Source organism: Lissotriton vulgaris, chromosome 2_1 (assembly GCF_964263255.1).
Source record: "Lissotriton vulgaris chromosome 2_1, aLisVul1.2, whole genome shotgun sequence".
NCBI classification, from domain to species: domain Eukaryota; kingdom Metazoa; phylum Chordata; class Amphibia; order Caudata; family Salamandridae; genus Lissotriton; species Lissotriton vulgaris.
In genome coordinates, this window is record NC_141687.1 from 422,068,815 (window position 1) to 423,222,247 (window position 1,153,433).

General features: G+C 44.3%; 1 protein-coding gene across 2 annotated transcripts; it reads right to left on the reverse strand.

The window, feature by feature from the left end:
• Window positions 1-101,499: 101,499 nt before the first annotated feature.
• On the reverse strand, window positions 101,500-812,620 carry ADAM23 (ADAM metallopeptidase domain 23). 2 transcript variants are annotated; one of them, XM_086955318.1, is made up of 26 exons: window positions 812,343-812,620; window positions 742,675-742,898; window positions 648,452-648,528; window positions 520,140-520,203; window positions 470,209-470,291; window positions 460,930-460,993; window positions 453,790-453,868; window positions 423,806-423,888; window positions 418,919-418,984; window positions 347,964-348,035; window positions 307,869-308,035; window positions 294,770-294,854; window positions 285,777-285,867; window positions 285,322-285,370; window positions 269,299-269,398; window positions 257,453-257,524; window positions 243,231-243,317; window positions 242,420-242,500; window positions 235,605-235,655; window positions 234,611-234,674; window positions 198,157-198,262; window positions 193,161-193,280; window positions 169,683-169,851; window positions 157,957-158,068; window positions 123,370-123,460; window positions 101,500-101,686 (listed from the first exon to the last, which is right to left on the reverse strand). In XM_086955318.1, exons 1-26 carry the CDS (start codon window positions 812,473-812,475, stop codon window positions 101,641-101,643), a joined length of 2,436 nt encoding a protein of 811 aa, XP_086811444.1. In that variant the 5' UTR covers window positions 812,476-812,620; the 3' UTR covers window positions 101,500-101,640. The 2 variants fall into 2 exon arrangements, with proteins under 2 accessions (XP_086811444.1, XP_086811445.1); XM_086955319.1 differs by lacking the exon at window positions 101,500-101,686 and having other exon boundaries at window positions 123,366-123,460.
• Window positions 812,621-1,153,433: the final 340,813 nt, after the last annotated feature.

Genomic DNA, 1,153,433 nt, shown 5'->3' on the forward strand with positions numbered 1-1,153,433 from the left:
TGGCCCACCCATGCCACCCTCTGTTTCATCACAGCACCCTCTGGTTGTCCAGTCAGTGTACATTATTGTGGCAAAGCAAAGCACACCTTCCCTGCCTCAAGTGACCTGAATTAATTTGGGGCTGATTAATGTGTCACAGAATATTTTTTTGGGCTGGCACCTGCTTCCTTAGTGCTTCCTGATTAGTGATCTTTTGCACTTGCTAAGTGCTTTCATTGTTGCAAAATTAGTTACAACACCTGCCCTGCCCCAACTGACAATAATGAATTAGGGGCTGATTAATGGATTTGAACTTCCAGCCTGGCTCCTGCTTGTCTCCCTTAGCTGTAATTCAGGACCTTTGTGGCATATGTATAACTATTCTGAGGTTCAGAGCAGGGTCACATAATAGTTACAAGTAGGCAACTGAACTCTGGAGGGGCCCCTCAGGAAGCACTACAGGAAATGGCTACTAATGATGAGCCTGAACTTTTGAACCTGGTAAGTAGTTTCAGTTTTGCTAAGATCGTATTTCTGCAATTTAGCGCTTATTCGCGGGCGCAAAGTTGTACTGGGAAGCCACGAACTCACGCGAACAGTGCGAGCAAAATCCGCTGCTCGCGGATTTGCGGATTTTGCGGGAGATTCGCGAATCTCGCGGATTGCGAATTTACCGAAAATCCACAAAATCCGCGAGCGAAACGGATTTTCCGCCCATGCTTACTCCACTGGTCAGCTTGGCGGAAACATTCCTGAGGGGTGACTGGTCAGTTGGGACTGCGCATGTACAGGCTTGACCGCTACTAAAAATAGCCTGTTGCTGGGCAAACTCGAGTGGTCAGCGGCACGGACAAAGGACTAAAGGGCATGCTGACCACGAGGCCGCTCATTCCCTAAAATGGCCGCCATAGCATACAAAATGGCGTTTTCGAGTAAGGCCAAGTTAAGGGAAATAACGTGTAGCAAAGCTAAGCGCTAACCCGGCCATTGTCAAATTACGACACTGCCAGCTGTACTAGTGGGTGCAGGTGCCTTAGGGGCTACAGTGTTGGGGGCTCCACCCTTTTTACACTCACTTGTCCAGTGAGAGGTGTTTTTACAAGTACTACACCAGGGTTTTCTTTGACCTTCTTTCTTCTTTTTCTTGGAAGTTTGGGACCCACCCTCTGCATTAGTTTGGGGCCCTGTTGAAGACTTCTGGTCTTTAGCTTTCTGCTCCCCACCCTTCTGGTCTGTTTTCTTCTGGTCACCACCCTGGTTCTGTTTCTTTTGCTTAACTCTGGTTCTAACCCATTTATCTGCCCTCTTTCCCAATTCTTGGGGAGAGGTCAAATCTGAGTCAACCAAATGTTGATGCAACTGCTGGTTCTGACAGTTATTTAAAATGTGTTCTTTCATAAGCAAATTGTACAATCCTTCATAGTCTGTAACTTTGCTTCCCAGCAACCATCCCTCCAGAGCCTTAGTGGCTCTGGAGGGATGGTTCAGAGACACCCAGAGTCTGTGTCTTCTGGGTGTCTGTAAGGTATTGTACATTTTCCCTTTCTACCATTGTCACCGCTCGTGGTAACATCCTCATCCTGTGTTCCATGATATGCATCCTCGAGAGAGAGTGTTCTTTCAAACATGTTTATGTTTGAGGTGTGCATCTCTCGAGGATGCAATGTCCGTTATTATACTGTTTCACCTAAACTGTATGTCTACTGGTCAGAATGATATTGTACTTGCTACTGGCCAGTGACACTCCCGTGTGATGCTGGATTTGTTGGAATAAACCTCCTACTTGGATTACAACTTGAGCCTGAGATTTCTCATTTCATCATCAAAGTCCCTACTTCACATTTGGCGACAGGATTTGGGATTTTCCGACATTTTCAGCATTTTTACTATCTTCTCGGTCCGTCAGTTAACCCAACTAACCATAATTCCGAGAATACTTTTGTCCTGCTGTGCCTAATTTTAAAGAAACAAGCGTTTCTCACCTCGTTTTGGAATTTTTCTCCAAGGAGTTTTCTTCGTTGTGTTATACCTTTTTCTTCATATTCTTTGATTCCCACGAACCCCTTCAAATACCGCGATAATAGCCTCCGGTGAGCTCATCGCGTACATCGCGCAACGGAAGGATTTCCTGTCAGGAAGTGAATGTCACTTTCTTCGTCTCAACGTAAGCGTTGGATTTCTGAGCCTTATTTCTGAAATAAACACCGCTGTGCTTCCCTTTTCCTTTCACGCAACTGCCGATCTCTTAAAGGGAAACTACAAGTAAATGGTATGTGCATTTTATTTTGACTATTCGAAGTAACTTTTCAATATAACTATAATTCAGTGGCTCATTAGGCATTTCACCACCCTTTTTAAACTGACATTTTATATTTTTAAATCTTCAAGAGTTCAAGTACTTTTTACATATTTGGTGATTTATTTTAAAACAGTTAACATTTTAAAGACTTTGGAGTTTAAGAAGACTGCTTTTACTGAAATTCAAGAAACAGCATTTTAAAGACAAACATGTCTTCTGGGGCATTTTAAAGGCAGTCAGCAGTTTAAAAAAAAAAACGTTTAACATTTTAAAGACTCAGCATTTTAAAGACATTCAGCAGTTTAAAGACATTTAACATTTTAAAGACTACATCTTCAGCATTTTTCAGCAGTTTAAAGACATTTAACATTTTAAAGACTACATCTTCAGCATTTTTAAAGACATTTTACATTTGATTTAAAGTCTACAAAGCTTAGTTAAAAGCTATAAGAAAGGAAGAGTACAAGAGTTGCATATTTACAAATTATATTATTTACAGTACAATTTATTTATTTAAAAAAAAGAAATGGCTAATAACCAACAGGTAATTATTCTGAACAAATTCTTGCCTGTTAATGGAAAACCTGTGGAACCGTGGAAAACTTGGTTTAGAAGCTTCGAGAATTATTTAGTGGCAATTGATGCAGAGGAATATGCTCCAAAAAGGAAGCTTGCCATTCTTTATAGTCACTTGGGGAGAGCTGGTAGAGAAGTTTTCGATAACTTACCTCTTTCAATTCCACCTTCAGGAAGAGGTGAAGGCTGGAATGTTTACAGAGATGCAATTCTAAGACTTAATAGGAAATTTTTGGAACTTCCGAATGTCATTCTGGAGCGTTATAATTTTAGAAAAAGAAAGCAAAACCTGGAGGAAAGCGTAGAAGATTTCATTTCAATTTTGAGGAACATGTCTGCTGATTGCAACTTCGGAGCTGATTTAGACATTTACATCAGGGATCAATTTGTTTATGGTTGTTGCCATAAAAAAATTCAAGAAAGGATTTTAAGTTGCAGAGATCCAACATTGGCTGAAGTGATTGATATGGCCAAAAGTATCGAAAGGAGCATTGTTTCATCAAAAAGTATTATGGTTGAAAATGTTTCTCCTGTTAACTTTGTACAGAATGATGTTTCTGTTAATGCAGTGTCATTCAAGAATAGTTTTAGTAAACCTCAGCAGAGAGGTAATAATACATTTTGTTTTAGGTGTGGATCAAGAACACATCTCAGTAACAGTCCCATGTGTAATGCTCTAGGGAAGAAGTGTACGAACTGTCAGAAGTTTGGTCATTTTGATAATGTGTGCAGGGCCAGGCCTACCGTACATGTTAGATCTGTGTCAACACTTGAGAATTTTGATCAACATGATATTCTTTCAGGGTTTGATGTCGTTCCCTTAGAATCTGATATGCAACATGTTAATATTCACACCGTAGATTTACCTTCAGTTTCAAATGAGTCTCTACAGGGAGGTATTGTTCAACTATAGAAACTTCAACTCCTTTGGTGGTTTTTGAGAAACCTAGGGTTTTGGTTGGAGCACACACTTTGTCTTATTGGGTTTCCACAAAATTTATACAAAGGTTTGGCAAGAACTTTTATTATAAATAATATGTTGATGTTGTTACTTTTTTTTTCTGTACCCAACCTACCTTTATCCTGGTATGGCCTAGTGGTTTTTGTTGTTTCAGTTCCATTTCTGTCATATCCCCACTCCTTATTTGCAGCGCAGATTCCACTTCTTTACTTACCTTCTATTGAGAAGAAGGGGTGGTGGTGTCAAAGGGTTTTTCTGAAGACATTCACGTTCTGCATGTTCTTTTCAATGTTTCCTGTTGAACTTAAGGGCTCATGGTAATGTTCTTTGCAATGTTTCCTGTTGAACTTAAGGGCTCATTGTAATGGTCTTTTTCCCTTAAGGTTTTGAGATAGGTTAACCTCACTCATTTCAATTTTGTTATTATAGGAAGGGAGATGATGTAAGGTATAGTTTTTCTTCTGTTACTTCTTTCATCACGTTCTTACTACACCAATTCCCTCACATGTTAAGTGAAAGGTATGAATTAGTAAGATCAAATCGCAATTGTTCTTTTCCTTCTAGGTTCAAGGATTTTTATATGTCTTAGTTCACTTTGTTCTTTTATTTTATTCTCCTTTATAAAAAGGGCGATGATGTAAGGTATTGTACATTTTCCCTTTCTACCATTGTCACCGCTCGTGGTAACTCACGAGCTATGTAACATCCTCATCCTGTGTTCCATGATATGCATCCTCGAGAGAGAGTGTTCTTTCAAACATGTTTATGTTTGAGGTGTGCATCTCTCGAGGATGCAATGTCCGTTATTATACTGTTTCACCTAAACTGTATGTCTACTGGTCAGAATGATATTGTACTTGCTACTGGCCAGTGGCACTCCCGTGTGATGCTGGATTTGTTGGAATAAACCTCCTACTTGGATTACAACTTGAGCCTGAGATTTCTCATTTCATCATCAAAGTCCCTACTTCACAGTGTCTCTGAACATTAACCTGTACTGTTCAGTGGTTAAGCCTAACCCATCAATCAGAGCACTCTTCAGGACCAGGTAGTTTCTAGAATCCCCATCACTAACTGTGAGGAGTCTGTCTCGGCCTCTACCTTCAAAGGAGAGCCACAAGGTTGCTGCCCACTGCTCCTGAGGGATCTGCTGTATTTTGCAGGCTCTCTCAAGTGCAGTCATCCATTTTTGGATATTATCCCCAGCTTTGTAGGGGGGCACAAACTTACTCAGGTTTCTGTTATCAAAAGGCCTGTCTTTATCCTTGTGGATAATGCTGCCACCAGTGGGTTCTATTACCCCACTCTCTCTAGGCTGTCTTGCTCTAGCAAGTTTCTCTTGGGCCAGGGCAACTTCTAATTCTTGTCTCTGGATCCTAAGTTCAGCCTCTCTCATTTTGGCCTCATGCTCCCTTCTCTGAGGGCTAGTCATCTCCCTTCTGGAGTGACCATGAGAACCTCTAGAAGCCTGGGGGGTATTGGAGTCACCTGAGTGATTCCTCCTCCTCCTACGCTCCTGGTTAAGTCCACTTGGGTGTCTGGGCAAGTTCAGCCTTGCTTCAGTCACAAATACACTTAAGTTAGCCTGGTTAAGCCTGCTGACTAGCACCTGGCTATTTCTGCCATCATCAGAATCACTGCTACCCCCGTCTGTCTCCTCTTCTTCTTCCTCCTCCACATCTACCTGAGGAGCTCCAGTGACTTGGTCATCCTCATCTACCTGGACTATAGGGACAGGGGCATCAATATTGTCATCTTCAGAAGGAGAGCCTCCTTCAGCATTCCCTGTGGGGTCTGCTTTAGAGGTCTTTAGAGTCTCAGACTGATCTAAGATCTCTCTAAAGTGGTCTGTAGTAGGGGATGGCCCTGTCTTCAGACCCCTTAAGGCACAAAGCTGCCTTAGCTCCTTAAAGGAGAATATAGCAAATCTGGATGGTGCCTTTGGAGGGTCACTCTCAACAGAGACATTCCCAGTGGAACCCTCTGCTCCAGACATTGCTCTAGTGTGGGTGGATATGTTGCAATCTACCTACACTGGTGTTTACCTACTAAACCTATCTAGTAGTTGTAGTCAGGGTGTGCTACTCCCTATCCTCAACAACAGCTAAGTTCAGTAGAACTTAAGCATACTAGTCTTGTTTTATATGTACCTAGCAGGTACCTGTATGATCTTTCAAATGATAATCTCAAAGATGTAATGGTAAAACAAACAGCAAGCTCAGATCCCAATCCGCTGCTCACCAATGTGAGAAGTTGGCCTGGTATGTGTTGCTCACTAATTCTAGTGATCACCTTGTACCATGCCAAGCAACCCTTATGATGATTGATTGTAAGTCAACCTTATAGACCAGTTATCCTAGTGGTAACGTGGACAAAGCAGTCTTAGGCTAAACTCTGAAAGGCATGTGAAGCCAGCTGTATTACCATACACAACCCCCTTGAATACCAGATGAAAGGACACCACACAGATATATATTGAAAATATATATATATTTATTAAGTACAAATATCCCCTGAACTCTTTATGAGCACAGAAGCACAAGCGTTAAACAAAACACAGTTTAAAATACACCAAAGTTGCACAATAAGGATGAGCCCTAGGGGCCACCTAAACCATATACTAAGAAAGTGGTATAAGAGATACCAATCGAAAAGGAAACAGGCCTAGGGCCTTGGGAATCGCTGGAGCTGATCGGGACTAGCAGTGACTAAGTTGGGAAAGGCCAGCGGGACTCGGGTGCAGTGTTTAAAGTGCATGCACTCACCAATGCAATGTTTATGGTGCGTAAAAGTTATAAAGTTAGTTAGTTAGGAACCTTCTGAGTGACCTAGAAAGCTGAAACTTAAGACACAGGCCCTAGAGGTGTGTACCAGTGTGGGAACACCAGCTTTGCTGAGTTACCTTACCCACAGGACGCGGGTGCATAGGGTCGAAGTAGTGTCGGGTTTCGTCACGCTGTTCGATGGTGCTTGGAGCTGAAGATGCTGCTGGCGGCTCGATGCGAAGAGTTCCGGTGGATCCAAGGGTGGATCTGAATTTGGGAATACCTGAAAGCAGAGGGGATAATGTTCAAAGTCACTAGCCAGTGACTACCGTGAAACCAGATTGGAACCAGGCGATGTTGGGTGCAAACAGGCGATGAGGTGTAGCTTCTTTCTGCAGCCACGTGGACATGAGGGGTCGAGGACGTCCAGGAGTCAATCACGAGCTGTCGCACGCAGGCTTCTCGCTGTTGGCGGTGTCGGCAACTTGATTGGAGCAAACAGGCCTTGGCTAAAGCAAGCCACGCAGGAATCAAAAAAGGCTTATCACTCGGACCAGCAAGGTCAGAGGGGGTACTCCCTTTTACAGAAGCGAGGGCAAGTCTGGAGCAACCAGACCCGCAGTGTAGCTTGTAGGTTTCATTGCAAAGATGGCCGCTGACCACGTGGCAAGTGGCCGGGATGGCGCGCCAAGTGGCACAATGCAAAAGGGCCCCACGCAGATTGTGGAGATGCTGGGGGGCTGATCTTCAATGCAAGGGCTGCTCGGTGGTGGGACTTCTCAGTCCCAAAAAACACAATGTCAAGGGTGCCTCGGATGCTGCGCAGTCAGCTTCTCGGGGGTCTTTCAAGAGGTCCAGTCCCACGTCTCTCTGTGCCTCCACGGGTCCCTTCTTTGGAGGGACTGTGGATCGGACTGTGAGAAGTCTGGGAGTCTGAGTCTTGTCAGGCTCAGGGCTCGGGCTCCGGCGTGAGGCAGCAGCAAAGCAGATGTTGAGTTGCTGGTTGGTACCTGTGTTCACAGGGTGGCCACTCCTAGGCCACAAGGGAGATACTCTTCAGTCTTCTGTGCAGCAGAAGGTCGAAGTCCAGTCATCTTCTTAGTTTCAAGTTGATTCAGGATGATCTGAGGTGCTATGGCACTGCTCCCACTCTTATTCCCAATCTGAGGGGTGGATCACCTGCTAGGTCCCTCCTCTGGGTGGGACCAGGAAGGGGGCGGTTACACCCCCTTTCCTTTGTCCAGCTCCTCGCCAGGCCTGGGTCTGGAAAGTCCCAGGACCGGTTTGGACTGGCTTATGCACAGGGACACCTTGTGTGCCTCGGGCATGTCTCAATCTATTCAGCCCTGTCCTACCCAATACACAAAATCCTGTCTGGGGTGGTGCTCGCACCTCCCAAGACAGGAAACCCTTTGTCCAAGCCTCCCTCACTGGAAGGACTCCCAGCAGCAGGAGGTCAGACTTGTGTCTGTGGTGGCAGCGTCCATTTTGTGACGCTGAGGCTCTGGTTAACTTTAACCGGGGTTAAGGCTACACACATGTCGTGTCCCTCTAGAAGGGTGGAATGCTATCCCCGTCGACAGAACTGTCGCGGGGATAGTATTCCAAATCGTATGACACCTTACTCGACATTTTTTGATAAAGCCAAACCAAAGTTAGCATATAACCGCGAGGATTATATTGCACTTAAGAGTATATGGTATGGCAATATCCCGGAACAGCAAAGGGACTGGTTCCCGACAGCTGCAGACAGGCTCAGCTCATGCTAGAGCACCATCTCACATATTTCCAAGCACTCTACCTCCAGGATTGATGAGGCCTTCCATAGGAGTGGCTGATAGGGACATATGTGTCCAGTTAAGGTTAGATATAGGGATACTATATCTAAGTAAGATGTGATTACACCAACTTACCCCAGCTGAGTGATCAGCCAGTTGTGTCAAATATGGAGGCCATGCCAGGGGTGGCACAATACATGCTGCAGCCCCTGGTAGGCCTTGGAAACACCTATGCCCTGGGTACCTAGGGTATACTGTTACAGGGGCCAATAAGGTGAACCAGTTCCAATTCGTAATGCACCTAGGGTGCATTAGCAGTAATTTAGAGAGAGAACAGCAGGCTGTGGGTCTGATTAGCAGGCCCACAGCCACATTAAGTCATAAACAAGTGAAGCAAAAAGCAAACATTTGGGGTGACCATAGGATAGCAGACCCTACTCTCCTACGAAGGGGAATAAAAACAAGTCTGGGCAAGAAAGCAAGTACAGGAACAGGGGAATAAAAACAAGTCTGGGCAAGAAAGAAAGTTAGGCACAGGGGAAAAATAGAAGATTAGGCAAAAACAATGCAGGCAGAGCCATGCAGCAGCGTGGAGAGTGACCTGCCTGCGAGCAGGGTCATGGGTCACTCCTTTCACCGCTGTGCGGCTTCCATATGAGGGGATGTGGGAGGGAGGAGCAACTGGGAGGCAGGAGCGGGGCGGCGAATGGGATTGCAGGTGGGCGGGGCCATAGGGATGCAGCAGCGGAACAATGGGCGGGGCTGCGGGAGAACTGGGCACAGGAAGGAAAATCAAGTTTAGGCAAGAAAACAAGTACAGGCACAGATAACCTACATACAAACAACTTACTCTGCCTGAGCATTTTCTGTTACACGTTGTTCGTCCTATTTTGCTGAGTTGGATACAGGCTTGTGTCCCACTTCAAATGTCTTTTGTATCATTTATTAGAAACTAATTGAATATTAAAGTATCTGTCCGGCTGGACAGCTTCAAATATAGATGTTATTGAGTCTATATTAATTATTTGTTTAATCTTCTGTTTACGGACCATTGTGTTTTAAACTAGTAAACTACCCAAGGTCCCTGACAAATAGTAATTGGGCCCCCATGATTTCAAATCACTTTTGAAAAGTTGGCATTTTCTTACTTTAACCATTCTGTGCCTCTGCCTGCTCTGAATACATGTCGGGGATGAGTGACAGCTGGGCTGTGTGCATCCTCTCTAGACTGTCACACACAAAGGGAGCTGAGGGTTGACATTCACCTCCTGATGGCCCATCACCAGGTTGATGGTTCTTCCTGGTCTAAGAGGGAGATAGGAGCTGGCACTTGCACCTGAAAAGGGTTGTGCCTGTCCCCACACAGCTGCATACTGCCCTGCAGTGAGTCTTCAGCCTGGGAAAGAAGGGCAGAGTCCTTGTGCACTTCAAAGGCCTCTTTGAAGTCTCCCTCACTTCAAAGGTACACTGGGTATAAGCACTGGACACCTTACACTGGCAACTCAGTACACTCTGGATCTAAGGATACTGTGCCAAGAAGAAGGACTGCTGTACCTCTGAAAGGTCTGCTACTCTGTTGTATTCTACTGGATTTGCTGGACTCCTGCTCTGCAGTTCCTGTTCTGCTGCCTGCTGCCACATGCCTGGCGGTGAGAAAGAATGGACCAGAATCTGTACATCCCCAGAACAAAGGGACTCCAAAGGCTTGCTGGTTAGCCTCCTGTTCTGAAGAATCAGGGCCATCAAAGACGTCTTTCAACTCTGCTTCAGGTGCTGGATTCTGCCAACTGTGAGTCCTGCCCTGCCAATAAGTGGCAATCTAGTCCTGGGCCTTGAAAGAGGTTTATGCAGCTGTTTTTGTTCAAAAACACACGCATCACCATCTTTGAGCAGGTTGGATCCAACGCATTCTACTTTTATGTTGACAAAGTACAGCTTCGAGAACATCCGTGCGCGGCTCGACAATGACATGGGACCCAACTGCAAGGCCCAATAATGACACATTGCCTTCAATGTAAGGGGTTCGATGATGATGCAGGATCCAACTGTGAGGCTCAACGACGATGCAGTACCTTCGTCATACATAGTTTCTTCGATGACGCGAGACCTGATTGTGTGACCCCGAGCCGACACATAGTGTTCTCTCCATCTATGCATCCTCCAGTAAGGTACTGTATTCAGTGGGGTCTGCATGGCTTCTGTATCCAACCCGTGCTCAATCACGCTCAGTTTGACTTTCCAGACTTGACCCAGTCCAGCGCGACCTCAAGTAATCTCTAAGCGCTATTGACTTTTAAGCACTATGTTTCAATGTAATCTTTAAAAATTCATAACTTTGGTTCTACTTATTGGATTTTTGTCATTTGGTCTTGTGTTGTTCATTAAATTAAGCTCTATTTTCTAACTTGGTTTGAAGTATTTTTGTGTGGTGTTTGTCACTGCTTTACTGTAGCACAAATACTTTACACATTGTATTCAGACAGCCTGCATTGTGCCAAGCTAACAGATGGTGAGCACAGGTTGATTTAGGGTGTGTATCTAGATTGGTGGACCCTACTTGGACAGAGTGCATACCTCTGCCAACTAGAGACCTCATTTCTGACAATACACATCCTCATACACATCATCATCTAGTGCGTGCCCTTCCCTATAATCACATTTTATAAAAGTTCATATTAGACTGGACAGGATAAATGTGACTACTGTAAAAAAAACTGCATCAGGTGAAAGTTGTTGTAATAAGGTAAAAGCTAATTTATGACAATGACTATTAAAAGAGCGAGATAAGGGTTGTTAAAACTGTTCCCAAGGTAACATTGACAAAACAGAAAAAGTGCATCGCTGAGCAACCACAACTAGGACAACATGGCAAATTGTTCCATAGGCTTTTCTCATACTTAAACATAAAAAACATTAAACCCAAAGCAAGTTAATTAAAACCTATGATAAGTATGATAACGGTCTATAGTGTTAGATGTTGATATTGCCGGGAACCAGGACAACACGGTATTCTGAGCCCGTATTTCGGCGGTCTCCTGGCGTACACACTTCCTGGCTCCCCGTGTGCATGTGTAGCCGTGGCACGTTTCCAAGTATCGATTTCACAGAGTATGGTAGGATGTATCACATATACCATTTCTTGATTTATTATTTTTGATTTGGCACAGTTTTGTCACGTTTGCAGGAGTGTATATTCTGGTCCTGAAGAAAGCCAATAGGTTTAAAATCAAACAAAGCGGCTGAAACATGTAGACCCGTTAAACCAACTATTGATAGTTATTCTGTCAAACTATCAACACACTGTTTTTAGATTTGACACTGTGATAGCGCATATTAAAGTACCCGTAGTTATCATAATAGTCAATTTTAAATTGCACCCTTATCCTATTATGTTTTGAAGCACTTTAACCCTTTCGACGCTGATGACGAGCTCAGCTCGTCATCACCCATGGGAGTCGTGTGCTGATGACGAGCTGAGCTCGTCATGACACCAGCAAAATGGTAATTCCCAGCACACAGCGGGAAAACGCCTAGCAGCCAAGAGGTTAAATGTATTCAGCACCACTGACCCAAAAAAATAAGGTGTGGCTTTATCCATCACTGGTGTTATGGCCCAGTGCAGCTTTCCATTTCACAGGGTGAGCTGCACCGGTTATACCGGTTACAACTAATCCCAGATGATGAAGTTCTGCCACTTGGTGGGCTGATGGGATTCCTTCCTAATTAAGAACAGGTTGTGGTGATGACACAGATTCTGTTTTTTCCTTAAACTGCCTTTCTTTTTTGATAGACCAGTAGTTTCCTTGTATGGTTATGTATTGTAGGTTGGGGAAAGAATACTACTTGGTCTTTGAAAATAAGTTCCCTTGGACCCCCTTATTAAAAGTTTGCGTATTTTGCACCGAACAAAGTACCCTAAATCCCTGGTTTGCAGAGCATTGTGAGGATCTGTGTCAAAAATGCATTGCACAGCCAAAGTGATGCATCAGTTCTGAGGTAAGGTGAGGATGAGGTGTAAGATCCTGTGTGAACGTCGAGGATCCCATCAACGAGGGCTAGAGATGCAAAGTTCCGCTTCGAGGAGGCGTTGTGCAGTTGGGCGATGCATCGGTTCCGAAGTGCTGAGAGGCTGCGATGCAGAATCTGTCATCGTCTTCCAGCTGCAGTCAAGAGGGGATGCGAGGGACTGCACCGAGGATATGTTGCACGGTCGCAGTTCCAAAGCTGTGAGGTACTGTCATGTGATGCAGGTCTTTGTAATGGTTATGATCCACGTAGCAGCATGGAAAGTATGTTGGTTCTGCTCAGGGTTGCGCAGCACAGGAAAGGGGATGCATCAGTACCGCTGGATCAACACAGGCTGGCTGAGCACCTTAGGCCTACTTCCACGAGGCCAGAACTGGGGTGGTACCACTAAGCACAGAAAGGCAGCAGTCCTTCAGAGCAGCAGTTCAGCAGAGTGGCAGTCCTTTCAGCAGCACAGCAGCCCTCTTTCCTGGCAGAGCATCCTCAGGTACAGAGGTGTACTGAAGAGTTGGTGTCTAAGGTCGGGTATTTATACCCAATTGTGCCTTTAAAGTAGGTGAGAAGCTTAGAGGTTTCCATTTGAAGACCACAGGTATCCCCAGGTATCCTGCCTTCGCTGTCCTGTCCTGGCTCCAGATCAAATACAGGGGGTATGCAGCCTCTTATGTGAAGGCAGGACACAGCCTGTTCAAGCACAAATAGGACTGTGCCCAGGTCCAGCCTCCTCCCGGTCTAGCCATGGCCCATCCAGTGTCACGCAAGCTCTCGAATGTGTTGTGCTGTCTAGGAGAAATACACACAGCCATCCAGTCATATGACAGAGACAGGCTACAGGTATTAAATGGCTTAAAACAGGAAAAGGCCAACATTATAAAAGTTGGATTTTCAGAACTGTTACTTAATATCCAACTTCATAATAAGTAAGGATGTTTCATTATAATTCCAAAGACACCAAACATGAACTGGTTACCTGGAATCATTTGGAAATTACAACTTATTAAATGTAATTAGGTAACTCCAAAATTATCCAATGGGTGAGGTAGGCCCTGCATTACTGAAAAATGGATTTAAGAGTTTTTCACCAAGAGACTTAAAAGTTCATGCCCTATTTTTTTAAATACATTGCATACTGCCCTTAGGGGTTGTTTTGCCAGGTTGAAATGGGAATTTAAAAACTGCACAGCCCACACAGGTGGCACAGGCAGGCCATAGACATGTTTAATGGGCTACTGAAGCAGGTGGCGCAAGAAGAGCTGCAGGCTCACTTGTAGTATTTATTTTAGAGGCCCTGGGTACATGTAGTACCACTTTACTAGGGACGTATACGAAAATTAAATGTGCCAATGGGGATAAGCCAAAGTCACCATATTATAAGCAATGAGCACAAGCATAGGTTTGGGGGGACCACCCTAAGGCTGACAGGTCTAACAAGATTCTACGGTCATGACATTTGTCTAAAAAAATTGCTTTCAAAACCTTTTTCATGCTCTACTTAGCAGAAGATAGTGAAGTAAATTGATCAGACAATACTAACCAGTCAAACCCTTCCTTCGCATACTTGACCCGGGGAATACAGCACCAATTTGTGAGTGAGAGACAACATTCTATAATTAACCTGTTAAAATAGATCCCAGCTTTGGCCAAAGCAGTAAGCCAGAGCATCAATAGTCGCAGTATAATTAGATCATCTTTGGAACTGCCAGTAATCCACATCAAAAAGCATTTTCAGCTGATTGAATCCCATTCAGTGAACCATATACCGAGATATCGACCACATGAATTACAATGGGGATGCATTTTGAATAAAAAATTGCAAACATCTTGCGAGAGGTTTAGATCCCCGTTATGGTTAGACCTGGGTCTTCTTTGATTTAGGTTTCTTGTGGTGGTCTGGTTACATTTCTAGTGGATGAGCTATCCTAGATAATTGTTTTCACCCTATATAAACGACTTATCTGTATTGGGTAATAAGGTATCTGTTGTCAACCCTTTCAAAGACATGACATCTCAGATTTTTCTCTGCACTGTCATGTGATGCAGGTCTTTGTAATGGTTCTGATCCACGTAGCAGCATGGAAAGTATGTTGGTTCTGCTCAGGGTTACGCAGCACAGGAAAGGGGATGCATCAGTACCGCTGGATCAACACAGGCTGGCTGAGCACCTTAGGCCTACTTCCACGAGGCCAGAACTGGGGTGGTACCACTAAGCACAGAAAGGCAGCAGTCCTTCAGAGCAGCAGTTCAGCAGAGTGGCAGTCCTTTCAGCAGCACAGCAGCCCTCTTTCCTGGCAGAGCATCCTCAGGTACAGAGGTGTACTGAAGAGTTGGTGTCTAAGGTCGGGTATTTATACCCAATTGTGCCTTTAAAGTAGGTGAGAAGCTTAGAGGTTTCCATTTGAAGACCACAGGTATCCCCAGGTATCCTGCCTTCGCTGTCCTGTCCTGGCTCCAGATCAAATACAGGGGGTATGCAGCCTCTTATGTGAAGGCAGGACACAGCCTGTTCAAGCACAAATAGGACTGTGCCCAGGTCCAGCCTCCTCCCGGTCTAGCCATGGCCCATCCAGTGTCACGCAAGCTCTCGAATGTGTTGTGCTGTCTAGGAGAAATACACACAGCCATCCAGTCATATGACAGAGACAGGCTACAGGTATTAAATGGCTTAAAACAGGAAAAGGCCAACATTATAAAAGTTGGATTTTCAGAACTGTTACTTAATATCCAACTTCATAATAAGTAAGGATGTTTCATTATAATTCCAAAGACACCAAACATGAACTGGTTACCTGGAATCATTTGGAAATTACAACTTATTAAATGTAATTAGGTAACTCCAAAATTATCCAATGGGTGAGGTAGGCCCTGCATTACTGAAAAATGGATTTAAGAGTTTTTCACCAAGAGACTTAAAAGTTCATGCCCTATTTTTTTAAATACATTGCATACTGCCCTTAGGGGTTGTTTTGCCAGGTTGAAATGGGAATTTAAAAACTGCACAGCCCACACAGGTGGCACAGGCAGGCCATAGACATGTTTAATGGGCTACTGAAGCAGGTGGCGCAAGAAGAGCTGCAGGCTCACTTGTAGTATTTATTTTAGAGGCCCTGGGTACATGTAGTACCACTTTACTAGGGACGTATACGAAAATTAAATGTGCCAATGGGGATAAGCCAAAGTCACCATATTATAAGCAATGAGCACAAGCATAGGTTTGGGGGGACCACCCTAAGGCTGACAGGTCTAACAAGATTCTACGGTCATGACATTTGTCTAAAAAAATTGCTTTCAAAACCTTTTTCATGCTCTACTTAGCAGAAGATAGTGAAGTAAATTGATCAGACAATACTAACCAGTCAAACCCTTCCTTCGCATACTTGACCCGGGGAATACAGCACCAATTTGTGAGTGAGAGACAACATTCTATAATTAACCTGTTAAAATAGATCCCAGCTTTGGCCAAAGCAGTAAGCCAGAGCATCAATAGTCGCAGTATAATTAGATCATCTTTGGAACTGCCAGTAATCCACATCAAAAAGCATTTTCAGCTGATTGAATCCCATTCAGTGAACCATATACCGAGATATCGACCACATGAATTACAATGGGGATGCATTTTGAATAAAAAATTGCAAACATCTTGCGAGAGGTTTAGATCCCCGTTATGGTTAGACCTGGGTCTTCTTTGATTTAGGTTTCTTGTGGTGGTCTGGTTACATTTCTAGTGGATGAGCTATCCTAGATAATTGTTTTCACCCTATATAAACAACTTATCTGTATTGGGTAATAAGGTATCTGTTGTCAACCCTTTCAAAGACATGACATCTCAGATTTTTCTCTGCACTGTCATGTGATGCAGGTCTTTGTAATGGTTCTGATCCACGTAGCAGCATGGAAAGTATGTTGGTTCTGCTCAGGGTTACGCAGCACAGGAAAGGGGATGCATCAGTACCGCTGGATCAACACAGGCTGGCTGAGCACCTTAGGCCTACTTCCACGAGGCCAGAACTGGGGTGGTACCACTAAGCACAGAAAGGCAGCAGTCCTTCAGAGCAGCAGTTCAGCAGAGTGGCAGTCCTTTCAGCAGCACAGCAGCCCTCTTTCCTGGCAGAGCATCCTCAGGTACAGAGGTGTACTGAAGAGTTGGTGTCTAAGGTCGGGTATTTATACCCAATTGTGCCTTTAAAGTAGGTGAGAAGCCTAGAGGTTTCCATTTGAAGACCACAGGTATCCCCAGGTATCCTGCCTTCGCTGTCCTGTCCTTGCTCCAGATCAAATACAGGGGGTATGCAGCCTCTTATGTGAAGGCAGGACACAGCCTGTTCAAGCACAAATAGGACTGTGCCCAGGTCCAGCCTCCTCCCGGTCTAGCCATGGCCCATCCAGTGTCACGCAAGCTCTCGAATGTGTTGTGCTGTCTAGGAGAAATACACACAGCCATCCAGTCATATGACAGAGACAGGCTACAGGTATTAAATGGCTTAAAACAGGAAAAGGCCAACATTATAAAAGTTGGATTTTCAGAACTGTTACTTAATATCCAACTTCATAATAAGTAAGGATGTTTCATTATAATTCCAAAGACACCAAACATGAACTGGTTACCTGGAATCATTTGGAAATTACAACTTATTAAATGTAATTAGGTAACTCCAAAATTATCCAATGGGTGAGGTAGGCCCTGCATTACTGAAAAATGGATTTAAGAGTTTTTCACCAAGAGACTTAAAAGTTCATGCCCTATTTTTTAAATACATTGAATACTGCCCTTAGGGGTTGTTTTGCCAGGTTGAAATGGGAATTTAAAAACTGCACAGCCCACACAGGTGGCACAGGCAGACCATAGACATGTTTAATGGGCTACTGAAGCAGGTGGCGCAAGAAGAGCTGCAGGCTCACTTGTAGTATTTATTTTAGAGGCCCTGGGTACATGTAGTACCACTTTACTAGGGACGTATACGAAAATTAAATGTGCCAATGGGGATAAGCCAAAGTCACCATATTACAAGCAATGAGCACAAGCATAGGTTTGGGGGGACCACCCTAAGGCTGACAGGTCTAACAAGATTCTACGGTCATGACATTTGTCTAAAAAAATTGCTTTCAAAACCTTTTTCATGCTCTACTTAGCAGAAGATAGTGAAGTAAATTGATCAGACAATACTAACCAGTCAAACCCTTCCTTCGCATACTTGACCCGGGGAATAAAGCACCAATTTGTGAGTGAGAGACAACATTCTATAATTAACCTGTTAAAATAGATCCCAGCTTTGGCCAAAGCAGTAAGCCAGAGCATCAATAGTCGCAGTATAATTAGATCATCTTTGGAACTGCCAGTAATCCACATCAAAAAGCATTTTCAGCTGATTGAATCCCATTCAGTGAACCATATACCGAGATATCGACCACATGAATTACAATGGGGATGCATTTTGAATAAAAAATTGCAAACATCTTGCGAGAGGTTTAGATCCCCGTTATGGTTAGACCTGGGTCTTCTTTGATTTAGGTTTCTTGTGGTGGTCTGGTTACAGTTCTAGCGGATGAGCTATCCTAGATAATTGTTTTCACCCTATATAAACAACTTATCTGTATTGGGTAATAAGGTATCTGTTGTCAACCCTTTCAAAGACATGACATCTCAGATTTTTCTCTGCACTGTCATGTACAGCACAACCCTTACTTGTGGGTGACTTTTATTTTCAAAAAGCACTCATTCTGATAGAACACACTTGCACTGTGTTTTGGCTTTGGCAATTTGAACTCTGGCGCTGCTCGTTGGTACTGTTATTTTTACTTTCATTTGCCTATGAGGCCTTCACGAGGTTCCTGAGGCGTGTGGGACAAGGGGGTAGGCTGTTCTACTTCTGTCATATTATTACAGTGATCTACCCATTTGGCCTGTTTTCCAGCCAGTCTCTTTCATCTGTATCAGATTTTGTATAAGTAGTCCTTGAGCTGGGATGAATTATGAATAGTGGATGAATCTCAGTGTGCGGAGATGGGTACACGGGCTCTCAATGATACAATTCCCTACATGGAATGTCAGGGGACTAAACTATTGTAGAAAAGTTTGTAAGGTAGTAGCCTACCTGCAGAGGCACAGGGTAGATGTAGCAATACTCCAAGAAACACATTTGGGGCCAGAGAGCAGAGTCCTAACGCAACGTAGGATGCATGGTCAGTGTGTGGTGGCAGGTTTCACCACACATGCCAGAGGTGTCTTGATTTGGGCAGTGAGAGGATTAGGCGACAAATTGCAGGAGATTTGTGTAGATCTGGCAGGCAGATATGTGGTGGCACATTGTCATAAGGACGACTTAGTGATCCTCTTGGTTGGGATCTAGGGACAAAACTATGATGATCCAGAATGATCATCTGGCATTGTGGGGGAACCTGTCTTGTATGTGTTAGGAGATTTTAATTTTATCCTGAATCCAGAACTGGATTGGTCAAAGGGGACGCCTCGGCGGCCTTCTGCGGCGGCTCGTGCCCTTGGGGAAATAGCAACATGGGAGGGTCTTTTGGATATCTGGCATTATAAAACACCCACTGTGGAGGGGTATACACATTATTCTTCAGTGCATGATGTGCATACCCACTTCAACTATTGGTCATTGTCGCGAAAATTGGCTACTTGAGTACAAAGATACAAACCGCTCCCTTGCAAATCCTTGCAGGACTACTGAGTTTTTCCCCCTTAATATTGACTCAGTAGATACATTTGCAATGGTGTGGGAAGCATTCAAGGCTTGGGTTGCTGAGTTAGAGAGGCGACACAGGGAGACAGCTGCGTGAAGCCTCCTGGGCGAGATCAGAACTAAGATGGAGGAATACCACGAAGTTGCACAAAGTGAGGTGAATCACTTGGGAAAATACACGGTAGCTCATTCATTAGGTAAGGGGGAGTATCCTAGTGCAACACTAGCAGCGTTGATGGGCCCCCGCCAGGATGACAACGTGGTTCTCGAACTTTGTGTTCTGTGACATGCTTCAGAGGTTAACAAGCAATTCCTCCCACTCTCTACAGGTGAGTTCCCTCCCCATATCATATCTCTCTCCCAACTCCTACAGACAGCAACCAGGGAGTCATGTGTGGTATACGCTAAGGTACAAACTAGCCATGTGATGAGTCTGCAAACACTGCCTATTATGTACACCATGTGTATTAAAGGGTGCTGGTCGAGTTCGGTATCTTTAATGCTTCAGAGCCTTCACAGCGTAGCCAGCAAACTGCCATAGTCCGGAAAATGACCAGCCAGGAGCTCCTGTTACTCTTGCAGTTGTTCATATGGTAAAATTATGTTCCCAGTGTACCCACTCCCCACACCTCCTGTAATGTTGTGCTACAGTCTAGTAGTTGGGAGTGGGTGGAGCTAGGGGGCCAGAGGAAGAGGAGGAGCGGACACAGGAAGGGGATAGTTAGAATAGGGACAGGGTGAGAGCTGGACATAGATAATAAAGCTCCAGTTAAAGTATAACCAGCGTCTGTGGTTATTTGTAGCACGATGCTACAACTGGCGACGAGGATGGGATAGGCATGTCCTGTGTCCACAGAACCCTGTTGAAAGCACCCTGTCCCGTGCAGTGTCCCAAGAAGTAAAACGCTGCTGTGTGGAGCCGTGCTGCCGCCTTTAGAAGAGAGGCCAGCAGTGAGTGACTATCTCCCCAAAGCCAGGGGATTGCGGGGGCCAGAAAGAACCGAAGAAACGAGCGCCCGAGGGTCGGAAGAAAGGAAACGCATGATCGCGCCAAAACGCGACTCACGCTTGATGCGTGTAAATAAGCGTGCCCTCAGCGGAACAGAAGTCGGGTGCCCACCCCGACTCTGCCTTGCACCTCAAAGCAGTGAAGAGTGCCCAGAGAGAAGGAAAGTGCCCCAGAGGACCTGCGGCCAGGCGCCAACAAGCGTGACGAAAGCGGAGCTTGAAACAGAGCTCGAATGGCTCTGACGTCGGAAACCTCACCCCCGATGCGTGAGTGTTAGCACGCAGTCGCAGAGTGAATGCGGAGCCTGGTGAGGCGCTGCGGGAGCCCACCCCGATCCTACCTGCTGGTCTGGCGTGCTGTTTGCCTGGTGACCGGGGAAGGTGTCATCGCTGGAGAAACCGGCTGTTGGTAAGTGCCGGTTGTGGCAGAGGGAGCCGGATGAGTGGAGAAATTGAAAATCTCGTGGGAAACGGGATTCCCATAGCGGCGGCCATTTTGGAGTCAGGCGACTCCTCCAATCCCCTGTCAGGGATCGGAGTCGGCCATATTGAAGTCAGGTAAATCAAGTTGGAGGAACAAGCCTGGATAAATGTTAGTCAACAAAAGAAACAAGCACTGACAAAGATAAATGAACAAGCATTGACAAATGCAAGAAAACAAACATTGTTAAATGCAAAAGGAGAAAAGAAAACAAGCACTGGTAAAGACAACAAGAGAAAGAACACAACAAACATTGGCAAATATAGAGAGCAAGCACTAGCGAAGGTAAAGGAACAAACACGGACAGAAACAGAGGTAGATAGAAGCAACAAGTGGACACAAACAAGCACGGGCAAATGCGAGAGGTGCCCAAAGATAAACAAGCACGAGTACAAGCAACCGGAAGCAAAAGGAACCCAAGCGTCAATTAACACAATAAGCACTGGCAAGTGCAAGAGATACACTGAAAGCAAACACACATGTCAAGTATAAGCAGGCCCGAGCGAATGCAAATCCATGACCGCACAAGCACAAACCAACACAAACCTGAACATACCAAGCATGGACGAATACAAATCCTGAATGTAGCGAGCACGAGCGAAAGGCCAGCACCAAAGAAAATGTTCAGCACCAAGTGAAGATAAACAATTAAAAGTAACAGAAGATAAGAAAATAAACGATCCAGAAGCATGAGTAAATGAACATCAAAGGAAATATTCTCTCATCAGTGAAACTCACTGAGACAACCATACTAAGGGTGGACAGAATACACTAGTCACCCAGGTGTGGCGAACCTTACCAGAATCAAAAGAAACGATCAAGCACAGAATCTCGGCAGAAGAAGGTCAGCAAATAAGACGGGAAGCAAAGTGAACAATCCTACGACTGTAGCAGTCGGAAACTTTCCTCCCTCATGGCGGTGGGTACAGCAACCCTTCGGTCCGATCCTTGCATTGAAGTACTGCCCCCGGTGACCCAGACTGACCGTCAGAGTTTGGGCCCCAAATGGAACCGGTGGCTGGAATCATTGGACGATTTTCTCGACGCGATCGATGAACGAAGAGATAGAAAATGTCTGACACTACTTCTCCAGCTGATAGGTCACGAGGGCCGACGTCTAGTCAGAACATTCCCTGAAAAGGATACCGAGACCTATGAGAGACTCCAAAAAGAAACTACGTACCTATTTCCATGCACCGGTAGACGTGGATCATGCTCGCATCGCCTTCACCACAGCACGACAGGAACCAGGAGAACCACTGTCAAAATTCATTGCCCGGCTACAAAGACTGGTACCTGGCTGCTACTTCAATACCTTTACAAATGAAGAAGCCGTTCGGCTTCAGATAATCGAAGGCTGTTCGAATGCAGACACAAAACGCAAGATTCTTCAGGGGCAGTGGTCGCTAAGGAAAATCATCAGAGGGTCCGAGGTTGGAGTGAAGGTCGAAGTAAGAGACATATCAAACAAAACCAGAAAGGGGGAGGGTGAAGGCAGCTCAGATCCAAGACACAAGAAGAGACAAAGCGCCATGAAATACCCCGAGTCAACAACACGAAAGACCAGGATGAGCCGGGATTGCGATAGCGGCACTGATACAACCTTAAGGAGTTAGTAAACAGATGATGCAAACGGGCCTGAAGCAGATGAAGTGTTAAGTGGGTCAGATCGCACCAATGGATCAGATGACAGTCTGCCCAACAAACGCGCTAGAAAGACAAAACATAGAAGACTGAACCAATCTAGTCAACACTTGAAGTCGGTACACGACCACACACAAGCATCTCACTGTTCGAGAGACGAGTCCGAGGAGACGTCAAACAGGAGAACACACCACAAGCGGAAACGCTGATGTCAGTACACCACACCAGTGTGAAGTGGAAGTGAACCGCATGAGATGGACTGATTCATCCAGGCAACGAAAGGGGGAAGACAAACGCGTGCATGACACTCGAAATAATGAAGAAACGGAAAGGAGGTCATTACCATCATGTGAGAGAGACAGAAATAAAATACCTTGGGATCAAACTCAAGACGTGAGTATGTGGTTATTGAACAATGTTTCCAGTGATTTGACAATGAAGATACCTCGAGAAAGACACCCGGAGAAGCAACTCAAAGACAATTCTGGTGTGCAATGCAACTTGTCACGGACTACCCAATTCCGAAGTCCACTCGTTAAGACATTCTCAAAGAAACGCTCTCAAAGAGAATTGACAGAGAGCTCCTCTGATTCAGAAAACATGTCAGTCCGATCCTTCGAGTCGACAGAATTGTGGTCTCAACAACGGCCACGACGTCAATCACCCGAACACACCAGAGAACCAAGGGACATCCTTCCTGTCAAGAGCGACACGTCTCACACCAATGTCAATGCACACTCAATCACTCCACCAGACAACCTGTCATGTCAGCCACAGGTGCATCAAGACACAAATGCTACACCGTCACCCCGGATGGGGGCAGCGAGGTTGACTCGAAGGTCCTATAAAAGGAAAACTGATATAGTGGCCATTAGCACCCAGATAGAGACGGACCAACCAGTCGATCTGCACGGGAAGCCAGACGTGTCACTAGAAACAGGTCATCATCGGATGAGAACGAAACACACAGATAAACAAGCCGGTCCCAGGGTTCACTTGTTCCAGGCACGAGCGGGAGTGGGGGAGACAACCAGAGGCAGCAAATCAGTCTCCAAGCCACACCAAGATGACCTCTTCAGGTATTACACTACCGTCTGGTATCCAGGATTTTGAACAGGAGGACACTGTTACCGCCAATCGGACAAGACAAAAAGAAGTAAAAGTGCATGTGGGTGTTCGGAAAAGAACCAGAACAGCATCCCCTCAGAAAAGAGATCGAGTGACACTTGAACAAGAGTCACAAAAGAGGACAGGCTGCTGCTATCACGGTGAGTCCTTCACAGACACCTCAGACAATGAAGGTGAGTGAAAACCACCAGGAATCTGAACATACGCACATCACCCGAGACTTCGTGCAAGTGCAAAGATGCACTCTTGTAATAAAGAATGCTCTTGTCAAGGCGACAGAAAGTCACACACCGCCGGCTGAGATGCGTCTCCATAGCTCGAACAAACAGCCCGCGGACCCGTGTGGCTGATCGAGGAACTCTAAATATGTTGGACGCTAAGTTCTTTTCGTTAACAAGGGGGGAGATGTAATGTTGTGCTACAGTCTAGTAGTTGGGAGTGGGTGGAGCTAGGGGGCCAGAGGAAGAGGAGGAGCGGACACAGGAAGGGGACAGTTAGAGTGGGGACAGGGTGAGAGCTGGACATAGATAATAAAGCTCCAGTTAAAGTATAACCAGCGTCTGTGGTTATTTGTAGCACAATGCTACACCTCCCAGGCCTCCATCCCTGCTCTACCCAACATATCAATAAAGGTAATAACAGAGAATAAAGGAATCTCAGCTGAGTATCTAGGAATGTTTGGTATAAGTCACAGACTGCGGTTGTAGCACTTGAATGCCACCCGCATCAGCACAGTAGCATCTGGTAGGAGTTTTGCATGTGGCAAGGAATTCTGCTGAGCCAAATGCTGCACACCCCCAGCCACGAGGAATCCCAATTCCTCTGTATGCTGTCTCGCCAGCCAACACGCAGGCCACTGCAGTTGGACTGCTAAATAGTAATGCTCAAAATACAGACCTCCTAACCCTCTCTTATCCACAGGTAACTGCAATTTCCCGAGTGCAACTCAGCATCTCCCCTTATTCTGAATTTAACTCATGAAATGTGGGTCTAGGAATGTAAACTGGGAGATTATGGAATTAATAAAGTAAGCATAAAGTAACCATGTTAGTCAGCAACACACTACCCTGAACCGTGAGAGATAAGGAGCTCCAAAATGCCATTTAGGGACGCAGCAATGCTATGGCACTCATAACGCTCCCCTCTATTAAGTCATTTGTCTTGTGTAAGAAGTTTATCCCCAAGTATCGAGAGGTACGAGACTCCCATCGGAGGGGTGGGATGTTGCTATGGACAGCGTGGGTTCAGTGGAAGCAAACAGGAATTGGCCCAGTTAACCCCTAGGCCTGAAGCAGCATGGATATCCTGCAGTGTAGTTGTGAAGCAGTTACACCCTTTCTAATGTATTTGATATAGACAAGCATGTCACCTGCATACAACAAGACAACTTGGGTCTCCACATTCAACGCGATGCCCCAAGCCTGTCCATGCAGTCGGAGTATCTGTGCAAGGGCTCCATTGCCCAAGCAAATAGCAATTGGGACAGTGGGCAGCCCTGGCTCATCCCTCTGCAAACTGAGAGGAAAGGAGAAATGCAAGGACCAATCTTCACTCGCGTCATGGGCTCTACGTACAGGAGAAGGACTTGGCTGTGCAAGTGACCTTTGATACCAAATGCCATCAAGGTCGAGTACAAGTACCTCCAAACCTCTCTATTGAAAACCTTCTCCAAGTCCAGTACCATACATACTACATACGGCCAGCAGACCGAAGAAATCTCCATCACTCTATGCAAACGGCGGATGTTTAAGGCGATAGATCGACCAGGCACAAATCTGTTCTGGTCTGGATGCATCAGACGCAGCATGTACTCAAATAGTCAGCTTGCTAGATGCATGGCCATGTCTGAACTGGGGTGGCTGAGTGAGCTAAAGAATGCTGATGGATTAAATCCAGATCAGTTGACTGGGGATGAGTGTTTGATTTGCTCAAACGCTCCGTCCATCATCCTCTTTTGTTTCGCTTTGTTCACCCTAAGTTGGCAGGGTATGCTCAGACGTGAGTCCCTTGCTCACTTGGCCACTGGATTCAAGATAGCCTGGCTGGTGAGGATTATGAATCCGAAACCGGTCCCAGGATGCTTGTTTCCGGTCCAGGGAAGACATGGCTTGGCAGTTTGGGCTGGACTGTTCCCATGAGGCACAGGGTCAGACTGATTTGCATATGGCCATATCTGAACTTGGGTGGCTGAGCGAGCTAAAGAATCTTGATGGATTAAATCCAGATCAGTTGACTGGGGGTGAGTGTTTGATTTGCTCAAACTCTCCGTCCATCATCCCCTTTTGTTTCGCTTTGTTCGCCCTAAATTGGCAGGGTATGCTCAGACGTGAGTCCCTTGCTTACTTGGCCACTGGATTCAAGATAGCCTGGCTGATGAGGATTATGAATCCGAAACCGGTTCCAGCATGCTTGTTTCCGGTCCAGAGAAGACATGGCTTGGCAGTTCGGTCTGGACTGTTCCCATGAGGCACAGGGTCAGACTGATTTGCATATGGCCATGTCGGAACTGGGGTGGCTGAGTGAGCTAAAGAATGGTGATGGATTAAACCCAGATCAGTTGACTGGGGGTGAGTGTTTGATTTGCTCAAACGCTCCCTCCATCATCCCCTTTTGTTTCGCTAAATACTCCAAATGGGCATCTTATTCCCAAAAATCACAGTATCACAGCAATCGTTCCACTCATGGGCAAGGACGTGTCACTGCCTGAGTGACAGTGCTCTCTGTTTTTTATCTTGCTGGTACTGCCCATGGACCGGCCCGTAAAACTAAAACGTGCAATTTGTTTATAGGACTCAATGAGTTTGTCTCTTTCTAATTTGACTCATTCAGTTACTCTCCATACTGAACTTCCCTTGCAGATACTGTTCACTCAGTGTCATAACAAATGGACCAGATATGTTTTTCATTTACAGAAGTAGCATATACACGATTAGACAATCTGTAACAAAACGCACTAATTTACTAACTAAACCTATCCACAGATGTTTTTGTAAGCTGGCAAAGTTTTGACTGTCATGATTTCCAACTAAAGAATGGGACTGTTTTTTTGTGAGATATGCTAGGATCCTAGGTTGAGGTAGTGAATTCAACTGCCATTTTCTTAGGCTTAGTTTCCAATCAACTTGAGGCCCAACAAACTGTGCTATTGTAGAACTGAATGGTTCTAGACATTCTACTGCTAACCAAGGATGGGATTTGTGCAACGGGCAGAATGCAATACTTTGATCCAAAAATATTGGCCTCTTACATCTATACTACTATTATAAAGAGAGAACACACACCTTTGACCCAGGTAAACTCGGGGACCACAGCGCCAATCCACACACCCGATACATTGTAGAAATTGTCAGGGTGTGCAGATGGACATAGGCGATAAAAATGTTTTAAAAAACTTAAATTTAAAAATATAACTTTTTAAAAAAAGTAGTGCCCTGAAAGTAGCACCAGCCGCGACGCTGTGCTGGCCGCGACATGCGTGATGACGAGTGGCGGAGAAGTGAGGAGCGCGGGGAGAAGCGGCGGCTCAGGTGCGTCATGACGAGCGGCGGACATGGAGCTGTGGTGAAGTGAGGAGCGCGGGAAGGAAGCGGCAGCTCAGGTAAGGTAAATGCACATTGGAGTCAGGGCGGGAGGGAGTCAGGGCGGGAGGTAGTCGGGTGGGAGGGGGCAGGAGGGAGTCGGGGCAGGAGGGGGTCGGAGCAGGTGTGCACAGAGGGACGGGCGGGAGGAGTCGGGGCGGGAGGGAGTCGAGGAGGGAGGGGGTCGGGAGCAGGTGTGCACAGAGGGACGGGCATGCAAGCATCAAATGCTGCCCCCAGCCCCTTTCTGCCCCAGGCAACGCTGGGGCGGGCTGCTAGTTAAAGCATAAAGGGATCTCCTTCTTTTGATGAAGCAAGTGTTTTAGGGTTTTTGTTCTTGGTAGAAAAGTGTTGTTTGGTGCTGGGGATTAACTAAGGAGCATATTATGAGTGTGGCAGTCCACACACAGTCAGACACGGGTGGCGTGATGGTAGAGGTCTTCTGACTGCCCTATTAGGACAATGTAGTGGGGCCGCCCTGGGACCACTGCAACCGCCAGGGATCAGAGATCTCTGACAGTGGCACAGCAGTCTTGAGGCCGCAATATGCTTGGCAGGTCAGCTGTGGCCCGCACCAGGCATATTACCAGTTTCCTCACTGCCACACTTTTCATGGCAGTGTGACCACCATGAAAAGAGTGGAAGTGAGGAAAGGTCCCCAGGGTGTTTCACGCCATGTGAATTCACACAGGTGCATGCACAGCAGTACCTGCATGGCACAGATTGTAGCAGTCCATACTATGCAGGTACTGCCTTTGATGTTTCCAGTGTGGTGCCTATCTCATAGGCACCACAACGCTTCCCATCTCTGCGCCTGCTTGACCTTGTGAATTTTGACGCACGCAGTACTTTGTAAGAAATAACTCATCCATAGTTTTCTATGGACCCAGTTGTTTGAAAACTTTTTAAAGTCATATTCTTATTACATGTATGTTGGATTTTTCTCGTTTTGGTCTTGTCGAGTTTAGATAAAATTACTTTATTTTGGTGTGGTGTCCATTTGTGGTGTTATCACTGTATTGCTGTGTGTTTTGAGTACAAATACCCTACAGATTGCCTTCGAGGTAAGTCTGTCTGCTAGTGTCAAGCTACCCAGGGGTTATCTAAAGTGTGTATCCCCTTTCCATGACTCAAAGCTATGGTCCCTATTTGGACAAGGGTACCTACCTCTGCCAACTAGAGACCCCAGGCCTTATGTATGAGGCCATGCATCGCATTTATGCTGCCGGTGCGTCACTTTTTGTGATGCGCCAGTGGCATAAAAAAGGTGCCTTGTTGCATCATATTTAAAAAGTAACGTATCTAGGTAGATGCGTCACTTTGTAAACCCCTGCTCTACATTATACCTGCGCCAGGTATAATGTATGCAAGGGAGGAGTTATGACGTAAAAAAAGATCATAGAAGTGATGCAATGAAATCTATAAGATTTCACAGTGCCAGTTCTAGGACGCAAATGCGTCAATACCTTAAGCCTGCCTCACAGCAGGCGCAAGACTGACGCAGTTCCTTTCACATGGGGCTTGCCCCATGTGAAAGGACACATTGCTGGAGTTGCGTCACTTTTGTGACACACTCCAGCAATGCATCACTTTTGCGCCATACAGATACGTCAGAAATACTGACGTATCTGTAACTCCTTCGTACATGATGTGTCATACTGTCAATATGGCGCATCAATCACGTCGGAAGGAGAGCGCACTGAAAAGTGACGCATTGCTGCTTTTACGCAGCGATGCGTCACTTCTCATAAATGAGGCCCCCCATTTCTAAAATACACACAGTCACACAGCTACTCACATAACATATATTAGAAATAGTATCACTCAGTAGTACACAAAGTATAGTGATTTCACTTTTGTAGTACCTTAGTATATATGTTTAACACTCATAAATAAATCATGAATGATGTCATCAGTGATGTCATTTGAGATGACGTCAGAGATGTCATTCGCCTTGTCATGAGTGATGTACTATGTGAGGTCATTAGTAATGCAGTCTGGGGTGTAAGTTATAGCTAAATAAGGTAACTATAACTGCTAAATATTTATATATATATAAATGTTCGCTCTAAAGTTACACCAAGATGATCACTCCTGGACAGGTGCTGTGCGTGGCGGTGCACCATGAAATATTATCACTCACTTTCTTTTCATAAAGAGTTAAAGCACTCGCGTGGAGAGTTTTCAGATGTTGTTTTTATTCTTCACAACAAGTAGACAAACTCGTTTCGGTATTCACTCTTCAGTGTCTACTCTCGACACTGTTTACAGCCATTTTAAAGCGTATGACATCACTTTTCATAAACATAGAGAAGAGACTTTTTCAGGTCACAGTGACTTTTTGCCATCTTTGAATGGTCAAATACTTTAAAAATACATTATTTCATTATCAATTTCTGTTAATTCCCTCCTATCAGATATATTCTGAGTATGCTTGGGATGTTTCGCAACAATTCAAACAATTTCCACATTTGTATTGCTTTTTACAAACATTCATTGTTAATTCCATTTTGGGCGAGCAGTGTCATAATAGTGCATTTGGATTTTAATATAACACAAGACCTCGTAAGAGCATACCTTCCCTGTAAACATATCTGAATACAAAATTAGTGGTAATTATGAAGTCTCGCTGAACATACCCAAGCAGATTACATTATTAAGCTGTGGATCGGCATTTGTCACTGTATCTGCTTGGGTATGTTCAGCGAGACTTCAGAATTACCACTAATGTTGTCATTTGAGATTTCATCAGTGATGTCACAGACCATGTCATGAATGATGTCATATGTGACATCATCAGCAGTGGATTGCGGGCGCACGAGTTATAGTTAGCAGAACTAACTATAACCGAGGAATTTCAAGGGTTTTGTATGAGTGAAATGTCCAGCTAACTATAACAGCCCTGAAACCTATGTTTTTTTCAATGAATTTCCAAGGTTTTTTAAATGCTAATTCCTAACAAAAACATGTCTGAAACCTATGTTTTTTTCTGTGAATTTCGAAGGTTTTTTAAATGATAATTTTTAAATGTATTTATAGTTATTTTTTTTATACATGTTTAATTTGTAGTTCGGATGATTTTAAAGGAAAATTTGCACAATGGTGTAGAAAGGGGGCAGGGCCTGAGGTGACATGTCTGCAAACACCCCCTGTGGCACGTTTTAAGTTGGAGAATTAATTCCTCCTCAATCCCGAGGGTCCCTAGGGGCCAACTAGCCCACCAGGTACCTCTAGTATGCTCCAGAGAGCAGCATTTTTTAAGAGAGGTGTTCAGGGGCCATGCTTTTCCACATGGGTAGCTGCTAAGATGCAGCTCCCCGTGTGGAAAAGCGATTTGGTTTGCATTTTGAAAGAGAGAGCAAGTTTCCCTGCTCTCTCTTTCAAAATGCAAACCAAGTTTGCTATGGCAGAGCGGGAGCCGTCCCGGGATTGGGCACCCCGGGACACTGTAGGAGCCTGCCCTGGGCGGTGGTGGTCCACAGGGCCACGACAAGGCTCCAGGAGGGGGACTGTGCGGCCACCCTCCCACAACCTACAAAGCCCCGGGGGTGGTGGTCCCCAGGGCTGGGGGGTCCCCAGGGTTGGGGGGCTTTAGAGCCCCCTCCATCAAATTTCAAGAAGCCCCAGGGGGTGGCGGTCCCCGGATTGGGGGGCCTGAGAGCCCCCCACACAATTGAAAGAAGCCCCTGGGGGTGGTGGTCCCCGGGGCTGGGTGGCCTGAGAGCAACCCGCACATAATTTAAAAAAGCCCCTGGGAGTAGTGGTCCCCGGGGCTGGGGGCCCTTCTGGGTCCCCCTTTACATAATAAGTATAGCCCCCGGGATTTGGCCCCCGGGGGCCAATTACCAAAGAAGCGCAGGAACCTGTGCTTCATTTTTTTTTTATCGGCAGGATCCACACACCCTGCGCGGATTTTGCAGATAAAAAAAAAATAAATGAAATTCCCCCATCATTGTTAGTTGTACTAACTATAACTCGCGCGCCTGCAATCCACTGCTGATGATGTCACATATTACATCATTCATGACATGATTAGTGATATCACTGATGACATCACTGATGACATCTCAATTGACATCACTAATGACATCATCCAGTGAATGTGGTTTGGTTTGATATTTAAGTAAGCATTATATATATATATATATTTATATATATATATATATATATATATATATATTGCCTACTGGCGATAGCCAGTAGGTATATATAGTTAGGATTTTTCTCTATGGAACTTTTGAAAATTCTATGTCTAATAACTTTGGCGTTTGTGGACGGAATCGGCTGAAATTTTCAGGAAAATGGCACATTTTGTTTCTGAGCAGCCCCTGAAAATTTGGGGGGGTTCCGTCAAGGGGGGCCGAGAAAAAAGGGGGGTCCCAAAACATGTTTTTCCCATTCATTTTTCCATAGGGCGTTTGGCCTCACTTTTAGCTCGAACGGCTGAATGGATTTACACGAAACTTGGCAAAATTGTAGGGACTGTTAGCCCGATGTGCCTTTAATGGGTCTCAATATATGTGCTCCAGTGGATTTTGAGAAATTAACGTTTTAAAAAACAGATATATCTGTGACAGCGTCCTAGATAGCGCTCCAGATCGCGTACTTTTCTCGTAACGGAGCTTTGCAAAGCGAAGCTGATTGGCTCTCCGGTGTCTGTCAACATTCTAAACAGTCCGGTGTGGCCGCCATCTTATCTCTCGGTAGGATCGAGAGACAAGAGGAGGAGAAAAACGAAGGGGGAATTTAATGAAAGGGGGCAAGGTAGACCCCTCTTGACCCGCTAGGAATGATGTTGGGGTTATTAAAGGGTCCCGTGGGGCAAATAAATTTTTTTTTATTTTTCGCGGTAGAAGCGCTTCTCGGTTCGCGAACCGGGTTGCAAACTGGTAGCGAAACGTGAATTCGCCATTTTGTGTTTCGATTTAATTAAATTACTAGATGGAGGAAAAGCAATGTGAGTATTGGGTATAAGGGTGTATGGGAGACGTATCCTGACCCCTATGTTTTCTGAGGGTGGTTGAGGAGGCTCATATATGTTGATACTTGTCTTCCAGCGGTTGCGCGTGAGCGTTTTTTTTTTTTTTTTTTTGCCGCTTGACTTCTGTTAATGATCGATTCGAAGGAAATTAGGAAGTGTTGATCGCCATTTTGACACTGTGAGTAAATATATTGTTAAAAATAATTGTTATAAATTAATTCGTATTGATAAACATTGTCTGCGCCATCTTGCCTTTTTTCCAATGCCACACTTTTGTTGTGTACGGCAGCCATTTTAGATGTCTTGACCAGACCCACTCTCTCTACGCCGCAGATCCTCAGCATGGCTCCCCACCCTCGCAAGCATCTCCCCCACGCACTGGTCACCCGTGCTCTCTCTCTCATGCATGGGCCATAAACTTCCCCCCATCTGCGCTGCTCTTCCCTGAGTATCACACCCTGTGCCCGCCCGACACCTCCCTTTCACCCTGTTCACTACCGCACCCTCTGACACTCCTCTTCCTCTGTGTCCGATTGTCCAGGCTGGTCCCAGGCTATCACCTAGCCCTGCAGATGTAGTTTATGGCCCCAGCTGTAAAGAATCACCCCTCTTCAAAGGAGTTACAGTAGATCAAGGCCCCCACCCGATGAGATCCCTCACACCACACGCGTTCCTACTATCTGATAACCATCCTGTATTGTGCTTGGGGAGGGGATTCTCACTGTGAGGGTGGGTGGGTCCGAGCCTGAAGCGGAAGATTCCAGGGATGCCTCTTTGTACATCAAAGTTTTCACAATTATGTGTCACATTAAAAATATATAGCACTCCAACAAAGTAGTAGGATTATAAAACTTTAATAACTTATAAATATATACAACGCAACAAAAACAGTAAATACATTTAAACATTTTTTTGAAAAAAGAAGCAACAATGGTCAGTAGCTGTGTTTTGTGCGAATAGTCCCAAGGCAGCACAAAGTGCTGAGTTCTGGACGGCACCCAGGTGATGTTACCTGGGTGCCGCACTGGTTTTTGGTATCCTACAATGCAGCTCCAAAAAACGGCGTGGGGCGTCCCGGGGGGTGCGGGGGGAGGCCTCGTCAGTAGCGGTCTGTTGTGCGAATAGTCCCAAGGCAGCAGAACGCGCTGAGATGTGGATGGCACCCAGGTGATGTCCAGTAAGTTGCCGCACTGGTTTTGGTATCCTACAATGCTGCTCCGAAAAACGGCGTGGGGCGCCCCGGGGGGGGGGAGGCGGCGTGAACAGGCCTCCCCAGGTGGAGGCTCGTCTGCTGTAGTGGGGCGCCCCTTTACCGTTTCAGTTGCCATTCCGCCCGCTTTTGGTTCACTGTGCCAAAATCCGCCATTCAGCTGAGTTGCGCCCACTCTTGTGGTTCAGCGATAGGCGGCGGCTACAGGACTCTCAAAATGGCGGCAGGCTCATTCCTTTTTGGGCCTGGTCCACTAAAATGGCCCTGGGACACCTTGGAACTCGGACGCTTGTCTGCTAGGTCTTGGACCCCATTCTCGAAAGCGTCCCCTGAGCCTTGAAGATTCTACAAAAGTCTTGGGGGCCCCCGACTCCTGCAGGCTTCCGGTGGGGAGCGGCTGCCATGATTGCTCGCGGAATGACCACGACGGAGCCACAAGATGGTGGTGCTTTCATGCTGATGCCAGCTTCAGTCTGAAATATCCAGAAACAAGGTGGGGCTTTCATCGTTTGGGAAAAAAAATGTTTTAATCCAATGAAAAGTGTTATTTTTAGGTCATATGATCAAGCCTTCCATCATTAGGAAACCAAAAGTAAAATGAACCAATGAAAAGTTTTATAAACTAGTCACATGACCTGTTATGCGGCATAGGGCTATAAAAAGCGTAGAAAATCCGTTGGCACGTGAGGCGGCGTCAGTAGTGGACTGATGTGCGAATAGGCCGAAGGCAGCACAACGCGCCAAGATCCGGATGGCACCGAGGTGGTGTCCAGCAAGTTGCCGCACTGGTGTGGCCATCCTACAATGCTGCACCGAAAGTCGGCGTGGGGCGCCCCGTTGGCCTGTGAGGTCGCGTCAGTCAGTGGGGGCTGTTTGAGGATCTGACTGCATTGGAAAGCAATGTGATGCTGTGCGTCGACCCCCAAGATGGAGGCTCCTCGGCTGCAGTGGGGCGCCCCTTGGTGTTTCACTCGCTATCCAGCTGAGTTGCGTCCGCACTTGCGGCTACAGTAGGCCAAAGGCAGCACAACGCGCCGAGATCTGGATGGCACCGAGGTGGTGTCCAGCAAGTAAGCATGGGCGAATTTTGCGGATCTCGCGTTCGCGAATTTTGCGGATTTGCGGATTCGCAATCCGCAAAATCCGCGAATTCCCGCGAATTTGCGGATTTTTTTTTTTTTTTGTGTTCGCCCGTGTTTCTGCCAGTTCGCGAGGGTTTTTACAATTTCGCAATTTGCGAACTTACCTGTCGGGTCGCAAGTTTTGCGAACTTGTTGTTTCTACATGTCCAGCCTGTTTGGGACACTCTTCTTCATCACTGCCACTCTCTGTCACCACTGCCACTCTCTGACTACTCATGCCACCCTCTGGCCCACCCATGCCACCCTCTGTTTCATCACCACACCCTCTGGTTGTCCAGTGTACATTATTTTCGGCAAAGCACACCTTCCCTGCCTCAAGTGACCTGAATTAATTTGGGGCTGATTAATGTGTCACAGAATATTTTTTTAGCTGGCACCTGCTTCCTTAGTGCGCCCTGATTAGTGATCTTTTGCACTTGCTAAGTGCTTTCATTGTTGCAAAATTAGTTACAACACCTGCCCTGCCCCAACTGACAATAATGAATTAGGGGCTAATTAATGTGTCACTGAAAGAATTTAAAGTTCCAGCCTGGCACCTGCTTGTCTGCTCCTTTAGCTGTAAATCAGGACCTTTGTGGCATACAGTTAAGGTCAGAGCAGGGTCACACAATAGTTGCAAGCAGGCAACCGAATTCTGGAGGGCCCCCTCAGGAAGCAATACAAAGAATCGTTACAAATCATGAGGTTGACCTTTTGCACCTGCTCATTGCTTTTGCTTTTGCTGAAATCGTTTTGCGGTTTTTTTCGCGCTATTCGCGGGGCGCGGCGTCGTGCGAAACCGACCGCGGAAGCCGCCAATTCGTGCGAATGAGCATTTTATTTTTTTGCGGCTTGTTGTTTCGCGAGTTTTTTTGCAGTATTCGCGAGCCGCTTGCAGCGCAACACGCGAATTTACCCCAAGGTCGAGTACGGGCGCGGCCATTTTGTTTGCGTGACGTATTTCCGTTTCCGCCCGCTATGTATAATCTCGCGCAGTAAGCGCATTGCGAGTAGAGGTTCGCACGAGATCGCGCGGGAAATCTAGAGGTTCGCACGAGATCGCGAGGAAAATCTCGCGCGAACTGACTTTCGCGCTCGGAAACGGGCGCCGGCCATCTTGTTTTTCATTCATTTCCTGTGTCTGGGCATGGTGTTTAATCCTCTTGATATCTTTCCCATCCTTTGCTTGTTTTCAGTTTTTTTTTTACGATTTTGCTTCTTATCTATCCCTCTCTTTTCCTAGCTGTATATTTTTGTCTTTTCTGCTATTTTTCTTTACTTTTAAACTACTTTTGTAAACTCTTTTCTTTTCTTCTTCCCTATCCTATTCTTTCTTAATTTTCTACTTCTTCCTACCTTACCTGCCCAGACCATGGTCAAGCCAGGCGCCGTGAAGCTGCCCAGGCACTTGAGGGCCGCAGCGGCGGCGGGGAGTAGTGCTGGACCCAGTGGCAGGACAGCAGGCGTGAGATCGAGGGGGGAGCAGGTGACGCGCCGGGAGATATTCAGCCCGGAGGAAGTGGGCGCGCTGGTCTACTTCGTCCAGCGCCGCCTGCCCAGGACCATCGCGGGAGGCGGCAGGATCGCGGCCGGCGGCTATAACATGCGGGAGCGCCGGAAGCGGTGGGAGAAGGTGTGCTGGGCCATATCCCACCTCTACGGGGTCCAGCGCACCTACAGCCAGGTCACCCATCGCTGGACGGACCTCCTGGACCGCGAGCGCGACCTGCTGGACCAGCTCGGCTTGGAGATCCCCGGGCTTGGTGAGTAGTAGTAGCCATTGGCATTTAATCACTCACTACTATGATGTTTTCTCCTGCTCTGTGTTGTTGTATTGCAAATATTTGTTTTTTACATGGAGCAAGCCAATAATGCCGCTGATGACGATTACATTGTAGTTAAATTATATTTCAAAATCTTCTGTGCATTTCAGGTGCACTGCTCTCCTTCTCAGTGGGGTTGCTACTATGCTTATTTGTTTTCTATTTCGTGGTCTCATTGGCCTGAGTAACTATTATGTATGAGTGTACTTAACAGAACTGCGTAATGCTAGACACTAGGGGGCAGATTACATTTACAAGCCCCTTGCGCCACGTTTACGTTGCCTTGCGTGACGCAACAGCGGCGTAAACGTGCCGCATCCCTGCAAGTCATTTACAGCATGACGCATCTAGGGAGATGCGTCACGTTATAAAGCCATGGGCCTGCACCACAATGGGTGCGTTCCTAGTACGCAGGGTGGGCGGTCCAGCGGCTGTGCGCCTCGCAAAATTGCCTGCGTGAAATCTACAAGATTTAACGCAGGCACTTCTGCGACGCTGCTACGTCAATTCAATTCCTTATGTCTGCTCGAAGCAGGCGAAAGGACTGACACAGCATGTAAAGTATTGGGTGGCCCTGAGCATTACTGGAGTTGCATTGCGTTGGCGACGTGACTCCAGCGATGCGCCGCTCTTACGTGACGAGATGCGTCACGCAAGTGCCTACCCTTGCGCCAGGGCGCGCCGCATTGTAAATGAGGCACATCTGCCGTGTCGCAAGGGTAGTTTTGCGTGACGCATTTGATCTGGCGCATCTCTGGAGATGCGCCAGAACGCGTAAGTAAGTATGCCCCTAAGGGGCAGAATTGCAATTACCGTCGCATCCCTGCAAAGTAGCAGGGATGCGCCATTAATTGTGCGGCCCGCTACCACCACCAAACATGGTGCGCCGTATTTGCAATGCGGCTCCCCATGGGCCCAAAACGTCACCGAAGCTTTACTGCTGGAGTTGCGTCGCAACGATGGCGCAGCTCCATCAATGCTCTGGGGTACCCTATCTCCCCAATGCTGGGTCAAGCCGTACGTCTGCTTCAAGCAGGTGCAGGGTTTGTGTGACGCATCATTGTCCTAAAGGTGACTGATTGATATTTTGTAGATTTCCCTCAGCCACTATTAGGATGTGTTCCAGCGCAGGAATGCCCTCCCTTGCGCCGGAACGCCCCCTGATGGCGCAGGGCTTTATAACGGGATGCATCTCCCAAATGCGTCACGTTGTTATAATATTATACGCCGCACCATGGCGCCCTTTTTTGTTTAGCTGCTGCGTCACAAAAGTCACGCAAGAACGGCGCAAAAGAGCCGCAAGGGCTTAAATCTGCCCCTTCCTTTGTAACCCTGACAATAAGAAAAATAGTGGCGGTGGATTGATAGTTTGACTATTTAAATGACTGGTAATGTAGCAGGCAACTGTTAGTGTTGTCACTGATCTGACTGAAATCACAATGGAGTTTGTCTGTCACTTTGCGTCTTGCCTGCGGACTGCTGCCTGCCAGTCCTAGGTGAACGTTTCAGTACTTTGTTTAGTGAGTTACGTGACTTTCGAAGTCACAGGTCCGCAAATAAATAAAAAGTAACCATAATCAATATAATTTCGCGGAAATATTTTGTTATTGTTCTTTTGAAATGTTTGATTTGGTTGACATTGACAAGCAACAATCATCCATGTTTTCTGTTCTTTCTTTCATGTTGTACGTCAGCTCCCCCCAGGGGCGAGAGGAGGACACAGGAGCAGCAGGCGGCGGATGCTGTTCATCAACAGGGCCAGGATCGGGCAGGCGAGGGCTCCTCTGCTGGCCCCAGTAAGTTTTCATTTTAGACTAGTACCTATTTTTCCTAGCGTTCCTCATTTGAATTTTTTCAAAATTGTCTTTGCTCTTCTTGTAGACTGTATCTAAATTCTTATCCTGCCTCTACTATGACTCCCTGTGGTATTACTAGATTATTCTTATTAGTCTGTCTGTGTAGCTAACTAAGATTGCACGGTTGGCGAAACTCCCATGATTCTAGTCAGCAATAGCTCTATCAACTTAGTGCAGTCCTCTGGGATTGTCCATAATGTCTTTTGAAGTGTTCTATCTGGACTCATGCTTGCAAAAATTGCAAAACCTTTCGTTCAGTCACTCTAGTCTGGAGGACCAAAAAACACAGATTGTATTTAAATTTAAAAGCTTTATTAAAAGTAAACACATTTATTAAAATGAAGTCATAATAAAACTAAACGTTTAACTGATAATGGAAAAGTGGTTAGTGCTGACGATTAATTGAAGACATTTCTTGTGGTCGAGCCGAGCTCTCACCTGGTTTCAACTTGATCTTGTTGTTAGAAGTCCATCTTCTGTCTGTGTGGAGAAAAATGGTGCGTGTTAAAAAATCAGCCTTCATCAGTTGTGCCAAAAAGTGCAGCAAGACAACCTTCCCTGGAAAAAGGGACATTTTTTTTAACTTTAACGTAGACAGTCACAAATTACATTGTTTTCACATGTCTTCATTCCTAGACCAAATACTAGTGACTAGTGAGTGCTTTATTCTAAGATTCTTAAATGTACTTTGTAGGTGGAACATCTGGTGGCGGGGCCAGTGTGGTGGTGGTGCTCGACACGGAGGCGGAGGGCAATTCATCATCAGGGGAGGAGGCGGCGGCGCCGGCTGTGAGAGTTGAGACGGTGGTGGCGGCCAGAGGTAAGCTCTTATATATTCCTTACTTATTGAGATTGAAGACTAGCTGGGAAGGCAAGAATATGAGATGCATGGCTGGGTGAATGATGAAGCAATGATGGGTGGAAGGACAACAGCCTGGGTGGGTGACACAGAAACTGTATGTGTCCATATACCTGGATCATGCTACTATCTGACTCTTAGATAGCATATGTGTATCTAGAGCAGGGGTACTCATAGTACGGCCCGCGGGCCGGTGGTGGCCCGGCAAGCCTTCCTTGGCGGTGCGCAGACCTTGCAGACAATCACTGCTCCCCCGGCCCCCACAGAGCAGAGGCTTTTTTGTATTTCACCTGTTAGCGCCCCTGCATCTCCACTCTGACAATCACTGCTCCCCCGGCCCCCACAGAGCAGAGTGGAGATGCAAGGCCACAAAGAGGTGAAATAGAACAAAGCCTCTGCTCTGTGGGGCCGGGCAAGCAGTGATTGTCAGGGTGGAGAAGCAGGGGCGCTAAAACAAACAAAGCCTCAATAATATGTTAATGGTCTTTTAAAGACCTGTTAAGTACTTTGGTGTTGTTGTCTGTGTGTGCGCGTTGAGGAAGCGGTCTCAACCCGGGCTGAAGGCTGACACAGATAGACACACACACAGTGAGATGACAGAGGGAGAGGGAGGGCAGGAGGGAGAGAGAGATGGAGGGAGGGCAGGAGGGACAGCAGGAGGGAGAGAGATGTATGTAAATGCTGGGTCTGGTGGCTCAGTGGATGAGGGCATCTGCTGCAGGGACCTGTGTGCAACCTCATGGTCACAAGTTATCGTTTTGCTTTAGCCCCGCCCCCTCTGACTCCGCCCCCACCAGTGCGGCCCTCGGCCACAAACTACACTGTAAATGTAGCCCCTGAGAGAAAGTTTGTGAGTACCCATGATCTAGAGAGAGTAGATGGTCAGTGGATGAACTAAGTGTAACTTTGAAGAGCATGTAACACTGCACCCGCACGTCCGTTCCAGTGTAGGAAAGGCAAGGAAAAGAACTTTTAATTTTGTCCAAATACTACCATAAGTAGTAGCAGTAGTTTGTATTGCAAGCACTGCATAGATCCGGTTATTATGGTGGCCACTCCCTACCTCTCTTAATAAGTTTAGTAGTACTCAGTCATTCATGTGTGGATGTATCACTGCCTGTCACTCAATAAAAAGCAAAGCACCTAAAGTCATCCCATATATAAGCAAAAACATCCCATGTGAAGTGATAGATAATCAGATTATTTATCTTCTTCAATTTTCCATTTCTAGTACTCATTTCCACTGTAGGGTGAAAGTTAAATTAATTAAGCAGTAGCCCTTGAGTTGTAACAGAGTATTCTCAGTGCCACCCGTAATAGAAAAGTAAGAGATTCACCACCTGCATGTACTGGACGGGTACAGTAACGCAACGGCAACGCAAGTCTAGGTCACTCCTCATGGCGTGCGTCTCTTTTTCTCGGGTGCAAGTTTACCGCGCTGGCATTATGCCGGCTTGCAGAAAATAACGTACCAATTTTCCAAAACAAGAGACAAGAAGAAGAATAAGACTGGTGTACTTTCATAGTCGACTCCAATGGAAGTCCACAGTGCTCATAGAATTTGTTCCTTAAACTCCCACTAATGTTAGAGCAAGGATGAAGAAGTGTGAGGTTAGATAGATACTGGCCTCAATAGTTATGTAATGCGCTTGCAAGTTGCTAGTTGTACTGCAGCACACATTTCTGCTGAATGATTGAGTTAATCTTAAAGAGCATTGGTTACAGACTATGTCTTTCTTTCTTCATATAGGTTCTCCTTCCAAACGAACAAGGAGGAAGGAGCTGGCTAGAGCGGCCCGGCAACGGAGAATCGAGGCCACTGTTGCGGAATATCGGCGGCTGGTGGCCCTGGAGGACGTGGAAAGTGTGCGGTCGACAACAACGACAACGTCGTCCTCCGTGGCCTCACCGGCTGCCACCGTGACCCAGCACAGTGGTCCACCGAGACTGAGCCGGGCTGCCAAAGGCAAACGCCACCGCCGAGCAGCAAGGCCAACAGCTGCTTCTCACAGGCCTTGCACCTGCAAGGCAGTGAAGGCACGCCTGCGCCGCACTACCCTGATGGTGTCCCGCCTTCAGCAGGAGCTCGCCTTGCTCTGCGAGGAGCATGATGCCCTGGCCCAAAAAGTTAACAGCATCCACCCATAGTGTCCCTTGCCCCTTTTTTAGAGACTTTTGGGGGGTGGGAATTGGGAGTTGGGTTTTTGGGGACTTTTGAAGGACAATCGTTGGGGTTAGGGAGGGTCTTGCGGGAGATTATTTTGTTAGGGATATAAATATACTTTTTCAAACTTTATCTGAGCATACCTGTTTTTTACTGCTTGCCTGGTGGGTGGGGGTTTAACGTTGACTGTTTTCCTGAAAGTTTAGTTCCATTTTCTTCCTTTAAGTGTAAATGCCCAAATGTTTTCAACACTAAGTGCCTCTCACAGACTAAGTGAAGTGAATCCAAGAGTCCTAGGACTTTAGTAGTACTACCTTCAGGCTCTCGTCTCTCGTACTAATACTCCATTATACCCCCAAACCACCAAACGCTTATCTTACCTGTAATTTGTGTTTGAAAGTAGGGCTAGGCCCAGGGCTGGCTCCACGGGAAACACCGAATAACGTTGGCAATCTTGGTCGGATAAAATTTCCTCATAGCGGTGGTAGTAGTGGTGTGACACAGTGGCAGTTGCATGCCTATGAAAAAAAAGAAAATGAAATCTGGTTTGTCCTCCTGAGCAATTCAACGGTACAACTGAGAATATAGCAGGTGACAGAAGTACAGTAGAGCAGTGCCACATTGTAGCCTAACAAATGGTAAAGTATAACTACTAATTCGGTTGAAGTTCTTTCACATTAGCAATGGTTCTTTGTCAAGCAGAGTAAGAATATATCATCGACAACTGTGGAAAGAAAGAATGCGACAGTACAGGGCCTGTGTGGAATTATTGATAACTATATTCAACATAAGGTCTCTGTAGCCAGATACCCGAGAGCCTTGCTGGTCACTATAAATCCATTCACAACAACACTCAATGGGGTTGGTCTGGAAGGTGTCACGTTTACTCCCCGTGATCCAGTCGATGCAAATATGGTTCCACCTCCAAATGTCACCAACACCCAGAAGTGTAAACACAGGGTGTTCGAGGCATTAGGCGAGGGAGAAAAATAACAAACTAAAATAAAAAATGTGGGATGGGTAAAGGTAGGGTCAGCAGGGAAAGGATACCTGTAAGAGAAGACAAGACAGGCATCAGTGAAGTGATGTCCTAACATACAAGGGTACTCTCATATAGTCTCACTAAATAGTCTGCAAGTCTCCCGCCTACTCATGGGAAATGTAGTTTCATAGTACGGTAGGCGCTTAGGGGCTGCGTAACCTGACAGAAGGTATAGTAGATAGAAAAGGAGAAATTGCTTTTTTTCTAGGTGTCCCCTCACTCACCAGGGTTGCCCCTTGGTGACATGCTTCATCATTGGGGCCATCCCAGTCCTCTACGGCCTGGGGCGTGCTGCGACTTGCGAATTACGTAGGAGCACTTACAAATGACTATGTGTGGTGCAGATAGTGGAGTGGACTAAGTGATGTGTTAAGGGATCAATGTAGAAGCCGAGAGAGAGCAAAGAAATGCAGTCACAGTCAGAGAAAAAGGCAAGGGATACTGTATCTATGTGGTTGTAGTGGTCCTGTTGGAAGTGGTAAGTAAGTTGCCCGCAGAAAAAAAATCCTCCTATTAGCGGCACTCCTCCATTGCAGCCGACGCTTCGTCCACCGATGTTGGTCACCAGAAGACACCCTGTCCACTGCCTGCCTGATGCTGAATTGTGGCTCGCTACTGTGAAGCCTGACTCCATCCTTTTTTCCCCATTGCAGAGACTGAAACCCGGCCTGTAATTATTCAACGAAAAACAGGAAGTGATATAATATTACAACACCACTGATAAATAAATATAAGGTATGTAGGCTGTGGAGTGCAAAAAGTCACAATTTGTTTTTCCTAGTAGACAGACAGTACAATGTTTTTGAAAGTGCGTACTCTGAGTCACCTTTTGAAGGATAAGTAAGTATGGGCAAATTAATGTAGCGGATCTTGCCCCTCAAGCTAGGTGTACTGTAAACTGTGTTTTAGAACAAAAATAGATCTTCCTAGCAGTGCTCCCACCCAAAAAACGAGGCCTAGCAGAAAACTGGAGACAAAACTTACTTTGAAAGTAAAAGTAGGCCGAAGTACCCTAATTACCCATTACCCCCCGTGGATTGTATTCAAACCACTTGCAAGCAACCAAGCAAAAGTAGCCATAGCCAGCATCGCTCCAAGACTCGAAATCCCCCCCACTCAAACACATGCAATAGAAATACTGCTAACCCTAACGAACCCTAAGTTAAGAATAGTGGCAAAGGCTTTCTTTAACTATGCCAAATCCCCCCTTTCCCACCATGGATTTTCTTCAAATGACTTGCAACCAAAATTACACATTCTCACGAGTGCTCTAAGACCCCAGAACTCAGTTTGAAAAATCTAGAACACCCCGATACACATGCAATCCTGCTGCTAGGGCTAACCCTAACGAACCCTAAGTTACAAAAAGTGCCAAAACTAAAGGCTTTTCCGCGCGGATTTTGTCCCAACCACTTCTACCCGGTATTAGACCTTCCCAGGAATGCCCCAAGACCCGGCAACCCACCCGCCAAGAAGCATAACACCCCCAAACAGGCCAAAAGCAAAATCTCATACTTGCAATATTTCTGGGCCTTCGGTCCAAACGCGCTGCGTAGCTAGGCCATAAGTCGGGGTTGGCACGACGGATTTCCTGAAAAGCAAATGCAATCAAGATTAGAGTGTCCCAGCAGTGCTCCCAGACCACGAAACTCACCCGCAAACACCAGGAAGCCCCCCAAACAGGCCCCCGAAAACGCTACATAGAGCAAAATGTCAGAAATAGCCCAAAAAAAAAATCGGCCTGGATTTTGTCCCAACCACTTCTACCCGGTATTAGACCTTCCCAGGAATGCCCCAAGACCCGGCAACCCACCCGCCAAGAAGCATAACACCCCCAAACAGGCCAAAAGCAAAATCTCATACTTGCAATATTTCTGGGCCTTCGGTCCAAACGCGCTGCGTAGCTAGGCCATAAGTCGGGGTTGGCACGACGGATTTCCTGAAAAGCAAATGCAATCAAGATTAGAGTGTCCCAGCAGTGCTCCCAGACCACGAAACTCACCCGCAAACAGACGGAACCCCCCCTAAGAGCACCTCAAAGGCAAGCAAGTCATCAAAAACACAAAAAAAATTCCGCCTGGGATTTGGTCCAAAACACTTTTATCCGGTATTAGAGCTTCCCAGCAATGGCCCCAGAGCCGTCAACCCAGGAGAAAACGAGTAGAAGACCCCCAAACAGCCAAAGAGCAAAAGTACAAAAATGGGGACTTAGTCACTTTTTCACAAATTTCCCAAATCACTCCGCGCGCGCTCTGCAGCTAGGCCCTAAGTCCCCTCAGCCACCATGGATTTGCTTCAAACCTCTTGCAAAGTAAAGTATATATAGCCAGCAGTGCTCCCACACCACGAAACTCACCCGCAAACACCAGGAAGCCCCCCAAACAGGCCCCCGAAAACGCTACATAGAGCAAAATGTCAGAAATAGCCCCAAAAAAAATCGGCCTGGATTTTGTCCCAACCACTTCTACCCGGTATTAGACCTTCCCAGGAATGCCCCAAGACCCGGCAACCCACCCGCCAAGAAGCATAACACCCCCAAACAGGCCAAAAGCAAAATCTCATACTTGCAATATTTCTGGGCCTTCGGTCCAAACGCGCTGCGTAGCTAGGCCATAAGTCGGGGTTGGCACGACGGATTTCCTGAAAAGCAAATGCAATCAAGATTAGAGTGTCCCAGCAGTGCTCCCAGACCACGAAACTCACCCGCAAACACCAGCAAGCCCCCCAAACAGGCCCCCGAAAACGCTACATAGAGCAAAATGTCTGAAATAGCCCAAAAAAAATCGGCCTGGATTTTGTCCCAACCACTTCTACCCGGTATTAGACCTTCCCAGGAATGCCCCAAGACCCGGCAACCCACCCGCCAAGAAGCATAACACCCCCAAACAGGCCAAAAGCAAAATCTCATACTTGCAATATTTCTGGGCCTTCAGTCCAAACGCGCTGCGTAGCTAGGCCATAAGTCGGGGTTGGCACGACGGATTTCCTGAAAAGCAAATGCAATCAAGATTAGAGTGTCCCAGCAGTGCTCCCAGACCACGAAACTCACCCGCAAACACCAGGAAGCCCCCCAAACAGGCCCCCGAAAACGCTACATAGAGCAAAATGTCTGAAATAGCCCAAAAAAAATCGGCCTGGATTTTGTCCCAACCACTTCTACCCGGTGTTAGACCTTCCCAGGAATGCCCCAAGACCCGGCAACCCACCCGCCAAGAAGCATAACACCCCCAAACAGGCCAAAAGCAAAATCTCATACTTGCAATATTTCTGGGCCTTCGGTCCAAACGCGCTGCGTAGCTAGGCCATAAGTCGGGGTTGGCACGACGGATTTCCTGAAAAGCAAATGCAATCAAGATTAGAGTGTCCCAGCAATGCTCTCAGACCATGAAACTCACCCACAAACAGACGGAACCCCCCCTAAGACCACCTCAAAGGCAAGCAAGTCATCAAAAACACAAAAAAATTTCCGCCTCGGATTTGGCACAAACCACTTTTAGTGCTTCCCAGCAATGGCCCCAGACCCGTCAACTCACCTGCAAAGAGGTAGAACAACACCCCCACAAGTGCTGAGTCTTTCTTCATTGGGCGTAAACCAGCCCTCTGCTTTGATGGAAATAGGAGTCTGGAGGAGGAGGATAGAGGAGCATGTTCTTCTGAACTTGTGAACCTGAGGAATGCAGACTGCGGCACCTTCAAATAAATTAGCAAACAAGTGAAGACAGTTCTGCTGATGGGCTTGTCTTTGTGATAATCTGATTAAAGTTTGAATTATATTAACTGTGCACAACAAAGAAAGACAGACACACAGGAATAAAAGTGAATAAGGATGAAAAAGAAAGTTATTGATTCGTTGTCTCATTTTCAGGGCTCGAAGTCGGAATCACGGTCCAGGAATAAGAATAAGGCTTCGTCATCATACTCTGCGAATTCAGCCCGGGTGAGGTCAGTGCCACCTGACAGAGTAGAAATTCCCTCATCTATGGTGCTGGCCACCTCCTCTTCATCCGGCACGCTCTCTCGTACTCTTATATCTGGTGGTATGAGGTGCTGATTCATCTTGATCATTGTTAACCTCTCCACATTTTTGGGCGAGAGGCGGCTCCGTTTGGGAGTTACAATCCCACCAGCCGCACTGAAAACCCGTTCAGAAGACACACTTGCGAGTGGGCAAGACAAGTAGTTTAAAGCCAGGTTGGTGAGCTGTGGCCACAATTCTTTTTTCCCATGCCAATACGCCAATGGGTCAGAATTAACATAGACCTCTGTGGAGTCATTCAGATAGTCCTTCACCATCGACTCAAGGTCCTCCTCCAAGGTTCCTCCACTTTGCGTAGCTCTTGCTGTGCCTCTGGCCTTTTGAGAACCAAACCCACGCAGAGCTAGCCAATCCTCTTCAGCCTCCAATGTTTCTGCTGTCTTTCGTGCAGATGATGCGGTTGCCGGTGTCTTTAACGGCTGAGAGGTCACTTGTGCCACAGCCACAGGTGCAGAAGTGGATTGTTTTGACTGGGGATGGCCTGCTGATGTACTGCCATTTCCTTCAATTTCCAGCCGTTCTGTTTCAAACTTCTTGGCTGACAAGGCTAGCCAACGTTTGTACTTTGTAACATCTTCATCAGCAAAAGAAAAGAATGCTCTGCCTGCCAGCGCCTTTTTGTAGCGTGGATCCAGAATAGTAGCACAAATGTAATGCTGTTCTGAGTGGATCTTTTGAAGACGTTCATCACCTTGTAGGAGCTCTAATAATTGCTCAGCCAGAAGCAAAGAAGAGTCTTTCTTTTTGTCATCTTTTCGAAACACAGAACACACCTCCTTCAGTTGGTCCTCCAGCATGTACAACAATGGGATAGCTTTTCCCAAATTAGAGTCCTCCTTGCTGACTGCACGCGTGAAGACCTCAAAAGGACGAAGCATGCGTGTTAGGCTTTCAACTATGTTCCATTGCGGCCCACCCATCCTCAGCTCCTCTATACCCTCTTTCAAGAAATATTGATCGAGTTGCGTATACTGCTCATACAGACGCTCAAGCATGTAGAAGGTTGAGTTCCAACGTGTTACCACCTCCTGGATGAGTGCTTTCACTGGCATTTGACATTGATATAGCATGCTCCTCAGCTGCTTGCGGGCCTTAAAAGAATGCCTGAAATGCTTGCAAATTTTTCGGCAGTTCTCCAATACACTGGACGCTGCACTGAGTTTATTACCCAAGAATTTTTGGACAACCAGGTTTATACAGTGCGCCAAACACGGCACTCTGAAATAGTAACCGTCCCTCATGGCCTTAACTATATTGGAGCCATTGTCCGTGGAAACATAACCAACCTTGCGTTTTAGTGGGGACAGACAGTTAAGGACCTTTGTGTTAAAGACATCCAAAATGTTTTCTGCTGTGTGACGTTTCTCCAAACCAAACATGGCTAGTGTTGCATGTTTCCGAGCACCTTTAAAAACAATGTTAGTGTCAACACCTGAGTTTAGCTTTGCTTTAGCCCCTGAAAAAGAGACCCAGTGTGCAGTGATGCACATGTAATCAGCGCCTGCGCCACTGGTCCACATGTCTGTTGTCAGATGTATAGTGTGAACAGCACTCTTCTGCAAAGCTGCCCCAATCGCCTTCAGAACATCTTCATGTAGTGCTGGAACCGCAACTCGGGCAAAATAGAACCGGCTAGGAACCTTCCATTTAGGGCAGAGCGCTGTCACTAATTCTAGAAAACCAACCCCTTCGACAAAAGAAAAAGGGAGAAGGTCCAGAGCTAGCATTTTAGCCAGCTTAGTGTTATACAGACGGGTCATTGGGTGGTTGCGTTCATATTGCGCTTCTGTAAACAACATCTTTTTAATGTTGCCCTGGACCAATGATTTACGGGATGATGATCTCTTCGACCCAGTTACGCTCGCTGATGAACTTTTCCGCATTGATGTCTCACTCTCTCCCACACTCTTAGTGTGGCTCCCATGGGGTGTGCTGCTGACATGGGAACTGGGTGTAAGTGAAGTGTTTGGATCGTCTTCTTCTACCTCCTCGTCATCAGCAGATGACAAATCAACGTTTTCATTACGTGCAATTCCGGCTTTCTTGACCGCCTCTAGGTGCGGAAACCATTGGACAGGGTGCCTTCTCTCAAGATGACCTCTCTGGCCTCCGGTACCATAGTTAGAACCAAGCTTACCACGACTATATCGAAGCTTACAAAGGCTACAAATGGCTACGTTTTCCTTTTTTGGGCAAACACTAAAGAAGTCCCAAACTGGAGACTTGAAATGTCTTCGGGGGCCGCCGCCGGAGGAGGCGTCGATACTGGTGGTGGTGGTCCTGCTGCTAATGACAGATGAAGTGGAGGATGTGGATTGCCGAACTTCAGTACGTTTTGCACTTTCACCACCACGAATTGAGGTCGAGGACGAGGTGGGTACCTTCTTGCGAGGAAGAAATATGGAAGCGGTAGGTTTTGGTGTACTACTTAACTCCAAATCTAATGATTCCATTTCCATTGCCTCCTCGCCGACATCATCATCACGCTCAGCAGCTTCTCGGGATAGGGTCAAAATGTCTCTTTGCTGCATGCCCGGTGGGGCTGCAGTGACCTTTGTGATGACTGGCTCGTCGTCATCGTGAGAGGCTTCATCACCAGCAGTATCTGTCACTTCTTGTTGAGCCTCATCACACTCCATAGGTTTGAGTTTTTGGACGACCTTCCTTTTACGCTTAGGTACCGGTGGCAGATCATGGTGTGCCTCTGCCTCACTGTCAGACCGCAGTTGTCGTGGTTCCCAAGACAGATCACTTGCACCAGAACGAGGTGGGCTTGAAGAAGATGTAGACACCCCCCTTGATCTTTTCCTTGCTAGGGATGTGGAAGACAATGAATGATCATCAGGAGGAGTGGCTTCCAATGATACCTCAGCTTCATTGTCGATTTCCAAATGTGCCCCTACTTCGGGAGGAACAACTATTGTGGGCACTTGTGAACGTCCATGCACCTTTGCTTGCGCATCTCCTTTTGCTGCCTCTCCTTCCACATGTACTTGGGCGTGTACTTGCACATGGTGTTGTTGTTGCGGCTGTGGTTGTTCAACACTTGTCAGATGAGTTACAACAACCTGTGTTGATTCAGGGACATTGCTGCTACTTTCTTGCGATGAGCCAACATCACTGGTCGATGGTGATTGGAGAAGTACACTGACTGCCTCTGAAGCACTCAAGGGCTTTGACTTAAGTTGGCGTGGTGGTGGAGGCACTGAACCCAATGGAGCAGGGGTGCTGCTCTCAGGTTGGTCCCCAGCAGATCCTGCTGCTGCAGGCGTACTTTTTTTTTTGCTCCCAAAAAAAGTGGCGGGTGACACACCAGCCTCCTTGGTAACTTGCTTCTTCTGCTCCTTACTAGCAACTTTCTTGCTAGAGGAGCTACGGAGAACTTTCTTTGGGGCCATCTTCTTCAGAGCAGGTCAGACAGCAGGCCGCAGTTGCACGAATTGTAGAGTTGTCTGAGGCCAGACGTGACGTCGCGTGACGTTATGCTGCACACACACACCGCTGCAGGACTTCTTCCTGGCACTGGTGGTTCTCTTGAGTCTTGTGCACCTAAAAAAAATGGAAGACAGAGGAACATCAGTTCAGTTATAGAGCACAAAAAAATCGAAAAACACTGCAAAATCAGCACAATCCCAATCCATCCATGCCCTCCATAATGTTTAAATTCAAGACAACCCACAGAAAGACTAGGCCCATGCAAGACTCACTACCCCTGGGCATAAATAAAGGTTGAAAAGTAGGCAAAATGGTTGGAGGCCTAACAACAAAGCCTGCATTCAAAATGGCCACTTGCCTGCCAAGCACATGGCCAGTGCCTGTAGCTGCACTCAAAATGGCCACCAGCCACATGGCATGTCCCTCCCCATGAACACCCCCAAAAATCGAAAAACACTGCAAAATCAGCACAATCCTATTCCATCCATGGCCTCCATGATGTTTAAATTCAAGACAGCCCACAGAAAGACTAGGCCCATGCTAGACTCAAATACCCCTGGTGAAAAGGCCCCAACAACAGGTCAAAAATCGAAAAACACAAAATTGTACAAAAAAAAAAAATCGAAAAACACAGAAAAATCAGCACAATCCCAATTCATCTATGGCCTCCATGATGTTTAAATTCAAGACAACCCACAGAAATACTAGGCCCATGCAAGACTCACTACCCCTGGCATAAATAAAGGTTGAAAAGTAGGCAAAATGGTTGGAGGCCTAACAACAAAGCCTGCATTCAAAATGGCCACTTGCCTGCCAGCACATGGCCAGTGCCTGTAGCTGCACTCAAAATGGCCACCAGCCACATGGCATGTCCCTCCCCATGAACACCCCCAAAAATCGAAAAACACTGCAAAATCAGCACAATCCCATTCCATCCATGATGTTTAAATTCAAGACAGCCCACAGAAAGACTAGGCCCCATGCACCACTCACTACCCCTGGTCAAGGCCCCAACAACAGGTCAAAAATCGAAAAACCCAAAATTGTACAAAAAAAAAAAATCGAAAAACACAGAAAAATCAGCACAATCCCAATTCATCTATGGCCTCCATGATGTTTAAATTCAAGACAACCCACAGAAATACTAGGCCCATGCAAGACTCACTACCCCTGGCATAAATAAAGGTTGAAAAGTAGGCAAAATGGTTGGAGGCCTAACAACAAAGCCTGCATTCAAAATGGCCACTTGCCTGCCAGCACATGGCCAGTGCCTGTAGCTGCACTCAAAATGGCCACCAGCCACATGGCATGTCCCTCCCCATGAACACCCCCAAAAATCGAAAAACACTGCAAAATCAGCACAATCCCATTCCATCCATGATGTTTAAATTCAAGACAGCCCACAGAAAGACTAGGCCCCATGCACCACTCACTACCCCTGGTCAAGGACCCAACAACAGGTCAAAAATCGAAAAACACAAAATTTTACAAAAAAAAAAATCGAAAAACACAGAAAAATCAGCACAATCCCAATTCATCTATGGCCTCCATGATGTTTAAATTCAAGACAACCCACAGAAATACTAGGCCCATGCAAGACTCACTACCCCTGGCATAAATAAAGGTTGAAAAGTAGGCAAAATGGTTGGAGGCCTAACAACAAAGCCTGCATTCAAAATGGCCACTTGCCTGCCAGCACATGGCCAGTGCCTGTAGCTGCACTCAAAATGGCCACCAGCCACATGGCATGTCCCTCCCCATGAACACCCCCAAAAATCGAAAAACACTGCAAAATCAGCACAATCCCATTCCATCCATGATGTTTAAATTCAAGACAGCCCACAGAAAGACTAGGCCCCATGCACCACTCACTACCCCTGGTCAAGGCCCCAACAACAGGTCAAAAATCGAAAAACACAAAATTTTACAAAAAAAAAAAATCGAAAAACACAGAAAAATCAGCACAATCCCAATTCATCTATGGCCTCCATGATGTTTAAATTCAAGACAACCCACAGAAATACTAGGCCCATGCAAGACTCACTACCCCTGGCATAAATAAAGGTTGAAAAGTAGGCAAAATGGTTGGAGGCCTAACAACAAAGCCTGCATTCAAAATGGCCACTTGCCTGCCAGCACATGGCCAGTGCCTGTAGCTGCACTCAAAATGGCCACCAGCCACATGGCATGTCCCTCCCCATGAACACCCCCAAAAATCGAAAAACACTGCAAAATCAGCACAATCCCATTCCATCCATGATGTTTAAATTCAAGACAGCCCACAGAAAGACTAGGCCCCATGCACCACTCACTACCCCTGGTCAAGGCCCCAACAACAGGTCAAAAATCGAAAAACACAAAATTTTACAAAAAAAAAAAATCGAAAAACACAGAAAAATCAGCACAATCCCAATTCATCTATGGCCTCCATGATGTTTAAATTCAAGACAACCCACAGAAATACTAGGCCCATGCAAGACTCACTACCCCTGGCATAAATAAAGGTTGAAAAGTAGGCAAAATGGTTGGAGGCCTAACAACAAAGCCTGCATTCAAAATGGCCACTTGCCTGCCAGCACATGGCCAGTGCCTGTAGCTGCACTCAAAATGGCCACCAGCCACATGGCATGTCCCTCCCCATGAACACCCCCAAAAATCGAAAAACACTGCAAAATCAGCACAATCCCATTCCATCCATGATGTTTAAATTCAAGACAGCCCACAGAAAGACTAGGCCCCATGCACCACTCACTACCCCTGGTCAAGGCCCCAACAACAGGTCAAAAATCGAAAAACCCAAAATTGTACAAAAAAAAAAAATCGAAAAACACAGAAAAATCAGCACAATCCCAATTCATCTATGGCCTCCATGATGTTTAAATTCAAGACAACCCACAGAAATACTAGGCCCATGCAAGACTCACTACCCCTGGCATAAATAAAGGTTGAAAAGTAGGCAAAATGGTTGGAGGCCTAACAACAAAGCCTGCATTCAAAATGGCCACTTGCCTGCCAGCACATGGCCAGTGCCTGTAGCTGCACTCAAAATGGCCACCAGCCACATGGCATGTCCCTCCCCATGAACACCCCCAAAAATCGAAAAACACTGCAAAATCAGCACAATCCCATTCCATCCATGATGTTTAAATTCAAGACAGCCCACAGAAAGACTAGGCCCCATGCACCACTCACTACCCCTGGTCAAGGACCCAACAACAGGTCAAAAATCGAAAAACACAAAATTTTACAAAAAAAAAAATCGAAAAACACAGAAAAATCAGCACAATCCCAATTCATCTATGGCCTCCATGATGTTTAAATTCAAGACAACCCACAGAAATACTAGGCCCATGCAAGACTCACTACCCCTGGCATAAATAAAGGTTGAAAAGTAGGCAAAATGGTTGGAGGCCTAACAACAAAGCCTGCATTCAAAATGGCCACTTGCCTGCCAGCACATGGCCAGTGCCTGTAGCTGCACTCAAAATGGCCACCAGCCACATGGCATGTCCCTCCCCATGAACACCCCCAAAAATCGAAAAACACTGCAAAATCAGCACAATCCCATTCCATCCATGATGTTTAAATTCAAGACAGCCCACAGAAAGACTAGGCCCCATGCACCACTCACTACCCCTGGTCAAGGCCCCAACAACAGGTCAAAAATCGAAAAACACAAAATTTTACAAAAAAAAAAAATCGAAAAACACAGAAAAATCAGCACAATCCCAATTCATCTATGGCCTCCATGATGTTTAAATTCAAGACAACCCACAGAAATACTAGGCCCATGCAAGACTCACTACCCCTGGCATAAATAAAGGTTGAAAAGTAGGCAAAATGGTTGGAGGCCTAACAACAAAGCCTGCATTCAAAATGGCCACTTGCCTGCCAGCACATGGCCAGTGCCTGTAGCTGCACTCAAAATGGCCACCAGCCACATGGCATGTCCCTCCCCATGAACACCCCCAAAAATCGAAAAACACTGCAAAATCAGCACAATCCCATTCCATCCATGATGTTTAAATTCAAGACAGCCCACAGAAAGACTAGGCCCCATGCACCACTCACTACCCCTGGTCAAGGCCCCAACAACAGGTCAAAAATCGAAAAACACAAAATTTTACAAAAAAAAAAAATCGAAAAACACAGAAAAATCAGCACAATCCCAATTCATCTATGGCCTCCATGATGTTTAAATTCAAGACAACCCACAGAAATACTAGGCCCATGCAAGACTCACTACCCCTGGCATAAATAAAGGTTGAAAAGTAGGCAAAATGGTTGGAGGCCTAACAACAAAGCCTGCATTCAAAATGGCCACTTGCCTGCCAGCACATGGCCAGTGCCTGTAGCTGCACTCAAAATGGCCACCAGCCACATGGCATGTCCCTCCCCATGAACACCCCCAAAAATCGAAAAACACTGCAAAATCAGCACAATCCCATTCCATCCATGATGTTTAAATTCAAGACAGCCCACAGAAAGACTAGGCCCCATGCACCACTCACTACCCCTGGTCAAGGCCCCAACAACAGGTCAAAAATCGAAAAACCCAAAATTGTACAAAAAAAAAAAATCGAAAAACACAGAAAAATCAGCACAATCCCAATTCATCTATGGCCTCCATGATGTTTAAATTCAAGACAACCCACAGAAATACTAGGCCCATGCAAGACTCACTACCCCTGGCATAAATAAAGGTTGAAAAGTAGGCAAAATGGTTGGAGGCCTAACAACAAAGCCTGCATTCAAAATGGCCACTTGCCTGCCAGCACATGGCAAGTGCCTGTAGCTGCACTCAAAATGGCCACCAGCCACATGGCATGTCCCTCCCCATGAACACCCCCAAAAATCGAAAAACACTGCAAAATCAGCACAATCCCATTCCATCCATGGCCTCCATGATGTTTAAATTCAAGACAGCCCACAGAAAGACTAGGCCCATGCTAGACTCAAATACCCCTGGTCAAGGCCCCAACAACAGGTCAAAAATCGAAAAACACAAAATTTTACAAAAAAAAAAAATCGAAAAACACAGAAAAATCAGCACAATCCCAATTCATCTATGGCCTCCATGATGTTTAAGTTCAAGACAACCCACAGAAAGAATCAGTCCACCCACCACTGAGTACCCCTGGGAAAAGGCCCCAAAACAGCCCAAAAATCGAAAATCCCAAAATTTTAGTTGCAGCAACTGTAATGCCCCAAACAAACTTACTTGTAAAATTTCTAATCCAACAGTGATCCAAAGAAAGTCAAAAAGGCCTCAAATCCAAAGATCCAGCAGCATCCACAAAAGGTAATCCTTCCAGGTCCACATCCGAATGAAAAGTGACCAGGAGATGGACAAAGCACTGGGAGGAGCCTGCTGAACAGGAACAGGAAGTTGAAGACTATGGGGCACTTCCTTCCTCCCACCCCCCTGCCCCCCTCCCCAAAATGGACTCCTCGCTAAAAAAGTGCAGGCAAATGTCAAACTAAGGAGTTATTCACATAAAAATCATCATTTCTAGAAGGTTTATGCTGCTTGCTGGTGGATTTCTTGTGCAGAATTGCAAATTTATATTTTCGCGCGCCGCATCTCAAATCTCGCAATTGCGAAGTACCGCGAGACGTGATCTCGCCGTACTCGCGTTGACAAACTCTCGCTGGCAAGCCGCGATGACGTAATCGCGCTCGCCAATTCCCGCGGGATCACACAGCAAGATCCAAAATGGCGCAGCACTCGCAAACTATCGAAAAAAACAACTCGGCAAACGATGATAAACGCCGCGCGCCGCAAAAATTGTATCACCAACGCCGCGCGCCGCCAAAAAAATCCGCTGCGTGCGAATTTGCGGATTTTGCGGGAAATCCGCAAATCTCGCGGATTGCGGATTTCCCGAAAATCCGCAAAATCCGCGAGCGGAACGGATTTTCCGCCCATGCTTACCAGCAAGTTGCCGCACTGGTGTGGCCATCCTACAATGCTGCGCCGAAAGTCGGCATGGGGTGCCCCGTTGGCCTGTGAGGTGGTGTCAGTAGCGGACCAATGTGTGAATAGGCCGGAACCAGCACAAGGCGCCAAGATCCGGATGGCACCGAGGTGGTGTCATAGTTGAGAGTTCTGAGCAGCGCTTGTAACACTGTCTGAAGCTTATTTGCACCTGCTGCAGCTTCACTATTGCCCTGGTGTGGCCAAAGATCGCCCATGACATAGGCGGCCGGCTCCCGGGGTCTGGCGGAACTTTTTTCCTTTTCCTTCCTGCATCTTGTCCCACAATCCGTTTGACCTGAAGACACGACCAGGTCCCTGAATGTGTGCAGGGGGACGCTATTGATTGAATCAAAATGGCGGCTTCACACAAAGCTTACTCAAGCGTTGCTGCTGATGCTATACAGACAAAAACTGGTTTTCCGTTTGTACATTGTTCAGGATTTTTCCATCCAAGGCTGGTTGAGAGTTTGTAGAACAATGGCTTCAGATTTTCAACATACTACTCTTCAACATTCTTCCTAAATGTAACAATGTGAGACTCACTAGGAGAACTGCTGTTTATCTTTCCTTTCAAAATGCTGCCAACAATATTTTCTGAATGGAAGACACCACAAGGCGCTGAGATCCGGTTGGCACCGAGGTGGTGTCCAGCAAGTTGCCGCACTGGTGTGGCCATCCTACAATCCTGCGCCGAAAGTCGGCGTGGGGTGCCCGAAGGGGGGGGGGGAGGCGGCGCAAACGAGCCGAAATATAGTTATGGTAATTATACCATGCATCGTCATATGGAAAGGTGGCACCGATTAATTATAGTGCTGCACAAATGAGAGATTTGGTGGACAACCCCCGACCTGCCAGTACATCCACCAATGAAGTGGCACTGACAGCATCAGAGGCAAGGGAAACGGTCCCAAATATTCAGAAGAACTTTGGAAAGATTAAAATGACATGTTTAGATTGTGGCAAATTAATTTCATGTGGACAGATGAGTGTTAATCTAATAAATAGAGCTTATGAACATCATCATAGTCGATGGTTGGTGGAGACATTTTGACTGTATCCTGGACCTGCCCGGCCTCGCCCAAAATAGCGCCGGTATAAATGGGACTCGTAACTCCTTGTTGTGTACTGGTTGCACAACCTTGATATCACGAGATACGTATGCAGTTTTGAAGCACATGGCGGGCGGGGACGAGAATTGATTGAATATTTCGACATCCCTATTGATATTAAGTTCTGATGTGTTATTGATTACTGTACTATTGAAAGTTCGAATTAACGTCACCCATGGTACTTGCCCGCAAATGTATATCTAGATAATTTTATTGTAAGTGGCCCTGTCGTATTTTAATTACAAAATGTACGTCCACCGATTCCGCAACTGTTAGACACCTTAGTTCTTGCAACCTAATGGCCCACTCGTTACGTTCCTCTACAGTGTAAATGTCTCCTCATCATATACGATTCCAGTTTGCTCCGTGGCCGGCCCACGTGGTTATAGGCCCGTATTTGTATACTGACATTTTCACAATAAAGGTTTTTAAAACAAAACATGGTAGTAGTATTTACATTGGTAAAGTTTTTAATTTTAGTCACTTTTTTCGAATCAGTAAAAGGCAAGTGAAATAAAGCAGTCCAATTACATGACGGATAAAAGGTATAATACGCAGGAACGCAGTAAAGATAAATGGTCAAGGGCTGTTGTGTTTTCTACTCCTGCAACATAAAGTGATCGATAAGAATCTGATATTCAGGCGTATCAGCGACTAAGACAGCAGGCCGAGCATCTTTTGCTCAACGGCTCCGTCATGGGACGAAGAAACGCCCTTTTTCTCGAAAAAGGAATATATTTTACTTGCAGGACAGTTGTAAATTTTCCGGGAAAGTACATTCGCCTGGAACATTATAACATATATGTTTAAGAAAAAATAATGTTCGAAAGCAATAAAAAGCGTAATTTTTAGGTCATATGACCAAGCCTTTCATCATTAGAATAACAAAAGTAAAATGAACCAATGAAAAGTTTTATTAACAAGTCACATGACCTGTTATGCTTACGTTACGTGCAGCGCGCCGCGCCCCGGATCGCTTCCGGGAAGCTGCGCTTCGCGCACAGGAGCACTTCCGGGTGCGCTAACGCGGCGTGTCATATAACGCATTACGCGACAACGTAGGTCCAGAATATAGTCAAAATGTCTCCACCAACCAGCGGTCGGAACACAACCCCTTTCAGCAGTCTAAAAAGTTCTGTTAAATGACAACAGAAGGGACAGGCAACAAGAACCATCAGTCAAAGAGGGGAGGGCAAGTTCTTCTCTACCGGGTCACGTTGGGGCGCTACCGGAACTGATCGAATTGGTAGTCTACAGTGTTTCTGGATGTTTCAGACTGAAGCTGGCGTCAGCATGAGAGCACCACCATCTCGTAGCTCCGTCATGGTCATTCCACGAGCAATCATGGCAGCCGCTCCCCACCAGAAGCCTGCGGGAGTCGGGGGCCCCCAAGACTTTTGTAGAATCTTCAAGGCTGAGGGGACGCTTTCGAGAATGGGGCCCAAGCCCTAGCAGACAAGCGTCCGAGTTCCAAGGTGTCCCAGGGCCATTTTAGTGGACCACGCCCAAATCTGAAGAGCCGGCCGCCATTTTGAGAGTCCTGTGGCAGCCGCCTATCGCTGCATCGCAAGAGCGGGAGCAACTCAACTACATGGTGAGCGAGACGCTGTAGTCGCAAGAGCGGGCGGTAAACAGCTGAATGGCGGAAGAGGCACAGTGCTATCAGAGTGCATGAGTTTCATGCTCGATCGATTGAGCTAGCCGGATCAGGCAACAAAAAGTATAAAATAGTTATGTAAATAGTTATTTAATAAAATGTTTTACCCTGTTACTTTGCTGGTGTGTTGTATATATTTATAATATTTGCATAGAGTTTATCGTTATTTTGGGCGGGGTGGGTGGCGGAGCCGAGCTGTCTTGCAGCCATCATGGTGTGGAGCTCAGTTCATCTCACTAGTTTCGTATTTCTCATGAAGGGTTGTTCCTAATGTTTCTATTTTAGCGAGGTCAAAAAGAGATCCCATTAGTGGCCTACTGATGTTGCTCGATTACTTTTGTTTTTTTACACGATTTTTCACTATCTGCAAAGACTAAACAGAGTATTGCGACTCTGTGCTTGTTTGTAAATAGAGAATGAACCAAAGAGAATCAATTCTAAAACAGTAAATGCTTGGATAACAATCAATCAACTGGAGAGACAAGCAGGCACGACGGATTACAACGGGGGCAAAGGCCTGCGTTAACTACCCTTCACTATCTGCAAAGAGAGAGTACTACTAAGAGAAAACAGGGGGGGGGGCAGCGTTCAAAGCACATCAGCGTGCATAAACACGAAAATGTTTTTACCTATCACGTACTTGACATTTGACAGCTTTTGATATTTGCTATTAAAAAACCATTGAAATTCACTGAAAAAACAATAGGTTTTAGGCCATATATAGTTAGGGATTAGCATTTACAAAACCATTGAAATTCACTGAAAAAACCATAGGTTTTAGGCCATATATAGTTAGGGATTAGCATTTACAAAACCTTCATTTACTCGCACAAAACCATAGAAATTTGCATATATAGTTAGTTGCAATAACTATATATCGCGCACCCGCAATCCACTGCTGATGATGTCACATATTACATAATTCATGACATGGTCAGTGACATCACTGATGACATCACTGATGCCATCTCAAATGACATCACTGATGACATCTCAAATGACATCACTGATGATATCACTGATGACATCACTGATGACATCTCAAATGACATCACTGATGACATCACTGATGAAATCTCATTTGCCATTACTGATCACATCACTGATGACATCATTCATGTGATAATACGATGAACCTCTTCAGACTCTAATATAACCTTAGATACACTCAGTGTAAACAGACACTCACAGACTGTCACTCATCCATGGAGTTACTCACACACCTAGTTAGTCATGCAAAGAATCAATCACACCTCCATTTCCTTAACTATACAGTTATACACACCTTACTTATTAAAACATATACTAACACATATTTACTCTCTTATACAATCACTGATACAAGTTCACAATGATCCATAGAGCCACTCACACATTCACTGGCTCTTATGCACAGTTATTTATATATGTCAACTCTTACATGTACTGTGTTTTACATATGTACTTACTTTGACATGTAGCACTGAGAAATCCAATCACTCACCAATACACTCTTGCAGACAGTCAACCGCCCATACAGCTGTTTCCACATGCACTTTTGAACCCATACATCTAGTGAATCAACTGCTCACACATTTATGCACAGAGTCACACACCTCCCAGCCACCCCCACACACACACTCACTCTCCCATACAAATATTTGGGCAACCAATCAATAACCCATATAGTTACTCATATAGCTACTGATCAACACATGCAGCAGTTTACAGAACTACAGAAATAATGATGCACAAATTAAGACAGTTTAGTCACTAACCCATGCACTCAGTGAGACACATTTAATCACTCTCTCATACAATCAGTCATGCACCTACTAAATCCTTCATCCAGACACTTATACATCCACTCATTCTTCAATATGTAAGACATATTTTAACTTTACAGAAACATACAGTCACTGGATGATGTCATCAGTGATGTCATCAGTGATGTCACTGACCATGTCATGAATGATATAATATGTGACATCATCAGCAGTGGATTGCGGGTGCGCGATATATAGTTATTGCAACTAACTATATATGCAAATTTCTATGGTTTTGTGCGAGTAAATTAAGGTTTTGTAAATGCTAATCCCTAACTATATATGGCCTAAAACCTATGGTTTTTTCAGTGAATTTCAATGGTTTTGTAAATGCTAATCCCTAACTATATATGGCCTAAAACCTATTGTTTTTTCAGTGAATTTCAATGGTTTTTTAATAGCAAATATCAAAAGCTGTCAAATGTCAAGTACGTGATAGGTAAAAACATTTTCGTGTTTATGCATGCTGATGTGCTTTGAACGCTGCCCCCCCCCCCTCTTTTCTCTTAGTAGTACTCTCTCTTTGCAGATAGTGAAGGGTAGTTAACGCAGGCCTTTGCCCCCGTTGTAATCCATCGTGCCTGCTTGTCTCTCCATTTGATTGATTGTTATCCAAGCATTTACTGTTTTAGAATTGATTCTCTTTGGTTCATTCTCTATTTACAAACAAGCACAGAGTCGCAATACTCTGTTTAAACCTAAAACCTATGGTTTTTTCAGTGAATATATATATATATATATATATATATATATATATATATATATATATATATATATATATCAATCTGCCTTGAAGACTGAATGGATGTATAAGTGTCTGAATGGAGGATGTAGTAGCAATATAGTTGACTGTCTAAGTGACGATTTTATTGTGTTTCACAAAATATATGGGATAGTGATTAAACTGTGTCACTCTATATATTGTGCAAACAACTACATAAGTTGGTTACTAGCTATGTGAATGTCTATATTACTTATTAATTAGTTAAGTGAGTATTTGTATGGGATAGTGAATGAATGTGTGTGGTTGGGTGGGACGTGTATGACTGTCCAAAGATGTGTAATAGTTCATTTAGTAGGTATATGAAATTAAGAGTGTATGTGGAAACAGTTGTTTGAGTGCGTAAATCTCTTTATGGGTGTAGTGATGAGTAAATACATTTATGAATGATATATGTCCACCAAACTAGAAATATAAAAGGCAGTGTATGTGACAGTTGTATATAAATTAGTATACCTAAGACTCAGTGATTGTATGAGTGACTGTATTGATAACTGTATACTTGTAATAGTGATTTTATAACAAGTATGGCTTTCTAACTATATGAATAAATTAAGTGGTGTGTATAAGTGTGTAACTTAGTAAATATAAGTATGATCAATTGTTTGCATAAGTGAGTAGGATGTCTGCATATGTGAAAAGGATGTGTGCTGGTGTGTAATGTTGATGTAGGTGTATAAGTATATTTAATAGTATTCTATTGATCTTTGTTAGCGTGTATGACGGAATGTACACGTAAGTATTTAGATATGTGTGTAGATGTAGGAATCACTAAGTGGGTTTTTAGAAACTTGCAAAGGTGTGTCAATGGTTTCAAACATGATACTCCATATTTTATAATGAGTGTTGAAAGGTTATGCTACTGTATGATGAGGTGTATCAGTTTGTCACATGGATGATGTCATTAGTGATGTCATCAGTGCTGTTATTTGAGATGTCATCATTGATGTCATCGATGATGTCACTGACCATGTTAGGAAAGTTGTGAGTGTGGTCTCCACATAGAAATAGTTCAATTAGCCAGGATTAATATCCGTTTTTTTCGCTCATAGTATGGAGGACAGAGACATTTCTGTTTGCAGAAAGAGTTTCTTTATTTTAATTCACACAGCAAAGACAGCCGACACGTGTTTCGCCCCCTCTTGGCGATTTGCGCCGGGGCTTTCTCAAGGCTAGATATGATAAGTCTCATAGAAAATCCAATTCAAGGTGAGTACAGTGTCCAATATATAAAATATAAGTCTTCAATAGTAAAATGTTTCTTGTTTGGGCTGATGCCCCCGTTCCTATAGTCCTCCCGGCATGGTCGTTCCTAGGTCATTACCTCCCGGGGAGGTAATGACCTAGGAACGACCATGCCGGACCATGCCTCCCGGGGAGGTAATGACCTAGGAACGACCATGCCGGGAGGACTATAGGAACGGGGGCATCAGCCCAAACAAGAAACATTTTACTATTGAAGACTTATATTTTATATATTGGACACTGTACTCACCTTGAATTGGATTTTCTATGAGACTTATCATATCTAGCCTTGAGAAAGCCCCGGCGCAAATCGCCAAGAGGGGGCGAAACACGTGTCGGCTGTCTTTGCTGTGTGAATTAAAATAAAGAAACTCTTTCTGCAAACAGAAATGTCTCTGTCCTCCATACTATGAGCGAAAAAAACGGATATTAATCCTGGCTAATTGAACTATTTCTATGTGGAGACCACACTCACAACTTTCCTAACCTGTCTTTCTAACCTGAAGCCCAAGAGGTCCAGAGCTTCGAGTGTGCCTCCGCCAACCAACAAATCATACTTAATCAAGTGTTGTCTAAAGCCTTGAAACCCTTGGACCTTTGCTATCCTTCCGATGTCACTGACCATGTCATGAATGTTGTAATATGTGACATCATCAGCAGTGGATTGCGGGACTAGCGAGTTATAGTTAGTACAAATAATTGTAACGGGGGAATTTCAATGGATTTGTACAAATGAAATGTCCATCTAACTATAACACCCCTGAAACCTATGTTTTTTCAATGAATATATATATATATATATATATATATATATATATATATATATATATATATATATATATATATATATATATATATATATATATATATATATATATATATATATATTCCTCTCAACTGTTCCCGTCGCAGAGGGAACACTTTCTGTTGGTGCCCGCGTCTGAGACCGGGGGCGTGTCTCCTGTGAATTTCAGAAACAAGAAACCACGCGGCACACTTCTTGGCAGTAGTTATTTTTATTTATTTCAGGTCTAGCGCAAAACTCCTACGCGTTTCGAACAAATGTTCTTGATCACAGCAGTGTTCTACATTAGTCCCTTTTCAACTTCAACATTTTATACTCTTACTCTTTCCGTTTACAGAGTGGTGCATTTTGGGCCATGTAGTTTTATCAACATTGTATTGTTACATTGCATTGTCATTTTATTTCGTTTTTAAAGGGAGTCGCAGTGGGGAAGCTTATCATGAAGTATTGTCCTTTAGTAGGATTTTTATTACGTGTTTCACGGAAGAACATAAAGAAATCCCGTGAATTATACTATTAAGTACGAGTGCCTTTCACTGAATGATATCGCATTTGTTCCTCGGGCTGAGTGCCCTTTACCCCACTTTTTACCCATATGCTGTTCATTATTCTTGGCCATTGTTTCATTTTATACATTTCGCTACAATCTGTACAAGAGTTTCTGCCCAGACCAAACAGTACATACTATATTGGCCTCTAAATTTCATTTTACCATTTCCACAGATGGACATGCATCTCTTCATCTGCATTCAGTACCAAAGGATGCTTTGTTTTAAACTTAATTATCAATTTGGACTCCAGTCTTCTCAATTTGAGTAGTCTATCTCCCCCTCGTTCTTGTTTCGGGATCGTTGCCAGGCCTAAATACCTTATATCTTGCCACGTTTTACCAGCATGAGTTCTGATGTGCTTTGCCATGGCATATGCGTTGTCAATGTTTTGAATTGCCCGGATGTGTTCTAATATCCTCTTTTTTAAAGGACACTTTGTGCTGCCTATATACTCTTTCCCGCAGTAGCATTTCAACATGTAGACTACGAATGCTGATTCACAAGTTATTTTGGTCTTGATAACAAAGTCTTTACCTGAAGGGTCTTTTAAAGTTGTGGTGTTCTGTCCTATTTTGAATGCTTTGCAGGTCATGCATTTTGTGAACCCATTGCTTCTTTTTTTAAGGCAATCTGCAGATTTTTTCGATGAGAAATGGCTACGCACCAAATGGTCCGAAAGATTCGGCGCTCTTCGATATGAGATCAATGGACCTGTTCCAATTTTAGTTCCTATATCCGGGTCTTTCATTAGCACATGCCAGTATTTTGATAGTATTTAATGAACTTTGTAACTTTTTTTTGTATAAGTTGCAATCATTCGTGGTTTTGTGATTCAGTTGTTCCGTCATCTTTAATTTCCTTATTCAATGTTTCTATTCTTGATTTCAATCTTGCTTTTTGTTCTCCCAGAATGATATCCGTGTGTTTATATCCACGTTCTAGGAAGCGATCTTTCGTGTCCTTAAATTTCTTTTCCATTTCTTCATTTGTCAAGCAGCTCCTACTCATATGGAGAAATTCTCCGTACGGTATGCTCCTTTTCAGTTTCTGGGGGTGAAAACTTGATCCATGGAGGATGCTGTTTGTTGCAGTCTGTTTTCTATGTGTGGTTGTTTCTATTTTGTTGTTTTGTATAAAGACCTTAATGTCCAAAAGCTCAATTTCTTTAGGACTGATGTTGTATGTAAATTTTAATCCTTCTCCATTATTATTCAGGATGTTGAAAAAGGTCTCAAATTCTGTTGATGTTCCTTTCCATAGGAGAAACAAATCATCTATGAAGCGCACCCATAACGCTACTTTGGCCATATATTGGTCGTTTTCTTCTCTCCAAGCTATACTCCTCTCCCACCACCCCATCATGAGATTCGCATAGCTTGGAGAGAAGGAACCTCCCATGGCAGTTCCACACTTTTGCTGGTACATTTTTTGATTAAAGAGAAATACATTGTTGTACAAAGACATCCTGATCATGTCAAGTATCATTTTTTAATGTTCTCTTTCTGTGATCGGTCTCTGTTTTAAGAAAAAGTTGATGGCACTGATTCCCTTATCATGGCTTATGGAGGTGTAAAGAGACACCACATCTATCGTTACTAAATGATATGATGGATGCCAATCTGTGTTCATCAATATTTTCAAAAAGTCCCCTGTGTCCTTTATGTAGGATGTTAAAGTTGGAACTATGGGAGCAATAAAATGGTCCACATAATTTGCAATATTTTCATATAATCCGCCACAGCTTGAGATTATAGGCCTTCCAGGAGGTCTATTTAATGTTTTGTGTACTTTTGGTAAAAAGTACATGGTCGGTGTGACCGGATTTTCCACCATGAGATATTTCTTTTCATTTTCTGTAATCAAACCTTTTTGTTGCCAACAATTTAATTGTATTTCCAGCTCCGTTGTAAGTTCTGGAATAGGATTCTTTGTTAACAATTCATAATTCTTTTTTTCATTCAGTTGGCGTAGGGCTTCATCTATGTAATGTTGTTTGTCCATTATAATGATGTTTCCACCCTTATCCGCAGGTTTAATTTCAATCATGGTGTTATTTTTTAGAGATTGAATAGCCGCTCGTTCTTTTTTTGATAAATTCTCTTTTGCATTTAAGTGAGTATTGTTTTTCATTTTTTCTATATCACTCATTACCAAATCATAAAACAGATCGATTTTGTTCCCTGGATGGAGGATTGGATAGAATTTTGATTTTGCTTTAAAAGCGGTTTTCCTGCTTTTGTCAGTTGTGATTTCCATTTCATCTAAGATTTGGGTTTCTGTTATTTGAGAACCTGTCACTTCATTTGCGAGTTTGTAAGCAATGCGTATGTGTGGAAGATCTTCAATATTGTATATATCACCTCCTGGTGTGATGGTTTGGCTTTGAATGGGTTGTGATATTGATTTTTCCACTTCTTCTGCACTTGAGTCCATTTGATTTCCTGAAGTTATTTTTCGTCTTTCAATTATTTCTGGGTTTGGTATTTTCTTGGCAAATAACTTTTTGAGTTTAAGTTTCCTTATATATTTATAGAGGTATATTTTTGTATCAACTTCTTCGTGGTGGATTTCCGGACAGAAGGACAGACCCTTATTTAATAATTTGATTTCTTCCTTAGAAAGATTATATCTTGATAAGTTTATCACCAGATTTGGTGTTCCTTTTTTCTTTGTGATTAACTTTTCCCGGTCTGGATCTCAGGTTGTATCGCCCTCCTTTGTCGGTTGCCTCGTCTTGTTTTGCGTTTTGTTTTCCTGAGTATTGTGAGCCCCTTCCTCTTGCTCTTTGTTTCCGATATCCACTTCCTCCTGGATTGCAGCGTGGTGTCTGCTGCTCGTGATAGAGCCGCTCCATTTCCTCTAAAAAAGAAAACCTACGTATGCCAGCAGCTCTTGGTTCACCTTCGCTGAAATCGGACTCTGATCCACTGGTTTGTTGATTTGTGCCTCTTTTTGCAGTGGTATCCCATTGTTTTTTTACTGAATCAAATTTACGTACAAAAGTTAATATTGTACCAAATTTATCGTCATCCTCATCTCTATGAAACTTGCGTTCCTTTCTTTTTTGGACCTCGTCATCATGTTTATCCAAATTTTTATCCATCTCCATTCTGTGTTTCTTTAATGTTGCATTATCTTCTTTCAATGCTGTTATTTCCAATTCTGTTTCAGTTATTGTTTGAAGTAGTTCTTCCACCTCTTTCCTTGCATATTTTATGATTATTTTCATCATGCGTTTTGAGCAGTCCATATTATTATTGCCCCACTCCTCCAACATTTCGGGCTTAGTATCTGGGTGTTTGGGGAGAGTAAATATCCGGAGACCTCTAGGTACCATGTTGCATTCCAGATATTTTTCCAATGCGATTATCTCCCATCCTCTCGATATTTCCTTCCTCATTAACTTTTCCAATTTTGAAAATAGTTGTTTAATTGTGGTAATATTTTGTGGTGTTGTCTTTTCACCTTCTTCTGCGCCTGTTGTTTGTTTATTATTACTTCTTTGAAACATTGTTTCCGCTTTCGCTAATCTCCGCGTCGCTCTTTCTTCCATTTTTGTGTTTTTATTTAGCGTGTACCGTTCGGCCGAAGCAGCACTCACAGCGTGATTGTAGGACTTTTCTTCTGTTTTATCAAGTAATGGAATGTATATTTAGAACACTGTTCCTTTAATGTATTATGGATACGGGTATTGAATCACCCATTTGCGCGACCTGATTATTTATTGCCAAAAAGGGTTGTATGAAGCAGTTCGTTTACTCTTCACTCATGTCAGGCTCTCTTAGCCGTTTGTTCATGCATTCAACCCCACACGGCTTTACTTTTATATCGATGTTTCACACAGTCACTTACCTGGGAGATTCCCGAACGTGTTCGCGTCCTCCGACTGAACACGTCGACACTCGACCAGGGTGTCCGTGAGTTGTTCTTTTCAATCCAGGATCGCTCCTTCACGCGGAATCCTGTTTTCAATTTAGATGTTTTAGGCTTTGTGCTCGACTCCAAAGTTTCTTGTGGAATCTTGAGGGTAAAAGCCGGGTTCTCCTCTGTATACGTTAAATTCCTCTCAACTGTTCCCGTCGCAGAGGGAACACTTTCTGTTGGTGCCCGCGTCTGAGACCGGGAGCGTGTCTCCTGTGAATTTCGGAAACAAGAAACCACGCAGCACACTTCTTGGCAGTAGTTATTTTCATTTATTTCAGGTCTAGCGCAAAACTCCTACGCGTTTCGAACAAACGTTCTTGATCACTGCAGTGTTCTACATTAGTCCCTTTTCAATTTCCACATTTTATACTCTTACTCTTTCCGTTTACGAAGTGGTGCATTTTGGGCCATGTAGTTTTATCAACCTTGTATTGTTACATCGCATTGTCATTTTATTTCGTTTTTTCGTTTTTAAAGGTAGTCGCAGTGGTGAAGCTTATCATGAAGTGATGCACTTTCATGTGGTTTCTTGTTTCCGAAATATATATATATATATATATATATATATATATATATATATATATATATATATATATATATATATATATATATATATATATATATATTCACTGAAAAAACCAGAGGTTATAGACCATATATAGTTAGGAATTAGCATTTACAAAACCTTATTTTACTCACACAAAACCATTGAAATTCGCATATATAGTTAGTTGCACTAACTATATATCGCGCACCCACAATCCACTGCTGATCATGTCACATATTACATCATTCATGACATGGTCAGTGACATCACTGATGACATCAATGATGACATCTCAAATGACATCACTGATGACATCACTGATGACATCTCAAATGACATCACTGATGACATCACTGATGACATCTCAAATGACAAAACTGATGACATCACTGATGACATCTCAAATGACATCACTGATGACATCACTGATGACATCTCATTTGACATTACTGATCACATCACTGATGACATCATTCATGTGATAATACGATGAACCTCTTCAGACTCTAATATAACCTTAGATACACTCAGTGTAAACAGACACTCACAGACTGTCACTCATCCATGGAGTTACTCACACACCTAGTCAGTCAAGCAAAGAATCAATCACACCTCAATTTCCTCATCTATACAGTTATACACACCTTACTTATTCAAACATATACTAACACATATTTACTCTGTTATACAATCCCTGATACAAGTTCACAATGATCCATACAGCCACTCACACATTCACTGGCTCTTATGCACAGTTATTTATATATGTCAACTCTCACATGTACTGTGTTTTACATATGTACTTACTTTGACATGTAGCACTGAGATATCCATTCACTCACCAATACACTCATGCACACAGTCAACCGCCCATACAGCTGTTTCCACATGCAATTTTGAACCCATACATCTAGTGAATCAACTGCTCACACATCTATGCACAGAGTCATACACCTCCCAGCCACCCACACACACACTCAGTCTCCCATACAAATACTTGGGCAACCAATCAATAACCCATATAGTTACTCATATAGCTACTGATCAACACATGCAGCAGTTTACAGAACAACAGACATAATGATGCACAAATTAAGACAGTTTAGTCACTAACCCATGCACTCAGTGAGACACATTTAATCACTAACTCATACAGTCAGTCATGCACCTACTAAATCCTTCATCCAGACACTTATACATCCTCTCATTCTTCAATATGTAAGACATATTTTAACTTTACAGAAACATACAGTCACTGGATGTTGTCATCAGTGATGTCCTCAGTGATGTCATTTGAGATGTCATCAGTGATGTCATCAGTATTGTCACTGACCATGTCATGAATGATGTAATATGTGACATGATCAGCAGTGGATTGCGGGTGCGCGATATATAGTTAGTGCAACTAACTATATATGCGAATTTAAGTGGTTTTGTGTGAGTAAAATAAGGTTTTGTAACTGCTAATTCCTAACTATATATGGTCTATAACCTATGGTTTTTTCAGCGAATTTCAATGGTTTTTTAATAGCAAATATCAAAAGCTGTAAAATGTATTCTTCTTTTAAAGGAAAAATATATTTTATATGTATTTAATATAATTTTTTTATGTATATACATTTTTTGAGGGAACGAGTTTATCAACTATCATGCTGAAGAAGAGTGTGGGGAAAAAAAACAAAGAGGAGGATTAAGAGGAAAGAACAATCAGTTCAAAAATACATTTGCTTTAAAGCATGAAGTGCTTTTCCACACATTTACATTTAAATAACCCATATTAGAACATACAAAATATCTACAGAGGAGACGGTGTACATTGAATTTTAGACTCTTCATTGGTACCTACATGTTGGTACTTACATCACCCACTCAAAACAACAGCTCTATTCAGAGCTACCCTACCTCAAAGCACTCTAAAATATTATTTCCCTTGGATTTCCCCTTGTTACGCTTTCTGGAACGCTACCCGGTGCGCGGACTGGGCGCTAACCGTGCGAAAATTAAAAAAAAAAAGTTTTTTTTTTTACATATATGGGCCTCCTCAGCCACCCTCAGAAAACCTAGGGGGTCGGGATATGTCTCCCGTGGCCCCTTATACCCATTCCCAACATTGTTTATCCTCCATCTTGTGACTAAATTCGTCCGAAACACAAGATGGCGGACTCCCGTTACGCTACCGGTGAGCTACCCGGTTCGCGTACCCAATTCCGTCCATCAACGCAAAAGTTATTCAACATAGAATTTTCAGAAATCCCTATTCAAAAAAATCCTAACTATATATACCTACTGGCGACCGCCAGTAGGTAATATATATATATATATATATATATATATATATATATATATATATATATATATATATATATATATATTACCTACTGGCGGTCGCCAGTAGGTAGTTATAGTTAGGATTTTTTTCAATGTTAAATCTCAAAATTCTATTTGGAATAACTTTGGCACCGGTTGACGAATCTGCCTGAAAATTTCCTGAAAATGGCCTCGTCGAGCTCCGGTTCTCCCTTGAAAGTTTGGGGGGGATACGTCAAGCAGGGGCCGAGATAAAAGGGGGGTCCCAAAACGCGTTTTCCCCATGTTAATTTCCATAGGGCGGTCGATTTCACTTTTAGCCCGAACGGCTAAATGGATTTCCACCAAACTTGGCAAAATTGTAGGGACTGGTAGCCCGATGTGCCTTTGCTATGTCTCAAGATATGTGCTCCAGTGGATTTTGAGTAATTTAGGTTAAAAAAAATATATATATCTATAGGCGCTCTCCGGTGCGCGCACCGGAGTGCGCTCCAGGCGCGACACGCGACTTGCGCGCAGAAAGCTGATTGGCTCTCAGTTGTCTGTAAACATTCTAAACAGTCCGGAGCGGCCGCCATCTTGTGTCTCGGTAGGATCGAGACACGAGAGGTGGGCAAAACAAAGAGGGAAATGACCATAAGGGGGCAGGGTAGACCCCCCTTGACCCCCTAGGTTTGATGTGGGGGCTATAAAAGGGCCCCGCGGGGCATTTAAAATATTTTTTTTTTTCGTTTTGCGCGGGGTAAGCGCCCGGTACGCGCACCGGGGAGCGGCCCGGGGAGCGTCATATGAGGAAAAGAGAGGACAGAAATTTTAAAAAATGAAGTTTTTATTTAGAAATTGGAGGTAGTTCTAAAAAGAACTTTTTTTTCTTCTTTTTGTTGTTTTATATATTTTTTTTTTTTTTGAACTTTTTGAACTTTTTTTGGCTTTTCAAAACAGTTTTATTTTTTTTTGTATTTTTTTAGGGGGAGAAACAAAAAAAGGGAATTGAAACTGGCTCAACTGGAGCAAAAAAATAAAAAACCCAAAAAATTACTTCTTTTTGGGGCACTTGTGATTATCACCTGCAAGGACGATGAGCTTAACGCTTTTTTCACCATAGGCGATAAGCTTGCCACATGCAGAACAAGTGATTTTAAAATCAGCAAATCTTGGCTGAATGCAAGGCATCATCTCGGATGTTTCTGGTCCCGATGAAGTCGGTTGGTTTGTTTGGGAGGTGGTCCTTGACGACTTGGGGAGGTTACTGGCCAGTTCCCTGAACTCAGCACGAGAGTAGTTGTTTGGGTGCTTTCTGGTCATATGACGAATCATGGTATAGTTACCAAATGAATATTTTTTGTTTGGGTTGCCCCGTGAAAGTTCATCATTGCAGATTAGGCAAGTTACCTTGGGTGCATTAACTTTTTTCTTGCCCTCTGGGATTGAAAAAAACTCCCATATAATGTGTGGCTTGGGTTTGTATGGAGTATTTTCTTCAGGCAGCCATCTTCTCCTCCCCTCCTCCTCTTCCTCTTCCTCCTCCTCCTGTTCTTGACCACCAATATAATCTTGAGGTGGTCCTCTTGGTGGTTGTGGTGGTGGTGGTGGGGCAGATGCACCAGCTGCTGCTGCTACTGAAGCCATTATTAATATCAAAAAGGTACAGAGATGTACAAACAGGTCTTCCTCAGTCAAAGGACAAAGTCAGAATAAGGAAAAAAGGTGGGGTCTTTCATCATTTGGAAAAAAAACTGTCCTGAACCAATGAGAAGTGTTATTTTCAGGTCACAAGACCAGGGGCTTCATCATTATGAAACTAAAACTGTTATGAACCAATGAAAAGTGTTATTTTCAGGTCACATGACAAGACGCGCTTACGCTACGCGCCCCGGGGCGCGCCCGGGGGTGCTTCGGGTCGCGTAGCGTAAGCGCGTCGGATGTTTACGTTGCGCGATCGTATTCGCTCGAGTACTTCCGGGTGCGCTTACGCCGTGCGTATCACGCGGACGCGGCTACGCGATACGTCATGATCATGTTTTCGTTCGCGATATTGGCGCTTACGGGACGCTCCTCGGAGCGCGCCCGGGGGCGCTTTATAAAAGTACGCTTTTCGGGGCGCTCCCCGGGAAGCGCACCGGGAGCGCTCCAAAGCAAAAAATAAAAAAATAAAAAATGGGAAAAATTGTAGGGACTGGTAGCCCTATTCTTAAGTGGTTTTTACGAAAATTAACTTTGATAAAATATATATTGTGCTACATTGGGCTATATATATATGCCAAAATGCCAACATGTAACCCAAATGTAGTCCAATGTAGCCCAATGTAGCCCAAAGATGGCCACCAGAGACCAAAAAATGTAAATGTAGCCCAAATTTCAACTAGATGTAGCCCAACTGTAGCCCAATGACAGAATGTACCAGAGTGTTCTAAAGAACAACTAGAGTGCTAACAGTCTTATTTGTAAAGTGAGACTTATAGTTAGGAATTAGCATTAAAAAAAACCTATGAAATTCACTGAAAAAACCATAGGTTTCACACCAGTTATAGTTAGGAATTAGCATTTAAAAAACCTATGAAATTCACTGAAAAAACCATAGGTTTCACACCGGTTATAGTTAGGAATTAGCATTTAAAAAACCTATTAAATTCACTGAAAAAAACATAGGTTTCACACCAGTTATAGTTAGCTGGAAATTTTACTGATATAAAACCATTGAAATTCCCACGTTATAGTTAGTCGGACTCACTATAACTTGCGCGTGCAATGCACTGCTGATGACATCACATATTACATCACTCATGACATGGTCAGTGACATCACTCATGACATCACTGATGACACCATCCAGTGAATGTGTGTCTTTCTGAAAAATAAATATGTTTTATATATGTATATGTAAAGGTCGATGGGAGAATAAATGTTTAAATAAGTGTCTAAATGGATGGTTTTAAAAAAAAAATATTGAATAACTGGCTTATTAAGTGTATCTTAGTGAATACATATATTAGTGAGTAATGTTTAAATATTTAAATATATGTATCAGTGTTTCACTTTGTGTATAAGTGGCTGCATGGGTTGGTGAGTAGCTACATATGTGTGTATATGGGTTATTAGATGTTTTTTTTAGTATCAGTATAAGTGTCTGTATGATTTGGTGGGAGTGTTACTTAGCACATAGATGCATAAATGACTGACTCACTGTTTGTAGGTGTTTTGAAGACAGCATATGTGCCGGACTGTATGGGTGAATGAGTGTGTATATGTATGTGTTAGTAAGTGAATGACTGTCTTACTAGTGTCTTTATCAGTAACTACATATGTTTTAATCCAGTATATGTGAGTATTGATGTATATAAGTGAGTATATATGAGAGTGAGAGATTGAAAGAATTCTTGTTTTAATAAGTATGTGTTTCTATAAGTGATTTTTTAAGAGAGTAAGTATGTGTAAGTTTCTTTAGAAGTAAGGTGGTAGTGTGTGTATAGTTGTATATGCAAAAAAATGGATGTTCAATAGTTTATTTGCATGTGTGAGTCTGTGTGTGAGCAACTTTTGGAAGACTGTCGGTGTGTTAACGGATGTATAGGTGTCTCACTACATATGATGAGTGAGTATATGTATGACTGACTATATAGAACTGTTGATGAATGAGTGGATGTGTATATAAATGGTGGAATTACTGAATTGGTTGTTGTAACTGGTATAGGTATCTCCACTTTTTTGAAAATGTTAGTTTCTATTTTTGAATATGTGTTTCAAGGGTTACTTTACAGTGAAAGGAGGTCTGTCACTGTGTCACAAGGACGGTGTCATCAGTGATGTCATGAGTGATGTCACTGACCATGTCATGAGTGATGTAATATGTGATGTCATCAGCAGTGCATTGCACGCGCAAGTTATAGTGAGTCCGACTAACTATAACGTGGGAATTTCAATGGTTTTATATCAGTAAAATTTCCAGCTAACTATAACTGGTGTGAAACCTATGGTTTTTTCAGTGAATTTAATAGGTTTTTTAAATGCTAATTCCTAACTATAACTGGTGTGAAACCTATGGTTTTTTTCAGTGAATTTCATAGGTTTTTTAAATGCTAATTCCTAACTATAACTGGTGTGAAACCTATGGTTTTTTCAGTGAATATATATATATATATATATATATATATATATATATATATATATATATATATATATATATATATATATATATGTATGTATGTATGTATATATATATATATATATATATATATATATATATATATCATTTCTATGGCAAAAAGAAACCCCTCATTTTGTTCTTTTTCAAATTAAATGTATTAAGTGTTACCACTTTATTCCAATCAAGATGACTTCAGGTGTGCCATACTTTTGTCATAAGTAAGACTATTAGCGTTCTAGTTGTTCTTTAGAACACTCTGGGACATTGGGTCATTGGGCTATAGTTGGGCTACATCTGGCTGATATTTGGGTGAAGAATCCTGGGAGTTGTAGTGTTTGCCATTCTACACTACAACCAACGGGACGTTGCGCAAAAGGCAGTCTGTGATTTCACGGATGGTGTTTGGTGCCTTGTTACCGACCCACGACCTGGCGGACCTGTACCCTGCAGGTTGAAGCGGTACAGCGGGGACTCGAGGGGTTCCTATGCGCTCAAAAACTGAAAGAAGCTCGCAGAGTGCTGCAGACGCCTGAAAACACAAGATTTCCACTTTGGTTTCCCCACATATTTTCAGCCCAGGTGTGAAGAATCCTGGGAGTTGTAGTGTTTGCCATTCTACACTACAACCAACGATCACATGGTTGGGGAGGCGTGCTCCTATCAATTAGGAAGAGCTGCAGAGACTTTAACTGCTGGGTGTATGAACTTTCAGTTAAGCAGGGGCGTCTGAGGAAGGCTCACGCCAAAATGCATAAAGCCTCACCTGCTAGCAAATAAAGAACCTCTCCTTCTAGTCCTCGCTTGTGGCTCCTTCTTTCAGTTATCACTGGAGGTGGATTGTGATATATATATATATATATATATCTGGATCTGGATCCTGCGTCTGCAGTTGAACAATTGAGCAAGGTATTGCTACAGTCCCGAGCCCGCCCCTGAACACCGACGTCTCCCTGGGCGGCAGCAGCTGCTGAACCGTGACTTCACGGGGGACTCGCAAGCACTGTCTTTTTCGGTCCCTGCTCGCTTCACATCGGGACTAGGAGGCTGGAACGCAAGGGGACCGGAGGGAGCATGCTGAACACTTCACTGGACATAGACTTTCTGCTCCTCGCTACCCTGCCACATTAACGCTTTTCCACTGGGACACACCACCAGCAGCACTCACCTGGCTGTTGCATTATGGATCCTGCAGTTCCTACGAGCAGCGGGAATCGTGACTTCACTCCATTGGTGGGCGTGGCGCCTATTAACAAACGGGATTGTGGCAAGGAGTACTTTCACGAGCAGCGGAGTCGCCAGAACACTGTCGATGGCATCTGAGGAAGGCCTACGCTAGGCCGAAATGCATTATGCCCAACAACAGCTTTAATTAAATGGTGTCTCCGGTTTCCCCGCTGTGGCCTCTGCTTCTTCTTACTTCGGGAGGAGGTGTTTGTTAATATATATATATATATATATATTTGCATGTGGGTGTGTGTGTGTGTGGGTGTGTGTTTACAAGGCTATGTAAAAACCGGGATACGCTTGTTATAGAAGTAAGATTAAAAGCTTTTGTCCTCATGTTATTTCTGGCCTTTAATTCTGGCCTATGCCAGTTTTGGTATTCAAAATTTGCTCACCCAATATCCCAATCCATATGTGAAGCTGCGGTGGTGGCCATCCACAAACATGGAGATTTAATAAGTGCAAGACAAAAATCCAACTGCCAGTAGATGCCCTGCAAGCACTTTTTTCTTTCATTCAATTTCTCTTACAGTATTGTTTGTTAAATTGTATATAGCAGACAGTGAGATTATCCCACGTGGATGATGGCATTGATATGTCTTAGGTAATGCTATTTTGCCCACTTTAATCTGGAGAATCTGTGTAGCTCATGAATGCCCCATGCTTGTCATTACAATTCGCCAGATGAATACAGGCAGTTACAGGTTTTTCGTTAAAAAAGCCTTGGCACTATGTTTTGAGTTTTGGCATTGCAATACGGACTACTGCGATGGTAATTGGGCCAATTTAAACCACTATACCATCAAATGAACTCATTTTTCTTTTATATAAAATGCATATACCCATAATTTGCCTGTGCAAATATGGCCAACAGTTTTCTTTTTATTTGTATTGTTCACTATTTAGCCCAATAGACTCATGAAGCAGCAGTGGTGGTCATATACAAACCCGTTACATACCTGACGCAGTACTCATCATATCACCCCATTGTCTTATGAACTTTGATAACATGAAAGAACTGTTACACATAATTGAGAATTCCCAGTGCAATCAATAAATCAATCAGTCAATCAATCAATACATTTGTAGAGCGCGCTACTCACCCGTGAGGGTCTCAAGCCTCTGGGGCTGGGGGGGTGCTACTGCTCGAAGAGCCAGGTCTTGAGTAAGTAGGTCTTCAGTCTGCCGCAGGAGGATGGGGAGGATGGTCCAGGATTTGGCGGTGAGATAGGAGAAAGATCTGCTGCCGGTGGTCGCTCTTCGGATGTGGGGGACAGAGGCCAGGGTGCGGTCAGCGGAGCGGAGCTGGTGGTTTGGGGTGTAGAAGGTGAGTCGTCTGTTGAGGTATGATGGTCCAGTGTTGTGGAGTACCTTGTGAGCGTGGGTGAGGAGCTTGAAGGTGATCCTCTTGTTGATGAGAAGCCAGTGCAGGTCTCTCAGGTGGGGTGTGATGTGGCTTTGGTGAGGGATGTTGAGGATCAGGCGTGCAGATGCGTTCTGTATGCGTTGCAGTCGTTTCAGCAGTTTGGCCAGGGCTCCCGCGTAGAGGGCATTTCCGTAGTCCAGCCTACTGCTGACGAGGGCCTGGGTGACCGTTTTTCTTGTGTCAATGGGGATCCACCTATAGATCTTTCGGAGCATGTGGAGGGTGTTGAAACAGGAGGACGAGTTGGCGTTGACTTGTTTGGGCATGGTGAGTGTTGAGTCGAGGATGAATCCCAGGTTGCGTGCATGGTCGGTTAGCGTTGGTGCGGTTCCCAGGGCAGTTGGCCACCAGGAGTCGTCCCAGGCTGAGGTGGTGGAGCAGACGATGAAGACCTCCGTCTTGTCTGAATTCAGCTTCAGACGGCATTTTGTCATCCATTAGGCGTCTGCTTTCATTCCTTAGTGGAGGTTGGTTTTGGCGATAAGGGGGTCCTTGGTGAGGGTGAGGATCAGCTGTGTGTCGTTGGCGTAGGAGATGATGTTTAGGTCGTGTAGTCTGGCAACCTGGGAGAGCGGGGCCAAGTAGATGTTGAACAATGTTGGGCTGAGTGATGATTCTTGGGCTACGCCGCAGATGATCTTGGGGGCTTCAGATCAGAAGGGGCGGAACCCGACGCTCTGTGTTCTGCCAGAAAGGAAGGAGGTGGTCCAGTCCAGTGCTTTGCCTCAGACTCCTGCGTCGTTTAGGAGAGTGCGTAGGGTGCGGTGGCAGACAGTATCGAAGGCAGCTGACAGGTCCAGAAGGTTGAGGGCCACGGTCTCGCCGTTGTCCAGTAGGGTCCTGATGTCATCGGTTGGGGAGATGAGGACCGTTACGGTGCTGTAGTTGCTGCAGAACCTGGACTGGGACGGATCCAGGATGTTGTTCTCCTCAAGGTAGCGGGTCAGCGGTTTGTTTACGTTTTTTCTGATGACCTTCACCGGGAACGGAAGCAGGGAGATGGGCCGGAAGTTCTTGAGGTCCCTCGGGTCTGCCTTGAGTTTCTTGATCAAGGCGTAGATCTCAGCGTGCTTCCGGCTCTCCAGGAAGGTCGCGGTCTCAATGGAGATGTTGATGGCCTTGCGGAGATGGGGCGCTGGCCTTGTTGAAGATGTGGTCGGAGCACGGGTCTGACGGGGAGCCGGAGTGGATGGTGCTCATAATTTTGATGGTGTCGTCATTGTTGATGTTAGTCCAGGCAAGCAGGGGGTCGTTGTCGGTGGTGGCCTTGGGTTCTTAGGAGTTGCTGGGTGCCTGGTGGTCTGGTTATTGAAGCTGTCATGGATGTCTGTGATCTTGTGGTGGAAGAAGAAGGCAAGGGAGTTGCACAGGTCTTTCAATGGTGGGATGTCGTTGGTGTTGGAGCTGGGGTTGGAGAGTTCCTTCACAATGTTGAAGAGCTCTTTGCTGTTGTGTGCATTATTGTCTAGGCGGTCTTTGAAGGAGGTCTTTTTGGCCGATCTGATGAGGTGGTGGTGTTGGTGCATGGCGTTCCTGTGGGCTGTTTGGTTCTCCAGTGTCTGGTCGTAGCACCATTTCCTCTCCGGTTTTCGGCAGTTTTATTTGGAGGTTTGGAGGTCCGCGGTGAACCATCTGGTGTTCATGTTGGTGCGTCTGTTGGAGGGATTATTGATCGGGTGAGGGTGTTGGCGCAGTCGTTGTCATCGTCTGAGGTTGTTGGTGGTGGCGTTGGGGTCGGTGGGGTCAGAGGGTGGGCTTCTGGCGAGGGCGGTCTTTAGCTGGTCTTCAGTGATTTTGCTCCAGTTGCAGGGGGATCCTCTGGGTGTGGTGGTGCATGGTGGGTTTCTGGAAGGTGAAGTGGATGCAGCGATGGTCAGTCCAGTGCAGTTAGGTGGTCTGGCTGAAGGAGATGTGGGAGCTTGCGGAGAAGATGGGATCCATCATGTGGCCGGTGATGTGGATGGGCAAACACACAAATGTTCTACACCAAGCTCCTAACACAGAACATGCCTTTAAGAGTCAAATGGACAATCATGAAAGGAGTCCTACAACACCAGGTGCCCCACTTTCAGAACTGAATTATTTCTCCACTGCTCATATACGAGTCATTTGTACTATGTCTGACCCATCAACTCAGAACTCATAACCAGGCAGGGATACCCGCTCTCCCTCCTGATATTTGCCCTCACACTGTAGCCACTTACCAATGCCATTAGCTGGAACACTGCAGATATCATGCTATCCCCAACGAAGACCACAGCCTCTGTACCACATGTGGTGGAAAAACTTTGCAGTTTCCAGTCGGTTTCCAGTTTTAATATTAACCTTGGTAAATCAGAGGAGCTCTTACTACATAGCAAGCCGAACCAGATGCAGGCCTTAACCAAGTTTATTTCTATCCTATGTTCTGGTGTTTCTTTAACTTACCTTGGGATCACCTTAGCATGAATACGTTTGCAAATAGTAGCCTTGAATTACACTAGACTGATTAATGCTTTCAGAAGGGACTTCCAGAAATATCACAGTAAACATTTCTCCTCACTAGGACTCCAAGATTAGGGTTCTCCCTCAGATCATCTGCGTGTTCCAGACCATCGCTCTCCCTCTCCTGTCTGCACATATCAAACAGTTGCAGACCCATATAAATACCTATGAGTGACAGAACAAACCACCAGGTATTGCTAGCAAGACTTTATACCATAAGCAAGGGGGACTGGCACACCCACATTTTTTGTCTGATTTTTCAGGCTGCTCAGCTCCGCTATTAAATTTTGTGGTATAAGAAGGAAACAGCAAAGCAATAGTACTTTGATGACCACATCATAGCCTCAACTCTCTGGCAGGTTTTGTGGCTTTGCAAGATACAGAGAAGCAGCAGAATATTCTCTTCCCTGGATATGTGGGTCACTCTGGCTATTTGGGACAAAGTCACCTCCAGGTTAGGGCATATGTATTTTCCTTCCCCATTTACATCTACCTTTCAGTATTCTAACTTTGCACCGCCAGAACATCCACATCATGTAAACCATGACCAGAGAGCAGGTGCTTCATGATGGCCTCCCTCTCAAAACACCAGTAGATTCTCTTTTGAAAGTCCTGCAGACATCTTTAGGGCTGCTAGAATTAGAGTCATTTGTAAACGCACAGACTTGGCATTGGGTCCTTCACCCCACAATGAAGACTGGGTCCTCTAGAACTCTTGGGTCTGATCAATATTAGGAACCCAAGGCAGTGCAATTGGTAGAGGAATTGGACATGTTTGGCCTACTAAAGACTGAGAACGCTCATACAACAGTGCCTGAACATTCTCAACTGATGCCCATCTATGAGAAACGCAATGCTAAATCCTGCCTTATTGGTATAAGGCACCACAGAAAATTAGAAAATGGAACACGACTAAGAGTGACCACTGCTAGAGAGGTTGCAGAGCTTCCAGTACCTTGTTGCACCTTTTGAGGCACTACACCAAACTGGGGTAGTTCTGGGATGAGGTCCTCAATGATTTAACTAGAGCCTTTGCTACTCAGATCCCGAAAGATTGATTCCTCAGCGAGGACCCTGGGGAAGCGGTTTCTGTGTCAGAGTACACTGGGGCCGACAAGATCCAGACAACTTGCCATGACCTTAGTTTCCATGGCCCAGGTACCCTTGGCACAGAGGGAGGGAGCCAAATTTCCAGAAATTACCAAGTAGCATAAAAACTTTGGGATATACATGCCATGGAAAGATTATCTGGCACTCACTAAGACAAGTATATCTTATGAAATCAGCTGGCAACCTTTTATGCAACCGCTGACCCACAAGTGAAGACAATTATCATACCTCAGATACCTCCAGGTCATGTGCCGACTCAATGATCGTGACCACTACTTGAGTTATCATCAAGACTATACAAAACTCATGGGAAAGGGATCTGACTTGGGCTTACCACCACACCAAGCTGTTCGATGAGCAGAATGGGGAAAGGGGAACCAGATTTGGTAAACCTTGAAATGCGTATGTTGAAGTCGTGGTCGGCTGGATGGGTGTGGGGGATGCGATATGTTGTCACTAAAAAATCCTAGAATTTCAACCATAATTTAACACAGTCATTCAAGGGTGAAACATATGCAAATTATCCACTCTGAGTATCTCTCTGGGTGAAGCTTTTGCATTATTTTAGTGATGTGTAGACACACCTAATAAAACGTTGAATCCTCATAAAAGGCCAACAAGGGGGAGAGTATGAGCAAGCATTTTGTCACTTGAGATTTTCATTGTGGAACCGTTTGAGGCCTCATTCACTGGTTTGAACACAAATTGCACACCAGACCATTTCAGATACAAAAGAAATACAGATATGGGTCATGACAAGTACTTGAGGCAAGAGGTAGAGTCTCCTTGCTACATCAGGTACAAAGAGCTTGGATGTTTCGGATTATGTGCCCTCACTAGGACACTCATTAGAGGCCACGCTGGACAGCCTTGATTTCCAGCACTGAGGAAAGTGGTCAGAGAGTGGCCACATCTCTTTATGTCTTTCCTACACATTCACTGTTTCACCATGCCTTCATTGAGGGCTAACGTGAGTGGCACACAGTAGTCAGCATTCATGAACTTTAAATATGACTACAGGGGAACAAGAGGTCCATGTTTTATGAGTTAAGAGAGGAAATGCTGGTATTGTTATTTTGAACTTGTATCAAAGAAACAGTAGTATATGTGTGAGGCATCTTTTTTTCTGTTGAATATATTACTTTGGTTTTGAAGCATATATGTAAATAAACAATGAGCATATAGTTCGGAGATACACATTCTTTAACATTCCAAGAGCATGAGCTAAATCTGCCATTTAATTAAATCCATTGCGAATTGTTTCTCTTAAATCCAGAGATGACCTTAGAGAATTCCTTTAACTTTTCACTAAGGTGTCAGGTGGATTGCTAAGCCTTGAAGATGATGTGCCTCTCATGAAATATCAATAAGTGAATGTTCTAATGAGAATGCTGGTGAAATTTGGCCGTGTGAAGAAAGGTTTCGCACACACATTTTCGTGATCAATGATCCTTCTTAGGAGTTAGTAGATGGTCTGCCAAAGATATTATTCAAGCTATTGGGGCAATTACTCAGCCATTGTTTCTAGTAGAATCTCTGCTTCTTAGTTGTCTTCTCTGCCTTGGTACCTTATCCAAATCAGTAATGAAATCCACTTGTCTCATCATTGGAAGCAAGCTCAGTTGCATTTGGGGTCTTTAAGGATATTTCTTCCTCTTCATCATTTTTCCCCTTCAGAGTGAGGGATAGTGGGGCACAACGGGGAGTAGATCATTTGGATTTCGACATGTGCCGAGAACTCGGAAGTTTCTTGTATGGCTGGGTTGATTCTTGCAGCAGATTTGCCACCTAGGGATTCCTTCGGCATTGGCTCTGTTAATAATTGAAAGGCTCTTATCAATACCTCCTTTCAAATGTATTCAGGAAAGAGATTTTGCTAGTAACTAAGATGCTGGTTGACCTTTGCTATGTTAAAAGGTTGTTAGTTAAGACATGTTATCTAATTATCTATGTCTAGGTTATAAAAAGAAGAAAATAGATCAAAAAAAATTCAGGTGATGTGGGGGCCTGGCAGATTTGGTTGGCAGGTCTTTAATAATACAGCCTGAGTGATATAAGCATGAACTAATGTGTCCACGAACAACTTCCTAATGCCTGTGTTAGACTTGGTTCATTTTGCCGGGTCATCCCTGAACTTTTTGCTTTCCTCCTCTATTTTCTCCGACCTGTTGTTGGCTGTTTTATGACTCTGGGCACTTTACCACTGCTGATCAGTGCTAAAGTGCATATGCTCTCCCTATTGTAAATTGATGTATGGATTAGTGACTCCATGATTGGCTGGTATGGTTTACTTGTCAGACCCTAGTACAGTGCACTGTGTGTGCCCAGGTCTTGTAAACCAAATGCTGCAGGTGGGCTTGCAGCAGTGGTTGTGCCATCCTCAGAAGCAGCCTGTAAAAGTGTGTCACAGGCCTGCCATTGCAGAGCCTGTGTGCAGTTTGGTACTTTCATGTGACTGGGCAAGTACACCTACTTGCCAGTCCCCAAACCTTTCCATTTCTTCATATCAGGCACCCCTATGGTAGGCCTAAGGGCAGGGTGCATTGTAAGTACAAGGTAGGACAAACCCTGATGTGAGTGGCATGTCCTAATAGTGAATTACAACCAGATTCGTTTTTCACATGTTGTGCCTAACCAGCACCTAGAGCCCACCTCCCGCCTCCCAGCTGCCCCTCCCCCGCACGGACTCAGAAGGCTTGCCCTGCCTGTTGGTCCTCTGTGACCTCTCCTACCTCGTAGGAAGCGGCCGCTCCCCGTGCATCCTGCCTGACTGCCACAGCGCTTCACAGAGACTGGTATTGTAGCGCTATACGCCTGCCTGCCATAGTTTTGCCTGCCACTGCTGCCGCCTTGTATACCTGCACTTTATATTTAAAAATTGCATTGTGCGCTCAATTCCGATTTTGCTAACGTGCACCTCGGCATTTTAACATCGATTGTCACCCATCGCTCAGACTCACTTTTCTAACTCTACGTAGCGCCGGTGCCACTGCTCTCAGCGTCTCTCCTATCATCCACCCCAACCTCGCCCAGGCTGTATTTCGATCCCCCCACCATTTTGATTGTTGTGCCTAACCAGCACCTAGAGCCCACCTCCCGCCTCCCAGCTGCCCCTCCCCCGCTCCGCCCCCTCCACTATCCATTAATGTCAGATGTCCCACGTGCAGCATCCACGCGCTACGGCCGCGCCGAAGGTGCGCCAAAGGTAAGCCCGTCTACGCCCGTCCGCGCCTGGACCACGCCCAGCGCCATACCCCCTGGCCCTCGCAATGCCCAGCCCTCCCGCATTACTTACGACGCCTCCACCCTCCTAGCCCTTAACCCCGGCCGTTCCCCCAACTGCGTCCAAGCCGCTCCTGGACACACCCATGGACCCTTCTCTTGCAACTCCTGTAAGTTTGACGACACCAAGAGCAACTCCTCATCTACGAAACCAATATAGTTATCCGACCCCAACCACCTACAATGCATCCTGCTCAACACCCGCTCGGTCCACAGACACGCCATCGACCTCTGGAATCTACTAGACACCATCTCTCCGGACGTCGCCTTCCTAACAGAAACATGGATGAACGCCACATCAGCCCCAGACATCACCATTGCCATCCCGGAAGGCTATAAGATTATTCGCAAGGACCGTACCGACCAAACAGGAGGAGGCATCGCTATCGTCCATAAGAAATCCATCCGCATCTCAACCAGCTCAGACGTCAATCTCGCCAACACGGAACACCTTCACTTCCAGATCCACATCGTCCCCAAGACCACACTCAGAGGCACCCTCCTTTACAGGCCACCCGGACCCCGCGCACAATTTAGTGAAGACATCACGGACTTCATCACTCCACACGCGCTCCCCTCCGAGGATTACATCCTTTTGGGAGACCTCAACTTTCACCTTGAAAAAAACAACGACTGCAACACCACCACCCTTTTGGACAACCTCGCCAACCTCGGACTTAAACAACTTGTCACTACCCCCACCCACATCGCAGGTCACACACTCGACCCTGTCTTCACCTCCAGCAAACATATCTCCTTCAGCCACACCACAGCTCTCCTTTGGACTGACCACAGCTGCGTTCACTTTACCTACAACAAGTCCACATCCAACAACCACCCCCAACCCACTCTGCGAAGAAACTGGAACAAAATCACCATCGACCAGATCTCCTCATCGCTTCTTCAAAACCCCCCTGCCCCCTCTTCAAACCCCGACCAAGCAGCCACTAACCTCACCCAATGGTTATCCAACAGCGCCGACATCCTAGCACCACTGAAAAAACGACAAATCAAACGAGGCAGCAAGAAGGCCTCCTGGTTCAACGATGATCTTAAGAAATCCAAGAAACTCTGTCGCTCCCTTGAGAAGGCCTGGAAAAAAGACCCAAACACCAGCACCAAGGACGCCTTCAAAAACGCCACCCGCATACACCACCAACTGATCCGGAATGCCAAGAAAGCCGCTTTTAAGGACCGACTAGATAGCAACGCCCACAACAGCAAGGAATTATTCAACATCGTCAAGGAATTTACCAACCCATCAGCCAACTCCATCGACATCACCCCCTTTCAAGCCCTCTGCGACTCCCTAGCCTCATTCTTCCACAACAAAATTGCAGACATCCACAACAGCTTCGACAACCGACCCGATGACCAACCCACCCAACCCTCTGCAGGACCCCCACCCCCTTTGAACATCCTCAATGACTGGAACCCAATCTCCACTGAGGACACCATCCGTCTGATGAACTCTATCCACTCAGGATCCCCCACAGACCCATGCCCTCACCACATCTTTAACAAAGCAGACTCCATTATAGCACCGCACCTCCGAGACGTCATCAACTGCTCCCTCAACTCCGCAACCTTCCCGGAAAGTTGGAAGCATGCCGAACTCAGCGCCCTTCTGAAGAAACCCACAGCTGACCCCACCGAACTCAAAAACTACCGCCCTATCTCGCTCCTCCCATTCACGGCCAAAGTCATCGAGAAAGCGGTCAACAACCAGCTCGTCGCCTTCCTCGAAACCAACAAATCCCTCGACTCCTCACAGTCCGGCTTCCGAACCAAAGACAGCACGGAGACCGCCCTTATCGCAGCAACAGATGACATTCGAACTCTACTGGACAATGGAGACACAGTCGCCCTCATCCTCCTCGACCTCTCCGCAGCCTTCGACACAGTCTGTCATAGCACCCTTTTACAGCGCCTCAGAAACGCCGGAATCCAAGGAAAAGCACTGGAATGGATCACCTCGTTCCTCGCCGGAAGAACCCAGAGAGTCCGCCTTCCACCATTCAAGTCAGAGGCCACTGAAGTCATCTGCGGCGTGCCACAAGGATCTTCACTCAGCCCCACGCTCTTCAACGTATACATGAGCCCCCTCGCGGTCATCGCACGCCAACACAACCTCAACATCATCTCTTATGCCGATGACACTCAACTGATCCTATCACTCACCAGAGACCCCAACACTGCCAAAACCAACCTGCATGAAGGAATGAAAGAAGTAGCCGAATGGATGAAACACAGCCGTCTGAAACTGAACTCAGACAAAACAGAAGTCCTCATCCTAGGCACCTCCCCCTCCGCCTGGGATGACTCTTGGTGGCCAGAGGCCCTTGGAAAAGCACCCATCCCGACGGACCACGCACGGAACCTGGGCGTCATCCTGGACTCCTCACTCTCGATGACCAGACAAGTCAACGCCGTTTCTTCATCTTGCTTCAACATTCTTCGCATGCTCAAAAAAACATTTTGCTGGATCCCCACCGAAACTAGAAAAACGGTCACCCACGCACTGGTCACGAGCCGCCTGGACTACGGAAACACCCTATACGCCGGTACCACCGCAAAACTCCAGAAAAAACTCCAACGCATCCAGAACGCTTCAGCCAGGCTCATATTAGACATCCCGCGTAAAGAACACATCTCTGGTCACCTGAAAAACCTCCACTGGCTCCCCGTCAATAAGAGGATTACTTTCCGCCTCCTAACCCACGCACACAAAGCATTTTACGAAATTGGACCCGAATGCCTCAACACACGACTGTCCTTCTACACCCCCTCCCGCCAGCTACGATCCTCCAACCAAGCCCTTGCCACTGTACCTCGCATCAACAAAACCACCATGGGAGGGAGATCCTTCTCCTACCTGGCAGCTAAAACCTGGAACTCACTTCCCACTCACCTTCGCCTTACTCAGAACCACCTAGCATTCAGAAAGCAACTTAAAACGTGGATTTTCGACAAGTAACTCCCCACCCTTCTTCAAGCGCCTTGAGACCCTCTGGGTATGTAGCGCGCTATATAAATCTCTTGACTTGACTTGACTTAACTGACTCAGGGAACTAGGTAGAAATTCTAGTTTAGTATGCCTAAACTCAGAATGAAAAAATGCATCTTTTAGTGAAGATGGTTTTAACATTCCGTGTTTGAAAATACCACTTTCAGAAAGTAGGTATTTTCTTGTCTAACTATCCAAGCCTATCTGCTAGGTTGTGTATTCCTTGTCTGGAGTTTGAGTGACAGGGCTGGGGGATTCCATGAGACAAGTTGAGTCAGCCCAGTGGTGAATAGAGAGATCTGCATCTAGCGGGGAGGGAGGATCTGCACCTGGGACCTGAATAGGGCTGTGCCTTCCCTTCACAATGCTGGCGCCACCTCCTGTGGTGCATCTGATATCTCTGCACTGCACTGTGAAAGGAGAGTAGGAGTCATGTCAACAGAGTTCTCCAGGACTGTGCCTTTCCTCCACAATGCTGGCTCCCCCTCCTGTGGGGTGTCGGATGTTTCTGCCCTGCGCTGTGAAAGGAAAGAAGGAGTCATGTAAACAGAGTGCTCCAGAACTGGTGTGGACTAGGCAAAGGCCCCTCTGCCCTCAGAGGACAAAGGATTTTGGGATATAAGTAGTGGGACCCTGAGCCCAAGATTTAACCTTTGCAGAGGAGAGTAACCTGAAGAAACTGAGGGGAGACTATTCCTATACTGGAGTGCTGCTTGGGGGATTGGCTTGCAGTGGCTGTCTGACTGCCATCTGCCATAGAAAGCAGAAAGGACTTTGTGTGCTTTATTCAACCTGTAAGGATCTCCAAGGGCTTGAGAGAAGAGCTTGCCTCTTGCTGAAGTCTCAGAGACAACAGACTTCAACCACCAGCTCCCCAAGAGTTCTTTAGAAGTGCCTGCTGCTGTTTTCGGCCTTGTGAGGGACTGTGTGTTGCAAGGAGCTGGAAGCATGACTCACGATGGCGAAGTGTGTCGCTGTCGCAGCCGCCACATCATGGAGGTAGCCGCTGTAGCTGTCGCATTGCACCGCATCTCAAGAAATGTCCCACAACCCCGAAGAAGCGTGTCGCGGTCACAGCCGCTGTCATCGCATCGTGGATGTCGCCGCTGAGCTGTCGTATTGCACTGCATCAAGAGAAGCATCTCGCAACGAGGAAGAAGCGTGTCGCCGTCGCAGCCACTGCCTTCGCATCGTGGATGTCGCCGCTGTAGCTGTCGCATTGCAGCGCATCACATCCACAGAGAAGCGTGCCGCCGTCGGAGCTGCTGTCGTCGCATCACGGAACAAGGGTGTCGCCGCTGCAGTTATCGCATCGAGCGGAAGCGGCTTGCATCATCGGAGTAGAGTGTCGTCGACAAAGCCGCTGTCGTCGCTTCACGGAACAAGGGTGTCGCCTCTGCAGCTGACTCATCGAGTCGATACTTCTCCCAACATTGGAGAAGCGTGCTGCATCAGGAAGAACTGGACGTCTTTATTTCTTTGCACCGGATCTTTACCGCATTTTCATCTTTGCAACACTTTCATTGCCCCACCTTTCTCATCTTAAGGTACATTGACTCAAAGTGTCACATTTTAAGAACTAAAGAGAACTAAGCTAAACCTACCATTTTAGGTAGAGTGTAGTGGATTTTGTTTGTTATGGTCTTGTGTTAAATCTATATAAAGAATACTTATTATTTTTATTTTTTATTTTTTTTTATTTTTTTTATTTATGATTTGCAAGGTGAAAAACAGAAAAAGGGGGGGGAATACAGCAAGAGGAGCAGGAAAAGTGAAAAGGAGAGAAAGAAACAGGCGACATTCCGCCACATAACCCCACACAGGGGGTGCTAATAACATCATCGCAAAGAGAAGGGTAATAGGGAGGCCAGGTTATGTATCAAAGGTGACGGCAACCAGTTAAGGCAACAGACGTTCGAACGGTATGGGCCTGTTCATCACATTGTCCAAAGTGTGCCTTGAAGTCCCAACCGTTGATGCGATGTTCCCAGCCGGGAAAAAACAACCCAGGCCCTGCCATAATCATAGCGTCCTTTCTCGGGGGCACAGCAAGTCGCAACAAGAGAAAAACAACACCCCCAACTACCACCCCCCCCCCCCCCCCTTCCCTCCCTACCACCCACCCCCCACCCAGTGGTGGCGACCAGCATTCACGCAATCAGCAACAGTCATACCGGTGATCAAATTTGAAAGAGATGAAGCGCCCGTAGTGCTGAAGGGCAAACTGCCGAAGGCAGACCACGATACAGGAATCTCACCAAGGGGCCCCAATTGAACATAAAGTTTTTAAAATTCCCCAGGAAGATATCTGAGAGCCGCTCCATACTTAGAAGGCGCCATAGCCGTGCATGCCACAGAGAGATAGCAGGGGCAGACGGGCTTTTCCAAGCGGCTGCCAAAGTCAGCTTGGCCGCCCCCAAACATAGCCACATAATGCGCTTATCAGCCCTAGTCTGGTGCTCAAGCAGTGGGTCTCTGAGGCCCAGCAGAACAAAGTCCATGGAGTTTGGGAGCGGGTAACCCAGCACTTCTTTAATGTGGGAGAGAATCTCGGCCCAAAACAGCCGGATGGTGGAGCAGTCCTATCATATATGGCTGAAGTCTCCCAACATCCCGCAGCCCCGCCAGCACCTGTCTGAGGTAGTTGGGAATATTCGGTGGAGTTTGGACGGATACAAGTACAACCACACAGAGATAGCCAAGGAAAGTCCCTAGTAACTGCCGCACATGAGGGACCACACCCACTCCCCCCCCAGCACCCCGGAAAGGCCTCCCCTTCAGAAAGCACAAGGAATGAAGAAGTACCATCATAGCGCCAAAAGAAAAGTGTAGGGAACAATAGCATCAAGGTCAAGAACAGCACAGACACCACTCATGATCACCACCACACCCCCCGCCCCCCCCCAGCCCCACCCCCAACGACCCTACCACAGCATTAATGTCCAAAGTACCCACTGTCCCACCCCCCTCCAACAACCCAAGAAACAAGAAAACAGAGCACAAGGCCCGTAACCTGAACCTAGCACACAGCAGTTCCAATGGGCCACAGGTCACAAGGTCCACATCAGACTGGAATCGGGGTGGGGGGACCAGTTCGGGGCCCCCCAGGGCCATGGCCCGCGGTGTCTTCTCCAAAAGTACCATAGTACCCCAGGGCCGTAGGGGCAGAGACTCCCGACCATCGAGGAAGTCAGGGATCATGTCGCTCCAGAACTCTGCTGAGAATCTGCGAGTGTGGCCGAGGCCACCGATGCCACCGCCGAACCTCTCTCCTGCAGGCTAGCAGTGTGGTCTGAGCGTATCCGGTCAGGGGAAGAGCCAACCCGGTGCCATGAAGGGGATCGGCGCCGTCGTCTCGATGGTGATGAGTGCGCCGCCTGGGAGGAAGGTACGTCCTCTAGCCCCAGCAGTTCCTTTGCGGCCTGTAGGGAGCGGATCTGCTCCAGCCTGTTCTGCCACCGAAATATGATTCGGAAGGGGTGCCCCCAGGAGTACGAGATGTTACGCTCCTTCAAAAAAGCAGTCACCGGGCGGAAGTCTCTCCTCTTCTGAAGCGTGGACGCCGCCAAGTCCTGAAACAGCTGCGGCCGATGACCTCGAAATTGCAAGGAGGTGATGGCCCTAGCCTTCCGGAGGATGCGCTCCTTCGTCTGAAAAGTCATGTACACACACGAGGATGTCCGGGGGGGGCCACCACCTCGCCTAGGCAGGCCAACTCTGTGCACCCTATCCATCTTGATCTCCTGGACGTCCTCCTCGTCTAACACTTGCAGGAGTAGGGCCTGTACATATTCTCTTAAGTCTCCAGCCTCACCTTCCCAAGGTACCGCTCTGATGCGGATGTTGTTTCTCCTGGAGCGGTTCTCCAGGTCCTCCGCATATGCCTGTAGGTTCAAATTCTGGTCAGTAAGGCGAAGAACATCTTGTTGCAATTGGTGCACATCATTCGCCATACTTAAGTCATGATCTTCCAAGGTGGCCACCCGCTCACCAATGCCGTCCACATCCCTCCGGACCTCCCGTAGATCCGACGCCAGCTGGGCGCGAAGCTCGGAGATATCCTCCTTGATCGACCAAACAGCTCCGTCATAAATGCCTTGGTGGCGGGCGCCTCCTCGTCCGACTGTCTAGTCGAGCCGCTAGCCCCCGGGGGAGATGGCGGCTGCGATGATTTAGGTGCTCCGTCCTTCACCGTCCTCCCCTTGCGTGGCAAATTCGACATTGCGGTGGTGCTGCCGCGCCGCGGAGTCAAGGCTATGGCACCCCCACTGGAAACGAAGGCCGTGTAGAAGAACCTGCGACACGGGCGGCCGCCGCTGGATCAAGATGGCGGCTCAGGAGCTTCCCGCCAGAGTTCAATAGCAATGTAGGGACAGTGTCAACCGGCCAGCAAGCCCGGAGTCTCCGTCGCTCACAGCCGGAGCACTAAAGCAGCTACTCGACACCGTCAGATCACAACGTAGTGCACAACCACCTGGTAATGCAGGCCAGTCAGTTAGTCCGTGGGGCAAAGCAGGCCTCCGAGTCCACGCAAAGGCCAGACCCGGGTACACCGCGCCGGGTTAATGTATCCGTCTCGCAAGCGGTGCAGGCCACTGGTCCACTCCGGGCGGCAAGTCGCATGTAGGGACGAGGAGGACACCCCGTCTCAGCAGTGACGCGGAGGGTCGTCGCCACGCTATCCAGAATCAGCCGCGGCCAGGCCGCACGACCCCGCCAAGGGTCCGGGGCCCTCCCTCCACGTGGCTGGTCGTCCGCCGAGCCCCTCGGTCCGTCACAGCAAAGTGCTCGCAATCACGCCAATGTCCCAATGGTGTGGAGGAACCCTGGTGGTGAAAGGAGGCAGAGGGTAACCGCCACTCCGCGATGCCACGCCCAGTCAGCACCGACTCGCCGCACTCAAAGGCGGCCTCTCCCTCAAGCAAGTCCAGTGCGTAACAGGACAGATGACGAAGTGCCCTCAGTGGCGTTGCACCGACACCTAGGGGCTCTCCGGCGACACCGGACCACTCCGCTCGTTGTCGTTGGCCGCTGCGACCGTCTCAGAGCCGAATGGCACCCTGAAGGCGATGCTGTACAATGCTTAGCAGGTCGGGCGCCGGAGCGACTCGAAAGCACGTCTTACTCCGACGCCATCTTGGCCACGCCCCCCGAATACTTATTTTTTATATAAAACTTGTGTGGTGTCTATCTGTAGTGTTGTCACTTGATTACTGTATGTGTTCACAAAAGCTTTACACACTGCGTCTGAGATAAGCCTGTCTACTCGTGCCAAGAAACCGACAGGGTGAGCAGGGGTTATTTTAGGAGTGTACCCCTTTACCCTGACTAGAGGCACAGGTCCCTATTTGTCACAAGTACCTACCTGTGCCAACTAGAGACCCCCAAATCAAACAGCCTGGATGGCAGTGGGACCAATACCCTGTGGCTCAGGCCCTACAGTTGTGCACTGATGACACTCCAGGTAAGTTGCTCTGAAATCCAAAAGCAGCATTTCTCTCTAGTGTGGAGGACACTAGTGGCGAGTACCTCTAAGAGGTGCATTCTTTTAAAGGTCCTTTGAATGCAAGCCTGATATGAGGCCCACATTTCAAATGAAACGCCTGTTGCTCTGTCAGCTTTCACGACTTTGTAAGGAGTTTCAAGGCAGGCCATTCTCATAGAGGCGTTTTTGCAAAGTCGAGTCTTGAAAGCCCCTCTAGAAGCAGCAACCTGGAAAGAGGTACACCCATGGAGGCTTAGAATTCTCATAGTGCAAGGAGAAAGAGTTTTATATATTATTTAAAACCCTGTCAACAACATGAATTTTGAATTAAAAGAGGAATAACACTGCGAGTTTAGGTTTCTAGATATGAACACATATGAACTCTACAAAATTAAGTCCAGCCTTTGAGTAATTTGACTAAGGGAAACAAAAAGACAATATAAATAAAGGACAGACTCAGTGACATAATATAATGGCTTTTATGATACTTACAAATGGTTTTCAGTTTCACCCTTTGAGGCTAAATACAGTGTGACTCTCACATTCTAGTTCTGAACATTAATTTGTTTATCTGCACCCAAACCCTTCTCTATATTATTATGGCTTGACCTTTGCACTGCCTGTCAGCACCCTTTCATGTGCAAACATAAAATAATCAGGTTAGTACATTGCTACTTATGCAATGGTGGCAGTCACGCTAAGGATGGCTGAAGGTTTCTTTAGAATACTGAAGCCTTAATTGTTCCATTGGTCTTTGGAAGCACCATCCGTGGTTTTGCATCCATCTAAGCACTGTTCAACCCCCTTCGTTCTCTGTAAACGAGTCTGTAGACGAGAGGCTGACATAGTCCTTCGAGTCCCACTGGAAGCATTTCTTATTTTAACAGTTGACTTTAGGTAGGCAGTCGCTAAAGAAGAACCTGTCAACATCAAGCATACATGATGAAGCCTACTTGAAGAATTCCTTGGTTGCTCTTTTACTCAGAAATATAAAGACTGTGATTTGTATTCTTTCTGCATTATTAGTCTCTCTTTGGCCTCATGTACAAAGTGTTTTTGTTGCTGTAACTCCTCAGATGTGCTAAATCTGAGGGGTTATGATCGCTAAAACACCTTCTGAAATGTTAAACACAACTCAAGAATCAAGATTAAATAAAGGTTTTCTGAATTTTTCAATGGGTTTAGGAAGCAATAAGGAATTGGTATTTGGAAAGGAGGCTTTTAGTGTATGCCTTCTAAACAGTGATTACATATGGCATGTAGTAATGTTTTGTGACCGGAAACCACACCCAAACCATTAATATTTTATGATCAACTCAAAGGAAGTGGTTACCCGTGTGCAAATGAGAAGAGGTCCCAAAGGACTCCCTTTCCCTTTATGAATGTTGACAAAACCCTTTTTAGGAAGTGGCCAGAGGTCCATGGGACCGCCGGCTACTCCTACAGACAATTAGTGTAACTTTTTATTTTTTCAAATGCATTACTTTTTCTTCTAAGAAAAATAGGCTGCATTTAAAAAAAAGATGGCAATTAAAAACAATCACAGAAATTGTGGTCTGCTGACCCCAGCAGATCACCATACCTGTGATTGAGAGTAATCGTAGTTGGTCACAATTTGCAACCTACCTCATGAATATTGAAAAAGTAGATTGAATTGTGACCAACAACCATTCTGTATTTTGTGAAGCTCACTTTGATGATGTCACACAAGAAATGGAACAATGACAGGTGGATTAGATTCTGTGCAGCCTGCATTACCAATAGCGATAGAGATACACCACCAATGGACAAGAAAGGAGCAAGAAATGCCAGCCTCCAGTTTAAAGACTCCACCTGCAGCATCAGTGACGATGTAGGCACAGGCATTTCTAACATGAAATTATAATACATGATGCAAGAACATGAGACTGAAAACATCATTCACGTAGCCATGAATATTCTTATATTCCCCTCCCCAACCCATTCATCTACATAGATGCAGAGCGAACATTGTAGACATTCCCATTCATTAGCAGGCACTGGGATTCCCATTCAAGTGTCAACCTCAAACTGAACAAAAAAACAACAGATCAGAAGCATTCAATAATGCACTTAAAAAAATAATTACAAAGTATTTTAAAAAGGAAGATTAACAGTGGAAGCAACAATAATTATAAAACATGGTAGCCTTTAATTAAAAATAAATTCAAGTATCATTATTTAAAGTTCTTCAGACATTTGTCTTTGAATTTTAACGTTGTGCAATACCCATCTTTGCATAGTAAAGAAAACTTTTCAAACTCCAGGTCTATGACTTTTTTTTGTTTCTTAACATGCACCTACATGTTTGTAGTTATGGCGTATACATACATGTGTATGTATAAGCATATACATAGATATGTTTTGTGTGGTGTAAATATATATGCACATATCTATATACACACCGCACACAAACATATTTATTTATGTGTATAAGTGTTCATAATTTTCTAATAGAGTGCTCATACAGAAGAAAAACTACATTTTGTGGGACTCATGCAGCATACCAGTATGGCCCATATACTGACTTTACAATTTCCTGTCAAGGTGTATCATACAATGCAGCAAAATATAGCGGCTGGAATGGGGCACTGCAGTTGCCTGCTGCTGAGAAATGATGAGGGTAATACTTGTTTATATCCAGAAGGGATTGTAATGAGTATGCACATGTCACAGTCTCGGGAAAGCATGAGATGTTCGATCTGTTACCGAGATCTAGTTCTAGTAAAGCTGTGAATTCCAACTGGTGTCTGGTTGTCAAAAAGGTTTACACCAACAACTCCAATTCTATGTACATAACAAAAAGGGACCACTGTGGTCTGATTGCTAACATTGTATCGTGCGTGTACAATGGCGTCATGTGAAATGCAGCAAGGTGTATTTTACACAGGTAGTAACAACAAAGGCTCAATTAATTGTGGAATAACATTTTATCATACCACAGTACTAACGTTCTAGTGCAAACATATGCTTTTTTTTTTTACCCAAAACACAATTCACTAGCACACTTTTATGGGGTCATTTAGTTACTTGGCAATTCCACCAGGTACTATCTAGTGACCCCATAAACAGACTGGTAAACACCCAGTTAAACTGCATAATATACATTAATTTCAGGGGGCAGCTACCATAAAAGTAAGGTATCCAAAAGATCGCAGCTAGTGAAGTTCAGTTTCATTTGACGGCAATTATTTTAGTTAATGTTATTGAGGCTTATCACTTCTATTTTGAGGAGGTATTACTGCTGGAAAGTAGGAATTAAGTATGGGTGGTGAACTCCGCTCCGCTTGCGGATTTTGCAGAGTTTTCCACACTCCACGTTATGCAGAGTTTTTTTCCTCGCTCACGCTCATCAAGGTCAAGTTGGCGAGCACAAGCGAAGAAATAGTTCACTTCCTGGAGAGCTTTTTCCTCATTTGTAATTGTCAACATCAAGTTGGTGAGAGTGGAAAATCAACCTCTTGGCGCGGTGGTCGGATTTCTCATTGCGAGTGGCCACGTATGCCTGTGACCACTTGCATTGAAAAACCATAGGTTCGTATGAGAAAGCTGCCACTCAAGTAAAAAAATCTACTCGAGTGGCAGAAAGGAAGCAGCACCCGCTTGCGCCCGTTTGCTGGCGCTGAAAACCACTGCGAACAGCATTTATCTAATGCACTCTGCCGTGTGGCAGGGGTTTTTTCACATTGCTAAACTCCGCAAACTCTGCCCGGGCTTAGTAGGACTGCGTCTAATGTGTTATGAGGACTCATCAGTGAACAAAATAAAAATGCCATCAAAACTACAAAAATAAGGTTTTCATTAGGCTTGAATGATGCTGATAAAGCAAACATGAAATAGTTGAGGAATATACTGCAAGACATTTTTCAATCCCACAACATGCTAACTGGTGTCACCATTTCTGTGTGTAGTTATAAGGAAATGGCCTTGTTTTCTGATCTTGCAATTAATGGTTCTTGTTCACACTTTCTGTGACCAAAATGGCGTATGTATACTTGTACCATTCTCTAATATTTAATGTCAAGAAAGCTTTGTAATTATTGCACAAACGTTATTGACAGCGAACGATAATGTTTGCTAAGTAGTCTACGTGGCCAATTCACAAAGGATGTTCAAAGTGACAGAGATTTCTCTGAGCCTGTTTTGTGACTGTTCATTGAAAAGACGTGTTTCTCAACACAAGTTAATGAATGTGCATATCTTCATGTTGTAACCTAATTTAATCCCTGAATAGGTTATGGTATGTGCATATGATGTATCTCACACAAAAATAAGGGGGAGAGGGTAAAAAACGTGCATATGCATATGATGCCCTAAACGTATGTGCAGGTGACCTGTAATACCTACGAAATCAGCACTAAATTATTTAATGGTAATTAACTTTAAAAGGTCTCGTCTTCATCAATGTCATGGATTCTCTCCTATTGAAAGTGTTAAATACATATTTAGATAAGCAGGCAACATGAAAGAACACTTTGAAAGGCTATCAGATGAAATAATGTTTTAAAAATGTTTACTGGGCATTTCCATTTTTTGAAAGTCACTTATTTCTTGTACGAATTGTGATTATGCCAGTCGAGATGGCCCCGGATGAATTTGTGCATTATAAAAGCGTGCTTAACATAACATAACATAACATAACAACGAGAATTATACCATTGTTATGATATTGAAAGAGTGAACGATAGCGCAAAGCCGGGCCTTTCTGCATCTTTGTATTCCAAATAGGGTTTCCTCATTGGATAATATAGCCAGTTGTGGCATCTTGTTGTGATGAATTACAAATTATCTGACCTTCAGTTAGCTTTTTAGTGCTTAATTTGAGCGGATGGTTCATTTTTGGGCATCATCACTTATTTTTTCTCATCAGATATTGACCGCTAACAAGAGAAGGGAAAAAACACAAAAGGGAAAGAAGGTGTGGTATCTGTTACCTGTGTGTAGGTAACAAGGTAGTTACATAGGTTCTGGAAAGTGAAGTTGAAAGAGGCAGTTGGAGTTTGTACTGGGGGTGATAGGATGCCACAATCTTGCTCTCTAATAAACCATTTACTCACCACGCTCCAGTGTGTTCCATCTCTATAAATTTGGAGAGGATGGGATGGTCATAACCTGAGCTGCTGTAGTGGTTCCAGCCATCAACATGAGTAGTAATTAGCAGAGTAGGTGGAGGTGAGTGGGTGCTACTGTAGTCAGAGAAGAAAGGTAGGAAATACCTGGAGGCATCTGGCAGCATCCCTGAGTTCTTCACTGGATTGATTGTGGCGGACATCAAGACATTTTGGGGAGACCTAAGCATGTGCAAGCCTTTTTACCAACAGGGTGCACAGTCAGCTCACAGTCAGGCTCACAATTTCCCTGCGCTGATGCTCACAGTCAGCGATTGTAAAGCAGCATCGCAGAGGTCCAGTGGCAAGTCTCAAGTTTCAGGCTGGGAGATAGGCATCCTCATGTGTCTGCGCATTCAACCATGAGCACCGTAACATCATCACACGACATCCGGCACAATCTTGGTTAAGGAACTTCGTAAACTGTTCCTTCTTGTGCTTGTCGGTAATGCACACCTCATTTAATGTCATTTCACGCCAGAAAGTAGAGGCGCTCTAACAGCTTTTCTGCATGCCTCGTATGAGGCACTTAAGTAAGTGTCAGGTGCGTGTTTTGCACATCTGCGGTGACACGCCACCTTTACATTATTCCTGGTGTTTGGAGCCCAACTTTATTTTCACCCAATCACCTGGCGCTAAGTACACATCCTTCAGTCTTTTTATCACTTAACAATGCTGATCTTATGGAGTAAAAGTGGGATAAGAACAAGGTAACTGATTATTTGAGTTGTTCCCCATTACCCTTGCTTGAGCATGTTGGAAGTGACTGGGATGAATACATTGTTGCAATGATCAATAATAGTAATCTGCCAATTTTCAATGAGGATTGGGCTGCTGGATTTGAGGGAAATTACGTTTTGAGAATGCAGAAACAATTCATCACAAAAGGTTGTGCAGACAAGACATGACATGTGATTGTTCTCATTGATCATTGCTCTAAATGGCCAGAGTTTGTAGTGTGGTTTACGGTTGATGCATATTCTGTAGATTCTTTACTAGAAAATATATTTTTGAGGGAAAGAATCCCTTATTTTGTATTAAGTGACAATGGACTGCAATTTACAGTTGAGATGTCTGTAAAATTGTTATCTAAGAATGGTATCAAAGGGGAGGGAACCCAAGTTTATCATCCAGCAGAACGGTTTAATAGAGAGATAATGGATAGTGTGCAAGCTGCCATTAATGCATGCCAAGATTGGGAGAAAGAGTGGAAGCACAGTTTGGGCTTACAGAATCACACCAATGTTAACAGGTTACAGTCCCTTCAGGATTAGGAGAAGTATGGAACACTTTACTAAAGGACTATAAAGCCTGGGTGAACCTGAAATTGTGTAGTAAATGATCTCCCTCTGTGGCATTTTCCTAAGAGTGCCAATGGTTTATAAAGAATATTACAAAACAAAATATGGAATGATGGATGTGTATTTAGTGACAGGTGATTGAGTGTGAGTAAAGTTTGGCTCGAAAACTAAGAAAGGTTGTATCAAATTTTCAGAGCCTCTTCAGGTGAAGGAGGTTTACTGAAGATCAGCATTGTTAAGTGATGAAGAGATTTGACATTTTAGTAGGATGCTGACATGTAATATGTTACAACATTTTGAATTGGAAACCTTACAAAGAAATTCATAGAAGTGAGTCACAATCTAATGGATGGCTGTGAGATGATGATGATCGTGCCATTAATAGTCTTAAAGTGCCTGGAAGTGTAAAGCATAGAGAGCCTGATGTAGGTACTGTTGAGAGTGAGCCTGGATCAGGTACCGCTGAAACTTGTAGTACTAGCGTGTCTACTCATGCAGTAAGACAAAGCGAGTTGCACGGGCACTCATTCTTTTACAAAGTAAGAACTTTTTGGCAGGTCAACAAATCATTTGATGCCTAAAGCCTTTCATTGTGGCATCAACTTGCATCAATGGCGTCAGATCTCTTAGATTGATTGGAGAATTTCAGTCAATCAATCCATGATTATCAGGGTGTCAATATCAGTTAGACTCAAATAACATCAGCTTACTCCCTACCGGCTGAGGGCTTATTAAGTGATCCTTGCCGAGATACTGGAGCCCCTCACTGGGTACATTTCCAGCAAGTGGATGCATTCTGGACTTCCAACTGAAGGCATAGACCATGCTTATCGTGTTAGAGGGCATATCTATCAATAGCGCAGCAGGCTTACGGGCACCACACTCCAAGGGGATGAGCGACCATTGCACCCCAATTATAGCTGTTGTTTGACACTAATCAAGAGACAGGTGGGCCCATTTTCCTTGTTTGCCAATGGGCCATGAAACCCTATTTCTCTCAACATTGCTGAGACCAAATGGAGTCTAAAAAGACAGTACGACTGGTTGCAAAGCTGAAAGTTCGGCCCAGGCAGAAAACAGTAACACAATAATATGTCACGTGTAAAGCACGGTACTAAGACAACATTCTGCAGTAACAGTCTCAATTCAGCAAAAGGAGAGGAGACTCATAGCGACATGTTTGCACCAGAACGTTAGTGGGGATAGTATGCTAGAAAATATACCAAGTAACCTGTTTGGAACAAACTTGAAGATATGTTTGGACTTTAAATGGCGTCACAGGGAAACAGTTGGGATAACACGTTGTTGCCCATTTCAAGCTTTTTGCATTTCTTTGTAGAAAGTTTAAGGCTTACTTAAGCTTGTTTTCCATACATGTGAGAAACTGAGAGAGGCAGGGAAAGGGAACAGTTTTAAGAGAAAATATATTACAAATGCAAGAAAGAAAAAAATCAAGGAATGAGATTCAAAGGTGAGACGTAGAATGAGTAGAAGAGTTTAGAATGAAAAACAAGAAAATTAACAAAGTAACAAAAGAATGGAGGGAAATAAAAGATATCAATAAAAGCATGACAGTGAGTGCAAGAAGATACCAAACATGTAAGTAAAACATTTTTGGAAAATGAACAAGCAACATACTAGAGCTTGGCACTTCAGTGATTAATTTGCAAGTGTATCACATTTCGTACATTATATACAGATTCAGCATGAGCAGAGAAATAATTCAAAACATATCTATAATTATTACATACATATGCATTTACATTATATATATTTTTATATATAATATTTATAAAATGGGTGTGTTTTATTTTTTGGTTTCAAGCATACACTTTGCAGCTCTCACTTGCGTTGTGCCAGAACTCCCTGTAGATGCATGCTATACAGTCTCGGTGTGCAAGCCCAGAGCACCAGCTATACAACATGCTGGAAAAATCAGGGGCGCTCAGGCCCCAGCGACCCAATCGGAGGGCCTCGTGCGTAACATACAGTGCACATGGAGCATTTCATCATGAGATCTTTCTGTCAGTGACATGTCAGTGTCTGCTGCGTCCGTCCACTTGTAACCTGCATGTTGACAACAGGAGCCTCCTCTGAGTCCAACAACAGATGCAATGCAGCGAGAAGCTTCTGGTCCATGAGACCACGCAGGTCAGTGTGAGCGCTGCCTTTGTGGAGGACTAACAGAACTTCTGGCCATGCACAAAGAAGGTGGACACAGGGACCTTTGGAGCACCACTGGTTGGAAGTGGATTGACAGTGATAGCTGGGGCACCAGTTGGTATATCCCTCATGATAAAAAATGGGTCCCACACCAACGTTGAGGACCCTAATTCGTTTCCATCCACGCTTCGACGCGTGAGGTTGCTGTCTGTTCTTGGCGTCTGGCTTGCAAGCATCTTCATTCGAATTTCTGCCATGCTGTTTTAACCCATAGTTTTCTATGCAGTAGTCGTGTCATGCCAATATGTTCTCGATGAAAAAAAAAAGCTTTTCATGCGAACTTAAGTAGGAAGATGTTGAGCCCCAATAGGTATGGAAAAACAGCTTCTTTTGAAATAATGTTTTCTTGTTAGTTAATTGTTTTATTGCGAGTGATAGCTTTCCTCCCCAGTTTTATTATTTTTAGAAACGGGTTTTAGGCTGAACACTTGAATTATTTCTATTTTGTGTTGCTATTTTCATGACGGCCGAGGGCGAGTACTTATGAACCTATCTCCAAAAAGGACAGTGTCCTCTCACCCTCTGCTCAAAGGAAGTAAAGATATGGGATCACCAGGACATGCGTTGTAATTTTATAGCAGAGCCAATGCACCCTGTGCAGAATTCAGTGGCCACGGCCTCCAACCGGAAGTCCATAGAGGAAGGCCACATTCTTCCTCACCAGCAGCATCAAATTCCGGATTGACTTGGGTCATACCTTCTCTTTTTGACATTTCTTCCAGTGCGCACCAGAGAAAGATGATAAAGAAACAAACACAATTGATTAGTTACGGAATTGTGGCACAGCCGACATTCAAAGAGACCATAGTTAAGTAATCAGCTCACCCTGAGGCAAACACTTACCAACCCAATTTGGCTAGTCAAAAAAGCTAACAATTTGAGGCTGTGATGATTTCTGCAAGATGTGGATTATCATGCCAACCTGGACACCATTTACAGACATATGTAATACATTTGAAGTAAGATTTGAAAAGTAAATGTGAAATATATTACAGTGTGTGGAGAGACCTACTAATACAACTTCATTGGGGAGCAAGGTCTGACTGCAATGCCAAGTGAGCATGAAGGCTCCTCACTGCAGTGATAACAATGAAAATATACTTGCCAATATCTTTGAAGACATTTAAGTGGCCATCGGAACTACTTTATGTTTATTGGAAGTTCATGCAAAATGGATCTTCTGGGTAAAACCATGACTGCAGAATCAGTGTAGACATACCAGTCACAGGTTCTAATCCTGGCAACACATGGACCAAAGTGCAATGGGTAAAAAAAGGCCAATTTAGATGATCTTTGCAGGTCATTACGATATAGGTAATACTGATGCGCCAGAATATTAATATATTTGAGCACAAGGTCCATAAGATGCATTTATCTTTGCAGCCATGATGACAATTGTTACTTAAAAAGGCCCCGCAGAAGAGTGAAAAAAACAGTTCTCTCCAAGTAGTCTAGCACATCTAACAGTTAGCAAGAATAGGGGTTCTAGATTGATCATTTGTTAGATGGTGTCAGCTGGGAGTTTGGGCTCGAATGTGTCGTAATAGCCCCTTTAAATGACCCACTAGAACCAACCTGTTTGCCTCATTTGTGAACCCTTACCTTACTATGGAACATTTGCGTGTTTCATTCCCTTACAAGCAGTGACATATAAATATATATATCTGACACTTACACGGTCCCTCCAAGAGGACTGGACAAAGATTTGCCTGCTGCAATCAACAATATTTAGCTTAGTTGAGACTTTTTAATAACAATATAAAGGTATCACATCTCAACAAATCTCTTATTTTGTCCGAAGAAATGTCATTGCTTAAACACTAAAACACAGCACTTTAGGCAACAAAGCCTAGTCCTCTTGAATGCGTGACTCTAATATCAATATCCAGTAAGACAAAACAAGGCAAAGTTAGGTGCAACCTCCCCGAAATCTGGCCTCATGTGGGGCATCAAGCAAGAGACTCATGCAGTTAATTTTAACACTGGTCATGTGCACCACTACTGCCACCAAGTTGGCATGCAAAAAAAACACATAACAAGAATTTGAAAGTTCCCTGAAATATGCATTCACAGCATTGTTTATTGAAAAAAGCGTATAAGTGCTCCCCTCCCCACTTCTGACCAATAAGGTCTTAACAAGGCCTAAGCAATTGTTCATTGGAACTTGGAAGTTGGTTGGAGGGACACAAGTTGACAGTGAAGTCAAGTGCAAAACAACTGTACATTCACCTGGGAACATATCTGTTCCTGAGACAGTGTTTGTGCTGCTGCAGCTCAGTAATGCGTTACAGCACTTATAAAATGGCATATCATTGGTTTTTAATAGGTAGTGTGGTTTGAGATCCAAGCATGTTATGCAAATCAGTCCTTAGAACCAATACCACATCTATAAAAAAAGTTCAACTCAGTGATAAAGTAAGCTCTAAGACAAATACTTCTGTATTACAAATTGTACCGACGTGCTTCCACCACCACTGATGAACTGTATGATATGATATGATGATATGATATTGACATTTACTAGAGCGCACTAAGAACCAAGACTCTTTACATGAGCTTATTTGGTTCCTCTGCTCTTGGTTAGCACAGTCATTATTAGTTGCAAATGACCACACTTTGTATAGCAAGAAGGCTGTGTGCTATGCCAGCTTTCTGTATCTACCTGATTATCAACCCCACAGAAGTATCAACCAATGAGAGATGGAATTAGTCAAGTCATTCACTCTTGCAATACATATGTAGCATGTGTGGACCTCATTCAGATTCATAGCAAAAATTGCCTAGGGAAAACAATGGTACCGTAAATTGTGAATTTATGCGATTGTATTATTACCTCCACCCTATGGTTTCCACAGCTCGCAATGAGCGACAATGCAATAGTACCACAATGTCCCCATTATGAGCTGCAAAATATGGAATTTCACTTTTTTTCCCTATTCACATTTTGCCATTTAATACCTGGTGAAATTAGTCCTAGCAAAAAAGTAGGATTTTTTTAATTTGTGCCCCACTATTAAGGCTGATTAGGGTTGAATCCCTGTTTGCCTCTTAACTGGTACTAAGCCACAACTCAGAATGAGGGCTGGTGGTGTTGACGACTTTGAGAGCAGGCACAACAAAAGTTGCTTCAAAGTGCTTAGAATTGATGTAATGAAACCCTTTCCACAAAGGCGCACACCAAGGCCTCCTCACAAGTACATTTCTAAAGCATTCAAATATGATGAATATGCAACTAAATATCACTTATTGTGTAGGATGTTAATGGACTACAGTAATCCTAACTGGAGCATTAGGATACGATTTTATTACATTGACAGGTGTCATTCCATAAAACATTTGTATGCCCTGTAGAAAGTACTTAAAATAACTCTTTATAAGATAATGTGTACATATCAGCTCATTACCACACTTCTGCCATTTCTAGATCCTGTAAGGCTTAATCAACTTAATAGCACTCAATGTAACGAAATTTAAAGGCTAAGCTGGTCTAGACGAGACTCAAAGTAGTGGCATGTAGATCAGAGCAAATATTGGTAGTGAGTGCTCAACACACTGAGCCATATTGTGTAAATCATCCAACAGGGAATCAGGAAATATGTCTAAGCTGATTTGCAACTGTGTGGCATTTCTGTTAATGAAACAAAAGTCAACAGACCTATACTGACTTCTCTCTCTGCGAGATTTCAGCAGAGATGATAAAAACCTTCAATTATTTTTTTAAACTAACGTGATGCAGGCATCAATTCACAGACAAAACCACCACAGGCTGCATTCGAATAGTGGGTATTGAATGTTAATGCCATAATCAGAGGACACAGAAAATGGAAAGTTTTCTTTGAAGACATCAATGAAAACCATCAATACATAAAACATTTTCTAAGATCGTCGGTTAAAATGAAACAACATACATGGTCTTGCACCACTAGTCATCTGCATCTTTTGGTGTTTTTCAGGTTCGTGTTTTTACTTTATTTAAATTTAAGAATCCGGTGTTTCTAAACTGCCTAAATGTTTAGTTTTATAACTTGAGTGCCTATTTATTCCAGGAGCCGTACTACGTATCATAAGGTGTGCCCACGCTAATCAACGAAAGGCGCTGCATTATGGTAAATGCGCTGCCTCATGGGCAGGCACAAACTTGCGCAAAACCCAGGGCAGCGCAATCAGGTGAAAAACAGAGCGACTGCTTTGAAGCCGCTCCATGTTTCACAGTCCAGAAAGCAACACACTTACACTTTTAAGGCGGATTAGAGATCTTCTCCTTGCAGGAGTTGTATTGAGAGACTGCACCTGCCTGCAAAGGAATGTCTGGGGGTGTCCCTCTAATGGGCTGCTATCAGGGGGCACACTGACAGTGCACCTCATGACAGCTTCCTTGCCTCTGCGCCTGCATCTGTAACACAGTGCGGGCACAGAAGCAAAGGGGTGCCTCCATTTGCACATCCCCATACAAATGAGGGAATGCCGTCTGCTGATAGCTCTGGCACGTTATATGCACCAGCGCTATCAGTATTACTGAGGTGGATGCACAAGCATCTGCGGCCCCTTCTGTAATACCAAAGTACCCAAAAGACGTGCAAACAATGGTAATACAGAGCAGGAGTAAAAGACCACCCAACATAGGGCTTTTCATTCAAAATATTAAGAGATCAGTGAAGGCCATCTCCTGCTCAACAACTGTCCCACTGCTTCCTCACCACTACAAAGGCTCTTCTCTTGCTGTAAGGCTGCCACATTAATTTAACTTAAAGATTGTTGTACTTAGAGAGGGAGCAAGCAATAATACATCCAACGACTGACCAGTGATTGCAATGCATCGTCCACTTTTGAGTGGCTGTGCAGAGGAGCTTCCTCAAATGATGAAATGTGCCACAGTATAAGGAATCCATTGAACAACCTGTTGGACATTGGGTTACTGGTTGAGAGGGGATGAAACCATACTCAAGCAGCAACTGCAATCTCTGTCAAGCAAACCCCAAATTAACCTGTGCTTAACCCTCTAGCAGATTACTAGGCAAGCAGCCAGGCTTAACTTAGAGGCAATGTGTAAAGTATTTATGCAGCATCTCAAACAGTAATAAAGTAAAAACACACAACATGAAAAAACCCACAGCAATTTAGAAAAATAGATTAATATTGAATACATTATTTAACTCCAAAATGACAAAAATTCAGGATATATGTAATTTGAAAGATTTAAGTAAAAAAAGCGCCTTGAAGCACTAAATGTTAACAGTGGTTAGCTGGTCGTGCCGGTTTGAGACAAAGTCACAAGTTCAGGCTGATCGCGAGAGAGCATGGGCAGGATACAGGGACTAATTTAGACCTGCTGAAAAAGAGTACCTTAAATCCTGGTTGTGGAGAGTTGAAAGATCCTGCATTGAGGATGCGTCATGAGGTGATACTTCCTAGGAGCTGAGAGACTGTGATGCGAGGTCCTGTGCCATCATCAAGGATGCCATTGAAGAGGAGATTGTGATATGCAAAGTCGTGCATCATAGCTGCTTCGTGGACCAGCTGGTTCCAAAGAAGTTGTGGGGCTTGCTATGCAGAGTCCGGCATCATGAGGATGCGTCATTCAGTGGCTGTTGCGAGGAAATGATGGGCTGCGTGTGAAGTCCTGCATCGGGGATGCATCATTTAATGGCAGTTTTAAATCGGAGCTGCAAGAAGATGTATCTCATCTTGTCAGCTCTGCCCACAGGACCACAGCTGGGCTGGCAGAGCACCTTCAGGTCCACTACCAAGAGTAGAGGATTGGGGTTGCACCACTTGGGGGATACGAGTCACAAGAGACTGAGTCACTGGGTTCAAGGTAGTTGCAGTCTGTTCTGTCCCTAAGGCTTCTGATCAGAAGGCCAGCAGCCTGGTCCTTGCAGTCACTGTGGTGGTCCTGGGATCAAGATGCAGGTCCAGTCAGGTTGCAGCGCAGCAGTCGTCCATAGGTCCAGAAGTGTACTGAAGAATTGGGTCTGATGATTCAATATTTATACCTGGTCCCCCTTTGAAGTAGAAAAAGGTTCAAGGGGATTCCATCCCCAGACCTGATTGGAATTTCCTGCCTCCCTGCCCTGGCCCATATTGTCTGGGGTCACAATAAACTAGTATCAAACCCTATGTGAGTCTCCCCAGGCAGAGTCTTTGTGATGTGAATGTGTGGTAGGTGACAGCTGCCCCCCCCACATCAAGTCAGAGATGGCCCATCCTGCCTACACTTATGGGCCTTTGTCTCACTGTCTGGGCGAAAATACACAAAGACCAACTGCCAAATACACTTTGTCATGTGACCCAGGATACAGGCAGCAGACAACAAATGGTTGGGACAAGAAAATGCCTAATTCTAAACATTGCATTTTCAGAACTGTGACTCAAAGTTCATTACTGGGCATCATGTACTGTATATTGTGGCTTTTGTTTGCTATTGTCAGGTCTGATATACCTGCCCTATTTCTTCCCCGAGGTGTAAGATGTTTGCTCAGTGTCTGATGAGAAAACATAGACATGGAGCTAATGATCTGATTGCATGTGGTAATCCAATTAGTTTTAAATCCTATTCTTATCATCCAAGCCCTTACAATACTCACTCCCTCCCCGATGGCCATCAGGAAGACTTTGGGTTATACTAATGGTTTGTTCCATCACAGTATTAGACTGGGGAGGTGAGTCCTGATACATATTTGGAGAGTCCCAATGATTACAAAGATCTATTCAACTAGCTGAGTGCCTTTCATGTGGTAAGGAAAGTGTAACTAGTGGGAGTAGTAAGAGTAAAGCCCGAAAGATGGAGATCACCATATGGCATTGAAATGGTATCAAGCCGATCGGACAGAGAGAAAATGTTAAAACTGGTCTTTGACACTCAACAACATTATTCAGACGCTAAGCATTGACACATATCTATTTGGGGCTGCCTAAAAAGTTATTGAACAAAGTGCAGGCAGTGCAGGACTACGCAGTACTCTACCTATGTGTACTAAATCATCCACACCATATTATATGAATGCTGAAATACCTACATATCTTTTTATTGATGCAGAGTGAAGCGCCTCCTTTACTGTGTGTTTGTATAGGAGCAGAAATAAGAACCTTCGAAACTTTTATCAAACCTTTTATAAAAACATGTTAGAGAACTAATGTCAGCCTCCTGACATATTCTAATTTCCCCTCTAGATTAAAATACAAGACTTTGCGGGAAGGATTGATTTCGGCTTTGAAATGCCTTACCAGAATGTTTACACTATGAGATCTAATATCCAGAGTAAGGATGTAGAGTGACATTTTATCTTTATGAATCATGGTTTTCTGTCGGCAAATTGATTACTTAAGATTATGTTTATTTAAAAATGGTTACAGGATCCATGTAAGAACTCCTATGTTAAGTGCATATTTCTACAGAGCAACATCATGTATTGCTACTTGAGGCATGTGCTGGCATGTAAAATAAATTAAACTGAGGACATTTGAGCAGCAAGTATATTGTTTTGGGCAATCTGGCAAATCATGTCAGAGGTAACACTAAGGAACAGCTGCATCCATTTATAGCCACATAGCAATAAAAGAGGATCCAAGTGCCTGTAATTGTTTTTTTTCCTGAAATGTTATGCACTATGGTGATTGTGGAAGGGAATATCAAATCACGAATATTGACATGACAAAATATCGTTACAATATTGAGGAACAAAATATTGATAGATAAGTGCATACAAGGAGGTAAGGATTTACGTTTTTTTATCTTCACATCTACATACTTTAAAGAAATATATATCACAATTGTGTGCATATGTGGAGTTGGCTTTAGAAATTGTATAGAAACATGACATACAATAGTTGCACTTCAATATTGTTGTAACAATATTGTGTCCCATAGATATTGAGACATAAACTTATTATTGCCCATTCAGCTATACAATTAATTATTCAATAACTGTAGCAACATGATTATTCCCAGAGTGGTATCTAAGTAAAGCCAATGCTTTGTGCCCAACCAGCCTACTGTTGCAATGCGATGGCGAAGAGACATTCTCAGGGAACAAATAATATGTGTTGCTCAAATTAAAATGCACATCAATGTAATGTTAATATGATACTCCAGAGAATCAGACTGCATATGTTCTTACACCTAACTCTGAGACATTTAGTCAATAGCCTCTAGGAAATCTTCCCACTCAAATCAATTCACATTAATGGCTAACCTTTACATAGATGATGTAGTGATGTACTGTTCTAAAATAAGTCATTATGTTGTTGTCGTTACTGCACTAGTCGTCGTATCCCAGTGACTTACAGCCTTTAGAGTTAATGTCACCATATCGGAAATGTAGGTGCATCCCAATGAAAAGGGACATAAAAAGCATTAAGTGCTTAGATATCAATTTCAAACCAAATTCTAATACTGACACACAAAAGACTTCTAAGGAGAACTTTATTTCAAATAAGAAAGGACCCCTCTGGTTACTCTATCTAGGCCAAATCAATCTCACAAATTTACTAACATTCTTAGGTTTTAAGGCTATTTCCATGTTAATCTGTGGATTCTTTTGTTAAAGAACTATAATTTCACATTTAAATATTTATCTGAAAAGAAAGGATAGCTGTAATGTTCTGGTGGAAGCATTGTGCTTTAGCATGGAACCGGGGGAGCCTAACCATAGGTCTATATGAATAATTCCCTTGCTTCCTTCCCCATAAATGGCTGCAATTCCCTTTCAAGGATTGTGCTTGGCAACCCAAAACAGTCCCAGAAGAAGACAGAGTGACTTTGCAATCTGGATATTTGCAGGGGTAGCCTACAGAACGATGTGGGTGTTGGCGCAGTAGGTATGGTGGTTATCGCAGCATTGTAAGTAATGACGGAATAACTCTGATGGGATGGCTAGAGTAGGAATTTAAGGATTGTGGAATTTCCCCATGGCTACAGAGGAATGTGGGAGATGAGGGAATGCTCTTGTGACCGAATGAGGACTGTGGTAATAGAGAATGCATCGGGTGGCCTGAGGGGCAAGTCGAAAAAGTTGAATGCTGTAAATGCCCACAAGGGGACCTGCCAAACATGACTGAATGCATATGGCAGTTAGAGTGAGTGGGAAAGTGGGTGATGAAAGAATACACAAAGTGTCCTGAGAAAGGCCACTAATCATGGTGAATTACCTAAGGCTTTCAGAATAGGCATGTGGATGATGGGGAAATCCATTCAATGGTCAGAGGTCAATTGCTTGCAGCAATGCCCATAGAGAACAAAGCGCTTGTAGAGAATTTGGCAGTATGAACGATGGCTTGAGGTGAACTGTGGGTGATGGTGGAAATATTTACAGACCCCATAGGAAGTTCGCTTGATGAGGGAGTATTCCTTACTGTGTGACAACAAATGGCCAGTGACATTTTTAAGTGATGGGGGAGATGGTTGATGGACCGAGACAAACTGTAGTTGAAGGGGAAATGTCTTTGAGGTCCAAGAGAGGACTATGGTCTGTGACAAGAGGGAGAAACATTTGTTACCAGCTTTGCTGGTAGAAAAATGAGGATCAATTTAAGTAGAGTGATAATATTTTGAATCCAATACTATACATGTTTATCATTTGGGAGAAAAGCTTTATGAAAGCGACACATTTGCGTTGTTTTACACATTTGCAACTCACAAAGAGGCACACTTCACAAAGAGTAGGTTTTCCTACAATTCTCTTAATCAGAAACATTCTTTTCAAAGAACTTATCACTTACTTTCTTTAAAACTTCATCAACTTTGCAAACTTTTTTATTTTAAATTTCAGTTTTGAATAGGGAGATAACAGCAACTTTGGTCAATTTCAGCTATTGAAGGATCCTTCATGTTTCTGTGCACAGCTAGGGTTATAATATTAGCTTCAATTTTGCAGCACTAGAAACTAAAACCTCATAAATAAATTACAAATACTCAGCCCAACGTACCTCATATTACAGCACTGAATTTACTTTCAATTCATTGACGTGTTTTCATGAGCAGCTCCAGATCCTAAAAGATTCCTATCACTTTTGAAATCCAATAAGCAGGGTTTTCATACTATTCTCTACCATCTTCAACCTCTGCATGGAGCCATTTAGTGATCTATCCACAGATAACAGCATCAAGAGTCAGCAATAAGGCAATGATACAACAACTCTACTTGAAAGTCTCCTCTGCTTCAAATAGCCAATGTCTCAAGCACTCAGGGATTGATTCACAAAGGTAAACTTACATTTTCTGTGTAAATTTGGTATACACAAACGAATTTACGAGCAGTATATTAATGAGTGCAGAGTCCCCATGTATAACAAGTTAGGACAGTCCTATCCTTTTCTGTGTGGATACACAGCACTCGTAAAGATATTGCTCGTAAATCCCTTTGTGAATTCCAAACAATTGTAAACTTACATAAAAGTATACATTACCTTTGTGATCAGCCCTTGGTATAGGATTTACCTATATAGCATTCTTTCAGTGCCAGAAGGGCTGGTGTGACAGGTCAGTGAGTGGGCTGTTATTTTGGCTGTTTGTGGGCCTGTTTTATGGAATGGTGGGGTGGTTTTTACTGTTGATATCCCTGATATTAACACAAACATTGCTTGCATCAAGCACACACACTAGCAGTCTCTCATACCTTGCAAAATAACTATATGCTATGGGCCTCATTGGTGAGGTTTTGCCGTAGGGCAGCGCTGCAGGCCCTCCTGCTGTGCTGTCCTTTGGCAAAAGAAAAGGGCAGGAATGCACTGTATTTATTAGATACAGTGCATTCCTGTCCTTTTCCCCTGTGCCGGTGCACGATGGGTAGGTGTGCGCCAATGCATGCACCTTTGCACCATGGTGCACTGGTGCCTGCGTTGTGGGGTGAATTATTTTTGTGCAGGAAGGGAAGGAACCCTCCTAGACAAAAACAGTCACAAGAGGCTGTTTCCTCGTTCTATGTGTGCTGCACAATACAGCACACTTAGAGATAGAAAAAACAAGGAGAAAAAAAGGTCTTTTTACTCGTTGTTCCACCCTTACGCCTCCCCTGGGGAGGTGAACATTTTTTGGCGCTGCCTCAGAATTGTGATTTCTGATCAATCTGGGGTAGTGTAAAAGAACTATGGACGTTGCTGGGAATGCCCCCACCAACACCCATTGCACACCTCTTAAATGCAGAAAACTACGTTAAAGGGAACAATATTTACGAGCCAGCATTAAGCCCAAAAAAGTGGCTTAGTGCTGCCTCGTTAATATGGAGCAGGCTCTTGAGACACGGAATGTCACAAAAAGAGATGTTACGGTGGCACATGGGGCCTCATAAATGTGGCTTTGTGTATTTACGAGTCCAAAACTGCAACAATTTTACAATTTGGGCCTCTTTTTCAGCTATCTGAAACAACTAATGGGAGACACTTTTATTTTGGAGACGGGACCTAGTTTAAGGTCCATTCTGGCACAGTAAACACCACTTATATGCCCGCTCAACCCAACAAAGACCGAATTCCTTTGATTTGCCAAAAACAGCACAAGAAACAGTCCACACCTGGCTCAATTACACAATCCTTGACAGCTTCAAACCCCAATTTTCACTCAATGCCGAGCCACTTTCATTCACCCTGGCCACCAAGTCTCACCCTCAAGGAACATAACACCAAAAAAAACTACCCGATACCAGCTAGCTCATATAAAGAAACTCACATTGTTTCTTCCAGACAGTGACTTCAGAACTTCTGTTAACGCCCTTGTACTCTTGTATCTGTTTGGTAGCAACACCTTGCTCCATGGCCTCCCCGATTCTAAACTCACACCACATAAAGGTATCCTAAATGCAACAGCATGCCTCATCCAGGGTCTGAAGAAATATTATGAAAGCATTCCCATCCTCTTGGAACTCCATTGGCTCCCCTTACCTGGTTCGCACCATCTTCAAAACCCAGTCCATCATTTACAAAGCCATTAAAACAAAGGCCCTCCCCATCCCTCACTCCTTATTTGCAGACAAGCTCATTATCTCTGGTGGTTCTCTGTACACCAGCAGCTAGGACACCATCAGACTGCAAACTATGAAGTATAATAAAAGAAAAAACTAGGTTGCTTGCCTTTTCTGTCTTAACCAAGATCCCTGTATCCATTCAGAGCACCTCAAGTCTCTCCAATTTAGGAAAGAGTTGAAGAGGCACCTGTTTGAAGAACACTACATCTCAATGCAATAACTCTCCATAAGCTAGCTACCTCTCTAGTTATTCTGTGGAATTTATGCTTGTCCTTTGACCCTGTATAGCATTCCCTGCCTTTATGGTATGTTTGCATTACAGAAATAGCACATAGATACATACACATTTAGTTGTGAAATACTAACATACATCATATATATTGTTAGAATGTCGTTTATTAGTAGGCGCAGGTAGGGACCTACCACCAGTAATAAGGCCAAAGTCACAATATAAGGCCCAGTCGAGGTCTCAGAAAATGATTCCCTTGCTCAACCCTTGATAGCTAGCTAAAAGCAGGCGGCTATTACTTAGAAAACAGGTGACTTGACTAAGGGATAGCCCTGCAGTCTCTGAAAGACAATTAATACATGCTTGCCCTTTTCACAAACATACAATAATGAAAAAAAACATCAATGACTATTCAGTCAATGATTCTATCTAAAATTACATACACTTCGAACATTGCATTAAAAGCATGCTATGTTAACAAGTTAAAACGCTTTGAGTCTGAATTAGATCTTGGCAAGCAGGTTACTCCATCACAATAGCGATGCATATCCCATCCAACGAAATATAAATCCCATTATATACTATGGGATTTACATTTCAACGGATAGGATATTAGTCTCCAAGATTTAAATCAGGCCCTCTATGTCTGATTGGTCAGATGGGTTCACTGGAGGTATTGGCTGTAAAGCTCTATTCACAAAAACAGCATAGAAAATCACTTGTGATTAAGTAACAAACAAGTCATAATTGATATATTGACGCTTAGGGCTTATTTAGCCCCCGGCGGGTTAAGGTCCATTTTGTCAGGCAGTAGAAGGAGGAACTCTGCTGCCCTCACAGTGTATAGTGTGAAATATTTATAGATCTCTGCCTGCCTGATGGAGAACTCTGTGCCTTCAGTAAAGCCTCAGTCCCAACAGCAGCCCTACAAGCACTATACGTTTGAGGTGCGGGCAACAGGGGCTGTATAGCATGCAGAGCCCTGGGAGCACAAGGGGCATGTGCACCCAATTTTTGGTGCCTTCAGTGCACGGTAATATTACAGAAGGGCTCCGTCTGTAGTACTAATAGAGCTGGCGTTCTTTTAGCACCAGTGCTATCTTGAGAAGGTGAACTCTTACTTGCTGTGGGGCATGGCCCATACAAATGAGGAAATCACTTTGCCTCTACACCTGCGTCCTATCGTGGATGTGGACGCAGAGGCAAACAGACTCTTAGGAGGCAAACTGGCGGTATGTCACTAAAAGGTGTCAAGTCTGCCACCTGAACCCTGTCCTCTGGATGGTCAAAAGGGGTTTCGTGAACCCCCTTCGCACATGCCGTTGTAGGCAGGCGCAGTCCCTGACTACACCGCCCTGGATGGGGATCTCTGTTGCCTCTCTGAAGTGCAGGCAGGTAGACTGCCCCCTGCTCAGAGAAATGCGCTACTCCCTGAAAGTTCATGGCCACCATGAGGGAGGGCAGCACATTATTTATAATTGTTTAAAGGTAAGCCATGTCCCAAACAGGGACGGTGGGCCGTCATACAATAAGGGCTGAGGTTCAATGCACCTGCACAGGAAAACAACACTTTTTAGCAGTAGCTGTCGGGTCCAAACGAACCAACAATCAGATGAAGACCCCCAGCTATTTTAGAGAACCACTTCCTAAACGAACTGACTTCAGGAAAATTCTCAAAAATATTTGTATAGCTGTACCTGCATATTTACAACTTTGCATGGGTGGAGAGTTATAAATGTGAGAACGCCACATACCTTTCCAAGAGTACACCTGGTAAAATGCTAATTATTCTTATTCTAGATAGGCGTAACTCACCTAATGGTTTCAGGGTGGAAGTGGGTAGTAGATATGGTGATGAATTTCTAAAAATTCTTAGGTCTGTTCGTTCCCTTGCTTCAGGGAATCCCCTATCATTAAACACCCACACCAAGCAATGGTGAAAGTTTGTTTTATGCATTATATTACACTACACTGGGGTAATAATTCAGATTTGCAAATGCAACTTTACAGTTTATAATTGATTGGGCTCATAAATTGCATCAATTGCTTGTGTGAGTTGGTTTTACATGTGAAGATGGCAGCGTTATTACCCTGTCCTGTTGAGTTAACTGGATTTCCACCCAGTGCTTAAATTGAGCCAGTGATTTCTGTGGTTAATTATCAACGCCGCCATTTATTACATCTACCACATCGTTGTGCAGCGTGTGCAATTCAAAGATGAGCAGAACAACAGTTTTTAATTAATTCAATATACAAACAACTAATGCCAGTCGCTAATACCAGACGCCCAAGCTATTCTTACAGCTTTGGGGGCCTCGAACAGTCAAAGACGTCACACTTTTAGCAGTGTGGTGGTAAGCAGTTGAGTAGGTACTGTCAGTGGCAGCGCTGGCAGTAGCAATGGGTGGTGGAGGCTGTGGTGGCCTCCTGAGGAGGGTCTTGGCACATATGTATTTTCAACTTAAACACTGTTCCCCAGGTAATAATTGTCAACATTTGACAGCCTATCGCTTCGACTCCCTTTCTCACAGATGTACTCAGTATCTCACCACCCTCATTTCAGCTCATAGCTGTCCTAGCGCCATAATATCCTCTCGGATGAATGTTGCGCTTAACAAATACAAATACAAATAACAATTACACACTGAATGACATCGACCAATTTTAAGCACATTTATATTTTAGTAAAAGGACTGCAACACGCAGATGGAGAAGTCAGAGATGTGTCACATTATGGTCCCCATGACACAGGTCTCTTCCATTGCCTTTCTCTGTTTTTTACCTTCTGTCCCAAAACATCTATACATTTACAGCCAGATTCATCAAAGACCCATTTTGCGAGTCTTTAATAGCGAATCATAAGGAATCGCTATCACAGACTCGCAAAACGGGATTCATGTAGGAATCGCAAAATAAGATGCGATTTCTACACAATCCTTATTTGCGATTAGCAAATTGCTAATCGCAAATAAAGAATACTCCCCATTCATTCCTATGGGCCAAAAGGCCCATAGGAATGAATGGGGAGTGTTCCTTATTTGCGATTAGCAATTTGGTAATCGCAAATAAGATAGCGATTTCAAGGGTGCCAGGGGTGTCCAAAGGACACCCTGGGGCACCCCTTAAATGCAAATTTAAACAGGTGTTGTGCACACACATGTCCAAAGGACATGTGTGTGTGCAACATGCAAAAAAAAATGCACTAAAGTGTTTTTTTCTCTTTTTTTGCTATTTACCACAAAGTCAGACTTCGTGGTAAATTGTGACCAAATATTGCGATTTCGCAATTTCAAATTGGTTGATGAATTGCATTTAAGGAATCTCTATTAGAGATTCCTTAAATCCAATTCCTCGCAAATATGCAATTTTGTTAATAGCGATTTTTGCATTTGGGATGATGAATCCCAAATGCTAAAATTGCACTTGCAAAGGACCAGATTCTCAGAATCTGGCCCTTTGCGAGCGCAATTTCGCATGATGAATCGGGCTGTAGGTCCTGACTGGATCTGGTGAGAGGCATCTTTAGGCGTGTCCTAGGGTTTTAGTAAATAATGGATATATAAAAAAAGTTAAGAGAGGCTTTGGACCATGCTACTTCACCCATTGCTTTCTCGTTTGCATGTGTTTTTGCGAAACCTGTTTGTTAGTCTTGCAGGACTAACATGCATGCCCTGACAAGAAGTATTAGCACCTGCCAGTGATCGGGCCTTTTCAACATACAAGTGAATGTACCACTCCGATTTCCTCACCACAAGAACATGCACGTTAAAGCAGTGACCTAGGCCAGATCGCTGTGTTTGAGGTTCTGCTACAATAAGTGCATTCACTTATTCTACTAAGTCTTTCACAATTAGTTTGCTACAAATGCCCACTTCCAATTTACTTAAATCTACATGGCTATGGAACAAGACTGCATTGGACAGAATGACACACAGGGTGCAAAGTGACATTCTTCTTCGAGTCACCAACCTATTAACAGATGGAGATCAGTAAGAGTAGCATCTGCTGTCTCTTTAAATTCTACATTAAGTTCCTGCTTTTTTAAACTTCACTTAGCAGAGAATTTCAAAATATCACCCTGACATAAATTATGTTTACATAGTAGTGTGCATTTTAAGGTAGTGTGGATACATCCAACTCAGCATGAATATAATTAATCCGTTATATAAATAGTGAACACATTTTATAGCTTAGCATGAGCAGGTGTAAATGATGCCACAAACATGATTTTTTGCATTAAATGAAGTAAACACCAGCAAGTAAGACTTTAAATAAGATTCTTCTTCAACTATGTCAAATACATGCATTGGCAGTGGCAAATTATACATATACATGATATATTTTATAAAGTGCATAAATAATAGAATTTAAAATTCTGAATCCAGATTATAATAATTTCAACGTCACCCTGGCAGTGTAAAATATGTAAAAATGGTCGGAATGTTCTATCCAGGCCTCAAAGCTCTAGTCTGGGTATCATATGTTGCTCACTACATACCATCTATCTATCAGCTCATATCGAGGTTCTGCTTATAATGTTACAGAACCATTGTGTTCTAATTTATGTGGTCTTCCCAAATCCTGCTCATGATTAATACTCTGCCTTTCTACATGCAGAAAAATCTTTGTTTTCTTGGTTTTGCATATAAAAAGACAATGTTGGCATTTCCGGTCTTACACAATTATTGGTATTCAGTCGCCTTGTCTCATTGCTTTATTTTGAACCTGCGAAATCAGGCACAGGAAGCCTTTGGATTTGATTTTCCACTACCGGAAATGAGGAGAGAGTTCAATCAAGATGCGTATTCACGTTTCCCACCCACTTTTAGATGGCGATAAAAGTAAGGACAATATGGCAAAAACGTGGAAGCAAAGCAGGCAATCATTATGTTTATATCTGTGCATGTTAGTGACGATTTCTGCTCCATTGTGTAAACACACAGGCACACATGCAACACCCGGTTCGAATTTCATTTGCAGAATGGCGCTTTTGCAGACAGTTTTTAGACAAGGCTCTAAGTTAGACCATTAGAATGTGCCTCTTCCCACAAAATAACCAAACATACTGCATGATTGCCTGTCGCAAGGATTTTGATTTGTTTTCTCTTTTGTTCATATATTTAAATATCTGTATGGTGATACTACTGCTCAATTTTGAACAATCACTGATGTGTTGTTGATATATTTTGCAACAAACCATATTCTGTTTATCCCACTTGCTTTTATTCCACCTGTCAAGATAAGACTACTCACTTCCACTCATATTATCATTCTTTTTGATGCCACAAAATTGGGAAAAAAAAGTATAAAGGGAGTAAAAGGAAAGAAAGAAACTTTGAAAAAAAATGATAATGGTAGGGTAGGCGAAAGGAAGGAAAGGGCTAGGCATAGATTTATAACTAAACATAGGGCTAGGTAACGTTTTTAAATCTGGATTAAGGTTTGCATTTGATCGTAGGAATTAAGGATAACCTTACTGATAGGTAAGAGGATGGGAAAGGGCTAAAAATTGGGTAGGCTGGGGTTAAAGTTATGTATGGGGTTCGGTGTAGAGTTAGGGCAAAGTATAAGCATAGGGATATAGCGTAGGGAAATGTTAAATTCTAAATTATGGATACTCTTATAGTTTGGGATAAAATAGGGAGAAACCCTAAAACCTGAATTGTTTAAATAGATAGTACAAAGGCTCTGCTCAGGCGAAAGGTATATAGTTAAGTTTAGGATGATTCACTTACAGATTGTAGTTAGAAATAAATAGAAAGTAATGTAGCGACAGTTAAAAGTATATGTTTTATGATTTAATGAAGACAAATAGTGGGGACGTTAATTGCCTCAATTAATTGTTTCTCACCTTTAAAGAGTAGGACTTTCTCACTACGAGATTCTCACTTTAAGTTTTCCCACATCTTCTCGTGCTTTTAGCCTGAAGTCATGGAAAACACTGAAGATGTTTGCTAGTCATGCTTGATAAATCCTTGTCTTTTTTATTCCCCATTTATGAATTACACCGATTCCTGAAGGCAACCTATTTCTACCCTCTGCTTTCTAACCCCTGCAGCTCCTTTTCACCCTTTGTGTTACATTCATGCATACAGCACTATCACAACAGATACCTATTCCCAATAATTCAAATAACACATAAAAAATGCACGTTTATTTTACCCTTACTTAAACATATTGCAAATAAGATATAACTCTGTCTTTGTTGTACAACCAAACTACCATACCATAGCAGGCTGTGGATCACAAACGCAAGCTAAGTTATTTTTGTACCTGATTCGCTTGCAGGAACATGGATCAAGATAGCGACCAACTCAGTTCTCCCAAAAAAGTACATTTAAATATAATCCTTTGGGAGCACCTCGTTAGCCATCATCATATGTGAATAACCATGGAGGACACATGGAAAACAACTCAAATGCTAATATATCCCTCATGCTTTTGTTTTGTACCACAGAAGATAGGATGTTTCTGTCAGGCTAGAGAAGCAGCACCCCCAAAACACCTGAAAGGTGACAACTACTTGACATTCAGGAACACCTGGACATCTAGGAAGCAGAGATCTCTGCGGCAGAAAGAGACAAACTCAAACAATCAACATTCCACTTTCTGCTTCAGTGCAGAAGACCCCGAGGATCACTAGCAGACCAGAAACAAATAGCTACAGAATTTGGTATTAAATTTAGAACATTTGTCAGTAAGAATGAATACTTCCCAAATACAAGATCAAAAGTATAAATTAATTAATCAACAAAAGAAAGTAATTACAATAAAACTTCACATTAATTAATATACACTAGAAAGTAATTGCAGATCGCCTGTGCAACCGTCATTTCAGGTACAGGCCAATTTGGCAGAATAGAGGCCATTGGCTATACATTCTGGAAAAATTATTTCTTAACTCTTGTGGAATAGGTGAAGGGGAGGCTTGGTATGAACAATTTGGGAAAGCTTTTCTTGTTGCAAAGGGTTCTTAATTGTGAAGTTAAACAGCATAAGTATATTTTTTATATATCCAAATAATCCAGAGCCTAATTTGAACCAGTGTTTTCCAGTGTTCATCACCAGCACAAGTTTTTAATCACCAATACTGTTTTTTTAGAGGACACAGCTGAGCGTTTAGCAATGTAATGTATTAAAAGTAATGAAACCCACACTTCCAGGCCAACCCTGGATCTTGATACAATAGTCCAATTTAAGTGTGATGGTTATTGTTTGGGTAATGGTAGCACTGCCATTCTGCAGCAATGGTAGTTGGTGGTGCCGGCTACAGTGGACTAGTCTGGGCCCTGGCACTGTTATTCATTTTACAAATTAAGCTCTGGTGTACTTTGATTTATTCTGTTACATTTTTGCAATCATTTTATTTCCGTGCTCTCTTGTATTACTTGGGTTATTTAAAGTAGAGTGAGTGGTAAGAATGCAAATCCAGGTATGATTATACAACTGCTAAGCCAAACACTGAAACATTGGCTAGCTCTGTACTACACTAAGTTGTTAAAATATGTACCAAGGCATTGACTAAATATTGTTCAAACTATTGGTTCATGTGGAACTGTGCTGTCCATATCTTACATGAAAAACCCACCAGCAATGGCATATGTATGACCAATTCTTTATGTTATGGGGGTTCTGCTATAAAGGCATTCTCTTTGGGGAGTTTCATATATTAGGTCACCATGCTTTTAAGCCACTGCTGATCTTTCCTGAGGTTTATATAAAATGTGGCCCTCATTGCATTTTAGGGAGACAGTATTATGGTTCATAAATGCTGACTATTACTTTACTAGAATGTGTTACACTCCTGTGAGAGTACTTGTACTTATAATGCCATCTCATGGCAGTGTTACAAGGGCCTGCTCAAACCTCTGTGGAAAGTATGCTTCTCATCAGCCTAGGACAGATAATGTATGGACACACTGAAAGCACCCACATTTGATCCTAAGCTGATATGCTCTCTAAATACTGCAAGGGTAAGAAGATTACAAGGTTCAAAGCTTCTAGTCCCATCAAATGTAAACCTTTTAAAAATAACAATCATACTTTCATAAAAACAAACATTAGGATGAATTGAAGCTGAGATGGAAAGATGGCATAACAGAGAAAATAAATTGAACAATTGATGGTTTCCTGCCTTGCATTGTTGCTTGTTAATTGTGCTATACTGAGAGGCTTTTCCAACAATTAACAATAAAAACTAGAATTTTGTCTCATTATTCTATTGCTCGTTGTGTTAAAATAATATCTCATACAACACTCAAAAGTATCTCTAATTCATTTAATGCTAACACTAAAATAAATAGTGGTGTTGTCTCTCATTCGTATTGGGCTCACTGGGCTATCAAAAAATCTCCTGAGCAAAAAGAATACTGCAATATATTATTATTCGTTCTGTAACAATAGATCACAAGGAAAAATGATTATATTAATGTAATGATAGAAATTTGTTTTTGCTAAAAAACAATGTCAAGGCTTTACAATCAGTACAGGTATAGCAATTCCATTTATGTAGTTGTTTTAGAGTTTGGTATTTTTTGTGTCAGAGCACGGTGTGAAGCCAGTGCTTATACAGTGGTTGTAGAATGATTTCCCTGGGAAATAACACCCTGAATTCATCAACAGGGTGGAGCAAAAGAGATGAAAAGTGGTAAATGAGAAATAGGAAGCTGCCACCAGAGTGCTTTCCCAATGGGCACCAACTAGGTAAAACATGGACCAGCATGGACAAGAGGAATATTTGTCTATAGTGCCATTGAGATCCCAGTCCAAGTTACTGAATTTTTCATCTAGATCATGACTTTTATCTAGGATAGTGGTTTCATAGAAGATGGAGTCAATCTGCTCAAAAACATTCTGGCATCACCAATACATTTCACATCAGCATGTACACATTTTGCTATGGCAGTCTATGGGCATGTCGGAAGTGAGTGCTTTGAAATGAACGATGCTGAAGCGTGTTGTCCAATATCACTGTCTGTCATCCAATCAAACACTTAATTTTCCTAGGTAACTGGGGAACTAATTCACAAAGAAATTTGTGCACCTAACTTCAAATTCGGTACACAATTAAATCTATTTGAGAGTTCAGAATCCCAATACTTTTTTTTCACATGATCAGGACTGGGGGAATTTCCCTTTCATAAAGGGGACTGTGAATAAGTAAATTCTGCCAAAATAGTGGGATTTCTTTGTTCACAGAAATTGGGGTAGTGGCAGGTTCAAAGGAGGTTTAACATGAAAAATTAGGTGAAAATGCACACACACATAAATGTGTGAATACTCTAATGCTCTCTGCCATGAAAAAGCTTGATAGTTTACTATGATTAAGGGCAGGACTAACAGTAAGAGTGTTTGCACAATGGGACATAGGAAGCAACTCCCAAAAAATGAGTGGGAGGGCAGGGAAAAAGCGGTTTGTCCACTGTAAAAATGTTGTCCCCTGTGGATAAAAAATGTGTTACTTCATTTTCTCATTACATTTGGTATAATTGCTAGTTATGAGAGCTCTAACAGAATACTATGATTGTCATAGTTTTGCAGTAAAACATTTGGTCTTCTTTGAGAATTCAAAGTCATACTGTGCTCTAAACATACCTGTAATGTTTGAATTGTTCATCCTGCGCCTTGCAAATCTGGTCCCCAGTTAATAAAAAAGGTACACACAGCTCATATTCTGCTGCATGAATCTTTAACAATAAGAATGTATATGAAATCATTAAACCTCACCCACCCTTTGTTAAATGACACCACTATATAATTTACTGGCAATAATACAAATGCTGTTGAATTCATCTACATAGAATATAAACAGCTTAATAGTTGGTGCAAGGATTTCTACCTTTAGAATTAATTTTATTAGGGCCTTTTCATCTCTCAAAATGTTGTTGTCAAGTTACTCTACTGAGCACTGTCAAAATGTATAGAGATGGGATCTAGACACTGAATTCAATAGTCGTATTAGTGCATTTTCAATTAGTAGACCCCATACATCTGCCTTCAGAACAAGCAACTTTGCACCCAGGTGACATCTGTTGTTTTCTCCACCCACATGTCCAGTTCCTCGATTATTCAATGCATGCATAAACATTTAGCAGCTGCATATTTCTTTTAAATTTGACATAGGGTCTTGTAGCAGGAACTCAAAACTTTGTGATGTAAGCAGTAAAGAGAAATGCCATAGCCACTGAAGATAAGACATGCGTCATTTCTTACTTAAAGCCCCATCCTGTACCCCCAAGCACAATAGCAGCTACGAGGATGGCTCCAGCGATGGAGCCTATTATAAGGTTGGTGGCACTAGGACCTGCGACAAAGGATTATGGGAAGAAAGACATCAGAACCAACCACTACGTTAACAAGGGAAAGGTATAAAAGCCATTGCAGAACAACTGAAAATCCCTCCACCCACCATCCCTCCCTCCGATGATATATCAAACATTTCTAGTGGATTATTTCTATATATGACAGCTTCCCACTGCATTATATACTACTTCCTTTAGGAACATTTTCTCTACCCATGATAGAAAATAAATGGCAGCAGAAGCATTAACTTGAATGCCTAAATTCACTAAATAATGTAGAACACACTCTTCAGAAAACATTGGACCAGGTATCAAAATAATTTCCAACATTCAAGTGCTTTAGAATGAATGACACAATTTAAACATTTATCAAGGTACATCTCACATAAAGTTGCTGAAACTATTTGTTGTCACTTTCCCTTACTGTGTTTCTTGTCCCAAACCAGTTCTAATCTTTGTTTAGGTTCATTATGTCACTTAATGCCCATGTATGCTGAGGACAATACCAGGGTTAGTCAGAGAGGCAGGCACTACAGAAAAACCATTTCAGCTCTGGAGCAGTAAAGAAACAGTGGATTTGCCATTGATGAATTAATTAAATGTGTCATAGCATATCCATGTTTTCTTCGTTCAGCAATTTAATCCAAACAGTGAGATGAGACCAAAGAAAATATTGTTCATTACAGACTTTCTCTTCTTTGTGCAAATTTCTTTGGTGTGCACGGTGTGAATCAGAATAGAGAATCAAGAACTGTCTACCCACTACTAGACATTTTAAAAGGATAACCAACAGGAATGCACATGGAGTGATATTTTGGTAACCTTGTGCCATTTTGGAAATCTAAAACTGCATTTTATTTTAGAAATACTTATATTTCTGGCCTATATCTTTGACTTTCCAAGACCAGTCACACCAAATGTTCTTCACCATATGTTTTGGAAACCCCATATTCCTAGCTACTTTGATGCAAATAGGCAAGGGGGTGTTAGTGTATGTACTTGTTGAAACATAGATCATTTATCAGGCCTTACACCTTAATCTACAGAAGGAACCCATGTATAAAGGTACAGTATGGACAAGCTGCGTTGCTTATTTTAACTAGATAGCATAAACTGAAAAAGACAGCTGGGTCTTAGAGGCGTGGGTAGGATATACAGTATTTCTGCTGAAGAACCCATCCTGAAAACTAACCAGCAATGGAATTACTAGCACTGAGTTCAAATTCAGACACACAATCTTAACACAATGTACTCTCATTCCCAGGAAAGCACATCTGTTGCAAACCAAGAGTATATGCATTTTGACTTACAGTAGAATATTTCCTTTTAACTAACTGCTGCTGTCTCAACTGAACTGCCCCCACTGTGTGTCTCAGGTTAGATCTGTATGTATTCCTTGCATTCTGAGATAAGGCAGATTTTTTAGAACATTCAGTGTGCAGGCTGGGCAGACTATCCTCAAACGACATTTAGATGTATAATCATTATTAAATGTTGAAGATTGCAATTAAATATGCAGATGATTCCCTTCTAGCTAAGATCTCTGATTTGGCACCACCTTGATCGCAAAACTACTAACTTATGAGTTTGTAGAGACGCGAAATATGTGCATCCCATTAAAAATGGAGGGGAGAACTGGCCACATTCAGTGTAGAACTTATGTTTGTTGCTAGTTTGTATATTGTGTCTCTCTCATGGATTGTAAGTCCTTGCACTTTTTGCTTAATAAATCCATTCTTTTGTATCCCCAACAGACCTTTGTAGAGAGTTTTGTGTGACTTTTCCATAAAAGTACCAAATGTTGGCCACAGGGCTGATACAGTGGCGCCTCTCTGTCCACAGTGCCAAGGTTGTGGCATGCATCACAGAAGGGATGCCACAGTACACTCTTCTGATACATCTATCCATTCATGGACATCATTTTTAATTAAAGATAAAAAGTAAAGAAAACTAGCCAATAAACTTCAAGACGTAAGTGATGACTAGTCAAAAGGATACATTCTAAGTAAAAAAAAACAGTTTGATGCAATAAGGGAATGTTAGTACAATTGTGTTAGATCTATAAATGAAAGCACAATGTTAGACATGCTAGTGTTCCTGGACCAATTATTATAATGCAATTCAGTGACTTGGATGGTGCTCTCCATGTGAAATACTGTTTGACAGTCATTTATAAAAAATGCATTTTACAACTCAGTGGGCACATTTTATTTGGTTGTCACTTTAGATATGAACGGTTTAAGGGCACTGAAAACATTGAAAAGTTTATTTCATTAAGTGTGAACAAAGAGCTAAAGTAAATATTTCAATAGGGTATTTTGATGTATGCCCCACATTGTCCCAGACTGGAGAGGGTTCAACACGGCATGACCAAAAACCACATGACATGGACACGTTCAAACCACATAACAAAATACAGTCACCACATGACACAAAGCCAATGGGACAGTACAGAAAGAGAGAGAAAGAGGAGGAGGCTCAGGTGCATACAGATACCTCACACACTATATCACCAGATAATGAAGCTCTGGAACTTAGAAAAAGTGCTTACTCTATTCCCCACCCTGTGCCTCCAAAAATCACCCCCAGAGCCAGAATGGTCCCTGCCACTGCACCTATGAGCCGGTTGGTGGCCATGCTCACTGTGTGGAGGGAAAGGGGAAATCATTTTTTAAAGATAATGATCACATAAAGAAGAATACAGTAACTCTTCCAAGGGAAATTTGCATACCATAAATCTTTTTGGGAAACAGTTTTATATACGTAAGAACAAATTGCATGTGAAAAACTAATTTGATTCACTTTAAAAGTTTGAAAGCCCCCAAGTTTTATAGTGTTCTGTATCCAGGAAAAAATGTAACATTTACTATGTTATGTGGCTGTTCAACATTATCACCATTTCATAAAAGTACAAAGGAAGTGTTTTTTAAGTTTACATATAAGGACAATATTCACAGTCTACAACATTCTGTGCAGTACTCCAATGTTACTTTGTTTTCCACAAACTCAATTCTCATATCGCTAATGATGGATGAAAACCTTTCAACTAAATTTAATGGATGGCACAGTTTTTTAAAATATAGGCCATTTTCTGTTGTGTTGTCCACTGTTAATCTATAAAGGCATGTTAGAATTTATAAAATAACACTTAAAGATAATTCAGTGGTAAAGAGTACAAAGAAAAAAACAATTGTTTCTACTCTTATTGGGAAATGAGAATAAAGTTGAACAAACCACTAGATGGGCACTGACTCTTTATAACCATGTAATGCACCTGATTCATATCCTGAAAAAAACAGGATGATGTGTGCTCCGATTTTAGACCTTTTTTTTTCAATAGGAAAAACAATATGCTTTGCAAACCAACACATACAGATGTTAGCACAGATGGAATGTCTTTGATCCATGTGGTATTTCCATACATTGTCAACAGATGCTTCTATAACAGTAACCCACTGAAAAAGGCCAGTTGTTAGCAGGAACATGAAAAATATTAACAGTTAACAAACGTGTAAGTAAAACACAAGTACAAAAGTAGACATGTTATAGATGTTTATATAGAAACAACACTCCTGACATTTATTGTTCTAAATATGGGTGATTAAAACAGTGCTTTCTTAAAAAGAAGTGTGAAACATGAAACAAATGGAATGTGTATTAAATACCTTAGAGACACCTGAATATAACCAACGTAAAGGTGTATTGGAACCGTTTGAGCTCAGGGTGATATTGAAAATGATTCTGGTTTAAAATTTCGACTATATGGTAAAACCCATTGTGATTCATAGGTTTGGATAAACCCATCTTTAGGGAGCTTCAGCCAATTGACGGGATATTGGCTCTGCTAGAGAGGAAAAGATCTCTCATAATATTGGCTATTTGTTTTATCATTTTGCCTCATATGGAATATATATATATATATATATATATATATATATAGGTCAGTCAGTCAAAAAAGTCTTTATTTCGATTTACATCATAAAAGACAGCATATAAAACATATCATCATTAAAATATCACCTAAGAACCTGTTAAAAAAGTATTAAATATAAGTACAAAGACACATGACTGTTACAATTCATATATATACTAAAAAGAAGAATACATGGGGGTAGTAAAAATACACAACCTTCAGACTAACATAGTGACACAGTGTAAACACAGTAAGTTAAGACCTCAGATACCGAAGCTGAAGAGACCAAGCCCAACTGATAAATGTAGATACCCCTATAACAATACACTCCGTGGTATCAGATCTCAAGATTCTACAAGCAGTTAGGGCTGATCTGGTCCCCATAGAACGGCACACCGATGCCAGCCAAACTCTTCTAGGCAATAAATACAAGGGACAGCAGAAGAGAAGGTGATGTACTGTTTCCACCATATCTGTACAAACGGGACATTTGTCAGTAGTAGGTGGGATCCAAGAGCTCGTTAGCCCTTGGAGCGTGAGCGTGCCCACCCTTAACTGATGGTATAATTTGCAATCTAATGGCTTTGTAATGATGTCCCAATAATCCTCATAGACCGGAACGTCCTTATTGTCCAGAAACAATGCTGTCTTAGTCCTACCCAGAGCAGATAAATATCTCTTTTCTTGGACCCTGCTCCAATACAGTTCCTTGAAGAGTTTCTCGGACGGGAAAACAGCGGAGGCAGGGTCAACCCAAAGGGACCACAACCCCATATCAATCAAGGAAACCTTGATTTCACTCAACCAAGATATCCTAGATGAACCGGGTGGATTTTTTACTCCTGCAAGAGCCCTAGCATACATGGACAGTTCCGGTGTTGACCACATATGTCGCCAAAACGCCAGTGGTCTAAACCGTACCATATCCTCAACAGGGTTGCAGCCTAGATCATATAAGAAGGGGATACGAGGTGAGGATTGCGGTAACCCAATTGCAGACCTTAGGAAATTATTCTGTGCTACTCTAAGTTGAATAAAATCACTAAAACCCCATAGTTCGGCTCCATACATAATGGCCGGTAAAATCTTGGAACCATACATTTTCATCAATGGTGCCAGAGGTTTAGTTAGGGAATTTCTGTGTTCCGCCTAGTTAGGCATGCTTAAGGGATAAAAGATCTATCTGTGGTTTCCAACTCATGTTTTCACAGAAGGTAACCCCTAAGTATGTGATCACAGCAGTCTGATCAAGAGTAACCCCACCCATTGCAACCTTAGCTTCAACAGGTTTAGTAGAACGTAGGACCATAAACTTCGTTTTCCCTATGTTGACTTCCAACTCATGATCACGGCAGAATAGCTCAAAGCGAGACAGTGCAAGCTGAAGCCCCTGTCACATCTTTGATATTAAAAGCGTATCGTCTGCGAACATGAGAAGAGGGACTTTCTGGCCCGCAAGAGTGGGTGCATCGGTCGGGCAATTGGAAAAGTAATTGATAACCCCATTGATAAATAGGGAGAACAAGGTAGGGGCCAACACACACCCCTGCCTTACTCCTTTAGAGACCTCAAATCTATCAGTAACCTCCCCCGGTTTCCCCCAACGGACTTTGGCATATGTACACTTGTGCAAACTGATAAGAAGTGCCACCATTGCTTTCGGCATACCTAACCCCAATAGAACTTCCCACAACTTAGTTCTTGGGAAAGTCGAATGTGGACTGCAGGTCTACAAATGCCGCATAAAGCTTGCCACCCCCAAGCAAGACCTCTTTCCAATACAGGAGCATAACCCTGAATGCTTGGTCTAGTGGGCTGATATGGGGCCGAAAGCCTGTCTGTAGTGGAGTTAATATCTCAGAGTCAGCCATCCAGCCCTGGATACGTCCCAGAAGTAAACGTGCCACAATCTTTTGTATCGCATAGATAAGGCTGATTGGCCGATAATATGCCGGGGCAGAGCGATCGCCCTTCTTATAAATAGGCAAAACCTCTGCCCCTAGCCAAGAATCGGGAACCGATGCTCCACTTGCAAGGGCATTTGCCAGCATGGTCATGGTCAAATAAGGAACCCAGACATCTTTTTCATGTTTAATAAGGTCTGCTGGTATACAGCCAGGCCCTGGAGCTTTGCTATTTGGGATGTTAATTAAAACAGCTTTCACTTCACTAAAGGTAAAAATCAGTGGTTCGGCCTGCAAAGACAGCAGATTTACAACAATTGGCCTAAACTTAAGTTTAAATTGATTTTTCGAAATAAGAAACCCACTGCTGCGGTTCCACGAAGGATGAAGGAACATTATCCATGGAATGGTTACCTCATTTCAGAAGATGACAAAACTGTGTCATATTGCGCCCGTTGCAAGCCAGGAGAAGCCCCCTCCAACGGCCCTCATCCCAGCTTCTCTTGGCATACAGTTGGGCAGTTTTGCATAAAGCCCTACAGTTGAGGATGGCAGCTGGTATTCTGGATTTAATAGATATGAGCAAAGCTCGTTGTGCCTGCCTACAGCCTTTGTCATACCATGTACTAGATTTCAGTTCTTTGCTTTTGGAGTTATGTGGAATACTATTGACAGAGAAGGTTTTAAGCTCAGAAAAAAAGACATTATGTATACCTGTGATGTTATCATTTAACTCCTCCTGGGACTTAAAGTTTTTAAGATTATCCACAGTACAAATTAGCAAGTGCTTAATAGAAGACAATAAGCCCTCATTCAGGAGGATTTTTGGCCATCGCACTCTGCGTTCATCGTTGGCTAATAAGACTTTGCCCTGAACTACAGGGACTTCAGCCATGGGAGAGTCAATAAAACTAGTTTCAGTCAAGGACAGGACTAGGGGGTTATGGTCGCTCTCTAATCTAAATGTTACCATCATATCCTCTATAGTTGACCACAACCCCAAGTTTACCAATATATAGTCTATACGTGACTTCGATCTGCCATTATCAAAGGTCATTGCCCCTAGCCTGTCAGACTTGGTTCTACCATTGGCCGCCCGCAAACCCTTGTCTAAACACAACCCCTTCATGTACATGGCCACCTGCGTACATTTTTTAACTGGCGGAAGCTCCAACTGTGGGATCCCCCACGTGGAATCTTCAACCTCAGAGAGCTTCCCATCGTCCAGACCAAGGGGCTCGAAACAGGTATTAAAGTCCCCCATCACGATCCTATTATCAGTGTTCGATAAGGAGCTGAGAAATTCCTCTAATAGGTAAATAGTATGCGGACATCTCCCCCCTGCAATCCCCCTTGAATATACATTGATGATAATTATATTAAGGCCCTTTGTGGAACTAATCTTAATTGCCAAGATATCCAATTAATCGGAAACTCCACCACAGTTACACCCTCACATTGGCGTACCCAGATTGACAGTCCACCCACCGGTCTACCCCTAGTACCCTTAGTTGCTGGTTTAGAGTAATTTAAATAGCCTAGGCGGTATAAGGGGCCAGAGCCCATGTTTCCTGGAAGGACCATATATCAGATTCTTCAATCAAATTGGACCAATCGGGTAGGCCCAATTTAGCTTCCAGGCCTGCTATGTTCCAGGAAGAAACCTTTGTTGTGAATTTAGCATTTATCAGGGGGGAACGGGGCTACCAGACCCCTCCAGACAACTTCCACTAGAGTTTAAAACAACACTCCCATAACAGTATTATTATTATTAGGGTGAGGAGATGGGGAAAGGAAAACCTCATTAGACGTTGATCTTAGGCTACATCCTACGTCCCCTATGGTTTGCGATGGGTTCCCAGTAGAGGCGTACATAGTCACAGCCTTACCATCTTTAAGTCAGTCATTTTCCTCCAGAGTAGACAGGGGAGCGAAACAATTAAAGGTAGCAGTTGGGTACTTAAAGTGAGGATCAAGATAGTGGACCCATGGAGGATGACAATGCTCCCTATATACAGACCTTGGATGTCTTGGGAGCATATCGGACCAGTTGCATGAAATCAGGGGGATTCCAGAGGTTGAACGAGGATACAAATAACTTAGATGGTGCGTATTAATCAAACCCTCCCTACTGAGATCCCCCTCATTACAAATAAACTTTACTGCCCTAGGGTCCCTAAAGTTTACAATTATGCAATCCCCTTCCCGATCCTTTAGTCTACCACCCAACCAGCTTACCCTCCTAACAAACAGAATTTCACCATTAATATGGGCAGGGAGGAGTCTGAAGTTACTAAGCCAAAAAATAACTTTATTTTTCAGCTCCCTATGACTCTCCATTTTGTCCTGTGGGATCTCAGGTACCCCTGACAAGATTACAGTGTAAGGCGCTGAATCAGGTAGAAGGTCAATACAGGGATGTTTTCTCATTCTTCCTTTGGACCCCAGGTCCGTCTTATCTTGAGAGGGAACCTCGCCCTCCACTATAGTTTTTTCCAACCCCTTCCCGCCCAAACGCACCTGTACAGGTGGGGGGCTTATCGTAATTGGCCGCTCCTTACATCTTCCAACCTCTCCGTTTTGGATGGGGGTGGCAATGTGAGGAATAGTGATAGGGCATGGTATGATAGCACCTCCTGAAGCTAACTCAGATCCTCCCTTATCCAAGCAGTTAGGAACCAATAAACAACTTTGAGGAGCTTTGGAAAACGCCGAAACAGTGTTTTCCAAATTTCCCAATTTTTCAAGTACTAACTTGATTCTTTCAAACAAGGGGAGCATCAGCGATTTCATCAAGTGCTCTATCTTATCAAAAATATTGTCCGGAAGCTGTGCAAGCAATGACAGACGTGAAGACAAGTCAGGGGGGTGCTTCCCAAGGCCATCGTGAGTGGATGTTGTTTTATCTGAAATAGGCTTGAAGAGAGGGGCGAAAGGCCCTCTACTATTAGAAGTTTTTGTAACTTTAGGAAATTTGCCCATTTGTGGACCCCCCCACGCTTCCTTTCCCCCCTTTTACTAAGTGAAATTTGTGTATTAATTAATTTTTTTTGGGGCTAACCTCCGATAGGGAACTCATGATAGAAAGTGCCACCGAGGTGCAAGCACCTGATAAATCAGATTCCCCCTCACCCTGACCAGTTACCCCCGGATTACCTGGCGAGGTTAGAGAGACAAGAGTCTGCACAGGGCTAGCTGTGTCCCTAATGGTGCCTAACGAGGAGCGTTTAAGATGGAAGGGATCGGTAGACAACCGTTTCACAGTGAGGGCTATCTCTCGATCCCACGCAACAGCGCCCTAGTAATAAACTCATCCATGCTCCTAGTAATGAACCCACCAGTGTTTGTAAAATCACTTTTTTGCCCCTTTCCGATATTAGATATTTTAAGGATTCTGTCTCAAAACACAAATAGACTAACTGGAATAACTGGGAATATATGCAAGAGAAGAGTTACACGCTAAACAAGTGGTTGCGTAAGGGAGACAATAAACTGTTGCTCTCCACACACAAAAGTCACATGAAGAATACAAATTAATTGTAGCACAAGTAAGCTAGACCTCAACCCTTATTAACAGAGTTTTAGGGGGATAGTCCGGCCTGGCTTCCTCTGGCCCCGGATGGCCACAGATGGCCCGCCCTTTGCCCGGGCTTAGCCCGGCTGGTCCCGCGCGCGTCCCAGGACAAATGAGGCGTTTTATAGTGTTCCAACCGGGGGCGTGACCCCCGAGGGAAGAGGCTGCAGGTGTGGCTGGAATAGCCTGCTGGTCCTCGCAGTACCTCGGTGTGTGTAGATTCCGAGCCCAAGCCCCGTGAACGGCTCCCGCAGAGCGGGGGCCGTGAACAGTTCCAGCAAAGCCCTCTGGTTTCCACCAAGTCAAACACGACAGTAGAATCTCTCCGTTGTCCTCAGAAGTCCGCCACGGCAGGTAAAAGCAAGCTTGGTCGATGAGCGGCGCCCGCGGAGCGGGGGCCGCGAAGAGTATTAAGGAGGCAGGCAGGGGCGTGACCACTTAGGGAAGAGGCTGCAGGTGTGGCTGGAATAGCCTGCTGGTTCTCGCAGTCCCCCGGTGTGTGTAGATTCCGAGCCCAAGCCCCGTGAACGGCACCCGTGGAGCGGGGACCTTGAACAGTTCCAGCAAAGCCCTCGGGTTTCCACCAAGTCAAACACAGCAGTAGAATCCCTCCGGTGTCCTCAGAAGTCTGATATGGCAGGTAAAAGCAAGCTTTGGTCGATGAGCGGCTCCCGCGGAGTGGGGGCCGCGAAGAGTAATAAGGAGGCAGGCAGGGGGGTGACCACCAAGGGAAGAGGCTGCAGGTGTGGCTGGAATAGCCTGCTGGTCCTCGCAGTACCTCGGTGTGTGTAGATTCCGAGCCCAAGCCCCGTGAACGGCTCCCGCAGAGCGGGGGCCGTGAACAGTTCCAGCAAAGCCCTCTGGTTTCCACCAAGTCAAACACGACAGTAGAATCTCTCCGTTGTCCTCAGAAGTCCGCCACGGCAGGTAAAAGCAAGCTTGGTCGATGAGCGGCGCCCGCGGAGCGGGGGCCGCGAAGAGTATTAAGGAGGCAGGCAGGGGCGTGACCACTTAGGGAAGAGGCTGCAGGTGTGGCTGGAATAGCCTGCTGGTTCTCGCAGTCCCCCGGTGTGTGTAGATTCCGAGCCCAAGCCCCGTGAACGGCACCCGTGGAGCGGGGACCTTGAACAGTTCCAGCAAAGCCCTCGGGTTTCCACCAAGTCAAACACAGCAGTAGAATCCCTCCGTGGTCCTCAGAAGTCTGATATGGCAGGTAAAAGCAAGCTTTGGTCGATGAGCGGCTCCCGCGGAGTGGGGGCCGCGAAGAGTAATAAGGAGGCAGGCAGGGGGGTGACCACCAAGGGAAGAGGCTGCAGGTGTGGCTGGAATAGCCTGCTGGTCCTCGCAGTCCCTCGGTTTGTGTAGATTCCGAGCCCAAGCCCCATGAACGGCTCCCGCGGAGCGGGGGCCGTGAACAGTTCCAGCAAAGTTCCAGCAAAGCCCTCTGGTTTTCACCAAGTCAAACACGGCAGTAGAATCCCTCCGGTGTCCTCAGAAGTCCGACACGGCAGGTAAAAGCAAGCTTTGGTCGATGAGCGGCATATATATATATGTGTGTGTGTGGGTGGGTGTTTGTGTGTGTGTGTGCCTGTGCACTTGTGTTTATATGTGTGTGTGTGTGCATATATATATATGTGTGTGTGCATATCTATATGAAAACACAATTTTGATAGATATCATTACTTGTCACTTCTGCAACCTTTTCGAAACTAACAATTTCCAGTGCTTAAGGTATTCTCTGAGCATGCACTCATGATTACTATTTTACTCTAATCATATGTATTTTTTCTTTATCTACCTTTAGGCATTTTAATGGTGAATAACCTGAATGAGTCAGACTATGACTTGTTTTCTCTGTCAATGCCAGGAATGAATGAGAATTAACAGGGAACACACACTGACCACAAAAAGTATTCTTGAAATATCAGCCCTAAAAGGCAGATCACAATTATCTAGAAATGTTCTGGGGCTGCTCATGTCCTGTTCTTAAGGTTTTGCCTGAGCATGCATTGGTGAACACTGTTTCTCCTCTGAGCATTTGCTTCAGGTACAACAGTCTCCAGGCATTTTATTGGTTTTGAATATGTATGAATCCTCTTATGGAGCACTTTTATTGTCTCTCATTCATGCAAGGAGTGAATGAGCATGAACATGAGAGAGACACTGCGAACATGCAGGGCCTGATTCATAAAGGTAAACTTTGACCTTAAGTCTAAGTTTAGAAATGACGCCTTAGGCCCATTTTCTCAAAGGTAACATTATACTTCAGGTCTAAGTTTACCTTTTTAAATTGGACCCTTGTACTTCAGGTCTACAGTTAGACTTCTGGTCTAAATCTAGACTTCTGGGCTAACCTTAGACTTCAGGTCTACGTTTACCTTTGTGAATCTGGCCTGTAGTAATTACTGTTTCAGTTTCCAAGAATTTGATTCATTCCAGGAGTAAATCAGCATGAAGTGCAGACAAATAATCACAAAAAGATGGTTTATGAAAGATCATATCCCATAGACAGAGGAAACATATACAGAATTCCTAAGTGACTGCGTTTGTCCAGTGTATAAGGACTTCTCTTAGCATGCACTGGTGAGTCATGTTTCTCCTCTCAGCGTGTAGTAACAACTTACTTCAGACAGGAATGTTCTATCTTTTGGTCTGTTGCTATTTTTGTCTGAGTTGTTTAGGTTGCATATTTAGAGCATACACTTAGGATTAATGTCTTTCATTTGTATATGTAGTAATGAGCTATTCCTGTTGCATATGCTTTATTGATGTATTTAATCCTGTCTATAGCATGACAGAGTAAAGTGAAACACCAGTACAAATTCAGTATCAGTGAACATGCAGTCATTAGTCTTGAATGTTACAAGAATCTGTCCAAAGAGTGCTTTTGTTGCTGCTGATTACTGCCAAGGCTGAATGTGCATGAATAGTACGCAGAGAGCGATTACAAAAGAATGCATCAGCAAAGATAATGCCCACAAAACTCATTGGAATCACTGAAAACCCTCAAGGTCTGCTCAGATACTGTGCTTAAGGTCTCCTTTGAGCAGTCTCTAGTGATTCATATTTTTCCCAGAGATTATAATAAGTAGTTTTTATTTGCAATCCAAGGTGCATGCCCTGATCGTAAACTTGAGTTTCATATTGATGTGCATAGGCTGTTTAGTGTCTCTTTTTTGAGCATGTAGAAATGAGTGTCATGACTCAAAGACCAGGTGAATTTAGGCTACTTGAGGAGTAACTCGGGAGAATGACAGAAATAGAATGCTAAGATCACGAAAACTGTGGAGACAGGTTCATGAGAAGCTGGGGCTGTGAAACAGGAGCAGAATATGCCAGGTCTTCCAGGATAGAACAACCAATCAGATTTTTCATCGGAGACAACACCCCAGGTAATTTAAGCAGCTGATTGGCAGTAGCAAGTTGCCTCACAACTTAGTCATGTGAATCTGGTCATTTAGTTCAAGGACAGTTTTGATGTTTCCTTTCACCTTTGTTTTTTTCTACATTTGTTGCTACTACGTATGCCTCGGAAGACCCGAATTCAATTGACTTATGAATGAATTTGGCTCAGCCTCTACTCCGAAAACTGTGGTAAAAAAAATCTGCATTGATCAGAAATGTACGCTTGAAGCACATGCCACCACCACTGCGGGGACTTGTTTTCATACCCTCAGCCTCTTAAGAAGAGTATATTCTTTTTTACCCTCTTCCACACAAAAATGTTGATGCAGGCTCGAGTGCTGAGCCGCCTCGACTACTGCAATGCACTGTTGACTTCGGCCAACCAGGCCTCCTTGGGCAAATTGCAGGTGGTTCAGAATATTGCGGCCCGCCTTGTAGCGAATACCCCTCCCAGAACAGCTTCCATACCCCTTCTAAATAAACTTCACTGGCTCCCTGTGTGAAAGTGGGTGAAACTTACATTTAAAAAAACAAAAACCATTTACCTTGCACTTGCTGCAATTTTGCTTCTTTAAACTAAGTTTACTCTCATCGTCGTCTGTCGACTCCCCCCCTGCCCTGCCCCACCACTCTTACCTTCACAGGCTACGCCTGAATTTGACTTACCTCGTTTCTATGCATGAGGTAGGTTGCAAATTACGACCCACATGATAATCTAGAGTCACAGGCATGGCAGCCAGTACACCACCATGTCTGTGATTGCTTTCAAATAAAACAATCTCTCTTTTTTTTTAAATAGACTCTGTTTCTCTAAAAAAAGAAGAAAATGTTTGCAGTAGGAAGTGGTCACAGGAACAAATGCCTACTCCTAAAAATGTTTTTGCCTTTATTAACATTCACATCTTTGACTTGCTGTTCAAATGTTGATGTTTTACGACCAGATTTCAGTCACAAAACATTAAAACATAACAGTCTACATAACTTAATACATAACTCAAGGAATCAGTATTTTTAAGGGTTAGGTTTAGCTAAAACAGGCATACCATTTCTAAAATTATATTGGATCGGGGTGGTTGACTTTTATTTTCAATAGTCAACAGAGGAAAAAAGTACTTTAGAAACATAGCTACACAATGATAGGTATGTACAGTTACCTTTTTATTAGCTAGTTAGAAATATGTGGCTGAAAAATATGTAATTTTAAAGAGCCACAAGTTTGGGCTAGGTTGTAAATATATTTACAAATTATTAACACGTCAGTATAAAGGGCAACTGAATACTTAATTGCTAGCACTTTTTAGTATATATAAATGTCACTTCAGTGAGCTACTTCAGGATCACAACATAGTGTAATCAGCTGATAAAAATGTTTGAGGGAAGATCACATTGAATCAGGTAGGGTTAGTGCCCATGTCTAATGTTCTGTGATGCAGACCCCTGATGGTTCTGAAGATGTGTTGGAAGACATCTCTGAGTAGTTCAATTGTTTAGTATGTTCATGAAATGTATATAGCTAAGATCATATGTTGATGGCAGTACACAGTTTTGAGTCTTATACTCCCAAGATACAGAGCACATTGAATCTTAGCTATCAATGCAAGCTTGATGTGGACTTATTTTTGGAGGTTGAAACACATTCTGAAGGCCTAGTTTTGTAGTTGTGGCCCTGGTGAGGTGAGTATTCATTATCTTATAGCAGTCCAGGCAGCACATGATGACAGATTTAATTAAATATCCGATGGTCAGTATGCAGTAATGGGAGTATTTTCTGAGTTAAGAGAGCTTCAGACTGCTGTTTTGAACACAACATTGAGTTAATCGTGAGCTCTAGTAATCAACACTAAAATTCATGAATGCCTATGGGCTACTCAGGGAAGGTTGTAATGTTGGATTACCTCCCACCTTCTTTGGGACATTTTGAATTATCTGCTGTAAAAATGTTTTTAGATGTTCGGTTGTAAGCAACTACATTTGTAAATTTAATCTATATTTTATCTAATTATCACATAGTAGAAATATGTATACATAGATTGATTTAGCATACATTTTGATTTATATTTGTTACAGTACAAGGCAACTCATTCAATGAGGCAGTATCCGACTGCCCTGACATACAAGTATGTTGCTGTATTCCTATTTTCATTGTTTCCCTCACATATTTCAGAGAAGGTTCACTTATCATTCATAGTTTCTGTTCTTTAAGTGACTCCAATTATCTAACTCCTTTGGGGGATATTGAAAGCTGCATCCTAACACATTAGCATGCATTCTACACTACCTATTTGGAAGTTAGCCATGCCAGTTCCTTAAGGTAATATAGTAAGCAAAGACATGCTTCATATTGCTCTATCATACCAAGCTTGAATTCCACACATCTACACGCAGAGCTTCTTAAATTAGAGCTCTCTTAAATTAGAATGTTAAATGAAGGTATTCAAATTTCTCTATGTGGTCACAGAGTCCCTCGGTGAGCAGTAGCAACATTAAAATGGAAGGTAGAGAGTCATTTTCATTCTTCATCTTAGTGTTGTTATTATTATTTTTATTATTATTCGCTTGTCTAGAGGAGGGACCAGACATAACTTAGACCAGGATAATGGTGCCTTCTGCTATTATTTTGGGTAACCAATCAGATTGGCTTGGGGTAATTTACTTCTTTGTGGATCATATGTGCTCCAGAAGGGGACACAGATTTGGTGTGTCAAAATATTACCCAATCTCTCACAGATGTTTATTGTTATTGCAGGATTCCATCGGCTGTCTTCCTGCTATTTTTCTGTGATGGATGTGGATGCGGATTCCAAAAAGGGTATTTGTCCTCATGATCCACTTATGTGATTTGGAACTTGCAAGCAACTTGGGATAGAAAACAGTTTACCATCTGATAGATTTTAGTGTTGCTCTATAACTAACAATTTTATCACAGAGTTATTAAAAAACAACAGTGTCTAGTCCACTTCAGGCAATGCCATCAGGGTATACCTTCTTAAACATTTTTATGGCTAGGGTTTAAAAAATAACTGATGCAATAACACAGCCTATTACGAGGCACCGCTCTTGAGTTCCACAGGGACCTCTAGTCATGGACAGTGCTAATTATTCACTTTCTATTCACTCTGCAAAGAGATCTAGGACCAGAGAGCATTCTACAGGGATGGCTGGACATTCAAAGTAATTGTACTATCAAGTAAATAAACTTGAACGCAGTGTGGAATGTACACTATGATGTGTTACAATATAAATAGGAATTACTTGAATATGATCATATTCATTGCCATTATGTATTCTTATATTTTCCATGATTCATGAATATACATAATATTAGTATTTCCACATTACAAACACAAAGTTCTTTGTGTGCAGAATGTATATACATAACCACTGTGAAACAATCCTAACTTTCATGCCCAATGCATTTTGGGACTTGGTACTTTCTTCAGGGGCTATTTTGAAAATGAAAATATAACAGAAAAAGGATGTGCAAGGGTTGATCTTCAATTCAAGATATTGATGTTAACTAGTCATTTCGAAATGTTCATCTCTGGTGTTGTTTTTTACCATTATTTTTGCATGCTCATTTGGTTTACTTGTTACTGACACAACATGCATTTCTTCCAGTGTGAAAAGGAAAGAAGAAAGGTCCAGAACCCTTTACTTTAACATGTTTTATATTAGCTCTAGTGCTCGTGCCACTATTTGTCATGCTGTTGTGCTTTTGGAAATCAGTGCATCAAACACTGATGAATGCAGTGTTCGATCTCCATGCTCTTATATTTTCACAAAATCTTAAAACACCTGTTTGAGACGCCACCAACCCATGTGCTAGAATAGACATTTCTTTTCCAACATAGTACCAGTCAGAACGGAACCAGAAGATCAGGAGAAGATGGAATATAAACCTAAGAGTAAATTTCAAGTTCCTGTCTCTCATAAAACGTTGGATACATTTGAGATTATGATGAAAAATGGCACCAGGAACTTGAAATTCAAGAAACCTACAGGACAGAACTTGACCGTACAGGAAAGAAATGTGTTAAAATCTTTAGTGAACAATCCAACCATTACATTACAAGCTGCTGACGAAGTGGGACCATTAGTAGTAATGGATACACAGTATTGCCAAACCAAAGTTAATCTACATGTGTCTGAAGAATCAACATACATGACACTAGAAAAGGACCCAATATCACAATTGATCATTAAGTTGAACAATATTTTGGAAAAAGCCAATCAAATGGATTGGATAAATGCAACAACTAGATCATTTTCGACAGCTACCAATCCACACAGGCCACAGCTCTTTATGATTCCTAAATTACACAAAGACCTACAGGATCCACCATTTCACCCCATAGTCTCAGGCTGTGGTTCACTTTTGAACCATCGGGGATATATTTTGACAATTCCCTACAAATGTTTGTACAAACAAGGCGCTCCTATAAAAAAAAAAGACGCAATAGATTTTGTTCAGAAACTCTAAACAATAGAAGTATCAATACAAGATCAGTGGTTACTCTGCACCATAGATGTTACAGCTCTTTATACCTCAATCCCCCATACAAAGGGAATGGAGACAGTGGAATGGTGTTGTTACAAGTATCCACCAACAGAGCGGACAGGGTATTCTTACAGGAGCTGTTACACTTTTGTCTCCATCATAGTAATTTTGAATGCGAGGACAAGTTTTATTTACGACCAACCGGAACATCGATGGGCTTTTTTGCTGCACCAACGTATGCTAATATATTCATGGCAAAGTTCGAAGGAGACCACATTTTCCGGGATCAGCAGTGGAACAAAAAAATAGCACTGTACTGCAGATTCGTATAGGACATATTTTTATATAGACAGATACAAGAAACAGGTTGGAAGACAGGATTTGCTCAATGAACACATAACCCAAGGATCAAGTTTACTCACACTATTGAAGAAACAAGGATAGCTTTTCTGGATGTTTAGTAACCAAAACAAACACAGGATTACAAACACAGATTTTTTCCAAACCAACTGACAGAAACAATGCATTCTTGTACACAAGTTTCCACCCTAGACGTTAAATCGGAACTGGCCATTTTCCCAACTTTTAGGAAGTAAGAGGATTTTCACAGAACAGAGAATCCGTGAAAAAAGCATAATTTTACAGAAACAAAAATATAAGTGCAGAGGATATCCAGAGGAAATATTGCATACAACAAACCAGCTAGTTAGATAGCTCAGACCTACTATTAAAACGGAATAAACCCAAGGAAAATCAACATATTTTCGTTTCCAGATATTTAGCTAGCTCTCCAGCGGTCAAAAAGATCATCTTCATCAGGTGGGAACTGTTACAAAATGAACCAGATTCTAACAACATTTTTAGCATGCCTACACCAGATCAAAAAACCTCAGAGAATCACTTTGTAAACCACAGAAAAAAGTCGATATACGGTGGAAAGGAACTAAGAAATTCTTAAATTGCATACATTGCAGCAACGTGATTACAGGAATTAACTCCGAATACAGGAGAAGTTATAAATTGTTGCACACATCGGACTGCAACACTAAGAATGTGATTTACAGCATCAACTATCCTTGCATTATTATGGCATATGTAGGAAAAACAGAAAGGAAATTTACGATACGATACGAATCATGGAGCATAAAAGCACAATACGAACACAAAATAAAACTTCAAGTTTGGCTTTTCACTGGCAGGAAGGACGACATTCAATCTTACAAAAACGGTTTCAAATGATTGAGATGATTAAACACAAACCAAGCAGAGACATTTCTAGAATCTTATTTGACGAGAAATATATTGGATTGAACATCTGGATATATTATCAGCGAAAGGTCTTAATGAAAAAATTGACATGATCTGCTTTCTATGACACAAACCAAAGATCCTGAGCCTCACTGAAATCGTTTGTACATGCACCAACAGCATGTATCATCTTTGATATAGAATCAAATCACTGATATACAGGGTTACTATTTTTTTCAAGAAACAGCTGTGAAAGTTCTGTATAATAGTATGAGAAATATTTGAACACTTGAAATATAATAGGAACACTATGAAATACAAAATCATGTGTTGGATACTTCTTTGTTTCTATTCCCTCTACTAATAACACGTTGCACCTTAACTTTGTCACTTCAGACAGTATGGTGGTGGGTTTACAACAGATATACTATCTGGGTAGAGTCTTACTGATGATTAAATAATCATGTACTGTCACAAATGTGGATTTAGCACAATGTTGTTTAAAGATCAAGCAACATCAGAGAATATGGTGGTGAGGAACATAGATCATTTATTGTGGTCATTGACACACCAATGTTCATGGAATGGATTTCTAGTTGTTACATTCAATTCTAATTTGATTTGGTTGTACCGTACGACTGCAACATGAGGATTAGGACATTGCAATATGTAATTGGTTAGGGAGAGGTTCAGCGTCGATGTTGCTGTTCTGATATAGAACTAATACTAATTTAGCTGCTTTGTAAATCTCACAACATTGGCTGTGAGGGTTTTTAATCTTGGGTTGTTTTCGCTACTGTTATTGTTTTTGTATTGCATTGGGATTTGTGGTATCAAGAAGTCCTATCGCAGAATAATACATTTCAATATGGCGATTATTGTGGGTGAGTTTAGAACGTCTGATAGTAGTCTGACATTGATAGTATTTACTCACCAAGCAGGTGTTCGCATTTATGGGCCGATTAGGATGGCGGACGGATCGCCATGGCCATACAGGCGGTGGCAATCCGTGCCGATCCTTCACCTATTTCCCCCTGCCATATTACAATGCCGGGGGGACCGCAGCGGACGGAAAGACCGCCCGCCGCTATTCCGCTGCGGTCGCCTTGCGACCGTGGCGGAAAAGGTCTAAGGTCTAATATGGTGGCGGTGTCTATCAGACACCGCCAGCCATATTAGGATGGGCTTTGGGGAATGCCTTGGCATACGGTCTTTGCTTTGGGGGCCCGTTGCGGGCCCCCAGGGTGGAGAGGGGGTGGAGGGTGCACATGGGGGGTATCTACGGTACCCCCCTGCGTTTCAAAGTACAGCATGGCAGGCACCGCGCATTGCCTGTCATGTTGTGCTTTGAAACGCACAACATGCATTTTTAGCATTGCAGCGGACGGTGCTTTCAGCACCGCCCGCCGCAATGTTAAAGATGCGGGATGCACCCACCTCTGTGGCGGGTGCATCCTAATTCGGCGCACAGAACCTCCGCCATTATTGAGGACGGTCCCTTGCCACGACAGGATGGTGGACGGACAATGTCCGTCCGCCATGCTAATAGCCCCTATAATTGGGATCGATCGAGGGAAGACAAGCACGTTGTTGGCTGCATTTCAAGCAGCGAGACAAGAGAAGGTATGCGTTATGAAAAAAGGTGAATTATGAAGGTTTATTTGTTAACGATGATTAGGTTCTGCATATATTTGGTGTCATGTCCACAGGTGATGCCGACACTGAGGAAGAAAGTTCACAGAAATGACTTACTTTGATTCTAACAGCAGGAAGATTGAAGTAAGAGTAGTAGATTACTAAGAATATTTGCATAGCAGGAATAACATGTAGTATTTAGTATTTTTAAATGTGCTTCGGTTGTCTTGTTGCAGTTGTCCTTAAGAGAGTCACACATGTTAATCGTGGTCTCACGCAGCAACCAGAGAGAATGTAATGGGCAGGGAACAACACAGAGTAGTGCCACTATGAGACGTTATCCAGCATATGAGGTGTTTTTAGATTTCACAAAATATAATAGCATCGAGAACGAACACTACATTCATCAGTGTTTGATGTATTGATTTCCATGAGCACAACAGCATGACAAATAGTAGCACAAGAACAAAAGTAAAGGGTTCTGGACCTTTTATCTTTCTTTTTCACACTGGAAGAAATGCATGGTGTGTGAGTAACTAATAAACCAAATGAGCATGCAAGAATAATGGTAAAACACACCACCAGGACTGAACACTTAGAAATCACTAGTTTATGTCACTGTCTTGAATTGAAGATCAAACCTTGTACATCATTTTTCGGTTATATTTTCTTTGTCAGAATTAACCCTGAAGAAGGAACCAAGTCCCAAAATGCATTGGGCATGAAAATTAAGATGGTTTCACTGTGATCATGTATACATTTTCTGCACCCAAAGAATATTGTAATGTGGCAATAATATTATGTATATTCATGAATGCTAATGAATTACAAAAAGTAGAATCATGGAAAATATAAGAATAAATAATGGCAATGAATAGGATGATATTCAAGTAATTGGTTTAATGTTGTAAAACATCCTAGTGTACAGTCTTCACTGCATTCCGGTTTAATTACTTGATTGTACAATTGATTTTTACTTATGTATGTTTGACATACGTTTCAGTGAAGCACCATTAATCAAAACATTTAAAATTGCTGAAAATTGCTGAAAATACAATAATCAGGAGTGCACCTCACACCCCCACGAATTTCCACAGGACTTTCAAAGTTCTCATTGTTCTACCATTTTCACTAGTTTACTGGCCTTTGAGGAGAGACGTCAAATGACATTGTAATATCATTTCTCTTTGCTCAGTGACCTTTCAGAGAACCTTTTCTCTTTCCTTCTACTTTTTTTAAGCTGAAGAGGAACGCACCTACAAAGTCTCATGAAGATAATGACAACTATTAACTGCCTACTCTGTCTTCCCTTATCATCGCTGTAAGTAACTAACACACTGGTGTCATTGAGAGCCTCCCCTGCTTTTTTATTGGGAGTCCAGAAGCTCAACAATGACTCAGGAAAGGTTGTAACATTCTGGTAACATTCAAAGGCTTTGATGCTCTCATTCAAGTCTCCCAGTTTTACTAGGAAGCTCTACTGTAAGCTACATGCAAAACATGACATGCACCATTACTCTTGATGAGATGTCCTCTACTTATGAGGTATTGCCAATTGACCATGGTTGTAAGGCTGCGAGTACGTTACAGGGCCCCAAGCTACAGAAATGGCAGTTGAGGTAGAAACTGGGAGATGGTCAGTAGAAACATTGTCCGGATCTCTTCAGGGGACCTAGAAGTGACATGTCATTAGGGGGTTTCACCCTTCAGTATTTACGCTCCCCAGTTGCTGGACCCCACAGGTAGGCTGTCAAGTGCTATTAGCACTGTCCACATACCTTGGCATATAAGGGATAATAAGTGGGTAATACAAGTGGATATGCCCTCCTTAATTTTAAAAACCTCCACAGTCACTATTTTGGGATCATTGGGGATGTGGAAGTACAGCAATCAAGCCCTTTCAGATGTTTTTAAAAAACATTTTACATATATATATCCAAACACAGGAACCTGATTGTTGCCTCTATCATTTTACAATGTAATGGGACAACAAATATTCATACCTCTAATATACAGTGCATCAGAAAGGAAAATTTAAGGAGATATTCAGGAACATCCCTTATCCCAGGTGCTCTGTGGGGGAAATAACTGAAGCATAACTTACTCTCAAAATAAAAACAAATTTAGATATATTTAGCAACTTGTGACAGATACTTCCAAAAGGTAGACTGGATGCAGAACATGACCCCAGGGCATCGTGGACAATGCCTGGCCATGAAAAACAGTCTGAGGGCCAGGCATCCGGGCACAGATTATTGCCTCACCCTGCAACACAGGCCCTAATGACCTATGCAATCATTTCTTAGGGCATGGGCTGACCATACAAGTCCAGTACAAGAGCCACTGTATAAGGTCTGTGGCCATGCTGCAAGTTTAGTGTGCAGATATAATGAAGAGCCTGGCCTAATGCCACGACCAAAGGCCATAACCATAGCCTAGGACCTCATGTGCAAGGCCAAAGGTTATGTGAAGAGAGTTCTGTGACAGAAAGACTGAGTGCAGGCCATGCTCAGATTTGTTCCATGATAAGCTGAGGTCAATTTTTCAGCTTTATGGAACACCTAAATATATCATTAAAAATATTTATAGGAAGAAGAAATTAGAGTGCTTTACTCAAAATTACTTATGTTCTGTAACACTCTTTTCTGGTGCATACTCATACCACTGCTCCAACGCTCTGCATGGTGGTGTAGTACAACCCTGTTTTGGATCCTCACAATCTTGAAAGTGATGGAGCTGGAAAAATTAATGATTACAGTGTGCTGAATACTAATTTGAGAATTCTAATATGAGAATAAGGGTAGGCAGCATTTTTAATTCTGCTGGAAGAATTGACAAAATGTAGTAATTCTGTGTTACTCTTGTAACGCGGAATTAATTACAAATTCTGCCACTCCGCTGATGGAATTAATTACTCAGTGGTAAATCTTCACAGCATCTAATTCTGTTTTGTAATCATTCACATTGTTGGGCTTAAACATTGAATTTGATCATGTTATTCAATGTTGTGCCACAGTATTCTAGATAGTAATTGGATGGTACACACATGGCTAGGGTATTCTAGAAGGACATCTTGGCTTTTGGTAAAGGCAAGATGGAACATGATAATAATGTGAAATGTATATTGTCTAAGATCTGACAATCGAAGGAAGCAAGTGTAAATTTGGTGAATCTCAAGTGGAATATTTAGGTGTTCAGTCACAAATAAGTCAAGTTGTTGCCATTGTACATGCACCAGTGCCAACATGCACAGAACAACTAAAGTATAGTCATTTTTAGGATTGACAGAATTATACACAAGGTTTGTTGATCATTATGTGACCAAGGTGGAACCACTAAGAGGACCGCTGAAGAAAAATGTAAAGTTTGTATGGTCTCACAAACAGTCTACATATTTCACTTTAGTTAAAGATGAAATGATGAGCGCTACTTGCTTCAAACTATTTGTAATAGACGCTGACTCTCTGGTTGCTGTAGATGCTAGTGGGTATGGTGTTGGTGCCTTCTTATAACAAAAGAAGTGTGAGGAAAAATGGATTGTAGCTTATTTTCCCACATGATCAAACTGGTGGAAACAAATTACTCAGTTATTGTCAGGTGGAAAGTAAACATTTCAGAATGTATGTTTGAAGAAAGAAATTGGAACTGATCGCAAACCATTAGTTAATATATTAAACCCTGAAGGTAGAAGTGAATTATTATCCAGGCTAGCATGCTTAGCCTCCAAATTACACATGCATTATTATGAAATTGAATACGTTCCTGGGAGAAACAATATGAAAGCTGATGGCTTGTCCCGACTCCCCTTAAAGGATAATGTAGGACAGGATTATGAGAATTTGGACTGGTGGCTTTCGCATACTGCGATGTAGTGCAAAGTGTAGACAAGTTAAAGGGAGTTGAATTAAATAAGGAAGTATGCATGCAAGAAACTGAAAAGGACATTGAGTTAAAAACCATTAGGGAAATATAACCACTCGCTGGCCCAATGAAAAAATTATGAAAAGGGTTCTTAATGTGTATTGGAAAGTAAAGGATGGGTTGTATTACAAAATTACATTATTTTAAGGGGGGATAAAATTGTTTCTTCCATGTTCCGAATGATCATTGGAGTTTGTCATGCAGGACATGGTAGTATTTTTAACATGAAGAAAAAAGCGAAATAATTTTTTTTGTGACCAGGCATTGATGGTATGATCAATCACTGGGCAACATTGCATAGCAATTGTTGCCATAGTGATAAAACAGCGAAACCTTGCAGAGGACCACTGAAGTCAATTGAATTACCCGATAGACTTTGGCATAAGATTGCTATTGATTTTATGTGGTCATTTTATATGCTACCTTCTAGAGAATTTTCTAAATTTCATTGATTGGTTATTATTGTAAGTGTCCTGAGGTGCGTATGGCAACATTACTATCAATGTTGACATTGAATCTTTTTTGTGGTGAAGGAATTCCTGAATGGCTGGTTTCCATCTGGCAAAATGCAAAAGCTTCTGAAAAGTTGTGAAATGAGACACATGAATGTGGCATAATACCATCCTTTTGCTAGTGATCAAGTTAAGAGTTTTAGCAGGGTAATGAAAACAATCTGTTGGCACATAAGTCAGATTTACCTAAGAAAAATCGTTACAAGCAGTGGTACAATCACAGAGAATAACTTCTAATTCAGTGACTAGAAAAATAGCTTTTAAGTTATTAAGAGGAAGGAAGCACACCACTAAGTTGGTTCCGTAGGGGTTGGTGAAAAGACACCAAAAGAAATTTAGTGTCAGAATGGACGCTGAAAATGAGGAAAGAGCTGCATCCTACCAGGCAGTAACAGGGAAAGCAAACACAACAAAATGACAAACTGAGTCCTAAAATCTATCAAACACCCCAGTCATCTTTTTGTGTTGCAATAGTGAGAACGGTATGCCCAGACGTGGGTCCAGTGCTCACTATGCCACTGGATTTAAGCTAGTCTGGCTGATGAGGGGTGATACTCAAAAACCGGTCCCAGGATGCTTGTTTTTCAGTACAGGGAGGACCTGGCCTGGCAGTTCAGGCTGTACTGTTCCCATGGGAATCAGGGTGAAGATCGATTTGCATAGGCTGGGTGGCATGGTACAAAGGAACAATGGATTTAACCCACATCTGAGACTGGGGGTGAATGTTTAGCAATGTTTAGCATTCGAGCCATCATCTTTTTGTGTGCAGTAAGAAGGGAAAGACACAATTTCAAGTCACCCTGTTGTGAAGGTGGGAGAATATGTGAGGGTCAGGAAGCCGAGAGTTGTAGAAAAAGGCATTACCTTATTGTTCAGAACAACAGAAGGTGATTGCAGTTTTAAGATGTGCAGTCAGATTGGAATATGGCAGGATTTGGAATTTATGTAGCGTTTCATTATGTCATGGTACTTACGTTGGTACACACCTAAGTAAGGAAGGTTGTGAGGGTTTAAGTGGATATATCTCAGCTGATGAAATATGTGGTGGCATGAGTGGCATGAGTGGCCTGAATGTTGAGTCCAGGGGCATTCTCTTGTTGAACCAAGCATGTTGACAGCAACAGAATGTGTGTGTGTTGTAGTGTTCGTGTGAAAAACTGCCTTCATGTTTGGACAGCTACGATGTTGGTTGCTGGTTCCTATGTTTATTTTTACCATGCTTATTCATCCATCATTACTGTAATTTCGGCAATTTTAACTCCATTAGATTAGTAGAAAAAAATATTATTTATAAAAAGAGGAAAGTGCAGTGTGGTAAATGCATTTGTGTGTTTATAATGTCAGATAGATGGAATGAAATGAAATGAAAACAGGATTTATAAAGCGCATGGCTGCCCGTGAGCGTCCCAGCGCTAGTGAGAGAGGTAGTAGAGGGGAGGTAGGGAGTTATGCGAAAAGCCAAGTTTTCAGGAGCTTTCGAAAAGTGAGAAGGTTAGGTTCGGCGCGCATAGTGAGGGGCAGCGAATTCCACAGCTTGGGGGCGTTGTAGGAGAAAAGGCGACCCCTTGTACGGGCCTTTTTAATCCTAGGTATGTTGGCCAGATGTAAGTGTGCTGAACGTAGATTTCTGGGGACTTCATGGCGTCTAATCAGATTTTTTAGGATGTGGGGCCCCTTGCCATGAAGGATTTTGTGGGCAGTGCAGAGGGATTTGAAGTGCACTCGCTCCTGAATGGGCAGCCAGTGGAGCAGTCTAAGGGCCGATTTTGCAGAGCTCCTACTGTTAGTACCTGTTAGAAGCCTGGCTGCAGAGTTTTGTACAACCTGTAGTTTGGCAATGACTAACTTGGGGGCACCAAGATACAGAGCATTGCCATAATCCAGTCTGGATAGTAGAAGGCTCTGGATGAGGAGCTTCCTGGAGTCTTGGGGGAGCAGGGGAAGAATTTTACGAGTGGTCCTAAGGATACCGTAGCAGGCCCATGCTGACTTCCTGGCTTGGGTAATGAACGTCAGATCCTGGTCGAGCCACATACCCAGGATCTTGATGGATTGTTTTGGGGCCGGGAAGGCCCCATGCAAGGAGGCCACAGAGTCTTTGGAATGAAGTGGGATTGGTTGCCCAATACCAGTACCTCAGTTTTGTCACTGCTGAGTTTAACCCCTTCCGTGCGGCCGCGATTTTCCCCGTGTGCTGCAACCGGCAGAACACGGGCGGGCCATGACGAACCCCAGCCGTCATCAGCACACGAGCACTGTAGTGCATGACGGCTGGGGTTCGTCACCAGCATGGAAGGGGTTAAGATGGGAACAATCCATCCAATTTGAGATATCTTGGAGGCAGGAGTAAATGTTATCAGGGGGACGATTGAGCTGGCTGAGAGAAACCACAAGCTGGTGGGTATCGTCAGCGTACGTCACAAGTTTGACCCCATGGGGGGTGACTATTTTCTCCTGGGGGGACATATAAACATTAAAAAGGGTGGGGCTCAGGGAAGAGCCCTGGGGAACCCCACAATTTACAGGGGTGGCACGGGATTTAGAGGTTCCCTCAAGGACTTGAAAGGAGCGATTGTGGAGAAAAGATTTCAGCCAAGACAGTGCATACCCCGAGATTTCCAGTTCCCTGAGCCGGTGAATCAGAGTGGTGTGATTCACTGTGTCGAAGGCTGCGCTCAGATCCAGGAGGATCACTGCCACTGATCCTCCTGAATCAAGGATCTTTTTAGCCTCCTCCACAACCGCAATCATAGCGGTTTCCGTGCCATGGCCCGGGCGAAAAGCCGTCTGGGACGGGTATAGGAGTCCACTAGTTTCCAGGTAGGCTGAAAGGTCTGGTTGACGAGTTTTTCAGCAGTTTTGCTGACTATGGCCAGTAAAGAGATGGGGCGGTAATTAGACAGTTCAGCAGGGTCAAGGTGCCTTTTTTTAGAAGGGGTTTTACTATGGCCTTTTCCAACCAGGGGGCAAGATACCTTGTAGTAAGGAGGAGTGAATGAGTTTGACCAGCGGAGGCAGGATGGTAGGGGCAACTAATTTTAAAATATTGGGTGGGGCTGGGTCAAGTGGAGAGCCACTTTTGATGGAGAGAAAGATGGGGAGAAGAGTCTCCTCTGTGGTAGGAGAAAAGGAGTTTAGCAGGGACTATTTTGTTGCTGTGTGCTAAAGGGGAGTTCTGGCGGGATTTCTCCTATGGGGGGCGGGGAGGGATTTTAGAATGTTTTGGATTTTCGTGTTCAGCGAACTCATTGCAGTGATCGCCGAGGGGATCTACAGGATGGGGGAGGATCTGGAATTTTTAAAAGCTTGTTTACTATGCAGAAAATTTCCTTGGACGAACTAGAGGAGGTTCTGATTTATCCTCACAGAAAGCGGCTTGAGTAGTTTTAAGGGCCTTTTTATAGGTTAGAATTGATTGGCTGTATTCTCTCTTTTTTTTGGGGGGGGGGGCGAATTCTTTCCTCCAGGCTCTTTCATTTTTTTTGCAGAGTTCTTTTAGCAGACGGAGATCGTTATTGAACCTGGGGGACTTGGGCTTCCCACGAGGGGTATGAACCGAGTGTTTAAGCAGTGCATTCTAAGCTGTGGCAGTTAACTGTAGGAGATGCTCCTGGGAGTCTGTTGCCTATATTTACTGACCTGTTCCTACTATAAAAGAAGAAGTTGGATTAATCATGAATCAGCTTGAGCCTCTACTTAACAACAATAAGTGTGCCCCCTTCAGCAGGATGGAAAGATGCACCTCCAAAATTTGTCCTGGTGTGGAAGGGATAGTGGCAGGGAGGAGAGAAATGACAGGACATTGCCTTTTTGAACAAATCTGTAAGACCCATTTGTTATATGTAATGGGTCGCCAACCTTGCAAAAATGTTGAATCCTTCCCAGTTGCTTGAGTATGAGCCACTAAGGGCAAACTATAGCAGTTTATTGGCTGTTGTAGCAGGGGAGGGGGAGTTGGAACACTGATGCCCCTTATGTCAAGCATCCTATCCACAACTTTGAAAGAACTGGAATGTTTAATGCATCACTGCCTAGGATGCTGTCACTGTCTATATTCCAGCCCCCTCGAATAGACTCTAAACTTCCAAAGCTGATGAAGAAAGTGTTTAGAAGGTGTCAGTATCCCTAAGAAATGTGGTGCAGTTATGCTGTCTGTAAAACATTCCAACAAAGAGTCTGTATTCTCTACAAGGATGCAGCACCTATATAAGGCATATCCATTGCTGGAGAATGCTGCAGATTTCATCCATGCGTATCTTAAAAGGACCACATTGGTCCCAACACCCTGCTTAGGCAATTTGTGACGTCCAGACCTGTGTGTAAATTTGTCTGCATCTTAACCATCATATATTGTCTGGGCCAAGGAGCCCCTGTTGTCTTCCAGGACCACCAGCAAGATCTCACTATCTATGTGCCAAATGGCATGTGCGAGCAGACAAACTGCATTCACAGACAACAGTTCAAGAAGAAATTGTGCACTTAGTAAAGCATCAATTCTCTTGGATTTCGTATCCAGAGGTATGATTGCAATTTAGTTTAGATTATTTCTACTGGTTGAGGCCTGCACAATAAGGCTCTCTGGAGTGTGGTTTTCACAAAGGTGGAAGAAGTATTCCTTGGAGTGCACAGGTCAAAATTCCCCTTTATCTATAGATCATGTGCCAACTCCTGGAGTCCTTACTGCTCCTAGAACTCAATCTTAATCAGACACTTTTTTCATATGTAGGAGGGCACCGAGTACAATCTATATTGCTTTTTATTTGCCAGTTGATTTTGTAGCTGCAATCACTATTTTTCAATCATATGTACCAAGTTTATCTTTCTTTACTTAAAAGTAAGCCATCAAGCATTGAGTATTCTTTAAAGATCTTTTATTCAATTAAAAAAAACACCCTTTTTCTGGCTTACCCAGCCAATACGTTTCAACACTTATAGGGGCTTCATTAGGGCCTAAAAGGATTTTATACATATATATGGGTCAATATATTGCTTAAAACCATTTTTAAACTGTTATATTATTCAATTTTTTGTTATTTTTCAAAACATTTGTTTACATAAAAACAATTAATAATCAAGAAATGTATATAATAAGTAGAATTGGTGTTTTGCTAAACAAAAGAAATATTGTCAATATAGAATAAAATAGAATAGCAGGGTAGCTATAATCACTTGAATCAAGATACGGAATGGGGCAATATTGCCAGGATCAAGGCTCATAAAGATACAGAACAGTAACAGCTTATACATGCGTGATCTCATAAAATTGAGAAGGACATGTTGTTTTTATATACATTCCCTGATCATAAATTGTTTTTATGTAAAAAATGTTTTGAAAAATAAGAAAATAATGTGTGAACTTTGGCATTCTGTAAATTAAGGTATAAGACATCATAAATATGAGGGGAGTTAACCCAGCCCCATCATCATCATATCTTCAAAATCCTTGGGTGCATCATGCTCTGGCTTAGGATCAAAGAAAGAATCATAAAGATAATGGAGCTTCTACCGGTAGTTGCAACATGATGCAACATTGGTTGGGTTGGGGCCAATGTCAAGTCTGAAATTGGTATAGGCACCAGATTTCCTCTGCCAGCATTGGCATTGGTACTGGCATTTGGGAGGCAGGAACTGGCTTGGATATCGAGGATGGAGTAGAAGTTTCTAACGCCATCAGTTTGGGCCTAGCAACAGGCCCCCATAGGATAGATGGGACAAGGGAGAAATTCCCTGGTGGAAACCTGACTGTAAGTCTTTGTGGTTTTGTGGGGACTGAAGACACACCAGATGTAGCCAAAAATGAGCAATAAGGCCACTTTGGAGGCATTGACCTACTGGGGTCAACATTTGTTTGTGAAATTTAGGGCACATTATGACCAACATGGCTGGAGACCTCGAATGAGTTAAGCTGACACTATGATGCCCTTGCCCCTTTTCCTTGGTGGAGTGGTGGAAAGGGTCAAGCCCCACTTTGCTTAATTATTTTTGCATTCGGACTTGGGCTTCAACTTACCAGAGGACTTCAAAGTTGTTGATAGTAAGAACTTGCCCAGGAGAGGGACGGAGTCCATGTCCTCAAATTGGATTGGTACTTACATGAAGGCTGCTATTTTTTCTTGTGCTCTGCAATATGCAACTTCTCCTCCCATTCTCAGATCACCTTTGAGTGCACTAGGGCACATTTATGACACAAACTAAAGGTGGGTCTTGAGCCCAGATACTAAAAAGACACCTCATGTAGGTCAGTGACCCACATGTGCTTCCTGCAGTCTTGGAACGACTTGAAAACGTATAATTTTCAGTGGAGACATCGTTTTCTAACACAATTTTGGAAATCATTGGATAACTAAAAAAAGGGGGAATGGGACTCTGGATCTGACTTGGAAGGCATAGGAAGAAAGGACTGATGATAAGCACGCAGAAGTGGGGCTTATATGCAACTTTGCTCTGTCACTTCTGGAGCAGTATGGAACCAACGCGGAGCCACAAAACACCATGTTGCAGTACGCAGCAGCCTTACTATAAATAAATCTTCAGAGCCAGTCTAGCGCAACAGGGGATATTCTAAGGTGATGAATTTGCGGTAAGACGTAACCATTAAACAATTAAGAATGTACAGTCATGAGCAGCTCACGGAAAAATTAAGTTTATGTTGTAAACCTTAGCAGGCAAATAAAATTGTTTTTATAATGTCCCTTCATCCGAAGACATTTTAGGAGATTGCCTAGGCTTTATAGATCAAATGCTATTTTAATTATACCTGCTTTTAATAATGTTTTTGCAGTATGTATATAGCACATGAGGGTGGGTGACTGTCATTTCTGGGTTGATTACATATGATATATTGTAAACTCAACAGAGTCTGCAGGAGGGTCAGACCCCTGTCTCTCCTGGGATGACTCCTTATAATATCCCTGTTGTCTTACCAGTGACCTCAGGGACTTCCCATAGCACTACTCTGCTGATTTAAGATTGAACAGGTCCAATAAATCTGAAGCCCTAGGTTTTTCACCTTGTGTAACGGGGTTTGGCTTGATCAAGACTAGAGAACAGTGTGGCACTAGGCAGTTCTATGCCCTGTACTATTAGAGATAAGATAGCACCAAGTAGTCCCATTTGATCTTGATATTGGGAAATAAAAAAATTCTTTACTTCTTTTTGGAATCTCTGAATTTGCCACAACCCAATCCAATGTCATCGATCAAAATCAGAATACACTTCTCCCTTTCAATAACATTATTGTCTGTTTCAGAGGCAGCTAGTAGTTTACAGAAACAGACTACAATGTCAGGCAACACATATAGGATAAATATATTTCTGGTTGGGGACATACTACAGTTTCTTTATTTATTAAGGAAACATCTCTTTATCACTGGCGTGGTTTTGTACTCCTATGGTGATTTAACAAACAGTAAAAGGGCAAAAGGGTCAAATGAGAAAGCATACCCTGACGTTATAGTATTTTAGAAGAGGCGCACACCTTTAAATGCCTGGTAGGATCATGGGTAAAGGTAGACATATCCTTCACTCCACTCTGGACAAGCACCACCAGATCTTAACATGCACTGGGCGGTTGAGAATTCTCATGAGTTCCTTACTAGCAGGACGTGAAAAAATTATAAAGCCCTAAAATACCCAAAATCTTGGTATCTGTACCTCTTGTAGGAAAGTATATTGCCCAAAATCCATGGGTGCGCTGTTGCAGTCTGACCGTAGGAGATATTTCCCTTGCTTGGTGGAAATTCAATATTTGTTGGCCCCATCAATGTGTTCACGAGGCAGTTGACTATCAATATTCAAGGGCCTGATCTACCAAAGAGGTTTACTCATTCATGGCCTGATTCACAAAGGTAAACATACACGTTTGTGTAAGCTTAGTCTTTTTCAGCATTCACAAAACTGCATTTTAATACTTAGGCCTGATTACAATGAGACTCGGAAAGAGCTTTCCGAGTCTCATTGCAGGTTTCACTTTCGACCGCTGCTTTATGATGCAGGCGGTCGAAAGTGAAACTGGCCGGTCATTCCAGCTGGATTCTGATGGGCTAAAAGCCTGCCCACATTCGCTATGGACGGCGTTTTCACTGAAGGGATAATGATGTTGGTTTCCAACAGGCTGTCTGTTATATTCATTGTTGCTTCTGTCTCGTGTGGGGATGGATTGGAACCTGGAAGCACATAGTAGAATCAATGTGGTTCAGGATTCTGGTCATTCCAGCAAGGACGGTTGCTGAGGCAGGAACATTACTACTTGCCTTGTACTACAATGAATCCTCTACAATTCATCTTACCTGGTCTCCTGGACTATTTACCGTACTTTACTGTCCTTGTCCGGCTTTCTGACATGTACAGCCTGTTGGAAAGCGACATTAGGAGCCCCGAGCAGGGCCCCCTCACCCGGCGGCCTCAGGTGGGGGCTGAGGGGGCATGTTAATCCCTGCAGCGTATGGCAGGACCTTGAGGTGTCTACCACGCGGGGCAGGGATGAACTTATTCTCCCATTTCTCTGTGGGAGCTTGTGCTACGGCCGGTGTACGGCTGCAGCACATGCTCCCATAGAGACAATGGAGTACAGTCACATTGTAATGCTGTGGTCGGGACCGCTGACCGAAGGTCGGTCTGTCTCGATCCTGCAATGGTTGCGGGAGGACGTGAGTAAGCCCAACATCATAATCAGGCCCTAAGTGTATGAATGTGGAGAGTCTGCATTCAGGGCAGAGAACTCTGGACATAAAACAACAGTGCTGTCCCTACCTTTGTGAATCAGGCCCATAGTAGCTATGAGGAAATGCTTTGATACAAAAGATTCCACTACATTATGCTAACTTCTCTCTGCCACTGTTGCATTGATTAGTTAGTGCAGAAGGATTATTTGATATGGTTGTGAATGCACAGGGAGAGAGCTTTGTTGTTTTCTAGCCTCATTAGAGTCAGAAGGGTGAATTGTGTAGTAACTAATTTTAATTTTTGTATGAAATGAAATATATTATCTGTTCTGTAAGGGTGACCAGTTAAATTAACAATTATGTGGCTGGCTTGACCACCTAACTTTCTTTCCAAATATTAAATCAGTCCTGTAGCAGAGGCTGGGTTATAACTCTCTACCAATAAAATTCTCTGCTTCTTTGGTATATGAGACAAAAAAAAATAGCAAATCACATTGAAAATTCATATGGCATTTGTGGAAAACATTTGGTCTGGTCTATTGGAATTAAATACAAACAAGCTATTGGCGTATCTTTGGCCATATGGACATTGTCAACTTGCTGCCCCTTACTCAAGAAACAGACCCCACTAATATGAATGAATAACAAATGAAACAACTCACTAAAAGATTCCCCAAACCAGTGAATCTAATGAAAAGTACTACGCTACGAGGCTCTGAGTATGACACTAATCTAGCAAGATGAAAACCTAGTAACCATGGCTACTGGATGAGGTTTAGGCGTCTGCTTGTTTGGACAATGAAATATATGTATTCAGCAACACAATAGGAAGTACAACTGAAATCAACAAACACGATTAGAAATCCAAGAACAACTGGGAAAGCAACTTGGAATGTCTTCACAGCAGTTTATTATGTGCCCAAAACCCAATATGCTGCCACATTGATCGAGTGGAGACCACTAGAAACTGGTCAATCACATTATTCACCAGGGAGCAGCAGGGCTCTTGAAACTTGCAGCTAATGTGAAAGACTGGAACCATTGTTCAAACAAGGATTTGGCCATAAATTACACATTTAGAACCAATGCACTATGCGCTGCTTTGCAAGGCCTTAAACAGGAGTGTTCCCTTCCATTATTTGGTCTCTCTACCCAGCATAGCTCTTCTGGCACTAGCTTAAGACAACCTAACCATGCAGTGGATCATAAATAAAATCACACAAACCCTTGGGTCCCTCATCTTTCTTGTTTTTAATTTCCTTCTTAGGGTCATAGATACTGCAGTCAGTTCCTGCCCAGGTCGAGCTGCAAATGCATGTGGCTTCATTGCTACAAACCTGCAGATAGAAGAAGGACACGTGTTTTAGATTTTGTTTTAAAAAAAGAAACATATTTCCAAACTAAGTCCGAGCATTCTGGCATTAACTTCTGCTGATCATCAGCAACATTATGTGAAGTATATTTAAAGTGAGATCACATGTGCTGAAGCCTACATACTGCAGCAGCTTACACAGCCCTGGTAAAGAGATGAGAGAAACCAGCATAGTATTGACACACCTGTTCTCTCTGAAGGTCAGATGAAGACTGCCCATTCAGTCTTTCGCACATTTCTGCTGGGCTGCAAGCTAAGCTGTTACCGATAAGGATATATAGACCATCATGATCCACACTAGAAAGGTCCTGCAGCCCTCTTGTACTCACAACTCTCAGTGTCTGCAACCAACTATGTAGCATGCATACACCCAATACAGTTCCATAACAAAGATCTTGTTTTCTTGGCCAGAACTATAGTCAACCTGTAGAATGGCACAACACATATCTGCATGAATAATGTGGTTGATCTATGCAGGAGGCCAGAGTCTGTCAGAAATGGCAAATGATGCAAAGGTTGATGTCTATGTCTGCAGCAGCAAACTAAGCCGCTGACACTTGGAATGATTGTCGGTCAACAAGCCTTACAGATCCAAAATGCATTCAACAGCAGTCTCAAAACCTATTGTACCCAAGGCGCTTGTGAGTAGAAGGAATAGGAGGGGGGAGGGACAAAAGCAAATATCAATACATCAATCATTTAGGATTTATTAAGTGTGGCTAATCACCCCTTAGGGTATCCAGGCTCTTGCAGGTCCCGGAGGCTTATATGAACAGCTAGGTCTTTAGGGCCATTTGGAATTCAGGAATTATAGTGATGCTCTGGAGTTGCTTGGGGAGGTTGTTTCTAGTATTTGCTGTGATGTGAGTGAATGAGTGTCCTCCACTCTGCTTCTGTGGGTGCAGGGAGTACGGGCAAGGGAGAGGGAGGTGGAGCATAGTCTTCTCAATGGTTGTTGTATGTTCTGGTGCTGGTTAATGTAGACAGGTCCCTGATTGTGTAGAGCCTTGTGTGCAGGGGCAGCAGCTTGAATTGGCATCTCGTCTCTACAGGGAGCCAGTAGAGTTGCCTGAGGTGAGGTGTGATGGGGGTTTACCAGGGAAGGGCGATGATGATTCTGGCTGCGGTATTTTATATGGTCAGAAATCACTGCACTAGGTGCTCATTGATTCCTATGTAGATGGCGTTGCCATAGTCCAATTGGCTGGTGATGAGGGCCTGTGTCACGGTCTATCTAGTGTGTAGGAGTAGTTACTTGAGGATCTTATGTTGCATGAACAGAGTGAGGAAGCAGGCAGATGAGATGCTGTTGGTCTGTGATTTCATGGTGAGATTGCTGCCAATGAAGATTCCGAGGTTTCTGGTATGGTGGGAGGGAGTGGGTGTGCTGCTCTTGCCAAATATTGAATTTGAGCTTGGAAACTTGATGACAATTATTATTTTTAAACACATTTTAATGGGTTATTCTTCATAGAAAATCAGTGATGACCTTATAGAGCCATGAAAGCCTGCCACTATATTCTAGAACAACATTTGTAGTTTTTCATCATCAAATAGTTAATTTCAAAAAAACATTTTCCTAAAAATTACATTACACATAAAGTCAATTATACAACACAATTCCAGTTAACAATATACATTATAAATTAATAAGGCTTCCTGTTATCACATAAAGAAGATACAACTCTGAGTAGTCAATAATACAGGATAGACAATGAAAGCAAATAGAAATATTCCAGTACCTTTATATAATGTGCAGATTTCGACTCCCTGAACACTAGCAAGTACTTTCCTCACTGCAACTTCTCATCAGCGAAATTGACATCAGGACTCTTGAGACACAGTGCACAATCACTGCACTTGTATCACTGCCAAGAATTCTAAAAACCTTCAAATATCTTGTGGGGCCAATTGGGGAAAAATCCTGCAACTCTAATGCTTCAGTCAGGTTTCGCCTGGTGGAGGGATTAGGGGATGTTCAGAATTAATTGGCATCTGCAGGGGTGTCAGGGAAGGTTGTATCCTTGCACACTTCCTTTTCACTCTCTATATCAACCAACTCCCTCTCCAACAAGAGGAAGTTGGTTTCAACGTGCAGGGACATGCCTCAAATTGGACAGTGCCCCATACCAGCTGTTTTGTGTGCAGATGATGCTATCCTTATGGACAGCCCCCCAGTGAACCACATCACATCTTAGACCAGTTCTCAGCCTTTATGGAAGGGTTGGTCCTGAAACTAAATATAAGTAAAACCTTTGTAATGTGCTGTAGCTCAAAACATATTGTCAAACCTACATTTTACTTGAACTCCAAGCCTATTGAAGACACAAGTGATTTTAGCTACCTCCGTGTGTCCTTCAATGTTAAAGGGTGCTGGTACCCACAGCAGGAGATCAGAAATAGCCAGTTGGCCACGAGTATAAATTCTCTTTTTTGCTTTGCTGTGAAACCTAGCAAAAGATCTAATCACCACATGCAGTCAATCTATCAGGCAAAAAGTGCAAGCATGCCGGGGTATGTAACAAGGGTCTGGGAAATTCATAATGCAATTGCTTTGCAGGCTACTGAAAATAGGTTTGCCTGTTGTTTACTTTCACTACCCCAAGGTACTGCCACCTTCATCTGCCATAAGCAGCTAATGCTGTTTACCTTGGAGGATAAAATACGGACCTGTCCATGTTAGTTGTGGCACAGAGTCTGGACCAATGAGGCACCAAAATTAAACAGATCAATAATTGATGACTGCTTATTATGAACTGCAGTCTTGAGATCCAATGGCTGAGTGAAGTCAGGGCACAGCGATGGCCCTGACCATACCACATTTGTTTGAAGACCTCACAAACGTATCTACCTTGGGCAATTGGGCAATGAAAGATATGTGTTACACACTGCATGGGGCTACTAGGTGGAAATAAACTAGAACATTGCTATATGTAATTTCTGACCTATCGCTGGCCCCATCGATGGTCCCAGGCCTTTCTGCTATTTAATGCACAGCACTAACAGCACTTTATTCTCCTGAGGTTCAGATTAAACCTATTCCATAATTTAGTTTCCTTTCCCCACTGTAACAATTGAGCATAATTGTGCCCTTGCGAGCAGGTTTCCCCAGAAAGTACTTAACTTATAATGTTCTTTTGTTGTTTTTATTCTAAACCCAGACACTGCACTATCAAAGCCCTCTTGAATTAACACTCCATAAAACAGTGCTCACAGGCACTTTATTCCCTTCAACGTCTTGACCCTATGAAACAAAAGCAACAGTTTATGCTCATCTCAGGCTTGTAATCAAGATCCAGAAGATTTAAGAAAATGACTCTAAATGATATGTCTGGGTTTATTTTGATTTGCAGTGCTACGCTGAGGTATTTTTTTTTTTACTATTTGCACCAGTAGGAGAACATAGTGGTCCCATTTATTTGAGGCTTTTGTTCTCCTCTCCTTGCAGTTGTTTTAACAGTGTAGGAGGGCTTAAAATGTGCACTTTCGAATAATACCAAACTTTTTTTAATTATGATAATTGTTGACATCTTAAGCTGCCTAAGCATTATGAAGTTCTTAAATCTAATATTTTTTACCATTTGTATTGTTTTAACATGTCTTGATATCATTGTATTGTAATGTATTATATTGTACTTTTTAGGGCCTAGTTTCAACAACTAGATTCAATAAAGTTATTTGACTTGATTTTAATTCTTGTGGTGCCAATTCTTCAACAGAATGGGCTATCCACTTCTTCATCTGTATTCTATATGCCCTGCAAAAGAACATAGTAAGCTCTACAATCTCTTCTTCTATTCTACATGCAGGGCAGAGTATGGTGGCATCTCCCTTTTTTGCAAAATATTTTAATGTTCCAATACCATATCTAAACTGTTAAAAGAGCTTTTTTGCTAGGGGTACTAAATCCCCAAAATACCTCACATGATTGAAAATGTTTATTCCCAGGACGTTTTCAACTAAACCCCCCTGCTGGCTTGATCGGCAAATCTCCTCCATCTCATGTTTCTCAAATGCATTTAATAGCATTTGTGGAGATTGAAATCAGACCCTCAAGTCTTTCAAGGCCTGATTGTAGCAGATATGACTTCACAAAGTGCAGCCAAGGGATTTCTAACTGCCTAGGAGCTTCAAAACATCTTTAATCATTGCTGTAAAGAGGTAAAGATCTTCACTTGTTCATAAATGATGACAATATAATAGAGGTCAGATACCAAAGTCTTATCTGCCTATGAACTAAATCTAGGCAAAGAAAGTCCAGGTACTCTGTGGCAATGAAATGAGGGGTCTGAAAAATCTACTCTCAGCACCTGCTAACAGATTTCAATTGGCATAATGCCATATTTCAGCACCTTATAGACGAATGATTGATTAAACCTACTCGACTTTTTTGCATCTGAGGAAGTCGAAATAGATTATGGGAAAGTTTTATACCCAGATACTCAGAGTGGAAAAACAGGTCAAACTTTCTTAGCAACTGCTGCAGGTCTAGGGGAGATTTTGATAACATGAGGAAGTCATCGACGAACTGGAGGGCAGAAACTCTCTGCCCTCTTATCCTGGATGCATTACTATGATCTTTATCATGATATTTTACTACTCCATTGATATACAACGAGAAATAGTGTCTGGACTAAGAATCACCCTTACCTAACACCCCTCAGGTTCTTAATGCACTCAGTTAGTTGGCCATCCTTGCCCTACCTGAATTGGACACAGTTCTGTGAGTGTAGCTGAATTACTGTAGATAACAAATTGCCTGCTAGACCTATTTCATCTAGGATAGTCCATAGCTTTAACCTGGAGATCAGATCAAAGGCCGATCATGCTGCTGTTGATCATAAAATCATAATGGTCTTCCAGTAGGTGGAACAAAACTGGAGGATCTGATTGATTGTATTCATGCCCAACCTGAAGCCCGCCTGATAGTCTGACAAGATGGTATTACCATAAATCCAGTCCTGCAGCAGCTTCAGTATCTGTCTACCAAAAACCTTCTGCAGGCTGTCCAAGAGACTAAACATTTGATAGTTATTGGGACATGCCCTAGGACCCTTTTAATATAACAGGATAATCTCTTCAGTATCCCATGAGCTAGGCATGCCTGCTCCCACAAGAATCGAATGTGAAATACAATTGATATAATGCGTCCAGATTTCTGGATGTGCTAGGCATAAATGACCCAGGATTTTATCTGATCCCATTGCTTTGCCTGTGTTCATAATGTGAATTGCACATATGGTTTTCCTAAAGGATATGACCAATGGTGGACACACCTTAATCCTCATCTACAGAATAAGCGGCATTCTCATTTGCGTAACTGTAAAGTGAGATAAAGTGGTCTACCCAAGCCTGTGGTTGGATGAAATACTCTAAATCACAGGTATCTTTAGACAACCTCAGTGCCAAATGTAAGGTTAAGATCGTAAACAATCATTACAAGACCTTTTGCAGATCTTATGGAAAGGGGCGACCATTCGGTCCCCCCGAACGTATGGTGGAGTACCTTGATCCCCCCGGGAAGCCATCTTGGGCGGGAGGCGAGTCTCGGCTGGTATGCCCGAAGCGGCGTAGCCGGGGCACGCCTTTTTCCCGCCCTAGAGTGGGCTGGCCTAGACACCGACGCGGCCGGCCACGCCCTCGGAAGCAGGCGGGGGCGGGTTCACGCCCACCCTGAAGACGGATAAAAGGAGCGGAAGCCAAGAAAGCATCCTCTTGTTCCTGTGCTCTGAAGCTGCACCTCCCCGCTGCACGTGAGCTCGAGACGGAACGAAGAGCCAATTTTGAGCGTTGTAATCTTTCTTTTGTCTTACAGATATCCCGTCTGAGAATGCCCAAGAAAGTCGGAAAGCGGGTCGGTACCGAGGAGATGCTCCGCATGCTCATGAAGGAGATAGCCGATCTGAAGAAAAAGGTTGAGGCTAAGGACGGGGAGGGAGGACCGAAACGGCCTTTGCAGGGAACAATCCCCGGTGGAAAAAGCAAGAGGCCCAGAAGGGGAGCACTTGGGGGAGAGACCCCGGTTCCCGAAACCCTACGAGAGGAGCCAACCCCGGTGCCGAAAGAGGGGAATCCAATCCCTGTGGTGGTCACCCCCGTGAACAGGGAGGATATGCCCCCCGAGTTAGCGGCACAATTGGCAGCGTGGTTGGGAAACGATAGCGAGGGCGCCACGGCTGACGACGCCCGGGCAGTAATGAGGCAACTGCGGGAATCTAGGGAGGCTGCGAAGGCGCCATCTTCTGTTCCCCCACAGGTTCCGGCGGCTGGAAGTACAGCAGGCCCAAGTTCGGCGACAAGCGCGGGGTCTACTTCAGGTAAGAGGCCATTGCCGATTGCGGGGGAGGGGTCTGTACCTTCTCGAAAGGAGAAGATTGCCCAGCACGTCCCACAAGAAATCAAGGAATTGATTTGGGCGGATAAATATGTAAACATGTTTTCATTGCTTACCGACCATTACGAGATCGAGCATGGGAAGAGTCAAAAGGAGCTCATGCATCCGAGTGTTTGGCGCGCAAAAATGGCCGCCTTTAAGGTCGACGAGACCATTGGTACTTGGGGCAGAGCGTGGGGTATTTTTACTTCCATCATGGGTGAGCGCAGGCCCGAGTTGTTGACCGAGTTACCCATTTATCAGTCGCGTATTATGGAGTATTCTGTGGCATATGGGGGCAATCAGTGGTTCTGCTATGACAATCTGTTTAGAAAAGCTAAAGAGCACAACCCATTGTTGTCTTGGGATTGTTACGACTCCGTGTCTTGGCAAAAAATGGAGAGTACAGGGATGTTGAAGGTGCCATTGGTAGGGAGTAACGGGGGGGAATCCTCCCGCCAAAACTCTGGGACACCCTTTCGGACGGGTGCAGGTAACGAGTACCACTCGAAGCCGAGTGGCAACACAGGTAAAAGGGGGATCTGTTGGAATTTTAACAGAGGCAAATGTACTAGGCCCCAGGGGTCATGCAAATTCAGACATGAGTGTGGGGGGTGCGGGCAGCCATCCCATCCTGAGTCCATGTGCAGAGCCAAAACGGGTTATAACGGTGGTAAGGGAGGCGCCAAACAGGTCTAATATAGTCCGAGGGGCGCCTTTACCGACCCCGATTGATACCATGGCAATGATTCCTTGGCTCAGCGAATACCCGGATCATGCTTCCGCTGGGGTGTTACGGAACGGGTTTTCATATGGTTTCCGCATCCCAGTGGGGGATTTTCAGGGGGTACCAAACTGTAAGAATCAAATGTCGGTCTTACAGCACACGGCGGTGGTGCAGGTAAAGATTGGGAAAGAGGTGACTCGAGGTCGTGTCGCCGGTCCATTCGATTTGCCACCGGTTGCTAACTTTGTGTGTTCTCCTCTAGGGGTGGTCCCCAAGAAGGACCCGGGTGAGTTTCGGCTGATACATAATTTGTCAGCCCCACGTGGTCTTTCCGTGAATGACGCGATAGACCCGGAAGTATGTTCGGTGCGGTACGCATCTTTCGACGAGGCCGTTGCCATGTTGAATCGCCTGGGGCCCGGGACGCTGATGGCCAAATCGGACATCGAGTCAGCGTTCCGGTTGCTCCCGGTACACCCAGACGATCAGCGTCTCCTTGGTTTTCAGTTTCAGGGTCGCTATTACATGGATAGATGTATGCCAATGGGATGCTCGATTTCATGTGCCTATTTCGAGAAGTTCAGTTGTTTTCTGCAGTGGGTATTCACGAGGAAGACAGGTTTTCAACATGTTATGCACTATCTCGATGACTTTCTGTTTTTGGGGGCAGCCGGGGATTCTGAGTGTGGACAGGCTTTACATGAATTTTGTGTCCTAATGAATCAATTCGGTGTGCCATTGGCGCCAGGTAAGACTGTGGGTCCCTCAACCTTGATCGAGTTTCTGGGGATCGAGCTCGACTCGGTGGAAGGTTGTTTTCGATTACCCAAGGAAAAAGTGTTAAAATTCAGGTTTTCCCTTGAGACATGTATTCGTGCAACGAAAGTAAACCTGCATCAATTGCAACAGGTGGTGGGTCAGTTGAATTTTGCCCTAAGAGTAATGCCGATGGCGCGCCCTTTTTCCCGCTCGATTGCACAATCCATGGTCGGCTTGAAGGAAGGACATCATCGCACGAGACTCTCGGCAGAGGTTCGCCAGGACATGCGCATTTGGATTGCATTCCTGGCGGATTTCAATGGTCGAATTGTCTGGAACAAACCAGCGGTGTCTTCCGAGGAGTTGGGGCTTTGGACAGACTCGGCGGGGAGTATGGGTTTTGGCGCCATATTGGGTACACAATGGTCGGCTCAAAAATGGCCGTCATGGTGGCATGAGTGCGGGTTGACGAGTAACATTGCTTTTCTCGAACTGTTCCCTATTCTGGTGGCTTTGAAAACATGGCCAGAAGGGTTTAGGGATCACTCTGTGGTGTTCTGGTCTGATAACATGACCGTGGTTGAGTGTATCAATAGTCAGGCAGCACGATGCAAATTGATTCTGAGATTGCTCAAGGAAATTGTGTTGTTATGCATGCAACTGAATGTACTGTTTAGGGCGCGACACGTGCCGGGGGTGATGAACCAAGCGGCTGATGCGCTTTCTCGTTTCCGTATGCAGGCCTTCTGGGGTTTTCTGCCCACAGCGGACCCGGTGGCGGCACCCTTTCCCGAAGCTCTATGGTCTCTCGGTGCCCCGAACTACAAAACCTTGTGGGAGAGAGTTTAGCACCCAGGACGAGGAAGGCATATGAAGGGGCGTTCCGTTCCTATTGGGCCTTTTTGGGTACTGCCGGGGGGGGAGCTTTGGGGTCAGGAAGAGTTTGTAGTGAGATTCCTGCTCTCTTTACATCAGGCAGGCAAGTCAGTAGCTACGGCCCAGAGGCATCGGGCCGCCATTTCCTTTATGGCAAGGGCTCATGGGATCCAGGACCCGACAGCGTCTTTCGTTGTGCAGAAAGCGCTACGTGGGTGGCAACGCCTTGAGGGTCGCAGAGTAGACGATAGGCACCCGATAGGTCTGGATAGGTTGACCCTGTTATTGTCCGTGCTACCGGTAACATGTTCATCCCAGTACGAAGCAGTGTTGTTCCGAGCCGCATTTGCATTAGCATTCCATGGGGCTATGCGGGTAAGCGAATTAGTGGCAAAGAACAAGCAGGATACGATGGGGGGACTGTGCCGGGAACACATTCAGGTCAGGGAGGAGACGATGACGGTCTCGTTTGTCAGGTCCAAATCCGATCAGGGTGCAATCGGGGACTGCGTAATCATTCAGAGGATCCCCGGGTCTTCCATGTGCCCTGTTGTGTGCGTAGAGGAATATTTAGCGCAGAGGGTGGCAGCATGGGGGGGGACCTTGTTAAGACACGCTGACGTCACCCCACTGACGAGGTTTCAGTTTCAGCGGGTGCTTGCGATGTCGATTTCGGCCGCGGGCTTGAACCCCGGCGACTTTGGGACCCATTCCTTTCGGATAGGGGCTGCTACAGAGGCTACAGCCAGGGGTCTGAATGTTGAACAAGTAAAACGTGTGGGGCGTTGGTCCTCGAACTGTTATAAGAGGTATGTGCGGTTGCTCATGTTGTGAAGCTGTAATGATGTACTCACGCTTCTTGTTTTTGTTTGGTTTTCAGTTGCGCAAGCCTACGAGGCGGGGCGGACTGTGCAGTCGACCCGACACCGGGGGGCCAGCGGTCAGACATCACCGGCTGTGAAAAAAGAGGTGTGGGTCGTGGGCCACTCATACGTGAGGCGTGCCGCGGACGTATTCAAAGCAGGTGACATGATTCACGTGGCTGGGGAATACGGGTACAGTGTGTCCTTCTACGGAAAGGGCGGGCTCTGTATTGACCAGTTTCAATCATTTTTTGAGGGTTTGTTAGGGCGGACGAGGTCACCGCCGTCTGTAGTCATAGTACATCTTGGGGGCAATGATTTGGTGACCACTGGTAGACGACTTCTTCTTGAGGCGATGCTTTCCACGGTAAGTTGGTTGGCGAGAAGAGTTCCAGGGTGCACAATTGCATGGTCCCATATGATCCCACGGAAAGTGTGGCGGGGGGCTATTTCTGTTTCTGCTCTGAATCATTCAGTAAGGAAAATTAATAATAAAGTGAATAGATTGTTCCGTTCAAGTACACTGCATTCTATTTCGCATGGTTGTATTAAAGGGGACAGTATGTATTTGGGGGATGGTGTTCATTTGTCCCGGATGGGGAACGAGTTACTCATAGGAGACCTGATAGCCTGGCTAAAGACTTTATGACATGACCTTTAGGCAGGAGTGTTGTGGGGGGTCCGGATAGCCGGTCAACTATCCGGCCTGTGGCGGTAAGGTCATGATCGGTGAGCAGTAATTCGAAGATCCCTATGAGGGGGCGTCACCCATTACGGATGGGAGCGCGCGGGGGAGGTGGCCAATTGGCCCCTCAATGGGGAGGCGGTCCTGTCTAAGGAGAGGCCGCCGGAAGGAAAGGAAAGGTGGTCAAGGCCCCTTCCTGGATAGGAGGGGCTACGGCCCCTCCTGGGGAATTTCCCGGGGCCAGGACATCTGCGACGGCAGATGGGTAAGTTGTGTGGGGTGCGGGAGGGGGTTTACGCTACCTTTTAGACACCTCACACGAGTCCTCGAACGACCGTTAAATGGCGTCGAGTTTATTGGGGCCCCCGTCAAGTACAAAGGGAAATTGGTAGATGCACTTGAGGTACGCCTCTGTGCGGTCACTCCTCTCACAAGTGAGGGGGGTATTTCTGGTTTAGGGATCTGACACCGGTTACGACCTTGCCGTTGGCCCTTAACGTTAGGATGTACAATTTCAAGTCAAATGTTTTGTAGGATGTTAGTTCGGCTAGGAGAACCTTTGTATTAGAGATCTGTTAAGGTTAGCCAAACATCGTAATGTGGAAATGAAATTGTACATAATATGAAACTGTTATTTTAATGTTTTAATTTTGTTTCATATTTTAATAAATACGGCCGGGAAGGGTGACTCCCTTCCCGCCTTCCAAAAGTTCAAGAACGGTTTCCGGTTTCCCAATTCTTGGGGATTGTGTTGAAAGGGGGTGGCGGGTATCTCAGCCATATGCTAAAAAACATTCAAGTTTTTGAAATGTAACTGCCTCTCTATTGCAGTCTAGTACTCTATTATAACATTAAAGACCTGAAACCTGTAACTCTTAGATAGCTCTAAAATAACACCCATACCATCACTGGAATTGATTCTCATTTCTATAATCTAAGAACACAGAATGGTTTTAGCCCCTAATGCCAAGCCCCCAGATGGTTTCTCCTTTCCAGAGTGTGCTGCTGGTTTAGAGCAAGAGGAGTGTCCTGACTGAAATACAGGGACAATTACCAAGCTTCTTGAGAAAGACAGTTATCATTTCTGTCAATAAGTGCTCAAGTCAGAATTTTCCAATTTGGAACTCAATCCAGGTAACCTTTGTAGATCTTGATCCATCTGTGCCTGCAGTCTACAATGCCTAGTGCCAATAAGTGAGTTGAGATGGGTTTATACGATTGCCAACAAAGAGGTCTGAATTTCATTTTTGTGATATTTACACCATTCAAAACGAAAAGGCTTAATGAGAAACTTACCCCGTGTCCTGAGCAAACTTTGCCATTCGAGCCCATAGCACAGTTGCTGATGTTTAAGGACTGAATAGGTAGGCACTTCCTGTCCAGGCACATCATAGATGGGCCACAGGGTGTCCCATCCTCAACATATCCTAAATCTGTCTCATCATCTAAAAGGATATGAGCGCCGCTATGAGAAAACATAAACATTAAAATGAAAAATATAAGAATATTTGAAGCAAAACATGTTGAAATCCTTTAACAAATATTATGTATGTTACAGTTGCTCAATGTATTAATTGCTCAGCATATTTATTGCAACTATGTTCTCCCAAATGTCCTTCTAATGAAAGAACAAAATATACCACAAACTGACTGCATATCACAAAACAAACATAAACTCGGAAATGTACTTATATTAAATTGTTATATTCAAAACACACCTTTTCAGCTTTCCATGTATTTTTGCTCTTTACATAATATGCATATGCGCATATTTTACAGAGGAGGCATATGCATCTCTGTAATCAAGTTAACACAATTTTTTTTTGTATTTTTATTAAATCTGTCCCATCCATTATATATATATATATATATATATATATATATATATTCTCAGTAACGCTGGTAGTCCCAAATGAGTCGCACACGAGACAGCAGAGAAAGGTTACCAGCCTTTTTAATTTCAGGTACGGAAGTACAACAGTGGCAGGTTATAATGTACAGCTTCCCCTTCAAGCCTGACACGTTTCGAGTTTCCTCTTCCTCAGAGGCTGCCGGGAAAGTTCGTGCAGTGGCGGGCAGGCATACCCCCAATTAAATGCTTTGTCACGCCTTCATGGCGAAATACAAGAATTCTGGGATATGTAGTGCCAAAAAATTCTCCCTCAGATTGTGGCGCACTTATAACTGCTGTATTGGAGCCCTCAAGTGAGCCCCCGCCACGGTGTTCTTCCTCAATCCTGCTCTGTTGCTCCACAAGGAGGTGAGTCCATCCTCGTGGCCCCTTCAAGATTGCAGGTTGGTGCGGTACTCGGCGGATGGGTGTCCGCCATTTATTTTCAGTAACGCTGGTAGTCCCAAATGAGTCGCACACGAGACAGCAGAGAAAGGTTACCAGCCTTTTTAATTTCAGGTACGGAAGTACAACAGTGGCAGGTTATAATGTACAGCTTCCCCTTCAAGCCTGACGCGTTTCGAGTTTCCTCTTCCTCAGAGGCTGCCGGGAAAGTTCGTGCAGTGGCGGGCAGGCATACCCCCAATTAAATGCTTTGTCACGCCTTCATGGCGAAATACAAGAATTCTGGGATATGTAGTGCCAAAAAATTCTCCCTCAGATTGTGGCGCACTTATAACTGCTGTATTGGAGCCCTCAAGTGAGCCCCCGCCACGGTGTTCTTCCTCAATCCTGCTCTGTTGCTCCACAAGGAGGTGAGTCCATCCTCGTGGCCCCTTCAAGATTGCAGGTTGGTGCGGTACTCGGCGGATGGGTGTCCGCCATTTATTTTCAGTAACGCTGGTAGTCCCAAATGAGTCGCACACGAGACAGCAGAGAAAGGTTACCAGCCTTTTTAATTTCAGGTACGGAAGTACAACAGTGGCAGGTTATAATGTACAGCTTCCCCTTCAAGCCTGACGCGTTTCGAGTTTCCTCTTCCTCAGAGGCTGCCGGGAAAGTTCGTGCAGTGGCGGGCAGGCATACCCCCAATTAAATGCTTTGTCACGCCTTCATGGCGAAATACAAGAATTCTGGGATATGTAGTGCCAAAAAATTCTCCCTCAGATTGTGGCGCACTTATAACTGCTGTATTGGAGCCCTCAAGTGAGCCCCCGCCACAGTGTTCTTCCTCAATCCTGCTCTGTTGCTCCACAAGGAGGTGAGTCCATCCTCGTGGCCCCTTCAAGATTGCAGGTTGGTGCGGTACTCGGCGGATGGGTGTCCGCCATTTATTTTCAGTAACGCTGGTAGTCCCAAATGAGTCGCACACGAGACAGCAGAGAAAGGTTACCAGCCTTTTTAATTTCAGGTACGGAAGTACAACAGTGGCAGGTTATAATGTACAGCTTCCCCTTCAAGCCTGACGCGTTTCGAGTTTCCTCTTCCTCAGAGGCTGCCGGGAAAGTTCGTGCAGTGGCGGGCAGGCATACCCCCACTTAAATGCTTTGTCACGCCTTCATGGCGAAATACAAGAATTCTGGGATATGTAGTGCCAAAAAATTCTCCCTCAGATTGTGGCGCACTTATAACTGCTGTATTGGAGCCCTCAAGTGAGCCCCCGCCACGGTGTTCTTCCTCAATCCTGCTCTGTTGCTCCACAAGGAGGTGAGTCCATCCTCGTGGCCCCTTCAAGATTGCAGGTTGGTGCGGTACTCGGCGGATGGGTGTCCGCCATTTATTTTCAGTAACGCTGGTAGTCCTAAATGAGTCGCACACGAGACAGCAGAGAAAGGTTACCAGCCTTTTTAATTTCAGGTACGGAAGTACAACAGTGGCAGGTTATAATGTACAGCTTCCCCTTCAAGCCTGACGCGTTTCGAGTTTCCTCTTCCTCAGAGGCTGCCGGGAAAGTTCGTGCAGTGGCGGGCAGGCATACCCCCAATTAAATGCTTTGTCACGCCTTCATGGCGAAATACAAGAATTCTGGGATATGTAGTGCCAAAAAATTCTCCCTCAGATTGTGGCGCACTTATAACTGCTGTATTGGAGCCCTCAAGTGAGCCCCCGCCACGGTGTTCTTCCTCAATCCTGCTCTGTTGCTCCACAAGGAGGTGAGTCCATCCTCGTGGCCCCTTCAAGATTGCAGGTTGGTGCGGTACTCGGCGGATGGGTGTCCGCCATTTATTTTCAGTAACGCTGGTAGTCCCAAATGAGTCGCACACGAGACAGCAGAGAAAGGTTACCAGCCTTTTTAATTTCAGGTACGGAAGTACAACAGTGGCAGGTTATAATGTACAGCTTCCCCTTCAAGCCTGACGCGTTTCGAGTTTCCTCTTCCTCAGAGGCTGCCGGGACCTGAAATTACCGCCGAGTACCGCACCAACCTGCAATCTTGAAGGGGCCACGAGGATGGACTCACCTCCTTGTGGAGCAACAGAGCAGGATTGAGGAAGAACACCGTGGCGGGGGCTCACTTGAGGGCTCCAATACAGCAGTTATAAGTGCGCCACAATCTGAGGGAGAATTTTTTGGCACTACATATCCCAGAATTCTTGTATTTCGCCATGAAGGCGTGACAAAGCATTTAATTGGGGGTATGCCTGCCCGCCACTGCACGAACTTTCCCGGCAGCCTCTGAGGAAGAGGAAACTCGAAACGCGTCAGGCTTGAAGGGGAAGCTGTACATTATAACCTGCCACTGTTGTACTTCCGTACCTGAAATTAAAAAGGCTGGTAACCTTTCTCTGCTGTCTCGTGTGCGACTCATTTGGGACTACCAGCGTTACTGAAAATAAATGGCGGACACCCATCCGCCGAGTACCGCACCAACCTGCAATCTTGAAGGGGCCACGAGGATGGACTCACCTCCTTGTGGAGCAACAGAGCAGGATTAAGGAAGAACACCGTGGCGGGGGCTCACTTGAGGGCTCCAATACAGCAGTTATAAGTGCGCCACAATCTGAGGGAGAATTTTTTGGCACTACATATCCCAGAATTCTTGTATTTCGCCATGAAGGCGTGACAAAGCATTTAATTGGGGGTATGCCTGCCCGCCACTGCACGAACTTTCCCGGCAGCCTCTGAGGAAGAGGAAACTCGAAACGCGTCAGGCTTGAAGGGGAAGCTGTACATTATAACCTGCCACTGTTGTACTTCCGTACCTGAAATTAAAAAGGCTGGTAACCTTTCTCTGCTGTCTCGTGTGCGACTCATTTGGGACTACCAGCGTTACGGAAAATAAATGGCGGACACCCATCCGCCGAGTACCGCACCAACCTGCAATCTTGAAGGGGCCACGAGGATGGACTCACCTCCTTGTGGAGCAACAGAGCAGGATTGAGGAAGAACACCGTGGCGGGGGCTCACTTGAGGGCTCCAATACAGCAGTTATAAGTGCGCCACAATCTGAGGGAGAATTTTTTGCCACTACATATCCCAGAATTCTTGTATTTCGCCATGAAGGCGTGACAAAGCATTTAATTGGGGGTATGCCTGCCCGCCACTGCACGAACTTTCCCGGCAGCCTCTGAGGAAGAGGAAACTCGAAACGCGTCAGGCTTGAAGGGGAAGCTGTACATTATAACCTGCCACTGTTGTACTTCCGTACCTGAAATTAAAAAGGCTGGTAACCTTTCTCTGCTGTCTCGTGTGCGACTCATTTGGGACTACCAGCGTTACTGAGAATATATATATATATATATATATATATATATATATATATATATATATATATATATATATATATATATATATATATATATATTCTTGCTCAGCTCCCTTTTCTGCGGCAAAAGAATGGACTGCACTCCGTGGTTCAGGTAAATACGACTTTAATCTCGTATTTTAAACAGAAAAGAGGACGCGTTTCGGCATCGCGCCTTCTTCCAACTGTTACTGCACAATATGTTACTTGGTTTTTTAAATAAAGTTTCACATGAATTCTTCAAAATACGTACTTTCCTTCTGCACAATCAACATAAAAGATGTACTTCAGTTCATTAACTTTTGGAGCGGCCATCTTGGAGTATACCTTGTCTCTTTACATTTACACACACTGTAATTGATGACCGTCTTCCATCAACAAGAATTAAGCCCTGGATGGGCATTGAGATGCATACTTTCAACCAAATTAATTACTGTAGAATACATGTTTCTTACTTGCAACAATCAACAATTCTCAAATTCATTGTTGCTATATATGTTCAAATTTCGTAAAAATGAGTATCAATTTATATACAAGAATGGCAATCATCCAATTACAATTTTTTTTTAAATCTACGAAATATGGGTCAAACATGCAAAAGTGATCAGTGGGTGACAGGGTAGAAAGTGGTAATCAAATATCATTTGTCAGGGGAGGGGTAAACAGAGGAGAAAAAACCCAATATGTTTACTTATTTTCCTAAATGGATCTCTAATTCTTCTTCGGTGTTAAGGTCTTGCAGAGTTTTGGTTTGGAGATCAATGATAAAACTCGATTACAGTCTCCGCAATTAGGTCTTCCTGTCTACTCCCCGAACTTTCATAGGAACCTGATCTAAACAAAAGAACCGTAAGAGATTATGATCACTTTTGTGTTCTTGAGCGAAGTGCCTCGCAGCAGGGTATTTTGGGTCTTGTGCTGAATAGCTCTAGCATGTTTGAGTATTCTTCTTTTCCCCGGGTGTATCGTACTGCCAATATAATGAGGCAATATATGCAATATGGGGAGGTACAAGTCAAGAATTTATTGATTTGCCTAATAGTAGTTGTACCTGGTATTTGATAAGTGGTAATCTTAGTGCTTGATTTACAAGTTTTACAGAGTTGACATGGAAAAAATCCAGTCAAATTGCTTAATCAAGGTGTCCTAGGAACTGAATCAAAGTGGCTGTGTACCAGAAGGTCCCTTAATGATCAATTTCTCTTATATGTAATTTTAGGGTAACTCAATATCTCACTTCCAATTATTCTGTTTGCTTTCAAGATGTGCCAATTACGAGATATAGTTTGTTGGATTTGTTTAGAGTCACTTGAGAAAGTTGTAATGAAACGAGGGGTATTGTCATCCTTACTGCTTAGTCTGCTTTTCTCTTTTAGCGAGTTTTGTCTTGGAATTTTTTTAGCTTTATCATAGGCTTGTTTTAGAATTTGATCCAAGTACCCCCTTGCTCTGAATCTTAGTATTGATTCGTGAGCTGCTCTCTCAAAATCTTTTTCTAATGTACAGTTCCTCTTAAGGCGTAGTAATTCCCCGTGAAGGATACTATTCTTGGGAGGTTTTGGATGGCAGCTGTTGGCTTCCAAGGTGGAATTCCCTGCAGTGATTTTACGGAATAATGAAGAGCAGATTTTTTCATCCTTAACAAAGACTTTGAGATCTAGAAAGTCTACCTCTGTATTACTGATGTTACCTCTGAAATGCAAATTGACAGTGTTGTTATTAAGGTGTCTTATATAAGATTCAGATTCAGTTTTAGGACCTTTCCAAGAGATGAAAAGGTCATCAAAGGATCTGTGCCACCCGATTATTGAAGAGACCCAGTGTTGGTTCTCATTGGCCCAGGCGACCTGCTTCTCCCACCAGCCGACTAACAAGTTTGCGTAGCTGGGGGCAAAGCAGGTTCCCACAACCGTCCCCCTGCTTTGTCTGTAGTATTGCTTTTGGAACAAGAAAATATTGTTGTTTAGGCGGAAAGTCCAAAACTCGATCAGCATCACATTATGCCTTAAGAACTTTAAAGAGCGGGTTTTGAGGAAATATTGTACTGCTTGTATGCCATGTTCATGAGCTATGCAATGTACAACCCTGTGACATCCAAAACAATCATCAACATATCAGATTCCCAAACCATATCTGAGATTATTCTGATGAAATTAGTTGTATTAGTTGTATCCCTTATGTAGGAGGGTAAAGTTTTGACATGTTCAATCAAAAAGCTGTCCAAGTATTGAGACATTGCTTCAGTCAGACTGCCCTTTGATGAAATGATGGGTCTGCCCGGAGGTGATACTGCGTTTTTATGAATTTTTGGCAGATGATAGAATATATATATATATATATATATATCCAAAGGAATCCCGCTCCGTGAAGAACAGGGAGAGGCCAAACAGGGGGTAGCTTTGGAAGATCTTTATTCAAATGCAGCTTACGCATGATGCATTTCAGCTCATTGGCCTTCTTCAGATGCTGCTGCCTTAGCAAAGAGTGACTCCACCCTCACCTTTGAGTGTCCAGAGGCACTGCCATAGGCGGAAGTCCGCTGACCACAGGTCACATGGATGTAACTAGACTGCAGCTCTCTCACAACTACAGCTCCCAGCGTGCTGTATGACTGGGTAATTGTTAGTAGGCAGTTGCTGAATAAATCAATCCTCATAATAAAAGGCTTTGAGTTCTGGAAAGGTGCAAAGTGTCAAATTAGGAGTTTTTGCACCAAATGAAAGTTCATCTTCCTCCGGTCCCCTTTAAACGTTACAACCTCGCGGTGTGTGTGCGCCTGCTGATCCACAAGACAGCAATCCAGTGAACCCGTCTCCTTGTCAGTGACAAGCTGCACCACGCAGTAGTTCAGGATGCGGGCGTGCACCTCAGGGTGTGCTGGAAACAATTCAATCCCTTGAAAACGTCTTGTCGCTGCGTGCAGCGGATGTCAGAAAGATTCCAGCCTCTTTTTGTAACGGGACCTCTCACGCGCCTCTGACTGGCGCAAACAATATCCAAAGGAATCCCGCTCCGTGAAGAACAGGGAGAGGCCACACAGGGGGTAGCTTTGGAAGATATTTATTCAAATGCAGCTTACGCATGATGCATTTCAGCTCATTGGCCTTCTTCAGATGATGCCGCCTTTGCAAAGAGTGACTCCATCCTCACCTTTGAGTGTCCAGAAGCACGCCATTGGCGGAAGTCCACTGACCACAGGTCACATGGATGTAACTCCACTGTAGCTCTCTCACAACTACAGCTCCCAGAGTGCTGTATATATATATCAAAAGATCCACAGTGTCAGTGAAGGCAATCGTGTCCCCACCGCAGTAACGTAGACACGGACCAGAGATTCATGCAGAGTATTTTATTTGTTGCAAACTGCCGCCATGACGTTTCACCTCCTCAGAGGTTTGTTCACATGACAATGAGTTACAGGTACGTTGCAGTTTTTAAAGTGTCAGTGCCAAAATTGAGAGTGCATCATGTGACAGTACTGATCATGGACATAAACAAAATACTTTTTGTTAAACATTCTCCATTTTGTATTGGTGGCCTCCATTGATTGGTATATAATATTTCGTTTTTCAATAGCCCGAATATATATTGGTTAGCATTATAAAAGCCTAATGCATCGTAATAGACAAATAAATATTTGAATATAAAAATATAATAGTAACAGTAAAATACTTGATCATAAAAACATGTAAATAAAACAAATTTTAAACAAATCTGAATGATCATACGTGCAAAAAATGCAATTGTGCAAATTGAACAAATTCCCTGAACAGTGGGTGATTATATTTGTTTGTCTACCCCTCTGAGCTTCCCCCTGTCCTCTTTGTGGGGTCTTAATGGATGTAATACCTATTGTTGCATTTTTCTAGGGCTATATATTTAACTTATTCAGGCTCTATATCCCGCATAGAAGTGAAGGAGACCAAAATAATTGAGTTGATGTCCGCCCCCCGTAATTTTTGGTAAAATATTGTGCTTCACAAGTGGCGTTTCCAGCAGGATTCGTCTACTTTTCTGTGCCTATAGCCTCAAATTCATACTGAGTGCTATCGACCTCACATAGGTGTCAAATACTAACGCCTATGCCATTTCTAATTGCCGAACATGTTATAAGTGCATGAATCAATTACGGGATAAATCCCTGAATTGAATTTGTGCATCGTCATAGTGCTACAAAAACTATAGTCACCTACGAAGGACTAATACTGTTCAAATAGGCTGAAGCATGAATTATTGTAAACAACTGGGGTCTAGTATCTGTACTGTGCAAAAAGTGCTGATAAAATGCTAAGTGTGGGTCATATGTATATATATATATATATATACATATGTTCGTAGCTAGATAAATAGATAGATAGATAGATAGATAGATAGATAGATAGATAGATAGATAGATAGATAGATAGATAGATAGATAGATAGATAGATAGATAGATAGATAGATAGATAGATAGATAGATAGATAGATAGATAGATAGATAGATAGATAGATAGATAGATAGACAGCTGAATGGAATTCCACCCAATTTGGCATAAAGCTAGATCTTGGTCCAGAAAGTGTGCTTTTTGTAATTCAGTGTATGAATCCGTTCAGTAAATTTTAGAAGACAAAGTTTAATACTTTATGTATATATCACACCGCAGAGGATCTGAAAGAGCCAAAAGATCTACTGATAAAATTTGGTTGGCTTGCAAGATGTGATGGCAGCCATTTCAGGACTCTGAAACTTAGGTCCATATGTATACTGCCGCATTGGCCCGATGGGCTGTTTGCCACCAAAAAAATGCATTTTGGTATGTAAGAATCCTAATTTGCGAATTGGTAACATGCTACCGTAATTGCAATTTGGAATTGTGAATAAATATAGATTCGGCATTAGGAAGGAGCGTGTTCAGGGAGTCCCTTCCTAATACCGAATCACTGTGGTATGTAGGAATGTTTTGTGACCGAAATGCAGTCACAAAACATTTGCATTTTACCACCTACTTCAAGTAGGTGGTAGCACATTTGCAAATCGGAAGGGATCCCCAAGGGACCCATTCCCTTTTGTGAATGGTAGCAAAAACTTTTTTCAGAGCAGGCAGTGATCCCACAGACCACTGCCTACTGGCATGAATACTTTTCATTTGATTTTTTTTTAAACACGTCCCGTTTTCGTTCAAAGCAAACGTGCTGCGTTAAAAAAAAAGAGTGCTTTATTTAAAAGCAATCGTAGACATGGTGGTTTGATGACCCCAGCTGACCACCATTCCTGTGATTTTTGCGTTTCCTAATGGGTCGCAAATTGCAACCTACTGTATGAATATTAATGAGGTTGATCGATTTGCGACCCATTAGGAAACGTTATATGAATCTCATGGAGTTACATACATTCATATAGTAATAACCTAATTGTGATTTGCACAGAATCATTATTAGGTAATCGATATGTCTAATCTTGATATATATGACCCTAAGACCACGATCCTTCAAATATGCATAAAAAAATATAAGGGGCAGGGTAGGGATACCATCCCTCTGTAAGCCTGTAGGTGAAGGTCCCACAAGGACAACTAGGGCCAAAAACATTATTTTTGTTTGCAGGATCAGGGATTTGCAGATAATCTGTGGATCCACAGTCCCATAAAAAAAATAATGGACGGGGTCATGTCTCCCTATTGACCTCATCGCCTGGGGCTGTACTCATATTTTTTGGGAAGAAGCCTTCTGCCCCCCTCTCTGAGCTGATTTTGTCCCTATAGACCCCCTATCCAGGGGCACTTTCATATTTTTTAGCTCCCATCTCTGGCAGGAGCAGTGATGCTTCCACTGTGTGGGAGCAACATTTGGTTTTGTTCGTTTCCCACAATCATGGGCAGAGAAGAATATTTAGTCCCTCTGGGGAGCAGAGAGAAAATATTCTCCCACACAGTGGGAGCATGCTTGTTTCCTGCAGCCACCAGCACCCAAAATGAGTGCTGGTGGGGGGGGGGGGGGGGTCCAACAGGGGAGGAAGAGCCCTGGGCACCCTCTGTGGCACAAAGTGGAGTTGACAGGTATGGTTGCTCCTATATCCATTTAGAAACAAAGTGGCCAGCTCACACCAAAAGAACAAGCAGGGGCCGCAGGGCTCCCCTGTGGCCCCAACTTTTTAGGCAAAAGTGTGAGCCCAAGGTCCAAGGTAGACACAAGTGTACCGATCAAAAATCAAAGTGGCTGGCTCCTGGGGCTGCAGGGAGCCGAGACTCCTCCAGCGCTCCCCGACAAAATGGAAAAGTTGTGGATGTCCCGTGTTGGACCGGGACACCCACAAAACTATGATTTTAAAAATATCCATAGGACAAAGAATAATGAGTGGCCAGAGCCACTCATTTATTCAGAGTCCCACAATACCCTTTGTGGACTAATTTAATTATAGTTTCATGCATGACAGTGCTATATGTTGGGTACAGGCAGCCCCACCCTGTTTAAAGTGACATGGGGACTACCGAGAGTCCCCCCAAAATTGCTTAAAAAAAAGAACCCTATTTTTCTAGGGGCCTATATAATATGACCCCAGAAAATGTTTTTTTAACTATTTCGAGAGTTTGATCTTTTTCTTTTCAGCTTGGAAATGTAGGAATGCCATGTGGTTGGTCTGCATTATGTTGCTTGGGGAATTTAAAAAGGTACTTGTTTAATATTGTTTTGACTACAAATGCTCATTTAAATGTTCATTGAAAAACATTGCAAGCACTTCTTGATAAAACCAAGATGCCTGCCATTTATAGACTAACAGTAACTTACACTAAAAAAACTTCAGTGTTGCATAGTCACCCAGAATGACCTACAAATTCCACAAGATTACGCTTGAATTATGTGAGAAGAGTAACTCTGCATTCCGTGCGATTTTCTAGCACAAAAATGTCCCATTGCTTCCAAAATGGATGCGAGGTTGTATTTTATGATAAGAAATAGCACTAAATGCAAGAGAACACAAATAGTGAAAGCGAGTGGCCACTCATGCTCACTAAATGTGCTTTTTTGTTAATTTAAATGAATTATGCAAAGAGTAATCACATAATTCTCAGTGATTCTGCGTCAAAGCGTAACACAGAATTACCAAAATTATTCCAATTACTCCATTGTAATTGAAATTCTGCCCAGGCCTACTACTCCATTGGTAATGCAATAGTTACTCACAGTTCCTCTTTAGTAAATACTTCTGAGTAAAAGAATAACATTCAAAACTTATCATAACAATCAAACCCCTGAAGGGTATGAAATGCTGTTATCCCAAATGCAATATCAAGAAATGATTCTTTGCTAATGGTGGGAGGAAAGGCATAGTACAATGAGATGAAATGATTGTTAATTGTAATGTAAAATGTACTTATTCTGTAGCATTTTTCTTTTTTTTTTTTTTTTATTCTTTGAACCTACCATTGTTTATGTGTGTAGTTACACTAATATTTTGAGAAAAACCCGTGTTATGCTTGAAAAGACGTAGGGGTCTCAACCTCGATGCTAATAAACATTGTTTTACAGCATGGAGTGGGTGTCATCTCGTTCTTCTATGGAGGTGTCTTTCTGAATTATTGGCAAATTATGTAGCAAGTTTGGAAAATCCAAAATAAGGTTATTAAAGCTGCAGGCACAGAGCTACATATGTATGATATGGCCATCACCATTGTCCATTGTCCTTTGTGTATTATTAACAATTTATTCATGAAAGGTAAACCCTACATATTCTAATTGTAATCGTTAATCATTGCTAGTTGCAATTTGAAGAAAACACATTTTCAGAATCCCCGCCCCAAAGTAAACATGCAATTTAAAAAATGCATAATGGCCAATACATCTAATATGGTCCAATACTGCAATCTCGGGGTTCTGGTCACATTAAAACCATCTTACATGTACATGAAAATCCGAAATTTTGTGGAACATTTGCATTCTGATTGGTGGATTTTTCATATTTTAGCATATACAATTGATATTGATGGAATCCTTCAGAAAAAAGCTGTGAGGACAGTCATCTTGTTTCCCTTGCATTTGTTCAGACAGTCCGTAGACAGATCAAAAACTAAACAGCCTCATAAATCATAGCAGGTCTTGAAAGGTTGCTCACCAAATGATACAATTCCAAATATTGCAAATTATCTCACAAAAGAGATTACCTATCTCATTACCCTAACAACTTTAACAGAGATGACTAAGAATGTCACTTTGGACCGATTATGTTTGCTTGTTTTGCATACTGTTTGTTAACTGCTTTTTTCACTTTGTCTATTTATTGCGAGGTCATAAGCAATGCATTAGGTGTGTGAGTTATTGTTTGCATTTTAATGGATCCATAACTTCTCAGCAATACCAAAAAAAAAAGAATTTAACCACATGGTTTCCCTGTCACTCCCCTTGTTGATTTCATCATTTGAGAAGTCATCACTAGTTTACCGAGCCATAACTGGCAAATGTTTGTGTTTTTTTAAGATTTTGTTTTGTATCCATAACTGTTAGAAATGGGATCTCTGGTTGGCTAAGGCTTGCGCCAAAGCCAGGCAGAGTCCACTGCTCTAGTCAGGGCAGGGGAGTTACACGCCAAAGATAACCCCTGCTCACCCCCTGGGTAGTTTGGCACGAGCAGTCATGGCCTCTCCCGGAGCCAATGTGTAAAGCGTTTGCGCCACACGCACACAGCAACAACATACCAGGCACACCACAAAAGGAGTTCCACACAAGGTTATATCAAAAATAGCCTTTGTATTCTCATAACACTTTAGAATAGTAATCACATAATATATACGTGGTGCCACCTGGTACTGAGTAATATCTACAAGGGATTATGTACACCTGACAGGGTCACTTGGCCCACTGTCAGAACCATCACTCAGGGAACATAGTAACTGTAGGGCATATCATAAACATAGAACACAACCAGTCAGCACTGGCAAACACTGTACTCAGCATTATCCTGCACCATAAATCATATTATGCACAGTATCACATTTAGGCATGAAATGGTGAAGCCCCTACTCACTGGGGCTGTGGGCAGTACTCTTCCAGGCTCCTCCCTCGCTGGCTCAGCAATATGCGGGGCTCTCTCTTTGCTACGAGAGCTCTACTGACCAACGCCAATATTTCTCCTGCACGCAGGGCTTTCCTTCACTCACAGAAGCACTGCGCTGCCATTGGCAACCTCGGCCACCTCTCCTCATTTCAGCCAGGGCCCCTCCTGAGACCCGGGGTTTGGATGTGGCGCCTGTGAGTCGCCGGACTCCCAGCTTCCGCCATTCGGAGGCCCTGCCCACAACCAGGCAAAGGCAATGCCTGACTTCGGGTCGTGCTGAGCAACGGCCTGGAGAAGATTTCTTTAGTGACTCGGGCCGCAGCGGTGATTTTCCAAAGTAGAATGTGGGTTAGGCTCCCGCTAAGGCAAGCAACAAAAGCGGCTATGTGGGGTGGGCACTCACTATTTAACCCCTTCCATGCTGATGACGAACCCCAGCCGTCATGCACTACAGTGCTCGTGTGCTGATGACGGCTGGGGTTCATCACGGCCCGCCCCTGTTCGTGTTGTTTACAGCACACCAGGGGAATCGCGGCTGCATGGAAAGGGTTAAATATCAAATAAACGTGGTGGGCACCTGCCGCTTAGGCATCATGGGGTAATCCCTCACGCCGGGATTCCCTCTCCAAGAGCTGCAGCTCAGCGCTGCGAAGCCCATGCTCCCCTCCTTCTTGGGGAAACAAAAATCCAGTGCTCACGAGGTGCTAGATGCGGCCAGAAGTCCTCGAAGGTCCTGGAGGATCAACAACAACCAAAGGTCCAAGCAAAAAGTTCCTTTAAGGATCAATGGGGCCACGCTGGACCTAGGGAGGCCCAGCAAGCCCTCATGGCGGTTCCTTCTGGGCCCCAGCAGCAGCTCGCTCCCGCAGGTTCAGGAACAAGTACAGAACATTTTCATGGGGTCACAGCCCCTATATTTATACCACACAATCTTTTGTCTGTAGTGCAGGGCATTGGGGAACCAGATGCAACTGGTTCAGGGGGGATTTGGAGCACTTTGTTTTCCAAGCTCCTCTTCCTCTTTGTCAGGTGGGGGCTAGGTGATCAGACTCACCACAGAGGGTGGAGCCACATTGTCCTGGCTGGGCACAATCCTATTCAGGGTCAGGGGATTACTCATACCACTACTCCCAGCACAGATGTCCCATTCAGCCTAGTGCTGACTCACCCTGCCCCTCCTGGAGCCACACACACCTTCCAGCCCCAGTCACCCACAAGCCAGACATGCAATTCACATCAGGCAGGCAGACACATAGCACATAGAAATGCCAACTTCTAAAAGTAGCATTTCTAAAATAACGCCAATAAATCTGTGCACACCATTGCACAGCATTTATTCTCACAATTTCATACATACTACATTCGACCATGCTGCCCCTCCCATTCCAGGAATTACCACTGACACACTTAATCAGGGAATCCCCAATGCATTCCAATGAGAGGGCTGGTCAACCTTATCAAATGTACACATAGAGCGCACACACTTTACACTGGACCACAGTGCTAAAGTGCCCAGATGCCTAAAACCACCAACACCAATCAAAGAAAAATGCTAGGAGAATGCAAAAAGTTTTTTTTTTTAACTTAGGTTATAGTTTTGTGAGCAATACTTACCATCACTTTCCTTTAACCCATTAGAGGCTATAAATGTTTAAATGGTGGGACAAAAAGTTCTATCATGCATTGCACTGAGCGAGGAATCAATTTGAGCCAGTATATTTGTCCAATGATACATTCGGGAGGTCCAATAATTTATCAATACAGAAGCAGTAACAGTTACTCCTGTGGCAAAATGTGCTCTATGGCCAACTTGCAATATTTTTCAACTGTACCTACTTTCTATAAAGTTCGCAGAAGAGTGACTCCCAGGGGTGCGTCTTGTACAAGATAGCAGAACTACCCTTTCCAGGTACAGGCAAACTCTTAGCCACATCCCATTGTACTCTGGAGACGAGAGAGGAGGCAAAATATGGAATATCCACACCATAGGAAAGGGTTTCATGAAAGAGAATGGCTGAAAATAAACTTCAGGAGACAATAACAGCACACATGGGACTTTACAGTTTTAACAGCGATGTCTAACAATGTTGTATCACGAGGCAAAAAGCATGGCCAGGTAGCTGCATTCTCCGCAAGCTCCGCCAGCCCCGACTGAATCCTGGCAGATATCCTGACCCTCGAGGCCTGAAAACTGCCCCAGTGCTGATCAGAGGGTGTGCGGAGGTTGATGCGGGCTGGAGGAACAATGAACAGGGGGTTTTCCCGGTGATATGAGCCCTTCCTGCATCGCCGGCTGTGTGCAGCCCTTTAAGATGGCAGCCTGCCGGGGCGGCCAGTGGTGATCTGTGGAGACAGTGACGGCTCTGGACTGCGAGGTGGAGGGGGATCACGCCACCTGGGCACCGACGCACAGCAAGCGGAATTAGCAGCAAGTAATATCCCCAACCTCCATGAGCACAGCAGAGAGGTGCAGTCACAGTCCACCCGGTACAGGCGCTACATCGGACCTGCAATACCGGGAAGCGCGGACCGATGGAGCCTTGCTGGCGGAGGGGTGACCCCTGACAATTGCTGCACTGAATGAGACTGCACAAGTCGGCCTGCCTGAGGCCACGCGGCCCTGAAGGACCTTTCTGGCTCAGCGGAGGAGGGAGAGAGGGACTACGGGCCCAAGACTAAGGGGGACATTAGGATGCCGCCATCCTATCGGACAACGGAACGGCCCGCCATAAGGGCGGGGGTCCCGTGGGGGGAATTAGGATGCGCCCGCCACAGTGGCAGGCGCATCCTGCATTTTTAACATTGTGGCAGGCGGTGCTCTCAGCACCACCCGCCGCAATGCTAAAAATGCACTTTGTGCTTTTCAATGCAGAACATGACAGGCACCGCGCGGTGCCTGTCATGTTGTACATTGAAATGCAAGGGGGTACCATAGGTACCCCCTATGTGCACCCCCACCCCCTCCAGAGTCCCTGGGGGCCTGCATATGGCTGGCGGTGTCTGATAAACACTGCCACCATATACAATCGTTTTCCGCCCCGGTCGCAAGGAGACCGGGGCGGAAAAGCGGCAGACGGTCTTTCCATCTGCCGCAGATCCCCCAGCCATCTTAACATGGCGGGGGGTCTTTGCAGCAAGGATGGGGGGCGGATCGACCCTGCCAGGCCGGCGGTGGCTTCCGCCAGCCTGGCGGGGCGATCTGCCCGCCATCCTAATGGGCCCCACTGTTGTTGCTTGGACTTGGCCGTATAATCGGGAGCGCTTAAGGGGGCCGACTGCTGGACTCTTCCTTCTACCCCTACAGCCTTTGACTATTGTCCACGTGAGCTGCCTGGTTGAGTGCTGCGGAGACTGACAGAGTCGCGGACGCCGAGGAAAGTTCCTTCACCCGGGGCTAGATAAATGGCCCGCCAGCTCCGGAACTGCCCTGGACACCCTCTTTGTCACCGGCAACGCAGCGTCTGGGAGGCGGCGGGTCTGGGCCCACAAACCTTGCAGTACGTCGCGGAGCTGAGGCTGGACACGTGCCCTCCTTCTTCTCCCCCCGGCTGATTCCAACAACGCAGCTGCGGGCAGTCGGGTACGTGTGCAGGGGACCGTTGCACCTACAGGCCCGGTGTGTATCTCAAGCTCTATGCTTTCTGGGGAAATAATATTCCAGTGGTGACAGTGCATGGAGTGGGCCTAGCATTTCATGGTTACAAAGGCTTGCAACCTGCAGAGCGATCAGCTCACCGCTTTGGACGTGATCCCACGGAGGTGCCAGCAGGAGCCACACAGACACAAGGGACAAGACAGTCCACCACATAGGTGGAAGGAGCCAAGAAGGCATCCTGTATGTGGTTTGGTAGGCCTGGACCTGGACTCTGCCTTCTCCCCCCTTTCCTGGGTACTTGCTAGTACCAAGAGTATACTGAGAGAAGTGAAGAGGTGGTGGCTGGAGACGGGGGATGTGTCCCCTCTGTGGAACTCACCCATAACAGGGGGAAGCATTGGGGCTTATGCACTGGCCCACGCAGACCGAAGGACATCACTATAGCTGGCCTGGGAGCTACGAGACACCACAACGGGTGAGTCATTGGGAAGCCACCAGTGGTGCTATGAGGGTCGTGACTGTGGGAGAGAGTGTCTAGCTACATCTTCACACCAGACGGCCTGCAATGGCGAGAGATAAGGAGGATAAGATGTCGGGCAGAGTAAATTAGATCGATTTGCGAAAGTGCTCCCTGCGCTGGCGGGGGAAGAGAGAGGTTCAGCTCCCCTTCCGGACAATGCGGGCATACTACAAGCAATCCATGAGTCTAGAGAAAGCTTGGAAGAGAAGATGGCGGAGGTACACTCAGAGGTTACATTGCTATGCCACGACCTGCAAAAAGTCGCTGAACGAGTTACTGAAGCTGAACACTGCATCTTGGAGCTCGAAGATACCTCTCACTCTTTGCGGAAGGATGTGATGGGGCTTTTAGCCTCAATGAAAGAAGTGGCCTGGAGGGTCGACGATACTGAAAATAGGGCCCGCAGAAATACCCTTCAATTTCTTGGTTTTCTGGAAAACGCTGAATGAACAGACCCGGGCCAGTTTCTCCTGAAGTTTCTAAAAGACACCCTTCCAAATACCCATTTTTTATCCTGCTTTGTCATAGAACAAGTACGCAGGATGCCTAATGCTTGCTTGCCTCCGGTGGCCTCCCTCGACCCTTGATAGCCCCCTTTTTGAACTTCCAAGACAGAGACCTAATCCTACGCGAGCTGAAGAAGATGGGGGGATCAAATATGAAAATACTTGAGTGATGGTATTCCCGGACTACTCATTGGACGTGCAAAAGCAACTACAAACCTTTGATATGGTCAAGGCCAAGCTTCGAGCACTCGAAATTCAGTGCGTGTTACTGTTCCAGCCAAGCTTAAAGTTATCTTCTAAGGCAACACGTTGTTTTTTCAGACTCCGGAAGAGGCATGGTCAAGGATTGAGGAACAGCCACAGTTCAGGCGTAGCTCCCCCAAGCTCCAGATCGGGTCATAGAAAAGAGATTGGGCTCTGGTCAGGAGCGACCCAAAGAAAAGTGCGGGAGACAAGTGTTGATAATCCGAGATGCAGCAGAGGAACACCGGGGAGGTCCTTGAGTCCTAGAGAAAATAGTTCACAAATGTTGGATTCTGATGACGATGACCTGCAGGACCACACAACACACACCTTGCTGAGATCGAGTGACAACATCCACACTGAATTGTCAGAGAGAGGAGATTCAGCGGATGCAGATAGTGAACACCTATTACTGGAGAACATTCAACGGTTGGAAGCCCCAGACTCAATTCTGCTCGACACAAGCACGTCACAACAGTATCCGCCCAGTAATGGCGAAGAAGACCAGTAGAGAGTAAGATAACCCTAAGGCCTGGCAGACATTGCAGAACTTTGGCCTGATACAGGGAAGTACACTGAGTGCTGTTATCGTATGATTGTGGAGTTAATTGAACAGGGAGGGAGGTAGGGCTACAGACCTCTTAGTGGATTACCCGTGCCAGAGTTGTCATGTTGACAAATGGGGGAGGGTAAGGGTACCTGCAGAGTATAGGGTGGTGGGTAAGTTAGACACTGTCAAATGTTGTGTATTGAGATTGTCAAAGGGCTGTTCTTTTCAGTTAAATCAAATGAATGCCGAGATTGAGCTGGGATTTTGGGATGTGGGCAATCCTCTAGGAGGGGGCTGGACATGTAATGAGTCACGAATTTTATTGCAATGACTGAGGACAGATTCACTGTATTAATATGGAATGTCAATGTGTTAGGAAACAAAATCAAGCGGGTCTCGTATCTCATTATCTCAAACGACTTAAACCCAGCATAATCCTTTTGCAGGAGACGCACCAGATGGGTTTGAGTCGTTCTTTCCTGGGAAGAGGGCAGTATACTACCCTGGCACATGCAGGTTTTACTGAGGGTTCGAGAGGAGCGGCAATTCTCATTCAAAATTCACCTCCCTTTCGTGTTACTGGGTGGGTGGGTGGACTCTGATGGCACTTATGTTGCAGTGCTGAGAATTTGGAACCGTAAGACGTTCTTACTTATTAGTGCCTATGCACCCAGCGACTGCAACAACGTACGCTAGTCAGGCTGACAGAGATCCTACTGCACTCCGGACCCACTATACAAATCATAGGAGGGGACTTCAATGATGTGAACCAGCCCTCCCTAGATCAAACCCAACTAAGACCTGGGCCCCAAAGACCAACAATGTTGGAAAAATTCCAGGACACCCTTGGACTGACTGACTTGTGGAGACGACACCACCCAACTATGCGTGCCTACTCATACTTTTAGGGGGCTCATAGAGTATTTTCAAGACTAGACTATCTCTTTGCTCTAGCGGGTGAGGTCGGACCGGTGGATATGGTGGAATACTTAGCTAGGGGCATCTTAGACCATTCACTGCTTTTATAAACGGTGGGCAGGACGGGTGATCGTCAAGTAATGAACTGGAGACTGAGCCCATGGGCCTTGAAAGATCATAGGGTTGCTAAAGAGCTCAGGGTGCATTCAGAGCTCTGTTTTAAGGAGAATGTAGGTTCAGTATGGTCTGCAGTCACTTTATGGGAAGCATTCAAGAAGTTGCTGAGAGACAGATTGCAAAATATAATTGCCCCTAAAAAGAGACGAGAAACCCAGGAGATGGAGGCATTAGAATGCAAGCTTTTGAGCTTGGAGAGCAGTGGCACCTCAACACTGACTGTTCATACCCTTCGCCAAATTGAAATAACCAAAAGGGAATATCAGGCGCTGGCGACCAGGGAGTTGAGGGCTCGGCAACCGGCAGTCCAACATCGACTGTACGAGACATGTGACAGGGCAGGGAATCTGCTAGAGTGGCAGTGCAGGAAGGAAATGGAGTCAAGATGGGTAACGTCCATTACAGACCAACGCTCCACACATAACACACCTACAGATATTACAGGGGCCTTTGCACGGTACTACACAAACTTGTATGCAGCTACATCTCAGGCGGACGTGGCGCAAATAAACCACTACTTAGATGCAATCGAGCTTCCCCAGCACTCTCTGGAGGAGTTGGACAGACTAGAGGAGGACCTCACTATCGAGGAAGTGACAGAGGACATTGGCTGCCAAAAGTGGGGAAAAACCCTAAGCCCAAACGGACTCCCCAGAGACTTCTTTTACTTTAACAGTAGTTTGCTGGCACCACACTTACTGAACATGTTCCTGAAGGCAAAAGAAGAAGGGATTCTCCCACAAGATCTTTGAATGGCCACTGTAGCGGTGATTCATAAGACAGGGAAATATCTGGAGGACTGTGGGTCATATCGGCCCATATCTCTGCTCAATATTGAGACCACAATTCTGGCCACTATTCTTGCAATGCGGCTCCTGACTGTCATTACCCTCTTGATACATACAGACCAATCCGGTTTTATGTCTAAGCAAGCCACGCATTTCAACCTACGACGCTTGGCCAATTAGATTGCCAGGTTTCAGAGTCTGCACAGCCCCTATCTGCTACTTTCGTTAGACGCTGAGAAGGCGTCAATACCTAGCTGAGACACTCCCCAAACAGCTACAACTCTTTGAAGAACATGGTCGACATGCCGGATACAGGATTAATTGGGGTAAATCTACCCTGTACCCCATAGCTGAAATGGTGGATCCCCAAACGTATCCAGGCTGCCTACAGCTATCCATAGAGGGGTTTCACTTACCTGGGACACTATATTACCACTGAGGTAGCAACTAACTTAGATCGCAATATCAGACACATTTTCTTGAACTTTTAAGAAGAGGTGAAGGACACTCCCCATGATGATCATAGAGAGGGCTGCTATGTACAAGATGATTACACTCCCTCAGTTGCTGTACATCTTGCAATATACCTATTGTAAAATCCCTGAGACAGTACTCACAACCCTCAATAGCAAGCTCTGCTTACTTCTATGGGGCGGGCCCATCCGCAAATAGCATTGCAAACGCTACAGCTAAACCTATACAATGGGGGTCTTGTCCTGCCAGATATTAGAGCCTTCTACAGAGCGGCCCATCTCATTGTAATCAATGAATAGAACCACGCTTCAGGAGACCACCCCACCTACAGGTTGGAAAGGTTACAATTTAGAGAGCGTACATAATTACACTTTATCTACGGAGGCAAAGGTTGTACTTAACTACTAACAGCTACCCAACGCATGCTGGAGGCACGGAAAAAAGCTGAGAAGCGAATGAAATGTGACGTGAAACAACAAGGGAGATCCCGTTATGGGAGGGAACTAGACTGACTGAAATTAGAAATTTAAGAGGCTTTAAACAGTGGGATATAATAGGGATCTCTAAAGTAGGGGATGTACTGCAGGCAGCCCCTCTGGCCTCATTCACCTCGCTTCAAGCCATATATCAGCGACATGACACTCAAGCCTATGCCTATCTCAGACTAAAACAAGCCTGGCAGGCAGAGGGACTGGACACAGAGCCACTGCTGGAATGTTCCCCATTAGAAGGCAGACCTACATAACACTGTTTAACTCCATCGGTGCGGCGCATTTTCCCGCTGTGCGCTGAAGATTTGAAAATCCCACGGTTCATGACGAGCTCAGATCGTCATGAGCGTACGAGAGGTGTACTTCATGACGAGCTGAGCTTGTCATCAGCGTCGAAGGGGTTATCATATGCATGACAAACTAGGCCCTCTTCGAACTAAATGGGAACTTACCACTGGTCCACTAGAGGATATCGACTGGGAAGTCACCCTTATGCACCCACAAGAAGTAGTGATTAAACTACGACTACAGCTCATTCAGTATAAAATCCTGACAGAGCACGACTTCATTCCATGGGAGAGCAGATAACCCAGATTGCCTCAGATGCCACACACAACGCAGTACATGTATACACACCCTCTGTGAGTGCAGTAGGGTTCAAACTTATTGGAGCAAGATATTATAGGAACTAAACAACATACTAGAGACCCAATTTGAGTTGGACGCAAATGGCCTGATTCATCAAGCTGAAATCGGCTCGCAAAGGACCAGATTCTGAGAATCTGGCCCATTTGCGAGCGCTATTTTTGCATTTGGGATTCATCATCCCAAATGCAAAAATCGGTAATAGCGATTTCGCTATTTTGCGATGAATAACATTTAAGGAATCTCTATTTGAGATTCCTTAAATGCAATTCATCATCCATTTAAAATTTGCGAAATTCGCAATTTCGGCCCGCTATTTACCGCGAGCTCAAACCCCGTGGTAAATAGCGAAAACTCAGAAAAATGCTTTTAAAAGCATTTTTCTGAGTTGCATGTTGCACACACACATGTCCTTTGGACATGTGTGTGCGCAACACCTGTTTAAATTAGCATTTAAGGGATGCTACAGGGTATCCTCTGGACACCCCTGGCACCCTTTAAATCGCTATCTTATTTGCGATTAGCAAATTGTTAATCGCAAATAAGGAATACTCCCCATTCATTTCTATGGGCCAAAAGGCCCATAGGAATGAATGGGGAGTTATTCCTTATTTGCGATTAGCAATTTGCTAATCGCAAATAAGGAATCAGTAGGAATCGCAAAAAAATGTGCTATTCCTACATGAATCCCGTTTTGCGAGTCTGGAATAGCGATTCCTTATGATTCGCTATTTCAGACTCGCAAAACCTCCCAATGATGAATCAGGCTGAAAATTCCTTATACTGGAAATCCTCTCAGATTCGGACCTGACAAGGCATAAACTCATGTTGGCTAATTTGGGGCTGGTGGTAGCCAAGAAGGACGGTTGCGGCCCGTGGAGGGAGTTCCGTGGGGTGGAAAGGTGGGGCTGGGGAGGGATAGGATGGGGGGTAGTAAACACCGGAATATGGATGATTACAGGTAAGTAAATTAAATGAACAAAACAAATTTCGTTGCATGCCCTGCATTGCAAAATGTGTTGCAGCGGGAGCTACGAAATTAGTTGTATTCATTTCATTGTTCACCCAGGCATCTGCCATACTTCCACCCCTAAAGGCCCCAACAGTCTGCTGTCACCTGAGCAGCAGAGTGAGGTGGTGTAATATACAATTTACATCAATGACACAAAGATTGCATTTTGTATTTTAAAATATTTCCGTACCTGCAGTCTACCACCCGTCCTTGATGCTTAAAGGATGTGGGTATTATGTCCCCCTGAATCTGTCCAATCCGTGGAATTCTGGTAACATTTGTACAGAGCAAAAATCCACAGAATACATCACTGTGGGATAGAAAAATTAAATTAAAGTATAGGCCCTTAAACATACATAGCAGTTCTACAAATAAAACAGTCAGTACATATTAAAATTGAATTTTGAAATGAGATTGTGCTTACAGCGTCAACTATGTTTTTAGATTTTATTCTCTTTTCTTTCTTTCTTTTTTAATATTAACTATCCTGGCTGATGAAGGCTGATAGCCAGAAACCGGTCCTAGGATGCTTGATTCTGGTCCAGGAACGATATGGCTTGGCAGTTCGGGCTGGACTGTTCCCATGAGGCACAGGGTCAGACTGATTTGCATATGGCCATGTCTGAACTGGGGTGGTGTGGTGAGCAAAATAACGATGGATTTAACCCAGATCTGTGACTGGGGGTGAATGTTTTGTCATTGTGCAACATTCCGTCCATTAATTGTTGTTTTTGCATTTGTCACCCTGAATGGGACGGGTATGCTCAGAAATCAGTCCCGTGCTCTCCATGCCACTGGAATCAAGATATCCTGGCTGATGATGGCTGATAGCCAGAAACCGGTCCTAGGATGCTTGATTCCGGTCCAGGAAAGACATGGCTTGGCAGTTCGGGCTGGACTGTTCCCATGAGGCACATGGTCAGAATAATTTGCATTGGGCCATGTCTGAACTGGGGTGGTGTGGTGAGCAAAATAACAGTAGATTAAACCCAGATCTGTGACTGTGGGTAACTGTTTTGTCATTGTGCAACATTCCGTCTATCAATTGTTGTTTTTGCTAGAGTAACTTTCATGACATTAAATGTGCTGAGCAGGACACCTGGATGAAGATAAGAAACTTGAAAACTAAAGTTCATATCAAAGAACAACAGATTCAAGGTACAAAGTCAAAGGATACCATTGGAAACTTCTCTGGTTGTGTTCATAATTTTTTTCTATTTTGCCACTTTCAATTGGCCTCGGGAGGCTGCCACAGAGGTGCATGTATGATGAGCTCCATTTCTTAGAATGGGACTAGGCATTTCAGCCAGTTTGGGGGGTTTCCAGATAGGTACCACAAGTTCCTACCAGCCTTCCCTTGGATCTCTGCAAAAGTAATGCTTTTCTGCAGTGGTAAAGCTACTGCTCAGTAGAACTTAGATGGTAGAGTTGTACTACATATATATTATTCAGGAATGGGTGCAATATATCAGTGACCTTGACTGTGCAGGTGCTCTAAATGTTACTTCCAACCTCCACAACAGTAGACATTCAGGGGCTTTTATGTGTAGATTGCATATTCTTGTTTCCTGGACTTGAAGGTTATAAGGCAGTCAGTTCAATACTTGGGGTGCATGGTATTGGTCACTGATGTCACCCACACCTTCATCAGTGTTGTGTTATCTCATAAAAAGCCTCTGACATTTGAATTTAATATGCTCTCACACTGTATTTGCTCCCCACCCATGATGTCAAGGTTTTCATTCTGGCAGCCTCTTTTCTCCATTTGTCCCTTTTATTCCTTGGCTACCATAAAGACTTTTAGCCAGCTCACAGGGAAACTGTCAGGAACCAGTAATATTTTTTGACACCAGAGAGTTCCAAGAATTCAAGGAAGTTGCTCAGTTGTAGTTCATATTTCTTGCAATCGAAGCCCAATGATCTAAGAACCTCTAACTTTAATCACCCGCTCTGTTGAGGAGCAGGAAGTCAGAAGACCTTCACAGGGGTGTAGCTGTATTTATAATTAGGCTTCTACTAAAGTCACTGGCCTCAGATTTTGTATATTTAGCTTGTGACTGGAGAAAATATGAAACTTTTAATGGAATATTCATACCAAACAACTAAATAAAAGCACGAAAAACAGCAGTGGGTTCCTATTGTTTTTGCCTCTGATGTACAGATCAAGGCTTAAAAGCATGTGCAAACACTAATGCTCCGATTTGCTTCCATTATTATCACTAATGCTATGGTTTGCATAGTCAAATTACCACCAGGTTATATTTGGTATTAGCTGACCATGCACATACAGATGTGACAGCAAAGTGTGCATCCCGCTCAAAAGACAATATTGTAAAAGAATACAGATCCAAATAATATTTATGGATGATTGTCACTAGCACATGGGTCATTTTAGATACTTTGATATTTCCAGTTGATATATGCTAAATGTAATTGGGAGTTTTGTTACAAACTCCATAATGCTTCCAAAAATGTCAATTTCTAGCTTTCAGTTTTGAGAGTTTATACCGTATTGTGCGCATTATTTTCTAAAAGGCTAGCTCTGAGCCAGTAAATGTAACACACTCTCAAAGTCTGATGCAGGAATTGGTGGCAGTGGGGACGTTTCCCTGGCCTTCATAACACCAGTAGAGATGTGTCCACACAGTGATCACCTTGGCAGTCAATTTGTAGTTTAGTACTTATCAAATAGTAACACCTCACACTGATTGCTAAATGGTAGGCCACAGAGAAAGATATAATATTTTTATCTTGTTTATTGAAAGTGATGGTTACCTACCAAGATAGAATATAGCTTTGTCAAACAACAAAGGTCAATCCGCAAGTGACTCTTAGTTTCTGATTATACAGTATAGCAAAATATTAGAGTAAACAAGATTGATGACAAATGCTCTATAATATGGGAAGAAGTTGAATGAAGAATCGTTTCGGAGCAAGAATCACTAAAATTGAGACAGAAATTAAAGAACTTAAACTTCATGCAGAACATCTTGAAAATAGAACCTGTGTAATAATTTAGGGTTTTATCAAGTTGTTAAACATTGGGAAGGGTGTGATATGATTTCACCTCTCAAATATTTTTGAACACTTTTTTAGAAAACCCAGAGTTAGTGAACCTTAATATTCAAAGAGCTTGTAGACTTGGCAAGATATCTCTTAATGCAGATGCTGTTTTATGTTACGTTGTCTTGTTTTTAAAATTTACAAATCTCAAAAAGATAACTGGAGTAATTGAAGGAAAAAAGAAACAATTCACTGGGAATAAAATGTGCATTTCTCAGGTTATAGCTAAGGTTACTGCAGCATGAAGGAAATAATATTTTGATACGTGACCTGCTTAAAAGGGTTTCAATAAAATATAGTGTCATATTCATCCATGTTCATGTTTCTAGTTTAAAAGTAAGATGGAGCCCCTTGTTTTTGTCATGGTGAGGCAGGTTAGACACTTAAACAATGCATGTTTAATAATCTTATAGTCCTTCTCTGTGTTACCTATGAATATTCAAAAATGTGTTTTACCGATATGGATTTATTATTATGTACATTTGTGTGGAATTGAAAGAAGTCTAAGATTTCTATCTATAGTTTGAAATTGCTAAAGCAAAATGGGTGAATTACATTTCATAATGTTTTGTTATACCAGAAATTTGTTTTTTTAAATAAGTTGCTTTTTGATGATTATATTCAGAGTTTGATACTTTGCCTACATTTGAAAAGAGCGTTGATTCGTCCATTCTCTGTTATGAGTTTTAATCTATGTTTTGAAATTGATTACAAATTCCTAACAAATTCTTTAAAACATGTGCATAATTTTAAATACCATAATCTCTAGTGGATGTTCAAAAAGAGACGCATTTTTGACTTGCTGATTTAGTATAATGAGGATGCTAAAAATAATAAAAAATATTTCTTTTGCAAAAAGTGGACAAGTTGCAACCTAAATGAATAATTTTCTTCGAAATAGCTTAACTTTTAACTTGGTTTACAAGACATTTCCATATCTATTTGTGTCCTTATTGATTACTATTATGATAGTAACAAATAGATCTAAAAAAATTACAGTGACATGTGACTCTACAATGTATACTAGTCTTGATCGTATACTCATACTTAGAAACAAAATCAAAAATGGAATTGAACTAGGAATTAGAGTTAACTATATCTTGGTCAATAGACATGTGGAATAATATTCTAAGAAGGGCCTCACTTTGTACAGATCTACTGGCATCACAATCACTCTTTATTTTTCCTGATAAGAAGTTACTTTTTTTATACATATATTTAGTACTATCTCATCTGATACTTATTGGCAAGATACATTTTATACAAGTACTTTTATTTATTCTTTAATTGTAACATTGTGAATTTGTTTTGGATCTCAATTTATAATAATGATGAAAATATTCGATTTTTATACATTTTATTGAGAAGCCTTATAAGAGATTCCTTCCCTTCCCTTCCATATAATGGGAAATGTCTTTCTTAATATTGCAATTCAACAATTACCTTGAATTGGAAAGATAATTCAAAATTATATTTTTCTATGTGGTGGAATGGAATTTTTGAAAACATTGAAAACCTACTTAATTTTGAAAATGTGTTGCTACTTTCTTTTACTATTTAATAACAGTATTTTAAAATGGTTAATTGCTGCAACATCATTCTTAGGTATCTATTGTATTATTGAAATAAAATATAAACATCCTTGCAATAATTTATTTGTAATTTGCAATTCATTTTACATTCTAATTGTATTTCCTTGTTATACTTCAATTATTTCATGCCAATTTGTATTGTTGCTGCGAATAAAGCTTAGAAATACGGGGCAGTAATTGCCTCTTTTTATTTCCAAGATCTGCTGTTAGAAATTCAGGGATATGTTGAGTTAATATATGCACTTAAGTGCCAAAACCATGCACAGATGTCTTCTGTGCTGGTGCAGAAATTAGCATCATGTTATGTCCCATTATCTTAATTAAGACCTATTTGTTAACTCACATATCCAAAGGACTGTGAGTTTCTACCCTCTCTTGAGGAATAAGTAACTTGAGGCGTTGCTGAGGGTTACTGGTATGTGTATTAATTCACTCTGTAAGTCTGAGGTTTTCAATGATATATAATTCATGGATTAATGCAAATTTTTGACAATTTGTTTTGTGATGGGAAGCATTTAAACATCAACTTACTGTTTGTTGCATTGGACCCATCGATCCCCTTCCTTTCCACAGTTTCCCTTTTCTGTTCCTTCTGTATTAAGCTTCTCATAACAGAATTTCTCAGAACCAGCAGCTTCTAATAGAAAAAGAAAAATACAACTTATTTTTCTTCTTGAAATATATTAAAATACAGTTTAATAGGTATGTAAATTCCATTACATTGTTTCCGAACCAATATGTGACATTGGCACATTTTCTGAATATTGTCTGACCTAAATAATGTGTCCTAACTATTGTATAGAAAAATTACACCCACTGTAGTTATTTATAAAAAGTCTACACTCAATGCAACAGTGTTTTTGTAAACTATATTAAAGACACATTGTTTATATCAGACAATATTTCAGTATAAGATATACAGAACTGTGACATTTTATACTGTATTTCCTATAATTATTGACAACAAACATGAATAGAAGTGATACTCTTGTTACCATATGTTCTTGTCAGTAGATGCTATCTTACAAAATGGCTGCTACGTTTGGAGCTGTGAAGTCTTTCTTCTCTTTCAGCTATAACATCTTAAAATACAGCAGAACGTGTGAGGCCACAACAGTAAGAGCTCACAGCTTGACCTAAGCTGAGACTGTGGTGACGACAGTCTGTGTTTGACTTCCTTCTTTTGCTGATCTATGCAGAAAATGTGTAACAAAAGAGTGACGCATATAATGGCACCCCAATAAGCATGCATTGCCTCAGCAACAATAGACCAATGTCATATTGCAAAAATGTGCATATATTTATGTATCCCCAGTGCCACACTGGTAATCATCTTTTCATGCTGAAAGTTTCATAATGGATTCTAATGGGAAAGAGCTTTGGATCATTGTTTAGAAGGCATTTTATCTATAACATACGAAAATGTTTAGGTCTGGCATTATTCAAGACTTATTTATTAAAACTATATGTATAATTGCTTCTGGGGCCAGAGACGTTGAATTGTGGCCCAGCTCACGAGAATGCTCAGACAATTTGTAGACCCGGAATTTGTTGTTTTTGTTGATTCTGTTCTGTTTGCTTGTACTCTTCTTGATGCATAAACTGTAACGCACTCTGATACCCTCGGTGGTCATGTCCGTGCTATATAACACTTGCAAATAAATGAATAAATAATGTACTTAATTATATAGGGTTTCAGATAATCATCTTTGTCCATTGGTCTGTTTTTGTGTCATTCACATTTTAATTCAACCCACTACAACATAAAGCATGCGGCAATGGGCTATCCTACTTCAACAACTATCTAACTTCACTGTGAGGGGTGGTGTTCTGCTCTCTCACAAGAAGCACATAAACACTCAATGTAGTTCCCATTCAAAGCTAGGACTACTAATGCAACATGACTCTTTGGGACTAATTCACATTGTCTCACCCACTCAGTGTTGTATTTTTCAGTTACTGAACTACATTATTGAAGGAAGCAGGTTGCGTATCAGTCAATTCATGGTATTTTAATAAGCTTTCCTCTATACATCTTATCATTCCCAGAGTCATTCACCCAGTTACCCACTCAACTACTCAATTAAGAACATTCATATATGTACCTATCAACAGGCAACAGTTCATTCACTTTCACCCACCTCACATCATTCATCTACCCAAACAGGTTTACCCATCCGCATCAAGCTTTGAAAAGTCATTCACTCAATTCATATAACCAGTCGGCACATTTACCTATCCACTTAATCAACCCACACATTCAATGACTAACCCATTCACGCAAACACACCAAACAACCCTCATTGCGTAACCAGCAATTTCATTAATAAAAAGTCACACTTTGTGACTTTGGGCCTGATGACAATGGCACTAGGAAGGACATCTGCGGTCCTGTCGGAGTCGGAAAAGACCGAAACGGTCTTCCTGACCGCCATATTACAATGTGCAGAGATAGGAAGTTTTACAACCAACATGGTCCTTCTGAGTTCGACAGGAAATTCTGACCGCGCCGCTGTTGGAAGGGGCCAATGAAGACAGAAAACCGGGTGGCAAGCTGCTCCGATGGCGCACCCTATTACAGTGTACCTATCAGGGCATCCGACCAAGGCGGTTAACCCAGCACGTCAGAGTTGGTGGAGACAGAGGGACAGATGGCTCAAACCCAACTCCATGCACCTCTCCATGTCCTAGGACACCATGGATCCATCCTTAAAAGTCCTGCTGCTGCTCTACCGGCTTCATTACTACGAAATCTGATGCCGTCTTGGACCCCACCACTCCTGCTGTATAAGAAATCACTGGCTTTCCGACCGCATCAGTCGGAGCTCAAACCTTTCTGACCACATCGCTCGAAATTGATGTTTTTCCGACTGCCGCGGTTGGAGTTTTCCAGTGCATGTATAGTCGGTTAGTTCCCGGCCCTGGAGGTCAGATTTTTTCCGCTACCATGACGGTCTGACAGCTTTTCTGAACGGCATCGCAATGAGTCCCTTTGTTAGTGCCTTTTTTAGACTCATTGCAGTTCACATCTAGATGTTACACTGTCACAGCAATAAGCACATATATTTTGCAAGGGGGGTAAAGCAACCCTACGTTGTTGTGGACAGTAAGGAATTCTGCACTGCCCCCATTGGTGCTGCAGAGGAGATATGCAGCAGTTAGAAAAGGAAAGAAAAAGAGAGGATAGGTAACAGATTTAACTTTTTTCTCCCAACTTGCTAATGCAGTTTTTTTGATGCAGCTGCTGACTTGCCCATCTTGTTTGAAAAGATTATGTTATGTCACACTCCTCATCATTTGTTTGGGTGGTTTTATATAGAGCTTATGTGACCTGAAGGTATTGAAGCGTTTTACATGAGTACCAGTTAAATTACTCAAGGACACATTCATTTTCTGGGCACAGGGAGCTTAAGTGATTTGCCCAGAATCACAGGATTTTGAGCCAACACCAAGTCCCCAGTCAGCAGCTCTAGCTGTTTCACTACGTCTTCATTTATGTTTGCAAACTTTATAGCTGTTGGTGTGGCATGGCGAGGAAATTAATACATATTGTTTCAAGACTGTCTGGTCTTCATTAAACTAAGACCTCCAGAAAGTAAGTCTTACATGTTTGTATATCTCTCCCCTCAGATATACGTGTTCGCCTCAGTCACATTTATACTGTATGACAAATGTTCCAGAGCCTTTCCTGCTTCACAAGTGAAACTCTCCTTGACGTGTTGTGATACTTGTTCTTCCTTTCTGTGTTTTTGGTACATTGTGTGAAAACAGCTCCCTCATTACAACAGTCGTGAACTGGGCCGCTCGCAGTAGAGGAATGGATCTATGCTTCACATACTGTGCAGTGTATGAATTGGCTTCTCCTGGCTGTAAATGCACTAAATAAAATGTGACCTGACACGACAGACTGGTGAAATGGATTTGTCTTTGGTGTCTTTTTCATGCTTTCTAAGCCCACCCTTTCCTATCTCGTAACTGGGTAGGGTGTGGTCAGTGAAGGTTGCTTGACCCAAATCTCCCTGTGGCAAGATGATGAAGAGTGGGTGATTTCTGCTGAGTGGCTTATAGTCTTTTAAAGCCTGGGCTTCATAGCAAAGCCCGAGGCTGTTTTTAATCAGCACTCTAGATGAAGGTGGAGAATTGAAAGCAGCCTTGCAGCGCTGTGCGGAAAGACAAGGGCTGCAGCCGCTGCCGGCAGTGGGAGTACCTGCAGGGCGGTGATGTGGGGAGGGGCAGGGTGGGGGGTAGTAATGTATGGATTACAGCGCATCGCAGGTAAGTAAACATTTAAATAAGTAAAACGAATTTCGTTGAGTGCACTGCATCCCTAAATGCGATGCAGTGCGCGCAACAACATTCATTTTATTTATTTAAATGTTTACTTACCTGTAAAACTCCGCAATTCATACAATACTACCGCCCACCCTGCCCCTCCCCCTCTCCACGTCACCGCCCTGCAGGCACTCCCACTGCCGGCTATGGCTGAAGGGTTGCGAGTGGGTAAGCCCTGCTAGTGTTGAATCAGACACATCCTCATGAAGGCGCAGGCCTTCTAAAAATGCCTAGCTATATGACTTTTGTTTTGATTTTGTTTATTTACCCACGTTTTTGTACTAGGAAGCCAAAAAGCAATGGGGGAGCACTTCCTGACCCCATATACCAGAGCAGCAGCTGAATGCATGTTCTTACTTGGTTAGATAGTTGTTAAAATGTGTATATTTGTTTCTTAATGTTCTGATCAGAGAATCCGGCAGTTTCCTTACCTTATAAAACGTATTATTTTTGAAGTTTTTAGTTGTTTTAATTAGTGTGCCTTTATATTGCTGATTTAATTGTTTGTCTGATTGGATTGTTAACGTTTTTTTATCACGTATGTCCATCTATGGTGAATGCTAATTTAGGTTTTATTTCTAATGAATGATATATAGTTTTGAATATAAATATATAAATATTGAGGTTATTGTCTAAAGGTTTTAAGTTAATGGCAATATTCTTTGGGGTTTGTATTTTTATGAATTTTGTTATATAATTTATTGGGGTTAATGTTAAATATTTGGGTGACGTAATATTTTTATATTGAATTTAAACACGTATATTAACATTTTTAAGTTTATTTTAAATAATGGTTAATGTTAAAAGGGATTCTTTCATATTTTTTAATGATAATTACATTATTTTGGTGATATTATTGTGTTCAATATTGTGTACATCGATATTTTTCAACCTACTGTATGTTTATTTAAAGGTGACAATGTTTTTGTTTCTGATATTTTTATTTTCGTTATAAGTCAAAATTGATATTTTTAACAACAATATTTGTGGTTTTACTAGTCAAGTATAGGAAATTGAGGGAGGGCATGGCTGGTAAAATGGCCGACCGGCAGCACTAGTGGGGAGATCCCGGCTGGTAAATAAGATCCTAAACCCTCCTGCCAATCCACTGCAGTAAATTCCTTGAAAGCGAGCCACTGGGATGCCCTGTATACTGCAAGGGGCCATTGCGGCAGTGAAGACACCCAAGAACGTGGAAGTTCACGTGCTGCGACCTAACATGGCAAGGCGCTGGTAATTTTGAATGGGGCTTGTTGTTCGCAGGAACTGGTGCCTCAGTGAGCTCTTGTAGGGCCACTTGCCCCAGAGTCACTTCCTCAGAGCCTGTGAGGGGCAGCCAGTGACGGTCGCAAGCTGCATGCATGTGAGACGAGCTACCTTAAGTTGGCCTGAGCCCCTTCCTGCCAGGCGTTAGGAAGCAAGAAGAGGAACGGAGTTGGAATGATGCTGGCGGTGGGCGACCAGAGGTGGTGCCGCTTTGGAGGGCACATGGTGATAGCCAAGTACTTTGTTCTTGTACCCCTCCATCTCCATGGCCTACTAGGCATCTCTGATAGTGGGAGAGAGTGGAGCTAGCTGTGACAACCTGTATGGAGACAGCTGAAGAGGAGGCATGAGCCCTGGTTTCGTCTGTCAGACCTGTCTTTGCATTTACATTAATAAATTAGTAAGAACATACATTGTGTGCCTTTCCTACTGAATTGTAATGCAATTTAACATAAAACAGTGTTCAGACGCTGGTGAATATTAGTGTCACTCACAAATAAATTTAATTATGTTAATTGGGGAAACCGTGACTTTTCTTCAAAAATCCATAAACCGATTTATATTTGGTCGACCATAAGACGCCCTGCTGATGCAAACCTCCCTTCCATTGACACGGTGTGATACCAATGAAGGATTGCAAATTAGTTAAGCACGTACCCATGCTAAGCACAACTTTAAAAGGCCCATCGCTTCATCGTCTACAATGGTTAATGGGTTATGCTAGTATATTTAGCCAGGTATGTAATTTGCTTCAGTTCCTTACATTTTTACTCACCATGCTCCCTCAAACTTTATAGAAAACATTTGCTCTTGCTTTCTACTTCTTTGAAATATCCATTGACAACTCCATTGTTTTTGGTTAGATGTCTTCATGAAAGATGCAAACCAGGGCTCCATGCAGCATGTCTTCCTCAGTGGATAGGAGTGTGGGGAAGGGAGGTGTGCTCAGCTCTGCAGTCTTGCTCCTTGGCTCAGCTGCACACAAGTTTGTTGAGGTAGGCAGACCACACCCTGTCATTGCACAAGACTGTGTGATTGATGTGTCATCAATGCAATGAAGGGCAGGTAAGAGCACTGCACATTGCAGCAACCACCTTCACCACATAACAATACACCTTCGCCACCCTCTGCTTACAGAGTTACCATAGCCCATGGTGGACATCAGCTACAAATAAACAAGAACACCGGATTTTGCTTATATAAGTCATATAAGTCACCCATTCAGAATAATGGGGCTCATAAAATAGGCAGTAATCATATCACCTGTCCTAGGAATGTGACCTGGACTTTTCGGACGGCCCATACCCACTGGTGGCACACTGCACAGCACAGGTTACAGTATTCCTTCATAAAGGGCCTTTGCAGGAGCTAGTTTGTGTGAATAGCCATGCTTGCTGCATCACCAGCGCTTCAATGGCAGAACACCTATGACATTGTGTCGCGTTCTAATCTAGGACCCCGATCAATACTGTGACCTTATGCCCCTATACGGCTATAATCCATTTATTCCCCTATAATGGCATAAACAATCAAGAGTGATATTTCAGAAACTCGTCTCTGGCCTAACACGATCAGAGCAACATTTCAGAATCTCTTCCTCTGCAGCTTCCTCTGCAGCTCATTAGAGCAAATGACACAGCAGAAGCCACTATCTAAGATTCCTAGATTACACTCCGAGTTCTTCAACAAGATAAAACTCAGCAACCTGGGAAATCCCCGCTTGCTATGTTTTGATTAGTAATAGAACTCTAATGAGCACTGAGAGACGATCACTTCCTAGTGACATCTTTATTGGCGTCTTATGTCCAAAAACTTACGTCAAACCAGGCACCTTTCAGGTATAAATATTACCAACGTTGCCTTAAGCAAACGCTGATGTTACTACTGCCGCTACTGCTGTCTCAACGACATCGCTGATAGCGATGGTGTGGTGAACATGGGAGCAGAACAGCTGTCCCCTGCAGAGCCCAGCAGATACAAGCTGCCCACGGACGCTGCCCCTCCTCCTCCTCGACGCGCTGAGAGAGACGCTGTCTTTTCTCCTGCCGTGAAAATCCAGCTCCGGTGTTTCCAGCCTACTCTTGCGAGTGACTGGGATATCAATTCCTGGAAGGAGATACAAGACCTCCAACATTCTATTCCAGAGGTATGGTGTTGACTAAACCTTTGGAGAGAATTCTTGAAGCAAACCTTGGCAAAACCAACTTAACTAAAACTGCTACTTACTTACTCCCTCCCAAGTATTAGGCTTAGGTCAGGTACACTGGGGTAGGCGTAGTTAGAAGGACCAGTTGAGTATGTTAGCTGAATGTATATATGAATGTATATATTTTATTCATTTTAAACCAATGTATGGCTAAGAAACCATATCAATGCTTTTACAGTATTATTTCGCAATCCTCATTTTACTGTACGCACTTTTAATAATAACTAGTCTTGCAATTGTGGCAATTCATTTTCTCTTGCATGAAGAAGAAAGACTGTTCAATAAATAATACCTTTTTATTGAAAACGCCAGTCTCTCTATTCTCTGCACTTTAGTGAAAGTAATCTGCACAAAACTGACTGAGTGAAATAACTGTCTATTGTTTCACACGACTCTAGAGATTGACTCTTATTCTAAGGAGCAAAGTTGTCATGTTTATGCGGTTGTTGGAAAACTGAATCCCTTCTTGTCTGTACCAGGGAAGCTGATCACTTCCTATTCAGTCAAGAAAGTTTCTAGTTGGTAACAAACCCAATTAAGTTTAGCATAGTCAGTGGAGACCTGGAAGATCCGCACTTCTACGTCCATACTACTGTTTATGTTATTCCAATGCGCAGGGCCTATTGGGAAAATAGGAACTACACTACATGGCGCCCAACGTTTGGTAAGGCGATAAAACTAACGCAAGACGTTAGAGTAACTCAGTCGTGCATTTTTCACACAGACCCCTTTCTCCCGTAAATACTCCAATAGACGTCTGGAGTGGGTGAAAGGTTGAAATCCGCCCGAACTTAGTAGGAAGAGATTCCTATGTAAAGCTCTGGTTTATTCAACGTTGAAGGATACAGTGTTCCAAAATATTGTGCACCTAATCTTTGTCTCCTTGGAGACCTGCTCTGCAAAACCTTCCTGACAATAAAATGTCAGACGATGATACCGCAGTAAATGCGACTCAGCAGGGTCCCGACGGGACTACTGAACCGGGTGGAATAATCATCCCGGCACATTTAAGAAAATCTATAACGTCAAAACTTATAGAAAATGGACTGACCACACAAGGTGGCACAGTCGTCTTCGTGATAGAGGCACACGAATATCGGCAGACAGAGGTATTCTATTCATGGATAAAATTTCCAGCGGCAACACACGAGTACCACTACTACATAGTAGGGGATCCACCGGAAGAGTACGCTCCTTTCGAGGAGATTGAAATCCCATTAAAATTCCAAGAGCACCTGCTCTGGTTTAAAGGCGCCCTAAAACATTATGATCATATTACCGGGCTCGGTCCACTAGGTAGACCAGGAGCAACGTGGCCGGTTCTAGCCAGCTACACACACCACATCCGGACATTGCAAAAATGTCTAGAGAAGAACTTTTAGCTCAGCTAAAAACATTAATTAAAATACATAGGCAATCAGTCCAATATGTAATGCGGATTGCCACAGTCCAAACAGCTGTTAATATACCACAGCTGACCCCTCATCAGGGGAACACCAACAGAACATACAATCATGTCATGGTAAAACACCCATAAAACGGGAACAAATTCCTTTCTGGTTAGCGCAGAAAATTACTCAAATAGAGGCAGTATTTCCGAATACTACCCCTATTGAGAAACACAGGATCCTGACCATCTGCCTTCCAATGGGGGTCGCACCACACGTGGAGGACTGTGACAGTTTGGGGTACAGTCTTTGCTTCCATTTACACAAAAACACATGGTGTTCCGTCAATGGCAGTGATACCAGAAGTGCTAAAACAGATTCAGAATGAATACGGTCCAGAACCTGCTTTAACTCTTGGTATGAAATTACTAAAAGACTTCAAGCAGATCTCGGCTATATTACTAGCCAATATAAAAGGAGAAGCAGCATCTGTGGCGATCCGCCAGAAGTTGAAGGAAACAGATATAACAGATCAACCAATTGAGCTTGCCAGAATTATAGAAAAATTATATGAAGAACTAGGTAGAGACAGCTTGGGTGGAAAACCAATAAAGTCCCAACTGCTCGAAAATCCTGAAAAATTATTTATTAAAAATAATTCAAACACTCCTAAAAAGAGCTGGGATGGAAATAAACAATCCGCACCCAAAGAAAAAGTTTTCCAGTCCAGAGGAAGGTCTCCTCGGCGGAGGGAAAGAACTCCGACTCGAGAACACCAGTCTCCCCAGAGGGAGCCCTCTGAGAAAAGTTATAACCGTAGAAATAGGGATAATTTGAAAAAGCCTGATAGATATCAAAGTATTGATACACGTCCCTCTCGATCTTTTTCGCAGAAATCGGAAAGAAGAGGATGGTCAGACCCAGGAGAGCACACCAAGTCCAAAGACAATGAACCTGCTCAAAGTAAAAAATCTCAATTTCCAAGAAAGAAGGTAGCCAGTATTAGAGTACTCAAACATGCCGAGAATACTGAGGACACAGTTGAAAAACGGGGATTGGGCACAGACAATGCTAGACAGTGCAGCAGAAATCACCATAGCTCGCAAGATCCTGATGAGTCATCTGGAGACAGTGGACACGAATGAATACATTCAAGTAGAAACTGCCGACACCAGAGTTAGCGAGCCCCATAAGATATACGAAATAACATTGCGTAGAGAGAGTGATAAGACTAGGAAAATAAGGGGTCTATTTTGGGATAAACTCTCAAAAGGCTATGATATTCTGTTAGCTGAAAAAGAATGGCCCCCAGAGTTTGTCAGGGCGTGGCCTCGTGGCGAAGAAATGATTATGCCTGCCTTCTTGAATCACATTCTGATTCACAAAAAATATACTTATGCAAGGAAATGGGCAGTAGCCCAGGCACCAGCATTATATAAAAATCATGTAGGATGGGATGAGGACTCTCCTCCTCACAAAATCCAGTTAAAAAGTCAACCAACTGCACAAAGGCAGTATCCCATTAAGCAAGAAGCTAAAAAACAAGTCAGGGAGATTTTAGATCAACTTGAATATCAGGGGTGATTGAAACATGCACCTCTCAAATGAACAATCCTTTGTTTCCTGTCTCCAAACCAGACAATTCATATAGTCTAGTTTTGGACTACAGACACCTTAACGCATGTTGCAAAACATTTGCAGTGCAAAATTCGCATAGTGCTGCACTAATGAATAACATAGTTAGGAAAAAATATAAAATGACATTAGACATATCAAATGGTTTCTTTTGTCAAAATATTGCACCAGAAAGCAGATACTTGACCGCTTTCTCAGTAATGGGGTCTCAGAAAAATTTCTGTAGGCTCCCACAGGGATTCAAGAACAGCCCAGGACTATTCTCAGCCAGAGTAACAGAGTTACTACAAATATATGATGATGAGGCATTATCTTATGTAGATGATATCTATCTCACAGACGATGACTTGGAGACTCACTAGAAAAGAGTGAACACCATTATACTTGGGTTTGCAGCAGAGGGTTACAAATTCAACTTTAAAAAGTCACGAATTGCCCATCTGACAGTATTATTTTTAGGATACGAATTATCAAGTGAAGGGAAAAGCCTAGCGGAAAACTTCTTAGAGAAGTGCACTGTACTCCAAGCACCAAAAACGCTGAAGAACTTACAATCGATTCTAGGTTTCCTGAATTTTGGTAGAACTTAATTACGCGGAGAGGGTTAAACCTCTCTACGAACTAATTAAACCTGATTTTAAACCAATCACTTGGACTCAAAAACACACAGAAATTTTGAGATCACTGCAAACACACATGTTAGCAAAAACAAAATTAGATACATGTGACAACACAAGCCATCTTGTAATCAAAGTCATCCCAGGAGGATGCGGATTCACGTACCTGACCTCTAATGAGGGAGAAAAGGTACCAATTTCAATTAAATCTCACTTGTATACACAAGCGGAAAAAACATTCAGTCCAACAGAAAATACTGTGAAAGCAGTAGAAACTGCATTAGCGAATGAACGAGAACTAGCACATGGTAGAAGGATCAATATCCTCACAGCAGAATCTGCCCTTGAGGCGCTATTCAGCCCAGTAAACCTGCCTACAGTGTCACTGGATCCGAAATCGATACAGTGTATAGATTCTCTTGGAGCGGAAGATGTGAAATACTATTTCGCCCCGCAATTCGAAAAACTGAATGATTTGACATATGAAGAAGAATATCCTCTGCCAATCGAACTTCTGCCTCTCCCACAGTACGCCTGTATAATCTATACAGATAGATTTGTACAGCATTTCAACGTAGAGAGCAAATCCTACGATGGAGCCTGCGCGATTGTTAAAGGTTGCTCGCTGTGCGGTAAATTCAGACCGAAAATAACAAAAACTGAATCAGTTAAAAACTGTTCGGCTCAGAGAGCTAAAATCAGATGTTTAAAGATGGTGCTTGAAAATGCAGAACGTGAATTCCCGACACTAATCGTGTGCGATTCGCATTTTTGCGTCAACTCTTACAATAACAAGTTACAGAGCTGGATTGAAAATGATTACAAAGATGACACAGGTGCCACAATAAAGCATAAACAGCCATATTCATCATCAAGAATTGCGCTCACAAATGGCCAGATTCTGAGAATCTGGCCGTTTGCGAGTGAGATTTTTGCATTTGGGATTCATCATCCCAAATGCAAAAATCGCTATTACCGAAATCGCATATTTGCGAGGAATTGGATTTAAGGAATCTCTAATAGAGATTCCTTAAATCCAATTCATCACCCTATTTGAAATTGCGAATTCGCAATATTTGGTCGCAATTTACCACGAAATCTGACTTCGTGGTAAATTGCGAAAAACGAGTAAAAAGCACTTTAGTGCATTTTTTACTTTTGCATGTTACACACACACACATGTCCTCTGGACATATGTGTGCGCAACACCTGTTCAAATGTGCATTTGAGGGGTGCTACAGGGTGTCCTTTGGACACCCCTGGCACCCTTCAAATCGCAATCCTATTTGCGATTAGCAAATTGCTAATCGCAAATAAGGAATACTCCCCATTCATTCCTATGGGCCTTTTGGCCCATAGGAATGAATGGGGAGTTTTTCCTTATTTGCGATTAGCAATTTGCTAATTGCAAATAAGGAATCAGTAGGAATCGCAATAAATTTTGCTAATCCTACATGAATCCCGTTTTGCGAGTCCTTAATAGCGAATCGCTATAATTCGCTATTAGGGCCTCGCAAAACGGGAGATTGATGAATCTGGCTGTAAATGCTTTGGAAACAGGTAGCTCTTTTACAGAAAGAACTACAAAAGACTCACGTGATACACACTCTGAGTCATCAACGTGATGGCGTTCACGTTGCAGGGAATCCATTGGCTGATACAGCCACAGCGGACGCAACTAAACCGGCTTCCGTAGCCACAAAAAAGCGTTCAGAAAAATACATAGACGGGGAAACCATGCTGGCAGTAAAAACGTCCGTAAAAGGCGACTGTGCAGCACTACCCGTGAACTATCCACTCAATTATGCATACGTAATTGATGCAAACTCCGTTACTTTTGCTAGAATCCCTGGAGTGGGGGATAGAGTAATTCCAAACATGAACAGGAGAGGTTTCCTATTACAGGAAGCACATATGGGGTTGGGTCTGAGACACCAAACAATCAGGGACTCTATGAGAGAATTGCAATCAGAGTACTGGTGGCCGGAAATGAGTGAAGCAATTCATGATTTTGCAAAAAACTATGAAGACTGCAACAGAGATCGCAGTGGAGAACCGGCCAGTGTAGTGTCAGAAACCCTAATAGAAAGCACAAGGCAATCTATCGGCGCAATCAAACGAGAGAAACGCATCCCATTGTATATCATTAAGGCTAAATCCACTTAAAAAATGTGGCCCCAGCTCTTGGCTGATGCCAGAACGGTTATAAAAGATCTGCAAGTCTTTATCGGCACATACGCAATTGCCATGTTCCATTCTGACCAGGGTACTGCTTTTAGCTCTCGAGCTTATAAGGAGTCCATGGCCAGCATGGGCGTTGGCTTGCGGTATTCTTGTCCGTCACACCCCGAAGGGAACAGTGTGGTAGAAAGAAAAAACCGGGACATAAAGCAATCTATAACGGCAAAGGTATTAGGTTCAGGTGATAGGTGGGTCAAACATTTAATAAGTGCCCAGTTAAGTCTTAACAACTTGCCAAGAAATTCTCTAAAGGTTTCAGCCCATACGAACTATTGTTCGGAACTAGAATGCGAATTCAGGACTTAGATAGTCAGGTATCAGTGGTAGAAGATAAGAAAACAGACTTTGACATCAAAGATCGTTTGGCTGTTTTACAGGACTTGAATGAAACAAGAAAATCCTTAAGCAACATAAAGTTAAAGCAACAGCCAGCTACCACTGACGAGGCACCACCAGCCCCAGCAGGGCCTGTCTGGATTCCAAAGATTGGGGACCTAGTCAGAGAAAAAATAGCGGTGAAGAAGGAATTTGGGCCTTCTTACAGAAAAGCAGTACCTGTCTTAGCAATCAACGGAACAAGATCAGTAGTACTACCGCCCCTTGCTGGTAAAAAGGAGAACAGAGTTGTATCAATCGACCTGGTAAAACCACAAGCATGTGGCCTATAATCAACAGTAGGCCCAGTGGACTCCCGAGAAACAACAGAATACCCAAACTTGCAACAATCCAAGAGGTTCAAACTGAAAGACTAATCACATTCGATAAGCCTGCAGTGCACAGAGAGGGACTATGCAATAATGCCATGGAACTCGTGCCTCTTGAAACACAGATTGAAACAGTTCGTCAAGAAACACCAGTCTACAATGATGTGGCATCAGAATGTGCTACCGAAAGACAAATTGAAAGAACAATCCCAACAATTGACAGAACTGCCTCTGGCTACTTCATCAACTTCGATAACTTTTCTGAGGATCAAAGCAACCCCGAAGTGATGCCAGAAACAAAAAAGACTTTTAAAGAAAAAGCAACGGAACTCTTTCATCAACTCAAGGAAATTTACCTTGTTTCTCCATGGTTAGAGTTCTGGTTTGGTCTAGGTATATTTTTCCTCCTGCTTTGGCTCATCATGGTACTTTGTTTGGGAAAATTCATTGAGGGAAAATACAGTTCAATGGACACAGTAAGTCAGAACATCAACTTAGTCCTCAAACCACACAGATCATCCCACGTGAAGAAAAGAGAACTGTCAACAGTAAATGTCACAGCCATTCCAATATCCGGCGGGGTAGTATGGGTCAAAACTGACTAGGAAATATATGGTCCGGCCGAAATCCTGAAGTATCCTCATCAATTCAAGGTTTCATTAAGTGACTTTGTAAAACCTAGTACATTCTCTGATGATTGGGATTTTGAAAGTATTAATAATATGATGTCTGATTTAGTAATGTCAGCAAGATTCACAGAACATGATTATTTACAAGGTTCGTCTAGTTATGAACAGATGTTCTGCTACACACACTATGGTGATCATTACTTGCATAAATCTGCACAGCCTAGAAATGTTTATAAGTATAACCAATGGGAACATTGTGCTACTCCACCTAAAAGCAGTTCTAAAACATTCTATGAGAAATCTCAGTACTTCTCAGGGTTTAACACCAGTGATGCAGAAACGTTTTATTATAAACTGTTAGATAAAACAGGATTGAAAACAATGCTGACAAATACTAAATTGATATATTCAGAAGCATTTTATGAAAAAATGATATTTGGTTTTGATTATTGGAAAAATAACATTGAAACAAAAACCATCTGGGGTACAAAAGAGTGGCAGGTACAAGGCCTAGGAGCATTATTTCGAGCCTGCATGATCCCAGAACAAATGATGTTTTTAAATGAAACAATTCAACAAACAACCTGTCTTGGCCTAGCTAAGATCAAAGACCTTAACAAACCGTCTATTCCAAAGCCAATACCTGATAATGCAACAACAGTTATTGAGATAGACATATCTAAAATTTTACATTTAAATAGAACACATCCTGATTGGAAAAAGTGGTTAATCTGGCCTACTGACACAAACAACTGTCAAGATAGATTCCTGAACAAAACACAGGGGTTAACAATGACCAGACCAGACCCTAGATACTCCCAGAGACAACATCCAGGGATAGTAACAACATACAGTGTAGGGAAGCTGTGCCTTGAATGGCTAGAATCATCCACACTGGCTGAAATTAAGCAACACTTATCTTTACCTAAAGATGGTGCTGATTTGCGCGATTTCATTCTGGGACCACGCAAACAGCGTCAAATGCGTTTCATAGCGGCCAGCATCTATGCGGCATACAACGAGGCTTGGAAAGTCACACAAATTGAAAGAGCTGAAAAAATACGAGAAATTGATCGTATTAATTTGGAAAAATCACTTTCTGTTGTGGACAATGGGATAATAACTCTGTCTTCCAGAATATATTCACTGGACAGTATTGTATCATCTGCCATAGATATAATAGACAAAGACTTGCTAATGTTACAGCATGGCCAGTCACAATTGCGTTCTATTGTACAGTTAGGCTGGACGCTGCAAAATCTTCGTTCAAGCTATGTGCCTTGGCGTGTAATCAACACAACGTCATTGTCTTCCATTTTTAACCTTACTGATAAACAAATCAGCTTGGCACAGAAAGGAGCAGACTATACAATCCTGAGCATCGAAAAACTTGAGAGATTACCATTGACAATGTCAGAAAGTCCTGTCATTGAATGGATAATACACGGGATTATCACAATTCCGATAACAACTTTCCAATTTAAAAATTGCCTTGAATACATACCTACTGGCCAGTATGAACGATTGGGTAAAGGATACATTAAGTCAGCATGGAAATTACCATACACACACACATGCTATAGTGACAGCAACAAAAATGTATTTCTTAGTGGTGAAAACTGTAAACATTCACTAAGCGGTATACTTTTGTGCCAGGGTATTAATTTACACGGAGCCTGTGAAGGTAACTCAAACAACCTTTCATGCCACTAGCATGTCACACCTGCAACGCAGATAGAGCCTTTCTTTATGCAGCTCTCGAAGGGGAGTTACATTCTAAGAACGGATCGCAGCTGTTGTGGCCTTTTGCCAGGGAAAGCATATCTCGTAAGCGTAACTTCCATGGTCAAATGCTGTATGCAAGCATTGTTTCCAAACGGCCCTGGAGACACTGAGACTCCCATATGGCCTCGTTTGAATTTCTCTTCTATACGAATTGATACTTTAAGCGAAATGAAGTCTGTGCTTTTGCAGACAACAGTGCCCATCACGTCATCAAAAGAGACGTATGAACTCCAAGTTGCAAGGACAACATCAGAGATTCATGACCTTTTATCAACAAATTGCCCCGTGCATTTCACAGAAATGCTTAGCCAACTCCTTAACATGTCTAGTGCCACAGGCATCCCAGGCATATTTAAGACGATTTTTACGGGACTGTTAACACCATTCAAAGCAATTCTAGGAATCATTCCTAATTTTGTCCATTCAGTCTTTGGCGGCATACCCCTGATTTTGGGACTTGTAGCAGGCATTTTATTTTTGACCCTCCTGCTCCGATATGGCAAGCCAAAACTCAGACATGACTCTGACAAGGATGGAAGAAACGATCCTAGCAATACGCTACCGGGACCGAATAACTAGAGACCTTGGATTAGCCAGGCTGAGAGATCTGAACATGACCTGGTTTCTTTCATTCAGACCGATATGGCAGACCTGCATCTTACCTGTGCTTCGATGTATGCTATGCGGAGATGAGTGCGTGTTGGACATCTGTCTTGCACTTCCATCAGCAGTACCAATGGATATCGATACTTTGCTAAGTCCTATAACGGCTCACGCATTGTGTTGTCCCCAGCGGCTACCAATCCTGATGACGGCATTCGTTGAGACTCCTGTGCTACGACTAGGTGGTGACAATGGAGCAAAAAATAAAAGCAACATCACCCAGGTACGACCTTCTGTGAGCATTGCTGATCCAGACTTTGATGATAGAAATCATTCTCATACCTGCCAAGTTACAGCATTATCGAACTTGGTCGAACTGTCACCTGATTTTGTAGACCAATTCTTTGAGAGCCTGTCTGATATGATGTTCTCCCCCGAACAGAAACAATAATTTTAGAAAAGCATTCTGACACACAGCGTTCCCATGAACTCTGAATTCGGCCTTCAGTTTTGATCAACAAAAACTGTTGAAAAGCGCTGGAACTCTATTCCCCCGTTCACTGAAATTTTTTTTTTTGAATTGAACACTTTTTCAAAATATTTACCTTTTTCTGGCACGAAATTCTTTGCTTAAAGTAGACCTATTCATAAAGAACAGAAGCTTCTATTTTTAGGTAAATCTAGAGACATAATAACTTTGCATCTGCCTCTAGCACATTTTACAACAAATGCATTTATATGTAATGAAATTATCTCGCACTTCTTTTCTGTATTAACAGATATTTCATGTGTAATTTTTTCGCAAAATCGTTCACAGATTACATATGCTATAATTTTGAATGATTTCTATGCTTAAAGACGAACAGTACATTCCATGTATTTCAAATACACCATTTCAAATGCATATATGTATTTTGGGGTGGGTAATGTTACACATGCATCTTTTGCTATAGTTTTTAGTAAATTGATGGACATAAATTCGTGGAGTGGGTGTCGCGTTCTAATCTAGGACCCCGATCAATACTGTGACCTTATGCCCCTATACGGCTATAATCCATTTATTCCCCTATAATGGCATAAACGATCAAGAGTGATATTTCAGAAACTCGTCTCTGGCCTAACACGATCAGAGCCACATTTCAGAATCTCTTCCTCTGCAGCTTCCTCTGTAGCTCATTAGAGCAAATGACACAGCAGAAGCCACTATCGAAGATTCCTAGATTACACTCCGAGTTCTTCATCAAGATAAAGCTCAGCAACCAGGGAAATCCCCGCTTGCTATGTTTTGATTAGTAATAGAACTCTAATGAGCACTGAGAGACTATCACTTCCTAGTGACATCTTTATTGACGTCTTATGTCCAAAAACGTACGTTAAACCAGGCACCTTTCAGGTATAAATATTACCAGCGTTGCCTTAAGCAAATGCTGATGTTACTACTGCCGCTACTGCTGTCTCAACGACATCGGTGATAGCGATGGTGTGGTGAACATAGGAGCAGAACAGCTGTCCCCTGCAGAGCCCAGCAGATACAAGCTGCCCACGGACGCTGCCCCTCCTCCTCCTCGACGCGCTGAGAGAGACGCTGTCTTTTCTCCTGCCGAGAAAATCCAGCTCCGGCGTTTCCAGCCTACTCTTGCGAGTGACTGGGTTATCGAGTCCTGGAAGGAGATACAAGATCTCCAACATTCTATTCCAGAGGTATGGTGTTGACTAAACCCTTAGAGAGAATTCTTGAAGCAAACCTTGGCAAAACCAACTTAACTAAAACTGCTACTTACTTACTCCCTCCCAAGTATTAGGCTTAGGTCAGGTACACTGGGGTAGGCGTAGGTAGAAGCACCAGTTGAGTACGTTAGTTGAATGTATATATGAATGTATATATTTTATTCATTTTAAACCATTGTATGGCTAAGAAACCATATCAATGCTTTTACAGTATTATTTCGCAATCCTCATTTTACTGTATGCACTTTTTATAATAACTAGTCTTGCAATTGTGGCAATTCATTTTCTCTTGCACGAGAAGAAATACTGTTCAATAAATAATACCTTTTTATTGAAAACACCCGTCTCTCTATTCTCTGCACTTTGGTGAAAGTAATCTGCACAAAACTGACTGAGTGAAATAACTGTCTATTGTTTCACACGACTCTAGAGATTGACTCTTATTCTAAGGAGCAAAGTTGTCATGTTTATGCGGTTGTTGGAAAACTGAATCCCTTCTTGTCTGTACCAGGGAAGCTGATCACTTCCTATTCAGTCAAGAAAGTTTCCAGTGACCTCTGAGCTAGTTGGTAACAAACCCAATTAAGTTTAGCATAGTCAGTGGGGACCTGGAAGATCCGTACTTCTACGTCCATACTACTGTTTATGTTATTCCAATGCGCAGGGCCTATTGGGAAAATAGGAACTACACTACAATTGAAGCGACTTGTATCAAGTTTGACAATGCAATTACTTAAAGGAAACACCTCTAAAGAACAAATTGTTTTGATTGAGACACTGTGAAAATGTGGTTCTGGAACTCACAGCCGCCTAACTTGGCAATGTTCTTAGAAGGTCACATACAGGTATGTACTATGCATTTGTTTTGGATATACCATTTGCATGAAAATACACATAACACAGGGTGCAATATTACTGATGTGGTATCTTAAACCCATTGTGAGTTCCAAGTCAGAGTTTGCCCATTCAGGTACTGCATGGTTGCCTCTTTATGATCATCCATTTAGCATCTGGACATTTTGACAGGCTTTATTGGCAACATTTGTCTGGGGAAAACTGCAGATGTGTGGTATACTGAAAATTTCAGAACCCTGATTCACGTCAAATTACCATTTGATTCCAAAATTAGTTTCTACTGGGACTTGGAGTGATGCCCTTTGATATTTAAACTACTGCAGAGGACTGATATTCAGATCACTCCATGAATCATTGTGTACTGGAAGACTGTTTCTTTTTATTTGGAATGCAAATGGCAACAGTTCAAAACTATTTCTTAACTATTTTTCAGAGTGACGATTGGGTGTAGGAGTGTAAGGGAAGTCATCCCAATGGACAGACTACTAATTCATTGAACACACTTTTAGAAGAAAGGTATAGCCTTATTTATAGTTTGGCGAATGGGAAACTCAGTCACAAACGTGGCAAATATTCTGTCCTCTTCATTACATCCTATGGCACTTGTAAAAAGACAGATGGGATATTTCATTTGATTTATCAGAGCATCCACTCCCTCAATCTCTAAATAAGGTGCTTACAGCCCGATTCATAAAACTAAATTGCGCTGGCAAAAGGCCAGATTCTGAGAATCTGGCCCTTTGCGAGTGCGATTTTTGCATGTGGGATTCATCATTCCAAATGCTAAAATCGCTATTTGCGAAATCGCATATTTGGGAGGAATTGGATTTAAGGAATCTCTATTAGAGATTCCTTAAATGCAATTCATGAACCAATTTCAAAATGCGAATTCGCAATATTTGCTCGCTATTTACCATGAAGTCTGACTTCGTGGTAAATAGCGAAAAAGTAGAAAAAAGCACTTTAGTGCATTTTTCTCTGTTGCATGTTACACACACACATGTCCTTTGGACATGTGTGTGTGCAACACCTGTGTAAATTTGCATTTCAGGGGTGCTACAGGGTGTCCTTTGGACACCCCTGGCACCCTTGAAATCGCTATCTTATTTGCGATTAGCAATTAGCTAATCGCAAATAAGGAATGTGTAGGAATCGCAATTTGTTTTGTGATTCCTACATGAATCCCGTTTTGCGAGTCTGTAATAGCGATTCCTTATGAATCACTATTAAAGACTCGCAAAACGGGTCTTTGATGAATCTACCTGTTAATCTTTGTTGAACGTGTGCTTTCTTGATGAACGTTTTGGAGAATTACATTTCTGTGTAATTACATCTATCATTTTATCACAAAGCAATGTATACAGTCCAGCAGTGCTAAACAACAAACACACGAATTGTAAGGCTGAGCTAAGTTGAATGCTCGCTTTAGTTCACAGTTCCTCCTGTGCAATCTTCTATTTTGCTGCATTCTCGAGAAAATAGAGAAAATTCACATTTGAATGGCTGTAATTCATAATATTATAATCAATTTGATCTTACTGACATGCCAACATAAACAGGTTACATATATATGGATAATATGGCCTTAAACGGGTGACATTACCCATAGCTTGTAGACTGTTCCCTTCAGAAGGTGTGCATGTAAAGTTTTTTTTTTCATAGGCAGTGCTCCACATATGACAAGATTAAGTCCTAGTTTCATTTTCATATATGAACCATTCTCAATCCCAATATGTGCACATTGCGTCAATAAAAAAACATTTCAATTACCTTTTCGGACAACATTCTAGTTTTATGATGAGCTCTTAAGAGCAAAAAACATACTCCTCCGCAAAGCAGAAACATCACACCAAAGAAGAAAGAAAGAGTATCTGAATAGCACTAGAGCAAACAACCGCTGACTGCAATAATTACATTAAATTATTGAACCCTTATTAAAAATCTCTTATAAAGCATGCTGTCCTTAGTCAGAAATCCTACGCACTAAGTGGATGCCAGGAGGGGTTTTAACATCATGCTTTTCTTGTTTAAAGTACACAGGAAACATATAGCCGAGATACCCGCCACCCCCTCTCAACACAATCCCCAAAAGGAGTGAAACCGGAAACAGTTCTTGAAGTTTTTGGAAGTGGGATGGAGTGACCATCCCGGCCGTATTTATTAAAAACAAAATTAAAACATTAAACGTTTCATGTTATGTACAATTTCATTACCATATTGCGATGTTTGGCTAACCTTAACAGATTCTCTAATACAGAGGTTCTCCTAGCCGAACTAGCAACCTACAAAACATTTCTTGACATATTGAAATTGTACAACCTAACGTTTAAGGGCCAACGGCAAGGTCATAACCGGTGTCAAGATCCCTAACCGGACTTACCCCTCCCACTTGGGATGGGCGACAGCACGGAGGCGTACCTCAAGTGCAACTACTACCAATTTCCCTTGACTTGACGGGGGCACCTAAAATTCGACGCCAGTTAAAGGTCGTTCGAATACTCGTGTGAGGTATCTAGAAGGTATCGTGTCCCTTATCCCAACCCCACACAACTTACCGCATCTGCCGTCGCAGATGTCACTGGCCCCGGGAAATTCCCCAGGAGGGGGCTGTAACCCCTCCTACAAAGGAAGGGGCCTTGACCGCCTTTCCTTTACTTCCGGCGACCCATCCTTAGAAGGGACCGCCTCCCCATTGAGGGGCCAATGGCCACCTCTCCCGAGCGCTCCCATCCGTGTTGGGTGACGCCCACTCATAGGGATCTACTAATTAGTGCTCACCGATCATGACCTTACCGCCTACCAAAATAAATACGACAGTGCTAATCAACCTAAGAATACATTGGTCACTATGACCGAAAGAGCATACATCAAAATTCGACACTAACTGAATATCTTTAATGGTAAACATACTCAAAACGAACATTCTTTATTAACTCAAAATCATCATGGCACTACAACCTGGAAACGAAAACAAAACAAGATTAATCAACTTTATTATACACAACTGGCTGTCTTCAGGGGCTGGTGGGTGGGTCAAAATTGGCTCTTCGTTCTGTCCCGAGCTCACGTGCAGCGAGGAGGTGCAGCTTCAGAGCACAAGAACAAGAGGATGTCTTCTGGTCTTGCGTCCCTTTTTATCCGTCTTCAGGGCGGGCGTATACCCGCCCCTGCCTGCCCCTGAGGGCGTGGCTGGCTGCGTCGGTGTCTAGGCCAGCCCACTCTAGGGCGGGAACGAGCGCGCCCCAGCTACGCCGCTTCGGGCATACCAGCTGAGACGCGCCTCCCGCCCAAAATGGCTTCCCGGGGGGATCGAGGCACTCGTCCATAAGTTCGGGGGGACCGATTCGGTCGCCCCTTTCCATATAGCCGAGATACCCGCCACCCCCTCTCAACACAATCCCCAAAAGGAGTGAAACCGGAAACAGTTCTTGAAGTTTTTGGAAGTGGGATGGAGTGACCATCCCGGCCGTATTTATTAAAAACAAAATTAAAACATTAAACGTTTCATGTTATGTACAATTTCATTACCATATTGCGATGTTTGGCTAACCTTAACAGATTCTCTAATACAGAGGTTCTCCTAGCCGAACTAGCAACCTACAAAACATTTCTTGACATATTGAAATTGTACAACCTAACGTTTAAGGGCCAACGGCAAGGTCATAACCGGTGTCAAGATCCCTAACCGGACTTACCCCTCCCACTTGGGATGGGCGACAGCACGGAGGCGTACCTCAAGTGCAACTACTACCAATTTCCCTTGACTTGACGGGGGCACCTAAAATTCGACGCCAGTTAAAGGTCGTTCGAATACTCGTGTGAGGTATCTAGAAGGTATCGTGTCCCTTATCCCAACCCCACACAACTTACCGCATCTGCCGTCGCAGATGTCACTGGCCCCGGGAAATTCCCCAGGAGGGGGCTGTAACCCCTCCTACAAAGGAAGGGGCCTTGACCGCCTTTCCTTTACTTCCGGCGACCCATCCTTAGAAGGGACCGCCTCCCCATTGAGGGGCCAATGGCCACCTCTCCCGAGCGCTCCCATCCGTGTTGGGTGACGCCCACTCATAGGGATCTACTAATTAGTGCTCACCGATCATGACCTTACCGCCACAGGCCCGGATAGTTGACCGGCTATCCGGGCCCCCCACCAAAAACTCCTAGCTAAAGGTCATGTTCCAACGTTTTCAACCATGCTAAGAAGTCTCCTATGAGTAACTCATTTCCCACCCGAGACAAATGCACACCATCCCCCATATACATACTGTCATCATTAATACAACCGTGCGGGATAGAATGCAATGTCCTGGAACGGAACAACCTACTCGTTTTATTATTAAATTTCCTAACAGAATGGTTCAAAGCAGGGATCGAAATAGCCCCCCGCCACACTTTTCGTGGGATCATATGAGACCACGCAATTATGCACCCCGGAACTTTCCTCGCCAACCAACTTTACGGTGGAAAGCATTGCCTCCAGGAGAAGTCGTCTACCGGTGGTGACCAAATCATTGCCCCCTAAATGTACTATGACTATAGACGGCGGTGACCTCATCCGCCCTAACAAACCCTCAAAATAAGCTTGAAACTGGTCAATACAGAGACCGCCCCTTCCGTAGAAGGACATCCTGTACCCGTATTCCCCAGCTACGTGAATCATGTCACCTGCTTTGAATACGTCTGCGGCACGCCTCACGTATGAGTGGCCCACGACCCACACCTCCTTTCTCACAGCCGGTGATGTCTGACCGCTGGCCCGGTGTTGGGTCGACTGCATAGTCCGCCCCGCCTCGAAGGCTTGCGTAACTGAAAACCAAACAAAAGACAAGAAGCGTGAGTACATTGTTACAGCTTCACAACATGTGCAACCGCACATACCTCTTATAACAATTGGAGGACCAACGCCCCACTCGTTTTACTTGTTCCACATTCAGACCCCTGGCTGCAGCTTCAGTGGCAGCCCCTATCCGAAAGGAGTGGGTCCCAAACTCACACGGGTCCAAGCCTGCTGCGGAAATTGACATCGCGAGCACCCGCTGAAACTGAAACTTTGTCAGTGGGGTGGCGTCCGCGTGTCTCAACATTGTCCCCCCCCATGCTGCCACCCTTCGTGCTAGGTAATCCTCTAAACACCTCACCGGACACATGGAGGACCCTGGAATCCTGCGAATGACTATGCAGTCTCCCACCCCACTTTGATCGGTTTTCGACTTGACAAAGGATACCGTCATAGTCTCACCCCTGATCTGAACGTGTTCCCGGCACAAACCCCCCGCCACGTCCCGCTTGTTCCTTGCCACCAGCTCACTTATCCTCATAGCCCCGTGAAATGCAAGCGTAAAAGCGGCTCGGAACAAACAGGCCTCGAACTGAGACGAGCATATGTCGGGGAGTGTGGCCAGCAACTGGGACAACCTATCCAGACCTATCGGGTGCCTCTCATCTACTCTGCGACCCTCAAGGCGTTGCCACCCACGCAGCGCTTTCTGTACAGCAAAAGACACTGTCGGGTCCTGGATATTATGAGCCCTGGCAACAAAGGAGATGGCAGCACGATGCCTCTGGGCTGTAGCCACCGACTTCCCAGCCCTACGCAAGGACATCAGAAAATGTACCACCCAATCCTCGTGGCCCCAAAGTCCCCCTCTCTCCGTCCCCAAAAAGGCCAAATAAGCCCGAAACGCCCCTTCGTATGCCTTCCTCGTCCTTGGTGCTAGACTCTCTCCCACGAGGTAACGAAGTTCGGGGCACCGAGAGACCAGAGAGCTTCGGGAAAGGGTGCTGGCTCGGGATCCGCTGAGGGAAGGAAACCCGAGAAAGCCTGCATTTGAAAACGAGACAGTGCATCAGCAGCCTGATTCAACACCCCCGGGACATGTTTTGCTCTGAATACCACGTTCAGTTGCATACACAATAAGACAATTTCTTTAAGCAGCCTCAAAATCATTTTACAGCGTGCTGCCTGACTATTAATGCATTCTACAACGGTCATATTGTCAGACCAGAATATGACAGAATGATTTTTAAATCCATCGGGCCAGGATCTGAGGGCCACCAAAATAGGAAACAGCTCAAGGAAAGCAATATTACTCGTCAGCCCCCCATCGTGCCACCATGTTGGCCACTTTTGTGCTGACCATTTCGTGCCGAAGATGGCGCCGAAACCCATGCTTCCCGCCGAATCCGTCCATAGACCAAGCTCTTCAGAGGTCAAGGCCGGTTTGTTCCAGACGACTCGACCATTGAAATCCGCCAAAAATGCCAACCAAATACGCATGTCTTGGCGGACCTCGGCCGATAACCTTGTGCGATGGTGACCCTCCTTTAGGCCGACCATCGCCTGTGCAATCGACCGGGAGAAGGGGCGGGCCATCGGGATCACCCTTAAGGCAAAATTCAACTTCCCCACCAATTGCTGTAATTGATGCAGCGTAACTTTAGATGCAGTGCTACACATTTGCAAGGCTGTCTTGAATTTCGATACTTTGGAAGCTGGTAAACGAAAACAACCCTCACTAGAGTCCAACTCGATCCCAAGGAACTCGAGGCAAGTCGTGGGACCCACTGTTTTACCTGGTGCCAACGGCACGCCAAATTGATTCATTAAAACACAAAATTCAGTCAAGGCCCGGGCACATTCATCATCCCCAGCGGCCCCAAGGAACAGAAAGTCATCGAGGTAATGCATCACATTCCGAGAACCTGTTTTCTTCGTGTAAACCCATTGCAGAAAACTACTGAATTTCTCGAAATAAGCACAAGATATCGAGCACCCCATTGGCATACACCTGTCCATGTAATACAAACCTTGAAACATGAATCCCAATAAACGTTGGTCATCCGGGTATACCGGGAGCAAACGGAACGCTGACTCGATATCTGATTTCGCCATCAGCGTCCCGGGCCCCAGGCGATTCAAAATGGCTACGGCCTCATCGAATGATGCGTACCGCACCGAACATATTTCTGGATTAATTGCATCGTTTACAGAAAGGCCATGAGGGGCCGATAAATTGTGAATCAATCGAAACTCACCCGGGTCCTTCTTGGGGACCACCCCTAAAGGAGAACAAACAAAGTTCGGTACCGGGGGGGCAGGAAACGGGCCGGCTACCCGACCTCGGCTAACCTCTTTCCGGATCTTATCCTGTACTACAGTGGTATGCTGCAAGACGGAAAGTTGATTTTTGCACGTCCCGACACCCTGAAAGTTACCCACCGGGATGCGGAAACCATATAAAAAACCGTTTCGTAGCACCCCAGCAGAAGTACGATCAGGGTATTCGCTGAGCCAGGGAGTCATCGCCAGGGTATCAATCGGGGTTGGTAGAGGCGCCCCTCGGACTATATTAGACCTGTTTAGCGCCTCCTCTCCCCCCATTTTCACCCGATTTGGCTCTGCACGAGGACTCAGGATGGGGTGCCCCACAACCACTACATTCGTGTTTGAACTTACAAGATCCCGGGGGCCTAGTACATTTGCTTCTGTTGAAATTGAAACAGAACCCCCTCTTTCCTGTATTGCCGGCGGGTCTCGGGTAATCGTCCGTACCCGTACCCGACCGAAAGGGCGTCCCCCCATTTTGGCGGGAGGACTCACTAACAACACTCCCCACCAATGGCACTTTCAACATTCCCGACTCTTTCATCTTATTCCATGTTAAAGAATCGTAACAGTCCCATGTTAAACTTTTGTTATGCTCCATCGCTTTCCTGAAAAGATTGTCATAACAAAACCATTGGTTCCCTTGGTGTGATGTCGAGTACCCCATAATTCGTGACTGATATACTGGAAATTCCGGGAGCAAATCAGGCCTACGTTCCCCCAAAATTGCCGTGAAAATTCCCCAAGCGTTACCCCAGTTACCAATATTTTCATTCACTTTAAAGGCGGCCATTTTTGCGCGCCAAACACTCGGATGCATCAGATCCTTTTGACCCTTAACAGTTTCCACCTCATAGTGATCAACGAGCAGGGAGAAAATGTTTACGTATTCCCCAGCCCAAATCTTTTCCTTTATTGGCAAAGGAACATGTTGCCCCAATCTTTCCCTACGAGAGGGTGTTGACTCATCCCTTGCAATCGGCAATGGCCGCTTACCTGCACCGGACGCTGCTTCCGTCCCTTGGGGCTTGTCTGTCGCCGCATCCGGCGCGGGCACCTTGGCTGTATCATGTTTCTCGCGCAACTGCTTCATGAGAGCTTGCGCTTCGGTAGCCATGGCGCCCCCCTTACTGTCCCCCAACCATGCTGCCAATTGTGCCGCCAACTCGGGAGGCATATCTCCGGCAGGCGTCGGGGTGACTATCACGGGAATCGGAATCCCCTCATCCGGTACCGGGGCCGGTACCGGGGCTGGCGCCTCGAGCGGAGAACAGGGAACCGGGACGTCTCCCCCGACCGGCCCCCTTCTCGGCTTCTTTGGCCTTCCTCCGGCCGGTGGACGCCCCGATCCCTCCTCGCCGTCTCGCTCCGCCAACCGCTTCTTAATTTCGGACATGTCCTTCATGAGTGCCCGAACCAACTGGTCAGTCGACATTCTCTTTGCTCCTTTCTTGGGCATCCTTTCGACGAAGTATCTAAAAGACAAAGAGAGAGATTAAAACGCTCAAAATTGGCTCTTCGTTCTGTCCCGAGCTCACGTGCAGCGAGGAGGTGCAGCTTCAGAGCACAAGAACAAGAGGATGTCTTCTGGTCTTGCGTCCCTTTTTATCCGTCTTCAGGGCGGGCGTATACCCGCCCCTGCCTGCCCCTGAGGGCGTGGCTGGCTGCGTCGGTGTCTAGGCCAGCCCACTCTAGGGCGGGAACGAGCGCGCCCCAGCTACGCCGCTTCGGGCATACCAGCTGAGACGCGCCTCCCGCCCAAAATGGCTTCCCGGGGGGATCGAGGCACTCGTCCATAAGTTCGGGGGGACCGATTCGGTCGCCCCTTTCCATAATGATTGTTAGTAGTTTATCAAGCCCACCCATAGTACATCATAACCAAAATCAAAGTAAATATTGTCAGCTTCAGGGTGGTGTGGAAGAAGACAGGAAAGGTCAAGTTTGACAACATTTGTCTAAGCCTCTTTTATGAATTTGCACAAATTCAGGCAGGAGTGTTTTCTGTATAAAAAGTTACAATTTGTTGTTTTGTTTGCTAGATCTTGAACACAAGTGCCATCTGGAGAAATGTGCTCTAGGTGCAATGAGACAGACATTTATGCCTTAAGTAACAAGGCATGTTTGAGGGTTGACACAGAATATTGTTGCCTTGATTAGTTCATTCTTTCATGGTCCTTTTAGTTTGAATGATCAATTTATGATTCAAGGTGGGAAAAGAATAATAAATTGCTTTTAGTTATTATTGACAACCTATGTAACAAAGAGGTAATGTTGTCAATATAGGACCAGTTATTTCTCACTGCTTGCACATTTACGAGACTAACTCGCTTAGTGGAACATTTCACTACAAAGCGAACCTGGAATGTTTCATGGAAAATGTTGTGATACAGTGTTTTCTTAATACTCTATCTACTGGTAACATGCTAAACCAATATGAATGATCCTGCTGTTGTGCTACAAGGATTTCCAAAGTCTCCCTCAACAATTGATATTTGCAATAGGTAATGTCTGTTTTCGAAAGTACAAATCTCTACTTCATTACCTTGTTGTCAAATTAGGTTAGCCAACATTGTTTGTCATATTCCTGTGACCACACCTTGAGTGAAGTGTGCTGACATCATTGGTAGAAGTATCTCATAAACTAAGGAAAAGAATCGAAGCCATCCTAATTAGAATCTTAAGAGTACATCTTAACAGCCCTAATTAACAATAATGTAGTCTTGGAAAGCGACAGTAGGGCAACTTCTAACCAAAATCTTTAACATGGCACTAGGGATATCCCAGACATTGAAAGTCTGACAGAATGCACAGGTTAAGTAAGTCTGCTAGACTCAGTTGCTTGTTGGAAATGGAAGAGGAATTAAGGTACTTTCAATGTTTGTTTTGGTCAGGATTTAAAGTCTACACTTTCTGTCATTAAATTGAATGAAGTAATTAAAACAATTGTGGGTAATCAAGCAAACGTAGGTGCATTTATCTATTTTAGGATGATTGAGGAGACTCCTGAACATGCCAGAAGAGGAGATTATGTAGCAGCTGGGGACTGTGACAGGTGCAAAGATGGAACGTCTTTGATATTGCACATCCATTAAGAAATCTAATATTGAAAAAAATAGCTTGAGGATTTGGGGCTGTGGCAAGACTCCAACGGAGTTCAAAATATTATGAGAAGTCTGAGGGTATTTGGTTTATCTTTATGGAGACATATATTTTCAACTAGACTTATAGGATTGGAGTAATAGTATTGCATGACCGACTTTCTAGGGTCTTCTCTTTCTTCTTTTTCTATATTATCCTATGTAGTTTCTAGTTCTAGTCTTGCTCTTTCTCTCTTAGGCCCTGAGTATGGGCGCCTGTAATAGGCATTTCACATTTATTGCTCCTGACAAAATCGGATACTCTGGGATGTGGAATGTATCCTTTGTAAAAAAAACACATTACAAGAATAACACATTGAAAATCCACAAGTCACAGAAATAACTAGGCTTTTCCCCTGTTAAATTCTGCCAACTTGAGCTGACAACCTGCAAAAATGTAATAGGTTGCAGATTTTATCACACCCAGTACTTAGTGGGAGGAATAAAGACCACATAACAAATCTGTAAAGAACAAAACTGAGTATCAAATGACAATGTGCAGTCTGTTTCATAACACCCAACAGTAGCAATTTGTGTATAAGGAAGATGAATAGTACACTCTGTACATTGTCATTTGATACTCATTTTTGTTGTTTACAGAGTTGGTCCCTGATGAACGGACACCTGTTCTGAAATGCATTGGGTATGGAAGGACAGAATGTAGGTATATAAACAACGGAAAAGCATAATTCTGTGATGTGAATAGAATGAATATATGTTAATGCATATTGTTGAACTTCTTTTAAAACAATACGTGCATGTGTATATGTTTCATGAGGATTTGAAATCGAAATATTTTCAATTACACAATAATACATTTAAATGCAAAGAACTAAGGGGGATATTCACAAGAACGTGTGTTAAACCTCACCAGAGTTTGTTAACACAACTTTTCACATTGCAGCCTATCGCGGGAATATCACGCTGTTTCAACGTGGAATTCACAACACGGTGGTACCATGCAATAGTCAGCCGATAACGCGGCCAATTTCCGCGAAACAACAATCTCGACGGAGATAAAAAAAGAACAACAACACTGAAAATTGTGCGATGAGCTCATTAGCGTAATTAAATGGTCTTCTGAAGACCTGTGAAGTACTCGGTGTGGCTGTGTGTGTGCCAGGGAAGCTGTATCAGCCCGGGCTGACACACATGATGTGGGGGGGATGGGGTGTTTGCGGTGAGCATTCGTTGCAGCAATGGTAAATGAAGGCAGGTAAAGGTGAGTGGAGGATAAGAACCCTCCGTATGGTGTGACTTCAGAGTGATAATGGCCAGTCGTCCATTGTCCATCAGAAATCCACACAGCACCCACTTTGGGGCTCGAAGTGCTGGGTAAAAAGATTATTGGCAAAGTCACTGCACTGCAGTCAATTGCACCCCCAGGTTCATCTACAGGACGTGCCCTTCAGCCATGCGCGGGGGATGTTAAGTAGGCTTGCACCCATCCTCCATGCAGTTGTTACCCCGGCAAGGCACCCTCTGGGGTCCTGCTCAGATGCTCACACCCGGTGGGGGGAGTGAAGGAAGAGGAGGGGGCCACTGAGGCCAAACAAAGCACGACTTTCCAAGTCATGGGAGGTTGTTTGGGCAGTAATATGAGCGCAGCCCCCCTACTTCCACTGCCCTAATGCCAGGAGTGCTACCAGCATCCCCAGCTCTCGTGTCCCCTAGGGCCAGGCCCCTCACCACCACTCCTGGGATCTGCTGCTTAGGGCAAGGCTTGCTCCGCCTGGCTGCTGGTGTCAACCACAACTCCAATGCTGCAGCTCATGCATCTCCCAGGATCGGGCCTCCAGGTGTCTCTGTGCCCCTGTTTACTTGCCCTGCTCTGCAGCCGATGTTAGCCAGCACTGCCGGATACATCTCCCCTGGGACCCAGCCTCAGGCGGCCTATTCAGGGACTGCCATACCATGCAGGGGAAACTCCGCTCCCCTACTGCAGCCAAGCCCTCAACCCCCACTGCTCTTGGCACCCCACCCAGACATTGGTCTTGTGTCTCCACCAGAAGACGGGGAAGAACAGGGGCACAAACCAGGCACCTGTGGGTCTTCCGGTGTGTCTCTTGGCTGTGTTCCCTTTCATGCAGCAGGTAGTCATCCTGCTTAACACCAGGAAAACCGTAACAAAAAAGAGAGTATGAGGGTCAAAAGGCATTTTAAAGACCAGCCCAAATTCACATCCCCAATAAACTTGATTATGAACAACACAACAAACCGGGGGTCTAGATGCCTCAATTAAGGCTCATCAACACACACTCTCCTTCTGGTAAAGTGTTTGTCTATGTCGCACCAAAATAAAGGGGAACTCAGACAGAAGAAACCTGAGTCTCTACGTGATATTTGGTAAGGATCAGCCTGTAACAGAATCTGGGTAACCATCAACTCTTCATGTGATCAATATTATCATTTGGTCAGCCAGTTCAAGGGATGGTGAGTCTCTTGATCATAGAGCACACCACGCTGGTATATATAAGGCTAGATCTCACCCAAATTCACTCTAAAGTGAGTAATGCTATAATTAACCACTAGAAAAAACAGGAAGGGAAACCAGTGCAAGAAATAGTGAGTGGTGAATTAAAATAAGGTGGTGTGCCCCAATATAGAACTTTTATTCAGAATGCGAACAACAACCCCCTAATTAAAAACAGAACAGTGCAAACTGCAGTTTAAACAAATAACTGCCAAAAAAGGGCCAACATGTTTCAGCCATGTGGGGCAATAGTCCCCAGGCTTTCTTCAGGGCCTCTGCTCTTTTACAATTGCTACTGCATTAGCAAAAATTAGCACATCTATGCTATGAATACTTGCTGTGATTAAGTGAAAACCAAAAAAATCAGATCCTCCACATCAAAGGATGCAAATGGCATCTGTTTGCTCTTAATTCGCCACACGATGTGTATTAAGAGCTGGTCGTGTTAATCTTTGATTACCCGGCCCTTAAGGTACCAGGGGCTATTTAAACTACAAGCGCCTCCATTATGACGCCATCCTGTAGTTCTTAAGGCAGTTCCCAGGAATCATGGGACAGGGAGCGCGTTGAACCACACACACGCCATTTTTAATGATGTCATTTTGTAGTTGCGCGTCTCGGAAACTCACTACTGGCGGTTTGCTCTTAGAACTATGCTTTATTATGCTACTTTCTAGGATGGACGGGAGGTACGAAGTATTCAATTTCGGGCCACACGAGAGGTGAGCGATTTTTGAATAACGAGAGAGAGGTGGAACACACTCGGGATTCGAAAATATTTAAAGGAGCCTCCTCTCCTAGTCAGGTGCCTCCCCCTAGACTCAGAGCAGTCTCGAGGTACCGACGGAGAGGTAGGTTCGAGAATATATCTGATGTTGACACACAATAAGACCAGCACACTAATATGACTTTCCTCTTCTTTAAACAAACTATCCAAGAGTATTGGTTTTTCCATCGTATCTTGTAAATGTTTATCAGATACCATACTAAGCACCAGAATCAAGTCTATTTGGCTGAGGAAACTGGCTAGAGGTGGAGCCACTTTTTATAGCAAACCTTTGTTGTTGGTGAGGTGGTGTTTGCAGTGGGTGTTATTTGAGTGACTATTAGTTGTCGAGGATAGATTGCCTTCTGGACAGTTTTTTAAGAAACAGAGATTTGTGCTGTAGGTCTCATGTGGAAATGTATTATCTCTTAAGTTCCATGGTTCCTCTCCTTGCATCTCATTGTTTTATCTTACTGTTTACAGAGCGGGGCCTCAACACTCTGAGCATGGTCCAGGTGAAGTGAGGTCCAGTTTCCCGGTCAAGCTGGGTGAGCGAATTTCAATTCATTATATGTGGCATGTTTATTTACCAAAGGGACTCCAATAAGGAACTGGAGACTTATAATTGTTTATTTTGATTTATTACAGATGCCATTTGCATCCTTTGAAGTGGAGGATCTGATTTTTTTGGTTTTCACTTAATCACAGCAAGTATACTATAGCATAGATGTGCTAATTTTCACTAATGCAGTAGCAATTGTAAAAGAGCAGAGGCCCTGAAGAAAGCCTGGGGACTATTTGCCCACTTGGCCGAAACATGTTGGCCCTTTTTTGGCAGTTATTTGTTTAAACTGCAGTTTGCACTGTTCTGGGCCCTTTTTGGCAGTTATTTGTTTAAACTGCAGTTTGCACTGCTCTGTTTTTAATTAGGGGGTTGTTGTCCGCATTCTGAATAAAAGTTCTATATTGGGACACACCACCTTATTTTAATTCACCACTCACTATTTCTTGCACTACTTTCCCTTCCTGTTTTTTCTAGTGGTTAATTATAGCATTACTCACTTTACTTTTCTAGAGTGAATTTGGGCGAGATCTAGCCTTATATACACCGGCGTGGTGTGCTCTATGATCAAGAGACTCACCATCCCTTGAACTGGCTGACCAAATGATAATATTGATCACCGTGAAGAGTTGATGGTTACCCAGATTCTGTTACAGGCTGATCCTTACCAAATATCACATAGAGACTCCGGTTTCTTCTGTCTGATTTCCCTTTTTTTTGGTGCGACAGAGGCAAACACTTTACCAGAAGGAGAGTGTGTGTTGATGAGCCTTAATTGAGGCATCTAGACCCCCGGTTCGTTGTGTTGTTTATAACCCCAGCAAAAGGCAGGTGTAAAATCCCTTGTGCTAGCGCAGTTTATCACCTGTTTTTGTTTCGCTTTGCAGATCTGGCAGTTCGTTGTGAAAGTTGAGATGTGTTTTTTTCGTATGGTTTGACGGGAACGCCTACTCTGCATCTCATTAGCAGTTATCACGTGAATACTGGTGTTGTCTGCAGTTTGCACCAGCTTGTGATTGGGGTGTTAATTCTATACCCACTTTTGATGCGTTAAATTTGGAGTTAAATCCTTGTGAATATGTCCCTAAGAGTGTTAACATTTGGGTTTGCAATAGTGCACAATGGAACAAGTACACTATTGTTTTACTAGTGAGATATGATTTTGATGATGGGCTTAAATCTTCACACCATGCAGAACATTAAGCAGATCTGTAAAATCGCCCATATTTTGAAGCTATTACGATCTGTTGTTAGTGGTATTCAGGTGTGTAAGAAATGCAATAGCTCTGAAAAGCTGAATGTGATCAACACCATATTAAACCTTGAATACCATTCAAAGAAGTGTTTGGCAATTATGTATCCTAATGAAGTGTACCAGTTAAATACCTCATCTGACATAGAATTTTAAATCAGTGTCTTCACAACTATACAGCAACCTTTGATAAGGCATGGACAATCAGGCCATATCGATAACACTGAGTAGTTTACCTTTACACATATTACTGAAATGTGCTGAATGTGGTACACCATTAGAACAAATCTTACAATCATAGTGCAACTTAAGCTAGTTATAAGTGAGTGACCCACACATTATATTCTACAACATTAACTCATTCAAAAAAATATTTACACTTTAGAAAACCCCAGATTATATAGAAATTGTTGATTGCACTACGTGAGAACTCTTTAATGTCAGTATGTGCACGGAAATATGCAGGTGAATATTGTGTTGTAATAAGAAGCTTACGTTTTTGCATATATTTTGTAAACAGGTCTTGGATTAAAGCCACAACCTATTTGAAACATTTGTGTTCAGCTCACATTAGTTGTCCTCAGTCTTTACCTTGTTTAAATGAAACATTGCTTGCACTTAAAACTTCTCTAGTAGCTAATGTGTACCCCACATAACTTTAACCATACTAAATCAGACTTGTCTCCAGTACTGTTTTATACAAATGTGCACACATGAACATATAGTCAATCTATGCTGTATATGTTTGTGGGCCCATTACCAATGACTTTATTTCTTAAAATTATCTAACCATTTTTAGAATAATTTTAGGAACGGTCGGTTGGATGGTGTTATCAGTGATGTCGCCAGTGATGTCATGTGAGGTATCATGAGTGATGTAATGTAAACTGTCCCTGAGTGATTTAATATGTGAGGTCATTAATAGGACATGGAGAGGGTGCAAGTATTAGCTAGCTCAGTAAACTATAACTGGAGAATTTCCGTGTCTTTTTTGTTTTTAAATGTTCGTTATTTAACTATAATGTCACATTGACCTTTATTTTTTCAGTACATTTGTGAGGTTTTTGTTACCATAAGGTAAGATCTTATTACTATGCCTATCAATAATTTCACTTCAACCGTTGTTTCTTTTTGGTACATTTCTGTGGGTTTGATCATATTCAGCCAACTCTCTTCTGAGCACAGCTTTTGATTGTGCGTAGTGGGAGGTGCGGGCCTCGCCCTGAGCTCCGTCCCGCCACAAGCAGCCAATCCACCACTGCTCATATTGTTCTGACATGTGCAGCAGAAGATTGTTTCTCCCCTACCCCCATAATGTGGCAAACCACTGTTAAACCAGGCCCAGTGGAAGGTAGCCAGCAGGGTCTGGCCAGGCACCATTCCCTGGGCATAATGCCCCGCAGGCTGCCATCCCCCTGCTGCACATTTCCTTAAGCCTTGCATAGTGCAGAGATGCTCACAGGGGCTTTATGTCCAAACACCCTGTAGTTGGCCAACTGACTGGCACTTCCTCAGCCCTACTAGCTTATCAGAGTTACTGTTCTGTGAGGAAATGTAGAGATTTTAATATAATTTCGCTTTTTCTTCAATCGATGAGCAATAGTGGGTTTCTTTAGAAAACTATATACATCACTTGCTCAGTTAAAAGTGAGCACCTCAATCAGCATAAATAACAAAACTAAATGCAATGAGATAACTTACTTGATCCCCAGATATACCGGCATTGGTTGTCTCTTGTCTTGCATTCTCCATTGTAGCATCGTCCCTGGGAAGAACAGTACATGATCACAATGTAAGCATTTAATAGTTGACAAAAACTGCTAATGTGATCTAATTTTTTGTAATTTTAAGCTTCATGAAGTCTATGAGTCCATCCAATCTGTTGATTTCAGGGAATATCGCTTGCCAGAAAAATATCAGCACAAGGCACAAAATTAAAGGCATGGCACCACAAATCTGAAATAGGTATGTAGATCTAAAGGACTGTAGCACACCCTTAGAAGGAGCTCCAGGTTATTAAATGTGCTAAATCCTAATCTAAGGGCAAACTCCATACATCTCAGGAAAACCCCTAAAATGATACTGCTCTGGCTCGGTTAGAAGCGAATTTCAAATTAACATGGGTAGTGAATAAAGAATATTAACTGGGAGCCACCTCCAGTCCTTTTCTCAGTGCCCTTAAACGTACACTTTGCAAGATGCCCTCAAGGTCCCAGTGTTAATGACTGGTAACCCTGCCTCCCCCGATTTATCTAAGCCCCTGGTATCACTAACTCAGCGGAGGAAGGGAATGGAATAACCATAGAGGGTAAAGGGGACTTCGTAATGAGGTCAGTGTGACAATGACATAGCCAATTGGCGCAGTAGTTATGGGATAATGGCAGGAAAAAAATGCCACAGAGGCGGTATGGGCAAATAGAACAAAACAGACAGAATAAGGGCTCATGACAGAATGGGTAGTGTGACAAGAGGGCAATAGCTCTATTGAAGAATAGTACATTGGTCTAACAGGGCACCAAACAATAGCAGACTGGGATAACGTCAAAATGAGGCAATGGAACAGTGGTACGATAGTACAGTGTTACAAAAGGACAAAGAAGTCTAGGCACAGTGTGATAGGTTGACCCTGACACAAGTTGATCAAACCAATGCAGATTGTATTGGACTGGAAAACCCTCCAAGGTATGCACAGTACCTGATTGGAGTCGCAGGCATAACCATCTTGTTTACGAAGATTTGGAGGACACTGCAAAAGGAAAAGAAGAAACATTTGAGAGTAATGAGATTTAAAGTGCACCTTGGAGAGGCGCCAAAACTAAAATCTCCATAACTCCATCTCTCTCTCTTTGTGAACTCCCTAAAACCGTGCTGAAACCAGTACTCGGCTCTTTTACCCATTTTGTGACCTGATTGTTGCAAAGATGAACGAAAATATGAATTAGTGGTCATTGGAACCCACCCACAGATGCATATAAACCGATGCCAATGGAAACAACCAAGCAGGGTAATTCACCTATTTGTGACCTAAACTAAAGGTCGCTCGTGCTTGTCAAGGATTAAGATTGTGCTCTGTATTCACCGTTAGAATTAGAAATGCATGTGGAACTGGATATTTAATTTTACATTGTTTCAGATTTGTCAGGAACTGTAGATGCGTGAGCGATATTTGAGCAGTCAGCCTTAATTCAATGGGAACGGAAAAGACACACAGAAACAAAGTCAGCACCATAAATGTTTTGATAAAGAAATAATTCACAATATTCTTGGCAAATGTTCATAATTCGCAATATTCTTGGCAAAGGTTCAGGCATTACCCCGCCCACTATGTTACATAACACAGAAGATAAAATATCCTAACATTTCGTATATCAAAATTGACTAACTTTCATGTTTAACACGTATCGAGGAATTGCTCTTGACAAAATGGAATAATGATTGGGGCATAAAAAGCAGACACGGTTTGATTTCAAGGATATATATTATTTATTTTCCAACACGTGTTAATGTTTTTTTAGAACAATAGAACACCTGAAACAAAATAAGAGTCTGTTTTCAAATATTGACCCAATAACCTTTGTGCTACCAATGGTTTTACCTGTAGGTTGATTGACATCTTGATTTCCTATCATGACTTAGAGGGGCACATTAGGCAGCTGACAGATATCTCCTAGACATCTCCTGAGACTGGCCACAGAGTTACTACAGGACAATACATACATCTATGACTGTTTACTGTGTGCATACACCTCACATACGGATGTGTCCTAGTCACAAATTGAGGCAACCTGTTGACCTTTCCTTTCGCCTAGTTTTGAAATATTGCTACACTGCTTTGTGCTTCTTGATGCAATATCACGTTTTTAACAGATGTGCAGCTCTGGGAGGAAACGGGGGGGGGGGGTATCTGTGGTGTTACACTCTCCTAAATGTGTGTTCTGAATTGAATAGTTGGGTACAGGTGCTTTTGCGACGGGTATGGTAAAGCCTCTGTCGGATTTCACCCTGGATTTGTACCCACACACTCTCTGTCCCTCTTTCCTCCCTGCCTTAAAACTTTGTTAGTTTGAAAACTATTGTGTTTTAAGTACCCGCTAGAAATTTGCACTCCTCTCTCTCCTCTCTCTCTCTTCTTTCTTATAATGTATTTTAACAAGCTATGCCAGCTCGTTTGTTGGGAAAAACTGAAGCTTACACCCCCAATCTTACTGACCAGGCTGCATCCCTGGTTTTAAATCTCTCAGTATTGCAGCACGTCATTGTACCACATGAAGTATTCGGAGCCCTAGCTGATTTTCAGGGTATTGCAATCTGTCTTTTACGAACTCGCACCAATTTACTGCTTGGTTTCTTTTTTCTTGGGTCACCACAATAAGCAAAATATACAAGTTCCTGGTATAAGAGCTCCCTCCTTAGTTACTTTCCTAGTTAGTTTTCCAGTATGTCTTTGTGACTGGAAGGTTCAAACCATATGGAGGAACACTCAATCTACAACCCTGTATATATGGGAGTTAAATTGGCAGTTGGGTAATCTTCACTCATCCTTCTAGCTGTATGGTAGTTTTGTGTGGAAAAGTAAACTGTAGGAATGCACAATTGTGCGTTCCTTGATACCTTATGGGTGTAAATTAATACAGCTTCCATTCCTTCTCTCCAGTGTTCATATCGGTGTTGCAAGATCATATTTCCCTGAGATCTTCCAAAGCGAACAACATGTCTGCAAGAGATTTGTTTTTTTCTTGAAGGGCTGAGAACCCATTTCAAGAAATAATCACAATCTTTGTCAGGGTGAACCAAAATGCTAATAAATAAACCTGTGCTTAACCCTCTGGTAGCCTGGCAAAAAGCAGTCAGTCTTAACTCAGAGTCAATGTGTAAAGTCTTTTTGCAACACTCAAACAGTAATAATGTGAAAAAAACACAACACAAGAAAAGCCCCAAACCAATTTGGAAAAAAGAGCACATTTTAATAAATAAAATGAATAAACGCGACAAAAATCCAATAAGTAGAACCAATGATCTGAATTTTTTAAATCTGAATTAAAAAGGGTGCCAAAAACCACAGAGCACCAACCGTTGTAATCTGATTGCAATGAGATGAGTTAAAGTCAAACATTTGGGGCGATCATGATCGATTGTGGGTCAGATACGGAGGCCAGGTTTGTCATGAGGGAAGGTTTACCTTCATACTTAAGAAACTTTTGGGAGAAAGGTCCTTGTTGCTGGAGTCACCAGCTGGTTGGGTGCAGGCTTGATCCAAAGAGAAGCTCATCGACGGAGGTCGGTTGAAAAGCAGGACCTTTGTGGATGCCTTCGCTCCGGCAGGAAGGTTGAGACGCTCAGTGTCAATGGTGGGAAAGTTCAGAGCTGGCAAAGCCTGAAGTCTGGGCCTATGAAGGCATTGTCAACAGTGGGTTGCTGCTCAACGTTGGTCTAGGTGAAACCCTCTAAGTTCGGACATTGAAACTTTACTGGAAGTCAAGATCCCTTCAGTGGGGCAAACTGGAAAGTCGAATACAATGAGCGATTTGATGTCAGCAGCTGAGGCTCACTGGTGTTGGCCTGAGGTTCTTTTGTGGAGAAGTTCTGAAAAAGGTTTTAAGTGTCCTGTTTGCAACTTATGGACAGGAGGAGTACACTTTAACACCAAAGAAGGGACCTGGGCTGAGGAGGGGGGATCTTGGGGATTAGAACTCAGTCTGCCTGAGGCCAGTACAAGAGTCCAGGGCTGTTTCCACTGGAAAAAGAACAAGCAGGACAGTTGCAGTAGATGACCTATGGATGCTTACTGTATCTCTGTAGTTCACAAAGGGGGTCAGTCAGCTGACCCTTGCTGTCATCCCTGGAATCCCAGTTCAAGGAAAGCAGGTTTAGTCTTCGCACAGAAGGCCAGTCCTTCTTTTAAGTTTTCATAGATTCCAGGAGAGTTGGGGAATACTTTGTCTATCTCCAAAATAAATTCAAATAAGTTCTTCCCTCAGTATAGCCACTCACAGAAAGGGCCCAGAAATGTTAGGCAGGGAAATGCCACATTTCAAAAAGTGGTTTATCAAAATAAACAGTTAAAAATCTTTCTTTACCATTAAAGAGGGCTTTACATTGTAATTAAAATGAGTGGAAGAAGTATTTTTCTAGGTGAAACTGAATTTAGTGCTTATTAAGTTAAGCGCATGCAAGCAAATCAGCGTTAGTCTATGGAAGGCCAGCTTTCCACAGTGAAAAACAACTTTGGAAGTTTTTTCACTGCCAGGACATGTAAAACATTTAACATACTCTAGCTACCAACTGGAGCTGCGATGGTAAGGAGCGAAGTTTACTGACTGGGACTCTTAGTCCTCCTTAGGAAATGGGAAGTTGGATCCTATTGAGGGTCACTATGTGCCTGCACGAGCTGCAAATGAAGGAGAACTAGAAAACCAATTACTTGAAGAGTTTGCCTGGTCACTTCACTGGCAGGTTAGCAAGTAGAGCACTAATATCTTTACTAGAACTAACCTTCCCATTACCGATAGTGGGATTGTCCTACAGAATGAAACACCACCACACAGGGCCAATAATGCCACCCTACCATTGCCATCTTTAACATCCAATTCTACATGGTACACTTGAACCACCAAGTAGTGGAATGTATGTGGTACCAAACAGAGGCAGGACGGGAGACGGCTGTTAGTCTTTAGCACCTTACAACAAATACTGGGAAGACTGGGTAGCATCTGCAAAGAAAAACATGAGCTGCTGCTCTTTCGGGCAGCCTTTTGACTTGCTTTGTTTGGGGCTTACAGAGTTAGCGAAATAATGTTAATGGCCAGGTTCGTGGCAGGGGAAAGATAATGTTTAGTGAAGGGGGGACATAGTGATGGAGGACTATGCCATGAATATACTCCTGCACAAGTCTAAAACAGACCAGGCAGGCGCAGTCAAGCTCATGCGCCTGCTTTGCATGAAAAACAGTGATTGCTGCCTAGTCTGCTGCATGCAAGAGTACCTGAGGCACTCAGTACTAAAGGATGGGCTGTTACTTTGTCATGAGGATGGTTCATACTTCAGCCGGTTCAAATTCAATGCTGTCCTCAAATTGGTAGTCAGGGCAGCAGGGCTCCCAACAAAGAATTTCACACCACACTCCTTTCGCATGGTAGCAGCCACCCCTGTGGCGGCTTGTGGCCTGGAGTCGGGCCACATAAAGCAAATCAGATGGTGGGCATAAAATGCCTTTCGGGGACAACCTAATATAAAGTTTCTCTAACGTTCCCAGCGGCCGACGCACAGGTTATGGATCCTGGGACACTCTTATGTTACCGGGGCGCAAGGGTGGGTAACAACGCGGAGAAACAATGAAGCAATGTGGTTGTGTGATACAAAAGTACACTGGATGGGCAAGCCAGGCATGAGGTGGGAGCAATTAATGCCCACCATACAGGAGGACATGAGGCACAAGGAGAAACCAGACTCTGTAGTGATACACCCAGAGGTTACTGAATTGGCCAACCTGAGACACAGGGATTTAATGAGTAGCACGATAGCTGGACTGACAGCAGTGGCCAGCCTTAAAAGTCTGGCCACTGACCAGCATATCTAATTTGATCAGAAATTATACCGCATGTCCATTGGAAGGGGGCGCTGGACAACGCAAACGTAGAGAAATCTAGGAAGAAATTCAAGTGCACCATGTTCAAAATATGTAAAGCAAATGGTTGGGGCTCTGTGAGGCATGGCCTCATTAACCTTAAAGGGCTAGGTTACCACGACAAAGTACATTTGTCAGAGGTGGGCATGGGACTGTTCATTCTCAACATAGGCGGGGCACTGGAGTCACTAGGTTTCAAATGAAAGAGCCGGTTATGAGCAAGGGGGGAGCTGCCTGAGGTCGAGAAACCTCAAGCAGCTTAGCGGAGACAGCACAGAGGGACAGCAGTCAGAGCTGTATAGGCTTATGGCAGAGGCACAATGAGCAGGCAAAAGGTCAGCAAGGGGTTATACCTTTCAGTCTCTACAGTCTTTGTTGAACTGCTAGTTACCCCTGCACTTTTAGCATCCACTGGCCATGTTGTGTTGTTTGTCAATTGGCATTATCTGATGCAGAATCACACAATCTATGAAGAGCAATATATTTGGATTAAAACAATCAGCTCCAATACTGGGAGGATTTCCTGGTAGAGTTTATGATAACTAGCTTTAAGTCTAAACGCTCCCATTTTAATGGTCGGTGGATGTTTCCAAGAACCACAGTGATAAATGTCAGTGTATGATTATTCTTTTCAATGCCACAGGGTGCACGATTCAAAGTGATCCATTGAAGGCCATAAACCCCTTCAGCCTGTAGTATTACAATAAACTCAAGCACTAAATTCTGTCTGCTAAACTCGACATAAATAATGTGTGGGGTTCTTTCAGGTGTAGTGTACGTGCACTGACTTTGTGCAGACAATATGACTATTCTTATTTTTCTGGTTATAGAACCAACTGCACACAAAAAATCCTCATCACAATTGTTTTCAAATCTGTGTTACAGCATCTCTGAGCACAATTTCTCTATGTGGGCAAGGTATTACCACAATGCACTAATTTCTAAATTAGTAACCAAAGATTGTACTGGTCTCCATAGCTTCAAAACATCCAGTAATGCTTCTAGGGCTGTCTGGGCAAAGATGAGACATCTTCATCTAGTCTTCGTAGTGCTTCCATAATGGTTAATAAGCACTTTCCCTATAGAGCGTTAAACACGCTGACTGTGTTTTTCCAGGTTTGCGAAGAGAGCATTGAAAAAAGCATTCTGTGCCACAATTACATTAGGAGAGCTTATTTGGATTCACACCTCCACTTCATCGAATGAGTTTGTCCGATGATTCTCCAAAACGGAGTTTATCACTGATCTACCACATTTCCTGGTAAAGCATACTTCATTGTTACTACCTGTTGCAATAGACCTTTGGTGGGTCATTTGGATAGCGGGCGGATCGCCACCGCCCGTATGGCGGTGGCGATCCGCTCACTAAAAAAAAAAACGGAAAGACCGTCCACCGGTTTTCCGCCCGGTCGCAGAGTCGACCGTGCAGAAAAGCTGCTAACATGGTGGCGTTGTCTGGGAGACACCGCCATTCATATTAGCATATATGCAGGGTTGTGCCTTTCCATGGCGGCAATGCCCCTATGGAAAGGCAGGCGTTTTTCGCCATTGCGTGCCTGTAGCGGGCCCCCAGGGATTCTGGGGAGTGGGGGGTGCACATGGGGGGCACCTATGGTACTCCCCTGCAGTTTCATGCACAACATGGCAGGCATGACATGCCTTCTTGGCATTGTGGTGGGCGGTGCTGAGAGCACCACCCGCCGCAATGTCAAGAATGCAGGATGCGTCCCCCATTGTGGCGGATGTACCCCCGCACCAATGGCGAGCGGTCACATTCTCCAAAAGGATGTCTGCCTGCCATCCTAATCACCCCTTTGGTCTTTTCTGTTTCTCGCCCAAATATCACATGTTACTAAAACAGAAGGGTGCAGTAATAGAAACTATACCTGAGCAGAATCTCCAGTGCAATGCTCTGGGATATCACACTCGTTCACAGCATCACGACAGTCGTACTCCCGGGGTAGAAACTGGAAATTAAAAGATAAATAAAAAATGCACCACATATATATTAATGTCAGGCAAGCTAATGGAGGAACATTAAAAATGTTCTCTGTCGATTCAGTAAGACTGCTTCAAGATAACTTTTGGAAATGCACAAAATATCGAAGGCATAGGCAAAATCTTCATTTATTTATTTTGAAAGTTTTATAGAGCGCGAACAACACCCTTGCAGATATCAGAGGGCATTACAGTAAAAAAATAAGAAAATTTAAAAAAATAATAATCCATATTTGGTTCCATGAACCAAATATGGAATAGCCTGTGGCACATTTGACATGAACACAATTTACACTATATACTGGTAAGTTGACCTTTGCATCTCTAAGATGACTAATGCATTATCCCAGCACCTCTGTAAAATATTTTATTGAAAGCAAATAGAGTGATCCAGACCACCTCTGACATGATTGTAGGATCGTCATATTGGATTGAAGAAAATCTTAGAATACAATCTCTATTCTTAACTTTTCATTACCAGAAAACAACTCCAAATTTCTTTAAGTTCAAATGAGAGAAGGCTGTGGAGTCGGGTACAAATATTTTAGTTGCATTCAATTCATTCAACATTCAGGGAAAGAAGTACTCAATAAGTTGCATACTCTGTATATGTAACTATTACCCAGAAACGGTCTTATTTTACTCTTTATTTATAAGAGCAGACACTGGTACATTCAATATAAAGGCTCTTTGCCTCACCAGACAGGATGTGTTGCAGCATGGCCCGTCACTGCAGTGGGCTCCGTTGGAGAGGGAACACTTTTTGCAGCAATCTCCGGAACATTCCTGGTAGGAGAAGACACAATATGGATCAAGCAAATTGAAAATGTCTACTGTCTTCTAACCTGCACCCTTGAGATAGTCTCATCAATTTGTAAGCAACAGCCAAAGACATGACTTCATTGCTTTGTGAAGTCATGACACAGTAATTTGAGAAAATGGTCAAACTACGGTACCTCCACACGTGCATGCCTTTCTCCATGTGCTAGCTGGAGACTGATCCTAATATGTTTCTCTTGCTGTGGTTTTCCATCAATGTCCTGACTGCATTGTTCTTCTTTTATGGCACAGAGTGAAAGTAATTGTTTCGAGAACCTCTGATCTTTAGTCATTACTCTAGGCATTACTTACTCGTAGAAGTCCGAATTTCCAGATACATGTAGAAATTAGTATAGGCATTTAATTTTCCCCAAAACAAAACAGCTACAATCAATGCTCAGCCTGGCCCCCACAATACACCAACTAAAATACTAATTGAAAAGCTTCCTGTGATTACTGTAATGTACAATCAGAGAAAGCTATTGGTGGCATAGTCAAAGTCCAATTTATTCTTTCCACTTAAACCGAACTAAGGTGTGCAAATACCTACACTGATGAGTGCAGGCTCACTCTTGTTACTTGAAGCCCAATTACACTTTTATGGTATATTTTCACGTGTGAACCAACATTCTCACATGTGAAGGATGCTTTTGGTCAAGGATCACTGCCTAAGTAGTTGAATACCCACAATCATTCAAGTTTCTGGCTGACCCTAAACCTTTTGACACATCCTGGATTAAGGGATTTACTCATGGCAAGTGTAAGATTTAAGTAATATTCAGGGTGGGAATAAATAAGGAACACCCATACAATGTTACCATGAAGAAAGGCCATATACCTAAACACACATATGCACATACATACACATATATAAAAAAAATTAATTGCATCGCTGTTCAAGTTTCCCCCTCTAAAGTGACAATGCATTTTAGTTCATTTTTATTATAAATTTAAATAACGCATGACCCATTTTGTTCTTAGGAATAGCTTTCAGATATTGCCCCATTTTGCCTCATATTCTTTTATATTTATCCATTGTTCCTATGTGTATTGCAGAGCTAAATTCTATCACCCTTGGTGTTAACATTATTTGTGCCCACTGGGAGAAACTGTGGGTCCTTTTCGTTCCATTTCTGAGTGAATAGTGATCGTAGGACAAACATCTCTAAGAGGATTATTTTCCTAACTTGTTTCGGGAAATTACTCTCTGCAAGTGTTATTTCTCTTTGCTCAATCTTATGCCCTATTACCTCCAAAATGTAGTCACAAATTGATATCCAGAAGTCTTCTAGGTGTGGTAAAGACCAGATCATATGCAACCATCTCCATAACTTTTCATTAAAGCATATTGGTCATTTTTTAGAAATTGATATTTTAAATGTGTGCAATTCTTCCAGTGTCATATACAGAAGCCCATTCAAAAATAATTTCATGCATCTTGAATTGACCTTTTTAACAGATGGAAAAGTAGACTCACAAATTTCTGACTGTGCTGCGTAGAGAGCATTATCCTCACATTTGAGGTCCGTGCATGGGATACATTTTCCTGCATATGATTTATTGATAATTGTGTATTCATACACTTCACCTACCCCATTTAACATAACACTATTTTGTTAATACTAGCACAAAAAAATGTCACCCAATATTAGCAGATTCTTTGATCAGACCCATTGTAATCTCTTGTCATCTTTCAAATGTGACTTTCTCTAACTCGAGGCTATATTCTGTGCATTTTGTGTGTATTATCAGTATGTATTGAGACTTGAGTAGAGCTTTGCATCTCTGTATTTCACTCATCTTATACCTTAAAGGAGCATCAATAGTATTTCTCCAGTGGTAAACAGAGGGACAGTGGGATATACAAAGGTAGGCTTAGGTGCCAGAAGCATTTCAGTAATATATACAGAAAACGTTGCGGTCAATACTTTACTTGACTGGGAGTCATTATTAAATAAGAGTAGCACTGCTGATAGGGTCCAAAAATACATTGTTTTTAAATGTTGATTGTATGTGAGTTCCATAATGCTCTTTCTAATTTCTAATGCATAAATCACTGTTAACCATTGATATTAAGTATATATTATTAATGCAACCTCCGGGCATTTTGGGACTCCCTATCCTTTTCCAGGAAGATACATATTCAGTATTCTATAAAATAAAAAGAAATACCATTCCAATACTACAATCTCTCAAAATATGCAATGAACTTCAGATTTCTTTGAAAATGTAATCAACATTCAAGGGTAAAACGCATAAGGTACAAATAACCCCAGATTTACATTTTGTTTCTGTTTCACTTGTTCATTTTACACTCCATCCCAACTTTCACTATATAAGCAATCCATCAAATGCAAAATTCTCATTAGCATAAATCATGTAGAAATGAAACTATATTACTTATGCCTATCGCCCTTTTATATTTAAATTGCTCCCCCATATTCTCCAACTAGCCTGACTACCATAATATTTGACACAATCTGATTAAACGGGCATTTCAAACTAGTTTAGCCCCCTCCCAAGTACATCTTTTAGGATGTGTAATTAAATTACCACTAATTGAACTATAGTTGAAAAAAGGAAAGTGTCTATAGGTTGTTCGTTCAATGTTCAGTGTTTGTATGTTTCGGATGTTGTCCAAAAATCTTTGCAATTATGTGTGCGAGTAAAGACTACCATCAGGTTATCTTGATAAATTACTTTCAATTATAAATCATTCTTCATTATATTTAATTTTTATTCAAGCTTTGTTTTTAATCATCCTACTCTGTCAATTGTATTCTAAAATTGTTTTCACCAACTTCTTTTCGATCTTATTGCATTGACCTTTTCAGGGAATCTTTCATAGTAAAAGGTTGGATAAGTTGCCAAAAGCAGGAGCACTGAGAAAATAGGAACTCTTTTTGAAACTTCATTGTAGAATGTTTTATGATTTGGCTTATGTTTTCAGCTCTTAGAACAACATTCAAAAGGAGTTTGAGTACATGCAGTTCAAATGTAGCTAACACTTTTCGTCACAAGACTTCTTCAGAGCTACAGCAACATACATAAAATGCTATTTTTGAAAATATTTTTTCTCTGAAATCCTGTGCAAAAATCACAGTCTAATGGTGTACAGTAATTAGACATGAAGAACATAGAGACAAGTAAAGTAATAAAAAAACTTTTTAAAACACTATTTGCATCACATATGAATATACAGTACATCATATACCCTCATATTAATATTTATGACCACTTCTTGTTTCATTGAGTCACAGGTTAAAAAATCCCTTTTTCTCATAAAAAAGTTTACACTGCGTAATGACTTCATCATAAGTCATTTAATATTTTGGACACATTCATGTCTTATTTATTTTGGAATTTTGGAATTTTATAATGCGCGTAGTTACACTCTCCGTGTCCCTGCGCTGAGATTGTGTATGTGGGGGGGGAGGGGGGTGGAAATTTAAGGCAGTGCTAGGAGAAACAGGTTTGATTTAAGGGCTCTGCGAAATTTGGCCTCAGAGGGTTCAAGGCGTAATGCAGTCGGTAAGAGGTTCCAATTCTTGGCTGCAAGAAGTCTGAACGATCTGCCCCCCATACGGGCTCTACGGATTTTAGGGACTGCGACCAGGCCAGTGCCAGAAGATCTGAGCATCCGCTCTGATCTGTAGGGGGTGATAAGAGAGTTAAGGGGGGCAGGTGCTCTACCTCCCAGGATGCGATGGCATATGCAAAGGGCTTTGAAATTGATCCTTTCACGGATCGGCAGCCAATGGAGGGACTTTAGAGCAGCTTTAGATGAAGTTCGCCTAGGAAGCCTTAGCACCAGCCGGGCTGTCGCATTCTGCAATACCTGGAGGCGGTTGAGACTGCTGGCCGTACTGCCCAAGTAAAGGAGATTGGCATAATCGAGTCTCAATGTTACCAGGGCGTGCACAAGGGCCTGTCTGTCACCAACAGGGAGCAGGTCAAAGACCTTCCGTAAGGTCTTGAGTATCCCAAACACAGTCCCACTACCCGATTAATCTGGGGCGCAAATGACAGTTCTGAGTCAAATAGTACTCCGAGATTTTTTGCCTGTTGACATGGCCCAGGGGTAGGGCCCAGACAGTCCGGTGACCATGCTGAGGACCACACAGATGGACCCCCCCCCCCACCACGAGCACTTCGGTCTTGGAGCCGTTCAACTTCAGGCAGTTGTTAGACATCCAGGAGGCTAGCTCCTGCATGCAAGCACTGAAGTCGGCGGCCGCAATTCCGGGTGCCCGTGATAGGGAGATGGCCAGCTGCGTGTCGTCCGCGTAAGATACAAGTTGGATATCATATCTTTCCACAATAGTGGCTACAGGGGAGGCGTAAAGGTTAAACAGGGTGGGGCTTAGGGCAGAGTCCTGAGGAAGCCCTTGATCGAGATTACACCTTCTGGAGTAGTGTTCACCCTGTCTAACCTGAAAGCCTCTCTCTGTCAGAAAGGACTGTATCCACCTGAGTGCCCTCCCATTGATTCCGCCCTTATTAAGACACTGTAGCAAGATGGAATGTGCTACAGTGTCAAAGGCGGCACTTAGGTCGAGCAGAATAAGTTCCATAGTTTGTCCCTCATCTACCCCTTGCCTGATGGTCTCAGTGGCCACGCAGACTCCATAGAGTGGGGTGGGCGGAATCCAAACTGAGTGGGGTGGAGAAGATTGGATTCCTCCACAAAGGTCATAAGTTGAAGATTGACCACCTTTTCTGCTACCTTGGCCATGTAAGGGAGAAGGGAAATAGGTCTCAGGTTGTCCATCCTATCCCAGCTGAGTTTTTTTTTTTTTTTTGAAGCGGGAGCACAATAGCTTGCTTCCAATTTTTAGGTACATTGCAGGTCTTAAAAGAGATATCGAGAACATCTCTAATGTATGGTTCTAAGGTTTCAATACTTCCTCCAAGAAGTTTCGGTGATGCCGGGTCACAGGGAGACCCAGATTTAATAGAGCGGCAAATCCGCTGCAACTCATTCGAGAATGGAGTAATACAATTGCCAAACCTATTTGTACCTTCATCTAATTTAAGATTTTCCCTGAACTCTATTGCCTTTACCTTACCCCCTGTAAAAGCGGAGTAGATATTAGCCACCTTATCAGAGAAATAGGTTGCAATGCGGTTGCAGGACTCAACTGAGCTCGAGGAGGGGTTGACAGAGGAGCTGCAAATGGAGATTTCTCTATAGATTTTAAATAGCTCTTTGGTGGAGTTATGAGCTTCTCCAATCCTGCCTGAAAAGTAGTTGGTTTTGGCGCGCCTAATTAGGTTGTGATATTCCCTACGTCTGCCTATATATTTCAGTTTGGCTTGATCTAAGTACGCCACCCTCCATTGTCTTTCTAGTTTCTTACATTCTGCCTTGGCTAGGCGAAGTTCATCACTAAACCAAGTGGCCGATTTATGGGGCCTGCTATAGGGTTTTTTTTGGCAGAGGGGAGCTGTAGCATCTAGAGCCGCAGTAATGCGCTCATCAAGTCTGTCGGAGGCAGTGACAGCATCTTCCCCACCTGGTCTGCCACCCTTGGTGAGGGCAGGGTCGAATTTGGCTTTAGAGAATGTAGTCCATTTCCGACTCAGGTATTTAGCGTTATAGGGCTTTTGGGCATTAATTGCGGGGGCAGTTAATGTAAAAAGAACTACAAAGTGATCGGACCACAGGACAGGGATAGGAGACTGGACATTTACACCATCCCAGTTGGCAAATATAGGGTCCAGCAAATGGCCCTTGAGGTGGGTGGGGGCTTTGGATTCAGTGGATAGTTGAAGTTGAAGGGACAGAAGTTGCTGGTAGAAATCAGAAACTGCTTTATCTGCTAGATTATCTAAGTGGATGTTCAGATCACCTAGAAGCAGAAACTTATCCCTGCGGAGGGCAGTCTCCGTCATACCATCCATCAAGCAGGTAATAAACTGGGTGGGGGGGCCTGGAGGACGATAAATCAGTAGGCCATTCACTGTATTCCCCGTATTGACCTTGATGGAAAAGGCTCCTATCTCGCCTTCGGCGATGGGAGAGGGTTCAAGTTGGCAAGTCAATGGCTGTTTGAAAATTATTGCTATCCCCCCACCTCTGCCTCCGACCCTATCCAAATGAACCATAGAGTATTCCGCAGGAAGAGAGGCAACTATATCCAGCCCAGAATTGGAGTCCAGCCAGGTTTCTGTGAGAAACAATAGATCGAGTTTCATGTCTGATAGACGATCATAAATATCGAGACTGTGTTTCCTCATGAATCTGGTGTTAAGTAACCCACACGTAATCCTGGTGTGCTCCACCCTGGGAAGGGGTCTGGTTAGCCATGTGCATTGACAGACTTTGCAGCTATTGGTATCCTCTGCATTAAGACTGTGAAGACAGTCTTTAGCGAGGTCGGGACATAAGTCGCGGAGTTGTTGAGCATTCCAACATATCCTAGTCCCATTTTGTCCAGGGGTCCTGGCCCCTGTCCCCGAACGTCTTCACATTATGATGTAAATACACAAATTTGAACAAAACTTATGTGCATAATGACTTCATCATCTAATAAAAAAATATTTTGTTCAAATCCACATATTTACATCAATGTTGGTTTTGCATCTAAATGTGCTTTTCCTCCTAAATGTGATGTCTGAAGTTAAAAGTGATTTCACTTTAATGCTTGTACAGATAGTGATTATGCACCTTCATTTAATGTTGCACTTGAATGTGGTTTTGCTGCTCAATGTGGCATTCTCAATGCTGATTATATTGCTGCAATGCAGCCGGGGTTGATGTTGCATCAAGGTTGATTCTGCACATTAATGTGCTATGAATAAAATGTGATATCACACTGATGTACAGCCTTATTACAAAATGTGACAACATACTAGCACATTTTCCCTATCATCTAGCACCTAAATTGACACCTCAGTCCTAGTAACTTGACACCTTCATTTAATGTTGCACTTGAATGTGGTTTTGCTGCACAATGTGACATTCTCAATGCTGATTATATTGCAATGCGGCCGGGGTTGATGTTGCATCAAGGTTCACTCTGCACATTAATGTGCTATGAATAAAATGTGATATCACACTGATGTAAAGCCTTACTACAAAATGTGACACCATACTAGCACATTTTCTCTATGATCTAGCACCTACATTGATACCTCGGTCCTAGTAACTTGACACCAAATGTGTTCTACCACTAAACTAATATTTTGCACTTAAATGTCAGTTTTTTACTCTCATATGCATTTCTGCACCTAAAATCATGAGAATTGAGCAACTTCTAGATAAGAACTAAGGAAGATTTAGGGAGGCAATCAGAGAAGCAGAATAGATTACTGAGAAGGGCAGAGGAAAAGGGAGTCTTCACTGAAACCATAAACATAAAAAGCGTCTGGGAGGAGACGCTTTTTATGTATAAGGTTTCAGTGAAGACTCACGATCACATGGCCGGTTTAAAATCCATCAAGGGGGGTTGAAACAGATGTGTCACTTGCGGCGGTTTCAACGGATGAATTATGAGTAGGTAAGTTGAAGCACAGATGTGCCATGAACCTTAAGAGAGATGAAGGTTTTGCTGAGTATTTTTCTTGTAAGTAGCAGGTACAGTGACATTCGGGGAACATCGTTAATGTGAAGGAGGGCAGTTCGGTATGATTTTGGTCATTTATTTTGGCAGTGTTGTGAAAGTTTTCTTACGGTTGAGGCAAATGGGGACCATGGTTTGAATGATGTAGTGCAGTGTTCATACGTTTTGTCACAGCGTTGGGCGTGGCAATAGCTGGACAGCAGAATATGAGGGACAGATGAGTGGGGATTGGATTGAGCATGGTGGGAAAGAAGAGTATTGATTGCATAGCTGTTGCATAATATAAGTCACACTAATATTTATTTTTAACTTTTCAGCTACCCCTGAGGAAGGGCTGTTTGTGAGCCTGAAATTCATTGGGTATTGCTGGTGATTAAGGCCTGGATTGGCATGTCACCAGGATTAGAAAAATATGTTTTTCACGTTGTCTTAATTTGAAGAGTGAAAATGTTGTGACAAACTTGTGTAATATATCATTTGGACAAACAAAGGAATAAAATATAATATTTGAGGAATGAAGGATTTGTCTGCACTTTCTTTGCTGTGCGAAATGTGGTTGGAATGCATTCATGCTCCACTTTGAAGTCATTATCTGTGTGCTTTGGGGGCAGAGCACAAACATGCCAGCACACAATAACTCTGCCAAATAAGCATCATCTAAATGAATCAATTAAGGATATGTTGGTGTGCATTCCATCATTTTCATGCAAAGGTTTATTTTGCCAGGTCTAAACGGCAGTGTAAACTGCACACAGAGGCTCTGCAATGGTAAGCTTGAGGCACGTTTAAAGGCGTCTCAAGTGGGCGGAACAATCAGTGCTTCAGCCCCCATAGCACCATTTAATTTACAGGTCCTGGGCACATATGGAGCACTTTCCGAGGGACTTATAAGTAAATTAAATATGCCAATTTGGTTTAAGACAATGCTACCATGTTTGAGGCAGAGACCACAAGCACTTTAGCACTGCATAGTAGTGGTAAAGTGCAGGGAGTCCTAAAGCCAACAAAAACTAATTTAGCAAAAAGGGGAGGAGGTAGGCAAAAGGTTTAGGCCAATTTTAATAAAACTGATGTTGCACCAAAGGTGATTTTGCACCTCAATGTGCTGTCAACCAAACCAGAGGTCATACTAAAGCATAACTTTTTCTACTAATGTATTTTCTCTCTGTACAGAGTGATACATCACCACTGCATTTTGTTGCTCTCTCATACCAAAGGTGCTTCTTATTATCGATTCCCAATTCTTTTCATGTGATCTTATTATGGTCTGCAGTCCTAAAAACAAATTCTAAATTTTATCATATCAGGCTCCAGTATGCATGTTAAAGCACCTCAGTGATCCTCCTCCGCTAACCTATCCAGACGTATCCACAAATATCACAAATACCAGGCCCACTGGCCATTCCTGAAACCAAATCAGTGACAAATACAATAGTCTCAAACTGGGCTTCATTAGTACTGACCTGCTCCTTACATTAAGAACAACATACCCTCTTTATGCTCAGAAGTGAGTAAGGGAGACACCAGGGTTGGAGTTTTTGAATCTAACCTGTACCGCCAGGCATAAATTCAGGCATTTTAGTGTTTGACTGCGAAATGATGAAAAATCTGCATAACCTGGAATGATTGGGTTAAAAAACGATGCGTGTTTTCTGAATCTGGAGACTTTTCTGCTAACATCTCCACCTGCTGCACGCAGGTGGCAAAAATGAGTGATGGGCCATTGAGGGTTGCTGAGCGGAGAGGTCAGGCGAGGTTCGAGGACAGGTAGGCACAGGGCCTTGTAATCCCCAAACCCTTTGCCTTCATCCCTCATGTTTTGCCGATGTTGTGCTATGGTGGTTTTGCACACATTTACCATTTACCACTGCTAACCTGTGCTTAAGTGCTTGTTCTCTCTCTCCTTCAACATGATAAAAATCGCTAAGTAACAATTGCCACATTTAATTTACTTATACGTCACTAGTAAACTACTAGAGTAGGTAATCAGATACTGAAAATTAAATGCCACCAGTAGGCCTGCAGCGCTTATTGTGCCAACCACTTAAGTAGCCCTCTAAAACATGTCTATTTGCAGCATAAGTGGGCAGTTTTAAACTGCTATTTGACCTGGCAATATAAATCCCTTGCAAGTCAGGAAACTCACTTTTTAATGGTCCTGGGCATCTTTTAATTATGTCAGAGTAACATACTATCGCAGGAGTACAGGATCAACAAACTAAGAGACTGTTGGTTACTACCATTCATGTTCTGTAGCAACTCATTCTACTTTCTTAGTACATAATACATCCTCAAGCACATTTTAGACCCAAGAGTGCCTTTTGCACTACCAAAATTGTATTAAATGTTGGATGACGTTGCTCACATAATTGCGCACAATTATAATTTTGCTGTGATTACGAGTAACTATGCTAGAGAGAATTACATCAGTTACGCCCACACCTACTTTTCAATACATATAAGTCACTCCTAGAATATGCCCTAAACAACCCACTGGGCAGGGTGCATTGTATTTAAAAAGTTGGAAATGTACTTTTAAGCTGTACATGTCCTGGTAGTGAAAATCTCACAAATTCATATTTCACTACTGTGAGGCCTGCCTCTCTCATAGGGTAATATTGGGTTACCTTATTACAATTAATAAATGATAACTAGGGCATGCAATGCTCAGAAGATTACAGGTATTTGTCATAAACTTTGAAAAAACTGAGCAATCATTGAGGAAGGGAGTTATTGTGCAATGACTAAGTCGCCCTGATCTGAGATGGTACACAGTAGGAAACGGAGATGCATTTGAAAAAGAAATACTTTTTTCAAAAAGCTTGGTTAAGAGTTGGCAGTGCTCACCACTCAAAAAGCTTTTTTTATATTCACAAAGTGGAAGGAATCCCAAGAGGACCTCTTCCCTATTGCAAATGGATTACCACCTTCTTTGAGACATCAGTAACCTATCAATAGTTTGGCACCCTGGGCCATCAGACAAAATACTGCAAAGCATCCTTCAAGTCAAGTCAAGTCATAAAATTTGTAAAGCGCACTACATACCCAGAGGGTTTCAAGGCGCTTAGGAAGGGGAGGAGGATTATTTGTCAAATATCCACGTTTTAAGTTGCTTTCTGAACGCTAGGTGGTTCTGGGTGAGGCGAAGGTAGGCGGGGAGTGAGTTCCATGTTTTAGCAGGCAGGTATGAAAAGGATCTGCCTCCCATGGTGGTCTTGTTGATGCGAGGTACAGTGGCGAGGGCTTGGTTGGAAGACCGTAGTTGGCGGGAGGGGGTGTAGAAGGACAGTCGAGAGTTGAGGCAATCTGGTCCGATGTCGTAGAGTGATTTGTGTGCGTGGGTAAGCAGTCGGAAAGTGATCCTCTTATTGACGGGTAGCCAGTGGAGGTCTTTAAGGTGACCAGAGATGTGTTCGTTGCGTGGGATGTCTAATATGAGCCTGGCTGATGCGTTTTGGATTCGTTGGAGTTTCTTCTGGAGTTTTGCGGTAGTACCCGCGTAGAGGGTGTTTCCGTAGTCCAGTCGGCTCGTGACCAGAGCGTGGGTGACTGTTTTCCTTGTTTCGGAGGGGATCCAGCGAAATGTTTTTCTGAGCATGCGAAGAATGTTGAAGCAGGAAGAGGATACGGCGCTGACTTGTCTGTTCATTGAGAGTGAAGAATCCAGGATGACGCCAAGGTTCCGTGCGTGGTCTGTCGGGATGGGTGCTTTTCCGAGGGCTTCCGGCCACCAGGAGTCGTCCCATGCAGAGGGGGAAGTACCTAAGATGAGGACTTCTGTTTTGTCTGAGTTCAGTTTCAGACGGCTTTGTTTCATCCATTCGGCAACTTCTTTCATTCCATCGTGTAGGTTAGTTTTGGCGGTGCTGGGGTCATTGGTGAGAGAGAGGATTAGTTGAGTGTCGTCCGCGTAGGAGATGATGTTGAGGTTGTGTTGGCGTGCGATGGCCGCGAGGGGGCTCATGTATACGTTGAAGAGGGTGGGACTGAGTGAGGATCCTTGAGGTACGCCGCAGATGACTTCAGAGGCCTCGGACTTGAATGGAGAAAGGCGGACTCTCTGGGTTCTTCCGGTGAGGAACGAGGTGATCCATTCAAGTGCTTTTCCTTGGATTCCGATGTTATTGAGGCGTTGTAGAAGGGTGCTGTGGCAGACTGTATCGAATGCTGCAGAGAGGTCGAGGAGGATGAGGGCGACTGTGTCTCCATTGTCCAGTAGAGTTCGAATGTCGTCTGTTGCTGCGATGAGGGCGGTCTCAGTGCTGTGTTTTGCTCGGAGGCCAGATTGTGAGGGGTCGAGGGATTTGTTGGCTTCGAGGAAAGCAGCGAGCTGGTTGTTGACGGCTTTCTCGATGACTTTGGCCGGGAATGGAAGAAGCGAGATGGGGCGGTAATTTTTGAGTTCGGTGGGGTCCGCTGTTGGTTTTTTCAGAAGGGCGGTGAGTTCAGCGTGTTTCCAGTCTTCTGGGAAGGTAGCGGAGTTGAAGGAGCAGTTGATGACGTTTCGGAGGTGCGGTGCTATGACGGAGTCTGCTTTGTTGAAGATGTGGTGAGGGCATGGGTCTGTGGGGGATCCTGAGTGGATGGAATTCATCAGGTGGATGGTGTCCTCAGTGGAGATTGGGTTCCAAGCGTTGAGGGTGTTCACGGGGGGAAGATGGTAAGCAGATGGTAGGGTGGGTTGGTTTCCGGGTTGGTTGTCAAAGCTGTTGTGGATGTCTGCAATCTTGTTGTGGAAAAAAGAGGCTAGGGAGTCGCAGAGGGTTTGAGAGGGGGTGATGTCGTTGGAGTTGGCCGAGGGATTGGAAAATTCCTTGACGATGTTGAAAAGTTCCTTGCTGTTGTGGGCGTTGTTGTCAAGTCGATCCTTGAATGCTGTTTTCTTGGCTTTTCGGATCAGTTGGTGGTGAGTGCGGGTGGCGCTTTTGAAGGCGTCCTTGGTGCTGGTGGTTGGGTCTTTTTTCCAGGCCTTTTCAAGGGAGCGGCAGAGTTTCTTGGACTTCTTGAGATCATCGTTGAACCATGAGGCTTTCTTGCTGCCATGTTTGCTTTGACGTTTTTTCAGTGGAGCTAAGGTGTCGGCGGTGTTGGATAACCATAGGGTGAGGTTGGCGGCGGCTTCGTTGGCGTTAGAAGAGAGGGCTGGGGAGTTTCGAAGGAGCGATGCGGAGATTTGGTCTGTGGTGATTTTGTTCCAGTTTCTTTGCAGGGTAGGTTGGGAGTGGTTGAAGGGTTTCGGCTTGTTGTAGATGAAGTGAACGCAGCTGTGGTCGGTCCAGAGGAGATCCGTGGTGTGGCTGAAGGAGACATGATTGCTGGATGTGAAGATGGGGTCGAGTGTGTGACCTGCGATGTGGGTGGGGGAAGTGACTAGTTGTTTAAGTCCGAGGTTGGCGAGGTTGTCCAAGAGGGTGGTGGTGTTGCGGTCGTTGGTCTTTTCAAGGTGAAAGTTGAGGTCTCCCAGAAGGATGTAATCTTTGGAGGGGAGCGCGTGTGGGGTGATGAAGTCCGTGATGTCTTCACTGAATTTTGCGCGAGGTCCTGGAGGTCTGTAGAGGAGAGTGCCTCTGAGTGTTGTTTTGGGGTCGATGTGGATCTGGAAGTGAAGATGTTCGGAGTTGGCGAGATTTTCCTATCTAGGATACACGGTTTTCCTTTTTGGAACTGCCCAGAAAGACCTGGCAGTTCTGAATAGGAAAACATATAAATTACCCCCACCGCAACAGCGAACTGTCCAGCATGTGAGGGGCATTTTTTGAGGTTTTTCAAAAACATTTTTGATGTGTGCTGAACACTGTGCCTGCTCAGCAAAGCTTCAGTGCCTTCAGAGGAGTGGCCATGGCATGGTCCCAGCGGCGGGTCTCCCTACAGCACATGGGGGCATATTAGCAAGAACTTCGTTAAAATTATCGGCGTTTCAGTGGCAGGAAACTGCCACTAAAACGGCGATAATGGGCTTGCTAATATGCGTTATAGAATTCCAAGAGAAGCCAGGGTTAGATGTCCTGCACATCTAACCTGGGCTTCTATTGGAATTCTACAATGCATATTAGCAAGCCCATTATCGCCGTTTTAGTGGCAGTTTCCTGATGCTAAAATGCCGATAATTTTAATAAGGTTTTTGCTAATATACCTATAGTTCTCCAGTAGGCAGAGAGAGCTCTAGAAATATGGCAGGCTTTAATCCACCAGAGTAGCAGACTACAACGCTTTGTTGCATTGGCAAACTGAATACAGCCCACCAAACTTTAACGCCTTAACCGCAGTTGTTTTTCCGCCGCAGTGCGGGCGTTCTAAAGGGTGGGCGGGGCTCCGTCGGCCGATGGCAGCACTAGGGAGGTAGTGCTGGAGCACGCAAGGTACTAATATGCTCCTTAGTCATCTAAAGAACAGAATTCATAAAATTGGTTTTATTGCTGAAAGACCACATGCAGTGCAGCTAGTTGTGTTCTGACAAACCTGAAAACCAGGTGTATAAGCTTTCTGTCTTCTAGAATAGCATCGAACAAATGAAAAGGTAACATTTCTAGGGCTTACCGTACGAACACCACAGTCACATTCCTCTCCAGCCTCTACGTAGCCATTTCCACATTCTGTCATCTCAAATAACTAAAAGGTACAACAATACAGAAAAAGAGATTCTGTGTTTAAATAATTTGTAAATTGGAAGATATAGCCAATAAAACTTTCAAATTATAAATGCTCAACAATTACAATTGGGTGGAGCAATAGGGTAAAAATCTTCGTGGGACACTTGATGAAGTTGTAAAATTATGATTTCTTTTGCCCATTTACTCTTTTATGGAAATGTCTCTGAAACAAATTTTGTAAAACTTATCTTGCAATTCTCTTCTAAACCGTTATTTTTCATAGTTATTTTGGTTGAGTCAAATTTTCTATTAAGGAGAAAAATCAACTAAATTTTTATTAATATTCATAACAAAACGTTCCATCAGCACTTCATTTTAAAATACCCTACAAACAAAAATACTTTGGCAGTTCTAGCTACGAGAGAGCCAACTTTGTGAAAATAGCACTTATGACTTGTATAGCACTTGCTTGTTAATAGTAACATTTAGCAGATTTCTATTACCCAAAAGACGTACTTTTCCAGTAATAAATTCTAAAATATCTAAGAATATTTTGAAATGTTAGACACATTTCATTACATTTGGAGAAGCAAAATTGGACAGCTTTGAACACCTTTATTTCAAAAGGAAATGCGCACATTGTTATACTATCCAGTATCACAGCACAGCTTCATTTTATGCAAAGTCTCTGTTTTATGAACAGTAATGAGGCCGTGTGTTTTTTAAGAAACGCCTGCCTACCTGTAAATGAAAAAACGTATCACGAGGCTGGCCATGATGTAGGATTCCTGAGTGCTGAGTCAGTGGTACTACATACAGTGTAAAATGTACTTATAGATTGCGTAGCATGGTAAATCTGGGGCATTTGAATCGGATGGAGTAGCTAAATATCAAAACCAGCAAACCGGCATTGTTTTTGTCGAAGAATGCATTTGTAGCAGACATAAAAGAAAAGAGAGCTGTGCACACAATTTGGAATTTTGTGGGAATGCATCCGAAACAATAGATAACAGTATAGAAAGCCTGGCAGTCTATCAGCTCACCTTCTCCAAGTGTAATTTTCCTTTTCACACAGATATAATTCCAGCTGGTCAGCAGGACATTATATCATCTTAAATGGACTATAACCCAATTTAAATGGACTGTTCTGCAGATAAGTGCAATTGCATAGATTTTATTTAAACCTCCAAGTTTTTGCCCATTAGGTAGAGGCATCTTAAAGGAACATAAATGTTCCACTTGACCCTAATCTAGACAGACAATCTGTGAGAACATACAAATACATATCTGGCCAATAGATACATATGGGCTATGTCAAGGCTTCTCCAAAGAGTAGCTCGCAAGCTATTAATAGCCACCCATCTACCTAAAAGTAGCTCTCCTGTGTGCAGCCCGGACTGCAATATTAGACAACTATGCTTGGTTGAATTAATATGTGTATATCAATACATAAAAGCATGTATTAGATATGGAAATGTGTGTCTTTTCCTAACTCGTAATCCGATATTTGGAGAAAAATGGTTTAATTTCCAAAATATATATAAAGCTGATAATTAAGTGATAAGTTAGGGAGGAAAGGAAATTTTTATTAATAATAATATGACCTTGGCACCGGGACCACAACAGTTATAGCTGGTTTGTATCACCATGGAGTTCCTCGCCTTTTCTACTTTAATGCTAACAATAGTGCCTGATGACCTGAGGAGATCACTGATGGTAATCTTGTATGCGGTGGCCACTTATATGATCTTGTTAGTTACCGTCACTATTACAACACTAATGATATTAGTCCCTGGTTATGATTTCCATTGAACAACAGTAGCTCCTATTACGAAACGGTTGGAGACCCCTGCACTATATGTGCAATGGAGAGATCAGTAGCAGGCTGAAATACATTGTGTGTGCTACTCTGGTTAACATCTAAGTCCCAATGTGTGGATAGTAATTATAATTACTAATGAACTTGCAACGTATGCGTATTCCTATCAAAGTCTGGTACCACTTACATCAAACTAGTATTTAATGAGCTGAACTACATTAATGTATAACACGTATTAGACTGTAATCTATAGGGCTTTGTTGATGTAAAATAAATGTATTGCTGAAAAACCTTAAAATGGAGAAGTAATTGCTAAATTGGATTACAACAGTCTACAATATCTTTAGGATTTATTTTGAAAATCCAGGGAATCACTATAGCTAAAACAAACCACAAGCAGAACCCTGAAATGATAAAATTCGAACAGGAGATCAGAGATATGGAGATCCGTGCTGCCAAGGAGCAAAACTAGAGAATGGGTTACGTAATGTTATTCAAATGCCAACGAGCTTAAATATTTTAGGAATATATTACAGGTTAAGAGCGTTGAAATAGTTAGATATTTTATTGGGCATGTTCTCTTTTCTCATCCTATCCAGTCATATATTCTCTGGGCCTTGGATGAATCTTGGGGGCACACTGTGCATCAAAGGAGTCAAATTAAATGGCTTGATATCACATAGCAGACATATGTAAACATTGATGATATATTCTATAGTTGCCAGACTGCCCAACAATTTCTTCAGTGCTCTAGTGTTGTACAGGGATGGAAGGGTGAGCTGCATGGACAACAGAGTAAATTACACGCAAGAACAGTATTAGGATCCATATGCAGAGTGAAACAGATGAGTCTTTAGATTTCAGTTGAATTTCAGGAAGCCAGATCTGAAACAGAGATGCAGTGGAAAAGAGTTCCGAATGCAGCAGCCTTGGTAATGTCTGTTACATAAAGTAACGTAGCATAACATAATATACTATATCATAGCTCAACATAATTCTCTCTTTTGCCAAAAATAAAGATATTAAAGATAAAGAAAATGCATATTCCTTTCTTAAACAGTGTCTGATTACTATACTAAATGTTGTGTGTTAATGAATGTGCATGTGAAACTCCTTGCTTAGAGGTCAATGAAGACTTCACTCCCTGGCCTAGATGTCAAAGGACGGTTGTCAGTAATCAGTGTTCTGACTAGACAGAAACAGTTCAACCGAATGCCTCTTTTGCCCCTAGTAAATGTGAGATACCTTAATTGCTGTACTGTATTTACTGTTTGGCTTTTTTGAAGAGTAGAGTTTTTGTTATACAAAAATCCTGAAAATAAATAAGAATCATTCTTAGAGACGATCCTGCTTTTGGACTCTGGACAATGACATGATGGAGTCAAGCTACAGGCAGATAATCCAGATAAATTTTCAGCAGATGTTTAGAGTTTATTTTTTTCAAACAGGCTGCATAGGCTGCAGTTGGGATCGCTACTTCAGTAGGTTCATGAATCCCCACGAGGTGTAAATGTAATCACCGTGATCCATTCTTCAGATGCTTATCTTTCAGTGCATTATTTTCATTTCATATGTCCAAGCGAGCTTTGGTAGTTAATTGATTTTATCATCCACTCTTGAACTGTGTTTAAAAATTGTAACTTCAACAGAGCGGACCAAGATGCTTTAGGTTTTGAAACAACCTTCAGAATAATTATCTATGTCTTGAAGATGAGCCAGTCTCAGAAACTTTGCTTTGCATTGGGAAGCCTTCACATCTACCAAATTGAGAGATATAGATTTTTTTTTTAAATAAATCTTTCTATTTAACATACATCAGTTCAGAAAAAGCATTACATCAAAGCATCTGAGCACTGCAATGACAGAGAAGAAATTGTAATACATCATTACATAGAAAGGGAATGTTATGGGGAAAGTGAATCATCATGTTCAATACAATGAGGCGGCAAACATATTTCTGCCCGGTAGGTATTCCAAGGGCCCCAAACACTGGACCATTTTTTGGGGCAGCCGCTGGCTAAGTACACCATCTTCTCCCTATACATACAACAATCAAGATCGGTTTCCCAGGGGGGACCTGTAAAAAAACCCCTATGTAGTATTTTGAGCTACACTAATCAGAGTCGCGCTGGGATGGCAACTACTCTAGGGGAGGACACTGCCTCTCGCCAGCCTTGTCATCCAGCTCAATCCCGTCCTTTATCCTTTTCTCCTGCAATGATTGGAGGGGGTTCTCTATGTTGTTTAGTCAGTTGTTTCTTAGATATTAGGGACGTAGTCTTTTCGGGCAGGTGTCCGTCCAATATTTTGTCCTGTAGTGGTGAGGAGTCAGGAGGAGTAGAACCCTGTGGCAGTTGAGAGCGAAGTGCGTGCAGAACCTGTGCGTATCGGTAATATTCAGTGTCCGCCAGTTTGTATTCCCTCTGCAACTCGACAAAAGGCCTGATCTCAACCTTCCCCCAAAATGTCTTTAATACGCAATTTTCCAATTAGGTCCCATCTATCAAATCCCTTTGACCTCGATAACCGGCCGAGCCTTTCAGGATCCCAAAGTGGACTTGCTAACGTCAACTTGTTACTCCACCCGAGTGCTTGGTGGGGCCTGTTAGTGTGTATCGATTAGGTCATAACTATAGTGCTCTGCCATAGCTCCCTCCAGGGAGGAGCCATCTATCCATGGCATAGCCCGTGTCGTCGGGCAGCCATAGGTGCCATGATTAACGGCTGCCAGGTGAGCTGCCCAGTAGTATTTCTTAATGTTGGTAAGGCTGATGCCCCCATCGTACCAGTTGAGGGTCAGCTTATTGAGGGCTATACGGGGCCGCCCCTTCCACTTCAGGTCTCTCTGGAGGCCCTCTATTTCTTTATAGTGGTGTGCAGGGACGGGATCTAGGGTTTTCTGTAGGGCGCAAAGGAATCTTGGCAATTACATCATTTTAAACAGGGCCGCCCTTCCCAATAGAGAGAGAGGGAGTTATTTCCAATGGGCGATGTCTATGCAGGGGTGGGATAAGATTTCGGGCATATTGGAGCCAGGCATCAAGGGAGATAAAGATTCACCAAATACTTGAAACCATCAGTGGTAATCTGTATTGGACAATTCCTCTGCAGGATGGGCGGGTCTCAGTGAATAACATATAGAAGGGATTTGTTCCATTTGACAGTAAACCCGGAAAATCTGTCAAATATAGCGAGGATGTCTAGCACCAGTGTCAGGAATTTCCTGGGGGAGGCCAATTAGAGAAAAATATCATCCACATAGAGTGAGATGCGTTCTTCCCAATCAGCGGGCCATCTCAACCCTCGTATCATTGGGTCTCTGCGGATCCAGGCCAATAGTGGTTTCAGAGCGAGGGCAAAGAGGAGCGGCAAAAGCGGGCATCCCTGTTGGGTTCCCCGACTGAGTTGGAAGGTGGCTGACAGTTTATTGTTGACCTCCACTTGGGCCGAGGGTTCACTGTACAAAAGGCGAATCCATTCAATATACTTCGAGCCGAAGCCCATCTTAGTCAATTCCGCCCAAAGATAAGGCCATTCAATGGTGTCAAACGCCATGGTTGCATCTAAATGTACGATCACCGCTGGCTCTTTCCTGGTATGCACTCTACTCACCACTCCATGCACCCTGTGTAAGTTCAGGGCCGTGTTTCTGTGGGGCATAAAGCCGGATTGACCTTGGTGGACCAGAATGTTGACTACTTTAACCAGTCGGGTCGCTAAATGTTTGGCCAAAATTTTGGGCTCAGCATTTAGAAGGGAAATGGGCCTGTACGAGGCACAGTCAGTCCTTGGTTTGCCTTCCTTATGTATTGTAACTATGGTGGCGATCCTCTGTTCCCTGGGCAGGGTGCCGTTCTCCCTAAAATCCTCAAACATAGAATTCAAATATAGTGCCAATTTGTCTGGTCGAAGTTTGTATAACTCAATTGGAAGCCCATTGGGGCCAAGTGCTTTTCTGGAGATTAGGGATCGAATCGGTAGTGCTATCCCATTCGTTGTCAAGTCACTATCCATATATGTCTACTGCTGTAAGTTGAGGGAGGCTAATGTCCCGTAGTAAGTTCTGGGAGTCCTCTTCAGTGTGTGGGGAGACAGTTGTATAGACAGTACAAAAATAGTTGGCAAATCTATCCACTATTTCCTGCGGCTCTGTGAGTGAGGAGCCCCCATCATCTTTAAGTTCCAGAACCAGCCTGCTAGCCCATTCCTGTTAAGCCAGCCACACTATAAGTTTCCCTGCCTTGTCTCCCAGGTCATAGAGCCTACGCATTTGCTCCCTACTCATAGCCTTGGCCCTATCCATCACTAAGGCCTTGTAATCATGTTGATTCAGGTTGAGCAAATGGAGCTTCTCTGGCGTCACTCCCGACTCCAGGTCGCCCTCAAAACTGTGTATTTCAGCCTTGATATCTAAGACTTCTTTGTGTTTCTCTTTCTTTGATCCAGCGACCAAAGACAGGGCCTGACCACAAATCACAGTCTTAAACGCCTCCCATAGGAACTGCGATGAGGACACAGACCCCTCATTGTCCAAAAAGTAGTTATCTATGGTTTTGATAAGGTATTTGCAGATTTTCGGATCTCGGAGATAACAGGGGTTGATGGGAGCTAGCCTCACCACTGTATTCTGGTTAAGAACTATAGGTATCCATACCGGCGAGTGGTCAGAGATACCCCTCACTAAGTGCCTAATTTCATGTATGTAGGAGACTTGTGCTGCAGGGATTAGGCAGTAGTCTAGGCAGGAAAGACTTTGGTGAGCCCCAGAGTAAAAGGTGTATTGTGCTTGATCTGGATGATACGTTCTACACCCATCCACTAACCCCATGGCGTCAAGAAAGTCAGGTAGCCAGCGTGAGGAAGGCCCCACCTTCCGAGGAGGGTATCAGTCCAGTGAACCCGAAACCACAGCATTAAAGTCACCCCCAAGGATTATTAAGCCATCTGGAATGGTGAGTAGGACAGATCCCAGGTCTTTTAAGGTGGTATTCTGCAGTCCCGTTGGTACGTGTATAGACATAAGTGTAATGAGACGTCCCTTCCACATGCACGACACCCTAATGTACCTGCTCCAATCATCCGTCCAATTGGCGTTCACAGCAAGTGGAAATGAATTCTTAATCATGATACCCACGCCCTGCGAGCCAAGTGTGAATCCCACATGTGCCACCATCTTATAACCCCATCTGTGCATAGCCTTACATGAATTTCCGATTAGGTGTGTCTTTTGTAGTATAACAACATCTGGGACCTGCCAGTTAATGTATTGAAGCACCAAACTGCGCTTGATTTTGTCCACAAGACCATTAACATTCCATTTCAGTAACTTTAGAGTATTCTATCCCTGTGTAGCCATTGGTTAGAACAAAGATATCAACATCCTCTGACATATGAACATTAGAAATACCAATGTAAGAAACTTGACAAGGTATGAACATCAACCCCCAGCCCAAAAAAAACTCACCCTGCTGCCCTGCACTCTGGGCATGGAACTGCCCATAAACAACTCTGCAGAGTGCCTGTCACCCTGTGTCTGAAATAAACATAGAAAGGGTAGGGACGTCACATACCGCATCCCTGTCCCCCCAAGATATAGATATTTATGCTAGATCCTTCCAATGTCATGCCAACACTTCATTTTAAATTCATTGGTTCATCATTTTTACAGAACATTTCAATTATTCTAATAAGCAAAAAGTATGCAGGGCCACATCCATACTTCCATGAGCCATGTTTATATTCTTTTTTCTTTGGGCTCCATGACTTTATACCTGGCATTAATATCTTTATGAAGAGCATGTTTAGCCATGGTAAATTAACTTTTGGTTGTCTTTCTACAAGCATTATTTTGACTTTAGTGCTGCCTGTTGGGGATGCTATCATGCAAATATTACTCTGAGTGGAGGAGGATGCCATTAAACTTGGATTACTGGGTCCAGAAACCCTCATTCCTCGGTACTGCAGTTAAGGTTGCTTAACACTGAAATTGAAATTAAGGGAATGGCCAAAGAAAACTAAATAAACAATCAGGTGCCTTATGCATAGAGATATTGCCATAAACAGTTGGACAACACTTATCTTGGATAGATTTGTCTGTCATATGTGACTGCTTACAATAGCTACACGGGGACTGAGCTGTCTGTCAGTCCCCATGTCTTGAAGAGCTGCTTCTACAGACTACTCCAAGTGCTTAATAAAAGAACTTTACACCGCCTTCCGAAGTCAAAGTCAAATTAGTTTAATTGATTTAAACTGATTTCCTTTTTAAATCTCTTTCCATTGCTGTTCAGATGGAGCTGCATTTGTACAGAGTGGTCAGTGGTCTCTTCCAATTCAAGGAACTTTCACAGAGAATCCTCCTGCCTCATGATAAATTGTTTTTCTAGTCATGGCTAAAATGTTAGGCTGGGTTTTCCCATACTGACATTATGCCCAATAGCCTTCACAGAGTTCTGAGTTTTGACAGGCTAGTCTCCTATGGCCTATGGGTTTCAGTGAGCTCTTAATACCTCAAAATATCTATGGCAAGGGTATGATCTTTAGTCCAGAGAAAGATGGTACACTGCACAGAGGCCTTGTATACCCCAGGGGCATGTGTAGACTCTTGTCTTGACCAGTCCCATGTAGGCACTGCCGTTGCATCGTCTGCCCCAGAAGAGATATAGGGTTCCTTGCTTGGGAGTGAAGTGGTTTTACTTATGTGTACCCATCTGCCAACTTATTAAACAAGAGCATTCATACTTTCCCACTATCAAATATTTGCCTGCTCTTGGGTTAAAGAGAAAGAGCTTTCCGGAAGGTCTAGAACATTTATATTTATGTTCCAACGTCATAAAATGCATGCAGTGAGAACCGAGCATTCAAGATTTGGGTCAGTATTACCTATATTGTCTCTCTTGGCTAGATGAACTAATTTAATATTGTAATGCAATGTATTCTAAGAAAACAATAAGGTACCCAAGGGAAACCGCAGCCGTGGGCCAGAGAGTCTGGAAGGCCTGTGTGTGGTAGGTTTGTAGCAGAATCACCCATGTCTACAGCTGCAATGATCTCTGGCATTAAATATTATTTTTGCAGGAATATTCTTAGCTGTGGGGGTACTGGCAGTATCAGGTACAGATGTCTTGGGTCCTTGCACCTTCTCAGTGGGCTTTCAATCGCAACTCTATGTTTAATTTAGGGTTTGTGGCTTTTTGTGTTTGGTTCAGTGCTCCAAACTCCACCAGATTTTCTGTGGTCCTGTAGCAGTCCCATGCTTACCCTCACTAGCTCTGGCAACTACACGTTTATGTCTTTAGAGCAAAAAGCCACTGCAAACCTGCAAACCCCCAGCTAATTATTGCTGTCACAAGCATTGTGCAAGCAACACCATGCACCATGCCCGGTAACAGTGATCTCTTTGTGTGACTTCTGTGTTCAGAAGTAGCAGTTGACTGACACTTTCTATTTCTTATTTATTTCAAGTTTACTATTAACCAACAATATTGTTCTAGGCTCAGAAATGGGTGGATTAGTATGATTCAAGGAAAGGCTCTTTAATGTAATTTATTACAACATCCGGGAGAGCTGAAGCAGAGGCCTAATTCCCAATGGTTACTATCTTGCCTTCTGGTCAGTCTTTTATGAAGTAATCCATGCTGCTGTCACCGTCTCATTGTAATCAACGCTCAAAACTATCAACCTGCCAGGGCCTTTAGGATCCTTCTTCCAAGGAACCAGGAGTCGGTGTTGGAGAGGTTTAAAAGAAGGGAGGCTGATTATGACAAAATGACCAGAACAGGACAGTGTGCCCCACATAACTCCTAATTTCTGCTACCTTTCTGACCTCACCATCCGCCATCTTTGGTAAAAACCTTAAGTCTTTTAAGAGCATTAGGAAACTGGAGATCCTCAGTGTCCTAGACTCAAATAATACTTGTCCTCCTACCTTCTTAATGTATGTGCACATTGTGCATTTCATCTGTAAGCTTACACTCAAACTTGACTATGTCTTTACCTTCTTTTCTGGTCTCACTGAATACCCGATTCCAGAAGGGCAAAAATGCTGAAAGTCAGATGACAACAGGGTAACCAGACACTCTTTATTTACAAAATTTCCACGGGCTCTCAATCAATTTCAAAATATTTAGGATTTTGTAATGATTTGCACTACAAATGTCTGCCCGGCAATTCCACACACTATGACCAGAAATATCTTCTTTTATACAAGGCACAGTAAAAGTTCAGAACCTCCACCCACCCTCTTCTATCCTTAATAGCATCCTGCTTTGTGAGGCTGATGATCCCATCCTTCCCTACTAAAAAACTAAAATGTTGGATCTTGCTCCCCTTCCTAGTCCCCTAATCCGACTCTTTTTTTCACTTTTAGAACTTTTTTTATTGAGACGAATATGCTTAATACAATTTGAGAGTGCATAGCATCCACGAGTAGTATAACAAATAACAAATCCAGAAGCAGAAAACAGCAGATAATCATGACGTGTCACCAGGGGCCAAGGGGGACCCGAGACATGGATGAAGTCCAAGAATGAAGACAGTCATGCCTGTTGGTGCAGTTCACGTGAGTCAAACAGTGGAAGCTATAAGGGTCCCGATTTGCCCATGGGTATCAAAATTAAAGTGGTGGGTTGAAGGGGGGTCACATCCCCTGAAGCATAATCCGTTTTAGACTCTATGAGAGTTGGTTCTGTGGATTATCATTGGGGCGAAAGGTCACTGATCCCATCAGCTGTATTTACCTAGCAGCAATGTGGGATACCCAGGACACCTAGAAACTTGCCTGCCCGTGGAGTCGCTGTCCCCATGTGGGTGCCTCTTGGCATGCACCTCAGAGATTAAGTTGTAGAGGGGCAGTGGGAACTGGAGAGGTTGGAGGATCCAGGCAGAGTACTTTGGGTAATCCAGTGATTACAGGGGGGGGAGGCAGGGGAAGGGGGGCAGATAATGAGGATAGCAGGGGTCATGAGTCTTGGAGAAAGTCTCTCAATGTGTCCATAGATTTGTATAGTGATCTGTGAGCATGGAAATAATCCGTTCACATGCGGTCACTTATACAGTTCTTGTAGCCACTTTTTGAGTGTTGGACATATGGACAACCGCCAATGTCTCAGAATGCAAATCTTGGCAGAGGGCAATGCCGTGGCTAGCCATCTGATACATGATATCTGGGCATTGGGAAGAGTCATGAAGGAAAGCTGTTTGTGCTTTCAACCCCCGGTGAGGGGTATTATTCGTCTGATTAAAGTCGTTACAGAGGACCAATAAGTTGATAGGGTGGGACAATTCCAAAGCAGTTGAACAATGTTGTCCTTCAACAATCTGCATCTCCAGAACGTTGCAGTCAGGAGTAAGGAAGGTCTACGGAGTCACAGAGGCGACCAATGCCCTACATTAAATGTCTTGAATTCTACACTAAAATCCTTTAGTGACATTGTGTTTGCAGAGTGTTCACTACAAATACCTTTAATAAATAAATATTTGACTTAAGTAAAAGAAAAAACTAGTCTCTGCCAGGACATCATTTTCAGCTAAGCTCTCTCTGCTAGTGTGTGAAACTGAAATACTTCACAGAAAGAGGTGCATTGTGTGATGAATGGAGACAAATGATGCAACGGGGGCTGATGTGGTAATGCATTAAACAGGTTAGATTAATGGTTAGTTTGTGTGTACTCATGTGAGTGTGTGTGTGGACGCATATGTGCATGTGTGTGTTTGTGGGTGATGGAAAAGCCCTGTTTTCTAAGTGAATGGAAACAGAAACAATTAAGCACGTTATCTGTGCCTGGGCGTCCATTCATGGCAGCAATTCATGCATTAGACACAAAGGGAGCATAGAATCCCCCACGCGTTATTTCCTGTCAGATTCTGTTCCACGGCTGCCCCATTCTTCCAATGCCCGACTCCTAAATAATGCCCCAGCTTCATTCACACCATGGCCACCGCCTGACTCCACAATAGCCTCCGTGCTATCTCACCTTGGTCGGCCTGTTGAAAAGACAGGAGCCACCTCCTCGGCTCAGAAACTCTTTGTACTCGGCAATGCTGCACTTGGAGAATTTACGTGGATGGTAAATCCTGCAATTGGAAAGAACAAATAAAAGACGCATAAAATAGAAGGAACGCTTCAGAGGAAAATGTATTAAAAGGAATCACGGCTCCGACAACGCAATTGTCAATTTAGCAATAGACACTCTGGAAATGTGTTTGCAATATCTGTTCTTGATGCCAAAACCTTAGCTGATAACGTTTCCAAGCTGCAGGCTAGCTGTTTATGTTTACATTCCTACTCGTAAGTATGAAAGTAGTTTTTTCCTTTAAAATCATTTCAGTGCTACCTACCATTTACGCGTTAGACAATATGCTTCAGCGGGCAGAATGCACAGTATGCATTCATTCACGTACCTTCCTTTCTCTGTCAAACGTACTTCGGAACATCCTTCCTTTCGTTTAAACAAGAAGTGGGAGCAATGACAGCTATGGGCTGGCACTATGTGTCTACAGCAATCAACCCTATTGCAACCTACTAAAATGCACCATGGATCCGTTAAAATGGGTGCAAAGCCATGTGTCCTGAGGGAGGCTCAATCTAAAGAAGTTTGACAATATATCATCTGCCCAAAAGCCCTTTTTTGGTTTTCAATAGAGTCTTAAGTTAAATTCCTAATTCCCCGCCTCGTGCACAAATTCTGTTGGAACAAGTGGTTGAGAGTAGAGGCAGAAGTTAGCCTCATCACCAAGTACTCCTTCTTGTTTGCATCAGTAAAACAAGCTCCGCCTTTATGAGACGGCCGAAAGAAGTGCAAATACAGCATGGATGGGTTGGTTGCCATTGGCTCTATATTTTAGGTGTTCATTTCTGATTTCTTTCTGGGCTGGGTTCAACTGAAATGAATGTATCAAACGCCCTCTGTCCGGGGGCGCAACTAGATCCGAACTCAGGATGGAGGTGGGGGCTGACACTCCTGGCAACGGGGTAGGACAAGCATTCCCAGAAGTGGAAGTCGGCGCTAACCTCATAGCCTTTATATGAGAAAAAAAGGAGTGACAAATTGGGCAATTTAAACATACTGGAGAAGCCTGATTTACAATCCATATTAATTGTAGATTTGACACTGCTCCTGAGCTTTAATTCATTGCAAGTTCAGGAAAATTCTCCTGGTCCATTGTTAACTCTAGGTACAGTTTTTGTTCACTCGAGAGCCCGGTCTGAACCAGTTCTGGGTGTTCCTTGAGCACTTTGTTATCCGGGCCTCTCCTTTTTCTTTCAGAGAGAGGGGCAGGGTTGTCAGCCGCCCAGCAGGAGGTGGAGCCAGCATTGTGGAAGTCAGGCACAGCCCTATTCAGGCCCAGGTGCCATCCAGCCCCTGCCACTCACAAACCAGATAGTCAATTCACAAACAGGCCAAGGCACACATAAAGGTCAGACAAGAGAACAGCAACTTTCTAAAAGTGCTGTTCTCAAACACAGTATTTAAAAACCACCTTTCCTAAAAGATGTGTTATTAAATTCTGAGTTCAGGGATCCCTGACTTTTATGTCCTAAATTGCTCCTATGGGAAAATATGCTGGTAGCCACTGCAGCCAGCATTCCCCATGATAGCCTATGGGCAAGGTAACCTTACAATAGTGAAAAACGAAAATGGCTGTCTTTCACTACCAGAGCATGTCACCTGCACTAGTACATGCTCTACCTTTCACATACACCGCACCCTGCCCAAGGGGGTACCTTGGGCCTTCCATAGGGGTGGCTAATGTGCACAGAAAGGGAAGGGTTAGGCTTGGCCAGTAGGGACACTGACCAGGAGGACATGGCAGTTCACAGACTTCACACAGGCACTGTGGCGGCAGGCCTGAGACACCATTTTAGGGCTACTCATGTGGGTGGCACAATCAGTCCTGCAGGCCCACTAGTAGCATTTGTATCACCAGCCCTGGCACTTTGGTGCACTTTCTTAGGGACTTCTAGGTGATACAAATATGCGAATCATGGATAACCAATTACATTCACAATTTACACAAGGAGCACTTGCACTTTGACACTGATCAGCAGTGGCAAAGTGGCCAAAGCATCTAAACCAGCAAAAACGAAATCCAGCACAGCGTCAGAAATACAGGAGGCAGAGGCAAAAAGACAAGGGAAACAAAGCCAAAGATGCCAGGTCTAACCGGTGTCCCCTCCAGCTGAAAGTGGGGAGAACTGCCCACCCTCTTGCGAGTTCTCTTCACTAAGGCGGAGGAATCTGGATAGACCATCCGCGTTGGCGTGTTCTGTACCAGGGCGGTGTTCCACCTTGAAGTCCATTCCCTGTAGGGAGATGGACCACCTCAACAGTTTTGGGTTCTCACCCATCATCTGCATCAACCATCTGAGGGTCCTGTGGTCTGTCTTAACCCGGAAGTGAGTTCCAAACAAGTATGGCCTCAGCTTCTTCAGAGCCCAGACCACAGCAAAAGCTTCCTTTTCAATTGCACTCCACCTCTGTTCCCAGGGTAGTGGCCTCCAACTAATGAAAGCCACAGGTTGGTCCCAGCCCTCGTCGTTGATCTGTGAGAGTGCTGCTCCCATACCATGCTCTGAAGCGTCTGTCTGCACTATAAACATACTGGAGAAGTCAGGTGCCTTGAGCACCGGTGCTGTACACATGGCAATTTTCAGGGCATCAAACGCAGTTTGACAGGCTTCGGTCCAATTCACTCTCTTGGGCTGCTTCTTCAAAGTCAGCTTTGTCAAGGGGGCAACGATGGTGCCATACCCCTTGACAAATCGTCTGTAATACCTTGTCAGACCTAAGAAGGCTCTCACTGCTGTCTGGGTCTTGGGGGGCTCCCAAGCCAGAATGGTATGAATTTTCGCCTGTAGGGGCGCCACCTGGCTGCTCCCCAAGCCAGGCTGCTCCCAAATACACCACAGATCCCTGCCCTATCTGGCACTTGCTGGCATTGATAGTTAGGCCTGCCTTTTGCAGGGCCTTCAACACTTCACAGAGGTGTTGCAAGTGGTCCTCCCACTTGGGGCTGAACACAGCAATGTCTTCCAGGTATGCGGTGCTGAATTCCTCCAGCCCGGTCAGTACCTGGTTAACCAGTCTCTGGAATGTGGCAGGGGCATTCTTCAACCCAAAGGGCATGACTCGGAACTGGAAGTGCCCCTACGGCGTTGAGAATGCAGACGTCGCTTTGGCCCCCTCAGTTAAGGCAATCTGCCAGTAACCAGAAGTTAAGATGAACGTAATGAGGTTCTGGGCAACCCCAATCCCAACCGATCCACGAGCTCATCAGCTCTGGGGATGGGGTGTGCAACTGTCTTCTTGACTGCATTGAGCCCACGGTAGTCCACACAAAATCGGAGTTCTGGAGTGGCACCGGGTGCAGCAGCTTTTTGCGCTAAGACCACTGGGCGAGCCCAGGGGCTGCTGGAGGGCTCAATCACCCCTAGCACCAACATCTTTCAAATCTCTCCCTTGATGCCCGCCCTGACCTTGTCAGCTACCCTGTAAAATTTCTGTTTCACAGGCAGACTGTCTCCAGTGTGCACATCATGGACACACCAATTGGTGACACCTGGGGTCAGGGAGAACATTGAGGCAAACTGACCCAACACTTGGCGAAAGTCCCTCTGCTGTTCTGGGGTCAGGGTGGGCAAGAGGACCACACCATCCACTGACCCGTCGTGTTCCTTGGCTGCCAGGAGGTCAGGAAGAGGGTCACTTTCCTCCTCCATTGCAGCATCTGTAGCCAGGAGCATCGTCACTTCAGACCTCTCAAAGTGGGGTTTGAGGCCGTTCAACTTGCAAAACTCCCAGGGGCTGCCTGGGAGTCTTCAAGTTAACCAGGTAGGTTACTTCGCTCTTGCGTTCCACCACCTCATATGGTCCAGTCCACTTGTCTTAGAGCGCACAAGGCTCCACTGGCGCCATCACCCACACCTTCTGCCCAGGTTGAAATTCGACCAGAGTGGTAGTCTGGTCGTACCATCTTTTCATTGCTTCCTGGTTAGCTTCTAGGTTCTCCTGTGCGAGCTTCCCGAGCGTTGTGTCTGGTTGCGGAAGGCCAGCACATAGCTGAACACATCCTGGGGGGTTTTCCCACAGGATTTCTCCCACCCCTTCTTCACCAGTGTGAGAGGTCCTCTAACAGGGTGGCCATACAGGAGTTCAATGGGACTGAACCCTAAGTACTTCTGAGGCACCTCCCTGTAGGCAAACAACAGGCATGGTAGAAAGATGTCCCACTTCCGTCTCATGGGCTCCGCTAGGCCCATAATCATACCTTTCAGGGTGCAGTTGTACCTTTCAACCAGCCCATTTCCTTGAGGGTAGTAAGGAGTGGTGAACTTATAAGTTACCCCACACTCCTCCCGCAGAGACTTTATGTACCTAGAGATGAAGTTGGTACCCCGGTCTGAGACAGTCTCTCTGGGTGCTGTGATGGTCCAGAGAGGGACTGCTTCCGGGTACCGGGTGGCATGGTCCACCAAGACCAGAATGAACCTGTTGCCTAAGGCTGTCTTGGGGTCCAGTGGCCCCACGATGTCGATGCCCACCAGCTTGAAAGGGCTGCTCACCACAGGAAAGGGTTGGAGGGGGCCTTGCACTTCCCTCCGCTCTTGCCACTGGCCTGAAATGTTTGGCAAGATCTACAAAAGGTGCCAAAGTGCTTCTTCATCTGGGGACAGTAGAAGTGGGTGAAAAGCCTTTGGAACGGCTTGTCTTGCCCCAGATGTCCTGCGAGAGGCACGTCATGAGCCCCATTAGGAAGTTCCTGAAGCGCCCGGGTACCACCAGCACACGGGCTGCACCGGGCTCAGCAAACTTAGGCTCACTATACCACAACTTATCTTCCCAGTAAATGAGATGATCCTTGGACGCTCCACCTGCTGCCTGGTCTGCAGCCTGCTGCCGCACACCAATGAGGGAAGAGCACTCTTTCTGCGCCTTGCAGATTTCCTCCCTGGAAGGCCCACCTTCTTGCTGCCAATGGGTTAGCTCAGCTAGCTTCCCCAGTTCGGCCACCTGTTTCCCGGTAGGCACCTGGGCATCCCCCTCAGGTTCTTCTCCTTCCAGGGCCGTGGTAACAGCCGGGGCGGGTTTCCCGCACCCCCTGCCTCTTCCTCTCCTGGCAGGTCTCTGGGCCACTGTTGCAGTCTCCAGTTCTGCTGAATCACCCTTACTGGCTGCCATAGCCCACGTGGTCACGCAGATCCATGCAGGCAAACCCAACATCTCCAGATGAGCTTGGTGCTCCACATCCTTCCATGGAGAACTCTCCAGGTCATTACCTAGCAGACTGTCTACAGGCAAGGTTTCACTGACAACTACTTCCAAGAGACCAGAGACCCCTCCTCCACTCAAAGGGAACATCCGCCACTTTGCAGAGGCACAACGAGCTGTCACATGCAACTACTGGGAGGAGTACATTGGGAATGACCTGCTCTTCAGACACCCATTGCCACCTCACGGATGTCATGCTGGCTCCTGTGTCTCTCAGAGCCTCTATCTCTCTCCCATTGATGATCACCTTCTGCCCGTATTTCTTAGTGTTAGGGGGCAGGAAGGTTTCCTGGACCATCTCTTGGTATCCTAAGGAGACAAGGGTCATACCTGCTAGTCCCTCCTCCCCACTAGAAATCCAATCCCCTCCCAAAGCTACACTTTCTAACCATGGGGCTGGAGCCCCAGTGGGTGCTGGGGGTTTCTTGGGGCATTTAGGAGTACAGTGGCCCACCTCATTGCAGTGATAGCAGGTAGGGGGACCTCTGTTGTCCCTGTTCTCCCACCTGCCATAGGGGGTCATGGCTGTCTAGGTCTGGGGGGTTGGGATTCCTTTCCATGGGACCTATTTTGGGGCCCTTGAGAGAACTCCTTTTGGTTGCCCTTATCCCTCCCACTCTTTTGCTGGGGACCCTGCCCACCTTTGGCTGTGGTACCCACAATTCCTCTGGACCCTGATTCTGGTCCAGCAGTCCGCCTCCTTAGCAGGCTCAATGGGGTCTGTCAGCTTGCTGTCTAAAAGATACTGGCGCAGCTCTGGAACACAAAGACTACTCAAGTGCTCCCAACTAATTAAATGCAACAACCCCTTATAATCAGTTACTTTGCTGCCCTTCATCCAACCTTCCAGTGCACGCGAGTACAAATTCACACACTCCATCCAAGTCTCAGACTCTTTCGTCTTAGAGTTTCTACACTGCAGTCTGTACTGCTCTGGAGTAAGTCCATACCTGAGACATAGGGCCTCCTTCATATTAGGGTAGGTCATGGTACCTGCTAATTCTAAGGGTTTTAGAGCACTCCTCTGAGAAGCCTAAAAATGTTTCCACAGGCCCGCCCCCCAATGCTGTTCCGGCACACCATTCATTCTCAATGCAATTTCATAAGTAAACTAGGCATAACTATCCTCACTCCTATGGTAATTCTGTACAAGAACCTTGAGAATATATACTTTACCCCCCCTGCAATGGCTGTGCGCTGCCACCATTTGAACTGGAATCCACCTGCTTGGCCTTGATATCCAGTTCCCTCATGCTGAACTAAAGAGCCAAAAGCAACTTCATCTCGTCCAGGGCACGGGCATTTTTGCTCACCTCCGCCGCCCTTTCTTTTTCTACCTTCAATTGCTTCATTTTCATCGTCATGATTTCAATTTCATGGTCTCTCACTTTTTGATTTTATTCTAACTCTTCTGGGGTCAGACCCAGGCTGGAGTGGTGACTGTCAGCCCGCGAGTTTGGTCTGCCCACTGGCAAATCATGGGGTTGAAACCCCTCCCTTCCCCTTGCATCATTTCCTTCTTGGGCCTCCCACCAGGCCTTCAAGATTCTCTGCAACTCATCCTTCCTGTAGTTGCTCTTTATGGGGCACTCAAACTTGTGACAGAATTGCTGAAGCTCTGCAACTTTGTAGGAATACAAATCCTCAATGACAAACTCCAATTCTTCTGCTTCCACACTGGGTGCCTTTCCATTCACAGACATGATGCTTTGAAGGGTCACTCAAAAATAAAACCAACCAAAAAAAAACTCAACCTTAGTATGCGGTGGGGTAGTGGTCTGCACTCACTAGTGATGTACACCAGTCACTGAGGGTCTAGTACAAATACAAGTTCAAATTCCACCGCTGACCAACAATGTTAGAACTTGGGGTCTCTAGTTGGCAGAGGTAGGTACCACTGTCCAAATAGGGACACTTGCTTCTAGTCAGGGTAAGGAGGATACACTCTTATATCACCCTCTGGGTAGCTTGGCACGAGCAGTCAAGGCTCATCGAGGGCAATGTGTAAAGTATTTGTACCAACACTCACAGTAAAACAGTGAAAACACCACAAAGTGACTCCACAACAGTTTAGAAAAATAAAGGTATTTTAATCTAAACTACACAAGACCAAAACGGCAAAAATCCAACATACACAGTTCAAGAATATGGTTTCAAAAGAGTTCTTAAGGTTGCGTTAAAATAATCCACAGTTGCGTCACGTTTTAGCCAACAGTACCTTTAAATGCGACAAAAGTTCCAAATGAAAGCTGTAGTGTTGAAAGCAAACAATGTGTCACTCCTGAGACCCTGGGGAGGTGATGCGACAACCCCGCTCAATGTAGCGGGCATGTTGCGGTGACTCCAGTCTGTATGGGGAGGTATGCAATAACTTGCGTGGATTCCGGTGCACAGGTTCCGGTGGAAGCAGCTCGCAAAAGGTGCGATGATCTTTGGGGCGGCGACGATCTCAGGTGGGACGGCGATGCTCGGCTCAGCGGCGATCATCGCCTCTCGGGGCCCCTCGATGCGATGGCTCTGCGACGACTCTCGCAGCGACGTGATGCGGTCTGCAAGCAAGCGGTGCAATGATCTCACCCAGTGATGACAGGGTCTGCGACGATACTCACAGTGATGATAATCTTCCCGCACCGGTCTGGGGCGTCCTGCAAATGAAGGATGCAATGGCTTTGGCAGCGGCAATAGGCGCTGTGGCGATCTCGCCCCCTACGTAGCGGTGGGAATTTCCTCGCACTGACAGGGATGTGCTCCGCAAGCGAGCGATGCGTTAAAACTTGCAGAAAGTCTTTAAAGTCTTGGTTTCCAGCTTACCAACACAGGTACAACTTCCAGAGGCACCACACATTGGCCAAGCACTCCAGGAAGGAGAGAACTCTCTCAGCAGAGTTCAGGGAAGCTGGGGGGTGAAGTCCTTTTGTTCCTGGGACTTCTTAACAGGGGGCCAGCTCTTCTCAGCCCCTTGGAGATTCCCTCAAGCAAGGTGACACAGCACACAGCAAAGTCCTTCCCCTGTCCTTGGCAGCAAAGCAACAGCCGGTCAGTCCAGCAGAGCAACAGCAGGACAGTCTTCCTTCTTCAGTTTCAGCTTTCTCCTTGGCAGAGGTTCCTTCTTGATTCCAGGATGATCTAATTTTCTGTAGTCTGGGGTCCTGTACTTATATCCCTAAAAGTCTTTGTTCCCTTTGTGCAGGAGGGCTCTGAGCCCGGTATGAACCAGTTCTGGGTGTTCCTTGAGCACTTTGTTTTCCGGGCCACTCCTTTCCTTTCAGAGAGAGGGGCAGGGTCGTCAGCGCCCAGCAGGAGGTGGAGCCAGCATTGTGGAAGTCAGGCACAGCCCTATTCAGGCCCAGGTTCTACCCCCTCCCAACACTCTAGATGCAGATGGAGCTATTCAGCCCAGGGATGGCCCACTCAGCCTCTGGGAGCCACCCAGCCCCTGCCACTCACAACCCCAACAGTCAATTCACAAACAGGCCAAGGGACACAGAAAGGTCAGACAAGAGAACAGCAACTTTCTAAAAGTACTGTTCTCAAACACAGGATTTAAAAAACACCTTTCCTAAAAGATGTGTTATTAAATTCTGAGTTCAGGGATACCAGACTTTTATGTTCTACCTTGCTCCTATGGAAAGATATGCTGGTAGCCACTGCAGCCAGCATTCCCCATGAGAGTCTATGGGCAAGGTAGCCTTACAATAGTGAAAAACGAAAATGGCTGTCTTTCACTACCAGAGCATGTCACCTGAACTAGTACATGTTCTACCTTTCAGATACACTGCACCCTGCCCACAAGGCTAGCTTGGCTAGGAGGACATGGCAATTCACAGACTGCACACAGGCACTGCAGTGGCAGGCCTGAGACACCATTTCAGGGCTACTCATGTGGGTGGCACAATCAGTACTGCAGGCCCACTAGTAGCATTTGTATCACCAGCCCTGGCACACTTGGTGCACTTTACGAGGGACTACTAGGTGATACAAATATGCCAATCATGGATAACCAATTACATTCACAATTTATACAAGGAGCACTTGCACTTTGACCCTGATCAGCAGTGGCAAAGTGGCCAAAGCATCTAAACCAGCAAAAACGAAATCCAGCACAGCTTCAAAAATACAGAAGGCAGAGGCAAAAAGACAGGGGAAACCACACCAAAGATGCCAGGTCTAACAGTAGATGTTTGCCTTGAAGCTGATCTTTCCATCTTTTTGCTAGAAACCATTGGTCATTGAGCAGAAGTTAGAAGGAGCCTTTGGTTGAAGGCCTCCCTGTTTAATCGAGTTCTGATGAGTTGTTGATATTTCTGGCTGGAGTGGCTGCAGAACTATTAATGAGGATATAAAAACAGGACATGGGTATGCCAGTGATCGTGCTGGCCTACCAGCTTATGCACCCTTGAAGTCCTGTGTGGGCATAAGGCTATGTTTAAGTAACTGTGGTTGTTTTCATGATTTACTTTCTAGCAAACTGCACAGCACTACTGGAACTGTGATTGAGAAATTATTGAGCAATGGAGAGGGAAGCAGGGGTCTACAATTATTTGGAGGGTTGGATTGAATGCAGGTGTGCCAGAAACACAGCAGGGGTAAGTGGTGAGGCCTTTACTGTGCTGCCAACTCATCTGGATGTCCTAAAGTACTGACCCTTCAGGTACTGTGGTTGGAGGACCCTTTTGCATGGGACTATCATCCACATAAATGCTGCAAGGGTGTCTGTGCAGGTTTTTTCCTTCCCAATGTATGCTTGTACAGTGAAGAATAAGCAATTGGTTCTGCCCTTCCATCCCAGTACTCCGATGGACATGTCTGTTGCTGCAGCCCCAACGTGCCTCATGCTGATTCTTCCTGATGCATCAATGCACTGTCTCGATTTGCTTCCCCCAACTGCAGCCGCAAGCACAAGTACAGCTCCTCAAAGCCACGTGACCCAGATTCACAGTTATGGGATATTCTGGACCACATTGCTCAGTTTTTACTACAAATTGTGAACAATTACAGACAGATTAATTAAGCGACGTTCCCACTTTTTAAATGTACGCCATTATATCCATTTTTCTATTAGACAATGCTGTTATTTCATTGCAAAAACTCTCCTCATTTCCTCTGCAGAGACAGGTGGCACTCGACTCTTACACTGTCTCCTGAACACGTTAGAAATTCTACTCACTAGTGCAGGTTAAAGATCCATGTAAGTGGTGAGGTGTGATACTTGCCCCAAATTCCAGCGAGCAAAATAAATAAACAGACTTCTCGTAGGTGGTTTGAGGGGCAGATGCTTCACCCCTGGGAATTATTTGAAACTTTTGTGGTCAAATTTGCTAAAACACCACAGACCCTTACGGGGCATTCATGAAATATTCCAGTACTTTCTTGGTGCACCAGGGAAGGCTGGCCTTTCCTAGAAGTCGATCCAGTTTTTTCAAATTTCATGCCAGAAATTACTTCCACTATGCCAAGGTTAGCATTTTTCATGTGTGAGCCCTTTACACCAAGGAGTATATACAATATGACAGTGGCAGAAATTTGCCATGGGTAATTCAGCCATAGTCATCGGTACCTACCTATAAAACTTCCCTTTGATATACAAGGGTCAGGATTTTATCATCGACACCCCTCTATAAAGTGCAGGGTGAGCAGTGTGTACAGGTGAGCGCAGAGTAAGAGCTGGATGAATGGTGTGAGAGCAGGGTAACAGCGGGAGTATATGGCATACAGTGTGAGTACAGTGTGATCGCTGTGAGTGCAGGGTGAGCATGAAGTAAAGGTTGAATGGTGAGAATGAGGAGTCAGTTCCCTGAGTGCAGGATGTATTCCCAGACACTTTGAGCAACTCAGCATGTTATTAACGGTGGGTGAGTAGTATTTCAGATATAAGTTAAACTAATATGGCATCATTCAGGGATGGTGGGTGGAGGACATAAATATTTGCTGATCCTGCAACAAACTTACAGTCTTGTGATCAGAGCCGGGGTACTTGAACAAATGGAAGAAAATCACAAAACCTCATTAACCAGTTTACAAAAGCATGTAAATGGCCCTTTGAAGACTAAGAAATACTCTGGTGAGGCTGAGATAAGATGCCAAACACTGCCCAGAAGAACCCACAACACCTCAAGAACTGTGTGTGTGTCCTGGAAGTTGCAGCAGCCCAGGTTGGGACATACAATTGGGGGCGGGGGGTAGATTTAGGCTAAAGCCCTTTGGGCACCGCAATGATAAACAAAATAAAAGCAACTTATATATATGTAGGTAGGCACTTAGTCAATAATTTTCTTGTGTGCTTAAACCTACTTGAAAGTTCTTTCCTTTGAAGCATGTATACAGGGCCGGCTTCAGGCCAATGCCACTGGTGCGGCCACACTGGGAGCGGGCCTATAGAGGGGGTGCTGACCTCAGAAAGGGATGCTGTGTTTATCAATACTTTATGGTGTGATTGGAGAGTTGAGGAGCTCCTTTGCCAGGGGGTAGTGAGAGTATCTGAGGAGGTGGTCATGGGGCATGGGGGCACCAAAAATGATTATCGCACCGGGCGCCACCATGCACTTATATGTCCATGAACTAATATCAACATACTTATATATGACATAATGCGTAAGTCCACCTCACATACTGGAACAATTCACTCTCATCATTCTTCTCTAATGACCCTGTCAGCTTTGTGTGGCAATTCTAAGCATTAAATTGGCAAATGATCGTCCATGATCTTCACACTTGGGGCCACCAAAGTGATCGCACCTGCAAAGAATTCAGAGTGACTCAATGAAATGGGAAGGGATCCTCAACATGATAGCCAGTTTAAATGTATTCGAATTGTTATAGAAATTGTTATGCCACTGCACTTTCTCGTTCACATGATGCATCACTTCACCTTCAGTTTTAAAATTTAATAGAAAATGCTGTATATTGATGCATAATTAACAACAAGAGTAATTAGTAAAACGTTAAAGGAAGACACAGCATTAGTCATACTAAATAATAGAGTAAATTGTTTTCTTACCCGCTTAGACATTATCTGATAATGCGGATAATCTTCAAAATAGGGGTAGATGAATAAAAAAGTGCAAATGAATAAGTGGAGCTGTGGTTTCCATTTCAAAATGATTAATAGATGTATGATATATTTTTTAAATACATCCATATATAACTGAGCCACAAATGTACTCTAGCTCAATATAAAGTATGTGGAATATCTTTCTTTTTTTGCAGATGTAATTCATGTGGTAGCTCCTTTCAAATAAAGGGTCGAAAGATGGATGAGTCATAGTCGCCCTTGGTGTAGCAGGGATAACCATTTAAACCACAAATCTAGGAACCTTCAAACAAGGTACATCAAAGCTGAGGGAAGAATCGTGTGAAATTGCCAGGAAGACAGTGTACTGTTTAATGACCGTACCCATCCGTGTCACCTCAAAATAAATGCACATTTAATTGTTAAATATTTAAATAGCCCAGGATTTCTGGTAATCAGGCATACAAAGTTAAGAGGTATGGATGATTAACTGTTTACAGGAGAAAGTAATCAGAAACATTGATGTTTACCTGTTATAATATTCCTTATTTAATGAAAAAGAAGCCCACTGATAATCCAACAAATAGTGAACATCCTGTAATAAAGTTGGAGAAGACACAGCATCCCTGGGAAAAGCCCTGGCACGAAGGAAGATTTCCTGAGCACAAGAACCTTAAAATGGGCTGTAAAGGTCAGGAATGATTACTCCGCAGAAACAGGTTCCCAAAGGATCAATGAATTGTGATATGGGACTAATGATCCTGGGAAAGGGGAGATTAGATGTAGATTTGACGTCAGAGGCATGTCTTTGGTAAATGAACCCCTCGGGGATGATCATTTGTCCAGCATGCTTCCCCATAGTTATGGCAATTAAGTAAATGAGGACCTTCCTGACCCCTGGGTTTGCAGGAAGTCTTCTCATTGTTCAAAGGCAGAAAGGGTGTGGCGTATACACCTTCACTCATGAAGGGGCATATTAGCAAGAACCTCGTTAAAATGATCGCCGTTTTAGCGGCAGGAAACTGCCGATAAAACGGCGAAAATGGGCTTGCTAAGAAGCGTTATAGAATACCAATAGAAGCCAGGTTAGATGTGCAGAACATATAACCTGGGCTTCTATTGGAATTCTATAACGCATATTAGCAGGCCCATTGTCGCCAGTTTAGCTGCAGTTTCCTGCCGCTAAAACGGCGATCATTTTAACGAGGTTCTTGCTAATATGCCCCGAAGTCCTTTGGCAAAGACCTTCGACTATGGCCAGCAATCATACAGTCAAAAACGCAGAAGCAATAACCGCATCACAAAAATAAACACATGCAAAGAATCAGAAAAAAATACAGAGGCATATGTAAATACTGAATACCCACTCATGGATATCTGAGATGGAACCAAAGAAATGCCACTGTAAACATACATCATTGTGGGGTAGTAAAACAAATGAAAATTGCTGTCTCAACATTTCAGTTCCAAAACAGATAATAGGTGGCATCAGAATCTAATACAGTGAGAAAGAGAGGGCAGGTTAGAAGGAGGGTAGCAAGCAGACCTTAAAGAGGAACTAAATGGAGCTGTGTTACAGCAATTACCCGAATAGTTGAATGCCTGAATTTTCAAAGGTGATTCATTTCGTACGGAAAACAACAAAGTACATCTTTCATGTTATTCTGAGACATAGAAGTAGAAATGATTCACGGAAAGACTTTTTAATTATGCCACGTATTTATTTGCACTTAAACTTCTTCATAAATTATAAATGTCTGCATAATTTACAAACATTTTCAAACATACACATGCATTTTTTCTACACTTGTTATATTATTTGAGAAATTTGGTGGAATTTACAAAATATCTTGGCTTGCACCTGCTTTCCTAACCCTTCAAGTTCACACACTAACAATTACGAAGAGTACAGATGCGTAGGAAAATAGTTCACTTAGCTTCAAAGCCACTAGAATTATGCAATTCGATGGAGGCAGTATTTTCCGCATAATTATGTTTTTTGACATGTTTGCTACATAATCCATCATCTGCTGCATAATTTGCAGATTCTACCCAAAAACTTGTTTGTAGCTCTGATGGATCAAACTTTATTTAAAAAAATGCAACGTGTGCTACCATGCAATGAGAAAGCCTTTGCACAGATTGACCCATTACCTTTCAATTCCTTATTAATGCATTTGAGTATTAAACTGGTAGTAATGAGGTGAAACCTTTGCCTAGACAGTCCTACCATGTAAAACATGACAAAATGATGAAGTAATACTATCAAAACCTATGCTGCATTATGTTGCAAAATTGTAAAATGTTTGTGAATCCACACATTTAAGACAATGGGGGAAGCTTTCAAAAAGCAGTTATACTGTTTGGAATAGGCTATACAGAATTTAAATGTCTATGCTCACCGTACGTACTATTTATTGGCAGATTCCCAGTGTGTACAGTCTTTTTTGGTTTCTCAGGCTGTAAAGTAGTGATTGCAACACTGTAACTTTTGTACTGTTTTTAAACGAATACACACTGCTTGGAGTATTTAATTTGACTCTCCTCGTGAGTTCTGTGTCCATAGCCCCTTTGTAATGAATTTGACTGAGTGAAGTTTTTATAAAAGAAGATTTTACAGTAACATCTGGACATACTCATCATTAATATATATGGATTCTACTATATTTATTTGAAAAAGTCGGTCTCTTGGTGTGCAACATTCATTTGATTATCCGTTCAATTGTACTCGTATGGATGAACCAGGCTTGAATAATATTTGTTTGGTCGGCTCATGAGGATACAGTATTTCGTTGGAGAGAGTAAGCTGTTTAAGAGCCAAGAGACACAGAGGCATATTTACAAGCCCCTATAGCCACAGGAACGTCACTTCTAGTGGGGTTGAGGTGGCAATAGGGACTTTGCCTTATTTACAAGACAGCGTTAAGCCACTTAATGTGGCTTAACACTGACTTGTAAATAAGGTCCCCTCTCACAATGTGTTTAGCGTGAAAGGAGCAGGCATTGGGTGTTGCGATGGGCGTTTCACCTCAACACCTAGTGATGTTAACGCTACCCCCTATTTAAAAAGGTGATTTAAATAGGAGGCAGCACCAACATGAAGACCAGGGAAAACCTGGTCTTAAACAGGCGAAATGGGGAGAAATATTTATTTTCTCCTCGTTTTTGCTTGTTCCATGTGTGCTGCTTTGTGCAGCACATGTGGAAACAGCAAAACATCATTGATTGTTTATGTGCAGGAAGGTCTCCCTTCCTACACATAAACAATCATTAAAAATATGATTTTTTTTTACTTCTATGTGTGCTGCATTAAGCAGCAGACATAAACGTTACAAAACACCAGGGAGACCTTCCTGCACATAAACAATCTTCCCCTCAACGCAGACACCCTTATATTAGGTGGAAGGGTGCCCGCGTTGAAGCTAGGCTGCTAAGTTTAGCAGCAGGGGGGGAAACGCACGGCTGCACAACATTTTTGTAAATGTGGTGCAACCCTGCGTTTCTAAAGTGACAGAGCGAGCCGTTAGCCTTCTAGGCTTAACAACACGCTTCGCCTTGGGAGTACAGAATCTTTTAACACACTGAGCTGTACTGCTTTGTGGGAGGTGCCCAGTTTGGGTAGTACTCATATGGATACAGCCAAGTGGTATTTGGACTTCCTCCTTTCTACACGGTTAGTTTGGTTGTCCTCGACTAGTAAAGCATTTATAAGGACATACCCGGTCTCCTCCATGATGCAGCCAGCCAGCGATTCTGTGCAGTCACATTCTTCAAGCACAACCCCAAAATATCGAAAGACGAAAGTGTAGCATGAAAAATAGAGAGAGTAGGAGAAAGGCAAAACGGTTCATTAGCAATACATTTGTTTCCACACTTTTATGCGCATTTTATTTTATATACTGCAATCATATTTAACAGCTAGAATTCACCTGCATGGGTTGTATGGTCGCATACTAAACCTATGAAAACCATTAAACAATTTTCAGATGGTCAGACGTGGCATGGGGTTTGGCTTCTAAATTGTATTAATGCAGTGACATCATGACCTAATATATTACAGTAAATACTTTTATACAAACACAGAGAAGCAGATTATCAGCGTGCATGCATCAAAAACAGCCCATACTGTTTTACAGCGAAATATATGAGAACAGTAAAAAGTTGGGGTACGTACTTGGCTTCCTAGAGGCGGGCTCCCACTGAATTCCAAGGTTCTGTGCCAAACTCTGAGATAATTCCTGCGCTTTGGCCCACTGAAGCCCGTACTGTTATCCGAGTAACCGAAGACACCCACAAACAAACACAAAGACACAGATGACTTATTAGAAAGAGGTGTGCAATACCCAGTGCTCATTCTGTTTCTAGGTCCAGCATTCAAGACCTCTTGTATATACTTATATGTGTATGCACTTTGTGGGGTCTGGAGATCAGCCCTAGGACTTGTCTGCTTCCGCTTAGGGACTTTGTGTTCAACTGCCTCTATTTAACTGTCTAGATAGAAAACGACCAGTAGAGGTCAGTAAAATACCAGAACTGCTTTCTGCTGAGGAACCTTTTTTTATTTTTCTGGCACCTGCATCTATTTAACTTTCTTGAGAGAAAACGACCATCAGAGGTCAGTAAAATACCAGAATCATGTTAGCATTCGCTGGATTCCAGTCAATAGAAATTCTCTGCCACTAGCACCGAAGACAATAATATATTTTTTTAAATCTTGCCTTTTTATTGATATGACCACCGAAAGGCCTGATTTTATTTTAAAAGCAGAGGTTTGGACTATACTATTTCCCGTTGAAAGGCAATATTTGTCTCCATGTGTTTCCATAACTGGCGTGTCACGCAGTTTGGTGCTTACTTTCCCTCCATGTTAAAGAGCAATAGATGTTTCAGCACCCAGGCTAATGTGCTGCATAGCTAAATACATATAAGATCCCAAAGGCAAGACCGATTGCATTGCACATGCTTGTTTATTGAGCGTTCAACTTTAACAGTGAGACAAGAGGTAAGTAAGAAATCAAAGGAAATGATCTGCCCGCTCTGTTCTTTCATGTGCTTGCGATGGACTTCATGACATTTTTTGAATAGTTTATAATCGGATTGCAATACACAACACACACCAGAATACAAAACATCATCACCAATATAAATCACTGACCCAACCTACAATACAATACCATTATTTGAAGATTTCATTATTTATTTTCACAAAAACTGTGTTATTAATGAAGATCTTTTTATCTCCAGGCTTCTATTATTGGAGGGAGATTGTGTAGTACCAATGGCACAATAAATAATAATGTTAAAGGAAAAAGAGAGAGGTGGGGGGGAGTGGGCAGAGAGGGGCTAAAGTGCATTGTCAAGTTCATGTTTCCAGCAAACAAGAAAGAGGGCCATGGTATGTCTTAGGGGGAGTCTTCATGATAAGCATAGTCTGAAGGTCACTGGGGACATACACGTTTTCAGGGTACGAATTTTATGCTTTATCATCACAGACCTATATAGGAAATTATCTCTGTCACGGTCAGATTGTATTATTTTCCTTGTACAACAGGATCAGTGGTGCATGGACATGGCTTCCGGTTTTATTTAAATCACGTTTTATTTATATTCTGCTTTGCTACTTTTGTCTCTAAGTGAGGAGGTGTCCGGCTCTTGAGTTTGAATATCTCCTTTGTTGTGTTAGTTTGTGTTGTCTGTTTAGCTTCTTTTTACCTCATTTATCCATATGTCTCTCTGTGGAGCAGCATCTGCTATTTCCTGTGATTGGGGTTACCATGCCACACTCCTTAACAATGGCACTAGCTGCAGACATGTCTAGAGTGTGTGCTACTGTCCTGCAAAAAGGAACGTCCATTTATACTCATCTGCTGATGTCTATGGAAGGGTACATGTTCTAGCTTTTAACTGGGGCTGTTTGAGTGACCATATAGTCATTATTTTACCTTGAATACCTTCTTACAGATGTAGTAATCACAACATTGACAAATCAGATGTGTATACTCCTATTCTGTTACATAGAGCTTTGTCTGCTTCTTCCTCTAAGACTAACAACTGTTTTCCTGGGGTATCAAGTTTGCCTGCTGGGCTACCTAATGCCCGCTCAGCTGTAGCGTAAAAACATATATCGAAAAAACGTTTTGGGATGAAAATTTAGACATCCTATAGATCCCACAAACTTGGTGTGCCACGGATTGCCACGGATTGCTCCCTGCTAACCAAGTATTTTGGTTTTCCAACTTGTAAATTCTTGAGGCAGGACTCTATTGAGAAGAACATGTGGCATGGATCTGACTCTCATGTGGTGAGGTATGCAGACATAGGTATGCACACATTCAGTGGCATTAATAGTACAGGTGGTAAAGGAAATGGTGATGTTCGTAATAGTGGTGGTGGTAGCTGGGGGGTGAAGTAGTGGTGGTATTTATGGTGACAGTGGTGGTAAGATGGTGGCTGTGGGCGCGTGGTGGTGTTGGAGCTGGCAGTGGCAATGGAGGTGGCAGTGCTGGTGGTGGTGTTAATTGTAGTATTAGTATTGTAGTGGTAATTGTGATAATGGTGAGGGTAATAATGATGGTTGTGGTAATAACGATTGGTAATAAAAGTGGTGATGATTATGGATTATGATCCAATCCTCACTTTAACATTGAAAAAAAAACAGTGGCAGTAAAAAATATAATAAATTGGATTCTGTATACAAATCAGATGCTAAAAAAGAATTGAATATGTGAAGCTTGGACATTCTCCATGTAGGTGAGCGGGTAATTCCGGCTCTCCAATATGCGGACAATGCTGCTCTATTAGCTAGAATGGCGATTGGCCTACAGCATCTTTTAACAACCTTTGCCGAGTTTATGAAGTCTTTGGACTTGGATGTTATTTTTTCTAAGTCCCACACCATGATTATGGGGGTAAAGCCCAAGAAATGTCAAACTCAGTATTGTGAACGGAATAAAATAACACGGGTGGTGTTGTTTCTATACCTAGGAGTAATATTTGATGAAAATGGTACATGGGTCTCACAAATGAAAGCCTAAAGAAATGCAATGGCTAGATCTACCATTGTTGTCCTAGATTTTGCTCATAGAGTGGGATCGAAGCCAATGCACGCTATGTTAAACATCTATAGGGCTAAATGCCTTGCTATAGCAAACTATGGTTCTGATCTCTGGAGATACAGAGAAGCTGGTGTTATCCAAAAAGTGGAAAAGAAATTCCTTAGAAATCTTTTATCCATGCCACAATCAGCATCTACTTACATTATCCACCAAGAATCAGGTTCTGGGTTCATATCAGATATTATAGTAATGGCACCTTTACTTAAATGGATAGGTATTTGGAAAAATCCGGAGCTTGGTATGAACCACGAAATTATTCGCGACTGTTTAGTTCTTGACCAGGCAAGTAGTAACCCCTGGCTAAGCTACGTGAAAAGGACTGCATCTTATTAGGGTACACCAGAGCTTTTTAGCTCCCCAGTGAAACTCCTAAAGGTGGACATGCTCTGGGCTAAAAGCACGTACCTGCAGTTATCACAAATGGATAGAGAGGCTAGGGAATTAAGTAAGCCTCTTGTGCGGGCACACCAGTTGTTATCCACTTCACAAACGATTGAACCATATATAAATATAGTTACTAACCAGCATCATCGTTTTCTGCTGGTGAGATTTAGATTGAATCAATTACATGTACTCCTTGCTGGACCAATGGGATGGAAAAACCTGGAGGACATGAATATTTGTAATTCTTCTACTCAGGACTCTATGCATTTTGTCTTATTTTGTAAGCATTGTTTTGCACATCTTAAATCGGTTCATTTTACCCATTTTAAAAGGCAAAGGTTTTATACAGGCCAGACCTGCTTTTATATATTTACAAATGTTGACCAATGTTTGGGAAATTATTCACATACCTAGTTTTTTGACCGCAGCGGTCAGAAGAAGGAAAAAGAGAAGGACCGCTATTAATTAGTACATTTTAAATTCAATAAATTTTTCCTGTGATCTAGATCTCGCTTTATCTGTACTTTGTGATGATTGTGTTTTTGTAATATTTTTAAGAAAATGTTATTGTGTTTTAATGTAGTATGCTTTTATGGTTTTAATTAACCGAATAAAGTGAATTTGACTGACTGACTGAATATGTGATCATAGAGATTTCTCAGGTGTAAAATAGTCCTTTATACATTGAAATGTAAGAATTCTATAGGAGGCAGAATAATACACTAAATAACCAATAGTATGAGGTGAAGGAGTGTAGCCGTAATTCTTAATATTAACTTCCAACTTCATTTGAGCCCTTCTGAACAAAACAAAGGAGCTAAAGTTAGTTCCCAATGTCAAATTGAATGCCTTCTCTAATTTGGGTTTTGTTCTTTTGAATTCTCCCATCTTTATACCAAGAGTTCTTGGTGTGGATGACAATGTGTTCGTTCCCCTCACTATTGAATATTGACGAATACTGGAAGGATGAAATCAGATTTTTTCGCCTCAGTTGTAGATGTGACTGAATATACAGAATATTTTATGGGTCCTGTTGTAAAATGGCCCTCTCTAAAGGGTCACTCCAATTTTTTTTCTTTCTCCTACTCTTTTTCTTTACCTGTGTTTGCTGACTTTAGGTCTCACCGCACTTTACCACTGCTAACCAGTGCTAAAGTGCATATGCTCTCTCCCTAAAAGATGGTAATACTGGCTCATATCCAATTGACATAATTTATTTACTTGTAAGACCCTTGTGATGTGCAATACATGTGCAAAGGGCCTGTAAATTAAATACTACTAGTGGGCCTGCAGCACAGCTTCTGCCACCCACGTAAGTATCCCTCTAACCATGTCTCAGGCCCACCACTGCACTGCAGGAATTTACTGGCACTTCGAATTGTCATTTAAAACCTTTTTCCAAGCCTTCAACTCACCTTTCATTACACATGTTACTTCTAAAGTACGCCCTAGGTAACCCATATGGCAGGGTGCCCTGTTGATAAAAGTTAGAACATGTACTCTTATGTTTTGCATGTCCTGGTAGTGAAAACACCCTAATTCTTTTTTCATTACTGTGAGGCCTATTCCTCTCATAGGCTGACATTTGGAATTCCATGAAATACCCTTAAGCTGTAATTTCAGATTAGAAAGAAGTAGCTGCATCATGTTTCATATCTCTGGAGTTATAATCATAAATCCGCTCTACTGGTAAGGCTGGATTTCACATTATTTTTTTAGAAATACCACTTTTAGATAGTTGGGCATTTCTCTGCACTTACTGCTATGTGTGCCTTACAGTCTGTCTCTAATACATGGCTGGGTGAATGCTACACTTTGTGCAATAATTTCAAACAGCCACAAACACAGTCAGTCTTGGAATGGCTGAGTACCCATCTACATAATCTGTGCTCTGATTGCCCTTCCTGGGCAGGAAAGGGCTAACACTCTGTCAGACCCACACAAAGGACTGATTACCCCCACCAGATATCCTGGCAGACAAGACTGGGTTGAACGGGATACTTATGCACTTTGAAACCACTCTTTGAAGTCTCCCTCACTTCAAAGGCACATTTGGGTATAAGTGCTGGGTTTCTGACCCTACCAAGAAAGTACACTTCTGGACCCGTGACCACTCTATGAGGAAGAGGAGCCATGGTGATGCTAATAGTACTTCCACTCTGCTGGACTGCTGCTTTACTAACTCTTCCTTTCTGTGCTCTTGCTGTTTTGATCTTCCCTGCAGCCTGCTGTTCGACCAACTGGGTGAGATGGACTGGAATCACTTGCATCCAGAGGGACACATAGGAATTGCTGGCTTGCCGGCTTTTCCAAGTCCCAGGGATATCAAAGACTTGAACCACTTGCATCTGCATCTGGACTCTACAAGCTGTGAGTCTGCCCTGCCAAGTGTTGACATCCCAGTCCTGGACACTTGGAAGTGACGCCTTAAGGTGCTTAACAACCTGAACTCACACAGCCACATCAGATTTGGTGCCTCTCTGCCGCAGTGTTGGTCGGACCCAGCCCAGTGCACTCTCACTGTTACGCGTAATCGACTTGGCACATTTCCACCATTAGATGGAAGATCTTCATCTATACATCTCGTCCACAGCGTGATCTACACAGCCTCGTAACGACAACATCACCCGGATCATTTTAATTCCATGCAGCTTCATATTTCAATGTCTATTGAAAGAATTCTTATCATTTTGGTCTTGTTTTATTTTGAAAATCACACTTTATTTTTCTAAACTGTTGTGGAGTCTTTTTGTGGTGTTTTCCCTGTTTACTGTATGAGTTATTGCAAAAATACTTTGCACATTGCCTTTTAAGTTAAGCCTGTCTCCTCTGTGCCAAGCTAACAGAGGATGAGCACAGGATAAATTAGGTTGTGTTGTGACTTACCCTAACTAGGATTGTGGTCCCTATTTGTACAGGGTGCACACACCTGCAAACTAGATACCCCATTCCTAACAGGTCCGTCCCATAAAGTATGTCATACACTAAACCTTATGCTCAATACATCATATAGGACCAATACAGCTCCTATTAGTAGGATAAGGTGGTCACTATTTGAGCCCCTGTAAAATCATGAATTTTCAGAGATCGAACCAGTATAATGGAACACGGGCTAGGTCAGATGAGACCAAACCAGAGGGAAAAAAGGTCAGGTCCTTAACTTGTTAAAATATTTGTAAAGAAAGTGGGAATATTAAGTCATTTGTCAAATATGAATGATCCTATTGAATGATTTAATTATATCACACCGGCCATTACTTCTCCACTGAGTGAGCTGTGCAAAGCTTGTGAAATGATGCAAGCCAATTGACTTTCCTATGGATCCCCGAAAAATTATTTTCAGTTCGAGAGTGTATTAGCCCTCATAAATAGTTGTTAAATCCCATAGCTATTCTTAAAGAGTTGAAAACAGCCATGAAAGCAACATTAGATACTATAGACCCTGTTAATTTCTGTCCTAATTCTCTTCTGCCATTCCCCTTTAACATCCTCAACAGACCAGACACCCAGGAGCGTCGGAGATATGCAGAATGCCAATTACATAAGGACCCCAGGCCAGGTTTCGTCCAGGCCCTAGAAAGGAGTTATTAGTCACTTATGTCAACATTACGAATCATGAATTGCTGTAGATGGTCACGGTGGCACAGGCCTTTCAACAGGTTTCTACACCAGCGTCTATTGACATCTAGCCCTATTTTTAGCAGTCCTGCCTATAAAGGGCTTTGCTTTTCAGTGGATCATATATTCTTACAAATAGATTCCAGCATGTTCAATTAAGGACTTTGACACCCTCTATTAAATTTGTTAATTGGTCTGTTCCACAAGACTCAACATCCTTATCCCTTTTTTCATCTTCTATGAGCTGTCTTTATTTACTGTATAAAGTAGTATTCTCCTTTATGTATGCAAAGGATGCCTAATTCTTGCTGTATGTATGAATCATACATGAAACTACCAAAAAGACAGTTTCTCAAGTGATTGATACTAGCCCAAGTTGGATGAACACGAATAGTTTAAAGCTTAATCTAATAGGAAAATGTAGTTATTACTGATTCAAAGGTTTTTGGAACTGTCAGGGACAGGAGCCTCCTATCTAGCTCTATGGGTAACTTTCCTATGCTTGCAAAAGTGATAAGGAGCATGGGAGTAAAAATTGTTCCAATACTGTCATTACCTACTAAAATGTCTGCAGTCTCTTGGAATTAAAAAGCTTCTGTTCTTCAGATTTCCCCATAAAATTCAGTTACCTAATGTTTTGTGAATGTGAGACTGAATTTAATCAGGGTCCCAAATAAATCTGTAAACATACTGCAAAACAAACGAAATGCAACAGGACAGGTCGTTTTTGGGTGTAAAAGCTGATTCCATTTATGTTCTTATCCACCAGATTCACTGGCTGCAAAATAAGGTGTGCATTCAAAACTTTGTGTGCTATGCTCCATATTCTTTCTGTTTGGCCTAGCTTTCCTACAAAGAAATTTCAGATATATTTTCCTTCACATAATATTCACTCTGTTTCAAGTTAATTTCAAGTCCGACCTGTGGGGCTGATTAGGATGGCATCACCCTAGCGGAAATCAGTAGCGCCCGACAGGCTGTCAGTGGTCCCGACATAGGCATTATGATGCACCACGGCAGTCGCAATGCCTACACTTTGCATTGCGACGGGTGCTGCTGGCTGCACCCGCCGCCATGCAAAATAGGGCCACCTGACATATCCCTGCACTAAATGGAAGGCTGCCACATGGTGCAGGGATATGTAGGGGGAGCACCATATGATGCCCCCCAGAGCCCATATCGGAGGGCCAGGGAGGAAGGGGGGCCTGGCACGGGCCCCCTAAGTCCCTTTGCGCCTGCCTTTTCATGGAGAGTTAACCGCCAGGAAAAGGCTGGCGGAATGGGACGTTGTAACGTCCTACTGCTGTGCCTGGCTGGCACCGCCACCACGGTAGGGAATACAACCCCCTCTGCCACACCTGTGGGCTCAATGAGCCCATCGGATGCGTGGTGGTCAGTCTTGTCAATAGCCAACCATCCGCCCGCCATTGAAATACGGTGGGCAGATAAGATGGTTCCGATGGTGGTGGGCAGCCCGTCAGTGGTGGTCTCACCATCATCATAGTCGGCCACTTAGGTACCAAAAGTAGGTCATTGGATCATTCACAGACCAGGGTTGCAAAGTGTGGCATGCCCTGTCCTCGAGTCTATACTCTGAAGGAAACCTGATTCTTTCACAAATCAATCGACGTGTTCGTTTCAGAGGGGTTCAGTCTCTCAAAGTCTATTGATTTTTTCCATCTCTCACACTATCAATCTTTGCTTTTCTCTCAAAAGACTCAAGAGAGACATTGAGTTTTTGACAGCACTTTATACATTTATGCAATTATAGCTAAAATCAAAAACATCTCAGACAACGTATGATTCTCTGCAAGGCGCTCAAATAGCATTCATAAATAGGTCTCTGAGCATGTGTCATTATTAACATGTGGTCCAAGTTACAACATGACCAATACTTGAACAGCAAAGGATGTCATTTACTACACAGATTATTGTATTCATGGCATTTCCCAGAAACACAGAGGTTGCATTGAAACTGGACATTTCATGTGAAAACAGTAACGGGGAAGAAAAAGAGTCAAGCCCAACTTTATACAAACAGAGCAATTACCTCATTCACTCCAACACCTCTGGCCAGGGAGCAGATGCCTCCAAAGTATCCCATGCTACTTCTTTTATGGTGGAAGGTCACATTCCTTCAAAGCAAAAGAGAAAGAATTAATGGGTCTGAGTGAGGACCTGAAGCCATGTGGTCGGAAATTATACCTTTGGAGATTCAAATCAACATATACTGTTTTATGAATACATAATGAATTATAAGTCAGAGCCACTAAAATTCTAGTCTAAGGTGGTATGCTGGTGTCCACACAGAAACCGCAACCTTTCCCAAATACCTCCTTCCCTGATGATTTAACCCCCACCTGGACGTTACAAGCCGTGAGTCTGCCCTGCCAAGTACATCCCAGTCCTGGACCCGTGGAAGTGAGGCCTTAAGGTGCTCAACAGCCCGCCCTCGCACATCCGCATCGGATCCGGCGCAGTATTAGTCGGAGCCAGTGAACTCCCATATTGACCTTGCTGGCAATCTGCTGCGAACAGGGTTACTGCGCTGCTCTACACATATAACAGCTTTCTTCAAATGATGAACTTTTGCTTCCAAAGGAAATGCTCACTCATGTGGAATTTGTGAACCACAAAGGCATATGCTGTATTTTTGTTCCACTGGCTTACTTTTGATTCTCCTATTGGCACATTTTTTAAATGTTGTTGTTTTCCATTTTTTTTATTTCTGCTTATATTTCATGAATCTTTATGTTTTCTTTAAAATTGTGTGCAAAAGATGACATTTGAACTAAACCTGTTCGTAGTGCATAGTGCCTGAATTGGTAAGAATGAGAGGCAGCAGAAAGGCCCAGTTCTTCAGAAATGCAACTGAATTTTGCAACAGTGGAATGCCGGCAGTGTTTGTTTGTTTTGTGTAATTAATGACATTGTCCATTCCAATTTTATGCTGTTTGCACAATTAACCCTGTTTTGCTGAAAATATCTAGAAAGTGTAGCTTATTTGGACCAGTGGGGCCATCAATGACCTTTATTTTCAAATTGCGGCTTATCGTGGGCAGGCTGTGCGGACAAGATATTCCGGGAATTTAATTTAACCCAGGCAGTACCATAGAAGCCCGATGGCAAAATCGTAGTTCAATAAAAGTAACTGGTAGGAAATGGCTGAGGATCAAAGCAAATCATTGCACTCAAGCAACATGAGGAAGACACCAGGTAACGTGGCCCCAAAAGCTGCTCTGATAAAGTCGATTTTGAAGCCTCTGCCAGCTAGAGAAGAAGAACATATTTTTTTATATGCAAAATGAGAAGCGAAGACAGTATACTAGAGGAAGGGCTGAAGAAACCTGGAAAGGCCACTCAAGGCAAATGTCAAGCTTAATGATAACGAGGCAGACGAATCAAGAGCATCCTTCAATCTGCTGTACTTACCACCATTCCATTCGCAAGCAAGCAGGAAGGCAATGCTGACACTGAGTTATCAACCTAAAAAAAGAGTTGCCTAAAAGTAATCTGAATATTTTTTTTTATTTTGCTTTTAGAAATGATGCAAATATATAAATTATTGGAACACAGAACACGCACTGCTGGAGACGTTTATGAGGGCAATAAGACATGCCTCATAGACATAAAGAAAAGTGAGACAACTTTTGCAGCATGTAACCAAGGTCACACATTTGTTCAATTTAGGGAATTCATGAAAGGACATTGCCTCTGTTGCTAGCAGGCCACACTGATGTACAAGGTGAGAAAATAAAATGCGTGTCTACTCGTCTCCTGAACCTGCAGACGAGAAGGAGGATAGTGGCCACGTGACTCTCCCCACCTTACTACATCAGTCATTCATTGCGAGAGAAGGAGGACTGATTTTTAGTGAGGAGTGAAAGATGTACATTTGGAGGCAGGATTCTTTGTTTAAAGATACAGGGCTGGTGTTCTCCTCATGGCGGTGATTGCAAGTATTTTCAAAATGCTGACAGGGTTAGTTGGAACTGCTAACTTTAATTAATATAAAATGGGAAAGTCTATGTTTGGGATGATAAAGGGGACATATTTGATATCTATATGTAATCATAGTGGTGATTATACTAACACATTGTTGATTGTTGTTACCATGTACATGTACTGAGTGGAATTGGGGTGATCTGATCTACTGAGTGACTGATCTGAAGAGAACATTGCTTTAATTGCCTTGTTTTATTGTGTTAAGGAAACCGTCTATATTGCTTTTGATTGTGTTGTGTGATTATAAGTCAAAGCATTCATATAAATTTCACTTAGGGCATTTGATAACAATAATTGTCACATAAAAAGGGAACATTAGAGCGTGGTCTGGCTCTGTGGGAATGGTGCCAACACCCACACAGGTTTCCACCTATGTTACAGATTAATGTACTAGTTACAGACAAAAGGAAGGAGCACCTCTCTGGTATTAATATCAATTTGATTCAAAAGGCATCTTCTAAATGTTGTTCTGATTAGAAATCTTGTAAACAGAGCGATCTAGAATAGCACTCAAATCAAATGTATCCAGATGGTTCATTCAAGTTCTATTAGTCAGTTTCCATCAAAATATAGAGACTATTGGTTTGTAGAACGGTCGATGGCATCCTTTGTCCACCTCCTACAATTTGTTGAAAATCATGTCAGTAATCTTGTACTTTCAACAAGCCTTTATACTCTAGAGCCTCAAAGACAAGAACTGTATTATGGGTTGGTTTGCACAATCTCCACCCCAAAAGTAGGAAGAGTTAATTTCAGTTGAAGAGAACCTGAAATAGGTTTAAATCATTTCAAGCGTGGTAAGGACCTTATGGAGTGTATCTGAAAAAGTCAAAATTATATACCAATTGATGAACTGTGCAAAGAGAATATTAACCCTTGAGGAAGTGATTTACGGCCTGATTTAGATCTTGGATTATGGGTTACTCCATCACAAAATAAATCCGGTTATATCCAATGGGATTAACATATAGGGTAGATGGGATATCCGCCACTGATGTGATGGGGTAACCCATCCGCCGAGATCTAAATCAGGACCTTAGTCATGAAGACAGCTGATAGTTGATGCAAAATGGATGCCTTAAATTGTAACTTTCTGAAGATAAGGAAATGGCCTCAGATAGAGAACCTTTGCATGGGTCAATGTTGGTGCTTGTTGTCTTGTTGCACAGATTAGGAATGCCTGTTACATTCCTATGTCAGTGCATAAAGCTCTGCAACTGTGGTGGTGCCTGATCCGAGAAGACACCCCAGGGTCTCAGAGAACACTGAACTCCAAAGTTAGACAGTAATCCTAAAAAACATGACAGCCATGTCTAAAAAGATGCCAGAAGCTTGGTGCATAGCAGTTGGTAATTCACCTTCTGCTATCTATATTGTTATGAAGCCCAATGTACCCCAATATTGACCCAGGTAGTTACACAAACCTTTACCTACATCTGTCCTACCATTGTTTTACATAATGGGTCTGGCGCTGACCTTTTACCTAGTTAGGTGCTACATAAAGGTTGTGTGGTTTTCTCCAAAAAGTAGCCTCATGCATTATGCATGAGGATTCTCAGTATCACAGCAGGATTACCATCTTCTGTATAATAACTCTATATAAGGGTCACGTCTATTGTCATCCTTGCTCGACATGCTCAGAGTGCTCTTCTAGGTAGAACCCCTGAGCGTACCTTTCAGGTATGTAAGTACTGCATCTATGCTGGGCAAACCAACGCAAAGAAAGCCTTCCATGCTGACACGCTGACGCAAGATGCTGAGGTCCCTGCATGCAGACACTCCAGCATGCTGTGGTCTGACATCCCTTGTGGATTGTCCATCTCAAGACCAGGATAGAATCCTTCACTCTCCCACATCAGGTAATGAGGTTACCTCTATCCTAAGGGGATTCTTGACTATACACCTACATACATGCTAGGTATATTTAGGTACATGTAGTTAGGGTTGCATCGTAGGAGTACATATTATTACTGTCAAGTATGTATCTATATGCCTGCATTACTCCATTGTTTTAGCACTATGGCAGAATGCTACCTTTTCATTACTCTGCCGGTGCTCATAATCGTGTATATCTATTTCTGTCTAATGGTTGTTGCAGCACATGTATTTTATAATAGAATGACACTGGTTCAACAAATGCTTATTGAAAATGTCCCCACCGTTTATTCCGTATATCTCTCTGAGACCGAGTGATCACGAGTGACTGAGCGAAAAGTACTGTACTGTTTCCACGATCCCTGAGGGGGCAGGATTGTCATGTTCGATAGTTGCCAGAAACTATTCGCTCCTTGGTAAGAGGGGCTCATGGTGGCACTGCAAGCTAGCTGGTCTACAGACTAACATATTCTCTGTGGGTGTTTGGAATCAGTCTGGACACCAATCCATTAGTTTATGTTGTCTAAACTTGCAGATCCTATTTAGATTTGTAGGAACTACACAACATGGCACCGCCAACGTTGGTTTGCTTCTTATTTAATGGCCAAATCTGAGTAGTTCAGTCATCTTTTCTCAGAGACCGCTACTCACATCTACCCAGAGACGTCTGGAGTGGGGAGGGAAAATCCGTCGCAGTTTAGTAGGTACACCCTATGTATTGGCTGTAGGTTTATTCAAGCTTGGAGGATAATAGTTCCCTGCATTGTGCATAAAACTGTATCCTATTTTCCTTGAAACTATTTTTAACAGTGTCTGTCGAAGATGACACAGGAGCAGTATTATATGCAAATGCAGCAGGAGAGGCAGAGCAGGAAGGTGCAATAAACATTTCAGAAAATGCCTGAAATGTACTTGCCGCAAAATTAGACAATTTTGGTTTCTCAGCACTAAAAGAGACTGTAATATTTGTGATTGAGGCACACAAGTCATTCAGGACAGAGGTATTCTATTCATGGGTTAAATTCCCAACTGCATGGTGCTTACAGAAATACATTTCCTTCTTATACTCCGGGTGAAATACCCAGACTCCTGGAGCCAACACAGCCCCTGTCACTCCAAAGCCAGACAGTATATCCACAACCAGGCAGAGGCAAACAGAAAGATTGAACAAGAAAATAGCCACCTTCTAAAAGTGCTATTTTCAAACACAGAATTTAAAAACCATCCTTACTAAAATATGTGTTATTAAATTATGAGTTCAGGTATACCAGACTCCAATTTTCTATCTCACTCCCATGGGAAGATATGCCTGTACAATCTTACACAGCATTCCCTAATTTGTCCTATGGGCAAGATAGTCTTTCAATAGTGAAAAACGAAATTGGCAGTCATTATCAGGACATGGTACACACACCAGTACATGTCCTACCGGTTATATACACTAAACCCTGCCCAGGGTGATACCTTGGGCCTACCAAAGGTGTGTCCTATGTGTAAGAAAAGGGAAGGGTAAGGCCTGGCAAGTGGGTACACTGGCCAGGTCAAAATGGCAGTTGAGAAACTGCGCGCAGGCACTGAGTGGCAGGCCTGAGACATGTTTTCAGGGCTACTCATGTTGGTGGCACAATCAGTGCAGGATGCGAACTAGTATCATTTGAATTACCAGCCGTGGCACACTTAGTGCACTTTACTAGGGTCCTACCAGTAAATCAAATACACCAATCATGGATAACCAAGCATAATAACAATTTACCCAGAGAGTATATGCACTTTAGCACTGATCAGCAGTGGTAAAGTGCCCAGAGTCCTAAAGCCAACCACCACAGGTCAGGAAAAAAATATGAGGATGAAGCAAAATGTTTGGGGCTAACCCTGCAAAAAGGACCATTTCCAACAGATGTAATCACGGGTCAATCTGGGTACATTTACCTCACCTTCAATGAAGGCGAAACTGTATCCATTGCATACAAATCTCATTTGTACACAAACACTGAGATGCTCTTTGAATCCACTGAAAAAATGCTTGCAGTAGTACATACTGCTGTAGTGAGAGAAAGAGCACTGGCTCAGGGAAAACGCATAATTGTTGTGACTCCAGTGCCAACCTTAGAAGCTGTTACTAAAGCAAGCGTTCTAAATGCAAAAGCATTGCATCCATGATAGATAGAATGGGCTAATTGTCTCACTGCAATAAATGTAGACTACAAATTTGACTCTACATTAAAAACACAAGCTTTCCTGTAGTACAAACAAGAACATCCTTCCCCAAATGAAATAATGACTCTAAATCAGTATGAATACATAATTTACACCGACGGGTCAGCTCCTCCAGCCATAGAAAGTAAACAGCAATACAGCGCAGCCTGTGCAATTGTAAAAGGACGTATGTTGGATGGTAAGTTCCTTCCTAGCAACACACAGATGCAGTCTCTAGGACAGCACAACAGACAGAAAAGCAGGCCTTCCAGATCAGCAGTCCAGTAGAGTCCTTTAAGCAGCAAAGAAGTTCTTCTGGCAGATCTTCAGTTACAAGTTCAGTAGTGTCTGACCCAAAAGTGCCTTCAAAGCAGCTCTCTGAAGTGCACAAGTATCCTTTCAACCCGGTTCTGTTTGCCAGGCTACCTGGGAGAGTAATCAGTATTTTTTTGTGGGGACAGGACACTGCCTATTCAAGTGGTGCTAGCCCCTCCCTACCACCCTGCCCAGGGTAGGCTATCAGAATGCAGATGCTTATAGATGGGTACTCAGATACACCTATCCTTCCTGTGTTGTGGCTGTCTATAGGGAATGAACAAAGAGTAGCTGTTACCCAACCCAGACGTGTATTGGAGACAGGCTGTCAGGCACACACATCAGTAAATGCAGAAAAAATGTCCATGTTCTAAAAGCATCATTTCTGAAACAGTAATGTTAAATCCAACTTCACCAGTGGGGAGGATTCATCATTACTATTCGAAAGATATGAAAAGCCACTCCTTTTTGATCAGGAATTACAGCTTCAAGTGTATTAAGGAATTCCCAATGCTAGCCTATGGGAGAGTAGGTCTCACAGTAGTGAAAAATGAATTTGGGAGTTTGTCACTTCCAGGACATGTAAACATTAAACACATATCGTCTACCTTTCAACCGGCCCTTAGTGTTATTTAAGGCCTACCTTAGTGGTGACGTATATGCATTAAAAGGGGGCTTTAAGACTTGGCAAGTAGTTTTAAATGGCAAAGCGAAGTAGCAGTAAACTGCACACACAAGCTCTGCACTGGCAGGCCTGAGACAGGTCTGAAAGACTGCATATGTGAGTGACACAATCAGTGCAGCAGGTCCACTAATAGCATTTGGCTTACATGCCCATGGTATATGTTATACCACTTCACAAGGGAATTATTAGTAAATCAAATATGGCAATCAGGTATTCACCAATGTCACCATGTGAGGGGAGAAGCACTTGCACTTTTGCGCTGGTCAGCAGTGGTAAGGGCTCAGAGTCCTAAGGCCAACAAAAAGAATCAGCAAAACAGGAGGAAAAAGGCAAAATATTGTCTGGGGAAAGACCGCCCTAAGGATGACTGGTCTAACATGTCAGTTTAATTGATTTTTTTGTTTTTCAGAAAAGTATAAAAATAACATTTCTGACTTCTTGTTTATAAATAATTGTTTGAGTGACCATAATGCAATTATTTTTTTCTGTCTGTGGGCAAGGTTCAATCCTCCCTTGCATTTTCTATTTTACCAATTGAGGCCAACTGAACTAAAGGCATTCATCAGAAATAGATGGTGGAGTCAATGCTCTTCCTAGCCGATCTTGAAGCAAAGAAAATGGGAAACAGTTGATGATGTGCTTGGCAGATGAAAAAGATCCTTTTGTACTCTGCAGATGTACAATGAGATGTGCAGCACTGTGACTGAACTGCTTACGTCTGCAAATCTTGTAGGGAGCATCAGAAATGGTTTGATGGAGCCTGCTCATTGACGCATTGAAATCTTATCCTTGCTCCTAAGCAGGTGACCAGGGATATATGGGAAGTGAAATTATGTAGATGGAACTAAGAACAGGCTATAAGTAAATAGAGAGCTGGCTGTAAGGCAGAATGAATGGCTATATCAGCTCTATGTAGCCAGCATTAAGAATGGCATTTGCCTTTTTTAGGAAATGGCAAATGCCCCTTTTTTGGAAGATAGACACAATACAATTTTGGTTGTCATTGATATAAATAGGTGGAGCATTAGTCCAAGGTTTACTGGAGTAGCTCTGTTCCAGACAATTATTCTGATCTGACTGTGAACAGCCCTCAAAGGGGAGCCTCACAACTGGCTCTGGTTACCTGAACGGAGGTTCAATAGGCAATAAAACGTAGTGCATGAAATAAGGCACCTGGTCCGGCTTGGGTACCTATTGAAATTTTCAATGACAATGTGGTTTTATGGGCCCCCCTTATTGTTAATGTAATAAAGAGTGCAGTAGTCGGAGGTGCACCTAAGACACGGTCAATCTCCATTATACTAACAGGCATCAAGAATGGTGACAGAGCAAATCCCCAGTGCTATTGACCCATCTCTTTAATCAATTCAACAGCCAAAGTACTTGGTAAGACCCTGATGGACCAGTTGAAGGTTTGGGTCACTGTAAAAGGTATCTACTCCGTAGTTCAGTATTGTTTCAGGAAAGGTCTCAGGACTTTTGATCAGTGCCTAAATATACATCTAATTATTAGCAAATATATGTTGACAAAGATAGGTTGTTTGCACTTAGTGTTTATGGACTTTGGTTTAGCTTTTGCCAGTATTTATAGAAGGCAGCTCAAGGGGAAAATGCTAGACATGGAAATGGAGGCTCCATTGGTTCAGTTCCTAGCCAAACTACATGAAGGTGTGACGATTGCATTAGGTATGGGACTAATGGCCAATCTACCTCCCCCACTTGGATAAAACGCTGGATGTAATGGTTAATATCTATAAGGCATGCTGTTGTTCTGTCTGTACTTATGGTAGAGGAATATGAGGATATACCTACACCTCACTCCTGCAGACCAGTAAAATGCATTTTTGTGGATATTATTATTTGTTCCCACCAATATATATATATACCCATGCCTGCCATGCTGAACTTGGCCTACTGTATTAAGTTAGCACCCCTCATGCTGTGGCGCTCCATCTAGTCCAAGCAAGAAACCTTCCTGAATCAGGATATAATCACTGACTGCCTACAGCTTGATTATGCCCATCACATACTGTGGGTAAGGTATGTTAAGGAAAGGTTTTTCCCTGCTTGCGAGACCCGAGTGCTTTTAGGGACCATCCCCTAGATGCATCAACGTTGTCATTTGCGATTCCTTAATTGCGAAAAATAAGGAATCGCAATTAAGGATTCGCAAATGGCAATGCATCATTAATTTCGCTATTTTATTGAAATTCGGTAAAAATCGCAATTTTTACCGAATTCCAATAAAATTGTGGGTTCCAAATAGCGAATCCGATATTCCCATTCATTCCTATGGGCTGAAATGCCCATAGGAATGAATGGGAATTGCGAATTCGCAATTTCAAATCGGAATGCATCAAAGCCTTTCAAGGGTGGAGAGGGGGGTCCGAAGGACCCCCCCCTGCACCCATGAAATGCACTTTTACATGTGAGTTACATACACACATGTCCTAAGGACATGTGTGCCTGTAACGTACACGTTTAAAAAATGCATTTGTATGCGTTTTTAAACATTTTTGCAAATTACCACGAAGTTCAACATCGTGGTAATTTGCATTTGCAATTTTTAAAATCGCAAATGTTTTGAGGATGATGCATTGCTGTTAAGGAATCGCAAATTTGCGATTCCTTAACAGCAATCGCATTTTTTGGAACTCGCAAAAAAAAGCGATTTCAAAAAAATGCTTGATGCATCCCAGTAACCAATTTAGGAAGTGCAAAAGGCCGATTTATGCGAATCGCACCGTTTGCACTTCCTAAAAAGGTTGATGCATCTGGGCAATATCTCATCTCATTGCTCAGGTCTTTGAATATTAGAAAATGTAGACCAGCTCTGTATTACCTGCAACTATTGCATTCTGAATATATTTGCACCATGGTGCATACCTTTTTCCTGGCTGAAGTTAGATTGAGGAATTGGTAGGGAAATAATACTCCAATGGCAGTCATGTCCGGTATGAATCGTGGGTTGGGTGGTTGTGGAGGGAGAGGGTCGTGCTGGGGGTGGGGAGGGGAATTAAAACAGAAAAAAGTTAACTTACCTTCGCCTGCCCGATCCGGTCCGATGTCATCTCTGCTCTTCACAGGAAGCAGGCAGCCTTCCTCCCCTCCCCTAAGCCAATCACAGCACCGCAATGGCATTTATTTATAATACCATTTTATGTTTCTGCTTCTCGCACTGCAAGAAAGCAGTGGGGCGATGCTCCTTCACCCACATGGAGGAGCCGCCCTTGTCCAATGCACGTGTCAGTTTACACCAAAGCCTCAGCCTGGAATATCAAATGTTGTTATTTTACATATTTTATGGTTTTGATTGTGTTATAATTATTATTCACTGTCTTTTATAGTTTTTACAAACCAAATAAAGATTTCACTACTACTACTACCCTCTGGCATTGCAATCGTCACCATTAGACAATTTACTTTCTCTAGCTATGAAATTTGCATGGATGTCGATTCACCAAAATGCCAGGAAGGGTGTAATTTACATCACTTCTCCCTTGAGCCTAGGATGACAGCACAGTAAATAGCACATGACTTATTACCCTGCTGGAATTACAGGAAGAGAAGTAATTGGGTATTTGTGCAACTAGCATGTCCTGGAGAAATGCTGGGATTCAGTCTGTGATTACATCCTGCACGGTCTGGGAAGCAGGTGGTAAGTCCAATGAGGTAACTGGAGAGAAATATACACATAATCTACAAGGTTTATTTATGGAGCCAGACTTGACAAAGACTGATCGGTAGTGCAAAAACAAGAAAATGGTTAATTCAACCTCCTCACAGTGACATCTTGTCTTTACTGTATAAAATGTCACAGTATAACTATTGATATAATTATTGATACTCCGATGACAGTGTGGCGTTGTTATTATATATCCATCCAAATAGATCACATTTTCTCCCCCCCCTTCGACTCCCATCCAGCGAGCTCAAGTTTATTAGGCATGATTAACCCTCTCGTATCTACTCTCACTTCTTTATATTCATATCCTATTGTAAAAAAGGCAGAATGCGAGCAAGAATCTTAAAAAGTAGTGTCAGATTTCTGCTCCTGAGGATACACCTGTGACCAATGTGCCTGGGATCGCAAGACGAGTGTCAGAGGTAGCAAAGAGCATGCTATGCATAGTAGATGCTAGTCCCGGCGACCTTTAAATCACAGCACTGGATATTTACATTAAGTGCTTGCGGGTGTACTTTAAGGTATTGTATATTAAAAAAATAATACAAATGAGTTTTTAAAAAAGCGGTTCTGCCATTGAAAAGCATCAGAGCTGAGCTCATGCACTTTTCCTATGTGAACCAAATGGACAATCTTTGATTGGATATGTCGCCCCCATAGAAAGGTAATCCACCTGCACTACCATCGGGACTAAAAGTTTTGATGCCCCCCCCCCCCCCCATACACAAGATATTCAGTGAAACTGTAGAAAAGGGCTAGACTGTTAGAGAACCAGTTGATTTCCACACAGTTTGATGCTTCTCTAATTACAGTAGGTCTTTCCTATATCAGGACCAACCTGTGGATGGTGAGTTGGGCCAGGGTAGAATTAGTTAAATACCAATGACCTCTTTTACAGCACATGACGAAAACAAATCTTGAATTAATCTCAGCCACTGGTAATTACTAGTCAAGTCATTTACAAACCAGCCTAGGTCTTGTTCCAATATGAACAATTCAGCCCAAACACCTGATCAGATCGCCTCTAAACATGACGGCAACCAACCTCAACCCTGTTTTGGTCCAGTTAGGCCTTGTCGGTTATGTATAGCTTGGGTCCGGGGTACAGCAGGACTCACGGAATTTTGCTCCGTTATTCCGCAGACTTACAGAAAAACTCAGCAAGATCCCATGGAGTTTCTCCAACAGGCGGGGAAGGATGCACGTTCTACTGATCGCAGTTCATTTTAGCACTGTCAGTGTGTCCCTGCTGAAAAATCAGCACAAACGACGCCACGCAGTGCTCAAGAGCGTGCGGCCTTTGGAGTTGATTTCTCTGCTGCTCAAGTAGAAATTCTACTTGAGAATCAGCCCTCTGACCACACTCGAGATGGTTCGCGACTGCCCACATTAGACAATCTTACTGGAAGTCCTTCTAGTGACTAGATATCACACTGGCTAGAGGACACCACATCTCGCTCGTGCTCACCAGACCACATTTCTGGAGCCTCACAAGTAAAATAATTTCACAACGCTGAGACTGACGGAATTTGGCGGGAACTCTGCTTTACAAGAGTAACGCAGAGTCGCCAAAATCTGCCGAGGCCGCGAGCGGATTTACATTTTCTGCCCACGTCTATTCCTGGGCCACCCACATTGAGTATGTGATCTTCATCTGGGTATACCTGTCCCACTTAGAGTGTAACACCGAGGGGAATAAAAGGGCATGGATGGAAAGCTTCTATTAATCTTAGCGACAGGTAATTGCTCAGAGCATCACTTCAGTCAGTTTTTACCAATCCCTCAACATTTTGTATTCCTCACTTAGAACGCTGTAGTACAACTTTCGGAAGCAGTAATAACCTTACCATAGTCTGCAAGTGTGGGATTAAACCTAGATTGGGGGTCTTTGTCCAGAAAAGAAGACGAAGTGTCGTTACTAATGTTGCTGTAAATTTGTACACAATTTTCCGAGTGACGCCTAGCTTTATGTGTCCTAGTTTTTTTGCTCTATGGTGCCGGATTATGGCATTTTGCAATGATGTATTACTAAATAACTCTGTGTATGCGAGAATTTTAAAATGTGCAGTAATTCAGAAGCCACACATTTATACCATGACAGGGGCGATGGAGCATGCCTCAGCAGTAAGTGCCTTTCAGAAGTGTCAGGCAATCTCACTACTTTCTTATAAACCAAGAATGATCTGCCTCCCAGCCGGTCACAGGGTAATCAAAGTCTGGAAAAATCTTGCCCGGAAAGTGGGATTTTGAAAGCTTGCAAAAAAGATAAGGCAGTAAATCATAGATTGGTCAACATACGAAAGCAGCAGCCGACACGAACACCAACATGACAGGCAGCAGACCTCGAGTACCAGTGATGAGCAGAAGCAGTGACTAGCAGGCACTTACGAGAGCAGGTGAACGGCGTCCGCGTGCTGCTTGATGCTGGTCTGGCGGTATTTGGAGAAGTCATGTAGCATCTGCATGGGGTCAGAGCTGATGGGAATGCGGTCCCTGTCTGTCCATGTCTCCACGGCAATCAGAACCACCCGAGTGTTCAGCTGCTCCTTGTAAATCTGGGGCAGAAGAGACAGGACAGCAAAAACAAAGAACACTGGGTCAGATGAGAGGAAGGAAGAGAACATTCGAATAGGAGAGAAACACAAAGGAAAGGAATAGATGGAATACTGGGGATAAATTAAGAAATAAGAATGATACTTAACATCAGCGACGGCCCGTGGAGGGAGTTACGGTGGGGCAGGAGGGCGGGGAGGGGGAGGGGCAGGGTGGAGGTTGCTAAAAACCGGCATATGGATAATTGCAGGTAAGTAAACAATTTAATTAATAAAACGAATTTCGTAGCTCGCACTGCATTGCATTTTGCGATGCAAGGCGCACTACGAAATTCGTTTTATTAATTAAATTGTTTACTTACCTGCAATTATCCATATGCCGGTTTTTAGCTACCTCCGCCCTGCCCCTCCCCCTCCCCGCCCTCCTGCCCCACCGTAACTCCCTCCACGGGCCGTCGCTGCTTAACATTATAGTCCACTGGAATTACAAGATTTTGCAGGCACTCGTATCCCGCATAATTATTAATTTACTGCATTTCACATAATTCACCATCTGCTGCCTGCGTGCAGATTGACACAAGAAATGATTTGTTTCTAGGTAGAACGGATCAAAAGTTAATAAAAGGTGTCATATGTAATGTCACGCCTTTTCTAAAAGTGAAATGGTCACCATTCAGCTGTTGAGTGCAGAGTTCATGTGTTTTACTGGTCTTAACGATGTCAGAAGTTTGCTGAGACTATACTCATTTGAACTAATATTACAAAACAGATAAATAATTCTGCAGCAGAATGTGCTGCAATATGCTACATCATTTCCTTTTCCTTACCGCATAATAAGCTCCTCAGTGTTAACAATATTATGCAGTACATTTTTTTGTCTTGCGTTGTAATTCCAAAAAAAGGCATTTTTTTAAGATTACGGGGTCCATTTAGCAAATTCTCATGAAGGGCAACACAGCAACCAAGAATGCAGCACTGTATGAGAAGGAAAGAGTCGGAGACCACCATATATACAGAGATACGCCCTCTCCTCCCTCTCCCTAGTGCTGGCACACTAGCAGGCTGCCGAGCGCCACACACACCTTGGCACTATAGTGCAAGGGTGTCGGCATGCATCTTGTATAGGTTTTGTACTGGAAGGGGAGGCTTCCAGTACAAAATACTATGCATAGTCTAACTATAAAACATTTCCCACTTTGTATATGAGCTCAGTGGCGGCTGGTGACATTTGAAAGTGGCGAGGCGTAACTGTATTGTCCTAATGCACCGCAGCGAGCCAGCGAAGCGAGCAAGCCGGAACAACTTACGGGGGGTTCGGGGGAGAAAATTTTGAAAAAGGAGTGGACATATGGTGCATTTTCAAGCAAATTTGAGTAAGCAGGAAGGTTAATAAAGCAATTGTGAAAGTGCAGTTATCACATTAATAAAGAGATGTCATATAACGTAGGTAGCTGCTTATTCAGAATGTGCGTCTTTGCTCTCCCTGTGCCCTTACATATCACTCCTCTGTGTCTTTTCTCTCCCAGTGCCCTTACATATCACTCCTCTGTGTCTTTGCTCTCCCTGTGCCCTTACATATCACTCCTCTGTGTCTTTTCTCTCCCAGTGCCCTTACATATCACTCATCCAGCGACGGCCCGTGGAGGGAGTTACGGTGGGGCAGGAGGGCGGGGAGGGGGAGGGGCAGGGCGGAGGTAGCTAAAAACCGGCATATGGATAATTGCAGGTAAGTAAACAATTTAATTAATAAAACGAATTTCGTAGTGCGCCTTGCATCGCAAAATGCAATGCAGTGCGAGCTACGAAATTCGTTTTATTAATTAAATTGTTTACTTACCTGCAATTATCCATATGCCGGTTTTTAGCAACCTCCACCCTGCCCCTCCCCCTCCCCGCCCTCCTGCCCCACCGTAACTCCCTCCACGGGCCGTCGCTGCACTCATCTGTATCTTTGCTCCCCCTGTGCCCTTACATATCACTCCTGTGGTCTTTCTTTTGTCCGTGTCCTAACATATCTCTCATCTCTGCCTTTGCCTCCATGTACCCTTACATATCACTACTGTTTGTTTTTGCTCTCCCCGTGTCATTACATATCACTACTGTTTGTTTTTGCTCTCCCCCTGTCATTACATATCACTCCTGTTTGTTTTCCTCTTCTTGTGCCCTTGCATATCACTCCTGTCTGTCTCTGCTCTCACAGACCCCACTAGCTGGACATAGCAAGAACAATTGTCACAGGGGGAAAACATGGCGGCGGCCGCTTGAGCCGCTGCTGTACTCTGCGTGTGAGCTCCCGATCCGACAATGAGATTGTGTGATGAGGTCGGACTGTGATGCAGTTCCCCAGCGAAGACTACTAACTGAGGAGATTCCATACCTGGAGGGAGTTAATAACCTCGCCTGGATCGGTGTTTATGTCTTCACTTGTTTTTTTTGTCCCCTCGCTCGGCTGCAGCTTAATGGGTCCAGAGAGGGCGTGCCTGAGCGCCGTAGCAGTAGAGCGATTTCCCGCGACGGTGTACACTGGTTGCCGAGAGACTGAGGTGATACAACGGATACAACGGAGTGCTCTGGTATCAGCAGGTGGGCTGCTGTGGTGCTTGGCCGCCATGGAGCTTCGACAAGGTCGCCGGATCCGAGGATTGCTCCCTGGGCGTCGCGGGATTGTTGCCATCTCGGAGGCGCAGGCGGAGGCAGAGGTGATCGGCACTGATGGGAAGGCGTCCAATGGAGTAAACCCGGTATCGATCTGCGAGCTGAGTGAAGGCGGAGGTGGTAACTGCAATAATGGGATTGGGGTAGCTTACAACTTGAGAGGTAATAAGTACAAGTCCCATAAGGGGGGTTTCAGCAAAGTTAAATATAACAAATCCCTCCCCCAAAATACCAATTTAATTTCAGCTACCAGTCTAAGCCCAGATACGGCAGCTTCTGTAAGTAACACTAGTAATGCGCTTGATGTTGTAACAAAACCTGGGGTGCCTGAAGGAACGGATAATACTACTCTAGATAGTCTCAGTAATAGTAAGAAGAAGTTTTCTTCTTACCTGACAGGCCAGGTCAAAGCAAAACGCGCCTATACCTGTAAATCGGTCAAGGGGTCAAAAACCAAAAATAAAAACGCAGCCTCAGTATCCAAAATAACGCCATCACTGAGGTCTTTTTCCAAGGTGATCCCTCAGGTGGTATTATTACCAGATAGACCTGAATCAATATCAACGGTGGACACAAGCGTAGTAGGAGTGCAGTGTGCCGAGGATCTACTTGACAAAGTGGATATTCCACTTGAGATGGCCACGGGAGGTGCAGAAGGTTCTGCGACTCCGGCAGTAAACGTGGGGCTATGTAATGATCAAGCTGGTGGTGTAGAAAGTGGTAGTCCAATTGTTAGTGCACCAGGGCACCTTTCACCCCTTGCTTTGGTTCTGGCACCTCCATTGGCTCCGCCTCTTGTGTTAGCCCCATTCTCTGTAACGGCTGGATTGGATCTACAGGGTCCCATACAAGGTGCTACAGCTACAGTGGGTACCTCAGACACTTTGCCTCTTTCGTCTAGTGCTATTCCTCACATTAGTGCAAATGTTGATTTGATTACCACTCTGCAGGCATCTTTCCAAGGAATGTTTTCCTCGCTATCTGCAGACATTAAAAAGGGATTTGAAACCTCCGCTGCTAATCAAGCGGATATTAGGTGCTATTGTGAAAACCTGGATAAAAAACTAAGTGACCTTACAATGAGAACGGAGGTACTCGAGGATAGGGTCACAGGTATGTCCTTATATCTAGACGAGGCCAAATCAAATATCAACGCACTTAGGAAAGAAGATCAAATCCTGTCGGAACGGATGAGATACTTGAGAACAATGCTCGAAGGAATAATCTTCGCATAATGAATATTCCTGAGGATAAAGAAGGCTCAGATATCAAGCAATATGTCATCTTGCTGTTGAAAGAGGCGTTGAGATTAGATCAGTCCGAGGAGGAATTAGCCCTAAATATACAGCGTATCCATAGAGAGCCTTTTAGGAAGAATCCACAAAGGACCAAGCCAAGATAGGTCTTGGTTAACTTCCTTACGTATTCTCTTAAGGAAACCATCCTAAACCTAGCTCTAAAACAAAAGACCGTCAGTGCAAAGGGCTTTAATTTTCAAGTTAGATCGGATTTGTCCAGGATTACACTGGACAAACAATGGGAACTTGGGAAAAGTCTTGAGGCCTTTAAAAGCTATGGGGCAGTGGCCCAAATGATCTTCCCGGCAGCATTGAGAATCATGTACAATAACACCATGCACAATGTAAGATCAGTGCAGGCAGCGGACGAACTACTGCTTACAATAGGTAGAGAGAAGGGAGCAGGTAATTAGATGATACCTCTTGTTTTTTTGTTTTTTTTTGGATAGTTAAAACTAATCTGTTAGATACTTAAAAAAAAAGAGGTGGAAAAAATACAAAAAGGAAGGAATTTTTTTGGGGGGGGAAGCATGGGGACATTCAGTAAGTGTACAGTTGAGGGAGGAGGATGAGAGAGAGGGGAGAGGAGAGAAAAAAAAAGGGTGTAGAGGCCAGGTTGGGCTAGGTAATATGTATAAGATAACTAATGCACTCGCATAACCCCTTAAGATTAGATAAGGGGTGTGAGGTATATAGGTTGACTTTTCTTTATGCCAACTAGAGCTTAAGAAGCTTGCCTTTTTTTTCCCTTCTTCTCTTTATGTTTTGTTCGTATTTTCCGTGTTTTCCGGTTATAAAATGAACGAGAAGGGAGTTCACAACAGAGTGCTATCATCTGGTTTCCAGATGGATATAACAAGGGTTTTCCAGGGGGGGAGGAGGGTCAGACAGGGGCCCTCATGGGGGGTTGCAGGTTGCAGGGGGAAAAACTAAAAAAGAGTCCTCTCTTTCACGTTAGGTTGGTTTTTAGTGTGAAGGGATTATTGTTAAAATATGTCTCAGTTAAAATTTACTTTTACATGTGTAATTTGAAAATAGTATTTCTATGAGTAAAATCTCTATCCTCTACTGGTATATTAATGGTCTGCGAACAAATCCTAGGAAAAATATTATTATGCAATATCTTCGAGACTCTAGTGCGCAGATCATGGTACTCCAGGAGACACATTTGACCGAGCCAGAGATGCAAATATTGGTTAAGAGGAATAGATGGATTGATGCCTGTATAATGACGTCACAAACAACACATACTAGAGGTGTGGCAATCCTATTCAGAAAATCCATCAAAGCGAGATTAGTTTCTAAATTAGTAGACCCAGGAGGGCGATGGGCAATAGCGTCAGCTATAATATATAGGGCCCCAATAACCATAGTGGGTTACTATGGTCCTAATCAGGATGATCCCTCTGCATTGAAGGCCCTGTTCTCACATTTATATTCATTTCCGGATCCAGTTATCATGGCGGGCGATTTTAATATAGTCCTAGATCCCTCAGTTGATAAATCGCCATCTAATAGAGCTAAAGTCTTGTCGAAAACTAGGGCATACCTGCAGGATAATATGAAGCAGCTTGGATATAATGATATCTAGAGAACAATGCACGGTCTACAAAGAGGAATTACATTTCGAAACTATAGATTCCACCACCAGTCTTGAATTGATTTTTTTCTGATTAGCCAATCCTTAGTCTATCTGGTTAAGTCAGTATCCCATTTACCATTTCATCTTTCGGACCATACTGCAATTCTACTAGATTTGGATGGGTTCCCAAAAATTCGATCAAGTAACTGGTCGTTCGACCGATCACTATTGTCATCTACTAACATCATAGATGCCCTTAAGGTAGAGACCCAGTTTTTCTTGGATGAAAATATAGGATCGGCCTCTTTAGGTGTTATATGGGATACACTTAAGGCATTTTTAAGGGGTCAGAATAATTATAAAGCCATATATAAGAACAGAGTCTATAGGGAAACAGTGACCTCTTTAGAATCGGAGCTGGCCAATTTACAAATAGAAATTGCTAGTCATCCTGATCCTTGTGCACCTATAGTCCATGAGAGGCAGGCAAACGTGACTATTTGAAAGGAGAGTTAAACTAGGTATTAAATGCCAGGGTTCAAGAGAGGAGGGAGGCCAGCAAACTGGCACATTTTGAATATGGCGAAGGAGCGAGTAAACTGCTGGCTTGGAAAACAAAGACTGAGTTAGTGCGTAATAATATCAACTCAATTACGACTGGAGGAAATACATTATCAACTGATGTTGAAATTAGGAGAACGCTCCGCAACTTCTTTAGTGAAATTTATTGTGAGGATAATAACGTTGAGTCAAAGCAGGTCGAAGATTGGCTTGCAGGCGTTTCTCTTCCTGCCTTGACTCTAGAACAAAGCAATAAGCTGGACGATCCGATCTCACAAGAAGAAGTCAGGGCAGCTATAGCCAGCAGCAAAAAAGGTAGGGCATCAGGCCCGATGGACTGCCATCTGAAATCTATAAGGTTTTTATTTCAACTATTATTCCTTTTCTGACTGAGTTGTTTAACAAGATTCTCCTGGAAGGAATGCCCCCTCCTAAATCATGGGATAATGCATCAATTACACTGATTTTAAAACCAGGAAAATCACCATCAAATTGTGGGTCTTACAGACCAATTTCCATATTGAACACAGATTATAAAATCTTTACATCTGTATTGGCAAATAGGTTGGGGGCAGTCACAACAAACATCTTGCACACAGATCAAAAAGGGTTTGTAAGAGGGCGCCAGTTGTATGAGCTGACCTATGACCTCATAGGCGCGATCGATATGGCAACGACGACATCACTTCCTTTAGCAGTAATGACCTTGGATGCCACCAAGGCTTTCGATAGGGTGAACTGGGTTTACCTATCGGAGGTCTTAGCGAAATTTAATCTTGGTAAAAAATTCAGACATGCAGTCAAACTTCTGTATATGAACCCGTCAGCATCCGTACTTGTTAATGGAGAACTACCAGACCCATTTAACATCACTCGGGGTACCCGCCAAGGCTGCCCCTTTTCCCCCCTCTTATTTGATCTGTATATAGAGCCTTTTGCTCAGAAGATAAGAGATAATAACAACATTAAGTCTTTTGTCTTTGAGGGATGGGGAAGGAAGGCAGCCTTATATGCGGATGATGTTCTCATTTTTACATCAGAATTACGGTCGGCGTTTCCGGCAGTAATCATGTTGGCTAAAGAGTTTGGAGCCATATCAGGGTACGAGGTAAATGCATCTAAGACAGACATAATGGTTTGGAACGACCCTGTGCCCGTGGCAGGGGCCCAGATGAGTTCGGTCCTCCGTTACCTGGGTCTAAATATATATAAAGATATAGACAAGATAGTTCCAGCAAATTTTGCGCTTAGAGCCAAAGAATGTCCTAGACTAATGATATCATGATCTACACTCCCATTATCTCTGTTGAGTAGATCTAACCTAGTCAAAATGACGATCTTACCCAAAGTAACATTTTCATTTAATACTATTCCTCTTTTTTTTAATCCCATTTTTTAAAGAAAATAAAACTGAAGGTGCTTTGTGACGTATGTAGAACATGGTCTAAACTGAGGGGCACCATTAGAATAGACTAATACTCAGATAAGGCTCCACTATGGAACTCTCCTGGTTCCCCGACCTGGATGCTTGATAGTCTCGCTACACCGCTGCGCGAGTCGGGTTTGGCAGTTTGGGGAGACATTTTTGTGGAGGGATCACTACTGCCATGGGAGGTATTGAGTCTAAAAGTAGGGTCTCGGCTCTCTAGGTTTAAATACCTTCAGATGCAAAGTTGGGCACATTCGCATTCACAGTCTTCTCTCAAAGGCAGATTCCAGCTGGGAGGGGATAGTACATTGGTGTCTCTCCTAACAGATCAGCCTCCATTTAATAAAGAGGTCTCCTTTTGGTATAATCTTATTCTAGATGAGGCAGAGGGCGAGTTCCAGCTACCAGAGCAGTTGTGGTCTACACACATGATAGACACTAGTGTGGAAAATTTGTGGTACGATTCATTTAAGATCATGTGGAGTATTGTAAAACCATCTTGGTTACGTCGTAACTACCTGTTTACATTACACAGGGCCTACTATTCGCCCAAACGTTTATCGAAGTTCTCGGATAGTCCGTCAGTTCTATGCCCAAAATGTGGACTGGCAGAGGCTTCGGACTTGCACATGTTTTTTGATTGCCCGCTTCTATCTCCGTTTTGGACCTCAGTTATTACTTTACTATCTACTTCTTTGGGATCCCGATTAACTCTATGCTCTGCCTTGGTTATTTTTGTTATTTCTCCAGAGTTTCATGGTCCAGCAAAAGATCTAATTTTTTACTGTATGTTGTTGGCAAGGAGAGAAATATGTAAGAGATGGAAGGGCCCCGTATCTCCTACCTTGCTGGACTGGCAATCATCAGTGCTACAAGTATCAAAGATGGACCTCTTAAGATCAGGAAATAAAAATAAGAGAAACTTCTGGAGGCTACTAAATTGGTGATACAGTTTGGATTGATCTTGGGGTTCTTTTTTTTTTTCCCCAAGGTCCAATGATTACGCTGCTTGGTATCTTACCCTTTATTTTGACTATACCCTACAAAGTTGGAATTCGTGCAAGATTGGGTATATGAACGCAGCATGTGTCCCACACGGTTGTTCTAAAGTGGCTTAAGTGGACTATGACACTATTACTGTGGGGCAATCAGGGTGAAATCTCTCGTGCTCCTTCCAGATTATCTGAGACAGTAAGGTTATTTTCCACACGCTACTAGTTGATCACAAAGGGCGAAAGATGAGGACAAAAAAAAAAAAAAAAGAACAACAATTGTCACAGTTAAAATACAATTTACACTAGGGAGTCTATAATCAGAGCAGTAAATTTCATACGTAAATGGTATTATTGCGGCTGGTATTAATCTTTTACATCACACATAACAACAAATAGCATTGTATCTCGATGCTTCATCGTCTCACCTGATATACACCGCCACTAAACAGCAGAAGTGCGAGAATCTTTAACCGTGTCCCCAACAATGATCGTACATGTAGCAGCAGCATATTGCTTCGATTTGAAAAACGAGCTGCCCCATTGAAGGAAGGAGATAACAGCCACAGAAGCCATCAGTGCATTGTTTATTTTAGAAAGCACTATATCGTGATAAACCAGTTAAAATGTCACTTGTGTTACAGCTCCTTATTTATTACATATGTGTGTCTGTTTGTTATTAATTAGAGAGTGGCAGAATTCTCTACAAAAGAACAATCCGTGGCTTAGGCCCTAATTACAGAGATGCAGTTTTACTCGGAGTGCTAACTCAGAGTTATATTACTCCACCCACAATCACAGTGTCTCCAAGTGTGCCCTCCGCTCATTTTACTGTGGCAGGACTGTTGACTCTGGGCAGCAGCACAGTCTTTCATCCACAAACAGTCTCCCCCCCCACCAGCAGACTAGTACCGACAGAAACGCAGTACTCCCACCCAAGCCACCCGCCTGACTGCAGCTCTCCAACTAAAACTTTCTGCCTGCTCGGAATTAGTAGCAGAAAAAGTCCATAGTTTTCTCCCTGGAATAGGGGGAAATTCATGGCAACAAATCGTGTCTTTCACCCGTTATATTAGGTTTTGAGCCTACCGCAAATTTGCTCCCGCTACCCCGCCTCCCTGCCCCCGATATCCCCTAAATCAAGTTCCAGCCAACAACTAATGAGTATTTTAGTGGTTTAATATTCACTCTGTCATCTTCTCGGCTGGAGGTTACATTGAAATCATACCGGCGTCAGGCTTCGCGGACTCAAGCCAGTTTGACTAAAGCAGCGACAACAGTAACAACAATAACGAGGGGAACGCAGTACGAACCAGGCTTGGATTTTCAGTTCAGAAAAGTAAATAATAAACTTTTACTTAACTTACCTATACCTTCCCAAGTTCCCGCCTTCAAGTTCCGACTCGGACTCCAGCAGACTCCCGACTCCCGCCGTCCTGTTTAACTCCCATGATGCTCGATGTCGTCACGCAGGAAGGCTGCAGACAGCCTCCCTCCATCACAGCACAGCGCTGTGATTGGTTCGGCCGGCTGCCCCAACACCACATGATTTCTCTGTATGCTGCAGCATACAGAGAGCAGGGAGAGTGGGAGGGGTTACTTGAGGGCAGGGGGGAGCGGCTTTCTTAATACAGTTAATACTGTCTGTTTGGACAGCCTCTGTGAGGCTGCCCAAACAGACAGTATTAACAACAGTGGGAAAGCCACTCCCTCCTGCCCTCGAGTAACCCCCCCACTCTCGCAACCAGGAACTTCATCTTTCTCGCCGTGCGAGAAGGCTGAAACAAATGGTAGTTCTCTACTATTTGTTTCTGCCTTCTCGCATGGCGAGAAAGCAGTGCGGCGGCACCCAAATGTCCCCTTGGAGGATCCGCCACTGTATGAGCTGTAGAGTGCAGCAAATGTGCAAACTCAGAAAATAACAAAAACAGCATTTCATGTCTTTTCTAAATGGGTATTATTTTTTATGCAAAACGCTGTCTAGTTTTTTAATAAATACGGTTTAGTGCCAGTAACAATGGGTAGTTGCATAAGACCACCCGTGCACTACCCATAGAACTCCCCCTTGGTGCTAAGTAATGCAAAGCAGCTCTGCTTTGCATTACTCTCAAATGAATTTCCAGCTCAAAGCTTTAAGTTAATTGTAAAAAAATTATATTTTATATAGATTTGCGTCATTTTTTTGATGCAAACACAGTGCAAAATCAAGGTAAATGCACCCCTATGTTTTAAAACTATGTTGTAAAGGACATACAACAATATTGCAAGAACTAAAAATTAAAATGGTTCGTGAAAACAAGCAAACATTGATGGGCTTAGGGGTATCCTGGGGAACAGAGAGAGATGGAAAAGCACAATTGTGCGCAATCAATGTTCAAGTACATTAAGGGAACTGCAGCAGAAGTACGAGGAAGCATATGGAAAAAGAAAGGACCCAAGGTGGGTAGTGGAGGCCAAACACAGGACATAAATGTTATTTGAAAAAATTGGAAAGGAAAGTAAAGATTGAGGTTAAGGGTAAGCCACCGATAGGCCAGGAGCTTCCAGACCCTTGGAGTAAATTTGAGTTTTGCACACTTTGGGACCCTCGAAGGAACATTTACATCGTCTGGAAGAAGTTTCAGATGTTTAGAGAACGTTGGATCAACTTTTAAAAAAGCTCCATAAGTGGACCGCCTTGACCTGGCCAGCCAAGCAGGCGACACTCAACCTCGAGCAGGCCTGCTCTCCAGGTTTGGCCAGCTGAAAAAATCTCCGGAGGTCCAACTTCCAGAGTTTGACCGGGTGCTGGTCGAAACCCAAACTGGCAAACCCTACCGAATCCTGCTTGGTGGAGGGCATCAAGGGACCCCGGGTGAAAAAGCTCCGTAAAAATTTCTAAGTCCAAATGTAGAAGAGGTGACTGGGACCAACCGCAAGATTCAAACCACCCACCTTCAACTGCGAGCCGGCCTGGATCTCTGGTCCAGCCCGCTGGAAAGCTACGGAGGTCTGACTTCCATAGGTTAGACTGAGAACTTATTGTAAGGCAAGCTGGTAAATCCTCTTCGAATCCGAACTGACTTAGAGTTTCAAAGAACCCCAGGAAGAAAAGCTCCAGAAATCTTTCTAAGTCAGAAGGTAAAAACTATGACTGAGATTTTACTGCAAGGGGTAGCCACGCAGGGCTCGATCGTGGTTGGCCTGAAAGTTTTAATTTGTCCCAGTCTAGCACTACCAGATGCCCCAATAGGTGCTATCTGTTTCTATGTGCTATATAGTGCTAAATCTCTCCTGTTTCCTACATTGGATTTTTTCCTTTTGGTGTCATTTTAAAGAAAAAAATATTTCCTATTTGTATAAATTGGTGCTGGATTTGTATTATGTGTTGTGTCTTTATTATTTAAAGAATTGGTGTTTAAAATACTTTACATACCTATCTCTGAACTTAAGCCTGCCTGCTCTCAGCCACGCTATCAAAGGTTGAGCATGGAAATAGTTTTCTGAGACCTATTCTGATCTTTAGACTATGTTAGTGGCCTTACTGCCACTAGCAGATGCATATTTATCACTACTTTTAATCCACTTTCAAACAACAATACATTAGGGTCACACATCCAATGCCTTGGGGTATAAATACTATGGGTCTAATGTAGTAAAATATTAATGTGCTAACTGCTATATGTGAAAAATAACGAATTTCAAATTCAGAATTGCAAAGCACTATGTACGAAGATCTGTGGGGAAAACAGCAATTCAGGACCATCCTATTTGCAAAATATGAAATCACAAATTGACAGCCTCAATCACAAACATATGTCTGACACAGACGATGTTAATATCACAAAAATAGTGAGTACAAAAAGTGAAGCAGCCTATTAAGCTGGAGAGATGAAGAGAAAAGAATGGGATAGGAGGCCAGAACAGTGCACACTCAGAATGGCAAATAAGGAGCAACATGAAAGATAAATGCAGTTGGTGTCACTATTACAAGCATTAATGAAAAACAGAGGCAACCGTACCAGCAACATTCAAGCATCAAGGAGTGAGTGGACACCAGAACGCTGGAGGCATCAGCACAAAGAGATAGACCAACTAGAGACTCTCCGCCCACCACCAGAGAGGAGCAGATCACATCAACCTTCCAATCTACAGCAACAGTGGAGGTAAGCACCATAGGCACTTCTGCAGCTGTTACCCACTGGTCCAGGTGAGAGGTCTAATTAGAAGTGGAGCAGGCAGAAAAGTGATAGTCAGCTTGCACATGCATGCACCACATTGGTTATCACATACATCAATTTCACACATTCTCCAAGAATGATTTATCCCATACCTGCCTTCTTTCCCAACACACACACGCACACACATGCATGCATGTGAGTGTAAATGTTCACCCACACGCATAATGGGATTTGTAGATCACAAATGTACACAAGTCATCTGGTTATGTAGATCCGCATGAATACTTCAGATGATAGAAATTTGCAGCTGTTCTCCAATAACACACACTTTTGAGTAGGTCAAATTAGATACAGCATTCCTCTCTATTTATCCTCGTGTAAAGGGTCCTGACAACCCACTACTCAATCTATGCCTACTACAGAGTGAAATAACATACATGTGTTTTGAAAACTTTGCTCGGCTAGACACAGGTGATTTACTCGCAATTGACTTCAAATGTCTGACTGTGTATTGATCATGAGAGAGCGCAAACTGAACAAAATGTATGAGTACACCAAACTTACAAGTAGTACGCACAAATCATAAGAGAAATGCTATGAGTGCTGAAAATATATTCACCTATACTTCGAAATGTGTAGTTAATCTAGAGATTTTATATAGAAGTGGAACTAATGCAGAAATGTGGGAAAATGTATAACCTTATTAGACGTGATTAATCCTGATCCATGTTATGTAGCTGCTAATGGAAGAATGTCATGCTGCAAGGCACAGAACGGAATAGGCCTCATGGTCAGAGCTGAAAGAGTTTTGGGAAAGGGGTTCATTTGCATTAATATGGATTGCACTAATGATATAATGATTTTGTTTATTAGTTAGAGTTATATTGCATAGATTTGTTTTCTCATTAAAAAAGAATAAGATGCTAACATAGTATTTTAGTTTAAGCCCTGCGAGAAATGTTGTAGGCCTGAAATGTTCAAAGTCTTTTGATTTACACGTATTGGTATGAGCCAAGCTGTGTCGAGAAATAAGTTGCAAACTTCTGTTAGAAGTTTATGAGAATTGGGATCCTAGCTGCAGATGTCTGTCTGCGGGTGCAAGGGGGGATCCAATTAAGCATCGAATGAATAGAGTTCTGTTCAAGAGACTGGTACAGACATGGAGGAGGGTTCAGGAATGTTTGAGGGGTATCGGCGGGCCGGAGAAGAGTCTGAGAAGCAAGGTCATCTCTAACGCACGAGGCCCAAAGGAAGATCATCATGGAAAAAGCCAGAAGCAACACCATGTGAGGGGCGTCTCACGAGGGGCGTCTCAAATGTTATTGTGTTTTTGTATTAGGGTCAGCACCCCTGGGTGGAGTTAGAGCAGATGCCTGAGGACCCTTTAGAGAGCGGATGGGTAGGCAGAGAGGGGTCATGACTGGAGATCATAGGTTTTCACCAAGAGACTAAGAGTGGGTGATCTTCCTAAGAAGTCATTCACAGCTGACACCTTTTGATAGGTTGGGATTCTGTTAGGTAGGGATACCATCCAGAGCAGGGTAGGGACAGCCTAACCTGAACCTTTCCCTCCTGCTGTAAATGACGGAGAGATCACAATACGTGTCTATGCTTGCAGCTCTTTTGATTTTAGAGTTAGTTCTTGTAGTATTCTTTGCTCGCCTGAGGGCCTTTAGGGAGCACATGTATGTAGTGGTGCCCGTATATCTTTTGAATCTCATCTTGAGATGCCTGTACTTGCAGTTAACCTTAACCTTGTAATAAATCTTTAAACTTAGAAGTAGTCTGTGGTTTTTCCTAGCCGAGTCCATTATTGATTGCACTAACCTGGTAAGAGATGCACTTTCTTCCCTCAATGACAGGCAATAAAGGTTCAGTCGACCAGAACGGGGTTTAGATCAAGAGTGATAAGATAGCGATCAAAATCTCGCCCCCGCAATCACAAACACTGAAAACAAGCTGTAACAAGGAGAAACACAGTATCAGTGGCATACTGTACACCACTAATTTCCAAGTGTAATGGGAAGTGCCTGCGAGACCAGCAAGTAACATGGTCCAGAAATATAGTCATCGTTAGGTCATGTTGGTGCCTTAAACGATGAACATCTTATCACGTGTGGTGTGTAAAGGCTCTAGGGCGGTGGCTCCTCAATGACGGGGGGATCAACCGTGATATTGAAGGAGACAGATCACAGTTTGGTTCATAAAGACAATGACGTCCTAGTCTACAATCAGAAAGTGAACACGTTGCACCATTACGGGCATCAAAGCAGATTTTTAATGGTATCAAAACAATGGAATTCAGTGCATGGATTGGGAGAGCTCACCAGGCAGTCACCACTGGAAGTCTCCTGCACTCGCGGAAGTAGATGCTTGAGGTAGACTTCTTTGATGAGGGGAAAACCAGGCGAGCTATGTTTACCTCTCTGGTCTTTACGTGCTGAGTTGAGGCTCCACAAAATTAGGGTCAGGAGCAAAAGCAGCAAGGAAGGCTGGAACAGTTTGGACAAAGTTGTATGTTCCCACCAAGCAAAGAAATGAGAAGGAATGAGTTCCATATTCTGGCAATACCACAGCAAGAGGGTCATCAGAGGTCGTGCTTGAAGAAAGTCTTAGGTCTTGGCCATTGATCATCAGCCCACTGCCAACCAGTCGGAGCATCTTTACAGTTTTATAAAACAGAGGAATGAACATATGTTGCATCTTCAGATGGGTTTCTGGAAAGGTCGCATCTAACAGTCCTCACAGAATGCATTGTGGTGGCCACTGCCTACCTGCAGCTGACCATGTGCAATGTACGGTGGGCTTACCTTGGCCGAATGCTATATGTATTTATCCAGACAAAGCTGGAGACAGGGTACGGGAGTGAAAATGAATAAGAATTGGAGGTTTCCTCTGTGGGCAGCATTGATACCCCCTTTTACAAATCCCATTCTCTAAAATCTGAACAAGCTCGTGATCGGCGAATGGTAACCCTAGTGACGGGTGCATTGCTAGTGATCACAAACCAACTCTCGTGCATGTTTCAATGTTCGTATTAATTGTTGCAAAACCAGGGCACATAAGGTTCAGAAACATTTCCAATCATGAATATACGGTTAGGAAGGGGACCCCATTCAACCAAGGCCACTTGATTTCATTGGCACTGGCTGGCCTGCGGGAATGACCACTGGGTGCAGCAACCCCTCGGAAAAACTTTAATTGCTATTTATTTATTTATTTCTGGTATTTATAGAGCGCGACACTCATCCCATAGGATATCACGGCGCTGAAAGAAAAAGGGGACTACTGAGATTATGCGAGGGGAGTTAGTTTTTTGGGAAAAGGTGGGTTTTGAGTTTTTGCCGGAATTGAAGGAGGTTTGTAGTGTGTCTAAGATCCATAGGTAACTCGTTCCGTCGTTTGGCCGCCAGGTGTGAAAAGGCTCGTCCACCTGTCCTCGTTTTGTAGATGCGCTTGGGTTTTGCTAGGGCTGAGTTGTTGGATCTTAGGTTCCTGTTTGGAATATAAAATTCGATTTTTCCTTGCAGGATTGTAGGGCCTGTTTTGTGGAGGGCTTTGTGCGCGTGACAAAGTAGTTTGAAGGTGGCTCGCTGATGCATTGGTAGCCAGTGGAGTTTTTTCAGGCATGCTGATGCCGAATCTCGTTTGCCTTTGTTGCATACCAGTTTGGCTGCCTGGTTTTGAAGGACCTGTAAGCGGGAGAACAGCTGCTCGTTCATCCCTTCGAATAAGGCATTGCCATAGTCCAAGCGGCTGACCAGGAGGGCCTGGGTAATTGTACGCCGACAGTCCAATGGGATCCAAGAGAAGATTTTAGCTAGGAGTTTCAAAATTGCAAATCCTTTGCCCCAGAGTATGCGTACGTGGTCTTTCATGGACAGTGCGTCGTCCATCATGATGCCAAGGTTTCTGGCGTACTGTTTCGGGGTGGGGGCTGTTCCCAGTATCAACGGCCAGAGTCTGTCCAGTCCAGTCCAGGAGATAGTAGGTGGGGAAACCTCCTTGCGGCTACAGGGTGGGGAGAGCAATGAAGAACCTCACATCTCAGTGCACACAAGAAGGTGCTCGTATCGACCTTCAGGATGATGATTTAGAGGTCTCTCTGGCTCAGACGCCCTACAGACCAATGGCAGAACCCGGAACACAGGGGGATTTCTAGAACACAGCAAAATATGACGGAAACAACACTGCCGCAAAGTAGTCAGGGACTTTCGCCCTTTCAGTAACCTGCTGAATCAATCAGTTACATTGGTTTAAATCAATGTTTATTATCACTTAAATATTCTGTGGATGAAAAATAAGCACTAGTTGCTAAGCTATCAGGCCCTCAATAATGCTACTTTGTTGTACATTGTGAATGTTTTAAATAGCCATAAACAATGAAGTATTATTATCCAGTGTTTGTAAAGTACTTTATACTTTCAGTATTTATATAGGGCACGATGCAGCTCACCGTTACTCAAAGGAAACGTTGAAAAGATGGTTAATATACAACATGCAGCGGTTGACCTATCGAGACCACAATGCCGCCTCTTTCATACAGCTTTGGCTACGGCCAAACTCTGCATACTGCGTCAATGGAGGGCCGTGACCCCCCAACACAAGAGTCTTGGTTGACGGATATGATTCAAACTGCTTTTTATGAAAAGATCATTTATATCCTACAAAACCAATCAGAGATCTTCCTAAAGGTCTGGACTCCCTTTGTGCACATAGAAGCACTGGACGTGAATGCAGAAGAGCCTGTAACAGGCCCTGAGGACTGAGCACTTCTGCTAGTTCCCCCTCTCCTCTAGCCCCGCCTCGGCTCTCTCAGCTTTTTCCCCCAACACTACTATCATCTCCACTGTTATCATTATTCTCATTACTATCATTCTACTGATCATCATGTTTGTTACCCTTACCATTACTATCTTTGTTATTGGACGATGACACCCCCTTTCCCTTCTCCCTCATGTTTGTCCTCCCCCCGCACTAGGCATGCTCATACTCATACTTACACTCATACTTACACTCACACTCATAGTCCCGGGGACCTTGCATTTTGCAGAACTATTTCACCAGGGCCCGCTGCCGCCCCTCCTCTCTCCCCCTCCCCCCCCCATAACACCCCCCCTCGAACTGGCTCCTTGACACGTTCCTTCCAAAAGAAACCAAGGCATAACTGAGTTACCACATAGTTAGAGTGACCACATTTTCTGGAGCAAAAACCAGGACAGGTCAGACATAAAAGAAGGACTAAAACCTTTAGTTTCACTTTTATATCTGGCTTGTCCCGTTTTTTTGTCCAGTGGGCTATGTTCCCCGGCAGAAACAGATACATTAGTTTAATTGTTTCAGACTTTGTAGACACCTGTACAAGGAGAGCATACCTATCACCTATTCTTCAGTAGATGATCTGACCTTTGTCCCAAAAACTGGGACATATATTTAAAGTTTTAACCCCTTTGCTGCAGTGGCTATTCCCCAGCAGCGTTAAGGGGGAGGCGGGGCCACGCGGCGCTCCCGTGCTATTGACGGAACCGCTCCGTCACGGCCCGCGGGTGAGCTGTGCTTGTGACGGAACGGTTCTGTCACGGCCCGCCCGCCTAATAGAACGCTCAGCGCAGGCGCGGAATTCGCGCCGCGCAGGTGCGGCGAGCAGGCCGTGACGGAACCGTTCCGTCACCAGCACAGCCCACCCGAGGCTCGTGACGGAACGGTTCCATCACGAGCATGGGAGGGGTTAAAAAGCGTTGGGACACCAGCACAGTCCTCTGAAAACCGGGACAGTCTGGGGAAATCCGGGACGTCTGGCCACCCTACAAATAGTCAACTACGAATAGACTGTGGGGATAGGGGCGAGGGGACGCGAGTCACGGAGGGATGGTAGGTCTCATACAGCCCGGTGACAGAGAGGGCAGGAAAGTGGACTAGTATGGGCGCATACATGCTAACCCTCCCCTGGAATCCTCCTCCCTCCTCCCACTCTACCTCCCCCGTGCCCTCCCCCTTTACCCCCTGTATTATTCTCGTTACTAGTTTACAGTAGTGGCAGATTGTACGTAGGTCCAATGGGTCAACTTCCTGGTGGCACAGTCCATATTTGTACCGATAATGTGTACGTAACCCTGAATAGCACATGTACGGCCCTACTTCGTTCTCTTTGTTATAATGTTAGAATATACAAGAAAGAGCTGCAACACAAAGATAATATGGCTAAATTCTCATATCTAAAAAACTTTCTATCAAGAGAAATGAATGTGGTAAGTACGTGTGCATGACATCGCGCCCGCGCGTCACCTTCATTAGCAAGAACATGTAACATGAGTCCAAAAGAACATCGGCATGCCTGGCGAGGGAGGTCTGCTTTGATCCTCACAGCCTCGAGAAGCCTTTAATAACGCGAATTAGTGTTAATAAGCCCTCGTAGCTGGCTTTTTTCATCTGCTGTAACAAACAGAGAGCTGCTCTGCGCACACAGGGGGCACCGCAGGGTAATGATGTACGCAGAGAGGAATCGTAAGACACATTTAACACATCAAAAGATTGTTTTTACACCTGGCCATCAAGTGGTTATGCCTCATGTTGTATGCAAAGCTGAGCTGCATGAAGAACGTATTGGCTGAAGTTTGAATATGATACTAGATTCAGGAGGTTTTGCCTACAAATAGGGAGATTTAGGACCAACGTGATGATATGAAAAGGCCGGGAGAGCTGGGCCAGAGTCCATCCTTTGCTAGGCTTCCACTTTCCAGGTAGGCGAGTTCACTCTGACACCATGTTAGGTTTACCTGAACCAGCTACTTAACCCTGCCAGTATCCCACAGAGGAAACTTGAAAGCACTTCCTGATCTCTTGCGCCTCCTGATTGGAAGATCTCTCATACACCATAGACCCGAAGGATCAAGATAGAAGGGATTGTACAGAGTGCTCATTTGAAGTCAATCCCAGTAACATGCGCTTTCTGAGGCCCATTTACTATCTCCATCTCCCTCCAAACAAGTACTGGCAAAGCAGATAGGCCTGGCTTTAGCAGACAGTCATTTGGCTTTGTCAAAGCTTGTTTTGTCCTTGCTTTTTCCTCCCAAAATGCAAATATTACTGCCATACTATGCACTGAAGTGAAATACTTTGTGTGTGGATGTGTTCCTTATGAAAAAGTAGAATGCTCAGTTACCGCCGGTACAGGTAAGAGGGGTGGGGCGGAGCGGAGCAGGTTGGGGTGGAGACGACAGACGACGAGGATGGAAAATAAAAGAGAAAAAAAAACACTTACCTTGTGCTCGCTGCATCGCCGAGTCTGCGATGCAGCACGTGTAGGTTAAGTGTTTAACTTTTTTTAAAATTGTATTTTCCCTCGTTATCATCTGCCGATTCACCCCCCACTCCACACCACCCCGCCACACCGCTCTTACCTGCACTGGCGTCACTGAGAATGCTGTAACTCACATTTACGTTCGAGAATGGCTGAAGTGGACAGACCCACTGCCCCATGCCGTATCATGTGCTGAGCTTAAGAAAAATGTGAATAAAACATTAACAGGCAAATGGATGAAAAGGGCTGGCTCAAAGCCCCTATAAGTAAGTATATTATATATATAATTTTAGTAAAATCAAAATGTCTGGCTAATGCCAGACCTAAAAAGCATCCTCCCAAAATCTCCGATGAGAAATAAACTTTTACAGCTTTAGATGCTCTGTGCAAGTACACCGTGATTTAAAAGAAATCAAATAGTACAGTGGATTAAGTGTTCGCTACACAGATATGTATAGTTAAAAACCTAGCAGGGTTGACTAAGCATTTCGTCAAACTGAGGCCAATAAACACTTAGCATTCTGTTCAGTTTGTATTCAATTTAATGTAATATAGGTAGTCACAGATGGAAAAACGTGATCTCTGGTTTTAATTCGCAGCAGAGAGCTTGGGTTGAAGGCAAATGTGGAAAGAAGTAGCTTTCATCATTTGTATGTGGTTCAAGTGAAGCTAGGATAAACCCACAAGAATGCCAGTTTGGCGATCCCATATTTGTGTCTTCTGTAGCCCCAGAATCTTTCTAGAAAAGAATTCCTGTTCCAATTCTCTTTGCCTTAAGAAATGTGTAGGGAGTAAATATCGTGAGTGTTAGTTAGACCTAGCATACAATGGTGTGATTACCCCTGACTTTTTGCCTCTGCCCCCTTGGCTTTTAGATGCTTTGGGTACTTTGCCACTGCTGATCAGTGTCAAAGTACAAGTGTTCCCTGTGTAAAATGTAATGGTGATTGGTTGGCCATGATTGGTATGTTTACCTTACTAGGAAAGTCCCTAGTGATGTGCACTGTGTGTGCCAGGGATAGTAATGCAAAGGCACATGGAGAAGGGAAATCAGGCCAGCAATGTAGGGCCTGCGCGCAGAATGCTAAGTTAGCGTGTTGTCCCAACAAGTGCAACCACTTGTTAGGCCTGAATTTCCCTTTTACATACACATTGGGCACCCCTATGGTAGGTCCAAGGTAATCCCTGGGCAGGGTGCAGTGTAGGTAAAAGGCAGGACATATTCTAAGGTGTGATATGTTCTGACAGAGAAAAACACTCTCTTTCGTTTTTCACTGCTGAAAGGCCATCCTGCCCTTAGGACAGAATTTAGGGAAGCTGGGTATTGCGTTTGTTAGCCTAGTTTCCTGTAAGTTTATAGTAGAGAGGTGACGTTTAGAATGTATGAACTCACAGTGTCATAACACATCTTTCTCTGAAGTCTGTTTTGTCACTGTGTGCTCAGAAACCACTCTTTCAGAAAGTGGCTGAATTTTGTGCTCTAAGCATCTCTGTGTGTCTCTGCTGAAATGTGGATTGTCTGTCTGGATCTGAAAGGTGAGAGGAGCTGGGAGAGGTCTTGACCTAGGGAAGGGTTGAGATGGCACCAGGCTCCCCTGCATTTGGAGAGTTGGGGGATTTGATTTGATTTCATTTGTTTTGTAGATTTGTAAAGTGCACGTATGCCCGAGGTCGTCTTGGCACTGGAATTGGCAGGATGTTGGGGTTTGACAGGGCCTAGTTATCAATTTCTAGCTATCATACACCATTTAAAATGCGTCTTCAAATACAGTGGTCCTTTGCCCTCTAGGGCTTTATAAGCTAGGCATTGTGATTTGTAATTCTTTTATCCACTGGAAGCCAGAGGAGGTCTCGCAGTCTATGGGAGCCTGATTCATATTTTGGGATGTCCAGTATTAATCTAGCTGCCGCATTCTGCATTCACTGCAGTTTTAATAAATACTTGGATTGTATCCCCACATATAGGGCAATGCCATAGTCCAGTCTGGAAAAGGCCAAGGTTGTGACCAGTGTTTTTAATGCATCCGAGTGAATAAAAGGACAGATCTTCCTGATCATCTTTAAAATACCCCAGAAGGTGGAGGTAAGCGTGTTAATCTGACACTAAAAGGTCAATCTGTCATCAAAGACAACACCTATGTTCTTAACCTTAGAGACTGGAACTGGGCATTCACCCAAGTTGGCCGGCCACCATCTCGGCGGCCAAAAGGAAGTTTTGGATCCTAGCAGCAGGACTTCTGTTTTTTCGCCGTTCAATTTCAGGCAGTTGGTCTGCATACAGGTATTATTTACCTGCGACATGCAGTCGTTAAAATTATCAGCTGTCTCTTCCACATTATTTGAGCATGATACCACTACCTGGGTGTCATCGGCTGAGGAGACCACCGAAAAACCACACTGCCTGATAACCGATGCCAGAGGAGCCACATAGATATTAAAAAGTGTGGTGCTCATAGAAGGAGCCTTTGAGGCACCCCACATGGCAGTTTGGATGCATATCCACCCAAGTCTACTGCAAAAGTTCTGTTTGTGAGATAGGATGACAGTAGAGTAAGGGCGGTGTCTTGAATCCCCAGCTCTGCTAGTCTGCCAGTTAAAATTTCATAATTAAGTGTATCGAAGGCCGCCAATAGATCTAACAAAATCAAGACGGCCTTCCCTCCTGCATCCAGTGTTCTTCTAAGTTCCTCTGCCGCCATGACCAGAGCAGTCTCTGTACCATGGCCCTCTCTAAAGCCATATTGTGAATGATCCAGGAGGTCTCCAGCGGAGATGAAAGTTGTAATCTGTATGTTAAGCAATTTCTCCAGCACCTTAGACGGGAAAGGAATCCTAGAGATCTGACGGTAGCTACTAGGTTCCTTATGGTCAAGGTTGGGTTTCTTTAACAGAGGCAGGAATGAGACTGCCTTGTACGCCTCAGGGAACAGGCCTGACTCTATATCTCAGAGAATACTAATCAGAGTTGTTCACTGAATAGTTCAGGGAGGAGAAGCCCCGGAGGTGAAAAGGCCTGGACTGGTGCTATAAACCAACTGACCCATCTCCTGCTGAGTGATTAACGATCCAGACCCCCAGTATCAAAGGGAGAGAAGTGACACTGGGAGGGAGAAACCCCTTAACTTATTTAGGGAGGGGTTAGGGACCCCTGAGCACAAATGAACTTCAAAGACATTAAGGGGTATAACTATGAAAGCTGAAATCCCTGAACATTGGAATGAAACAGATATGGATTGAGACTGAAAAGGCTTGGACCCATTCTGTGGTCAAGAGGAACCTCTGCTAAAGAAGGAGCAACCAAAGAAACTGCTGTGGACAGACCAATCCTTGCTTCGTGATCTGGTGCTGGTCGGCAGTTTGCTGTTCTAACTAAGGGAGAGGCTGTTGGGACTGTGCTTGGAGGCGCTGGGTCCTCCTGGTTAAAGAAGATTGTGCTTTGTGCTGTGTTTTGTAACCCCTAGGGCCCGAGGTGAGCTGGCTCCTTGTTTGGAAATACAGGATCACAAAAGTTTCCGGAGAGGTCCCAAGCAATGCGGTGTGCGCATGTTTTTTGCAGCTTGAGACCCTCAGAAGTTGTGCCTTGTGATCATGGGCACGCAGGAGTAAGCTGAGTCTCAGACGTGCAGCGTGCATGTCGTGGTGCAGGCCTAGGCGTTGGTAAGGAGTGCCTGGTTGTGGTGTGCACGGGGAGTCAAAGCGAGACTCGTACGCACTGGGTGTGTGTCGTGGTGCAGTCCAGGGCGTCGGTGAGGAGCACCTGGTCATCGTGTGCACCAGGAAAAGAGGTGAAACTCGGACACGAAGAGTGCGTGTTGTGGTGCAGCCTGGGTGTTGGTCAAGAGCGCCTGGACATCGTGTGCTCCGGGAGAAGAGGAGAGGCTCGGACGCGCAGGGTGTGTGTCAAGGTGCAAGCAGAGGTGCTGGTGAAGTGCGCTGGGTCATCGTGAGCACCGGAGAAAAGGCGAGTCTCGGACACACAGTATGCATGTCGAGGTGCAACCTGAGGAGCTGGTGAGGAGTGCCTGGGTAGGGTGTGCCCCAAATTGAAGTAAAGTCTCCACAGTGCTGAGGGTGGGTCTCTGTGTTCCCTGAGACCACTGAAAGGAGGGTCAAGTCATTGGGCCCTCAGAGTTGATCAGCAGCCCCGGAGGAGCTGAGCAGCCCGCCCAAGCTCACCGCAATCCATGACGGAGTACTGGGTCAAGGCCCAAATCGTTGACGTCAGAGAGGAGAGTGGGATCGCGCCCTCCCAGGTAACGTGGATCACCACCTGGGGTGAGGTGCGGGCCCGGAGGGACACACTCTCGGCCTCTTGCTTCTGTCAGCTGCGCGAGCCTGTTGCTTTGGCTCTGATCCTGGCCCATGCTGACCCAAGGAGGGTCAGTACTTGGGCCGGAGGGGGAAGCAGTACTTTTGTGACATCATTGATCCATAGCGGGGGCACTGTTAACAGAGCACCTAAACTGTTGTATTACACTTTGCATTATTGCTGCTAACGAACTCTCCGAACTGTCGTATGACGCCTGACCTCATTGGTGCCTCACGAACTGCATGCTTGGTGCGCTACGCACTGCAATATTTTTCCTTTGAAGACTACCTGATTGTAACATGGTGCATTGCATTAATTCTTCATTGCACAGTATCTGATTATAAGGTGGCGCAGTGCATTATTTCTTCATTTGCTCAGTACAGGATTGTAGCGTGACGCATTGCTTTGTTTCTTCCTGGTACAGGGCATGCTGGTAGTGATACGCATTGCATTATTATTTCTTCTATTGGAAAATACATGACTGTGGCGCTACCTATGGCATTGTTTCTCTGTTGCCCAGTGCAAGAGAATATCGTTATGCATTGCAGTATTTGCTTTCTTTTGCAATGTGTGTGATTCTAGCAATATGACTGGCCTAACCTTTTCGAAACGGTTAGAAGTTAACTTAACTGTTGGTTAGAAGCGGTGGTTGGGATTAGAACCTGCCAACCCATCGGAAAGAATACTACCAATTCTTGTATGTTGATTTTGTATTGTGTGGTCATATTGTATAACTTCTTATATAAAGTTTATGCTCATTTTATAAAAAATTGTGTGGAGTCTATTTGTGGTGACATCATTGGGTTACTGTGAGTGTGAGTGTGGTTGCACATACTGTACAATCGTGCCTTGGAGATAATCCTGCTGGTCGTGCCAAGCTACTAAGGGGGTGAGAAGGGCTATCTCAGGACAATGTCTATACTTAGCCTAATAATGAATCGAGGGGTCGGGACTCCTGCCTCCAACATTTGGTGGCGGCAGTAAGCGATAAGGACCTCCACTTCCAACAATGAGGCAGTACTACACACCACCCACCAGGTTCTTTACCAAACCCTGCATCAGACACGGTAGAAAGACCATGGAGACCTAAAACTATAGATTGTGGGTGGTAGGATTCCAGCTTACCTCGTTGTTTCATGCGTTTTGTATTATGATGCTGGGGTCAAAAAATAAATATTAGACAGTGAAGTGCTACTGCTAAAGGGTTTTGTCTGCAGCCGGGCCATCCGAACACTACTGTGTTCAGGCAGCCCCCACGTATGGGCATTGGCCAATAACAGCATTATTGCCCTCAAAACCTTTTTTAATGTTTTTACTGGACTGGATTCGAAAATCCATCTGTATTTAAGGATCCAATGGCCCAGGTAAACCTCTGGAAACAGGAAAGGCTGGTATTCACGAATTCCATGATAACATTTTTTTTTTTGTTCAGAACAAAATCTTTATTGTTTTCTTAAGAGAGATTGCAAGTAGACCACAGCACTCCGAACACCGGAGGGGCTGTGAGCATATAATCAATATGCACAGAAAAGCAATCAATACAGTAGTCAAAAGGAGGCATAATTACTATAGTTCTCCCAATCCCTCTACCTGGTATTAATCGCCCCCCTCCCCCCCCCTGGTTCCCACCCTAACCCCTAGCACGATGTCCTCACAGGTCCAAAAATTGGAATCATTATGAGACTAGTAATGCATACTTTCCCTCACCCCGGTTCTCAAAGCATCTGTTCAGTATCTACATCCCGCTGTGCTGGCGGCTCCAGCCACAATCCCCTTTATTCCGCCCATCTCTTCCAAATTTTGTAGTGCTTCCTGGGTCAGCCGCGGGCCTCAAACACTGGGCGCTCTAGGCCCATACAGTAATCGAATCCCTTTTTTCACACTCCCTCCGGGGGGGCCCTAGAGTCCTTCCAGGCGTGGGCCACATCCCTTTTGGCCACAGTAAGGCTGAGGAGCAGTAAGTGGCGTTTGTAGATATTGCCACCCACCTGTTCCATGACATGGAGAAGGCATAGCTGCGATGTACGGGGGAGCCTCCAGCCCAATACCTCATCCAAGCAGTCCCAAACGCTTGTCCAGAATCTCTCCAGTGCTCCACAAGACCATACGGTATGTAGGAAGGTGCCCACCTCTCGACCACATCTCAGACATTCGGGGTACACAATCAAACCCACTCGCCACAGTCTCTCTCTAGTGTAGTAAGCGCTATGTAGATATTTGAATTTAATGAATCGTAGTCGTACGGCAACTGCCACACCCCTAGGAGCAACGAGCGCCTTCCTCCAATCTTGCTCCTCTAGTTCTCCCACATCTCTCTCCCAGGTGGTCCGCAGTTTGTCAAGAGAGGAGGAACAATGTGTAACCAACGATTGATAGATGCAAGATATTTTCTTTTCCCCCAATTCTCCCACGAATAGCTTAGCTTCCAAAGGGCTGAACTCAGGTAAGGAATCAAGTCCCTCCAGGGCAGGGGAGATGGCATGTCGGAACTGCAGGTATTTAAAGAACTGGGTTTGGGCCATATCATACTCGTCCCTCAGCTCTTGGAATGATTTTAGGGTCGTGCCTTTCATTACATGGCCTAGCGCCGAGATCCCTATTGTGTCCCAGGCCGCGGAACCCCTGCAAGGACGCCAGGGCCGGTAAGCGGCCATTCTGCCACAAGGGGGTCTCCTCAGTCAGCCTGTTCCACCATCCCATGCGGTAAAGCACTTGCCGCCAGATCTGAAAAACCACCTGTGTAACTACCGGGAGCCTCCTCCTCTTCCTAGCTGAGTACAATAATGTATGTAGGGTGTCCGGCTCCATCAAATATCTCTCCAAGGCGTAAGCCGTGTCGCCCCGATCACCATACCACCATTCATTCAATACCAGCAAGTGGGACGCCTGATAATAAGACAGGACATCCGAAGATGCTGAGCCGCCGCAATATGTAGAGAGGAAACAGGTACGGAGCGCCACTCTCACTGCACCCCCGGCCCAGAGAAACTGGCCCAGCGCCGAATTAACCTGGCGAAACCACTGCAGCGATATAGGGTAGGGGTGGTTCTGGATAAAAACATTTTTTTGATTTTTATTTTAACACCGGATCCGTTTGGGTCACCTACATGGCTTTGGGTTTCAGAACAAGGTGATCAATGCATTCTGATGCATAATGGCAGCCACAACAGAAATGTTTCAGTGATGGCTAGCCAATCAGAATGTGGCAAATTCACAAATTAACAAAGGAGGAAGGGAGAAAAAGCTCCAAAGTCTAATGGGTGCCTTTACTTTTTTTTATATGGTGTCAAAAATTCTCCTTGTGTTCAAGAATCCATGGACGATGTGAAAATTAAGCACCTCTTTCTATGTACATTTCTCAAAAAACGGCTGGATGGATCTATACCACACCAACAAAAACAGAGTCCTTTATTGAAATTGCCATTGTTGCATGTTATGGCAGTTTTTGCTGGTTGTAGAACTCTCTGCACATTATCTTTGCTAGCCAGTGGTAAAATGGCTGTGCTCCTCCATCCAACATCATGAAATTGTCATATCCCTGAATGGCATATCCAACTTTCCTGTAAGTTCCTAGTATATGGTACTAGGTGTACCCAGTAGCCGAGCAGTGCTGGTTTTAACTTGACCTGTCAAAAGGACTCCTTTTGACGGGAAACATCCTTTACAACGAAACTTTTTCCACTAGGTACCTTTACAATGCAGGAATTACAACGCAACTCGTTACAACGACTTGCGCTGGAGGGCGCTGTAGGATAGGGAATAGTTTAATTTACTATCCAAAACCTTCCCTACTATCCACGGGGACTGGAGTTGGAATACTAAATTAAACTATTCACTATCCAGCGCCCCCCAACACAAGTCGTTGTAAAACCTGCGTTGTAAAGTCATGCGTTGTAACAACATACATCCCCTTTTGACAAGCCTAAGCCTTCCTTTGAAATAATAATAAGTGATTCATAAGAAGGCCTTACTGCCCATAAGTTAGGGTGCATGGTATTTAAAGGTCAGACATGTAAAAGTTTAATGTTAAACATGTCCGTACAGTGAAAAGACCCTAAAAGCAATTCTCACTGTAGCTTACTTTCTGGTTGCTCCAAAAGAAAGCACTGGGATACACTATCACATTTAATATTCCTATATTCAGCTAGGAATTAGCTGCAAAGTGAATGTTTATTACAAGCTAATTAATTCATTGCTGAAATCAGATTTGTAAAAAAATTATTTGTAAGGAATACTTTGAAAAAGTGACCTTGTCCCTGCTTAAAACCTGTAGAGTCCCATTTGCATCAGCTACAACTGTCACCCAAAAGCTGAAGAGCTCCTCTGATGGGTGTGAACTTGGTTCTAGAGCTGAAAGAAATACCTTGGGTCTGGGGAGGTGTTCTTTTCCCTTAGTAGGAGGATCATCTGGGTAGTGGCCAGCAACTTTGGGGCAGATTTACAAGCCCCTTGCGACACTTTTACGCCGCCGTTTGGTCACTTTTGTGATGCAGCGGCGGCGTAAACAATGCGCCACGTTGCGACTTATTTCCAACGTGGCACATCTAGGCAGTTGCGTCACGTTGTAAAGCCCTGCGCCACATGAAACCTGCGTCAGGTTTCATGTGGGCGTTCTGTCACAGGGTGGGCGTTCCCTCACAGGAAAGCCCCGTAAAACTGACTCAGTGAAATCTACAAGATTTCACTGAGTCAGTTTTACAACGCTGCTGCTTCAAATCCTTACGCCTGCTTGAAGCAGGCGTAAGGAGTGACGCACCACGTTGAGTATGGGTGGCCCCTGTGCCTTCCAGGAGTTGCGTCGCACTTGCGACGCGACTCCAGCAATGCGCCGCCCTTACGTCACAAGATGCGTTATGCATCTGCCCTTCCTTGCACCATCGTGCGCCACATTGTAAATGCAGCGCATCTTTGGTGGCGCAAGGAGGGGATTGCGTGACGCATCTGTTGTGGCACATCCCTGCTGAGTGATTTGCAGAGATGCGCCAGAACTTGTAAATATGCCCCTTAGTTTACTTCAGAGAGGCCTACCCTGTCACAGGCAGATATTGCTAACACCTGGATCTGTCCCCTCCTTTGTCTCTCTAGTTAGCCAGGCACTAATCCTAGTGGCAGAGGAGCTGCCCCAGAAGTGGTTTTGAGAGCCCACAGAGGAGATGTTGATCATTTCCCTGGCCGAATCTTTAGGGAGGGCACACACACTCTACACAAGGGAAGAAAAACTATGCCATCTAGGGTTAGGTATTGAGGGGCACTGATGGAGTATTTGCAGTAGGGCACACAGGAAATGCTGCAAATGTTGGTAAGGTAACCCCTGGGAACTTTAACCCCCATTGATTAGGGTGTGGCCAGAGGTTTTTCCCACCCACAGATTGGTACCAGGCATAAATGTGGTACCCACAGTACCTTCCTCAGAACATTTTCTGGGTCTGTGTAAAGAAAAGACAAGGACTGGGCTTGGTGTCTTTGACCAGAGAAGAGTCTCGAGGACTGGACCTGCTCTCGTTCTTGTATCCAGGAAAAAGAAGTGAACCCCAGGAGTCATAAGGCTGAACTGTTCAAGCCATAGGGTCACAATGAGCTAGACAACGTCTTTTCCGCAACTGCCCATCTGACTAGTACTGTTGTTATCTATGGGGTTACTCTGTGTTCCTCAGAATGTGGGCTTCATACAATACATTCCAATAAAATGGTCCTGTGAGGTTCAGTTGCAAACACATTGTATATTTTACACCAAGGGTAAAACATTTTTTTTTATTTAAATGGTAGATGAATCAAAATTTCCTGAGGCTAGCGTAAATGAACACAGAAGAATGAAAATAAAAACTATATATCAAATATATGTTATAGTACTTAGGTGCATATTTACAAGGGCTTATCTCCACTTTTTTGGCTTTCAAAGCCAAAAAGGCGGAGATAAAACCAGCGCCCTATTTACAAGAGGGTGCTAACATGCATAATGGCATGTTAGCACCCTTATCCCAACGCCTCTCTTTGCATCTCCAATGAGATGCAAAGTGGGCGTTACTGGGTGTACCTCGGATGGACTACCTTGAAAATATCGCTGATGTTTACATCACAATATTTACAAGGCAGCCCACATGATTCTAGCACACGTTAGATTTTGGCAAAAACTACTGTTTTTGCCAAAATCTAACGTCTGCTAAAATCCTGAATTAGCCATCCCTAACATAGGGGGTGGATTATGCTGATACGACCCTAACGGTCGTATCAGCAAGGTTATCGCCGTTTTGCAGAGAACACCGCTGGAAAATGAGTGATGGTCACTGCAAAAGGCTGATAACCTTGCTATCTCTGCAATTTTTATCGCTCTGGAGTAATATGTTGTTAATAACGTGTTACCTGGGCGATAAATTCCAGAGTTAGCCTGCGATAATATAATTATCGCTAAGCACGGTAAGTGATAATTATCACTGGCCGATGTTAATATGCCCCTTAGTAATTGTAAACAGTGCTCCTTGTATTGTGCAAAAGGTGCTTGTGCAGAGTGCGAGAAGTGAGTAAACAGCAATAAAAAAAATTGACACTTTCAATTTTTTTATAATAGGCCTGGTAACATTATAGTTCAAAAGTATCTTATGTTGGCACTGTATACTGATCAACTTAGTTTCTGTGCCTAACTTGGTGATTAGATATAGGCACATTCTAGAAATCTGTCAATGCTCTGACCCGCCACGTAGGAATGTGAATTAGGGGGTCATCATCAGGACAATCATATGGAACACCCGACTCTTCGTAGTCCCAAAACCAGCAGCGGCAGCTCTTCTGAAGATTCAGAGATGTATTGGATTCACAGTCATTGCCACGGGATGCAATTTCTAGATGGAAGAAAATCACTTTGAAGCTCATTCCCCATTTATGCTCAATGGATTTTTTCTCTGATGTCCACACAGAGATATGAAGGAAATTTGAGTTGTTTTGAGTCTTAACCCCTGTAAGAAATGGGGCTCTTCGTTGAGGGGGGTGTAAACCCTTCTCAAACAACAACTATAATCCTTATCAGGGTGGAACACAAAAGTCACTAAATTAACCTGTGTTTAACCCTGTAGTACCGAGGCACAAAAGCAGTCAGGCTTTACTTAGAGGCACAGTTTAACCACTTGGCTGCTAGGCGTTTTCCCGTCCTGCGCTGGGAATCGCTTTATTCCTTTGTTTCATGACGAGCTGGCCTTGTCATCCGCGCAGGGCAGGTAAGCGCCATGACGAGGCCAGCTCGTCATTAGCCTCGAAGGGGTTAAAGTATTTATGCAGCAGACACACAGTAATAAATTGAAAATACAAGTAAAATCTCAACCCAATTTAGAAAAATAGGGAAGATGTTACTGAATAAAATGACATTAAAATGAACAAAATTCAATCAGTAGAATCGGAGTTATCAATTTTTAACATTTTAAGTATATAATAGCATCTATAAAATTAAACAGCCAACCATGGGTATCTGGTTAGGCAAGAGTGGGATGAAGTTAAAAGCTAAAGCTGACTGCGATGGAGCAGAGTTGAGCGACACAAGGTGGATTGGGCCTGTCTTGGCTTGCCTTAGGATTCAGAAGAATTTTTGAAGAAAGGTTCTTGAGAAGGCAAAGTTCAGCATGGCAAGGTAGCCGGCAGTGTCCAAGGAGGAGACATCATCATCGGGGAGCTGCTGGACAGAGTCACAGCGAAGATTTCAGACTTTGTCAAAAACCTCCAGCAGAACAAATCTGCAGGCTGAAGCCGAAGAGGGTTCCACAAGGCTGAATACCCTGGGTGGGAGATCCAAGTGAAAAGCATTTGCTGGTCTGCTGAAAAACATAGCAGGAGGTACAGCAAAGTCAGGTTGACCAGCATTGTACTTTGGTCAGACCAGCCATCGGTCTTTTGGCACTTTGCGCTGGATTTCAGTTTCAAGTTTTAGTTTTAGACCACTTCCAAGGATCCAGGACCTGGGGGCACAACTTGGGGGGTTATTACTCACTACATGTAGAGGCCAGGTGCAGGGTTCAAGGACTTTGGAGCGTGTTATGCCACTGTAGTTCACACAAGAGGCCAACCAACTATCCATTGGAGTCACGTTCGTGGTCCTGGGTTCAAGGAACAGGTCCAGCACTTTTTCAGTCTGCAGGCCAGCAAGTCAATCCTTCCAGCTGCACGGCAGCAGGGCCGTCCTTCTGTCAGTAGGTAGTCCTTCTAAATATTCCACAGGTCCAGTAGCCTACTCAAGAGGTTGTTCAGGAGGTCCAATATTAATATCTGGTGCCAACATTTGAAGTGGGGGTGACATCCTAGCTCCCACCACATCCGGTTCTTCCTTTCCCCTTCCAAGGCTCCAATCAGCCTGAGGAAGACAATAGACTGGTGTCAAGTTCCTCTATGAGTGTGCTGGAAGCAGCCCTTTGAAATATAAGTGGGGCAGGGAACAGCTCTGCCCTATCCATGTTGGCAGGATGGTCCAACCTGCCAACATATAGCCTCACTTTGTCTCCCTGTTAGGGAGGAACACGAAAAGACCAACTGCAAAGCGATTCACAGTCATGTGATACAGTGTGTAGGCACAAAATGGTTGAGAAAAGGAAATAGCAGCTGTGATTTAAATTTCAGTAATAGGACTTTAGTGGGAACAGCTCAAATTCAAATATAGTCAATAATTGGATTAGAACAGTGGGACTAGAAGATTTCCAAAACCCTATAAAGCACGAGAAAAGATGGAGGTATGTTAAATTAATTGGCAGCATTTAAGCAGTGTGTGTAAAATTTGTTATGAAAAATCTAGTATTGATTTAGCAACAGGTATAAAAATCAAGGAATAAGATAACAAGTGTATCAAAAGAAAGGATTATCTATCACATCTAGGGAGTAACATGAATTCTGCAAGTGAAATTGAATTATATTGTTTGGAAATGATATTCCTTGTGACTATGAAGGAAATGATGGTCAAAACATGGATGTATTAATGTTTTGCTTCTCTTATATCTCTCTCAGAAATTGCTATTTTCATTGTTTTCTACTATTCCCCAGTTTGTATCTAATATGGGGCATTTTGGTCAATTTTTGCTTTTAGGTTGTACTACTGGTTTTCACTAGTTGGGCTCATCCAATCTGCGAACTGGCACATCATTTGTATTATTCATAAATGCACAGGATTGCTTCATAATACAGGCAATATCAAATAGAGTGAAAGTAAAACATTTGTGGAATAATAATTTGTGCTTGAAGTACCATATAATATGTCAAGAAATGCTTGTCAAAATCACAGACTTTCCTCATTGACATACCCATGTGACAGTATGTAAAGGTCAATAATACATTGTGTGTTATGTGAACAAGGTTACGGCCAAAACGCATTGTGGTGGATAAGTAAAAAGCAAAAAAATAAACCTGCAATTAGAGATTCATGGTTGTCTAAGCCCCCTTATCTCCCTTGGGGTCTTAGATGAGGAATACAGGAGATATTTTACTTCATATATACATCCTTTCACAGAGCTTGCAATGCAGTCTCAGCCAAGTTCCTTTCAGATATATACCTGAATGTAGCTGCTATCCTCCTCACCCATGGTACCTATGTGGTCTATGCTTCTGGCATGTATGACCACTTTTCCAGCACAGCCTGGCCCAGCTCACAACAAGACCTCCCAGCCAGCTCAGCAACCAAGCATCATGCTTCCTGTCAGCTGAGCCATGAAATGTAATGAAGGTAATTTTTGGGTATGAACAATCATGGTTGTAGCAACCAGCTGTTACAATGCGTGAGAAAAATGCAAGCACATCAGATCTTTTTTTCCCTGGAGTGGTGTCAGCTACACACTTATTGAGTTGTACTAGATTCCCTGAGGCAATGAGAAATCCTCAGATACCACTGCACTAGTGACGTGCCATCGTAAAGATGTGACTGCTACAAACTTTCTTTGTACCAACAAATTACACACGGGTCAAAAGACATTAGAGGGGTATCTATGGGAAAAGTCACCTCATTACCTATCCACAGATGGTTCAAACCCACTCATATCAAATTTGTGGGAAAAATCAACAAGCTCACCTTTATAAAATCCTGAGTGCATCTTTGAAGGAGAACAGACAGGACTATGGCTTGGGTGGGAGAAACTGGAAACTTCTGGTATTTGTCTTAATTTTAAGTCATGAGTTCGGGCATTAAAGGGCATTAGATACTTTGAGTGATACCAGCAGCACTAAATGGACCCAACTGGAAAACAATCTCAGTAACTTACATTTGTTTTATGTATGATTTAGAACACTAATTGAAATAGAGGGGTGTCAGCTACACACCTATTGAGTTGTACTAGATTCCCTAAGGCAATGAGAAATCCTCAGATACCACTGCACCAGTGATGTGCAATCGTAAAGATACGACTGCTACAAACTTTCTTTGTACCATCAAATTACACACGGGTCATTGAATTATTGACCACAACTAACAGACAGTACTTTCAAGAATGGGTGATCCAATACTTGGAAATTGAATTATTTCATAAACCTTAGTGAACGATAACTGATGTGTGGTGGTGTAAGAATTTGGAGTATTAGTTGGTGGCGAGGGGTTAATCGATAATATGAAAATCCCAAGCTACATTAAAAAAATAGAGTAAATGTTAATAAATAAAATTACACTTAAACAACAAAAGTCCAATAATTAGAACAGAGTAAATACACGTTTAAAGCCTGAATGAAACATAGGAGTTACCTAGTCGTGTCAGACCAGGTCAACTTCAAGAGTTAAGGCTGACTGTGATGGAGTATGGGTCAGACACAGGAACCAGGTTCGTCCCGGTGGCAAATTTATCTCTGGACTAAGAAACCAGTATTAACCTATGTTAGAGCCTGTGCTGCCACAGTGAAAAACTACTTTTATGGGTGTTTCACTGCCAGGATATGTAAAACATAAATTATACATGTGCTAATTTTAAATACAATGCACCCTGCCCCATGGGCATTTTAGGGCCTGGCTAAGGGATGACTTATATGTATTAAAAAGGAAGGTTTAGGTCTGGGAAAAGGTTTCTTTTGCAATGTCGAAATAGCAGATTTAAAACCTCAAACCTAGGTTACAATGGAGGGCATGGAGACATGTATGTCCCATGAAAATTCCTTGCACTACCTGAATCACACCTCAAATAACAGCATCCTTTCAGACCATTAAGGGGTGTGAATAAGGGGGAGGTAGTCTCTTTATGTCCGGGTGTCTGACCATTGAGCAAAACATTACCCTTAAACCATGATAAGACATTACTGTAGAGTGACTTCCAAGGTTCTTCATTTGCAATTGTTGGCACAGTTTTGAGCACAATAATGTTTTCATCTTGGACTGATGCCTTAAGTTTTGGGTCTACAATTTTTGCCATATTATTTTTGAAGACTACCAAACACTCAGAGACTTTCCTTCACCTTGGATGGAAAGGTAAAGCTGTCACTTTATTCGCTTTTTCCCTGACTCTTTTAATACAGCTTTTTATAAATGAAGGGTAATTCTAGGCCTGGTTTCTAGAGGTTTTGACAATGTTGATGCAGAATAAGAAGAACAAATTAAATCAGTGCTCCTATTTTAAACAGCATGGGTGTTAAGGGAGGGTGCTGCTCCTTCAACTTCATTGATAACATATCTCTAACTTCTGAAACTAGAAATACATTTCTCAGAATCTGAGACGGGATAAGTATTTTTTGGGTCATGGGACCGACACCTTCTCTCATGAATCTGGATGGACTGGAACTAAGACCGTACTTCCTTGATCTTCTACCTTCCTCTGACTTCTGCTGAAGGATTTCTACCACCAAATTAGGGTTTTTCAACTCATCATAGATTGGTAGGCACAGGTGTTATTAAGGGATTGACTATGGGACAGGCATTGGAGCAGCCCCAGGGCAGAGGCAGTATTGATGGGGTTTTCCACTGTGCTATACAATTGACCTCAATATGAAAAACAGTAGGTAAAGGGTAGGCAAAAATGTCAGTGAGGGATGGCCCTAACACTCCATCAGACGGGTCATGGATACTTCATAGTTGCAATGCCCCTTAAAGCATGCACTCTGGCAGTGGCAAGATGATGCAACTGGAGCACTCCACTTAGTGTTCTCCCATTAGCATAATTAAAAAATATGAGGCCAAAGCTTGCATTTGTTTATTGCCAAAGAAAACGCTGTTAGAGCTCACTGGAAAAAAAGCTCTCTTGCCTCATGCCCCCAGTCCAGTCCTGGAAGGCTCCCCATCTGTAAGAACATAACAAACCTGATACAATTAGAAAGCTTCTACAAGTACAAAGGTCCTAATCCCAGAAGTTTAGATGTTTCTTTATCAAGCACTTCAATTGGATTTTGGGAATTTTAGTAATATCTATCGAGTCTTTGAACGTGGGAAGAGGGCATAAATAGATATGGACACCTTGCAGTCTGTGCCTAAAAATCAAGCTAAATCTCGCTGGCAATGCTAAGGGCTTTGTCTATAAAATTGGTACTGCAATGGAAGTTCCAGCACAGCATGGACTTTGAAGTCCATGCTGTGCTTGAACTGGGGGTGCATGCACAAAGGGAGGCACTTGTTGTGCCCCACTGTGTGCATCCACATAGACCGAGGCACAAAGGGGCCCTGTGGAGCCCCCTTTATTTCCTCACCACAACTGTTTTCATGGAGGAAAGACCTCAGTGGTGGTGAGGAAAGTCGTAATATGCTTGGCGGGACCACAGTGGTCCAGCCAAGCATATTACTGCCTCGAGACATCTGTTCCACCTCCAGGGAACGGTGGTTCCCTGGCGGAGTTGGCAATCCCAGGGTGGCACGATCGCCAAGGTTGTAATGTGGCAGTTGCAAGACTGGCGGTCCGAGGCCAGACTCATAATTATGCCCTTCATTCCTTCCTCGCCAATCATGTTTTCTACTCTTAAGGCTTCACACCTTCCTTGCATATCACGCCTTCTTAAACTACAGTATGCCGGCACCGTGCTCCATGCAGCTTCACTACTCCTTGCTAATCATGCTCTTTTTTCACATCACAGGGCCGATCACAGTCATTGATACAGCCTTGTCCTTGGACACACTGTCATCTAGACGATCGCACATTTGGCATCACAACACATTGTTGGATTTCACATACACGCACTGTTGCGCATAAGGTCACTATTAACCATGACTCTGTTACCTCATGACAGGTAGTTGATGTCATTCTTTACAAGCGCGTTACGATATAATAATCTACGACCCACGCACTTTGTGTCCGTCCAACAAGTTCGCCACACATGTGATGTTAGATACGGCTCTCCAGATGTAAATTTTGGTCGCCTTGGAGTTTAGACACAGCTTTTCCATTGTATGCTTTCTCCGTCCCATGCACAATAACGAATTACCTTGTCCTTAATAGCCTCCTTTCACACAATGCGATCACACCACGCGCGTGTCTTGGTTTCTAGTAAGTGTTATGGAGACTCACCTACCCTCTTTTATTACACAGTTTCTATCTACGGATTCAGTTACCGACTGGAGCAACGTGATTCACACTCGTTTCTGCTCCCCTCAAGGTAACAGCTCCATTTCTCCAGACATCTTTCTGTGAGCTAGCCTGGTTCTAGCCGCCCTTCACTTTTACCCTTTCCTTTTTTCAGGATCCAACTAGATGGTGGATCTAGCTCCATTCTACTAAGATAAGAACTCCAAGTGGTACCTAATACAACCTCAATGATAGGTCCATTGACTATCAATATTTGGACCATTCATGTGAAACACACTACAGCTATCGCTAATTTGTGTTCTCCTGATAAGCTGTCCATGTTGTGTCCTGAAGAAGACCTGCTGTGACTTCATCGTAATCACGCACCATCTTGGGTCGAAACGTCGACATACCCCGTCAATCCAAATCCTATGTTATACATCCCATGCCAAACAACAAAATCTATAGGAGGCTCATTGGAGATGTATATGTCTAGGAACGGATGTCAATTGATGTCAACATTTTATACACTGTTTTTATCAATCCCAGTATATATTATCTTCACTCAAAACACCTTGTCCCCCTTAGATCACCTACTCACCTAAAAAGACACTCTTTTTACCTTTATCAATTGTGAATATTGTTCATGGCAGCCTTTAAATTTTGTAAAAGAAAAATTTACAAATCAAGAGCCTATAATATATCTACTTTGATTGACTTCATATATGTCTCTTTTCATTTTTCTGCAAAATAATTGTTGCAAATGTAAAGAAATGTATTCCACCCAACAGAACCAATTGTAATATAATCTTTAGACGTCAGGTTCTGATGGATACCCAGTCACCCCATAATATTGTATATGCTTAGTGTGCTTGGAGCAAGTTCCTTTTTCAAACATGTTCATTACATTCTATTTGTACCAAACACTTGCATTTCCACGAGCGAGATACTATAGAATGCTGATGATAATAATAATGTTTCTGCTCTCCAGCTGCACACATGTGGAGCTCATTAACAGCGCCCACAAATCACCTTTGCACTCCTTTTATGCTGTACTTCTCCAATCAAAAAGCAATGTGGTCATTGACCAAGTTTCAGCATATGAAAAAATAACTGTATTTAACATATTCCATAATCATTTCAAGGAAAACCCAATTAAATGTCTCAAGTATTGATGAAATCAAGATGCATACTATGCAGCTGTCAACTAATTGCACATAGCCAAATGTCAACATATGCAGGAGAATATTGAATACACATATTCAAAGAATGGAAAAAACTGTGGAAGGTCACAGTTCAAAATTAAAGAGACTCAATAAAGTATGGTCCGCTGTGAAGTTTCTAATTTATCACGCGCTGGTGAGCAGTAATATTTCTTTTGTATGTTATTCATAAATACCCTTAATGCATCACCCTAGTACATTTTGATAACTAAATGCATACCTGAAGTTGTGATGAGCCCTTTTATTTCACAGTTTATGGACCAACTATTTGGCTGGACCTTACCAGAGCAATACCATTGGGCACCAGGATAGTGCCCTTGAATCTTTGAGGATGGGGAAGAAGGCATGGAAGAGTGCATGGGCCTCCGGTGGACCTGCAGCCCATCTGCACAGGTGTCCAGACACAGAACAACGCTGGGCTACTCTGCTTGAGTAAGTCACATGAATAGCACAGAAGGCTCCGCCATTTTGTAGAACTGTTGGAATTAAGTGCATCAAGTTAATGCTTGAAGAGTTCGACTAATGGGGAGTGCTGTATGGGGAGGGTCTCTATTTACACACTAATGAGGCAGAACAGTGACTTCTGCCATTGCAAATTTCGGGACATTGCTCAGTCAGTGTACCTCCACACTGATATGTACGGTGAGCTGTCGAATGCACATTCGCTCCTTGTCACCTCCAGTGAGACCGCCATTCCCGACATGATTTCGAGGCAACCATAAAGATGCAGTTGAGAGAAATGACTGACTTCTACTTACATTACAAGGTAGCAACTCCCTCTGCACAGGCCATGAAGAAAGTCACCAGCTGACCGTAAGTTTAGATGACTAATACTGTTAGGCTAGCTTTAAACTCGCAGGCTGGAGCTGCATAGATCACCAGTCCTGCTCATCCCCAGTAGGGTTTGCACTAGAGTCTTCTACAGCAGACCTGATGGCAGCAGATCTTCACCAAGGCACAGACAGGCACAGCATTCGAGGAAGAGTACAGATACTTACAGCATCCACCAGGTTGACCACGGACTTCGCAAAGCTGTTGGTGTGAGCGTGAGAAGAGCGATACTTCTTAAACTGAAAGGAAAGAGAAACGTTTGTCAGAGGAACTCAAGACATGCAATTATTCTCTGCAATACTTCAATGTAGTAGAGCTTTGGGGTGGTGCTCAATTCTGTGTAGGTTTGTTCACTAGCAACAAAATAGTGACCATATGATTCATAGTTGAACACTATAAGCGAGCGACTGGGGCAGCTGGGAAATGAATGAACACAAACAAACAATATTTAAAAGAATATGTTTTCGTCGGTCTTTATGCAGCAGTGTTTGTTGAGCTTTTCTGCCCTTTAGAGTCATCAGTGTCTCAATGTGAACTGAATCTGAATTATTTACTTTCGGACTCTATTGTACATACCAATGATTGCGGGACTAGTCATTTTTAATACATTTGTGAATTTCTAGGTCAGAATAAGAACAAAAATGGGATCAATGGTTGCTGTTGTCATTAATATTTAAATAGTTTATGTATTTTCTAGCTTTTTGGTGGACAAAGCTGATGCTAATTCGAGCATTTGCAAAGTGATTCACTTCTCTCCCCTTTCTCTCGTCTCCCATTTTTTCAGAATAATAGGTCATTGGCACATCTTACTCAATTGTGAATAGGGGTGCATTAATTCCATCCCATAATTTTGCACCGCAATGGTTGACTGATCTTGACTTAGTATGTTTACATTTAAACATATAACACATTATACTTTACTTTGAAAATTCTACAGTAACACTTTAAAATCTTACTAGGTTATGACGTGCAATTATAGGTTAGAATTAAGAGCCAGATGCATCTTTCCCCTTTTCAAATCAAGGAACTACACTTTCCTCTCCGACTGGTTGGTGAATGGAAATGCAATTTGCTACGCGACCTCTGTACAAATAGGTCGTATTGCATTGCAAATTGTCTGTTTGTAGAAGGTCACAGAACAACCTGCCTAATGAATATGAAATAGACACATCATGATTGGACGCTCTGTGATTTGCTTCCAATGCAGGGCCTGAGCTCCATCCCTACATTTACTTTCTGAAACTATAAACATTTTTGCTCCAAAAGCAACCAGTGTTTCTTAGCACCTTCAGCGCGGCGCAAATTTTCGCGCTGTGCTGAAGGTTCTAAGAAACGGGCGTGGCCGTGACAGAACGATTCCGTCATAAGCACAGCCCAACCGGCGCTCGTGACGGAACCTTTCAGTCACAAGCATCGAAGGAGTTAAAGGACCCATTGCTGATTTTTCAAAAAACAAGTTACCGGTTTGGAAAGCATTGTGGGTGCAGTCTGTGTACCCCAGGACATATTCCAAAACCCACTGAGGCTGCATAAAACATTTATAAAAGGGAAGGTGCACAAAGGGGACACATCCCCTTTGAGATTTAGTTTCCACCTGCTTTGAGGAGTCGATTATGGTTCCAAACCACTGTATATACCACTGTGACTGACAGTTAGGATGGTGTAGGAGGCTGGCTTGGTATATCGTGCACACTTATTCAAGTGTAGCCCCCTGCACCAACCCAGACAACCATTATTGTGCTTTTAGTGATTTATACAACCTTAGAAAGCTCTCTAAGTGGTAGCTATGGAAAGCAGCCTTCAGGCTTAGTCAAGGAGGAGTGTAAAGCAGCTTATTACAGGAGTCTCTAATGTTATAGTGCAGACTAAGTGAAAAAGAACCACACAGTGAGGATATAAAAATAGTTATTTATTACAGACACTCACTAACCCAACGCCATATCTCCTACCTGGAGATATATTTACAATACACACAATTCTTTGCTAATACGACAGGTAAGTAGCACGAAAATACAGTGGGCTACAGGGGAGGACCAAACCATATACAAAAATGGAATACGACTAACGACCGAAGTCAAGAGTGGACCCAGAAGACTAAGAAGTGCTGGGGAACCAAGGAACCACCTGAGGTAAGGACCCAGGAACCCCACGTAGGCCGTGTGCTAAGTGAATACACAACTGTATGCTCAAGGTAAGTAAATGGTGAAGTCGCGGTTGCAATTCCTAGGAAAAAGGACCCTTCCTGGAGGACTTGGAAGACACCCCATTGAAGATAAACGTTTCAAGAGTCACCCCTCGCATAGATACCCGGGAGACCAGGTTATCTGCTCCAGGGGAGCGAGGTGCATAGGTACAAAGTGATGTCAAGAACCGTTGTAGACCCCAATGGGGTACTTCAAGCAAGATTCTGCTGGTGAAGAACCTGGAAGAGTGTGGTGGAATCCAAGGGTGGGTTCAAGCAGAAGAGTACCTGCATGCAGAGGGGACAGAGTCTATGCCACTCAGGAGTGACCAGGAGGCATGGGAGTCGGGTGCCCTCCAATGTCGGCTGTTGCAGGAGAGTTGACGGTGCCCTTGTCTCTTCAGCTAGTGTGCCCGGTGACGCTGGGAATGACCAAGAACAGTGTACCTGCTGTCCTACATCAGATGTTGATATCCAGAGGGTCGGTGTCCGGCGGGAGCACCAACAGGACTTGGCAATTGAAACACGTGGAAGAATATGAAAAGATACAGTGTTGGGACCAGCAAGGTCCAAGAGACTCACAACGTTAAACTAAATCTGGGGAGACCCTCTGCAAGCAGGGAGGCCCTACTGGAATCAAAGAGGCCCCTTGACAGGGCCTGAAAATCTCTGCAGTTGAGAATTGCCCAGCCTTAGCAATGACCAACTTACGGAGTGCACAGGGACTCAGTCTCGGTTCCGAAAGCGAAGACCGATGTGGTCAGTCAGACACAGTCCATACGACTCGGTCAGAATGTCCAGATGGTTGAAGAGGAAGTGGAGTTAGATCTGAATTGAATCCCATGACGTATCTAGGGACCCACCGTCAGGTAAGCCCTTAAGTACCCTAAGGTAAGGGTTGGAATGATTCAGGGGTCTCTCCCAGAGGAGGGGCTGGAGGATACTCCCATGTCCTTTGCCCAGTTTTGCGCCAGATCGGGAGCCAACAGCTCCCCAAACTGGTTTGAGGTAGAGTATGCAAGGCGGGCACCAAATGGGCCCTCAAGCAATCTGAGGTGCGCTGGGAAGTACCCCCACCCTGGCCCAATACACTAAACCCTGTCACAGTGTGGGGGTAGGATTCCAACATGGTTGATATCAAACATGACAAGGTTCATTACAACCAGTTTTGAGATGGTCATCGTGTAATGACCCATGGCCACTCTATATATCATAATGGCTGATGCACTGACAACCCAGGAGAATGGACCTCGAAGATTGCAGGGGAGTCCTGCTCATGCAGGGGCTCCCTCTCTATAAGAACTGAGCACTCTGCCTTTGGGACTGAAAGGCCTAGCAATGGGTGACTTAGAGGTTTGAAGTGCATTGATGTTAGATAAAAGGAAACATATATCTTTTGTGAGAGGTGCAAGCACCAACTCACACAGGCTGCAATGGCAGGCCTGTAGTCAGAGTTTGGAGGGTCACCTATTGGTGGCATAATACATACCTGGTGTACTTAGGCCCTAGTTACCTCAGAACCATATACTAGGGACTTACTAAGGTACACCAGCAGCCAATTAGGAATGTACCAAGGTACTAACCATAGCCAATTTAGGGAGAAGGCACAGTGGCTTGGATCCTGATTAGCAGGATGCCAGCCAATCTGGTCAGAAAAATATTATGACACCAGCAAAAAGTGGGGATCCTACTTTCCTACAGATGAGACACACCATTCACAAACCCGTCCTAACTGTGATTTGGGATGGGTTGCAAAACCCACTTTGTGGTTCAGAAAGGATTTTCGGATTCGCAAAATGAGTTTCATACATACCAAAAAGCAGTACTGAAGTTGCAACCCCTGTGATTTGGCACATGGCAGGGTTTGCAACAGAAAATTATTTTGTGCATTTCTCCCTAAATACTTTAATAGGCTTTAAAGTAATAAACAGGTACAAACACAAACAATGTTCTGTTACTCGGTTTTGAAAATCACACACATACCAAAATGTTGGCCTAGAGTTAGAGAAACTGAGCAAAGCAGTTCAAGTACCAAGCAGGAAAGAAATCCTTAAAGGACTGGAAGAAACCTGATCAGAGAGTTTACAACCAGGGGGCAGATTTATGAGGCCCTTGCGCCACGTTTACGCCGCTGTTGCGTCACGCAAGGCGGCGTAAAAGTGGCGCATCCCTACGAACGATTTACAACGTGACGCATCTAGGCAGATGCGTCACGTTGTAAAGCCCTGCGCCGCTTGTGGGCGTTCCGGCGCAGGGTGGGCGTTCCGGGGCAGGTGCGCCTCGCAAAAGTGGCTGAGTGAAATCTATGAGATTTCACTCAGTCACTTTTAAGCCAATGCTGCGTCAAAAGCCTGCGCCTGCTTGAAGCAGGCGTAGGTCTTGACGCAGCATTGTTAAATGGGGCACCCCGAGCCTTGCTGGAGCTGCGTCGCGCTTGCGACGCAACTCCAGCAATGCGCCACATTTCCAGGACAGATGCGTCATGCATCGGTGCCGTTTTTGCACCATGGTGCGCCGCATTATAAATGCGGCGCACCATGGCTGGCGGAGCTGTGGCGCACTGTGGCACATGTTAACTGGCGCATCCCTCGGGATGCGCCAGTTAACATAAATCTGCCCCCAGGTCTTTAAGGCCTTTCTGACCTAAGTCAGGGCCGGCATTCTAGTAGTGGGAGAGGCATGGAAATCCACAATTAAGCACCAGACAGAAAAAAAGCCAAGCCACTTGAGTGTGCTCTTTTAACTTTGAGAACGGAGAGGAGGAAAGAATCATGAGAACAAAGAGGATGAGTGTGAACATCGAACTTAAATTTGTTTTTCAAATAGAATGAGCCAGATTGATGTAGGGTCTTGAGTGTTGTACCCCTGGATTTGAAAGAAAGTGTTTTAGCCACTGCAACCAATGTAAAGTGTCAAGGGCAGCAGAGGTAAAAGAAGAACTAAGTCAGGCAAAAGCAATTTATGCACCCAAGTTTTGAATATACTATACTTCTACAAAACGTGGTAAGCTCCTAAAAAGTAGTCAAGCTGACTGAGAACAGTGGACTTAGCAACGATGCGGTCACCGAGTGGGGAGAGCCAAGGAAGTAATCTTATTCAAAAGCATTTCGGAGCATTAATACATCTCAGAAACAACATACATCTAATGTTACAAAACAAATTACAGAGCAGTTAACGATTTTCCAGCGAAATTGGGGATGTTGTTCTCTAAATAACAAAGCACAACTAGTAGAAGTTCCCAACTCTCCTGAAAAATGTAAAGCTATTGTTACTTCTAAACATCACAAGACTGCATACCCCAGAGTCAATATCTGGCGGGTCTCAGAATGACCTCATATTTATATTTATCACCATCTTTAAAATGTAATCTTCATACTTATAACTGTTCACTTGTAGCAGCGAACTTCTTTGTAATTCTCTTTTTCCAGACAGTACTTTAGGGTAGAGACCGCTTGACAGAACTCATGTCATAGCAAAAAGGAGAATTCTTAGCAAATAGTGAAGGGCTTTAAGGACTGATTTGAGCATTTATGCATTTTGCATGTAATTCTTGATATGGTGACAGGGCTAAGAAAAAAGATCTTTTGCAATCTTCCTGTCAAGCTTGCCTGGCATGAATATGGTCCTCCATGCTCACGGTGACGGTGGGTATCCACCAGTGTCCATCACAGGGAAAACAGCAGCAAATAAAGCAGAGCCTACAGCTGCAACAACAGCTGTCACACGGGTGACCATGACTGCTGCAACAACAAGTGAAAACAGCAGCTACAATAGCAGCAACAACAGTTTGCACAAGAATGACAACTACAGCAGTGAGAGCAGCAGTCATCCCAGCAGCAAAAGCTTGCACCACTGTAGTCATGAAGGCAACCACAGTAGCCATAATAGCATAAGCAACAACAGCTGCCACAAGAGCAGCAACAGAAGAACTACAACACAAGCCTTAAAAGAAGTGACTGCACTCACTACCACTGTAGCCATAAAACCTTCAACAATAATTGCCAGCACATAATGGACAAGAGCTGTGATGGAAGAATCCACTACAATTGTAACCATGGCAGGAACCATAGTAAGAACAATCGCTACTACCATGAAAGAGAAAACAGCAGCAACTATAACTGAAACCACAGCTGTTACCACAACCAAAACAGCCACAATGATAGGGACCTCAACATGACCCACAAATGTAACCACAACAGGGGTTACAGCAACGACGTAAGTAGCAACCAGAGAAGGGGCCAATACAGTGATGACAGCTACCACTATGGCATAAAAAACAACAGCTGTCAGCAGAGAAAAGCAAGAACTACAGCAACAGCCCTTGATGCAACCACAAAAGATATCACAACTGTAACAACAGCTGTCTCCATGTCAGGGACAGCAGCAACAACAAAATATGCCAACAAAGCAGGGTCAACAGCACTGACCACAGCTATAACCACACAGGGGAGAATAGTTACCACAACAACAGGAAGCACAGCAGCAAAACCCAGCCTCACAGCAGAATCAACACAAACTGCCATCACAGCAGCCACTACGTCTCTTATAAGAGCCACCCTCACAGAAGCAACAACAGCTGGCACACCAACAACTGCTACAGGCACAACAGGAACCAAGCCTGTAATAGCAATTGGAACCACAGTCGTCACCACCATGCCAGGGATCAGATCAGTCATGTTTTTTTTTTAACCCAAAGAGGGACTATAGCAGTATCAAAAGTTGCCACAAGAGCAGCATACATAGCAGCAACAATGGCTTCTATGACACCAGAGACAACAACAGCAATGAGAGTAACCACAACAGCTTTGCCACTCTCATAGTAGCAAAAACAGCAATTGATGGACAGAATGCAGAACACTGTCATACATTCACCTCAGTACAGAGATCTGGGCCTAAATCTATCGTTTTTTTGCTCCCCATGCCATTCCAGTTTGAACCAAGACATATGTAAATCAGTCTTGACCCTGCGCCCAATTGGAACAGTCCAGCCCAGACTGCCAGGACAAGTCCACCCTGAATGGTGAGCAAGTGAATGATGGATTTAACCTATATCTCTTGACTGGGGGTGAATGTTTTGATTTGCTCTGCATTCCGTCCATCAATTAGAGAGGATGTAGGCTAACAGCTAGGGCGGTCAATCTCAAATCTGGGGAACCAGGTTTGAGTCTGGGCAGTGACGCTCAACATCCTGTGATTCTGGGCAAATCAATTAATCTACCCGTGCCTAACAAAAAGAAAAAAATAATCTGTCCTTGTGTAACGTAACTGGTGCTCATGTAAAGCGCTCTGATACCTGATACGTTAGGGTCAAGTTCGCGCTATTTAAAACTCGGGTAAAAAAAACAAAAATTGTGTGTCTTTTGTCTCCTCTCCCTAAGTGTTCCAGGTATGCTCAGACGTGGGTACTGGGCTCACTCTGTTACTGGATTCATGGGATCCTGGCTGATGAGGGGTGAAACCCTGAAACCGGTCCTAGGATGCTTGTTTCTGGTCTAGGGAGGACCTGTCTTGGCAGTTCAGGCTGGACTGTTCCCATGTCTTCCCAACAAGACTGATTTGAAAATGGCCATGTCTAAACTGATGTGGCATGGGGAGCAAAAGAATAATGGATTTCACCCAGATCTCTTGACTGGGGTGCATGTCTGATTTGTTCTGCATTCCGTCCATCAATTGTGTGTCTTTTGCTTTCTCACCCTAAGTGCACCGGGTATGCCCAGACATGGGTCCCGGGCTCACTGTGCCACTGGATTCAAGATATCCTGACTGATGAGGAGTTAAACCCCGAAACTGGTCCTAGGAGGCTTGTTTCGGGTCCAGGGAGGTCCTTGCTTGGCAGTTCATGCTGGACTATCCCCATGAGGCACAGGTTCAAGACTGATTTGCAGATGGCCAGGTTTAAACTGGGATGTCATGGTGAGCAAAAGAATGATGGATTCAACCCAGATCTCTTCACTGGGGGTGAATGTTTTGATTTGTTCTGCATTCCGTCCATCAATTGTGTGTCCTTTGCTTTCTTCCCCTAAGTGCGCCAGGTATGTGTAGACGTGGGTCCTGGGCTCACTGTTCCACTGGATTCAAGCTATCCTGGAGACGAGGGGCAAAACCCCGAAACCAGTCCTAGGATGCTTGTTTCCAGTGCAGGGAGGACCTGACTTAGCAGTTCAGGCTGGACTGTTCCCACGAGGCACAAGGCCAAGACTGATTTGCATCTGGCCAGGTTTAAACTGGGGTGGAATGGTGAGCAAAAGAGTGATGGATTTATCCCAGATCTCTTCACTAGGGGTGAATGTTTTGATTTGTTCTGCATTCCGTCCATCATTGTGTGTCTTTTGCTTTCTCGCCCTAAGTGCACCAGGTATGCTCAGACATGGGTCCTGTGCTTACTGTGCCATTCGATTCAAGCTATCCTGGCTGATGAGGGGTGAAACCTCGAAACCTGTTCTAGGATGCTTGTTTCCAGTCCAGGGAGGACCTAGCTTGGCAATTCAGGGTGGACTGTTCCCATGAGGCACAGGGTCAAGAATAATTTGCATATGGCCAGGTCTAAACTGGGGTGGCATGGTGAGCAAAAAAACGGTGTCAGCAGCCACAACCACAAAATCAACCAGCCATATTAGCAACATTAGTTGCAAGTATAACAGGAACAATGCCAGTAACTACAGCTGTAAAGACAAGAGGACCCCAATTGCCACCGCAACTGGGACAAGAGCAGTAACCACAGCTGCAAGCAAAGATGGTAAAACAGCAATAACCAGAGCTGTCACCACAGCTCAAAAGCAGCTGGGCCAACAATTACAAGCACCACAGTTCCCATGGCAGGGCAAGCAACTGCAACAAAAACTTTCAGTGAGGCAGGTACACCTCCATTGACCAAGCAAAGGCAACATCAAAAACAGCTTCCTCAACCACAGGAACTGCAGCAGCAACAACAGCTGCCACAATAGCAAAATGTACTCATTCATTGAATCCAATGGCAATCCCAAATATTGGAGTGCCGCTGAAGGAGATACTGTTAAATGCCTTAAAAGTCAAAGAGACTTCCAAATTTTAATTACTGGGAATGACGGTTAAACAAGTGCCCATCATTTCTGGTATGTAGAGTTGCTTGGTTCAAAAAGGTCAGATTCAGGTCGAAATTAATCACTGGCATAACATAAAAAATGCACATGGGTTTAATTCGACGTTTCATCTTAAGAACATAAACGTCCTATTTCTCCAAACTATTTAAAGAGAATTGGCCTATATAAAGCACTTTATGCAATGCCTTAGGTTGTAATTGACACATTTTGCAAGATAGGTTGGTGAACCCCCTCACTGTCCATCACAATGTAGGTCAATCTTGCCTTTATCCGACTCACATATAGGGATTTGTGAAATGTTTGCAAATCACCTGAAAATCTGGAAAACAAATTCATAAATATTTCAGAATTTGTAAAAAATTGTGGAGAAACAATCTCCCCAAAAAGGATTGCAGGAGGAAAAAACTTACAAATTGTCTTTTTAGATTCTTTAAAATTTCAATTTGGTATTCGACTCTTGTTTCTTGGACAAGCAATGTAAAAGAGGAAAAGTTAAAAGGTATGCACATAATTGATCAATGGTAATTTCAATTGCTCTGTCTTTAATTGTGTTAGAATCGGGGGTCTCTGGTTGGCACAGGTATGCACTTGTGGCAAACAGGGACCCTCTCCTCTAGTCAGGGTAAGAGAACTACTCCTTTAGAAATAACCCTTGCTCACCCTCTAGGTAGTGTGGCGCGAGCAGACAAGGCTAATCCTCAGGGCGATAGTTAGTTAAGCATTTATGAGCACATACAGGAAACCCACTGACCACCACAGACAGACACCAGTCGTAGGACTGTATCAAAAATAAGTAGACTTTATGTAAACATACTTCATATGCAGAATTATCACAAGACCATATAACGTTTAGCGATTGAAGGCCACCAGATTTAAACAGGTGATTGTTCTTAAGTGTTCTTGGTTAGCAAGGTACGATGGCAGGGAAAACAAACGTTGCGGACCCTGGATCCGATGCGAACTCGGGACAGAGTTCACGTGTACCTTGCGATGAGTGTCCGAGGCGGTTCAGGCACGGCTACTGGTGAGGGCGGACACGGGACGAGGCCAACGGTTCTCCAAAGGATCTATCTGGCTTGGAGCCCCCTCGAGGTGCGAGGCGGGTGAGCGGGACGATGTGGAGGGTTGTGGCGATCCGGGGTCAGATGCAGCTCACGGGGCGCGACGCCGTTCAGGCCTGCGGGGCGTACTACGTCTTAGCACACCAGGTCGTACCTGTGGATCTGAGTGGGGCGTCGCGTTCTCGGACAGACGGGTGCCTCAACGGGCCTTCGGTACGACAGTACGGAAGGCCTTTCTTGAGGTGCGGCACAGCCTTGGTATGCAGGAGGGCAAAGCGAGACAGTTGGGTACGTTACGACGTACGGACCGTCCAAGGCTATCAGATGCGCTACGTGCAGATTCCGGCGGGAGAAGATGAGAGGCACACAGCGTGCTCCGGAGCAGGCGAGGTGACCAGAGAGCGGGCGGTCCGGCTCTGAAGCGGAGAGCGACTCAAGCTTGAGCGGGGCTCTCTGCGGCGGGGCGACCAGGCTCCGAGCTGTCACGACCTTGGAGGGCGAAGGCACCCGAGTCACAACTCTGGCGAGGGAATAAGAACTAAAGGCCCAACAGCAAACGGGCACAGGCAGAATAGAACCCACTGGTCCTGGGGTTCCGTTCAGGGGGCAAGCTCGTGATCAAGCCCTTGAAGATAGTTTCAGGCACAAGTTTTCAAAGTCCTCTCTGGTCTTTTACTCTCCGTCCTCAGCAAGGCACCACTGCAGGTTTCCTTTCCTCAGCTTCCTTTGGTCCTTCTAGTCAGGCAGAGGTTCGTCGTGGTCAAAAGAGGATCTAATTTCTTAGGAGCAGGGCTCCTACTTTTATACTCGTTTTCTTTTGTCTTGGCAAGCCAGGGGGCCTGAGCCTGGTTCAACCCGGTTTTGGAGTACTCTGTTGACAGGAAGCTGCCGTCTTCTTTCAGGGTGCAGGGCAGGGACATCAGACGCTCCGCAGGAGGTGGAGCCAGTATTGTGGTGGTGGAGCACAACCCTATTCAGAGTCAAGGACTACTCCGCCCACCCATCCTGGTGTAAGCACCCTATTCACCACCTGGTAACCTCGACTGTCCCTGGGAATTTCCCAGCCCTGTCACTCACACAAACCCAGACAACAGATACACATCCTGGCAGAAGCGGGCTGAAATTGTCAGGCGAGCAAATGCTAACTTTCTAAAAGTAGCAGTTGCAAACACAGGATATTAAAATAAACCTTGCTAAAGGAAGTATTTTATTATTCTGAGTTCAGGCATATCAAACTCGACATGCCACGGTGTTCCCTGAGCCAGCCGGGACTATAGGGTGTAATAGTTCCAGCAGCTCACCTTGGCCTAAGAGAACAGGCAGCCCTTCAATAGTGAAGAATGAAAAAGGGCAATAATTGACTACTAGGACATGCCACACACATCAGGGCTTGTCCTACCTTACGCTTACAATGCACCCGGCCCGTAGGCCTACCATAGGGGTGACTGATATGAAGGTGAGGGAAGGTTTAGGGACTGGCAAGTGTGTGCCCTTGCGCAGTCAGAGTGACAGTACCAGACCGTACGCAGGGTCTGCAATGGCGGAAACAAGACACCTTTTACGAGGCTGCTTCGGTGGATGGCGCAACCAGCGCTGCAGGCCCACTACCCGCATTTGTATCTACAAGCCCCGGCACTCCTGGTGCACGTTACTGGGGACTGACAGTAAACCAAATACGCCAATCATGGAAATCAATTACGGATACAATTTATATTGGGAGCACTTGCACTGCGGCACAGATTGGCCGTGGCGCAGTGCCCTGAGCATCGAACACCAGCAAAAACATCTGAGGCACATCAGCAAAAAGTGGAAGGGAGACTCACGCCAAGGTGCCAGGTCTAACAAATTGGCTGCGCCTCTTTACCAATATGGGCATATCTGTCAACCTACTATCATACAGGCTACACCTCTCCTTGTGCACCCACATAGCACACCTCTCACCCTGTACTCACACGATCATATCGAGGCAGGGGAGATTTTTCTACACTAGACCAGTATTCTGTACCCTAACACTTAAGACAGAGGACCTTATTTATGAGGCCTTGCAAAGTTTTGCGCTTCCGTTGAGTCACATTTTGTGACGCATCAGCGGCGTAATACATGCCTACTGTTGCTCCCTATTTACAAAGTGACGCATCTAAGCAGATATGTTACTTTGTAAACCCCTGCGCTACATTATACCTGCATCAGGTATAATGTATACAGGGTGGGCGTTTCCACGTAAGTAAGCCCTGTAGAAGTGGCGCAGTGAAATGTACCAGATTTCACTGCGCCACTTCTAGGGTGGAAATGCGTCCTTATCTTACGCCTGCCTCACAGCAGGCGTAAGACTGACGCAAGCCCTTTCACACGTGGCTTGCCCCATGTGAAAGGATACATTGCAGGAGTTTTGTCACTTTTGTGACACACTTCAGCAATACATTACGTTTGCGCCATACAGATACGTCAGAAATACTTGCTACATGATGCGTCTTACAGTACATATGACGCATCAATCATGTCACAAGGAGGGCGCACTGAGAAGTGACGCATCGCTGCTTTCACGCAGCGATCTGTCACTTCTCATAAATGAGACCCAGAGTGTACAGGAAAGTGAACAGTACTCTCTGGGTGGGCCAGTATTCTCACTTTGAATCAAATTCTAGCAAGAGACAACACACACACTAAAAAGGTTTGCACAAATGACCCTTTTCCAAGACTATATGACAGAACAAACAGGTGAAAGTCACTTATATGGTTTTATAAAAGAATAGTAGAAGAGCTTTTCAAAAATTTAATTTTACCAGTGGCGGGTGAAGGAGCGTCACCCCACTGTTATTTTAGCAGTGCAAAAATACAAATAAAATTATATTAACAGGCCGTTTTTCAAGAAAGGTGGGGAGATAGAGGGAAAGGAACCAGGCTCACCCTCCTTTAATTAACAGTAAACATAAAACCCTTGAAACAAAGGTCAAAAGCCTGGCTTGTCAGTGACTAGTATTCACAATACTCGCTGAAGTTGGAATCACTATGTTTTGTAAAAGAAAAGAAAAGATTTTTCTTTCTTGTGTCCCCTCACTTTTCGGGGTTTCCCCACTGTGACATGCTTCATCATTGGGGCCATCCCAGCCCTCTACGGACTGAGGTGTGCTGCGACTTGCAAACTACGTAGGAGCACTTTAAGTGATGGACTATGTGTGATGCAAATGGTGTTGTGATTATGTGAAGTGGAGTGGTATGATCTAAGTGAGTTAAAAATGCCTTCCTAGTGAGCTACACATGATTTATTCCTGCTCTTGGGGGGTATATTAAAAACGGGGTAGAGAGATAGGGAAACTACTGTCAATGAGTCAGGTATGTCTAGTTACTCCTGTCAACATGTTTCGAGCTCTTCTTCCACCAGCCCTGTGTTCGCCACTCCTAAAACGTGCTCAAGTGAGATATTTATCAAAAACTAAATTAGATTAAATGCTGCAATAATAAGGCATGCATTAGTACATACGTAGAATTAATTGTCACATGGTACCTGTAAGAAAAAGAAGAAAACACTTATATGGCTAACGGGGTATGCCCCTACAGATTATTAACATCTTTAACATACACCAGATCCAGATCCGCCTTTTGTCCATGCTTGAATGTGAGAAGCTGAATGGCGTGAAATTAAAAACAATGTGTCATTAGGTACTCATAACTGCATACAGTCCGTAGAGGGCTGGGATGGCCCCAATAATGAATCATGTCACAGTGGGGAAACCCCGGGGAGTGAGGGAACACAAGAAAGAAAAATATTTTCTTTCTTTTACAAAACATTGTGATTAACAGGACGTTATTATCATTTTATTTTTCTATGCGGGACTCTGAGCCAAGTAGGGGCGGGCCGGACTCTGTGATGCCACAGCAGAGTGAGGAGTAGTATCCACTCTTCTAAGTGCACAAGCCGGTTTGGCTGGCCCTCCTGATACAGGGGAGAGAGGCACAGTCGACATATGGGTAAAAGTGAAGGAGAAGCCAGAGAACCAGACGCTATGAAGGGAAAGATGAAAGCTTATGCACCCCATTCAGTGCTAAATGACAAATGCTATAGAAAGTCCAAAGGAAAAGAACAACTGAGAAGTCCAACAGGAATTGCTCACAACTAACTGCCTCTGCAGTCATTGGTGTGTGTAGGCACTTATTTGTACATCACACATGCTCTCTATAACTCATCCTTGAACTCATACTTTAATTCGTTCACCTACTGTCTCATTCTTGCTTTCACCTACTTATCAATCAACAATAAAATGCTGTAACAACTCAACAAGCACTTGCAAGCTAAATTAAAGAATAATAGTAGAAAAACGAAACATTTCAGCAGCAGAAATGTTTTGGGTTTGTGCTTGCAACAAGAAATAAGTAAACAATTAAACATTAGTGGGCGCTATCTTCAAAAGTATCATTGTTTTAAAGTTACAACATAGCTACCAAAATATAAGCAATGTGTCACCACCTTGGTATGTCAAAATACTGCTATATTATGCACAATAGCTTTGCAAGTTCGCTTACCAGTAAACATCGTCTTGGGTGGCCACCATGGAATTGTATTTTGCATAATGCATTATTGTTGTATTACTCCAATACGGCCAACCTGTTAAAACATGCTGACCATCATGGAATTTTAACTCAAACAAGCACTATGGACAATACCATTCCATGGATGGCTGCCTGATGTAGAAACAGTGGCCGAGAAGGATGCAGCATACTGCAGATTAAAAGAGAGACAAGCAAGCAGCTCCTTAGCACTGTCTGTGGAGATATTTATATACATTATTAATTGTTTTGATTACAATTCAGCCCTATGTCCTCTGTCATAACATTTCATAATAAACAGGTCAGACCTATGGCATCTAACATAACTTTGACCAATCAGCAAATCTGGCATATCGACTTTATGTGTGGGTCGGCTCTATAACTCACCCAAGCTTACCGTACTGAGCAAAAACACCTCTACAAGGTAACAATCAGGCATAGAGTCACAAAAAATACAGATATTCACAACATTGCAATTTGCAAAACAATATACTAAGGAGGTCTTAGTAAAGATTATAACCGTGCAAATTGTCTACAACCAGGGTTTTGTAGGGGGGGATAACTAACATCACAGACTTTGCCTATGATGTACCCACTGAGATTCATTGTAAAGTACCTGTCTACAGCCTTTCAAACAGTGTAAGAATAATCCACCCTAAATAGCCTATTAACTCTACAATTGCTGTTCTCATTAAATGTGAGGCCTACCACCTTTATTGTAATGTTTCATAATAAACAAATCTGACTGATGACATCTGACATGACCACCCCTAATTAAACAATCATGCCTATAGGCTTTATCACTACCTGTTCCAAATAAACAATTCAGGGCAACTGTATTGAGTTTATGCTTTCCCACAAGAAAACTGTGAGACAACGGGTTCTGCCCATCTATTCCTCCTGGATACTTCCCTTTTCAAAGACCTGGTTTTCTACAACATACTGTGGGGAAGCCTTCCAACCTGTGGCTTACCAACGGTTAATTCATGGTAAACGGACTGTGCATGTTTACAGCCAGGGTTTGCCTTTTAAGATAAGGCTACTGCGATGTAACAAGGGCAAGGGGCACTAGGTTGGTTACATGTGAACACATGAGCACACGCATGTGAATATTTGTAAGGGTTATGTATCGCAGACTCCTGTTGTGCCCAGCCTGCTAACTGCACATAGGTAGCCTGGCGCAAAAGGGAATCAGCAGGATTGGATGATGACCTGGGGTAGGCCTCATAATATTAGTGTACAGTCATAGGTAAAGTTAGTGTGGTTTACTGTCTTGACTGCAGTGACAATCCATTATACACCAATGAAGAGGGCCGCCTTAGAGTGAAGCTTCGCTTCCCTTTGGCCTACAGATACCAGTGACATATTGAATTTGGGGTGTAACCTGTGCTTATGGGTCATACAGGAGCTGACCTGCGGCCCGCCCCTCTGTCCTCTCCCGTTTCCCGCCTCCCAGCTCAGCGTCCCTCCCCTCCCCTACAAAGGCCCACCACTGCGGGAGAGTGCTAATAAGACTTGAAAAACTACCGGCCCATTTCTCTCCTCCCCTTTGCGGCAAAAGTCACCAAGAGAATCATAAACACACAGCTGACCACCTTCATAGAAGAGAACTCCATCCTGGACGCCTGTCTGGATTCTGCAGCAACCACATCAACGAGACCGCCCTCCTTACCGCCACCGACGACATCTGCATGCTTCTAAATCAGGGACACACCGTGGCCCTCATCCTTCCAAACCTCTACGCAGCTTTCAACACCATCTCACATCACACGCTCACTGCCAGACTTCATGAGGCTGGCATACAAGGAACCGCCCTCAACTGGATCCGATCCTTCCTCTCCAACAGAACCCAGAGGATCCAAATCCCTCCCTTCCTCTCCAAACCCACAGAAATCAGCTGCGGAGTACCCCAGGGATCAACCCTCAGACCCACGCTCTTCAACATCTACATGGCCCGACTTGCTGCCATCGTCAGACAGCATGGGCTCAACATCGTATCCTATGCCGATGACACCCAACTCATCCTCTCACTCAAGAAGAATCCCAAAGACACCAGACTCTGCTTCCAGGAAGGGATAAAGAACGTGGCAGCCTGGATGAAGGACAGCTGCCGGAAGCTCAACTCAGAAATATCCGAGGTCATCATCCTCGGACCCTCCACCAACGCCTGGGACAACACCTGGTGGCCCCACCCTCAGGAGCCCACCCACCCCTACAGACCACGCTTGGAACCTTGGCATCATCCTTGACTCCTCCCTCTCAATGAACCGCCAGATCAACGCCGTCGCCTCCACCAACTTTAACTGCCTTTTGCATCTTCTGTAAGACTTTCAAATGGATCACCCCCCCGACTGCAGAAGGACCGTCACCCACACACTCATAACCTGCAGATTGGACTACGGAAACACCTTCTACGCTGGATTGAACAAAGCTCTCCTACACAGACTCCAAACCATCCAGAAAGCCGCAGCCAGACTCGTCCTCGGGACATCACGCCACGAGCTCACAAGCTCATGACCCAATACCTACGTCGAAAAGAGAGTCCAAAAGAGAGTCACCTTCAAACTCCTTACCCACGCCTACAAATCCCCCAACAACATCGGACCTCTACGTACCCAAGAGGGTCCTCAGTTCCACCGACCTCGCCCTGGCAGAGGTTCCCCGCATCCGCAGAAAGAGAACCGGCTGGAGTGCTTACTCCTAGCAAAATCTTGGAACGAGCTTCCTGTGAACATCAGATGCTCTCACACCTTGCACATGTTCAAGAAGGCACTCAAGACCTGGCTCTTCGACTGACCCAGAGATGCCACCCCGCCCCTCAGCGCCTTGAGACGCTCACGGGTGAGTAGTGCGCTTTATAAACCCCTGATTGATTGATTGATTGACCCCGTCACAGGCCTGCACTATCCCAGGCAGTTCCTCCACTCCCGACGTTGCCATGGAGCCCCTAGCTTGGGTTCTATGCTGCTGCCTGCCCTTCGGTGCCGCATCATGGTAATCACTACCTCCTTGGTGCATTTTTCGTAATTGCTCTAATTTTAAATTGTGCATTCCACTGTGTTCTTATTTTCTGTTGCCATTTCACCATAGTTTTAATTTTGTGTTCTGTAATTATTCTGTAATCTCTTGTTCACGGTCCCTCATCGTTCACTTCTCCCTGTTCCAGCCGCCGCTGACCCGCGGCTCGGGCCCCCTGCCCTTGCCCGTTTCCAGCCTCCCAGCTCAGCCTCCCTCTCCTCTCCTACAAATGCCAACCGCGCCAACGGCATGCCTAAGGCAAGCCTGTCTGCACCCGTCTGTGACCTGCCCGTGACCAGCACCAGGAACCCTGGCTCTCCAGGGCCCCGCCAATATGACGCCACCACCCTCCACACTCTCAACCCCAGAAGACACCTGAAGTGCCAGAGCTCCTCACCGAACACCACCCAAGGACCTTTTTCCTGCAGACTCTTCCAACGCTCCTTCACCATCTACAGGACCCCCACGTCTGCTGCAGGCTTGGGTCACCGAAGGCCTGACATGCATACTCCTCAATGTGCGCTCCCTCCACAGACACGCCATAGAGATCTGGGACCTGATCAACACCCTCGTGCCCGATGTCACTTTCTTCACGGAAACCTGGACCAACGCCACCTCCAGTCTTGACATCGCCACTGCAATCCCCTGTTTACAAGATCCAGAGGAAGGACCGCCCACACCGCCCAGGAGGAGGACTCACCATCGCACACAAGACCCCCCTCCAACTCTCCACCTCAAGCACGAGTGACCCTAAACTCCAGCACAGAACACCTTCACTTCCAGCTCCAAACCTCCCCCAGGACCACGCTTCACGGGGCCCTCGCCTACAGACCCCCGGGACCCCGCTCCCCAGCTGAAACAGCAATCACCGACCTCGCCGAACCCCATGCCATCCCCTCCACTGACTACATCTTACTCGGAGACCTGAATTTCCACCTCAAGAACCACAGCAACCCTGACTCCATCGCCCACCTCTCCAAACTCTGACTGAAGCAGCTCGTCAACACCTCCACAGACAGGCCAGGACACACCCTTGACCCCATCTTCACAGGAGGATCAAACGTCCACTTCAGCCACACCACGCAGCCCTCCTGGACCCACCACCACTGCTTTCACTTCACCTTCAACACCACCACAGAACCCAAACATGGCCTGCCACAAAGGAACTGTAGCAAAATCACAGAGGAACACCTCAACTCCACCCTCCTCCTGGACCCCCCCACCACCACGACCAACGCCAACTCCGCAGCCGAGGAACTCCATCGATGGATCTCCAGATGTGCGGACAAGATTGACCCTTCCGCCACCCTGTCAAACAACACCCCTTGAAGTCCACCTGGTACACCACTGAACTCCAAGTCGCCAGGCATACCAACAGATGCCTCAAGAAAATATAGCGAAGCCGGAAGACCACAGAAGACCTAAACAACCATAGGAGTGCCCTGACGGACTACCACCAGCTCTTAAGGGATACCAAACCAAAGAACAAAACCCACACCAATGCAACGAATGCCAAAGAACTCTTAAACGTCATACAGCAATTCACCAAACCCCTCAGCAAGGCCACGGATGTCAAACCATCCCAGGAACTCTGCAACAAACTCAGCGCCTACTTCCATCAGAAGATCATGATCCTCTCCGACTACTTCAGCGACCAGACCCTTTCACCACCCCTCCCCCCTACGCTGACCGCCAACCGACCATCACCACCTGGACCGCCGCCACAGTGGAACTCATCACCATGATGAAAACCCGGTCTGGAGCCCCCACGGACCCATGCTCTCCGCACATCTATCAGAAGACCGCCACTGCCATCGACCCCAAACTAGGACAAACCATCAACGCCTCCGTCCAATCCGGCACCTTCCCTGATGACTGGAAGCAGGCAGAAGTCAAGCCTCTCCTGACGAAGCCCACAGCCGGCCCTACTGACCTGAAGACCTACCAGCCCATCTCCTTGCTCTTGTTCATCGCCAAAATCACCGAAAGAGTTGTAAATGCCCAGCTGACTGTATTTATCGAAGAGCACTCCATCCTAGATGCCTCCCAGCTCCAATTCCGCAGCAACCACAGCACCAAGACCGCCCTCCTCGCCACCATTGACGACATCCGCATGCTACTCGAACAGGGACACAACCCAGCCAGCCCTCATCCTACTAGACCTCTCCGCTGCCTTCGACACCCTCTCACACCACACCCTCGCAGCCAGACTGCACAACGCCGGGATACAAGGAACCTCCCTCAACTCGATCTGATCCTTTCTCTGTGGCAGAACACAGAAGATCAGACTCCCCCCCTTCATCTCCGAACTCACAGAGATCAACTGCGGAGTACCACAGGGATCATCGCTCAGTCCCACGCCCTTCAACATTTACATTGTCCCCCTCGCCGCCATCGACAGCATGGGCTCAACATAGTATCTAATGCCGACGACACCCAACTCATCCTCTCCCTCATGAAGGATCCCGAAGACACCAGGCTCAGCTTCCAGGATGAGTGACGTTGCAGCCTGGATGAGGAACAGCCGCTTGAAGCTCAACACAGAAGACAGTCCTCATCCTGGGACCCTCGGGCTCCGCCTGGGACGACACATGGTGGCCCTCCGCCCTCAGGGGTCCTCCCACTCCCACAGACCATGTTCAGAACCTCAGCATCATCCTGGGCTCCTCTGTCACCATGACCTGCCAGATAAACGCCGTCGCCTCCACCAGTTTCAACTGCCACCACATCCTCCAAAAGACCTTCAAATGGATCCCCCTGAACACAGGAAAACCATCACCCACGCAGACAGGACTATGGAAATGCCATCTAGGCCGGCATCAACAGGACCCTTCTACACAATCTCCAACCCATCCAGAAATCCGCAGCCAGACTCGTCCTCGGGACCCCACAGCATGAACACATGATGCAATACCTTTGAAACCTACACTGGCTCCTGGTAGAGAAGAGAATAACCTAGAAGCTTCTCTCCCACACCTACAAATCCCTCCACAACATCACACCCAAATACCTCAACAATAGAGTCTGCTTTCTCCCACCCGAAAGAACTCTCTGATCCGTTGACCTCGCCCTAGCGGAGACCCCCGAATCCGCAGAAGCAGAGCAGGAGTAAGGGCTTTCTCCTACATCTCAGCCAAAACCTGGAACGAGCTCCCGGTCAGCATCAGACACTCCCCTAACCTGCACATCTTCAGGAAGGACCTCGAGACCCTGCTCTTCGACTGAGCCGGAGCTGCCTACTCCCCCCGTCCAAATGCCTTGAGACCCTCACGGGTGAGGAGCGTGCTTTATAAACCCCTGATTGATTGATTGATTGATCATATTTCTCTGGCAAAGCTCAGGATCAAAGACCAGGTCTTTTATCACCCTGCTGCATCAAGTTAATTATAAGTCTCTCCAGTGGGAGGAACAAAAGGTCTCCCCACAGAAAAATTAACAGTGCTTTGCAAATGCTCCAGAGTAGGAAAGGGGAAGGGTGGACTGATCTGCATCAATCAGTCAGCTGTCATACTGTGCCAGGGATGGGCCTAACCAAGCCCACTAAACAAAGGAGGCAGCCTAGACCTCTAGATCTGGTTGTAAGATTAAACAATTACCTCTGTAATCACGAGTGCCTAAACCACGAAGGCTAAACAACGACCAAATCCCAACTACTATGTTTTGAACCACGACTCACTGAACCACAAAGTAATTTCTATTTACTTATAAACCGAATCTACTACTATGTTAAAAACGACGCTTCATTTAAACTTGTAAAAAATTAGTTAGCATGTTTTGCAGCTATATCTTTCTGTCAATTTTTTAGATATCAAGTCACAAAATAAATGTCTGTACAATACAGTAAATCAAGTCTGAGCCTTTACTCTTCCCTATGCTCTCTGTCTAGTGTGCGTCTAGTTTATGCTCGTAGAAACGGAGCTACAGTGTCCAGCATGCAATTTCTATTGTGCTATAATTAAACAGAATGTGTGGGAATGCATCCATCTGTGACCGGTGACGATATTAGGTGGACAGGGCAGTACCAGCAGCATCTGTGGCTGTGCCCAGAGTCTCACAATCTTAGGTGAAAGTGGGGTGTGCGGGTGGGGGCTATGGAAGCCAGACAGCAGCAGCTCTGTGGTTGCTCTGCAGCACCCCACAATATTTCGAGGCGCAGACACTGTTCTCCGGGATAGCCCACACACAGGACAATAATGCGCCCAAGGAACCCAACCTATAAGGCTGAATGAGGCTGTAACACGGTCGTCTCTGAAGGTGCTAATTGTAATTTTGTGAAGCTTCCTCATAGTTCATCAGACTGTCTGCATCTAGAATACAGCTGATGATGTGTCAGTCCATCATACTTGCCTCTGTTAAAGTTTACGCCTCAGTTAGATGTTTAAATATGCACCATAGCGCCTGGTAAGGTCGATCTACCTGGGTCCCACATACACTGCACCAAAGATTTTGTGTCTGGAATGGACAGCGAACCCTGCGCCCATTGTCCTTGCCCGCGGTCCTCCCGCCTGAAAACAATCCTACAGTGACATCTACTGGCCAATTAAAACCAGGTAAATTAAAACTGACTGTAAATTAGTTGGTATTAAAAAAAATATCATTAGATGTATGTTAAAAATAGTTAACATTTGAAGTGTCATTTTAAGCATTACATTTTTTGGGTGTTTAAAGTTGGAGTCGTTGTAAAGGACCCTCGTTGTTTAATGAAGTAGTTTTTAAGGAGGTCGTGGTTCAGTCCCGGGTCATTGTTTATGAATCGTTGTTAAGGCCACTCGTTGTTTAGAAACCGTTGTTCAGGTCGTTTCCCCTAGAGCCAGCACAGCACAGGGCTTCCTCTGAAAACTTGGTGGAAAGGCCCTGGCAGTGATGTCAGTGAGGAGCAGAGCCGCCGCCACCAGAGCAGATGTGACTAGTGACCGCTGGGTGACACCGTTTTAAAAGAATATATGATGATACAACGAATTCCGTTGCAACGCATGCCTTTACCACGCATGCGTTACAACGGAATTCGTTTAGCACGCATAAACCTTTCACCGACTATTTGCGTGGCGACGTCATACGTCTTTAAAAAAACGGCATTTTTTTACCGATTTCTCTTAATCGACTCTGATGCCGACGTGACTTATGGTGAGTTGTTTTATTTGGGGGGGAGACCCCCCCAAGCCCCCTCTTTTTTTTTTTACTTTTACCACATATGCCTTTACTACAAACATCGTAGTAAAGGCATGCGTGGTAAAGGCATTAGTTGTAACCACGCATGCGTTGTACTGCATGCGTGGTTAAAGATTTCGTGGAAACGGCTTCGTTGTAAAAGCCGTTTCCCGTTTTAAAACGTTCAAGCAGGCTGTGCAGGAAGGTTGGGGCATGTCAGGATATGACAGGGGTGCCTTACTTCTAGAACCTTACGCCCCCACTTAAAAGGGCTTGCACAAGGGTGAGAGGTCCCTCTTGCTTGTGATTTTCTGCTGGACACTGGGACTAGAGGCTGCAGTCATGGGCAATAGAAAGAAGAGCCCCCTGATGAAATCTAGTTCAAGGACTCTAACTTCAGTTGACCCAGGACTAGTGGGACTCTACCCAGGACCAGGGAAGCTGGTCCCCTTACGCCAACCTGGGGACTAGTTGGGGAAAAGACTGGGGTTCTGCAACAAGGAGGAGAGAAGCCCAGAGGAACTAATGGACAAAGGTTGTCACAGGGAGCCAGTGTAACTAGCCCCCATGTAAAGTTTGCCACCGTAGAGGCCAGAAGACTGAAGGAAAGTGTTCCATATGGCTAGGGCTCACCAACAGGATCAGAATAAGCTCAAGAGTATGTAAAATGGCCCAGTGGGTCCCAAGACACAAACAGGCAAAGGATGTGACCAATGTCCCCCTCCCCAAAGAGGCCCAGAGCGTGTGGAGTTCCACTACCCGAGCACTTCAACCCTCCCTGGACCTCTGCCACCAGAAGGTACTTGGGAGTACCGTCGTGGCCCCAGGACTGGAGAAGGAGAGGCCCAAGACCCAATGCCTGTGCCCCGGAATCAATCTGGCCTTGCAAACAGGAGCACCCACACCCAAGAAGGATAGGGCAACCGGGAAAAAAATACATAAAAAGGAAAAAATGTACACAAGGCACAAGGCAGTGCTGCTGCATCAAAGGCAGTGACAATGCAGCTCATAACGTATTCACTGCTCCAGAGGAGCACCCCATAATACCATGTACAGATCCTCAATATTGCACATTTCCCATACTCATGCTGGCCCCAAGACAGCAGGGCCACCACCGACCATGTAAAAAGACAGCAGTTGAGCTGTAGTAGTGACGCAACCTCCCTCCGAGGAAATTAAATAAATAACTTACCTTAGTCTTCAGGTCCAGAACAGAAGGACCAACATGGGGTTCTCTTTGCTTTTAAAGCATTTTCCAAACTAGAGCATTTGCTCTTCAGCTGGAAGTGCAGCGCCCTCAAGGGGCTAATGTGATTGTCACAGTTATTGTGACCTACAGTTGTCTAAAGGAGGATACAGTTTATACAACACCTTCTAGGGGCAACGTTTATGGTGGCATGCTTTGTGGTGGAAATGTGATGCTCTCTAGGGGCTGTTTACATGGTGGAAAATATATAAAAAACACACAGACACATGGGAAATTCAATTGTAAATGCTTATTGAAACATTGATGAGAATGACTATGGATCAAATCGCATAAGCTGTATTGACATGAATACGTGCATTCGCCCATAGGTAGCATTGATTGTTGCATTAGCTTCTAAAATATTGTTTTTTGACATAGGGTTTGTTGATCTTGACCCCTTAAGGGGGTCAGAGTTGATTATGAAATGTTATCATAGGTCTTTCCATCAGAGGTATTTCTACCAACCTTATGTATATTTGTAAATTACTAGACAATTACTATTGATATGTGTTAGAAATGGGGGTCTCTAGTTGACAATGGCTTGCACCTTTGTCCAAGTAGGCACCCTTCGACTTAGGCAGCTTAAGGGGGATAGACTTCTAAAATAACCCCTGCTCACCCCCATGGCATCTTGGCCCGAGCAGACAGACTTATTTAAGAGGCAGTGGGTAAAGCATTTGTAAATACATACATTAACAAAGTAAAAACACCACAAATGGACACCACACCAGTTTAGAAAAATAGTAAATCTTTATCTAAACCAACACGACCAAAAACGACTAAAATCGAACATACAATACTGGAAAAATAAGTACTTTGCAAGATAACCTTTAAATTGCAGAAATATCACAGTTCTTCTGAGTCAGTAGCTCCATCCGGGGCTACTGCAATGCTGTAAATGGCATAGTCTAACAGTTCTAGCCCACTGCATCGCTACGAGTCAGCTGTGTCGTTGACGGACTCGTAGATAGTACATTTTCTCGTTGCGGCCGATCCCGTTAGTATGAGTTGGTCAGGGCAGCCATTGCAGTTGCGTTGTGAAGTGAAGCGGTGTGGCGTATTGTGCCCTCATGGTGCGGTGGAGGCAGCGGGTCAGTGTCAGTCGTCCAATGACATCAGTGAGATCACGGGTACGATGCGGAGTGAGAAGGTGCTCGATGCGGTGCTGGCAGGTCACGGTGCAGGTGACGCAGCTGGTCAATGGATGGGTGGTCAGCAACTGTGTAGGTGAGGTCAGGGCTGAGGGAAGCAAGGCAGTGCGGAGCTGCGGCTTGGTGACGGTCACCTAGGAGTGTCAATGAGAACAGGGATGCAATGCAAAATGCTGCAGTGCCTTCTGATGGAGCAAGGATTCGCACGTGAGGCGACTTGCTTGTATTCATGAACCTCGAATAACGTTAATGAATTAGTCAAAATGTTTGTTTTACTAATATTACATTTTACATAAACATTTGGGTGTCCGAGTGAAGCTTGCTTATGTGTTTAACTAACTGTAATACCCTTGCATCTAAGATGGCTGCTGCTACGCAAGGGTTCCTACTGCGCATACGTCTGTCATACTCACGTGACATGACGTATTCTTTGCTTTGGAGGGAATTTCTCGCTTCTGCGCACCAGTATTAAAATGGCTTCTTTGTGTAACCGCATGCATGAAGCTTGCATTGCTGCTTTTGTTAAGCTGTTCGTTTTGCCTAATTCTAATGCTATAGATAAATATAAAGTAATGGGAATAGAGTAGAAATAAGTGGTATAGAGTGCATTCATTTATTCAGTGTTCTAAAACTGTTTCTTTTCCATTTCATGTTACACTCTGAAAACTGGCCTGACTTGTAACGCTGTACTCCATCTTTGTTGAAACTGCGACTGCGTGAAAATCTCAAGTCTCTGGAACAGTGACCTTTGGACTGTAGCCAAGGAGCTGACTGACTAGAAGATGCTCCTGTGAAAATAAACTTGTGAACCTAACAATTTAACAATGTATTTGTCAATAGAACATCCATTGTTGGGTGGAATAAAAGCGTCATGAGAACCTAAATTTGACGGGCGGGAACGTAAATTTGAATATGAGCCGGTAAAAGTCTCATTTTTGGTGTGGTGTGACGACCTCTCCTCCTCCTTGACCAATCGAAATTGGGGATCCTTACACTTGCAACATTGGGGGGTGGTACACTGACCTGAAAAATAGTATAACTAGGGTAGGCTTAGCTAGTTAATTTGTCCGACTTGTCCGAATAGCTGACCTGTCACTGACCCAACGCGCTCAATAGGTGACTAAGAGCAGAGGGCTGCAGAGCACTCTTGATATATTGATATATGTAGCCTGAATACTGTGTTAAGTTAGCATGAGCTTTTTAGGAGATTAAAAACCATTTTACCTTTCTGCTGCTTTTGCACACAACACATATCTAATGCTTTAGCTTTGAGCCTAGTAAAATGTTTTCGATTCATGCGAGAATAATATGTTGTTGCACTGATGTCAGTCTTGCTTGGCGAGCTGTGTCTGTACAGTGAGTGCTGAAACCTTCAAGGATATCTCAACACAGTAGTTGTTATGAGCACTGATCTTCGCACGTTCCTAGACATAACATACATGCAGCTGCAGCCAAGTTCTGGTTTTAGGCGTGTTTTATATTGCTGTGCACAAGAGCATACGAACACACTTGATGGTGCTTCGCATGCAGAGAGCTGGTTGCTGATGATGTGATCCCTTACCACTAGGATCTTGAGGTATGGGGCCGTTCTGCTAAAACCCACCAGAGACCTTCCTAGATATAATATAATATACTAGCTAGGGAGGGTGAGAATTAGGTTTTGTTAAACCCCATTCATTTTAGCATAATACTATGCTTTCACCGTTTGTGTTCTATGGACTAGTGACTATGCTGATTACTTTCTTTCTTATAATATGTTTGCTTGTATTAGCTAAGATACTGCGCTTGAGAGCACTGCATTAGTGAATAAACATTTCAAATATGCACGTGTCCTCTTTTACTCCTTGTTCTGGATTGAAATGATTGTATAACAAAAGAGTGTTCATGTGTTCCACGTTACCTGAGGTGTACTAAGTTCATGTTCTGGTTTGTCTAAGCATTGGGAGTTTATGATAACCAATGAGACACTGTAGCTAGTCTGGTAGGGTACTAAGGTGATTTTTGGGTCATCCTAATTCACTGAGGTTCCAAGCCTCTATGCATAGTTCTGTCTGAGCACGGAATCCCTGCGACACTCTGTCAGAAGATTCGCTGACCCAATCTGGGTCTGGGAAGCTGAGGTGCTGGCGAAGCACTTTATCAGTGAATTTGATAACCCAATCGGGGTTCCCACTGTTAGCTGCAGAGAGGGAGTAGCGCAGGCGTTGCAACTGAACTGCGGGTGCCGGTCTTAACCTTTGGTGGTCCTGTCCTGATCCAAATCTGGTTTTCCTGTCCTGATTCTGATCTGCACCTGCTGGCCTACTGGCAACTGCAACTTGTGGGGTTTTCTCCTGTCTTTCAACTGACCCGTGGCCAGGGTTGGTCTTCACACCATTTTAGGTAAATATAAGTCGGTGTGGGTTTGTATTATTATATTTGTTCCTTCTCTTTACCCTCCCTATTTGTAAAAGTTTCGATTATATATATATATGTTCCCTTTTCTTACCCACCCTATGGTTAGAATCTTTTGCAAAACATATTTTTAGTATGCTCCCTTTCTTACCCTCCCTTTGAATAAATGTGCGAAATCGTTCCTTGATTAGCATGTTCCTTTTCTCACCTTCCCTTTAAAATTGTTGAATTGTTTTGATTACCTAGCATGTTCCTTTTTCTTACCTTTTAGAAAGAACAAAGGCTCAAACTATTGGTTATATAGCATGTTCCTTTTCTCACCTTCCCTTTAAAATTGTTGATTTGTTTTGATTACTTAGCATGTTCCTTTTTCTTACCTTTCCTAAGAACAAAGGCTCAAACATTTGGTTATATAGCATGTTCCTTTCTTACCTTCCCTAATTGCTTAATGATCGAAATCAGTTTAATACATCTTTAGCATAGTTATATTCTGGTTCTGATTTTCATTATTGAGAGTCTTGTAGTGTTTAATCTTTGGATCATGACCATTTAAAATTTAAATAAAGAGTTTAAAAACTTCCTGAGTCTGTGGTTATTATATGAGTGCAAATGCTATTGTTTATCGAACTATCTTTATAACTAACTCCCTGATCCAATAGGTTACAGGTACCAACGACAAAGATTGGTAAGTCAATGGTATAGGACCTAGTAGGAAAATATCTGGTAGTAGAGCAAAGGTTACCTGATTAAAATAAATGAGTTATTATGGGCCCAGGTGAGTATGATAAATTTATAGTTGGGTGACCTGCGCTCTCTATCACTTCTGTGGTGCCTTCAGGACATGGAAGCAGCGATGGACTCTGGGGCTGATACACACACAGTCACTCTCCTTGGCAGAAACAGCCACAGCAGGCCAACCCCAGAAAGCACACAGCAATGGGGTAGTACTTCTCCTACAGCTTCTCCCAGCTCTTCTCCTTAGTAAAGGCTCCTCTTGAATTCCAGAAGTGATCTAAAGTTCAGGGGTCTCTGCCCCACTTTTTATAGCACCATTTCCTTTGATGTCTGGTGGCAGAGAAGTTCTTTGCCCAGCCAAAACCAGTTCTGTCCTCTCTGGTGCAGCTGCCCATCAGGAGGTGGAGACAGCATTGTCCCAGGCAGACCAGGCCCATTCAGGTGTGAAAGAAATCTCCTCCCCTTACTCTGAATGCAGTGCAGGTCTATGCAGCCCAGCCCTGACTTATTCAGGAAAGGCAAGTCACACATCACTCCTGCACCCCTACCCGGTGGCTGCCTGAGAGAGTGCACATCCCCAGCTTCTGTCACTCCAAAGCCAGACAGTCAATCCACAAACCAGCACAAGCGCACAGGATGGCTAAGCAAGAAAATACCCACTTTCTAAAAGTGGTATGTTCAAACACTGAATGTAAAAATCCTCCTTACTAAAAGATGAATCTTTATATTCTGAGTTCAGTCATTCTAAACTTTACCTTCCCATCTTGTCCCAAAGGACAGTTATATTTATAAGATGTTATAAATAAAGTCCCATTATGTCCTATGGGACAGATAGCCTTACAATAGTGAAAAACAAAATCGGTAGTATTTCACTATCAGGACATGCCACACACATCAGGGCATGTCCTACCTTACACATACACTGCACAATGCCCACAGGAGTACCTTGGGCCCACCTTATGGGTGACTCACGTGTAAGAAAAAGGAAGGTTAAGGCACTTGCAGGTCGACATGGTAATACCAAACTGCGCACAGACACTGCAGTGGCAGGCCTGAGACCCATTTGCAAGGCTACTTGTGTGGGTGGCACAATCAGTGCTGCAATCCCACTAGCAGCTTTTGGTTTAAAGGCTGTGGGCACAAGCAGTGCACTGTAATAGGACATAACAGTAAACCAAAAAAAAATTAATTATGGAAACACTAATCCATGAGAACAATTTAAAGAGGGAGCACTTGCACAACCTACCGGTAAGCCCTTAGTATATGATAGAGCATGTAGGTTTAGAGGCACAGCAGATTTAATGCACTGCTGTGGTGCCAGCCCTAATTTTAAAAGTCAGCCCTGCCTTGCAGACTGCTTTTAAAATATAACTGTGTTCAAATTCGACTTTGGAATTAAAAGTACTGACAAAGTCTTAAACTACCTTATTTTTACATTTTAGTCACCACTAAGGTCTACCCTAGATTCCCCAAATATAGGGTGCCATGTTAGAGGAGGAAGGACATTATAAAGGTTGTTTTATATGCCATAGAGAGGGAATAGCTGCCAATTTCGATTTACCCACTGTATCACATTAGCTCTACAAGCTAACATGGGAATGCTTTATTTAACATTAATAAAGACTATCTATTGACAGGAGAGAGCTCAAATATTAATTCAAAATGTCAAAATAATAGTTAGAATGAATTCAACAACTTGTCAGGGCTAGATTTATTATAACTATGACAGAAATTAATTTTTAGAACTTGCTTTTCTGATGTGGTATCAAGCTGGCCACCGAGAGAGGCTCTTGGACTTGGGATAGATTATTCGTAAAATATCCCTACTTTTGACCTGCCATACATCCAGCACTATTTGAGAAACTATTGCAAAGAGGATTGGACTATATCTGAAGACCATATCATGTCCAGGAAGAAAGATCTCCACTGACTGAGAGTCGGGATCACTCTGGAAGAATGAACGAAACCACTCAGGGAGTGTCCGCTGAGTTTGGGGAAACCAAGTGCATCCGTTGGCCAGCCCGCCATCCCCGCATGCATGCATGTAGGGCCCATGTGAGTAGCTGAAAGTCGTGGGGCCAAATTGCTTCGACCATTTCTTCTTACCTGGCGACCAGTCATACCTCCCCGACCTACAAGGGTGTATGTTCGCACGCTGATGCTCCTCTGCCTCGCCAGCTGTCTGCCTCACAGCTGAGGCTTTCTGTTGGCCTTGCTGGGCCAGGGGCTGAGGCCAAGCCCCTCGGTCTTTGCTAGGGCAACTGTCCCGCGATAGGCGTTCATCCGCCATGCGGGCTGTCAGATGCATACCTGAAGTTTCTGCGCTCCTGTGGGGATGCACCCTGTAGATGAGCTACGCACCTGAGACTAATTGTGCCCTGATATTGTGGATTTACTGTAGCGCAGCTGGCACTGGTTCTGCCCTATGATTCCTCGAGGACAGGTTGAAATGGCAGTGGCACCGACTGGGGAATGGCATGTGCCGCCCGCTCGTCTCTCGCATAAGGAGCATGCAAGACGGTGCAAGTCTGTCCCTCGCAGAATCATTCAAAGGGGATGATTTGTTGCTGGGAAGCTCGGTGCCTGCTGCGCTCTTCACAGGATAATATGTATGTGGTGGCGTCCAGCCCTCCATTTTGGGTACACTCTTCCACCAAGCCCACATGCTTGATTATTCCCAAGATAGCGATCCGCTGCCTAAGTGAAAGGGACAGAGGACTTTCAATGCACAGGTTTTAGAAGGGGAAGTAGGACTATGTTTCTTGGCAGACACTACCACTGAAACTGAAGAAGGACTCCAAACTCAATAACAAGGAGAATCTACCACATCTAAAAAGTCGGCCATGTTTGAACAGTATTTTAGATGTTCCACAACCCAACACATTTAAATCCTGGTTACTTCATGTACCCACCACTAATCTTCAGCGTTCATCATCTTCAATACATTTGTCCTTATCTCCATTGCTGCCTGACTTTAATGAGGACTTGCAACTGAGTTACGGTAACATAACCACCTATCCCAAGGCAATGAACCCTAACGAGATCTCGGGTTCAGACATTTACCCCCCACCAACACCTTAACCGATACTTTTGATGTAATTTTTGAAGATGCCTCCTGGGGGAATCCAGAATTTGTCTTTATTTTTCCGCAGTGACCGAGCAACCTTGGCTGATGCCCGGTGGAGGTGTCTCTTGCAGCTAAAGAGCAGTTTGGCTCTGGTTCAACCCTTGGACGGCACCTACCCACTACATCAGACATTGTTCTCCTCATCTTCCCGTTGTGTTTACTATTTGCATTCCTTACCCCTGTTCGCCTTCTCCCCTCTACCTTTCCACCCCCCATAAGTTGGGTGTACACGTTAATAAGTAACTGATCTAACCATATAACAATGTTTTTGATGCAATGTGCTATCTCATGTAAAGCGCTCTGATACCTTCGGGTCTAGCCAGTGCTTTATAAACCTTTTCAAACGTTCCCTCTTTCATTCTTTGTCTTCCTAACCGGCTCCTATCATCCCTCACCTAAATATCTGCCCTTGCCTCATTTTTAACGCATACAACTGCTCCCCAGCATCTGGTTACTATGCTCTGAAACTGGATATCTTGTAACGATTGTTAGCCATGTGCCCTTTACCAAAGCGCTCCCACTACCCTTGTTGGGGAGGGATCCCGCATTTATTTCCTTGAGTCTCAGAGTCCCCTCTGAGAGAGTCCATAGTCCTATGAGCGTAATAAAATCAATGCTTCCTGCTCTATCCACACCCATTGCCAATCTCGTGAACTCCTCTATTAGGGCAGGAGTCGTTCCGAAGGATTGGAAATTGGCAATGGTAAAAGCTTTAATAAAGAAGCCCTCACTTGACCCCAGTGATTTTTCCAATTATAGACCCATCTCTCTTCTCCCGGGCATTAGCAAGCTTACTGAGAAGCACATCAACCATCAGCTGGCCTCCTTCTTGGGGACCAACAACTTGCTTCACTCTTCCCAGACTGGATTCAGGAGAGGGCAGGGTACCGAGACGGCGCTGCTGAGCGTGGTGGAGGAATCCAGGAGGATTCTGGACACTGGTGGGAGCGTGGCCATTATCCTCCTGGACCTCAGCGCTGCGTTCGATACGGTGAACCATGATACCCTTCTGGGCCGCCTTAACAACTTGGGAGTCACGGGGAGCGCCTTGAGTTGGCTCAAATCCTTCCTGGAGGGAAGGGCCTTCAAGGTGTTCGAGGAAAACATCTCCTCGTGCCCGGTACCATTGCAGTGTGGGGTTCCGCAGGGATCCTCCCTGAGCCCCACGCAGTTTAATGTGTACATGGCTCCCCTGGCGGGACTAGTGGCACCCTTCGGGATCCAGCTGGTGAGCTACGCTGATGACACCCAGCTTGTGGTCTCCTAGAACAGGAACGGGTCCTCCTCTGTTAATCTGAGGATGTGCCTTGAGGCGGTCGCGGGATGGATGGACCAGTCTCAGTTAAAGCTAAATGGAGGAAAAACGGAGGTGATGCTCCTGGGGAAGGGAGCCTCCCTCGACAACTCAGAGGCTTGGCCACTCTGTATGGGATTAGGACCATTGCCGAAACCAGAGATCAAGAGCCTTGGTTTCTGGCTTGACACAGAGCTTTCCTTCCGCTATCAGGCTAGGAAAACCACGGCCACTTGTTTTGGATTATTAAGGATGATCCGTAAGATCCTCCCCCTGTTACCTGAGGCAGCAAAAAGGACACTTGTCCAATCTCTGGTTCTATCAAGGATAGATTATGGCAATGCAATCTACCTGGGCGCCCCTGCAGGGGTAATCCAGCGGCTCCAGATCGCACAGAATTTTGCAGCTAGAATCCTGACAGGCACTGGCCCTAGGATGTCGGCTAAACCGGCCCTGAAGAAGCTCCACTGGCTCCCAGTGAGGGAACGGATTTCTTTTAAGGCCTTATGTATTACACATAGGGTCATGCATGGACAGGGTCCGGCCATTCTGAGGACCTTGATTAGGCCCTATAAGTCCCGGAGAGACCTGCGCTCAGATGATCGGAATTTAGCTGAGATCCCGAGAGTCCGTAGATCTAGGACCGGGGGTCGTCTCTTTTCTCTGAACGCAGCCAGGCTGTGGAATTCGCTACCCCCCCCCGCTTCGACATGAACCCAACCTGCTGATCTTTAGAAGGAAATTGAAGACCTGGCTTTTCAGCAGAGTATAAAGCTAGATTTATACAGTGATGTAAATAGCTCCTGATCCCGTCGCTGTGTACTCTCTGGGCTCCGTACAAGCGCTGGGATGCTCCTGAGTAGCCATGCGCTATATAAGAGTCTGAAAATAAATAAATAAATAAATAAAATAGTGTCAAGGGAGTTCAAACACAGCAGTGGTGTGGGAATGGCACCCCTTGCCAAAGCACTCCTTCCCCTTGTTGGAGAGGGATCCAGTATTTATGCCCTGGAGTCTTAGTGACCACTCTGAGAGAGCCCACAACATATAGGGAGCCACACACAGCGGAGGTGTGGGAACAACACCTTTTCCACTGGGATCACTGCACACCGGAAGTTGGACACTATTTTCCGTGTCTCCCGATTAAGTTTCCTTCTCCCTCTGCCACCTCTTTCCCTCTCTCATTCTTGGTCTTCCTCTCCTGCTCCTATACTCTCTCCCCAGAATCTCTCCCCTTGCCCGCTTTTTCCCTTAAGTATTAGTTTTTAACGCATGCAACTGCACTCCAGCAACAGGTATCTTTGCTCCGAAACTGTTTATCTTGCTTGTCCTCATGTAAAGCGCTCTGATACCTCTGTGTCTAGCCAGCGCTATATAAAACTTTTCAAATAAATAAATAAAAGATGTCTGAATCAAGCTCTAGAGCAGCCTCTCCTGATTCAAGCTGCTCTGATGAGGTGTGAAGTGGCCTGCAAGGAAATAAAGAGACATCTGGAGAAAGGAGACCTGCTTTTTCATAGCAAGAGGCAGAAAGGCGTAGGGTATGGTCTAAAAAGGTAGAAAGCCAGTAAGGATAGGAACCAGTCCCACCCCCACTTACTGCACCCCCAGTCAGAAGGGAGCCCCTGTAATTGAATTAGCAGAGGGACTGGAAGGGGAGTGTTAGGGAGAGTTAGCCACGCCCGTAGGTTGGGTTAGCCCAGCCTGAACCTCCAGGAAAGAGTTTCTTCATTTTGGATTGTTCTGAATAGTGCATTTTGGGACAAGAAAATGCCACAATTCAGGTAAAGTGGTTATCATTGAGGGTGGCACCCTGCACCCCATAGGTCAGTGATACCCCCTTCTTGCCAGCCCAGAAACCTGGACAAATATGGGAGAACTGCCCATCAGCTCAGATCCCTGCCTGGAAGAAACAAGAAGAAGAACTGCCCTGCTGAACCCCTGATTTGCACCAAGAGGACTGCACTCTTAAGGACTGCATCTGCTATACACTTTGCGCTTCACAAAACCAAGGACTTTGCCTTGCTTCAAAAGTTTAAGGTGTGGACGCCCTGATAGCAACAAGTTAAAGGAGCTCCAACTGCATCATCTTCATCAAGAAGACCCAGCTAACCAGCTTCACCTGGGGTTTGAAGTATCTGGCCGGGTGCATTGTGGTCTTGTAGTCCTAACTACACAAGCAACAACTCAGAGCTTCTGAAACCTTGGGTTGGTGTTGTGGACACTTCAAGCCCTAAAATGGACCTTCTGGAATAAGATCCAGAAGTTTGAGACCTTTTGGAGAATCTTCATCAAAAAGCTCCATAAGTTGACCGACCTATTGTTGAAAGTCAAGCCAGAGACGCCAAACTATGACTCAGCCTGAGATTCAGGTTTGCATCGCTGAAGCTCTGGGGCGTTTTGCCATTGTCGAGACCTCCAGGATTTAACCGAGGCTTCTCCCTGAAGCAAGCTGCCATTTTCGACTCGCAACTTGGCCTGCCTGACAGCCTTGCTCAACGTCGAAAGAAAAAACTCCATAAAAAGAGACTAAGACAAAACATAAAAACTTGACCGGGCCCTCACTCTTATTGAATCTAACCCGCGCTCCATCGTGGGTGGCCTTAAACTTTGACTTTGTCCAGGTCAAGCACAGCCAGATGTCTAAAGTTGGCGCTTTTGGCTTTAAGGTACTAAAAAATATTTAATCTCTAAAAATTCATATCTCCGGTTCCCTGAATTGGATTTTTGTCATTTTGGTGTCAATTTAATATTAAAAATGTTTCCTATTTTAATATATTTGTGTTGGATTTTTAATGTGTGTTGTGTCTTACTTGTTTACTGTATTGGTATTTTAAAATGCTCGACACACCTGTCTCCTTAGTTAAGCCTGACTGCTTATGAGCCAAGATACCAAGGGTTGAGCAAGGATTAATTTATTGATACTTGAATGGACCCTATTTGTGATTGTGATGTTATTACTAGCTGTAGGTACCTACCTGAAACTACTAATAAACCACCTTCCAACAACCTCCCTTAAATAGCTCTTGGGCTGATCTGCTCTGCTACCCTGAGAGTCAAGCACTACAATTAGATGTTTGGTTCCCATTGGAGGGCAAATGTGGACCTATTACTTGTGCTGGTCACACAGCCAATAGAATGTTTCCTTACAAAAACTATTAGGCATGCAGTTATAAAATTAAAAATATGTTCAACATTACAGTTAGCTGAACAATACAAAGCTCCTCCTAAAATGGCCCTACCAGGATCATCACAAAGCACGCATTCTCTTTCAGGACTTGTCAACTATGATAATGTGTGGGATTCCATGCAATAAAATGTTTCTCAACAAACTCTAATTCAATGTAAACATAATACAACTGGAAAGGCCAATTGCAATAAATACGTATAACGTTTCATACTAAAAAGATTAGACCAATAACAGCTGGCATATTGCATTATTGACTTGCCACATACTAACAACGGGAGAGTAAGGGTATACTCATTCACTCTCTTACCCCTACTAAATTATATTTAAACAACAGAAGAGTGAAGGACCAACACTTCACTCTTCTGTTGTTTAAAAATTATTGACTTGCCATCATAACAAACTCAGGCCTAAAGTTTTGAGCATGAACTTTCCAACAAGTTATGCAGTGTAATACAGGTGATAAAATACCCCCTGTCCTACATTATAAAGATATTCAAAGTCACTGAGGAGTTCCATAAACATATAGAGGAACAAGGCAGAAGGTTGAGTCCCTTTATAAGATTATAGGACTCTAAGGTTACTTGTAATATCTTTATCATGTACGCCAGGAGGTACTATAACCCATGCAATACATATAAAACCTAGGTGCGTAGCTCTTTCATATGAAAGAGCAACCAAAAACTGTTAGATATTAGTTGCAAACAAATATTAAAAACAGTTTAATAAAAGTTTATTTAACAGAAAAGCTGCAGTAGCTCGGAATGTGTAGAAACATGCAGAAAGAGTCCAGCTTTTCTCTATCTAAGAAGTGCAAAATAAAAAAAAATATTTCTGTCATTGTGAGTTATATAATAGAAATAGAGAAATAGAGAAGGAAAAAGAAAAGCAATATTCCATTGTCATTGCTTTGAACAGGTTCTCAATTATGCTCCATGACCTGACCTGCCTTTCTCCTCAGCCGCTGGCTCTGGCAGCAGGCATTATGACATCAGAACTTTACTATAATAACCTATAATAGTGGAGTTCTGACTGGGCGACTAGATGCATCGCAAGTAGCTCATTTTAAAGAAATTAGAAACGGCTGTCTATACAGGTATTGCAGAATCCCATGTATCATAAAAGCACTGTTTTTCAACAAAAGCACACAAATTCAGTCCAATCAAATAAAACATAAATTAGCATTTAAAATGAGTATTAATGTGTAGAGGGGACTGATAGAGCGCCATGTTATTCTGAAATTTGTAGGGGTGCATTATATTCCCAAGTAGTAAGCACCCGCATATCTAGAGGACTGTATTATCGTGTGATTTTAGAAATGTAGAACTAATCGAGTGTATTACAAAATATAGAAGTGTGCTCATGATATTCAAAGACTAATGTAGTGTTTAAACTTACAATACTTTAGTAGTGCAGTGATTAATACTTTGTGTGTAAAGTGTGTATTAGGTTTGAACATGCCTTATTAAAGTTGCACGTGTAGTTTATCACTTAAGAAGAAGTAGTGTTTTAACATGAGAGAGAGTAATGTTTAGAAATGCAAAGAAACAATGCTTAGGCTGATTTAAATGTAGAGCTTTTGAATGATTAAACGCAATGCTTATGTTGTTGTATAAGAAATGCATTTAAACGTGTGAAACCTGAGACATGGAAACGCCAGCAGAGGCCTAGTTGAATTTTCTTAGTTTAGCGGAACATGCAGTTTGAAAAGAATTATTCTCCTTGGGAAAAGGCAGTAGCGTTCCATCTGTAACTTGAAACGTGTGCAAGGCTGTTTTCTCACATACTTCTGTTGCAGGTGCAAGGACGAAGCTTGTTAAGTAGAATGGTCCATTGTATTAGGAGTTAGGTTGGTAGGAGTGAGAATGAAGGGAGTCTACTGGAATGCATGATTGAAACATTTGGTGGAGAAGGTGCCTGGGACCCAAGGACACAGCAACGGTTTTTGGAGTAAGATGGAGCCTGGCTGGAAAATTCCGAAGAGGCTGCACCTGCCAAAGGGGTGTAATCCTGGGCGTGTTTACTGTTTTGGGGATTTTGTATTAGGTACATCACCCCGCAGGTGGAGGCAGATGAGCAGATGGGGAAGAGCAGAGCAGATTTGATCAGACTTAGAGTGACCGGACAGGAGAGGGGCGTAGGAAGGAGCATCTTAGATGAGCTCGGTAGTTTAGGCTACTTACCTACAGAAAGTGAGTGTACTTCTTAGGAAGTCTTCACTGCTGACACCTATTCTCTTGCCTGGGAGGGATCGTTAAGTAGGGATGTCACCTTAGAGCTAGTGTAGGGACAGACTAACCTTTTCTTTCTTTGAGTAAATGCAGTCGAAGCTTCAAGCTGGAACTGTGATAGTCTGTCTAATGCTTCTTGAACTTACGCTGATCTTTATATTGAGTCGTCTGAGACTCTTGCGCAGGATTATGTTTGCATTAGTGCCAGTTTATTTTCTGAACCTCTTATTGAGGTGCCTGTACGTTCAGTTACTTTTGGCTTTGTAATAAAGATTAAACTTCATTCCGGAGTCAGTGGTTCTTCTAAATTGGTTGGTTTCCATGTCCAAATTGTTATGGGTTGTGAATTGGCGATCTTCTCTCTACACTTCCTAGCAGGCACCAACAGTCCAGTCGACCACGGATTCGAAAGGTTGGTAAGAAAAGTCCAGAATAGAATCCGGCTCCACCAGAACCAACTCCCCCCTCTCTGTAGTGCTTCTTAAAACCCAGTTTCTTGTGGTCACATCAGGTCGGGTGACACTTGTGCGATGAAGCCATACCTAAATAGTACCAAGATGTCAGCAGTGGACGGATCTAACTCATCCAATCAAAAACAATAGCAAACAAGCAATGCTACAGGGGCGGTCAAACTCATGAATATGAGGAAAGAAACTGAATCAGCAGCAAAGAACTGGAATAGACTCGAAAGCAGTGGTTAATTTGCAAAAAAGTAAGTGCCAGGGGTTGAGGCACTTCACAGGCCTGCACTCTAGCTGGTACCACTGAAGGCCCTGCCACTGCTGCCCAATGCCAGAACCAGCATTACCTATGTGCAAAATGTATTCATTTTAAATAAACACTGCACTGATAAATTTAGCAGAAGAAAAGACACAAAGCGGCACCATGTTGTATAATCCCATGACAGGTGTCTGTATTTACAAATAAGTGCAGCTGTCCGTCACTGGAAAGCACTGGCGCAAATTAAGCACTGCCATTATTAGCAAAGGGCTAATCCAAAATCCAATCTATGCATGTACAGCGTGAACTGCCTGTAGAGAGACTGCAGCAAGATAGCTTAATGAAATATGTGTAAATTCTTTGCAGGTGAAAAATACCGAAAGTGGACCTAGATCACAGAAATGGGTTTGCTTGTTTATTCCATCCAGCGTTGCTAATGTCGAAAAAAATGGTAATATAGCTACGTGTTTTGAGTGTCCACTGTGAAGTCCATTGGTATGATTTGCGAACAAAATGAATACTATTTTTTTTATTTCAGAATAGTTTATTGGTTTTAAGAAAATTGGATATAGGTCATACATATATTGGGAAAGTTCGAAAAGACAAAATATTCAAACACAGTTATTGCACTTGGTTATGCATTTTCATAATAGTTTTAAAAGTTATCAACAGGACTGTTTATTAACAAATTATAGACACGTAGTGAGAGGAAGAGAACAGTGAAGACAAGAAAAAGGCGCTCAGCATAGAATAATGCATACCTTGTACATACTCATTGTACGACACGTCCATTAAACATAGGGAATAATAGTATACACAAGCAGAATAGTATACAAGGGCGTGTGTGTGAGACTTGGGACCTTGTGGGGTGGAGGCGGAAGAAGATTCAACCATCAGGTAGGGTGGAGGGTTCCGGGAGGCACCAGTATGGCAGAAGGTGCGTTTAGTAAACCATATTGTTTAAGGTTCAGTACAACAGCAGACTAAGACAGCTGTAGGCATTATGTAAAATAAACAAGCTATGTTTAAAGCAGAATGATGTCCTTCTTTGTTCGACTTCTTCCCGCTGGAATATTTAAGTCAATTAAGAATTATACTGACGTCTCACACTTTTGTGAACCTACACAATAAACATATTGCTTTTTGTTTCTAGGCTTGCATTGGAATCACTGATGTCAGTAATTCTAGCTTTAAAAAAGAAGCAATTAAAACTAGATGGCAAGCCAACATAAAATTCTGATTTTCTGTTTAGCAGGCTGTTAAAAAACCGGCGTTTCAGAGATTTGTAGCCAAAGGAAATGCTGCCATCTACCGGCATTTCAATATGTTGAATGTATTGACAGACGGGTAGAAATGTTGGAAGAGCGTTTACTGGTGGTTAATTAATGCAAAAACAGTAGTATCAAAGACTAAACCAGGGAATTCATGAAAAAGTCTTGAACAAAAGCAGTGGAAAAGGAGCAAGGGTAAAGCTAGAGGTTAATGGTAATATATGGGCATGGGACTAAGTGAGCAAAAAATCCCCAAACACTCCCCATTAATAAAAAAAAAAACACAGGAGCTCGATTATGCAGGAGGGGTAGCCAGGCACTTCAAAGAGGTATTAGAGCAGGGGTCTTCAAACTGTGGGGCCCGACCCCCAGGGGGGTCGTGGAGTGATATAAAGTGGGTCCCACCTTCCAGGTCACACTTCTGTCTATTAATATTATTTCCAAAAAGGTGTCCTGGGGCTAATAACCATCTGCTGACTGAAATGGCAAATAAGAAACACACAGAGGGGGAAGGAAAACCAGCCAACGGGGGTAACCCACAGGGTATAGGGCCAGGTTTGTATAGCTTCCTAAAGGATAATAGATCAATGGTGAAGTGAAGCAAAGGTGGGTGAAAGTTCCACAACTGTGTAGCCCGCACCAAAACAGTGAGGCCGACTATTCATGTTTTTTTGCAGTAGGGATCAATAAGATTGGCACAGGATGAGAGAAGCATACGGGTATGCCCAGTGAGGAGAGATGAAAGGGTGAGAGTAGATGGGATGAGAGAGGACAGCATGGGAGCGAGAGAATTAGATTGAAGAGGTCAGGGATGAGGAGAAATGTGAAGTGCTGAAGAAGTGCCGAAACGCAAGAGGAGAAGTGAGCGTAAGGTGAGGGCACAGAGGAGGGGATGCTGTTAAACGGTGAGAAAAGATAGCTGATTGATGATCTGTGACATAAAAAGAGAATTTGGTACGATGTGGGTGAGGGACAACAGCGATGAGGGAAGAGAGGGAGTCCTGAGGTTTGTGCTGAGGTAATAGGGGAGAGGGACATTGGTTCAAGAAGGTGTGGAAGAACAAAGAGGAGATGTGAAAGAATAATGGTGGACTGGAGAGGTGTAAGATACAAATAGACAGAAAATTGAAGGAAGAGACTTGAGGTGAATGGCAGGTGCTGAGGGGAGAGAGTGGTGATGTGTCCAGAGAGGCCATGAGATAAATTCGAGAGAGGAGGGCAGTGAAAAGACAGAATGGCAAGAGGTGATTAAACATGAAGTGAGAGGTTAAATGGGGAGAGTTCAGAAGTTGTAAAAAGGGGTGAAAGAAAATGGCTGGCAAAGTAAGAGAGGGATCCAGGGTTGGAAGAGGAGAGAGGGATGGAAGGGAGGGGGTGAGAGGAAAGTGGCATGGGTAAACTGCTTAACTCTGCATAAGGCTGCCAGGGTTTTAAGGGACCCTTGCTTAACTAGACATCTTTCTGTTGTTTATTGCTGTATTTTCATTATAAACTGGTACTGATGAGATGAAATCTTTTTTCCTCAGTGTTACTGTGCGTAAAAATTTCATTTGTAATAATGAAGCAATACTATCCCAAAATATGCGACATTACATAGTATTATTTATTTTTTCTTACCATACAATTTAGTCGAGCCTGCCACATAATTTGGTCCTCACCTGCCTCATAAATCCAGTAGCTCTGCCTAGGTTTAGAATTGTTTGTCAGGAGGGGTCCTTACGCCTGAACATTTTGACTGGGGGGGTCCCGGCAACCAAAAGTTTGAAGACCTCTGTATTAGAGGGCTCCCCACCGCTTATTTTTTTCTCAATCACATTTGTATTCTATTGAATTGTATTGTATTGTAATTACATTTATATATCGCATACTAACCCTGACGCGGCGTCGTAGCGCTTAATGCAAAAGATACACCGCAAAAAACAATTTCGGGAAGTTAGGGACAGACCAGCCACCCAATACAAGTACGAGGCGGCCTGCTCTACAGAGAGACGTCTGCTTGGCTGTAATGTGCAGGGCCTTAATTCTTATCAGGTGTATTAAAATATCACTATCCTGCTTTGAAAAAACGCATCTTTAGGTAGGTGTAGGTCCTTGGGAATACCGATTGTGTTTTTAAGTCTTCTTGGTTAAATCTGTGCGATGCCTGCATTTCTGTAAGGATTGTAAATTGAGCAGGTTATATTATCGGACGATTTCTTCCAGTTTAGTTGACTCACAGTAGCAGACGGTTGTGTTATTGGCCACACGCTCAAAAGTGCATTACTTTGTTCCACCTTTTGCTTGGAACATTTCACGCGAATTAGAGTGATTTCGTCAGTTAGTATTCACACCAGGGCACAAGTCCTAAAAAATGAAGTGGAGGGACTAACCAGGTTAGGCAATATACAAGTGACATCATGATGAGTGATATCAAAGCGCATGATGTCACGACACATGACATCATAGGAAGTGACCTCAGTGGAAGTAACATCACAAGAAGTGACATCAGATACTAAGACCTCACACATATGTTTATAAGGTATATCATGAGAACATTTAAGCTCATTATAAGATTTAACAAATGAGATTTGATGTTGGGGTTGTGCCAAAAAAGTGGCGCACTCCGGACGCAGAATCTGGGCCTCAACTAATACATTTATTTATTTAACCCTGCCACAAGGAAATTGGCAACAATGAGAAGCATGGAAGTAGATCTGTTATGCTTAATTGATTACAAAGTCTACATTTTAAAACATTTGCTTGAGTTAAGACATCTACTATGAAGGGGTCCAGTAACTCTCAGGTAATAGTAATAATGGTGAGATAACTCTGGTAGTTAATGCACTTGCTGGAGAGATGTGTTTTGTGTAGTCCGAGATTTGAATCAAAGTAGTAGAAGGTAAAAGTGTCTCCTGCAAAGCACATCATCTAACTTACAGATGACCGATTTTTACTTTATGTAGACAGTAAAGTGGGTTACTGCTTTTAACACAGAGATCCTTTTGTTAGCTGAAGTTCAGAAATTGTAATCCTTCTAAAAGACCACTGTAAGGTATGAAGGGCACGTGACTCCTACACCTTGTAACCTTCACTGTCTCATGTGACTCATCTTGTACAATGATTTACACATGTACATGATTTATTGTGAATGTATAATGTGTATGTTACTTAAAGATCTCGGACACCATGATTGGGTTGCATAGAGCTATAAAAGAAAAGAAGTAGTAGTAGTATTGAAATTGTTATGTGTGTACATACTGGGACAGACAAACACACCTTACATTCTTACAGTGCATGCATCTATTATATACAGGGACTGAACAAAGGAAAAAGCTTGCCTCTCTTAAATACCTTTGAAGAAATAACAAGCGGTGTGCCTCTGTTTCCCCTCCATGGCATTTACATTTAAGTTGAGTTTCCAGGCCCCCTCCAGTCAGGATATTTAAACAAAAGGAGGCCTGGTGGCCACTTAACTTCGGCCTGGCTGAAGGTGAAAAGAAAGCTCCCTCTCCACCTGCACATTGCTGGGAATCGAAAACAGACAAAGTGCAGGCGCTGCTGAATGTGTCCTGGTATCTGAAAAAAACACCAGACAGGTTCAGCATATTTCTGTGGAGCCCAACTTCTGGGCAGGGGGGACGGCGTCCACCCTGTGAAAAAAGTGGGTGGACGCTGTGTACATGCGTGTACCCCGACTTGTGCCCTGATTCACATACATTACCCACGGTGTCTGCGTCCTGATTTGGGGTAAAATCCCACACGACAAATGACTCTAGGTGGCTGTATGTGTCTTTTCTATTGTTTTTAAAATATTTTTCTTGTGCAGTAACTTCTCTCGTTCATCAGGGAGATGAGAGGGTCAAGTGTGACTCGCGAACAATTTCATGTTGCAAAAAATTTGACTTTAGTTCAGAAACTAGTTTCTTTTTCAACATGAACATATTGTAGATTCACATTGTGCAGCGATTACACAGCAGAGTCAGCGTTTTCCCCTCCTGGGGAATGAGTGGAGAGTGAGTGGTGCCTTATAAATGTTTTAGAACTGTCTGACCCACTTATACTTCTCTTTGAGATGAACGATCAAACAATAATGTGTAAGTGCAAGTTCACTGCAGCTGAAACCATAGATTTTTCACATAAAGCTATGAGCTACAGAGCCTTCTCGGGTATCTGCCACCGGATGTCGGCCGAATGTCATCTACCTCAATTAAAAAAAAGAATTGAAAACAATACTAATAAACACGTTTCTGCCCTAAGGTGGATTATGTTTTATTGTTTATTTACCTGCCTATTATTGCGATGCTCGGAATAACCACTACATTAATGTCCAACCATAGACTCTAGCTTTACCATGCTGACCTATATGTAACAAGTGCCTATTCTTATAACTGTATCCTACCTATACTATAATCCAAAGCGCTCTGATACCCTCTAGGGTCATGTTCGCGCTATACAAAACTTTATAAATAAATAAATAAATAATGTTTAGTGAATATGTGTACTGACAAACGTTTGGCCGCTGTATAAATGCCATTGATTTGAAACATCACTAAAGTATGCTACTATTGCCTTTTTTCTTGTTACATGATCTTTTGGTCTTACTTCTAATGATTGTCCCATTGGGTGGCTTAACTGTATAGTTTTTATAGTCCATCTTGCTATAGTACAGTTTATTACTGGTGAGGAAGTTACTTGTGGTGCAGGGCAATGAAAAAGGGTTCAGTTTTATGGATTGTTATGTACAGTTCAGTTTCCCATATTGTTAGGTACGGTTCAGTTTCACAAATTGTTATGTACAGTTCAGCTTTATGCATTGTTTTTGTGTCTTGTAAGTGACTCTTGTCTCTTCTGACATCCAATATATAATTGTATGCCAGAAGAAAGTGGGTTGAGGTATATTATTAATGGACATGTAAGTTTAATACTACCTACGGAAAAAATCTTGGATTTGTCCTCATGACCACTTTGTCCTTATGCATTCTAAAGTTCTTGCACTTTTAATAGCTGCATTTCACCATCTCTATGTAGTGTTGTAATAGCGCTTTAGAAATGCTGGGAAGTGTATTAGATAAAATTTGATTTATGGACTTGTTCAGGGGTAATTTCTTTACCTTCACTTTCTTTAAGCTCCATGTTGCTGTGGGTATTGTATGTAGAGCACACACTCTCTTAGCTCCTTCTCAAAATCACTTTAGGACAGGTACGGACAACATCAGCATTTGTTTAATCCTGGTGTGATGCTGTAAGATGCACACCTTAAGAGAAAGAATTATATTTGGTATATCGACACTTTGTCTTCCTGTAAATTATCTTGACACAACTTTAGACCCAAGTCCACATTTTGAAGCATCACACCTTTCTTGCTGGACTACAAGCCTCCTTTATAACACGCATACATGCAGTGGAATATTAGGATGCTGGAGGCAGGCTTCCAGGTGTAAACTAGATGGATCCAGGTGATAAATATTGCCCTGTTCCAATGTGAGTATGTGTTGAAACTCTCACAAGTTGAGTATTTACTTTTTGGAAATGATCACGAGGTATGAACGCATAGGCTGTTGTGCCCACTGTGGGGCAACGAGTATCATTGTCATAGCAACACCCTGCATATGCTGATCACTAGAAGAATTCGTGGAATAGGAATAGTGAATGCCAATGTCCCATAACAATTCAGTGACAGCGCCTATCCCTGAGACTGTGCAAGTGGAAAACTAGAGACGAAAAATAGTACTTTTGCATTTCCTTGAGACACAAACAGATCCATGGCTTCTGTTCCGCTTGCTATAAAATGTTTTTTTTTTTACAATTCTGTGATTCAAATACCATTGGTGAGATTTCCCTGCATGGCTGCTCAAAGTATCTGCCCGTACACTTTGTATACCTTACCCAGTAAGTGGTGTCCCTATTGCCACTTCTGTTTATGGCACAGGGCCAAATGCCTTGTGACAGTTATGATAAGATACTAGTCCTCTTTGCTTATTCATTCAAAAACATTGTTGTGCTGATGTTTATCTGCATTTCTATCATTCAGACCTATATTTGACTTTGAAAGCATTTTACAGCTATGAATACAGAAGCATAATATCAAGCACAGCGTTAATAATTATCGCCGGTTTAGCGGCAGAAAACTGCTGCTAAAACGGCGACAATGGGCTTGATATTATGCCCTTGTGAATTCCCACAGAAGCCCATGTTCTGTTGTGAACATGGGCTTCTATTGGAATTCTCCTGCATCCTGCATCTAGCGAAAGTCTGATGGTGTCGGTGACAAAGACAAAATTTGTTATTTTGATTGTAGGGAATGGTTGTTTGAAAGATTCCTTTTTATTTAACTCTCTTTACAGTTTCCTTGCCGCAGTCACTAGGTCCCCTCAGTTTGCTATTGTCTGAGCTCACTGCTCAATTAATCACTACTGTACTTGTGGTATGCATTATCAAAATGGGATAACCCAATTGGTCATGGACCTGGGTGTAGTTTGGTGTAGATTGTGCATACATCGTTTTCCCTATGCAGAACTGCTTGTTCCACAAGTACAATGGTCCTAGACCATACATAATTGGCAGAAAAGATCTGAATACACAGTTAATAAGTAAATACCATTTAGAGCATGCTCAGAGAACTACAGTCAGCTCATAGTACTTAATAATTTAGGAAAGGAGAATGCAACAAACCAAATTCGAGGACTGAAGGCAATTTAATTCATTGTTTCTAGACATCAATTGAGTACAAATCACAATTGTAAAAATGCTGATTGCCCCAAGGGAGGAACGTGTAGAAGAAGGGTAGGGTGATTGGGAGTGTTTGGGTGATTTGGTGATGGAAAGGAAAAAGGGTCCTTAGGATAGTGACATAGAGAATATTTACAATATCTTAGAAGCTGAGGATCGGTTCAAAATCACCGTCCTTATTAGCCTGGCCACAATGGTGATTATAAGCACACTTGTTATAAAGTTTGTTCAAGCAGTATGGATATATATTCCAACTATAGCACGTAGGGTATGGAGAATCATGGTACAGGCTGAGTAATTAAAAGGGCGTCGACGTTTCGACTCGTCTTATGGCCATGTGGGTAAGTTAGACCTTGGCCGTGTGAGTCTTCATCAGGACATATTGGGGCAATGTCAGAAGGGCTGTCGATGACCCCACTAAGTAAAGAAAGGTCCGCGTTGTATCTGATTCACAGCGGATGGGTCAAGTCAAGATGGACATGTGGAAAGCTGGACGTTGAATTCCCAGGTGAGGGTAGGTCGGTCCCAAGTTAATTAATATCTCTTTTCTGCCTTCAATCAATGGTAAGGCTGGTGGCTGCTAATTGTCAGCATCTGTGTGTAAACGTCTCGTAGTCGGTGCAACAGCAGCTCGATTTCAAAAGAAGTGGGTGGTATTTTTCATGTTTACCGTTTATCACAAATGACACAGGAGATCTGATGTCTGTTGTATACTTATCTTTCTTTGCTGGAACAAATTAAATTGAAAGACCATAGGCTACCATTGTGCATTAATCTTTAAATTACAGCTCTTGCAGCACCTTTAAAGAACTTTACAAACAATAAACTTCAATATAGAACCAGAACACTGCCAGGGGATCACTAGTAGGCAGTGGTATGCACCCTGTCCAAGTAGGGATCCTTCCTTCTAGTCAGGGCATGGGAGTTTCACACCCAGATAACCCCTGCACACCTCCCTGGTAGCTTCGCACGAGTAGTAAGACTTATCTCAGAGGCAAAGAGTAAAGTATTTTGTGATGATGAAGTCCAGTAGCCAAGATGTAATTTAAGTAGGTGTATTTAGTCTTAGTTGCAGGTTTTGGAAGTTCATATAGAGGAGCCCCACCAGAAGTAGCCTGCCTGCTGCTCAGCCCATACTCCAACTGTCACACTTCACCTCATAGGCACCCAAACATTCTGTTTATCATCACCACACCAACATTCCATGCAGCACATTCACACTGCGTTTATAGTAACAGACCAAGCTTCCTAAAGACGTTCAACTTATTTAAAACTATCTTGGTTCAGAGAGCTTTCAAAGCTTTTCTCATTTAATAAATTGCAGCTCTGGTTTCATGAGCTTTTCTAACATCCATCGCCAGGAGACTTTCAGGCAACAGTGCGTCTTAACACAAAACTAATCTGTAGTGCTTAATTTGTAAAATAAAAGTGCCAGGGCTCTGACCAGGAGACCAATGCAGCTTGCACCACCGATTGCCCCTCTCTTCACTGCCAAAACAACTACTAACCATCTCTCGCCTGCAAGTGTAACAGTTAAGATTATTCCATGTCCCCAAAGCTAAATGAATGGCTGGGGAGGCAGGTATTAGTAACTTTTAATGTGTATTGTATTCATAAACACCTGCTGTAATGCTCATCTCTAAATTAGTTGAGCAATGCCACCATGTGGCAGGATGTCATGAGTGCAGTGCTGACAGTTAATTGCCGGTGCCGAGCACCATAAACCAATTAGGTGGGGGGGGGGGGTGGAGCACCAGAAGCCACTGGCTCAAATTAAGCACTGATATCTAGTTAAATTATGGAGTAGGATGACCAAGAGAACGTTGAGAGTATTTGGTTTTTACTCCTTTCGAAAAATGATGATCAGGTGTTAGTGGGGTCAGAGGGGGAACAATGGTCCAGATTTTTACTAAGTTACTGAATTGCTTCTCCATGAATACTTGAGAATAACAAGCATTGGCAAAGCCAATAGATCTCGACTATGCCAGAGCTATTGGGTTTGACAATCTTTTTTGCCATGTTGTACACCAGTTTGAGTGCTGTTCAGCATTGCTAAAGGTTGGAGGCTTGGGGTGGGGCGGGGTTGATTGGAGTGGGGTAGATTGGGGTATAGTGGAATGGGGTATATTGGAGTTGCATGGGGAAGGGGACACAGGGGTAGTGTGGAGTGGGATAGGTTGATTTAGAATAACGTGAAGTGGGGTAGAATGGGGAATAATGGAATGGAATACATTGGTTTACAGCAAAGAGGGGTAGATTGGGGTAGTGTGGAGTGGGGTAGATTGCTTTAGAGTGGAGCGGGGTAGAGTGATGTAGACTGGAGGAGAGACAGATTGGGGTAGATTGTAGTGGTGTAGAGTGAGACAGATTGAGTGGAGAAGGATAGATTGGGGTGGAAAAGGGCAAATTGGAGTGGAATGGGTGGTATAGATTTAAGTGGAGTGGGGAAGAATTGGGTGGATTGGGTTCAATAGGAGTAGATTTGAGTGGGTTGCGGAAATAGGAGTTTGGTAGATCTGTGGAGTGAGGTATATTAGAGTAGATTGATATGGGGTAAATGGGGAAAGAATAGAGTGTGGTGGATTGGGGTAGATTGGAGTGGAGTGGGGTCGGATTGAGTGGAGCATAATGGAGTGAAGTGGGGCACTTGCAGCGGGGTAGATTGGGTGGATTAGAGCTGGGTAGATTGGAATGGAGTGGGGCAAATATGAGGGGAGTGGGGTAGATTTGAGTGGAGGGGGTACTTAGAGTAGGGTAAACTGGGTGAATTGGAGTAGGGTAGATTGGAATGGAGTGCGGTAGATTGAGAAAGAGTGGAGTGGGGTAGACTGAGGTGGATTGGAGTGGGGTAGTTTAATGTGGGGTAGATTGGAGTGGAGTAGGGTAGGTTGGAGTGGAGTAGGGTGGGGTGGAGTGGAGTGGGTTACAGTGGAGTGCAGTAGAGTGAAGTAGATTGGAGTGGAGTAGATTGGGTTATACTGAAGTGGGTAAATTGGGGAGAAGTGGGGTAGATTGAGTGGAGTGGGGTAGATTGAAGTGGGATACATTGAAATGAAGTAGAGTGGAGTAGATTGGGGTACAGTGGAGCATGGCAGATTGAGGTAGAGTGGAGGTGGCTAGATTACAGTAGAGTAGAGTGAGGTAAATTTGGTGTATTGGTGTAGGGTAGAGTGGAGTCGACTAAGGTAGATGGGGTGAATGGAAGTAGGGTAGAGTGGAGTGGGGGAGATTGCGGTATAGTAGAGTATGGTAAATTATAATGGAGTAGAGTGGGGTAGATTGTAGTGGAGTAGAACAGAATAGATTGTATTGGAGTAGAGTGGGGTTAGATTAAGGTAGAGTGGGGTACATTGGAGTGAAGTTGATATGGTGGATTAGAGTATTGTAGATTAGAATGGTAGATTGGAGTGGAGTGGCATAGATTGTAGTGAAGTGGAGTGGGGTATACTGGATGGGTAGTATGGGTAGTTTGGGTTGGGGTAGATTGGAATGGAGTGGGATAGACTGGAGTGGTCTAGAGTGGAGTGCAGGGGGTAGAGAGGAGGGGTGTGTAGTGGGGTGGAGTGGCAAGCTGTGTCATAGAATGTCTTACAGTGGGGTCTTGTGGATTGGTATGGTGTGGAATGGCATAGCATAGAGTGGAAAGGCATATAGCGGATCACAGGGCTGTACAGTGAAGTGGTGTAGAGTGTTGTAGAGAAGAGTAGTGTGAAGTAGAGTCTGAATGGTGTGGCAGCACACTGCCATTACAGAGAACACATTGCCAACTGAAAATGGCCATTACATTTACACAGACACACAGTTTTACTGCACAGAAATGATAATGTGTGGAAATACTATCACCAAGAGTATTGATTTGTTTTGATCGTATTAAAATATTTGTTTACTCCACATTTCAAAATTACAAAAAAAAGTGCTTAATTTCTAATATTCTCATTCTGATGTATTCTGAAATATAAGCACAGTTTATTTTGTAGCGTGCTAGTAAAGATAACAACCACCAGCCTGTCCTCTTACTGGATATTCAGCAGGAAGGATTGTCACATAAATTCTCTCACTATAAAGTCAGAGAAAGAAAACACCAAGTTCGCTCAGAATGGAAATCCTGACATTTGACCTATGTCTTTGAATGCATAGCAAATGAAACATGATAAGAACAAGATTTAAAGGCCAGTTTACAGACAGTGAGTAGTCACGGGAGAGGCAAATTCAAGCTGGACAGTCTAAAACAACAAGCAAACGACCGAGCCAGCTATGAAAGATGCACTCTGTAGAGTGGCTATACAAAAAAGAAAAACATTCCCAAAAGTGCAAGCAGTGTAAGGACACAAGTGCATGGGCCATGTACTAGGGAGAGTCACATGCAAGAAGGGGGAAGTGTGGGCCACAGAACTGACCAGCAGGAAGCAAGAAATTGAGAGTGACTTTGAGGCACACGAATGATCAGTAGTGGGAGGGCTCTAAACCCTCTAGCATTAAACAAAATATCTCGAAGAGACAGCGCATGTGCTGTCTACGCTAGACCTAAACATGTCACTTCAATGCTGGTCTAACGATCTTGTACAGAAATGTATGCCACAGGAAATCTAACAGTATCTGTCATATACTAACCTTTAACTACCATGTTTTGCATGAGAGCTAAAATACTGTACGAGCAGCAATACCCTTAGTGAAGTCACTTCTGACCTGAAGCATTATTAAATATCATCACTGTAGCAGTGGTATGTGAAATCCAGCTGATTGTGTATCTTATGTTGTGTTATAACATAAATACCTAATAGCCAATCAGAATGGTGTACCTGCATGGCATTGACTAGTGAGAGTCATTACCTTTGTGAGGTTTCATACAATTATTTTAGGCATAGTGATACTATTTAAAAATATTTATGTTTTTAACCGTAATCCTACCCTCCCTCTCTCTCACTCTCTGTTTTTCTCTCTCACTCTGTAAATAGATACGTATTGAGTATATAGTCACTGAAAATGTAACTACACCATTAACCTGTGTAGTTACAGTAAGGTCGGGGTATTCATGGGGAGTATTTTTTTTAATTTTGTTAATAACTTTGGAGAAGATTGATGAATCTTCAAAACAATAGCTCCAAAAAAGTATCTCCATCTCAGATCCTTTTTTGGAAAGTTTTAGGGTGGTCTTTCAAGCAGAAGCTTTGAAAAAGCAAGGGATGCCCATGCAAACTCCCATAGGAACGTTATAAAGCATTTTAGAAAAAAAGAAAAAAAGTAAACCAATTGCTACTGTGTAGTTTCGTTAGAGTGTCCATAAGTGAGATTTCCATTTTACAAATAACCTTGGCACCATTTGATAAATCTGCACAATCTTTCTGAAAAAAACCCCAACCGTCTCTGCTCCTTTTCAGCTGATCGGTTTTGTGCCAATCGGTCAGGCTGGTGCCAAGAAAAGGGGTATCCAAAATGTTAAATACCCATAAGGGATGTCCCAAACGGTGAATACTCATTCCAAAATGTTGAATACCCATATTAATTACCTTAGGAAACTTTGCTCTCTGATACAGAAAAATCTGAATGAGATTACACCAAATTTGGCAGAAAGTTATACCTTCATTCTTTTTTTTTTTTACAGAGTTTTATATAGTGCAAACTTGACCCAAATCGGCTATCAGAGGGCTTTACATAGCACCAGTTGCATTACATGAAGACACATTCATTTTTGTTAGGCACGGGGAAATTAAGTGATTTGCCCAGAATCACAGGACTTTCAGCGTCAGCATGTTTTTCATTGTTTGGTGAAAAACAGTTAAGCCATTTTAAAGAAATTCACAGTTTAAGATGTGCTCAGGGTGTCCATGAAGGGGTTAAATAGATAGGTAGATCTGAACGGTTGGTCCCGAAGAAGTCTTAGGGTACTGAAAATTTAAAAAATGGGGACCTCTGATTGGCAGACAGAGATTTTTCTCCCATTGGACATTGTAGTACTGCAGGACACGGATTGGTCAAGCAGTACCAAGTGATATGATTGGCTGGCAACAACTCAGAAGAAAATGTTATGGCTGCTGTTATAGGACAAGAGGCCAGGATCCCCGTGTCCTGAAAAAGTTTCAAAAGTAAGGCATTTATGGCAGGGTAGTGACAACCTGATCCCCAGGAACTGGTTGGAGGAATTCAGAGGCACTCCCACAGGGCCAAAATGTAAAAGGAATGTAAGTGCAACAGATTCCCGCAGTACTATTGCGGGACCCAGCCCTTCCATAAAGGTACGGCGGTATGCCCATTGTACTCACTTTTCAATCTTCACCCCCATAGTACCCGGTATCATGCAAACTTCCAGGAGGAATGCTTGCACAGCACCGCAGCAGCCTGGGGTAGAAGACTGAACAGGTACACCAGGAATGCTGCAGTGCCCCAAACTAGGTAAAACAAACTATGAATAAACTTTGGGTTTGGCATCTGCGGGGTAATGGCTGTTCACAGGTGGGGCTGGGCACAGAGTGGCCAACCCCCAACAGCGCAGGGCTGAAGGTTGTGCACAGTGGTATGTTGGTCACCTGAAGCAGGGGATGACCACATAAGATTGGCCAAATGCCATTACAAACCCAAAATGATTTCACTCTTTTATTTGGTATTATCATGGGGATTCATTGATTGGTGCCAATGATAACACATTTTTACATGTATATGTGTGTATGTGTGTGTGCATGTGTGTATATATTCACTGAAACAACAAAAGGTTAAAAGGGACGTTATAGTTCGGTGAAAATGTCAAGTAAAACATAGGTTTAAGTGAACAAATCCACTGAAACCAGTTATAGTTATGTGAAGTAACTATGGGCCCGATTCACAGAACTAACTTAAGACAGAATCCTAAACTTACTACCATTTTGGTGTTCACAGAAGGCACTTACTCATTTTTTTTTTTTAAACTCTTTATTCGTGACTGTTTCAGGATGACATACATTTCTGTTCAATTGCACCTCATATCACTCAGCAGTCTTTTCCATTTTCTTAACCATTAATTGTAGGGGTATAACATTTCAGTTGTGAGGTACTTATCATAACATTCCCCAGATGCATCCCAAGTATGTGTTTCAAACACCATAATCATGGTTCTCATTATTGGCAAACCCCAACTGTCCCCCCCTCCCCGCGAAGGCACTTACTCATTTTTGTATTAACAGAAGGCACTTACTCATTTCGGTATTCACAGAAGTTAGGAGACCTAACTTTGGGACCCCTAAATGCATTCTGTGAATACTGAAATTCTTAAAGTTAGGATTTTTCTCAGTTTAGGAGTCCTAAAGTTAAGAGCCCTAACTTTACTACTCTGAGAAAAAATATTACTTTAAGACTTTCGGTATTCACAGAAGGCATTTAGAAGTCCTAAAGTTAGGAGTCCTAACTTTACTACTCCTAAACTGAGAAAAATCCTAACTTTAAGACTTTCGGTATTCACAGAAGGCATTTAGGAGTCCTAAAGTTAGGACTCCTACCTTCTGTGAAAACCGAAATGAGAAAGTGCCTTCTGTGAATACCAAAATGAGTAAGTGCCTTCTGTGAATACCAATATGGTAGTAAGTTTAGGATTTTGTCTTAAGTTAGTTCTGTGAATAGGGCCTAAAGACTCACGCTATAAGGTAATATAACTAACTAACTCCCAGGCTATGCACAGTGTTGCCATCAATGATGTAACTTTAGATGTTACAATCATGTTAACAGTGATGCCATAGAACATGTGATCAGTGAATTTGATAATTAATCATACCCCCAATATAGTGACTTCCAATGTACACACAATAATAATAATGTGTAGTCAGAGCTATTATTCTTGTAAAAAAATGTATTTTTGTTCATGTGTAGGCGATGTAGGAGAGTAAGTATAAAACACCTACTGAAAACCAAAATGTCCTTGCACTTTCTGGTGTCTAAGCATGACCCCAGATACAGCAAGTAGAGTGGTGTGTTTTTTGGGGTGATCGCCACCTCCACCATTACATTTTGGGGTAAGGGGGTGCCACCAGTCTAGCTGACACTTCTAGAGTAACCTAAAACAAGTGGAGCACCGTTACAAAGTGACACATTTTTGAGTGGTTCACTCCAGTTTTTAAGGTTTTTGGGGTGGGATACACCTGGTGGTAATCTAGAACATTAAAACTGAGATACTTAGTTTTACAGGGTTGAGGGGGTAAGGGTAGTTCAATGCCAATGTTTTATCCTGATTACTGTACTGATTGCTATTCTTTGATTTTTGATTATATGCTCACAGCCCCTCCGGTGTTCGGAGTACTGTGGATGTCTTGCAATCTTATCTGAAATGACAATAAATTTTGTTCTGAAAAAAAACTGAGATACTGCTATCCAGTGTTCAGTATTTGTGCTCTGACCACTAGAACATGTTGAACTGTGCTTAAAACCTGGGGCCGTATTACAGAAAGTGCCCCGCGCCGCAACAGGCGTCTGCGCCTGCTTTGCATGCCCTCGGCCACTTTGGTATTACAGAAGGGGCCCCAGACGCTTGTGCAGCCCCTTCTGTAATACCAATAGCGCTGGCACACATAAAGAGCCAGTGCTAACTTCAAGGGGGTGTTCCCTCATTTGCATGCGGCATGCCCCCATGCAAATTAGGGAATACCTTTGTCTCTGTGCCCACACATTATTACCGACAAGAGTGCAGAAGCAACAAAGCCCTCAGGAGGCGCACTGACAGTGCGCCATCTAAAAGGTGGTGCTTTGTCAGTGTGCCTCTGGAGAGCAGCCCTCTGCAGGAGGTAGAAGGGGTCCTATGGACTCCCTCCGACATCCCCTTGCAGGCAGGTGCAGTCACCTGAAAGGGGATCTCTAATCCCCTTTAAAAGGGGTTGCCGCCTGCACAATTAAAGCAGCCGCTCCGTATTTCACGTGAATGCGCTGCCCCCAGGGCAGCACGAGTTCGCAGCTTCCCTGGGGAAGAGCATACCCCAGAATGCGGTGCATTTTCCATCATTGGGGTGGGAGCCCCTGATTGGCACATTTGCATATCCTTCATATCCTTAATGTATGGTGCAGAAATACACCCATGGCATGGAAAGTTAAATGCCACTTGCGCACTACAGTCGCTATTATGTTATTCACTACAGTGGCACTCAATTATGGATCTAGGCCAACCCAGTGTAGCTTGACTGCTGTATGGTAATGCCTTCAGTGCAACCTGTCACAATAACTCTTTTTGATAAACAAAACACCTTCCATTTCAATATTAGTAAGTCACTCCTATTTAAGCCATGCAGTTCATAAGGCAGGGGCATGGTGTTTAAAAATTGGACATGTAGAAAATAATGTTACAAAATGTCACAGAAAGAAGTAGCTGCCAAAATATATGGGGGATATCACATCAATAGGGTTAATCAAAATGGGAAATCCTTCTTGTTTTAGGACGATGGCCCTCACCCACCCAATGGGTGGCTTGCTTCATCATCGGGCCCTTCCTGACAACTCTCCTAAAGAGTAGATGTAAGTTACTACCCATCAATATATCGGGGAGCTTAGGGGGAATAGTAGATAGGTAGTTAGCTATGCCACTTTTATGGTCTATGTGGATTTGAGGGTATGCAGAGGAGAATGAAGGGATGGAAAAGAATAAAAATACCTATTAGGTTGAATAATAAATGTATTGTATCCGCTAGTGGCAGAATAAAAGAAATGGGGGGATAATTCTACCCACAGTCGTCATCTCCTAACCACGTCAACCCTCAAAGGAAGTGTTGGTGGCCTTAGTCCACACAACACCTAAGCAGACTAAATCAATTGGACAAAATGAACTTTGCGGCCTCCCTACATTGAGTGGACATCATCCATGTGGATCATGTTCAACATGCGGCCTCACTATGACAACCAGATCTGTTGATTTGGGACTGAAAAGAGTTATGTACCTTTATACTTGCCCATGCGCAATGCATTACGTAGGTATGAATACCAGGAAGGTGCATGTGCGCACTGGCGGACATAGAAGTGACACACGATGCAGATGCAGTACCACCAAGATGATCAACTATTAATTAAGCATGAATCATACAGAAAATGAATTGCCATGGGTGATTATTGACATAGCAGATGTGAAAGGAGAACTGATCAACCTTACACAGTCACCCATACTTAGAGAACGAAGATGGGTTCAATGCATGAACAGTACCATAGACAGATGTTATTGTCTCAGATCTAACAATCCACTATCAGAGTAGGTTTGTACATTTAGTTGAACATTAATTTTTGGCAAATATGAGCCACATATATGGGAGACATAGAGGTTTCTTTGAACCATCATGGAGGCAGTACTATTATCACCTTCACAATATCTTAAACACAACTTTACATTGGCGCCACATTTAATTTGTATAAATATTATATGTTCATACAATGAAAAAAAAGAACTACTGGCTACTGAGAGAAGGGCAACACTTTGCCCATAGTCAAATAGTCAACAGGTTTGGTTTAGATGCTCAAGAAATAATAACCGTTTTCCCATTATAATGGACTACATTTCCGAGACAATCAAGCGGCGCACTGATGTTGTCAGATCACGTGTCTATGCTTTTAGCAGTCCCGAACAGATGGTGCATACTCCCCTTGTTGTGAGGAGATACCAGTATGCCATTACCGGGGCAATACTATGTAAGGAGATCTGGGCTCTTCCGTTACTGTTGAAGAAATGGGATTAGGTGCATATAAAGCGCAACACTATTTTATTTGATAACATCGCATATGATGTGTAGACAGTTTCAGAAAGTTTCAGACTGTTATTGTTGTGACACGTTTGATTTGGTGTACAATACCATTGCAGCTTAATGTTTGCTAAAATAGGCAGTAGCAAGAGTTAGACAAGCAAGTTGAATAGTTGGCCTAAGATCTTTGAGATGTTTATGGTTACTCTACTCATGGATTCACATATATGGGATTTCTGTATGCTTGCAGGTCCGAGCTTTGCATACTCTAATTTCGAGGAGGAAGTGAAAATATGCAAATCTATTGGTGAGACAAATATATCAGCATAGGAGTGGACCTCTTCCCAGGAGTTACTTAATAGTTCGATTGACAGGTGAACCTGGATGGGCAAGGATGGTTCCTCTGAGCTCAGCAGAATATTCAGGGTTGGGGCTGTAGGCATTCTGTTGGCACACGTGTCTAGTCCTGCCTGACAGGTCTGAGTCACATGTAAAACCTATGCACCCTTGAAATGGATCAGACAGGACCAGAACACAATTCTTGTGTTGCTGAAGGACCCTGATTTGTCCTACCAGACTTCTGCCTACTTTGTGGTTGCTCAAGGACCTGTTTCAAGATGGATTTTAGTGTTAGAGATGGGAGGACACTGGTGATTTCCATATTATCCTCCCATACAGACCCCCAGCTAACCGTGCCCCAGATTAGTGTTGTTGAGGACTTCATCCATCTTGATATTGCCCTGGTACATGACATTTTTGACCTGATTGCATAAGGTAAAAAGGAACTACTGATACTTAAAAGCAATGCCAATGCTTTTATTAAAAAAAAGTGACAAAGTCGCTTTCTGAAGTGGGATGTAGAAATGTTTTCGCTGAGTCCAATCCACTTAATGTATCCAACCAGGATGGCCTTAAATTGCTTCTGCTCCCTGGTCTACCAAGGCCATTGTCTATCATGGTGCTTTGCCCTTCTTGGAGCCATTTTTTCTTAAAATGTAATACAAATCTATCTCTTGTGCTCCTTATTAGATTTTGTTGCTTTGGTCTGTTTTTACTCATTTCTGTTTTTTTTATTTTAAAATTTGCTGTGGAGTTTTATTGTGTTTTATGTGACTTTTTCTACTGTGTATACACTGCTTGTAAAATGTACACCTTGCCTTTGAGTTAAGTCTGACTGCTCTTTGTCACATTTCCAAGGACATCTACCACAGGTTAATTTAATTTAATTTATGTGAGATCGAGCAGTTGGTGTCCTGATCCTTTTAGGTGGACACTGGTTCACCCCAAAATCCACCTTTTTACAAGTGCCTTGAGTGATCTCTAGACATTCCACACCTCTTCAACGTCAACTGCTATGCGCCTTCTCCATCATCACTTCCACCCCCATTCATTCCCAGTCATCATTCCCCATTCTACACACTCCCTCTGCAGATTCGTGGTCTCAGCAACTATTTAGAACTCAGGAAGGCTATTAAGACTTATCTTTTCCCTACATCTTAGTCCGTGTTTGTGCTATCTACTATGTCAGTCTTCCTTTGTATCAGCGCCGGGACGCCCCTTTGCTGGGGCAGCTGTAGCGCTTTATAAATTATAATAACATAATAACATAACATAACATTCAATGTTTATGTTGCCCCACACCCTCATGATCATCTGGCCCCATCCACTCAGTCACAGCCTCCTTCCCTTTATTATTACCTACCATCGCTTCCTGCTCCACCTTCATCTTACCCACCCCTCCTCACCATCTTGCCCAACTTATTTGACATTATCAGTTCCTCTCCTGTTCATCCTTGCCATTGCTTCCCACTCCATCATCATTGTACCATGCCTTCTTGTCATCATCATTATCCTCGCCCTGCGCCACCTGCTCATTCATTACCATCACATCCCTCTGCCACTTTTCCTTCTATTCTTTCTTCATATCTTGCTCCAGCCCCTCTCTCCTATAATTTTCTGTCCCCAGTATTGTTCTCCCAACCAGTTTATGCCCTCATACTTCCTACAAACTTGTTGCTTTAGCCTTGTAAAGTATAAAAGAAAGCCTCAAAGATGTTATTTACATAGCCTGCAGCTAGTTTGTGGTAATGCTCTCACCCAAGAATGTTACACTAATCTACACTACACATGAATATATATAAATTGTGATTTTCATGATAAGGTTGACCATAGTTAAAGTAGGCCTCCGTTTAAATGATTCCGGCTAGCACAGAGATGTTCCTTTAGCTGTTGTGCAAACTTAATTCACTTTTAATGTACTCTATTCTCTTATTTAAACTTTCTGTGTGTATGTTTATCTGTGCACTTTACATGGTCTCTACAACTGCACCAAGGACATGCTGACTGCAATTTATCATTCTGCTACAAGAAATCACTTGAAGGGCTAGCAAAAAAGACTTCCATTCCACCTAAAAAATGACAAGAACATCATTCTCAAACCAACTGATAAAGGTGGTGGAATCGTGATTCAAGACTGAAATTACTATGATGTGGAAATTCACAAGCAAATCACAGATGTGAAACCTTATAATAAATTGTCCTCCAATCCCTTGTCTGTGATAAAAACAGAAATACTGAAAGTCTCTACTGAGGGTAAAATACAGGGGTATATAACAAAAAAAATGAATTTGAATATCTGAACACAGAAAGCTCTCACACACCAGTGTTGTACACCGTGCCAAAGATTCACAAAAGTGTTACCAATCCACCAGGTCGTCCCATTCTATCTGGCTGTGGATCAGCTCTATAACCAATTTATTGATACATTGATTTCTTCATTAGGGATTTTGTTCCCATACAAGAGACCTTTGTGAGAGACAGTATGTTTATGATTAACTTGATTGACAATGTGCCCTTTAACACAGATACCGACTGGCTTGCTATGCTAAACACATCATCACTATACACAAACATATCCCAAGTAGAGAATATTGTGCTAATTGAAAAACTGTTGGGCACATGAGCTCAGCTACTTTGTGTCTGAAGGGAGCTATTACCAACAACGCACTGTAACTTTGATGGAAGCAATTTTTGCTTCAAATATGGCTAACATCTACATGGACTACATTGAACAAACATATGCCCTCGCCACACACAATGCATATCGTTCCATTAAATGTTGGAAACAATATATTGATGATATTTTTCTAATCTGGTCTGGCCCCGAATGTAAGTTCCTTTATTTTGTAACACACCTCAACAAGGTTCAAAAACATCTAACCTTTACATCCACCATAAACAAATCAGAAATCGCCTTCCTAGACTTATCTATTAAACATCAGGAAGGAGCACTGTACAATAGCCTATATTGAAAACCGACTGAAAGAAACACTCTCCAGTCCTACACCAGCGATCATCCCATGCCCTGAGAGATGGTTTACCTTCCAGCCAATTTCTACGCCTTCGTAAAAACTGTTCCCATAAAGGGGATTATATGAGAGAAGCGAAACTGGTGGCCAGGGGTTATCCCAACAAAATTGTAAAAATACTCCCTAAAACGTGCTTGGTTCTGTCCCAGGGTGGAATTACTCATCGCTAGAAACAAAACTTCACTTGACAAACTAATTTGTGTCACCACTTTTGGCATGCACACTAATAAGATCCGCTGTCTAATCAAAAAGAACTGGCCTTTCATGAAAAAAAATATTAACTCTACAATCGAATCCTCCATGTTTGCTTTTAAACGTGTCAAAAATATCAAGGATCAACTCGTGCATTCTTCCACCCTAGTCAGTACCAGACAAAACAGTCTGAACACTAGAATTGGCCTGAGGTCTACTAGAAATAAAAGGGCACTTCAGATGTGGTAATTGTGTTGCCTGTACCCTTTCGTTTGACATAGACGTTTTAAACATGGGAACGTCAATCAAAACCTTAATTCTTTCGCCAATTGTAATACATGTAATGTTGTTTACTGCATATGATGCCCTTGTCAATCTATATCTATACTACTATTATAAAGTAAGAAGTGGGAACCTTTGAGGCGGGTAAACTCGGGAACCAGAGCGCCAATCCAAACACCCAATACATCATTGGAATTGGCAGGGTCTGCAGAGTGACATAGGCTATATACCACCCCCAAAAATAAGTTCTTTAAAAAATATACCTTAGAAAAAAAAGTAGTCCCTTGGAAGTAGCGCCGGCCGTCGTGTGCGCTAACGTGCTGACATCATGCGAGGAGGAGCGGCAGACAGCAGTGGGGAGGGAAAAGTAACGCGACGTTCAGCGGGAGGAGCGGAACCTCCCCCCGGTTCACTGAAGTGCGGAGCCTCTACCAAGACTGCATGTCTCTCTTGAGAGTGTCTACATCTGTCGGAGTCACAATAGTGTAAGAAAGGGTGGGTGATTCTCGCGTGCTCACATAGGTTCCACCAATGCTGTACTTTACCCAGCCTGGATTCAAGGATTTATTTGCAGCGATGCCCTTTGAGCAGGCCTCTCGTGCTCTCCCACCCCGTGTGCTGACCCCCACTCCATGCCTGCTCCTCCGCCCCACCTGAGCTGTACCTCCCACCCCTCCCCCCGCGGTCTGCGCTTTTCACTAATTAATAGAGCTGCCAGTAACATTCAGTGAACTTTGCAGAACTCGATGCTAACTGTATTCAGCTCGCTGTGATGTACAAACTGCTGTCAGCCGGGCGCAGGCATTGTCTGCTGACACTCGCACAGCCATGTGACCTCTCCAGGAAAGGTCACCAGCGGAGGGACACACGATGACCCGCTCTCTAATGAGAACGAGGCCGTACTCGCGCTCTAAATGCCCTGACATTAGAGCCAGCGTGTACTCTTACTGCACAGCCGCATATTTGCTTCGGAAGTCAAAGAAATGTCAACAGAAATGGAAAACAATATCTCTGCTGATTTAACAGCTGCGCTAGCTAACAGGAAGAAGAGGAAAGGGTTATATACGGGAAGCTGCTGGAAAAAAGGTTAAAAGAATATAGAAGTGCTGGTGCTCACTATTTCGAGGCCCTGTTTGTTCCTTACAAGTGCCAGTACTCTCCCATTAGATGTATCAGCAGTGCTAAAAAGTGCAGGCCCTCTCCCTTTCAAATTAAAGAAGTGCAGGTACTCAGTACCCGACAGTGCCTGCACATTTAAAGCTCTGTATACAGGTGACAGTTGGAAAGAAGTAGTAAAAGTGAAATATAGGTCACAACTGGAAAAATGAGATGTAGGTAGAATCTGGAAAGAAGGGGTGTGGATGGTATATGGGTAAAAGCAGGAAAAATGAATGTATAGGAGTGCAAACTGTAAAGACGCAGCACTCATGTTATGTCAATAACATTTGGAAAAAAGGTGTATAGTTGACACACGAGTAAGAGCTACAAAAATCATGCAGGTAATTGCTGGAAATAAGGGGTATAGAAATATGTGTAAGGCTAGAAAGAAGGGGTATCGATGCCAGGAGGAGCGGCGGACAGCAGTGGGGAGGGAAAAGTAACGCGGCGTTCAGCGGGAGGAGCGGAACCTCCACCCGGTTCACTGAAGTGCGGAGCCGTGGGGAGGAAAACAAATGCGGCGTTCGGCCGGAGGAGTGCAGAAGACAGCGGCGCCGACAGTGGGGCCGTGGGGCTGAGACGGCCCCCGAGGATGACGTGAGGTAAGGGAGTTCCTGCTACCTGGAAGCGTCATTGCCCCCGGGAGGTCTGTAACTGTGGGGTTTTAAAGGACGGACAAAATGTGTAGTAGGGAGGTCTCTAACTGTGGGGTTTTATAGGGTATGCATGTAAACAAAGAACCTCCATAGACTTTAAGATATTTCTGTTGGACAGCCCGTCCCGACGTTGTCCGGGGCAATTGACGCGAGGTAAGGGAGTTCCTGCTACCTGGAAGCCTCATTGCCCCCGGACAACGTCGGGACGGGCTGCTAGTTACTTTATATTGGACAAACCTCACAACCTATCAAGATACAGATCTGCCAACATCGTAGCAGGAGAAGATGTTCTGTACTGAGTGCTCCATTGGTAACACACTACATTGAAAAGAAGCATTCAGCTGATGATCTGAAATGGCAATTTATTGACAAGGTAACCATTCCTGAAAGAGGAAGAGATCTGTCAAAGATCCTACAAAGGGTAGAATTCCAATAGATAGACTGCACCAATTCTATCACTCAAGGACTGAATACGTCTGAGGAATGGCGTGGTTTTGTAGCTACCTTATTGAACTTATTTCACAAATCTCAGATTGTCCTGTAATTTTGTGTAGCCACATAAGTAGTTCTCTCTCATTGTTGTCCACACATTCCGCTTGAACTAATGTTATGTGTACATTCACCTGGCTGTAATTATGATCCCTTTGTTACATGTATATATGCTAATATGGCTTAATTCTGTTATCCCCGATACTTGGTTATATTCCTCCCTTACCACTTTTTCCCTAAGTGGACACTGCTCCTTTGAAGTCTACTAATGGACATAAAAAACATCCCCACAATCTACTGAGTGTAGTACATTTTTTCTATCACTCCAGTTTGTAAAGTGTAATTGCAGATATGCTCCTTGCTTTTGGCCCACCTCTCGGTTCTACCATCTAAAATGATCTTAAGTATTCCTCAAAGCCTAATTCTGCCATACTGGCATTCTACGTATACTGTTAAGCGATCGCAGAGAAGCACGCGACTCGTATACTCCTCCGTCATCCTTAGCAATGTCTGCCGTGCCACACTGAACATGGCCAGTAGGGTATGCTTGAACTCCAATAATAAATACCGCAGCTGCTCATGACTCCTTGTCATGTCACTTGTGGAGACGGACTCCGGCAGTTCTCTGTCTATTCTTTCCATTTACTGGAACACATTGTGAAGCTGACATTTTTAAATTTTTCTGTCAAATCACTGACTAAGCCTTCTTATCCCCATACTTATTATTCCTTGCCATCTTTTTTAGATAATCATCTTTAAACACAAATTATCGTGTTCTCTACAATACGGCTCCAGCTATTCATAACCAGTATGCCTACAAGACTGTCAGTCCCCCTTCCCCTCACTGGAGTAAGTCACATTAAGAATGAATTAGGCATTATTGTCTTTTTGCAGCACCCCAAAGAAATTCACTTGTTGTTATTTTTATTCCCCCTTTCAACTAGTGACCGGCTGAGCCCCATGTATCTCTCTTTCAACTCTCTCCCTTTTGGTGCAGATCTCACTTTTTTGAGAGTGGACTCTTCCTTTCAGGTACTCCCACCAGGTTAATAAGCAACACTTAAGCTTTCCTTACATCCTCCTTTTTGGCCTTGCATTGACCCCATGGTTATAATTTTTCAGGTGTACCTCCATGTTACATCCTGAAGAGACCCCGTATTGATGGGGGGATCGAAAATCCGTTGACAAAATCCTAAAGCAAACCATTCCCAAGCCCCTACCATTGTACTAGAAGGCTGTGATTAATTACTGAATTTCCCCTGTGATGGATGGTTGTTGTATTCTTGAAACCTATTTGTATGTCACAAAATTTGTCACAAACTTGATATATAGGTTCTTTGTTCACTTGGGGCTCCATGGACTTGCTTTGCTTAATTTGTATAAAAGAAATGCTGGACACTGCAAACATTCACCCCCAGTCACAAGGATCTGGGGTAAATCCATCATTCTTTTGCTCACCTCACCACCCCAGTTCAGACCCAGCCACATGCAAATCAGTATTGATTTGCTCTTTATGGGAACAGTCCAGCCCAAAATTGTCAAGCCTGAATAGCGGCCCGAATAGCAGTCCCAGGATGCTTGTTTCCGGTCCAGGGAGGACCTAACTTGGCAGTTCGGTCTGGACCTTTCCCATGAGGCACTGGGTCAATACTGATTTGCATATGGCTGAGTCTAATCTGGGGTGGCATGGTGAGCATGCATTGTCCAGCATTCCGTCCATCAATTGTTTCTTTTGCATATGTCACCCTAAGTGGGAAGGGTGTGCCCAGATGTGGGTCCTGTGCTCACTACACCACTGGATTCAAGCTAGCCTGTCTGATGAAGGGTGATTCCCTGAAACCGGTCCCAGGATGCTTGTTTCTGGTCCATGGAGGACCTGGCTTGGTAGTTCCGGCTGGACTGTTCCCACAAGGAACAAGGGTCAAGACTGATTTGCTTATGGCTGGTTCCAAACTGGGGTGGTTTGGTGAGCAAAAGAACAATAGATTTAACCTAGATCTCTTGACTGGGGGTGAATATATGATTTTTCAGCATTCTGTCCATCATTTGTTTGCGTAGCACTTTTCAAACTAAGTGGGATGGGAATACCCAGACATGGGTCCCTTGCTCACTGTTTGGATTCAAGCTAGCCTGGCTGATGAAGGGTAATACTCAGAAACTGGTCTCAAGATGCTTGTTTCGGACCTGGCTTGGCAGTTCGGTCTGGACTGTTCCCATGAGGCACAGATCTCTTGATTGGGGGTGAATGTATGATTTATTCAGCATTCCGTCCAACATTTGTTTGTATAGCACATTTTGCTTAATTTGAAGACACATTTATATAAACAGTTTATATTCTGAATGTCCTTATTGTATATGTTTTTGCCCTCTAGTTGACATCTCTCTATCCATGAATATTGCCATTGATCTATTGATTACCACATATATCTTACATTGTCCACAGGATCCACTGTTTCTTGTTACATAATAAATACCCTGTTCCATGTGAGTAGGGTGCCCCTTTTTTCCTTAAATGCGACTTTTAAAAAGTAGGCATTTTCTTGTTTAACCATTCTGTGTGCCTCTGCCTGTTTGTGTATTGACTGCCTGGTTTTGGAGTGACAGGGGTTGGGTATGTGCATTATCTCAGACAGCCACCGGGAAGGGGAGGGGGGTTGATATGTGTCTTGCCTTTCCTGAATGAGTCGGGCTGGGCTGAATAGACCTGGGCTGCGTTCAGAATAGTGGGAGGAGTTTTCACTAGCACCTGAATATGCCTGGTCTGCCTTTAGAGTGGTGGGAAGAAATTTTCCTTGCACCTGAATAGGGCCTGTCTCCCTTGCATAATGCTGTCTCCACCACCTGTGGTCATACTGCACAGAACTGGTTTCGATTGGGCCCAGAGACACTTGCACAATGTGAACAAAGACTTTTTGGGGTATAAGTGTTAAACCTAAAACACCTGAACTTTACACTACTTCTTGAATCAAGAGGATCCTTTGCCAAGGAGCTGGAGAAACTGGAAGAGGAGTACTGCCTCTTTGCTGTGTTTTGTCTGGGGTTGACCTGCAATAGCTGTTTCTGCCAATGAAAGGACTTTGCTGTGTGCTGGGTCCCCTGCTTGAGGAAGATATCCAGGGGCTTGAGTAGAGCTTGCCTCCTGTTCTGAAGTCTCAGGAACACAAAGACTTCACCCCCAGCTCCTCTGAACTTCCTTGCTGGGTGTTCTGACCTGCCAAGAGGTGCCTGTGACTGTGTTGTGCCTCTAGAGGTTGTTCCTGCTGTTGGAAGCAGGAAAAGCAACACAACTACAACAAAATTGCTGCATTGCTCTTCTTGCCTAGCCTCCACACCAGCGCTAAGGATGCCTAGCTTCACCCTGGGGGTGCCCAGGAGTGGACACTTCACAGGGAAAGCCAGGAGGGGTTCCACAGCAGTATGAGTATCAGCGCCAGGAAGCCGAATAGGCGACACCGCAAGGTGACCGTCTGGTGACAGTGTGCCCTATAAGTACCATGACATTTACATCTAATCGTCCTCGGGCTCTATTTTTGGTAGTGAAGAAGTTAGCTGGCTCTGATACCATCCCTCCTCCTCCTGTCCTTGATGAAAATCAATGTAACAACATTGCTGACTTCTTTATTCAGAATGTTGAACTTATGTACAAGTCACTCTCTTCTCCTTCCTCTTCCTTGTGTAGTATGGCTTCTGCATTTGACCCTACATATCACAGTAATTGTGACCAGATAGCCAAGATTTCTTCCTGGCACCCATTTGAAGAGGCGTCTTTCCAAAATTGTTTAAACAGTATTAAATCTGGATCTCCTCCTGATCCTTTACCTATTAACATCCTTTGTCAGCTTTCTGCCACATCTAAAGGCGTCCTTATCGATCTTCTTAACGCCTCTATGCGGGAGGCCTTGGTACCCCCCGAGTGGAAGCGAGCCATGGTCATCCCTTTGTTGAAAAAGGCCGGAGCAGATCCTTCTGTATTATCTAACTTTAGACCTATATCTCTGCTTCCGGCTTTCTCCAAAATTTTGGAGAAACATATCAATACTCAACTGACACAACACATAGACAAAGTTGGCTTCCTTCATTATTTGCAATCCGGGTTCAGAGCCATCTTTTCAATTGAAACCGCTCTGCTTGGGGTTACTGAGAAACTGGGCCAGCATTTAGATCAAGGGGAAACTGCGGCACTCATTCTATTAGATTTGAGTGCCGCATTCGACACTGTATAAACAGAACAAAGTGCCAATACTGCTCAATAAGTCAGCCTATTTTCTATGTACAACGACATTAAACTGTTGACATATACAAAAGACAACCAAAAGTCAGATTCAATCAATTTAATTCTTTTTAAAAACTTTTTTTGATGAAAAAGTGTTATTTTGATTTCATGACAAAGTTGACAATATTCATATAAACACGGCGAGGGAACAGGAATGAGAATTCTTTACTTGGGGTAGAATGCAGAATAACATAGAATTGTAAGCGCAGCGAAAGAAAAAAGTGTTGAGATACCAGTGGTCAGTCATACAAAGTCCTCAATCATCCGGCATTGCAGTCACAATCATCCGACATTACAGTCACAATCAAAAAAGCAAGCACACAAAAAATTCTTCCACACTGTGTCAGACAAACTGATCAAATAAAAATCAAGAAACAAGAAAAGAGAAAGGGAAAAGAAAAAGAGAACTTTTTGAATTCCCTCACCTAGAATCAAAGACTCTTATTATTGGTTTGGGGGGTGGGGTATTAATCAAATTATTTCACACATTTTTTGAAAAAGACACGTCAGTAAACATTACAGGCCATCAGCATTTTTCAACAATCTATGAAACATCACAAACAATATTCTTGTTTGATTGGCCTGAAAACAAGAAAAGGGTCTACGCGTTTCGAAACCCCTTAATATCGGGGATTCTCCTCAGGACCTCGAAGGATTGAATCCTTCTCTTCTTCATGAAAAGAGGGGGTTTTTTTTAGTCCAAAATCCATGCAAAATAGATGACGAGATCATAAAGAGTACTGCGCCAGTAAGCTTGGTTAAGGGGTCTGAGTCTCGTTGTTTCCTTAGCGGATCACAGTGGTTTTATGTCCGATGTAAAATGCCACCCAGTACCTTAATGAAACCAGGTCTCCTCTCCTACGCGCGGCGTCTTCCGATCAGCCGTCGCTTCAAACCCCCCAAACCAATAATAAGAGTCTTTGATTCTAGGTGAGGGTATTCAAAAAGTTCTCTTTATCTTTTCCCTTTCTCTTTTCTTGTTTCTTGATTTTCATTTGATCAGTTTGTCTGACACAGTGTGGAAGAATTTTTTGTGTGCGTGCTTTTTTGATTGTGACTGTAATGTCGGATGATTGTGACTGCAATGCCGGATGATTGAGGACTTTGTATGACTGACCACTGGTATCTCGACACTTTTTTCTTTCGCTGCGCTTACAATTCTATGTTATTCTGCATTCTACCCCAAGTAAAGAATTCTCATTCCTGTTCCCTCCCCGTGTTTATATGAATATAGTCAACTTTGTCATGAAATCAAAATAACACTTTTTCATCAAAAAAAGTTTTTAAAAAAAATTAAATTGATTGAATCTGACTTTTGGTTGTCTTTTGTATAAGTCAACAGTTTAATGTCGTTGTACATAGAAAATAGGCTGACTTATTGAGCAGTATTGGCACTTTGTTCTGTTTATATTGATAGTGGCGCAGCCTTACTGCGCTTTAGCCAAACCCTTTTGTTGTTTCATGCATTCGACACTGTGTCGCATAACATCCTGCTTAACGCCCTTAGGTCTTTTGGGCTGGACGGCACTGCCCTATCCTGGTTTGCTTCATTCTTTGATGGTCGCACTTTTCAAGTCTTTTCTGCTACGGTATTATCTAAGATCTGCGTATCAGCACATGGAGTCCCACAGGGATCCATTTTAAGCCCCCTGCTCTTCAACATCTATGACAGGCCCCTGGCAGAGATTGTGGAAGAGGCGGGTCTTTCCCTATATTCGTATGCGGATGATACGCAGATTGTCTTTTCGCTTTCCACCACTAAAGACGCTACGACATCTGCCCTTCAGTGCGGCCTATGGCAAGTGTCAGAGTGCATGCGCCTTAACTTTTTGAAGTTAAATGGGGATAAGACTGAGGTCCTTATCCTGGGCAAGCACAAGGACCTATGGGGCCCTCACCATTGGCCTCAGGAAATGGGTTCCTTTCCCCTACCTGTCACCCATGTCTGTAATCTGGGCATCATTATTGATGATAATCTCTCTATGAGACAACAGGTGGCGAGTGTTGTTGCCATCTGTTTCACGATCTTGAGGTGGTTTTGTAAGATCATTTGGATGCTTCCTGCCTCAACCCAACGCATGGTAGTCCAGGCACTCATCACCTTTCGCCTCGATTACGGCAATGTTCTCTATCTCGGTAGCTGCCAAACAGTACCGAGAAAGCTACAGGTAGTTCAGAACTCTGCAGTACGCCTTCTTTGTCAAGTTCCTAGACAGGCTTCCATCAGTTTTTACGTGACCTTCACTGGCTTCGAATTGATCAAAGAATTACATTTAAAACCCTGTGTAAAATCAAACAAGGTGTGGCACCAGCGTATCTGTAAGAGCTCATCCATCCTTACATTCCTTCTTGTGATTCCCAGATTTAAACTTGCAAGAATGGCCGTTCCTTTTCTTATCTTGGCCCCAAACTCTGGAATTCTCTTCGGGTGCCTTGAAGAATGACCCATCCTATCTCAGCTTTCGAAGAAATCTTAAAACTTGGCTCTTTTAGTAGCAAATGGTTCTTGACTGCTCCTTTTCTAGCAATGTGTGTGCTAGGCGGCGGGAAACCCTTTTTGGGTAGCTGCGCACGTTACAAAACTAATTTAATAATAATAATAATAATAATAATAATAATAATTTGCCAATGGAGGAATCACCATCTTTATCACCTTCTCTAACTCAGGCCCTATGGGCCATATGTATGAACACATTTTCGAATAGAAATGGAATGGGCAAAAACCTTTGGCCCTATGATTCTAACAATAATCCTAAAGATAATGAAATGAAACCTCAAACTAATAAAAAAAACAGCCCCGGTTGAAAAATGCATTATGAGGTTCGATTCATAAAGTTAATTTTTCTATATTCTATGTTTTGCTTGACATCATAATCAATAATGTGGTTTTAAAAATAAACAAATGAGGAATTACTTTTATGTAGCAGCAATACTCACCATTTTATGGTCGTTGACAATCATGAGCTCCAAGTATTTCATCTCTTCAAAAACACTTTTGTTAGCCTGTTTAATTCAAAACAAAATATAACATTACTATAGAGAAAGCACCGGTTCATATTCTGTACTCTCCGAACTAGGAGAATAGTTTTACCCTGCACAGCTCCTTAGAAAAAATATTCAAAAACCCTTTCATCTCTGCAATTCAACAAACATCTTGGAACTGTTTAGAATTTAAGCGGAAGGCACAATTATCCTGTTCTTGATATAGCAAATGCATTTAGCGTGCTGTATCAGATTCCCAACCTGTTTTTAATGTTTTGGAGTAGTACATTACAATTACAAGCCTCAAGACATTATTCCCATTCCAACTTTCCCTTGCAGAGGAGCGAAGTGTTCTTTAAGGCCACAGCCCCATGGAGGCCTCTAGGAAGGCCCAATGAATTTAAATAATCAATTACCAGATTCAGTGCTAATCTTACAAGTGCAAAGTGACCTATAGCAATTGGATTTTCAATGACCTGCTTGTTGACTTAACATTCTAACTTTAAAGCAATTTTCGATGTGTACATATTCCTAGTTTGAGATACTGTGCACTTTTTGTTGGCAAACTAGATCCACTCTCCTTACTCCTCCCAACTTCCTTACCTTCCAACATAAATTTTTCCGCCTCTCCCAGAAAACCCATTGTATCTATCTGGCCCTTATCCGTAGATATGCCACTGGATCTCCATGGCCCATACATTGTGCCAAATTTAGCCCTGTGGAGGCCCCTTATCAGTCGAAATTTCAGGGGACCCCTCACAAATTTTCTCCTATTACCCAATGCGGCAAATTATTTACAAATTGACAGATGCCAGAAGATGAGCCTTTAAGAGACAAACTGTAATGTGGAACTTATGTCTCTAGTTTATGTACTTTGTATTTTGATCTGTTTTAATGGGGCCCCTAAAGGAGGTGGGGCCATAGGCTGGTGCCTACTTTGCCTATTTGAATGAATGAATGAATATTAGATTAATAGAGCGCAAACTTAGCCACCAAGGCATCAAGGCGCTGCAGGAGGAGACATTTTTACAGATTTAAAAAATATGCTCAAACGGAAATGTGTGTAAAGAGCAAGGTCTTCAAAGCCCTGCAAAAGAGGGAATGGGACACTTGTCCAGACACATCATCGGAGAGAGAGTTCCACAGCCTAGCAGCGGAAATAGAAAAGGCCCTGCCTCCCCATCTAGCCTTCTAGCAGATATTTACTCGTGGACCTAAGCTGCTTGATAGGGACATAGCGCTGAAACAGCCCTTTGATGGAGTCGGGCCTAGGCCGTAGAAAGCATTGTGGTTCAGGCAGAGGGTCTTAAATAAAATTTGTCGATCCAAGGGAAGGCAATGCAAAGAAATGAGAGAGGCAGAGACTGAATGATATTTTGGAAGGTCCATCACCAGCCTAGCAGCAGCATTCTGCACCAGCTGCAAACGTCGCACCACAGTCTTGTTAATGCCCAAGTAAAGGGCATTACAATAGTCCAATCTGGACATCACAAGGGATATAACTTTCTGTTTTCATGAGGCAAACGAAAGACACTGGAAGATTTTCCTGAGGATCCTAATGATCCGGAAGCTCGTTCTGCTGATCTTCAGACTTGGGAGTTGTCCACTGTGACCCCTAGATTTATACTGTGGGGTACAGAACATGGACAACTGCCCAGCGTGTCTGGTCACCAATCGTTAGATCGAATGTTCTGTTGGTTTCCAAAATCAGGACCTCTGTCTTTTCCCCGTTAAGTTTTTGACCATCCAGGAAGAGACTGCCTGCATGCATCCTTTAAAATTCGCAGTCGATTCCCGAATGCTACGGGTAAGGGACACCATGATTTGTGTGTCGTCAGCTTAAGCCAACACCTCAAATCCAAAGGATCTAACAACCTTCAAGAGTGGGGCAACATAAATATTAAAAAGGGTAGGGCTCAGAGAGGAGCCCTGCGGAACTCCACATACATGAGGACTCAGAGCCCATGGAATTTGCCCATTTTCACTATCTATACCCAGTGACTGAGGAGGGAGGTAAGTAGCTTGAGGGCTGTGCCCCCAATCCCAATTTCCTTGAGCCGCTCCACCAACTTCAAAGGAGACAGGGTATCAAAAGCTGTGGTGAGGTCAAGAAGAATCAGTAGCGTAGTATGACCTGTGGCGACTTGAACCCAGAAGTTATTGAATACCGCAGTTAGCGCGGTCTCAGTGCTATGATAGCTTCTAAAGCCATGTTGTGAACTAGCAAGCAACTGGTAATCCTTTAGTTAAGCGCTCAGGTAAGAATTTAAGTGTTTCTCCAGAATTTTGGCTGGGACTGGTAGCAGACAGATAGGTTGGTTATTCTTTAATTCCGCTGTGTCCAGGAAGGCTTTTTTAAGAGCGGTTTAACTATTGGAGTCTGCCAAGGTGTGGGGTACTATCCGGCGGAAATGGCTACGTTGAGTACTGCAGTAAGGTGGGAAACAATGACTTTTATTCCTGTTTTTAACACCTTCAAAGGACATGAATCCAGTGGGGACCCAGATGTGATTCCTCCTAACAGGAGGTCCATAGTGACTGGAGAATTAGGAGGAAAGGTAAGTGACCTCAGTAGTTCCTCTGTGGTTACTGAATTATTCGGTTGAAGGTGGGACAGATTTGGGGGGGCGGATAAGACAGTTTCAGCATTGGAAATTTCCAATGAGGAATATATATCTGTAATTTTGGTGCGGAAACAAATTAGCCATTCTGTCAAAAGCTCTTGAGAAAAATCAGACGGGTCAGAGACAGTGGGGGAAATAAGAGAATTGATGATATTAAAACGTTCTCTAGGCGGTTTAATAGATTCTGTAACGTTCGCATAATATGATACTTTTTCCTCCGTAATAGCTGTCTTATATTCCCTCAAACGCTGTTCGCGAAGCTCTCTACCCACCGGCGCCAGGTCTAAACGCCATACACTTTCCTGCCTGCTGCATGATTGCCTCAGCTTTCTGAGTCTATCTGAGAACCTTGGGGCAGAGGGCTTTTTTGTAATCCGGAACTGCCCATACACATCACAGTGGATATACCTGCCACCTCCTCTCTATCCTAGATATCTCTGTGGGCCTGCCTGCTCCCCACAGATACCTGAACAGATTGGATAGCTGCACCCGGCATATGGCGGTTTGCATGTCTACATTTAGATATGCACTCTCTGTACCAGCAGCCAGTGACATATATAAACGGTTAAGATGGTTGTTAGTCCCTGACTCGATGCCAATCCTGTGGCACTCGGCTTGTGATCTCTAGAGATAGCTTTGTGGTGGGGAATTTTTACTGAAACGGTTCCCCATGGTACAGAAGGGGCTATTTCAGGGAGAATAGTAATGCAGAACATTACGACATTCCTTTATTTTTTGGGGAAAAACAAAAAACAGTCTTTCTTATGCGTAGGGAACTCTTCCACCCTGTGCTTTTTCAGACATAAGACTGCCAAATGTTTCACATCAGTCTCGAAAAGGACAAACATCGGTAAGGAGGCCCACATTAAATGGGGCCCATATTATGACAATACATCCGGCAGCTATGTGGCTGACATGCTTCCAACACCAGAGCCAGCTGAGGCGGCACTATCCCATTCAAGCAGTGCCCCCCAACTTTAAGATTGTTGGCTAACCATTGATGTGGCAGAGCATTCATAGGACATCTGATATTTATCTCAAGCTGAGGTGTTGCCACCACCTTCTGAATGAGCCTCTATGAGCTCAGAAACCTTTGTTTAGGTGATAAATAGAAGCATATCTTAAATGCAGAATTTAATATCTGAGTTTCACCTGTTTCTAAGTTGTTTAAATTTAGACAGATAAGGGATGAATTGGCTTGCGATCACATGATGTGTCCAAGTGTGGGTGCTGGATTAAAACTATGGTGTCATGGATTCAAGGCTATTAGGCTCCATATCCCACATAATTAACCTAAAAAGTCAAATCAAAGTTGAAGAAAGTGTAGAACAGTGCAGTCAGGACATACACCATGATGATATGATGACTAAAGCTCACAGGAAAAACCTGATGGCACCTGGCAGAGACAATGATGAAAGTGGCATCTATTTTTGCTGATATCTAGAAAACCTTTAGAGCATGTGTGGGCCTTTGGTCACATTTACAATCTAACATAGTCTTCCCATTCATTGTCTGCACACTCTGTCTTGAAGAATGGTCCTAGCAAGGGTATTTGTTCAACAGCATTCTAAAATGGTGGCACCTAAAGTGGCCACATGTAGATGGACAGAATAAAAGTTGTTCAATTCCAGTCACTATAATAATTCATCTTGGAGTTATACCACAACACTTTCATAGTCTGTGATGGATGCTTCACAGTTGCATACTATTTATTGGTGGATTTGCCTAGTTGGGCACCTTTAGGGTGGAGTCCTTGTACTTGCCCAAATTCACAGAGACTAGCTGAACGAATAGTTATGCAGTTTGTGTCCATGAAGCTCGTTTTTCAGGAAGCTAGTCTTCCAGTTTTCATACGTGTATCCCATCAGTAGAAGCCTTTTTCTGTATCTAGTTTATCTGACATTCATGAGTAACCATCAATGAGTAACTGCATGAGGAAGGCAACTATTCATAGTACTATTGAAAACAATTCTAGAATCTAAAAGGGAAACAATATTGTCAAAAAACCAAGCAAAAGAAAACTTTATGCCTGTCAGTGGGAATGTTAAAGACCATCACTACTTATGCTGTCCTGATTGGAAGAATGTTTGCCCACATGTTTTTTTCAAAGGGCTTAGAGACCAGTGGTGATTTGCGCTATACAAAAACAAAAGTAACATAACATAACATAACATCACACACAGCAAAATATACACTACATTGTTATGGTCATACTTACTTTCACAGCTCTCCTCCTTCTCTTTCTCAACCACTGTTCCTCAGAGCGGAAAGGCCATGCACCACTAAGGTTTGCTTCTTCCTCTGTTTAAGAAAATGCGAAGAACACAACCGCCCAATTAATGTTTGCTCAAGGATCTTACACTGCATAAGTGAGGATGATGAGATGTATCCTAGAAATGGATGCACTTCCTATATATTCATCTTTACTACACCTATAACAGTTTTCCTATTTCTCGTTCTTCTATCACCATCAGATATTTCATTGAACTCTCACCCTCCGTAACAAGCTATAGGGTGACGTCAAAAGACTAGCCGCTGTATTGGTTCTAGACAAAATGTCCAAGTAAACCCACTGAAAAACCATGAGCGGAGAGGGCGTGTTGGAAACTGTTATTGAAGACCTTCAATGACGGCAAAACATTGCTGAATATGTCGTGCTGTAGAAGCCAATACCGGTACTAAAGGGGGTGGTGATGGACGGAGCATCTGAATCAATCAAACACTCACACCCATTCAAAAGATCTGGGTTAATCCATCACCGTTCTTTAGCCCACTCTGCCACCCCAGTTCAGAAATGGCTATATGCAAATCAGTCTGACCCTGTGCCTCATGGGAACAGTCCAGCCCGAACTGCCAAGCCATGTCTTCCCTGGACCGGAAACAGGCTTCACAAGCCAATACAGCTAACACGGGATTGAAAACCCTTTTATTCATTGGTCTGATGTCAGATCAGTAAAAGATCAAGCTCGGAGGTCGGTGCTCTGTTGGAAGAGTACCCGTTGCCGCCTCTACATCTCAAGAGAGCTGAAGGAAGTGCTGGAAGGCAGTTCTGTCTCAGGTCACCACAAATTCAGCGAACTGTGGTTGTTCCATGCAGCTAACCGCTCTCACCGAGTGATTATCTACATGACTCTGGAGGAGAAAAGGCTAAGATAGTGGTGGGGAAAGGTGGTAGGGTGTAAGGTACTGAATTTTCTAACTATTGGGAAACGTTGTTGGTGGGAGTAACCAATGGTGTTAGAGGAAGATGGCAGATATTGTTTTTAGATAATAAGATGCCGTAGGGAGGGAGTTACAAAGGGCGTCTGAGGAGGGTAGTAGGAGGCAAGGTATTTCTATGTGTATTTGGAGGAGGTGAGGGTACTGTGGGTGTGGTGGGGTGGGGGAGGTGTGGTAGGATAACATATATCTTTTTTCAAACATTTGATTGGAAGGATTATGGGCACTGGGTGATTGGAGACAGTGTCAGGGCACCAGATATACATCAGTATTAAGGCACAGTTGGTGGTGGGGGGTGAAGGGGTGAGGCACCTTTTTGTCCATGGATCCTCATCAGTAATCAGCCTCTCAGTTGCTTATCCACAGGATGAGCTGAGCAGAGGAAAACGATTCGTAATTTTAAGCACAGCATACAATAGTAGTTGAACAGCTGTCTATAATGGAGAGTTTTACACCTGGAAGTTCAAAGTGGCATACATCTCAAGCTTTACTCTTACTGGCTATTTCATGTTACTTGGAACCTATCAGAAGGAAACAATCCATTCATTTACATCTACCAATGGTCACGGGTTCCACCCGTAGAGCGGTCCACACGCTTGACCTTTCACTCAGAGTGACAGTTTTGAGCCAATAATAGCACCAGTGTCGTGGTTAGACCATTCCTTGGTTAGGTTCATATTAGAAATGGGTTCCACACTAAAAAACCCAATAACCAAAGGATACACAGGTAAACGCACAACCATCCAAATTCCTAGAGGCATTCAATGAGAGCATCTTCTCTTCAACAGATGATACTAACCCAAAATTCCTTCTCAACCCCTTCCATATCAGAGTCACAAAGACTTTTAACATCGTGATCCCTCTTCAACTCAAAAAACCCAAACAAGTCAACAACTCCTCTATAATTTGGCTTACTATTAAGTTGTCTAGAATAAAAAGTGAAAATCAAAAGCTGTAAATGACATGAAGAAAAATGAGAGAACCTACAGACAGAAACATTCGAAAAGAGCACGTGAGAAACCATGGGCTCTCGTAAACATTTACCAGCCAAATTGCTTAAATGAGATAATGACTATTGGACACATTGCCTCAGTACACTATATAATACCTGCTACTCCACAGGATTAGTTCCATCATTTTGGCAGGCCTGGCAGGGCTAACTTTTATTTCCCCGGCTCTCAAATGACTAATGTACAAATCAAGACAATTACAGGACTGTCACCCTAATGGATGTGAAGGCAAAACAGTATACTAGCCTACTTTTAAATGATCTTATAGCCTGGGTGGAGGAAACAGAATTCATCTCATGGAATCAAACTGGTTTCAGAGACACCAAAGGCACATTAGACAATACTATGATTTTTAGGGGGATATTCACAAGGAAGTGGGGAGAAAGGCGTTAGCCTTCTTGGCATAAAGGCTCTCTCCGGCACTTCGGAAACGCAAGGCTGCTCCTTATTCACAACGATTTAGTGCAGCCTTGCTTTTCCCCCTGCAATGGCGCTAGGTTTACCAACTTAGCGCAAACACAATGCACCCTTCCACCACAGTGCAAGGGTGTCTGTGTGCAGGGGAGGATTGGTTATGTGTAGGAAGGTGTCCCTTCCTGTACATAAACGATCCTAAATGCAATTCTGTCACTTTCATGTGTGCTGCTTTATGCAGCATACATGAAAGTGACAGAAGCAATTTGAATCATACAGCAATTGACATTTGTAAAAAATGGTTTGTTTTTGTATAGGAAGGGAGACTTTCCTGTTCATACACAACCCATGTCAATGTGCTTGTTCCATGTGTGCTGAAAAAGCAAAAACGAGGAGAAATAAAGCATTTCTCCTGAATTTGCCTATTTAAGGCCAGGATTGTCCTGGTCTTAATTGTGGTGCTGCCTCCCATTTACGCTGCGCTTGTGATTAGGGGGCTGTGTCAAAAGCAATGGATGTTGCGGTAGAACGCCCACCATAACACCCATTACCCTCCCCTTTCACGCTAAATACAGCATGAAGGGGTGCCTTATTCACAAGGCAGCGTAAATCCACTTTAAGTTGCTTAACACTGCCTTGTGAATAAGGCGATACCCGTATCGCCATCACAACGTCACTGACAGTGGCGTTGTGGTGGCGATAGGGGCTTGTGAATATGCCCCTTTCTATGTTAACCTGAAAGAATTTAGCACCATCTACTGCAGATCTCTACTCTGAATTATTAACTTCCGGACTGCATATATTACAATGGTGCGGCACTTACCGTGGCTCAAATTAAAAGGATGGGGAATGGATAACAAGTTGGTAAGAACTTTTCAGGCCCTATCCACAAACAAAGGGTAATGGTAAATTATTGACCAAACACAATCACTACAAACAGAGGTTTCAAACAGGGCTGTGAAGTAGCCCCATTAATCTTTAACCTTTATATCTACACAAGACAATGATCGACACCACAACAGATCCTGCCCCCCAAAAATTGGAGGGAGGCCAATCCAGTTGCTTATGTATACTGGTGATACCTTGATTTTTGATCAATCAGCTATTGGTCTTCAACACACTTTGAAGCAATTTGAATCATATAGCAACAAAAGACATCTAAAGGTAATCTGTGAGAAAACGTCCATCCTGAGCTTCTCAAAATAGAGAATCAAAAGAGCGGATGGTATATAAATAACAAAATAATCAAGCAGGCCAACTGCTACAACACCTGGGACTCTGGGTCCATAACAAAGGATCCTTTGCCATGCAAAAAGAAGAAATGAAAACAAAAGGAATCAATCTGTCATTTGCCATTAAAGCTATTATTGGATGTGATCAACACCAAATTCATGCCATTGTTTAGCTATCGGTACGACGATTTTTCAGCTTTATTGATTAGAGGCATCGCACTACGTTTTTACTTTACCCTTATACTCGTACCAAGCCAAAATCCACTTGCAGTTTAATCTTATAAATCAGACAGATAACCAAGCAGGTCCCCCCATCCTTTGTTTCTGGCGAAACTGTGGAACCGCCAGGAAGGGCTCCATCAGGTCTGCGCTACGGTACGAAATCCAGTCATACAAGCAAATAAAAGAAAACTTCAGCATCATGATTAAATCTCTTTAAGTTCTGCGGATGTCTGAACTTTGACTCCACACATTATCCAGGTGCCACTTTAAGGCCATAGAGAGAAAACAACAGTGTCTTTGCTGCTTTACCTAAAATCAGTCCGCTTGCCTCTCAATTAAGAATATCAGCACTTTACTGACGTCTTACCTTCAAGACCGAAAGCAACCTTATTTGTTCAAGGCATTATCAATCAGAATTAGGTGAGCCATGAGACTCAGATTTACTCTGTTCGATATGGGTGAGATAAGGCAAAAATAGAAATACAGGTCACTTAATGCGATGCCGTTTTTAGGTTTCGCCTGGGGCACGAAGCTCCTAGCTCCGCCCCCAGGAGAACTCTTTAGTTTTGCAGTATGGGGGACTTGAATCCGCCCTCTGTTCTATTGGCTAGCTCCATAAATGGAGGCTAGCCATTGGAACAGAGATCTGTCCGTCATGGCCGGACCTGATTCGTGGGCGTTCCTGCATTTTTTTCCCTCTCCACCCTTTTTGCATCGTCATTGGGCGGTGATCGGAGTTTCATTTTTTTTTTGGGGGGTTAACGTGGTTTCCTCTGACCAGTGACGGTCTCATTCGGAGTCGACAGTGTCTCACACAGGCGGAATGTTGAATAGCTCGCTAATGAGCTGGGAGAGCAGCTACTCCCGCGCAGTAATGCTCTCAAGATGGCTGCACTATGCCTTGCTAATTCCCAGATGTCTCTAACAAGAACATTCAAATGGGTCCTTGTTTACATATGCTTTTGCTGGGCACTTCGCAGGGTCCCAGGCAAGGGCCACTGTGGTGGCAGACAGGCTCTGAACCGCGGCATTGTGATTGGCCCATGGGGTTTTCATGAATCTTAGCAGAGTCACGGCTCATCCATCTATCATGCCAGGCTAATCGAGTGAGTTTCCCATCTCCATCTTGTTATTGCATCAGCTGCGCCAGAGGTCCACGCGCGGGCTCTGTGACTGTGGTCACGTACCTCCTCGCTCACGAGGACCGTGGCTCGGGGTGACTTCATCACCAGCCATTAGTTCGGCAGGCACATGGCCAAACCGGGTAAAGCTCTTCTTGCTTTAATGTGTTCAGCGCACTCGTGAGACTCCCGTTTTTCCGCTGTGTCCCTGGGCCCAGCAGTGTCCTGCCTTTCCACAGGCCTACCTACCGCAGAGTACCATGGACCAGGAATTGTGCATTGCTAGATTCCTGATATAGTCCAAGCTGCTCTGCTTGCCTTCAGTCCATAATAGTCTGTCTTTGGTATCTATTGTCTCTCCCTTGGTCTGTTCAATGCCCGAACTGATAGCACCTAGTGTTGCCATTCAACCATTTCCTTAGTACCTGCCTTGTGGCGTCTGGTAGGACTTAGTATTGTCTTCACTTTTCCATAGCACTTAGCTCATGATGCTTGATATACAATTTTGGACTGAATGTATCTGTGCCATAATTTTTGTGGATAAGAATAGCAACTCTTAAGAAATGTTATACACGCTATCCAGCTCCATCCCATCCACTCCTGAACACACACTTGGCTCCTCTGCGGGTGAAGATTGGTTTCGCTCCTCTGAATCAGGTTATCTGACTACTATAGTGGTAGTTGCTGACGCTAACTGTAGGCAGAATACCACTGTAGGCAGAATACCTGGCTCCCCTACCACCGGCTGGTGTCCACAGATACTAGGCTGTACTGTACGTCTTAACACTGCAGAAATCAGGACAACCAACCCCACTATAATATTAAAAAAGAAAATTAAAAAAGAAGCTGTAAAAAAATACTTAATAATGGTCAGACCTCTCTCCGTCTCTCTTCTTCAGTTCCAGTCACAATAATGTCAGCAGACTTTGCCGGAAATGCTTCATGACATAAGTAACCCTTCACCTCCCACAGACAGTCGAACATCACAGTAAATCTGTGGATCTCTCTTGCTCTTGACTACCACTTGTTTCTTTTCCTGGTCATATTCTTGGCCACCCATATGCACCACTGGAGTGAATGTCAACTCAGTAAATGATCCGGTGGTAACCTTGATTAACATTCTTTCTTTCCATTTGCGGGCAATTTTTGAGTTGGAGCTTTACTACAGGCCTAGTCTGAATTTCTTATGGTGTCCGTTTTTAACAGTAGACTCAAGAAAGCACTTTAAATACCCCAATTCAAATATCCTTTTCAGAAAATCAGAATGACGAGACGCCAAGACCTCTACTAATAGAAGATTTTTTGTAATCCAGGGCATAACGAATCCGTCCTTTAAGATGTGTAGCTTTTTTTTACATTGTGATGTTGTGCAAGTTTATTTTTTTTAAAATACACTATTGGCTGACTGTTGCATTGGATCCGCTGTGAATAACAACATGCAATAGAATGTGAATAATAACATGCAATAAAATGTGTTTTTCTGTACTCTGACACGATGTTTCGTTACAAATACACTTCGAGCTAATTGAAGATATCTTGCTGTCTGTCGGAAAACCATACTTGTTTTGTTGTTTCTCCAAATGTTTCGAGTACCTTTGGCGCATCTGACCCTGTTGCATGACATTCTCTAATGCACAACACAATGCTTGCCAGCAGGGTTTTGCACGATGAACACATAAAAGTTACACACGATTGTGCATTTAATGTGATTATAATAGCAGTTGCAAGTGTGTGTGGGGCTCTTGCGTGTGTGTGTGGGGGGGCTCTTGTGTGGTGTGTGTGGGGGGGCTCTTGTGTGGTGTGTGTGGGGGGCTCTTGTGTGGTGTGTGTGGGGGGCTCTTGTGTGGTGTGTTTGGGGGGCTCTTGTGTGGTGTGTGTGTGTGCAAATGCAATATGTCTCGCATTTGCGACAGAGTAAGCTATTGGCATTGTAAATGACAATGCCATTTATTTATCTGTTTTCAAAACCAACACATAAATAAAAAGTTTGTCATTTACAATGCCAATAGCTCTAACTTTCCGAAGGCGAAACCGTTGCATTGTAAATGCTTGTTGTACCTATCAGATGGAATCTCTGGGCCACATCATCTGTTGCTATTATGGCTTTCTAACTCCGCGGTTCAGTTTTTTAATGCCATCCTTTGGACGATTACACATCTGATCTTGCTCACTGGCACTAAAGCATTGTTTTTACTTGAAAGATGTGCAATTGGCCAGTGTTTTTCAAAATCATTTTTATTAATACGGTTCTAGAAAAGTTAGCAAAGGCTGCTACTATAAATTAAGCGTTGGACATAGTTTGGCAAACATAGAAGCACAGAATAGAATATTTTGATATATTAATTTGACATCATTGGACAATTTTTTTTCTTTTTTACTAACGGCTCGATTTGACCTCTTTTTAAACTTGTTATATTTATGTAAATTGCATTATATATGATTAAGTTGGCAGAGTATGCCCAGAAGTGGATCCCTTGCTCACTTTGCCACTGGATTCAAGCTAGCCTGTCTGTTGAGGGGTGTTATCCCGAAACCAGTCCCAGGATGCTTGTTTGCGGTCAAGGGAAGACATGGCTTGGTAGTTCGGTCTGGACTGTTCCCATGAGGCAAAGGGTCAAGACTGATTTGCCTATAGCTATGTCTGAACTAGAGTGGCGAAGTGAGCTAAATAATAATGATGGATCCAACCCAGATCTGTGACTGGGAGTGAGTGTCTGAAAAGTTTCAGCGCTCCGTCCATCATCTCCTTGTGTTTGCTTTGTTTGCCCTAAGTTGGCAGGGTATACCCAGACGTCGGTCCCTTGCTCACTTTGCCACTGGATTCAAGCTAGCCTGGCCGGTGAGGGGTGTTACCCTGAAACCGGTCCCAAGATGCTTATTTCTGGTCCCGGGAAAGACATGGCTTGGCAGTTTGGTCTTGGCTTTTCTCATGAAGCACAGGGTCAAGACTGATATGCATATAGCTTTTGTCCGAACTGGGGTGGGGTAGTTAGCTAAAGAATGATGATGAATTCAACATAGATCTGTGACTGGGGTGAGTGTCTAAGAGGTTTCAGCACTCCGTCCATCGTCCTTGTGTTTGCTTTCATCTCCTTGTGTTTGCTTTCTTTGCCCTAAGTTGGCAGCGTATGCCCATACGTGGGTCCCTTGCTCACTTTGCTACTGGATTCAAGCTAGCCTGGCTGATGAGGGGTGTTACCCTGAACCCTGTCCCAGGATGCTTGTTTCCGGTGCAGGGAAGACATGGCTTGGCAGGTCGGTCTGGACTGTTCCATGATGCACATAGTCAAGTCTGATTTGCATATAAGTGTGTCTGAACTTGGGTGACATGGTGAGCTAAAGAATGATGATGGATTCAACCCAGATCTGTGACTGGGGTTGAGTGTCTGAAAAGTTTCAGCTCTCCGTTCATCATCTCCTTTCGTTTGCATTGTTCACCCTAAGTTGGCAAGGTATGCCCAGACGTGGGTCCCATGCTCAGAATAGAATATTTAGATATATTAATTTGACATCATTGGACAATTTTTTTTCTTTTTTACTAACGGCTTGATTTGACCTCTTTTTAAACTTGTTATATTTATGTAAATTGCATTATATATGATTAAGTTGGCAGAGTATGCCCAGAAGTGGATCCCTTGCTCACTTTGCCACTGGATTCAAGCTAGCCTGTCTGTTGAGGGGTGTTACCCCGAAACAAGTCCCAGAACGCTTGTTTCCGTTCCAGGGAAGACATGGCTTGGCAGTTCAGTCTGGACTGTACCCATGAGGCACAGGGTCAAGACTGATTTCCATATAGCTATGTGTGAACTGGGGTGGTGAAGTGAGCTAAAGAATGATGATGGATTCAACCCAGATCTGGGGTGAGTGTCTGAAAAGTTTCAGCGTTCCGTCCATCATCTCGTGTTTGCTTTGTTCGCCCTAAGTTGGCATGGTATGCCCAGACATGGGTCCCATGCTCACTTTGTCACTGGATTCAAGATAGCCTGGCTGATGATTGGAGTTACATATAAACCAGTCCCAGGATGCTTATTTCTGCTCCAGGGAAGACATGACTTGGCAGTTTGGTCCAGACTGTTCACATGGGGCACAGGGTCAAGACTGACTTGCATATAGCTGTGTCTGAACTGGGGTGGCGAAATGAGCTAAAGAATGATGATGGATTCAACCCGGATCTGTGACTGGGGGTGAGTGCCTGAAAAGTTTCTGCATTCCGTCCATCATCTTCTTGTGTTTGCATTATATATGATCTGTCATACATTCTCCTTTTACAATGGTTTTAAGTAATAACCCAGTAAAAGATTCATTCCCTCAGGGGAAACAAGGTGAAGCTGCCCCAGATCCACAAATCAGTGAACACATGAGAAACACTCAGTAGAGAATCCAGAAACAAAAAAAGTAATTCTAAGCAAATTAGATCAGCCAAGCTACAAACTTAATAGTTTAAGATCTATCAGGAATTATCTGGCCCAGTCGTAGGGAAGAACCCCTCCACGTCAAATCAGACCAAATCTGCGAATACCTATTGTCCTATTTTGAGAGCAAAATCTCAAAGATTAGATCCAACTTCCAGAAGAATCAGGAATCCTTACATCCCCCACTACAGAGGCTCCCAGTTCTCATTTGCATTTTTACCCTTCTGCACCCTGAGCCTTCCCTGAGTTCTCAAAGCGGCAAATACATTAAAGGTACTAAATCTTCCAATAGACCAAAGCTCAGGGACATCCACCAAAGAACACAAGATTACATGGGACCTTGCCCTCCCCCCCCAGATTATGAAGGTCTTCCTTCAACAAGGAGGATCTAGATCTGATTTAGAGCATGCCATAATAAACCGCCAACTGAAGAAACAATCTGCAGACCCATTGGAGCCATCTAATTATAGGCCTATTTCAAACCTCACCTTCAATTGATAAATCCTGGAAGGTGGGGGCACATAGCAACATCGTGATTACATTGAATCAGTTAACCTATAACACAAAAGACAATGAGGCTTCAGACCCAACAGGAGCACAGAAACTGCCATCTTGTGCAGTGGGGAACACCTTTTGTCCTGCCTAGATGAAGGGCAATCAGATGTTCTCCTCCTACTTGATCTAAAAGGAGCTTAACCTGCTCAATCGATTAGGAAATTGGGCTGTTAATAAACTACCAGTACACCAGTGATGCAATTAATTCCGCAGGAATATATGCCAATAAATCAGAATGGTTTTGTCACCTAAGGTTGCCCCTTATCACTACCGTTGTTTAGCATTTGCATCAGATCCCTATCGCAGACGATCTCCCAATAACAACTTCAATTCCAAATGTGTGTAGAAGACTCCCAAATCCATCTCTGACTAGAAGATCTCTCATTGCAAAGTATGAACATGACAACATCCCTGAGACACATCTTCCACTGGGTGAAGAACAGCTACCTCGATCCATATGGGTAAAAAAATTAAGTATTGATAACTGGCAAGATCACAACACATAACAACCCATTTGAATGGCCAAGGGAAAGCCCCTCCCTCCACCAAGTTCCCAATCAATCAATAAATGGAAAATTCAGCATCTGATTTGAAAAGGACTTTCCTTCAAATACCATATTGCAACAGTGGTCAGAAGTACTAACCAACAACTAATGATGATTACAAAGACTGCTCCTCAATTCCAAGGACATCGGATTGAATTTAGGAGGGGCCTGATCCTATCTAGACTCACCACTGGGACATAATCTATATAGGAGAACAATAAAAAAAGGTCTACAAAAACCTCAGAAGAAAGAATAATCTGAGTCGAAGGAAATCTTAATTCATTACATCAGCCCTGAAAACAGCTTCACTTTCATTAAAAGTTGCATAAATGACCATATTCAAACTTCTATGTAGGTCTTCGTATCCCAAGAAGAATCAATCCTGCAATACATGCAAAACCTAATTTCGGCCTACCTACAGAGTCAGGCCCTCAAATATAGCAATGCAAAATTCATGGGCCAATTATATTTTACCCCAGCATCCAATGGAGGACACCCAATCGGAACTGTAGGTGTATGTCTGTGGAAGTCAGTGCACCCAGATCTAAGACCTCTACGGCTCTGATGCCCTCCAAGAATAATGTGACAGCTATCTTATGTTATTTGATGGATGCTTTGATACCACTCCTCCCTTTTTCTCAGATGGCAGGGCCCTTTCAAGGTATGTATGTCTTTTCAACAGCATGTACAACAACCCTTTTTAAGAGCTATTGAAACATCCACTTGCAGTCCACCAGGTGACAGTGCACGAAACTTCTACCTGACAAAGACAGTTCTAGCACTATAATGAGGCAACATGTCCCAAGCCAGTGCTTTATAAAGAGAAAGAAAGAAAGAAAGAAAGAAGGAAAGAAGGAAAGAAAGAAAGAAAGAAAGAAAGAGAGAAAGAAAGAAAGAAAGAAAGAGAGAAAGAAAGAAAGAAAGAAAGAAAGAAAGAAAGAAAGAGAGAAAGAAAGAAAGAAAGAAAGAAAGAAAGAAAGAAAGAAAGAAAGAAAGAAAGAAAGAGAGAAAGAAAGAAAGAAAGAAAGAAAGAAGGAAAGAAGGAAAGAAAGAAAGAAAGAAAGAAAGAGAGAAAGAAAGAAAGAAAGAAAGAGAGAAAGAAAGAAAGAAAGAAAGAAAGAAAGAAAGAAAGAAAGAATTGAAAGAGGCTAAGAAAGAAAGAAAGAAAGGTAGAGAGAAGGAAAGAAAGAGTCATGTATGGTGCTTATTGATAACCATTAGGATGAATAACTAATCAAATTCTGGATAGCCACTGCTCTGATGTAGCAACAGTGGGACATAAATGTACTTTCCACCTGCTGTGATGTCACAGGGGAACTTGATTCACTCTGTGTTCCCCACCTCACCCACGTTTGTGGAGACTAAAGCAAGGCGACGGAATGGCGTTTGGCATTCTCAGCTACCTTTATCCACTTCCCTCTGGACTCCACAGACCCGAGAGAAGTGGGGGAATACAAAAGCACAGAGCCTTAGCCAACCACCACATTCCCTGCCAGTAAGTTTGTCTATAGATCCTCATTGACAAGAGACAAAAAGGAGAGTTTACTAGAGGCTCCCACTGAGGTGCTGTGCATGCAACTTGAGCTCTCTACTCTCAATGTGTGAGGTGGAAAGCTATGCTTTGGGTAGGGAAAGGGGTTGGGGCGAAAGCACAAGAAATGGTAGGGGAGGGTGTCAGATGGCCGGATCTTTTTTTCATTTCTGGACAGGGATGGTGTATCATTATGGTAGGTGGGTGGATGGCCGGAGGTTAAGTATTTTTTTCAGTTTGTACAGGATGAGATCACGGTCTATGAGGAAGGGGGAGTGATAGTGGGTGAGGTATGTTTTTAATATATTTGGGTGAGTGAGAGGGTCAGGTGGAGGGTTGAAGAGATGGTGATGTGGTTAAGTGGTAGGGCTCCAAGTTGTTTAATTTAATTAATAAAATTTAGAGGGTGGTGGGTAGCAGGAGGCCAGGTACTTTTGTTTTATTTTTGGGAGGAGATGCGTAGATGTTGAAATCAGAGAAGAGGATCTGGGTTCCATATATAACATAATAATAAAGATGGTTCTGCTTGGCAACACAAACAAATCGATCTTCACTCTCCCTGCCTACTTCATGTCACATAGAACCCCTCAGTGAAAAACATTCCTAATATTCAAGACCTTATGTGGGTGGTGCAGTAGTGGTTGTCAATCTGTTAAGTGGCCCATATTCTCCCACCTCTCTCAGGTCTCCACACCCCTGAGCGAGGTAGCGGAAAGCAAATGGAATCTCCTGCCACAAACCTCTTCTCCATTGAGTTGAGGTTCCGTGGAGACCCACCGATGGCATGGGATTGAAGTCTTTATTGGCATTCACTCTCGGAGAGCCACAGTCAGCAAAGTGCCAGCTCTCAGCTCACATTGAAAGCAGAATGTAGTTTTAAGGCTAAGAGACTGGTGGGTGAGGATGGTAAATGTTTCATAAGCATTATCTAAATGCTTATTAGTTATCACCATTTGGAAACTGTAATATACAGATGTTACAAAGATTTAACTCTCTTCAAGATTTCAGTTCTCAAACCAGTGCACACAATTTCTGAGGCTGTTTGCGTTCTGGCTTAATTGCATACAAGGTGATCAATGTATGCTGGAGTGAAATGAACGTTCGAGGGAGACCGCAGGAAAGAATAACAACAGCCTTCAGTACCTGGCCATCTGTGGTGCTAAAGACAATGATACATGAAATAGTACTTGCAGGTTTATACCCCTGGGACTAGGAGCAAGCAGACCCATAGAGTGTGAACTCAGTGTTGGCCTGAGGAGAAAGTACAATACCTATCTATTTTCTGGAAGGGTCTACTTTAGGAGTGTTTTTGTATTTCACTGTTTATGGCCAATAATCAGTGTTCAATAATGATGCTGGATTCAATTGTGAGCAGAGGCTTTATTTCAAAGATAGTCAAAGAATAAAGGTGTGTTTATTCTTTATGGCTATAATAGAACACCGAAATAGGAAGAGACTGATACTGAAAAATGTCAAGGGACTCTACACATGGAACATGTTGACATAGAACAGTGCAGGTGAAGGGAAGAGACATCATCTTCCTCCCACCAGAAAAGAAGTACTCTGTCCATCTTGATATCACATCTTTAATTCCCACCTCTTTCTTTAAAACAAACATTATGATTGACTGTGTCTACTCTTTCCACTGAACTATAATATAAAACCAAGGCACCGTCATTTCATAAAAGATCTCTATCACATGTGGAGACCCCAGAGTTCCATACTGTCTCCTGTCATCTTTAGCTTTACAAGAAGTCACTTGGTGCTTTTTTCACAGATAAAGCATCATGATTCACCAATATGTTGATGATACATAACCATTGAATGGCTCAAACACTTTATTTAGACCTGGATGTCCAGTGCCTACCTGAAGCTCATCCCAATCAATACTTTGGTCTTGATTTCCAATTATTTGGCGAGAACAACAAAGATACAGTACAAATCTGGCTCAATGACATGAACCTTGAAAACTACGAATTCCAACTTTCACTAAATACAAAATCTCTTGGAGTCACCCTGGATCCCAACGTCTCACTCAAAGAACACATTGCCAACAAATATAGCTGTCATGGTACCAGTTCTCTCTTTCTAAAGAAAGTTAAACCATTTCTTCAACAAAGCACATTCAGACTGCTGTTCACGCCTGTGTTCTCTCGAATCTGGATGGTGGTAATGCCCTACCACATTACCTCCCAGACTCCACACTGGCACCCCTAACGGGCACCCTAGACACTGCCGAACAACTCATCCACGGCCTGAAGAAATCTGTAAACATCACGCCCCACCTTGATGGAACGCCACTAGCTCCCTTTGCTAGCACCATCTTCAAAACCAGCTGTATAATTTACAAAGCCATCACAACCAACACCCTTGCTTATCTTGCTGACAAGCTCACCATCGCTGGTAGTTAACAGCACACTTGCAGCCAGGACACCATCAGACTACAGACTAAGTAGTGTAAAAAAGATTAAACAAGACAGCAGACTTTTTTCATTTATGCACTCAGGATCTGGAAAGCATCCCCATATCCACGAGGACCGACCCTACACTGCTCCAATTCAGAAAACAGTTGAAGGCTCACGTCTTTAAGGAACACTACATCACAATGCATTAAACCATGCACAAGTCAGCTTCCTCTCCAATTACTCGCTGACTTTAACTTTGACTTTCACCATGTAAGACGCTTTCCTGCCTTTTGGCTAGGTTCGCACTATAGAAATAACATATATATGCATACATACATCAGTGGCAGCTCATAAGGCGCAGTAGTGCTGAGGCAGATTCATACTCTTCAAAAAAAAAAAAAGAACACACATGCAACTTCACACCCATCCATTCACAAGCACGCAGACATACACCCATCATTCAAAAGCCCATACATTATTATTTAATAAATTTGTATGGCGCATCAGCTACCCTGAGGGTTTCCCGACGCCTTGGATCCGAGATTTGCCAGAAGAGATGGGTTATAAAAATGAAATTTTATTGGTTAAATAGCCATGTTTTAATGCCTTTCCGGTATTTGTGTAGTTTGGTTCAAGACGTAATTTCAACTGCAGTGAGTTCCATAAGACAGGGGCCAGGTATGCGAAGGAGCGGCCGCCCAGTCGTGCCCGTTTAAACCTGGGGACGACAAATTTTGCCTGATGCAGAGATCGAAGGTTTCGGGAAGGTGTGTATTTGAGCGCCAGCTTATATAAATAGGCACGTCCCCTGTGTTTATCCTGAACATGTAGCATAGTGCTTTAAATTTGGCTCTATTGCCTATATTGAGCCAGTGTAGCTTTTTTAGATGTTCAGCAACACTCATTCGCCCAGGGAGATGGAGAAGGAGCCTAGCTGCTGTATTTTGGACGATCTGGAGTCGATGTACGATCTCTTTATTGGCTCCTAGATATAGGATGTTCCTATAATCAAGTCTTGAGCCGATCAAGGCCTGTATTACTGTTCCCCGTGCCCCTTCTGGGAGTTGCCACAAGATTTTTCTCAGCCATTTAACCCCTTCCATGCTCATGACGGAACGGTTCCGTCATGAGCGTCGGTTGGCTTGTGCTCATGACGGAACCGTTCCATCATGAGTCCATAGGTTCTTTAGAACCTTCAGCACCGCAGCGGAATTCGCGCAGCGCTGAAGGGGTTAAGAATGGCAAAGCAGGCTGAGGCTGTTTTGGCTGTTTGCGCACGCATGGACAGTTTGTCGTCGATTATCACTCCTAGGTTGCGTGCGGATGGGACCGAAACCGGGGTAGGGCCCATTTCCTTGGGCCCTACCCTGGTTGTGTGCATAGTTTACACATGCACACAACCATTCACAAATCACAGGAACATACACATATGCATACATTTATATATACACAGTACATCCAACATTCAACAAGGACTTACCGGCCACTGTAGCCACATTGGGTGCCAGGAGGGAGAAACAGAATGGCCTCAGTGGTTTCTGGAGGCTCCAGGGAAGAAAGGGACTACCAGAATTCCTATCACCTCCTCCCACTGGCTCACCTTGTCATGGGTCAGCCAGTGAGGGAAGAATCTTCCCTACCTCCTCATAGAGTGGGATCGGGTCAGTGAGAGTGCTGGCCCCTCCCAACTCTGTTATAAGGCATCATGATGGACAGTCAGCCCTGGGCACTTCAGAGCTTAAACCTGAAGCAGGCACGTCTGAGTCTATCAATGATGCTTTCGCTTGTGATGAGAGGGAGGCTCTCAAAAGACTTTGCCGACCGATGAGGTGACTTCCTCAGGGCTGCACAATCTTCAGCCCAGCGAAGCTTGACTCAAGTTGCCAGGCACAGTAAACAAAAATGAGGATCAAAGCATTATTGCGTGCACCAGTCCTGACATCCCAAAAATTAGTATGCGGCAAAGAGAAGGTGCAAGGGAGCTTGCAAGGAGGCTTAGGACACAATCCCCTATGTCCTAAAAGAGAGACAAAAGGTCAATTCCCTTTATTACTCCAAACTAGTATGCACAAACTAGCCACACACTCTTCGAAGGTTCAAATATAGACTTTCACATTTCATTTATCTATATCAATGTAACAAGACAAACTACCATGCTCTATATTCAGAGCTGGATGGATCAGAACCATCTGAAACTCAACCCGGGTAAGACTGAAATAATCCTACCTGGGAAAAGTGCACTTGTCTAGGGACCCCATTATTGGCCGGCTGGACTGGGCCCCCCCCTCTCCTTCTCCGTCAGTAAAAAGTCTAGGCGTTATTATTAACGCCAACCTCTCTCTTAGAGGGCAAGTGGGCGCAGTGGTCTCCTCCTGTCTATTTCAGCTACGGAGGATTAGAAAAATTGTGCATTTGCTTACTCACTCTGCTTTAATACAGGTTGTGATTGCTCTGGTTCTGTCACCTCTGGATTTCTCAAACTCCGTTTATGTGGGCCTTCCTTTGGGCCTACTTAAGCGGCTCCAACTGGTTCAAAATCAAGCCGCCAAGCTGACCATAAACAACCTAGATGGTCATCTGCCAGACCAATATAGGATAAGCTCCATTGGCTCCCTCTGGCCCAACGTATCGCCTTCAAGACAGGGTGTATCTTTAAAGCTTTGCACGGCAATAGCCCAAAATTCATTAGCTGCAGAATAGTCAGGCACACACCCTCTCGTAACCTTCGCTCAGCACACCTTCAGCTCCTGTCCGTCCCTACTTTCAAGCTTAAGCGCCAGGGGGGTTGCAGGTTTTCTCATCTCGCTCCATCATTCTGGAACTCTCTGCCATTGCCAATCCGGATGAGTAATAACCTCCTGAAATTTAGAAGAATGCACAAAACTTGGCTATACGAGCAAGCACTCGGTGACTTCTCTCAGTGTGATTCCTGCCTATTCAGCGCCATGAAACCTCTGGGTGGCCGTGCGCTCTATAAGTTCCTATTAAGATAAGATAAGATAAGATAAGAAGACAATCCAGAATGCACCATTGCTTTCCCAAATTTAAAGAAGTCACTGAAAGCTTTTGAAGTTTATGATTTATTCTTTATTCATGTTCTTGAAATTGAAACAGCCAACGTGTTTCGTCCTCTATCGGACTTCTTCAGGGCTCAAATGGTATGTTGTCTTGGTTCATGAAACTGTTCTTAATAGTTTGAACCCAATAGGTTTGAGAATTATATGATAAAAACGGCTGTATATTATCAGCTTTTTTTGCTCGGAGGCCAAGGAAAGTATATCAGCGAAAAAGGTAGCGCCTCGTTTCTCATGCGGTCATCTGGTTTAAATGGCTAGTCCGATAGAATGTGAAAGTCTATATTTGAACCTTCGAAGAGTGCAGGGCTAGTTTGTGTATACTCAAGTTGCCAGCCGCTTGTACATTTTGCGCATGTAAGGTAGCTGGCTACCTGACCCTGCTATCGTGAGTGTCTGTCAGGCTAATCTTTGCGCATCCTGACAGAAACTTATCATGCTTTGAAAAAGGCATAGAGGGTGGGACCCCTCTGCCCATAATGACAGGCTATCACTGACATACATTCACCAGGACCAGCTTTTTCCCATGCGTTATGAATCACTTAAGTGTTTGTGTAGATCATGGCTGTTTCTCATTATGATTTTAGTAGTTGACAGACAAACATGAGGATAAAGTAGGGCAATGTTAGCTTAAAGGACTTACTAAATGTATCAAACATACCATTGTCTGCTATAGGTGATGGGCAATAGTATGAATTCAGCTGAAAATATTATTGTAAACAAAACTCTAAAATCGTGGGCTGAAAAGAAGATGAATTTTTAGGACTTTCAGAAATCTTATATGTAATAATTATATTTTAAAATGGCTACACTAAAAGTTCGAGTATTTTTCTGTAGGTGTGAATTAAAATAGGAGATAATATATTTGGTTATTCATTCATATAGCTACACTATGCAAGAGAGATAGGGAACGAAATAAACAATACTGTAAATACTGAAATTATGTGGTCAGAAAAAGAACAATAACAGACAAGATTTACAGAGAGATTTCCCCTACGCTTTGTAGTGGGAAACTAATTAACGAAACCCCACAAACACTAATAAGATGCAAAAGGAAGAATTTTAGGGCTCGAAGCTCCGCCTTGAAGCAGTTGGTAACTAAAGTGAATGTGTATAATCTAGTCAGGAGGAAACTAGATATTTGCCTTTATAGCAGAGGAAATAAAAGGAAAGCAATACCTAAAACTATTGAATTATGGGATGAGATTTACCACTCTTAACCTATGATTTAAAAGATGAACTACCATGTTGGTGACTTAAGAAGCAATAATCCACCTAGGTCCAGTTTTCAGGGATGCACACCAGGGCCCGTATTATCAATAGGGTGCACTTTCACAGTTTGCTCAAAATGCACCTTTAAACAGGTGATCTGGGTGCAAACAGGGAATGTGCATGCTATTATTATGAATGTGCTTTTCTCAAGGCAGCAGCCAACGTGTGCTTCCCTTATGGCAGCACATTCAGTTAAATACGGAGGGGCTGCTTCAAAGCTGCGTCCCCTGTGGACCCTTGTTCCTCAAATATTTTGCAGTTGGCATCTGATTGCATTGCTAAAGCTTTACTGGATGTACTCCATCATGCCATTGCTTCAGGGATTTTTCATCAACCTTGGAATGAAGCAACTGTAACTCTTTTAAAAAAAAATGGCAACAATGACCATGAACAACTTTCGTCCTATCTCACTTCTGCCCACTCCTGCCAAAATCTTGGAGCAATACCTTAATCAGTGTTAGAGTTGACTTTTTCACAAGGTTTATCCCCAGACTTTTTGCTTTTTGGCCTCCTGTTTTGGAACATGTTTTTGTTGGTTTTACAACTCAGGGCACTTTGCCACTGGGGATCATTGCTAAAGTGCATGTGTTCTCCCTGTAAATTGTGTTTATGGATTTGAGATTCCATGATTGGCATATTTAATTTACTGGTAAGACCCTGGTACAGTGCACTGTGTGTGCCCAGGGCCTGTAAATCAAATGCTGCTAGTGGGCCTGCAGCACTGCTTGTGCCACCTACATGGGCTGCCTATAAATGTAACTCAGACCTGCCACTGCTGTGTCTGTGCACATTTTGGTGACTTGGCAAGTGCACACACTTGCCAGTCCCTAACCTTCCATGTTCTTACATGTGAGTCACCCCTAAGGTAGGCCCAGGTACCACTGTGCGCAGGGTACAGTGCATGTTAAAGGTAGGACACACCCTGATGTGTGTGGTATGTCCTAATATTGAAATACTGCCAAATTTGTTTTTCACTGTTGAAAGGCTATCTGTCCCATAGGAGAGAATTGGGAATTTACTTCGAACATATTATAAGTATAACTGTCCATGGGAACAAGATAGAAAAAATTAGTTTAGTAAGCCTGAACTCAGAATCTAACTATGCATCTTTTCGTAAGGATGATTTTTACCTTCTGGGTTTGAAAATACCACTTTTAGAAAGTAGGTTTTTTCTTGCTTAGCCATCTGCTATGTTTGTGTATTGACTATCTGGCTTTGGAGTGGACGGGGACGGGATGTGCATTCTGTTCAGACAGCCACTTGGGAGGGAGAATTGTGTCATGCCTTTCCAGGTTCAGTCAGGGCTAGGCTGAATAGACCTGGGCTGCATTCAGAGTAGAAGGAGGATATGTTTTTTCACACCTGAATGGGCCTGGTTTGCCTTGGACAATGCTGTCACCACCTCCTACTGGGCAGCTGCACCAAAGAGGACAGAACTGGTCTTGGCAGAGCAAAGAGCTCATCTGCCACCAGAGAACAATGGATTTTGTACTATAAAAAGTGGGGCCAAGACCCCTAAAATTTTTATCATTTTTGGACTTCAAGAGGAACCTCTGCCAAGGAGCAGAGCTGGAAGAAGCTGGAGGAGGTGTACTGCTTCTTTGTTGTGTGCTGTCTGGGGTTTGCCTGCAGTAGCTGTTCCTTCTAAGGAGAGAAAATGTGTGTGTATCCTGCTTGACAAAGTATCTCCTAAGGCATGAGGTAGAGCTTGCTCCCTGTTCAAGAAGTCTCAAGAACAGCAAAGACTTCACTATCATTCTGGGCACCATCTCTGGAACCACTGGTTTCAGTTGCCGCAGAAAAAAAGAGCAGCCAACTCTGTCACCGAGTACATCGCTGGTTCCATGTCCTGAAGGCACCGCAGAAGGCACTTCCACACTTTCGCACAGCATCTTTTGTCTCAGCGATGCTGCTGGGCAACTGTCACCCAGCCATTGCTTGCACAGCGTCCTGTGGGCACCGCACTCCACACTGCCTTGCTTCACTCTGCACGGACGTCGCCACGACCGGCTCTGTCACCGACACCATGACCTACCAGCAGTGCATCGAGCACTGACTCACTCCGCATCATAGCCTTGGTCTCACCTACACCGTTGGATGACTGTCGCCGAGCCTGATGCCTGCACCGCACCACGAGGGCACAGCAAAACCCGCTTCACTTCACAACCCAACTGCAGTAGTTTGCCCTGAGTAACTCATACCAACGGGATCGGCTGCAATGTGAAAAATGGTACTGTCTGTATCGTGGTAGCCTACCGACTCCTTGCCTTTCCTAGGCTGACGATGCTCAGATTATCATATCCATCATGAACAACTTGTCATCAAATGTCAACAAGTTTAATTCTTAAATCACCAAGATTATGATCATTTGGATGAAAAAAGTTTTTCTTAAACTGAATATGGAAAAAACTGAGGTGCTTGTATATGGTGGAAAAGAATCCATTTGGTATTGCAGTTGGTGGCCGGAAGAATGTGGCTCTCTACCCACTCCTGTCAAAGGGCTAAAAATCATGGTGTGGTCTTTGATACCTTCTTGAATTTTGAGTTACAGGTCAATCGTACCACGAGTACATGCTTCTACATAATTAAGATTCTCAGGAAAATCTTTGGATTTATTCCTGTTTATTCCTATTGAACTATATCATTTAGTGGTCATTGCTTTAGTCTCCTCCAGACTCAATTATTGCAATGAAAAAGTTGCAAGTGGTGCAAAATGTGGCTGCGCCCCTTATTCTTAGCACTCCAAATGAGTATCTGTTATAGATGGTATTGAAGTGCTGCATTGGCTCCCTGTTAGGAAGTGCATCGTCTTCAGGGATATTTGCCTCCTGTTCCAGGCCCTCCATCACAAAGGGTCTCAACATCTCTCCAACCTCTTCAACTGGTACATTCTAGGCAGGTCACTCGGATCCTCCTCAATTTAGGAAAGTCACCATTCACAGATTTTGGCAGGTTAGATAGGGCGGTTGGTTGGTCTATTTCTGGGGCTGGCACATTGTTAGACTTGACTCCTTTGCTCTTAAGTAATCTTTAAAGCCTGGCATTTGTAATCTTGGGCTCTCTGACTGTCTGTGCCAAATTAGCTTTGTTTTCTGGCTTAGCGCTTAGATACCCTAGGGTTTAAGTTCACTTTTCATTTTCATTTCATTTAATGTCTTACAGAGTGCAGGCAGAAACACATCTGCTCTTTGAAGTGAGGAAGCAATCCTCCTGTAGTTGGGTACAGAGTGTGACTGCACCTGGCTGCAGGGGGATTTCTGTAGGCGTTCCATGGGATGACTTTTCCACCTCCAAAGGACAGCCTTCAGGAGGCGCACACACAGTACACTAATGTTTTGTGGCTCATTGTGAGTGTTCCTACAATGGGCATGTTTTCATCTGCGCCAACATCTATTTTAATGCGCAGGCACAGAGGCAAAAAGGTTCCCTCATTTGCATGGGGCATGTGAAACTCCCTCTCGTGATAGTGCTAGTGCTACATGTGCACTAGCGCTATCATTATTACAGAAGGGGCCCCACAAGCTTCTGCAGCTCCTTCTGTATTACCACTGTACCCTGGGTCACAATGTATAATACAGCTCCAGCTTGATCTCTAGTTCATTAGTACAAAAAACATTGTTCACAAGGAACTCATTTATCTAGGTCAGTCCAGGATCTGCAACTGAAGTAGTTGCTCAGAGTAAATCATAGCTAGAAGTTATTGTATACAATCATGACTCCCTTTCGAGCCCAAGTGATATTTGCATTAATATTGTCTACATACAAATTAATTGAAAAGCCTGTACACTTTTTTTATATCATGACTACCTGACTTCAGCCGAAGTAGGTAATTTTATTATGCAATTTCAGTCTGTAACACAGACGTATTCCTTATGCATAAGTCAACAAAATATTTACATATTATTACACATTCAAAATATCTTGTGAGCCCCAGAGAAGTGACTATAACCTATTTAGTGAGTATTTTGTGGCAAAGTGTACAAAACAAGAGGAACAGGTTATTGGTGAAGTACAAAAGGATGAGCTCAGTACTGTAATAATAAATTAGGTTTAGGCTCTCTCTTTTGTCTGTAGTCGATGGCGTTTCGACCCTCTTCAGATATGGGGACTCTTCAGGACCAGGTTTCTGGGGACTGTAAAGGAGGAAAGGCGTGTATAAGTAGATGTAAGGGAATACAGATAGTCATGAAGGGCTGTTCAGGAGCTTCTAATTAATTTCCTCAATGGCATAATGGATGTAAGGTGCAGGAACAGTGTAAATGCAGACCTGTATCCAGAGAACACTCGTTTAATAGTGCCCATAATTTTAGTGTATGCATATCACAGGGTGCCATAATAAGGTACTCACGTGTGGTGTGGACCAGTGTACTAAGAGTACATTCGGTGTGGTACCTACCGCGGGGGCTCAAGGCGTCTCTGCGCTGATGTTTTAAAAGCATCAAGGTTGTAGTTTAAGAGTGGAACCCACTGGCAGGCTCCATCTTTGTCAATTGATGATACTCACACCTGCGCGGGTAAAAAGGGATTTTAGCTCAGGGCTAAGTACTGTTTATGGAGACTGAAGGATGTAAGCAGAGGGAGGCACTTACTTAGTTGTACGTTGCTCTGGTCTGTAACAATGGGATCAGTTTAAGGGTAGTATGAAGACAATATTGATGCAAATATCATTTGTACTCGATAGGGAGTCATGATTGTATACAATAACTTCTAGCTATGATTTACTCTGAGCAAATACTTTAGTTGCAGATCCTAGGCTGACCTAGATAAATGAGTTCCTTGTGAACAATGTTTTTTGTATTAACGTACGTACCCAGCTCACAAGGACGTATGGGTTGCTCTTGTTTTCTTAAATAATATGTTCTCCAGTTCACACATGCATGGTGAGAACCTTCTCATAGAAAATTGAGTATTTTGCTATTTGCTGCCAGTGCAGAACTGGTGAGACTAAAACTGTGTGAAATTTACAGCAAACAAAGCATTGAATTACTTGTTAATGTAACTGCTAGAGCATACTGACCACAGGCCCATGGCTGTTACTACACACATGAGTCAAAATAGTATATATGGCACTGCTTTGTTTGGAGTGTGCGGTATAGATTTTGTGAAATCCCCAAGCATTTCATTTTGGGAGCAATGTAACAGAACACATTTATTTTCCTCAATTAAAAAGTTCTGATCTACAGAATGTTCAGAATTATACTAGGTGGGGAAATTGCAAGACAGGTGGCTAGGAGTATTGTGGTCATAAATTGCTGATGCTTGAAGGGAAACAATTCTTTGTCCACAATTTGCTGTCTGTCAAGATGTAATTCAGGAGTGAATATGTTCTGTCCATTTTGCTGATGTATAAATACCATTTGTGCTTGGGACATTACCAGGGGCAGAGCCATGATCAGACCAGATGCTTCTCTGAATTTGATTTCCCTAAAGGATACTGTTGTTAATTAGCACTTATATACATCAGTTAGCAGTTTTTATTTTTAAGCAGAATTGCAAATCATTACTTGCTTTAAAGTAAATTATTCAATGCAGTGGAAGGCAAGTCCACCCATTCCCATCTAGAGGATTGATTTTCCTTTAAAAGGACTATGGACCTGGGCGCATGCCTTTTTAGATATGAACTTGAAGGTATATAGCTTGATTTGCTTTTTACAGCTTGCAAAATTCACTATGGTAGCAATGGTGATAATTAATTCATGTATACTGAGAACTCATTTAAACCTAAATACATTAGGTTTACAAGCACTGGCAAAGCCAATAGCTCTGGCTTGGGAAGACACAGTGTTTTTTTTCTGCACGAATATGGCAATTAAAATTAAAGATGACAAGTTAACAAAATACCAATGCTGCATCTAAAGCTTGTGCGCATACATTTGGAAGAAATGTAAACAATGAAGCAACAAAACAGTAGCTTAAAAAAAAGGAAAGGAGAGATTGAGCCACCAGCCATGGCACTGAGGTGCACTGCTTTTAAGTCGGATGTGTACATGTAATCGGAAAATATGCTATCACTCATAGTGCAGGAGAGCAAATGGCTGAAGAGGGCTGCCACATTGCTCCATGCTGCATGCTGCATGCTACGATGGGCAGCATGAAAATGTGACCGAAATTTGAAAAGACAAGTTATACAATGTTAGAAATTGAGGTTTCTGGTTAGCAGAGTATACACCCTGTCTAAGCAGGAGCCACAATTCTAATCAGAGTAAGCCAGATACACAACCTAAACTAACCTGGACTCTCCCTTTGGTAGCGTGGCACAGAGCAGTCAGGCTTAACTTGAGAGGCAATGTGTAAAGCATTTGTGCACACTTTGATTACAGTAACATAGTGAAAACACCATCAAAAAACTCAACACTAAGTTAGACAAATAGAGTATATTTTACTTAACAAAATTAGATAACAATAACAGAAATCTAATCAGTGTTTCTCAAGCTATGCATTTAAGCACATGGGTAAAACAACTCTTCAATGTCACTATTGAGTCAAACTTTATTGGTGGAGGAAAATTACAAAATATCTCAGGGGATCTCCAGAGAGGCTTTCTCACAATATATTGATAAGAAAATGCCCCCAAAAGTCGCTAGTGACAAATGTTATGGCAGGTCGCTTAGACCAGTATTATCACACAGTTCCAGCTGCCCATGAGGGAGTGTAGGTCGGCTACAGGCACCCCACAGCTCCCGCTGAGAACAATAGCTGACTGGAGGGGCCGTCGACAATAAAAGCACAATGTGTCGGTGCCGATGCACGTAGACGGGCTGATGTGGGGGTAGACAATCCTCGCAGGTGTGACCTGTGTCATCGAATCCTTCTAGAGGGGTCACTGATGTTGAAAGCACAGCGTTGGTTCTGTTTACGTAGGTGGGCTGATGCGTTGTTCACATCGCCAGCGAACTCTGTTTAGCCCAGGCAAAACATCGCATTTGAGCCATGCTGTGAGGTCTTTCTGTGGTGCTCCGGCATCATCAGAAATTAATGCGGCAATTTTGATTGGCATACAGCCACGAAGCGCTGGTCTTTAGCAAACCCAGCTGTAGGTCAGACGCGCTGATCCTTGTAACACTCAGCTGCAGGTCAGGCATGCAATGCTGATCCTGCTTGACTCACGGATGGCAGAGTCCAGCAACAGCATAAGGAGGGAAACAAACTCTTTGATGATCCTGAGACTTCCTAACTAGGGGGCAAGCCAGCACGCCCTGGGAGCGACTTAGGTTTTAGAAGTTGTAGAAAGTAGATCCAGTCCTTCTCACTTCCATGGAAGAGGCAACAGGCAGCATGCCAACACAGCAAAACAAGTAGTAAAGTGTCTGTCCCTCCTATAGTACAGCAGTTAGCTGGCAGCAGGCCAACACAGCACCACAATACAGCAAAGCAGGTATTAAAGTGGCAGTCCCTGCTGCAGTGCAGCTCCTCTTCCTGGCAGAATCTCCTCAGGTCCCAAATGTGAACTGAGTATATAGTGGCAGAGGTCCAGTATTTATACCCATTTTAGCCTCTGAAGTAGGGAGACTTCAAAAGGGGCATTTGAACCTAACAAGGTCCCTGCCTTTCCTTCCCTGGCTCCAGACACACTAAAGAGGGGATTTGTACCTTTTTGTTGTGGGGAGAGGCACAGCCCTTTTCAGATGCAAGTGTCAGCTCCGCCATCTCAATCCAGATCAGGAAGTCCCATGCGCCTAGTGATGGGCAATCAGGATGTGAGTGGCATACCTCACCTCCCTTTGTGTGTGACTGTTTAGGGGGAATGCACAAAGCTCAGTTGTCACCCAACCCAGACGTATAATTAGAGACAGGCAAAGGCACCGAATGTTTGTAGTAAGAAAATGCCAACTTTCTAAAAAGTGGCATTTTCAGACTGACACCTTAATATACAACTTCACCATAATTTGGGATTTAAAATTGTGAGTCTATAGACACCAAACTTAAAATGTCTATCTTTTCCCAATTAAAAGATGTTTAAAGGCAATCCGAATGTTAACCTATGGAAAAGATAGTCCTTGCACTGGTGAAAACGAGTTAGATAGTTTTTCACCACCAGGACATGTAAAACACAGCAGCACATATCCTGCCTTTTAAATAAACTGACTAAGGCCTACCTTAGGTGTGGCCTATATGCAACCAAAGGAAAGGTTTGGGCCTGCCAAGTAGGTTAACTTTCCAGATCGAAAAAGCAGATTAAAACTGCACACACAGTCTCTCCTGTGGCAGGCATGAGACATGTTTAAAGGGATACTGAAGTGGTTGGCACAATCAGTGCTGTAGGCCCACTAGTAGCATTTGATTTACAGTCCCTATGCTCATACAGTGCACTTTACCAGGGACTTAGAAGTATATTAAATTAGGCCGTTGTGGTTAAACCAAGGTTACCATGTTTAACGTAGTAAGCATATGCACTATAGCACTGGATAGCAGTGGTTAAGTGCCCAGAGTCCTAGAGTCAACAAAAACTAATTCAGCAAATAGGGACAGGAAGGCAAAAAGGTTTGGAGGGGACCTTGCCGAAAGGGGCATTTCCAACACAAACACATATATATGTATCCATCAAGAAGTTGTCCACAAAGACACACTCTGAGTGAAGGTAACATTTGTATTAATAGCTGCTCAAAACAACTCCAGTGAGTAGCATTAAAACCATTTCTTTAGCCAGGTGCGTTTCAGACCTCTCTGGTCCTTGGTCGCAGGCTGCAGATGTGGCCAATCATCAAAACTAATGCTGAACACTAATTTGATTATTGCAATACCAGTGTTGCCCTCTGGTGTGCCTCTCCAGTGAAACAACGCATGCTGGGATTAGAAGTTCAGCCTAGTCCACAGTTAACCCTTCAGTGGGTTGACAATCCCAAAAATGTTTCAAATGATTGTCTCTGACCCTTCAATGGGCTGTTCAATGTTATCTATCAGAGTTATTCTAATTAAACATTTCTCTACCGCACCTGCCGTGTACCTCATAACTCATACCAAGCCAAGGACCCACTTCCAATACTGTGGTGGTGCAGTCTTAACGACCGGACTGACATAATTCATCCATCAAGCAGTTGTCCATAAACAAAAACGCACTCCTATGCAGGTTACCCGTTTAATATTAGCAGCTCAAAACAGCTCCGGTGAGTAACATTGGAACCATTTCTGTAGTCAGACATGTTTTGTACCTTTCCGGTCATTGTTCACAGGCTGCATGTGTGGCCAATCATCAAAAATATTGCCAAACTCTAATTTGATTGCTAAAATACCAGTGCTGCCATCTGGTGGGCCTCTCCAGTGAGACAATGCATGCTGAGATTAGAAGTTCTGCCTAGGTATTTTGCCAATCAAATTAGAGTTCAGAAATAGTTTTGATTAGTTCAACCATTAACGGCATGTGGATGGGTGCCCAACTTTCCTTGGGCGGCTTATGCCAAAGAAACCGACTCCACATTGTGTTTTGTGTGTCATTTTCTCAGTCCCCCATGTTGTCCCACCTGATTGTGGTGACCCCACATTTTTTTTTCTATTTTGTGCCCAAGGGGTGGACCTCTCCCCCACACAAGGCTCTCTTGTATCGTTAGCCTGCCCTGTATGCAATATAGCCTTATAGCAGGCCATAGCGGGATATACCGGCTATTAAAGGCCCGCTGCAGCGTTAAAGGCTAAAGGCCTGAGCCGAAGGCGAGGGACTTTAACAAGGCAGCTGGACTTTAATAGCCGGTATAGCCCTTCTACGAAGGGTTATAAGGTTATTAGAGCATTCTGCACTGGAGGGCAGAATGTTCTAACAAATAAAACAAAGCGTTCAGGGCGCGCAAGTGGATAGAAATCCCCTCAGGCTCCCTGAAGCCTTTGTTCACAGCCAGAGCTGTGAACAAAGAAACATTGGAAAGTTGGAGCTCCAGGCTTATACCAGCCATTATAAGCCCAGAGCACTCCATTGTTTTCAATGGAGCTTTCAACGTTCCAATGTTCTAATATAGCCATATAGCCCGCCATAGCAGGCTATACCGGCTGTTAAAGGCCCTCTGCAGCGCTGAAGATTCTTTAACAAAGCAGAGGGACTTTAAAAGCCGGTATAGCCCTGCTACGAAGGGCTATAAGGCTATAAGGACATTCTGCCAGTAGAGGGCAGAATGTTCTAATAAATAAAACAAAGCCTTACGGAAGCACAAGGGGACTGAAATCCCCTCATGCTCCCTGAATATTTTGTTCACAGCCAGAGCTGTGAATAAAGAAACATTGGAATGTTGGAGCTCCGGGCTTATACCAGCCATTATAGGACAGGAGCACTCCATTGTTTTCAATGGAGCTACCAACATTCCAATGTTCTAATATTTTTTAAAACACTTTCAGAACACAGGGACCAAGTCCCTGAGTCCTTTAACGGCAGCTACAACATTTCTGTTCATGTTGTAGTCGGTCAATCAGAGCACTCACTCCAAAAAGCCCCCTCAGCCATTCAGGAATCAGTTTTTTTTTTAAATTGAAGGCCAACTTTTAATATACTTATATATTTTGAACCTTAATGACTCTAAAACTACTGAACATAATTAGATCAAATAAAAAAAATATATAATTTCTGGGTAAAAATCTCGCTTTCTGACAAATCTAGTGTAATTACGTTCAGCCGTTTTATCTGTGGTGCTGTCTAACATTCTCCATGTATATTGCATGGGGAATTTGAGCTTTGTGTTCCCCCTCTTTGTCTTAACCTTTGCTTATTCAATCACCCCAAAACTTTCCAGTATGGAACAGAGGTGTATGATCTTTTTATTTGAAATATTTTGAGAAGATTTGTCAGATGCATCAAAGTTATAAAGTTACTACTAAAACTAACTACACTCTTCTTATGAAAAGTCTGACCTAACTATCACTCACCACTGTGCAATATATAAGTTTAGGCATATATATTTATATAAATGTAAATAAATACCATAAATAAATACAATTGTCTCTATATGTATATATTTGCATTTAGAGAAAGTGAGAAACATTTTTATTTATGGGTTACTATATGAGCCTAGCGCGACAAATTAGTTTGTAGACCAGACCTAATAAATATCTTATTTTGGTAGCTAAATAAATGTGTGTGGGACTGTCCCCTTTTATCTAACAACTGAAGCTAAAACACTTGATTTGTTCATGGAAGTAGAGATTTAAACGAAGCAATGATAAATAGAATACATTAAGTCCAATGTGGCTACAGGTCACTCCTTGACTTACCGAGATCAGTGAACTGATTGGAGTCAGAAGATTGTGTTCCTGTTGTTCTTTGTATGATATGTGGTCGACTTGTGCTTTTCTGTGAAAAAAACAACAAACACAAACAACAAATTACTCAGCAGCCAGCTAAAATACCGCCAGGTGTCTATGGTTATTGTATTCAGATAGAATCTTATGGCATTGCAATGGTTTCATATCCACTACAGGGCGCAAAACAAGTGGTACTGCCCGAACAAAACATCACTGAGGACAAGGGGCCAGATGTAGGTAGCCCTTTACCGGTCGGAAACGGCTGAAAATACCGATTTTCGGCCGTTTCCGACCGGTAAAGAGCGGGCTAAAAAAACGTACATTTTCGGTAATTTTACCGAATCAGTAATTTTACCGAATCGGTAAAATTACAGAATCGGTAAATTTACCGTTTCTGTACATTTTACCGATTCGGTAAATTTACCATTCGGTAAAAATACCGAAAATGTATTTTGTGATGTAGGTAGCAATTCTAACAGTGCTACAGGGCCTTTAGAATTCGGTATTTACCATGCAATACAATTGCATGGTAAATTATGAATTCTTGTGTACATGCACATCTGTGCATGTACACCTGTGCCATGTGGCACACAGACATGCCCTAAGGGCATGTCTGTGTGCCACATGGCGCAAAAGCCAGTTACAGGGGTGCAACAGGGTGTCAAAGTGACACCCTGTCCCCCTTAGCAATTCGGTATTTTTACCGATTCGGTAAATACCGAATCTGTATTTGCTATTGAATCCTATGGGCTTCAAGGCCCATAGGATTCAATAGCAAATACCGAATCGGTAAATACCGAATCTTACCGATTCGGTAAAAAATACCAAATTTTTAGCTACATCTCATTTACAGATTCATAAATACCGAATCGGTAAAATTCGGTATTTATGAATCGGTAAATGAGATTTACCTACATCTGGCCCCAAGTTGCTCTGCACAACGGTTTGAGGACACTGTTCCCTGCAAGGAAGATGATTGGTGATATCAATGAAACCAGTAGCATCGGCTACCATTTTAAGTATTCTGACAAGCGTGAGGGTACCAGCCCCATTTTTATTTTGGGAGAGAGAGTACCTGCACTTCTCAAGAGGGATCAAATGCTTTTTATTGGCGAGTACAGCACTTCTCAGAGACAAGCAGGTACTCTGATACAGGGTAACTGCACTTCTATTTTTCCATTTCACGCACTGGTTAATGGAACAAGTGCTTGAAATGCATACTGTCAAGCCTAGAGCGCCCCGTAATCAAATGCATTAGCCCACGCAGAAAGGACTCTGGGTTTGACATGATGATCAAACATTGCATTCGCATTCAGAGGATGAAAGACTTTGGGCCGTCTAAATAACACAGCAATATGATTTTGAAATAGAGGGGGCCTCGCGCTGTCAGAACGTCACTTTTTGTGACGCTCCGTGGTGCAGGAGTCTGGTCCATATTTATGAAGCAGCATTACGCCACTTTATTTGGCTTAATGCTGCCTCGTAAATATTGATCCCTTTAACGCTGTTTTGTGCGTTAAAGGAACATGTAATGGGTGTTGCTGAGGGTGTTCCCAGCAACATCCATGACATTTTGACACTGCCCCAGATTTACGAGAAATCGTAAATCTGAGGCACTACGCCAAAAACCTATGCCTCCACAGGGAAGGCGTAAGGGAGGCACAATCTTTATTTCTCCTCTTTTTTCGCTGCATTCTGCAGCACACATAGAAAAGGAAAAAAGCCTCTTGTGATTGTTTTTTGTGCAGGAATATTTCCCTTCCTGCACAAAAACAATAATTCCCTCAAAGAAGGCACCTTTGCACCATGCAGCTTATTGTGTGCCAGCTCGGGGGAGAAGGACAGGAATGTACGGTATCTCCTAGATATGGCACATTCCTTCTCTTTTCTTTTGCCATAGGGCAGCACAGCAGCAAGTCCTGCTGCGCTGCCCTACGGTGAAAGCACATAAATGAGGCCCAGAAAGTTTAACCAATGTGTCAAGTTGGGACAGTCATTGTCAGGGCGTAGAAGTTTAAGGGCGGTGCTAGCTTACTGCAAGGGAGGGGTTTCTCCTACCAGTGCTTAATTTGTAAATAAATCAAACAAATACGTGCCAGGGCTCTAGTCAGTAGGCCAAACAGCTCGCACCACACATTGTCCCTACTATGTTGCCAATTATAGTAACAACACAACTACTAACCATCACACTCCTACAAGTGTGTCAATTTGGACTATTTCAGGCCCCCAAAGCTAAAAGATTGGCTTGGGCGGTCATTTTAAATGTATATTTCTTAATAATTCACTTTTGTTGTGGTCATCTCTAAATGAGCGTGTCACCGCCACCTTGTGGCAGACTTTCACAAGAGCTGGTGTTGACAATTAAGTGCTGTGCAGAGCACCTGAAACCACTGGCTCAAATTAAACACTGCTCCTTTCTGAGAAGCAATACAGATGTTCTAAATACAAAATCTCAAAAGATACACAAGCCATGAAAAAATGTATTTAAAAAATGAAACATGACATGAGAATGTTTGTTCTCATTTTCCAGCACCTGTCAAAACAAAAATCAACCACCGAAAATTATAATTGTACAAAACACAGTCCCATATTTCGAAATTTCAACTAAGAAATAAATATCAAAGTAAGCCAAATGGCCGATTTTGATTAATTTTCAGATGAACCAAAGAGAGTGCCAATAAGTCGGGAATGCTTGTAAATGTCTTTTTGTCAGGCTAAAAGCACTGACGCCTTGAAGGCATCATTGCAAGAGGCTGTTGTTGCTGCATATAACAAAACCCCATGGAAATGCACGTGTTACAGTGAACAGTAAGTAAATTGAATGTTTGGAGTCGATGGGTGTCGATTTCAGTTCTCTTTGAATATTATCCTTTAAATAGTATTGAACAAGATTTTGATCACTCTCCTTCCCGCCTTCAGGAGTTCTCTGACTCAACTTGCTGATCCTGCAGGCTGTTTGTGAAACTCATGACAAAGCATTTACGGATTTGTGGGGTGGGCGCTAAATGTTTCTCGATGCATAACACTGAGCAGCAGAGTCTGTCAGCGTGATTAATCACCCCCGCCTGAACGCCACACCCCCAGGAGCCAAAACTCAAGTCACTGTGGACAGTTTTGTTCCGACAAAGAAACAAGCTGCTTATTTTGGAGCTTGTTGGCATGTTTGCCTCCAAGCAAGACACACACGTTTGTCAGCAAAAAAAGGGCAAGCAACTGCGCTCTCATAATTGCTGTTCTCTAAGTTATCTCGTAAGTGAGGCTGGCATTCTCTTTACTGAGTTTGACGCGCTCTAAGGGGAGGGTGGTGTTCTCTTATGTGAGGTTGTTGTTCTTTTAGGTGAGTTTGTTGTTCTCTTAGGTCAGGTTGGTGTTCTCTTAGGTGAGTACGGCTTTCTCTTAGGTGAGGTTGGCCTTCTCTTTTGGGAGGTTGGCGTTATTCTAGGTGAGTTTGTCATTCTCTTAGGTGAGTTTGGTGCACTCTTAGAGGAGGCTGCTGTTCTCTTATTTGAGGTTGTTGTTCTCTTAGGTGAGTTTGCTGTTCTCTTAGATCATGTTGGTGTTCTCTTAGGTGAGTGCGGCTTTCTCTTAGGCGAGGTTGGCGTTCTCTTAAGTGAGGTTGGTGTCTCTTTCGTGAGTTTGGTGTTCTATTAGGTGAGGGTGCTCTCTTTCGTGAGTGTGGTGTTCTCTTAGGAGAGGTTTGCGTTCTCTTAAGAGAGTTTGGTGTTCTCCTAAGTACGGTTGGTGTTCTCATTTGTGAGTTTGGTGTTCTCTTAGGTGAGGTTTGTGCTCTCTTAGGTGAGTACGGCTTTCTCTTAGGAGAGGTTGGCGTTCTCTTAAGTGAGTTTGGGGTTCTCTTAAGTGCGGTTGGTGTTCTCTTTTGTGAGTTTGGTGTTCTCTTAGGTGAGGTTGGTGTTCTCTTTTGTGAGTTTGGTGTTCTCTTAGGTGAGGTTGGTGTTCTCTTTCGTGAGTTTGGTGTTCTCTTAGGTTAGGTTGGCGTTCTCTTAAGTGAGTTTGGTGTTCTCTTAAGTAAGGTTTGTGTTCTATTTCGTGAGTTTGGTGTTCTCTTAGGTGATGTTGGTGTTCTTTTACGTGAGTGTGGTGTTCTCTTTGATGAGGTCGGTGTTCTCATACATGAGGATGGCACTTTCATAGGTGAGGCTGGTTTACTCCTAGGAGAACTTTGAGCAGTTTTGCACATACTCATCACTTATAATAGGCAATTTTATCCTCAAGAAAAGTTGAAAAAATAAATAAAACATAAACAGTACAGCATAAAATATTCAATCCACGTATGATGAAATCTCATCTGCAGCCTTCAAAGAAAAAAAACATATTACAATCAAGTTTTTGCTTATCCTTTGATTTTGGGGTGAAAAACCTTGAGGAAGTGTGCCTGTTAGTATACAAGGTATTATTGCCATTTTTCTTGCTCACTCCTCCTTAAATGCTGTCTGTTGTGAATACAATTTGCTGCAGAGTGGGCGTTCTAGTTCATGGACAAGTAACGGCAACAACACAGAAATGTTCGGTAGAAATGTAGTCCATCAGCAAACCCCATTACCTCCCGTCCCTCCCTTGCCTTCCTTCTTCACAAATAAAGCCCCACCTCCCCCTAGACCTACCCCAGCCCATAAAAACTCCGCCTGCCCCCAACTCCACCTGTTCTCTTTTGTCTCCCTAAGTGAGACTTACCTTGGGTTCTCCTTCCTGTTACGGTGCCGGGGAGTCCGGTCCGGGCCTTTCTGGTTCTGGTCCGGAGGGAAAACGCTCAAGTGGTGTTGATTGTGCTCTGTTGGCTTCGAGCAAATTGGTTTCCTCTCCTGGCCCAGATATGTTGCGACCAGGAGTGAGTCCTTCCTGTGGTTCCATCTCCTTTGTTTTTTTCCAGCCCTTCCCCTGAGCTCCTTGAAGAAGTTACACTTGACGGCCTGGCAGTTGAGCGGCAGGGCTTAGCTGTTTTGGGGGTTCCTGACCATTTGGCTATTACTTTGAAGGCATCTCATAGGTCCTTCGCTCTCCTTTCCTATGCTAGACATTGGAGGGCCTTTTCGACCTGGTGTGCTGATAAGTAGGTTGATCCCACAGAGGATGACCTCTTTTCAGTGATGCAGTCCCTGCAGGATGGGGCTCATCTGGAGCTGTCATTAGCTTCTTTGCATGTGCAGTGGGCAGCCATTCAGGCTTTTCAGGGCTCCTGGCATAATTTGAGGAATGATGGGGGCCTGGTGCCTCATTTTATTCAGGGTCTGTTGAATTTGCTTCCTCGCCCTGTCCGTTTTTTTCCTTCTTTGAATATGCAGCTGGTGTTGGATGCCCTGTTGGGTCCTCTCTTTGTGCCCCTTGAGGGTCCTAAATTAAAACTCTTGACTTTTAAAACTTGTTTTCTTGTGGCCATTACTTCGGCGCGTGCTTGGGTGAATTGAGGGCTTTATCTTTTAAGTATCAGTTCTACAAGATCTTTTCTGACAGGGTGGTTTTGGTGCCGGTGCCATCTTTTATCCCTAAGGTTAATTGGGATTTTGATCTTAGTCAGGAGGTGATTTTGGCATAGTTTTGTCCTGATCCTTCCTCGGCTGAATGTGTGGCGTGCATTTCTGTGGTATCTGAAGGTAGTGGACTCCTTTGTTAACTTTGGTCCTGCTACAAAGGGTGTTAAGCCTTCCACTGCTATGCTGAGTCGTTGGATTTGGTCCACGGTCTTGATGGCTTACAAGCTTAAAGGGGTGGATCCTTCTATGGGTGTTCAAGGGTGTTCTGCTCGCAGTGAGGCTGCTACAGTCGCTGAGTTGCAGGGTACTTTGTGTTGGAGATCTGTAGAGCTGCGACCTGGTCTGCCCCTTCTACGTTTGTATGTCACTATCGGATTGCTGGTCTGGAAAATTTGGATATTGTTCTGGGCCACAGGGTTTTGACTTCTATGAGGGATCAGGGATGTTGATCTGCTGTGTTTGGGGCACGTTATTAAATAGGTGTTCTTTATCACTCAGTCGTCTGTCTCTGTTTTCTTCTGCTTGCTATGTCCTCATTTGTGACGAAGGAAGGGGAGGGAGGGAATGGAGATAATGCGTCCATTACTATTGATCATGGCATTACTCCTAGTCCCACCCCCTCGCCTTCCTTCTAGGACCTTCCCACGCTCCCGGTGCCGTACATCTGAATGCTAGCTCGGCTTATTTACGTACAGGTGGAGGGTGGAATTTTTATGGGCTGGGGTAGGTCTAGGGGGAGGCGGACCTCATTTGTGATGAAGGAAGGTGAGGGAGTAGGAGTAATGCCGTTATCAATAGTAATGGACGCATTTCAAATCCCCCATCTGATGTCTTTGTTATGTTACATGGTGAATGGACATGCAGATGAGTGCAAGGCAAGTGAGCCTTGATCTGCATGTCTTTTTATATTCACATTTTTTAATTAGTGGAAAGTGCATCTCATTAATAGACATAAAATAAAAAAGAGGATAAATATTCAAGAATGTGTTGTATTATAATATGGCACAAGGGATACAAACAAGCAGTGCTAGCGTTGTGTCGCGGAGCTTCTTCAGACTTATGGGCATGATGATAAAAGCCAGGAAATCAATCAGTACAGGTAAAGACACCAAATCTGCATCTCAGTGAAAATGAAACCTCTTTGTGTGCTGCTCCGGAGAATGAGATGTAACCCTAAGACAGCACATATCAAACCACTACCCCCACGTGTATTCTTTTGAGCTCCTAGTTACTTTTGCCTTATTGATAAGAAGGGCCACGGCAAATAAAGTATGCTACTCAACATCTGACATGAGGTAATGCATCCCAGTTTTCAAAATGCCCTGCCCCACCTCAAGCACCGGGAGAAATCTATCTGTGTTGCTTGGCATGAGTGTTGCAGATGACAAAAATTGGGATTGGCGGCCATCTTCGGGCCTCTCCGGATCAACATTTTAAGTCTAAGTGACACCCTTTCTTCATCTTCTGCGGAGACACTACACAGGGGGGAAAGATTAGATCACTGAAAAGGAGGCTAATGTATGCTTAAACTTAAGCTGTTTGGTTGTATCTGTTTCATTTGTAAATGGAGAAAAAGACAAGCGATTACTCACATATGTCAAACAGCAGCTGCTAATCTTACCTGGCTGTGAGTCATCTCCTGTGGCTCAATGAAGTAGGTGTAAGTGTTGTCGTCAAACATGCCACTGATCAGAGAAGAGAAGCAAATGCGAGTTAAAAGCGGTTCTAGATATAAGCAAAGAATTTCATTTCACATTTTTAGGTCACATACAGAAAAACAATTAACTATGCACAAAAACAATATCACTCACAAAAAAAAATCCGTACATGCCTGGATCATGTGATGTTTCCATTTTTCATCCCTAGTCTATAGAGAGTGCTACCAACTTCGTGCAGCTGCGTCTACACATAGCCCTTCTACAGTAGGACGTGTAGAGAGTTTGTACGTGCCTGGCTTGTGAAATAGGAGGATCTGGAAGAAACTATATAGTGAAATGAATACTTTAAAATATTTGCCTTATTGTGTTTTTCCTAGGTAAGACTATTTCAGGGTTTAATAATAAAATGTATTCCTCATTATTGTTTGCAGTTTTATTGATCTACAGGTTGTCTCCTTGTGAGGCTACAGAAAAGGCTTTGCTAGAGTAGAAGGTGGGATCTTTCAAGAACCCAGCAGAGCTACAGGACCGAAAAGGAAGGTCTGTAGGACGGAAGAATGAAGGTCTACAGGACGGAAGAAGGAAGGTCTACAGGACGGAAGAAGGAAGGTCTACAGGACGGAAGAAGGAAGGTCTACAGGATGGAAGAAGGAAGGTCTACAGGACGGAAGAAGGAAGGTCGACAGTACGGAAGAAGGAAGGTCGACAGGACGGAAGAAGGAAGGTCGACAGTACGGAAGAAGGAAGGTCGACAGGACGGAAGAAGGAAGGTCTACAGGACGGAAGAAGGAAGGTCTACAGGACGGAAGAAGGAAGGTCTACAGGACGGAAGAAGGAAGGTCTACAGGACGGAAGAAGGAAGGTCTACAGGACGGAAGAAGGAAGGTCGACAGTACGGAAGAAGGAAGGTCGACAGGACGGAAGAAGGAAGGTCTACAGGACGGAAGAAGGAAGGTCTACAGGACGGAAGAAGGAAGGTCTACAGAACGGAAGAAGGAAGGTCTACAGGACGGATGAAGGAAGGTCTGCGGAACAAAAGAAGGAAGGTCTACAGGACACAAGAAGGAAGGTCTACAGGACGGAAGAAAGAAGGTCTACAGGACGGAAGAAGGAAGGTCTATAGGAGGGAAGAAGGATGTTCGACAGGACGGAAGAAGGAAGGTCTGTGGGTGGAAGAAGGACTGTCTACATGACGGAAGAAAGGTCTACAGGATGGAAGAAGGAAGGTCTACAGGACGGTAGAAGGATGGTCTGCAGGACGGAAGAAGGAAGGCCTAGAGGACGAAAGAAGGAAGGTCTACAGGACACAAGAAGGAAGGTCTACAGGACGGAAGAAAGAAGGTCTACAGGACGGAAAAAGGAAGGTTTATAGGAGGAAAGAAGGAAGTTCTACAGGACGGAAGAAGGAAGGTCTGTGGGTGGAAGAAGGACTGTCTACATGACGGAAGAAAGGTCTACAGGATGGAAGAAGGAAGGTCTACAGGACGGAAGAAGGAAGGCCTAGAGGACGAAAGAAGGAAGGTCTACAGGAAGAAAGAAGGATGGTATACAGGACGGAAGAAGGAAGGTCTGCAGGACGGAAGAAGGAAGGCCTACAGGACAGAAGAAGGAAGGTCTAGAGGACGAAAGAAGGAGCACCGTACAAAAAGGCAGACTTGAAGATTTAGGGCTGAGATCTTTGTCTTTTACTGACATGATACACACAAAGGTTCCACAGGGCAGGTGCGCTGTGTGATCTGTTATGCAGTGCACACTTTCTATGACGATTTGTAATAGTAGTTGCTGCTAGACAAAAAAGCTACTGCTGTGTAGGGACACACAAGCTGAACAGAGCACCATAGTTTGTGTTACTCTGTACAAATAAATATATATGTGACTACGTAATGTACCCGTCAGAAGCTTTGCACATCTTGGTGGAAGTGAGCAAATACCTTTGGCTTCTCTGGAAGGAGTGACTGTAAACGACCTTCCCTGAGGTGGTGAGTTCCCTATAGCTGTCGCTCCTCTTTGATTCTGTCATTCAGTCATTCACTCCTAATCCACTCAAATGTAAAATAACTGTAAAACCATATTACAATAACATGCCACTAACAAAATTTCAACAACATTCGGATAAACCAGTTACTCAAATCTTAAAACAAATACAGCAAAAATCCTTTGAGATTAAAAAGTAGACGACGCAGTTTATCAATCCAGCATTAAAAATTATTTTAAAAACAGAATCTCTTTAAGAAATCTGTGAGGGAACATACATGCTGGTGAAGGCTGTGTGCTCCAAACCTCACCACATTTAGAGATCCTAGAAGCACATCCGCCAGAGCAACAGGTTCTAAAAAGACACAGATGAAGGCCGGACGGTGCCATGTTTGTTTGGCCTGTCAAGCAATCCTACAGCCGAAGTTTGTTTAATAAAAAACGAACAATATCCCTGAGTGACAGGTAGCTTTCACCCTCTCGGGCATGGCCTTTCGTTGCTTACGTTGCTCGTGTCTACGCGGTCTGCATGGCAGACTCGGCCAGGGAACATCAGGGACAGACAGCACACCAGTGGTGTCGCCTGGGGTTTATGGTCCCTAGAGCAAGCAATGAAACTGGGCCCCCAACGGTATTAAAATGCTGCTATAAATGAGGTGCAACACGCTCATCACACCCAAGGACTCTGGTGTCATGTACATTCTGGGTCTCCAAGCTCCTCGTTCTACTTATCTTCCATTCTAGCCACACCGTCCTCACCTCACCTCACTCTCCTCTCATCTCCTGCATCCATTAAATGTTCTCCTCTCTATCCCTTCTTCAGTCTCCCCCTTCCCCCCCTCTTCTGTCTAGCACTCATCCTCATCTCCTGCTTTCCTTCTCTCCTTATTTCTGGTTCCTTTCTCTTCCTTTTCCTTTGCCCACGTTGTATCTCCTTTCTTTTTCTCGCTCAATCCTCTTACCTTCTCCCATGTTGTCACCTCTTCCTGCCTCCTCCTCTTTAACCCTCTCCTTATTCTTCATTCCTTTCTTCTCTCTTCTTTACTGTTCCCTCATCCTCAATTCCCTCTGTACCCCTCTTCCTGAAACACAAACACAGGCAAGCCCTTTAGCATGCACTGTGGCTTGAAAATAAAATCAGAGCATAACAGCAGCTGGTACAGGACAGCCTGGGCCCCCTCCCATTGGCTGCACCAGTCGTAGCTACGCCTCTGCATCACACATTTAATAGGGTGGGACGACCACCAATGTGTGCACGCCTGGGGTGGGTGGGGAGCCAGTTCAAGGATTTGCAACTGCAGGGCCAGCCGGGGCTCCACCATCGGAAATTAAGAGGTTCCTTCAACTGTACCTGAGGCGGTACTATAAGCTTGGTGAGGTGGGAGCTCTAAATGACGAACTTTATTTAATTATCAGTTTTTGTTTTGCTTGTAAACCCCACAAACTAATAGTAAATGCTTCTATGCATAAATGTGCCTCTGCTATGCGAGAGAACGGAATGTGCCCTTGATATGGCATACAACATCTGTCATACAAGCACCAGAGAACCTCTGATTAATAGAAATGCCACAGGAATGCTGGAGTGACTCCAGTGCAGTAGATAGTCTGTGGCTCCTAACTACTGGTATAACGTATCATTGTGGATTCTAAATAGCGCCATGAAGGTGCAGCTTAGAATGTTGAATGGTCGTACAAATCCATTGAAATGAGGGAAAAGTGTCTGCTGACATATCAAATACATTTGCAAATCCGATGCTGTGGTTCTGAATACAGCCAGGAATCCTCTTCTGTGGTAACTGCCTGCATACATGCTCTGATGCCGTTTTGAAAACTGAACATGCTTTTCACAAAAGAGTACTGACATGTAGCATTTGATTAATTGTAGCGCACATATTATGCAGAGGTCGTTGATTGCTGGCATTTACCTTTTCAGGAACTGCGATTGTCGCCATAAATATGTTGTTTACTTTCCTTGACTTTAGGACCTGTTACCCTCTGCTTTACACGTCCACATGTCTTTTGCCCTCTGCATGATTTAATTTGACATACATTTTTTGGGATGCATTTTATTCAATTATATTTGTTTATTACGTGTAAAGTTTACTTTGTACATATTTTACCATGCTTATCGTTCACAAAGTGTTTTCTGTATTCTTCTTATATTGTAATGTATTTGTGTTTGCTTGAAATGGACAATGTTACTCAATAATTCTTTCCCCTCAAGTAACTTTATTGATTTATTCAACTTGTGTTAAATATTTGTTTCTGGTCCAGTGCATATTATGTATTCGCAATGCAGACACGACTTGGAACCACACAATTTGGCTCTTGTTCGTGACATTTTGATTGCAGTTGTGAAGGTCTGCAAAAGAATCTTTGGAAAACGCATACAAGTGCTAAAGAATCTAAAATGCAGGTGTTATCGGGAGAGTGCTTGACTAGTGAGCTCCATGAGTCAAGCCACTGTATGAATGTATAGGTTGTTGAATAATTAAGAGAAATGGAAAAAGAGCTGATCTTTGTGCCAAACTACTCATAAATTTTTGACGTAAGGAGACTAATTCCCTATTGCTTATCATTCCTCAAATAAGATTTAAATCATTGGAACTTAAGTATCCGGCTGAAGGTCTCAAACTCCAGGAAGAAAACATTTGTTCTTTATTCGGAGTCTGTATTGTGTCATGATGCATGCAATATTCGATACTTCTCTGGCATCTTTCCTACAGATACAAGGTAGTGGTTTGTCTCATAATGTATGGCCTAGGCCTCGGAGCCAGGATTGAGTTTCTCAAATGAAAGAAGATCTCTGAAGGACATTTTGTTACGTCCGCTACTGCTGGGGGAGTGAGCTCAAAACATACATGAATCCAAGTGTCAAGTCTGTTAATAAAGAAGAACAATCATACAACTATCTATATAAACATATTAATCCATTGACATTGGCCTCAGGGTAAAATGCTGCTGTCTTCGCTTGACCATGAAGGACAGCAGCGCAAACTCCATAAAAGAGCAGGCCTACAACAACGCTTGGCTATGTGAAATGTGTCACAATATGATTTAGATTGGGATCCCAAAATAGTAGGAATTATTCACATTTTTTCAAGTGAAAAAGCTACTGGATTGGATTGGATTATTTGTCTTTTTGATAATTCTCTAAATATATGTGACTATCTTTGGTTATACACGAATGTACTGTCTGACCAATTGGCTAATGGGTACTGACTGCGGAGGCGAAACGTAAATGATACTTTAACAGACCAATATATGAGTAGGGGAGCCCCACAGCCACTGCATGTGTATATGGATGTATTTTCATTATGCTTATTTGGAAAATATGAGGCTGGTGAGACAACTAAAGCTGTCTCTAGGCCTGATCCAATGAAAACTCATGTACACGACACACAGTGTTACCTTTGGACCAGATGTATTCTCTACTAAAGCAAAACAGGCTAATTAGAACAGTTAGAGTGCAAGTGATATGCCAGCCACAGTGTTAAACAGGCTAAAAGTGACTCAAAAATGTAAATACATGTTCACAATAATGTGAAGAGTAAGAAAAGAAATGTCGAAAAGACAAAACTGCTACTACACAAAAACGACTATACGCAGAAACATCTATTGAATTTGTGGGTGACAGTGAATGCCTGAATGAGTGGATATGTGGGTGAAGAAGAGATTAGCTAACAGAAGTAGGCTGCACATAGAAACGAAGGGCCAAAGTGGACATCATCAAAGGGGTAACAGCTGGAGCAATTGACAGTAGGGTAAGAAATAGCAATACCATAAAAGAAGATGGGGAATAATGAGACAAGAATTGGCAAAGCCAATAGATCTGGCCTTCCACATAGCTACAGTAAGTCAAGTAATTACTAGATGGCCCTTTGAGATAGAAGGAACAGTGAAAAGTCTTTAACAAGACAGCTACTCTTCGGAACTTGACTGGATATCCCTCTCAAGCTAGAAGCTGCAGCTTAAAAAGTCTGCCACAAAGTTGTAATAACTCATGCTGTTCCTAATTGCGCCTCTTGAGTAAGATGCAATTGCTTAAAACTAATTCACAAAGTTGAGGGCATGTGGCTTCAACTTAAAAATGCATGTATTCACTTCTACTACTCTAATAAAATGAGGTTGATTTCAAAATGATAAGTAAATATGCCAATGCAGTTATATGATGATGAATATCACAAGTTTCAATAAATGTCTTGTTTACTATGGAACAATTGTAAGGACACCTAGAACATATAGAGATACTAGCAATCACTAGTTGAGTCAAGTGCCTTCAGCTGTATTGTTAGGGAAACTGTCTTTTTGAGTGGCACTATATTTTTATCCCAGTAAAATGCCCGGTGAAATTTATTTATATTTACACACACTCAAATATATATATATATATATATATATATATATATATATATATATAACACCAATCCCGCCTCACCATAAAGAACGGGTCCGACACATGCTTGGGACCTCTCCAGGTAAGTTTTATTGCCACCATACTGAAGACGCCAATTCACACTGTAAACATCTGGAAGACACGTTTGGGCATTTGCCTTAATCATTGCCAGCATTGTGTTTAAACAAGATGGATTTGCCTGGGGCATTTAAATACTGTTAGCTGCATTCCCATTGCAGCTTGTTTTAGTCCAAACAGAGGCGCTGTTATTTCAACTCTGTGAGCAGTATGCGCTATGATTGCTGGTAGATGAAGTCCCCAAAAATGAGTGTAGTCCGAATAGCTCACACAAACAGGGCATCCTGGCAGTCCCACATTGCAAACTCAGGTGCAGTGACCCGTTCGTGCATTCAGTAATGCCCTGACAATGTCAGCTTGTGAGTCCGCCCACTCTCAGCTTCGGGAACAATTAATGGCGGCAATTGTCTCCGGAAGGTGTCGCAACCAGCAGAAATCCACATTTCTCTCCCAGATACCACAAACACAGTCTTGGGGGGGGGGGGCGCCACTATGTGCATTCAGCACGTAACACCAAAGAAGATGCCGGCCATCAGTGGAGCTCCAGACCGAGAGGCGTGTCGGAAATGGAGCGCCGACTTCTGCATACACATAAAACACCAATCCGCCTCACCGTAAAGAACGGGTCCGACACATGCTTGGGACCTTTCCAGGTAAGTTTTATTGCCACCATCCGGAAGACACCAATTCACACTGTAAACACCTGGCAGACGCGTTTCGGCGTTTGTTTTAATCATTTCCATTACTGTGTTTAAACAAGATAGCTTTGCGTGGGGCATTTAAATACTGTTAGCTGTATTCCCATTGGAGCTTATTTTAGTCCAAACAGAGGCACTGTTATTTCAACTCTGTGAGCAGTATGCGCTATGATTGCTGGTAGATGAAGTCCCCAAAAATGAGTGTAGTCTGAATAGTTCACATACAGGGCATGCAGGCAGTCCCACATTGCGAACTCAGGTGCAGTGACCTGTTTGTGCATTCAGTAATGCCCTGACAATGTCAGCTTGTGAGCCGCCCACTCTCTGCTTCGGGAACAATAATGGCGGCAATCGTCTCCTGAAGGTGTCCCAATCAGCAGAAATCTGCTGATCTCTCCCCGATACCATGAAGACAGTCTTGGGCGGGGGGGGGGGGCACTGTGTGCATTCAGCACGTAACACCAAAGAAGATGCCTGCCATCAGTGGAGCTCCAGACAGAGAGGCGTGTCGGAAATGCACTGCAGAAGTTGCAGTTCCACAAGTCATTTCTAGGTGTCCTCACATGCCAAATGCAAAAGCATCGAAATTATTCAATGAAGTTGCAGTTCCACAAGTTGTTTGCAGGTGTCACATTCTAGTCAAGTGCAAGAGCTTTGAAATTCTTACAGAAGGATGAAGTTCCACTAGTTGTTACTAGGTGTCCATCAAAAGTTAACTGCAAAAACATTGAAATATTTTCATGAAGCTGCAGTTCTACTTGTTGGCAGAGGTCCACCTCAAGTCAGAAGCAACTGATTTGAATGACCTGCACCAAGCTGATGGGTGAGGCTATAGTATATAACGTTGAAAACACACATTTGCTATTTTAATCATTTGTGCTTTTTTCCTAGGATTCATTATTTGCCAAATCAGGTTCATATTAATGAGTCAACATTACAAATGTCAAAACATTTCTTGATTAAATACAAGTTATCACACTTTATTAGTTATAGAAACCTTTATTCACTGAGAAGTACATTTAGAAGTACATTTAGATAGCTTATTTTCTGCAGCATTTGTTTTGGTCGGTGTAAGCTTTGTCTTTGAGTTGAGAGGAGTGTTTTCTTCATACGGACAGTGCTGGTATAACACTCCAATAGGGGTGATGTATTTACTGGAGGACTCTCTTTAGTGGCTGGAATGTCAATCACAATTTTTTGGGGGCTAGTTTCAATCTAAAAATATGTATATACTCTAGATATTCTAATGATTATTGTTCTTTTTCAGGATAAATAGATATACCAAAACTGGTTTTGTAGTGAGGTATGAGCATTGTAATTGACAATTTACAATAAATGTCTTGAGAGTTGTGAAAATAGTCAATGTTACCCTACTATACATAGGGACTATTTGGAAATGCAAGTGGCTAATAATTTCTATAGGTGTACATGTGCAAGGGAAAAATGCAGTCACTCAAAGTGAAAACATCCAAGAACTGGAATGACCTGACCTGTAGATCTGCACCTTCTGATGGGGTGGGAGGAGTGTAATTTGAGTGAATTGTCTATGAACCAATAGCTCAAGAATGTTGATGGGTTGACCCTATATGTGTTTGCATTGTTGTATGTTTTTTTGTGGAAAACATGAGGCTGGCAAGACAGCTCAAGTTGTCGTTAGGTCAGGCCTAAAAACGGGGTAGCTGGCTGGGAGTCAAAGTGCAGCAATGGGGAAAGGACGGTGTTGATAAAGACGGCTAAGAGTCGAAGCGCCAGACAAATGGCGTCAAATTCAGAGTAGGGGGGCAGAATTTAAGGGGTAGGCTGGAAGAACAATGGACGAGAAATGTTGTCCATAAGTAGTTTTCTCTGTAAAATCAAATCATTGTAGGAGTAAAAAGTGTACGAGCCCCGATGTTTTAGAATAAATGGAATATTTCTGACTGCAGGGCAAGTAACACTCATCTTTAAGGGATTGCAAGCCCTCACAAAAGAGATCAGGCCTTACACATTCACCAGTCGCATGATAGCCACCTCTATCCAGCACTGTGTGAACCTCACATATTCACAATTTATGAGTAGCAACCAAGTGTATGCTTGACATTTCTTTGAATACTTACTGGAGTCCATTGCAGGTTGACAGGGCCACTTTTGAGCGTTTCATTCCCCTGACTGTCCCGTGATAGTAACAGTGCTCACCACCCTAAAACAGTAAGTAAAGAAGGCAGGGGGTTAATACAAGATTGTCCTTCCATTCTGGTGATGGACCAGTAAGGCATCATATTGTGGATTTTCTGGCCATGGCCATTAAGCTAAAATATGTTTTCAGAATGTACCAAGAGTGCTATGCTAACATTTTACAGCAATGTGATTTGTGCTGCCAGTAATTTCCTTTAGCATGTAACCATCACATGAAACAAAACATCTTTTCCCTCATACCACAGTGGTTTGCATAGAGCATACATATTGATATACATAGAAAGGCTTTAGGAGGGGTACATATCACAAAATCTCAGCATGAAGCAGAATCCACTCATTGTGAAAATTGAAATGCTTTGAGAAACAGCTGAAATGCTGGGTTGAGAACATTCTCCATGATGCTGCTCTTTCGATACTGGAGGAGACATACGGTTTTATTTTATTTTTGATTGTGTTTATTGATTTTTAAACAAATCAGAAACAATACAAACAACATGCCAGTTGTCAATCAGTACTATCATTATTGTACAGTCAGGTACGTCCATTATAACAATTGAAAAAAAAAACGTGTATGCCTTTGCCCCTTTTCACGGTAAATATGTAATCTGCCGTCTAACCAGAACCCAGAATCTGAAACAATATGTCACCCCGAACTACAGAAATAACAACATCTTGAAGGTAGTCCCATCACACCCATCAAATCCAATCTCCCACAACAGGTATATTTCTGTATTTCCACCTCCTCCGCGTGTATTAATCCCCATCTCCCTGACTACTATTTCCCTCAGGCTCTACATCTTCAGCTCGAGCAATTCCTGCTACCTCCTGTTCCACCACCCTGTCCCTTTGTTTCTCTCGAGCCCAAGAAGGAAAAGGTTCCCATATATCTGTAGGTCTTGACGCTGATGGCATCAGTTCCCAGTGCGTGGTCAATTGCGTATGCCTGAATGTGACATCCCGTAACCATTCTTTAATGCTGGGGGGGGGGTACCCTTCCTCCCCCAATGCATTTCAGGAGACATAAGTTAGCACCAGAACGGACCGACAGTTCATGCACATGAAAACATAAACAACAGACATTGTCACAAATATGTACATATAAACAAATATACTTTGATACAGTCACACATTCATGTATTTGTGGCTGCCCATGTCATGCGCTGTGTGAACCTTTAGGAGGGCAGGGGTTTACTGCCACCTTCCTCTGCTAAACATCACACACCCTTCACCTCATCTCACCTTCTAGTGCAGTGGGGGAGGAATTTCAGTAGTGCAGGGAAACTTGAGGGTCTGGCATGACTGATAACATCACATCCAGGAATGGTGGTCAGGGGCAATGGGGGCATAAAGATTGTCAGTTTTGCAACCCTGGATTATGTAATAATAATCTTTATTTGGATATAAAACAATATCCCTAAAAGAAGCACTGACAGCAACATACATTGTAAAAGCAAAACTGACATCAATATTCAACTTTAAATCGATGCAGAGTTATCACATTGCAATTTTAACCTCCCTGCTGAACAGTCCGGGTTGCGTTAAAAATAACTTTAAAAGTACAGAGGTTGTTATACAGTAATTTACAGTATTAAACTTATTGGCCAACCCACCGTTAATAAATAGATATAGAAGTTAAAAAAATATCAGATAAAAATAGCAACAGCAGATCAATAGCAGGAAATCATGATAGTGCAGTAATGGATGAGGGACTTTTTTACAATTAATACGATAAGATTTAAGCTGTTCCCAACACGAGGGGAGCATGCAGAAAGTTGCGATATGCAAGGCGTATAAACAATGTAAGGCCAATATTTAAAGCTGTATTTTCTGGACATAGGGCCGCAATGATTGCCTGTCTGCAGGACCGGATTCCAAACCTATTCCACTCCACTTTCAGTTTGTGTCTGCGCTGTGCAATGAGTGCTGGGCAAAGACAAACCACATGCTCCAGGGTTTCAGCCGTCCTGCCGCACCCTCTGCACCATATTTCATCTGTTGTGCGACGCCAGCCTGGCAGATCTTTTAAAAATTGCCAGTCACCAAGTCTGATGGCCATAAAACTAAGTTTTAGGTACGAGGGGTAGGTGCAGGAGAGATAGGTTGCAGGAGCTAATCGCCCGTACAATTTCATAATGGCCCATGCGTGTCTACGTTTGGCAAGATGGTTTTTATCCATAATAAGGGAACTTATTCGGACACTTTTCTTAATGAGAGATTTGAATACTGTCATGCTGAGGTTAAGATCCCATAGGTCGCCTGCGGAGAGTTCTTGAATGGACTCCTTGAAAAGACGACCATACGTGCCCCCTGAGTTTTTCTCTGAGATGTCTTGCCAGACTGATAACATCATATCCAGGAATGGTGGTCAGGGGAAATGAGGGCATAAAGATTGCCAGTTTTGCAATCCTGGACTATGAGAACTGCATGCAGGGGTAACCCTAAAAAAGGTATAGCATGAGGGGGATAATAGTCCTGGTGCTCTTTGGCTGATCAGATGGGTATCAAAAACAACAAGAGAGGTAGGGATAAAGGACACTCCTATTCCCCAATCAAAATACTAAAGAACAACAAAGGAGTGAAAAAAACAATCAAAGAAAGAAATTGCGATACCCAGGGTGATCCTACCCGGATAGACGTTCTCCAAAAAACTGCAAATGCTATTTAAGGAGAAGCTAGATTGCACAAGGGAAGGACACAGGAGAGTGTCAAACTGGATTGAAAGTAATTAATACTTATAAGTGGAACCCTCACTCATCAACATATTTGATGACATGCTTCATCATAAGGTTCTACCAGGGAGACCGAATGTCTCCCTGGTATACTACCACGCCTGTGTTACAGCGGAGCAGGTTTCAACAAAACGTGAAGTGAAAGTGTTCAAGAAGTGTGTGTTTTTTTCACTCCTTAGTGATCAGATTGGTAGCAAGCATCGGACCTATCATCCCTGGTGTTATGTCGCGGCTGTGACTTAACAGACGCGACAGTTAGGGTCCTTCCAAGTGCCTATCCCGACAGGGATATTTGTTGGTGTTCCCCTGCCGTGACCGAGCCATGTGGTATGGACCTGGTCAAGCGATTTAAGTTTAATAAACATGGTCACCGCACACATGACGTCAGTAGACTCACAATACCCTCATCAATGAGCTCACAGGCTATTTTGAACCAATGGCCAACCAGGACTACGAGTGTTTCATCTTTTGACAAGCCCATCAACTCTCGGACGAACCTCTTGACACATTCCATGCCCGACTCATGCTCCTGGCATCAACATTTGGATTCAGATAAGAGATGGAAGAGATTCGAGGGCAAATTATTCAAGAATGTGTGCTTCGGCGAAGCTTCGCGAGCGGATTCTGGAGGAATCAGGCAAGCTGCTAAATGATATTCTAACTCTGGGGCGAATGAAAGAACTGTCCAAGGCCAGGGCAGCACACATGGAGGCAGAGCAGCAGAGGCGTAAAATACATGAGCGTGTCAGTCAGAATCAAGGAGCTTGACTGGTGGAGCTGCAACGAGAGGATAAGGTGCTGCTCAAGATCCGCATGAACAAAGGAAAATTCCATCTCCCATATGAAAGGCATCCCTGGACTGTCGTCAGAGTACGAGGTACAAGGGTGATGGTGCGACGAGGCGGAGAAGTGGTAACCCGAAACAGTTCCCACTTTAAGAAGTGTCATTCCACGGGGAATCCCATGGTAGAGTCAGGGGCAGTGAGGGGAAGGTCATCCCCTGTTGACACTCAGTTGCTCCCCGTGGCTGAGGAGGCAGTGGACATTGCCCCATCACCAATGCCAGGAACAGATCCTAGCTTCCCCAAGAACGCTGACTTCGGAGTGGCGGAGCAGGACGACATCCTGGTGAGTTCTGGAGAGTCCTCACCCTGACAATCGTGTGAGGAGGGGAACATTGAATCCAGTGGACGCGGAAGCTTCCAGTACCAGCTTTGACGCAACCCCGAGCCAAACAAGAGGCTGAGAGAATACTGTTCCTTTTGTTGTCTTTTATTGAATATTCAGATTGTATGCTCCTAGTGGGGTGTGGGTGAATCGTATAGAATGTGCTATCATTGAATTGATTGTTTTCTGTTTTTGGGAGGAATGATATGTCGCGGCTGTGACGTAAAAGCCGCTACAGTTAGGGAGCTTCCAAGTGCCTATACCGACAGGGATGTTTGTTGGTACTCCCCTGCTGTGACTGGGCCATGTGGTATGGACCCGGTCACGTGATTTAAGTTTAATAAACATGGTCTGTGCGCATATGATATCAGTAGACACCTGTACGCGGTGGCGATCAGTATACTTAAGCAAGTGGCTCCATGTAATTATTAAGAAGGCCTTACCTCTTTCAACAAAGCCCCGATAGCAGTGCTAACACCAGCAACACCTGGCAGCCCATAAATTAACCCCTTGCCTTTCCTACTTTTAATACACCTGCAGCAATGTTTCCTCAACACAAACCTGTGTGGTATCATTGTGTTTGCTCAATGTCCTGACTCTTTATGCATGCATCGTCGTCATTAACGGTCTGGGGGAGTGGTGATGCGATATCAGCGCTATGCGCAGGTGGCATTTATTGGCAGTACAGCCAATCCTGCTGCTCCTAATACAGATGTTGAGGAAGCCTTTGAGCATAATGTTTGAGACGATGTACGTGAGGAAGTACAGAAAGTTGAAAAGAGGTGTATTTGTACCTGTTTTTCATTGCTTTATATTAGCATTCCATAACACTGACTTTTCAATAAAGATTGTGTAAACACATTTATGGAATCAAAGTTCTTGTGTTTTCATTTCCTGTCATAGGAAGGCTGAGCTTAAACGATGAAGGATGTTGTTATTGGTAGCCCTGTTTGTGATTTGAAGACTTTAATGCTGTGATTTCAATGCAGCATTTAATTAGTGAAATGTTATATTTAAGAATAATAATTCTAAACTTCACTAGCATCCCAGGGCATCTCATTTCTGTCTCATGGGACTTACTAGTCAGACAAGTACATTATAGATTCGGCCAATTCCGCTCACCCCTAATGTTAATGCAACCCATTACTGCTCCTCTCACAATGTGCTATCAGGAATTTATGACACTGCAAGGAGATTGAATAGAGCAATGGGCAGAAAGTAGCCCAAATGGTCATGCACAAATATCACAAGTGCCAACTTTAGTGAATCACTGTACACAGCGCTAGCAGTCGCATCTATTGTTAATCAAATTTTACAACACATCCACAATGTGCTTGGTTCCTATAGCACCCCTGCCAACATTTATAAAAGGCAATCTAGAACACACACTAGATGTCCATGATGTTAAGTGCTAGCAGCTGATCATATCCATATGACGTGAGAAACCAGGACCTGTTTGCAGTGCCCTCCAAGGATTTCCCATGGGAGGAGAACTGAAACTGTAGAAGCAGTAGGCAGGATGAGGGTAGGGTGGCCAATCTGATTTTCATAGGGAGAATACCATTTTGGGACAGCACAGGCTATACCCTGAGCCACACAGGATCCCTTGTAATTAGATTAGGGGAAGGGCTGCAAGGGGAGTGTTAGGGAACCCTAGCCACACCAGTGGGATGGCTTAACCTGATCTAACCCTTCAGGGGAATTTTTCTCTATCTTGGACTTTGGCAGAAGAGTGCATTCTGGGGCAAGATATATAATATGCCACCCGTTTGAGTAATTGGTCACCGGTTCCCCCTTGCTTGGTGGCCAGGAACACTTAATAAATATTGCATTTGCCACGCAACTCTGATCGGCTGCCTGAAACTACAAGGAGAAGAAGGACTGTCCTGCTGGAAACCTGATCTGCACCCCAAATGTCTGCAATCTGAAGGACTGTGCCTGCTGCACATTCTGGAACTACAGCCCTAAGGACTTTGCCTTGCTTCAAGAGGATTAAGGAGTGGACTCCCAGCAAGCTGCAGGTTGACAGAGCACTCCCCCGTCATTTTCCCCAAGAAGTCCCCATCCTGGATTGTGTCCGGTGGATTTTGAAGGATTTAGCCAGGTGCATTGTATGAATTGTAGACCCAACATCCCAAGGACCATCTCAGAGATTCTAAACCCCTGTATTTTTGGTGTGGACACTCTGAAACCTCAAGGAGTCCTTCTGGAAGATAATCGTGCAGTTTGGTGAAGTTTTGGGAACTTTGTGATAAAAAGCTCCATAGGTGACATACTCAACGTTGAGAGTTAATCCATCGACCTCGCACCGTGACCCAGCCTGGATTTCAGGTTCATCCCGCTGAAAGCTCCGGAGTTCCAGACTTCTAGAATTTCACTGAGGCCACGCAGATAACCAAGCTGACAATGTCGACGCGAATCCGGCCTGAAGAGGATCCTCGCTCAACGTCCAGATAAAAGGCTCAAGCAAAATGACTAAATGTCAAGATAAAATGTTGACCTAGGCTTCGTGCTTAGTGAATCTGACCAGGGCTTCATCGAGGTTGGCCTCAAACATTGATGTCCCCGTTAAGCATGACCACATGTCCCAAGTTGGCGCTGCAGGTTTTTAAACACGAAGAAAGTGTTTTGTCCTTTAAAAATTCATAAATTTGGGTCCCTACGTTGGATTTTTGTCATTTTGGTGTCTCTTTGTTCATAAAAATATGACCTATTTTTATAAATTGGTGTTGGATTTATATTATGTGTTGTGTCTTACTTATTGAATGTATTATTTTTTTTTAATGCTTTACACACCTGTCTCCTAAGATATGCCTGGCTACTCGTTGCCAGCTACCAAAGGTGGAGCAAAGGAATAATTTATTGCGACCTTGAATGAACCTTTTATTGTGTTTGTGGCCTATTACTAGAGGTAAGTCCCTACTTATCACTACCAATAAACCACTTTCCAACATTTGGTGTTCAGTGGTGAGGATACGTGCTTGTATTTAATTTACACCATAAAGAAAATTAAGATCGTCTAAATTGGCTTAGAACAAAACTTTTGATTTTAGAATTTTTGAAATTTGGACTGAACAAATTTGTAATCCATCTTTTAGATTTTTCTAAATTTATTCTATTTCTGATTTGTAAAGTTTTTGTGACCCAAAACTAGGGACACATGGAGCTAGATCTGGCTAGCCTGAACACAATCACAGTGGCTAAAATTATGGTTCAGTGTTGGTCTAGTGGGCTACCTGCTGCTAATATGATTAGAAAGGCAGAGATGGTTATGCCACTTAAGGCCTGGGCAGAGATAACTCCAGGAAATGAAGGGTAGGGGAAACTGGCCCCTCTGACAACCTCCATGTGGAGGATGATGACAACTTGTCTTGTGCTTCTGGCAGTGGGCACAGACACTCAGCTAATGGGAGAAGGGTAGACTCTTCCACAAGGGTGTCATTTAGAGAGCTGAAGGCTTAACTCACTTTAATAGCAATAGTGTGGAAGAAGTTGGACCTAGCTATGGAGAGATGGGCATAGGAGGAAGAGGGAAGAAATTGTGGCAGCAACGAAGAGGAAGCTAATGAGATGTGCGGGGATGGTGAGTTGGCTCCCAGGATTCCCAAGGGAATAGTTCTCATATATGTTGAGGGGGACAGCAGTGATGAATGGCTGCCTTCATTTGAAAGGGCCCTTGACATGCGAAGGGTCCCCTCAAAATATTGGGGTTCACTACTGTATTAATGGTAACCAGGTAAGTAACTATGAGGGGTTCTATAATTTGCTCATGCTCAGTGCCAGCTACCAGGGGCTGAGCAAGGGAATAATTTATTGAGACCTTGACTGAACCTTTAATTGTGTTTGTGGCCTTATTACTAGTGGTAAGTCCCTTTTTATCCATACTACTAAACCACTTTCCAACATATGATAATGGTGGAATTTACTCCTTCTGTGAACTTAAAGTGTGTATTTATGTTAAGTTTGGTTGTACAATTATTAGCAGCCTGGTATTAGAAAGATTCTGTCTATCCAGACCCACAAATATGGAAGATCGAAATTTATACACTGAGAAACAAATGAATGAGACTAAGCAAACTAAATAATTTTTGTCAGGACTTTTAAGCTAAGGAGATGCCAATTGGGGATTGGTATGGTTTCAAGGGCACTTACATTATGTATAATTGGTTATTGGGTACTACTGTGTTATTGCTATGTTTGACAAATTAAATTTCTTCCCCAAATAATGAAAAAGAAGAGTGACACCCAGACAGAGAAGCACCTAATGAGCAAACAAGAAGATGTGGAGAAACAATGAAAATCAGGGGCGCGTGGCCTAGATTGTCAAATGAACCAATAGCAATGTGAAAAAAGTGAATATTATTGGTTGAGGAAATCTGTCAAGCCTAATTTAGGGGCATTGTGTAAAGTATTTATACAACACACAAACAGTAATAAAGTGAAAACAAAAACACAAGAACAATTTCAAACCAATTTAGAAAAGTAGAATACATTTAAATAATTTATACCAGAATGACCAAAATTCAATAAGTAAAACTAGGGACATTGAATTTTTTTGAAATATTGACAATATCGCCAAAAAACAGAAAGTGCCACTGGAATGTCCAATCTTCCTTCTTCAGACAGCAAGGCATTCCTTCAAGCTGCAGGGCAGTACTTCTGGCAATAGAGCAGTCCTTCTGAATTGTCCACTGGTCCGGCAGTATTCTAAGTTCAGGTTCTGAGAGAGCCAATTTATCTCTAGTGGCAACCTGTGGGTGGTGGATGCCCCATTTTTCAAATCTTCCTCCTTTCCTGGGTTTGGCACAGAACTGGCTAGGTTCATCAAATGACAGGCAGGCATAGGTGTGAGCTGCATTGCCAGTGGCAGGGCAGGCATGTCTTAGAAGTAAAGAAAGGACTGGGCAAGCCCTGAGGCAGTCCCTTTAACGTACATGAATATTGAGCGCTCTCCCCACCTCTCTGAAAATCCTGCTCAGGGAAGCAACACTCTGCTCAACACCCAAGTCCTTTTTGTGGCTATGTCTGAAGGGAATACACAAAGCACCACAGGAGAGTGATTCACAATCATGTGACTTTGGACATTGGCAGAAAAAGATATTTGGTTCAGGCAGAACAATGTCAACTTTCTAAAAGTATAATTTTGAGAATAGCAACTTAAAATCCGACTTTGATGCTTTTAATTCACAATTCATTAAAGTGTGAACAGCATTTCTATAGCGGCTCAAAATCTGAAGTTAGCACTTATTAAATGTACTAAGGTAATACAGTATTAGCCTGTAGGAAACATAGATACAGCCATGAAAATTCACTTTAGGCGTATTTCAATGCTCATGCATGTAAAATGTAATCACATGTCTTGCCTTTTAAACACTCTGCCCTAGGGATGGTTAGGGCCAATGTTTAGTTTAAAAAAGGAAGGTGTAGGCCTGGCAAAAGTTTAGTTTTGTCAGGTCGAAATGGCAGTTCAAATCTCCATTACAGGTTCCAAAAGCAGGCATGAGACATGTTTTAAGGGTTTACTTTAGTGGGTCACACAACAGTGCCACTGCCCACCATTAGCCTTAAGTTTACAGGACAGGGGTTCATGTAGTCCCATTTAATATGGACTTACAAGTAAATTAAATGTACCTATCAGATATAGGCTAATTCTGTCTTGTTTTAAGGAGCAAGCACAAACACTTTACCACTGGTTAGCTGAGAAAGTGTGTACAGAATCCTAAAAGCTGCCAAAAAGATTACAGCACAGGAAGGCAGAGGAAGGCAAACTCTGGGGTGACCCTGCAGAAAGGGCCATTCTCATTCTAAAGGCAGGCAAGATGAGAAGTGTTCAAATTGAGTCAACAACCCCCACCTAAAATTATTTAGGTGGTAGAGATGTCTGCTCATCTGACTCTCTTATTGATGTGGATTTCAACAGGAAATCGCATTGTAAAACTTGTTTCAAGGTTGATGGATTAGCTGATGTTAGTCCATCACAGGGACCAGCAAAAACATATTTGCAATTATATGTGCAAGAAGTGCTCTCACGGGTTACCATACAGTTTGCCCCTGTCTGAGTCTGGCACATCAGAATGGGAAATTACATGTAAATTATGCATTCATTCACCCATACCAAGAAACTTAAACTTGTGTCTTTTAAATGACAGTACAGAGGAATTTTGAAATAGAATATTCTTTAAGTATGTAGGAAAGACCACCATTAGGTTACAGATCTGTATCCATTTAAATATGAACGCAGCCAGGGCCCGTTGAAGGCGTTTCGGTGGGGCGGAGAGGAGGGACGGGCAGGGTGGGGGGTGCTAAAAAACAGAGTATGGATAATTGAAGGTAAATAAACAATGTAATTAATAAAACGAATTTAGTAACGCGCACTGCATCGCAAAATGTGATGCAGGGTGCGCTACGAAATTCGTTTTATTAATTAAATTGTTTACTTACCTTCAATTATCCATACTCCGGTTTTTAGCACCCCCCACACTGCCCCTCCCCAGCCCCGCCTCTCCGCCCCAGCGAAACTCCCTCCACGGGCCGTGGCTGTATGAACCATCAAATATGATCGGAGAGGGTCTTTCCGGTAACTGAATTCTGATCTGAAATCCAATGATGTTAATTGACAGTTTCACACAAGACTAAAGTAAAAAATGCAACTACATCTGTGTGTACGTACCTCTTCTTACCACAGATCGCTCAGAACTAGTGACCACTGTGCCTTAGACAGTGCACAGAATAACACGTACTGGCAAAGCCAATAATTCATCCTTTGGCCACTACCCTTTTAGCTTTGTCAGAGTTTATTTTGTTATGTTATGGTTTTTGCAAAACTTTATCATTAGAGATGCATCTGGGCCCTGATCAATTTAAAAAAGAATTGGCGACAAACTAAACATATTTTTGAGCCCTAGTAGTCGCTGGCACTTAGGTGACCATTTAAAGAACGAAGGCCTTCACTCAAACTGAAGTTAGCCAATGGCTGTAGTGGGCTCACCCACTGCCCAAAGTTGTATGCCATAATGGGCGGAAGAAAAATGTGAATGATATAATAACAAACCAATGAACGAAGGGGACTGGCTGAAAAGCCTTGTAGTAAATATATCATAAATATAATCTGAGTAAAATTGAAAAAAGCCTAAAGGCAAATTTTAAAACAAGCAAAGGCTAAGTCAATTTGTCTGGCCTTGGTCACTCACCTTTTGACTTTGGCAATTCTTGTTTTGTTCTGTCATGGTTTTTGCAAAATGTTATTGCTGGGGAAGCTGTCTGGGCCTCACCAAACAAAAAACTAAAATTTGCTAAAGCCAAAAATACTTTTCGTTCTCAAAAAAGCAAATATTACCGTAGTGGTCCCTGGAAGTGAAGGGAACTACATAGCATGCTGTATCTGACAGTGGTTTGGTAGCCAGGTCTGGTGGCATAGTGGACTAATGGGGCTACTACAAGGGCCTGTGTTGAACGTCATGGTCATAGTTTCAATCCTAGTAGGTCCACTCATCCTTTCATCTTTCTGAGGTTGATAAATTGGTTTGGGTAACAATAAAACATCTGTTATTCAGCTCCAAGATACCATAGGGTGAATGTGTGCTGTACAAATACATGTTATGTGAGCCAATGGATGTAGTGGAATGACCCATTGTCCCATGATGCATTCTGGGGTTGGTGGTAGAAAAATGTAAATGACACAACAACAAACTACGGGATGACGTTTGTCTGAAAACCCCTATAACTACTATGTTATACATACCATTTTATATAAAATCAAAGGTGTTAGTTAAAACCAGACATAAAAAAGTCAACTGATCTGGCCTTGGCTACCAGTCTCTTGCCTTTGCTAATTCTTTTTTGAGATGTTTTTGTAAATCCTTCTTACAATTTAAGTGAGTGAAAAGACAGATAAATATAGAGACTAGCAAAGACAGATACAAAGAGTTGTATAGAAAGTGCTGCATAATGTGTTATGTTATGTTATGTTATGTTAATTGAATTTTTTGAGCACACAGCTGCCCCAGCAAAGGGGCGTCCCGGCGCTATAACAGGAAAAAGTAACATAACTAACCACACAGACAAAGTAGGGGGTAATTAGTAAGACAGAGGAAAAAAATAAGTTTTAACAGCTTTCCTGAAGGCCAAAAGGTCTTCTAAAGAGCAAATGTAGACAGGGAGTGCGTTCCACAATTTGGAGGCCAACACCATAAACGATCGGCCACCTAGTCTACATTTTTGGAAACGAGGAACAAGTGCCAGATTTTGGCCGGCAGAACGAAGGCTGCGTGAGGGGGTGTACGAAGTCAGAAGGTGCTGGAGGATGGTGGGAGTGTCAGTTTTAAGAATTTTAAACGCAAAGCAAAGGGTCTTAAACTCTATGCGTCTAATTACTGGTAGCCAGTGCAATTTGAAGATTGTACTGCGGGCTGAGCAGAAGCGCGGCAAGCCCACCAGGGCCCTGGCTGCCGCATTCTGCACCCGTTGGAGTCGCAGGACTTCCGCCTGGTTGGCGCCCAAAAACAGCGAGCTCGCGTAATCGAGCCTCGATAATACGCTAGCTTGGATCACCATCTGGCGAGTGGGGGCATCAAAAAATTTGAGGATAGGCCTCAAACCACGCAAAATGCCGAAGCACATGGATGCCACCTTCTTAGTATGGAACGAGAAGGTTAGTTTGGAATCTAACCAGACGCCAAGATTTTTAAGTTCGGAAACAGGTTTTGGGGGAGGTCCCAGCTCCTTAGGCCACCAGCTAGCACCCCACAGATCAGGATGTTTCCCCAGTACCATCACCTCAGTTTTGAGGGCGTTGAGTTGTAGACAGTTGGCCGTAAGCCAACTAGCAACAGCCCTCAGACCATCCGCAAAGTTTGATGCCAGTTGGTCAGAGTCCCCGTTAAGAGCCACCGCCAACTGGGTATCATCGGCATGTGATACCATAGTGAGACCCCAACTCTTCGCAACCACCGCCAAAGGTTGAACGTAGAGGTTGAAGAGAGTGGGGCTCAACGCCGAGCCCTGCGGGACTCCTTGGGTGATGGTATGAGGCTTAGATCTGAACGGTGGCACTACAACCTGAAAGGATCGTTCCGAAAGGAACGATTGGAACCAGTCCAACGCCCTGCCTGAGATACCTGCCTCACCAAGCCTTCGAATAAGAATGGTGTGGGATACAGTGTCAAAGGCGGCACTGAGGTCCAAGAGGACCAGTGCCGCCGTTTGACCTGCATCTAGTACTGAGCGGAGATGTTCAACCATATATAGGCGTGCCGTCTCTGTACTATGTCCAGGTCTAAAACCATTCTGTGTAGGATCCAGTAGGTGTGCAGAAGCCAGATGTTTTGTTAAGATGTTATTCACATGGGCCTCTGTGATCTTTGCCACCCAGGGAAGGAGGGAGATAGGTCGATAACTCTCCGGCTTCAACGGATCCAATCCAGGTTTCTTTATGATGGGCATGACACAGGCAGCCTTCCAGCTAGGTGGGACTGAACCGGTGGTAAAGGATTGCTCCACCAGATGGCGGATAGGAGGAAGGCAAAAGGACGCCGAGTCCAAAAACTGGGCCGGTCTCAGAGGGTCATCCGGTGAGCCAGACTTGACCTTGGCCGCTAGGAGATTAAACTCCTGTTCCGATGGTATGGGAAGAGAGTCCAAGCACTGAGAAGTACGCAATGTTAAGGTCGTACTGTCAGGGTCAGCTTTGGGAAAAGAGCGATAGATGGCATTTACTTTTTCCACAAAGAAGCTGGCTAACGGCTCACAGTGGGCAAGGGAACAAATCTCCATAATAGGAAGTCTGTTCACTGTGAGCTCCTTCAAGACTTTAAAAACCAGTTTGGACGGGTTAGAGCTCGCCTGGAACTCCTGTGCATAGTAGTCAGCTCGGGCCCGGCAGACAGCTCTATGGTATGTCTTCCTCCATGCTCTTTCAGCTGGTCAGCAGGAAGCTTTAATACACCTAAGTGCCTCTGAGTACCAGGGATTAGGCTGAGAAGATCGATTCCTACTCCAGCTGGCCGGGATTAATACGTCAAGCGCTTGAACAATCCAAGCGCAAAAGATGTTATACCCAGTTGAAACGTCATCCGTGTGAGCCAGAGGTGTAGTGATCAGAAGACGGTGGAAATCCTCCAATTTGAGCTTTTTCCAGGGTCGCCTGAAAGATGTTTTATCGGGCTTCCCAGTAGAATGTGTCACCATTGTGATAAAGAGCTCAATGAGGTAGTGATCACTCCATCCCATGGGTCTAGGGGGTGAGACCTCGGTCAGTTGAAGGTTTGTAAAGACCGGATCAAGAATATGACCACCCTCATGGGTCGGATGACGGACCAGTTGGGGTAGCTGTACTGCTTCAAGATCGTCCAGCAGACCTCTAACCACTGGTATCTCCATGGCATCAAAGTGTATATTAAGATCGCCGATGATGGTAATGTTGGAGGAGAACAGAGAGAGAGAGCTTACCAGCTCAGGAAGAGCTTTCCTGAAAGCACTGTCACTCCCTGGAGGGCGGTATATCAGAAGACCTGACAGTGTTTGATGCTGACTAATGCTGATGGAAAAATGGGCGCACTCTGCGCCAGCCAAGTCCATGGGCTTTCAGGTACAGGTGAAGCAAGTTTTAAAAGCCACAGCTATGCCTCCACCTCTCCCCTTGCGATTTAACGTATGGATTGCGTAGCCCGGGGGGAGGGCCAGATTAATAATGGCCGTATCCTCATCGCCTAGCCAGGTCTCCGTCATAAAGAAGACATCAGGGCCTTCTAAAGAGATAAGTTCATAAATATCTCGATGATGTTTCGACAGGGATCTGACATTATGGTGCCAGAGTTTAATGGCACTAGGAGGAGGAGGTTCCTTCTTACGATGTAACAGTGCCTGGCTAGGGGCCATCGTCGGTGCCGATAGTTCCCACCAACCACATGGGCAGGTACGGGGACCGCACAGGGGCTGCTGAGCCGAGTGCGAACTAAATGTAAGATAGACAGACAGACAGACAGACAGACAGACAGACAGACAGAGAGACAGACCGACAGACAGATAGATAGATAGATAGATAGATAGATAGATAGATGACTATATAAACACAACATTCAAGGGCATTGAAAGGAAACTAGAAAGCCATATAAGCAGTACATACAGACTGAACTGGTTAACAAGTGTAACTGCAGTTCTCAATTAAAATAGGTACCAGCATAACATAAAAGCTTGTAGTTGTAAAAGCACTTACTTGTGTATATCTTTATACCAAACAGTTTCAAATGGAAACAATCCGGGCCACATCACAGATACAGCGCATTTTCCTTGTTTACACAGGGCATACCTTTCCAAAGGTGCGCCCGGCACAAACAAAGAAAATGTGCTGTATTAGGATGAATGCGGTGCCCCCAGGGCATCCGCGAACTCGCAGCCCTGGGAACAGAGCATTCATGTGAAAAACCAAAGTTAAATTATCTAATATCACATTAGACGCATTGAAGGTTACATACACAATTTTTTTTTACTGTTTTATAAAACTTCATTTCCTCGTGCTGATTTTTTACAGATAATTATGTATCACCTGTTGGTAGAATGTTGTACAATGATTTATGAATGGCATATGAAATGTTATAAGTAAGAAAGGAGGAGGTCATCCTATCCCTGGCCCAAACCTCGTGCAACCAGGATAAGGAAGATTTGGGGGATTAGTTATTTCATTTTATCAGGCAAGGGTTTACAGTAGGCCTGCGTTACGTACCCACGGGATGGCCGGTAAGCCGAACTCCTCAGGCCTAGTGTTGGACCGGCCCGGGTGAACAGGGGGCGGGTTGGGGGTTTCCCTGACAAGGGCCATGTCGGCGGAGATGCAGGTTCGTTCCTGCAAGGTAAGGCGAGGAGGGTGCCGTGCGAGGATGCTGCGCTTCGCCCCCAGCACCATACATTGCCGTCCTGCATCTGCTTTGCGGGCTGCTCTGAGAAGCCTATATCAGAGTGCGGAAGCGCTCCACATATGACTGAGGCAGGTCTACATGAAGGCCACTGCTGGTACTGTGGACATGGGCTAGTGAAGACCTGCCATTGGCCGGAAACGCAAAGCAGATGAAGCACAGTTGGTTTGAGGTGGGGGGCAGGTGGAGGGGGTACCGTACAGGAATCATTCAGGCAGGTGTGGCAGCAACTTTGGGGGAGGCAGCACGGGGGCAGGGCTTATTGTTTTGTAAAAGCCAGGTCTGGCGGCATAGTGGACTAATGTGTCCACTATAGGGGCCTGTGTTTTAACTCATGGCCACAGGTTCAAATCCCAGTGAGTCCACTCAGCCTTCCATCCTAATAATGTAAATAAAATGTTATTCAGCGCCAAGAGGCCTATGAGCAGTGCTTAATTTGTAAAAAAAGAAGTGCAGGTGCTGAAAATTTTGCAAAGGAGGCCACCGCTCACTTCTTCCGCCAGTGAGCCCCACTTTCAACATGCTCACTGCCTCAGTCTCTATCTTCTAGCCTTGATCTGTTGTCTGTCACCTAAGTCTTTGCTCTAAGAGTCTAGCTAGCCTCTCACCTCTCTAATTGTTTTCTGTCATGTTTGTCACAACCTGTATTTCTGATTTGCCCTCTTTTCATTTTAGCAATGCCCTTTTTTCTCTTCACTTTTATCCATGCTCTGCTCTCTCTCCCCTCGATCTTGGCTCTTTACTATCACTCCCCAGCAGTGATTAGCTGTGTCTCCGTTTTATCATTTGGCTGCTTTTTTTCCTCTGTGTTGTCCTCCACATACTTTCATTCTATCTTCTCTCTTCTTAATGCTCTCTTCTTTACATCATGGCTGCTTTCTCTTTGTATCTGATTTGCTCTCTGACTTTTCTTCTACTTTGCTCCATTTTATCTCTCTCCTCTCTTGTTGTTTCTTGTCCTTTTCACTCTTGCTGTCCCTCATCTCTAACACTGCTGCTGCCTGGGACCCCTGTCGTCAGCCTGTACATGTCCCTTCTATTTTGAACTCTGCATTTTCCTGTTGTCATTCCTAAAGAAGCGGAAGATGATGTGCTTTACTTTCTTACCTACACCGAGTGCAAAAACAAAATGTACACTAAATAAAAATGCTTTTTTGCATATATTGATCAGTGTAGTATGACTGGATTTATTGCGGAACAGGCGGCTGCTCGAGCACAGCAGGTCATGTCACTGCTAGTGCTGCCTGTAATTAGTAGGTCCAGGGATGACGACGGCATCGACATCCACTACTCAGCTGGCTGTGACCCTGCCTGCTACAGCACAGGCATTGTCCCCAGCAGTAATGCTGCCAATGCCAGTAAGTATGGCTGTGGTGCCTACTGGACTCACTCACGCTCAGCAATTACCATGCTGGGGTGCAGCGCACAAACGTTGTGTTGGGCCACAGCTACATCGAGCACATTGAGAATAGCAGCAATGCAGGACTGCCGGTTATGCTACTCTGGCAACACAACAAGTGGAAAGTCTCACTTACTTTCATTTATTCTTCCTCAAGAGCCCTCACTCACTCCCAAGTTCCAAATGCGCTTTTGCAGCTTCCTTGCCTCAACTCCATCATGAGCCAGCCCCCACCTACAATTATCCAATGGGAGGTTTAGGCTCAGGCAGTGGCAGAGTGCAGCAGACTAGGGGAATAGAATGGAAGCCATAGTTTGTCGAAGACTTCTTGGGCGGAACATCCTTTATAACGCAACTTTTACCACGCAGAGCCTTTACGACGCAAATATTACAATGCATGCCATTACAACGCATTGCGCTGGGGGGCGCTCTAGGATAGGGAATAGATTTAATTTACTATCCAACACCTTCCCTACTATCCACGGGGACTGGAGTTTGAATAGTAAATTAAACTATTCACTATCCAGCACCCCTAAACACTATGCGTTGTAAAAGCATGCGCTGTAAAACTTGCGATGTAAAGGCATGCGTGGTAAAAGCATGCGTTGTAATGTCATACATCCACTTCTTGGATTTGTGATCAGCGTGATGACATCTTCACTAACGTGGGGATACACAATCATGTCTGCCTGGACAGGCGTAAGCCAGCCGGCCTATGAACATTTACCAGCCAGTCACCATGCAATGTATGTGAATCTTTTTATTTTGAATTTAAACAATTAATATTGAGCGCATCACCTGCAGGGTCAGAAATTGTAGCCCCTGCCCTGTGAAAGAAGTGCCGGTGCTGAGCACCTGAAAGCACCTGCTCAAATTAAGCACTGCCTATGAGTGAATGTGTACTTTCCAAATACACATGTTATGTTATGTTTTGAGGGCCACAGGTGGGCAGGCTGGGATGGGGAGAGGTCACGCGGCAATTAGCAGGGAGGGAACCTTGCACCATGGCCACATCAGCAGCGCTGAATGGTTGAGGACGCAAAGGATCAAAGTGAGAGGCTCTGTATGGGGAGAGATGGGGACGCTGAACTACTAGGGTAGGTTAAGAGGGTGATGGGCTGTTTGGCACACAGGAAGGCAGTGCAGTCATGGGACATACCAGTGAGGTGGGTGATGGGTATGGGTGCCAGGAGAAGGTCAAGGGAGAGCTCGGTTTTCAGGGTCAGTGCAGCTTGTCGACCTGGTAGCTTGAGGGACCTGCAGCGTTGGAGCGGCAAAGGTGGGATGTGGAGCAACAATGCAAGTGTGTGAGGCTGGCAGCCAGTTGGAGACACCAACAGAGCACATGATGGCCTCTGGACATTGGTCTGAAGTACTGCAGGGGTCTCCTGCAGCCTTCTCTACATCGCAGGATCGGACAGACGAGCCGCTGACCCGCGTGTTGTGTGCAACTGCATCAAGGCGCAGGTTGAATGAGGGCTATGTGAGGAGGAGATGCATGGGAATGGGATTATGAGAACAGTAATGAGAAAGGTGAATTGTGTGATGACATGGAGGTGAGGTCGCCGGTGGTGCATAGTGTGAAGTGTGGTGAGGCAATGGCCTTTTAGTTGGTGTTTTATAGACATGAAGGGCGGACTTAGGTGACAATGCTGGGTGGCAGCAATAAAAGTTGCAAGGCGAGCTGGGAACCTGGACGGTTGCCATCATGTGAGAGGGATTGGTAGTCAGCATGGAATACTAAACAGGCTGGTGCTAGAGAACAATGGTGTAAGTCAATCGGGTGGGCGATGGGGTAAGTGAGGGTACAGGGTACAAAAGAAGGAAACAGACACAATGGATGGACAGATGCTGGGTTGCCATGGATCGCAAGGGAATGGGGGGCCTACCAGGATACCATGAAGGTGGCAAATGAGGGAGCACTGGTGATGAAGACAGGGGAGGTCATAGGCACCAACTACGTAATATGGGCCTGGCGATGCCTCTGGGGTATCATGTTTTCGGAAAACTAGAGCTGAATGCAGGAGGATGTTGAGGTACAACTTTTTGCATAGGGTCTTTAAGGCCCAAGAAGGGTGTAAGGAGGAAGAATGGGGATTTAGCGCAGCAGCCCTGGGTGCTCATTATTATGGAGCACTGGAAGTCAGCTTTCTTGATAATTGTGACATTTACTGTCAGCAGTAGGTGAAAGGGGAATTGCCTTATGCAAATACATGGATATAATACAGGACGCGTAGATGTACTGTGGGTGCTATGCCTGTCTTAGTTCCAATGATGAATTTAGGGCCAGTGTAAGTGTTAATACAGAAAACTCTTAGAGGTATGTGTTTTCTGAATTATGGACCCAATGAATGTCTGTGACACAGTCCACCATCTCGTATCTCACGGGAGTGACCTTCCTATTACTTATTTGACCTTTCAGCCCCATCCTGCCTCACACGGGATGAGTGGTACAGAAAAGGTCCCGAACACTAATGAGTACGCATGCTGGGACTGCAACATAGGTTGTTCACGACACCCATGCAGCTTCACACATGAGGGTTCCAAATGTGGAGGTAGATGCATGTTACAGTGTTTCACGCTGGCAAGCCCCTCTGCGAGATTGAGTGTGGCCTGGGTAAGGACCTCCAGGTCCTACTGGACACAATGGCTCCTATGCCAAGTAGGCTGGGAAACCAATTGTCATGGCAAGCGCTATTAGCCTGACAGGTGAGACTGCTTTGTGATTGAAGGGGGAATTTCGGAAAGGCCTCCAAGTTGGTTATCAAGGGCCCAAGTGTAAGAGGTGGGCTGAGAATTTGTGGTGCAGATAGCCTTGGCTTAACAAGTGCCGGGTGTTACCATTTTTATAGCTGATCCATTGTCTCGTTCATAGTGGCACTGATGTAGCTGACAGGAGCCAGGAGCCGGGGGAAGCAAGTCACTTGTTCCTGTAAAGATTTGGCGGAGGGGGAAAGTATTTAGGTAGGTCGCAAGGGCTTTAGCAGTGTCCACAAAAAGGAGCTATTGGCAGGCATGGGGTGACTTTGAGACTTTTTAGGGCACACAGGGATGTTTTTGAGTGAGGGTTAAGCTGAGCAGGAGGGAATGGTAATATGTTTTGTTTTGTTTCTACTTAATAGAGGTAGTTGCCTGCAAAAATATCCGGGAAGTTGGCAGGTTTATCCTTTATGAAAAATTACATTGGGGCTGACCCTGCCTAAGGGTGACATATTGGGGTACATTTGACAGGGTGGGGTAGAGACAAAATAGGGGTTGGAAGGGAGTTGAGGGCAGCTATCCTTTTTGACAGGCTGTTAGCCATTCGGAGAGTTTTTGCCTGAGTGTTGTGATGATACGGTAGAGGTTGCTCCTTTTGGGTTATGCATGTTATGGATGTTTGTTGGAGCCTTTTGGGTGTCTGAGCTTTTGGGGTCCGGGTGGGAGGCAGGGATGTTGCATTGGGGACGTATGTTTGAACAGGGATAGTCTGGGAATTTGTTTGTGGAAATTTAAGACGGATCAGTTGGGCCCAGGAAAATGGTTATGGTTGCGTTAGGGAGGAAGTGTTGGGGGCTTTCATACTGGCCTGAGCATTAATAGGAGGTGCTCTTTTGTCACGAAAAGGGGGCCAAATTCACAGCTTTTCAGAGGTTGGCTGTGCACAACATGCCCTTGCAGGAGTTGGATTGAAACCCTGATAGTTGGGACTCATTCTTTTTGGAATTGGAGCGCAACTGTGGCTGCATGGGCGAGGTGGAATTGGTCTCAGATACGAAAATTGGCAGCTAACGGTCAAGGTGTTGTGAGAACTATGGCCACAAATGACAGGGGGAAGCCAGGTTCGGGAAGTGTAGGCTTCATGCTAACTTTGCTTTGTTTTCACACAGATTGCTTGAGCAGCCTGAGAGTCATGAATGGCCAAATGGATGATTTGACACGCATTTATCCACTGGGCAGCAAAACCCGCAGAATGCTAGATTTTGGAAGTAACCTAGGATTGCCCAGCAGTCGGCATGAGGTGCCTGCAAAAATATCCGGGAAGCTGGCAGGTTTATCCTTTATGAAAAATTACATTGGGGCTGACCCTGCCAAAGGGTGACATATTGGGGTACATTTGACAGGGTGGGGTAGAGACAAAATAGGGGTTGGAAGGGAGTTGAGGGCAGCTATCCTTTTTGACAGGCTGTTAGCCATTCGGAGAGTTTTTGCCTGAGTGTTATGATGATACGGTAGAGGTTGCTCCTTTTGGGTTATGCATGTTATGGATGTTTGTTGGAGCCTTTTGGGTGTCTGAGCTTTTGGGGTCCGGGTGGGAGGCAGGGATGTTGCATTGGGGACGTATGTTTGAACAGGGATCTGGTGGGGAAAGAGTTGGATGAGATAGGGGAACTTGGGGCCAATGTTTGCAATCATTGTCCTGAAATGGGTTTTTATTGACATGCTTGTTCTTCACCTGGGGACAAATTATTTGTTTCGGTTCTTGGGACTCACCACTCCAACACATGCAATGGTTCTTGGTACTAATTCAGCAAAAGTCGGAAGAGACCTGCTAGATATGGACAGAGTTTGTGTCACGTGGAAAATGGTTATATGATATTTAGCATATGGGCAGCATTAAAGGCAGGAGGAAACTTAATGGGGCAAAAAGGGTTTTGTTTGACTAACAAAGTCAAGCTTTAAGGCACATGGAGCCATTTAGGAGGTGGAAAACACATGTGTTCGATCTGATGGAGTGCATCTCTCAGTGACGGATAATGCAGTTTTACAAGACAGATCTGAGGGATTTGCTTGGGGACTTATGGAATGAGAAGTTCTGGTGCGGATGGAAGATTTTTTTGGTGTTGCTGTGTTGCGGTGGGTTCGTGGGTGGGGCAGTATACACTGGGGTTTATTCTGGGTGGCAGTAGTTGGAGATTCAGATGCAGGCATATCTACCCCTTAAGGGGCAGAGGGAAGATAGATGAAGGATGACAGTGTACGGGATACCTGAGACAGGGCGAGGAGGCTTCATTGAAGGATGCTTTGGTAAAAGAAGTGAGAATGAGACTGGGTATGGAAGGAGCTCATGGAGAAAAAGGTGAAAGGAAGAGTGAAGCAAGATGGGCTGGGAGAAAGTTTGGGGCAAAGAGAGAATGTGGATGAGGATATAGTGGGACTATAGAGACACCTAGAGATTCCTGAGGCGGAAGCCGGGAGTCTATGTAATTACTCAGACCATTATTTCATTTATTTCGATCACTTGTACTGTTTTTTAAATTGCACTCAGCCTTTTTCGCACTCTCCACACTGTCGATTTAGGAGCTGACCGGAGGGCACTTGGCTGAACTGAAGACTGCCGGTTGGCGGTGCTGCCATATTGGGGGTAATCAGCAGGCAGTGGGCTAGTTGTTCTGCCCGAATCAGGATAAATGACCGCTTTAGTGTGCACGCGCAGCAGACACTCCGCCGGCGCGCCTGCTGCGCGCCAAAGGTATGCCCGTCTGTGCCCGAACAAGCCTGGAGGCAGGAAATGCTGCTCAAATCATGGTAAGCGCCTTAACCACCAACCACTTGACCTACTCTGCGAAAACCCTGCTCGATATTAGAACGAGGAAACAAATTAAACATTCTGACAACATCTGTTGTCTTGGAAAGTTTCCAACTATCCTCGAAGGGCTGGTACTATGCAGAACCTGTAACTTCCAAAGAAACCTGAGTATGACTAGTTTACCATATTTAAAAAACAAACCTGACCAAGATAAACATAGTCCTAAGTATATCCCATGTAATGTCAGATCCTTAGTGAAACATCCTATCGAAATATGGGACATGATTACTTCCCACTCCCCTGAGCTATGTTTCTTTACTGAAACCTGGCTAACGCCCACCAATTATCCATCAATTAATTTAGCCACCCGGATGGATATAAATTCATTCACCTAGATAGGGAAGGTAAGACGGTGGGTGGCATTGCCATTGCCTTAAGATACAATGGACTTCTACTCCATGCAACAATAGTTTGGAACTGGGTATTTTTAAAATAACCATGTCTCTTTTGGATAGCTGAAATGGAGCGCTAATTCATGGGCCTCCTGGACCAAGAGCTAACTTTCCTAATTACCTGATTGGGCAAATAGCCATGCAAGTCTTAGCTTCCAGCAATTTCATTCTGCTGGGGGATTTTAACTTTCATGGCAAAGATCTTGCCAATCCAGAAGTGAACAAGCTTATAATTAGTCTCAATTTAATTGGACTACCCCACAGGGTTATTGGTTCAACACACAAGGCTGGCCACACCCTAGATTACATTTTCACCAATTTTGACCGTCTCACCTGCCACCCTCCCTATCCCCTAACATGGACTGACCATTCTATGGTGTTATTCTCCAGTTCATCTCAGTATACTATGTCATCAACAAGAAACGTGGGTCGGAAGAGGGAGTCACATAGGCCCTGGCATAAACTATCTCTTGAATCTTTCAATGAGGTATTCCACCCCCCATTGTCGGAGAGTGGCTCGGACGACTCGATGCTTTTGGTATGTTGGAAGTATTCAACGCGGCCTTAGGGACAGCACTGGACTCCGTAATTCCTCAAAGTAATTATAGCTTAGTCCAGCGACAGCAATCAGCCCCCTGGTACACTACGGACCTAAAAGCTGAAAAATCTAAGTACAAGGCATTAGAAAGACAATGGAGACTCAGTAAAGATCTGCTGGACAGACAGGTGTATAAACTAGCTCTGTCCAGCTATCATCAGAATATAAAATCGGCCAGGCGCACCTTTATCTTGAATAAAATTGATCAGTCCTGTAACTCATTCAAAGCCCTATTTAATATAGTTAAGGACTTTTTAACACCTCAAGCTTGTAGACACCACAAGCAGTCTACTTCCAGGAAATATTTGCGCATATTTATGCCAATTTTCCGACCACTTAATAAATAGTGAACATTTTGTGGTGTCACTTTAAAGGGTAGTTTTTTGGACATATTTAACATTTGATAATGCCGCACACGGAACCCAAGCTACTGGAGGAAAGTTTGGTTGCAACCTGGTGTTATTAGGTGTAGGTTTGGGAGAAAACCAGAAACTCTAATAGGTTTAGGAGAACTTAAGACACCGACGGCCCCCACTCTCGATCAGTTTGAACCAACTACGCTAGATGAAATCATTAACACACTTTGCCCTTTGACCTTTGCTCTCCCAAAATTATGGCCCTGTTATCCACCAGTTGTGCTCCGGTAATCTTCAAAATCTTTAATTGTTCAATTCAATCAGGTAATATTCCCACCCTTTGAGAAGAAGCAAACGTACGACCCATCTTGAAAAAAACAACAGATGCCCCGCAGGTTCTCAGTAACTATCGACCAACATCTTTGATACCCCTGCTGGGCAAACAATTGGAAATTATAATAAATAGGCAGCTAAGCTCTTACCTTGAGTCTAATAAAATTCTAGACCCCTCAGAGTTAGGTTTCCGTCCAGGCTTCAGCACTGAAACCTCTATCCTTGCAGTGACGGATTCACTAAGGCAAGTAATCGATGCAGGAGGATCAGTAGTCCTGATCCTCCCACATCTCCCACATCTCTCCACGGCATTTGATACCATCTCACATTCCCTGCTCGTAGAGAGACTACATTCATGTGGTATCCGAGGCACAGCCTTGAAATGGCTGCAGAAATTTTTGTTGGATAGATGGCAAACAATAATGCTTGGACCCTACCTTTCTCAGAAATCTCGTCTTGGTAAGGGCGTTCCCCAGGGCTCCTGTTTAAGTCCAACATTATTTAATGTATATTTGGCCCCTTTGGCAAAAATCGTAGTACCATTAGGGTTCAAAATATTCTCCTATGCTGACGATACTCAGATATTTGTTTTCCCAATTGGCCCCAATATAGAAGCTAAGAAAATCCGATTCTCGGCGGGTATGCTTGCCATCTCAAATTTGATGACGGAGAACTGCCACCAGTTGAATCCCAGCAAAACTGAGGTTATGCTAATGGGGAAAGCCTCAACCATCTGGACTGAGGATTGGTGGCCACGTCAGCTGGGAGTTGCCCCTACTCCTACACAATCCGTTAAAAACTGTGTTCTAAAATTGGACCAGACACTGTCTATGAAAGATCACATCTCTGCCACCACCAGCTCCTGTTATTACAGCTTACGTCTTCTACGTAAGATTTTGCCCTATCTGCCTATTAAACATCGCAGAACAGTGGTCCAGGCGATGGTGATCAGCCGCTTGGACTATGGGAATGCATTGTTAGCTGAAGTTGGTGAGACGTTGCTTGCTAAACTGCAGGTGATTCAAAACACCGCAGCAAGAATGATTTAAAATCATCCTCTAGGCTCTCCCTCAAGCCTCTTGTTGAGAGAGCTACACTGGTTACCTGTGAAGAAGCGATCCAATTTTAAAATCTGCTGCCTCACATTTAACGCATTAATGGCAAAGGTCCCTTCTACCTTCAAAAGAAACTTACTAAACAGGTATCTGGTCGAAACCTCAGATCTAATTCCTTAGCTCTCTTAAAAGTCCCTTGAATACGTCTCAGTCGCACGGGAGGTAAGGCCTTCTCGTACCTTGGCCCACGGTACTGGAACCAATTGCCCGTTGCATTGTGCGAATGATCCTCATATACTGCTTTTAGGAAACAATTAAAAACTTTTCTGTTTTGAATTTTTACAGCTCCGGTTTGACCTCCCTCTCGTTCACTAGATAAGCGCTGTGATGCCCCCGGGTGAGTCGTTGCGCTATAAAATTGGATATAACATAACATAACATAACTATGTTTAAGATGTTTCAAAGTATGTAAATGTTTAAACGTTAATAGAATTTGCAAACCTCTCCTAATAAATGACCTTCAGCACTTTACTGGATTATTGTGTGTGATTACCTCACGAAAATCTGTGTGAGATTAAATTTGTGCCTAGTTTGCAATCCCATATGTACTATCAATAGCGTCCTGAATGGGATTAGTTGCCTCAGTATAATGTGGGCCTAAGTGCTTCAGTATCAATCTCCTCCATATTTTCCTCTTACAGCGTCCCATGTAGTGCACAAGTATGGTTAAGTGTAAAGCGACGTACACATTGCAGATTAATATTGGTGGCTTGGGACATGTCACTCTGATCGGCCATGCGCGCTCTTTGTGACTCCTGTGACACAAAGCAGGGCAAATGGGCTCACATGGCAACAGTCCGCAAAACGCACATATTTTGCTGAGTGCAAAAGTTTCAATGTAACCTCCAAATGAGATTCATGATTCAGCAACTGCATTGTCCGCTGTACTGCAGCTGACGACAGCTGAATATAGGACGTGAGCTAGAAGGAATTGTATTCAATTTCTGGCTGAATTTAGCATTCCAGCTTACCCCCTTGAGTCCCCAGTCTTGCGACTCCACACTCTTCCTGCACACTGATAATATTATGTTATGGTTTTTTCAGAAGCTGAAAAAGGATAGCGAGTAAATAACACTTCAAACAAAGCAGTTTTCAACAAAAAATGCTTGACAAGTTGTCACTTGCTGATCTAATGCATTCCTTGTCCTACAATTACGAAAGGAAGAGAAACCCCATCTTTTCGAAGAGCACTGGTTCCCCTCCGTCATCCTCTGTCCTTGTAAAATGATCTTGGATGGTATCTCCATGTTCAACACTCCATTGCTCTCCAGCAAGGTTTGTGCTGCACAATATTTATACACACATTTTAACCTAAAAGAAGGGAAAAGTCTTTCTTGCTATTTATAACACTATTTATGTGCCTGCATATCAGTGCCTATTGGTTGAACAGAATAGGTTGCGTTAGAGGCAGAGTCCTGGCCTCTTATTCATTTCAAATCTGTTGTCCATTGAGCTCATTTCAAGAGAGGACTCGGCCCGGAAGACAGAGGGGACTCTGGAACAGCAAGACCACTTCTTGTCTCTATACTGGGGGCAGTACAAAGCTAGTGCTGTGTGGTCAAAGGACTCCTCCTTTCTAAATCAGTTGCCACCCCAATTGAAAGTCTGGGACTTTTCAGTGGTTTGCAATTTTAATTATGGTTGAAAACCAGTGATACATTGGATACCACTACAGTATTTGAAAGGCATGCTCACAACGCAACCCTTCAAAATACCAAATTGATATCCAGTCACAATCCCATTTTAGGAGTCAGTACAATCTTACTGACTCCTAACATGGGATTGATACTGTAAGAAATTGGGGTGTTGGTTGAATGTGCTGGAAGCCCTGGCCAAGCAGCACCCACTATCCATGTCAGGGTGAGCACAAGGGAACTTAAATTAACCTGTACTCATCCATTTGGTATCTTGGCACAGAGCAATCAGGCTTAACTTGGAGGCAATGTGTAAAGTATTTTTGCAACACTTCAAACAGTAATAAAGTGTAAACACCACACAAAAAGGGTCCCACACCAAGCGCCCATAGCCCTGGCAATGGGAACGACACCTCAGAACTCACCTGAATATGAAATCACAGCACTGACCTCCACCAAAGCCAGTGTACCACTGAATTATAGTGAAACTGGAATTGCACAGACCACAATGGCTCCAAGTGCCCTGACCACGTCTCAGACCCTAACTAGAATGAGTTTTCACTCTGCCCCTATTGTGATGTAAATGCCTCAAATCCAACCTTGCCTAAGCATTCCCCAAATGGCTGTAGAATCACCAGGTATTGGGCCCCGGAAAGTCATGGAAGGGGACTCACAGACACCCCTGTTGCAGAAGAATCTGCTTCACCCATAGCTCCTGGAATAACCCTGCAGTGCAATGGTGCACCCGGAAGGGATCCCTCAGATGACAAAGCCTTCTGGGATGAATCCAAAGGGTCCAAGAACAGGTTAACCACAAGCTCCAAAGGTACCTACCCAGATTCAGAGTGAAAAATATGTTTTCCAGCCCAGGGTAAAGGCGCACCAGAGCTTATTTGTGATGCATGTTTCTCTGGTTCCCATCATGTTTGAGAGTCCAGTTGGATTCGACCAGGACCAACTATGGTGATGGAGGAGGATTGCATGCTACTCACAGTTCTGGAAGTTAATCAGAGTGGTCTGAATGTGAAAGGTGAAGTCAATGGAAATTCAGTGTCACTTCTGATTGCCAGCGGAGCCAGTCGTTCACCCATCAGGACAGGTGAGATCCCAAACTAGCCCTTCTTGTGAAAGAATTTCCTGGTGATAGGCATCACATATCAGCAGCACAACAACCATGTTTCAGCCCCAGGTCCATTGAAGATAGGCATCTTTTAAGACCATCACCAGTTTGTGATTTGCGATTCGAGTCCCGTAAACCTTTCGGGAAGGGTTTGCTTTGCAAACTCACGTTTGTGATCTAATCCATACCTGATGACTCATGCATGTACACACCATCTGACAAATAATTGCCTTGCCCACTATAAGAGAAGCATTTTGGTTGCAGAAAATATGTCTGGAGGATATGCAACACCCTCAATCCTGCTATCCTTTTGTCCACACCGGATGAATATAGTGAAAATGAATTTCATAATTGCATTGAAGTATCTGAATTGTGCACCAAACCGGGACTAAACATAATGGATGTGCCCCTTGCTGAAAATAACCATACATTGCTGACGTCTCTTGTTTGAGAGACAGACATGGCATTATTAAGAGCAGCTTATGCTGTCTGAATTCTGAGTGGAGTTGTGGAAGCCTCACACCTGTGTCATGTAGCTGAGCTGATCGTCGTTACCAGAGCCTGTTGCACCTTTGATGGATTGAGAGTCACCATTTACACTGCCAGCCAGTAAGGGTTAGGTAGGGTGCACGATTTTGGACAACTGTGGTAGAGAGGGTGTCTGACTTTCTCTGATTCCCCTATCTCTAACAGGTTGTAAATCTCAAACTTGTTAAATGAACCCAATAGCCAAGGGAGATAGCCATGGGGAAGTGTGCTGCACACAAGAGTGCCGATGACTTTGTCACAAGAGGCAACCGATATGCGGATGAAGGTGCACAGTATTATGCCCTTCAGTCCAGAACATTTCACTTGAATGAACAATGTAGTGCGGAGGGAGAAACAGTCTCAAATATGATATTGACCACAGTGCAGACATTTAATGAGCTGAGAGAACTGCCCATAAACCTCCTGAAATTGAAAAAGCTAAATGGGAAACGGCGGGCTGTGGGGAGGATGCCAGCAACATTTTGGTGTCAAGGGAAGGAAAACTAGTTCTGCCCAATTTTATGTTGCCTGCATGGGTGACTAATGCAAAAGAAACAATTGATGGACGGAATGCTGGACAATGCAAACATTCATCCCCAGTCACAAGGATCTGGGTTAAATCCATCGTTCTTTTGCTCACCACACCACCCCAGTTTGGACCCAGCCATATGCAAATCAGTCTTGACCCTGTTCCTTTTGGGAACAGTCCAGCCCGAAAGCCCAAGCCAGGTCCTCCCTTGCCCAGATACAAGCATCCTGAGACCAGTTTCAGGGCATCACCCTTCATCAGCCAAGCTAGCTTGAATCCAGTGGTGTAGTGAGCACGGGAACCACGTCTGGGCATACCCTTCCCACTTAGGGCGACATATGCAAAAGAAACAATTGATGGACGGAATGCTGTGCAATGCAAACATTCACCCCCAGTCAAAAGGATTTGGGGTAAATCCATCATTCTTTTGCTCACCACACCACCCCAGTTTGGACCCAGGAATATGCAAATCAGTCTTCATCCTGTTCCTTGTGAGAGCAGTCCAGCCCGAACTGCCAACCCATGTTTGAGACATATGCATGGCCCAACCCATGTTGGTCAAAAAAGGATGAGAATGACTTTCAAGTGGATTTGGTACAACCCTCATTTTTGAGTCTTGACGGAAAATCTGTAACATCGGTGCATGACTTGCCAAAGGCAGAATGTTAATAAAAGAATTGTTGTAACAATGAGTCACCTAGGAAAGTGCAATGGTACTTTTACCTGCCTCCAAATTGATCTTCTGCAAATGCCCCAATGTAATTCAACTGAGGTTTACATTGGTTATCGTGTGCTTGTTTTCCCACTAGGTTGAGGCCTATCTTACCAGCAGATGTGATAGTCTGACAGTTGCCAAACAACTCTAGTGGGAATTGATTCCACGTTTGTGATGCCAGTTTATCTTGAGTCAGATTAAGGGACTCACTTAAAAAATGAGGTGATGCAGCTAACGTGTACCACCTTAGGGATTGACCACAAGTTCCATTGCAGTTACAGACCATAAGCCTTCGGTATTATAGAAAAGATGAATGGGATGATCATGTTGACCCTTGCCAAGGCATATGCTTCTTCATCTGTCAAATGGTCAGATGTCCTCCCATTGGTATTCATAGGTATTTAAAGCACTACATGCAGGAGAACAGGACTCTACCTACACAAAGTATTAATTGGAAGAGCAATGAGAATTCCCTCTAGTCCGGCAGCTGCACTTGTGAATATAGTAGATGACCTAGCTCTTGAGTATTGTAATGGTTTGGCTGATGTGGTGCATTCTATCTCTCACCAGGTTGACATTGCAACACCAGCTGTGAGGACTGCTCCCTGCACAACCTGAACTCTGGAGGTGAAAAAGGAAGAATGTCAGCCAACATCCACTGATTACTCAAGTCCACCACGATTTGAAATCTCTGAAGCGTAAGAACAAGAAGAAGCAGTCCAACTTGACTAAAGCGAAATCAGTGACAACAACTTAGAACAGACAGGGAGCAAAACACCAAAGAGAGAGAGTTTACTAAACCAGAAATACAGAGGTCCTGATTGGACTTATTTTGTGAAAAGCAATAATAAGTCTGCTAACTGCTTGACTGACTACGATGTACCACTATGCATTGAGGAAAAGGGTAAAGGAGGTATTCCAAACCCATCAGAAATTCTGAAAAAAGTTAAAGAGCGAATTAGCAGGTTTAGATCAATGATCAGAGGACCGTAGAGCTCTTAGGCATCCAGTTAGCATAGCTGATTTCCAAGAAGAAAATACGTGCCTTTGACCTAACGCAAGATTATTATGCAGCTTAAAAGCTGCAAATGTGTCCTAGTAGATTTGGTGGTTGCCATAGCAGTTTCTATAGTGGATGTTAGATGTCTATCTCCTGGAGGGAAGTGCTTCACAAACCCTGAATAATGCAAACAGAATAATAAGTGTTAACAATGAAACCTATGTAGGCACAATTTCTCAAGTTTCTCAGTCTGTGAGTGTTTACGATTATAGCTTCTATTTCCAAATGCCTGCTGAATATGTAAAGTTAATGATGCTGAGAACTCTTTTGTCTGTTCATATCTTCCAACCTCAGCCACAGAAGGTTCTTCCTATTTTCGTCTTCCCCTTTCGTAGGCCTTTTCCTGCAGTGTGTTTCTGAATCTATTTCATCATCAATGCTCAATTAAGTTTTTTTGCTCAGAATACGTGTGTCCCCTAGAGCATGTACCTGTTTCAACTAAATCGAACCTGTATTTATAGGCAACTAAACATGCTTATCAATTTTCAAAAGCTTATAAGCGAATAGACAGATGTGAGTATATGATGAACTTTTTCCAACACGCCTACTAATACAACTCTCACTAAAGTTGATCAGCATGAATTAACCTATAGGCTTAGTCAAAATGAGAGGGTCTTTGTAGATGAGCTGGACGAGATGATTGGGGAGGAAGAAGAAGTGAGTAAGAAAGCTGAACCAGAAATAAGGTAAGAAAAGGTGGATAGTCAAGGAAAGACTCTACATCTGAAGTTGAGTTTAGACCACGGATAAGAAGTGAATTTTATGCATAGTGCAAAGGCAAAAAGGGAAGGAGACTATTGAAAATGTAGGTTGGTGTGAATGTGATCATAGTTATTTAGCAAAAGGTAGAGAAATTGTGGAACTCGAGGTTAGTATTAAAGGCATATACTGTGTGTGTGACAAATCAGCTTACTTTCAGTTGCTGCAAAATTGGCCAGGAACTTGCGACGCAGCTTTAGTTTTTATAAAGTATACTACACCAATGATGTAAACGGAAAAATCGATCTGTACATGAAAAGGAGCAAGCAGAGCTGTGAACAGATACTGATATTTTCAGAGCAATAAGTTCTTCAGCGGTAGCGGCACTAAATGATGTTAAAATTAGAAAGTTATCAACATTGGTAGATAGATTAGGTACAAATACTAACATTTATTAACAAGGATCTGCTTCCAATGAGATACATGATAATCCAAAACATGCCTGCTTTAGGTATTCTTCTCGCAGAATTTGCAAGGTAAAACTTGCTGGAGAATGCTGTACTTACATCCCCAAAATAGATAACCAGATTAGCAGCCATATTGCCCTCATCAGTAATATCATGTCGGAACTTACTGAATTAGAAGAAACAGGCTCCTGGGAAGGAATAAGGTCTCTATTTAGATTAATAGAGAGGGGAGTTGCCAAGATAGGTAAATTGTTAGTAAGTGTAGGTGGAGGAACATCAAAATTACTTTTGACCCCTCTGTTGGTCATACTAATTGGTGATGCGTCACGTAAACATTTAATTAACTAGAACATTGAATTTTGGGATAAAGAAGATGTCAGCAATAAGTAGAGAAAGAGAGAAGATATTCAACTAGAGGAGATGCAGAGTGACCTTTATGACCAAATGGAGGAAATGGAAAGATCCTAGCAAAAGAGCCCGAAGCTAATGTTGGCTTATGGAAATAACCTAGACGAGAAGTGTGATGAATGAATGAATATGGGAATCATCATGAAAGGTTGAGAATGCTATTTGTAGAAACGTAATGCCGATAACCTCAGAATTCATGCTTCACGTGAACCAGGATAACATAGCCCCTATCATCCATCTTTTTAATTATGTTCTACTCCATCACATTATTAACCTTGCTGTTTCATTCTGTCTCAGTATAAAATAATTCCAGCTTCCACAGAGTGAGATGAAAAATTTACTGAATGGTCCAAACAAAGTGCATTTTTCTCGAGGCTGAGTTTAGCTGCCCAAGGTCGAATAATATACTCTGTAACAAATGTGTCTCCATGTACCTGTAGTTGTGAGCACATAATCTTATGTAGTCTAATTGTGAGAAAATACTCGAATGTATTCTGTTACAAGTGTTTCTCCTAGCTTGATTTCTATTAGTTATAAGCCTAGAACCGTGTACTAATGACATGAATGTATGAACTTTTTGTCTAAAATCCTATGAAAGTGTGAATCTCTGTCAGGTGTATCTCTAAACTTTCCTGAGTTCATGATTCTCTGTGTTTTGAGCTTAGCACATTGACTGAATTACTAATTGATTGCCTGCAATTTGTGCCTTTGTACTTTTAATTTTTTCGAAGTTAAACTTTAAACTTACCAGTGTCTGGCAAGGCACTACTGAATTTCCACTGCAAGAGAACAAGTCCGTTGGGGAGCAACAAAGTCTGTATGGGGAATACACCGCACTCATTTCTGGAATATCAGCGTGCCCAAAGGTAAAAATAATTTTGTGTGGGTTTGTGCACCAACACCATATAGGGTGTGTAGGAGGAAGTTTGTTTTCTTTGTTTTGATCCTATGTTGAAAGTGTTTCTGGGTGGCATGCTTTGACCAACATGATGTGGTTATTGTGTTATAGGAAGCAATGCTTAGCAGTGTGAGGGATGAAGAAGTATGAGAAGGAGGGGCCCAGTTTATGGTTTTTAGTAAAGTGGCAGCTTTGAGCAGCTCGTGCAAGTCCATGTATGATATTTTCTATGATCATATACCATTTAGCTGGTTACTTCACTAGTGTTTGACCTGTCAGCCTTAGGGTGGCTGCCCCAAACCTTTTTGTCTTACTCCTCCATTTTTGCTGATCTTGTTTTTCTTGGCTTTTAGGTCTCTTTAATTTAATTTAATTTAATTTAATTTAATAACGATTTCTAAAGCGCCTGGTGACCCAAGGGCATCCCCGCGCTGTAAATTTTGTAATCCTGTTGAGGGGGAGGGGGGGTGGAGATATGCTTGTATGGGAACTCTATTTCGGAAATAGGTGGGTCTTTAGTTTTTTGCGAAAAGCAAGGTAGTTGGGTTCAAGTCTGAGGGAGCGTGGAAGGGCGTTCCAACCAGCAGCCGCTTGAACGGAGAATTGTCGTCCTCCTGTGCGAGTTTTTTTAAATCTCGGTATACTGGCCAGGTTCTCATTCTGGGATCGCAGAGATCTGGTTGTAGTGTAGGGTGTGATCATTTTGCTGAGAATCGCGGGGCCAGATCCGTTGATCAGCTAAACAGTGCTAAAGTGCATGTGCTCTCTCCTTTAAACATGGCAAAATTGGCTTTCACAAACCTGGCACCATTAATTTGCTTGTAAGTTTTCAGTAAAGTGGAACCACATGTACCCAGGGAAAATACATTAAATATTACTGGTGGGCCTGCAGCAATGATTGTGCCACCCAATTAAGTATCCCTTTTAAACATGTCTCAGGCCTGCCACTGCAGTCTGTGTGTGCAGTTCTAAACTGCCATTTTGACCAGACAAAATAAACATTTTGCCAGGCCCAAACCTTCTTTTTTAATACATACACATCACCCCAGGAAAGTCCCTAAAGCGCCTATTGGGCAGGGTACAGTGTATTTATAAATCTGTCTATGAACGTAAGAGGGGCCGAGAAGAATTCTAGTCCAGCACACAACCTCTCTTAGTAAACTATTTCAAGGCATACAGGGGTGCTATTCCATAACAAAAATGGGATTCCAGCCGTATACTATTGATCTGGACCTGTCTGGTCATCAGGGGCACCTCCAGTTAGGAGCACAAGCCCTCACCCATCAATGGTGGCAAGCTTCATCATTGGGCTGGTGCTGCAATGCGCCCGAAACGGCGAAGTGATCTAGGAATCTTAGTTGTTCCTGGGATCTGTTCATTGTTTTTAGTCTTTAACAGAGACCCCGAGAATAAAATGCATACAGAAGGGATCTTTAGTTAATTTTAACAGTTCCATGCACATCTACATGTAGAAATAATTTTCTTTAAATTCACTTTTTACCAAGCCTAGTATTTCTGGCCAAGAGGGAATTTAAAAAAACCTCTGGCAAAGTGCACCCTCGAGGTGGCCATTGGGCATTGTAGCCCCAGCGGGGTCTAAAACCATTGTGTGAGGACAGAATCCTGTTTTTGTTACAGAATGGCACACCTTTTTAACTGGAAGTGTTTACAATGTTTTACATGTCCTGGTAGTGAAAAACTCTTGCATTCTTCTTTCACTACTGTAAGGGCAACCTCACCCATAGGATAACATTCGGTTAATTATTACATTTAATAAGTGATAACTTTTAATTGCGACCAGCTAGAAATATTGAGCTTGGTGTCTAAATAATTGTAACTTTAAAACCTCTTTAATGGTAATCAGCTATTAAGCCACAATTCTGAAAAATGCCACTTTTAGAAAGTTAAAAACTCACAATTGATGGACGCAATGCCAAACAAATCAAAACATTCACCACCAGTCAAGAGATCTGGGTTAAATCCATCATTCTTTTGCTCACCATGTCACCCCAGTTTAGACCTGGCCATATGCAAATCAGTCTTGACCCTGTGCCTCATGGGAACAGTCCAGCCCAAACTGCCAAGCCAGGTCCTCTCTGAACGGGAAACAAGCATCCTAGGACCGGTTTCGGGGTTTCACCCCTCTTCAGCCAGGATAGCTTGATTCCAGTGACGTAGTAAGCCCAGGGCCCACATCTGGCCATACCTGGCACACTTAGGACGAGAAAGCAAAAGACACACAATTGATGGACGAAATGCGGAACAAATCAAACCATTCAGTTTGGAGAAGTGTGGCTCAGGGGTTAGAGGCGGCAGTGGAGAAGTGTGGCTCAGGGGTTAGAGGCGGCAGACCCGGAAGCTAAGATCGGCCCTGGACCAGGGTTCAATTCCCCGCCTCGGCGGGTCTTGGGCTCAAAAATTCCACGGACTCGATAATTCTCGCTCTGGTGCCTTCTCAACTCACGGGTTCACACTCTGCGACTCTGGGCAATAGCTTGCTTAATCTCCACAACGGCCCCTCGCGGCGGGATGCCTGGCTTTCACCTTGTGGATACCCTGCCGGGGTTATCTCACAGGGGAATACCAGGACGGGTTCCCTAAGCAAGCGCCGGGAAACCCTTTGTGGGTAGCTGTGCGCTATATAAGCTCAAATACATACATTACATTTACATTTACATTTACATTTACATTCACCCCGAGTCAAGAGATCTGGGTTAAATCCATCATTCTTTTGCTCACCATGTCACCCCAGTTTAGACCTGGCCATATGCAAATCAGTCTTGACCCTGTGCCTCACAGGAACAGTCCAGCCCGAACTGCCAAGCCAGGTCTTCCCTGGACCGGAAACAAGCATCCTAGGACTAGTTTAGAAAGTTGGCATTTTCTTGTCCCAACCATTTGGTGTCTGAAGCCTGTATCCTGGGTCACATGATTAGGTGTAGCTGGCAGTTGTTTGTTGTGTATTGCTCCCAGACAGTGAGAAAAAGGGGGAATAGGTGTTGGCAGGCTTAGTCATCTCTTCTACTTCAAAGCTAGCACCAGGTATAAATATTGAACCCTCAAGCTAAATTCTTCTGTACACTCCTCAACATGTGGATACTACAGAAGAAGTAGTTGGCCTAATGGTTAGGGCAGTCAACCTCAGATCTGGGGAACCGGGTTTGAGTCTCGGCAATGAAGCGCAACATCCTGTGATTCTGGGCAAATCACTTAATTTCCCAGTGTCTAACAAAAATGAATGTATCCTCATGTAATGTAACTGGTGCTCATGTAAAGCGCTCTGATACCCGATACCTTCATGTCAAGTTTGCACTATATAAAACTCTGTAAAACAAAATGACACCCTGCATCACCGCTGCTTGAGGCCTTCCCTGCTTGTGGAAAAGAAATACTCAACCTGCGCCCTTCATCCCAGGTTGAAGTGACTCCAAAGTTCAGCTGACTGACTTACTGTTCTGAGCTATAAGGACATAACAAACTCAAAAAGCCTTCCTGCATCTGCCCAGCTGACCTGCCACCTGGACCTGCTATCTGGACATGTAACTGCACCTGCCTGAGCCATGCTAACCCCTGTTGTACAGATTTCCTAATCCACAAGAGGCGTGCCTCAGGTCCTGGACCCTTGGTGTAGCATCAGGAGAGCTCCGCCTTCAAGAAAAGGAGAACTCCTTAAGGTTTGGGCTCTTTGCGACTGGGCACCGGCCCATTGAGGCCAAGAGATTGCTTCCCACGCTAAAAGCCAAATTGAAGCTCTGGTAAACTCAACTCTTTGCGCTACGGAGTGTAGTGTAGTTCCTATTTTCCCTATAGGCCCTGCGCATTGGAATAACATAAACAGCAGTGTAGACATAGAAGTGCGGTCTTCCAGGTCTCTACTGACTATGTTAGACTTAATTGGGTTTGTACCAACTAGCTCGGAGGTCACTGGAAACTTTCTTGACTGAATAGGAAGTGATCAGCTCCCCTGGCTCAGACAAGAAGGGATTCAGTTTTCCAACAACCGCATAAACATGACAACTTTGCCCCCTTAGAAAAAGAGTCAATCTCTAGAGTTGTGTGAAACAATAGACAGCTATTTCACTCAGTCAGTTGTGCAAGAATTACTTTCACCAGGATGCAGAGAATAGAGAGACGGACGTTTTCAATAAAAAGGTATTATTTATTGAACAGTCTTTCTTCTCATGCAAGAGAAATGAATTGCCACAATTGCAAAAAGTGCGTACAGTAAAAGGAGGATTGCGAAATAATACTGTAAAAGCATTGATATGGTTTCTTAGCCATACGATAGTTAAAATGAATATAATATATACATTCATATATACATTTAGCTAACGTCCTCAACTGGTGCTTCTAACTACGCCTACACCAGTGTACCTGACCTAGGCCTAATACATGGGAGGGAGTAAGTGAGTAGCAATTTAAGTTAAGTTGGTTTTGCCAAGGGTTTGCTTCAAGAATTATCTCTAAGGGTTTAGTCAACACTGTAACTCTGGAATAGAATGTTGGAGGTCTGGTATCTCCTCTCAGGACTCGATATCCCAGTTACCAGCAAGGGTAGGCTGGAAACGCCGGAGCTGGATTTTCTCGGCAGGAGAAAAGTCAGCGTCTTTCTCAGCGCGTCAAGGAGGAGGAGGGGCAGCGTCCGTGGGCTTCTCGCATCTGCTGGGCTCTGCAAGGGACAGCTGTTCTGCTCCTGAATTCACAACCACCACCGCTGTGTTTGCTTAAGGCAATGTTGGTATTATTTATACCTAAGAGGTGCCTTGTTTGACGTAAGTTTTTGGACATAAGACGTCAATAAAGATGTCACTAAGAACCGGTCGTTCTTACAGTGCTCATTAGAGTTCTATTACTAATCAAAACATAGCAAGCGGGGCTTTCCCAGGTTGCTGGGGGTTTTATCTGTTGAAAGAACTCGGTGTGTAATCTAGGAATCTAAGATAGTGGCTTCTGCTGTGTCATCTACTGTAATGAGCTGCAGAGGCGAGTTTCTGAAATATGGCTCTGATCATTTATGCCATTATAGGGGTATGGATTGATTATAGCCGTATAGGGGCATAAGGTCACAATATTGATCGGGGTCCTAGATAAGAACAAGACAGGAGACTACCAGAGACAAATGGAAAAGTGAAATCTGTATTTCGCACTACAACATTGACAGCTCACAGTGATTGCCAATGGGATTATCCATCTGCGATGCCTGACAGAATCTCCATCCCATAGTGACGACCATCAGCGACGCTATCCCTGCTCCCCATGGCAAACTTCATCACTAACGGAACTCTTTATGAAGGACTTTAGAAGGTAACTCTTTCAGCTGGACTAACCATTGCTGTCAGCCTGAACCTGTGACTTTCAACTGGTCTCGCATGATCATCTAACCGCGAGTGGTGCTTTGTGTTTTTAGGCACTATATTTACCTTAAATCTTTGAAATTGCATATCTCCAGTTCTACTGTTTGGATTATTTTTTGTTTTGGTCCCAAATAATTTATTATATTTTACTCTATTCTTTAAATTAGTGGGGAATTTTTCATGTATTGTGTTTTTACTTTATTACTGTTTTAAGTGCTGCATAAATACTTTACACATTGCCTCTAAGTTAAGCCTGACTACTTTTGTGCGAGGCTACGAGAGGGTTGAGCACAGGTTAATTTGGGGAATACTTGTGTTTCACTCTGACAAGAATTGTGGTTGTTGCTTAAGTAGGGTTTCTCCATCCTGAACCAATAACCCAATTTCCTAAACTTGGTTGACCATTCCAAAATATTTAGATTAAAGTTTATGAATACCTTCTCATGGTCACCCATAAAATTTGGCTCAGAGTATTAATTACAAAAGTGAATTGGGTTTCATTTCAGACACCCCTGATTGTGGCATGGCAGAAGAAGGGGGTGAGAAAAACTTCCCAGACAGTGGAAGTGCCTGCATTCCAGTGCCTGGATGATGGAGACCCAAACAATAAAGTGTGGAAGATGTAGGGGTACTTAACAATTCCATTAACCTTTTTTAGAAAATGAATGCTTTCTGAGCACTGCTGTTTGGTAGATGGTTGGGGTGAGAGGTGGGACTGCAGTTTTTGTGGTTCAACATGAAGTAAACCCAAGTGACAACATGTGAGATGTTTTAGTTAGAAACATTGGAACTAGGAAAAATACGAGACTGATGCCTCTAAAAATCTGACAATACATCTTAGAGAATGTCCTACATTGTGTTATCACAGAGAACTGTGAGAAATGTTAAAGGGCTCTCACAAAGAGCCTGATTTAGAGTTTGGCAGGTAGATACTTGTCACAAAAATTAACGGTATCTCCTCCACCTTTTTACAACTGCATTATATGCTATGACACTTCTAATAAGGTGGATGGGAATCAGAGAGGGTAGTGTATGAAACACAAATGTTTTTCTTTAAAGTTGCACAGGATAATCAATGTTGTGAAACACACACACACAGCTAATCAGAAAAAGATGGAGCTAGGGATAGATCGAGAAATATAAGGATTGTCTAAAAAGGACTCTGTGTTAAATATAGCCATTTAAAAATCGCCAGACAAAGAAGAGTGGCTATGGCTGAGAAATGTGATTTGAAGTGACAAGAACTAGCTAAGACAGGAAAGAGAGGAGCTTGGGAAGGGGAAGAGCAACCTCATGCCATGATTCTTGCAGCTTCGTTAACTCATCTGTTTATTGTCACTGATCCTACACCATGAGGTAGGTCCACACAGTGAAGCTAGACAATCTGGTGTCTTCCTAGAAGGAAAAAAAAGCTGAAACTCCTCTGACTGTTGATAATGGATTACTGAGAACCCTTCAGTTTTCAGTATTGAGGTCACTGTCTCTGAAGCACAATGCCCCTGTGCTACCTGTCTCAGGTCATGGAGCTCCTGCTTACCTTTTTGGGGCTTGTTTTTCCTTTTCTACGGTGTTCTTTCTGCTGTTGCTTTGTTTGTTTCTGCTGCATGTGGACTACTCCTTTCGGCAGCACTATTGGCTTCTAATTAATGTTGACAACCACTACAAGGCTATGTGGGTTGGGTGTAAACTTTCCTCTGTGTGCGCTCTGCTGAGCTTGGATGCTGTGCATTTGTTCAGTAGTGGAGCCCCCACTACTGGATGTCAGGTGAGTGTCCCTCAGCCACAACCGTAATTTGGGCTTGCCAGGTAACCCTGTCTTCCAGCTTTTGCCGAGTTTCTTCTAGTGTACAGCACATGTTGTAACCATCAATGGATATCAAATGTATGTCTCTCCAAATTATATTTTGCTTCCTGAGGTGGTCTGCTGGACTTCTGCTTCATCACATATTCCCTGCTCTTCTTGAGGCTGAAGGGTCCCTACTGTATGTGACCACCTGTACCCAAGGCATGTAAATTATATGCTACTAGTAGGCTGCTGCACTCACTTACATCCTCTAAAGTATCACTGTAAACCATGTGTCCAGGCCTGCCATTGCAGCCTGGGTTTGCAGTGTGAAACTTCGACCGGCCTGGCTGGCCCAAACTTTTGCAAGGCCTAAACTTATGTTTTAATGCTTGTAAGCCACCCCTAAGGTGGTCCCCAAATACCCATAGGGCAAGGTCCCTGGTATTTGAAAAGTAGGACACATGTGTCTAATGTTCTACATGTCCTGGCAGCGAAGAGCCTCCAAAGTCGTTTTTCACTGTTGCAAGGCTCGCTCGCCCATAAGCTAACACTGGTTGGCACTGCTCATTTAATAAGTGCTAAATTCACTTTTTCCGCCTAAAACCAAAAGGCGTTACTGCCAATGTCCAGCTGCCACTCGAATCCTGGTGGCTCCCCTGTGGTGAAATACTGAACTTAACTGATTTAGAGGGGTGGACAAAATCATGACCTCCACCCACAGCCTGGCGCTGGGCATAATAGTGAACACCAAAGACCTCTTATCAGAACACTCCTGGACCTGTGAAGATCAGGACTGCCCTGTTGGCTGAAACCTGAAGCAAGACTTGACCTACTTGCCTTGAACCCAGGAACCCAGAAGTGACTCCAATCTTCAGTTGGCTGGCGTTCAAGTTTGACCTTCAGGGACACAACAAGCATCCAGAAGCCTTTTCCTTCAATTTCCCAGCTGGCCAGTACCAACTGGATCTACCCTGGACCCTGTTGTTGGCCTCTGTTGTGGTGAATACTAACCCCCAAGTGGTGCTCCCAAGTCCCAGCCCCTTGGCTGGTATTAGAGTGCACTTCTCCTGCCCCCAAACTGAAAGTAATAGGACTTAGAAACGTTTTGCCAACTTTCTGCCTCAAGAAAAGACAGAAATTAGGATTGCTATCGAATCCGCAGCCATTAACATCGAATCACCACTCAGCTTCAGTTTCCTAGGTTTCCCCACTAAAGCTCTGCCTTACTTTTACAAAAATTATTAAGTTTGAACGCCTAAGCCTTCATCTGGACTAACGATGAGCAGCATCCCATCAACTTTGCCTGCTCAGAGCTTTCCCACATTTGTCAACAAACTCACAGGGACTCTCCTCTTCAGCAACCCCCTGTTGAGGAGCCCCACTTAAATGCAGCTTGCCCCACTAACAACTCCACAAAATTTTTAGTCCTGAGGTAGACTTTCCAATAGGACACGCCTAGTCCACGTATCTAACCCAAGCTTCATCGCTGTCATTCTTAACTTTTGACTTTGAACCTGTCTGGTGCAACAAGCACTATTTTTAATTCAAACTTTAAATATTCATTTCTCTGAATATGTTTATTGGATTGTTGTAATTATGTTGTCATTGTATTTCAAACTATTTTTTTTATTGATTTGAGATTTGTCTTGTGTTGTGTTTTCATGTTATTACTATTTAAATGCTGCATAAATGCTTTACACATTGCCTCTAACTTAAACCTGACTGGTTTTGGCTAAGCTACCTGATGATTAAGGACAGCAGTGGCGGTCACTACAACATGAAGGCAGGGGAAGGCCAGGGATGGACGGATGGGCAAGTGTCGGGGGCAGAGAAAGGAAAATAATAATTTTAATAAAATGTACCTTTCGCTGCTGCGTTGACACCGACGACCACCTCGGTGATCTCCCAACAGTCTCTGGGAAGGCAGAGGATGCACAGCCAATCCAAATGCTGCTTTCTATGAGTGCAGTACCATGATTGGTCTGAGCAGCCTGCTCCACTATTCAGACACTGCCTTGTAGCCTGCTGCTTTTCTCCAACCCGGCTGTAAACACAGTTGGGTGGGAGAAATAAAAGTGTCCATGTCTGTTTGACTGGCCTAGGACGGCCGGCCAAACTTGCAAACTTACTTATAAGTAACCACCACCTGCCTGTCATTGCCCGGCCCGCCCTACACGCATGCCAGAGCTAGTCACAGAAAAATAAAATTATATTGTTTAATTATAATTTAATTTTTCTGTGACTGACTCTGACGAGTGGGGCGACGCTCCTACGCCATTACGAAAGAGCCGCCCCTGAAGCACAGGTTTATTTAGTGACTCTAGTAGGTCACCTTGACAAGGATATTCTTCTGTGTGCTAAGAACCTCCCATCATGGCAGCGGACATGCCTACCAAGCACTTATAGTCTGTGCTGCACAAGCCCAGGAGATATTTTACAACTAATCTGCACATGCATGGCGTTGCAGCAAGAGAGGATACAGCTGCTAAAGACTCCTGTCAAGCAGCTAGGAACTCATACTAGGTGGCAAGCGGTTCTGGCATGTTTTGACTCAAGGGCCACACAACTGAATTGCAGAGTGGTCAAATACCTCACACTGGCGGAACAAAAAATGAATAACATCAGAGGGGCGCACAAACCACTCTAACCCCAACCGGACAATTAATAAACCTGACATGTCACCTGGAAGCTGCCTCCTCAAATAAAATTTCAACAACTCAAAAAGATCCCCTAATATGGGAAAACTCCTAGCTACTGCTCATCCACCAGCAGTCTCTTCCGGGTATGCAAGCACTTTTTGCACATTGCCAAGTGGCTGTCTGGCCTTATTGCCATACACAAATAATGCACATTGCTGTCCACATTAATCCATCATTATTATACTCGTATAGTAATGCACTGCATATTCCTTAGGGCCCTTGCCTTTTACTGTCACATTTTAACGTTACCCATTGAATGGTTTTATCTGTTTTTTTTATATTTGTATGCAAGCCCCGCACAGTATTTTTATCATATGTATCAATGATTTTATTGCTGACCATAACGATTTTTTTATCCTGATAAGTTCATAACAGTGCAAGGTTTTCAGTGACTATGCATAATAAAAATAAACTTGAAACTTGAAAACCTGACAAGGATTGTGAATATTATTTAAGGCTGGTTCTACTTCTTACCCCCTCAACTAATACTCCAGTTTCTTACAATGACCCTTTGAAGTTTGATAATGTTCCTTTTTCGTTGTCTGTTATAGATGGAGTTGCAATAATTCAAACACAAGGAGACAACCACAAGACCAAAGACAATTTTGTAAACAAGTGTCAGCAGAAGGAGAATTTCACATAGTTGTTGTAGAAAAACGAATTGTCATTGTGTTCTGTGTTATACCCTTCACTGCTTTTGCAGTGTAAAAGAAGTTAGGCTACTGGTGTCTTTTGTAATGGTCTTTTTCAGTTTGAAGTCACTGCTTGCTTTTAAAGAGGTAGGCGGCTTCCCTAGAGGAGCAGTCCCCTGATCAATGGCATGCGCTGCTTGAGTTCCTCTATTGGTGTTGCTGGAGTTCTGTTATCTCAGCTCCTGGCATGAATTATAAAGTGGCCTAGGCATGTTTACTCTGATTGCAGTGCCAAAATAATACTATCATGCTAAATTTACTGGCTCTATAGTAAATCACAGAGACATGTTCAAAGACACTATTTGGATCCCTATTAGACATACTATTCTTCTCTTCTGTCACCCACATAAAGACTAGCCAAGTATGTTTTCAGTTTACCTCGTGCCTCCTCTTCAGAATATATTTATTATCCTCCTAGAATAAGGGACGTAAGAAACCAAAAACATTTTATGTACAGGGCACTGTATTTGGTTTAATAGTTTAAACTGAATCGGTTAATCCACATTCCAAATATATGATTGATAAGTGGGATTTGATGAGAACTTCTATAGAATGACCATAATGAAAACAACGTAGGACTGCTTGAGCAATAACACCAACAATGAGATTTGTGCTCTTCAAATCCTGTGCTTAGGAACCCAACATAGGGGTAGCAAGCGCGTCTAAATGTTGCAATACAATACAATACAATACAGAACAATACTATGGCTGAACCCCATAATCATCCAAAAAATGAATGTGAAAGTTCACTATAAATGTAAAAAATGTCATTTTTGAGTTAGGTACCCAGTTGGTGATCTGTTTGTGCCTTTACAATTCCACTGCTGGTTGGCTTTTTTGGCACTAGATCATGGGGTGATATTCAACTTCTGGATTTGGTCTACCACTTTTGAGCCTTTTCTAGATGGGTGCCCAACTGGGTGATTGATGATGGTTACATTTGTTAGGTTGATCTTTGTGATCTGAGGACTGGGACAAGGAAAAGATGAGTAAGTAATGCTTCGAACATTCATTCCTAATCATATTGCTGTGATGCTCTTTATCGTACCTACGCTTATGATTCCCACACCCTCCCTACTGAGAACCTTTTTTTGGTTGTGGTCTTCTGGGTTGTTTTTGTAGTTGACATAGGAGGATTCTGGGTAAAAGTGATACTTTACATACAGTTGTAAATGATGAGGACTTTAAACATGCTTCTTTTAGGGAGGTAGGGGAGAGTCTGCTTCCCTCATGTGGATACAACTCATCATGTAAAGACTGGGACGAATAAGAATAATTAGAGTATTGAGGTCTCTTATGAATGTCTTAAATGCTAACCCATCTGCCTTGTTAGCATTCTAACAACTGTATAACAAAAGTGCAACTGTGAACTCTGACTCCATGACCATCATAGGACCCATGGCCCTTCAGGAAGTTCCACTTACCCCTGCTGTCACTCCCTGCAGGAGTTTGCTTCTATTTCTTTGGAGGAGTCTGCTCACACCCGTAGAGCATGTAAATCCTCACATTTTTTTTCTCCAACAGTGCTGCAATCAAACCTCCCTAAATTGGCTTTTAGACCTGCCCATTGAGACGTCCACAGTCCCCAAAAGTTGGAAACAGCCTAAATTACTTATTTTCCAGAAAAATACATCAGCTGACAAATCCAATCTTTCTGCTGCCATCTTTTGCAAGATATTAGAGAAGCTTATTAACTGGAATCTCCCTGTTTTTTTAGAGCAGAATAAACATTTACACCCTTCCCAGTCAGGCTTTCGACCTTACTTCAGCACTGCAATTACTCTGCTGGAGGTCGCAGACACTACTAAGCTAGCAGTGGATCAGGAAAAGCAGATGGCCCTGATTCTTCTCAATCTATCCCCAGGATTTTGCACACTATACTTCTACAGCGTCTCAGTGACATAGGCGTCCGTGGTGCTGCGTTGGCCTGGTACCACTCCATCTTGATAGGTAGTTATCAATCAGTAAAGATGGCTACATTTACCTTGGTCCCTAAACCTCTGGGCTTTGGGGTACCCTAAAGGTCTGCATTGAATGTCCTACACTATTCAATGTCTATATCACCCCACTGGCAACCCTTGTAGAATCGTTCAGTGTACAAATAGTTTCGTAGACTGATGACATACAAGTAGTGTGGCTCACTGGTTAGAGGCGGCAGACCCGAGAGCAGAGGACGGCCCGGGACCAGGGTTCGATTCCCGGCACAGCAGGTTTCTGGACCAGGGTCAGCGGACTCGATAATTCTCTCGCCTCGGTGCCCACTCTGATCAGCGTCCACACTCGGCAACTCTGGGCATTAGCTTGCCTCATCTTCACTAACGGCCCCACCAGACCGCCGGGGATGCCTGGTCTCTCCCTGGAGATACCCATTAAGGGACCATCTCTCAGGGAAGCCAGGAAGGGTTTCGCAGCGGTCGAAGCGCCTTGGGACCCTACGGGTAAGTAGTGCGCTATATAAATTCCAATACATACATACATACATACATACATTGCTCCTCATCCTAGATAAAAATGGACCTAATGAGCTGAGCAAATTTAAGACATGCATCTCAATGGTATTTCAATAGATGCGCACCAGCAACCTACAATGCAATGCCAGCAAAACTGAAATGTTGCTCTTAGGGATGCTACCTCCCAGCTGGGAAAATGACATCTTGGTCTGCCTCCACCAGCCTCTGGCACTGTGGTTCGCAATTTGGGGGTGAAATTTGATACCTTTGCCACTTTTGCTCCGCAGATGGCCAGTGTAGTAGGTCCCTGTTTTGGACTCCTAAAGATTTCTAAAAAGTTAATTTACCTTCTTCCTCTACCACAGCAGAAAGCAGTGATTCTGGCCTGATCAACCTCACAGCTAGACTATGCCAATTTGCTTTATTGGGGTTTACTGGGTTATCTCCTGAAGAGACTACAGCTTGTTCAGAAGTCGCAGCACAGCTTCTATTGAAACTCTCTAGGACAGTCCACATCCAACCATAGCTGAATGAACTACCCTTGCTTCCTATCAAGGAACATGTGAGGTATAAAGAAATAGTCCTGACACATAGAGCTTTGGATTACTCAGGCCCTCAGTACCTGTCTAATAGAATCACTCCTTACCAACCTGCCAGATCACTCCGTTCCTCTAGTTCCTTGTTGGTGGTGATACCACAATTTAGAAGGAAAAAGAGGGTAGACAGCTCCTATTCCTACCTGAGTGCTAGGGATTGGAACGCTCTCCAGCAGCAGCTCTGCTCCACAAAGGATATCCAGGCTTTCAAGCATCTTTTTGGCACATAGTTCTTTGGGCTTGATTTCCTCTCCCAAGTCAGTAATGGGATCAGTCTTACAGTCACGCAGGGACACTCAATGAGTAGCTGTTGTACTTTATAAATCAGACAGACAGACAGACAGACAGACAGACAGACAGACAGACAGACAGACAGACAGATAGACAGATAGATAGACAGATAAACAGATAGACAGATAGATAGATAGATAGATAGATAGATAGATAGATAGATAGATAGATAGATAGATAGATAGATAGATAGATAGATAGATAGATAGATAGATAGATAGATAGGTAGGTAGGTAGGTAGGTAGGTAGGTAGATAGGTAGGTAGGTAGATAGATAGATAGATAGATAGATAGATAGATAGATAGATAGATAGATAGATAGATAGATAGATAGATAGATAGATAGATAGATAGATAGATAGATAGATAGATAGATAGATAGATAGATAGATAGATAGATAGATAGATAGATAGATAGATAGATAGATAGATAGATAGATAGATAGATAGATAGATAGATAGATGGATGGGATAGATAGATAGATAGATAGATAGATAGATAGATAGATAGATAGATAGATAGATAGATAGATAGATAGATAGATAGATAGATAGATAGATAGATAGATAGATAGATAGATAGATGGATGGATGGATGGATGGATGGATGGATGGATGGATGGATGGATGGATGGATGGATGGATGGATGCAGTGGATGGATAGATAGATGCAGTAGCCTTGACTTTCACAAAGGGGCCAACTCTAGGTTATCCTCTTCATGAGCCATCTCACTAAGTGGCAGAATCCAAAAAGAAAAAAAGGATGAAATGATTTTTTTAATTAATCCCAGCCACTGGCGATTGCTTCAGCCTCATTCCTGTCCATCATTTAGGCCCACTCTAGACAGAGAGCAGTCAATATGCACAGCGGTTACTGGAGAGCAGCTTTAGTCTTCTGGGGCCTCATCAGTGATGTGCAGCTGCAGTCTATGTCACAATGATCCAGAGACAGAAGCAGGCAGGAATCTCACTAAGCTGATGGAAGAATTTCGATCTCAGTCAGTAGTTGACTGAGATCACGCAGGCACTATTAATTTAGTGCATGGGTATGTAGTACAAAGTAGGCATGGAGGGAGTGAGCCGGAGGAAGGGCCGTGGACCCACCAGCTCAGAGGAAGCATGAGACTCCTTACTGCTGTTACCTCAGACACACCGAATTCCTGGATCTACCCCAGTGGATTTCTGAGGTCAGGGGGGTCGGACATGTGTGCCATGGATGCAAAGTTGAGGTAATATAATTTCATTCACTAAAACCACAATGTTAATTGGTAGAATTGCTATTTATTTAATTTGAATGACAAGTATGCTGATGTCTCTGCTAGTGTATGTTTTTTAAGAGTCAAGCTGAAACAATCTCAACAACTGGCTCAGAAATTAAAGACAAAATGCCAAACACCCTTCCACATACGCAAATACATACATATGGCATGCTACACACACACAGACACTTCCACAGGGGCAGCTCCTCCACTAAGGCGGAGGAGTGTCGCCCCACTGCTTGCAGATCAAAGTACAAATACATTGATAATAACAGAACATTATTATCATTTTATTTTTAGTCTGCCTTTAAGCTCTATGTTGGGGCGGAACTGGGCTCGCGTGATTCCAGTAGAGGGAGGAGTGGTGGCTGCACCATAAGTGCGCCTGACAGTTTGGCCCGCTGTCTTCAGCCGGCCAAACCGGCATGCGCACTGGGCATGTTCTTCACCAGCTGTATTGTACAGCCTGAGTGGTGAACATGTACAGGCTCTAAGTCCCTCTCTGAGCACCGAACCACAGTGCTCAGACCGATCACAACGCTGCTGTAAGGCAGCATTTCGATTGGTTGGAACAATCTGGTGCCCTGGGTGCTTTATTTCCGAGAGAAGAGGACAGAGGAGAGGCGACAGCGGAGGATTTCACAGGTAAGTCTTTTTTTTTTTTTATTCTGGGGCAGATTATCAAGACAGGTGATAAAATTATTGCCGTTTTAGCAGCAGAAAACTGCAGCTAAAACGGCGATAATGGGCTTGATAATATGCTCTATAAAATTCCAATTGAAGCCCATGTAAATGTGAAGTACATCTAACATGGGCTTCAATTGGAATTCCATAGAGCATATTATCAAGCCCATTATCGCCGTTTTAGCCGCAGTTTTCTGCCACTAAAACTGCAATAATGTTATCGCCTGTCTTGATAATATCCCCCTCTATCCCCATGATTTCGTCACTACCAGTCCCACTGCACTTCCACACATCAACACCACAAACACAGATACATATTTTGCATATTGTAAAATATATGAAGATTCCAGTGAGCCCACGGTTGGCTTGCTAATGGATCATATCATGCATGGTTGCATGCTTCAAGTGTGCGCGTACCTTGCTTAGGTGCTGTTTCCCATCTTCATAATGAATCTCGACGTAATCCGAGGCCAGGAGGTCACTGTCAGAAAGAGAGAGAAAAGAGAGGGGTAAACCATGAAATGTTTGTAACATTGTCACAAACTTGAAGCGGTCTCGGTCATTTCTATGGCACAGCCTGATACAATGTCTTCTCACAAAGAGCAAGTTCTACCAAAATTATTTCGGCGACAAGCACTCACTCCTGACACATTTACATATATTTATTTTGTATTTATATGAATTTGTTCAAGAACACGTTTGGAGTGCCCATAAATGTCCTGTTCGCCCCCACCATCCCCAATTCCGTAACTCACCAATGGTGACAGCTGCAGCAAGCAAAAACGGACCCTGCCATCTCAGGCTGGGAATAGGTTTTACTTGCATTTGCATTCCCTATAAGTACTTGCAATTTCATGGATGCTGTGTTTCTTTAAATTTTTTTCAGTCCAACATATTACTCATGTGTAGTGTGCCGTGTTAAAATAGTCACTCCTATGCAGCTGTGTAAGTTCAGGTTGTGGGTGGGCAATGATTCAGAGCTGTGCGCTTCAAGCCAAATACAATGCAAAGTTCTCACACTGCCTGTGAGTGGGTCATAAAGGGTTTCAAAATGCATGCTCATCCAATCCTTGGCCTCTCTGCAGAGGTCACAAAGCATCAGTCAGGTGTGCAGATTGGTAAGTGTAATTATATGGGAATTGTGAAGGAGGTGCACAGCTTTTAAAAGACTGACAGGGCGAAAGTTAAAGACAATACAATGCGTATAGGTGAGTGGGTGCATTGCACATGGGGGAACTGGTGAGATGGAGGAGATGGAAGGAAGTACTTTCAGGAAAGATTGAACATAGGGTGCTGAAGATGAAAGAGATGAGTCACAAGATATGCAAATTGAGTCTTTCAGAAAGCTATGAGGAGACAAATAGTGTGAACATCTTACAAAGAGACCCCAGAAGAGAGTGGCGTGAAGAGAACGGGAATGATTCAGACACTCTGAAGATCTCGCCTCTTTCACATGCCATAGTAATGTTGAATTCACAATCTTCTTAAAAAGTTTACATTTGTTTGTGTGTGCATATATATATATGATGGAAGGGCCACCATGTGAGACCCGCCTCAACTAGGGGAATGGACTTTGCCAGCAGCTAGGGTCTGCAGAGGAACTTTCCAAAGCACGGCGTACTTAAGGCAATGGCCTCGAAAGATGGAAGCTGCACAGTGGTAGTAAGGCTAGACCTGCACACCGTGACCGAGGTACGGAACTTTCCTTTTAAAAAGCATGTGTTGCACTCGGTACACGGTGTAAGAAGTGTGGTTTTACCATTATCGACATTGGAATCCAGTGAAAAAAAAACGAGGACAGTTAGAGAGCATTTTGAAACTGTAGTCCCGCATGATGGAATGAGAAGCCAATGAGATAACACAGCAAAGGAAACCTGGAAGTTATCACCATTTGGGGGTTAAAAGTAACCTAAAATAAGAACTGGTACTCACCTTTGCAGTTTGGTTGAAATATGGTGAATAAGACTTTAAAGATATGATGATTGAACTGTCCCTTTAAATTGGAAGAAATTTGTCTTGGTCCCTTTTCAAAGTCTAAGAAGTTACGGTATTTAAATCTTAAACGAACCCACTGATCTTGCAGCAGATGGCCTTTGAGGAAGAGTCGTGGGACTCGAAACGCATCATACCTGACAGTCTTTTAATAGGAGCAATCTTACAAGTATTTCTGGTGTGGCCTGGATTACGTCGCAGATGCAGCGCATGATTTCTTTAGGATTTCATAGAAGTGTCAGACACACTTCAAACCGGGCCCCGATCCGTGAGAGAGAGGCGCTCCCTTTTCAGAATGATTTACAGAAGCGTAGAGCTTTTCTAAGGAGTGTCCCCCAGCTGCGAAAGTTACAGGAACAGAGTATATGAGGGAACGGCCACCATGTGAGGCCCGTCTCAACTAGGGGAATGGACTTTGCCAGCAGCTAGGGTCTGCATTGGAACTTTCCAAAGCACGGCGTACTTAAGGTAATGGCCTCGAAAGATGGAAGCTGCATAGTGGTAGTAAGGCTAGACCTGCACATCGTGACCGAGGTACGGAACTTTCCTTTTAAAAAGCAAGTGTTGCACTCGGTACACGGTGTAAGAAGTGTGGTTTTACCATTATCGACATTGGAATCCAGTGAAAAAAACGGAGGACAGTTAGAGAGCATTTTGGAACTGTAGTCCCGCATGATGGAATGAGAAGCCAATGAGATAACACAGCAAAGAAAACCTGGAAGTTATAACCATTTGGGGGTTCAAAGTAACCTAAAATAAAAACTGGTACTCACCTTTGCAGTTTGGTTGAAATATGTGAATAAGACTTTAAAGATATGATGATTGAACTGTCCCTTTAAATAGGAAGAATTTGGACTTGGTCCCTTTTCAATGTCTAAGAAGTTACGTTTTTTAAATCTTAAACGAACCCACTGATCTTGCAGCAGATGGCATTTGAGGAAGAGTTGTGGGACTCGAAACACGTCATGCCTGAAAGTCTTTTAATAAAAGCAACCTTACAAGTATTGCTGGTGTGGCCTGGATTACGTCGCAGATGCAGCGAGTGATTTCTTTAGGATATATATATATATATATATATATATATATATATATATATATATACACACACACCTACACACACACACACACACACACATTCATTGCAAAACCAAAGTTTACAGGGACGTTATAGTTAAGTAGATGTTTTATCCATACAAAACCATAGAAATTCAGCAGTTATAGTTATAGTTATTCTTATGTTAAGAAACTAAAACTTGTGGCCTACAGTTACTTAATGGCATGAGTTATAGTTTCTTCAGATAAGTATAACTGTAACTGCTGAATTTCTATAGTTTTGTGTGGATAAATGGTGTATTTTTTAACATAAAGTTATATATAATTACCATTTGTTAATAAAAACCAATGCTGCTGCCAAACCCCTTCACATGCAACCATTCCCAAGCCACACACAGCATTCAGCTGTGCACGGCAGGGGGTTGGTGTGTAACTGGGATTTGTTTTTTCCTTTGTGTTTTGGATTTGCTGATATTTCGTGGATTTACACTGGGTGGTCGCACTGAGCCCAAGGCAGATCCAGGAATCCACATTTGGGCCCAAAAAATAGTAAGTGGCCACCTTTTTGCCCTAGACACCTTAATGTCTCCTATGGGATCAGCATAACTATATCCTGAATCCTTATATTAGCTTTTACTTTTCTTTCCCCCCACCCAGTCGGACCTAGGAAGAAAATGGTGACTGCAACTTTCCTTTCAGGTTGCGGCCATCGAATCAGGACCTTGCTTTTCGCCCGGATCCACTGATCACTCGTGGGTAGAATTACAAAGGATCCACTCCCCCTATAGATGATCTATATTTTTTCCTTTAATAACTCCGAAAGTACTTAACAGATTGACAGCAAATTACAAAAAGGTCTCTTTCTAGATCAACGTCTAACTTCCTGACAAATTTGGTGTAATGCCGTTCTGCGTTTTGGGCTGTAGCTGCATCTAAAAATTGCTAAATCCCCATAGACATTACATGGTGAAAAATCACTTTGTGAATCCTCGTTTTCTTCATCCTCCAATTAACGAATCACCCCGAAATTTTCCTAGCAGCAGCTAAAGTAACTAGTGCACTACTTTTGAAAATTTCAAAGAATCGTGAAATGGCTTTAAAAGTTTTTGACAGAACAAAAAATGCTTCATCTATGGGAAAAGTTGGTCTTAACTAAAACTACCTACTATATATATATAATTATTATTTTTTTCACTGCAGAAACCAGAGGTGAATGGGACGTATAGTTAGGCTCAGATTTCACTCATACAAAATCTGTGAAATTTGGCAGTTATAGTTAACTGAGCTAACTATAACTTATGCCCCGAAATGCACTGCTTATGACCTCACATATTACATCACTCATGACCAGTGCTTAATTTGAGAAGGTGCTTTCAGGTGCTCAGCACCGGCACTTCTTTCACATGGATGGGGTTACAATTTCTGACCCTGTAGGTTTTGGTCTCCATATTAATTTTTCAAATTCAAAATAAAAAAGAATAACATAAATTGCATGGTGACTGGCTGGTAAATGTTCATAGACAGGCCAGCATACGCCTGTCCAGGCAGGCATGATTGTGTATCACCACATTGGTGATGATGTCATTATGCCGATCACAAATCCAAGAAGTCATCGACAAACTATGGCTTGCATTCTATTCCCAGAGTCTGCTGCACCCTGCCACTGCCTGAGCCTAAGCATCTTACTGGACAATTGTAGCTGGGGGCTGGCTCATGACTGAGTTGAGGCAAGGAAGCTGCGAGAGCACATTTGGAACTTGGGAGTGAGGGCTTTTGAGGAAGTAAAATACCAGAAACAGTTTGGCATTCTCTAGATTCCAGTCCATAGAAATTGTCTTCCACAAGCACCTGCAGAAAATAGTATTTTTTTCAAATCTTGTATTTTCACTGATCTGATGACCGAAGGCCCTGATTTTATATTAAAAACAGAGCTTTGGACTATACCATTTTCCGTTGAAAAGCAATATTTCTCTCCATGTGTCCCCATACCTGGCGTGTCATGATGTTGGGTGCTTACTTTCCCTCCATGTTAAAGAACAGTTTATGTTTCAGCACACAGGCTAATGTGCTGTATAGCTAAGTACATATAAGGTCCCAAAGGCGAGATGGTTGCATTACAAATGCTTGTTTAACTAGTAGTCGCTTTTGCGGAGTAGTGGAGAAAGGGGGCAGAGCCTTCAGGGAGTTCTCAGGAATCCCGCTGTGTCAGACTTACTGGAGGTAACAGAGGGGGTTACTTGGCACCGAAGGTCCCTCAGGAGTAAAGTGGACTTCATCACCCAACCAGTAGTGGGCGAGCAGGCGTTTATAGAGTGGTGGAGAAAGGGGGCATTGCCTCCAAAGACTTCTTATCAATCCCACTGTGTGGGACTTAATGGAGGTAACAGGAGGGGTTGTTTGCCCCCAAGACATCCAAAGGACCTACCCCTGGGAAGTGGTGGTCCCCGGGGCCGAGAGCCATTTGTTAAAAAAAACACTGTAGTCCCAGGGAGGTGGTGGTGTCCAAGGCCTGGTCTGTGAGCCCCCCCCCCATATCAAAAATAAAAAGCTCTGGGCAGGAGGGGTCTGCAAGCCCCCCCTATTATATTAGCCCCAGGGAGGTGGTGGTCCCCGGGGCTGCAGGGGATGCCATATGGGTCTCCCCTGCACTTATTTTCAATTTCAATTTCAGAAAGCTTTATTCGACAGCATGTCATAAAAGCAAAATTATACATCCTCTTACATCACTAGACATAATTGTTATAAGTACTAACCAACTAAAATTACAATATTAAAAAGTTATTAAATCTCGTGGCTGTCATTTACAGGTTAAAAAACAGTTATTCTAAAAGGATAGTTTAAAAAACTAATGTATAAAAAAACATGAGCAATCATCTTACTTAAAGTCTTTAATAATCATTGGCTAGTGTCCAAGGAATTTAAAGTGCGTGTGCGTATACTCCAGGCCCACCTTAAAAATTTGGCAACAGCAATCGCTAAACAAGGTGAGCAATCAGTCTCCAATATCCGTAGCACCTCAATGTATCTCCGGGTGCCCATATTAATACATATTGGTTTTAGCCACTTGCTACGAGGGCATGTATAGAGGGGACATACAAACAGCATATGGGATACATTCTCAATCAAATTTTTACAATTATGGCATTTGTTATCCTGATTTGCCAACCACTTATAACTGAAAGCTTTTATGGGTAGGGTTCCAGCTCTAAACTGGAAAAACAGCTTTCGGTCAAGCGGACTCTCTATAATATCCCAAAAGGCTTCACAGAGTGGGCGAGCTTTAAAATCAAGGAGTTTTGCAAATAAGTGGGTATGTGCCTCTATCATTATTTGGGGAAAGTCTAACTTATTAACATGAGTATTTAATTTTGCCACTTCTTTGGCAACCATGTTTTTAAGGGCCACCAGTTTCTCAGGTTTCTCAATGAAAGTACCCCATTTAATATGACGCATATTATTAGAAGCGACTACCGAGTGCAGTTGGGGACTAAAAAATTGAATTTTTTAGTCCCCAACTGCACTCGGTAGTTCATGCAGAGTGGGTTATGGTCACTTTTCAACCTGGATTTAACCATTATGTCTATCAGGCTGTGCCACCCCCTTATATCCACCAGGATGTAATCTATGTGACTGGAATGCCTACCATTATCAAAGGTCTTATTTCCCATGCGATCAGAAGGGGTGCGACCGTTTGCTGCTCTAAGCCTAACTAAACATAGTGCCTTCAGCTGTATTGCTACAGCTGACCATCTTTTTACAGCAGGTAGTTCGAGCTGGGGAACACCCGATTTACTGTCCTCCTCTGTGGCAAGAAATTGGTCCACTTGCCCAAGGGGTTCAAAAGTAGTGTTAAAGTCTCCACCTACTATGGTAGACACCTGTGTAGGAAGTACCTCAAGCTGCTGGTCAAGAGCTGAAATTACCTCAGATGTTTGTCTCCCTCCTGTCCCCCTCGCATAGATATTAAATATAGCCACCTTTTGGCCATTTTCCCATGTGATTTTAACTGACAGGATATCATTTTTTTTTCTCTGTTTCGGTCTCAGATCTATATACACTTAATTTTGAACCTCTTCTGCGGAAAATACATTCATTGTTTTCTAAATGGAGTCCTTTGCCATTATCAATCTTGGGCCGGGTCGCCTTGATCAAAATGTCTGTGCTTCCACTCTTCAATGTTTTGTTTGCAACTATTCCATGCTCTCTTCCTGCAGCCTTTTTTTCAAAAGTAGAATCTTTATTTTCAGGTATCATTTGGGCAAAAAAACCTCCTAGATTAGCATTAAAAACTCTTTATACAGATACAAAACAAGGTGGGCTCTCTTTACCTAATATTAAAGACTATTATAGTGCATATTTCGCACAATATCTGGAGTGCTTTAAAATTGGAGTGCAAAGTCCTAGTTTATTCATTAATTTCTTTTTCGACCTAATTTGTTATGAGACTCAGATTCCCTTCTCTCTGCAAATACCGAAATCCCCAAAATTAGTACGTTATAAGATCATGAACTGGTTTTTCAAATGACGGGAGGCTATCCTTAAAAGATACTCCCTTCCGCGTTTCAACTCTAAGATTCCTTTAAAATATGTTTTCAATTATATAGAGATTAAAAGAAGTCCAGATATCGTTTCGCAATGGAATCACAGAGGATTCAAAAACTTATCAGATTTTTTAAGGGATGAAGTTTGGTTAACCCCCGGTGAGATGCAACAATTAATTCAGGGGAAATACTTGTTAATAGGTTCTTATATTTTGATTTATAACATGCTGGAACGGCTGGACCCAAGAAATCTCTGCTTACGTATTCAGCTTTGGGAAGATTTGTTTTTGACTATACGGTTAAAGAAACCAGGGGAATAGAAATGTTGTTTAGCTCTCCATACTGAGATAGATGTCACACCGAAAGCTATTAAAAATGGCAAGATCAAGAGAATCATGTTCTCTCTGTAAATGTATGGAAAACGTTAAATGATTTAAACTTTACTGTGCTACGGGGTGCTAATTGGAGAAGAATGTTATTTTTTAATACATGTCTGTTATACTATACCCCAGCGGTTATTTCAAAAATGTACGTCAATACATCTGCTAATTGTTTTCGATGTCAGCAATTTTCCCCCCCTAATTGGTATCATACTATAGTGGATTGCCCTAAAATTGTATCCTTCTGGAATGAGATATTTAGTTTTTTACAAGTTGACTGTAAGATTCAGATCTCGTATAATGTTAAATTAATGCTTTATGGATATGATTCCGAATTAGAATTTGCTGATCAAACGGTCAAATTGTTGTATATTGTAATGGCAATAGCTAGGTCGCTAATACTGCAAAATTGGAGATCGACACAGGTCCCGCTGTTCCAAGCATGGTTGCAAAAAATAAGAAATGTTAGAAAAAGTGAATCCTTATATGCACAACGGATAGGAGGGATGAGGAAGTTTGAAAAAATTTGGTGATTGTTTTTTGAGTAATTAGGGACTTGTTTAGTTTTTGTCATGTTAAAAAAATATATATATATATATTTTAGCTCTTTGCATTTCTTTTGTATCCTTAATGCGATCATATTTTCATGCTTGCCCTGATTCCGATGTTGGTATGGTTTATAATTATAATTGCACAGCCCTTAAGAATCAAAGAACTTCAATAAAAAATTGTTTAAAAAAAAAAATAATAATTCGAGGGAGGACTAATTTGATGTACCTTGCAACATAGGGCTTGTCGGTCCCAGATGATCAGGCCCCCAGTTGGCCAGCCTTTAGAATTTTTGGTTGCTAACGCGTGGAAATTAAGGAACCCCACTCGATAAACTGGAACCATGGACCAGGTTTCCTGGAAAAGTATGATGTCGTACTGGTCAACAAAACTACACCATTCGGGGGAAGTTATCTTATTATCGATTCCAGCCAGGTTCCATGTAAGAAAAGACACCCCTGACAGGGTGCTCGATGGATCCTGCGGGATTTCAGCTGCTAAACTCGCGCCCCCAGTCACTAGTTGGTGTTCAGTGATTATAGGCAGGAGGGAGTCATTCTCTAGGGGGGCCCCATCTGTATCGGGGCAATCATATTCCCTGAGTAGATCCGAGCAGGTTGATTGGCCAAGGTTCCTGTTCTCTGTTCGCTGTCCAGTAAGATGAAATCTTTCCCTTGAGGCTGTGTGAGGTATAGGGTCCATGTTATTTTGTGGCTCACTCCTACCCTTAGGGCCGTGCTTTCTGCCAATCTCTGTTACCACCATGATTTCAGATCTATCGGTCCTCAAGAGTCAATCGCAATCATTCAGACCAGACAGGGCCCCAAATCGATTTTCCAGTCTAATACCACCATCTCTAATTTGGGCATCCCTCTCCTCCATTCTCAACACAGGGGCACGTTTCGACCATGATGTACTAGGGTTCACTGCACTCCATCTTCTACTGTAGAAGAAATCAAGGGTTAATGGGATAATGTCAGAGTCCCTACGTTGCGGTGGGAATAAGTTTGCCAATATATTTGGGAGTACCTCAGGACTAGAAAAATTCAAGGCTATGCAGTCACCCTTGAATTTTTTGGGGTAATCCCCAAGCCATGCTACCCTTCTGGCCATAATAATTTCCCCTGCTAACTGCTGTTTTCCCCATGGTGATATCTTCATGTTTTTCGTCAGCCAGTGGAATGCTTTATAAATTAGAGAGGTTGTTGACTCTACCTTCCCAGGTGTTAAAGAAGGAGCGTTTGCCAGGACCAAAACTAAAGGAGAAGCTTCAACTACAAATTGGAACAAGGCGCGTTCTTGACGTGGTTCTTTATGTGTTATTGAGGGGACCTCTGTAACTATATGGCCGAGATACCCGCCACCCCCTCTCAACACAATCCCCAAAAGGAGGGAAACCGGAAACAGTTCTTGAAGTTTTTGGAAGTGGGATGGAGTGACCATCCCGGCCGTATTTATTAAAACAAAATTAAAACATTAAACGTTTCATGTTATGTACAATTTCATTACCATATTGCGATGTTTGGCTAACCTTAACAGATTCTCTAATACAGAGGTTCTCCTAGCCGAACTAGCATCCTACAAAACATTTCTTGACATATTGAAATTGTACAACCTAACGTTTAAGGGCCAACGGCAAGGTCATAACCGGTGTCAAGATCCCTAACCAGACTTACCCCTCCCAGTTGGGCTGGGCGACAGCACGGAGGCGTACCTCAAGTGCAACTATTACCAATTTCCCTTGACTTGACGGGGGCACCTAAAGACTCGACGCCAGTTAAAGGTCGTTCGAATACTCGTGTGAGGTATCTAGAAGGTACCGTAGACCTTATCCCAACCCCACACAACTTACCGCATCTGCCGTCGCAGATGTCACTGGCCCCGGGAAATTCCCCAGGAGGGGGCTGTAACCCCTCCTACAAAGGAAGGGGCCTTGACCGCCTTTCCTTTACTTCCGGCGGCCCATCCTTAGAAGGGACCGCCTCCCCATTGAGGGGCCAATGGCCACCTCTCCCGAGCGCTCCCATCCGTGTTGGGTGACGCCCACTCATAGGGATCTACTAATTAGTGCTCACCGATCATGACCTTACCGCCTACCAAAATAAATACGACAGTGCAAATTAACCTACGAATACATTGGCCACTATGACCGAAAGAGCATGCATTAAAAATTCAACACTAAAACTGAATATCTTTAATGGCAAACATTCTCAAAACGACCATTCTTTATTAACTCATCAACATGGCACTACAACCTGTATACGAAAACCGAAGCAAAATTAATCAACTTTATTCTACACAACTGGCTGTCTTCAGGGGCTGGTGGGTGGGTCAAAATTGGCTCTTCGTTCTGTCCCGAGCTCACGTGCAGCGAGGAGGTGCAGCTTCAGAGCACAAGAACAAGAGGATGTCTTCTGGTCTTGCGTCCCTTTTTATCCGTCTTCAGGGCGGGCGTATACCCGCCCCTGCCTGCCCCGAGGGCGTGGCTGGCTGCGTCGGTGTCTAGGCCAGCCCACTCTAGGGCGGGAACGAGCGCGCCCCAGCTACGCCGCTTCGGGCATACCAGCTGAGACGCGCCTCCCGCCCAAAAATGGCTTCCCGGGGGGATCGAGGCACTCGGCCATACGTTCGGGGGGACCGAGTTGGTCGCCCCTTTCCATATGGCCGAGATACCCGCCACCCCCTCTCAACACAATCCCCAAAAGGAGGGAAACCGGAAACAGTTCTTGAAGTTTTTGGAAGTGGGATGGAGTGACCATCCCGGCCGTATTTATTAAAACAAAATTAAAACATTAAACGTTTCATGTTATGTACAATTTCATTACCATATTGCGATGTTTGGCTAACCTTAACAGATTCTCTAATACAGAGGTTCTCCTAGCCGAACTAGCATCCTACAAAACATTTCTTGACATATTGAAATTGTACAACCTAACGTTTAAGGGCCAACAGCAAGGTCATAACCGGTGTCAAGATCCCTAACCAGACTTACCCCTCCCAGTTGGGCTGGGCGACAGCACGGAGGCGTACCTCAAGTGCAACTATTACCAATTTCCCTTGACTTGACGGGGGCACCTAAAGACTCGACGCCAGTTAAAGGTCGTTCGAATACTCGTGTGAGGTATCTAGAAGGTACCGTAGACCTTATCCCAACCCCACACAACTTACCGCATCTGCCGTCGCAGATGTCACTGGCCCCGGGAAATTCCCCAGGAGGGGGCTGTAACCCCTCCTACAAAGGAAGGGGCCTTGACCGCCTTTCCTTTACTTCCGGCGGCCCATCCTTAGAAGGGACCGCCTCCCCATTGAGGGGCCAATGGCCACCTCTCCCGAGCGCTCCCATCCGTGTTGGGTGACGCCCACTCATAGGGATCTACTAATTAGTGCTCACCGATCATGACCTTACCGCCACAGGCCCGGATAGTTGACCGGCTATCCGGGCCCCCCACAAAACTCCTAGCTAAAGGTCATGTTCCAACGTTTTTAACCATGCTAAGAAGTCTCCTATGAGTAACTCATTTCCCACCCGAGACAAATGCACACCATCCCCTAGATACATACTGTCATCATTAATACAACCGTGCGAGATAGAATGCAATGTCCTGGAACGAAACAACCTACTCACTTTGTTATTAAGTTTTCTAACAGAATGGTTCAAAGCAGGGATCGAAACAGCCCCCCCGCCACACTTTTCGTGGGATCATATGAGACCACGCAATTATGCACCCCGGAACTTTCCTCGCCAACCAACTTACAGTGGAAAGCATTGCCTCCAGGAGAAGTCGTCTACCGGTGGTGGCCAAATCATTGCCCCCTAAATGTACTATGACTATAGACGGCGGTGACCTCGTCCGCCCTAACAAACCCTCAAAGAATGCCTGAAACTGGTCAATACAGAGACCGCCCCTTCCGTAGAAGGACATTCTGTACCCGTATTCCCCAGCTACGTGAATCATGTCACCTGCTTCGAATACGTCAGCGGCACGCCTCACGTATGAGTGGCCCACGACCCACACCTCCTTTCTCACAGCCGGTGATGTCTGACCGCTGGCCTGGTGTTGGGTCGACTGCATAGTCCGCCCCGCCTCGAAGGCTTGCGTAACTGAAAACCAAACAAAAGACAAGAAGCGTGAGTACATTATTACAGCTTCACAACATGTGCAACCGCACATACCTCTTATAACAATTAAAGGACCAACGCCCCACTCGTTTTACTTGTTCCACATTAAGACCCCTGGCTGTAGCTTCAGTGGCAGCCCCTATCCGAAAGGAATGGGTCCCAAACTCACCCGGGTCCAAGCCCGCTGCGGTAATTGACATCGCGAGCACCCGCTGAAACTGAAACTTCGTCAGTGGGGTGGCGTCCGCATGTCTCAACAATGTCCCCCCCCATGATGCCACCCTTCGTGCTAGGTAATCTTCTAAACACTTCACCGGACACATGGAAGACCCTGAAATCCTGCGAATGACTATGCAGTCTCCCACCCCACCTTGATCGGTTTTTGACTTGACAAAGGATACAGTCATCGTCTCACCCCTGATCTGAACGTGTTCCCGGCACAAACCCCCCATCACATCCCGCTTGTTCCTTGCTACCAGCTCACTTATCCTCATTGCCCCGTGAAATGCAAGCGTAAAAGCAGCTCGGAACAAACAGGCCTCGAACTGAGACGAGCATGTGGCGGGGAGTGTGGCCAGCAACTGGGACAACCTATCCAGACCTATCGAGCGCCTCTCATCTACTTTGCGACCCTCAAGGCGTTGCCACCCACGCAGCGCTTTCTGTACCACAAAAGACGCTGTCGGGTCCTGGATATTATGCGCCCTGGCAACAAAGGAAATGGCAGCACGATGCCTCTGGGCTGTAGCCACCGACTTCCCAGCCTTACGCAAGGACATCAAAAAATGTACTACCCCATCCTCATGCCCCCAAAGCCCCCCTCTCTCAGTCCCCAAAAAGGCTAAATAAGCCCGAAACGCCCCTTCGTATGCCTTCCTCGTCCTTGGTGCTAGACTCTCTCCCACGAGGTAACGAAGTTCGGGGCACCGAGAGACCAGAGAGCTTCGGGAAAGGGTGCTGGCTCTGGGTCCGCTGAGGGAAGGAAACCCAAGAAAGCCTGCATTTGAAAACGAGACAGTGCATCAGCAGCCTGATTCATCACCCCCGGGACATGTTTTGCTCTGAATACCACGTTCAGTTGCATACACAGTAAGACAATTTCTTTAAGCAGCCTTAAAATCATTTTACAACTTGCCGCCTGACTATTGATGCATTCTACAACGGTCATATTGTCAGACCAAAATATGACAGAGTGATTTTTGAATCCATCGGGCCAGGTTCTGAGGGCCACCAAAATGGGAAACAGTTCAAGGAAAGCAATATTACTCGTCAGCCCCCCTTCATGCCACCATGTTGGCCACCTTTGTGCCGACCATTTTGTGCCGAAGATGGCGCCGAAACCCATGCTTCCCGCTGAATCCGTCCATAGACCAAGCTCTTCAGAGGACAAGGCCGGTTTGTTCCAGACGACTCGACCATTGAAATCCGCCAAAAATGCTAACCAAATACGCATGTCCTGGCGGACCTCGGCCGATAATCTCGTGCGATGATGACCCTCTTTTAGGCCGACCATCGCCTGGGCAATTGAACGGGAGAAGGGGCGGGCCATCGGGATCACCCTCAGGGCAAAATTCAACTTCCCCACCAATTGCTGCAATTGATGCAGCGTAACTTTAGATGCAATAATACACATTTGCAGGGCTGCCCTGAATTTCGACACTTTGGCAGCTGGTAAACGAAAACAACCCTCACTAGAGTCCAACTCGATCCCGAGAAACTCGAGGCAAGTCGTGGGACCCATAGTTTTACCTGGTGCCAATGGCACGCCAAATTGATTCATTAAAACACAAAATTCAGTCAAGGCCCGGGCACATTCATCATCCCCAGCGGCCCCAAGGAACAGAAAGTCATCGAGGTAATGCATCACATTTCGAAAACCCGTTTTCTTCGTGTAAACCCATTGTAGAAAACTACTGAATTTCTCGAAATATGCACAAGATATAGAGCACCCCATCGGCATACACCTATCCATGTAATACGAACCTTGAAACATGAATCCCAAAAGCCGTTGGTCTTCCGGGTATACCGGGAGCAAACGGAACGCTGACTCGATATCTGATTTCGCCATCAGCGTCCCGGGCCCCAGGCGATTCAAAATGGCTACGGCCTCATCGAATGATGCGTACCGCACCGAACATATCTCTGGATCAATTGCGTCGTTTACAGAAAGGCCATGAGGCGCTGATAAATTGTGAATCAATCGAAACTCACCTGGGTCCTTCTTGGGGACCACCCCTAAAGGAGAACAAACAAAATTCTGTACCGGGGGAACACTAAACGGGCCGGCAACCCGACCTCGGGTAACCTCTTTCCGGATCTTATCCTGTACTACAGTCGTATGCTGCAAGACGGAAAGTTGGTTTTTGCACGACCCGACACCCTGAAAGTTCCCCACCGGGATGCGGAAACCATATGAAAAACCGTTTCGTAGCACCCCAGCTGAAGTACGATCTGGGTATTCGCTGAGCCAGGGAATCATCGCCAGGGTATCAATCGGGGTTGGTAAGGGCGCCCCTCGGACTATATTAGACCTGTTTGGCGCCCCCTCTACCCCCATTTTCACCCGATTTGGCTCTGCACGAGGACTCAGGATGGGGTGCCCCACAACCACTACATTCGTGTTTGAATTTACAAGATCCCGGGGGCCTAGTACATTTACTTCTGTTGAAATTGAAACAGAAACCCCTCTTCCCTGTATTGCCGGCGGGTCTCGGGTAATCGTCTGTACCCGTACCCGACCGAAAGGGCGTCCCCCCATTTTGGCGGGAGGACTCACCAACAGTACTCCCCACCAACGGCACTTTCAACATCCCCGACTCTTTCATTTTATTCCATGTCAAAGAATCGTAACAGTCCCAGGTTAAACTTTTGTTATGCTCCATCGCTTTCCTGAAAAGGTTGTCATAACAGAACCATTGGTTACCTTGGTGCGATGTCGAGTACCCCATAATTCGTGACTGATATACTGGAAATTCAGGGAGCAATTCAGGCCTACGTTCCCCCAAAATTGACGTAAAAATTCCCCAAGCATTACCCCAGTTGCCAATATTCTCATTCACTTTAAAGGCGGCCATTTTTGCGCGCCAAACACTTGGATGCATCAGATCCTTTTGGCCCTTAACAGTTTCAACCTCATAATGATCAACGAGCAAGGAGAAAATGTTTACGTATTCCCCCGCCCAAATCTTTTCCTTTATTGCCAAAGGAACATGTTGCCCCAACTTTTCTCTACGAGAGGGTGTTGACTCATCCCTTGCGATCGGCAATGGCCGCTTACCTGCACCGGACGCTGCCTCCGCCACTCGTGGCTTGTCTATCACCGCATCCGACGCGGGCACCTTGGCTGCATCACGTTTCTCGCGCAACTGTTTAATGAGTGCTTGCGCTTCGGCAGCCGTGGCGCCCTCGCTACTGTCCACCAACCACGCCGCTAACTGTGCCGCCAACTCGGGAGGCATGTCTTCAGTGGATGTCGGGGTGACTACTACGGGAATCGGATTCCCCTCCTTCGGTACCGGGGCCGGTACCGGGGCTGGCGCCTCGAGCGGGGAACAGGGAACCGGGACGTCTCCCCCGACCGGCCCCCTTCTCGGCCTCTTTGGCTTCCCTCCGGCCGGTGGACGCCCCGATCCCTCCTTGCCGTCTCGCTCCGCCAACCGCTTCTTAATTTCGGACATGTCCTTCATGAGGGCCCGAACCAACTGGTCAGTCGACATTCTCTTCGCGCCTTTCTTGGGCATCTTTTCAGACGAAGTATCTAGAAGACAAAAAGAGAGATTAAAACGCTCAAAATTGGCTCTTCGTTCTGTCCCGAGCTCACGTGCAGCGAGGAGGTGCAGCTTCAGAGCACAAGAACAAGAGGATGTCTTCTGGTCTTGCGTCCCTTTTTATCCGTCTTCAGGGCGGGCGTATACCCGCCCCTGCCTGCCCCGAGGGCGTGGCTGGCTGCGTCGGTGTCTAGGCCAGCCCACTCTAGGGCGGGAACGAGCGCGCCCCAGCTACGCCGCTTCGGGCATACCAGCTGAGACGCGCCTCCCGCCCAAAAATGGCTTCCCGGGGGGATCGAGGCACTCGGCCATACGTTCGGGGGGACCGAGTTGGTCGCCCCTTTCCACAATCTGGGCCTCCTCACCTACTGCTGGCAGGGTGGGAGAGGGTTGCTGTACTATGTTCCCACTATCTCCCTCCCCTCCTCCAAGATGAGCCTCGTGATTTTCACAGCCATTTGACACCAATGCTGAAAGGCCACCTAGTTCTTCCAGTGTCTTGTTAAGGAGGGCACCCAGTCTATTGACTTCTGCAGTAAGCTGGTCAACTTAGCGACAAAAAGGGTTTAACAATACCCTTGATCTTCAAGTCGAGCATGCTTACTAATTTTTTTATTTGGTCATCCTCCAGTTTATCGGTAACACCCTTCCCTAGGATAGCCTCAACGTTGTCTGAGGTTTTGGGTGGAGAAGCTAATTTTCTTCTAGCAGAGCGTGACCCCCCTCGTTTTGACTGCACTTTTCTACATGCTCTAACTGCTCTAGGCGTGGGAGTCGGTCGGTTCTGTTCCCTAGTATCCAATGATAAATCTAAATCCATTGTAGGCGCAGTGTTTAGCTCAGGGAAATCACTAACAGATAGATCAGGATTAACAATAGCGCTACTATCTTCACGTGTCGTTAATACAGGTGAAGGTTGCTCGTTAGGCAGAGTGAGGGATGTGGGAGATATGGGGGAGCAACTTAACCCTAGTGACTGCCGTCTCTCACTGTTAATTTTGCTCACTACCTTCACCATATAATTATCCAACGTATTTGACACTAGGGAGCCCTTTTGTTTAGTCATGGCCAGAAATAATAGTGGGGGTAGTGCAGTTAAGAGAAAGCGTTGCCTGGATACGCAAGATAAGACACTGTACCCAATGCAAATACTTAGAAGGAATTTAGAAGTAAATCTCACAGTTTAGGAATCACAAAGGTTCTCAGAAAAGTATCAGGGTCCCTGGCCCAGCCCAGTCGCATCCTGTCCTGGACTGGCACAGACTGTCCGCCCTTTGTCCAGGCTTCGTCCGGTGCGTTCCGCGATGCGGAAGAAGCTTGTTCGTATATAGCGCCTCCGGGCGCGGAAGTGGCTGTGTGGGGGGTCGGGAAGACAAGCCGGGCATTCTGGGAGTGGTAGTCTTTGGTAGTCTTTATCCCACCGTCTCGGCGGCTGTGTTAAGGTGTAACAGCAGCGGCGGCGGGGAGGAACAGCGACCCAGGCAGCAAGCGCTCACAGCGCGACTCCCAGCGCAGCTTTTCGGCAGTGTTCTGGTTCCCCAAAGTCAGCAAGAAGGCTCCCGCTCACCAGAGGAAGCTTGTTCGTATTTAGCGCCTCCGGGCGCGGAAGTGGCTGTGTGGGGGGTCGGGAAGACAAGCCGGGGATTCTGGGAGTGGTAGTCTTTGTCCCCCCGCTCGGCGGCCGTGCTAAGGTGTAACAGCAGCGGCGGCGGGGAGGAACAGCGACCCAGGCAGAAAGCGCTCACAGCGTGACTCCCTGCGCAGCTTTTCAGCAGTGTTCTGTACCCCAAAGTTAGCAAGAAGGCTCCCGCTCACCAGAGGATGCTTGTTCGTATTTAGCGCCTCCGGATGCGGAAGTGACTGTGTGGGGGGTCGGGAAGACAAGCCGGAGATTCTGGGAGTGGTAGTCTTTGGTAGTCTTTGTCCCCCCGCTCGGCGGCCGTGCTAAGGTGTAACAGCAGCGGCGGCGGGGAAGAACAGCGACCCAGGCAGCAAGCGCTCACAGCATGACTCCCAGCGCAGCTTTTCAGCAGTGTTCTGTTCCCCAAAGTCAGCAAGAAGGCTCCTGCCTGCACTTATTTATTAATTAGCCTTTGGAAGGTGGTGGTTCCCCACATTGTTTTACATATATTCAACCCCGGGAGGTGGCAGTCCCCGGGCATGGGGGTGCGGCATGGGCACCCCCCACATTACTATAAAAACTGCCTCCGGACCAAGCTCACCCAGGGATCAATGTTTAATGAAACGTGGGTGCCTGCACTCTATTTATTTTTATTTCAGTTGAAGTTACAGGTCTTGCGAGACTCCTGCCAAAAATAGCAAATTCTTTTTTGTACTCCAAGAGACCTAGGGGGTCAGGGTGCTTCTACCCTGCCTCCTTTTCTTTTTTTTAAATATTTTTTCATGTGACTTGGTTCAACCGAGTCACAAGATTGCTGCTAACACTTCCTGGTTTGAAATGTCAGCAGCTCATCAGATCTCAGTACGGGATTGGGAGGGGTCGCAGATACTCCACGTCCCCAGATATACAGCTGGAAATGTATTTAAATATCTCCAAAACTACTAAACAGATTTACACCATTTAACACAAAGGGTGCTTTCTGGACCAACAGCTACCTTTCAGCCAAATTTTTTGTATTTCCTTTCAGCTGTTCGGGCTGCGGCCATGTCTAAAGTTTCCTATTGAAATTAACATCTAGAAACTTGTTTTGTCTCCCCCCCCCCTCTTTTTTGGCCCCTGCTTGACGGATCACCCCAACATTTTCCACACAGGTGCTGAAGTGAGTGGCAAATTGGTTTTGGAACTTTCAAGAAAATTTGTCAAACGATGCCATAATTGGCAAAACAAAAAATGCTCTTCTTTTGGAAAGTAGATCCTAACTATAACTACTTACTGGCGACTAGATAGATAGATAGATATAGATATATATATAAAACACTTAGCACAATTTTTGTGATTGCCCATTGTTGATGGCCCCAACAGCTTCACTGTGTTCCCTTGTGGGCCACCCCATAAAAATCACACCTCAAGACACCACTCAACATTTTTGAGCAGAGATGTTTTAAGGCATGGGCAAAGTGGGCAATTGCAAAGAGACCCTACCTTCCTTGAGGCACCTGGGAAAGTGAGCTGTCTCTCCATCCCCCTTCTATCTATTTCTTCATCTCAGCTTTTCACATATTATTCAATATTGTTTTGGCATCATGGGTCTTGAAAACCCGGTTTATTAAAATATGGTCTTGAAAATTTCGGTTTATCTATAAAATGTGTACAAAATGGCCTCTGGCCAATTATTTGCACTTCCTGAAATATTCTCTACATACTGTGTGGTTAGTTTTCCAGTGTATTTGGTCATATAGTGTTTGGGATGTTTCTGTGAGATTCCGCCAATGCCCTCAAATGAAATACCCTAGAGAAACTCGAGCTACTTATTGTGAGGACCGTCTCTCCTTGACTGCAGGTGATGGGATGGGAAGCCTTAATGCCTTTTTGTGAGGACTTCGTATTTAATATAAGCTTGTATAAGCAATGATTATATGCAGACATTATTATTCTCTGTAATTTACTGTTTCATTACTTACAGTAATTATTGTACTGTTTAAATTAAACCTCTAGTTGCTGAAAAGTGACTTGGTGTGCTTTATTTTCATTGTACCTACTGTCACATATTGTCATGTGAAAAGCCAAAGGATTTGTTGAATTATATTAGCCTTGTTTTAGGGCTCATGACGCTGTGAAGTCATGACCTAATTGAGTGTTCAGATTAAAGTATTTTTATTGCTTAATTTAGTATCGCGTCAGCAGTGATAATCAGTGATGAAAGTAAAGACAATGTAAGTAGATCACAATATAAACTAAACTGACAGCTCTTTAACGTGTATTATTGTATCCCGCCTCAATGGTAAGGTTATCGACGTCACAAGCATGAAAGGTTGGGTTGCCTTGACGTCATTAAAATCAAGGGACTCAATTACACAAACAGATTTCTTCAGCAGAGTCTCACCCACTGAGCTACCTTGCACTATTGTTGGCTCAGTAATGACTATACCTACTACAATTGTGTGTCCTTTAAGCTACCTAAAATGCAATTGAACCCCTGGCGGCAGCATAGCACAGGAAAAGAAAGAGTCAGAGCTTGGAGTTAGTGGGTTTAGTTATTGCATTACTCCAGTGTTTGTCTCAAATGCTTTATCGCGACCAATACATCCAGGCTGATGACTTTCCAGTGCCTTGCTTAATACAACCATAGGCATTTTACCCAGTTCGAAAGACGCCTTAGCATTACTAATACATAACAACTCAAGTGTTGATCGCTGTGGGTTTCACACATAATGACTTGAAGTATTGTTTTCGCTTCTCACAATCGATGGCAAAACATAGACAACTGGTCTACGAATTGGACTTCTCGCTGGGATGTTTACACAACCTAATGAAGCCTCAGAGGAAACGCGGTGTCACCTGCGCCTCAGACATCATGGAGGTACAAGGCAGCACAACAGCGCGGTGCTTGTTATTCTCTTTAACAAGCACATCCCATCTTTCTATGTGCTGAAAGTAAAGGGAGCGTTGAGGTACACAGGACAGGTCTAACCAACAATCAGGGTTGCAGTTGTGTTACGGCTTTATTAGGTCCCAGATTGGAACCCCCGCTCCCCCCGACCACCATGCAGCTTAATGCAGGAAATAAGGGTTGGGCAAGTTTCATACTTGTTTCCACCACACATACATAGCTCGTGTATTCCTTGCAAGTACTATGGGTTTCATGTTTGCTACACATAAACGGGTTTCTGTGTGAAAACCATATGTGAGGTAAACCTCCACATGCAGAAGAAATACCAGTTACCCATATAAGTGCAAGAGAGTGCAACTGTTGTGCACACACGCACAGAAAGCACAGAAATATTAAGGTATGAAGATTCCTTCCTAAGCACACCGTTTTAAGCAAGTTCTCACACATTGCTAAATCCAAGACAAGGTCACTAAGATCAGTGCCAATACATGATGCTCTGGAAGTATTCCAGGATGTACAAAGGATGAAAGGGTACGTTCGGCTTACTTTACTTTGGAATTTGCACCACAATAGTGCTCTACAAGGGTGTGCAAAATTTGTGCAATTTCCTTTGCCGTAATTATGCGAAATTTCAAATCAATATGCAAAATTATGTGAAATCCAGCACTTTATACTATATTTCAGTTCTCACACCCATTCAGGACATGAGGACGCACTTCACTCTAGACAAATAGCGCACACAAAAAAAAAAAAACACAAGTGCTGAGAAAAAGAGCCACTCGCATTCTGTCTCATGGTTCCAGTGCTCCCACAATAAGATTTTTTTCCCGAGTGACCCCCAAGTAAGCCAAGAGGAATATTGGTTTAATTTTGAGGAATTATGAGTGAAAAGCATAAAATAAAATGGCATAAATTACACAAATTACACAAGCATTATTTAACCTTCTGTTATCAATGTGAAGGCTCAGGAAGAGGCAGACAACCTGCAAGACAGGTTTTTGCAAAATGATTGTCGGATCTTACTCCACCCTCATATGAAGTAGGATTTGTGAGCAGTGATAATCTGACTCCATCACAGGGTGCTCAGTCAATTCTCTGACTTGATCTGTAAATACTGCACACAATCAAGTAGTGATGCTTTTGATTTCTTCTTCTTTATTGACATTTTCACTACTTGATTGTGTGCACTATTTAAAGATTACGCTTGTATGGCAGCCATACTGTGAAAGCAACTAATTGTCCGCACCTCCTGCGGAGGAAAAGGTTTGTCAACCATGGGGACGTATCTCCTTTTTAACTTTCATAACATGTGGTATTGATAAGGCAGGTTGAAAATAAACAATAATCGATACAATACATTGTTTAAAAATCCGAGAGTACATTTGGGCATTCAACCATATAAGGACATAATATACGATAATTACTTATGAATTAGTATTCTAAGTAACAAATACCAGTTAGCACCCTTTACCACAATTTCAATAAAAACAATAATATTCACAAAAATATGAGTTCAGCTTAACATGAATAGCATGAAATTATGACTAACATAAGGGTTGGCTGTAACTCTATAGTAACTTTGAAGATGGGACTCTTAGCCAATATCATCAGATATTACAGGGATCGGAAGCCGAAAACATGGGCAAGGCACCCCTTATTTCACACGCCTCATTCTTTTTCTGTAACAGGATTCCACATATTCCTACACAAACACCTATCTCTAGTACATGCTTCAGGCACCGACAAAGAACTATTTAGTGCCACTCTGACATGGTTGAAAAATCTTTCAAAACTAAACTTTAAAGGTAGTCATCAGGGGCATGAATGCACAATATGCAGGACAGCGTTGGCGATGCCACCATAACTTTGACTTTCAATGACCACTTGCCAGCTCCATTCAAATGATGCAGTATGGATGGCATAGCTGGGCCCAGAACTAAGTGACTCACTAACAACTTACTACCTCATTCAGCAGTTTGTTCCCGAATGAGTTAGTCCAGAATCTTTTTACATAATAATTTAATATATGTCCGAATTATGGGAACGGATGATGCAGCACCGTATATTCTATTAGATGGGGGGAAAGTACTGACAGTCGCTTGAGCGTGGCCAGATCCATAGTCAAATAGGGTTGCACTTAAATAATTTTTGACGCCAACTCATCATAAAAAATAGCAATGCTTGTCTTAGATCGACGAACGAAATGGATTGATGATACTGAACTATAGTCTGTTTAACAACAGTACAAATACGTTTCCACAGCATGCTTATGCAGTAGCTGAGACAAGGCATGGCATTAAAAAAAGTACTCGATACACCTAGGAACCGACTTTCTGGCTGCTGATCAGACCTCCAACTCCTAAAAGAAGCATTTAATAAAAGTGTCCCACTTAGAATGAAAACTGTAAATATGGGACATTAATTAGTAAGGAGCCCACCTTTCACCTTGCTGAAGACGGGCAGAAAGATACTCTTTTGTATGAAAAGGGGATATGCATGGTCCTGAAATGTTTTCAATGAGCAATCAAACCAGTTCATATCAACAATAATTCAGTCTTGGCACTAACAAGCTAAATCTTCTAGGCCAGCCGCATATGAATTTTCAACATCACAGGTACTGCTTTAAATGAGAAGAAGCTTCCCCCAGCAAATTCACTGGAGAGGAAAGGAGGATTATTTCCACGAAACACACACATGGTTTGCCCTATACACATGGTTAACTCATTTAATTAGCTAATGTATCATACTGAGTACTGCAGGAAGTTCTTTTTTTCTGTGTCTACCATGACCAAAGTTTTATCATCTGGCATTGCTATTCGTGCTAGTATTGTATTAATATCTATTATAAATGTATCATCTTCTTTCTCCCTTGTATGTATGCGTAAGACTTTTTATTAGCACTTAGGGGCATATTAACAACAACTTGCGATAATTATCGCTATGTTGGTTTAGCGGCGATATTTTTATCGCCGAGCTGCGGCGATTTTTATCGCTTAGGAACCTTGCTATTATCAAGGTTTATCTCCTAAGCGATAAAAATCGGACGAAATGCATGAATATTGCTGAAAAGTCAGCGATATTCATGCATTACCGAGCTAATGCTCTTAGCCATGTTATCCACCTACCATTGGCTAACATGGCTAAGAACTGCTCAGGGTTGGTGTTAGCTTTTGGAGATATTCGCGCTTAGCGTGAATATCTCCAAAAGTTGGTAATAGGAGATAGCGATGTTAGCGACTGTTTCCAGTCGCTAACATCTTGGCACGCCCACTTTGCATGTCATTAGTGATAAATATCACTGACATGCAAAGTGGGGCCCAAGATGGTATCTCCTACTAGCTGTCGCTAACTGGTGTTAGCGACAGCTAGGTAATAGGGAGATAATTTTATCTCCGCTTTCTTGGCTTTTAAAGCCAAAAAAGTTGAGATAAACCCCCTTGATAATATGCCCCCTAGTTTTGAAGCTCAGTATTAAAATAATGATGTTAAGCAAGTGCTCAAATGAGTCAGTCCCAAGGCAATGAGCTCAAAAACTTCGCAACAAGTCATCTTTAATTAATGTAACCTCTGCTTGACCAAGGACACCTGAAAGCCTTTCTAGACACTAGTCATGCAAGAGCAGGTGTCATTGCGTGGAAATGTGTACATTTTCCTTCAACAAAAACCCAGATTATACTCTACTATTGTAAATCACTAATTTGAAAGCTAAAGGAAAATGACCACTTTCATCTCTGAGTACAATTTAACGTCTGCACATAATACACATTTTGCTACGTTTAATAAAAACAAAATCAATCAGCAATGATTTTGTATAAAAACGGTATGAACATTTGGAAGTACATTACAGAAAGTATACATTTACACAGATGCCTAAAGGGGAAGGTCCAATCAAATCCCTATATGCCTTAAAAACCTTAATTTAGGGATGACTTAGTAATTTTTATCATTGATCCTCAAGTTCATAACGATTTCTATGTGAAGTAAAGTCCCTTTAGGAGATTTTACTTCAAGCAAATTATTTCGACACTCCTACAACTTTTTCCCAAAATCTGCTTTGGGAGCTTTTCCCCTCAAACCCAGACTGAACATGTTTAGCTTTCCAATCTTACCACCGATCCACCCCAACTGCTAAGCCCCACAAACCTTCCCATGGCATACACATTCCTGGACACTACCTTGAAGAGAATTTTCAGTCATATGTAGCTATGGCCTCTTACAACAGCGACTAAGTTACCCCACCTCCTCCTAGGAAGACTCAATAGAGACCACTACACAGACTCGCAGAGTTAGAAACAAAGAAAACAGATATCCTGCACTGCCACACAGCGTCACAAAATGTGAATGATCTCCTAAGTAAATTGCATTTGAATGTCTTTGGTTAGACATTTGTGTGTTGCCCTTATCTCACAAGACCTGTGATGCATGGATGTTACAACGTGTAATAAGGATCCTCCTCTAAAGACAGTTTTCATGAGTGGTGCATGCCATCCAACCACACATTCTACAATGTAAGTACACATATCTACATTCTATTTCACAAACACCTAACTACATTTAGGTGTGAAAATTGCTGGCCAAAACGTAATATATTTATTTTTGCTGTGTGCATTATGTATAATTTTGATAATGTTTCTCTTAGATAAAAAAGGGTTCTCTAACTATCTTTCGACCAAATAAAGGATCTAGGGATTGATACTACTTCACTAACAATCAACATCAACATTCTACACACCTTTATTGTTGGATATCTGTACTGAGCAGGCGTGGCCCATGCAGGTAATACTGGTGGGGTGAGGTGGGAGGGGATTCGACAGACTACGGCAAGGGAAAACGAATTATTTATTTCATTTTCCCTCTGTGTCGTCTGTTGAATCCCCCACACCCAGCCCCACCGTCCTATCGCTCTTACCTGCACGGGCCGCTCCTGCTACTGATTACATATTAAGTATAACCAAGTCTTCCCACTATCAAATGAGGAGGGGTGCCACTTACCATTTATTCTTTATGATATATACAGAATTCGACAACATACATTTTGCTATTTTTGCTTACAACAATGAAGTGATATTGTATCCAAAAAGAAACATGTGCTCTGCTGGCTAGTTTGGAAGCTCATACACACACACATGCTCATACACTTATGAACAATCCTTCTGGGATGATATCTGTAACACTGTGAACATACGCCAATATTTGCCTATTCTCCTGGGTATATGTGATGTGTTTGTACCATACCCCACTAGATCTAATATTACAGGTCTGTGCTACCTCTCTTAATACCCTTCTCACCAGCCACTGAAAAAAGTCTGATTGGAAGCTACTGTATCTGACCTCAACCCACTGTCCTGCAGAGTGCAGAATGATTCGATGCTGTCATCTGTCAGCTTCAGCATTTACCAATTACATGAAACAGAATGGTTAAACTGGTTTAGTCTTACTATCTTCTAAGACTTCAAAGGCACTTAGAACTAAATGTATGCCAATGGTACAGTGCACTGCTTCTTAACACTGTCATAATGGATGCACAATTTTGATAGATATGAGCTTGGTGGTAATGTTCTACTCCATGGCCCTGTGCACTCCACACTTGCAGCCCTAGGGGCATCCTCCATGCCACAGTACATCTCATTGAGGATCTGAAGAAATATGATCATTACATCCCCATCCTGATGGAACTTCATTGGCTCCCTTTCCCATCCCACGTCATCTGCAAACCAGCTGCAAAGCTATCACAACGAGCACCCCAACTTCTCCTCTTATCTTGCAGTCAAGCTCACCATTTCTGGTGGATCTCAAAACACCAGTACCCAGGTCTGAAGACTGGGAAGTGCAAAAAACAGAAAACAAAACAGCATGCACCCAGGATCTGGAACAGCATCCCCATTCCATCAGGACTGCCCAAGCACTGCTCCAATTTAGGAAAAAGTTGAAGACTCCCCTCTTTGAAGAACCTACATCACAATTCATTATCTGCTGCCTCTTGGCTAGGTTTGCGCTACTCAACTATCATATACATGAATATGCTAACACACACACACACCCACACACATAGATATATATATGTACATACACTCAGGGAAGTTAGGCCATGGATCCACCTGACAACTTTCAACTACCAACAACATCTGAACCCTCCTCCACCATGGAGTAATAGGAACTTTGATCCTCGTTGACCTCTCTGCAAACTTCGAAACTGTATCCAACCAACCTGATTGAAAGACTCCACCACATCAGCATCCAAGTGGACGTGCTCAGATTGATCATCTCCTTTCTCACCAGAAGAATGCAGCGGATACGAACCACCTCCTACTTTTTACATCTGAGCACAAGGAGATTACTTGTGGTGTCCCCATGGCTCATCTCTCAGCACCACACTCTTCAATGCATAAAGGACCTCGCTGGCCAACATCGTCAGATCCACGGTCTCAACATAATTCCCTAAGCAGATAACACCCAACTGATCCTCTCCGAAGACCCACCTCACCACCAGAACCAACTTCCACAAATGCATGGCAAACATCACCGACTGTCTGAAAAACAACTGCCTGCAGCTGAACACAGACAAGATGGAAGTACTGATCTTTGGCAACAACAGCAACACATGGAATGACTCCTGGTGGTCATCAGACCTAGGACCCGCACCCACTCCCTCCAACCACGCAAAAATACTCAGAATCATCATTGACAATAAGCTCATAATGAAATCACAGATCAACACCATCTCCTCTGCCAGTTTCCTCACTCTGCACACCTTACGTAAGTTCTTCAAGCAGCTACCCCTATAAACGAGACGCACTGTGACACAAGCCCTCATCGTCAGTTGACTGGACTATGGCAATGCCTTCTATGTAGCAATCCCCACACACCTTCTAAGGAGACTACAGAACACTGCTGCCAGACTCATCCTCAGCCTTCCCCTGATCAACCCACAATACATCACACACAGGAAACTCCACTGCCTCCTAATACAGAAGAGATGCCAATTCAAGCTGCTGACCTACACACACAAGACTCCACACATCCAAGGATCTGCCTACATTAACCACCACCTGAACTGCCACCAACCAATGAGAAGACTGCGCTGCACCTTCATTTCACTTGCCCATCCCTACATCTACCCAAGGAGAACTGGACGACGCTTCTTTTCTCACTTCGCAGCAAAGACCTGGAACAGCCTTCCCACGCCCCTCTGAACCATCATCTCATCTGGAATTCTGAATGGCCCTCAAGACCTGGCTATTCAAATAAGCCTCTGGGGCCTACAAGTGCCTGGATACCCTATCGGGTGATTAGCCGTGCTTTATAAAATCCTGATTGTGTCTGAGGGAGGCAGAATGCAAACTGCAATGCTTAAACAAAATATAGCACAGCTCTTCTTTCAGTTAGGCCTCACTGCCAGCTAACCTGGGGTACAGGGCAGGGATCTGCCAGCAACTCACCTCAACGTACACATACTTGTGTACTGTATGGCTGCATTATTTTACTTCTTACAGTCCCTGTGTTTTTCCAAGCACCAAAGAAGGTAATTTGTGCACTCAATCATGCACCACAAATCTGTAGCAGCACCTCAGTATCCATCAGGACCCCCCTGATGCTGCTCTAATTTAGGGAAGATTTTAAGATGTGCCTTTTTCTCTAAAGAATACTACTTCACAGTGCATTATTTATTATCCAAATAACCAGCTACTTCTTCTATCACTCATTGACTACATCTTTGCCTTTGACACTCTACAGAGCTCCGCTGCCTTGTCCACTAGGTTCACACTATATACATACCATGTACATACATGCATACATATACACACATGCAATACATACAGTACCCTTGGGGCTCAAACTCCTATGACAATCTTTTAGACTAGGCCCTTTTTGCAGGATCATCCCAGAACTTTTTGCTTTCTCTGGTATATTTTCTGACCTGTTGTTGGTGGTTTAAGTACTCTGGGCACTTTATCACCGCTGTTCAGTGCTAAAGTGCTTTTGCTCTCTATGGTAAACTTGGTAAGATTAGTCTACATCTGTTTGGCATATTTAATTAACCTGTCAGTCCCTTGTGCTGTGGTATCTCATATACCCAGGGCCAGTAAATGAGATGCTACTGGTGGGCTTGCAGCATTGCTTGTGCCACCTACTAAAGAGGCCTTTAAAACCTGTTTCAGGCTTCTGCCATTGCAGGGCCTGCTCACGCAGTTTACTGCTGCTGTGCCGTGGCACATAAAGTGGTTGCCACGTCTGTGACTCCCTTTTTATTACATGTCAGTCACCCTTAAGGTAGGTCCTAGCTAGCACTATAAGCAGGGTGTGGTGTCGGTAAAAGCAGGACATATGCCTCAACTGTGTGGCATGTTCCGGTAGTTTCAAACAGCCGGTTTGGTTTCTCACTGCTGTGAGGCTGCCGTCTCATAAGGATTCACTAGTATGTGCTTCAATGGTAATTCCTGATCTGAAAGGGGTAGCGTGATCAAGATTGGTATGTTAGGAATAGCGTTGATAAATGCTGAGTATTGGTGTTTGCGGATTTATTATTACTATTTTAGAAGTGGGCATTTCGGTGTTCTATGTGTCTTTGTGCCTGCCTGTTGTTTATTGACTGTCTGGCCTTGGAGTGACAGGGACTGGGGAGATGCAGTGGCTCCAGGGAGGCAGGGTGAGTCAGCGCTATGCTGAATAGGCAATGTCTGTATTTGGAGTGGTGGGAGGAGTAGCACCTGCACCTGAATAGAGCTGTTCCTACCTTCCACAAGGATGGCTCCGCCCCTCTGTGGTGTGTCTAGAGCCAGAGCCGAAAAGTACAATGGAGAGTGTTGTGCACTTGACAAGTGCCCCCCCAGAACTGGTTTGGACTGGGTCCAGGGCCCTGTACCACAGCAGAACAAAGACTTTGTGCCATATAAATATTGAGGCTGTGACCCCATGTTTTCAGTGCTTACTTGGAACTTTTAGAGCTGAAACACTGTGTGGCGGCAGTGGCCAGGAGTAACCGCCATTGGACTTTGCTGTTGAGGGAAGGACTGCAACTTCTAACTCACAAGCCTTTGTGCTGGCCTGCCTGTGCCCAGCTCTGCCCTTGCCAAATCCCCAGAAAAGAGTGCTGCCTGCTCCCTGGTTTTGTCTTGCAGGGCGAGGCAGGCTGAGCGCTTCATACTTTTTCCATCTTCCTTGAAAAGAGTGCGTAGGGTACTCTAGGACCGCTGTGTCCCGTTCTCTGGTCTCCCTCAAGAAGAACTGTAGTGCTGTGGGAGAGCAGGAGGGGAGAGCTGAAGGGAGCAGAGCGCTCTCCCCCTGTGTTGGCTCATCGGCAAGATACACAGAGACTTTGCTCCAAGATGGCCGGAAGTCAGGCAGAGGAAGCCTGACTGTGGGCAGGGCTCCTGTGAGGAAAGGGTGGGCCCCGCGTGTTGCAAAGTTGGGAGTAGGCTGAGCGGGAACGCGCTCCCCAGAGAAGACTCCAGCAGAGCCAACGGAGACTCCGCTCCGTGTTCTGCCCCATCTGGCTCAACCGAGGACGGAGAGTTTACTCCATGTGTGTGGCCGGCAACAAGAGACCTGCCCGAGCCGATGGCGCTGCACAGAGGAGCAGCGTCTCCCGAGACAACAGGGGAGAACTCATGTGCCACTGGACTGGCAGGGGGCAGGGAGAGGAGCTGTGTGAGGTGTGCCAGTACCCCCCCACCCACAAAGGTACACAGAGGCAGGTCGGGTCTAGGTGGGGAGAGTAACCCTCGCCTGGCAACCTCTCATGAGTAGCTCTGTTACTTTGGCCTTTGGTAGTGACCCGTGAAATCTCACAAGGACTACGGGCTCAACGGAACCTGGGGCCTCAGGAGTTGTGGAAATATGCAGGCCGGGAGGGAAACCCTTGACGGAGGCCCCGGTCCTGCTTAGAGAAATGGCCTCAGGCTCTGTTAAAGAAGCGCAGGAGCTGTGTCCTCTGTAGTTTAGGTTCAGCTGCCATACGTTACTCATGCAGGTTTTGCAATGTATATTGTGGCAGTGCAGACCCTAATGCTTACCTGTGTGTGGTTTGTACCCTATGTACCATAATGGCACTCTGCATATGCCTAAGGTGGGCATGTTGTGTTGATGGTATGTGCATGGTCCCAATCCTAATAGAGGGCACCACTGATGTGGTTTACGCCTAAGAGGTGCTCATGATATATGTATTGTGGTAAGTGTGTACTAAGGTGAACAGAGGATTATATGTAGACATCGCTATGGTGCACTGCTGATGATGATGGTTTATGCCTAATGTGTTCATGCTAAGTGTACCCTTACTAGTAGTTAATGTTTGTCTTCACTAACTGTGAGTTGTGATGTTATGACAGTTGCCCGATCGGCCATGTGGTGTATATAATTCCTGTAAAGTCATGCCAAGTGCCAGGTGGCACTGTGTATATACGTGATTATGTTCTGATGTGTTTTTATGCATAATGCAAAGGCTATTTTTTAAATACCCTTGTGTGGAGTTTATTTTGTGAGTGTGTTGTGCAAACACTTTACCATTGCCTCTGGGATAAGCCTGACTGCTCTGCCGAGCTACCAAGTGGGTGAGCAGATGTTATCGTCAGTGTGTAACTCCCTTGCCCTGACTAGAGTGATGGTTTCTGCTTGGCTTAGGCACATGCCCTAGTCAACCAGAAACCCAATTTCTAACATTGGAGGCATCGGTGGGATAGGACTTGCGTTTGCGCAGCACCACAGTGACAAATGGTTGCACTACAAACACTGCATTTAGACAATCACATGTTTTGGGACTTCTCCTGATATACGTTTGTGTGATAATGAAGGATGATTGGTATAGTACCACAATATAGATGTCAAAACGTCCATTTACACATATATTGTATCATAATTATTGGCACACAAAAATACCTCCCCAAAGAGTCAATGACAGAAAATCTACATCGGGGTGGGTTCATTTGTTTGTAAATGATAGTAACGACGTTGGGGCAAATTTACAAGCCCCTTTAGCCACTTTTGCATCACTTTTCCCATGTTAAAAGTTTCACAAAAGTGACGCAACGGGTTTGTAAATCGGCCCCATTATATGTAAGTTAGAAATCATTTCTGCATAGGATATTCTGACAAACAACTGTAACTCTTACACAGACCACTGCACACAACATTAATATTCAATCCAGGCACACCAACGCAAGCAACCATTTTTGGACACCCTGAAATCCCTGGGCCTTAATAATGATGCCTTGCGACACTTTTACATCCCTGTTGAGTCACATTTTGTGACGCACTAGCGGTGTAAAAAACGTGCCATGTTGCGCTCTATTTCTAAAGTGACGCATCTAGGCAGATGCGTCACTTTGTAAATCCCTGCATCACATTAAACCTGTGCCAGGTATAATGTATGCAAGGTTGGCGTTACCCTGCAAAAAGCCTCATAGAAGCGAAGCATTGAAATCTATAGGATTTCAGTGCGCCACTTCTAGGACATTACTGCATCAATTTCTTACGCCTGCCTCATAGCAGGCGTAAGACTGACGCAGGCCCTTCTACATGGGACACATTGCTGGAGTTGCGTCTGCTTTCAGATACACCACAGCAATGCGCCACTTTTGCGCCTATAGACAAGTCAGAAATACTGACGAATCTGTAACTCCTTGCGACATGGAGCGCCTACATTGAATACGGTGTATCCATCCTGCCGCAAGGAGGGCGCAGTGAAAACTGTTGTATCGCTGTTTTCACACAGCAATTGGGATGTTTTGGATGTTAGAATATGAATGACAAAACTACCCTCTGACGTTAAAATCAAGTCCTAAAGTAAAAAGGTGCAATGTTTTTGTAAACACTATTTAAAAGACAATATTTATGTCAGATGATATCTAGCAGGCCGGGATATTCTGTTACCATACCGAACAAATGCCTGAGCACTGAATGGCTTATTTATTCTACCCTCTGAGCTTTGTCGGGGCACAAGTTGTGATCTCACAGAACCGTTGCTAAACCCTAAAAGAAATAGTCATTTTACTTTAGAGGCCCCTGCCAGTTATATGATCAGGAAGCTTACATTCCTGCTCGCTCTGCAACCCCATGGTTTGTAAAATCTTGCTTTGAGAGTGAAAAATTGCAACACAACCCAGCTAAGCCACATAACATATTTCATCGCGCAGCCATGACACGGACAGCTTATTTTCCGGCCTCCGCTTCGCCGCATCTGAAATAAGCAAGTCCGCCGTCTTCAGAGCGACGGCATGTAGTAGGAATTGGATTTCTCCAGGGAACCATTCACTATTATTTTAAAGCGCGTCATATGCTCCGAACACTAGACGTGAAGGGTAACGTGACGGATGCGTCATTAAAAATGTTAACACCAGACTCCTCCGTGAGGTAAGGCGCCCAGAAGGCCATCTCTTTTGCTAATAGACGCCAGAAATCGTCATAAATTAGCACCAGCTGCCTCGAAACAAAAAATGTTCCCGCCCTCAAGGCCAGGACAGTATGTTCACCAGCTACTGTGTAGTGCATCATTTGATAAGGGCAGTGCATCAGCTCGGAGCTTGTGATTTTCTGTCATGGCGCATGTATTTCCTGCTATTTGATTAAAGCCTTCACCAGGCCACACCATCATTGTCACACGGAAACAACACACAGAATACATAAGATTTAATTAAAGGTAACACGCGTACAGCAGGGATCTGCACGTAACCCAAAGGTCACTGGTTTAAATTCACGTATAGACGACGATGGATGCGCATTTCAGGAGCTATTTAAAATGGTTAAAACCTGACATTTACTCCTTTTTGTCTGTGGGTATATGCAATTGCAAAGTGGTACCAATTTTAGAACAACAATCAACGTTGGTGTCCTATAAACGCATGTAATCCTTTCTTTGAAGTAAATCTCCAACTGGTTTCAGTGTGGGAGTGAGACATGAAAATGTTTGCGAGTATCCGAAGTAGCCAAAGATTATGGGTGTGCACACGTTTTACACGCTCATTGGGTGAGAATGAGTCCCACTTAATTTAGCATCATACTAGTGTAATATTACAAGGATCTACGTCGACTGAAGAGTGGAAATCAAATTTTGTGAACACAAAATGTGAATTTGAAATCACAAGTCAAGCTATTTGAACATGTGAGTTCAATTTACGCAATCAAATAGCCAGGCTCTACTTCTGTATCTTGCATTCTTTCTTCTAAGGCTGCCTATGGTGATAAATCAACCTTTAACGTTGATTATGCTTAATGGAAACACAAATGTCACGAATATATGTACGCGACTGAGCTTTCAAGATCAATTTTAGTTGATTTGTCACATTTATTCTCTTGGGATTTTTTAGAAAGTCAAGGGTCAGAAGCCCACATAGAGTAGAAAGCTGTGGAGCAAAAGGTGTGCAGAAATACTGTAAAGCTATGCAGCAAAAGAGGCAAATGCATCAAAACAGTAAGCTCTAAGGAGCAGATATTGGACAAGCACACTGCTCTCTTACAAGCTAATGATGAGGCAGCTAATGCCAAACTCATGAAGGAGGAGGGGTGGAGAGGTGGGCAGTAAAATCAATAGAAAGTGCACACAGATGGAGGCGATAAAATGTATTCCCCGCTTTGCTCTTCAGCAGTAGTGGGAAGTTCTCCTAGTGCATTATGGGATGGCTCAGCATTGATTCCACTCGCAGAGCTTGTATTGGCTCTTGCAGACCCAGAGCGGTTGTACAGAAAAGATCTCTGGGAAACTTAAAACCAAGGCTTGCACAGAGGGAGAAAATCCAATGAATGAAGCAATATCAGAAACACGGGTATTGATTTACCTTACTCAGCTGGACACTCGACGCAGAATACAAAATTTATGAACATGTCTGTGCTGCCTGCAACTGTATTTATTCAATAAATACATTCAGAATTATTCTGAAGCCTTCTCGGTGCACCAAGATTTTATACTTCTTGGAAATGAAGCAATTATCTACACCAACTATTCGCTAGACACACAGACAACCATCAATGGCCCTTACACATACTGTGTGCAAGTCTGGGTGTATCCCAGACCATTCACACTGATATCCAGCTGTAAAACAGTGACCCACAAGGAATATACAATAAACAGTAGGAAATTCTCAAACTCCTAAAGGGTGAGTGATGAGTGGGTTTATTACTATTCCTTTTTGTTTGTTCTCAGGCAACAGTCAGAGCTGACCATTGCCACCACTTCTGCAAGCACTGGTAATCAAGCCTTCTGCGAGTGTTATATGCCAACTGTAAAAACCAGGGTCTTTTTCCAGTGCCCCCCTTTTTTTGCCCCCTTTTTGACTATAGATTCTGGTTTTCTGATTCCGAATGTGCCCTGGGCTCTGCTAAGCAGACCCAGGTCATGTGCTCTGATTAAGAGTACATAGTCATTAGGTATAATTACAATTGGTACTGACAACCTACCTGTAAGTCTCTAGTAAATGGTATGGCATGTAGGTTCAGAGAATCAGTAGATTTAATGCACTTAATTGTGCACTGCTGTGTGACTTGCTGTCATTTTAAAGGCTGTCCTGCTTTGCAGGTTGCTTTAAAAAGTAAATTATATGCAAATTCGACTTTGGAATTAAAGCTAATTTTAAAGTTGTAAACTGCCTAATTTGTACATGTAACTCACTTCAAGGTCTGCCCTAGGTGCCTCTGTGGTAAGGTGCCTTGTACGTATAAGAAGGGACATTATAAAATATTTCTTATATGCCCTGGTGAGTGGAAAATTGACAATTTTGTTTTCTCCCATTATAGCACAATGACTCAATAGGCTAACATGGGAATACTTGTTTAATATTAAAGTATAGCTATTGAAAGAACGGAGCTAAACATATACTTCAAACTATCAAAATGATTCTTAGAATAAATTCAGCACCTTGCTACTGTTAGATTTATTGTAACTATCACGGAAAATTAGTTGTAGAACTTTCTTTTCTGTAAGTCAAAATCTATCCTTCCAGCAGCCCTGCTCTGATTGGTCAGCCTCTGCCAGGCTGAGCCAAGCTGTCTTAATGAGGTTGAAGTGGCCTGACTAGAGATAAAGGATTTCCTGTGAGAGGAGAACTGCATTCTGCAAAGCAAAGGGCAGGAGGGGGATGGTATGGCCAAATAAGTCTTCATAGAGGGAATAACAGTTTAGGGCAGCACAGTCTCACCTCCGAGGAAGTTTGAAGAATTTTTGTCAAAAATCTCCTTAAGGGAACCTCCCCGTTGACAAGGGTAAAGCTGCTGCCATTGAACCATGACCCAAACTGGTTTTCATGTTTGTTCTGCTAAAAGCTCCGAAGCTCAAAACTTCCAGGATTACACAGAGGTCTCACACTTTACAAACCACCATGCTGTCATGAACATGAAACCCGCCTCGAGAGAAAAAGCTCCAGAAAAATAACTAAGTGCAAAGGTAATATTTTCAGCGAGGCCTCCCGCTTAGTGTATCAGACCAGAGCTGCATTTTGGTCAAACTTTGACTTTGTCCCGACCAAGGACAACCAGATGTCCCACAGTGGCGCTTAAGGCTTTTAGGTACTGGAAAGTGTTTGTGTTTAAAAATTCACATCTCCTGCTCCCTACTTTGGATCTTTGTTGTTTTGGTGTCTATTTGTTCATAAATATATGACCTATTTTTATAAATCGGTGTTGAATTTTTATTGTGAATTGTGTCTTATTCATTTAAGGTATTGGTGTTTTAAAGCTTTACACACCTGTCTCCTAAGTTTAAGCCTGCCTGCCCAATGCCAGCTACCAAGGGTTGAGCAAGGGAATAGTTTATTGAGACCTTGACTGAACCTTTTATTATGTGTGTGGCTTTATTATTAGAGGTAGAACCCTACATATCACTGCTAATTAACCACTTTCCAACTCCAGAATCATTAGATCAGGAAACACATGTAAAATGATTGATTAAATTACAAAAGTCTGGCCTTGTGGGACGAATGTCTTATCACAGCACCTGGGACAGATTGACTTTAGATTGAGTTTAATACCTTTTTTCTACACTTGTATTTAAACATGCATAAACTCATTTGCAAGTTGCCACCTGCAAGACCTGGCCCTTTTGACAGGTTTACCCCAAACGCTTTGCCATTAGCCTACCGCTTTTCTGGCCCTGTTTTTTTGGCTAAAGGATTCTGGGCACTTTACCACTGCTGATCAGTGCTGATTGGCATATTTGATTTACTGGTAAGTCCCTAGTAAAGTGCATGGTGTGTGCCATGGCCTGTAAATCAAATGCTAGTAGTGGGCTTGTAGTACTAATTGTGTCACCCACAAGTAGCCCTGTAAATGAGTCTCAGACGTACCGTTGTGGTGCCCACAAGCACTTTTGTAAACTGCCATGTGGCCCTGGCAAGTGCACCCACTTGACAAGCCCAAACCTTCCCTTTCCTTACATGTAAGGCACCTCTAATGTAGGCCCAGGGTAGGGTGCAGTGTCTGTGAAAGGTATGATATGCACTGGTGTGTGTGACATGTCCTGATATCGAAATACTGTGTATTTAGTTTTTCACTATTTACAGGCTATCTGTCCAATAGGCTAACATTAGAGTTGCTTGGTAACATTTTACAAATATAACTTTCCATAGGGACAAGATAAAAATTGGAAATTAGGCTCTTGTTGAAGGTGGTTTTTAAATTCTGTGTTTGAAAATGCAACTTTTGGCTGGCCCAAGACGCTGGTCAAACCATCTTGCACACTTAAGAGCACCAACCATTCCTCTGCTTGCTGGCTGTGATGACAGCCCAGTCCACCCTGCCCCATACAACAACCTCAGTATGAAAAAATAAAATGATAATAACATTGTGATATTATTATTTATTTTTCCTTTTTGCACTGCTCATGGAGCAGTGGGGCAGTGCTCCTCCACCTTAGGGGAGGAGCCGCCACAGCTGCTGGGTACTGAAAAATTAAAACACGGTGTGGCCAATAAAAGATTTTGAGCCTGTAACCTACAGGCTAGGCTAAGCACATTTTTAGCATAAAGTGGTTTAATAGCAGAACTAACTTACGAGTACCAGCCAAGAAAAGTTGTAACAACAGCTGCTAGTGATAATATAGTGGTTACAAAAAAAAGTTTTTAAAAGATACAAAAACCAGAGCCAACAATCACCCTTGTAAAAGCAATATACTGCATCTGTACAGTTGCTCTGTATCGGGCTGTACTTCATAATGGTAACCCATTGAAGGCCAATGCCATACCCCAAGAATGAAACAGGTGGGGAAGGGCTACAATCAAGGGGCACGTAGGGAGGTACGGTAGTTGCCAATGCAAATAAAAACATAAACATGCATTAAAAATACAATACATTAAAATAAGCTTCCTTTTTCCTTAGTTGAAAATTTCTGCCTGTCGTACACCTGTTCCATTAGGACTTGGACTGCAAAATTCGCTCACACTTAAACAAACTAAGGGCCTGATTCACAAAGGTAAATGTTAGAAATCGGGGTCTCTAGTTGGCAATGGTTTGCACATTTGTCCAAATAGGGACCCTTGCTTCTAGTCAGGATAAGGGGGATACACTTCTAGATAACCCCTGCTAACCCCCTTGGTAGCATGGGGCGAGCAGACAGGCTTATCTCAGAGGCAGTGTGTGTAGAATTACAGTAATACAGGGAAACACTACAAATGGACAACACACCAGTTTAGAAAAATAAGTAATCTTTACTAGATTAAACACAAGACCAAACAACAAAAATTCACAATACAGTAATCAAAAATATGATTTTTAGATGGTAGAAATGACTTAGTTCAATGTAGATGGTAAATGCAACACTTTACTCTTAAAGTACCTTGGATGCATCAAGCAAAACAAGGGAAGGTGATGCATCGGTTCCTTGCTTCGGAGGAGGTGATGCGTCAGTTCCTTACTGCAGCGCAGGGGAGGTGATGTGTTAGTTCCTTACTGGAAAGGAGGTGATTGTGTCGTTTTCTTACTTCCTTCCGGTTACGATGCAACAAGATGGCGCCTCGATGCGACGATCCGTGCCATGCAACAAAATGGCGATTTTGATGTGATGCGACAGAGTGAATGTGATGCGTGAACGCCCAACGGCCGAGCAGCGAAATTGATGAACTTTGGAGCCGCGACAGGCCCTGCGACACACTTCTCCGGTGATGCAACGTGACCTCTGCAGCGGCGGCACGCTTTTCCAGTGATGCAACGGCATTCTTCTGCGATGCGACGCCGAACAGCTGCAGTGGCGGCATGCTTCCTGGGCGATGTGACGGCAGCTGCTGCGGTGGAGACACTCTTTTCCTCGTTGAGTCGTGCTTCCAGCTCCAAGCGACATGCAGTCTTCTCAGACAGCCCAAACAAAAACAGGCACCTGTCTGCAGGTAGAATTCCCAGCAAGAGAATTCAGGGGGAGATGGTGTTGAAGCCTTTCTGTCCCTAAGGCTTCAGAACAGGAGGCAAGCTTAGTCACAAGCCTTTGAAATCTTCCTCAAGATGATAAAAGTAAACAGAACAAAGTCCTTTTCTCCTTTCCTTGGCAATAAAGTAACCACTGCAGGCCAACCCCAACAGCAAACAACACGGGGGCAGTAATCTTCCTGTAGCTTCTCCGGTTCTTCTCCTTGGCAAATGTTTGTCTTGATTCCCAGAAGTGATCTAAATTTCTGGGGTCTGGGCCCCAATATTTATACTGCAAAATCCTTTGTTCTCTGAAGGCAGAGACTGTCTGTACCTAGTCAAAACAGTTCTATTCTCCTGGGCGCAGCTTCCTGGCAGGAGGTGGAGACTGCATTGTTTGAGAGCAGACATGGCCCAAGTAGCTGAAAGGAAATCTCCTCACCCTACTCTATACTCTATGAGGGCTCAGGGCAGTGAAGGGAAATCCCCTCCCCCTACCCTCTATTCAATGCAGGTCCTATTCAGCCCAGCCCTGACCCATCAGACTGCTGGAGCCAAGGCCCTCTCCAGACCCCTGTCACTCACAAACCAGACATGGAATACACAAACCTAGCAGAGACAACTGGATGGTTAGGCAAGAAAATATCTACTTTCTAAAAGTGGTATTTTCAAACTAAGAATGTAAAAATCACCTTCAATAAAAGATGTATTTTAACATTTAGAGTTCAGGCATACTAGACTCAAATTCCTACCTTGTTCCCTGGGTCAGTTAGGATTATAAGATGCTATAATCAAACTGCCTATTCTGGCCTATGGGAACAGGTAGCCTTGCAGTAGTGAAATACAAAATTGGCTGTAATTCACTATCAGGACATGCCACATACATCAGGACATGTCATACCTTTTACATTCAATGCAACCTGCCCATGGGGGAACCATGGGCCTACCTTAGGGTGGCTAACATGTAGAAAAGGGAAGGTTTAGGGACTGGCGAATGGGTGCACTTGCCAAGTCGATATGGCAGTACCAGACTGCAAACAGGCCCTGTAATGGCAAGTCTGAGCCACACTTTACCAGCTGCTTCTGTGGGTGGCACAACCAGTGCTGCAATGCCACCAGCAGCATTTGATGTACAGGCCCTGGGCACACATGGTGCACTGTACTAAGGTCTGACAAGTAAATCAAATAAGCCAATCATTGAATCACTAATCCATTACAACAATTTAAAATAGGGGGCACTTGCACTTTGGCTCTGAATAGCAGTGGCATAGTGCCCAAAGCATCCAGACCAGCAAAAACATAGCAAAAATAAATGAGGCAATAGCAAACAAGCATTTGCAATGTAAGTGGTCCCGTATTTATGCGAGTTTAAGCTATTGGCATTGTAAATGACAATGTGTTTTATTTATGTTTCAAAAACCAAAACACAAATAAAAGGCATTGTCATTTACTATGCCAATGACTCAAACTACCGTAAATGCAAGACCTATTGCATTGCAAATGCTTGTTTAGAGATTATGACCAAGCTCCCTACAAACTAGTCGCACATCATCTTGTGTTTTGTTAATTCATTCTTGAATGTTTATTAATTATATTACACAAACTGGCAGCAAAGTTGATGTATAGATCTGTGTAATTGAGAACTTTCACTCGACTACGGCCCACCAGCTGAATACTCTGGATGGAGCAACCTGCTCTCTGCGATCTTAATCTTTTCATACTGTTGGAAGGTATCTTGATGTAAACTTAAGCTTTTAAACACAGTTGGAATTTATGTCACAGTCATTTTTGTTTCAACTTACAATTTTGTGGATAGTTGACCTCCTTTTCCTGATTTTATTCCAAAATCAATTACATCTCACTATTTGAACTGTCACACTTACAGGCGAGAGGGATTGTTAGTAGTTGTTTTGGCAGCAATGATAGGGGTGATGGATGGTGCAAGCTGCAGTGGCTTTCAGGTCAAGGCCCTGGCACGTATTAATTTACAAATTAAGCACTGGAGGAAGGCCAAGAATTCTAGCGTTTGATACGTAATGCTCCTCTAACTGCCTTTTCTCTGCCCCCTGCCCTGACATTGGCATATGCTGCAATCCAGTTAATGTTTACTGACAATCTTTGTGTGCCTTAGGGTACAATCACTTCAGAGTCTGTTTACTAGCCTGCCGTACATTTTCCTTTGACACATTCTTGAGTGAAGGGCATTGATTTCTTGTCCATCTACAGATGGTCCTCCCTGACCAGTCCCATCTTGCACAGGTTCCCTCTTATCCACTGATGTGAGAATGTCATTTTTTTTGAGCAACGTAAATACTACGATTTGGTGTGGAGGTAAAATGGATGGTGTGTGAAGAGTACAAGCCACAAAGTACCCGAGTTTAGGCACCTTACTCTGCCCATGAGTAAACTGGTCTGTAGGTTGTCATTGATCAACTGTAATTCCAATATATGTCCTGAGATATGACCAGACATTAGTAGGAGGATGAGTAGTGAGAGTGTAGTACACCTCGATAGGTAACTCTAGACATTCACATGTTGGGGTCTCCAGACCGTGAAGCAGAAAAGACTCTCCATCACGGTTGTATACATCTTATAACTTATAGCATTTACTACCACACTCTACTGTTTCTAAGCACTTTGGATGACAAGTGTTGTTACTGCTCAATCTGATGTTGCTCGGTTTTCTCATCTTGGGGGAATATGGGCATGGCTTAGCCTTGCTGAGTTATAAGCTCGTAACGTGAATTTGATGTCACAGCATATGTGAACAGCGAGCACTCAGTTCACTCAGCCATATGTTCCTGGCAGTATGCATGTGCTATACTCTGACGCATTTGCGACCACGTCGGCACTTCCTAAATCCTAAAAAGCACATTTAAAAAAAATGAATTATTTCTCTTTCACGCTATCAGTGCATTCCACCGTTACAGTATTTTGACATGCCATTTTGGAACTGCTTGTACACTGCAACATGCAGCAGATGAACGCTCATTTACCTCTGCTCTGGTTCTGCAAATTGGTACGTACAACACAACCCAGTGGGCACCGGCTCCATGCGTCCGTTACATATAGGGCCCTCGAAGCAGACAAAAGGCTTCCATTTCACCCGACGGGGTGAATGGACAGTCATTATCAATCTACAGTGTGGTCAGCAGCAGCAGTCTTTGTTTCCAGGGCACAGTGGATGTTTCTCTTTGGGACGCAAGTTGACTGTGTATTGTTAGCGCACAGAAGATTCAGGTGATGCGGTGTCACACTGTCTTTCACATATGAAATGGAACATGGCTGTAAAAGTCACAGAGAAAATGTGAGCACTGTGCCTTAGTATGCATCATTTTATCAGTGAGTGTCCTGTTACTGACATATCAAGCCGCGCCAGAGAAATAAGCTCCAAGACTGCTGATGCCGTGGAGGCTCCCCGGGAGCTTCCGAGATGATCTGGAGCCGACGGGGAAGGGAGGGAAATTGAAAGCGCATCATGCGGCGCTGTGCTGATGCCGTGCAGGATCCCCGGGAACTTCCAAAATGATCTGGAGCCGATGGGGGAGGGAGGGAAGGAAAGTAAAAGCACGTCATGCACGCGCTGTGCTGAAATGCAGCAAGCCGTACGCGTGCGCATCTCCTGTCTGGGCAGGCACGCCGAACAGGAGACAGGGAGGGAATAAAACATGCCTCCCTCCCAATGAAAAGCACGCATTTGGGAGCCGCGCCAAAAAGAAGCATGGGTGGAGCTTCCACAGCCGCTTCGGAAGCTAAATCGACAACGATAGATCTCGCAATCGTGCAGCACATGTGCTGCGTCGCTAGGCAAGACCTAAAAATGGAAGGGAGACCCACACCAATGGTGCCAGGTCCAACAGTAAAGTTAGACCAAAAGTCTAACCTTACTACTTTTCGGTATTCACAAAGGTAAGTTACTACTAGTAAAGTTATTAGTAGTAAAGCTACTACCAGAAAAGTTACTAGGAGTAAAGTCATTATTAGTAACTTACCTTTGTGAATGTCGAAAAGTAGTAAAGTTAGAATTTTGGTCTAAGTTAGACTTTTGGTTTAACTTTACCTTTGTGAATTGGCCCCATAGTGTCTAGAATCAGGCAATGAGTGAGTCTGAAGATTGGTTCTTTGGGGAAACAGTTCCCTACTCCACTCACCATACTGACCCCTGGATTCAAAGCCAAATCTCACTAGTTATTTTTCGCAATGTTATTATCACAGACATAGCTATTCAGGGAGACAACTTCTGGAATCTGTGACACATTTCCACCTTCTTTGGAAAAGCCAGTGGGTTACTTCACCCCATCTCTCTGTTCATCATTGGTCCCTACTGTACTTGCTTTATTTCAGGTTTAAGTCAACAACAAAAACAGTCTGCTTCTTGTGCCCAGCTAGGCTGTGCACAGCATGAACAAAGAGTTGCAAGCAATTTGCTATTTCTCCGGGTCCAGGCTGCATGTGGTGCTCTCATTGTGCTTGGCAATTCCGTTTTTAGAGAGCGAATGTCTGTCCTTTTGCACAGAAATGTGAATACATGCTTCTGGATGTCAACTTGTGTCTATCTATCTCCTCTGTATGACGCCCTGGTCCCTACCTCCTCCCGAGCATGACAGTCCTTGTTTCCTCCTGAGTAACCCCCAATGGTTTGATTTCCTCATCCAACACAAAGAATGGTCCTGCACATTCACCCTCATACTGCATAGACCACCTTGGTCACGCTGCCCCACCTGAAAGGTACATGGATGAAATGGAGAGAGTTAGAAACGATGGCCGGGAGAGAGTGACCAAACAGAGACAGCTGGGGATGATATACATCGAAGTACTTCTGACTGTTAAAATGCACTTTTGAAACTGGCATGTCCCAACGAGCCACAGTCTTTCCTGATAACACACTTGTGGGTAGCTGTCAGGTGCCGGGAAGCCAGATAAATCTATTTAGAAGTATGATGTCACCCTGTTGCAGTGTCACCGTGCGCTTGTCTCCAACTGTGTATCTGTCAGAGAAGTGAGAGCAATACAGAGTAGAAAAATGATCTGCTGGGGGAGGAGAAAAGAGAAAAGAAAAGACTAGCGTTGGACCTTAGCCTTTTTGCTGGTTCACCCCCAAACCTTTTGCCTTCCTCCTCCCTTTTTTCTGACCTAATTTGTATTAGCTTTAGGACTCTGACCATTTTACCACTGCTAACAAGTGCTAAAGTGCATAAGCTATGTATTATAAACATGGTAACATTGACATATCCACAGTTGTCATTTTTAACTTTCTTATAAGTCCCTAGTAAAGTGCACTACATGACCAGGGCCTGTAAATTAAATACTACTATTGGGCCTGCAGCACTGATTGTGCCACCCATGCAGTAGCCCTCTAAGCAAGGTTCAGGCCTGCTATTGCAGAGCCTGTGTGTGCATTTTTAAACTGGCATTTCAACCTCGCAAGGTAACTTACATGCCAGGCCCAAACCTTCCTTTTATTGCAAGTAAGCCACAGGCCCTAGGCCGCCCCATGGGCAGGGTGCAGTGTATTTAAAATGTAGGATATGTACTTTTACGTTTTACATGTCCTGGTAGTGATATACTCTTAAATGTGTTTTTCACTACTTCAAGGCCTATCACTGCCATAGGTTAATATTGGGATTGCCTTAAATATCTTTTAAATGCAATTTCCAATGGAGAGGAGATACAAATTTGGAGTTTGGTGTCTCGGGACTCCTAATTTAAAATCCGAACTAATGGTGAAATCGTATTTTAAATTGTAAGTCTTAAAATTCCCCTTTTAGAAATTTGAGAAAACTAAGGCAATAGTCGTAGCCTTCAAGTGCCCTACTCAAGAGCACTCCAAAGGAGTGTATCACATATTACTGTACGGGTAATCAGATACCACAGGTAAGTAAATATAAAAGTGCACAAATTAGAAACAAAAATATCACATCCAAAGGTAAACAACAAAATAATGCAAGAGGTGCTGCTGGTAGCTCAAAACATTCTTTGAAGCAAGCCTAAAGTGGGGAGTTAAAGTGGGATATGCAATTTCACATCCACATTTTGGTAAAATTACAGCACTGTTCAAGTTTCAAGTTTATTAATAAAGTGCATAGTTAATTAAATCCATTGCACACAAAAGATACACATTAAAGAAACAGATAAGTTAAAAGGTTTACGTTGTTAAATCAATAAAGTATTCTGGTACCACAGGTCTGAGCAGTGAGCAATAGGAAATGTGATTAAAAGTGTAAAATGCGGCAGTTAACAAATACCTGAAGAAAATTATCAATTGCATTAAAGAAACTAAATCAGTGTATTAAAAACTTTGATTCTTTTCCCTCACTAGCATAACATGACCTTCTAGTATATCAAGTCTGCAGTACACTTCTTTCTTTCTTTATTTAGATATATAAAAACATATCTTTAAAAGATTCTTCCAGCACATTAGTACAATCTTACAACTTAAAAGAAATTAAAAAATGAAAAAAATAAAAACAGAGTGCAATGTGGCTTTCTTATCAGTGCTTACTGCAACGTCAATTTAGAAATTAGCACTCCCGGACAGTGCAGGTAGAGTTAGATGCACATTATTCTGCACAGTGGTCCACTTTTTCTAAGAGTCTGTAGGCATACTGAACAAATTTGGCCAATTTTATGTTTAAGTCAGTGTTCTCTAAGGACAGAGCAGTCTGCAGTCTGCAGTACACGTTATATGCAGATAGAAGTCATGAAATGCTTCTTTGGACATTGACCTGCCTGTTGACCTATACGAGAAAGGTAAATCAGTCTACAAGGTGCAAAGACGGCACAAGCAGTGTTGCTACCAAATAAAAGTCCCCCATAGCTCTCTACCAAAGTCTAAGAGAGTGTACCCCGGTGGGTGTTTGTCATCAGTGTTTGTCATCAGTATTATGGTGACACTTGTGTAAGTGTTAGAGAGAGCACCGCCATATGCATTGTTTTTAAGTTTGCTTTTGACCTTAAAAACCTTTCATTTTGCCTCAAGTAATTGTAAAAAATTAACTACCCATATGTTCAGTCTGGTGTGAACTGGGTTGAAGCCTTGGACTAGAGCAAGTATGCAAGTATTTATCCTGACTTTGATAAAAGGCTCCCACCTTAGTTTTTTTCTGTCAGGAAGTACTGCCAAAGAAGCACTGAGAGCAAGCATCATCATCTCCTTCGTCATGCCACAGAGCCTGCACTCATCTGCTTCTGTTGTTTAGGACCAGAGAAAGGTCCAAGGTTGTTTGAACGCGAAGGTGCAGTCACATGAATGATAGTGTTATGTGGAGTGGGTATCCATGATCAAAGTAGGGTTTGTTTGTTTTCAAATCTTTTATTGAATTTTTAGAGATTGAAAGGAACACAAATACTGTGGTAAAAGAAATAAATACAAAGGAGGTGCTGTAACATAAACCGGACCACAGGATTACAGCAAGAAGGGAAGGGGGACAGACTGTGCCGTCATTAATACAGTGATACCAATCAGTTGTACAATTCTGTGCAACAAAGCAGTATTACTGCAGCTAACAGATACATTCATGCCTCTTTTACTAGGCTAATGATATGTAGATTAATTAGATAAACTTGGTATATATTGATAGTGCATAAATCAAGCAGTTTATCGAGACCTTTATTTGTGATGGAAGCCTCAAATAAGGTCTGTTAGCCAGTATACCTGGGTAATGTATGTTTGTGGATTGTATGCATACATTGCTTGATTGACTTGATTAGGAAACAGCTGTGGGGTTGATATTTGGAAGACTGAGTGACTTGCACAGGAGGAGAGCAGACTGTCAGCAATGTGTAAGAAAGGTAGGATGGGTCTATCGTTGGGCACCTATCCAGCTTAATCTTGAGTAAGACACCTTAATTGGGTTATTGTTAGAATAGTATTATTGCATATTTATCATATCCAGCCATGGTGGTTCAAAGGTGAAAAATGTCATCAAGTGAGTCCCACATCAGTCTAGAGGGGGAGCTCCATGGGGAGAACCAGAGAGCGATATTATCAGCTCCTCTCAGGATGGTAAGCCATTCTTGCCACATACAAAGTTCTATAGCTTTGAAGTTTTTCCAGTTGTTTAGAAGCAGATTGCAGGCTAAAATAAGCATAAGATCTAGTAAAAAGCGGTCATTTTCATTTTTTATTCGGGGACCTAGGGAGCCGAGAATTATATATGAAAAGTCTCTAGTAGGGGTAATATTGAAGGTAAGCTTAATACAGTCAAAGATCTGATCCCAAAGGGTTTGCAGTATGGGGCAATAGAATAGCATGTGAGCCAGGTTACCTTCATGTAGGTTACAGTTCCAGCAGGTGGAACTTTGGGTAAGACTGATCTTGCTGAGTCTTGCTGGGTCAAATAAGTTCTGTTAATAATCATATATTATGTTTGGGAAAGCGTTGGTGAAATTTTGTTCTTGAAGGGAGTTTTGTTTATCACTTTCCAATCAATCAGAATATTACTTGAGTGCAACTCCATTTCCCATTTTAGTTGGTTCCGGGAGAGGCTTCTTATGAGGTTTGGTTGCAGAAATGTGTACATTCTGGAGATCATGTGTCCTGCATTTGAAAGGAGGCCTAACAGGAGTGGTAGAGATGGTTCAGCCGTCGAGAATGAACCCTTTGTGATCTGTACTTTCAGTTTTAATAATTTGTATAGGTCTAGGTTGTCTACACTGAATTTTTCCTGCCGCGAGGCAAAGGGTTGAGGTAAGTCTCCTTCACAGATGTCTTTGATAAGATTGATACCTTTATCCGACCATTTAGGCCAGAATATTGAGAAGCCATCAATCTTGATTTTAGAGTTGTTCCATAGGGCGACCAAATTAGTGTTCCGTATCTTAGTTGTACATTTGAGGTCTAAACGTAAGAGAGCACTTATTGTGTTCTGTATGATGTATTCGGAATGCGCTAAATGAGAGGAATGCATTGTCAAGAGGGCTGCAGGGGGATACTGTTTATAAGTGATTTTTCTACCGTTACCCATGCTGGAGTATAATCCGGGTTATCGAGGAACCAGTTTTCACCTTATTTACTGAGAAAAGCTATTTGGTAGTTTCTAAATAGGATAATCCAAGGCCGCCTTTATCTTTGGTCAGTCTTACTTTTTTTAGAGAGATTCTAGGTTTCTTACCCTGTCAGAGAAAGTTATTGAAAATGTTATCTATCTTTTTTAGAAAGTCTTCTGAGAAAGTCATGGGTAGTATGCTGATAAGGTGGTTAACCAATGGTGTGATCATCATTTTCAGAGTCTCAGCCCGATCCCACCAAAATAGAAATTTAGGGGACAACCCGTAAAGTAGTCCATGGGTTTTAAAAACGTATGGGAGTTAATAACTTGCCAGCCATAAGCTCTCTACATCATGGATGCTTTATCAACTTCCGGAGAAAATCATTTAGTCATCCAGTAAACATGTTTTTCTAATTCTTAGGATAAGACCTATAGATTCCATAGGTTTTTGCATGAATAGATTGTATTGTATTTTAAATAAATAATTCAGTGTGGCATATTTCGTGCAAGCCAAACACAATGAGATGATGGACGTAGCACTGAAACTTTTCAAACACTCACCCCCAGTCACAGATCTGGGTTGAATCCATCATCGTTCTTTAGCTCACTTCACCCCAGTTCAGACATAGCTATATGCAAATCAGTCTTGACCCTGTGGCCTCATGGGCACAGTCCAGTCCAAACTGTCAAGCCATGTCTTCCCTGGACCGGAAACAAGCATTCCTGCACGACCTGAGGTGATACAACATTGTTTTCAGGCAGTCAGAAACTGTGGCGTAACTTAAGAAAAGCCCTTTTTATGGACCAGGCGAGTTTTACAAGGCCTAACTCCAGGCGCAACTGGGCCTGTCTAGGTGTAATTGGGCAGCCCAAATACAGTCCAGTAGGTCTTAGCTGTCAATAGATCTACAAATCTTGTCACCTTGCCTGCTATAATCCGCAGCCATTTGCAACTGTTGGTAAAACTTTTGCCTCCATGAATTTTTGAAGGGGCCCCTGATGTTAGGGTGGCAGCTTTCGATTTCATGACCTCTATATGAGGAATAAAGGAACCTCTAGGGTCAAAAACCAATCCAAAGTATTTACACTGTGAATTCCCTACAAGCTGAAGACTGTCACTGTTCGAAGCACCAGTTTTTCTTAATCTGTTGCTGAATTTGACCACTTTGGTTTTGGTGAGGGTAATTTAAAAAAAATCCGCTGTGTGTAGGTAAAAAATCCATTTAAAAGGCTCTGTAGCCCAACAGGAGTTAAACTTAGTGAACACAGGTTGTCAGCATACAGGATGTGGATCAGCCGAAGACCACGAGATTTGGAGGGTGTGTATTTAAAGAATTTAAATAACTTGATAGGCATGCTTCCGTCCCCTTGACGTGTGTATCTTGCGGTAGAGCTTTGAATTACCTCCTAAATTTACACCGAGCCATGTATCGGTATACAGGTGTTGAATTGTTCTCACTATAGTACTTGGTATCCTGGCATTTTTTAGTTTATGCCAAAGTAGGTCTTGATGGACCCTGTCAAATGCCGCCTTGAAGTCGACAAAACAGGCATAAAGCCTGGATTTAGAAACAAAGGTGTTTCCCTTGCACATAGAGAGAAGGCAGCTAGGTTTGATAACGTGCCCTTCCCTGGACGGAAGCCTGATTGATTCCATGTGATGAGATCCAACATTTTTGCCCCCATGCTTAATTTGAGCCAGTGGTTTCCGTTGCTCTGAACTGGGACTTTATTGTCAACAGCGGGACTTGTTTATTAGAGGAAGGTGCACCAGGGAAGGAGTCACAGTCATCAAATTAGTCCAGTAGTTTCCTCTCTTTGTAAAAAAAATCCTTAAAACATGGACATTAGTCAACGCATTTCGTTCCCTTTGGGGAACTTCATCAGGGCTGTAAACATACACATAAAGCACAACATGAATATCAACACACGACATCAAACAAAAAATACAAACAATACAACTTAATAATTCCAAAATGATACCTGAAATGACGCACAAAAACCATATATAATAACAAACAAATAACAATGCACAAAACACACATTTAAAAAAGACACATACATATGCAAGTGTAGATGTACCTAAATTGTCTAAAATCAAAAGGACACCAATTCTTAGTCTCATTATATGTAGGACGACTGTCCCAGGCATATAATTAATGTCCTTGTTGCCTTATAAATTTCAACAACTTTCGAGAGAGATAGGACACAGGAGAGCGTCTACTATCTAGATAAAAAGCTAATTAAAGCCAATATGTATATCAGAATAATTCAAAGTCATTGTGAATATACATAAACACATATAATGAAAAGAGAGAGAGAAATGAGAGAGCACAGAGAGAAAAAAACCCATATAATATCATATGTAGAAACAGACGGGAAATCCGTAAAAACGGAAAACCGGGAGCCCTAATTATAATGCCCTCTTACTATAGGCCTTTCCGCATTTCTACCATCAAATTTGATCAGAACAGCCAACTCCTAGTTACACTGGATGTGGTGTCTTTATACACCCAGATACCCCAAGAACAAGCATTGGAAACCTTAACTGTGTTCTTAGATAAAAGGGAAAGACCAGTTAGAGTCCCGACCAAGTTTATCCTAGACCTTGCACGGTTTGCATTGCAAAAGAACTTTTTCACGTTTGATACCGAATTTTTTTATCAAGTTAAAGGGGTGGCGATGGGTTGCCCCTTTGCCCCGGAGCTAGCTATAATGTTAATGGGGCTATTTGAGGAGAAATTCATTTATCAAACCAATCCTTTTGGCGGCAGCATTACACACTACATGCGATACATTGACGACATTTTCATGGTCTGGACAGGAGGACATGATGACTTGGATCAATTCGTATGTTGGTTGAACTCGAGAACGACTGACATCCAATTTTCAGTCTCAGCTTCAAATGAATCTATCAACTTTTTGGATGTTAAAGTGGAACCTTCGGATGGAGGTTTGAGCACAACATTATTCGGGAAACCTTCCGATAGGAACAAAGCGCTGCATTTTACCAGCAATCACCCTCGCAGCTTAAGACAGAACTTGCCCTATGGGCAATTTCTGAGAATTCACAGAAATTGTTCGAGTAAAGAAGAATACTTTATACATGCTGAACAATTGAAAAATCGACTCATTCAGAGAGGGTACCCAAAAAAACTAATAAAAAACTCCCTCAAAAGAGCGTGGTGGACCCCTCGAGAGTCGTTGTTGGAAAAAAGAGTCAAACCAGATGTCAAAAGGATGGTTTGTGTCACCACCTTCGGTCCAGCCGCAAACTTACATAAGAAGCTGATCATGTCAAACTGGCATTTATTAAAAAACCTGCATGAGGATTTCACAGCACCACCACTTTTTGCTTATAAAAAGGATAAAAGTGTGGCTAACTATGTCGTTAGGGCAGCATTACCAATTACCAGGGCACCCACATTACATAGCCTCTTCGGATTACCTCCACCAAAAGGACACCACAAGTGCGGGACATGCACTTGTTGTGATGAGACCATTGAGGAATCAGTTTTTACATTTGACAATGTGCATTGGAAACACGACACCTTTACGAATTGTAAATCTAAAAACGTAGTATATGCTATCATTTGCCCGTGCCCTCTAGTCTACATTGGGAAAACCACACAGGAAATCAGAAATAGGATCACGCAACATAAATCGCGCGTCCGCAGGGGGGTGGAAAATGCCCCATTGGTCAACCATTGGATCAAATGCAAGCACGAAAACATTGATTTGCGATGGACAGTTCTGTCCAAAATTGAAAAAGACCCCAGGGGCGGTGACACTGAAGCTAGATTGTCCCAACGTGAAGCTATGCTTATAATGAAATTCAATACCGCCGTGCGGGGACTGAATGAAATTTCTGAAATTTATAAGCCCAGTCCTTGAGCTAGTCCACGCCAGCCTTTACTTCACTCTCCAGCCAAAACCGCGTTCATTGACTACAAGTCCCAGCAACCCCAGGCCTCCATATCCAACCAGGAGGCACCGAGGCACCACTCCCACTCGACGACTCGAGCAGTGTGAACCACGTACACCACCGAAGGAGTAGGTCTCACGCTCCGCTCCCGCATCGGTACGTTGTCACGCATTCCTTCCATTCAATGTACCCGCGTTTCCCACGCCAACCTCCTAACAACCCTTTTCGCTCCGCCTTGCAGCATAGGAACGGGCGCACAGACACCAGCTGATAGAACAGAGAGCACGAAGCAGTTCACGAACGGGTAAGTTCTGACGTACCCGACCGCTTTCCCCCAACGCACACGAGTTGAATGAATCATTGTGAAAGGGTTGACACTAAATGTAGTCTTTTGTATTGTTTTCCCTCACACAGCGACTTTGATCACGCCTATTGGGAAATACTATTCCACTTTGGAGTTTCACCTGCCTGCCATTGTTTGAGTTCTTAATACTATTGGATTAAGGTAGGGAGCCACTGTCGAACACAGGGAGTTGATCCCCTTCTTTTTCCATTCATTGAAACCCTGAACTTATTTGCTTAAGCCACCCCCTTCTTTATTGTTTCAGAACCATTCCGGTCCTGAGGAGAACCCCCACCTAACTGAAAGGGGTTCGAAACGCGTCGACCAGCTTTTCTGTCCCGCATCTGGTCACCAATTTCTCGTTGGAACAGTTGTTTAATTCATTTGGTTCTACAAGACAGACTGTGACAATCACAACTAGAACAGATTGTTAAAACATGGAATGAAATACTCTCCATTGAACTGACTGACCGATGCTCGGACGCATTGTTTTTCTATATTCTAATTTTTGTTGTTGTGAATGCATGGTGTATGAATGTATGGCCAAGTGTGTCTGAAACTGTATATCTATTTGTTTGTATATTTTGTATATAATACCTATTGTATTGTTTATTTTGTATTTTCCATGCACGACGAATAGTGTGCTCAAAAAACAAAAAAAGACAAAAAGTTTGATTAACAATATAGAATAAATTTGTCTGTGGTTAAAGGAATATAGGTTGTTTTTGCTTCAATCAAAGCAGCCGTCGCCTTAAATTGACTGGTCATCAAAATTGACATCCCAGTGTTGGCTCTTGTTTTGTTTAATACTATTAGTTGGACTCAGCCATCCTGAGCAATGAGTCAAGGCCCTTCTTGATTCTCTCTCTTACTATAGGCCGGCGTCAATGTTTGTTGGGTGATATCGTTGATATATTGAAATGTGATGTTTGTGTTGACCGACATCCACTTTTTGTCTGACACTTATCGCAGTGGATTACAGCTTTCGTATCGTAACTGGCAACTACAGCTTGCTAGGCGTTCATTGTGGTCAATAACAGATATTGTACTTCCGCTGCATTGTATGGAGTAATTGGCATCCAATGCTTGTCAAGCGCTCTTTGTGATGGATTACAGATATTGTATCTTGTTTTTGGTTTCGTCCAACCATACTGAGCTAATTCGCCAGACATTGTTTACATACATAGGGCACCCTATTTGAAATAAATTGGCTGTAGTGCAACTCTGTAGTCAAACAAAATGTTTTTAAAAAGCAGCGATATTAACTGCATCAGGGACATAAATGTGAACAGGTCACAATCACCCCTCCAAACTGCACCAACAACTCACTCACTCCCGAACTCACTGAGAAGTTACAAGACTGGGCAACAGGCTGGAATCTGACGGAGGTGTGGAGAATTTCACAACCCATGCACCGAAAATGCTCCTATTACTCCACAATACAAGCTCTGCACACCCAGATAGATATGTTCATTATGAATGCATACATGCCGGCATTGACTCTAAGAGTGCAATATCTTGCATTATTCCTCTATAACCCCCTACTGATGACTTTGCAAAGGGGTGCTTCCTATAACAGAATCCCTAAGTATCCACTGAAACCATCCACATTAGAGGAAATGATATACAAAACATGATAGCTGAGGAGATACCTCCGTGCTATAGAATAATGAGGTCTCCACTGGGGACACTTTATTGGAGTGGGAAGCCTTTAAAGTGCATATCAGGGATTTGTATCAAAAACACCACTGGAGCGTGGTCAACAATAGAAGAACAGCTGTAGAGAACGAAGAAACGCTACATGTGCTAGAGAGGAAGTCAATGTGCTTCACAAATAAGAGGCAGGAACTAACGCACCAATGACGACTGCATGCTGAACCCTGCTAAATATTAGAAATGTGTGAATACCTAGCTTTGAGACACTCGTAGGGCATTAAAGAATGACATTTTCTGTCAAGACTAACCGAAATGGACAAGGCTTAATGGTCAGAGCTGCTGACTTTGGAACTGGGGAACCAGGTTTGAGTCTCGGACTCGGCTCAACATCCTGTGATTCTGGGCAAATCACTTAATCTCCTCGTGCCTAAGAAAAAATAAATGTGCCCTTGTGTAACTTAACTGATGCTCAAGTAAAGCACTCAAATACCTTTGGGTCGAGTTCACACTATATAAACCAGTACACAAAAAAACCCATTTACCTTCATAATGAACACGCAAAATGCAAATTGACATTTATTACACATACAAGCAGGGCCAAGACCCTCTGAGTTAGTCATCATATCAACCATTGTCAATACACAATATAGATTGCAATTTTTATGCAAGGTGATAGCAAATTGGATGCAAAAGGTCTACAGATAACTTACCTGGCTCAGAGTGAATTTATCTGAGAAAGGAACACCTCATCTACATCCTTAGGGTTTCAAATATTAGACAGCAGGACAGAAGAGAACAGAAATGGTGTTGAGGCCCCCATAGACAGGGGAAAGCGTTCAGGGTAGACGGGGGGGAGGGGGAGCGTACCTTTTGAAACTGCTCGAAGTCATCTGTTTTGGAGTAGACATTAGAGCCTGGATTAAGCTATTGTACACTAATCTCATGCCTTAGATGAAGACCGACACTGTGGTATTTGAGCCTTGGCAAGTACAGAGCGGTATACGTCAGGAGGACTGCCCTTTCTACCTGCTGCTATTTGACTTGGCCATGAGCTAACCACGACCCAGGAAAGGAAGGAGACAGACAGGGACTGGACATCACAGAACAGAACAATGTCACATCACTATATATGAATGATATTCTTCTATCCCCACACGATGCAAGAATAAGGCTTCCTCAAACACTGGGAAAACTAGACGAATTAAAAAAAATGTGTCTGGGGTGACAGTTAATAGATCCTAATAATGCTTATATCCGCTATCGGATTATGGTTTACAGACCCTGACCCAGATGGATTGTTAAATACGGCAGAACACCAATTAAAGGAACGATTGGACACAAGAGCTCACCCTGGAAATTCTCCCTTTCACCTCCCTGGGCATTAGAATATTCAACAGCAAACAGATGTGAAGTGCTGAATGCCAACTTAAATGGGGAATTGGCCTGCACTAGATAATCACTAATTTAAGGATTAAATAAGCTGATCGGTGCTTGGTAGTGCGGGCTCTAAAATATCATGTTGCAGGACGTGCTATACTTAATTTCAAGCATACCAATTCTACTCCCTATGCCTTTCTCCTGCAACTTAAATTCCATAGTAACTGAACTGCTACGGAACCCCAGCAGATGTAGGGTGGCACTGGGGAAGCTTTACATTCCTATCGAGGAAGCGAGGGCTGCCTGATTTTGAGACCTATTATTTGGCAGTGCAGTTTCAGTAGGCTGTGGCATGGTTCAATCACACCAGAAGCAAGGTATGTTGAGTCCGAACCAGGCACATGCCATGGATGTAAGGGAGATGAGACCTTCCTGTTATAGAAGTCTCCAGTAATACAAAGATACTGCATACAAATCTCGGATATGATAACTAATAGGACGAAGAAACGGAATGTTGGCAATCCCTACACATGCATGTTGCGGCACTTCTAGGGCTAAGGCAGATAAATCGACATGCAAATTTATAGATGTAGTCATGCTCTTGTTCAAAAGTGCAATCAATAGTGCTTAAGTAGAGGTCCCTAAGAGTGTCATATATTGCAGTATGGAAATAGTACTATACGAAAGGACATGGGCAGACGAGTAAGCAGGGCAGTATCTCAGGCACAAGATAGGTAGAGAGGCAGGGACACTTCATTGAGACTCTCGGTTATAGTATCTCACCCCCATGCTCCACTCACAAATCTAAGCGTCGTCCACACCTTATCGAAAGGGGAATTGCAATAAATGTAATCAGTAATGAGATACCTGCTGTTGTATTTTCTGTTCTGACATAGCAACTGAACGGCCTTATTTCCTGTAATAATTAAGCAAGCAAGATATTTAAATCCCCTGGACTATATGTATTATTATGGAGAAAAACCTATGAATTATTTACAAACTAAAACACCTGAGAGTGCAAATGAGATATCAGGACTCCAACAATTACACAAGAAAATACATTTTGGCTGATTCACTGTGTTTAAAATGTGCTGAACCACCATGTCGAGAGCGGAAACGCCGAGCGGGCACTTTTTAGCTGCAGAATTTTGCATACGCTGCGTGCTGAACGGGACATCATTCTGAGGTTTTATGCCCTTACCTTTCTTCTCACATACGTTAGGGCTTATTTTTGCGATGCAAGCAGGTCATCAGTTTGACTCCAGATATATTCAGTGTACAAAAATGTACATCTATTTTTGCACACATAGTTAAGGGAATAAGCTTTCATACACACTTCCAAAAAAGAGAGAGTAATCCCCAAGCAGAGGTGTGATCTAAAATATAAATAAAATGTTGCCTGCTTATCCACACATTCACTTGAGTTATTGCTCTTCAAATAAACTGCCCCTTTGAACCCGCACAAGGAATGTAAATAAACATCGAAAGGATCGTCTGATTTTGAATTGCTAAAAGCAATTTGCTCCAATCACCAAACGCTCTACTTATAAATCGTAGTCAGTTAGTCACGTGTGCTTACTTCCATTGCATGGTATGTTTTACTCACACAAAAAGTTGTAAAACATCACCTAAGGTCCCTCTTTGTGATTTACTTATCACTAGTGGATTAGTCCAGTAGATTCCATCAGCACTATTATCTTTCAATAAAATAAAGAAACGATACCAAGGACCCTCCTCCTCGATCCCCGAGGCACCAGTCCTTACTCTTGATCTGTTCTCTAGGGGAACTTCCCCCTGTCCCCAGAGGGACACAGGGATCAGACGTATACTCTCCTGGTGAAAACACGTAGTCAATGTGTGAATATGAATTAGAAATCCAGTTGGACTGCGGCCCATACACATACCACCCACACAGACCAGCAAACACTGTAGACACCTCTAAACCAGTCCTTTGGCAGGCTGCCACGAGGACACAGCAGCCCCATCTCCTCTCAGGGGCAATGCCACTGGGCCAAGTGATCTACACAAGCTAAGGTTTCCACCGATAGGGATCACTGAGGCCACATTACCATCTGGACATGTCAATGTATAATAATCATCAACATTAACCCATGGGTCAAAACATATATTTACACCACACCTTTCAACAAGAGTCAATTTACATCCTCCTTATCATCACTCGCAGGCAATGCTGTCTCCAATTGTATGGGGGATGTGCTAGCAATGGGCATGGTGATGTCAGCAAGCACTCCATAAAGTCTATTGCACAAGCAGGATAAGTAAAGAAGAGACATGGCCAGATGTTTGATCTATGTGATATCATAAGCTGAGAGAGACTTCTACAGACATCATTAGAATACATTTAGAGCAGCATCTTCTATATCATAACAATGCAGTGTCTTGGTTGTATGCAAGTGGGTACTGAGATCGAAACCTTGAGTGAGTGAGAGAGAAAGGGTGTCTGCATTTTGTAATTCATTCTAGGTTAAAGATAGAACTGCTGTAGTCTGCCAGTACATAGCAGTGTAGGATTTTTTCAGAAGCGGCATTGTGGTGCTGGTGCCAAGCTGGACCAATAGTGTTGGGGATTCTGGGATATGCCTGAATGTATTATATTGTGCTTAATGTAAAGGGCTAGAAAAAAACACAGATCAACAGATGATGTTGCATTTAATAAAATATAAGTGTTGATGAAAAAATACATTAGGAACCTGTATGGATTTGAACACTGCAACATATTCTAAATAGAGTGAGTAACGGAGATTTAGTCAGTGGGTATCGAAGGGTAAAGCCACCAAGAAGATGCCAAGGACAGGAAGAATCTGCCCAACTCAATCAAATATTTGCAGACTGATGGAAAGGTGGTGCTTTCCAAGGGGCACCCAGGAGGGCCAGAAGACCTACATATGGGGGCAGTGTAGCCAGGGTGGCTTAAGAGAATCTTTTTTGGCACTCCTGAATAATGTCCTTCTTCCTCCAATAGTGCCCCTTATCTCTCCGTAGCTCTCACATCCATTTAACTTGTTTTATAATGCTAATCACACCAGTGTAGGGTGTTGGAGCACCTTAAATCACACACACACATGGTACGTAGACAAAGAATCATACAAGTGTAAATCAGTCTATAGCAAACGTTTCATAAGACAATGAAGGTTACATGGCATAGGAATTATATCATCCGGGTAAATAGGCAGTATATACTAAGACTGTTTGGTCTGGAGAAGCATAGACTCATGATTTAAATCGTACCACAGTGGTTGGGGTTGGCTTTACTAAGAAAAATGTATTTCTACCTCAGCTAGCCCTTTTTTAGCAAGTTTAAGATAATGAAAGATTGTTGAAAAAACATAATGTTCTAACCTATACCATGCAGTTTGCGTGCAGCTCTTTAATATCATTTCATAGGCCACTGTGCTATATTAGGATTATAATTTATGAACTGCATGTAATAAAAAAAATGGCTGTGGCAAAAGCAGTAACCCACTGTGCTAATAACATAAAATACACGTCTGTGATCTGCATGGTACACGCTACGTGCAGCAGGCTTACTAAACCACTGTGCTACCTTATGATGAGTGAAAACTGCCACCACACGAACATCAGATCTCTCTCTAGCAGGAACATTTTTCACCAGCGTTATCTTGACATTTTTGCAATTGCCTGAAAACTGTTGGACACACAAGAAACTCTGGAGTAGATGTTTTTAACCACATAAATTATTCCTAGACACAGCGTCCCCCCCCCCAACTTCCCCGAGGTCAGCTCCAAGTGTAGCTGCATGGGTTGCACCAGTGCTTAATTTGAGCAAGTCATTTCCAGTGCCCGGCCTGGCACTTAATTGTCAGCACCAGCATTTTTAACTCGGTTAATATTCCAATATATGTCCAAATTACTAATATGTGCAACCAAAGCCATCCTTTTAGTTTTTGGGGCATGGAATTCAGATTATCACCTGTTAGAACTGGGGGTCTCTAGATGACAGAGGAAGGTACCACTGTCCAAATAGGGACCCTTGCTTCTAGTCAGGGTAAGAAAGATACACTCTTTAGATTATCCCTACTCACCCCCTTGGTAGCTTGGCACGAGCAGTCAGGCTTATCAAATGCAATGTGTAAAGTATTTGTACCAACACTCTCAGTAACACAGTGAAAACACCATAAGCTGACTCCACAACAGTTTAGAAAGATAAAGGTATTTAATCTGAACTACACAAGACCAAAATGACAAAAATCCAGCATACACAGTTCAAGAATATGGTTTCAAATGAGTTCTTAAGGTTGCATTAAAAGAATCCACAGTTGCGTCACATTTTAGCCAACAGTACCTTTAGTTGCGACAAAAGTTTCAAGTGAAAGCTGTAGCATTGAAAAGCAAGCAATGCGTCACTCCTGAGACCCTGGGGAGGTGATGCGACAACCCCGCTGAACGTAGCGTGTGTGTAGCGGTGACTCCGGTCTGTATGGGGAGGGATGCGATACCTTGCGTGGATTCCAGTGCACAGGTTTCGGTGGAAGCGGCTCGCAAAAGGTACGATGCGATGATTTTCGGGGCGGCGACGAACACCGGTGCGGCGACGATGCGCGGCTAAGCGGCGATCTTATCCTCTCGCGGGCCCTCGATGTGATGGCTCTGCGACGACTATCGCAGCGACGTGATGCGGTCTGCGACCAAGCGATGTGACGATTTCACCCTATAACGACAGGCTCTGCGATAATACTCGCAGCGATGGTAATCTTCCAGCACCGGACTGGTGCGTTAAGCAAACAAAAGATGCAACGACTCTTGCAGCGGCAATAGGCGCTGCAACAGTCTCGGCCTTCATAGCGGCGGGAAATTTCTCTCACTGACGGGGATGCGCTCCGCAAGCGAGCAATGTGATAAAACTTGCAGAAAGATTTTTAAATCTTGGTTTCCAGCCTCCCAACACAGGTAGAACTTCCAGAGGCACCACAACTGGCCCAAGCACTCTAGAAATGACAGAACTCTGCCAGCAGAGTTCAGGGAAGGCGGGGGTGAAGTCCTTTTGTTCCTGGGACTTCTTTACAGGGAGCCAGCTCTTCTCAGGCCCTTGGAGATTCCTTCAAGCAAGGGGACACATCAGGAAGCAAAGTCCTTCCCCTCTCCTTGGCAGCAAAGCAACTGCAGGTCAGTCCAGCAAAGCAACAGCAGGACAGTCTTCCTTCTTCAGCTTTCCAGCTTTCTCCTTGGCAGAGGTTCCTTCTTGATACCAGGATGATCTAATTTTCTGTGGTCTGGGGTCCTGTACTTATACCCCAAAAAGTCTTTGTTCCCTTTGTGCAGCAGGGCTCTGAGCCCGGTCCAAACCAGTTCTGAAGCACTCTGTTTACATGACTCCTTCTTTCCTTTCACAGTGCAGAGAAGGAACATCAGACGCCCCACAGGAGGTGGAGCCAGCATTGTGGAGGGAAGGCACAGCCCTGGAGCACTTTGTTGACATGATTCTTTCTCTCCTTTCACAGTGCAGGGCGGAGACATCAGACGCACCACAGGGGGTGGAGCCAGCACTGTGGGGGGCAGTCACTGTCCTATTCAGGTCCCAGGTGCAACTCCTCCCTCCCATCTAGATGCAGATCTCTCTTTTAACCACTGGGCGGACTCATTCTGTCTCCTGGAAACCCCCAGCCCTGTAACTCACAAACCAGACAGTCAATTAACAAAGAGCCAAAGGCACACAGAAAGTTCAGACAAGAAAGCAGCCACTTTCTAAAAGTGCCGATTTCAAACACAGGATTTAAAAATCACCTTTCCTAAAAGATGTGTTATTAAATTCTGAGTTCAGGGATACCAGACTTTTATGTCCTATCTTGCTCCTATGGGAAGATAGGCAGGTAACCACTGTACACAGCATTCCCCATGATAGCCTATGGGCAAGAAAGCCTTACAATAGTGAAAAACGAAAATGGCTGTAATTCACAACCAGAGCATGTCACCTGCACTAGTACATGCTCTACCTTTCACATACACTGCACCCTGCCCAGGGGGGTACCTTGGGCCTTCCATAGGGGAGTCCAATGTGTACAGAAAGGGAAGGGTTAGGCCTGGTCAGTGGAGACACTGGCCAGGATGACATGGCAGTTCACAGAATGCACACAGGCACTGCGGTGGCAGGCCTGAGACACCATTTTAGGGCTACTTATGTGGGTGGCACAATCAGTGCTGCAGGCCCACTAGTAGCATTTGTATTACCAGCCCTGCGACACTCAGTGCACTTTACTGGGGACTTCTTGGTGACACAAATATGCCAATCATGGATAACCAATCACAATAACAATTTATACAGAGAGTATATGCTTTTTAGCACTGATCAGCAGTGGTAAAGTTCCCAGAGTCCTATTGCCACCAACCACAGGTCAGGAAACAATGCTTGTACTTTTCTCTCAGCACTAAAAAATATAATCTTGCTGCCACCGTCTGAGCTGGACTCCACCTCCAACTCAGCAAAGATCACCTCTTGAGCTACCCATGTTTCTTCTTCAGCTGAGACACTCATGGCCTCAAGCCTCTCGAGCTCCAAATCAAGCTCCCTCATTCTCAAATCATGGGCCAAGGTCAATTCAATTCTTCCAGGGCACGAACATTCTTGCTCTCCTCTGACTCTTTCTCTATTTCTAATTGCTTAATTTTCATTTTCATAAGCTCCAACTCATGCTCTCTAACCCTGAGAGTAATGACATTAATTATGTGGACAACATAATACAGTAATGAAGGCACGCTCTTGAAATTGAAAGAATTAGAAGCTGCATATTATGCAGACATTGTTTGCTACTGCTGATTACAGGAATAATAATAGATTATCGTGCTTTTGCTAAGCAATAATAGGATAGTGAAATTTACCATTCTCAATCCTGTTATTATCTTGTAACGCCAATGTTCTGGTACATGCTCCCAATAATAGCACTGCTAAAATCTAAAACTAGCTTTTTGTTGCAATCTTATTGCCCTCCATTGCACACACAAATAATCCTTAAGCGATCTGAGTAGAATAAATACAGAAAGCAGTTGCATTACACCTAGAATATCATTGGACCAAGCGGGGATTAGTTTTCCCTGACAGGCATACTGAGAGCTGTACTGTTCCATTGCCATGAAGGGTAAATGTGTCTGAAACGGGACAATATGTGGGTGTCCAACACGTACATTTCGAACAGTTAAGAAAACAATCAATGACGTATGTCTGATAGCATCTTTGTTCGAGGTACTCCCATAGCAAAGCTCAGATTAGTCGTATTCCATTAGGAAAGGCACAAATAGAAGTTTTCATTTTAGTTGGAGTAAAATAAATAAAAATTTAAATGTGTCATTTCGCACATTGTCGGAGAGACAAGCAAAGACATTGTCTCTTCAAATCAAGTAAATAGAAAATTCAGGAAAATGGCTTTAACAAAGAAAGTTCATAGAGTGAAATTCTGTAATATCTGATGTTTAATATTACACAAGAGAACATTCATTTGTCCTTCTTGTAGGACTATATAAAACTGTATATGCGAGTAAATGATATAATCTGAGATGACTTCTGTAACGTCATTTCTGAGGTCAGCGTCAGTGGGATCGAGGATGTTAAAATCGCATAGCTACCAGAACCACCGGGGGATTTCAGTTGTTTTATGGGATTTTAATTTTCATCACAGAGTCTGAGATCCCCATGAGGATATTTACCTCATGATTATCAAAAATTTCAATAAGGAAGAATATCTTCTGATCAGTGCCTCTGACCTCCCAGCAACCAATATCCTTCCCTCCCACCCCTGATCCACCCTCAGGGGAGGGGAAACCCCCATTAGGTACCATGGATTATTTTACACCCTAGGAGCACCTCAGATAAGGGATTGGATTTTAGGCACCCCTACCATGGAGAAGGGTGTGAGAGGCTCTGTTGGTAAAGGGTTCCCTGATGGAGTATCACTTTCTTTCAATGGAAACCTATGAATGCTATAGTACTTGGATCCCTTTTGTTTCCTGTGTTAAAAAAAGCTACTGATAGTGTTTCAAAATGTGCCTTTTCAATACACTGCATGTTTGACTATCCTAGCCACACTTTACTTTTCCTTGTGTATTTAGTCAAGCCTGGTGTATCATTTGGTCTTCACCTGTTTCAATATTTCATTGACACTGACTATCCCCAAAAATTTTTTGAATCTTCAACATATGCTGCATTACAATGATAACTATGAAACAGTGTTAAGAAAGAGCCCAGACTTGGCCAGGTTGTTAAAGATTCAATAGTTCTCTGTTCAATTTGTGGAGATTTACACATGAATCATAGGAATATAGCAGTAGATTTGTCAATGAACGTATGTATACGGAGGCATACTGCTGTTAAAACTGTAAAGACAGTGGTATGGCATTGGGAATTAGATGTTCAATAGTTAATCTGAGTGGAACTATAGCTAAAGAAAAGGGAGTGGAAAAGGCATTAATATTATGCCCCTGACTTAATCTTGCTCTTAAGAATTTAGATAGAAAATTGTGTGGGCTATGCCCACTTTCTATTTCACAAGGAATATCTGTTTTATGTATACATTTTACTACAGGAATGCAGCTGTTAAAAGAACCTGCAAAGTTGATACTGTGCGATTTACCACTTCCAGAAACAACTTAACAGACAGGGTTCCTTAAGGAGCTTCTTTGCAAAAGGGAAGAGAAAATGAGATGCAGTGCTTAGTATGGCAACAAACTGCTGGCTGTTTAATTTAAGCAAACCATTTCTTAAAAATTGTTCCACTTCCGGATCAATAAATAGTATGAAAACTCTGAAAAAAAACCAATACAAACAGCAGCAGTCATTCAGAGTTTGAGATGAAATCAATCTTTGCATCACAGTTTTAGGTTTATAAACATTTCTTTTCATGTGGGTTTCAACTCAGGACACATAAATAATTAATGCTCTGTGCATTTAGTTTCAGTTTTGCATAGCGGGCCATAACCATCCAAAAATAATTTTGGATTATTTGGATTATCCATTACATTTTTAGCAAGTTTTAAACCAATGATTTTAACATTTTAAAACAGTGTTACACATTTGGATCCATACCAGCAGTTAAATAAAATTGGTCAGCTGCGTAATTATCCATTATTAAATAAAGTGCCTTTACAATTGGTACAGTGCCTTATACCTCAGTTAAGACTAATCTTTCTCACTGCTCAGTTTGCTTTCTTTTTACTATTTTTTGTTTTAAAAGTAGTCACATCCTGTTTTCTCAGTTCCACATGGTGCATGATATAAGTACGATATGTACCAAATCTATAATCCAATACTCCTAAAGCACTGGCACAAAACAATTCTTTGTATATCAGCTTCTTCAAAGCACGTGGCTTACCATTTGCTAAATAGTACCATGATCTGAGTATATCTGCATAGCCCTTAACAAGAACACTGGTCATGCCAAGCACTAAGCAAATTGTTTAAATCAAAAAGATTTTGTGGCATGGTCAAAATCGATTCTAGATCTTTGGCTCTATTTGAGTGAACAATTTAAACTTCATAAATTGGAGAAATTGTAGTCCACAAAGCACTACATCTGGATGTTTGGATTCATATACTTGTCAAAGAACGTCAGTTGATTTTTTCTCAGGGTAAAAAAAGACTATCCAGTTCTATTCCAGTATATATTTGACTAACATTTTGTTTAGGGCATGCTCCCTCCAGCTTACAAATTGCTTATTCAACAGGCTTAACAACAACATTCTTCCAGTGGCTCAAGTATGTTACTATTCATAAAACCTTTTCTTTATTTAATGCAATGGTTTATAGAAAGCACAATTATGATGCATTTAGCAGTATTAATCAACAATTCATTAGATGCCGGATGGTGTTCTACCTTCATATGGCTGAGATACCCGCCACCCCCTCTCAACACAAAATCCCCAAGGATGGGAAGACGGAAACGGTTCTGAACTTTTGGAAGGCGGGAGGGAGTTACCCTCCCGGCCGTATTTATTAAAATATGAAACAAAATTAAAACATTAAAATAACAGTTTCATATCATGTACAATTTCATTTACACATTACGATGTTCTTGGCTGACCTTAACACATCTCTAATACAAAGGTTCTCCTAGCCGATACTAAACATCCTGCAAATGCATTTCTGAACATTGAAATTGTACATCCTAACGTTACGGGCCAACGGCAAGGTCGTAACCGGTGTCAGATCCCCAATACCAGAATTCCCCCCTCACTTGTGAGGGGCGGTCGCACAGCGGACTGTACCTCTGTGCCTACTTCCAATTTCCCTTGTCTTAGCGGGGGCCCCCTGTTAACTCGACGCCATCTTAGTGGTCGTCCGAGGACTCGTGTGAGGTGTCTAGAAGGTAGCGTAGACCCCCCTCCCACCCCACACAACTTACCACATCTGCCGTCGCAGATGTCCGGGCCCCGGGAAATTCCGAGGAGGGGTCCGTAGCCCCTCCTCCCCAGGGAGGGGCCTATGGCCGCCTTCCCTTTCGGCGTCCCCATCCTTAGAGGGGACCGCCTCCCCGTTTGAGGGGCCAATGGCCGCCTCCCCCCGGGCGCTCCCATCCATAATAGGTGACGCTCAAACCTCTAGGGATCTTCCAATTACTGCTCACCGATCATGACCTTACCGCCCGACCAAAAATAAATACGACAATCTAAATCTAAGCTAACGAAAAGGAAAAACAATCACATTTAAGCAATTCAAAGTATAAACTCTACTGAGCATCACTGTTTAGTTCAATTGCAACCATTTCTGCTGAAAAAACATGTTGAAACGAAAATGATCACTTTATTACATACCACATTACCAACTTTTATTCAAAAACAACCTGTAAGAGAAACCATATCACGTCACTCAACTTTATTCAAACAAATCGCTGTCAACAGGGGCTGGTGGGTGGGTCAAAATTGGCTCTTCGTTCCGTCTCGAGCTCACGTGTAACGAGGAGGTGCAGCTTCAGAGCACAGGAACAAGAGGATGCTTCCTTGGCTTGTCGCTCCTTTTATCCTTCTTCGGGCGGGCGTAGACCCTCCTCCAATCCGCCTCCCGGGCGTGGCTGGCGGTGTCGGTGTCTAGGACAACCCTCTCTTGGGCGGGAAAAGGCGCGCCCCAGCTACGCCGCTTCGGGCATACCAGCCGGGACACGCCTCCCGCCCAAAATGGTTTCCCGGGGGGATCGGGGTACTCCACCATACGTTCGGGGGGACCGAGTGGTCGCCCCTTTCCATATGGCTGAGATACCCGCCACCCCCTCTCAACACAAAATCCCCAAGGATGGGAAGACGGAAACGGTTCTGAACTTTTGGAAGGCGGGAGGGAGTTACCCTCCCGGCCGTATTTATTAAAATATGAAACAAAATTAAAACATTAAAATAACAGTTTCATATCATGTACAATTTCATTTACACATTACGATGTTCTTGGCTGACCTTAACACATCTCTAATACAAAGGTTCTCCTAGCCGATACTAAACATCCTGCAAATGCATTTCTGAACATTGAAATTGTACATCCTAACGTTACGGGCCAACGGCAAGGTCGTAACCGGTGTCAGATCCCCAATACCAGAATTCCCCCCTCACTTGTGAGGGGCGGTCGGACAGCGGACTGTACCTCTGTGCCTACTTCCAATTTCCCTTGTCTTAGCGGGGGCCCCCTGTTAACTCGACGCCATCTTAATGGTCGTCCGAGGACTCGTGTGAGGTGTCTAGAAGGTAGCGTAGACCCCCCTCCAACCCCACACAACTTACCACATCTGCCGTCGCAGATGTCCGGGCACCGGGAAATTCCGAGGAGGGGTCTGTAGCCCCTCCTCCCCAGGGAGGGGCCTATGGCCGCCTTCCCTTTCGGCGTCCCCATCCTTAGAGGGGACCGCCTCCCCGTTTGAGGGGCCAATGGCCGCCTCCCCCCGGGCGCTCCCATCCATAATGGGTGACGCCCAAACCTCTAGGGATCTTCCAATTACTGCTCACCGATCATGACCTTACCGCCACAGGCCCGGATAGTTGACCGGCTATCCGGACCCCCCACAAAACTCCTACTTAAAGGTCATGGCTGCAAGTTCCTCAACCAAGCTACGAAGTCTCCTATGAGTAAAGCATTCCCCACCCGGGACAAATGAACCCCGACCTCTAGATACATCTGATCCCCCCTGATACATCCATGCGGAATAGAATGCAATGTACTTGTACGAAACAATCTACCAAGTTTGTTATTCACTTTCTTCACAGAATGATTTAAAGCAGACACAGAATTAGCCCCCCGCCAAACCTTCCGTGGGATCATGTGGGACCATGCAATTGTGCACCCCGGGACCCTTCTCGCCAACCAACTTACAGTGGATAGTATCACCTCGAGAAGTACTCGTCGACCAATGGTCACCAAATCATTGCCCCCAAGATGCACTATGATTATAGATGGCGGTGACCTCGTCCGCCCTAACAAACCCTCCATAAAATTTTGAAACTGGTCAATACAGAGCCCGCCCCTTCCGTAGAAGGTCACCCTGTACCCGTATTCCCCAGCCACGTGAATCATGTCACCTGCTTTGAATACGTCTGCGGCACGCCTCACGTATGAGTGTCCCACGACCCACACCACTTTTTCCTCAGCCGGTGATCTTTGACCGCTGGTCCCCAGGTGTCGGGTCAACTGCACAGTCTGCCCCGCCTCGTAAGCTTGCGAAACTGTAAACCAAACAAAAACAAGAAGCGTGAGTGCATGACATTAGCTTCACAACATGTGCAACCGCACGTACCGTTTATAACAATTCGAGGACCAACGCCCCAACTGTTTCACTTTTTCGACACTCAGACCCCTGGCTGTGGCCTCAGTAGCAGCCCCTATCCGGAAGGAATGGGTCCCAAACTCGCACGGGTTCAAGCCCGCGGCTGCAATTGCCATCGCAAGCACCCGTTGGAACTGAAACCTCGTCAGTGGGGTGGCGTCGGCGTGCCTCAGCAAGCTTCCCCCCCATGATGCCGCCCTCTGCGCCAAATATTCCTCAACGCATGCCACCGGGCACATGGGAGATCCGGGAATCCGCTGGACTACTACACTGTCCCCGATCGCTCCCTGATCGGTCTTGGACCTGGCAAACGAGACTACCATTGTTTCCCCCCTAATTTGGATGTGCTCTCGGCACAGACCCCCCCGTATCCTGCTTGTTCCGTGCTACCAGCTCGCTTACCCGCATAGCCCCATGGAATGCTAATGAAAAAGCGGCTCGAAATAGTACTGTCTCTGATTGAGACGAACATGTTGCAGGGAGTACGGACATTAACAGGGCCAACCTTTCCAGACCTATCGGGTGCCTTTGTCCACTCTGCGACCCTCAAGGCGTTGCCACCCTCGCAGCGCCTTCTGTACCACAAAAGATGCCGTGGGGTCCTGGATACCATGAGCCCGTGCCATGAAGAAATGGCGGCCCGGTGCCTCTGGGCCGTGGCCACTGATTTGCCTGCCTGATGTAAGGATAACAGAAACTTCAGGACATACTCCTCTTGGCCCCAAAGCTCCCCCCCTGCAGAACCCAAAAAGGACCAATAGGAACGGAACGCCCCTTCGTACGCCTTCCTTGTCCTGGGTGCTAAACTCTCTCCCACGAGGTCTAGTAGTCCGGGGCACCGAGAGACCAGAGAGCTTCGGGAAATGGTGCCGCCACCGGGTCCGCTGAGGGTAGGAAACCCCAGAAGGCCTGCATACGGGAACGAGAAAGCGCATCAGCTGCCTGATTTAACACCCCTGGCACATGTCTTGCCCTAAAGTGGACGTTTAGCCTCATACACAGCAGAACAATTTCCTTCAGCAATCTCAAGATCCATCTGCAGCGGGCAGCCTGACTATTGATACACTCCACAACGGTCATATTATCAGACCAGAACACCACAGAGCGGTCACGAAACCCCTCAGGCCATGTTTTCAGGGCCACCAGAATAGGGAACAGCTCGAGAAACCCAATGTTACCTGTGAGCCCACTCTCGTGCCACTCTGCCGGCCAGATTTGAGCTGACCAATGATTACCAAAAATTGCGCCAAATCCAACACTCCCTGCCGAGTCCGTCCACAACCCCAGCTCCTCAGAGGAAACCGCGGGTTTACTCCATACGACCCGACCGTTGAAATCCGCTAGGAATGCCAACCATATGCGCATGTCCTGGCGGACCTCTGCCGAGAGCCTTGTGCGGTGGTGGCCTTCCTTAAGGCCAACCATGGCCTGAGCAATGGAGCGGGAAAATGGGCGCGCCATTGGCATTACTCTAAGGGCAAAATTGAGTTGACCCACCACCCGCTGCAACAGATGCAATCTTACTTTTGTCTTGCTAATACATGTTTCAAGCGATGCCTTAAATTTTGTCACCTTTTCTTTAGGCAAACGGAAGCACCCTTCTTTGGAATCGAGCTCTATCCCAAGAAAATCGAGCGAAGTAGACGGCCCCACTGTCTTACCGGGTGCCAATGGCACGCCAAAGCGTCTCATGAGATCACAAAATTCATTCAAAGCTTGTGCACACTCTGTGTCCCCGGCTGCCCCCAGGAATAGAAAATCATCAAGATAATGCATAACATGTGTAAACCCTGTCGTTCTTGTGAAAGCCCATTGCAAAAAACAACTGAATTTCTCAAAATACCCACAAGAAATGGAGCAACCCATTGGCATACATTTATCGATGTAATAGCGACCCTGAAACATGAAACCAAGAAGACGCTGATCATCTGGGTGTACCGGGAGCAACCGGAACGCTGACTCGATATCTGATTTAGCCATCAGCGCCCCGGGCCCTAGGCGATTCAAAATGGCGACGGCCTCATCGAAAGATGCGTACCGCACCGGACAAACTCCCGGGTCGATCGCATCGTTCACCGAAAGACCCCTCGGAGCTGACAAATTATGTATCAACCTGAATTCCCCCGGATCTTTTTTGGGGACTACACCCAGGGGTGAACAAACAAAATTAGCAACTGGCGGGGTGTCATATGGTCCAGCAACCCGACCTCGGGCCACCTCCTTACCAATCTTTGCTTGTACCACCGCCGCATTCTGCTGCACCGATAGTTGGTTCTTACATTGTGCTTCACCCTGAAAATCCCCCGCCGGGATGCGGAAACCATATGAGAAACCATCTCGCAACACCCCAGCGGAGATATGATCTGGGTATTCGTTCAGCCAAGGGATCAGTGCCATGATATCAACCGGGGTAGGTAGAGGCGCCCCTTGGACTCTTTCAGACCTGCTTGGTGCCTCCTCTACTCCCCGTATCACTAGCCTTGGTTCTGCACGTAATCTCAGAGTGCGAGGACTGCCCACACCCCGAACATTCATGCCTGAACTTACAAAAACCCTGTGGCCTAGTACATTTTCCTCTGTTGAAGCTCCAGCAGACCCCATTCTTACCTGAGCTGCCACTATTCTTTGAGTTCCGGTCATTACTGGAACCTGCCCGAAAGGGCGTCCCTGATGAATGGCGGGAATACTCAACCCCATCACCCCCCAACGATGGCGACTTCCCCACGCCAGGTTTTTCCATTTTTTGCCATGAAATGGAGTCAAAACAATCCCACGTCAGGGATGAATCGTGCTCCTTGGATTTACGAAATATATTATCATACGAAAACCATTGATTACCCCCATAAGTTTAATAAAATTCCATGATACGTGTCTGGTACACGGCCAATTCTCCCAACAATTCGGGCCAACGTTCGCCCATAATTGCAATGAACATTCCAAACGCTCTGCCCCAATTGCCTATTGATTCATCAACTCTGAAACCGGCCATCCTGGCTCGCCATACACTAGGATGTAGAAACTCTTTTTGATTTTTTACATGCTCGATCTCGTAGTGATCGGTCAACAAGGAAAACATGTTCACATATTTGTCTGCCCATATCCTCTCTTTCACCTCGATCGGGATATGCTGAACAATTTTTTCCCTCCTCGAAGGTATCGATCCTTCCCCCACCATCGGCAATGGCTGCTTACCTGAACCTGCCGTCGTAACTGTAGACCCCGCCGTACCAACGCCCGATCCTGGTGGACCCACGGGAGCCTGCGGGGAAACAAAAGGACAAGGTGCTTTCGCGGCATCTCGGGATTGCCGCAACTGCCTCATTATTAGTTTGGCCTCTTCGGCCGTGTCCCGGAGCAACAGAACCCTCGTTGTTTCTGCCCAACCATGCCGCCAGCTGGGCGGCCAACTCCGGTGGCATATCCCCTTCGTTCACAGGGGTAACTACGACAGGGATCGGCTGCCCTGCGTCGGGAATCGGCACAGGAGCCTCCACCGGTCTGGGAGGGCTCGCCGGGGGAGCCTCCGGAACTGGAACCTCGTCTCCATTTGCCCTGTTCCTGGACCTTTTTCCTCTCCCGGAAGGGACCACCCCCGGCAACGCTGGCCCGATGATTCTTTTAGGCCGGCCCGTACCGTCCCTGGCCGCCATTTTCTTCTTCATCTCCGCCATGTCCTTCACCAGCATACGGAGCATTTGCTCGGTGCTAACCTTCTTTCCGACCCTTCTGCCCGGCATTTTTCTCACGATAGGTGACTGAAAGGTCCTGGACAAGGCTTCTAGCGCTAAAAGAGAAAACAGAAAAATTACAAATTTCAAAATTGGCTCTTCGTTCCGTCTCGAGCTCACGTGTAACGAGGAGGTGCAGCTTCAGAGCACAGGAACAAGAGGATGCTTCCTTGGCTTGTCGCTCCTTTTATCCTTCTTCGGGCGGGCGTAGACCCTCCTCCAATCCGCCTCCCGGGCGTGGCTGGCGGTGTCGGTGTCTAGGACAACCCTCTCTTGGGCGGGAAAAGGCGCGCCCCAGCTACGCCGCTTCGGGCATACCAGCCGGGACACGCCTCCCGCCCAAAATGGTTTCCCGGGGGATCGGGGTACTCCACCATACGTTCGGGGGGACCGAGTGGTCGCCCCTTTCCACTAACTTCCTTAAAAGATCAACATGCGCTAATTCCAAGCCAACAAATCAGCATACTTCTCTGCCAGCAACTGTGCGATCATGTAGGTATTTTTTATAGAACACGTAGGTCTAAAGAGAGATTGTTCAACTCATATTAAGTTATTTGTCTAAGTTCCTTCCGTTGTTTGCTTCAAAATATGGTTGGCATATAGTTTACCTGATAAATCAAACAGACTAATCATTCCATAAATTCCTGTGTTTTTTATTGTATCCCTTTTAAAAACTGGCAGTAATAAACTCCCCTTCCATTACTGTGTTTTCATCAATACAAAGATGTAAAAATTGCATGTCATTGTTTTTCCCATTTCACTTGCAATAAATATCATACCAGTTAAAAACCGACAATCCGTTGTTTGGAGTTTATCAGGTATGACCATTATCACCTATCATGAGTTTTAACCTGAAAAATGGGACATAACATGCAGATGTTTGTACTTTCTGGATATCTAAAGTCCAGTTTTTACCAGACATTTATTTCCGGTAAATATCGGGCTACGGTGTTTGGCGCAAAACTCTGAATTTCTGTATGCGTGGTAACATGTGAATCCATGAATTCATTGTACTATAATTAGAATTGTGTCGTTTTAAGAGGAACTGATTGTTGTGTTTTGTTTATTACTGCCATGGCCATTCCTTGAAGAGCTTATCCCCTTGAGATATTAACTTGCCTAGAATATTTTACTAATTTCAAGACTGATAGGCTGGAACCTTGTCGGTTGGATGTTTGGAAAAGTTTTCCCAATAAGTGGTGCTACGTGCTTCATTTTAATAGTCTACATATAATTGGGTGATGTAAACAGAGCCTTTGGTGTGATGAACGTAGATTTTGCATGGGTCATTTTACTGGTAGCTTTCTATTATGAACCAACAATGTTTGTAATTGCATTTATGCAATGCCATTCCAGTGCTTACACAGACCATTGCTTCCTTTTCGTGTTTCATATTGCGCCTTAGAGATGGATACTATTGACTGACATGGCTTATTTTTGTTTCCAATAGTGATTTGCTTTTATTCATTAATCTCAGATCGCTTTTCATCACACCGCAGAGTCGGAACACCCCTCCTAGACCATGAGTTAAATTAAAAATATGAGTGGGTGGAAATCATATTTTAGAGTTTAACCTATTTTTTATTTTCTAGTACCATTGTACATTGAAATATGGAAGCTCAATTATAGTCTTCTTTAGTACTTCATCCAAGTTCTGGAGAACTACTCACTACTAAATTCTGTGCCAGACATGTTTGCACTACATGCCATAGTTAGATTATTTTCCCAGTTACAGTTTGATAAAACTTTTCATTATGAAAGGAACCTTGAATGAGTTGACAAAACCAACTAGACAGTTGAACTGCAGAGATTTACACCAAACTCAATATTGGTAAGCAAGCTAGTCTCATGTGTTTGGAAACATTGAAGAACATATTTATTAAGGGTCACCCTTGCGCCATGAAAGGGGCACAGGGCGAGACGCAATACCTAGAATAAGAGTTTCCAAACCACGCATGACCCTCTTGGCTTTGCCCTGGGTGGCTTGGTAAATCTGGAGTAGTGCAGGACAGCACAAGTTGCTGTCTTGTGTTACTCTGCCCCAGGGAGGCATTCCATGGGTGGAGCCTGAGTGTTCCCATGCAAACACTCATATATTCTGAAGCATTCCCAGATTTACCAATACTGGTGGATGTGGGAATGCGTCAAAATGCTACACTCTCCCCGGGGAGGCATAACGAGGAGAAATTTCTTTATTTCTCTTGTTTTCTTTTTACCTTTCTACATGTGTTGAATTCTGCAGGACATATTGAATGGAAAAAGCCTCAGAGGATTGTTTTCATGCAGGAAAGTGTCTCTTCCTGCACAAAACAATCCTGCCTTTAATGCAGAAAACCTTGCATCAGAGTGCAAGGTGCCTGCGTTGTCGCTGGGCAGCAGTTTGCATGCCAGCACAGGTAGAGAGCAGGAATATGACAAAGTTTGATAGATATGGTACGTTCCTGCCCTCTCTCTTTCATGCAGCTTTGCGCAGCAAGGTGTCTTGCTGTGTTGCGTAAAATAATGATAAATATGAGTCACAGTGTATATGATGTCTATTACCAAATGGGAATAAATGTGCTTCCTTCAATTTGAGCAAGCCACTTAGCTAGGGAAACATCTACCCTTAGTGTGACGTAGGACCTAGAAAGTGGGAACGATCATCGCTTTCCTGACTGCGCTGCTGCGATAGCCAAGGAGGGGCTGCCAGACAGAAGATGAGGAGTTTTTCCTCTTTAAGTAAAGAAGCTATAGAGTTTTTATGACTCTGTAGTGTGTACAGTGTGCCGATCTAAGCCACACCTCTGCCAACCCACTTGTTCCCTTTGCAACACACAAATACGCTTTTTTCATAGATTGCCTGAAGGTGAGCAATATACACCATTGTTTGTACCCAATCATTCAGTGGGTGATTGTTGACTATAGTATGCCATCTCAAAGATATTTTCATCATAATTTAAATTTACTTACATTTTGTCAAAAAGTGTTTTTCTTAACCAAAATGTATTCTTGTTTTCTCCAAACTGAACCGTTCTAGACAGACAATGCTGCTTTTTTGTGGTTGTTGACTTTCTGCTTTATTTTTCACGAACATATTTATGTTACATTAAAATTTCTAGGATGTATCCTTTATTTACTCATTACTAGTGACATTTTAGAGTGATATGGATCTTTTCATTGGGTATAGAATAGCCAACCTCCTTCATTTTAAAACATATATTGTATATTTACTACAATCTCTGTGTCTGAGTAATGATTAACAGAATACCATCTGACTACCCCACCCGTCCTCCTCCCAGCTTGTTTTAAATGGCTTCACACAGTCACAGGATTGCCCAAAAGGCTAACACACCATTATGTCGCCACTCATGCATAGTGTGCACATCAAGGGCTAAACATAGGTAACACCATCTGAACATCTGTGGATCAGAAAAAGAACAAGGATTCGACTCTCTGGCAATTTGATTAGCCAGCTGTCCTACTCAGACACGACTCCTAGAAACAGCAGAACCCTTGACTAACACTGAACAACCATGTGAGCCCTACTCAACATGCTACACATCCTATGTATTGAATAACTACCGGCAGTCATGTATCTCCGTAACTCTATCTGTTACTCCATCTTGCTTAAATTCACATTCCATGCTAAGGGTTCACTCTGTTGTTGGGTACTGAATACTAGGGGCTTGATTCACAAATGGAACCTACACTTTTGAGTAACTTTACTTATTTTGGCTAGTCACAAAGGACCTGACTCATAAAGATAATGTACACTTTTTAATAATTTACACTTTTGAGTGAGTTTACTACTGTTTGCTTAGCCACAAAGTCTGAGTGTAAGTTACGACCAAAAAAACACAAAACAACATACTTAGCACAGCACAACACATGGCCAATCACTGGTACTGCAACACACTCCAATAGAAAATATTGGAAGGAGAGAATATAAATAAAAGTAATAATATTGAAATGAATTAAATTATTTAAAATAGTTAAAAATATAAATAAATATAACAATATAACTTACATTTAAAAGAAATATATATATATATATATATATATATATATATATATATATATATATATATATATATATATATAAGCTTTTCTTCACCATAATGGATGCGGGTCATACCTGTTCTATTGGAGCGTGGTTGGGAGTGATGTTATAGGCGTGGTCCTGCCTAGAGCCAAGCACCACCGGAAAAAGAGCGCCACTATGATGCCCGAAATCGGACCTCTTTCTGTTGATTGCGCAAGCAAAAAGGGCAGCAGGCTGCCGCCAAAGGCAAGACTTTGGAACGGACCCCAGCAGCATGAAAGGCTGACTGTTTGGGGACTATGGTGAAGCAAATGCAGCATACATCGCCCACTAACGGGTAAGAACAGAGAGACCCCTTTGCACTACATGTACCAGTATGCCCGAGCCCTAACCATCAAGGCGCCCACCAGGGGGCATAAAAACCTTGAAGGTGCGCTGTGAAGTCTCGTGATGTTATGGCTGTCCTCTGATGAAGGTCAATGTGACCGAAATATATTAGGAAAACGCCAGTTCAAAATAAAGCTTTTCTTCACCATAATGGATGCGGCTCATACCTGTTCTATTGGAGCGAGGTTGGGAGTGATATATATATATATATATATATATATATATATATATATATATATATATATATATATATATATATATATATATATATATATATATATATATATATATATAATATATAAATATATATCCCAGTCATCCATCTAACTCCAAGGAGAAAATGGCACGTACTCATGGTCGGTGAGTATAGGGCTAATTTATTTAAATCAGGTCTCCCACAACCCTGCAAAGATAGAGAGACGCGTTTCGCCAGAGCAGCAGGCTTTATCAATCTCATTTGGCGCCATGAAATTCAAACTATATATAGCCCTTCCCTCTAGTGCAGGCACTAATCGACCTAGAGAACAGACTACATGGGTTAATCCAAGACAAAATAAATCTTCAATACATCTAAAAAAGGTAAAGTGCATAGTACAGTATGTCAAATAAATTAAATTAAACAGCACCATAATGCAACGTAACCCTATTGTAACAAAAAAGACACTGTAAGTGCCTTATATATATATATATATATATATGTATATATAGTACATATTTGTTATTTAATTATAAAAATGCAACACTATTCTGAATATTAAAAAAGTAGCAATATGTTTTATTAAAACATAACTAAAATAACTTAAATATATTCTATACATAATTGTTATTAATTTTTAATGCATGTTAAAATATTAATTATTTTTTAAGTCGAATTAATTTTAATTTAAACTTTTGAAAAATAAATTTTAATCCAATGAAATATATTTATATATTTATATTAAATAAAGATTTTATTGAAAATTACATTAATAGTAGTGTAGATTTTTAAATGTTGTTATGCACTTAAAATCAATATATACAATTAATTTACATTAATATTTAATAAAAAATATTCTAATATTTAATTTTGTGGTAAGTCTTTTTTTTAAATGTTCATAATACTTTACCATATGATACCATATGGTTGTCCATATGGTACCATATGCTGGATACACTTCTCTTCTATTTATTTATTTAAATATTTATGTATTTATTTATGAATTTATTTGTAATGATTTGCACTCAAAGTTTATGAATAAACAAAAAAGTAAACAAGTTCAAATATGTAAATCACTCAAAAGTGTAAATACCTTTGTAAAACAGGCCATAGGTATTCAGGAGCACATAAATCTGACATTCACTATTTCATTTGTAACTGACCTTTAGATATATTGGACCTTATGAAAATTTGATTTCAAGTGCATTATAACCCTATAAAATGACGTAGTATCATAGTTTACAAGTGTTTTCTAAAAAGCATAACAATTGACACAAAAGGGGACTTGTGTTTTATGTTTCATCCTTTCTTTTCTTGCTTTTCTTTTTCTTTTTTGCTTTGGTACATCTTTAACATGCAGTCACTGTAATTTTCCCTGGTCACGTCTTCGATTTTTATTATTTTGCATTATCACTTGTGATTTATCTAAGTCCTTTTATTGGGAGTTTAGCTATTGTTTTGCAGAGTAGGCATCATAGCCCCTTTATTGCAAACCCTTTAATTGGTCTCATGTTCTTTGCTAGTTAATTGTTTACTGGTTCCTCTTTCAGGAATCAATTACCTTCTTGCTGCTTCTATACATGTTAGTCCAACATGAGTATTGTGTGTCACCCCTCTTCAGCCAGGATAGCTTGACTCCATTGGCATGGCGAACATGGGACCCAATTCTGGGCATACCCGTCCCACTAGGGGTGACAAATGCAAAAACAATTGATCGACAGAATGCAGAACAATGGCATACATCCACCCCGGTACAGAGACCTGGGCATACATCCATTGTTTTTTTGCACACCACGCCATTCCAGTTTGAACCCAGCCATATGCAAATCAGTCTTGACCATGTGCCCAATGGGAACAGTCCAGCCGGAATGGCCAGGCCAGGTCCTCCCTTGACTGGAACCAAGCATCCTAGGACTGGTTTCGGGGTTTCACCCCTCTTCCGCCAGGATAGCTTGACTCCAGTGGCACGGTGAGTACGGGACCCACGTCTGTGCATACCCGTTATGTTCGCGTTAAGTTGGCAGGGTATGCCCAGACGTGGGTCCCTTGCTCACTTTGCCACTGGGTTCAAGCTAGTCTGGCTGATGAAGAGTGTTATCCAGAAACTAGACCCAGGATGCGTGTTTTCGGTTCAGGGAAGACCTGGCTTGGCAATTTCGACTGGACTGTTCCCTTGAGGCACAGGGTCAAGACTGATTTGCATATAGCTGGGTCTGAACTGAGGTGGCGAAGTCAGCTAAAGAATGATGATGGATTCAACCCAGATCTGTGACTGGGGTTGAGTGTCTGAAAAGGTTCAGTGCTCCGTCCATCATCTCTTTGTGTTTGCTATGTTCACCCTACGTAGGCAGGATATGCCCAGACATGGGTCCCTTACTCACTTTGCCACTGGATTCAAGCTAGCCTGGCTGATGAAGGGTGTTACCCAGAAACTGGTCCCAGGATGCTTTTTTCCGGTTTAGGAAAGATGTGGCTTTGCAATTCGGGCTAGACAGTTCCCATAAGGCACAGGGTCAAGACTGATTTGCATATATCTGGGTCTGAACTGAGGTGGCGAAGTGAGCTAAAGAATGATGATGGATTCAGCCCAGATCTGTGACTGGGGTGAATGTCTGAACAGGCTCAGCGCTCCGTCCATCATCTCCTTGTGTTTGCTACGTTCGCCCTAAGTTGGCATGGTATGCACAGACGTGGGTCCCTTGCTCATTTTGCCACTGCATTCAAGCTAGCCTGGCAGATGAAAGGTGTTACCCAGAAACCGGTCCCAAGATGCTTGTTTCCGGTTCAGGGAAGACCTGGCTTGGCACTTCGGGCAGGACTGTTCTCATGAGGCACAGGGTCAAGACTGATTTGCATATAGCTGGGTCTGAACTGAGGTGGCGAAGTGAACTAGAGAATAATGATGGATTCAACCCAGATCTGTGACTGGGGGTGTGTGTCTGAGAAGGTTCAGCACTCCGTCCATAATCTTCTTGTGTTTGTTATGTTCGCCCTAAGTTGGCAGAGTATGCCCAGATGTGGGTCCCTTACTCACTTTGCCACTGGATTTAAGCTAGCCTGGCTGATGAAGGATGTTACCCAGAAACCAGTCCCAGGATGCTTGTTTCCGGTTAACCACATATAGGCAGCACACGTAGGCAGCAAAATGTAATGAAAAGACAAATATATTTGGCTACATTAGGTTTTAAACATCCATTAAGAAAATATTTTTATCAGTAAATATATAGATACATACACATATACACACATAGCTGCGGCCTGTGCGAGTAAGAGCTGTGGGGCCGGATCAGGGGATATTTCAACAACGAGGGAACATTAATTATTAATTTAATTTCCCCTCATCGGCGTCAGTCCAAAAACAACCACCCAACCGGCCCCACTGCCCCCACCGCTCTTACCTGCACGGGCTGCGGCTGTACACATATATACTGAAACATGAACACACTCACACATATATATACAGAGAATATGTAACAAGTAATTGTGCAATAAGGTTTAATATTGCCACTGAGGGGATTTCGTGACATCATAAAAGAAGAGGCCAAAGGGCGAGTGGTTTGTAAATCTCACCACAACCTAGAGATGGTGGTGCGGGACCATGTTATACGATTCCATGACTGATGTTTTTGCCACAAAAGTATGGATTTGATGCATTTGACACACAATTTGCCACATCATTTTCAGATGTCACAAAAACTGTATCTAGTTGAAATGGAGGAAAATAATACTGCCAGAGAAAGTGTAGCACAGTTTGCATTTTTGCCGTATAATTTAGATAACCAGGCTGCGGAAATTGGTCCTCCATCCCCTTGAAAGAAAGTTTTCGTTATTGAATGGTTTGCCTGCCTAATGGTATTAACATGCAACAAGCAAATGGATCTACTCTGCATTTTTCATATTTTAATTGACTGTAGTTAACATTGGCCTCATATTAAAAAGGCCAATTTTAGTCTGGTATGTTTTCTTCTTGTCGTGTATTTTCTTTGTTTTCCATTCCAGGAGAAAAGCTATATCAGCAACTTGAACGATTGTTAAACTTTACACAATCCATGGCGCATGCAATAATGAGCACCTCCGAAAAAACATCTTGGTATGAATGAATCTTCTTTTGTTGGAGATAACTGAAGTTTGAAGGAGAGTGAGAGAGGTTCTATTAGGGTTTAGTTTGTGAAAATAGTAAATCTGCCTTATCAGCATGTGCTTTGACCTGATAGGTCCCCTTCATGGGAGCCATATGTAGGTGTAGCAAACCGAAGAAGTGTGTGTTTTAAACTTATGAAATTCAGACGTAGATTTAGATGCCTCCCTCACTTGCTAGAAGAAGCTTTACTTGATTTGCAGCGATTACATTTCAGAGGGTTTCTATGCTGACACCTTCTTTCTAACTTCTCCTTAACTTTTCCTAGCTAAATCGAGTAGGGTACAACTTTTTTACAGTTAGTCTTTTCATAATTACTTTGAACATATATATGTGTGTGTGTGTGTGTGTGTGTGTGGGTGGGGGGTTGGGGGTGTGTATATATATATATATATATATATATATATATATATCCAAAAGACTGTCCTTCTCCAACGAAGAAGAGGCACGTACATCAGGTATGTAAGTATAAGGCTTATTTATTCAAAGTCAGGTCTCCCACGACCCCGCAATGACAGAGAGACATGTTTCGCCCGTGCAGCAGGCTTTATCAATCTCATATATATATATATATATATATATATATATATATATATATATATATATATATATATATATATATATATATATATATATATATATATATATATATATATATATATATATATATATATATATATACACACACAATATGTTATCTTGCTGATCTTATAAATAAACCTTCATGGTTTACAAATCTAATGGAAAGGGGCGACCACTCGGTCCCCCCGAACGTATGGTGGAGTACCCCGATCCCCCCGGGAGGCCATCTTATGCGGGGGGCGAGTCCCGGCTGGTATGCCCGAAGCGGCGTAGCCGGGGCGCGCCTTTTCCCGCCCTGTAGGCGGTTGTCCTAGACGCTGACGACGCCGGCCACGCCCCCGGGGGGCAGGCGGAGGCGGGTTTACGCCCGCCCGAAGACGGATAAAAGGAGCAACAAGCCAAGAAAGCATCCTCTTGTTCCTGTGCTCTGAAGCTGCACCTCCCCGCTGCACGTGAGCTCGAGACGGAACGAAGAGCCAATTTTGAGCGTTGTAATCTTTCTCTTTGTCTTACAGATATCTTCGCTTGAGAATGCTGGGCAAGAAGGTCGGAAAGCGGGTCGGTACCGATCAGATGCTACGCATGCTCATAAAGGAGGTAGCCGATTTGAAGAAGCAGATGGCAGCTAAAGACGGGGAGGGAGGACCGAAGCGGGTCATCGGACCAGCTTTGCCGGGAGTAGTCCCTAGCGGGAGAGGCAAGAGGTCAAAAAGGGGGGCACTTGGGGGGGAAACCCCGGTTCCCGATACTCCACGTGAGGAGCCAACCTCGGTTCCGAAGGAGGGGCATCCGATCCCCGTGGTGGTCACCCCCGTGAACGGGGAAGATATGCCCCCCGAGTTGGCGGCGCAATTGGCAGCGTGGTTGGGGAAAGATAGTAAGGGCGCCACGGCTGACGACGCCCGGGCAGTAATGAGACAGCTGCGGGAATCCAGAGAGGCCGCGAAGGCACCATCTTCTGTTCCCCCACAGGTTCCGGCGGCTGAAAGTGCAGCAGGCCCAAGTTCGGCGGCAAGTGCGGGATCTACTTCAGGTAAGCGGCCATTGCCGATTGCGGGAGAGGGGTCTGTACCTTCTCGAAGGGAGAAGATTGCCCAGCATGTTCCACTGGGAATTAAGGAAATGATTTGGGTGGATAAGTATGTAAACATGTTTTCATTGCTTACCGACCATTACGAGATAGAGCATGTGAAGAGCCAAAAGGAGCTCATGCATCCAAGTGTTTGGCGCGCGAAAATGGCCGCCTTTAAGGTTGACGAAAACATAGGTACTTGGGGCAGAGCGTGGGGCATTTTTACCTCCATCATGGGTGAGCGCAGGCCCGAGTTGTTGACCGAGTTGCCTATTTATCAGTCACGTATCATGGAGTATTCCCTGACGTACGGGGGCAATCAGTGGTTCTGTTATGACAATCTTTTTAGAAAGGTTAAAGAGCACAACCCAGTTCTAACATGGGATTGTTTCGACTCTGTCTCATGGCAGAAAATGGAGAGTTCAGGAATGCTAAAAGTGCCATTGTCAGGGAGTAATGGGGGCGAATCTTCACGCCATTCCTCTGGGACACCCTTTCGGACAGGTGCAGGTAACGAACACCACTCGAAGTCGAGTGGCAACACAGGTAAAAAGGGGATTTGTTGGAATTTCAACAGGGGAAAATGTACGAGGCCCCAGGGGTCATGCAAGTTCAGACATGAATGCGGGGGGTGTGGGCAGTCATCCCATCCTGAGTCCATGTGCAGAGCCAAGACGGGTGATAACGGTGGAAAGGGAAGCTCCAAACAGGTCTGAAATAGTCCGAGGGGCGCCTTTACCTACTCCGATTGATACCATGGCAATGATTCCTTGGCTCAACGAATACCCGGATCATGCTTCCGCTGGGGTGTTGCGGGACGGGTTTTCATATGGTTTCCGCATCCCAGTGGGGGATTTTCAGGGTGTAGCAAACTGTAAGAACCAACTGTCGGCCTTGCAGTATTCGGCGGTGGTTCAGGTAAAGATTGGGAAGGAGGTAACTCGAGGTCGTGTTGCCGGTCCATTTGATTTGCCACCGGTTGCTAACTTTGTTTGTTCCCCTCTAGGGGTGGTCCCCAAGAAGGACCCGGGTGAGTTTCGGCTAATACATAACTTGTCAGCCCCACGTGGTCTTTCTGTGAACGATGCGATAGACCCGGAAGTGTGTTCGGTGCGGTACGCATCTTTTGATGAGGCCGTCGCCATGTTGAATCGCCTGGGGCCCGGGGCGCTGATGGCAAAATCGGACATCGAGTCAGCGTTCCGGTTGCTCCCGGTACACCCAGACGATCAGCGTCTCCTTGGTTTTATGTTTCAGGGTCGCTATTACATGGATAGATGTATGCCAATGGGGTGCTCTATATCTTGTGCCTATTTTGAAAAATTCAGTTGTTTTCTGCAATGGGTATTTACAAGGAAAACGGGTTTTCGGCATGTTATGCATTATCTCGATGACTTTCTCTTTTTGGGGGCAGCCGGGGATCCTGAATGTGGTAAGGCCTTGCATCAATTTTGTGTCTTAATGAATCAATTTGGTGTGCCATTGGCGCCAGGTAAGACTGTGGGTCCCTCAACTTTGCTCGAGTTCCTGGGGATCGAGCTTGACTCAGTAGAAGGTTGTTTTAGATTACCCAGGGAAAAAGTGTTAAAATTTGGGACATCCCTTGAAACATGTATTCGTGCGACAAAAGTAAACCTGCATCAATTGCAACAAGTGGTGGGTCAGTTGAATTTTGCCCTGAGAGTGATGCCAATGGCCCGCCCCTTTTCCCGCTCGATTGCACAAGCCATGGTCGGCCTGAAGGAAGGACATCACCGCACGAGGCTCTCGGCAGAGGTTCGCCAGGACATGCGCATTTGGTTGGCATTTCTGGCGGATTTCAATGGTCGAATTGTCTGGAACAAACCAGCGGTGTCCTCCGAGGAGCTGGGGCTTTGGACAGATTCGGCGGGGAGTATAGGTTTTGGGGCCATATTTGGGACACAATGGTCGGCTCAAAAATGGCCGTCATGGTGGCACGAGTGCGGGCTGACGAGTAACATTGCTTTTCTCGAACTCTTCCCTATTCTGGTGGCCTTGAAAACGTGGCCGGAGGGGTTCCGGGATCACTCTGTGGTGTTCTGGTCTGATAACATGACTGTGGTTGAGTGTATTAATAGTCAGGCAGCACGTTGCAAATGGATTCTGAGACTGCTCAAAGAAATTGTGTTATTATGTATGCAGTTGAATGTGCTCTTTAGGGCAAGACATGTCCCGGGGGTACTGAACCAAGCGGCTGATGCACTTTCTCGTTTCCGTATGCAGGCCTTCTGGGGTTTTCTGCCCACAGCGGACCTGGTGGCGGCACCCTTTCCCGAAGCGCTCTGGTCTCTCGGTGCCCCGAACTACAAAACCTCGTGGGAGAGAGTTTAGCACCCAGGACAAGGAAGGCATATGAAGGGGCGTTCCGTTCCTATTGGTCCTTTTTGGGTTCTGCTAGGGGGGAGCTTTGGGGACAGGAAGAGCTTGTCGTAAAATTCTTGCTGTCTTTACATCAGGCAGGCAAATCAGTAGCTACGGCCCAGAGGCATCGGGCCGCCATTTCCTTTATGGCAAAGGCTCATGGGATTCAGGACCCGACAGCGTCTTTCGTGGTGCAGAAAGCGCTACGTGGGTGGCAACGCCTTGAGGGTCGCAGAGTGGATGAGAGGCACCCGATAGGTCTGGATAGGTTGGCCCTGTTATTTTCCGTACTCCCTGCAACATGTTCATCCCAGTATGAAACTGTGTTATTCCGAGCCGCATTTGCGCTAGCATTCCATGGGGCTATGCGGGTAAGCGAACTAGTGGCAAAGAACAAGCGGGATACGATGGGGGACTGTGCCGGGAGCACATCCGGGTCAAGGTCGAGACGATGACTGTCTCGTTTTTCAGGTCAAAAACCGATCAGGGTGCGATTGGGGACTGCATAATCATTCAGAGGATTCCCGGGTCTTCCATGTGCCCTGTTGTTTGCGTAGAGGAATATTTAGCGCAGAGGGTGGCATCATGGGGGGGGGACCTTGTTGAGACACGCTGACGCCACCCCACTGACGAGGTTTCAGTTCCGGCGGGTGCTGGCGATGTCAATTTCGACCGCGGGCTTGAACCCCGGCGAGTTCGGGACCCACTCCTTTCGGATAGGGGCGGCTACTGAGGCTACAGCCAGGGGTCTGAGTGTTGAAAATGTAAAGCGTTTGGGGCGTTGGTCCTCGAACTGTTACAAAAGGTATGTGCGGTTGCACATGTTGTGAAGCTGTAATGATGTACTCACGCTTCTTGTTTTTGTTTGGTTTTCAGTTGCGCAACCTTACGAGGCGGGGCGGACTGTGCAGTCGACCCGACACCCAGGAACCAGCGGTCAGACATCACCGGCTGCGGAAAGAGAGGTGTGGGTCGTGGGCCACTCATACGTGAGGCGTGCCGCAGACGTATTCAAGGCAGGTGACATGATTCACATGGCTGGGGAATACGGGTACAGGGTAACCTTCTACGGAAGGGGCGGGCTCTGTATTGACCAGTTTCAATCCTTTTTTGAGGGTTTGTTAGGGCGGACAAGGTCACCGCCGTCTATACTCATAGTCCATCTTGGGGGTAATGATTTGGTGACCACTGGTAGACGACTGCTTCTCGAGGCAATGCTTTCCACTGTAAGTTGGTTGGCGAGAAGAGTTCCAGGGTGCACCATTGCATGGTCCCATATGATTCCACGTAAAATGTGGCGGGGGGCGATTTCGGTTTCTGCTCTGAACCACTCAGTGAAGAAGGTAAATAACAAGTTGGGTAGATTGTTTCGTTCAAGTGCACTGCATTCTATCCCGCATGGTTTTATCAAGGGGGACTGTATGTATTTGGGAGATGGGGTCCATTTGTCCCGGGTGGGGAATGAGTTACTCATAGGAGACCTCATTGCTTGGCTGAAGAGTTTAAAACATGACCTTTAGGTAGGAGTTTTGTGGGGGGTCCGGATAGCCGGTCAACTATCCGGCCTGTGGCGGTAAGGTCATGATCGGTGAGCAGTAATTGGAAGATCCCTATGGGGGGGCGTCACCCATTACGGATGGGAGCGCTCGGGGGAGGTGGCCATTGGCCCCTCAACGGGGAGGCGGTCCCTTCTAAGGATGGGCCGCCGGAAGGAAAGGAAAGGCGGTCAAGGCCCCTTCCTGGATAGGAGGGGCTACGGGCCCTCCTGGGGAATTTCCCGGGGCCAGGACATCTGCGACGGCAGATGGGTAAGTTGTGTGGGGTTCGGGAGGGGGTTTACGCTACCTTTTAGACACCTCACACGAGTCCTCGGACGACCGTTAAATGGCGTCGAGTCCATTGGGGCCCCCGTCAAGTCAAAGGGAAATTGGTAGATGCACTTGAGGTACGCCTCTGTGCGGTCGCCCCCCCTCACAAGTGAGGGGGGTATTTTCTGGTTTAAGGATCTGACACCGGTTACGACCTTGCCGTTGGCCCTTAACGTTAGGATGTACAATTTCAAGTCAAATGTTTTGTAGGATGTTAGTTCGGCTAGGAGAACCTTTGTATTAGAGATCTGTTAAGGTTAGCCAAACATCGTAATGTGGAAATGAAATTGTACATAATATGAAACTGTTATTTTAATGTTTTAATTTTGTTTCATATTTTAATAAATACGGCCGGGAGGGTCACTCCCTCCCGCCTTCCAAAAGTTCAGAACAGTTTCCAGTTTCCCATCCTTGGGGATTGCGTCGAGAGGGGGTGGCGGGTATCTCTGCCATATGGAAAGGGGCGACCACTCGGTCCCCCCGAACGTATGGTGGAGTACCCCGATCCCCCCGGGAGGCCATCTTGGGCGGGGGGCGAGTCCCGGCTGGTATGCCCGAAGCGGCGTAGCCGGGGCGCGCCTTTTCCCGCCCTGTAGGGGGTTGTCCTAGACGCTGACGCCGCCGGCCACGCCCCCGGGGGGCAGGCGGAGGCGGGTTTACGCCCGCCCGAAGACAGATAAAAGGAGCAACAAGCCAAGAAAGCATCCTCTTGTTCCTGTGCTCTGAAGCTGCACCTCCCCGCTGCACGTGAGCTCGAGACGGAACGAAGAGCCAATTTTGACCCACCACCAGCCCCTGAGGACAGCCAGTTGTTTTGAATAAAGTTTTTGATGTGGTAACTCTATTTCTTGCAGGTTGTGATGATTGTCGTGTTATTTTGAGTATGCAATAAAGAATGGTCATCTACAGTATGTTTTTTTTCAAATAAAGTAATTCTGCACTAGTATTGATCAGTAATCATACGTGAAATAGTTATGGTTGTTTTGTAATTGAGTGATTTTAGTTAAATTGTCGTATTTATTTTGGTCGGGCGGTAAGGTCATGATCGGTGAGCAGTAATTGGAAGATCCCTATGGGGGGGCGTCACCCATTACGGATGGGAGCGCTCGGGGGAGGTGGCCATTGGCCCCTCAACGGGGAGGCGGTCCCTTCTAAGGATGGGCCGCCGGAAGGAAAGGAAAGGCGGTCAAGGCCCCTTCCTGGATAGGAGGGGCTACGGGCCCTCCTGGGGAATTTCCCGGGGCCAGGACGTCTGCGACGGCAGATGGGTAAGTTGTGTGGGGTTCGGGAGGGGGTTTACGCTACCTTTTAGACACCTCACACGAGTCCTCGGACGACCGTTAAATGGCGTCGAGTCCATTGGGGCCCCCGTCAAGTCAAAGGGAAATTGGTAGATGCACTTGAGGTACGCCTCTGTGCGGTCGCCCCCCCTCACAAGTGAGGGGGGTATTTTCTGGTTTAGGGATCTGACACCGGTTACGACCTTGCCGTTGGCCCTTAACGTTAGGATGTACAATTTCAAGTCAAATGTTTTGTAGGATGTAAGTTCGGCTAGGAGAACCTTTGTATTAGAGATCTGTTAAGGTTAGCCAAACATCGTAATGTGGAAATGAAATTGTACATAATATGAAACTGTTATTTTAATGTTTTAATTTTGTTTCATATTTTAATAAATACGGCCGGGAGGGTCACTCCCTCCCGCCTTCCAAAAGTTCAGAACAGTTTCCAGTTTCCCATCCTTGGGGATTGCGTCGAGAGGGGGTGGCGGGTATCTCTGCCATATACGGGATGTCTTCCTCGTGAAACCTACAGGGCTTCAAGTTATTGAACTGTACTTGCTATGAAATCTGTCTAAAGATCAGTCAGAGAGAGCACAGTCTGAACCTGAATCTGCTCCAAAATGTTCATGGAGCAAAGTGCCCCATCGCCCTTATAATCCGAGTAGCTCTAACAAATCAAAAGCTCTGCAGAGTGGTTTGAATGCTGTCATGATGATAAAATCAATATTAACAGGGCACGGTGAAAATTGTTTCAAATGTCCACATATTTAAATTCATTCTGAAATATGGGTTTTTATGCCACTGAATTTACTGCAGAGTGTGTGTATGCGTCTGCGTGTGTGTGTGTGTATATTGTATGTACGTACATACATTGGACCCTGTTTTAGATTAAGTGGTTTTAGCATGTTGAGGGAAAACACAAAGCCACAGGCACTTGTATAGATTACACCTTGCATGACTGCAGCCTGACAATGGTCAACGCAGTTTACTGTAGGACAACATTTCAGAAGAGCAGGTACAATCCAATGATAAACGCAGACAACCATGCCCAAAGCAATCAGTTGCAGTTTTATACATGGAGCTGCAAGATTCTATTTTCTTTAATTCCCAGCCTCGGGTTAAGTCAAGTCCGAGAAAACCGATCCACATGCTTCATTCATCTTAGAATAAAACAGTGGAATTCAGTCGGGCATTACATAACAGGGAAGGAAAAAATGAAGACAAAGGGAATGTGAAAAATGTGACTTACTTAAAAAGAGTCAGGGAAGTATGTTATTCAAACAGCTATACACAAAATATATGCAAGCATAGTTTTACAGTTTTGTACGGGATTTCATTGCTGAACAGCCAAATTGCTCCTGTAGTAGACACTGTTCTGTATTATTATTATTATCATTTCATTATTAGCACCATTTGTATAAGCATTGCCTTCACGGTCATCAGCATCATGATGAAAAGCATTCTTATTATCCCTTTCAATAGAATTCGAGCAACTTGACTCTTGAAATGATATAAAAGACATTATGAAATGTTTGCCTTTTTAATAATGGTGAGAATTTATAGGTCGAACATATTTCTGATTAAAGTTCTGGGGATGGGATATCAGTCTCTGTACGTGCTAACCTTCCAAACTAAACTATATTAAATTAAGGAGTACCATGCATTGTAAAATAATGAGTAGATAATTTATCAGTAATCCCTTTAATCTGATTTTCCCTTCTTCGTTATTGGCCTAAATTATGAGGAGTCCTTGCCTCCCGGACAGAAATTCGGTAGCGCTTCAACAAACATTTTTATACACATAAATGTTCAACCTGGAGACATCATAAATGGGATCCCCCCCACCTTATCACCTACCAGGTAAAACACATTCGAGCTTTATTTTGAAGATGTCAAACCAGGATGGAGAGCCCCTGTGAGGCCTGGGACAAGTGAGAGCAAATCAGTATGAGAGGTTTTTTTAGGTAAGTAATCTAGGCATTAACTTCTCATTCCATTCATCATCCCCACATCCAAGCAGGCACAGGCCACTTAGGAACTGGGACTCACAATGAAGGAACCTACATCAATGTGTGAGGCATATTTTAATCAAGTTAATCAATTTATCACAGTGTTTGATACAGACAACGATCCACCAAATATGAAAGACAAATTGTCCAGACCACCTAAATCCAATCAGTAGTGGGAGGCAAATGTTGAAGGAGCAGACCATGTAGTTACATGACACATTTAATAAAAAAGGGTATACCTTGGCCTTCACCCAAATAGTAGCAATGCACCTAGTAGATTAACCCTGACCCACCAGCCACCTCGTATACAAAGAAAACTGTGGACGTTTGTCAAACTCCCAAAGGCACTTAAAAACCTAGATGAGATGATCCAAAAGTAACAAAAACCTGCTTTACAACCATACAAGGAATATAAAGCACAATACTCCTCAAAGAAAGAATTATGGTAAAAAACAGGAAAATCAATTTCAGCCTCAAAGATTTTATTTTGTCCCCACCTTAAGTACAAAACCTGCACCTAATTTTAGAACCATCCTGTCTGGAAACAGACGGAGATAAGGTGATTTAATTTCCAGAGACCCGAACTCTGAGCAGAGAAATGGACTCCAAAACAAAGATCTTTACAGCTAAACGTTTCAAAGTTTTATACTCGAAGATGCAAAATCAGCTAGAAGAAAAGAAAGCATCATAGATAAATCCCAAGGAGGAACACCACTTCTAACTAATTGACTGGCAAAGGCAAACTCCTTGAAAAGCCAATAAACACAAGCTTTAATAGATGGTAACCCTCCCCAGTATTCCCAGAATGCCCCAGTGGCCACCTACTGAACTTTCATAGTGGCTGAGAACTACCATCAAGCAAAATCATTCCATAAAAATTGAATAATCAAAACTGGATCACAAGCCTAAGGCATTACAATCTTCTCTACACCACTTCTGAACGGAAGACCAAGTGTGGTTGTAGGTCTCTGTACAGGTGTGATCACACATTTGTAACAATAGACCATGGGTTAATGACCGCTATGTGCAATACTTACAGCATACTCTGATTCTTCTGGAATTCAAGAAAATTTTTAACTACCCAGGAAATGAACAGATAGGGCATGACATGCCTCAAACTCATCGTAACCTAAGCAGGTTGAGATGCGTGTAGTATATGTATTCCCTCGTGCTGTGCTCAGCACGAGAGATTGCCTTCTGTTGTTGTGTTCTGGCCCTCCGTTCGGTTCTAGCGCTCTGGGCAACGATAGTCAGTTGCCCGGAGTCCTGGAGTCGAGCGGCGGCCTTTTCCTGTGGGTGTAATTTTTACTGCAATTAAAGAAGCCTTCAACCTGCACCCTTGCCTTGGAAGTGCACTTATTTCATTTGGCGACAAGAGCTGGTCCCGAACCTGCGAGACACCCACCAGGAAGAACTCGGCCTACTCCTCCTATGCCCGCCCTCCTGCTCCTACAAGGACCCATCTACGCATTACGGACACCACTTTCATGGACATCACGTCTACCTGGTGAGCTCATCCGTGATCTGCCTTCCGGCGATTTTCCCTGATTTTCTCCGCGTTGCCTGTCATTCCGACGGTTGCCAGCGCTCGAGCTTCACCTGGTGAGTCACGCGATTCAAAAGCGTCATCGCCCTGCGCTTCCTCATTTCCTCGCGCAATCGACGCAGCCACACCAGCGTCTCACCTCATCACGCCGACACGTCATCACTCCACGTTCGGCAGCCATTTCTAGGCGTTGCCTAGCTACCACTGTCAACTTCCACTCGCTCCGCGCTGATCTTCACACGGAGTCAGTTTCCTAATGACTGACGTTGCAGCGCGACCTTTACTTCGCCTCTGTGGTATTTATTCATACGCTGGAGATAAATACTGGTACTGTTACATTGTTTTTATCATATTTGACAAATTTACTTATTACTTAGTGTGCTCCGTTGTTTTTCGAAAGACACACTCTACCTTCATTTTATTTGTCATCTTGTCATCTTAAGCCCCAATACATGCTTATAATTTTCTGCTCATTTACAATTACAACTTTAACATTTTCAACCACAACTTTAACATTTTCATTCATATTAATGGCTTCTTCTCAGCAATTCGCCCAACCCCCTCCTTTTCTTCAACTCCCTGGAAAACCTACTATTCCATGGCGTCAATGGGTTAGAGCCTTTGCCAACCATATCGTAGCCATTGATGCAGTTAAGTTCACTCCTGAGAGGAAAGTTGCCATCTTATATGGATGCTTGGGCGTTGCTGCGCAACATACTTTTGAAAATCTCCCAAGATCCCCTCCTCCCACTGGGGATGCTGGTGATAATTGGGATGAGTATAAGGAAGCCTTATCTAGACTCGCAAGACATTATGGTGAAGAACCTAATGAAATGCTTGAGAGACATAACTTCTTTAAAAGGAGACAACGAGAAGATGAGTCCATTGAGGAGTACATTGCTCAGTTAAGGATCTTGGCTTCTACTTGCGAATTTGAGTCTAATCCCGACATTTACATTCGGGATCAATTTGTTTTTGCGTGTTTTTCAAAAAAGATTCAACAACGCCTTTTGAGCTGCAAGAAGCCTACTCTTCAAGAAACTATTGACATTGCCAAGAGCATTGAAAGATCCATCACCACCTCTAATGCACTGCAAAAAGATCAAGCTCATTCTTCTTTTCACTCTCCTTCATACGACAATGCCACTTCAATTAGTGTAGTTAACACTAATAGGTCTGTTAGATCATTTCAAAAGAAACCTAATCCTAATCCTTATTGTTACAGGTGTGGTTCCAAGTCACATATTGGCAACAACCCCTCTTGTCCTGCTTCAGGGAAAAGATGTGTTTTATGTAAAAAATTAGGTCATTTCCAAGGTATGTGCAAATCTGTCAAGAGATCGTCCAGACCCTCTGTAAATAGTATTGTATGTCCTGATCTGGATGATTGTATTGATGAATTTCAAGACATGGTTGTATCTATCCATTGCAACTTCATTGATACCTCTAATTTGGTTAAAGGTCCTTATTGCTCTGCACTGTTTGGGAACATTGAAGTTACAGTTATGGCAGATTCTGGATCTCCGATAACCATTCTTAATGAAGCATTTTTCCTTGAAAAATGGAACAATTCCATTTCTTTGCTCAAACCTGACCTTAGTCCCAAAGCATTTAATGAATCTGATATTATTTTGCTGGGCTACTTCAACTATAGGCTTGAATGTTTTGGGAGATATATTATCACAAAAATTTACATTGCAACCAAGGGTCCCAATATAGTTGGCTGGCAAGATCTTGCCAAAATGGGTATCTTCCTAGTTCCTGGTTCGGATCATCCCATTAGGGTTGGTGACCCACCTGAAGGCTATTCCCCGGTTCCACCTTTTGTTTCTGTTTGTCTTCTTTCTGATAATCATGAGGCAGACATCAAACAAATTTTGGACACATTTCCCAATGTTTTTTCCAGTCAACCAGGTACCGTCAAAGGTTTTAAACATGAGATTAAACTCAAAGCCTCTGCACAACCCGTTGTTCACAAAGTCCGTCCTGTCCCCATCAGTGCCAGAGACGAACTCAAATCTGTACTCACCTCCCTCAAAAAGGATGGCATCATTGCACCTTCGGATTCCTCTGAATGGGTTTCACCCATTGTTATCGTTCGCAAAAAGAACGGCGAGGTCAGGCTATGTGCCGACCTTCGCACCCTTAATAAAAATATTTTGGTTGATTGCCACCCCCTCCCCAAAATTCATGACCTTCTTGCCAACCTAGGTGGTGCCAAATATTTTTCCCTTATTGACTTGCGCTCCGCATACCATCAGGTACCCCTTACTGAATCCTCCCAAGATCTCACCACATTTGTTACCCCTTTTGGTGTTTTTAAATATTTGAAACTTCCATTCGGACTTGCTAGCGCAGCTAGTGTTTTCCAAAAAATCATGGATCATCTTTTCGAGTCTGTTCCTGGAGTTCAGGCCTATCAGGATGATATCTTGGTTTTCTCTCCTGATTGGAATTCTCATTTATCCCATCTTTCCTCTGTGTTGCGCAAGCTTAATGAAGCTGGAATGACCGTCAGGGCTGACAAATGTAAATTTGGCTCCCAGTCCCTGGATTACTTGGGTCACACTTTGACTCCCGAAGGCATAAAACCCAAGTCCTCCCTCATTGAGGCAATTTCTCAAGCGTCTCCTCCCAAAGACAAGGATGCCCTCAGCTCCTTTCTGGGTTTAGCGGAGTATTACGCCCGTTTTGTAAAAGGCTATGCCCAAATTGTTGAACCCCTTCGCTCATTGCTTCGCAAAGGTTCCAAATTTGCTTGGACCGAAGAGATCAATTCCTCTTTTTCACATGTCAAGGACATGATTATTGGTGCCCCTGCTTTGCATCCCTTTCAGGACTCTGCCAAGTGTTTCATCATGGTTGACGCCAGCTTGACTGGTTTGGGTGCTGTCCTTGGCCAGTGGGTTTCTGGTAGGGAACACACTGTTGCCTTTTCTTCTAGAACACTTAAAGTTTCTGAAACCCACTATAGCACCATTGAGCGTGAGTCATTGGCTTGTGTTTGGGCGATTGAAAAATTTAAGAACTACATTTGGGGTAGAGAATTTGATTTGTTCACTGATCACAAGCCTCTCACTCAACTTCTCAATGGTGATGGCCTAGGTAAAGCCTCTTCAAGACTTGTCAGACTTTTGTCCAAATTACATGAATTTCATTTCAATATTAAGCACATTTCAGGTGGCAAAAATTTTCGTGCCGACTGTTTATCTCGCATGTCACTCAATTCTGATTCAGATGTTCAAGATTTTGGTGATGTTGAGTGTGTTGTCGCCACCCTTGATGCCACCAAATCGTGCCCTTTTATTACAGAGGATTCTTGGTCAAAAGCTTATGAAAATGACCAGAATCTCAAGTTGGTTGCACAATACATTTCTCAGGGCTGGCCTGAGAGTAGAAATTTGTCAAATGAACTTAAGGCATTTTCCATGGTTTCTTCTGAACTCTCTCTTGTTGACAACCTAATTATGAGGCATGATGTTTTTGTTCCGCCTTCTGATGTCAGACCTGATATCATTAGATTTGCACATCAAGGACATCTTGGCATTACTAAAACATCTCAACTCATTAAATTACATTATTGGTGGCCCTCTATTGAGTCTCAGGTAAAATTTTACATTGATTCCTGCAATGAATGTTTGCTCTCTGATAAGAAATGGAAACTCATTGGTACACCCCTCCATCCCGTTCCCTTTCCACTCAAACCTTGGGAAAAGGTTGGATTGGATTTTTCTGGCCCCTTTGACGTCCTTCCCTATGACATGAAATATGTCATTCTCCTCATTGATTATCATTCCAAATGGTTGTACCACATGTTTTGTGATTCCCCTTCTTCTGCCAATGCCGTCAAATTCTTGCGCAATCTCTTCATCATCGAAGGTTGTCCTTCTGTGGTGGTCACCGATAATGGTTCCCATTTCGTATCTGAGAAATTTGACTCATTTTTAATGGAGCATGATGTTGTCCATTTCAAGGTTGCTCTCTATTCGCCCACCTCGAATGGCTTAGTTGAGCGGGCCAATAGACTGCTTAAAGATGCTGTTCAAACAGCCATTTCCTCACACAACGATGTTAGGACTTTTGTTGAGGAGAAATTTTGGTCATATAACATTTCTCCCCATTGTACTACTGGTGTTTCCCCCTTTTCTTTATTAAGAAATAGGAATGTACATACCAAATTGTGTCCCACATGGTTGTCTGCGAAAAACGTCAAGACCCTTCGACCTTCTGATGTCTCTCTTGCTGAAAAAGTTTCTCAGAAACAATCCCTTATGAAAACCAGACATGATTCAGGTAAAATTTTCACTTCTGTTGTCCTAAAAGTTGGTGATTGGGTCCTCATCAAAAATCCTAGAAAGGTTGCCAAAGGACTCTCTAAATTTTCCACACCTGTTCAGGTAACTGCTGTCAGTAAGGCCTCTGCCTTACTTGGCAGCAGAGGGTGGTGGAACAAAAGGGCTCTGGTTATCCTTTCCGACTCACAAGCTCGCTCCTTGTTGCGTTTGTCCAAACAGCAGTTTGACCAATGTGACTGGTCTTTTTGGTTAGATCCTGCATCTTCTTCTTCCTCTTCTCCTCTTTCGGATGCTTCTGTTTCTGTAACTGATTCCCCTCCTTCCTCTTCAGGTCTCTCCTCTTCTTTCCCATCTACCTCTTCCCCTTCCATTCTCTCTGAGACTGTTGAGGAGGTTTCACTCCAAGCTTCCGCCCCATCTGTTCGATGTAGGAGGCTTCCTGTCAGGTTCAATGATTATGTTTTAAGTTGAAACTTATTTTCATGTCTCAGTTTTAAAATTTTGTTCATGTCCTAACTTACATGCCTTTGCTTCCTTTACATTCTCATTTTGTTTGAAATGTTGTGGAGAGGGAGAAGTTGTAGTATATGTATTCCCTCGTGCTGTGCTCAGCACGAGAGATTGCCTTCTGTTGTTGTGTTCTGGCCCTCCGTTCGGTTCTAGCGCTCTGGGCAACGATAGTCAGTTGCCCGGAGTCCTGGAGTCGAGCGGCGGCCTTTTCCTGTGGGTGTAATTATTACTGCAATTAAAGAAGCCTTCAACCTGCACCCTTGCCTTGGAAGTGCACTTATTTCAATGCGCACTCAGGCAAGAGAACCTTTCATATCCTCAGAGGGGGGGAATCATGTCTGATATAAAGCCTCAATCATTTACAATCAGTGTTTTAGAGGAGTTATCAGGTGGACTGTCACAACTCTATTCCAACATCTTAGGGTGATTTTAGGAGACATTAGTAGGAGTCCTTGGAGATTGTTAGTTTTTGGGGTATAATAAGAATTTTTTAGCACCACTTTGCACACTTCTGGCTCTAGTTTATACCAGGCCTATCATAGTTAGGGCATGACCAGGACCGAGCATGTGCAAGCTGGGCAGTGGATATGTACCTATCAATGTTAGGGATTCCCCATGTTCGCTCACAGGTATGTAACAGAGTATCGATTTGACCACTCCTTGGAGGTTTAGTATTACAAATGAATCTCCAGAATGTTTTGTATGGTTTTTACTGTTTCACTTGAGAACAGGAGTGAGAGGATTCTTACCACGCAGAGCACACAAGCATGATATTCATTTTTACATGATTAACTTTTCCTATCGAAAAGATCTATGATTTTCCCCGCATGTACTAGTCCTCAACAAAGACTTCAAGCAAAGGGGGGAGATTGCTATAAAATGTTTGGGAGGTGATTATGAAAAACCCATTAATCATATTCTATGCTTGAACAGGCCCAGATATAGCCATAGCTACACAAAACAGTTTTGAAAATCATGATTTAGCAATGCTATTGGTCAATAGAAACTGCACATTTTTTGGGCTTGCTTTCCTTTCAGCAGCATGCTGGGTGTAACCATTCGTGTGTCGTAGAAAGATTTGACCACTTGAGTCATCTGAGATGTGAGAAACCTAGGCTTTTGGCAGTAACCCCCCACTTTTTGCCCCAATTGTGACTACTACATCTGGTTTTCTGACTTTGACTATGCATTGTGCTCCGCTAACCAGACCCAGGGCCTGTGCTATGATTAAAAGTACATGGTAGTTAGGCGAAATTACAATTGGTACTGACAACTTGCCTGTAAGTCCCTAGTATATAGTAGACATGTAGATTTAGAGGCCCAGTAGATTTAATGCACGTAAGCGTGCACTGCTGTGTTGCCTGCTGTCACTTTAAATGCAAAAACAACAATTGACAGAATGCAGAACAATGTCATACATTCACCCCAGTACAGAGATCTGGGTTTAAATCCGTTGTTTTTTTGCTCCCAATGCCATTCCAGTTTGCAGGCAGCTTTTAAAATTACATGATATGGAAATTCAACTTTGAAATTACAGGTACTTCTAAAGTCTTAAACTGCCTTATTTTTACATAAACAACACCCATAAGGCCTCCCCCACGTGTCCCAGGGGTAGAGTGCCTTGTAACTATAAGCAGGACCATTTTAAAAGATGTTTTATTTGCCCCGATGAAGGAAAAACTGGCAATTACATTTTTCTCCATTGTAGCACATTGACTCAGTTGGCTAACATGAGAATCATTTAATAAAGTATAACTATAGATAGGAGAGAGCTCAAAACATTATTAAACGATTAGTAATGATAAATTCAACAACTTACTATTGTTAGACTTATTATAACTATTACAGAAAATAGGTTATAGAACTTGCTTTATCAGGTAACCAAAATACATCCTTCCAACAGGCTCTTCCTGATTTGCCAACCTTTGACAGGTTGAGCCAAACTGGTCTGATGAGGAGTGAAGTAGCCTGCATAGAGACAAAGGACATCTAGTGAGGGAGACCTGCAGCTGCAGAGCAAAAGGCAGGATGGGGTGGAGTAGCCAAACTGGCTCTCAAAGAGGGAATTACATTTAGTACAGGATACAGGCTCACCCCCATATCCTGCCCCCCCAGTCAGAGAGGAGCCCTAGTAATTGAATTAGCCGAGGGGCTGGAAGGGGAATGTTAGGACAACTTTGCGACACCTGTGGGTTGGCTTAGCCAGATCTGAACCTTTAGGAGAGAGTTTCTCCATTTTGGATTTTAAAGGAATAGTGCTTATGGGGACAAGAATAGGCCACACTTTGGAGGATGTTGTCATACCTGAGGGTGGCACCCTGCACCTCCTTGGTCTGGGGTACCCCCTGCTTCTCACCAAGAACACTGGATAAATAAGTGAAAACAGCCCAGCAACTCAAATCTCTGCCTTGAAACTACAAGAAGGAGAAGGACTGCAATGCTGGAACCTTTAACTGCACAAGAGAGGATTACACTCATTAGGACTGCACATTCTGCACACTTTGGCCCACAGCCTAAAAAGGACTTTGCCTTGCTCTGAAAGTTGAAGGAGTTGACTCCCTGAAAGCAACAGGCTAAAAGAGCTCCATCTGCATCATCTCTACCTAGAAGAACCCAGCTAACCACCTTCAACTGATCTTTTAAGGATTTGGCCAGGTGCATTGAGGAAACTGTAGTCCCAACATCCCAAGGAGCAACTCAGAGACTTTGGATCCTTGGATTGGAGTTGTGGACACTTTGGAATACCAAAAAGACCTTCTGGAAGAAGATACAGAAGTATGGAGAATTTTCTTTAAAAAAGCTCGGTAAGGTGACCAACCCACCAACAAGAGAAAAGCCGGCAACGTTGAACCACGACTCGGAGTGAGTTTCAGGTTTGCCCGGCTGAAGCTCCGGAGCTTTTTGTCATCAACAGAACTTCCAGGAGTTGATTGAGGCATTGCGCTGAGCCAAGCTGCTGCCGTCAAACCCAAAGCCAACCAGAAAAAAAACACTAAGGGGCTTATATACAAGCCCTCTGCGCCTCCAGTGCATCACTTTTTGTGATGCTCTGGCAGAACAAATTATAATGTCATATGTATGAGGCTACACAAAGCCACGATTCATGGCTTTGGATAGCCTCATAGATATAGAGTAAGGCAAGGCAGCGGAAATTGATGATTTGCCTTACTCTGCGCTCGGGAGGCATTGCGTTGGTGTTGGGGTGGGTTGTCCCACTCAACAGCCATGGATTTTAATGCTGCTCCAGATTTACAAGATCATGCAAACCTAGGGAAGCAACAAATCCTTAGGCCTCCTGAGGTGAGGTGTAATGAGGAGAAAAATCTCTATTTCACTTAGTTATTTCCTCTTTCTATGTGTGCTGCATTCTGTAAGATGACATACTGTACTGCCATATTCCAAATCCTCATAAATGAGGGCCTAGGTGTGGAGGTACAAATTTGACTGGGTCCTTCCACTCAGCGAATCCATCGTGGTTAGCCTCAATCTTTGACTTTGTCCCAGTTAAGCTCAACAAGATGTCCCAAGTTAGCGCTTTTGATTTTTAGGCGATAGAATGTGTTTATTCTTAAAAAAAATCATGTCTCTCGTTCCCTATGTTAGATTTTTGTTGTTATGGTGTCATTTTAATCATACAAATATTGCCTATTTTTATAAATTGGTGTTGGATTTTTAGTGCATATTTTTTCTTACTTATCTGTGTTTTTAAATGCTTTGCACATCTGTCTTCTAAGTGTGCCTGCTCACAGCCATCTACCAATGTTTAACTCCTCCCATGCTCATGACGAGCTCAGCTAGTCATGAGCCATGGTGGCCGTGTGCTCATGACGAGCTGAGCTCGTCATGACCGTTGCACCACGTCCACGCGGGGATAATTCCCCTGCTGTGCTGGGCGTTCCATTAGAATGGGCGTGGTCGTGAATAGCTCAGCTCGTCGTGAGCACACGGCCACCGTGGCTCATGACGAGCTGAGCTCGTCATGAGCACTGGGGCACTGCGCGCGACCCCCCCTTCCCCCAGCACAGCGGGGGAATTAGCCCCGCAGGCAAGGGGTTAAACAAAGGAATAATTTATTGAGACCTTGATTGGGCTTTATATTGTGATTGTGGCCTTATTACTAGTGGTAGGTACCGACTTACCTCAACTAATAAACCACATTTTAACATGAGGGATCTGTTCTTTACAATAAGCAAAGGAAAATGAGGATAGGAAGACATTATTATTCTGAAGATATTTGATTGTGGTGCAGACTTTGTTTTCAAAGATTGGTTTGTGGAGGCCTTCTAGCATCTCCAGTGGGATTGGGTCTTGGAGAATGTAGTTTTTCAGTTCAGCTTGTTAGTGCTTAGAATATGATTGGCAGAATATGTCTATCACCGCTTAACCAGAGGTATCTATCTTGAGTGTATTATCTTGAATCGATTGAATGAAGTTCAAGGCTTTGTCTATCCTAATTTTGTAAGCCAGTAGTTCATCTGCTATGCCACCCTTTTCAAAGTGTATCTGCATTGTATCTAACAAGTTGTGGCCACCTCATTAATAATAATGACATCCAATTCAAACAAAGCCTTCTAGCAGTCAGGAAATACCCACCTAGAACAAGTATTCTTATGTTCTTTTTTTAATGTAGAAACTTCAAACTATAGGTCAGCTCACCTCCAGTTTGCCAGGTGCTTAAATGTGGCTGTATGGGGTATACATTTCTCCCTTAGGAGAGCTTTTGCAGCATACCACATGTGGGCCCAGGGCAATCCCCCACCACATTCTCTGCCAATTAATTACCAAGGGCTATCTGAGAAGGTTAAGGTTATCACCCAGGAATAGGTGTTAGATACTCTGGTGATTGTAAAATCTAGTTCCCTTGCCCTGTGCGTATACTAATTACACTGTCACCATTGCTGATATCGCACATTACACATGTATTCAACCTCTCTTTGGAAATGGCCAACATCCCAAAAGCCTGGAAGTTGGAATTTGTTTCTCCTATTTCCTAAAAAACTAATATTGACCTGGACAACTATACTAATTGTCAAAGGATGTTGCTTCTCCCTTTTCTTAGGAAGGTTTTGAAGAGACTAATAAATAAACAGCTCTCTAAATGCTTAGAAAACAAACAGATATTGGATTTGGAGCAGTCAGGCTGTGGAACAGACACAAAGCACAGATACAGCGCTATGGCTGTAACTGACTCTATTAGGATCATGTTTGATGAAAGCTGGCTGATTATGCTTTTATTATTAGATTTGTTGAATGCCTCTGAAATGGTCTCCTATCCCATCCTCATTCAGAGAATGTATGATATAGGTGTGCATGCAGAAGCGCTAGCGTTGTACAGGGACTTCCTGGAAGAGAGAACCTATTTGGTTGTGATCCATCTTTCCAAATCTAGGACAGTCACAAATAACTGAGGGCACATCTACGGTCTTCCCTTAGCCTCACCCTTTTAATAATTATGTGGCCCTGCTTGTGAAGTTTGTGAAATCCTGCATTTTTGAAAAAATATCTTATGTGGATGACACCCAACTGGTGATTTCAATAGGGAAAGACCCACGAACCTCCAAAGCCAGATGTATTGACTGTATGAGGAAAGTGGCTGATTGGATGAATTTCAGCCGCTTACAACTTAATGGAGGGAAGACTGAAATCCTCTTGTTTGGGAAGGGGCAGGAATTGTGTGCAGAGGACTGGTGGCCAAAAGACTGTGGTACTGCCCCTTGTCCAAAGGGAGTGGTAAACAATTGTTTTTTTTTGTTGAAAATAATCTCCATTGATGGAACAGTTAACTTCCATCTGCGATGCCTGCTTTAATATCTTATGACTCCTCAGGAGAGTTTTCCTCTGGCTCTCAATAAGGGGCAGATTTACAAGGCCCTTGATCTCTTTTACGCCGCCGTTGCGTCACTTTTGTGATGCAGCGGTGGCGCAAAATATGCGCCATGGTGCGGGGTACTTACACCGTGACGCATCTGGGAGATGCGTCACGTTGTAAAGCCCTGCATCAGAAGGAGGCGTTCCTGCGCAGGGGTGGCGTTCCGGCGCAGGAACACCTCCTAAAAGTGGCTGAGTGAAATCTACAAGATTTCACTCAGTCACTTTGGGGCCCATGCTGCGTCAAAACCCTGCACCTGCTTGAAGCAGGCGTAAGGATTGACGCAGCATTAACAAGATAGGGCCGCCCAGAGCCTTGCTGGAGCTGCGTTGCGCTTGCAACGCAACTCCAGCAATGCGCCGCCTTTACGGCACAGATGCGTCACGCATCTGTGCCGTTTTTGCCCATTGGTGCTCCGCATTGTAAATGCGGCGCATCAATGGTGGCGGAGGCATGTCGCACAATAAGTGGTGCAGAAAATGGTAGTCCAGGCACTCATAGAAAGTTGCATTGACTACGGCAATGCACTTCTTGTAGCGCCAAACAAAACTCTCCTGTCCAAACTACAGGTGGTACAAAATACAGCTGCCTGCTTGACCTGTTAACTCCTTCCTGGTTCTTCTTTTGAACTGAATTTAAAAGCTCAAGATTGGCTACCAGTAAAGAAGCATATGAACAACCCAATACAGAGGTTGTTCGTTTTCATATTTAGTCCCCTTTCATTTCGAAAGGTTTAAAAAACTAAGAAAACCTGCCTCCTTTAAGTAATATCTGGTGTCTTTCCCTGAGTCTGCTGTGTCAGATAACAAGTATAGATAACATAATATAAAACATCATAACATAATTTTTAGTCTATTCTGACTCTCAGAAGCAGGTCAAGAGAAACCTATTTAATTCAGTTTCCATAAACATGTGGGTTGCCATATTGGTCTGTTCCAAGTCAGTGTCATCATTACTAGTGTGTGATCACAAAGAATTTGTGTCACATGAGCCACTGTTACAACTGACACCAGCATGGATACAGAAATCAGAATATAGTCCATGCATGAGTGGGATCTGTGAACATTAGAAAAGAAAGTCTAATCCGTTTTTGCTCAGGACGGCTTACGCACAATATTTCTGAAATCGGCAGGTCAGCTAATGAGGTGATGGTGGGGTCGTTTGGCAAAGCCATATGGCTGAGATACCCGCCACCCCCTCTCAACACGATCCCAAAAAGAGGGAAACCGGAAACAGTTCTTAAAGTTTTTGGATGTGGGAGGGAGTGACCCTCCCGCGGCCGTATTTTATTAAAACAAAAAATTAAACATTAAACGTTTCATGTTATGTACAATTTCATTATCACATTGCGATTGTTTGGCTAATCTTAACATATTCTCTAATACAGAGGTTCTCCTAGCCGAACTAGCATCCTACAAAAAACATTCTCTATAAACATTGAAATTGTACATCCTAACGTTTAAGGGCCAACGGCAAGGTCATAACCGGTGTCAAGATCCCTAACCAGACTTACCCCTCCCACTTGGGAAGGGCGACAGCACAGAGGCTTACCTCAAGTGCAACTACTAACAATTTCCCTTGACTTGTCGGGGGCACTTAAGACTCGACGCCATTTAAAGGTCGTTCGAATACTTGTGTGTGGTATCTAGAAGGTATCGTGGACCTCCCCCCACCCCACACAACTTACCGCATCTGCCGTCGCAGATGACACTGGCCCCGGGAAATTCCTCAGGAGGGGGCTGTAACCCCTCCTACACAGGAAGGGGCCTTGACCGCCTTTCCTTAACTTCCGGCGACCCGCCCTTAGACGGGACCGCCTCCCCATTGAGGGGCCAATGGCCACCTCCCCCGAGCGCTCCCATCCGTGTTGGGTGACGCCCACTCATAGGGATCTACCAATTAGTGCTCACCGATCATGACCTTACCGCCTACCAAAAAATAAATACGACAATTCTTACTCGAACCTATGAAAACATTGGTCGCTACGACCGAAAGAGCATGCTTAAAATGCAACACTACATCAAGTCATTTTAATCGTAACAACCTAAACGATATTCACCATACTTTATTATGATAAACAACAAAAATGAAACTTACACAACCTGTAACGAAAACAGAAAAAACATACTTAGAAAATTCACTTTATTGCACAACAACTTGCTGTCCTCAGGGGCTGGTGGGTGGGTCAAAATTGGCTCTTCGTTCTGTCCCGAGCTCACGTGTAGCGAGGAGGTGCAGCTTCGGAGCACAAGAACAAGAGGACGTCTTCTGGTCTTGCGTCTCTTTTTATCCGTCTTCAGGGCGGGCGTAAACCCGCCCCTGCCCGTCCCGGGGGCGGGGCTGGTTACGTTGGTGTCTAGGCCAGCCCACTCTAGAGCGGGAAAAAGCGCGCCCCGGCTACGCCGCTTCGGGCATACCAGCCAAGACGCGCCTCCCGCCAAAAAATGGCTTCCCGGGGGGATCGAGGCACTCCGCCATACGTTCGGGGGGACCGAGTGGTCGCCCCTTTCCATATGGCTGAGATACCCGCCACCCCCTCTCAACACGATCCCAAAAAGAGGGAAACCGGAAACAGTTCTTAAAGTTTTTGGATGTGGGAGGGAGTGACCCTCCCGCGGCCGTATTTTATTAAAACAAAAAATTAAACATTAAACGTTTCATGTTATGTACAATTTCATTATCACATTGCGATTGTTTGGCTAATCTTAACATATTCTCTAATACAGAGGTTCTCCTAGCCGAACTAGCATCCTACAAAAAACATTCTCTATAAACATTGAAATTGTACATCCTAACGTTTAAGGGCCAACGGCAAGGTCATAACCGGTGTCAAGATCCCTAACCAGACTTACCCCTCCCACTTGGGAAGGGCGACAGCACAGAGGCTTACCTCAAGTGCAACTACTAACAATTTCCCTTGACTTGTCGGGGGCACTTAAGACTCGACGCCATTTAAAGGTCGTTCGAATACTTGTGTGTGGTATCTAGAAGGTATCGTGGACCTCCCCCCACCCCACACAACTTACCGCATCTGCCGTCGCAGATGACACTGGCCCCGGGAAATTCCTCAGGAGGGGGCTGTAACCCCTCCTACACAGGAAGGGGCCTTGACCGCCTTTCCTTAACTTCCGGCGACCCGCCCTTAGACGGGACCGCCTCCCCATTGAGGGGCCAATGGCCACCTCCCCCGAGCGCTCCCATCCGTGTTGGGTGACGCCCACTCATAGGGATCTACCAATTAGTGCTCACCGATCATGACCTTACCGCCACAGGTCCGGATAGTTGACCGGCTATCCGGACCCCCCACAAAACTCCTACCTAAAGGTCATGTTTTAACGATTTTAACCAAGCTAGGAAGTCTCCTATGAGTAACTCATTGCCCACCCTCGACAAATGCACACCATCCCCCAAATACATACTGTCATCATTAATACAACTATGTGAGATCGAATGCAATGTCTTGGAACGGAACAACCTACTCACTTTGTTATTCAATTTTTTAATGGAATGATTCAAAGCAGGGATCGAGATAGCCCCCCGCCACACTTTTCGTGGGATCATATGAGACCACGCAATTATACACCCCGGAACTCTCCTTGCTAACCAACTTACCGTGGAAAGCATAGCCTCCAGGAGAAGTCGTCTACCGGTGGTGACTAAGTCATTGCCCCCCAAATGTACTATGACTATGGACGGCGGTGACCTCATCCGCTCTAACAAACCCTCAAAGAATGCCTGAAACTGGTCAATACAGAGACCGCCCCTTCCGTAGAAGGACACTCTGTACCCGTATTCCCCAGGTACGTGAATCATATCACCTGCTTTGAATACGTCTGCGGCCCGTCTCACGTATGAGTGGCCTACGACCCACACCTCCTTTCTCTCAGCCGGTGATGTGTGACCGCTGGCCTGGTGTTGGGTCAACTGCACAGTCCGCCCTGCCGCGTAGGCTTGCGCAACTGAAAACAAACAAAGACAAGAAGCGTGAGTACATGATTACAGCTTCACAACATGTGCAATCGCACGTATCTCTTATAACAGTTGGAGGACCAACGCCCCACACGTTTCACTTGTTCTACATTAAGACCCCTGGCTGTCGCTTCAGTGGCAGCCCCTATACGAAAGGAATGGGTCCCAAATTCACCCGGGTCCAAGCCCGCTGCGGCAATGGCCATTGCAAGCACCCGCTGAAACTGAAACCTCGTCAGCGGGGTGGCGTCTATATGCCTCAACAATGTCCCCCCCCATGATGCCACCCTTCGTGCTAGGTAATCTTCTAAGCACTGTACCGGACACATGGATGACTCGGGGATCCTGCGAATGATCGTGCAGTCCCCCCTCCCATCTTGGTCAGTCTTGGACCTGAGAAAGGAGACAACCATCGCATCACCCCTGATCTGAACATGTTCCCTGCACAAGCCCCCCGACACATCCTGTTTGTTTCTTGCAACTAGCTCACTAACTCTCATAGCCCCGTGAAATGCCAGCGTAAATGCAGTCCGGAACAAACAGGTCTCGAAAGGGGACGAGCATGTGCTAGGGAGTGTGGCCAGTAACTGGGACAATCTATCAAAACCTATCGGTCGTCTTATGTCCACTCTGCGACCCTCTAGACGTTGCCACCCACGCAGCGCTTTCTGTACAGTAAAAGACGCTGTTGGGTCCAGGATGCCATGGGCCCTGGCAACAAAGGAAATGGCGGCACGATGCCTTTGAGCCGTAGCCACCGATTTCCCAGCCCTACGTAAGGACATCAGAAAAAGTACTACCCACTCTTCCTGACCCCAAAGTCCCCCTCTCTCTGCCCCTAAAAAGGCTAAATAGGCCTGAAACGCCCCTTCATATGCCTTCCTTGTCCTGGGTGCTAGACTCTCTCCCACGAGGTGACGAAGTTCGGGGCACCGAGAGACCAGAGAGCTTCGGGGAAGGGTGCCGGCTCTGGGTCCGCTGAAGGAAGGAAACCCGAGAAAGCCTGCATGTGAAAACGAGACAGTGCATCAGCAGCCTGATTCAACACCCCTGGGACATGTTTTGCTCTGAATATCACGTTCAGTTGCATACACAGTAGGACAATTTCTTTAAGCAGCCTCAAAATCAATTTACAACGGGCTGCCTGACTATTGATGCATTCTACCACGGTCATGTTGTCGGACCAGAACACCACAGAATGATCTCTGAACCCTTCTGGCCAGGTTCTCAGGGCCACCAGAATGGGAAATAGTTCCAGGAAGGCAATATTACTCGTCAGCCCTTTTTCGTGCCACCATAGGGGCCACCTTTGTGCCGACCATTTTGTGCCGAAGATGGCGCCAAAGCCTATGCTTCCTGCTGAATCTGTCCATAGCCCAAGCTCTTCGGAGGACACGGCTGGCTTGTTCCAGACGACTCGGCCATTGAAGTCCGCCAGAAATGCTAACCAAATCCGCATGTCCTGGCGGACCTCGGCCGATAACCTCGTGCGATGATGACCCACTTTTAGGCCAACCATCGCTTGGGCAATTGAGCGGGAAAAGGGGCGAGCCATTGGGATCACCCTCAAGGCAAAGTTCAACTTTCCCACTAATTGTTGCAACTGCTGTAGTGTAACCTTGGATACATGTAAACATACTTGGAGGGCTGCCCTGAATTTCAAGATTTTGCTAGCTGGTAAACGGAAACACCCCTCCCTTGAGTCCAACTCGATCCCCAAAAACTCGAGGCAAGTCGTGGGACCCATAGTTTTACCCGGTGCCAATGGTACGCCAAAATGACCCATCAACACACGGAATTCAGCTAAGGCCTGTGCACATGCGGGATTTCCGGCGGGGCCAAGGAACAAAAAGTCGTCTTCGTTCTGTCCCGAGCTCACGTGTAGCGAGGAGGTGCAGCTTCGGAGCACAAGAACAAGAGGACGTCTTCTGGTCTTGCGTCTCTTTTTATCCGTCTTCAGGGCGGGCGTAAACCCGCCCCTGCCCGTCCCGGGGGCGGGGCTGGTTACGTTGGTGTCTAGGCCAGCCCACTCTAGAGCGGGAAAAAGCGCGCCCCGGCTACGCCGCTTCGGGCATACCAGCCGAGACGCGCCTCCCGCCAAAAAATGGCTTCCCGGGGGGATCGAGGCACTCCGCCATACGTTCGGGGGGACCGAGTGGTCGCCCCTTTCCATTAGAGGAGGATCTACCCAAGTCAAGGTACAACACAGCATGACTTTCCCTTTCTTGTTACATTTTCTTCTGTGAATCTCACAACCATGTGAAAATAAAACAAGTCTTTGCACTGGGGGAGTATATCAAGAGACGGCTTCTAACAACAAATATTCTCCCTTTCTTGTCATTAAGTGTTCAATACTGTTTAAAACTACTCCCAGCTCTGATCAATATCACAACTATTTCATTTTGAATTGTCATGTGGAATGGTATTATAGACAATAGAGCTTAGCTCCCAACCACAAGACATCAGTAGGTAGCGAATGAATCTCTTGAAATAGCCCTACTTCATCACTATTGGGCTATAACCATTTCAAGACTTCTCTCTTGATGGAAGAATTTAAACCAGTAGCATTTATTGTCAAGATGTTAGCCTTGGCAACATTATCATTGGTCTCAACTTTGATGAAGTTGCCATATATTCTCCTTACTGACCATATACACCATCCTCGTCACAAATGTGGAACCCCTCTGCCTTGCATACGCTTGATCCCATCCTGACTCGGTAACCTCACTATCACCATGCACACATGTATATATGCCATTCCATCTATGTTTCGCCCTGTTTGGATAAAATATCGGTGAATAAAAATAGAAAATCAATTATCTCCTTAACCAGAGAATTAAGTTAAAAAAAAAGATGTTTTTCCAAGCATGGCTAAACATTATTCCATTTGGAATGAAGCAAATAAAGGAGGCTATACTCATCTACGATACCCCGAGTGGAGATTCGTCATAGTTGTAAGCTATGGTGAAACGTTTGTTACAAGTGCAGTAAAGATCATCATATCTGCAGCGAACATGGCTGCCATGGAGGACACGATGGAGAGCCCATGTTGGAGGCTTCGGGAGACAATCAGAGAATACAGGGACACACCATGGGCTCTCACAGTCTGATGCGACCCAGGACCCACATCGGAATAGTTCCTTCCGACGCTAACTCGTCAGATCTAGCTATCTGACCCATCCCTCCACATCTTGCAAGTATACATACACAGTATGCAGCCAGAATATTGAGTTGGAAATGTTGACTTACACAAATATCGAGTCGTAAATATCGTGAATATTGAATTTAAGGTAAGAAATATAGGGGCCTATTAGCATCTCGGGCAGATCGCTACCTCCCGCATGGCGGTGGCGATCCACCCACCCGCCACCCATTTCCCCCGCCATATTACTATGGTGGAGGGGACCGTGGCGGACAGAAAGACCGTCCGTCGCTTTTCTGCCCGGTCAACAGGTTGACTGGGCGGAAAAGAGTTTAAAATGGTGGCGGTGTCTGTCAGACACCGCCAGCCATATTATCATGGGGGTGGAAACATGCCTTTCTGTGGCGGCAATGGAAAGGCATGCGATAATTGCTTACGGGGGCCGTTGCGGGCCCCCAGGGACACTGGGGGGGTGGAGGGTGCACATGGGGGTACCTATGGTACCCCCCTGCAGTTCCATGCACAACATGCCTTCCTGGCATTGTGGCGGGCGGTGTTGAGTGCACCGCCTGCCACAATGACAGGATTGCAGGATGAGCCCACCACTGTGGCGGGCGCATCCTAATGGCCCCTATGGGACCCCCGCCCTTATGGCAGGGGGTCCCATTTCCCGATAAGATCCGCCTGCCATCCTAATGACCCCCATAGTTTTCAAAAAGATAGAAGTCATTAATATCGTTTGCAATAATATAATTGTTTAAAATATAGATTTTTAAATTAGTGTGATGTATTTTAGTTTATATTTTAAATGTATGTGATGTATTTTTTTGGATAAGTATTGTTTATGTTTTTTTTAATACATGTGTTAAATCTTTAGTAGTTATCAATTTTATTTAAATTAGATTTTGCATTTTTTAGTTCCGTAGCAGGTTGTGGGTTTATAGGGGAATAGGGTGGGAAGTAATTGAATTATTATAAATGAATGATTATTTTTTTATTTGTTAATATTTATTTAATTGAGATTTTATAGTGTTAATTGTGGGAAGTAATTTATTTGTAATGAATATATAATTGGTTGTTAATTATTATTAATGAATTGGTAATTAATTATGGTAATTGTGTGATTTTATTTAGGTACAAGTGATTGGGTTTATAGGGGTAAAGGGTGGGAAATAATTTATTTATAATAATTATTAATTAGTTGTTGATTAATATTAATTATTTAATTATGGTAATTGTGTAATTCTTTTTAGGTGTGGGTTGTGGGGTTTATATGGGTAAAGGTTGGGAAGTATTTTTTGAATAATGAATTCGTTTTTAATTTATAATAATGAATTGATTGAAAATTAATTTAAGAAATTGTGTAACTAATTTTAGGTGCGGGTTGTGGGGTTTATTGGGGTAATGGGTGTTAAGTAATGTATGTTTAATTAATTAATTAGTTGATCATTAATATAAATTCATTAATTGATATTTAATTAGGGTATTTGTTAATATTATTTGGGTGTGGGTTTTATTTTTATGTTGGTAAAGGGTGGGTAGTAAATTAATTTTACTTTATAGTTAGCTGTTAAACACTATTAATTTTTTGATTGTAAATACGTTTTAATTGTGTAATACATTTTTTACAGTTGAATCTTTGCTGTGGGTTGTGGGGATTATAGGGGTAAAGTGTGGGAAGGTAATTAATTTTTATAAGTTTTAATTTGATTTATATTTAATAAAAGTTCTTTATTTAGTAATTCATTATGTTACTTATGGAGGTACATTTTTTTTTACTTAGTTGTAGGCTGTGAATTGTGTGGTGTTATAGGGTAGGAAATAAAAAAAGAAAATGTATGTAATAATATATGCTTGTGTTTCTAAATAATTTCTAATTAAAAATATTTATTTGTTTGAATAATTTTTCTATTATTTATTATACTATTTGTAAGTATTTGTTATATGTACTTAACATTATATTATGTTTTTTTAATTTGTAATATTTAATATATTTGTATTTAATCAACATATTTATATATTTTGTATTTAATTTGTTTTTTACACATTTTTGTTGTTAATATTTTGTTATCCTCACTGGAGTGGGAATAGTAATTTTTACTTCTCCGTGACCTCAATCTTTCCCTATTGTTGAACTCACTGGAGTGGGAATAGTAATTGCCACCCCTCCATTAGCCAACACTTTCCCTACTGTTGCACTCACTGGAGTGGGAATAGTAATTTGTACCCCTCCGCAATCCAACACCTTCCATACTGTTGCACTGACTAGAGTGGGAAATTTAAGTTTAAAGATTTTGAAATAGTTTAATGTTTTAATTTAATAGAATGTTTTTTTATTAGATTTTATGTTATTGTTATATACAGGGCAAGATAAGATTCTAGGCTCTGAACATGTTAAGTAAGTTATCAAATGAGCATTCCCACTATGGATGAAATATGTATTATGCCAGCAATATGGTTTAAGGGATTAATTTATGAATTAGTAAAAAATTAGGTTATAATTAATTGAGAATTAATTTGGAAATATAATGTATAATTAATTCGACATTAGTCTGTTACATGTGTTTTTAAATACAAGTATTCTTAATTATTCTCCACCCGCATTTGTGATCTGTTTATTTAAACAGATCTAATTGTCAGTAGGCATTGATGTAATTTGTACACAAATGGTTAACGATGGACGATGCTTTTCAATACCTTTTGCCATACCAATTGTGTGGTTCAACAACTATGGGCTAGATGTAGGTAATTGAAATTTACCAATTCGAAAATACAGAACTTTACCGATTCAGTATTTTCGAATCAGTAAATGCTATGTAGCTAAAAAATCAGTAAAAATTACTGAATCGTTAAGATTCAGTATTTACCGAATCGGTATTTCAGGATTCGGTAATTACTATTAATTCCTATGGGCCTGGAGGCCCATAGGAATGAATGTCAATTACCGAATCGGTAAATACTGATTCGGTAAAATAGGGAAAGAGTCAAGGGTGGCAGGGTGTCACATTGACACCCTGTTGCACCCCTGAATAGTACTTGTGTGCACATGTGGCAGACATACATGCCCTAAGGGCATGTATGTCTGCCACATGGCACTGGTGTAAATGCACAGATTTGCATTTACAGAGGTATTCGTTATTTACCACCAACTTGTAGGTGGTGGTAAATAACGAAACCTTAAAGCACAGAAGCACTCTTCAAAGTGCTTCCTAAATGTCATTTACAGATTCGGTAAATACAGAATCGGTAAATGATGATTCCGTAAAAACCGAATCGGTAAATACCGATTCAGTATTTACCGAATCTGTAAATTGGCCATCTACATCACAAAAGCCTATTACCGGTCGGTAACTGCCGAAATTCGTTAATTTCGGTCGTTACCGACCAGTAGTAGCCTTCCTACATCTGGCCCCATATTCTTTAAACATCTCTCCACCTTCAAATAAGCAACATCAAGTGTTTCTGGTTGTTCTGAACTGGAAGGAAAACCTCCCTCTCAGGCAAAAACATGACATTCCTATATAAGCCATAAATGGATTCCCCAGGCCAATTGGAGGTCAAATATAACAATTCACGGCCAGCCATACTTCAGATGCTTGAGTTCTAGAGGTACTGAGCAACAGATATCAAATCTAGTTCTCCTGTATTCCTAGAGATATGTTACCCATATGTTCTCTATGACCATGTTCCCATTCTAAGATACTTGCCACACTTCAAGCTTCCTCTTCATTTTACAAAAGCATCTAGTAGTTCATCTACACAGAAAGGAACAAGGGACCACAGTATACTGCATAGACCTTCTGGCTGCCTAGTCAAGAGGGGGATTCCAGATGATCATCAGTCTGTAGGGAGTTAATATATGGGTACAGAAGTATCCTTTCAAAGTGAAGACCATGCAAAGAATAATTAAACTAGTTATAATGGGAGCAATCATGTTAATGATCAATCTACTGGCTAGTTTACCTTCATATTCCATTGCTGTATGCCACCAAAAGTACCGGGTTGTGCCATTTGGGTTTTCCTCTTTTAAGAGTTTTTACCGAGATCGCAGTCCCCACATTTTGCTCTTGTACATCTTCAGAACTGGAATGTAATTATTTATCTTGATGACCGGCTTCTAAATGCTCCTTCTCCAGAAAGGAATAAAATGTATTTGCTCTAGTCTGACGCTGCACGGATTTCTCTTGAATTTCAGCCAGAGCCATTTTGGAAAAGAACTTTCATTGGACCACATTTCTGCACAGATATGTTTTATCTGCCTGCAGTAAGAGGAGAATGACTAAGGACCACACTAACGTCTATCAGTCAAGCTTCTGCCAGACTGTTGTTGAAAGTTCATGGACATATAGCCTCATGCATATTTACAGCACCTTGGGTACATCTGCATTTTCCCTCTCCTCTATTTCATACTCTACATCGTTGGGATCAGAACTTTGACCTGTTAATTTCTGTATCAAGTTCTCAACATCCTCAGATGTACTGCTGGTTGATCCCAGAGTCCTTAATAAGAGTTTTCCACATCACGAAGGTTTCCTGATGGTGCCAATAAAGGAATTTAGCTCCTTTGGATGGGGTGTCACCTTGGAGGCACTGCCAGCTCAAGGATACTGGTCACTGAAAGGCCATAGGCTCTCTTCAAATTTTTAAAGTATATTCATCTCTGTTACTTCCAGCATTAAATAAAGGGACAACATATTCTAGTACAAACAGACAATATAGTCACTGTGCATATGTGAACTGATAAGGACAACCTTAATCAAGTTCTCTCCATCTAGTAGGCCTACAGTTAGGGGCTTGGGCAGAATCGTATCTTCTCTCCATAGGGGTTTCACACATCCGGGGTCAGACAGATGAACAGATTGAGCAGGAGATGTCCATCTTCCCAAGATCCATTCATATGTCCATCTATGTTCGGGAGTTTATGCCAAAGGTTCAGTGGACCTTTAGTAGACCTTACCTGCTTGGCTCTCCAGAAAATGGCCAACTACTCAGGCTCTGCTCCCACTATCCCATTCAAACGGCTTGGAGGTGGATGCTTTTAGTTTTCCTGTGGCCTCGCCATCTACTGTATGCATTCCCTCCTTTACTGCTGTTCTTTCAGATATCTCTTTGGAATTGAGATGAAGCAGCAGATGTTGTCTAGCAGTTCCATTCTGGCTATGCAGGCCCCAGTTCCCTTTTTTTTCTCTATGTCCATTCATTTCAATTTGTAAATTTCCTCTGTTTACATTTTTTTCCTGGTCTCAGGTGTGTTTTCCAGTAGGGTGTTTCGATTTCTCTCTTTCAGAGTTTGAAATGATTGGTTTGCAGAATAGCAGACTTACAAGACATCTTGATAGGCCCATTACAATCAGAAATCTAAATGCCCTTTCACCTTAAAATCCTATTCTAGGTACTGTAAACCTTTCCAACATTGGTGATCTACTCACACTCTCTCTCTCCGATAAACTGCTTTTATGTTACTGTTCAACTTGGAAGGTTTTCAAGAGAATCCCTTTTCCTCACCTTAAGAACAGTAATTAGAGCATTTCATATCCTGGGGTCAGTTTAGGTGAGAAGGAGGTTCTAGTTTCCACTTCCTGAAAGTTTTTTTCTTGTCTCGTACTGTTTTAGGCATTCTTTTCCACCTTCAGTCCTTCTTCTTGTTTTTCAATCACTTTAGGTCTCCCCTTTCAAACCTGTATCTTCTGTTGATCATCAATTTCTGACAAAGTAGTTTGTTTTTCTGAATTTCAATCTCTTCAGCTCATCAGATTGGTGATCTGATTTGTTTCTGTTGTGCAGACCTTCCTTCCTGAAAATCCTTAAGGATGGTTAATATTTTGTCCAAATCTTGAAGGTCTCCCCAAGGTAGCAAGGTTCATCGGTTTCCCCTCCCCATCTTCTCTGAATGGGTATCCATTACATTCAATTGATGTCGCATTTTTGGATTATTTGAATTTTCTAAAAGTTTTTGTTTGTCTGATCATCTTTTTGTAACTTTTATAGAAGCTGGAAAGAGATAAGAGGATTATTCATTAGCCATTAGTCCTTGAATTATTTCCACAATATATTCTGCCTCCTCCTTGGCTTCTACTTCTTTTCCCTGTGGATCTCCAGGATAGATACACAAGGAATGTGGCTAACTCCATGGGGGGAACTCCAGTCTGTTGCTTAATTTAAGATTTGAAAGGCTGCTACTTTGGTCTCTTCCCACATTTTTGTACAGCAGTACAGGCCAGAACAGCTATTATCTGAGGGTTGCTCTTTTGGACTAGGCATACTTAGTTCTGTCCTGCAATTTTGTGTGCAATTGCAAAACTTAGGATTCTAAATACGAGCCCTGGTTTTCTCCTGCTGACCTCTGTTTGATGCTGCTGAAGTATATCCATTCTACCCTGCTCACTAAAATCCATTCTCTGCTGTTCATCAGATAGTTTATTGGTGAGAGGGCAGGTTAAGAAGAGCCAGGCTGCTGAAATCCTTTAAAGGAGTTGTGTGTAGAAAACTATGTGCTGTAGACAGGCCTACAGGACACATAATACATATTACATGGGCAGGGGGGGAGGAGCTGGCCGGTGAACGAAATGGCTGCCTGAGCCTTTAGCTCCGCCGCGTAGTGGCAACTATCCTGGAATATCCTGCCCTCAAAGTGATCTCTGGGGGGCGAATTCTGCACCCCTGTGAGCGGTGAAGCTGCCGGTCCCCTGCTGAGCAAAAGCGGACCCCGGACGGCGCTTGGGAACGACACTTCAGAGACGCGGATGCAAGGCGTCCGAGGGCCGTGAAGCCACGGCCTGGCGTCGGGATCTGACCCGCATTACGTCACGAGACGTGCAGCACACGCAGAGAGACTGCCTCGGTGCTGGCTAAGACGGCGATTAGAGGCGGACGCACTGGTGAGTTGGATAGTGGGTCTCGCCCGACAAGTGAAAGTGGGACTGAGCGGTTCGCCCCCCCCCCCCCCCCTCCCCGGGAGTTGGAAGAGGGGCTACATCAGTGCGGGGCTCCTGGCGGCTCGGAGCTACGCCGGCCCTGCTGGGTGAGGTTGGGCTAGATGAGACTGGTGCCGCTATTGACGCCCCGCCTGTGCTACCACGGCGACTGCGGCGGCGGGAATACTTGCGGCATTATCTGCGGGGCCCTGAATAAGAGACACCGGGCCCCTGGGGGCCACACAGACATCTGGAAGCACAGACCAATCGACGTCCTTCCTGGAGTCCGGTAAGAGAAAGCGGCGGAGAGCTGTGGCGCCCGTCCACGAACGTGCGGAGAGCTCTAAACAAGCTACGGAGTGAGGCCCAACATAATCTGCGGGTGCTCTGCTATATCTGAGGACTTACTACTTGCTGGTCTGCACTCTATTGTGGCTGCACGCTGGGAGACACTGTAGCCTGAGGCCTGGTCGGAGTGTGCCTCCTTAAGTGGCCTCTGGACGATTCCGGGAGGGAAAGGCAGGAACGAGAGCGACGCAATCCGGAAGGATAGCCTGCGGCGGCAAGGAGCCGCGCTGACTCTGCTGGAGAGAGGATCAGTTGGTGGGCGTCAATAGTTGAGCCCCGACTCCTGACTTGGCGAGGAATCTCGGGGGCGGGTGCAGCTATACACCTACCCTGTGCACTGTGAGCCACCACAACGTGAACAATGGGGAGAAATGATAAATCGCAGCCCAAGTTAGCATTTGAACAAAGACGCCCTCCGCCCCAGGAGACAACGGGTGCGACGCATGAGAACACGCCCACGGCCCGACGGAAGACTCTAGCTCAGGCATGAAAGGCCTACTACTCACGATGAAAAAGGGCCTGCAGTCTACGATGGCGTCGCTGGGCACTGAACTCAACGCGCTCACGTATAGGATGGACAGAATGGCTGTGAGCCTCGATAAGCACGCCGAAAGACTAGACATGTCCGAAAGAAGGATTACTGAGGTGGAGGGGGCCCACACTAAACTGGACTCGGGGCATAAGCAACTCGGAAAACTGATGCAAACGCTTCAGGACAAGACGGAGGACTTTGAAGCACGCTCGTGGAGATGCAACCTGCGCATAACGGGACTTCCGGAGACGACAGCCACGGGGAACATGGAGTTATTTGTGGAATAGCTTCTGGTCACTTTATTGGGGGAAGGCATTTTTTCAGCGATGTTCGTGGTGGAACGAGCGCACTGCTCCCTGGGCCCTCGCCCGCGGCCGGGAGCCCCTCCTCGCCCAATAATAGCAAAGCTATTAAATTACAGAGACAGAGATGTGGCTCTACGTTTAGCGCGAGAAAAGAAGTCACTGTGCTATGAAGGATCGGAGATCTCCTTGTACCCGGACTTCACTGCTAGAGTCCAGGAGGCTAGGAAGCACTTTGTCCCATACAACATAGTTACGGGACCTGGGTCTGGATTATGCCATGCTGTACCCAGCCCGACTGAGGGTTAACCGGCAGGGAAAATACCATATCTTCACCGACCCGAAAGCCCTGCAGAAAGCGCTTAAGGAGTGGTCGAGAGCTCACCGCAACGAGTCGTCTACTGCCCAAGCTGAGGAAGAGTTGGACGGGCGGCTGCATGAACAGGACTGAAGGATGCTGCCTTGTGGTGGGGGAGGACGCGTGGTTAGACTTACTGATTGTTTACGATTTGTTGGACTGCGTGTGTTAGCTTCTATCATTTCTTAACACTAGTGGCGAGTTTGCTGAGCTGACCCATGCACAGCCCACACGGGATATAGCGATGAGGGTGGAGTTTGGTGTGCATTAACGATGTGAAATGGGTCACTGGGAAGCACGCACTACACACGAGAGAGCGCCCTGGCAGCCCAGCACTGGAGGCTATGATTAAATAAACGTGTGGGGATATTCTGTTTATGATCTGAGAGCTGGATATAAGGTCCGCAGGTTCACAATGGGGCACATATGCTGGCACTACGAAAGAGGGGTGGAGCGAAGTCTGGCTTACAGGGACGGATTTGATACCGACTGATGGCAAAGCACCCTCTGCCCTCGAGTGCGGGACACCCAGCTTGTCCCTTACTGGGACGTTCGGGTTTTTGTTAAGGGGTAGAGGGTGGGGGGGGCTCTAGAATCTGTTTGACCAGGTTGGGGGTGGTCAGCTGTGGGTGGGGGGAAGGGATATGTTTGACTCGAAGGGAGCTCTGTTGAGTAATGGGGGGGCTGAGGACGCACACACAACGTGTTGACCGCATGCACGCAGAGAGTGAGCACCCACATTGTTCAGGGAAAGCATGGGAGGCAGCTGCAGCTGATATGGGCAGGTTGGAACGGGTGTACGATCTTGCTGTAGATACTATGACTGGATTGAGGGAACATGGCAACAACAGATGACACTGCTACCCCCAGAATGATTGACACATTTAGAGCACTTACGTGGAATGTCCGAGATCTCAATGACCACCAAAAGCTCCGTAAGATTCTAAGCTATTTACAACGACAGCACATTGATGTTGCACTCCTGCAGGAAACGCATCTTCCTCAGGCTAGCCCCATGCTTGGTTGCAGGGGACTCACTGGGAATAGTACCTCGGCGGGGTTCACATCGCACGCTAGGGGGGTGCTTACGTGGTGCTTACGCGCCATACTCCATACTTGACCCTCTTTTTCGGGGGGAAGTAGCGGAGGCTATTGATACGTTCTTCGAGACAAATATCGGGTCGGTGGACAGCTTCCAAACTGTATGGGAGGCATTTAAGGCTTACGTACGAGATGTGGTGATCTCCAAGCACTCGGGGGTACTCGTTCCATCAGGCAACGCCTATCTGAACTTGAGAAGCAACTGGGCACCCTAGAGGAAAGGCAGAGGCGAGATGCTGATACGGCCACGGAACAGGAGATTAAAACGCTTCTTGATCAGTTCAATGAGGAAGCGGACAGAGAGGTTCAACACATGGGAAAAAATGCGAAGGCGAGCGTCTATGGCGAAGGCGATAGACCAAGTTCGGTACTAGCGAGAATACTGAAGGGAAAGAGGGGCCAGACGCAGGTCAACTCCGTCAAGACGGAGACAGGAGAAGTTCTCACTGAGGAGGCAGAGATAGCACACAGGTTCAAACAATATTACCTCGATTTGTACTCATCCAAGAGTGGGGAGTTAGATGAGGAGATTTTGGAATACCTTGAACACATTGAACTCCCTCAGCTCACAAACATGCACAGGGAATTCCTAATGTGCCCCATCGAGAAAGATGAAATAGTTGAGGCGTTTGCAAGCATGAGTGCTAATAGCGCTCCGGGGGCGGATGGACTCACGGTGGGGTTCTACAAAGCATTTTAAGAAGCACTGATCCCTCACTTGAAAACCCTGTTCGATGATTTATGCGAAGCGGGTTGTATGTCACAATCAATGAGAGAAGCCATCCTCGTGGTGATCCCTAAGCCTGGCAAAGCCCTAGACGAGTGAGGCTCGTATAGACCACTCTCCCTACTGAACGTAGCCACGAAGATCTACGCCAAAGTGCTAGCGACTCGTTTGGCACTTCTAGCCCAGACGCCTATAGCACCAGAGCAGGCTGAATTCATCCCGGAAAGGAACCTTACATACAACATTAGAACGATTTTTGGCGTGATGCAACATGTTAGGCAAGACGTTAAAGTGGTTGCGGTATTCTTAGATATGGAGAAGGCACTCGACTCGGTGGAATGGCCCTTCATGAGACAAGTTTTAACTAGGATGGGGCTGGGGGTGCCTTTTCTGCAAATGATTGGAACCCTGTATGACAGACCCACGGCGAGGATTCGACTGGGTGACCTGGTCACGGACGCCTTCTCTATTGGCAGAGGGACACGGCAGTGGTGCCCTCTGTCCCCCCTACTGTATGCCTTGGTGGCAGAGCCATTGGCCTGTGCTCTGCGGGAGTACCATGGTCGGGAAGGTTTAGGATTTCCTACATATAAGATCGTAGTCTCAATGTACGTGGACGACACGTTATTGCACGTACGTGAACCTGAACAAAACCTAGGGGCCGTCCTGCGCGAGGTTGTGCACTTTGGTGCGTTATCTGAACTCCGAGTGAATTGGACAAAGTCCCTAGTCTTTCCACTGACCCCGGTTACACAAGAGTTCGAAGTAGAGTACCCATTGAAGTGGACAGCTGAGTCCATTCGGTACCTAAGTATACGTTTACACACAGATGCTGAGCTGGTATTCAGGGAAAACTACGGCGTAGCTGTTAGTAAACTGGAGGCTGATGTGGAGGCTTCGTGCAAGCTGCCCCTGTCTCTGCTTGGCCGCATATCGGTCAAGAAGATGGTGGTGCTGCCAAGGATGCTATTACTTTTTACTAACCTTCGCATAGTGTTACCCCGCACGTTTTTTCAACGACTGACGCAACTCATTGTAAAATTCGCTTGGGGGGGCAAACAACCACGAGGGAAATGGAAGACACTCACATTGCCATACTATATGGGAGGCCTGGGAGCTCCGGATTTGGAACTCTACTACAGAGTGGCGCAGGGGGCACACCTGCATGCTTGGGTACATGGTAACCCACAAATCCCGTATTTGAGAATGGAGGGAGTGTTTGGAGATCCGCTTCCCTTACCGGTATCAATTTTTCAGGAGGTAGAACGCAGAACGGGAATACTAGATTCCATAACATCTACTAACCATGCATGGCATAGTCTCTTGCGGCACCAGGGTGGGGCACTGTTATACTCTTATACTGTTATACGTGTATGCCGGTGGAGTGGGCGCGTTGGTTAACCCAATGCAGAGATAGGGGAGTGATTGAAGCTCTTCACAGACTCAATATCACCAGGGTAGGGGATCTATTTCACGAAGAGAAAGTCATCACCTGGGAGCGGGCGCGTGGTAGCGGAGGCACGCCTACATTGCTGCAGCGCTTCCAATTGCACAGGGTGCGCAGGGCCCTTCTAGAGCAGCTGGGAGCAGATTTAGCCGAGCCAACGGAGGTTCCAGACCTAACCTTTGTGTTAAAAACTGAGGCTGCCCGTAAGCTAGTAACCAACTTATACAGAATAGCCCTATCCCATAGGGAGGCTCAGTACACAGATGCGCGACTGGCCTGGCTGAGAGACCTGCAGATGCCACTTGATGATGATATGTGGTGTTACTGCTGCGAGAATACCTGACGTATATCCCTCAACGGTAAGCACAGGCTGATTCATTTCAAATTTCTAAATAGGGTATATTACACCCCAGAGAGATAACACAGATATGGCCTCCGTGCGACGGCGGAGTGTGAGCGATGCCACACGCCAGTGGCAGACTTTCTACATCTTGCCTGGCTGTGCCCTGGGGTACAGTCCTTCTGGAGCGCTGTCTTTACGGAGTTCGGCAGAATTGCTGATGTTGAGGTGGCCCGACACCCGCGCTTGCGCTTCTAGGCTACACTAAACAGTTACCGAAGTCTTTGCGCAGACTAGTTGGCATGGGTTTGCTAATGGCGAAACGCGAGGTTGCTACGCGTTGGTTGAGGGGGCCGACTCCCACAGTCCAAAGCTGGATACGGGATATGACGTATTGCTGCACACAGTCGGAGGGCTACAATGAGCTGCTACCTCCAAGGAGCCGGCCCACAAATGTCTGAGGTTTGTTTCAGGCCTATATGAATAATAGAGGAGGGGAAGGTGAAGATGTGCTCAGCGCTGGAGAGGAGGAGGTCACAAGAATTGGGGTAATGATAAAAACCATGTGAGCGCCTATGCGAGTATTGGTATTTGAGTAAGTTGACCTAGTATGCTCTGTGGGACTCAATAACATTATATCGCCGCCTGCCCGGTATCAGGTTGTTGGCTTAATGGCTGTGTACACCTGAGGACGAGTGCTGGAACTCTGTATGTATATCTGAAACGTTGTACTGTGTGCGCGGGAGGGACGGGGGGGGATTTAATGTTTGCTGGGGTTTGCCTCTGCTAGAATTGTAAACTTAATAAAATGATTAATTAAAAAAAAATAAAAAAACATATTACATGGGCAGGTCCATTCACTGCGGTTCATTGGAGAAGTCGAGCTGGTAATGCAGGCTCTGTGCAGGTAACAAGCTGTGTTTCCTTGTGAGGTTGATCTAAGATAGCATGCCACAAGAAAAGAGGATGGGGTAGTGAAAAGATGGGAGGGACAGACTCAATTAAAACCTAGCAACACAGCTACTAGGCCAGAGAGTTCACTCAATCTGGGTTACAAAACCCAGGCATTGGAAAAGTAAGAAACATATGTATGGCACAGTGCATTAGGAACAACAGCTCCCAACATACACATTGCTTGAGCCAGCAGTTACCGGGGATGAAGGGAGCATTCAGGTCGAGAAGACAGCTGCATTTATTAGAATCATCAATGGAACCTAAGGGCAAATTTACAATCAAAGCTGCTATGCTGTGTTGCGTGAAAGGGAGAGAAAAGGACAGAACCATAGCAACAAAGATATGGTGCCGCTGCTCTCTTTCCTAACGCTGGTGCACTATCAGGCTGTATGTGCCACATATACACCTTTCCACCTTATTGCTAATGTGCAGGTGTATGTTTAGCATAGGATTTGTACTGAAAGGATACACTTCTGGTGCAAAACACTATGGCCCAGATTAACTAAACTTTCACGAAAACACAGCAATCAATCAATCAATCAATCATTGACACTTATAAAGCGCGCTACATACCCGTAGGGTCTCAAGGCGCTGGGGGGGGGGGGGGTGCCGCTACTGCTCGAACAGCCAGGTCTTCAGCTTCTTCCTGAATGAGAGGTGGTCTTGGGTCAGGCGCAGGTCGGTCGGGAGGGAGTTCCAGGTCTTGGCGGCCAGGTAGGAGAAGGACCTTCCTCCTGTAGTCGCTCTTCGGATGCGGGGGACGGCGGCGAGGGCGTGGTTGGCTGATCGGAGGTGGCGTTTGGGAGCGTAGAAGTTGACTCGGCTGTTGAGGTAGCTCGGGCCTTGGTCGTGTAGGGCTTTGTGTGCGTGGGTGAGGAGGCGGAAGGTGATTCTTTTGTTGACGGGGAGCCAGTGAAGGTCTCTCAGATGTTCGGAGATGTGACTGGTTCGTGGGATGTCGAGGATGAGTCTGGCTGAGGCGTTCTGGATCCGCTGGAGTCTCTTCTGGAGCTTGGCGGTGGTGCCGGCGTAGAGGGCGTTGCCGTAGTCCAGTCGGCTGGTGACGAGGGCCTGGGTGACGGTCTTTCTGGTCTCGGTGGGGATCCACCAGAAGATCTTCCTTAGCATGCGTAGGATGTTGAAGCACGCCGAGGAGACGTTGTTGACCTGCCTGGTCATGGAGAGGGAGGAGTCCAGGATGACGCCCAGGTTTCGTGCATGGTCTGTCGGTTTGGGTGCGGTGCCCAGGGCGGGAGGCCACCAGGAGTCGTCCCAGGCGGAGGGTGAGGAGCCCAGGATGAGGACCTCCGTCTTGTCCGAGTTCAGTTTCAGGCGGCTGGTAGTCATCCACTCGGCTACCTCTTTCATCCCTTCGTGTAGGTTGGCTCTGGCGGCGGCGGGGTCGTTGGTCAGGGAGAGGATCAGCTGGGTGTCGTCGGCGTAGGAGATTATGCTGAGGTTGTGTTTGCGTACGATGGCCGCGAGGGGGCTCATGTAGACGTTGAAGAGGGTGGGGCTCAGAGATGAACCTTGGGGGACGCCGCAGATGACTTCGGAGGCCTCTGACTTGTACGGTGGTAGGCGGACTCTCTGTGTTCTTCCGTCGAGCAAGAAAACATTTTATGCTGAGTTGTTTGAAAGGGAGAGAGCAGCAATACGCCATAGTTACCAACACATGGTGCACTTCTACTCTGTACTTGCGCTGGTGCACTTGTGGCAGTCTAGTGCCAATGCAGGCACCTTTGTACTATGATGCAATGGTGTGTGTGCGGTCAGAATGATTTTGTTCAGGAAGAGATTCTTTCTTGCACAAAATGTATTCTTAGGGGCTTAATTCTCTTTGTATGTGTGCAGCAGAATGCAGCGCATATGTAAAGAGAAACTAACAAGGAGAAATAAAGATATTTCTCCTTGTTTCAAAACACATTCACACTTAAAACAGTGCACCAACAGCCAACCCTTCTCCCTGCTGATGTTACTAAGCAGGCCCACCCCATCATGATGCTCTGTTCGGGGCGGGGGATAAAAATTAAAAGGGAATGAATTACCCTTTTTCGCTTTTGTATTCCTTTACGAATGAATCAACCCACCCCTCAAGGATCCCCGCAAGGATCATCCCTCAGCCCGACACTCTTCAACATCTACTCGCACGCATCACCAGACTCCAAGACCTCAACTTGATCTCGTATGCCGACGATACCCAGCTGATCCTCTCCCTCACCAAAGACCCCCTCACCGCCAAAGCCAACCTCCACCGGGGTATGAGGGCAGTTGCCAACTGGATGGAAGACAGCCGGCTCAAACTGAACACGCACAAGACAGAGATCCTCCTCCTTGGACCCAACCCCTCCGCCTGGGACGACCCCTGGTGGCCCACCTCTCTGGGCGCCGCCCCAACACCAACCAACCACGCACACAACCTGGGAGTCATCCTCGACTCGAAACTCACCATGGCCAACCAAATCAACGCAGTCTCCTCAACCTGCTTCTACACCCTCCGCATGCTCCGAAAGATCTTCAGATGGATCCCTAAAGGCACACGGAAAACCGTCACCCATGCCCTCATCAGCAGCAGACTCGACTACGGCAACGTCCTCTATGCCGGAGCCCTGGCCAAGCTCATCAGCAGACTTCAAAGAATCCAGAACGCCTCGGCACGCCTGGTCCTCGACGTCCCCCACCGAGACCACATCACCCCCCACCTGAGTGATCTGCACTGGCTCCCCGTCAACAAAAAAATCACCTTCAAACTCCTGACCCACGCACACAAAGCACTCCACAACACTGGCCCTGAATACCTCAACAGCCGACTGTCATTCTACGTACCCAACGGAGAACTTCACTCAGCCGACCTCTCACTGGCCACCGTCCAACGCATCCACAGAACTTCCTCCGGGGGAAGATCCTTCTCCCACCTAGCCGCCAAGAGCTGGAACGCCCTCCCTCTACACCTAAGGCAGACAGACGACCCACAGACCTTCAGGGGACTACTCAAGACCTGGCTCTTCAACCACTAGCTGCAGCCACCCTCCCCAGCGCCTTGAGACCCTCACGGGTATGTAGTGCGCTCTATAAATCCTTGATTGATTGACCCCTGAGCCCTCAAAACTACCCCGTCCCCCTGAGCCCTAAAATCTACTCAGACTCATCTCTAGGGCTATGGGGTTCATTTAAATGGGCGGCGCTCCGCCACCCTTGGTCATTCCCTGCTGCAGCAGCCCATGAACATGGCGCGGGGAGTGGGGTAAAGGCCTTTTAGCCCAATGGACATTTTGCGCCTGGAAATAACCTACTCTGAGGTTGCATCACCATTGCTTTCATTTCAGATCATATCTTGCTGACCGCCAGGATGTGCCAAAAATAGGTTTGCTTTCCCTATCATATCTTGTTTGTGCTAATGACATGCTCTTTTGTTAGCTTATCCGACTGACCTTTAGAGTTTGAGATCTAAATTTGATGAGTATGCTACAATTAAGCAAATTGCAATTAATTACTGGAACATCATGAGTAGGGTCCTTGAGTGCAGGGACAAAAGGATCCATCCTACGTGTTAAATGATTTAGCCTTATGAGAGTCTTAGATATTATTACTTAACTATAACAGGAGGAAGTTAAATCAAAAGCACATATTAGTGAGCAAATGTATAAAATCTATTTTACAGCTAAGGGCAGCTTGTTTTCTTCTCGCGTAAACTACCCAAAAACATCCAACACACCTCAAGGACAATCAGTGAAATTTTTTGTATTCCTTTACGAATGAAGCGAATAAAGGAGATTATATTCAAATATGCTTTTGAAATGATTTTGTTTCAAGACTTATACTACTGCTGGGATATTATTTCACACAAAAATAAAAACATTAGCACATGAGGCCTATTGCATTGCAACTGCTTGTTGAGCATTGCGATTGTCACTTCAGCCATGACTCCTCAGCTACATTGTTTTCTCTCCACTGATCTGGCTCTAGCTTCACCAGGTTGACTGCTTCTTCTTTGGAGGACATTCTTGTTTTCCATTCAGGAAGAAGAAAAGGCAGAAGAGGTTTTACCACCTACACTGGTTTTCTTAAGATTTATGGTAGTGCATAGCAATTTTGAAGGAGTTAACTTTGGTGAGAGTTGCATCTGAAACATTTTGAAACAGTAGAATTGGAGCCTCTCTATACATAATGCACTCAACTTTCTGTCTCTCCTTCGGAATCTCTACTTTGAACTTTAAAAGGTGGACACATCAGCATATTCTAGGTCAGATTGTTCAGTATTTGATAGGCTTTGAAACGGCTATAAGTAAAGTACACTCCTGTGGTTGAATCATCTGGGCACTGTAGCCGAGTGAGGAAGGGGCCCAGAATATACCCTTCCAAATCTGAAGTTTGAACATAAGTGGTTATGTCACTAACCAATAGGTTGTTATTCGTCGATCTGTTTTCCTCATTCCCCAAATTATTTGGACGATATTTCTGCCCTTTTTAACTTCTTCTACTCTGATGTCTATTTTCTCTCATTGGTCTCTTTCGCCGTCACTGTCTCCAGTTGGTCCACCCTAGTTTCAATTGCCTGTAAATTGTGATCTAGCTTAGGAAGGGTTTTGCAAACACCTGGCACAGTGCTTCCATTTCCTTTCAGAATTCCAGAATCAGGAGATGCAGATCGGGATGTGTGGATGGTGTATGCAGATTCTCGCTGTTAGACATCTCTAGGGGGTCAGAGGTCAGCTATTGACCTCAGTGGTGCTTCAGTCAATCTCAGGTAAAAGCATCTAACTCACCTCATAGACAATAAGTGAAACTCTTGTTTAGTTTTGTCACTCACAGGGTTGTTGGGTCAGAATGATGTACCCATATCCCCTAGTACCAGATCCGAATAAACTAAGATACATTCAACATGTCACTGAAAAACATGAGAAAAGATAAACTGAAGGCTGAGAGCATATGGGCTTTCTCAGTCTTGGAGTCTATATATATAAGATATGTGACAGACACACACTGAGAATGCTCTGGGTAAGAAGACATATATGAGCTTTGAATGGAAACATATAACGTTCCAGTGCACAGAATTATGTTTAAAATGTTAATATCACCCCAACCTAGTGCAACTAAACTGGCTCCTCTTATGGGCCCGCACAGTCTTCAAAACCAGCTGCATCATTTACAAAGTCATCCTGCCTATCCGGCTGAGAAGCTCATCCTCTCCAGTGGCTCTGAGCACAACCACAGCTAGGGCACCATCAGACTAGAGGTAAAGAACTCCAAAAAAGAATGAACTAGGCAACAGACCTCCTCTGTGCACCCAGGATCAGAAGCAACATACCTGGTTCCATCAGGACCGTCCTAACACCAGTTTAGGAAAGTGCTGAACATGCACCTCTTTAAAGAACACAACAACATGATGCATAAACAGTCCAGTTCTGTCCCTAGAACCAAAGAAGCTCTCTACTCGCTCCTTTAGTGCTGTACAGTGCCTTTACCCTTGACACTGTACAGCACTCTGCTGCCTGTTGCTTAGGTTTGCATTCCTTCTTATGGCATCCTTTCCCTATGGGGCCAGGGCCACTCGGATGCCACAAAGGGCCATGAGGGTTGGGGTTATTTTCTGCATCTAGAGCTTTGGAACTGCAACTCATCATCCCCCAGCCACGTGCTTATGACTGCCTTGTGGTAGGTCTAAACATTCCTCCTTAATAGCTTCACTAAAGATGAAAATGTGTTTTTCTAAGCCTACATTTGAAGTAGGTGATGGGCAAAGAGCAAACCTCATGCTTTTCCATTCTGTTACGAGCTATTCAAACATTTTGTGATGGATTTCAATTGAATTTCTTTAATTCAACTCGTGTGGATACAAAGAGTTCACTATCTGCTATGTATTAACAATATATTAACGTGTGTACGTTGCTTCTTATTGCCATCGCAAATGTGCATAACACATTGATTAGCCCTCTGCATCAAGGGGGACTTACAGGATTCTGACAATCATAAACCAGGCAAGGACAAACTGCATAAGTTGAACTCCTGTATCATAATGAAATACTCGTCTATGTACGTCACCTCACATCAGCGAGGGTCCTGCTATAACAAAAATGTTGTGTCTGGAAAATGTATTTTTCCAGACACTCTGAAAACCCAGCCTCTGGCATATTTTTGCTCCACCAAATTGTATACACTGTGTGTTATAAAATGGATTTTCAGAATTTGTCAAAATACTGGAAAATGACCCTGTAATGACCATGTAATGCACAAGAAATAAACACTGAATTTAGGAAAACTTGTGTATTAAGGAAAAAGTAGCTGAAGGACAAATGCTCTGGCTCAATTTTTGCATGGATGACCTGCACTTACCTCGCTCGGTTGCTCTGGCGGACCCTTCATTTTTATAACCTAGCATGGGGCAAAACTGTGTGGATTAAAAAACAAAACCCAATGCCATGCACTTACTTATTTAACGTGAGATCAAGGATGAATCTGGAGCCAAACGCTTCGATCTGGAAACTTGCCTGGGCCAGATGCACCGCCTGTCAATGAGAAAAGGTAAGTGAGTGAGTACAAGCGCCTTCAGTGAGAAGTAGAAACATGTATAACACACTGAGCCTAGATCTTTTGTTGCTGGACAGTGCTACTGGAACATAAGATGATTCCCTGCCCAGACTGTGGGAAAGGTAACTTGGGCAGAAGCAGAAAAAGGGCACGTCATAGCTCCTCTGACATCTCATTGGCCGGGCCTCTGTTCTGGTCTAAGAGAGCTACTGGTATGCCAGTTAGTCTTCCAGTTTGCCCATAGATAAGTCTGCTTTTGCCCTTGTGCGTTCAAAGAATATTAACAGGAAACAAGATGTATAACACAAGTTACTTTCCCTATCGGAATTACAAGTTCTGCGAAACATCGATATCTGGGGGCAGATTTATGGTGTGTATGCGCCACGTTTGCGTCACGCAACTGTGGCGTAAACGTGGCGCATCCCTACGACAGATTTACAACGTGACGCATCTAGGCAGATGCGTCACGTTGTAAAGCCCTGCGCCGCTTGTGGGCGTTCCGGCGCAGGGTGGGCGTTCCGGGGCAGGTGCGCCTCGCAAAAGTGGCTGAGTGAAATCTATAAGATTTCACTCAGTCACTTTCAGGCCAATGCTGCGTCAAAACCCTGCGCCTGCTTGAAGCAGGCGTAAGGCTTGACGCAGCATTGGTCAGATAGGGCACCCCGGGCCTTGCTGGAGCTGCGTCGCGCTTGCGACACAACTCCAGCAATGCGCCACTTTTACGGCACAGATGCGTGACGCATCTGTGCCGTTTTTGCCCCATGGTGCGCCGCATCATAAATGCGGCGCACCATGGGTGGCGTAGCTGTGGCGCATGTTAACTGGCGCATCCCTCGGGATGCGCCAGTTAACATAAATCTGCCCCCAGGTGTTTTCAATCGAACACTCACCTGTATAAGCAGCAGATGAAATAAAGAGCAAGATGTATAGGAATCGGTTAATTCCGATCCCAAAGGGTTATTTCCCAAAAAGTGAAATCGGGAGTAATTACACCCCTAGGGTATTACTTGTAGTTATGATATTGGTAACTCTGGCAGGGAATTATTGGACCATTATCCGCCCACTGTTAATGGGCACAATCGAGACCAACAAGGTTTCAAAGCAGTGCATTGAAAATGTTATTGATAGTGAAAACTAACAAACAAATAGAACTTGGTTTTCTAGTATTCTGTTGAAGGATTGGTATTACTTGTTACTGAACCCTTCCCATTGAGCTCATTGTTAAGACCTCCCAATATAGTTTTCATGTGGTTCAGTTAGGCCCTGGGAGAAACTCTGCCATTTTAACATACAGACATTTTCCGAAGTTGCCTTCTCTTTCAGATGATGACTTAACAGTACAGGATTAGTTTCCACGAAACTACATTTGCTTACAAATTCCACTTCATAAGAGCACTATCACGAGACCTTATTTATCTCATACACGTTCTGAACATACATTGTGCAAAAGTATTTGTTTGTCATTCGTCCATGAGGGGACGTAGCTATCAATAGATCATAAACAGTTTTTTATTTTTTACAGAGTTTTATATGGTGCAAACTTACCCGAAGGTATTGGGTATCAGAGCGCTTTACACGAGCGTCAGTTGCGTTAAATGGGGACACATTCATTTTTGATGGGCACTGGTAGATTGTGATTTGCCCAGAATCCCAGGATGTTGCGCGTCCTTGTTTGGGATTGTAGGATTCCCATGACTGCAGCTGCTTGTCAGAGTGGTACTTCTATAGAGATTGCTGTGAAGGCCTGTGTTGAGTTTTATCCCTCTGCAAAACGAATGACTTTGAGTGACAGACGTATTATTACCACTACTTGTTCTGAAATTGTTTAGAGCTATTGTTGCACCTTGGATTAATTCTGTAAACATAGTAATTGTTTACAGCTATTGTTGCTTTTGATATAGTATTAATTCTAAGATATTATGATGCCAATGAGAACCACTTTTTTTAAAGAATATGCCCTGGTTCCCATGGACTAAGGGTCACCCTTGTTATTAACAAGATTTTGCAAAGTTGTCCACTGTGGAGTGTAGGTCTACATTATTTTTGTATATTCAGGACCTCTAAAGTCTCCCCAAGGTATCCCAGAGGTGTTGGGAGGGGGCTTGTTGCTATAGGCAGGGTCCTTATAAAAGATGTCTTGTAGACCCTGGTGGAGAAATGTGACATTTCATTTTCCCCATTGTAGATCCCCATCCACATAGATTTACATTGCAATAGTTTATGAATTCCTAAATATTTATAGGATTTCACAAAAAATACCATTCAGCGACTTAGGAGAATGGTTTTAATAAATCCAACAATATGCTATTGTTGAATTTATCTTAAAGTATACAGAAAAGAAGTTATAAGACTTTCTTGCCTGTTAGCCAAAATACTGCCTTTCAGTGGTCTGCCCTGATTGGTCAGAGTTAACAGGATTAGCCAGTGTCTCACCCCAGAGAGGCTAATCTGTTAGAAAGATCCCTGCTGCAGAGGAATTCCAGAGCAGGGAGGAGAGATATGAAAGTATGGGGCTTCAAAGAAAAGACAGGACAATCAGGAATAGCCAGGTCCATCTACCCCATCTCCTTTGACCCAGCCAGAGGTCAGCCGTAAGGAAATAATTTGCATATGTCGGGGGGGAGGGGAGCTAAGGAGATGAGCTGTTCTGGATGTTGGTGTACCTAGCTCTTGCTCCCCTGCTGAGACTTCAACCATAGTACATTTTGGAGAAATAGTGCTTTCTGGGAGACCATTATGCCAGACTTTGGAGGAATTAGTCATGTTTGGGGTGTTGCCCTGCACCTCATTGGACAGGAGTGCCCTCCTGCTTGACCAAAGAGAACACTGAATACGTATCCGAGAGGGGCCGAGCCTCTCAAATTTCCTGCTTGAAACTAAGAGAAGAAGAAGGGTCCATGCTGGAAGTTTGATTTGCACCAACCAGGCCCTGCACTCTGACTGACTGTGCCTGCTGCACAATCTGGAACTACAGCCCTGTGAACCTAACTTGCTTCAAGAAGACTAAAGAGGGGACTCCCTGAAAGGTACATGTTAACGGAGCTCACCTGTATCATCACAATCAAGAATCCCCAGCGTGTAGTGCATCCAGTGGATTTGTAAGAGTTTGTTTGCAAGTGGATTGTAGAGACTGAAGTTCCAAACTTTCAAGGACCATCTTGGAGATTTCAGACCCTTAGATTGTGTTTTGGACATTTTTGGACCCCAAAGGAACTTTAGGAGGTAGTTTTGAGAACTTTGGAGCAACTTTGAAAAAGATCTCCATAAGTGGACAGACTCAACCTGGCAAGCCAAGCCAGTGAACCTCAACCGTGAGCCATCCTGCCCTGCTGGTTCAACCCTGCAGAAACGCTCCGGAGATCCAACTTCCAGAGTTTGACTGAGATTTCCCTGTAAAACATGCTGGTGAATCCTCACCAAACCCAGCCTGGTAAAGAGCATTGAGGGACCCCAGCAGAAAAAGCTCTAGAAAGGTTTACTGCAAGATTCAAGCCACCCACCTTCAACTGCGAGTTGGTCTGGGTCCCTGGGTCGTCCCGCTGAAAATCTCTGGGGTCCAAGCTCCATAGAACCTGGACTGGTGGAGAGCATTGAGGGACCCCAGCAGAAAAAGCTCCAGGAACGTTTCTAATTCAGATGGTAAAAATGTCCTGCTGCCTGAAGATCAACACGGACAAGACGGAAGTGCTGATCTTTGGAAACAACAACTCTCTGAGGAACGACACGTGGTGGTCCTCCAAGCTCGGGCCCACACTGACGGACAACACCTGCAATCTTAGCATCATCTTGGACAGCAAACTCAACAGGAAATGCCAGATCAACATCACATGCTCCAAAGGATCTGCAGACCGCTCCCTGACAGCACCAGGAAAACCGTCATCCAAGCCCATGTGACTAGTTGAGTCGACTAAGGCAGTGCGCTCTATGTAGGAATCTCCACACAACTACTGAAGAGACTCCAGACAATGTAGCACTCAGCTGCCAGACACATCTTCAACCTCCACAAATGGACCCACATCACCCCATCTAAGGAATATCCACTGGCTCCCCGTCCAGAAAAAAAGGCAATTCAAGATACTGATACATGTCTACAATGCCCCCCATGACCAAGGACCAGCATGCATCAACCACTGCCTGAATTACCAGCAACCCTCCAGACACCTGCTCTTCGCCTCCCTCACCCTTGCTCACACTCCCCGCATCCGTCAAAGTCACAGCGGGGACGCTCCTTCTACTCCCTCATCTCAAAATCATGGAATGACCTACCCCTCCGCCTCTGAACAGCATCCTCTTTCCAGGAATTCAAGAAAGTAATCAAGACTTGACTCTTCGACTGAGCTTAGCAGTATGCTAGCACCTGGATACCCTCACGGGTGATTAGCTGCGCTCTACAAATCCGGATTGATTGATTGATTAATTGACTAAACATCTGATACAAGTCAGAATCTCCTGGGAAACATGGTGGCCACTGGTCTTGCGAGATCACTCTCATTACCCACCAACACGGCATGGAAATTATTGGAACAGTTTTTTAGATCCAATTCGCTTACTTGATGACTGTACCACTATCTTGGACTGACGACCTCCCAATTGGTTTCACAATAAGTTTTGCCTGCCTGGCCAATTATACAATAAACCTTTGACTGGTTTAGGCCATTTTTAATATAATTTGAGAAATGCCCAATACATCCCTCATTAAGGCTCCAGAATGCTTTTTTTTTTTTTTTTTTTTTTAGGCTCCAGAATGCTTTTACAAAAACAGCTAGGTTCCTCTGCAGTAACATAAGGAAAATCTCAATCCAGCAAATGTTATTCTTTCTTCTTCCATTCCATGTATTACACTGTCCTCTGCTTTTACTGAGCAGATAATAGTAGATTTCCAACTTCTCAGTGATTACGACTTCAGTGAAAAGCTTGTATAGAGGCATTGATTCAATACACCAAAATACCCCTTTTAACCCAAGCACTTATAGGATCCCATTCTATTTTCTACAGCAGCATGATCTGACCTCTACAAACTGAAATGATTCTCTGGCACAGTTCCTACAGATTTGCGGTTGTCGCACTACACTGCTCTTTAAAACACTAGTAAACCTATTGATTCTGCCAATTACAGGCTCATTACTCCTCCCATTTCAAGGCACTTAGCTGGAGGAAACACTTCAGGCTTTTGCTGAGTCTACAGTAATGTTCTATTCTTGTTAGACATCTGACAACCAAAAACTGCATCATGTTCCATTTCTTTCAGAATATGGAGTCACGGGCCCACTTCTGAGTTAGATAACATTTTCTCTTCTCCAATGTCTACTCTTCTGGCCTTCGAGCCAATAATGAAGAAAGTGCATTACATACCGTATTCGGATTTTCTTTGTTGCTTTTACGCAATAATTATCTTAAACGGCATTGCCCTCTTCTACATACAATTAATATCTGTCTCCCTATCTATGCCAATGGATATCCAATCCTCTACAACATGGCCATGCATTACCTGATAATAACTTTAACATTTTATAAACCATGGGTGTCAACCATTTTTTCATTAAATCTTTGAAAAACTGCGATTTTTCTCACAAACCCAAATACACTTCTATAGGATGCAAAGATCTGACATACCAATAGGAACTTGAGATGCATCTCTTCTTAAGTTGCTACTGGAGAGACACTTAATCCACGAGTCATAGCTTGGCCTTGTACCTGCGTTTTCAAGCTTAGTGGTGCATGTCGCGCACTTCACTACTTTTCCTTTGTTCATCAAGCCAATGAATGGAGACCCAGATTTACAAAGTTTTTGCATCTGGGCTGTGTCAGTTTTTTGACGCATCCCCGCATGAAAAATGTTTTTATTTATTTATTTTGGAATTTTATAAAGCGCTTGGTTACGCTCTCTGGCGTGTCCCCGCGCTGAGAGTGAGCATGTGGGAGAGTTGGAAGGTTAGGGCATTGCTAGGCGAAAAAGGTAGGTTTTGAGGGCTCTGCGAAATTTGGCCTCAGAGGGTTCGAGGCGTAGTTCAGTAGGGAGCAAGTTCCAATTCTTGGCTGCGAGGAGTCTGAACGATCTGCCCCCCATACGGGCTTTACGGATTTTGGGAACAGCAGCCAGACCAGTGCCAGAGGATCTAAGCATCCGCTCTGGTCTATAAGGGGTGATGAGACAGTTGAGGGGGGCGGGTGCTCTACCTCCAAAGATGCGATGACATATGCATAAAGCTTTGAAGGTAATCCTTTCACTGATCGGAAGCCAGTGAAGGGATCTCCAAGCGGCTTTAGAGGGCGTTCTCCTAGGAAGCCTCAGCACCAACCGGGCTGTGGCGTTTTGCAATACTTGGAGACGGTTGAGACTTCTGGCCGTGATGCCCAGATATAAGAGATTGGCATAGTCGAGTCTCGATGTAACCAAGGCATGCACAAGAGTCTGTCTGGCACCAACAGGGAGCAGGTCAAGGACCTTACGTAAGTTCTTGAGTATCCCGAAGCACATTCCAACTACCCGATTAACCTGGGGAGCAAATGACAAATCGGAGTCGAATAGTACCCCGAGATTTTTGGCCTGTTGACACGGCACAGGAGTAGGGCCCAAACAGTCGGGCCACCATGCCGAGGACCACACAGACGGGTCCCCCCCCACCACGAGCACTTCAGTCTTGGAACCATTCAACTTCAGGCAGTTGTTAGACATCCAGGAGGCAAGCTCCTGCATGCAAGCACTGAAGTTGAATGCCGCAATTCCGGGTGCCCGTGACAGAGAGATGATCAGCTGTGTGTCGTCGGCGTAAGATACTAGTTGGATGTAATACCTTTCCACATTAGTGGCTACAGGGGAGGCGTAAAGGTTAAACAGGGTGGGGCTTAGGGCAGAGCCCTGGGGAACCCCTTGATCGAGATTGAACACCCGAGAGTAGTGTTCTCCCTGTCTAACCTGAAAGCCCCTCTCCGTCAAGAAGGACTGTATCCATCTGAGTGCCAGCCCATTTACTCCGCTATTGTTGAGACACTGTAGCAAGATGGAATGTGCTACAGTGTCAAAGGCGGCACTCAGGTCGAGTAAGATGAGAGCCATAGTAAGTCCCTCATCTACCCCTTGCCTGATGGTCTCGGTGGCCATGAGCAACGCAGACTCCGTGGAGTGGCGTGAACGAAAACCAAACTGAGTGAGATGAAGAAGATTGGATTCATCCACGAAAGTTAGAAGTTGGAGATTTTAGTGTTTACAAACCACACAAATGTTCGTTTGTCTGGCTTTGCAAGAAAAGTAATGCAAGGCGCAGCATTGTGCTGCCTTGCATTACTAGACATTCCATGGGTGGCTCATGGATGTTCCTGTGTGATCCACCCATGGATTGTGACATATTTACAAGAAGATGTCGCCATGGGCTTGCACCAAAAAGGGTGCACCTGTCTGAAGTTGGCATAACGAGAAGAAATATTTTTATTTCTGCTTGCTTTTTCCTCTTTGCAAGTCTACTGCATTGTGCAGCACACCTACAAATAAGAAATAGCCCTAAAGGATAGTTTTTGTGCAAGAAGGAACACCTTCCTGCACAAACACCATCCTGACCAATATACAGACATGCTTGCTCTACGGCTCAAGGGTGCTTGTGTTGATGATAAGCAGCTCAAAGTGAGAGAGACAAATTTCTCCATTTCTTGTCTTGAGGTAATGCAACGTAGTGTAGGGACTTTGCTTGCTGCGCTGTGTTGCAACCCTTATTTGTCTGCATCTGAATGTTTTCATAGACCCTGGGTGAGATTCTTTTTCGGTACCCCAACCGTTTACTCTAGTCTTCCCCTTTCTGCAATGATGCTGACAGACCTTCCGGTATGTAAATGTTCGCAGTATATAACATCTTAAAACATGCTGGGTCATACATTATCATTATACAGCATCATTGGTATGAACCATGCATTATACATCGCGTACACATCTAATCATCAAATCATTATGGTCATAAGTCTTTTGTTTATGATCTGCTCCTTGCTTTATCATCAACCAGTTAGCCTTCCTCCAGCTGACAGCATTTTATTTGAAGGACTATTACCATCAAGTACTGCAACTTCTTGAGTCCCCTTGCCACCCATGTCAGGTATTCTCAGCCCTTTAGCCGTGCCTGGGCTGCAAGTGCTGTGCCATCTAGCGCTGACCCGTGGCTGGCTTTTAGCTTGTGCTGCTGAGAGTTCCTGCTGCTAGGCATTCCAAGGACCCTGTTTGAGCAGCTTTTTGTGCTAGGCTGCTATGGTACTATGAGCATTCACCAATGCCGTCTCTGCCATGCTGCTGGTGTTTTCACAACCGCATGGAGTGCCCGTCTTATCTTCTGCCTACCCTTGCCCTAGGAAAAGCCTAACCTCTCCAGAGCACCAACTATATTCAACAGGAACATATCCATCTCTACTCCTACCTATTTCATATGTGGCTCTTTTTTGTCTGCACTCTCCTGCAGTCGCTTGATGAGTGAAAGCCCTCACATGTGCTGCAAGTGTGCCTGATTTTGTATACCGCGCCCGACTTACATTCTCCTTTATCAAATTTCCAACATGTCGCGGCCTGACTTTTCCCAGTGATGCTTCCACTGTAAGGCAAACTCCTGCTGGTGTGCTTGGTGCTTCCCTTTTGTTCCTTTAAGAGCCAAAAAGGGCGGTCTTGCGCATTCAACACCCCCACCCCGTCACTGCCACCATGTGTGTGGTGAAACCTCGTTACGTCTTGGTGAACCCGGTCTATCATGGGCCATGTCTGCATTTTTTTCCCTAAAGACTTTGTTGTAGCAAAGCCATGCGTCCCCTTGGTATTTCCTCTGTGCGTTGTGCTCATATATGCTCGTAAAGAAACAGTGCTGGGCGCTCTGTGGTAACTTTTGTCAGAGTCCTAAACTCATGTAACCAGTTGTGTATTGTCCTTTCTATTTTGGGTTTGCATATCTCCCTCCTTCCTTCCTCCTTCTTCTCTTGCGCTACTAAATCTAGACCTTACTACCCAAGTTCTAACAAGGAAAACGGATCAATAAATTCCTTCACCATATGCTTTCCTTTACTGACAGTGGGACCAGCCGATCTACTTCTGCGTAATATTATGGGGAATCACTGGGTGGAGGTCTGGGGTACTCACTTATGGCTTGCCACTAGCTGCACCTTATTGCTGAGCCTCCTTTCCCCCATGCCTTGGTTGGGTCTGCTACACCTGTGCCCCTTACCTTAGTACTGGTTGTGGGGTTGTCCTTATCTCCTGCCTTAGCGTCATTTGTAGGCCCTTCATTTTCCTGCACAGACTGCCAATTGCCTTGGACGCTGCACCAACGCCTGCCCCTGGATTATCTGTGTTGGCCATGGGCAGGCGAAACACCTGGCACTGGATATGAGTATGGTTGGATCCTTGTCCCTGTGCTGCTCCCAAATCCATGCCAATGCCACCATGGTGGCCCCATGTACTGTAGGGTGCCCTGGGTGGTGGTGTCTGCTGTATGATGCGGGTGATTATTGCAATGTTATTCGCCATCCTGCACTCCCAGCGTCCCTTGCTGGCCGCTGGCCCTTTGGTGAGGAAGTTCTGCTGGGATTGGCAGGTGGAACTGAGAACCCCTTATTTGCATGCTGCAATTCGTTATGCCTGTTGCTGCGCCAGCCCCATCTTGCGACTGTACCAATTGTTCCAGGTCGCTGGGCCTTCTCCCATCCCTTGCCCCTGGTTCTCACCGTATGAGCTGTGGGGTCTGGTCCGCTGCTGTGGCTGAGTTTGGCCTGCACTGCCGTGTTAGCTCCAGATGCCGGCCTTCCGCCGGAGCAGCTGTTGAATGTCACTGCCATGTTGGCTCCATTTGCCCGCCTTGCTGTTGTGGCTGGCACCATGTTTTCCAGCAGTGCCCTATGGTGTCTATTGTCATCCTGTGTGTCCTCTGAATCACTACCTTCACTGACAATCAGTGTGCTGGACTCCTGTTATTTCCTGCATGGAGCTGCCTTTCTGGCTGCTTGCCCTTTCGCAAGTGGTCCCCTTTCTTCCAAACTGTTGCTGTGTCTGTCACTGCGCTGCCCACTGGACCAGAGCCTTTTCCTTTCCTCCAGGCTCTTGCACTGTTTGCTTTGCTACAGGCTATACCTGGGATCTTCCATCTGTCCCAGAAACTGCTGCAAGACCTAGTAGTGCCCTTGCCGGTCAATCACTGCATTTGTTGCTCCATTAGGGCTTTTAACTCCTCCTTTTGCTTCTTAGTGCCCTCTGGAATTGCCTTCTTCTGTTGCCCCCTCCTGGGTTGCTGCACATAAGCCTGGGGAAATCAGCCCACTGGTTATAGCTATCCTCCCCAGCCTTGTTCCTGTATTGGGTTGGTTTTCGGTGAGGTTTCTTCACCAACGCTCCATTATGCCTTGATTCCCAGACATTGCTTGCTCCTTTGCACGTACTCCCTTTAAAGCTGGAGCACGTTCCGATTGTGTGGGGACCTCCTGGTGAACTACTGGCTGGGGATGAAGTTTCCTTGGCTGCTGAGGGTCATTGCGGGCCAAGAACGATTATTGTTGCGACAAGTAAGACACCCACAGTGGGACTGCTCAGGCATCATGGGAGACTCCTCCTCTATTCTCAACCACTCCTGGCAGATTACTGGTTGGGATACGAAGTGCCCTTGGCTGCTAGGGTGGATGGGGGCCAAGAACCCCCAATACTGCAGTAAGGAAGTCCACCACTGCCGGATTGCAGATTTATCATTAAAAGCATCACCCCCTTTCTCAACTACTCTGCAAGGGACTGGGCCTCCTGACGGTCACCTATAGCAGAAAAGAAATCTGCCCTGTTGCAGAGTGTGGAGCTTCTCAGTAACTCTGTATTCTCCTTGGAACGCCAAATTCTGCAAACTGCATCAGTGTAGCAGAATTTTACGCCTAGGCCTAGAAGAGAAAGCTCTCATCACTGCAGCCTTTCAGTACAAAAGAGCACCCCCATTGCTATGGAGGCACCCTTGATGCTCTATGTAGAACATGCAGTGCTTTCTATCATTAAGCTACGACTGCCCTAACTACACAGAGAGTGACAGGCTATGAGGTGATACTATCACTACCATCTTTGAAGGTTTCGGAGTGTTATACAGTGAATGCTACAACGTTCTTTGCCCATCCTATATTAGACTCTGATGATGATGTGCATGACTGTGCAACTTACACTCCTAATAAATCTTTGCAAGCAACAGCCGGTCCTATACCAGGTAGAATTGTCTATTTTGTTGATGGTACTTCTACTATTGACCAGGACACAGGAGTGAGACACACAGATGCAGGAGTAATAAGAGTATAACAGCATGATTCTTCTGATACACTCCATATAGTAGAGCATACCGGCACATTAATCTGCGCAAGCAGCAGAATTTATAGTATTTTTACTGCTTCTTGAGCAAAGAGAAGAGAAAGTCATCAAAATGTATTCAGATTCAGCTTATGTGATTACCACTGTACATTGCATTATCATCAAATGGCGGAGGATAGGTTTCCTTAAGCCAAACAGAACTCCTGTTATGCACAGGAACCACCTAGAGGCTCTTGCATTACCAATGGCAGTGGCAGTTGTGAAATGTGCAGCACATCTGAATGGATAAGATTTTTTGTCTCCGGGTAATGCACTAGCAGTTTGGGCAGCTAAAGATGCATCCAGGTACACACCCCACGTGTGCCATCGGTTCACAATATGTCCCCGTTTTGGTGGCTCAGACTGCCTCGCTGCCTGAACCTGAATCTAACCCAGATAATGTCATGTTTAATTATTCTAAGACAGCGTGTTTACATCTGCGAGAATTGCAGGAAGCTGCTCCACCACATGAGAAACAGTTATGGAACGATAGAGAGTGGTCCCAGTCAGGGGATGACCTAATATATAAGTAACTATCTACAGGTGAACCAGTGATGCCACCGGTTTTTACTTAGAATAGCCCTTGATCAGTTGCATTTGCCCGCTCATAGTTCAAGACATCACTTGCCTATGCAAATACAAGACTAGTTTGTACCCAATTTATATGATATGCTTACCATGTACCTGTCAAAATGTTCTCCCAATCCTACATTGAAAGTGATAAACTCTACCATTCCACGACCACAAGGTCCCTTTAAAGCCCTCCATATTGACTTTATGGACAGGATTGATAGGTTTAACACCTATTAGTACCTCATAGTTGTGGTTTGCCCCTTTCTCAATGGATTGAAGCAGGACCATGCTTCCCTTACAATGCTAAATCAGCATTTCTGATTCATGAAGTAATTCCACAATGTGGAATTCCAGAAGAGATAAGATCTGCCAATGGCACACACTTTGTTAACTAAACCTTAACACTTCTTAAGACAATGTTAGGGATAAAACATAAATTATCCGCTGCGTACCATCCCCAAATTCTGAATGAAGAGATGCACGTTTATCTTTAGACTCAATCAACACTGCAAAGTTTATTTCAAAACAGATAACTAAGGAAAGGAGAGGTGCACTACTCCTGAGGTTGACCTCCCAGTTGTGCATGTTTGTGACCAGGTCTACATTGGAAACTTTGTTCGAAAATGTAAGGAGAGTCAATTGGACACACCATTCAAAGTGACCACGGTGACCCCCACCTCCCTCAAGGTGGATGGCAGGAAGCCTTGGTTTCATCTTACTGATGTTCATCTGAACCCAGCAACTCGCCAAACATCATCGACAATGTAAATGGAATGAAATGGGGGGAGAAGATTGTCATTGTTAAAATATCCCCCTCCACCTCTACTTTTGGACTATTTTTTGGAAAAAAAGCACACAAGTTATGAATTTTTGATTTCCTTTTTCTTTCTTTGTCTCGTAATACTATCTTTTCTATTGTTGCTCTTTTATATCTGCACATCTTCTAGTTCTAACATTATACATCTACGACGAGAACTCTCCAGATAGGCTACAATCAACAAAAGAAGTACCTCCAAGCACAGCTTTTTTGTTTATAACAGGTGTGCTTGTGTAGGATTAAGGCCCAAATGCAACTAACACATGTTAAGGTAGCACGTTTTCTAATAAATTCCACAAAATATGACACTACAGTAGAAGTTCTATAAATTCCTACAGAAAGACAGGACATTAAGGATGAGACCTCACTTTTGAAGGAGACAGGTAGTCCCACTACTGTAGAATGGGTCCAGATGGTCTTAGATTTAGGATTTGTAGAAGTGGCACACCTGCTCACTGAGTGTATTCGCTATTTAGTAAATCTTTTACCCCCAAATTGCATGCGTAAACCAGGATTTAGAGTCACTGGATCAGTTTTTGCCCATGACCAATGCCATTATAATATTGTTTTCTACTGTAGGGTCATGTCATTTTGGAATGGTACTGATGTAAGTCAGGATCCAGTGAAAAAGTGTGCACATATCTGGAACGAAAACGTTGTGCGTCACACTTGGATAGATAGTACACTAAGTCCCCAGACAGTCATGAAACTAACTTCTGTTTCCTTATGCTTCAGAGGACACAGCACTATTAATGTAGGACACAATGTTGGTTGTAGAGTCACAATAGATAATGCCGACATACGGGGGGCACCTCCAGCCTCATGGACTACTATTGGCAATGTAGGTAGAAAATAACTTCTTTATTCCATACATTCTTTAAATATTCATTGGGTTAAGACAATCCAGACAACGTATTTCATTCCCATATAGGGAACTTCCTCAGGGCAAATATATGTCACTTGTAACATACACTTCAAAAAGGATATCAACGACTGAATGTCAATGATATTTGTATGGGAATCAGTCCCTCTTCACATGGAGCAGTATACTCCAATGTACTCCTGTCTTTTGAAATTAAAGCATCTCCCACTAGATTTGCTGGAAGTAAGGGTCCAAATGTGGTAAAGCAGCATGCAAGACAAGATCAGCAACCAGGTATATAGCTGTTAAGGTCACCCAGGACACTCCAAGGATGGATGGTGACTATAGTTAGTATGACAAAAATCATATATCTTTACAGACGCAATTGGCAAGTACATTTGGAAAGCCTCTATAGTTTTCTTACAGCACAAAGAGATATCCCAAAAATAAATCTTTAAAGGGTAGAGTGTATTTCACCGTAACCCATACGTACAATAAGTGGAAAGGAGGGATTCCTCCACGTCGCCAAACAATCTATCCTTCTTCCTCGTAGTCAGCCTGGTTGCTGATCTAGTCTTGCGGGGCCTCATTACCACATTTGGACGCTTTCTCCCAGGAAATCTAGTGGGAGATGCTTTACTGTCAAAAGACAGGAGTACATTGAAGTATACTGCTACCTTTGAAGAGTGACTGATTTCCATACAAATATCATTGACATTCAGTCGTTGATATCCTTTTCAAAGTGTCCGTTACACGTGACATATTGTTTGCCCTGAGGAAGTTCCCTATATGGGAATGAAATGTGTTGGCTGGATTGTCCTAACCCAATGAATTTTTAAATAATTTATGAAATAAAGAAGTTATTTTTCTACCTACATTGGCCTAATGGACTTTTGGAGCTGTGCAACCCCATTTGTAGCATTATTCTCTGATCTGGAGCACAGGGACGTCACTCAACGACTGGTGCAGGGGGGGTTTGCACAGCGACCATACATATAGGAACTGGCACGAGGTGCAGCATAGGAGGTCCGTCGTTGTTGCTTTGTGATATTTACTATTGGCAATGTGTACGACCAGTTACCACCGATCTGGGGAGGCCTCTGTGTGATGGTTATCTTGCACACCCCGTTTTGGTAAACCTTGGAATAAATATTTCACGTTTACATGAACATCCAATGAGCCGTTCAATGACTTTGTTACACCATCATCGAAAGAAAAGAACTGCAGAGTAATATAGCACCAATATTTGGAATGATATTCTCCAAGAGTATCAATTATTAAGCGATGCACATTTATTCTTTGGGAGCATTGTGCCGTTTGTTTAGACTAAAACAAGTGCTCAATAGCTGCAACTAATTCAATGTGAACTCCTCACAACTATAAATACTACAAAGGATGGATTTAATGCCATGAAGGAAGAGCTGCGTGCTATGAGAATTATGGTAATGCAAGGAGGGGTATGCGAAAAAATGGGAAATGTACTTTTATCCTTGGAGATTTTGCAAATAATGGAACTTTATCGGAGGCCATATAAACTTTGTATGATCTACGGAAGAAAATGGTAGGCGCAGGAGGTGATCCAGATAATTGGTTTAGTGGAGGGTTGTCATTGCTGCCATCCTGGATGTCAGGACTGTTGGAAACCTTATTGCCAACTATTGTGGCCCTACTAATGCTTTATTGCATTGTACAACTGATCCTAGCACGTTGTAGAAGGATAGATACAAAGGCGGGAGGAATGTTTCCAGTTAGGACACCAACAGATATAGTAGATTCTTAGGACAACACCTATCACTTTGTGCCAAGTGTAGACCAAGTTACAGATCCAATAGTTAAAATATCAACTAGAGGGTGTAATGAAACAGGAAATGTGAAACCATAGCTCAACAGCAGACAACAGTCGAGAGTATTACAAATTAGCCAGGAACACAAAGAATCTAATAAGAGTTCCAAGGTGCACAATGATAAAGCAAACAAAGTAACTAATATGCATTTAACCCAAATACACATGCATTCAAGATGAGAAGAACAATTTGTTTGGTAACCATTGTTAGAAACTGCAGTAACGGATGTATAGTGAATTAGGCTAAAGTCAAGGGTCACAGATGGCCACATGCCTTTTTGTAATTTACATGTTCCAATGTATAATCATCTAGTAACATATTATTTGGACTTTTGTAACCCCCATTGCTCATTTCTGTATAAAATTAGTTGACTGTGAAGCAGCAAATTGAGACCGGCTGCTTGCTTATGTGAGGAAGGTTGATCTCACTGTCATGACAGTAAAGAGCTGTTTTTACATTGCCAAAGAGGAGTCTGTCTATTGTTCATTTTGTAAGTATCCCTGCAACAAAACAGAAAAGCAGGTTTTCCTGATCAGTAGTCCAGTTGAGTCATTTGAAGAGAACAACAGTTCTCCTGACAGAGGTTCAGGCATACATCCAGAAGAGTCTGATTTGGTGCGGTCAGAGACCATAGCACTTATACCCAAAAGCGCGCTTTTGATGTGGGAGGGTGACTTCAAAACAGCTCTCTGAAGTTTACAAGTATCCCTTTCAAGACAGTCATGTCTGCTAGGCTATCTGAGGGGGTAATCAGTCCTCTGTGTGGGTCCAGTCCACTTAATATTGAAGTGTAAGTGTTTTCCTGCCTAAACAACCATTTTGCCTCATTTGTACATCCATAAACAGTCTTCTCTCTCTCCTAAACTTAACCTTATGCCTCCATAAATAGTATTTTTTCCCACCTAAACTTAATCTTTTGCCTCCTTTTAGCCTCTATAAACAGTCATTTTTATCACCTAAATGCAACCTTTTTGCCTCCACAAACTTTGTTTTCCTCTCGACTAATAAAAATTTGCCTTTTTGCCTCCATAACCTTCTTTTTCTCCTGCCTGTTTGTGACATTTTCTCCCGCCAATTGTGCCCCTTTTTTCCCTGTTTTCTAAAATCGGATCTTTTTCCTAATTGTGTTTTCTGATTCCTGCCTAAACCTAATCTCTCCCTCTTCATGTCTTCTCCTAACCCCACCCAGCACCTCCTCTTCTTCCAGGAACCTACTTAAGGGAGGTCTCTGTGTGGCTGAGTGCAGTGGGCATGCCAAAGGCAAGACCATCTGTGCCCTCCGCGCCTGGACCGCACCTAGCGACAGGAACCCTGGATCTCTAATGACCCACAGCTACTCCAGAGCTGAGTTAACTGCCCTGATCCCAGAACCTCGCAGTAACCTCACTTCCCCTCGATCAATGGCAGGACCCTTTTCCAGCTTACACAGCTGATTCTCCTGTAAAATCAGCCTACTCCCCCTCAGAACCCAACCCATACCGACTGACAAAAGAGAAATCCAATTCCTTCTGAATTCCACAACCACGCCACAAACACGCCATAGAAGTCTGGAAAACCATCACCTCCTTCACTCCTGGTGTTATCTTCCTCACAGAGACTTGTCTCAAACCCGCTTGTGCACTAGACTTCGCTCATGCCACCCCTCGTGACTACAAGATCATACATGAAACAGGGTCAACTAAAACAGAGATGTCATTCACAAAGAGTTCCTTCACTGCACAGCAGCCGCCTAGAGCACCACCTCCATTTTTAAACACCTCAATTTCAAACTCAATGCAGACAGCTGGTCCACCATCAGGGCCACCCCGGCATACAGACCACCAGGATTACGCCTCACCTTCTGCAAGGACATCTCTGACTTCCTAGCCCCCGTGGCCATCCACTCCAAGAACTTCATTTTACTTGGAGACCTCAATTTCTACATGGATGAACCAAGCAATGCCAACACAGCAAACTTAATAGAGAGTATGAACAAATTCAGCCTCACCCAAATCATCACCTACCACATGCACATAGCTGGAAACATTCTGGACATGATCTTCACAGCAAGAAACATAATCAAATACAGCCACACCTTGGAGATCACCTGGTACGACAACTCAATTTTCCATTTTCCATCACCACACCGAACACCACCACCGACCAGTCCCACACTGCCCATAGGAGCTGGAGTAAGGTAACAGCAAATCTATGGACCAACACCCTCAACACCTCTCCCTAGCACACTACAGCTGACCTCAAGGTTGCCGCCCTAAATTTCAACACCTGGCTCACTGAATGAACCGTCATAATTACATCCCTCAAACCTGCAAAATGAGGCAGACCCTGCAAACAAACCAGCTGGTTTACTCCTGAACTAAAAGCCTCCAAACGCAATTGCAAACAACTAGAAAGAATCTGGCACACCAACAAAACACCCACGAGCCGAGCCAACTTCAAAGTGCCTCTCAATAAATATCACAGAAGCCTGAAAAATGCCAAAAAGGGAGACCTAGCCACCCGCCGTGAAGCTAGCTCCAACCATAGCAAGGAACTCTTTAGCATCTTCACAGAGTTCACCAACTCCTTCGCAAACAGTTACAGTATAACCCCCTCGCAGGAGCTCTGCGACACCCCTGCATACTTATTTTACAACAAAATCACCACCATCTATGAACATTTTGACCACCAACCAACCAGCGGCAACTTTGAGGAACAGCAGCGACTCCACCTCAAGCACTATAATCACTATGTAGGATCAACTAACCACTCAAACCAGCGCTACCATCAGGAGCTCCATCCACTCAGGAGTACCCATCACATTTTCAACCTCAGAAGCATCTCCATCAGTAAGGAACTCACCACCATCCTCAACACATCCATCACCTCAGACTCCTTCTCAGAAGAATGGAAACCCGCAGAAGTAAAACCTCCTCTAAAAATCCCGGCTGCTGACCCAGAAAAACTCAAGAACTTTTGGTGCATCTCCCTGCTCCCATTTCCGGCTAAAGTCCTGGATCAAGCAATAAACAGCCAATTTTCAAACCACTGAGAGATCAACAACCTCCTTGAACCATCCCAATCGAGATTCCGTGCAAATCAAAGCACAGGAACCACCCCAATCGCAGCCACTGATGACATCCGATCTCTCCAAGACGAGGGAGAGACTGCAGCCCTGATCCTCCTTGACCTTTCCGCAGCCTTCAACACTGTGTCACACCACACCATCCTACAGAGACTCCATCAATGGAGATCCAGGGAAATGCCTATAAATGGAATGCTTCCTTCCTCACCACAAGAACCTAGAGCAAAAACCTAGAGCATCTGTCTCTCGCCTTACACCTCAGGCCCAAAGAACATCTTCTGCAGCGTTCCCCAAGAGTCCTCACTGAGTCCAAACCTGTTCAACACATACATGCCCCTAATTCATGTTGGTCAAATCCTATAGTACGAATAGCATATCATATGCAGAAGACACTCAGCTCATCCTCTCCCTATCCTCAAACCCCACTAATAACAAAACCAATCTCCAGAGGTGCATGAGCAGCATAGCCAGCTGGATGCAAAACAAATGCCTCAAACTTAACACTGACAAAACAGAGGAACTCATCTTTGAGAGCAACACCTCCACATGGGACAACTCCTGGTGGCTAGCGGACTGGGCCATTCGGTCACTCCAACAGACCATGCCAGAAACCTCAGCATCATACTTGACAACAAGCTCTCCATGAATAAGCAGATAAATGCTGCCTCCTCAGCCTGCTTTCTCACACTCCACATGTCTGGAAAATATACAAATGGCTCCCCATCAACACCAGATACACCATCACCCAGCCCCTCATCACCAGCCGCCTTGACTACGGAAACTCCCTTTACGTGGGCATCACTTCATAACTACTGAGCAGACTGCAAATCATTCAAAACACTGCAGCCAGGCTCATCTTCGACCTCCAGATAAGAGCCTACATCATCCCCACCTCAGAGCGTTCCACTGACTCCTCATCCAAACAAAGGTGCCAGTTCAAACTACTGACCCACGCCTACATGGACCTGCACAACAAAGGGGCAAGCCTAGCTCAACCACGGACTGAACTTCCACCAACCTGGCAGACAAATAAGCTCCACCTCCCTCTACCTCACCCACATACCAGCTTCCACAAAAGCTGAAATCAAATCAAATCAGGTGTTTGTCAAGCGCAACTACTCTCCCGTAAAGGTCACAAGGTGCTGCGGGTGTGGGGGGGCGGGGGGGGAGGGTGTTGGCAGGTTCCAGTCCATCAAGAAGTGGGTCTGTCAAAGAGCCAGGTTTTGAGGTTTCTTGTGAAGATGGGGAGTGATGTTATCTTCTGAGGTAGAGCGGAAGGTCGTTTCGGGCATTGGCTGCGAGGAAGGAGAAGGAGCAGCCTCCCGATCTGGTCTTTCTGGTGTGGGGGACAATGGCGTAGGAGAGCTGGGCTGATCAAAGGGTCCTTTGGGGTGCGTGGAATTTGAGTCCGCTGTTCAGGTATGCTGGTCCAGTGTCGTAGAGGGCCTTGTGAGCGTGGGTTACCATGTTGAAGGTGACTCTAGATTCGATGGGGAGCCAGTAGAGTGTGCGCAGGTGCTGGGAGATGCGGCAGTGGCTTGGCAGATTGAGGCGGCGGCGGTTTGGATGCTCTGTAGCTTGCGGGTGAGGTTTTTGTTTATTGCGGCATAGAGTGCGTTGTCATAGTCGAGCCTGCTGATGACCAGGGTGTGAGTGACGGTTTTTCTGTGTTCTAGGGGATTTATTTGAAGGTTCTACGTAGGAGGCGGATGGTGTGGAAGCAGGAGGATGAGACGGAGTTGATCTGGCGGTCCATTTTGAGCTCTAAGTGCAGGATGATTCCCAGGTTGCGTGCCTGGTCCAGGGGGGTGGGCGGGCTCCCGAGGGCGAGGGGCCACCAGGTGTCTTTCCAAGCATCTGGGTTTGGGCCCATGATGAGTACTTCCGTTTTATTTGTGTTTAGTTGTAGGCAGCTGTTTTTAATCCATTTGGCGACGGCTTTCATGCCTTCTCAAAAGTTGTGTCTGGCGGTGTTGTGTTCATTGGATAGGGAGAGGATGAGTTGGGTGTCGTCTGCGTATGACACAATGATGAGTCCATAGGTTCTGACAATGGGGGCAAGCGGAGATATGTAAACATTGATGAAGAGGAGACCGCGCCTTCTCCTACCTGGCCTTTAAGACCTAGAATGGCCTCCCACACCACCTCCGAACTGCACCCATCCTGCAGAAGTTCAGAGATGGCCTACATCTCAACTGTCAACTCCCAGCAGCAGCCCACCCCAGCACCTGGATACTCTTATGTGTATAAGCACCACTCTACAAATTGTTGATTGATTGATGGACAGAGAGCAAAAGGTGGAACATGCTTGAGACTGCCTGAGAGTCACTTAGGGTGTTAATGGATGGAGTCACTTTAGCTTTATGGTGACATTATTTATTATTTTTTAAGGTAAAGTAAGGTTGTTAACAGCTGGGTTTCTGGAAAGCATACTGTCAATGGACACTTAAACAAATGTTTTCAAAAGGTACAGTTTGTTCCCCACTGCACCTATCACAATTCCATTCTGTGACTCATTGATCACACACAGATATCTGCAGAGATTGCAGTAACCAATTGAGGTTTCAAAATGTTAAAAAGTGCATTTGCCACTAATTAGATTAATGTGCATTAATTGTTAATTAAGATTTTGGCGTTTTTGTTTATATGTGGTTCCCTGAAGGTGAAAAATACAAGACACTGTCAGAATATTTTGTTCTTTTTTTAGTCATGTGTTTGACCTCAACATCACAACACTCAGGAACAAGCACTTCATCAATTGTATATAAATGAAGAGTGCCTGTAAAAGTGCCAAATAAACAAAGGCTCCCTTTCAGGCCATCTTTATTTACAAGAACTTGTTGAGGCATTTGTGCCCCCCTTTGGGAATGCAGCCATGGACACCACCTACAGTGTGAAAAACGTTGTTAAAAAGGTTCCTGCTCAAACATATTAATGTCCTACACTCATTATCGATACCCTTTTTTGGTCTTGCCTAAGGTTGCAGCGCATGTGCGCTGCTCACTCTGCAATACTTCTTGTGATCAAGGAGATTTCAGAAGGGGACTTGAAGCCCCGCCCATCAATTCCATTGCCTGACATCATCCTTTATACACAACGCTGGCCTCCCATTGGAAATGAGGCTTATTTATTAACGCCCTGTCTCCTTTTTGGCTGGCCCATACAGACTGGATGGTTTCCTTGCGGCGTTACACTGTCTCCTTTAATTAATTGGTGGGCACATTCTTTTTGTTATTCGGCCGCGACTGCTTCTTGCTGGAATTCGGACCAAGGCGTCTGTCAGGTCAGACAACATACACCCAGACTGCTTCCCCCACAGTAGGTTACATTGGAGCTAGTTACCAGTTTCAATCTCTTTTTTCGTGTTGGCGCTTTCGTCAGCTGTACGGGGTCTTAGACCGGTTTAAGGCCATTTCCTCGGATGAGTGTGTGCTGCGAGGAGGGAAAGGGGTGTTGGTGGGTCTTGTGTGGGAGATCTGGCGGTTCCCCCCCTTTGGTCCTCAGACCGGCTGGATTTCGCAGGCTGATCTCGCTTCTTTATCAGAAATGTTATCACTTGTCAGGATCCCAGTCTCGGAGCATTACGTCAGTTTCAAGACACTAACACTATTAATATCAAAGGAGCCTTTAGCAGAGGGAAGCACCACATCAGCCTGAGAGCTCTTAAAGCGACAGGTGCCTCGCAACCGGCAGCAGCCACCATTCCTCTGCGGCCCAGCCTAAAAGTGAGGGAGGGATGCAGCAGCGGCGCGGTAGCCACACTTGCCTGGCCCAGCAGCCTGCACCACTTCACATGCCTCCCCTCGGCAGCCCCGTCTGACTCATCCTTCCCGGAGCTCCGAGCGGATGAAGGCATTGAATGGACTGCCCTGCATGCCTGTTACTGGGAAAGAAAAAGAAGGTAGCAGAGCGGATGAAGCCACTGCGCTCGTCGGAAGAAAATCATTTTATTTTCAATGTCCTAGCTGATAAAATAGAACTGCAATATGGTTCCTTCATTGTTAAAAATAGTATTTTTTCCACACTTTCTATTTGTTTGATTTATCTTGCCTATTTTATTATAGTGGCATTCCATTTTTTTTCAGAAGTGAAATAAAATAGTACAACTATGTAAGCATGTGTTGGTACTTTTCATATGTTTATAGCGTTGTATTCAAAACATTATTTCAGTACAAGGCAGTTTTTGGAATTGCCGCGGTTTATTTTATTAATACTAAAATCCGTGGCCTTACAATGCAGCCTGGACCCTCCAATCTTTGGCACGTTTTCCTAGTCGCCTCTGTTTTGAACCAGCGCTTTTAGTTTGTGTTTCAGACGGTCCTTTTGGAAGTTGTTATTTTATAAACTAGGCTTCCTGGTTTGGAAAGTAAGTGATTTTGCAATTGCAGCTTGGTGGTGATGTCATCGCAGGCCTGGCCCTCATTAGTGCAGTCAGTTTAACTTAAAAAAATTAAGTTAGGGATCTTCTACAGCTATGCTATGACTGCAATTACACGTTCTATAGAAGAGAGTTGCCTTCCTGTGTGGGGGACGCACTGCATACGTGCCCTACGCAGACTCCAGGCCACAGGTTACTGTGTTGGTTCGGGCTATTGTCTGACATGTATGCGCTGACCGTGACCTTACATCCCCCGACCCATATCAGTGACTAGTTTTCGATTTCTCAATATTGTAACCGGGTGTGTTTAGTTTTCTATTTCCAGTCCGAGCCATTTAGGGTGCTGCAGCTAAACCGAGGCAAGGGCACGTCTAGGTCACATCTAAGGTCACTTGTTGCTATTTTAAGGTATTTTTTAAACGCTAACCCCCAACATCAACGTGGTTTCTGGGCGCTATACACCGGTCACAAGGTGCAGTGCACCAGTCCTTGCTCCTGCACAACTCTCTGTAGCCTTGAAAGAAAGTTTGTGCTTTGTAAATCCACACAGACTCCCACACGAACTAAGATAAATATAATAGTAAGGAAGGGATTCATTCTGCTATAAAGGTTTTTACAGATATAAATATTGTGTAATGCGGTTGAGGAGATGGCGGCGCACCCCAACACTTCAAGTAGTGCCCATGGGATCCCTCCAGAGATTGCACTAGTGCTTACAATGCATCTGCCTCATACTACTCTCATCCACACTCACAAACCTTTTAGCACACACTGCTCTTCTCCACAATACTCTCCATCCTTCTGACTAACATTCTCTTATCCTCATCACTCTCAGTCCTTCTGCATCACACTGCTCTTCTCCACCTCCTTCTCCTACGATCGCCCTCACAGTGCTCTTCTACACCTATCTACGTCCTTATGCCTAATACTAAGCAAATAATCTTACCTTCCTGCTACCTCGCACTACTCTTCGACTTCTCACACTCCTTTCATATCCCTCCTACTACTCTTCTACTCCTCTCTCCTTCCTTATGCCTCATACTGCTCTCCATACTTTCCTTACTTCAAAATAACGCTAATCTCCTCCACGCTTTCTTCTTTCTCCCTCATACTACTCTCCCCACTCCCCTTTCTTCTGCCTCATGCTACTCTCCTCCTCACTATACTTCATTCCTACCTATCCATTGTGCAATCAAATCCGGTGAATGCATTCAGACCCTCTTCCCGTCTGTCAATATCTTGTCTGAAAACATACACATCTATTTGCACTACCATTACCAACTTCCGTATTGTTTTTTCCTTTCGAAGACCATCTGTCCCTCTGGTCAGTCTGGCTGCTACGAAAGAGGAAACCTGTCTGATTTGTCACTCCTTTCATGTTCTTAATCCAGTTCATGACTAGAGTGTCAACCTGTCTCGGAAGGATGTCATAATTTAGATACCATTTATACTAAGATTCAGTTCTGTAGCAATTCGAAATAAACTTTATTAGTGTTATTACTTGTTTACTCATCTTGCATTTCTCATGCTGTTTCAGTTTATGTTTTATATCGCCTCCTCGTGGTAAGGTAACAATGCAACTTGGAATATTATTTGAAATATGATTTGGATACATTCTCTTCCTTTTCCTCAAAATGTCTTTCCAAGAGTCTCTAGCTCTCATGCCGTTACCTTGCGGACTGGTTCTTTTAGCGCTCAAGATTGTTTTTAGAAATTTTAAAACTGTCACGGAAATTATTTTGTATATGTATTTTGGGTGAATAACAACTTAAAATACCTTTGGTCACATCCTTTCTGCGGCACTGGCTCCCTCCCGCTCTCCTAAGCACACCCCTCGGCTGTAGCCAATCACGCTGAACGGGGTAGGAGTTTGAGGCGGGGAATGGCTACTAATGCTACACGCAGCTTGGGAGCGGGCACTCTAGCTCTCGTGCCGCTACCTTGCGGACTGTTGTTTTTAGCGCTCAAGATCGTTAATAGAAATTTTAAAACGGTCACGGAAATTATTTTGTATATGTATTTTGGCAGAATAACAACTTAAAATACCTTTGGTCACATTCTTTCAGCGGCACTGGCTCCCTCGCGCTCTCCTAAGCACACCGCTCAGCTGTAGCCAATCACGCCGACCGGGGGAGGAGTTAGAGGCGGGAACGGCTACTAATGCTACACGCAGCGCGGGAGCGTAGGAGACGCGCGCCAAAGGCAAGCCCGTCTGAGCTCGTCCATGCCAGGACGGGCCAGAAATGTTGGATGTATGACGTTACAACGCATACTTTTACAACGCATACCTTTACAACGCATTTTTTACAACGCAACATCCATTACCAAGCATTCCATTACAACGCATGCCATTACAACAAATTTTTAAAAACTACCTTTACAACGCATTCCATTACATCGCATACTACCTTTACAACGCATACCATTACAATGCATAACATTACATTGCATGTAAAGTAAGTATTGGATAGTGTAGGGGTAAAAATTACTATTCTAACTCCAGGGGGGTGCAACAGTAGGGTAAGTGTTGGATGGTGTAGGGGTAAAAATTACTATTCTAACTCCAGGGGGTGCAACAGTAGGGTAAGTGTTGGATAGTGTAAGGGTACTATGTGTTGTAATGCTATGCGTTGTAATGGTATGCGTTGTAATGACTGCGTTGTAATGACATGCATTGTAGTGGTATTCGTTGTAGTGTCATGCGTTGTAATGGTTGCGTTTTAATGGCATGCGTTGTAATGGATGTTGAGTTGTAAAAGTTTCGTTGTAATGGTAGTGCGTTGTAGAAGTTGTGTTGTAAAGATTGTTTCCCGATCAACAGTGATATAGGGTAACCAAAGAACTAAGAATGAATGCTAAAGAAGGACAAAATGTGGACGTGGTCGGCAATGATGTGCTGAAAGATTCTGCAGATGCATTATGATGCAGCAATAAATGGCCAGAGTCTGTTTTTATTCAAAGAAACAATAAGTATCAGCATATCATTTGATTACAGGAGTCATTTTAAATACGGATTTTCTCCTGTGTAATTATGTACTGGTGGCAATTTTGGGTTGAGCTCAGTTGTAATGTGTAAAGTGAAAGTTCTGGCTCAGAACCTGGTAGTCTGTAAAATAATGAGGCGTGGATGAGGGATATTTTATTGCTTCTAACAAGATCCTACACAACCTCAAGATTTGATCTGCTGGGCATCCTCATAGCTCTACGAATCCAGAGAAGTATTCCTATGCAGCCCGCTTCGGCCGAGGACAGTCACACACATAATTACATCAAGTAAGAGAACTCTACCAGGTCCCTCTAGTTGATTTAAACAAATTAAACCAGAAACAGCTTCTGCCTCACCAAGGCAAGAAAGCTTCATGTGGCTAAGCACATGTCCCTGCTAAAAAGTTGGTCAGCATGGTCTTGGTAGATGTCAGACACCTTCGTCTATAAATGGATATGCGAGCAGGCGTGGCAAGAATGTCAGTCAATATTGTGGAGTTGATAGAAGTGTAAGTCAATTTTAAAACTTCAATACTGTGCTACAGCATTAAGACTGTGTTATTTTGTACCTGGATCAACATTCACACCATAGGGACTGATTACGATGTTGGTCAGAAAGCCTCCAACCACTAGTCGGAAGCTTTCCGACTGCAGTCGGAGGCTTTCAGACCGTCACGGTTGGTTTGCGGTCCAACTGCCCAATTACGATGTCAGGGGTCAGAATGTAAACCGTCCGGCCATTCTAATGCAATTCTGACCAGCTCCCTGAGTCTACCAGCTGGAAGGAACCGCACTGTAATCCCTATGGATGGCATTTCTGCCATCCGGATTATGATGTTGGTTTCCCACAGCCTTTTTGTGCCGGCCTTTCCGACACAGAAAGGCTGTCGGAAAGTGACTTTGGGGGTCCCCAGCAGGGCCCCCTTGCCTCCCCGGTCTTTGGTTGGTGGCCGTGGGGGTGCCTAGGGTACCTCACTGTGAGAACCAGCACTGAGTGGCAGGCACCATGAAGTGCCTGGCAAAGGGTGTAGGGTTTTACACACACACCCATTTCTCTATAGGAGCCTGTATTATGGCTGATTTACGGCTGTGACAAAAGCTCCCATAGAGAAAAGTGAGTGTGCGACCGAACAGTGTTCTGTCGCATTATAATCAGGCGGCCAGGGACCGAGGCGATGTCGGTCGGGGGCAACTCCGAACAACATTGTAATAAGCCCCTATGTCTTGAAGCATATGTGCCTTAAGTTGAGCTACTCCTGTACCTCATATTCTTACATGTTTTTTACTTTAGGGATATTGGAGAAAAAGCATTTTGCACAATTCTTTAGGGGAGTGATCGACTTTAAGCAGGAGAAAAAGATCACGTTTAAATGAGGTTGGTATGACACCTTCATTTAGTGACGTAATAATGGACATGATAGCAAAGATGGCACTAGAGACCACAGTCATTATCACAACGGCCAGAGACAAGCTCTTAAACAAAAACATTTTTAACTGTTTTTTCTTAAAAGCAGACTCGTTTCCTTTAAGGAAATAGGACAACATTTAAAAAAATTACTTTATTTAAATACAATCACAGGCATGGTGATCTGCTGACTCCAGCAGTCCAGCATCCATGTGATGGCATCCAATCGCAGTGAGTTGCAATTGGTGCCCTACCTCATGAATACTGATGAGGTAGGTTGAATTGCAACCCACTCCAAATGATAATTTCGAGAACCAACCGAATAACCATAGGCCCATTCAGAAAAATCTGAATCAATTCACAGAAACTTGCTGTTCAATGTGCAACCACGTTTTGCAAATGAATAATTTCTTAGTATATGTGGCCCTAAATTCCTTTTTACACCCTTCTCTCTCCCCACAAGCCCCAACTACCAATCTGTATTCTGGAGGCAAGCGTTTTAACCGCGAAGATGTAGAGGAAAGTCTTGAGCCACTGCTCCACTGAGAAACCAATGAAATGGAAAATGAGTTTTATAAGACTTGTCCTGCTTAGCGACAGACTCCACAGCCCCGAAACGGCAAAGTAATTTAGCTAATACCTTTTGTGTTCTTCATCTTGTTGGATCTAGGCTCCATACCTGCCACTGGTCCATGAAGCAGCGTCAATGTCTTGTATTTCCCTAGCAGTGAGTAAATCAGTCCGCGATGGAAAAGAAGGGCAATGCTTAGTCCGAATAGGTGCAGTCCGTCAGAGCTTGGTGCATTGCACACATGCAATGTTCCTCAAATCTCACTTATACTGCCCCAAGCCATTTCACGCCGAGTGCTCCAGACTACTGCAAATGTGATTATTCTCTACAGTGTAGCATGTTCTAATAATTATCTTTTGGGAAAAAAATGGCTGCATCAGCAGTCAGCAGGCAAGCAGTCATTTGTCAATGGCAGCAGCAAACAAGACTAGCCATTGCTGAACTGCCGCGTGCCTCTCTGCTTGCTTGGCCACTTACTCCATAAGGCTTGCAATGCCACATGGAGAAAGAATAAGTCTGCAGGAAATGGATGCTATTTTTAGACCTTGCCAAGGACTCATGAATCAAGGTGCGTCTCTTTTGGACAAATAGCATCAGTGAATTTAAGGGGTTTTTGCCAGATGTCTTGCAAGGCAGGAAGGGCATTTTATTTTTAAACACAATTTATATGGATGTATTGGTAGTTTCTCTGCCTCTAATTATACTTATCTCTCATTACCAACTAGTATACCAAGTAATGAAAAAGAGAAAGAGCTTTTAGAAAGCAGTATACCCCTGATGGCACGTGGATCAGAATGGGGTGAAGCATTTACCAAAGCTTGGCAAATACCAAATACCATTGGTCGTGGTATTTACTGGTGAAGTAAATACAGTTGATTCAGAATTTTCCTCAGGAATGTGCTGATTTACATGTAGAATTAGTGCTGTCCATTACAGATGTCTTAATATTTGCTAGGCCTATTTCCCCAGTAAATTTTGACAGTTTGACTTGCCCAAATGTATGAGAAGAAAATGTGTATGCCTGCAAAAACAGTGGTTTGCAAAAGGTTTTACAGGCACACTTGTAAGCAGGGCATGTACCTTTGAATGGGAGTACTTGAAAGCAGGAAATCTTAAAGCGCCGACCTCTAAAACGTTTTAGAAAAGGGGGTGGTGATGAACAGAGTGTCTGAGTTAAACAGACCACTCTTACCCAGTCCAAAGATCAGGGCTTGATCCATCACCGTTATTTATCTCACTGTCCCATCCCAGCTCAGAACCTGGCTATATGCAAATCAGTCTGTCCCTGGCCCAGTGCATCATGGGAACAGGGCAGACTAAACTACCAAGCCAATTCTTCACCAGAAAGGAGACAAGCTACCGGGGACCGGTTTCTGGCATTTCAGCCTTCTTCGGCCCGGCTTGCTTGAATCCTGATGGAGCAGTGAGAAAGGGACTCATGTCTGAGTATACCCTGCCACACCTATAGTGGCCAAAAACGATTTAGAAAAGGGGGTGGTGATGAACAGAGTGTCTGAGTTAAACAGACCACTCTTACCCAGTCCAAAGATCAGGGCTTGATCCATCACCGTTATTTATCTCACTGTCCCATCCCAGCTCAGAACCTGGCTATATGCAAGTCAGTCTGTCCCTGGCCCAGTGCATCATGGGAACAGGGCAGACTAAACTACCAAGCCAATTCTTCACCAGAAAGGAGACAAGCTACCGGGGACCGGTTTCTGGCATTTCAGCCTTCTTCGGCCCGGCTTGCTTGAATCCTGATGGAGCAGTGAGAAAGGGACTCATGTCTGAGTATACCCTGCCACACCTATAGTGGCCAAAAACGATTTAGAAAAGGGGGTGGTGATGAACAGAGTGTCTGAGTTAAACAGACCACTCTTACCCAGTCCAAAGATCAGGGCTTGATCCATCACCGTTATTTATCTCACTGTCCCATCCCAGCTCAGAACCTGGCTATATGCAAATCAGTCTGTCCCTGGCCCAGTGCATCATGGGAACAGGGCAGACTAAACTACCAAGCCAATTCTTCACCAGAAAGGAGACAAGCTACCGGGGACCGGTTTCTGGCATTTCAGCCTTCTTCGGCCCGGCTTGCTTGAATCCTGATGGAGCAGTGAGAAAGGGACTCATGTCTGAGTATACCCTGCCACACCTATAGTGGCCAAAAACGATTTAGAAAAGGGGGTGGTGATGAACAGAGTGTCTGAGTTAAACAGACCACTCTTACCCAGTCCAAAGATCAGGGCTTGATCCATCACCGTTATTTATCTCACTGTCCCATCCCAGCTCAGAACCTGGCTATATGCAAATCAGTCTGTCCCTGGCCCAGTGCATCATGGGAACAGGGCAGACTAAACTACCAAGCCAATTCTTCACCAGAAAGGAGACAAGCTACCGGGGACCGGTTTCTGGCATTTCAGCCTTCTTCGGCCCGGCTTGCTTGAATCCTGATGGAGCAGTGAGAAAGGGACTCATGTCTGAGTATACCCTGCCACACCTATAGTGGCCAAAAACGATTTAGAAAAGGGGGTGGTGATGAACAGAGTGTCTGAGTTAAACAGACCACTCTTACCCAGTCCAAAGATCAGGGCTTGATCCATCACCGTTATTTATCTCACTGTCCCATCCCAGCTCAGAACCTGGCTATATGCAAATCAGTCTGTCCCTGGCCCAGTGCATCATGGGAACAGGGCAGACTAAACTACCAAGCCAATTCTTCACCAGAAAGGAGACAAGCTACCGGGGACCGGTTTCTGGCATTTCAGCCTTCTTCGGCCCGGCTTGCTTGAATCCTGATGGAGCAGTGAGAAAGGGACTCATGTCTGAGTATACCCTGCCACACCTATAGTGGCCAAAAACGATTTAGAAAAGGGGGTGGTGATGAACAGAGTGTCTGAGTTAAACAGACCACTCTTACCCAGTCCAAAGATCAGGGCTTGATCCATCACCGTTATTTATCTCACTGTCCCATCCCAGCTCAGAACCTGGCTATATGCAAATCAGTCTGTCCCTGGCCCAGTGCATCATGGGAACAGGGCAGACTAAACTACCAAGCCAATTCTTCACCAGAAAGGAGACAAGCTACCGGGGACCGGTTTCTGGCATTTCAGCCTTCTTCGGCCCGGCTTGCTTGAATCCTGATGGAGCAGTGAGAAAGGGACTCATGTCTGAGTATACCCTGCCACACCTATAGTGGCCAAAAACGATTTAGAAAAGGGGGTGGTGATGAACAGAGTGTCTGAGTTAAACAGACCACTCTTACCCAGTCCAAAGATCAGGGCTTGATCCATCACCGTTATTTATCTCACTGTCCCATCCCAGCTCAGAACCTGGCTATATGCAAATCAGTCTGTCCCTGGCCCAGTGCATCATGGGAACAGGGCAGACTAAACTACCAAGCCAATTCTTCACCAGAAAGGAGACAAGCTACCGGGGACCGGTTTCTGGCATTTCAGCCTTCTTCGGCCCGGCTTGCTTGAATCCTGATGGAGCAGTGAGAAAGGGACTCATGTCTGAGTATACCCTGCCACACCTAAAGTGGCCAAAAACGATTTAGAAAAGGGGGTGGTGATGAACAGAGTGTCTGAGTTAAACAGACCACTCTTACCCAGTCCAAAGATCAGGGCTTGATCCATCACCGTTATTTATCTCACTGTCCCATCCCAGCTCAGAACCTGGCTATATGCAAATCAGTCTGTCCCTGGCCCAGTGCATCATGGGAACAGGGCAGACTAAACTACCAAGCCAATTCTTCACCAGAAAGGAGACAAGCTACCGGGGACCGGTTTCTGGCATTTCAGCCTTCTTCGGCCCGGCTTGCTTGAATCCTGATGGAGCAGTGAGAAAGGGACTCATGTCTGAGTATACCCTGCCATACCTACAGCCGAAGACGGCTGTAATGCCAGAAACCGGTCCCCGGGAGCTTGTTTCCTTCCCAGTGTAAGAATTGGCTTTTGTAGTTTGGTTTGCCCTGTTCCCATCATGCACTGGGACAGGAACAGACTATTTGCATACAGTCAGGTTCTGAAACTGGGATGGTGCAGTGAGCTAAAAAACGGTGTTGGATCTAGCCCTGATCTCTTGACTGGGTGAGAGCTTTCTGCTTAATTCAGAGACTCTGTCCCTCACCACCCCTTTTTGTAAATAGACCTCTAAAACGTGGCCTTTTTCTACTTCTCCTTCAGTGCCCTGGTTATTTAGAAAATATCTGCAGATGTCTAGGAAAAGTGATTTCACATCAGGTGTTGGAGGAGAAGTCAAATTATTATGGCAAGGTAAGGATTAATTTAGAGTACCCAATATTTATTTGTAACAGCTGTCGCTTGTAGAACAATGCCCCCCGTGGAGAGGGTGGATAGTTAAAATAAATTGTGGGGTTTTAAGCAAACAAAAACCTTTGAAAGAATTTGAAATTCCTTATACAGAAGTGTCACATGTGAAACACTGCAGTAGTTTGCAAGTTTGGGATTATCTGTCTGAAAACATGAAGTCAATACATATTTCAAACGGTTTGTTTTGAAAATACTTTTCATGAATTATAACCAACAGCAGCGGGTGCTGGCAACTCATAAGAGTGAGGAGGCTGGCAAATGGGTGGTGAGTGGGTGCGTGCATGCAAGGCGAGTGGCGATTATAAATAACAAGCATTGGCATAGCCAATAGGTCTCGCCTTTGAGACCTTATAAGTTTTTAGCCAGAACTATTGGTTTTTCCAATGTCTTTAAGCTATGTTGTAGAGCAGTTTGCAAAAAAGTTATAATAAAAGCGTGTTATAAGCATATATAACCAAGAAGACATTATGTACAACGACCCTATTAAAAAAAAAGAAATGAACATAAAAATGTCTTCTAATTTTTTTGTCCCTGCAATGCTAGCAGCGTCCTACTGCCAGTTCTAATGCTGGTTTGTTATAGTTATTATTTCTTTCTTCAGTAGGGGACATAAACAACGAGAGGGTGAGGTTGTGTAAAGGTACCTGAATTGCAACACTAGTAGCGGATGAAGACTAGGGGAAAATCAACACATGCCAGATTCTGAAGGGAGACTGAGGTGGTGCTGAGTGATTCTGAGGTGGTGGTGTGCTGGTGTGGAGGTGATGCTGAGTGATACTGAGGTGATAATGAGGTGGTTCTGAGTTATGGTGTGGGGCTGAGTCAAGCTGAGGTGGTGATCGGTGGTGCTGAGCTGGAGCTCAGGAGGTGCTGAGTGATGCTGAGGTTGTGCTGCGCTGACGTGGTCCTGCATTGGTGCTGAACTGCTGCTGAGGTGGCGTGTTGCTGGTGCTGAGTTGGAGTTGCAGTGGTGATGGTGTACTAATGCAGACGTGGTGCTGTGCTAATGCTGAGATGGCGCTGGAGAAGATACAGCATGCCTCACAGAGAAGCGCATGCGCGCTGCTAGGCACAACTTAAAAAGAAATGGCCACACACCTCGCTTGTGCACAACATTCAATGTCCTCCTTATTCCAGTCCATCTTCTGCGTCTTGTCTTTTCCAGGGTCCGAGGGCTCCAGCCAATTGTACTAACCAATTCTGGCACTGCTCTCAGGCTGGTAGTGCCAGGATTAGAGGGAGCGGCCTCTCGCAGAGCTCTCAAGAGCACTGCAGGCCTGTGCTTTACCAAAGCGCCACCTTTGTCAGCTTTAGTCAATTTGATATTGGGATTATTAGCCAGCGATTTGAGTGTGTCACGATCCTTGTTGGTCAGATTTTGAGTTCTCCTAGGTACTTTAAAGTTAATGTTGGCTAGATCTTTCCGAACTAGTGTCTCAAACAAATCTATGCACTTATGGCTTGTGGGCGCTAGATACGTGCTGGAGGGTCATAGGCCTTTGAGTTCATCGTCCTTGATAGTGGTTGGAGGAGGTAAAATATTGTCGAAGAAATGTCTTAGTCTAAGCTTGCGGGTGAATTTGAAAGTACTAACTTCGAGTTCCAAAAGGTTGGTCGATGTAGTCGGGATGAATGAAGTACCTTTTTCAAGGAGATTCATTTGATAATTGGAGATTTCTGTCTCAGAGATGTTGATTACGAGACTGGTTTCTTTTTGGCAACCGTGCTCCTTGTAATCCATGAAATAGTACATCTATTTAACTGTTTCACTGTACTCCTGTACCTCCATTTGCTTTCTTTATCTTTTCGTTTCACTGTGTTATCTCCCACTAACCCTCCACTCCAATATGGCCGCCGTACTCCCTTCCCTCACCCCCTTTGACTAACTCTTTGCATGAGTCTGTCATCGCTTTCTACCCATACATGTTGTAGCCGATTACACGAGCACGTTAGACAACCAGCGGATGACCGACGGATAGCGTTTTTCGCGCTACCACTAACTAACTATGAAGTAAGATTTCTATCATCATAGATTAACTATGCACGCGTTCATCTGTTACTTAATGCTGCACAAACGGTAACATCCTCAGCACCTCCCTATCCTTCACTTTAACACCGGGCACTTTTTTGACGACCTAGCCCCCACACCACTAGCACTAGTAATCATCCCCATTCTTTCGCATACTGCCTGTTCCCTGATACCCTGTTTCTGTGTTCTTCCTCCTCAGCTTTCCGTGATCAAGGGCACCCTAGCCCGAAATGCATTGGAGCTAATAGTTCATATGTTAAATTTAAAGAGCACGCGTTGTCCTCTGATATGCTGTGAATATCAGACTAAGAATGAAAACTTAATGAAAATATGAGAAAAGAGCATTGAAGAAAAGAAATGCCATTTTTCTAGTGAACTTTGAACCACTTTTTGTGATCTCGACCGGTGTGCCTCTCAGGGGATGTACCTGCGGTTCTCCGCATACACGACTTCATTGTTACTCAGCGGTGTTCAGACGGATAACACCACCCTTTGAGAGCACCCAGAACTTTTGAAAATCTCCCTTCAACATACCTACCTACATAGTTGTGCACCCCCCTACCTCTTCTGTTTGTCAATTCATATCTCCGCCCACGGTGGGGTAGCACACTTCCAAGATGCAATTTGACGACATCAGCAGGAGCACAGAAGCCAGAGCCCACACATTAGCATATGACGAAGCAGAAAAAGACCGAATTTACGCGCTCATTGAGGAAGATATAAGTCCCACTACTACCACTAGAAACAAGGAGCAATGTGTGAAACAGTTAATTTACCTATCCAAACGACATATTAACCAGAAGCTCCATGAAAGCACATTGTTGCGATATCACCGGGCACTCAGGATCCCACGTGGACTACGAATCGCATTAAAGCCCTCACTTTGTAAAAACTCCAAAACTTTCCTGGAGAAATGGAACGGGATATTAAATAAATGTAGTCTCGACCTAATATTATTGATTGTAGAGGAATTGGCTGGTATCCTTAAGGAATTGGAGGTAGAAATGAAAGAGATTCAGGATGAAATCAAAAACCTATTAACACCAGAGGAACTCACGTATATGCTGGATGACACAAAAGCGATACTTGACAAATACCAGAAAGAAATTCATGAGCGTAAAGTCAGGAAGTTCCGTCGTGACACGCTTGACTACAAGCTAGATGAAGTTTACTCATGGGCTGATGTCTATGCCCAAAGACGTCGCAACAGACCATCTAACATGAATACGGATACTTCATCATCTGACACAGACTCCACCAATCAGCCACCTAGACGACCTCCAACCTCCAGGCACCCACCAAGTAAAGAACAGGCCAATGCACCTAGCACCAGACAAGTCCAAAGCACATCTGAATCTACACGCTCTTTTTTAGAGGTCAGCCCAAACCTACTCGAAGACTCAGGCGGAGCAAGGCCAAAAGACAGAGACAAGAGTCCACCCGCAACAAGGAGCACGGTTGCCAAAAAGAAACCAGTCTCGTAATCAACATCTCTGAGACAGAAATCTCCAATTATCAAATGAATCTCCTTGAAAAAGGTACTTCATTCATCCCGACTACATCGACCAACCTTTTGGAACTCGAAGTTAGTACTTTCAAATTCACCCGCAAGCTTAGACTAAGACATTTCTTTGACAATATTTTACCTCCTCCAACCACTATCAAGGACGATGAACTCAAAGGCCTACGACCCTCCAGCACGTATCTAGCGCCCACAAGCCATAAGTGCATAGATTTGTTTGAGACACTAGTTCGGAAAGATCTAGCCAACATTAACTTTAAAGTACCTAGGAGAACTCAAAATCTGACCAACAAGGATCGTGACACACTCAAATCGCTGGCTAATAATCCCAATATCAAATTGACTAAAGCTGACAAAGGTGGCGCTTTGGTAATACTCAACAGTGAGATGTATACACGCAAACTACATGAACACATTCAAGATACCTCGACCTATATGGCATTGAATTACAATCCCACTAATGAATACCAAGACCTGCTCAAAGACCTTGTCAACAAAGCACACCAAGCAGGTGTGATTGAAGAACGAACCAAGAAGTATCTGATAATCGACCATCCTAAAAGCCCAACGATGTACATGAGCCCAAAAATCCACAAGAATCTCATGGACCCCCCTTTCAGGCCCATAGTCTCCACCAAACAATCTATTCATGAAATGACTGGCAAATTCATAGACAAGTATCTGCAACCTCTAGTTACTCAATCAGCAAGCTACATCAAATACACCACGGACTTTCTCATGAAACTATCCAGTGTGCAAAGTCTGAACAATGAGTCGTTTGTCCTTTGTACAGCCGACCTGAGTTCACTATATACCTCAATACCCCATTTAGGAGGAATCGAAGCTATTGAACAGATCTTACTCAAAAGTGAAATTGACCTTAAAATGCAAACGTTCCTAATTGAATTGATGATATTCATTCTGTACCATAGCTATTTCAAAGTTGATGATCAATGGTTTCTACAACTCTCCGGAATGGCAATGGGAAATTGTGCTGCCCCGTCATACGCGAATACATACATGGAGAACTTTGAAAGACACCACATATACACCAATTCAAACTTTCAAAATCATTCGAAATTGTACGTGCGGTACATCGACGATCTATTCTTTTTATGGTCTGACACCAAGGAATCTCTACATGATTTACTGATAGAAATCAACAGCAAAGACCCACGCATCAAGTTAACTTGGCAAATCAGCGAAACTGACATCGCTTTTCTGGATGTCCACATCAAAAACACCCCACAAGGATTTATTACGGATCTCTACAGAAAGAGCACTGATCGCAACAATTCTCTCCATTATGCCAGCTTCCATCAAGGCTCCTTGAAGAGACATCTCCCATTTTCCCAGATGTTACGTGTCAAACGCATCGTATCTGACGAGTCTATCGTCGACAAACGCATTACGGAAATGCAGAATAGATTTCTTGAACGAGGTTACCCCAACAGTGTCCTGCAACAAGCACGATCTCGTGTGACCAACATATCGAGGTCCAACAGTTTAACCAAAACACAAAAAAGTACAGAACAACGTATGGTGCTAGTCTCCAAATTTTCCACAGCAAGTCCAGCTTATAAAAAGATCATATGGAAACACTGGCCCATTTTTTCAAAATGAACCCGATTTCCAGGGAATCTTTGACAAACCTCCGATATTTGCACACACTCGGAGTAGAAACATCAAAGAAATTCTTGCCAGACCCACTGACAAACCCAAACATCATCGTGGCACTCAACCTTGTTTGAACTGTAATCATTGCAACAATGTCATTAAAGGCAATACTATACAGCACCCCATGAAAGGACACAACATTAAACTCCAAGTCGATGCAACCTGTGACACCTCCAATGTAGTCTACGCTTTGAAATGCCCTTGTGGCAAACTATACATTGGCAAGACAGAACGGAAAATAAAAACACGCCTTAACGAGCATAAGTCCAACATCAGATTGAAATTGGATAAATCTAATATTGCCATGCACTTTACTGATGCACGCCACACTATCGCCCAATTGAAATTCATAATCTTAGAGACCGTATCTAAGAGAGAAGGCATTGATAACACCAAACTGTTACTAAAGAGAGAACTTGAATGGATCTATTCATTACAGACTTTGAAGCCTCATGGGCTTAACGATCGTACTGAATTTAGTTGCTTTCTTTGATATATCCATGAAATAGTACATCTATTTAACTGTTTCACTGTACTCCTGTACCTCCATTTGCTTTCTTTATCTTTTCGTTTCACTGTGTTATCTCCCACTAACCCTCCACTCCAATATGGCCGCCGTACTCCCTTCCCTCACCCCCTTTGACTAACTCTTTGCATGAGTCTGTCATCGCTTTCTACCCATACATGTTGTAGCCGATTACACAAGCACGTTAGACAACCAGCGGATGACCGACGGATAGCGTTTTTCGCGCTACCACTAACTAACTATGAAGTAAGATTTCTATCATCATAGATTAACTATGCACGCGTTCATCTGTTACTTAATGCTGCACAAACGGTAACATCCTCAGCACCTCCCTATCCTTCACTTTAACACCGGGCACTTTTTTGACGACCTAGCCCCCACACCACTAGCACTAGTAATCGTCCCCATTCTTTCGCATACTGCCTGTTCCCTGATACCCTGTTTCTGTGTTCTTCCTCCTCAGCTTTCCGTGATCAAGGGCACCCTAGCCCGAAATGCATTGGAGCTAATAGTTCATATGTTAAATTTAAAGAGCACGCGTTGTCCTCTGATATGCTGTGAATATCAGACTAAGAATGAAAACTTAATGAAAATATGAGAAAAGAGCATTGAAGAAAATAAATGCCATTTTTCAAGTGAACTTTGAACCACTTTTTGTGATCTCGACCGGTGTGCCTCTCAGGGGATGTACCTGCGGTTCTCCGCATACACGACTTCATTGTTACTCATCGGTGTTCAGACGGATAACACCACCCTTTGAGAGCACCCAGAACTTTTTTAAATCTCCCTTCAACATACCTACCTACATAGTTGTGCACCCCCCTACCTCTTCTGTTTGTCAATTCCCGTGGTTATCACGCCACTGGGGGATGACCAGATGCCCCCAGAATTAGCACTTCAGTTAGCAGAGGTATTACCCTGGCTAAAGAAGGGAGCAGGGGGATCAGCGGCTGCGGGAGACCCGGCCGAAGAAGCCAGATTAATTATTGAGCAGTTGCAGCAGTCAAGGGATGCCGGGACAGCGAATGTACATTCTATTTCCCCGCAGATGGCGACGGGGGTCACGGCTGACGGTCGGGAGAAGAAAACGGACACAGCTGGGAGTTCGGCTGAACCGGTAAGAGAGCGTTGCCATTGGTGGGGGAGGGCCCGGTACCCTCAAGGCGGGAAAGTTTATCTCAACATATTCCCATGGTTACAAAGGAGATGGTGTGGGGAGACAAATACATTAACATGTTTTCACTTTTGACCGACCATCGGGAGTTAGAATATGCAAAGACCCAGAACGATCTCTGGCACCCCAGTGTATGGCGGGCCAAGATGGCGGAATTCAGGGTCGATGAGACCATGGTGAACTGGGTCAGGGCCTTTTCTATCTTCACTGCGATTATCGGAGAGCGTAAACCAGAAGTGTTGACTGACCTGGCATGTTATCAGAACAGGATCATGAATTTCCATGCAATGTATGAGGGAAATCAATGGAAGGGTTATGATGTTGCCTTTAGAAAAGCAAAGGAGTTGAACCAGGCCTTGACATGGGATTGTTTGGATACATTGTCATGGCATGCTCAGCTCTTGCCAGGACCGGGGGGTACTTCGGTGCCAAGCGCAAGTGGCTCTGGGGGATTCCATCCGAAGCCATCACAGCCCTTTCGGGCGAGCGCAGGGGGGGATTCCCAGCCCTGGTCTAGCGGGAATGGAGGCAAGCGAGGGGTTTGTTGGGGATTTAACAAAGGAACTTGTAACAGGCCTCAGGGAACGTGTAGGTTCCGGCACGCATGCTCGGGCTGTGGGAATGCCTCACACCCGGAAACCAGTTGCCGATCCAAAGCCAATGGCGTGGGAGGAAAGGGGGGATCCAAGCAGGATTGATGCTGTGCCTCGGAAGCAAACATCTTCGCCCGTAGATATCTTGGCTTTGACCCCTTGGCTGAACCGATACCCTGATCATGCATCCGCCGGGACTTTGAGGGATGGCTTTTTATATGGCTTCCTGTAAAAACCAGCTGTCTATTCAACACAACCCAGCGGTGGCCGCCAAAAAGATAGCAAAAGAGGTTAGCTTGGGGCGAGTGGCAGGACCATTTGGCGGCCCACCAGTTGCGGAATTTGTGTGTTCCCCTTTAGGAGTGGTTCCGAAGAAGGACCCGGGGGAGTATAGACTCATCCACAATCTATCGGCCCCTAGGGGGGCCTCAGTTAATGAAGCTATTGACCCCGAGGAATGTTCAGTGAAGTATGCACCGTTCGATGACGCAGTCGTACTTTTGAATCGCCTGGGACCCGGTGCATTGTTAGCGAAATCAGACATTGAATCTGCGTTCAGGTTACTCCCGGTACACCCTCAAGACCACCGCCTGATGGGATAAACGTTTCAGGGGAAATTCTACATGGATAAATGCATGCCCATGGGTTGTTCCATTTCATGTGCATATTTTGAGATGTTTAGCTCCTTTTTGGAATGGGTGTTCACAGAGGCCACAGGGCATAGACAGGTGATGCACTATTTGGATGATTTCCTCTTTCTGGGCCCAGTGGGCACTCAGGACTGTGCGCAGGCATTGCAGGACTTCTGCATGCTCATGCGGGGTTTTGGGGTCCCATTGGCGCCAGGTAAGACGGTGGGGCCATCTACCTCACTCGAGTTTCTGGGTATAGAATTAAGGGGTGTTTCCGTCTCCCGGTTGAGAAGGTGGCCAAGTTTAGGGCTTCCCTGGTACAATGTCTCCGAGAAGAGAAGGTGACCCTACACCAGTTGCAACAGACAGTGGGTCAGCTTAACTTTGCCTTAAGAGTGATGCCGATGGCTCGCCCTTTCTCTCGTTCCATAGCACAGGCTATGGTGGGCCTTAAAGAGGGACACCACCGCACTAGACTGTCGGCAGAGGTTCGCCAGGACATGCTCATTTGGTTGGCATTTCTGGAGGATTTCAACGGTCGAGTGGTGTGGAACAAACCCCCAGCCTCGTCGGGGGAACTAGGATTGTGGACCGACTCGGCAGGGAGCGTGGGGTTTGGCGCAATCTTTGGAAACTGGTGGTCGGCACAAACATGGCCGGCGTGGTGGCACACAAGCGGCCTAACAGGTAACATTGGTTTCTTGGAGCTATTCCCCATCTGGGTGGCTCTGATGGCATGGCCAGAAGACTTTAAGGACCGCTCAGTAGTGTTTTGGTCAGATAACATGACAGTGGTCGAGTGCATTAATCACCAGGCTGCACGCTGCAAATGGATCTTACGACTGTTGAAAGAAATTGTATTGCGATGCATGAGATTGAATGTACAGTTCAGGGCAAGGCATGTGCAGGGTGTATTGAACAATGCAGCTGATGCACTCTCTCGTTCAAATATGCAGGCTTTCAAGGGTTATCTACCCACAGCGGAACTAGTGGCGGCACCTTTCCCCGAAGCACTATGGCAGATCGGTGCCCCTGACTACAAGACCTCGTGGCAGCCAGTTTAGCGCCCAGGACGAGAAAAGCCTATGAAGGAGCCTTCCGTTCATACTGCGCCTTTCTGGGGCCGGTAGGGGAGCATAGATGGGGGCGGGAAGAGTCCTTGCTCCAATTTCTGGTGGCACTTCATAAGGAAGGCCGGTCTGCGGCGACCACCAACAGATATTGGGCCGCCATATCATTTATGGCACAGCTCCATGGGATACGGGACCCGACGAACTCCTTCTTAGTCAGGAAGGCTCTCCGCGGCTGGCAGCGTCTGGAGGGTCGCAGACAGGATAACAGGCACCCGATTGGGTTGGATAGATTGTCCACATTACTAGCGAAACTGGATGAGACATGCTCCTCGCCCAGTGAGGTAATACTGTTCCGAGCAGCTTTCGCATTGGCATTCAATGGGGCCATGCAGGTAAGTGAACTAGTGGCTGGGAATAAGAAGGATGTGGAGGGAGGTTTACGCAGGGATCACGTCCAAGTAAAGGGCGATTCTCTGCTGATCTCGATAGCCAGGTCCAAAACAGACCAGGAGGCGTTGGGGAGTAGTGTCGTGTTGCAGCGCGCTCGGGGGAACCCCGGTTGTCCAGTAGGGCATGTGGTGGCCTACATGAAACAGAGGTTGACAACATGGGGGGGGGCTGCTTAGACACAAGGACGGCACCCCGTTGACAAGATTTCAATTTCGGAGGGTGCTGGCAATTACGATTGCAGCGGCGGGCTTGAACCCGTGTGATTTTGGTACCCACTCATTCAGAATAGGGGCCGCTACAGAAGCTACGGCTCGGGGTATGCAGGCAGAGGAGGTGAAACAGTTAGGCTGTTGGTCCTCGAATTGTTTCAAGAGGTATGTGCGCCTGCACATGTTGTAAAAGACTGATGAAATGCACTCACGCTTGTTGTCTTTTGTTTGGATTACAGTTTCTCAAGTCTGTTACGCGGGGCGGAAATTGGGATCGGCCCAACACCAGCTGACCAGCGGGAAGGGATCACCGAATGGAGATCAAGTGGTCTGGGTCGTGGGCCACTCATACGTGAGGCGTGCCGGGGACATATTCAGAGCAGGTGACGCGATCCACGCATCTGAAGAATATGGGTTCAGAGTGACCTTCCATGGGAAGGGAGGCCTCTGTATTGACCAATTGCAAAATTTTGTGGAGGAATTTTTAGGGCGGCACAGGTCACCGCCATCTGTAATCATAGTGCATGTGGGAGGCTATGACTTGGTGAGACTGGGAAGACGGGTGTTAGTTGAGCACATATTGTCTGCAGTTAGCTGGTTGGCCAAGAGGCTCCCTGGGTGCACGATCGCCTGGTCCCACATGATTCCCAGGAAAATATGGCGGGGGGGTTTGTCTATGTCAGCGTTGAACCACTCGGTAAAGAGGGTCAGCAACAAGATTGAGAAACTGTTTTGCTCCGCTCATCTCCAAAGCATTCCCCATGGGTGTATTAGGGGGATCACTATTATTTGAATGATGGGGTGCATCTGTCCAGGGCGGGGAATGACTTACTCATAGGAGACTTCGTAGCTTGGCTAGTGGGTTTGAGGAGGCATGACCTTTAGGAGGTGTGGGGGGGTCGGATAGTCGGTCAACTATCCGGCCTGTGGCGGTATGGTCATGATCGGTGAGCAGTGATTTCAAGGTCCCTAGGGGGGGGCCACCCATTATGGATGGGAACGCCCGGGGGGAGGCGGCCATTGGCCCCTGCCACGGGGGGGGGGGCGGCACCCACTACTGATGGGTCGCCCAGGCGGAGACGGCCATAGGCCCCTCCCAGGGGGAGACGGCTATATGCCCCTCCCATGAATTTCCCGGGGGCCGGATATCCGCTCCGGCGGAAGAGAGTGTGGGGAAGGGGGGAGTCCACGCTGTCCTTCTTACGGATACCTCGCACGGGAACTCGGACGACCTTAAGATGGCATCGAGTGAAAGGGTGCCCCCACGACAAGGGAACTTACAGTTGGCTGCGATGGTAAAGTCCTCTGCGCATGCGCCACTCACATCGTGAGGGCGGGAAGTTGGTGATCGGGATCTGACACCGGTTAAGACCTTGCCGTTGGCCCTTAATGCTAGGTTGTACAAATTCTAAAATGTAATGCATTTTCAGGATGCTAGACTCGGCTAGGAAACCTTTGTATTAGAGATTTGTTAAGGTTAGCCCAAAAACCTGTCTTCATCAAAATGTAATTGAAGTTGAATTTGTACATGATTCATGAAACATTTTAATTTAAAGTTTTACATTTTGTTTCATATTTGTATAAATACGGCCGGGGGGGTCGTGAGGCCCCACCGCCTTCCAAAAGTTTAAACCTCTGTCTGTCTCCTCTCATGGGAATTGGTGTTGGGAGGGGTGGCGGGCATCCCGGCCCATATGGAAAGGGGAGACCACTCGGTCCCCTGAACGTATGGATGGGTGCCCCGATTCCCCGGGAAACCATTGTGGGTGGGGGTGTGTGTTCCGGCTGGTATGCCCGAAGCGCCGTAGCCGGAGCACCCTCCACCCGCCAAGAAGAGGTTGGCCTAGACACCTGCCCGGAAGTCCGTGCACGGATGGGCGTACTTGAGGCGGGCCCCCGCCCTCCCGCAGATGGATAACTAGCGTGGGAATCCAACAAAGCTTCCTCTTGTTCCTGTGCTCTGAAGGCTGCACCACTCGTCACTCGTGAGCCCTCAAGGAAACAAGCTGCATTTTTTGACCCACCCACCAGCCCCTTGTTGCAAATTTTGTGTTATAAAGTAATTTTCTCGATTATTAATTTGATGTATTAAAAAGGTACAGTCAATTTTTGCATCATGAATGTTGTATGTAAGGGTATACTTGCTTGTAGGCTTTTTTTCCTTTGTAGAAACGTAAAGGAATGGATTTATTAAAGATTGTGTTGTTGCTTTAGGACTTTTTCCCTTTTGTAGCAATGTCAAAGTCGGTGAATTGTCAAACTGTTACAGATTTAGGCATAATTTTCTTTCCTTAGTAGGTAAAACAACTGTCGTATTTATTTTGGTCGGGCGGTAAGGTCATGATCGGTGAGTAGTGATTTCAAGGTCCCTAGGGGGGGCGCCACCCATTATGGATGGGAGCGCCCGGGGGGAGGCGGCCATTGGCCCCTCCCACGGGGGGGCGGCACCCACTACGGATGGGTCACCCAGGGGGAGACGGCCATAGGCCCCTCCCAGGGGGAGACGGCTATATGCCCTCCCACGAATTTCCCGGGGGCCGGATATCCGCTCCGGCGGAAGAGAGTGTGGGGAAGGGGGGGGGGGAGTCCACGCTGTCCTTCTTACGGATACCTCGCACGGGAACTCGGACGACCTTAAGATGGCGTCGAGTGAAAGGGGGCCCCCACGACAAGGGAAGTTACAGTTGGCTGCTAGGGTAAAGTCCTCTGCGCATGCGCCACTCACACCGTGAGGGCGGGAAGTTGGTGATAGGGATCTGACACCGGTTAAGACCTTGCCGTTGGCCCTTAATGCTAGGTTATACAAATTCTAAAATGTAATACATTTTCAGGATGCTAGACTCGGCTAGGAAACCTTTGTATTAGAGATTTGTTAAGGTTAGCCCAAAAACCTGTCTTCATCAAAATGTAATTGAAGTTGAATTTGTACATGATTCATGAAACGTTTTAATTTAAAGTTTTACATTTTGTTTCATATTTTAATAAATACGGCCGGGGGGGGGGGGTCGTGAGGCCCCCCCGCCTTCCAAAAGTTTAAACCTGTGTCTGTCTCCTCCGATGGGGAATTGGTGTTGGGAGGGGTGGCGGGCATCCCGGCCCATATGCGTATGCTGATCAACATCTGAAACTGGTGACGTGGAACTTAGATATTCTGGTTTATCGAGATTCCACAAAGCAATAATATTTCATCAAGCATCACGGGTAAATATATAACAGTATTCTCTGAATAAGTGTAATGCCTTTGAGTACCCAGCAACCCACAAACCTAAGCACAAAAAGTTTGCATTGGCAAGTATTATAAATACAAGGCATACTCTCAGACAGGGGATGAGTTGACAGATGATGCCAATTTATTGAAACCACAATTATTCACATGAGATAGCTTATTGGTCAATTTAGGTTCCAAGCGTATATATTCAAACCACTGGTTGACTAAAATTCAATAGGATTGAAAAATCACAAAAGCATCCCATATTAAATAAAGACTGATGTAGTATCTTACATTCTGAAATCTCTAATTATATGAAGCGTAGACCAGCTATACATGGCCTTTATATATAATTAACAATACACAATGTAAGAAATGCAATATTAAAACTATAATAGGAGTGATGTTGTGGTCAGACTCAACATCTTGAAAACTCAGCATGCTTTAAGAATAGAGGGTTGGACAACACACATATACCATTTTGCCAATTTAAACGAGTTTCATTTGAAAATAAACTGTAATGAACAATTGAAATACAACTGATGTGTATTCTGGGATTTATATGATTACATTGGAATTTCCATTTACACAATCTACTGAATAGCATTCATAGCATTTAAAACCTAAGGGCCCCGATTCAGAGCTGAGCAAAGAGAGCTCCTTCAGCAATTTCTGAACCCTGCCTGCACAGTGCCAACATCCCACGACATCCACTGGTGGCTTTCTTCTCAATTACAACGGCAATCAGCCTCAGGCCACATTGGAGAACGGAGTGACGGTGACAGAAATCAGCAGAGGCTGTAGAGCGCACCCTGCTCATGTCCCTGCTCTACCTGGCAACTGCAATGCTACCTGAGTGAACCTGTTGCAACATTGGGGTCACCTGAAAACCCAGCACGGAGAATTCTGGGCATTCCCATGGGTCTGGGGCAATAATTATTCTTTACCTGTGGTTGCCCAGCAGAAGGGAAACACCAGGATTTCATTAGTGGCACTACAATGACCAAGATTCCTCTTTAGCAAGGGTGCAAGTCTAAAAACATCAATTTTTACGCATCTATTCCCAAAAAAGTTCTTGAACGTGCCCTTGAATATTTTTAGAAAGGTTCATAACGTCAGCTCTAGCTTGTAAAAAGGGTTAGGCAAGACCTCGAATCACTGCAATCAGGCAGGGGCTGCTGCTTCTTAACGGGGGTGGTGGGGGGGGGGGGGAAGAGTGGTGGGGTAAATGAATAATAGTGTTTAAAAAAGCACTTATCTGCAGGCTGTTTGCCACCTCTTGGTCCTCTTCGGCTTCTCCGTCGAAAGCAGAAACAGGAAGCACACAGACGCCCACGCAACCCTAGCCAATCACGACAACAGCATTGTGATTGGTCTGAGCGCCGTGGTTCGGCGCTCAGGGGGGACTGGGAGGCTGTGCTTGTTCTCCATCCACACTGTGCAATACAGTCGGTAAAGAACATGCAAAGTGCGCATAACGGTTTGGCCAGCCCAAAATGGCCAGCCAAACCATCATATGCACTTAGAGTGTGCTCACCACTCCTCCACCTGCTCTGGCCAGCCCAGCCCCGTCCCGCATCTAAGCTTGAACAGAATACTAAAATGACAATATCATTGGTTATTATCATTTTAGTTTCCCTTTCTTAACATGCTCGCAGAGCAGTGGTGCCACGCCCCTCCACCTTATCGGAGGAGCCACCATTCAATAATGGAGAGATTGAGAAGACCAACCAGGATTATTTTCAGTGTTCTACAGAAAATTCTTTGCACAGGACCAGAGGGCTGGCGCAGAGGTCAAATAGTCAGAAAGCTGCATGACAGAGACTCATGCCAATGCTTCTGGAAATCGAGGGGCATATTACCAAGGGGGTTTATCTCCGCTTTTTTGGCTTTAAAAGCCAAGAAAGCGGAGATAAAATTATCTCCCTATTACCTAGCTGTCGCTAACACCAGTTAGCGACAGCTAGTAGGAGATAGCGACCATCCTGGGCCCCACTTTGCATGTCAGTGATATTTATCACTAATGATATGCAAAGTGGGCGTACCAAGATGTTAGCAACTGTAAACAGTCGCTAACATCGCTATCTCCTATTAGCAACTTTTGGAGAAATTCGCGCTAAGCGCGAATATCTCCAAAAGCTAACACCTTCCATGAGCAGTTCTTAGCCATGTTATCCAATGGGAGGTGGATAACATGGCAAAGAGCATTAGCTCGGTAATGCATGAATATCGCTGACTTTTCAGCGATATTCATGCATTGTGGCTATTTTTATACCAAGGTTTATTTGCGGTAAAAATCGCCGCAGCTCAGCGGTAAATATTTGTCTCTAACCAAGCAATAGCGATAATTATCGCTATTGCTTGGTAATATGCCCCCAGGAGCTTGGCCACTAGAATAAGAATGATGCAATGTGTTGTTTATAGATTCCACCACATTCCATTCATGTGTGATTAGTCCAGCATACATTACCTAGGCATGGCAACCATTCCCTGAATAAGACCACTCGGTTGCTTAGAAAAACCAATACAACTCCACAATTAAATATTTATATGAAAAGCAAATGTTTCCAAGCAGTAGGGTAAAAAAAGGCCAAGTTCACCATTGCATCAATATTTGTGTGATGTGTTCAAAAACACAGTTTCAAAGGAAAGTGTTGCATTTGCGTGTCTTGCTTAAGCTGATCTCTACCTATTTGGTGGATGTCTACAGTCGCCACTGAAAGTAATGGCAACTTTTTCCGTCTAACCGAGGAAAATAAGAAACCTACAGTTTAAATTTTTAATGAACAAAAAAAGCTTTTCGTTAACAGTAATGACTTAAAATATGACTTGCGACCACAATCGGGTTTCGAACGGAAAGAGAAGATTTAATTTGAGCTCATTCTGGGGCTTTATACAATTCTTCATTAATTGATGCAATGATGAACTATTTATTTACTTGAGAGTACTATACTCAAACGGTAAAAGATTAATTACAACTTTAGTCACTGTTCTGAGCCAAATCAAAATGGTTGCTGCTCATCATTCTGGAAGAAACAAAAAAGATGGTGTTAACATAAAGCTGCTTATTAAGTGCAGGGCCTAATTTGAACCAGTGGTTGCAGGTGGGACCGACCAGCACTTATATTTGGGACCGGCACTTATTTTCCCTCATCAGACCAACAGAGAGAAAAACACAAAAAGGGGGAAAGAAAAAGGAAAAGAAAGACGGAAAATGGTTATAATAAATGGAAGTAACACTGTAAAAGAATCTGAAGACGAGAGATAAAGGGACAGGGAGTGTCTGGCGGTGGATGACAGAGAAATGAGATGGAGCCTTGGCATTTGGCACCTCTGGCATTCAATAGTAATTGCAGTCTGCTTCTGAGCAAAACTTTGGGCCCAGCAATTATTCCCTTACAAATTAAGCACTGATTAAGTGACAGGGTTGGACTGAAATGTTCTATGCATACACAATAAGTAACATTCAGCAAATTCTTTATATTTTAATTTCTGAACTAAAATCCTAATTTTGCATAACTCCAGCAGCATGGAAGAGGTTGAATTCCATTTAGCTGAACCCAACCCAACCTTAAGTTCTCTCTAATTGGGTGGCTACCTCACACCATGTTGACATGGACACAATTCCAGCTTTTGGCTATTGTGCGACAATCGAATACAATGTGGTTATTGTAGTCATGGTATATTGGACTGACCCAATCCTACTAACACACCTGATATGTGAAGAGGCGAGGAAAGGCAGATTGAAAGGGGGAAGGGGAGGGAGAGGAAGAGGAAGATTGAGAAGGACATTGAGAGGGATAGGCAGAGCGACAAGCAGAGGAGATAGAAAGAGGGTGAAAGAAGGAGTTTTAGGATAGAGAAATATAAAATCCATAAAAGAAGTGAGAAATAATGTAACATTTTAAATTTAGGGGATAGTGTTAGGGTTTTAGAAATCTGCTGAGTGTTTTTGATTCCTGCTGAAAAAAGTCAAAGAAGGTTGGATTTACACCTTTGAAGGAACAAAGCCAGGCACAGACAACCATCTACTCCAACTGAAAAAAAACTAAACACATATTTATTCTGGAATTGATACAGAGAAACTGGACAAATCACTGTTTAGAGAGACTGCAAACTGCTACATTTCAATAGTAGATGCTTCCCTTAAATTCACTCTAAAAATGACTGCTCTTTCATCTCTACACATTGGAAAACATTAGATACTGCTAGACCTGCAAACCTTTAAAGCAACAATAAATACAATCCTAAAACATCAATGTGTCATACATGGATGACATGTTAGCAGCATTCACCAGGAAGTTATGAGGCACGCAAAGGCCATGCACTCATTCATTACATGTGCCCTCTCTACTACTTTCTTCCCGTCACTACCTTCTTCTACCATCAGGAAGTGGTGTCCATTGTTTAGCCAGTATCTCTGGCATCCCCATGCTCTTTGTGTACTCCTAACAATTTACCATTTTTCCTCCATATATTTCAAGACCTGGAAAAACATGCAGTTGCTGTAATTTACAATAAAACCTACCTGAGTGTTTACCTCACTGTTGCTAAACGTCACTTTTAGATAAGAAGTATGGTACCAAAATAAATTAGCGAAGAAAAAGTAGTATCCAGCCTACTGTTGGTGGACAAGATGCTTCTGATTTTGTGGCGTGATCCATGACATTGGTCAATGTTCAAATTGCAATCTTCTGGTTTTTAAACTTCAAAGAAAAAATACTACAACCTCTAAAAACATGAGAGGTGACAAAAAATGGTCGGTATAAATGAAGGTTGGGGAAGAGCTCATCTAGGATAGAAAAAACTGGGAACTACCACATTAGTGCAATGCTTCTGTGCAAGCCAAAATAATGGAAGCAAAGCAAGTCTACTTTCATCAGATTGTCTCTTTACCCTGAAAGGTCATTCTCTACTAATAATGAAAGTGGAAGTGGTTCTGGGAGGAAATTCTAGAGGGCCAGGAGGATGTTTTACTATAAAAACTAGAAAGAACAAGGGCCTCTGGGATCCAAGAAAAGTGATGGGTGTGCATGGAGGGGTGAGGACAGTAGGGCAGAAACCTACCAATCGCTTCGTCTCTCACCTTCACATGTGCAGAGTGCCCGTATAGCTGTGATCTGAGCGATGCCCTGAATAGGGCTTGCCGAACTGTTGTTTCTCCACCTTTAAAAGCCTGAGAGGAGCTTGGGGAATGAGACCCTGCATGAACCCCTGCTCAACTCCTAGTCAAACATTTGTCTTCCTTCGGTCTATAAATGGTAGATGGAATCCGGGCCTTTTAAAGTTTGTGTAGTTTCTTGTCAGGTTGCTTGTCTTGATTGCGCATCCTACCTCCTTTATGGGATGTATTTGCACAGCAAAAGACAATGTACCTGCCTTTAATAAATAAATAACTAAATAAATAAATAAAAGAAAATATAATTGTGCATATCTAACTCTTATGTCACTAATTCCCATTCTTGCCCTTTTGGCATCCTTTTACTCGTGCCACAGCATTCCTGCCTAGCGTATGTCACTACATGGATTACTGGGCCTCCTCTGCTAACCCCCTTATTTGGTGTAGGGCCACAGAGCACCCCACAATCTGCGTGGCTGCGCTGGTTAGTCCTGATTATAATTGGAATTTGTGCATCTATCTGTTACATTCCCTCACCCATTACCTCATCAGGAGCTTCATCTAATACACTATAATGCCACCTTGGTGCCCATCATGTACAACATGACACCCCTTCCCATATAGGCTCAAAAAAAAGAACACACTCCAACCCGAACGCCCTACATGGTGTAGCTTGCTATTCACCTGAGTAGGGACTTCAGAGCCCCACACATAGGTGTATTGAGCACCATACAACTGCTACAAGACAATACAAAGTTATGTATAGACAAGGCTATTTTTTGCTTGTACTGATGCCTTAAAATATAAACTTCAAAAATATAAAATATAAAAATAAAGACTCAAAATTGTATGCTGAACTATTCCTACTTACAATAACATTGCCAAGCATTATCCAAATGTTTTGCAGGTGGAGTTAACATAGCAAATTAAACACAATACTACACTTGGTTGGAAATGAGGTTTCGTAAATTGTCTTCTGTTTACAATTGTATTGTATTGTATTGTATATTGGATTTATATAGCGGTTATCACCCAGGAGTCTCTAAGCGCTTGCCTTGGGAACCCGTCCTGGCTTTCCCCTGAGAGATAGCCCCTACAGGGCATCCCCAAAGTGAAAGCCAGGCATCCCGCCGCGGGGGGCCATTGTGGAGATTAAGCAAGCTTAATGCCCAGAGTTGCAGAGTGTGAACCCATGATTAGGTCAGGCACCGAAGCGAGAATTATCGAGTCCGTGGACATTTGAGCTCAAGACCCTGCCGCGTCGGGAATTGAACCCTGGTCCCGGGTCTGACCTCTGCTTCAGGGTCTGCCTGCTCTAACCAGTGAGCCTCACTTCTGTAATCCCTTTTTTGTATTCTTTATTTTGAAGTCTATATTTTCACAACCAACTATTAAAGATGTGCCTGTACCTAGTAAATGTTAGCCACTCTAATTTGTACGGTGCTCCTCAATAGATGGATCTTGTGATCTGAGGAGTGGGCAGGGGTGGGTTGATTGCCCATCAAAAGGCTGATACTCTGACTGTGGTAGTCCGTCCGGAAGCAAAGAAAGGTCTTGGATCACCTGGCAGTCATTGGAACAATCATCATACAAGAGCTCAAAAAAGGTGAACTTTAGGTGTACTGTAAGGAAGCCTGCAATAGATAGTGATTACTTTTATTTTTTACACTTTTAATGCCTGTGTAAATAACAAAGGGAGAGAGATTTTGCTCAAGCGCAAAACGTGAACTGAAACTAGAGATGGGAGATACAACAAATAAACAAGGAGAGCTGTGCTCGGGCCAAGCCAAGACGCTGTCTTTTCTCCTGCCGAGAAAATCCAGCTCCGGCGCTTCCAGCCTACCCTTGTAGGTAACTGGGATATCATGTCCTGAGAGGAGATACCAGACCTCCTGCATCCTATTCCAGAGGTACGGTGCTGACTAAACCCTTAGAGGGAATTCTTGAAACAAACTCTTGGCAAAACCAACTTAACTTAAACTGCTACTTACTTACTCCCTCCCATGTATTAGGCTTAGGTCAGGTACACCGGGGTATGCGTAGTTAGAAGCACCAGTTGAGGTCGTTAGCCAATGTATATATGAATGTATATATTTTATTCATTTTAACTATCTTATGGCTAAGAAACCATATCAATGCTTTTACAGTATTATTTCGTAATACTCCTTTTACTGTACGCACTTTTCATAATAACAAGTCTTGCAATTGTGGCAATTCATTTCTCTTGCATGAGAAGGAAGACTGCTCAATAAATAATATCTTTTATTGAAAACGCCCGTCTCTCTATTCTCTGCATCCTGGTGAAAGTAAAATCTGCACAACTGACTGAGTGAAATAGCTGTTTATTGTTTCACACGACTCTAGAGATTGACTCTTATTCTGAGGAGCATAGTTGTCATGTTAATGCGGTTGTCGAAAACTGAATCCCTTCTTGTCTGAGCCAGGGAAACTGATCACTTCCTAATTCAGTCAAGAAAGTTTCAAGTGACCTCTGAGCTAGCTGGCGCATACCTAAATTAAGTCTAACATAGTCAGTAGAGACCTAGAAGACCGCAGTCCTACGTCTACACTGCTGTTTATGTTATTCCAATGCGCAGGGCCTATAGGGAAAATAGGAACTACACTACAAGAGGTCCAGAACAACAGCAGATACCTCTTTCCAGGTCAGAACTTCCAGCAAGGCAGTTCGTGGGAGCTGGTGGTGAAGTCTTTGTGTCCCTGAGACTTCAGAACAGGAAGCAAGCTCATTTCAATCCCTTGGAGATCTTCTTCAAGCAGGGGATACAGCAAGCAGTAAATTCCTTTTTTCCTTTCATGGGCAGCAAGTAGCCACTGCAGGCCAACCCAGGACAGCTAACATCACAGTGGCAGTATTCCACATCAGCTCTTCTCCTTCGCAAAGGTTCCTCTTGATTCCCAGAAATGATCTAAAAGTCTGGGGTCCGGCCCCTCATTTTATACACAAAAATATGTTATTCTCTGAACACATAGAGTGTCTGTACCCTGCAAAAACTAGTTCTGTCCTCACAGGTGCAGCTTCCTGGCAGGAGGTGGAGACAGCATTGTGGAAGGCAGACCAGGCACATTCAGGTGAAAGGAAATCTCCTCCCCCTACTGTAAATGCAGCCCAGGTCTATTCAGCCCAGCCCTGACTCATCAGGCTCTGTTGAGCCACTGCTCCTCTCCAGCCCCTGTCATCTAAAGCCAGACATGGAAAAGACAAACCTAGCAGAGGCACATTGGATGGCTAAGCAAGAAAATACCGACTTTCTAAAAGTAGTATTTTCAACATAGAATGGAAAAATCACCTTCACTAAAAGATGCATTTTAACATTCTGAATACAGGCATACTAAACTTTATTTTCCTACCTTGTTCCAAGGGGTAGTTATGTTTATAAGATGTTATAAACAAACTCCCCATTCTCTCCTATGGGATCGGGCAGTCTTTCAACAGTGAAAAACGAAACTGGAAGTAATTCACTATCAGGACATGCCACACACACCAGAGCATGTCCTACCTTTCACATACCCTGCCCACATGGGTACCTTGAGCCTATCTTAGGGGTGACTAACATGTAATAAAATGGAAGGTTAGGGCCTGGCAAGTGGGTACCAATGCACAGTCGACATGGCAGTACCAGACTACACACAGGCTCTTAAATGGCAGGCCCGAATTACATTTACAGACTGCTTATGTGGGTGGCACAGTCAGTACTGCGGCCCACTAGCAGCATTTGATATATAGGCCCTGGGTACACACAGTGCACTGTACTAGGGACTAAATAGTAAATTAAATCAGGCAATCATGGAAATACCAATCCATAACAACAATTTACTAAGGGAGCACTTGCACTTTGGCATTGAACAGCAGTGGCAAAGTGCCCAAAGCATCTAGACCAGCAAAACGGAATCCAACACCCAGCTAAAAACACCAGAGGCAAAGGCAAAAAAATGCAGGGGAGACCCACACCAAAGGTGCCAGAGCTAACAGTTCCAAAAACTGTTTCACCTAAGTACATATGGATAGACAACTTTGTTGAGAGAAATGTTTTAATTTAAAGCTTTAACATGAACATTGAAACTTTGATGGTTTCAAGTTGGGTAATTCAGCCACTAGGTGGGTACCCTTTTCTATCTCCTGTTTTACATCAAAGGATAATGTTTGTCTTTAATCGCCAGTAGGTTACAGTGTGGGTGGTAAGCAGGACTCACATGAAAGCTCAGTTTACTTTGGGTTGTAGGGTCCAAGAGAACCTCGAGTTCAGCCACAGCCAGGGCCCTGGCTCGAGCCTTCATTCGCTCCCCTCCTCCCCATGCATAACCTACCAGCATTCGTACTTTTTGTACCTTACCCCAAGAAAACCAAGTTATTTTTCTCCTTTTCAGGCAGATAAAATTTGGCCCAGGGACAAAGGGCCTTTCATAGACAATTAACCAAAAAAAATCATACTATTTCAGAAGTAGTTTCTTTATGGCAATGGAAAAAATCATCGACAAAGCCATTAGGTCTGCCTGTAATTTACCAAAATATGTAAACACAGGCATTTTACAAAGCATATATGCATGTGCGGAACCCACAAATGATGTTTACCACTTCAAAGCCTGTCCTATTGGCCGTGCTAAAGCTAGGAAAAAATATCAAAACTAGATAGCGTTTCGTATTGAATGCATACATGTGCCAAAAAAATAAATGACAAAGAGCATTATGATTGAGTGTAATTTTGATCATTAAAATAGTCCGTGCATTTTAAGGGTGGCATTTTTCTAGAAGGTGGAATGGTATACCAAGTAGCCAATTGCGCGAGGTGACAGAGTGATGCTGCTTTTCAGTGGAGCCCAAGCCCAATTTATGTATATTTCAAGAGTTAATAACAATACAGGGTCTGTTGTCAAGCCATTCCTAAAAACAGATTGTGAACCATTAAACATAGCTGAATCACAAAAAATATAGTGTCAACCGCTCACAAAAACTCTGATTTAGAAGTACCCTCATTGTATTTCACTGTTAGTAGGACAGATAGTCTGTACTTCTCTGGGCTCATGGTGCTGTTATATTTTCAGCACTGCAGCACTGCTCTAGTTTTCGCCACAGACTCAACCATAAATAATTTACACCTACAATAGCTTAACACGAGAGCAAGGCATAATTTATTTATGCTTTTTCAAAAAGCTTTTGCCATATTCACAGGATGGAAAAAAAGGAAAAGCAGATAAAAGTAATGAAAGTTCACTGAGATGAGCTTTATGTCAGTTCAGTTAACATCATATCAGCATTAGATTTTAGTTCCATATCCTGCCTTCAGAAACATGTTTTTTCTCCCGGCCCTAAGCTAAAAAAAGAAAAGTCACGATTAGCGTGGCTCCTTTCATTTTTTGGGGAAGATTAACCAGAAGTACCGGATGTGCAATGCAGGAATGTGAGAGAAGCTCCCTTTATGGACAAACCAGAGGGGTGCAGATCAGTGCTTAATTTGAGCCAGTTGTTTCCAGTGCTCAGCACCGGCACATAATTGTCAACACAGGTCTGTCATGTGGTGGCGCTTTCTGGCTCATTTAGAGATGATGACAAGAGGTAATTATTAATTCAATATACATTAAGAATTACTATTACTTGCCGCCCACGCCATTCTTATACCTTTAGAGGCCTGAAATTGTCCGAATTATTAAACACATGGGAGTGTGATGGCTAGTACTTGCATTGTTTCTACCATTCATTAGCATCACTAGCAATGTGTGGTGCAAGCTGAAGTGGTCTCCTGACGAGAGTCCTGTCACTTATAACTCAGATATTTAATTCACGAAGGGGCAACCCCTTAATGAAAGTATCAAATTGCACAGATATCATTATTGACGTTATTATGATTACCAAAAAAAGAGGGAAGAGGCCAAAGTATGAGACAAACTGAAAGAATTACAAGGCCCACAAATTATTTTAGCGAGGGCATCAAATGGGGCAGTGGGTGGCATCAGACATTGTAGTGTACGTTACCCACGAACAGGTAATATTTCCCACCTTCCAATTTTTACCAGTTGTCCATCTATCTGGTTGTGAACGACCTGCTGTATGTGAATTGGTCTTAGTGGCTACTAAAGAAGTGATTCTTGTGTTCTGCTGATGACCATCCAACAAAACACTGCCCAGTTGGTGGTATTTTTGCTCCTCTGCCCTCTTATCCTGATTCCCACCTACATCTCATTGAACTTATGCGAGTGAAGCTTGGCTCTGAAATTCAATCATGTCACCAAAACCTTATTTCCATTTTCATGCAATTCAGATATGTTCAGGAAAGGAAATACATTGGCACCAGTGATTAATTTAAGCCAGTGTCTGTCACAGTGGGCCAAAAGCGCTAATTTTTGGTGACCCACACTTATATTTCTCCATTGCGCATCAAACAAAGCAGAAACATGGATGAGGAGAAACACAGAAATAATATCACAAAGCGGGAAAGCAAGATCCTCAGAGTGAGATAAAGGGTCAAGGAGTGGTAGTGGGTTAAAGAGGTGTATCAGGTGAAGTTAAGGTTGCACAGCCTTCGTATTCGGTGCACCAACATTTCATTGCACCAGCCACAGGCTTCTAAGTAGAACTTTGGGCACCCTATGGGCAGAGTGCTGTGTATGGAAAAGGTAGGACGTGTACTTTTGAGTTTTACATGTCCTTGTAGTGAAATTAACTGTTACATTAGTTTTTCACTAATGCTAGGCCTATCTCTTCCATAGGTTAAGATTGTGATTGCCTTAAAAACATCTTTTAAGTGTCGTTTTCAATTGGGAAAAGTTAGAGATTTGGAGTTTGTTGTTTCTGGGTTCACAATATAAAATCTCAACTTTTGGTGAAGTCAGATTTTAAATTGCAAGTCTGAAAATGTCACCTTTAGAAAGTTGCCATTTTCTTACTTTAACCATTCTGGGCCTCGGTCTGTCTCTGAATACATATCTGAGTTGGGTGACAAGTGGGCTTTGAGCATTCCCTCTGGACGGTCACACACAGAGGGAGCTGGGGTGTAACATTTTCATCCTGATGGTCCATCACCAGGTTGATAGGCCTTCCTGCGGTAGATTGGGAGGGAGGAACTGACACACTTGAATAGGGCTGTGTCTGTCCCACACAAAGAGCTGCATGCCCCTGTGTAGTGAGTCTTGAGCCAGGGCAGGAAAGGCAGGGACCTTGTGATCTTCAAAGAGTTTTTTGAAGTCTCCTCTACTTCAAAGGCACAAGTGGATATAAGAACAGGACCCCTGTAACCGAATCAGAACTTGATGGAACCAAGGACATTAGCCCTGTAAGAAGAACTGCTGGTCTGCAGGAGGAACTGCCACGTTCCTAATTGCTTTCCAGTGTTGACCTGCAACCTGCTGATTGCTGTGCTGTAGGAGTGAATGTCACTTTGCTACCTGATTTGCTATGTAGGCCTGCTGCTTCTTGCCTGGGAGTGAGAAGGACTGAACATGCTCTCTACATCCTTCAACCCAAGTTTCTCCAAGGGCTTGCTGGCTTGCCCCCTGTTTTTAAAGTCTCGGGCCATAGAAGATTTCCTTCAACTCTGCTTCAGCTGCATGATTCTGCCATCTGTGAGTCCTCCGTTGCCTGAGGTGCCCCTCCAGTCCTAGGACTCAGAAGTGGGTTCTCCAGCTTTCTTGCTCCAAAATCGACTCTTTGTAATCTACGAGCCAATCGGAAATGATGCAGTGTCTTTCAACACCAACGCACAGCTGATGCAAAGACATCCCTGTGTGACTTGATGATGACATAGACCCTGACTGCAAGGTTCAACAACACCATGCCGATCTCAGTTCCCGACAACGAGGCTCGACAATGACACAGCACTGATCCAAGGATATTGCAATGAGGCTAGATGATGCAACGCCTGGATTGTTACGGGTTCCATGATGATGCGGGACATTACTTCAAGACTTGACTTCAACACATCGACCCGACTGCATGAATTGGAACCAATGCATTGAGTCTTTGACGCCGAGGCTTGCTCCCTCCTAGGTACTTTTTCAGTGGGCCCTGCATGGGTACTGTAGCCAGCTTACCCTCCCTTGCAGTCAGACTGAAGTTTGGATTTACCATAGTCTAGCACTACTGACTTCTAAGCAGTGCTTTAGAATTCATCTTTAAAAAAACATATCACAAGTTCTACTTACTGGATTTTTGTTGTGTTGGTCTTGGTCTACTCACATAAATGTGCTCTAATTTTCTAACCTGATGTGGAGTTTCTATGTGGTGTTTTCACTATTACTGAAATTTAAGTTTTGCACAAATACTTAACACATTGCCTCTGAAGTTAAACCTGACTGCTCCCTGCTTAGCTACCAGAGGGTGAGCAAAAGTTAATTTAGGTTGTGTATCTGACTTACCCTGAATAGGATTTTGGTCCCTACTTGGACAAGGTTAGAACCGCTGCCAACTAGAAAGCCGATTCTATTTAATAAGCTTGATTCGGTTAAAGTGTAACAACCATAAAAGCAAATAAATACATACACAGTATTAAAATCCAATTGCATCTTCATAAGACGAGAATGTATGATCACATAAACATTGAAACACCATATTTTTCCTTGCATGGATTGATTTTAAAATAAATGTAGCAGCATATAAACACATCTCTTGCTCGCAGACTCATAGCAGCATTAGTGGTTATGACATATTTTTTTAAAAGAGGTTTTAAAAAAACAATTCGAAAATTCAGATACAAGTCACATAAAAGGAGAAAGTGCAAGGTGCTTTGTTTCGTGTGCCCCTCACATGCACAAGGAGAGACTGGTCGCTGTTTCATACTAGGATACGCTACTAGACGGTGGGCAAGGCCTAGTCACATTCTTGTTAACACATAGCGATGTGAGGGTCTCGTAACAAGGGATAGATAGGTTTGGAAGCCATTGGAATCTATATATGAATGATAAAGCTGATAGGTTGTTTGCTTCCCTACAGATCTCAGTCTGCTCTCCTTCTTTTGGGACAAAAAAGTATTCTTAATCTCTTGTTTAGACAGCACTGTTACTTCATTTGGGTTTTCCAAGATCGTAAGTTTGAATAGGTCTTTATACACATTGGCTAAGTATTTGAGCCAGGGGATCTTGAGACAGTTGTCCATTTGCAAGCAATCCTTGATGATGGATTTATTAAATGTTGCTCGGTCTAAGTGCAATCAAGTCTGTCAGATATTTAAGCCCCACTTCACAATGGATTAATTCAGAGGACGCTGAAGCAGGCAGACATAGGAGTTTTTTCAGAAAATTATTTTCCTCTATTTGCAGTTCTTCGCTGGGATAATAACCCCATACACCTGCACCATATAATGCAATAGAGGCACATCTAGCTTTATAAATGTGTATCATGTCTTTAATTTGGTGATCCCCTAGTTTGGAGGCGAACCTGAAGACCCCATGCACGCTTTTAGACATCTTAGCCCGGATGTTTGACATTTCCCGTGTCCATTTACCATCACCAGTTAGGGATATCCCCAAGTAACAGAAGTTATCTACTGTTTGCACTTTTTGCCCGTCTATAAATAAGGATTTCAAATTCCTTGGTTTCGGACCACAAACCATGGTATATGTGTTGGCCTTGTTGATCAGCAGCTTCCTCTCCTTAAAAAAAACTGCAAACTTGTCAATCAACCGCTGTAGGCCTACTGGCGTTCTGGATAGGAGTACAGCGTCATCTGCATAAAGCAGAACCGGTATATCCTGGCCCTCAGCTTAGGGGGCATCCGCCTGAACCAATTTAAGGGCTGTGTCTACTTTGTTAATACATAAAGTAAAAAGCAATGGTGCTAAGACGCAACCTTGGCGGATGCCACGTTTTACTTTAAATTTGGGGGTACATTCGCCCCTTTGGCCAAACCATACTCTAGTTGATAATTTCTCGTATAGCCTGGCTAAAAAGTAAATAATGGGCTCTGAGGCACCAAGATTAAGTTGTACTGCCCAGAGGCTCCCTTGCTTAGCACATGTGTATTTTCCAATCAAAAGCTCTAAATTAATACACTGTTCTAACGTGTCCAATCCCTTTCTAAAACCATATTGGGCCTGTGTCAGTATCCCCTTATCCTCAACCCACTCTTCCAATCTTACTAATAAAACTTTACTCATCACCTTTACTGATGAGTCTAATAAGGAGATTGGCCTGTAGTTCTTGGCTTCAGATTTATTCCCCTTTTTATAAATTGGGATAATGACATATTCGCCCAAGGAGTGGAGCCCCCCTCCGTCACTGCTAAATTAAAAACTCTAGTGAGTATCGGGCCCCAGAGGTCTGACACAGTTTTATAAACATCTATGGGTAGACCGTCCGGGCCAGGAGCTTTTCCATATTTACTACTTCTACTTCCTTGCCCGACCTCATCAAGGGTGATGTTTAGGGGGGTAGTGGGCCAAATACTCGGGTAGGCAAAATCTTCAGTATTGACTTCAACAAACGACTACTGGGTGTTTATCAAACTGTGCAGTTTGCATTGTGTTACTTGTTACCAGTATTTATTGTCTCTCATCTATCTTCTTTGTTTGTGCTATTTGTGGTCAAATGGCAGCTGGCCATTTGAGGCAAGCAATACATATATACCTCGTGACTGACCTAGGTTGTGCAGTTGTCTATAACCTGGCTGCTTTCTCTCCGGTCGAATCATGTCCAAATGTACTCAGTTGTAAAATGTTCTGAGTACATTTCAACCTATGTGGTAGAAGTAGGATGGTGTGAGAACAGCAGAGCTGATCCTGTAGAAATTTTGCTTTTACCTCATTCCGTGGCATGGCATAGTTGGCTCTTCTGCCTCTGTGGCTGCTTGGGGACCACCTCTATCAGTCAGAGAGCTTCTCCTCCAATCATTCCTTGACTGTATGAATGCCATTGACCCTATACAGCACTATGCTGCCTTTTGGCAAGGTTCATGCTCCAAACACCAAGTACATACATACCATAACATCGTACTGTAAAGTGAGGAATATTTCTTTGGAGGAAAGCATTATGCACTCAATTGAGTCATAAGTGCATGTAGTTGGGCTCCAGCCACAACCAAGAACTTCAAGATGGCTGTGGCCATTTCAAAGTGGGATGAGCACTGCAGCACGCCAGTCATACAGGACAGCGAAAAGTAGGGTTCCCTGCTGATGGAGAACATGGAGGAGAGCCAAGAAAGAATGGAGGATGTTGGAGGTACTATAGCGGGGTCGAGGTTGAGCGAGGTCGAGCGAGTGCAGAGAAGGGCAAACAATGTCAGACAATGTCAGACAGATGCTTCCATGATGGGAGGAGGGAGGAAGGTGGCAGTGACGAGGATGGAGCAATGGAGGAGCCATACGGACTGGAGACAGGGATGGAGCACAAGGAGCCTACAGAGCCGGATTACCGTTACACTACCATCGAGCCCTGCAGTCCCGAAGAGCAGGAGGAATCTGCAGCTCCCTACACCAGGACCCTGGAGGGCCATGGCTTCAGGTAAGGTCTGGGTGTACAAGGGATTTCATTAAGGAAGTGGTGGGCAGATATGCAGTCACTGACCAGTGGTTATTCAGGACTGTGAGGCTCAAGCAAGATATTGACCACCACCCCACTGAGAGCACAACCACAGTGACAGGCACGTTAGTAAAGAGAGTACCATTCCATTTTCGTTCATATCACTGATTTGTTTTGAGTGGCGTATTGCCACTGATCTCTGGCATATTGAGGATGTGAACCCAGAGAGCAAGGAAGCAGGGAGAGACTTGGAGGGGACGCCAAGATGAGAACGGGGAACGTGTGAGAAGTGCAGGAGTGGAAGTAGAGCAAGATCATTGAAGAGGAAAAGATATTGCACATCTCTGGGGAGCGACCACTGCGCCTCTGGCCTGGTCGCCCCCTCGCTCCTCACCTCTCCTGCCCCAGAGCCTCCTGCTGCCTGAGAACTTCGCCGCCGAGAGCCGACGCCGATAGCAGCGCCCCAGCCGCCGCTGGGCCGCCCGCTCTGCCTGACCCCGTTTTCCCGCCGCTTCCTGCCTGCAGCCCCGCCCCCACGCCAGACGATTGGTCAACACGATCCCGCCTCCCAGCTGACCCGCCCTTCCGGCTCCCTTCTTAAGGGGACCCTGCCTGCATCTGGGGAGCAACCACTGCGCCTCTGGCCTGGTCGCCCCCTCGCTCCTCACCTCTCCTGCCCCAGAGCCTCCTGCTGCCTGAGAACTTCGCCGCCGAGAGCCGACGCCGATAGCAGCGCCCCAGCCGCCGCTGGGCCGCCCGCTCTGCCTGATCCTGTTTTCCCGCCGCTTCCTGCCTGCGACCCCGCCCCCACGCCAGACGATTGGGCAACACGATCCCGCCTCCCAGCTGACCGGCCCTCCCGGCTCCCTTCTTATGACGCCCCCTCAGCGACCGCGCAGCGGATGTGCGCAGCGGGAGCGCCGACTGAGCGCCGAAGGTGCGCCAAAGGTAAGCCCGTCTGCGCCCGTCCATGCCTGGACCGCGCCCAGCACCAGGACCCCTGGCCCCCGCAGACCCCAGCCCACCCGCCGGACGTACGACGCCCCCACCCTCAACGCACTCAACGCCGGCCAACTCCCAGGCTGCTACCGAGCCACCCCGAGACGCACCCACGGACCCTTCTGCTGCAACTCCTGCAAGTTCACCTGCATCCGGACCTGCACTACCCCAGCACCAACCAAGACCAAGACGAGCAACAGCAGCAGCCACCTGAAATGCATCCTGCTCAACACCCGCTCCGTCCACAGGCACGCCACCGAGATCTGGAACCTGCTCAACACCACAGCCCCAGACGTCGCCTTCCTCACGGAAACCTGGATGAACACCTCTTCAGCGCCCGACATCGCCATCGCCATCCCAGACGGCTACAAGATCATCCGGAGGGACCGCATCAACCACACCAGAGGAGGCATCGCCATCATCCATAGGAACACCATCCGCATCACGACCAACACCGACGACACCCTCGCACCCGCCGAGCACCTGCACTTCCAGGTCCACATCAACCCCAAGACCACCCTCAGAGGCACCCTCATCTACAGACCCCCGGGACCATGCACACAATTCAGTGAAGATATCACCGACTTCATCAGCCCGCACGCCCTCTGCTCCGCTGACTACATCCTCCTCGGGGACCTCAACTTCCACCTGGAGAACAACAACGACCGCAACACCACCATCCTGCTGGACAACCTCGCAAACCTGGGACTCAAGCAGCTGGTCACCACTCCCACCCACTACGCCGGACACACACTCGACCCCGTCTTCTCATCCAGCAAGGACATCGCCTTCAGCCACGCCACCGGACTCCACTGGACGGACCACAGCTGCGTCCACTTCAGCTTCAGAAGGACCACGATCCACCACCACCAGCAACAGGTTGCACGCAGAAGCTGGAACAAGATCACAGCCGGCCAGCTTGCGACCTCCCTGAGCATGAACCCTCCCACCAGCACAACGAACCCAAGCCAGGCGGCCACCAACCTCACGAAGTGGATCAGCGACTGCGCAGATGACCTCGCCCCCTGAGGACCCCGCCTAGCAGACCCGGCAGCAGGAAAGCCCCATGGTTCACCGACGAACTCAAGAGCTCCAAGAAGAACTGCCGAGCCCTCGAGAGAACCTGGAGCAGAGACCCAACTCCGGACAACATGGCTGCCCTCAAGCTCGCCACCCGAAAGCACCACCAACTCATCCACGTCACCAAGAAAACCGCAGTCAAGGAACGACTGGACAACAACGCACACAACAGCAAGGAACTCTTCAACATCGTCAAAGAGCTCTCCAACCCCAACGCTGGAAACAACAACATCACCCCTTCGCAAGACCTCTGCAACTCCCTCGCCTCCTACTTCCACAACAAGATCGCGGACATACACAACAGCTTCAGCACTCAACCGACGCACGCCATGACCGAACCACCGCCACCCACCACCACCCTCCGCGCCTGGACTCCGATCAGCACCGAAGACACCGTCCGCACGATGAACTCCATCCACTCCGGATCTCCGACCGACCCCTGCCCTCACCACGTCTTCAACAAGGCCGATGCTGTCATCGCACCCCACCTGTGGGACATCATCAACACCTCCTTCGACACCGCGACCTTCCCGGAGAGCTGGAAGCACGCCGAACTCAGCGCCCTACTCAAGAAGCCATCAGCCGACCCCACCGACCTCAAGAACTACCGCCCCATCTCGCTGCTCCCGTTTCCTGCAAAAGTCATCGAGAAGACCGTCAACAAGCAGCTGGCCGCCTTCCTCTAGACGAACGGATCCCTCGACCCCTCGCAGTCTGGCTTCCGGGCCAACCACAGCACCGAGACCGCCCTGATCGCAGCCACCGATGACATCCGAGCTCTGCTCGACAACGGAGAAACAGCGGCCATCATCCTCCTAGACCTCTCCGCGGCCTTCGACACTGTCTGCCACCGTACCCTAGTACAGTGCCTCAGCAACGTCGGAGTCCAGGAGAAGGCACTGGAGTGGATCATCTCCTTCCTCGCCGGAAGGACACAGAGAGTCCGCCTCCCTCCGTTCAGATCTGAAGCCACCAAAGTCATCTGCGGCTTCCTCAAGGCTCCTCGCTCAGTCCAACCCTCTTCAACGTCTACATGAGCCTCCTCGCAGACATCGCACGCCAGCACAACCTCAACATCATCTCCTATGCCGACGACACCCAGCTGATCCTCTCCCTCACCAACGACCCCGCCACCGCCAGAGCCAACCTTCACGAAGGGATGAAAGAGGTAGCCGAATGGATGAACAACAGCCGCCTGAAACTGAACTCGGACAAGACAGAAGTCCTCATCCTGGGATCCTCATCCTCCGCCTGGGACAACTCCTGGTGGCCCCCCGCCCTAGGCAGCGCACCCAAACCAACAGACCACGCACGCAACCTAGGCTTCATCCTGGACTCCTCCCTCTCCATGACCAGACAAGTCAACGATGTCTCCTCGTCGTGCTTCAACATCCTGCGCATGCTACGTAAGATCTTCCGGCGGATCCCCACCGAGACCAGGAAGACGGTCACCCAGGCCCTCGTCACCAGCCGACTGGACTACGGCAACTCCCTCTACGCCGGAACCACCGCCAAACTCCAGAAGAGACTCCAGCGGATCCAGAACGCCTCAGCACGACTCATCCTGGACATCCCCCGTCGCAGCCACATCTCCGGACACCTGAGAGACCTGTACTGGCTCCCGGTCAACAAGAGAATCACCTTCCGACTCCTCACCCACGCACACAAAGCCCTACACAACTAAGGCCCAGGATACCTCAACAGCCGCCTCAACTTCTACGCTCCCAAACGCAAGCTTCGATCGACCGGCCACGCCCTCGCCGCCGTCCCCCGCATCCGAAGAGCCACCACAGGGGGACGGTCCTTCTCCTACCTCGCCGCCAAGACATGGAACTCCCTCCCGACCCACCTCCGCCTGACCCAGGACCACCTCGCCTTCAGGAAGCAACTCAAGACCTGGCTGTTCGAGCAGTAGCGGACCCCCCCCCGCCCCCCCTAGCGCCTTGAGACCCTCTGGGTGAGTAGTGCGCTATATAAATGCTTTGATTGATTGATTGATATACAAAATGCTGTGCATAACAACTGCAATAAAGGCAGTAACTTGACTATTGGCTAAGTATCTGAGACAGTGCGTAGATTTCTTATAGATGTTTAGCACTAATAATGGCAAATCTGCCTGCAACTTCAAACATAAAATGCATTTCAAAACTTGACATACATTTGGTGCTGCAGTGAAAACATGAGGCTTTGATATTTACAGGCTTAACCTTTCACTTTGCACAATTAATTGATAGTTTGACCATAATATGACTAGTGTAGATTTTGTCCTCACTATAGAATGTGGCTACAGCTTACAATTTTTTTAAAATATGTGTGCAGTAGTAGCATATATATTAAATTAGCACAACATTTTAAAGTGTAGAAACACAGAAAACAGCTCATGGTTTAGCTTGCTCTGGGAAAGGTCCAACTTGACCTTCCAGATAAAAGAGGAATGAGCTTTTTTTGTGAAAGAAAACAGAAAAGCACACTTATTTTAAAATGTATTACCATATGTTTTAATGATTCCTGTTTAAATAATAAGTTCTTTTGCAGATAATGTTATGTGTTTCGTTAAAATAAAAAGTTTTAGTAACAGAAGGTTAGGAGATGAAGTCATTTTAAATGAGATTCAAATGGGCCATGAGAACAGTGCCTGATGGATGACGTGCGCACAGCATATAGGATGCAGGTGTACTCTTGGAGAATGCTGGATTTCAATTGGATGGGTGGATGGAGGGCGAAGATTGTGCCAGATGCTATGCAACATATTTTCAGATTTATAAATGAGTTCCTAGTTTAGGAGTTTCAGACTTAGATGCAGATCTGTAGGGAGGAGAGCAGAAGGGATTAGCAGAGAAGAGATGTAGAGGAGGGGAGTACATACTTTGATGGAGAGCAGAACAGATTCAGACGAGGGCAGATTAGATGCAGGCTGTGTTCCATTATGATTTTATTAAAAATCCTAAGTGTTATGCTTTGACTATCTAGATTTGCCAAGGCTTATTTGCTCTATGCTTTATTTTCTTTTTATGGGAGATTCTGCAATGATTCAATATTGATTTACCTTCATGCTAATTTCACTCTTGCTTTATTTTAAATTCTTCATACGTTCTGACTGACATCATTTGCACCCATTTCTTAGAATAGGGATTCTTTCCTTTATGGAATGCGCTGTGTGCACATTATATTATGATCTGCACTAACTTTATTTTTCTGTTATCAGTTCTGTAACCTGATTGATATTTGACTAGTAAATGAAGAAGCAGAGAATCTTAAATTTTAATTTGAAAACAAATCCCTTTAAAACTACTTACAAACTCTCAATAATGATTAAAATATATATTTCTATTTGATTACTTGCCTGTATTTATGAAGAAGCTTTTTTGCGCAAAATACAGTGGGCAAGATTCAATGCCATGAGAATAGATATTGGTGTGGAAAATCGGTTATGGTAATTAAAGGTAATGCACTCTAGTAAGGAGAGTATCATTCTATTTTCTTTCATATCACTGATCCCATACTTTATTTGTTTTGAGGACTGTATTGCCCCTGATCTCTGGCATATTAAGGAGAAGTACCCGGAGAGCAAGGTAACAGGGAGAGATGAGGACTTGGAGCGAGTGAGAAGTGCAGGAGTGAAGGAGAGCAAGATCATTGACGGGGAAAAGGTATTGCACATATAGCAAAAATGCTGTTCATAACAATTGTAATAAAGGCACTAACTTGCCTATTGGCTAAGCATCTCTCTAGGAAGATGTGCAAAAGGCTGTTTTATTGGGAACCAAGCTGGGCAAAACGACCTCCTTCAGCTGAGCTGCACATACTGATATGACCTTATAGACTTTCTAACAATTTGTTAACAATTTGTTACTACCCTATCTCCCTACCACTAAACAACTCCCTTGCTAACATTTACCCTTAAACAATGATAAGAACTCCAAAATTATGTCTTAATATATTCATGTATTCTCCAATATTGACAACCCGAAAGTTATGTACTAAGATATTCATGTATTCTCCTTTCTGACTATTCATTATTTTGTTTGTGTTGGTGTTGCCTACTCGTCTTTGGACCAGACCTACATCATTGATTCCACTTTCCACCCACTTCTTTCCCTAATCCTCTGTCCCACCTTCACCCAATTGACCATCTTTCTGTCCTGCCCCCTCATACCGCCACAAGAAAAACCCTTCTGTAAGGTGTTATTTCTGTCCCCCCATATACACACCCAATCCAATAAATCTACTCCTCAGCCTTTGCAGCAAGCTTAGTCCTCAAGACCTTGCAATCCTGAAATGTCAAAGTTGACCTCCTTCACCACCATGTTAATCACTGCCAGCTCTGGCCTCCTATCCACACCCTCCTGGGCATTAATGTGAATAGCAGAAAAGAGCCCTAGCTCACCTTTTCCTCGCATTTGTCTCTTCTTTATCCTAATCAACGCCAGCCCCATAGACTGAACCAGGTAATTTTCTCCACAGTGTAACACCACTGCATCAGGTCCCAGCCATTTCTCTCTGAATTCCCAGGGTCTGGGCATCAGCTGCCCTCATATCATCCCACCAAAAACATACTACTACAGCTTCCTTTCATCATCGTCCAAACTCAGCTGTTGAGCAAAAAGTTGATTCTGGCTCATCCCCTGCCAAATGTTCACATATACATACTTCCCCCTTTCTACCTTTCTCCTCCTCCTCACCTATGGAATAAAAACACAAACCGTTAGGGCTACCTTAAAACCTGATGTATCCCTGCCTCACTTATCTCCACATACAGTCGCTCTTCTATCTATCCAGGCCTTTAAACCTGTTAACACTCATCCCGAGGAGGCAACCTTTGGTCTACGCACTTATCTGGAAACAATTAAAAAACAGCTCTTTACACCCTGTCTGCCTCAAGTATCATCTCATTACCATTATCTGTCTGGCAAGGGTGGGACAGTGTTCCCATTGCAGGGAAGATGAGGCTGAGTTTGTAAACGTGACATGGGATTGTCGGTTTATAAAACCATTCTGGCAGGAGATGGTGGAGGGGCTCAAAGAGGCCATTGGGTGGGCAATACAACTAGATATTCTAAAAGTGATGTTTGGGCTTCTCCTGAAGCCGAAGGTAAACAAATGTAGTCACATATTTATTTCCTTAGACCTGGTGCTGGCTAAACACTGCAATGCAATACAATGGTTGGCTCCCGATCCTCTGGGCTTTAAGGAGTGATTACGAGACATCTCGGAGTGGGCAGTAGCTAATGAGGTCCGCATTAGACAAACTAGAAGGGGTGACAGGATTGCAGATGATCTGCATGCATGGGCAGCCTTGTTGACAGCATTGACAGATCCTCTGCATGCTAGGCTGCCTTGAGTGTACAACAAGGTAGGATCCTGGTATGACTGCGGGAGGGGGGGGGGGTTGCAAAGTATAGCTTGAAACTGTGAGATTGGTTGCCCAGCCTTGACTTAGCTGGCAGGGGGCTTGGAGAATGGGAAGATAGCCGGAGAACCACATAGTTCCTGGACATGGATGAGGGGTAAATAGAGGATAGCAGCAAATGTGAACTTGTTGGAAGGATAGAGTGAGTACTGAAATGAAGAGGGGGAAGTTGTTTCAACCTTCATAGGTCATTGTTTGTTGGTTGTCAAGAAACTGTATATGATGCAAGTATAAAGCTGCATTTGAAATGTATGTTTAGGATAAATCAATAAAGACTATAAATGTTTTTAAACGTATCATCTCATCACCCTCCCCACTTATTTATTTATTTATTTAAAACACTTGTAGAGCGCAGCTGTCACCTGGCAGGTATCCTGGCGCTGAGAGCTTACTCCTAAGCTGGAAAGCAGTGGGAGACTTTTAGGGGGATAGACGTGATGGGGAAAAACTAGGGGAAGAGCCACGTTTTGATTGCCAAAAACTCTTTCCCCACTCTCATGTCTGACTACTGGATCATCCCCTCAGCTGTGAATGCACAAAACCCAGCATAGTCAGTAAAATAGGCAAATCACGTGTTCCCCTGAACTCCTTACCCACATTACACTCCCTTTGCATTTCTGATCCATCTTACTATTCCTTAACTGGAGACACAACCCCTGTGTGTAACTAAGTTACGTCTCCCATCTCTAAGCAGCTCCAGTCACTTCTTGTCCACGGCAGTACCAATACTTGAAATAGCCCAAATAATTATATAGTGAACAGCACACTTTCCCAGGCGGGTGTGTGTGCGAATCTCACCAAGTCAGACTACTCAACACCTTTATCCACACTGGGTTCATCAGCTGAACAGTCTCACTTTTTACCTAGCTTTTCCTGACAAAATCCTCCTTCCTAATTTGCCCCAATAAGTGTCATAACCTCAAAGAAGCTTCACATGGAAACCAATATAACAATGCCTGATGCATCAGAAAAGATCTCAACTGTTTACGTCAAAGAGTCATCTTGAAGCCACAGTGAATGGTTTCACCATTATAATGTTCCAGAAACTTAATCTACATCCTTAGGACCTGTTTATCTCTCTCTGTCATCCATATTCTGCTATGAGGTGTTGTTTCCCCTATAATGGAAAATGCCAATTGTCTTTTAGATGCCCTGTCCGGGACCACCACGCGGGACCACCACGTTACAAGCCAAGTTTAAGTGCCCTAGACACTTTTTCTCAAGTGACATATTTTTCTCCCTTCACTTTCTCTAGCAATTGCGTCAATGCAGTTAATTGTACCCCAGGCAAAGTCAACACCATCTCATGGGAGTCTAGCTCTATGCCCAGGAATATTAATCTGGTTTTTGTCCATTTATTCTTTTCTGCAGCCAATGGCATGGAAATAAAATACCTCAGCACACCTTTCTAGCAACAGTCTGTGATATTCGCTTGTTACCCCGCAATGCCAACCAACAAAATAAATCATAGAAGTAGTGCTGGACCAGCCTCGATATCGCCAACTATCACACCACCCACTCCAAGAATGTACTGAACTTCTCAAATATGGCACATGCTGCTGAGCACGCCACTGACATGAAATTTCCCTTGCAGTAGGCTAGAGGATTCAACCCCCTCCCCCCCGAGGTCGCAAGCATTCCCTTCCTCCCTGTCTGGGGTCCCAATAGACTAGTGACAAACCCCCTGAGAGTGATCAGGCAGAGCCTTGTGATGTGCAAGTGTTGTAGATGTCAGCTTTTCCCCCTCAATAAATAACAGTAGACCATCCAGCCAACACTTACCTTCACTGTGTCTAATTGACTAGGAACAACACACAAAGACCTACTGCCAGCTTCATCTAGTCATATGACACAGACTGCATGCATCAAATAGTTAGGACAAGAAAATTACGACTTTCTAAATGTGGGATTATTGGAGCTGTGATTAAAAATCCAACTTTACCACTAAAGAGGAAACGTCTACCTGCTCCCAATTGGAAGTTACAGCTTAAATGTAATAAGATCAATCCCATGTTATTCTGCAGAAGAGATAGACTTTGCTGTAGTGAAAAATAAATGTAGGAGTTTTTCACTACTAGGACATGTAAAACTTAAAATGTCATGCCCTACTTTTTAAATATACTGCACTCTGCCCTATGGCTGTTCAGGCCTACCATGAGGGTGATTCACATGTGTTAAAAAGGAAGGTCTAGACCTGGCAAAAGTTGTATTTTGCTAGATCAAAATGGCAGTTTAAAAACTGCACATACAGCATGAAATGGCAGGCCTGAGACATATTGGAAGGGCTACTCAAGTGGGTGGCTCAATCGGTTCTTGCAGGCCCACTAGTAGCATTTAATTGACAGGTCCAGTTTACATGTAGTACCACTACACCAGGGACTTACAAGATTGATTTCAGCTGCAAAGTGTACAGCGGCCTAAAGCCAGCAAAACCGAAGTCAGGAACACAGGAGGGTTGGAAGCAAAATGTGTGGGAAGCACCATGCCAAGCATTTCTGGTCTAGAACCCCCTCACCACCTCTATATGATAGTTTGAAGATGTCAACATATTCATTCACCAATATTCTTTTTATACTTTTCTTGGTACTATAACAAGTGCCTGCTGAGTGGGTCTGCCATCCCCCTGCATGGTAGCTTTGCTGGCTGTTCTGTAAAGTCCACCACCCCCTTCCATGTCTCCAATCAATACCTCAGCCTCTGTGACCCTATACCCCCCCCCCCACTTTTCAACCCTTTGCATGAGATTTCTACCAATTGAGCTGACTCATGGGCTATTTTACCAGCCTTCGAGCTTTCTGTTTCCTCCATGTGTGCTATCAAAAATTAAGTATTATATCGTTGTACTAGGAACCTATCTATAATTCAATCCACAATCTCTGCATATTTTTAAATTATTTCTCCCATCTGCATACCACGTGCTCTTGGCACTTCCCTCTACAGTTCTTCTCAGCTCCACATTCTCCATTCTCCAATGAATTTGCAGCCCTCCCCCTATTCACATCTAAACACGACCCTGCAGCATCCCTGATTCTCTGATCTCCTTGGGTGCCTCTCTCTGCCCTTCAATCTTCAGACTAATCCCTCCGACTAGTCCCTTTTCTCTGCTGGCACTCCTCACTCATTTCGAGCCCAGGCTACTCCTTATGCTGAAATTACTGCCCTGAACTGGCCTCCCTTCCATAAACCCAATTTCCTCTGTTTTGCTGCACCCCTCTCAGCAACTTTCCCCTTTTTCAATATCTCCACATGTCATACTCACTACCTCCCCATTACCTTCTGCTTAAGTGCCCTTTTTCAATGCCAACATCATTCTACCATGCTACCTAGAGCATCTGCTAGTAGCATGCAATATGATCACTGTGAATCTGGGGGCAGCCTTGTTGTCTTCCACCATACAGGCACTCTTCCTACCAGCCCTTCCAGCTCCATGACCGGATCCCGCCATTGCTGCACCATCTTACTACTTTCTTCCACAATGTTTGAAGTTTCCAACATAGCCCCTTGAGGCTCTCATCTCCCTGGCTGCTGCCAATCTGTGTTCCAGCTTGCATTAGGTGCGTTACCCCAAGTCCGGCCACCATTTAGGCTTGTGATCCTGAACTGGGACCAGTGCAGGTGGTGTCCTGACTTCACCAGTAGTGGCTCCTGACCCTTCCAATTTCTAAGTGGGCTGCAGGGAGGTTCAATGCAAATTGATGTGAATCACCGAGCCCTGCCGCCCCTGACAGTGTGTGTTAACCCTGCCAGGGTCCATCTTGTGGGGCTGCCTTATGACCTCCATAGCCCCCTGCAACCTCAATCCTCATTGAATATTCAAGTGGGATATACACAAGGTCTGCCTCCCTCTGCCTGTTCTATGATGGATAATATTGAATTGTCTTTATGTGCTCTCAGCCAAATTCCTGAGTGTGCTGCATGCTCTGTAACTGTGGCACTCCCGCACCTGGAATATTACACCACTCCCATCCTTCCTGATAAAATGGGTGTGCTCCCCGAGTTTTTCTCACCTGTACCTTTTAATCTCTGCATGCCAGGTGGGTATGTTATGTTGCCTTAGTCCACGTTTATAGTTTGTTAGCCTTTGCACCTCCTTGGTGGGTGCATAACTTGCTGCCTTGCTTCTTCTCTGCCTTCTTTGGGGTTATCTGCCTTCATCCTCATCAACAGAAGGTCTCTCACATATTAATCCCCCCCCCCACCTGCCCAAGGGGGGTAGCTGAGCTTTCCTTTGTGTCCCAGCGCTCTTCCACCACTTGGGTCGAGCCTCATGCCATTATGGCAACTAGGACCCCTGCCGAATTTGTCCAACGAGTGGCCTGCCCGACACATGACTGCCAACGCCTTCTTACCTCTGCCTATAAGGGGACACTAAGGATCATATTCCGTTTCTTCAGTTTCATGGGGAAGGTGATTTCCTTGCAAACCCAGCATATTGATGTGTTTTAGCAGCCACAAGTCAGTCCACCGCTCCCTTCTTGCCCCTCCACCTGGGACCCACATTCAGAAATGTGAAAAGCTGCCTCACCATAAACCTGAAAACCAGCAGAGGCCACACTTTCCTCTTTCATTTACAGGCCCACTGTGGCTAATTGCAAAGTATTCAATGCCTTCATTTTCAATGACTGTTTCTGAATACCCTTGTTCTGTCTTCACCTAAATACACTTATCCTTGGAAAACTATAATCATAAAACTTAAGGTGTCCCACCTCCGTTTGGCGTATTGTTAGAAAACTGCTTGGAAGGGACAAGCAAGCATGTTCTGCGAATTGCATGATAGGTAAGAGCTCGTTTGCCACTGCAGGTGTAGCAATGGGAGGAGGAGGAGCCCTTCAACAGATTGCTTGCATTAGCACTCAGCCTCACCTGCAGTTGTCTGAGGGCCTTGTAGGTACAGAAGGACAGCTGGACAGAAAGCCCCAGAGATGGTGAGCCCTGAGCCACCTGGCATAGATCAAACACTGTTCCCTGTCAAGTATAGATGGGCTGCTGCAATGGTGATTATTGGGAAAGCATCAATGCAAGCAGGCTTCTAGTTTTTGGGTAAAACTGATTTTAGCTAATGCAACATCACCAAAGGGGTTATTTACTTTTCAGTAGAAAATGGAAGACATTTGATTTTGCTGCACTTTTGCTGCTAACGTACCCTCTGGTATCGAAGCATCAGAACTTCAGGCTCTACCTCTAAGCAGTTTTCTGAGATGGATGCTCCTGCATTGACCCTCTTGGAGAAGGGTAAAATGCTTAATATGTCTTTTTGACCATGTGCAAGGTCCCTGCACTCCATGTACCTACTTCACCACACACTGTGGGAGCCTGTCTCAGTCATATGGATTCAGCTCACAGTACAATGCACATTGCTGTGCAGTGCCTGTCAGGTTCACAGATGAGCAGATTCTTAGTTCAGGAAAAGAGCCTCTATCTTCCATCTCTAAGGGAGTGATGGAACTTTGCATTCTAAAAGCTCAGCGCTATAACTAGCATTCCTGATTAATTCCCAAGCAGGCATCTCCCCTATGACCATGAAGTAGAAACATACCGAGCTCGGTCAGAACTACACATTTATTAGTCCACTCTTTTGTTGATATCTCTAGACAAAGAGCTGGGCAATGTGACATTGGTCTCAAGTAGAAAACTTTCATTCAGTCAATCTTTGTCATTTGTATGAAGGATGGAGATTCAGGAAGCCATGCTAAATACTCTCCATTAACCCTTAATCAACTGCAATCCAATCTTAATGGGGTGCACACGTATCCTACTGATGTGCCTCCTGGACATAAAGTGGGGCTGGACAACTGGGAAGTGGAGCTTAATTGCTGGAAATGAGAGAGGCAGGGAGATGCGGAAAATAATGAAAAGTTACATAGTTGAGCAGATTCAAGGAAAACATACAGAAAAGAGAATTTGGATCAGGAACAAAGGAAGGTAGACTTAACAACCGAAATTAACAAAGGAGGGAAGTAAATAAACATTAAATTATTTATAAACACCAGAAAAAACATCCTCAAGATTTTTTATGGAACAAAAAAGAGTAAACACTGATAACCAATGTTTTTACAATTTTTGAAAACATTGGAAAACACTGAAAAAACATTAGAACAATAAAGCCTACTGCTGACTACCCTGCACACTCCAGCTAAGCAGCCAATGGCATGCATTCCCACCAGAGCCCTCACGCTTGCGTACATCACATGCAGGCCTGAGCTGGAGGGCTGAGATAGTTTTTATTCAGCCATTTGACTGGCGCTGTTGTGGCGCAGAGAAAGGTTATTGTAACTTCTCGTGTGAAATTGTCCGGTAGAAGAATAAATATACATATGCCCAGGATGCCCCCAGCCTGAGTCCCTGTGTAAGTATTTAACCCTCAGAAAAAGATGCCACATTAACTTTTTAACCACTCCGTCTGTGAACTTAATTTCACTGTTTGCTGTGTAGGCAGTAGAAGTCCCAGCGCGCTGTGCACAGGCACAAACTAAGGATTTGCACCCTGAATATCGAACCCTGAATTTCGATGGCACACAATACAGAGGACAAAAAATATCGAGGATAAAAAATATTCATGGGTAAATAGCTCTAGATTTTCTATGTCCAACTCCAGATATAAGTACCTATGTAATACATATTCCTTCAAGGTACGTACATCTGAAGTTAGGAACAGAAAATCTATACTTCTCTATATGCACCCATCTTTTGATATGTTGTGCTCGATATTCCCGGGGTCGATGTGCAGTAGTGTAATCCAAATTAAGGACTGACAATTATAAACACTTATGGTGTTTCCTATTTTTCATGTTTTACCAGCAAAGAGCAGAGCCAGAATAAAAAACAAGCATTGGCATAGCCAATAGGTCTCGCTTTTGGGACCTTATAAGTATTTAGTTATGCAGCACAATATCCTTGGTGCAACAACATTAATTGTTGCATGGTTAAACACTTATAAGGCCCCAAAGGCGAGACCTATTGGCTATGCCAATGCTTGTTTCTCTAATGGTGGGGGGGCAATACAGACTTGGGGAGGGTGCAGGGTGGGTGGGAAGATGCAACACGGCCAACGGGATGGTAGGGGAGAAGAGGCAACACAGACAACGGGGGGTGTGAGGGAAGAGGCAACACAGCCAATTGGAGGGTGTGAGGGAACAGGCAACACAGTCAATGGGAGGGTGTAAGGGAAGGGGCAACATGGCCAAGGGGAGGGTGGGATGGAAGAGGCAAAACTGCCATGGGGGGTGAGATGGAAGAGGCAACACAGCCAATGGGAGGGTGGAAGGGAAGTTGCAACATGGCCAAAGGGAAGGTGGGAGGGAAGAGGCAACATGCCCAATGGGAGGGTGGGAGGTAAGAAGCAACACACCCAATGGGAGTGTGGGAGGGAAGTGGACAACACATCAGAGGCAACCCATCCAACTTGGGAGGGAAGAGGCAACACATCCAACGGGAGGGAAGAGGCAACATGGCCAATGGCATGGAAGAGGCAACATGGCCGAAGGGAGAGTAAGAGGGAAGAGGCAACACAGCCAACAAGAGGAGGGGAGGGAAGAGGCAACATGGCCAATAGGAGGGAAGAGGCAACACACCAACATGGGGGTGTGAGGGAAGAAACAACATGCCCAACGGGAGAGTGGGAGAGAAGAAACACGGACAACTGGAGGTTGGGAGGGAAGAAGCAACACTGACAACAGGAGGGTGGGAGGTAAGCAGTAACACGGGCAATGGGAGATTGGGGCTATGAGGTAAGAAGTAACACGGACAAGAAGGCGTGGGAGATGGGAAGAAAGAAGCAACAAGGACAACTGCACAAGATATAAAGAAAAAACAGTACCTTAATCACAAAGCCAGCAGCGAAAGGAATCTAATCAAAATGAAGCAATAAGTACTTGGTCCATTCTCAGACAAAAGAAGAGGAAGTGAAACTGGCACATGCTGCCAAATTAAGAGTTAGCAAATGAGAGTGACTATAAAGCCCACCATTAGTAAGCAATGGGTGGGATCCAAGCATCTTGTTGAAAACAATATGTCTTGCAAGCAAGAGCAAATGCACTATTACATTGCAAGACCTTAAAAACCAGTGCCTGCACAACCCAAAGTACGCATATTGACAGAAAAAGGCAGAGGTTGGGTGTCAGATATTAACATACATGATACGATGGTGCAGGTATGGGTGATTACTGGGCTGTGTACGTGAACACAGAAACACCATTATTTACCCAATGGCTGGTTAAATAACCACCAATATGTGAAATATAGGTGTTGATTGTTCTAAACAAGTCAATATCCAAAAATAGTTTCAAGTTCCACCAAATAAAGATATAGGTTATTTGAAATTTTGAGATGTGGGTACGAATATTTAATCTTACATAGACATAAACTAATATAAATTCATCCCTTGGATTTCTGTGAATTTGGCCCTGAACCCTAAAGATTTTAGTGCATATTAATTGGCAGTTTCCTACCTTATTTCCATCTCCTGGTAGCTCTGGATATTATTTTGACTTAGCTTCTGAGATGCTTGTGCTGCTCTGTTGACCCAGTTGGTGTTATCTCACACATTCCTATTCTTTATCAGGGTCGGACTGAGACAGAAAATAGTGTCCCCATTTGTGATTCCTATAAGTGATTTAAAAAGCTAAAAGCGGCCCAGGTTTGCAAAACATTGGGGCTGTTTTCAACGTGCAGAGACAAGCTGTAAAATTGTTTTGCAACGTATGGAATATTTTGTGGGGTTGAGCTTGCTTTAGCATTTTTTCTTTTAATATCAAGGGAATCCACTGTATAAACAAGCCCAGCAGTCCATAAAACAGGCCCAGAGCCAAAAACCACTGAGCCCAGACACTGAACTGGCAGACCAAACCATCCGGCTCAGCCTGATAGCCATAAAGGCCAGTTCGACCCTGTTCTTTAGTTTCAAAAACTGTGTTTATTGTGTATGATATTTTTGGGTAAAAGCTGACAATCTCCATTTGGCATGCTCAAGCTTGAAACTACATTCGTCCACATTCCACTAGGGCGGAAAGTTCTAACCTGCAAATCTGAGGATCCGTCAAATAAAAAAAGAAATATTTCAGCCGTGGTTGATAAAGGTAAAAGAACTTCTGTTGAGAGATGCTGCAGACGCGTTGTCATTTTTTTCATAATAAAGTCGTCTGCTTAGTTGCTAAACGGCTCCACCTCATGATGTGTACCACCTTGAGAGTGCCTTTACACTCAACCACAGAATCATACCGGTTATAGGATATACTTTTAATGTGGAAAGCAACTTTTCTAGTTTCAGGCTGCAATCGACTGGGGTCTGAAGAGGTCCCGAGCTCATGCACACGTGGTCACTCGACAAGCAAGAGACTCCAGGACTCGCTGTTTGCTTAGTACAGTAGACCTTGGACGGGTCTAACGCATGTGTGACGTGATCAATGCCTCGCGGCCCGAGCACAGACGCCGTTAAAAATAAAATGAAGCCTTATCCAACAGAAGTTACTCCCCGCAGCCGACGCGTGTCCTTTGAGTTGGTAAACCGAAAGTTCATTATCACGAGCCCGCCCCCTCTCCATACAGAGAACAGCAGGTCCAGCCTTGAGTGGGTGACGCCAGACCCTCTGCTGCACGCGAGAAAGAACAAGAAGCTCAGCAGACTGGCTGCAAGGATTCCCCTAACGTAGGCAGAGATGAGAAAGAGGTGTTCCTTCAGAGTAGCTTTACTCTCAGGTACGTGCAGTGTTGTTCTTTCTTAATCTCTAGGTCTTACTGTTAATTACAGTGCTAATAAACTGAAACAAGCACTGGCCAGCACCGCTGCGAAATACAATAAAAAAAACACGAGTGGTGAGACGAGTTGTACGCACGCGCGCGCCTGACCGGAAAAAGTGCTCTGCACGACACGCGCTCGTGTGTGCGTTCTAACAATCTGATAGACGGCAAAGTAGTGCTTTTTGAAGCAGCTACTAAATGTCTCACCGAGTAGCGCATGCGCCCTGACTCAACAAGACCTAAAAAATAAGCCTGTAATACCAACAACCGAATAACCTTTTCAGATGCTTCTAAAGGAAACGTGACATGATTCACTTGCCTTATCCAAGAGACGACTTTGCCTAAATCAAAAGCAGGTCCAGGAAATGCGTCCTTGCCATCAAAGGGTAGAGCCCGCAGAAACCTTAATTATTTTTTTCAATTTACTTCTGCTCCATTGTTGGTATGTCAGAAGCACTTTACATTTCTAAAAACGGACTCTACCAAGATGACCTATGCACTGCTGAGTCACAGGGGAGGTTTGCGGGCAATTAAAAAAAATATATATATATATCCATATTTAATTCCAAGTACTTAAACATTCAGACATATAGAAGCATGTGAGATCTGAGTAAGGAAAAGTGGGAAATAGCTAAAAAAAAAAAGCTAATTTTAGTACAGGCGTGTTCAATAAAGTAGATTCCAATGCTGTCTCGAGGGATGGTATCACTAGCAGAATCAGCAGAACTCTTGTTGTTTCATCACACTTCAGTAAGACACAGACAAAAGAGACAACCCTATGCCCAACACCAACTGCAGCAGTTTTTTAAAGAGGGCATGCTCCTACTTTCTTGGTATGTGCCAATGTCTGACTGTGGCCGAGCTTTGTTTACTTTTGGGAGGGGTGAGGAGGCAAGGATAGAAAAGTAGTGAGACATGCCCCAGACAGACAGCAGACTCTGGCCTAGATTTGCTTAAACTTTGCACCAGATTTGTGTTACTTTGCGTACAATCTTGTGGTGGTGTTTTCTTTCAAACACAGAACAGGGCTTGTACTGCAAAATTGCTGAAGTAAAGGATAGTAGTGCTACGTGCTACTTTGAACTTTTATGCATCAAGTGGCATTCTATGTGTAGTAGATGGGAGCTTCCATGGAATCACCGGGGGGTTTTGACAGAAATTCCCAACTACTAGCAATTGTAGACAGGGATCTGCACCAAAATCTTACACCGCCTCGAGGCAGGCGTAACGGAGGAGAAATTTCTTCATTTCACCATACTTTTCAAACTTTGCATGTGTGCTGCAATGTGGGAAAAGTATTAGAGCATAGTGGTATTACTGGAGAGCCTGCGGTCCAGGACAAAACATCTGTTTCACAGACACACACTCCCTTGCACTGTGATGGGTTTGTCGCTAAGAAGCCTATTGGTGCTCTAACGCTGGGGAAGAGAAAAAACAGCAGCATATCTAAATATGCTGCTGTTTTTCACTCTTCCTTTGAAGAAATGCAGTGCAGCAACTTTCCTTACTGATTTTTTTGAGTCACATTTTAGTAATTGTCTCCTCTGTACTCCACACATGGGTGGGCTTCTGATTATCATGGGCCAAGTAGCTTTATAATAGGATGACTGCATCATCAGATGTCCATTTAAAAGAAGTGCAGCTCTAACAAGCGTGACAGTGCAGTGCAAAGAGGGTGAGGTAGAGCATTGGCTGATGGGACGTGTCACTACACAGATTGCTTGTGGCTAGTCAGTGTAGGTACCTATGTGTGCAAGTGAGTGGCATGAACAGAACTTTCAATGGAAGTCGCCCTACCAGTGTTCAGCACCGACCGGCCGCAATTAAAACCGGACTTTGAACTTGGTCCTCACCGAGCCCTATTTTCATGTCCCTGCCTCCACAGGCAAATGATTTTCATCTATGCCAGCGATGCAATCCCTGTTTAATTTCACATGTATCATAAATTCAACTTACATTCCCTAAGATTTGATATATTTTCCAGTTGTTGATTTCTGCTGTTTCATTTTACATCCAACAATCGCCCTTCTATAGTACACACTGATAACTAGGTGTCTGTAAGAGTCTGGGTGGATCCAGTTTGTGGATGGGTGTCCATGATGGAACACAATAGAGAGCTCTGGAGTTGAGCCGAAGAGCAGTGGGACTTTATCACAGTGACGGTCATAAGGTGTTCACAACATGCTCATCCTATCTTGGGCCTCTCTATAGAGTGCACAAAGTGACAGACATGTATGTGGCAATTGCAACCAGTGTTCTATAGAAAAGCAAAAGACGATTGTACAGCTATTGAAATATTGAAGGTGAATGAAGAAAATAAAATTGCGTGTGTGTCAAGGGGCATAGTTGTCAGAGGTCCCGCTGGTGCAGTGGAATTAGGGCCAAGAGGTGGGAGGGGGCCCTGTGTGCTCTGCTCCAGCTTCAGTTTATTTAACTGACAGTTCCATCTTTATGTTTTTTACCAATACCTGCCTGGGGTCTGGACCCGTGATTACTCTCCCCGGAGTTCGTGTTATGACAAGTGTTGGACTTGGCCATTTTTGCAGGGTCATCCCTGAACTTTTTGCCTTCCTCCTAGCCTTTTTTTCTGACATGGTGTTGGTGGTTCTAGGGCTCTGGGCACTTTAGCACTGCTGTCCAGTGTAAAATGCATGTGCTCTCTGTGATAAACATGGTAAGATTGGTCTAAGCCTGTTTGGCATATTTAATGTATCTGCCAGTCCCTTGTAAAATGGTATCTCAGATATCCGGGACTGGTAAATTAAATGCTACTGGTGGGCTTGCAGTGCTGATTCCGCCACCCACCAAAGTAGCCTCTCAAACCTGTCTCAGGCCTCTGCCATTGCAGGGCATGGGCACGCATTTTTACTGCAGCTGTGACGTGGCACCTAAGGTGTGTGCATTGTCTGTGACCCCCAACCTTTTACTGCATTTCAGTCACCCCTAAGGTAGGCCCTAGCTAGCCGTACAGGCAGGGTACATTGTAGGTGAAAGGTACAAACATGTCCATTAAGTGTGTGACATGTCCTGGTAGTGACGAACAGACATTTTGGTTTCTCACTGCTGTGAGGCTGCTCTCCCATGAGAATGCATTAGGGATTTCCTGATAAGTATTTCAGGGGAAATATGGAAAAATGAAATGCTAATAATAAGTGCTGTGCAATGGTTTGCGCAGATTTATTATACCTATTTTAGAAATACCACTTTTTGAAGTTGGCATTTCTGTGTGCTATGTGTCTGCCTGCCTGATGTGTATTGCATGTCTGGCTTTGGAGTGACATGGGCTGGTTAGGTGTGTGTTTCCATAGGGAGGGCAGGGTGAGTCAGCTCTAGGCTGAATGGGAGATCTGCATTTGGAGTAGTGGGAGGAGTAGTCCCCTGACCCTGAAAAGGTCTGTGCCTACCTAGGTGAATGATGGCTCTGCCCCCCTGTGGTGTGTCTGATTACAGAGCCCCAACCTGACAAAGGATGATGGGAGCCCTGTAAACAACACCACCCAGAACAAGTTGAGGCTGGATTTCCCCAAGCCCTGTGCCAGGACAGACAAATAAAAAGTGGTGTATAAATATTGGGGCTTTGTGCTTCTGGGGACTTGCTGCTGCTGCTCTCCAGGAGGTGCCGCCACGAGGGACTGCCTCCCTGCTGGAGGGCCTTGTGAGCTGGCCTGCCTGGGCCCAGCCTTGGGCCCCTGAAACGTTGCTCTTTGTAGCTGTAGACCCTAGCACCTTGTGGAGCACTGTATCTCTCTCCCAGGGTGAGGAGAGTGTTGGGGTCTTGCAGCACTGTGCTGCGATCGATTTTGAGAGAATCTTGACGTGAGGTCTTTTCCAAATTGCATGCCTCTTTAAGCAGGAGCCCACCCCACATTTTTACTTATGTGATTGCGGGAGCCCACCCGCATTTGTGGTCCCTTTTAGCGAGGGCCCACCCCGCGTTGGTGTTTAATTTATGGCGGGAGCCTATCCGGCGCCTTTGCCACGGAGTGGAGTGCTTCACGAACTGGAAGACAGGCCGCAGCCTGGTTAGGGTACGGGCTGAGGAGCTCCGACGTGCCCAACAACGACGCAGGAGAGACAGAGCATCTTGATGGCACTTCCTGCCTCCAGCGGAAGTGAAAAGGTAAAGCCTGTTTGGGAGGCCGTACCTCCCAGTGCAAAGAAGGAAAAGCCCCACGCGCCTGTGGCCTTGAAGAGGACACAGACTGACGGAGACTCCGCTCAGTGTTGAGGAATCCCCCTGTGTGCCGGCCAGTGGTTGCAGAGCCCCTCGGGCTCACCAGATACCGAGGAGAGGGGACCAGAGCCTCGCGGGCACCCACCCTGGCAGAGTCCTGTTCTGTCCAGCGAGGAATTCAAGGCCGCAGTGAGGGGGGCTGCGCCGGAGCCTTTCTCTTCTTTTTATTGTTGGGTCGCAAAAGCACCAGGAGAAGCCCCAGAGATGGGAGCTCACAGAGCAGTGTTGGTGCCGGTATCTTTTGGCTCCACAGCTGCACCGCAGTTGCGGGCAGCTGCAACAGCTGGGCATTTCTTTTGAGCTCAAATGGCACTGTTGGTGATGGGCACTAGGAGTGCCGATGGGGGGCATTTTCATTTCAAGATGAGGAGGGGGTGAGATGCACCCCACGACCCCAGTGCCTTGCACACAAAGCTTTTGCTGCATTAGCAGCCAGAGAGCCAGTGGAAGGCCCTACAGTAGAACCCTGACCCTTGGGACAAAAGGGTATTTGAGCCCCAGTGACAGGCCAGTGGGCCTGAGGTCATTTCTGGTGGTGATGCCTAATATGATTGTTGCATACTGTGTTTTATGCCAATGTTATGCTTAGGATGTTTATGCATAATGTGTTTATGCCTACAGAGATTGCATAATGTGTTGATGCTGATGATTATGCCTAATGCTAATATGATATAATGCTGAGGTCATTATTTCGCCAGTAGTTACTGGTGGTGTTTTATTTTTACTACTTGTGCCTGTGATCATTCTGACAGTGGCCCGATTGGCCCATTCCTGTATGTAATCCCCTGTTAATATTGCCTAGTGCCAGTTGGCACAGTGTATTTGTGTGATTATGATTCTAATGTGTTTTGGATAATACAAAGGCTATTTTTTATATAACCTTGTATGGTGTTTCTTTTGTGGTGTGCCTAGTGTGTTGCTGCGGTGTGTGTGTGTGTGTGTGTGTGTGTGTGTGTGTGTGTGGGGCACAAACGCTTTACACATTGCCTCTGGGATAAGCCTGACTGCACGTGCAAGGGGGTGAGCAGGGGTTATCTTCAGCGTGTAACTCCCTTGCCCTGACTACAGTGGTGGTTTAAGCCTGGCTTAATCGCAAGCCCTAGCCAACCAGAAATCCCATTTCTAACAACGAGCAAGACACAGAAGTGTTTCTGTGGCCATTTATTAACAGCCAAGCCCGCCCACAATTGTAACTTCCCTTTTCTGTCCCTCCAATAGGCAGGGGTCCCATTTTTCTTGCTTGCACCGGGGCTTGTGGTGACCCTACTATGCCATGGCTTTACACTTAGATGGCTACCCATTGGAACGGGCCTATCATTCAAAAAGAGTTTGCCGCACTAACCAGCAACATCACAAAGTAAGAAGTCTGTATCACTTGGCACCCTGTGTGGATCCTGTTGTTTTTCATAACAATCATATCTGTTTTCATTGGCCACAGGGAACCACATGTGTGCCGGCCAGTGGTAGCACAGCCCCTCGGGCTCACCAGATACCGAGGAGAGGGGACCAGAGCCTCGCGGGCACCCAACCTGGCAGAGTCCTGTTGTGTCCAGCGAGGAATTCAAGGCCGCAGTGAGTGGGGCTGCGCCGGAGCCTTTCTCTTCTTTTTATTGTTGGGTCGCAAAAGCACCAGGAGAAGCCCCGGAGATGGGGGCTCACAGAGCAGTGTTGGTGCCGGTATCTTTTGGCTCCACAGCTGCACCGCAGTTGCGGGCAGCTGCAACAGCTGGGCATTTCTTTTGAGCTCAAATGGCACTGTTGGTGCTGGGCACTATGAGTGCCGATGGGGGGCATTTTCATTTCAAGATGAGGAGGGGTGAGATGCCCCCCAGGATCCCAGTGCCTTGCACACAAAGCTTTTGCTGCATTAGCCGCCAGAGAGCCAGTGGAAGGCCCTAAAGTAGAACCCTGACACTTGGGACAAAAGGGTATTTGAGCCCCAGTGAAAGGCCAGTGGGCCTGAGGTCATTTCTAATAGTTATGCCTAATATGATTGTTGCATACTGTGTTTTATGCCAATGTTATGCTTAGGATGTTCATGCATATTGTGTTTATGCCTACAGAGATTGCATAATGTGTTGATGCTGATGATTATGCCTAATGCTAATATGATATTATGCTGAGGTCATTATTTCGCCAGTAGTTACTGGTGGTGTTTTATTTTTACTACTTGTGCCTGTGATCATTCTGACAGTGGCCCGATTGGCTCAGTCCTGTATTAAATCCCCTGTTAATATTGCCTAGTGCCAGTTGGCACAGTGTATTTGTGTGATTATGATTCTAATGTGTTTTGGATAATACAAAGGCTATTTTTTATATAACCTTGTGTGGTGTTTCTTTTATGGTGTGCCTAGTGTGTTGCTGTGGTGTGTGTGTGAGTGTGTGTGTGTGGCACAAACGCTTTACACATTGCCTCTGGGATAAGCCTGACTGCACGTGCAAGCGGGTGAGCAGGGGTTATCTTCAGCGTGTAACTCCCTTGCCCTGACTAGAGTGGTGGTTTCTGCCTGGCTTAAGCGCAAGCCCTAGCCAACCAGAAATCCCATTTCTAACTACGAGCAAGACACAGAAGTGTTTCTGTGGCCGTTTACAAACAGCCAAGCCCACCCACAATTGTAACTTCCCTTTTCTGTCCCTCCAATAGGAAGGGGTCCCATTTTCCTTTCTTGCAACGGGGCTTGTGGTGACCCTACTACGCCATGGCTTTACACTTAGATGGCTACCCATTGAAACGGGCCTATCATTCAAAAAGAGCTTGCAGCACTAACCAGCAACATCACAAAATAACTTTTGCAACAATCCAAGATCTCTGGAATGTCCAGCACGCTCAGGAGTAAGAAGTCTGTATCACTTGGCACCCTGTGTGGATTCCTGTTGTTTTTCATAACAATCATATCTGTTTTCATTGGCCACAGGCAACCATATGTAGACCCCATTCTCTATGCTGAAAAGTTGAAGCCTTGATATACTACGCACTGAAAAGTATATACCTCCCTCATATGCAGCTTTATTCCTCTAACTCATTTTTCCTCTTTTATGAGGGTGCCAATCAAAGTTTGCTTGTGTTCTGTTATGGTAATGTGCGGTGGTTCTGATTTCTCATGTCCTTCATCAAAGACATCCCACTGGAATCCCTTAATGAAAACGCTGAAAGCTGCTTCATCCTTTGTATTGAAAACCAGTGCTGTCAAAAAGCTTTTTATAATCTTTTGTACTGACCTCAGCAGTCCACACAGGTCTAGCACACTTAAAAAAGCAAGCAAATTATTAAAACAAAAATAAACAAACAAATAAATAAATAAATGGTGAATGGGAGGGAGATCTGGTGCACTAGGCTTCGTGATAGAGCTCGGCCGGTACCAGAAGGGAAGAGTCGCTGAGCTGCCGGAAGTGAAACAGGAAGGAGCACATTGACAGCAGGGCGGCAGAACGAAGCCTCCGTATCGGCATGAGTGATGGCGAATGTGTATAGTGTGTGGAACGGAAGGAACAGCGCTCCCAGGGCGGAGGGCGTCACGTGATGCTACCGGAAGGGAGTAGGCAAGTGTCCACACTGGGATGCAGACAGAGGGAAGCAATGACCCAACTGTTTTAGGAATTGGAGCATTAATCATGCCACTCAGGCTCTCGGCTTATTCTTTATTCATTGAATTGATTGAAAAATTCATGAAGGCCAAAATCAATGCATCAAAAGGAATGCGAACGTCTCCATTGTATAGTTAGTTGTGTGTGCAATAAAAAATGTATAAGAACAAAAACTCAACTGCTTCTTTCTCTAGAGCACCTCTGAATGTGCACTCTCTCTTTCTCTGTCTCTCGGTCTCTCTCTCTTTCTCTCTCTCTCTCTTTATCTGTGCTTCGCATGTTTTTCAAGGCATCTACATCAGGTACACACAGAAACCAGTGGACTTGCTGTCATCTGCAATCGAGTGTTATAACCACCACACATCAACTCTCCAACATAACGCGCAGTGTAGAAATCTGATCTCCCCTTCCCACACCCTCAAAACCATCTGACTCGCACTCTCCCAAATTCCTTCGATGAGCTCAAAGGAACCTGGACCACTGCAGTTAATCAGAGCAGGATCCTGGAGTCGCCAAACCCTCATTGGGCGTTCCCTGTAGGAAAATGTGCAAACTACAGTCAGTGCCCGACCTCTCCCTCCTATCCTCTACTGTCCCTCCCTTCATTGGCTAGACCTGATCCAAAAGGGTGGCCTCGGGTTTGAATTCTCCTCTCGAAACTAGGGGTGTCTGTCATTGGTCCCCTTGATAATCACTAACTAAATGATTCACGTTTACATGCATTGCATATACATTTACCTCTTTAGTTTATACTGATATTCTGGCATGAGACAGGTTCACGAGGGACTCATTTGAACCTCCCTGACCTAGATGGATCCCCCTATGAAACGTTTTCTTTCATGGCCATCAAGCAAAGAATGTTGTTAAATATTTCCTGTCCATAAGCAAAGCTGTACTATGCTAATGTGTTCACAGCGCTCTCTTAAAAAAAGGTTAAGACACTTCCAGGGTGTTCGGTCTGGAGAAGCAGCTAAACAAAATTCTTATTCAGAGCACCAATGTCAAAAATCTCTTAGATAAATGATTCTAGTCTTTTTTATAAAGTCACTATAAGAGGAAAAAAGGAATTAGAATGTAAATGGATACTTGTATAGCGCACTACTCACCCGCAAGGGTCTCAAGGCACTTGTACGAATACCGCTGTGGAACCCATCCTGGCTTTCCCTGTGAGGCGTCCACTCCTGGGCACCCCCAAGGTGGAGGCCAGGCATCCTTAGCGTTGTGGGGGCCGTTGTGGAGATTAAGCAAGCTATTGCCCAGAGGGACTCCATGTTTGGAATAGGCACCCAGGTGAGAATTATCAGGTCCGTGGAATTTTGAGCCCAAGACCCGCCGAGGCAGGGAATTGAACCCTGGTCCCGGGCTAGACCTCTGCATCAGGGTCTGCCGCTCTACTGATTGAGCCACACTTCTTCACTATAGCAACATTGATCAAGCTAAAAAGAGAGTTTTGAGCTACTAAATCCCATGAAAGGCATAACACATTCCTCACTAGTTGTCTCTGAAAGTACAGCTTCCCAAGGACTTCCAAGGTCATTGTAGGCACTACAGACAGCGTTGGATTGGTAACACGGGCATTCGGGCAAAACCCGAGGGACCGGTGTCCGAGTTCCTGCTCTGGTCTCTTTTTTGAGCAGTCTGGAGGCCTATTTGGGCGCTGTCTCTATAGTTCGAACAGCCAGCGGCCCAGTGGGTGTCTGAGTGGCCTTTCTATAGGCAGATGGGCGCTCGTTACCTCCTGTTTAGCAACAGGCAGAGGTATCACTCCCTTTGTCTCGCTGGCCAGCCCATTAACGTGTGCAGATACTGGGCGGAGGCAGGGGGCCTGAGTAGAAGTGGCCGTATTTGTTTCCAGGTGTGTTTCAGCAGTGTAAACTAACATGTGCATTTTTTTTTAGCCCCGCTTTTTTTTATAAGATTACGCCGAAGCAGTCATTTGAAGAAAGGCATTATGCAAATGTGGGCCGATTTTTTTTCTGCGTGCCAGGGCCAATTTTCAATCCCAATCCAACCCTGAATACAGATCAATTTATTCAGAATTAATGCCTAAATTAGAGCAAGCAATCTTCGTGACTGACAAGCCTCTTGCATTGTAGGAGTCCCTGGGGTAATAAGAGGCGGACACCACGCTTAACTGAAGAGAAATTTATTATCAACTTCCCTGAGCGCCGGGAACAGCACCAGCTCCGAATTATGCTGGAGCAGCAGTGGCCAACATGGCCGTCCACGCTCCCAGGGTTCCCTGCCGTGACGCGGCAGGAATACTAGAGCGCTACTCTACATATCTCCCTCCTTTATCAACACTGCAAATAACAAAGAACAAAACTTACAGTGTCCAAGGATAGTTCTTGCTCGTGGGTGTTTACGTTTTCATATCGAACTCTCAATACCCTTTGGGCAGTACCACGGTCCTTCCGGTGCGGGAGTGTTACACCAGGGTGGCCTTCCGGGTATCCCAGCTGTTGCTGGGTGGGGCATGGTTTGGTGTATCTGGTGTTTGGCTCCCCTTTGCCACTTCACCCGTTCCTTGGTCCTCCCGTTGAACGCGCGTACCCTTGTCTTCTGGTTTCTTCTGTGTTTTGGTGGTGGTCGTCTCTTCTGTATAGGTGCTCCTCGTGTCGCTACTAGGTGCTTCTATTTCTGTCATGTTTTCTTCCCCCTCCGGGTTCACGTCGTCATCTCTTTCTGGTTGCATTTCTCCTATCCTGGTCCAATTCAACACTTTGTTGAACCTTGACATTCTGTCCTGAGACCATATCTTTCCGTCGCTTAATAAGGCGATCTTGCGTAGACTTCTCGTACTTGCAGGGGTGTGCTGTCGCCTTTCCTTCTCATCTAAGTCAACTTCACTCTGACCCATTCCCCCTTTTCCAGTGACGACTCTTTGACATTGTGTCGTTTGTTGTAGTGGTCTGTGTAGATCTTCTGTGATGTTTCCAAGTTACTACACACTACCGCCGGAGACCATTTGCTCTGTACTGTTCGTTGTTTCCATGCTATGTTGTCTCTAGTAAATGGGTCACATCCTCTCAGTATTTTGAATGGGCTATATCCAGTCTTGGTGGGGGTGATATGGGATGACCATACCGTACTCTTAAGTTCTGGCTCCCAATTCTTTCCAGCATTGATGGCTGCCTGTACTGACCCCATGATCACCCGGTAAAATCTTTCTGCTAGGCCGTTCCCGGCCGGATGATATACGGGGGTATGTTTAATCTGTATTCCGTTACGTTCCATGAAAGCGTTCCATTTGTCTGACGTAAATTGAGGTCCATTAGCACAAGTTATGACTCTTGGCATTCCTTCTCTCAGGAAAGTGGCTGTGATGAATGTCAGTACAGTGTCGGTGTTCATGGTTTCGCATACCTTTACTTCCGGCCACTTTGAGTGCCTGTCTACCAACACTATTGTGTATTTGGGTACACTCTGTGCATCTAAAATGGGGCCAAGGATGCCCACTGCCAAATCTTGCCATGGATTTACCGGATTGGCAAATTTCCCCAGTGGAGGTTGCAGAGTGGTCTGTGTCTTGTCTGCATTGCTGCACTGTACACATTCCATGACATGCTTCTCCACCTGGCTGTCTAGCGCCATCCACCAGTATGCTTGCTTGGCCCTCTGCTTAGTTTTCACTATGCCTAGATACTCTACATACATGCATGAAATGTGTCATTCCCTCAATTTTAGATTATGTTTTCTAGCTTGTACACAAAACAGTTGACCCTGTATCACGCCCCATTCTTTACATAGAAACAGGAAGCGCTATAGAGCTCTGAGTGTGACAATGTAGGGCAGAGGTCCTAATTGCCTGAGTGCCAGCAAGGACAGGCACCCCATGACATGTGTGCCATGTTGGCAAGCCGCAGCATCCACTTCTGTGTGCAACAACCCAATCCTGCACCCTACACATATTGATGGAAGCAATGCGCAGTGTGATGGTCCATATGCCTTTGCTGGGATTACAAAGGCTGCATGAGGGCAGTGCAGTTCTTGAACATATAAAATGACCAGAGTGTGATCTTTTGAAGTGGTCCACAAGGCAGAAGACCTAATGCCTGCAGTATGTCTTCCTGCCAGGCTACCAATAACCTGATTTTTGTAGAGGAAAGTAGCTAAATTAAGAGTCTTTAGGTTCTCCAGTCTTCCTGCAGAGATGCTTTCCTGCCCCAGTGAGCGAGAACTGTCACTGATCCATCTGCACTCTTAGAGTCCCCAATTCTGCAATCCCCCCGCCCCAGGTTAGAAGAGAGGTATTTTTTCCATTATCATTAGGGTGTGGTCCACTAGTACAGCAGTTGTACTTGGACCTCATTCCATTTCCTTCTACAGTCATTGGGTCTATAAGTTCCCTAGTCAGGAACACACTACACACTGGTCTGAGAAGCACCCTTGACTTGTGTGCCCTACAATGGAGCACACTACACACTGGTCTGAGAAGCACCCCAGATTTGTGTGCCTTACAATGGAGCACGCTGCACACCGGTCTGAGAAACAACCCTGACTTGTGTGCCCTACGTTAGAGCACACTACACACTGGTTTTAGAAGCAACCCCTACTTAGGTGCCCTACAATGGAGCACACTACACACGGGTCTGAGAAGCAGCCCTGACATAGGTGCCCTACAACGGAGCACACGTATGATAAGCACCCTTGACTTAGGGGCCCTACAATGGAACACACTACACACTGGTCTAAGAAGCAGCCCTGACATTGGTGCCCGACAACGCAGCACACGTCTGATAAGCACCCTTGACTTAGGGGCCCTACAATGGAGCACACTACACACCGGTCTGAGAAGCACCCTTGACTTAGGGGCCCTACAATGGAGCACATTACACACTGGTCTGAGAAGAACCCTTGACTTAGGGGCCCTACAACAAAACACACTACACACTGTTCTGAGAAGCAACCCTGAATTAGGGGCCCTACAACAGAGCACACTACACACTGGTCTGAGAAGCAACCTTGACTTAGGTGCCCTACAATGGTGCACACTACACATTAGTCTGAGAAGCAACCCTGACTTAGGGCCTCTACAACCGAGCACACTACACACCGGTCTGAGAAGCAACCCTGACTTAGGTGCCCTACAATTGTGCACACTACACACTGGTCTGAGAAGCAACCCTGACTTACGTACCCTACGATGGAGCACACTACACATTAGTCTGAGAAGCAACCCTAACTTAGGTGCCCTACAATGGAGCACACTGCACACCGGTCTGATAAGTACCCTTGACTTAGGGGCCCTAATATGGAGCACACTACACACTGGTCTGAGAAGCACCCTTGACTTAGGGGCCCTACAACAAAACACACTACACACTGGTCTGAGAAGCACCCTTGACTTAGGGGCCCTACAACAAAACACATTACACACTGGTCTGAGAAGCAACCTTGAATTAGGGGCCCTACAACAGAGCACACTACACACTGGTCTGAGAAGCAACACTGACTTGTGTGCCCTACAACGGAGCACACTACACACTGGTCTGAGAAGCAACCTTGACTTAGGTGCCCTACAATGGAGCACACTACACACTGGTCTAACAAGCAACCCTGAGTTTGGTGCCCTACAATGGAGCACACTACACACCGGTCTGAGAAGCAACCCTGACATAGGGGCCCTACAATGGAGCACACTACACACTGGTCTGATATGCAACCTTGACTTAGGTGCCCTACAATGGAGCACACTACACACTGGTCTGACAAGCAACCCTGACTTAGGTGCCCTACAATTGTGCACACTACACACTGGTCTGAGAAGCAACCCTGACTTACGTACCCTACGATGGAGCACACTACACATTAGTCTGAGAAGCAACCCTAACTTAGGTGCCCTACAATGGAGCACACTGCACACCGGTCTGATAAGTACTCTTGACTCAGGGGCTCTACAATGGAGCACACTACACACTGGTCAGAGAGGCATCCTTGACTTAGGGGCCCTACAACAAAACACACTACACACTGGTCTGAGAAGCAACCTTGAATTAGGGGCCCTACAACAGAGCACACTACACACTGGTCTGAGAAGCAACACTGACTTGTGTGCCCCACAACGGTACACACTACACACTGGTCTGAGAAGCAACCTTGACTTAGGTGCCCTACAATGGAGCACACTACACACTGGTCTGACAAGCAACCCTGAGTTTGGTGCCCTACAATGGAGCACACTACACACCGGTCTGAGAAGCAACCCTGACATAGGGGCCCTACAATGGAGCACACTACACACTCGTCTGAGATGCGACCTTGACTTAGGTGCCCTACAATGGAGCACACTACACACTGGTCTGAGAAGCAACCCTGACTTACATACCCTACGATGGAGCACACTACACATTAGTCTGAGAAGCAACCCTGACTTAGGGCCCCTACAACGGAGCACACTACACACCAGTCTGAGAAGCAACCCTGACTTAGGTGCCCTACAATGGAGCACACTACACACTGGTCTGAGAAGCAACCCTGACTTAGGGCCCCTACAACGGAGCACACTACACATCGGTCTGAGAAGCAACCCTGACTTAGGTACGCTACGATGGAGCACACTACACATTAGTCTGAGAAGCACCCTTGACTTAGGGCCTCTACAACGGAGCACACTACACACCGGTCTGAGAAGCAACCCTAACTTAGATGCCCTACAATGGAGCACACTACACACCGGTCTGAGAAGTACCCTTGACTTAGGGGCCCTACAATGGAGCACACTACACACTGGTCTGAGAAGCACCCTTGACTTAGGGGCCCTACAACAAAACACACTACATACTGTTCTGAGAAGCAACCCTGAATTTGGGGCCCTACAACAAAAAACACTACACACTGGTCTGAGAAGCACCCTTGACGTGTGTGCCCTACATTAGAGCACACTACACACTGTTTTTTAGAAGCGACCCTGACTAGACTTGTGTGTCCACCCTCTGAAACATATTCTAGTTTCAGAAATATTCATGACTATGCTCTCTGGGTGGTCTTTCGAGGGGGTAATTAACAAAGACATTCGATTGCTTGTGACAGTGCCAGCTGCATTGAATTGTGTTTTGCTTTATTATCAAACGCATACACTTTCAAAGTCGTGAACGTGTGTGCACCTGGCTGCAACGGGGCAGGCAGCTCCGTGCAGGAATGCGCAGTCAGAAGCGCTATGTAAGCTCTGCTAATGAACAGAGAGAGGCGGGCTCGGGCTTTTAGGAAGCAGCGCGGTAATTTCTGTCAGTCACGAGCCACGTACCTTGTTATGCTTCTGCTGGTCTCGCGCTCGCGTGTCCAGGTCGTGGTAGGGGCTCTCGCCGTCCATGTTGATGAAGTAGACGAGTCGTGACGGCAGAGTGGTCTCCTTTTGCACTGCATCCTGCGGGCCGCCGTCTGTGCTGCGCGTGCTGCTGTTGTATAACGTGTGTGCTTCTTCCGTCGGCGCGCTGGGCACTCCTTCGGCAGTGTCATTCCACGGAAGAGCTGGAGACAGGGAAACAAAAGTCTGTAACTCCTCTGATGGTTTTACACACCCTGAGTTTACCGGCCCCTCTTGGACAATCTCTCGAGCTCTTTAAACATTTGCAAACGTGCAATATTCACATAAATCTTAGACATTTAAGGACCCGTTAAAACAGTGTCTACATTAAATGTAGGTCGGCCCTGAAGCCTGTCACAGTCTGGAGAGTAAACAACAGTTTCACGAATCCAAGGCAGAAATAATTAGTGCCACACACCTGCAGAAGTTCTTGCAAGAGCAGAAGGCAGCCTGCTCGTTTGCCAATCACCTGGGCAGCTAAAGGGCAGAGTGAAAGTAAGAACAAATTATCAATATATGAACAAGTCTTCCAGGGGATGAGTGCTTTACCCATGATTATAGAATTTAGTTTAGAAAGACATGAGAATATTTGGAAGAGAATCACAGGAAGGCCCTCATTTTGATAAAATGCCACACCCGGTAATTACCATAGTCTGTAGCATCAGTAATCATGGGGTGGTATTAGTAATGCGGTCCAATCAGGATCTATCTTATGCACACCTTGGTTGTGCGGGGCTTATGATTCCATCTGTTAAAGTGAAGGGCAAGGAACAGCATGATTGACGTCGTGTTTCCCCTATGTTATTCAAGCTCAGTCTCACTCCATTTTCCACTTGCTTCTCTAGAACCTGAACAGAAATCTGCAAGAGTGGGCAGAAGCCACGCAGGGCACACGGCATAGTCTGGGTCCTTTTGGATAGGTATGAAATTGCATTGATGGACTTCACCTACCCTAGCTTTTGTTTTAACTTTTACCAGCTTCTTGGCAGTCATGAAGTTGTAAAAGATTTACAGCCAGATTCATGAAGGTACCATTCTGCGATTAGCAAATTGCGAAAAATAGCAATTCGCATTTTGAAAATCGCAGAATGGCATTCATGTAGAAATGCGATGCAAAAAAAGCGAATCGCAATCGATCGCAATTGCGATCTTGCCACAATCGCATATTAATCGCAGAATCGGCTATTTTCAATGTAGAAATTGCGACCTCGCATTTAGCGAAATCGCAATTTGCGATCTCGCTAACTGCGAGATCGCAAAAATGGGAAGTCGCATTTCGAGCCCACTGATGACATCACAACCAGGAAGTAGGCTTACCACACCCACAAACAGAACACAGAGCCAGGGGGTGGCAGCAGGATACTGAAGAGCACCAAACCTTACACTGTGCAGTACCCCAGCAGGAAAAAAGTTCACCAAGATGTACCAGGATGCAGCAGGGAGCAGTGGGCAGGAGAGAAAGCGCAAAATCAAGTTTTCTGAACTTGAACTGGAGCATCTAATTGAGGGGGTCTGCAAGGATCATGCCTGGCTCTTCGGAAAAGAGTCCCGGAGGGTGCCAGAGGCAGATAAGCGCAGGATCTGGCAGCGCATCCGCGCTAAGGTCAATTCGGTTGGGGTGACACAGCGGTCAATTGATGACCCTAAAAAGCGCAGGTACGACCTGAGAGGTTGTTCTAAGGAGCGTATCGCGGAGAGGCTTGGGGAGCGACTGGCCACCGGTGGAGGGGAATCTGTAGCCACACCGAACATCCCATTGGAGGACCTGATAGAGGACATCATGGCACCAGAAGCCTACGTGGGGGTCATGCAGCTGGACTCGTCTCGACCCAGCCAACAATCTGAAGGTAAGTGCCATGCGACTGCGACCCTGTCCCCCAACAATGCCCATGACTCCAGAGCTAGCAATATGACATCCCCAACAATGCAGCCCATGCACACCAAAAAAGCCCCATTGCATTGTGGTAGTTGTAGTGAAATCATGTACCCCCAGTTAGCTCAACACAGCCTGAGCAGTAAATGCAAAGTAAGTCCAAAAGCCTGTCAGGGAAAGCAAGCCTGCATGCTTGTATCAACATTGCTTGTGCAAGATACATAACATTAATCATGCACCCTTTCACATTACAGGTGCAGTGGAGCATGCCAGCACAGATAGCGAGGCCCAGCACATCGCCGAGAGCCAGGAGGACAATGAGAGTGAGGGCCAGTAGTTCTCCCACCACCACCACCCCGTGCGGACAGGGCCACCCCTGCAGCCACAGCCGTGCAACCAACACCCCAGCAAACAGCCACAGCAGTGGTACAGGCCCCACCACCAGCGCCTAGGAGGCAGACGAGGCGCACAGCTGGAGCCAGATCACACACCAGCGCACTGAGGCACCAGCAGCGTCAGGGCCCAGCAGGCACCGGCAGGGCACTTCAAATACCTGATCCTGGCCTGGCCATCGAAAGCCGCATGCTGGCGATGCATCGTACACAGGCGCGTCACCTGGCAGCAATTCTCACCCAGATGCAGGCGACAAGCCAAAACATTGCCCAGATGACCGCTGCTGTCCGAGAGAACAGCCAGCTGCTGGTAGCCCAGCAGGACATGACCCGCCGGCGCCACCGCCAACTACTGGCCCGCCTATCAGCCTACACTAGATCTAACCATGTAGTTGGGAATGCAACATCACAGCTGGCGTGCAGGTCACTCGCCATGCAGGGCCAGATGGTGCAGTGTTGCCAGGATGTGGCCAGGTCTCTAAATCTGCTTACGGCAGCAGTGCTCGGCAGCCAGGCCACTGCCCATGGAGCAGCAGAGGGGCCTGACGACGTGAGTGAGGCAGCGTCAACCAACAGCAGTGCATCCTTGCCACTGATGCCTGCACGTGGCCGCAGCAGCAGGCCAACAGCATCAACTAGGGCCAACACCGTCCCTCAGGACACAGAGAGACGACTTGGGGCGTCTCGTCATAACCGACATTGAGGACTTAGACACTCTGAGGGAGGCCATGCAGTACACCCCTGCAAACCAACTACCCCAGCATGGAGAGGTATGGAGTAATGCTCTCTTCATGAGACACAAGAATTACTAAAGGCCAATTTATTGTGCATGAACAATTAAGATTAATGGTCTAAGTTGATTCACACTCATGTCATTATTACATTTGTCATGCATGAGTGTAGTGTTTTGTGAGGGGAATGGGTGCACTAGAAACAGTTAATAGTGATGTGGTTGCGGCGCCTGTGTCCTTCAGCAGGATTTTCTCTGTGTGCATGACGCACATGTGGAGGCGGCCGGTTGTCCCCTTCAGACTCACTGCCAGATATCTCCACTGGTATCCTGCGCTTGGTAGCAATGTTGTGGAGTATTGCACACACGGCCACGATGCGGCAGCAGACCTCAGGTGTGTATTTGATGGCCCCACCAGTCTTGTGCAGTATGCGGAAACGGCTCTTCAATAGGCTAAATGTCCTCTCAATGCAATTTCTTGTTCGTATGTGTGCAGCATTGTAACGCCGTACCTGTGGTGTGGCAGGGTTGAGGTATGGGGTGAGGAGGTACTCACGTAGACCGTAGGCGCTGTCACCTGAGGGTAATAAGCACAGGGTGAGTGCCTATTTTGCGCAGATACATGCTCACTGTGTACTATTTGGGGACATGTGTACTTACCTAGTAGGTGTCCTTCGCCAAAGTTTCCCCTGGCCCGTCGTGTGTGAATGCCTCTGTGCCGGAAGATGAAGGAGTCATGCGTGCTGCCCGGATACTGTGCCACTATGTCCGTGATGTAATTGTTTGAGTTGCACACCATCTGGATATTGAGGGAGTGGTAGGACTTGCGGTTGCGGTACATGTATTCCGTTTGTGCTGGTGGGCAGATGTGGATATGGGTACAGTCAATGCATCCAATTACATGCGGGAAATGTGCAATGTTTTAGAATTTCAGCTTGGTGTCATTTATGTCCTGTTGGGTGGTGGGGAATGATATGTAGTGGTGTAGCCGGGTCAGCATTGCATCCAGGAAACTCCTTAGGCAGTGGGACATGGTGGGCTGGGATATCCCCCCTACAACAGCAACTATCCCCTGGAAGCTTCCGGAGGCCAGTAGGTGCAGGCTGCACAATACCTGCACATGGGTGGGAACGGCATTGGTCCTCCTTGTTGGATGCTGCAGCTTAATGATCATTGGCCCATTTAGCGGTACTTAGCATAGATTTGCTCCCTGGTTTGGCCCAGAAGGGTGACCCACTGACGGAATATCCACTCCTGGATCCTACGCCTGTTCCGTGCTGCTCGCTGTAGCCTACGCCGCCTGACCACCATGTAGAGTCCTGGCATTGTGAGAGTCCTCAGTCTCCAGCTGCATGTCCTTTAGTGTGTTTGGTCAGGCCTGCACCTGTTTGTAGTTAACTTTATTCAACTTTTTTTTTTTTCTTCGCTGGTTACCACCTGGTTTGGGTTCTCCTTAAATAGCGCCTCGCAAATAGCGATTATCGTGTTTTTCGCAATCTGCGATTTTTCTTGAATGGCGATTGCGATTATTTTGCGAGTTCGCAATTGATTTAGCAGAATCCATGGTTTCTCGCTATTTCTAAATCGCAAATGGGCTGGTTCCAGGATTCTACGATTTTATTAGCGAAATCGCTATTTGTATTTAGCGATTTCGCTATTTTGCTATTTTCACTATCATGAATTGCTTTTACTCAATTTGCGATCGCAATTGCTATTTCGCAGCTATTGCGATCACAATTTGGCTTCATGAATCTGGCTGATAAAGCTAAAAAAAAATGCTGGTGGGAATTCTGGCAAAATTATTTTTTTTCCAAGAAAAACTCAGGGCAGGCACAATTCTTTTCATGTGAAATTTCTCACATACCCCCAAAAAAATTTGTGAAAAATAAATCTGAAGCAATACGATTTTTAAATGTGGAATTTCACTTGCAGGTCAAGGTCTGTGAAGCTGTCAGGATTTTCAATTTTACAAAGATGAGGTTATTTTAACTTTGCCAGCAGAATTTTATTTACATAAACTCTGATTCTTTACCATTGAACGTTTCCATAATATATTTGAAAATAGCTGGGCATGGTTATTATCAGGTATTTACTCGTTACTGTATTATGACCTCACTTATTTTGACAACTACTGCTATCAAAAATGGGGTTATCTGCTTTACATAAAACAGGCAGTAACAAATGAAAATAACAACCCTTTGCTCACACAAAATGTGTGCATGTCGGTGAGGAAATTCTCAAGAAATTAGGAGTTACTTTTTAGGCCTCACTTACAGACAAGTGTTGTCGAAGATCTACTTTGATGAATATTGTATATAATGCGGGTTTTATATCAGCCCCTTGCTCATTATATGATAGCATTCTTTTTTGTATTTTTTTTATTTTACAGAGCTTTATATAGCGCGAACTTGACCCAAAACGGGTATCAGAGCGTTTTACATAGCACCAGTTGCATTACATGAGGACACAATATTTTTATTTTTTTTGTTAGGCACAGGGAGATTAAGTGATTTGCCCAGAATCACAGGATGTTCAGTGTCATTGCCGAGACTCGAACCCAGTTCCCTAGATTCAAGGTCGACGACCCTAGCCGTTAGGCTTGTCTATCTGACTTCCCTGCTCCTGGTTCGATGGCTTTCCTCCCAATTCTTGTATCGGTCCATCCAAAGAAGCATTTTGGTCTCTCCGTGTTTTGAATGGATCATGGCATATATCCTTCCACTGCTGATGTTAGGCGTTGAATGGCATTAATAATGAGGAAATATTTTCTCTCTATCTGACCCCAACTCCTCGTTCTCACTCGCTGTGTTCATTAAAAAACAATCACTCTATCCATAATAATAGCACCATTACTAAATATGTTATTGGAGGCTCGAGAGAAGGGACAACTGCCAGTCGATCACTGGGTGGCCACCATCGTGGTTATACACAAGGCAGGTAGGCCTCCAGAGCAGTGTGGCTTATATCGGCCAATCTCCTTGCTCAATGTGGAGGCAAAGGTGTTGGGATAGGTCTTAGCCAATAGATTGACATCTGTCATCACTTCAGTGGTCCACGTGGACCAGTCTGGCTTTATGCCTAACAGGAGCACTCGCACAACCTGCAGAGAATATATGGGGTGCTTCACCTGACAAGCGATCCCTCAACCCAGCAAGCAGCATTGTTGGCGCTGGACGCATTGATGGCCTTTGACAGTATAGAGTGGCCTTATTTGTTTGTGGTACTCAACAGGCTGGGATCGGCCCTAACTTTTATAGCTTGGTGAGACTGCTCTAGCAGGACCCACAGGCCGGAGTAAGAGTCAATGGGGCACTGTTGAGGCCCTTCCAGCTGTCTGTGAAGGGGCACCAAACAGGGCTGTCCTCTGTCGCCACTGTTGTTTGACCTGGTGCTGGAGCCATTGGCACGCTGGATTAGGATAGACCTGATGATCTGGGGCATGGAGGCACCGGGGGGTTGGGAGGGGCGAATTTCCTTTTACGCAGACAATATACTTCTATATCTTGCGAGACCGTACTACTCCACTTCATATTTTTGAACTGTTTGGGAGCTACTCCTGATATACCATTAATTGGTCTAAGTCGGTGGTCTTCGCGCTATCTGGCCCCCCACCAAGACTGCCGGTGAGGTGTATAGCTCCAGTTGCGATGGAAGGGTTTCAGTATTTGGGCATTTTTGTCACCGCGACCACCAGATGTTCCTGAAGAGAAATCTCGCACCCCAACTAGACCGACTCAGAACCAATGTCCTCCATTGGCACACCCTGACGCTGTCCTACATGGGGAGGGACACCCTGTTTAAAATGATAGCCTTGCAGTGCCTATTGTAGATCCTGCAGAATACCCCATGTCCAGTCCCCTCAACAGTCTTTAGGAACATGGTCCAAGAGGTCCGTACGCTGTTGTGGCAGGGAGGTTCACCAAGAATAGCACTCCACAAACTACAAAAAGAAGTGTATGATGGCAGCCTGGCGGTCCCAGATATTAAGCTATATTATTCGGCCTCACAGCTTCTAGTCATAAATTATTGGGTCTATGCGGACAGCAATAAGCCGGCCTATAGGGTGGATAGAACCGTCATGCTGAGAGGTGACTGTGAGCTGCTTCTGTACTCCAGAGGGCGTGCCCGGAGTGGCCTACACATACTGCGGTGGTGTGGCGTGCTGGCATGAGGTGAATAGATTTCTGGGTTGGCAGGGGACTAACCAGTCGGGCACCTCTGTGGGTTGGGAACCCAATGAGAGAGGTAGCCTCATTAAAAGGCTTTAGAGGTTGGCAGACAATAGGCATTAAACAGCTGGGAGATGTGTGGAGGAGTGCCCCCCCCCCTTCGAAGACTTACAACAGGAATATAGCTTGATCCTGAAGAAAAGATTTAATTAGCTGAGGCTGATGCACGCCCTACAGGGACACATCCAGCGGGGAACACCTATTCCCAATGAATCCCCTTTGGTAGACAGACTCTTAATAGATCCCATCCCTGAAAAGGCGATCTCCACGATATATTGCAAAATAACATACCAGACCCCCTGACTGCCCAGGAGCTGCATGGGTCATGACCTTGGGGATAACAGCGATGAGGAGTGGCTGGAGGCAATACAGAGCTCCAGAGAAATCACAATCTGGACAAGATTCAGGCTGGTTTAGCTCGAGATACTCAATAGCTCCTACTATCCCCGCACACTCCTACACAAATGAGGTAGGGCACAACCAGCGCTTTGCACAAGGGGATGCCAGCGGGAGGGTTTACCATTTTTCACATCATTTGGGAATGCCAAGGGGTCGCCCGGTCCTGGCAAAGAGTCAAGGCAGTAATGTCCAAAGTGTCCAGAGTAGCTGTCCCAATGGACGCTAGATGGCTCCTTTTAATGATTAATGGAGAGATAGACCGTCCCAAGTACGTCAGTCTCTGGCTGGCCCTAGCAGCAAGGATCGCAAAGAGAAAGATTGCAAGGAAATGGGGGGTCCTCAACCACCATCTTTGAAGGAATGGGAAGGAGACCTAGACTGGTGCCAACGAGCTGAGGAGATGGTATATAAAAGAAGAGTGTGTGTCAAGAAGTGGTAGAAGATATGGGCACCATGGCGCAAATACAGAATGACTGTGGGGGGTGCGGGACCTATGCATTAGGTTGATTCAATAGTGAAAGTAAGTTGGGTCGCTAATATATGTTTAAATGTGGCTCCGGAAGGTGTCCTGTGTTGATTCTGTTCCCTTTGGATCCCGGGAGATAGTACGATTGAAACCCCTCCTAGGAGACATTAATTTGATGAAGCAACCTAATAATGTACATGCATATGTGATTTTTGAATTGTATGGTCTTAAGAGAGAAGTTAATAAAAAGAATTAAAAAAAAAACAATCACTCCTCTCTCCAGCATTAATTTGCCCCACATCCCATTTGTGCCACCTGTTGCTGTATTGGCACCACACAGCCATATTAATGAATTTTCTTAAAGCATAAGAAAATGTATTCAAAGATGGCTGCCATGGAAGTGTGCACATCCTCAGTGGCCATCTAAGAATAAATAGCAAGCGTTGGGAAAGTTAATGGATTTCACTGGTAGGGCCTATAACTTTGCCAGGGCTTGTTTTTTCAATATATTTTTTATGTGGTGGTGGAGGCTCTATAGTAAAATAAATGCTACAATCCACAGCAAAATAGTTTTGTGTGATGTACCCGTACCGTGCTCAGGGTCCATTACCCACCTTGTCACGTTTCCCCGACAGCCACATGCTGTGCATACAATCTGAGACCCTCCTTGTACTACTAGGACAGCTTAGGAGTCTGCATGTGTGCCATGCATGTTAATTGGGCTTTTCTGCATAATGGGCACATTTTATATGCCTTTAACTTTGAGAATCCCAGGCACAATTTATCTCCGTGGCGCAGTTTCTCTCCTAGACAGGCCCTCACACTGGAACCTTGAAGGTTTTCTTCTGTATCCGTAGTTTCTTTCCCTTCCTAGGCACGAGCAATGTCGATTCGTGAACCTCCACGGCGAGAGTAGTCTCTACAGATAATCTACGCCCAGGATGCAAGTCTCAATCAATTTCTGAAAGCTCATTATTACTGGGCCACAAACCCCCACCAACAAAAATCATGCGTCAGAAAAATCCTTACCTCACTCACGCCCCTGTACTGGGATTGACAGCTCCAAATACACAATACTCACACGGGCGAACTCCCCACCCCCTACTCTCCTCCCCACGTCCCTCCACCCTGTGACCCCTTCCTCGCCACCCACACATTCCCCACTCCAACCCTCCCACAGAGAACATTATTTTCCATCTTGGCAGCAGAGGTTTTGATGCAGGCAATTAGGCACATGCGGTGGGAGCATTAAGGCATTTAAATGCATCAATGTCATTTAATGGAACTGTGGGCGCTGCACTAGAGGTTAAATGCATTCTGTGGGTAGTGTACATGAGATAAAAGCACAGGTCAATGCATAGGGCGGATACTAGAGACAGGCACACATAACGATGGGGAAGAGGGATAAATAGGTAGACAGACAGACAGATAGACAATTATGATTGTTCCATTACTACTGCATCTTGTGGTCTGGTTCTAAAAATAAAAAAACTTTGTTTAGACCTCTGACCTGAGCACACTGACCAAACTCAGAAATTGTAATAATTAGCACACACCCCGATCTATCTATCTATCTATCTATCTATCTATCTATCTATCTATCTATCTATCTATCTATCTATCTATCTATCTATCTATCTATCTATCTATCTATCTATCTATCTATCTATCTATCTATCTATCTATCTATCTATCTATCTATCTATCTATCTATCTATTTATCTATACTGTACTAATAACATCCAATGTAACCTTTGCAATGTAGAAAAAAAATCATTGGTTCTGCATTTATTTTTGTACATGTTCCAATTAACATGTTTCTTTGGGCCACGTTTATTTTTAATCGTATGAAATAGCTATCTTCTAGGCATTATGCAGCATAAATATTACACACATGTGGAATGCGATAGTGCTTAAGGTATAGTAGAAATTATAAGCATTCATTATATAGTTCACATATCTAAACGGTATTGGTTATCTACATATAAATCATGGTATGGTCTAGCTCACATTTGAACATGCTTTTTTTATTCCTCCTACCTGGGTCTGTTACTGCACACCTATTTTCTGTGTTCAGCATATCATGTTTTTCCTATTTATACACGGTTTACTGTAGCTCTTGTTTGTGTGTTTTATGGAGCCAGTGTTATCAGTGCATGCATGGCATGACAGATTAAGAGTGGCTATTTTCAACTCACTGCATGGTGCAGCTCCTATAAATCATTTGATGGTGCAGATGATGTCTATGCATGATATGGTACCATTGTTATCGATGTATGTTAAGGCACACTTCCAACTATATCAGCATAAACTTGTGACTTTTTCTCGGTCTTGCAGGAGCAAATAACTGTGAGAGGCACTTTCAAATTCCATGTCTCTGGTTCTACTGATTGGATTTTTGTTGTTTTGGTATCAAATAACTTAATGCATTTTACTGAATTATTTCTAATTGTTGTGGGATTTTTCTTGTGGTGTGTTTTCACGTTATTGCTGTTTGTCTGGTTCATATATACTTTACACAGTGCATTCAAGTTAAGCCTGACTGCTTATGTGCCAAGCTACCAGAGGGTTAACACAAGATAATTTAGTGACTTTTTGTGGCTCACCCTGACAGGTAACTTGGTAGTTGCTTGAGAAGTGATACCACCTCCTCAACCAAAAAAACAGTTTCCTACACCCTCATAACTAGAGCCACTTTTGACTTTGGGAGTGCTCAGCCTAAATTTGTGTTGTGAATTCAGCATCTCTATAGGTGCTTGTCTTGGTTTTGCAGAGCCGTAGAAAATAAACATTCCCCACTACATTCATCACTAAGCATGTTCCCCCAAGCTCTTCTCTCAGAGGTCTAGCCACACTTTCAGTGAATGCAAGGAAAAGCTCTGATGGATATACCATAAAGGCTGTGTCCCCTTTTTTGTAACTTTCAGCCAAAAGTGGCAATTGCTAAATGTTTTCAACAATCAAAGACGCATTGTCTCCTGCTTGGAGCTCATAGTTATATTTTGAGATTTGAGATTATGGAACTCAAGGGGTGACTAGTATATACCGATTACAATTATATGAGGAGAAACAAATCTGAAGAAATCCACCGTACTGTGCTGTTGAACATATTTCAATTGAAAATCTGTATATCACACAAATTAGCGGCTACTCTTTATAGGTCTAGAGTTAGCAAAGTCCTTATACTTTAACTAAAATTATATGTATAACATAGTTACTTCAGCAAGCACCTTTTATCCATTGCTCTGTTATTGTGTGATCAACGTTTTTATCTTTTGTCCACTAAAGCATACAGCATGAAACAGTGCGTCAGCCCATTTCAGTCACTGGCTAACATCTCTGTTAGGGATGGCATTCTGCCCTATTACAAAGAGTAAATTCAAACACAGACTAGTCCCTTTCTGGGCAATGTGCTCTTGGAGACCAAATAATATGTCTGCTTTTAGCCATTTTTTTTTTAGATTGGTTAGGGCATGGCAGTTTCTCTAACAATATCATTTTGTAAAAGCCACGTCAAAAAAACATACACATTAAAACTAAAATTGACAAAGCCAAAAGGCGTTCAGCCAAAGCCAGATTTATTGGCTTTGCCAATGCTTTTTTCAGCGTTTCTTTCCAAACTCAAGTAAAGGGCAGAAACAAAAACGTACTTTTAGATTTTGACATACTGGTGCTTTAGTAAAAACAGGACAAAATAGTTTCTAAAATGCAAGCAAGTTCTTTCAAGTCAGGACTGCCATACTATTAGGTGTGAGAAATTGGGTTGTTGGTTGAGTGATTTGTGAACCCTGGTCAAGCAGCAACCACAATCCTTTTCAGGGTGAGGCAAAGGCAAACCTAAATTAACCTGTGATCGACCCTCTCGTAGCTTGGCAAAGAGCAGTGAGGCTTAACTAAGAGACAATGTGTAAAGTATTTGTGTAACAGTTCAAACAGTGAAAGAGTAAAAACACCATGCAAAAAGATCCCTCAGCAGGTTAGAAAAATAGAGCTTAATTCAATACATAAAACAAGACTAAAATTATAACAATCTAATCAGCAGAGCTGGAGGTATGAACTTTTAAAGAATACACTGCAATATAGCATCTAAAAGCATAAAGCATTAATATTGCTATCTGGTAATGCAGGACTGGGTGAAAGTCAAGTCAAGTCAAGTCAAAGAATCTTTATTCGGTGATTAAAAAACACCATAAAAGCACACTCATATTTACATGTTAAAAAGTCATTAAACATTTTAGGGTTCTTTGTACAGTGAATTAACAAAACATAAATACAACAATATAGCCATATTTAACACTTAAAAGTTAAAGTAAAAACATTTCAGTCTTCTCCTCTAGTAAGCCTTAAGCGAAGTGCTACCTTGATAAAGTTCATAATGCTACACAGTGTTAGGGGTTCCTCAGCTTTCTGTAAGAATACAAGTGCCTCCCTAGCTTGGACCAAATTAGCATTTTTCAAAATATTTACAAGGTATCTGCGTCTGGGCATTGAGTAAAAGGGTCAGAGTAAAACAAAATGAAGGGAGTCCTGCGGAGACCTGTTGTCGCAGCCGCAGGGCCCCTTCTGTTCTATTGATGTAGCAAACCCCGCTGGTGATGCCAACATAAATGGGAGAAGGTTCAATCTGACACGGCACATCAGGAACCTATCCTGTGCATTGTACATGAGGAACAAGTATGGCTCCATACCTTCCACGCTCTTCACTAGGTGATGGGCCCTCACTGTCTTTCTGCACCCTTCAGCCTCATCTCTCCGTAGCTTTTTCCGCTCTAGAAAAATTCTCCCTACATGCAGTTTATTCTGGGCTACAATAGTTACAGGATGAGTAAAGAGGTTCCCAAAACCTAGCTCCTCCAGGGTATTCTTCACATAAAGGAGCCAGGGGATGCGCATACACTTGTCCCTTTTTAGGCAGTCCGATAAGATTTCTCTACTAAGTGTTGCATCAGGATTGTACCAGATTTTTAACCAAGCGATAATAGGCCTCAATTTTATCAGATCTTCTATATATGGTCTCCCTAGCTCCCTATGGGCAATCAAACCAGCAGTACTTTGTGGTACCCTCAAGAGTGATTCCAGATATTTATTTTCTTCACGTTGGATACTAGTGGTATTGACAAAGCCCCATACTTCTGCCCCATAAATTACCTTGGAGCATGATACTGAGCTGTACAGATTTATCACCTGTTCCGGGGACCATCTTCCTAGCCTCCTGCCATAGCTAGCAATTGCCCCGTTAGATGCAATAATTTTACCACAACGTTCCTCCACCAGGGTATCAAACCGCAGGGCACCATCAAATGTTACACCAAGGTATGGAAACGTTTTGACCTCTTCCACAATGTGGCTCCCTATTTTGTATGTAAATTTAGAGGTGTTTTTTTTCCCCGCCAGGAGCACATAGGATTTACTCAGATTTACAGAAAGGTCCAAGGCACTCATGAACCTAACAAAACCATCAATCAGGATTTGTAGGCTCCTTGGTGTCCGTGCGATCAGTACCGCGTCATCTGCATAAAGCAGAACAGGAATATGACGCGACCCAACCCTTGGGCAATCTGCCTTCAGACCTAACAGAAACTGCTCCAAATTATTAATATAAAGGGAAAACAAAAAGGGAGCAAGAATGCAGCCTTGTCGGACTCCACTCATACAGGGAAAAGAACTAGTCAGCCCCCCCTCCCTATTAAAGCGGACTTTGGCGGTGGTGTCACTGTGCAGTTCCCTCAATATATTAATTAGACCACTCTCTATCCCCATACTAAGCATCATGCCCCACAATTTTTCCCTGTTGACGTGATCGAATGCTGCTGCCAGATCCATGAAACCCATATAAATGGATTCATCACTAGCCATGGTATACTTGGCAGTCAGCATATAAAGGTTCAGGCACTGGTCACTAGTGGACCTCCCTGCCCTAAATCCGTATTGAGTGTCCGAAAAGATGTTTTTTTCCTCGGTCCACTCGGACAGTCTATTAAGAATTGCCCTCCCCAAGAGTTTTGCTGACACATCAATCAGGGAGATCGGGCGGTAGCACTTTGGGTCATCCCTGTTGCCCTTTTTGAAAATCGGCACAATTACTGCCGTGGACCAAGACGGGGGCAGGCCACAGGTGATAGCAGTATTAATAACCCTTGTCATTAGGGGAGCCCAGAGTTCGATGTTACTCAAAAACAGATCAGGGGGATTCCATCAGGCCCCAGAGCTTTATTTTTGGTCAGGCCCTCAATCCCTGCAATGATCTCCTTAATGGAGAATTCTACCAGTGGAGCCTCAGTTGGAATGGCCGGTAGGTCTACAGTAGAACCAGGCTCATGGTTGTACAGGCCCCTTTAGTGGTTGACCCACTGCTCTGGGAGAATATTGGCCCCTATATCCGGGGTATCTTTTTCCTGGAAAGTTGGGTTATTAATTATTTTCCAGAAACCTGCTAGGTCCTTTCTTTCCCCCGCTTCCCATAAATCTGCCCACGCTTCCGCCTGCAAGGCGAGTTTCCTCCTCTTAATTTCCTTTTTATAAATTTCTCTGCACACCTTAACTTTGTGGGGGACCCTTGGTTTAGTTTTAAGGCAGCTTTTCAGCTCCCTCAAAGCTTTGGAGCAGTCTTTGTCGAACCATCGGGGATTCCCGTGGTTCTTAAATGGGACACTAGTCTTTAGCAAACCATCAACCAGATTAGCGATCTGGTTGAAAGCTTCCATTATCCTCGGTCCGCGGACTTCTGTGTCCAAACAATCATTAATAGCAAGTTTGCCTGCGTCCACCAGGCCCTTGTAGAACTTTTCCCCGTCTATTTTAGCCCATTTTAGTCTCCTGCCCTGGTCTGTTGCTCTCTCAGTGAAGGTGCGTTGAACTCTAATACTTAGACCCACCATATACAGCAGCTCCAAGACGAGAGGGTTATGGTCACTAAAGCCACTCCATTCGATCCCTACACTAGTTGTCTTATTAATTAAGGACCTTGAGACCAGAATGTAATCTATGAAGGAAGAGCAACCTCTACCCTTAAATGTGGGGGGGAGTGTGCCATCCTCCTGCATCCCTACCATATTAATGGTGTGTTCAAGGTCATATTTAAACCGTAACATTCTGAAAGCTGAGCCCAACGGCGTATGAGAGAAATGCGGTCCCTTCTCCATAGGGCAACGGGACCAGTCTGTGCTTATTTGGACCAGTACCGGGCACAAGTGGCAATTATAATCTCCCATAACCACCAACCCATATGACTGCCCATTTTTTTGGCCTGTTATGACCTGGCCCAACCTATTATCTAATTCAGTAACAAGAGAGATGTTAGATCCCGCTATCTCATTGTTGTAAAGGTTTACTGCAACAAATCCAAGACCTTTCCCAGTGAACCTGACTGCCTGAATCCTGTGGGAATTCCAATCAAGGCAAGTGTAACTTCCCGGAAGGCTCAGATCTGTATAAATAGCTAAACCTCCCATGGCTCTCCCTGATCTTGATTTTTGAGCAGGTACAAAAAAACACTTATACCCTTGCAGATGAAAATTATTCTCCTGGGCCCATGTCTCCTGCAGACAAATTACATGGAATTTTCTGATATAGTCAAGCCACTCTTTATTATTAAATTTCCCAGCCAGGCCAGCTATATTCCATGAGATGATTTTTAGTGCCTCACCCCCCTGGACCCCCCCTCCCTGTGACCCACCTAATTGTTCTCGCACTTGTTTTCCCAATTCCGGTCCCTGTGCGTCACCTATACATGCAATATCTACAGCCCTAGGTTCATCCAGCACATAACTCCGGGCGCAACTTGATGACTTTTGTTTTGCCTCGGGGCTGTGCTTCTCCCACTCAGCATTTAGAACCCCTCTACCCCCTATACCCCATGTGCCATTATCTCTTTGTCAATCTACCCCCTCAAGACCATCCAGGCAGTGGAACCGATTGAATGTGTGGAAGGGTGGCTCTGGGCGGCTAAATAATGGCCTGGGATTGAACTCGTGATGAACACCCCTTCGACCCACCCTTTCCCAGTTGTCATATGAACGGGTCACGTGTACAGGGGCTGGGATGGGGGGAAAGAAGAAAGACACATGAAGTGTTTGAATTGTTGTCACCTGTGATCTGTTCTTTCCCTGGCATATGTGAGCAACTGTTCCAGCATCCCTGAAGCTCACCAATATGCAATCCCCTATGATGGATTTGCGTGTTCTCCCTACCCAAGGCACCCTTCTGACCATTATGATCTCATTGCTTAAGTGTACGGGTAAGGGTCTATTCAAATTTAGCCACTTAATCACCCTGCTTTTCAGAGCACAGAAATCCTCGGCTTCACCTGCCTCTAGTGGTGGGACGCCCGCCATGACTACTGTAAAGTCATTCGCCTCTGGTGGTAAATTGGGTCTACGTGGCCTGGGGGGAAGCTTCATTAGTGGAGTGGGTGCAACACTATCTGGGGGCTGTACCGGGGGAACAGCATTTGCAGGGGGTATAGGTCCTATGGGGTTAGGTGGCTTATTTGGGGCAGGGTTATTCCTCTGGGTTTGTGGTGGGGCGGCCACAGTTGCAACCTGTGAGGGAGCAAGATGCGTAACACTTTTTGGAGCTGTTGGGGTGGCAATAGGTTTAGGAGCCCTCTCATGAGAATTGGCCGGATTTTTCATACTTCTTAGTGTAGCCTAAGAATGGTTAGTCTGATTTCCACTTTTTTGATGCTTTCACTAATTGGTAACAAAAGTGACCTAATCAGGAATTCCAAATTACCCAGAGGGGGGCATTAACAATGTTGCTAGCCGTCTCTTTAGTCATGACGGGGGCCACACCATCCTGTGCAGCGGGTTTAGAATGTAAGTCAGCCACCGTTGTCACAGTTGATATGGAGGGTTTAGATGACTTCCCAAAATCAGAATGGGGGATCTTTGGTTTGTTTTTAGCCTGGGCACCCCTCGACTTCCTCCTACGTTTGTTTGGTGGGGGCCCAAAAACCCCTTGTGCTACAGCTATTTTAGGTTTGGCTTTCCTAGACTTTGATGCTGGGGGCGGTTGAGAAATTAAGTCAATCGTCCCCCTACTTGGGCTTGTGCTACTCACTGGGGGCGTTTTTGTGACATCCCTAAGCAGGATCGGAACATCTTCATTTAGTGTCAAGTCTTCGCTAGGTGTGGGAGGATAATCTCCTAGAGGTCTACCTTTCAAGTTATCTATAGAGCGTCTCCGCTCAGCTCTGAGCCGGCTTAATGTGTTCTCCTTGTCCCCATCTCCCCCCACCCGAGGAAAGTAATTCTCTAAGGTCATGTTTTTTGTTCCTGCCTGCCTTATGGGGGTACTTTCCCTTACCGGGGACGGCATGGTATCTTAGAATGTGATAATAGCTATGGGGCAATTTATCAGCTTGTTGTGCTAGGGACTTGATGGCAAACGGCAGAACCAAGAGGGTAGGCCCAGCCCGGCCTACTCCGGCCTATGATGGCCACAGACGGGCCCGCCCTTGTCCCGGGCTTCTCCCGGCGCCCTCCCACGCGCTCCCGCGCAGCGGGATCCTAGTGCAAAAATAAAAGAGAAGGAGGTGGGGCGGGGGGCGTGGCAGTCAGGGAGAGCGACCCAGGTGTTGTGGGTTGACCTCACGCAGGGGCTCCTGGAAGTTGGAGTCCCTGCGGGTCCGCTCGCAGCCCTGTACTTGCCTGCCAAAGCCCAGAGTCCGGTGTCCAAGATCAGAGCCCCTCTATGCTCAAGGCGCCTCTCTCCACACTGCGAAGCGGGAGCCGCGGAGCGGGTCCGGCGAGGAGCTGCGGCAGAAGAAAAACACCACAGGTGCAGGGAACAGCCCACGGCGAAGTCCAGGCAAACAAGGTATCCCACGTCGATCAGGAAGGGGGCTGCTTTCAAGTGCTAGGGCGGGGGGCGTGGCAGTCAGGGAGAGCGACCCAGGTGTTGTGGGTTGACCTCACGCAGGGGCTCCTGGAAGTTGGAGTCCCTGCGGGTCCGCTCGCAGCTCTGTACTTGCCTGCCAAAGCCCAGAGTCCGGTGTCCAAGATCAGAGCCCCTCTATGCTCAAGGCGCCTCTCTCCACACCGCGAAGCGGGACCCGCGGAGCGGGTCCGGCGAGGAGCTGCGGCAGAAGAAAAACACCACAGGTGCAGGGAACAGCCCACGGCGAAGTCCAGGCAAACAAGGTATCCCACGTCGATCAGGAAGGGGGCTGCTTTCAAGTGCTAGGGCGGGGGGCGTGGCAGTCAGGGAGAGCGACCCAGGTGTTGTGGGTTGACCTCACGCAGGGGCTCCTGGAAGTTGGAGTCCCTGCGGGTCCGCTCGCAGCCCTGTACTTGCCTACCAAAGCCCAGAGTCTGGTGTCCAAGATCAGAGCCCCTCTATGCTCAAGGTGCCTCTCTCCACACCGAGGAGCTGCGGCAGAAGAAAAACACCACAGGTGCAGGGAACAGCCCACGGCGAAGTCCAGGCAAACAAACAAAGTCAAAAGTTCAGATCGACTGCAATGAAGCACAGGCCGGATACAGCCCTAGGTTAGTCTAGCTAAAGGTTTACCTTCTCAAGCTTTGTGCTAAGAGTCCCATTTGAATTGGAGACGGACTCAGGGAGCTAGAAAAGTGTTGCTGGTAGTGCTCGGCAAGGCCTGAAGAGCAGGCTGGGTGTTGTGGATGGGAGGGCTGGAGCATCGCATTAGCGGTAATCCACAGCGATGGATGCTTGCAATGTGACGAAATGGGCTTGCAAAGGCTCACATTGATTTTAGGTATGAGCAGTGCGGTTCCAGTGTGAATGGGCCGGTTCACGGTTGCGAAGATACCAAAAGCTTGACTTAAGAGCCTGCTGAGCAACACAAAGGGTTCAGGCCCTGGGAGGCGCCACTTGGAGGCCAGGATCTTACCATAGACGGGCCAGGGAGTTGTTGGGGAGCCATTTATGTCCCTGTGCCTCGACTAACTACCGGGGGAATGCAGCCCTTTATTTCCAGGAAGGGCACAGCCTGTTCAGGTGTAAGTGAGGCTCGGCCCAGATCCGCCCTCCCATCCTTTCAGTGATGGCCCATCTAGTCACACCTAAGCTCCCATCATGTGTTGCTGTCTAGGAGGAATACACAAAGCCCAACTGCCAACTACATCCAGTCATGTGACCAGAGACAGGCGGCAGGAACCAAATGGCTAAAGCAAGCAAATGCCAACTTTCTAAAAGTGGCATTTTAGAATTGCAATTTTAAACCCGACTTCACCATAAGTTAGCATTTTGAAGTGTGATTCCAGAGACTCTAAACATGAAATGGTTACCTGGTCCAATTTGGAAATTGCAATTATAAATTGTAAAAAGGTACCTCCAATGTTATCCTAAAGGAAAGGTTGGCATTGCAGAAGCAAAATGCTGAATTTAGGGGTTTCTCACTACCAGAACATGTAAAACTTAAAAATACATGTCCTAATTTTTAAATACATTGTACCTTGACCTCTGGACAGTCTAAGGCCTCCCCTAGGGCTGACGTGTGAGTAACAAAAAGGAAAGTTTGGACCAGGTAAAAGGTTTATTTTGCAAAATGGCAGTTTAAAACTGTACACAAAGGCCCTTCAATGGAAGGCCTGATGTTTAAAGGGCCACTGAAGTGGGTAGCACAAACAGTGCTGCAGGCCCACTAGTAGCATTTAATTTACAGGCCCTGGGAACATGTAGTGCCTCTTTTCTAGGGACTTACATATAAATTAAATGTGCGAATTGGGTATAAGCCAATGTTACCATGTTCAGAGTTGAGAGTACAAGCACTGTAGCACTGGCCAGCAGTGGTAAAGTGCACAGTGTCATAAGGCCAACAAAAATCAATTCAGCAGAAATAGGAGGAATGAAAGCAAAAGGTCTGGGGATGACCCTGCAGAAAGGGCCATGTCCAATAGGAGGGCAACATGATTCCTTGAATGCAAATGAATGCACCTGAATAATCAAGAAGGATCTCACTGCCCCTGCAGGACCCCACCTTCCAATCTGTTAAAGAAAGGTTGATCCCTTCACTGACTATCCATCAATGTATATGAGTAGGGGGTGGGCAGTGTTCACAGAGTTGTGCTCTGTGGAATTACGCGTAGTAAGTCAAAAATTCTGTGACATTCTGTGGTGTTCCGCTCCACTCACCCGTACTGGTTATGATAAAGCGTGCCTTACAAATGCACTTTTAAAATCAAAGTAACGCCCTGCGGATGTATGTGAGCATCGATTGCTAGAGAGATGAGAGCTCTTCAGTGGTTGGGGCAGTACTTGCGTGACTGGAGGTGAAGGGAGAGAATTAAGACGGTCCTGGAGTGAAGGGGTGAAAAAAGATCGAATATATGAGGAACGATGAGCAGCAGTGGGAAAGGTGAGGCAAACCTAGAGGGGTGTGAGGGGTTGGGACAAGGAGAGGACTGCAAGGGGAGTAGGTCACATACTGAAAAAGTTCCTGCACCAATTCCCAGTACATACTAAACAAGCATTGACATAGCCAATAGGTCTCGCTTTTGGGACCTTCTAAGTATTTAATTATGCAGAACAATATCCTTGGTGCAACCACATCAACTGTTGCGTGGCTAAACACTTATAAGGTCCCAAATGCGAGACCAATTGGCTATACCAATGCTTGGTGTGGTTGTGTGTGTGGTTGTTTGTGGTTGTGTGTGTGTGTGGTTGTGTGTGAGTGTGGTTGTGTGTGTGGTTGTGTGTGTGGGGTTGGGTGTGGTTGTGTGTGTGTGGTTGTGTGTGTGGTTGTGTGGTTGTGGTTATGTATGTGGTTGTGTGTGTGTGGTTGTGTGGTTGTGTTTGTGGTTGTGTGTGTGTGGTTTGTGTGTGTGGTTGTGTGGTTGTGTGTGGTTGTGTGTGTGTGTGTGGGTGGGTGGTTGTGTGAGTGGTTCTGGTTGTGTGTGGGGTTGTGGTTGTGTGTGTGGTTGTGTGTGGGTGTGTATGTGTGATTATGTGTGTGGTTGTGGTTTTGTGTGTGTGTGGGGTTGTGTGTGTGGTTGTGTGTGTGTGTTTGTGGTTGTGTGCATGTGTGTGGTTGTGTGTGTGTGTGTGGTTGTGTGAAGGGAGAAACTGTCTCATTTGGGACCTCCCAGTTTACCATGGGCATTAATAAAAAAATTATGCAACGCTGCACAATCATGAAATGGCAAAAATATTTGTCGCCACATAGGATAGCTACAAATTCACCAATTCCGCTAGATTTAAGGTGTAATAAATGTTTACCACGTTATAATCCAGAGTTGTGTTTCGAGAGTGGGCGAGATATATCCGGTTGGACATCAGTAATCTGGAAAGACATTTTCGGAGATTGGGTCCCACCAGATTGGCTCATTGCGCTTCTTGCGACAAGTAGGTATATTGAGGCAGGGAGATGTCTAGCTTACATCCCAAGGGGATACAAGCACGCGACTAAAGAGTCAGGACGGGACGATGACCTCTGCCAGGGTGAGCCAGTGACGCTGAAGCAGGGCAAGTCTTCCAGATGCCAAGACTCCTCATGAAGTTATGCAAACTCTATAAAAACATTCACTGTGTTCCTTTCAAAGGGACATCACTGGCGCTTGGCATCTGGTTGAGCCAGTTCAGCGGCACTGATCCAAAGGCAGCGGATTCTGTGGACAAGATGCAAATGGCTAGTATGCTGAACATGCCAGCAGGGTGGAGCTCACCAGCTAGGCACAGGGAACCGGAAAAGCAAGAGAAGGCCTGGGAAGAAAGGGCATCGAAGTAGGTTGTGGATAAAGGGTGCGTTGGTCGCCATAACTGTTCTGCGGTTCCACAAGCCGCAAAGGGCAACCTCTGAACTAACAGCAAAGTCTGAGGTTAAAAATGAAAAAACAGCGCCAGCAGCATCGCATCAGACTCCAAAAATGAGTACAACAAGCTTTGGCCCCACGGCCGGGCCGCGAAATGAAATAATAAAAAAAAGCATTGGCCACGAAAGTCATCGCGATCGCTACGAAAGCAAAAGTGATCGTGATGACGCGCTAAAGCATGCAAGGGATTCGCGCGCACCCTGTTGTAACTTCTTCCAGCAACATGTTGTCCTCCCCTACATCAGTACTAAGACTTAGAATTTTCCTCTACAGGCAATCGCCAAGGCGAGGCAGACCCCTTAATCAATTTGCACTGGCTGGTGCAGGATTTCTACCATGAGGTAAAGAGGTAGGAGTAGACCAGGACACTTGGCTCAGCTACACATCATGACTGTTAAGTTAAATTGATACTAAAACTTCCCTTATGCTTTGACTCTAGAACCAGAAAATACACCAAGTGCTTGTCGGCTGACATGCACCATCAATCATTAGAAGACCAGACGATTCACATACCTTATCAATAGGTGAGTTTAAGTAATAAGGGTTTCCCCCCCCCCTTTTTTTATCTTTTACACTGACACACAATGGGCCTTGAATCTATGTTATTTACATTAATAGGCTGTCCAACTATAATCCAGTCCTGATGAAGACCCGCCCTAGATGCGCATAAATCAGCACATCGTCCCCAGGGTCAAAACGTTGATGTTCTATGTCATATATCCATGTGCACGAGGCCCAATAGGACAAAGGGAATACATTGTACCTCCTGTGACTATTGTGTTGTATATTTTGAATATTCTGAAAAATTGTTTTTTCACGTTTACACATATTTTGTTCTGTCACTTGTATCACCCAGTCACCAGTCACGACCTGGACACTTTATGTATTCACATCTCATGTTTGTTTGCATATATTCTGGACAGCATATCTGATTTATTACAGAAACGAAATATTTGAATATATCAAATGACCAAACATACAAGTTTATTGTGTTTTCTCCCTTTTTATTTGTGGTCAGTTTACAATCATTGTATATATATCCTTCGTGGGATGTATGGGAAATCCTATGTATTAAATACTTTCGTAAACTAACTGTTGTTTTCCGACAGAACCATTGTTTTTTTGTTTAATTACCCGCCCAGGTTCTGAGGTTTACAGGGTCGCCCCATTACACTTAAAGGGATGCACGTGCAAGCGCACATGCCAAAGCCGCTACTAAATGTCTCTCCGAGCAGCGCATGCGCGCTGACTCAGCGAGACCTAAAAACACCTAGCAATGAGTGCAGCACTCAGAACGCTGAAGGGCATGACAGCAACTTTCCACACAGGCCCAAGGGGTGAGGGTGGAACTTTCCAGAAAGCACAGTGGTTGCCTCTGTAGTCAACTGAGGGATGCTAGTCTCACCTGACAAAATTGCTACACTTTATTTCCACACATGGGCTGTAATCCTGTCCTGTGGGCCTATCAATTAGATGTGGGATAAACCATACAAACCAAATATTACGTGCATTAAGCTCTCGCTCAATTCGAACAAGAGCATAAAATTGATACAGAAGTGCAATGTTTATTCCAGTCAGTTGATACCTGCATCCATACCATCAACAAGCATAGGCTGCTGCATCTACCCCCAAGTGACAGTGTCAGAGGAAGAGAGAAAGCGGGTAGTGAATTGCGGCATTGGAACGGAGAAGCCAGAGTACCCGGATCCTAACAGCCCTCTGCACTCTCCAGTGACTGTCTTGCTGAAATCCGCGTTCCCAGCTCTACCCCTGCTGGTTAGCTTTGGGAAACAATCAGCGGCTCGTGCAGCCCCTTTGCCTGCCCCCTCAAGTGACAACCATTAAAAAAAATATATTAACGACAATGCTAAGTGGTCTGGCATGGCGTATACCTTAAAGTATATACTAATCAGAGGAGAAAGGATCACTTGTCCTGTACAACCTTAGGTCTGTCGGAGAAACGGCCGAACATCCCAAAGTAAAAGACCCTCATGCACGTGATGGGTATGGTGGTATTCAAGCGGTATATCTTGGTTCTCCGCTGTTCAGTCACGTGTGGGCATAATCATTAGGTCGTTGAGTTATGCAGCCTCCACCAGGAGGTTCTTACCCAAGGTTGGAACAGTAGTGAGCCAGTGATAGGGGATCTTAAAAAGCCCGGAAAAAAAGACGGATAAATTTATTAGGTCTGAGTTCGGGTCTGGTTAACTCTGAAAAAGTGCATCTTATGATTTATTTATGAGTCGTAGGTGTACTTAGAGTAATAGAATAAAATATTGTGAGGGGGAGTAAAAATTGGTCGACATGTTTCTGCCTTGTCCGCCTTGATTAGGACTTACGGGCATTTATCAGGACCGTTATGTGAATAACGTGAGGGGAAATGGGAGTAAAGTGCTCTCAAGAAAAATGATTAGAGTATAACTTAAAGTGCCTCTTACAAGCAACAACACAGTGCATTCTTAGATTTAAGGACACCAGAAATAATTACCCTCTATACACTGCAGTTAATTTAATTAAAAGCACTAACTCTGCCATCCAAGTTCCCAGCATATGCCGGAGCCGAACCTGCAGCTATAGTCCGAGCAACACCTGAAGAGGACAGGGTGGGAAGTAGTGTGGGGGGAGGGAGTAGCTTAACTGCTATGGTGGCAGCCAAGTTTTGGTTTTACCCACTCTTCTTCATGGGGTATGCTGTTTAATTCATTACCCCTAACGTTTTAAAGGGTAGGAAGTTTCATTTTTCCAGCTGGGGCTTGGGTTTCTCAGTTGTTTAAAATGGGTGATCCTGATCACTGCTGCCATATCAGTGAGGTGAGCGTGCCGGTAACTGGTGTATGGACAAAATATAGAAAACACAAATATCGTGGGACAGAATATTGTGTCAAAAATATCGAGGACAAGAATAAAGTGAAGGTCATTTCTTATGGTTAAGGAAAGTTGTATGTACTTTGACTGTATAGGTAAGTGGATCTGGAGTTAAGAAAAGCAAATTTATACCTATCTATTTGCACTTACCTACTCGATATTCTTGTCCTCCATATTTTTTTACACGATATTCTGTCCACACGATATTTGTGTGTTCGATATTCTATCAGTAAACCCCGGTAACTGACTCCTCTCTGCCGGCGGGTGGCGGAGTTTATTTGCCAAACTTCGCACTCCAACCTGAGCGCAGAGTTCCAAAACTCCACCGGTGGAGCAGATTTCATTGCACACCCTGACACATGATACACATCTGTGGCCTGGGATATCCATCAACAACCTATGAACAAGATCCATTCCTAAAGCCAAGTGATAAACAGATATGTTGATATTAAGGCCATGGTCGTTACATGGCTCCACACTACAGCCTGTGTCCTAGCAAAGATTCACCTGCACTTAGCAGGGAACAAAACATATAATAAAGGGCAGCAAGGGAAGGACGGTACAGGTATCACCGGTGATCGAGCAATAGCAGGGGCCTTCAGCGACTTTTATGCTGTGCTTTACGAAGCAGCCCCACCCGACCCGGAGGCAGATGAGGCCTTCCTAGAGGCGATCCCATTGCCAGCTCTGACCCAGGAGCAAGTGGAGGGCCTGGAGAAAGACATCCGCCCGGAGGAGGTCATCTCGGCGATTTCCCGACTCAAACTCGGGAAGGCGCCGGGGCCGGATGGTTTTCCCGGCGTGCTTCTACAAAACCTTCTGTGTTCAGCTCGCTCCGCTGCTGGCCAGACTCTTTACCTCGTTCGCGGAGGATGGGGCGATCTCCCGGGATCTGCTTGAGGCCTCCATTGCGGTTATACCCAAGCCGGACAAAGACCACACTGACTGTGGGGCATACAGGCCCATCTCCCTGTTAAATGTTGACCTTAAACTCTATACAGGGATCCTTGCCTCCAGACTGGGCCCCTGCATGGGAGGTCTCATTCAGCCGGACCAGTCTGGCTTCATTCCGGAGCGACAGACCTCCGATAACACCAAAAGGGCCCTTCATCTCATTGAGAAGGCGTCTCGCACACGGGGCGAATACATGATGCTGGCCATCGATGCAGAGAAGGCCTTTGACAGGGTGCACTGGCCCTATCTCCAGAAGCTGTTACTAAAGGCGGGAATGGGACCCAAGTTCCGGACCAGAGTGCTGAACTGCTATAAATTTCCCTCTGCCACGGTCCGGGTTAATGGCTTGTCCTCCCCCCAATTCGAGATCGGAAGGGGCACCAGACAGGGGTGCCCACTATCCCCTCTCTTATTCGTACTCTACATGGAGCCGCTGGCACAGCTAATCCGATCTGACCCGGATGTTAAAGGTATTAAATTTGGGGCAGACGTCCATGCTATAAGTCTCTACGCCGACAATGTCTTGCTGTCCCTCGCAGAGCCCCGGAGCTCTCTCCCCGCCTGCATGGCCACCCTTGACAGGTTTGGCAGTGTGTCGGGCTTTAAGGTCAATCTGACGAAGTCAGTGGCCCTCGATCTATCCCTGACCTTGACCACGCGCGCTGTTACAGAACCAATTTCCTCTGAAGTGGGCAACGGAAGCGGTCCCATACCTAGGTATTAAACTGGCGGCCTCCCTACAGACCACGGTGGAAGCCAACTACACCCACCTACGGCAGAAGGTTAGACGGGAGCTGGAACAGTGGAAACACAATCCGCTGTCCTGGTTAGGGAGGGTAGCGGCGATCAAGATGACGATTCTTCCCCAGATTCTTTATATCTTTCGCACTATACCTCTCGCCCCCCCTAAGGGTTGGATTAAATTAATGCAATCGGAGCTCTCTCAATTTATTTGGAACGGGAGGAAGCCGCGCCTGAAAGCTCAGATAGCGATGCTTGCCCCGGAACACGGAGGGACCGGGATTCCGAACCTAGCCACGTACTTCAAAGCGGCGCAATTATGCTTCATGGCGGAATGGGTCCAATGGGAGTCGGGGAAGCACTGGTTATTCCAGGACCAGGCGGTCGCTGGGAGAACACTGCAAGAGATCCCGTTTATACGCAAGGAACACAGGCCCCGCAACTTGTACGCGTCTTACATCACGCGAGTCCCGCTGGAGATTTGGGATCAGGTTGGGGTGGAGCTCGGTCTCACCACCTTGCCTTCACCTCTCACCCCCCTCTTTGATAACCCCGACTTTCAACCGGGACTGGATGGGAAGGCTTTCGAACGATGGAAGTCTGCTGGTTGTTGCTCCCTTGGCCAGGTGTATGGTCCCGAAGGGATAGTCCCCTTTCCACAACTACGCCAAGACTTCGGCCTCCCGGAGTCCGAGCGACTCCGCTACTTCCAAGTCAGACACTGGGCCCTCAACAGGACAGTGAGATCGGAGGCGGACAGGCAACTGACGGATTTCGAATACTGGTTGATCACGCGCAAATCCGACAAGCAGCTGATCTCAGACCTTTACAGACGGCTCACGCACAAGCACAAGTACACCTACAGCGCGAGTAGGGCTCGCAGGGAAAGAGAGATGGGGAGGTCCTTTACACATAAGGAGTGGGAAGGAATATACTATAGAGCGCGACACTCAGCGTACCATATGGGACTCACAGACACTCTTACAAAAGTGGTGACCTACTGGTACTACACCCCAGAACGACTATACGAAATGGACAGTAGCAAGGACCCCTTATGCTGGTGGGGTTGTGGACAATTGGGCACTCTCACGCACATACTCTGGGAATGTAGATTTCTACAGGACTACTGGTGTCAGGTATTGGATGACGTGGATAACCATTTTGACACCGAAATCCCACGCTTCCCTTCTTACGCCCTTTTGGGGCTCCCTAACGCATTGACCTATCCATTAAGATCATGAAGGGAACGCTTGATGGCCATAGCACTAGGCTCGGCGCTACAAAACATCCTAGCACACTGGCGCACTACCCTTATCCCCACGTATCAAGGTTGGCTCCACCGACTGTGGATGGTCCTGGGTATGGAAAGACTTTCATTGTATAAGGCGGGGGAGGGGGCTAAGTATGCTGAGCTTTGGCGGCCGTTTCTAGCCCTCCTGTCCTCAGAGTTTGTAGAGGGGACCTGCCCAAGGTATCTGAGATTGTTGAGGCTGACAGAGACTGCCCTGGAGGAGAAGGGCACCAAACCCGCACTGCGGACGGCTGAGTGAAGTAGTACCACCAGCTGGAACAAGATTGTGGACCACAGGGGGGAGGGAGGGGTGGTATGAGGGGGGTAGGGACCGTTGGGGTTGGGGCAATGGGGTGGTGGGGGTGTTGGGCACGGGGAGGGATAGGTCGGTTAAGATAGGGGGGGGTTGGGGTTGGTTGTTCAAAGAGTATGTTGACCGATAGCGAGGCCATGTAGAGAGAGAGAGCTATGATACACGCCGGCGACAGGGGGTGCAGGTCAGTGGATGGAATTGGGACGGTCTTGAAATAACACTGCAATGTTTGAAACGCGGCTGGCCCATCCTGGGTTGTGGGCGGCTTGCTGTGTATAACCCCGACCCTGTGATAATTGCATAGTCCTGGCCCTTCTGCTGTAGTCGAACCCTAGCTCTTATTGCATCGATTGGCAACCACTCTCGATTGTTGGTGTCTGCACTGTGTTAACTTACTCAATAAAAGATATTTAATACTAAAGGGCAGCAAGCCACCAGCTTTAAGTGACAGCAAGAGTGGTCAAGATCTGAAGTCTACCTATGTTATTTTTAAAGATTAATGAGAATGTGATCACCAACTATGTGTCCTGGCACTATTACCTGCTTCATATGGTATTTATTTATAAAGATGTGTTTTTAGTAATTTCCCAAAAGCCAGATGATTATTGCAGAGACAGATCATGTCACATCAAAGACGCTGGATAAGAGGTTAGGGTAGCTTCCTTGTCTCACCCTTTTAACCAAGGGAGTGCCTATTTTGAAATGGGGTATGAATGTGCATCATATCCTTAACAAATTTAGAACAAAGACCAAAAATGGTTTCGTGGCAGATTGTAGGAACTTTCAACTTAATTATGTCCTCTCAATTGGTAGCCAGTGTAATCAGTCAAGATGACCCGTGATCTCCTTGTGCGAAGGTTCAGCAGAACTCTTGCAGTCATTTTTTGCATACTGTGCAGTTTACATATTGCATACTTTGCAAGAGCTTGATACAAAGAGCTGTATTAGTAAGCTTGTAATACCATGGAGGCCTGTATGGCTGAAAATCTATGCGCAGGCAGTAGTAAGGCAGTGACTTTTCGAATTTGCCTCAAAGGAAGAAAACAAGAGTATGTCAGTGTTATAATCTGCTAAAGAATTGTGTTTGTTATATGTTAGACATGGCATCTTTGGCGTGGTTTTCCCCTATCTTTTTGCCTTTACCTCCTGTATTTTTGATGCTGTGCTGGATTTCGTATTTTGCTGGTTTAGATGCTTTGGACACTCTGCCACTGCTGATCAGTGCCAGAGTGTAAGTGCTCCCTATGTAAATTGTTATCATGATTGGATGTACATGTTTGGCATATTTGTATCACCATGAAGTCCCTAGTAAAGTGCACTGGGTGTGCCAGGGCTAGTGATGACAAATGCTACTAGTGGGCATGCAGCATTGATTGTGCCACCCACATGAGTAGCCCTAGAATGGTGTCTCAGGCCGGCCACTGCAGTGCCTGTATGCAGTTTAGAAACTGCCATGTCCTCCTGGTCAGCGTCCCCACTGACCAGGCCTAACCCTTCCCTTTTTGTGCACAGTAGTCACCCCTATGGAAGGCCCAAGGTACCCCCCTGGGCAGGGTGCAGTGTATGTAAAAGGTAGAGCATGTACTAGTGCAGGTGACATGCTCTGGTAGTGAATTACATCCATTTTCGTTTTTCACTATTGTAAGGCTATCTTGCTCCATAGATTACCATGGGAGATGCTGGCTATAGTGGCTTCCAGCATTTATTCCCATAGGAACAAGATAAGACATATGTATCTAGTATCCCTGAACTCAGAATTTAATAACACATCTTTTAGGAAAGGTTGTTTTTAAATCCTGTGTTTGAGAACAGCACTTTTAGAAAGTTGCTGTTCTCTTGTCTGACCCTTCTGTGTGGCTTGGCCTGTTTGTGTATTGACTGTCTGGTTTGAGAGTGACAGGGGCTGGGGATTCCCCAGGAGGCTAGCTGAGTCAGCCCTAGGCTGAATGACTGCATTTGCAACCTGAGTGGTGGGAGGAGTTAGCACCTGGTCCTGAAAAGGGCTGTGCCTGCCTGCCACAATGCTGGCTCCACCTCCTGCTGGGTGGCTGACGACCCTGCCCCTCACTCTGAAAGGAAAGGAGAAGCCAGGCAAACAAAGCGCTCAAGCAACACCCAGAACTGGTTCAGACCGGGCTCAGGGCCCACTTGCACAAAGAGAACAAAGACTTTTAGGGGTATAAGTACAGGACCCCTGACAACAGAAAATTAGATCATCCTGGAATCAAGAAGGAACCTCTGCCAAGGAGAAAGTTGAATCTGAAGAAGGAAGACTGTCCTGCTGTTTCTCTGCTGGACTGACCTGTTGCTTTGCTGCCAAGGAGAGGGGAAGGACTTTGCTGTGTGCTGTGTCCCCTGTCTTGAAGGAATCTCCAAGGGCCTGAGAAGAGCTGGCTTCCTGTTCTGAAGTCCCAGGAACAAAAGAACTTCACCCCCAACTTCCCTGAACTCTGCTGAGAAAGTTATGTCCTTCTTAGAGTGCTTGATCAAGGTGTGGTGCCTCTGGAAGTTGTACCTGTGCTGGGAAGCTTGAAACTAAGCTTGAGAGACTTTTGCAATTGAAAAGTTATCGCATCGCTCGCTGCGGAGCGCATCCCCGACAGTGCGAGAAGTTTCCCGCCGCTACGAAGGTCAAGATCGTCGCAGCGCCTGTTGCCGCTGTCAGAGCCATCGCATCCTTCGTTTGCGGAACGCACCGGATCGGTGCAGGAAGCCTAACATCGCTGCGAGTGTCGTTGCAGAGCCTGTCGTCGCTGGGTGAGATCACGGCACTGCTTGCTTGTGGACCGCAACACGTTGCTGCGAGTGTTGTCGCAGAAACCATCGCGTCGAGGAGCTGCGAGAGAGAAGATCACCACTGGTCCATGCATCGTTTCCCCGGAGATCGTCGCACCTCCAAAGATCGTCACATCGTGCCTTTGTGAGAACAAACTTCCTACGGAACCTACGCACCGGAATCCATACAAGTGGCCTTCCTCCCCATACAGACAGGATTCGTCGCAACACGCCCGCTGCTGCAGCGGGGCTGTCGCATCGCCTCCCCAGGGTCTCAGGAGCAACGCATCGCTTGTTTTCCACCGCACCAGCTTCTGCTTTTGGAACTTTGTCGCAACTAAAAGGTACTGTGAGTAAACGTGACGTAACTGTGAACTTTTCACGTATCTGTGGATTATTTTATCGCAACCAAAAGAACTTGCATTACAACCTTAAAAACTCTTTTGAAACCCTATCCTTGAACTGTGTATGTTGGATTTGTGTCATTTTGGTCTTGTGTAGTTTAGATTAAATACCTTTATTTTTCTAAACTGTTGTAGAGTCCGTTTGTGGTGTTTTCACTGTGTTACTGTGAGTGTTGGTACAAATACTTTACACATTGCCTCCTGAATAGCCTTGACTGCTCGTGCCAAGCTACCTAGAGGGTGAGCAGGGGTTATCTCAGAGGGTTTCCTCCTTACCCTGACTAGAATCAAGGGTCCCGATTTGGACAGTGGTACTTACCTCTGCCAACTAGAGAACCCCAGTTCTAACATTGGTGGCAGCGGTGGGATTTGAACTTGTATTTGTATTAGACCCACAGTAATTGGTTTACATCACTAGTGAGTGCAGACCACTGCGCCACCGCATCCTACTGGTTTTTGGTTTTTGATTCTATTTTTGAGTAACTCTTCAAAGCATCATGTCTGCGAAAGGAAAGGCACTCAGTGAGGGGGCAGAAGTAGAATTGGAGTTTGCCATTGGAGATTTGTATAGAGGGTGAGCAGGGGTTATCTCAGAGGGTTTCCTCCTTACCCTGACTAGAATCAAGGGTCCCTATTTGGACAGTGGTACCTACCTCTGCCAACTAGATACCCCCAGTTCTAACATTATCAAATATAAATCAGTGGTTATGGCTAGAACTTACAGGCGGTGGACCCTTCCCTAAAGATACTGGCCACCACTGGGTAGTTCTGACTGAGGTTCAGTCTCCTAAAATCAAGCCCTTTATCCTCTCAGAATTTAGCTTTAAACAGTTCTTATTCATCCAAGCGGCAACTGAGATAAACTCGGATTATAATAATTGTGCAACACCCTCCAATCTGATAATCATCGGGGTATTATGTCAATACTTCATTATATATCGATTATAAAATCTGAGAAGATTGACCAAGAGAACAATGTATATGATACATAAAGTAAGGCTCAGGGAAGACCCATGTGGAACCCCCACTCTAGTTCAACCTCTTTTAACATACAAGGAGTTAACGAGACTGCCTGACTATGGTTAGATTGAAAATACTTCGGCCATTTTAATGATTGGCTTTTATGCAACATTTATGTAATCTTGTGATTATAGTGGAATGCACTCAGTGTCAAAAGCTGTGGATAGATACAGAGGGAAATAATTCTGCTATTCCCCCTTTATCCTTGAGCATCCAAAGCTCCTTCATCACAGCTGGAAGAGCTACATCTGTTCCATGGTAAGCTTCAAAGTCTGCCTGATAGTTATCAAGTGACAGATACAGTAGGGTGGGGAAAAGACTGAACATGGGCGCTCCTTTGAAATAATGAAGAAGCTTGTCAAACTGTGAGAATTCGGAAGCTGAGATACTAAAGCATGACCCAGATCAGCCCTCCCTGGATGTTTACACCCTGAGACAGAAGACGGAATCCAAACCATTCTCCAACCCCCTGGTCCAACCGGACCCGATTCTCAAACCATTTTGTGCACCCAAGATAAACTTTGGTGTACAAAATGACCCGTTGTAACCATATATTTCCAATCCTTATACAAGGAATTGGGACTGGCACAAATAGATATGCAAAGTGCTTTTGAAAATTTTAGAATTCCAACAGTACAGTGGACCTCTACATTCACATTTAGGGCCAGATGTACAACCAACAAAATCGCGCCTCGCAAATTGCGACTCTTTTGCATGTCGCAATTTGCGAGGGGCAATTTGCCATGTACAACTGTGTGTTTACCACTGTTTGCGAATCCCAATGGGGCCGCAAATTGCGAGGCTCATTAATATTAATGAGCCTCTCGCAATTTGCTAGCCCATTGGGAATGACAGGTCCTCCCAGGTATGGTGGCTTGCTGGGCTCAGCAGACCACCATGTCTGGGACTGCTTTTAAATAAAGCAGTTTTTTTAATGCAGCCCATTTTCCTTAAACGAAAATGGGCTGCATTTTTTTTTTTAAATGAAACGTTTGCGTTTCATTTTTTAAGGGCAGGTAGTCCCTTGGACCAATGGATAAGTTTGGATATAGAAGGGCGAACGGACAGAATGAAGCAACGACAACATAGGCGGAACTTGCCATGAACAATAACACCAACCGAAAAATAGAAACGTATTGGTAATTTCATTTAATCTTGTGAAATACAAAACTGCATATGGTGCCATATATTAACGTAAAATGCAATTGGCGTGAGAACACGCTTTAGGGCGGAATAAGTAGCAAAAGAGACATAAGCATCACAAGCTGCAGCCTCTTGGTTCTGGCCACTGGGATTATTCTAATTTTCTGTGCACGTGTGCTACACGTTTTATGGAAATGGCATAATTACACAACAATAATATAGTTTCTGGATTTACGCGTAACAAGTGTAAAGCGGGATTCCACGAGATTACGCCATGCCATGGAAAGTTTGACCGGTCATAGTTTATTTTTTGCGGAGCTCTGCTTTTGGAAACACAGAGACATGAACTGTGTTGTGTTTTGTGATAACTATATCTGTGAAAACAGTAATACACAATATAAAAGTGTCACAAAGTAACAATTGTTTATGTCCCAAAGCAAAAACATTTACAAACTAAACAAAGTTACAAAGTTTTCACCAGACATTTGCAAAGGTGGTACAAAAAAAAACTGGTCAAATGCCTTAAACGCCGTTGGGTGGCTGTAGTGGTAGCAACCTTCTGCATGGTTGCCAACTCCAATGGAGTTAGGAACTGACGAGAGAGGATCGCAGGAGGTGGGCTCCTTTATTCCAATAAAGTGTGTTCCTGTCTTAGAACAGAACCTACCTCACTGTTCCCAGGTTGTTAGAATTGGAACATGGAACTTGTAGAACATGATGTGGGGTAGAATGTAAGCAACTGATCTGTGACAGTTTTTCCAAAAGAGGTCGCACACTGCTCGTCCCATCAGCGTGTGACCCCGGAGCATGATGGTCGATGTAGTAGGTATCAGCGGGTGCGCTTCTACCCGAGTCTTGAGGGTGTTCACTGATGTGCTTGCCATCCCTAGACACGTGTTTCGAGGTCATTACCTCTCATTAGCAGGGATTAGGCGTGTGCACGGGGTTGCTGCGTGGGCTGCCGAAAATATTCATAGGTCCAGATACCTCTTATGGCACGCAGGTGCATTGTCTCGAGGTCGTCACCTCCACCGGCTCAAGGGAGCTTGTATAAATAGTATTTCCAAAAGAGGTCGCACACTGCTCGTCCCATCAGCATGTGACCCCGGAGCATGATGGTCGATGTAGTAGGTATCAGCGGGTTCGCTTCTACCCGAGACTTGAGTCTTGAGGGTGTTCACTGATGTGCTTGCCATCCCTGGACACGTGTTTCGAGGTCATTACCTCTCATCAGCAGGGATTAGTCGCGTGCACGTGGTTGCTGCGTGGGCTGCCAAAACTATTCATAGGTCCAGATACCTCTTACGGCGCGCAGGTGCGTTGTCTCGAGGTCGTCACCTCCACCGGCTCAAGGGAGCCTGTATAAATAGTATTTCCAAAAGAGGTCGCACACTGCTCGTCCCATCAGCGTGTGACCCCGGAGCATGATAGTCGATGTAGTAGGTATCAGCGGGTGCGCTTCTACCCAAGTCTTGAGTCTTGAGGGTGACAGTTGCAGGTGTTGATGCTGGATGGGGTCGTTACTGCTTGACTTGAATAAACCTACTTTGGTTTGACCTACTTTTCTGTTCATTTCTACTTAATACAAGAAGCTGATCTTACATGTGGCAATGAGGATGGGATTACCTACACGTTCATAATTGACCTCAACAGATCAATCTCACCTTCTTCCATTTCCAGCAGAGTCTCCTGACCTTCAGCATCTGTTCGCTGAGATCCGCAAACTCGTCTCTGCCGGTCAGTGTGTTACCTTGCCTATTTGTATTTTCGGGACTTTTCAGCACGTCCTGTGTCCCTCCTGACGCGAGGGAGACCGGGTGCCCGAAGCTGACGTAAGTACTCCTTTACTTCTTCCATGCGCTGGGCACGCAAAACCATTGCCAGGTCACCCTGCCGCATGGTGCACCTGCGCGCATCGCTTCCGGACAACACTTTTATCAACGTTCAGGACTGTTTCCATGATACCGAACAAAGTCAAGCAAGCACAACCAAGTTCCCTGTGCTGAGGCTGCACACTTGCATGCTACATCTGTTCGTCATTGCGTCACTGGCGGTTATTTTATCGTCCACACTCTACGCAGCGTTGCTCCTCCTGAGTTAAGCTTCTGTTTGTTGTGATGTGCCTAATTGCAGGCGTGCTATTGTTCGCGGCGCTGTTGCATAAATAAGGCACGGGACACTCAGCTGATGTTCCGCATGGTCCCGAGTAACTTTGTCAGCCGCGCTTTCTTTATTTATACAGCGCGCGCGTGACGGTATGCGTCCACGTAAACGTGTCCCAGTCGGCACGGACAGACTAGACCGCTACCCGGCGCCCCAGGACACTACATTCCTTCTAACCTTTAAACCAAAACGAAACAAAACAAACAGGTACAGAAATGTGCTGGTTACCAGTCTCTTGTTCAGTGCCCAAGGATCATCACACCAGGAAGTCTGCAAGCTGGGAGGAGGGTGCTGGATTCCTCCGCAAGTCATACCCCGACTGCTCACCTCTGGACGGGGCCCTCTCTTGGTTGGGGTGTTCTCCCGTCTGGTGTCCTGAGAGTTTGGCAGACTTGTCCCCGGCGTTGCAGGTGTCGGTGGGCTTCTTTGGCTCCCCAGGTCTTCATCTTCCGGAAAGTACTGCTCACCAGGCTCAGAGTCTTCCGTGTCACTGGGTTGATTGGGGGTCAGTCTCTCAGTATCTGACTCTTGAGGATGCAACGTGTCAGGGTGTGTCTTTTTGAAGAAGGGAATGTTGCGGGTGACTGTTTCAGACCCTCTTTGCGCGGTCACCAGGGTGACTGCTCAGCGGAGGACAGTCCACGGCCTGTGCTCAAATGGGAATCGGAATTTGCTTCCCGGATAGCTATCCTTGACATAAACTTGGTCTCTCGATTGGATATCTGATTCCTTGGCTCCCCGTCGTTGACTGGCTTGGTCGTTGGAACGGGCCCGGTTGGCTAAGGTTCTCTCCGCATCTACGTGGTTCGAGATCCAGTTTGGGTGGTTTGGGATGGTGTCTCTGACTACTCGACCCATGGTTGCTGGGCCTGGTGCGGCTTCGGTTGGAAGATGCGGGGTCAAATGGTATTCTCGCAGAAAACTATTTATGGCCTTCTCCACTGGAGATTCATCCACGTGTGCAATGCGTATTGTCTTATTCAGCGTGCCATAAATCTCTCCACTTCCCCATTGGCTTTGGGCCAGCGGGGTGTTACCTTCCAGTGGTGGATCCCCCAGCTCTTTAGGTAGTCAGCGAATTCCTGCTCCTGAAAGGGGGGGACCGTTGTCCGTTTTGACCACTTCAAAGATACCATGCGTGGCTATTGTTTTTTCGAACTTGGTGATGACCTCTACGGCAGTCTGGCTGTCGACAATTTCCACTTCTGGGTACTTGGTGAAGTCGTCTATGATCACTAGAGAGTAGCGCCCGTCTGGAAGGTGCCCGAAGTCTGCACTTACACACTCCCAAGGCCTCTGGGGGTTGTCTTCTGTAATGACTGGGTGAAGATGTTCCGGCTGTCCTGCAGCTTGGCACCAGGTGCACGTTCTGATGGTCTGTTCCACCATTGTGTCCATACCGGGAAACCACACCTTTGTTCTTAATCTGCTATTGGTCTTTTCCATGCCTTGGTGTCCTCTGTGCGCCAGCTCTACTGCTTGTTGACTTAGGCTCGCGGGCATGACTATCCTCGGTCCCCACAGTAGGCATCCTTGGCTGTCGAGGGATACCTCTTCTTTCACCCTCATGACTGCTTCGATTGTGGCTCTGGCTTGCGGTGTCCACTTGCTCAGAGTGGCTTGGATGGGCCACCAGTCGTTGGATCGATGGCATTCTCTGCCAATTTCAAACACTCATCGCTCTGGGTGGCTTCGACGATCGTCTCTAAACTCATGGGTAGGGGTCTTGACCTTTCCATTACCAATCGCAAATATTCCTCGGTCTCTTCCGCATCTTCTCTCTCTCCGTTGGTGGCTGCTCGGGGGTGTCTGGAGAGGTAGTCTGCGGGATTCGTCGCCCCGGGCTTGTACTCTACCCGATAATCCTACTCTTGCAGTTGATGTATCCACTTCTCAATTCTCGGCGGAGGCTTCGACACTGACCCCCGAAACAGGGGTATGAGGGGCTTATGATCCGTAGATACCGTGAAGGGATGACCGTACATGTAGACATGGAAATGTCGGCAGGCCCAGTGAATTGCGATCGCCTCTCGCTCTATTTGCGAATATCTTTGCTCAGTGTCCGTTAGGGAGCGGTTGGCGTAGGCAATGGGTGCCCATTCTCCGTTGTTTTGAAGTTGCTTTAGCACGGCTCCTAGCCCGTAGGGGCCGGCGTCACTGCAACATTGATGGCTTTGATGGGGTCGAAGTAGGATAGTGTCGTGTCTGCGGATAGGGCAGCTTTAGTGGCTCTGAATGCCTCCTTGTGTTCTTGACCCCACTGCCATGGGGTGGTGGACTTCGTTAACTCCCGGAGGGGTTTTGTGAGGTTCGATAGGTCGGGCAGGAAGCGCCCACAGAAGTTTACCATGCCCAGGAAACTCCTCGTCTCCGAGATGTTGGATGGGGCTGGGGCTTCTTGAACACCCTTAACCTTGTCGGGGTCCAGTGCTATTCCTTGGTTGGAGAAGGTATAGCCAAAAAAGCTGATTTTGTTCTGTAAGAACTGCCACTTCTCGCGGTGCAGGGTCAGACCTGATTCCTTGATTCTTTGCAGGACTCCCCTTAGCCTTTGGTGGTGTTCCTCGATGGATGTGGCATAGATTAACCGGTCATCACTCACGTTTAGGTCGCCCGGGAATCCACTGAGGACTTCCCGAATGGTATTTTGAAATACTTCGGCGGCGCTTGAGATTCCAAAGTTTAGGCGCCGGTACCGCCTGAGGCCTACGTGGGTGGAGAAGGTGCTTATGTACCGGGAGTCCGGATGGAGTGGTAGTTGATGATAGCCGGAGCGGAGATCCATCTTCGAAAACCATCTCGCACCATTAAGCTCTCCCAGGATGTCGTCTACTGTGGGGGTTATTTGTCGCTCCCTCTTCACCGCTGCGTTCAGGAGGCACATATCCACGCAGATGCGAACCTGGCCTGGATGTTTTGGCTTGCGGGCTACCACGATCGGGGACACTCATGGGGTGGGCCCACTAACCTTTTCAATGATGCCTTCCTTCTCTAATGCTTCCAGCTCCTCTTCCACATTTATTCTCAGTGAAATGCAATGCGCCTATGCCTCAGTGCCACGGGCTGGACCGATGGATCAATGTGGAGGGAGACCTCCTTCCCTTTTAGACACCCGATGCCTTTGAGAACTTCGCCAAATTCTTCCAATATGGTGTCTAGTTCTTCGGTTAGCACAGCCATCGCAAATGATATTAGCCTCAGCTCTTCCGCCGCTTGCCCACTGATCAGCATGCCACTGCCTTCTCTCGTGATGTACACTGTGGTGGGTACTTTCAGGTCTTGATGCTGTAGTTCAGTCTTGAAGCACCCGATTAGGGAAATTGGCGTCTTCTGTCCGTATGCGAATACTCTGATTTAGGCTTCACGTAGGGGAGGCCGGGCGCTTAGCTGGTTATATACGTTAGCTGCCATTAGCTCAATGGATGCTCCTGTATCGATGGTCGCCCTCCCTTCCTGTTGATGGACCTTGATGCGACACTTCGGGAGGCGCCGCTTCTTCCTTTGTGGCTGGTCGATGGCGAATACGTAATGGACAGGGTAGTCACCTGTGTCGTCGTCCATATCTTCGCTGTCCCGTTCTTCCACTACAGCATGTGCTGCTTCCCTCTTGGCTTTCGTTGATCTGCATACCGCGGCAAAGTGGTTCATTTATCCGCATGCGTTGCACATCTTCCCTCTTGCCGGGCAGTCCATTATGGGGTGGGGCTGGCCTCCACAGTATCCACACTCCTTGCGCTTGTCCTGCTATTTCTTGCCTCCATATTGGCGCGCTCTTGGCTTCACGACGTTTACTTTCTCCGCCATGTTGACCTGTTCCACTTTGATGGGTCGGTGGAGGGTTGCTTCCATGTTGGCGGCTCTGGCCTGCGATAGTTCTTTAGAGCGCCCCAGTTTGAGGATATCTGCCAGCGGCTTGCCGTCTTCTTGAAGGATGGTAACTCTAAGTTAGGAGGAATAACACCCCTGAATTATCTGCCCTCGAATCTCTTCCTGCTCATCGCGGAATCCACACGTGCTGGCTAGTTCTTTCAACCTCCCGTGAAATGCGTCCAACGACTCTTCCGCCTCTTGTTTGGCTTGGCGGAAAATGAACCTCTCATAGTCTTTGCTCGCCATAGGTTCAAAATGCGCATTTAGAGCGTTGAGGAGGGTGTGGTATGTCTTTGGGGTTGCTTCCACCAACGTTTTGTATATTCTGTGGATGTCCTTACCTCCAAGGTGGAGGAGTAATGCTCTGCGTCTTTCCCTGGCGGTGCCTGCCCCATCGAAGTTGATTTGGAGGCGGTCTGTCCAATCTTTCCATCCTGGAGCTAGGGATGATGAGGCTCTGTCTACTATGAACGGTTTAATGGCGGGAATCAACGCCATCTTGACGTGTGCGTAGGCCCTCTTTTCTTGCGCGTGTGCTGTCCTTTCTTAGGTGCCTCAACCTGGGCTGTTCTGGGCGTTGACTGATGTGGGGGCCCTCTTCTCTTTACCACCTTTTCCTCTAGGTCACTTTACTGGCCACTCCGATCTGTGCTCAGGGGTAGACTCGCGTGACTTCTGGGCGTGGGCTGAATCCCCTTCTTTTCCCACTTGGTGAAGCGCTGGCTGCTCTGACCTGTGTGCTGACGTAGGTTCCTGTGGGTCCACGTGGCACTGTGATCCGCACTGCTGTCTTCTCCTACATATGGGCTCAACAAAGGCCCTGGGGAGACACTCCACGGCAGTATCCTGGTGCCTCAGACACCTTCATTGATCTGCTGAGGGCCGGCATACAGATGGAGAGTGAGGAGTTGGGGCTTCATGGGCACAGCATGAGTTTTTTTTTACCCTCGTCGCCAGTGTGATGTGCCTAATTGCAGGCGCACTATTGTTCGCGGCGCTGTTGTATAAACAAGGCACGGGACACTCCGCTGATGTTCCACGTGGTCCCGACTAACTTTGTCGGCCACGCTTCTATATTTATACAGCGCGCGCGTGACGTCATGCGTCCGCGTAAACGTGTCCCAGTCGGCGCAGGCAGACTAGAGCACTACCCGGAGCCCCGGGACACTACATTCGTAAACTCACAGCGCTGATGTGCACAGCTCCTGTCATATATGTGCCCACGTGGATGTCTTCTGCTCATCACCGCTGATGCGCACAGCTGATTACTGGTAACCACGCTCGCCTATGACCCCTGTCTCACTACGCGCATTCTCGCTGATGCGCACAGCTGATTTCTTCATATCTATCTCCTGTCATCCCTGCTGACACGCACAGCTTGTCACTCCGACATCGTGTAGCAAGGATTTTCACAAGTACTTCTACTTATTCTCACAGCTACTAATTCTGCACACCTTCACAGTACTTTGTAAGCGGAGGGATGCCTTTCTTTTGTTGTGCCTTTTTCTCTTATTTTATTTTGTAAAGGGTATCATTCATATCACAAAGGGTCTTGACTTTTATTTTCTAACAACTTTTACTTTGTCAAATATACTTAACTTAGCTTCATAGGAATGCAGAACGTGCCTGCTCCTACATTTTTTTTGTCCTCACCTTGTGAACCCGCTATGTCCTGGTTGAAGTGGAAAAAGGTATTCAATCATTATGCTCGTGTGTGTTGAACATCTCTCTTTTTTTTTATTATTAACATTTTTATCCCATTTTTTACAATGATTTCCAATATAGCACATAAAGCATTCAATACAACAACAAAAAAAGAACCATATTCCTATTCACTTTAGTATTTTCTACATACCATTAACAAATTTGATGTAATCATACCATAAACATTGCTTTCTAACTTTCTACTCCTTTCTACTTACTCCAGCCATGGATGCCCTTCCTTAATTCTTACTATTCTTTCAACGAGCTAGAGGTTGCCAAATTCTTTCACCCAATGCTCTCGCCCTCCTGCCCTTTCTTTCATAGATAGCTTTCTCCAAGTTATAGGTAGAGATCAACCTTGCTATCCAAAGTTCAAATGTAGGAGGGACCCTGTCAAGCCATGTTCTTGCAATTCCAATTCGATACACCGCCGTTACCATAAACAGAAATTCTATGTGGTGGTCCTCTGTTCCTCCCGAGACTCCTAGGATTACTATATCATCTGTCAATTTTCTTTTAATTCCCAATGAATTTACCAAAAAGTTCTCGATTGCCCTTTTTAGTGCATGTAGTTGTGGACATTGAGCGAACATATGAACAATATCCGCCTCTCTTGAGTCGTTGCAGCGTGGGCATGTGATTCCAGTGACCCCACCCCACTGTGCAATTCTGGCTGGCGTATAATATAGGGAATATATTGTTTTGTAGTGTTGCGATTGTAATGTTGCAGAGCATAAAACTGTATGCCCTAAATCCAAGGATGTCTGTAGATCCTCCAGGGAGGCACCCACCTTTTCAACCCATTTAGTAGCGAATTTATCTCTATCATCGATTTTTAATGTATACAATTCTGCATAAAGCTGTCTAATTGTGCAACGATTCGTCTTCTCTAAATATTCCATAATCCTACTATGTTCAAACCCTATTAGTCCACCTCTTTTATCTGCTAGATAACTTCTTAGCTGTAAGTATTTACAAAAATTATTTCCCATTATAACATATTTCGTTTGTAAGTCCTGAAATTGTCTAATTACCCCCTCCATGTCCAGTAGATCCCCTATCTTTTTAACCCCCTTATTGTCCCAATCCTTCATAATTGTATCCCTGAATATATCTCCTGGCAGTGAGTGATTATTATATAATCGTGTATAGTAATTGTATCGGCCGATACCAAGCTTTTTCGCCACCACCCTCCAAACATTATATGCTGCTTGTAGAGTCTTAAACTTAGTGTGTTTAAAATATTTGTAGTCGACTGTTTTCAGCAGGCCATTCTCGGCTTCCTCTCCAACTAGTGCTCTATATACATTCGTGGCCTGATTCTCGTTTCCCCCTCCACCTAATAACCCCTGTGTATACTGCAAAACTGCCGCCCAATAATAAAGTCTAAAATCCGGGGCCCCCCATCCCCCCTTCTCGTTCGGAAGTACCATGTGTCGATACGCTCTTCTAGTCTTCCCTTGGGCCCAGATTAGTCTATTAAGTATTAATTCCAGTTTCCTGAACCATGATTGTTCAAAGAACAATGGGATCGCTCTAAATAGATATAAGAATTTTGGGAAAGTGATCATCTTAATGACGTTTATCCTCCCCATTAACGTCAAATGTAAGTTGTGAATCCTTTTGGTGTTTCTTTTTACTTTGTCTAGTAGTGGATTCATATTAAGTTCTACTAACTTATCTAAGTCGGTGGTCACCTTTATCCCTAAATATGTGGCTTCGGGAACAATTCTATTATCTTGATGTATTGTGTATTTATTCTGCACAATCTGGGTTTTGCCTTTATTAATTGAATATCCTGCAATCATTCCAAACTTCAAAGCCTCCTGATCTATTTCAGCTATCGCTCTCCCTGGTTTTGGTGTTATAATAGCCACATCATCTGCATAGGCGAATAGCTTGTAATCTATCCCATGCAGTGTAACCGGGTAGATGTTACTATTGCTATCTAGTTTTCTTAAAAATGGATCTAAATATAAAGCAAACAGCAGGGGCGAAGCTGGGCAGCCCTGTCTGGTCCCTCGTTTGATCTGGACTTCCTTTGTGTAGCTTCTGTTTATTCTTATCCTTGCTGTTGGTACTTCGTAGAGAGCCTGAATTGCCTTGATGTAGCCCTCGCCTATCCCAAACCACTTCATAACCCTCCATAAGTAGTCCCATGAGACCCTGCCGAAGACCTTTTCAGCATCAAGAAATATGGCTGTGACAGGGTCTCGTGACACCTCCGCGGCATCCAGAATAGTTATCATTTGTCTAGTGTGTTGGGTCATACCTTTCCCAGGGATATAACCATGCTGAGAAGTACTAACTAGCCCTTCAATAATTTTGCTTAATCTTTGAGCTAATGATTTTGAAAAAAAATGTGTGTCTGCATTTAAAAGAGTAATTGGTCTGTAGGACCCTGGCTCTAATACTGGCTTGTCTTTTTTTAAGATGACTATAATGTATGCACCTGCCCATGAGTGTGGTATCGATCTGCCTGCCTGTGCCTGTCTAAAAGTCTCTAGCATGTCTCCCCCCAGTTGGTCCCAAAAAGTTTTATAAAATTCAGCCGGGATTTGATCTGGTCCTGTGGCTTTCCCCGCCGGTGAGTTTTTCACAACCTCCCTTACCTCTTGTAGTGTTAATGGAAGATCTAGTTCCTCCTTAGCTTCGGTGCCTAATATGTCATGCTGTATCCCTGCCAGATAATCTGTGATTTTTTCATCCACATTTCCTACGTTTGATTCATATAGGTTGCCGTAGAAGCTTCTAAAAACCTCCTGTATCTCCTCTGGTGTACTAACCACATTTCCTAGCCTATCTTTAATTTCTTTTATATCCCCTGCTGATAGGTTTTGTCGGGTGCGTATTGCTAGTAGGTGTCCAACTCTTTCGTTAAACTCGTAACACTTTTCCTTATTTGCCTGCCACCTTCTGTGCCAAGCTTGTCCCTGCCTCTGCTTTATTTACTTCTATTTCTAATAGTATTTCCTCTAGTGGATCTCGCCTATGGATCGCTATAATTAATCTTTCTTCTAAGGCCCCCAGTTCCCTCATCCTGTTCTCCATCATGATCTTCTCTTTCTTCGTTCTTTGTAGTGTATAGCTTAATGTTTCCCCCCTGATACCGGCCTTAAATGCGTCTCAGGTCATATTAGTCATGGCTGTATTCCTATTATCTTCCCAATATTGGGGTATCCATTCCTGCATATGTCTTATATATCCCGGTTCCCTCAATAATCCTCTCTCAAATGTCCATGTGCTGCTTTTACTCGTACTCCTATAGACCAATGGTAGATTTAACACTAATGGATTATGGTCTGAGACCACTCTAGGCAGTTTTACTAATTTAGATTCACTTATAATTGATCTAGATATAAAAAAGTAGTCTAACCTAGCTACCATCTTATGTGGGGCTGAATAAAACGTGCTCTCTGTCCCTATTGGATTCTTTTCTGCCCAAACGTCTACTAGTGCATTGTGCCACGCCATATATTGTATGGCCTTGCATGTTTTTTTCTTTCTTCCGATATATCCTCCTATGTTCAACAAGCTCATCCCATCCAGCCCATTAATGTTAAAATCTCCACAGCATAATATTGGTTCAGGCCATAATGCGAGTTCTCTATCTAGCATTTCAAAGATTTCTGGTTCATCATCATTTGAGGCATAAACTGACATCATTGTATAACATCCACCTTGTGTTTCCACCTCCGCAATTACCCATCTTCCCTCTTGATCTTCTTTTTTCCTTTTAAGTTTTACCGCCCCTTTTTTAGCTAATATTGCCACCCCTCTTGTTCTCGTTTCTTGCCTTGTATAGGCAAGGATGTCAAACCCCATTTGTTCCAACAGGAATTTTTCTTTTCCTGAAATGTGTGTCTCCTGCAGACATATTATCTCTAATCTAAGCGATCTCAACATGGCAGCGACTTTCTGTCTTTTATCTCCATTGTTCAAACCACATACATTCATGGAGATTATCCTTAAGGCCATTAACATTTTCCTAGATTTTCCCATCTCCAGTGACATGCTATTTTCACTCTATCCATAGAAGCTCTTACTGATACATCCTTCTCTCTATTGTATTCTTTTTTCACTTTTTTCACTTTTTGTGCTATTTTTCTCCAGCTTTCGACCTCCCCTTTCCCCACCCTCCCTCCCCGCAACCCTCCCCGAGGGCTCCCGCCCCCCCTTTGCGTCCCTCTCCCTCCCCTTTTTTTTCCCACTTTCATTGTCCTCCCTTTCTGGCCCTGACGCCTTGTGTTGCTCCTCTATCCTGGCTTTACCAGCTGATCCATTATCTGTTTCCTCTTCCCTTGTTTTTCTCTGTCAGCTCTGTTAGGTATTCTTTGGCCTTTACCTCCGAGAAAAACATCCTAATATGACCGCCTACAACGGTCTTCAGTTTTGCAGGATACATTAAATAAGCCTCTGCCCCTTGTTGCTGAAAAGGTGTTATCATTTGCCTAAGTCGCCACCGTCTCTCTACCGTTACATGACAAAAATCAGGGCGAGCAAAGAAGGTTACTCCCTGTGCCGTTTTTTTAGCATCTGGTCTGGCTTTTTCCATTATTTCTTGTCTTGCCAAATAGTTACCACAAAAAACTAACATAGCCCTAGGCAAATTGTCCTGTCTATCATCTTTCCTCTTTTTGTTTATCAGTGGGAACCTATGCGCTCGTTGTACTTCTAATTCCCATTGCCATGGTACTTCAGGGAAGGCTTCTTTCAGCAACTTAATAACACAACCTCTAGGGTCCTGCCCCTCCACCCCTTCATCCAGTTCAAGGAGTCTCACGTTATTCCGTCTCTGCCGGTTCTCAAAATCTTCAATTTTCCACTGCAAGTCTTCTGCTACTTTAGTCTGTTCCATTTTGAATGATTGCCATTCTGTAATCTCATCCTCGACTCTGCTAGTCCGTTCCTTTACAAGCCCAACTCTCTCACCACCTCCTCGTATTTTTTGTTCATTTTCCTAATTGAGGCTTGAATTTTCTTAGTATCATGTCTGGCTCTCCTGCTCTCTGTTCTTGCTTCAGCCTGCATTTGTTTTAGAGTGTTAAACAACATATCCATCGTAGCGTGTTGTGAGGTTCCAGGATCCCCACCTCCTACTGCTCCACCTTCCCTTGATATAGTCTCTTGATAGGTACTTGCAGTCGCTGAGTAATCCCATAGAAGTTTTTTATTCGTCTTGTCTGGGGAGCCCCCTCGCCTTACAGTCGGTTTCGTCTTTTTTTTTTTATTTCTATCCCCACTCTCTTCTGTGTCTGAGCTAATTTCTGTTGTAGATTTGCCTTCCTCATCGCTAGAAGTAGTGTCTGACCCTTCATTTACAGAGAGGAATTTATCACCCTCTCGTTCTCTTAGTGATTCAATGCTTGCCAGGCTACCCCACTTTGCACAGTTAATCTGGCCCAAATTGTTTGTCATTTCCTCTTCTACTTGCAGCAGTGCATCCAACATCCTTGCATTGTTGTCATTTCTTACCCCTTCTGCCTCTAATACCGGCACCTGGCTCTCCTGTTTGTTCGAGCTGCCGCACCCCTCTTCCAACTCTCCTGGCGCTGCTGCTACCGCTGAAGCCGCGCCGTCGGCGTCTGAATTCCTTCGTTGCTTAGTTACCGAGACGCTAACGTCCTCGAGGACGGCTCCCAGCACCCTCGCGTCTCCGTTGGCGTTCTTGCTGTCACTCTTCTCCTGTGATTGTTCCTCCGGTGATTTTGCTGCTGCATTTGGTGTGGACCTTGCACTAAAGGATTCCGGCAAGGTAGGCTGCCTGAGGATCACTTCTTTACCCTCTTTTGCCGCCGCTATCCTGTTGCTTTTATCGGGTGCGTCTTAACTTAGTCCAGACGCGGTGCACTGTAACTCATCCCGCGTAGCAGTGGGTTTTGTTCCCACTTTCCTCTCCTTATCGATTTTACGTTGAAGGGTTTTCTGAGCCATAGTTGAGGCTGGTGCTGGAGTCCCGTGTTTGCCTGGGAAGGGGATTTTAGGGATCGTGCCTGTTCCTTGTAGCTTGTTTGTATTACCAGCAATAGGCACTGCTTTCTCTTAATCATTCTTCTCTTTCTTTCCTTTCTGTGACATCGCAGTATAAAATGCTTCTCAGTAGCTTTGTGTAGTTTTAATCACTATTTTGAACGTTGCCAAAGCACTTTTTCTAAGACTCCTTTCTGTGCTCTTTAGGCCACTGATCTCCGCCTTAGTTAGCCACCAGAGCAGCCTCATAACCGGTACCAGAATCTCCTCAGGGCATCATCCAAGTCGTCCAGGTCGGAAGAGGGAGTAGATGCGACTGACCACTACACCACACTGGCGGCCATCTTGCCTCGTGTGTGGAACATCTCTCAGTGCTGAAAGAAAAACTTCTCTTTTAATGCACTGTTTGGGACCTGAAGGGCAGGAAGTGTTTCAGCATCTTCCTGACCTATCGGACGGTGACTCATCTGGTTTCAATGAATTTGAAATTTCTATAAAGAAACTTGACTTACTTTATTTACCCAAAGTGAGTGCGGTTCTAGAAAGGTACCACTTCGCCAGACTGTACAAAAACGTGAAGAAACTGTTGAACAATATATTACTGAATTGAGCAAGTTGGCCTCTATGTGCAGCTTTGGTGCTTCACTGGAAGAGCACCTCAGAGACCAAATGCTAGAGACAACTTATGGCAGAAGGATAATCCGTCAGCGTATGAACATTCAAAGGTGTGTCTTGAAACTATTCAGAAAGATTCTCCTCTTGATAGAGGGCAGACCTCTGTATTGAAAGTAGACAGTAATAAAGATAAGAACAAACATGAAGTACCGAAGAGTAAAATGCAATATAGATTGGACACTCAACTTGGTGGTTCAAAGAGTTTCCAAGTTAAGTGTTTCAGATGGGGGAACTCGGGACATATAGCGAATTTTAAGGACTGTCCTGGCTGGAAGGCCGTGTGAAACACATGTGGTTGTAAAGGCCATTTTACAAGGTGTTGTTGGTCGGGGAGAGACCAAAAGATAGTTGGAGAAGTGTACTTGTTTGAGGATGAGGTAGATGAAAACAAAATCTGCCAGATTAAAGGTTCTGGGGGTTCCACAGATGTTCTATCTACGATGCATGTGTGAAAATATTATTTCACTCTGGGGCAAAAGTGACATTAATCCCTAAGAAATTCTTTGATGAGTATTTGTTGGGTAAGGTCACCCTAATGAAGACCAAGGGGTTACAGTGGGGAAATCATTGATCTCCTAGGATGGTTATGGGGGACAATTGATTATAAAGGAAGAATTGTCCCTGGGAAAGTCTATATTTCAATGAAAGGAGATTAACTTCTGAGCTGGTTTCACCAACGCGATCTGTATGTCCTTTTAGACCCTAATCAAAACACTTCTGTGTACCGAAAAGAGATACCTTCTGTCTGTCAGGTTGCGGCAGGATGTAAAAATTGGGTTTAGGAGCTGCCTTAAGTCTTTGATAATAAATTGGGGTGCCTTAAGAACTACATGCACCAAATTAAAATCAAGCCTGGTTCACTACCCAAGGTGGGAAAAGTTTGCAATATTCCTCTTGTGGCAACCGAATTGCTTTCTCCCATAGTTATGGCCCGGAAGGCCAATGGGGAGTCCAAGCTCTGTGTTGACCTGAGACAGCTTAATAAGGCGGTGGTTGTGGATCACTATCCATTGCCCAATATTAACGAGATGTTATGCTCTCTTGGGGGAAGGGGGAAGCATTTTTCATCCTTTGACCTGTCTTTGGCCTACCATCAGGTCAGAGAACACCCCTCCTCTCAAAATCCGACAGCATTTGTCACGCTTTATGGCAGGTTTAGATTTTTAAGAATGCCTTTTGATTTAATTTTCGCTTCTTCAGTATTCCAAAGGACCATGGAATGTGTCTTAAAGGGCGTTAAGGGCATTAAGATTTACCAAGACAATGTTCTTGTATTTGGGGTGAACTCTGAAGAACATGATGCTAGGATGAGGGCAGTGTTGAGAAGATTATGTGATGCCGACTTAACTTTACGGGCTGACAAGTGTAAATTTGATGTGGTTGGAATTTAATATTTGGTTCACCTAGTCTCTGTGAATGGAATTAAGCCCAAGGCCGCTTTGGTTGACACAATTTGCAAACTCAGGGCTCCCCAAAGCAAAGAGGAACTTGTGAAATTCTTGGGGATGGCCAAGTGTTATCACAAATTTGTGCCACATTTTTCAGGGGTCTGCAGACATTTACGAGATCTTTTAAAAAAGGGTTGTGAGTTCATGGGATCGAGTGTTTGCAATGAGGAATTTCAAAATCTGGAGAACTGTCCAAATCATGCACAAGATCTTTGTAGCTTTGATCCTAAAAAGTATTTTTATTTAATGACAGATGCGAGCTCCAAAGGTTTGGGTGGGGTCTTATTTAAAAAATCAGACGGCAAAGAGAAAGTGGTATCATGTCCAGACCTTTGAGAGGAGCAGAGTATAATTACTCCATTGTAGAAAATGAAGCTCTCTCTATTTATTGGTCCATTCGCAAATTATGCAAGTTTATTTGGGGAAGCAAGTTTGAAGCTCCAATGGAACCTTAGCCATTGAAAGAAGTTTTTGCAAAAAAGGGGATTGATTTAATTTCTCATTGAATACGTAAGTGTATTGTTTCCCTATAAGAGTTTAATTTTGTTGTCACCTATCTGCCAGGTGTCTCTAACACGCTTGTAGATCGCTTGTCTAGACTGTGCACTGAACGTGAGGAACCTTTGGAATGTGATCAGTTTGGTGGCAAGGAATTCGAAGACGAGGCTGTTGGTTGTTTGTTAAGTGATGGTATTGTATCTGAGAATGATTGGAAGAAGGCTTTGGTTGACAATGAACTTTTACAAAAAGTCATTGACATGATTTCAAAGGGTTGGTGTGATAAGAAAGATTGTGATAAGGAGTTGATTGGTTTTTGGCAGATTAAGGATGATTTATCAGTTGTGGATGGTATCCGCACTTTATGGGATAGATTACTGAAGAGCACTCATGCCAGCCATATGGGAATTGTTAAAACTAAGGAGAAGCTAAGAGAGGCATATTGGTGGCCTGCCATGGATGTCTGGATTGAAAGAGAGGTTAGGAGTTGCTCAGTTTGTGCATGCAGTGTGCATGCAGTATCTGCATAATTATGCTTTTAACTTGATAGCGAGAGATTGCCCCGCCTGCCCATTAATAAATTAATAAATAATAATAGCGGAGGCACATTTGAAAGTAGCGCTAGACTGCAACTTTTTGACTTGTGCTGTTGTGCTGCCTGCAGATTTCCTTTGCCTGATTGTGCCGACTCCACTGCCATTTGTTTTCGAGGCACTGCCGATCGGACCCCAGTCCTATTTAATTGTAGGATTTCCGCCATTTTGTTTGTTTTTGTTTGTGCCTCCCTGCCCTGATCTCCACCCCGCTCCCGCCTCCCAGCTGACCCCCCTTTCACGGATACTGACTAGGCTGCTCCGCCGCAGATGCGCTGTGACCGTCCTGCTACCAGCAGAAACGGCCGCTCCACCCGCTGCTCCTCACCTCTCACCGGTATCGTAACGTTTCACGCCTTGCACTGCCTCAGCCTGCTAAACTGCTAAATTGGTTGTCTGCCTCAGCCTGCTAAACTGCAGCATCTAAATTGATTATCTGCATAATTATTCTTTTAACTTGATAGCGAGAGATTGCCCCGCCTGCCCATTAATAAATAATAATAGCGGAGGCACATTTGAAAGTAGCGCTAGATTGCAACTTTTTGACTTGTGCTGTTGTGCTGCCTGCAGATTTCCTTTGCCTGATTGTGCCGACTCCACTGCCATTTGTTTTCGAGGCACTGCCGATCGGACCCCAGTCCTGTTTAATTATCGGATTGCCGCCGTTTTGTTTGTTATTGTTTGTGCCTCCCTGCCCTGATCTCCACCCCGCTCCCGCCTCCCAGCTGACCCCCTCTCCCACGGATACTGACTAGGCTGCTCCGCCGCTGATGCGCTGTGACCGTCCTGCTACCAGCAGAAACGGCCGCTCCACCCGCTGCTCCTCACCTCTCACCGGTATCGTAGCGTTTCACGCCTTGCACTGCCTCAGCCTGCTAAACTGCTAAATTGATTGTCTGCCTCAGCCTGCTAAACTGCAGCATCTAAATTGATTATCTGCATAATTATTCTTTTAACTTGATAGCGAGAGATTGCCCCGCCTGCCCATTAATAAATAATAATAGCGGAGGCACATTTGAAAGTAGCGCTAGACTGCAACTTTTTGACTTGTGCTGTTGTGCTGCCTGCAGATTTCCTTTGCCTGATTGTGCCGACTCCACTGCCATTTGTTTTCGAGGCACTGCCGATCGGACCCCAGTCCTGTTTAATTATCGGATTGCCGCCATTATGTTTGTTATTGTTTGTGCCTCCCTGCCCTGATCTCCAACCCGCTCCCGCCTCCCAGCTGACCCCCCCCTCCCACGGATTCTGACTAGGCTGCTCCGCCGCAGATGCGCTGTGACCGTCCTGCTACCAGCAGAAACGGCCGCTCCACCCGCTGCTCCTCACCTCTCACCGGTATCGTAGCGTTTCACGCCTTGCACTGCCTCAGCCTGCTAAACTGCTAAATTGATTGTCTGCCTCAGCCTGTTAAACTGCAGCATCTAAATTGATTATCTGCATAATCATTCTTTTAACTTGATAGCGAGAGATTGCCCCGTCTGCCCATTAATAAATAATAATAGCGGAGGCACATTTGAAAGTAGCGCTAGACCGCAACTTTTTGACTTGTGCTGTTGTGCTTCCTGCAGATTTCCTTTGCCTGATTGTGCCGACTCCACTGCCATTTGTTTTCGAGGCACTGCCGATCGAACCCCAGTCCTGTTTAATTATCGGATTGCCGCCATTTTGTTTGTTATTGTTTGTGCCTCCCTGCCCTGATCTCCACATCGCTCCTGCCTCCCAGCTGCCCCCCCCCGCCCCTCCCCCACCACCATCCATATATGACAGATGACCTTGCGCGCAGCGGTCGTGCCCCATGCGCGCCGAAGGTGCGCCAAAGGTAAGCCCGTCTACGCCCGTCCGGGTCTGGACCGTGCCCAGCGCCAGACCCCCTGGCCCCCGCAAAATCCACTCCACCCGTATAACGTATGCCACCACCACCCTCCTAGCCCATAACCCCGGACACACCCCACAATTTTGCGTAGCTGCCCCAGGACACACCCACGGTCCTTTTGCCTGCCACTCCCGCAAATTTACCAGCATCAAGATCCATACCACTTCCACTACCCCCAAACCCAGCTCCGACTCAAACCATCTGAAGTGCATCCTGCTGAACACCAGCTCGGTCCACAGACATGCAAATGAACTCTGGGACCTACTCGACACTGCGTCACCGGACATCGCCTTCCTTACAGAAACCTGGATGAACGCATCATCAACACCCGATATCGCCATAGCCATCCCAGACACTTACAAGATCACCCGAAAAGACAGCACCAATCAAACTGGAGGAGGCATCGCCATCGTCCACAAGAACAACATCAAAATCACGACCAGCTTCGACGATAACCTTACAACCGCCGAACACCTCCACTTCCAGATCCACACCGACCCTAGGACCACACTTAGAGGTACCCTCATCTACAGGCCCCCAGGAACCCGTAAACAATTCAGCGAAGACATCACTGACTTCATCAGCTCACATGCCCTCGCCTCCGAGAACTACATTCTACTAGGAGATCTCAACTTTCACCTGGAAAAGAAAAACGACAGCAACACCACCACCCTTCTGGACAACCTGGCCAATCTCGGACTCAAACAACTTGTTGACACCCCCACCCATGTAGCAGGACATACACTCGACCCAATCTTCACCTCCAGCAAATACATTTCCTTCGATCGCACCACAGCTCTCCATTGGACGGACCACAGTTGTGTTCACTTCAGCTACAAAACCACCTCGACCCACAACCCCCCAGAACCTATTCCTCGAAGAAACGGGAACAAAATCACCACCGTCCAACTCCTCACATCGCTCAACCAAAACCCACCCGCCCTCTCATCGGACCCAAACCAAGCTGCCACCAAACTCAAACAATGGATCACTCACAGCGCTGATGAATTAGCACCCTTGAAAAACCATCACAACAAACAGGACAGCAAAAAGGCCCCCTGGTTCAACGATGACCTTAAGAAATCCAAGAAGCTATGCCGTACTCTCGAGAAAAAATGGAGAAAAAACCCAACCACCGACAATATGACCACCTTCAAGGCAGCCTCCCGCAAACACCACCAACTGATTCAAACCACCAAGAAATCAGCCTTCAAGGATCGACTCGACAAGAACGCCCATAACAGCAAGGAACTATTCAACATTGTCAAAGAATTCACCAACCCCACCGCAGCCTCAAACGACATCACCCCCTCCCAAGACCTCTGCGATTCGTTATCCTCCTTCTTCTACAACAAAATTGCCGGCATACATAACAGCTTCGAGAACATTTCCAACAAACAACCCTCTCCACCCCCCTCCGAACCTAAACCGCCCTCTAACAACCTCAGCGCCTGGAACCCAGTCACCATTGATAACACCATCCGCCTAATGAACTCCATCCACTCTGGTTTGCCAACCGACCCCTGTCCCCACCACATCTTCAACAAAGCAGACACCATCATCGCACCCCATCTCCGTGATGTCATCAACTGCTCCTTCAACTCTGCTACCTTCCCAGAAGGTGGAAACACGCCGAAGTCAGCGCCCTCCTGAAAAAACCCACAGCAGACCCTTCTGAACTTAAAAACTACCGCCCCATATCCCTCCTCCCATTCCCTGCCAAAGTCATTGAGAAGGCCGTCAACAGCCAGCTCGCCGCCTTCCTTGAATCCAACAACTCCCTCGATCCCTCACAATCCGGCTTTCGAGCCAAACACAGCACCGAGACAGCCCTTATCGCAGCTACAGACGACATCCGAACACTACTGGACAACGGAGAAACAGTGGCCCTCATCCTACTCGACCTCTCCGCCGCCTTCGACACAGTCTGTCATAGCACCTTCATACAACGCCTCAGCAACATCGGCATACAAGGGAAAGCCTTGGACTGGATCATCTCATTCCTAACTGGGAGAACTCAGAGAGTCCGACTTCCCCCATTCAAATCAGAGGCCACCGAAGTCATCTGTGGTGTACCACAAGGATCATCACTCAGTCCCACCCTCTTCAACATTTACATGAGCCCACTCGCATCCATCGCGCGTCAACACAACCTTAACATCATCTCCTACGCTGACGACACCCAGCTGATCCTTTCCCTCACCAAAGACCCTAACACCGCCAAAACCAATCTTCACGAAGGCATGAAAGAAGTAGCCGAATGGATGAAAAACAGCCGCCTAAAACTTAACTCAGACAAAACGGAGGTGCTCATCCTAGGATCATCCCTCTCTGCCTGGGACGACTCATGGTGGCCTTCGGCTCTGGGCACAGCACCCATACCCACAGACCACGCACGTAACCTTGGCTTCATCCTTGACTCCTCACTCTCGATGACCAGACAAGTCAATGCCGTCTCACCTCCTGCTTCAACGTACTTCGTATGCTCAAAACAATATTCCGCTGGATCCCCCCTGAGACAAGAAAGACAGTCACCCACGCACTGGTCACTAGCCGACTGGACTATGGAAGCACCCTCTACGCCGGAATCTCAGCCAAATTACAGAAAAAACTCCAACGCATCCAAAACACATCAGCAAGACTCATCTTGGACATCCCTCGACAAGACCACATTACCGGCCACCTGAAAGACCTCCACTGGCTCCCCGTCAACAATAGAATAACGTTCCGTCTCCTCACCCATGCACATAAGGCCCTCTACAAACTTGGACCCGAATGCCTCAACACTCGACTGTCCTACACACCCTCCCACCAACTAAGATCCTCCAATCAAGCCCTAGTCGCAGTGCCGCGTATCCAAAGATCCACCATGGGAGGTAGATCCTTCTCCTACTTGGCAGCTAAGACCTGGAACTCACTCCCCACTCACCTCCGCCTCACACAGAACCATATCTCCTTCAGAAAAGAACTTAAAACCTGGCTATTCGACAAATAATAAACCCCCTCCCCAAGCGCCGTGAGACCCTCTGGGTGAGTAGTGCGCTATATAAATTCTTGAACTTGAACTTGAACTTAAAGGTTTTGAAGTGTAGAACACAACCCATGGTGGTGAGAGAGCAGTCTAATGGGCATTGGTCAGACATTGCGATTGATATTTTAGGTCCCATTAAGATAAAATCACGTGATTTGTACGTTCTTTTTTGTTTGGACATTTACTCTCGCTGGCCTGAGATTAAGGTGGTACGATCTGTAGAATCTTCGGTGGTGATTGCATTTTTGGATGGTCTTTTTGAAAGGGAAGGCCTGTCCTTGCTTTCTGATAATGGTGCACAATTCACCTCAGCAGTGGTTAAAGAGTACTTGGCCTCTAGGGGCATCAAACAAAGAGGGCAGCCCTCTATCATCCGGAGAGTAATGGAGTTGTCGAGAGGTTTGTGAAGGTGTTGAAAGAGGCTGTACAACAAGCTGCTGCCAATGGTGCTGACTAGCCATGATGAAAAAGGTTAGGAAAACAGATTCACTCCACACTCCTCCACAGGTGTCTCACCATTTTGTTGGTTGAAGAAGAGAGTGGTCAATATGGAAGTTTGTCCCTCAAGGGTTTCTTCTAAGAGACTATTAGTGGATGGGAATGCTGATAGTGTGGCGCGGTGGAGATAAAAAGATAGTGTGATTAAAGAGATGAGGAAGAAATTGTATGATGGGAGAAGAGCAGTCAAACACATAGTGGTTTCTGTGGGAGACTGGGTGAAAATAAGACCTCTTCCTTTGGGCCAGTCTGAGTCAAAGTTTAGTGTTCCTTTCAGAGTGATTAAGGGTTTCAAGAACGCTGTGAAGACCAGTAATCATAAGGTATGGGCATAAAATGGAACCCTCATACAGGAAGCGCAGCGGACGGGCGCAGCGGGGGCGCCGGCGGGGCGCCGAAGGCGCGCCAAAGGCAAGCCCGTCTGCGCCCGTCCGCGCTGAGGACGGGCTGCAGGACGGGCTGGAGCCTGTGATGTCAGCCGTGTCCGTTAGTGATGCATTGTCTCGTGACCTGTTATCGCTGAGACCTCCGGTGAGTCTATGCCACCATCGGCTCCCCCCTGACGTCCTACGGCGGGCGCAGTCTTGCCCTTCGTGTAAAACTGTTTTTAATCTCTCTTCACAGGCCCCTTTGAAGCCTGCTCCCCCTCTTCCTGGTTTGCCTATCTCCCAACCCAAGCAGGGCTTTCTAATCAATGCGCGCTCTATGATAAAACACAATACTGACTTTCATGATTTTGTCAGCGCTAGACAACCTGACTGGGTCTTCATCACTGAGACCTGGGCCTCTGAGTCTTCCGGTCACGACCTCCTTCTGGCTATCCCTGAGGGTTATGCCTTACAGAGGCTGGATAGAGTACGCCGCAGAGGAGGTGGACTGGCCATCCTTTTCAAGTCCGAACTCTCCTGCACTATAAAACCTCTATCGACTCCTTCGGACGCTTTTGAGGCCCTATACTTTTGTATTGTGAATGCCCCCTCGAGTTCCTTCACCGGAATTCTTTTATACAGACATCCAGGTTCTAGAACTAATTTCTGCTCGGAGCTTTTCAGAATTCTGGAACCATACTTTGGTAGGTCTCACTTTACCATACTTGGTGACACGAATTTCCATCTAGAGGACTTGGCTTCTAAGGATACTTCTTCCTTAGTCAACTCATTGGAATCATGTGACTTTGTCCAAAGAGTGATCTATCCCACTCACAAGGCTGGCCACATCCTTGATGGGATATTCTCTAATGATCCCAGATTAACGGTCGGCGTTCCTGTGCCGATAGTCTGGTCTGATCATCTAGCCATTCCACTGATATTGGACATGCCCAGTTCGGAGGTCAAGGTTGGGACTGTCAAGAAATGTCTTAAAAGAAGCTTTAGGAACTTTACGAATGAGGCCCTGGCCCCCTTTATTCGTAGTACTAATATTACATCTCTGCGGATGGTTGATGAGACGGCTCTAGAACTCTCTGACTCCATCATTAAAGCAGTTGATGAGTTAGCGCCTGCCTCACTTAAACTTGTGGCGCGGCAGAAGCCGACAGCCCCTTGGTTCACTGAAGAATTGAGACTCCTCAGGCAAAAATGTAGAAGGAAGGAGCGATGTTGGCGCAAGTCTTGGGATCCCAGAGATCGAGAAGTCTACAAGGTCCTGTTACGAGTCTACAAAAATAGGGTCATCAGGGAGAAACAGGATTATTTCACCAACTTAACCTGTTCTCTTACGTCTTCGAAAGAGCTTTTCAAGATCGTTGACTCTTTATGCACACTCCAGGTTCCCGACCCCGTGATTGCTTCACAGGAGCTATGTGATAACATCTCTGATTTCTTCTATAAAAAAATAGATGACATCTATGTGGCTCTCCAATCACAGAGGAACACTCTCAGTGAAGAAGACCTCTCTCGAATTAAACATCTGGAATCCTGGGATGCGGGCTCTCCCCAAGTCTTGAACCAATTTCCCCTGCTCTCATTGGAGGGTCTCAACCTCTTATTAGACAAGACGAAATCTGCCTCCCCTCTGGACCCTGTCTCGCTGAGAATACTAAAGGACTGTAGGGATACTATACTTCCTCCTCTGTTGGAAATCATGAACGGAGCCCTGGAGCAAGGTACCTTCCCGGTGGCATGGAAGAGGGCTATTGTTAAACCCCTCCTTAAAAAGCCCACCCTGGACCCCGGTCTATTGAAGAACTTCAGACCTATATCCCTTCTGCCGGCCCCTGCCAAAATGTTGGAGGCCCATCTGAATCACCATCTTTCCAGCTTTCTGGACGCCTCAGGATTCTTGGACGGGTCCCAACACGGCTTTCGAAAGCTACACAGCACAGAGTCTGCATTGACGAAAGTCGCGGATAACATCCGGCGGAAAGTCGATTTGGGACAGACTACCGTGCTAGTTCTGCTGGATCTTACAGCAGCATTTGATACCCTGTCTCCCAGTACTTTAACATCTAGGTTAAGGGAGGCAGGGGTAGCAGGACCGGCCTTGAGTCTCCTGAATTCCTTTCTTCATCAGCGAGAGCAGCGAGTGATGCTGGGGGATCACCTCTCCCCTGTTAAGTCGTTGCAATGTGGGGTGCCACAGGGGTCGGCATTGAGTCCGACCCTGTTTAACATCTATGTGGCCCCCCTTGCAAGACTGGTAAGATCTCAGGGGATGGAGGTAGTGTCGTATGCCGACGACACGCAGATCATGGTGTCTCTGACCCACTCCGTGAATGTCACCGCGTCCAACTTCAAATCCTGTATGCAACTTGTTGCAGACTGGATGATTCTCAACTCATTGAAGTTGAACGGTGACAAAACGGAGGTCCTGGTCTTTGGCAAAGACCAGGAATTGTGGTCAGATGAGTGGTGGCCCTCATCTTTAGGCATCTGCCCCACTCCCACTCTATCTGCCAGGAACCTAGGCGTCATCTTCGACACTCGGCTCTCTATGGAATTGCAGGTGAACAGAACGGTGGCCACCTGTTGGGGTGTCATTAGGATTCTGAAACGAATCGCGTACTATCTTTCACCACAGGCACGAAAACAGGTTGTGATCGCCCTTGTCGGCTCAAGGCTGGATTATTGCAATTCACTTTACGCCGGGGCCAACAAGGGCCTTCTCCAACGCCTGCAGGTGGTGCAAAATGCCGCAGCGCGCTTCGTTCTGGCCCTGCCGTGGATGTCCTCTGCGACCTTGGCAAGGAAGAATCTCCATTGGCTGCCTATCCCATTCAGAGTCTCTTTTAAACTTCTCTGCTTGACATATAATGCCTTGAAGGCAGGCCCGACTGATGCCCTAGGCTCTTTGCTCTCTAGGTATGTCCCACTCAGATGCCTTCGCTCGTCAGAGCTTAATCAATTGGTAGTCCCTCGAGCTAGGACGGCACGATGGGGAAGCAAGGCTTTCTCCATTCTTGCACCTCAACTCTGGAATACTCTTCCTCTGGAGATCAAACAACAGCCCTCACTTGATCTTTTTAAGAAAGTTCTGAAAACTTGGTGTTTTACTAAAGCTTATCAGTGAGCTCTTGTCTCTGTCTGCCCGCAGCTAATTTTGAGTTAGGCGCCTTGACGCCCACTGGGCATAGTAGCGCGTTTATAAATTTTATTTCATTCATTCATTCATTCAAACAGGTGGCTATGTGTAAACCCACAGAAGAGTAGGGAGATTATGAGGTTGTGCCACCACAAAGGAATGTTAGACCTCGTAGAGTTGTTCTGCGCCCTGCTAGATTCCATGATGTTTGAACCTCTTTTTTATCTTTTGTGCATACACCTCCCTCAAATTTTCTTTGATGTCTGTTTTGTTTTCTTTAGCCACTGTTAAGAGGGGAGGTGATGTAGTGTTCCTGTCTTAGAACAGAACCTACCTGACTGTTCCTAGGTTGTTAGAATTGTAACATGGAACTTGCAGAACATGATGTGGGGTAGAATGTAAGCAACTGATCAGTTGACAGTTGCAGGTGTTGATGCTGGATGTGTACATTACTGCTTGTCTTGAATAAACCTACTTTGGTTTCACCTACTTTTCTGTTCATCTCTACTTAATACAAGAAGCTGATCTTACAGTGACTTCTTCTTAACCCCTTCGATGCTCATGATGAGCTCAGCTGTCAAGTAATCCGCTCCAGGTGAGCCTTCCACCACAGGGCAAGGAGGAGCTTAAATTGAAAATCGTCGGGATGGGGTTTACACAGTGTAAGGAGGACGGCGTTTGAGAAAGGCACTGACCAAACTAGTTACGCCGAATTCTTAAATAAATTACCTTCAAATGAACCCGCAGTGTCTCTTGAAGTCTTCTTGATGGGAGGAGAGAAATTAATTGATATATATATATATATATATATATATATATATATATATATATATATATATTACAGGGGACCGAGATGCTGCTGCCAATCGGCGGTCCAGGATTTCTTGGATACGCGCTGGCACTGTCCTTACGCCTTCAGCCTTGGGGCCTGTGAATTGGGTTGGCTGGAAGTTGGGGACCCAAGGTTGTTTTATTGCCAGTATTTTCACTGAGTTCACCTCCTGCAACGCGGTATGAACTAACAAACTGCATTATGGGGCATGCAGTCTTGACATTTTGCTGCTGTTACGTTATGCAGGCTTAAGTGGCGCAGGTGAGCCCTTCACCATTGGGAAAGGAGGAGCCTATTTAAGAGGCTTGTCAGGTGACTCAGTATCAAACTGTGGCATTTGAAAAAGGCGCACAGCCGAAACCGGCCATGCCATCCAGGTTTCTGAATAAAGCAACCATTCATACCCCGCTGTGTCTTCTGCTCTGCTCTCTTGGAGGACAAAGTTTGGTGTTATATATATATATATGTATACACAAGAAAGAAGTGACTCAAACAGATAGACTCAACAAAGAACAAAAATATATTTCCACTACAACATTTCAACTTCTGCCTTGCTCGGGTAGTACAAGATGGTTGTAACCCGCCCTTGCTCAGGGGGTCCCACAAGGACCCCCAGGGCCAACATTTTTTTTTTTCGATTTAATTTCGGCAGAAATTGCGTTGGGGTTGCAAATCCAGCAGAAATTTTAAAAATAAAATGACGCTCGGGCGCCTGCGCTTCGTTTTCAAAAAGCTCCCCAGTGCACCACCGCCCCGGAGCTCCATTTTTTTTTTTTACCTGTGTGGGGGGCTAGAGCCCCCCACATGCCCCATTGACCACCACCACACTGGGGCACTAAATATGGAAATGAGGTGGTCCGTTACAGACCCCCGAGCCCTGGGGATCACCATCTTCATAGGGCTTTGCACTGGTGGGGAGGGGAGCTGCGAGGTCCCTCTCCTGGAGCCCTCGATGGCCTAGGGGACCGCCATCCCCAGGGCTGGCTCCTGCAGTGTCCTGTGGTGCCCACCCCCGGGACACTGCTGTTTGCTAAGGCAGGATGGGAGCCGGGCGGCCCCCTTCCCAACAAAAATAAAATAAAATAAATAAAGAAGGTGGCCAGGCCCCGGGGGATGGGGTCTCCGGGGCCATAATTAGCCTCTGGTGGGGGGCAATGCGGCCACCCTCTCGTTTTTTTTGTTTTAAAAGGCTTTAGGCCATGGGGGAGGGGGTTCCCCAGGGCCCCAAAAATTAGTAAAAGAAGGGGGGCCACACAGCCTCCCTTTTAAAAAACAAAATAAAATAAAAAGCGGGCATTGCGCCGAAGGCCCCACCCCCACCCTGCACCACTCTGCAAACGCACCCGTGGAGTGTTTTGAGTTGGGGAATTAATTCCCCTTGAATACTGAGAGCCTCTGGGGGCAACTAGCCCACCAGGTACCTTCAGTAAGCATCACAGGGCTGTGTTGCAGAGAGGTGGCCCGAGGCCACGCCCCTTTTTACACCTCTCTGCTACACAGCTCTGTGGCACTTACTGGAGGTACCTTTTGGGCTAGTTGTATCCCAGGGACCCTCAGGATTCAGGGGGATTTAATCCCCCAATTTAAAACATGCCGCTGGCCTGTAAATTGGGGGATTAATTCCCCTTCAATCCTGAGGGTCCCTGGGGGCCAACTAGCACACGAGGTACTTCCAGTAAGCACCACAGGGCTGCGTTGCAGAGAGGTGGTCCGAGGCCCGCCCCTTTTTACACCTCTCTGCAACGCAGCTCTGTGGCGCTTACTGGAGATACCTGGTGGGCTAGTCGGACCCCAGGGGCCCTCACGATTCAAGGGGGCTTAATCCCCCAACTTAAAATGAGCCACATGGTGCATTTGCACAGTGGTGAAGGCAGGGGGGGAGGCCTGATGTGACAAGTGTGCAAACACACTCTGTGGCGCATTTTAAGTTGGGGGATTAAGTCCCCTTGTATCCTGACGACCAACTAGCCAACCAGGTTCCTTCAGTAAGCGTAACAAAGTTGTGTTACAGAGAGGTGTAAAAAGGGGGGTGGCCTTGGACCACCACTCTGCAATGCAACTCTGTGGCACTTACTGGAGGTACGTGGTGTGCTAGTTTGCCCCAGGGACCCTTAGCATTCAAGGGGACTTAATCCCCCAACTTACAACATGCTAGGTGGCATGTTTGCAAAGTGATGAAGGGAGGGGGCGGGCCTGATATAAGAAGTTAGCAATCCTGCTGTGTGGGGCTTACTGGTAATAAAAGGAATAGATGGCCCCCAAGGTTGATGTTGGGGGCAAACTACTAATCCTGTTACCTCCAGTAAGTCCCACACAGTGGGATTGCTAAGAGGTGTTTCTGAGGCCACTCCCACCTTTCTCCACCACTCTGGAAATGCGACTGGTATGTTATAGTTAGAAATTAATATTTAAAAATCCTTTAAAATTCAATGAACAAACCATAGGTTTCAGGGACGTTATAGTTAGGAAGTAACATTTAAAAAACCTTTGAAATTCACTGAAAAACCATAGGTTTCAGGCACGTTATAGTTAGAAATTAGCATTTAAAAAACCTTTAAAAATTCACTGGAAAAAAAAACATAGGTTTCATTGAAGTTATAGTTATTGGACATTTCACTCGTACGAAACCAGAGAAATTCCGCCGTTATAGTTAGTTCAGCTAACTATAACTTCCGCCCCCACAATGCACTACTGATGAAGTTACACATTACATCATTCATGACATGGTCAGTGACATCACTGATGACATCTCAAATGACATCACTGATGACATCATCCAGTGACTGTGTGTTTCTTTAAAGTTTAAATATGTTTTATATATATATATATATGCCAAGGTGAATGGATGTCTCAGTGGTACATGTCCAAGTAACTACATATGTAAAAGGCAGTGTATGTGAGAGTTTGAGTATATAAGTGACTGACTATATGTGAGAGTCAGTGATGGTGAGAGTGGTGATATGGATGAGTGTGCACTTGTATCAATGATTATATAATAGAGTAAGTAGGCGTTAGTATCTGTATGAATAAATGAGGTGGTGTGTATATAACAGTATAGGTGAGTAAATGAGAGTGTGATTGATTCTTTGCATGACTGACTAGGTGTGTGAGTAACTCCATGGATGAGTGGTGGTGTGTGAGTGTCTGTATAGGTGTATGAGTGCATAGGATAGTGTTGTATTGATGAGTGACTGCAAGTTTGAGTGATTTATGGGTGAATTAGTGGATGTAATACCAGTAACTGGTATTGGTGTGTCGATGGTTTCGAAAATGGTAGTCTGTATTTTACAGTGGGTGTATCAAAGGTTAAATTAGAGTGTGAGGAGGTGCATCAGATTTTCACATGGATGATGTCATCAGTGATGTCATTTGAGATGTCATTTGTGATGTCACTGACCTTGTCATGAATTATGTCATATGTGATGTCATCAGTATTGCATTGCAGGGGCATGAGTTATAGTTAGCTGAACTAACTATAACGGCAGAATTTCTCTGGTTTTGTAACTTAAAATGTGCCATCTTCATTTAGAAAGCCCCGGGGAGGGGGTGGTCCCCGGGGCTGGGGGTCTGTAAAGGACCCCTGATATTGAAAAAAGTGTGCCCCGGGAAGTGGTAGTCCCTGGGGCATGTGGGGGGCACTTGCCCCCCCCCACACTTTTTTTTAAAATAGAGCCCGGGGGAGGTGGCAGTACCCGGGGCTGCGGGGGGGGTGCCACCCCGCATGCAAGTAAAAATACCCCGGGGCAGCATGGGGGTGGTGTGACCACCCCCATGCATTTTTTTATCCAAAAGCCGGGGAGGTTGCGGCCACCGGGGCTGCGGGGGGTCCGTGTGCCCCCCTAAAAATCAAACAGCATAGCCCCGGGAAGTGGCAGTCCCCAGGGCTGCAGGGACCCCCATGGTTCCCAGCTATTATTAATTGGGGCATACCCCCGGGAACAGGCCCACCCGGGGGCCTCATTTAAATGAAGCGCTGGAGCCCGCGCTTAATTTTTTTTAATAATTTCGGGGGATTTGCAAATTCTGCCGATATTATTTTCAAAAAATCTTTTTTCGGCCCTGGGGGTCCTTGTGCGACCACCTGAGCAGGTCTAGTGGGATAGTGTGTTTCTACCCTGCCCCCTTTTCTTGTTTTTAAACATGTTTTCACTGTTTTCTTGTGACTCGGTTCTACGGAGTCACAAGATGGCTGCCAACACTTCCTGGTTTGGAGTGTTGGCATCCAATCACAGTGAAGCTAGTGCTCGGCAGGGATCGCAGACCCACTGCTGCCCTAGATTTTGAAACTTTTTCTTTTTAAAATTTTTCAAGAACTACTGAATGGATTTACACCATTTAACAAAAGGGGCTCTTTCTGAACCAAGACCTACCTTTTTGCCAAATTTGGTGTAATTCCGTTCAGCAGTTCGGGCTGTAGCTTTGTCTAAAGTTTCCTAGGGAAAATAACATGGGGAAAACTTGTTTTGAGAGAATCCCTTTTTTCTCGGCCCCCACTGGACGAATCACCCCAAAACTTTCAAGACAGGAGCTGATTGGAGCGGGCCACTAGTTTTGAATATTTCGCGAAGATTCGTCAACCGGCGCCAAAGTTATTGGGAAAACAAAAAAACGCCTTTCCTATGTGTGTGTGGGTGTGTGTGTGACCAAGACCCTGTGACAGGTCGAAATGCTTCTTTCTTTACAAAATAAACATACTTCTGAATCCTGAAACCAGAGTGGCTTGTTTCCTTAGCTCAGATTCTCGTATCTATATATCTATATCTATATCTATATCTATATCTATATATCTATATCTATATCTATATATATATATATATATATATATATATATATATATATATATATATATATAGATAGATATATATATAGATATATATATATATATCTATATATATATATATATATATATATATATATATATATATATATATATATATATATATATATATATATATATATATATATATAATATATATATTATCTCCCTCCACCCCTGCCCTACCTGTTTCCATCCCGGTATAGAATGTTCCAGGTTGCTCTGTCGGAATGTTGACAGTTGAAGCTCAGTGAGGTGTCATTTGGAGGTGTTATGTTCAATCTAATAAACTGAGTTATTACAGGAATATATTTTTGTTTTAATTTCAACAGTTTCCTTTGCATGTTTTCTTTCTCCCAGTCCAGCATGCATTAAGGGGCAATATATCAGCCCACTTTAGCCTCTGGCTGACTTCACTACGAGTTACAGCATGCCTTCCTTTCATAAGGAAAACATCCCCAAACAAAGTAGTTCCCTTTCAGTGCCAGGGAGTACTATGGTGATGTGCGTTTTTTTAAGCCCAAAATACCTTTTTTTTATTCCTTTAACAAATGTTTTTGTTTTTTTAAATTGCCCGTATATTCCCAAGCAATAAAGTTTTTTAAAAAACCATGACAAAACAAAACAATAATTGTAAGAAGGCTGGCGACCAATGCCATGCCAAGTGGCTTTGCCAATGCTTGTTATGATGTGCCTGCACTAAACCCGTTACTTTTGTATGCAGATTTATAGGCAAAAGTGCGTATTTGCCCATATTTCAATTTATATATAGGCATGATACATATGGGATTTAGTACCCCGCCGTACTTTAAGAGGCTATTGGAAGTCACCGAGCAGTTGTGTGACCATATAGAGGAATGAGGTCGAAGGCCGAGTTTCTTTATAATCCAAAAATTTGTAGTTGAATTGCAATATCATTTTATAGTACAGTACATGGTATTTTGACTGTTATAATGCACAGTCATACATTAACCCTTCCCACAAAATGTTAAAATTATTAGTGTATTGTTCTTTTGTATAAAAGAGATAGTATGGTTACAGACATGAAACATTAAAGTGAAATATGTTGTGCAAACCTAACAGAAAAAAACACAGTTAATAATTTGTTGCAAAAAGATATTAAAATTAGCTTAATGTAAGTCAATTAAAAAAGGATGTATTATAAAAGTGTAGGAACATGCATATAGAGTCTCTTTTCCCTATAATTACTCATAGCATGCAAAACCTTTCTGAGGTAACTGTCCTTTTTTGAAAAAACAGAACAGCGAAAACAGCTCTCATCGCAACTCATCTGTAATAAGTTATTACATGTGAGCAGGTAGGTCATTCTGTTATTACAGGTGATGAGAGAGGTCACATTTCACTGAAATAACGAAATTAGGGACAGGTTTTTTTTACAGTGATTTCTGCCTCCCATATATTGTACTCCATTATGCACATGAAATATTGACTGACCTTTTATGCTGTATGTTACATATGTGCACATTGTACATGTTGGAGACACAGGCTATATCACGTTCATGCTGTTCCATGCATTGCACATTCCATACCTCTTCATGCCTATACAATGTCTCCTATGCTTTAGTGCTAGAGGTCAGACTTGTCAATGTCATATTTTCTAGATGCTCGTGCTATATCACTTACTTTAGGCAAAAAGCAGCGGTCATATATGTTCAAGCTGTGACGCATGATATTTCTCCTATATGCTAATGCCATTGTGCCCATATGATGCTACTACCTATCCTAGTTGCACGCAGTAGGATCCAAATATACCATAGTTCCCTTAACTGTATTCCTATCTTATCTTATCACAAAAATATAGTGAATGATTCAGGAGACCAGAAGACGTGAGATATGCATTCAAGAATAATCCTACAACAGCGCTCCTCTGCCAGGAAGTCCCACTCCGAATGACATGAACGTTGGGGCCCAGGCATGCGCTCTAAGCAGAACAGGAAACACATAGGCATGCTTGGTAGACAAGGTAGGTGAGTAAAACAAGACGTTAAATAGGTAAGCGACGTACTACACATACCTCCCACCAGAACAGTGAATGACTTCTATTTGTTCCAGGTAGATTGAATGAGTCGCCTGTATGTTAATGCTACATTGTCTACAAGTTCCTATTCTACCTGCAATAAGTTTAAACTATAGCCTCTATATACATAGGCTACGGCTCCCTACATGGTCAAGCTACATCTCCCAACAAGGCCCCCAGCGAGAGACTGCTCCTCGTAGCTGAGGCCCCAATCGGGAGACTGCTCCTCGTAGCTGAGGCCCCCAGCGAGAGACTGCTCCTCGTAGCTGAAGGCCCAACCGAGAGACTGCTCCTCGTAGCTGAGGCCCCCAGCGAGAGACTGCTCCTCGTAGCTGAGGCCCCAAGCAAGAGACTGCTCCTCGTAGCTGAGGCCCCAATCGAGAGACTGCTCCTCGTAGCTGAGGCCCCCAGCGAGAGACTGCTCCTCGTAGCTGAGGCCCCAAGCGAGAGACTGCTCCTCGTAGCTGAGGCCCCCAGCGAGAGACTGCTCCTCGTAGCTGAGGCCCCAAGCGAGAGACTGCTCCTCGTAGCTGAGGCCCCAAGCTAGAGACTGCTCCTCGTAGCTGAAGGCCCAACCGAGAGACTGCTCCTCGTAGCTGAGGCCCCAAGCTAGAGACTGCTCCTCGTAGCTGAGGGCCCAAGCTAGAGACTGCTCCTCGTAGCTGAGGCCCCAAGCTAGAGACTGCTCCTCGTAGCTGAGGCCCCAAGCGAGAGACTGCTCCTCGCAGCTGAGGGCCCAATCGAGAGACTGCTCCTCGTAGCTGAGGCCCCAATCGAGAGACTGCTCCTCGTAGCTGAGGCCCCAAGCAAGAGACAGCTCCTTGTAGCTGAGGCCCCAAGCAAGAGACTGCTCCTCGTAGCTTGAGGCTACAAGCGAGAGACTACCCCTCGTAGCTGAGGCCCCGAGCGAGAGACTGCTCCTCGTAGCTTGAGGCCCCAAGCGAGAGACTGCTCCTCGTAGCTTGAGGCCCCAAGCGAGAGACTGCTCCTCGTAGCTGAGGCCCCAAGCGAGAGACTGCTCCTCGTAGCTTGAGGCTACAAGCGAGAGACTACCCCTCGTAGCTGAGGCCCCAAGCGAGAGACTGCTCCTCGTAGCTGAGGCCCCAAGCGAGAGACTGCTCCACTTGTCTGAGACCCCAAGCGATGGACTGCTCCTGGAAGCTGCCACAGCTGACCTGCTCATCTGCAAAGACAGCTCTGCACGGGCTTTGAGGGTAGGCCCCAAGACCCACCTGCTGACGAAACTCAACTGCAGGTAAAACTCAACACCCACCTCTACTCCACACTATCCACTCTCACCTGGGCCAAGGCTTTGTCTAAGGAAACCAACCTTGGAAGACCCTTGAAAGAAAACCTGCAATCACAGACAGGTGCTGCATTGAAAAGCCCTTCGAGGCCAGGTAACGGGTGACTGTGCGCTATGTCATGACCACATAACACGACATACACAGCTCTCACATTTTGCATATACATAGCATTCTGTTCCTGTACACATATGCTCCATCGCCTATGCGCACATTTCTATATGAATACTCTATCGTTGCAGTGTGATGTGTTTGTTATAGACTTGGATGTTTATGCCATATCTGCTATGTGGACATTCTGTAAACCCTATATAGTCGTGTTGTAGTTCCCACGTACACTTTCTGTGGTTAGTATGAGATCCAGCTGAGGCTCTTCAACATACATGTTGTGCGTTCTTCGTGGCCATGTTTTCCCTACATGTTCATAATATGAAGCATACATGTACCTGTGTAAGGCCACGATGTGATCACACGTTATCTCATGTATAGCCATGCCATATATTGTATCTATGAATGTAACTCACACATACTCAATTAGATCTCCAAAGACCACATGCTCTAGTTCCTGCAGCAGCATTCTATAGCTTCCATAACTCTCTGCCACACATTCTATTTTCTAATGATGTCTGCTCAGCTACTCAGTAATTTGTTAAGGTTGTTATTCTGTAGATCCTAGAATGTCGAACTATAGCTCCTATGTACACATGCTGCATGTCCTGGATGTTCATGTTACATCCCCCATATGATACTGATGTCATTGTGAGTGAGCTTGCAATCAACCTATAAGAGTATGCTAAGTTAGTGAGCTAAGAATTTTTTTTAGGGTCATTATGGCTTTCGAGTGATTGTGCTGAAGCTCGCGTATGTCATGATATAGATCATATTTACACATCATATACCAATGCTATACTTTAGAGTGTAGACTATAAAAATGTTAACTCATCATGTAATGTTCATATTGTGATTCAATTTACATAAGCTACGCCTTCTATATGCTAATAATATCTCCCATGTGTAGATATCATGATACGACTCCATATGCATCTCTCATTGATAGATGGATAGACAGATAGATAGATAGATAGATAGATAGATAGATAGATAGATAGATAGATAGATAGATAGATAGATAGATAGATAGATAGATAGATAGATAGATAGATAGATAGATTCCATGTATCGCTTCTACATGCGGTGGCCCCTATAGATGCCTGCTCTGGTACAGATTCCATATGGTCGTCTGTGTTATTTGCACCTACTGCACTTGCCGCATGGTCTTTCCACGGCCCCCAGATGTTGGCACTGCAACTCCCAAAAGCTCATGCAATGATTCTGCATGCACACGCTATATACCTCATACATGCGATGCTTGATGGACGCAGCGGACAGAATTTGGTACCCACCGGTGTTTGCTGCAGAGAACCCCCAGGCCCGGGGTACGAAGGACAGGAGCAGGCTGCAAAGCAAGAGAGGGTACGGAAGCGGGCCCGGAGGTGGGCTAGGCGGCCGCCGGGGGTTGCTGGCTGCCGGCCTCATGGCTCATCGCTCCCGGGCGGGCGGCGCTGTCTCTGCGGCAGGTTGCGGGGTAGGTGGGCCGGTGTGGGTGCGGCTGATGCTTTAGTCACAGTTCTCGGGCCGTCCGCTGCATGGTGCCCCTCTGCCCGCCTGCCGCAGGGGCTATCTAGGTGCCATTACCGGGGCCCGGTCGCTAACCGCACCGCCTTCTGCAGTCCCGCCACCGCCTGCTGCATCCTCCGCCTTCTCTGGAGGTGATGCTGCTGGTATGCTGCTCCTGCTACGCTGTCTCCAATTGGTGGGATCTGGCCCGTCCCTCGCCCTCTGCTGGTGCTGAGTCTGCCCTCCCAGCTTTAGGTATCCCTCCCACTGCTGCTGTCTATGTTGCCGAGATTGCCCTCCCGGTGCTGGGAAACCCTCCCATCCCCGCGCACCCGGCGCTGGGCATCCCTCCCGCTGCCGCTGTCTATGGTGCTGCTATCCCATCACCTGCAATCCCTCCCTCTTGCCGGTCTCCAATACTGACTGGTGCCGCTCTCGCGGCCCCTCCCACTGCTGCTGTCTCTGGTGCTGATGCCGTTCCACACGCTCGAGCAGTCTCCTCCCCAGTGCAGCTTTCTCTCAGTCCAGCAGCCGAGTCAGGTCTGGTATCGCCCTACCGCCAGTACCCCTGTCTCCGATGCAGCCTCTCTCAAGCCTCTTCCCACTGCGGCTGTCTCAAGCGCTCATGTTTCGTTCTTGGCTTTTCTGCATTACCGGTGCTGCTGTCTGCCAGCCGCTACTCACCTAGCTCCGGTAAATACCACCCCGTGACTGCCTAATGATGCAATCCCACTTATAACAACCGACCCACGCATGCTGTTGCTGCTGTTACACCCCACATTAACCTACCGCTACCGCCACAAAAGTAATCTTGGAATCCTGGTCATCATGCAGCCTGGCATAAAGCGCTGCAATGCCTCGTTAGGGTAATAGGCGCTGTTCAAACGCAGTTCCAATACACTACAATAGGATTGCACCCAGGTAATACTGTCTAGTGCTGCAAACATCCCTGGTAGCCCCTCTTCTCCCCAAAGTGCTGCTGTTGCTGGTCAATCCCACCTCTACACCAACCAGGATGTGCTGCGCCTAGCTCGAGTAATGCCTGCATGCTAAGATGAGCACCGCCCTTTCAGGGGCTGCCGCCTGTAATGCTGCACTAACAGTGGCCTCCCCCAATGTTCTGCCGGCTGTCTCTGGTGTTGCACAGGCTACTAGCACTGGCTACTGTCCGGTCAACGGTTTGTCTGTTATTTCACTCGCGATTCTAACAGCCCCAATGCTACACTGCTGTACACAGCTACACCCGTGCTGCTTTTCAGCACCGATGCTGTATTTGGCATTACAAACAACAGCTTTAGTCATCTCGCCCCGTGGCGCTGTCTCTGGTCTGGTTCTTTAATAGTCTACCTCTCTGACACTGTACACACATTTATAGCCCGGCTGTCAGCACCGGCGTCTCCCTGCTGAGGCTGCACTCCCAGATCATTTAGCACGCGCTTCAGTGCTACTGTTGCCGTGAAGGAGAGCGTGCGCATGCGTGCTTCCTACTGTCAGCTCATCCCTGATATGGAGTCAGACGGCGGGAACTTCCTATCGAAGAAAGGTGCAGTGACCCTCAGGGTGGACCTCCCCACCAATTTAAGGCAGTGCACATGTCCAGGGTGCACGTGGGTAGGCGGAGTCTATCCACTCTTTTCACTGTGTGTCTACGTGCCAAGAAGTCGGGCCCACAGAAATGTTGTCTGCTTTTGTTCCGGGCAGCAAGGTGTGTGTGTGCTATATTGGAAGGATTGTAATGTATGAACGGCTAGCCTCAGACACCGCTGCGCCTCGTTTTTTGGCAGCACTGTACAGTGTATCCTTTTCTGATATATCTTAAAGCATTTCTTAAACTTCCGCCTTGATGACTGAGCGCTCTGCCAGAATTCCCAAAGATAACGCAAAGCAGTTGCAACTCACAAAGGTAGGGAGAGGGTCCTATAAGCATCACCACTTTGCAGCTCTGCCGCGTTCTTGTCCCTGATATTAAAAAGATGCACATACCACTTGGGACATTAATACGTGGCCAAGGGATGTACCCTCGCCCCCTCAGACAGTGGCGGTGCACATTTAGGGGTGAAGTTAGATAACTCTGTGTCATTTGCGCCTCAGGTGGCTGGGGCTGTGGGTACTTGTTTTGGCCTGTTAAAAATGTAAAACACATTCTTGCATTTGCTCTTTCTTCAGCAGCAAAACATTGTGGTAGAGTCTCTGATCCCTTCTAGGTAGGACTACACCAACTCACTCTACTGGGGGTTGCCTGCCCATCTCTTAGGAACCTGCAACTAGTGCAGAATGCTGTGGTCCGACTGTAGTTGCGTCTCCCCAGGAGCGCTCATATTTAGCCAGATTTAAAACATCTACAGTGGCTACCTGTAAAAGATCGTGTCAGGTTTAAAGGCTTAGGGGCAGATTTACAAGCCCCTTGCGCCACTTTTGCGTCACTTTTAACACGTGGAAAGTGACGCAAAGGTGGCGCAAGGGGCTTGTAAATCTGCCCCTTAGTCCTCACTCATAGGGCCTAATTTATGAAAAGTGACGCATCGCTGCGTGAAAACAGCGATGCGTCACTTTTCACTGCGCACTCCTTGCGACACCAATGATGCGTCATATTTAATGTATGACGCATCATGTCGCAAGGACTTACAGATACGTCAGTATTTCTGACGCATCTGTAAGCGCAAAAGTGACGAGTTGCTGGAGTGTGTCACAAAAGTGACGCAACTCCAGCAATGCGTCCTTTCACATGGGGAAAACCCCATGTGAAAGGGCTTGCGTCAGTCTTACGCCTGCTGTGAGGCAGGCGCAAGATTTTGACGCAACAGCATCCTAAAAGTGACGCAGTGAAATCTCATAGATTTCACTGCGTCACTATTACGAGGCTTTTTGCGGGGGAACGCCCCCCCCTGCATACATTATACCTGACGCAGATATAATGTTGCGCAGGGGTTTAAAAAGTGACGCATCTACCTAGATGCGTCACTTTTTAAATATGGCGCAACAAGGCGCATTTTGTACGCCGCTGATGCGTCACAAAAAGTGACGCACCAGTGGCGCAAAACTGACGCAAGGCCTCATAAATAAGGGCCATAGAGCTTTCCATCGCAAGGGCCCTCAGTATTGGTCAAACAGATTGTTTCTGTGTCAGCCAACGAGATCTCATCTGTCCTCCAATTCTTTGCTGGTGCTCACTCTTCGGTTCAAAAGGAACGAATGGGGTGGTAGCTCTTCTTCTATCTGGCTGCCAGGGAGTGGAATGCTCTTCTCCATCATGCACGGGTCAATGAGGACATCTTGCTTTTTAAAAAACTCCACAAGACTTGGCTTTTAGTGTCTGCTTTCGAATAGCTTCATCTATGGGTCTAGACTTCACTACTAGTGCCGAGACACTCTTTGGAGTAGCTGCCACTCTTTATAAATTCTTTAACAATAAATAATATTAATGCCCGAAGTTTAATGAATAATCTAACCAGATGCAGGACTGAGGTCGCAGGACTAAAACTGGATGAAGAGGTCTTCCAATCTGGACCTGCCATGAGCAACATTGTTGTAGGAGAACCCTATCCATATAAACCCCTTTACACTCAACCAAGGAAGCTACCACAAAGCTGCTGGACTGCACCTGATTATGGCTGTAGCTGAACTACGTTGTGACTCTTGAGCCAGGAGGATTGGCCATCATATTTATTTGCTCAAAGGTGTATAGTAAGATTTCTTCCACGTAGGAAAGAGAGCTGGAAAGATAAAAAGAGGCATTCACGTCAAAAGAGAAAGCAACCACCTTTCCCGAATGTAGATGGAATTCCAACAAGACCTTTACAAGACCTTTAGCACCAAACTAGGAGACAGCCTCGAAACTGAACCTTCAGGGAGCTAACACAGATGGGGTTGTGAGAAATGCAAAAAGAACAATTGATGGACAGAATGCAGAAAAATGTCATACATTCACCCCAGTACAAAGATCTGGGCCTAAATCCATCGTTTTTTGCTCACCATGCCATTCAAGTTTGGACCCAGCCATATGCAAATCAGTCTTGACCCTGTGCCCCATGGGAACAGTACAGCCCGAACTGACAGGCCAGTGGTTGTGAGCACAGTAGCACCCCAGGTTTGCCTATCTAAAGAGTAGAAACAACACCACAGAAGGCATGAATTCCAAAGTCAAATATTTAGGGGGGCCTCGGTATCAAAAATCTCATATGTATGACTATGACGAGCCCACAGGATGAACAGACAAACCTGTACCATAATGGAAGGAATGACCACAAGTTACAATGATAAGAAGTCTTGCAGAAGCAAAGAAGTATTTGTCCAAATTAACATATTGCTGGACCATTATAGAGAAAAACTGTGAAGGCTATTAACAAAGCTCTTAAAGAGTAAATAGTTGCAGCCATGAGAAACTGATGCTTTAATGAATCAAAAATATTAAAGTTGTCATATGACATTAGATTACGATCAGAATAACACAACGAGGAACCAAAAGATACATAATACCCGTTAGAAGACTACAAAGCAGAAAGGGGCTGCAGTGATGAAGAGCTAGACTATATATGATAGGTCATTTTCAGAAAATCAAGCCATTCAATTTCTGTCCTTACAGATGTAAACACAAAACTGCATGTCCTGAGACTAGAAACCATACACACTGAGATGAGGGCAGAGGAAGAAGTAACTAATGTTATTCCTCCAACTGATAGTGGAGGGTCAACCAAAGCATCCTGTTCTAATACTGAACCACCAGAGCCACTCTCACTTCCTCATCTTGTGAGAATCCTGTTCACCATGGGATCAAAGAGAAGGCAAATAGAAGACCTTGTGTCAATGAAGTAAGTGAGAAAGCATCAATCACATGCAAAAGGGTCCACGCATCCTGAGCAGCAAACCAGGAAAAGAGCATCCATGAGAAAAGGAAAAGGATTCGAACCCAGGGGCCCAAACTCACAATCAGTGACATGAGTGTTATAACTCTGATAAGTGAAGTGCTGATTGCACATGGAAGAAAGCTGAGGAGAGGGGAGAAAGGATTGATAGAAACAGGTTCAACTCAAAATGCCTGCCAGGCCACCAGGATCACAAAGGAGGCACTTTACTTCAAAGTGTGTCAAGTACTACAAAAATAAAGAGCTATGAACCAACTTAATAGAGGACTAGAAATTAGAATGTACTTGTAAAAACTTGAGAACTCCATAACAGCAAAAATACAAGCAGTGAGATTCTCTTTCTATTGTTTCCCACTCCATTCAAACCCAGAGAAATGATGAAAAAGTTCTCCATTTGGAGAAACCCTGGAAAGGAAAGGTGCTCCACCCTTTGTCTCAGAGAATGCAGCATCCAACAAAACATTTGAAATTCTCCAGGTAGATCATATAGCTCTTTACTACTAGTTTATCCATCTTAACTAGAATCACCTCAATATTCAGGGTAAAATAGAAGGTCTTAATGTGATGGAAATTGCTGCCAAATTCTGTATAGTTGGAGAACTCAGATGATTCAGAATATGACCAATAACTCTAGAGAGACCAATCCAAGAGGCACCCTCAAACCCCTGATGCTGCACTCATTCAGAAGCAAACACTGCAGTGGATTCAATAAGACTCACCATATACACAATTTATTGACCCCAAATCATGTCAAGGAAGCTCTTGATATGTATTCATCAGAATCTCATGGGCAAAGTTTCAAAAGTCTGAAGACTAGTTGGCAAAGACTTGGTTAATAATGGACTTTGGATGAAGATGAGCACACTGGCAACAATTCTGCCTTCTGTCTTGACCTTGAAGTAGCCATGAGCTGGGATAAAAAAAGACTGTCATTAATTGACACAGATTATTTTTAACTTTATATTTATTCAAATTGTGTGATGACTTCTCTGACTGTAATCCTATGACTCAAATAAGATGATGTAGACCGGAATGAACTGAACTGATAATGTAATGAAATTCTAAGTAGACCCCCCATACCCCACTTGTATTTTTGAATATTACATAACTGCATTTTAATGAATTTTAATTGTATATCTTTTATGATGCAATTGCAACGAAATAAAGATTATTGAATTGAATTGACACAGATTATCTTGTTGGTTTCTGAGAGTGGTGAGAATAAAAGTGTGGCAATTCCTTGCTGACAAACACCCTAATTAACTCAAGCTTGTGGTAAAACAGCAGGTAAAAATTGTTGAAGTTCATGACCCAGAGATGATCTTGAAGAAGGGCACCCTGTGACTTGATAGCCTGAAGAGCATGATGGTGAGAAGAAATGTAGACAAATATATAAAGATGTTAAACACCACCTTCGCTGAAGAAATCCAGCTGACATTACGAACGCCTTTGTTAATGCACAATGTGCGGAGGGGCTATTTCAAGCCAAAAGATTGAAAGTTGAATGAATCATGGGTGTGGTAAAGCAAAGAGACCACTTAAAGGATGATGTAATATAGTTAGGGAGGTAATTCAGCATTGTGGAGATCAATAGCATTTCCACAGGATTCACAAGAACAACCTAGCTGAACCCTGCATTGGCACCTGACATCGCCACAGCCATTCCCCCTGGCTACAAGATCGCAAGACAATGCAGACTTCACGGAACCAAAGGTGGAATAGCCATCATCCACAAGAATTCCACCAGTTGAACCACTTCTATGGACATATCATCCTCTAACATGGAACACCTGTTCATGCTCCACATCATAGCCACCATCATCATGAGTGGTATTCTCATCAACAGTCTACCAGGACTGAGCATTAACTTCACGGACACCATCATGGACTTTGTCACACAATGCTAGCAATTATATCCTACTCTGAGACGTGAACTTCTACCTGGAAGGCCACAACAATCCCAGCTCAAAAGCACTCATCGAAGACCTTGTAAGCCTGGGCCCCACCCAATGAGTAGAGGGACCAACCCCCTATACTGGACATGTCGTGGACTTAGGTCTTGCTTTAGCGTTGGTGGCTCATGGCGCGATAATCTTTTTTGGCGCCCCTTCAATGACCTCCTCCTTGATGGATTCCCTCACTACCATCCTGCAACAGTGCTCCTCATATCCTCACAGCCCATATCTCACAGGTATTTTATTTGTTTTTTAGTGCTACACATTCCAGTGTGAGGTGTCAGAGCACTTTTTATCACACACACATCATACACAGACAATGAATCATAAATGTGTAATGAGTCTATAGGAATTATTATACAAGACATTGAAAATTAAAATGTGTAGCAATCACATGTCATCCATACTAATAGACAGTATATTTTCAGAGTGTTTGGTCTGACAAGCACAACCTCAGGATTTAAAATATACCACAGTGTTTGGGGTTGGCTTTACAAATGAGAATGTATTTCTACCCAAACAAACCCTTTTAAACAATTTTATTATAATGAAAGACTGGGGAAAAAACCAAACAACATTCCAACTTATACCATTCAGTTTGTATGCAGCTCATTGATGATAGTTCATTGGTCACTGTGCTATATTAAGATGTTAACTTATGAACTGCAAGTAACAAAAGGATCTCTGTGCCAAAAATAGTAACACACTGAGGTATCCACACAAAATGTACTAAACAACAAGAGAGTGTTAATATAAACATCAGATGCAGCAGGCAAGAAAGATTATTTTCAAAGCACTTCTGAACCTTAGAAAAGACTGTTCTTCCAGTAGGAAAATAGGGTGCACGTGCTCAGAGATCTAGCTAAAAGGACCCTCAGGCCCCAGCTTAACGCTGGTAGCCAGTTGTCTTCATCGGGTCCTCCTTAGTTGCTAGGAGAAGTGAAAAGTGCGTTAAAAAGAGTGTGGACTACTCCTCAAGACTGTTTTAATAAGAGGGTAGCTCTAACTCTATTAAAACCAATGTTTGAAAAAAGTGATTATTTTTCAGGACTACTGAGAGGTTGTGCAAATTTGAACCAATAAGTCCCTTGATTAATTGAAAGAAGAAAAAGAAAAGTGATAAAATACGGTCAACATGTTTCTGCTTAACGAGCAATGAATCAGCTCAGCATTCGTCAGGACCAAAATGATAAAATACAATACAGCTCGATGGTCGGAACACCCTAAAGCGCTCAGACCAAAGAGTGGTTCCAAGGAACAATACGACCTGCAGTTGTCGAAGCTCCTTTAAGGAAATTCTTCCCCAATTTCAATTGACTCCTTATTATAGGAGAAACGGTAAAAATCTGTAAGAATAAACAAATACACAAAGGCGTCCACATTACAAGCCCTTGAAAGGATACAAATACATTAGTAGTCTCTGATGATGTGCATGAGTCTACTGAGACCGTGTCACAAACGCTATGGGAGAAAACATATTTTGTTCTGTTTTCAAACCATGAATGGGAAAACATGTTTGTAATGTAACTATTATACATGCAGTCTATCAAACAACGTATTAACGTTGTCCGTTGTGCATTGAATACCTACAAAGAGTAAGTGATTGCATAAAAACAGTGCTCGACAAACCATATATATAGTTTGAAACCTAAAGTGATTACACCAAAATACACCTTTACAGAGAGCATCTAGGGCACATCATCCTAGATGAGCCAACCAGAGTAAGAACTATAGTTCGGTTTGGGCTTAATATCCGACTGACCAACAACAACCAGCCTCAACCTGCTGAGTTTTTTGTGGTATTCCTTCATAAGTTCTTCAATTTGTAAATATTTCCTTTCATCGCGTCTGTAAATATACCGGCGCCTTTAAGACTGTGACGCGATCACGTTACACACGTGACCGGCAGCACCGCCCCACAAGCATTCTGCATTCCCTGTGTTTAAATCACCTATGTCTCCATTACCGCGGTTGATGTTACGGGCGGCGGATGTGGCCGTCGTAGGTTTCCAGCGGGGAGCCGTTTGGAAACAAGTAAGTCTATCTCCGTTTTCAGCGGCAGTTCATTATTGTTTCAATAGCGGTTCGGAGAAGTTTTTAAAAAAACTCATTTCCGTTGTTTTCATATTAGAACCAAACGTGAAGATTTCCTCCTGCCGCTACGCCCATGGGGCTCACTAACCCATAATATTATGTAAGTGTCTGGCCGATTTTTCTTCTTTTGGAGCGTACTGTGCCCTAGATGCTCTCTGTAAAGGTGTATTTTGGTGTAATCACTTTAGGTTTCAAACTATATATATGGTTTGTCGAGCACTGTTTTTATGCAATCACTTACTCTTTGTAGGTATTCAATGCACAACGGACAACGTTAATACGTTGTTTGATAGACTGCATGTATAATAGTTATATTACAAATATGTTTTCCCATTCATGGTTTGAAAACAGAACAAAATATGTTTTCTCCCATAGCGTTTGTGACACAGTCTCAGTAGACGCATGCACATCATCAGAGACTACTAATGTATTTGTATCCTTTCAAGGGCTTGTAATGTGGACGCCTTTGTGTATTTGTTTATTCTTACAGATTTTTACCGTTTCTCCTATAATAAGGAGTCAATTGAAATTGGGGAAGAATTTCCTTAAAGGAGCTTCGACAACTGCAGGTCGTATTGTTCCTTGGAACCACTCTTTGGTCTGAGCGCTTTAGGGTGTTCCGACCATCGAGCTGTATTGTATTTTATCATTTTGGTCCTGACGAATGCTGAGCTGATTCATTGCTCGTTAAGCAGAAACATGTTGACCGTATTTTATCACTTTTCTTTTTCTTCTTTCACTTAATCAAGGGACTTATTGGTTCAAATTTGCACAACCTCTCAGTAGTCCTGAAAAATAATCACGTTTTTCAAACATTGGTTTTAATAGAGTTAGAGCTACCCTCTTATTAAAACAGTCTTGAGGAGTAGTCCACACTCTTTTTAACGCACTTTTCACTTTTCCTAGCAACTAAGGAGGACCCGATGAAGACAACTGGCTACCAGCGTTAAGCTGGGGCCTGAGGGTCCTTTTAGCTAGATCTCTGAGCACGTGCACCCTATTTTCCTACTGGAAGAACAGTCTTTTCTAAGGTTCAGAAGTGCTTTGAAAATAATCTTTCTTGCCTGCTGCATCTGATGTTTATATTAACACTCTCTTGTTGTTTAGTACATGGATTTATAAGGGGCATGAGAGTGTTTTTTCTGACCCTTACTCTCTTGTTGTTGGAATTAGTATCCACACAAAATACAGTTCTGTGATCTGCATGGCATATGTTCTTTTCAGCATGCGTATTAACCCCCTGCGCTACCTTACAATGAGTCAAAAATGGCACTAGACAAAACAACTTTTTTTCTGCTGCAACATTTGTCATGAAAATTAACATTACATTTTTAATGTTGTCTAAAAACCAGTAGACACACATGGTACTCTGCAGCAGGTGCTTTTAAATTCATTAGTTATTTTGAAACACAGCACCCCTAAGGTTAGCGCCAGGTGCGGCAGCGCCAGTCACATCACCTGAAAGCCGGACCTGCCTGAACTCTATTTTCACAGCCTTCAACCACATCCTTGTTGCCAAGATCATATCATTCACATGGACAGACTAGGCCCTCATCAAGTTCAGCAACTCCTTTCTGGTCCAATGTACACACACCCCTGACAGGCAAGCCTGTCGAAAATGGAAGAGTATCACTGACAAGTACTAGAACACCTCTCTCAGAATCCACCAACCAGAACATACCAACAGCCTCCCCAAAGCCATCAAGAACTTAAACAATTGGACCACCTCATGCACTGACTCCCAGCCCCCTCAAACATAACAATACAACAAGATCAAGACCCCAGGTCAGTTTCTATACAGATTAACTCAGACTGCCGAAATGCCACTGCAAACAACTGGAGCACAAATGTAGAATGAGCCATGACAATACAAACAGGAGCATGTTCATATCTGTTCAAATCTGTCCTAAGACACTACCATCAAATGATCAAGGCCACCAAATGTGCTGCTCTGGTGTACTGCATCAATGCCAGCACCAACAGAAGCAAATACATCTTTGCCATTGTGAAGGATTTCAAATGACCAGAAGCTCCCGCCAACTCGATCCCCCCATTTGCAGGACCTCTCAACATTCCCTCTTAATTCTTTAGCAACAAAATCACTGCAATTTACAGCAACTTTAGCCTACAATTGTACCTGACAGACCTCACCGAATGCTGCTTGATTTTATCCAAAAACCCAATGCCAACCACATGGCTGATCATCACCCCAGAAGAAACCTCCGTCACCATGAAGTTCATCCAAGAAGGAACCCCATTGGACTCCTGCCACCACCATGTCTACTCCAGAGAACTGAAACCCATCATTGTTATGCTCACACCAATTTTGAGCAACTCCATCTCTCTTCCACGACCTTCCCAGATGCTTGATGCAACTGTCCTCCCATTGCTGAAGAAAGACTCCACTAACCCTTCAATGCTCACCAACCACAACCTGATCTCTCTGCTACCATTTCCGGTCAGGGTCTTATAGAAAATCATCTAACACACCTTGCTGAATACCCCAACAACCCCCAACTCCTCTACACAACTCAGTCTGTTTTCAGACCCAACCACAGCATAAAAACTGGCTTCATTCCTGCCACTTATGACATTTGCATGTCTCTACACAGAGGAGGCATGGTGGTCCTCACCCTCCTGGATCTATCTGCAGTATTTGACATGGCCTCTCACCTCAGCCTCATCCAATACCTACACAATATTTGAATCCAAAGCCACGCTCTCCAACGGATTTACTCCTTCATAACTGAAAGGACCCAGTCAGTCAGCCTGACACCATACACTTTAGAAGCCCACAATGTAATCTGGGAGTTACGCAAGGATCCTCCCTGAGCCCAGCCCTCTTCAATACATACATGATCCCTCTAGCCAGCATCATCCAACCTCATGACATCAATGTCCTATCTTACTGCCTAATGCTGAGGATTTTTTTTTGAATGGCTCTGAATCAGCGCCTGGAAAACCATCATGCATGCCATTGTCACAGCAAGCTAGACTACGGGAACACCTTCTATGCCAGGATCAATAAAAACTCACCAGAAGCCTGCAGACCTTTCAGAACTCAGTGGCCAGAATTACTGTCACCCATCTAAGCTGAACTTACACCACACTTGAAGGAGCTACACTGGCTCCCCATACACAAATGAACACAATTCAAACTCTTAACACACACCTTCAAGGCACTTCGTAACACTGGTTCAGCATACCTCAACAATCAAATCTTTTTTCACAAACTTTCCAGCTATCTCCACTCGTTCGAACTTCTACTTGTACACATCCCACACATACAGTAAATCATATCCGGCATTTAAATCTTCTCTTAGTGCCTTAAAGAAGGAATGACTTGCAGCTACACACACGCCTCCTCCTTACTTCTTGAAGTTTGCAAGAAGCTGAAAACCTGGCTTTTCGAATAGTCTCCCTAGGCCCTAAGTTTGGCTAGAATCAAATCTGCTCATCACCAGGATATCCTTCAGGATGATATAGTGATCGACAAATCTGTATAACATAACATTACCAAGACAAAATAAATAGTCTCTATCTCCAAAGGATGCTGAATTCAAAAACGTGCTAAGTGAAGTAGCTTTTAAATGCAAAGTGGGGTCTGCTTTGAGTGACGTGGCTGTGTTCAAGGAGATTCCCTGAAGGAGGGAGATAATGGACCCCTGAAGAAGGGAGATAATGGACTTAAAGCTGGAGTCATTTCTGAGATAAAGACTGCCTTCACACAGAGAAGAGTAACGTTCTGTTATTGTGGGCAAGGAGCCTGAGCCATGCCAACTAAAGAGGTTACTCGCTACCGAGGACCAGAAGAAGGGAGCTAATCTTGCACTGTCACTGCCACTATAAAGAAAAGAAAGACTTTAAGAAAGAAATAGGAAGACCATCTTGCGATGGTGCATGTTATCATCAAAGAAATTTTGCACCATCAGATAAATAGTACTGAAGCATCAAAGACAATGCCCAGGACTAACAAGAGGAACCAAAAAGAAAAATATAAAAATGATTGCCATATTTCGAATCAAACTCATGCCGGACAAAATTAAGAGAGTATGGTTTAGGAGTAGCCATCTCCTGTACCTTTTCAGTACTACTCTTCATCAAGATCAGATATAATGCAGATCCAGCAGAGCATAGACTACAGTACTATGCAAAATACATTTGACACATCGCAGGAATCTGTAAGGGTTATAGTGAAAAGAGTGATACAACTGGAGATCAAAGGCCTCTGTGCTCTCAAAGAGCTAAGCCACTACAAACGAAAGTTACAAATCTGGTTGAGATTGTTGTAGCAGCATAAACTACAGTGACAAGCTAATCTGGGAATGGAACAAATGAAAAACACTCAAAGGCCAGGAATATTAGGTCCTGAGATTCCCAAAGGAGGAAGTAATCTAAGAGTATTTTTGGAAAAGTGCATAACAGAAACCCTTGAACTCCTAAAACAGTATATCAGAGCGTGCATGCACAGGCACCATTTGAGGGTGCTGGGGTTAAATGTATAAGGGACAGAATACTGGAGGCAGCCCCCCAAAAAGGCAAACGGAAGAAAAGAGAACGAAGCTAAAGCCACTAAAGAGAGAATTTGCATAAATTACGTTACAGACATTAATTCATTTTCCAGCAAAGTTGTGTATGTTAAGAGAAAGGAAAACTATATTTTCCATTGAATTGATCTTCGAGAGCTGCTCCTTTTTTCGAGAGAAAAAACAAACTTTGACTCCATAGATGCGAGAAACTTTGAACTCAAATGAATAGGCTATGAATTATGCAGCTGATCCTAGTATGAAGAGCACTCCACTGAGAAGGGCAGTGACATACAGAGATGGAAGAGAACACATGCAATCAAGACCTGAAAATAATAGGCCTATTCACAAAGGTCATTTTACAGGTGAGTAAATATGCATGTGTAAATTTACTCTTACACTTTGGAGTAAATGTGCTTGTTTTAGCTATTCACCATTTTTGAGTGTATATTACTACAAAAAGTGTAAACTTACAGGTCTCAACCTCCTGAAATCAGGGGGTTGAGCCTAATTTAAAGTGTAAAGAATCTACTACTACTAAGTTTTCACTGCTAGGCGGAGGAAGGCAGAGGTTTCTGTACGAAGCCAACATCTCCAGATGGTTAAGTATAGGGAAATTATAAAAAAACGTACTAAACTAACAAAAATAGTAATAATATTATTGTACATTAATTTTATTTATCTATTTTAAAGGTAGAGTAAAATAAAAAAATACATCACTATTAATTTTTAATTGTTAATTTCATGTAAATATATTAAATTAAATTTACATTATTTTAAAAAGTTTTATTAAAAAATCCATCCGAAAAATGATTTCACTATGCAATAAAATATTAAAAAGTGTAGATAGAATTCACAAAAAATTAAATTACTGTTTTTAAATTTACATTTACTTTTAAATTAAAAACATTATTACATATTTTTAATTTACATATCCTTTTTAACATTACAATTATGCATACTTTTGAAAAGTCAAACTAAATTAATTTATTTTACCATTATTCTCAAGAATTTCTGTTTTACCTCTGTGCCTCCATCATTTTCTGTGGTAGTGTGCTGCAGCACCAGTCATCGGCCATGTACTGGACGTAGTCAAGATCTGAGCTGGAATGCATTTAACAACAGTTTTGGGTCCTTTTTGGCTGTGGTAACTAGAAGTGCAGTTTGTGAATGGGAAGGGCCTACTCTATTTGTGGGTGGGGCTATGTCCCTCCCTAAACCCATCTGTAGCTCTCCATAAACCCCTACTTATTCCTCTCTAAACCCCTCTAATTTAGTTGTATTTCCCATTTTCCAACCATTCTCCCGTCCCTCCCACTTTTACTACTAAAACATAGCCGTACTTCTTTAGAGATCCCCACACAGAAAAGACCGGAGTATCAGAGGCTGAAACTCGACACGTAGGTTAGTGAATGGTATTTTATAGAGCTCAAGTAGTACTTTGTAGTACTATTAAATGTACTACGAACACAGTTTGTGAATAGGCACATAAGTCTTTAAAGTGAAGAAATTTGTAATGATTGTCGTGTAAAATGCTAATAAAATGAAAACTGAAAATGGTCCAAGCCACGGAGGCAAGAATAGAGAGGATTCACTTAGCTCTGCAACTGTGAGGTGTGAAAAGACAGGTGAACTGCATAATAAATTGAATGAATTGTGTATTGAGAAGATAGTCATTCTATTATGTGTATGCTGCTTAGGGCCTAAGAGAAGAGCTTTCTATGCACTGCATATTGTAGCTCTTCTTTTATGTCCTTAGCACCATAAACATGATTAAAAAACATTCCCCCTCCCTCGTCCACTCTGCCTTGTCCCATTCCTAATAAAAATGAGGGACTGCCTGATCAAGTGCACAGATTTATTACCAAGCATATAGAATGGAAATTAAATATAATGTTTCCCTAGACTGAGCCTGTCTATAAGAGACAACACGCCCACCACCACATCTTGCTTTATTGTTCAGCCTTTGGGGCATATACAAGCAGGTAGACGTTTGGGAAGCCACTGCACGGTTTTCACTTTGGATCACAGTGGCAGGCGAGAGATCTGGGGCACTCCCTGGAGCTGAAGGGAATAATGGGCTATTTGGGCAGTCGTTTCTGATAAAGACAGTGCTCCGCTCCACCCCAACCCAATAGGCAGCATTGCAGTCTATGAGGGAATAAAAGCCACTTTAAGGAGTGCAGCAGATGGTCGTGCTTCAATTACAAAGAGCTCCACCTGCCTCACATGGGAGACAATTTGGAGGAGGATTGCTGTTAAATCTCTGACAGCTGTGGCTAACGTAATTCGGGTAGTTTATATGGTGGGACTTGATTATAGGATTTTTTTGCCTGTCATTTCTGCTGTTGGATGTGCTAACTTTTCGGAGGTGAATTGGCCAACTGTAGGTCTGTTGTTATTATGTGAGACACGAAGTGTACTTGGGTTGCACGATGGCAGATTGCTCCCAATCTGTCGGTGAGGGTTCTAGTAGGCTTTCTAGGTACAGACATGGCCCTATTTCTACTGAGGAGCCTGCAAGACCTGGGTCTAGGCAGAAGCATTCCAAGAAGCCGCAAGGAGTCCACAGCTCCCCATCACAGTCCCCAATGCAGGCTGTTATGCTCTGTCAGTGGAGGACGTTAGAACAGCGGTTCCTCCTGCTCGCTTGGATAAGCCCATTCCCCAGTTGTTTATACTACAACTTAACGATTTGATTGAGTCTATGTAATGTATGATTTATGCCGCATACTCCGCGTGAGGCTTCACGCGGCGTATAACCTTCCATTTTACGGGGATCGGCTCGTGTGAATCACGAGCCGCAGCCCGTGAATAAACATGTCATGCTTTGAATGTATTGTGTCCCGTGTATGGACGCCTGATCTACGGTTGGCCATTGCAACCGCTGGCTTGCCGCTGACCGGACGCTCCGTACATGGGTGGAGTTTTTACCTTTGGATTAAACTTTCCACTTAAACTGTTCGGAAGTCTCCTGTTCCTTTCATCACATTTTTGGCGACGATCGGAAACTAACTCCACCTTACCCACGCCGAATTTGGATTGATTTCCTCATTCCAGCACTTCATTCCGGTTTTGGTGTCTTCATTTCCACTTCGTCAGGGAGCAAGATCTTCGCAAGCCTCACACGATTTTCTATAGGCTATTGAAGGTTTTCAAGGCGTTCCTTCATTTTATTGGTTTGTTCCTCTTGTTTTAAAGAACGAATCGCCTATTGGACGGTTTCAATCTTCTGGGTGAAACGTTTCTCCTCATTGGATGATCTTTCTTCAAGGTTTCGTATGCCATTTAAAGAACCGACAAACGTTTCTCCAGCTGAAGGTACTGTTAAATACATGTATTATTTTCAAAGCGTATCTTCAACGATACGCACGTTTGATTAAAAAAAACAAACACATAAGATTACCGCGTCCTGCTACAGCGATACGCACGCTTTCTCAAATCTACATATTTTGAGTTTTTACTGCGTATTGCTACAGCGATACGCACGCTTTCTCAAATCTGCATATTTTGACCTATTACCGCGTATTGCTACAGCGATACGCACGCTTTCTCAAATCTGCATATTTTGAGACATTTACACGTATTACTTCAGCGATACGCACTCTTTTAGCCTACTCTAGGGATACACTTGCCTCATTAGAATATCTCAATTATTATCGTGTATTGCCTTAACACTTGTTACTACTACGTATCACTTCTGGGATGCACATGCTTTATTAAAAACTGTTTACTTCAGCGATACACACGCTTTATTAAACAGTTTACTTAGTCTGCATTTATTTATTGTTATGATTTTAATATTTTGATACACATATATATATATATATATATATATATATATATATATATATATATATATATATATATATATATATATATATATATATATATATATATATATATATATATATATATATATATATATATATATATTATATATTCCTCAATTTATTATTATTATATTCATTCCTGTTTCTATTTATTTTAAAGCATGGCTAATAATCAATGGCATCAAATCACCCAACCACCACCTTTTTTGAGTAAGCCAGGTACCCCTGACATTATATGGTCGGAGTGGTTTGGTTTATTTGAAAACCATTTGATTGCCATTGATGCTGCTGATTATTCTGCTAAAAGAAAATTTGCTATTCTTTTTGGTTGTTTGGGCCAAGCTGGTCAGCGCATTTTTAAAAGCATTGTTCCTATAGCACCTCCTGTTTCTCAAGATGAAAGCGGAGATAACCCTTGGAACGTATATATTGAAGCCATTGCTAGACTTAAAAAGCAATTTTGTGATGAACCTAACATCATGCTTGAGCATCACAACTTTTATTCCAGGGAACAGAAAGAAGAAGAAAAGGTAGAGGAATACATTGCTGCTCTTAGAGTACTTGCTATCACTTGTAATTTTGAACCTTCACCTGACAATTTTATAAGAGACCAATTTGTGTTCAACTGTGTCTCTAGAAAAATTAAACAAAGGATCCTTGGATGTAAGAACCCATCCTTGAATGAAGTCATTGACCTTGCCCTAAGTATTGAACGCTCTACTTTAACTAGTAAGGTTGTTATGGAACCATCCAAACAAGGTATTAATGCTCTGGATTACTCTGATTCTGATCAAGAAGGGGCTGTTTGTTCAATTTAATCGTAAAAACAAAATTCAATTCAATTATAAACCCTTTCAGAAGAAAAAGAATGTTTTCTGCTACAGATGCGGTTCAAAAGACCACATAGGAAATGCTCCAAACTGTCCAGCACTCAAGAAATGTTGTTCTATCTGCAAGAAAATTGGCCATTTTCAGGGCGTTTGTAGATTTGCAAAGAAACTTCCTAATGCAAATTCTATTGATATAGATTCTTGTTCGAATTCATTTAAAAACATTGTAGTTACTTTAGATTTCAATGGCGATGTGGACTCAATTAAAGGGCCTTTGTGCGCCGCTATCATTGATAATGTACATTTACAAGTCATGGCAGATTCAGGTTCGCCATTCACAATTCTCAGAGATTCAACTTTTTATGAGAAATGGGACAGAAGAGTTGAATTAATTGAATCTGATGTTAACCCAAGAGCATTTGGTGAGAGAGACAATAACATGCTGGGTTATTTTGAAGGATTGGCCCAGTGCCTTGGGAGGGAAACAGTCACTAAGATCTATGTAGCCGAAAAAGGTAAAAATATCGTGGGTTGGAAAGATCTGGCCAAGATGGGACTCTATTTAGTTCCAGGGGACGATAATCCCATCAAAGTAGGGAATTTACCTAAGTTCAAGTCTGTTCCCAATGATCTTCCTATTGCAATTGTAGAAAGTCCTAATGTGAATGTACAAGACATTGTGTCAGAATTTAAACCTGTTTTTAAGGAAATGGTTGGGAGCGTGAAAGTATTCGAACACAAGATAAGGTTAATACCTTGAGCTCAACCCGTAGCACATAAAGTTAGAGCGGTTCCATTGAGTGTTAGATCTGAATTAAAGGATATGCTAAATGATTTATGTAAACAAGGCATTATTACACCTGTCAATTCCTCTCAATGGATCGCACCAATTGTAGTTGCTCCTAAACAAATAGGAGAGATTAGGCTATGTGCGGACTTACGCTCCTTAAATAAAAATATTATCGTTGACTGCCATCCACTTCCGAGGATCCATGAACTTCTGGCGAACATTGGGGAAGCAAAATGGTTTTCGTTGATCGATCTTAGGTCAGCGTACCATCAGGTTTCGTTATCCAAGGGGTCCCAAGAACTTACATCCTTTATCACTCCCTTTGGGGCCTTCAAATTCCTACGCCTTCCATTTGGTTTAGCGTCTGCAGGTAGTGTTTTCCAGAATTTGATGGATGTATTGTTCCAAGGTATAACAGGTGTACAAGCATATCTTGATGATATTTTGATTTTTGCCAAAACCTTAGACGAGCATAATAAAATTCTTAGGAATGTTCTATCAATTTTGATGGCCAGAAACATGACAGTTCGCAGCGATAAATGCAAATTCGCAGTGAACAAAATTGATTACTTGGGTCATACGGTCTCAGACCAGGGTATTACTCCCAAATTCTCAGTTGTCAGGGCCATTGAGGATGCAAAACCTCCTTCAGATAAAGACGCTTTGCGATCTTTTCTCGGCTTAGCGGAATATTATGCTAGGTTCGTACAATCATATTCACAACTAGTAGAGCCTTTAAGACTTCTTTTAAGGAAAGGGTCCAATTTTATCTGGACCGATGAGTTAGATAAAGTTTTTTGTGAAGTCAAGAAAATGATTGTTTCAGCAAAGGCCATACATGCCTTTAGAGAGGACGCTGTCTCTATAATTACAGTTGACGCAAGTATGTCTGGTCTAGGGGCGGTTCTCACTCAAAAAGTCAATGGCCAGGAACAAACAGTTGCGTTTGCTTCTAGAGCCCTTTAAAGATTTTGAACAGAGGTATAGTACAATAGAGAGAGAAGCTCTAGCTTGTGCCTGGGCAGTTCACAAATTCAAAATGTACATTTGGGGGAGGAGATTCGAGTTGGTTACCGATCACAAGCCCCTGATTTATATTTTTAGCAAGTCCAATTCCGCTTCCATGTCAGCACGGCTTATGAGACTAGTTTCAAAATTATAAGAATTTAATTTTACAGTTAAACATATTGTGGGAGGCAAGAATTTTCGGGCTGATTGTCTGTCCAGGATGGCTATGATTAAGGATGATGAAGAGGATTTCCTAGTGGAAGATGTGGAGTGTGTTACTCTAGTAGACACTGTAAACGAGATTAGTGATGTTATTTCTGAAAATGACTGGAAGGTAGCCACCGCACTCGACAATGTGTTGTTGAAAGTTATGGATTTTACTACCCATTGTTGGCCTGAACCTAGGGGTCTGAGCGGGGATATACGTAGCTTCGCCCAAGTTGCAGAGGAACTTTCAGTGGAGAACGGTATAGTTCGGAGAGGCGAGAAATTTGTTCCACCTTTTAAACTGAGGGAATCCATTATTAATAAGGCTCATCAAGGTCATTTAGGTGTAACTAAAACATCTATGCGGATTAAACAGCATTATTGGTGGCCGTCAATGGATATTCAGGTCAAGAATTCGATTGATTCTTGCCCTGAGTGTTTATTGTCCGACAAGCATTGGCGTACTTTAAAAGTGCCTTTACACCCCACTGAGTTTCCTAACTCTCCCCGGGAGAAAGTTGGGGTAGATTTTTCGGGTCCGTATTCTATTTTACAACAGGAAAATAAGTATGTAATTCTTTTAGTCGACTATTTTTCGAAATGGATGTATTTCGATTTTGTAAAATCACCAGACTCTGATTCTACCATAGCTTTTCTCAAGAAAATTTTTGATTTAGAAGGGTCCCCTAAGTCCATCGTCACGGGTAATGGGACACATTTCGTGTCAGACAAAATTTGTAAATTTTTGAAGGATTTGGATATCAAACAACTGAAGGTGGCGTTATATTCCCCATCTTCGACCGGTCTTGTAGAAAGGGGCAATAAGGTAATTAAAGAAGGTGTTCAAACTGCGGTGTCTTGTGGTTACAAGGTAGGTGAGTTTGTTAAACAAAAGGTCTGGAACTATAATACGTCTCCTCATTGTGTTACTGGAGTATCCCCTTTTTCTCTTTTAAGAGGGAGAGAGAATCGTTCTGTGCTGTTTCCTTCATGGTTAGACCAGGGTTCGGTTAGGAAAGCTACTGATTTTCATTCAGTTAGGAAGACAGTAGAGGAGAAACAAAAGCATATGAAGTTACTTTTTGATGGTGGTCTGGACGGTAAACTTGTGGATGTTCTGGTTGGTGACTGGGTCTTAATCAAGAGTCCTGGAAGAGTAGTTAAAGGTCGTTCGAAATTCCTGGCACCTGTTCAAGTTGTAAAGGTTAGCAAGGGATCTGCTTTCCTTGGTAAAAAGGGTTGGTGGAATAAGCGCCAATTAGTTAAAGTGTCTGACCATCAAGCTGAAATTATCAAAGATAAAATGTGTAAGGGAAGTTCTGATAGTCTGGATTGGAGTTTTTGGCTGAATGTTCCTAAGATGCAAGATGATATGCAAAATGAATCCCTTGTTTCTAACAGAAACTGTGATCAACTTCCTGTCAGGGATTTAGTAGGTCCACATAATTCCGTCTTTGACCAACGTCCACAGAATTCTGTTATTAACCAAACATTTTCTTCCTTTGGCAGGCGTATCAGAACACCTGAAAGGTATGATGAATTTGTTAGATTCTGAATGTTTCTTGATTTTATTATTATTTTTTTTGTTGTTGTTCACTATTGAAAGGGGGAAGGTGGTGTAATGTATGATTTATGCAGCATACTCCGCGTGAGGCTTTACGCGGCGTATAACCATCCGTTTTACGGGGATCTGCTCGTGTGAATCATGAGCCGCAGCCCGTGAATAAACATGTTATGCTTTGAATGTATTGTGTCCCGTGTATGGACGCCTGATCTACGGTTGGCCATTGTAACCGCTGGCTTGCCGCTCACCGGACGCTCCGTACATGGGTGGAGTTTTTACCTTTGGATTAAACTTTCCACTTAAACTGTTCGGAAGTCTCCTGTTCCTTTCATCACAGTCTACCAGCCAGGCAATCTCAGACTAATGTTTACCCACTGTTTTGGTGCCTCATCTTGAAACACCTATCTCTTTGGCCCTGAGAGAAGAAAGTGGCCCAGCCGTACCTGCGGAGAGGAGGAGGAGTTGCAATGTGTGGGCAAATACGTGAGAGATTTTTGCTGAGTTAATGGAGCACTTTCAAAACAACCTGTGGCTTGTTGAAGTATCAATAGTGTTTGTTACAGAGGCTGCTGAACAGTAGGTGCAGGATCTTTTCAACAGCTCCATGGACACATTTTTAGTTGGATGGTGAAATGACCATTTGAGTAGTTCAACACTCCTTTTGTGAGGGCCTGGCACTGTAGCTGGCAGGGTGATACTTGAGGCGTGAATGTATGTCCGTTGCCCTCCCTCTGAGTTTTGAAGAATGTCTTTGGGTTGTCCTTTTCCTTGCAAAAAGGAGATGTGCTTATGATGAAAGCAGTAGTCTGCGATCCAATTAGCTCATGGCGGTAGCTTACATGAGGTGTTTCCTGTTTTTTATCCTGCTATGGCATTGTACCTAGTAGAAATATTTTTTTTAAACAATTTATACATTTATTATGCACCAGCCTTTTAACTGGTCTTCTCCTTCATGTAAGATTTTTTTTGGAGGGTGCAAAATGTTTTTGAAAAACATTAGGTGCCAGGAAGCAGGTTTTTTTCTGTTTGTTATTGCTTGCGTTAGGTACAAATCTGCATGTGCCCCCGGTGTCCCTCTGTTTTCCAGCATTTTTTCAATGTTTGCGATGCCTTGACTATGATAAAAGTTGTATCCTCTCCTAGGTTTTGTAGAAGAAATTTTAGAAACTTTGAAGGTTGATTCTAACTTAACTAGTATGGCTGGACGTGTGGATGCAGCTACTGAGAATGCAGCTCCTTTTCAGATGCTATCTGCTAGAGAGTAACCACTTGTGCAGTGTTTAAGAGTGGCACATATGCTGCTTATACAGTTCACACTTTTAATGATTTTAAAGCCTTTGCTTCAGATATTGAGAAGAATGAACGCTGCTGTCCACAGAATCAGCTTCAATTTTCTTCAGACATACTACAAAATTCATTGAAAGCAGACCTGCCTGGTTATGTTAAATGTGGAAGGGCAGAGGCAGTACCGGAGCTTCATAAAAAGGCTGCTACTCAAACTGTCCTTTCTAGGTCAGAAACTGGAAGCAGAAGGGGGGTGTTAGAGAGCGCCAAGCAAGATGGCCGCACTTGCGTGAGGCTCTTGCAGCTCAGGGCGCAAACCAGCGAATATCCTCCTCATCTGCTGGTCCAACCCGCCCGAAAATCGCTGCATCGATAGCAGAACACTGCCGCTGCCTGCTGCTGTGGGAAATATCGCCGGCCCAGAGTTATTCACCTCAATAACCTGCTTAAATGCCAGCGCGTCTGACTGCTTCAGAGGACGCCCACCTACGCCGTCTAACATTGCAGCCTCACCACCCGCTGCTACCCGGTGCTGTGCAAGCGGACCACACCACCGCAGGCCCAGCAGCTAGACCACCACTTTGAGAAACAACGTGGCGGGGAATTTATGGACCCCTACGACAACGAGGCCTGTGTTTGACCACCTCAACCGTCGAAGCCTTGGACCCACCACCGCAGACGTCACCAGCCCCTGCAGCTGGACAGTCTTGGTTCGACTGCCATCGACAACACATCCTGCCTGCCCCATGAGTGCACCCTGCCCAGCACCACTGCGATGCCCACCCAGGCATTTTCAATACGGCTTTAGACCCGTACACGCACTCGTGCTTGATTGAAGAAAACACAGCTGCTCACCTGATAAGGCAACTGCCACCGCTGCTCACCATAGGGATCACCGGCGCGGTGCTCTGGGCCCCTGCGGAGACCGTGTAGGTAACGCAGCGGCATCTATCACTGCCTGCGGCTGCCTATCTGACCCACATCACTTCACCCTCCATGTCCAGCTGCATTACGCTACGAGTGGAGAGCCGAAGAGCCGGCACGCCCCGGTGGAGCCGAGTCCTGTTCTGCATCCATTTGGCTCCCACAATCTGGATCCCTGACCATGCCGACCTTCACAGGCAACCGTTAGCACCACAACGATCCTCAGGCGCAAAGACACATGGCCGGTAGGCGCTGCAACCCTGTGCCATTCGCTGCCCACCCGCCTCCCCCAGTTGCCACCATTTTCATCCCTCAACTGAAAGACTATCTTGGATATCATGCTGTTTTAAGGCTTGCCTCGTCTCCCCGGTAGCGGGCCCCATCACTCCACTGGCATCCAAGAGTACCCACAGGGCTACATGACTGTTGGAGGGACATTGTCCGACCTCTACTTGAGTTAGACTCTCTTACGAGCCCCGCTCCATCTACACTGAGCACTTTCTTCTCCCCCAGCGGGCCCCATTCAGGCCGAAGATCCGCAATTGCACAGAAGGGACCAGTGCTCCCGTTCCGCACTGCTGCTGCTACCTTGTTCCCCAACGATAAGGCTCTGTGCAACAACATTGCCATGGCCATACTCCACCCAGTAACGCAGGACTCTTCCACCGCATAGGGGTACCGCTAGTCCACCACCGCAGGGCACGGCCACACCGCGCGTAACCTACAAATCAGCTCTTGCCCAGCTGAGGCCACCTCAAAACACCTCCCACAACTTCCCTTGAAAAGCTAGTCAGTTCACTTGGTGTAGGGGGGGGGAACAAAAAAATATAAAATGAGCAAAAATGTTAATATTGAAGGAACGCTGATGGATGAATACCACTCTAAAATTAGTATAATTAAATGGGCAGGTTAAACATAGTATGTTGGAATGTGGCAGGTCTAAACGATAGAGGAAAGAGGGCTCAATTTTGTCAAATAATAGCTCATAGCTCTTGGGACATCATCTGCATACAAGAAACTCATATCCCAATAGGAGAGATCAACCAACTGAAAGTTCCAGGGTATCACATATTAATTACAACAACGCAAACCTCAAGAATTAGGGGGGTCACAATTTTAGCAAGAACAAGATTAGGCCACCCAGTACGTAAAAAAGCTGACGATCACGGACGATGGGCCATTGTACAATTAGACCTGGGAATAACAATATGCTCCATCTATGGCCCTAATCTGGATGATCCCATAATATATAATGATTTGGAAACGGAATTAGCATTATGGCCAAGTACCCTGATTCTCTGTGGCGACTTTAATTTAACATTTAATCAAACCCAGTCTCGTCAGAACCATTATAAATACACCGGACGGAAGCCCAGAGTGTTCAGAGCTGTGCTAAATCTGATCCAGACGCATAACCTTCAAGATATATGGCTGTTAAAAAATAGTAAGGATCCAGGATACACATACTTTTCCTATCCACATAGGAAATATGTTCGCATAGATTACTTCTTTGCAACTCCAGACATCGCTCTGAATGCTCTGATTTTTAAAGATCCGAAGACAATCTCCGACCATAATTCTATACATACTACACTGGAAGTATCTGGTTACAATCGGGTCCACACACAATGGACATTCGATAGGAAACTATTAGTTAGTCAAGAATATATAGTATACATAGCACAATGGACCAAAGAATTCTTTGATGCAAATCAATATAGTGCTTCACGCTGTAACGTATGGGATAGTTTTAAAGCTGCGTTAAGGGGGGAAACTGCTGCATTTGTTGCCAGACGTAAGACAGAACGAATGAAAACTCACAACCAGCTGATGAACGAATTAGTTCAGTTAGAATATAAACATGCCAACCAAATACATCACGGCATAGAGGCTGAGGATACCTTAAGGAAGATCCTAGTACTTAAGGCGGAGATAAATAATGAGCTAACGGTTAAAGCCGCAGAAACTGTCCAAGCTTATCGAAATAAGTCATACGAGATAGGCGAAAACGTTGGGAGACATCTTGCCTTAAAAACACGACAGACACAATCTTTTAACACTATACAGAGTATTGATTATGGCGGGCACAAATATACCACCCAGGAAGAGATTGCTAATTGTTTCAAAGAATATTATCAAAAATTATATCAGAATGAAGATAAACAAACGGCTGATGAAACTAAGGAGTTTTTAGTTAGCTGGTTTAGTGAGACTAACATGCTACAAACTCTTGACGACAATACAAGGGAAGAACTGGAGAAAGAAATTACTAGAACGGAGGTCGAACTGGCAATAGCGGAACTTGCCGCAGGGAAAGCAGCAGGACCTGATAGGATACCACTAGACCTATATAAAATACTAGGTAAAATAATAATTCCTTTCCTCCACGACCTATTCCTAGGCGTCCAATGGCATGGAAAACCTCCAGATTCATGGAAACAAACAAATATAGCAGTATTCAAGAAAAAGGATAAACCCCCTGATTTAACAACATCATACAGACCGATTTCTCTGATCAATTCAGATTCTAAAACTTATGCAAAAATTTTTTCTAACCGGCTTGCCAAGTATATAATACAATTAGTGTCCCCCTGGCAACATGGGTTTATACCAGGCAAAAGCACTACTGATCACATACGTCGTGTAATAACACTCTTTGATATTATGAAAGTAGAGAAAGGACAGATGTCCCTTATTTTATTAGACGCCGAAAAGGCGTTCGACCGGGTCTCCTGGCAGTTTCTTTGGCAACTACTAGCCCTTAATAACATCGGCCCGGGGTTTATAAAGTCAGTAAAAGCCTTATATGTAGAACCTAAAGCCAAAATCCTGACAGGCGGTAGCGAATCCGAAAGCATAAATATTCAAAGGGGTACACGACAAGGGTGCCCGTGCTCTCCACTCTTATTCGCACTATATATCAACCCCTTAATTATTAAATTATTAACATCACCGGCGATAATACCAATAAAAACCGGCATATATACTACCAAAATTCTTGCCTACGCCGATGACGTAGCGATTTTAACAACTAATCCTACTGAGGCATTAGTCGAAATAGAAGCAGTCGCTAAAATATATGGCCACTATTCAGGCTATTCACTAAATCAGGATAAAACAATGGTAGTTTGTACTGAAAACACTTCATATATAAGCCAATTTAGAGTTGAAAACGCAAAATACCTAGGAGTTAACATCTCACCTAATACTAACAACACCTTTACGCTAAACTATGATCCCTTAATTATAAGAATAAAAAAAGATCTTCTTAGAGTTAATAACCTTCACTTATCCATAATTGGCAGAAGCAACTACATAAAAATGACAGTATTTCCAAAACTACTATACTTATTTCGTGTAATTCCTTTTCTAATTGACAATACTTATATCAAGAAGATAGACCAAGCAATAATATCATTTATATGGAACTACGGGAAGACAAGAAGGGCCATATCAAAGTTAGCACTACCGATAGCCCGCGGTGGACTTGCGGTACCAAATTTAACTTATTATATGTGGGCGGCTATCTTACAACAAATGTCCTTCTTAATTACACCTAGAGGTCCAGATCAAAATACATTAATGCATAGTATCCCTTCTATTTATGAATTGACACTAGGAAATACAGCTCGAGGATTATTGCTAAGGCAAATCGAGCCCTCATACTACAAAAAAATTAAATTTAAAATAGTCACAGATGCGTTTAAAACTTGGACTAGTGTCACTAAAATACTATCAATACCTAAATGCACAAAATATACACCGTTATGGCACAGTTCGATAATCCCCCAATATCTCAACGATAACATCACTAAACGATGGGAAAATTCAGGTATTATCACTATTGGCGATTTTCTAAATTCAGATGGAAGAATAACGTTTAACGAGCTACGCCTTAAATACCAAATCCACCAAGCGGATTATTTAAAATTTATCCAAATTTCCACATCAATAAGACAACGTCTAACAAATATGGAGTTACAGTCTATACCACTCCTAGACCTGATGTCAAAATTATCGGTTAGAATCAGCGATATCTACGGGATCCTTTTAAATAACCATCAGGATGATTTGGAAAAAATAGAAAAAAGCTGGGCAGATAAATTAAACAATCCCAATGTTGACATAGATATGGTGTTACAACTATCCTCTAAAGTTTTACTAGCAAGTAACTTAAAAGCACAAATCTATAAAACAGTATGCAATGTATATTACACACCTTTTAAACTATTCTCATGGGGTAAGATTAGCCACGACAAATGCCCTAGATGTGCACTTGGCCCCGCAGACCTAGTACATATGTTCTACGACTGCCCCAAGTTGAAACAACTAAAGGAAAGTATAGTTAAGTATTGGATCGAGATCTTTGGCCGTGAGATCCAAACTTCATCAACATTGTTCATATTAGGTTTTGATAGCTCCCTAGAACTTACTAATCCAGAAATTTACACAACATACATATCAACGGTCATATACAGAATTATTTTAGCAGCCCGTTGGAAAGATACTGAGGTCCCCACATTTCATGGATGGATTAATAGATTTTTAGCAACATATAAACAAGAAAAAGCTATATATGAAACTAGAGGGCAAAAAATCTAGGGCTAAAGGGGAATCGATTTGGTCCTCAGTGGCTAATTGGTATGAACTGCAAAGGATCTGTGGCTAAAATTAGTTATTGTAGTGTGATAGTGATGTCATTACCATATAGAATTAGGAAATGGAAAAAAACGAATACATATTCTTATAATTGTTCTTAATTTTGTAGTTGTTCCTTGTTTAGTCATTATTTTACTTGCCACATCCTAAGAATGAAACCCATATTAATATTTACATTTAATTTATGTTTTCATCTTGTGTGCGTTCCCATATGTCGAAAATAGTCATTTCTTTTCCATTTATGTATACTACAACATATGTACAAATATGTATATTTTTGAATATGCTCAATAAAAATTAAAAAAAAAAAAAAAAAAAAAAAAAAGAAAAGCTAGTCAGTGAGAGACCCCCAGATACAACTCACTACCTTCTGCACCACTTACGCTCTCCCCCAGACCAGCGCTTCAGGCTCAGAGCCTCCTTAAGAGGCGGTGCGCACCGGAGCACCAGTGACCCCCGCGGGGTTATTCTTGGACTTCCTCTACACAGCTACACATCCGAGCTAAGTTCCACCCGCCGCAATCAGCCACGCTCCCTACTGGGCGACAGCTCTGCCCCCGCCTGCTCCGCTCCTCTTGACTCCTCTGCGGTTACAACTTAATGGTCACGACTCATAGCTACCACCATGGGCAAAACCTACGGTAGCAGCCTAAAATCACGTTTGAGGCCAGCAAATTTGCAAAAACAAAGATGGAGACAGATGAAGCTAACACTGATGCTTCCACTGCTGGAGCATCTACTTCCACGGAGGACCTGAAAGAACTGCTCCTGGTGATGAAGTCCAGCTAGACCTCCATCGAAGCTAAGATGGACTGCATGAACACGCGCCTGGATAACATCACCCATAAGATTGACCGGCATGAGGAGTGCATCAAGGACACTGAATGCCGCATCTCAGACATAGAGGACAACTCCACCGCAACCACGGAAAAAACTATCAATATGGAAAAAGTCCTAAAACTAATAGCTGCCAAGAACAAAGACCTCAAATCCGGCTTGAGAAGAAACAACCTTCAGATTCTAGGCATACTGGAATCCACAGCAATGGGCAAGATGGAAGACTACGTGTAACAATTGCTAACCTCTCTTTTTGGCAGTTCTAATTGTGGAAAGAGCACACCAGTTTCTGGCCAACCGACCCCCACCTGGTACTCCTCCAAGACCATACACACATAGAGGGGTGGAGAGACAAAAAAAAAACACACATAACACCATAAAACAGAACAAATGTAACTGTTTTGAAAATACTGCCCTCACTCACACACTGAAGTGTGTGACATCATCGGGTCTGCTTACAATACGCCCAGGTGTAGCCACACTCTGGATGGAGCATAAGGGAGGGGTTGAACATAAAAGACCAAAAGGTACAAAACCAAACAACATATATACCCAACAACAAGTGATCAGTGAATGTCACCCTGTGACTAGAACTGGTGTACAACACGTGCAGTTAATAGGGAAGTGTTTAAAACTGGTTTGGGGATACCAAACAGAACTTTATTAATAGGTTCCACAACCAGGATTAAAAGGAGAAAATTAGGATGGGTAGTGTTTCCAAGAGAAAATGAAGTTCTCAAAACAACCCTCCTGATACCGCTATTGTCAACATGTTTCGACCGACAAACTGTGCCAAGAAGGTCACCCGGTCTTCTTCAGGACGTATGTTGCTACCAGTCCTGCTATTGGTCAAACCGTAGTTCGGTCAAAGTACCAAGTAACTGATCACTCGAGATTCCAGTTGAATCAACATGTGTGGAGGGGATCCCAACAACACGGGAAACAAAAACTGGAATGATAATAATCCTATATAAATATGTTGCAAAAGGGGGAAACAACACTTACAACGCAACTTTTACAACACACTACCTTTACAACAAAACTTTTACACCGCAACATCCATTACAACGCATGCCATTACAACGCAACCATTACGACGCATGTCACTACAACGCATGCCACCACAACGCATGTCATTACAACGCAGTCATTACAACACATACCTACACTATCCAACACTTACCCTACTGTTGCACCCCCTGGAGTTAGAATAGTAATTTTTACCCCTACACTATCCAATACTTACCCTACTGTTGCACCCCCGGGAGTTAGAATAGTAATTTTTACCCCTACACTATCCAATACTTACCCTACTGTTGCACCCTCCTGGAGTTAGAATAGTAATTTTTACCCCTACACTATCCAATACTTACCATACATGCAATGTAATGGTATGCGTGTAATGTAGTATGCGTTGTAGTGGAATGCGTTGTAAAGGTAGTTTCAAAGAATGGGTTGTAATGGAATGCGTTGTAATGGATGTTGCGGTGTAAAAAATGCGTTGTAAAGGTATGTGTTGTAAAAGCATGTGTTGTAACGACATACATCCGTAAAAGGGTGTGTGCTCAATATAATTCAGCCACCCCATGGATTTTGACAAGAAAAAGATCCTAGAATTGGTCCGTTTAATATAGCCTAAGGGGATAATGTATTCATCACCCATCAATTTGAATCAAAAAACTATTATGTGCAATGCTATAAACATACAGAAATCTACATATCTTCATAAGTCCAGGACATGTATCCAGTAGTGGTATTAGCTTACAGGATATATGACCCACATGCAAAGTCACTGAGAGATGTATACTTTGACTCCCATTCATGTACTCACCGAGTTTATTAATGATGTAAACTCGACATGGCGCCCTGCAGGTAGGTGTCCCAAGAACACAACCTATATTCACGGGAACAAAGTAAGGGAAACAAATAGCACCAAACAGGCTCTATCATATCAAGCTCGATCATAAAATGAGCCCCTGCCCCTGGCGTCAATGATAACACGCGAGTAAGCCAGGCATAACGAAGTGAACCAGCATTAGCCCATAGAGGAGAGCCTGCGTCAAAAGATAGAACAATTGCCAGCCCCCCTCCAAACTCCTTTCTGTTCCAAGGGAGGAACCTCGTCCGACTGCCTGCATCCGGATCGCCGCGCAGGTAACAGCGGCTTCCGGGAATTAGTTGAAATACCCTCTGTGTCCAGCCGTCAGTATGTGCGCTACGCTCGTCACGTGGCTCCGCGCCTGAAGTCATTACGTCCAACGCGGAGACCACGATGTTCATGGGAAAATGAGTTCCAGGTCACGGGTGCCGGAAAAACAACCGGGCCATTCGACCGATGCGACTCAGTTCGGCTTAATAGGTTCTTCAAAGAGAAAAACTCACAATAGGTTGGAGTCTGGAATCAGAACCCTCAAACTGCCTGTAATAGTGGTTAAGACAGCATCACAGTCGATTAAAATATAGAATACCGGCCCCCTCAGACTGCTTGAAACAGTGGTTGATACAGGGTTATTTTTTATATCAATGCAACTGCCAGGTGTACCGCCATAAGAAAAAGTCCAGAGTGACCTCTGTGACAGTGTACAGCGACAATCTTAGTAGGTAGCGTGGTAGAAAAGGATGTATGTGTCTAGTCCTGATTATAGTAGCGAGGTAACAAGGCAACAGATAAAGTAGCCATCACCATCAATTACGAGTAGGTGAAACACGATATCCAGGTTCATTTAGTGTTGCTGAACCAGCCCAGTCATGATGAATTAACTAATGTCTTCCCAATTATTGCCAAGGTATGTCATCATTAAGACCTGTAATATGACTTCTCAGGCGGTAAACCCATTTCTGTTCATGATTAAGTAAAATGCGTTGATCATCTGCCATATGCCTACCTAAGTTCAGTTTCTCAAAGATAGTCTATCCTAATTCATCAGCAGAATGTCCCATTTCTAAAAAATGTGCTGTCAGTCTGGTGTTCGATCTGCCACATCTTACTGTACTCCAGTGCTCTGTAATCTTTGTGCGCACCCTCCTACTCGTCATCCCCACATAACATTTATTGCAAGGGCATGTGATAAGATAAATCACCCCATGGGAATTACAGTTAGTGTGAGATCTCTGTTCCCAGGGGGTGAAAAGGCCCAAGTCAATATGTTTGGTGTTGGACGTCAAGGTGCATACACTGCAGGAACCACATTTGGTATGGCCCATCAATCTAGGAAGACCAGTCACTGACACAATGTCCATGGTCACATTTGTAACTCTGGGTCTCGTGTGGACTAGCAAGTCCTTCAGGTTCTGGCTCCGTCTGAATGAAAAGAGAGGCTTCTCCATGTGCAACCCCCCTGTGTTTAGAATTTTCCAGTTACGCAAAACCAGTCGTCTAATCTGCTGGGATGCTGTGTTGAAGGTAGAAACAAAGACAGGTTTATTTGTCTTGGGTCTAGTAGTTATGGCAAGAAGGGAGTCACGGTTGGCGTTCAGTGCCTGTTTCTCAGCTCTCTTAATGATATTCGATGGATACCCCCTGTGCTGTTGTTTCAGTGTTAGAGCAATAGCCTCTGTAAAAAAAACCTACACTATCTGAACCGTTGTGGCGTATTGGCCCACCGGTAAATTCTCCAGTAGGGACTTAGGGTGAAAGCTTTCGTATGCCAGCAACGCGTTCTTGTCTGTAGGTTTGTGGAAAAACCTAGTTTTCAAAATGTCCTCACTAGGTTCAAGCAGCAAATCCAAAAAGGGAAGGCTGGTCTTAGTGACAGTCGAGGTGAAATGGAGGAAGAGGTTTCTCTCGTTTAGCCATTCAAGGAAACAACCCACAGATGTCTCCTCACCTCTCCAAATCACCAAGACATGGTCAATATAGCGACGCCACAACCTCAAATGAGAGAACCACGGGCCCGTGGTGTCAAAGATAGTGAGTTGTTCAAATGCCCCCACATATAATCCAGCCAAACAGGGGGCAAAGACACTCCCCATGGAGGTAACATGGGTTTGTAGGTACATCGTGCCCTCAAATTAAAAAAACCATCTCATTAAGGCTATTTCCGCTAAGTGTAGAATGAAAGCACTAGGTGTGTGGTATTGCCATTCCTCCTCAAACAAAATAGTCTCTAACATTCGAAGGGTTTCTCTTTGGGGAATGTTGGTGTATAAAGCCTCTATGTCCAGGCCTATTAGAAACTCAGTGTCAGGGTCAAAGGGGGTGTCTTTGAGGAGGTTCAGAATGTCCAAGGTATCCCTCAAGTATGCAGGAAGTTTTTGCAGAAGGGGTTTAAAGAAAAAATCATAAAATTGGGAAAGAGGTTCGAGCAGTGACCCCATCCCGGAGACAATTGGTCTCCCGGGAGGGGGCCTGGCTGCCTTGTAAATCTTTGGCAAGATATAAAAGTACGGAGTTTTTGGATGTTTGTTTATCAAAAACTTCGCCTCATGTCCTGTGATCCAGTCGTTAACACGAGCCTCCTCTACCACCATGGTGATCTCCCTGGTGATGGTATCAGTGGGATCCTCCATCAATCTGTGATAGGTTCTCGAATCGGAGAGTAAGCGGATACATTCATTCCGGTGGGTTTCCTGGTCAAGGATCACCGTGGTCCCACCTTTATCCGCCGGCTTCAGGATGATCCCTTTATTGTCAGATAGTTCCTTAAGAGCCTGTTTTTCAAGATTAGACAATTTGGAAAAATTATGATGTTACAGATTCGAGTTTTCCAGATCATGGATAACCGCCTGTTTAAAAACCGCGAATTGTGGGGGTAACAGAGATAATTGAGGGGTACTTTGAGATTTCGGCCGAAGGAAGGTATCACCTCTGCCAAAATCCAAAGGTTCCTGGTCTTGAAAGTAAGCCTTAAGTCTCAGGGTACGAAAAAAGACTGCCAAATCTTGGTGGAGTTTGAACAAATCAGGAGGGTTCGTAGGGACAAAACCCAGTCCCTTATTCAGTACCTGTTCTTGTAGAGTGGATAAGGAATAGGAAGATAAGTTAACAACTAGGGAGGAACACTGCTGGTACTCGGAAGGCTGCTCTGTGCCATGCTCCTGGTGATCCTTTGCGTGATCTCCTGATTCGGATCCTCCCAGGTTACTTGTTGTTGGCCTCTCTGTTTGTGAGGCCCCTTGTTCCCGCCTCTCCCTAAAAAAGGCCCTTGGTAATTTTGGAACTGTGGGCTCTGATACTGTGGATTCTGAAAACGGGGATTCTCAAATTGTGGGTTTTGAAACTGAGGATTTTGGAAAGGTCCCGTGGGGAGATAACCCATTCCAGACCAATTGAACTGCTGGTTAGGGTATTGATGGAATGGCTGATGGTACATCGGTGGCCTCGGCCCCCGCCACTGCCCTCGGCCCCTTCCTCTCCTTCTCTGTTGAAAGTCCCCTTCACTGCCCTCGCTAGAGCTACTGGTGGTATAATGGCGAGGTCGGCCCTGTTGATTGTTCTTATTGTTCTCTGCCAATTCCTGTTTGGCATATTCATCATTGGTATAGGGATAAGCTTTTTCCCTGGAGAAATTTTTTAAGTCCTTTTGTAACTTTGAGATTTTGGAGTGTATTAAATGGTCCCTATATTCAGACAATTCTGTGTTGATCAAGTCCAATTTGTGATCAAATGTAGTCATTACGATCTTAGTTTGAAGTCCAGATTCAGTAGTTTGAATCTGGATCAATAGGGCATCTGCCAGTCGCTTAGCTGTGCTGATAATCAAAACTAACCAGTCCCGGGTACTCTTCCATGCAACCAGGGCCCAATCATGTCTAAAGGCCTCATCTTCTAAAAATATTAAAGGCTCATTAGTAACAAGATGAACCCTTGGGGCAGCGTTGACCAATAGGTATTCAGTAAGAATTGCCCCATGTAAAATCGTCTTGACTTGAGTTTTTTTTAAATCTAAAGCGTGTCCCAGCCTTCCCCTTGTGCCAGGACATCTGAAACGGCAGCATCACCTAAAAGGAATGATCCCGCCAAAATATCTGACTCTACATCTTCCCCAAAAGATAAACCAGGGATCAGGGCCATATCTGTGAGGTTAGAGAAAATCCAACAAGGCCACCACCACCACAATCTCAAACAGTGGATGGCCTGAGTCATAAAAGAATAGTGATAAGAAACACGGAGATGAAAGTGACCGTGAGGAAGAAAATGTAGATAATTAATATAGTATTGCAAGGTGTCCTGGACATAGACTGTGTCACAGGGTCACAAGAGGAAAACCCCTGCGGCTAAGCTGCCGCTCTAAATATCATTCAACACAAGTAAGGGGAGAGGGTCAACCGTATCTACAACTCTACCACCCCGAACACCCTGAGCCACAATCATACACACATAGAGGGGTGGAGAGACTAAAAAAAACCACACATAACACCACAAAACAGAACAAATGTAACTGTTTTGAAAATACTGCCCTCACTCACACACCGAAGTGTGCGACATGCTTCATCATCGGGTCTGCTTACATTAAGCCCAGGTGTAGCCACAATCTGGATGGAGCATAAGGGAGGGGTTGAACATAAAAGACCAAAAGGACAAAACCAAACAACATATATACACAACAACAAGCGATCAGTAAATGTCACCCTGTGACTAGAACTGGTGTACAACACGTGCAGTTAATAGGGAAGTGTTTAAAACTGGTTTGGGGATACCAAACAGAACTTTATTAATAGGTTCCCCAACCAGGATTAAAAGGAGAAAAAAAGGATGGGTAGTGTTTCCAAGAGAAAATGAAGTTCTCAAAACAACCCTCCTGATACCGCTAGTGTCAACATGTTTCGACCAACTTACTGCGCCAAGAAGGTCACCCCGGTCTTCTTCACGACGTATGTTGCTACCAGTCCTGCTTTTGGTCAAACCTTATAAACAAAACCTGCTGCACACTAAATACAAAGTACTAGCACAAGAGATGTCTCAATGGACATAAAAGTTCAAATTTTCATGGACGAAGAAGGGGACCACCAGTGTTTCGGCTCCTCTTTTATTGTTCATACATAGCCAGCCGACACGTGTTTCGTCGCAAGAAAAAAAACCACTATTTCCGCGACTCCTCAGGGCTGGGGAGGATACAAAAATAGAGGATGGAGTACATAGTAACTTGACAATGATCATAGGGGTTATAAAGTGACTGTATTTGGTGCAAGTGTGAAGTGTAGGTGAATATTGTGACAGTAAACAGTAGCACAGTAGTGGATGCACACAACACCAACCCTCATACCGATGTGATTGTCGTAGTTGTTGGTGCAGGCAGGGAAGTGGATCGACGGTGAATGTATATATGTGGTACCTGGAACAATTATTATATCTACATATTTATAACACGTTACCAAAGTGACGCAAGGAAGGGTGGGGCGGTGAGTTAGGTTCAAAAGGCATAGGTATCCTAAGAGAGAGTAGTTGTCACGGGGTGAGGAAGAGGGATAGTTGTGATTATGTGGAACAAATCCATGAGATTTGAATGGAAATGTGCATCCTACCTGTGGGTAATGAATGTAGAACCACAGGTCTATAATGCCACAGTAGGGAAGGAAACAGAAGTAGAAAGGACCATAAGGATACATTCTAAAGCTGGAAGTAGGTGAAAGTCACACACAAGAGTTAAAGTGCACCCATTATAGACCTGTGGTTCTACATTCATTACCCACAGGTAGGATGCACATTTCCATTCAAATCTCATGGATTGTTCCACATAATGCCTTTTGAACCTAACTTACCGCCCCACCCTTCCTTGCGTCACTTTGGTAACGTGTTATAAATATGTAGATATAATAATTGTTCCAGATACCACATATATACATACACCGTCGATCCACTTCCCTGCCTGCACCAACAACTACGACAATTACACCGGTATGAGGGTTGGTGTTGTGTGCATCCACTACTGTGCTACTGTTTACTGTCACAATATTCACCTACACCTCACACTTGCACCAAATACAGTCACTTTATAACCCCTATGATCATTGTAAAGTTACTATGTACTCCATCCTCTATTTTTGTATTTCCCCCAGCCCTGAGGAGTCGCGGAAATAGTGTGTTTTTTTCTTGCGACGAAACACGTGTCGGCTGGCTATGTATGAACAATAAAAGAGGAGCCAAAACACTGGTGGTCCCCTTCTTCGTCCATGAAAATTTGAACTTTTATGTCCATTGAGACATCTCTTGTGCTTGTACTTTGTATTTAGTGTGCAGCAGGTTTTGTTTATATTGTATACAGTGTGTCTCCAAAACACACTTTTGAGAGGTTATAGAGATTTGCCCCTCACCTGCATGCACCTTCTGTCTAACATCATACCACTTGTGCATTACCTGTGAGCAGTGCGCCCGGTATTTCCCTCAACCTAAAAACCCTGTCCGCATTTATTGGTCAAACCGTAGTTCGGATAAAGTACCAAGTAACTGATCACTCGAGATTCCAGTTGAATCAACATGTGTGGGGGGATCCCAACAACACGGGAAACAAAAACTGGAATGATAATAATCCTATATAAATATGTTGTAAAAGGGTGTGTGCCCGATATAATTCAGCCACCCCATTGATTTTGACAAGAAAAAGATCCTAGAATTGGTCCGTTTATTATAGCCTAAGTGGATAATGTATTCATCACCCATCAATTTGAATCAAAAAAATATTATGTGCAATGCTATAAACATACAGAAATCGGCATATATTCATAAGTCCGGGACATGTATCCAGTAGTGGTATTAGCTTACAGGATATATGACCCACATGCAACATCACTGAGAGATGTATACTGTGACTCCCATTCATGTACTCACCGAGTTTATTAAAGATGTAAACTCGACATCGCTCCCTGCAGGTAGGTGTCCCAAGAACACAACCTATATTCATGGGAACAAAGTAAGGGAAACAAATAGCACCAAACAGGCGCTATCCTATCAAGTTCGATCATGAAATGAGCCCCTGCCCCAGGCGTCAATGATAACACGTGAGTAAGCCAGGCATAACGAAGTGAACCAGCGTTAGCCCATAGAGGAGAGCCTGCGTCAAAAGATAGAACAATTGCCGGCCCCCCTCCAAACTCCTTACTGTTCCGAGGGAGAAACCTCGTCCGACTGCCTGCTTCCGGATCACTGCGTAGGTAACAGCGGCTTCCGGGAATACGTTGAAATATTCTCTGTGTCCAGCCGTCAATATGCGCGCTACGCTCGTCACGTAGCTCCGTGTCCGACTTCATTACGTCCGACGCGGAGACCACGATGGTCATGGGAAATTGATTTCGAGGTCGCGGGTGCCAGAAAAACAACTGGGCCATTCGACCGATGCGACTCAGTTCGGCTTAATAGGTTCTTCAAAGAGAAAAACTCACAATAGTTTGGAGTCTGGAATCAGAACCCTCAAACTGCCTGCAATAGTGATTAAGACAGCATTACAGTCAATTAAAATATAGAATACCGGCCCCCTCAGACTGCTTGAAACAGTGGTTGATACAGGGTTATTTTTTACATCAATGCAACTGCCAAGTGTACCGCCATAAGAAAAAGTCCAGAGTGACCCCTGTGACAGTGTATAGCGACAATCTTAGTAGGTAGCATGATAGAAAAGGATGTATGTGTCTAGTCCTGATTATAGTAGCGAGGTAACAAGGCAACAGATAAAGTAGCCATCACCATCAATTACCCCAGTAGTCTAATCCGAGTAGGTGCAACACGATAGCCAGGTGCATTTAGTGTTGCTGTACCAGCCCATTCATGATGAATTAACTAGTGTCTTCCCAATGATATTCGGTTAATCAAAAAGAAGAAAAAGGACACTTGTAACATTTCTAAACCATTGGTTAGAAGAGTAGATGAAACACACTCAAAAACTCAATGTTAATCGAAAAAGCGGTATATATTTTTCATCCACCCCACATTGATGTTGTGGCATTTATAATTGGATGTTACAATACGTGCTCAATGCCAGCCTCATCCAGAGGCACCTCTGGTATAGAATACAGTGTCCAGAGATTTAGGGTTGCCCCCCAAAAAAAGTGTAGAGAAAAACAAAAATTATTAAAAAGAAGAAATGTTAAAAAGAGGAACTCACCCAAATACTATAATAAGAGGTGAGATTCTACTGTTGTAAAATATAAGGGTACTTTAAATAGATCGAGTTACTGGATCTATTAGTATTTTCAAAATTAGCTTGTCGACATGTTTCAGCTCCTCTTGGCCCAGCCGGGTCTGTGGAGCTTTCGTCAGGACTAACATACAAGGATATTTATACTCACACGACTTGTGTAGTACATTTAAGTGTCCACTTTTTGGCACCTAGTTATGAAACGTGCTCTCAGTGATCTGTAATATAAAGAGAGAGAGACAAACAACAGTACACAAAAAATTCTTTTGATTGTCTGGTTAATTTCTTTGGGGGGGGGGGGGTTTATCATCCTTTCGATGGTAGCATTATTTATCGCTAAAGTGCAGGTGAGAAAGGGATTAGTTTGGTAGTGGACCAAGATTACAGTTTTGAGCTGAATGTGATGAAAAGAGTTGCATCATTGTTTGAGATTTACAGAGTAGCGTAGCAGTGTCAGTGGTAGGGTCTATCACGTCGCACGTATGACCACGCTCTGATCAGTTATGTTATATGCCATCTTTATTGAGGGTTTGTTGCTATGTGTTTACTGGTATGTATCACAGAGGTGTTTTAACATACAGGTCAGGGTCTGTGTAGTAGGGTGCACGGTAACTGCGAATGTCACAATCAATTGCAGTATGAGTCCCAGTTTAATTCGAAAGCCTTTCGCAAGAAATGCTCTATTTTAGGAAAGTGTTGCCCAATACCTTATTTTATTCTTGTTGTTCAACTGGATCAATAACTAGTACGATTAGCCGTTGTACTTCTGTGATGTGGTGCTAGTTCCCCACATTGCACGGGCCCCCAGATCACTAGTTTAAACCCATAATCAAGAAATATTTCCAAAGATATGGAGTGGACATCATTAAAAGTTGTTTTTGTTCTGGGCTACAGATCTTATCTTAATAAATCCTACCTGCACACGAAGAGCGTATTTCTTCGTCAGGGGGATGCCGCTTAGTGAGCGCAGAGCTAGAGAGAAGGAGGGTATATTGTTAGGATCGCCCCTCCCGCGCCTTACCGTTTTTTTGGAATAGAAGTGGAGCCGCCATTACCCGCGTGGTTTGGAATGCTGTGGCTTGTGCTGACTCTGCCCCTGGACGTCAGGCGTGCGTGTTTGGCTCATATTTAAAGGACCATGTGCGGTAATGTGATGATTTTTTTTATTTCAAAAACAACTTTATGTTCCACTTACTAGGCTGTAGTAGACAATGGAAATTCAAGTCAGTGAACAAACTTGTTACATTGCAATATCGATGGGGTAAAGCTTACAATTCTGTACCTTTATTCGAGCATAGAGATAAGTATTTGATTGATAGTCGAGTTTATTCTATTTTTAATGCCGAGGGTATGTAAAGTAGGCTTTATTATGGGACTTATTAACTCAGTTAAGCATATGTTACTCAGCGAGTGTTACTATTTTGCAAATTGATGCCATGGGACATTGCCGTTGAAACCCTGTTGGTAGGTTTGAAGACGGTTCACCCACCTCTGTTCCTTTTCATAGAGTGTTTTCTCTGCATTCTGTGACTTATCTGTTAACATTTCTATCACAGTCCAGCGGAGATCATCACAGGAGTGGTTCATTTCCACAAAGTGCGAACATAGTTTTGTGGTGTTCTATTTCAATCTAATGTTGCTTCTGTATTCCCCTATTCTTGTTTTGACTTTTCTACAAGTCATCCCGATATTTTTTTTCTGACATGGACATCTTACCATGTAGATGACGTGGGTAGAATTGCAATTCGTGTGCTGTCTTTGCGTCCATAGTAGGGTCTCTGTTAGCTGTAATGATTTTGATGCTGTAGTTGTTTTGCATGCTACACATGTCCCACAAGGATAATGTCCTGTAGTAGGTGTCATAGAGACATCTCTTATTTGGACCAGTGGTTTCTTTTTTGTGGGTCGAGTGTGTACCAATGCGTCCTTCAGATTTTTGGTTCGTCTATTGGCAAATCTTGGTTTTGGCCAATCAAATCTTCCTGTGTTCAGTATGTGCCAATTTTTATTTACCAATTTTTGGACTTCATAGGTGGATGGGCAGAGAGTTATGACACAGGTGGTTAAATCTGGCACTTGTTCTTTTAAATGGATTTGTAGAAGACAGTCTCTCGGCTGGTTGTTTGCTCTTTTTCTGCATTTGAAAATAGTTCTCTGGGTGTAGTCCCTCTCCTTTAGTTTTTCACTGAGTTCTTGGGCCTGCATTTTATAGTCATTATCTTTACTACAATTTCTTTTGAGCCGTAGAAATTGGCTATATGGGAGATTGTCTCTCAGTGGCTCCCGGCGATAACTCTTATAGTATAATAGGCTATTCTTAGCCGTTGGCTTAGTATAGGTTTTGGTTTGCAAGGTATTGTTTTCAGTGAAAATCATGAGGTCCAGAAAATCTAGTTGTGAATTGTTGGCTGTGTAGGGGAATTTTAGCCAGGGATCACATCTATTGAGCCAATCAATAAAGAGTTTTAGGTCCTGTTCGATATTCCAAATTAAAAGAATATCGTCAATGTATCTCTTCCAATATAAAATACTGGAAGAGAAAGGACTTGATTTGTTTAGGACATATTGGCTTTCAAAGTGGCTCACGTACAGTCCCGCCACTGAAGGCGCAAATGCACTGCCCATGGATGTGCCATGGATTTGAAGGTACTGCTCTCCATTATATTCGAAAAAAAATTATTTTAGTGCTAATTTACAGCACTCCAGAAGGAAGTGTCTAGAAGTATTGTACTGCCAGTCTTCCATGAAAAGGATGTCCTCTAACATCTGGATGGTCTCATCTTGAGGTAAGCTGGTATACAGTGATTCCACGTCAAGACCGACTAGGAGCATTGTGTCAGGGTCAAAGGTTTTGTCAGAGATCTGTATTAACAGGTCCCGGGTATCCTTCAGATAAGTTTGAGTTTTTTGGACCAGAGGCTTGAGGTATTCATCTGCAAATTTGGACAGGGGTTCTAAAATTGACCCAATGCCGGAAACTATTGGTCGTCCCGGTGGAGTAGACCTATTTTTGTGGATTTTTGGAAGCAAATAAAAATAAGGCGTCTTAGGTTCTTTGGCTAATAAGTAATCAGCTTCTTTCTTTGAAATCCACATGTTTGTCTCAGCTTCATAAACCATTATTGCTATGGTGTTTAGGAGTCTCTCTGTCGGATCTACAGTGATCTTTTCATAAAATTTGGAATCTGACAAGAGGGCGAGGCATTGTTGATTGTAACCAACCTTACTCAGGATTACTATGCCTCCCCCCTTGTCAGCTGGTTTGATTACTATTTCTTCATTTGTTTGTAGAGCCTCTAGTGCAGGCGCTCTCTCTTGCTTAAGTTCTGAAAGGTTTTTTTCTCATTTCTTGCCATGTTATCCACACCTTTTAAAAGTGCTTGTTCGAAAGTCTGTAGTTCTGGGGGAACAGTGCCTGTCGGAGGATTGAACGTAGATTTTCTTCTTAGGGAAGTGTCTCCTTCTTGTGTTGAGGCTGAAGTACTTGAAATGAAAGCTTTCAATTTTAGTACTCTACAAAACTCAGCTAATTCACATTTAAGTTTGAAAGTATCGAGTGGTGGAGTAGGTACGTATCCAAAACCTCTATTGAGGATGTTGATTTGGTCTTGAGAAAGTTCTGTGTCTGATAGATTAACTATCAGTGATTGCTCTTGCTGGTTGTGGGCTGGGATGATGACATGCTCCTTGTCAATATATTTCTCTGTTGATCTTTCCAAGTTACAGACTTTTTTCTGCCTCTGGGTTGATTTTGGACCCTGGATAAAAAAGGCTGCTCTTGTTGTTGTAAGTTTTGTTGTCCCGCCATTTGTTGATTTCCCATTTGTGGCATCTGTTGCATCCCTTGGTTATAAGGGTCCATCCACCCTCCATATTGTGGAATGAATGGTTGATAGTACGGTACATTGATACCAGGGTAGTACGGTCGTTGCCATCTGTTGCCCCTCCTGGGGCGTTGGTATCAATAGTTATTGCGGCCTCTTTTTGGGGTATAGTCTTCTGAACTACTGACGGAATTGTTCGAGGAGTTTTTCCCTTTAGATTCATTATCCGAACCTGGGTCTGGGAAGGCATAGTCTTCCTTTGAGTAAGGATGCATCCTTTCTTGGCTAAACTTTTTTAAGTCCTTTCCAAGTTTTTGCAATTTACTTTGCATAATGAATTCTTGTGTCTCTTCCATCTCCTTTGTTATCTCTTCTAGCTTCTTTTTATATACAAGTGGGTTGATGCCCTTCTTTAGTTCGTTCTCGCAAGCTTGGATCTCAACTAATAAAGCTTCGGAGAGTCTCTTGGCTATCTTAAAGATTAGTACAAGGTAGTCTAGGGTGCTTTTCCAGGAGATGGAAGACCAGTCTCTGCGAAACGCGAGATCATGTAAGAAAATTGTAGGTGCATTGTTTACCCATAAGCCTCTTGGTGCTGTCTTTGATCTAAGATATTCCGTCATGATAATACCATGAATGGCGGTACGTATTTGATATCTTTTCTTCTCGGTTAATGTGTCCCAATCATCTGTCTAGGCAAGGGCTTGTGTCAAGTCTGTGTTTTGTAGAAGTGGCTGGGCTGCCAGTATTTCATCAATGTCGCTCGCATCAAAACTCAGTCCAACATTACCATCCATAGTCCCTTCTCTCCAAGTTTAAATGAATCGCAGAAACAGATTGTCTCTTTGATTCAGGAAACTCCGGCAGCTGTGCGCTGCTTATATAGTAAGTAATCAACTGGTAGGGAGGAGGAAAAAATGTGTCCGCTTATTTCCCCATGGTAAGCATTCGGTTAATCAAAAAGAAGAAAAAGGACACTTGTAACATTTCTAAACCATTGGTTAGAAGAGTAGATGAAACACCCTCAAAAACTCAATGTTAATCAAAAAGAGGTATATATTTTTCATCCGCCCCACATTGATGTTGTGGCATTTATCATTGGATGTTACAATACGTGCTCAATGCCAGCCTCATCCAGAGGCACCTCTGGTATAGAATGCAGTGTCCAGAGATTGAAGGTTGCCCCCAAAAAAAAGTGTAGAGAAAAACGAAAATTATTAAAAAGAAGAAATGTTAAAAAGGGAAACTCACCCTAATACTTTAATAAGAGGTGAGATTCTACTGTTGTAAAATATAAGGGTACTTTAAATAGATCGAGTTACTGGATCTATTAGTATTTTCAAAATGAGCTTGTCGACATGTTTCAGCTCCTCTTGGCCCAGCCGGGTTCTCTGAGCTTTCGTCAGGACTAATAAACAAGGATATTTATACTCACACGACTTGTGTAGTACATCTAAGTGTCCACTTTTTGGCACCTAGTTATGAAACGTGCTCTCAGTGATCTGTAATATAAAGAGAGAGAGACAAACAACAGTACACAAAAAATTATTTTGATTGTCTGGTTAATTTCTTTGGGGGGGCAGATTTTTATCATCCTTTCGATGGTAGCGTTATTTATCGCTAAAGTGCAGGTGAGAAAGGGATTAGTTTTGAGCTGAATGTGATGAAAAGAGTTGCATCATTGTTTTAGATTTACAGAGTAGCGTAGCAGTGTTAGTGGTAGGGTCTATCACGTCGCACGTAGCCAAGGTATGTCATCATTAAGACCTGTAATATGACTTCTCAGGCGGTAAACCCATTTCTGTTCACGATGAAGTAAAATGCGTTGTTCATCTGCCATATGCCTACCTAAGTTTAGTTTCTCAATGACAGTCCATCTTAATTCATCAGCAGAATGTCCCATTTCTAAAAAATTTGCTGTCAGTCTGGTGTTCGATCTGCCACATCTTACTGTACTCTGGTGCTCTGTAATCCTTGTGCGCACCTTCCTACTTGTCATCCCCACATAAAATTTATTGCAAGGGCATGTGATAAGAGAAATCACTAATAGGAATTACAGTTGGTGTGGGATCTCTGTTCCCAGGGCGTGGGAAGGCCCAAGTCAATATGTTTGGTGTTGGACGTCAAGGTGAAACACTGCAGGAACCACATTTGGTATTGCCCATCAATCTAGGAAGACCAGTAACTGACACGATGTCCGTGGTCACATTTGTAACTCTGGGTCTCATGTGGACTAGCAAATCCTTCAGGTTCTGGCTCCGTCTGAACGAAAAGAGAGGCTTCTCCATGTGCAACCCTCCTGTATTTAGAATTTTTCAGTTACGCAAAACCAGTCGTCTAATCCGCTGGGATGCTGTATTGAAGATAGAAACAAAGACAGGTTTATTTGTCTTGGGTCTAGTAGTTATGGCAAGAAGGGAGTCACGGTTGGTGTTCAGTGCCCGTTTCTTAGCTCTCTTAATGGTATTCGATGGATACCCCCTGTGCTGTAGTTTTTTCATACCACGACTGAACACCTGGCATGATAAGACTTTATGCTCCTCCCCGAGCACCCTCGCATTAGCGAGGAGACCCTGGTTCTCCCTTTAGCCTCTACCCAACAGGGAGACCCTACAATGTTCAGGTTTTTCCTTACTACAAATTTCATTTCACACTTCCCCATTGGGAGCTTGCTCTTGGGGAAATGTGGGACGGGAGGTATACACGTCACAGCAGAATTGGGCTGCTGATTTGGGAGGTGGGTGGAGGAGAATTTTGTTTACAGACGCATGACGACAGCCTGACAATATTCCGCTGTACATGCTAAGATGATTCCCCTGACCCAATCACAGCACATTTTCAGAAATGTAATTATGACAAACTGCCCTGACTTCCCTAGATATATTCAAATAACGTGAAACTTTTGCAGCCTAGGTGACCCCCGCAAGCATAGGCACATCCTAGCGTACCTGGATTATACACTCTGCCATGCTCCAGGAAACATACCTTGACCCTACAGCCCCAACCTCATTTGCAGCTCGCTGGGCAACCTATTGTTGCTTTTCTTCATATTCCATTTATGCACGAGGAACTGCCATTTTGATTAAACATAGTCTCCCCTACACCGCCATTGGCTCTTACGTAGACCCTCTTGGCCGCTACAGCTTCTTATGGGGACAATTGGCATTCCAATCCATAACATTCGCCAATTGCTATGGCCCGAATGTTGATGATCCGAAAAATTTTCCAAGTCCTCTGGGGGAAGATCCTAGACATTGGTTCCGTACATGTGATATGGGGCGGAGACTTCAACCTCACCCTAGACCCATCAATGGACCTCTCGCACCTACAGCCTCACCATCACCCCAGTACTCAACATCTTCTTACCCACATTATTGCAGACCATGGTTTCATTGACGCTTGGCGTAACCTCCGCAGCCTTGATAAAGAGGGGACATGCCTCCACATCCCCAAAAGAAGCCAATAGTTTTCTATCTCTGCCCCCCGTGCTCAATGCCGGGCCCGTTGCTGCAGAAAAACACTAATATCGTATCATGCCATGTGTGCCAGCAGCAGGGCCAGTACAAAATGGCATGATGCGCTATATATTCCCTACTCCTAAAATGGCCTTTGCTTTAAATCATAATGACACAGCAGAGTATGGAGTAGTCTGGTGGTCTGTGCATTTTGCCATAAACAAACCAACTGCCTTGGTGGCATGCCCCAGCATCTTCTACAGTGGTGGTCATGTCATCAATTGTTTTGATCACTGTGCTTCCTCAGAGAACCACCAGCTCTCTATTCCAGTGGATGCTGACAGCAATGGGTGGTTCTATGCTGTGCCATAGTGTCAATATGCTTATGTGTGAACTATGTGCACCTGTCGAGCAGGTTAAAACACAGATGCCCTCTGCGTGTGAAGGGCACTTTGCTGCAAAGCTGCACTATACGTGTGTGTACATATGATAGCATAGTAGCATTTCAGGATTTACGAAATAGGACCACCATCTGTCTGGGAGAACAATTGCTAGCAATTGCTGCAACCTTGTTCGTGAAAGGTCGATGGTTGAATCCTTGAGCACTGGGTGAGTGTCTGCATGGACTAAGGGGTCCAGGGAGAGGTTTCTGAAACAAACGAAATGGTGGTTGATGATGTCAGTAAATGGTTCCTGTTATGCACAGGATGCGGGAGTCAGTGATTTGATTGGTGGGGTCAGCCTATCAGAAGTCACTGGGCAAAGTTTCTCAAAAGTAAATACATGGCCTGCCTGGTGTTAGATCTGGAAGCATTGGTGTGGGTCTCCCTTACCTTTTTTGCTGTTGCCTACTATGTTTTTGCTATGTTTTTGCTGGTTTAGATGCTTTGGGCACTTTGCCACTGCTGATTTACTTGTCAGACCCATGTATAGTGCACCATGTGTGCCAGGGCCTGTAAATCAAATGCTGCTGGTGGGCTTGCGATACAAAAGGGGATGATGGCCGTTGCGTTTGAGCAAATCAAACACTCACCCCCAGTCAACTGATGTGGGTTTAATCCATCACCATTCTTTAGCTCACTCCGCCACCCCAGGTCAAACATGGCCATATGCAAATCAGTCTGACCCTGTGCCTCATAGGAACAGTCCAGCCCAAACTGCCAAGCCATATCTTCCCTGGACCGGAAACAAGCATCCTGGGACCGGTTTCGGATTCATAATCCTCATCAGCCAGGCTATCTTGAATCCAGTGCAAAATGAGCAAGGGACTCACGTCTGAGCATACCCTGCCAACTTATGGGGAACAAAGCGATACAAAAGGGGATGATGGACGGAGCGTTTGTGCAAATCAAACACTCTCCCCCAATAAGCTGATCTGGGTTTAATCCATCACCATTCTTTAGCTCACTCCGCCACCCCAGTTCAAACATGGCCATATGCAAATCAGTCTGATCCTGTGCCTCATGGGAACAGTCCAGCCAGAACTGCCAAGCCATATCTTCCCTGGATCGGAAACAAGCATCCTGGGACCGGTTTGCAGCACTGATTATGCCACCCACAGAAGGAACTCAGGCCTGCCATTGTAGAGCCTGTGTGCACTCTGGGACTGCCATGTCGACTTGGTAAGTTCACCCTGTTGGAAATGGCACTTTTTGCAGGGCTATCCCCAAATATTTTGCTTCTTCCTCCTTTGTTTTAACTGACCTGTGGTTGTTGGCTATAGCACTCTGGGCACTTTACCACTGCTGATCAGTGCTAAAGTGCATATGCTCTCTGTGTGAATTGTTATAAATTGGTTATTCCTGATTGGCATATTTGTGTTACCAGTAAGTCCCTAGTAAAGTGCACTGAGTGTGCCAGGGCTGGTAACTCAAATGCTACTAGTGGGCTTGCAGCACTGATTGTACCACCCTCATAAATAGCCCTGAAAAGATGTCTCAGGCCAGCCACAGCAGTGCCTGCGCGCAGTTTGTTAACTGCCATGTTGACCTGGCCAGTGCACCCACTTGCCAGGCCTTACCCTTCCCTTTTCTTACAATTAGGACACCCCTGTGGTAGGCCCATGGTACACCCTGGGGCAGGGTGCAGTGTATGTGAAAGGTAGGACATGTACTAGTGTGTGTGGCATGTCCTGATAGTGAAATACTGCCAATTTCATTTTTAACTATTGAAAGGCTATCTTGCCCATAGCCCAGAATGGGGAATGCTGTGTAACATGTTTACCTGCATATCTTCCCATTGGAGTGAGATGGAAAATTAGAGTCTGGTATCCCTGAACTCATCTTTTAGTAAAGATGGTTTTTAAATTTTATGTTTGAAAATAGCACATTTAGAAAGTGGCTATTTTCTTGTTCAACCTTTCTGTGTGCCTCTCCCTGTTTGTGGATTGACTGTCTAGTTTGAGAGTGACAGGAGCTGGGGTGGCTCCAAGAGTCTGCGTGAGTTAGCACTAGGCTGAATAGACCGATCTGTATTTGGAGTGGTGGGAGGAGTAGCACCTGGGCCTGAATAGGGCTGTACCTGCCTTCCACAATGCTGGCTCCACCTCCTGTGGTGCATCTGAAGACCCTGGTCTACATACACAAAGGAAGAAGTTGTGCGCTGGCAGAGTGCACCAAGAACTGGTTTGGACTGTGTCGAGGACCCCTTACACCTAGAGAACAAAGACTTTTGGTATATAAATGTGAGAGCTGAAACCCCTGAACTTTAAATCATCCTAGAATTCAAGAGGAACCTTTGCACAGGGGAAGAGCTGGAGAAACTGGAGATAAGGACTAACCTTGCTGTGTGTACTGGGGCTAAATTATAGTTGCTATTCTGTGAAGGAAAGGGGTAGGACTTTGCTGTCTGCTGTGTCCCCTGCTTGAAAAAGATCTCCAAGGGCCTGAGTAAGAGCTAGCCTTCTGTTTTGAAGTCCTAGGAACAAAAGGACTTCACCCCCAGTTCCCCCTGAACTCTGCTGTGTAAGCTCTGACCTGCCTTGAGTGCTTCATCCAGTTGTTGGGCCTCTGGAGGTTGTTGCTGCTGTTTGGGAGCTGGAAGAAGAAGAAATGTGATGTGAAAAGAACTGTAAAACCTGTTTCACCTGCGCATCTCGACAGCGCGAGAAGATTTCCGTCGCAGCGCCTGTTGCCGCTGCAAGAACCGACGCATAGAGGGTTTGTTGCGGAAGAGGACCAACACCGCACCACGCAACGCCGCCACATCGATCGCTGTCCCATCCCGAATATGTACACATTGTACCTTGCAAGACGCTTTCCCAACGCATCACCTGTGAACCAGAAACTGCATGAAGACTCGACGCAATGCTCCCCCTACATACCGGATTTGACGCAGCCCATCCTCTGCATGCAGCGAGGCTGCCGCATCGCCTCCTCAGGGTCTCAGGAGTGTTGCATCTTTTGTTTTTCGACGCTGCAGCTGTTTGGCTTGGGAACCTTTGTCACATCTCCAGGTAGTTTGGTGCTAAATCACGCATCCATAGATTTCTATGGTACATGTTCTTGAAACATTTTTAAAGTCATATTTTTAAACTGTGTATGTTGGATTTTTATTTTGGTCTTGTATAGTTTAGATAAAGATACTTTCATTTTCTAAACTGGTGTGGTATCCATTTGTGGTGTTTTCATTGTGTTACTGTGAGTGTTGGTACAAATACTTTACACATTGCCATTGGGATAAGGCTGTCTGCTTGTGCCAAGCTACCAAGGGTGTGAGCAGAGGTTATCTAAAGAGTGCATCCCCGTTACCCTGACTAGAAGCAAGGGTCGCTAGTTGTTCAAAGGTACCTACCTCTGCCAACTAGAGACCCCCATTTCTAACACACCCACTTGCCAGTCCCTAAACCTTCCCTTTTCTACATGTTTGTCACCCCTATGGGCAGAGTTCATTGTATGTGAAAGATAGGACATACCCTGGTGTGTGTGGCATCTCCTGATAGAGAATTACAGCCAATTTTGTTTTTCACTACCTCAAGGCTACCTTTTCCCATAGGCCAGAATTGGCAGTTCTATTATAACATCTTCTAATCCTAACTGTCCCAGGGAACAAGGTATAAAAAATATTTTAGTATGCCTGAACTCAGAATGTTCAAATACGTCTTTTAGTGAGGGTGATTTTTACATTCTGTGTTTGAAAATGCCACTTTTAGAAAGAAGGTATTTTCTTGCCTAACCATCCAGTATGGCTCTGCTAGGTTTGTGTATTCCATGTCTGGTTTGTGAGTGAAAGGGGGCTGCAGAGGCCCATGGCTCCAGCAGTCTGATGGGTCAGGGCTGAGCTGAATAGGACCTGCATTGAATAGAGAGCAGGGGGAGGAGATTTCTGTTCACTTGCCTGAGCCTTTTAGAATAGAGAGTAGGAGAGGAGATTTCCTTTCAGTTACCAGGGCCAGGTCTGCTTTCAACAATGTTGTCTCCACCTCCTGCCGGGAAGCTGCACGAAGGAGGACAGAACTGGTTTTGACTAGGTACAGACACTCTATGCCTTCAGAGAACAAAGGATTTAGTAGTAGAAATATTGGGGCCCAGACCCAGTACTTTAGATCACTTCTGGGAATCAAGACAAACCCTTTGCCAAGGAGAGAAACCAAGGAAGCTGAAGGAGGTGACTGTCCCTGTGCTGTTTGCTGTTTGGGGTTGGCATGCAGTGGTTACTTATTGCCAAGGAAAGGAGAAAATGAACTTTGTGTGTACTTTTACTATCTTGAGGAAGATCTCCAAGGGCTTGAAGTTGAGCTTGCCTCCTGTTCTGAAGTCTCAGGGACACATAGACTTCACCACCAGCTCCCCCCTGGATTTCCTTGCTGGGAATTCTACCTGCAGTGAGGTGCCTTCTGTTTGTTTTAGGCCTCCTGAAGACTGCGTGTCGCTGGGAGCTGGAAGCACGATGCAACGAGAAAGAAGCGTGTCGCCACCGCAGCTGTTGCCGTCGCATCGCAGAAGAAGCGTCGCTGCTGCAGCTGTTTGACGATGCATCGCTGAGATGTGTCGCATCGGCAAAGAAGTGTGTCGCATCACCGGAGAAGCACCTCTGCGGTGGCTGTCACATCACCGGAGAAGCATGTCGCAGAGCCTGTCGCGGCTCAAGAGTTTACCAAGTTTACCGCACAGCCTTCAAGAGTGCACGCATCACATCGAAGTTGTCGCATCGCATCAAAGACGCCATTTTGTCGCATCACACCAGATCGTTGCATCAAGGCGCCACCTTGTCGCATCGTAACCGGAACACAGTAAGAAACCGATGCATCACCTCCTCTCCGGTAAAGAACCAACGCATCACCTCCCCTGCGCTGCAGTAAGGAACCGACGCATCACCTCCCCTGAAGCAAGGAACCAACGCATCACCTTCCCTGCGACCCATGTGTTTGTTTTGCGTGACGCATTTAAGGTACTTTGAGAATAAAGTGTTGCATTTACCATCTACATTGAACTAAGCAATTTCTACCATTTTAAAGTCATATTCTTGATATTGTATTGTGGATTTTTGTTGTTTGGTCTTGTGTTAAGTCCAGTAAAGATTACTTATTTTTCTAAACTGGTGTGGTGCCCATTTGGATTGTTTTCACTGTATTACTGTATGTGTTCACAAATGCTTTACACACTGCCTCTGAGATAAGCCTGTCCGCTCGTGCCAAGCTACCAAGGGGGTGAGCAGGGACTATTTTAGGAGTGTATTCCCCTTTCCCTGTCTAGAAGCAAGGGTCCGTATTTGGACAAAGGTGCAAGCCATTGCCAACTAGAGACCCTCATTTTTAACACTGGGTAATTAAAGCTCCCAAATCTTTGGGCAGCCTCATTAGGGAAACAACACCTTAAAGACTGACAAGCAGAGCAAGAGGACTACACTTATGAACAACTACTGCACCGCTGTTTCAAGAGTAAATGTGACTATCTTTAAATTACGCATAGTGAGTCTTTAGTCATGACCACAATCGAAACACAAAAATAGCTAATAAAGCGCTTATGGTAGAAAACACCTTATGCAGCAAAAAAGCACTCTTACTTCTATCACAGACTAGAAGTCACACACAATCAGAATTACTCTCACACCCCAGATAAAGTGCCAGTCACATACTACCAAGACCATTCTTACATACCTCACAGAGTAGCAGACATTCACCCCAATAGGATTTGCACCCCTCATACTCTTGCAACTTTACACTACTGACAGCACTCAAATGCTTCACAGACCAGCAGTCACAAGCTACACAAAGCACTCACACCCCTCATAGAGTAGCAGTCACATACTACTGACAGTGCTCACACAGACCTCATAGACTACAAGTTTCACACAACCAACACCGCTGTCATACCTCTCAAAGACTAGTAGTCACTGTCTTGTCATATCACTCACCAACTAGTAGTCACCCATAGTTGGAAGCGCTCTCATAACCCTCTCAAAATAGCAGCAAATCAAATGGGTATTGCTGGTAACTGAAACTTTTTTCATTTATTGGTGAGTTGTGTATGTGTGGCGTTGTGGAGTCAATGAGTGGATACTGCAAGGATGAGTGAATAAGGGGCAGATTTACTAAGATTTTATGCCACGTTTCCATTACAAAAGTGATGCAAATGAGCGTAAAATCTTTTTTGCCGATTTTCTTCCCAGCGATAAAGTCCTGGCAATAACGTGAATGTAATACGAAGTAGTGCACAGCGCTGCTTTGCATTACTCAGCGCCAAGGAGGTGTACGATGGGTGGTATATGGGTGTTCCCATGCAACCACCCAAGGGTTCTGACGCTAAACCCAACCTACCTAAATAAAGTAGACAAGGTTTAGCGCCAGAAAATAGTGCACCCTTCAATCAGGCGCTATGAAGGAGAAATGCTTTTTTCTCCTTTTATTTTCCGACTTTGCTAGGTGCTGCACTGTGCAGCACACATACAAAGAGGGAAAATGTTTAAAATTCTAAGCATAACAATTTGCACTGGAAGGGTATCCTACCAGTACAAAACCTATGTTTGACTCACGAACACACCCTTGCACTATGGCGCAAAGGTGTCTCCGTGGCGCATGGCAGCTAATTTCCGGTCTTGCGGGAGGGCGAGGGGAGGAGAGTGCCATATTTCAGTAAATTTGGTGCTCTCCTGCTCTCTCCTTCTCACCAGCGCCGCATTTGCAGCTGTTACACTACTCTGCATGAGAAATAGGTAAATCTGGCCCCAAGTTTCTGGATTTAGAGTGCCTGAGGGTGGGGATGGACAAACAGGTGCCTGCATGGATGGAAGCATCCAGGCACTTTCAATCATAAGCCAGTTCCACCTGTTCTGCCAATGCTTGCCTGTTTTCGCACACCATAATGGTTGCCTCCCAGAGCAGTCTCACCAGGACTTGCATGTACCCTGACTATTTTACACTTTATAGAAGGTTGTGTTACCCAGTGATTTCGAGAAGCACAATTAAAATAAATTACATAATTGCACGTTTTGTGTAATTTTTTTTAATGGTTTATAGTTTAAAACCCCACCCCCGCCACCCCTCAACAGAGGGACCTTTTTACCATATGGGCGCTCTGGCAAATATGAGTAGTTTGTCTAAATCAATCAGACGTATCACGTATGTATGCCCCTATTGATGGGTCGCAAAGCAATGAGTTTCGAGATGTGATCCCCATGATAAATGAGGACTTTCTTATAGAGCGGTTTCTCCGATCCACTGCTCCTTCAGGGGTAATAGCATTGTAAACTAGCTGTGAAAGGAATGACTTCGCATAAGTCGCATTGCAGTCGAAAAGCCGATTAATAAGAATACACCGAGGGGAAGCACGGCAGAGAGGGAACACGAATTACAATAACGCTACCGGCAGATAGAAAGCAGAAAGAAACCATTAACGAGGGCCTTTTTGTAGCTACAGAAATCCAATATCGCTGATACAACCAATTCTGAATAAAATAACTCTATGACCAGAGTGTGGCCAGCGATCTTCCTTTATTGCACGCGTGGAAAGCTGAAGCGCTGAAACGTGCACTTCCAAGTCTCAAATGAAGAAGAAAAAAGCATTGGCAAAGCCAATCCGTTTGGGATTTGTGAATGGCTGTTTTTTTCGGGATGGTTTTTTTCTTTTCTTATTAAAAACAGCATTTCCTAAAGGTAACATGATATTTTGGTCTAAAAAAAACACAATGCCATAGTATGCCATGGCACTGAAGTGAACTAATTCTGTGCTGTAGAGCTGGTTGTGAAAGTTTTGTCACTCAGGGTTAAGTTGGCAAATAACTCGAGTGGGTTGGCCCATTGCTCCATGCTCTAGGCAGTAGAAGGAAGATGAAAAATGTGAATGACAATACAGACTAATGGATTAAGAGGACTTGATATATATATATATATATATATATATATATATATATATATATATATATATATATATATGTTATTCCCACGTTATAGTTAGTTGGACTCACTATAACTTGCGCGCCTGCAATGCACTGCTGATGACGTCACATATTACATCACTCATGATGACATGGTCAGTGACATCACTCATGACATCACTGATGACACCATCCAGTGAATGTGTGTCTTTCTGAAAAATAAATATGTTTTATTTATGTATATGTAAAGGTCGATGGAAGAATAAATCTTTAAATAAGTGTCTTAATGGATGTTTTTTTTAAAAAAAATTGATTGGTTAACTGGCTTAGTGTGTATATGTGTGTGTTAGTGAGTGAATGACTGTCTTACTAGTGTCTTCATCAGTAACTACATATGTTTTAATCTAGTATATGTGAGTATTGATGTATATAAGTGAGTATATGTGAGAGTGAGAGATTGAAAGAGTTCTTGTTTAAATAAGTATGTGTTTCTATAAGTGATTGTTTAAGAGAGTAAGTATGTGTAAGTTTCCTTAGAAGTAAGGTGGTAGTATAGCTGTATATGCAAATAAATGGATGATCAATAGTTTATTTGCATGTGTGATTATGTGTGTGAGTAACTTTTGGATGACTGTCGGTGTGTAACAGGATGTATAGGTGTTTCACTACATATGATGAGTGAATATATGTATGAGTGACTATATAGAACTGTTGGTGAATGAGTGGATGTGTATATAGATGGTGGTATTACTGAATTGGTTGTTGAAACTGGTATGGGTATCTCTATTTTTTTGAAAATTTTAGTTTCTATTTTTGAATATGTGTTTCAAGGGCTACATTACACTGAAAGGAGGTCTGTCACTCTGTCACAAGGATGGTGTCATCAGTGATGTCATGAATGATGTCACTGACCATGTCATGAGTGATGCAATATGTGACGTCATCAGCAGTGCATTGCAGGCGCGCAAGTTATAGTGAGTCCAACTAACTATATAGGTGGGAATTTCAATGGTTTTATGTCAGTAAAATTTCCAGCTAACTATAACTGGTGTGAAACCTATGTTTTTTTCAGTGAATTTAATAGGTTTTTTAAATGCTAATTCCTAACTATAACTGGTGTGAAACCTATGGTTTTTTCAGTGAATTTCAAAGGTTTTTTAAAAGCGAATTCCTTTCTATATCGAGTTTCTAACCTACGATTTTTTTTATAAATGTGCTGTTTTGTGTAAGTATTAATTATTATTTTTTATTTTTTATAATAATATTTTATTATTATTTTTTTTTTTATCATTTTTTCCTGGGGCGCTCTGGGTGCGCGCACCGGTAAGCTCTCCGGAAAGCGCACCCAGGGCGCTACTTGCGTTCGTGAAAAAAAATATGAATGAAAAGTAAATAATAACGCAAGACATTTAGTACCATACATATAAAAGCCGTTTTTTTGAATAAGGAAATGAAAATGATTTTGCATTTCCGTGAAACTATCAAAACGTCACTTAGGCACGCTGCGTAAGCGCCCCCGGAAGCGCCTTCGTTCGCGCCGCGTATGCGCCCCCGGAAGCGCCTACGTTCACGCCGCGTTAGCGCCCCCGGAAGCGCTTCAGTGCGCGCAGCGTAAGCGTGTCAAGTCATGTGACCTTAGAATTACACTTTTCATTGGTTGCTAACAGTTTTTTTTACAAAGAATGAAATCCCCACCCATTTCCTTCACTTCTTCTTTCACTTTTGTGACTGAAAGACCTGCCTTTTTGCTTTCGGTTCTTTGATGGATATCTTGGATTATCATGGCTGCCAGACCATCCAGCAGTGAAGATGACTCCAATGAATTCCTTGATGAAGAGGCTCCTCAGCCGAAGGTGAAAAACATTTCATCTGGAAGTTTTTTTCCATACCTGATGACCAGAAGAAAGTAAATGCTCCAAAAGTGGAGTGCAGGATCTGTCACACAGTCCTGTCACAGGGTGACCCCACTAAAAAATATTCTTTTGGGAACTCCACAATGATTCGCCATGTGGAAAGGAGGCACCCTCAGAATTTTGCCCGGCAAAGTGTCAGGGCTCTGGCACAAGAGGTTCCCAGTGATGGGGCCTCTACATCAACCGGAGGACCAACAACCTCGGTGAGGGAAAGATCACAAGAGCTGGTTCCGAGCATTCAGCCTGCATTTAACAAAGGCGTCCTTAAATGCAGATACTGTGATCAGCTACTTTGCTTTGGGAAGCAAAGTGTTCTGCTCATGGTTCGATCATTGGAGAACCATCGCTGCCGTTCCCAGCCCTAATTTGTTTGTTTTTTTTGCTCCTGTTGAACAGTTTCCATTCCCTGTTTTTGGTTCTGTTCTAAAAAAAGAAAAAAGAAGAAAAAAAAAATTTTTTTCAGAACCACCTCCAATTCTCATCAAAGAGCTATATTCTTAAAAAAAAAAATGAAAAAGAGTAAGTGAAGTGGAGTGCATTGATAAAGGAAAGGAAAATGAGTAAGAAAGAACAGAAAAGTATGAGAGGAGAAAGGAAGTGAAGTAGGGGGACTGAAAGAAGGTGAGTGTTGGGAAGGAAAGTAAGGAGAAGGAGAGTAGAACACTGAAGGTCTCATTTATGAGGCCATGCGTCACTTTTACGCCACCGGTACGTCACTTTTTGTGACGCACCAGTGCTGTTGAAAATGCACCTTATTGAGTCATATTTACAAAGTGACGCATCTAGGTAGATGCGTCACTTTGTAAACCCCTGCGCCACATTATACCTACGTCAGGTGTAATGTATGCAAAAGGGATGTATTGACGCAAGAAAGGGTCGTAGAGGTGACGCAGTGAAATCTATGAGATATCTCTGTGTCACTTTTATGACGCTGTTGCATCCAAATCTTGCGCCTGTTTCACATCAGGCGTAAGACTGATGCAGGCCCTTTCACATGGGCCTGGCCCCATGTGAAAGGATGCATTGCTGGAATTGCATCAGGTTTGTAACACACTCCAGCAATGCATCACTTTTGCGCTTACAGATGAGGAGAGTGAACATGGGGAATGTAGATATTCAAAGAAAATGTAGAAAAGGAACAGGGGTGTGGAAGGGTAAGAAAAGATGCATTGCTGGAGTTGCATCATTTTTGTGCCGCACTCCTGCAATGCATAACTTTTGCGCTTACAGATACATCTGAAATACTGACGTATCTCTAAGTTCTTGCGACATAATACGTCATATATTTAATATGACGCATGAGTAGAAGACTGAAGGCCTCATTTATGAGGCCATGCGTCACTTTTATGCCACCGGTACGTCACTTTTTGTGATGCACCAGTGCTGTTAAAAATGCACCTTATTGAGTCATATTTACAAAGTGACGCTTCTAGGTAGATACGTCACTTTCTAAACCCCTGCGCCACATTATTCCTACGTCAGGTGTAATGTATGCAAAAGGGATGTATTGACGCTAGAAAGGGTCGTAGAGGTAACGCAGTGAAATCTATGAGATATCTCTGCGTCTCTTTTATGACGCTGTTGCGTCCAAATCTTGCGCCTGTTTTACATCAGGCGTAAGACTGATGCAGGCCCTTTCACATGGGCCTGGCCCCATGTGAAAGGATGCATTGCTGGAATTGCATCATTTTTGTAATGCACTCCAGCAAGGCATCACTTTTGCGCTTACAGATACATCTGAAATACTGACGTATCTGTAAGTACTTGCGACATAATGCGTCATATATTTAATATGACGCATGAGTAGAAGTCTGAAGGCCTCATTTATGAGGCCATGCGTCACTTTTACGCCACCGGTACGTCACTTTTTGTGACGCACCAGTGCTGTAGAAAATGCACCTTATTGAGTCATTTTAACAATGTGACGCATCTAGGTAGAAGCGTCACTTTGTAAACCCCTGTGCCACATTATACCTACGTCAGGTGTAATGTATGCAAAAGGGACGTATTGACGCAAGAAAGGGTTGTAGAGGTAACGCAGTGAAATCTATGAGATATTACTGCGTCACTTTTATGACGCTGTTGCGTCCAAATCTTGCACCTGTTTCACAGCAGGCGTAAGACTGATGCAGGCCCTTTCACATGGGCCTGGCCCCATGTGGAAGGATGCATTGCTGGAGTTGCATCATTTTTGTGACACACTCCAGCAATGCATCACTTTTGCGCTTACAGTCTGAAATACTGACGTATCTGTAAGTACTTGCGACATAATACGTCATATATTTACTATGACGCATGAGTAGAAGACTGAAGGCCTCATTTATAAGGCCATGCGTCACTTTTACGCCACCAGTACGTCACTTTTTGTGACGCACCAGTGCTGTTAAAAATGCACCTTATTGAGTCATATTTACAAAGTGACGCATCTAGGTAGATGCGTCACTTTGTACTTTTACGCCACCGGTACTTCACTTTTTGTGACGCATCAGCAGCGTAAAACATGCACCTTATTGAGTTATATTTGCAAAGTGACGCATCTAGGTAGATGCGTCACTTTGTAAACCCCTGCGCCACATTATACCTATGTCAGCTGTAATGTATGCAAAAGGGGCGTATTGATGCAAGAAAGGGTCGTAGAGGTGACGCAGTGAATAAACTGGGTTTTCCCCATGCTATGCTCCCCGGTGCGCGTACCGGGCGCTCCCCCCGCGAAAATCAATTTTAAAAAAAAAATTATTTCTTCTCCCGTGGAGCCCTTTTATAGCCCCCACATCAAACCTAGGGGTCAGGGGGGGTCTACTCTGCCCCCTTATGGTCATTTCCCCCTTTGTTTTTGCCACCTCTTGTGTCTCGATCTTACCGAGACACAAGATGGCGGCTGCTCCGGACTGTTTCGAATGTTTACAGACACCCGAGAGCCAATCAGCTTTCCACGCGCAAGTCGCGTAGCGCGCCCGGTGAGCTCCCCGGTGCGCGTACCAGGGCGCGGCCATAGATATATATATTTTTTTGAACCTAAATTACTCAAAAACCACTGGAGCACATATCTTGAGACATAGCAAAAGCACATCAGGCTACCAGTCCCGACAATATTGCCAAGTTTGGTGGAAATCCATTCAGCCGTTCGGGCTAAAAGTGAGGTCGACCGCCCTATGGAAATTAACATGGGGAAAACACGTTTTGGGATCCCCCTTTTATCTCGGCCCCCGCTTGACGAATCCCCCCCAAACTTTCAGGGAAGGACCGGAGCGCCGCGAGGCAAATTTGAGGAAATTTTCAGGCAGATTCCTGAACCGGCGCCAAATATATTCCCAATAGAATGTTGAGATTTTGCATTAAAAATAATCCTCTATAACTACCTACTGGCGACCGCCAGTAGGTAATATATATATATATATATATTATATATATATATCAGCAGTGCATTGTGAGCGTGCGAGTTATAGTTAGCTGAACTAACTATAACGGGGGAATTTCAATGGTTTTATGTCAGTAAAATTTCCAGCTAACTATAACTGGTGTGAAACCTATGGTTTTTTCAGTGAAATTAATAGGTTTTTTAAATGCTAATTCCTAACTATAACTGGTGTGAAACCTAAGGTTTTTTCAGTGAATTTCATAGGTTTTTTAAATGCTAATTCCTAACTATAACTGATGTGAAACCTATGGTTTTTTCAGTGAATTTCATAGGTTTTTTAATAGCAAATTTCTATAGCTATGAAATATATTTTTTTTAATGAATCCTATATTGTATATTTATGTAATACTATTTTTTATATGTATATTCTTCATTTTTAATTTTTTTATTTTTGTGCCCTGGAGCGCTCCTGGTGCGAGTCCCGGTGAGTGCACCGGTAAGTGCAGTCTTGCGGCGCGCCCCAGGGCGCGTACCGGTGAGAGTCCCGTTAGCGCTATTGCCACGAACAAAAACAACATTGTGACGTATCGCGTAGCCGCGTCCGCTTGATACGCACGGCGTAAGCGCACCCGGAAGCATCCACACGCATACGACCGCGCTACATAAGCGCCTCCAGGCGTGCCCCAAGGGCACACTGGGGTGCGTAGCGTAAGCGCGTTGGGTCATGTGACCTGAAAATAACACTTTTCATTGGTTCAGAACAGTTTTGATTTCCAAATGATAAAAGCCCGGCTCATGTGACCTGAAAATAACACTTTTCATTGGTTCAGAACAGTTTTGCTTTCCAAATGATGAAAGCCCCCACCTTTTTCCTCATTCTCACTTCATTCTTTGAGTGAGGAAGACCTGCTTCTATTGATAGAGAAATTGCTACAGTAGCAGCAGCAGCTGGAGCATCTGCACTACCACCACCACCACCACAAGGACCACCACAACATCACATTGGTGGTGAAGAAGAAGAGAATGAGGAGGAGGGGGAGGAGGAGAGAAGGCAGTTCCTGCGTGAAGACAATCACCCATATAAACCTAAGGAGCACTTTATATGGGAGTTTTTTAAAATCCCAAGGGGTTTCAAAAAAGTTAATGCTGTGGCGCTGAACTTTCCAGGGGGAACCCTACAAAAAATATTCATTTGGGAATCACACAATGCTACTCCACATGCAACGGAAGCACCCCAATAACTATTCTGCAGCAGAGGTCAGAAAACTGACCAGACACCCTCCCCAATCTTCTCCGAGCACCTCTAAACAACCCACTCCATCGGGTCCTGAAACTAGAGAGATGGTCCCATGCATCCAACGCCAGTTTGGAGACTACAAGATTACTTGTATATTTTGTGGGACTACCATTTCTTATGGGGAGCAGAGCATCAAACTTATAAACCGTGCTGGAGACAACCACCGGTGCCGAAAGAAGCCTTAATTTTGTCATGTTTTTTTTGCTCCAGTTGAGCTGTTTACAATTCCCTATTTGTTGTTTGTCCCCATAAAAAATACGAAAAAAATATAAAACTGTTCATAAAACCCAAAAAAAGTATAAAATGTTCCAAAAAACAAAAAAATATATAAAACAACAAAAAGAAGAAAAAAAACAGTTCTTTTTAGAACTACCTCCAATTTATAAAAAAAGCTACTTTTTTTTAAAACTCTGTCATTCTTTTTTCCCCATGTTACGCTCCCCGGTCCGCTCCCCGGTGCGCGTACCGGGCTCTCCCCCTGCTTTTATGGCCCCCCACATCAAACCTAAGGGGTCAGGGGGGTCTATCCTGCCCCCTTTTGGTAATTTCCCTCTTTATTTTTGCCACCTCTTGTGTCTCGATCCTACCGAGACACAAGATGGCGGCCGCTCCGGACTGTTTGGAATATTTACAGACACCCGAGAGCCAATCAGCTTTCCGCGCGCGAACTCGCCAGATACCACATGATCATCCATACCGGCAATGTGGAAGTTATGTAAGTAAGATTTCTGCTAAGCATGCGGTTCAATCTTAAGTTTTCTAAACTATCACCAACGGCAGAAAATAAGCGAGCAACAGCATTACATGGAACATCACAGAAAATGCCATTACTGTTGCCATATATCAGAATGACAACATTCTGGTAGATCCTGACTTCAATCTGCCCCGTGCTATGGCTAATGACCCTACTGTTTGAATATTCAAGGTCAAACCAAGAAAGCAATTCCCTAGGGAGACAAGGGAAGGCTTTGGAGACAGAGAAAAAACATAGCACAGTTTTCAACAGATCTACACCAAAGTCACCATTCAAATGAATATCCAGTGTACAGGCTAATGGCAAGCAGAAGATCAAAGAACTCAACAGTTGAAGAGTGGATTCCTAACTGTGGCTAGAAGGAGACCTACAAATCCTCCAACAGTAATTTCTAACTGGATGCTGGCAGAGCAGTGAGGCAGGATGGTGAAGAGGAAGAACTGGACTTCAGTGCAGTGAGGGGCAGAGAGTTGAACTTGAGGTTCCAGTCCTGGGAACAGAAAAAGTTAGAGGGAGGCCGAGGAAACCAAGAGCCTTCCCTTATCCTAAGGAGAACAAAGAATCTACGAAAGCAGAAAAGCTCAACAATATGGAAAGTTCCCAGGGAACACTTTCCAAGTGTCAGCATCATAAATCTGTCTCTTCCCCAATGCCCTGGAAGTTCTGCCCCATGACCCATATCGGGAAATCTGTGAGAGTTTTCAGCTGAATGCCCTAGCCACTATGATCCGGTCTGCAATAGTCAGACGTGAGTTTTTTCTTACATCATACTTAACTAACTCGTGATAGTAATTGCAAAGACAATCAGAGTTTGTGCTTGCTCCTTTTATCCAACTTTAGGGTTTACATAACTACCTTAACTTCTTACTGCCCTGTGATCTTGCAAATGTTCCAGTTTTGCATCTTACATTGTGAGCATCTTCTAAAACTGCATCATGGGATCCACCTTTTTGGAGTGTTGTTAAGAATATATGTTTCCGAGGTGGTCCGGGCCTTGAGAGAAGGTGCCTGGTATACAGCCCACACCTCGGAGTGTAGTTTTATCACACGAGGTTAGAGGGGAGATCGCCTTGCGGTCCCGATTCACCCTAGATGATACTGGGGCTCCATCATCTCTGTCTGAGCCCTGCCAGCCGCAAGACCGGGGGCGACGACCCAGGCAAACGTGGGAGAACACTCCTTACTTTCTGAGCCCAACGTAAGGACGTCAAGCGAGAGGTTGGAGGTGGATGGGACGTCGTGGATAAGATTCCGATAAGCCCGACAGGCCACTAGTTGGATTGATACTTCCCCTGGGCAGGCAGCGGAGATCACCGGAGCTGGTCTCAGTGAGCCGCCATTCCAGAACGTGACAATGGCGAGCGGTGAGGGGCCTAAAGCGTCGGCCCAGAACGACTGGCCAAATTCACCTGAAAGAAAATGGGGGAGGGACAGGACAACACGCGAGTGGACGCCCTAGACAACCAAAGCAATTGATCCTAAAGCACCTACAACCTAAAGGACTCTCGAGTTACTTCTCCATTGAAAGGGCCCACTGTGTCCCAGGGGACCCCCAAGGCTGGGGGCCCCCCGACGACCACTAATTGCCCGAGTCTTCAACTACAGAGACTGAGATGTGATACTACAAACAGCATAGGCCAGTCCTCCGCTTAAACTATACAATAGTGTGGTCACATTCTTTCCCGATTTCACTGCCAAGGTCCATGCCCAGTGTAGCAGCTTTGTAGGGGTGAAGAAGGAGCTTGGAGACAGAGAAGTGAAATATGCCATTTTCTTCCCAGCGAAGCTTCGTGTAGAATCGGAGGGTAAGACTTCTCCACACCAGAAGATGTCTGGGACTGGTAGGAGGGCTGGCGAAGAGTGGAAAAACCACGCAGGGAGTGTACTGGTATCCCCAGACTGCTAGAGTGGGTGACTGAAATCCGTCCAATGCTAAAGATAGCGTCTGGTTTAAAAGTTTCAATTTTCAAGTTTTAGTCTGCAATTTGCATAAAGAACATCAATGAGCTCACCAAACTCTGCACTTTAAAACAAGCCTCAAATATTATCGCTCATGTTTTATTTTTTGCATACCTTTTAACGTGTCCTAATATTAAGTAGAGGTACACGTGCACTTGTGGTTGGACGCAGTATTTTGTGAGTATTACTTCAAGCTTCCGGAGCCGTTTTCAAGAAGCAGCAGCAGGTCCCCATATACGGTGGATCCTGTGTAAAACTGTGGTTTATTTATAAGTTCAACCAAAGGGAAAACTTTATTGACAGAGAGGCTACAATAGAAGCATCACTCTCTGTGTTAACTTGGAATGTAAATGGGACGAGGGACAAAATTAAGCGGGGTACATTGCAGCAATATCTTAAAAGACGGTCCCCTGATGTGGTAATGCTACAGGAGACACACCTGGTGGGTAACAAATGTAAAGCCCTCTCACGGTGGGGCTATAAGTTACTGGTACACACTGAATACATGCTTAGATCCTGGGAGACAGGTATCCTGGTTAAGAAAAATCTGCCACTCACACCGACACACGACTGGGCGGATCCGAGGGGTAGGTTTGCGGTCTTAGAGGCACAGTGGGAAGGTAGGACGCTCAATGTAATCTTGGTGTACTTCCCACCGGCACTTGGTGAGGAAGCATTGATAGACTTGGGGAAGATACTTACTGACCTCCCCATGGGCACTTTGATCTTGGGGGATGGCTTTAATATGACAATGGATGACCATAACACACTTCAGGCCGGGAAGGCGCAGGGGCCTAACGGGCTTCCTGTAGTAATATACAAACGACAGGCCAGCGTTGTGACTGATCCCATGAGGAGCATGTTCCTTGAGGCGAGGCAAGTGGGCATACACCTGCCAGACCAGCGGGAGGCCACAATTGTGGTCATTCACAAGGCCGCGAAACCGGCGGACCAATGTTAATCATATCGGTCCATCTCACTCATTTACGTAGAGGCCAAGGTTCTGGCCAAGGCCCTGGTGACGCGTCTGCTCGCGGTCCTGCCTGATCTGGTCCATGTTGACCAGTCTGGATTCATTCCCCACAGGAGTACGCAGCACAATTTGCGGCGCATCTATGGGGTGTTATACATGACCGAAGACATGGGCGACACCCAAACGGCATTGATGGCACTGGACGCCTCAATGGCGTTCGACAGCATTGAATGGCCGTATTTATTCATGGTCCTGCAAGGCATGGGCTTCGGGCCGGTTTTTTGTAGCTGGTGCGCCTGTTGTATGAGAAGCCAGTTGCAATGGTGAGAGTAAATGGAGTGACGTCTCGTGCTTTCTCCCTGCGGCGTGGGACACGGCAGGGGTGCCCTCTGTCCCCTCTCCTATTCGCCGTGGCACTGAAGCCCCTGGCCCAATGAATCAGAAGAGAGTGGTCGTTCTGGGGCTTGGCACTCATGGATGAGTGGGAGGAGCGTATCTCTCTATATGCCGATGATACAGTCCTCTACATGGCTAGACCCTACCAATTTATGGCGCAGGCGCTCCACCTCTTTGAGCTGTTTGGGAGTTACTCTGGCTACAGGATCAATTGGGCCATATCCTTGATATTCCCTCTAACCCGAGAGTCCCATCACAGTGTCCGGCCTTGGTCGTCACTGAAGGATTTAAGTACCTAGGGGTGTACATCACCAGGGACAGGGCAGAGTTTTTCGCCAAGAACCTGGAGCCGCACTTGGCAAGGCTGATGTCAGATGTCGCTCATTGGTGGTCCCTGCCTCCCACACTGATGGGGCGCGTTGCACTCTTCAAAATGCTGGCCCTGCCGCGTCTCTTATATAGCCTGCAGAACACGCCTTATTCGGTGCCGGACGGGGTGTTTCGGCGCATAGCCCAGGCCCTGCGGACATTGCTTTGGCACAGCGGGAAACCGAGGGTAGCGCTGAATAAACTCACCAGGGGAGTGTACGATGGAGGGCTGGCCTTACCGGACGTTTGGCTGTATTACTGGGCGTCTCAGCTCCAGGTTGTTATTGACTGGGTTTATGGGGCGGCCTCGGAGCCAGCCTACAGGGTGGACAGGTTCGCCATGCCGGGCGGTAACTGTGAACCCCTTCTTTATTCCCGAAAGCAACGGGGGACTTGCCCTCGCACACGGGGGTGGTGCTGCAGTGCTGGAGAGAGGCCAACAAACTCCTGGGATGGACAGGGACTGCAACGGGCCGGACCCGGCTCTGGTTTGGGGACCAGTTGATGGAGGTGAAGCGGCTCGCTGGCTTCAAGGGCTAGAAGCTAATCGGAATCGAATACCTTGGGGTTGTCTGGAAGGGGGGCGCAATCAGATCCTTCGAATACCTCCAAAAGGAGTACTAACTCCACGACTCCCAACACTACCATTACCTGCATCTCTTGCACGCTCTACACGCACATATCCTGTCAGGGACTTCAAACCCCGAATACTAGCCAATGGAGGACAGGCTACTGCTTGACCCAATCCTCGAGAAGCCCACGGCCACTATCTATAATAAATTGATATATAAGATGCCTGACTCCCTGTTGTCACTGCGGGCGAAGTGGAAAAGGAACATTGGCAGTCTAGAAGACGACGATTGGCAGATGCCCTTAAGAGCCCACGGGACATTACGATGAGGGTCCGATTACGGGTTGGTTCAATTCGAAATCCTGCATCGAGTATACTACCCGCGTACGCACCTGTTATCCTGGGGTAGGTGTTTGTCTCCTTTGTGCGCGAGGGGCTGTCAGGGAGAGGGAACTTTTTACCATATCCTCTGGGTTTGCCCGACTGTGGTCCCTTTCTGGACTATGGTGGCTTGCACTATGGATATTGTCATGGTATAGCTGGTCCCAGTGGAGCCGAGATGGTTTCTATTAATGATCAAGGGCCCAACTGTCTGGTAAAGACACACTGAGATCTGGCTGGCTCTAGTGGCTGTGGTGGCCAAACGAAATGTAGCAAGGGGATGGGGAGCACAGGAGGCCCCAGAATGGGACCAGTGGCGGTGAGACCTAGACTGGTGTCAAAGGGCGGAGGAGACCGTCTACAAAGCCAGGGGGTGTGTGAAAAAGTGGAGAAAGATCTGGGGCCCCTGGCGAAGGTATCGGGTGTGCGGGGGGAGCGGGAGAGGTGTGATACGAGGAATGCGATAATGACTCAGCATGACTTGCCCTTGAATGTACACTGTGTTGCTAAATATTTCTAACTATGCGACCACTGCTTTGTATTTTGTGAGTCTGTGAGTGATATTTAATAAAAAAGATTTTCAAAAAATAAATACAATTTAAAAAAAATAAAAAAAAAATAAAACCAATGGATAACCAGAGGGACAGACTCGCACAACAACCACTGACACAACCTCATACACGATTGGCGGAGTTCACCACAGCTATGGGGCTAACTGATATATGGTGCTCGCTGCAGCCGGATGGGACCCAGCCCACCTACTATTCAAATGCACAAAAGAGTTCATCCTGTATTGACTACTTTTTAACATATCCGGCAACACTCGGCTACTTCCAGAAACACCATGTTCTACTCAGGGGATATCAGATCACTCCCAAGTGTGGGTCGAACTTACATATGTTAATCACCAACCACGACCTACTATAGTTCTCAGCCCTTGGTTGCTAAAAATCCCAGACATCAAGGAAGAGCTACTCACACAGATGGCTAATTACTTCAAAGAAAATTTGGGGTCGGTGGGCTCAGCGCAGACAGTTTGGGAAGCCTTTAAAGCGGTACTGAAGGGGCAGGACCTAGCACAAAAAGAGGGATACATAAAACAAAGACGGCAACTGATCACACAACTTGAAAGTGAACTCCAGCTTTTGGAGAAAGAAAGTGTAAAACTCCCTCGGAGGTGGCAACGTATCGTTTGACGCTCAAACAGGTGGAATATCATATCCTGGTAAGGAACATATGAAAACCAAACTCCTCCACATACACCACAAGCTCCATGAATTAGAGGTTAGAGCGGTTAAATTATTGGCATGGCTGGAAAAGCAGGAACAAGCACCAGATGGGTGCCCAAACTCACTCTCAAAAGCTATAGCTGATGCATTCTCTGATCACCTGGAGCACATCTACACCCCCTCCACCACATACATGGCGGAAGACTCCGACCAGCCTTTATTAGACCGTAACCTGCCAATACTCGCCGACACGGATAGGGACGCTCTAGACGAAGTACTCACACACAATGAAATCCAAAAGGCCATAAACAATATCCAGTCAGGAAAAGCGATGGGGCCCAATGGCATACCCCTAGAATTCTTGAAAACGGTTGCCTCTCAGGCTGCACATCACTTGTTGTTATTGTTGTTATTGTTAGTGAGTTTTTATATCGCGCCTAATCACCTGCAGGTCTCTAAGCGCCTGGAAAGATGGTTACAGACAATAACTTAGCAAGATGAAAGCTGAGGTCATAGCAGATTATACTGTGCTCATGCTTTTGCGGAACAGAAATGTTTTTAGGCTCTTCCTGAATCGTAATAGATTCCCTTCCCGGCGCAGCACCTCCGGCAGCCTGTTCCATAGCTGAGGAACTAGCACTGAAAAGGCTCTCCCTCCCTTGGGGGCTATGATTGATGAAAGCTATGAGAAGGGGATTCTGCCGGAGGACCAGCGGCTAGCGTGGATAGTTGTTATCCGTAAGCTGTGGAAATCAGCCAACGATATCGGATCTTACCGGACAATTTCTTTAATTAACGCGAAACAAAAATTCTGGCTAAATGGCTCACACTACGCTTGGTCTCGGTCATTCTGTCACTAGTCCACCCAGACCAATGCTGCTTCTTGCCAGGGAGGAATGCGGCACTAAATATCTGGCATCTTCACAATGTGCTTGCACAATGGTAATTTATAGAGGAAGACGCAGATACTCTCCCTCGACGCCTCAATGGTGTTCGATTCTATCGTATGGCCGTATCTATTTGAGGTTCTGAAACGCCTGAGCTTTGGCCCATAATTCCTAGGATGGGTGCTGTTGCTATATACGGGCCTACGGGGCTAAGTGCGAGTAAATAACCACACGTCTTGAATTTTTTCACTGAAACGGGGCATGCGCAAGGTTGTCCCCTGTCCCCCCTAATTTTCTCACTGATGTTGGAACCACTTGCTTTGTGGGTGAGACGGGATGTTATGCCAAGGGGGCTGAAATGGGCGGAAGGAGATGATGACCATTTATCACTGTATGTGGACGATATTCTGCTGCACCTCTCCTCCCCATACAAGTCTACATTGTGTCTTAAACATATTCACCATCTTTGGGAAATACTCAGGTTATGCAATTAATTGGAGTAAGTCGGTGCTATTTATCCTCCAGGGCCCGGTTCCCCGGCTCCCCACTGGCTGCCAGGTGGAGGTGGCCCTCCACGGCTTCCGATACCTGGTAGTCTTCATAACTCCGGACCCAAACCTCTTCTATGAACGTAACCTTGCCGCTCCCCTAGATAGGCTGCGCAAAGATGTGAAACACTGGTGGTCCCTTCCCCTATCACTGGTGGGCCGCGAGGCTCTATTGAAAATGCTGGCCCTCCCCCGTTTTCTCCATATCCCAGATACTTTCTTTGTGGGAATGGAGAGTGAGGTCAGAACGTTACTATGGGATGGTTGATCCCCGCGTATAGCAATGAGCAAGTTAGCCAAGGGGTGGTATGACATGGTTATAGCCCTCCATGATATTAGACTTTACTATTTGGCATCGCAGTTAATGGCGATAAACCACTGAATATGTCGCTCCCCTATGGATCCGGCCTATCTGCTGGACAGATATCAGATGGGGGGATAAACATAGCAAATGTTTACTTTTATGGCATCTTTGAGTCTCTGTGAGTCTCAAGGAACGGATGCCTACCAGCTACTGCCTGCATACAGAATGATAATTCTATATCCAGGAACATTTCTACCACTAATCTTTCGTTTAATCAGCCTTTAATCCCTTCTGCCTTCAAAGAAACTTTTCAGAAGATATGGGCTTCATTGTGGACTTCTCAGAGGTACAGCATAAAAGTTCCTGATTTTGGACAACAAGTTAGGTGAAGTTGTCATACTTTGTACTTTACAGTTTGACAAGTTTGCTGAGTGTGCAAGCTTTTCCCACCTTTGCTAGCAAGAGAACGTTTCTGCATGATAAAAAGTTTGTGTGAGATGATTTTCGCAAAAAAGATTTTTGCGAGAGAATTAATCTAAATGTACATATTTTTTGCTTCTTTTTCCCCCACCAGCCTACGTTTAGTAGAAATAGCACCTATTTTTTTTAAAAAGAGGTGCAATCTGTATAAAATTTATGAACTCTGCAAAGTTTACAAAATTATGTTACAAAGAAAAAAGCCTTCACAAATTCTCACCTGTATGGATCATAACAGTTTACCCATGGAAAGGGGAAATATGAAAGGGTTTGGAAATAATATCAAGAGCTATTCCACCAGAAGCAGCTGCCAAGAGCATATGGGTGCTCTACATATGTCATATTCCTTCAAGTGCCAAGAGGGCAAGAAAATCACTTGGACATATGAATGACTAGCGTTGTCATTATTGAGATTCGGGGCAAAGCCTACTTGGCGATGGGCACGGACATGCACCATTATCCAAAGCACAATGGGCCTCATTTATGAAAAAGTGCTGCATCGCTCTATGAAAAAAGTTATGCAACACTTTTCATTGCACACTCCTTGTGACACCATGGATGCGCCGTATTTACTATACGGCACTCCATGTCGCAAGGATGTACAGAGACGTTAGTATTCCTGACGTATCTTTAGGGGCAAAAGTGGTGCATTGGTGGGGTGTGTCTGAAAACAGACGAAACCCAAGCAATGTGTCCTTTCACATGGGGCAAGCCCCATGTGTAAGAGCTTGCATAAGGATTTGACGCAGTAGACGTATCACAGTGAAATCTCACGGCAACACTTCTACAGCCTTTTTTGTGGGGGAACGCCCATCCTGAAGGGGGGCAGAACTCAAACAAAACTATCCTTCGACCAGAGGTGACAGAAGGAGCCGGATCCGCAGGTAGCCCAATCTCCGATCGCCGCCGGTGACCCAGGCACCTCGCTATGTGTGGAGATAAAGGGGATGCTCACGACGATGGAAAGGGTTTGCAGGAAGGCATGTCTGCCATTGGCAATAAGATCGATGCGCTGTACTATCGGATGGACCGTATGACAGAAAGGATAGACAAGCACGCGGAGAGGCTGGACAAGGCAGAGCGCCGTTTGACAGAGGCAGAGGAAGCGCAAACGGAGTGGGACACTGACCGCAAGCAATTCGGACGACTGTTGCAGGTCATCCAAGATAAATCCGAGGACTTGGAGGCGCGCTCTCGGCGCTCTAACATCCGCATTACGGGAGTGGCGGAGACAACCCACACGGGCAAAATGGAACTGTTCATAGAAAAGCTCCTGGTGACGCTCCTGGGAGAGGACACCTTTTCGCCAATGTTCATAGTAGAACGCGCCCACCGCACTCTCGGACCACGGCCTCCTCCGGGCGCCAACCCCAGACCAATCATTGCGAAATTACTAAACTACAGGGACAGGGACGCAGCCCTCAGGGCAGCCCGTGAGAAAGGGAAACTACAATTCGAGGGAATGGACATATCGCTGTACCCCGATTTCACGGCAAAAGTCCACGAGGAGAGACGGTGTTTCGCCCCGTACAAAAAGCAGCTCCGAGACCTTGGCCTGGATTATGCCATGTTATACCCTGCGAAGCTCCGCATCAACAGACAGGGCCACTCGCATTTCTTCACCGACCCTAAAGAACTGCAAAAATCTCTGAAGGTGTGGGCGAGGGAGCGCCGAGGGAGTCCAGAGACCCAGTCGACGGAGCCGAGTGGTAATAATGACCTGGAGGAGCAAGACTGATAAGGGGGGGGAATCTTCGGGGATTCGTAGAGAGACTACAGCCTGATAATCCACGCGACCCGTCCCTAGGAACGCGGACGATGCTCTCACCGAGATGTTGGATGCAGTTGCTTGATCACAGCAAGATAGACTGTGGGTGAGGTTATTGCAATGCGGGTCGGTACCACTGTGGGGTCGCACTTCTGTTGTTGTAATTGCCTCAAGTGGAAATTAGACTCCAGGCGCTGAGCACGGGGGGAGTGAAGACATGGGACGTTGCTCCGGGGTCTGGGGGGGGGGGATGGGGACCCTTGACAGTCAGCAGAATAAATCACACAACAGCCACTGCTGATTCCTACTAGAAGGGCGATGGTGAAGGGGCAGACAAATGATATTGACTTGTGGTCCCAGCAGGAGGGGGGCAGCAGTGGACCCAGTCAGGCTACCTCTGCCCTAGCGCTGTCAGCAGTTATGGCTCTGGTTGGGCCTTGTTTGGGGATTCGTTGTGAGTTTCTTGCAGGGGGAGGAGGGAGGGGACACGGGGTGCTCGGTCAGACCAGGTTGGGGTTGGTTGGCTGTGGGAGGAGGGGGGGGGGGGCTGGAAGTTTTGAGATGGGGTGTTTTTGGGGAGGGGTTCTCTGCGTGCTCCGAACTGTTGCATTACAAATGGGTGTTTGGCTACTGCTGCATGTACTATATAAATGGCTCTTTGATTTGCTACTCACTGTCCAAGAAGCGGGGTCCCTCTGGCTCCAAGGAATATACGCGGTTGTCTGGGATGCGAGGTGCAAGAATGGGACCACTCATGATACATTACTACACCGGTAATGGCTGACCTTCCACATGGGGACCCGATAGGAGACACTGAGACTTTCAAAGCTTTGAGGGGGCTAAATGATTACCGTAAGCTCCGCAAGGTCTTGCACTACCTACAAAGACATCAGATAGATTTGGCCTTGCTCCAAGAAACGCACCTACCCAACACTAGTAAGATGCTTTCACACAGGGGACTCCAGGGTAACTCTACATATGCGGGCTTCACCACTCATGCAAGGGGCGACCTTACATGGGTCAACCCTAGATCCAAATTATGCCTCACACAAATATGCGCTGACCCGGAGGGGAGGTTTGTGCTAAGCAGATGTACGGGTAAGGGGCAGAATTTAGTGGTCATGAACGTGTACGGACCTAATTACGACTCTCCTGACTTTTACACGGCAGTGGCAGGACACTGCGCGGAGTGGTCCTCAGATAGGATGCTATGGGGGGGGACTTTAATTTTATTTTTGATACAGAGCTGGATAGATCTGCTGGTCTGCCCAGACGCCCAGCGGCGGTGGCGCAACAAATGCAAGCCGAAATGGTGAGATTGGGACTGAGGGACGTTTGGCGGGAGAAACACTGGGACAGGGGGGGGGGGGTACACACACTACTCTGCGTATCACAATATTCACACCAGGATAGACTACTGGATGTCCACGCTCCCCCTCCTAGCGACCGTGAAAGGCTGTAGAGTGCTCCCCCGCACACTGTCGGACCACTCCCCCATACTGTTGGTACTAGACCCCCCTAGGCCAAGGATCCCCCCATTCACGTGGCGCTTCCCACCATACTCACTACTGGACGAGACATTCAGGGGCGAACTAGGTGACGAGATAGACATGTTCTTCGCGACTAACATTGGCTCAGTGGACAGTTTCGGGACGGTGTGGGAGACCTTTAAGGTCTACATCAGGGGGGTAGCCATGGCTAAGCATTCCAGCGTTCTGAAGGCCATTAGACAAAGACTGACACACCTAGAGGGGCAAATAGCAGAGCAGGAAAGGCAACATGTAGTGGGCGCGACGCCTACAGATGACGGAAACCTCCAAGAGCCCCTGAAAGAGTTCCACGAGGAGGCAGACAGGGAGGTCCGTCACCTGGGCAAATATGCTACGGCGCGCGTATATGGGGAGGGGGAACGGCCCGGCTCACTCCTCGCCAAAATAATGAAAGGTGCCAGGAGACGGCAGGTGGTCACGGAGCTGAAAACGGATGCAGGAACGTGCTTATGGAGGAGGGGGACATTCTCACTGAATTCAGAAATTTCTACGCGGAGTTATATACTACTAAGATCTCCGGGGTGGAGGTCCAAATCGATAACTATTTAAGCTATATCAACATGCCGTTCCTTGAGAACTGGCAGAGGGACTTCCTGATGTCCCCTATATTACAGGAGGAGATCTCAGATGCGTTGGATGCATGAGATCTGAAAGTGCCCCCGGGGCGGACGGCTTAACAGTCGCCTTTTATAAGGATAAGCTTGTACCGCACCTCTCAACCCTATTTGATGGCATTTGCGAGGAAGGCGCCATGCCGCCCTCTATGAGAGAGGCAATAATTGTGACGATCTTGAAACCAGGTAAGCCCCATAACCTTGCAGGCTCATACCGCCCGCTGTCCCTCCTAAACGTGGATGCCAAGCTCTACGCTAAGGTACTGGCGGCCGGCTGGCCCTGGTGGCCCCTGAACTGTTGCCCCCGAACAGGCAGGATTTATACCGGCACGCAACCTCACATACAATATACGGACGGTGATGGGGGCCATACAGCACACGAGACAGGACTCCAAAGCCATTTGCGGTCTTCCTGGATATGGAGAAAGCGTTTGACTCTGTGGAGTGGCCGTTCATGCGCAGAGTCCTTAAGAAACTGGGCTTGGGGGACCTCTTCCTCCAACTATTAGGTGCACTCTATTACAAGCCCACGGCGCGAGTCCGGCTGGGCGACGCAGTCTCGGACCCGTTTGACATCAGCAGGAGCACGAGACAGGGATGCCCCCTCTCGCCGCTACTCTACGCCTTGGTGGCGGAACCTTTGGCCTGCGCAATTAGAGAGTATCACTCCTATGAAGCCATCAATTATCCCACCTACAAGATTGGAATATCCTTATAGGCTGATGACACCTTACTGTATATTAGGGACCCGGCAAATAACCTCTCCTCGGTCCTGAGGGAAGTGGTCCACTTCGGAGCACTCTCAGGGCTAAAAGTAAACTGGCCCAAATCAGTGGCGTTCCCCCTGACTCCCGTTACTGACCCCTTCGAGATGGAATACCCGCTCCAATGGTCCACAGAACCGATTCATTACTTGGGCATAATGCTCCACACTGATCCCGAAGTTATGATTAGAGAAAATTACGGAGTTGCCTATAACAAACTAGCCGACGACGTTGAGCTCTGGATTAAGCTACCACTATCACTAATGGGACTCATTGCCATAATGAAAATGGTGGTTCTTCCGAGGTTTCTGTTCCTCTTTAATAACATCCCGGTCGTACTATCTAGGGCCTTCTTCGCCACCCTTAATAAACTTCTCGTACGGTTGGCCTGGGCTGGCAAACAACCTAGAGTGAAATGGGAGGTCCTTAAACTACTGTATGAACAAGGGGGTCTGGCAGCGCCCGATATGGAGCGCTATTACAGAATAGCGCAGGCCTCCCACCTCCACACTTGGATTCACGGTAGCCAGGACATCCCACATGTGATTCTGGAGAGGCTGTTTGCGGACCCGATCCCCCTCCCAGCGACAATCTTTGGCCCAAGGGACCGTAGAGTGGGAACCTTAGACTCCCTACTGGCCACTAATCATGCTTGGCATTCCATACTACAAAGGCAAGACAAAGAGCTGATGTACACACCGAATATGCCGATCCATTGGGCACTATGGCTCCCCACATTGGCGGAATCGGGAGTCTGCAAGGCCCTCCGCGAACTTGGCGCCCACACTTTGGGGGACCTGTTCGAGCATGGGAAAGTCAAGACGTGGGAGCAGCTGACTCGGGGAGGGGAGAGGCCCTCGTTGCTCCAGCGTTTCCAGTATCATAGGGTACGGAGCGCGCTTCTTGAGCTGCTGGGTCCTGACCTGGAGGAACCACCGGGGGTCCCGGAGTTAACATAAGTTATAGAAACCGAGACACCGCAAAAACTAATAACAAAGCTCTACAAAATAGGACACGAACATACTGCACTTCAATACACGAGGGCACGCTTGGCCTGGCAGACCGACTTGAATGCCCAGATAGACGACAGCATGTGGGCATATTGCTGTGCGGCCTCCAGGAGAATCTCTCTGAATGGACGACATCGCTTGGTCCACTTTAAATACTTGCAACGTGTTTACCACACGCCGGAGAGGCTACACAGGTATGGAATTCGCAACACACCGAAATGTGAGAGATGATATGCCCCAGTTGCGGACTTCTTGCACGTGTCCGGGGGTGCAGCGATTCTGGTACAAGGTGTTTGCTGAAATGAGCATTATAGTGGAGATGGAGTTGGCTATGGACCCGGCCCTGGCCCTGCTAGGATTCGCGAAAAAGTTCCTATAACGGTGAGAAAAATGGTAAGCATGGGCATGCTCCTTGACAAAAGAGTAGTGGCAATGTGTTGGATGAGGGGACCATTACCGACGCTGAAACGTTGGTCCAACGACATGCTGTTCTGAAATACATAAGCGGAGCTCTATAGTGAGCTGCTCCTACCCCGGAGTCGGCCTAGGAACTTCTGGGGACTGCATCACACCTACTTAAACTCCAGAGACTTGGAAGACGAACCCACTATACGGGAGGGGGAGGGACAACCGGAGCCCCCTGGGTAGGGCCCATAGGCAGTGGAGTGGGGTGCGGCGAGGTCAGTCACACCTCGGACACAGACACTAGTGGAAGCAGTCAGGGTAGCGACTACACTGTCACTCGACACTGGACCGTGGGGACAAGGCATACTTGAGGGCGAGGATATATGAGATGGTCCCTTGGGCTATTGGACGGGTCATGCGGTGCGGGCCGTATTACCTACACACTATCACACGCACGGAGCAGCATCTGGGGAGTTGATGGGGTGGGATGGATGTTTTGGGGGAGGGCGGGGGGGGAGAAAAAGTTAAAATGTACTGTTTTGTATACGCAAGCACAGAGCGAATATACGCCTGCCAACAGAGACCTTTTGCTTTGGATGATCCTTCTCTAGTTGGGAATATGCCTTATACACTCCTTGGCCTTTTTTGGTATAATCAGCATCCATGACAGTTTGAAGTAATGCCGGCCCGAGATGGGTTGTAGGCGAGCGGCTCTGTATGTATTGCATTCTGATAACTTGAAAAATAAATTTTTAAAAAATAAAAAAAAAGAACTTAACATGACATCCCAACAGCATGGCTTCCTTCAAACCTGAAAAGATTACAGGATGTTTGGTACATGAAGACGGTAGTGTTGCGGGGAACAACCATTACAACGCAACTTTTTCAACGCACTACCTTTACAACAAATCTTTTACAACGCAAGATCCTTAACAACGCATGCTATTACAACGCATGCTATTACAACGCAGATTCTATTACAACGCATGCTATTACAACATAAGTATGGGTACGTTTTTTATCATATATATTTTTTTAAGCTATTGTAATCTTTTTTTGTTTCTTTTTTAATTTATAAATTGTAATAATAATGTTTTTTACACCCTCCTAATACCCTAATTTTAAACTCCCCAATAGTTATATTAATAGTACTATATTCTCCATCACTTTACCTAATTCCCTGGAGTTAGATTAGTAATTAATATTCCTACACTATCCAGCACTTTCCCTACTTTTACACCTCCCTGGAGTTAGATTAGTAATTAATACTCCTACATTATCCAACACTTACACTACTTTTACACACCCCTGGAGTTAGATTAGTATTTTATTCTCCTACATTATCCAACACTTACCCTACTTTTACACCTCCCAGGAGTTAGATTCGTAATTAATACTCCTACACTATCCAGCACTTACCCCACTATTACACCCCCCTGGAGTTAGAATAGTAATTAATACTCCTACTCTATCCAGCACTTACCCTACTTTTACACCCCCTGGAGTTAGAACAGTAATTAATACTCCTACACTATCCAGCACTTACCCTACTTTTACACCCCCTGGAGTTAGATTAGTAATTAATACTCCTACACTATCCAGCACTTACCCTACTTTTACACCTCCCTGGAGTTAGATTAGTAATTAATACACCTACACTATCGTGCACTTTCCCTACTTTCTCACCTCCCTGGAGTTAGAATAGTAATTAATACTTCTACACTATCCAGTACTTACCCTACTTTTACACCCCCCCCGGAGTTAGAATAGTAATTAATACTCCTACACTATCCAGCACTTACCCTACTTTTACAACCCCCTGGAGTTAGAATAGTAATTAATACTCCTACACTATCCACTACTTTCCCTACTTTTACACCCCCCTGGAGTTAGAATAGTAATTAATACTCCTACACTATCCAGCACTCACCCTACTTTTACACCCCCCTGTAGTTAGAATAGTAGGTAATACTCCTACACTATCCAGCACTTTCCCTACTTTTACACCCCCCTGGAGTCAGAATAGTAATTAATACTACTACACTATCCAGCACTTACCCTACTTTTACACCTCCCTGGAGTTAGATTAGTAATTAATACTCCTACACTATCCAGCATTTTCCCTACTTTTAAATCCTAAAGGAGTTAGACTAGTAGTTGATACTCTTACATTATTCAGCACTTATCCCAATTCTAAACACCCCTGGAGTTAGAATAGTAATTAATACTACTACACTATCCAGTACTTACCCTACTGTTTTACTTCTTTGTTATTAAAATAGTAATTAAAATACCTATACTATTTAAATCTTACCACAATATTACTCCCTTCATGACTTTTAAAAATTAATTTAATTAAAATGGTTTTAAAAATGTTTAATTTAAAAAAAATATAATTTGTCTTCTAATGTTGTACCTTATATTAAAAAAAAATAAAAAATAGATATGTAAAAAATATTTTAAAACATTAATTGTAAATATTTTCTCAAGCTTTTACATTGACTTCAAAGTAATGGGTGCACAGACAAAATATCGACTCCAAAATATCGAATGGACAAAATATCGAGTTAAAAATATCGACAATAATAAAATATTGATAACAAAAATATCGTTGGTCAAAATATCGAATAAAATAATGATAAAAAAATATCGAGTACAAAAATATCGACTTAAAAAAATTGACAAGACAAAATATCAATAAATAGTCAAAGTAAAAAATATCGATAATATGTAGAAAAAAGGTTAAAAAAAAAAAATTGTATTAATAGTAATATAAATTGTAGTTAATGTTTAGGAGCGGGATGTTGGGTTAATAGGGGATAAGGGTGGGGAGTAATTTAATAATAATTAATTAATTAATATATGTTTGTAAATATTTGTAATTAATAATTAATTGGTAATTAATATATATTAATTAGTTAATTAATTAATATAATTTTGTACATATTTTTAATTAGTAATTAATTGGTAATTAAATAATATTAATTAGTTAATTACATTAATTAGAGTAATTTATTTATATATATAATTTTTAGTTATTGTTAATTAATTAATTGTGAAAAAATAATATGAATTATTAAATTAAATTAATTACAGCTAATGTGCTAATATATTTACTTTATTGTTATTGTTAATTAATAATTAATTGGTAATTAAATAATATTAATTAATTTGGGGTAAAGGAGTATTTTTAGGGTTCAGGGTCAGTTTTGGGTTTTTGGGTAAAGGGGTATTTTTAGGGTTCAGGGTCAGTTTTGTATTTTTGGGTAAAGGGGTATTTTTAGGGTTCAGGGTCAGTTTTGTATTTTTGGGTAAAGGGGTATTTTTAGGGTTCAGGGTCAGTTTTCAGTTTTTGGGTAAAGGGGTATTTTTAGGGTTCAGGGTCAGTTTTCAGTTTTTGGGTAAAGGGGTATTTTTAGGGTTCAGGGTCAGTTTTCAGTTCTTGGGTAAAGGGGTATTTTTTGGGTTCAGGGTCAGTTTTCAGTTTTTGGGTAAAGGGGTATTTTTAGGGTTCAGGGTCAGTTTTGGGTTTTTGGGTAAAGGGGTATTTTTAGGGTTCAGGGTCAGTTTTCAGTTCTTGGGTAAAGGGGTATTTTTTGGGTTCAGGGTCAGTTTTCCCTACTGTTGCACCCACTGGAGTGGGAATAGTAATTTTAACCCCTACGCTATCCAATGCTTTCCCTACGCTTGCACTCTTTGGAGTGGAAATAGTATTTTTTACACTTCTGGTATCGTACGGTAATATAATAGTATCTTATTTAATTATAGTATGTTATAGTATGTTACTATATTTATATGTTTTAACAAATAAGATTGTAAAAAATTATTTTTATTATTTTCATTTATTATTTAATTATTATAAGTATTTTTAAGTATATTTTAGTAATTAAATTTGAATATTAATTTAATTTAACACTGTTTTTAATAAAGTCGATATTTTTTGCAACTATATTATTGTAAACGATATTTTGTACTCGATATTTTTGTACTTACGTGTTTGTAGATACAAACTCGATATTTTGACTGTCGATATTTTGTCAACGATATTTTTGCAAGTCGATATTTTGTCCCTCGATATTATTTCAGTGATCCAAAGTAATGTTTTGTCCTTCATTTATTTCCATTGCTGTCTATGTGTTTGCCGCGTGTATCATTGTTGAGTTCATTTGAAGATTGATACGGGATGGAACAGAAGAAAATGGGAGCATGATAAAGGTAAGTACATTATTTACAAATTATTTACATGCTTAGATTATTACTAGTTCAATAAATAAAATATTTATAAAAAAATAATTGAAATGTGAGAGTTTAATTTTCATTTTTTTCAGAAAACGTACTTTTTATTAAAGAATAATTTTTTTATTTTTTTTTAATTATTTAAAAAATGTTGATGTATTTTATTCTATAACAATTTTTTTTTAAACATATAGTACTTTTAATAATAAATAGTCAATAAATTGGCCTTTTTCTTTTTTCTTAGCTCCGGATGACGTATACGTGTAGACGTGATTCATCGCGGCCATATTGAGGAGCGTCGATAGACAGAGCAGAAGCAAGGAGACCTGCGCTCAGGTAGGAAACTTTAAAAACTTTATTTATAATGTGAAAGTTGTTGAGAGTGACATAAATTGCAAGGGGAGAAGAGGGAGGATTAGATAAGATTATGTTGTTGTTAGCTTTTTAGCATGTTTCTGATCGTGTTTTTAGAGTATGACTTTGTCGGGTCCCGTGTTATTAGTTAGAAAAATTATATTATTGTTTAAAAATATTAGTAATGTTTATAGTACTGTAAAAACTTGCTTTTGAATGTATTTTCTTGTAAAATATTTTGGATTGTAAAAGACTGGAGAAAGAAGAAGATCGATTTCTTTGGATTTATTCTTGGGAAAAAGGATTGAGTTTTTTTCAATTTTTTTGATTCAAGGAAGCACTCTATGTTTTTTGGGATTCTTTTGATTGTGAATTTTGAAGACTTGAATTTTTGAGAGAAGAAAGAAGATGGATCGTTGTTTGATGGGGATTTTCACTTATCGAACATTTGGATTTGAAGAAAAAAATTTTATTTGGATTTGGGTGAATCGATCTTTTTCCAAAGGTCTCTTTTTATTTAGAATGGATTACCAATTTTGTACAATGAATCTTTTTTGGAGGGAATTTTTGTTACTTTTGAAGAATTCCCTATTGGATATTTTTTCGGGCTGGATTTCTTTATGGATTTAAAAAAGCTTGGATATGGTTTGGATTTATAAAGAAAAGAAAAGAAAATGTTTTTGAAAAATGTCAATTTAATTTCATTGTTTTTTTAATCTAGGGCAAAACAGGAAAGTAATGGCGTAGGTAGAGTTAGTAATGTAGTATGTGAGCAACATTATCCAGGTAGTCTGAAGGTACACACAACGAAAATTGTTGTAATGCACCCAATAGTCTTTCTTTAGAAATGCGTGGGTTTAGACTACCTGTTAATGCTTGTGACATTCTTATTTCTTTGAAACTTTGCTCCTTCCTCAAAGTTTCCAAAAAATGATCAAAGTTAGGCTGATGTTTTCCAATTGTGTGTTTGAAGGAGTTGTGCCATCCCTCTATGGCATTGTTTGTCTTTGCTCCTCCTTCTAAGCAGCTCATGTAGCAGTTCCACCACTCCACATGGAAACGTGGCTTCCTCCTGTGACCCGACCTGCGTAGATGCCCAATCCATGTGTCTTCAAAATAATTTATTAAGGGTGCCAATTTTTCTTCTTTTGCTGTGTAAAGTCTGATTCAGTAATTGCAATGTAGTACTCGTCTACAATATCAGGAGAAACGAAGCAAAGTCCTGTTAGTTTTTTAAATTGAAATTGCAGTTTGCTATCTGATGCATAATCCACAACTAGGGATGTTATTTGTAGTTCACGCCAAAAAGCCTTGAAAAAATGGAAAAAAAACATTCCTGAATTTGGGTATCCGTGTACATTTTTGTAATAACATTTATCATTGCGAATTCAAAATCAATTATTATTTTCTTAGGTCTTCTATTTGATGTTTTTGATTTAATCACTGTCAAAAGTTCAGTGTATGTTGTGGATTGTTTATCAGGTAGCAAACTGTAAACTAAGGGGACTACTGTATTGTTCATTTTTGCATGAATAGTGTATATTTGGGTAAATGGATGGAGCGTGCTTTTAAATGTCCCATCCATCATCCAAATTTCACTATTATCTAACTTGGCTAGATTACGGGGTGTGCTAAAGATAATTATTCATTTTTGAGGGTTTTTGTTATCATGCAGGATGAAAGGTTCATTCGATGAAAGGTTCGTTAGAGTAGGTTTGAGGTGTTGTTCTTTGTGGGTTACTTGCCTGTTTTTTCTTTGAATTATTCTCCTCAGATTAGGTATGATAGGCATACTGCTAGCAACATGACTAGGGACATGCTGAGCATCCTCCCTCAATATAGAACCAGAGGAGTCATTGGAGGTGCTTGCAATATCCTTCATTTCAATAATTGTTTCTCTTACCTCGATATCCATTGCAAAGACAAAGTGGTTATGTTCAGATGGTTTTACTACTGTGTCACCCAGAGTAACCGCTCTGCAATGGCTTGAGTAATATTGCACGCACCTCCAATGTCTTCTTGGTTCTGTGATTCTCTCCTTGCAATATATGTACCCTGCATGTTTCAACAGTCGGTTTCCTTTGCTTGAAGTTATATACTTGGCTGTCTTATCTGTGGACATTATCTGAAAAGAAAAGAATGTTTTTAAAAAAATATTAGAAATTTAAATGTTTTGGTCTTTAAAACAGTTTGTTTTTCTCCTCCCTGAACTATACTACACTTATTCTACTTTCTCACCCCCCTGGAGATAGAAAAGTAATTAATACTCCTACACTATCCTGCACTTTCCCTACTTTCTCATCTCCCTGGAATTATAATATTAATTAATACTCCTACACTATCCAGCACGTTTCCTACTTTTAAACCCCCCAGGAGTTAGAATAGTAAATATTATTCCTACACTATCCAGCATTTTCCCTACTTTTTAACCCCCCCAGTAGTTAGAATATTAATTAATACTCCTGCACTATCCAGCACTTACCCTACTTTTACACATTCCTCGTTTTGGAATATAAATTATTACTCCTACACTGTTCAGCACTTACCCTACTATTACACCCCCCTGGAGTTAGATTAGTAATTAATACTCCTACACTATCCAGCACTTACCCTACTTTTACACCCCCCTGGAGTTAGATTAGTAATTTATACTCCTACACTATGCAGCACTTACCTTACTTTTTCACCCCCTTGGAGTTAGATTAGTAATTAATACTCCTACACTGTCCAGCACTTTCATGTATTTTATCACCCCCCCAGGAGTTAGAATAGTTATTAATACTTCTACACTTGTATACTTCTACACTACCTATTTCTCCTTGGTAATTTCAGTAGAGGTAAAGCAGCAGCATTTTGCACCATTTGAAGTCTTTTAATGGGGTACTCTGGGAGGCTGAGATATAAGGCATAGAATAATCCAGGTGAGATGTTATTAAAGCCGGTATAACTGTTTTTTTGGCTGGAAAGGACAGGAAGAACAAAAACTTTTTCAAAGCACACAGGATACCAAAATACATTCCAGTCACAGCAGTGATCTGGGGCTAGAATCATGAGCAATTGTCAAACTTAACTCCAAAATTCTTGTCTGTCTCCCTTGGGATGCATGCAGAACAGAACCATCTGTACAACATGCTTACCAGCTGGTAGGTGACGTAGTGCCAAAAAAGAGTATTTCAGTTTTATCAGTATTACAAATCAGTTGTTTCTGATGAAACCAGAAAAACACGGCAGTTAGGCTCATTTTAATAGGTTAGAAAACCATATCCTATCCATCTTTAAAGGAGAAGAGAATCTGAGTATCATCTGCAGATCTCTTCAAATGAAACTTCGATCAACTGGATTTCACCCTAATTGATACAGTTATTTCCTGCACACCTGAGAACATCAACAACAATCGCTTACCACTAACACACAAAAGGAAACCTCTATCCATAAGATCTCGACAACGTCTCACGACAAACATCACAACACAACAGACAGCTTTTCTAAATGTCTTCTACACTGAGAACATCACATAGATATGGATATCCTTATATCTCTGTATATATTCTGGGGTCTTAGGCCATGGAGAATCTGATAACAACTTCAACTTCTTTTCATTAAGCACCACACACTCACAACTTTTTCAACTTTGCAGAACCTCACACAGCCATTTTTGAACACAGCAATCTAAGCCAAAGCAATCATAATGCTCTTCCCTAATAATACTCCTTTGCTGCTACAAGTCTTCTCGACTCCGTCACTACTTAACCAATCCTTCAGCCAAACCATGGGATTTGGGACTTTTGTCTGGGGAAATCAATTTTTGGGCAATCTTAATTCTTTTTTCCACTGGCCATAAGCCATATGATGTTTGACCAAGTTTTGTTGCAGCTGATGTTTTGTTTCCGGCACCAACAATGACTTCTCACTAATTAGTCATTTCAGGGGGCGCGGCTAAGCTGCGACCAAGATAGCTGCATAGCTTTAGAGCATCGCCGAACTCCCTGAGATCCTGGCCATGCAAGGGGCCTTTAAGGCCACCCAAGTGGCTGCATAGAAGCGGTGATGAGCGCAACAGGAACGGAGAACAGTGTGGCACAGCAATTGGTACAAATACGAATGCGGCCACTGCGGAACCAGATGACGTCAACGGGTATTTTGGGCCTGGGAGGAGCTGCGTAGACAGAGTAGACCCTTGATCGGCCTCTGGGGCTTCGAATCACACAAGGAGACCTAATACTGTTGCATGCTTGTACTGTTTGGCGAGTCAGACCAGATGGTGGAGAGAGCGAAGGTGCATCTACCGTCAATATTCGGCAGGCCCAAGCCCCTCGGTAGTAACCGGCATAGGTAGCAGTGTGAGGAGGCCAGGCTGATGGAGGGGAGCATCAAACAGTAGTTGGCTCTGAATCAAGATATAGCCAACCAGCTACACCTCTGGAGGCCTTGTGGTGATAGGGCCGGGACTCGATGAATTCTGGGGCGGCTTTTACAAAGCATATAAGCAATTACTTGCTTGAACCTCCTAGAGGTCTATCAAGAGGCTTTGGAAAATGGGATGCTCGCACCCACGCTTCAAGAAGCGGTCATAATATTACTTCCCAAACCAGAAGAAGATCCACTACACTGTGTTTCTTACCGACCACTCTCCTTATTAAATTTTGACAACAAGATATTGGCCAAACTGCTATCCACCAGGCTCTAGCTCCTCCTAGACCAGATAATATCCCCAGCCCAATCCCAGATTGTCCCACATAAATCCACTGCTAGGAACCTGCGCACACTCTTTGTAGTACTTCACTGAATCTCACCTAATGTCCCGGCTGTAGCGGTATTGTTAGATGCTGAAAATGTATTTGACTCCGTAGAATGGGCATTTAATTACTAACTTTGAGCTAAGTAAATGCCCTGTCTGTCACCATCGTTAGCGTGTAATTTTACAAGGCTTTTCTTTTCTTTATTCTACTTACAGGTTGTGCCATTTTCGCCTCCACCCCCCTCCTGAGACCCATGGGGCGTGGATCTTTTACTACACAAGTGAGATCTTTTAACCCAAACACTTGTGTGACCCTCTAATTCCTCCAGGAGTTAGCACTTCAGGCCATTATCATTGGTCAATTGATCGCTATCCACGAGTGCTGTAATTTAGCCGCTCTGTCCTACGGCCTGCATTTCTTTCGACCATAGTGCATGCCCACATGCCTGTAATGCCCCTCGGGCAACCATACAGCACTTCTGGCACTAAAATAGTTTTATGGCACTAGGTCTATCTCTAGACCAATCCATGGCGTTCTGAACGCAGAGACTGTCAAGACATCCACCAACGATCAAACATTAATTATTTGTTTTGTCCTACATGTATGTTTGTCTTTCTTTCTTTTCCAGACTATACAGGTTCCTCTGAGTGGAGGTACATCCCACAACTTGTGGTTTGTGTTTTGTTTCGCACTTTTTTACACATAGCACAATTTTTAACTTTCACGTCCTTTGGTTAGGGTGGGCCTTAGCGCGCCCACACCGCCAAGGTACACGCTACACGGTCCTGACGAATGCCCACATAATTCTTACACTTATAAAGGGCAGAATCATGTTGACCCCACTTTAAGTGGAAACTCCCATCATAATTAGTGGTAGTTCTTCCACACATACCTTTTTAACCATGTCTAAACTGATCAGTAAATAAATAATTTTGGTTGGTACAGTATTAGACATTTTTAACATCACTTTTCACATCGCTGTCACCAAATCCAGCTCCGCAGTAATCTGGCGTTGTAGCACACCAGGGAGGAACTCGGCTTCTCCTGGTGGGCCCGATGATGAAGCATGTCACCAACCAGGTTGGTGAGTGAGGGCTTCCTACAAAACCCTTGAAGGTTTCCAATGTGTCTACAAGAGGGTATCTTTCTATAGTCCTTTTTCACAGTCTTTGCCTCTGTGTTTCTACACAGACACCGTTGCATATGACACTCTTCCTTTGTTTTGCATACTTAACCCGGGGGACTAAGAGTGCCTCCTACCCTCTCTCTCTCCAATTGTTTCATGACATTTAATCACTTTACACTGGGCAGAATGGGTATGCTGCAGGGGTTTATGTCCCTCCTTAAGCTGTTATATACAATGCCCATGGCACGTATCCGGCTAAATGGTACACAGACACCTACCTTTGCTCTTACACGGGGGAAGCGGAAGGGCTGCTTACTCTCCTCCTTACTGTTTCTAATCGCACTATATCCCTTAGTGTGTCCCCTACAGGAGAGGCACCTCCCCAAAGGCCTGAAGTTCAAAACAGGCCCATCACTCAATATGCAGACGGTACCTTTCTGTACGTGAGGCATCCCAGTGACAATCTGGGACCTGTACTTGGAAAAATAACTCAATATGGTGCATTGTACGTACTGCACATGAACTGGGGCAAGTCCGACACTTTTCCCCTTATGGCTGCCCATTGTGATAGGGATACTGAATTTCTATTAACATGGTGCGAAGACCCTGTTAATTATTTGGGGATACATATACATAGAGACTTGGATCAATTTATACGGCTTAACTATGGCCCCGCAATGAACAAACTGGCCTGTAAAATCAAGCGATGTTTGAAACTGCCACTAACCATGGCAGGTCGAATAGCGATAATCAAAATGGTGGTACTGCCCCAATTTATATACCTATTCTAAAATATCCCTATTCCGTTGACAAATGTTTTCTCTGCAACTCTATGTACGCAGTAATTGAAGCTCATATGGGGTGTCAAACAACCGCTGATCAGCTGGGACACTCTGACACTACCATATGAATGTGGTGTGTTGGAGGTTCCAAATTGTCACATATATTACCTGCTAGATCAGAGTAGCTTTGCCAGATATGGCTATCATCCGGATGCCAGGATCCTCTACATCAAACCGCAAACAGACCTTACATACCCCACCCCACTGGAAGCAATTTGACAAACAGGCCTACCACGTGATCCACACGATTTTCAGACGGTCTCCACGACTAGCTGGGCCTGAAAAAGACTTATTTAGGCACCCAGGAACCACTTACTTTACTCCCCTGCTATACCTTTGGTGGGTAACACCTGGCTACCCATCACACAGGAGGCCCTAGTAAAACAAACTCAGTCCAAATATGCCCTGGAAATATTTGGGGACATGTTCCCAATGGACACATCTTCTCGTGAACAGAGGATAATAGTTTCAGGGATGCTCTGATCCAAACTCCCAGTTACCCCCTTGAATCAACTGAATTCCCACCTCTGTCGCTTCTCATCAAAGAAACAGGCGGGTAATACCTGATGTCCAAAATGAATAAGTCCTCCATAACCATTCTGCCTGCTAGAGATGCGGGAGTGCGAGCTGCATGGGAACTGGACCTGGGTCATCCACTTTCCGACTTTCAATGATACTACTGTTGTAAGCAAACATCAAACCATCAACACAAACTATTGAATTTTAAGTTTTTATGATGTGCATAAATTACATCTGCAAAGATGCACTGGATGGACCTGTCCTGCCCACGTCAGCAGACTTAGCACATATGATGGGAACTTGCGACAAACTAGCCAAGTACTGGAGGGTGGTATTTGCGGAATTGTCATGCATGGCACAACTTGAACTCACGCCTACCCCATTACAAGCACTAGTAGGGTTTGTACAAGACATCCCAAAATCAGCACAAGCTTTGCAGCAATAGCACCCGCCAACACTAAAGGCACGGCTATACAGCCTGACACACTGTAACATGAATAGTGATCTCTATGTACAATTGCAGCCACTAACATCTAGGCCATGCAACATGTGGTAGCTGCTTTGTACATGCCTGCTTGAGCTACAGGACATAACAGACCCACAAACAAGGCATGATACACTCCCACAATCCACTGGGATATGTATTAGTACATCATCTACTGCTGAGTAGCAAGCTCACCCTTCAATTGTCGGGGGATCTGTTCATACACAAAAGTATAGAACGAGCTGCGTATGTAATATGATATAAACGCTAGAATAGGCAGTAAAATACACTATGTGTTATTCATACGTTGAACGTGTATAGTACTTTAATTGTTCTGAAAGTACAAAATTAAGATTTAAAGAAAAAACGTTGTCACTTCACCCAAGGAGGCATTGGTCCTTCGATGGACCTTGCTTGCCGAAGTGAGGGTTTGAGAAACCAGGGTGCCGAACTGTTGGCCACCCAACGAGGACCAATAGTTAGTAACCAACTCACAGGTTTGTGATCAAGTTTAAGTACACTTCCCTCAGAACCAGGTCAGAGGAAGTTGAAATCTCCAAGGGGGTGCCACAGGGCTCTTGTGTGAGCCCCACGCTTTTCAACATATATGTGGCCCCTGGCTAACATCATGAAAAGATATGGATTCATCCCAATATCTTACGCGGATGATACGCAACTCCTCTTTCCCTTTAAGATCTTTACACCTGAGGTCAGAAACTCCTTCTCCCAGGGCATGAAAGCAGTAGCACGCTGGATGTCTTCCAACTACTTGCAATGCAACGTTGGGAAGACAGAAGTCATGTTGTTTGATGAGGCAAAACTTCTCTGGACCGCAGACTGGTGGCCACAAGATCTCGGTCCAGTGCCCAAGCCTAAACAAATTCTCAAGAACCTGGGAGTCCGATTAGATCAGGAGCTTACCCTCAAACAACATGGCAACCAGGTGGTGGGAGCCTGCTTTCATGTGATTGGCATGATGCGTAAAATCTTCCCGTTCTTACCAGACACCACTAGGAAGACGCTGGTCCAGGCTCTTGTCTTGAGCCGTCTGGACTATTGCAATGGCTTGCTCCTGTCTGCCAATGAGGGAGTTATGAATAGACTTCAGGTGGTCCAGAATACGGCTTCTCACCTGGTCCTGAACGTTCCTCCCAGCACGCCTTCTAAACCTCTGTTGACAAAATTACACTGGTTATCTGTCAGACAGAGGGTCAAGTTCAAGGTATGCTGTACCATACATAAAACCTGAAAGCCTGAATGGAATGGGTCCTGCATACCTGACTACCAAATTTGTCCCCTACATATCCTCCCGGACACTTAGATCGAGTGAACAAGGCCTTCTGTGTGTACCCAGAGCAAAGAAGGCCAGACATGGAACGAAAACACTATCAATAGCCGGACCTTCTCTCTGGAATAGTCTCCCAATATCCCTCAGGTTATGTTTAGATCACTTCCCTTTTAGAAAAATGCTGAAGACCTTTTTGTTCCAACAGTAGACTATAACTGCTGCTTAAGTCCTTCCTCTTAATTTTTACTGTAGAAGCCAAAGGCACGGAGATACTCCTTCGGGAGTCGAAGCCAGCGCGGTACAAACCTGCAAATAAATAAACCATGCTACATATATTGCAATTGGAATGACAAAGCTCCTAAAGTAGTTCAATCTAACAAGAAACATACATAGCAGTAGTCTTGATGTGGCTGCACAGAAAAAGAGCAAAAGTACCTGATGTTCTGAAAAGGATCTATAGCTCTCTCTATCATACATTAGAAATCAAATATTTTGTAAGCACAGTTTCATTAAGAGACAAATAATACCAGACTTATGGCAAAAGTTTGATTATGTGTCATTGAATTAAAGATCCAAAATCAATGCATTGAAGTAACATTTTAAGCAGTTCAGTCATGAGTCTTACAGCCCGTAGTATAAAACCACACATTAATCAAAGTAAATCTATTGCTGAATAAAAAAAGACTGAGAGAGGATGGTTCAGATTAGGGTTTCCTGCTACCAACAAAGGTGAGAGGATGGTTCAAAAGAGTTCTCTGTGGGCAAAAGGCAGGTTAAAGTCCACTAAAGGAACTTCCATAGGCAAAAGGAATGGAGCTATATCAGGAAACGTTCAAGTCTGGTCTCTTACAAAAAGCTCCAAATCATCCAGCAGGTAAGTTCATCAGTCAAGAAAAAAAGGCAAAAAGCTGTGGAAGCTAGATTTTGAAGGCAAATCTGGAGGCAAGGTGGGTAATGGAGCCGCTCTCCTTTTAAGGCAGTCGCTTTTTATACTCTAAATAGTCTATCTGTGACATCTACCATCACTCCACTTTGGTTTGATCATCATGTGACAATTCTTCTGCTCAACAGGTTATTAACTGATACTCCAACACAGCCCTTCTGACCCATGTTACCACAAACCTTCAAGAAAATTCTTCTAACTACCTCTGCAGCCACACTAGTAAGAAGAATCATCAACAGTTCAACTATGTGAATATTTCCAGAAGATCTAAAAAAGTTATACATACGCCCATTACTAAAGAAAATAAACATGGACCCACTTAACCCCGACAACTACAGACCAATTACAAATAGACCTCTTTTCCAGATGCTGTGGGCTACCATGACACTCTGCCTACCGCTCACTCTCCCTGAGGTTCTACTGCACGACTTGCATAGGTTGCCGGTCCGCTCCAGACTGCAACACCGCCTCTTCCGCACAGCTTTGGCCACAGCCAAACTTTGCATAATGCGCCAATGGAGGGCTCTGCACCCCCTGATGCAAGAGTCCTGGTTGACAGCTATGATCTAAGCGGCCTCACATGAGAGGATCATTTATAACCTACAGGACCAATCAGAGATTTTCCTAGAGGTATGGACACCTTTTCTGTGCACAGAGGGGCCGGATGTGGATGGGGAGATGTCTGCAACAACCTCTGGTGATTAAAAGCATCGTGTGCCACAGCTGCTCTAGAAGCCATGGTATGCCCATAACTGTCACTTCTACCGTCTCGACACACTCTCCCCTCACTCTTCTCTCCCTCCCCCCTCTTTGCTTGCAACATTTATCCTCTTCAATAATTTCCCTTATTTGGGCTTTTCTCAGGTATGTCCAGTCTCCCCCTCAGCACTATCACCATTCTCATTGTTATCACTGCCACCATTCCTATTATCTTCACACCACTCTTATGCTCATTGCCACAGTCACTATTGCCATTATCAGGTAGTATTTTCTCCCCCCTCACCCCCCCTTTTTTACCACCCCACACCACCATTTGGCACACCCACACTTACACTCACATCTGCACAAACATTACTGCCCTGCAACATAACCAAAGGGCTAGACGATGAACTTTTAGACCCTAAACACCTTGTATTTTGTTCTGGCTCATCGACAGACCCTGCTGCCGCGTTCCCCTCCCCCCAAGCCCTCTCGGCACTGACCTTTGGATCCTTCCTCAAGTGTAAATTAGGTTACAACCAGGTGCCATATATTAGTTGACAAACACCTTTGGGGTGTGGGGGGTGAGGGGGCGGAGGTAGGGTGGTATATCCTACTCATCCCAGCAGGGAAAGAGGCACAAAGGTGGACCAATGCAGGCCTGCCCATGGTTCCCCTCCCTATTCCCCCTATTCCTTGTTCTTATCCCAATTCAAAGATTGTAGTGGAGGGATGTCCTATGTGGAATTGCTATATCAGAATGTGGTGAAGACACATCACAAGTTTGTATTGCATGTATATATGTAACCCAGACCGATGTATGTGCAACCCTACTTTATTCTTCTTTAATTCTTCTTTATGTTGTAGACCTCTCTTGGGCAAACTGATAGACAGAGCAACATTCACTCAAATGCCACAATTCATTGAAGATAATTGCATACTTTCATACTTCCAAACAGGATTCCATCCAGGAAGAGGCACAGAATCTGCCCTAATTGGCAATTGGGATGACCTTAAGAACACAGATGACTGGAACAGGGTTGCTGCACTTCTTCTCTTGGACCTCTCAGCTGCCTTTGACATGGTTGACCATGACACTCTCATACAAAGACTCTTAAAAAGCTGGCATAGAGGGGACTGCTCTCGACTGGATCATATCCTACCTTCAAAACAGAACTAATGTCATTCATATCACCACCTTTCTCATCCAAATTGTTTTTCACAAAAGCAGAGGTCCCTCGAGGCTCTATTGTCTCACCCATGCTTTTCAACATTTAAATAAAGTCATTACAGACACTGTTCAATCAATTTCAACTCACATGCTATAACTATGCAGATGACACACAAATACTCCTTCAACAGAAAAGCTCAAACGACACTGGAAAATCACACATTTTCAGTTGTCTCAGGCCCATGGACAAGTGGATGACATGGAGCCATCTCAAATTAAATGCTTCCAAAATGGAAATACTCAATTGTGGCAATTGGAAAAATATGACCTACTTGCCACATGGCCTGCTGATCTGGGAACAACACCTAAATAATCAAAGGAAGTAAGAAATCTCAGAATTACCATGGACTCCAAACTAACAATTGAAGCCCAAGTGGACAAACTAGCAAGATCAAGCATTGTTATTATAAAAACTCTGCAACGCATCTTTCTCTACCTGAGATTTCCACACAAGGTCCAGGCTACTATCTCTCTAGTCCTGTCTGAAGTAGATTACACCAATAGCCTCTATCATGGGTAATTTGCGCGCCTGCTGCCTTCCTTGGATGTGGTAGCCATTTCTTAGGCTCCCCCTTTGGAATCGAACCCTGATTCCCCGTTACCCGTGGTCACCATGGTAGGCACAGAAAGTACCATTGAAAGTTGATAGGGAAGACATCCGAATGTATCGTCGCCGTCACGGGGACGTGCGATCGGCCCAAGGTTATCTAGAGTGACCAAAGTGGCCGGGCGAGCCCGGATTGGTCTTGGTCTGATAAATGCATGCATCCCGGGAGGTCATCGCTCGTCGGCATGTATTAGCTCTAGAGTTACCACAGTTATCCAAGTAACAGATGGAGCGATCAAAGGAACCATAACTGATTTAATGAGCCATTCACAGTTTCACTGTACTGGCTGTGTGTACTAACACATGCATGGCTTAATCTTTGAGACAAGCATATGCTACTGGCAGGATCAACCAGGTAGCCGCACCTGACGGGGTGTGAGCCGCATGCCCATCTCCCCGACAGGCAACCTTCGCGCAACCCTCTATCTCTCTGGAGCCTGTCAGAAAAGGAGCCTACCCGCCTGGGCTGGAGGGTTCGCTGGAGGGGTGTGGAGTGGTACGGTTGCATGGGCACCGGCGGACCCAGCCGTCTCACCTGGGAGGGAGAGGCAGGCCAAGGCACAGCCTGAGTGAGACGCAGGGGCGCCAGGGCCTTGCGGCAGCGGAACCCCTCAGAACAATCGGATTGTTCCGAGCTGCTGTGGAAACATGCTGGGCGGAGAGAGGTGACGGCGTGGCGCACAGGGCCCACAGACCTGCCGGCCAGGCATCATCCGAGGGGATGGTGCCACTGACCTCTTCCGCTCGGGTCAGACCACTGGGGGGCACAAGCTGCTAGGGCGGCTCGGCCTTCGCTATGCTGGGTAGGGTGAATGACCTACTGCCATGCGGCAGGCCCTCCCTCGAGTCGGACGGTCCATGCGGGGTGGAAGCTCTTTGCTTGAAACAACAGCCGAGGCTGACCAAGCAGTCCATCCCTAAACGGACCGAGAGTGCCCAATCGAACAGAGTACAGCAGGGGCATCCCCTGGCAGGCCACCCTGTGCAGGGGGTATGCTGGCTTAGCATACCCTGCCTGCCTGCTACCGGGGCAAGCAGGTTCAGAGAAAAATGACCATCAGAAAGGGGCCCGAGAGGCAGATGCGTACCCGGGTCCCTGGGGACCCCAGCAGGTGGGCCCTGGGTGCTGCCTTCCCCGTTTCGGCATCGCCGGACCTCACGGAGGTCTGCCTGAGAAAACTCGGAGAAAAATGACCATCGGGAAGGGGCTGAAAGGCAGGTTCATACCCGGGCCCCTGGGAGCCCCGGCGGGCAGGCCCAGGTGCCATCTTCCCCTGTCTCTTTTTTTTTGTTACAAAACGGAGTGTGGTCCTGGGACAGAGGGGCAGCTGGACCAATGTTTAAAGAACTAGAAAGAGTTACTAGCCCCCCAATTTGATTTATTGTCTCCAAAATTAAGAGCACACAAACAAAGAAAAAATCTTCTGTTTGTAGGGTGTATTTATTTTGACCCTTTTGAATTTATCAATTCTTTTTTTATATATTTTTCATGAGTGAGAAAAACACTATACAAAAACAATTATACATATAAACATCACTACTTCACATCATACATATATACATTTTATACACAATCTTCTTCTCAAATATTGCGATTTGTTATCCACAAATAATTATTCTTTGCAAGACAAAAATCAACTACATTAACCACAAGGAGAAATAGCAAAAAGAAATTGCTAAAAGAAAGATAAAAAAACCAGCTTTGAAAATTAAGTCAAAGTGATAAACAATGAATTCCTGCTGTCTTTCGTTTAATGCCTGCCGACGCGTTTCGAATCCGGAGTTTAAAATTTCCAGATTCTCATCAGGGCTCTTTCGTTGTGGGTAGTCTAAACAAAAATTATAGAAGAAGGACATTTAGAAACTGAAGTTCTCTAATAGTCTAGTACCCCTAAAGGAGCTGGATGTCACATAAAGGTTTGTCCGATACACATACAGCCGAGTTCCCCGAAAAAACAAGTTTCTCCGAAAAAGAGGTACGAACATGATGCCTTCTTGTTCTAGAACCAATGAGACTGTGTTGTCCTTCTTTGTAGTAGTAAATACTCCTCGTTTTTATATTAGGTGAACCGCTCCAATAACAGGTCGAGGACTGTATCAGCCTCATTAGAAAAAAGTGGACCCGCGGGACCGCCCGTCTATACGAAGGTAACACAAACCTTTATTTGACATGTGTATAAAATGTATATATGTATGATGTGAAGTAGTGATGTTTATATGTATAATTGTTTTTGTATAGTGTTTTTCTCACTCATGAAAAATATATAAAAAAAGAATTGATAAATTCAAAAGGGTCAAAATAAATACACCCTACAAACAGAAGGTTTTTTTCTTTGTTTGTGTGCTCTTAATTTTGGAGACAATAAATCAAATTGGGGGGCTAGCAACTCTTTCTAGATCTTCCCCTGTCTCAGCATCACCGGACCTCACAGAGGCCTGACTGAGGAAAAAAACTAGGGACATGCTGAGCATCCTCCCTCAATATAGAACCAGAGGAGTCATTGGAGGTGCTTGCAATATCCTTCATTTCAATAATTGTTTCTCTTACCTCAATATCCATTGCAAAGACAAAGTGGTTATGTTCAGATGGTTTTACTACTGTGTCACCCAGAGTAACCGCTCTGCCTTTGCAATGGCTTGAGTAATATTGCACGCACCTCCAATGTCTTCTTGGTTCGGTGATTCTCTCCTTGCAATATATGTACCCTGCATGTTTCAACAGTCGGTTTCCTTTGCTTGAAGTTATATACTTGGCTGTCTTATCTGTGGACATTATCTGAAAAGAAAAGAATGTTTTTAAAAAAATATTAGAAATTTAAATGTTTTGGTCTTTAAAACAGTTTGTTTTTCTCCTCCCTGAACTATACTACACTTATTCTACTTTCTCACCCCCCTGGAGATAGAAAAGTAATTAATACTCCTACACTATCCTGCACTTTCCCTACTTTCTCATCTCCCTGGAATTATAATATTAATTAATACTCCTACACTATCCAGCACGTTTCCTACTTTTAAAGCCCCCAGGAGTTAGAATAGTAAATATTATTCCTACACTATCCAGCATTTTCCCTACTTTTTAACCCCCCAGTAGTTAGAATAGTAATTAATACTCCTGCACTATCCAGCACTTACCCTACTTTTACACATTCCTCGTTTTGGAATATAAATTATTACTCCTACACTGTTCAGCACTTACCCTACTATTACACCCCCCTGGAGTTAGATTAGTAATTTATACTCCTACACTATCCAGCACTTACCCTACTTTTACACCCCCCTGGAGTTAGATTAGTAATTTATACTCCTACACTATGCAGCACTTACCTTACTTTTTCACCCCCTTGGAGTTAGATTAGTAATTAATACTCCTACACTGTCCAGCACTTTCACGTATTTTTTCACCCCCCAGGAGTTAGAATAGTTATTAATACTTCTACACTTGTATACTTCTACACTACCTATTTCTCCTTGGTAATTTCAGTAGAGGTAAAGCAGCAGCATTTTGCACCATTTGAAGTCTTTTAATGGGGTACTCTGGGAGGCTGAGATATAAGGCATAGAATAATCCAGGTGAGATGTTATTAAAGCCGGTATAACTGTTTTTTTGGCTGGAAAGGACAGGAAGAACAAAAACTTTTTCAAAGCACACAGGATACCAAAATACATTCCAGTCACAGCAGTGATCTGGGGCTAGAATCATGAGCAATTGTCAAACTTAACTCCAAAATTCTTGTCTGTCTCCCTTGGGATGCATGCAGAACAGAACCATCTGTACAACATGCTTACCAGCTGGTAGGTGACGTAGTGCCAAAAAAGAGTATTTCAGTTTTATCAGTATTACAAATCAGTTGTTTCTGATGAAACCAGAAAAACACGGCAGTTAGGCTCATTTTAATAGGTTAGAAAACCATATCCTATCCATCTTTAAAGGAGAAGAGAATCTGAGTATCATCTGCAGATCTCTTCAAATGAAACTTCGATCAACTGGATTTCACCCTAATTGATACAGTTATTTCCTGCACACCTGAGAACATCAACAACAATCGCTTACCACTAACACACAAAAGGAAACCTCTATCCATAAGATCTCGACAACGTCTCACGACAAACATCACAACACAACAGACAGCTTTTCTAAATGTCTTCTACACTGAGAACATCACATAGATATGGATATCCTTATATCTCTGTATATATTCTGGGGTCTTAGGCCATGGAGAATCTGATAACAACTTCAACTTCTTTTCATTGAGCACCACACACTCACAACTTTTTCAACTTTGCAGAACCTCACACAGCCATTTTTGAACACAGCAATCTAAGCCAAAGCAATCATAATGCTCTTCCCTAATAATACTCCTTTGCTGCTACAAGTCTTCTCGACTCCGTCACTACTTAACCAATCCTTCAGCCAAACCATGGGATTTGGGACTTTTGTCTGGGGAAATCAATTTTTGGGCAATCTTAATTCTTTTTTCCACTGGCCATAAGCCATATGATGTTTGACCAAGTTTTGTTGCAGCTGATGTTTTGTTTCCGGCACCAACAATGACTTCTCACTAATTAGTCATTTCAGGGGGCGCGGCTAAGCTGCGACCAAGATAGCTGCATAGCTTTAGAGCATCGCCGAACTCCCTGAGATCCTGGCCATGCAAGGGGCCTTTAAGGCCACCCAAGTGGCTGCATAGAAGCGGTGATGAGCGCAACAGGAACGGAGAACTGTGTGGCACAGCAATTGGTACAAATACGAATGCGGCCACTGCGGAACCAGATGACGTCAACGGGTATTTTGGGCCTGGGAGGAGCTGCGTAGACAGAGTAGACCCTTGATCGGCCTCTGGGGCTTCGAATCACACAAGGAGACCTAATACTGTTGCATGCTTGTGCTGTTTGGCGAGTCAGACCAGATGGTGGAGAGAGCGAAGGTGCATCTACCGTCAATATTCGGCAGGCCCAAGCCCCTCGGGAGTAACCGGCATAGGTAGCAGTGTGAGGAGGCCAGGCTGATGGAGGGGAGCATCAAACAGTAGTTGGCTCTGAATCAAGATATAGCCAACCAGCTACACCTCTGGAGGCCTTGTGGTGATAGGGCCGGGACTCGATGAATTCTGGGGCGGCTTTTACAAAGCATATAAGCAATTACTTGCTCGAACCTCCTAGAGGTCTATCAAGAGGCTTTGGAAAATGGGATGCTCGCACCCACGCTTCAAGAAGCGGTCATAATATTACTTCCCAAACCAGAAGAAGATCCACTACACTGTGTTTCTTACCGACCACTCTCCTTATTAAATTTTGACAACAAAATATTGGCCAAACTGCTATCCACCAGGCTCTAGCTCCTCCTAGACCAGATAATATCCCCAGCCCAATCCCAGATTGTCCCACATAAATCCACTGCTAGGAACCTGCGCACACTCTTTGTAGTACTTCACTGAATCTCACCTAATGTCCCGGCTGTAGCGGTATTGTTAGATGCTGAAAATGTATTTGACTCCGTAGAATGGGCATTTAATTACTAACTTTGAGCTAAGTAAATGCCCTGTCTGTCACCATCGTTAGCGTGTAATTTTACAAGGCTTTTCTTTTCTTTATTCTACTTACAGGTTGTGCCATTTTCGCCTCCACCCCCCTCCTGAGACCCATGGGGCGTGGATCTTTTACTACACAAGTGAGATCTTTTAACCCAAACACTTGTGTGACCCTCTAATTCCTCCAGGAGTTAGCACTTCAGGCCATTATCATTGGTCAATTGATCGCTATCCACGAGTGCTGTAATTTAGCCGCTCTGTCCTACGGCCTGCATTTCTTTCGACCATAGTGCATGCCCACATGCCTGTAATGCCCCTCGGGCAACCATACAGCGCTTCTGGCACTAAAATAGTTTTATGGCACTAGGTCTATCTCTAGACCAATCCATGGCGTTCTGAACGCAGAGACTGTCAAGACATCCACCAACGATCAAACATTAATTATTTGTTTTGTCCTACATGTATGTTTGTCTTTCTTTCTTTTCCAGACTATACAGGTTCCTCTGAGTGGAGGTACATCCCACAACTTGTGGTTTGTGTTTTGTTTCGCACTTTTTTACACATAGCACAATTTTTAACTTTCACGTCCTTTGGTTAGGGTGGGCCTTAGCGCGCCCACACCGCCAAGGTACACGCTACACGGTCCTGACGAATGCCCACATAATTCTTACACTTATAAAGGGCAGAATCATGTTGACCCCACTTTAAGTGGAAACTCCCATCATAATTAGTGGTAGTTCTTCCACACATACCTTTTTAACCATGTCTAAACTGATCAGTAAATAAATAATTTTGGTTGGTACAGTATTAGACATTTTTAACATCACTTTTCACATCGCTGTCACCAAATCCAGCTCCGCAGTAATCTGGCGTTGTAGCACACCAGGGAGGAACTCGGCTTCTCCTGGTGGGCCCGATGATGAAGCATGTCACCAACCAGGTTGGTGAGTGAGGGCTTCCTACAAAACCCTTGAAGGTTTCCAATGTGTCTACAAGAGGGTATCTTTCTATAGTCCTTTTTCACAGTCTTTGCCTCTGTGTTTCTACACAGACACCGTTGCATATGACACTCTTCCTTTGTTTTGCATACTTAACCCGGGGGACTAAGAGTGCCTCCTACCCTCTCTCTCTCCAATTGTTTCATGACATTTAATCACTTTACACTGGGCAGAATGGGTATGCTGCAGGGGTTTATGTCCCTCCTTAAGCTGTTATATACAATGCCCATGGCACGTATCCGGCTAAATGGTACACAGACACCTACCTTTGCTCTTACACGGGGGAAGCGGAAGGGCTGCTTACTCTCCTCCTTACTGTTTCTAATCGCACTATATCCCTTAGTGTGTCCCCTACAGGAGAGGCACCTCCCCAAAGGCCTGAAGTTCAAAACAGGCCCATCACTCAATATGCAGACGGTACCTTTCTGTACGTGAGGCATCCCAGTGACAATCTGGGACCTGTACTTGGAAAAATAACTCAATATGGTGCATTGTACGTACTGCACATGAACTGGGGCAAGTCCGACACTTTTCCCCTTATGGCTGCCCATTGTGATAGGGATACTGAATTTCTATTAACATGGTGCGAAGACCCTGTTAATTATTTGGGGATACATATACATAGAGACTTGGATCAATTTATACGGCTTAACTATGGCCCCGCAATGAACAAACTGGCCTGTAAAATCAAGCGATGTTTGAAACTGCCACTAACCATGGCAGGTCGAATAGCGATAATCAAAATGGTGGTACTGCCCCAATTTATATACCTATTCTAAAATATCCCTATTCCGTTGACAAATGTTTTCTCTGCAACTCTATGTACGCAGTAATTGAAGCTCATATGGGGTGTCAAACAACCGCTGATCAGCTGGGACACTCTGACACTACCATATGAATGTGGTGTGTTGGAGGTTCCAAATTGTCACATATATTACCTGCTGGATCAGAGTAGCTTTGCCAGATATGGCTATCATCCGGATGCCAGGATCCTCTACATCAAACCGCAAACAGACCTTACATACCCAACCCCACTGGAAGCAATTTGACAAACAGGCCTACCACGTGATCCACACGATTTTCAGACGGTCTCCACGACTAGCTGGGCCTGAAAAAGACTTATTTAGGCACCCAGGAACCACTTACTTTACTCCCCTGCTATACCTTTGGTGGGTAACACCTGGCTACCCATCACACAGGAGGCCCTAGTAAAACAAACTCAGTCCAAATATGCCCTGGAAATATTTGGGGACATGTTCCCAATGGACACATCTTCTCGTGAACAGAGGATAATAGTTTCAGGGATGCTCTGATCCAAACTCCCAGTTACCCCCTTGAATCAACTGAATTCCCACCTCTGTCGCTTCTCATCAAAGAAACAGGCGGGTAATACCTGATGTCCAAAATGAATAAGTCATCCATAACCATTCTGCCTGCTAGAGATGCGAGAGTGCGAGCTGCATGGGAACTGGACCTGGGTCATCCACTTTCCGACTTTCAATGATACTACTGTTGTAAGCAAACATCAAACCATCAACACAAACTATTGAATTTTAAGTTTTTATGATGTGCATAAATTACATCTGCAAAGATGCACTGGATGGACCTGTCCTGCCCACGTCAGCAGACTTAGCACATATGATGGGAACTTTCGACAAACTAGCCAAGTACTGGAGGGTGGTATTTGCTGAATTGTCATGCATGGCACAACTTGAACTCACGCCTACCCCATTACAAGCACTAGTAGGGTTTGTACAAGACATCCCAAAATCAGCACAAGCTTTGCAGCAATAGCACCCGCCAACACTAAAGGCACGGCTATACAGCCTGACACACTGTAACATGAATAGTGATCTCTATGTACAATTGCAGCCACTAACATCTAGGCCATGCAACATGTGGTAGCTGCTTTGTACATGCCTGCTTGAGCTACAGGACATAACAGACCCACAAACAAGGCATGATACACTCCCACAATCCACTGGGATATGTATTAGTACATCATCTACTGCTGAGTAGCAAGCTCACCCTTCAATTGTCGGGGGATCTGTTCATACACAAAAGTATAGAACGAGCTGCGTATGTAATATGATATAAACGCTAGAATAGGCAGTAAAAAACACTATGTATTATTCATACGTTGAACGTGTATAGTACTTTAATTGTTCTGAAATTACAAAATTAAGATTTAAAGAAAAAACGTTGTCACTTCACCCAAGGAGGCATTGGTCCTTCGATGGACCTTGCTTGTCGAAGTGAGGGTTTGAGAAACCAGGGTGCCGAACTGTTGGCCACCCAACGAGGACCAATAGTTAGTAACCAACTCACAGGTTTGTGATCAAGTTTAAGTACACTTCCCTCAGAACCAGGTCAGAGGAAGTTGAAATCTCCAAGGGGGTGCCACAGGGCTCTTGTGTGAGCCCCACGCTTTTCAACATATATGTGGCCCCTGGCTAACATCATGAGAAGATATGGATTCATCCCAATATCTTACGCGGATGATACGCAACTCCTCTTTCCCTTTAAGATCTTTACACCTGAGGTCAGAAACTCCTTCTCCCAGGGCATGAAAGCAGTAGCACGCTGGATGTCTTCCAACTACTTGCAATGCAACGTTGGGAAGACAGAAGTCATGTTGTTTGATGAGGCAAAACTTCTCTGGACCGCAGACTGGTGGCCACAAGATCTCGGTCCAGTGCCCAAGCCTAAACAAATTCTCAAGAACCTGGGAGTCCGATTAGATCAGGAGCTTACCCTCAAACAACATGGCAACCAGGTGGTGGGAGCCTGCTTTCATGTGATTGGCATGATGCGTAAAATCTTCCCGTTCTTACCAGACACCACTAGGAAGACGCTGGTCCAGGCTCTTGTCTTGAGCCGTCTGGACTATTGCAATGGCTTGCTCCTGTCTGCCAATGAGGGAGTTATGAATAGACTTCAGGTGGTCCAGAATAGGGCTGCTCACCTGGTCCTGAACGTTCCTCCCAGCACGCCTTCTAAACCTCTGTTGACAAAATTACACTGGTTATCTGTCAGACAGAGGGTCAAGTTCAAGGTATGCTGTACCATACATAAAACCTGAAAGCCTGAATGGAATGGGTCCTGCATACCTGACTACCAAATTTGTCCCCTACATATCCTCCCGGACACTTAGATCGAGTGAACAAGGCCTTCTGTGTGTACCCAGAGCAAAGAAGGCCAGACATGGAACGAAAACACTATCAATAGCCGGACCTTCTCTCTGGAATAGTCTCCCAATATCCCTCAGGTTATGTTTAGATCACTTCCCTTTTAGAAAAATGCTGAAGACCTTTTTGTTCCAACAGTAGACTATAACTGCTGCTTAAGTCCTTCCTCTTAATTTTTACTGTAGAAGCCAAAGGCACGGAGATACTCCTTCGGGAGTCGAAGCCAGCGCGGTACAAACCTGCAAATAAATAAACCATGCTACATATATTGCAATTGGAATGACAAAGCTCCTAAAGTAGTTCAATCTAACAAGAAACATACATAGCAGTAGTCTTTATGTGGCTGCACAGAAAAAGAGCAAAAGTACCTGATGTTCTGAAAAGGATCTATAGCTCTCTCTATCATACATTAGAAATCAAATATTTTGTAAGCACAGTTTCATTAAGAGACAAATAATACCAGACTTATGGCAAAAGTTTGATTATGTGTCATTGAATTAAAGATCCAAAATCAATGCATTGAAGTAACATTTTAAGCAGTTCAGTCATGAGTCTTACAGCCCGTAGTATAAAACCACACATTAATCAAAGTAAATCTATTGCTGAATAAAAAAAGACTGAGAGAGGATGGTTCAGATTAGGGTTTCCTGCTACCAACAAAGGTGAGAGGATGGTTCAAAAGAGTTCTCTGTGGGCAAAAGGCAGGTTAAAGTCCACTAAAGGAACTTCCATAGGCAAAAGGAATGGAGCTATATCAGGAAACGTTCAAGTCTGGTCTCTTACAAAAAGCTCCAAATCATCCAGCAGGTAAGTTCATCAGTCAAGAAAAAAAGGCAAAAAGCTGTGGAAGCTAGATTTTGAAGGCAAATCTGGAGGCAAGGTGGGTAATGGAGCCGCTCTCCTTTTAAGGCAGTCGCTTTTTATACTCTAAATAGTCTATCTGTGACATCTACCATCACTCCACTTTGGTTTGATCATCATGTGACAATTCTTCTGCTCAACAGGTTATTAACTGATACTCCAACACAGCCCTTCTGACCCATGTTACCACAAACCTTCAAGAAAATTCTTCTAACTACCTCTGCAGCCACACTAGTAAGAAGAATCATCAACAGTTCAACTATGTGAATATTTCCAGAAGATCTAAAAAAGTTATACATACGCCCATTACTAAAGAAAATAAACATGGACCCACTTAACCCCGACAACTACAGACCAATTACAAATAGACCTCTTTTCCAGATGCTGTGGGCTACCATGACACTCTGCCTACCGCTCACTCTCCCTGAGGTTCTACTGCACGACTTGCATAGGTTGCCGGTCCGCTCCAGACTGCAACACCGCCTCTTCCGCACAGCTTTGGCCACAGCCAAACTTTGCATAATGCGCCAATGGAGGGCTCTGCACCCCCTGATGCAAGAGTCCTGGTTGACAGCTATGATCTAAGCGGCCTCACATGAGAGGATCATTTATAACCTACAGGACCAATCAGAGATTTTCCTAGAGGTATGGACACCTTTTCTGTGCACAGAGGGGCCGGATGTGGATGGGGAGATGTCTGCAACAACCTCTGGTGATTAAAAGCATCGTGTGCCACAGCTGCTCTAGAAGCCATGGTATGCCCATAACTGTCACTTCTACCGTCTCGACACACTCTCCCCTCACTCTTCTCTCCCTCCCCCCTCTTTGCTTGCAACATTTATCCTCTTCAATAATTTCCCTTATTTGGGCTTTTCTCAGGTATGTCCAGTCTCCCCCTCAGCACTATCACCATTCTCATTGTTATCACTGCCACCATTCCTATTATCTTCACACCACTCTTATGCTCATTGCCACAGTCACTATTGCCATTATCAGGTAGTATTTTCTCCCCCCTCACCCCCCCTTTTTTACCACCCCACACCGCCATTTGGCACACCCACACTTACACTCACATCTGCACAAACATTACTGCCCTGCAACATAACCAAAGGGCTAGACGATGAACTTTTAGACCCTAAACACCTTGTATTTTGTTCTGGCTCCTTCGACAGACCCTGCTGCCGCGTCCCCCTCCCCCCAAGCCCTCTCGGCACTGACCTTTGGATCCTTCCTCAAGTGTAAATTAGGTTACAACCAGGTGCCATATATTAGTTGACAAACACCTTTGGGGTGTGGGGGGTGAGGGGGCGGAGGTAGGGTGGTATATCCTACTCATCCCAGCAGGGAAAGAGGCACAAAGGTGGACCAATGCAGGCCTGCCCATGGTTCCCCTCCCTATTCCCCCTATTCCTTGTTCTTATCCCAATTCAAAGATTGTAGTGGAGGGATGTCCTATGTGGAATTGCTATATCAGAATGTGGTGAAGACACATCACAAGTTTGTATTGCATGTATATATGTAACCCAGACCGATGTATGTGCAACCCTACTTTATTCTTCTTTAATTCTTCTTTATGTTGTAGACCTCTCTTGGGCAAACTGATAGACAGAGCAACATTCACTCAAATGCCACAATTCATTGAAGATAATTGCATACTTTCATACTTCCAAACAGGATTCCATCCAGGAAGAGGCACAGAATCTGCCCTAATTGGCAATTGGGATGACCTTAAGAACACAGATGACTGGAACAGGGTTGCTGCACTTCTTCTCTTGGACCTCTCAGCTGCCTTTGACATGGTTGACCATGACACTCTCATACAAAGACTCTTAAAAAGCTGGCATAGAGGGGACTGCTCTCGACTGGATCATATCCTACCTTCAAAACAGAACTAATGTCATTCATATCACCACCTTTCTCATCCAAATTGTTTTTCACAAAAGCAGAGGTCCCTCGAGGCTCTATTGTCTCACCCATGCTTTTCAACATTTAAATAAAGTCATTACAGACACTGTTCAATCAATTTCAACTCACATGCTATAACTATGCAGATGACACACAAATACTCCTTCAACAGAAAAGCTCAAACGACACTGGAAAATCACACATTTTCAGTTGTCTCAGGCCCATGGACAAGTGGATGACATGGAGCCATCTCAAATTAAATGCTTCCAAAACGGAAATACTCAATTGTGGCAATTGGAAAAACATGACCTACTTGCCACATGGCCTGCTGATCTGGGAACAACACCTAAATAATCAAAGGAAGTAAGAAATCTCAGAATTACCATGGACTCCAAACTAACAATTGAAGCCCAAGTGGACAAACTAGCAAGATCAAGCATTGTTATTATAAAAACTCTGCAACGCATCTTTCTCTACCTGAGATTTCCACACAAGGTCCAGGCTACTATCTCTCTAGTCCTGTCTGAAGTAGATTACACCAATAACCTCTATCATGGGTAATTTGCGCGCCTGCTGCCTTCCTTGGATGTGGTAGCCATTTCTTAGGCTCCCCCTTCGGAATCGAACCCTGATTCCCCGTTACCCGTGGTCACCATGGTAGGCACAGAAAGTACCATTGAAAGTTGATAGGGAAGACATCCGAATGTATCGTCGCCGTCACGGGGACGTGCGATCGGCCCAAGGTTATCTAGAGTGACCAAAGTGGCCGGGCGAGCCCGGATTGGTCTTGGTCTGATAAATGCATGCATCCCGGGAGGTCATCGCTCGTCGGCATGTATTAGCTCTAGAGTTACCACAGTTATCCAAGTAACAGATGGAGCGATCAAAGGAACCATAACTGATTTAATGAGCCATTCACAGTTTCACTGTACTGGCTGTGTGTACTAACACATGCATGGCTTAATCTTTGAGACAAGCATATGCTACTGGCAGGATCAACCAGGTAGCCGCACCTGACGGGGTGTGAGCCGCATGCCCATCTCCCCGACAGGCAACCTTCGCGCAACCCTCTATCTCTCTGGAGCCTGTCAGAAAAGGAGCCTACCCGCCTGGGCTGGAGGGTTCGCTGGAGGGGTGTGGAGTGGTACGGTTGCATGGGCACCGGTGGACCCAGCCGTCTCACCTGGGAGGGAGAGGCAGGCCAAGGCACAGCCTGAGTGAGACGCAGGGGCGCCAGGGCCTTGCGGCAGCGGAACCCCTCAGAACAATCGGATTGTTCCGAGCTGCTGTGGAAACATGCTGGGCGGAGAGAGGTGACGGCGTGGCGCACAGGGCCCACAGACCTGCCGGCCAGGCATCATCCGAGGGGATGGTGCCACTGACCTCTTCCGCTCGGGTCAGACCACTGGGGGGCACAAGCTGCTAGGGCGGCTCGGCCTTCGCTATGCTGGGTAGGGTGAATGACCTACCGCCATGCGGCAGGCCCTCCCTCGAGTCGGACGGTCCATGCGGGGTGGAAGCTCTTTGCTTGAAACAGCCGAGGCTGACCAAGCAGTCCATCCCTAAACGGACCGAGAGTGCCCAATCGAACAGAGTACAGCAGGGGCATCCCCTGGCAGGCCACCCTGTGCAGGGGGTATGCTGGCTTAGCATACCCTGCCTGCCTGCTACCGGGGCAAGCAGGTTCAGAGAAAAATGACCATCGGAAAGGGGCCCGAGAGGCAGATGCGTACCCGGGTCCCTGGGGACCCCAGCAGGTGGGCCCTGGGTGCTGCCTTCCCCGTTTCGGCATCGCCGGACCTCACGGAGGTCTGCCTGAGAAAACTCGGAGAAAAATGACCATCGGGAAGGGGCTGAAAGGCAGGTTCATACCCGGGCCCCTGGGAGCCCCGGCGGGCAGGCCCAGGTGCCATCTTCCCCTGTCTCTTTTTTTTTGTTACAAAACGGAGTGTGGTCCTGGGACAGAGGGGCAGCTGGACCAATGTTTAAAGAACTAGAAAGAGTTACTAGCCCCCCAATTTGATTTATTGTCTCCAAAATTAAGAGCACACAAACAAAGAAAAAATCTTCTGTTTGTAGGGTGTATTTATTTTGACCCTTTTGAATTTATCAATTCTTTTTTTATATATTTTTCATGAGTGAGAAAAACACTATACAAAAACAATTATACATATAAACATCACTACTTCACATCATACATATATACATTTTATACACAATCTTCTTCTCAAATATTGCGATTTGTTATCCACAAATAATTATTCTTTGCAAGACAAAAATCAACTACATTAACCACAAGGAGAAATAGCAATAAGAAATTGCTAAAAGAAAGATAAAAAAACCAGCTTTGAAAATTAAGTCAAAGTGATAAACAATGAATTCCTGCTGTCTTTCGTTTAATGCCTGCCGACGCGTTTCGAATCCGGAGTTTAAAATTTCCAGATTCTCATCAGGGCTCTTTCGTTGTGGGTAGTCTAAACAAAAATTATAGAAGAAGGACATTTAGAAACTGAAGTTCTCTAATAGTCTAGTACCCCTAAAGGAGCTGGATGTCACATAAAGGTTTGTCCGATACACATACAGCCGAGTTCCCCGAAAAAACAAGTTTCTCCGAAAAAGAGGTACGAACATGATGCCTTCTTGTTCTAGAACCAATGAGACTGTGTTGTCCTTCTTTGTAGTAGTAAATACTCCTCGTTTTTATATTAGGTGAACCGCTCCAATAACAGGTCGAGGACTGTATCAGCCTCATTAGAAAAAAGTGGACCCGCGGGACCGCCCGTCTATACGAAGGTAACACAAACCTTTATTTGACATGTGTATAAAATGTATATATGTATGATGTGAAGTAGTGATGTTTATATGTATAATTGTTTTTGTATAGTGTTTTTCTCACTCATGAAAAATATATAAAAAAAGAATTGATAAATTCAAAAGGGTCAAAATAAATACACCCTACAAACAGAAGGTTTTTTTCTTTGTTTGTGTGCTCTTAATTTTGGAGACAATAAATCAAATTGGGGGGCTAGCAACTCTTTCTAGATCTTCCCCTGTCTCAGCATCACCGGACCTCACAGAGGCCTGACTGAGGAAAAAAACTTGTAGAAAAAGGACCATCGGCAAGGGGCTGAGAGGCAAGAGCGTACCCTGGCCCCTGGGGGCCCATGCGGGCGAGCCCGTGTTCTGCCTTCGCCTGATTCAGAATCGCCGGATCTCACAGAGGTCTGACTGAACCTCTCCCTAGTAATCTGGAGGAAAATGACCCACTTTCTTGTAATCCGTGCACACGAGGTGACAGAGGGGACCCAAAGCGCGAAAGTACCCAACCTCCTGGAGACCTCGTGGGATCTGGGAGGCAAATGACACCTCATCAGTACTTCCAGGGAAGTTAGGCCATCTGGTCACCCCATAGGAAAGCATTGCGGGTGACCAGATGGCCGAGGGGATCTGGGCGACCATATGGCCAAGGGGATCTGGGCGACCAGATGGCCAAGGGGATGTATGACGTTACAACGCATACTTTTACTCCGCATACCACTACAACGCGGTATTTACAACGCATACCGTTACAACGCATAGCGCTTTGAGGTGCTGGATAGTGGTAAGTATAATTTACTATTCTAACTCCAGTCCCCGTGGACCCTAGGGAAGGTGTTGGATAGTAAATTATACTTATTCCCTATCCTAGAGCGCCCCCCAGCGCAATGCGTTGTAATGGTATGCGTTGTAATGCCTGCGTTGTAGTGGTAGTGCGTTGTAAAAAATGCGTTGTAACAGGTGTATACCGGCCAAGGGGATCTGGGCGACCAGATGGCCGAGGGAATCTGGGCAGGGCACGGAAGTGAAGCCATCTGGACACCCTGCGCCCCAACAAAGGAGTGAGCGAGCCCCGGGGCATGGCGGACCGGAGGCACAGGGCCCCAGCTGGGCCCCAGCCATGGAGGCTGCAAGGGGGACCTGACAGGCCCTCCGACCCGGGGCCCGCGGACACCTTGACAAGCAAGGGAGGCCTGCACGGGACAGATGGACCCCTGTCGTGGGCCCTTGGTGGAGCAGCAACCCGGGGGACAGGGCCCAGGGCCCGAGCCCCCAACACGGGGACCGGAGGTGCAGGGGACGCATCCCCGGGCCCTCCGGACCACGTCCCGGGCACCCTGCCTCACGGCAGGACGCAGGACGGAGCCCGGGGTGGGGAGGTCATCCTGCCCGGGGCCCTCAGGGGCCCCGACCGGAGCTCATGAACCCAGCCAAGCAAAGGGAGGCTGCCCAGGCACAACCGAACCCCGACCCGGTCCATTGGCAGAGCAGCAGGCTGGGGGACGGGACCCAGGGCCGGAGCACCAGACCCAGGGCCCGGCCAGGGCTCCCAGGTCCAGAGGCACAGGGGAAGCCTCCCCGGACCCGCCGGACACCATCCTGGGCACCCTGCCACACGGCAGGACCAAGGACGGAGCCCAGGGTGGCCACCCTCCCTCGGGCCCTCAGGGGCACCGGAGGGAGCTCCTGAACCCAGCCAAGCAAGGGGAGGCTCCCCGGGCACTACGGAACCCCGTCCCAGGCCTTTGACAGTGGGCAGGCCGGGGGACAGGGCCGAAGGCCCGAGCACCCAAAACGGGGCCTGGCTGGGCCCCTGGACCCAGCTGGGGCTCCCAGGCCCGGAGGTGCAGGGGACGCCTCCCCGGGCCCTCCAGACTGCGTCCCGGACACCCAGCCACGCAGCAGGACCCAGGACGGAGCCCGGGGTGGGGAGGCCGCCCTCCCTGGGGCCTGAGGGCACCGGTCGGAGCTCCTGTACCCAGCCAAGCGAGGGGAGGCTCCCCGGGTACAACAAAACCCCGTCCCGGGCCTTTGGCAGTGCGGCAGGCCGGGGGACAGGGCCCGGGGCCCGGCCATGCCCCTGGACTCAGCCGGGACTCCCAGGCCCAGAGGCACAGGGGATGCCTCGCCAGGCCCTCCAGACCCTGTCCTGGGCACCCTGCCACGTGGAAGGACCCAGGACGGAGCCCGGGGTGGGGGGGCCACCCTCCCCGGGGTCCCCGGACCCAGTCCATCAGGGGAGTCTCCGCAGGCCTACCAGACCCCATCCAGGGCATCCTGCCACGCGGCAGGCCCAGGGACGGACCCAGGGCTGGGGCGGCATACTGGCCCACCCAGCTACTGGCTGAGTACCGCTAGGCTGAGAGGGGTCCCAGAGTACCTTGTCCCTAGTAATCCAGAGGAAGGCTACCCCTCTTTCTGGGAACCTGTGCACACCGCGAGGCTCAGGGGACCCTAGGTGTGAACGCGCCTGACCTCCTGGAGCCCTGGCTGAGATCCGGAAGGCGAATGGTACCTCATTAGGACTTCCAGGGAAGCCCAGTCATCTGGTCGCCCCATAGGAAAGCATTGGGTGCAACCAGATGGCCGGGGGGACAGGTGTGACCAGATGGCGGGATCGAAAGGACTCTCAGCTGCCCAACCGGAGCCTTCGAGGTAAGGCTCCTTCCTGCCCACACAGGGCAGGGCTCAGGGGCTCGGGACCCCAGCTGTGCCTCAAGCATGTGGAGAACCACCAGAGATCTCGGGCCCGGACGTCCAGGGGAGGACTACCCGGGACCCATGGAGCCCCTCCCGGGTACTCGGCCATGCCATTGGCCTCGAGGAGGGAGCTCCGGGCGCCTGGGGGAGGCAGCCATGCCGTTGGCCTGGGGAGGGAGCCCTGGATGCCCGGGGGAGGAATGCCCAGGATACATGGAGTCCGTCCCGGGCACTCGGCCATGCCGTTGGCCTGGGGAGGGAGCTCCAGGCGCCCGGGGGAGGACTGCCCGGGACCCATGGAGCCCTTCCCAGGCACTCGGCCATGCCGTTGGCCCGGCCATCTGGTTGCCCCATAGGAAAGCATTGGGTGCGACCAGATGGCCGAGGGGACTGGTGCGACCAGATGGCCGGGATCAAAAGGACTCTCAGCTGCCCAACCCGAGCCTTCGAGGTAGGGCTCCTTCCTACCCACACAGGGCAGGGCTCGGGGGCTCGGGACCTCAGCTGGGCCTCAGGCATGGGGAGGACCACCAGAGATCTCGGGCCCGGACACCCAGGGGAGGACTACCCGGGACCCATGGAGCCCGTCCCGGGTACTCGGCCATGCCATTGGCCTGGAGGAGGGAGCTCCGGGCACCTGGGGGAGGCAGCCATGCCGTTGGCCTGGGGAGGGAGTCTTGGATGCCCGGGGGAGGAATGCCCGGGACCCATGGAGCCCTTCCCAGGCACTCGGCCATGCCGTTGGCCCGGCCATCTGGTCGCCCCATAGGAAAGCATTGGGATGCGACCAGATGGCCGAGGGGACTGGTGCGACCAGATGGCCGGGATCGAAAGGACTCCCAGCTGCCCACCGAGCCTTTGAGGTAGGGCTCCTTCCTGCCCACACAGGGCAGGGCTCTGGGGCTCGGGGACCCCGGCTGGGCCTCAGTCATGGGGAGGACCACCAGAGATCTCGGGCCCGGACACCCAGGGAAAGACTGCCCGGGACCCATGGAGCCCTACCCAGGCACTCGGACATTCCATTTGCCTGGGGAAGGGAGCCCCAGATGCCCGGGGGAGGACTGCCCGGGACCCATGGAGCCCGTCCCGGGCACTCAGCAGTGCTGTTGGCCTGAGGGAGGGAGCCCAGGACGCCCGGGGGAGGACTGTCCGGGACCCATGGAGCCTGTCCCGGGCACTTGGACATGCCATTGGCCTGTGGGAGGGAGCCCTGGATGCCCGGCGGAGGACTGCCCGGGACCCATGGAGTCTTATCCAGGCACTCGGCCATGCCATTGGCCTGGGGGAGGGAGCCCCAGACGCCCGGCAGAGGACTGCCCGGGACCCATGGAGCCCTACCCAGGCACTCGGCCATTCCATTTGCCTGGGGAAGGGAGCCCCAGATGCCCTGGGAAGGACTGCCCGGGACCCATGGAGCCCACCCCGGGCACTCGGCCATGCTGTTGGCCTGGGGGAGGGAACCCCGGATGCCCGGGGGAGGACTGCCCGGGACCCATGGAGCCCATCCTGGGCACTTTGCCATGCCGTTGGCCTGGAAGAGGGAGCCCCGGATGCCTAGGGAGGTGTTGCTCAAGCATAGCCCATCTGGTCCATGGCAGAGAACCGCCAGCCCGGGAGGAGTGTTCAGGCATACCCTGCCGCTAGTAATCTGGAGGAAGGCTACCAACCCTTTCTTGTAATCCTTGCACTCGAGTTGACAGAGGGGACCGAAGGCGCGAAAGTATCCGTCCTCCTGGAGCCCTCAATGGGATCGGGGAGGCGAATTGCACCTCATCGGGACTTCCAGGGAAGCCCGGCCATCTGGTTGTCCCATTGGAAAGCATTGCATGCGACCAGATGGCCGAGGGGAAAGGTGCGACCAGATGGCCGGAATCGAAAGGACTCCCAGCTGCCCACCCCGAGGCTTCACGGGAGGGCTCCCACCCCGCCTGTCCTTGTAGGGCTCTGGGGCTGCAGGGGTCCAGGGCTGCAGGGCTCTGGGGCTGCAGTGCTCGGGCTGCAGGGCTCGGGGCTGGAAGGCTCCAGTGCCGCAGGGCTCCAGGGCTGCAGGGCTCTGGGGCTGCAGGGCTCCAGGGCTGCAGGGCTCAGGGGGGCTCCGAAACCACACGCAGGGCCTCAGGCATGGGGAGGCCCGCAAGCGCTCCTGGGGCCCAGCCGCCCGGTGGAGGACTGCCTGGAAGCCTTGAAGGTCTCAGGGGCTCTGCACCAGGGACCCTTGTCCTTAGCAGATGGACTCTTGGCAGGCCATAGGACGGGGGCTCCCAAACCCAGGCCCCGGGGCCGGATCCTGCTTTTCAACCCAACCAGGCGGGGGAGATCAGGGAGTCTGCCCAGGCATTAGGGACCCCTGTCCCGGGCACACAGACCCTCAGGACGTGCGATCGTTTTCCACACATTTTTTCCAAAATTCTGCATAGTGTGCGTAGTGGCGCTACGTAAACTACGACCAGCCCTAGTAAAAATGTAAAGAAAGCAACATTATGAAAAACTTAACAAGAGTCTTTGAAATAAGGCTTTGAAATAATGCAGGTCTAAGGAAAAATGGCAATTCAATGCATTTAAAGTCAGCATTTCTTATTTATGAAGAGACTCATAATTAGGTTCAAACATAACAAAATAGATCAAGCATATCATATAAGGAAATAATTGTAACATTTTTCAGTGATTATGGCATAAAAATGTTCAACCCTAAATGTGGCCTATTCTAATTCTAAAAGTACATATGTGTAAACTATTCTTAAAAATCATTATTATAAAATTGTTTTAGGAAATCTAAGACTCTAATCATGTAAAGCATATATGTTGAAAGTTTCATTTATATAACATAAAGCAAAAGTGAATTCCACCAACGTTTCGTTTGCTATGCTGCAGTACAATGAAAGCAATAGAGATGCTAAGTATTGTCCAGAATATTTGCACAATCACGTGTAAGACCCATTTGTTAGATTGATATACTTCCTCATATTTGTAATATGTGTTAATTTGCATAATAGAAAGCATTTCCCATCAATAATCTTTTCTCCATGACTTTGTTAAAATATAAGAAAAGTACACCATTCTCATAATTCTTCTATTTCTACAAATCCAAGCACCTTTTATGGTGCTGGCACTTCAGCGTTTCTCAGTTTTAATGCTATTTTTTAGACGTGTGCAAAATGCACATTAGTGCTTCATTGTCAAATAGTTTTTTATGTCATGTAAAGAATGACCAGCTTTAACGCTGCATCAATACACAATCGATTTTCTCTTTGGTTAATTCTATTGTCACTAAGACGTTTTACAGATCTCATTTCCTTCCAAAGTATTCACAATGCTAAGAAATTAAAAACAATAAAAGCTCAGGCACAACAAGAGTGTTAGGAAAATATCACATTATTGAGCTGATTTAGAAATGCACAAAATTGCCTGATTAGGATTGCTAGCAGTTGTTCACAAATAAAGCAGGGGCCAGTCACTGATGCTCAGGCCAGTTCCAGGCACAGATAAAAGGCACATGGGAGATCACTGAAGAAAAACAAGCTGGTCTTAAGGTTCCATAGGAATGACTTATGTATTGATTGGGAGAGGCATCAGAGCACTGTACAGTTCATAAAATATGTACAAGCCTGTACATAAAGGACAACAGACACTCCTAGGAGCATCGTCCCACTGCCCAAAAGGCTGCCCAAGGATGAAAAGAAAAACAGTCATAAAGTTAATTTATTACCGTTTTATTTTCCATCCACCCATGAATGGAGTGTCAGGCTGAGGAGGGGCCATTGCTGCTGAGTGGCAGAAGGGAGATGTGCACTTCAGTTTAAAGTGCCCATGTACATTTTAAACTTCTGCTAACCCAGCTGTCTTAACACAGATGGGATAGAGAAAGCACAGGCCTTTAGTGCTCTAGCGAGAAGTGAAAAGGCCACTCCCTCCAATCCTGGTGCTGGTCTCATGTTGGTTATCAGCATGAGAGCAGCACCAGGATTGCTTATGGTAATTTACTGGAGACCGAGGAGACCGGAGTGAGGAGGACGTCAGAGGTCGTGCAGCAAGCAAGGAAAGTGTTTTACTTATTTTTATTCACACACAACACTCACCCTGCACGTATACACACACCGATACCACATCTGCTCACCTCTGTTTACATGCCAGATGACGCTGCTAATGTTTGCAATCATTAGGTATCAGATCAATAGATTAATTAAAGAGTGGTAAAAAAGTTTACATGCTCAATTTGCAGATTAGCACTCATAACTAAGAGGTTTTCAGGGTCGTAGAAAGCATAAAGGTGAGGGGTGTAACTGAAAACACAACCACCAATAGCTAAAAAGATAATGCTCAGCATATTTACTAGCAGACACTCCCCTAACATCCATTAAGGAGGAGTCCATGTGTAATGTTTCCGTTCTCTAATCTATTACCTCACAGGGACTTAATTGTGTTATGTCATAAACTCGCATTAAGTACATGATCGTATAAATACCACAGTAAGCATGTGCTGCCTTCTAATGCTGAATCCCAAGCTCCCACTGGAGATGAATCTGACTTTTGAACAGCCTTTAATACACTCATTGCTGTTTGGATTATGAAAATGATAAAATACAATGTATTGGTGCTTCTTTTATTTTCTTGAAGGCATTGGGACACAGAAAGAGATTCACAAACTGCACGTGCTACAAAACACAGTTCACCAACCTAAGGTGGAGATCTAAGCACACCTAGGTATATGTTTTGGTAGGAAACATGGGAAGAACATGAAGTAGTGGCTGAAAAATGGGCAATACTTACTACTAAATTGGAGGTGTTCTGGGAAATTTAATGAGGGGTTTACGAGGAACATGCTATTACAAAACACACACACATGAGTAATAAAATTACAATTCACAAAATACACTTCTAAAGTTACTAAACCCCCCAACTGTGTCAAAACATGTGCAACAGTACTCCAGCCCAGCCTTGGAGTAAGTCAAACATAAAACATAACCACACAGAAAGAGATTCACAAACTGCACTTGCTACAAAATACCATTCACCAACCTAAGGTGGAGATCTAAGCACACCTAGGTATATGTTTTGGTAGGAAACATGGGAAGAACATGAAGGAGTGGCTGAAAAATGGGTAATACTTACTACTAAATTGGAAGTGTTCTGGGAAATTTAAAGAGGGTTTTGCAAGGAACATGCTATTACAAAACACACACACATGAGCAATAAAATTACAATTCACAAAATACACCTCTAAAGTTACTACACCCCCAAAGGTGTCAAAACAGGTGCAACTGTACTCCAGCCCAGCCTTGGAGTAAGTCAAACATAACACATAACCAATAACTGGTACTGCATAACTCTCCCATAGAAAAGAGTGGAAGCAGGTTATTAAAATAACAGTCCACAGGACCTAATGTGAAATAAATAAATAAACACAAAAATCGACATACAAATCTTTACATATGTATAGTTAAGTGATTAAAAGGCTGCATAGCCCTAAACGCGTCGTCGTGAGGAGTGACAAATAAAGTACTTCTTGCCTGAAAAACTTTGCTGCAGAGGCCTGAGTTTCCTTCTTCGCCAGGTGCTTGTCTGGAAGTGGTGGGAATCGTTTGTGGAGTGGTCTGTACCTGTGGGTTTCGTTTATGCAGATTGGAGTTCTTTCCATGTGCAGATGTAGCGGAGCAGGATTGTGAATCGTATATATATATATATATACGATTCACAATCCTGCTCCGCTACATCTGCACATGGAAAGAACTCCAATCTGCATAAACGAAACCCACAGGTACAGACCACTCCACAGCGCGAAGAGTAAATTCACAGTGGTTTATTTACACGCAATCGCCAGCATGATGCGTTTCGGTCACTACACGGTGACCTTGATCACATGCCAAACAAAACCAATGCAATTGCTTATAAAGGGTAACCAATTAACACAAAAAGCGGGGCAAACATAATAATGGAAACTGAAGAAACACTGAATTGCAGTTCATCCAAAGTGAAAGAAAACAGATCCATATTTACAACGGTTAAAAAGTAATTATATACAATTAGAAATGAGTCTAAATGTACACATACCGAAATGCCTGAATATATACAGTTTTTCAATATTTTATACATATATTTGTACAATATTTACAACTAGCAAATCTGTTATCCTCACATCCGTTTAAATACATATATGTACAATATTGATTCAAATTTAGAATCTTTGGTTCACAGGATGATAGTGTGAAAAATTCATTGTTTACCACTGAAGTTGCCCGCTAAAGTGCTAGTGTTAACAAATATATTCCCAAAATTGCAAAACCCTAGTGTAAAAAGATATAAAGTGCCAAAGTGCAGAATAAGCCAACTTAGGAGTCAGGTCCCTGACCCCTAATACCTCATGAACGGCTGGCCAAAATATTAAGAAGTGAATTAGGAAATTGGTAAAGAGAAACTCAAGTTAAACCATGTTACACCCTATTAGGAGGTTTACATGTTTATCGACTCATATTAAAGACTACCCAGGAACCCCATCTAAACACCGTGGCTGACATGAACGGGAGACTAGTATCCTTAAATTGTATTGTACATTTCACATATAGTGGGAAACTCATATTAGGACATAGTGCCTTAACAAATCCCCACTAGGATACTACGTGTCAACAGGAAGTATCAGCTCAGAGTGGATCAAACATATTCTCTTAAAATGAGATATTAATATCGTAATCCACAGACAGAAATTATTGTTATAAGAGGGGGAGAAAAGTAAAACACAGACAGTAAATACATATATTGATAACAGCCCATCTGATGGGCTGGACCATTCAGATAACAGGTCAAATTGTCTTACTAGATGTTACAAAAAACAGTGAAGGTCCTCCCCCGTGTTTAATCCATTAGGGATCCTTGAATCTAAAAGCAGAATGTACTTGCTCTCTAACTGTCTGAGGCATTTTTCTCTGTTACCCCCTCTGATGTTTTTAGGGACTCCGTCAACTATGAAATAGCTTAGATGGTTTACATTTTTCTGATGGACCAAGCTAAAATGCCGAGCTACCGGGTATTTTTCATCAGAGTTGACTATCGCTCTGAGGTGCTGGAGTATGCGATTAAAGGCTTGCAGCTTGGTGCTCCCAACGTACTTGAGCCCGCAAGTACATTGGAGCACATAAACTACAAAGTCTGATCGACAAGTGAAGTGCCCTTTTATCGCAATGGGAGATGGGTCAAATGCAGAGGAAACACCAAATTTACAGGCTCTGCACGAGACACACTAAAAAAACCTGACTTTTCAAATAACCCCTCTTTTTTAGGCATGACCTCTGGACTAGATCTTACCAGGGCATCTCGCATCGAGGGAGCCCTTCTGAAAGTTATAGTGGGTTCCTCTGGAAGTAACGGGGCTACACTAATGTCTGTTTTTAACAAGGGCCAGTGTTTTCTAAGAATGCCTCTCACTTTTCTCTCCTCGCTGTTATAGGTCGTAATCATATTCAATCTCTCAGGGACCTCAGAAAGTGATTCTTGTCTAGTCCTGATGGCTGTAATGGAGTTTAAATATTCATCTCGGTTCAGCTCATTCGCTTTCTTAAGGGCCTCTTTGAGAGCAGTGGCTTCATAGCCCCTAGCAATAAATCTCTTGAATGCCTCAGTTTGACATTTCACCAGGTCAACCTCCGAACTGCATATCCTGCGGATACGCAGAAATTCCCCATAGGGGATGCTTTTCACGAGGTGACCGGGGTGCGCACTTCCAGCGTGTAATATAGAATTGCCCGCTGTGGGCTTTCTATGAAGTCTAGTCTGGAGTTTCCCATTCTGGACATAGATCTCAACGTCCAAGAATTGGATCATTTCTTTACTGATCTGTGATGTGAATTTAAGATTTAGGAGGTTATCATTGATTACATTCACAAACTCCGTAGCTGATTCCACAGACCCTCTCCACACCATACAGATATTGTCTATAAATCGCCAGAAATGAGCTATTCTGTTGGGAAACTTGGTTGCGAGTGACCCCATGAGGACATGCTCCTCCCACCACCCCACATGAAGACATGCGTAGGTGGGGGAAAAACATGCCCCCATGGCCACTCCTCTCAGCTGCTGGTAAACTTCCTTGTTGTATAGGAAATAATTGTTATTTAAACAAAGATCCAACATTTTTAAAAGCATATTGCTATGTTGACTGTAGGCAATATCACGCTTGCTCAAAAAGTATTTAACCGCATTCAGTCCATCCTTATGTGCTATGCTAGTATAAAGAGAATCTATATCTAGCGCTATCAGAATCGACTCATTGTCCCAAACAACATCATTCATTTTGGAAAGAAAATGTCCCGTGTCCTTAATATACGAGGGTAATGACTCCACAAACTCATGCAGGAAATGATCCACATAACGTGAAACAGATTCTAGCACACTGCCCTGAGCCAAAATGATGGGTCGGCCGGGCACTGGAAAGATTTGTTTATGAATCTTTGGTATTAAATAAAAGAAAGGGGTGATGGGAAAGTCATTTTTCAGGAATGCAAGCTCTTGTTTGCTTAAAAGACCCTCACGTCTCCAAGCATGAAGATCCTTGTGCACTTTTTCTTTGAGGCGCAAGATGTCAATAAAACTGCCTTTCCTGTAGCAAGATTCATTGCTCAAATGTCTTTCTGCTTCTACCATATATTGGTCCCGAGGCCAGATAACCGTGTTGCCTCCTTTGTCCGCTTTATTTATTATGAGGTTCAAATTACTTCTCAATTTTTTCATGAGCTTATTATACTGTTTTTCCATATATCTCATGCGTCTGTGTTTACGAGAGGTGTTATGTTGCAGTTTCTATATATATATTTATAAGAATTGTAATATACTAAAATAATTTAAAAATACTATAAACCTCAAAGGAAAAAATAAAATATGCTTACTGTATTAAATATATAGCTTTTAATAGAGAACAGGATAGATAGATATGTTTAATTAATATATTTATTTTATTATTTAATACACATTTATTTTAAAAGTTATTCTGCTGTAAAAAATGTAAATTAATAAACATTTACATCATACATTTGCATTTATTTAAAAAATAAATAAACATAAGGTTTATTACATTTCCCCATACTTTCCAGATCGAGGGCTTTATCTCTGTAGGGGAGGATTTTGCCCTAGTGGTGTAAATATCTGCCAACTAGTTGGAACATAAGATACGCTGGTAAAGTTAATTGCAATGATTTACAAAATAACGAATTGAGGAGAAAGATGGCGGTGGGCTGAAAACCATCGGTCGGGAGCTCCGAACTCACCAGCTCGAAACCATATAATCTCCCCAACAGAGAAAGAGCTAGAACCTAAACTTCCAGAGGAGAGTGCACAGATAATAAGTAAAGGAGAAATGTCAAATGTGCCCTCCAGTACGGCACCACAAACAGAGTCAAATGTTGGAGCCTCAATGCAACCCATAGCAAAGCCCTCTGAACAGCCTTTAGACCAAGCAGGAAGTGACCCTCTGGCACATAACCAAACTGGAAAACTCATGGAGATGTTCATGGATAAAATAATGAGTGAAATGAGGGAAAATTTTGCAGTGTCTGAAGCAAATCAGAATAAAATACAAGAAGTATGCGAAAGCCTAGACCAACAATAAAAGGACCTGGGGGAGAGGGTCACGGCAGTAGAATCGACAGTTGAGTCTCTCAGCAAAAAAGTGGTCACAAACCAAAAAAGCATTAGATCACTAAAAGACAGTGAACGAGCCATCAAGGAGAAGCTAGAATCACTGGAGAACCAGGGAAGAAAAAAACAACTTAAGAGTGCTAAATGTACCTGAGAACATGGAAGGAGCAGACATTAAAGCGTTTATCGTTTCTCTATTTGAAGAATTATTTCCCTGGACCAAGGATAGCAATCTGATGGAGGATATCCAAAGGGTCCATAGGGACCTGTTCAGGAAAAACAAAGAAAGAAAATCCCCAAGGAAAATGTTTATTAACTTCAAGACCTATACATTGAAGGAAATTTTTTTAAGCGGAACACAAAACAAACATAACTGGTCCTTGAAGATTCGCTCTGACATATGTAAAGCCACACAAGACAGACAGTGGGAATTGGGGCAGCATATGCAAGAGCTAAAATCCCTAGGGGCTAATGTTCAGATGAAGTTCCCCGCGGCCCTTAGAATTATGTGGCGTAATAAAATGCACAATTTAAGGGAGCCTCAAGAGGTAGAAAACTTCATACATCGATAAAGGACCAGCTTCAAATGGAGAAATCCAATTAAGGAAAGTGATCTTCAGAATAAAATAACCAAAAATAAAATAATCTGGTGGAAACGGAGCTCGAATCGGGTGGAAAATACCACCCAAAAGAAGAAGGGAGGCTTTCTCAGGGTGGGAAAATCGAACCTCACAAATATTCAATAATGTAAGTCTCAACAAAACACGGGTGGGGAGCAAACTAGGGAAAAAAACTGAAAAAATATCCTCATTAATCAAAAGTTAGGAGTCAAACGGGAGTCAAGTAGAATTTATAAAACACACCTCAGCCTAGAATATGATCCAACAAAATTAAAGGAAAGATGACAAAAGAAACAATAGTTAATGTTCTTTCACGGAACGTACACGGTCTTAGAACTTCTAACAGAAGAAGAAGAATTCTTGAATATTTAAAGGAAGCTGAGAGTGAAATATTATCCTTCAAGAGACTCATCTTGTAAGTACTGAGTGGGACCAAATAATAAAAAAACTAAACTGGGTGGATGCTTGTGTATGCACCACTCACGACTATAACACAAAAGGGGTAGCAATTATTCTAAAAAAGTCTCTTAAAGCCAAGATCGAAAGTAAAGTGGTAGACAGTAAGGGAAGATGGGCTCTGATTAAAGGAAGCTGAGAGTGAAATATTATCCTTCAAGATACTCATCTTGTAAGTACTGAGTGGGACCAAATAATAAAAAAACTAAACTGGGTGTATGCTTGTGTATGCACCACTCACGACTATAACACAAAAGGGGTAGCAATTATTCTAAAAAAGTCTCTTAAAGCCAAGATCGAAAGTAAAGTGGTAGACAGTAAGGGAAGATGGGCTCTGATTAAAGTTAGAATAAACAATAACATCTTTACTATAGCCGGTTACTATGGTCCAAATTTGGACGATCCATCTCCTCTTCAAAAACTTTATATAGAACTTCTATCAACCTCTGCCCCTATAATATTAGGTGGTGACTATAACATTATACTCGACCCCAAAACGGATAGATCCCCTCCTAGTAAACAGAAGAATCTACCTAAAATGAGGGAAGGGTTAGGTAATTATAAACAAGACCTGGATTTGATAGATATGTGGAAACAAAGAGGAGACAAAACGCACCCCTTTACATTCCACAATAAAAAATTGGGCCATAGGTCAAGAATTGACGTCTTTCTACTAAATAGGAGTCTCCTAGGTAGCGTCAAAGGCATTGAACACCTTCCAGCGCATCTGTCTGACCACTCTGCAGTACAACTAACTCTCTTAATGCCAAAAAACATAACTCCTCCCAGATGGACAGTTGAGCGGACTTTATTTAATGAGCCGCGAAATGTGGATCAGCTAGAAATTGTTTCTGCACACTACTTTGGAGATAATTTAGTCGGCACGCCGAAACAAATCACATGGGACGCTTTTAAAGCAGTGGCCGGGGGGAAATTACTAAACTTAGGAGCCCATAAAACTAAGATCAAGAAACAGGAGATCAAAAAAATGGAAATGGATATTAAACTAGTGGAGACACAACTAGAGAGTAGAAACCATTTAGATCCGAAGGAAGTATTAGAAGAAAAGAGTCGAAAGCTCAAAGAGAATCTGGCCAACTATTTGGAGAACATAGTTAGAGAAAAGTGGGAAGCTAGTAAATTATCAAACCATGAATACGGGGAAGGATGCGGGAAAATGTTGGCATGGAGAATTAAAACAGACCAGTCAAGGAATAAAATATTATGCATCCAGAACCAAGAACAAACTCTACAAAGCTCTGATGAATTTGTAATAAGACAGGAGTTCTCAAAGTTCTTCTCTAATCTATATAAAGAAGATATAAATCCAACCGAAGAACAGATTAGGAATTACCTGGACACTGTTCCACTTCCAACGTTAACAGAGGGGCAAAAGAGAGAGTTAAACAGAGAAATCAAACCTGAGGAAGTCAGAGCGGTCATAAATGGCCTGAAAAGAGGAAAAGCTGCCGGCCCTGATGTGCTTCCTAATGAATTTTATATGGCGCTAAAGGAAACTTTAGTTGACCAGTTAACAGAACTAATGAACATCATATATCTGGACCACGAAAACATTCCTGACTCATGGAATGATGCAACGATCAGCATCATCTTAAAACCTGGGAAAAACCCTAAGCTATGTGAGTCATATTGACCCATTTCATTGCTCAACTGTGACTACAAAATATTTATGCAAGTCATAGCAAAATGATTAGCCAAGGTAATGCCAAGATTGATCAACTTAGACCAGAAGGGCTTTATAAAAGGACGGCAAATTTATGAGATCACTCACGAGTTATTCGCAGCAATAGACGTAGCCACTTGTGGAAAATTACCCTTAACTATAATCACCTATGATGCAGCCAAAGCCTTTGACAGAGTCAACTGGGCCTTTTTAAATTAAACCATCAGGAAAAACAAACTAGGGGAGAGCTTTGGACACATGGTAAGGGAAGTATACAATAACCCAAGAGCAAAAATAATAGTTAATGGGAGCCTGACCAGTAACATCGAAATACAAAGAGGCACAAGACAAGGCTGTCCGCTATCGCCGCTACGTTTCAATCTTTACATCGAACCATTGGCCTGTTCAATTAGAAATCATCCCTTAATAACACCCTTCAAACATCAAAATTGGCAAAAAAAGTGGCATTATACGCGGACGATCTGATGGTATTTACAGACAACTTTGAAGATGCCAATCAAGCGATAGAGGACACAATAACTAACTTTGGTAAAGTCTCAGGCTACTTAACAAACCAGGAGAAAACAGAAGCGATGAGCTGGAACACAAGTCCTAATACTCCATACAACAGAGACAAAATAAAATATTTAGGAATTATGTTGGTTAAAGGGATTGAAAAAATTCCACAACTAAGCCTGAACAGAGTGGGCGAAGAAATGAGAAGACTTCTTAGAGTCTGGACGGGATTACCACTAAGCTTTTTGGGAAGATCTAATGCAATAAAAATTACCATAATTCCTAAATTTACTTATTTTTTTAACACAATCCCACTGGAATTTAAAAAAGACCCTCTGAAGAAAATCCAGGGAGAAATAGCCAGCTTTATTTGGGCATCTAAAAGCACAAGAATAGCCTGGATTAAACTAAGGAGGAGGAAAGAGCAAGGCGGAATAGCTAGCCCTGACTTATTTGAATATTACAGATCCTTTCAATTTAAGAACTTTAGACCACTACTAAGAAAACATCAATTCTACCCAAATTTTCTACAGAATATGATAGACAGAACAGACCATTTCCTATTTAAGTTTGGCCACCCAAAATCAAAAAAAAAAATTAAAGATCCTACATAATTCTGCAAAGCTTTGGAACCAGATCAGAAACACTGTAAACATATAGTATTATAGTACTATTGCCCGATATGGGATTCCCGAGGGACACCAGAATGTTTGAAAGACTCTCTGGCATTACCACTTAAAACAGCAGGAATTGAAAGATGGGGACAACTGATGGTAGGAAAGTCTATAATTACGTGGGACCAACTACACGTAACTACCGAACCTAAGTTATCAAAATTCAAATATTACAAATTGACTAGTTGGGCTAAATCTCTAACAGAGGAAAAAAGGGGCAACAAGAGTCTTGAAAACAAAATGATAAAAATAACACCAGTAAAAAAAGAAATATCAAAATGGTATTGGGCCGGAGAAGAAGACTTCTTAGTCCCGGAAGCAACATGGAGGAAAGATATGCCTGACCAAGACCTAGACTTACTGTTTATCTGGCAAAAATCTCTAGAAAAATGTTGGTCCTGTATAAAACCAGCCTCATTGAAAAGGAACCATATGTTCACAATACACAGGGCATATTGGACCCCAAAAAGACTATCAAAATGTAAAGGTACCATCATAAAGTCATACCCTAAGTGTGGAGAGGAGAAAGCAGATGACACCCATATGTTCCAGAACAGCCCCGCACTCTGCTCCTACTGGCTTGAGATTGGTAAGACGTTAACTACGGTATTGGGAATCAACATAACTGTAAGTACCCCTCTCATTATCTTTGGGATCTATAACACTAATGAGGTGGGTACGGGTAAGCTAACCAAAAGGCAGGAAAATCTCCTGTTCATACTGATATTGCTAGCGAGGAGAGAGATCTGTATAAACTGGGTTAAACCAGCACCTCCTACTCACGCGAACTGGCTAAATTCTATAATAAAAGCTAACAAACTTGAAAGGAAAGGAAAAAGCTCAAATAGAGTAAACTTTTGGGAAATTTGGGAACAACACTTCCAAATAACTTGTTAACACATTTTGGGTCATCGGAAAATAAAATCCAATGATTAAAGCGATGGCAATAATTCCAGGCAGAAATCATTTCTGCTGAGGAGCCAGGAAGGCTAGCTCCCCCCCAAACATTGGATTTATTGATCACGATAAAGGACAAGGGAGAAAGCTGATTGGTCAAAACCCCTTAAGGGATACTCCCCAAACCCAGCCGATAACAACGGGGCAGTGAAGGCACAGAACGTTGGACCACTACGCTACCGAAGTCTCCTTATTTACATAATCGCAAAATGAGGATTAAAAAAAAAAAAAGAGGTTAATTGCAATAATTTTATGATTGCAAATTCCATTGTAAGGGCTCCATTCCACTCATTGGAAGGGTTGAGGACAAAGAAGTTAACACCTATGTGTAGAGTTTCACTCGACATGGTGAATAGCAGATAGTGGAGGGTTATCTCTAGGTGTTGTAGGACATATAGACCTGAGTAAATATATGTGCATATGTATAACTTTGGAAATCATGCCTACAGTGTATATGGGGGTGTAAGATATTGGTTTCTGAAAGTTTATTCCAACAACGCTGAAAAAGAAAGAGCTTTTTAAAACGCCTATATAGCCAACTGCTGCACCTTTGTAAAGAACATTCCTCCAAAGAGCTTAGTGGCACGGTTTTACAGTAATGTGGCTGGCCTTAAGGCAGACCAGAATGTAAGTAAGTACACTGAACAACGCATGCTCTCTCTTATGATAAAGAAAAAGAAAACTATTGGCAAGTGCATAAAACACAACAACACCTTATGATGCATTGACATATAACCATGCAATGTCAGAGATGGCCTGACATCCCTACTTGACTGCGTTGACATTGGATCCACTCTCAAAAGTAGTTTTCTGTTCATTTCATCCTCATCACCACCAGTTTCATAATCCTTGCCTTAGAACTCAGTGACACTTAGTACCACTTGTCCTGTTCAGACATACCTCTTCTTTGCCCACCAGATAATATTTAATTCCTACACCACTTAAATTCTGGCTTCACCACCTTTAGACAAAAGAAATGTGAACCATTATATTGGACACATGTTAAACTACTATTCATACCACAAACACAATGGCAAAAATCCTTGGCTTTGTCCACCTGACTCATATGCCATACTTTCCTGTCGCTCAACCTCACCACATACTTTATTACCTGAACCACTTCTTTTAGTTCCAAAAATAGTTTAGCTCCTAAGGCAAACTTTCCACCCTGTTTCAAGCATGCACACTGATCTACATGTACATCAACCTGTATAACACAGTCTAAAATCATCACATTTATTGTATTGACTCTGATAGTGTCACATTACCATGTATCAAACTTGAAGGGAATCTGCCCTGCATTAGAACTTTGTCATGGAGGTGCGTCATCATCCAATGTCCTTACTGTCTCCAATTCTCTACATTTTGACAACAAATCCAGCAGCACTCCAGCTACAACATACTTGGGATTCCATCACTGTAACACACACCTGATACCCAATTTCATGAATTCCTGAGGTAAGTTGTATGAACCTGTACGACACAATGGTAGGTTGCACTTTTTTTTAACTTACTGCCTTTTCGTATTTCGTTCTCTGCCTTACAGCTCGTTTCACTTCCGTGTTTGAACTTGGCCAGCAATGTACATCGTAGGCTTTTTTCTTTGTTCTCATGAGTCATGACTTTTCAATATTTTTCCTCATATTATGGGGGAGCAACCGCCCTTCCCAAACCAAGAAATGTTCTTCCTCATAATTCATTTTGGGCTTCCCACAATGGTATTGACACTCATCACAATCACTACTCTTTTTGGCCAGCTGATCATCACATATGACTTGATACTATTCAAAGCAGCATTTTCCTATGTGCATCTAAGTACTCTTCCTTAGACAGCATTGTACCATCATGTTCTACTACTTCAATCACTCTAGCTACACTGTACTCAATCCACTCGTCAACATCACTTTTCTTCATGGCAAATGGCATTCTAATAAAGAAGTCCTTGACAACATTTTGGACCCCAGAGCATACTTGACTCTGTATAGGAAGTGTGGTAGGCTCCTTGCCTATCCCATCTCTTATTAACAATTTAGAGGAAGACTTGAGGTTGTTCCTGAGTATTAATTAGATTCAACAAACAAGTATTCAGAAATGTTACAGAGCTCACACATTTGCAAGAGTTTACCACACTTTCACAGAATACTTTTCTTATGTCAGTGTTAAACATTTGGATATGTAGGCAACCACAATCTCCTTTCCAAAAGACTGTATCTGTGTCAACATATCTGCAAGACACTTCCCACTTGCGCAAGTGGTCCTACTGGCTTGTCCAAGGGTCAAAATTTTGATGGGGCAATTCCTTAGAAATTGCAGTTTGTATTGCCACTGAGGACTACTGCCATGCTAGGGATAATTCAAATTAATCTAGGTGTTCAAGTACTAGTTGATGAGGGGATGACAACTCACAGACTTAAGAGACACATTCTCTGTTGGCTTAAGATTGGAAACAATGCTTGGTGGATGACCTTCAAAACCATTGCTGGTGTAAGTACATTCTGATTTTCTTGTAAGCTGACTGTTAGCAAACAGGGTTCTTTCATCTGAGCAGTTACAAATTAATTAAGACTTGGTCCTAGGTTGATCTTTTTTACAGGACTAAAAGAGCAAAGTCAATTAAAATAATAGATAAGCCTGGTGCAGCATCTCCTAGAACTAGACAATACAGACTTACAAAAGAAGTAGAAGAGGGAATAAAACCAGCGATTTAAAAGACGATTCGACAAAGAATCCTCTTGAAGGTAGTTGGTACTCTTTGGAACTCTCTTGTGATTGGAATTAAAAATCCAAATGGCAAATGGGGCCTTGTACAGGATCTCTGCAATATTAACAATATTTTCATTCCATGTTGTCCAGTGGTTTCAAATCCAGCAGTCATTCTGTTTCAGATTCTCTCAGAAACAACATGGTATACTGTCTTTGACTTATGCCAAGCTTTCGTCTCAATTTCTTTACATGAAGATTCACAAATTTCTTTTTGCGTTTCAATTTTTTAATAACGTTTTTTGTATGGTGTAGAATCACTCAAGCCCTTCAATTTTTAGTCAAATCTGGAGATTTGTAGCCAGAGCTGGATATTTTGAAGTTGCCATCCAATTCAGTCTTAGTGCAGTATATTGATGGCATACTGTTCGTATCTAAGAATTAAGACTGTAAACTTGACGCTGCTGCCTTTTTAAAACATCTAGCTAAAAATGAACATCTGTTTTCCCTGACTAAAATGCAACATTGTAAGAAATAAGTCCTCTATCTTGGACACCATATTGAAAAATATGTGAGGAAAGTTTCAAAAGAATGTGTTTCTGCAATTCAGAAAATAAGCCAGCCGACCACCCACAAGGAGGACCAAATGTTTCTTGGAATTGTTAAGTATTGTCGTCAGTGGATTCCAAACTCAACGCCTTGATTTATTTATGAAATATAAAGAGAGTTTGTGTCATGTGCTGTAAAAGATGAAAAATTAGGTGGCCCTTTGTTGAATGAAAATATTAAAATTGAACCGTAGTTTATATTAATTTCTGTCTTTTAACCTGCTTGCAAATAAAATGAGCCCACTAGTCATAATGAAATGTTGCTCCATGGTGCACAGCTGGTGCACAGAGGGTTAAATTAAGTTGTCTGAAATTCAGCTGAAACCAGGAAAGAAAGGCAAGTGAACATGCACGTGCCCAGTCTGTTGTAGCTCCAAGTTGTTTAATGATTCACTAGCTTTTCACCTATGTACAGAGCCAGTTCAGTCAGTCCAGCGAGCCCTTTCTAGGAATCGCTCGCTGACCTAGGACGTGACAAGTTTGGCCTGCCCTTGCCCCGTTAAGTGAAGAGGCAAAGTGTTTGCTCAGCACAGATAGCAAGTGCGTCATTTGTGTGGGAAAGCAGAAAACACGGGCCTCTGCTGATAGTAGATCAACATTGCACATTGACATTTCAAGATAACCGGCCAAGGCAAGGCTGAAAGTCAGGAGGTGGTAGTTTAAAGATTAACCTGTAGCTGCATGGTCAGATGCGTTGCAAATAATGTAAATTGTGAACATAGACATATTTCTGAAATGCACCTTGATACTGTAATGTACACGTGGACCTAATTCTAGCATGGTCACACCATGATGTTATTGTTAATGATTAATGTATCCAGGTTCTGAAAATTGTATATAAGAACTGGCTTGCTTTCTGAAAAAACCAGATCTCTCTGTACTCCTGCAAATTGTCTCAGCTGCAGCTTTATTGTGATGACGCGCTGTGTGCCTCACCTCAACTGCCTGTAGTTGCACGATCGGCGCTCTGGACGGTTGTGAGAGATTGGTGCTCCGGTTAAAGGTTTAGCGGGTGAACAGAGTTAATGAAGGTTGCCCTCCTCTTTTGCTGAAGGTGTAGTAAACACACCTCCGTGTTTGTTTTTTCATACACCTCTGGGGCCATAATGTTTTGGACCTAGAACTGCTGTTTTTGGAGGAGAGTCCGATCCGTGAGCCACGTAAGAGGAGGTTGGCTGCACCCCTTCAGGGTGTGTCCCCCTTGTGTAGTTTGGGGGTGATATCGTGAGCCATTTAAAGTACCCTTGTCCTGATGATGCCACAAGATACTGTTGGCGGAAACGCGACCGCGACTGCGTCGACATCTGATTAAGGAGTCCGACTATACTGTATATACTGTGTAAATATTACCAAGCGCTTTGTATTAAAACTATATTGGTTTTTTTAGGAGAAATTATAACTTTTGCGCTTTAAGGACTACCTTGGTTTTGATACTCCATCCAAATTGAGGAGTGGGTATTTACAGAGAATTGAATGTGTTCTTCTCCGTTTTCTCCTTGTTGAGGGTACACACTGTTGTATATATAATGTATATATTGCTTTGATATGTTTTGTTGTTGTTTTTTACACTGTACACTTGTTGACCTCCTTGTCTTTTGACTTTGAATACTGTCCGTTTTTACTCATATCATTTAATGCAAACAGAAATTACTGTATAAAACAGGATAATAAATTGTATCTTGTTTTGAAATAGCATATATGTCGTTGATTCCTCAGTACCTTTTTTTCTACTTTTTCATCTTTTGATGCTCCCTGCCTAGGTATGCGAGGATAATTTAGGCAGAACCCCCGTTCCTTACATAGTTATTGGCAATAAAGCCACTTTCTTTTGAAACCTTGAATGTGCCCTTCTTCTTGTCCCTATTAATAAATTTTATGCTTTAACAGATGGCGCCGTGACTCGACAGGAACTGATGGTCTCTGCAGGGGATAAATAACTGCTGTCTTTGGATTCTTCAGGGGCCTTCTTGTCTCGGTGTATTCTGCGCAACTACTGAGAGGACATGTTTCCTGACACACCCAGACGACAAGGCTCCCGTTGATAAGCCTTTGACAAAAGACACCACCAGCTTCCTTTGAGCCATCAGGTGATTTTGCCACAGCTAAGAAGGGTGCATACAACGGCATACAACTGGTCTGATGATCAGGTAGGCAGTGCTTAACTGCACTGAACTCAATTTTATCAATTGAATAGTGTTTTTCTAAAATACACCAGTAGATACATACTGAGATTCATTAGGGGTCTCTAGGGGAGGTCTGAGGGCGCCTTTAAGATAGGTGCCTGAGGAGGACTGTCCAACCTGTGAAAGATCATAAAGGATCCCAAGGACAGGAGAAGGACCGTGGGTGGTCGCTTTTAGGAGAGGGACCGTGGGTGGTCGCCTTTAGACAGAGCATGCTTCTGAAAGACGTCTAAAAATTAAAAGTACATATGCATATTGTTGAAATAGGTCGTACAACTGTATCTTGCAAAAGTGTTGAAATATAGTATAAAAAAGTGTGTAAAGTAGTGTAAAATAGTGTATTTTAAGTGCACTTTAAAATAAAAGGAAATAAAAAGTGATAAAAGAGGGAAAATAATAAAATTAGTAACTAAATAAAATTCAAAATGCTTAGCAAACTATTTTTGAGCACAGCTAAAGGCCGCAGGGCAGCCTTAGATGTCACTCAACCAACACCTCCTCGTGGCACTACAGCATGGTACGTGTCACGGAAAAAAGGGTACCATACAGCTATTCATCTAGATCAATGGACTCATTATACCAGGAAAAATCCTGATCTACAGTGGCCAGAATACGGGACATTTGACAGAGCTAAAATGCTTTATTTAGAAGATTGTTTAAGGGAACGTGAAAAGAAAGGGAAGAAAGTACGTTTATTACAATGGGATGCATTTCATGCATGGCGGTCATACGCCGCTAACAGATGGCCAGGGGAACCTAGGACAACGAAAGGAAAAGCTTTGACACATGATAGGGAGAAGGCAAAAGAAAGATGTGTAACAATTTGCAGAGAAAAAGAAATGGAAATAGACAAATGCCTTACAGTTCACAAGCCAATACCAGATGTATACTCCACTCACCTAATGCTCCCTTAGAACAGGAACATACTGAAGATCCTGTAATAGAGGCATTATTAACAACTCCACCACCATATAGCCCGCAAACAATGCAAACTTCACAAACCTCATCAGCACCACACACACGCACACCACAAGCTACGTCACCAACTAGTAAGACAGTACCTGTACAACTTCAAGATACACCTCTTTCTACCTCTGGTAGACCAGGGTTACGAACAAAAATATCAGAAAAAGAACAGAAAATAATACACGTGTGGGTGATGGAGGTTATGAAAAATGGTACTTCTACATGGCGTAGTGCAAAAAGCCGCTTCCCTACTGATTTCACGCCTGCACTTCAACGCAGTGCTTTGGAAAAGCTGGACAAGAAAAGTTACAACTGGTTTAAAGACTGCGACAAACATTGGCCTGAGGAAGACAGCTACCCCCAACCTGACAGGTTGTCTCATGCTCATAACGGCACAATATCAGCGGTCATAGACGATGTAGCAGCAACAAGCACAGAAATACTAGATGCAGTCCAGATATTAGCTGAATGGATAGATACACTTCTGATACTAGAACAAAAATGTACTAAACTTAAAAAAAGTAAAGAGGAGGAAGCTAGGGCTCTTTCCCCTTCTCTTGCCATGCCATTAAGAGAAGTACCAGGTAGTCAGGAAGGGAAGCCCACTATTAAAGTTCACACACCATGGTCAAATGTTGAATTACATAGATTTGCACTTCAGTTTCCAGATATTAGACAAGACAGAGAAGAATGGTACAGACAGACAGAAATAATACTAAGAGTTAGCACTCTCACACTGGATGACATAGAACAAATGTTTTCTATAATATTGCCACCAGACATTTGGGGAAAAATACGGAGAGAGGATGATGAATTTTTAAAAATAAAATGGGAAGATATAACTTCAGTAACAAGGAAAGGAGGAGATGATATATCAGATGATATTAGAGACTTACCAGCAAAAGTAATGGCTAAAGTAAATACACTGGTACCCAGAAAACAAATAGACTGGTCAAAATTAAATGCATGCATTCAAGACACTGAAGAAACAGTATCTGGGTTTTTCGCTAGAATACAGAAAGTCTTCACAGCTTCAAGTGGTTTAGATACTGAAAAGGAAGCAACACAAAGTGCACTTGTCTCTTATTTTGTAAATAATTTAAAAGCATCAATTAAAAAAGGGATTCTAGAGTACAACCCTACTTGGTCATGCAAACCGCTAACAGAAGTTTTACAATTGGCACAGTATTACGAAATGCTAGGTAAAAAGGAGTTGGAAAGTAAAAATAACAAATTAAAAGAGTTAAAAACTAAAGTTTTGATTCAGCAGGCAAACCAGTATAGTGGGAGACGACAAAGAAGCAGGGGTAGAGGAAGAGGCCGTGGGGGCCCACAAAGGTCATTTTCTGCTCCCCCTACACAGCATACCACTACAAATGAACAAGCACACACACAAGGATGCTTTAATTGTGGGGGTCAGGATCACTGGAGAGCTCAATGCCCACACCCCGTCAAGCAGTCACAAAGAGGGGGTGGGATGGGAAGATCAAGAGGCCGGGGAAGGAGCATGGGAAGAGCTGGATATCAACAGCAAGGACGTGACTCACAACATGGCCCTACAGAGTATCCCCCCAACACAAATTTCTTTGATAATGAACAAATACCAAAAATGCAGGTGCATCACCCTTATGATGGAATATATCAGGAAGGGCCCCAAGGGGAATGGGACTATTATGCACAATAGGGAGGCCCGAGAGAGTTAATACAGAGGATGGTAATCCCTGTAGATCCCACTGGACCATATGTGAGGGGTAAGATTGAAGGTACATCTGTGGAATTACTAATAGATACAGGGGCCACCAATTCCTCCTTGACCAAGAAAAAGTTTCTAGATGTTCCTCTCTCGGGAAAAATAAATAAGTCAGTGGGATTCACCAACATACTTGTAACAAGCCCAATTTCAGCACCCTTGAAATACAGTATAGGCCCAATTCAGGACACGCATTCATTCCTTATATCAGACAAATGTGCATTTAATTTGTTGGGATTGGACTTGCTAAAAAAGATGAATGCCACTATTAAGTGCACTGCAGACGGAGTTTTCTTGGAAGTAGATGGACCAATGACAGAGGAAATGGGCAACTGTTTCCTATCAATAGGAATACAAAATATTGCCGCACAAATAATGGATCATATAGATTCAAGGATATGGGCAAAACACAAAAATGACACAGGGAAAATGAACATCACATCTGTAACTATTACAGTCAAACAGAATGTAAAATTACCAAGAATACCACAGTACAAAATTGCTCCAGAGGGTCTAAAGGGATTGCAGGATATAATAGCTGACTTACTAAAAGAAGGGATTGTTAAAGAAATATCAGGCAGTCCTTGTAACAGCCCTATTCTTCCGGTCTTAAAAAAGAGCGATGGAAATACTAATGAAAAAAGTTACAGATTCATAGTTGATCTAAGAGAAATTAATAAAATAGTGGTGCCACAGTTCCCGGTTGTCCCAAATGTAGTATCAATATTGTCAACACTGTCACCAGAAATGGCATATTTTTCTGTGGTGGATTTGAAGAATGCCTTCTTCTCAATTCCAGTAGATGAAGGTAGCATGTACCTCTTTTCATTCTCTATAGGCGGGAGAACGTTCTGCTTCTGTAGGGTCCCTCAAGGGTTCACAGAAAGCCCGAGCATTTACAACCAGGCCTTAAAGAGAGAACTAGACACATTCAATTTATCACCCAACTCTGTGCTAATTCAATATATAGACGACCTGCTGCTTGGTAGCATCTCTGAGGCACAATGTACAACTGACACCATTAATTTGTTAAATTTCTTAGCTGAACGTGGTCACAAAGTTTCACCAGAAAAGATTCAATTTGTTCAACAGGAAGTATCCTACCTAGGACACATCCTGTCGAAAGGGCAGAGAAGATTGGATGATAAGCGCATTAAATTGATTCTACAGACACCAGTGCCACGCACCCAAAAACAGGTGCAAGCCTTTTTAGGCATGGCCAGTTATTGTCGACATTGGATTGCTAACTTCTCCTTTATTTCAAAACCCTTATTGGCCCTGACCCACAAGGACACGCCCGAACCCCTTCAGTGGTTGCCAGAACATGAACAAAGCTTCCTTGCCATTCGGCAAGCTCTCTGCTCTGCTCCTGCTTTAGGCCTACCAGACTATTCTAAGTCTTTCCAACTCTATGTTCATGAGTCTGATGGGAGTGCTCTTGGGGTTCTATGCCAGCAGTTTGGTGACCACAAAAGACCATGCGCATATTTCTCTGCCACCTTGGATACTGTAGCCAAGGCTTTACCTTCCTGTATACGTTCTGTTGCAGCAACTGCCTTAGCACTACAACGTGCAGAAAGCATAATAATGGGACATGAAGTTGATGTCTATGTTCCACATGCTGTAGAGCTGATACTAAATAAGACATGTACGCAGCACCTCACAAATGCCAGGCTCACACAGTATGAGATCTGTTTATTTGCAGCACATGTGACACTTCACAAATGCAATGTGCTTAACCCTGCCACTCTGTTACCTATTCCCACTGATGATCTAGTGGACTCAGACCATGATTGTATTTTGTTAACTGAGGAGCAAACAAAAGGGAGAATCGACATGACTGATATACCCTATGCAGATGCAGAGGGAGAATTGTGGGTGGATGGTTCCTGCCTTAGAACAGAGGATGGAAATACATCAGCAGCCTATGCAGTTGTAACAAATAAAACTGTAGTTGAGTCCTGTAAGACACCCGAATTGTCTGCACAAGCAGCAGAACTTGTGGCACTCACACGAGCTTGTGAATTATCTGAAGGAAGGTGTGTTAACCCCTTCCGTGCGGCCGCGATTTTCCCCGTGTGCGGCCACCGGCAGAACACGGGCGGGCCATGACGAACCCCAGCCGTCATCAGCACACGAGCACTGTAGTGCATGACGGCTGGGGTTCGTCACCAGCATGGAAGGGGTTAACATATATACAGACAGCCAATATGCCTTTAATGTGGCACATTCCTTTGGAAGACTCTGGAAGGAAAGAGGTTTCATTACCTCACAAGGCACAAAGATACAGCACGGAGTGCTTATCACCAAATTACTTAACTCCCTGGCACTTCCAAAGAAATTGGCCATAGTTAAATGCAGCGCTCACAAGAAAGTTACAGACAAGGTAGGCCAGGGAAATGCATTTGCTGACATAACAGCAAAACAGACAGCAAGAAATAATTCAGCACTAGTACTAACGGTCCAAGAATTACCTGATGAAGTGAAGTCACTAGATCTAAAAAGTGAAGGTATAAGACTAATGCAACAAGGAGCAACAGCAGAAGAACAGATGGGTTGGTCATAGGACGGGTCATTTGTTCAAGGATGTTGGATGAATGACGCCAAGGATAAATATATGTTACCAGACAGGATGGTCTACTCTATGTGTTTGGCCATGCATGGTCCGGCACATATATGCAGGGATGCGATTGTAAATTGCATGGACAAATTCTGGGTGAACAAGAACATAAGAAAAGTAGCACAGGAGATATGTCAAACATGTATGGTATGTGCACAGTACAATGTGGGTAAGACTGCTCCAGTACCCAAAGGCCACTTTCAGAAACCAACAATGCCGTTTGAAGCCCTGCAAATAGACTATGTGGAGATGCCCCCTACAAATAAGTATAGGTATATCCTGGTGGTGTGCATGTATTCAAAATGGATAGAGGCATATCCGGTGAAACGCAATGATGCCATCTCAACAGCCAAGTGCCTGATAAAGGAGCTGATCCCACGTTTTGGGGTCCCAAAAACAATATTTTCAGACAATGGCAGTCACTTCTGTAATGAACTAATAAAGCTTACATGCAAAGCCTTGGGAATACAGCAGAAGCTACACTGCGCCTACCATCCAGAGGCCGCTGGCGCAGTGGAAAGAAACAATGGCGTGCTCAAAGCCAAAATAGCAAAAATATGTGCTGACACAAAATTGACCTGGATGGATGCCTTACCTATTGCCCTAATGAGCATGAGGAGCACACCAGATGCCAAGACCAAACTCAGTGCACATGAAATTGTCACTGGGTTGCCAATGGTAGCTTGGGGAGTTCCAGACAAAAGTGCTCTGCCTATGATGACGATTGAACTGTTGAATGATTACTGCATGTCACTTACACGTACTCTTGCTTCTATCAACCAGCACGTGAAGGGAGCCCTTCCAGAGCCACTGCAGGTCGAGGGGCACAAGTTCAAGCCTGGTGACTGGGTGCTCATCAAAGCATTCCAGAGGTCCAACTGTCTCCAAGCTCGCTGGAAGGGACCGCAGCAGGTACTGCTCGCCACAAAGACAGCAGTGAAGTGCACCAACAACAAATCTTGGATTCACACCAGCCACGTCAAGAGGGCACCTCCTGAGACTGCATCCAGCCAAGACCCAGGTCAGCAGAACATGCCAACACCAGAACTGATCAAAGAAGAAAAAAGGTACAATTTGAGGTCTACAAAGAAGAAGGAGATGAAATGTCAGTAATTCTGGTACCTGATCTTCTGCAGGAAATAGATGAAGTAATACTACTAGATATTATCCTAACAGATATTTTGACAACAATTTTTGACTTTGAGAATAGCAGTGAAGAAGACAACGAAGACGCACTCAGTTACCTTGAGGAAGTATTTAATCAGCTAGAATACCAACTAATGCAAGATTTAAATAGTATAGCATTACAAGAAGCCTTGAATAGAGTACTTGCTGACTGAGAAAAATAAACTAGGGTATATTGCACACTACCACCAGGAATAACAGCCTGTCTGCATAACAGGAAGAGACTACAACAATTCATCAGGGAAGTTCTTAGTAAAAAGTGGGCCAGTACAACGTTGAGTAGATGAACTGATCCAGGAGGTATTTGCGAGTCCTCCTGTAACTGCATAGTGCCCGTGCCACTGCAGCAATTAGTAGATGAACTGATCCAGAAGGTATTTGCGGGTCCTTCTGTCACTGCGAGCACCCGTGCTGCTGCAGCAACCAGCAAAGGACTTGAACTGATCCAGAAAGAATTTGCGGGTCCTTCTGTCACTGCGAGCACCCGTGCTGCTGCAGCAACCAGCAAAGGACTTTCTCTAGATCATCAGGACAGCCAGCTTCAGAAAGATACATTTGGGGTGAGGTATAGTGGACACTCCTGTAAATGTAAATGTGGCTGCACTAACAATTGATATTCATGATCAAAGGGTCGTGTCTTACAAGAATTACATGCATATCTTTGGGAGGAGAGAAGTACCAAGAAATACTCAGAGACCATCTGAAATATTAACGAAAAGCTGTTCGCAATATATTCTATACTACAGCCTCACCTTAAATGTGTTTATGCTTTTTGTGTGTTTAGCTTATATTATAGTAAAGATTCATAGTGATAATTCACAAAATAGTGTCATCAATAGCACTACATCCAATTAAAGAAAGTATAAGACTAGATAGGTATGGATAGAGAAAATACAGTTCTAAAAATGAAGAGAAAATGGTGCATATCTGGGGTGATATTCTGTCTGTTATTATTAGCATTAATTACTGTATATCTATTAGATGTGTTCTATCCCATGGAAAAGTTGATCCCAACACCAACAACGCCTGCTACAATACCTGCATACACTTTGTCACCTGAAGAAATAGCCCACAGAGAAGATATGCACCACAATTCCTTTGTGACTTTGTTGCATCATACCAATAAGATATTAACAAGGGGAGATTGCTGGATATGTTTGCAATTCCCAGCTTCTGTAGACCAAAGTTTGCCCCTGGTTCAAGTCCCACTACCGTTTGCAGCATCCTGTTATGCCATTTACATAACAATAGTAAAAATAGAACTGATAGCTGTTTTGCAGAATTTAAAGAAAAGTACTGCTGGTGCAGGGACAACTATGGCCCCACCTGCAGGAACATTATATAACAAATATATGGCAGATATTCTGACACCAGGGAACTGCACGGAAGTGATGGAACAAAATGCAACATTTCCCCTGTCTGACATCTTTACTCCGCTCTTTCCAAATAAGAATACAAGCATTAGGATAGCAGGCCCATCAAAAGAGGCAAATAAGAATATACCATTTTTAAAGTTAAAATTAAGAAAACACAACGCAATAGGGAGTATATGTATTAAGAGTAATGGGACCTATCAGGTGGGCAATAGTACAAATTGTAACATGACATTTGAAATGACGGCCGGAAATATTAGCATTCCACTCTACGTAGGTGACTCAATTTATTTCATTTGTGGAGAGAAGGCTTATACATGGCTTCCAACAAATTGGGGTGGTTGTTGTCACCTAGGTTTTGTATTACCTGCTATAGCAATAAAAGACACAAAAGAAGTACGAAGGGACATGCAAAGACATGCACCACGGCGAGGCAGGAGAAGTGTGGATGTGGATCAAAGAGATACAGCATCACAGATAGCGGGTGACATATTTAAAGGAGTGATACCATGGATTGGTCCAGCTATCAACTCCAGGGATATACGTAGATTATCCAGGCTACTAGAAGCAACAATAAATGAAACAACAAGTATACTTGAAAATATTACAGTAGAGCTTCAAGCTGTGAGATTAGTTTCGTTACAAAATAGAATGATTCTCGACATGATGCTAGCAGAAAGGGGAGGAGTCTGTGCAATTATAGGGGCGTCCTGTTGCACCTATGTCCCGGACTCCTCTGTTACTGTCAGGGAAGCAATAAAAAGATTGCATCATATAGGTGTAGAAGCACATCAGGATTCTGGTACATGGGATATAGGAGGTTCACTTTGGAGTTGGTTGAGCGCATGGGGTTGGAAGATAGGAATGGTGTTCATAACAATTTTCCTACTAATAATAGGCTGTTGTCTATTAATTAATTGCCTGCCAATGTGCTGTCAACTATTGGGACAGCTGACAAAATGCCAAGTGAGGAAATTAAAGGAAAAAGAAAGAATGCTGATGCAAACAGTCACTACTGAGTTAATGAACATAGACATTTCTGACAATGATAAGAATGAACAATATAATTATTAAATTGTGATATGCTGCGTGATGAAATTATTTTAAACTGAGGTTCAAAGGGTTGATTTGTAAAAGATGAAAAATTAGTTGGCCCTTGTTGAATGAAAATATTAAAATTGAACCGTAGTTTATATTAATTTCTGTCTTTTAACCTGCTTGCAAATAAAATGAGCCCACTAGTCATAATGAAATGTTGCTCCATGGTGCACAGCTGGTGCACAGAGGGTTAAATTAAGTTGTCTGAAATTCAGCTGAAACCAGGAAAGAAAGGCAAGTGAACATGCACGTGCCCATTCTGTTGTAGCTCCAAGTTGTTTAATGCTTCACTAGCTTTTCACCTATGTACAGAGCCAGTTCAGTCAGTTCAGCGAGCCCTTTCTAGGAATCGCTCGCTGACCTAGGACGTGACAAGTTTGGCCTGCCCTTGCCCCGTTAAGTGAAGAGGCAAAGTGTTTGCTCAGCACAGATAGCAAGTGCGTCATTTGTGTGGGAAAGCAGAAAACACGGGCCTCTGCTGATAGTAGATCAACATTGCACATTGACATTTCAAGATAACCGGCCGAGGCAAGGCTGAAAGTCAGGAGGTGGTAGTTTAAAGATTAACCTGTAGCTGCATGGTCAGATGTGTCGCAAATAATGTAAATTGTGAACGTAGACATATTTCTGAAATGCACCTTGATACTGTAATGTACACGTGGACCTAATTCTAGCATGGTCACACCATGATGTTATTGTTAATGATTAATGTATCCAGGTTCTGAAAATTGTATATAAGAACTGGCTTGCTTTCTGAAAAAACCAGATCTCTTTGCACTCCTGCAAATTGTCTCGGCAATAAAGCCACTTTCTTTTGAAACCTTGAATGTGCCCTTCTTCTTGTCCCTATTAATACATTTTATGCTTTAACAGTGCCCACACTGAATACAATTTGATGTTTTTTTCTGTTCTAGTATGAGAGAAATGGATGTGTTCTTTAAACTCTTACATAGAAACATGGAGGTTTAATGTCACCAGTGGCCTATCTTTCTGTTGTGATAAGTCAAGTAACTGTAAGTCTTCAGGCTGTTTGAAATAGGTTGTAGGTGTTTGTATTGTCATTGAACAAACTGAAGGGATTGTTATGTGTCGTACTTTAATTGCATATGTCCCGCATTAGGTAAAAATTATTTTGAACAGGACGAGAACACAACATATAGCCAATATCAGATTGGCTCATTATGGGCAGATCATACTTGCAGCAGAGAACATCTCCTCTAGGAGATGTATTGTTTTTAAACCCAGCAACAATACATCCTATTCAAATGAGAGTTGGGAAGACAGGTGAATTTATGAGATTGATGATGAACCAGTTCATAACTGCATAGACGTGACTAAGGTTTATACAAAACTAAGACCAGATATTAAAGAGACACCTTTGGAAATGGCTGAACTGACATTGTTTGATAATGGTTCTTGTTTGAGAAACCACTATGGAGTGCTGAGAGCAGCATATGTGGTAAGTTTAATTTCTGAAAATGTAGTGGCATCTTTTCTGTTAAGCATCACTTAGCACCAGTGGCAGAATTAGTTGTGTTAAAGAGAGCTTGCAGCTTATCAGAAAATCTGGGAGTGACGATTTATAAGTTCAGCCAATATGATTTAGAAGTTGAATTAGTTTCAGAAGAAATGTACACAGGTTCTCTTCTTGGGTGTTATTGCGGGGTATCTTGTGTTAGGAGGATGCTTTCTCAAGGTATTGTACCTTTTGTACCTCAGTTTCTAACTGGATGAAAGTATGTAAGTGCCTCCTCCTCCTCCGTTTCTCAGGGTTAATAAGAAAGGAAAGCTTCACAGTTTCAGGTGATATCATTTTATGTTTATTTTGCTGTTGTTCATAGGTTTTTTATGTTTGTCATTTGTTACAGGATGTTGCAAAATACAGATTGAGATTTTCAACAGCCAACGCGGGTTTCACCCTTACATGGCCTTCTGGACCAGGCCTTCCTCAAGGCTGCAACAGATTTAATAAAAAGTCTTTGATATGATATCTAGGACATCAAACTAGACCACCACCCAGTGCTATGTGACAGGGTGAAAATAGTTTTTTTTAATAAGATTGCTGTCCCATGCCGTTAGATTCTGAAAGAACGAGACAGTGGGCTGTTTATGTTGTGTAAAGAGAGTTACAAAAGGGAAGAATAACAGTGAAAAAGAAGAACTGGCAGAGGCGCTGGAGGTGCATTTCCGATTTGACAACATCGCCTAGTTAAGGCTCTATCAAATAATATAACGTATCATGCCTTACGCTAGTATGTTAAATAACCCTATTTTCAGAGGGTATATCTAACCAATTCATGCACTGTTGGTCATTGAGATGTGTCCTATCTTGAGATGGTAAAAAGGAAAGGCTTATTTTCGAAGGACAATTCCAGCCTAGATTCAGTCCTGTTTGTTAGAAAAGTAAATTAGTGCCATGAGCCCAATTGTGTGCACAATAAATATACACAATTATACAGACAAATACCCTTTTAAAACGGCTGATGATATCAGTGCATAAGTTTTCGATTATATTTCAAATAACTCTTCTATTGCAGACAATTTCATAAGTCAATGGTAAAAATCTAAAACAGAGGAAATACCATACTATTGCATTTCATTGGCCAACAATATTTAGAAAAAAGAAGCTGCCAATTCAATTCTCCAGCAGCCTAGACTATGGCAACGCACTCCTGCTGAAGAGACTGAGAATCATACAGAACTCAGCTGCCAGACTCATCCTCAAACTCGAAAATCTCAATAGAGGAAATTCTCGACCTATTTAATTTAAACTATGCCTGTGGTCAATGATATTATAATGCAAGAAACAGTGCATACAATCTAGACATATATAAGTGAACCACAAAATTGGATAGAAAATATCAAAATATTGTATTTAATAAATATAGTAACTGAATAAGTCATATCATGATGAATAAAAATCTCAAAAGCACACCCCAACACACACTCAGTCAGATTTCAAACAAGCCATCTCATTTATGCACATTCTCACACATCTATCCTAAATACCTCATTCATACACGATAAACATAAGTAACAATCAGACTGCTGAAAAAATACGATGTGGTCATACCTGAAGTCCGAGTATACAATGAAGAACGGGAACCTGATAGGCTTAATGACACATACAATCAAAAATATTCATAAAAAACAAATGGTTCATGGGGTAAACATAAAGGATTAATCTAGAATCATTGAATAAGTAGGGTAATCTAACGACTCATGGTATTCCAACAATTGGAATCCAGCACCTACGCGCGTTTCGGGGTTTGCCCACCCTTGGGCATCACCTTCCTCGGGCCATCAGAGTCAAGGGCACAGAGTAACAGTGGGATGTGTCTGGTCTACAGACAAGAACATTCAAAGTCTAGGCAACAAAGTTTGTTCATGACAATCAGAGCAACCAGGGGATATATAGAACCTGTGATATAAGAGCACGTCCTCAATAAGTAGTGAATGAATAAGATGACTATTGGCAAGTATGTTGGGGCCAACTCATGAGCACATCAAGCCAAGTATTCTGATGGGAAGCAAGTCCGCATGTTAAATCAGCTATGAGAAATCAAAATCTTGGCCTGTCTCAATGGGATAGACAAGAGGGGCGGTGAAGTTTAAAAACAAGTGATAGGAGGATTCTCATAGCAGGTAACAAGGTGCGTGTCAAGAATGATGAGATGCCAGTTAAGCGCGGCAGAGTTGGACGAGATAAGTCCCGAATTGGTGGCAAAAGCGCTGCCCTGAACTAGAGGTTCCTGATGCAACCTCCCCAAACAGACTTACCCCACACTTGACAAAGCTCCACTGGTTCCCTGTCTATAAGAGCCCTGCACATCCAGACACCGGCCTACATCAACCACCACCTGTGCTTCCACCCGACCCTCCAGACACCTGAGCTCCACCTCCCTCTTCCTCGCTCAAACATCCTTCCCTTACCTCATTGTGAAGTCATGGAAGGACCTCCCCCGGGGGCGTGGCTACGCACGCAGCGAGACTGGCTGTGTTGTAGCGGAGCTCCAGCATGACCCTCCAATCTGGGGGTAAATTCTCCGGTCATTTCCCCGTCTGGACAGCCGCCACTTGAAGCATTTTGAATAACAAAAGAGGGTCTTGACTCAAAACTCAGCAAGGCTGAGCCAACAATAAACTAAGGAAACAACAAACCTGCCTATACTGAGAAGCTATTTCTTAGAGAACAACCGTTGTTGAAGCATACATGAAAAAATAGCATGAACACTTGCTTTTAGAATTGCAACGTTTACTTTAATTCTTTTCTGAAGACTATTATAATTTTTAGTCTTTTTTGTCTTTTTAGTGCATGAGAATACAAAAAACATGTAAAATATAATACATTTATATACAAGCAAAAAACAAACATTGGTATGTACATAGTTCAGACAAACTCACACTCAACACATTCTTGGCCATCCAATCATACAAAAACCACATTCATACTGGTCCCAGTGTCATGAAACAGTTGTGTAAAATGAAAAACAATCTAATTTGCTGGTTTTTACACGTAAATCAAACTTTTTCAAAATTTTAGGAAAAAGAAGAAAAGTAATCTTTCAGTTAATTGACACATTCCATATAGAAAAAAATGACAAGGGACCGGGTCGGGTCGACGCGTTTCGAACCCTGTAATTCTGAGGGTTCTCTTCAGGACCACAGTTTAACTATAAAGAAAGAGGAAAACAATTGTCACTAACCGAAACCTGCGAGATCAACGTCTCAACCAATGTACAGTTTCCCTCAGCCTACCCCAACAAGTGGGTCAAGGCTCCACAGAAAGCGAGAGGAGACAGATGCATTCCCAGTGGAAAGGGAGCGAAAGGTGCTGCAAGAGAAAGAAGGTGTACTCAATCTCGCTATGCATTTCACACATAACTGTGCATGGGCTGGTTTGTACCAAAGTGGGTCTGCGCGCTTACCTTTAAAGCAGCGCGTGTGTGCTCAAAAGGATGCTTCCCAGTCGGGTTGCGCTCGGTCCGGGGGTTCGGATCCGGCGTCACTGAGGCTGGGGAATGAAAAGGCGGAGATCGTGGGTTACCGTCACGCAAGGGTAATCGCATTGCCAATTACTGGATGTCGGCGCTCACTGGCGCCTAGGTGTTATGCTTACCGTGATTTTTGCTCTGTTTCTAGAAATCAGGGAATTATTCGAAGTACTCGCTCCTCACCCTGCAGTCAATGGCGGGTTACTGAAGCCTCACTGCGGTGTAGCTTATGGGTGTGGCTTCGCCCCGAGGGGTGTAGGGAAATGTAGTGCTGTTGATGATGTACCAAAAAGGATTCTGGGAGATGAAGTCCTCTTGTCGAATTCAAGAGTGGGTTTTATAAATTTCAGAGATTTCATTTAATCCATTGACCGCTGTATCATATTTCATGATCAGCAAAGCTTCTCTTTGGTTAAGTCTTGTTTCCAAATCACCACCTCTTGGGTCATTTTCAATTTTGGACAGGACAGTCCACTTGAAATTATTTTTGTCATGTTTCTTAGTCAACTAAGGGCGCATTCTCAACTTCTCTGCGCAACCTGGATTTATGCTGAGTAATGCGTTGCCTGACCTCTTGAGTGGTTTTCCCAATATATAACTTGGGACAGGGGCATACAATCGCATATACAACATTCCTTGTTTTACAGTTTGTGAAAACTTCATGCTTCCAGTGGATGTTGTTGAACGAGAACAATGTCTCTTCTATGGTATCATGACAACAAATAAAGTTCCACATTTATGGTGTCCTTTAGTCTGTGGAAAGCCAAATAGACTTCTTAGGGTCGGGGGTTGTTCAATGGGTAGTGCTGCCCTCACAATATGATTAGCCACGCTCTTTTCTTTTTTAAAGGCAAACAAAGGCGGATTCCTGAAGTCCTCATGCAAATCTTTCACTAGATGCCAATTTAAATTTATCAACTTCTTAAGTTGATTTGCAGCAGGGCAAAAGGTTGACACACACACCACTCGATTTTGCTCCGCTCTAGCTTTCTTGTGCATTAATGTCTCACGTGGCGTCCACCATGCTCTTTTAAGAGACATTTTTAATAGTTTCCTCGGATATCCTCTTAGGAGAAGCCTCTCCATAAGTAAATTTGCATGCGCAAAATATTCCTCTTTACATGAACAATTCCTTCGAATCCTGAGGAATTGTCCAAATGGTAAATTTTGTCTCAGACTTCGCGGATGGTTACTTGTGAACAACAGTGCTTGCCACTTGAAGCATGGCACGGTGAGGCGGCTGCCCTGCATCGGACCGAGTTTCGAGGTCCCCCGAGCTCCAGAACCCCGCCGGCCCTTGGGAGCCCGCCCGCGCCGAGAAAGGAGCCACGAAGCAGGCGAGGCCCGCCAGGCAAGTTCGGAGACGAGGCCAGAAGTACGGGCCGTGCTGGCCGAGGACTCCCAGTGGCCGAGTGGACCAAACAGCGCTGGGGAGCGCTGACCGTGGCCGACCCCCCCAGCGGAGACAAACAGTGGAAACGGCCCGACCGGGACCCCCCGGCAGCGAGAGTGAAGGACTGCAGCAGTGGACTGGGAGTGACGTCTGCTAAGACCAGGGCCGCCGGGAGAGCCTCGGGCACGGTGAGGAACCCCTCCCTCCACCCCCGGTCCCTAGCTGCGGCAACGCTTGTAGTGAGACTCCCGTGGGGAATGTGAGAGAGCCCCGGCGGCGACGGGCGGAACACAGCCACCCGACGACCTGCGCACCTGCCTGAGGCCACCGGTGCCGGCCCTGACGAGGACCCCCGAGAGCCCGTGGGCTTCTGTACCGGGGATAGGGCCCCCGGTGCCACCTGACCTGGACCGGAGGAGTGCACAGTGAGGCGTGGGCCACTACTGGAGAGCCCCTCCGCCAACTACAGGGATACGCCCTTCTCCACATGGCGACGCAGGCGGACGCCCGGCCACCAAAAGCCTAGGCAAACAGGCACAGTCACTGCTAAGACGCGGAGTCCCTCGACCCGCAGGCACTTGGAGACCGGCGCAACATCTCTCGCCGCCAAACAGTAGCGGTGCCCGTCGGAGGGCGCTGGGACCGACCTGGGCCGAGGGTGCCATGTCGTGGGACCACGCACACACCACCCATTACTGGCCTCCTAGCCGGACGGAGCGACTCCCGCCTACGCAAGCCCCCACTGCAGCAGCGCACCGTGAGGGATTCACAACAGACGGTGGACCTCTATGATACTCTGGCAGAGACCGGGAGGAGGGAGACGCCTACAGGTGATGCTGCCGCCTGAGTGCCTTGCATGCCACCAGAACACTGGGGGTGTCTGAAGAGCGCGGATGACCACCCGCAGGTACTGACCCCCTTTGAGCTCCGGCACCACCAACGGAACGATGCAGTGATGGGACAGCGCATACCGCGCAACAAGCGACCCCAGAGGCAGAGCTACACAGCGCATCACACCCGGCCGAAGAACTGGAAAGGGACGCAATCACCACCAGGATACACAGACCCGCGCACTGGTGGATCCAATACAGCCACGGGCGGCTAAAGAAAAACTCTCCCACCACCCCCATCCACGAGTATACGGGTATCATCCCTGCACTGAAGTAGCACCTGTGGTACGGACGGCCCGTAGAAACGCTACACACTACACAGTCCAGGACATCCGAGCGCAGGACCCTGCCCATGTCTGGGGGTGCGGGGAAGCGCACAGGAACCGGGAGCACGTACCCGAAGGGCAAAATGGACAAGACACAGAAGCCGGCGGACGCAGACCCGGTGACGGCCAGGCTGGACTCAGTACTGGTGGCCATGGAACGACTGGAGAACTCCATCCAGTTCACCCGAACGTCCCTGGAGGCGAAGATAGATGGGGTTGCCATAGACCTGACACACCTGAAAGCGGATCACAAAAAACTGGCTGAACGTACCACAACCCTGGAGACCACCGTGACTGCCTTGGAACCGCGTGTCATTCAGACAGATAAGCAGGTAAAAGATCTGCTCAACAGAGTGAAGTTCCTAGAGGACAGAGCAGAGGATGCAGAAGTGTCGTAATTTGACAATGGCTGGGTTAGCGCTTAGCTTTGCTACACGATTATTCCCTTAACTTGGCCTTATTTGAAAACTCAATTTTGTATGTTACGGCGCCCATTTTGAGGAATGAGCAGCCTCGTGGTCAGCATGCCCTTTAGTCCTTTGTCCGTGCCACTGACCGCTTGAGTTTGCCCAGCAACAGGCTATTTTTAGTAACGGTCAAGCCTGTACATGCGCAGTTCCAACTGACCAGTCACCCCTCAGGAATGTTCCGCCAAACTGACCAGTGGAGTTGTAACCCCTCCCATGAGTTGGCTGTGTTCCAAAAATGACCATATATGTACCTAAACTCTGTAAACCACGTACCGCCTACCTTTTTATTGTCTGTAAATTGTATAAAAGAAGGACTCGCACCAACGTTCGGTGTGATACTTCTTGCATTACCGAAGGGTGCTGTAGGAATGTACCCCCACCCCATGGGGTCTTAATAAACTTGTCTTTTGTACTTTTCAGTTTCCGTGCCAACAGTTCTTTTGGTGTAAGTGGGTATTCTACGGAGCATGTAGGCCTTGGGAACCCAATACCACAAATTGGCGACCACGAAGGGACTCATCGGTGACTCGGATGCCCAAAGGAGAGGTTGTGACGAAGGATTGGAAACTCGCCATGGACGCGTACGCTGCCATTGAGTGACCCGAGTCTTGGCACCCACGGTGTTTTTTTCCCTTCCTTCTGATCTGACCTTCCAGGTGGCGCCGGTCTCCGACTGAGATCCTGATCGTCTGCGTTGCTGTACTGTGCCCGTTTGGCTGATTCGATTAAAGACCTTGGCAGTTGGAATCTGGATATTTGAGATTGGGTAAGATTTGTGATCGGTAAGGTAGTCTACGGACGCTTACTGAAGTTCTATGATTGTGACTATGATTTGAGTTAGCTAACATTTTGACTTTGTGAACTTTGAATATATATGTGTAGTGCACTTCACATAGGCAGGCATGTAGAGATGTTTCTCTAACTTTGTTCATACTATGAGCGGCACATTTGTGTGATAGTAAGTGCCATTTTTACGGTATCACGCTTTCGTGGTACTTTTTGAACATGCCTGTTTTAAGCACACTCCGAGGGATGTGCTGCCTTGGAAATGGTACCACATATAGGTTAAATGAATCTCAGCCGGCTCCCCCAGAGGGAACACCTAATCGTGAGATGTATGTGAAATTCAGCCTTCCCCCTATACTGTACAGTAAATTATGGCATAAATACACTAGAACCGATCCCGAGTTGCAATGGCCACTACATGGGTCGTTTGATTTGCGAAAGGTTCAGTTTGTGGAGCAATGTTTGTTTCAGCGCAGGTCTAGACAGGATATGTTTGATTGTGTGCGGTTTTTGGAGAAAGCGGTGCGTGAACGTATGAAGCGCGAGGTTGCCTTGGCGGACAAGGAGCAGCGCAAGGCTGCTCGAGATAAAGCTTTACAGCTTGAGGAGAAGGAGGCGCAGGAGAAGAAAGAGAGGGAGGCACGGGAACGTAATTTGCAAACTACCGGTCAATTTCCTATTCGTCGTCCGCTTTATCCTGTCCTTAATAATGAAATTGATGATTTTTCGTTATTAGATCGATCTCTGCCTCCGTATGTTCAGCCTACGGACCCGTCTGAGGATTCCGGAGATGAAGGTCGGGATAAATCGAGTACCAGGTTAACTGCTGAGAGAGCCGCGGACTTGCGTAGTTTTGCTAGGAAACTAAATCTGAATCAGATAACTGTGCCAGAAGTTGTAGCTAAGAGGGATAAGTGGACGGAACGAGAATTGATGTGTTTTTTGAATACTTTTGCAGATGAAGTTATTGCTCGATTCCGTAAAAATTCAGTGGACTTAGAACCCAAAGATATATCAGTCCATCATGAGAATATGCGTAATGGTCTATTTGTTCTTGCAGATGCAGATGGGTTTTTCACGCGACTGCTCCAGCTACGGGATGAGGTGTCCAGATTGCGGGAAGCACGAAAAGCAGGCAAAGAGTCCGTGCCGGGGTCGACGGAGCAGTCCAAACAGTGTTCTATCCTGGGTTCAGATAAGAATTCTAAAGTGCATGTTATGCCTATGCGTGAAGCTGCACCTTTGTACGTTCCCCCTAAAGGGGATGGTACAGATGACGATAAAACGTCGGCAAATTCAAAGGGGTATTTTATATATAATTAGGTGTATACACCTTGGAATAGAGCAGATGTCATGGCATTGAAAAACGCTTTACCTGATCTCCGTAAGAATCCGGCCGCATTCTATGAAGGGGTGGAGGGGGCCATTTCCTCTTGTGTTATGACTCTTGTTGATATAGATCTTTTCTTTGGATTAATTCTTCCGCCCGATATGTGGAGATCGATTCGTAAAACTAATGATCAAACGATGTTTGGGGCAACTTGGAAGGAAATAAGCCAGGCTGACTTAGACAGGGAACCTGCATGCAAACCATGTGATTTCATTTTAGAACTCCCAGCGGCTATTTTGGACAAACTAAAAACGCTTGTTCCTCCTAAAAAGATCGATTGGACTATGTTAGCTTCGTGCAAACAGAAGCCAGACGAATCGGTATCTGATTTCTTTACACGTTTCGAAGAAGCGTTTCATGATTACAGTGGTCAATCATTAACAGAAGATACGGGTAGGCATCTGTTTGTTGATAAGTATGTGGCTAATCTCCTACTGGAGATTGCAAAACGGTTAAAAACAAGTGAAAGTTCCTGGACCACGGCGACCCCTGCGTCTTTGTTAACTATGGCTCAGTATTATGAGCGGCAGGAATTAGAGGCTAAAGAAAGTGTTGAGAAGAAAACGAAAGAATTGAAAACGAAGGTGATGTTGGCACAGGTTCGTGGTGCGCAATCTAGAGGGAATGATAGAGGCAGGCGAGGAGGGGGTAATGCGTCATACGGTCGTACCGACATTGCTGAGGACCAATGTGCATATTGAAAAGAGTTTGGGCATTGGGCTGAAGATTGTCCGGTGCTTCGTGAGCAGCGTAGCCAGCGTGGTCGAGGAGGTGGAAGGTCGAGGAATAGTTATTCAGGAGCGAGAGGTGGCGTAAGTGATCGTGGTAGTTTGAAGCGAGGGGTCGTGGTCAGGATGAACGAAATACCTTTGATAGACGGAATCAATATCAGATATCGGAGGGTGAGAATGTGGAGCATCAGGATTATGTGCATGCATAGGATTGCGTAGGATGGGGTGCGGAATCAGTTGAAGTGCCAGTAGATCAAAGAGGTCCATATGTATCAGCGGGCATTTTGGGTTCTACTGATCAGTTTTTAGTTGACACAGGAGCTACTCGTAGTGCTTTGTCCAAAAACTTGGTTCCAAGGGCTCCCCTGTCTGGCGAAACGATAACATGTATAGGGTTTGATAGCACACCCTCTCCTAGCCCATTATCACAACCTCTTGCACTTTGTATTGACACATTTTTCAGCTTTTGCCCATTTTTGTTGTCACCTCACACTCCAGATAACATTATGGGCATTGATTTGCTCAAATATTTTCGAGCAACGATACGCTGCGCTCCTGAAGGAGTTGAGGTAATATAAATTTTATGGTCATGTTGTGTTCCCTAGCGAGTACCCCACCGACTCCATGTACGAGTTAAAAGTGCATGTAACTTCCCTCCTGTACCAGCTATGAAGACGCAAATACATTTGCGTCCAACGTTAACTTGTCCTCTTTCAGACCCACCATGAATGGGTTTGATGGTCCGTTCCTAAGTATGCTATGCCAACGTCTTTTTGAAGTGTACTCCTACGTTTTTCAGCCTGGCTGAAAGTAGGCCCTGAATCTCTGCCACCGAGCCTCTTTTCTGGCTTCTGACTGCGAGGGCCTCTGCCCAAGCAGCCCCCGTACCCATGAACTCTGACTTACTTCTAGCGCGGCCCTCCGTGCTCAGCTCAGCCTGCTGCCTGCCAAGATTGACTATAATCTTCGAGTTATCTGTTTTCCTCCCCGAAGATACATTCCAGCCTGCTAGCTTCAGTAAACATCCTTCCTCAGCTACAGGGCTAAAGGGCCGACCTGTCTTTATGCAAGTAATTCATAGCCTCTGTTGCCATGCTTCCATGGAAGGCCCCATGCCCCCACGCTTCTCATACAGACACTCAGGCGCTTATACACGCACTCACAGCAAGTATAGAATAGCTTCTGCTCTAGAGACCTTTCTGCCCAGATAGCTTAGTTCCTAAACATCAGATATCAGATATGATAGAAGCACAAGTTGATCTGACATGCCAGACTTCTGTCTCTTTCCGCCAGTGTAAATGTCAAGTCCCCTGCACCCCGTCTATCACACGTCATGCAGCTGCGCGCGCATCCAAGCTTCCGATTTCTGCTGACATTGCAACATTCTGTTAGCACCACCCCTTGGTGCCACCCACTTGCGTCACCTATCAGTGACGTTTCTAGCACACACCCTAGTTCACGCCTAGTTTACGCCTCTTGATGATGTACTAGCACCACGTGTATACTGTTATCTTGTCTTCTCTCAGCTGTTACGCCTCTTACATTGAACATTATGATGTAAATCAAGTATATAAGCTATGTATTGTCAATAAACGACAGCGCGCTCATCTATCCCTTCTGACATCCTGTGTGGTGGTCAGAACATGATATCCTGATTCCTTTATGAGGAATAAAACCCTTAGAAACTCTTACACCACGGACTCTGTTTTCCTTCATTTCGATTGAGTTATTATTGATTAAGTACTTATCTGCATAGAAATTAAGAGAGTAAATTAATTATTTACATCAGAGTGCAGGTTATTTTGAATGACAATTACCCAGATTTGGACAGATTTTGTACAATGAAGGAAATTGAAGCATTAGCCTCTCTCCCGCACACGTTATGGGCGACCTCAGATATGGATGTGGGACAGATGCTCATCCCGCCTATTCGAATTACTGTTAAGGAGGGAGTACTTTTGCCACGTGTACCACAGTATAAGATCTCTAGGGAAGGTGAAATTGCTCTGACACATATTGTTCAAGATTTGATCATTGCAGGAGTAGTGGAGGAAGTTCCTTACAATGTCTGTAACAGCCCTATTCTTCCGATTCTCAAGAAAGACACTGACGACAAAGTCTATCGATTTATTATTGATTTGAGAGAAATTAACAAAATTGTCATTCCCCAATACCCGGTGGTGTCTGACATCACGACATTGCTTACATTGGTCCCCCCAACAGCAACAGCCTTTTCTGTTATTGACCTTAAGAATGCATTCTTTTCCATTCCCATTCATCCCGACAGCAGATACCTATTTGGCTTCACGTTAAATAATAAATCGTATAGATTTTGTTGTGTTCCCCAAGGTTACACTGAGAGTCCCAGCATCTATAGCCAGGCTTTAAAAAGACAGCTTGATTCTTTTGAATTACAATCCGGAGTGGCTCTTATCCAGTATGTTGATGATCTCCTGTTGGCTGCAGACACCTATGCACAATGTGAGGAGAGTACACTTGCTTTGCTTTCCTTTTTGGCTCAGAATAATCATAAAGTTTCTAAGAAAAAGCTACAATACTGTAGACCCAAGGTGACCTACCTCGGTCATCTTTTGTCTAAGGAGGGGCGTGCATTAACATCAGATCGAATTCAAGTGATTTTAGATACGCCAGTCCCTCGCACTCAGAGAGATGTACGTGCCTTCATAGGATTAACGTCCTTTTGTAGACAGTGGATAATGGGGTTTTCGCACATTATAAAACCTTTGTTAGCGTTACTGTCTAAAACTACACCAATGCCCCTTGAATGGACAGATGAATGTCAAAATGCTTTTGAACAACTGAGGCAGGCCCTTTGCTCTGCACCCGTGTTAGGTACTCCAGATTACACAAAGGTTTTCACGTTGTACGTGCACGAGAAGGATGGGTGCGCGTTATCAGTGTTAGTGCAGGCACACGGGGATAAGCAGAGGCCATGTGCGTATTTCTCTGCCATTCTTGATCCTGTAGCACGAGGGTTACCTGGGTGTTTCCGAGCAGTTGCAGCAGCAGCAGTAGCTATACGGCAAAGTGAGGGAATAGTTTTGTCGCACAAATTGTTGGTGCTAGTTCCCCATGCAGTAGATGCCCTGTTAAATCAAACAAAGACCCAGTACCTTACGAGCGCACGTTTAACAGGATATGAGCTCACACTCCTGGCGCCACATATCACACTGAAAAGATGCGCTACCCTGAACCCTGCCACTTTATTGCCTTATCCGGTTGAAGAGGGCCAGGAGGAAAAACACCATGATTGTGTTTTCCTGACCGAGGAACAAACAAAGGGTCGTGTCGACTTACAGGATATGCCACTTCCAGATGTGGATGGGGAACTGTGGGTTGATGGATCGTGTTTGAGGCTGCCAGATGGCACGAATTCTGCAGCATATGCGATCACGGTGCTTAAGACGGTGGTAGAAACAGCTCGAATACCCCAGAAATCAGCCCAAGCAGCGGAGCTGATAGCTTTGACAAGAGCCTGCGAATTGAGTGCTGGCTTATGTGTGAACATCTACACAGACAGCCGGTACGCCTTCGGAGTAGCGCATGACTTAGGCCTACTCTGGAGAGAGCGTGGGTTTTTGACTTCTCATGGAGTACACATTATGCACGGAGAACTAGTGCGTGATCTCCTAAACTTGTTGCTTTGTCCAAAGAAAGTAGCGATAATCAAATGCAGTGCACACAAAAAGGTCACTGACAAAGTGGGACAAGGCAATGCCTTTGCAGACAGTATAGCAAGACAAACAGCTATGTCACGAAACGACTCCCCCATGTATGTAGTGAAGTCGCAGGCTGAGCGATGGCATGATGCTAGAGAGGAGATATTAGACATCCAAAAATCAGCAACTGAAGCAGAACTTGTAACATGGGCAGCAGAAGGGGTATTGGATGATGAGGGTTGTTGGAGGAGTAAGGACATGGAACGATGGAAATTGCCTGCAGCTTACTTGCAAGCGATGGTCCAGATGACACATGGGTTGGCACATGTTGGAGCTCTTGCGATCACTCGATTGTTAACACGAGTTTGGGACCATCCTGAGATTGCCAACACTGCCAAGAGAGTAGTGCAGACCTGTTTGATATGTTTACAGCACAATCCTGCAAAAGGGACGCATACTCCGAAAGGAGGGTTCGTTCCACCTTCTGCACCATTCGAGGTACTTCAAATGGATTACATTCAGCTTGAGCGTTGCAATAACCTTAAGTATGTCTTAGTGGTGGTGTGTGCCTTTAGCAAATGGGTTGAGGCCTTCCCCACGAAAGATGATACAGCTTTGACAACAGCTAAGGTTCTGCTCAAAGAGTACTTCCCTCGATTTGGAATTTGCAAATTTTTGTGGAGTGATATTGGTCCTCATTTTGTTGGGAAAATTGTGGAATATGTGTTAAAGGGATTGCGGATCCAGCAAAAGTTTCATGCTGTGTTCCATCCTCAGTCAGCAGGTCTTGTCGAGCGGTACAATGCCACGTTGAAACTAAAACTGGCTAAGATTGTGGCGTCCACGTCCTTGAAGTGGCCGGACGCCTTGCCGCTAGCATTACTCTCTATTAGATCAGTGCCCCATTCTCGAACTGGCCTCACACCTTATGAAGTGGTGTTTGGAAGGCCTATGAATATATGGGGAGTTCCTAAGCCGAGATTGTTACATGATGTGCCTTGTATAATGATGAACGATTATTTGGCACGATTAACAAATGATTAACTTTCTATTCATCAACAGGTTCGAGAAGCGCTTCCTGACAATTCTATTGGAGAGGCTCACAATCTTCGTCCTGGCGACTTCGTAATGATCAAGTCGTTTGAGAGAGCGAACAGCTTGGAACCGAGGTGGCGTGGCCCTGAGCAAGTCCTTGCGACTCGAACGGCTGTACGAGTGACCAACAGGAAGCGGTGGGTGCATTCAACTCACTGCCGTCGCGTCTCTCCGGACCTGGTGAATCCTACTGTGTTGTCCGACTACAGAGATATCTTGGACGAGGAAAAGAGCCCAGCTGTGACGTCGGCCGAATCTGGGGGAGCCTTCCCGGACCACACCGTTTCTGGACAACAGCGCTACAATCTGTGGCCACGATAGGAAGAAGATTTTTTTTGGTGCGAGACTGGTTGGTTACCGCTCTGGGGTTTGTGAAACGGAAGCCGGGAATCTCAAGGGGGGATCAGTTCTGCCAAGAGTAGTGACACCCGTCTTGACCCCGGAGAAGAAAACAACGGCTACCTCGGAGCTCAGCACTCACGTTTTTATTTTTTAGCTGTGTATTTGAGACATTGTGAACTTTTTGAACTATGGCGTCTTCTGCATCACGAGACAAGAGAATTCTTGGTGCTATTTTGTTCGTACTGACAATTGTGGTGATAGCAGTGATAGCTTGGGTAGTAGAACTTGTGGTGCCTGTACGAGAACATTTGTTGCCGACTACCCCGGCTCCATCTGAACATTTTCATTTCACCTTACCCTATCACGAAGAACGGCACCGACAGACTTATTTGAACAATAGCTTCATTCAAATCTTGCATCATACTCACAATATGACGAACACTTCTAACTGTTGGGTGTGTGGGATGTTGCCTGGACATCAGAAGAAAGGGGGCACACCACTCATCCCACTTCCGTTTTCCCATAATGGTTCCTGCAATGCTTGGTATACTCTTCTATTCACTTTACGCTTGCCAACAAAAGGGGGGGAGCTTTTCCGTTTAAACAAGATATGCTACCATGATCGGGACGGCTATCCACAAGCTGAAGGAACTCGGTTCGAATGGGAGGCGTACCGCCCCGATAATGTATCTGCACCCCGGGTTTACAGTAACCAAAGGAACATTAATATGTCCAGTTCTCATGTTATTAATGTCATTAATACTAAGGCAGATCTTTGCATACGAAATAAAGGTACAATCCCGGTTGGAAAAAGTGAATGTAACACCACACTTACATTTGACAGTCCGAATGGCATATCATTTGTGGCATCCCGAAATACATATTTCATCTGTGGTAATAAAGGTTATCATCAACTCCCGTTAGGATGGTTAGGTACATGTTATATCTCCTTTGTATTGCCCCCTGTATTCATTGCCCCACCTATGTACCATAATGACTATATATTGTACCACGATTTTGTGTTAAATAGAGGTAAACGTGCTGTAGTCCTGGAAGACTTTGACCAGACCGATACTGCATTACAACAATATGTAGATTTTAATTTGGGTTTGTTTTCTTTTGTGGGGGCTGCTCTGAACAGTCGAAAAATACGAAGACTGACCCGTGTTGTTGAGGCTGTAGCTAATGATACCGCTTTTGCATTGGGGAATATAACTGAAGAGCTCCAAATATCTAGAATTGTTACGCTCCAGAACTGGATGGTTCTTGATGTAGTTCTAGCCGATCGAGGGGGGGCATGTAGAATTATCGGAAGTAGCTGCTGTGTGTACGTTCCTGACAACTCACCATCTGTATATGATGCTATATCGAAACTGCATAAAATCGCTGCTGAGATACATCCGGACAATGGTACATGGACCCTTTCGGGGTGGTTCTGGTCAATGCTTAGTACATGGGGCTGGAAGCTACTGACAATCTTATGTATCATAGTTGGGATATTATTCTTCTTGTGTTTATGTATACAATGTGGCCCTGCACTGTGTTCCATGTGTTTATCGGCTTGTATTCCATCTAGACGAGCTCTTGCCCAAAATGAATTGATGCTTCATAAAGAAGTGGCCCAAATTATGTCAATTGATATCGAAGATGAGTATCCCGACTACGTCCACTATGAGGTAGCTTCAGCTAAACGCTAAAAGGGTAGTCTGTCATAATTTGACAATGGCTGGGTTAGCGCTTAGCTTTGCTACACGATTATTCCCTTAACTTGGCCTTATTTGAAAACGCCATTTTGTATGTTACGGCGGCCATTTTGAGGAATGAGCGGCCTCGTGGTCAGCATGCCCTTTAGTCCTTTGTCCGTGCCACTGACCACTTGAGTTTGCCCAGCAACAGGCTATTTTTAGTAACGGTCAAGCCTGTACATGCGCAGTTCCAACTGACCAGTCACCCCTCAGGAATGTTCCGCCAAACTGACCAGTGGAGTTGTAACCCCTCCCATGAGTTGGCTGTGTTCCAAAAATGACCATATATGTACCTAAACTCTGTAAACCACGTACCGCCTACCTTTTTATTGTCTGTAAATTGTATAAAAGAAGGACTCGCACCAATGTTCGGTGTGATACTTCTTGCACTACCGAAGGGTGCTGTAGGAATGTACCACCACCCCATGGGGTCTTAATAAACTTGTCTTTTGTACTTTTCAGTTTCCGTGCCGACAGTTCTTTTGGTGTAAGTGGGTATTCTGCAGAGCATGTAGGCCTTGGGAACCCAATACCACAGAAGGTCGGGCGAGACGCAACAACGTCCGAATCGTAGGTCTGCCAGAAAAATGGGAAGGGAGAGATCCAACATCGCACATGGAGGACTGGCTTCGCGCCCTATTGCCAGAATGCACCCTTTCACCCCACTTTGTGGTGGAGAGAGCACACAGGGTCCCGACTAGACCACTCCCAACTGGCTCTAACCCGCGCCCATTCCTCATTCGCATCCTGAACTACAGAGACCGGGACGCGGTCTTGAGAGAAAACCGCAAACTTGGCACCATACAAGTGGATAATACGAACGTGATGTTTTTTCCGGATTACACGATTCAAGTGCAACGCCAGAGACACTCCTTCCTGATAGTGAAAAGGCGTCTACGCCAGCTAGGACTCACGTATTCCCTCCTCTTCCCAGCAAAACTGAGAGTCATAGCTGATGAGAAGACCCACTTCTTCAACACCTCGGAAGAAGTGGAAGCCTGGCTGGACAACGGGACGGACAAAAACACAAGACGACAAGGTGACCCGCCTAGATCAAGGAGGCGCAGGAGATCCAAAAGAAGACGTGGGAACAGATCGCCCTCACCAGCAGCGAGTAGCACACATCACAACGCAAGCCCACCCAAGGAGGAAATACGCCGGGAGCAGCAGGGAGCCCTGCGGATGGTCACGGAACACAGCGGCTCTCCGTACCAACACTCCCTGCCTGCCACCAGCCCCAGGATATCACCGAGCGACGATGAGGCGATTTATGGACTACCGGACTCACAAATCTCAGGTGACCTACCCGTAATCACGCCACAAACATCGGATCTGTTCGGCTGACGGAGTGTAGCACCCTGGCACTCTTTCCGCCTTGCTCTACTCTCCCTCCCAGTCCTTGCCCTCGCACCTGCCGACCAGCGGAAACGGAGCACCGGGGAGAGGCGACCAAGTGGCACCGATTGACTGCATGGGACGGTGGCGGTGAGTCAGCTCCTCCCTACGGGGACGCACACCTGAGACGCAGTAAGTGGACACTGAGACATATGTACTGTAAGCATGGGCGGAAAATCCGTTACGCTCGCAGATTTTGCGGATTTTCGGGAAATCCGCAATCCGCGAGATTTGCGAATTTCCCGCAAAATCCGCGAGCAGCGGATTTTGCTCGCGCTGCTCGCACTGTTCGCGTGAGTTTGCGCCCCGCGAATAAGTGCAAAATTGCAGAAATACGATCTTAGCAAAACTGAAAGTAACTACTTACCAGGTTCAAAAGTTCAGGCACATCATTAGTAGCCATTTCCTGTAGTGCTTCCTGAGGGGCCACTCCAGAGTTCAGTTGCCAGTTGAAACTATTATGTGACCCTGCTCTGAACCTCAGAATAGTTACACATATGCCACAAAGGTCCTGAATTACAGCTAAGGGAGACAAGCAGGAGCCAGGCTGGAAGTTAAAATCCATTAATCAGCCCCTAATTCATTATTGTCAGTTGGGGCAGGGCAGGTGTTGTAACTAATTTTGCAACAATGAAAGCACTTAGCAAGTGCAAAAGATCACTAATCAGGGCGCACTAAGGAAGCAGGTGCCAGCTAAAAAAATATTCTGTGACACATTAATCAGCCCCAAATTAATTCAGGTCACTTGAGGCAGGGAAGGTGTGCTTTGCTTTGCCGAAAATAATGTACACTGGACAACCAGAGGGTGTGGTGATGAAACAGAGGGTGGCATGGGTGGGCCAGAGGGTGGCATGAGTAGTCAGAGAGTGGCAGTGGTGACAGAGAGTGGCAGTGATGAAGAAGAGTGTCCCAAACAGGCTGGACACGTAGAAACAACAAGTTCGCAAAACTTGCGACCCGACAGGTAAGTTCGCAAATTGCGAAATTGTAAAAACCCTCGCGAACTGGCAGAAACACGGGCGAACACAAAAAAAAAATCCGCAAATTCGCGGGAATTCGCGGATTTTGCGGATTGCGAATCCGCAAATCCGCAAAATTCGCGGATTGCCAATCCGCAAAATCCGCTCATGCTTAATGTACTGTCACCTGCTGCCGAACAAACGGCCCGGAGAGCCTACTCCCCCCCTGAGTTATGATACGGCGGGGTTCCCTCAAGATAAGCGGGGCCTCCAATACACACTTAGAACTGGTAGCAGTGGTGTTGCATGACTTTACGGCCACACCGCGCTGCTGACCATGTGGCCCACCTGATGGCCGCCCAGAACCACATACTTCCCCCATAGGAGGTTGTGCACGCATTCATGCTCTGCTGGAAGTCGCTATCCCATTCGCTTTGCGTGATGGACAGCAACCCCCCAGACTGGAACGTTAGTTGTCTCAGTAGAGTGTTTGGACGGCTGCACGTTTGGCAGCCGACCCTATGGTATTTTCCCCAGTTTATGTTCACTCTTCTCCCTCCTTTTGCAAAGTGCTGCACCCACAGTTTAGTGGCGAACTTACTGAACTTTTTATGGTGTCCCACAGGAGTGCGTGGATATGTTGTGGAGTTGGGTGGTGGAGGGCTTCCCGGGGGGGTGTGTGGGGCGGGGGGGGGACAGTTGTGGCAAACCTGATTTCTAATGATGGCTGAGATTAAAATCTGTACTTGGAATGTACGAGGTATACACACACCAGCGCGTAGGTATATGATATACTCATATTTGAAGAGACACAGGGTACCAATAGCACTCCTGCAGGAGGCACACCTGACAACGCCTGAAATACACACATTACGTAGGCGGTGGCATGGCCAACTGTACGCAACCGGGTACTCCTCCTACGCCAGGGGAGTATTAATATGGGTGAGACCAGGAATACCGTTTGATATTGAGGACTCACACATAGATGGGGAGGGGAGACTGGTGGCGGTCAAGGGGCGCCTGGATGGGCACCCGTTAGTACTGGCGTCGCTTTACGCCCCCAACACGGACCAGCAGGGTTTTCTTGCGACAGTGTCTACGGCACTATCACACTGGCATGGGATCCCTTGTCCCTTGGATACTAGGGGGGGACTATAACTGCGTGCTGGACGTCACACTGGACTGTTCCATCCCGCCCTTACCCAATGCACCGGTAGTGGGCGCCATGAAAGCCCTCATAGCTTGGGCTGACCAATGGAACTTGCAGGATGTGTGGCAGCAACGAAACCCGACCACCAGGGCGTACCCATACTACTCGGGCACACATACGTTACACACCCGATTAGACAGATACATGCTTACTGACGACTTACTCCCGCCGGTCAAGGAGGCACTATACATGGGCAGGACACACTCTGACCACAATCCACATATGCTGACAGTCACATGGGCAAACGCTCATCCCCCTATCCCCACCTGGAGACTGCAACCGGATCTCCTGCTAGACGCACCATTCAGGGACTCACTGATTACATATATAGCGCATTACTTTGAGGAGAACACGGGCTCTGCCACCACCCCACAAATTGAATGGGATGCATTTAAGGTGGTCATACGGGGACAGTGTCTGGGCACGCAGGTCAACCTTAAACAGTGTGTAGAGAAAGACCTTCAGAGGGTTGAAACTGAGTTAATCCGGCATGAACAGGAATCGGTTAGAGGTGACGGCAAGGAGTTACAGTCTGCGCAAGCGAGCCACGAAAAACTGCTAGAGAGGCTTAGATGCTTGAATTATGCGGCCCATGCGGCACGCACCCACGATAGGGGTGACAAGCCAGGTAAATTGCTATTGTGGCTCATTAACAGGGAGGAAAAGACAAAACCGGTCACGAAGGTGCTGGACGCCGATGGGACACTCTTACACACACAACTGGAGATCCACGACGCGTTCACTGCCCATTATGGCGCGTTGTATCGCTCTTACCTGCCCACCCCCGCTCCGGACACGGAGGGATACCTCCTCCTGATCCAGTTACCGGCACTCCGTGATGCCCAGCGCACAGACCTAGCGGCGCCCATTACCTCCGAGGAACTCCGGGAGGTCATAGCAGTGCTGTCCAATGGTAAGTCCCCTGGCCCTGATGGACTCCCAGCGGAGTTCTATAAGGCGTATCTGGATCTCCTGATCCCCGAACTCATTAAAGTATATGAGGCGGCGTTCGACGACTCCTCCCTACCACCTTCTCTGAATGAAGCCACCGTGGTCTCCCTCTTAAAACCGGGAAAAGACGGGACGTTACTAGGCTCATATAGGCCTCTCGCCCTCCTAAACACCGACTATAAAATATTAGCATCCACACTAGCACGGAGACTAGCCCAGTACACGCCCACCCTGGTCCACACAGACCAGAACGGTTTTGTACCCACGCGCAGCACATCGCTCAATATTCGTCGGTTGTTCATGGTACAGGAATATGCGAGGGGGCCTTGGCCACAATCGTGTTGCCTTGTCCTAGATCTGGAAAAGGCATTTGATTCGGTAGAGTGGCCGTATCTCAGGGAGGTAATGCAGAAATTCGGCCTGGGAGATGCATACCTGGATATGGTTGGCCTCCTGTACCAAACACCTAGCGTTCGGGTCCGGACCGGGGGCCTCCTATCGGACACTATACGAGTCAGACGGGGCACACAACAGGGTTGCCCATTGTCGCCTCTGCTCTTCTCCTTGGCGATGGAGCCGCTGGCAGAGCTACCAAGGGGCCAGGGTGCGGAATGGGGCATCCGCTAATAGACAGCATGCAATCGGTTTTGCTGTACGCTGACGACCTGCTCCTCTATATTAGGGACCTCACGCAGATACCGCCAAGGCTTGCAGACACCCTACGTGAATTCACGGCCCACTCGGGATTGAGAGTCAACTGGGGGAAATCTGGGGTCTACCCCTTTCACCCTGACATGCAGGAATGCGTGGTGCAATTGGGAGGTACTACGCTGACCTGGTACACGGGCACCTTTAAATACCTCGGTATTTATATATACCTATCTCCGACGGACATCCTGGAAGGCAACCTGATTAGGGCTATATCCTCCCTGCGAGCCCAATTAACTTTCTGGAGCACGCTCCCGCTGAATGTCCCGGCCAGAATCACCTTGACGAAAATGATAGTCTTGCCGAGACTCCTTTATTACTACTCGAACATACCGTTGTACGTCCCCACCGGGATATTTAAAGACCTGGAGACCATGGTACGAGCACTCATATGCAACACGGGGAGACCCAGAGTGGCCCTGAAGAAACTATACGCCCCGACGTCCTCGGGGGGACTAGCGGTCCCCAATAAAGAACTTTATTACCTCGCAGCGCAACTCCAATGGGTGGTGGCGTGGCTTGCGGGAAGAAACCTAAACGACACAGCCTCGGCGGCCCCGGCCCTGACCCATGCGGGGGCACTCGCAATGTTCCACCCCCTGAATGGTGCGGCTCGCGGAGTGCAACTACACCTTGCGGTGGCATTTAGATGCTACAAACGAGCGCTAACACTGACGAAGGGGATTACTCCCTACGCCCCAGCACTCCCACTGGAAGGCATGCCCAGGCCTGGGGGAGTAGTTACTGTGACACAATTACACAGCTGGGAACGTGCGGGAATAGATTCACTGGCGAACCTATATACCGACGGCACCCTAGTCCAGTTCGAGAGACTGGTGGAGGACTCTGATCTACCGACAGGACAATTCTTGCTCCACGCCTCCATGGTCCGGGTACACACGAAACACTGGGCTGACATTTCGGGGGAACCACAGACACACTTGTTGATCCAATACCTACACATCATGGGGAGCGGGTCGCATGTGATACACTTGCTAACACAGGCGTTACAATCCCTTACCACATACACGCTCCAGCCCTTGAGAGACAGGTGGACGGCAGACAGAGGGAGGGACTGGACGGATAAGGAATGGGAGAGAATCCGGGAAAGCCCACGCCACATTCCTCGCAACTCAAGGTTCAAAATAATACAACTCTACATTATACACAGGGCATATCTGTCCCCGGACAAGATCAATCGTTACTTCGTGCTGGATACCTCCAGCTGCCCATGATGCGCGCTACTGAACGCAGACCTCCTGCACATGCTGTGGGCATGCCCCGGTCTACGAACGTACTGGCACGATGTCACCACACTTTTGACAAAAGGGACAGACATAGAACTGCAATACGATTGGGACGCCTGTGTACTGGGCCTATTCAAAAGAACAAAACACAACAAGGCTCACACCAGGTTCTGGGATCTGGGACTGATAACCACCAAGGGACTCATAACACGACACTGGAAAGACGCAAACCCACCACTGACGAAGCACTGGTGTGCCTCCCTCACCTATTGGGCGACGGCAGAGGGTACGGTTTTACGCAGGGAGGAAACCGCGGGACGGAGAGCCGTCCCAATAGCCCAGATCTGGGACGACATCCTACAGGCATTTAACAGGGCCTGCCATGACCGAGGGCTGACGTAGGCTGAGCGAACCCCCCCCCCCCAGCGATGCGCAGGTGCACGACTGGGGAGAGTAATGCACGGCACCTACACATAGCCGGAGCCACACATATATAGGCATGAGCCCCCAACCATGTGAACCCTCCCTCCCCCCCCACTTGCCACTTCCCCCCCCTCTCTTTTCCCCCCCCCCATGCTCCTCTCCCCCCCTACTGGGGAGGACTGACCACATGACCGGCACACAAGGAGCAACACCGCCCCACAACCGGAGGCCACCGCACCTCGCCCATAACAGTCGGCTCACACATGCACAAAAGCCCAACCCCCGCATTGACACGCTACCTGATCACGGACCTAGGACAACAGGAGCCCAACTGCAGCACCCCCCTCCCTCCCTTGAATTAAGGTTCACTTCATCCCCAATTTCTCTTCTATTCCCTATCTCGGTTCAGAGGTAGTTTTCTTTTGCAGGATGTCACCCCCCAGTTGACTATGCTGCATGTTCACACCTGACAAGCAAGCACATGCACATAAACTATGTGACGACCCATGCCGCAGTCCTCTGCCACACCGCGACAGATGACCAAGATACACTCTGCATCGATGGCATGCACACACTACGCCCAGAGACAGATCTGGTCGGAGAGACCCACCCTTGGGAAATGATGCAATACAACATTGAGCGGAGGGGTGTGGGCGACACGGGAGAGTCGACCAGAGAAACACCTAGACTGACATGATGGGCCAGGCACTCTGGTAAGATGGATAACGCAAAATACATTGTTGAGTAATGTAAGAATGTTATTTAATATAGACACTGGGACTATTCCCACTGCAGCTGACTGCATGGCTTACTGATGATTGTACTTATTGGGATTCCAGCTGTCGTCAGCGTTATCACGGACATTGTATGAGTTGACCAACTCTCAGTTTCCCTACTGTACCATGCGCACAGAAATATACTTGTATGTCACTTGTTTCAATATAACATATTTTTTTAAAAAATGGAAGGACCTCCCCCTCCACACTAGGACCTCTCCCTCTCTTCGGAAATTCTGAAGGGTACTGAAGATCTGGTTGTTCCAATTATTCCACCTGAGCAGCATGACTCCTGGCGCCTGGATACCCTAGTGGATGATATGCAGTGGTCTATAAATCCAGTTTGATTAATTGACTGAACATAGAACTGGAAGTTGGTCTGCGCTTGATTCTTTTATGCAAATTTGAGAGACTGCGTATTCGCTTGAATTTCACTTGCTCAAGAATGGCAGCCATGTTGGATATAGCAGGTTATGTAATGTTCAGTCATCCAGAGTTTCATGCCTGGTGTTGAGAATTCTCATTATGGAGATTCTGCACCGACTAAGGAGATTCCGGCATACCTGTGGGGTTTCCGCCATAAGTGGCAAGGCCGTTTGTGAATTAGGCCCTTAGTCTCTATATAAGTTAATTTAAAAAAGATTTCAAGATTCCAGGAGTTTAACAGGGCAAGCCTCCAGATCAGTGTGGGTCATACCGGCCAATATCGTTATTAAATCCAGAAGTGAAAATATTGGCAAAGATTCTGGCCACACGTTTGTTGCCTTTGCTCCATAAATCAATCCATCCTGATCAGTCTGAAATTAAGCCGGGCAGGAACACGGCGCTCAATCTGCGGAGGCTTCATGGGGTCCTAGGTAGAGCTCAGACTATACAAGAGGATCCTGTAATTATGTCGCTAGATGACAAAATGGCATTAGATCTAAAACAATGGCCCTACCTCTTTGCGGCGTTAGAACGCTACAGTTTTGGCCCAAAATTTCAGTCTTGGGTGCGTCTGCTGTATTTGGAACCCTTGGCAAGAGTGAAGGTCGCCATGCATAGGGGGATGCACAGGGGGACGCGGCAGGGATGTCAGCTCTCACCTTTGATATTTGCACTGGTCCTTGAGCCTTTTGCAATCTAGATCAGAGAAGACCCCCTCATCAGAGGATTGAACTGGACGCCGGATTGGGAAGATAGAATTTCCCTTTATGCAAATGATATCTTATTGTATCCGGCCCGGCTCTATCACTCCATCCATAGAATACTCCACATATTCCCCCTGTTTCAGAAATATTCTGGTTATACCATGAATTGGGATACGTCCTCAATCTACTTTCTTTCTGGGAGAGGTATCAGACTACCCGCTCATTGCAGTGCTAAAACAGCTACGGAGGGCTTTTGTTATTTAAGGATTTATGTAACGGCGGACTCGGCAGTCTTTTATGATAATAATCTGGTCCCACCTCTGCGCTGCCCCGATTTGTTTATGCATTGCAAAATACGCCCTTCCCCGTTCTGACTAAATATTTTCTGGCTGTAGAATCGGAGGTCAGGACCCTCTTGTGGAACTCAGGAAATCCTCATATCCCTTTGATTAAGCTCACACAGAGCTGGTACGATGGTGGGATTGCTCTCCCAGCACTCAGGAGTTACTACTGGGCATCACAACTAGTGGTCACTAATCATGGATACACTGGCCGATTGATGACCCTGCTTATAGGATGGATAGGTATAATATGGCAAATGGCTCTTACCAATGACAACTCTATTGGGGGGTGGAGGAATGCCCCTGTATTCACCCTGACTGCAACCACGGTGGCACTGTGGCACGCTGCGACCGCTGCCTTGGGTTGGAAGACCAAGATTGCCCTTGCCACCCCTCCCTTTGACTCGGACCGACTAGGGCTCCTAGCTCATAGTCCCGGGTTCCTCAGTTGGGATCTTATCAGGCACTCAATGGTAGGCGACTTGTGGGTAAAGGGCAGGGTGGTCCCATTTAGTGATCTACAAAGTCAGCACAATCATAATCCGGGGGAAACTTTTTGATACTTGCAGGTGCGTAGTGCATTGTATAAGGCCGTCCCCATGGGAGTGTGCCTCCTGGCCACCTCGCCCCTAGAAGATAGGCTACTAGATGATTATTTGAAGGAGAAAGTAATCTCCTTGACCTATAGGAAGATTTTAAACAACTCTCCAGATGCTCTAGGGAAGATCCGTGCAAAATTGGTGGAAGACATAGGAGATCTAGATGAAGAAGAGTGGTAGGAGGCGTTGGCATCTCCGTGTTGCGCTCCAGATTTAAATTGGTCCAGCTTAAGTTCCTCCACAGAGTTTATTATACAGGCATGGCGTTAGCTAGGATGGGAATTCTGAGTTCCTCGCAGTGTCCCTAGGAATGTGGGCAAGTCGGAACATACTTACATCAGTGGTAGGAGTGCCCAAGTATACATCTGTTTTGGAGGAAAGTGACCACAAAAATGTAGGAAGTTTATGGAAAAAGTATGGAGGTCACCCCCTGACTTTGCCTTTTGAATGTATGGGATGCAACTGACCTGACGGCTAAGGAAAGGATCTGGGTCTCCCTTGGGAATGCTGTTGCAAATCGAAACATAGCCAAAATCTGGATGGGCAATACGATACCCAAGCTCCGAAATTGGGAAACGGATATGGACTAGTGTATGCAGACGGAGAGGGTGGTTTATGAAGGGAGGGGTTGTCCCCAGAAATGGACCAAGATCTGGGGTGAATAGAACAAAGCGAGGGGAATGCTATGTGAGCCGTTTCTACATCCCTCTAAGCAAGAAGATATGACTCCGTAATATCATTGGTCAGGATGTTGTAATTGATGTACTGTATTGTGATGGAGATGTTGGACTGCGAGACAATTTAATGCTGCTGTGGTACTTATGCACTATGTCACTTTATTATAGGGTGTTATATGTTGGTTTCTTTTGTCAATAAAAAGATTTATAAAAAAAGATTCCAGGAGTTTAATGAATAATGTTATTAAACTTATATTCAAGTGATCAGAAATACAGGAATTAAAAAGTAAGTTTGCAGGAAGAAACCAGAAATGATTATGTGGTTATTTTGTTATTTTTTTTTTCTATTTTCTGATATGGCTTGCCGTTTTCAGGAAAAAAAGAGACCACACAACACCGAGCGCAGCATTGCAATTTTAAGAAAGTGGGAAAAAATGAATGTTAAAGTAGGCTAGAATCTTATTTAGATGTATAGTACAGTGTTGTGTTGTAATCACATTTCACTTATTAGGTTGTTTGCCTTTAGGTACACACAGTCCTCACCTTCACTAGAAGATGGCTGTATAACATTGGGGTCCAGACTAGCAGTGGTGGATGAACACACACTAAAGACGACATCTCTCATCTCACATCCCTTTTTGCCTTTCCCCACTGGGAGTAGCTCATTTACAAGTGCTGATCTAGCTTTAGGGCTGAGCCAGTCCAATGGAGGCGTTGGAAGCTAGCGTCTGTGCATTGTTTCACCCCCATGGAATTGCACACCCTAAAAGGTTAGCTTTCACTCTTTATTGTCCATGACACTCCAAATCTACACCTGCACCTGCTCTTACCCCTCTTCCAATCATTTCCCTACTTCTAGTCATATCACTGTTGCTTACTGCTACATATTTCTACTCTTACTCATTCTCTTAATTCTACTTACTTTTGCTCTCATAATCCATAAATTTTCCTTTGCGTCTCCTTCCATCTTTTCTAGTTTTTCTATTAACTGCTTTTGCCTCATCTACTCTACTGCTAGTATGCCTGCTGTTTCCCCCACTCCTACTAAGGGCTCAATTATGAGTCTGGCGGTACACAAACCGCCAGAATCGTGGGTGTATGGCGGTGGCAGTCTTCTGACCACCCTATTACAATGAAGACAGTCGGACGGCCTTTGTCCCGTGCCGCCGCCAAGGAACTGCCCTTCCCTGGCGGTGGTGTGGTGGTCATGAGGCCACAAAATGCGCCAAGTATATTACGAGTTTCTTCTCCGCCATGGTTTTCATGGCCGTTCCTCCTCCATGAAAACCATGGCTTAGAGGAAACAAAAAGAGGCCCCACAGATTCCCTTGGGCATCAGGGCTATGGGGTGCATGTAGGGGGGCACAACATGTGCCCACCTGTGTGCCTGCACCCCGTTACCTGCACTGAATGACTGCACCAGTCCATGCCATGCAGGTACTGTCTCTGACATTCTCATTGCAGTGCCTATTTCCTTGGCACCACCATGGAATCGTCTGAGGAACCGCCTGCCAGTGAATTTAAAAGTTATAATATGGCTGGCGGTTCTCACACAGATTTGGCAATGTGGCGGCCAAACTCATAATCAGGCCCTTAGTGTCATACTCCTACATTCTGTACTCCTCTCCCCTGTACTTCTCTATTCAACAAACCTGATTGACTTGGCTCAATGTTGCTTTTAATAGCAGACAGAATCACGGTTCCTCTAAAGACAACTTATGAAACTGAAAGACTTTTGAAGAGGACTAATGTTCACTCATAGTATACTAGAGAGCACTTGCTTATTTCACTAAAGTCTGCAAACAGTGGAAGCAGCACAGATGCAAATAGCTTGGCTGCCAGTTTAAGCAGTCACTTCATATGAGGTAATGCTTAAATTGCGGTCAGTGGAATAGCAATGGTGTCGGGGGCTCTTCTGCAAGCAAAGAAATTACACTGCAGCCCCAAGCTTGGTATTATTAGACAGCAGAGCCTGGGATGGAGCTGTGCACTGAGGCTCCTGCTCCCAGTGCTCCTACAGTAATGCCAGGCGCACCCCAGAGTTACATGATAAACTCGTGTTTCTCAATCCCAGTGAATTATCAGATTTTAAATTCTTGTTCATAAAATAACTAAAGTTTAATTAGGTATTGCCTGCGAGTCTTTTGCCTTTTTGTGTTCCGGCATTCAAACATGTCACACATCAGCATATGGTCAGTACAATAAATAACACATACAGGGCTGGCTTTCACATTGATGGTGCCCAGTTTGACAATCTTTGTTGGTGCCCCATCATGACCTATTCTTCCCTTATTCCTTCACTCCCACTCTTCCATACTGCTCCAGACACCACAGCCCCCTCCTTCCCATTTATTTTATAGCACAGCTCATCCCAATGTAGTGTGTCAGAGCGCTTCACGTCACAAACATATTACACAGAGACAATTAATCACACTCGTGTGTAAATCCATGTATAGGAAATGTTACTTAAGACAATGGGGGCTACAAGGTGACAGAGTCACATGTCATCCATACCGGTAGGTATTATATATTAAGAGTGCGTCATCTGGAAAAATAAGGCTGCACATACATTTACAATGTTTTCTGTAGCAAAGTAGCTGTGCTGCACTGCATGAAAAACAAAGAGTCCAACAGCATCATATGTACAAAGTCTGGAGCTGTTGCTCTCTCTAGCAGGGCTGGCACACTTTAATCTGCCTTGCGCCAATGCAGACGCCCTTGCACCTTAATGCAAGGTTGCCCGTGTGATGTCAAGCTTAAGTTTTAATCTTGAAGAGTACCCTGCCAGCACAAAATTGTATACTTTGACAAAGATAAACCCCCTACCACATTGCATGTGTGTTGTATGAAACAGTACACATGCAAATAGAAAAGGTTTGGTGAAAATAAATCTCCACGTTTACGTCTGCCTTGAGGAGGAGTAATTTTTTTATGTAAATCCCTTTCTACCAAGGTTGGCAGACAGAGATTAGCATCAAAATCCATCGGTGGATATATGGGAACATCTATGTACAACTCATGGCCCACCTGTTTGATGCAAAGTAGAGCATAGTGCTAGTTCTTATTACTTTAAGAGTACTTTTCAATGGTTAAAATCCCAAAACACACCTGTACGCCAAGTTTGCAACCCCTTTGTGACGTAAAACAGGCATTAAGCGTTAGTTATATTATGTTATGTTATATAAGATTTTGTAGCGCGCTCAATTACTACTGGAGTATCTTGGCACGGAGGGGTGTTGCAGCAAGGCAGAAGCTACTTAGAAAGGACAGAAAATTAAGCTGACATTTTAAACAGATGAGTCTTAAGCGCTTTTTTAAAGAGCGAATAGGTCTGATTAGCCCGAAGGGCCAAAGGTAGAGAGTTCCAAGCCACAGCTGCTTTAACCACAATGGATTGTCCACCGACACAGGAGCATTTGAATCGTGGAACAGCCAACCGAAATTGGGTGGCAGAGAGCAAGGGCCGATTAGGAAGATAGAAAGAAAAGCGTTTCCTCAGATAGAGGACCTTGATCATGAATGGCTCTGTGGACGAAGGTAAGGGTCTTAAAGATAATCCGTTGAGCTACCGGAAGCCAATAAAGACTACGCAGGTGAAGACGAACACTGGACTTCCTTGAGATGTTAAAAAGGAGTCTGGCCATCGCATTTTGGATTATCTGAAGACGGTTAGTCAAATAAGCCGTGGAGCCATAAAACAGGGCGTTGGCGTAGTCAAGGCGAGAGAGAATAAGTGCTCTTGCCACTGTTTCTCTCGCCATTCTAGGTATAAGAGGGAAACATTTCCGAAGAGCCACAAGGGTGCCAAAGCACCCGCAGGTACGTTTTTTAATATGGGCCTCAAATTTTAAGTCTTCCCCAAACCACACCCCAAGATTTTTTTGCAGGGTTACCCATGGAGCTAGAAAAGGGAGAGTCCACAGGCCACAGGGATTCTCTAAAATCTGAAGGAAACTGCCCATACAGAAGGATTTCGGTTTTTTCTTCATTGCACTTTAACTGGGCGGAAGCTAAGAAAGTAAAAACTGAGGAAAGACAGGTCTGGACACGGGCAACATCTAAGTCCGTAGCAGGCCAGGTGAACAACAACTGTGTGTCATCGGCATAGGCTATTATTTTTGCGCCAAGCTGTTCAGCCAAGACAATCAGAGGTGTCACATATATGTTAAACAGTAACAGACTTAAATTTAATCCTTGGGGCACCCCAGTGGCAAGAAGCTTGGCCGATGACTCAAACGGGGGCAGCCAAACCTGCTGAGTCCGAAAAGAGAGAAAGGAAGTCAGCCACTCAAGAGCCAAACCAGAAACACCAATGGCTGACAGACGCGAAAGAAGAAGCTGATGGGGAACCGTGTTGAACGCAGCAGAGAGGTCCAATAATATTAGAGCCACTCTGCCGCCAGTGTCCAAACAGTCCCTAATGACCTCTGAGATTTCCACCAAAGCCGATTCAGTGCTGTGGGCATCACGAAAGCCGGACTGAGCCGAATGGAGGGCATTAGATATTTCCATAAAGGTATTCAATTGGCGGAAAGCAATCTTTTCACCAACTTTGGCCAACACTGGCAATAAGGAAATTGGCCGGTAGTTGGCTGGAACTTCCGGATCCAGACCAGCTTTCTTCAGCAGTGGCAAAAGTTTGGTCTGCTTCCAGCGGTCCAGAACTGTCGCCGATTTAAAAGAGAGACTGACAATTTCGGTAACCTCATGACATACAACCTCGGCCACACCGCTGAGAACGCGGGCGGGACAAGGGTCGGTAGATGATCCTGATTTCAGGTAAAGGCCGTAGAAAAAGAGGGAAAGGGATGAACAGGAGCTAAAAGGCTCTGACTGAGGCAGGTGGTCTGCAAACTGGGCTGAATCCCTGCTATTTTATTTTCAAAGAATGACGACAAGTCCTCACACCAGCGTCCAGAAGATGGCAGTACTGGTTGCTCGAAGCAAGGAGCAAGAAAGCTGTTAACAATAGCAAACATTTCCCTACTGTTATTCTTGGCCTTAGGGATCCTACCTGCGAAAAATTCACTCTTAGCCATCCTGATACTAGCATAGTACTCCCTCTGAGCAGATCGAAGTAACACCTTAGCGGCAGGGCAATAGGCAAGCCACCGTTTCTCCAATCTTTTACAACCTAGTGTAAGCTCTCCTAAGGCCGGTGAAAACCAGGGCTTAGAGGGGGTTAAGCGCATTTTAGATCTAATACTCTCTTTAGAGGAGGATTCCACCCCGAGCAGATCCAGGTGTTGAAGGTCTGCACAGCAGTAGTCACATCCTGGCCTAACGTAGGACACTCTATACAGAGGGCATTGGAAAGGGCAGACAAGTTGATCTTCTTGGGACAGAAAATAAACTTATGTTTGGAAGGAGGTTTTTCCAATGACCAAGAAAACCTGTTCAACTTATGATCCGACCAAGTGAGTAGTTCTGCCCCATAACTCAAGATGTGAAACGTAACACCAGGGCCAGTCCTAGAACTCCTGGGGCCCCGGGCGAAAGAGAAGATGTGAGGCCCCTCTAATTTGCATATATCTTCCAGTCGCAGCCGGCATTACTCGCGGGTGGAGGATCTTGCAGGAGTTCGGAAGGGGGGGTGGAGAACAGGAAGCAGGCAGCCTCCCTCCCCTCCCCTAAGCCAATCATAATGCTGCAATGGCAGCATTGTGATTGATCAGGAGGCCAACCAGCCAGGCGCCTATGGGGAGGCCATTTTCCCCATGTAGGCTGCATTGCAGCCTACATTGAGAAAGGCCAGAGTGCGCATGACTGGATTGGCCGAACAGTCAGCGCTCTTAGCAGTTGGCAAGGCAATCCTCTCCTGCCCTAAAACAGACCCGCCCACCCCCAACGAAACACTTCTGCTTTCTCGCAGTGCTAGAAGCAGAAACATAAAAATGGACGTTTTAGCATTTTGTGTTTCTGCTTTTGCGAGAAAGTAGTGGGGTATCGCTCCTCCGCCCTAGTGAAGGAGCCACCGTTGGTAACATCATAAGAAGTGACATCATAGAAAGTGACATCGCAGGACTATTGATCTTATTTGGCATCCCTGAAGAGACCTAACATGGATATCAGTAACATGGACAAAAAGATAAATATACAAATTAAATAAGTCCATATATTTTAAAACTGTTAAATGGATTACATTTGTCTCATTAGATGGAAAAGCTAGGTGCAGGTCTCACAAAGATGTATATTATTGATCACCGGAGTTTCATGACATTTTTGTTGTTGCCGAAAATTCCTGGAGACCAGGAAGGAGGCAGCAAGTGCTTTTAGAAACATAATATATTCGCAAACATGACCCAAAGTCAGCGCTCAATGCGATCTCACCATTTGCACCGCCCTAGAGCCTCCCTGCTCAAGGGTCCTGTGACCTTAATGACAGAGTCACTGTTGCTCTAGGGTGTGCTGCTTCGTAGGGCTGCCCAAAAGACTTGCGGTGGGCTTCAATAGGGATTGTGGTAGACAGGCCTTCAAGGTTAACCCACACTTGCTACTGCTAGGGTTCACCTGCTGGTGCTAAGACACCAGGGCTTCTAAGGTCATGCAGGTTCTTCCAAGGTCTACCATGGAAATTTGCTCCCTCAGGGAGATTGGTCTGGTGGACTGGTCATGAAGGCTGAACCTGTCTCTCCAGTTCCAAATTCGGCAGCTCTGACCATAGTGCCACATCCTCTCTCCACTGAACACCATACTACCCCACTGAGAGAAACTCGCACTGCCTTCAACTACAACCCAATTGCGCCCCGCTAATAACACCTAGAGGCGACTCATTTCAAATTACGCACTAGACAAGAGCAATATGCTGCCTAAAAAAAAAAAGTGACATCATTCTGGAAAAAGCAAACACTTATAAGGAATGTAAGATTAATTAAAGCATGTGATATATAAGCAGGAACAACATGGTTACCTTAACGCTTTAGCACTTATTCAGAAATTAATGAGTGCTTTTGCATGAAACATTAAGGCCATGACTACAGGGCCGGAACGGACCTGTTTCAATGCCCATTGAATATATCCTTACAAAACAAAAGCAATATGGTTTAAAAAGACCACATTTGTGAATACAGAGCAGTGGTATGCACTTTATTTTCCAGTCCGCCCATCAAGGAGGTGTTGCAGTACATCCAGAAATGTGCCCTGGCTGTTCACACCTCACTATACTACATTAGAAGAATTGCAACCTATGAACTCTAAGTAACAAAAGCATCTCTGTGACAAAAGCAGGTCTTCACTGAGCTATCCACATAAAATAAAAGCCGGCGATCTGCATGGTATATGTTGTGCTTTGCATCGGGAACATTAACCCTCCGCTATTTTAACAGGAGTCAAAACTGTTAACTAGACATGACAAATCACAGATCTCTCAACGACGTGAATTACCCATCAGAGTTATCAAGTTGCTCCTATTATCCTCAGAAAACGCCCGTCAGGCAGAGCTCACTTCAGGCTGTTCTTATATTGCATCAACCTTCTCATGCCGCCCCCTCGAGCTTGGCGCCCTGTTCAATGACAGTGATCGCACCGTCCTGAAGCTGGTGTGGATCACAGACACCTAAAAGCAGGTAGAATAATTGTTTTTTCCCATACGTATTAGGATTTTTTGTGTTTCTTATTGCTCATTATAACTTGTTATATCTATCAGATATTCATCGGTCTTGGGCTGATTGGGGCTGTGGGAAGGGGTTGGGGTCCCTAAAGGTTTAGGGCCTGCCACTGTGCTGCACGGGAGTGCTACAACGTGCTTGTTACGAAATGTTTGGTGCTCTGAACCTTCTTCCTGTGACTCAGCTGCCACCCCTTCATATTAGTACAAAAGTACAAGGACAATCACTAGCTGGTCCTGGGTCAGACCATCTCTCCACCAGATGACGTACGAACTCACAACTGGGTGCACTGCAGCCAACACTTGCCTGGGGCATAAAGCTTATCAGGCCACAGGGGAAAGAAGAAAAGGACCTTGGCCTCCCCCGATGACCCCTTTCCTAAGACCTTGGTGTCACATGGTTCACGGTCAAAGTCTGCCATCTACCCAACTCCATTCAAAAGTGAATAAAGGTTGCAAAATGCAGCACCATTTCAGATTGCTGATGGTAAAAAAAATCCAAGATCAGAGGTACCCAGTCTCAAATTGCATTAAAGGTATTTTTCAGCGAGGCACATTGCTGTCACGTAGGCAGCATTGTTACCTATGTTATTTAATATGGCCGAGATACCCGCCACCCCCTCTCAACACAATCCCCAAAAGGAGTGAAACCGGAAACAGTTCTTGAAGTTTTTGGAAGTGGGATGGAGTGACCATCCCGGCCGTATTTATTAAAACAAAATTAAAACATTAAACGTTTCATGTTATGTACAATTTCATTACCATATTGCGATGTTTGGCTAACCTTAACAGATTCTCTAATACAGAGGTTCTCCTAGCCGAACTAGCAACCTACAAAACATTTCTTGACATATTGAAATTGTACAACCTAACGTTTAAGGGCCAACGGCAAGGTCATAACCGGTGTCAAGATCCCTAACCAGACTTACCCCTCCCACTTGGGATGGGCGACAGCACGGAGGCGTACCTCAAGTGCAACTACTACCAATTTCCCTTGACTTGACGGGGGCACCTAAAACTCGACGCCAGTTAAAGGTCGTTCGAATACTCGTGTGAGGTATCTAGAAGGTATCGTGGCCCTTATCCCAACCCCACACAACTTACCGCATCTGCCGTCGCAGATGTCACTGGCCCCGGGAAATTCCCCAGGAGGGGGCTGTAACCCCTCCTACAAAGGAAGGGGCCTTGACCGCCTTTCCTTTACTTCCGGCGACCCATCCTTAGAAGGGACCGCCTCCCCATTGAGGGGCCAATGGCCACCTCTCCCGAGCGCTCCCATCCGTGTTGGGTGACGCCCACTCATAGGGATCTACTAATTAGTGCTCACCGATCATGACCTCACCGCCTACCAAAATAAATACGACAGTGCAAATTAACCTAAGAATACCTTGGCCACTATGACCGAAAGAGCATACATCAAAATTCAACACTAAACTGAATATCTTTAATGGCAAACGTACTCAAAAACGACCATTCTTTATTAACTCAAAATCAACATGGCACTACAACCTGTAAACGAAAACAAAACAAAATTAATCAACTTTATTATACACAACTGGCTGTCTTCAGGGGCTGGTGGGTGGGTCAAAATTGGCTCTTCGTTCTGTCCCGAGCTCACGTGCAGCGAGGAGGTGCAGCTTCAGAGCACAAGAACAAGAGGATGTCTTCTGGTCTTGCGTCCCTTTTTATCCGTCTTCAGGGCGGGCGTATACCCGCCCCTGCCTGCCCCTGAGGGCGTGGCTGGCTGCGTTGGTGTCTAGGCCAGCCCACTCTAGGGCGGGAACGAGCGCGCCCCGGCTACGCCGCTTCGGGCATACCAGCTGAGACGCGCCTCCCGCCCAAAATGGCTTCCCGGGGGGATCGAGGCACTCGGCCATACGTTCGGGGGGACCGATTCGGTCGCCCCTTTCCATATGGCCGAGATACCCGCCACCCCCTCTCAACACAATCCCCAAAAGGAGTGAAACCGGAAACAGTTCTTGAAGTTTTTGGAAGTGGGATGGAGTGACCATCCCGGCCGTATTTATTAAAACAAAATTAAAACATTAAACGTTTCATGTTATGTACAATTTCATTACCATATTGCGATGTTTGGCTAACCTTAACAGATTCTCTAATACAGAGGTTCTCCTAGCCGAACTAGCAACCTACAAAACATTTCTTGACATATTGAAATTGTACAACCTAACGTTTAAGGGCCAACGGCAAGGTCATAACCGGTGTCAAGATCCCTAACCAGACTTACCCCTCCCACTTGGGATGGGCGACAGCACGGAGGCGTACCTCAAGTGCAACTACTACCAATTTCCCTTGACTTGACGGGGGCACCTAAAACTCGACGCCAGTTAAAGGTCGTTCGAATACTCGTGTGAGGTATCTAGAAGGTATCGTGGCCCTTATCCCAACCCCACACAACTTACCGCATCTGCCGTCGCAGATGTCACTGGCCCCGGGAAATTCCCCAGGAGGGGGCTGTAACCCCTCCTACAAAGGAAGGGGCCTTGACCGCCTTTCCTTTACTTCCGGCGACCCATCCTTAGAAGGGACCGCCTCCCCATTGAGGGGCCAATGGCCACCTCTCCCGAGCGCTCCCATCCGTGTTGGGTGACGCCCACTCATAGGGATCTACTAATTAGTGCTCACCGATCATGACCTCACCGCCACAGGCCCGGATAGTTGACCGGCTATCCGGGCCCCCCACAAAACTCCTAGCTAAAGGTCATGTTCCAACGTTTTTAACCATGCTAAGAAGTCTCCTATGAGTAACTCATTTCCCACCCGAGACAAATGCACACCATCCCCCAGATACATACTGTCATCATTAATACAACCGTGCGAGATAGAATGCAATGTCCTGGAACGGAACAACCTACTCATTTTGTTATTAAATTTCCTAACAGAATGGTTCAAAGCAGGGATCGAAATAGCCCCCCGCCACACTTTTCGTGGGATCATATGAGACCACGCAATTATGCACCCCGGAACTTTCCTCGCCAACCAACTTACAGTGGAAAGCATCGCCTCCAGGAGAAGTCGTCTTCCGGTGGTGACCAAATCATTGCCCCCTAAATGTACTATGACTATAGACGGCGGTGACCTCATCCGCCCTAACAAACCCTCAAAGTAAGCCTGAAACTGGTCAATACAGAGACCGCCCCTTCCGTAGAAGGACATCCTGTACCCGTATTCCCCAGCTACGTGAATCATGTCACCTGCTTCGAATACGTCTGCGGCACGCCTCACGTATGAGTGGCCCACGACCCACACCTCCTTTCTCACAGCCGGTGATGTCTGACCGCTGGCCCGGTGTTGGGTCGACTGCATAGTCCGCCCCGCCTCGCAGGCTTGCGTAACTGAAAACCAAACAAAAGACAAGAAGCGTGAGTACATTATTACAGCTTCACAACATGTGCAACCGCACATACCTCTTATAACAATTGGAGGACCAACGCCCCACTCGTTTTACTTGTTCCACATTAAGACCCCTGGCTGCAGCTTCAGTGGCAGCCCCTATCCGAAAGGAATGGGTCCCAAACTCACCCGGGTCCAAGCCCGCTGCGGTAATTGACATCGCGAGCACCCGCTGAAACTGAAACTTCGTCAGTGGGGTGGCGTCCGCGTGTCTCAACATTGTCCCCCCCCATGATGCCACCCTTCGTGCTAGGTAATCCTCTAAACACTTCACCGGACACATGGAAGACCCTGGAATCCTGCGAATGACTATGCAGTCTCCCACCCCACTTTGATCGGTTTTTGACTTGACAAAGGATACCGTCATAGTCTCACCCCTGATCTGAACGTGTTCCCGGCACAAACCCCCCGCCACATCCCGCTTGCTCCTTACCACCAGCTCACTTATCCTCATAGCCCCGTGAAATGCAAGCGTAAAAGCGGCTCGGAACAAACAGGCCTCGAACTGAGACGAGCATATGTCGGGGAGTGTGGCCAGCAACTGGGACAACCTATCCAGACCTATCGGGCGCCTCTCATCTACTCTGCGACCCTCAAGGCGTTGCCACCCACGCAGCGCTTTCTGTACAGCAAAAGACGCTGTCGGGTCCTGGATATTATGAGCCCTGGCAACAAAGGAGATGGCAGCACGATGCCTCTGGGCTGTAGCCACCGACTTCCCAGCCTTACGCAAGGACATCAGAAAATGTACTACCCAATCCTCATGCCCCCAAAGTCCCCCTCTCTCAGTCCCCAAAAAGGCCAAATAAGCCCGAAACGCCCCTTCGTATGCCTTCCTCGTCCTTGGTGCTAGACTCTCTCCCACGAGGTAACGAAGTTCGGGGCACCGAGAGACCAGAGAGCTTCGGGAAAGGGTGCTGGCTCGGGGTCCGCTGAGGAAAGGAAACCCGAGAAAGCCTGCATTTGAAAACGAGACAGTGCATCAGCAGCCTGATTCATCACCCCCGGGACATGTTTTGCTCTGAATACCACGTTCAGTTGCATACACAGTAAGACAATTTCTTTAAGCAGCCTCAAAATCATTTTACAACGTGCTGCCTGACTATTGATGCATTCTACAACGGTCATATTGTCTGACCAAAATATGACAGAGTGATTTTTGAATCCATCGGGCCAGGATCTGAGGGCCACCAAAATGGGAAACAGCTCAAGGAAAGCAATATTACTCGTCAGCCCCTCTTCGTGCCACCATGTTGGCCACTTTTGTGCCGACCATTTTGTGCCGAAGATGGCGCCGAAACCCATGCTTCCCGCTGAATCCGTCCATAGACCAAGCTCTTCAGAGGACAAGGCCGGTTTGTTCCAGACGACTCGACCATTGAAATCCGCCAAAAATGCTAACCAAATACGCATGTCTTGGCGGACCTCGGCCGATAACCTCGTGCGATGGTGACCCTCCTTTAGGCCGACCATCGCCTGTGCAATCGAACGGGAGAAGGGGCGGGCCATCGGGATCACCCTTAAGGCAAAATTCAACTTCCCCACCAATTGCTGCAATTGATGCAGCGTAACTTTAGATGCAGTGATACACATTTGCAGGGCTGTCTTGAATTTCGATACTTTGGAAGCTGGTAAACGAAAACAACCCTCACTAGAGTCCAACTCGATCCCGAGGAACTCGAGGCAAGCCGTGGGACCCACAGTTTTACCTGGTGCCAACGGCACGCCAAATTGATTCATTAAAACACAAAATTCAGTCAAGGCCCGGGCACATTCATCATCCCCAGCGGCCCCAAGGAACAGAAAGTCATCGAGGTAATGCATCACATTCCGAAAACCTGTTTTCTTCGTGTAAACCCATTGTAGAAAACTACTGAATTTCTCGAAATAAGCACAAGATATCGAGCACCCCATCGGCATACACCTGTCCATGTAATACAAACCTTGAAACATGAATCCCAACAAACGTTGGTCTTCCGGGTATACCGGGAGCAAACGGAACGCTGACTCGATATCTGATTTCGCCATCAGCGTCCCGGGCCCCAGGCGATTCAAAATGGCTACGGCCTCATCGAATGATGCGTACCGCACCGAACACATTTCTGGATTAATTGCATCGTTTACAGAAAGGCCATGAGGGGCTGATAAATTGTGAATCAATCCAAACTCACCCGGGTCCTTCTTGGGGACCACCCCTAAAGGAGAACAAACAAAGTTCGGCACCGGGGGGACAGGAAACGGGCCGGCAACCCGACCTCGGGTAACCTCTTACCGGATCTTATCCTGTACTACAGTAGTATGCTGCAAGACGGAAAGTTGATTTTTGCACGTCCCGACACCCTGAAAGTTACCCACCGGGATGCGGAAACCATATGAAAAACCGTTTCGTAGCACCCCAGCAGAAGTACGATCTGGGTATTCGCTGAGCCAGGGAATCATCGCCAGGGTATCAATCGGGGTTGGTAAAGGCGCCCCTCGGACTATATTAGACCTGTTTAGCGCCTCCTCTACCCCCATTTTCACCCGATTTGGCTCTGCACGAGGACTCAGGATGGGGTGCCCCACAACCACTACATTCGTGTTTGAACTTACAAGATCCCGGGGGCCTAGTACATTTGCTCCTGTTGAAATTGAAACAGAAACCCCTCTTCCCTGTATTGCCGGCGGGTCTCGGGTAATCGTCTGTACCCGTACCCGACCGAAAGGGTGTCCCCCCATTTTGGCGGGAGGACTCACTAACAGCACTCCCCACCAACGGCACTTTCAACATCCCCGACTCTTTCATCTTATTCCATGTTAAAGAATCGTAACAGTCCCAGGTTAAACTTTTGTTATGCTCCATCGCTTTCCTGAAAAGGTTGTCATAACAGAACCATTGGTTACCTTGGTGTGATGTCGAGTACCCCATAATTCGTGACTGATATACTGGAAATTCAGGGAGCAAATCAGGCCTACGTTCCCCCAAAATTGCCGTAAAAATTCCCCAAGCATTACCCCAGTTACCAATATTTTCATTCACTTTAAAGGCGGCCATTTTTGCGCGCCAAACACTCGGATGCATCAGATCCTTTTGACCCTTAACAGTTTCGACCTCATAGTGATCAACGAGCAGGGAGAAAATGTTAACGTATTCCCCCGCCCAAATCTTTTCCTTTATTGGCAAAGGAACATGTTGCCCCAATTTTTCTCTACGAGAGGGTGTTGACTCATCCCTTGCAATCGGCAATGGCCGCTTACCTGCACCGGACGCTGCTTCCGTCCCTCGTGGCTTGTCTATCGCCGCATCCGGCGCGGGCACCTTGGCTGTATCACGTTTCTCGCGCAACTGCTTTATGAGTGCTTGCGCCTCGGTAGCCATGGCGCCCCCATTACCGTCCCCCAACCATGCTGCTAACTGTGCCGCCAACTCGGGAGGCATATCTTCGGCAGACGTCGGGGTGACTACCACGGGAATCGGATTCCCCTCATCCGGTACCGGGGCCGGTACCGGGGCTGGCGCCTCGAGCGGGGAACAGGGAACCGGGACGTCTCCCCCGACCGGCCCCCTTCTCGGCCTCTTTGGCTTCCCACCGGCCGGTGGACGCCCCGATCCCTCCTCGCCGTCTCGCTCCGCCAACCGCTTCTTAATTTCGGACATGTCCTTCATGAGGGCCCGAACCAACTGGTCAGTCGACATTGTCTTCGCTCCTTTCTTGGGCATCTTTTCAGATGAAGTATCTAAAAGACAAAGAGAGAGATTAAAACGCTCAAAATTGGCTCTTCGTTCTGTCCCGAGCTCACGTGCAGCGAGGAGGTGCAGCTTCAGAGCACAAGAACAAGAGGATGTCTTCTGGTCTTGCGTCCCTTTTTATCCGTCTTCAGGGCGGGCGTATACCCGCCCCTGCCTGCCCCTGAGGGCGTGGCTGGCTGCGTTGGTGTCTAGGCCAGCCCACTCTAGGGCGGGAACGAGCGCGCCCCGGCTACGCCGCTTCGGGCATACCAGCTGAGACGCGCCTCCCGCCCAAAATGGCTTCCCGGGGGGATCGAGGCACTCGGCCATACGTTCGGGGGGACCGATTCGGTCGCCCCTTTCCATTAAAAAAGCAATCAATTTTAAGTAATTAAAATGTGTATTTCTGTGTTCACATGGATGCTATGGTTGGTGTCGTATTTAATCTGATAGGAAGTACCCAGGTGGACCTACCTTCCAGACACAAACAAGAAAATCTTCATTGATCAGAACTAAGCAGAGTTTTCCGACTTGTTCAAAATAAATGAAATAACTGTTTCCCAATGCTAAGAAAAAAAAAACCATTAAAAATAAGATTATACCTAATTGGTGGCATTTCAATAAGCATGAGATGTGTCTGATACCGAGAAAACTTTATTTTAAATAGATCATGCAAGGCGAGAAGTTTGGGAAAATACACTGCATGTTACAGAGTGATTAATAAAGCATTCTGTGGAGAGGGGCAGTGTAATGAGGCGTGTGCAGGCAAAGGATTTGCTGACGGTGGCAGGGCGCGTGCGGCTTCCGAGCTTCAAGGACACAGAACGCACAGGCTTGTGGGGGGCGGTGTTTCTATACTCATGCCCAACCTACTTCCGTCTGCATTATCCAAAGGGTACTGTTTCATCAGTAAGGTGACAGGTTGTACCATCCCAGCAGGAGCAAATGACTTTTTAACCCCAACGGTGCGACAAAAAATTGTTAAGGCCAAAGAGAAAACTCATTTAAGAATTTGGTGAAAAACCGACATAGGGTCTGATTCAAAAACCTGTTGCTATGAGTTTGTGTGATTTATCTTTGTGGAACTCTTGGCTTAGTAATGAATTCCAGCAGTAATTCTGGAGTACTACAAGGCAACGTCACACTTTCTCACAGCAAAATCTTTGTGAATCCTTTCGCTTCATAAGTGTTAGAGAATATTATGTGTCCGTTCCCTTCATAAGTGTTGAAGATTATTATTTGGTTATATTTTTGTGCACCATTAATAGCATACAGAATGTATTTTCATACTTGATTATACATGTATATACTGATATAGTACTACTGCTTTTAAAACAAATGTTTTATGATGTGTAAGTGCTTTTTTTTTTTTTTTTTTTTTTTTTTATCTTTACAAAAAAAAAATATTTTTATTAGTATTTGCAGGTGACATTAACTAGGCCTCGATTTAGGTATAAACCCCATCTCGTCCAAAATGGAAGTCACCCTTGTCGCTCATGTCTATCCCATGGACATTTCACTGTCCTTTCTGCAGCATGTATCAAAGCAGATTATTGTTAATCTTTTATTTCCATTGTTGTTGTTCCTGCTGACTTTAATTAACTTCCTCGGCTCAGTCATCAAACTGCAACTATTTCTTGAAGGTGTTTCCACTAGATCACTTTACTCTATTCATACATATAATACGGTTTTGTTCATGTGTCTAGATTGTTCTTGCATCGTATTCATATATTTGGATAGTGTTTAAATGTTTCGGTAATATGACATTTAATTTTACTGTGCTCTGATTTACTAATGAAATTATACATTTGCTCACAACACAGTGATTCTACAGTTCTGTTAATTTCAAATTCAACAATAACTTATAAAAACTGTCACTTTTGCATACCTCTGTATTACCCTGTTTTACGGTTCCTACTAATTAAGTAGGACTGTGTTGCTGGACAACATAAACGTCAACATATAAGGACTGAGTCCACTCAGATAATGAGAGTATATTGGCTCAGTTCCTGACTAGCTCACGGTGCACCATCCAAACCCCTAACCTGACAAGGTACCGATGGTGTGTGCAACCTCAGAAAATGACCTCACTAATTGCCCCAAGGAAATCTTGGAAACAGATCTACCCCTTCATTGTTACTTAGGCATGCCCGGAGGGAGGCACAAGAAATACATGGATTGGCATTTCAAACATGTATTCAAAGAGATGCATTCTTATCTTAAAAACATGAGCTGCAATTTTTAGCAGAAGGAAACAAAGCATTGTACCCAGCATTACAAGAATGGTGAAAAAGATGAATAATGCAACAATCATAACTTTGCATTCTGCCAGATTGCTTGGAGTAAATCTAACTCTCCATTACCTGCTGGTGATGTATCAGGAGGCCAGTCTGATGTAGAACAGGTCCCCCATCTTTTGTAGGATATGGATTGGATTCAGCATGGCTGGATCTCAGTCATGGAAGACGTTCCAGGATAATCCATCGCCGTGCCCCTGTCTGGAACTTGGCTCAAAGGTGTTGCAGGGATTTTGCACCTTGGGATCATAGGATATCAGAATCTGTCACCCCAATGGCTAGCTCACTGTGCCTCACCTGAACTCCGAACCTTCCCAGAGGAGCAGCTGATTTTGGCAACCTAGAACATGACTCTCTAGTCCCCAAGGGAACTGTGGAAACAGATCCGCACCTTTCGTCACTCAGTCATGCATGCCCGTAGTAAACATAGAAAAAACACTAAGAAATTTTACAATACATTTATTGAACCTAGCGTAGTCTATTATGAAGCACATGTGCTGCGTTCACTAGGCAGATGAAATTAGAGAAAGTATTTAACCCTCAAAACACCTAATCCTTGGGTGGGGGGAGCCTTTCACTTCAAACTAAACTTAAATTATATCCTAAAATGTAAATTTATATATATGTAAGCCTGGAAATGTAAAAGAAATATAATACTGCACTTTAATAAGGAAAGCCAAATTGTATTAAAATACCAATCAAAGAAGACACAATTAATAAATGAATAGGAACCAATATAAAAAATAAAAGAAGTCGAATTAAAATTCAGGATGTTCCTGAAATGTTTTCTCTGTTCCCAGAATTCAAATTCAGGAGGCTCCACAAATGTTTTCCATGTTCCCAGAGTCATCAGAATCATTTAAGTTTCTTGTTCCGGGGGTAGCAGAGACCACTTTACCAAAACTCCTTCAGTTAAAATACCACAAACCAGACACCCTGCTCGAGAAAACCCTCGGCTAATTGGCCATCGGGCGAAACACGCGTCAGCTGTTTTTCGTGTGATTTCACTGTTGAAACAAACAATTAAAAATGGCACATCCTGCCAACCAAGCACAAAAAAACCATGAATTTTGGAAATTATTATTTCACTGCATTTGATTAACGGACACAGACCTCTATCTACTACTTAAAGAAATCCATTAAGGAACTAGCTACTGTTTCCCTTGTAGTGAAAAACACAAGTTCCAAAGAGCAAACATGGGCGTATCCAATCCAATCAGCATCCACTGATGGTGTGCCAGCTGATAATGGAGCCACAGAGGAAGAGGCAGGATCCAAGAATCAAGGAGCTGAAGCATCCAAGAAAGGCTTGTAGCATGCATCTTGCAGGAAAGGTAGTCTCATAGGATACCACTGAAGATGAATCCTCAACAAAGGCACCTGCAAATCCATGTCCATAGATCAAACCACTTGCATTCCAAGACACAGATCATGTGCGCACTTAAAAGTGCACAGTAGACAGCAGAACCCAGTGTGCACGCAATGCTATCATACAGGTCGAAAGGACAAAGAACAGTGATTGTTCCGTTTCTGAAGTAAAGAAATGCCAAAATACTGTATCACATGTTCACGACACAGCAGGACGAGGTTTGCAGAGCAGCAAAAAACAGGACAAACATCCCATCAGGTATAAAACTAAAGGTATGCCTCTAAATACGCTGGAAACCAGGGAGCATAAAAAAGATGGAATCACTATAAATACAGTCTGAAACACGGTGAAAAAACCAGACCCAATCGCTTTAAAAAAATGTACTTCTTCCTCAATATTAGATACATTAAATATGTGGTGCAGAGGTACTTCATAATGATGAGGGATGTTAGTGTGTAGTAAGGGTTGTATTTCAGAGGAAGACCTTGCAACTTGGAGATCAAATGACTCTTTAGCAGATGTTAATGAAACCTTTTTCTGAAACAATAAGGCTTTCAGTCCGCTCAACCTATCAAAGCTCATCTTAAAAATGGCTATTGAAGACCATATTGTAGTGTAGTTCCTATATTCCCAAAACGCTCTGTGCTTTGGAATAATATATCCTATAGATTTGACGTAGGACTGAGGTCAACTAGGTCTCTATCGAATATACTAAACTTAATTGTGTGTGTTCCAGCTAACTCAGAGGTCACTAGAAACTTTCTCGAATACACAAGAAGGGATTTGTTTCTGACAACCGCATAAACATGACAACTTTGATTCCCAAGAATGAGAATGTATCTCTCAGAGTCTCGGAAACAATAAATAAGTATTTCACTCAGTCAATCGTGCATGCTTTATTTCTACAGAGTTGCAGAGAAATAGAGAGACGGGCGTTTTCAATAAAAAGGGTTTGTAGGAAGGTGGATATCTGACTATATGGTTACACCAACTTTTTGCCTAGTGTTTAGCTGGTTTTTGACTTAGTTGGCCTGGGATCCTGCTATTCAGGGACACAGGCTATCTGCTCTCTCTGTAAAATGGCCTACATGTACTTTAGGTTCATATCTAATTGGATATTGGGTCACCTTGCGAGCCACTGTATAGTGTACCATAGGTACCCAGGGCATAGGTGAATCCAAGGCCCACCAGGGGCTGCAGCATGAATGATGCCACCCCTGACTGGCCATCCAAACAGACACCACAGGCTGATCACTCAGCTTGGGCAAGGTGGTGTAATCACCCCTTCCTTAGATATAGTATTCCTATATCTACCCTTATATATAGACACATATGTACCTATACGTCACTCCTATGGCAGGCCTTGACAATCCTGGAGGCAGAGTGCTTGGTTTTATGTGAGATGATGCTCTAGCATGAGCTGAGCCTGTCTGCAGCTTTCAGAGCCATGTCCTTATAGCTGTTCTATGATATAGCCATAACCATATACTCTTAAGTGCATTATAATCCCCGCGGTTAATGCTAACTTTGGTTTGGCTTTATCAAAACATGTTGTGTAACGTGTCAAGCTCTTTGTAATACTACCCCCTCACCAGTCCTGGCGGCGGCGGTAGCATTCCACCCTTCTAGAGGGAGAAGACATGTAGTTACTGCTTTACCCGGTTAAAGTTAAACAGAGCCTCAGCATCAGAAAATGGATGCTGCTGCCACAGACACAAGTCTGACCTCCTCCTGCTGGACTAAACTCCGGCAGGGGAGGCCTGGACAATAGGTTTCCTGTCGAGGGAGGTGTTGGCACCTCCCCAGACAGCCTGTAGTGGATTGGGGCAGGGTGGGTTCAATGGACAGATGCTTTTCCAGACACTGCCTGGGGCACACAAGGTGCTCCATGCATTGCCCGGTTCAAACCAGTTGCTGGGGCACTCCAGCACCAGCTCTGGTGCGATACTGGACAAAGAGAAAGGGGTGTAACCATCCCCTTCTCAGGTTCTACCCATAGGAGGGACCTAGCAGGTAATCCAGCACCTTAGTTTAGTATAAAGTTAGGAGCTGTGTCTAGAGACATTAGATTATCCTAAAAAGAAACTCTGAAACGAAACTCTTGGACCTTCGGCGTTCCATATCGACTGGAAGGCTGAAGACATCTCCCTTGTGGTCAAGAAGTGACCACCCTGTGCAAACAGGCACCACCAGTAACTTGCCAGTTTGCTTTGATGAGGCTCCTGCCAGAACCTGAAGACTCAGCAACTCAGGAACTGGACTTCCAGACTTTTCCAACTCGGATCCACATCCACAGCAAAGCTGAGACCCATGGCGGACACGAGAGACGTGGGACCGGACATCCTGGACCACTTGCTTTTTGCTAACCGTGCAGCTTCAGAGGTACCCTCGAAGTTGTGCATTGGGGTTTGAGAAGCCCCAGACCTGAGCAGCAATTGTACCGAAGCTCAGCCCTCAACACTCCACGAGTGCCGCGTGGAGCCCGCTCCTGCATTTCAGCTTGACATGTCTTCCCGGTTGCTAGCCCATTGGCTAGTGAGCCCTACGAAGACAAATCTTTGAATCAACACTGCTTGCCTGGTTGCTCCAGTCTTGTTCCAGCTTCCCTGCAAAGGAGAAGCTCCCCAGACCTTGCTGGTCTGAACAGAAGCCAATCTTCTAATCCTGTGTGGATTGCATTTGCCAAGGTTTGTTGGGTCCAATCTGGATACCAACACCGCCAACAGCTATATCCATTGTGTGACAGCTCCACTCCAGCTCCTGGTTGTCATCGACGCCTCCTGGACCTCGTGGCTGTAGAGACAAGCTCCCCCTCTTCACCTGATTGCATCTCGACATCGCCTGGTTCCTTCCTGGTCACTGGCTAGTGACCCAGACTCTGTCCCCTCTACTTTTCGGTTCTTCTCGACTCCGATCCATCCGGACACTTTCCTCCTGGTCGCCTGCAGCACTTTCTTGAAGCTCTCAATAGGATTCAGCGACGAAACCCGACACGAAAGAACACCTATGCACCCGGCTTCCCTGGGTGAGGTAACTCGAGTACTCCGGTGCTCCTGTGGGTAGTAACTATCCAAGTGTCCTAGTTTAACAGGGCTTTACCATAGGCCATCCAGAAGTATCCAAAATCTACTACTTTGTAACTTTTACGTTCCCATTATAACTCTATGGTTACTCGCATGTGTGTTTAGACACTGCACACGCATCCTGTGGGACTCCTACTTCCTAACGTTTGGTTGTCCAGTGTAGCCCCAGCGATTCTCTAGGCCCTAGGTCTATTCAACTTTCCTGAAGTGGTCCTTATACCACTTATTTAGTATATGGTTCGTGAGGCCCCTAGGGCAGAATTGTATTTGTGCAACGTATAGTATGCTTATTGAGTAACTTGTGCTGTATCTCAAACTCTGACCTCATAAAGAGTGCAGAGGGGTTGTGTTAGTAATAAAAACATATATATTTGATATATACCTTGTGTGGTGTCCTTTCATTTGATGTTCAAGAGATTATTATTGGTAAAACAGCTGGCTTCACATGCTCTCTGAAGTTTTAGCCTAAGACTGCTTTGTCCATGCTACCACTAGGATAGCTAGTCTATAAGGTTAACTTTACATCATATACCAGGCCAACTTCTCACAGCGTTTATTGAACAGTGTTCTTTCTCATGCAAGAGTAGTGACAGCTACAATCGTTATGCAGACTGCAAAGTAGAGTGCGTACAGCGAGAATAGTATTATAAAATAATACTGTAAGAGCATTGTATGGTTTCTAAGCCATATAAAAATACATACATAAATAACATAGACTAAAATACTCAAATGGTACTTCTAAAATACGCCTACCCCTTTGTGCCTAACCTAAGTCTAGTATGATGGAAGAAGTAAGTATTGTGTAGCATAGGTTTAGTTTTTTTGCCAATAATCTACCAAAGGTTTCTCTAAGTTCTAATCAGCTCCACACCTGGGATTAAAATGAAGGAGGTCTGGTATCTCTGTCTCGAGACTCGATTTCCCAGCTCCTGGAGCTGGATTCTTGGCAGGGAAAAGGCAGCCTCTTGATCAATGCGTCAGCTGGAGAGTCGGCTTCCTTCTGCACTTGCTGTAGCGAGCTGCGTCGGGCAAGTAGGTCTTCGAACTGCCCTGAACCACCATATCTTGCTAGAGCAAGTGAAGGTATATTTATACTTTGAAAGTGTTTAGGAATGCCATAGTTTGACGTAAAGTCGGGCATATGAACGTCAGGAAAGAACCCATAGGGACTAGTTGTTCTTTGTAAAGTAACTGAGTTCTTGGACAAATCAATATTCAAGCAAGGGGAAGTTCCCTAACTGCTTAAGCTGGTTTTCCAAGAAATCGTTATGACGTTTGGTACGGTGGAAGTAACCATGCCAGGGATTGATTTCTATGCCTATATAAGGGCAATGTGAATTGTACCTATATAAGGGCATGAATTAGGAAAATTCACTCGGAGCTTAAAACGCCACACAACACCCACTCCACTTTCTTATGTACGACATTACTAAGTTCTAAACACATTAAAACACATCTAAACATGATGTGTTAAACCCACCCAAAATACATAAAATACATAAAAATGCATTGGTACTGGTTGTACACGAAAAGCATATGTGTTGTACGCATTTAAAGCAATGTTTCATTCAAAGCATATAGATGACATTTGAAAATGCTATCCAAATGAATCACAAAACTACATTCATGAAATAGCTCTTAAATGTATATAAACTGATTGTGGACAAGGTCAAATATTGCCTCTTGGAAGTTTTCAAAGAATTCTAGTTCTCTATGAATAGTTCTACTTTAGGCAGATTACTTTGTGCCAAAAAAACTAAAAAATACAAATTTGGAAAAACTAAAGTTTGATCATAGAAAAAATAGAGTTCCAAAGTTAGAAACCTTGCTCTGAAAAATGAAGGTCTAATTCAGAATCTCTCAGAACACTGTGTGCCGAATAAAAAGTCAGTGTTGTTGTTTGTAGAGAACATCAAATCTTCTAAGTCTGAAAAGAATTTGTCTACCATTGTAGGTGAAATTTGGACTACCTCATCGCGAAGCATCGCCGTCAGTGTTGGTCGCATTAGTAATGTTCGAATTGGGTACCTGTGTGCCGCTTTCCTCTCGTACCTCATCGTCAGCATTTTGCGTCTGTGAGATCTCAATGAATGCCATCATCAGAATTGGTAGCCGCTGGGGACAACACAGTGCATGAGCCATCGATGGTCCAAGCAAAGTATCAACATACGTTGGCAGGACTGATAGGAGGGCGAGACAGATGTCTAACATGCCAGATTGGTCTGAATGACATAAATCATGTGGTATTCAATTCTCTTAAACGAGTTAAGCCCAAAATGTGATCTATGAGCTCATGACACTTCATCGCCAGTAGAGTATTTCCCCTGTGATCTGGGTGTCTGCTGTGGATTGGCTTGCTATGTCGAAGCAGTAGGAGCAAAAGTAGTATCCCTGCAACAAGTCCCAAAATGATAGGCATTCCGCCAAACACAGAGTGCACGAAGTTTGGAAATATTCCTAGGACTGCTTCAAAGGGTGCTAACAGTCCTGTAAAAATTGTCTTAAATACATGTACAATACCACTCGTATCAGACATGTGTAAGATACAAACATCACATTTCTGAGAAATGTAAAGGGCAGTTTGTAGTTAATAGGGTGTATATCTCTGCAGAAGTCCTTGCGACTTGCAGATCATAGGTCTCTTTGGCCAAGGTCAATTGCACAGTTTTCTGTAAAAGAATGGCTTTCATTCTGCTTAATGTATTAATTTGTATAGAAGAGATGTTCAGTGAAGGCCGTAACGGTGACTCCCGGTATGTCTTGGTTTTTGGAAACAATACTTGCATACAGTAAGTGACCCTGGCTCACAAAGTTACGAAATAGGCTAAACCTGGCAACGTGACACAGCAGCTGTGATCATTCAACATAATGTAACTTCCATGAGAAAGTTGCCTAAAAATTGGATCAATCACTGTGGCTGGTGAACCTTGCAGGTGGCTGGATAAATTGTTAGAGGAACCATCACAGGCCCCATGTAAATTAATAGCCTGTCAAAGGAGAGAGCCGCTTAGTGCATTTTCACAATTTTTACCACTAAGAAACACTTCTTCCCCCCACTCCAACATCTGTATGTGTATGGTAATTCCCAGGATGTCTTGATGTATTCTTTACCCAACCTTTCATATAGGCCTGCTAGTATACGTTTTAAACAATACTGAAAATGAAAAATTGTTACAGGCAGAGTGATTTACCATGTTATATCCATTCAATGGCTGTTTTTTCAGCGACTGTAAAAGGCAATCTTTCCAGTTTTTCAATGCTCAGCACCATATAGTCTGCTCCCCTCTGTGCCAGTTTGATCTGTTTATCAGTGGGATTGAATTCTGAAAACAGTGACGTAGTGTTGATTAAACGCCAAGGCGCATAGCCTGAACGAAGGTTTTGTAACGTCAAGCCTAATAGCATTAGAGAACGTAGTTGAGACTGACCATGTTGCAACATGACCAAGTCCTGTTCCATTATGTCTATGGCAGAGGATACTATGCTGTCCAAAAAATATATCCTGGACGACAGAGTTGTTAACCCATTGTCAACTACAGAGAGAGATTTCTCTAAATTAATACGATCAATTTCTCGTTTTCGTTCTGCAGTCTCTGCTTACAGAATCTTCTATGCTTTTTATAAAGAGCATAGAAACTGGCGTATATAAAACATTTATGACGCGGTTTAGTAGATCCTTGTAAGAAGTCCCTCAGGTCAGCGCAATCTTTAAGTAAAGATAAGTGTTTTTTTTACTTCCTTTAGTGTAGACTTGTGTAGCCATTCAAGGCACAGTTTCCCTACACTGTATGGTGTTAGTATTCCTGGATGCCGGCCCTGAACATATCTTGGATCTGGCCTAGTGAATGTGAACCCTTGTGTCTTATTCAGGAATCTATCTTGACAGTTGTTTGTGTCAGTGGGCCAGATTAACCATTTTTTCCTATATGGATCTGTTCTGTTTTGAAGCAAAATAGTATGTACGTCGACCGCCCCCTCTGAAGTGTTACTGCTATCAGATGTAGGTGTAGGTATTGATCTTGGCTAACCCAAGACAAGATGTCTGTTGGACAGTGTCATCCAAAAACATTAATTGCTCTGCGATGATGCAGGCTCTAAATAAAGCTTCCAATCCCTGCACTTGCCAGTCTTTAGTGGCCCAGACAGTTTTTGTTTCAATGTTGTCTTTCCAAAAGTCGAAACCTAGCGAAGACAGCTGAGCATAAAAGGTTGCAGAATACATTTGCTTGGTATTTGTCAATTTACTTTTTATTCCTGTTTTATTAACATTTTTAAAGTAAAATTATTCTGGATTTGAAACATTAAAACCTGAAAAGTATGGAAATTTGCCGTAAAATGTTTTTGAGCTACCCTTTGGTGGCGTAGGACAATGTTCCCATTGGTTATAAGTTAATACATTTCTAGGATTTGCAGATTTATGCAAGAAATGATGACCATAGTGATTATAGCAATACATTTGTTCATAATCTGACGAACCTTCTAAGTATTCATGATTTGTAAATATTGCAGACATTTCTAAGTCTGACATCATATTATTAACACTCTCGTAGTCCCAATCATCAGAAAAGGTACTAGATGAAACAAATTCATTCAAGGAAATCTTGAACTGGTGTGGAATCTTCAACAGCTCCACCGGACGAAGAATGTCATATTCAATTCTGTCCCCAGCATACCATCAGGTATAGGAACGGCTGTGATGTTCAATGATGGCAAGTCTCTATGTTCACGTAGAGATGATTTGTGTGGCTTGAGAAGTAAGGTGATGTTCTTACTTGCTGTGTCCTTTATAACATATCTTCCATTTATCATAATTCCCAAAGTAAATACAAGAGTCAACCAAAGTAGAAGAAAAAGTACACCCAACACAATCCTAAATTCAATCCATGGTGAAACCATATAAGTCTTTTCCAGTTGATGAAAAAGATCTGTTGCTTGATCTTTAAAAGTTCTTTTTGCAGGCGTCTTTTCAGGTTCACTGGGATCCTCCGAAAACGTATCAAAGTTGATGAAATAGCCAGAGGCAGTTCTGTCAATGGTAGGGATTGCATCAGGATTTGTTGAAATCGCTGGAACCACTTGATCATTTGTTACATTTGTATAGTCAGTTGCTATTTCATTGTAGACAGGCGTTTCTTGGCAAACTGTTATTTGGGTCTCAGGAGGTACACGTTCCATGGTTTTGTTGCATAGTCCTTCTATTTCGCACTGCAGATTCTTCAAAGGTGATGAGTCTCTAAGTTTGAACCTCTTGGATAGTAGGCAGATTTGAGCGTCTGCTACATCTTTGGAGTCCACTTGGCCTACTGCTTATGATCGGCCTTATGATGTGGTTTCACCAGGTCGATGGACACAAACCTGTTCTCCTTTTTACCAGCAAGGGGCGGCAGTAATACTGTTCTTGATCCGTGGATGGCTAGGACAGGTACTGGTTGTCTGTAAGAAGGCCCAAATTCCTTCTTGTCCGTGATCTTTTCACTGACTAGATCCCCAATCTTTGGAATCCAGACAGGTCTTGCTGGGACGGATGGTTGTTCTTCAGTGGTCGTTGGCTTCAGGAACATGTTACTTTGGCTTTTTCTGATTTTATTTAAGTCCTGTAAAACAGCCAAACAATCTTTGATATCAAAGGGTTTTTGTTCTACCACTGAAGTGTGACAATCAAGATCCGAAATAATTGTTCCTGTTCCAAAAAGGATTTCATATGGGGTGATTCTCCCTAGAGAACTTCTTGGTAGAATATTAAGACTACGTTGGACACTTATTAGATGTTTCACCCACCCGTCACCCAATCCTAATAACCTAGATTTTATAGATTGCTTTATGTACCAGTATTTTCTCTCCACTACCAAATTTCCCTCAGGATAGAATGGACTAGAGTACCGCAATGCAACGCCCAATTTGGTCATGGCCACCTTGTAAGCTTGAGAGCTAAACGCAGGACCCTGGTTCGAATGTAGCGTGCCGACTGCGTACGTGCCGATAAAGACTCGCAAATCTTTTATAACAGTTCGAGCATCAGCCGAGTGCTGAGGCCACACCCAAATGAATCTTGTCTTAATATTTGTGGGACCGCATTTGTCCATAGGGACGTCTGCGTGTAGAAAGTCGAATACTGTCTAACAATGGTGACTGTATTGGGCTGGCTACACTGTAGTCAGGTATCTGGCGGTGTTCTCTGCTGCGATCTCTGTTGCAGTCATGACAATTATTTGCATATGTGTGAATGTGAGGACTTTAAGCTTGGCAATACAGTCGAAGAAAGTTATACTCTCTTCTGCCAGTCCATATCTAGCTCGCTGGATAAGTTGGCGCCCCTTCGGAAGTCACGAGGGAGGGTGAACCGAGCCAGTCCTTGGTACACGAGCGAACTTCACCAGCTCAAACTTGACTGTAAACGCGCAGAAAGGGTCTGGAGGAAACAGTACCTAGACTCTGAGAAAATCGCATTTAGGTCTGCTATGCATAAATATAAAGCTCAAATCAAGATAGCGAAAGCGACCTTTCTTGAACTCACTTTAAATCAGGCCTCAAACAAGGCACAGGCCCTTTTTAAAATCGTTAAGGACCTTGCTCACCCCACGTGTGTGGCTAGTGCAGTCCCCTCATCGCAAGCTCTTTGTGATTCTCTTGCGGACGCCTTTGAGGAAAAAATCCGTAAAATCCTAGCAGGTCTGCAGGACCCACGGAATTCCACCACTGAGGAGGGAGCTCCGGAGGAGACGGCCAGTCGACCCCTGCAGAGGGTTACTCATCTCTGTCAGGAAGCTCCGGCCACGCCCTCTAGTCGACCCCGACCAGATGAGCAGCCCCCCCAGCTCGGGAGCTCCGGCGGCGGAAGCCAGTCGACCCCAGCTGAGTAGCTCTCCTTCCCTTCTTTTAGATCAGGCCCTCAGCTTGGGAGCTCCGGCGACTATGGCCAGTCGACCCCAGCTGAGTGGCTCTTCCCTTTCAGTCCTGGACTCGGCTCTCTGCTTGGGAGCTCCGGCGATTGTTGCCAGTCGACCTCAGCAGAGTAGTCTTCTCCCTTCTCCTGTGGAACCAGCTCTCAGCTTGGAAGAATGCGGGGTCAAAGATAAGGCCAGGGATTGGTTAATCTCCTACTTGGACTGCCGTCAACAACGGGTCTCGTTACCCCCCTTCAGTTCAGAGGAGCGGAGAGTGGGACAAGGAGTACCCCAGGGCTCAGCCATCAGCCCTATACTCTTTAATATCTACCTCCGCCCTCTAGTCCAGCTCATTAAATCCTTTGGTATCTCCGCATTTAATTATGCGGATGATACCCAGCTGGTCTTCTCCCTGGAGGGACAGGAGGCAGTCAGACTGGAGACTTTTCACCAGTGCATGCAGGCGACAGCGGAATGGCTCCGTCTGAACTCGTTACAGTTCAACGGAACAAAGACAGAGGTCTTGCACTGTTCCACCGATCGAGTTCCTCGAGATCTCCCAGTTGATTTCTGGCCTCCGTCCTTCTCAGAGACGGTGTCTGCTGCACAATCAGCGCGCAATCTAGGCGTTACTTTTGGGCCTAACCTGCAGCTGGATCTACATGTAAACAAGACCACCTCTACATGTATGATGCTGATTCGTATGCTGCGCAAGGTCCTACCTCTCCTCCCTGAGCAAGCCAGACCAGAAGTAGTGCGTTGTACCATCCTAAGTCGACTTGACTATTGTAACGCACTACTTCTGGAGGCCCCGGTAACACTTCTGGGCAAGTTGCAAAGGGTGCAAAATATTGCTGCCAAACTCGCCCTCTCTCGCCCCTACCATAGCTCTTCTACGGCAGCGCTGCGAGAACTTCATTGGCTGCCAGTCCATCTGCGGGTGCGCTACAAAGCAGCGTGTATTGTGTTCAGGGCCATTCATGGCCTGGGCCCGATCCCTTTGCGGCGAATGTTTGCCTGGTATTGTCCATCTAGAGCTCTACGCTCCTCGTCGTCCAGGCTACTGGTAGTCCCGCGATTCCAGAGAGTGAGGATGGGTGGCCGCTCGTTCAGAGTAGCGGCAGCCAAACTCTGGAACTCTCTGCCTATATCCTTGAGAAGCCTTGAAGATCTCTTAGCTTTTAGAAAGGCTCTGAAAACTCACCTTTTTCCCAGGATAGGCTGAGCTACTGTTTTTCGCTGGATTATGGGTCAAAGCGCCAGGATGCCCTTGGTGGTGACAGGTCGCGCTATACAAGTATGCCACAATACAATGTGACCATTCATCCCTGGCCACAGTACGTCTCTTTTAATTCTAGTATAGATTAGAGATCCCCTGATATATCAGACCCTCTCCCAAATGTGCTTCGTGTATCAAAGCTACTCTACGTTTCCTGTTTGGAATTACTCTTTACCCCACTCCAGGAATTCGAGCAAAAGGAACGGAGTATGCATTAATTATGTATGAGCATTTGAGTGAATAGTTTTGAGGTAACACTGCACCGCTGCTTTTGCTTGTGGCATTGACAGCTAGCATTATTTTGCCGTCTTTTTTCATTTTTGAACGAGTGATTGCAGCTACGGAAGCCGTTTGCACAGCTGCCTTCGTGCCTTCATCAGCCAATGAATTCCCTGCAACGTTAATGCCATCACGTTGATGACTGAGTGTATTCAATTCAATTCAATTCAATTAATTTTATTATGATTTGGAATTCTGAAGAATTCCACATAACATTACAATAAAACATTAATTCATAAAAAACAGTATTAAAAACCCAAGAGGTTACACCCTGAAATTATCCTACATTACACATAGTACATAATACATTTTTCATTAAACCCCTAACTTTAGTTACGAATAAATACTGTAAAAAACAATTTTCCTAAAATTACCTCCTCCCTGAAGGGACTAATCTCTGTTAATCATTAAATACGTCACTCAGGGGGACTGAATTCTTCTAATCATTATCTGGTAAGGAACACTATTATCTGACTCCCTAATTTAATAAAACGATCTAATCTAATCTACAATTACATTTGAACAGCGCATGGTTAAGAAACTATGTATAGTTCATCCAATATATGGTTACAATTAAAAAATTTCTTGTGTCGAGGACAGAGAACAGTGTTAACAACAGATGATTTTGTAAAGTGCTTGTGAAGGTGCAAGTATATTAAGATAAAGTGCTAGTGAATAGATGCCCTAATCCTGGACAGAGCCCAGAATGAATATCTAGCGTCAATATAACCAAAATAACTCGGAAAATGCACAAGAAAGTTAAGTAGCAGACAGGATTTCTAAACACACTAATAAATAATTGTTACTTATCGTACGTTACAACAAATTAAAAATGTTTAAAGTGCTCAAAAAGTGCTAAAACAAGGGAAGTTATACAAGGTACTACATAATCCACTGATCACCCTGCTTATTGACTTCTAATATACATTTAAAAATCTTAAAACATATCTGTTCTGACGGGGGGTGCAGAAGAAAGTTGAGTGCCTGTTCTGCTGTTGAAATATTATAATGTAGAAAACCATGCCTTAGAAATTTGCGTCGTATTGAACTAAGTGCTGGGCACACAATCAAAACATGATTAAAATCTTGGATACCACCATTCCATAAATCACAAAGTCTTTCATTTTTGGGGATACCCTCCCAAACTCCTGTTACTATCCTCAACGGCAACAAATTCATTCTGAGGAGTAGAATCACTCCGCGTACACCATGTTTCAAGTTCCAAAGAACATACGGCTTAGGATTTTTAATAATTGAGCTCTCCGCTATGCAGTCCAGTCTGCCATTCCCTCTGCATATTTTCAGATCTCTTTCTCGTGAGATCACATATAGGTTTTTTAATTAATTGCTTTAATGCTATTTTGTTGCCCCTACTAAGTCTAAACCAAAAATACCTAATGCTTTTAAATAGTTTCTAAAAATTACACTTTTACACAATAAATTATCACAAATTTCCCTGTGCAATGCTAGCCTTAATACATTTTCTTGACCATTTATCAAAGCGTTACACCACCTTAAAGACCCTGCCAATGACAAAATATACGTTGAGAGAAGGCCAAATTCGAGCCTAAGAGCCGCGATTAATGCAGCATGACTCAAGTTACATATTTGACGCCAAATTTTACCTTCCACTTTCTCGAACTTAGCCCACTCACATTCGTCAATTGTTTCACATGCGTGATTCAAGGTCAGCGGAATCTTTATTTTGTACACTGCAATAGTATGTGAAAAATGCATTTTCCCGCATTGCTTATACAAGCGGTTAATTGCCGATGCTTGTGAAATAGCTTTACTTTTGCAGTAATCTAAATGTCTGTTAGCAGAGCACCTATTTGTAAAAAAATTCCTAAATAAGGATAAAATGTCACTATTTCCATATTTTAATCCCCCAAAAACCATTTCAGATTTGATCTAATCTTACAGCCTTTCTGAATAAAAATCATCATCTTACTCTTAGAAGTGTTTATTTAAAAAAAATATTCATTAGTGTAACTGACCTGACGTCAGACGTCTTTGCAACCCGATTGGAGTTAGGTCCATGATGATTGCGTCGTCAGCATACAGCAAACAACTTAATTTTAGATCACCCACCTGTGGAGGGTCCCCTTTACTCTCCCCTACCCGGCTTGGAAGGTCATTTATGTAGATTGAGAAGAGTAAAGGGGACAAAAGGCACCCCTGCTTCAACCCGTTGTGGGTGGTGATTTTCTTTGATAGGCCTTGGGTCCCCCCTAACAGAACTTGAGTCCAGGTAGAAGAGTGGAGAGTGATTATTACTCTTAACAAATTCCTGATACCCCCATCCTTATCAATTTCCTCCACAGCGTCCCTCGATCTACCCTATCAAACGCTGTGGAGATTGGAGAAGTCAATGAAAGCTGTATACAGCGGAAGCCTCCGAGCCACAGGATACTTATCAATTAGGGTTTGCAGGACAGAGATGTTGTCTAGGGTGCCACTATTCTTCCGAAAACCAGACTGTTCAAGGGGAATTAAATTATTACCGAATACCCACTCTTTCAGGTGGACAAGGATGCTTTTTGCAAAAAGTTTTCCCATTGCGTCCAAAAGGGAGATTTGCCTATAGCTTGCGGGAGAATGTTTAGGGCCTTTCTTATAAACAGGTACTATTATTCTGCCCTTCCAGGAATTAGGGATATCCCCAAACTTATAACAATGGAATAACAGCGGATGTAACACCTTTGCCCAATCGCCACGGTCCTTTTTTATTATGGCTACAGGGACATCATCCGGCCCCATTACCCAGGAGTATCTCGCCCCCTTAATGTATCCCTCGAGATCGCTCATTATTGGTGCTTCTACCTTTTCTACCGAAAATGTGGACCTGTTGAACCCCTCAACCCCAGCATCTATAGGATTGGGGGCGTACAACAGGGATATATAAGTAGACCATTCAGATTCAGAGATCAACATGGGCTGGGATTTTACTCTACTGTCACAATATTTGGCAATCAATGCCCAGTACTTTCTAGTATCCCCCTAGAGTGCCACTTCCCGAAGGTTAACCCATCTTTCGTCTTCAGAGGCCCTGCGATCTGCAGCTATTTTCCTTTTCCAGGCCTATTTTTATCTGTATATCTCTTTTTGTCTTGACGGCCATGGGTCTATAAATTGGGGATTTAATTTCATTAGGAAGTGTTACTTTGGGGGCGGCGCTATCACCTTTCATCTTTCTTCCCAACTTTTTGACAGCAGTCATGACTCTTTCATATCTCACGATCGGGTTCTCCCAGGTTAAACTGAACGCAATGTTCTTAAATACCCAATGAAGATTCGGAAGGTTCTTATGTGACCAACAAGTGCGAACATTACTTCAAGAATATGTTACTATCTCATTCCTCTGATTCCATAGTTCGGGTTTCTCGAAGTTTAAAGCTATCTTAACAGCCAATATGTTGTGGTCACTCAAATTAGTAGGAAGAACCTTAAACTGGTAGCATGCCCCGAACAGTTGAAATGGCACTGCCATATAATCGAGGAGGGAATTGCCATGTGACCCGTGAAAGGTGAGAGCTGCAGGTGAGTCCTCTGGGAATCTGGCATTTATTACTATAAGGTCAAGGTTTCTCAAATTTTGCAACAGTAAAAGGCCACGTTTATCAGATCTTAAATGTGAGTGTGGGGAATTCGCAATCAGTATTTTCAAGCGCCATCTTGAATGCTTGTAGTTCAGCTCGCTGAGCTGTACAATCTCGTAGAGATTGTGTTTTAGTGACCATTGGTCGGAATTTACCATTGCGCCAGCGACCTTTAACGATCACACACACAGCACTATATGCTTGTTTTCCCCCGTAGCGGGTTGGGCTGATCCGTCAGTAGAAATGATTCATTCATACTGCTCTAGAGGCAGAATCTCAGTAGGCAGAGGACATTCTTGTTCGTATTGTAGAAATGTTTGTCTTTTCAAATAAGGGTTAAAAACGTATTTAACGTCTTGCAGCAAGAGAATTCACCCATTGTATCCATCTCGGATGTAAAGCTTTAGCGTTTATATTGCTCGCTTTCGTCACTGCCTCCAAGGCAGGTGGAGCAGTAACGTCCATAATGCGCTTACCCTGTGCGAGGGCTCTCTCTTTTTCTACTGCAGTTTGAACAGCTGTCAGATTTTTTTCTGTTGAAGTGAATTTCATTTCTGCTTGTGTGTATAAATGTGATTTGTAAGCTATTGGTACTTTTTCTACTTCATTAAAGGTTAAGTATGTGCGTCAGAGAACAGTGTTAACAACAGATGATTTTGTAAAGTGCTTGTGAAGGTGCAAGTATATTAAGATAAAGTGCTAGTGAATAGATGCCCTAATCCTGGACAGAGCCCAGAATGAATATCTAGCGTCAATATAACCAAAATAACTCGGAAAATGCACAAGAAAGTTAAGTAGCAGACAGGATTTCTAAACACACTAATAAATAATTGTTACTTATCGTACGTTACAACAAATTAAAAATGTTTAAAGTGCTCAAAAAGTGCTAAAACAAGGGAAGTTATACAAGGTACTACATATGATCACCCTGCTTATTGACTCATAATATACATTTAAAAATCTTAAAACATATATGTTCTGACGGGGGGTGCAGAAGAAAGTTGAGTGCCTATTCTGCTGTTGAAATATTATAATGTAGAAAACCATGCCTTAGAAATTTGTGTCGTATTGAACTAAGTGCTGGGCACACAATCAAAACATGATTAAAATCTTGGATACCACCATTCCATAAATCACAAAGTCTTTCATTTTTGGGGATACCCTCCCAAACTCCTGTTACTATCCTCAACGGCAACAAATTCATTCTGAGGAGTAGAATCACTCTGCGTACACCATGTTTCAAGTTCCAAAGAACATACGGCTTAGGATTTTTAATAATTGAGCTCTCCGCTATGCAGTCCAGTCTGCCATTCCCTCTGCATATTTTCAGATCTCTTTCTCGTGAGATCACATATAGGTTTTTTAATTAATTGCTTTAATGCTATTTTGTTGCCCCTACTAAGTCTAAACCAAAAATACCTAATGCTTTTAAATAGTTTCTAAAAATTACACTTTTACACAATAAATTATCACAAATTTCCCTGTGCAATGCTAGCCTTAATACATTTTCTTGACCATTTATCAAAGCGTTACACCACCTTAAAGACCCTGCCAATGACAAAATATACGTTGAGAGAAGGCCAAATTCGAGCCTAAGAGCCGCGATTAATGCAGCATGACTCAAGTTACATATTTGACGCCAAATTTTACCTTCCACTTTCTCGAACTTAGCCCACTCACATTCGTCAATTGTTTCACATGCGTAATTCAAGGTCGGCGGAATCTTTATTTTGTACACTGCAATAGTATGTGAAAAATGCATTTTCCCGCATTGCTTATACAAGCGGTTAATTGCCGATGCTTGTGAAATAGCTTTACTTTTGCAGTAATCTAAATGTCTGTTAGCAGAGCACCTATTTGTAAAAAAAAATCCTAAATAAGGATAAAATGTCACTATTTCCATATTTTAATCCCCCAAAAACCATTTCAGATTTGATCTAATCTTACAGCCTTTCTGAATAAAAATCATCATCTTACTCTTAGAAGTGTTTATTTAAAAAAAATATTCATTAGTGTAACTGACCTGACGTCAGACGTCTTTGCAACCCGATTGGAGTTAGGTCCATGATGATTGCGTCGTCAGCATACAGCAAACAACTTAATTTTAGATCACCCACCTGTGGAGGGTCCCCTTTACTCTCCCCTACCCGGCTTGGAAGGTCATTTATGTAGATTGAGAAGAGTAAAGGGGACAAAAGGCACCCCTGCTTCAACCCGTTGTGGGTGGTGATTTTCTTTGATAGAACAGAACTTGAGTCCAGGTAGAAGAGTGGAGAGTGATTATTACTCTTAACAAATTCCTGGTACCCCATCCTTATCAATTTCCTCCACAGCGTCCCCCGATCTACCCTATCAAACGCTGTGGAGATTGGAGAAGTCAATGAAATCTGTATACAGCGGAAGCCTCCGAGCCACAGGATACTTATCAATTAGGGTTTGCAGGACAGAGATGTTGTCTAGGGTGCCACTATTCTTCCGAAAAGCAGACTGTTCAAGGGGAATTAAATTATTACCGAATACCCACTCTTTCAGGTGGACAAGGATGCTTTTTGCAAAAAGTTTTCCCATTGCGTCCAAAAGGGAGATTTGCCTATAGCTTGCGGGAGAATTTTTAGGGCCTTTCTTATAAACAGGTACTATTATTCTGCCCTTCCAGGAATTAGGGATATCCCCAAACTTATAACAATGGACGAACAGCGGATGTAACACCTTTGCCCAATCGCCACGGTCCTTTTTTATTATGGCTACAGGGACATCATCCGGCCCCATTACCCAGGAGTATCTCGCCCCCTTAATGTATCCCTCGAGATCGCTCATTATTGGTGCTTCTACCTTTTCTACCGAAAATGTGGACCTGTTGAACCCCTCAACCCCAGCATCTATAGGATTGGGGGCGTACAACAGGGATATATAAGTAGACCATTCAGATTCAGAGATCAACATGGGCTGGGATTTTACTCTACTGTCACAATATTTGGCAATCAATGCCCAGTACTTTCTAGTATCCCCCGAGAGTGCCACTTCCCGAAGGTTAACCCATCTTTCGTCTTCAGAGGCCCTGCTATCTGCAGCTATTTTCCTTTTCCAGGCCTGTTTTTATCTGCATATCTCTTTTTGTCTTGACGGCCATGGGTCTATAAATTGGGGATTTAATTTCATTAGGAAGTGTTACTTTGGGGGCGGCGCTATCACCTTTCATCTTTCTTCCCAACTTTTTGACAGCAGTCATGACTCTTTCATATCTCACAATCGGGTTCTCCCAGGTTAAACTGAACGCAATGTTCTTAAATACCCAATGAAGATTCGGAAGGTTCTTATGTGACCAACAAGTGCGAACATTACTTCAAGAATATGTTACTATCTCATTCCTCTGATTCCATAGTTCGGGTTTCTCGAAGTTTAAAGCTATCTTAACAGCCAATATGTTGTGGTCACTCAAATTAGTAGGAAGAACCTTAAACTGGTAGCATGCCCCGAACAGTTGAAATGGCACTGCCATATAATCGAGAAGGGAATTGCCATGTGACCCGTGAAAGGTGAGAGCTGCAGGTGAGTCCTCTGGGAATCTGGCATTTATTACTATAAGGTCAAGGTTTCTCAAATTTTGCAACAGTAAAAGGCCACGTTTATCAGATCTTAAATGTGAGTGTGGGGAATTCGCAATCAGTATTTTCAAGCGCCATCTTGAATGCTTGTAGTTCAGCTCGCTGAGCTGTACAATCTCGTAGAGATTGTGTTTTAGTGACCATTGGTCGGAATTTACCATTGCGCCAGCGACCTTTAACGATCACACACACAGCACTATATGCTTGTTTTCCCCCGTAGCGGGTTGGGCTGATCCGTCAGTAGAAATGATTCATTCATACTGCTCTAGAGGCAGAATCTCAGTAGGCAGAGGACATTCTTGTTCGTATTGCAGAAATGTTTGTCTTTTCAAATAAGGGTTAAAAACGTATTTAACGTCTTGCAGCAAGAGAATTCACCCATTGTATCCATCTCGGATGTAAAGCTTTAGCGTTTATATTGCTCGCTTTCGTCACTGCCTCCAAGGCAGGTGGAGCAGTAACGTCCATAATGCGCTTACCCTGTGCGAGGGCTCTCTTTTTTTCTACTGCAGTTTGAACAGCTGTCAGATTTTTTTCTGTTGAAGTGAATTTCATTTCTGCTTGTGTGTATAAATGTGATTTGTAAGCTATTGGTACTTTTTCTACTTCATTAAAGGTTAAGTATGTGCGTCAGAGAACAGTGTTAACAACAGATGATTTTGTAAAGTGCTTGTGAAGGTGCAAGTATATTAAGATAAAGTGCTAGTGAATAGATGCCCTAATCCTGGACAGAGCCCAGAATGAATATCTAGCGTCAATATAACCAAAATAACTCGGAAAATGCACAAGAAAGTTAAGTAGCAGACAGGATTTCTAAACACACTAATAAATAATTGTTACTTATCGTACGTTACAACAAATTAAAAATGTTTAAAGTGCTCAAAAAGTGCTAAAACAAGGGAAGTTATACAAGGTACTACATAATCCACTGATCACCCTGCTTATTGACTTCTAATATACATTTAAAAATCTTAAAACATATCTGTTCTGACGGGGGGTGCAGAAGAAAGTTGAGTGCCTGTTCTGCTGTTGAAATATTATAATGTAGAAAACCATGCCTTAGAAATTTGCGTCGTATTGAACTAAGTGCTGGGCACACAATCAAAACATGATTAAAATCTTGGATACCACCATTCCATAAATCACAAAGTCTTTCATTTTTGGGGATACCCTCCCAAACTCCTGTTACTATCCTCAACGGCAACAAATTCATTCTGAGGAGTAGAATCACTCTGCGTACACCATGTTTCAAGTTCCAAAGAACATACGGCTTAGGATTTTTAATAATTGAGCTCTCCGCTATGCAGTCCAGTCTGCCATTCCCTCTGCATATTTTCAGATCTCTTTCTCGTGAGATCACATATAGGTTTTTTAATTAATTGCTTTAATGCTATTTTGTTGCCCCTACTAAGTCTAAACCAAAAATACCTAATGCTTTTAAATAGTTTCTAAAAATTACACTTTTACACAATAAATTATCACAAATTTCCCTGTGCAATGCTAGCCTTAATACATTTTCTTGACCATTTATCAAAGCGTTACACCACCTTAAAGACCCTGCCAATGACAAAATATACGTTGAGAGAAGGCCAAATTCGAGCCTAAGAGCCGCGATTAATGCAGCATGACTCAAGTTACATATTTGACGCCAAATTTTACCTTCCACTTTCTCGAACTTAGCCCACTCACATTCGTCAATTGTTTCACATGCGTAATTCAAGGTCGGCGGAATCTTTATTTTGTACACTGCAATAGTATGTGAAAAATGCATTTTCCCGCATTGCTTATACAAGCGGTTAATTGCCGATGCTTGTGAAATAGCTTTACTTTTGCAGTAATCTAAATGTCTGTTAGCAGAGCACCTATTTGTAAAAAAAATTCCTAAATAAGGATAAAATGTCACTTTTTCCATATTTTAATCCCCCAAAAACCATTTCAGATTTGATCTAATCTTACAGCCTTTCTGAATAAAAATCATCATCTTACTCTTAGAAGTGTTTATTTAAAAAAAATATTCATTAGTGTAACTGACCTGACGTCAGACGTCTTTGCAACCCAATTGGAGTTAGGTCCATGATGATTGCGTCGTCAGCATACAGCAAACAACTTAATTTTAGATCACCCACCTGTGGAGGGTCCCCTTTACTCTCCCCTACCCGGCTTGGAAGGTCATTTATGTAGATTGAGAAGAGTAAAGGGGACAAAAGGCACCCCTGCTTCAACCCGTTGTGGGTGGTGATTTTCTTTGATAGGCCTTGGGTCCCCCCTAACAGAACTTGAGTCCAGGTAGAAGAGTGGAGAGTGATTATTACTCTTAACAAATTCCTGGTACCCCCATCCTTATCAATTTCCTCCACAGCGTCCCCCGATATACCCTATCAAACGCTGTGGAGATTGGAGAAGTCAATGAAAGCTGTATACAGCGGAAGCCTCCGAGCCACAGGATACTTATCAATTAGGGTTTGCAGGACAGAGATGTTGTCTAGGGTGCCACTATTCTTCCGAAAACCAGACTGTTCAAGGGGAATTAAATTATTACCGAATACCCACTCTTTCAGGTGGACAAGGATGCTTTTTGCAAAAAGTTTTCCCATTGCGTCCAAAAGGGAGATTTGCCTATAGCTTGCGGGAGAATTTTTAGGGCCTTTCTTATAAACAGGTACTATTATTCTGCCCTTCCAGGAATTAGGGATATCCCCAAACTTATAACAATGGACGAACAGCGGATGTAACACCTTTGCCCAATCGCCACGGTCCTTTTTTATTATGGCTACAGGGACATCATCCGGCCCCATTACCCAGGAGTATCTCGCCCCCTTAATGTATCCCTCGAGATCGCTCATTATTGGTGCTTCTACCTTTTCTACCGAAAATGTGGACCTGTTGAACCCCTCAACCCCAGCATCTATAGGATTGGGGGCGTACAACAGGGATATATAAGTAGACCATTCAGATTCAGAGATCAACATGGGCTGGGATTTTACTCTACTGTCACAATATTTGGCAATCAATGCCCAGTACTTTCTAGTATCCCCCGAGAGTGCCACTTCCCGAAGGTTAACCCATCTTTCGTCTTCAGAGGCCCTGCGATCTGCAGCTATTTTCCTTTTCCAGGCCTGTTTTTATCTGTATATCTCTTTTTGTCTTGACGGCCATGGGTCTATAAATTGGGGATTTAATTTCATTAGGAAGTGTTACTTTGGGGGCGGCGCTATCACCTTTCATCTTTCTTCCCAACTTTTTGACAGCAGTCATGACTCTTTCATATCTCACGATCGGGTTCTCCCAGGTTAAACTGAACGCAATGTTCTTAAATACCCAATGAAGATTCGGAAGGTTCTTATGTGACCAACAAGTGCGAACATTACTTCAAGAATATGTTACTATCTCATTCCTCTGATTCCATAGTTCGGGTTTCTCGAAGTTTAAAGCTATCTTAACAGCCAATATGTTGTGGTCACTCAAATTAGTAGGAAGAACCTTAAACTGGTAGCATGCCCCGAACAGTTGAAATGGCACTGCCATATAATCGAGAAGGGAATTGCCATGTGACCCGTGAAAGGTGAGAGCTGCAGGTGAGTCCTCTGGGAATCTGGCATTTATTACTATAAGGTCAAGGTTTCTCAAATTTTGCAACAGTAAAAGGCCACGTTTATCAGATCTTAAATGTGAGTGTGGGGAATTCGCAATCAGTATTTTCAAGCGCCATCTTGAATGCTTGTAGTTCAGCTCGCTGAGCTGTACAATCTCGTAGAGATTGTGTTTTAGTGACCATTGGTCGGAATTTACCATTGCGCCAGCGACCTTTAACGATCACACACACAGCACTATATGCTTGTTTTCCCCCGTAGCGGGTTGGGCTGATCCGTCAGTAGAAATGATTCATTCATACTGCTCTAGAGGCAGAATCTCAGTAGGCAGAGGACATTCTTGTTCGTATTGTAGAAATGTTTGGCTTTTCAAATAAGGGTTAAAAACGTATTTAACGTCTTGCAGCAAGAGAATTCACCCATTGTATCCATCTCGGATGTAAAGCTTTAGCGTTTATATTGCTCGCTTTCGTCACTGCCTCCAAGGCAGGTGGAGCAGTAACGTCCATAATGCGCTTACCCTGTGCGAGGGCTCTTTCTTTTTCTACTGCAGTTTGAACAGCTGTCAGATTTTTTTCTGTTGAAGTGAATTTCATTTCTGCTTGTGTGTATAAATGTGATTTGTAAGCTATTGGTACTTTTTCTACTTCATTAAAGGTTAAGTATGTGCGTCCGCATTGTCCTGGAATGATTCGGATCACTAAGTTGCGTACGTTTACGCGTGTTTGTAGATGTTTTGTTGCTAACATGTCTGTTTGCAATGAACGCAAAATTTCCTTTTTTTTGTCCAATTAACTGTTTTGAAATCAGGGTTGATTAATTTGTAGACAGGTTTAACCCTTTCTGCATAATTTAGAATGTGAGTTCTTCCGAAATTCAGAAAACTTAGAATCGACTTTAACTTTTTCAGCGTTTTTGGAGGTTGGAGCAGCGCACATTTCTCTAGAAAGTTTGCTGCCAGGCTTTTGCCTTCACTTGATAATTCATATCCTAGGAAAAGGACCTTTTTAACGGGCAATTTGTGATTTCTTAAAATTGAATTTGTACCCTTCAGAGGCGTAGCCCAATATTAAGTGTTCACCCTGTTAAAGTGCATATCAAAGTCATCGTCTGTTATACAGATGTCATCGACATATGATAATCACTCATCATCATAGGTTTGTAGTAACTCTGTTACTCTGGCTAAAAATAACCCTGGACTATTCTTGAATCCCTGGGGTGGACAACAGAATTGAAGCTGTGTCCCCATTATTGAGAAAGCGGTCAAATACCTACTTTCTGGTGCAATGTTTTGACAGAAGAAACCGTTAGAAATATCTAATGTGGTTGAGATTTTTTACGCACAATGTTATCTATTAGTGCTGCACTATGTTCATTTTGTACTGCAAAAGTTTTGCAAGAAGAGTTTAGATGTCTGTAGTCCAATACTAGACGATATGTATTGTATGGTTTGGAGACAGGAAACAAGGGATTGTTTATGGACGAGGTGCATGTTTCAATCACCCCTTGGTATTCAAATTGATCTAATATCTCCCTGACTTGTTTTTTAGCTTCTTGCTTAACTGGATACTGCCTTTGTGCAGTTGGTTGATTTTTTAACTGGACTTTATGGTGACGAGAATCCGCATCCCATCTGTTAGATCTAGGAGTCTCTAGTTGGCAATGGTATTCACCTTTGTCCAAATAGGGACCCTTACTTCTAAGTCAGGATAAGAGGATTACACTCCTTAATAACCCCTGCTCACCCCTTTGGTAGTTTGGCACGAGCAGACAGGCTTATCTCAGAGGCATGTGTTAAGCATTTGTGAATATACACAGTAATACAGTGAAAACACTGCAGATGGACACAACACAGGTTTTATGAAAATAACTATTCTTTATATAGACTTAACACAAGACCACAAACGACAAAAATCCACAAAACTACACTTAAAGATGACTTAAAGATGATTAAAGTTGCTTAGTTCAAGTTGATGATATATGCGACAAAGTTCTCATCAAAGTACCTGGATGCGTAACGCAAAGTAAAAAAAGCTTGCAAAACGGGAAATGCACCGGTTCAGTGATCTGGGGGAGATGATGCATCGTTCCTCAAAGCTTGCGCAGAGTAGGGGATGCGTCGAGAGCCTTACCGGTACGGAGGTGATGAGTAGATTCTCGGCTTGCGGGCCCTTTGCGGTGCTCAAGATGGTGCCCTTGATGCAGCGATGTGATGACGCCCTGGCAGCCTTGCAACAACATTGTACTTTGGAGCCGCGACAGGCCCTGCGACATGCTTTTCTGGTGATGCGATGGCGACTCTCACGATGGCGTCATGATTCTCCGGTGATGTGACAGTAGGCAGCTTCGATGAACACACGCTTCCAGGGAGATGCGGCGAAGGCTCGCTTCTCCGGCGATGCGACGATTTCAGCTGCGGCGGCGACACGCTTCTTCTCGATGCTTCGCGCTTCCAGCTCCCAGCGGCACGCACGTGTCTGGAGTCAAAATTCCCTGCAAGGAAATTCAGTGGGGAGCTTGAGGTGAAGTCTTTTGTCCCTGAGACTTCAGCAGGAGGCAAGCAAAGTTCAAGCCCTTGGAGAATATTCTGTAGATGAAAGGCCTTACAAAGTTCCTTCTCCTTTCCCTTGGCAATGAAGCAACCACTGCAGGCCAACCCAGCAAACAGCACACTGGCAGGGGCAGTACAACTCCTGCAGCTTCCTTGGTTCTTCTCCTTGGCAGAAAGGTTTCTTGTCCAGAAGTGATCTAATCTTTTGGGATCAGGGTCCCAATATTTATATCCCAAAATCCTTTGTTTTCTGAAGGCAGAGAGGCCTCTGCCTGGTCCAAACCAGTTCCTGAGCACTTTGTTTACATGACTCTCTTCTTCCTTTCACTGTGCAGGGCAGAGACATCAGCCGCCCCACAGGAGGTGGAGTCAGCACAGGGGAGGGAAGATACAGCTCTGGAGCACTCTGTTGACATGATTCCTCTTCTCCTTTCACAGTGCAGGGCAGAGACACCAGACAAACCACAGGAGGTGGAGCCAGCATTGTAGAGGGAAGGCCCAGCCCTAACGAGGTTCCAGGTACAACAGTTAGGCAAGAAAATACCTGCTTTCTAAAAGTGGTACTTTCAAACACAGAATATTAAAACAAACTTTACTAAAAGATGTATTTTATTATTCTGAGTTCAGGCATACTGGGCCGATTCACAGAATGAACTTAAGACTAAATCCTAAACTTACTACTATTTGGTATTCACAGAATACACTTACTACTTTTGGCATTCACAGAATGAACTTACTACTTTCGGTATTCACAGAATGAACTTACTACTTTCGGTATTCACAGAATAGACTTACGACTACTAACTTTATGTCCGCACCCTGGCCGTAATTTCCACCTCCTGGCCGGAATTTATGGCTCTTCGGCGGGATTTACGATTCTGGGCAGTAATTTCCAGCTCTGTGTCGGAATTTCCGAATTAAAGCCGGTATTTCTGATTTCGGGCCGGAAGATATGAATTTTGGCAGTTGGTCATGTTAGCCAAGGGTAAACACCTGTCCAAGTGCCTACCATCCCCCACCATGGATCAGCTGACACACTGCAGCCAATCCTAGCCCTGCAGCATGTATAAATGCAGAGCAGACACAAACAAACCCCTTCAAGATGTCACTGAATGTGTTTCTAGCACTGCCCCTTGCTATGCAGCAAAACTACTTGAGAAGGAAGAGGAGAGCAGAGAGGATCTTCAGACAGATTTCAACCGATTTGGAATGTCCAGTCAGAATGTAAGGGCCAGGTACCGTTTCCCTCCAGAAGTCATCTTGGATATGGTATGGTAGTTGGAGCAGGAACTTGACTCTGTGACCTGCTGCTCACATGCAATACCAGCATATCTTAAGATCCTTTCTGCTCTCCATTTCTTTGCCACTGGGTCCTTCCAAAGGGTCTTCAGTGACCATTTGGGCATTTCCCAGGCGAGCCAGTTGTGGTGCCTGCATCAGGTACTGAGAAGCATCACTGCTAGAGCCCCCAACCACATACAAATGCCACATACACTGGCCATGGGACAAAGGGCAGCAAGAGATTTTTATCTCCTTGCACAATTCCCACGTGTGCTGGGTGCAATTGATTGCTTCCATGTGGCCCTTCATCCACCCTGCCACATTGCATACATCTTCTGCAACAGACAGAGATGGTATTCCATCAATGTGCAAGCTGTCTGTGATGCCAGTGGGAGGTTCATCAATGTGCATGCAGTGTTCCTGTGCAGTACCCATGACAGCTTCATATTCCACATATCACCTCTTGCCCGGCGGATGGCTGCTGGAAAATTTTGCAACATGTGGCTACTGGGTAAGTACCAAGCATAAAAAATGAGTGATATGTGTCATTGAAATGTCTGAATACCCCCAATATTAACCATTGTACAATAAGAATCATGACCCAATAGACACTGCATGTACTAACGTATCGATCATGTTCTGTGCAAGTTAAAGAGGGAAATGTAAACAACTGCCCTTTCTTCCCTCCTCAGGCGATGCTGGGTATGCACTCTACCCACATCTCCTCACCCCTTACAGGCGTGCAAACACTGTACCTCAGCATAGGTACAATAGGGCACACATACGGACTCTAGCCATCATAGAGCGCACTTTTGGTCTGTTGAAGTCGCGATTCAGATATCTCAACCGTACAGAGGGTGTGCTACTGTATTCCCTGGAAGTTGTGTGCAAGATCATATTAGCCTGTTGTGTTTTGCACAACATTGCTTTAACGCATGGCTTACACATACCTCTGGAACCTCTGCTAGCTCTGAATCTGGGAAACTGGGCCATTGTACATAACCGACGTCAGGGCATGCAAGCCCTTGATCAGCTCGTTGCCACGTTTTTCACATGATCAACCTGCAGTGTCATGGACAAAATGTGGTTTGCTGTCTGTTGTCAATGATGAAACTTGGATAGACATGACTGTGTCAAAAAATCCCACCCTGAGACAACTTTGCAAGCCACACTAACTGCATGTAAATCACAGCTGCTGACAGTAGTCAAAAGGTGGAGTGTGCCTCAGGTCATGTGCCCATGTCAGCGATCAGTGTAGTTAACGTTCCTACAAACAACTATTCACGCTGATGACAAACAATATATGTCCTGAGAAACATACCTGGACCTCATGAGGATGGGTCACTTAGTCACAAAAGGTCATAACCCTTGCATACCCAGGCCTATGACCTCAACAGATTTGACTCCCCGACAAATGATGGGCCCAGAATGTGAGTGATGATGTCATGGGTGAATCAGCCAGCATGGGGCAGATTTACAACAACTGGTGCATCCCTGCATATCAGCAGGGATGCACCAGTTATTGTGCGTCATGGCAGACACCCGTTGCGCCATCATGGATGCGCCGCATTTAAAATGCGGCGCATCATGGCGCAGGAATAGACAGATGCGTGACGCATCTGCTGCCCTAAAGGTGACGCACTGCTGAAGTCGCGTCATAAGCGCAACGCAGCTCCAGCAAGGCTTGCGGTGACCCTATGCCTAACATGCTGCGTCAATCCTAAGGCCTGCTTAAACCAGGCGTATGGTTTTGACGCAGCATGGCCATAAAAGTGATTGAGTGAAATCTTGTAGATTTCACTCAGCCACTTTTAGGAGGCGTCCTGTGCTGGAACGTCCCCCTCTATGCTGGAACGCCCAACTGTGTTGCAGGGCTTTACAACGTGACACATCTCCCAGATGCACAAAAGTGACGCAACTGTGGCGCAAATGTGGCATACAGGGCTTGTAAATCTGCCCACATGTGTCTGTGATATATCCACACTGCTCCACACCAATGTTATGTAACACATCACACAACTCTGATAATGAGTACCCATTATGGACTACATGTACCTTAATGCAAAGTAGGAGAAAATGAAACTGGAGTTTGATGTTGTGTCAGCCCCCCCTATGTCTGTGCAGAAATGTCATTAAATGGTCTGTTCCCCCTTTTGTTACATATTCATGATTCTCACCTGCACTGTCATTTCAGTTTTTTCTACAACAGAACAGCAGGATTGCAGTGGATTTGATTACTGATTGTGGATGGATCAGGATGAATACAAAATGGCTGCCAACTACTTCCTGTGATGTATTTCCTGTCTCCCACTTCCTGTATAACATTTCCTGTATGATATTATGTGTTCTGGGTCATTTTCGGAGGTTACGGCCCAAAAGCTTGACGTTAACAACGCTCCGGATCCAGAAACTACGTTTTCGGGCCGCAATATCCGAAAATAAACTGGAACACATCATCTCATACAGGCAATGTTGTTCAGGAAGTAAGAGACAGGAAATACATTACAGGAAGTAGTTGGCAGCCATTTTGTGTTCATTCTGAGTCATCTTCTATCACTCATCAGATCCTCAGACATCTTGCTGCTCACATCACACTTTTGTTTCCCCCAAAATGGCTGAGAAGTATGAAGAGAGAGCGCACCCCCTTTCTCAGAAAGGGAATTGGACAACTTGGTAGAGGGGGTCCTGGACAAATTGACTTAGCTATATGGGGACCCTGAGTACCAGCTGAGCACTGCAACCTGGGCCAGGCTATGGGCCAACATCGGCGAGCGCTGCAGTACAGTGGGTGTGTACACCAGGAGTGCTAAGGCATGCCGCAAGCACTGGGAGGACCTAAAGCGCTACGGAGCTTGTGGGCCTGTCTTCCCAGCACCATTTGCATCATCCTCGCCTCTCCCCACTTTACAGGAGGGTCCTGCGAGCAGCTTGGCTGACCCTCCATGCTCAGCTGGATGAGCATGAGCAGCAGGGACCTAGTAAGTATATCATATGCAATATGAGTCTGGGAGTATGATGTGAGTGAAACAGTGCTGTACCATTGTGTGTCCCATGCCTCCAATCACCAATTTCCTGTCCATGCAGCAGTCACCAAGATTAAAAAGGCACACTGTGGCATATGGACTGTACAAGGCAGAGTGTATTTTGGCAGTTTTAGTTTCTTCATGACAACTGGGTAATTGAATTCTGCTCTGCCAGCACCACTACCATTGAACCAAGGAAAGCCTAACTGACATGTGCATTGGATGAGCAATGGTACAGACACTGTCAGTGTGTGCATGGCAGTCCATAGGGTATTGGATGCTGTGACTTCCATTGCATTTGTAGAGTTTGGGTTCCAATTGAGACAGATCATCATGTGCCATGGAGTCAAGACAGACTTTGAGATCCTTGCATCACTCTTAATTTTTCCTAAATTTACAAGGTGTGTCCACTGACAGACGTCTCACCCTCAGCGGCCTGTATGACATTTTACATGTATAGGTAGCTGTCACAACCACCCACCACTGTTCACCGGTGTACTGCACCACCTTTTAAGTCAACAAAGCCAATATGTGGCACTGGATTGTCCGATGATGTGTGGGGATGGCAAAAGGCTAGACTCACAATGTAGCTAGAGAAGTAGCCCAGACCTATGTGGATGTGTGACCCACATTCGGCATTGGGCTTGTTCCATACAATGCTACAAAGCAGATGACACTAGTCCAGACGTTAAATAGCTGCAACTCCATATCAATGGCCAAATTCAATTAAATCTGGACTCTTCATGTTCACCTTTGGTGGACTGGTTTTAGAACTGGCATATGTAGCAGTGACAGGACACACAGATCACAAGAATGCCAAGGTTGAGGTTTGGCTAATACAGTTGCTTAAGCCACAATAATACACATGAGATGTCCACGTCAAACTCAATTCAGTAAATGACAGTGAACATACATGTAATGTAAGTTCATAAACACGGAGGGGAAGATTTACAAGGCTCTTGCTCCTCTTTTACACCGCAGTTGGGTCACATTTGTGAAGTGGCGCAAACCATGCGCAATGCTGCTAGGTAATTACAACGTGACGCATCTGTGAGATGTGTCACGTTGTACAGCCCTGCACCAGATGTAGGCGTTCTGGCACTGGGGGGGGGGGGCGTTCTGGTGCAGGAATGCCTACTAAAAGTGGCTGAGTGAAATCTACAAGATTTCACTCAGTCACTTTTAGGGCCATGCCCCGTCAATACCCTGCGCCTGCTTGAAGCAGGCGTAAGGATTGATGCAGCATGTTAGAGATAGGGCACCCCCGAGCCTTGCTGGAGCGGCGTCCTGCTTGCGACGCCACTCCAGCAAAGTGCTGCTTTTCCGCTGGGGATGCGTCACACATCTGCCCACCAAGCGCCACGGTGTGCTGCATTGTAAATGCGGCGCATCAGAGGTGGCTTACGGGTGGGCAGATGCGTGGCAACTCTTCTGCCACATCTCGCGCCAGAAGTCGTAAATCGGCCCCTGACAACTGTAGAGTGTGATCAGAGGAGAACAAATTCTGATCTTGGGTCATCTATGCATGTGTCTCGTCCTGCATGAAACAACCCCCACATTAGGATTTTGCTTACATTTCAGCAGGCACGGCTGGTGAGACAGAAGAACTGCAGGAACAGGTCTGGAGCAGGAGGACATCAATTTGCCGGCGGCTATACCCTCTTTCCACAAGTGAGGAAGAAGAGGAGGAGGAGGGGACATCAACATCAGGAGGCAAGTGGATTTCGCCCACCCGGGATGAGGAAGAACACGACTCTGGTGCTACGTTCCGGGTGGAGGCTGTGGACATTGAAGGCGGGGGGCGAGGACCGGACACCTCTGACCATGATGTGGTGGAGAGCCACTCTCCCCCACACTCTTCACCAGTGGCTCTTGAAGAGGTGTCCCCGGGGCATCCCAACATTCAATCTGGGCCTGTCATCAGCCCCTCCCTACCTCTAGAGTCCCCCATGCCATCGGGGGCTCCAGCTCCATCCCCTGCAACCTGTCCCCCTCCTCTTAGCCACCAAGCCAAAAACATCTGCTCCGGAACAGAGGCACCACATCCCTCCTGTCCCCCCCAGGCCCCTGCCGGTATTGTTCCTCCTGTGGCTGTGCCAGGGGACTTGAGTTGGATGGTTGAGGATCAAACAGTCATGTCCGCTCGCATCATGCTACTAGTGTGTCTAGAGATACGCATGATGCGAGCCAACCTTGTCCAATCTCTGGACAACCTCACCACCAACGTCCATTCCCTGACCACAGCCATATCGTCTGTTGTCTCCCAAATCCCTTCCCATACCACTGTCAATGTTTCCCCTTGTCTGTTGCCCCACACTGTTTCAACCGTACTCCTCGTGTGTCACGATCCCATGTGGTGCCTGTTCCGGCTCCAGCCAGCCGTGTGCCTGCATCGGACAGTGTGGATCTGGACATTGTGGTCATGGAGGATGACCAAAGGGACACTTGACTGAGACGTTGTTGTGGACAAAGATTTAATTTTCCCCTTGTAAATAAAGTGGTTTCCCTGACGCTCCCTGACGTATTATATTCTTTTTGCCCGTCCCCAATCCAAGTTACCTTCTCCTTCCGCATTAAGATTATCATTTGTTTTTCTTTCTCCCTTCCAAACGGATGGTTATTTTCTGTTCCTACATAAATACCTTTTAGGAAATCTACTTAGTTTAACTTGTTTGACTTCATTTTGAATGTCTGTTTCCAAATATGGACACCTATTTTGTGAGTCATATGCTATGCACATAATAGCGTGTTGCAATGATGGGTTACACTTGTAACTGTGTCTCACACACACATGCCTACATTGTTAGACAGGACATGATACACAGCAGATTTTTTCTTTTGTAGATCTTTATTTTCACTTTACCCCTAAGGATCCCAAGACAAATTGACCACGTGAATGTCACTGGCGATTGTGTTTGCGACTCCGCAATTTTGGAGGTGATGATCGCTGTGAGGGGTCAGGTTGAGCTTGTCGCCTACGTGTATATGGGTGTTGTACATGATGATCTACAAGTGCAGGTGCAGATGGTGTCTGCACATTTGGTGTCTGTGCCTGGACAATGGCTGGTTGTGCAGGTTGTGGGAGTGACTGTACAGAGGTTGGTGGTGGTTGTGCAGGTGGTGGGAGTGACTATACAGGGGTTGGTGGTGGTTGGGCTGGTGGTGGGGGTGGTGGGAGTGACAGTACAGGGGTTGGTGATGGTTGTGCAGGTGGAGAGGGTGGTGGGGGTGCCAGGTCTGGGTGCCGGTGTGTTTGTGTACATTTGCTGTGGTGCTGTGCAGTTGGTGGTACAGGTGTGTGGATGTGCTGTCCTGCAGGCAGATATGATTGTTCCCCTCCATGCATTGGCCGTGAATGGAGACTTTGGATCACTCTCACCATGCCCTCCATCATCTTCATGGCCAATGCATGGTGTCTTGCACTCTCTTCCCTTTGGATGGATATTAGGTTTGTAATATTCCTGGACATGTCCTGCCAAGTTCTATCCAACCTATCAAAAGCTTGGTTCACCCTGTCTATCAACTGAGGGAATTGGACCATGTCCTGCAGGGACCCAGACATGTCTGACAGGGTAGCCCCTTTGGCACGAATGTCCTACCTCACATCTGCCTGCTATTGGAAGAAGTCCTGCTCCCACTGGCCGCCATCACCAGTTGCAGGCCCCCTCTGCAGGTGTCTGCCAGGGATGAGATGAGCAGGTCCAAAACCAGGGGGGTGGCAGGTGGAAGACTGTGGGCAGGAGAATGGTGCCCAGGGGATACCTGCACCACAACAGGGCTGGTACTTTCCACAGATGGTGGAGAGAATGGCAGGGATACACTGTGTAGGGAAGAGCATGTAGGGAAACCACCATGTCGGTCCAGGACGTGAGGGCTGTGAGGGAGTGATGTCTGTGATTGGATGTATGGTAGCGGTGGCTGGTTTGATCTATGCTGAGGACATGGTATTGTTTGTTTGGGAGGAGGCTGACGAGCGTTGCTTGGCAGAGGATGTGATGCCATGACGTCAGAATTGTCGTCCACGGAGTGGATGGATATGTGGTCATCATCATCCTTAAAGTCAAGGTCCTCATGATCTTCCTCCTCCTCTTGAGCATGACTTGCAGCCGACATTACTGCCAGGAGGATCAGGGGATTCTCCCCTCTGATTCGGATGTATGACGTTACAACGCATGCTATTACAACGCATGCCTTCACGAAGCAAGTTTTACAACGCAAGTCGTTACAACGACTTGCGTTGTTGGGCGCTGGATAGTGAATAATTTAATTTACTATTCCAACTCCAGGCCCCGTGGATAGTAGGGAAGGTGTTGGAAACTATTCCCTATCCTAGAGCGCCCCCCAGCGCAGGACGTTGTAAAAGTTGCGTTGTAATGGTTGCGTCGTAAAGGTACTTCGTTGTAAAAGTTGCGTTGTAAAGTATGTTCCCCTCTGATTCACCGTCAGCCAGCACTGGTCGTCGGTCTGTCATCCTCTCCCTCAGCATCATCTGAAACACAGAGGTTGCAACCGTATTAGTGATTGACCTGGTATTACATGTGGTGCAACACGAGGGTTGTATTAACGGTACTTTGCATCAGCAGATGAGGATCATGTGACCTGGTTAGGGTACCGCCACAAATGACCGCTCACACCATTGCACTAAGGTGTTACACTGAGATGTACATAATACTAGCAAACTCACCAGCTCCAGCCACAACTTTCTGCCCCTTCGCGTTCCCCCCTGGTGTATCCTGCTGAACCTGTTTCTTCATAGATGTTATAGACATAGCTGTAGAGGGTAGAGACAACATTCTCAATGATCTGCATCACCAATTGACAGACAGGCACATGTGACACTCCTGATTTGTAATTCACTTTGTTAACAACATCTGTTGATTCCATGCAGAATGGGATCTTGATCTCTGTCATGGCCTAGTAATCTAGGGTACTGACACACCTCATGCCAGATTTACCTGAAGGACAGGCCCGCAAGTGTTGCACTGATGCAGCCAGGATGTAATGCATCCCCTGGGATGTTGCCCGCTGCAGTGGAATCATCCTGTCAACACCTGTGATGAGACATACATGCCCATATTTTAGTACAACAGATTGTCGCTATGAGCCAACATGTCATCCTCAAAAACCATTTGCGGATAATCCAGGACAATGTGCATCATGTTTACCTCATGGACTTTACATGTGGGCAATTGAGAGAGAAACAAGGACCCCCTGGGTATCAATAATACACAGATTCCTAGGGCAGGGTAAAAACCAATGTGAGTACAATATCCTAGGCCATCCACAAAATAAGTGACCATAAAGGCTAGGAACAATGGAGAAAAAGAATTGTCGAAAGCTAATGTGTATATTAAAAAATATATATATTTAATTAGACATGGATAAAAATCATATAGAGACTCAAAATAATAAGTCAAACTATATGATACAATAAAATAATGACAAATACAATTCTTGAAAAGGATACATCAAACACATTCAATAAAAAACACATACATCATAATAACATTGTAGATCCCGACTGGTTATAACAATTATACACAGAAAAATTAAATTAAAAATGCCCAAGGCGATGGATAGGCTTCAAAGAGGTATCTAAATACCAGCGAAACTGTCCCGCTACCTGGCCGCCTGGAACTGCACCATCCTGCAGCCCGCGAAACATCGTTTGCATCAAGAAACCTTCCTATCTATGGAACCAAGCCGCTCCACGACCGACTAACATTTTCACTCGTTTTATGTAGTGGAACAGCACCACCTTGCTGCCGGCATTTAGATACCTCTATGAAGCCTATCCATCGCCTTGGAGATTTTTAATTCGTCAGTACATCCAGTAACCCACGTGAATCACGATTGGAATATCAGCTACTACATAATTAGAGTGATTGTTAATTGCCACCTATTGAACATTACCATGAAGCACAATATCTCGCTATAGTGAGCCACAACATCGTTGCCGTGAAAATAATAGGTATCAGCCCTATCAAGTGGCCCTATGGCGTTTTTGGCACTCTGTTCTAAGCAACAAGGAAGTTATCATTGATTGCTTTGTCATGAATGGAATAATATACAACACCACAAATAGTTTCATCAACGACTCCTGAAGAAGGCAGTTCTTCTACTGCCGAAACGCGCGTCGAGTCCACTTAATAATCCTCTAATAAGTGCAACTGTTATTTTAGAAAAAAAAATTTCTGTGTATAATTGTTATAACCAGTCGGGATCTACAATGTTATTATGATGTATGAGTTTTTTATTGAATGTGTTTGATGTATCCTTTTCAAGAATTGTATTTGTCATTATTTTATTGTATCATATAGTTTGACTTATTATTTTGAGTCTCTATATGATTTTTATCCATGTCTAATTAAATATATATATTTTTTAATATACACATTAGCTTTCGACAATTCTTTTTCTCCATTGGTCCTAGCCTTTATGGTCACTTATTTTGTGGATGGCCTAGGATTTTGTACTCACATTGGCTTTACATGTGGGCACCTGCTCACAAGCAGCATTTGCCAGCTGTTACATCCTTGCAGCACTGACATCAATAAGATGACACATCAACTGACAAACTTGTATGAGAAGGTTACTGATATTTCAAGGAAGGGGATAAATGACCCGGACTCATCCGCATCACACTGATTTCACCTTTACCATTGAGACTAACATGTGTCATGAGTGTAATGTTGCTCATTTGTGCTTCCCTAGAAAGGAGGCAAGCAGAAAACAACATTTGGTTATGATCACACATTGCAGATGATGTGAGAAGCTTTGAGGCCTTCCGCCTGCACTGGATTATCGTGTTGCTCTTCATCCAATTCATTTTGCAGATGTAACTGCATGAAGAGTCACCTTAGCAGCCCCTACACCCATCTCAAAGGTACACAACTGGCATCAGTGTGTGCCTCAGCCATACCAATTTCATTTTGAGTTAACCATGTATATTTTGCTAGGGATTTCTCCTATCATTGAATTGCAAGCCTGTTGTGTTTTGGTCAGTTCATATGACACATTGTTCTATTGTATGTCCATTCTGCACTCACATGGCATACATTTTGAGTCAGCCTCTCATTTGCCACCAGGGTCTGATCTGCCATGTGTTTAAATGCCATATGTGAAAATATTATGATGCAGGACAGCAGTGTTGTACAACACAAACAACACACGGTGGGGGTGAAAGGCCCAATTAATGAGCATTCAGCCAGGTTGACTTACCTTGGCCCAGCACCGGAGCAGTGTGTGGTCCCTGAACAGATATCACGTCCGACCTTGTAGCAGAAGTCAGTGTGTGTCTTTGATTCTGGGAGGACCGCATGGTACCTACAGTGATAAGTGTGTTTTGCAACTTTAAATTTCTGCTGCCACATGTGATGCACTCAATTTCTGGCCCAAAGGACAAGCACAAGCAGTTGTGTGCACCACCGTTGCAGAAGTGTGTCATACATAATGTCATGAATGATCCCACATATAACTTAGAATGGGCTACTACCTTGATGCTACCTATATCACAATTAAATGCCCACGAATACAGAGGTAAGGTCCACTATCATGTTTTGTTGATGCCCAACAAAGGATCCATCCAATGTAAGCAGTACATGACCAGCTGTGTGGACTGCGCAATTTTATGTATATTGGTAAGATTTGGAGTTGGACAGTGGATGCATTGTCAATACTACTGAGACTGGTATCTCACTGCTTGTTCATCATTACCATATCTGTGCAAATAGGATTTCTTGATTAGGTCTACAGACACTATTACAATATAGTGGGCATACCCTTTTGACTAGTTGTGGCACTCGATTACAGGATTGGATTCCCCGTTCTGGGACTGTTGGTGAAATACATGTTGTGTACCACAATTACAAAGGTATGATGAGCCAAGACATTTTATATTTTGTCTTTCGCTGTTCACAAATCATATGCTAAAAGTGAATGTCCATTGACAACTCCAATTGTAATGAAGACATTTTTGCATCTCTGGTTGACTTTCATGGGTGGGTACTATTTGTCCCTCTGTCGTCTCCTGCCAATGTATGCATTTTGACCATCTCCTGACCAGTTTGATTTACCAGTTAGTGAGGTTGTCATGCCTTCCTCTGTACGTTGTCGATTCCTCCCAATCGATGCGGTGACCTCTGCTACTGCAGTTGTCTGTGCTCTGGCTGGATGTGTCAATGGGTGAGAAGAGAGAAAAGTAACCAAATGGGAAATGTGCTTGTGGAACTTTTCAGGGATTTCCCCATATCTTCTGCGTGCTAACAGAGGTGTGAAGTACTGCCCCAGACGGGGCAGGTAGGAGCAGTGGTGCGTTGGGGATGTAATGGTGTGACGGAGTGGGAAATGAACAACAGAATATGTGTATGACATATTTTGATCTGATGATTCTCTCACCTTCTGCTTTATGATTTAGGCTGGCACAGGGTGATGTACTTCCTGAAGAATTTATGGCAGGTTTACACGCCCCTTGAATAAGATTTACACTGCTGTTGCATCACTTCTTTGACACAGCAGTGGTGTACAACAGACGACACATTTAGAATTATTCGCAACATGACGCACCTATGGTGAAGGTTCACGTTGTGAGGCCCTGCCAACATAGAACCTGCGTCATCTTTGATGTAGTCAGGGTGGGCATTCCTTTGGGATATGCCGCGTAAAAGTCATTCAGTGAAATCTACAAGATTTAACAGAGTCACTTTTCAGAGGCAACTGCGACGCAACTTTACGCCTGCTCGAAGCAGACGTAAGGAGTGACGCAGCACGCTAGGTTTGGTCAGTCCATGGATATTATAGGAGTTGCATCGCTCTTGCGACACGACTCCAGCAAAGCCCCCCCCCTTAACACCATCACATTAAACACACATCTGTCTATCCCTGTGCCACAGTGCACCACCATGTAAATGCAACGCATCCGTGGTTGCGCAAGGGTTGAATTGCATGTCACATTGGTACTGGCGCGTCCCTGCTAATATTTGTCAATTGCTACTTAGCAAGGTTGTGTATGTGTGGCAGCAGCACTGTGCCCATGTTTGCAAAAGGGGGGAGGGATTAGCCTTTTCTAATGCAAAGGATTTTGGGACTTGCGGTGCTACATAGAGGGTGACACATGAGTCTCTGACTGACTATATTTTTATATACATTTTGGACAAGTTCCTTACTCACAATGACAGTGTAACACAGACAATCTTTTCATGCACTTTTTTTTTTCATTCCATTTACCTGGTACCACGTAGCGGTCATGACTGACAGGCAGCCCATGCACCAAGTGGGGGTGTATTGTTGTGAGGATATCCTCCTCCAGTGGGGTGAGATGGATGCGGGGTCCAGGGTATGCAGCAGGGAGGATCCTGCTTAATTCGATCCTGGAGTATTTCTCCTTCATCCTCTGCTTTTCATCCTGCAACTTTTTCTTTATGTCCTGTACTGTGCGCCTCTCCTCCCCCAATGCTGAGACAGCAGTGGCTAACTGCTGCCATAGGGCTGCCTTCTGTGTCCCACTGTTGCAGTAGGGTGGGAGTCCATGAAGGCGTTGTGATGCCTGACTATGAACTCCACAAGCATGGTGGTCTCCTCTGCAGTAAAGTTCCTCTTTCTCCTCATTTCCATTTTTTCAGGCACCTTGAGTGTTGTGGACACATACTCTCTGTGGCCAAACCTGTTTCTTCAATTTTTGCTGCTTTTATGTGTTTTGTGGTGCTGGTCAATTAGTGTTGATTGGCTACAGCTGGAGGGTGGTGGGGGATGGTAGGCACTGGCAACATTCATCATGGCAAAATGGAGCTATTGGCTGCGATTGCCGCAGTGTTTCAGCTGATCCATGGTAGGGGATGGTAGGCACTTGGACAGGTGTTTACCCTTGACTAACATGACCAACTTCCAAAATTCGTATCTTCCGGACTGGAATCGGAAATTACTATACAATGCCGGAAATTGCGGGCCGGAATCGGGAATCCCGCTGCAGAGCCTTAAATTACTGCCCGGAGGCAGAAATTACGGCCCAGGTGCGTACGTAAAGTTAGTAGTAGTAAGTCTATTCTGTGAATACCAAAAGTAGCAAGTTTATTCTGTGAATACCGAAAGTAGTAAGTTCATTCTGTGAATGCCAAAAGTAGTAAGTGCATTCTGTGAATACCAAATAGTAGTAAGTTTAGGATTTAGTCTTAAATTCATTCCGTGAATCGAGCCCACTAAATTTGAATTCCTACCATGTTCCCTGAGTCAGTTAGGATTATAAGAATGTAAAAATCTTACTTCCCATTCTGGCCGACGGAGAACAGGTAGCCTTCAATAGTGAAAAACAAAAATGGCTGTAATTCACAATTAGGACATGCTACACACATCAGAGAATGTCCTACCTTATACTTACAATGCACCCAGCCCTTGGGCCTACCATAGGGGTGTCTAATATGAAGCAAAGGGAAGGTTTAGGGACTGGCTCGTGTGTGCACTTGGCCAAGTCGACATGGCAGTGCTAGACTGCACCTAGGCCTTGCAATGGCAGGCCTGAGACACACTTTACAAGCTGCTTCTGTGGGTGGCACAACCAGTGCTGCAAGCCCACCAGCAGCTTTTGATTTACAAGCCCTGGGCACACATGGTGCACTGTACTAGGGGCTGACAGATAAATCAAATTGCCCAATCATGGAATAACCAATTAATACATCAATTTAACTTAGGGAGCATTGTACTGTGGTACTGATTAGCCGTGAAACAGTGCCCAAAGCATAAAATGAGCAAAAATATATCAAAATAGAGGAGGCAATCCGTCAAAATGGAAGGGAGACTCACGCCAATGATGCCAGGTCTAACACCATGCTACATGGTTTTTATATAATGCAGGAGTCTGGGCTACTGCCCATTTCCTGGTATAGGTATATTTTAAATGTATTGGAATGTGGTTGGAGAAAGCTGGCATAATGATGTTTTCCCCATGTGGGCACTCCCTGACAAATTCAGATGGCCAGTCGTGTTCAGCTAGAAGAATGTCATAGCCCTGAGAGAGCCGCGCCCAAAAGAGTGCTCTTATTTTTCTAGTTATGTCCCCCTCCATCAGGAGTGTTACTTCATATAACTTATGTGGGACGCTAACCCTGGTATCAGCAGTTTCAACTTGGATGTACTCATTCAAGTCCACTGTCTCCAGATGATCCTCTTGCGAGGTATGGCGAATTCAGCTGCACTGTCCAACATAGTTTGAACCCATTCCCCGTTATTGAGTTGTGTCCTCAAGCTCCTTGGCATGTTTGATTTTTAGACCTGCTACCTTCTTTTTGGTGAATTGAGTTTTCTTATTTTTCTGAACGTGTTGATCTTCTTTCGACTTCATGCGTTGTTCCTTTTGCTCTGACCGTCCTCTTCTTTTGGATTTCTGTGAGGAAGTCAGAAAGGTACGAGAGGAACGTGTATCAGTATATTGTTATCTATCAGGTTTTCTCAAATTATCCCTATTCCTGAGGTTATACCTCCTTTCAGAGGGCTCCTTTTGAGGAGACCTACCTCGGGATTGAGAAAGCTTCTCTTTAGAAGTTTGTTTAGTGTTCTTCCACTTCTTTTTAGGAGGAGTAGGAGTGTTTTTAATAAAGACCTTTAACTATATAATTCTACTAAATTCCGTATATTACCTATTAATTCATCGTCAGACATTGCTTCAATGTCAGGGTCAGGTCTGTAGTTGGCTAAAGCTAGCCATGTTGCTCCTGGTCTACCTAGTGGACCGAGCCTGGCAATGTGATGTATATGTTTTAGGGCGCCTTTGAACCAGAGCGCATGCTCTTGGTATGTTAGTGGAATTTCAATGTCCTCGAAAGGAATGTATTCCTCTGGTGGTTCATCTTCTTTGTAGAATCGAAACACTTTTGTTCCTGGATTTGCTTCAGGGAAGACTATCCATGGCCTCTATCACAAAAACTACCCTACCACCTCTAGATGATAGGGCATTTCCTATAAGTTTTATAGTGATGGCTTTCCTTAAAGTTTTTGGAATGCTTATAGCATCGCCATCAGTTTCTGTAAAGTTTATAAACCTGTACAGCATTTTTGCCTGTAGCTCCACTGTTATCGGTTTCGCTATCCGTCATTTTGTTTAATGAAAGTTTGCTAAGCAAGTTTCAAGGAAACAAAGATAAGGTGCACAATATTTTGGAACACTGTATCCTTCAACATTGAAAAACCAAAAACTAATACATAGGATTTTCGTCCTACTCATCTATGGTTGATATTATACTTTTACCCACTCCAGACGTCTATTGGAGTATTTTAAGGGAAAAATTGGTCTCTGAGAAAAGCACGACTGAGCTACTTTAGTATCTGGCGTTAAATTAGTGCCTAACCAAACGTTGGGCGCCATGTAGTGTAGTTCCTATATTCCCAATAGGCTCTGCGCATTAGAATAATATATCCTTTAGATTTGACGTAGTACTGAGGTCAACTAGGTCTCTATCGAATATAGTAAACTTAATTGTGTGTGTGCCAGATAACTCAGAGGTCACTAGAAACGTTCTCGAATAGACAAGAAGGGATTAGTTTCTGACAAACGCCTCAACATAACAACTTTGTTTCTTGACTATATTTTAACTAGTAAATCCTTATTGCCCTCTATTCATAAAACTGAAATTGACTCTATCTTTATATCTGGTCATGCTCCTGTATATGCCGTCCTTGATCTTCCGCATGTTTCCTCTAATTTTAGCCATTGGAAGCTTAACACCTTTTTGTTGCCTGTTCAGGTTTTCATTAAAGAAGCTTTTTCTTTTACTGAAGAATTTTTTCAATTTAATAACCCATCAGACACTTCCATTCCTAACAACTGGGATGCTTTTAAGGCTGCCTTTCAGGCTCTTACTGTTTCTTTTGTCTCTAAAAGAAAAAGGCCTCGAAGAAGAACTATGAAGACCAGTTACATATAATTAAAGACTTAGAGCATGTTTATTTTACATTCCCCTCCTCTGATGCCCTTCATGATTTAGTTAAGGCAAAAACTGAACTTAACAAATTGGCAACAAATGAAGCATGTAATATTGCTTAAAGTTAAATCTAAATATCAAGGTGGACAAAACAAGGCAGGGAAAATGTTAGCTAATTATTAAAAGTAAAATCGGAACGTAAGACTATTGGCCCCGTGTTGAATGAGTCCACTAAACAATTAGCTTCGTCATCTGAAGATATTGCTGCGGTTTTTCATGATTATTATAAATTCCTTTACTCTGATGATACTTTTCCCACTACTCAAAATTTGGAAACTTTTTCTCTGGTTTGCCCTCTCCTCCATCTCTCCCTGATGAGTTTTCCATGTTAGATAAAGACATTTCCCCTCAAGAGATTCTTAATGCTATCAAAGCCTTAAAAAATGTAAAGCCCCTGGACCTGATGGCTTACCTATTGAGTTTTATAATTCTTTCCACTCTATTTGTGTCCCTAAACTCCTTTAACTTTCTAATTCCTTCATTGCAGACGCAAGAGCTTCTGGCTCATTTATGGAGTCTTTAATTGTAATCATACCCAAACCTGATAAAGACCACTCTCTATGTAAAAATTACCGCCCTATTTAATTAATTAATTATGACTGTAAAATCTTTGCCAAAAACCTTGCTTCTCGTCTTGACACCATTATCCCTCTTCTAACTAACACTGATCAAATCGGATTTGTGAAGGGCAGATTAGCATCTGATAACGCCCGAATGTTTGCTAACATCATTTCATGTGGCAAACAATACAAATCTCCTCTTGCTGCTTTGTCCATGGATGCTGAAAAAGCATTTGATCGTACTAATTGGCAATTTATGTTTCAGACTCTTAAATGGTTTGGTTTTGGACCCTTTTTTATTTCATATGTTAAACTCTTATATTCCTGTCCCCGGGCAAGTATTTTTGTTAATAAGCAATTTTCCAGGCCATTTTCTTTATCAAGAGGCACAAGGCAAGGCTGTCCCCTATCCCCCCCTCCTTTTTATTTTACGCCTTGAACCATTCCATGAACAAATCCCTGTTAACTCCCAGACTGTAGGGTTCAAACGTGGTTCTGTTGAATCTAAAATATCTGCATATGCTGATGATATACTTATTTATATGTCTAACCCTACTGACTCTCTCCCCCATTTTTTGAATGAAGTATGATTATATTCCAGTATCTCTGGATATAAACTTAATCTTACTAAAACAGAAGTTTTATCTAACCCTGGACGTAGTATGCATAGTGGGACTACACAAAGCTACGCAAAGTGGGTGAGAAACTACTCCCACCTACACACTTCGCGTAGCCCCACTACGCGCCGCCTGCCCCCTCCCCATGATACCTAATTTCTGCAAATAGTAAAAGAAAAGTAAATAAAAGGCACTTGCCTTGTCCGCTGCATCCCGGGGCTCCCTCTTCTCGTTCGAGCCCCCATCTTGGACACCAATGTGCATGCGCGGCCGCCCGCGTATGCGCATTTCTGAGAAATGCGCATGCGCGGGCGGCCGCGCATGCGCACTGGTATCCAAGACGGTGGCGCGAACGAGCACGAACGAGAAGAGGGAGCCCCGGGACGCAGCGGACAAGGTAAGTGCCTTTTATTTTCTTTTCTTTTACTATTTGCAGAAATTAGGTATGTAAGGGAGGGCGGGAGGGAGGTGGGTGGCGGGCAACTTTGCTAAGCCCACGGAGTGGGCGTATAATGCCTGCTACGCCTACTTTGCAAAGGGTGAAGTAGGCAACACTACGCCCACTCCGTGGGCGTAGCAAAGTCCTTCGCCCAGGGTTAGTTTTACCCCTAAATGCTACATGTTATCAATTTATGTTTCATGATACTAATTTCGCGTAGTGCCCCTCAAAAATGAAATTTCTTGGTATCTGGTTTTCTTCCTCCCTTAGTGACACTATTAAATTCACATTTTCTGCATTATTTGATAAGATTCAATCACTCCTTCTCATATGGTCTCCCTTATATCTGTCATGGTGGGGCAGGTTGGACACTATTAAAATGAGGATTTTCCTCATATATTGTATACCCTATCTATGCTTCCTATAAAAATTCTTACTACTCATTTTTCCAAAGTTAATTCTATATGTACTAAGTTCCTTTGGAACAATAAACACCCACGAATTGCCCTACATAAACTTATACGTCCTAAAGATTAAGGTGGTGTGCATTTCCCAGATTTTCCAACCTACCACTCTGCCTTCCTGCTTAAACAATCTTTTGCACTGGCCTATAATTTTATGGACAACTCTGCCCCAAATGGGTTCTTTTTGAACGATCCCTCCTGAAAGATTTTTCTTTTCAGCAGATACTTTTTATGTCAAATTGTACCTTTCTATCTAATAGTCCTATTTTAAAATATTCCTGATCTCTACTGTACAGTACTTTTTCTAAAGGTTTCACCCCCTTCAATGTTTCTTATCTTCATGTGTATGGTTTAATAAGTTCTTCAAGTTTAAGGGTAAATCATTTTACTACAAATATTGGAAAGAAAAGGGTATTGTTTTTGTTCACCAATTTTTGCATAATTTTTTTATTGTTCCGTTCTCTACCCTCCAAACTGCTTACCAATTACCTGACTCTTTTCTCAATGAATATGGTATTATTGTTAATGCCATACAGTCGCACCTAAATGCTTTTTCTCTTCCAGATATCACACCACCTTTAACACCTTTTACTCCTTTATACTCTTTATTTTCACTACACAGACCTAAAGCTGCCCTTGTATATAAGTTACTGTTGTCAAATGTTTCTGTAAGAGCTAAATCTTCAATTGAGATTGCATGGGAAACTGATTTGTCCGTTTCATTATCTATTGCTACATGGGACAAACTTTGGTCCAAATTATTTAAAGTTTCTGATGCTGCTCGTATAACTCAATCTTTGTATTTTATTTATCAAAGAGCTGTTATTACTCCTGTTTCCATTTCTAAATTTCCATCTTCATCATCTCCGTTATGCTGGTCTTGCAACTCCGAAATGGGCACACTCACACACCTTCTTTATGAATGTTCTAATGTTTTTTCTTTATGGACTTCTGTTTGGAAAATTTGCATGCTTGTGTTTAATTTTACTACTACCTTAACAATACAAGGTCGCCTAATGTTGATATTACATGCCCTTCTTCTAGGTTATTTGATCTCTTTATTGCATTAGCTTTTAAAGTTATTTTATCCTCCTGGAAAGATAATTGAAATATTTCATTTCTGACCTGGTGGAATTTTATTTGTGATGAACACAGAATTGCTTCTGTTGCCTCCTCCTCTCTTTCTCAAAAAATAAAATCAGATCTTCTTTGGCTTTCTTTCACTACTTATCTTTCTTCACACTCTCCGATGCATTAATCTTTTTTTCTCTTCATATTACTCCACAGCATACATTTCTTTCTCTTTTTCCTGTCTTCCTTCCTTCCTTTCTTTCTCTTCTCTAATTTCCTTTTCTTTCTCTTTTTCTTCAAACCCCATACTTATATTTGATTGAATTACTATTTGTCTATTTTGTATTATTATTATTATTGCACACACAGCTACCCGGAGGTTTCCCGGCGCTTGCCTTGGGAACCCATCCTGGCTTTTTCTCTGTGAGATAGCCCCTACAGGGCATCCCCAAGGTGAAAGCTAGGCATCCCGCCGCAGGGGGGCCATTGTGGAGATTAAGCAAGCTTAATGCCCAGAGTTGCAGAGTGAGAACCCATGATTAGAGCAGGCACCGAAGCGAGAATTATCGAGTCCGTGGACATTTGAGCTCAAGACCCTGCCGCGTCGGGAATTGAACCCTGGTCCCGGGTCTGACCTCAGCTTCCGGGTCTGCCTGCTCTACACCGTGAGCCACACTTCTCCACACACCGTGAGCCACACTTCTCCACAACATATAGTACAATAATACAGTATATATTAGTTGCGTTTACTATGATTCTTCAATGACTCTTTACCTTGTACTCATTTGTTTTTTTTTCTCTTGCTTGAAAAACTTAATAAAAATTTACTAAACTAAAAAAGAATAGTTCCTTGACTCTTTTAGCTTTCCCAACTTCTCTCTATTACTGTCTTTCTAATTTTCCATATAAACAGTTTTTTTAATATTAAAGTACACAACATATTCTATCAACACACTTTCTAGAACATTCTACAACATGTGGAGGTTAAAAGCTCATCATTTATTTTTTTAAACCTAACAATATTTTTTGCAACATTTTCTTGAACATTTAACTGCACGTGCAGGTTACAAGTTCACGATTGTTTTAAGTTCAAACACTGCATTCCAAATGCAAGTAGCAGGTGTGGTTGACTGGATCAAATTTTATCCTATGATATATACTCCAAGTTCAAACTGCTTTATCTTAACCAATCACAAAGATGCTTTTCTACAAAACGAATGTGCACTCTAATTTTAAAAAACAATGCTTTTCATCTCCCAATCAGGTATCGTTTTGTATGTGAAAAGAAACTAGTTCCCCATCTTTAAACATATCTCTTATTCTACGAAGGAACTGCATGAGCTACAGACATCTTACCATACCTTCCAGCCATACCTTCAAAATGCTATTGTGGAACGTAGGACATAGCTTTGTTTTCTGGCGCAAGAGGTATGCAGAACAGAGATGTATTCACTTAGACCGCGGTTTACATATTGTGGACATTAAATGGTTTGGACAGAGAGGATTGAAGTGGCACCAATTGTTGCCTTTGGTTAAAACCTGTTTGCATCCCCAACACCCTGACCTCGTGATTGTGCTCTGTGGTGGAAACGACCTAAGCACTTTGACTGGTTGTAAATGCTTATGAAGGACACCTTTGAACAACTGATGTTACTTTTGCCTCAAACTGTCTCAGTATATTCTAATAAATGCAAAAGACGGAAGTGGAAATGGTCCAAACAATTTTGTCGTCAGATTGAAAAATCTCGGAAAAAAGTCAACAAAGCTGTCTCTGCATACCTCAGAGACCACAAAATGAGGTCCATATACAACAACAATATACATTTTGATAAGGCAGATATGTACAGAAGTGATGGAGTACAATTCACAGATCAGGGAAACCGAGTTTTCCTGAATAACTTGAAGCTGTGCATCCGCACTTATACGTAGCTCCAACTAATGAACACAAGGGCTCTTTATAGAGCCACCCTATAACTTACAACGTGGGCCCACTATTTTAGGGCTAGATAACGGCAGCTCCTGGACCCTCGCCAAAATGTATTCTCCACACCGGTGTGGCGCAGTGGCCAGACCATCTCACTTTGCAGCACAGACCTCTTGCTTTGATTACCAGCTCTACTCACCCATATGGGTCAGTAGTTTGCACTTTACAAATACTGAATTGATTTACCCTCGAACTCCCTATACAACACCACCTAAGCACTGTATACAAGTTGGACAGATGTGGCACAGTGCCCAGAGCACATGACTTCACAGCATAGCACACACATTTCAGGCTCACACGTTCATCCTCGAGTCCAGCAGCAGCTCTATTTAGCAGCATGACACTCTAAGCAATACCTAACTTAATATCTGTACCCTGCACTTTCAGACCAGTAGGGGTCAGTAGGTCAACGTCTTTACCCCGAGTTGGTCAGCTTACGCCCCCAGCACCATCAGACCCATAGGAGTGAGTTGTTTGCACTTTACAAATACCAAATTGATTTGATATGAGCAAATTTCCCTTCGTACTCCCTCTATAACACCCCCTAAGCACCATATACAAGATACAATGTTCAAAACAAAAGTTCATCTAAGTAGCTATAACTACATGTTCACACTGCTTGGACAGGTATGGCACAGTGGCCAGAGCACATGACTTCACAGCATAGCACACACAGTTTAGGCTAACGCTTTCAACACCGAGTCCGGCAGCAGCTGAGCTTAGCACCATGAGACTCTAGAAAATACCTCACAAATTTTCCAAACCCCAAGACTTTCAGACCCGTACGGGTCAGTAGTTCCTCCTAGTAGGTATAAACACATGCTGGCACTACTTCCACACGTGTAGTGCAGCGGCCACTGCACATGACTTCAAAGCGTAACACACAATTTGAGCTCACACTCTAAACCCCGAGCCCCGCACCAGCTCACCTTAGCAGCTACAGACTCTAGGCAATACCTCACTTAATTTCATGCCTATGCGTTTCAAAGCTCTAGGGTTGCTTAGTGCTGCTTTTGTAATCACTGCCCAGAAAGAAGAGGCGCAGAGCCTTGAAACGCGTAGGCATGAAATAATTCACCAGAAATGGGGGCAGGTTTGAGGACAAGATGCCGGAGGGCTGGCAAGCTGTTGTGTGGCCTCGAAACTTGCTTTGGGGCTTTGCTATAACAGATATATATATGTATGTATGTGTATATATATATATATATATATATATATACACATATATATATATATATATATATATATATATATATATATATATATATATATACATATATATATATATCATACTTAAACTTCTTAGAAACACAATCACTGGATGATGTCATCAGTGATGTCATTTGAGATGTCATCAGTGATGTCACTGACCATGTCAAGAGTGCTGTAATATGTGACACCATCAGCAGTGCAATGCTGGGGCACAAGGTATAGTTTGCTCAGCTAACTAGAACAGCATAATGTCTCTGGTTTTGTACGAGTGAAATGTCTTCAGGGTATACTCCCTCAACTGTTTGATAATGATACCATAAGGGGATCAGGAGTATTCCCTTCAAAACCCTTTCTCTCTCCTTTGTTGATTGCGAGTAAAATGTTAGCCTAACTATCACATCCCTGAAACCTGTGTGTTTTTTCAGTGAATTTTAAAGGTTTTTTAAATGCTAATTCCAAACTATAACGTCCCTGAAACCTCTGTTTGTTTCAATGAATTTCTAATGTTTTTAAAAAGCTAATTCCTAAACTATAATGTCCCTGACACCTCTGTTTTTTTTCCAGGGAATTTCTAAGGTCTTTTAAATGTAATTTCTAACTATGCCTGTATAGGTAGGGCATGTGCAGAAAGAGGAAGAAAGGCACAGAAAGAAGCAAGAGCAGTGTGACTTGACAGCTTGCACTTCCCATTTGAGGACTGAAAGAGGCAAGAGAAGTTGCAGAAACAGGCAAAAGAGGTGTGGAAAGAGGGAATAGGGGTGCAGACAGAGGCAAGAGAGGTACAGAAAGAAGGACGAGTGGTACAGAAAGAGGCAAGATAGTGCAGAAATTTGCAAGAGATGTGCAGAAAGAAGCAAGAGCAGTGCAGAAAGAACCAACAGATGTGCAGAAAGAGGCAAAAGGGTTTCAGAAAGAGGCAAGCGAAGTGCAAAAAGAAGCAAAAGGGGTAGAGAAAGAGGCAAGAGGGTGCACACAGAGGCAAAAGAGGTACAGAAAGAGGGAAGAGGGTGCAGAAAAAGGCAAGAGAAGTGCAGAAAGAAGCAACAGAGGTGCAGAAGGCGGCAAGAGAACTTCAGAAAGTAAGAGAGTTGCAGAAACAGGCAAGAGAGGTGCAGTAAAAGGTAACAAGGGTACAGAAAGAGACAAGAGAGGTGCAGAAAGAGGGAAGAGAGGTGCAGCAAGAGGCAAGAGGATACAGAAATAAGCAAGAGAGGTACAGAAAGAAGCAAGAGAATTGCAGAAAGAAGCAACAGAGGTGCATAGAGAGGCAAGAGGGGTGCAGCGAGAGAAGGGCAGAAAGAAGCAACAGATGTGTAAAAGGAGGCAAGAGAAGTGCAGAAAGGGGCAAGAGAGTTGCATAAACAGGCAAAAGAGGTGCAGAAAGAAGCAAGAGCAGAAAGAGGCAAGAGGGGTGCAGAAAGAGTAAAGAGAACTACATATAGAGGCAAGAGAGCTGCAGAAAGAGGCAAGAGAGGTATAGGAAGAGGTTGCAGAAAGAGGCGAGAGATGTACAGGAAGAAGCAACAGAGTTACAGAAAGTGGCAAGAGAGGTGCAGAAAGGAGGGAGATGCAGAAAGCAGAAGAGATGTGCAGAAAGAGGCAAGAGAAGTGCAGAAAAAGGAAGAAAGGTGCAGAAAGAGACAAGAAAAGTGCAGAAAAAGGAAGAAAGGTGCAGAAAGTAGTGCACGAAATGCAGAGAGGCAAGAGAGGTGCAGAAACAAGCAAGAGTTGTTTGCACACCATTAGTACCAATTTAACACCCAAATTTAGCAATAAGTAAGAGGTGACCATTCTAGATTTGCAAAGGGCCTTCCACTATGCTGTAATACTTGTCGCTGCATTTTGGTAATGTTTTTGCTTGAAAAAAGGTTTTCTTTGTTCAAATCTGCAGATTATGCAGCAGATGGTGGATTATGTAGCAAATGCGGAAAATGCATCATAGTGCAAAAGTTGGTACAGCCGCACAATTGCATAACTCCAATGGCCCTGCTCATTCTTCTAACAAAGTCCAGAAGTGCTCCTCAGTGGTTTCTTCTTTTTATGGTTTCATTGTGTTTATAGTTTAGCTTCAATGGAAATGAGGAAGACTAAACCTGAGGTTACCACTCCACAACACAGACAACTATACCACATAATTACTCTCCATAACACATAATCCCACTCTACATAATTCTTAAACAAAACACCATATACTTTCTATCCACATAATTTCACTGCACACACACATACCACATAATTTCTCTACACACAACACACATCCACTCCACTCCAAAAACATTAGTAAAAAACTTTTACATTTACAACGCCAATAGCTCTAACTCCCCCAAATGCAAGGCCTATTACATTACAAATGCTTCTTTAACTAGTAGTCGCATTTGCAGAGTGGTGGAGAAAGGGGACTGGGCCTCTGACCAACACTCAGAAATACATAGGACTTACAGGAGGTACCAAAGTCCCTCAGGAGTAAATTGGACTTCATCCCCCAATCCGTAGTGTGCCAGGAGGTGCTTTTGCAGAGTGGTAGAGAAAGGGGGGCTTGGCCTCCAAACATCTCTTAGCAATCCCACTGTGGGGGACTTACTGGAGGTAACAGGAGGGGTAGTTGCCCCCCAAGGACAACCTTGGGGGCCAACCGCCCCTCCTATCACCTCCAGTAAGCCACACTGCAGCATTGGTAAGTTCTCATAGCAGGCCACGCCCCTTTTGCCCACTAGTCTGCAAACACGCTCCCTGGCATGCTCTTGGAAGGGGATTGACGTCCTCTTGCCTCCTGATGGTCCTTAGGGCCAATTAGCCCACCTGATACCTCCAGTAAGCCCGAGATAGTGGGATTGCTGAGAGGTGGACACAGAGCACACCCCTTTCTCCACTACTCTGCAAACACGCCTCCTGGAGTGCTCTTCGTTGGGGGATGAAGTCCCCTTGCCTCCTGAGGGTTCCTGGGGACCAACTAGCCATCCTGTTATCTCTAGTAAGCCCCTCACAGCTGGATGGCTGAGAGTGATCTGAGGCCATGCCCCCTTTTTGCAAAACTTTCTGGTGCACTGCTGCTCGGTTGTTGAAGTCCGCTTTAGTCCTGAGTTCCTTAGGACACAAAAGGATTTCATCACCCCACCAGGAGTGTGCCAAGTGGTACGTTTGCAGAGTGGCGTAAAAAGGGGCATGGCCTCGGACCACCTAAAGGCAATCCTACTGTGTAGGGCTTACTGGAGGTACCTGATGGGCTAGTTGGCCCCTAAGGACCCTTAGGATTCAAGGGGACTTAATCCCCCAACCCAGAACATGCCACATTTGCAGAGTGGGGCAGGGAGGGAGGGGCCTCCTGCGAAATGCCAGCTTGTGGCCCCCCTTCTCTTAGTATTTTTTGGGCCCTGGACCTGAGCCTTTTTTTTTAAATGGGAATGGGTCCGCTCGGCCCCTCTCTTGCGGCCCTTTTTGGCCACGGGCACCCCATTCCCCAGGGATTTGCCTCTTTTTTTTATTTTACAGGAGGGCCCCCTTCCCTTACACACTTTGGGCCCTGGGAACCCCATCCCCCGGGGCATGGCCTCACTTTGGGGACCATAGGTGGAGCCCCAATGACTCGCAGTCCATGCTGGCTCCCCACATCCTGCATGAGTGAGAATTGCTTTTGGACAAGGGGAGCTGCAAACATGCAGCTCCCTTTGCCCAAAAGCAAATCTGCATCACTTCCTGGAAGCAAGAGCAGTTTTTCTCTCTCGCTTCCATGAAGCAAAGCATAGGTTTGCCATGGAGGGCTCTAGTAGGGGGCCATGGGGCCATGGGGCCCCCTCCCAACTGATTTGACGCCCCTTGGAGGTGGTGCTCTTCAGGGTCTGGGGTCCGTAATGGACTCCCATATTTAAATGAAGTGTGCCCTGGGGAGGTTCAGTCGACAATTGGGTTCACGAACAGGGACATCCGAGACACAGATAAACGGACTTATCAAGGTCCAGGAATTGCATATAGGATCAGCTTCCAGAAGTTACAAATTTGAACACATAGCCTTTTGCGCCATCGCGGGCCAACACTGCTGGCGATTTTATTCGTATTTATTCTACACAGAAGTATTCCTTTCAACAACCTAGGTTGATATTGGGTAGCAACCTCAATAATATCTACAAAAACAGCTTCTTGAGCCTTGAGAAAGCCCTACGGGTAAAACGCGCGTCAGCTGCTGCGTCTTCTTCGCTGTTTTGGTAAAAAAGTCAAAAGACCTGATTCGGGAGTGTGGTTGTAGTATTTTTTGAAAGGACATTGGATTAAGGATTTATTGGACACATATCACGAGGAAGATTCTCCTCCATTGCTTGCCATATCATTCATTGGATTATAGATATAGTGATTGGGTGTGCTCTGGTGTACTGTGATTAATCATAGTTCCAGACCTTAGAGGTATAGAGATAAAAATACCCTGGTGGGTGGGTATTATAATGCCATCTGTGCACCCCGTACTAATTCATTTGAAAGTTTACATCTAGACTCAGTAGGTCAAGAGATGTGCAGACCAATTAGCAAACCCACACTTTGTTTTTAGAATGCCCTGGAGAGGCGGCAGTCCCCATGGCTTGTGGTTACCCGTGAAGCACCCCCCATGATAATAAATTCAAGCCCTGTGGATGTAGCAGTCCCTGGGGCAGCATGGGGTGGAGGAGCCCCCCCAACGCATTTTATTCAAGACGCCCCAGGGAGGTGGCTTTCCCCAGGGCTGCGGGGGGGGGGGTTACCCCGCATATTATTAGTAAAAGCCCCAGGGAAGTGGCGGTCCCCAGGGCTGCAGAGGCCCTGTGGGTCCCCGCTACACAATCATAGATTTGCTGTCACACCAACTTAAAACAAACAAAGCGTGGGAGCCCGCACTTTGTTTTATTTTTACATTTTCTACCGGATTCATGGACCCTGCGTGCATTCCGCTGAATGGGTTTTTTTAAATACTTTTTTAGGTCCTGGGAATCCTGTGGGACCCTTTGAGGAGGCCTATGGGGTCAGGGTGTTTCTACCATGCCCACTTATCTTGTTTTTTATGTTTTTTCTTGTCACTCAGTTCTAGTCACAATGTGCTCTGACTGGTGGCAAGCTCATAAGGTTTAGGCTTGGTCCCCTATCTTTCATTGGAATTCATAATTATTGTGCTCCCCAAAAACCTTCTCTGACCACACTGCACTTGACCAACCTCATCTTTCTGCTTGCGGTGGTGCAAGAAGATGCTGCATGTTTGTGTGCCTGCAAGTGATTGTAGGAATTTTGCTCCCCACCTGTCTTGTGGATATCAGATCCTGGCACCTTTTTGCTTGGGTGGATGGTATTGTCCTGTGGTAGGGAAATGGATCAGGGGTTCGCACATGCTCTTCTGGTGTTGGACTGCAGAAAGAGTCGGCCATTGGTGTGTTTATGTTGGGAGCAATGAGAGGTGTCAGTCAGGGGCTATGCAGAGAATGGCAGAGCATGAGCGGTGGGATAGGTTTGACGGGGCGTCCACATGGTCAGGTTGAAGAAGGGGTGAAGGTTGAAGAAGGGGTGTTGCCCACCAGGTATTTTCTCATTTTTCTCCCACCAAGGGCTAGTTTTCCCCCTACATGTTCATTATGAGGGATGAGTGTTTTAGCCGTAGATTGAACACCAATACGTGAAGAACGTGGGGCGTTGTTGTCTTAGTTTGAAACGTTCATCGTGAAAGTGGGAGGTTGTAGCACATTTGGAGTCCAATATACTCCCTAAATATATATTATTGTATGCTAGGTTTGAGTTTGTGAAGCCTTAGTTTGACCATTTGCACAGCGTTATATGTTGTAGCCTTAAATGAAATGCCGTCACTTATGTAGTTTATGAGGGCTTGATTTTGTAGACTTTTATTGAACAGAAGGACTCCTGTAAATCATGAGGGTTGTATGTTGTAACTTTACGCAGAAGGCCTGCTCTCCTTTACATCATAAAGGTTGGACAATGTACCTTTAGACTGAACATTCAAATTCAAGAATACTGGATTTTGTAGCTCTAGAATGATTGAGCATCTGGGCATTAGGGAAGGTGTGGCATTGAAGCCAGAGGTACAGCACCATTAATGCCTTGAAGGTGGAGAGTTGTAGCCTGTGTTGTTGTATCTTGTACACCAATAGAGTGGGATGTCACAGCTTTAGATTAAAGACATTAACAAAATGAGGACTGGGCGTTGAAATCTTCGACTTTGCACCTGTGTGTAATGAAAGTGGAACCCTGTAGTTTGAAATATAATAATAATAATAATAATACTAATAATAATAATCCTGTATTTGTAAAGCGCACAGCTACCCATAGGTTTCCCGGTGCTGGGGGCCGTCGGGAAGATTAAGTGAGCTATTGCCCAGAGTCACATGGTGCTGGGCAGACCCCTGCCACCAGTGCCAGGGATCGAAACGTGATACCCAATCCCCAGCGTTCGGCGTCAGTCACCCTGGCCGCTGCGCCACACCTCTTCCACGATACCAAGTCACAATGCAATGTTGGATAGAGTGTTATAGTGTAAGGTGGTGTACCATGTACACCATAAAGCTGGATGTTGCAGCCTTAGATTGCATACACCTATTTCATGAAGGCTGGGCGTTGAAGTCTCAGATTGAGCACCTGAACGTCATGAAGGTGGGGTATTGTAACTGGATTTGCAGTTTTATGTACATCATGAGGACTAGATGCATTGTCGCTTAAGGCAGAGTACTGGAAGATCATGAAGGTGGGGTAGTGTAGCCTGTTTCGGAGTCTTCTGTACATCATGTCTTGATTATATAATATAAAGATATACAGGACATAACAGTGGAACCCCCCATAGCCTTAACTTGGACAGACCATTTTGCACTAAAATTTTAGTTAAAAATTCCAAATGTTACCAACAAATGTCAGTACATCCTGGGATCTGGGAGATTTTGGAGGAAGGTAACCCTTGCCGAATTTATCTCTGCTTTCAAACCCCCAGTCCTTCAGGACTGTGTGGACAGTGACTGCGCTGGGAGCACTGGAGGAATCATTGGTAAAGGCTCTAGATTCTATTGCCCCATGGAAAGTAGGCAACACCTGGGAAAAAATAGCCCCAGCACCATGGTATACCAACAATCTTAAGAAGGAAAAAGCTACTTGTAGAGAATGGGAAAGGAAATGGAGGAAATCAAAACAGGAGGAAGATAAACTAGTCTATAAAACGGCTTTCATGGCATTCTTTAAAAAGTGCAACACTGCAAGAAGATCCAATTTAGGGGTTAGAATCAGTGAAGCAAAACATTCCTCAAAAAAGCTGTTTAAGATTCCTAAAGATTTCACTAATCCTAGGGTAAATAATCCTACTATTCCTTCGACTCAAAGGTTTTGTGATGATCTCGCAAATCACTTCCATCAAAAGATCAATAATATCTCTAGCTCTTTTAGCAATGAGAAGGAACTAAGCGAGGTACTGCGTAACCTTGAGATCCAGATCTAATCTCTTCCCCCTTTGAGTTTTTGATGCTGTCACTCCGGATCAAAACTAGGTCCTAGTAATACAAATAAAATCAGGCTCTCCTTTTGAGCAAGCCCCCCCTTTCATCATTTCATCTCTGGCCCTGGCCCTTGTGGCACTGATTACTTAAGTCTGTAACCTATCGCTAACTACAGCCTCCATTTTCTCAGAAATGGAAGAAGGCTGGTATCAGACCCATACTGAAAAAAACCCTGGCCGATCCACAGAACCTGCAGAACTACAGACCCATATCACTACTTCCTTTTTTTTAAATTATGGAAGCATTGGTTAATACGCAGTTAACAGAATTTCTTGAACTCAACAATTTACTTGACCATTCACAGTCAGGCTTCTGTGAGTCACATAGTACAGAATCTGCTCTAAGGGAAGTAGCAGATACGATTAGATAAGGGTACCCCAGCCAAGTTGGCCTGTCAAAGGTTACGAGAGATAGGTGTCAGCGGAATGGCGCTAAAATGGTTTGAAAGCTTTCTCTCGGACAGAACACATTTAGTCCAATTAGATTCATTTACATCTTAGACCTCGATAGTAGATAAAGGAGTCCCAAGGGATCCATTCCAAGCCCCACTTTATTTAACCTTTTTGTGTCATCCCTAGCCAATATCATTAGATCTTGTGGCTTTTATATCATTTCAAATGCGGATGATACACAATGGATAATAACCATTGATCCAGATCCCGTTACGTCTAGATAAACATTTAAAAACTGCATGTTAAAAATGGCTGCATGGATGACTGCAAATGTTCTGCAGCTCAACACAAACAAAACTGAGATTCTTCTATTCGGAAAGGCGGACAAGTTTTGGTCTACTGACTGGTGGCCTTCTGAGCTGCATGAACCTCCTACACCCAAATAAGGGTGAAAAATCTCTGAGTCCTATTGGATGACAAACTCTCCATGGATGAACATGTGAATAGCATCTCGGGCACATGCTTCGGCCTGATGCAAATGCTCAGGAAGGTATTCCCATAGATTCCTCTCTCAGCAAGAAAATCTCTGATTCAAGCACCACTAGTAAGTAGACTGGACTATGGCAATTCCCTACTGGTAGGGATAAGGGAAGGTCTACTCTCAAGGCTACAGGTAGCGCAGAACACAGCTGCTGGCCTAGCCCTTAATTGACCCCCTCGGACACCATCCAACACAATCTTGTGAATGCTGCACTAGCTGCCCATAGGAAACGGGCAGTGTTAGTCTGGTCTTTAAAATACTACAGGGAAAGGGTCCAGTCTACAAAAGAAGCTAAAACCGTATATTACTTCCTGGCAACTTAGTTCTAGCGACCAGTGGTTGCTGTGCCCCTTGAGGATAAACAAAACCAGAATGGGCGGCCGTTTTCTTATCTGGCTCCCTATCATTGGAACAAACTGCCAGCCCATATTTGCTCCTGCACTAACCTCACACAGTTCAACAAACTTCTCAAAACCTCACTCCTCAACCACTAGCTAGCTGTCTCCATGTCTGTTGCCTGTTATTGTGGCGCCGAGAGATCCCCTTGGGGATGATTCGTCTTGCGCTTGACAAATAATCTATATATATAAAAATGAATGTATATCTATCTGTCTGTTTGTCCTTTATGCATTACTACACCATTCATCCGATCGGCATGAAACTTTGGGAAGTTGTTGAGTACACTCCAGCGAAGGTTTCTGCCCCAAATTTTTTTTTTAAGTATCGGCCCCCTGGCCCCCCAGGACCCTCATAATCTTTCAAATACTGAACGTTTACAGCTCCCGGTGCGACTCGCTTTTGCAATGACCATCAACAAAGCACAAGGACAATCGCTGCAAGTGTGTGGACTAGATTTGGAGAATCTGTGCTTTTCACATGGACAACTGTATGTGGCCAGCTCACACGTCGGAAAACCTTCTGATTTATTCGTGTACACACCAGACCGAAAAACAAAAAATACCGTGTATCCACAAGCACTTGAATAAATAGAGTTAAAACAACACTTTAAAATGTTTTCCATATTAAAATGAATAAGTTTCAATAAAAATGACACAATGTAAATTGAGTATTATCATAACAAGTTTCCTTAATTGTCCTTTCTTCTAAGATCGCAGCAACGCGCGACGGGTAAGCTAGTAATAATAATAAAAAGATGTGAAGTAGGACTGTAGCCTGTCCTCAAATACAATGTCATGTGATAGCAAATGGTGTCCCATGTATCTAGTATATTGGGGTGTTATGTTGTTAGAAACAGGGTTTCTGGTTGGCAGAGGTATGTAGCCTGTCCAAGCAGGAACCACAATCCTGGTCAGGGTAAGTCACAAGCACACCCTAAATCAACTTGTGCTCACCACCAGGCTTAACTTAAGAGGCAACGTGTAAACTATTTGTGCAACACTTCAAACAGAAAAACTGTGAAAACACCACACAAAAGATACCACACTTGGTTAGAAATATAGAGCTTAATGAAATGAACAAAGCAAGACCAAGTAAAACTGGAGTTATGAATTTTTAAAGAATACATTGAAATTTAAGGCTAAAAACATACAGAGCCAACCGGGGCTATCTGCTTTTGCTAGACTGAGTCAGATCCAAACATTTAGGCCGAGCATAATCGAGCGTAGGTCAGATACAGGGAACAGCATTGGACTGCTGTAAAGTACCTTAGTTGCCTTGTCGATGGAACCGAGACACAAAGAGGCGATGCATTGTTGTTGGAGCTGAGATGCAAGAAGCGAAGAAGTGCTGCGTCATTGTCAGACATCGGGATGAAAGCAATGCATCAGCTCCGAGCCACGCAAAGTCGAAGATGCACTGGGAATGGAGGCGATGTGATGTACTCAATCCTTGCAGCAGCGTCGATGCGCCTGCGTCAATAGAGATGCTCCGGTTCCGAGTGGCGCAACTGTGTTGATGCGTGGATTTCTGCTCGAAAAGCACTTTATACCCACTTCCAAGTGCCTAGGAATGGATTGACACCACTGGGCTGGGCACGACTCACAGATGGCAGAGTCCAGGTGTTGTACCAGGTGAGGTGGAAGTCTTTCATGTCCTTGAGTCTTCAATGAGGAGGCAAGACATCAAGCTCTTGGAGTCACTCTGCTTCTGGGTTCAAGTGATGTGGATCCAATCCTTCTTACCCAGGCAAGGAGGGCAGCATGCAGCAGGTCACCACAGCAAGAAACCAGTTGTTCCAGAGCAGCAGTCCAGCAGAGTGACAGTCCTTCAGTAGAAAAATAGTCCTTTTTCCTGACAAAGTATCCACAGGTCCAGAAGAGTTTGTAGGGTCAGTAGTCCAGTTATTATACTGAGTGTTGACTTTGAAGTGTGGGAGTCTTCAAAGAGATGCTTTGAAGTGTACACAGTTCCTCCCTTGCTCCCCTGGCTTCAGACTAAGCAGTCATTTGTGTGGGGACAGGACACAGCATATTCTGTGTAAGTGTGAGGCTGTGCCCAACTCCTCCTTTCCGATTAGGAAAAGGGGGTGGTGATGAACAGAGTGTCTGAATTAAGCAGACCACTCTTACCCAGTCCAAAGATCAGGGCTTGATCCATCACCGTTATTTATCTCACTGCACCATCCCAGCTCAGAACCTGGCTATATGCAAATCAGTCTGTCCCTGGCCCAGTGCATCATGGGAACAGGGCAGACTAAACTACCAAGCCAATTCTTCACCAGAAAGGAGACAAGCTACCGGGGACCGGTTTCTGGCATTTCAGCCGTCTTCGGCCCGGCTTGCTTGAATCCTGATGGTGCAGTGAGAAAGGGACTCATGTCTGAGTATACTCTGCCACACCTATTGTGGCCAAAAACGATTCAGAAAAGGGGGTGGTGATGAACAGAGTGTCTGAATTAAGCAGACCACTCTTACCCAGTCCAAAGATCAGGGCTTGATCCATCACCGTTATTTATCTCACTGCACCATCCCAGCTCAGAACCTGGCTATATGCAAATAAGTCTGTCCCTGGGCCAGTGCATCATGGGAACAGGGCAGACTAAACTACCAAACCAATTCTTCACCAGAAAGGAGACAAGCTACCGGGGACCGGTTTCTGGCATTTCAGCCGTCTTCGGCCCGGCTCCTCCTTTCCATCCTGCCCAGGATGGCCCATCAAGATGTGAATGGTCCATCAGTCACATATACGCTCCCTTTGTGTGTGGCTGTCAGGAGGGAATGTCTAGAATGAAACATAAGAATTTCACCTCCTTCCAATTGGGAATTACACTTATTAGATGTAACAAGAAGTCCCCAATGTTAACCTGTGGCATGGGTAGGATTGTAGTAGTGAAAAACGAATGTGGCAGATTTTCCATGCCATGACATGTAAAACTTAAAGGTACATATCCTACCTTTTAATTGCACAGCACCCTGCCCTATGAGCTACACAGGGCCTACCTTAGGGGTGGCTTATATGTAATGAAGGGGGAGTTTAAGGCTTGGGAAGTTATTTTAAATTCCAAGTCAACATGAAATGTTTAAACTGCCCAGACAGGCTCGGTAGTGGCAGGCTTGATATTTAAGGGGGTCCTGAAGTGGGTGGCCCACTAGAAGCATTTAATTCACAGGACCAGGGCACTTGTAGTGCACTTTATTAGGGACCTATTAGTAAATAAATATGCCAATTGTGGATAAGTCAATCAAACCATGTTTAGGGAGAGCACACATGCACTTTACACTGGATAGCAGAAGTAAAGTGACAAGAGTTCGAAAACCAACAAAATAAAAATTTCAAATTTGGAAGCAAGCAGGCAAAACGTTTTGGGGAAGACCACCCTAAGGTTGACAGCTCTAACATACGCCCTCAACTGGATTTCCATGCATTGCTTTGAGGATCTTGGAACTGGAGTAATTTACGAAGATGTCTGCTTGTTGCATCTAAACCCTTTTTCTCTTTCCCTTACCTTTTTCCGCGCGAGCTTGTCCCCAGCGCGTAATTGGTTAAGCCAGCTGAATTTGTTGACAGCTGAGCGTTCCGAGGGTTGACAGTTGACAGTTACTGGTTATGAGTTGAGATAGGGCTGCGAGGCGACGCTAGCTTCTGTGTGTTGTCTATAACAATAAATACACTTTTAAAGCTTCAACAAGTTCCTGAGTGCTTTATCTTAACAATTTGGCGACGAGGACGAAGGCAACACACAGCGAACCCACAAGGAGTAACTCCGGATAAAATATACAGAAAAAGGAACAGACAAGATAAGGAAAATATAAAAGCAGCGTGCGTAACAGGAAGAAATTGCAGCAGAATAATGAGACGAATTTAGAAATGAACGTATGAAAGAATACAGAAAATACTGGTGAGGAGAAGAAGTATTGGCTGAAAGTGTATGAGAAAACGAGAAGAATTTAATAAGTGAGAAAACTGTGCAGTCTCTGCATGTGTTGGCGGCCACAAACAGAACTTTTGGTGATTTTGAGAAATTAAAATAAATGAGGAAGTACCTTGAGTTCGACGGACTGTGGAATCAGCGCAGATTTTAAGGTGAGCCTCGTATACTGAGAGGAGGATGAGTGACCAGTGAGGGGAACCGTGATTGAAAATATAGCGCATTTTTTAAGTATTGATTGCATCTACGCGGGAAAGCGTGTGAGGCAGCATTCTCCTCAGATTCCAAGTGCACCTCATGAAGCTGCGTGATGACGTAATGTGCGTCTGAGGCCATATTGATTGAGGAAATCACTGCGGTAGACGTTTCTGTCAGCCAAGGAACACGCAGATAATTTGAGTGAAAAGGATTAACTATTGAAGCACCGGCAGCGATTATTTAAGAGTGATAAAGATAAATAAATAGAGCACAAGCGAGCTATATTTGAAGGAGAATAAAAGTAATGAGTTACATTGGAATAAAAGAATCGCATGTTTAAACAATATTGAACAGAAAGCAACACGAAAAAAAAAATACAAGAATACAAGTTACAAGGAAAATATTGCGAAGTTATTGTAAAAGGAAATTCTTATGTTAATTCAACGTGGCTACTGGCAACATTTACAATTTATCACCCCCACAATCATTTCTAACAGGAAAAGGGGAGCCAGAAATAAAGTGGGAGGTATGGAAGGAATACTTTAATAACTACATAACAACATTTGATAAGCCGGAAGAACCTTTACCAGCGGAGGAAAAGATAAAAATTCTGCTGCATTATTTAGGGGCTGGCGGACTGAAAGTGTACAACAACATTACCAAGAAAGCACGAGGAGTAGATGAAGGAGATGTATTTAAAAACGCAATGGAGTACTTAGACAGTTATTATATGCCAACTGTATGTGTAGCAGTTAACAGGTATACATTTTATAGGAGGAAACAAGGAAAGGAAGAAAGTATAGAGGACTATGTTTCAGCTTTAAAAAATGTGGCACTTATATGCAAATTTGGAAACATGCATGACGACTTAATAAGAGGCCAAATAGTGATGTGTGCACCTAATCCCAACGTACAGGACGCATTATGGGCCAAGGGGGAGAAACCTCTCTAAGAAGTAATCGAAATAGTTAAAAAGAAGGAACTGACTGGGCGTTGTGCAAAAGCAGTGTTGAAAGAGGATGAAAACAAAATGGAAGAAACTGGAATGGTGGCAAAAATAAACTGTGGAAAAAAAGAAGCACATAATAAGGAGAAATAGAAATGAGGAAGAAAAGGAAACAAAAAGTGAAACTAGAAATTACAAGGTTCTAAAATGTTTCCGTTGCGGAAGCAACAAACACTTGGCAGATAGTTGGGAATGTCCCGCAAGGAACAGTAAATGTACCCAATGTGGAATGATTGGTCACTTTCAAAAAGTGTCCTACAGGAAAGACAAGAGAAAAGTGAGATATGTAGAGGAGGACGGGGAAGAAGAATCAGAATCATCGGATGAGTCTGAATATAACCTATGCGTGCTCATCATAACAGATGGTGAAACAAATGAGAAGGAGGAAGAGAATGGTATAGAAAAACCTGAATGTGTCATCACCATTGGAGGAGTCGAGATTGATATAGTTGTTGATTTGGGAGCATTTTGTACAATTGTTAACAAAAAGGTGTGGAAAATAGACTTGCAGAACAACTAGGAAATTAGTTAAAGGAAGCTGACATAACACTGAAAACATACACAGGTGAAATTATTGATTTGGTTGGATGCAGAGAGCTGGATTTCAAATTCAGGGACAGGAGAACCAGGAGTAAGTTATATGTTTTAGATAAAGGCCCATCTGTATTGGGATAGAAAGATCAGAGGAAATTAGGGATAACTCTGAATCCCAACAGTTCAGAACCTGTGAGTTGGATTGCGCCAAACGATGGTACACAATATAACCATTTTGAGACACGGAGAGGAAGAACTACACTATCTATGGACAATATTGGATGGCAAGTGGATGCAGAGAGAATGGAAGGGACTAACGAAGCAGCAATAGAAAACTTTAAACAAAAACAGAGTAATTACAAGGAAAAAGGTGATACAAAGCATAAAAACAGAGAAATAGAGATAAAAGAAGGAGAAAGTGGAAGAGCGGAAAGGATTGGATTTGCCAAAAAGGAACATAGTGGGCCTACACAAACTTTGATGGAAGAAGAAGACTTTTGTAATTCTGCCTGCATCAGTGCGGGGGAAGTGTGGCATGCGTCTGCACTATCTGTGTGCAACCCCAAGGCAAGGGGAAATTATACTGGGGACACTGTCCAGAATGGGAAAGAATGTACGCGACAAAATGAACTAGGGTACAACAACAAAATGGATTACTTTGACTGGTTGTATGGTGAGGAGTCAGTGAATGAGGGTGTGGGAACCAACACACAGAGTGAAACCAAGTTTACTGCACCATTGAAAGTCATGGAGGTTTCCTGCAATTCTGTTGTGCAAGGTGATTAAAGAAAATGGCACGCCTTTGCTATGTCCATTTGTCAAGGTGACAATATCAAGGAAAGTAATTGCAGTGAACTTTGCCCCGTACAAGAGGAAAGCTACTGCAGTGAGTCACTAGGGATGGAAGAGGAGTCAGAACTTGAGGAGGATTGCCATGGAACAGCAATCACAGCTCAGGACAACCTAAGTTGGGCAAGACCTAGGGAACATCCAATCTATAGGTAAATGTGAGGACTTCAGCACAGATGCCTTGGTAGGATTCCAGGACCCGAGTAAGTGCGCTGCCTCTGGAAACGAACAAGAGGGAAATGAGTTGGAAGGTGCGGGAAGCGACTGCATGCATGAAGAGACTGGAGAATCATTACAAACCAAAGATGGAACTTTTATAGCACCGGCTGGTGCAATTAAGAGCGATCCAGAAGATGATAAAGCCAGCACTGTTGCCCTTTGGTAAGTCTGTGTAGAGAAGGAGTGGTCACTAAGTGTAGCGTCTGATGTTGATCTAAAAAATAAAATTGGAGTTTGTTGTAATTCTTTACTTTCTGGTTTTCTTTTCTTTTCTCTCTATTTTTTCTAGAGAAAAACCCAGGCCCTGAAGAGAATCCCCACGATCCAACGGGATTCGAAACGCGTAGGCCATAGCCACACAGTTGTCTGCAATAGTGACAAGCACTGATGTTATGAACTATTCTGTTGCATGTCCCCATTTTTTTGTACATTACCTGTTTTAAATAACATATAAAAAATTTTTTCGAAAGGAATGTACTGTTTATTAGATTAATTATTAAGCAACCAGGTTGCTAAGTGCCTCGCAGACCCTGGCTTTTTTCCTCAATTTCTTTCCTTGTTCGCCTTGTGCCTTCTTGTAAATATTGAAAAACTTTTTGAACATTTTTGTATTGCTCACAGCAATTGTACCCCTTTCCCCTCCCTTGAATGGTTGTTGTTTGTATGTCTGAGATATGTATGATATGCTGAATGATTCCTAAATATCGACCCCTTGTTTAATATGGTGTTATGTGTGTCTTTTTGGAATATGCAATTGTTAAATATATGAGTTGTTGTGTTGATAAAACTTTAAAGAATAATAAAAGTTATTAATTAGCTATTGGTCTTGAATTTTGCTTCAAGTACTTCACTTAAACACACGAATTGTTTGTTTATCAGTATTGGCATTTTTCTTTTTTGTTAGCACTAGCAGTTTTGGCATATTTCCGAGTAAACCCTGTTCATTGGGTGACTATGTTTGCGTGTAGCACCGCGCTGTGAATTACTGGGGCTTCCAGCAGGCTTCTAAATTCCATCCGCCTTAGGGATGGTGATGTGTTGCATCTTAACCCTTTTTTCTCTTTCCCTTACCTTTTTCAGCGCGAGCTTGTCCCCAGCACGTAATTGGTTAAGCCAGCTGGAATGTTGACAGCTGAGGGTTCTGAGGGTTGACAGTTGACAGTTACTGGTTATGAGTTGAGATAGGGCTGCGAGGCGACGCTAGCTTCTGTGTGTTGTCTATAACAATAAATACACTTCTAAAGCTTCAACAAGTTCCTGAGTGCTTTATCTTAACACTGCTTTACTACATTTTCGCAATACTTACAGGTTTTCAACAGCTTGGTAGTGAAATCAAAACCACTTGTAAAGTGACCTGGTCAGAGCAGAACTTATGCGAGGGGATCGTTCCGGGAAGGGATTCAGACAAAGGCCAGGCTCTGCCTTCTGTGTGTGCAATCCCCTCTTTGATGTAGTAAACAAAGACCTGAAACATAAATGGCTCCTTCCAAAGCGTTCTTCCATTGCATTATCATAAATGCTGAAAATAACTTATGGAAATTGCAGCTTCGGCAGTGCGCTCTGTTGGGAATATGGCAATGCAGGTGGTCATGCTTATTTTTTCCCTTTACTTAGTAAAAACGTTTTCCTTTTTTTTTTTTTTTTTTTTTTTTTAAATATCTTTATTCAGACAAAATTTTTTCCCCCCCATTTTTTTCTTTTACATCCGGTGTGTTTTCACCATTGCACAGTCATTTGCATCAAATACAGATTTGCATTAATAAACAAGTGATCAAAACGGAAACAAAAAGCAAATAGGAAAACAAAAGAGAAGAAAACCAGAATACATATTTAGAACGATCATGAAGAAAGGCAACAAAAACCACTAAACTTCCAAATATTGTGTCCTACGTTCTCTCCATAAAACTTGTACAGTTACCAAATTTCTCAACTGCTATCAAAAACAGGTTTCCTAGATTTCCATTTCTCAATAGGTAGCCATATCTTACTCCCCAGAGCTTTTGCCTTCCTTCCTCTTCTATCGTATATGGCCTTCTCCAAATTATATGTAGATAGTAGTCTTGCTACCCACATCTGAAACGACGGTGCTGATTTTTCCTTCCATGCTTTAGCTACGATTATCCTAAATACTGCAGTTACCATGAATAAAAATTCTGGATATCTTGTATTTACATCTAGGCTTACCCCCAAGATTATCAGCTCTTCAGTTAGTTTTGATTGTATTCCCAGTGATTTATCCAGAAACTCTTCTATCGCTAGTTTTAGAGTATACAATTGTGGGCAGTTTGCAAACATATGAGTTATATTAGCCTCTGTAGAGTTACACCTTGGACACGTTATCCCAGAGGAGCCGCCCCAGCTGGCTATTCTGGCTGGTGTAAAATATAAAGAGTAAACTGTTTTATAATGTTGTGTTTGAAGTGTCGCTGAGCATAAAATAGTTCGACCATAGTCTAAAGAGGTTTGCAAATCTTCCGGTCGGGCCTTTACCTGTTCTCTCCATTTATTGCTGTATTTTTCTCTGTCGTCTATCTTATAAGCTTGGAGCTCTGCATACAGCTGTCTTATTGAGCATGGAAGGCTGCTTCCCAGGTATTCCATTATTCTACAGATCTTCATCCCTCCTACACCCCCTGTTTTTGTGTGAAAATAACTCCTCGCTTGAAGGTATTTGAAGAAATTATTCCCAGCTATGTTATATCTCTTCTGTATGTCTTGGAATGTTAAAATTTCCCCCTCTGTGTCCATTAGATCCCCCAGTTTCCTAATCCCTTTTGAGTCCCATTCCCTCATAATTGTATCATGGAAGATTTCCATTGGGAGATCATTGTTCGTATAAAGCCTTAAATACCTGTTGTACCTTCCTAGTCCTAATCTTCTCCTTATTGCTTTCCAAACTTTATAGATCGCACTCAGAGTCTTGAATTTTGTGCGCTTAAAGTATGCGTAGTCCACTGTTGTTACTAGGGCGTTTTCTGCCGCATTACCTAAAAGGGCTACATATACATTAGCCGGTCTCTTTCTTCCCTCCTCCTCCTCCTGCGCACTTCCACCTAATAGTCCTTTGGAGTATTGTAGAGCTGTTGCCCAGTAATAGAATCTAAAATCAGGTGCTCCCCAGCCTCCCCTTTCACGTGACAAAGTTAAAAAACGGTATGCCCTACGTGTCTTCCCCTGAGCCCAAATTAGTTTATTTATTGCTGATTCTATTTTGTTAAACCATATCCCTTCAATAAAGAGTGGAATTGTCCTAAACAAATATAGAAATTTTGGAAAGGTAACCATTTTAACAAAATTAATTCTACCCATGAGAGTCAAGTGTAAGTTGTTGACCCTCTCCAAATTGGTTTTGACCTTTTCTAGTAGTGGTTCCATATTTATCTCAACTAACTTTTCCAAATCCGCTGTCACCTTAATGCCCAAGTATTTTGTATCTGAGACGACTCTTGGATCAACAAATGTAGTATGTCTATTCTGTACTATTTGCGTTTTTCCCTTATTTATTGAATAACCCGATACCTCTCCAAATTTTCTTGCCTCCTGTTCTATCATGGCCAGTGACTCCTCTGGTGTAGGTGTTATGACAGCCACGTCGTCTGCGTACGCAAATATTTTGTACTCCTTTCCATGCAATAAAACTGGCTTAATCCGCCTATTTTTTGTAAGCCTTCTCAGATAGGGATCTAAATAGATTGCGAATAGTAGAGGTGAAGCTGGACATCCCTGCCTAGTTCCCCGTCTAATCTGTACTGCATTGGAGTATGCTCTGTTAATGCGTATCCTAGCACTAGGATGTTTATATAGTGCCTGGATTGCGGTTATATACCCTCGACCAATACCAGCCCACTCCATAGCCTTCCATAGGTAGGCCCAAGAGACCCTGTCAAAAGCCTTCTCGGCATCCAAAAAGATAGCTGCGACAGGGTCCCCCAAGGCTGCTTCAGCATCCAGAATAGTGATTAGCTGTCTAATATGTTCGGTAGTTCCTTTGCCAGGTATAAACCCATGCTGTGTAGGGGACACCACCCTCTCTATCACCCTGCTCAATCTATTGCTTATTTTTTCCCTTTACTTAGTAAAAACGTTTTCCACTGGGGAAAATCAATCATCTGTTTTTGCAGAGTTCCTTGTCTAGGTGGAGATTTTGCAACGTATTGCTTCCACTTTATAAATTTAGAAATGGGGGTGTAACAAATGTAAATCATGTTTGCTGTATTCCCTTTATGTACATTTAAATTGAATTTGAAAAATGCAGTGATGTGAGAAACACACCAAGGTGCTTTTTAATGCACAGCTAAATAAATTCACACAGGGGGTAGAAGTGTATTTGTTTGGTGTTTGTACTCTCTAAATGTCATTTTGAGAGCATACAGTGTGTGGTGTAAAGAAGACCCCACAAGAGGATACAACCCCCACACCTTGTACTGTTACACGAGGTTCTATCGAAGCCTACGGTGCATCAACTGCATGAGACAGAGGCTGCAGCATCCATCTCCTCACCTTGGCGTACTATTGTTGTATCATTAGGCTGTGCGCGTGGACGTGCGGATATGCCTGTGCTCTTCCTCTATCTGTTGTAGCTGTGTCCCTTTGGGGCGCTATGCTTAGTCCACATGAAGAAGATGCATAGAAGGCAATGGAGCTCAGTGTCATCTGTGCCCATGTCTGTATTATCATCACTGTCATCAGCTAATGATCAACTTCAAATCTATAGCTCAGAAACAGACCTTACCTCTGTCAGGGGTGGAGTCAGGTCATGCTTTGCTGGCTGGTGTTCTCGGGATACCTGAGGATCCCACATGGTGATTCCAGACTAGTAATAGAACCAGGAGGTCAGTTTCATCGCCCCTGTTCTGAAAGAAATTCAAGGAGCTCCGATGTAAGCTAGAAGCTCTTTAAAACACCCTGCCTGGAAAGCAGGGCTGCTCATTCGCCAGGGGTGACTAAGGACCTGATGACGAGTTTGGCCGACAGGGTTACTCCTCACATGCGGGATGGATATCCCGTCCGCCGGGTTCCGATTCCATTATATCCTATGGAACCTGTATTATGGGGGACGAGATATCCCTCACGTTTGTGAGGAAGCATCTCATCCGCCACCTTCGTTGGCAGGCCCTAAGTGATGAGTGCAAGTAGCATGCTACAGAAATTGAGCTTAGCTTGTCGACTGGAGTAATGTGGCAGCTGTTGCTTTTTCTCTTTAAAAGAAACCATTGCAAAAGGAGCCATTTGAAGTGATAGTCCGTGTGGGCCTCAGTCTTACATCCCTGGACCAATTAAAGAGATTTATTACATGGGGTCCATTCTCTGCAGGGATAACTCAATACAAGGCTTGTGAACACGATCTATAGGTCTGCTTAGTAGAAGAATTTAGAAAGATGTATTTGTCTTTTTTCACCCACCCCGCTGCAAGATGCCAAACGCAGGAAACCAAAAATAAGTAAATTGTCCACATCATAGTCGTTTGACAAAATGAGTTTTTTTGTTATTTGATAACATTTGTCACACTTCATATGCATGATTGGCAATTGGCTTGTGGCATATGCCACTCTCTGACCCCACAGTGGCTCTTTGACCAACAAGATATTGCTGTTAATGTGCTTGCCTTTATGTTTAATTTGACCACTGCTTAAAAATCTCAGCAGGCAAACTATTGTTGGCCAAAGATATCTTGCATGGCATGGGGCCACTTGGCAGGTATGCAGGTGCGCCTGTCCGTGAGTTGTGTACCCATGTGTTTGCCCATGTGTAGACTAACACTACACCGGCACTGATCCAGGCAGAAAATGCCTGTATAGTGTTGTGTTGGAATTTTGTACCAGAATGCTTCAACTCTACACCATGCATCAGATAAGAAGGTTCGCATCAAATCTGTAAGTCTTGTTGCTTGTTGATATATAAAAGGACAGGAAAGACTGATTCTACAACAGAGCGAAGCAAAGTAGACCATTTAAAGCCAACTTCTGTAGAGAGGTACTATATGATAAAGTTTCAGGAAGCATCAATCTGTGCATAAGGCATTATGAGTAAGATGAAAGTGCATTACGACCATTAACTAATAAAATCAATGCTTAAATTAATAATGCAATTTATTTTCTGAATTCAAGAGAAGAGCTGTTTACAGGAAATACAAAGAACAGGAGGGACAGTCAGATGGAAATATTGAACTCACTGAACTGTGCTTATTTTTTGTGTGTCTACGAATTAAACAAGTTCCAGGTTGGTAATGTAAAATTCTTACAGCTAACATTTGTATGGGCTAAGAAGTGATACACTTTTGCCCGGTCCAGAATTAATGTAAGCTTCCCTACATCTTGTAAAGTGGTGCCTGGAAATGCAACCCACACACAGGATCGGACTGGTAAAGGGAGCAGACGGGCAAGACAACCAGCTTTGGGCCATGTTTTTGGGGCAGCGCAATGGACAGTTTTGAGATTTCTGTATTTTCCTGTGCTCGTTTGGCGACCACCAACAGCCCGGGGATTAGTAATTTCTGCAGCAGAAGGTAGGTAGGAATCTGTCATCACCACCTCCTCCCATAGGAGGCGGCAGTGGGCTTCCCCCAGTCCTTCAGGCTGATCCAGTTTCATAAATGGTGGATAGTGATGCATGCTAATTGAACGGGGCGGGGTGGAGGGACTAATGGGGATGAATGGGGTGGTCACAGAGAGCCGGAGAGGCCTTGCTGGAGGTAATAAGAAGTGGGTCATTATTCCCTTCTCATTCCCAAATCAGGATCTGGAAGTCCTTCCATTGTCCTTCCATTGCCCAGAACGATGAAGCCCTCTATGCATCAAGAGAAGGGTTTTAAATAGAATATGCCTAGTCATGGGTAGCCAATCCAAATTTTGCAGATGTGGAGATACATGCTCCATCTAAGGAGACTGAGAACGAGCTGAAGAGCCACGTTCTGGATAGTTTGCAGTTTCCTTACCAAATACTCTGTAAATCAGCGTACAGAACATTGGCATAGTCCAGTATGAACATGACAAAGGCCAAAACCACTGTGATCCTAGCCGGAACTGAGAGGAAGTGCAAATATTACTTTGCCAGATGCAGTATACCAAAACAAAAGCCTACTAATGTATTGACTTGGTTATGAAAAGACAAATGTTTGTCGAATTTGAAACCCACGTTTTTTACTGTTTCAGCTTGCCCATTGGAAGGGGAAACCCCTTCCGGCCTGTGAACTTCCAGGTTAAGGTTACATTTGTGTCAAAAGCTGAGACCCTCAGTCTTTTAAGTATTGCACTTAAGTTGGTTGAGATTCATCCAACAAAAGAAAGGGTTTGATATCATCCAACACTATTGGCTCGCCTTTCCCAAAAAAAAAATACAATCTTATTGTAATCAGCATATGAGTTTATGGTGGCCCAAAAGACTCATCCAAGTCAGTGGGTGGAGTCATATAAACAGTGAACATTGTGGGGCTAAGGGCCAAGCCCTAAGGTACCCCATACTGAGACACTTCTGCTGCCTGAAGAATAAGGTGGTAGCCACACTTTTTGACCCCTGTCTTCAAGAAAGGTTTTCAGCCACTTCCAGGCATTGTCTCTAATGCCTATCTCCTAAAAGCAACCTAGCAGCCTGGAGTGAGGTACTGTGTCAAATGCTGCTGACAGGTCCAACAATACCAGGACAGCCCTTCGGCTCACATTGAAGGTGTCTTTAATCAGTTCAGAGACCTCCAAAAGGGTGGTTTCTGAACTGAACTTTAGCCTGAAATCTGACTGACTGGGGTGCAATAGCTTATTTGTCTCAATATAATTAGAAAGCTGTGGATTTACAAACTTTTCCATCAATTTCGATGGTGCCGGTTATGATGATATGGTCCATTCATTGCCTGGAACATCCAGGTTCTCACTAGGTATTTTTCAGATGGGGTGGGACTTTAGCCTGCTCTCAGCATGATCGAACTGTAGCTGAAGCCAAGGACTTATTTATCAGGCAGTTCATGATATGATTAATGATGTCTACTCCCAGAGCTAAAATAGAGCTAGGGAAGGAATCAGAGGGGGATCCTGATATAAGATTTAAAATAGTCAATCTAGAATGGGATAGAATTAAAATCAGAAAAAGAGCAGGACACATTGTTAGAGTGCAGAGTTGTAACAAAAAGTTAATGAAGACAAATTCTCTAATATAGCCTCATAGCTCGCCGTAGCGGGAAAACCGGCTATTAAAGGCCCGCTGAATCGTTAAAGGCCCATGCCGAAGGCGAGGGACTTTAACGAGACAGCGGGACTTTAATAGTCAGTATAGCCCTGCTACGAAGGGCTATAAGGCTATTAGAACATTCTGCCACTAGAGGGCAGAATGTTCTAACAAATTAAACAAAGGGTTCTCGAAGCTCGAGGGGATATACATCCCCTCCAGCTTCGAGAAGCCTTTCAAGAACATTGGAATGTTGCTATGCGGGCATTTACCGGCCCGTAGAAGCAGGGAGCACTCCATTGTCCGCAATGGAGCTCCCAACATTCCAATGTTCTGATAGAATATAAGTCTCTCAATAATCAGAAAACATCTCTAGTAGATCAGGGAAAGTCTCTCACTCACCCCAAAACCAAGGATTTTTATACACATTTTACAACTGCAAATTTAACATGGCAAGGAAAATTATTGAAACATTGGAATGTTGGGAGCTCCATTGCAGACAATGGAGTGCTCCCTGCTTCTACGGGCCGGTAAAGACCCGCAGAGCAACATTCCATTGTTCCTCAAAGGCTTTTCGAAGCTCGAGGGGATTTATATCCCCTCGAGCTTCGAGACCCCTGGTGTTTAATTTGTTAGAACATTCTGCCCTCTAGTGGCAGAATGTTCTAATAGCCTTATAGCCCTTCGTAGCAGGGCTATACCAGCAATTAAAGTCTCGCTGTTTCGTTAAAGTCCCTCGCCTTCGGCTCGAGCCCTTAACGATACAGCTGGCCTTTAATAGCCGGTATAGCCGGCTACGGCGAGCTATAAGGCTATATTATAGCACTAACCCATTTCAAAAACAGAGGAAATATTCCATTAGCTTCCACAGCAAAAGCACAGTCCAGAGATGTACAACTCAATATGAAACATTTTCAAACAAAGACTCATATACTAGTGAACTAGAGGGACCTACCTCTGAAATTCCAGTGGAACTTCCGACAGGATCTTACATTAGGAACACTAAGAAGGTTTAATTCAAAATACATGCTCTCTAAGTAAAATAACCAATTGCATCACATTGTCCGGTGCCCCTCAAAGACTGTAGGGGGAGAAGACAGGCAGGGAAACATTGATTGGGAGGGGTAATTAGCAGCCAGCAGGACGAACAGAACACTGAAACTGCATCTCTTTTATTAAAATGGTGTCTCTGCAGAAATGTGTCATTAAACTATATTATAATACATACTTCTAAACTTCCAAATAAATTAGTTTCAAATGCAACATTAATAACTCATTGGCTATGGCAATGTTCATCCTAAAAATCATTAGTATTTAAAAATAATTTCTCAACCAAAATTGCACATTTAGAAAAAGCTTTAAAGGTGTGCCTGCAGCACAGTGCTGGATGTTTAGGTGGAACCATAGGTACCCCCGGCCCCCAGGCCCAAAAGAAGAGGGCCAGGTGGAAGGGAACCGTGCTAGGGGTCCCCAAAGACACTTTCCAACAGCTTTCCCATGTTAGAAAGGCCAATATGAAAAGGCTGTGGGAAGGTGCCATCATAATACTGATAACGGAGCATAGCCCGGCTCCACCATCATTAGGCGTTTATGGTGGCTTCTGATGCTCCGACGGCCCCCCTCAGGTTTCATTCTGATCACTGTCATACTAATACGGTGGTCATACTGAAACCTATGATGATGGGCAGAAAGCCTCAGAGAGTTGGTCGGAGGCTTTCCACCTGACATCGTAATCGGACCCTTAATGTTCCAAGACCCCTCAATTTGAGCTATGGGTATCAACAAAAAATGAAATCTCATGTATTTTAGTTTGCATCCTGGATTACATTTAGAGACTAAATATACTTGTTTTAGCTTAGAATATGGCTCCATTCTATTATGAGCATGTCACTATTTCTGCAATGTTAACAAGTCCTCAGTTGTTGTGTACCTTCAGAAAGTTTTTCCTATTAACCTCTTCCCCCACAAACTGGGCAATTTTATAAGATCTGCAGATAGCAGTAAATTGTTTTCCACGGTTACTTTACTAACCAATGCCAAATTTAGCTCGAGGCAAATTTTGATGGTTTGTTATCTCAGTGTACAAAAAATAAAGTCAATATTGGTTAAAACTGCATTTTACAATAGGGAATCACTGAACAACGATTCATTAAAGATCTAAGCTCTTTTATATAAATTTTATCCAGACCGTTAATGGATTTTTCAGGAAGAACTAATGCTTCAAACAGTAAGGTAGGTACAAGTTTTGTTTCCAGCACCCTTAGAGATTGACAGACTGTATGTCCTCCATGTACTCAGATGAATTTTATAACTAAGAGTGGCACTATCTGGGTCTTAAGGTATTAAATTGGAAAGATGACATCCCTCTGTGGGGCATATTTACAAGCCTCTATTGCCACCGGAGGTGCACTTTTTTCTGGTGGCGCAGTTCCATTTTCCATATTTAAAAGGTGGTGCTAAGCCACTTAGCCTGGCTTAACGCCACCTTGTAAATATGCCCCTTTCCACCGCTATCCTCTGCAGCATAGGGGCATGCAATGGGTGCTGCTTTGGGCATTCCACCGCAACAGCCACTGCCCCAGATTTACAAGGCTGTGGCAAAGCCATAAACAAACGCCATAGAATACAAGGCGTTATAATGGCAATATGAGGAGAAGTTATTATTTTCTCCTCGTGTTTTGGTCTTTAAATGTGCACTGCATACTGCAGCACACATGGAAAGAGCAATTCACCATTATTATTTTTTTATCCCATCTTTTTATTAAGTACATGACGACAAGGGGCCAAGATGTTGCCACAAATATCTGTTGAGACTAAAAATGTGAGCAGTTGGGACAGTATATCCAGCTCTGAACAGGAAGGCCCCCATTACAATAGCTCTTCATTTCTCCCTACATTTGTGACAGCATTTCCAACCCCAATAATTTGGAGGACATTACTCTGGGACCAGAGCACAAACCACGTTGATACTCATTCCATTGTCCCCAAATCGTTTCCCATTTACTGGGACATCCGCAGCCTTCATATATCACCCTCTCTGCCACCATGCACCAATCCATATCTCGCTTCCAGTCCCTGAGTAGTGGTGAAAATCGCCATTATTGACTGTTTATGTGCTGGAAGGTGTCCCTTTACCGGGAAAGGCGTCTGCCGAAACACGCCGGTCAGAGAAGAATTATTACTTCAGATAACTGTGTACTGTTTTTGCATATTGACAAATGGAATAACAATATCCAAATACAGAACTTACCACCTGATTGCTGTTTTTGCTGGATTGTGCCACTGCATGAGGAGTTGGGAAGATGGAACAGCAAAAGGGTGTGTGTGTGTGTGTTGTGTGTTGTGTATTGTGTGTTGTGTGTGTGTGTGTGTGTGTGTGTGTGTGTGTGTGTGTGTGTGTGTGTGTGTGTGTAAAAAGAATTCACAGAGTTACCGATCCAACTCAAAGGAGAGCCTCGCGCTCCACAGCTGTAAAACAAATAGATTTATTTTGGTGACGTGTTTCACCCGAACTTGGGGTTCGTGACTGCCAATCAACAATACACTTTGCTCCATCCCCTTATCAAACATGAAAAATACAATATTCATGACATGGTCAATCAATCAATAAGGGAATTACTCACCTGTGAGGGTCTCAAGGATCTGGGGGAAAAGAGAGTGCAGCCCCGGGTCAGCAAAAGAGCCAGGTCTTGAGGCTCTTCCTGAAGGTATGCAGAGTGGGGAAGCATCTTATGTTCATCGGTAGCTCGTTCCAGGCCTTAGCTACAATGTAGGAGAAGGCTCTTCCACCCGCCCTGGTTTTGGGGATGCATGGGATTTCAGCGAGGGCGAAGTCAGCGGAGCGGAGGTTTCTCCTGAGTACGTGGAAGGTAACTCTTTCGCTGAGATATTTGGGTCCGGTGTTGTGGAGGGTAAGCAGCTTGAAAGTTACTCTCTTCTTGACGGGGAGCCAATGGAGGTCTCGCAGGTGTTGGGTGATGTATTCATGTTGTAGGATGCCGAGGATGAGTCAGGCGATGGTATTCTGGATGGTCTTGAGTTTGCTTAGCAGGGATTTGTTGATTCCAGCATAGAGGGTGTTTCCGTAGTCCAGTCTGTCCGCTATGAGTGCATGGATGATGGTCTATCTGGATTCAGGGGGATCCATTTGAAGGTCTTGCGAAGGATGCGGAGGGTGCTGAAGCAGGTGAAGGTCACGGCATTGATTTGTGGGGTCATTTTGAGGGAGGAGTTAAGAATGATGCCCAGGTTCCGGGCGTGGTCCATGGGGGCGTGGGTTTGCAGAGGGGGGTGGGCCAATCCGTGTTGTCCCAAGCTGAGGGGGAGGGTCCGAGGACGAGGACTTTTGCCTTCTCTGAGTTGAGCTTCAGACAGCTGCTTTTCATCCAGGATGCAACGTCTTTCATTCCTTCCTGGAAGCTGAGTCTGCTGGAGTCAGGGTCCCTTGTGAGGTAGAGGATTCTTTGGGCTCTGCCGGTGAGGAAGGAGCCGAGCCAGTTGAGGGTGGTTCCCTGTATGCTGGCGTCGTGGAGTTTGGCTGTGAGAGTGCGGTGGGAGACAGTATCGAAGGCTGCAGAGAGGTCTAGTAGCATGAGGGCTGTGGTGTGGCCTTGGTTGAGGAGTGTGCGAATGTCGTCTGTGGTGGCAAGGAGGGTGGTCTCAGTGCTGTGGTTGCTGTGGAATATGGATTGGGAAGGATTGAGGATGGCGTTCTCCGTGATGAATTTTGTCAGCTGGATGATGACGATCTTCTTGGTGACTTTGGCGGTGAAGGGAAGGAGAGAGATGGGTCGGTCATTTTTCAGGTGCGTCAGGACTGCAGAGGGTTTCTTGCGGAGGTGCTTGACTCCTGCACATTTCCAGTAGTCGGAAAAAGTCTGGATTCGAAGTTGGCATTGATGGTGCGGTGTAGCTCTGTGGAAGATGTGCAGCAGGCAGGGGTCTGTGGGAGCTCCTGAGTGAGTGCTCTCCATGGTCGTGGCGGTATCTTGGGTGGTGACCAGGATCCAGGCGGCAATTGTAGGCTGGTTGTTGTTGCTGGGAGAAGGGTTGGTTTCTGGACTCTGTTTTCTGAAGTTGTTGTAGAGGGCCTTGATTTTCAAATGGAAGTAGGAGCTGATCTTGTTGCACAGGTCCTGGGAGGGTGTGACGTCCGTGGCTTCGCTGGGGTATTTGGTGAATTCCTGGATGATGCTAAAGAATTCTTTTGAGCTGCTGGAGTTGGCGAGGATTTTGTCCTGGATGAAGGTCCTTTTGGTGGATCTGATGAGTTGGTGGTATTATGTCATGTCATTCTTGTAGGTGGTCTGATGGCAAGTACCCTAGGAATGCAACAAATTAAAAACAGCCCAGATACTGATTTTTGGGAACAAGCCAAATTGCTAATTTTAAAACATGTGTTGCACAACTTAGTTAAATATTTGCACCCACTTTGATGCCACCAACATGATGTCATGTTTGCTGTCATGAGATTCATTTCGCAGCCAAGTGGCTGTTTAAACCAGTTTCCAATAGTTCAAATAGCCCCATACACATCGGCCTATTATACCAAAAATTGAATGCCACTATTCAAAAAAAGGCAAAACTAATCTAAAAACCCCGGCCAGACCCCTATTTTACTTGTTTATTGCAACAAAACGAAAGGAAAGGATATTAGTGGAGAAACTAGGCTTCAAAAGGTAAAAGATAAAGAGGAGACAATACTCTTATATAAAACGACATTATATATATGAGTAGAACAACAGCACTTATCCCATGTCATATCAGCCGATATGCACATGCAGTTCTTCATCCTATTGAGGCTTCCTGAGGATTCATTCCCAAATGGATTTTGTATTTAGACATCCAGTAGCCTAAGTTTCTTCTTCCTGTCTCCTCCACATAGATTGGGCAGGATCCAGTCAATACCAAAATAGGATAATAAGTCAGCTTTCCGGTTGTGGACTTTTGCCCAATGTCTGGACACTGGGTAATTGACATCCAAATTCCTGATTGCTCTGTACTGTTCCAACACTCTTTTTCACAGGGCAGATTGTGCTCCCAACATAGTTCAAACCACAGGGACACACCAATGCATTCACCACCAAAATCATTTCCACATGCATTAAATTTGGTGATGTAGTGTGTTTTCCCTGTGGGTAGTGTGTACTATTTGTGCTGCTTTTGCAGGCTTTGTGTCTCCGACATTCGTAGAAACCCATTTGTTCTTTCAGCCAGTTTCCTCTCTCTGTGTGGGTTCTAGTGTAACTATGTACCAAAAGATCCCTAAGGGATTTCAACTTGCGGTATGTCACTTGTGGATATGGTGACAAGACATAACCTTATTGATAACTGGATCTGTCTTAATCATGTGCTAATGTTTAATAACAATCTTCCTCAGAGCACCTGATTCGCTGTTATGTGTGGTGGGCAGCCTGACTGTGTGCTGATCCTGTGGCCTCTTCTCCTTCCGGGCTAAAAGGTGTTCCCTAGGCGGCTCAGGTGCCTTGTTGCCGGCTTCTCTTAAGATTTTAAATGGTTACCCCTTGCCCTGAATCCACCAACTCCATCGCCTTTCCCACACACCACTTAACTCCTTAGTATATAGCTCTTTCATATGAAAAGAGAGCATGTTTGCAAACTTCAAAAAAAATTATCTCTAGAGCAAAATCACACACATCAAAAAAGTTGTTTGTTGCAAAAAGATATTAGAATTTGTTCAATACAAGTCTGTTATTGTTTTTGAAAAAGGTCAGAATACGGAGAAACGTTCAGAAAAAATCAAAATGTTTTATAATTACCTAATAAGTGAAAAAAAAACATTTTGCTAGAAATATCTCCTTTTTGGTTGTCACTATACAACTAAAAAAAACAGAGCAGAAGAAAGAAAAACAATGTTTTATTTTGTTCCTTAAATAGCTGCTTTAGTTATGCTCTGTGATCCCCTCAGCTGATGAATCTGGCATTGTGACGTCAAAAATTAACTGTAATGACTAATTAGAGTTAAGTTCTGAGATGATTTCTTTATAATAGGCAATTGGGTGTGTCATAAGTCCCCTATTGTTGATAAATTAGAGACAGGTTTTTATACAAGCATTGCAGAATCCTATGTATATATATACTAGGAGCCTGTCCCGACCTTGTCCGGGAGCAACAGGCTTCCCCGACCGCCGCCCCGACATTGTCCAGCAGCCCGGGCCTCCGCCCGGCCCATCCCCCGCCTGCCCCGTCCCCCGCCTGCCCCGTCCCCCAGCCCAGCCCGTCCCACGCCTGCCCCGACATGGGTCCTCTTACCTCAGCCGCCACTCCTTCCGCATGTCCGCTGCTTGCACCGCCCCTGGCCTGTCCGCTGCTCCTCACGTCACCGCTCCTCCCTCGCGCCATGTCCGCTGCTCCTCGTCACGCTCCTGGACGCCGCTCCTCCCCGCGCTCCTGACGTGAGCACGCACGTCGCAGCCGGCGCTTCTTTGGAGGGACTACTTTTTTTTTACTGTAAATTTTTTAACTAACGTTTTTTCAAAAAATGTACATAGCCTATAACCATCTATATATATATATATATAGTAGTATATATATATATATAAGATTTTATGAGCATAACAAAATGTTGATGGAGTTTATGATGTTCAGCCTTAATAACAACATATTTTTATTTGGCAAGCAATTGTATAAACAAATGTCCGGAGTCGCGATGGGTGCCTGCTCCGCCCCCAGCTTTGCAAATCTTTTTGTGGGGTGGTGGGAGGAGCAGGTAGCCTGGAGCGAGAAATATCTAGAGTGGGACAGCCGAATAATAAGGTGGCATCGTTATATAGACGATCTGTTCATCATTTTAGAATGTCCTGTGGAAACTGCCAACAGTTTTGTTGACGCTCTAAATGATAATGACATCAACTTAAAGTTCTCAGGACAAATCAGCCAAACTTCCGTGGATTATCTTGACCTTACTGTTTACATCGATAGTTGTGGTTGTATGCAGACGAAATTGTTTAGGAAAGAGACAGCGGGCAACTCCACGTTATTTGCCACGAGCAGTCATCCCCGCCAACTTATTGATAGCATCCCTTATGGGGAGATATTGAGAATACACAGAAACAATTCCAATGATGGTGATTTTGAGAAAGCAGCCCATGCCAGCATGCTAAGGTTCAAAATAAGGGGCTATAGTGACAATGTCTTATCTAAGGCCTATGAGAGAGTAAAGAAAACGAGACGCAAAGAGCTACTCAAGTCCAAAAAGAGGGAGAAATCTAAAAATGGTAGCTTCCGTCTCATTACCACTTTCTCGCATAATGCAGGCCAAATTAAGCAAATACTAGGAAAAAAATGGGACATCTTATTGTCTGACAACATTATCAAAGCAGACTTACCATCTAATCCCCTTATAACATTTAGAAAGGCGAGATCGCTAAAGGATTACTTAGTTTCCAGTCACTACTCTGCGCCCGAAAAGACCCCTAACCTGCCTGTACTTAATGGTTTCTATCCCTGCGGCCACTGCAAGGCCTGTAAATATAGTAAGCGGACGCTTACTTATAAGATACCAGGCCTGACTATTCTCAAAAGAATTAGTAAATTTTTGACATGCTCCACGCCATATGCCATTTACTGCTTAACATGCCCGTGCGGCCTGAATTATATCGGCAGCACTACTAACGCAGTAAAACTTAGGGTACTAGAGCACATGCGTGCGATTGCTAAAAAGGATGATGCCTATCCTGTGGCTAGGCATTTTGCCAAAATGCATAAGAGTAACAGGGACCTGTTAGCTTACACATGCATAGATAGTGTACCTTTGAGTGTCAGAGGGGGAGATCGTCTGCTCAAACTCAGGAATCAAGATATATAATTGACTTACAGAGTAAGCACCCTTATGGCCTCAACATGCATGAGGAATTGTCAGTTCACCTAGGCTGACTGGCTGGTTGTTGACTTTCAGAACATTTTGCATATTGTATTCTACTCGTGTGTTTCCTTGACTGTACCTTCCCTTTACCAGGATATGTTAGTGTGAATTCTGATGATGATTTTGTGTAATTTACATATTCTTTTAATGTTTTTTATACTAACGGTATTTGGATGAATTTCGTAACCCATGCTTAACTCAATGAATTTCTATACATATGCCCATTCAGGGCTTGATAGAAATGTGGTGTGTAACTATACCAATTTATTAACAACTTTAGCTATATGCACTGTTTAGACTTGTGCAGGGCTTGTACTTTGGGCGGCATTTTGCCGCAATAGCCACCCTCTTTGACCAACTGCTATTTAGCATCATGAGGTGTTTTTAGTTCTAACCGCACGCCCATCCAGGGCAAGATCATTTCCATTTTGCATTAATATGTATGCGACTGTGCAGTTTTGATTCACGGATAATATTGGACATTGCTATATGCATTGCGTGATTTATGCATTTCACATGGTTATCTATTTATGTTGTAATGTTATTCAACTGCCCGTAAAGAACATGTATCTAACACCGTTCTAATATGGCGGCCATGTAATCACTGCACAGTCCTACCTTGCTTTCACTGAGTTGCATGTTGTCTTTTTAAATCGACACACGCCTCGGCTCTCTGCACAACTTGACGAAGCCCTAAGGTGAAACGCGTCGTTGCTGTTGGTTCTCCTATTAAATCATTGTGGAACCTCCCCTGTGTGTGCTACTTTCCTTAACCCCTTCGAGGCTATTGACGAGCTGGGCTCGTCATCGCGCTTACCTGTCCTGCGCGGATGACAAGGCCAGCTCGTCACGTAACGCGGTAATTTCGAATTTGCCGCGCACAGCGGGAAAAGCCGCCGCAGCGATGCGGTTAAGGAGTGATTTTCCTGGGATTTTGGAGCGTATTTAATATTCGGGCACACCCCCGTTTTTGTGTGCACCCACTCGTGTGTGCAACAGGTTGGTGTTCTGAAGCTGTATATATATATATATATATATATATATATATATATATATACATGTATATATATATACTACTATTATAAAGGAAGAACTTTCAGCCTTTGAGGCGGGTAAACTCGGGAACAAAAGCGCCAATCCACACACCCGATACACCGTTGGAATAGTCAGGCTGTGTAGATAGTTATAGGCTATGTAAATTTAAAAAAAAACGTTATTTAAAAAATGTACAGAAAAAAAAGTAGTCCCTCCAAAGAAGCGCGACGATATATATATAAATATATATATATATATATTCACAGAAAAAACCATAGGTTTCACACCAGTTATAGTTAGGAATTAGCATTTAAAAAAACCTATTAAATTCACTGACAAAACCAGTTATAGTTAGCTGGAAATTTTACTGACATAAAACCATTGAAATTCCCACGTTATAGTTAGTTGGACTCACTATAACTTGCGCGCCTGCAATGCACTGCTGATGATGTCACATATTACATCACTCATGACATGGTCAGTGACATCACTGATGACATCACTGATGACACCATCCTTGTGACAGAGTGACAGACCTAATTTCAGTGTAATGTAACGCTTGAAACACATATTCAAAAATAGAAACAAACATTTTCAAAAAAATGGAGATACCCAAACCAGTAACAACAACCAATTCAGTAATTCCACCATCTATATACACATCCACTCATTCACCAACATTTCTATATAGTCACTCATATATATACTCACTCATCATATGTAGTGATACACCTATACATCCTGTTACACATCAGCAGTCATCCAAAAGTTACTCACACACATACTCACATATGCAAATAAACTATTGAACATCCATTTATTTGCATATACATTTATACACACACTACCACCTTACTTCTAAGGAAACTTACACATACTTACTCTCTTAAACAATCACTTATAGAAACACATACTTATTTAAACAGGAACTCCTACAATCTCTCACTATATATACTATACTCACTTATATACATCAATACTCACATATACTAGATTAAAACATATGTTGTTACTAATGAAGACACTAGTGAGACAGTCATTCACTCACTAACACACACATATACACACTCATCCACCCATACAGTCCTGCACATATGCTGTCTTCAAAACACATACAAACAGTGAGTCAGTCACCAACCCCTGCAGCCACTTATACACAAAGAGAAACACTGATACAAACATTTAAATATTTAAACAATACTCGCTAATATATGTATTCACTAAGATACACTTAATAAGCCAGTTAACCAACCAATTTTTTTTAAAAAAACATCCATTTACACACTTATTTAAACATTTATTCTTCCATCGACCTTTACAAATACATATATCAAACAAATTTATTTTTCAGAAAGACACACATTCACTGGATGGTGTCATCAGTGATGTCATGAGTGATGTCACTGACCAAGTCATGAGTGATGTAATATGTGACGTCATCAGCAGTGCATTGCAGGCGCGCAAGTTATGGTGAGTCCAACTAACTAGAACGTGGGAATTTCAATGGTTTTATGTCAGTAAAATTTCCAGCTAACTATAACTGGTTTTGTCAGTGAATTTAATAGGTTTTTTAAATGCTAATTCCTAACTATAACTGGTGTGAAACCTATGGTTTTTTCAGTGAATTTCAAAGGTTTTTTAAATGCTAATTCCTAACTATAACTGGTGTGAAACCTATGGTTTTTTCAGTGAATTTCAAAGGTTTTTTTAATGCTAATTCCTAACTATATAAGACCTGAAAGCCCACCAGGAATCTCCAGTATGCGCCAGGGGACTGCATTGCAGAGAGGTGTAATGAAGCCACAACCCTTTTTACACCTCTCTGCAACGCAGCCCCCGTGCATGTTTGAAGAGGTGGAACTAATTCCCCTTGCATACTGGGAGCCCCTGGGGGCCAATTAGCTCACCTGGAACCTCCAGTATGCGCCTGGGGCTGCATTGCAGAGGTGTAATGAGAATATGCCCCTTGTTACACCTCTCTGCAACGCAGCCCACTGCCGCATTTGCAGAGGGGGAACTAATTCCCCTTGCATACTAGGGGTCCCTGGGGTCAACTAGTCCACCAGGAGCCTCCAGTATGCGCGAGGGAGCTGCATTGCAGAGAAGTGTAATGAGGCCACACCCTTGTTACACCTCTCTGCAATGCAGGCCACTGGCGCGTTTGCAGAGGGGGGACTAATTCCCCTTGCATACTGGGAGTCCCTGGATCATATCTGCCCAAACACCGATATTCCGAACGATTGTAAATGACTTTTCTTGAGAAACATTTGGATTTGGATTATCATGTCCTATACTTTGAAATTTTTGAAAGACTGACTTTGAGGATGCTATAAATTACTCAAGTCTGCCCGAATTGTGTGGGTAAAATTGATACCTAGTCACTTTGAATAAGAATATACTTATGTCTCGTCTAACATTTGGAAGAAATATCTAGTTATATGACAACGGGATACCGACATAACTTGAAGGAAATAAGAACGCCCTGAAGAAGTTCTGTTGTACAGAACGAAACGTTTCGGCTGGCTGTGGTACATAAACTTAAGGAAAATAAAAGCATTTGAATATACACCAAGATTCAGCGCTTCAATAAGGACTCTAAGTGATATGATTTGATTGGACTCATTGTGAAAGTGGTGCTGTGCCAAACTTTGGAATATTCTCCACTACTCTCTACTACTTACTCTCTCCTACTCCACTACTCTCAAATACTCACTCTCTACTACTCATTCTCTACTACTCTACTACTCTCTACTACTCTCTCTCTACTACTCACTCCCTACTACTCGCTACTCACTACTCCCTACTACTCACTATCTACTACTCTCTACTACTCACTCTCTACTACTCTCTCTCTACTACTCTCTACTACTCACTCTCTACTACTCTCCCTCTACTACTCACTCTCTACTACACACTCTCTACTACTCTCTACTACTCACTCTCTACTACTCTCTCTCTACTAGTCTCTACTACTCACTCTACTACTCACTCTCTACTACTCACTACTATTCTCTCTGCTACTCATTCTCTTCTACTCTCTACTACTCACTCTCTACTACTCACTCTTTACTACTCACTACTACTCTCTACTACTCACTCTCTACTTCTCACTCTCTACTACTCTCTACTACTCACTCTCTACTACTCTCCCTCTACTACTCACTCTCTACTACACACTCTCTACTACTCTCTACTACTCACTCTCTACTACTCTCTCTCTACTAGTCTCTACTACTCACTCTACTACTCACTCTCTACTACTCACTACTATTCTCTCTGCTACTCATTCTCTACTACTCTCTACTACTCACTCTCTACTACTCACTCTTTACTACTCTCTACTACTCACTCTCTACTGCTCTCTACTACTCACTCTACTACTTACTCTCTACTACTCTCTACTACTCACTCTCTACTACTCACTCTCTACTACTCTCTACTACTCACTCTACTATTCACTCTACTACTCTCTACTACTCACTCTCTGCTACTCTCTCTACTGCTCTCTACTACTCTCTACTACTCACTCTACTCACTCTACTCTCTATTACTCACTCTCTACTCTCTACCTCTCTACCTCTCTCTTCTTCTCTCTCTACTAATCTCTACCTCTCTACCGCTACCTCTCTTCCTCTCTACCTCTACACCTCTACCTCTCTACCTCTCTCTACACGCACACATATACACATATATGCATATATATATGCATATGCATTTATATATATGTATGTGTATGTATAAAAAAAACAACAAAACATTCTTTTTTTTTAAACAGCTACTTTTAAAACTGTCACTCTTTTTCCCCATGGTACGCTCCCCGGTACGCTCCCCGGTGCGCGTACAGGGCACTCCCCCCGCGAAAATCTTTTATGGCTCCCTTTTATGGCCCCCACATCAAACCTAGGGGGTCAAGGGGGGTCTACTCTGCCCCCTATGGTCATTTCCCTCTTTGTTTTGGCCACCCCTCGTGTCTCGATCCTACCGAGACACAAGATGGCGGCCGCTCCGGACTGTTTAGAATGTTTACAGACACCCCAGAGCCAATCAGCTTTCTGCGCGCAAGTCGCGTGGCGCGCCCAGTGCGCGTACCGGTGCGCGTACCGGAGCGCGGCTATAGATATATATATTTTTTTGAACCTTAATTACTCAAAATCCACTGGAGCACATATCTTGAGACATAGCAAAGGCACATCGGGCTACCAGTCCCTACAATTTTGCCAAGTTTGGTGGAAATCCATTCAGCCGTTCGGGCTAAAAGTGAAATCGACCGCCCTATGGAAATTAACATGGGGAAAACGCGTTTTGGGACCCCCCTTTTATCTCGGCCCCTGCTTGACGAATCCCCCCCAAACTTTCAGAGAAGGACCGGAACACCGTGAGGCCATTTTGAGGAAATTTTTAGGCAGATTCGTCAACCGGCGCCAAAGTTATTCCAAATAGAATTTTGAGATTCAACATTGAAAAAAATCCTAACTATAACTACCTACTGGCGACCGCCAGTAGGTAATATATATATATATATATCTATATATATATATATATATATATATATATAGATATATAGATATATATATACCTAGGTATATATAGTTAGGATTATTTCTCTATGGAACTTTTGAAAATTCTATGTCTAATAACTTTGGCGTTTGTGGACGGAATCGGCTGAAATTTTCAGGAAAATGGCACATTTTGTTTCTGAGCAGCCCTTGAAAATTTGGGGGGGTTTCGTCAAGGGGGGGCAGCTTGTTTCCTTCCAAGTATAAGAATTGGCTTGGTAGTTTGGTTTGCCCTGTTCCCATCATGCACTGGGACAGGAACAGACTAATTTGCATGTAGCCAGGTTCTGAGCTGGAATGGTGCAGTGAGCTAAAAAATGGTGATGGATAAAGCCCTGATCTCTTGACTGGGTAGGAGTATTCTGTATCATTCCGAAACTCTGTCCATCACCACGCCCTTTTCCAAAATCGATTTTGTCCACACTAAGTGTGGGAGGGTATACTCAGACATGAGTCCCTTGCTCATTGCACCATCAGGATTCAAGCAAGCCGGGCCGAAGACGGCTGAAATGCCAGAAACCGGTCCCCGGTAGCTTGTTTCATTCCCAGTATAAGAATTGGCTTGGTAGTTTGGTTTGCCCTGTTCCCATCATGCACTGGGACAGGAACAGACTAATTTGCAGGTAGCCAGGTTCTGAGCTGGAATGGTGCAGTGAGCTAAAAAATGGTGATGGATAAAACCCTGATCTCTTGACTGGGTAGGAGTATTCTGTATCATTCCGAAACTCTGTCCATCACCACGCCCTTTTCCAAAATCGATTTTGTCCACACTAAGTGTGGGAGGGTATACTCAGACGTGAGTCCCTTGCTCATTGCACCATCAGGATTCAAGCAAGCCAGGCCGAAGACGGCTGAAATGCCAGAAACCGGTCCCCGGAAGCTTGTTTCCTTCCCAGTATAAGAATTGGCTTGGTAGTTTGGTTTGCCCTGTTCCCATCATGCACTGGGACAGGAACAGACTAATTTGCATGTAGCCAGGTTCTGAGCTGGAATGGTGCAGTGAGCTAAAAAACGGTGAAGGATAAAGCCCTGATCTCTTGACTGGGTAGGAGTATTCTGTATCATTCCGAAACTCTGTCCATCACCACGCCCTTTTCCAAAAAGGGGTTATTAAAGGGTCCCGTGGGGAAAATAAAAAAAATTAGATTTTTCACGGTAAAAGCGCTTCTCGGTTCGCGAACCGGGTCGCAAACTAACAGCTGAATGGATTTGCACGAAACTTGGCAAAATTATAGGGACTGTTAGCCCGATGTGCCTTTGCTGGGTCTCAATATATGTGCTCCAGTGGATTTTGAGAAATTAACGTTTAAAAAACAGATATATCTGTGACAGCGACCCAGATAGCTCTCCAGATCGCGTACTTTTCGCGTAACGGAGCTTTGCGTAGCGAAGCTGATTGGCTCTTCGGTGTCTGTCAACATTCTAAACAGTCCGGTGCAGCCGCCATCTTGTCTGTCGGTAGGATCGAGAGACAAGAGGAGGAGAAAAACGAAGGGGGAATTTAATGAAAGGGGGCTAGGTAGACCCCTCTTGACCCCCTAGGAATGATGTTGGGGTTATTAAAGGGTCCCGTGGGGCAAATAATAAAAATTTGATTTTTCGCGGTAGAAGCGCTTCTCGGTTCGCGAACCGGGTCGCAAACTGGTAGCGAAGCGTGAATTCGCCATTTTGTGTTTCGATTTAATTAAATTACTAGGTATAAGGGGGTACGGGAGAGGTATCCTGACCCCTTTCGTTTTCTGAGGGTGGGTGAGGAGGCTCATATATGTTGATACATGTATTCCAGCGGCTGTGCGTGAGCGTTTTTTTTTTTTTGCTGCGTGACGTCTGTTAACGTTCGATTCGATGGAAATCAGGAACTGTTGACCGCCATTTTGTCACTGCGAGTAAATATTTTGTTAAAAATAATTGTTATAAATTAATCCTTATTGATAAACATTGTCTGCGCCATCTTGTCTTATTTGCAATGCCACACTTTTGTTGAGCACGGCAGCCATTTTAGATGCCTGGACCAGACCCACTCTCTGCACGCCGCCAATCCTCAGCATGGCTCTCCACCCTCGCAAGCATCTCCCCCACGCACTGGTCACCCCCGCTCTCTCTCTCATGCAAGGGCCAGAAACCTCCTCCCATGTGCGCTGCTCTTCCCTGAGAATCACACCCTGTGCCCGCCCGACACCACCCTTTCACCCTATTCACTACCGCACCCTCTGATACTCCTCTTCCTCTGTGTCCGATTGTCCAGGCCGGTCCCAGGCTATCACCTAGCCCTGCAGATGTAGTTTATGGCCCCAGCTGTAGAGAATCACCCCTCTTCAAAGGAGTTACAGTAGATCAAGGCCCCCACCCGATGAGATCCGTCACACCACACGCGTTCCTACTATCTGATAACCATCCTGTATTGTGCTTGGGGAGGGGTTTCTCACTGTGAGGGTGTGTGGGACCGAGCCTGAAGCGGAAGATTCCAGGGATGCCTCTTTGTACATCAAAGTTTTTACAATTATGTGTCACATTAAAAATATATAGCACTCCAACAAAGTAGTAGGATTATAACACTTTAATAACTTATAAATATATAGAACGCAACAAAAACAGTAAATACATTTAAAAAAAATTTTGAAAAAAGAAGCAACAATGGTCAGTAGCTGTGTTTTGTGCGAATAGTCCCAAGGCAGCACAACGTGCTGAGTTCTGGACGGCACCCAGGTGATGTTACCTGGGTGCCGCACTGGTTTTTGGTATCCTACAATGCAGCTCCGAAAAACGGCGTGGGGCGTCCCGGGGGGTGCGCGCGGAGGCCTCGTCAGTAGCGGTCTGTTGTGCGAATAGTCCCAAGGCAGCAGAACGCGCTGAGATGTGGATGGCACCCAGGTGATGTCCAGTAAGTTGTCGCACTGGTTTTGGCATCCTACAATGCTGCTCCGAAAAATGGCGTGGGGCGCCCCGGGGGGGGGGGGGAGTCGGCGTGAACGGGCCTCCCCAGGTGGAGGCTCGTCTGCTGTACTGGGGCGCCCCTTTACCGTTTCAGTTGCCATTCCGCCCGCTTTTGCTACACTGTGCCTCATCCTCCATTCAGCTGTTTATCGCCCGCTCTTGCGGCTACAGCGTCTCGCTCACCATGTAGTTGAGTTGCGCCCACTCTTGCGGTGCAGCGATAGGCGGCTGCCACAGGACTCATAAAATGGCGGACGGCTCTTTGGATTTGGGCCTGGTCCACTAAAATGGCCCTGGGACAGCTTGGAACTCGGACGTCCCCTGAGCCTTGAAGATTTTACAAAAGTCTTGGGGGCTCTCGACTCCTGCAGGCTTCCGGTGGGGAGCGGCTGCCATGATTGCTCGCAGAATGACCACGACGGAGCCACGAGATGGTGGTGCTCTCAGGCTGACGCCAGCTTCAGGCTGAAACATCTAGAAAGAAGGTGGGGCTTTCATCGTTTGGGAAAAAAAATGTTTTAATCCAATGAAAAGTGTTATTTTTAGGTCATATGATCAATCCTTCCATCATTAGGAAACCAAAAGTAAAATGAACCAATGAAAGGTTTTATAAACAAGTCACATGACCTGTTATGCGGCTTTGGGCTATAAAAAGCCTACAAAATCAGTTGGCCTGTGAGGCGGCGTCAGTAGCGGACCGATGTGCGAATAGGCCGAAGGCAGCACAACGCGCCAAGATCCGGATGGCACCGAGGTGGTGTCCAGCAAGTTGCCTCACTGGTGTGGCCATCCTACAATGCTGCGCCGAAAGTCGGCGTGGGGCGCCCCGTTGGCCTGTGAGGTCGCGTCAGTCAGTGGGGGCTGTTTGAGAAAGCAATGTGATGCTGTGCGTCGCCCCCAAGATGGAGGCTCCTTGGCTGCAGTGGGGCGCCCCTTGGTGTTTCACTCACTATCCAGCTGAGTTGCGTCCGCACTTGCGGCTACAGTAGGCCGAAGGAAGCACAACGCGCTGAGATCTGGATGGCACCGAGGTGGTGTCTAGCAAGTTGCCGCACTGGTGTGCCATCCTACAATGCTGCGCCGAAAGTCGGCGTGGGGTGTCCCGTTGGCCTATGAGGTGGTGTCAGTAGCGGACCGATGTGTGAATAGGTCGGAACCAGCACAAGGCGCCAAGATCCGGATGGCACAGAGGTGGTGTCATAGTTGAGAGTTCTGAGCAGCGCTTGTAACACTGTCTGAAGCTTATTTGCACCTGCTGCAGCTTCTCTATTGCCCTGGTGTGGCCAAAGATCGCCCATGACATAGGCGGCCGGCTCCCATGGTCCGGCGGAACTTTTTTCCTTTTCCTTTCTGCATCTTGTCCCACAATCCGTTTGACCTTTAGACACGACCAGGTCCCTGAATGTGTGCAGGGGGACGCTATTGATTGAATCAAAATGGCGGCTTCACACAAAGCTGACTCAAGCGTTGCTGGTGATGCTATACAGACAAAAAATGGTTTTCAGTTTGTACATTCTTCAGGATTTTTCCATCCAAGTCTGCTTGAGAGTTTGTAGAACAATGGCTTTAGATCTTGCCCTCCCCTCTTTTGACTGTTGGTTCTTGTTGCCTATCTCTTCTGTTGTCATTTAACGGAACCTTTTTTGACTGCCGAAAGGGGTTCTGGTCCGACCGCTGGTTGGTGGAGACATTTTGACTATATCCTGGACCTGCCCGGCCTCGCCCAAAATGGCGCCGGTATAAATGGGACTCGTAACTCCTTGTTGTGTACTGGTTGCACAACCTTGATATCACGAGATATGCATGCAGTTTTGAAGCACATGGCGGGCGGGAACGAGAATTGATTGAATATTTCGACATCCCTATTGATATTAAGTTCTGATGTGTTATTGATTACTGTACTATTGAAAGTTCGAATTAACGTCACCCATGGTACTTGCCCGCAAATGTATATCTAGATAATTTTATTGTAAGTGGCCCTGTCGTATTTTAATTACAAAATGTACGTCCACCGATTCCGCAACTGTTAGACACCTTAGTTCTTGCAACCTAATGGCCCGCTCGTTGCGTTCCTCTACAGTGTAAATGTCTCCTCATCATATACGATTCCAGTTTGCTCCGTGGCCGGCCCACGTGGTTATAGGCCTGTATTTGTATACTGACATTTTCACAATAAAGGTTTTTAAAACAAAACATGGTAGTAGTATTTACATTGGTAAAGTTTTTAATTTTAGTCACTGTTTTCGAATCAGTAAAAGGCAAGTGAAATAAAGCAGTCCAATTACATGACGGATAAAAGGTATAATACGCAGGAACGCAGTTAAGATAAATGGTCAAGGGCTGTTGTGTTTTTTACTCCTGCAACATAAAGTGATCTATAAGAATCTGATATTCAGGCGTATCGGCGACTAAGACAGCAGGCCGAGCATCTTTTGCTCAACGGCTCCGTCATGGGACGAAGAAACGCCCTTTTTCTAGAAAAAGGAATATATTTTACTTGCAGGACAGTTGTAAATTTTCCGGGAAAATACATTAGCCTGGAACATTATAACATATATGTTTAAGAAAAAATAATGTTCGAAAGCAATAAAAAGCGTAATTTTTAGGTCATATGACCAAGCCTTTCATCATTAGAATACCAAAAGTAAAATGAACCAATGAAAAGTTTTATTAACAAGTCACATGACCTGTTATGCTTACGTTACGCGCTGCGCGCCGCGCCCCGGATCCCTTCCGGGAAGCTGCGCTTCGCGCAATGGAGTACTTCCGGGTGCGCTAACGCGGCGTGTCATATAACGCATTACGCGACAACGTAGGTCCAGAATATAGTCAAAATGTCTCCACCAACCAGCGGTCGGAACACAACCCCTTTCAGCAGTCTGAAAAGTTCTGTTAAATGACAACAGAAGGGACAGGCAACAAGAACCATCAGTCAAAGAGGGGAGGGCAAGTTCTTCCCTACCGGGTCACGTTGGGGCGCTACCGGAACTGATCGAATTGGTAGTCTACAGTGTTTCTGGATGTTTCAGACTGAAGCTGGCGTTAGCATGAGAGCACCACCATCTCGTATCTCAGTCGTGGCCATTCCACGAGCAATCATGGCAGCCGCTCCCCACCAGAAGCCTACGGGAGTCGGGGGCCCCCAAGACTTTTGTAGAATCTTCAAGGCTCAGTGGACGCTTTCGAGAATGGGGCCCAAGCCCTAGCAGACAAGCGTCCGAGTTCCATGGTGTCCCATGGCCATTTTAGTGGACCACGCCCAAATCTGAAGAGGCGGCCGCCATTTTGAGAGTCCTGTGGCAGCCGCCTATAGCTGCATCGCAAGAGCGGGAGCAACTCAACTACATGGTGAGCGAGACGCTGTAGTCGCAAGAGCGGGCAGTAAACAGCTGAATGGCGGAAGAGGCACAGTGTAGCAAAAGCAGGCGGAATGGCAACTGAAACGGTAAAGGGGCGCCCCACTACAGCGTGTCTTCAGGTCAAACGGATTGTGGGATAAGGTCCAGAATGGAAGAGTCATCAAAAGGCAAAAAGTTCCGCCGGACCCCGGGAGCCGGCCGCCTATGTCGGGGGCGATCTTAGGCCACGCCAGGGCAACACAACTTGGGGAGGGGGCAGAAGTCAAGCGCACCCTCCCAGTCCGCGCCACCACACCGTATGTTGAAAATCTGAAGCCATCGTTCTACAAACTCTCAACCAGCCTTGGATGAAAAATCTTGAAGAATGTATAAACTGAAAACCAGTTTTTGTTTGCATAGCATCAGCAGCAACGCTTGCTATCAGAGTGCATGAGTTTCATGCTCGATCGATTGAGCTAGCCGGATCAGGCAACAAAAAGTATAAAATAGTTATGTAAATAGTTATTTAATAAAATGTTTTACCCTGTTACTTTGCTGGTGTGTTGTATATATTTATAATATTTGCATAGAGTTTATCGTTATTTTGGGTGGGGTGGGTGGCGGAGCCGAGCTGTCTTGCAGCCATCATGGTGTGGAGCTCAGTTCATCTCACTAGTTTCGTATTTCTCATGAAGGGTTGTTCCTAATGTTTCTATTTTAGCGAGGTCAAAAAGAGATCCCATTAGTGGCCTACTGATTTTGCTCGATTATTATTTTTTTTTTACACGATTTTTCACTATCTGCAAAGACTAAACAGAGTATTGCGGCTTTGTGCTTGTTAGTAAATAGAGAATGAACCAAAGAGAATAAATTCTAAAATAGTAAATGCTTGGATAACAATCAATCAAATGGAGAGACAAGCAGGCACGACGGATTACAACGGGGGCAAAGGCCTGCGTTAACTACCCTTCACTATCTGCAAAGAGAGAGTACTTCTAAGAGAAAAGAGGGGGGGGGGGGCAGCGTTCAAAGCACATCAGCGTGCATAAATACGAAAATGTGTTTACCTATCACGTACTTGACATTTGACAGCTTTTGATATTTGCTATTAAAAAACCATTGAAATTCAATGAAAAAACCATAGGTTTTAGCCCATATATAGTTAGGGATTAGCATTTACAAAACCTTGAAAATTCACTGAAAAAAACATAGGTTATAGACCATATATAGTTAGGGATTAGCATTTACAAAACCTTATTTTACTCGCATAAAACCATTGAAATTCGCATATATAGTTAGTTGCGCTAACTATATATCGCGCACCCGCAATCCACTGCTGATGATGTCACATATTACATCATTCATGACATGGTCAGTGACATCACTGATGACATCACTGATGACATCTCAAATGACATCACTGATGACATCACTGATGACAACATCCAGTGACTGTATGTTTCTGTAAAGTTAAAATATGTATTACATATTGAAGAATGAGTGGATGTGTAAGTGTCTGGATGAAGGATTTAGTAGGTGCATGACTAACTGTATAAGTGAGTGATTAAATGTGTCTCACTGAGTGCATGGGTTAGTGACTAAACTGTCTTAATTTGTGCATCATTATGTTTGTTGTTCTGTAAACTGCTGCATGTGTTGATCAGTAGCTATATGAGTAACTATATGGGTTATTGATTGGTTGCCCAAGTATTTGTATGGGAGACTGAGTGTGTGTGGGGGTGGCTGGGAGGTGTATGACTCTGTGCATAGATGTGTGAGCAGTTGATTCACTAGATGTATGGGTTCAAAAGTGCATGTGGAAACAGCTGTATGGGCGGTTGACTGTGTGCATGAGTGTATTGGTGAGTGAATGGATATCTCAGTGCTACATGTCAAAGTAAGTACATATGTAAAACACAGTACATGTGAGAGTTGACATATATAAATAACTGTGCATAAGAGCCAGTGAATGTGTGAGTGGCTGTATGGATCATTGTGAACTTGTATCAGGGATTGTATAAGGGAGTAAATATGTGTTAGTATATGTTCGAATAAGTAAGGTGTGTATAACTGTATAGTTGAGGAAATGGAGGTGTGATTGATTCTTTGCATGACTGACTAGGTGTGTGAGTAACTCCATGGATGAGTGACAGTCTGTGAGTGTCTGTTTACACTGAGTGTATCTAAGGTTATATCAGAGTCTGAAGAGGTTCATCGTATAATCACATGAATGATGTCATCAGTGATGTGATCAGTAATGTCAAATGAGATGTCATCAGTGATGTCATCAGTGATGTCATTTGAGATGTCATCAGTGATGTCATCAGTGATGTCATTTGAGATGTCATCAGTGATGTCATCAGTGATGTCACTGACCATGTCATGAATGATGTAATATGTGACATCATCAGCAGTGGATTGCGGGTGCGCGATATATAGTTAGCGCAACTAACTATATATGCGAATTTCAATGGTTTTATGCGAGTAAAATAAGGTTTTGTAAATGCTAATCCCTAACTATATATGGTCTATAACCTATGGTTTTTTCAGTGAATATATATATATATATATATATATATATATATATATATATATATATATATATATTTGTGTGTGTGTGAATGTGTGTGGGTGTGCACATATGTGTGGGTGTGCTGTTTATTGGTGTGTGTGTATAGGATGAGCAGAGTGTGTATGATAAGGAATGAGTAAGCGAGCCCCCATGTGTATATGACTGCAGCGGAGATTGAGCATAGCATGGAGTGAGTGCAGCAGATGAGGTAATGATTGCAGAAGTAGATGCTAGCAACAGTAAGTGAGCAAATAAAGCAGAGATTGAGGTGCATAAGTAGGGATTGTGTTATGAAAGAGAAAAAAGCTTATGAGAGTGACCCCCTAATAGACTGTTGTTGTGTGGGTTAGCATCTAATGAACGGTAGAGCAGCATGGGCTTCAGAATGTCTTGTCCAAGAGAGTTCTCAGCGACCAATCATAATGTAGCTTGCTAACGTGTTCACATACCTGCCTGCTCAGCCCCAGTACCACTGACATGATGGCAATGAATGTGAGAATAAGGTGAGTAATTGGAGGGGGAGGAGAATGGTATAGCATGTGTTATAAGGGGTTTCTACATGCAGTGGTACTTCCTGCGGTTTTTTAATTATAAAGCAATTTTGTTAAAAAATAAACAGACAATATTACGATGAGCAATAGGCGCAGGAGTAAGTCTGGAGCAACACTTTTCTCAAGGATAAGTTTATAGACACACTTGTCCTCATCCGTCTGAGAGCTCCATCTGCATCGGCACCTGAAAGCAGCCAAACATCATCGCAGTACCTCATTGTGTCCTACAGGAGGAGGACTACAGATGTTTGCCGCTATTGTTACGCAAAGGCCTAAGATCGGCCGTTAACCTTTACCTGGAATCTGAAAGGGTGGTAAGTGTGATCTTCTCTGGACACCAATATTGTGAAGCCCTGAAGATGGAGCTATCCGCATGAGCGGCCCGTGCAGGTAAGAGTGGTGTGGCATTGGGGCAGTGGGGTGGGGGTCAAATTGGCAGATGACTATGAGGGAAAATTATACAAATAATTAATTTTCTCTCCTCATCATCCGTCAAATCCCGTCCCCACCCCGCCCCATCGCTCTTACCTACATGAGCCATGCCTGGGTATCAGCAAAAGTGATCTCAGAATAAAGTGCCAACAAAAAATGTGTTCCCAAGTCAGGACTGAAGGCACAGAATGCAAAATGCAAAATATGAAAATTGAGATAAGCTTAAAAAAAATAGAGGTGAGTGGCAAACTCCATCCGCCAGAGGATTTTTTTAAACTCTTCCCTGTGCTTGGAACATGAAGTTCAGTAAAAAACTAAATATAACAACAGGGGAGAGGAGAGACAAAGTGGATTCGTTCTCCCTTACAAAGTTATTTAAACAGAAAGAATCCACAACTGGATGTTCAATTAGTGGTCCCTACAATGGTGGGGAGCACACTGTGTTCTTTTATTAACCCTATAAGAAGGGTTGTTACTAGACGCACAGCTGTTTAATAAAGTTTCCTATCTGTAAGGTGCTCCAGAGAATCGCCTTCTGGCTGGGGGCGTGGTAAATATGGGGGGGTAGCACTCTCAAACTTGAGAAATGTCCTCCGGGCTCCTCAAGTGTCCTGATATGAAGGTTTCCTTTATGGTTCGTATAGAATAAATAGCAAAATTCAAAAATTGATGATGCTCATATTTTTAATCTTATGTTCTTAATGCCTCTCGTTGTATTCACAAGTATACATTCAGTGATAACATCTCAGTTCGATAAATGCACTCAAACTATCCCAATGCATTTCGGCATTTAGATCATCCCTTCTTCGGGGGATATGTTCTGTCAACAAAGAGAAATATGGATGTACTAAGGGTATTGAATGAATAAAATAAATTGTTAAAACGCTAAACTGCGTGATATAGAAATCGTGCAGAAAAGTGTGACTCATGTTGGTGCATTACCCCGTGGTTTATTACAAAACGACGTGTGTTACACGTTAAGCAGTGACTGTGTGGAGTCGAAAACCCGTGGTTAAACAAAGTACGAAAAATACGAGATGCTCTAGTGAAAGTATAAACAGAAAAAGTTTCAGGTACATGCTGGTTACTTCACGAGAGAAAGAAATAGTTAATTGAAAATGTGCGCGGCAAAAACCCGTGGTTGAACAAGAATGCGATGAATCAAAATAGGATACATCCAAAGTGCTCTAGTAAAAGTATAAACAGAAAGGGTTTCAGGCACATGCTGGTTACTTAACGAGAGAAAGAGATAGTTATTCGAAAAAGTACGCGGCTTACCGTGACGTGCAAGGACGGGTTTAACCGTGGGTGTAATGGTTCTCGGCCGGGTTTGGGCGTGACTAGACCCCGGTTGTACTTAAAACCAGGTGGTTACGAAGCAACGTTGAGCGCGTGGTTAAAGGTGCAGAGTGTCTATTATGTGACGCTTGCGAAAAACTACAAGATCTCGGTCGGTGTGAAAAAAAAGATAATCAATTGGAGAAACTTGAAAAAGTGGACGTGGTGTCGTGCATCTAAATAATTCTGTAGAAATGTAACAAATCGGATACATTTGCAAAGGTATTCAGATCAGTGAATGAGTGGCCACAAGGTATATTAAATTAAACTAAACAAACAATAGTTAAAAAAAGTCATTGAGGTAAATCTCATCAATACTAACACAATAAGGTGTGATCATAGAGTGATAGAGCTGGTCACTTGGTATATTAAATTAAACTAAATAAACAATAGTTAAGAAAATGTCATGAAGGTGAATCTCATCAATACTGGCACAATACGTTGTGACCATAGGGTGACTGAGCTAGTCACTATTCGCATTCTAGGAGCTGTTGGCTGAAAGACAGCGTATTACAAATAACATGAGTATTCCACACGATCATTGAGACCATGTAGTTTCATGCTGGACAATGTGAAAATCCAATAATTCTCTCTTCTAAGCAGTTCAATGTGGTTATCTTTGCCTTCTTGTTTGGTGACTGTTTCCAAAACGCAATATCGTATTTGGCTAATGCCATGACCTGCTTCTAAGAAATGCTGAGCGACAGATGATTTGGTTTGTTTGGTTCTGATGTTAGACTTATGTTCATTAAGTCGTATTTTTAATTTTCTCTCCGTCTGTCCAATGTAAATTTTGCCACAAGGGCATTTCAGCATATAAATAGCATTGGAGGTATCACAAGTCGCTGTGGCTCTGACCTTGATCTTATTTCCCTTCATGGGGTGGTTGATGGTAGTTCCCTGAATTACACTGTTGCAGTGATTGCAATTTCTGCATGGAATTGTTCCTTTGAATTCAGTGATAGTGCGGTTGGAAGTTTTTATGAGTTCTCCTAGATTTTTAGCTCTAGTGTAAGCAAAGATTGGATCATTGTCAAAAATCTTGTTGAAGTCGGGTTCTATCCTGAGAATCTCCCAATGTTTTTGATGGTCTGCTTAAATTTGTTACTGGCTGTAGAGCATTTGGAAACGACAGTGATTAAGTCTCTTTTGGGTGTAGTCGTATTCAACAATAACTCATTTCTGGATTTTGTCTCACACCGTTGCTTGGCCTGCTCGAGGGATCTGTTCTGGGTACCCTCGGGCTTTGAATCTCTGTGTGGTGGTTCGGACCTCATTCTCGAAGTGGTCGACGTCAGATGTAATCCTTTTTGCTCTGATCAGTTGACTGTATGGCAAGTGGTTTTTCAAAGGTTGTGGATGAAAGCTTGAATAATGTAAAGTGTTATTCCTATCGGTTTTCTTTCGGAATAAACTAGTCTTGAATCCTTTGGTGGTATTGGTGATGTTAACATCGAGGAAATTTATAGATTCTGTTTGAATTTCGTGAGTGAATTGGATTCGTTGATCAATGGTATTGAGTTGAGACAATTTTTCTTGCAAAATGTTTTGTGGACCCTGCCAGATTAAAAAGATGTCATCTATGAACCTTACAAATATTTTCAGGTGATCGGTCCATTCGGTCTTGTTGAGAATGTGATCTTCTTCGAATCTGTGCATAAAAATGTTTGAATAATACACAGTTAGTCTTAAACAGCATTCATTGACCCATATGTGATTGTTCCCATCTCCTCCCCTAGGAGCCTCTCAGGCCCCCCACCAGGATTGCACGGCGGATACTTTGCGTCGTTGCACCGCAACAGTAGGTAGCATTCCACTGTCAGATACTAGTAGCGTGCATAGCCTCCACTCCTTACCTTTACACCTGTTTCTCAATCACTCCCCAGGTGCTCATTCTAGTCCTGAAGAAGACCCCATCGCAAGAACCTCATCCAGTCCTGCCCAGGGGGTCGAAACGTTGACAACACCCATACCACACAGACTCTAGGGACATTATTTGCAAGAATCATCTGTTCAGCCGAGTCATGTTGTATATTGTGAACTCTTGACCTACTCCAGGAGGAAAAGCTTGTACAAATAACAAATTGATGTGTTTACGTCACAACTACCTTTTCACTGTCCATACTCTTATATTTCAACACACACCTTGATCCCACCCTTCCCTCACTCCCTGAGCACTGTATTATATTGCACTATGAATGATATTGAGCTACATGCTTGCTTTAAACCTCCTAATGCTTTGAAATAAATCGCATGTGAGATTTTTTTTGCAATAACATTGAATTATTTGAAGATTTCGCTTTCATAAGCCGCTTTGACTGTGTCTTTTGTACTGCTACTAGAACCTAGATTCATTCATATTGATTGAACTACCTAGACCACACCCCTCTTTTTAAACTACATGTGGCGTTTTTCTAGAGTAATTGACAACATTACTACTGTTTGTGTCGTAGAGATGGACTTACAATACTCCCATGCGCATAAGGCTTCTCACACGTTATGAGGCGATATACATAGAGGTATGAAAAATATACACCTATCGCTATGTTATTGTTTTGTGCTCTCTTCATGGCTTTGTTGATTACTAGTGCTGGGTAGTTTCTCTGTTGCAGTTTCCATTTAAGGTCTGCCGCTTGTGTCTTATATGCTCCCACATCGGAACAGTTCCTCCTGAGGCGGAGAAACTGGCCATAGGGTAGGTTATCCCTCAAATGTCGTGGGTGGAAACTATCATACCTTAGTAAACAGTTTCTCGCGGTGGGTTTAAAATGGGTTGTAGTTCTCAAGAAACCACCTGCTGCATAGATGTTCAAATCTAGGAATACCAGTCTGTCTTGAGAGACTGAGTTAGTGAATTTCAGAAAGGCATTCTGCCTGTTGAGCCACTCCATGAATTGTGTCACCAAGTGCTTATTGCCCTCCCAGATGACAAAATGTTGTCTATGTAGCGCCTCCATATATATATGTTATTTTTGAAGGGGTTGCTGTCATGAAGGATCTTTTGTTTCTCCAAGTGGTGGACGTAAAGTCTGGCCATGCTCAGAGCAAAGGTGCTCCCCATGCTGGTACCTTGGCTTTGTAAATACAGTGTGTTCTCATATTCAAAAAAGTTGTTGGTGAGAGCAGTTGAAATGCATTTCAGAACTACCACTCTTGGTGTTTGGTATTGCCATGGTGTGGAGAAGAAGACTTCCTCAATTATGTGGAGTGTTTATCCATGGGGCAAGCTTGTATATAGTCTCGCAACATCCAGACTTAGTAGTAGCTGGGTGGAGGGATCAAACGGTAAGTTCTGTAGTAGCTGTAGTACAGCCTTCGTGTCTTTCAATATGTGTCAGTGGCTTGCACTAGGGGACGTAGAAAAGCATCCGCAAAGCGGGATAAAGGGCCAGATGTATCAAGGCTTTTGCGACTCGCAAAGGCTGAAATTCGCAGAATTTCGGCCTTTGCGACTCGCAAACGGCCGTTTTGCGATTTTGATATGTAAGAAAAAATCGCAATTTAAGGAATCGCAATTATTTGCGATTCCTTATTTTGCCATAGCATTTAAGTGATATGTATGACACATTTTTGGTTTGCGAATTTGTGTTAAGAAATCGCAATTTACCATCAACTTGTAGTTGGTGCTAATTTGCGATTTCTTTTAAAAATGCCCTAATTGGCATTTGTAAGGGTGGCATGTGACACTCATACATGCCCATAGGGCATGTATGTGTGCCACATGCACACACATGTAGATTTGAGGGGTGCAGCAGGGTGTCTTTGAGACACCCCTGCACCCTTGAAATAATTCTCAAATTGCGATTAGCAAATTGCGAATTCGCAATTTGAGAATTATTGCACTATCATTCGCAATTTGAGAATTATTGCACTATCATTCCTATGGGCCTCCTGGCCCATAGGAATGCATTGGAAATTAGTCTTTATTTGAGAATTCGCAAAATGCGAAATCGCAAATAAAGAATAATAAGGAATCGCAAAAAATTTGCGATTTTGTACATACATACCGTTTTGCGAATTCTAAATAGCGATTCGCAAAAAATCGCTATTTAGGATTCGCAAAACGGTATCTTGATACATCTGGCCCAAAGGTTCTAAAATCGAACCAATCTCTGAGACAATTGGCCTGCCTGGAGGATTATCCAGGTCCTTATGTATTTTTGGGATGGTATAGAAATAGGGTGTTCGTGGTTCTTTTTGGAATCGAAAGTCCGCTTCTAATTTAGACAGCCAATTGGGGCTAGAGCTTCCTCCACCATTCCAGATATCTTAAACCGGAGTGCCTCTGTGGGGTCATCTTGCAAGGGAGTGTAATTCCTTCTGTCTCCCAAAAGTTTTAGGCATTCCTGGTTGTACGCTGTCGCTGTTTGTACAACAATAGCTCCACCCTTGTCAGCAGGCTTTATAATGATGTCTTTATTTCCTGCCAGGTGTTTTATGGCCTCTTGTTCCACATTGCTGGTGTTGTGGAGCACATTCATTTTGGTTGTATTAAGTTTCTATAGATCAGTCATTACCGCTTTTTCAAAGGCGAGTACCTCAACAGGAAGGACTGCATCAGGGGGGGTGAAAGTAGATTTAGGTTTAAGTCCCGTGTCAGTGGGACCAAGAGTGTCCACTTTGTCTTTAAAGAAAGTTTGTAGTTTGATCTTTCAAAGAAAATCTTTCATTTCAAAATGCAATTTGAAGGAATCCAGTCTGTTTGTGGGTACAAAACCAAGTCCTTTATTAAGGACTGCCTTTTCTGTGTCTGAGAGTGCCCATGGATTAGGCACATATTAGCACAGAACAATAACAGAGAGGCTCTACTAGAAGAAAAAGTGCAAAAAGAAACTAACAATAAGAGACCCATATGTGTTACAACATATGACAATCATTCCATTGAGATCTCAAAAATTGTACATAAACATTGGCACACTCTGGTAAGCGGCGATCTAGGTTTTGACAAACCTCTATTTGCGCATAGACGTGGTAGAAACCTAAACGACATTCTAGTCCATACCCATTCCCAAAGCAATCCACCCTACACGGGATACATGGCCACCATCCCTGCAGTAACTGCAGTAGTTGCCATCTAACAAGTAAGAGCAAACAACTAACATTCAATAATGGGACAACATGGGACCAAAGGAAATTCACGAATTGCAATTGCAAGCAAATCATCTACATGATAACTTGTCCCTTTGGACTTGACGACATAGGAATGACAAAAATACCTGTCAAGACCAGAATCAGTGAACATAAGAGCAATGTGAGATGCAAGAAGAGCACAACGAAAATGTCAACACACTTTCTTAAGGAAATGCATTGTGTAAACGACATACACTGGACGTTTGAAAAATAACAACACTGGGTGTTCCAGCTGGGCACCCATTAAATCAGCCTCAACGATGATATCCCATGGGGTCAGATGAATTAATTCAGGTTGCTAAATGATATGTTGCGGACAACATACTCCTTTGAAATTATGGCCACACATTGACTATCTGGTCAATACAATACCTAGCATTCTGTAGATAATTTATTCCCCTATTAACCCCCACCAAGGGGCTATACCACTTTAGAGACCAGTCTCTCAATTACCTAACTATTATCCTCACTGCCATCGTTTTTTTTGGTGTGTCCATAAACTTCACTGTCAAGCTACCGCAGACATCAATATTAAGCGAGTACACTCTTTTTAAATGATTGCCCTACTATTTACAGATGAGCATTGTTACATAATCCAAATTACATGGTAACTAACTGCTCCATCTGCTTTATGTGGACTTTAAACTACATGTGGCGTTTTTCTAGAGTAATTGACAACATTACTAATGTTTCTGTCGTATAGATGGACTTATACTTCCATGCGCATATGGCTTCTCACGCGGTATAAGGCGATATACATAGAGATTTTTTGAGAACAGACAACGATTCATTTGTTGGCAAACAGGAAATGGAGGCCCGGGTTATTCAGATGGCATGCACCTTTTAAGGTAACCGCCGCATTGAGAAATACGGAGTCTATTGATTGAATAATGAAGCCCCACTTTCGGAGTTGCTTAGCATGTTGTTTTAATAGAGGCCCTTCAAAACCATTTTTTAATGCTTTTAGTTCCCACATATACATGTAGCACTTGCTACAGTGCAAGTATTGGAACGCTGAGGGCGCCTAAAATCAGAGATTGGTTCTGACTCTAAGTTAGAGATCCATTGATGTGAAGCAACTCCTACAACTTGGATTCTCTTTCCCTAGAGGGGTAGTTCTGGAACTTCCACTATTCTTACAGTAAAACAGGTAGCACCAGTATCAACCAAAAGTGATACATGTGGCCATTTACCTCACCATCTATAAATGGACCACTCCGGTCAATCTCTAAGACTGCGCCAAGTGTACAATCTTCCTCCCCTCACAGGCACCGTCAGGCAGCCATAATTGTCAACCATATCAAACATGGAATACTCCTGGAAAGGATTGTTATTCTGTAAAACATTCTAATTTATATCCGGAACTTGGTTTGAAGTAAATTTAGGGCCAATTACAACTTGTTGTGGGATCAGGGGTTGCGAAATTTGCATCACTGGGACTTGGGGCATATTGACATTTTGAGCCCTGGTCTTTGCACATTTTGTGCCTGCACAGGGTTATTATTCTAAGGCTGGGAAAACATTGAATTTTTACCCTTATTAGCAGGATTAAGACAATTGAAATTATGACAGATGGTGGATTTCTTTAAAGTAGGTACATCACTCCCAGTACTCGGGTCAATTAGGATACCACGACCTCCATATTGTGACTGGAATCCACCTTTACCTTGCATCAAAGGAGTTCCCTGCTGACCTCCTCTCTTCGCAGCCTTCATTTGTTTCACCATCAATTTCTCCTTCAATTTCTTCTGTTTCAGTTCTATTTTATCATTACAGTACTTTTCATATCTGAACATCTCATCAACCAAATTATTCCGCAAACAAATCAAATTTGGCTGAATCATCATGCTAACTTCAGGCCTCAACTCGCCACAAACCTGGACACAAAATGTCCCATATCCTTGGGCTCCAGCTTCTCCAACCCATTGTACTGCTTAAATGCCTGTATCAGTCTTGCATAAAATGCATGAATCGGTTCATTGAGTTCTTGGGTCGTCCTTTCAATCTTGACCAAATCAATATCTTGGGGCGGTGCCTCAGGTTTCAACCTCATCATCACCTAGATATACTTTCTCATTACTCTGGGTGACAGACCATTAGTCAATGGATCTCTTACTGGTTTTCTCTCAGGCCATGCTCTGGCTATTTTAAATTCTGTGCACAAATCACTTGGAACTATAATATCGAAAAAGGTATTCAGATCAGTCCACAAAACCTTTGAGATTTTCACAAACTGCTCAACTTGTTTGTACCATTCTACAGGCTTCTCTTGTATTCTCAGAGAGTCATTTGTGAATGACACAAGATCACTCCTACTCGAATGCACATGGACAAAAGCTCCGCTGGGTACTTCCCATAATGGAAAACTTGTAGTGCCTGCTCCCCCTTCTACGGGAGGAGGCAGTTCTCCCATAGATGTCTTTGGACCTTTCCTTTTTGCTCATTTGCCTTCCCACATATCCACTCTAAAGCAGAACGTTTTCAAACCCCAAATTTGCTATTTCATTCCTGGTATTCTCATACACTCTATGTCGTTATCCCTAAAACAGAGTCAATGACTTTTCTGTAAGGCTTTATTCCAATCCAGATCTATCTCATATTTCTGAGATTATTCAGATAATTTATCATAGACATGCCTCGCCAGTCTTGTAACATCCTTACTTATAAACAAAAGTTATTTTTCTCATTAAGTATCTAGTTGAGCCAATTCAAGACTTCCATTTATCATTTTGTATAATTCTAGTTTTAATTTACCTACATCCACCAAGTTTACCCTCAAAGATGTCTGAATCGTTCTGTGACTCAATTTTGAGCTTCCGATTTCATTCTAAGTGGCATTGAGAACATTCACACATTCTTCTATTTTCTGAGTGCTAATGCAAGGCTGCACTCCAGGGGCTTTAGGTACTGCCATTTGTGTGGGTGTGCTCCTACTATGTGTAATTAGGGGTGGCTGCCAGGAGACCGTACTCATCTGTGGCAATCCTGGGAATAATTACCATATAGGTCCAAATCCTGCTTGGTTCATCGTTGAGCCTCTACTCCCACCAGCCATGTGTCTGTTCATGATAGTACATTGATAGTGGATTGGACTCTTCTGTGTTCCTGTTCATAAAGACACATCAGCATGCACCTCCTACCAGACCTATACAAACAATAACTCATCTTGTTTGTTGCACCTGGGCCAGCCTCAAAATTGATGGGGTAAATGCCTTACCTGTAACAAACAAAGTTGGCAATATAACATGTTTGACTCTGGCCAGGACGCATCCCCTTCTAGCTGCTGTCAGCCCCTTAACTGCCCTTCAAGTTCCAGCTAGGCCAACCCCAGTATGCAGGCAATTAGGGGGGTCAAGTCCAGCGCACCCCATCCACGTTGAGAGGACATCGCTAGCTGGGCTTCAGTGATCTTCCAGGTCCAGCGCTTTAGGCCCCCCCACCTTACCCTGAGATGGACACATACGATGGTACGCCAGGGTGATTGCTTTTCAAATGGCTCGTTTTGATGGGTATTGACCTGCATGGATAAAATAAATTAATGACAGATTCTAACTGCAAATTTGGGGATATCGCTTTGGCTGACATGCATTTTGTCTATATCCGACGAGAGTCATGGTTCCTATGGAAGGGAAGTAGAGATTGAAAGCTGCGATTGTTCTAATACTGTAATGGCTGGGGACAGTGTATCCTGATCATGGAGGGCCATTATCTCCCTCAAGCAGCACAACCTTCTGGTTTTTTACCAATGTCAGAGGGGCCCCTTGCTCCTTTGTCAGTTAGCACATTTTCAAAAAAATGTCTCATCCTCAATTTTCTCATCAGCTTGAATAGCTTACTTCAAGTTCTAATAAGTCCGTTTGTGCGGTGGGTACCAACGATGTGCCTTTTTGCAATAATTTGATTTCATTGGAGGTTAGAGTGTGATCCGAAATGTTTATTATTGATTGTCCTTCCGTGTTGTTTTCTTTTTGTCTCTGTTTGGCATCGTGGTGCTCCTCGTGTTGTGGTGTTCTTTGTCTTTTTTCCTCCTGGGTCTCCTTTTTCTTGGTGGCCTTGGTCTAAAAAAGACAAGCTTGTGGTGGCTTGCATTGTAGTTGTTAGCGGCTGTTCACTAGGTGCCATTTCCTGAGTCCTTGATGTCGGTTGTGTTCTGCCAGCTTGTGGTCTGCTAGATGTCTCACTTCCTGATGAGGAAGTGTCAGTTTGTTGTGTGTATGGAAAATTCCTTCTTCTCGGGGAATAAACTTCCACCCACGTGTATACCTCTCCTAGTTGTAGTCGAGGGTATCCCTACGAAATGTTCTAATTTTTCTTTCATTAATTTCTTGGGAGTGTTTCGTGATTTGTTCATTGATCTCTTCCAGGGTTTTCGTCCAGTCCTCTGCTGACATCATGTTTGTGAGCTCATTGAAGACTTCAACTATATGTTCAGACATGTTTCTTTCAGCTCACATTAGCTCACATGGAAAACACGGTGGGAGCACAATATTTTAAACTGATGCACACGGTTTCCACACATGGAAATACATAGACTTCAAAGTACGATAACAATGTACACCAGGGTTCATAAGGCTATTAGAATTATTCCTAATAATGTATGTGAAATTTACACAATGGATAAATGTTTGTGCTATGATTATGATTTTTAGTGATGCTCCCTGAAGAAGGGCCTTCAGCCCGAAATGCATAGGAGCAATTAAAAATGCTATACGTAAAGAATATGATGCTTTGAAAAACATTTTGAACAATGGAATGAAATGAAGAAAACTGCAGTATGAATATTTCCAGTCACAAACAATAACTTTGGGGTACTATTGCTGTATCTATTCTCCTCTGGACTCTTGGAAACAGTAAAATGTTGGGGGAGTAGGTGGGTGGAGCAATTGTTGGTGGTCTCCACTGTCACCTAATGTTTATGTAATGGTTAAGGGCGACAGGTACTCTGTAATGTTGGGGGGTGGGCACTTTTTAGTCTGCTAGGCAGGGACGGGGTTGGGATTAGGGGTTTTGCTTCTTACCATTCTTTGTTTTGGGGGCTTGGTTGTTGTTAGTTTTTAAGGCACTGACACTACACTATGACACGATCTAACATTTGCTCCCCTTGCCCCGAGCCCCCAAAAGGCCTGCTGGCCTGGTGGGCTGTGGCGGCATCTTAACTAATCACGCATATGGGTGGATAAGCTGACAGGGCGACTATACAGCTACTATTCTGGAATGTAAATGGCCTGGGAGAAAATCTATCTAATAGTTCTATTTTAAAATATTACTGATCTCTACTGTACAGTACTTTTTCTAAAGGTTTCACCCCCCTTCAATGTTTCTTATCTTCATGTGTATGGTTTAATAGGTGCCTCAAGTTTAAAGGTAAATCCTTTTACTACAAATATTGGAAAGAAAAGGGTATTGTTTTTGTTTACCAATTTTGCATAATTTTATTATTGTTCCTTTCTCTACCCTCCAAACTGCTTACCAATTACCTGACTCTTTTCTCAATGAATATGTTATTATTGTTAATGCCATACAGTCTCACCTAAATGTTTTTTGTCTTCCACATATACTCTTTATTTTCACTACACAGGCCTAAAGCTGCCCTTGTATATAAGTTACTGTTGTCAAATGTTTCTGAAAGACCCACATCTTCAAATGAGATTGCACGGGAAACTGATTTGTCCGTTTCATTATCTATTGCTACATGGGACAAACTTTGGTCCAAATTATTTAAAGTTTCTGCTGCTGCTCGTATAACTCAATCTTCGTATTTTATTTATCAAAGAGCTGTTATTACTCCTGTTTCAATTTTCACCTTCATCATCTCCGTTATGCTGGTCTTGTAACTCCGAAACGGGCACACTCACACACCTTCTTTATGAATGTTCTCATTTGTTGTTTATCTCTTGCTTGAAAAACATAATAAAAATTTACTAAACAAAAAAAAGAATAGTTCCTTGACTCTTGTACAGTCCCCAAGTTTTGATATTCTCACCCTCAGAACTTGCTAAGCAAGACCTTAGTTAGACCTCACTGATCAGCGGTGGAGCTCCTTCCTACATCAGGACCCCCGACCGTGATAGTTGATCGGCTATCCCAGTTGTGGTCTTGGTGGAATCCCAAATGATGAAGGGCGGTTCCGTGTGGTGACTGATGGGCATCCCTCCTTGATCATCATGGGGATGACTCTCTTGTTTTAGATACACCTGGTTTGAAGTTGTTATAGGGCACCCTGTTAGGATACACTGAGCGTACTTTGTGTGTCAGACCCTCCGATATATTTGTTGTAATATGTTTGTAGGGAACATATTGGAGCATGGTCTTTAAAATTCCCTTTGTTCCTAACTACCTGTTTATTGCTTGGAGGTTAAAAGTTCATCATTTTTTTTTAAACCTAACAATATTTTTTGCAACATTTTCTTGAACATTTAAAGGCACGTGCAGGTTAAAAGTTCACGATTGTTTTAAGTTCAAACACTGCATTCCAAATGCAAGTAGCAGGTGTGGTTGACTTGATCAAATTTTATCCTATGTGTTAGAACTGGGGGTCTCTAGTTGGCAGAGGTAGGTACCACTGTCCAAATAGGGACCCTTGCTTCTAGTCAGGGTAAGGAGGAAACTCTCTGAGATAACCCCTGCTCACCCTCTAGGTAGCTTGGCACGATCAGTCAAAGCTATTCAGGAGTCAATGTGTAAAGTAGTTGTACCAACACTCACAGTAACACAGTGAAAACACCACAAACTGACTCCACAACAGTTTAGAAAATAAAGGTATTTATTCTAAACTACACAAGACCAAAACGACAAAAATGCAACATACACAGTTCAAGAATATGGTTTCAAAAAGAGTTCTTAAGGTTGTAATAAAAAGTTCCACAGTTGCGTGAAAAGTTCACAGTTGCGTCATGTTTCAGACACAGTACCATTAGTTGCGACAAAGTTTCAAAAGCAGAAGCTGGTGCGGTGGAAAACGATGCGTTGCTCCTGAGACCCTGGGGAGGCGATGCGACAGTCCCGCTGCAGCAGCGGGCGTGTTGCGACGAATCCGGTCTGTATGGGGAGGAAGGCCACTTGTATGGATTCCGGTGCGGAGGTTCCGTAGGAAGTTTGTTCTCGCAAAGGCACGATGCGACGATCTCTGGAGTTGCGATGATCTCCGGGGCGACGATGCGCGAACCAGCGGTGAACTTCTCTTTCGCAGCTCCTCGATGCGATGGCTTCTGCGACGACACTCGCAGTGACGTGATGCGGTCCGCAATCAAGCAGTGCAGAGATCTCACCCAGCGACGACAGGCTCTGCGATGACACTCGCAGCGATGTTAGGCTTCCCGCACCAATCGGGTGCGTCCCGCATACGAAGGATGCGACGGCTCTGACAGCGGCAACAGGCGCTGCGACGATCTCGACCTTCGTAGCGGCGAGAAACTTCTCGCACTGTCAGGGATGCGGTACGCAGCGAGCGATGCGATAACTTTTCCATTCCAAAAAGTCTCTCAAGCTTAGTTTCAAGCTTCCCAGCAAAGGTACAACTTCCAGAGGCCCCACAACTGGATCAAGCACTCTAAGAAGGACATAACTCTCTCAGCAGAGTTCAGCGAAGTTGGGGGTGAAGACATTTTGTTCCTGGGACTTCAGCACAGGGAGCCAGCTCTTCTCAGGTCCTTGGAGATTCCTTCAAGACAGGGGACACAGCACAACAGCAAAGTCCTTCCCCTCTCCTTGGCAGCAAAGCAACAGGTCAGTCCAGCAGAGAAACAGCAGGACAGTTTTCCTTCTTCAGATTCAGCTTTCTCCTTGGCAGAGGTTCCTTCTTGATTCCAGGATGATCTAATTTTCTGTTGTCAGGGGTCCTGTACTTATACCCCTTAAAGTCTTTGTTCTCTTTGTGCATGTGGTCCGTGAGCCTGGTCTGAACCAGTTCTGGGTGTTTCTTGAGTACTTGGTTTTCCTGGCTTCTCCTTTCCTTTCAGAGTGAGGGGCAGGGTCGTCAGCCGCCCAGCAGAAGGTGGAGCCAGCATTGTGGCAGGCTGGCACAGCACAGCTTTAGGCTCCCAATGTGATCCTACTACAGGAGACACACCTGAAGGGCAACACATATCGGACAGATGAAGCTAAAAATTAGGGGTGCATACAGGATGTACCACAGGCTCGAGAGGGGTGGGTATCTTAAAAAAGAAATTGCTCCATCTTTTGATCCACCAGGCCTGGTGGGAACCCATGGGTGATATGTGGACCTTACTGGCAGCTGTTAGGGGGTGATCATCAATGTTTGCTCTGTCTATGTCCCACCATGCCCACATGACGTTATGCTACCTGAACTGAGTGCCCTGCTCCTTCGGCTACTAAACGGAAAGCTGCTCATGGTGGGGGGACTTTAACGTGAGGCTGTGTGAGGAACAAGATTGCTGGCCGCCTGAACAGATGGGATACTCCCACACGGTCGCTTTTTGATTTTCTCACAGCTCTTGGGGGTTAATTGACCTGTGGTGGGCCCATAACCCAGGGAAAAGCAATTTCCAGTTCACTCAGGGGCACATGGCAGTCTTTCTGGTATTGACAATCTGCTCACCCCTGCACACCAACTTCATAACTTCTCAAAGATATGTCACCTGTTTAGAGGTATCAATGATCACTCCTCCACATGGGCTGTGTTTGGTCTGGGGGGACCCAGGATGCGTGCCATAAAACTTAACCCATGTTATCTTAAGTTGCCCCTTGTTGAGGAGGGATTAATAGAAGCAACAGAACACTACTTTGCCGAAAATTAGAATTTGTTTGACTCTTCTCAGACACACTAGGAGGAATACAAGGTGATAATTAAGAGTAAATCACTCTCCTTTATCGCGGGGCACAAGATTGATACAAGCACCAAGCTTGTGACCCTGGAACAGGAAATCCAAACACATGAAAAGAAACTGTGAATGTGGGATAGCACCGAGGTTAGACACACGCTCCTTCTGAGGCAGAGGGAGTATAGGGATGTGGCAATGAATGCCACACGGATGAGCAATAGGACCACACAACACCACTTGTATTAAGTCAGCAGCAAGGCAGTCAAGCTATTGGCCTGGTTGGATACGAGGGAACAGTCCTGCCGTTGGGTATTGGAGGTGAAAACGAGGAATGGCACATAGGATAGAGACCGACATGACCTGGCAAATGCATTTGCCTCCTACTACACCCAGTTATGCTCCCCGGCCTGACAGCCACAAAGCAGGAGTCCCGAAAGTTCTTGTTCAATATCCACTTGCTGACTCTCATCCTCCATGATCTCCTGAGATCATGGAGGATGAGATACTGAAAGGAATACATGATCTCAACTCAGGCAATGCAGTTGGCCCTACTGCTGTACTAAGGCCACAGAAATTGGTTCCACATATGTTGAAGATGTTTAAGGACAGCCAACGGTACGACTCTTTGCCTAGAGACCGGACACTGCCCACCATAGTGGTCCTCTTTAAAGAGGGAAAAACCAGAGCATCAATGTGAAAAAAAACCCATATTTTCTTGATTCTGCAGAGTTGGAAGAAGAAGGGAGATATAACAGAGCCAAATTGCAGTTTCAGAGAGAGTTCCTTATCAATGAGGACTCCAAGAAGCTTTTTGGGGTCCGGGGGGGGTGCCCATCGCAGTGGGCCAGAAAGAAGGACTCCAGAGACTGTACTTATTTTTGGTTATAACCATCTCTGGTTTATCAGAGTTTAATATCAGAAGATTGTTGTTCATCCAATCCTGAAGGAACAACATTGTATATTGAAAATGCTTCTTGGAATTAGGGGTATTGTGAGTTGTGAAGAGAAGATGCATATCATCAGCATAAATATATAGTTATCTTTCATGTTTTTATGAGAGTGTACCAGGGGTGTCATTCAAGACCGAGAGGATAAAAGCTTCTGTGGAATGAGCCCCACAGAAGCCTTGGCAGGAGTCAAGAATGTATGAATCCTCAAGGAAAGAACAGATGTTACGAGTTAAGTGGGCCGCTGGTATTTTAGCCCGTTTTTTAGATTTTTTAGGTCTTGCCCTGGGGAAAAGCGCACGAAGCGCCCTTTCGCCGCGAGACCTATAGCCGTCCACTCTGCTTCCAAGGAGACAAGAGATGGTCCCGCGCAGCACGCCAGAATCGGATCAGGTCATGCGCGCGTTCACCATCTCCTGTCTCCCTTTAAAGCCTCCAAAACACACAGCCACCCCCCCTGCTTTCGCACACGCATCCACACATGCACACACACAAGCGCACATACACGCACGCACACATAGTGACACCCCCCCCCCCGCTGTGCACACACGAGCGCACACACAGACAAGCGCACAGAGACACACACACCCCCGCCCCCACCCCCGGCACCCCGCCCCCCCCTACATCCAAGCCCCACTCCCCGCTTCAGCGTCACTCCTGGACTTCTGCAGTCTCCGCGGGGCTCTCCCTCGGGCATGGGAGCCCCGCATCACCACTGCTTCTCTGGCCAGCCACTCCGTGCACTGCCGAAAACGAAATCTGTTGTGGGGCGGGACTTCCGTCTTCGTCCCGTCCCACGACAGGTTTCGTTTTCGAAAGCACAAAGCCACGATAAGCGAGAACACACAACTCTTTTCATACATGACAAATGTGAACAGAAAACATTTTAATATGAAAGTAAAAACGTTATACTGCATGGAAAAGAAACAAAAGAAATGAGACATGGAAAAACCCTAAAAACATTAATCAAGGGAAAAGATGGGGCTGTAAAATACGGGAGGAGAGACGGCTCCTTTAATGAGGCAACAAAGTATTAATATCGAAATCAGGCTAGGAAGGTACGCAGATGCCACCTTCCTAGGCAACATCCTATCTACGGTGCCAAGAAATAGACTGCAGGGAAAGGAGACGAGAGCTCAAGCGTAGATCCTGTCCATGTTAGTGCCTCGTGATCCCGTCACACGGTGCCCAAGCAGCTCTCACCGAGTTAATTCTACGCTGTATGACTGCGGGAGCGCGAGATAGACACGTTACTGTGATGAATGCAAACTAATATCAACACGGACAAGCGGGGGGGGCGTGCATGTCAGAACCGCTAAACGCGTGGGTCCATCATCAATTTATGTCCGGCGCGTGGCCGAGGAGCCCCAAAACAGAATACTGGGGGAGGTGTGCGGGGGTGGGGATAGGGAAAAAGGTACCCAGTCGACGGGGGAGGAGAGCACCATGCGACGAGGCTCTGTGCCCGCAGCAAAGCTGAAGACACAAGTGTATTACCGTTTGCAGTGAAATATTGGGCAGGTCCAGGTGGACTTGGAAATAACTACGGAGTGTCCAGGTACAAGGCGGCAGTATTCCCGGCTCGACCGATAACTCGAGATATCAGCTGAAACACGTTTACAAGTATTCTGGTATTCTGAGCCCATTTCATCTCGCAAAAGAGAAGGGGTGTATTTCCGGAATACAGGCCAGGATTTTAGAAAACGTGTGCAAAACGGTCCAGGCAGGGCTTTAAGTGGGCCGGGACTCACCGGGTCTGAGCACCATCAGTTTTTAGTTCTCGACCTTGTGAAAGCGCGCGAAGCAAGCCCTAAAAACCCCCTTCCTGTCTGACCCCCAACAGTAGTGAGCCCCCACCCCACCACAATCACCTCATCCCCCCTCCGTGGCTCTCTTGGGCCCACACAAGGGACGGCTTCAAAAGGCCGGGACGGTCCCGCTTTACACCCGAGGGACAGAGCAGCCGAGAGGAGCCTTTGCCACACCCTTGACAGGAGCATCGCACGCAGGAGCTAGGTGAGTGTGCTTCGAGGCACTGTGAGGGCAGGGGGGGTCTGTCCAAGGGGGGGAGTCTGTGCAAGGGGGGTCTGTGCAGGGCAGTTTGTGCAGGGAGCGTCTGTGCAGGGAGAGTCTGTGCAGGGAGGGTCTGTGCAGGGAGGTCTCTGTAGGGGGTCTGTGTAGGGGGTTTGTGCAGGGAGGGTCTGTGCAGGAGGTGTGTGCAGGGAGGTCTCGGCAGTGGGTCTGTGCAGGGGGTCTGTGCAGGGAGCGTCTGTGCAAGAAGGGTCTGTGCCACCAACACACCATACCAGCCGCCACCAACCACCGCATACCAGCCACCACGCCCCATACCAGCCACCACCCCCCAGCCCCATACCAGCCACCACCCTCCAGCCCCATACCAACCACCACCCAGCCACCACCCCCAGCCCCATACGAGCCACCACTTCCCAGCCCCATACCAGACGCCACAAGCCACCACCCCTCAGCCCCATTCCAGCCACCATCCCCCAGCCCCATTCCAGCCACCCCCCAGCCTCATACCAGCCGCCACCCAGCCCCATACCAGCCGCCACCAGGCTCCACCTTCATTTTTCCTACTAAAAACATTAGAAAAATCACAGTCAAACTTGAAACATTGAATATAGCAGTAAATGTGATTAGCATGCACGGGAAAGTATGTTGCACAGTTGCCCTAATGACTTGACTGCTAATTAAATAAACAAGCTTTTGCAATGCAATAGGTCTCGCGTTTGCAAGAGTTTAAGCTATTGGCATTGTAAATGACAATGCCTTTTATTTATGTTTTAAAAACGAACACATAAAAAAAAACACCTTGTCATTTACAACGCCAACAGCTCAAACTCTGGTAAATGCGAGACCTATTGCATTGCAAATGCTTGTTTCGTAACTGAACTACTATTGCCTCTTTAAAGGAACTGGGAACATTTTCCTGATTAAGGGATAGATTAACGAAGGGTAATGCTGGGTGAAGAAAGAGTCTGAGTACAGTTTTCCATACATTTGGGTGAAAAGTATAATTTGGGGAGCCCAATTTAACTTTTGTCAGTAGATCCACTAGGCCCCACTTACTGATGTCTGGAAATGACGAGAGATTACAACTTTCCTTGTCTCCAGATGGCATAGTATTGTGCAGAGGGCTGAAGGGGGTGCTCTTTTTGAAGGTCTTATCTTTGTCAATAACTTGAGAGAGTCACAGAATTTTTGGGAGGGTGTGATAGGTAAAGTAATTTCATCAGGGTTTGAGAGCTCTGTGACAATTTTAGATTTCTCTTGACTTGATGGAGGAGTCAAGAATTTTATTGGTAAAAGAGGTAGTGGAGGCTTGCCCAATCAGCAGATTGTACTCTTTAAGTTGTCTGACAAAGATTTCCTTGAGGTCAGGTGAATATTTTTTCCGCCATTTGTGTTCACAATGCTGAAGTTCAAATGTGGCTCCTTTCAGCTCTTCTGAGAACCATTTAGCGGCATCATATCGTCTCAAGTGTTTGGCTGTATTAAGGGAATGATGGGGCATATTTTCAAGGGGGTTTATCTCCGCTTTTTTGGCTCTAAAAGCCAAGAAAGCGGAGATAAAATTATCTCCCTATTACCAAGCTGTCGCTAACACCAGTTAGCGACAGCTAGTAGGAGATAGCGACCATCTTGGTTCCAACTTTGCATGTCAGTGATATTTATCACTAATGACATGCAAAGTGGGCGTGCCAAGATGTTAGCGACTGGAAACAGTCGCTAACATCGCTATCTCCTATTACCAACTTTTGGAGATATTCGCGCTAAGCGCGAATATCTCCAAAAGCTAACACCTGCCCTGAGCAGTTCTTAGCCATGTTATCCAATGTGAGGTGGATAACATGGCTAAGAGCATTAGATCGCTAATGCATGAATATCGCTGACTTTTCAGCGATATTCATGCTTTGCGGACGATTTTTATCGCATTTGCGAAAAACCTTGGTAATACCAAAGTTTATCTGAGATAAAAATCGCCGCAGCTCGGCGATAATTTTTTCACCATAGCAAAGCAATAGCGATAATTATCGCTATTGCTTGGTAATATGCACCGATGTGTGTTGCTGGCTTTGACTAGCCATTCCTTGACCGCATCCTCATAACCGTCTATATCTTCCTTAGGCGTTGGAAAGGATTTTTCCAAAAGGTTGCAAAATGGCTTCAGGTCAGCTAAGTACAAATTTCTGGATAGAGTACCAGATCTGGTGGGGGCCTTAAAGGGATTTAAGATCTGATAAAGGAAATGTAATCAGATGATAATCTTACACCATACACAGGGGGCAACTGTCAGGTTTACATTAGTGAGGGTTGTTGGTCCAGAGTTGGTCCAAGCTGTTCTAGATTTAGGGCCCTACTATGAATTTTTGTGGTCCTGCTGTTGGCCTTTCACCAGCGCCCCAACAGGAGGACAGTCAAGCCCTCGTGCAAATCCATGGCAGGCGGCGGTCTCAGGGTGGCGGCTGTGTAAAGCTCATTAAAGAGACTTAGCAGCAGACCGCAACAGTGACAGCGCCTACAGCACATTCCTGCATGGTGTGGCATGGATACCACACCATACAGGAACAGGGGGGTTACAATTATAGGGGGGCACAACATGGGACCCCCCTCATTCACCTCCAGGCCCAGATCCAGCCTGGGGCCAAGTTAGGGTCCCATTTCCTCCATGTCTGTCACCCTTTCCATGGCGGATCTCATGGTGGTTAAACTGCCACACTCAGAATACAGCAGGCGGAACCACAGTGATGGCAGTGGTCGAACCGCCAACGCAAGTACAGTGATCCTGAGGACAGCCATCCTCGTAATAAGACTGTTGAGGATCAGTGAGGTTGGTCGCTTGCTGCCCCTCCTTTCCTCATTTGCCTAATAATTCAACTCAACTGTTAGCAGAACATTGGCTTGATCAATGATCACAGGGGAGATTGACTCCAATTGGTGCTGAGGAAAGTTTTGCATTTAACTTGGAGGACTGTACAGGAGAGCACAAGCCAGGGAAGTAGTGGCAGGGTCAAGTTTGATCACAAGATTTTCAACCGAAGGAAGGTTTAATGCAGTAAGTTTAGTCAATTTTTTTCCAAATAACTGCAGCTACACGACCACTTATTTACCCTGCCACTCTATTTGTTTGTAAAATATAGTAATTAGTTGGGGGGGGGCAGATAAGAAATCTAGGGAAGACTCGTCTGTGAGTCATGTTTTGGTTAGTAGCAGCATATCTGGTGCTTAAGTATGCAGTAAATGGAATAACTGTCTGGTGTTTGACCAAGGACGGTGCTTTGAGGCAAACCACCTTAAGTTGGGTTTAGCCTTTGGATAGTGGTGGTGGAGCTGTTTGGACCGAGAGCTGGTTAGGATTCAAATGAGCAACAACTTGTGGGAGTAGGAGCACAAATGTTTATTAGTTCTAGTGAGCGTATTTTCATGATGAGGGAAGGGGCTATATTTTAGGGTTACCCAATCAAGACATCGGAGCTCTTCCAAGGAGTACGTGAGAATTTGGGCATAGTGACTGACCCCGGCCAGACGTGCACGGGCGCAGACGGGCTTGCCTTGGGCCAGGTGACTGTGCGCCTGCTGCTCATCCATGCCACGCTTCTCATTAAGTAGGTGTGGAGCTTAACACACGCTGTACACCTCCGCACTAAGGTTGCCACTGATCGGTTCCCCCCACTGGCCAATCGTATCCCAGTTATGGTGCAACATACAATGTAGTACAAGGAGATTGGTGAGAGCACTATTTCAGTCTAATACATTAAAAAAAGCAACTTCCTGAAGTAAGTGCAAATTGCGAGATTGTCAAAAAAGTTGCAGCTAAGCAAAAGTTACTTGGACCAGGGGACCGACAGGGACTGTCATTGGCCCCTGGTATACAGCCTTATGAGCTGTGGGCTGATAAGGAAGGATCACACGGCCACCCCTCTTTGGGACAAGTGTTGGGTACCGTAGTAAAGCTACCAGGATTTGACAAATGAGACCTTATTTGTCTCCCTTGTGTATGTGATCTATGGACACATGGGAGTTCCATCCCCTTAGCTGACCTGCAGTGGGAATACCACTTGGCAACGGCTGAAACATTATTGCTACATACAGGTTCGCCATGCATTGAGGTCAGTACTGCCACAGGGACTGGAGCTCCGGGACTCATCACCCCTAGAATGAAGGCTGCTCAATGAACAAAACACTATGTTAGAGGCCACTGGAGATCCACAGGGACTCTGAAGCCCAGCCGGCTCTCCACATGCACCCATTCTAGGTGTTTCAGGACCCTGGACTCTCCAAAATGGCGGGGACAGCAGTCTATTCATGCTCCCACTAGGCAGAAGCAATCTGAGATTCCCTGCCTGCAAGAGAGAGCAGGGAAATATAAGTTAGCTCCCACCTCAAAACAGTATCTTTACAGCTGCTGCTGGGTTTGAGCATACATGTGTTTCCCTGCCCTGGCTCTTGGGGGATGGAGTCCTCAGGACCCATTTTGGCTCTGGGGAAGATAGGGAGGCGTGTGCCTCCTCTCCAAACATAAATGTTGTTGGCCCCAGGAATGGGGTCCCCGGGGCTTCTACAGTCTCAAGAAGGGGAACTGTTTGCCTCTGTCAAATAATAAAATACTTTGGGGTTCCAGGAGATGGGGTCTCCTGGGTCAATGGCTGCTTGGGGATGGGGGCCGCATGCCCCCCTCTCCTTTGACAAAACAATAAAAAGGCCCAGTGGATTGGTTGGATGCCGGCGTAGGACTGGTCACAGGCCCTTCATCAACGGCAACAGTAGTTAAGTTAAAAAAACATTGAACTTCACTGAAAAAAAGCAAAGGTTAAAGTGACATAATAGTTAGGGGAAAATGTCAGTGCCCACGTTATGTTTTAAACAGAAAAACACTGAAATTCACCACTCATAGTTATCTCTAAAAGCTATAAATCCTGCTCTAATTTAACTATACCTCGCCCCTCACCTCAAGTAACTATAAAGTCACTTTAAACTTTGTTTTTTCAGTGAAATATATATATATGACAAAAAAAGAGTGTCAAAGCCCAGTTCCAGAAGCAACCAGCATTTTATTCAAAATAGAGATGACTGCATGCAAGTAATCATCAAACCTGACCCGTTTTGGTGAGAATATCTTGATCATAGGTGAGTTTTGGCTTTACAAGGCACAGGTGCTCATATGTTCATTCCCACGTCACTCTGTGGTAAAATACTATGAGTCCCACAATTCATGGTTTGTGTTGCAAAAAAGTCGCAAGCATTTTTGATATTCAATTCAATAGCCTTTGCCACGTTTTATATTTATTGCTGCTGCCATAAATACATAAATGTCTTTAAATGCAGCAAATCTGGAACTTAATAAGACAAGGTGCATGCCTCTCTTGTCACCCTTTCTCACCTACGACATATAGAGTATCAGGTAAATCCATTGATCCATATGGAGGCAAGTAGGCCATGCCCCCACCTAACAAGTCACACAACGCCATCCATCAGTGGGGGCCCCCAACACAGCAGAGTGGACTTGGCTGACAGTGAGGGATAATCCCGTTATTCAAATCCAAAAAAAGAAGAGTGCCAAAGCCCAGTTCTGGATGCAACCAGCATTTTATTTAAAATTGAGATGGCTGCACACAAGTAATCATCAACCCTGATGTGTTTCAGCTTGAATGCCTTGATCACAGGTGAGCATTGACTTTACAAGGCATAGGGGCTTATAAGTTAATTGCCACATGAGTCTGTGGGAAAATACTATAAGTCCGTTTAGGTGAGTGAGTGGGTGCTTGAGTGGCTCTATGGTTGAGTGAGTGTTTGTGTGAGTACTTCTATGGATCTGTGAATGGGTATGTAGGTTGTTATGTAGGTTTGTGAATGGGTATGTGAGAGGTTGTATAGGAGATGAATGGGAGTGTGTGGTTGTGTGGATGATGTCATCAGTGATGTCATTTGAGATGCCATCAGTGATTTCATCAGTGATATCACTGACCATGTCATGAGTGATGTAATATATGAGGTCATAAGCAGTGCATTGCGGGGGCATAAGTTATAGTTAGCTCAGGTAACCATACCTGCCAAATTTCTCTGGTTTTATACAATTGAACGCGCCGTGGCGGAATGGCGGCTCCTGTGTGAGCTCCGGCGAGCACTGGGCTCGAATACGGTTTTGACCTCCTCTTTCCCATCATTGATGCTGGAATTCGCCGCCCTGCAGTAGCGGAATATGGTCCGCTTCCGTTGCCGTTGTTGTGGAGCGATGTGAGGTGGCTTTGAGGGTGCTCCGACTGATTTTTGTTTCCGGCTCCTTTGGGACGCGAGCGGCCGCCATTTTGTGCCGCCGAGCTCGCGTTCCTCACAGACATTCTTCATTTCGGAGCCCCTTGTGGAGACTGCCTTCAAATACGCCATATTTAGCGCTTCAAAGCTCAGGTATGCCCTGAATGCAATTCTACTTTACTGTACTGGGAATTTTTTTTTCTTCTCATTACCATGTGACTTTATAACTATGCCAGCTTCTTCCCCTCAGGTGGGGCGGCCATTTTAGGTGTGTGGAAGTCCTGTTGTTCCCCTCTACGACGCTCTGGAAATTCCTCCATGACTTTTATGTGGTGTTTTAATTGATAAATATCTTCATATTTTCTCCTACGCTTGTGGAATTATCAACCATACTCTTTTGTGGGGGCTTAGTCAAGTCTTGCGCTTGATACAATTTTGCCCAGTTTGCTCCTCCTGTGTGCTCCTCCTACTACACAGTGGTTTTCAGTCCGTTCTCCTCCTCGTAGGCTCCTTGCTATTAGCCTAAAGGGTCGCATTTTGCTACAATTTGTACCTGGATTCTTCATATATCCTTGGTCTGCCTCTATATCATCACCATGACTCATGACGCAGGTCACTTGAAGTCCTCTAACACAGGTACGAAACCTAAACGTCTTAAAAACGACCCTCCATCTCCAATTCGTACATCAACAAACCCTGTGTTGGACTCCATCTTAGAGGAGGTTCGTGGTCTTCAACCCTTCATGTCTGCAACCAATGAAAAACTTAAACAAATTGAGGACAGATGGGTCGTCATGGAGAGCAAGGTCTTGGATTTAGAACAACGCCTCAGCAATTTTCAAGATTTATCTACAAAGATCCCCCTTCTGGAAAAGGAAATCCAGCAGCTGAAGATACACACGGAGGACCTTGAAAATCGTAATAGGAGGAATAACCTACGCGTTTATGGAATTCCGGAGAATCTTGAGGGGCCGGACATTGTTTCTTTCATTCGCAAGTTTCTTCAGGACCTTCTTGAGCTCCAACCTGCGTCACACCCTCTTAATATCCAAAGAGCTCACAGACTTGGCCGTCCCACCTCCAACCCATCCAAACCTCGTGGGATCATTCTTCTCTTTCTTGAATTTACTGAACTAATGTCAGTTCTTAAAGCTGCGAGACTTAAACGTCGCCTCACATGGTCAGGCCATAATATCTACATTTCTCAAGACTTATCCAGTGCAACGAATGCTCGTCGCAAGGAATTCCTGAACCTTCGTTCTCATATGCGGGACATGAACATCCAATATGGCATACTCCATCCTTGTTTGTGTAAAATCAATCATAATGGCCGTACCCGTTCCTTCGATGATCCTCAGAAGCTACGAGAATATCTCCAAAGTGTATCTTCTCCTACTATGGACACGAATGATTGATCCTGCTATATGCACCCTAATCTGGCTGTCACTTGATGCGCTTCTTGCGTTTGTTTTCGCTCTTTGATGTTTTATTTCTGTTTTCCACTTTTTCATGAGGTTCTATTTTTCATCTTCTTTTTCTGCCCTCTAGCTCCCCTGCTGCTCCGTGGGGGTCTATTTTCCCTTCGGCGTATCCTCGCCCTTGATGTCTTGGTGTTTCCTCTCCTCTCAGATCTGGCTCTCTTGCTTTGATCTGTCTCTTTGTCCTCTTCCCTTCTCTCCTTCCTTTTCTCTCCTCTTCTTCATTGGTTTTGTTTGCTTCTTTTCCTTTCTTTTCAACTCTTCCTTTCGTAACTTTGCGCAAGCATCTTTTTTGTGTTCTTGCTCTATTTCTTTTTCCTTATTTTTTGACATGTTGTCCTTGCTATCCTCACATTTGTTTTTTTGTATTGGTTTCCTTTTATTGAGCATTTGTTTCATCTGTCGTCTTGTTTTTTGCATGTAGTTGTCCTCCTGCAGTGTGGTGGTTCCTGATGTCTTCCCTTTCCCGATCCTCTCATCATGTGTAACTTTGCAACGTTGAATGTTCGTGGTCTTGGTCACCCCGTCAAGCGTCAAAAGGTATTGTCTCATTTATCCAAGCTAAATTCTCAAGTTGTATTTCTTCAAGAAACTCATTGTTCAGATGTTGAGTCTTCTAAACTAAAAAGGCAATGGGTGGGACAAGTGGTTTTTTCCCCTGCTATTGATAAAAAAGGTGGTGTCGCCATTTTATTTCATAAAGGTTTAAATGTCCAAATTCTCTCCTCACAGTCAGATGATGAAGGGAGATGGATTATGGCTAAAGTTGTTATCCAAAACAAAACTATAGTTTTATTGAATGTTTATGGCCCGGTTCGTCCTGATCCCCAATTTTGGAACTCTATTAAAATTCTCCTTTCATCTATTGATTGCCCTAATATTGTCATAGCTGGTGATTTTAACCAATGGTTGGACACCTTCTCTGACAGACTCTCTACGAGCAAATTTCATCCTGATAAGACACATAAATGTTTCCAATCAGCTATGTCCTCCAGACCCCTATTCGATGCCTGGAAAACTTGTAATCCTGATTCCCTTGAATATACCTTTTACTCTAATGTCCATCATACCAGATCTAGGATTGACTATATTCTTGTCAGTAAATCTCTTCTCCCTACACTCCAAAAGTCCAACATTGGATCTATTTTTATTTCAGATCATGCTCCCGTTTATGCCACTCTTGATCTTGCCCTCACCTCCTCTACCTTTAGCCGCTGGAAATTCAATAATTTCCTTTTGTCTGATGCTGTTTTTGTTGAAGAAGTTAAAAAGTTTATAGCTGAGTTTTTTACTTTTAACATCCCGACTGATACTTCTACATCTAACAACTGGGATGCTTTTAAAGCGGCCCTACGAGCTTTCACAATTTCTTATGTTTCTAAGAAAAAGAAAACCAATAGACTTAAATATGCTGCTCAACTTACCAAAATCAAAAATTTAGAACACTCCTATTTTTCCTCTAAAGACCCTAATGCCCTTCTTAATCTGATTAAAGCTAAATCCAAATTGAATAAAATTGCAACTGTCGAGGCCTGCAATACCTTGTTGAAAATCAAATCTAAATTTCATGGGGGTCAGAACAAGGCTGGTAAAATGTTAGCGAATTATCTTAAAATCAAGTCTGAACGCAAATCTGTTGGTCCCATCCTTAATGAGTCATCTAATAAACTTGTCTCATCTGATGAAGACATTGCAGATGTTTTCCACAATTATTACCAATCCCTGTACACTGATGACACTCACCCTACTGAACATGATTTATCTTCTTTCTTTGGTAACCTCCCCCCTCCTCCTTCACTCCCTGATGAATTTGCTCAACTGGAGGCAGACATCTCCTCTCAGCAGATCCTTAAAGCTATCAACTCCTTGAAAAAATCCAAAGCTCCTGGCCCTGATGGTTTACCTATTGAATTTTATTCCACCTTTCACTCCATTTTTGTACCCCATCTCCTCCAACTTTTTAATTCTTTCATAGCAAATGCGAAGGCATCAGGTTCATTTTTAGATGCCCTTATCATTATAATTCCCAAACCTGACAAGGACCACTCCATTTGCAAGAATTTCCGTCCCATTTCCCTGATAAACTATGATTGTAAGATTTTTGCCAAGATTCTTGCCTCTCGACTAGAATCCATCATTCCCCTATTGATTAAAACTGACCAGGTAGGTTTTGTAAAGGGCAGGCTTGCTGCGGACAATGCTCGCATGTTTGCAAATGTTATTTCCCATGGCAAACATTATGGTTCACCCCTTGCAGCTTTGTCATTGGACGCGGAGAAAGCCTTCGATCGTATTAATTGGCAATTCATGTTCCGTTCCTTACAATGGTTTGGGTTTGGCCCCTCTTTTATTTCCCTGGTTAAACTTCTTTATTCAGCTCCCCGGGCTAGTATTTTTGTAAATAATCAATTTTCCAAATTTTTTCCCTTATCTAGGGGAACAAGACTAGGATGTCCTCTCTCCCCTTTACTTTTTATTCTTTGTCTTGAGCCCTTCTTAGAAAGAATTTGTTCCAATCCTCTAATAGCTGGTTTTAAATCTTCTACCATCGAGATGAAGATTTCTGCCTATGCGGATGACATCTTGATCTATATGGCTAATCCAGAATCCTCTCTCCCACCATTTTTGAATGAAGTTACTTTATACTCTGCTGTCTCAGGGTATAAGCTTAATTTATCCAAAACAGAGGTCTTACCGTTAAACTCTTCATGTTTCCAATACATGTTTGCTTCCACTGATTTTGCTTGGTGTTCCTCTAAACTCAAATATCTAGGTATATGGTTTTCCCCATCGCTTGCTGAAACCCTTAAACTCACTTTTGCCTCTCTTACTAAAAAAATTGAATCTCTTCTTCAGACCTGGTCCCCTTTATTTTTATCTTGGTGGGGAAGACTAGACACCATTAAAATGATGATCACGCCTCATGTACTCTACACTGTATCCATGCTCCCCATGAAAATTCCGAACTCATATTTTATTAGGCTGAATTCCATTTGCTCAAAGTTTTTATGGAATAATAAGCACCCCCGTATAGCACTACACAAATTGATACGCCCTAAGAATGAAGGGGGGGTTCGCTTCCCGGATTTTAAAGTCTACCACACTGCTTTCCTCATTAAACAATCCTTTTCCTTAGCTTTTGATTTTACCGATACTCCTGTCCCTAAATGGATTACTTTTGAGCGCTCGTTGCTGAAGGATTTTCCTCTTCAACACACAGTTTTTATGTCCAATTGTTCGTTCCTGACTAAACACCCTGTATTAAAATACTCCCAAATAATATTACATAACACATTTGCCAAAGACTTGTCCTCTCTCCAAACTTTTTTGTTATCTAGTGTATGGTATAATAAACATCTTAGGTACAAGGGCAAGTCCTTCTACTACAAGCACTGGAAAGAAAAGGATATTGTCTTTGTTCAACAATTTTTCTCTAATAACTCCATTATTCCCTTTTCTGAAATGCAAGGTTTGTTTAACCTTCCTGCCTCTTATATCAAAGAATACAATATCATTGCTACTGCTTTATTATCTCATTTGTTAACCCTCCCTGCATTTGATACTCTCCCTTCCTTATCTCCTTCCTCCCCTTTATATCCCCTGTTTTCATTGCAGCAACCTAAAGCTGCTCTAGTTTATACATTATTATTGTCTAATGCTCAGGTTAGACCTAAATCTATTACTGAAAGTGCCTGGGAAACTGACTTATCTATTTCTCTACCTGTTGATGTATGGGACCGTTTATGGAGTAAATTGTTTAAGATTTCAGTTGCTGCTCGTATTACACAATTGTTATTTTTTATCTACCATAGAGTTATTATTACTCCTGTGAGTATTGCTAAGTTCTCTCCATCCTCCAGTGATCTTTGTTGGTCCTGTGCTTTGCAAGCTGGTACACTTAAACATCAACTGTTTGATTGCCCCTCAGTTTTACATTTTTGGAAATCTGTTTGGAATATTTGCATGCGCATGTTTCATTTTTCTGTTCCACTATCGTTTGTTACTATATTTCTTGGTTCTGAATCCGATGACCTTGATATTGCTTCATCAAGTGCAAAATTACTTGACTTGTTTATTGCTCTTGCTTTCAAAGTTATTCTGTCTTGTTGGAAAGATAACTCCAAACTGTCTGTTCACACTTGGTGGAATTTCATATGTGATGAACATCGTATTGCCATTGCTACCTCTTCCTCTTCTATACCCTTGAAAATTAAATCTGATCTTCTCTGGCTTCCCCTATCTAACTTTTTATCTTCTCATTCCTCCATCTAATTATTATACCCTCTTCTCTTCTTCTCTGTTTCTCTTCCTTTCTCTTCTCTTCTTTTCCTATTTCTATCCTTCTTTTCTAGCTTTCTTTTCTAGTTTCCTTTCTCTCCTCCCTCCCCTCACTCCTAATTGATTTAATATTCATAGTCATTCTATATCATCTGTATTAATCTATTTGACTGACATGTATGACTTGTACTATTATCTTGTATGTTCTCAAAACAAAAAATAAAAATTTATTAAACTAAAAAAAAAAAAGAAATGTGAGCCTAACTACTACGTCCCTGTAACCTTTGCTTTTTCAGTGAATTTCTAAGATTATTTCAATTCTATTTCCTAACTATAGCGTCCCTGTAACCTTTGCTTTTTTCAGTGATTTTCAATGTTTTTTTAATTCTACTTCCAAACTATAACATACCTGTAATCTATGCTTTTTTCAGCAAATTTCGAAGTATTTTTACATGTTAATTCCTAACTGTGACCTTTAACCTTTGAGAGTAGGCGTAAGAGTGGCTGTATAGGTAGGTGAGTGAGTGGGTGGGTGAATCTCAGAGTGGGTCTGTGAGTGGGTCCACACGTGGCTGAATGGATCTGGGAGTATGTACGTTCTTCTCTGACAGGTTCTGTGATTGGGTGCATAGTCTCTGAGTGAGTCTGTGAACGCTAACTAGGCCTGGGTATAAAATTCCACTCCACAGCGGAGTACGCAGAGTAATGATAAACTCTGCACTCAGAAATGGAACGGAATTTGTTCCTTTCATAGGTGAGCGCGATTGAGTGAAAATGACCGCAGCTTCAACCTGTAGCGCACCAGGAGGTCCAGGCCCTTTGCAGAGTGGTTGGAAAAGAGGGCGGGCCTCGAGAGCCGTCTCAGCAATCCGGCTGTTGGGGAATTTTTTGTGGCAACAATAGAGGGTTCTCGACTCCCAATGACCCCCAGCAGCCAAGGGGACTTCATCCCCCAGCCAGTAGTGCACCAGAAGGGGCTCTTGTGCAGAGTGGATGAGAAAGGGGACAGGCCTCCGATGACATCTCAGCAATTCGGCAGTGGAGGACTTTCTTAAGGCAACAATAGGGGTGTTTGGCTCATAATGGCCCTCAGCAGCCAAGAGAACTTCATCCCCCAACCAGTAGTGCGCCAGGAGGCCCCCGTGTCAAGTGGTTGAGCGAGGGGGCAGGGCCTCCGACAAGGTCTCAACAATTCTCTGCAAGCTCATTTCTGACCTTTATTTTGCATCTTTCTTCTCATTTCTTCCCTTTATCATGCCACTTTCTGCTCGTTTCCTGCCTCTATTATGCCACGTTCTGCCCATTTCTCACCTTTGTCTTGCATCTTTCTGCTCATTCTTGACTTTTATTTTGCCTCTTTCTGCTAGTTTCTGACCTTTATTTTCCCTCTTTCCGCTTGTTTCTCATGTTTACCGTGCTTCTTTCTGCTCCTGTCTGACCTTTATTCTGTCTCTGTCTGCTCGTTTCTAACCTTTATTCTGCCTCTTGCTGCTTATTTCGGACTTTTATTTTGCCTCTTTCTGCTCGTTTCTGACCTTTATTCTCCCTCTTCCTGCTCGTTTCTCACCTTTACCTTGCTTCTTTCTGCTCCTGTCTGACCTTTATTCTGTCTCTGTCTGCTCGTTTCTAACCTTTATTCTGCCTCTTGCTGCTTATTTCGGACTTTTATTTTGCCTCTTTCTGCTCGTGTCTTACCTTTATTATGCCTCTTTCTGCTCATTTCCTATCTTTAGTCTGACTTTTTCTGCTTGTTTCACACCTTTATTCTGCCTCTTCTCGTTGCTGACCTTTCTGACCATTATTCATAGAGGGTGGCCTGTAACCGTAACACTCCCGATCCTCTCGGCGACAATCTTTGACTGACGCTGAGAGAATCGGGAGTGTTAAGGTTACATGCCTCCCTCTATAAAATAATGTGTTAAGTTTTAACAGGGTGAACTCATAAAACTACCCGGCCTGGGTCAATAGTACTGTACGTTCAAGAAATGGTCGTGGTAGTTCCTTACGACTATAAGTTAAACACATAAAGACAAACAATTCACCACACACGATTCTGATTCTATTAAAAAAAAGAGGAAATTTAATTTCCATTAGTGACACATTCAATATATGCAATTGTGACTCAAAGCATTAATGTTTCTGCATGTATCGGCTTGAATACATTCATAGTAGTGTAGTATTTACAGTGCTCACAATGTGATAGGAAGAACAAGGAGGGTATTTGGGTAATGGGGGTGAATTGGTGAGTGAGGATCCAGCAGGCAGCACATTTCCATCTAAAGAAGTTCACAAGGGAGCCTACTGGACTATGGCCAAAATAAAGTGTTTGTCGTCCACTCAGAATACTTCCCTTACGGGTATTTTCTTGGAACACAAGAGTGATACCCAGTTTGAGGCCTATTGGTACTTTATATCCAAACCTTGCGATAGAAAATTGTATCATCAATTTAGGGTTGGCTCACTTCCGATATAATCATTTACATTAAATTGGCAAAATACAACGGACACTAAATGGCCATCATGTCGAACTATGGATGTGTCAATTCCCCATATATAGTTCGTATGTCAGCATACAAGTGCCCTAGAGACAAATGGCTTAAGTCAATTTGTCTCAACCTAGGCACTAGATCAAGCAAACTTGCACTTCGTATTTTGAAGACTAATAAGCATGAACACATAGCAATAGCTACAGCTAAGTTTTTGAGCTGGACGTGGGGTATACGAACAATTAATCTGAAGAAATTAGGTGCAACAAGTGGCAACTTTAACTCCAAAAAATGTTTAAGTATACAATATATACCATTTATTGGGCAGCTGTTGACTTGTAATAGGATTGCACTCCATTCTTACTCAAATATGAAAATGAGAAAGGAGAAGCGTGGCTCAGTGGTTAGAGGTGGCAGACCCGGAAGCTGAGATCGGCCGTGGACCAGGGTTCGATTCCCTGCCTCGGCGGGTCTCGGGCTCAAAATTCCACAGAGTTGACAATTCTCGCTCCGGTGCCTGCTCGACTCACGGGGTCACACTCTGCGACTCTGGGCAATAGCTTGCTTAATCTCCACTACGGCCCCTTGCGGCGGGATGCCTGGCTTTCACCTTGTGAATACCCGGCCGGGGTATCTCACAGGGGAATACCAGGACGGGTTCCCTAAGCAAGCGCCTTGAGACCCCTGGGTTAAAGTGTTGCGCCATATAAATCAAAACAAATTTACATTTACATTTACTGTAAAGGGCGATTGAGAAACAAGACCGTAATATATAATCAAAACTTAAAAACTTTCAATCTTTTTAATGTTTCCAGTTTTTATATTTTTGTGAAACTTTTAAACAAATCTTTTAAGTACTTTTTGTAAAAATATTATATGTACTTGTGAAGGTCTGTATTGTATTGTTTTGTTGTGTCTTTAATGATTGAAATAATTGAAATGAAGACTAATTTGATTTGATATATATAGATATATAAATATATATATATATATATATCTATATATATATTTTTTTTACACCAATCCTGGCAGCGGCAAACAGACAGGCACTGACTCTGTGAAATGATGACAACAAAGAGGTTTAAACAACAATGACCTAGACGCGTTTCGGCGGCATACCGCCTTGATCACTAAATCAGGTACATTCTGATTGTCTGTGTTTTATGCACCACTCACTGTTGGTTGTTACAGCAACCAGTGGCCAAATAGTAGACATAGAAGTCACCTATGCCTGAAATAACATGACTGTGCACTTATACTCATTTAAGAAGCAAAGCTGGTGTGAACAAAGGAAACACTTGGTATTATTGTTAATGCAACATTACATTATACACACAACACTACCTTAAGCAAAATTAAAAGGTAAATAAGCATCATGTGTAATTAAAACAATGTGACATTATTCCTGTTTACAAGTATGGACATAGAAGAAATAGCAATGCGGGATTTGAGCTATTTAATACATTGAGAAGGAGCACAGGCCGACCGCTTAGGTTTATTGTGTTTGCAATTTGATAGCTGTGTTTCTAGGATAGGTACTGGGTAAACACTAAAAGGTGGTGTAGTGTTGGTAATTCTGACCTAACGGAAGTCCTCCAGCATATATATTTGTAGGTTAAACAGAACCTTAACATATTGTAATTTGTGGTCTCACACGGAGTATGTTTAAAATCCTACAGGAAATGCAGCCTAGAAGCAGCAACAGTCTAGCCCCAGTGGGTGAAGTAACTAAGCTGCTCCAATAATGAATGAAAAGAGATAAAAAGGGCGACACTGCATACTATTACAGTGTTAAAATCAGGTCATGTGTAGTAGATCATTTTGTGAGTGTAAAAGGTGAAAAAAAACATAACAAATTATAAGGGAATAGGATCTAACGTTTCGGAGTCTGGGCCGGGGCGGGACAAGCAGCCACAGCAATTTACAGATGCACATTCAGTGCTTCATCCGCATTCATCCCATTGAGGATTTTAGAATTGAAGAGGATGATGTAGCGTGATTCAAATCTTCTAAGGGTCAACTCTCTGTTCCCCCCTCTGGTGTTTCTGAGAACTGTGTCGATCAAATATAAGGATAGATCCTGTGCCTTGCCTCCATGTGATGTATTTATGTGTCTGGCAAAAGAATGTGAATAGGGAGCTACCCTTTCTGACAGGAAAAGGATTGGGTCAACAATCTTATAAAAACAGAGCTCCTTCTCCTGAGTTTGGTAAATCGTAGGTGGTGTTAAAATCCCAAAGGGGACGTTTACATCAATGGGAGGGATTACAATATTGCACGGGTTACCGAATTTACAACTAAGTATATGTTGGGCCCAAGAGTACCATAGAAAACATAGTATACACAAAATAATTTAAAAAAAATTTAATTCATTTATTTGAAAAGTTTAAAAATAATAATAACACATTTTTGCATTAAAACCGTATACACATTCGTTTTTGCTGAAAGTCAGCAATTTATAAAACAAATTCAATATTTAAAAAATGCTGTTTTAGCATTATTTATACAAACATACAGAGCATCATATTTATTAATCAATAGATTGTTTTAGGAACTTTGTTTTCCATGGTTCTCTTGGGACCGACATATACTTAGTTGTAAATTTGGTAACCCGTGCAATATTGTAATCCCTCCCACTGATGTAAAAGTCCCCTTTGGGATTTTAACACCACCTATGATTTACCAAACTCAGGAGAAGGAGCTCTGTTTTTTTATAAGTTTATGTGTCTGGCAACAGGATAGGTAGGGTCATTATTAGAGATGGCCCTAGGGTGTTGGAGAATGCGGACAAGAACTGGGCGGATAGTACTACCCATGTACACTTTGCCGCTAGTTCAGTACAGGACATAGACAGCGAAGTCCAATTTGCAGGTAAAGCTACCTCTGATTACATAGGTTGACTGTCGGAAAGGTATCTGGACCATTGTGGTATTGACACCATGTTTACATGCCTTACCTTACGTGCATCTGTGAAAGCCCTTTTGGGCTTTATGCCAGGTGCACCCTTTGGTGATGGCAGGGGAGTTGCTAACTAAGTCCTGGTGCATGGATTTAGCCCTCCTGAATGTAATTTGCGGTGTTCTAGTGCACACGGGGACTATAACTGGGTAATTGCGCACAGTGTTCCAAGGTATGTGTAGTATTCTACGTATGCTTGCATGATAGGCATTGAACCCTGTGATGAGTCTAGGGGTGTCTGTTTTGTTGGGGTTGTTGGCATTTTCAGTTTTCTTATCTTTCCTGAAGAGCAGATCCCCCGTCAATATGTTGGCTGTTTTTGTTTTTGCTTTCACTAGTTTGTCTGGGCTGTACCCTCTATGTTCTAGTCTATTGCATAGATCGCTGGTGAATTGCTCTAACCCTTCAATTGTGCTACAATTCCGTTTCATGCGTAGGCATTTTGCGTACAGTATGCTCTCCTTCAGTGAGGTGGGGTGGAAACTGTTAGCATGGAGTATCGCATTTCCAGCTGCTGGTTTTATGTGTGTTCTTGTTTGAATTTTATTATTCCCTACAAAGATTTCAAGGTCTATGAAAAGCATGCTCTTAGTACTAGTGTTGCATGTGAAATTGAGATTCATTTCTTTGGAGAAGATGTTGACACTTTCTAAGGACCCTTTCCACGGGATAAATATGTCGTCAATGTATCTGACTTATAGGACAACATTTTCAGTCATTTTTTGTCCTTGAGTCTTAATGAGTACTTGCTCCTCCCACAAGCCCATATGCAAATTAGCATAGCTGGGGCAACGCAAGTACCCATGGCTGTGCCCTGCAGCTGTTTGTAGGTAAGTTTGTCAAATATAAAGAAGTTTTTTTCCAAAAACATTTCTGCCATTTGTAATACCATCCCAGTATTTTGAAACAGATGAATAGGCATTTTGCCTAGGTAGAAACTGAGGGCATTGAGTCCATCCTTGTGTCTGATACTGGTATAAAGTGTATTCACATCCAAAGTCCTCAGTATATACTTTGTTTCCCAAGATACATCATACATTTTGGTTAAAAAGTCACCAGTGTCTTTTATATTGGCAGGCAGTTCACATACAACTGGTTGTAGAAAATAGTCTATGAATCTGGATGTGTTCTCAAAGAGTGCCCCTATAGCTGCGATGATTGTTCTTCTCGGGGTTACAGTGGATTTTTGTGGATTTTGGGAATTAAATACAAATGTGTTGTGACTGGGTAGTCTGTTTTTAGAAACTCGAGTTCTTGTTTGGACAACAGTCCCACTCCTCTCCATTCATACAATGCGTTATGGAACTTCTCTTTAATCCAGATGATACAGTTTGGGCTTATACAGCTGTAACATTATCTGTTTTGGAGTTGATTTAAGGCTTCTTTATTGTATTGCTCCAGTGGCCAAAGGACAACAATTCCGCCTGTGTCCGACCATCGGACCACTATGTCTTGATGTTGTTTTATTTTGTTGACGAGTTCATTGTACTTGGTCATCTTGTTCCGATTGGTAATGACAAAATCCTTACTGCTTTTGTAAGCCAGTTCCTTCAGATCTTTGATTACATTCTCAGCAAAGATGTCAAGCCCATCTTTTGGCATCATAGGGGTGAACACTGATTTGGGTTTAAACGGCATTTGCACTGTGCTGAAGATGTCCATACCAGCTCATATGGCAAAGTCAGTAGTTGTTTCAAGATAATCAGATTCTTCCTTGTTAGCCAAATTCTGAAGGAGAGACATATCCCCCACAGTAAGTATATTGTTGGGGTCATCGCTAATTGTAATGTCTTTCTTCTGTTTAAAATTGTTGAAAAAATGTTTCTGCAATTTAAGTTTTCTAACAAACTGAAAAAGGTCTACTCTTGTCTGTGCGTAATCAAAATTGTTTTTTGCACAGAACGTGAGACCCAACAAGAGGATTCTTTGTTCGTCGATAGTAAGCTCCATATTGGTGAGATTTATTACTGTGTTTTCAAAGTCTGTATTTCTGTTTATCTCCGTATGTTTCTTCTGTATGGTTATCTGTCCTGGTTTTGTGTTTCCTTTGCCCCATCATCTGTCTTTTCGTCTCCTCCTTTTTGAATTCTGGGGGTGTTTTTGGTTTCTGGCCACAGTGGTCATGGTCGCAGGCTCATTATTCGTTCTAGCCATAAAAAAAAAATGAATTCTTGGACCACGGTAGACTCCAAGTCTAACTCCACTTCAGAACTCAACTCTGACCCACTGGGTTCTGTTGACCTTATTTGTATTTCTGTTGTAGCTGATAACTGTTGATGGCGTGTATTTTCAAATTTTCTTTGAGAATGTATACATTTTTCCATTCATGTAGTCGTTTCTGTCTCTCTGGAATGTGACAACCTCTCTGTCTTTTATGAATTGTTTATATTTAGCCAGGCCTATTTACATGTCCGCCATTATTTTCCCGATTTCATCTTGGTTGGCAGAATTCTCAAGTTCTTTGAACAGTGCATCTATTTTTGTAAGGATGTTTTCTTGGACGCTCATGGTGTATTTAATTAGTATTTGTAGCATTCTCCTCCAAGAGTAGGCACTGTTGTCTACTCTCTTTTTCAGCATCTCAGGATTTGGGTTTTCGAAAGTTGTCACTACGAGGATTCTCAGGCCCCTCGGGACGCGTCCAACATCGAGGTACCGCTGGAGCGATTTACCTTCCCACCATTTGGTAATTTCGCCTTTCTGTAATTTTTCTAGATCATGTGTAATTTCGACAATGTAGTTTACTGTTTGCTGCGCTGCCAATCTTGTTGCCATGGAGGCAATTGTAGTTCAAAATAAATTGGTTCTGTCGGGTACGAACAACAATTACTTTTCTAGGAATATTTCTTCTTCTATGATTTACAAACCAAAAACAAAATCAAAATACAAAATTCAGACCCCCTCTGAAAAGAAAACAAATAAATCGCTTCTTACAATCAATGACAAGAAAGCTTGTGTGTGACTCAATATTCTCTTTATATATTCATGTAGGTCACACTTTTTTCCTACTGGCCCCATAACTCCAGAACTCCATCGAATTAAAAGAAATTTAGAAGGGTTCAGGAAGTTTATGTTAGTGGTTTGGCCTTTGCGAGACAAGAATTTTTAGTTTTATGTATATATGTACAGACTGTTTTTGAATGTATTAACCGTGTACATATCGTCTTTGTCACATGATCACTATTCACTGTTTTCACTGTGTTTGCACTGTATTGTAGATATTGACAGTCACGTTTATACAAATGCATTTTCTTGCAAAGGTGTGACCTACATGAATATATAAAGAGAATATTGAGTCACACACAAGCTTTCTTGTCATTAATTGTAAGAAGCTATTGATTTGTTTTCTTTTCCGAGGGGGTCTGAATTTTGTATTTTGATTTTGTTTTTGGTTTGTAAATCATAGAAGAAGAAATATTCCTAGAAAAGTAATTGTTGTTCGTACCCGACAGAACCAATTTATTTTGAACTACTACTTGGGGAGAAGTGTGGCTCACTGGTTAGAGGAGGCAGACCTGGAAGCAGAGGCCAGCCCGGGACCAGGGTTCAATTCCTGGCTCGGCGGGGTCTTGAGTCCTAAAATGTTCATGGACACGACAATTCTCGCTCCGGTGCCTACCCGATTCACGGGTTCACACTCTGCGACTCTGGGCAATAGCTTGCTTAATCTCCACAACGGCCCCTCGCGGTGGGATGCCTGGCTTTCACCTTGCAGATACCCTGCTGGGGTTATCTCACAGGGGAATACCAGGACGGGTTCCCTAAGCAAGCGTTTAGATACCGGGTCAGTGATTTGCGCTATATAAATACATGTACATTTACTTACCCTAGTTCTGAGGGACACAGGGTCAACCCCGTTGTTATTATAAGACGGAGGCAATTGTGGCATTGCTATCAGTGTCGCTGAAAATGTCTATGGCAGCGTCTTTCCACTCTCTGACTCACTCCGCAGCCATTGTAGGATACAATTGTCTTTCTTCTCGCTCACTGCCCTTTATACACAGGACTACCTCTCTCATCAGCCATCTTGGAATGCACTCAACCACCTCACACTCCACCCCAGCAAGCCTACCTGAAACTCCGATTGCCCTCCGGCCTCAGTAAGGAACAGGGTGCTCGTCTGGGTGATGGACGTTTCTGGTGATCGGATCACAGGATGTCGGCTTCGGGGGGCTCTGCGTTTTCTTTTCAAGAGAACAATACCATGAGATTCCGGATGCACAGAGCACCAAGTGAGGAGGGTCAGCGGCAAAATTCCAGTGAATCTGTAATATATACACCAATCCTGGCGGCGGCAAACAGACAGGCACTGACTCCATGAAATGATGACAACAAAGAGGTTTAATCAAAAAACGACCTAGACGCATTTCAGCGTCGTACCCCCTTGATCACTACATCAGGTACATTCTGATTATCTGTGTTTTATGCACCACTCACCGTTGGTGAGTGGTGCATAAAACAGTGCCCACATAGTAGACATAGAAGTCACCTAAGCTTTAAATAATATGACTGTGCACACATACTCATTTAAGAAGCAAAGCTGGTGTAAACAAAGGATACACTTAGTATTATTGTTAATGTGACATATATATATATATATATATATATATATATATATATATATATATATATCCACAAATGAAGTGCGCTCTCAGATGCAGTTGAACAGCAGTGATTTTCTTCCTCAATGTTACACGTTTTGAAAGTTTACACTCTCTTGATCACACACTGAGCGTTTGTAACACGATGATATACATGCATGCTGATGGTATTAGGCATAGAAAGGGGACTTACATTCGGAGTCACCCGTGGATTGCACCTCTACAGCGGCCATATTGGAACATGTTTAAATATACAGTACATCAATGTTACCTTAACATTTCTCTGTTACATGACTATGTTTGGCGAAGATCTGGTTTTAAGGTACCCAAAGCGGTTAGGACAGAAAAGAAAAAAAGAAAGAAAAGGGAAATGATCTTTCTTTCTAATTCTAGTGTTACGGATTGTATACCAAGGTACCAATTATTGAGCCTACTCCGTATTTCATTCTACGAGTGTTGTCCCGGACAAAGCTCTGCCGGACATAATAAAGGGCTCTGCCCAACTCAGTTAAAATCTATCATGTATGTAGATAGTACTACTAACTAGTGGCAAAGGGAACTTTAGTCGAGGGGCACCTATTTTTTGATTTGTCTCCAAGGATATTTATGAACAACAAATTTCAAGCATGTCTTTTTTGACATGCAAAACGACAAGTGTCTTTGAACCAGATCCATATGCTAAAACCGCCAATATACATGGGTTTCCAGGTCACCATTGCACGAGGGCATGAAAACCTATATAAGCTGGCACCAAGTGGCGTAAAACTAATCCATATACAATACTTAGGTACCACATGTAAAAGTGAATAACATAGTGAAAAAGGTGAAAATTTGTGAGAAGTTCTTATCTACTCTTCCAAGGGTGCGTTCCCTTTAGAGGTGAAGAAAAGGGTAAGCTGCCTGTGAGATGCCCGTGGAAATACAATGGGCCCCTTCCTTTCCTCCTGTAAAAAGGACAAAACAAGAACATTTGGATTAAAATAGAGCACAAATATATCCTAATTAAAACGCAGGTTTATACAATTATACTACATTCTTAAGCAACATGGATAGGAACACAGATTACGGAATAGCATGATGGTTGTCTAATTATTCTTCAATTAAATGTGTTGCTAATTCCTCATCTGATTATTTCCCTTATGGTACTTGGTTTCGAGATCGAGAATCCATTTTGGTTCTCGCTTCCTGAGGATTAGTTCTGTGTTGCCCCCACCCCCCCACCCCCTCCCCCCGTTTTCAGGCCCAAGTGTACCTGTTCTATAGCAAAGTAGCATAATAAGCTGCTGTTAGACAGGTGAACGTCAGCAAAGTGTTGTGCTACTGAATAGTGGGGATCTTTATTAGTGATAGCGCTAAGATGTTCAAGAACTCTTTTTTTCACCATCAGAGTTGTACTGCCCACATATCTTTTATTGCACGGACACTCCAAAATGTAAATGACATAAGTGGTGCTGCACATGAGGAACTGAGTTATTGTTCTTTTGCTCTTGTTAAAGGGTATACTGAATTCTTGTACCATCTTGCTGCTCTTGCATGCCTTGCAGTGGCTCAAGGATAAACTCCTTTAAGATTGTGTTGGCTATGATCAGCACATTCTGTAACGCCTCCATGCATTAGTATATCTCTGAGACTTCTGCTCTGACGGTACATGATTCTCGGTCTGTCACTGATAGAGGGGCCTATGATAGAATCACATTTTAAGATATTCCAATTATAGTTGAGAATCTTCTGTATTTTGTGGGAATCCCTGTTGAAGGTCAGAATAACATTGATGATATTTTGGTCATCTGGCGCGGGGAGCAACAGTCTATTCTAGACTTTCAGGTCTGGCTGAACAGCAAGAACCCCTTTTTGAAATTTACTGTTGATTTCAGCAAGGAAGAACTTCCCTTTTTGGACATCTCAATATTCCCTATGGGTGGCAGACTAGGGAGTAGATTATATCGGAAACTGATGGCCAGAAACTCACTACTGACTTTCAGCAGTCATCATCCTAAATCTCTCCGCGTGAATTTGCCTGTTGGACAGTTTTTGCGGATCCGTAGAAACTGTTCTGATAGACTGGATTTTGACTTCTATGCTAGAGACCTCACCATCAAATTGAGACAGCGTGAATATCCAAAACGTATGATTCGGAGAGCTCCCAAACATGCATCCAACAACAATCGTGAGGCCCTTTTAGGTCCTCCTTTCGACAAACCTCCCTTGGACAGGTTACCTTTGTAACAACGCTCAGTACTTTATCAAATAAGGTACAGAAATTTGTGCGAAAGAACTAGAGGATTCTGAATGTAGCAGGATCAAATATCCCGACCCATCTATTTTCATTTAAAAGAGGGACGAGTCTGAGGGACAGTCTGGTCCACACCAGACAAAGACAGCAAGAAAGAAAATCCACGAACACTTTGTGGAACCTTCCAGCAGTTCAGGGCCATTACCCCTGTGGCTCATGCACAGCTTGTCCACAGACGCAGAAAACTCTTACAGTGGACATTGGGACAAATAGACCATGGGTCCTCAAGAACCACATAACCTGCCACAGCGAAAAAGTTATCTATCTAATCTCTAAAAATAAGAATAAACGAGTACAAGAGCACAATCAGGTGCAATAAAGAAGCCAATCGTTTGACTAACCATTTCTTACAGATGAGGCATAAAGCAGAAGAAATGAGTTGGACAGTCTTAGAACAACCTTTTGTCCCTCAACGTGTGAGTGATGTCACAAGGTATCTCTTTTTGAAAGAGCAGAAATGGATTTTCAAACTAAAATGTGATATAGAAGGTTTGAATGACGAAATCCCCTGGGTCACCATATGATTCACACATTCACATTCTTTTGGTCTGCCCAATTATGCTTAAATAGACAACATCCAACGTTGTTAGTTGTACTATTTACAAGCTGAGGTAACGTGCTGTCTTACACTAAGATTGATTTGACAGATAAATGTATTGATGCACATGTTATACTCTATATTGCAGACTGAAATAAGGCATTGATCCAGGCCTTGTTTGTCCGCGATCATATTTTACAACAAGGTGAGTATGCGCATACTTAGAAAGTGTTCAAATTACTGTGGCGGAATCATGCACGTTTGCATACTACTGCAAGAAACTAAGTATGGCACCTGTTTGGTTCTATGTTCTGTTGCTATGGGACGCTCGCTCATAGTTGGGCCGATGCATGCGCAGGCTTAGATAGAGTTGTTGTCTTTGCATTCTACCTTGGCCGAATTGTGCATGCTCAAAAAAACTCCTTTAACACACTGAGCACGTCATCCCTTTGATCCATTACTTTTTTGTCTGAATGGGATCACTTTCCGTATTAGGGTTGACGCATGCGCAGATTAAGTCAGAGTTGCTGCTTAACATTGAATTACTGTGGTGGTATCGCGCATTCTTATAAACTCCTATATCAAACTGAATATGGTATCGCTCGGTCCATAACCTAGGTGTCAGAATGGGATCATTGTCAACATTTGGGCTGACCTGCGCAGGCTTAACAGGAGGTGGTATCACTACTTCGCAAGTAGTTTGGTATTACCGCGCATGCCCATAAACTCTTGAATTAAACAGAGTACGGCACCTCTCTGGTCCGCAGCTTTTGTTGTTGGAATGGGGATGAGCTTTCGCATTGAGTTGACGCATGCGCTTGCTGACACTAAGACTCTGTTCCCCATCAGGTCAGCTATTTTCGAATGGAGATACTAGCGTTTGCAGACAATGTTATGCTGCGCTTTCAATCAGGTCTGACACTTACTGATATCGGGTCCGATGCATGGTGAAACTTAACTGAATTTCTATTGGCTACTGCATCACTTAAGAGCGGCCTTTCTGTTCCGGTCAGATACCTCCCCCTCGGCTCAGGATTAGTCAGGGGTACCGACGGACAGGTAAGGCAGCTCTTACGGCGGAACCTTGTTCTTCTTACGATTTTGGAGATTCTAAACAAAACTACAATAGAGACGCACTAAGTTAATCTTAGGAGCTTGTTTGACTGTTACAAATTGAATTTTAAACTTCATGAATGCAATTCTTACCAGATCTGCCTAAATGGGTCAAGAATACCTATTTTTGTATAACATTAGTTTAAGTGAAGGAATTGGAAGGGAGTTAATAATTGCTATGGTCCCTTGGTGGGCCTGTGAGGCACTGTTATTTTAATGTTCAGAACTAAAGCCAAGGTTTATTAGCTGCGAAGCTGGTGTAAATTTGGTGGGGTCTGACCTGACTAGTCATCCACTATTTTTATCCACAATCAGAGCGGGGCCTCTATCCCTGAGCAGTTGCCAGGAGAGGTGAGGCTTACTCCCAAGAGATATTGAGTGAGTAAATACTACTATTAATTAATATTTGATCGTAATAATGAATTATTTAATAGCGATGAGACATCTGGCAAAATTTATATGTATGCCTGTGATTTACCTGTATGTTTTGTACTTGTGTATTTCTTCAGGAAAGAATCCCTTTTTCTTGAACGCACATCCTACACATCAGAATTTTGCCTATGGTAGGATGTTTGGTATTATTAATCTGTCTTAAAACTTTTTTCCACATTGGTATATTTCTTTCTGCAGTAGTGTGGTCCTGGTCCTGACGAAAGCCAGGTAGGTTATCATTTCCTACGAGGGCTGAAACATGTAGACCTATTACAACTCCTAGACGACAGTTATTATTTCAAACTGTCTGCACTCTGTTTTTAGACTTTGTCACCATGATATCTCGCCAATAAAATGTATCCCTTATATCATGATAGCCAATTTTATATTGCACCTTTGATTATTTTCACACGTTTTTTTCAACACTGCAAATTTCATCCCACACCACAGAAAAGTAAATATTCTATGGAATGATGCATCACTGGTGGTTCCTTTTGGATTGGAGCACACACAATACCATCAGGTGTGTGGCCCTAAATTGGGACCATCTCTTCAGTAATCCCATATGATGATGCTCTGCCATTGGGTGGGCTGATGGGATTAATTTCTTCTCCTTTGCGAACACATTCTGGGTATTCACTGAGCTTACTGTGTTTCTTTGCCCATGTTGATCTACAGACCAGTGACATTTGTTTTTGTGTAGCAGAATAACTCTGGTACCTGAAGTCTCAATGGGGTTTTCTTTTGGTTTTAATTCTAGGATTTTCTCTCTTGTTATTTCTTTCAATTTCGATACTGCCCTATTGTCACTACAATTTCTTCTTGCTCTCAGCAGCTCCCCAAACGGAATGCTCCACATAAGGGCTTAAGGAGACCATTACCTGCTGTGTCTTTCCTGAATAGTTTTGTCTATTTGGTGTTAGCAGTAGCTTGTACCTTCACATCAAGGAATTCTATTTCCTCCTTATTTATGTTATGAGTCAGGATGATGCTGTAGCTGTTCTCATTGAATAAATGTATTTACTAGTTGGCTTCTTGTTCACTGACTTTCCATATTATAAAAAGGTCGTCAATATAATGTAACCATTTGACCACTTTATCAAAGTAGGCAGCATGCTTGGCATTTTTTTGTATTTCCTCCTCCCACACTCTTATGCACCTTTAGGATCAGGTATAGTTGTGGATCTGCAGGTATCCACAGATAGTCTATTCAATTGACTCAGCAAGAGGGGCTACAAGGGAAAAACCTTAGAGAAAGCAAAACAGAAAAGCATGATGGTCACCAGGAAGGATCTGTTGCACAAAACTAAAACTGGAAAGAAAAACACAGGGGAACTAATGAACAATACACCAGGGCTAATCACAGGTTACAACAAATACCACTCCAACCTCCGCAAAATAATGTACAGACATTGGCCAATAGTCAGATGTGACCCCACTATAGGCCCAACATACACCAAGTTGCCACAGTTAACCTTTAGACGGGCAAAGTCCTTGAAACAGGATATGGTAGTGAATGCACCATCGCAGGATAGAGGTGGCTGGCTCAAAACCCAGAAAGATTTTTGTAAATGCACCAAGTGCAAAGCCTGTAAACATGGAAAGAACACTAAATCAGTCACGACCCCACTCAGGAAAACCCCACTGGAAATCAGGGAAAACTACACGTGCAAAACTGACAGTGTAGTTGCAACAAAATGTACGTGGGAAGCACTATCCATTCCATACATGTTAGGATTCTACAACACCTCAGGGCCATCTCAAATGATGACCCTACATACCCTGTGGCTCACCACATTAGCACCCAACACAACAGTAGAGCGGAAGACCTAACCTATTTCGTAATAGACAGTGTGAATAAGAACATCAGAGGGGGGAACAGAAAGCTGGCACTAAGACGACTTGAATCCAGATGCATAATCTTGCTAGACAGCAAGATCCCAAATGGCATGAATGCTGTTGAGGCCATGAGTGTACACCTTTAATTTTAGGATATAACAATGCTGACACTGCTGAAGCTGCTTCCTCCATTCCCAAACCCAATCCTAGTAACATTTGATTCACTTACCGCATTGTAAATTCACATGTTTTCACTCTTAATTTAGCACACACACACTTTATCCTAATACAAGGTAGTTCATTCTGCACCTAACCTTCAGACCGTCACAAATTAATATTTTATTATTATTAGGTGAGCTTGTACAGCTGCCTCAGTAAAGAGGTGTCCCAGCGCTTGCAGCCATGTCAGAAGAGCGCGAAAGCTAGACCGTAGGATATAGAAAGGTTTTCATAGCTTTATGGAAAGACAAAAGGCAACCTAGCCGGCGAATCTGCACCGGGAGGGAATTCCATAGTTTGGCGGCAAGGTACCAAAAGGACCGACCACCAGCTCTGGTAAGGTTCCCCCTGGGGACCGTAGCCAGGAGTTGCTCGGCCGAGCGCAACTGGCATGTGGGTACATAAGGGATCAACAGATTAGACAAGATCTCTGGGGAAGACCATTTTAAGAGTCAGGCAGAGTGCCTTGAATTGAATCCTTTGAGACATAGGCAGCCAGTGCAAGTGCAGCATTGCGCCCGCCGTAGAGCACGTTTTAGGGAGCCGCAATAAGGCACGGGCAGCTGCGTTCCAAACCTGTGAGAGGTGCATAACTTCAGCCTTGTTGTCTCCTAACAGCAGTGAGTTAGCATAGTCTAACCTGGACAGACTGGTGGCTTGGACTATCAGCTGGCGGGTGGGTGGGTCAAAGAAGCGCAGCATCGGTCTCAGACCCCTGAGGAGACCAAAGCAGGTGCCAGCGATCTTCTTGGTGTGCTCCTGAAACCCAAGATTAAGTCAAACCACCTCCCTAAGTTTTTCCACAGCCGACTTAGGGGTTGGGGCACTGCCCAAAGATGCCTGCCACCAATGTTTGCTCCAGAGCCACTTGTCTTTACCCACCAGCAGCACTTCTGACTTGCCGTCATTGAGTTGAAGGCAGTTGGTAGTCGTCCAGCGTGCGACGGCTGTAAGGTCAGCCTGGACATGCGCAGTGCCCGGAGTATGGTCTTCAGCGAGGGCCACCACAAGTTGCGTATCATCGGCGTACAATATCATGGTCAGACCAGAGTCCCTTGCCTCCGCTGCCAGGGGTTAAACATAGAGGTTGAACAGGACAGGGCTTAATGCAGAGGCCTGGGGAACTCCCTGCTTGATGACAAGTATATGAGAGAGGAAAGGTAGGGCCGAGACCTGAAATGACCTGTCAGAAAGAAACGAGCGGAACACAGTAATAACAATGGAAAAAGCATATACAAACCATAGGGGACATGGAACTGACTATCTTCATACGATGCGACAAGGCACTTTAACACCCACGGCAAGTAGGGCCCACTTGGGCAAAACACACATAAAACGGCATAAATAAACCTCATTATCCCATAACCAATGAAGTACACAGAGGTACACTCACCAAGCGTCTCCATCATCAAGTGCACTAGACACTGATACAAGACGCATTGTACAGATGAAGGGGTTATACAATAGTCAGGAGGCAAAATTAGAGCCAATTTGCCATGAGAGATTAAAACGGACCCAACCAAGCCGCACAATGCACACGCAACATGGTCAAACACAAATGCGTCTAGTTGGGTGTTTCTTCCATAGTCGTTAATGTATGCAAGAACTGTTCTGCAATTTATGATATTTAAACAAATATGCTTCCCGTCATGCTCATTTATAATTTAAAGATGTCCTTACTATTTTGTTTTTGTAAATATATTTTTTACAGTCTGAACGGTGTTCGCAGAAAATGTTGCATGACTTGCACTGTATTCACCAATTCTTCCATGTCCCTCACGCCTTACACGATTGTCATGGCAACCCACACTGCCTGTGTGTCAAGAGTGGAATATGTTAAAATGAGATCTTACCTCAGTAAATCAGATGTAGTGAGAAACGCGCCTACGGTGAATCGCTTGGAATAAAGACTTTTCTTTGATTCTAACATCCCACGGAGTCGGTGCCTGTTTATCTATTTTCGTAACCAGGATTGGAATTATATATATATATATATATATATATATATATTTTTTTTTTTTAACCATTCGGCTCCCCTCCTCTCCCGTTAGGCGCTGCTTGATTTTTTGCCGCGTTACTCCTGTGGTTGAGCCCAACCACTGACAAATTCAACAAGGTTCTCCAGTACTCGGGAGGCGTGGAGTCGCAAAAATTGGAATCGATTCGCTTGTTTATAGTGATAGTATTATATTTATTCCATCAATCCAGGGGGTATCAAAACAAAAACAACCAACGCGTTTCGACAGCGTCCGCTGTCTTGATCACGGTCAGTTTGCGCTCAAGGGCTCACAGTTTTTAAAAGAAAACAATCAAACAATAATGGTTACACCCATGTGGGTGTGGTTAAAACATTTTGCAGATCACATGGTATATCTTATAATCAGAATTCTGGGAGTTGTAGTTTTCAATACAATTATTCACAATAAATGATTTTTAAACAATTGGATATACATTTCAGTGATTATACATTGATAACCTTTGTTGTGCGATCTGGAGGGCAGTACCTGTTTGTTTTTCGCCCACTGGAGGGCAGTACTGTTTGTAAATAGTGAACAATAATTCAAAACAACTTGGATCGCACAACAAAGGTTATCAATGTATAATCACTGAAATGTATATCCAATTGTTCAAAAATCATTTATTGTGAATAATTGTATTGAAAACTACAACTCCCAGAATTCTGATTATAAGATATACCATGTGATCTGCAAAATGTTGATCTGCACACTGTGGAGGGACTAACTGACCGTGAGCAAGGCCAGTTGTGGCTGAAACGCGTTGGTGGGGTGAAGTCTAATAAACAAGGCTGAAAAGTATCCTGGTTGTGCCGCCTCTTTTGTATACAGAGAGTTTCCAGGGTCAGGATCCGACCCCTGGGCAGAGCACACACTGCTGAGCGCTCTCAATTGGCTTTAGGATCCCTTTGTGTGTCGACAAATTAAGCCGAGAGAAGCGCCCAATCTCCTGCACTGCAAAGCAGCTGAAATAAGATTACTCGTGACGAACCAACGGAGGAGCTGCAAGTGACAACCTCCGTCAACAGAGAAGTTCCGCACAAGGTAAGCGGAGTGTTGATCAAAGCAGGACATTGAAGTGGCTGGCCGAAAAACTCCGCAACGAAACGCCGACTCCGTAAACAGTACGGGCGGCTCCGCGAAGTTTGCCAGACCGGGAGAAGAGCCTTAAAGTGACAGACTCAAATGTATTTTCACCCTTGAAGTTGAAGTGTGCAACTAGAAAATCACTGAAAGAATGGAAGCCCGTGTAGCCAAGAGAGCTTCCAAAGTGACTATCATGTTTAAAACTGGGGTTAAACCAGATGAAACTCAGGCTGCTCCAGCAACATCCATAACGCCTGAAAGCACTGTGAAGCAACAGCTGAATGCTTTGGAAAAATTATATAAGAAAGAAATCAACAAGAGCTGGGAAGCCATCACCTTAGAGAAGTATGTGGAAGTAAAACGCATTCCACGTGGTTTAAGGATCTTTACTATGCCGACACACTCTGAAGTAAAGAAAGAACTAATAGAGGAATGGATTGATAACAACACGCAATGTTCATTAAACATGATGCGCATCCTGGTAAAACATGCACGTATTGAAGTGGATGAGATCACTCAAAAAATAAAAGAACTAGAGGACAAAATATCAAATGACAGCAACCAAGATGAAGTTGTCAAATTACGAAAAGAGATGGAAGCAAGACTGGACTCCTATGAGAGTGAAATTGAAGAGCGAAAAGAGCGGAAATTTCAAAGAGACGAACAAGATTATATCCACGGTAGAATCTTGACGTTCGCCAGGAGATATGACAATTTAAAAAAGAACTACCCTTCACAGAAACTGGCTTCGAGTGCGAGTGAGTCAAGTATCAGCGATGAGGGCTCAACACGGGGCACATACCAGGCAAAAAACTGGACTGTTTTAGAGGAAGTAGAGCTTATCAACTTGGAGAAAAGCATTTCGAGAGGCGGAGGAAGGGGAAGGGGGAGACGACCGTACCCCAACAGAAGAGGAAGAGGAAGGGGGACTTCAAATCAAACAACCCCCGCCCCAGTATCAGAAAAACCCGCAGGTCCAAGCGGAGAAAGACGACAGTACCCCCTTCGCAATCGCAATCCGAGACCAACTTAATAGTAAATCTTTCAGACTATCAGTTAACTGAAACAGAACGGAGTGTCTTGAATAAAGGACTGTCATTCTGTCCTGAAACCCACTTCGATTATGCAGAAACCGGGATTGACTTCTACAAGTATATCAGAAAGCTCAAATTGGCCAAAGTACATGCTGGAAAACAGAGCAAACCAATAACCGTACAAGAAGAACTTATGGACACGGTCCAGTTTAACACTATTGCTGAAATACCGGATTTAAGAAACTGCTTTGAATCACTTTTTGACTCCAATGGCACGTCAATGTCAGACAAAGAAATGTTGGAGGAATTAAACATTCCAACAGATGAAAGACCAATAACCGGATTAAAAAGGAAATCCAGATACTATCCGATACTATCACCAGGAAACAAAATAGATCTGTTTTCTGAAGCGATCATAAAGGAATTGGACAATTTGTCGAAAGTGAGGAATAGCACACGTGAAAATCTCTCAAAAACTAAACGTGAAGCTGTCAAGAAACTAATGGAAAATGAACAAGTTACCATAAAGCCGGCTGACAAGGGGGGCAATATCGTGCTAATGAGAACAACAGACTACAAACGTGAAGTCATGAGAAAATTGAAACAAGAAAACAACTACCAGATAATGGAAACAAACCCATTTATGAACATGAAGAGGGAATTACAGGAATATTTGGAAACCTGGTATGCAAATGGTTTAATTGATGAGGAAGAAAAGAAATACTTAACTGTTGACCATCCGATAACACCCTGCATATACTTTCTTCCGAAGATTCATAAGACTCTAAAAAACCCTCGGGGAAGACCTATTGTCTCATCGTGTGGCTCACTATATGAAAATATGTCCAACTATGTCGACAAGTTTCTAGCTCCTATTGCCCAAAGCCTACCTTCGTATATCAGGGACACTGGCGACTTTTTGAGAACTCTAATGAACGTAAATTGGAGCCCAGAATACCTGCTAGTGACCATAGATGTGGTGTCGCTATACACCTCGATCCGGCATGAAGTCGGGATGCAAGCATGTGAGTACTACCTTAAACAACGTAATATCGTGTACTTGGAACATTCAAAAATGTTAATCACAATGATTGATTTGTGTTTGAAAAACAACGTATTTCTCTTTGAAAGGCAACTGTTTAAACAGATATGTGGTACTGCCATGGGCATTTCTCTATCTCCCAATTATGCAAATATCACCATGGGATGGTGGGAGAAGACCATAGCATGGAACCAGGACAATCAACAAGATCTAGACCGAATAATATTGTGGGTGCGTTATATAGACGACCTATTTGTTATTTGGCATGGGACAGATATCCAGTTCCAAAGCTATTTCAACAAATTGAATGAAAATGAACTGGGTTTACAATTCACTTGCAACACCAGCGCTAAAGAAATAGACTTTCTAGACACTAAGATATACGTGTCTAATGACAGACTTGAATCTACACTATTTCGGAAGAAAACAGCAACAAATAGTGTGTTGGATGGAACCAGTTTTCATCCAAAATCCCTTCTTGACAGCATACCGTATGGGGAATTTATGCGCTTGAAGAGAAATTGCTCAGTACCAGAGGATGCTGAAAGAGTAATAGAGGAAAGTAAATGCAGATTCAGATCAAGAGGATATTAAGAAAGAGTGCTAAACAAATGCAAAAGAAAAATCGATTTGAAGACTAGAACTCAAACACTAATAGAGCAGAACAAAAAAACAGAAATTAGTGTGTCTCCAAGATTCATAACGACATTCAGCAAAGAGAGTGGAAATATTGCTCGTATCATGAAAAAATACTGGCACCTTCTGTCAGGGGACCCTGACATTGGAACCACCCTCGGTGAAGCGCCGCTAATAACCTACAAAAAGAACACATCCCTGAAGGACTTACTGGTCAGAAGTTATTTTCAAGAAAAACAGAAACCAAACTGGTTACAGAATCAACGTAAAGGCTTTCAACCATGCAATTCATGCAAGGCGTGCAAAATCGGCAAAAGCATGATAACAATTAAAGAACCAGATGGAAAAATAATGAAAATTGACCAACAGAGCACGTGTTCTTCCAAGAACGTGATATACATTGTTGAATGTAAATGTGGGATGAAATACGTGGGATGCACAACCTGCATGCTAAAAAAACAGATGTTAGAACATATCCGAGCGGTGAAAAACTCAAATATGCAATATGCCACAGCTAAACACATGAGTTTGTGTCAAAATGGAGACTGGAGACAAATGCAGTTCTATGGAGTGAAAATGCTTGACAAATTGGAAAGAGGCGGAGACACAGTCCGCAAACTCTGTCAAATCGAATCAAAAATGATAATCAAGCTCAGAACGAAGCATCCGAGAGGGATGAATTTCGGAGAGGATCTGCATGTTCATCTGGAGTGAAATGTTCTGGAAATGAAATGGGTACTACACCCTGGAATTTCAAAAGAACTATAAACTAAAGACTAAGGGTACTACACCCGATAAATGTTTTGTTTAAACAAGCCACAGTAGACTACTTGTCACATCAGTGCAACAATTGAAACAGCACACTAAATCTTTCTTTTGTTTTTAAAATTTTCGTTTCACTAAGTATAACTACAAATCCCATAATGCCTCATAATTGGTTAACTATGGGAGAATAAAAAGCAACACTGTGGAGGGACTAACCGACCGTGAGCAAGGCCAGTTGTGGCTGAAACGCGTTGGTGGGGTGAAGTCTAATAAACAAGGCTGAAAAGTATCCTGGTTGTGCCGCCTCTTTTGTATACAGAGAGTTTCCAGGGTCAGGATCTGACCCCTGGGCAGAGCACACACTGCTGAGCGCTCTCAATTGGCTTTAGGATCCCTTTGTGTGTCGATATATACATATATATATATATATATATATATATATATATATATATATATATATATATATATATATATATATATATATATATATATATATGTATATATATATATGTATATATATATATGTATATATATATATATATATATATATATATATATATATATATATATATATATATATATATATATATATATATATATATATATATACATATATATATATATATATATATATAAAGTGGCCGCAATATAATGATTCATGATGTACTTAAGAGGAAGGTAATTACCTACAAGGACATACCGTCAGCTGAAATATTTTAGACTTAGCCTCTGATTATGGGTGCGTCGGAGGTGTAGGTGTTATTTATCGCACCTAATAAATTCTGACTCACCGGGGGTCAGAATTTATCATGTGCAATAAGTAGCACCCTCTTCGAGTTTTGAGGGCGGGGAGAATAACAAGCAGATTTAGGTGCTTACTACACTGAATTCCAAATGCTGCAATAAATACTGTTCTGTTTTTTTTTCCTTTTGAATTCTGCAGATCTGTCATGCCAAAATATAACAAATGGTGAGATATTTAATGCACCACCTGGTGATAACTGGGTGTGGTAAGGTACGCTTAACTAAGAATTCCGATCCCTGAACCCACAGGGACTCGTGCAGTGTTAAGAAAACAGGAGCCACTCATAATTAGTGCCTCAGACTCGTATCTTCCTCGCCATCCTTTTTGCGCTCTCCTGCGGCAGTCAGCAGATCTTTGGGAAAAATAAATAACAAAAATAAATAAGTACATACTACCGCGTTTTCAACATTGATCATGACAAAAAACAAAATTATCATCAGGACCTTACAAGTAAGTTATTACATTTCATGTACTTGAATGTCCATTAAACTGTTATTTTTGTAAACGGCCAAAAGAATATGCAGGAAAAGTGAATAAATAACCTTTGGAAGGCAGAATAAATCTAGACCACAATAACCATCTCCTTTCTATTCCCTTTCGTTTTGAAGACTTTCCTTAAGTCATGCGTCATCGGATCACAGATTCAAGTGCATCATGGCTGGCTGCTCTCTGCCAGCAGCAGACACGTCACCCCTTCGACAGAGACAGCAACACAGCCCTGCTACGGCTGGGCCCAGGGGAGCCTCGACTTTCAGTTGAGTGCTTTCCCGCCTTCCCTGCTCGGCCTCTCCTCGTGAGAGAAACATTGAACATCTGCCTGCAAGCCATCGATCTGTCATGGGCTTATACAGAGAGAGCACATTGTTGTACTTCGCACACTGAGCCCTCCACACACGATCCGCAGAACAAGAAATTGCCTCTTTCAAGACTTAGAGAAAAACTTGCTGCTGCCGTGTTAAGTTGTTCCCATTGCGAACGTTTAAGGAGAAACTAAGGTAGGCCAAATCAAGTAAAATGGAGTGTTGGGTGCAAAGCTTATGATTTGTGCTGAATGTGCCTTCTCTGGGTTTTTTTATTTAGTCTTCGGGATTATTATTTAGAAACCGCTACTGTACCCGGATAGCCTCACAGCTGTAACACGCCAGGTACAAGCATAAACTGAGTGGCTGAGTGAGCTAAAGAATGGTGATGGATTAAACCAAGATCAGTTGACTGGGGGTGAGTGTTTGATTTGCTCAAACGCTCCTTCCATCACCCCATTTTGTATCGCTTTGTTCGCCCTAAGTTGGCAGGGTATGCTCAGACGTGAGTCCCTTGCTCACTTGGCCACTGGATTCAAGATAGCTTCTCTGATGAGGATTATGAATCCGAAACCGGTCCCAGGATGCTTGTTTCCGTTCCAGGGAAGACATGGCTTGGTAGTTCGGGCTGGACTGTTCCCATGAGGCACAGGGTCAGAATCATTTGCATATGGCCATGTCTGAACTGGGGTGGTTGAGTGAGCTAAAGAATAGTGATGGATTAAACCCAAATCAGTTGACTGGGAGTGAGTGTTTGATTTGCTCGAACGCTCCGTCCATCATCCATTTTTGTATCACAAGCATAAGCAAGGCCGGTAGGTCTTGCATTTGTGAGAATTGAGGCTATTGGCTTTGTAAAACGACTGTGGGCCTGATTACGAGTTTGGCAGTCCTACAGCAGATGGTGCAACGCCAAACAGGCCAAGCCCGTGGTACGGCCCCTTGCCAGATTGGGACTTGAATCCTGGTTTGGCAGGCGGTCGTACGGAGGTCTGATAGTGGCGATCTGTTAGGCTCATAAAAGAGCCTAACATGCAGACCACCGACTGCACCTTCCTGCACAGTGTGACATATCTGCCAAACCTATCAGGAATTGGGGGTCCAAAATCCACATGTACCCCTCACATGCACACCCTGGGCCCTGATGCGGCAGGGGATTCCCTTAGTTGCCTCACTGCCACCCTTTTCATGGTAGGTTCACCGCGATGAAAAGGCTGGTGATGAGGCAACTCAAAATATACTCGGCGGTGCCACAGAGGCACCACCAGCATATTTCTGCCTCTGACCACTGCATGAACGTCGCAGGATCCTGGATCTCTGGGGTTCGCAGCGGTCCTGTGGCGGTCCGATCATAATACTATGGCCAGTCCCATAGTGGACCGGTGGTCGGACCCCAACCATAGGTTCGGTGTCCCTTTGAAAAGCTGAAATCAGGCCCAATGTTTTTTACCCATGTGTTTTGGTTTGGAGTAGAGTGGATGTATGTGGTTTGTAGTGGAATTATTTGGGATAGATTGGAATTGTGTGAGGTGGAAATGTGTGGTGTGGAGGGAATTTGTGTAGTGGAAGTATGTGGTATGGTGGATAGATGGGGTGAGAGCTGCACAAAATAGATTAACTTGAAGACAGAGAGGGATAGGTGGTTTGTAAACAATGGGGTGAATGAATTACGGACAGAGAAATAGAAAGAGTGTGTGAGAAAAAGAGAAATAAGAGAGAGCAAGCAACAGGCACACTGGGGACTGCAATGAAAGTGGAAATACAGATGATAATATGTCTTGCCCCTTGTCATGTGTCCTAAAATCAGTTGTGACTGTTTAATCATTATAAAACGGTAATCTGGGAGCATTAGTTAACCCCTTCGGTGCTCATGACGGAACGGTTCCGTCATGAGGCACAGTGGAGCTGTGCTGATGACGGACCCGTTCCGTCATGACCACACCCATTACCATTATACTTCAGCACCGGAGGGGAATATGGTTAGCAGCGATGAGGTTAAACACACACAAAGGTGTACAAGTAAACGGCAAGCAGCCTACGTTGTATGCAATCGTGAGCGGTATGAAAGTAAATCGCATGCAAGTTAATGATCTCCAAGTTTTGGAAGTAAACAAAATATAGTAAAACATGCGTAACCTAGGTAGTATACAAATGAGATATTTGCCAACTATGGGCATGCAAAGGAAATC

Bases quoted from the DNA above. Each gene is read 5' to 3' on its own strand.
- ADAM23 (XM_086955318.1), bottom strand. From the start codon at position 812,475: ATGAGGCCGGCAGCCAGCAACCCCCGGCGGCCGCCTAGCCCACCTCCG. The intron at 423,889-453,789 runs GTAAGTCAAGGA...TTTCTTAAACAG, and splicing joins CAATCAGTTCACTGATCTCG to AGGAAGAAGCAAACCTTAGT. The intron at 294,855-307,868 runs GTAAGTGCCTGC...TTTGCTTTGAAG, and splicing joins GACGCCGTTCACCTGCTCTC to GAATGTGACCTTCCACCATA.